The sequence below is a fragment of the Sceloporus occidentalis genome, unplaced genomic scaffold (genome assembly GCF_023333645.1).
Source record: "Sceloporus occidentalis isolate IW3139 unplaced genomic scaffold, rSceOcc1.0.p SCAF_4, whole genome shotgun sequence".
NCBI classification, from domain to species: Eukaryota; Metazoa; Chordata; class Lepidosauria; order Squamata; family Phrynosomatidae; genus Sceloporus; species Sceloporus occidentalis.
Window position 1 is genome coordinate 94,209,934 of NW_028316984.1, and position 1,153,433 is coordinate 95,363,366.

Genomic DNA, 1,153,433 nt, shown 5'->3' on the forward strand with positions numbered 1-1,153,433 from the left:
TTAATTTGACTTAAATTGATTACCTGTGTTAATTTGATTAACTTAACATTTATATTTAGTCAGTTTAGTAACTCAAACAACCAAAGGCTGTTGAAGCTTATTAATGTTGTCCAAAAACATGAAATGGAACAGAAAGCACATGAGGCAGGCAGCGTACTCCAAGATGAGTGGAAAAGGGATAAAGTTTAGGCAGTTTAGTGAAGATTGAATGGGGAAATGTTATTTTAAACAAGTACCTGCATTGACGTAATCACTCTCAAATAACATTGGGAATGTTGAGTGGCCTTCATGTGAAAACCTTTATTAAATGTTCCCAAAGCAAGGAACATTACCAATTTGTGCAATGCATTTGTTTCAGCCTTTAGTTAAACCAGTTTTGAACAAGTTCTTATTAACAAAAGAGTATGAACAGTGAGGGTTGATGTTACTTATCTTTGTGATGCTTACTAGGTTTTGCTGTCAAAACAAAATGCAAACAGAGCTTTAAGAGATACCAGTTGCTGAACCAAAATGAGTTAGTCAAAACATATCATTAGGACCTTGCTACAAGACAGCTTTTCAAGGTTGGACTGCTCAAAACCACTGATCCATTTGGGTTCAGCTTCTTGTTCCCTTCATCATCCAGTGAGGAATGCAATTGTTTTCAGTCATCAGTGCCAAATGCTGCTGTCAGCTTAGAGCCAGATTGTGGCCCATCAAATGCTGATGGTGGATCAGTAGCAGGAAGACATATGGTTATAACAGGCAGGATAAAGGAAGAAGTATAACTTCAATTAGAGCACAAGCAAAGGGCAAATAGGGCTGACTTTGGGATGATATCTAGACAAGGTGCTAAGAAAGAATGGAAATGTGATATCAGAGAAAGGCAGGGAGTATGGAATATCTTGTTATGTCACTGCACAGCAACTGTCTTGCCCCTATTGATGTATCTGAAACTGAAGATTGAATCAGAATGCTGTGTAAAGCCCTGGGTTCAGAAATTTCATTTATAAACACAGAAGGACAATTATTAATATTTCTGGATTGGCTGTGCCCACAGCTGAGGACAGAAAGAGGAATTTAAAAGAGATATGAATTATAATTAATGAGAAAAAATACAGGAAGTCAGTAGCATTCTTTGATTGCTGGAAACAAATGAAATTAATGTCCCAACACAAATCTGCTGTCTTGAGCATTCTAATTGCTAACCCTTCTTTGTTAGATTACCTTATTTCAAAGGACAATAGAGACTATAGTAAAAAGAAAACTAAGGGGCAAAACAGGCCACCCAAAAAGGGCAGATTGGGAACATGACAGTGCCGTTCATGCTCTAACAAGGAGCAGAAAAGATCTGGTGCTTCCTGGGCTGGGTTTGGGCCACCATAGATGGCCAGGGCATAGCTTCGGCATGGCTTTGTTGCAGGTTGGGGGCATGCATCATATAAACATGATATGAAAAGGGAAATCAGTGTTTCTGGAGAGATTGTGTGATTGACAAATGGGCTGCCTAGTGGAGCAGGAAGTGACGATGTATCAAAATAATATGGTTTCCTATATGTCCTTGCACACAGCAAGACTGAATACTATGACCATCAGTGGTAACTGAATGTCATCTAATGAATGTACTTTCAGAGGCTATCATTGCATTATAGCAGGCTTCATTTTCAGTGAGATGTTCTAGTACATGCTGTCAAAGGTTCATCTAAACGCAATGCCCCCAAGCCGTGCAGAAGCCAGCTTAAAAAGCCCATCTGTCTTGGGCCTGCGACTTGGAAAGGCAGCTATGAAAGAAGTAGATAAGATCCTCAAGTGTAGAGATATAGCATTAAATATTAAAGTCAGGATCATCCATGTCATTGTATTTCCAATTTCTGTGTATGGCTGTGAAAGCTAGACTGTGAAGAAAATCTGCTAATCTGAAAAGTGATGCTAGAGAAGAGTTCTATAGCCATCATTGACTGCTAAAAAGACAAATGAATAGGTCTTCAAGCTCGAATTCTCACTAGACAAAAAGATGACTAAACTGAGACTCCTGTGCTTTGGACATATCTTGAGAAGATGTGACTCACTGGAAAGAAAACCCTATGATGCCTGGAAAAGTGGAAGGTAGTAGAAAAGAAAGAGAATGCATTACAGGCAGATTGAGTCAATCAAGAAATTCACAGTCCTCAATTTGCAAGATCTGAGGAAGGCAATTGACAATTAGGGCTCTTGGAGGTCTTTCATTCGTAGGATCATCATAAGTCAGAGTCAACTCAATGGTGAATAACAACAACAGCAATGATAAATTAGGCGCCACCAATTATTATTATTATTATTATTATTATTATTATTATTATTATTATTATTATTATTAACCTTTATTTATAAAGCGCTGTAAATTTACACAGCGCTGTACATACAATCTTTTAGTTAGATGGTTCCCTGCCCTCAGGCTTACAATCTAAGAAGACACGACACAAAAGGAGAAGGGAGTGGTGGTGGGGAATGGGATCAGGTCCAGCAGTTCTCCACCTCCGAGGCCTGGACCAAGGCAGATCGACTGGAGGAAGTGCTTGACTTCTTAATTAATGGTTAAAAGGAGGCTTCCTGGGTCAGAGAGGGGCTAGCCTCTGGGAATGCTTCTCTAAACAATATAGTCTTTAACTCAGTTTTGAAACTGGATAGAGAAGTGATGAGGTGTGCATGTGGGGGAAGAAGGTTCCAGGAGTAAGGGGCAGCAAGCGAGAAAGGACGAATTCGGGAGGGGGCAGTGGTAGTCCTACACTGTGACACGAGACCTTGACTACAAGAGCGGAGGGTGCGAGTAGGAATGTAAGGAGAAAGAAGGTCAGATAAGTAAGGAGGGGCCAATCCATGGAGGGCTTTGAAAGTCAATAATAAAAGCTTGTACCGGATGCAGAAGGGGAAGGGGAGCCAATGAAGGGAGGATAAAAGAGGAGAAACATGGTCAAAGCGGCGAGCGGATGTGACAATATGGGCAGCTGAATACTGGACAGAGATTAAAGGATGGAGGTGTGAAAGAGGAAGCCCTGTCAGAAGGAGGTTACAATAATCTAGTCGCGAAACCACTAGGGCATGGACTAGAGTCTTGGCAGTAGAGGCTGAGAGGAATGGATGGATCTTGGCAATGTTGTGGAGAAAGAATCTACAGGCCTTGGCGGTGGCCTGGATCTGGGGAATAAATGACAGAGAAGAGTCAAAAATGAAGCCAAGACTGCGGGCTTGATGAACCAGTTGAATAGAAGTGTCGTCGACAGAAACAGAAAAGGAATAGTGAATAGCTCCCTTTGTCCAGATTGCAGCAGAAACAAACAAGACACCCATGCCAGATGGGTCTTCAAGTTAAGGAGAGGGATTAAGTGGTGTGTATTCAGACAATGGGACACAGGAAATTCAATTATCCATGCTGCATGAACTGGAACACACATTCCCTTTTCCTGAACAGTTACAACAAAGGGAACACTAGATACTCCAGTTCAAGAGATAAAATTTGACCAGGTGATTAATGAAATGGTAAAAGGCCCCAAATAGAGAATTTTGTAAAGTTGAAACCTTCCTATGCCACCAGAAAGAGTGATGTCTACTAACTTAGGGACTCAACAGACCACCCCTTTGTAGCAGCATCCTGACACCCCTTTCAGAGCTGGATCAAGGCTCTGCACACCACAGCCCCAATCTGGCCTTTCCAGGGCACTAAAAGGAGCTGCAAAAAGTGGTTCCTTTTTGCACCCTGGAAAGGGTGCAATAACAGCTTTAAGGCACTGCTTTGGCACTGCATCATGTGGACAGAGCACCAGAGGAGCGCTGTGATGCTGTGTGCTGTGAGAAGTGGTGCACGGCATCACACTGCCCTGGGAGTGGAGCTGGGCCATGCATCATGTGGATGCCACACCCCAACTCTGACCTCAGGCCGGCGTGCACAGCCCCTAAGAGGCACATGTAATATATTGATTAAGAAATCATGTGGAACCAGACAGGTGCCATGAGATGCATGTGTTACCATGATCTCAAGCCTTAATAGCAACCAGAACTCTGGCACAAATGTAGGGGGACCAGCAGATCAGGGAGACCCAGTGGTGAAAACCATGGAGGTATTAAACTCAGACCCAGGCCTCTAGACCAAACCTGAGCCTATGAGCCAGGAAACCCTTGGGAAGACACCTCTGAACCCTGGAAACAGCACCTCCTGAGACACATTCTTCCAAGGACTAGCCCTTTGTACACTAAGAGTCTCACATTCCCCAATGCTTGCTTTATCACCATAGATAAGACACTGTGCCATTAAGAAGGTGGAAGCCAAGGCTATGTAAAGTTACATAAAGCTAGTATAACTATGGAGCTGCTAAAGAAAAAAGAGAAAAGAAAAGAAAAGAAAAGATTGGAACATTTTCTTGATGCTTATTTAGAAGTGAATAGCTTTTTAAAAAAAAAATAGTTTATTTCAAAACAGGTATAGATGTTAAGTGGGATTCAAATCAGGAAATATTTGATGGTATTACTGCATGTTCATGAAGTCTGGTTCCTTTAACCTGAAGTGCACAATTTATTTATTAAAAAATCAAAAAATTCTGATGTTAGCACTTGCTGAGAGAAAGGCCTCAGTTGAGCACCAGGCTGGGTTAGAACAAGTCATCTGCTGGGAGCTATCCAAGGTCCTATATTTCCAGTTCAGTGCTACTTGCCTGAGTAAACAAGTATCCCATGCTTAACATATTCCCATATGCCTTACAGATGAGGATACGTGCCTTGCCTCTCTGGATGCACTGATGTGGTATATGTATATACCTATGTGTTTTAAGAATTTTTTATTCTGCACTCCAATTATATTGCCAGGGAGTTTTATAAGTAATAAAAACTACTCTGTGACCTACCTGTCCTACATTATTATTATTATTATTATTTATTCTTATATACCGCTATTCCTTATTCAAGATCATAGCGGTGTACATGTTAAGTACATCATTTTTTTTATCCAAACATTGTGTGTGTGTATGTGGCATGGAATTCAGCCTTAGGAGAGTGATGATCCTGCTGCTACAGTGAAACTACTATTGGGCTTAAAAGGTGAGATTAAAGTGAGGCATACCATGTCCTTCATGAGTGCTTCTATCACCTTTGGCTTATGAAAATGAAACTCATCATTCTCATAATTTCTTGATTAGAAAAGAAAAACCCATACACATTGTCCCAATATTGTCCCAAAGTGAAGGGATCCCAGTCTAGTGCAAGATATTCCACATTTGACAGAATCTACTACCAACAGCATTTTCCAGCAGATGGAAACCTATTTGGCAAGCATTGCACGCTGTTCTTTATTGACCTCCATCAAGCCCTTGACCAAGTGGAGCAAGCAACTGATGGGATATGAAAAGGGAAATCAGTGTTTCTGGAGAGATCGTGTGATTGACAAATGGGGCTGCCTAGTCGAGCAGGAAGTGAAGATGTATCAAAATAATATGGTTTCCTATATGTCCTTGCACTCAGCAAGACTGAATACTATGGCCATCCGTAGTAATTGAATGTCATCTAATGAGTGTATTTTCAGAGGCTATCATTGCATTATAGCAGGCATCATTTTCAGTGAGATGTTCTAGTAGATGTTGTCAAAGGTTCATGTACATCATTGTGATTCTCAGCTTTAAAAACCTTTCTCCCTCTTTCAGATCAGTAAGAACAAGAAGCTTCTAATTCCAGGCTGCAACCTGAGTAATACTTATTGACCATACCTCAATGGAACTGAAATAGATGAGACTTTGACAATAGCATAGATATCAAGGGGTAATGCAAGAAAGAAAATAAACATGGTAACAATGCAGTTCACTGTGGGTTCTACAGTGAATATCTAGCTAATAATAGCTATAACCCACAGATCCAGTTATATATTATCTGTGCATGTAACTCTGAAAGTAGTATTATAGAATAAATCTTGTGTGCTTGGCATTTATTTATTATCCAGACAATGATAAGTGAATACCAAAATAATCATACTAAAGAATATCAAAGACCTATGCGATCATGTGTATTTCTGTTTTAGGCTCCAATGGTATAACAGAATTGTTATGGTAGTTGATACAGATAGGTATTGAGATAAACTAACTTGTAGAATGCCTAAATAGAACTGCACTCATGTCCCTTTCCAGCTGCTACAATGACGGGAGTGAAATATTTTGTTTTATATAATGCACGTCACCATCAATCTTAAAAGCTATGTATCAAAGACAGAAAAAGAGGAAATAGCTTGGAAGGCCAGGATTTGTGAAGAGCTGGACTTGGAGACTGACATTTTAAATAGTTTCCAAATACTAGCATGAGTTTCTGAAAGAATAATTTGATCTTCATTTATATATTCTGTGGCATTCAGACTATTCATGTCTCCATCACACAAATAACACAGGATGGTTGTGCTGACAGCAGAAGATGATGGCAGTCATGCTATTACTGAAATGTGATCAATAGATGAGCATGCCTTGATACAGTTACAGGACTATATTTTTCTTCATCAACGTGTCTGAGCAGACAATAAATTAAAGCCAATAGCAATGTGAAAATGTGAGACATCTTGGGTGTTCTGAAGAGCTGCTGGATCCTGATTGAGTCTTATCAAATCTAATGGCTTCTATTACACAGCTGCTTGCCACTACATTTTACAGTGATGAAAAAGCCCTTTAGACCTGTGGCCAAATGTGTGTTTTTTTTATTTTTTATTTCAAATTAAAAGAAACAACCACCATTATATATCACATAACATACATACAAGTATACATACAAGTACAAAATAAAACAACTTCCTGTCATAATTTGCTCTGCTAGATGAGTTAGCTAATTACTTACAACATTCTCTTATCTTAACTTAATAAGCTTCTAAAGGGTGCTATATTTTACCTTATCTTATCTTATGCTGAACTTACTAGAGATGCAGTTTTTATGAGTCTTACCGTGTTTCTATAAAATTAGCTGTTAAATCTTTAAATACAGTAGTGATAATTAAAATTCCTCCCTTTTAATGTAATCGGTTACCTTTTCTCCCCATTGCTTAAATATCTTTATAAATACTCCAATTTCCCACTTTATTCCACTAGAGCTATCCATCTTGAACTTATCCCCTCTCCCTTAATATAGTTCACCCATGGTTCCCAATCCTTATAAAAGGATTGGAGGGAGTGCCCTTTAGTTAAACATGATATTTTTTCTAGACTAAAAAATTCATACATTTTTAATCTCCATTCTTCTATTGACAGAACCTCCTTCTTCTTCCAATATTTCGTCAATACTGTTCTAGCCGCAATAATGGCAAAAAAAGTTACTTTCTCCCCATTCTTCTCCAAATTTTCTTCTTCAATAATATTTAGCAAGTACATCTTTGGGTTCACACCATCCTTTATGCAAATTATCTTTTTTAATTCTTTATGAATCGACCTCCAAAATTTATTCCACCAAATGTGCATATAAGATCCCAACTGTTTTCGGCATTTCCAGCAACTTCCGTTGGTGTTTTTAAACATCTTTGAAATTCTTAATGGGGTTAAATACCACCTGTACATACTTTTATAAATATTCTCTCTGATCTCCATACTGGTTGAGTATTTGATTCTAACCTTCCAAATTTTTTCCCATTGACTTAAATCTATTGTTTGGTTTATATCTTGGGCCCATTTTATCATATAATCTTTTATTATTTTATCTTCCATTTCCCAATTTAAAATTAAGTTATAAAATTTCGAAATTCTTTTCTTTTCATCTATTCTAATTACCTCTTCAAATTCTTGATTGCTCTTCCCTATTCCAACTAATTTGTCATCCATCTTAAATCTTTCTACTAACTGTCTATACGAAAACCAGTTACATTCGATCCCTTCCTTTTTTAACTCCTCTTGTGTTTTAATGATAATTTTATTTTGCTTCTTTTTCGTAATATCTGCATACCTAATCCAATTATTTTGCCTATATTCTTCTCTTCTAAACAGTGCCTCTGCCGGAGATGCCCAAAGTGGTATTTTATTGCACCATTTCCATTTATATTTTGTCCAAATTCTGAGGAGAGATCTTCGAATTATGTGGTTATTGAAGTTTCTATCAACTTTTAATTTCCCATAAAACAAATATGCGTGAATTCCAAATCTTAATTCCTGTGATTCCAATGTAATTAATCTTTTATTTTCTAATACAAACCAATCATGTAACCACTCTAATACACATGCTTCATAATACCACATTAAATTTGGTAATGCTAATCCCCCTCTTTCTATTTTATCATACATATTTTTGCTTTGTATTCTCGCTTTTTTCTTCTTCCAAATAAAGTTGCCTATATCTTTATTCCACCTATTAAATACTGCGTTGTTCATAATTATTGGTAGATTTTGGAAAAGGAAAATCATTTTGGGTAATAACATCATTTAATCGTACCAATCCAAGATAATTTTAATTTATTCTATTTCTCCAGATCTCCTTTTATTTCTTTCCAAAGTTTATCATAATTATTTTGAAATAAATTTTTGTTGTTAGTTGTCAACTTAATTCCTAAATATTTCACTCCTTTTTTTTTTTGGAAACCTGTCCTCTTTTTGAGTTCCTCTTCTTCCTTTTTAGTTCAGTTCATAGTCATTAATGTAGTTTTAGTGGGGTTGATTTTATAACCTGTTACCTTTTCATAATTGCTCAATATTCTCATTAGCGAGTCCGCATTTTCGTTAGGGTTAGCGATTGTCAACACCAAATCATCGGCATAGGCTCTTAGTTTAAAAGTTTCCTTACCAACTCTCACCCCTTCAATTGATTTCTCCTTTCTTATTGAATTTAGAAGTATTTCTAAGGCTATTATAAATAATAAAGGAGAGAGGGGACATCCCTGTCTAACCCCTTTACTTGTGGCCAATTTTTCCGTTTTTTCACCGTTAATTAATTTACACTTCTTGATTTGAGTAAATACTTTGAATCCAAGCTAAAAAGTTGTCTCCCACTTTCATTTTCTTTAATACCCCAAACATGAAATCCCATCGTATGTTATCAAAAGCCTTCTCCACGTCTAGAAAAATTAGTGCCAATTTCCTATCTATATTTTTTTTTCATGCAATTCAATTCAATTAATTAAAATCCTCATGTTATCTTTAATTTTTCTACCAGGGAGAAAGCCATTTTGGTCCGAGTGTATCCAATTTATTAATATTTTTTTAAATCTATTTGCCAAAATTGATGCTAATATTTTATAATCTGCATTTAATAAAGCGATTGGTCTATAATTTTTAGTATCTAATTTATCCCTATCCTCTTTAGGAATTAGACCTGTGGCCAAATGTTTAAGGTATTGCATAACTATTCACAGTTCTGGCTTACCTGTTCTGAAAATAAGAAGCCACAAATTTCATTATTAGGAGTCATTTACATGTGCAGTTATCATGGACAGAAACCACTACATTCACATAAATCTCTCTTTTATTTACATGTTTGGTTAGTAAACCATATGCTTGAATTACCTTACATTGAGGCAGGTAATCCCTCCAAAAATCCACATCAGCTCTATTCAGTTCCATTAGTCCCATGGTGGACCTCTCTTTTCCTTACCTAGTTAGGTTGCTTCTTCAATGACAGATAGCCTGTTTACCTCCAAGGCTTTATCAGACTGGTAGAACCTTTAGGAGCTTATGCTGTGCAGGCATAAGTCTTCAAGAATCTTGGGTCGCCTCCATACAAGATCACAAGGATGAAGGAGTGGGACTATATAAAGAGCATGTTGAAATTTGTTTTGTAAAATACAGATAGCCCTTCTTGCATGACCAAGGGTTTCTGGTTTCCCTGTTTTGTTCATCTTATATTATGAGTAGCAGAGCTGTTAATTCCATGCCATAGTTTACAGTTTCATAAGTTAACCACAGGACCAAAGTGGCTTATACTTAGTTACCAGCTTCCTCTAAAGCTGTCAGAGGGTGCATTTTTAAGCTACTGCAGCCTAGTTGCAGCACACATTTGGTCAGCACTGACCCCATCATCTACTCATGCACAAACTCATATTATTAGCCCTTGCTTCAATGCTGCCAGAGATGCATTTAATTTTTTAATTTGAACATTCTTCTGTTTCAGATTTAATGGTTGGTGGATGAAAATTCTGAGTAAAACACAAATGCATAGTCTTACACACACAGTCTGTATATGTATCCACAGATTTTTTTTATCCACAGATTCAACCATCCACAGCTTGAAAATATATATATTTAAAATATAAATTCCAATAAGCAAACTTTGATTTTGCCAATTTATATAATGGACACCATTTTACTATGCCATTGTATTTAATGGGACTTGAGCATCCATGGATTTTGGTATCCATGGGGGCGGGTCTTGGAACTAAACTCCAGCAGATACTAAGGGTCCACTGTATTTGAGTCTAAGTTGCAAGAACATAACATAGATAGATAGAGAGAGAGAGAGAGAGAGAGAGATAGCATTTCATATGGCTACTTTTTCTATCTTATAGTAATGCTAGTATAGTTATGCTCACAGGAGCATCTCTGTTATATTTTAAGTGAAAAGCTCTCTTCCTTTGGCACGCACATCTAAAATATAAATAACCCTATTTAATTATTGATACTAATAGTTACAAAGTTTATATAAGAAGAGAGCTGGCCAAAAGTACATCCAGTAAGTGCCTGGTGCCACCCAAAAGTAAAGGTGCTACAGATTCTAGCTGCCCAACCAAACTACCATGCCCTCCCTTGGCTCCAGCCAGCCACAATTCTCTCTGTGAGCTGTGCCCTGAAGATCTCTGCTATCAGATTTTCCCTTGTGAGAGTGGTGAGGAATGGGTCAAGTGAAATCTTAGTGAAGACCAATGTTTGGATTATGATTATGAACGAACAAGAGAATGCAACATGTTATCAAATATACCCAAACTTCCAGTTCAAACAGTATTTTCTCTTAAAAACTGGTTCTTTCACATCTCACATTCTTTCCAGCCTCTCCCTATAAATATCAATTGTATTCATCTCATTCAGGCCAGTGGTTGTCCTTCAGTGTAGCCTCTGTTACTCTACTTGTAGAAAATTACTTTTTGACTTATAATTCTCACTCTAGTCACTCTGGCTAGGATAATCTGGATGCTGTTGTAAAAAAAAAAAAAGGAACTTTTCCATAGCTCTCCCTTTTTCCACCTTAATATTCAGTAAGCAAGTATTCACAATGATGTTCCACCCAGGCATTTTCTATGTAGCATGCCTGTACTATGTATATACTATAGATGTACTATATACCATTTATGTACTGTGTACATTTTATTTGTTCCATGTAGGAATCCACCTTATAGCTATGTCAGAGCAGGTGTAAACTCTTCATAAGAAGTTACAGTGGGCTCTTGCCTTACACGGGGGATCCATATGCTCAAGCCCCATTCAAAATAATGGGGCTCGTGCATGCAGTGCTGTGGCGCATACATGCCATGGGCATGCACACAATTTCCTTTATGTCATGTGGCTTTCAGCATAAGCTGAAAGCTGCATATAGGGCACCCGCATATGACATGGGCAAACTGTATATATAACTAGATGAGAAGTGAATATAGGCACCCCTGTTGAATAGCATCTGAAAGTAGGATCAGAAGGTTGTCCTCTCAAACTGGTGTTTCCAATGTAAGCTGTGGCAACATAAAAGTGGAAAGGAAGCCTTCCTGTTGCTATTGAGCCACTGAGATTCTCCATTCCTAGGAGTAAGGATGCTTAGAGTGCCGAATCATGCTGTGATTTTTCATAACTCATCTGCTGTTTGTAGAACACAATTATATCTTTTATATGTATTATCTGTTTCCACAGAGTACACCCCACTATAAACTATTTTTACCAGACAAAATACAAATACATTTTTTTATCTTTCTTTGCGACAAGTCAGATTCTTTTGTGATACACACATAAACCTACAGAAAGAAAGAGAGTGAGGGTACTGGTAATATGTTTGTCTCTTATTACCATAATAAAGGAACACATTCTCAATACTTCATGCTAATGTGAGGACAGAATAATGTGTTGCTGACTGTTTCCTAGAAATGAATCTGCTCTTCGAAGAAAATAGAAAACTATGCTGTAATACCATTGGAGTAATTAAAAGCTGTACAGCAGAATCCTAATCATGTTTGCTCAAGAATAAATTCCAATAAATTTAACAGGAGTTACTGCCTAGTAAGTGTACCTGGTAAGTGTATATCAAGTGCAGCCTTAATGTCTTGTACTGGAACACATGTACTGTAGGTTATTTAAGGGTGCACATGAGTACTCACGGGCAATTTAAGTTGAATGAGACTGTTAACCTAAGTTACTCATGTGCATAGCCATTTGTAGGAATAGAAAAATAATTAGACAAGCACGTAACATAAAGGTAACAAGGTGCATTTTGCATAACATGATGCTATAATAATTGTCACTGGAAATGTCTGAAATATACCAACAGGCCTTTCAGGAGGTTTTTGATTAGCAATTATCTAGCATTGGTCAATACATTTTTAAAGAAGTCTAATAACTAATATAACTACCCAGCTTTCATTAATTTTCTGAAATGGATTCAGAAGATAGGTGCCAAATGAAACAGGGCATTTTACGCTACTACAAAGGTTCATGTGCAGCATGAAGACTGGCAACACCCTTGCTATCCATAGCACTTCTGATCTGACACAGAGAGGTTAATGGTTCCTGAGCAGGGAAAACAATTTCTGTTCTGCTATTGTATGCCAAAAATACATAAGAAGAACCACAGATATTTCACTGTGAATCCTAGCTTTCCTTTGCACACTACTGCACGAGTTCAAGATAAGGTTGCCTAACTGAACAGTAGAGACAGTTTTAATACTTTAATGGTTGTGTAAAAGAGCAAGTTCCAGCAGTTATTTCTTGTCATGGAACCGGGTAACAAGCAACACCTGCTGAAATTCCCCCTTCTGTGCAACCATTAAAGGCACAAGAGCCTTCTTTAGTTTTCACTCTGGCAACTCCAGTTCTAGAAGAAACTCCTCATGGTGTCATCCTATGCAGCATTGTCTGGGTATGTAGGGCCTCAGTCTCTCTACAAATGGTAGGATAAGGCATTTTATGAATATAACTGCCCAGTACAGCTCACGTTTTATATTACTGCATTATTTGAGATGTAGTGCTGGAGAAGAGTGCTGAGGATATTGTGGATGGCCAGAAAGACAAACAAAAGGATTTTGGAAAAGATCAAGCCTGAACTACCGTGGAAGCCAAGATGACTAAATTGAGGTTATCATACTTTGGCCACATCATGAGACAGCATGAATCATTAGAAAAGGCAATAATACTGGGAAAGAGAGGAAGACCACATGGCATGTGGCCAGGCTCAGTCAGGGAAGTCATGGGCCTGGGCCCGCAGGAGCTGAGCAGAACGATCAAGGTTAGGGAGATTTAGAGATGTCTCATCCACAGGGTCACCATGAGTTGAGGGCAACTCGAAGGCAGTTAACAACAAGGGTGTAAGCCTCCCTCAGGCATTTCAAAGGGCCATAGGGCCTCATGTCTCTTATTTTCCTTGCAGACACCCATAAGTAAAGAAGGGAATGTATTCCAAGGAGAGAGGGGGCATAATCTGGAGCCCAAAAGGCCACATCTTTGGAATTCCAGAAACCATTTTGAGTGACCAGAAGTGATAGCCTGGTGACCTTTTGAGACATTGTGGCAGGATTTTCTTGTTTGGGGAGTGAGTGGATACCAAAACAATATTAGTTTTTGTGGATTTCTCAGGCTATGTGGCCATGTTCTAGAAGAGTTTATTCCTGATGTTTCACCAGCATCTGTGGTTGGCATCTTCAAAGAATGCTAACATGGAAGAGAGTAGGGTATATATACTGTGTGACCCTGGGTAGGGAGGAGTGATTCCCATGTTAATCTGTGTGTTGTTCTGTTGTTGAATGACAAGGCCTCAGGGTTAGTGATCGTTGTCTGCTGGGTGATTTTTCACTTGCATTTGCTGAGTCAATGTTCACTTTCAGGGTTTCTTCTTTCCTGTTGAAGTTGTCCAGGTGTTGCAGATTTCAATGGCTTCCCTGTGCATTCTGACCTGATAGTTGTTGGAATAAACTCTTCTAAAACATGGCCACATAGCCCAACCCCCCCCCCCCCCACACACACACACACACAAAACAACAACTATGGATGCCAGCCATGAAAGCCTTTGACTTCACAATATTATAAAGTGTTTTAAGTTGTTTTGCATGAGGCTTTTTGGCTGAAAAAAATATATTTTTCAGCCAATAAATAAATAAATAAATACAGGGGAGTGCTGCAAGCTCTTGTGGGGATATGAAGGGATGGGTTTCATCCCCATCCTAGCACCTAAACCTTGATTCATAAAAGTTTCAATAGGATTGCATTTAACATATAGGTACTACTGTATGGGCCTAAATACCCTAAAGGCACCAGATCCTGTCTCATCTCTCCTTACTCCCTCCACACGCATTGAGATCTTATGACACTGGTCTTCTGACCCAGCCAAGGGTCTCCTTCTCCCCTGCTTGAATCTGCCCCTTCTCCTGTGCTGCTCCTCATGCCTGGAATCTGCTCCCTACACAATAAAGAACTATTATTTCCTTGGCAAATATTAACGGCAAATTGAAGGCACTCTTGTTTAGGGATTAGGCATTCCAAATTACTGCTTGTTAATCTGCTACTTACTTATTGTATACTAGTTAGTATTCTTTTAGAGATATTTTAACCATGTAATGTTGTTGTTTTAGATTGTACACCACTTGGCAGGGTTTTTTTTCTTTCTTTTTTCTTATTTTATCTGACCATTACTATGTAAAGCACTGTGCAAACTTTACAGTGCTCTATAAATAAATGTTAATAATAATAATAATAATAATAATAATAATAATAATAAATAATCTTGGAAGCTAAGCAGGGTTCCAGGCAAAGCAATTTGAAAGCAAACACACACACACACACACACACCCCTCTATGATTGTGCAATATGCAGAAGGGAACAATAGGTGGCAATCTCCTTATTCTGTAGGCAACCAAATGCCCAGCATGGGAAACTAGCTGAAGTTTAAAAATAAAAAGTCACTGCTGGATATCCAGTTCCATGGATAAGACTGACGTTTTGTGTGTAACAAGCCTTGATGGGCGGCTGCTAAAGAGGACAGGGATAGGTGTTAGCAGCTACAGAGAGACAGGAAGGCAGGAGGCCCTGCTGCAAACCCTGAGAATATATCATGGGCTTCTGCATGAAGAAAACCAGTGGTCCTCAAGTGTGCCAACTATCTGCTGGACATCGCCAGTAAACAGTAAACAATATAGTAAGAAATGCCTGAACATTTTGTGTTTTTGGAAGACAATGGAAAGGGGAAAGCACTGGTGTATTAGTACAAGTTGTTGTGTCCTTCTGGGTTATATTATTTTTCCCTGAACCCTTGTTTCTGCAGGGTGACCAGATGTCATAACCTTAAAGGCAGACTGCAAAATGTAGGACATTCAAGAAAAATGTAGGACATTACCAAATAAAACCGACAAACACTCATATAAATAGAAATTGATTTCAAATTGTTTATTTACAGCTATATTGCATATACTGTTTTTATTATGTACTCATGATGAACTTATCTTTGTTAAAATGCCTTGTTGGCTTGCAATATATTCATTAGTAGTTTTCCCGTTTGCTCTCTCATCCTTCCTGCTTCTTCCACAACCAAAAAGGACATTTTTGGCCCCCCCCCTTTCTTTTGGTGCCACTGATCTGTTTCAACAAACCAGATCCTCCTTTCCTTTCCACACCTCCATCAGAAGAAACCAGCAAAAGCATTACACAGTCAGTGGCAGTCTTCACTGTAGCCAGAGCAGTAATAAATCTGTTGAGCTACCAAATGTTGCAGGGACAGGTTTTATGGCTCAGAATAGAGTACAGTTTACAATTCCTCCTAGACTCCCAGACATAAGGCTGAAATGTAGGACATGTCCCAGAAAAGCAGGACCTCTGGTCACCCTGTGTTCCTTCACACAGTTTTGACTGTTAAGACCAGGGGTAGGCAACCTTTTTGAGCCGGGGGCAAGGTTGCTGTCCCTCAGACACCTGGGGGGCCGAAGCCAAAAAATAAATAATTAAATAATATAGGACATTTTCAAATGTAGGACACATTTTTTAAAAAATGGAGGACATGCGAAAAAGTTTGATGATTTTTTTAAAAAAAGTTAATATAAATGCATGTTTGTTACGCATGATCAAAATGGAGGACATTTGGGCCTCAGAAGCTGGCTGATATCAATATCACCATCACCATCACCATCACCATCATCATCCCTATAATTGTTAAAGCAGACCTTTTAGCATTAAAAGCACCGAAAATACACAGAAATGCACTTTGGAAAGTCACACTATCTCACGTTCAGAAAGAGTGAGTGCATGTCTCAGAAACTGACTGATATCAATATCATCATCATCATCATCATCATCATCACCACCACCACTATCATTGTTAAAACAAAGCAGACCTGTAGAAATGGAATGGAAATCCTCCTCCTCCTCTTCTTCTTCATCCTCCTCTTCCTCCTGCTCCTTTCTTCCTCCCTTCTCCTCCTCCCTCCTCCTTCCTCCCTCCCTCCCTCCTCCTCCTTCCTTCCTTCCTTCCTTCTATTCCCTCCTTCCTTCCTCCCTCCTCCTCCTGCTCCTCTTCCTCCTCCTCTTCCCCCACCCCCTTTCTTCCCTGCCCGTGGCTGTCTGGCAGCCGCAGGAAGGGAGGGAAGGAGGAGGAGGTGGACCCCTGCCCCCTTCCTGCCCTGCCCGGAGGGGAACAGGCAGGGCGAAGGAGCCTCACTGAAGCGAGGCTCCTTGGCCCTGCCTGTCCGCCGGCTGAGGGCCGCTTGCGCAAGAGGCCAAAGGCCCCGCGCCATTGCGCGAGGCCTTTGACCTCTCGAGTGAGGGCGCGGGGCCTTTGACCTCTCGCACGAGAGGCCAAAGGCCCCACGCGAGAGACCTGGTCCTGCCGCCGATTGCCACCGGCACAGGGCCTTTGGCAATCGGCGGCAGGACCAGGCTCGGGCCGGTCCCAAGGGCTCGCCGGGCCGGATGTGGCCTGCGGGCTGGGGGTTGCCGACCCCTGGTTAAGAAAGTTCGTGGTCACTATCTTTACTTTCTCACTGTTTCAGGGTATTTTTGTTTTTTTATTTTAAATACTTTATATACCTGTCTATAAGTTAAGAAATTTATGCCCAAAAATTGACTCCTAAATCCCAGGTCGACTTATTTACGTGTCATTATGGTAATGTGATAACAGGTCTTTCAGATTTCCCCATTCCAGAGCAGTTTATTTCTCTCCTGAGCCAAGCAGAAAGAGTCCTGGGTGATTGATTGCTTTTAAACAAACAAACAGAGTCCCTCTCCCACCTGCACTTCTACTGTCTGGGGAGTGAAGGATAAAATGAAAGCTGAAATGCTGAAGCAAAAACCCTCAATTAGTGTCCCTCTTGCTGCATGCATACATAACACACTGAAGTAGCCTCTAAGTTTTACCCTCGACTTATCCATGGGTTTTGGCAAAATACATAATTTTGGCCCCAAACCTGTCCTTGACTTATACATGAGGTTGACTTATAGTCAAATATATGTGGTACTTAATGAAACAGGAAACTTTCCTTCCTTGACACTGAATGATTCTTCTGATAGCATTTACTGAGTAGGGGTGCTGGAATGAAAACTGGTGAGGGCTCCTGGGCCTTTAAGGGTTGTGTGGAAGAAGGAATTTCAGCAGGCGTTGCTTGTCTTGCAGCCAGGTAACAAGCAACGCCTGCTGAAATCACCGCCTTTACACAACCATTAAAAGTATGGGAGTCCACACCAGTTTTCACTCTACACTAGCTGTGAAGGTGGGGCAACAAATGGCCCATTTCTGGGTCTACAGTCTTTGAACTGTGAGTCAGCAAGACCTTTCTCTATGCCAGAGAAATGAAAAAAACTATCAAAACTGTCTTTATATAAAAGAGCATCTTGGCATCCTCCAGGGATGATGCCTTGGCCTGTTCTATGAGTTGGCAAGTGGCTTGCCTCATTGTCAGGTATTAAGATGCCATTAAAGGACAGCAACTTGTTAATTATTTAGTTTTGTTCTTTTACCATCCAGGCTCAAAAATGCCCTGAGGCACCTGCAATGTATTGTGGTTTTATTGTAAGCAATGAAAATAAGTAATCAAAATTAATAAAAGGCCCCTTCCCATTTTAAAAACAGTTTTTGCATCCTTGGGAAGAGCTGTTACTCAGTTGTAACCATGGGATATAAAAAGAGTAGTCTATGGGGTGTTATGCTCTTGGCTCAATGCACCCAGGTTAAATATAAATATAACTTCATTAGAAAACAATAGAAAGTTTGCACATCCAATGTTGTGAAAGAAACTGGGGCAAAAAAAGGCTTATGTTTTATTTGACAACAGTATTTGAAATAGGTGCTCAACTATTTTTTGTCAGAATAATTATGTGGAAGCTATTTAACTTAAAGTTTTTTCTGGATAAATAACAACAGGTGCAACTTTAAAAAAAAAAAAGCAAAGGATTTCCTGTCTTCATCCTTCTGTCATCACATAAACACAGTAAGGGGCTGAACAGACCACCCCTAAGGGGTGGCCTGCAGTCGCCTCTTTCTTTGCTGGATCAAAGAAATTTGATCAGAAATTTGTCGAAAAGCCCGAAACTACATACTGTTTTTCAGGCAGGCAAGTGCTCAGCTAGTCGACCACCACCACAAGCTCCTGGAGGAACAGCACACGTGGCATCACTTTTGTAGTGACTGTGCAAGACATAGAAGTTTAGGACTGCATTTTGGGAATTCTCAAAAGGAGAAGAGGACCTGAAATACTGTACAGCAAAAGACCAGGATTTTGCAAGGCAAACAAAGCCATGGTTTCTCTACACATCAGTTTCATAATATGGCTTGAGGTCTAAATCATGGTTAACACAAAATGGTTTGACATGTCATTGAACTAAGTCTTCTTATCCACGGCCACACAATGAGCATCATGGCTATAAAGGAATGTGTTGTTCTATCCACCCTAAGTTAATATCTTTCCCCTTGTTGCCCCCTAATCTTGCTGAAACTTAGGTCCAAAACACACTGCAGAAATAATCCAGGTTGATCCCACTTTAACTGCCCTGGCTCAGTGCTAGGGAATCATGGGAACTGTAGTTTATTGTGGCACCAGAGCTCGCTCTGACAGAGAAGGCTAAATGTCTCTCAGAACTACAGTTCCCAGGATTCCCTAGTACTGAGCCAGGGCAGTTGAAGTACTCTCAGACTGGATTATTTCTGCAATGTGTTTTGGACCTAATAATAATAATAATAATAATAATAATAATAATAATAATAATGTTTTATTTGTATTTTCCCGCTTCTGCCAATGGATCGAAGTGGGATTACAACCAGAAAATCTCCATAAAATTGAAATCATATCTAAAATGCATATACTAAAAACATCAAATTGTATAAAATTACATCACAACAACAACAAAACATTGATTAAGTTATGCTATTATGACCAGAAGTGGGGTTATCTACAGTTCTTTATAGAAGGTCGGGTGGATATGTCTAGTCACTTGTAAAGTTACCAAATATGGCTGCAAGCCATGTGACAAATGTGTAGACATAAAGTGATATCAATTTTATTACAACTGATCAGGAATATTAAGTAGCAGGAATGTAGTAAAATTAACCTTATCACAGACATAGACACTATGGATGCCTGGTGCTCTCTGGTGATGGTATACTCAGTCCCTGGTGAGTGTGGAAGTACCTACCACATGACCAAATGTTAGGATTTGGAGCATTGCTTTCTTATTACTACCTTGTGTATGTGCATGCCCTCAAGTTGCCTGTTGACTCATGGCGACCCCAAAAATTTCATAGAGTTTTTTTTTTAAGGCAAGGAATACTCTGAGGTGTTTTGTCATTTCCTTCTTATGAAATATAGCCTACAGCATGTGTTATTCATTGGAGGTCTCCCATCCAAATACTGAAAATATATTAATGTCTATACTTGGTACCCAGTCTTTACATGTGATTTGTTTCCTGGTTAGATGGTTTGGAGTCAATTTTCCCTTTTCTCTGTGAATGAGTGTAAATGGAAAAATCCAGTGAAGCACCTCTTATATGACCCCTGTCAACTCATGTCTCACAAGTTATGACTCTATTTGGAGTTGCCTAATGTCAGCATGTATGATTTACCTGGTGAGGTTGTCACTTTGGCCTGTAATAACAAAGTACAACATTGCTGGCTTGCATGTTATAAAAATGATGCACAATACTCCTATCTGGAAGTCAGAATAAACATTTTACATAGCCCTTTGTCAGTTCTATAAATGTTTACAGTTAATCGATGCTATAAAACTTTCCTTAGGGGTCTGATATTCAGGCTTTGCACCAGGGAAACCAGCTCGAGTCTGACATTTTAAATACTGATAGTGTTATCTAATGCTATAATTCAAGCACTGGAAATTCCCATTTGTTAAAAAACATATCATGTAACCCCCTGCCCCAACTGTTAGCTTTAGGGATATTTAAAAACACTTTCTCCAGCAAAAGGCAAAGAAGAAGCCTAATCAGAAGCATAAATATTATGTATCTTTTACTGGCAGAAAGTTTTAATTAGAGTTCTAGATCTACATTTTACTTTGCATGTCCTTATTAAAAGAAATTTTATACACAGTGTGCCCACACCATACATGGGCGCATCATACATGGGTGCCCCATATGTGGCTTTCAGCTTATGCTGAAGCTGCATGACAGAAGCAGCAACAGCATTCATGTCCTTGGTGCATGCGCCGCACAGCGCTACACCACATACACAAGCCCCATTCTTTTCAATGGGGTATGAGCAGACGTGGTATTTCTCTTACGGGGGGGGGGGGGCGGGGGGAGGATCTGGAAGTTTTTCTATTCATAACGCCTATTGTTTTTTGATCCTCTATAAACCTGGATTTCATCTGAAAATACAGAAACCAACCACAGTTAAATCCTTTTGATCTTATTTGTTCAAGTGTTTCAAATTCATAGCCATTTTTAGTTTTTTTTAATCCTTTAAAAAGAAATATTTTAAAGGGATTATGGGATTATGGGAAGAAGAATTAGGATATAAAATAAATGATAAAGAATGGGATAGAATTTAGGAACAAAGACATTTGAAAAATTTATCGGTTCGGATAAAAGAAAATTATTATAAGTTGATTTGGAAATGGTACCTGACTCCAGTGAGACTATATAATATTAACAAGAATAATTCAAAAAATTGTTGGAGAGGCTGTCAAGAAGTTGGGTCATACATGCATATGTGCTGGCAATGTAAATATGTACAAAATTTTTGGGAAAAGGTGATATTAGAAATAGAAAATGTTATTAATATAAAAATAGATAGACGGCCGAGTATAGTTTTGTTATTGTTATATAATTCAGAGAAATAGAAAAAAGAAAAAAAAAAGATTTGGTAACAAGTTTGCTTACAGCAGCGAGATTAATAAGAGCAAGGTATTGGAAAACGAAAATAGATGTAGAAGTGGAGGATTGGTACAAAGAGGTATGGAGATTAGCTATTAATGATAAATTGACATGTAAACTGACAGTAAAAAAAGGACTATGGAAAAGAAATGATTTTGAGGGGATTTGGAAAGAATTTGTTGAGAAAGTACTGAGAAAAGAAGATGGAAGATTACCTCCAGAAGACGAAGTGAAATTTTGGATGGAATGTAAGGATGGAAATGGCTCCAGGGAAGGGGGACACTGAGGGGTATATAAAATAATTTGTTAAAATGTAATAGAATGTAATAGAATGTAGGGAGATATTTGTTTATGGAAATATTATAAAAAATTAAATTAAAAAAAAGAAAGAAAGGAAACCGAAGGAAGGAAGGAAAAGAAGGGGGAGAGGGAGAAGGAAAGAATGAGGAAAGGAAAAGAGGAGAGGGGAGAGAAATAGGGTCCGCTCGGGAGCTTTGGAAGGGGTCGGGTGGAGGTTCTGGCTGAAGGGCTCCAATAGGAACAACATGCGTCCCAAAGGAAAAAATCACTTCCAAACAGGCCCGTTTTTCATAGTGGGAATGAAGGGCCTTTGGGAAGCGATTGAAATACCGGGGCAGAGCCCAAATTGAATGTGGATTAATCTGCCAGTGAGAATGGGCCCAAAATATTAAGTTAGACCAGGGTTAGAATCCCAGCTCAGCCATGTAAACTCAATGAGTGAACTTGGGCGTCACATTCTCTCAGTCTCAGAGGCTGGCAATGGCAAACCGCTGAAGACACTTGCCAAGTTAAAAAATAATAATGATAGGATCTGCTTAAGTCAGAAACAGTGTGAAGACACATCACAACGCAACAAGAACAAAAGCTAACTTTATCTGTAGAGTATTCCTTTAAATTATATTTCCTGTATAAATGTGGACACATACATATTCAACCAAATATAAAGTGTTACTGTTTTCATAGGAACCTGATAACGTAAACACTATAAACTTCCTCAGTGATGATTCTCAAATTCTACTAGATCAATTCAACTAAATCAACTTCCTTGATTTTACTGCCGGCTTTATTTGAAAACGGGCAAACTTTAATAAAAACACTGAAGTGTAAGGGGAACATTGAATCAGCTGGGAAGACTTAATGCTGATAATAGCAATGAATTATTTACTGAGTACCTTGAGAAGAATATAATCTGTTTCAATCAGTTATAGGTCGATTGTTATTATTAGAGTGTGCCTGGTCTATGGTACTGAATGCTACTGAGAAGTCCAGAAGCACCAGCAGGGACACATTCCTCTTGTCAATGCTCAGGCAAAGATCATCCACTATGGCGACCATAGCAGTCTCAACTTCATATCCTGTTCTGAAGCTGGTTTGGAATGAAATTAGATAACTTGTATCATGCCTGGATACAAGACTGCCTGGAGTTGGAAAGCAACAGCCCTCTTGATCACATTGCCCAGAAAAGGGAATATAATACTGGTCTATAGTTGTTTAAGTACAGACGTGTGTGATCGTTCTTTTTAGAAATGGTCTTACTATCACTTCTTTTAAACAGAATGAAAAAAAAAACACAAAAAAAACAAAAAAAATTTCCATCCCTGAGAGATGCATTAATAATATATTGTAATTGAGATCTAATTGTATCTCTTCCCTGGACAACCAGCAAAGAAGGACAGGGATCGAGAGGACAAGTGTCATTCTTACTTGCTCTAGCAGCTTGTCCATATTGGCATAGGAAGAAAAATTGATCTTATTTGTTAAATAGAAATTCATGAGAATGAAAATCAAGCACATAAACTGCTTGCTCAGCAGCTGTCAGGTTAAAAAAATGAAATAATGTTCCAGTAATTTATATGAAATAAAAATACAACAAACTATTCAAATAATAAAACAACTGAAAGTTTCTTTTGGTTTTATTCTTTTTTGTATAAAATGGAAAATCCTGATTTAGTATAAATAACAGAAGCCGAATACCTGTATATCCAAAAGTGCAAAACCAGGGAGAAAAACAGTAACTACACCATTCTCTTTAGAATAACTACAAAAAGTAATAGATGGATTGAAATCTATTGAGATGACTAGATTAGATGGCATTCTGTCTGATTCTATAAATCGGCCTGTCTCGCTGCTGCCATTTTTAGGGAAGGTGATCGAGAGGGCAGTTGCCTTTCAGCTTCAAGGGATCTTGGATGAGACGGATTATCTGGACCCATTTCAAACCGGATTCCGGGCGGGCTATGGAGTTGAGACTGCTATGGTCGCCTTAGTTGATGATCTCCGTCTGGGTATGGACAGGAGGAGCGTGTCCCTGTTAGTGCTCTTGGACATCTCAGCGGCCTTCGATACCATCGACCATGGTATCCTTCTGGGTCGCCTGAGGGAGTTGGGTATCGGGGGCTCTGCTTTGCAGTGGTTCCGTTCCTACCTCTCGGGCAGATTCCAGATGGTGGAGCTGGGGGACTGTCGCTCCGAAAGGAGGGCAATGACTTCTGGGGTCCCTCAGGGAGCGATTTTGTCCCCTATGCTATTTAACATTTACATGAAGCCGCTGGGAGAGATCATCCGGAGACACGGGGCGCGGTGTTATCAGTACGCTGATGATACCCAAATAGTTTTCTCTGTGTCTCCGACTGATGCAGTAACTAGGGATGGCATCTCTCCTCTTAATGCTTGCTTGGAATCGGTAATGGGCTGGATGAGGGAAAACAGACTCAGCCTGAATCCAGAGAAAACGGAAGTACTGGTGATTGGCTCTCCTGGCCCGGGTAAGGAAATTTTTCCACCTGTCCTAAATGGGGTCACGCTCCCTGTGAAGGACTCTGTTCGCAGTTTGGGGGTGCTTCTGGACTCGTCGCTTCACCTTACTGCTCAGGTGGATGCGGCGGTCAGGAGCACCTGTTATCAGCTTCGGCTGATACGCCAACTGCGACCCTTCCTTGGCCGGGGGGACCTTGAAACCTTTGTACATGCTCTGGTAACCTCTCGATTAGATTTATGTAATGCGCTTTACATGGGGCAACCCTTGTACCAAACCCGGAAGCTTCAATTAGTGCAGAATATGGCTGCTCGGCTGGTTACTGGATGTTCCAGGGCCAGCCATATAACACCAGTCCTAAAAGATCTCCATTGGCTGCCTATTCGCTTCCGGGCCGAATACAAGGTGTTGGTTATCACCTATAAAGCCCTAAATGGCTTGGGCCCAGGGTACTTGGAGGACCGCCTCTCCCCATACAATCCGCCCCGCACTCTCAGGTCGGGTGAAAGACATCTTTTAAGAGTTCCAGATGCTCGATATGTATCAGCTCAGAGGGCTTTCTCTATTTCAGCCCCTCAGCTCTGGAACTCCCTCCCCAATGAGCTCCGTACTTCCACCTCCCTCAATGCTTTCAAGAAGAACTTGAAGACTTTTTTGTTCCGCCAGGCTTCCCCCCCCCCCCCCCCCGTGAGCCTTGTGGTCATTCTCTTCCCCTTGGCAATGTTTTTGTGTATTCCATTCTACACAGCCACTTGTATAGGGTGTTGTTGGTTTTTACTGTTCTTAATTGTTAACTTTGTATTATTGTCATGCTGATGTTTTAATTGTCTTACTCTTTGATGTACACCGCTGTGATCGCTGGAATAGCGGTATAAAAATAAAATTTTATTATTATTATTATTATTATTATTATCTAAATTTGAATGGATAATATTGTTGACTGAGGGGCTATACATACGGGCAGTGAGACGCCGCCCCTTTTTGCCCCGGATGGAGGCTGTGGCAACTGCACGCTGCGGCCACCGGAGGGAACAAAAAGAAACCCCAAAAAGAAGCGCCATAGGCATGCTGGTGCTCCATGATGATGCCTCTTCCATGCTGTGCCATTTGGGTATTGTGCCCAACATGCGTCGTCATGCCGTATGGATGGGCATGTGACAAAATGGCACCCAGGTGGCACAGTAAGGGCTTCAAGCATGCAGACGCTCAGCCCTCACTGCACATACAGGCTGGCACAAAGTGCGCATACAGTCCCTGAGTTATTTAACTATTATTACTAATTTCTTACTTTCCCTAAAACATAGGGTGAACCTAGCATTACTTTCATCCATAAAAAGGTGAAAGCTGTATCTTAATATCATAATATTATTTAGACTGACTTTCTTACTAGATCAGAATTATACTATACTTATGAAATTTTGGCTCGGAAGAGACAGGCCTTTGTGGCGCCCTCATCACGTGCGAGGGTTGCTTGGTGGGCAGAGCCCACACGCTCAGCAACCCTCGCACATGACGAGGGCACCTCAGTTGTGGCGCGCCCACCAGAAGCAGTGCGTAATGGTGATGTCGCAGCTGCGCTGCCTCCAAACAGGGCAGCACAGATGCGATGTCACTGCAACATCTCTGGCGCTTTGCGGTATTGTAGTGGTGCTGCAAAAAGGAGCTGCTTCCAGGAGCTCCTTTTTTTGCTCCGTAGCAGCACCGCACAATTTGGTTGCTGTGGCGCTCCTGTGGAGCAAAGAGAGGCACTGGGGAGGCACTTCTTTCTGGCGGTGTGTACCCCGCCTATATGATTGAAGATGAACTCTGATTGAACACATTTTATCTCTTAGCGAACTTTAACAGGAAAGAATAGTTAATTTATTGGTGTAGAAGTATGTGATAATTATAACATATGGATAAAGTATTTGACCAATTTGAGAGGAAATTTCTGCATAGAGTCTTGGAGGAACTTGGATTACATATTTGTCAGAAATACTGAAGAAATTTAAGGAAAAATAGGAATAGTATTTGTAATTAATGAATATCAGTCCAATGTAATATATCTCAAACAAAAAAGCAAACAGATTTGTAAGTTTTAATCAATATTATTGGCAATTATTTATTTAACCTGCAACAATAATTAGATCTCACAGAAAAATTGTTGGTAGTAAAATGTATGAATCTAAAAACTGTATTCCAGTTTTGTTAAGACATGTTGTCTGGTCTTATTTCAAGAAATATTGCCTTGTGTCATTATTTAAAAGAAATAAAATTCATATATATTCAGTTTTGAAAGCTTAGAATAAGTATTTTTTTAAAAAAAAATAAAGCTTAAATTTTTTCATTCAACATTCTTCATATTTAAAGAGGATTTTAAATTCCTAACATTGAGAACTTGGGAAAGAATGAAATACAATTTAAATATGTCATAGGAAATGGGATAGACAGAAATGTGTGGAAGGGGAAAAAAAACTGTCTTCTCCATTAGTTTCAATATTTACATTTATCCTGTGTTACAGAGAAGGTTTAAACATTTGCCTCCCTGAACATGTCATGTGTGGTACTACACCTTGTTCTAACTGGATATTATTCTGATCTCTGTTGCTAAAATGATATTTTATAGTTTATAGGGATTTATAGTTTTGTGAGATGTTTAGCCTTCTCTGTCATAAAACTCTGGTGCAACAACAAACTACAAATCCCAGGATTCTATAGGATGGAGCCATGACAATAAAAGCAGTCTCAAGCTGTTTTATTTCTGCAGTGCAGATGCAGCCAAGTTACTCAGTAAGGATACCTGAGTTGGTCCATCAAAGAGCTTTTATGTGGCAACTTTTTGTTCCTGAAGCATCATCTCCCATTACATGGTCAGCAAGGCTATGCATCAGCTCTTTCCTTCCCTCTTCTATTTCCACTGTGTCTGGCACTAATTAAATCCTATAAACTGCTTTATGTTGGTATTGCCCCCAAATACTTTTCCCAGTCATGTTTCTCATTATGTTGCAATCCTTAGATCTCATAGTGGCACAAGAGATCTAAAGCACTCTGCAGCCTGTGCGCAAACAATAATGGATAGTCATGGAGTGGTACTTCTTTCTGTATTAATTTTTATTCACTTTTGTGATTCACTTTTGCTATTTCTGACTCAGTTACTGTGTGGAATGAAGAGCAAAAAGGTTGCTATAACTAACAATTTTTTAAAATGTCTACACAACTATTTATATCATTCATTTGTGAAATTCATGTCTAGGTGTTCAGTCCCCTATATACAGGGATAACACCAACAAGCAAGAACATGATTTAAAACAGAACTGTGGACAAGCCTTCCTTTGGAATTTTTTTTAAAAATGCTTCCTCATTACCTAAATTAGATACTAAAACTATATAACTGCATTAGGACATTACTGGATTGCCTCCCTAAGATGTCTGTATGATCCTGAAGACACAGAACTTTTTAATTTGCCTTTATTATATATGATATTTTGATCTTGCATATCTGAATATATATTCTGATAAACCATTCCCCCTTCTGCTTTGTCATTTGGGTTTATTTATTTAGAGTATTTATACCCCATTTTTCAGCCAAAAAGGCTCCCAGGGCGGCTTACAAATAATTGACAGTTCTCTGCCCTCGGGCTTATAATTAAATAAGACACAAAACATAAGAGAAAAGAATGGCATTTAAAAGGGTGGTAAACTGACATCAAAACTAAACTGAAATTTTGAACGTAATGCAGTAGACCCACATCCAAAAATATTCGGGTATGTTTACCTTTTTCTTGTAGTTTCCTACAGTCATTGTGCCTGTTTGGCATGCAGATATTCAGATTTAGGGGTTGTGGTTATTTTTTTAAAATTGTATACAAAAAGTGTAGATTAGATTAGATTAGATTAGATTAGACATATGACATACATGAGAGATAGGATATTGGAATAAAAATTTATAATAGCCTAAGTATGCAGAAACTCTTGCAAAAGCATTAAAAGCATTGTGAACCTAGGGGGGAAAAACAATTTCTAAGAGGTACCATTTTGGAAGCACAGTTATAATTAAAAATAGGTAGAAAAATTGTTATTGAATCAAGGCAATTTTGTAAATGAATAATCACTGCATAGTATGTATGATGTACTGAGTCCTAAGGAGAAACTGCCACAGACAGTAAAGTTTCTGTTCAGCCTTTGAAAAAAAAAAACCCACATGTTTTAGTGTCTCACAACGCATTTCTATATTTGAAAAATCTGACTGAAAGAAAACCTGTTGCCAGTGGAAGTGATTATTATTGTGGATAGTTTTTGGCTTTGTAAAAAGATTCATCACTGTACAAAGCATGCATCAATGAAGGCAAGAAAGTACGAGTCTAGGATATTCAATTCATATTCAGATTAAATGAACTCTAAAATGTGTTCTCCAAGTGTTTCTATAAAGTCACTGCTGGTTAATGTATCTTTCACTCTCTCCCTCCTTCTTCTCCTTTTAAAAATATATATTAAAAAGGTTTTGAGCTTTGTTCAACATCATGCAAGTAGTCTTCCACTACCTCTCCACTCCCTTGCATACATCCCAACTCTGGTTTAGAGAGTACTCAATACTCTGAAACAGACTAGGGAGAGGACTATAAAACAAAGACCTTTCCATTATAGATGGTTGCACTTACAACTGAATACAGTTGAGCCTCTGTATTCATGGATTTTTATCCATGGATTCAAATATAAATTCCAAAAGCAAACTGTGTTTTTGCCATTTTATATAAGGAACACCATTTCATTATGCCATTGTATTTAATGAGACTTGAGCATCCATGGATTTTGGTCTTGAAACGAAACCACAGCTGATACCAAGGGCCCACTGTACAACAAAAGTTGGAATGATAGTACACACAGTCCTTAAACATTGTTTCATAACAAATTATGCAAATGAACCAAAACCAGCAGTTTTCTGAAAAAGCCAGGTTTTGCCAACTGGTCTTAAACTTGCACAGAAATGTTTAAGAAGTCGCGTTAAGTGTAAATATATCAAGTTTGCTCAAAACTGATTAAAAAACATACAGAAATCTGAAGTATGTGTTTGGGGGGGAGTCTCAGATAGTTGACTGAAGAGGTCTCATATCTCTCATAGTCTTTGGTTTGGTCATATTAGATTTTAAAGAAATAACAGCCAAGGGCCGAAACAGACGGCCCTAAAGGGGCGGCTTAATACCTTTGATAGCCAGATCGGGGCCACAGCAACCTTATGCCATGGCCCTGATCCAGCATTTTTCCAGCCCCCAAAGAACCACAAAATGCCGCTCCTTGGGTCTGGAAAAAAGCAGCCCTTTCCTCCACTGCCACAGCTTTTCAGTGCTCCTGTGGTGTGGGGCATGTAAATGCACCACCATTGCTGCCGGAGCACCATAAAGCTGCTGCCGTGTAAATAACTGGCTTCATTGTGGCTTCCTGCCAGCTTGGGGGCATGCATTGTGTGTACTCCATGCTCCCCAGCTGCTGGGAAGCCGGCACATACTGCCATTCTGTTCCAGCCCCAGGTTTAGTAACTTTCTGATCAACCATGTGAATTTATATAATATAACAGACAAGCAGGTAAACACTTAAAAACAGTATAAATGTTTCCACATAGCATGGTAAAGAATGCTTACTGAGCTCATTGAAGGCATAACAATAGGGAAATGGTCATTCAGAAACTCCCAGGCCACCTCCAAAGAGACTTTGTATCGAAAAGATTCAATATGAAATTGGCTTATTGCCTTCCATTACATTTTGTTCTTGGGTAATTACTTGAAATGATACGATGTAATGATCGGCATAGGGATGCCACAGCAAGACTTCCTGTTCAGCAGGCAACAACTACCTGCACTGATTGGATGAATCAAGAGATGCAGTAGTACATTAATCAGAAGATGCATCTAGAGAATTCTAATGCTTGTGAACATGTGCATCTACATTGGCAATATATGCAGATGTCAGCTTTTGTTTGTAGATCTGACAAATAGCTATTTTTAAAAATGCAGTCTATGAACTCAGTCAAACTGTTTTAATACACTGCCAGGCACCAGTCCAAAATGCTCACTGACCACAAAAGTGTGCATTACTTGGCCATTTGAGAATGAGATTATACATAAAAAAGGGCTGGAGGTTGTCCTAGCAGCATGTCCCTGATGATAAGATCAAATGCAGACGGGGACATTAAATTCCTGTTTATTCAAACAAATTCTAAGACATCAAAACATTTTGATAAATAAGACTTCAAATAATTGGGGGAATTATTGTGTAAGTGCTTCACATCAGGGGACATAACCTAGATTCCACTAAGAAGGAGTAGTGAGTTTCAGATCAAAAGGGAGCTGATAATGGGGTTTTGCTCTGTGTGTGTGGGAAATTGAATAAACAGTTGTGTGATTATTAAGGGATCAAGAAATACCAAAGCATTGCTTCATCACGCTCAGACAAAATAGGCCGAAAGCTCTTCCATCAATAATCCCAACAGCAGAATACTGATCAAAATTATAAGTAAGTCAGTTCGCAAAAGTTCTGCAGTATTTGTAAACTTGCTATGAAGACTTTCATCAGACAGAAACAAAGGTATGAAGAGACTGGCAAAGATCCCAGTCATGGTATCTTTTCCCATAAGAGTGAAAGTTATTGTATGCAGCTCTTTGTAAACCTGGAGAAATGCTACAGATAGGCAGAGCAATAATATATTCACTTTATAAAGAATAGAGAAAGAACAGAGAAATTCCATCCCCTATGCATCTCCCAGCTAATGTTTTATCAGCGCAACATGAAGAGATGAAAGAGGAGAAGAAGACACTCAACACAGTACTAGTATAGCTTCGTGGGCAAGAAAACACATTCAGCCCTTTCATGGGACAAAAGATCCAGACCCAGCCAAGCATGAAAGCACACTTTTGCCAAGCAGCCTAGAGGAAGGGAAAGAACATACAACGAAGGCTGTCATGGAAGCAGACATGGCATTGGGAAGTAGGAAAGGGGAGCCTGGGACCTACAAGATAAAAAGGGGTAAAATGGCCTTATTCACCTTTTGTATTAATTTTTAGACAGCATGCCAAAACAGAGAGCTCCAAAGATTCAGGCTGCATCCATTCTGCAGAAAAAATTCAGTTTGATACCACTTTAGCTGCCATGGTTCAATGCTATGGAATTCTGAGAACTGTAGTTTTGTCGGACATTTAGCATTCTCTGTTGGAGAGCTCTGGTGCCATAACAAACTACAACTCCCAGAATCCCCTAGCATTGAGCCAGGGCAGTTAAAGTGGTGCCAAACTGGATTGTTTATGCAATGCACATGGATCCCCGGGTGTCCCTAAAATGAAGCAAATGTATCAGGAGGCTGTAGTATTTGTTGCTGTATATCTCTCTCTTTCTCTTTTTGTATAGCCTTGGCTGAAGAGTGGGGTATAAATAAATATTTATTATTATTATTATTATTATTATTATCCAAATGATGTTTCTGTTGTCCCAGACTATTTTCTGGCAATTCCTGGAAACAGCTGTAACATTTTATTCCCATCTTTATGTGGGTTTCTTTTGAATTTCGAGATATATCAAAACAAAAATGTACCCCTGTCTTCATTTCTCTTTTTTAATTTTTTAAAAAAGAGACATAATGCTATAGTTACTGTGTGTGTGTGTGTGTGTGTGTGTATACACATACACATACCCAAATGCAAACCTTGATTTTGCCATTTAATATATTTTGTGTAACCTTTTATACAACTTTGATTTTGTCATTTTACTGTCATTGTATTTAATGAGATTTGAGCATCCACAGATTTTGGTATCTGTGATATTCATGAGGGTTCCTGGAACCCTCATAGTGGATACCGAGGGTCCTTACACTATATGTAAGAGCATATAGTGCTATAGCGATAGTCAACATGGTGTAGTGATTTGAGCAGTGGACTACGACTCTGGAAACTAGGATTTGAATCCTTGCACTGTCTCAGCCTCAGAGGAAAGTAAAGGCGACTGCCTTCTGAACAAATCTTTCCGAGAAAACCCTGTGATAGGTTTATCTTAGCACTGACATTAAGCTGGAAATGTTGTGAAGGCACACCAGCACCAACACAACAACTCTCTATATAGTGCATCAGTAAAATTGCACTTTTTCACTGTAACACTATAGCTCTAAGAATTTTTTTAAAAATTCAGAGGAGAAAAATTGCACTTCAGACCACAGGACCACCTTAGCAAACCATGCACCATCTTTAGACATCTCCATCCCAAAAAAGTATGGAATGAGTGTAGAGGGCACAACAACCAGCAAAACCCTAGAAGCTATATTGTGACAACACAGGCTTTTTTAGACCAACCAGGAACAGCCTTCAGAATGACACTATGAACATCATAGAACAATACCCCCAAATGCTGAGGTAAAAAAGAATCAGACACATCACAAGATGTTCTTCCCAACCTTCCACAAACTTTGCACTTGGTCATAGATGCTAAAAATACATGCACTACAAGAGAAGCCCTAGCTGAATGGAAGAGTCCACATATTATATTGTGTGTACAGTGTATGTGTGTATCAGATTTGAACCCCTGGTATAAATCAATACTAGGAAATCTGGACACCCCACTTCCACTAGCCACCCATATTTGGGCACACCTGAGCTAATAGGAAGCAGCACTGCATGGACAAATTGCTCACTCCCAGCATTGGTCAATCTGCTCTTTTGGTCCATCCTCCCCCCAACCACCTATGTGATGAATAAAGGTAAAGGTAAAGGCTTCCCCTTTGACAAAATTGTCAAGTTGTGTCTGACTGTAGGGGACAGTGCTTATCTCTGTTACTAAGCCAAGGGAGCCAGCATTGTCAAAGACAACTCCATGGTCATGTGGCCAGCATGACAGCACAGAACACCAAAGTGGCACCTATTTATCTACTTGCACTTTTACATGCTTTTGAACTGCTAGGTTAGCAGAAGCTGGGGCTAGTGATGGGAGCTCACTCTGTCATGCAGTGCTTGGGTCTCAAACCACCAAACTGGCAACCTTGCGATCGTCGGAGTCAGCATTTTAACAGTTATGCCACCATGTGCCTCATGTGATGAATACACTACTGTTTTTCCTGATAGGCCAAGAATTTCAGATTCCATCTTTCCAGGATACCTTGTCCCTTCCTCTCTTATACCAATACCTCTTTCTCATGCCATTGCATAAAGCCACAAATGTGGGTAATTGTTGGACTGCACACATATACTTGGAGGATCCTAAACAGTAGCAGTGCTGTCTGCCCATAGGTATAGTGAGGGAGAGGAGAGAAAGAGAAAGAAAAACTCTGAGCAGCATGCTTGTCAGTCAGGCATTCTTCTTACCTACCCCTAAAAACGGAGTCCATGAAGAAGGGGCTTCATTTGCCAAAAGATGGAAGAATCTTTTTTAAAATAGACAACATTCTTTGAACATGTTGAGTGTGCATGCCTGCATTTCCAACATAAACAGAGAGATAAATGAAGCTGACAGTGTGGGGAAAACAGAAGGGGGAAATGAGGACATGTGCAGAAAGAAAAACAAAGGTAGAAGCATTTGGGCAAAGATTAGAGCAAAGAGGACAAACAGAAGAAAGGATTTCTCAAGAAGATGCTAGAAAGATACAAACTAAGAATGCTCCCTATGAAACATCAATTTGAATTCAACTGTTCTGCCTGAAATGCTAAAAAAATAAATTGAGGGAGCAGAGGCACTGGAAGAAATTACAATAATTTTAAAGGGGAAATTGGTATTTCAGGTAAGGAATAAAAATAAGTATACATCTGCTGCATGAATATTAATGAATTATTTACACTGATGTTTTCAGTGTTAATCCATATTTAAAAGGATTTTTGTTTTAAAAAATGGGCAGTGCAATTGAAACATTTCAGCCCTAACACCCCAAAGTGGGAGTATTCTGCAGGCTGTTGCTGGAAGACTGGAAGGAAGGGAAAAGGAGAGGGGGTGTTGGTGTTTTCCTTTGAACCATCTTCTTCCCATCCCTCACAATGAGACGGAAACCTTTTAGAACACCTCTAAGACTGACCTAGATGTCCCCCCACATTGGGCTCATACTTGAGGGCTGGGATGGTTTTGGATTCAAAGGCGGGATACAAACCACCGCTTTGCGGCGCTTCCCCGCCACCGCCGCCGTTTGCTCCGCGCGGGAGCTGCAGCAGTCAAACCGCGCGGCTCCCGCGCGGAGCAAAAAAGAAGCTCCATTTCGGAGCTTCTTCTTGCGGCGCCTCTATGATGTCGCGAGGCGCCTGGCGCGGACTCGCGACGTCATAGGTGCCGCGACACGTCTGGACGCTATGCATCCAGTAAGTAAAGATGGCGGCACCCATGTGGAAGGGGCGCCGCCATCTTGTACGTATTGTACAAGCACCGCCCCTTCCTAACCCTAGTACGTATACAATACGTACTATATGGCGGTATGTATCCCGCCACAGTTTCACCTGCGCTACCCACAGTAGGCCCTGTCCCCAATATTCTTCTTCCTCTCCCCTCCAGCACTTGACCTCCAGTATCAGAAGGGGGACGGGTGTAGATCTTTTTGTAAGGCTGGGGAGTGAGGATCTAAGATCCAATCTACACTTCTGGCATCTTCAGTTGTGTTTCCTATGTCATCTTCAGTGCTGTCTCAGAAAACAGGATTGCCTCATAATAAAGTAATAAAGCCAAACACAAATAATGAAATGTTTTCTGTTCCCCAAACAGAAAATTATAGCCCTGGGATGCATCTACACTGTAGAAATATTGCAGTTTGAGACCACTTTAACTGCTATGGTTCCATCCTACAAAGTCCTGGGATTTGTAGTTTTAAGAGGCACTAGCATTCTTCGGCAGAGGAGCCTAAAGATCTTGTAAAACTACAAATCCCAAGATTCCACAGGATGGAGCTACAACACTTAAAGTGGCGTGAAACTGCATTATTTTTACAGTGTAGATGCACTCTAGGAGAATTCTTAATTGAAACACTATTTTTCTTTACTGGAGAAAATACTTCATTCATTTATCCACTGGCTAATGTGAAATAATTTAATCAAACTTTCTGAACTGTGTCTGCTAAGAAAGATATTGAATGAGTCCAATTCACAATCAGGATAGGCCATCACACAGTGAGCAGTTGGATTCATAGCTCTAAAATGTGATCATGGCAGCAACTGCCTTAAGGCCAAAGGAAATATATAATATACAGTATGTGCATCTTTCCCACAATATTTTGTGAATCAAATGACTACTACTTTTCTGGTTGGTTTTTAGCAAGAAAATGTCTAATGCAGCCTTTCTCAACCTTTTAACCCTGGAGGAGCCCTTGAAATAATTTTCAGGTTTCTTGGAACCCTTGCATAAAAAATATTATATTTACAGCTAAAAAAGGTGTTTATTTTTTTTCCTGTCACAATGTCAACCCCTGTTGACCTCTCACAAAATCCTGGAGTTCCATGGAACCCTGTTTAGGACGTTAGTCTGGAGAGACAAAAGGTACCAGTCACTCTCATCACAATTCCCACACTTAAACCAACATACTTCATTTATGACAATGTTTTTATTTAAACCAAATGAGGGGAGAGAAGTTTCTCATGGCTGTAGGATGTCAGAGTGGAGAAACTACAGAATAATGACATCAGAACATTATGAAGAGATACAAGGGAATAACATATTTCTAGCTACAGACTCTGGATTGAAATAACATGGAGAGCTGCTGCACAGTCTTTAATATGATCACAAAAACTGATGACTGCAAATAAATAACAGAGGACAGTAGACATGAATCCTGCTGTGCTGGAGAAATAACAGATACCTTTTTTTATAAAGCCAGTCAAACATATCCAGTCAAATGAGGATATGTTGCTGTGGCAATTGCATCTGCTTTCTTCATTTATAAGTACTTACTTATGAAATGATCTGAAAAGATACCAGGGAGACTGTGTCTATTAAAGGAGCTTAATCTGACCCATTTGGCTTCCAACCATACTTGCCTATAAAAGGAAAATGTAAAGCCTGGGATTTTCCTCTTGGCTAGCCTTCACCGACATGCTTGTGCACACACACATATATAACACACATTTCCCCCCTTATCTTCTGTTATAAATTGACAAACTGAGCTAATTGTACATATAACAAGGCCATGACAGCTTTTGCTAATTGAATTGAGGAGAGTCACTTCCAATGTTCAAGAATAAATAACAATATGTAGATTGTTTAGACAGGTTTTTCAGTCTATTTGTCCTCTGTTTTATCTGAGATCATTTCTATTGTAACTGTGCTGAAACAATACTGTTCCATACTGTGACAATATTAGAGAATGAATTTAGAGGATTCATAAATTTAATTATTTTATTTTCATTGTTATAAATAAGTGCCTGAATATGATGTGGACAGAGACAGTTACAGTGCCTTGCAGAAGTATTCTCTTTTTCACACCAACTTTTCCAAAAACAGGTACTAGTTTGTTTTTGTTTATTTAACTTTTGTGCCACCATTAAAATATTTGGCACCATAACAGTATTGAGTATCTTGTGCACATCCTAGAATTATAATGTCAATTAAAACCATATCATTTCCAGGTTGCAATATCACACATGTGTTAAAGTCAAAGGTGGTGTGTGTGTGAACACCTCTGCAAAGCACTGCGCATGTGTGTATCTATCCATCCAACTTGCTCATGAAATTATGTGTAGCACATCACCAACTGCCAATTGCCTGGAGACAATTCTTACTTGTCATAGGTGAATTGGAAAAGGTAGCCCTGTATTACAGTGAAGCATACTATATGAAGGGCAGTCCAGTCCCAGACCATTTTAAAGATAAAGGGAACCATTATTTGGAAGGAATCTTGAACTCACATGGGATCCTTACAAAATTAGCACACATACTTTGTCACATGGGGGGAAAGATGTTGAAAGATAACAATCCACCGATCCTTCCATTTTTGGTAGAGTGGCAATGCATCCTACCTTTAAAAAGACAAAATCCACCAATTGAAAGTTGTCTGATTCTAGTCCAGTTTAAAGATAAAGGGAACCATAACTCAGAAAGGACCTAGAAGTTGTCTATCAGCACTTAGCACCTGGCCAGCAGACTGAGCAAGCAAACAGATTACTTGGTCACTGACTTTCTCACTCTGTGAGATTGTTCTATTTTTTTTTGTTGTTGTTGTTAAATTGGAATTATTATTTCTAACTATATATCTATACACATATAATTTAATTATTTAAAAGATTTATATTCCACTCTTCAATTGGAAAAGTTCCCAGAGCAGTTTTCAGATGAATACAAATAGGTAAATCACTGTCCTTACCTATACAATCTAAATTTTAAATTCTACATTCTAATTTTAGGTTTTTAAAAGACTCAAAGGAAAATGGGAAAACCCAAGCACTGATTCTAAATACTATAAAATGACCAGCTCAGATGGTCTCATATGACTCTATTGGTCTTCTTAATCAAAGCCAGCTCAAATGGAAATGTTTCACAGAGCCAAAAAGCCAAACACAAATTTACCATGTTGTGCAGTTAGCTGGATTTTATGTGGACTTTAGGCTTGCCACCTGATCTTTAGACTGTTAGCTGGAGCAGATTTCATTTCATTTAAAAGAAAAAAGAAGCAAATCTCTAGGCCAGTGGTTCCTAACCTTTTCTATGCCCCATATTCCTAGGAATTTTTTGGTTAATGTTCATGCCCCCTTCAAAACTACTATCACATTTGGGGATGAAGGAGCCTAATTTCTAATTTTTAAAGCACAAATTAAACCACATACAATGCTGTGGGTGTACACATTGAATTTTAAAAAATAGGCTTTTAACTCAGTGCATAAAATGCTTTTTTATATTGAGCAATTAGTTTCTAATTCATTCAGAAAAAACTATAAACTATTGTAAATTGTAAGTTCTCTCCTTTTGATTAAATAAACAATGAGACTACTGTCTATGTAACACAACCACCTGTTACCACTTCTCCAGACACACTGGGAATTGGCTGAGTGTAATCATAGAATCATAGAATCATAGAGTTGGAAGAGACCACTAGGGCCATCTAGTCCAACCCCCTGCCATGCAGGAAATCCAAATCAAAGCATCCCCGACAGATGGCCATCCAGCCTCTGTTTAAAGACCTCCAAGGAAGGAGGCTCTATCACCCTCCGGGGGAGTGCGTTCCATCATGCACAGGGAGGCTTCATACTGGGGGAGGTGTGTTTTATTTTTTAAAGTTTTTTATGCTTTTTGTATGCCAGTTTGGGAGGGAGCGAAAAGGCAGTCCCAACTTCATCAGGGCTAGCATGAAGAAGAGCCCTCCCTCCAGTCCATCTGTCATCATCTGGCCTAGGAAGGAGTGAAAAGGCAGGCTCAATTCCATCAGGGCTACCCAGAGCAAGAAGAAGTCCATCTTCAATGGTCCAGGCCTCAGAGGGAGAGATGAGTTGTGACTTGTCAGTCAGGGACACAATCCACTCTTTGGCTGCATCTGCACTGCAGAAATAATCTGTTTTGACTCCAATCCACTCTGCTCTGGTGCTGCTGCCGCAACAAATTACAGTTCCCAGAATTCCATAGTACCAAGTCATAGCAGTTAAGGTGGTGTCAAACCAGATTATTTCCGCAGTGCAGATGCAGCCAAAGTCACATTCCCTGGAGTTTCTTCTTGTACCCATGTGGGTGTGGGCACCCCAGGTTGGGCACCCCTGCTCTAGGCATTGTAGGAGTGGTGTCTTGGGGGAAAGTGTACAAGTGGCAGAATGCAAGAAACAAGGGAGAGAGAGAGCCATTGCAAATGAGCAAAATGATGCAAGCAGCTGAGGAAAAGGAGTGTGAGAGGTACAGTGGCAGGTTACATGGAGTAAGACAGGTAGGAACAAGGTGAAGCAAGGTACAAGTGAGGGGTGTGTGGCACAAACTGAGGCAAGGAGAAAAGAGAGGGGGGAGGAGATGTACTAGCAGAGTTCAAAGAACAAGTGGGCATGACTAGGGTTGCTTCCACACTGGAGAATTAATACAATTTAACAGCACTCTAACTGTCTTGGCTCCATCCTATGGAATCCTGGGATTTGTAGTTTGTTTTGGCAACAGAACTCTGACAGAGAAGGCTAACAAACTACAAACCCCAAAATCCTATAGGATGAAGTCGTGGCTATTAAAGTGGTGTCAAACTGCATGAATTCTACAGTACATATGCAGCCAAGGTGGTGGTGGCAGCAACAAATGCAGTGACTGTTCTCCGGGAGGAAGAGACCAGTAGAATGAATTGTTCTGGGTGTTTCCCTTCCTGAACCAGCCTTCTGTGGGTGTTATTCTGGAAAAAAGAGGATCTGGGAAAATGGAAGTGGTCAGGAGAAGAAGTGGTCAGGAGAGAAGATTGTTAAGGTAAAGGCTTTGAGGTGAATCTTAAATTTTTGAGGAAATGGGTCCAAGTAATCATAAAGGAAGGATTGACTCCATATGTATTTGCTGGGAAATGTGGTATGGGCATCTAAATAGCTTTATTTAGATGTATGTCTGCCCAAGTTAAATGGTAAGTAAATCTGCATAGGAGTTTTATATACTGCTATTTATTAGGAATACTATTTCCTTCTACTGTGGAAACTACATTGGGGAAACAAAACAACAGCTACAAGAATTAGTAGAAATAAAATTTAAGAAGGTGGCGCTAAAAGGAGAAAAATGTGTCTGCCACATTGGATTAACACTTGCTTTAAATGTTCGTTTTTCACTACACAAAGGAATACTTTTCAAAGTTTTCAAGGAAGTAGTTTTCTTAGCCTGTTGCAGCAAACCCAAACATCTAGTACCATCTTAAACAGTAGTAAGTTTTATTTTGCATAATGTTTTATGGACCATAGTTAACTTCATCAGATGAATGGAATGTTGATTCATTTGGTAGATTATTATACAATATGAGATAAAATGAAAATATAAAAAGCACATACATTTATCTTTGACTCAACTGGGAAAAAAGTAATGGTTGGGTGATAGCACAGATATTCTAGCATAAATGAGCTGGCTTGCGCTTGTGTTGTGATGACTTTTTGCATAGGACAAGTAGGTTAAACTATACTATTTTAAAGTTGCAGTATACTAAAATGTTTAATTTGTATCTCAGAAAGAAATCACTTTCCCTCCAGTGTCTACTTATATTTTCATGGCGCTGTAGCTTTAAAAAAAAAAAATACAAAACTGATGGCAAAAAAACGAACGAAAAAAAAAACCTCATCCAAAGTGATGTGATGCGAATAGTGTGGGATGTGCCTATGCAAGACAAAATGTTGTTGTCATCGTTGTTACCACCACACCAGGAATGTACATGGACACTTTATACGGTCCCCATCTCCCTATTCATCTTCACAGTAACCCGGTAAAGCAGGTTTATTGAAAGGTAGCAAGGACTCAAGGCCACATGATAAATTCCATGAGCAAGCAGGGATTTCAACTTGGGTCTCTCTGTTCCAAGTTCAGTACTTTAAACATTAATCAGTTGTGGTTGGAACAATGATTACTATTTTTTAAAAAATGGCTCCAAGGCCGAAATATAGTGATAGAAAAAAAAAGCAAGTTAATATGCTGAATTGGCATAATTAAAATCAAAATAATACTATCTACTACAGCTATACTGATTTGTACAATATGTAAATAAGATGCCTAGATGTCAGGGACTGGATCATGACAACCTCAGTCAAACACTGCTAGTCTCTCAGCTGATCTGGTAGATCTCAGCTGATCCACTTCCTGTCTATTCCTCTTCTACCACTTGATAATAATGGAATGTCAGATGGCTGAGACCTCCTGGATTTTGGGACGTCCTGGGGTGCATGTCTTCTCCCCAGCCCTTACTGAGTGCTCCCCCTGGCTCCCCTCCACATTTTTCTTTCTCTCTGTGATATTTCTTCCATCCCACCCCAATCTGCTCTTTCAACCCCATAATAATAATAATAATGATTTATTTCTAGCCCGCCCAATCACGAAGAATCCGGGCGGGTTACAACAGTAAAATACATCAAATCACAATAGAGTTAAAAAAAATCAAACCCTAGACCTACCCCTCCCCCCCAATCCCAGTACTAAAACAGAATTAAACAGTAATAGTATAAAAACATTAAAAAGATTAAAGACATTAAAGACATTAAACAAAAAAATAGGCACAAAGATAGGCGGGGAAGAATACACAGATGAGGGGACAAATATCTCTATATCTGGGAAGGGTAACTAAGTTGGAAAGGCCTGCCGAAAGAGATCCATCTTGAGTGCTTTCTTAAAAGCAGAGTGGGAATGTGATGGATCTCCTCCGGCAGGTCATTCCATAGTTTTGGAGCAGTAATAGAAAAGGCCCTCTGGAAAACTGATGTTAGCCTAGACTTTTTTGGCTGTAATAGATTTCTTCCAGAGGACCTTAGTGTGCGGGACGGACAATAGGGAAGAAGGTGTTCCCTCAAGTACCCTCTCTACTCTTTCTCAGCTCAACCATCCTGCTGCTCTTGCTCAGCACCTCTTGGTGCTCTTTTTCTTTCCAACCCTTGCATCCTTATCTCCCACCTTGCTGGTCTTTGTTTTCTCTTTCTTCTACACATTGATGTTCAGTTCACTATTCTCTATTCTTTCAGGCAGGAAGACTTTTCTCCTGCATGAAAAAAGTACTAAGGCTGCCCTTGAAGGTGCTAAGGAGTTTGGGGCCACAGGCTTCTGCCCAGTGATCTTGCCCTGACAGTACTCTTAGGTGACAGGCTGAAAAGAAGCAAAACCTGATCAAGGCAGCTTCTCAGTAGAGCTTTATCACACATGGAAAATTGGGGTTTTAAACTGCCATTATCCTGGGAAAGTCGCGTGATTGCAGTGAAGATTTTCACACAACATCATGATTAAAAAGGATTTATCCTGAGAATAACCAGGGAATAACCAGCAACAAATCATTCACAGGGAAATCCCATGAATGATTTGTTGCTGGTTATTTCTGGGATAAATCCTCTCTAATCGTGACGTGTGTGGAAATCTTCCCACAATTGCGCAACTTTCCTGGGATAATGACAGGATAAACCCCTGATTTTAATAATAATAATAATAATAATAATTTATACTTTCCGCCTCTCCCTGCTGATCGAGGCGGGATTACAACAATAGAAACAACATTACAAGATAAATAACTACAATTTCATATAAAATACACTCAATAAAACAGTAAAACCGCTATCAATACAACACATAGATTAAATAATCATTTAAAATACATATCTTTACAAATAGAGGTGGGGTATTTCTAACTCTCTTATAGCAGATTGTGTGGATAGGTCTGCCGGAAGGGATCTGTCTTAAGTGGTAATGAGATGGATCTCCGCTGGCAAGCCATTCCATCATTTAGGAGCTATGGCATTAAATGCCCTGTGGGAAGTTGTTGTTAACCTGGTCTTTACATACTCTAATAGGTTCTTCCTGGTTCTTCTGAGAGTGCGGGGCGGATTATGTAGGGACAGGCGTTCCCTCAAGTAACTCAGGTCCAAGCCATGTAGGGCTTTAAAGGTAATAACCAACACTTTGTACTGTAGCCACTGAAGAGATTTTAATACTGGTCTTATGTGCTCTGATCTAGATGTTCCAGTGACCAATCTGTCTGCTGCATTTTGCACCATTTGAAGCTTCTGAAGTTGGTACAGAGGTAGCCCCATGTAGAGTGCATTACAGAAATCTAAACGAAAGATTACCAGTGTGTGTACCACTGCTTCAAGGTCCTTTTGGTCCAGGTAGGGACCCAGTTGGCGTATCAACCATGGGGTTTTCTTGGCAAGATTTATTTAGAAAGGTTTTGCCATTATCTCTGCCTGAGGCTGAGAGAGTGTAAGCAAATAATCATGTCACATGACAGCAAAGAACGTCATATTATATTGTTTTGCATCTGACATCTGTCAAAACAGATATTTTAGCCTGCAATCTGGTGTTTCTGGGAGATGGTTCCAAGAGTCAGATGACTGTATGGATCCCTCACTCTGAGGGCAAACTGAGGAAGAGCTTTGACTTTGCAGCCCCTGCTTTCATAGAAGCATCTCAATCTTCTAAATCCCTGCTGTCTGTGCTCTAATGTCTGGAACGGTAAAATAAGTGGAGGATGGTGATATGTGGAATGAATAAACCAGGACATGTTTCATTTTGCATAACCCAATCTTCCTAGTCCCCACACATACATAAACAACAACAACAACAACAACAACAACAACAACACACAGGGAAATTCATTCTAGGCCTGGTTGTGGTGTAATTTTCCCGACATTACTTGCAACATGTACATCTACAATTTTATAAAATGTTTAGTCCCCAAAGGCTTTAATAATAGTTAATAACTTAACTAGGTATTGAAATGAAGCCAATGACAGTGTCAATTGGGTGTCTAAGAGGATATTTTGCAGCCATTGCACCACAATGAAAAAGACCCTTTCCTGTGTCCTTATATAATAATAATAATAATAATAATAATAATAATAATAGAGTTTATTATATTTCCCACCTCTCCAACAATACAGTAAAATAATACAAGGTAATACAATTAATACAGAATATTAATACAATCCATAAAACACTAATATTTAATATATACTGTATTGATCCCACAGGTGGGACGTAAAAAAGGGTCCACTACTGGACCCCAGTCTTCAGATTGGGATATATAGGGATTCAGGCATTGTTGGATGAGTTACATTTCCCCTGAGATCTCAGCTTCCCAGCCTGGGTGGGTACACTCCTGGATTCAATGCTGATTTTGGATGCCCATTTTTTTTTTGTGGTGGCCAGGTGTGTATTTGTACAGCTAAAACTAGTGCATCAGTTATGCTTGTTCCATTCAAGATGAAATGGTTACACAAGCCATTCTATTCCCCATCACCTTGCATGGGTGTGAGAGCTGGATGGTGGAGAAAGTGGACAGGAAAAAATAAATTCATTTGAGATATGGTACTGGAGAAGAGTGCTGAGGATACCATGGACAGCCAAAAAGACAAACAAATGGTCCTTGAACAGATCAGGCCTGAACTTGCCCTAGAAGCCAAGATGATTAAGTTGAGACAGTTAATACTTTGGCCTCATCATGAGAAGGCATGACTCATTGGAAAAGACAATAATGCTAGGAAAAGTGGAAGCACATAGAAAGAGAGGAACACTGCATGCTAGATGCTTGGACTGTATTAAGGAGGTCACAGGTATGAATTTACAGAACTTAAGCAGAGCAGTGGAGGACAGGGAGTCTTGGAAGTGTCTCATCCATTGGGTTGCCACCAGTCAGGATTGATTCAGTTAACTACAAAAAACACAATGGCCTGTTACAGACAGCCAAAATAAAGCTGCTTCGAGTCACAGTGGAGGTATGGTGTTTCAATGATGCATGCGTCCTAAGAGTCCAGAAGCCACACCAAAGCCACGCTCCAGTCCTTAGGGCTGGAGCGTGGCTTTGGTGCAACTTCTGGACTCTTAGGACGCATGCATCATTGAAACACCATACCTCCACTGTGACTCGAAGCAGCTTTATTTTGGCTGTCTGTAACAGGCCAATGTTTCATTACAACAGGGATAGCTCACAAGAAGACAGTGTTGCTAGAAAACAGCCATATCTCATTCCCAAGCTTCTGTGAGGACTGTACTAAGGTCAGCAGGGAGACAGAAGTTTGAGGTAAGTAGTAGATGACGTCCTTGTCTCTGAGAATCCAGAGGTCTTGGTAATCTAACCCTGTAAACCTACACGCCACTGATGAAATTACTTTTATTTGAATAATTATATTACTAGCTCATATAAATTTATGTGATTCTGCTATTTAGCTTTTGCTCTTCTGATTTATGCCACTTTAGTATCTGCTTGTAATTACAACTAAATGCCCATGGGCATTGCTGGTCTGCTTAAGTGTCACTCTTTTTATATTTTTTAATGTACTGAATTCCCTAACAGAGAGACTACTTAGGAAGGCATTAGGGTTGCCCAGGAAATGTGTAGGAAAGACTGTGTGTTCTGCAAACAAACAAACAAATAAATAAATAAAATTAAAAATGCAAATCATCTGCTTTGGAAATTCCGTATGAACAAATTACTGTATGTTGCCAACTTTGCATTCCTATTCAGAAGTTAATATCAGCAAGTACAGTATCTGTATCAGCAAGCACAGTCTTCCCCTTATCTGTGGGAGATACATCCAAGACCTGCAGTGGATGCCTGAAGCTATGGATAGTACCAAACCCTATACCATTAATGTTTTTGGACCACAATTCATCCTGAGTAACTGAATCCATGGAGAACTAAACCACAGAGTGGGGTCTGGGTTGGAGAGGAGTACTGTAGTGATTTATATAACCATTTCTATTTAGTGAAATACATTCCAGTGTCCTAGGGAACCCTTTTATCACATATCTACATCAAGATGCTGATACAGTTTTAATAAGTTCTGAGCAAGAAGATACACACAACCAGTTTCCCAAATGATTACATGTATACTAACAGTCGCCCCTCCATTTTCACAGACTTGATATCTGCTTCCCTTGCCTGTTCATAGGCAGCAAACGGGGGGGGGGGGGGGGAGGCAAAATGGGGTGTACACCCTTGGGTGCATGCAGCCATTCAAGCCAATGGATCTTGAATATAGGTGAATTTCCATTTTTGCAGGGGTCTGGAATGGATCCCCTGAAAAAACAGAGGGGTGACTGTACAATGTTTCCACTTTGCTGAAAGTTAGAAGGTGTCATAAGTGGGTACAGCCAGAAAAAAAGATATTTGAGGAGGCAGCCTGTTTTGTTACTTATGGAAAAGTTTTCTCTTTTTGGATGGACCTGAGGGATAGATTTGTTTTTTCTAAAAAATTTTTTGACTTAAGTGATATTTCATTTTATTTCTTAGTTATTTGCCTCCTGTTTTTTGGTCTAGAAAGTTCTAGAAGGTGGCACATGTCATTTTAAAGATTAAAATACAAAAAAAAAGTAAAAAAAAAAAAGATAAAAACATAGAACATGAAAATGATTGCTAATATGATCCAGCAATTGGAACAAACAGTTGGAACTGCAAACTCAGGAAATGTCAAACTTAAAAGAGTTCCACACGCCCTCTGATAAAGTATAATCCGAGTTCTGTATGTAAAGACCAGCATGCAAGGGATGGAATGATCCTCCCTCAGGATAATCTTGGCGGTAACAGCGAGCAGACCTTCTCCCAGCCAATTCTCAGTTGTTACTGCATAAACAGAGGCAGGAATTTTATGTTGTTTTAAAGCAGATATTTCAATTGCAGAAATTCCTTTGGACCCCCACACTTTAAAAAAAATTAAAACAAAATATGCCACCTTTAGTTTTTTGTGAGTTTTTCTGGCTATGTGGCTATGTAAAAGCCTGAAAAACCCACAAAAACTATGGATGCCGGCCATGAAAGACTTTGACTTTACTATGCCACCTTTAGTTGAGTGGAATTTAAAGACAGCTGTTTTGCATTGCAGGCAACCCCCTAAAACAAACAAACAAACAAACAAGAAATATGGGGTGCAAGACAGTCCTAAGGCACCGAAGCATGAAAACCTCAAGGTTGTTTATAAGGATGCAATAAAGTGTTATCTGAAAATGAAGGTGAAAAGAAGGAAGTCCTGATCAAAAGAAGAAGGTGTTTTAATGTCGTTTAGGCAGTTTGTTTTGAAAAAAATGTGCATGTACTAACTCTATCATTTAAGTGTATAATAAACACTTAATAAGTCTAATGTGTCTAGTTTCTCTCCCATTCAGAAGCAGCACACTGAGAAATGGGATTTAAAGCACATTTAAATTAGAAAGAAACCGCAAATATGGGAAGTTTATCACACTACGTTTCGCCAGACCAGAAATAACATGAAGATAAAGCGAAGGCAAAAGGGAGAAAAATGGCAGCTTTTTACTTTGGAAAATAATAATAATAATAATAATAATAATAATAATAATAGAGATTTATTTCTAGCCCACGCTATCACAGAGAATCTGGGTGGGTTACAGTAAAATACAACAAAGTTACAATAAAATCCAAGTTCCGAAAGTAAAAAGCTGCTGTTTTTCTCCTCTTTACGTTCGCTTAAGTTTTGCATTTTTTCTGGTCTGGCGAAACATTGTGTGATAAACTTTTTCATTTGCGGGTTTTTTCTAATTTAAATCTACTTTAAATCCCATTTCTCAGTGGGATTTCACTAGTGTGATAAGGTCTTATAAGACATATGCATGTGTGAGTTATGTTCTGCATGCAGGCCACAAAAGTCACCATTGCACAATGAACATATTCTGCTGATAGCAGTAGTAGCACAGTTGCAGACAGCATATTAATTTGTGCCACTGTGGTTGTGCATTCTATACTTTGCATTGTGATTCTGTTTCATATACATTCCATTGTGATTGTGCATCTTATCCTTTGCATTGCCACTGTGCTTTCTATACACTGCATTGTGACTATGTACTGAAGTTGTGCATTCTGTATTTCCCATTGTGGTTGTGCATCAGACAGTGGCATCTAATCATTGATATGTGTTGTGAAATGTTGTATAATGCTGTCATGGGGTATATCCACATGCAGGTATTTACACTATGCTGAGGGCTAGCATGGTATAGTCGTTTGAGAGTTGGATTATGACTCTGGAGACCAGGGCTGGAATCCTGGCTTGGCCACTGAAATCCACTGGGTGACCTTGGCCAAGTCACACTCTCTCAGCCCCAGAGGATGACAATGGCAAACCCCTTCTGAAGACACTTGGCATGTAATCCCGTGTTAAAAAAAAACTTGAAGGCACACAACAACAACAACAACAACAACAACGGGATGTTGGATTGAGACCAATATCTGGGCCAATATCAGTTTTGAAACTATTCATTTTTTCAACTGCACATTTTGTGTCCAACTGCAAACTAACAAACAAACAAATCCCTGAATAGAGGGACCTGAAGCAAAATGTCCAAATGTGGGCATAATGCACAAAACTTTAAGGCTTATAGTGCTAAGGCATGTTGGACTTTATTTGGGACTAGGAGACAATTTTCACCTCAGATAGAGTGAGATCATCTAAAATGGTTGTTTGCTTGTTTTGATCTGTAGTCTGTGCTACTGCTCACAAGATGCTTTAACATATTAAAAAAAATCTGTAGCACTTGATATCGTAGCTTTATTTTTATTTTATTTGTTGTTTGCTATATTCTATTATTTAATGTTAATAAGTATTAATATGTATTATGTTAATTTATCTTAGTAGAATGTATGCCTTAGGCAGGTTTATTTTATTTTATTCTATTTTAACTGATCGTATATACAGCACTGTGTAAATTTACAGTGCTCTATAAATAAAGCTCAATAATAATAATAATAATAATAATAATAATAATAATAGCAGTCTCTTAGAGCTTGCTAAGTATGGTGAGCAGGATGAGGATAGACTGCTGTTGTCATGTCTGGTTGTGTCCTTAGCAATATCACGCTATACTGTTATAGTGTTATTATTCCACTTTCAACCCCAGAATTTACAGGAGGCAGCCATAGCAGCTAAAGTGGAATAATAGTGCTGTAACGGTGTAGGGTAATAGACCACTTTTAATGTTTGTTTTCTTTAACAAGTCGTTATGATGCATGCTCTCTTTTATGTGTTCAGGGACATAGCCATGTTAGTCTGGAATTAGGGTTGCCATAACTGTCTACCTGGGTGGGTAAATGCCTGTACTGCAGCCATTCACTCGAAACCACAAGGTTGCGAGTTCAAGACCAGCAAAAGGGCCCAAGCTCGACTCAGGCTTGCATCCTTCCGAGGTCACTAAAATGAGTACCCAGACTGTTGGGGGCAAATTAGCTTACTTGCTAATTAGTTTACTTGCTGTTCACCGCTATGATCTTTGGAATAGTGGTATATAAATAAAACAAATTATTATTATTATTACCTCCAAACTGGGACAAATGTAGGACAAATGTAGGCCCAAATGTAGGACATATTTTGTAAATGGAGGACACGAACAACTAAAAAACAAAAAAATAATAAATTCAAAAAGCATTAATATAAACATATGCTTCTTAGGCATGCTCAAAATGGAGGACATTTTGACATTCTTCCTGGATAGAAGTTTGGGATGTAGCTTTGTGTGGTGGACTAGGACTCTGGAGACCAGGGTTCATTTCCCTGCCTATTGGGTGACCTCAAACAAGTCACACTCTCTCAGCCTCCTCAGGAGAAAGCCATGGCAAAACTCCTCTGAACAAGCAAACCCCAGGATAGGTTTGCTTTAGGGTTTCCATATGGTGGAAAACAACTTGAAGGTAAACAGTAACAAAGAATAACTGAATACTGTACCTTTAAGTGCAGTGCAGGGTCCTGAATGGTGTAGTGGCCTAGGACAATAGGAGACTAAGGTTCAAATCCCAGCTCGGCCATGGAAACATACTGGGTGATTTTGGGCAGCAAGTCACACTCTCTCAACCTCTATAGGGTCGCCATAAGTTGGAAAGGAGCTGAAGGCACACAACAACAACAACAACAACAACAACAACAACAGAGCCAGAAGAGGAAGAAGGGGGAGAAGAAAAATGAAGGAGAAGGAGAAAGAAGAAAAGGAGGAGAAAGAAGAATAGGAAAAAGATAAATAATAAGAGGAGGAAGAGGGGAAGAAGAAGAGGAGGAGTAGGAGAAAGAAAAAGAGGAAGAGGGGAAGAAAAAGAAGAAGAGGAGAAGAAAAAGTTGAAGAGGAGGAGGAGGAGAAGAAAAATAAGGAGAAAAGAAAGAGGAGGAGGAGGCAAGCGGCAACAGAGGGCCCAGTCCCACCCCAAACAGCAGAGCCGCCAGCCGCCTCACTCTCCACCATCACCTCACTCTTGTGCGCCCGGTTCACACAGGGCTAAATGAAGGAGGAGAGGCTCAAGCTCTTCCTCTTCTTGAGGCTGGCCAATTGGGGGCCGGCAGGCCGCCCCCTGCCAGCACTCACACAGGCTCCTGTGCTCGCCCTCGCCATTAGGCAGGGGTGAGAGGGAGCCTGGAGCCCCAGGCCCCCGGGAAAATCAGGGAAGCAGGACAGGACCGTGCCGAACCCTGAAAAACTGGGAAAGTCCCACTAATTCCTGGGATATGGCAATCCTATCTGGTATGTCATTATGAAAAGGGGACTGGCAGCACCTTTGCAGCTAACTGTGTGGAAGAAGTTGTAGTATAAGCTTTTTGCAGACTTGGCCTATTTCCTCAGACACATCTAAGGAACTAGACCAAGGCGGCATCTGCACTGCAGAAATAATGCAGTTTGACACCACTTTAACTGCCATGGCTTCATGCTATGGACTCCTGGGCTCTGTAGGTTTTGAGATATTTAGTCTTTGCCACTCTGAGAAAAGTACAACAAAACAGCCCAAATCCACGATATATGTATGGCGCCAACCAAAATGCACAATGCACAATTGTTGACCCAATACAGGTATCCCTGTTTTGTGGGATGCTGTGGTCTTTGGTTTTGTATAGCTTATCTACCATGCCCACCTGACATAATGGTTTGAGTGTTGGACTAGGATTCTGGAGACCAGGGTTCGAATTCCCCCTTGGTCATAGAAATCCATTGGGTGAGCTTGGGGCAAGTGACACTCTGTCATCCTCAGAGCATGGCCATGGCAAACCCTCTCTCATGAAACTTGCCAAGAAGAAAAACCTATGATAGGGTCACCATCAGTCAGAAATGATGTGAAGGCACACTACCACCATAATAATCCTAACAACGGTGGCCCTTTGCCCTATGGCCACAAGGCACAAATGTTTGATGACTACAGGTACCCTTGTTCTGTGGGATGCAATGGTCCTTCCCCTCTCTATGGCCATGGTCAAGTCCCACACTCTTGGCCTTAGAGAAGGCTAGGGCAAACCCTCCTCTGAAGCAACTTGCCAAAAAGAAAAGCCCATGCCAGGGTTTCATAAGTTGGGAACAATTTGAAGGCGCACAATGTGGTCAATAGCTGGAAAGACTCTGTGATAAAAGCAGAGCCAGTGTGGTGGAGTGATTTGAGTATTGGAGTATGACTCTGGAGGCCAGGGTTCGAATCTCTGCTTGGCCATGGAGCAGTCAAGTAGACCACAAGTTGGACATGAGTCAACAGTGTGATGCGGCAGCTATAATAGGCCAATGCAATTTTAGGCTGCATCAATAGAAGTATAGTGCCTAGATCAGGGGAAGTAATAGTGCTACTGTATTCTGCTTTGGTCAGGCCCCACCTGGAATATTGTGTCTTTAAACTGGGCACCACAGTTTAAAAAGGATGTGGAGAAACTGGAGCATGTCCAAAGGAGATCGACTAAAATGGTGAAGGGTCTGGAAACCATGCCCTATGAGGAAAGACTTAGGAAGCTGGGGATGTTTAGCCTGGAGAAGAGAAGGTTAAGAGGTGATATGATAGCCCTGTTTAAATACTTGAAGGGATGTCATGTTGAGGAGGGAGCTGGCTTGTTTTCTGCTGCTCCAGAGACTAGGACCCTGAACAATGGATGCAAACTGCAGGAAAAGAGACTCCACCTCAACATTAGGAGGAATGTCCTGACTGTTCAACAGTGGAACACACTCCCTTGGAGGATAGTGGAGTCTCCTTCTTTGGAGGTCTTTAAGCAGAGGCTGGATGCCCATCTGTCAGGGATGCTTTGAGAGTTCCTGCATGGCAGAAGGGGGTTGGACTGGATGGCCCTTGTGGTCTTTTCCAACACTTTGATTCTGTGAAACCCTCTGGGTGACCTTGGGGCAAGTGACACTCTCTCACCCTCAGAGGAAACCCCCCCCCCCTCTGAAGAACCTGCCAAGAAGGGTCACTCTAAGTTGGGAAGGACTTGGAAGCCCAGCCCACTAAAAGAAGAGAGAGGTATGGAGAATGTGGCTGGAGTGGAGGGCTCCTTTGCTCTTTGGCCACAAGGCTCCTCCTTTCCCTGGGCTTCCCCTTCTTAATGGCTAAGGCAAGGTGAAGGATGGAGGGGGGGGGGGATGGGGGGCGGGCTCAAGAGGCGGAGGTGTGCCCGGGGATTGGCTGCTTGTGCTGTCAGTCGGAGCAGGAGGGCCCCCGCTCTTCCGCTGCTCCTGGAGAGCTTTGGGAGCGCAAAAGCCAGGCGCCAGGAGCGCTGAGGAGGAGGAGGAGGAGGAGGACCATGCCTCTCCTCCGGCGGGGCTCTTAAGGCTCTCCTTCTTCCCCTTCCCTTGCAGCTCACCCTTTCAGCAACTGAGGAGAGAGAGAAGGGTGGGGAAGGCACTGACTCCTCAGCCGAGACTGGGACCAAGAGTGGGCACAAAAAAGAAGAAGACGACGACGAGGAGGAGGAGGAGGAGGAGAAGGCTGGGAAGCAGGCGCGCGCTCCATCCCCAGCTCTCCATCTCTTCTTGTGTCTCGCGCGCAGGGGAGCGCAAGGACCTCCTGCAGCAGCAGCAGTAGCAGCAGCAGCCAAGAAGGAGGCTCCCCTCGAGCAGTGCATTCCCTCCTTTCCCTTCCCTTCCCTTCCCTTCCCTTGGTGGGCCCTTCCTTGGCGGAGGAGAGAGATGACATCCACGGGGAAAGAAGGCAGCGGGGCGCAGCAGCAGCAGCACGCGCAGTATGTGGGACCCTACCGCTTGGAGAAGACCCTGGGCAAAGGCCAGACAGGTGGGTCCCTGCCTCCTCCTCCTCCTCCTCCTCCTCGGGGCCCAGGCAGAGAGAGGGGAAAGAGGAGCCCTCAGGTGGACTGACTGGCTCCCAGGGAGTTGCTGCTGTGGCAATGGAGGTCTCTCTCTCTCTCTCATCTCCCCCATGCACTGCTTATTGTTATCATTATTATTATTTTGGAAGGGGGGGTTCAGTGTGTCTTTGGGTCGCTTTGTGTGGCGTTGTGGGGGACCCTCGAAGTGGGGAGAAAGGGAGGATGGCACCCAGCTGCTGGTGGGGAAGGAGATGGGAGATGCTTCGCCGCTTGGGATGCTGCTGTGGGCTCAGTGCACCACTTGGGTTGCCTTGGCAAGGGAGGGGAAGGAGAGCGAAGGAAGGAAGGAAGGAAGGAAGGAAGGAAGGGGAAAAAGCCGACCACAACTCGCATCCCCTTGGCCTGAGAGGCCCCCACAGCAGAGATTGGGGGCCCCCAGCAGTGTGTTTGTGACCTCGTGATTGAAAAGGGTGTAGTCCTCAAGGTGCAGGGGCGATGTGGGGTGTTGAGGTGTGTGTCTGGGGGGAGAGAAGGTGTCCAATGGGAGCTATAGCACTGTCCTTTGGAAAGCATCCCCAGATGGAGGAAAGAGAAAAGTCATCGGGAACAACGAAAGAGAACCCTGCAACCTGTCTCTACCTGCATTGTTGTTGTTGTTGTTGTTGTTGTTGTTATTTTGATTGTTGTTCTAATCGCTGTCTCTCTCCGGCTCACTGGAGTTCTTGCATGCTCTGCTTGTGGTCGGTGGCTCTTCTCAGTTGTTGTCGGAAAGGAACAATGGCAAAGGAGGAGAATTTGGGGGAGCAGGTGCTTTTGGCCAGCCTGACATAATGATTCGGTCCCTTCAGTGCCTTCACGGTTTGGACTGGCTGGTTGTCTGCGTTGGTAGATTCACTTCAAGGGCAGGAGAGCTGGAACTGCAAAGAGAGAAGCATTGTAAAAAATAAAAGAAAAGAAAAATGTCAGATCTCTAACTGCCAGGTTTTTCTGTGTTTCCAGGTTTTCACCTTTCTTTTGGTAACAGGTGTAAGGAAGGATTCTGGCCTGAACACCAGATTTCAATAGGCAACCCTAGACATGGATTTCAATCTCTCTGTCTTAACATTTTTAGAGGGGGGGAGGAGGGCTGGAGCATGGATGCCCACCAAACCCATCTTCTCTGAGGCTCCTGGGTGTGAAAGTGTTGGTCATTATGGTGGGGCAGTAAAACATGGTGCATTGTGTTTTGCTTTTGCTTTTGTTTTTCTTTCTTTTTTTAAAAAAAGACAGCCTAGCTTTGCCCATCTGTTGTCTAAAGGATTTAATAGGCGTTTCCATCTCCAGCTGCTGCCTCTGAGCTGCCTGCTTTCTTGCTGCCTTGCATGGCAGCAGCTCTGCAGTCCCCGCAGTTTTCTTAGGGACTGAGTTGAAATCCAGATCTTTCTGCGAAAGGGGGCCAAGCTTTTCTGTAGTGATTGATTGCAGACCCCCCTCCTTCATCCTCCCCCTCAAACCCCATAGCAACCGCTTGTAGATTGGAATGGTTATGAGAATGGCACAGCTTTAACATGGAAAGGGACTCCTATTCAGTTTATCCTCCTTCTCCTCCATATACTGCAGTGGTTTAATGCACCTGCTCACCTTTATTTTCCACAATGCTAAGTTTGAAAAAAGGAAGATTTTTTTTCTCACCAAGGTGACGCACAGTAAAATGTATCTTGAATAGGATACAAACAAGGAAAATAAAACTCCGATCAAAACAACTGCAGTGTCGTAGTGATCTGATAAAAATGCTCTATCCAGAGGTAATCCATTGCCATATTGGCTGGTGGCTGTGTAAGAGGCCTTATCCTCATCATGGTTTTTGCTTTGCAATATCAGCAATCTCCCTCTCTGCCCGATGTGTATGTTCCTGCAAATGGAGCACCATTATACTACATTTCAGGCTGCCCCTATGTGGTTTTATTCTTTTCTTTTCTCACAGGCAGGTCCTACTGAGTTCAACAGAACTTGAAGCTAAGTAAGTGAGCAGAGAATTGCAGCCTTTGGGTCCAAAGCACATGGTGTGGTATTATGTTCCTACAGGGTTAGCTGCAATTTCCCCTCCTCCTCCCATTGCTAATCTTCCTATCTTCCTCCTAAGAGATTAGAGAGAGAGAGAGAGAGAGAGAGAGAGAGAGAGGCTGGTGTGTGCGCCTCTGTGTGTTTGTGTGTGTTGAGAGGTTTGCATCTGAGTGGTTTTGGAGCTCTCTGGGAAACAGAACTGGAGCAAAGATGGTTCTTAATGATTTCACTTCTAATCATAGCTGGGCCTCTGCTGTTTCTGGTCATGTACACACACAGTCTGGTGATAGAGAAACAGCAGTCAAAAGCCTTAAAAAGATCTGTCAGGTTTCGGCAGCAGTCTTCTTGATGTTTATTTGGGAGTCAGCCTTACTAAACTAAGTGAGACTGTGCAAAAGAAAACATGTATAGAAGTGGAATATTTGGGAATGATGAATGTAGTAGGCGTTTTCATTTTTGATCAGATTGAAAAGAACCAGTTGTAAAACTGAACATTGCAGTCTGGTTCCATTACTTCAGTGTTTCTTCTAGAGTGAGAGGGGAAGCTTTTGGTGGGAGAGAGTTAGACCATCCAGATGTTACAGACTCTATAACCTTGTTACGCTGAAGCAGCAGGTAATTCAATAAAGTTGTGTAGATATTCTGCAACCACAACAGTGCTGTGATGAATGAGATCATAGGCAAGATGGGGAATGGAGGTTGGTTGTGCTTCTCCAAAAGGTAATTTGTTCAAATGCAACACAACTCAAAGGATATCCTATTATTAGGAGTGAGTTTGATCATAACTTCCTCTCTTCTCCTCACGCAGAAAAGAAAAACTTGATTTCTATTAGGAAGCTCAACATTAATCTCAACTGTTTAAATGATTACACAAACTGGGCAGAGGGGTGCCCATCTGCTTTACTCTAAAATATGAGATACTTTTGAAGATCAAAAGCAAATATATTGGGAAAAACAGTTGTGGCCCCTACTTACAGCATCCTTGCAAAGAAAAGAAAAGAGGACTTTCAGGTGTCATCTTAACTTTGGCTAGCATTTTTCAAAGCCTTAAAATGCTGCTGTCCTTAATGAGAGTGAAACTAGAAATGTTTGCAGACAAGCCCCCTCTGGCTTCTGCAAAGGAGCCCAGATGCTGTGTCTGTGCTATCAGTGGAAGCTGGTGACATCTGGTCCTGGATATGTAAAACTGACCTGGCAAAACACACTCAGGATGCGTTTCAAAGGCCTGGGTGATGACTGTGCTGATTCTCATTCAAAGCAGGGGAAGCAAAGCTTGTCCTGAGGAGCCTCTAGAGCTGGCACATCAGGCTTGCAGAAAATGATTGATGTCACAAAGGGAGGATTATGGCCTCCTGCTTTCAAAAGCAAGAGGGGGGAACTGAGCAAAAGGCTGCAAAACATTTGCATACAGCCTTTCCATAATATGGGCAGTGTAGCAAGAGCTGGGGGAAGAAATTCTTAATAATGCAGTGTAAGAATTCCATGCATGTATAATTAAATTAGGCTGCTGTAGTAAGACAATTGCCTGTTTGTTATTGTATAAGGCAGAGTTCAAGGGGGTTCTACTATTGTTTCCTAAAACTGGACATGTAGAATATGTGTTCATTGGGGAGAGGAGGGGCTGGAGGGGGAAGATGCATGAAGTAATGCAATAATCTAATGATCACATTTGTAAAATTTTATTATGAGGAAACAGCTTTGAAAATACCTACAACAACAAACTGTATACAAAGGAATGGTATATATTTTGCTGAATTACACTGTTGCTTAGTTAATTATGGGAGGTTTGCACTGTAATTAACAGTAATGAACGAAAAGGATGTGCTTTTGTGTTTGTAGTAACACACCAGGAAGCATTTGTACTTAGATAACAGATCAGTTGTGAAGACAGAAGCACAAAAAAAGAAGATTTATTATGCAAATGAAACCAAATCCTGTTTGATTTGCTGGGTATAATTTGTGAGGGATTTTTCTATTTTGTTTTTGTAGGTTTGTTTTGGATGAAGCCAATATTTTATGCATGTCAACCCTTTAAATAATTTTATTTAAAATTAGCAAGAGTTCTGCATTACTGTTTATTTTACTCACAACTCTGTTCCTGTTTGAAAGACCAGCCTTCCCAAATATTAAACAAAATAAGGTGAAGTGCCATGTGCTGTGAGGCTGCACTCATTTAACTATTGGTACATCTCATCCTAGACCATTCTGTGGCAATAATAATAATAATAATAATAATAATAAAATGTATTTATATTTTCCCACCTCTCCCAGGTGGATTGAGGCGGGATTACAGCCCAACAGTAACAATAAAATACAAAAATAAAACATATAATTTCAAACATTAAAACAGTTAAAAACAGTACAGTCAACATTCATAAGACAAAATGTTCTGATCCTGGATAGAAGAGTGAATGATGTCGTTACAGAAGATTGGGTGGATAGGCTTGCCGGAAGAGATCCATCTTAACTGCTCTCTTGAAACCCTCCAAGGAGGTAATAAGACAGATCTCTTCTGGGAGGTTGTTCTATAGTTTAGGAGCCACTGAGATTAAGGTTCTTTGGGAAGTTGAGACCAATCTGGTTGGATGTGCTTCCAGCAAATTTTTCCCAGAGGTTCTGAGAGTGCGGGGCGGATTATACAGGGAGAGGCGTTCTTTTAAGTAACTCGGGAACCATGTAGGGCTTTATAGGTGATAACCAACACCTTGTATTGTGCCCAGAAGCTAATAGGTAGTCAATGAAGATCTTTCAAAATAGGTGTTTTTAACTGTTTTAATGTTTGAAATTATATGTTTTATTTTTGTATTTTATTGTTACTGTTGGGCTGTAATCCTGCCTCAATCCACCTGGGAAAGGCGGGAAAATATAAATACATTTTATATTTTGAAGAACCAGTAATCCTAGCATCTCATCTCCCAGTCTAATCCTGTATCAGCCTGGTTTTGGGCCTTCTTATGGAGCAGAAACTGTGTCATGCAGGCCCTGAATGACTTTTGCTGAGGACAGGCATGGAAAGTGTGACTGTTTTGATTCTCATGGCCCCAACAGTGGTTTTTACTACTTTTACTCCTTCTATGCTATTGTGATGTTTGACTGGACAGAGAAGTGAGGATACTGCTTTGTGGTTGTTCCATTCCTTTATTTCACAGAGGTTGCAGAGTGGTGATGGGGATAATCAGGTCTTTGCCTACACAACCAAGGGGGCAGTCTCCCTGTGCCTGTATATACATCAACATGGACTGCAAGTATCCTCTGAGGAAAGAAGAGAAAGGGGAAGTTTGCATTCAACCCCCTGTTTAATATCTTCAGATGCAGCAAATGTGATCTCATAAAAATGATGGTCCTCCATGTATTACAGGTTCAAAATATTAGTTGCTCTACTGTGATCTAAAATAAACCAGAGCGCTTCACTCATTTCTTCTATTTCTCATTCAGATCTTCATATATTGATTAAGCTGTAGGCAAAATAGCAGCTCCAGGAGAGGGAGACATTTGGTGACTCATGGTAGTCCTGAAATACACAGATATCCATAAGACCTTGTGGAAGGGAATGATAGGGATAAAATCTCAAATCAGCTTCAAAAGAATTCATGGCCACAGAATGTTGACTGATTGACTAGAAGGGGGCCCCTGACAAGTGGGTTGTAGAACAAAATAGAGCAGAACGCTTGGAAAGTGAAGACAAAGAAAGAGATGGATAAATATAAAAAGTTGGAAATGAACCATCTCATTTTTGCATTTAGATCTTTATTGCCATGGAAGAAGCAAGAGCTGTCCATAGAAATCAGTGGATAAATTAAAGATGTTCAAGTAGCTGGGACTGGCACAACTGTGTCCACCTTGCCTTATTCCACCCAACCCAAGAAACTTCTAATGGAGCTGTAAAACTGAAACTCAATGAGCACAGAATGCCAACTGACTGTTGCAGGAAAAGAAGGCATGGGGAAATGGTGGTAGGAGAGGCACAATGTTGTCATGAGCCATGCTGCGATTATGTAACAAGCACACAGAGAATTGAGCAAGCTATTCAGTGAGTAGAAGGACAACATAAGAGACTGAAATGAAAAGGAGAAATGTTACGAAATTGTCCAAGAAAATCATAGGAGAGTGTTATAAATAAGGCAGTTCTGAAGTACTTCAGGAATTGTTGTTGGAAAACTATGGTAATGCTGTTGTCACTCACTTGAAATAATATGTTAAAAACAGTTGTCGTGTTAGATCAGTACACTAAGAAAAGTAAGGATGGTAACTTCAGCAATGGTAGCCATATGTTTTTCAGAGTTAATTCTGTGGCTGTTAAACAAATGGAAGTGCCTTGAATTTAGCTTTAAATTGGCTTGTCTGGGAAGAGAAACTATTTAATTCGGGACAAGTAATCTGTGGTATTGCATTGTTTGCCTTTGTGGATTGGTGGGTTATAAACAGTGCAGTAACCCTAAATGCAATTTATTTTAAACAATTAAGGAAACCCACCCCCATTATTTCATGTGTGCATGCACAACATTTTTGTACTATTGAGGACAACTTTTGGAGACACTCCCTGGGTTGGGGCCACTCACAGACCAAAATAGGCTCTCTGGCTAGCGATTCCCCTCCCCTTCTGTAAGAGCACACTATACTGACTGAGACCTTGTGCAGTCTGTCCCACTTGCTTGACATTGCTCTGGAAACACAAATCAACACATTTTTCTGCTAAAAGAATCATAAGGGGTGTTCCCTCCCTCATGAGTACAGTGACTCATGATTCCAGATAATCTGCTCAATGAATTTAAAATTTCTTTCTTACATGGAACATTGGGAACCAGATGTCGATTCCCTCAATGTTATTTGTAATTTGAATTTATCTATAACTCTTCCCCACCCCAACCCATATTCTACAGCCTAATTCTGGTGCATTTCTATCCACTGTAGAATTGTGTGCTTTCTAATGATTGGCTTCTTACCTGATGTGACATTGCTTTAACATTTGGTTGGTTGAGCATTAAGGTTCTTCCTGTATTTCATATACACTGGCTACATTCCAGAGACCATCAATGGAGGAGATTACTGTATCCTCATGTACTCTTCAAAGAGTTCTTTAGTTTTGATAATAACAATATGTTCAGGGGAGAAAGTGGGAGTTTAAATTCATCATCCTACCTAATTTCTCCAACAAACTGATGGGTTCTGTCAAAGATAACTGCATTTGTGTGAATTTAACTACAGTGTGGATGAACTCAGGTCAGGCCTGGGGTTCTGGGTGTTTTCCACCCCCACCCCAACCCATGGAAGGCTTCATAGCTCAGTGGCAAACCTCTGGCTTTGTATGTACACAGTTTAGTCCTTGTGGTGAACACCTGATGTTAAAGGATATGAGATCTCATGGGGGGGGGATACATTCTACCCACTTCTTTAAATAGGATAAGAGAACCTGTACCCTTCACATGTTGATAGACTTGAATTCTCATCAACCATAGCTGGCCTGTACAGAAGCACAATGGGGGTTATAGGTCTTCAATATTTGGAGAGCTGGAGGCTTCCTGACCTTGCATCAGACTGAGCTGTTCTCAGTTGGAATGGACAAAACTTACTGGACTAAATGTATCTTTGAATCACAGTTAGAGTAGGCCCCTTAAATCCATAGGCTTTTAGGGATTCAACACTTACATAGTCCTATCAATTTTTGGGGTTTACTCAGGTGGGGGAGGGCAATAATTACATTTAGGCCTGTATGTTCATTTGTGTTCATTCTTCTTACATTCATAGTCCCAATATGGCCAAGATCCATTCACGACTTATTATTTCTGGACTCAACCGTTATTCGATTAGATAACTAAATTGATTTATTTTTACTTTGTGCTACTGAAGATTAATACATAAAGGACCAGTCAGAAAACTAGAGAATTAATATTTAATACAAACATTTATTCATATCAATATTCATCAAATGTTTGAAATGGTTTTTATTTTAAGTTTCTCTGTATTGATTTGGTTATGAATCATTGGTTTGTGACTTAACATCATGAATAATTGGTATATGATTTAACTGTAATGGTGAGATGTGACAGTTTTATCTATTTTTCTTTTATACTATTTAAATACACAAACTATTATGAGAGAAATTCATGTTTGTGCCTTGCCTGAGTCCCATGAATCACATGTGTGCAGCCTAGAATTGGTATAATAAATAATAAATAAATGCTTTATTTGTATACCGCCCTTCTTCCAATCAGGGCGGTGCACAGCATAATAATATATACAATATACAATATGAAAGACAATAAAACAAGTTAAAATATACTTTAAAAACCAGATATTAGCCAGCTCATCATTGGCTATCAGGGGGGAGGGTTAACTAGAGCTTGTATCGGGGAACGCTCGCTTAAACAGGAAGGTTTTTAAATCCTTCCTGAACTGGGCCAGGGAGGTAACCGAGCGGAGCTCTATGGGCAGCGTATTCCAGAGGGTCGGGGCCGAGATGGTAAATGTCCTCCTTGCGGTGGAGGCTAGTCTTGCCCCAGGCACCCTCAGTAGCTGCTGCCCAGATGTTCTGAGTGTGCGGGGCGGATTGTATGGGGAGAGGCGGTCCTCAAGGTATCCTGGACCCAAGCCATGTAGGGCTTTATAGGTTATAACCAACACCTTGTATTGCGCCCGGAAGCGAATAGGCAGCCAGTGCAGATCTTTTAATACAGGTGTTATATGACTGGCCCTGGATGTACCAGTGACCAGTCTGGCTGCCATGTTCTGTACCAATTGTAGCTTCCGGGTATGGTACAAGGGTTGCCCCATGTAGAGCGCATTGCAGAAATCCAATCGAGAGGTTACCAGATCATGTACCACCGTTTCAAGGTCCCTCTGGCCCAGGTAGGGACGCAGCTGGCGAATCAGCCGAAGCTGATAACAGGTGCTCCTGACCGTCGCATCCACCTGAGATGTAAGGTGGAGCGACGAGTCAAGGAGCACCCCCAGACTGCGTACCGAGTCCTTTACGGGAAGCGTGATCCCGTTCAGGACAGGTGGAACCACCACCATCCCCGGGCCAGGAGAACCTATCACGAGCACCTCCGTTTTCTCTGGATTCAGACTGAGTCGGTTTTCCCTCATCCAGTCCATTACTGACTCCAGGCATGCCACGAGAGAAGAGATGCCATCCCCGGTCACTGCATCAGTCGGAGACATAGAGAAGACTATTTGGGTGTCATCAGCGTACTGATAACCCCATGTCTCCGGATGATCTCTCCCAGCGGTTTCATGTAAATGTTGAAAAGCATGGGAGACAAAATGGCTCCTTGAGGGACCCCAGATGTAAGGGCCCTCTTATCGGAGCACGCGTCTCCCAGCTGCACCATCTGGAACCTCCCAGAGAGGTAGGACCGGAACCACTGAAGCACAGTGCCCCCGATTCCCACCTCTGCCAGGCGCTCCAGAAGGATACCATGGTCTATGGTATCGAAAGCCGCTGAGATGTCCAAGAGCACCAACAGGGACACGCTTCCCCTGTCGATGCCCAGACGGAGATCATCGACCAAGGCGACCATGGCCGTCTCCACCCCGTAACCCGCCCGAAAGCCAGTTTGAAATGGATCCAGATAATCTGTTTCATCCAAGATCGATTGAAGCTGGATTGCAACCGCCCTCTCGATCACCTTCCCCAAAAATGGCAGCAATGAGACAGGCCGATAATTACTATGCATCAGGGGGTTGAGGGAGGGCTTTTTTAACAGTGGTTTTATAGTGGCCAGTTTTAAGCTGGATGGAAATTGCCCATCCCTCAAAGATGTATTTATGATCCGGTGTAACAACGAGGTTACCACCGGTCCCCCCTGAGCCGCTAGCCATGAGGGACAGGGATTGAGGGAGCAGGTTGTCTTCCGAACGCTTCCAAGGATCTTGTCCACATCATCGGTGCTAACCAACTCAAACTGATCCAGTTTAATGGAGTCCACGGAGGCTCTGGATGCCTCTACCCTAGGTTCTGCGATAATGCCGGCGTTAAGACCTTCGCTTATCCGAGAGGTTTTATCCGTGAAGAAGTTGTTAAATTGGTCACAGCAGGCCTTAGAAGGTTCAAGGATCTGGTTCAGGGCAGAAGGGAGCTGAGTTAGCTCCCTGACTACCCTGAACAACTCTGCTGGACGCGACTCCGCGGACGCGACACGAGCACCATAGAACGAGTTCTTAGCTGCTCGTATCGCCTCTCCATAGTCCTCCAAAAGGCGGTCTAGGAGAGCCTTGTCGGCTAAGCGTAGGTGTTTCCGCCAGCGGTGCTCTAGCCGTCGCAGGACCCGCTTCCTAGCCCAGAGGTCTTCCGTATACCAGGGCTTACATTTGGAAGCGGGCCTGAGAGGGCGCTTGGGAGCGATGCTGTGTATAGCCCTGGAGAGACCGGTATTCCAGATACCAGTCAGGGCATCAACAGAGTCGCCGTCATTTCCAACCATGAGCCCCTCTAAGGCTTCCTGGAGCCTCTCAGGTTCCATCAGCCTTCGAGGGTGGACCATCCTAATAGATCCACCACCCCCGGGGGGGATCTGGGTAGAAGCCTTGATTTTTGCCTCCACGAGGAAGTGATCCGTCCATGGCAGGGGGGAAATATTAGTTATTTCCGCCCACGGATTTTCCGCATCCGTACAAAAAACCAAATCCAGTGTATTACCCGCAAATGCGTTGGACCCGTAATCAGCTGGGACAGGCCCATGGCCGGTATGAAATGAAACTTTCCTGCTTCACAGGACATGTACAAGACATACATATTGTCATGCCTTTTATTGTCATCATCACTCTACCACTATTAATTTGACTTATATCCTCCCTTTTCTCCCATGATTGGGATTGATAGCAGCTCATAACATGATTAAAACAGAAATAAAAACAGACATAAGTTAGTAGAAACAAAGACAGAATGAAAAGTTATAATACTAAAATGCAATTAAACAAGGAATAGTGTCAAAATCCTATCTAGTTAAACAAGAGTGAGCCAGCATACTGTAGTAATTTGAGTGTTGGACTGTGACTCAGGAGACCAGGGTTTGATTCCTGGCTCATCCTGAAACCCATTGGTTGACCTTAGACCAGTCACATACTCTCACCACCAGGAGAAGTGGCAAACCTCCTCTAAACAAATCTTGCCTCATGATAGGTTTGCCTATAGGGTTGCCACAAGTCAGAAATTACTTGAAGGCACACAACAACAACAACAACAACAACAACAACAACAATATTTAAAAGACATTTTCTAAACAGCCAGTCAATTGCTATAGGTTTGTCAGTGGGTGGAAGAACAACAGGGAAGTGCCCTGCGACAGTGAGTTCCATAGTTTATGAGCAACCACTGAGAAGGTGCCTTCTTGGGCTGCCAACAAACAGGACTGACAGGACTGAGAGAAGGGTTTCACATTGTGATCTCAGATTCTGGGTAAATTTATGTGGGAAAATCTGGCCATTCAGATAGCCTGGACATAGTTTTTTATATACACTATAACTAGTGTTAGCCACAAAGAAGACAGAAGCTTGGCTTCTGTTTATTTAAAGCAAAATGTTTGGACCATTATTTTATTCATCACATGATCATGATCCAATTCAAGATTCAGTATTGACCCTGACCAAATGTACTCACGATCTCCTGCTCTTGTGTTTTGCCAGATAATAAAAGAATAATAATTAGAAGTGCTAGTGGACTAGCGGGAGAAGATAAAGATGTAAATATATAAATACAAAGATATAATCATGTTTGTCTGTAGAATCAGTACGTAGAGAGATTTGTAGCACCTTTGGGACTAACTGAAAGAAAGAAATTTGTAGGATGAGCTTTCGTAGACTTCAGCCTACTTCCTCAGATACATCTGAGGAAGGTTAGTTTCAAAGGTGCTACAAGATCTCTCTACATATAGAAATACAGGTTGAGTATCCTTTACCTGGAATTCCAGAACTCAGAATTGTCCACATAGGTGTCTGAGATAGTAACACTTCTGGGTCCTGATGGTTCAGTGTACACAAATGTTGTTTCATGCACAAAATCATTACAAATATTATGTATAGAATTACTTTCAGGTGATGGGTATAAGGTATATGCAAAAGATAAATGAATTTTATGTGTAGACTTGGGATCCGTCTCCAGGATATCTCATTATTCAAGTACAGATATTCCAAAATCTGAAATCCAAAACACTTCTGGCCCCAGGCATTTTGGATAAGGGATACTCAACCTTTATGAGTTTCAAATAGTTTGGGAATCTGCAACTGCTTCCATGATTTGATGGACACCGGCTGTTGTGCCATGGAAATGTATCATATGACAAGGATTTATTTACTACCTGTGCAGCTTGTAGACCAAGCAGGACTTCTGCTGCAGGGAGATGCTCCTCTTAATCCATGGCCACAGCTAATTTACATACTTTAGTGGAAGCATCATGTGCAAAACAATTTATTCAGAGGACAGAAAACCTATATAAGCTAACCTCTTTGTTAATAATAATAATAGTAATAACAATAAAACTTTATTTATATACCACTTTTCCAGCAAGATCAAAACGGTTTACAGATTCAGTTAAGACAAACATATCATGTCATAGCACAATAGAATTCCAACTACAGATACAAATCCAATAAATTTTTTAAAAAACAATATATAAAAACAGTCGTAGAGTCTATTAGTTGTCAGTAAACATCTTGAGGTAAAACTTCTATTAGGGAATAGTTTTCTTTATAAAGAGTCAGGAGGGTATGTTAGCCGGAAGAGATAAGTTTTCAGTGCCTTCTTAAAGACATCCAGAGTAGAGCTAAGGTGAATCTCTTCTGGGAGTTTATTCCAATGCATAGGAGCTGTTGTAAATGCTCTTTGGTGAGTTGCTACCAGTCTCACTTTGGGGTACTCGAGTAAGAGCTTCCCTCTTGTTCTGAGTGTGCGGGGCGGATTGTGTGGGGAGAGGCGCTCCCTCAAGTAACTTGGGCCCAAGCCATGTAGGGCTTTATAGGTAATAACCAACACTTTGTATTGAGCCCGGAAGCTAATTGGCAGCCAGTGAAGAGATCTTAAAACAGGTGTTATGTGGTCCGACCTTGAAATTCCAGTGACCAATCTGGCTGCAGCATTTTGAACTAGCTGAAGCTTCCGAACCTGGTACAAAGGTAGCCCCATGTAGAGCGCATTACAGAAATCTAAGCGAGAGGTTACCAGTGTGTGTACTACAGTTTCAAGATCCTTGTTAGGGAGAATTTGATTTATAGCCAAAAACATGGCTGTACAATTTTGCTGTATTATTTTTCACTTTCTAGAACAACTCTAGAAATCTTAGGTTGGTGATATTCTAACAGCAAATTTCCATTATAAACCAATATGAAAATTTAGTTTACTATTGGTGTTAGTGCAATTCTCAGTTCATTATTTGTATGAAAAAGAAGAAAAATTGTGGTAAGAATAGTTAACTTCTGGATGAACAATCAAGGAGTATGGCACAGACAATAGATGGCCAGCAATCTGGTTGATGCCCATTAATAACTAGACCTTGAGGTTTTGACACTCTCAGAAAGAAACTGAATGATTTTTTTATATAACCCCCCCCCCCCTTCATAACGACATGCTAGGATTGCAGGTATGATTGTATTTTCAATAAAGTGTTTGACTTTTTAATTTATTTAACTTTTCAGAGCTTAGTAGAAAACTATTTTCAGACATCCATTTAGTAAATGTGCTTCTAGTTGCCTGCACAATTTATCAACAACGGTCTCCCTATCTCCTGAGGCTCTGGCCATTTGTAACACTATGGTTTTGCAATACAAGCTTTCATGGGAGTAAAAAACGAATATATGTTTTTGTGTGCGTTTCAGTACTGTGAGACAAACCCACTTAAGAGCCAGCAGTTTTGCAGGTTTGCTTTGGAATGCCCATGAAAGCTCACAAAAACCTAATTTCTCCAGCAGGTTAATTGCAGTGCTTTCTGATTGGCATACACACACACACACACACGTAGAAAGTTCAGAAGCTGCCTACATGTAGACTATTAAAAGCGAATAGAACTGTGTTTCCTAATATATCAGGTAACTAATGAGGCATCGAGAATTTAAACCTGGTGGAACCTTTCTCCCATTGCTTGGATTTTTAATTTCAAGGGAATAGTCCATGGCACTGACATAAGTGCCAGAACATGCAGACTGCCTTATATTGAGCCATATCATTGTTCAATCTAGCCAGTATTGTCTGCTGGGTTGTGGAATGTTTGGCCAGTGATAAGGGACTATGGAAGCTGTAGTCCAAAACACTTGGAGGGACAAGATTTCTTTAAATGTGCGCCAAGGATAGTCTACAATGACTGATACATGGCTCTCCAAGGTTTCAGGCAGCAGCCTGCCTTACTGAGAGTCACTGGGCTCTAATGCTGCTCCTCTCCAAAGTGCAGTGGTTAAATGCAATGTTAATTATGACCAGCAATATGCTATTAAAAACAAACAAACAAAAACAAACAGAATGTAAGGTTGCACACAGATTTGTATCCACATGGTGGTAATTTTCCAGTACCTTTTCTTCTAGATGCACTAAAACTAGGATATCAGAACAATTCTGTTGTCACCAAAGGAACTGATATGTTTGTATTCTCCCTGATCTAAAGAAAATGATATCTTAGGTTGATTTTTGTATGATTAAGTAAGTGCATGTAACTATGCTAGCAACTGTATGTATTTGAAGCTGAGATGGCAAAGGAAGATATGTGATGACAGTCACATGGTATGGTCACACAGTTTCATATGTAGAAATGCTGTAATACTCTGAGGGGGATATGTTTGCATCTGTCAGACTGTTTTCCTTGCTCGTTCCTAACATCCACACCGCCACCTCCCTGGACCTCTTCAAAAAGAGACTTAAGATTCCAGGTATGCTGAATTTCTGTTTCGGCAAGCCTTCCCCGATGTCCCTTGATATCGGGACTCCCCCCCCATATGTACAACATTATCGAGCGTATCAGCTGGCCTGGTTTTGATGAATGGTTTTAATGTGTATTTTTGGAATGTTGTTATAAGTTTTATTTATGTATTGCAATTTTTATCCTGTATTTTGTATTTGTCATTGCAATTTATACTGTACACCGCTATGATCAACACGGAATAGCGGTCTATAAATAAAACTTATTATTATTTATATTCAAGGTTGTCCTCTCCCCTACTAAAACTCACTAAAAGATGCTGGGAACTAGTGATTTTCACTACCTTAATGCTTCTGTTTAATTCTGAATGAAATTACATGATTTACTGCAATGTATGCGCAACAGAGATAGGCAGCTCTCATATACCCTCCAACTGTCCTGCTTTGACAGGGACAGTCCTGATTAATCTGTCATGACATTTTTTCAGCTGCTTTTAAAATATTCCAATTTCTCTCTCCTCCTCCCACTTCCCCAAACTTGTCCTCAACATACTTCCATTGCGAAAACTGAGTTCAAAGTGCAAAAGTAGTTTGTGTGTAATTAACTCAGCAGGGGAAAAGGAAAGAAGGGGGCTGAATCTTGACATTACATGTAGGCTGAGACAAAAGCAATCTGCTGCAACCTTTCCTAGTTTATGGCCTCTTCCTCATTTAATAACTTTTGCCAACTTGGCAACACTCTGATGTTGCTTAGCCACACATGTCCCAGTTTTCATTTGTGAAATGTTGGTGGGTATGCACTTAGGTGAGGTGCATGCAATTTCTGAAACTCACAGGTGTGACCTAGAGATTCTTTTAGAATCCCATTTGCCCAGGATCACCCTCTCAGGACCAGCAGTATTCTGTTATATGTGCAGAAAATGAGATGGTTTGTTCCAACTTGTTTATGAAATCAGACCTTCTTTGCTATTTCTCATTGTCATTTTAGATATGTGATGCAACATTACTGCCTAAAAATTATCAGAAACTAACCAACAAGTGAAAAGAAACTAAGGCCCTGTACAGACTGGCATTTCGTGTCGACCTGTCGGCGGAGTCAGGGTGCAGCGTCCTGATGCTGACTCCGCCCGCAGGACATCATAATGCCGCATGCCATTCCAGACAACGCATGGCATCATGGCGCATCATTGGCGCTGCATCCAGATGATACAGCGCTGAAGGGGCGCCATACAGCTGCACTGTTGTTGCTATGGCACCATTTGGAGGATGCGAAAAGGAGTCACTTTTTGCGACTCCTTTTTGTGCCCTCCAGAGGCCGAATCGGGGCTGTGGTATGAGGTTGCCGCAGCCCCGATCTGTTCAGGAAAGGGGCAGCTGCAGGCTGTCCCTTTGGGGTGGTCTGTATGGCCCCTAATTTTCATATTTCTACACCATCTTATCAGGATTTCTTCCCCCAGACATTATGTTAGGTTCTCATGTAAAGATATCAGCTTCCAAATAATATTGTTGCAAATACCCTTTTGATTATGTAAAGTAGCTCTTTCTTTTAGTCTTATTTACTTAACTCTTTTTAAAAGTATCACTGACTGACTGACTTAAAGCATTATTAACTATTAACAAGTGCTCATGGAGAAATAAGTCTTGGAGTTGAGTTGTCAAAAATTAATGATAATATTGTCTTTTGTGTAAAGGCATGGTTTGTACCTATACTAAGACTTACAGATTGATCTGAGAAGTGGAAAATCAGCAGTTGTTCATTTTGGGGAAGGAATGGAAGGAAACAGTTTTAATTCAGCATACCTGGAATTTTTGCAAAAAGGGTTTGGCCTACATTTTTGGATCTTGATGAGTTACATTTATGCTATTTCTTGCTGTTTATCTGCTTAACTTCCATATTGGCAAACATGCAGGTACACATTAATAGAATCATAGACTGATAGAATTCAAAGAGACCACAGGGGCCATCCAGTCCAACCCCCTACCATGCAGGAACTCACAATCAAAGCACTCCCAACACATGGCCATCCAGCCTCTGTTTAAAAGCCATCAATGAAGGAGACTGTACCACATTGCGAGGCAGTGTGTTCCACTGTCAAACAGCTCTTACTGTTAGAAATCTCTTCCTAATGTTTAGGGGGAATCTCTTTTCCTGCACTTTGAATCCATTGCTCCATGTCCTAGTCTCTGCCACAGCAGAAATTAAGCTGCTGCCCATTGGATCACAACACATCATATTGGATTGCCAGGACGGGCAGCAGAAGAGAATTTTACTCTAAACATTTAGGTAGATTTTCTCCCCTACTGGCCATGTGCTGCTGCTTTCAGTTGCAACATATCACTTCATTTTTTGCCCTGCACTAAATATAAGGATGTGTCTGAGTAATCAATCCATTGTCTGTTTCCTCATTTCACAACCCTTGCTACTGGGTTTTTGAAGCACTGTTTCACTAGTGTATTGCACAGAGTGAGAGAAGCCAGGCAACAGCTGGGAATGGGTAGTGATGGGTGCCCAGGCATTGAAGTAGGACTGGGCAAATATGTAACTTGTAGGTTGCTTACAATCCTAAGGTCTGCTTCCCATCGCCTGGGTTATTTCTTTTCCTGAATAATATTAAAAACATACTTTTGTTCCAAATTGCTGTGCTAGGGAGCATGGAGGTATTTTTTTTGTCATGTTCCCCTCTTTGGCCATTTTAGGGGGGAGGGAAACCAGATAGAGATTTCTGTGTGACTTCCTATTGTGCAAACAGCCTATCCTAGGGCTCATATGGTCCAGAGGGGACAAATATGTGGAGAAAATACCCCCCATAACCCCTGAAAGGTGTTTGGGAATGTGTGAGGGGTTAAATTATTATTTTTATGCAAGGAGTGTGGCAGAGGTGCAGCCCCAAAGTTTCTGAGGGCCCAATGCAGCCTCTTAGTCTCTGCCAGTTGCTTACCTCTGCTTTAAAGCCACTGCACACACCAAAATCAAACTTCCTCTTCCTTTTGTGTCATTTGCTCAAATGCTTAAACAGTAGCAGAGCTCCATACCATTACTAGTACTTGGAGGCTGCTTGTTTCAGTCATGTGTGCAAATTTATATACCTGCAATTAGACAGAGTTAAAGTTAGACTGTCCAGATAACCTGATCATGAAACAGTGACTTGGCTTAACGTTCTCCACTATCACCTTGAAGCCCTTAGGTCTTTCCATCTCCCTTCCCCATATTCTCAAAAGAGGAGGCCCATTTTCTTGGGGTATGGGGTATGGTTAGTTCAAGCACTGATGCACAACTGCATGTCTGGTTCTTTGTAGAGGAGAGAAGCATTGTGATAACTATCAGTCTCTGTCCTATAGGAGGTGACTTTTGTTGGTCCAACTGTTGAGTAAGTAGCACACTCTCAGTGAACACTAACAGGCTCTTAATTTGCCTCTCTTTTTGGTTTGGCTTCCAGTTGCTGCACTTTTTTTTTTGTTTTTCTCCTTAGAATACTGCCTCCAAATTGAACTAGAAAGTGATGCAGTGTGCCAGATTCATTACTCTCAAGTCTGCTTTTTTCCTGAAGGGAGAGAGGGTGGGGAGAGACACATTTGGCTCCTTTATATATTGGCTGCCTTTTACAGAAGAAGTAATATTAAAGGTTTAAGGAAGAACTTTCATCTATTGCTATCATCCTAGTTCTACAGTGCTGACTTTGGTCACCCCATTTAAGTCAGTAATAAGATGACAGAGTATATGTGAGCTATGTTTCTTTTCATTGTACCACCTGTGGAGGGATATAGTCCATTTTTTCACCCATGTAAAAGTACTGTAAATATGTAAAATGTATCTAAAATGCATAGTATTAAAGAGGGACCATGGTCCAATTGTCTATAAATTTAAAATTCTTTTGGTTTCACTCTCAGCTGTGGCACTGATAATCTGGCTCATCTTGGCCGATTGTTACCAGAGAGCAACTATTTCACCACTATTTTAATTAATAATTTTTTATTTATATACTGCTATTCCAAAGATCATAGCGGTGAACAGCAAGTAAGCTAATTAGCAAGTAAGCTAATTTGCCCCCAACAGTCTGGGTACTCATTTTAGCGACCTCGGAAGGATGCAAGCCTGAGTCAAGCTTGGGCCCTTTTGCTGGTCTTGAACTCGCAACCTTGTGGTTTCGAGTGAATGGCTGCAGTACAGGCATTTAACCACTGCGCCACCAGGGCTCCATTTTGTTTGTTCTCTCACAAGTCTATTTTTTTCTGGAAAGGTGAGCTAGCAATCGTCTTAGAAGGTAGGATTGGTACACTTGAAACAGCCCACCAAACCAATCTTTGAAATAAATGAGCCGATATGAAATATTTAATGCTCAACCCTTCTGAGATTCCTTATCTAATCAAAGCAACACAGTATCACATTTGGGTTGTCTATGCAGGTATCTGAAATTTTGAGTGTCCTTCCCCAAGAAGTACTTCTGCCACTACTTAAACAACTTCAACCACCTTCTTAAGCAGTAACAGGACCATTGTTGGTTTTAAGTGTCTGGCAGTAGTGGATGATGGCATGGCAGTGAGGTGTCAGAGGTGCTCTTGACTCTTAAAGGAATTAGCCAGGGTTCTGAAAATATTTCAGGGGCACAGCTAATCCTGTAGGATAGCTCTGTTAAACTTCATACTGGAGTAGATTCACCATCCCGCTGACCCGGGACCACCAGCCACCATAGTGACTGGGTATCACATTCCAAAACCAAACCACTTCTGTCACACTCTTTTTCCAAAGGCTGTAGCTAAATCCATAGAACAACTGACACCAGTGAGTTCCAACAACACCTGTGTGTCTTTAATTCATTTTGCTGGTAGGCAATTTCATTAAGATTTTGGTGCACCCATCTAGATACTTGTCCTTGCACCTCCCAAAACCTTAAGATCCAGGGGATTCCAGGGGATTTGCTGTGGTAAATAGCCCAACTTAGTCTGGAACCCTGGCAGTGAATGTTCCCCACCCCCTGGGGCTCCCAGTTCTAATAGACTCCACCTGTTAAAGCTTTATTGCATTAAAGAAAATACCTTCTTTTTACCTTTTCAAATTAATCCTAAAGATTCCTGTGCTCCCTTCCCCCTTGTGTTCAGAGAGAGTACAGGCTGAGTATTGCTTATTCATAATTCTGAAATCTGGGGTACTTCAAAATAAAAAAAACTTTTGAGCTACAAGAGAAGCATCAAGTACATACATGGACTATATTTTCAAGGCTAGAAAGAGATGGGACTAGAGAGAGACTGAGGATCTGTGAAATGGTGGGAAGCCATGCCTCCTGCCATTTTCCTCAGTCTTTCCCCAGCCTCATTATGTGTATAGAAATACAAAATATTTCTGCTCCTAAGCATTTTGGATAAGGAATAATCAACATGTATAAGGACAGAAAGTAATTTTTGCTGCCCCCCCCCCCCCCCAAATCTCATCAGTTTTTCAGTTCCCTCTACATTTCACTTTTCCTCTTTTTAGAAGGTGAAGCAATCTACTGCACAGCCTTATTGCAGGGAGTGCCCACATAAGGTATCCCTCTTTCCTTTCCATCTCTGGGATAATTTTCACAAGACATTACAGTTATATTCCCGATTTGTTGTATTTTCTCAGTACAGCACAATTTCTGAAAAGCACTGATCGCATATCTGTTGCTCCCCAAATATCTTGTGTTGGCACTTCCTTGCCTTAACTGAAGGATCAGAAATTATTCCCTTTGTACTCATCTGTATTTGGTATATGCAATTGTTTATGGGTCTGCTCGCCGGAGAGGTAGCAGCCTGTTCTCCAGATGAATAGAGGCAGAGATGCAATAAGAAACAGTTCTCTTTGTACATTTGAGCTAAATTACCCCAACTAATTTATGCTCCAGAAAGGTTTATTCTTAAACTCAGAGAAGCAGTTTGCAGACATATATAAACATTTCCTGAACAAGTATGCTAACAGAAGTATGTCTAAGTATTTCAGCAACTTCACACTGCCAGGGTTTTTTTGCTAACAAAATGGCATTTCCATTTAAATGGGCAGAAAAGAATTCTGGTAGAGACCCTTGAGAGCTGGTGCTATTTAGAGCAGACCAGGGAAGAGAATGATATGGCCCTTGGGTGTGTCCCATGTGACCCTTGCCTCCCAGAACTTCCATCAAATCTCATATATGTCTAACATCTCCCCCATAAAATAAATAAAAGCAGCCACCCCAGCCCAATTTGGAGGCCCAAAACAGCCCAGAACCACTTTAAAAATAGTTTTTGGAGGCATCCCAAAACAGCAGAGCCCTTCTCCTAGAAATGCCCCGAAAGTGACAGGGAATTATGTGAAGTGACTTTCAGTTTCCCTAAATGGCAATCAGAGCAGTGCAGTGCCGCTCTCCAGGTCTTGGAGGAGCTCTAAATGGCCCTTTGAATGCAGCAGCATGCCCACCCCAGATAATTCTAGGATTCATGTATTAAAGCTTTGACTCAATATAAGGCAGTTTCAAACATCTTTCCACATGTCACAGAGTGCTTCAGCAGATAATATGATGGCTGATCAATACCATCTCTTTCCTTATATTCCACTGTAATTTAGGACTTCATACCTGGTGCTGCCATCCATACTCCAGGTTCAGACAGGATCATATAGAGATGTGGTTTATCCATTCATTCTTAATTATGGAATTCACTTTCTCTGCAGAGTGCTCAAAGTCTAAGATCCAAAATTTCTGTAGATGCTGTTATTTTCATTTGGGGAACTTAGTATTGGTTGGTCTTGAACTTCAGTTGTTTGAACTATTTCACTTTTTTGTTTTATAATATATTTTATTTTAATGGAAATTTTAAATACTTTGTCAGCTTTATTGCATGACTGTTTTAATCTGTTATCCTCTCCATGATGGGTCCGCTTAGAAAGCAAATGGCATTAATATGCTAAGTAAGGCATTGGCTCCTTTTAATCCCAGTGGATATTATATGCCTGTGACAAAAGGCAGACTCAGGTGTCCTGTTCTCCTCTTACTTATAGCTGTTTCCATTAAGTATAAACAATTATCTTGCTGTCCTTGCTACCAGTACTTCTAGAACTTGAAAGTCTGTGTTTAAGTGTGTGTTTTCTGAAGCTAAGTTTGTTTCCCCACCACAAGGAGGTTTAGGAACTATGTAGAAATGCAGTTCTAAGCTTGAATTTTACTGTAGTTTGCTCTTTTGGCCTTTGCCTAATGGGCAGAGTCCTTAAAGTAGCAAGAAACAAACCTACCACCTATTCAGCTCTGTTGTATTTTCATTTGGCATGTTTGTTATGCATCCTCCTGGAGAGGCATGAAGTTCTCTTGCTACGATAGGATTTCCCTGACTGAACTCTGAGATAAAATTCCCATCTGTCTCAAAATTCTGGAACAGAGAGTGGAATAAAATCTGCTTTCAGTGTTTGCAGACTGAGATCTCAGCCTTAAGGGAAGCAAGAGGGTCAGGAGCAGGAGGGAAGTAAAGTTGTCTTTGCTGTGTTCTCCATATGCTGTCTCTGGGAGTGTCACAGCCACTAAGGAACAACAGGATCTGTATATCTATCTATGTGTGTGTGTTCTCTAGGCATGCCTACGTAATTATGGTCACACAAAGACAAAGCTCAGTATTATTTTGAGACTTGGCAATGACACACTTTGTAACCCAGTTAAACACAGCCGTTTGTTTAGCTAAAAAGGGCATGGCCATGAGTGGTGCAGCTTTGGAGAAGCTTTATGATTAGCTGCTGAAACCTGGATTCCTTTCCCATGATTTTGGAAGCTGCATTTAAACAATCTTGTTTCAATTTAGAAAATAAGAAACTGGGCTATGTTCTCTGGAATAATTACCCATAACTTCATTTAAACCAGTGATACTTCACCGTATGTGAGAATTTAACTTATGTTTTCCCCATCGCTCATGGTTTGCTGGTGTTTTCTGTAGCCCTTCTAATAGTGCATCTGTTACCTGATCAAACACTCCAAATTCAAAGGGGGCAGTCTTGATTGATAGTGGCTGTATTCTGAATGTTCCCTAATTTTACATCAGGGATTACTGCCAAGAGTTAGAAAATAGTATCTCTAGCTTGAAATTCTTGAGGAGTTTTTAGGCAAAGATAGATATCAATAGTTGTTTGGTCAGTTGTTTGCCAGCTCAGGTATAGTGGTTGCAGGAGGCAATGGAGAAATGGAGAAAATTCTGCTAGGGTAGCAAAAGAGCAGCAAAGTCACTCCAGACCTGTTACTACACATCAGCCAAAGTAGACAGGGTGGATGTATCACTCCTTGGGTAGGGGCAGAGCTCGATGCCCCATTGGCTACAACAGCAGACTCTTAAAATGCGGAGAGCATTTCAGAAATTCCATCTACACAATAGGATTGTGTCATTGGTCATCTTGGCCTGTGACTCTCATTCTCAAACTGTGGAATCTCCCTGCTTAGGACATAAAGACCTTGTGCCTTTGTTGTAGGTCAGGGAGAGGAAGATCCCCTGCCCCCTTCCCCCATTCCTTCATCTGTTATGTTCTGTGGAGCCGTGATGTTCTCAAATGAGGATATCCACTTAAAGTAAGGGACAGCTGCCAACTCTACTGCTGTCTCTTTTTTTCTGGCAGCTCTGCATGTTTCCTAAACCCTAGATTTCCTCCCTGTCATGGCCCTAATGATTTCAAAGATTTGTCTCTGGTTTTAGTTTGAGAGGATAATTTAACCTTGTAAATTCTGGTTTTGGTTCTTACTGAGGTCAGATGCAAGCCCCTGGCAAGGTTTAGCAATGAATACTCTAGGGTTGGATCAGATTTCCTCTGCAGTGAAGGTGAAAGGCATATCATCAACTGATGCGTAAGAATTCACTGCAGATTCACAGGAGAGTCACTAGGTACAATTAGGGGTGGTTCCCACTTGCGATTTACAACACTTTAAAATACACCGGTATCAGTTAAATCGATTCAAAATAACCCTGGTCTTATCCCGCGTTCTGAATCGCTTTTTTTTCTTCGTTCTCATTTACCAATCGATTCGCTTTAAGTGATCCGCTTTCGTTCCTATTCAAATAAAACGGTGTATATATAAATCGGTTTTAGCCTTATTTCGTTCCCACTCACCATTTTGGGGCTGTCAATCAAAGCAACGTCATCATAACGTCACTTTTAAATTTCGCGGTTTGTTATAAAAGAACCAATGAGGAGGCGCTTAAAGTGCCTATGAGTCCTGCAATTATTCGTGGGGAAGGATGGTTGAGGGAGAGAAAACTGCCCAAAGCACTTTTGCTGCCTTGGAAGAAAGACCCCAGGCTGGGGGAGGCTTCTGGCAAAGCGAATTTGGGGAGCCCAAGCTGTTTCCAGAGAAACTATGGGGATGGGTTTTGCAGGACAGCATCCCCTCTTCATGTCTCCCAAGACAGCCAGGGAGAATCCCTTCAGAGAGCCCAGAGATCAATGAAGGAGGCTGCTGGAAAAGCAGGGAGGGAGCACTCTTCCCAAAGATTCTCTTTCCAGGGTTGGAGGAGAAGGCAGATTCCGTTTGAGAAAGAGAGGGAGAAAGGCTCTATCCCCCCCCCCCCATTGATCAGAGCCCTTCCTTGCCTGGGCGAGATCAGATGCCTCCTCGCGAGGAGGCTTCCCTTCCCTGCCTGGGCGAGATCAGAGCCCAAGCGGGCAGGGAATGCGTCTTCGAGAGGAGGCTTCCCTTCCTGCCTCTCCTCTGTTAGAAATGGGCTCTCCCCACACAGAGGGGAGGTTGCAATCCACCGGGGGAAGCCTTGTAGTTCTTTGGCAGATGCAGGCGCTTGAGCAGCCGGGACTTCAGGCACTTAAAGCGCTGAAGAGATTAAGTGCCTGTAAACCATTAAAATAATAATAATAATAAATCCTTATCTCTTATTGAAAGACCACAGCGGACAAAGGGGTGAGGGAAGCAAAAATGGCAACAGCCACGACGGATGGGGACAGAAAGGGCGACTCCCCCCCAAGCCAGCCCATCGCGCTCCGCTCCTCCCATCCAGCTAACCTGATTTCAAAGGCTGTCGTTCCTGTTTAAATGCTCCGGTTCCTATCCCGATTCAAGGAAAAAATGTAGGTTCGACCCTTCTATTTTTTTAACCCGTGTTAAATGACGATAACACGGATTAAATAATAAACCGCTTTACGAATCGATTTTATGTGGGAACGATTGCGGGTTACTCTAGAACTGATCTAGAGTTAATTCGGTTTCCAATAGGAACGCCTCACCTTGGATTCGATTTGAATCCCGGCGTATCAACCAGTGGGAACCACCCCTGTGACTACATGAAAATCAGTAGGAATGGATTCTTCCCTCTATGCTTTGCAAACTAGCAAAAGTGGTCTTCCAGTCCTATAAGACTATCACATTTTACTGCATTGCTTTTTGCAGAACATATCATTGCATATAAGAGAATAGACAAGCAATGGCTGGTTTCCCCGAAATAGCTCATTTTTAAAAAAAATATGTTCAGGGATCTCCAAAAGCTTGCTAAATTAGGAACTGAAAACCATAATTATCTGAATAATTAACTATTCTATTAACCAGTAACAGGATTTTGGGTTTTTTTAACAACTGGTGACCATGTGAATAAAAGACCTCCAAGGGACGAAACAGATCGCCTCTTCATGTCTCCCAAGACAGCCAGGGAGAATCTCTTCAGAGAGCCCAGAGATCAATGGGAGAGGCTTCTGGCAAAGCGAATTTGGGGAGGTGGATGGGGAACGCAGCATTTAGACCTCACATGCTCTCAAGCCACCCAGAAGCTGCACAACTGTTTACTTGGGGGCGGCGTCATGATGCTCCAGCAGCATGGCATTTAAATGCCACGTGCCACCAGAGCGTCATGAAGCCAGCTTTCGGCTTTGGAAGCTGCCCCTTCCACTGATCTATTTAGCCCCCAAGTCCCCCTAACATGAACCACTCTGGGTTTGGAAGGGGCATCTTCAAGCTGCCCCTTCCACTGGTCTATTTCAGCCCCAGTTCTCCTTAACATCAACCACTCTGCTTAGGCCTTGCAGATTCAAAGCCATGGCTTCCTTCTTTAAGTCTATCCATCTGGAATGTGGTCTTTCTCTTTTCCTGCTGCCCTCTACTTTATCAATCATTGTTGTCTTTTCTATTGAGTAATGTCATCTCATGATATGGCTAAAGTGTGACAGCCCCAGCTTAGTCTTCATGGCTTCTAGATAGAGTTCAGGATCTTTTCTAGTTCTTTCATAGCTGCCTTTCCCAGACCTAGCCTTCTTCTGATTTCTTGACATCAGTCAACATTCTGATTGATGACTGAGCCAAGGTATGAAAAATCTTGAATTATTTCTGTGTCATTGTCTACTTTAAAGTGATGTAAATAATCAGATTATTATCATTATAGTGTGCCCACGTCATATGCGAGAGCATTATATGCTGCTTTCAGCATACTCTGAAAGCAGCGCTGCTTCTTCTGTTGCTGTGCGGTGGAAGAAACAATGACGTGCTGCGTGTCGCTGCAAACACAAGCCCCATTACTTGTAATGGGGCTCGAGCATATGTGTTTTTTTGTTTTATGCGGGGGGGGGGGGAGACAGGGGGGCGGAACGGATCCCCCGTGTAAAACAAAGGTGCACTGTATTTTTGTTTCCTTATTATTTAACTGTAAACCTGCACTTTCACTTTCTTCCTTACACTTCTGGTGTTGCAGAACACCCCTGGACCTCCCTTCTACAGGGCTCCATCCTGAACCCCAGCTGAAGCGCAGAGCTTTCTGCTCAGTTTTACAGTAACAGAGCATCAAAGGAGGCGAGAGGCCTTGCTGCTTTTCCCTCTTCAGTTCAAGTTTTTACTATTTTCTGCTAGTAGTATGATGTCATAATTAACAGCTGAGCCACTGCATCCCTAGTATGATGTCATCATCTCCATATCTTAAATTGTTGATTTTTCTTCCAGTTTTCCCACCACCTTCCTCTGAGTCTAATACTGCTTTACATATCATGTGTCCAGCATACAAGTTAAAGAGATAGGATGGTAAGACACAGACTTACCTGACTCCTTGCCTGACTTACAGTTTTTCCTTATTCTGTTCTAACAGTAACCTCTTGTCCTGACTGCAGGTTACACATCAGAACAATCAAATGTTGTGGCACACCCATTTCTTTAAGAGCAATCCATAGTTTTTTATTGTTTATACAATCAAAAGCTTTGCTATAATCTATAATGAATAGGCTGATTTTCTTTCGAAGTTATTTGGTGCATTCCATTAGCCAACATATGGTTGCAATATGAATCCTAGTGCCTCTTACTTTCCTGAACCCAGCTTGGACATCTGGAATTTCTCGCTCCATGTATGGTAAAAGTTTTTGTTGTAGAGTTTCAATCCGCACTTTGGGAAATTAATGGTTTGCTAAATCAGGTGAAATATTCTGTTTGGACCACAGTACCATAAGCCCTGTTTGGAACAGCTCAGCAGATACAGCTCATTTGACTTCATCTGATATAAGAGGATAATTCAAGCTTGACCAAGAACAACACCATGGAGCATCACATGCCTGACTGAGAGTGTAGTGCAAGTGGATATGTGTCTGAGGCATAACACCAGAATGCCAGAGCAAAGTGTTATAGAGAGGTGTGTATATTCACTTACAGCCAAGCTAAGCTTCCCTTTCTGGTGATATTGCTTGGACAGAGGTGCTACACCTCATTCAGCAGGCAAGTCCAGCAGGCCAAGTTGTGCTTTCCTTCTATAGACTGCCCTTAACAGGGTGTACTTTCTTTTACAGTAATCAAGGTAGTTGCAGCTAGAAGGAAAGAAAAATAGTAAGTTCCCTGCAGCTGCTCATTCTCTGGCTGATGGATGAACTAGAACGATCCTTCCATCACCAAGATATTCTCCTGGAAATGTATGAGTACAGCCTCTCAGTAACATACAGTCCTATAGGCAATGCAGGGATTCAGAATTTGCTTTCCTGCTCCCCCACCAACCCATCCTCCTTTCTTTTCTGACTATCTTGCCAACTCATTTCCCCAACTTGTCTATTGCCTCCTTTCTGTGAGAGATTGAAAATATTGACAGTACAATTATAGAAATCTCAAGGGCAAATACATGTTTTAAAATGAAAGTTATTTTAGCCATTGCACAGACTAGAAGAAATAGCTTTGATGTTCCTCGTTTGACAGTCCTGGGCTCTGCTGATTTCTGTCGTTTCTTTCCTTAGGGACATTTGTCCCTGATCTCTCAAACAAAATGTCACTGACTAAGCTATGTTTATATGATGTGGTGTGTTCTGCCTATGCAGGATTTGTGTGTCAGCCATTGTTATTTATGTTGCTGTTAAGCTCACAGAATGGTATCCTATTGTTTTAACGATGCAAAGTGGTAATTTTCTAATAGAAAAAAAAGGTTTACCATTTTGAGGGAGAAGATGGGGAGAAGAGCTTCAAGTGAAGCCCCCCCCCCCCCCCCCCCGGAACTAGCAGGAGACATTTAAGAATGCCTTGCATTTTATTCATAGTCTTCTCCAGATGTCCAGCAAATGAAGATATAGACAGATCTAGATCAATAAATGCAGACATTTAAAACAATATCAAACTCGATCTGTCAAGACAGTCCCCCCATACTCTTGATTCAGTCAGCTTTGATTTCCAAAATTGTTGCTCTGAATAGATAAGAGGAAGGAAGGTGTCAGTGTTAGTGGTTACTTATTAAAGGATTAACCATAACATTGCAGTCGTATTTAAAGAGGAGCTTGTTTGGGAATTTGGGAACAGTAAAGCCAAAGATTTATGCCCCCCCCCCCCCTTTTGAGCAATTGGTGGTAGAATATTACTCACCAGCAAAAGCCCCAATAGTATGACGGGCCATGAGAGTCATCAAAATTCTTGATCATTCTGTTAATTCTTGATTTTTTTTCCACATGTTAGATTTTTTCCGCAATAGTGTCCAGCCTGCAGAGGGCTCCCATATAGCCTGGAGCAGCTACAGTAGGTGCAGTGGTCAAATTGAAAGTAGATTTGTCATCCTGAACAATGTGTCCATTGGCTGACTCACCCTGGGTACCAGCTGTGAAATATTGTGCAATATTTGTGGCTGTACACTAAGTAGGTTGAACGACACCTTGTATGTCAGATCAAGTGGGCAATCTGAAAGCCTTTTGCTGGAAAAGGACACTTAGAATAATCTCACTTCTCCATTAACACACATGGGAAGAATTCCAAAGCCCATCTTGGGTAAGGCCAGCACAAACCACAAATAAAATCTGAGTTCCTCAGGTAAATGCAATGGAACACTTCCCAGAGTCAGCTGGAATGTCTTGCAGTGCAAGCATTTTTTGTTTGTTTGTTTGTTTTGCTAGTGTACTGTTTCTCTGCTTCAGGTACACCATGATCTGCAGAGGATGATGGGCAGATAGCACTGCCTTTTGATTGGGAGTTTGGTTTCACTTTGGTTTCAGTATGGTGATGCATGCCAGTTTCTAGATCATTTAATTGCTTTTCTGCTCATCACAGCTCCCAAAGTGTTAAAGAAAAGAAACAATGAAATGCATAAGCAATTCTTTAAAATACGTTGAAAACTATTATAAAAAACAAACTTTAAATAAATTTTAAACACCAAAGGCCACATGGTATAAAGCAATTTTGACTGCCTGACGGAAGCTTGAGGATGGAGCCACTCTGTACATCTAGATTATGAAGAGAGATAGACTATATTTTGATCAGGGAATATAGGTGAATAGTTTCCTCAGTGCTGTGCAATGTGCAGGAATTTGGAAAAATCCAAAATATTCAAGCCAAGCTAATTGTTACAAATGTCCCAGAAAAATGAGCATTGCCATTTTCCAAAGGGCACCAGTTTATATATGCTTCATTCCTTTCCTGTATAAGGCTTTGGGCTAGTTACATCATGTTTCAAATCAGTAAACAAAACATCTAAAAATAAAATGTGTTGAACAGCAACAAATTCTCAGTATAATTAAAATTAGGGTGCACATTTAGATTAGACAGAGTCTCAGTTCAGAACAAAAACTCTTGAAGTCTCAAGTCTATCTCAGATTCAGAGAATGTCAACAAAGGCAGTCAGTGTTACGACTGGCAGGATACCAAGTTCAGAAATCCAAGCTTCAGTAGTTAAAACTCAGAAAATATTTATTAAGAAACTATAGATCTGGTCCAGAGACTTTTCATTGTCACAATTGAATAACAAGCTTTAACAGTGCCTAATTTAACCCTCAGTTAAATTTAATGTGTCAAACAATGGGATTTATGTAAGTGTTTACTAAGTTGCCATTGGTTCCATGGGTCTAATTTAGTAGGGACTAACAATTGGATTTATGCTTAAGGGAGTAAAGATGTCAACATCAGGTGATATCACCTAATTTTCCCTCTTCTTGATTTTTTCCAGTGTGGTTGTTATGTTTCTGAAGCAGGCACTGAAAACATATATGAACATCTCATTGTTTCATCATATAGTATTAGTTACTGGGTGATGTTGTTATTGTTGTGTGTCATTAAGTCATTTTTGATTTATGGAGATCTTATGGTCCTGACGATCATAAAGTCGGAAGGTTGATAGTTCGAGGCCTGTGTGCTGCATGATGGGGTGAGCTCCTGTCACTAGTCCCAGCTCTTGCCAGCCCAGCAGTTCGAAAACATGCAAATACAAGCAGATAAATAGGTACCACTTTAGTGGGATGGTAACAGCGTTCCATGCAGTTATGCTGGCCACATGACCACTGGAGTCGTCTTTGGACTGCCCTGGCTCTCCGGCTTAGTAATGGAAATGAGCACCACACCCTACAGTCAGTTACGAGTAGAATTTCATGTCAAGGGAAATCTTTACCTTTACGGTCCTATCATGGGGTTTTCTTGGCAAAATTTATCTCTTGGGGGCAAATTGGCTGTTTTTCCAGAGGATACTATAGGATGCAGGGAGGAGATGTTTCCACAAGTATTTGGGACCCAGGCAGTGTTGTCTGTTTTGAGGGCAGACAGTCACATTGGTTGCTTCGCCGCTGGCACCAGTTCTAAGTAACACAATAGTTCTTGCTTCTGTTTCTACAGTCTTCTTTGGTGTGAAGCATGTGCATTGATGTGACACAGATGCATAAAGGCTAGCAAAAGCAAAGTTTGAGGCTATGTGTGATTGAATGGATAGAGACTTTAAAAACTGGAGCAGTAGGTTTATGTTTTTCAGTAGTATGGGGAATAAGTGCTACTGGCAATGTTGGTTATCAGTTTCTTTATAATTTCTTGTGAAGGAAGCAGCAGCAACAGGTAACTGACTGTTAATAGGTAAATGCAAGAAGATTAGATTATTGCTAAGTAAGAGTAACTTTATCAAAAAAGGATCTTTGATGTTTGTTTTAGTAGAAGAGTTTTTGTTTAATTAGAAGTGAAAAGGAGAAATAAAAACAATTCTTCTAGAAATAATTAAATTGATGTGGAAAACTGATCTGTGTGGTAGAAATATTATATATTACATAGCATTCTTGGAACTGGAATAATAGGCTCCTGGAGATACTGTTCTAAGTCTTTAAGTCTTATACCATCTGATGCTTTAGAAAGGGACAAAATGAATTAATATAAAAAGTATTGTTAGACTAACTGAGATGTCAGACTAACTGGGCAATGATTTTTGGGATCCTCCCCCCATTTTTTGAAGATGTGGACATGTTTGCCCTCCTCCAGTCTGCTGAATGCATGTCTGACTATCACTGGCTTCTCCTTTCCACTGTATAACAAACCCCAGGAGAACATGGTCACTTCCACCTAAGGATCCCACCACTTACACCCCATTTACAAGGTAATCCCTGTTGGTTAGGATCAGATCTAAAATAGCTGATCCTCTTGTTGCCTCTTCCGTCTTTTGGACAATAAAATTGTCTTCAAGGCAAGTGAGGAATTTGCTAGACCTTAAAGTTTTGGCTGAGTTTGATTTCCAGCAAATATCCAGATAGCTGAAGTCACTCGTCACTACTACATCTCTGCTTTCTGAGTATGTGGTCATCTATTCTAGAAAGGCATCATCCAGTTCCTCAATCTGACTTGAGGGTCTGTAGTAGACTCCCACACTGACATTCCTTTTGTTTCCCTCTCCTTTGATTTTTATCCAGATGCTCTCCACCTAACTTCCTGGATCTCTTCACAGGTGTAAACATCCCTGACATATAATGCTATTCCTCCTCCTTTCTTGTTTGGCCTATTTCTCTTAAAAAGGTTATACCCATCTATTACTACATTCCCCTTTCCCTCATTTTGGAAAGCAAACCAACATTTTCCCCACCATCCCCAAGTTTGTACTGGGAACATGTATGAGGAATTAAAGCTGAAAAACTCTGTTGGCCCCTTCCTATGATTTGCTTCTCTGAGAAATTAGAGTAATCCAAATGGAGAGTTACTGTATAATGAAAGTGTCTCTTTGCCATGACTGCAACAGGACTAAATTGATTATCATTAAACTCTTTGAAGTGCAGTTCTCCTCCATTTTGCTAAGCTTGTATCCTCAACATTCTTTTCCTTTTTGAAAAAATTGAAAATTCGCCAATTTGTTTTTTGTATGCATCATTTTATGGTTTTCCCTCATCTTTTCCTCTCAAACTTGAACAACTGTGATAATGTGACCCTCCTGACACTTGTCCTGGTGGGACACAGCAAGTACTACCCACCTGTTCTCTTTTGAAGTTTTGTGATCTGAAGAGGTTCATTTGCAAACCAAAAAGACTTTGATCATTGGCCTCACACAGTGGGATGAGTGTCCTAGACCTTTTCATCTCTTTGATGGAGACAGCTAGTGGACTGGAGCTTTAAAGCAAGACCTGCTCATATTTTGCCACTATAATAGCCTTTTTTTCATGCCCTGAGTGCCCTGGAACCCCACTGGCTTTTTAGTGAAATCAAAACTGGCTCAGCAGTTGTATAATCACAAGTTGTGTGCAAGTTTAATTTAAATATACAGCATAAGACAATTTTATGAATCATGAAATACCGAATACAGTGTAAATCTTCTAAATTGTTCCTGTAAATTACCCTCCTTCTGGAATGTGCCAGATGTTCTTTAATTTCTTGTACATATCTTGGACAAACAGTTTAAATAGATTACTACTACTACTACTATTACTTACCTGCCTTTCCCCATGGATTGAGGCAGGGAACAATATCAGATTAATATACAACATATATCAGTTAGAAACACACAACATTAGCTGAAGACACACAATATCAGTTTAAAACATACAACATCAATTTAAAAGAACAAATAAGACAAATACATATTAAAATAATCAATCTCTATTTAAAAAATCATAATTTCACAGTTTAAAAATCATCTGGATAGGCCTGCCAGAAGAGACTTTAATGCTCCTTTAAAATTGGACAGCATTTTCAGCAATAGAGATTATCAGAGCTTGAAAATGTTACTCTTTTTTGGAATACCTCTTCCCAATACCCCAGCTAATGGCTATACTGGAGAGGAGATTGTGACAGTTATGGTCCAAAAAAGTAACTCCCAAAAATTCTGGAGATTCATGACTGTGAGAGAAATTTTAAGTGGAAATGAATTACTGTTATGTTTATAACTTGGCAGTTAAAGAAATGTGTAGTACTTCTCGTTCGGTCTTTCTCCCTCTCTCATCAAATAGCACTTTAATTGTTTAAAGTTATAAAGATGACTGAGAGCCCCTGTTTCAATGAAGAAGCAAAAGGTGCCTCTGGCACTGGTAACAACAGATACTCACTTACGGTATGTTTCAAGTTATCACAGCAGTACGGCAGACTTTTCTCACCATTCCCAGCAGCTATGAGGCCTTTATTCCAGTCATCGACACTGTGAGGGGTCAATGAGAGAAATTTGCTTTACCTCTTTGTACTTTGATTTTGCTTTTTCCTCAAGGCGGCTTTCCAGTCTGGGCATAGAGCAGAATTCCCAAGTCTCTCAGAAGACCCATGGAATCAAAGAGCCTTTTGGTATGATAGGGCTGGAGAAGTGGCATGCTCCAGGAAACTGTTCAGACATTCTCTCAACTGCCTTTGAAAAGATGGAATGTTTCAGTGAGTGTGGTCATAATTAATTGTGTTATATTTTGTGTAATACAACTTGCATTCCTATCTCTTTAATTTGTGGGCATTAGACAAGTAGTGTACTGATTTTTACAGAAGGAGAGCTGAAGTAGAACAGAGAGCTAAACTCTATCAGGGCCACACTTACAAGATTATAACACGGGGTGGGAGGGATCACTCCCATCCTTATCACGTCTATATTTATGCTGTCCTTCTCCCATCAGTGGAACCTGTCATTGTATTAACACAAGTTTTTGTTAATACACAGTGACAGGGCTGTGCCACTTCAGGGATAGGAGAAGGAGGGGCTAAGGAGTGCACTGTCATCTGAAAATCTTATCGTGATTGTGTGATAAGGACGGGGTAAGAACCGGATAATAAGGACATCATGTGAAAATCTCTACGCAATTGCTCAGGAAGGATGAGAAAGGGACGGGACAAGGACATCCTGTCACCCATGTGATAATCTCCTTAGAGCAGACTCTTGCACAGAGGCAGGTTTCTATATCCACAGATATCAGCTGCCTTTATTACTCAGATTATGATGACCTATGAACAGAACAGGATGGATCAATTTGTTCCATGGCAGAGGTGCCATGAATTGTTTATTTGCATGAGCAATGTAAAATTACAGAACAGAATTCTTATAAGAATTGCCTTGCTTGATCAAATCTTAAATCTATCTGGTCCCCTTCTGTAGCTCCCAAAATAATAAGGTACTGTGCAAGTTCATAAACAGGACAAGACTCTCCTGTTCATTCAAAGTGTCTGATATTCAGAAATATACTGGCGCTCTTCATGCATGTTCTATTTTTAGACATCTGCATGAATGTGATCATCTCTAATCCTTTAAAGTTTCTCTATTACCGTGGTCTATAACAATGAATTCCAGAACGTAATACTGCATTTGGAAGGTGGTATGGCTACTTCAGTGAGCACAGAAGGTGTTCTTCGTTGTGTATATCCAACTGAAAGGTTTTCACTATCCTCAGGACAATTCCATTTGATCTAATCCTTTGTCTCAAAACACCTCACCAACTTGCTGAAGCTTAAAGGGAGGGTAAATAAATTAAATACACAACTCAAAGCCATTGATGACACTCTAGGTTATTGTTCATTTTACAGTTTCAACCACATAGGAGTTCATGCAGAGGGGATTTCTCTCTTAGAAATTTTAAAGATTCCAAAACAGTGAGGTTGTTAATTATTTTACTGTGGAAAGTGGAAAGTAAGGAGGAAATGAAGGTCACTGGTTCAATTTCTTATTACAGCTGAGTCATTGAAAAGAACTATAATTCTTCATTTGAAGTTGATTCACTCGGTTACCTCACTGTAATTCTGTAGTTTTTTAAAATGTATTTTCCTAGACTGTGATATGATTCTATTTTTTGAAAAGCTCATCTACTTATTGTTAACCTGTTGTCCTGGTGGCAGCAGGCTGCTGAAAGGGCATGCCATACATAGAGATAAACAATTATAGAAGTTATAGAAAGGGGAAAGGTTTTTTTTTAAAAAAATACAAATTCTACAGTGCACCACAGTTACAAAGTGTCATTTCTGTTGAAACAGTTTTGAGCTTGATTTAGGCTGTGCTATTATATACATTTAGCTTGTTGAACAGGTAAATCGTATTTAACTTGATAACTTGCCTAGGATCTCCACTGCCCCGTCCTGGATTCGTCCCTTCTTACTTGTTGCCCTCACTCCTGGAACCTTCTTCCCCCATGAACACGGGTCATCACTTCTTTGACCACTTTTAAATCTGAGTTGAAGACTATCCTGTTCAGGGAAGCGTTCCCAGGCACTCTGTGATTATCTATCTGGTTTTTGATTGGATAGTTGATGTTGATGTTTTTAATTGTTGCCTGCTTATTTTAACCAATTCTATTTTATATTATTACCTATTGTTTTATAAGTATTTTGTAGATTGTATGTCATTGACAGGTTTTATTTTTATTGATTTGATCATTTGTTTGTACAGTGCTGTGTACATTTACAGCGCTATAGAAATAAACAATAATAGTAATAATAATAATTGATAAAACTTACTTCTGAGGTCCAAAACACACTGCAGAAATAATCCAGTTTGAGATTGCTTTAACGGCCCTGGCTCAGTGCTAGAGAATCCTGGGAATTGTAGTTTATTGTGGCCCCAAAGCTCTCTGACAGTGAAGGCTAAATCTCTCTCAAAACTACAGTTCCCAGAATTCTCTAGCATTGAGCCAGGGCAGTTAAAGTGGTCTAAAACTGGATTATTTCTGCAGTGTGCTTTGGGCGAGAATCTTTACAGTTCACGGGACTGCACTGTAAGGAATGCCAAGAACACTAATTGACAATTTACATTGGTGGATATTTATCTCTGCGTCATATCACCAACTGTCCAACATCATTCTGCCCCGACAGTTTACTGAATTCAGCCCATTTGCAACTTCAGCCAGACTTCACCAAACTAGGAGCACAGTCAGATGCCAAGTTCCAGATTATCCTTGTATCATACAGTTCCTCTGACTCCTTCACTGTACCCCATAGGAGCTTCAGATGTTGTTGTACCCTCTTGTAGCCTTCTATTTTTTTTTCTACTGCATTTTTTCATGTATTTTCTTATTGTGCTAAATTTGATAAGGAGAAAATGATAGAACACCTGCACAATACCTTCTAACTGTTAGTGTAGGAAGCCCTCCATCTAGAGATGCCCCTAGTCTGGGAAGTACATTTGAACATCATACTGGTTCAGCATAATCTACAAGTACGATCCATGATAATAAGTGCACTTCACAGTAGAGAATTGCAAGGTAACTTGTGGAGCAGAGAAGACATCCTTCTTGGGTCACTGCTGACTTGTTTCTGCTGACAGAAATAATCCAGTTTGGGACCACTTAAACTGCCCTGTCTCAGTGCTAGGGAATTTTGGAAACTGTAGTTTTGTGAGACATTTAGCCTTCTCTGTCAGAGAGTTCTGTTACCACAATAAACTACAATTCCCAGGATTCCCTAGCACTCAGCCAGGGCAGTTATAATGGTTTCAAACTGGATTATTCCTGCAGTGTGTTTTGGACCTTAGTGGTCTGTCTAAACAGATGAAGAAGGTAAAAAGAAGGGGGATAAACATGTAGTATGATCTTTCAGTAACCAATTTTTCCTGTCTGGGGGGTAACAAATCAGTCACTCCATTTTTTTCTCTCCAAATGTGTGAATAATAGAATTAAATAAAGAACTAAAATAGTGTAGCAGTGCTATTTCAAAGGAATGAGTGCAACCACATGGTTCACATCTGTTTCCTTGAGTTCCATAGGCGGACTGTTATACAATATGCTAAGAATACTACATTACACTTGTCCCTCTACATTCACTGGGGTTAGCAGCACAAGATCCCTGTGAATGTGGAAAAACCACAAATAAACACTATGTTTTTATGAACACCTCTCTCAGAATCACTAGGTCCTCCAATGCAACTCTGTGGTCAGCATCTGCCAGACACTGACAATAGAATTGAGCTGGAGGAGCTACAAATGCCTAGTGGAATGTTCTTTCTAGGAATCTCTAGGTCTTTCAGTGCAACGTTTGGTTAATTGACCATGGAATTGTGCTGAAGGACCTAGATATTCCTAGAGAGAACATATTAATAAAATCCTTGAATATTCAAATCCTCAAAAGTCAAAGCTGCAAATGTGGAGGGATGAGTGTATATCCTTTTCTCACTGTTCACTTTAAAAAGAACAGTAACACAAAAAGAAAAAGAGAAAGAGAATGTACATAGGATATGGACATGGCCTAGACATATACATTATTAAAAGCTGACCATATTTCCAAAAATATTTTTTCTTAATGTTGGCATCTATAACATACATATTCATTTCTGTGGTATGGAATTTAATGGTTAGCAGAGTTGGATCCTTTGTGCTTTTACTGTGGATGAAAGACTTACCCCCAAGTAAAAGGTTAGCATTCAGCATCACTTAATGGGCAGAAGATCTCATTGCTTTAGCTACTGCTCTATATGACTTTCATACATGTCCACCTCAAGAAAGTACATCCTCTTTTCCCCTCTTTCCTTTTTTTTTTACTTTCTTTGTATTCATACTTTAAAAAAATCCAGTGACAAATAAAAAATATACAATTTCATGAGTTGCAAATACTGGCATTTGCTCAGTGAGTTTCCGATGGAGATACATAGGTGTATACTTCATAATTCTCTTAGTATCATGAGTTCTTAACTATTAATTTACAGCCAAATATCTTTTTACACAGGTCATTTGGATTTTTTTTTTTTAATTTGGTAGATCATTGCTCTTTACTTGTCAATAGCAAACTTCGTCTTCTGTCATGTTGCCCAGCCAACTAACTCTGTTATGCCCCTGTCTTGAGGGCTTAAGCAGTGCTTAAGTGATACACTGGACTTGTGTTCGCCTGCAGCACTTGGGTAAATTTCACCCTTTATGAGATGACACAGCCTGTCAGATTAATCACAGATGCACTGTGAATTTTCTTGGGCTACAGGAAGAAATCAATTTTATTCTATTTATTCTATAACCCTTTCAGGCCTGCTCTAAACCTTGGCTCTACATCTCAAGTGCACATCAACCTGGTGTGCTGTTTTATGGAAGGAAATAAACTAGATTCTCAGACCTAAAATGCTGAACATTATATGTAGGACTTGGAATGCTGTGTTTGTTTATTTTGACTATTGGAAGTAGAGAGAGACTGATTCACTTTTATTAAGATTAAGTTAGTTCACTGAACCACATTAATTAATTTGTTAATTATTAGTTAGTTTTCAAAACAGTAGCCAGAGATTTGCAGAGAATGGCATTTGGATTGTCTCTGTTGACCCTAATAGCACACTGTTATTGGCTTCTTAGGAAATGTTGTTTCTGTTTTTGCATTTCAGAACAGGACACTTTTCAGATGTATTAAATTACAAATGACTTGAGACAGTGCGTATTGGTACTCTAGAAAATGCCAGGTTGGGAAAGCCTGTCCTACATGGCATCTACCAACTTGTTACATAGTGTTTTCTTGCTGATTTTCATCTTTTTTCTTTTATTCCCTACCACCATATACTCAAGCACCATGGATTCTCTGAACTGGAACTGTTGAGTAAGGAATGATGTTTGATTCCACTGAGAGGACACTGATTCATTGTAATAGTGAAGTAACAGCAACAAGAAGGGACGAAGCTCAGTTAGTGAAACAAAAGTGGAGAATTCTTAATCAGAAATATTTTGAGTGTGTCTGAGCATTTGCAGAGCATTTTTCTTCACTTGTGAACAGCTGCATTCTTTATCTACCACTCAGTTGTGGCCTGCAAAAGATTAATGCTAGAACACACATTTTTCATGCAAGCTCCAAGAGTCCACAGTTCAGTCTCTGCCTCTTGATATTTTGAACAACCTTAGTGCTCTCCAAGAAAGCCAGTATAGTATTATAGTTTGAGTGTTGGATTATGACTCCAGAAACTGGGGTTTGAATCCTCACTAGTCCATAGAAACCCACTGGGTAACTTTGGGCACACCATACTTCCTCAGACTCAAGGCAAAAGGAAATCCCCTTTGAACAAATCTTGCCAAGAAAATGCCAAGACAGGTCCACAATAGGGTTGTCATAAGTCAGAAATGACTTGAAGGCACACAGCAACAGCAACAGCAACAACAGCAATACTCTCCCAGCTGTTGAAGACCTCTTGAGACCCCAGCACCCAGCAGGGATTTAAAAGGTCAAAGCTCTCACTCATTTTACCACAGGAACAGTGAGTATCATTATCCAGTATATTATTTGTTAATCCTTGTTTTGGGAAGGAGGAGGTGATTAGCCAAATTTAACTATTAATTTCCAAGTTCTAATATTGAGTGCTGCTTGTTAACCAACAAATTCATTCATGAAATCTGAGTGGAAGAAGTGATGACTAATTAGCACTAGATATTTTCAAGATCAGTGTAAACCAAACTAGGATTGGCAACCAGCAATTTTCTAATTATTTATTCTGGTTTTCTTTTATAGCCATAACTGATTCTTTTGTCTATGATTAGAAGAGGTGAAATAGTAATATTAAAAGGTATTATTAAAAAAGACTTTTAATTTGAGAATGTTTCCTTTGTTGATGTTCCAATATCTTGCCCCCATTAATTTTCCTATTGTTGGTACCTGTACTTTGATGATGTAGTCATCTTCCTTGCTGTTTGTATAGCTTAGCCAATTAGATAGAGGTAACTGTAGCTCTGAGATGGTTTTTTTTTTATTTTGCAGGTATATAGTCTACTTCTTGGGCAAAGAGTATTACTTCTTCTTCCCCACATGTACCATTGGTAGATCTCATTTAGAGTATTTGGTTAGTGTCTTCCATTAACAGAACAATATAAGCAAAAAAACAAAAAAACAAAAAAACAAAAAAACAAAAAAACAAAAAAACCCAATAACGTAGATTCATATTTTTGAGCTTACATTTGACATTTTAATTTTGAATGAGATAAGGAAGAAGATAGGAAGAAAGAGAGGAAGAAGTGTGGGAAGAAACAGGGAGGCAAGCAAATGCAGATGTGATGCTTAACTTTGTTACTTATGAAGAGGAGATTTTGTTCAAAGAGGTTTTAGATTTTAAATATAAGACCTAGGTATCCTTAGGGCCAAAGCAGATGAGACATTGGAGATATGCACCTCTGATCTTTTTTGACTTCTAAAGTAACCATTATCCAAGCTGTAAAGCAGAGAAGCAGAAGTGTTTTTTTAAAAATCTCTTTCCCTGGATACTGAATGCACATCACCCCCTCTTGAGTTACAAGTAGGAAGGCACTGCCCCATTGCTAATAGCAGCTGCAGTGAGGAGTTGAATTAGGGAGCCAGCTCGGGAAGGGCTTAACTTCTCCATCAGAAGCTCAAGCCAAACACTTCTCAGTGGATTCTTTTGGCATAACAAAAGTGGAGCTGCCTTTATTGTCTTCAGTGTCAAGTGTACTGTATTTTCTGGCGTATGACTACTTTTTTAACCCAGGAAAATCTTCTCAAAAGTCAGGGGTTGTCTTATACACCGGGTGTCATCTTATAGGGCAGGTGCTGAAACTTCCAAGCCAGACTGGAGAATCTGCAGTCGTCGCATATGTAACTGAAGGGTGGAGCAAGCTGCAGGCATTCAGGATGCCCCGTGTTTGCAATATCACTCTGAAAGTCTTGGAGACAAGGAGGGCTGACCAGGCAGGGAGAGCTGAACAATCCAAGCAGGCTTTGTATACAACAGGTTTTCCTGCTAAGTACTTGCATGTCATAAGCATTTGAATTAAAATTACCATATTGAAATCAAATCTGATGTTTTTTTAAATTTTTATTTGGTTGCGTTGGAAGAGGGGTAGTCTTATACAGCGAGTATATCCCAAACTCTATATTTTAACTGGAAAAGTTGGAGGTCGTCTTATACGACCAGTCGTCTTATGTGCCAGAAAATATGGTACCTTTGTTCTGTTTTTAAGAATTAAGCTTGACACACATAAGCAGAAACTGAATTGTAGTCCTTTAAACTTGTCTCATGAGAATATGATGGTATCCTATCTTATCTTGGAAGCTAAGGTGGGTCAGCTCTGGTTAATACCAGATGCTGTCAGCTATATTTCAGAGGAGGGAACTGGCAAAATCACCTCTGAGTATTCCTTGCTTATGAAAATCCTATGAAAATCATGGGATCGCCATAGGCTGAAGGCACATACACGCATATTTCATTTTTCCAATGCATTCTGAGGCATGTCTATGCAGACGTGACATTTTCTATAGGACTTATGTTTCCCTCGTGGCAGCAGCTGAGTTATAAAAAAAGAACTGCAGCCATGGCATCAATGAATGTGGTGATTTTCCCCACTGTTTCTAGAAAAAGTATCGGCCCATATAAAACACATAGTTTCCAAAGAGGAAAATGTGAACAGATGGAAGATTTTGTTTTCATCTCCCTCAAGCTGATTATATAAATTTTGTTGGTAGCTCCAGTTTGAAAGAGATGATGATGGGGTCAGTGATTGCTGATTGCTGTGAAATCAGCCAACCTTGTCCAGCTGTTCAGGGAATGATTCTCTGATCATGGAAATTTGTCTCTTATTATATAGTGGGAAGGAGTAGGACGATTCAAGCTGGTATCTTGGTATGCTTAAAACTGACGTACAGTATAGTAACTATTTTCGTTAGTGCCTAGGAGTATGAAAAAAGTGTCATCACACATGTGAAAATTCTTATATTTGTGCATGTGTTTTCACCAAATCCTCTTTGTACTCAGAAGCAAAGCAGGGCAACCCTGGGTTAGTACTTGGATGGGAGACAGTAAATGAATACTGGATGCTCTAGTTCAGAGGAAAGAATTGGAAAATCAATTTCTGATTATTCCTTACTTAAGAAAATCCTACGAAATTCATCATAATACAACTTGAAGGCATGTACACACATACACACACTCACATCTTTCCCCTAGATTCATGGTGCACCAAGAGGAGGTTGCCATTTACACCTATAATAGAGAAGAATTGTCAATATAATACCAACTGAAACCTGGATTAAAAATATGTACTGTGTTATGTAAAACAGAGAGAGACTGATTAATATGTAATTTTGATATGGAATAGAGATATGGACTATACAAACAGTGCTCAACTTTGTTGGATTAACAAAATTGGATTAATACTGTAAAGTAAGAAAGAAGAAAAGAAGGAAGGGCTAAATGAAATGGAATAACATTAAAACAAAGAATAGGAGGCATTTAACTGCAGCAAGGAGTGTAGGCAGGCACTTGAGAATCAGATAGACACTGGTGGCACATTGGTTAAAGCTGCTGCAGCAGCAGTTCACACTCACAAGGTTGTGAGTTCGATCCCAGTCAGGGCCCCAGGGTCCACTCAGCCTTGCATTCTTCCGTAGGTCACTAAAATGAGTACCCAGCCTGTTAGGGGCAATTAGCTTGTACAGTACACTGTAAACCACTTAGGGAGTGCTTCAGTGCCCTGATAAGTGGTATAGAAATATACTTGCTATTGCTGTGAAGGAGGACCAAACACAGTGGGTCAAAATCAAGATATAGTGACATGTGGTCTAGACCAGTGCATATCAAGAAGACTGCAAATTGAAGTTGTGAGGGAAAGGAGAAAGTGGAAAGAGAACAAATCAAACTGCAGATACTACTACTGATTCGGTGAAGGAGAAAAAAGACCCCTTTTTTGAGGATGGTAAGGAATTAAGGGCCTGTTACAGACTGCCAAAATAAAGCTGCTTCGGGTCTCTTTGGAGGTATGCTGTTTAAATGATGCATTGGTCCTAAGAGTCCAGAGGTCACGCCAAAGCCACACTCCATTCCTAAGCACTGGAGTGCAGCTTTGTTGCAGCTTCCGGATTCTTAGGATGCATGCATCATTTAAACAGCATACCTCCAAAGAGACCCAAAGCAGCTTTATTTTGGCAGTCTGAGAGGACTTCCTACATGCCAGACTACCAAGGTAATTTAAATTGTGTGTGAATCAGAACAGGGGGACATCTCAGTCTTGAAGTTTCCTGGAGCTGTACGTGTTACAAGAGACCCATTGGGAGAAGAGCAAATATGCAGCAATGTATTCCTTGGGGTTTCTAGATATCAGTGAAGGCAAAAGAATGACAGTGGATGGAAAATGGGTAAGATACAGAAGCAAGGTTAGCTACAGGTAGCAGAGTAAAAACAGAACTCAGCTGAAATCTAGGAAATCCTTCTTCAAAAACTTTAATTGCTGAGAACAAATAGTAAAAAGGTGATCCATTTATTTATTTATTTATTTATTTATTTATTTATTTATTTTATCATGGCCTTCGTGTGCAAAATTGAAAATATCCTCTACATTGTGTGTAGCTTGGGTGGAGATCCCTGACCTTAAAGTATGACAATGGATGCTAATATGTTTATCAATAATAGTAATGTTTCAAGTAAAGTCGCCCCTCTGTTTTCACGGACTTGAGATCTGTAGTTTTGATTATTCACGGAGGGGTGACCTCCATTAAAGTTAATGGTGCATGCGCCCATTCAAAGCTATAGGACTTGAATATATGTGAACTTCCAAATTCATGGGGGGGAGGGGGAGTCTGGAATGGATTCCCCATGAATTCGGAGGGAGGACTGTATAGTCAGCCCTCCATATCCGCAGATTTTTTACCCACAGAACCCATGGCTTGAAAATACTCCAAACAGATATACATTCCAAAAAGCAAACCTTGATTTTTGCTATTTTATATAAGGGACACCATTTTATTTTACTGTTGCATTTCATGAGAATTGAGCCTCCACAGATTTTTGTATCCATAGGGGATCCTGGAACCAAACCCCAGCAGATACCAAGGGCCCACTGTATGTTGTTTTAACCTCACCTATGATTAGCCCCAGGAGAGCTTGCTTGTACTTGGAAGTAGAGATTTAGTTTGACAATTGTATGTATGCAGAGTTCACCTTTTTAGGTATTTAGGATAATATTCTTCATCTACCAGAAGAGGATGGGGAACATATTGCTCACTACTCTCATCTGTGCTACTTGTATAAGTGCTTGCCTTGCTCATTTTTGCAATAGATTAACTTCTAGCTTCCTGGATATACAGTACTTGAGGGGACAGTAATTACCTCCTAGGTAACAATGGGATGGGTGTAACAGTTGGGAAAAGCAGATCTAATATACTGAGCTCCTACAAGAATTATGCAGAAGTAACAGACGTGGATACCTCTATGTTTACATAGTTTTATCCATAAAATATCTCCCATTCCATAAGGTTTGCAATTGGAACTACTGATCCTTTTTATGCATGTAACCAAGCTAGTACCTGGTAGCAGGTAAAGGATTGCATTGTAACTTCGGTGTCCTAAGAGACCAGAAGCTGTGCCAAAGCCACACTCCAGTTCTAAGGCTTTTGGCCTCTTAAGATGCATGTGTCATTTAAACAGCATACCTCTAAAGTGACACTAAGCAGCTTTATTTAGGCCTGACTGTTCAGGCCTGAAGTTACAATGCAATCCTTTACCTGCTACCACACAAGAAGATCTAAACCCTGTAATATCATGGAACTAGCTTTGTTATATGCATAAAAAGGATCAGTAGTTCCAACTGACTGAAAGCAGCTTTAGTTTGGCCTGTCTGTTCGGGCTCCTCCTCAGCTAAAATAGCACTGGGAGATTATGTTAGATTGTTGTTTCTGTTATTTTCAACATGTTTACCCATTAAATGTCCAAATTTTATATCCATTTTTATAGTGTTGAGAATATTTTTGCATATAGAATAAAGATTCACAGGGCGGGGACTAACACATTTTTTTTAAAAAAAAGATGATCCTATATTTCACTTATGGAAATATGAGGTGCTGTTGGCCTTATACAGTCAATACAGTCGGCCCTTTGTATCCATAGGAATTCTGTTCCACACACACACACATCCCCTTGCAGATGCCAAACACTGTGGGACCTCAAGTCCCATTATATTCAACTTCAGTATGACCATGTTTTGCAGCTGCGTGCACGCACTGCCATTGGGAAGAACAGGGCAAGGTCATCCATGGATATTCCAGTCCTCTGATGGCAAGCCCGCTGATACTGAGGACTTACTGATAAAAATCACCTCTGAGGATTTGTTGCTTAAGAAAAACCCCGTGTCTTTCATGGGATCACCATAAGTCAACAAGCAACTTGAAGGTGTGTGTGCAGGAGTGCACACACACACACATATTTCAAGTACTGACCTAAAGTCAGGACCTTAGGATTGTGTACAAGGCTTAACCCCACATGATTTGCAATACTGTATTTTCTCCCACACTGTCCCTAACCCAATAGAAGTAATCTTTCTTCTCAGATTTTTTTAACCACAGGAAGCCATAAGCTAGAGAGGACAATTATTCTTTATCTAGCAGCTGAAAAGAACTGTCCAGCATCTTCCATGCTGAAATAACTAAAGCAGTGTTCTAAAAAAAACCAAACTAAACTGAATTGCTTTGTTAAAAAAAAAATATTGTCCTTCAACCATATAACATATTTTTCTGCCAGATTTATTTTCCACATGATTTGTACACCTGTGTTTGAAAAGGTCTTTGGCTATCTACAAAATACCTCATTGCTTGTTGTTTGATCTTTGGAAAACAGTGTGATGCGGGTTAACTTGCAAGATTCCTCTTGAATACTCCATGAATGGATGAGATATGTAGAAAGTCTACAATCCTGAGAGGGATTGTCATCACCATGATGTTCTGAGGCATCTCATTTATAATCTCAAAATATAACTGTATGTCAAGACAGTGTCAGGAAATCCCTTAGTGTGGGCAGAGAACTAGAAAGGAAAGAGCTCACTGCTTTTGCTTGTAGGAACAGCTATCTTATACCCATGCTTTTTGTAATATAATTTTTTTCATTTACTCAGACTGTCATTTTGGAACACATTATTTCTTTCAAAACAATGAAAAAAATACTTGCTTTAAGAAAAGGAATTCTGAATTAATGATACACAAAACTACCCAAATTTTGTGGTTGAGTTTCATGAGTCAGCTATAAAATGAGCTATCAAAGAAAGAGGAAGTTAATTCAGAATGCCACAAAGCAGCCTTTAAAAGCTCCATTGATATCTCTCTGACAATCTCATAAATGTCTGCAACTCATTTGTAGAGGACTAAATCAGGCTGTCATCACTCTTCACTGTGAGTGGTGGCATTTACAGATACAGTACTTTTTGTGTTGCTTGTTTCATCAGCTGTTTCAAAGCATGGCCTTCTGAAGGATGTAACTCTGGTCTCGTAGAGATGACTATTTTTAACACTACTTTAGTATAGGTCAGCTATCACACACTTCACTTAAGAATGCACATGATAAAGAAACTGCAGAAAGTATTAGTAGCAGTTGGTATTATTGATATGCTGGGGTGTTTTCCACCACGCATGTGAAGGGAAAATCTTATTCATTGTGTTTATAGGGCTCAGGAGAGATCTATGGCAGAGTTTGTCCCTTGGTCTAAGGTCCCGTACAGACAGGCCAAAATAAAGCTGCTTCAGGTCACTTTGGAGGTATGCTGTTTAAATGATGCATGCGTCCGAATAATCCGGAAGCCGCGCCAAAGCCACGCTCTAATCCTAAGGACTAAGCATACCTCCAAAGTGACCCGAAGCAGCTTTATTTTGGCCTGTCTGTACGGTGCCCTATGTAGCCTATATGGAGAAACTGTTTGAGGAAATAACATGTTTCCATTTTTATATAATTAATGGTTTATTCTCCAGAGATGGCAGTGTTTTGGGTAGATTGGTAACATCAGTTTTGTCTTTTACACAGACCTTACTAAATCAGTTTGTTGAAATTTGTTGTTCCACAGGGAAACAGCTCCTGTCTCAGAAAAATAACAGAATATCACAAAAAGAAACAGAGATACATGGACACTAAGTACTACTTGGAGGATATCCTATTGTAATGCTATATGACCATTAGAACAGTGTCGCTATTCTTTCCTTAAAGTGATTTAAATTGCAGTCATACACACATTTACAGAGCAGTAAGAGGGTCTAAATATACTAAATTCATCAGATCCAATCTTATCTTGAAAGCTAAGTAGAGCTAGATCTGGTTAGCATTGGATGGGAGACTGCCAATGACTATCAGGTGCTGTAGGCTATATTTTAGAGAAAGGAATTGGCAAAAGCACTTCTGAGTATTCCTTGCCTAAAAAAAATAAATCTGTGAAATGCATGGGGTTGTCATAAGTGTACAGGGAACTTGAAGGTGCACACAAACACAAGTTCCATTGAAGTGACTGAGATCTTACTCTTTAGAAAATCTATATCAGACTGCAGCTGTAGTTAGATTAAAATACTGAAATAACACAAAGCCTCATTCATTTCCCCGCAATTATACCACAACTATAAGGCAGGCTTGCTTGGTGAATGAAGGACAATATATGACTGCTGCTCTACAAAACTGTTGCCATACTTGATTATCAGCAAAGCTGTTTTATAAAGTTGCCCAGGCATGATGATGATAGTAGATTGCCAGAGCCGAAAGCAAGCAAAAGAGCAAGGGATGCAGAAGCAAAAGTTATCAGGTGGTAAGGAAAGCTGTACCACATAGGAAGAGTAACAGTAGTTGTGGGCATGATGGAGGAAAAACAGCTATAATGGCAGCAAGAGTAAGGAGGAAAATACACACTTTATTTTGGATTGTCCTTTTTCAGCAGGCTTCCTTGGTACATCAACTGTTTGACTCATTGACAACATGATGATAACCTTTCTATTGATACTGTGGTGCTTACCTACTGCTTTAAAATATAAGGAGCAAAGGATGGCTTTGATGTGAAAGGGTGAAATGAGGTACTCTAGGATTTCCCTGTGTTTTCAGTCTAGTTGTATTAGCTGGAAAATAGGTTACAGTGAAGAGAGGAAAAGCCTTATGACTTGTTGAAATGTTTGACAAACTGTCTTTTGGAATGGGTAAAGGTAACTTTGGAAAGAAACCCCACATATTTACTGTCATAGAGTCAGCTGTGTATGGAACGATTTCTGCCAATACTTTGCCAAACACTCCCACCTCCTCTGCAGAGAGTAAACTCATCTTTATTTTTTTCAGACATGGCAAGTGAGTGAATTTACACATTAATTTTGTTTCTTGGCTCATTTGCTGCATTGTTGTCTAATCATTTTGAATGACATACACTGCTCTGACATGAAACAGAGGAATGTGCTGTTGTGAAAAGAATGTAGCCTTTTTTTTGGCCATCTACTTCACTAATATTTTGATGTATATCAGGACCGTTTAACTATGAAATGCGGGACAGATCCCAAATGTGGGATAGTGAAGTGCAACACATTTTCAAAACAATATACATACTTAATGATCATAAAGCATTGTGTAATCAAGACAGTAATATCACTCATGAAAGTCTTGGGGCTTTGTGTGAGATGGAGACTGAGGCTTACAGAAGCTAAAGCCAAATGAATAATCAGAAATATCTGGCACAGTTTCTTATCCTGACTGCATCAGAAGACAGTTGAGAGAATGTAATATGTGAGTGCTCTCTCACTTACAATGACTCTCTAAATCAGGCTTTTTGCAACGTCACACTTTGTATGTGCCAGACTACCAACCCTGATAATGAGGGTTTTTTGAGAAATATCTGGAGGGCACCAGTTTAGGGAAGGTTGTTCTAGATTCAGAAGCCTGGCAAGTTATGCAGAGGGCAAAACTAGAAGCTCTGCCACTGATGAGTTAGTTTCCATATGCCCAAATGCTTCAGTCTTGGGATCCTGCATTATAAATGCTTAATTGGACTAGTTCTCAGAATGGTCATTGTGACTCGGATGGATGGGTGGACTGTATTTCATGGGCTATTCAGGTGCTGATTACATGTGATTTCACATTTTCTGATATTGCAGAGTTTCTTGCTGCAGGCCTTTTCATTAAAAGTGTGACACAGTTTGAGGTGTCTAAGGATTCACCTGAAAAAATGCCACTGCAGTGCAAAGGCGTCCTTCTCCTGGTGCAAAAAGGAGCAGCTGTTGGGGGCATGGCATGTGGTTGTCACAGCCTCAGCCTAGCAAGCAAAGGGGTGGCCAGAAGCTGCTCTTTCGGTATTTTCTGTTTCACTCCTTAGTTTTTGTTTCCACTTTCCAGAATTTGCCAGCCAATAGCTCTGGTACAAAGGCTTTTATGCCAGAGGGGCAAACCATTTCTACTCTCCATCCCTGCTCTCTATCTCCCAAGGTATCTTCAGCCACTGCTATTACAAGAACCACTGCCTCAACCTATGCTGCTTTCCCTATGGAACTACTTGAGGGCAGCCACTAAACATACCCTTGGTGATTGTTTTTACCTGGTAGCTATTTTCTGTGAAGCTAGTTCTCAAAATATTGTGTGTTTAAAATGACTTGTGAAAGAAGTCACATATGGAAAAGTTTTTCCTTGAGAGTCTTTGTGACAAAGGGGAAGAAAGATTCTTCATGTCTTTCTGAAAGGAATGGCTACCAGTATAGGGAATGGCTGGCACTGACTCTTCTGTCATGTTTGTATGTCTGTGTTGTGGTGGGGAATAACATAGAATTGTAAAAATTGATAATAGAAATAGAAAGTATTATGAATGTAAAAATAGATAGAAGTCCAAATATATTCTCTATGCTCAGGTGTGTGTGAAATGGAGAATATGCAATCACACAATAACAACCATCTGTCTGTTTACACACTGGAAGAAGAAGTGGAGAGCAGAAAGCACAAATGAACCATGATTTCTTCTTTTTGCAACTTCATGTCTGAACACTTCCAATATTTGGAGCTCATGCATTCCATTGCAGAAATGGTGCATACATTTCCAATTGTGTCAGAACTGCAAAACTGGGAAGTGGAGTTCACTCATGGTCCTTCAGCTTCCCTACTTGTTCAGTGCCAGAGGAAGTGGAGACTGTGGTGCCACAGCAGGTAAGGTTCAAATGAGAGTGCATGCAAAGACGTGTGATAGAGCAGTTTGACTGAGAGGTTAACGGGCAGCTGCTTTGATGGAACTTTATCTCGTCTCTGTGGTGGTTCCCTTGGAGACTGCAATGCAGAGGGTGACTTAAAAAAAAATTTTTTTTTTATTATTCCCAGCATGGTTTCAACATGCTACTGTTTCTATGATTCTATGTACTTTTCCTGCAATCCACTGGCTTTGAGGACACTATATGCTTGAGGTTTCAAAGCTCCACTGAAGTGTTGGGCCCCCTCTGTGTTAGATGAGCTTGTATACTATGGCAGAAGATGGCTTCCATGTCAGTGGGTGAATTTGCCACTGATTTTAGTCCAAACTTTAAAGGAGCTGTCCCAGGTGCTAAACTTATTTTGTATTAATATAGTATAATAATACATACTAAAATATTTTATATTATGCATAAATAAGCAAATACTAAGCTACCCTCAGTTTATTGTGCACACAGAAACTAGAGAAGAGGAAGGAGAAGGGATAAAAGTAACTTGCATCTCTTTCCCCATATACTCCAGCCTTCCCTTAGATAGACTCATTTATTCTACACTGGCTTTTTCCTTAAATAAATCATAGGCCTGGTACAAACGGACCAAAAGTGATGTGGCAGCAGCAATTCAAGGGTTTGGGAGCATGGAGAAACCACACGCTCCCGAACCCTAGTACGTACAGACGCTGCCATTTTGGTGTGTGCGCATTTAGACAGTGCATGTACCAATGACGTGCCTTGTGCGACGTGCCCAAACGGTGCGGCGCACAAGACATGTCACTGCAACACCCCAGGGTGCAAATGACACCTTGGTGGCATTGCGGGAAGGAGCTCCATTTCATGGCTTCTTTTTGCATTGGATCATTGTTGCACCCGTGTGGTTGCTGGCGCAGCAACAATCCAGAGGAAGAAAGGGCAGCCTGTGACCGCCCCTTTCTTTTAATCTGTACTGGGCCCTTACTCATGAAGTTTATTATCTATTTGGGGCAATCAAATGCATATCTACAAACAAATATGATAGATTTCAGTGGGATTTAATTCCAGATACATATGTAAAATACTACTGTCCAGATCTGGCCTCCTGGTGAATAATGTTTCTTTTAATGGCTTATGCACAGTACTACAGGGTATCTCGATATACTTGAAATATTGCTACAATATAGGCTGAAATCCAATTGTTAATCCCTGGTAGTATCAATGGAATTTACCTAAGTCTCGGCTCACAATTTTCCCCAAAATTCAGTTTATATATCAGCTAATGAGACAAAACAGAGGGACACATACACACAAACACACACAAAGAGGATATAGTAAGGGCTCTGTATACATCTCTTTTTCTGCATGCACTGGGGATACTTCATGCATACTTTTACAAATACATGTAATGCCTTCATCCCTTTGTAAATACTTGCCAAATTTTTGCCAATATCTCCTTTGTCAAAATTTTTGATAAGACTTCCTCTTTACTTATTTAGATGCTTAATGAAATGTTCTTTTCATGAAACAGACTTTCAGCCATATGCCCATAGAAGCTTTCTTTTCCTTTGTGGAAATACTTTTTTTGTAGAAAATGGAGAAAATTTTGAGCATACCTATGAATGTGTCTGTTCTGGGAAAGTATGTTTGTGTGTAAATATAATTCATTATTGCTAGATACAGCATTCAGAAAAAAAGTATTATCATAGTAAATGCAGAGGTGTGTTTGTGTGTCAGTAGTCTACTGAATACATAATCTTATAGAAAGATGGTGACATTTGAGAAAGAGAGAATTTGGAGAGTCTTGACTTTATGTAGATTGAAAATCTGCTTGTTCGGAGGAAAGGTGCTGGGCAAAGCTGCTGTGCTGTTCAGATAAGAAAAGGGTTAGATGCTGGTTTATTTATAAAGAGATGGGGGACTTCCTTTTTTGAATTTATAGTGCTCCGAGTTTAAACAACAAAAAACCTTGGGAATATATAGATAATCATAAAGTGACATAGATAAAATATCTTCTGACAAAATTTTATAGAAAGAGATATGCTGTATATAAACAGACATAAAACATATTTCTGCATGTACAGGCCTCTGTGAAGTAAAGGTCCTTTTACTGTGCCAGTGAAGGACATGTTAAATGGCCCTTATGGGTGGAAATGGACATGTGTTGAGGTCAAGATCATGAAAAGCTTTAAAAGATTTTATTACTACAGAACTGGGGCTATTTTGTCAAAACCTCAGTTAACATTACTTAAGCCCCCTGTGCTCCAATTTTTAATACTCAAATATTTTTTTAAAAAGACCCGACAGTATATATGGTATGTGACTAAAAGCATGTAGGATCTATACTATAAAGTAGATGTAAGATCTCTTTTCCCCTAAAGATACTGTTGAACTGAAACTTGCATCATTCATTTCCTTTGGCCTTGATGGCTAGAGCATTTGGGAATTGCAGTCCAGCAACATCTGGAAGGCAACATGACTGCCATCACTAATTTAAAGTGTTAGGAATCCTGGTAGTGAAGTGGTTAAATGTCAGTACTGCAGCCACTCACAGCCACAAGGTTGTGAGTTAGATCCTGCAGGGCTCCAGGATCCACTCAGCCTTCCATTTTTTCATAGGTTGGCAAAATGAGTTCCCAGCTTGTTGGGGGCAATTGGCTTACACATTTTAAACCACTTAGGTTCACCGATAAGCGGTGTAGAAATGTACTTGCTATTGCTATTAGCTGGTACTCTAATAAAAATCCATGTGCTTTATTAGTCTATAGTGTTTATGCCAGTCTCATTAGGTGATGTTTTATCGAATGGGGCCAATGATAGATTATAGAATGTTTGGGACAACTACTTCTTGTACTTCCTGAACAAACATTTTGGATTTGTGTCATTTTTGGACTAGAATGCATATTTATCAACTGATTTTGGCCAAACTTGAAATTCAAACTTAGGTTGATAGCCCAAATGTTTTTTGTGCAAATTCATCAAGTTTGGCTCCCTTTCCCCCAGAAAACTGTTGCTTTACATCCATTTTTCATGGAACTTGGTAAGAAAGAAATGTTGTGGATGGTAGGTGCTACTAGCCAAACTTCTGTTTCATTCAGGGCATAAGTGAAATCACCAGCATCAACCTAAGAAGTACTGGGTACATTTCCCAGTTTATTCTCTTGTCAGGTTTTTACTTTATTTTATTTTGGTAATTATACTTTAACAGAAACTTGGATTTTACTTAGTCTAGAGTTCATCTGTAGAGAAACACAACCTAGTCTTTTCTCCCTCACCCCCCACAACCTCCCTCACACTTTTCATTTGGTTGTAGTGAAGAAAAGGGGTAACTGCTTACACTATGCTTTTGTTAAATTGTCATGGAATCGGCCTGTGATCTGGTTGTCTTTTAATCACCCATTAGTCTTGTGCAAAAAATAGGATATCCATGGTTCTGAATGAGCCACTAGAAAGTTGTTGATGCCACAGTAAGAGAGACAGTAGGTGGCGAGGGTTTTGTTTCATTCTAGCCTTATTCAGGCATATTTATTCTGGGTGTGGTAAATGTGGGAGTAGAGGGGGAGCATGCTAGCTGAAGTCCTCCCTTTCATCATCTTTATGTCAAGGATGACCTTTTCAAGAGGAGAGTTTCCTCTGTCCATAGAGCGCTACACATGATCCCAGAACATAAAAAGTCAGCATTTAAGCCTTTGCAGATAGCAGAGGCCCTCCCCTCCAGCAACACAAGCTGAAGGAATGTGGAGAATGTAGTACATGTTGTGTGGTGCAAAGGAGGTGTGGCTTTTCACCCCCACATACACATTCATGATATGAAGTCTCAAAATGTCATCATAAGGATTCTACTGAATACCAGTCTCCACAGAGCTTGAGCAGCAGTGTATAAAGTTTCAGTGTAAGCTTCACTGAAGCCTAATGGTAGGAGATACAGGACTAATAAATACCACCTTGAATGGCTCCAAAGAAAGAGGTTGAGGCCATCAGTGACTACTAGTCAGGATGGCAATATGTTGCTTTCTGTAAGAGAGGCAGTATATCCCAGTGTATTGGTTGCTGGAAGCACAAGATGAAGGATTTTCAGTAGCTGAACTGATATTTTGCCAGTAGATGTCTCCTGGGTAACTTTATGGTCTTTCTGCAATCTGAATTTTGGGCTAGGTAGGCCTTAGGTCTCATCCAGCATGGCTCTTCTTATGTTCTTATGTATATTCTTATATTTTATTTTGAATGGAAGGGCATCCTAAGGCCTTTTCTCACCGGCCTTCGGATGTGAATCTTACCTCTGATTTAATCTGTTGCTTTATCATTACTCCTATTTTTTCTCATCCTCTGGACTTTCCTCCTGCTCCTCTAAAGCATATCTTCTGGTATATCTGCATGTTTCTGGGAATTAATCCTGTTACAAGCATGGTGCCTTTGCTGTATTGCTTGGTTAGGAGGAGACCTATGGCAAAATAACTTTTCTACAAGCCCCTCTTTTTCACAAACCCTACACATGGTGCATTGGGTACTGAGGTTATTTTGTTGATTTCAGTAAGTAGAGAAGGGAAATAATGATTCTCTGCAGTATGCTGTGTTTGTTATTTGGTGCCCCACTTGTCAAAATAATAGGATGCATATGTTGCCAACAGCTGAAAGACCAAAGAATGACCAGATGGGTACAAGGGGGAAGGCAGAGCTGTCTGTTTTGAGAGGCATGTCACAGTTGTTTTGTTCTATAGAAGAGTGGACAGAGAGAGCAGGGAGGGAGGAGGAGATGGGTATATATGAAGTAAACAGCCTGCGACCAGAACACCTATGCCATATGGGAGATGGGAGTTGTTAAGAGCTAAGAATCTAGCAGCTTGCTAATAGGCAGGGCATCAGTGCTTAAATTGTATAATTGGTGGGTGATTCAGTAGGACAGTATAAGCCATAACACACCACAAAGATTTTTTTCAGATAAAATTACAATTTCCCTCCCCACACATCTCCAAACATACTGTACATGAGTTTGGATGAATCATTTGAGTCTTTCCTAATATCATTTTTTAAAGATCAAAAGTAATTTATATCTGAGAGGAAAAGTGTGAAGGGGAGGTGGATTGTACACACCTCAAGGATTTCCTTCCTTCTGCATTTTTTGTGACATATAAAATACATTTGTGAGTCAGGACTGATTCATACACCTTTTCCTTAGATGTGTATATTTTTGTAACTGCAGCCTATAAAAGATACAGTTTTAAAATATCCCTGTTCAGTTCAGGACTGCCTTCTGGTGTGCCTTAACAAAGGCTAAAATATGATGTTTTTATACTGGCATGTGAGAAGCCTTGACCATATTGAACTCTGTGTGCAGCAGTAAGCTTGGGTCAGCTTGGGCTGACATAGCTGGAAGTCAAAATGGATCAGAGCTTGGAATGCTACTTTTCTGGCCTGCAATTCAGGGTGCTTTCTTGGAGATTCTGAAGTTATAGTGCAAGAGAATAATATTTCCAAGCTCCAAAATGGACAAACTTCTTCCTGTGTTTCACCTAGTCTTGAATTGTAATTTAAACAGGACCTAGGTTCACTGTTTATTCATGGATATCTTTTCAGTAAGCATATGGAATACTAAAAAGGTGGTGTACCCAATTTTGCTTAGCCTCTCAGTTGGAGTGCTGCATCCAGTGTCATTTTATTAATTTTTTTCCTTGTATTTTCTGAACGACGAAACATATTCCAGTTTGACTCTGTCAACTTGCAGTGTTTGTAGGGAATCACATCATACCTGAGCCCTATTTACTTTTAAAATTAAAAGACTATTTGAGCAGAAGACATTCAGAGTTAAGAAGTGATAGATGAAGAAGGGGATGTTGAATCTGTTCTGTGCTCTCCATTTCTCTGCTTCAGATTTCCCGCCCAACCCCAATGTGATTCCAAAATAGTTTCTCCTTTGCAAATAGTTAGCAAACATGTTTTTAGAAACTTGAGGAGAGAAGCCACAAAAAATTAAGAGCCCAGTGGTTATTGACCATATGAATTCCTTGCCTTGTTTGGACCACAGACCACTGGTGGCAAAAAAAAAAAAAAAAAAGAGAGAGTATAACTCATACATGTTTACACTCAACAAAATTAATCCCTTGCAAAGTAAGATATTATGCAGACAAAAGGTGGCTGCTGTGTGAATGCAAATTCCCTTCTTTACATGCTGTAGGATGGTTGTTTATCATTTTTGAGCTTCCTTTTGCAAGTAAAAGCCAGGTACTCTGACAAACAGCAGGGTTGCAGACTGGATTCTTTCCTTCGCTTACCCAGAGATCCTTGGTATTCCTTGACAGGCACCCCAGCCAAGTATTGATTAGGGCCTGTCCTGCTTAGCAGGGGCCTAAATGTCCTAAAGCCACCAGTTCCCATCTGATCTTGGAATCTAAGCAGAGTCAGCTCTGCTCAGTACTTGAATACCAGGTGCTGTAGGCTACTGTATATACTCGAGTATAAGTTGCCCTCATGTATAAATTGATGGCAGGTTTTGAGGCCAAAATTATGGATTTTGACATGGCCCGTGGATAAGTCAAGAGTAAAACTTTGGGGCATGTAACAAAGGATCTAAAGCAGCAGTTCCCAGCCTGGGGGTTGTGACCCCTTTGGGGGTCTCCAAGTTGGGAATCCCCCTACCTCCCCCTTCCCCTTCTCCCCATGGGTGCTGGCACTAGAGCAGGCACCACACGGGGAAAAGGGGAGGGGGCGGGGCTCCCTCCTTTCCCTTCTCCCTGCGAATGCCAGTGCTGGCGCAGACACCCGTGAGGAGGAAGGGACGGGTGGGGGCTGCCTCCTCCTCTTCTCCCCGTGGCTGCCAGGCAACCGCGGGGAGAAGGGGACGGGACTGGAAGCTCCAGCAGGCTTTGCGGCTGGAAGTCCCGCCCCTTTTTCCTCGGCGGCCTCCCTAATTGGTTGGGAGGCTGGGAAAGGGGCGGGACTTCCAGCCTCAAAGCCTGCTGGGACTTGTAGGCAGCTGAAAGTCCCATCCCGTCCTGGCCTCCCAGATCAGGGAGGCCGCAGGCAGGACTTTCGTCCCCAATGGGGGTCGTGGCCCAACAAAGGTTGGGAACTGCTGATCTAAAGCAAAGGAAAACAATGCCAAATAACGTACAAAATTTCAGCAGACATTCCTGTTTGTGTTCACACTAAAGACTGGATGGATGAGAGAGTAGAAGATGTCAGTGCTTTCAGGACAGATAACACTCTTGCCTTTCACCAAAGGATGGTTCCTTTGACTAGAAATTTTAGTGAAAAAAACCTGACCCAATAAGCCTGAAACAACTTATCCACAGGTCAATATAAATACTGTACTTTAACTCTCATACACACACACACACACACACACACACACACACACACAGTACAGTGGTCCCTTCCCTTATGCAGGGATCCATTCTGGGACACACACACACCCGGCATAAGGGAAATTCTGCATATGATTGAGCCCCATTTAAAGTAACGTAATGGGGCTTGTGTCTGTGGCGCCACGGCAGTATGTGTGCCCCATGGGCGTGCGCCCCATTACTCTTTCCAGTGCGTGATGCCGCTTTTTCTCTTGCGGCATATACTGCGCCCGTGTATGACGCAGGCACAGTGTACTTGCATTGACCCTTGGCTAAGTCAGCAGAGGTTTTGGGGGTAATTTTTTCAACTAAAAGTTCTAGACTTATACATGAGTATATACAGTATATTTCACAGGAAGGACCTGCCAGAAACCACTTCTGAGTATTCCTTGCCTAAGAAAACCCTATGAAATTCATGGGCCACCATAGGTTTGTGGACCACTTGAAGGTGCAAGTGTGCACGCGCATGTGTGCACACCACACACACACAAACCCATTATGTTCTGCAGCTGAAATCACATGAGATCAGTGTATTCATGATGGTGTGTACAAACACTAACATCAGTGAAATGTTAAGGATCTTGTCCTCCTTACATATTTCTTTTTTAAATTCCTGTCTATTGTGATTACTTTTCATTTCTAATAATGACATAAGAAGCCAGTTACTTAACATTTGCTAATAACGTGGAGTGAGCCCTTTTGTCCCTTTTTTTCTGTTTGCTTCTGTAATGGCTGGGAATAATGGTTAAATTGTCCCATTTTCTTTTCATTCTCTTTCCTTGATTTGTCTAATTGCAAGACAGACTTGGTTTAATAAGGAACTGGTCCTTAATAACAAGTAACTTGGGCGGGGTACATACCGCCACTTTGCGCCGCTCTGCCGCCGCCGCCAGTTGGTCTGCGGGGGAGCCGGAGCCTTCACACGGCCCGACTCCCGCGCGGACCGAAAAAGAAGCTCCAAAATGGAGCTTCTTTTTTCGTCGCGTTTGCGACGTAGCGAGGCGCCAGGGGCGCGCTCGCTACGTCACAAGCGGCGCGACACGTCTGGACGCTGTGCGTCCAGTACGTCAAGATGGCGGCGCCCATGTGGAAGGGGCGCCGCCATCTTGTACGTATTCTATACGTACTAGGGTTAGGGGGGTGCGGAAGCACCGCCCCTTCCTAACCCTAGTACGTATAGAAGACGTACTAAATGGCGGTATGTATCCCGCCTTGGTTTAATAAGTAATTGATAATTGTGGGGAGAAAAAAAAGGGGTCAATTATGGTGGTTTTATAGAATGCAAATGACAACAATTAAGGTAATGATGTAGATTAGCATCTCCCTGCCTGAAGAAATAGACAAAGATACTGCAGGAAAACTAGACATAGACATAAAATTGGGTAGGTTAAAACATATTTCAGGCTACTTTTAAGCAAACTGGACCTGCTGACCTGCTTCGATAGATGCTTTTCATGAGAATGGATAGGGTGAGATGAAAGCAACCCTAGACTATTGTTTTCATGATGATTTACTTTATATAAAACACTCTGTATATCCTTTGGGGGAAACATATTCACTGAAGTACATCACCTACAGTACTGCTCACTAAAGTCAGTGGAGTAGTTTGAACACTGTCACTAGCTTGGTTGCCCTTCTTGTCCCTGGATACATGCTGGTGACATTGATCTGAAGTGAGAAGAAAGCAATGGCGTATCTGTCTGCATGCTGATTCAGAGATGTTTGGGACAGACTGGCTGAAAATGTGCTGTCTGTCCTTTACCCCAAATGTGATATATGTAGACAGAATTATGGTAAGATCATTGCTGTACTAAAATAACCAGACTGCAAATAATAATAATAATAATAATAATAATAATAATAATAATAATAATAATAATAATATTTATTTGTATTTTCCCACCTCTCCCAGGTGGATAGAGGTGGGATTACAACCCAACAATAACAATGAAATAAAACATATAATTTCAAACATTAAAACAGTTAAAAACAGTACAGTCAACATTTATAAGATAAAATAAGATAAGATCCTAGATAGAAGAGTGAATAATGTCGTTACAGAAGATTGGGTGGATATGCTTGCCGGAAGAGATTCATCTTAACTGCTCTCTTGAAACCCTCCAAGGAGGTAATAAGACAGATCTCTTCTGGGAGGTTGTTCCATAGTTTAGAAGCCACTGAGGTAAAGAAAGGTTCTTTGCGAAGTTGAGACCAATCTGGTTGGATGTACTTCCATCAGATTTTTCGCGGAGGTTCTGAGAGTGCGGGGTGGATTATACAGGGAGAGGCGTTCCTTTAAGTAACTTGGGCCCGAACCATGTAGGGTTTTATAGGTGATAACCAACACCTTGTATTGTGCCCAGAAGCTAATAGGTAGCCAATGAAGATCTTTCAAAATAGGTGTTATATGGTCAAATTTCGAAGAACCAGTGACCAATCTGGCTGCTGCGTTTTGTACTAATTGAAGCTTCTGAACTTGTTGCAAGGGTAGCCCCATGTAGAGCACATTACAGAAATCAAGGTGAGAGAGTACCAGTGCAAGTACCACTGCTTCAATGTCCTTTCAGTCCAGATAGGGACACAGTTGGCGTATCGACCGAAGTTGGTACCAAGCACTCCTGGCTGTTGCATCTACTTGAAATGACATTTGTAGTCTAGGAATACTCCCAAACTGCGAACTTCGTCCTTTAGGGGAAGTGTGATCCTGTCCAGGACAGGTTGACTAATTTCCTTCCCAGGATCTAGGGAACCTATCACTAGTACCTCCGTTTTTTCTAGATTCAACCTGAGTTTGTTTTCCCTCATCCAGCCCATTACTGACCCCAGACAGGTGTCCAGAGGAGAGATGCATTCCCTAGTTACTGCAGCAGTCGGAGACATAGACAAATAAATCTGGGTGTCATCAGCGTACTGATAACACCGTGCTCCATGTCTCCGGATGATCTCTCCCAGTGGCTTCATGTAAATGTTAAATAGCATGGGGGATAGAATGGCACCCTGAGGGACGCCAGATGTCAGCTCTCTCTTAGAGGAGCAACTATCCCCCAGCCTCACCATCTGGAATCTGCCCAAGAGGTAGGAACGGAACCACTGGAGTGCAGTGCCCCCAATACCTAACTCCCTCAGGCATTCCAGAAGGATACCATGGTCTATCGTATTGAAGACCGCTGAGATGTCCAAGAGCATCAACAGGGTCACACTTCCCCTGTCGATGCCCAGACGGAGATCATCGACCAAGGTGACCATGGCCATTTCAACTCCGTATCCCGTTCTAAAGCCAGTTTGAAATGTAATAATAATAATAATAATAATAGTAATAAATTTTATTTATATACTGCCTTTCCAACAGATCAAGACAGTTTACAAAAATGCATAAACAATTACATAAACAGTTACATAACACATACACAACTAAAAAATTCATCCCCTTACCTTAACTAAAATACCAACATCAAAATACAGTTAAATTAATTGCATTAAAATATATTAAAACATACCTTCCTGTACCAGCCAAATGGACTGGCCCTTGTCCTTGCTGCCCTTGAAGCTGCTCCCCCAAAGGGGCCATTCTCCTTTGGTGTTGCCCCCTTTGGCGGCAGGCACCCAGCCTTTATCCCCTTCCCTGGCTGGGGCCCAGTTAATATAGATTCGAAACATAGCTTATATACATTTTTAAAAGATCATAAATATGTCTGCTTCATGCATTTTGGTGGTGCTTTTGTGCTTTCCCACCTCTTTGTGGTGTAATGTTCATTAATATGAAAAGCTATTCTAAAAGATATTCTGAATACATTCATCTTCATTTCTGCATGTCTTTTAATACTGGGTAGTGCCTTTCTCTCCATCTCTTTTCACAGCTTCTAGAAGGTTACCACACAAGTGTATTTTAATGTCACCACATCTGACACCTCTTATGACCTGCAGAGACTGGCTACAATTAAGGGCAATGTAACAATGATTATGTCAGTATCATAAGATGAAGTCCTACAACATTTTTTGCAGTAGCAAATGATGTTTTCTTTTCACTCATGTATTTATGGTCATGTTTCAAACGTAATTAACCAAAGCAGATAGGGAACCCCATTATTTAGGAGGAATCAATATTCTGCATGGAAATAAAATCACAACTGGGACTTTTCAGAATCTGTGACAGCTTTCATTCTGAAAGAATGATCCCCATAACTTTCATTTGTTTGGTAGAAATTTGTGCATGGAGTAGGTATTTCCATATGTTAATTTTATTGCTAGTTGCATTATTAATCACTAATAATAACATTTTCTTTCATTCTTTGCAATAGCTTCCTGAGCTTTTCTATATGTTTGTGAAAGTGATCTGTATCTTTCAATGCTTTGATATATTTTCATGAACCCCAGACATTATTTTGAAAATCATTGTTATGTGGGAAAAAACAACCAATTTCTAAATTGTATTATGCATACATTTCTGGGACTTCAGAAGTATTTAGAAACATAAAACATCCATCTAATGTTTAGAACTTTTAAGACCATTCCCCATCTCCTAATGGGATAATTAAGAATGTGATCCAGTCTTTCTGATAAAAATCAGTGAGATTTAAATGGGTTTAATCCATTTAAATTTATTAAATGGCAGAGTAATGGTTTTGATGTTGAACTAGGATCCTGGAGACCAGAGTTCAAATCTCTGCTCAGCCATGGAAACCCACTGGGTCACCTTGGGCAAGTCACACTTGCTGAGCCTCAGGGGAAAGCAAAGGCAAACCTTCTCTGAACAACTCTTTCCAAGAAAACATTATAATAGATCTGCCTTAGTGTCATCATTTGTCTAAAATGTATTGAGACACACAAAAAAACCCAGGAGCAACAATTTTTATAAAATAATAGATTCATACAATTGGAAGGGGCCGCATGGACCATTGAGTCCATAATCATCCCTAACAGATGGCTCTTCAGCCTATTTTGAAGATGTCCAAAGAAGGAAACCCCACCACCTCTGTAGGCAATTGGTTCCATTGCTGAACCTCATACTGTCAAGATGTTCTTTCTAATGTTCAGTCAAAATCTACTGTCCTGTGACTTCAAACCATTGGACCCGGTTCTACTTTCTGGTGGAGAGAGAGCAAACCTTTTGCCTTCTTTTCTGTAACAGCCTTTGAGGTATTTAAAGAGTGCATATCAGCTCTCAGTATTCTCTTCACCAAGCTGAACAGGCCCAGCTCCTTTAACTGCTTGAACCATGTCCTTAGTAGTTAATGATTTCAGTAAATTGTATAGTTCTTCAGGAAATAAGAAAACAATTATTATACTGTAGTGAAGAAGACTATTATATGAGCTCTCTTAAAATATACTACCTGGACTCATAGTAGGATAAGGAAGAGCTCTGACAATAGTGGACTCATTCATCCAACACTAATCATAGACTTTCCATTTTTCTTATGTCACCCCAGATTTTCCACCAGTTAAGTCTAGCTAGATAGTCTGAAAATAAATGCCAGCCTCTTCATAATACTAATTCTATGATTAAAACAGTCCTTTGTATATGTGCATATTTTCTCCATTCACAAACACTTCTTTGTAACTTGCAAAAAATCTTCCATTTCCAGACGAGTATACTGTTTTAGAAACCCCCTTAAGAAGTTTAAAAGCAGTAGCAATGCTCTGCAGAGCTGCAAACAAAACCATATTTCAAACTTACCATAGAAGTCAGATGGATTGTTTGTTGCTTTGGTCATACATTACTTTCTATTGATCTTTGCCTGTAAGATTGCACAAGAAATGGTAAGAAATTGAGGCATGATCACCCATTTTATTTTCAAAATCTATTGATCTGTCTCTAATATTTTGTCTGACTTCTGTTCATAATGAAAGCAGTCCTGAAAACCACACACTCAAGAAATTCCAAGCCCTGCTTGAAGCACCTAACAGACTAAAGCAAACTGAGTCAGTGACAAAATGGTGCTACTGCTTGCATCCATTGCTCCAGGTCCTAGTCTCTGGAGCAGCTGAAAACAAGTCAGCTCCCTCCTCAGTATGACATCCCTTCAAATACTTAAACACGGCTATCATATCACCTCTTAACCTTCTCTTCTCCAGGCTAAACATCCCCAGCTCCTAAGATCCTTTCATAAGTTCTCTCACCAGTTCTGCTATTAAAACAGTTTCCATGTGAATGTGCTTCATGTGGCTGTGAGAACATTTAAATTCCTTTTGTAAGTGGACTTCTTTCTTGAGCGTCTGATATTCTTGAGGATGTGATGTTCAGGAAATGTTCTCCCAGTGAAAACATCACTATACTTACCTGAGCAGTTTCTACTGCCCTTGAGAGTTTGTGGATATATTTCCAAGAAGTTTCAAAATAATTTTAAAAGAAATTTCACTTAGGATCTAATTTGAGTCTTTGTGAGCAGGCAAAATCCTTCATGCTACATGAAACGTTAACTTCTGTTCTCCAGATTATAGTGTAGTTTGTGTATATAAACAAACAGTCAGTATGGCATAATGGCTTGGCTGTTGGACTACGATTCTGGAGACCAGGGTTCAAATCCTAACTCAGTTATGGAAACCCACTAGATAACCTTGGGCCAGTCACACTCAGCCTTAGTGGAAGGCAATAGCAAATCTCCTCCAAAGAAATCTTGCCAAGAAGATCCTGTAATAGCTTCACTTTAGGTTGACCATAAGTTGGAAATGAGCTGAAGTCACACAACAACAACAGCAATGTATATGAACAAGAAGGGGAAAAAAGAGAAACTTTTCCTGCATCAGATGTATCTGCATGAGAAATTATGATCCATATGCTCAATGGAAATGCCACCTAAATAGGCTTTGCAATTAGAGCTTGGAAAAGTGTTTGGCAAGTGCTCCCAGAATCCTTAGCATGACCAACAGCAATGCTGGCTGGGGGATTCTAGAAATGTTAGTCCAAAAGATAACTTTTCCAAGATCTGGGTGTACAGAATAGCTAAATTTTGTTTTAAGGGACAAATAGGGAATAGATCATAAAAACCATTTACTGAGAGAATGGCAGCATGAATTAAAATGAGAGCTTGTAATTCTGTTCTTAAAAGCATGAAAGAAGTGATTACATAAGAAACCGGTGCCAGTTAGATTTTCAACCAGATATCTAACAAGCTAGATTATAGATGCCGGGAGCATGACTTTCTATTTACACACTGGGTTTGGTTCAGTCCTGCTTTTGTTCTGGTCAATAAGTTCCAAAAAATAGACAGTTAGTTCCTTAATCAGTTAGAATTTATATACCCACAAAAGACATAAGCAGAAGTTGTAACATTAATACAATGGATGTATAGGCAATACATAATTTTTATGGTATTAAAATTACAGTATGTAATATCACAGGATGCTGAGGTTCAAATGATTAATATCAGATTTTCTATATTTCTAAAATCATAGTTCTAAGCAAAACTAAAAAAATGGCAATATTTATAAAACAGGGATGCTTTTATAAGCTGCCTTTATGTCTATATGTGAAGATATGAATACCTATGTTTGGTTTTGTGAAAGATACATGTATTTCCAAAACACTCTGTTCTCAAATCCCAAGTGTATCTGAACTCTTTTTAAAGTTAATGGTGTGGTGTTGTAGTCTTTTCTTCAGCCACTTTAGATAGATGGTGTTATGTGACTTTTGTCATGAGGTATACTAAAGGATTCTGTGACTGTTCCTCATGGAACAGGCATTTTAAGTATTCTGTGTGGAATTTGCATATGGGCTGGATTAAATCTAGAGTGATCTGCCACATTTAGTATATTTCAGCAGGGGAATTGCAGTGATCTTGTTAACACAGACATTTTCTCATGGCAGGTCACCTGCAAATAGTGGATTGACTGCTGATCTTCACTTGTAGATCTCCTGTCACCTCCAAGCTAATGTGCCTTTTGCTACCACTGGGAGACAGAAATAAGTAGATACATGTATAGCTGATTATAAAAACAAATGAAGCACTGGTACCACTGACCTCAATGAACAACATGGAGAGATATGTCATCAAGGGCATTGCAGTTGGTAATTAAGTTATACAGTTAATGAACAATCATTCACCTCTGTTTCTCCTAGTCTAATGCTTTCATAATAATTGACTGGTAGGTAATACCTCTGACAGAATAGTAAATAGGTCCCTGCAAAAGGATTTATATTTTACACTCATTGCATTCCCCATGCTCTGTGAAGACGTTACCTGAACTGTAGGAACAAATTCTCATTGAAAAGTTGACAATAATTATTAACCTTATTATTATCTTACTTTAGGTCTGCAAATCTATCTGTTTGCCTTAAGGTAGGTTAGGGAAGCTACTGAAGAAAAACAATTATTTCCAGATTTACTGATGCACCAGAAAGAAGATAAACAACACTCAATCACAGTGGATGCTGTTTCCTTTCTTTAAAAGTAATTGTGATGATGGTCATAGCTCACTTTTTAGGAAAGTAAAGAGCATCTACTGTCATTGAGTGCTGCTTATCTTCTTTGTGGTGCGTTGTCTATGTGAATGCCAGTACAGACCATACAGTACAGCTAACTTCTTCACAGCGTATGGGAAATACAAATAACTGAATTTCAGGCTTCTTTGTAGAGATCAGCTTATAGCCAGTGCACTCCATCCGGTGCTAGTTTTATTTTATTGTATACATTTAATTCTATGTATTCTAAAATATTAAAAACATACTTTATGTATTATATATCTCTTGAGAGCAGGTTCAGACCCTGGTGAAATATTTTCCAGGCCCCTCAAGAGTCCCTCAAGCCTTTGTGGGGTAGGGGGAACACACAGTTGCTGCCACCTGCCACCATCATCCTGCCCTCTTGCTCCACACTCAAAGGCTCCCTCCACCACATCACATGCCCTTTGAGTTGTGTTCAGAGGCAGAGGAGTTAGTAAAAAACAACAACAACTAGGATTGCGGTTTGCTCAGATTGTGGAGGTGGTTGCGGTTGTGGGAGTATACTGCTGCTTCTCCTTCTTCTCGGGGCAGCCAAGGCCACCATGGGCTCTGTTTCCATCACCATTGTTGAAGGTCTTGTATTTTTGCCAGTGGATTCTTCCAATGCCACCTACTTGATGCTCTTTTCCCCTTCCTCCTATGTGCTGGTGCTACGGCTCCCTTTGCTCATTAGCAGCTTCCTTCCCCTCTCTTACACCCCAGTCCTGCTCTCTCTTTTAGCAAGGGCAGACTGACTAAAAATCTTTAAGTTTTGTATATCATTAGTATTTTCTTTGAAATCCACTTATTTTACAATGGATATCAAAAACAATCAACAAATAACAGTGCTACCAAGAAAGACAAAAACATAATGCAAATAGTCAGGTTCTGGGTTTTATTCTGGATCACAAGGCTTGGTAATTTGTACCAGATACCCACACTCCACATCGTGGTCCATGGTTAAGAAGAATAAGTGATTAACCAACCACTTTGGGGAGCTTAGCTTGACATTTAACAGATCAGGTGTATATGGCATTTGTATTATGGACAGATATCTCTAATTTTTGCTGCCAGGTGTGGAATTATATTGCATTGGTACACCTGAGAGTCAACCTCACTTTGGAGACAGATTTACATTGCCTGTAAAGGCCTGTAATAGATTGCCTGAGAAACTCAACTCCACTGAACTGTGTGCATCCATTCAGACACAAGTCCCCTTATAGGTTACAATATTTATGCAGGTTGTGGAGCTTGATGACCATGGAAGGCATTTGAATGGAAAAGGTGGATGTCTAAAATAATTGGCTGTAATGTGCTAAAAATATTATTGCTAATCAGTATACTTGAAGTTGTTGTCACTTGAAGCTGGCAGCCGGTGGCATCTGTTGTCAGTGAAGGTCAGTAATTCCACTTTAGATTTTAGTCCATAATTTAGAGAAGCTATCAAATTCCTAGACTATATCCTGCCAAAAGGTTCCAATATGTTGAATAGGCCCTTTAAATGTTAGACCGAATCCCTGAATGGATTTGCTGCTCCACTGACATGGAAGCCAGCAGCTGTTACTATGCTATTCGAAGGAGATTTTGCTGTCAGTGGCCAGCATTCAGCCACCACTTCCATCAAAATGACAGTTTGAGAAAGAGTCAGTGACAGCAGCATATTTCCTTCATAGATATCATTGTGACTAGACAGGGTTAGCAATCAGCCATGTTTGTCTGTGGAAAGTGTACATTTTCTTTGGTCTGAGAACCTTTAAATGAACTCCATATATGGATGCATAAAGCTTTCTTTCCTCTCTTTTTGTCCATTCCCCTGACACCTTATTGAAGATGAAAGGTGATTGGCAGTCTGGTGAAGCAAGGCAAGATTCAGCAATTCATCTTCATTTTCATGGCAGTCTATGTATTTGATTGCCTTAAGTTCCCAAGATAGCTTAGGGATAAAGAATGCAATATTGGATCTGCTCCTGCAGTCCTGAGCAATCTAGAAAGAAAGAAAGAAAGAAAGAAAGACTTAATCATAGACACTGTTTGGGATGACAAAGATAGTAAGAGAAGGGATTTTGCTTGATCAAGCTTTTACACAATCTGACACATGCTATAGGACATTATTCGCTCTTTTCTGGTATATATTGACATTAACTGTATCAGTTCTTTTACAGTTCTGCCATTAGCAAAAAAATTGGTGCTTGCACCTGAGAGGTGGCCAATGCAGCATGGCTTAGTTTAATAATTTCAGGAATATATTGTGAAATGGTTTAGGTCAGTGCTAAATTTTGAATTTAGTCTCCCCAATACTAAGAACAGTGCTTCTCTTTCCACCCCACCCCACATCAGGTAGTTTGCCAGATATGTGTCGGGTAAAAATGTGCAAAAGTAATTGAAGATGCACAAGAGATATGTTGCTGTCATTGTAGATTAGTAATGCTTACAGATTATACTGTGCTACATATTTTGATCCCATCTGAATCACATTTTTTCACGCTTACCGAGTGATTATTCCTTTATCCATAATGTCAATCCAGTCCAAGAAGAGCAGGAGCAGCATTTTTCTTTTTTCTTTTTCTTTTTTTGCAGTTGCAAAATTTCTCCACCAGATGGTTCTTAGAGCTGATGGAATTGAGCATAGTCCTAAGGACTATGATCTCAGGACTGTGATCTCTTCAGTTGTGTAGGTAATGGTAGCCTCTATTACCAACAGTTCACAAAACACAGAATAACTTAAAAGGGAGGAAGTGTCAGTTAGTCTTAAAGGTGCTGCTACATTCCTTTTTCTCTCTTCCCTTCTTCCCAATTTTAATGTTGCAAGAGACTAATGCAGCTACTTCTCTGAAAGCAAAAGGATTTGTGATTTTTGTGTCAGGATGTATAAATGAACCAGTTGAGCACAGAGGAATCTCCCACAGGCATGGATGGCTTGCTTTCATACCAAGCTCTTTTAGAATAACTCCTTACAAGACAGATTGATATTTGCTATGTTATGTTCATAGCTTAACAAACATAGACTGTCCTGAAGGGATACTGCTAGCAGTAGCATTGCATGAACTCTGGCCTTTGGATGCATGTACCATAATTTGTTCATGTAGAGATCCTAGGAAGCAAAAGTCTTGTTTTTATTTACAAAAAACGACTTTCCACAGAGGCTTTCTAGAGAACCCTAGCAAGGACATGACTTGGTTTCTGCTGACTTTGGATCTTTATACATGGGCACAGTTGATGTTTGTTCCTGTATTCTAGAAATAGAATACATGGCATAGTGGTTTGAGTGTAGAACTTTGACTCTGGAGGGTTTGAATCCCTGCTCAGACATGGAAACCCACTAGGTGACCTTGGGCAAGTAACATCCTTTCAGCCTCAGAGGAAGGCAATGGCAAACCTCTCTGAACAAGTTTTGCCAAGAAAACCCCACGGTAGGTTTTCCTTTGGGTCGCCATAAATCAGAAATGACTTGAAGGCACAAAACAACAATAACAACAAGATAATTTTTCAGTTTTAAAAGCTTGCGTTAATGTTTTTTAGACCTTGGGTTGTACTAGTTGCTTGTTTAATTTTGATCCTATTTTAACTTGTTTTTCATTTTATGTTCATTTAGTATTTTTAAATAATAACTTATAATTTCATTTTTCTAATTATTGCCTAGAGAATGTGTTGATAATGGGCACTATAGAAATGGTGTTAATAAAATAAATAATAAAATATGTAAATGAATTTCACTTTCCTGTTTCTTCATAGTCCTCTCTGATTCTCAAGGACAATGAAACAGAATTGGAGTTCCAATGTAAGCCCAAGGCAGAATGAATAATAATGATGGAGAGTAAAAACCTGGAATCAGTCTAGGTAGAGCTGCATTGAGTTTATCTCTCTCTCATGCATGCGAGCAAATACACATACACACACTCCCTTTTGACTAGTATGATGCTGGTCATAAATCTTTGAGATGCTAATATAGATTTACTTATTGCTGTATTAGTCTTGGATATGTGAACGTCATAGTGTATAGATGGTGTCTTATAAGAGGGAAATGTTTATCTGGTGAAAGCACCTGCCTGTGAGCAGATTTTAAATGGGTGCTGAATTCATCCACCTTTTAGAAATGCTGCCCCAATGCTTCCCGCTTTGGCTTGAAACATCAGCAGTAAAAAACAAACATGTTGTACATGTGTAGTTTTGAAGGGGAAAATGTTCTCAGTTGCTCTTTATTTCCAGAAAGAATGTGTGAAATTTCCCCTGTTTTGCCATGACTGGTCCATGAAATTGCTGATCATCTTCTTTAGTTTACTGAAGGTCCCAATTATAAGATCAGGCTCAGGAAATGAGAACTCTGGCTGGCATGGAAATTTAGTTTGAGGATGATTTGCTCAAGTCTGTATGTATGCCTTGCAGGGTGCTAAAGCTACTTTTATAGTTAATATTAAGGTTTCATCTGAAGTAACGAAACCCACTGGCCTTTTGCCGTTTTCTGTAAAATGAGTAATCTAAGCTCATGGCACCCTGCTGACCCTCTTGAAGCTGTGCTTGCTTGTGTAATCCCCAACCACAAGTCCAGTGCACAGTTCTACTTGTGTGAAACAACTGCCTTTAAAATTAGTAATACAGAAAAAGAAGACAGAATGAGCTAGCAGTTTTATAGGGAAACCTAATCCCTCACTATGGGTGAACAAAATAAATAAATTGTGTGATGCCAGTCTTAGAATCATAGAATCATAGAGTTAGAAGAGACTGCACGGGCCATCCAGTCCAACCCCTTGCCATGCAGGAAACCTAAATCAAAGCATCCCTGACAGATGTCCATCCAGCCTCTGTTTAAAGACCTCCAAGGAGAGAGATTCCACCACACTCTGAGGGAGTGTGTTCCACTGTCGAACAGCCCTTACTGTCAGGAAGTTCTTCCTAATGTTGAGGTGGAATCTCTTTTCCTGGAGCTTGCATTCATTGCTCCGGGTCCTAGTCTCTGGAGCAGCAGAAAACAAGCTTGCTCTCTCCTCAATATGACATCCCTTCAACTAAACAGGGCTGTCTTATCACCTCCTTACCTACTCTTCTCCAGAGTAAACATCCCCAGCTCCCTAAGTCATTCCTCATAGGACATGGTTTCCAGACCCTTCACCATTTTAGTCGCCTTCCTTTGGACACACTCCAGTTTTTCAACATCCTTTTTAAATTGTGGTGCCCAGAACTGGACACAATATTCCAGGTGGGGCCTGACCAGAGCAGAATAGAGTGGCACTATTACTTCCCTTGATCTAGACACTATACTTCTGTTGATGCAGCCTAAAATCTTATTGGCCTTGTTAGCTGCGGCATCACACTGTTGACTCATGTTCAATTTGTGGTCTACTTGGACTCTGAGATCCCTTTCAGACATAGTTTCAGTCAGCCAGGTGACACCGATCCTATATCTGTGCTTTTTGTTTTTCCCCCCTAAGTGCAGTACCTTACATTTCTCCGTGTTGAATTTCATTTTGTTAGCTTTGGGTCATTTTGTTAGCTTCAGGTCATTTTGAATCTTGATCCTGTCCTCTGGGGTATTAGCTGCTACTCCTAATTTGGTGTCATCTGCAAATTTGATAAGTATGCCCCCAATTTTGTCCTCATTGGTAAAGATGTTGAATAGCACTGGGCCCAGGACAGAGCCCTGTGGGACCCCACTGGTCACTTCTCTCCAGGATGAAAAGGAGCCATTGTTGAGCACCCTTTGGGTTCGTCCGGTCAACCAATTACAAATCCATGTAACAGTTGCCTTGTCTAGCCCACATTTTACAGGCTTGTTTGCAAGAATATCATGGGGAACTTTGTCAACGGCCTAACTGAATTCAAGATATATGTACTATATCCACAGCATTCCCTTCATCTAACAAGCTGGTAATTTTATCAAAAAAAGAGATCAGGTTTGTCTGGCATGACTTCTTTCTCTGAAACCCATGTTGACTTTTTGTGATTATGGAATTGCTTTCTTAGATGTTCACAGACTCTCTTTTTAATGATCTGCTCTAGAATCTTTCCTGGTGTAGATGTCAGACTAACTGGACAATAATTGTTTGGATCCTCTTTTTTCCCTTTTTTGAAGATGGGGACAACGTTTGCCCTCCTCCAGTCTGCTGGGACTTCTCCTGTTCTCCAGGAGTTCTCAAAGATTATTGCCAATATGCTCCGATATTACATTAGCCAGTTCTTTTAATACCCTTGGATGTAGTTCATCTGGTCCTGGAGACTTATATTTGTTTAGGTTAAACAGGTATTCCTGAACTATCTCTTTACTTATTCTGTGCTGAAATTCCTCTTTTCTGTCCTCTGCTCCATTATCCTCAGGTTGAGCTGCCTTTGCCTTTTCTGAGAAGACTGAGGCAAAGAAGGTGTTGCATAATTCTGCCTTTTCTCTGTCTTCTGTTAGCATTTTGCCATCTTCTCCACGCAGTGGCCCTACCATTTCCTTCTTCTTCCTTTTGCTGTGGACATACCCAAAAAAGCCCTTTTTGTTGTTCTTAACCTCTCTAGCAAGCCTGAGTTCATTCTGTGCTTTGGCTTTTCTGATTTTACCCCTACATAGGCTCACTATTTGTTTGAATCCCTCTATGGTGATTTCCGCATTTTTCCATTTCTTATACATGTCCCATTTAAATCTTAGCTCAGTTTAAAGTTCTTTAGTCATCCACACTTGTTTCTTGAGACATCTCCCATTTTTCTTCCTCATTGGAACTGTTTGAAATTGCGCCTTCAGTATCTCCCTTTTAAGAAACTCCCATTCATCTTGAACTCCCTTCTCTTTTAGTATTGCTGACTATGGGATCACACCCAGTATTTCTTTAAGTTTACTAAAATCGGCTTTCCTAAAGTCTAGAATGCATGTCTGACTATGCCTGTCTTCTCTTTTCCATTATATAACAAACTCCAGGAGAACATGGTCACTTCCACCTAAGGATCCCACCACTTGCACTCCATTAACTAGGTCATCCCTGTTGGTTAGGATCAGATCCAAAATAGCTGATCCCCTCGTTACCTCTTCCACCTTTTGGACAATGAAATTGTCTCCAGGGCAAGTGAGGAATTTGCTAGACCTTGAGGATTTGGCTGAGTTCGATTTCCAGAAAACATCAGGATAGTTGAAGTCACCCATCACTACTACATCTCTCTTTTCTGAATGTGTGGTCATCTGTTCTAGAAAGACATCATCCAATTCCTCAGTCTGACTTGCAGGTCTGTAGTAGACTCCCACAATAATGTCCTTGTTGTTTCCTTCCCTTTTAATTTTTATCCAGATGCTCTCCACCTGTCTTCAAGGATTGATGTCCTGGATCTCTTCACTGGTGTAAATATCTCTGACATATATCTCCTCCTTTCCTGTTTGGCCTGTTTCTCTTGAAAAGGTTATACCCTTTTATTTCTACATTCCAGTTATGAGACTCATCCCACCAGGTTTCAGTGATGGCTATTATATCATATTTGCTTTGTTGTTCTAGGAGTTCAAGTTCATCTTGCTTATTTCCCATGATGATATTCTGAAGGCTGTGCCTTGCAGTATCATTGGTTCCCACATGAACCAAAAGAAAGAGGTAATGGTCAGTAGGCTTGACAAGTCTTGTCAGCCTCTCTCTCACATCATGGATCTTTGCTCCAGGGAGGCAACACGCCTCCCGAGACATCTTGTCAGGCCTGCAAACCACTGGTTCAGTGCCTCTCAGCAAGGAGTCCCCCACAACCACCACACGCTTCCTCCGAGGCTTAGCAGTGGCTGTTCCCTTTCGTGGTACTCCCAGGGTCCCCTGCTCTGTCCCTGAAGTCTGTCCCTGCTGCTCTTCCTCATCATCCTTGATAATAGAGAGAGATTCAGATCTATTCTGTAGCTGCAAGATAGATTTGAATCTCTCTCTGTTATCAAGGATGATTTTTGCCAATGTGACAAATGGAAGTGAAAATTCTAAAAATTTTAGGTGCTGTCATGTTAGTGTGGCAACCTTGTTTTGGCAGTTTGAAACAGCAGGCCATTTAACCGAGTTGTTGTTGTTGGTGGTGGTGGTGGTGTTTTATGCCTTCAAGTAATTTTTGATTTATGGCGATCCTATCATGGGGTTTTCTTGGCAAGATTTGTTCAGAGAAGATTTGCCATAGAACTATATAACCCCCCTGGAAATCAGCAAGATGGGGCCATAAACAGAAAGGCTTTTAATTACCCAATGGGAAGGTTTAATTCCCTGGAAATTCCCCATATTTTTTTATACCCAGAAATTACCCGGAAAGGCTTTTTATTACCTGGAAATCAGGGAATTCTCCAGTAATTGGCAGCACAAAGCATTGATGACTCATGTGGTACAAAGAATGGTCTTTCAGACTGTTGGTGATGTGGGTGGGAAGACATGATTTTCCACATGGCTTTCCTTGCTTAGCCGCCTTCTGCTTCCACCATTACCTGTCTTGCACCCATGAAACCCTTTCAGAAAGGTTCATTTTAATTCTTAATTCTGAATATTTTGTCCCTTCAGAAATAAGAATGAGTATCAGCAAATGATATAAATGTCTTGCTGTGCTTCTTACACTAGCCACCTACCCATGTTTGACTCTCCTTAGGAAATTGGTATTATTATGGTTATAGTGCAGAAGTGCTGTGGGACCAGAACAATAGGTACATTTCCAGTTGATTGTAGAAGACATAGACATTTGTGTATCATAAATTGTATAAAAATAAAAAGAAAGGAACTGGCTACTTTTCTTGTGCTGATCAAGACTGTTGTATTTGTGTCAGAATCTGGCTTTTATTATCTACAATGAAATTAGATACACAATTAGATGTATTGCTAGTTCTTATAAGTTACCAGTAATCATAGCACTCAACTTACCGGCCTAAATCCCATACAATGCTTTCTTGTTGCTGCTGTTGTTGCGGTTCTTATTGTTGTTGTGTGTCTTAGTAGTTTCTGACTTATGGGGATCCTAAGATGAACCTATCATAGGGTTTTAATGGGAAGATTTGCTCAGACAGGTTTTTCTTTTGCCTTCTTCTGATGCTAAGAGTGTGTGACTTGCCCAAAGTCACCCAGTGGGTTTCCTTGGCTAAATTGGAATTCAAACCCTGAAGATTATCACACTAGGACTTAGCATCAGTCAATCGTCCCTGGGTCATTGGGGAAGCATGTGTGTATGAAAGCCTGGTGTGCTTCCTCTGCATCATGGAATTGTCACCTCCCTTTAGCATCATGGAATCATTCTGGGAGAATGAATTTCCTCTTAACGGCTATTTTGTGTTAAGAGGAAATTCACTCTCCCTGAATGATTCCATGACACTAGAGGGAGCTGACAATTCCATGACACTGAGAAAGCACGCCAGGCGTTCATATATGCACGCTTCCCCGACGATCCAGAGACAATTGACTGATGGTAAACCCTAGTGTGATAATCTTCTCTGTTTTCCAGAATCATAGTCCAGTGCTCAAAGCATTACACCAGAGTCAAAATTCCTGCTAATGCAACTGCTCTCTGTTATAACTTTTTCACATGCAGTTGTGCACAAGTTTGTACATTGATTGTGCCCAACTTCTTACAGAATTGGTTGTGCAACCACTTTGCAAGAAGAATTGGATTTGATGTCATCTTTGTGCCAATCCTGGAAATATGCAACTCGTAGTACAATGGGCACAATTGAATAAAGTTCATTGTGTCTTATTGTAAAGGTCCTTCACATTGCATACAGAGGTCTACTTACCATGATGTTTTCTACATCCATGTTTCTTTAGCCATGTTTGCATTGTTGCCTATGATTTGGCTTTGCTCAGATTTTTTGAATGTAGGTCTGTCGCCCTCATTTTCTCAAAAAAATGGTGTGGGTGATGAAAGTTATCTGCTTCTGAGGTCTAGTTTGTCTTTTCAATTCATTGCTTGCTTTGGATATGCTTATAAGAAGAGAGAAGTTCCATCCTCATAGGAAAGCCCCCACATGAACCACTGCAGTGCTGGGCAAAATTTAGAAGGGAAATTGCCTTGCAAGAGTGAAATGTTTGACTCATCTGATCACCCCAGCACTATTTTGTTCCCAGGACCATAGGATCCTGGGTTCCAGCAGTGTTAAAACAGTGGTGCTGTGCTGGCCACATGGCCGTAATAAAGTTATTATTATTAAAACAGTGGTGCTCAAATTTTTTACCCTTGGGACCCTTCTTTATATCTACATGTGGACATTGCACACACCCCTTCATGTATTATATGAATAAAAATATTTGTTTATTTAGTGTGTGTTTTCATTCTCACATTCATGTATATTCTTATTTTAACATTTTATTAGGAAGTAATGTTATTCAAATTAGAACAGTTTCATTTAAGTAAATTCAATATTTAACTCATGTATGTGTCAATTTTACACATAAAAAGGTATGGGAAGAGAAGGAGGAGAAGGGATAAGGGCCTTCAAATATTGTGCTCCCCTTGAGCAGCTCTTGTGCCTCTTGCTAGGTGTCTTGCCTCACCATTTGAAAACCACTGTGCTATGGCATTTTTATTTTGCTTTTTGGAGCTTTTAGTTTAAATTGTGTATCTTCTTTTGCTGATTATCTTTTGGCTATTATTATTCTGCACACATTTATTCTATATTTTACCTGGATGAAATTGTGCATTTTTCTTGCTTTGTTATGAGCCTAGGCTTGCCATATCCCGCCTGGGGGCGGGACTTTCCCGGTTTGGGGCGGGGCCACACAGTCCCGCCCCAGCTTGGCCCCTCCCCTGGGACCTCCCCCCCCCGCAAGGCCCTGGAGGCAGCTCCACCCCTCCCCATGGCTGTGTGCCACCCTCCCCGCCTCCCTGCCTGGCTTAGCCTAGAGAGCAGGTCTTCAAGACATCTGCCACTCAGAGCTATTGCCAGCCCACTTGGTATATATACCCTGCAAAAGGCATTACTTTCAGGTTACAGTGAGCAAAGAAAAAAAGGCCATCAATCGTTCCTGTTTCCCTGGGAGTCTAAATGCCTCATCTTTTAAATGTCTACCACTCAGTATTGTTGTAATTCTTTATCACAGGGTCGTTTTTGAGGCCCTAAACACTTTTCCTTGTAATATGCAAATTTCTCCCGAAGCTGACCAATGGGAAAGAAGCAATCAGCCCCCCTCCCCTTGGGTTGGTTTTCAATGGCTTGGAAGGAAGAGATTTTGCCTTGCAAGTTGCTGGTAAATAATAGAAGGCTTTGGGGTAGCAAAGGCTGCAGAAATAGTTTGACCCCCCCCCCCTTAAACATCCATGGCTCAGTGCTATGGGATTCTGGGAATTGTAGTTTCTTGTGGCACCAGAGCTCTTTTGACAAAAGGAGACTGAATGGAGGCGTTGCCTGGCTGGGGGCAGAGCCTCTTGCCAGCAGTGAGAAGGCTGCGATGATGAGGAAAAGCAGGGGCTCCTCTGGTGGTCCTGGCCACTTCCCTTGGCTCCCTCCCTCCTCCTCCTCCTCCTCCTCCTCCTCTCAGAGCTCATTCACACTCCCTGGCTTTTCTCTCCCCCCCCCCCCCCCCCCCGCACTTTGAGACCCCTTTAACTGCCAAAGCTCAATGCTCTGGAATTCTGGGGTCTGTGAGGCATTTGGCCTTCTCTGTCAGAGAGCTCTGGTGCCACAATAAACTACCATTCCCAGGATTCCATAGCACTGAGCCCTGGCAGTCCAAGCAGTGTGTTTTGGACACAGAGATCCTCCAAATGAATCCAGTCCCTAGCTTTTATATCTCTGACACACACTGCAGGAATAATAACCCACTGCTAGGGAATCCTGGGAATGCGAGTGTTTGGGAGACATTGAGACTTCTCTGTCAGTGATAGCTCTGAGGCCACAATAGACTACAATTCCCAGGATTCCCCAGCACTGAGCAGTCTCAAACTGGACCATTTCCTCAGTGTGGATGCACCTGGTGAGGAATCCTGGGCACTGCAGTTCAACTAAGTTTGGAGGGTTATGGGACTCCCTGTCAGAGATAGCTCTGGGGCCACAATGTACTACAGTTCCCAGCATTCCCCAGCACTAACCCAGGACAGTTAAGTCACTCTCGAACTGGATTATTTCCTCAGTGTGGATGCAGCTTTGGTGAGGAACTCTGGGCATTTCAGTCCAGCATTGTTTTATTTCTGCAGTGTATTTTGGACCAGAGACAAGGTGACCAGGCATCCTCCTCCTTTTCCAGGACATGTCCTCTTCTGTCAAATTTCAAAATGTCCTCCATTTGGATCATGGCTAAGAAGCATGGATTTATAATTACATGGGTGTTTTTAGCTTTTATTTTTGGCCATGTCCTACATTTTTTTGCTTGGGTGCCCTACATTTTGGGGTGAGGGCATTGGTCACCTTGGTCAGAGAGCTTTCCAGGGGTTAACTGCCATTCTGCTGTGGTGCTGGAACAAACCACCATTCCCAGAATTCCATAGCATTCAGCCAAGACAGTTAATGTGGTCTCAAACCAGATTATTTCTCCAGTGTAGATGCAGCCCAAGCCTTTTGCCTCTCTTATGTCTGAGATTTCAAAGCCCAGCCCTGGCACCACAACAAACTACAAATCCCAGGATTCCATAGGATGGAGTGATGAGAGTGAAAGCAGTGTGGCAGTAGCCTAAGTGTGCTTAATGCAGTTCTTAACATGGTGCACCTCTTGCCTACAGAGTCTCACAAGACTTTTTTGTTTAACAACTTGTACCCATTAACTCCATTTCATGTCTCCTTTATTTAGTGGGGAGGAATACAGACAAAACAAGTCAAAATGAAGAAAAACCAAAGTCCCTTGACCAAAGGGTTTGGTTGTGGAATAAGCCTCTGAAATATGCAAGAGGCAATGTTAAAATAAAGCCATGTTCAATGCTCAAATGTGCTGTTTGGAATGGGGAGAGGGGGGTGGCCAGAAAGGGAAGTACATTTCCGTGATCTGTCTACGAATAATGTCAAAATGTCCTCCATTTTGATCATGCCTAAGAAACATGCATTTATATTAACATTTCTAAAAAAGCCTCAATTTTTTGCGTGTCCTCCATTTTTAAAAAAATGTGTCCTACATTTGAAAATGTTGTCCTGCATTTGTCCTACATTTGTCCTGGTTTGGAGGTCCTCACTTATGGCAACCCTATATGACCCCTTTGTGGGATTTATTTACAGGCAAAACTCAGGATGTAAATAATTATATAGAATAACTAAGTGCAACAAAAGGTTATTCATTAAGCAGTCTTCACCCTCATCCTTACCATTATTGTATTCAAACTGGAAGTCTCTATAGCAGGTTGTCTCTTTTTAAAAACTGTGGAGAGTATTAATTTGTCTTATATGTAATGTTCAGTCTGACTGTCTGAATCTGAAGAGTTGTGAGCATTTTTACATGACATTGCACCCTCTCTGGAAAGCATTGTTTATGTGTGCCATGGATGAGGGACTGAAGCAGGCAAGGAGCATTTTAAAATCAAATTTAAATTCTGGGTTCTTGCCAATATCAGTTTCACATTTCAGAGATGTAGGGAAATGCAAAAACCAGTTTAGCTATTCCTTGTGAGAATGGCCTATAACTGACCAAATATGGCATGTGCCACAGGGATAAGGCTGACTCACCTTTACATGTGTGATACAGGGAAATTGTGTGTTGCAAGAGAACAAAAGAAAATACATTTTGTAGAGAGGAAAAGAAGCATAGCTACCTTTACGCTGTTTTTTTCTGAGGTGAAGCTATTTTTATTGAGTAGTGGGAGTGAGGAAAAGTGAAATGATTTCTCACGTAGCAGCTCCATTTCAGCCCAGTGAGAGAAGTTCTATATATAACATTATTATTGTGGCTGTTTTGAAAGCAAAGGTGCTTTGAATTCTCCCACCAAGCCTTATTTTCACTACAGGTACAGGACAAGTGATTGTGTTGAGAGAGGTGTGAAGCTTGGAATAATGTGTGTTTAAATTAGATGTTCAGCATTTGTGCTTTGCTGAAACAGAAACATGCTAATCCCTGGAGTTTTCAAGATCAGTAAAGGAAAAACAGGTGTCTGTTTCATCTGCTCTCTTTGTCAAAGGAGGAAATACAAACCACTGTGGGATTAATGGGTTTTGGATTGGTTGACTGTGTAGCAGCTCCCTAAGGGGAAGATGCAGTATGAGACATTGAAGATGGTGGCAGCGAGTCATTTGGGCAGACTGTCTGAGAAAGCCTTAAACCTGGAGGCATGGGCCTGGGACAGATGGTCCTGAAGCAGTGTGCCACCACCGATTCTAGCGTTAGGGACTGTGCACCAACTGCATGGTCCCTAACCCTAGCCCGGCACCGCAGTGGCCTAATGGCGGCATCCTGTCCACTTGGGCGCCGCCATCTTGACATAAGCAATCCACACCATATAGACGTTGCTGTGTGTCGCTTATGTCACAAGCGCACCATTGGTGCACTTGTGATGAGCACCCGGTGACCAAAAAAGAACCCGGTTTTTCCAGGTTCTTTTTGGGGCGGAGGGACGCCGCACAGTTGGTCTGCTGCGGTGTCCCTCCACAGGAAAACAGGCCACCGCCAGCCCAGACTTTCCTGCAGGTATGTACTGGGCCCTTTTTGCCATTTAAATCTAAAGTACATTTCTACTTACCATGATGACTCTGAATGTGATGAGTGGCAAGACTTTTCTCCAGATCTGCACTTGATCTTAACCAAAAAGCCGAGAAGCGATCCTCCAGATCTGAAGTTGCAGAGGTAGGTGGCAATTGTCCCAGCAGTTCCATAGTGAGCAATTACTTCTTGCTCTAATTTGTGAGGGGAAGGTTCAGGGTGGGCCAAGACACACATGTGGCCCATTCACACTACACAATGTTAGAACTGTTATTCCACTTTAACACCCATGGTTCCATCCTATGGAATACTGAGATTAGTAATCTGTTCATCCCTGGTGTTGCTAGGGAAGTTTTGTAGCAGGGTTGTAACTTGGTAAACTGAATGTGATTATAGCCCCTAATGAGACCAAGAACACTTTGAGGGAGGTGTTAGAAGTAGAGCTGATGTACATGCTCCATCTGTCCGTGCAAAATATTACAGAAAGCCAACTGGAGGCTGTCATGAACTATTACATTTTTGTGGATTCCATGTATAATCAATTTGATGCCTTTGGAAGACTTTCAGGGGAAACAATTATCTGGCCTTTTTTCTTCTTTCTGAGATTCTCCCTTTCCCCCTGAAAATGAAGCTTGGACTTACTTTTTACAAATAGCTAAAAATACTGAGAGGCGTCTGATAAGGGAACTTCTCCTGTGGTATCATGCATCATTTCCATTATCTTATATGAAATGCTTATTAGAATTTATGCCATTAAAATTTCCCACATACACTATCTGTAATGCATAATGGATAAGGGGTCTCAATGAGGAGTGGGAGAAGGAGGAAAATATCCCATAAAACCAATGAGTACCTTCTAAGTTATAAATACCAAGGTTTGGGATGTTATGATCATATTATGTAAAGAGAATCCTTGTCTTAGGCTGTGGAATCTGAGCTCTATCCTTCCATCCCTCCTGTACATTTGGTACTAAAGTTTCTTTTAAAATCACTCTCCCTATCTTCAAATTGGCCCTGTGTGTGGTTGTGTTAGACAACAACACTGACAAAAGGAAAGGCCAAAGCAAAAGGATCTCTTTGCATATCAATTATACTTTAGAAGTATGAAGGAAAACAATGTATGTGTTTTTAAACAACAACAAAAATCTACACACAAGATAAGTAAAAAATTCTGCAGGGATGAAGGCATTGCAGATGTGCTTTTGTCTTGCTTGCAGCATATGTTGGATTGCAGAGAGCAGCATGGGCACATAAGCACATGTAAGAGTCAGAACTACCGTCTTGCTTGCTACCCTTTAACCTAAAGGTGTGGGAGCAAACAATAAGCCTTTGGGGCAAGAAGCACACAATTACAGTCCTGTGATTCCACTTTAACTGCCATAGTTCCATCCCATGGAATTCTGGGGTTGACAGTTTAGGGAAGGGCATTTGGGATTCTTAGCCTGCGTGCTCTAATGGCTCAACAAACTACAAATCCTGGGATTCCATAGGATGGAATCATTTCATTTGTATGCTGTCTTTCTCCCCAGAAGGACCAAAGGTGATTCACAGACAAAACATTTAAAATCTTAGTAAAATTGTCAGTTACAGTGGAATCATAGTACTATAATTGTGTAGTGTGAATGGGCTGTAGGAGTGGGCAGGTTTGGTGGATATGGAATCCAATTTCCCCCTCCCCAGGACCTACTACAGGTTGTATTAACCTCTTAAAATGAGACTAGCAGTCCACTTCTGGTTTCTTAAACACAAACTGGGGTTATGTATGATTTGTTTTTCAGTCAACTTGTGTTCCCTGAAGATTCCTGGAACAATGATTTGCCTTTAAAAAAAAAATTAGGCTTGGAGGAAGTTAGTGAATATCCAAGAGCTCCAGGAAGTGCAAAATGATGTGTGATGGTGTGCTAAGAAATGGCCATGATAAGGTCATTTTAGGGTCACCGTAAGCTGGAAACGACTTGAAGGCACAGCAAAAAGTATTATGACATAGCAAAAGTATTACAGAACCGCCCTGTGACATAAACTGTGTTATTGACATAGCTGTTCATAGGATTAGACGCTGGGATCGTAGAATAAACATAGGGAGGGACACAGGTGGTACCTTTGTATCAATACTGGTTCTACCGGTGATTTTTTACCCAGTATGTTGGCAGCCTTAGTAATGATGCAGTACTGGAATCTACCTCTTGCTAGTGCAGAAACCTAAATGTACCATGCACTATGTTTTTAAACAGTTTCCATTTGCATCTCCTTATATAGCAATATATTTTAGAGGCCAATAGATAAAATAATCTGTGTGTTTTAGATCAGTTGTATGTATTTTTTAGAAGCAGTGACATAGTTGTCATTTAACTGTTGTCATTAGATCAGTGTAGTATTTCATTCAGGATAATTGCTATATACTTTAGGAAGTTTTGACTAGGCTATAAACAGCTTTCTTTCTTAACTGCAGAAATATCTTAGAAAATGTTCCAGAAATATAACTGTAATTTGCAGGCCCATGTTTGTTTTGCAAAATGTGTGACGAAAACATTGTTATAGTGGAAGTACCATATTTCCTTCTGGGTAGAAAGTACTACCAAATGCCAGTTGCTGTTTGGAAGAACAGGGTAACTCAAAATTGCCATGATAAAATAATAAATCTTGTTGTAAAGGAACAAGTTTACTGTGTACTGATTGATCCCTATCCTGTTGCATAGGCAAATGCATTTAGGAGGTGCCTGATAATGAAATAGAACTGGTCTCTTGAGTGGAGATAATCATGGTCTTTATATTCTTCTTAATGGATAAACTTGTTCTAAGGGAATAAATATATACATGTCCCATAAAGCTCTGCAACCATGTTAATGACCTTATACCTATAAAGCACTTTTCATGAAGAAAAAATGCAGAGGCCTTTACAACCTAATGTAATTGATGGGATGCTTTCACTGTATAATGATGCTGCCAACTCCACCTCTCATGCTTGTTGGGCATAACTAAAGTGTGTAGAGTGTAACTGCTGGTGAAAATACTGCAGATGGCTGACAGCAACTGTACAAACCCTTTTGAAAAGAATGGGAAGGGTGAGATGGACCTCTTCACCACTGACTAACTGTAGAACTGTCTGCATCTCAAAATGGCCTGGCAAAACTGTGTAGACTAGAATATATAGTCAGAAGGGGTTATATAGAAAGTTGCTTATTGTAGACATGTTGGATCAGAATGTCTTACTTCAACAATCCACATAGGGATGATACTCATCCCAGTACTGACAGCTGTTCCTCCAAATGTTGAGATCAGGATAGGTGGTAAAGCAATTATGCATGTGCCAGAGGGAGACAGAGTTATTAAAACTCAGCACCAGCAGTCCTTGTGCTAAAAGTATATGTGCCTGTTCGCTTGCCTCTCTCTGTTTAGTACTCTACTACTGATGCTGGGAGAAATAATCATCTGCAAACACCTTGAAATTTGAAAGTAATTTTTCTGTATTATGCTAACAACTTGTCAGAGGTACCATGTTGTATTCCAGCCCCAATGTGTGTGTTATGCATCAGCTGTGTCATAAACTCCCTTTTTCTCAACAGAGAGCTCTTAGTACTGCCAGTCAAAAAGCATTGTATACCTTCTCCATCTTCCCCTCCTTAACAGATTAAATGAGAATAAAAGGGAAAACAATAGGATCACACACAAAAAAAGGAGTTATAAATGGGAGACAACATTGTTTGGACATTGGGCACACACACATCTGTAACATTTTGTGAATGAAAGTTAATTGTGGATGAAATTTGTTTATTAGGGTACATTTACACTCCTACAGAATCCTGGGATTTGTACTTTGTGAGGCACCAGCACTCTTTGGCAGAGAAGGCTAAAGACCTTGTAAAACCAAAAATCCCAGGGTTCCATAGAGTTGAGCCTACAGCACTTAAAGTGGTGTCAAACTGCATTATTTCTATAGTGTAGATGCATCCTTAAAAGTTCAGATTTTATGTTCAAACTTTGTATCTGATTTGAAAGCCCTGGGAAGTGATTTCTTATGTCCAACAAGTATTAGCATTATTAATATCAATGTACTCATTTCTGAACCGCCACCCTCGATGTTTAGTATTCTACAAACATAAGATCAAAATATGTCTGTCTGAAAGGTGCTGATAGTCTTGAAGTGAGGGGAAAAAATGAAGGTGATACAGAAGCTGAACATGCATTTATACATACATATAAAGGGAATAATACTGAACAGTTGTATGGAAAAGTGGAGCAAGACCATTAAGCAGCTTCAGAGTCAGGCATGAGGCTGAAGTTCTTCAAACCTAATTTTGTAGAGAATGTGGGCCAAATCCATTCACCCTATATCAGTGCCTTGATGGCCCACTGTGTATTAGGATATCTGCCATGGAGTCTATAAAAGAGAAATTATTCTTCTTCTCCCTGTTTTCACAAGAAAGTGAGTTATGTTTCCTGCCAGTGTTAGGATTAAACACTGACACCTACGGAATTAAAGAAGATATTTCACATAACACACACCAGAGACACATACAACCAGCTGCACTCGGAAAAGGGTTGCTCCCTTGACATGGCACAATCCAGAGATTGATTCAGATGTCCTAAAGATTGAATTAAAAGCACCTCTGGCCTTGTGGGAGAACAGTGTAAAGAAAGCTTGACTTGTTAAAAGGACGCTGGCATAGCAACCTGAATGAAAGAGTGAAAAGAAAATTGAATGGCTGTGCAGTAATAAGAAAAGATAGGTTTTTGCCTCAGTATGTTTCTGGTGCACCAATTAAAAGCCCGTTTTTGAAAACATAAAATCCCTACAAGAATGGGCAGCTTTGGTCCTCCAGATGCTTTCAGCCTGCAAGTCTTACCAGCCCTAGACAAGTGAGAAATTATAGGAGATTAGTACAAAAATTATCTGAAGTCCCCTTTTCCTTCACCCTACAATAAGGAACCAGTGTTCCTTTAGTGCCAAAGTACATGTGGTGCAATGGAGCCATGAACAATGTCTGATTTCTCACCACACCAAAGGTAGGTGTGCAGAGGGATTGATTGGAACTGGGCTAGCCTGTCTTCCCCAACTTCATGGTCCCTAGACATTTTGGACTGCAATTCCCACAATGTTTGGTCATTGCTTATATTGGCTAGAGCTTATGAAAGCTGTAGTTTAAAAATCTGGAGGATGTCAGATTGTAGGATGTTGGACTAAGTAATTCCCACGATAGTCATGTTGCCTGCATTTCCCCCCACTGTTTTCCCCCAGGAAACACAGAAAAAAGTGACTAAAATATATCACAAGATTGCCAGCATGGTGTACTGGTTTGAGTACTGAATTATGAGTATTGGACTATGAGACCAGGGTTCGAATCCCTGCTCAGCCATGGAAACCCATTGGGTGACCTTGGGCTAGTCACACTCTCTCAGCCCCCCAACCTTAGGGTCACCATAAGTCAGAAATGACCTGAAGGCAAACAATAAAACAAATCAACCAACATCCTTCTCTCTTCTACTTGCTGAAATTCTACTCCCACTTATAAGCCTCTTGAGACAGTTAAGATTTGGAAGCCGCTGTTATTACCATAGGAATCATGCACTGCCTAGATGCTGTTTGACTACAAGTCCCAGCATTCCTTGCCATTGGCTATGATGACTAAGCCTGATGGGAACTTCAGCCCAGCAACATATGGAGAGCTTCATGATAGCCACCAGTGCTATAGGATTGCAATCTCTGGAGCAGCAGCAATTTCAGAGGCACGGGAACTGACCGGGTTCGTGCTTGAGATGAAGAGCCAGCATTTTCCCTTCTCCCCCTCTCTCCTAGCCTAGCAGTTCAACTATTCTGGGGAGGGCTTCTTGGCTGCAGCTTCATCTGTACCCTGAGCCTGGGTTTCTACTTTGGCATTTTCCACTTGACTTGGTAGCGCTAAGGCAAACCCTCTCTGAACAAATCTTGCCAAAAAAACCCTGTGATAGGTTCGCATCAGGGTTGATTTGAAAGCACAGAACAACAACATGTATTTTACTGAAGAAATGCTCTGAGTATCTTTCAGGGGACCATCAGTATGGTCTGGTTAGATTACAGGAGTTCTTCAAACAATTGATGCTATGCATATTTCTTTGAAAATACATGCAGTTGGGTTAAATGGGATGCATCTGCAAATATTGTGCATAAGATTTCATCTTTCATCTAATGAAGTCCTAAATCAAGGGTAAAAATTATATGATCCTCTGGATATTGTCAGGCTGCAAGTCCAGCAACCCTAGCATGCATAATCAATGGTGAGGAATGCTGGGAGTTGCAATCCAGTAACATCTAGAGGGGGACACATGTTTCTTACTCCACAATTCCCATTCTAAGTAAAGACATTACAGTAATCTTATTTCATAGTGAGCCCAGATTGAGTGATTTTTTGATTAATGCTATAAAATGTGTTCTTTACATGAATCAATTATTTTAAAATATAACACTTTAATTTTGAATCCTTTTTGAATGCCTTAGTAAAACTGGAATGTAATTCTCACTCCAGCTCTGTATCATCAGCATGCTGAAATGTAACTTGTTTGCTACTCTGAGACACAGTTTCCCTCCAGTAAACATTCCTCTTCTTGTGGTAATTAAACACAGTGATAAGGCTACCTATTATAGTACATTGGAATTTTCCTTTAAGAACGAACAGGATAGTATTATAGAAACACCATTCCACTCACAAGAGTTGAGGTTGTTCACAATTTCCTGTAAAACGGGGAAAGAGCACTTTTTATCTTGGGAACCATAAAAGGAAAAGAAGAAATGAAAATTGCATTATAAAATTTATAGAAAGATTGAATGGGCTGTATTACTTGTTAAAGGACACTTTCTAATCTTTCTTAAGTTTCAGTCATATAAAAAGTCCTTTAATTTCTTCTTTTTCTTTTTGTATCTTATATGACTCTCTCTTCATTCCCATAAAGTTGTTGCTGAGGGGGGAAATGCAGTGAATTATTTTGTGGTATAAACAGTTGTGTTAAAAAGTTCATCAGCTTCTATAACACAATAAACAATACCAAGAAAATAAAAGTTTGTACCCCTCAAACGTGCCTCTATATAAGGCAGCTATCTTTTTATAGGGCCCATAAGTCACCTAAGAAAAAGCTGAAGGGCCCTCCAGTGGGAACCAACATATACAAAGGACTTAGCCTCTTACACACCAATGTTATTGTTACCAGTGGCAACAGTAACAAACTGTTCCCTTTTCCTAAGTTCAGTTCATGCATCTTAAGTTCTTCTGCATCAATAAAAGGTCTCTCTGCCTTAGTTACATAAGAGTTCTATCTTGGGACCAATTTAAATGTGCCTAGAATGCCACATTTAAGTGTATAAGCAAAGAAAAAAACTTATTCAGTATTATAGATGCTCAGTGCTTTGTTCAAACCAGCATGAATGACCTGAACATGGTGCATTGCCATGCCAGCAATTTGTGGCCCAGATTGTGCTGGCAGACTTACATGCCAAGAGCCTAGGTTAAACATTAAGGTGACTTAGCAGAATGTGTGAATTTGTCTTGCTTGCTTGGCATCATTTTTCAGTCAGGTCTTGGAGTGAGCAGTTGAAGTGCTTAATAAGGAGATGATGACTCACTGATAACCTCTGCAGCTGTTCATCCTGGGGAAGAACAGGTTGACATGCTTTATTTGTCTGCATCCTTAGAAATATGGGAGAAGGGCACTGCAGTGTATAATGCAGATTTTTAAGGCTGTACAAGAAATCAGATGACCTGGAACCTGGATGGATCCCCTTGTTACCAGTTCTCACTCCATACTATAAAGGCTAAAGAAGTGTGGAATGTATTCATACAATAATAGAGGTGGAAGGAACTTCAATAATCTAATCTAGGGTTTCCCAGCCTGGCAACCTCCAGATGTTTTGGACTATAGCTCCCATAATCCTTGACCATTGGCTGGTTCTTATGAGAATTCATGTTCAAAACATTTTAAGACCACTAGGTTGGGGAAAGTTGGTTTACTCCAATCCCCATTTGATGCAGTTAAGCTACTGCCATGCTTTCCCTGACAGGTGGTCATCTATCTTCTGCTTTAAAAACTCTTGACAGGAAATGTTCTGCATCACACAATGCTTATGTACAAAAGTGAATATGTGGTTTTTGAATTCAAGGCTAGAATCGTTGTTACTTTTGCACATTTTACACATTAAAAACTCAATCTAACAACACTGTGCAGTTCAGAGGCAGGGAGCATGTGATGAACACAGGAGTGGGAACAAGGATGGAGTAGACCTCCTCCTCCAACTCACCCGCCTTAACAATGAGAACTGAATATAGGCCAGAATGTTGTGTTTGTGCCATATGGATCTTCACAGTAATGCATGATGCAGGCTTTTCTGTCACAGATCAGCTAATTTCTTTCATTGTGATCATATTGGTTGTCTCTGAATGTTTTGTTGAAACCATCATTGTTCAGTCTTGCCCTTCAGTGAGCATATTTTTTCATCCATTTCCCTGGTGGAATGCTTTATGTGATTTTTTTTTTTAAATGAGGATGCGAGCCACATTTGTTAATGACTAATATATATAAACCACACATGTTTTATTAGGGTGAATGTGGCCATATGATAAAGCTATTCCACCCCATTTCCCAAATCCCCATCAAGACAGAAGTGAAGTAATAATAAATGATGTTTGTTCTGGACTTGTTTTCTTTATTTCTGTTGTGTTTTGGATGTTCTGATTTGATTTTAGTCATGCTTTGCTCTGTGCAAAAAGTAAGAAGAAAGAGGGGGAAAGGATAAAGGGTTACAGGAGCAAGGAAATTCAACCTCAGTTGCTAGTTCTTTTGGGAGACATTAAGGACAGTGCCTTGCAAAAGTATTTAAACTCACCTTTTGTTTTTTCCATATTTTGTTGTGTTACAATTTGGAAATGGTATGGATTTCATTCACATTGTTAGCACTTGATATATACAAGATACTTAACATAGAACAGACACTGTGAAGGTACATAGAATTAAGTAAAGAAAAAGTGACTTTTTTATTTCAGTTGCCAGAAATGCAGAAGGTTTTGAACCAGTCTCATATTCTGCACTGTATACCACACTGTGACAGAAAGAGAGCACTGAGTACTTCATCCCACAAGCCATTCTGATCAGAAGGGCAGCTACCCAGATACTGCAGTCCAGAACACTGACGAGAAAGGTGATAATTGAGAGAAAGCTGCTTCATAATAAGACCCTTATGCCCCTGTAACAAATATGCTTAAAACGTACATTAAATCCAAATGGCAGATTGTGTGCCTCTTCAGTTCTGCTGGAAATGCAACATTGCAACGGAACATGCAGGGCACTGAGAAGAAATGCACTGAACATATGCTAGTGTCTAGCTGCTCATGTTTCAGAGCATGGAAGGAAACAATTGTTTCAATAAATTCTAAAGGCACCTCTGCTACTGCTTAGATAAGAAAAGTCAATAATGTTCTTTAGATTACCAAGAAATGTAGGTGCTATGAATTTATTTTCCAAATGTGTAAGTTTAAAAATTGGTCAGACCAGCACAGGACCTAGTCTCTTATCAGCATCACCTGTGAAATAACAACACTTTCCAGATTTGGTATACTTATTCTAGGCAAATAAAATGACAGAGGATAAAGGAAGCACAATATTTATCACAGATGTGGGTGCCATTTGAACTTATCATGAAGAAGTCTCTAAACTTTGTTTGAGGCCTTCAATCCACTACTGAAGCAATGAAAAATAATGACTTTGGAGAATTTGAAAGGGGAGAACATGGTACACAGCCTTCTGAAATTAATAAAAATTGCTGCAGTTCACATTCACCATCTCATAACCAGCTTGGAGAACTGCTGCAATTCAGGCCTCAAACAGATGGCCCCAAAGGGCTGCCATTGGACCAATTTGGGGGTGGGGCGTGCACATGATGTACACCTCTGGAATGTGTGAGGATTATGCCAGGGCTGCCGAATGCGGCCCAAAACTGGCCACAAAAGGAGTGTTTTTTTACCTCTCCTTTTTGTGGACCATTGAGGACTGCGGCAGTGAGCGCCCTCAGGATTGCGGTGTCTGGTTACCACAGTCCTGTGGCGATCCTGTGGCTGCTCTTACTTCCTCATCTCCTTGAGCCCTCAGTTTTATTTAACTTACTGACACTTCATACACAATTACTCCAGTACAACAACAAATATGAGAAATATGCATGTGAATGTTTCAATTTAGGCTTAAATTTACCTTCACATTCTACTGTTGCACCGTTTAAAATAGGCATGAAAGAGTTATTATGTTAGTATAGACAAAATTGTTGCTAATAATAATAATAATAGTAATGTTTGTTTATATTCCACCTCTCCCTATACCTCTCCCTACAGTTGCTAGGTCTCAATGTACTGTTTATCCTAGCATACTAGTAGATCTCAGGCTTTCCTGAGAAAACATAGCCGTGAGATTTCGTCGGGGCAGGGAACATCTTTTCATTGGACTTTCTTGGGGGGAATTGGTGTTAGATGCTTGTGTTCAAAAGGGATTTCTTTAACTTTTTGGGACACTGCACATAACCCTACAGCTTGCAACCATCTGTTGCCTGCTCTTGGGGTGAGGAGTGCCTGCACAACTCCAGGAAACCTGTCACTTCCAGGGTACTCCTTAACTAGTGGTGCTGGGCAAGCACAGCAGATGGGTTTTCTTTGCTAAAAACACCCATGAAGCACCAATAAATCTTCTTTTACATGAGTCGCTTTATCTCATCTTGATCACTTCTGAAACCATTTTGGTGTGGTGACCCTGCTCAAACTCCTAATCAACATATCCCTCCTAATATTACAAAATAATTTTCATAACTTCCCCCCCTCCATATTTTTCCAAGTAGAGATGATGATTTCCAATGCATTGATAATCATGTACTGAAAAGGACACCCATAGGCCATCTTTGATTATTCCACTTTGAATACAAGAGGCTGTTTAAAGGGGAATTGTTAATGTGGGCTAGTTATCTCTTGAGCAAGCACCTTAAATACCCGTGCCAGATATTCCCCCATTGAAGGTGAAAACATAGATGCAGAGATGGATTATCCTTATCAAAACAAAGCGAAGCAAACATTATTACCTGGTCTCAAGAGAAGGTGCCAACTGTGGATTGATTTAAAGAGGACATATCTGGAGGATTACAGCAAAGAATATCAAGGTTTGCCAGCAATTTGTGAACTAAAGAGGCTGTTTTTCCAGCTCAAGCCATCCACATCTTAGTAATATTTAGCCTCCATGATTCCTTCACAAGAAGTTTATGATTATGGCTTTGGGGTATAAAAGAAAAGGCCATACCGGTGTCAGAAGAAATGAAACCCATACAAGATGCTAGAGATTTAATGACCAAATCAGCCCTTCAACACAATACTTCACTTGAGTTTATCCCAGTGTGCCTAAACAGTTAGGCTGAAACACGACACACATAGGTCATTCCTGCATGTACAGGTCCAGCAGCAGTCAGTGTAGCTGATAGTCAATCACAAGGAAAGTTTAATGAAAGGTTTAAGAACATCGCATGCACTACAGGACAAGGGTCACTTGAACTAAGTATTAGACTACCTCGCTATTTATTCATTTTGTCTATCCACATGTTTTCCAAAATTAAAAACAATATTTCTCACACTCACATTACAGATAATATGCCCTGTTAGGTCAGTGCAAAAGTATATCTAAGTTCAGCATCCTGTTTCCAGCATTGGTCAGAGCTTGGCAAAGTGTCCACGAGGCCAACAGAGTTCAGAGAGTTGTTGTTCAATCATCGTCGTCGTCATCGTCGTCATCATCTTACTAAAAAGTAAGATTTTCACAGTGGCTCATGGACTGCTGGATTGAAAGAGACACACCAAAGCACATCCTCAAGATGCCATACATTTGTGATTTATGTACCACTCTGGCCTCTTCTATAAAATGTTCCAAACAGTAATGATGCAGTTGAAGATAGGAATATAAAGAAATATTATGTATCTTAATGCCAGTAGGATCAAATTATATTAAGTGTCAAGTTAATATAAACCAAGGCCATTATTCTGTATTATAGCCACATGCATAGACAGAGGAGGAGTGGGTTAGCAGCTATAAATGCCTAGGTTTCCTTCTTTTAAAAAAAAATTGCAAAGAATCAGGTAGTTGAACAAGGGGCTAGCCCACATGCAAGAGCTTGCATGGCCAGATCACCATCTATTCAGATAGAGTATTTCAATCATGTAGACAAGCCCAAGGTTTTTTTTAAAAAGAAAAGTGGCTTTCCCATTCTGCTGGATAAATAATTACACCCAAAATATCCAAAACACCGGGACAGAGACATTTCCTTTATCTGCACATATGAGTATATAAAGCTGCATTCTAAAAGAGTGCTCTTGGTAATCAATGAATTTGTCCCAATAGTTAGCTAATAGCACACAGCAACAGCAACACTTCATTGTTAGCAGTCTGTTCCCTGGGTCTTCTCATATTTGCACAGGTAAATTATTATTGCCACCAACTCCAACTTTTTCTAAAACAAAATTAAGTATGTTTGTGAACATCTAAGGTGAAATATCAGAGGCATTTTCTCAGGACATTCAGATGGTTAAAAGAAGTCTTGTGGCACTTCTCAGGGATCTTGTAGTAGTACCTTTGAGACTGAGAGAAAGAAAGAAGTATACTTTAGCTTTAAGCTTTTATAGACTTTAGTCTACATTGCATCTGAAGAAGTAGACTAAAATCTACAAAAGATTATGCTGCCAACTTTTTTCAGTTAGTCTCAGAGGTGCTAGTAGATCCCTTTGCATACTGATCTAGACTAACAAGGCTATTTCTTTGAATTATATCTATCTATGCTATGTATCACTAGTTTAAGTATTTGTATTTCTTATTCAAAGCATCTGCAGTTCTACTGAGCAGAACCTAAAAAGAAAGAAAGAATTCAGATTCTGCTTTCTATGAGACATGGACATTGTGCTTCCCAAAGAATTGTTTTTTATATATTTTAAACTGAATTTTGTCCTTATAGAAATAAACTCAGGCGCTGGCTAGACAGGCCCTATGGGGCACTGTCGTGATGTGCGAGGTGCAGCGCTTTCAGATGCCCCTCGCCCGTGACGAGGGCGTCAAAATGGTGGCCTAGTGTCCGCATGTCTCAGCGCCCTTGTGATGCCACAAGTTTGCCATTGGCTCCTTGTGGTGTCACAACCGTGCCGCAGGAATAACCTGCTTTTTGCAGGTTCTTTTTGCTGCGCAAGGGAGCCGTGCGGTTTGTCCACTGCGGCTCCCTCATGCAGCAAACCAGGGCAGCGGGAGACCGCCCTTTTTGGGCGGTCTGTATCCTGCCTTACAAGATTATGTGGAGTGTTTGGTGGAGGACCCAGAGAATGTGTGTTAAGTGTTCAGAAACAATGGTTCTGTTTTAAATTGCTGCTAATTTCTTTAATGCTTGGTAAAGTGGAAGACAGTAGGAAAAGAGGAGGACTGCACTATAGGTGGATTGATTCCATCAAGGAAGCCATGGCTCAGAGTCTCACAAAACTACAGTTCTCAGAATTCCACAGCATTGAGGCATAGCAGTTAAAGTGGTGTCAAACTGGATTATTTCTGTAGTGCAGATACAGTCTCAGGTGCAAAGTCAAATCCAAGCCTATCCTCAAATTAAAAACCCCACTTTTCAAAGGGAGTAGGATACTTTCCAAAACAATAAATTCTGGTTCCAGAGGTACACCTTTGTGTTGTGTGGATTAAATCTTTTAACCCTCTTCCATCCTGTTACTGGTTTCAGATGACAATTGAGAATATCAACAGTTTCCCTAGTTTTAGGATGAAAAGAAGAAACAGAGTTGCATGTCATCTGCATATTGGAGACAACACAGCCCAAAATACCTGGGCTATTCCAACTTGCACTCAGTTATGCCTAGCAGCAAGAATGCAAATGCTACTGTTATTTTTAATTTATACGGAATTGCCAGCCACTGGCTTCCGAGTGGTATCTAGGTGACTATTGTATGTACTGTAGTACAGAACAGCCAATGCCCTGAAGATTTTGCAAAGGTTAGATCCTGTTTACTGAGCTCTTTATTATTTTGCACAGTATGCTGATGGGGGGGAGGGGGGTTCCATCCTATAATCTAAGACAAAAAGGCTGGCACAATAAAACATTAACATTTCAGTTAAACAACATTTGAGGTAATAGCTAAAAATCCTTTCAAACACATTCCTCTGAATATCTGTTTCCATTAAAAATAGCTCAGAGTTCTGCTTTAAAACAATCAAATCCCTTGGAGTTAAGGCATCTAAAAATAGGTACCCATAGACCTATAAATATCTGTACTGACTGATACCTGTAAAGCAGTGAAAAGCTGTGCATGCCTTGCTATAAATATGATCCTTGCACATGTTACAAAGGAATCATTAGGGTGAGAGTGGAGGTGGGGACAGGACTTTTACTGGGTTTCTCTTATTCCTCTTTCCAAAAGGACAGGAGCTTCTCCTCTACTCCCCCATCCACCTTCATCTTGGCTGTCAATAACAGCAGAAAGCATTCTTTAGTGCCTTGACAGTTCTGACAGTCCTCACAGTTACTGCTCATTAAAGAGTGCCAGGTGTGACACCTGTGCCTTGGAGCCTCCTCCCAGTACCTACGTTTCTCCCACACCACATTTCCTAACCTTGTCTGGCAGCTCACCTTGTTCTCCTGGGATTAGGTGCTTGTCAGTAATTAAGGCTTGGTGACACCATCTAAATTTAAACACTCTCCTACCTTTCCCATCTATTAATTCACTGAATGAGAGAAAAATAATAAATGCCAAAAGAAGGACCAGAAACTATCCAAAAATGCATCAACGCCACCATCGGCATTTCCATCATCTGGCTTCAGCTTCAGGTGAGACCCATAAAGGATTCATAGAAATTGCTAACACTTTGCATGTGTGTGTACCTTCAAGTCACCAATTGACTTATGGCAACCTCATGAATTTCATAGAGTTTTCTTACACAAGGAATACTCAGAGGTTCTTTTGCCAGTTCCTTCCTCCAGCTTATGACACCTGATATTTATTGATGGTCTCCCATCTAAGCACTAACCAGGGTTCACCAGGTTTAGCTTCCAAGATCAGATAGGATTTGGCCTTTAAAATATACTAGAGTGGCTGATCAATTTAGGTGAAGTCTACACTGGCCAGAATGCTCTGGGCTGGTCCTAGAGTATTCTGGCCCCAAAGCTGCCTCAAATTCCTCCTATCACCTGTGCATTCCTGAGCAGTGCATTCAGCTTTGCTGAGCTGCCTGGCACTGCTGACATAATTCACTCCCTCGGAAGTAAAAACCAAGGCAGCCAGCATTGATCACATGGCTGGGTGCCTCATTGTGACCTCGGAAGGAGTGATTTGTGCCAGCGGCATCAGGGGCACAGGGGGACATTATGTAAACAGCCATCCAAAGTGCTCGGGATTTTCACTGAGTTTTAAGGAGGGCTGTCCTAGATTTGGTGTGAACCTGGCCTTCTCATGTGAAGACAGTTTCCATGCAAATCCAAGAGATATCGAAAAGGTGTAAGGTCTGGAAAGCATGCCCTATGCTATGAAGAGTGCCTTAGAAAGCTGCGTTTGTTTAGCCTGGGAAAAGAAGATTAAGAGGTGACATTATAGAGGTATAAATGTAAAAACAAATTTTAAAATAATGAATATTAATGGTAATTCGGTACAAAAAAATAGCCAGCTCATTGGGAAGTATACCAGCTTTTAAAAAATCTTTTAAAATGCAGATTGTAACATTCTCAACTCTTAAAAAAAACTTGCAGTGGCAAAAACCTTCCTTCCAAATGAACTGTCTAAAGAGGAGTTGCTAGAGAAGAGTGCAGTGAAGTTGCATAATAATAGTATTTCTATCTTTTAAGAGTTCAAAAGGATGAGAAATAATATAGCTCCTTGAAGATCTAAAGGCAACACAAGCTTGGATTTTTTGTGACCACAGATTCAAATGAGATTGGCACACTCATTCTCCCTCAATCAAGGTCTGCCTAAACTGAATGTCTACAGGGAATGGAAGGACAACACTTTCATTGATGGGCACCTTGGACTGTACGGCACCTGAAGGCCATCAGTTTTCATTGCTGTGCTGTACCAACTAGATATTCCTACAACTTCTTGCTGCAAGCAGAATTCATTCTCTGCCTTGTTACAGTGCACACAAAACTACCTCCTCACATTAATTCACTATACAGAGTAAAGTAAATAATGGTCCAAAACATATTATTTCTAGACCTACAGCTAACTCACAGTAAGCAATAACAATACTTACTTTTTAAAAATGATCTTACTTTCCTGTTAAAAGTTGATCAGAAGCATGTCTCAAACGTTTCAGATGTGTTGCAATCCAATATATATGCTATATCTGGAGATTACCTATAGCAAGAACAAATCAAAGGGAATGTTACAACCCATGTGAACTTGAAGTAGTGGCTATCTGCCTTTTTTCTTTTAATGTCATGAGTATAGAGATAGTATTCACAGCCTGGATCACACAAAAGATTACTCTATTCCCTCCAACTGTCCAGATTTGACAGGAACTGTCAGATTAATCCTCTGCAGTCCCACTTTTTCAGATACTTACAAAATATCCATGTTTGTCCCTCCTCCTCCCACTTTCCCCCTTACTTCAGTTGTTGCAAAGTGCAAAAGTAATTTGAAGTCTATTAACTCAGCAGGGCTGAAGGAGACGGGGAACAATCCTGCCTTTACCAGCCGATTCAGGCAAAAGCAAACTTCTGCAACCTCTCCTATTTATGTGTGATAAACATCAGGCATTTCCTGTTTAACTCCCGTTTAACTCTTGTTTAAATCCTGTTTCCCCCCTAGTGTGATAAAGCAGCTAGTTTGTGTATGCTTCCTCATTAATAGATTTTTACATCTTTGACCACAAACTAATGTTGCTTGGCTTCATGTTTCCTGGTTTTCATCTGTGGAGGTTGGGTTGTGTGCTACTCATATGTATAATTGAAAATCCTCGATTGTTGTTTATCACTGTTATCCCTTGGCCTCCCTCCAGATGAAGCAAGGGATCTGGAATTAATGATGTGGGTTCTTTAAAAAATGGGCCTAAGTATGCTAAAGGAACAAGATCCCATTTGATCTTGGAAGCTAAACAGGATTAGCCCTGAATAGTACTTGGATGGGAGAGCGCCAATGAACACTAGGTGCTTTAGGGCTATATTTCAGAGGAGGGAACTGGCAAAATCACCTCTGAATATTCCTTGCCTAAGAAAACCCTGTGAAATTCTGGAGGCCCGGCCTCGATTAAGAAAAAGAGCCCTCCCTCCAGTCCATCTGCCTTGGTCCAGGCCTCAGAGGGAGAGAAGAATGCTGGACCTGATCTCCTCCCCCCCTCACCATTCCCTTCTCCTTTTGTGTCGTGTCTTTTTAGATTGTAAGCCTGAGGGCAAGGGACTGTCTATTATCCCCTCTGTTGTAAGCCGCCTGGATTCCCAGTGATTGGGCGGCATATAAATAAATCCTATTATTATTATTATTATTATTATTATTATTATTTGGACATATGACTTGAAGGCACCTCCCTACACACACTCTTTAACAGATAGAAGCTAGTTTGCATATACTTTAGTAGAGAGGAGCTCAAGCAGATTTGTAGCTAGAAGACCAAGTGACAGTTCACTTGAGCAAAGAAAGCAAAGGGGATCCAAAAATTATAGGGATCCACTTCGTCTTTCTCCTCAAATAAGTACTTGCATTTTCTTAGGGAGATAGTACCAGTAATTCATCATCCTTACATAGGAAAAATTGTGTTAAATGTTTGGACTTCCAAACCTTTGGAAGAACATACATCTTTCAGATTTATACACATTTTCCCCCAACTGTGACACCAGTTTATTTTTAAAATATCTATGCCACTTTACTACTCATAAGGGAATATCAAGGCAGTTAATATACAGCATTTGCTAAGCTAAACTGAATTTTGTAATTGAGTTATTGGCTGGGTTTGCATATCAGAGTTTTCCAGTATCTTTGACCAGTCTTTCATTTATTGGGGGTTGGCCAACATATGAGGCACTGGATCTTTTATTACAAACAAACAAACAAACAAACAAACAACATTCTCATTCTTTGTTTCTTAATACCCTTGTTTCTTTGGTTTGAGGGTCATTACTATTTTTAATGCTTAAATTACACTCTCTTATATGAAGCTCTGCTGAACTTCATGGAAATTATTTCCAAATAGATATGTCTAGAACTTGTAGCTGTTCAAAACAAGCAGACCAATCCACAAGCTGGAAGACTAGCAAAGCATTTTGATAGGATTCAGTGGGGAAAAGCCACAAGATTGAATATGGCGTACTAGAGCCATAGCTCCAAAAGCGTATGGCATATTCATACATATAGTTTGTAACCACACTTCCCAAGACACAGAGAAAACTCAGTAAAAGAACAATCATTTGCACACAGGGGAAAGAACACAGGTCAGTAGTAGAGCACATGGTTTGCAGGATTTTCTAAAATCAGTTGACAGTTTAGAATCATATAATGGTGGAATGGGAAGAGAGTTCAAGCATCCTCTGCTGATGCAGAAAATCTATAGCTGAAGCATCCCTAACATTCAGCCTCTGCTTAATAACCTCAGACAAAAGAAAGTCCTCCACTTTTCAAGACATTTTGTTCTATTGTTGAACTGTTCTATCAGAACATTCTTCCTTACTGTTCAGCTGAAATCTCCTTTCTTGAAATCTGAATTCATTTGTTTGTCACCTATTCTCTGGAGCAGCAGGAGATAAGTTTGCTCTATCTTCTATGTGACACTCTTCAAATACTTGAATAAGGCTTTCATGTCACCTCTCAATAGTTTCCCCGCCATGCTAAACATATCTTATGGTTTCTGGACCCCTCAACATCTTAGTCACTCTTCTGGTAAAAGCAACTAGCAGTTCCTGTGTCACTGAAGTGGTGAATCCACCCCCAGGCTTTATGCTGAAGTTCAAAGTAGCTATAAGTTTGGTATTTTAGCAAGAAAGCCAATTACCCAAGATAGTTCTTTTATAGTTTGACTAAAACCCAAAGTAGATTCACTGCCATACTGGCAGGAAGCCACTAAGTAGAACTGTCCTCTGGAAACTTCCCAGCTGAACACTGCTGGACACAATACCCTTCATGAGGTCTGACTAGAACAGAACAGAATGGTACCATTATTTCCCATAATCTAGTATCATATTTCTGTAGATGTAGCCTAGAGTTGTATCAGTACATAGGCCAATAGTGAAACATCAGTACATGTTCACTAGTAAGGCCCCCTACATTCTTTATTTAAGCAGAGTCAGGAAATATGTTTGCATGAAACTCTGGTGTACCTGTAATACTAAGCTGGACAAATCTGAGTCTAAAAAGTTCCTTCATATGGTTGTATGTGGACCTTCAGCTACAAGGGCAGGGATCAGGAATGGGAACATCAGGTGGGATCCTGCCTCAGGTATACAAAACTATAAGTTACAAAACCTCTAAGTACATTATGTGTATGATTTAGGTCTTCTTCAGATCTTACTGCAGCAACTTTGGTCTATACCAGTTTATTTGGTTTGATTATTAAAATTAGCTTTGCCTTATGCCTCAGATCAATGTTTTTAAATTACTACAATTCAATGCTGTGATTTAATTCAGTAACAATTTGGCATTTCAATGAGACAAATAGTTTTTACTCCATGTTCTAATTTATTATGCCAGTTTTCCTTCCTTTTGCAATTAATATTATGTTTATTCTAATCTAAATTGAGAAATAGTAAATTGATGGTTTCCAGTGGGAACCCAGTGATACAGAGAGTAACAACCTGATCCCAAGCATGGTAAGGTAGAAGAGCTAAGACTGAAATGGCAACTGAAGTAGAAGGGCTAAAAGGTCCCCTCTGAACTCTGACAGACTTTTCATTGACCCAAGATTCCTGTAGGAGGTATGCATGTGTGCTAATGGTTAATACAGATTTCTAATAGCAGTAGTGTTAAGTGTTCTGTACCTTGTTTGAAATGACTATTGAGGGAGCATTTTTTCCCATCATGTTCACATCTCTGTAACAGCCAGTGGTACTGGTAAGTATAAGGACAAGCTATGATTCACATCTTCTGTTGTGGCACTAGCTCTAATTTAGGCTATTGATTGATTGATTGAAATTTTATTTATATACCGCCATTCCTGCGATCACGGCGGTTTACAAAACAATAGTAGAAATACATTACAGGACAAGTTACAGATTATAAATAAGAATTAACAGCAAAAAAATCCCTCATATAAAACCATACACTACTATACATCACTAAAATCCGTCGTTAAATCCAATCAAAATCAATAAAACAGTCTAAAAATACGATACACAATACACAGGAGAAAAAACAATCAGGACAACAATCTCCTGACAATAATAGCTACACACCCTTTCCTCAGTCTTCCTCCCTCCTGAGAATCCGCAACGGCGGCACCAGACAACTGTCCTTGGCACTCCTCCCTGATGGTATAGGGACGTGAGTGGCGTCCTCTGCAGGGAAACTGGCGAGCCGGGTTAAAAAAAAGCCGCTCCCACCGGCCCCTCCCCTTCGAAAAACGCTGCTCCGGCGGCAAGGCAGAGTCCTCTGGCCGCTCATGCCCAGGTGGTAGGTGGGCGGGTGGCATCCTCTGCAGGGGAGCCGGCGAGCTGGCTTTATAGAAGCCGCTCTCACCGGCCCCTCCCCTTGGAAAAACGCCACTCCGGCGGCAAGGCAGAGTCCTCTGGGCCGCTCCTGCCCAGGTGGTAGGTGGGCAGGCGGCGTCCTGGTAGATAACAGTTAAAGAGGGAGGGGCGTCCTCCTCCAGGCAGTCCCTGATGTTGCTGGGTCTGCCTGATCACTCCCTCTGAGGCTGAGATGACAGTTGGGGAGGGAGGGGCCTCTTCCTTCTGGCAGTCCCTGATGTTGCTGGGTCTGCCTGATCACTCCCTCTGAGACCAAGATGCGGCTTACATACAGCAACAGCAAAGTTTATTATTCAAAATCACTCCAGAAGATGGACAGTGAAGTTTCTAAGTCATATTCTGAATTCCGCATAACAACTAGAACAGCATCAACCTGTCTCTCTCATGGATCAGTAATATAGAAGTAATATAATCACTCTTAGATGCACCCATAGCAATCTGGCTGCCATGTTTTTTGCACTAATTGAAGTTTTCAAACTTGGTACAGAGATTACCCAATGTACAGCACATTGCAGACATCCAGCACTGTGCCATACTACATTCTAGTATTGTAATTACAGTAGTAATTACAGTACTGTACTAGACTTTAGAGTGCAGCAAAACATAATCCTTAATATCAGTAGTGCATTTAATTATCAGTGATTCGTTCTGTCTTAAATTTGCTCAAAACATATACAGTCGTCCCTCCATTTGTGCAGACTTTGGATCCGCATCCCTGGCTTACCCTTGAAGGACAAACAAAGGGAACTAAAATGGGATGTGTGCCCGTGGGGCCGCGCCACCATTCAAGCCAATACGGCTTGAATATCAGTGGGTTTCTGTTTTTGCAGGGGGGAGGTCTGGAACGGATCCTCTGCGAAAACGGAGGGGCTACTGCAAAACGTTAGTTTCTTGTCATGTGTTCTAGCTGAGTATGGATGTGATCTACTAATGAGAAATATTTTTAAAGGCCAAGAAATTTCTTTCTTTTCTCTCTCTTCAGTGTTGATAGTGTTTAAGGTGTTTTTATTATTAATAATAATTTTCTTCCCTGAAGGTTGATACTAGTATTAAATAAATAATTGGATGTTTTCTCTTAGTGTTCAGTTGAGTATCTGATTTAAAATACTTTTTGATCTAAGAAAGTATATTCCGGTTCTCCTGTTGACTACCTGGTGTGATACATCAGTATCTATCTTCAAAGGTTCTCCTAGGATTGCCTCATGAAAAGAAGATAGGCGGGCAACTACAAGAGTAGAGGGTGCCCTTCTCAGTTTTGACCCCTATTCAGAGAATCCACTTTGCTAAGAATACTGGCCTGGAACACATACTGTTATAGTATACTTTTGATGCCAGGCAAATACATTTTTGGTACTTCCAGGTGTTTCAAATTTTTATTGTTGTGATCAGTTAGTCTAAAGGTGCTACAAGAGCTCTCTACTTAGTAATGCATTATTTTTTCTCATTTTTAAAGAACTTTTAAATGAAAAAAAAAACTTTAAACATAATATCTAAAAATACTATTCCATTTTTAACTGCCATGGCAATATCCCATAGAAACCTGGGATTTACAATTGGGGGTGGGGGTGGATTTAGTCTTCTCTGCCAGAGGGCCCTCCAGTACCTAACCAAGGTTTCCATAGGATGGAACCATGGCAATTAAACTGAAATGTAAGACTACATTGTATAATGTGAATGGATCCCAGGGTGTAAACACAGCAAGCAGGTATGCCTTCAAACATGTTCCCTATATAAAATCAAGGATCCTACATCTAAAGTCCTAAAAAAACCTGCTGTAAGATGTAGATGTCAAACATTTGCTGATTCAGTTCCTGATTAAAAGTCAATAGACTCTATTGCTAAACACTTGCAAGCATTTGCTATATGAATGTAAGATCTCTAAAACAATTTGAAAAGTATCTAACATCTAAAAATTGAGGATATTCTTTGGAGACATTTTTAAAACTAATGCGAGTTCTGGCTGTCAGCATTTACTAAATTTTGGACATTTACTGTAACTTAAACTTACAAATAATGATAATGCTTATTACTATAAAACAAAGCATCAAGCTATTGTTATGAAAATTTCCTTTCCTCACAAAAATGCTGCAATAGACAAAAGGGCCCTGATTAATAATTATAACAATATACTAAGTCTAAAAATACAACCTTAGGGGGTTAGTGCTACAATTATAAATTTAGAACCAAAGTAAAACGACCAGTGTTCACTACAAAGAATTTCTTTCATATCTACAGAATTTTCCAAGATGAAAATTTCCATATGGAAGCTAGAAATAAACCATTAATCTGCTATTGTGGGACTGTTAGCCATCTGTGAAATAACAGATAACTAGCTGGATGCAATGAGCACAGTATTACCAAAGAACACTTCAGCTCAGACACATCTAACATTCTTCATTACATGCTCAACCAAATAAGTGTACAAAACCTTTCTGGACCCCCACATCACAATGGTGGGAGGAGGCATACCATATGAAGAAAGGAGAAAATGGGGGAAGGGGAAATATTTCAGTTCAGCAATTGACTTTGTTCTTCCTCCCATACCCATACCTCCCCCTATTCCTCAGTCATCCACCATGAAATAAGCTTGTTAATTGCTCTGTAACCAAAGCAGCCTTTTCCTCCAATTGACTGAGAAACCATGCTACTGTCTAGGGATTATAGGCCCTATGGTGACAGTTTTAATTCTGGCCAGAGTGCAGAAGTCAATAAATCGTTCTTGCAGAAGTCGTTACTGACCCTGAGCAAGCCCTGGGAGAAGAGAAGCAATCTCCATCTACTGGAAAATTATATATCTCCAAAACCCCAAAGCAAACAAATAAAAGCCAAAGAAAATAATATCATTTCAGAGTCGGGAGAGGAACAATCTCCCACTCTGTGTAACTAATGACTACAGAGGGGAAAAATGAATATAGGATAAAGTGACAGTACCTTACCATGTACTGAATTTGACATAACAGCAAGCAGTCTAAGATTGGCATGAATATGTTGTGCCAGTTAGTCAACACAATGTCAAGATGGAGCAGTGCAATTAGCTCCCATTGTAGCATTCATTGAGGAAAAATCATGCATTCATTCCAAGCCTCAATTTCTTCTTCGCTTCTCAGGGTGATGTATCCCCCCAATGTGATCAAATGAAGTAAGCTTCAAAAAATGCTTGAGGCCTATTTATTGAAGCATTCCAAAAGGTTTAATTCAGGGGTAGGCAACCTGCGGCCCGCGGGCCGGATGCGGCCCGGCGAGGCCTTGGGACCGGCCCCAGCCCGGACCTGCCGCCGATTGCCGCTGGGGCTTTTGGCGTCTCGCGCGAGGGGCATGGTGGGGCAATTGTCTATAGAAGCCTTAGAAATATGCATTTATATTAACATTTTTTTAAAAATCAGCAAATTTTTTCACGTGTCCTCCATTTTTTTTTTTAAAAAGTGTCTTCCATTTGAAAATTTTGTCCTACATTTATCATGGTTTATTTATATATTTAATTTTTAAAAAATTATTTAATTATTTGTTTTTTGGCTTCGGCCCCCCAGTTGTCTGAGGGACAGCAACCCGGCCCCCGGCTCAAAAAGATTGCCTACCCCTGGTTTAATTAGACCACATGTGTTTGAATAAAATTGGACTCCTAATTCTCATGTCCTATAATAGACATTTTCTCTTTGAGAGAATGAGGTTTTTAACAGTGTTTGGTGCTCACCTCATTTGGTTTGTTGGTTTTGTTTGGTTTTATTCCCTTTCTCTTTTCCATGTTCAAGTTTACTGTGCTTGAAATAAAAAAAGTGTGTTATTCATTATCTGGACAACCAAATAACCATTGAAATTAATTACCCTACTTCTCAAACAAAATATTACAATCCCTTCTGAAGGTAGATTCTGCTTAGTCTTACCTAAAGAGTTACAGCTCTCAGTCATTCACTAAAAAACCTCTTTTATTTGAAGTAAAGATATTTTTTGTAGACTCATTCCCACAAATTATAAAAAGTAGCTCATGGCAATTCTGCAGAAGCATCGGGTAACAAATATACATGTTTATCCATGTTCTACCTCCATACAAAGCTGAACAGTCAGAGTTCACATGGCAACAGTGGCAGCATCTACACAGAATACATTGGCTGCTGTGTCATAACTAGCATAACTATCACATTCATCTCAAACAAGGAATGTGAATTAAAAAAAATTATCTCCTTACAAAATGTAAATTCAGACTTGTTCAGAAGTGTTCTCAGAAGTCCCCCCCCCCCCCAAAAGTGAAGTGCTAAACCACCTTTCTCACCTTCTGTATTTTCATCTCAACAGTAATACCTGGTAGGTTCCATGTCAGTAGCAGAGGAAATCTGCTACAAGTTTTTGTTGGAGCTTTAAACAGGCTATCTAAGGCGGGATACAGACTGCCCCTTTGGGGCGACATGCACCCGCCCCTTTCCCCGACGGATCGGGACCACAGAGGCCACAGCGACAGCCCCAGACACCCCAATCCGCCGTGTTTCCAGGCCTCGGGGAAGCGGCAAAAAGCGGCGGATCGGGGCATCTGGTGGTGTCGCTGTGGCTGCTGAGGCCCTGATCCGTCGGGGAAAGGGGCGGGTGCATCATGCCCCAAGGACACCCCGACAGCAGCGGGGAAAGAGAGAAAGGGGCCACTCGGCCCCTTTCTCTTTTGTATCGCTGGCGCAGCAGTGTAAAGGCTGTGCCAGCGATACAAGCACCGGAAGGAGCTCCATTTCAGAGCTCCTTCCGGCGCCACTGAAAGGGCACCACAAGTGCCCTGCAGCGGCGTGCGTGCGTCACGCCCGCACCGCTCTGTTTGGAGGCAGCGCAGCTGTGATGTTGTAATGGCGGTGCCCATGTAGACAGGGCACCGCCATTACCACACCGCGGTTATGTGCTAGGGTTGAGGTGCGTCTGTAAAGGACGCCCCGAGGATACACTAGCATGTATCCAGGCCAGCACATAGCGCTGGTCTGGATACCGCCTAAGGTTCTGAACACTGTCTCCAAAATTGCTTTGACAGCTTGGATAGCTCCATTAAAGTTCAGAGTAAAATACAGAGTGGATTCATTGCCTCAATGACTTGGAAGCCAACAGTAACCAACATATCTGGATTACCAAATTGTGTGGTCATGAAAATGTCACAATGCCTGGTCTGTCTGAATTACTTGTAAATTTCATATATATTCATCCATCAAATGATCTTTTGAAGGAAGGAAGGATGTTTCTCATAGTGGAAAAGCCCATAAGTAGGACAGGAGGGAATTAAACCTTCCCTCCATTCCCTAGCTGCTCTGTCTTCCATTTCCTTACCTTTTCTTGGATACTTTTCCCCTTACCTCTTTTGCTGCTCAGGTAATAGATGAAAGGAAGCCATCTATCTTCAATACTGCTTTTGTTTTAAGTATTGGGAGTGCAGACTAGCTGCTTGATAGAACTTGCCTCACTATTAACCCTGTGGCTGTACTTCCAAATCTGAAGAATTGGACTGATATTACTAAAGCAGTCTCTGTGGTGCTTCTGCCCCCCCCCCCCCCAATTTTTTCATTTTATGCTGAAACAGATGACATGGCTATCTCTTTGAAAACTTATGGAATAACAAAAGCCTATAAACTTAAGTATGCTAGATGGGTTTGTACTTTGTCAAACATTGGGTTCTGGTGCTTTACAGTTTTGGCACTACTTGCAGAACACTCCTGTCTGTGTTACTCCGGTCCTACCATAAACAGCAGTCGCTCTGGAAAAAGACTTTGCAGACCATGTTTGATGTGAAATCTCAGGTTTGAGGAGGAAGGAAGATGGGCAGAGCAGCAGGTAACAGGCTTGTCAAAATAAACAGCAGTCCCAACATTTAGCAGTTATATTCTTGGAAATGGAATAGGAAGACAGAATCACCTTTTGCCATTTCAAGGCTATTTCTGTACCTTGTGAAAGACCGAATAAACCTTATCTTACACTGTACATCTGGAAATACATCGATCTGCTCTTTTGCCTGTTCCTTTAGACATATGGCTTAATATTTGAAGGCTATTTCTTTGTTGTTCTGTTTCTCTTTGCTGGCCCTCAGAAGCCAAATATTTTCTTCAGAAGTAATAATTTATATCTGTCTTTCTATAGTAGGCTGTATATCCTGTTCATGTGTCTATTTGTGTTTATATGCATATGCATACAACACATAAACGTACTTAAATTTGCTTGACAAAATTAATAATCTAGATATAAAACATAAATAAAAGTGCATATTGAAAAACTGGGTATTAAAAATATTGATAATATTCTATTCCAAAAACAGCAAGAAAGATAAATATAAACAGCAGAACAACAATGCTATATATTTAAATATGTTTGAGGAAACAGATTTTTCTGTTGATAATAACTGAAGAGCTATTCAGTTAACAACAGGAAACATTCTTGTGTTATTGTGTGAAGGCAGATGGTATAACCACTCTGCTGACTGCAGGCACCTGCAGCAGCTTGCTCTGCAGCAGCCTTTGTATGTCACCTTCTGGCCTGGGAGGGAGTGAAAGGACAGGCCCAACGCCATCAAGCCTGAAGAGGAAGAGCCCTCCCCTTCTTCCTTCCAACTGTCATATTCTGGCCTTAGAGGGAGCAAAAGGACAGGCCCAATGCCATCGGGCCTGAAGAGGAAGAGCCCTCTCCTCCCTCCTTCCAACTGTCACCTTCTGGCCTTAGAGGGAGTGAAAGGACAGGCCCAATGCCATCGAGCCTGAAGAGAAAGAGCCCTCCCCTTCCTCCTTCCAACTGTCATATTCTGGCCTTAGAGGGAGCAAAAGGACAGGCCCAACGCCATCGGGCCTGAAGAGGAAGAGCCTTCTCCTCCCTCCTTCCAACTGTCACCTTCTGGCCTTACAGGGAGTGAAAGGACAGGCCCAACGCCATCGAGCCTGAAGAGAAAGAGCCCTCCCCTTCCTCCTTCCAACTGTCATCTTCTGGCGTTAGAGGGAGCAAAAGGACAGGCCCAACGCCATCAAGCCTGAAGAGGAAGAGCCCTCCACTTCCTCCTTCCAACTGTCATCTTCTGGCCTTAGAGGGAGTGAAAGGACAGACCCAACACCATTGGGCCTGAAGAGGAAGAGCCCTCCCCTCCCTCCTTCCAACTGTCATCTTCTGGCCTTAGAGGGAGCGAAAGGACATGCACAACGCCATTGGACATAAAGAGGAAGAGCCCTCCCCTTCCTGCTTCCAACTGTCATCTTCTGGCCTTAGAGGGAGAGAAAGGACAGGCCCAATGCCATTGGGCCTGAAGAGGAAGAACCCTCCCCTCCCTCCTTCCAATTGTCATCTTCTGGCCTTAGAGGGAGTGAAAGGACAGGCCCAATGCCATCGGGCCTGAAGAGGAAGAGCCCTCCCCTCCCTCCTTCCAACTGTCATCTTCTGGCCTTAGAGGGAGCGAAAGGACATGCACAACGCCATTGGACATAAAGAGGAAGAGCCCTCCCCTTCCTGCTTCCAACTGTCATCTTCTGGCCTTAGAGGGAGAGAAAGGACAGGCCCAATGCCATTGGGCCTGAAGAGGAAGAACCCTCCCCTCCCTCCTTCCAATTGTCATCTTCTGGCCTTAGAGGGAGTGAAAGGATAGGCCCAACGCTATCGGGCCTGAAGTGGAAGAGCCCTCCCCTCCCTCCTTCCAACTGTCATCTTCTGGCCTGGGAGGGAGTGAAAGGACAGGCCCAACGCCATCGGGCCCGGCCTCGATTAAGAAAAAGAGCCCTCCCTCCAGTCCATCTGCCTTGGTCCAGGCTTCAGAGGGAGAAAAGAACAGCTGGACCTGATCTCCTCCCCCCCTCACCATTCCCTTCTCCTTTTGTGTTGTGTCTTTTTAGATTGTAAGCCAGAGGGCAGGGAACTGTCTATCATCCCCTCTGTAGGATTCCCAGTGATTGGGCGGCATAGAAATAAATCCTATTATTATTATTATTATTATTATTATTATTATTATTATTATTATTATTATGCTTTCTCTATGACTGTGATATATTATATTCCATGATGCGAATGGGGATGCATTGATAGGTGGGCAGATAGTGTCATCTCACATCATTCAGTGTGTGTGTGTGTGTGTGTGTGTGTGTGTGTTCATGATCTAAAATTGCAATGTCCTCTAGGAAATATAACTATATTGTTTTTACTGCTAGGGAAAGCACAACAATTTTGGAGCCTTTGCTCTGCTACTGAAGAAAGATTGCTTGTGCTATTCTGCACCCAGTGGCATTTATTCAATGCTTTTAAGTCTTAAGCAGCATTGTCAATTCCTCCATATAATGAAAATCAGATACCTGATTCTATCCGGTAGGTCTTGTTTAGCAAGCCTCTCCTTGTTCCAGCACATAGTTGATGGGGGAGGTAAGAGGGAATAAGAAGTCATTCAGTACTGGGCTTAAAAAAAGTAGTGCATTAGGGGAAAAAATGCATTAGGGGAAAAAAAACTCCAACGTTTTCTTTAGATCATTATTAAAATAGCAGGGTTTTGTCAAGCTAAAAATATTCAGCACAGTGTGTACATGAATAGCCATGGAGGGGGTGAGGAAGGAGCACAATATGCTTATGACTGTAACTGCATTTATTGTGTCTCAAATTGCTTTTTGTCTAAACTGGTGCAGCAAAGTAAAAGGAGGTAAGCAGAGAAGGAACTTTCCCTTTTTCCCTTTGAGACCTGCTGAGTGTGGCACAGGTAGGAGACACAAAACTGTTTCCACAACCAACCCCTTCTGCAATTTATGATATACTTTGCTACATAAAAAATGATCCCCCCTTCTGTCTGCGGTACCAGATGAACGGTGTAGATAATGGCCCATTGTTTGCATGTCGCTTGAATAGTATTTCCCCATTGTCTTACAGCTTCATAGGAGTGAACTTAACACACTGGGCTTTGTTGAAACAAAAGCACTTGTTCTCTGTGTCACCAGCTACACTGCTATGGGAAATGCTAGTTTTAATAGCTCTTCAAGTCTTTGAACTGGAGCCCCAGTGTAATATTCACTGAGGTAAATATTACATCCACAGTGTCACTGCATCCAGGCCATTTGCTTTTAAGTGCTGGACAAGCAGCCTCTTTCACAGGGACATCAATTTTTGTGCCTAGTCATTTCAGCTGGTTGCATCATGCAGGCAGGTTTTGAATGTCTTCGGAGTAACCATGGTAACTAAGGTCCATTTAAATTTGCTGAAGGAGAAATGAATTCCTCCCACAGAACTCTAAATGAAGCAGAGTCAGAAAAAGACACACATCAGCCAAACACTTCACTAATGTAAAGAGCAGCAGCTGTATGATTCCAACAGCAGTAGCACCTATTTATATCATCCAAGGATCTCCCTAAATGTGGGGAGAAAATTCAGATGGGGTACAAGCAAGGACAACTTGCTGCTAAAGCTAGATTAGAATTACACCCATTTTTGTGCATGGGCAGTTGTTAACTTGTGTATGTGTGCTGCTTGGTAGACTCTTTTGTTGTTGCGTGCTTTGATTGTGTATTCCTGCTTGACAAGGTTTGGACTTGGTGGCCATTGAGGTCTCTTTCAACTCTATGAGTCTGTGATTCTTTGTGTGCCTTCAAGTCATTTCCAGCTTATGGCAACCTTAGGGTGACCCTATGACAGGGTTTTCTTGGCAAGATTTGATCAGAGGGGGTTTGTCCTTGCCTTCCCTTGAGCCTGAGGGAGTGTAATGTGCCCAAGGTCACCCAGTGGGTTTTCCATGGCTGAGCAGGAATTTGAGCCATGGTCTCCAGAGTTGTAGTCCAACACTTAATCCACTAACCACGATGACTTTCTAGACACTTTTCTATCTCCCTTTATATCTACATCCAAGTGAATGTACAGTACAAGACCCATAATAGAACAGTGCCGTGAATTACAAGAGCTTAATCTAGTACTATATACACTGTACATCTAGTATGGTACACTGACAGCATATTTTAGACACATCAAAGTTCTCTAGCAGTTGTCTAATCTTTTTATTGAAAGTGATTCTGCAACCTATTCAATGACTTATTTCTTTATCCCTGTAAACCTCTTATACTGTGATAGACTAAGTGCTGAAGGCAGATTAAACTTTTTCAAATCCAAACTGAAACACAAAACCAAAAGGCAAAGAAAGTGGCGGGAAAACTTTGTACTTAGTAGACAATTGCGATAGAAGGATGGAATATGTGTATGAGCATATTTGGAATGGGGAAGCAATTAACAGTGCAGTTCTCTTATCTATGCACAAGTACATGGCATTGAGTTCCAGAGGACTTAGGGCCTGAACAGACAGCTTTGGGCCACTTTGGAGGTGTGCTGTTTAAATGATGCACATGTTGTAAGAGGCCAGAAGCCATGCTGAAACCGCATTCTGGTCCTTAGAACTGAAGTGAAGCTTTAGTGCATCTTCTGACCTCTTAGGACACGTGCATTGTTTGAACAGCACACCTCCAAAGTGGCCCAAAGCTGCTTTATTTTGGCCTGTCTCTTTGGGCCCTTACTTCCACCCAAGTGCATAGGACCAAAGCTTCAATTTAGTAAAAAAAATACCATGATGGAAATGGAAATGGCAAAGAAAGAGAAAAAATGTTTGATAATTCCCAAAAAGAAGACAGAGAAAATACCAGATTGACTTGTTAACAAAGGGGCTGTACAGCATCAGGGCATGATGTCCATATGATGCCCTGACTCTGCCCCCAGGCCGGTGTGATGCCACATGCCGCACCACATGGAATGCAGCATCATGGCGCTGCATCTACATGACACCATGCCAAAGGAGTGTTGAAAAGCTGTGGCACCATAGCTATGGCACCCTTTCTGGGGCCCTGGGGTGCAAAAAGATGAGATCAGATCATGACATACAGTTGTCATGGCCCTGATCTGGCACTAAAAGGGGCAGCTGCAGGCCACCCCTTAGGGGTGGTCTGTACAGCCCCAAGGTCTCTGACAGTAAGGCTCCTTTTTGATAAAGTCTTTGTATCCCTACCAAGCCTCATCTTCTGTTTAGCTGGAGGGGTTTTTTGTTGTTGTTTTGGTGTGTGTGTGTGTGTGTGTGTGTGTGTGTGTGTTGAGCAGCGTTGGTATGTGGAGGATAACGAAGGAGGGATGGAGAGACAGACTTTTAGAATGGGTTGAAGCAGCATGTCTGCAGTAATCAATGCACTAATGCATGAGCTGGGAAACATTCTATATTAACAAGATATACTTACTGGTATAAAGATTCTACATTAGTCAGTCCTATTATACCTATATATGCCTGGTAAACAGCAGCCATGTTATTTGAAGGTCTTTATTGTACTCAAGTCCAGTTGACTGCATGCAGACCTGGTCTTAGGTTTTGTTCAGTTTCTGTAAGGGTCCACCCATGTATGTTGTGGCAGGATGGGGATTCTGGCTGCTGGAGTCCTGCTGCCAGAGTCTTTCCAGGACTAGGCCCAAGCTGCCAGAGTCCTGGAAGGATCAGGGCTATCTGGCAGGCACAGTCAGCTCTGCTCATGCAGAGCAGCTGGAGGTACACCCATTTAAGGGCAGCACTGGCTTTTCAGCCCTTGCCATGGCAATACAGCCTTCAGTGTTGCCTGTAGCTACTCTGGTTGCATTTTACATTGTTTTGCTAGCCTTACTTTGTTTAGGTTTTGGTCTGTTTCCTGCCTCTGGCCCATTGGACTCCTGGAACTCTGCCTTGCTATGCTTCAACCTTAGTCTGTTTCCTGAACTCAGCTCCTGCTCTCTAAATTCACCATCCACAGTCCCAGCCCAGTAGCCCACCTTGAAATCCAGGCCACCTATGCCTTGGGCCTTGACAGTTTTCCACTACCCCAGCTTTTTCTGCTTAATGATTAAGTGTACACTTTTCAGCATATCCACTTCCTGTAAATCTTTCTAATTTCATTAGGACTTACCTCCAAGTGAGTATGTGTTGGATTGGTTCATATTTGGTACCACAAAAGGATTAGGCCTTAGAGTATTGTGGTGCATTTTTAGGGTTCAGGATAACCAACTGCATTAAAACATTTGTGATTAAACTCTTATAATCTTAATATATTTTAATGCATGATAGCACTTTTAGTAAGTCTTGAAGTCTTAAAATGCACAATAGTACTATCAGGCCTGACTTTATTATGCCAATAAATAAGTATTAAAAGGAAATCAAGTCATGTAGTTGTATTCTGTAGTGCTGATATCTTACAGAAGAGACTACAATACTGCTATGTGTTACCTCTTAAAATATATATCTGTGCAGTACAAAGATGTAGTGTAGTTAAATAAACAAAGAAATACTTCATTAGATTCAGGAAAAAAAATCTGATATGTATCATAGATTTCATTGGCAAAGAAATGGAATGGAGGACAACATTCATATAGAGTTTTAAAAGCATTTGGGTCACTATTTAAAACATTTAGATCCTGTCTTACCTCCAAGGAGTTCTAGATGACCAATTTCCAATGTTAGTTCTCTTGTCACAACCCTAGTTACCCCATGTTTAGAAGGAGTTACTTTTAATGACATAATGATTGTCTGGCAACAATGCAGAACAGTTGTGTTTAGTTTATTAGTATACACAGGAAAAACTGTAGATACACTAGTGTAACTTATTACCGTAGCTTTTTCAAATGAATCCTTCACATGCTTACTCTGTGAGAAAGAGCAAATGGGGTTAAGTCTACTGAGACGGTCCATGACATGGTAGGCTCTTTTGCCCTCACCCACATTGACATCTGCACATTCACAACATTTTCTGTAAAGGAGAAGTTTTCATATGCAGATGTATACACATAGACTGCTCATTGCTATTTTTGTGTTGAATGCACAGATTTCTGGAAGATGGAGCTAGCAATCATAGCCCAGCTTTATCCTTCATGTGTAGACCAGATGTTCAGAGGGGCTTGCCTGGAGAGGGCTATTGCATGCACCACATCTAAGGCACCGTGGTGACAAATGATGGTGTAATAAACCATTATGCCTGTATTTACAACACTGAGAGGAGGGAATAAGCTGTAAGATTACTTTTAGATATTTTCCTCAGAGTTAGCCCTGATACCACATACATTTTTAGTAATGTTTTGGCCAGCATTAGTTCCCACAAGGTTAGAATAATTGAAGCAGTGAGATTTATTTTAAGTTTTGACTTCCATTCAACAATTGATTAAATGTGTCTACAGTAACTGGGACTACTAGAAGGATTCAAGCCTTTATGTCTTCGAGTCATAACAAGCTGTGTAAGCCTGCTATTAAAGGTAAGATACACACTTAGTAAATAAATAAATACATTTATTAATAGCAGCAGTATGTACATTTCTATACAACTTATCAATGAACTACCATTCCCTAAGCAGTTCACAATGTATAAGCCAGTTGCTCCCAACAAGCTGGGTACTCATTTTACTGACCTATAGCAATACCAAGTACATTTTTGTACTGCTTATCAGTGCACTTAAGCACTCACTAAGCAGTTTACAACATGTAAACTAATTGCCCCCAGCAAGCTGGGTACTAATTTTTGTGACTTCAGAAGGATGCAGGCCTGTGTTGAGCTTGAGCCCCTGGCTGGTATTGAACCTTATAAAATAATAAAAATAAAATGTTTATTTGTATACCGCTTTTCCTGGGATCAAAGCGGTTAACAGCATTAAAGAACAGTTTAAAATTACAGCAAAGATTAAAAAGAATTACACAATTTACAAATAAAACACAGCCAAAACACATGTCAGCTCAACAATGCTGACAAAAAAAAAAGGGGGGGGGGAGTATTCGGAAGATAGGAGTCAGGGGTAGGCCTGCTCAAAAAGATATGTCTTCAGCCCCTTCTTGAATTGGATAAGGGAGGTGGCCGAGTGGAGCTCGACGGGCAGCGAGTTCCAGAGGTTGGGGGCCGAGGTGGTAAAGGCCCTCCTAGTGGTGGTAACCAGCCTGGCTTCTGGAACACTTAACAGTTGCTGCCCAGATGACCTGAGTGTGCGGGGCGGATTGTGTGGAGAGAGGCGGTCCTTTAAGTACCCTGGGCCCAAGCCATTTAGGGCTTTATAGGTAATAACCAACACCTTGTATTGCGCCCGGAAGCGAATAGGCAGCCAGTGGAGGTCTTTTAAGACAGGTGTTATATGACTGGCCCTGGATGTACCAGTGACCAGTCTAGCTGCCATATTCTGCACTAATTGCAACTTCCGGGTATGGTACAAGGGTTGCCCCATGTAGAGCGTGTTGCAGAAATCCAAATGAGAGGTTATCAGAGCATGTACTATCGTTTCAAGGTCCCCCCGGCCCAGGTAGGGACGCAGCTGGCGTATCAGCCTAAGCTGATAACAGGTGCTCCTGACCGTCGCATCCACCTGAGATGTAAGGTGGAGCGATGAATCAAGGAGCACCCCCAGACTGCGTACTGAGTCCTTCACGGGAAGCGTGATCCCGTTCAGGACAGGTGGAATCACCGCCATCCCCGGGCCAGGGGAACCTATCACAAGTACTTCCGTTTTCTCTGGATTCAGGCTGAGTCTGTTTTCCCTCATCCAGCCCATTACCGACTCCAGACAGGCAACGAGAGGAGAGATGCCATCCTTGGTCACTGAGTCAGTCGGAGACATAGAGACGACTATTTGGGTGTCATCAGCGTACTGATAACCCTGCGTCCCATGTCTCCGGATGATCTCTCCCAGCAGTTTCATGTAAATGTTAAAAAGCATGGGAGACAGAATGGCTCCTTGAGGGACCCCAGATGTAAGGGCCCTCCTATCAGAGCACACGTCTCCCAGCTGCACCATCTGGAACCTCCCAGAGAGGTAGGATCGGAACCACTGGAGCACAGTGCCCCCAATTCCCAACTCTGCCAGGCGCTCCAGAAGGATACCATGGTCTATGGTATCGAAAGCCGCTGAGATGTCCAAGAGCACTAACAGGGACATGCTTCCCCTGTCCATGCCCAGACGGAGATCATCGACCAAGGCGACCATAGCAGTCTCAACCCCTTAACCCGCCCGAAAGCCGGTTTGAAATGGGTCTAGATAATCCGTTTCATCCAAGATCGATTGAAGCTGGATTGCAACCGCTCTCTCGATCACCTTCCCTAAAAATGGCAGCAGCGAAACAGGCCGGTAATTGCTATGAATCAGGGTCGAGGGAGGGCTTTTTTAGCAGAGGTCTAACGATGGCCAATTTCAAACTAGTTGAAAACTGCCCATCCCTCAAAGATGTATTAATAATCCGGTGTAACACTGACGTCACTACCGGTCCCCCCTGAGCCGCTAGCCATGAGGGACAGGGATCGAGGGAGCAAGTTGTCTTCCTAACACTTCTAAGGATCTTGTCCACTTCCTCGGTACTTACAGACTCAAACTGATCCAGTACAATCGAGTCCACGGATGCTCTGTTTACCTCTACATTGGTTCCTGCTGTAATACTGGCGTCAAGACCTTCCCTTATCCGAGAGGTTTTATCCGCGAAGAAGTTGTTAAACTGGTCACAGCAGGCCTTAGATGGTTCAAGAATAGGGTTCAGGGCAGGAGGGAGCTGAGTTAGCTCCCTCACTACCCTGAACAGCTCTGCTGGACGTGACTCCGCGGACGCGATACGTGCACCAAAGAACGAGTTCTTTGCTGCATCTATCGCCTCTCCATAGTCCTCCAAAAGACGGTCTAGGAGAGCCTTGTCGGATAAACGCTGGTGAGACCGCCAGTCACGCTCTAGTCGTCGCAGCACCCGCTTCCTTGCCTGGAGATCTTCCGTATACCAGGGCTTCTTTTTGGAAGCAGGCCTGAGAGGACGCTTGGGAGCGATACTGTGTATAGCCCTGGAGAGATTAGTGTCCCAGGTGTTAGTCAGGGCATCAACAGTATCGCCGTCATTTCCAACCATAAACCCCTCTAGGGCTTCCTGGAACCTGTTGGGTTCCATCAGCCTTCGAGGGTGGACCATTCTAATAGGTCCGCCACCCCCGGGAGGGATCTGGGTGGATGCGTTGATTTTTGCCTCCACCAGGAAATGAGCCGTCCATGACAGAGTGGAAATATTAGTTATTTCCGCCCACGGAATTTCCATGTCCGTACAAAAAACCATATCGAGTGTATTACCCACAGAATGCGTAGGCCCCGAGACCAATTGTGACAGGCCCATGGCTGTCATGGTATCCATGAAATCACGAGCCGCACCGGATGGAACATAGTTGGCCGTGCAGGGGATGTTGAAGTCGCCCAGGACCAAGAGCCTGGGCTATTCCAGCATCAGCTCTGAGACCAACTGTGTCAGCTCATTAAGGGAGTCTGTTAGCGCACAGGGTGGCCGATAAACCAACAGAATCCCTAACCTGTCCTTGGCCTTCAGGGTCAAGTAAATACACTCGATGTAGGAAGTTTGGCGAACATTGTTCCTGGTTAGAGAGAAGGTGTTCTTATGAATCAAGGCAACCCCCCCCCGCCCACCTAACCTGGTCTGGTCCTTCACTGAGTACCCGGCAGGTAGGGCCTGAGCCCACACAGCTTCCCCTTCAGGCCCAAGCCAGGTCTCAGTAATGCAAGCCAGGTCACAGTTGTTATCCTCGAGCAGGTCATAGATAATGTGGGACTTGTTCTTAATGGACCTGGCATTGCACAGGAGCAGAGACAGGGTTTGTGGTTTGTAAGTGGCTGCAGTCCTGGGAGCAAGGAAGGTCTAAGGGCAGCGGTACTGAATGCTGTAATTTTTTTACAACCAGTGGTATTCCAAAATGAGTGGATAGGAAGTTTCCATGGAGGGAAATTCAAACTGAAAAATCAGTAGCTTGGATATCTCTTGTGAAGTTGAACACATCTAGAAGCCTGTCATTTATGGGAAGGGTTATTTATCTAAGTATTTGTATTGGTGAATAATGGGAGTTGATTAATCACAGATGGTTAGTAATACCAAAAATATAAAAAGCTACTATGTGTCTGTCACCTAGGCTGTAGCAAAGTGAAATCTGTGCTGTAAGGTAACAACCACAGTTGGGAAATTGCTTTAGGTACATTTATCTCATCAACTACTTTTAGATGTCACTTTTCCATTGTAGTCTGTCCCAGTTTACAGTCCAGACATACTCAAAACTCTGTTAATAGATAGAAGTCCTCACATCTTTAATTGTTAGGAATACTTTACCTGCTAGTTTATTGATCAATTGAATAATTCTTTCAACCTTACATTTATATTGATTTCAATTAAACATGGCCCAAGCAGTCCTAAAAGCCAGCACATCTTCCCCTCCTCCTCTCCTGATTGCTTTCCATTCAGATTGTAGACAAATGGGAATATATGTTTTCCCCCTCAACATAATAGTAGCATTATCAAGTAAGAAGAGAAACGAGGTGTTTTAACACTGAAAGCAAATAAAATGAAACCGCATTCTTCTGCTGAAGTCCAAACTACAAGATTGGATGGCTGATTTAGAGCAAGAAAAACTGTTTCAGATGATGGTTATCTGGGGCAGGTGTTTTCAAGTTTTTGACATTTATCAGTACCACCCATTTCTCAACTCCAAAATGCCATTCTGTAGTTGCTTTTTACTACGTTCAGTTTTAAACATGCTTACTTATCCAGTATTCATGATATTACAGCTACAACACACCCAACTCTTGGAGTATTGTACTGATATTTAAGTTCTTATTTTATAAAGCTTGATACTTTAAGTGTCCTAACTGCAGTCCTGTTGGGCCTTCATTTCATAGAATCATATAACTGTAGAGTTGGAATAGACCACAAGGGCCATCCAGTCCAACCCCCCCCCCCACCATACAGAAAATCACAATCAAAGCATCCCCAAGAGATGGACATCCAACCTCTGTTTAAAGATCTCCAAGGATGGAGATTCCACCACCCTCCAAGGGAGTGTGTTCCACTGTTCCGTGTTCTAGTTTCTTACTGTCAGGGAGTTCCTCCTAAAGTTGAGGTGGAATCTCTTTTCCTGCAGCTTGCATCCATTGTTCCGTGTTCTGGGCTCTGGAGCAGCAGAAAACAAGCTTGCTCCATCCTCAAGGTGACACCCCTTCAAATACTTAAACAGGGCTATCACATCACCTCTTAACCGTCTCTTCTTCAGGCTAAACATATTCAGCTCCATAAGTCTTTCCTGATAAGATATGGTTTTCAGACCTTTCACCATTTTGGTTGCTCTCCTTTGGACACGCTCCAGTATCTCAACATCCTTTTTGAATTGTGGTGCCCAGAATTGGACACACTATTCCAGGCGAGGCCTGACCAAAGCAGAATAGAGTGACATTGGCCCATTACAAATGGGCAAAAAGTACGTGCTGTGCACGTACTTGGGTTAGAAAGGGGCGTCCTTTCCAGACGCCCCTAACCCTAGTACGCACTTGGCACATACAAAATGGTGGCGCCCGTTCTACCTGGGCGCCGCCATCTTGATGTCACGGATGCCTAGCATCCGCATGTTGCGCGGCAGAAATGACGCCGCAAGTGCGCCATTAGTGACTTGCGGCGCCATTTCCACGCTGCAAGAAGAAGCCCCATTTTGGGGTTTCTTTTTTGTTGCGTCCGGGAATCACTATATCTATGCATTTCATTTTTCTGCCCTAAGTGCAGTACTTTACATTTCTTCATGTGGAAATTCATTTTCTTAGCTTTGGCCCGGCTTTCCAATCTATTCAGGTCTTCTCAAATTTTGGTCCTGTCCTCTGGGGTATTAGCTACTCCTCCTAATTCCATGTGATCTACAAATTTGATAAGCATGCCTTCTATTACCTCATACAAATCTTTGATAAAGATGTTGAGTAGCACTCGACCAAGGACACAACCCTGTAGCACCCCACTGGTCACTTCTCTCCAGGACGAAGAGGGGCCATTGCTGAGCACCCTTTGGGTTGGCTAGTCAACCAATTACAAATCCATGTAACAGTTGCCTTGTCTAGTCCACATTGGCTGATGACACCCAAATATGCTTCTCTGTGTCTCCGACTGTTGCAGTGTCTAAGGATGGTGTCTCTCCTCTGAATGCTTGCCTGAAGTCGGTAATGGGCTGGATGAGGGAAAACAAACTCAGTCTGAATCCAGAGAAAATGGAAGTACTGGTGATAGGTTCCCCAGGTCCGGGGAAGGAAATTTATCCACCTGTCCTGAATGGGGTCACACTTCCCCTGAAGGACAAAGTTCGCAGCTTAGGAGTACTTCTGGACTCATCCCTGCAGTTGACATCTCAAGTACATGCGACAGTCAGAAGTGCTTGCTATCAGCTTCGGCTGAAACACCAACTGCGACCCTACTTGGGCCAAAGGGACCTTGAAACTGTGGTACATGCTCTGGTAACCTCTCATTTAGATTTCTGTAATGCGCTCTACATGGGGCTACCCTTGTACCAAGCCTGGAAGCTTCAGTTAGTACAAAACATGGCAGCCAGATTGGTCACCGGTGCATCCAGGTTTGACCATATAACACCTATTTTGAAAGATCTCCACTGGCTGCTCATTCGCTTCCGAGCGTAATACAAGGTGTTGGTTATCACCTATAAAGCCCTACATGGCTTGGGCCCGAGTTAGTTGAGGGACCGCAACTCCCCATATAATCCGCCCCGCACACTCAGAACATCCGGGAAGAATCTGTTGGAAATTCCTTCGTCCAAATATGTTTCCACTTCCCAGATGGCCTTTTCAGTGGCAGCCCTGCGGATTTGGAATGGTCTTCCCGAGGAGCTCCTTCTGATGACCCCCCTAGAAACATTTAAAAAGAGGCTTAAAACCTTTCTCTTTTGTCAAGCCTTCTCCTCTGAAGAATGAAGTTGCGTATTTCCGTTGCCATCAACTCTCTGCCTTACCCTTTTGAAGGATTGTATTTAGAGTTTATATATTTGTATGAATGTATTATTGAATTTTATCTATTTTTTATGAGATGGTTTGTAATGGTTTTAATAGTCTGTAAACCGCTTTGATCTATGGAAAAGCAGTATACAAATAAAATTTATTATTATTATTATTATTATTATTATTATTTTACAAGCTTGTTTGCAAGAATATCATGGGGAACCGTGTGAAAGGCCTTACTGAAATTAAGATATGCTATATCTACAGCATTCCCTTTGTCTATCAATCTCTTTGCTACTGGAGGATGCCTGCTACACCAGTGAAAAAGCAAAGCAATTCCTTTCACCTAATTCAGGAAGAACATGCCCATCCAATGTGTACAGCTTAAACTTAGCTTGATAAATGGTAAAGTATAAAATTTCTCCAGATATATCTTCACTGGTTAAGGTGTGCAATAAAGATCTGTTTGATGGATAACTGAGCAGAGTGTGGTCTTGATGTGTCAGAATTTATGTGTAAGGTCTGATGCTCCAGTCAATGCTGAATATGTTTTGCAGTAGACCAATGTCACACTGGCAGGAAGGTGGGAATTCAACCCTGTTGATTCCCTTTGACTTATCTGTTGACCATGTTGTGTTTCTGAGATATATTAACTGACTATGTTACATTTCTGGTTTGGCTAGCCAAGATACATTTGGGGAGATTGTTGTTATGGTGATTCTACTCCTTTCTGAAGGGATGTACCCAAATGTTGGTGCCAGCAGTTTCCTGTTCAAGCAAAGGGGTTATCAGGTATTTTTACCCCTGGGTTTTATCTTGATCCTCATGCTTTTTGATAGTCCCTTGAAACCATTGGAAGATGTAATCTGGAGTCATGGGCCTAAAGTAAATCTGTGGGTGATTGTTCTATCTCAGGGAGGTTATGGAAATCTAAATAGTCTGGTGGCTGTATTTGGATGGATGAGGGCAAACAAATGGAGGGTAGCAGGACCTGAAAGGCCTAGAGCAGTGATGGTGAACCTATGGCACGCGTACCAGAGGTGGCACTCAGAGCCCTCTCTGTGGGCACATGTGCCATCACCCCAGCACAGAGTTTGCCAGAGTTTGTTAATAGAAAGCCAGAGGGACATGGCACTTTGCAATAAGTAAGTGGGTTTTGGGTTGCAGTTTGGGCACTCGGCCTCTAAAAGGTTCACCATCACTGGCCTAGAGTTTGGACCGGGGTGGGGAACCTATGGCCCTCCAGGTTCTGATGGACTACCATTCCCATCATGACCCATCGCTGGCCAAGTTGAAGGAAATTTTAGCCAAGCCTTTGAGGGTTTGGTTGTAGCTACATGTCACCATAAGGGGAGGAGCTACATCCAAGCCCTGGTGAGCCTGGCTAAAACTTCCTTCAGTTTGGTTGGTGGTGAGGCATGATGGGAATGGTATTTTGTCAGAACCTGGAGGGCTGTGGGTTCCCAACTCCTGGTCTGGACAGACACAACAATGGTAGGGAAGGGAGCAGATGGGTTACTAGGGGCCCATTGACACCACTAAATTATAGTATTATTCCACTTCAGCTGCTGTGGTTCCAGCCTATGGAATTAAGAGGTTTGCAATCTATTGAGTTAGTAGAGCTGACTAGGTGAAAATTCCCCCTAAATTGCAAATCCCAGGATCTCATAGGATGGAATCATGACTGTTAAAGTAAAATAATGTAGTGTGAATGGGCACCTGGGCAATAGAATTCAGTAGTGTGAATGGCACCTGGGCAATAGAAAAAGAAGTTGGGTGTGTAGAGCAGGTGAAGAGCTAGACTCAGAGAGCAGTGGCTGGGAGGAAAGCAGAAGAATTTCTTCAAGACACCAAGAGAAAAACAGTGGAAACATCACAGATCTCAGTGTATATAATGAGAAAAGAGTATAATGAAAGCAAAGGATTGTAATATTGGAGAAAAATGGGGAGGAAAAATATTCTTGTGGAATTTTAAATACTATTTTATTCTAAGCCTTCATGGGCTAAAGCCCACTTGTTCAAGTGCTTGGATATACAAATGCTTATGCTGAAATAAATGTGTTAGTCTTAAAGGAGCTACAAGACTATTGACTTGATATTCAGGTCATTAACTCTGCATAAGACAGAAAGGATTGAAAATCGGGGTTCTTGCAACTGAAATATAATTCCACTAGGCCATGTGGTGGTAGACTGCCTCTAGGATTTCTGGGAAGAAGAAACATATAGCTAATGTGTCATTTATTTCACTGAAACTGCAATACTAAGCTTTGTCTGAACTTTACCTCTTATCTACATTAGTATCACAATATTCTTTTGATATAGGTCATTGCTGCTGCCGTTTTACAGATGGGAAAGAGAATAAAGATATGCCATGAATTTATTCTGAGAGAGCTTTAACTCCTGCAATCGCACTTTGAAATCCATAGCTTATTCACTGGCTCAAAAGTGAACAAGTGTTCTTAGGATGTGTGAATATAAAAATTGCTTTGCTGGACATGATCACTAACCCAGCATTCTGTTTCCAGCTGCAAGCAGCCAAAATCTTTTAGTAATTCATAAGGAGGGCATGAAGGTGATGGCCATCTTCCTTTATTTTCCCTGGCACCTGGCTTCAGAGAAATATTGCCTCGCCTCATGGAGAGAGGTTCTGTTTAGTTGCAGATAAACCAAGGACAGCTGACGGGATGAGAAATATGAACTTGCTGAGATGTGGGCAGTATTTAGCATGAACTTCATCATAAAGCTTTGGGGTTGGTGTTTGAAATTGCAGTTGAACATGGAAGACATGCTACCACAGTATGTGATAGATGGCACACAGGATCTGAACAACTTTTTGAAGTGTAAGGCTTAGTTTGTCCTTGGGCACTAAATATCGCTGCATTTTCTACTATAGGAAATTGGTACATTGCTTAGAACACAGAAACTGTGATGACAGATTTTGCATTTTATGTTAGTTTCTAATCTTTGTAAGGTTATGAAACACTCCAGTGATATCACTATGCCCTGCACAGTCAAATACGTAAAAGCTTGATCTAATGCCTATGGCTAAATCCTCCTAATGTTTTTAAAACTGCTTGGCTTGTTTTAAGTGAGCAGATACAGAAATTATAGATCAGTTGAAAAAATGAGGAAAGTTGGGAAAGGGTAGCTATGGATTAAAAGGAGTGAATGATAATTTAGAAGACCTTCTTTCCCCAATCTCCAACCAGCACATGTAGGCCATCATATCTGGAGTGTGCTGGGTCAAGCACAACTAATTTAGACTAGCTCCCTTTCAAACAGGATCTACGAAATTGAGCAAGTAAAACATAAGTCATTAATTTGCTCTGGTGCAAATTTGCCCCAAAGAGCAAATATCTCCAGATGTTTTAAGCAAGCTCAGTTGAACCTTACACCTTTTAAACAGAGTTATAAGAAGAGAATGTAAGAGCTGTCACTTTTTGGTTTCTTTCTGTTGAATTAAGCCAGCTCAGCCATTTTCTATGTTAGCTCAATTTATCTGGCTCCCATCCAAAATTCTGGACATGACTTTCTTGCTTTCCCTCTGCAGCCCTGTCACACTTCCTAACCTATCTGTGACTGCTAGCCCCATATATATCTTTCTATCACTCTCCATGCAGCTCCTCCTGTCACAGGGTCTTTTTCAACTTGCTCTTGCTGTTGATTTCAGTGCCACAATAATTATCAATAGCCTCTGTGCCAAATTTGTGCTGAACTAGAAGACTCAAGATCCAGGGACTGCCGGAGGGAGTGAAGCTCTCTGAGCTTGTGCTGGATGACAAGAAAGCAAAAGTGACATGCTTGAAACTGGGCTTTGAAATGGGGACAGGGTTGAGAGAACATTGCTTGACATTGGGACTTCTAGGTCAAACTGCAGTCTCTTGTTTTGTCTTCCTTTTGTTCTGCTTGTCCTTAACTTTCTCCCTGTTTAGCTTTCAATTAGGCTATAATGTTTCTTTAGGATTACAAAAAGGTACAGCTCAAGTATTTGGGACAAACGATGCCTCAGTGGCAGAGTACATTAATTGCACACAAAAGGCCCCAGCTCAATCCTAGCATCTCCAAGTTGGGCTGGGAAAGACTCTTATCGGAACCCTTGGGCAGCCCCAGAGCTGCCCCAAATTCCCCCTGTTACTTGAGCACTCTGGAGCAATCCTGGGCAGTTCTCTACACTTGCTTTATTTTATGCCACCAGTCACTCCCTCTGACATTGAAAACAACATGCCCAGTAACAATCACCTGGCTGGGCAATGTGTTGTAACCTCAGAGGGGCAACTTGCAGAGGCAACGGGGTTGGTGGCACAGCAGCATGCTATGTGAATAGTGGCTTGTCACCACATTGGATTGCTCTGGATTTTCTGGAGGATCCTGGCAAATGGTGAGTTTTTAAAAAAACTGTTTGAGGGAGGGATGGTCCAGATTCGCTGTGGAACTGGCCTTGCCACTGAAGACAGTCTTTACTTGAATTGCGCTTATTACCCTGTGTCATGAAGGCAGGGCAAGACCAAGGCAGGGGAAAACTGATTTAAATGGCCCGTGTAGACATGACCCTAGTCAGTCAGTGCAAATAATACTCAGCCAGAAGAAACTTGTGATTTTGACTTGGTATATGCTGCTATTAATTCTATTTCCACCCACCTTCCCACATCCATATTTTGACAGATGCTTGCTACCTATCATATTATTTTGAACTCATCACCAGTTTTCAGCCAGAGTCCTTCTCTTTTTGTGCACCAAAATCCTCCAAAATAGGAATAACATGATCTCACCTGTACAGCAGACAGTGAACATCCTTCATATAGCACACCCATGTCAGCATTCAGGTGTTCCCATTCACATGTCTGCACCTGATTCTGGCAGTGATTTACAACCCTATTAATGTTTAACAACTTGGGATCCCTAGAGTAATAGCTGGACATCTACATTTGCCCTGTGAGGCTGCCATAGATGTTCCATCTTCACCCAACCAGATGTCAGTAAAGTGTTCCGTGTGTGTTTTGCTGTTTTTCTTTACTGTCTCATGATTTTCCTTGAACAAATGCATTGTTGGTCAATACTTCAGAGAGGCTGGGCCTGATGATGATGTGGCACATAACTAAAGCTGCTAAAACTACTTTAAAATAGAAAGACAACAGATGCTTGGGTTGGAATCTTGTGCACATTCTCCTGGAAGCAATCCTTATTGAACACATCGATATTACTTCTGATTCCACTGAGTGCCTTGAAAGATTGGATTGTCTTGAGATGTCCTAGGCCCTGTACAAATGGGCCTTTTAGCACGTATTGGTGATGTGCTAGGGTTGCCTTGGGGTGCCGTTTCCAGACGCCCCACAAAACTAGCATGTCACCGGGACGTCATAGCTGTGCAGCACTGTATACATGGCACACATAGCTGTGATGTCACTGCTGCGTGCCGTCCAGATGGGCACGCGCGGTAGCGACGTGCTTGCACCGCCACAGGCAGTTTGCGGCGGCACTAAAAGGAGCCTTTTCTTTCCGCGTAGCCACACCGTGCAATTTGGTTGCTGCAGCGCGGTTACGTGGAATAGAGAGGCAGCTCCCGGCCGCCTCTTTCTGGCGGTGTGTATCCCGCCATAACTTCTGTATTTAGGCCAAAATCCAAAAATAGAATATGAGCATGTGGGAGAAAACTACCCTCTCATACACTCTAAATTTTATTTTCTGATATTGCTTTATGATTTCCTTGTGCTGAGCAGAAACACAGCATTTTAAATGGTAAAATGGTTTGTGTATGTTTGGAGTAAGAAGAATTTTTAAAAAAGTTAATGTAAGCCAGAGACTGGGTGATTCCTCCTTACACATAGTTAATTTCTTCAGATATGCTTGCCAATATTTCTTCCTCTTGGCTTCTTTAGAAGATAAAGATGGATGCTACAGCCTCTAAACTATTCCATAATCACCTTTGCCTGAAACGAGTTTTTTTCCAAATCTGTCTATTTTGAATCTCTAGGCATACAGTGTCTCTAGGTATTGGGTATGATGAATTTATTATATGATCAGACCAAGATGTATGCATTTACACAACTTCCTGCTGGCAATTACCACTTGGCAACTCCCATCTTTACTGAGTGTTGCTCCAGCAGCAGGTGACACCCATTCCTGGTCTTGTTCTGGCTAGCTGACTTCTCCCAAACTGGTGTGGGGAAAGTTCTCTTCACTGTGTGAATAGGCAGAATGCTAGTTAGCCTAGGCCAGACATGTAATTGAACATATATAGGCATGTTATCACCTGGCACAACATGGTGATCTTGAGGCTGCTTTGGAACATTTGCATGAGTGGGCCTTTTAACAGCAATAGTAACAGTTCAGTGAGCAAGCAACAGTAAGGCATTGAAGACTCTTTGGCCTCTTGCTTTGTGTTGGAGTTGTTCAAAAATCACATGTGAAGGCATGCAGAAGCTCCCTTCCCCAGTAAATTGTGCCATATTTATTAAAATACTTACATTTTCCTTTAAATTTTCACTGTGTGTATCCATTGCATTGACTGTTCCTTTCCCATCTTACTCCCAGCTGCTTATTTTCAGCCAGGTACTCTTTTTTTCTGTCTTGGTTATTTGTAATAGATTATAAGCCTTTTGGGAAATGATTGCACTAAGTATGTGGCTTGTGCAGTGCTTCTAACATATGTGGTGCTAAATAAATGGAACATAATCCATGAATGTTGAAATTCTCAGAAAGACAAATGTTATGCCTGCTTCCTAAGCTGTGCACATGGGAGTGTGACAAAACTGCTCTACGATGAAAAAGAATAAGAGTATCTAATGGCAAGGAGGGAGGGAAGGGGCAAAACAAGCCTTGGATTATGGCTTTATTTCTGTGGTTGGAGTAACATTCATGTAATCTACTGTCTTCAATTATTCATCATGTTAAAAAGATTTACAGTAACTGAAGAAAGACAGGAGCCAGATTGGAGTACGTTGAACCACTGTGAGTTGCAGTGTACAGGAATTGAACTCCTTATGGGGACAATTATAATTTCCTGCTTAATGGAGATCTTATCAAAAGTGCTGTGGCTGTGATTTATATTGTAACCCATAGATGCCTCTGCATGATTTTCTTCCTTCCTATTTATATACTAAGAATATGAGGAATAAGGGAAATAAATATTTAAGAAAGCAGGACATGACACTTCTTTGAAAACATTACACGTGTGTGTAAAGAACCCAAAAACACACAGTGGAAAGCCAACAGGTTTTATGGTAATTGTCACTAAATGTGCCACAATTAAGATGAGTTTCATTGATGTCCTTGCTTGACAGGAAATGATTACTCTGGTCCCACTGACTGGTTTCAGCACTGTCTGTGCTGCCATTGGTGAGTGATTATCAAATTGCCCTAGAAATACCTTAGCCCTGGTAATATCTCATGAGGTTTTGCACACTTATTCATGGCTCCCACAGGGGAAGGAAGGACAGACAGATGGACACATGGACAGACGGACAGCCAGGAAGCAGGGAGGCAGGCAGGCAAGCAAAGAAGCAAACAAATGGTAAGCAAGCAAGCCAGGAATCTACCAGAGAACAAGAGTCAGAGGAAAACCTTTCCTGTCAAGTGAAAGTGTTGCAAATGCTTTGGACAGCACAGCTGTGCCACAAGGGGGCTCAGGTGGATGGCAGAGGAAAATTGGTCCCTAGCATCAGCAGGAGAGTGCTCAGCTTGTATGGTCAAGCTATAAAAAGAATTCTTGTTTCCTGTCTTCTTATGTATCTATGTGATTTTAATGCACTCGGTCTTTACAGCTCAGAGCAGACTACAGTAGACATATTGATTATGTTTGCTGCTAAAAGATGAAAGTACAAAACATAATCCTTTTTTTCAAACCTTCCATCTTTTCTGCAGTTGCTCTTTAAAAATCTATCTTACTTTGACTTAAGTATAAAACCTCAAAGTTCTGGGTGGTAATGCCAAAGACTAGGGGAAGACATTAGCTTTGATATGTTGGTAGATGTCTAAAGCACTTGCCAGTAATTGGAAAGGAATTTTTTTTACTCCCTGAAGTTCAGCAATCGCAAAATGGCTCCCACTTCATTATACTACTATACTACTATTTGAGTCCCATTATGCTGCTGAAATTAAGAAATCTTGGAATAGTGAGTGGATTTGTGTGTTTAAGGAACAAAGCCTGCAGTGACCACTTATGTCTCACCAAAAAATATATCTGGTAGTGAGGGGGAAGAAAATGCATCACCAAAAAGAGGATACTAAAGTGGCATATAAACAATGTGTCACTCATTCACTGTTTTTTCAAACACTTTTGAGGTCCTAATAAAAGGAAAGAAAAGTCCAAAAGAGTAGCAATTTTACTCTATTACAGCATAAACAAGTTTGAAAACACCACAGCTCTACTGTTCTTTAACAGATAAAGAGGAAAATAACATAAGCCACGTTTCATTGATAGGACTGTTTGAAAAACTAGCAGGGGCTTCTCATGAAGTAAGATCCAAGTTAGAAAGTTCATGAACTATGGTCTTCGTTGATACCTTTTGGCTTTGAGTACTGCTGCCTAATCACTTGTAGATTAAAATCTTCGTTTTCTAAATAGTTTTTATGAGACAGCAGTCACTTTGCCACTGAGGAAGACCTAGAAGTCATCACCAAAATCGAGCAGAAGTTCCTTCTCCAAATAATGGGTGGTGCATCATTCTCAACTTTCCTCTAATCTGTTTCCCTAAATGTCTATCACAGCTATGTTTTCATTCATTGGCTCAAAAACACAAAAAAGCAGGAGCAGATTCTTCACAAAATAAATTGAAAAAATATAATATTTGTCCTTTTTTTTTTTTTTTTTTTGCCTTATGACTTCTCTACAAAGACTAAAAACTTTCTAAAAAGGAAGACTGGGAATCCAATCCAGATAATGGTGCATATGAGCGCAGTGTGACACAACTGGTATTCATGTACAACCCAAATAACCAGGCAGAATGCTAACCTTGCTTATGCTGGGACTGTCCAGTTTGGCTTATTAACTGTTGAAGGGAAGTTTTATTAAATATTACATCACGATATATGCATGTATAACAGATATATTTGGTATATCTCCGCTAGAAACTTCTATATTAATTTTGCACCACTTTATCATGGCTACATCTTATGTAATACTGGGATTTGTAGCTTAGTAAGATCCTTTGCTAGCTATAGTGCTTTTCTACAATACTGAGAATTCCAAGCATCTCACAAAACTACAAATCACAAGATTCTGTATGGCAGAACCATGACAATTAAATGAATTATATGAAACATATAAAATGGTGTAATGCAGATAGACCCTATAATAACTGACAGTGTGAAGTACAGTAATGTTCCACTCAAGTAGATGGGGGGTTGCTGTGAAGAATGGTTTATTGAGCCTAGTTTGATGGTCCATTGCTGAGTACAAAAGTAACCCAGAGCATATGAACCAAATAGTGTTTCATTTACAGTCTCTCAGGTACTCCTCCTTGTTAGTGAATGACCAAGTACATGTGGCAAAGTCTCTTCTTGTAATTCTGTGCTGCCTTTAGCATCATTGACTCCCTTAATCCCCATTTGTGACATTGCCAATCATTTCCCACAGCAACAGACACTGATGTTAAATCCAGGAGATTATTACCTCTAAGCAGAAATCATAAGGCTAGAAAAGAAGAGAGGGGAGGGTTTTTTTCATTAGCATGTAAGCATTAAATTTTAATGGGCTGGCTGGCTGAGGAAGAAGGTAAAGTCCATTTGCAGTTAGAACTACCTGTTTAGGATGCAATTTTTTCCTGCTCTCTAAAAAAAAAACTACCTGTTATTTCCATTTATAAGAAAAGAGATTCCACCTCAACTGTTAGGAAGAACTCCCTGACAGTAAGAGAGGTTCAACAGTGGAACACATTGCTTCCAAGTGTCTCCTTTTGTGGAGGGTTTTAAACAGAAGCTGGATGGCCATCTGTCAGGAGTGCTTTGATTATGTCTTCCAACTCTATGATTCTGTATCTGTTCATTTTGAGAATATTGAATATTGTGTCCTGTATGAAGCCAAAGAACCCTACCAATGTAAGTTCATGCCATATCGATTTGTGGAAAGCTAGGATGATGAGCCTTCCATATGATAGCGGGAAAACTTTTCAGCCTATTAATACCCCTTCAGGAATCTTACTCATTTATGTAAGCATTCTCTTTTGCCCTTTTGGTGTTGTTACACTACAAGCCAAAGACCATGTGTCCATGATTTGTTCGTAGGAGTAGCTTCCAACAGATTTCAGTTTTTACAATTCCATTGCACTGATTTCATCTCGCCAGTTTTTCCTTCACTATTCCAGATCATGAGGACCTTCAAAGTTATGAGAATATCTGTGGCTCACTAAAAGTTCAGTAACATATTTCATCTGGAGAAATGGTGGGTTTTCCTGCCATGTCCTATGGAGGGAAATCTACATATATAATCTTCGTCAGTGAAGTGTAGGCTTCAGATGTTCTCTTGGTTCTGTTGATTTATCAGTTGAAAAAGAGAGACTATTAGACCCTAAACTAAGTTAAGTATATTTGTGGAATGACAGTTTCATCTCCTTTCAATTGCTGGTGTCTCCTCCAAATCCCTGTGTGGCTCTTGTTCTATGATGTGGAGGTGGAATTTTCTTCCAATTGTGCTGGTAGCTTATTGTTAGATAGGTTTGAGTTAGGAAAGTCACAAAGGGATGTCGGAATAATATTCCCTTGAACTGTGTGGAAAATATTTTGATTGACAGGATGCATCATATCCTGTGAGACTGTTCTAAAAATGCTGAGTCAGAGGCACATGGGAGAATGCAAACTTACTGCAAAGGTTGCATCGTGCTTTGATGACTCATAGCCGGGAGACAGGTCACATGTGGATTTGGGTGCATTGGATTGGAGTGGTTAGGAGTGGGTGGATTGTGGAAGTTCTTCTTCCTTCCATAATTCTAGAAATTTGGGTCATCCAGTGATATCAATTGGTAGTAAGATTCAGGACAGAAAAAATTGAAAGTATTTATTCATAATAATTAATTTGTAGTATTTGCGATCACCAGATTTATATAGTTATATATCTATATATAACTCTCTCAGAAAAAGAGAGAGAAATTTATGGAGGTGACACGCATTAATGAATGGTGATCTTGATGGCTCTGTGGAAGGACTAGATTCAAAGGCCATATGCTGCTGAATATCAGATCTTGGAGAGGTTACCTTTTGGACTACAATGCTCATCAGTGGCCCTGGGGCGGGGGGCTATTCTGGGATCTTCAGTTGAAAAAAGCCATGTTGTTTAAATATAGTGTGTGGGGGAGTGGGGGGGGGGTTCTCCTTGGAGAGCAAAGGAACAGAACATTGTCTCCTTTTGGGCTTCCTGAAGGCACTTGGCTATCCACAAAGGGAAGTACAAGGTTTTGATCTGGTTCATTGTATTTACAACCCATATTTCCTTGTTCATACCATGCAGCATGATTTCTTATGCTATAAATTATAACTAGTAATCTGTTAATCAAAGTTGGGTGGATCCTTTACCATTAGTTGTAAAATTCTCTGTCCCCCCTTCATGTACCGTATAAAACCTTTCAAATCATATATTTAGGACATAGGTGATGTTTTTCTTCATTTGCACCCACTGATTATGAGTTGAATGGCAGCACTGTGCAATAGCATAAGCTTTCAGACTGTATTTCATGAGTACCCCAACATAATTCCAATAATCAAATATAAGATGTCACCATGCCATAAATAACATATCCTCCAGCTACCACAATTTGGCACAGGGTAGTCCCATTTAATCCTCTGCCATCCCTCTTTTTAAAGCTACTTTTAAAATGTGCCAGTTTATCTTTCCTCCTAGCACTTTCACGCTTTGTCTTTGACTTACTTCAGTTGCTGTAAACTGAGTTCACAATGCAAAATTAGTTTGCACTCACTCATTTTTTTTGGGGGGGGGAGGATTGAGATGGAAGGCAAGGAAGCAAACTTTTGCAGCCACTCCTAGCTTGTGTGCTCTGATGTTGCTTGGCCACACATGTCCCAGTTTCCATCTGTGAAATGTTGAAAGGTATGCAGTATCTGAGTCTCTGTCACATAAGGCTATAAACCCAAATGGACAAAAAAACCAGCATAGGCACATTCAGGTTGTGTGACTCTGGGGTGATCTTAATACATATATGTACCGTATATACTCGACTATAAGTCGACCTCATGTATAAGTCGAGGGCAGGTTTTGGGGGCAAAATTATTGATTTTGATATGACTCTTGGATAAGTCAAGGGTAAAACCTAAGGACATGCAACAAAGGATGATCAAGCAAAAGAAAACAATGCCAAAGAACCTACAAAATTCTGGCAGGCATAATGGTTTTGGCTAACACTAAAGGCTGGATGGAAGAGAGAGCAGAGAGAGATTAGTGCTTCCAGGACAGATTACACTGTTGCCTTTCATCAGAGGATGGTTCCCTTTTAATAAGATTTAAAGTATAGTATTTACATTGCTGCATGAATAAGTCGACTTAGGTTTTCAAGGTCAAGTTTTTGACTAAAATTTCTATAATAAATATATAAACAAATAAAATTTTTTATTTATATCCCATCTCTCTGTCTGAGACAACCAGGATGGCTTACAAGTTAAACAGTTTAAAATATACCTTAAAATAATAAATCAAACAGTGGCTATAGCAGATTCAGAGGTGATGGGTTCCGTTTTTGTTGTTGTTGTTGTCTTTTGGTAGCTGGTTATCTATTCAGGAAAGACCTGCTGGAAGAGATCCGTCTTAACATCTTTTTCAAAGTTGTTTAAGCTGGTAATGTGACGGATCTCCTCCAGCAGGCCATTCCATAATCTGGGAGGGTTGCCGAAAAGGTCCTCTGGGTGGTTGCAGACAGCCTAGGTTTCATAGGCTGCAATAGATTCCTCCTAGAGGACCTGAGTGTGTGGGGTGGATTATATGGAAGGAGGTGGTCCTGAAGATAGGATGGACCCAAGCCATTATGTGATCGCTTCTGGCTTTACCAGAAACCAACCTGGCTGCCCTGTTCTGTACTAATTGACGTTTCCAAACTAAGCTCAAGGGTAGCCCCATGTACAGTGCATTGCAGAAATCAAGTCATGTCACCACAGTTTTTAGGTCCCTCACTTCCAGGAAAGGGTACAGCTGGTGTAACAATTGCTCCTGATTGTCACATTTACCTGATTTGCCATCTGGAGTGATGGGTCTATACTTATACATGAATATATACAGTATGTATTTATTTGGGAATGTGAGAGAACAAGGGACAATGCCCATGCCTGCCAGAGGAGACTGGCTAATCCTGTTCTTAGAGAAATGACAAAATTCTCATAAATCTAGTGTGATATATTGGTAGTGCAACATGTGACATGTATTTTTCTTCCCAGTGACTGATGATACTGTCCTCTAAAGTATTGTGATGTTCAAAACACAGGGGCGGGAATCAAATCCTTTCACTCAAATTTCCTGCTGGCTATAGCAATTTTATTATCTTAGCGCAGTTTCCCAGCAGTCTGTAGATAACTAATGTGCTGGTGTGGAGTGTTTTCATTTTTCCTCCCACAGCATTTGTAGAAAAGTGATGATGGAGCTATCTGTCTGTCAGTTAGTCCTTTCTATTGGGGAGTGTGACAATTACCACATTTTGTTGCATGTTTCTGCTTTGTTGCGAACATAACCTTCACTTGACCACAGAAAGAAAAAAGAAGCTGAATGTTTTCTCCAAGCCTTCACAGAATGAAAACACTTTATGTAACACCCTTAACAAATATACATTCATGTGGTGTCAAAAGTTCAAAAAGCATGAATCATGATGAGTCATGATTTTGGGTAAAATCCAGAGAAGTATAGCCAGTCACATGTCCCAGTGGAATCAATAGCAGACTTAGTCTTGCAGGCAAGTGCTTCACTGATGCTGAGTCAGATCAGACAGATCTGACCTTTTTAAATTGCACCCAATGGTGTGAACACTTCTAAGGACATATGGCTTAGGACCTGGCTGCCTGAAGGAACAACTACTATAATATCAACCTGCATGTCCATTTTGAGGTCATATTTGATTATCTTTCCTAGACCTTCTTGCTGTCTGAGGAAAGGCAGGTGTTGATGAGAGAGCACCATTTCATTGGTGCTGCTCCTGCCCAAGAGAGATCTGCTTGGAACTAAGGCGGGTTATAAACCGCCGGAAAATGGTGCTCTGCCGCCTCTGCCGGTTGCTGCATCCGGGAACTGCAGGAGCCAAACCGCGCGGTTCCCGGATGCAGCAAAGAAGAAGTGCCAAAATGGCGCTTCTTCTTGCACCCCGGATGGGACGCCGCAAGGCACTACTCGCATACTCGCGACGTCACATCTGGGCGCGATGTGCGGATGCTAAGTGTCCAGCATGTAAAGATGGCGGCGCCCGTGTGTATAGGGCTCCGCCATCTTTACGCCCTCGTCATGTGCTAGGGGTGAGGCCAGTATGGATGCTAAGTCCTCGGCCAACCCCTAGCACTTGACGGGGGCGCCACAAAGGCCTGTTTGTATCGGGCCTTACATTGTTATCCTTTTGGCACTGGTTGTCCTGTCCTCATACTGCACTAAGCAGGCAGGATGCCAGAAGTTGCTGACAGCAAGCCCCCTGCATGCAGTCTCTAGAAAATATCTGCCAACATGGGAATTTGCATGAGCTACATATGTGATTGCCTAGTTTACAATTTGATTTCTGCAAGCATGAGCACAAGCATGGCTAGGTCTACATCTGTAGAAAAAAACTGCCCACAACTTGAAATAAAGTCCAAAGAAGAGACATTACCAACCTCTGAAAAAGTCTTATGTTTAAAATGTCTTTGGGTAACTGCACTCTATTGTTTTTCTGTGCTTTAAAAACCAAGGCCTGATCTGGATTCCAGAGGACAGCTGATAATATCTGCCACATAGCTGCTATATGCTTCTTCAAATATCCTTCCCCTTTAGGACACATGATTCACCATCTTAAGTTAATTGATAAAACCATAATTCTCTTTCAATGAGAATTTTCCTTGAGAAACTTACATTTGATGTGGCCCCAGAAAAGACTCAGCTGGTCCGAATGTGGAAACAGTATAGGGGTCCATGTGTTTCTCTCTCTCTCTCTCTCTCTCTCTCTCTCTCTCTCTCTCTCTCTCTCTCACACACACACACACACAGTGTAAGATTTTTTAAAAAAAAAAAGTTATTCCTGTCAAAGAGCTTCTCATGCTGTGCATACAGAATTCTTAATGATACAGCACTGCCACTCTCATGCTCACTCCATTTTACTCCCTCACTTTTCTTCCTTTTGTTAATTGTAGCCACTGTTTGGATGTTGTTTTTCTTATAGATCCTTCTTTTATATCTAAAAGATGCAAAGGAATCCATTGTCAAATGGCAAGAAAAAATTTCTGGGATAAACTTCTGAGGACTCAGTGCACTTCACACATTGCATCTTAAAAAGTGGACTGAGTCTACAGAAGTTTAGGTCAGAGTTTCTTCTTCCCATTTAGGCCCTGAGTGCATGGACCAAAAAAGTAATCCTCACCCAGAGGCCGGTGCTGTCTGTTTGCACAAGCACACCAACTTCTGGCAGAATACTGCAGGGTTAGCATGGGTTTTTCATGGCATGTGGACAACTGGGTTAGGCCCAACTCAGGCTGGCTCACTGATAACACACCAGGTGCCATATCCCCCCTCCCTTCCCTGTGAAGAGCAGCAAAGGAAAAGAGATAGCCTGTCTCCAGAGTTGGCACTATTGCTGCTGTATCTGCGGGAGCTCCATGGAGAGGCTGCCTGGCACATTGCTATTTCTCCCGAGAGTGTGTTTGTCCATGCAACCATCGAGAAGAGAGGGTAGAGGGACACCCTGATCATGTGGCTGATCACATGGAGATGTGATGGGGAGGCCCCTGCTATGTGATCAGAGGGATCCCTCTACATTTTCTTCTTATTGGTTGTAGGGGTGAGCACACCCTCAAGAGAAGTGGCAGTGTGCTGAGCAGCCTCTCCACAGAGCTCCTGCAGGTACAGAAGCAGCAGCAATGGCTCAAGAGACAGGTGACAGGCCAGCCATGCTGAATGCAGGGTGGCCCCAGCTGTCCCAGGCCAAAAAACGTTGAGCCACTACATCAGGTGTGGTCCATTGCATACAGCTGCCATCCTGGACAATCTGGAGCACAGTGCTCCAGGAATGACCCCGGACTTATGACCAGTGCCAACAGTGCCTTATTCAGAAAAGTGCTACTGGACTCCTTTGTGGCTTTTTTACTCTGAAATAACACATCTCTTTTAAAATACTGCTTTACATCTGTAAATGTTAAGCCTTAGGTATGATTGATGTTTGGAGGTCCAGTTGTAATGACACACTGTTTCAATATTATAACCAGAAGTACTAGCATGGGTTACAGGGTGCATGTTCTGGGGGTTTAGACAGGCTTTTGATAATAAAAAAATATGTTAACCTGATGACCTAAGTAACTCCAGTGTGAATGTGCTAATTTCAACTCAAGTATGGATTAACTCAGTTCACATTTATACTTATCCAAATCAAATCCCTCAGCTAACTCATATTAAACCACTTGTAAAGAGAAATAAGTCTGTCTATAGGGAGAAAAAGAATGGTTATCCTAACTGGATTTAATTATACGAGATTAATTATCAGACCAAAGTTCTTGTGCAGTTTGTGTTCTTTGTGTACTAATGAAACAGTGAGCTTTTTTATTGCTTATCTCCAAAGCCATGAGGTCAGATCCTTAGAGACTGGCACATCTCACTAGAGATGCTGTATGACAGATAATGAAAGGGTTATTTTTCCCAATCCCTTTACACAGAAACTTTGAAATGTTCCCTCCATCTTTTTTAAAGACTTGATATAACTGCTTGCACCAGCCAGCGTAGTGTAGTAATCTGAGTGTTGGACTAGGATATTGGGAGATCAGGGTTTGAATACCCATTCAACATGGAAGCTTGTTGGAAGGTTGACCTAGGGCAAATCATGGTCTCTCAGCCTCAGCAGAAGGAAAGGATAAAACCTCTCTGGACAAATCCTATTATAGGTTTGCCTTAGGGTTGTCACAATTCAGAATGACTTGAAAGCATACAAAAACAACATAACTGTTTGCATAGTTAATAAATGAAGACACAATTGAATGTGAACACTATCCCCCCTTTTAAGAACACCAACTGTGTACACTCATCCCTCATAATTTGCAGGGGATCTGCCCCTCCCCCTGCGAATCAGAAAAGCTCAAATATTCAAGCCCCCATTGATTATAATGGTCAATAGCTTAATGTACCATCATCTGCGCTGTTTCACACGCTGCACTGTTACTCTTAGAGTCCGGTGAGAGGCCGGAGTTTGAAGAGCCACCAGAGTTGTCTCGTAGCTTAGTGCGCTACTCAGGGGCTCAGTACCAGTGGCAGCAGCTGCTGCTGCACTACTTCCCTAGCCGTTGTTATCACCCACACCACCTGCGCTGCCGCCATGTCACTCAGTCGGCTGCTCTGCTGGGCCTGGGCTGAGGAGCAGGGCCTGGAGTTAAGGGGCGTGCTATGTCTTTCTCTTCCTCAATGGTCCGGGGCTGGAGGGAAAGGCTGGAGGCTTTATGGGCCTCCGCCCATGCTGCTCTGCTGGGCCTGGACTGACAGGCAGGGCCCGGTGTTAAGGGGCGTGCTGTCTCCTTCTTCTCCTCAGCGAGTCCCGAGTAGAAAACTTGCCCCATCCTCGCCAGTGCTGTGGCACCGCTGCACATGTGCCTGGGGTGCACATAGAATTTCATCCCTCCTGGCTTGTTGGCACAGAAGAAGTGCACATGAAGGATTGTATAACTGTAGATGAACAGCTTAAACTGTGTGTAGTGGATGTGTAGCATATTCCACAGTTTACAGGGAACACCATTGGCAAATATTCCACTCACACGATGTCAATATGTGTGTCTTTTTCTTTTTTCTTTTCTTTTTTTTACAGGTCATACCTTCCCATTTTATGCTAAAGCATCCAAGAGTATGCCAGGAACTTTCGTGGATCTGACTCTGGTGAAATCTATCCCAAGCAAAGCATCGAGACATCGCTCCCTCTAGAAAGCTGCCATGGCTAATCAAAGAGCAGGGGTGGGGAATAGTACAGTTATGAAGAGTACAATTCAACAAAGCTGTTTTCTTAATAGCAAGTGTTCAGATGGAATGGCACAATTCTTTGTAGGGCATATTTGTTGTGTCTCTCATTTGTGCTCTCTGTATGGATGAGGCTGAAGTTCTCTGTGCTTAGGATTAGTGGTTTTAACAAACATCGTCTCCCTAGAGGTCTGTTATCTTATACAAGCAGCTTGCTGTCTGCTTTGTGTGGCTGAATGAAATCCATCCTTTGCAGTGATGCAACCACTTTCTTTTGTAAAAAAAATAGTGGTAAGCAGGAGGAAGAATGTATGAGACTCTTAGTCGCAAAGAGAGAGCAGAAGCAGGCCAGTAGAAAAGTAGAAAAGAATGGAGGGGGAGTGGAATAGTGTCATATATAATCCACTTAGATTACTAATGCCCATCACCTTTGTGCCATTTGGCTATTTTGTTTTATCATTAGAGACCTGGCGGCAGCATTGGGTAAACTGGCACTGTCTCTTTGCATGGGATGAATCAGAATAGGCTTGAGCTGCTAACATTCTGAAAACCATTTTCATTTAAATTATTTTTCCTGGGTTCCAAACCACACAAACCTGTTTTGATTTCCTCAATCTGTGAGCACTGAACAGGTTAAAAATGGAAACGAGTTAAAAGCTTTGTGCCTCCCCCCCCCCCCCCGAAAAATCCACTGATGCAGGGTGAAATTAAAGGCTATAAATAGTGCCTGTCCCTTCAGCTTCATCATGCAAGCCTCGGCTGTGTGCTAGGATTAGAAGAAGACAGAATGGATTTCTGTGTGGCGTCAACAAGAGCCAAGGATTATGCCCACTGTGCACATTGCATTGTTCATTTCTCACGGGCCCTTGCGGGGAAATTAAATCCTTTCTGATGCCAAAGGTGGAAGCAGCAGAGGCAGCTTTGAGCAGGACACATGCACAGCAAAACAATTTGGCACAGTGGCACTTAGCATCTCACAGTGCAGCCACAGTGTTCAACCCCGACCACAGCATCACCATTGCAGAGGCAGACAGCAGCACAGCATGGGCCACAGGAGGGTTTGGGGCTTTCCTTGTTCTGAGCTGTGGCTGGTATCATCAGCAATGCTTATTGTTGCTGATAGGTTCTGAAGTCACTGTGGTGCTGGAGGGGGAACAATGCTTTTTCTCCCTCAGTAGCTCTTTCTATAACAATTATGGACACTGGTTTTGCGACACCTTAATTGAGTTAACAGTCCCATCATGTTAACTGCAGGTAGAAACTTGTGATCTTTAGGATTCTGTTATAGCGGAGTCTTCTGCCTGCATAAGGGCATATTCAAGGTTGATAAGACTTTACCTTTTAATATTTGTCCGCAGGTGCATGTATGTCTGCATGCATCCTACCCTCAACATTTCTCAGCAGCAGCTGTATCTCTTTCATCCTTAAGAGCATCTCAAAGTGATTTGAGATCTAGGATCATTGTATCTTTCTTTTGACTGCCTGCTGAGCAGGGATATTTTCTTTGGGAGCTATTGATTGTTGGCGGGAATCCTATGAAGAGCCCCCTCATATAGTGGCAATTTAACAAATATGTAGAAAACAAAGGTATTTTTTAAACACACATACAATACTTTACTGTAGGTTTAAAGCTTTGTGTCATAAGGACTGATAACAGAGCGTGGACGTAATGTGTTCAGTATAATGGGCTAGTTTAACAGCAAGCTACTTTTTGCATTCACAACCTAGAATAGAGCTGTATTTCACTTTGGGGTGTATTGAAATAAGGCTTGTGCCTGTTAACTCATTACAAGGAGTGTTGTGACTTAAAGCTCATTCTGACTGGCCCAAAGCCCTAATCAACGGTAGGCTATTCTGTGCCTGGAGAGTATGTCTCAGTGTGGCTGTTCTTGTCCCCACATACAGACATGCCTCAAATATACCAGGGTTTGTTGTTTTGATTGATGTGTGATGTGAGTGTTGTTTCCTCCCCTTCCCTGATGTGTACTGAGGAAAGGCTGGAAAGGACACATCCCCATCTTCATCAGTAGATACTGCCCAGGAGCATGGGAGGAACTGGGATGGGGAAGCCACATGTGGAATTTACTTCATCTCCTCCTGTCCTGGGTGCAAAAAGCCAAGTCTGGATTTTCAAAAGTATGCAGGACAGGTGGTGCATTGTCTGTACCTTCACAAAAACTTGTTCAGTACAATGATACGTCAGGGGAGGAGAGACTCAGATGAGAAGAAAATGAGTCATGCCAAATCCCAGGCCTTTCACTGACACTGAACAAATTCTTCATCTGAACAATGTGGGGGGGGGGGGGAGGAAGGAAGGAAGGAAGGAAGGAAGGAAGGAAGGAAGGAAGGAAGGAAGGTCACATGAAAGGTTGTACATTTAATCTTTCCTTGGGTGTGTTTTGCTGTGTGTAAGAAGCCATCAACAAAGATGGAGGGAGAGACAGAGAAATTGGGAGAAAGAGAGGAGGAAACACATTGAAAACATAATCTGCACTAGAGCCTCAGATTAGTTGTTGTTTTTTCCCTATTTTTTTCTAATTTCTATTTTTTTTCTAAAAATAATTTAAAAAGTTGTTTTGTGGGTTTTTCGGGCTATGTGGCCATGTTCTAGCAGTCTTCAACTTTACATCTAAAAAGTTTGCTTGCCATTTCTGCCATCCTCCACTCTACCCCAAATAAAAGAGGTGGCATCTGCTGCCAAAAGAGAGCTGCCTTGCCAGGTATCTAGTCCAAGTTGTAGCACAGGATGTATATTTGGACTGGCTGGGTTGGTCGGAGCAGTCTGTCAGACTTTTGAGAGGAGGGGGTGTTTCAGAGCAGATTTTGTTTGTGGGAGGGGGAGATAGGAAGGGAGAGATTGAATAGTGATGGCTTTTGCACACCTGCCTAAAGCATCTCTGAGATATGCACATGCTGTTAGGTCTGCTGTGCTGTGCCCATATGGGTCTGTGGGTCAGTGGGTTCAGGCACGGCAGTTTATTCAGAATAAATATAATCGGAGATCGAGAGAACCAGAAAGCATTTTCCTGTATTTTTGATTGGTCCATAGTAAAAATAACAGGGACATGTTAGTCATGGGTCATCCAGAAAAATATTTCTGCATAGCATTAATAGTTACAATATTGACCTGTTGGGTGATCAGAATAATGAGCAGTAAAATGCCATGGTCTTACTAACAGCTCTCCTTAGATTGCAAGGAAAACAAATTAATGTCTTGTCAAGACTGTTAACACATTGGGGGGAAAAGAGTTCATCATGTTTGTATGGAACATATACATCATTGAATAAAATGTAAAAAGCCCTTTGAAATGTATCTTTAATGCATTGTATATTTGTATATTCTGCAAAATCCAGCTTCAGCATTTAGGCATAGTGGATTAAAAACAGAGGAGCCATAGCTCAGTAGACACACATTTTGCATATGAAGGGTCAAGGTTTGCTCCCCGGAATCTTCCAAATACCTCACCTACACAAATCATATTGAAACGAACAGGATTTACAAAGGAGCAGTGCAATACAAAGATCTAATTTATTTCAGTGAGGCACACCAAACCAGTCTCCAGGGAATGTAATATGTTTTTACACTGTGTGCACAGTATACAAAGATGGCTATATCACTTTGGTGTGTTTTTATTTAATTTTAATTTTTTGGTACTTTCCTTGTGAAATCCATCAATCTGGCAGCCAAAATAAATGTACAACTTAAATGTAACAAAATGTCACAAAACATTTTTTTATTGAAAAGTGTAAAGATCTTTTTAAAAGCCATTTTTTTTTAAAAAAAGTGTCTTGGGATAATAATAATAATGATAATAATAATAATTTGTTTTATTTATATACCGCTATTCCAAAGATCATAGTGGTGAACAGCAAGTAAGCTAATTAGCAAGTAAGCTAATTTGCCCCCAACAGTCTGGGTACTCATTTTAGCGACCTCGGAAGGATGCAAGCCTGAGTCGAGCTTGGGCCCTTTTGCTGGTCTTGAACTCGCAACCTGAAGGCAGAGATTGGGTGGGCGCCAATCACAATTTAAATGGGAGTATATTCCAGAGACTGGAACTCCACAGGAGAAGGGTCCTTACTTGGACCTGGACTGACAAATGGGACTCTGCAAGTATGGGCATCTTCAGAAGCAACATTTGGAAATAACACATTGCAAGTAATTAGATTCCCTTTAATTTGTTATTTTATCACTTAAACATTAGGAAGAACTTCCTTGCGGTAAGAGCTGTTCAACAATGATTGGATTGTTGTGGGGTCTCCTTCTTTGCAAGCTTTTAAACAGAGGCTGGATAGCCATCTGTTGGGGATGTTTTGACCATGTGTTCCTCCATGGCAAGGGGGTTATACAGGATGGCCCTTGTGGTCTCTTTCAACTCTGATTCTATTACTTTTTAGGAGAACAAGGGCATAGTGAGTTTCCTTTTGCAAAATAACTTGACAACGTAGGTCATTTATTTTGGTCTAAACAGGAACATCAGTTTGATACTTCATTCAGAACCATTACTTGGGGAGAACTGTTTTTGTATTTTGAATTGAATTAAAAAAATTAAAATAAATGAACAATTAATATATTAGTAACTTCTTATTGATACATTAGTGAATAGCAACCAGTACATTGTGTGTGTATTTGTGTAGTTTGCCTTCAAGTCATTTCTCACTTATGGTGACCCTATAACAGGGTTTTCTTGCCAAGATTGTTCAGAGGGAGTTTGCCATTGCCTCCCTCTGAGGCTGAGAGAGTGTGACTTGCCCAAGGTCACCCAGTGGGTTTTCATGGCCAAGCGGGGGTTCAAACCCTGTTCCCCAGAGTCATAGTCCAGCATTCAAACTATTATGCCACACTGGCTTGTCTAGCACTTTACTAGTCTTTAAAAGTAGTATCAATGACAATGCAATAACCTTTAATCTAATGTTCGAAACTCTATTCAAAAATGCCTCTTCCGTTGATCTTATTAACTGAACAGGTTCATACCAAGACGGGTATAAATAATCTCACATAGGTAAGTCCTAGGCAGTTAGATATTTAAAGAATAAAGTCGACATCTTGAACTGAGTCCAGGAAATCAACAGGGAACCAGTGCAGATCTTTTAATAGTAGAGCACCAGAAACATGATATTGTTTACTGGTTAGCTGTCTAAATGCTACACTTACAACTGAAGCCTCTGGATAGCCTTGAAGAATAGCCCACAGAGATAACACATTGCATTGTCTAAACATGGCTTAAGCAAGTCACAGGTAACTTATAGAATAGTAAGTCATGATAAAATTAAGGAGGCTCTACAGAAGAACAAGGCAGATAGAGAAAATAATTCCCTTTGGATCACGGACTTCTTAAAATCAAAACTGGAAACTGACTGATTTACAAAACATTAACATGCTGCCCTTATAGGATCTGATTGACTTCAATAACTAAATCTTGGACTATTTGACTTGAAAATTATTGTTCAACAGTTGTTTATATCTGCAGGGAGAAACTGTTTCATTGATTTAGTAGCTTTAATTGAATGTCTGTTGTATGTTTGCATATGCATACTATATTAAAGAGACTGGCTTAGATTAAATTTGTGTATATTATCAGATCATACATCAGCATGACTACAGAAACAAATTTATTTTAGAATTATGATGATATTATCTTAAAAGTAGTTCTAAGAATAATATAGATAAGGGCATATTGATGTACTCAGTTGAAAGAAAAAGTAAAAAAGAAACCCCCAAAACAGAGAGGACCCTCAAAGCATTCATGGAAGTTCAACCAATGGAGGTCTTACTGGGCAGTTTGTATAGAGCCTATAACAGTATCTCTGAGTTGTAAACTATTCCATTCAATTTAAAACATCGACAGGTACTATATCATTCCTCATAAAAATCCTTACTTTGCTAGGTATTCTAAGTGCACAGCGAGATTCTCTATTACAAATGTGAATACAAACACAGTCTTAATGTGACAGTAACAAGGGAACAACTCTGAATCTCTATGAGGGAGTTGGGCAGGTTTTTGATGATTTGAAAGATCAGGCGCCTGAAGATTAGGTGATAAACAGAATGTGCTATTTTTCCCCAAAGCATTTAAAAAAAATATTTTAGTACTCCTTTCTCTCATCTGTCCTGACCACAGTGGCTGCCATGTTTTCCTTTTATTTTATGGGCTGGTCTTGAGTCCACCCATACTGCCTCTTCCAGTCACCTGTGTTTGCCTAGACATTTGGGAACAGAATGACTGTTACTTTAAGGATTTCCAACCTTCATAATATTTCTCATAGGAAGTTAATTTTTGGAGTACAATTTCCAGAATTGCCCAGGTAGCATGGTCTAACTGGTTTGGAGGTTCTGGGAGTTGTAATCTGCAAGAGTAATGTTCTCAGAGTGTGTCCTCAGGCGCTGTAATTTACTGGATCTCATGGGGATGAGCTGTCTCCCATCTGATTCTCCTAAATATGTTCTAATTTATCCCCCCCCCCCTTTCACAGAAACTCTGCATATTTAGAATGCACTTTCTTTCATTTGAATAAACTGAAGATATAAGTATGGCTGTTCTGCTGGCCATTGGTGGATTATGAGAATTTTCTTTTGCCTTAATGCTTATTTATTTGCATATCTGCAGAGAGTAGACCTCAATTTAAACTGTGAATAACTTTGTACTGACCTGTGGCAAGTTAACAGAAAGAAAGGAGGATAAAAGCTAAGGTAACATGGCTAAGCATACAAAAGCTATATTGTTAAAATAGCTATGTGTATAGGTTTTGAAAAGATTAATTATTAAAGAAATGTTGCCATTTTTGGGGAGGTCAGTATGTCAGCACAGTACCTTCTTAAACCCTTATATAATTGGTGTTTAATGTTTAGTTACATTTCACTTTGTTAAGGGTTTCTTCTTTGGATATAGTCAGACTGGACTTTCTCCTTCTTTAGAGGTTTGCCTTCTTACCATACCTGCTTGGAAAATCCTGAATGGTGATATTGTTGTGGCTACTGGGTTAGCAGCATCCTTTGTTGGCAGACTGCTACAGAATAGACATAGGGGATCAGTTGATTTTTCCACAATGGGCAATAATGACTGGTAACATCCCCCCCCCCCTCAATGGTGAGTGATATGCATACTGGAGTCTGAGACCATTGCTCTACAGGAATTTGCTCTACATGAAGCTGTATGTGGACAAGTCTACACTGGCCAGAATACTGTATTCTGGCCTGAAAGCTGCCCTGAAATCCCTGCACATTGCCTGCACATTCCAGAGTGAGACAGGCAGCTGTGCTGTCCACAAATGCCAGCACCATTTGCTCCCTCTGAGACCAGAAAAGAGATGTCCAATGTCCATCACATGGTTGGGTGCCTCCTTGTGACCTCAGGTGGAGCACCCTATGTCACTGCCAGCAGGTGGCACAACTGGACTCTGTGTAAACATCTGCCCATCCTCACTCAGCAGTGCTCCAGATTTTCCGTTTTGATTTAAAGCAGGGATGGGGCAGATTTGCTGCAGAATCATCCTTTCCACATGAAAACAGTTTGCAATCGAAATGGGGTTTTGGTTCTGTGTTATGAAGACAAGGCAACAGAAGGGGGGGGGGAGTTCATTTGGCCAATATAGACACGCCCTGTGTTTATGTGTGTGCGTTTTAATTTGATGATTGAGGTAAAGAGAGCTTTTGGATTCAGCTGGCTCGTTTGGAAACAACCTGGGGACTATGAAATATGTTTGTGTCCCACAATCCTTGGGAACCTGATAAACAATTAATGGTATTGCTGCCTTTTTTGGAGCCTGTTTGTATCTAAAATCCAATAGGCAGGGGTTTTTTTATTTGTAAAAAACACAAATAGTACAAGGACATCAGAAGTCTTCAGTGCACTTTTGTATAAAGGAAACTAAATCCCATGGTGCTATCTCAGAACTTCTCACTGCTTGGGGAGATGGGGAGTGCTTAACAAGATAACCAGCATGACAGGTGGCAATAAAAGAGCTGTGTTGCCGTGTAGAGGCTGCAGTAAAACTAGAAGACCATAAATTATTTATCTCATTAGTACAGGATCCTACTGGTCCCTTGTCTACACATACAGTGAGGCCTAGCAAAATAAAAACACTATGCTTTAGCCAGAGGTATCAAGCAAAATGAATTAAAAACACACTTAGGAGTTCTGGCCTTCATATTTCTTAGTATGAAACAGTTCTGCATGGATATATATTGACAGAGCTTTGGGGGGGGGGGTCTTTTTGGATCATTGCTTGGGGGAAAAAATATTTTTGGACTGCCAGATTTCCTCAGCCAGCTTTGGCTAATATAAGGGCCTATACAGACAGGCCAAAATAAAGCTGCTTCAGGTCACTTAGGAGCTATGCTATTTAAACGATGCATGCTTCCTAAGAGGCCAGAAGCTGTGCCAAAGCTACGTTGCAGTCCTTAGGACTGGAGTGTAGCTTTGGCATGGTTTCCAGCCTCTTAGGATGCATGCAGCATTTAAACAGCATACCTCCAAAGTGACCCGAAGCAGCTTTATTTTGGCCTGTCTGTATGGGCCCATAAAAGAAAGTGCTCTGGTCTTGCCCAAGTGGACCTCACTGTTACCATAACATAAAAGGAACCCTGCTGCTTTCTCTACCACAGGAACATCCTTTATGAAAAATTCTGTGGATACCATAAACTGCTAAAATGACAAATAAATGAATCTCAGATAGGGTTGCCATAAGTCAGGACCTCCAAACAGGGACAAATGTAGGACAAATGTAGGACAAAATTTTCAAATGTAGGACACATTTCTTTAAATGGAGGACATGCAAAAATTGATGATTTAAAAAAATATTAATATAAATGCATGTTTCTTAGGCATGATCAAAATGGAGGACATTTGGCATTATTCCTAGACAGATGGCAGAAATGTGCTTGCCTTTCTGGCCAAAAGCCAAAAGAAGAGGAGGAAGAGTGGAAGAAGCAAAGGAGGAGGAAGAGAAGAAGAAAAGGAGGAAGAAGAGGAGGAGGAAGAGGGGAAAAGGAGGAGGAGGAAGAAGAGGAAGTAGAGAGGAAGAAAAAGGGGAGGAAGAGGGAAAGAAGAGGATGAGGAGAAGAAGAGGTGGAGAAGAAGAGGAGGAGGAAGAAGATGAAGAAGAAGGGGAGGAAGAGGAGGAGAGGAGGAAGAAGATGAGAAGGAGGAAGAAGGGGAAGAAGGGGAGGAGGAGAGGAGTAAGAAGAAGAGGAGGAGGAGGAAGAAGATGAAGAAGAAGGGAAGGAGGAGGAGGAGAGGAGGAAGAAGAGGAGAAGGAGGAAGAAGGGGAGGAGGAGAGGAGTAAGAAGAAGAGGAGGAGGAAGAAAATGAAGAAGAAGGGGAGGAGGAGAGGAGGAAGAAGAAGAAGAAGAGGAGGAAGAAGAGGAGGAGGAGAGTAGGCAGAAGAAGAGGAGGAGGAGAAAGAAGAGGAAAGGCTCTTTCCCCTGCCTGGGCACCTCGGTTGCCGGCGGAGGAGGCGGCAAGGCAGGGGGAAGGGGCCTCGCTGAGGCGAGGCCCTTTGGCCCTGCCTGGCGTCCGTCGCCGGGGGGGGGGAATCCTGAGGTGGGGCCAACCCAGGGCGGGACCGTGCAGACCCGCCCCAAACCGGGAAAGTCCCGCCCCCAGGCGGGATATGGCAACCCTAATCTCAGAGCAAATCAGAACTGGACTCTACCTGGAAGCCAAGATGACTAAACTGATGTTCTGTACTGTGGCCATATCATGAAAAGACATGACTCCTTAGAAAAGACAATCATACTCTTTAAGGTAGAAAGCAGTAAAAAAAGAGGAAGACCACATTCCAGATGGATAGACTCAAACAAGAAAGCCACAGCCCTGAGTCTGCAAGACCTAAATGGGGCGGTGGATGATAGGGTGACTTAGAGGTCTCTCATTCATAGGATCACCATAAGTTGAAGTCAGGGTGACTAAGCAAAGGAGGACAAGATGCCGCAAAATATAGGACATTAGCAAATAAAAACTATAAACTCTAATATAAATATAAATCCATTTCATATGGTTTATTTACAGTTATATTACATATGCTCTATTTTATTGTGTACTCAAATATATTTTTCTGATGAACTTACTTTCATTAAAAAATTTTTGTTGGCTTGCAATATACTTACAGAACTCAGAGCAAAAAAATATGCCGAATTGTACTTTATTTGCAAACAAACAAACAAAAACTCTTGACTAAATCTACATTTAAATTACAGTGGGCATTTGCTATCAACTTGGGTTGGGTTCCAGGACCCCCTGTGAGTTCCAAAATCTGTGGATGTTCAAATCACATTTACTACAATGTCATAATAAAATGGTGTCCCTGATATAAAACAGCAAAATCAAGGTTTGCTTTTGGAATTGTATATTTTGGGAATATTTTCAAGTCGTGGATGGTTGAATCCATGGATATATAATCTGTGGATATGGGGTGCCAACTGTATTACATTTATTTGTAATTTTCCTGTTTGGTCTCTCATCTCTCCTGCATCTTCCTCAACCCAAATCACACACTTCCCCATCTTCCCCTTGGTTCTATTGATCTGCTTCAAATACCCAGATCCTCTTTTCCTTTCCACACTTCCATCAGCACCTCCCCTGCCAAACAAAACCACCACATGGTTAGTAACAGTCTTCTCTACAGCCCTTTGCAGAAGCTGGGGCAGTAATAAATCTGTTGAGCTAGAGGCACTAGATGACACAAGTACAGATTTTATGGCTCAAAATAGAGGAAGGTTTGCAATTCCTGCAGGACCCTTGAACTCAAGGCTGACATGTAGGATATGCCCAGGAAATGATGACTTGTATTTACCCTGACTTGATGGCAGTTAACAACAAAAAGATGGACAGCTCCTTGACATCCTTTTCTATAATGGCAAATTACAATTTATAGTCAGCATATGATGAATACATAGGAGAAAATGTCTAGTTTGGTGGAGCACCAGAACTCTGTGACAAAGAAGGCTAAATGTCTCCCAAAACTACAGTTCCCTGAATTTCATAGTATTGAGCAATGGCCATTAAGGTAGATTTCAACTTGGATCATTTCTGTAGTCCGGACGCAGCCTAAGTAAATTCATGTGAAAATTACAGAGAAATTTCTATTCTTGTCTTTCCTTTCTTCTGCAGTGACTTATAACAGTATTAAGATACTACCATTAGTCTGTTACAAGACGCTGTTTGGTGCAGTAGTTAAAGCATGAACCATGAATGTGCTGTGTTTGTATCTAGCTCAGCCATGATCCTGCAGTGTAGTTCTTGCCTCTATCTACAACAGAGGATTGGTCATGCTGGTCAATTGTGAATTTTGTTGTTACAATTTAAAGGATTGAGATAATCTATATGGTGTATGTAAATGGTGAGATTGGTCTTAATGTGAGATTTTCAAAAGTGTATAAGGGGAGTAGAAAGAGATACTCCTATTGCTACACATCTATTCATTCAGAAAACAGATGGAAAAGTACGAGCAGTTCTCAAAGAGCAGGAAGCATGGACTTTTGCCTACTGTTTGATTTGAGTGCCAAATTATTGGTGCAAAATAAACCACTGAAGAGAACCCAATGCAACAGATTCATGGAGTAAGGAGATAAAAAATACACTGGATAATTAGTATAAAACAGTTCAATTCCTTTTGAGTATAGTAATTTACAAAAGTGCTTTTTTGTTTTTTGTTTTGTTTTGTTTTTTGATCAAGAGAGAGCAGAACACAGGGAACGCCCTTATGCTATACCAGGCTGCTAATCTATCTAGTCCGGTATTGTGCTGTCCTGTGTTTCAGACAAGGATCTTTCACATCCTACCAGGAGGGTAGAATTCAGAGACATAGCTATGTTGGGCGCTTTACAGACCGCCCAAAAGGGCGGTCTGCCGGCGCCAGTGTTTGCCGTGTGAAGGAGCTGCAGCGGACAAACTGTGCCGTTCCTCCACGCAGCAAAAAGAAGCCGCGAAAAGTGGCTTCTTTTTGCAGCGCCATTGTGATGCCGCAAAGCGCCATTGGCGCACTTGTGGTGTCATAATGGTGCTGAGACGTGCGGACGCTAAGCGTCTGCTACATCAAAATGGTGGTGCCCATGTAGAATGGGCACTGCCATTTTGTACGTGCTCAGCACGTAGGGTTAGGGGCATCCGGAAAGGACGCCCCTTCCTAACCCCAGTACGTGCCGAGCACGTACTTTTTGGCGGTGTGGAACCCGCCTTAGTTTGGAATATCAGTATGCAACAGGATCTGTAGCACCTTTGAGACATGTATAAAAGAAGTTGTAGCATAAGCTTTCATAGACAGGACCAAAGTCTATGCTACAACTTTTGCACAGTTAGCTTCAAAGGTTCTACAAGATCTGTTTACATAACCTACCAAGAGTTACCTTGGTTACTCTGTCATGCTGATAACTTCCCTCTTGTTCCTTCTTGGCTTTGTTTGACTGCAGGTCTGTTACCTCTTAGTCACCAAACACAGCTACTAGAGGGAGCAATCAAGACCTACAACCAAATGTTTGCACACCTGAAAAAGGAGTCCTTTTTGTCCTTTTTTTAATCAGCTAAATTTCAATAATCTCACAGATTTCCTGTTACACAATTTTCAGGTTTTCTTTCAGTTCAAACCCTTGTGTACATCTGCTTGCTTGGGAGTCCTCTGTAATACACAAAAACCTCTACCTTGTTTTTAAGTGGTCAAAATACAAACAAATGGGTCCTAGAGCAAATCAAGCCAGAAATCTCCATGGAAGTCAAGATGACAAAAGGCATGAGAAGTCATGACTCGTTGGAAAAAACAATAATGCTAGGGAAGGTGGGGGGAAGCAGAAAGAGAAGAAGGCTGCATGCTAGATGGATGTACTCTATTAAGAAGGTCACAGGTATGAGTTTACAGGAACCAAGTGAGGACAGAAGTTCTTGGAGATGTCTCATTCACAGGGTTTCCATGGGTCAAAATGGAACTGAAGATGGTTAACAATAACAACAAAAATTTTACTTGGAAACTGGTAAGTACTCAGTTAGAGAGAACAGACTGTAACCTCTCTTCCTTGTCTTGCTCAAAAATGTGTCACTTAGCTAGTTAATCAGCTATACTATCTTCCAGGATATTCCATAACCTCCCAAGTTTTCTGTTCCCAGCAGATAGCATTGGTGGTCATTCATTGTGCTTAGTTCTCACTGGGCTGTTTTCAGGAGTTCTTCCTTAGGGCTCCCTTGATAAATATGTTACTTGATACTTCTGTAAATCTTGAGATTCCCTTGAATGCTCCTCTTCCTTGTTTTGTAGTTGCTCCATTTGACTCCATTCCATTTTGGTAATTCACTGTTAAAGTGGTGATGATAATAGTGGAGAGGAGATGAATCTAAACTACTTGAGCTTTTTATTATTATATCTTTATTAAGCTTCTGATATCTTTCTAAAAACACACACATATATATTTCTAAACATATAATATATGTACATCTAAACATGACATATGTCAGATAACCAAATAAAACTCAACATACAATCCAACGTCTAAAACAGCTTACGTATCACAAAACGTAATTGACTTCCTGAGTCCTGTTGGGGTTAGTATATAATATCTTATATCCATCTCTTCTATACTTAAGTCCAATATCCTCAGTATCATTTATTTTTCCTTTCTTCACTTTATCTTCCTTAAGTGGAATTTTATCTCCTCTAGCTTCTAAGTGCTATACCTGATTAACAATCAAATCTGACTATATTATATTGCCATCATCACCCCTTCTTGTTCATTTTCTTTAAAAAAAATAATAATCAAGGGCTCTCATTCTTTTTTCTGCTTTCCCCATGATCCTCCTCTCTATAATATTATAAGTTTATCTGCCATCATACAGTCTAATAATTTGAATGTCCAATCTGTACTCTCTGGGCACTTTTTCTCTTTCCGTTTAGCCATGTAAATTATTGGAGCAGCTGTAGCTGTACAAAAAAGAAGTTTACAGTTTTCCCTTTCTAATACTTCGTTTGAACACATTCCTAACAAGTAATATTTTGGGTCCATTCTTTCTTGGCATGTTAAGATTTCTATCACCAAATTATGTATCTCCCTCCAGAATTGTTTTGCAAATATGAATATTTGCAGTTCCACCACATATGAATGCCATCTTCTTTTTGGCACTTCCAGCATTTGTTACTTATTTCTTTCTGCATTTTAGCTAATTTTTCTGGAGTTAAGCTACATTTTGTGAAAATTTTCTCTGAGATCATAACTCAGAGTATATCTTATTCTTTCTTCCAGGATTTCTCCCATTATCTAAATTAATATTTTGTTAAAGATCCTGGGCCCACTTTATCATATTTTCTTTAATACTTTCATCTTCCATTTCTAACCTTAAAAGAAAGGTGTAAAACTGAGATATCTTGGACTTATTATTTACAATTAAGATCTTTTCGAATTCTTGGTCAGTTTTTCCAATACCTATTGTATTCCTGTCTTTAATAAGCCTCTCCCTCACTTGTCTATATAGAAAGCAACCACATTAGAGACTTTTTATTGTCAGTTCTTCTTGTGTCTGAAATTTCAATTTTCCTGTATTTTTTTTAATCTCAGTAAGCTAAGGTTATCCATCTTTCATTATCTGACCTTTCTCTTCTAAAGAGAGCTTCATTTGCAGAGGCCCAAAAAGAGTATAGACCTACATAAGGTAGCTTTTTTAATGATTTTCTTATAAAATGGATTGCAACCTCCCTGTTTACTTTGAATTTATCATAAAACAGATATGCATAAAAACCATATCTAAGGTCAGTTCCTTCCAAAAATAACACATCCTTGTTTATGAAATACTGTATATCCATTCTACTATCCATTCAAAACAGCACGCTTCATAGTATATCATCAAATTAGGCAAAGCTAGGCCTCCCCTCTGCACCTTGTCTTGTAAGACCTTCATCTTTACTCTGGTCCCCCCCCCCCCCATAAACTTAGAAATGTCTTGGTGTCATTGTTTAAAGGGTGTCTCATTCATTATGATTGCAATACTTTGGAATAAAAACAATATCTTAAGAAGGATGTTCATCTTAATAGCAGTGATTTTTCTCAACCATGACACTTTCACTTTATTCCATCTATTTAAACCTTCCTTAATTTTCTGCCATTTTTTAGAATAATTTTTTTTTAAAGGTTGACATTTTTAGTTGTTGTTTCCATACCCAGGAATTTAACCTCCTTTCTAATGTGGTGCCCAAGAGGTTATAAAGGAACTAGAACATTCTGGGGAAGTTTCAGGCCTATATGTTAATAGAGATAAAACATCAGTTCTGTTGATGAACTTCTCAAGTTTGAAAAATGCAGACTTGGAAAAAAGATCTGGTTTCAGATTATAAACTACTTGAGCTTTTAATTTGAAATGGACGATTTAAAATTTGGCTCGGCACACTTATGAAATGTCATGTTTTCTTGGCATTTATGCAGTAGAAAGACAGAGCAAGAAAATTAGAAGATAATCTGAGCCTAGATAAGTACCACAAATCAGAGAGGATGTGGTTGTACCTCCACAAGTTTTCACCATTTCTGCCAGAGGTGGGAATCATCAGTGGTCCATCATCCTTCAACTCTTATTTTTAGCAGACTAAGTAAATATGTTTGGCTCAAAGATGAGTATTGCTGGCATGGTCAATTGATTAATGGGATTTTGAATAATTAACAGTTACTTGCTATTATGCTTGCAATGTGTAAATGTAATGAATAAGTGGAGGTGAAGTAATGCAGAAGAATGGACTGTTTTTCTAAAATCTCAGTGCAGTGAAACACACAGGGCAGGGTAAATACGTCAGGAAGTAGCAGTATTTATTGATGGCTAACAAATGTTGCAGTTATTGTGTGCCTTCATATTGTTTCTGACTCATGGTGAACCTGTCATAGGATTTTCGTGGCAAGATTTATTCAGAAGAAGTTTGCCTTTCTCTTTCTCTAAGGTTGAGAGAGTGTGACATGCCCGAAGTCACCCAGTGGGTTTCCATGGCCAAACAAGAATTAGAACCCTGGTTTCCCAGAGCCCCACTCCAGTATTCAAATCACTTGTTCCCAAACAACCAATATTTCTGTTGTCCTGACTATTATGGTACCAGTTGTAACATTTTATCCCCTGTCTCAAGTAAGGGGCTCGACAGAATGCCGCAAAAGGGTGGGCTGGAGCCGCTCATTTTTGCTCCCAAGGGAGCCCAAAGCAGCCAAACTGCACAGGCTCCCTCCACACCAAAAAGAACCCACTAAAAGCAGGGGGGGGGGGGGTTGCGCATGCGAGTGCTGCCATCAGTCCACCATTAGTGCACTGTGGCATGTCAATGATGCAAGTGTGGCATCAAATGTCTGGACGCAGCACCACACTTGCCTCATCATGGCGGCCCCCGTGAGGAACAGGAAGCCGCCATGATGGCAGCGTCCATACAGACTAGGGTTTGGGAGCAGGCAGTTGATGTGCACTCCTGAACCCTAGCATCAGCGCTGGCATGCTGCTTCCCACCCATCTGTCTTGGGTCTAAGTTTCCTTTTAATTGTGACCCTTCCTTCCTTCATTATAGTACTGTAGCACCTCAGTGAAATGGCACTTGTGTACTATAACAAAAAAGAAAAATAAAGGAGAAATTCTGCCCTTCAGACCATAGGCTCACCTCAGCAAACCATGCCCCTTTTAAAAAAGACAAAACATAACTTGTAGAGCCCCAGTATTGATCCCAGAAATAGCTAAAAACATTCCCCAAAAAGAATGGAACAAGTAGCCATGGAGGCAACAAGAACCCCCAGCATCAAGCAAAAGTCCAAGAAGCTCTATAGCAAGAATTCACGATTCTTTAGAGCTCTGGAAAAGCCCACCTTCAGTTACCAGAATTCACAGATAAATATTTCTGCAGAGGCTTATGGAGTTATTAGTATTATCTTCATGAAGCAACTAGATAAGAAAGCACTGTATACAGATTAAAAAGCATTACAGCCTCTGCTCATAGACTTACAGTCTAACAGATACAACACATAAAGCAATGGGGAGGAAAGAGGAAAACAAGCCAACATGGGTACCAGTTCTTACAGTGGCACATTGATCTTATAATGCCCAGCTGGTATGAAAAAAGGTCCAGGAGTGGAGGAGGAGTCAAATCATAGCTGGTCTTTCACTTGAACTGATGGAATGAACCTCATTGGTTCATATCACCTTCATTTCAGCTGATCCAAGTGAATGATGAATGACTACTGAAGAAGAGGAGAAATGAAATGGCAGCTGTTTTCTCAGCCAGTAAGGAGTGGCTCTATTCTTCCATCTTTTCCTTTGCTGCATTATGGGTGCCAAATTGCAAAATTTATATTAATTTAAGGGTTTGGGACACAAGGATCCCTCACTACACTTTTTCCCACCCTCTTTCCTCTGTTACTATTCTGCTAATGCCATATATTGCAGGAGCGTGGAACATGTTCCCCAGATGTTTGACTCTCCTGACAGCAACTCATTGTAGCATTCAAAACAGTTTGTTGTTGTTACTCATTACAGTGGTGGAGAAAAGTAACTTTTATATTATAACTTATAAAATGTAGGTGGAAATCCTTTGAAAAAGACTATTAAAAAGCTGAAAAAGAAATTTCAGAATAACTAAAATGTTACTGTTACACTTGGTTAGGGAAGTATGGCAGTTCCAAGAGTAAATTTTTGCTCATGAGATGCCAGGAAGCACACGGACATCCAAAGAAAAAGAAAAAACTTTACAAAATGAAGTGAGTGAATGTCTATTACAAGTTGTAAAAAAAAAGTACTTTATAAACAATAAACAGCTGCCTTGCAGCTTATTTAAAAGCTTTGGGGGGAGGGGCAGAAAAGGGGCAGTCATGGTAGTCTGAAGATGTTGAAGTCCAAAAGTCAACTTTGGGCCACACTTTGCCCACAGTTGTGTTACACCCATAAAATAACTTCATTTTCACTCATTACATTTGAAATCTTCACTTAGGATGCATCTGCATTGTAGAAATAATGCAGTTTGACACCACTTTAATTGGCATGGCTCCATCCTACAGAATCTTGGGATTTGTAGTTTTGTGACATACCAGCACTGGCAGAGAAGGCTAAAGACCTTGCAAAACTACAGATCCCAGGATTCCATAGGATGGAGCTACAGGACTTGTCAAACTGCGTTATTTCTACAGTGTAGATGCACCCTTACTTTGGCCCTCAGGCATAGTTATTAAAATCACTATTGAGGGAAGATGAATGCTGTAATTCAACAGTATTTTGGGGGATCATGAAGTGTCCACCTGTAACATGTTGCACCTGCATTTCTCCCTTTAGTTACCCCTCCTTTTTTTGTTGTTGTTGAAAATGAACTGTGAACCATTACTGTGTCATTTCATTCCACCAGCTAGGACTGGGTGGTGCCTGATCTCTGTTGAATTGTGTAGTAAATAACATTCTGACCTTGGGCTAAAGTTCCCCACAAGCTTTCATGTAGAGTTTTGGCTTGTTTGTTAGTGGTCAGGATGCATTTAAAGACATGGACCCCAAACCAATTTTACACCCTGCCAATTTGAGTTTGCTTCTCCTGTTGTGGTTTAATTTGTAGCCAAGAGGGCTCAGAATCATTGGAACAGACCCACAGTATATTCATATAATTAGTAGAAGCATCTTGTACAAAATGCAGAGTAGCTGATAAAAATGTGTATAGCATGCAAGTGTATGTGTGCACATACACACACTATCCTTGGGCAAAGTCCAGCCAAAGTTAAAATGTAGGTTTGTGTTGCCTTGTCAGTGTTGTCACACATACACTTGTGCCTCTCTGTTTCACACATTTCTATGGCGTGTGATCTAAATTTAAGGGGAGTGGGGAGGAAGCAGCTGAGATAATATGTTGTCATTGCCTTTACTATTAGAACAAAATGCTTCCTATCTTTGCCCATCTGCATATGGGTCAGTGGTGCAGATAGGGCCCAGGGATTGGTTACAATCTAGAGAAATCACAAAGCAGATGGATATTGAGCAGATAAGCATTAATCTCCCCTGAGAGAGGATTAATCAGGTGAAAGATGGCTCTCTCTCTCTGTGTATGTGCACGTGTGCATGTGTACATGCTTAAGTGTGTATGGACATATGTGGGTGGAGGAGTTGATAGTGGGCAGTTGGTTCTCCAGTCATTGCTCCAAATCTTGATTTTGTAGTCCTTGTTTTTGCACTGTGATTAGAAAGACTTTGGCTAACAATTTGGTCATCTATGTTCCACTGACCATCATATGCCTGGCAAATGTTATAGTATTGTTGCTGTTTACAAATTTTACTATTATTCTGCTTGTAAAATGATTTTTAAAAGTCCATGTTCACATCCCTCACTCTTCCTAGTGAGCCAAACCTGCCTGTTCCTCCTTCCTCCCTGCTTTTGCTCCTAAGAAAGGTTTCTCTTTGATTTGCAAGTCAATGTTTTTCCTTCATCAAGATAAACACTGTGCTTGTGGAGCTCAGCAAGTCTAGCACACATTTATCTGTGTCACAGTGTTTGCTGGCATTCATTAATAATTATTTAATAATATTAATAATTTTTATTTATATTTCCCTCCTCTCCCTGTGGATCAAGGCGGGATTGCAGCAATAAAACAATTCCATATAAAATACAATCATTAAAACAATGACATTACTATTAATTCACTAAAATATTGGATCATCAACTAACATTCACACTTACATTCATACAATCAGGTCAGAAGCGGAGTATTTAAGATCTTTTATAAAAGATCAGGTGGGTAGGCCCACCGGAAGAGATCTGTCTTTAGTGCCTTCTTGAAGGCATCTAAGGTGGTGATAAGATGGATCTCCTCTGGCAGGCTGTTCCACAATCTGGAGGCCATGGTGGTTAATGTTCTGTAAGGCGTTCTTGTTTACTTGGTTTCTGAGTACTTCAATAGGTTCTTTCCAGAGGTTCTGAGAGTGCTGGGCGGATTGTGTAAGGAGAGGTGTTCACTCAAGTAACGTGGGTCCAAGCCATAAAGGGCTTTAAAGGTAATAACCAACACTTTGTATTGCGCCCGGAAGCTAATCGGAAACCAATGAAGGGATTATGTGGTCTGATCTAGGTTTCCCAGTGACCAGTCTGGCTGCCGTGTTTTGAACCAATTGAAGCTTCCAGACTTGGTACAAAGGTAGCCCCATATAGAGTGCATTACAGAAGTCTAAATGAGAAATTACCAGTGCATGTACCACTGCTTCAAGGTCCTTTCGGTCCAGGTAGGGGTGCAGTTGGCGTATCAACCGAAGCTGGTACCAAGCACTCCTGGCCATAACATCTACTTGAGTTGACAACTGTAGAGATGGATCCAGGTGTACTCCCAAACTGCGAACTTTGTCCTTTGGGGGAAGTGTGACCCCGTCCAGGACTGATTGACAAATCTCCTTGTAATTTAGGGTAGTGGAAGAAGACATTGTAGATACAGTACAGCATAAGTTCCCAGGTAGATTTCAACACATCTTTGTCCATCTAAATCTCAAATGTGGAAACTCTCTTTTCAATCAGGGACAATATTCACTCACATGTAATCAGTGTGTAGGACCAAAGACAAAAGTGAGGTGGGATGGGGGGGGGGGGAGGTCGATTTCTCCTTCTTTCACCATCTTCTCTATCCCTCTTTCTGCACCATCCTATTTGCCCTGCTGTCCAAAAGGGTGTAAGGGAGGAGAAGGTAGCTCCTGTTCTAGGTCTGGTGTTTTAAATTGCTTTTGGAATTGGGGCATCCATGCTGATGTAGGTTATGTGTGTGTTTTAGATAAACAAATACATCTTGAAAATATTCAGATCTGTACATGTTGATAGGTTAAGGAGGTTATCTCCGAGAAGGACAGGGAAGTTGTTCTGCAGAAATCTATACCCATTTTCAACCTGACTGAAGCTAAACCAAACTGTGTTAAGTTGGGGGAATATGGTTTTATTAAGTTATATCCTTTCCTGATTGCAGTGCCGAGGCAGCTTTTCCTCCCCCCTTGCTTTTGCTTTTTGGAACATATTGTGTAAAGAGCTGTGGAGACTGAATAGTTGCACACATTTTTGTAACCCTTTGGCTGGCCTAATAAAAGACATTTAACATTAAGAAAAAAGTTATACCCGGCTTTTCTGCCTAAGTTGTTACTTTGTTACTTAAATGAGTCAACAGTGCGATGTGGCAGCTAAAAAGGCCAATGCAATTTTAGGCTGCATCAATAAAAGTATAGTGTCTAGACCAAGAGAAGTAATAGTGCCACTGTATTTGGCTTTGGTCAGGCTCCACCTGGAATATTGTGTCCAGTTCTGGGCACCACAATTCAAAAAGGCTGTTGAGAAACTGGAGCATGTCCAAAGGAGGGCGACTAAAATGGTGAATGGTCTGGAATCCATGTCCTATGAAGAACAACTTATTTGTTTATGCCATGGGGATGTTTAGCCTGGAGAAGAGAAGGTTAAGAGGTGATATGATAGCCCTGTTTAAATATTTGAAGGAATGTCATATTGAGGAGGGAACAAGCTTCTTTTCTGCTGCTCCAAAGAACAGGACCTGGAACAATGGATACAAGCTCCAGGAAAAGAGATTCCATCTCAGCATTAGGAGGAACTTCCTGACAGTAAGGGCTGTTCGACAGTGGAACACACTCCCTAGGAGAGTGGTGGAGTTTCCCTCCTTAGAAGTCTTTAAGCAGAGACTGGATGGCCATCTGTCAGGGATGCTTTGATTTGGATTTCCTGCATAGCAGGGGGTTGGACTGGATGGCCCTAGTGGTCTCTTCCAACTCTACGATTCTATGAAATGGTTAAATGTAGAAATGCAAATGAAAACAAGTAAAATTAAAATATAAAAACAAATTAGAACAAAATGAACAACTGATCAGTAGAAAGAAGAACAACCAGTCAGCTGCCTTTGTATAATCTGGATCTGATTGTGTGTCCTTTCTATTTATTTTCTACACCATTCAGTGCTTAGTATATGTTTGGAATGATGTCCTTTATTACTAAACATCTCCATACACTGAGTTGCAGTTGGTTTGGGGCTGTGTGCCAGTGCAGCCAGTATCTCTATCAATGTTTTGATGTAAACAGGGAAGTTTTGAGTATACTGGATCCACCAATATTCAGGCAATCCCCTTTTCTATGCTGCTTGTAACCTTAGTTCTGACTGCCTTATTCTGTCAGTCCTAGCAAGATTAATAGGAGGTTTTTTGTTCTGTTACTTGAATGATGTGGGCTAGATTTGAAAACAAAATTTTAAAAAACACACTAAAACATATTATAGCCCCTCCTTTCGTGCACTGAATATTATTTGTTGAATATATAGGGAAATCTGATTAATAAACTATACATAATCCACTGATTACTCTGTTATGTCAAGGAACATTAACATTAATCTCTAGACTTTTGTAGCGGGTGCATTCTTCTGTCACATTGATTAGTAGTGTTGCTCTTTCTTTTTATTTTATATTATATTAAGATTTTAATTATATTTTATGTGTACGCCTGGTATCACAAACTGAAGCATGGTATAATATATTTTAAATAAATAAACTAGAGAAATTATTGGAATTTGAATTCCATCAATAACTTGGGCTAAATTAAACCACTTAGTCAATGGACTGAGTCAAGGAAGCCATGGTTCTGGGTCTATAAGGGGTCTTTTAGAAGTCTGTCATTCATAGGGTCACCATAACTCTAATAACTTCATGGCACAAAATAACAAGACAAAAACAAACAAACAAAAACATACGCCTTGTTTTCAAATAATATTTTGTTATTGTATATTGGTTCAGCTATTTTAGAACCACTTGTGGAAACATGGTCAACAATTGCTGCTTATGTGTGAAATTCACCAGCATTCATAAAATGGCATAAACATTTAAGAGTTGGTTTTCTTGGTCAGGCAAATCTGTATTTGCTCATAATTCGGATAATGATTCCTTTGTCTACATAAACTGAGTAAGCACATTTACAAGAACAGCTGCACTTATCCTTGTAGCTGAGAATTAAATACTTTCAATCCTGCCTGATGGTTTCTCTGAAAAGGTTGTACATGTACCTGTTGAAGCTGTGATGTTGTGACAGGCTGTTTGGAAAGAATACAGATGTGCTTTTATTAGTTAACCTAACATGAATTAACATTCATTTCCCTTTGTTATTCTGTATATTTTCATCTTAAACAGACACATTCTATTCACTAATCTGTGTTGAGCCATCCTTTTGTTCTATATTCAGTTTCATTTTGTATCAGTAAAAAAATATTTTAAAAAGTCTACTGTATTGTCAGCACTCATAGGTGGCAGCATCAATAAAAGATTTATCCAATTTATCTCTTCCTATGTATTTGACAAAATTCAAACAAAGTTCAGTAATGAGACTATTATTTTAAACTCTTAATCCAGTTCCAGCTAAGAAAAACCAAAATGGTCCAATTCACCATCTCAGGTTGTGAATGGAGGGTAGCCATTTTGGTGCCCAGTTTGAAATGAAGCTTGAAGCGGGATCTCCATGGTTACAATTTGTCCTTTCTTTTTGATTTTCTCTTTCATTTCTCCTACCCCGATCAGTTTATTTGGGCATTATTAGGAGTAAGGGTGCTATGTAAAAAAGGAAGGTGACTATAGCTCAGATTTATTTGTTTGTTTGTTTGTTTGATAGTATTAAACATACATACAATTAAAACACTACTTTTAAAACATTAAAAATTAAAACAATTAGATACACATTAATAAAAGTTAATGATGACTTGCTGCCAGAACTGTCAACAGGGTTTGCAGCTGTTGAGGTGTACTTAAGGAAGTTTCATCCAACAAGAGTTATCATTATATGGGTCTAGCATCACTGAGAATATGAGACCTGTACTACAACTATGGATCTGCTCCACACTATCTTGGAGCAAATCAGGGCCATTTGGCTTCTGACTGAACAGAAGTCAGATTTTTCAGGGAGGCAGAAAGAAAAAGGGAACAGAATCATGGAGAGTTCCAAGTTATGCCAAAGCTAGACATTAAACTAGCTTCCCTGTAACAAGCAGCAACTAGTGGCAGAGCTTTAAGTATAGTTTTGTCTTCCTTTTGGATGGCTATCTGTGCCTGCATACTGGCCAAGGCCTTCTCTTATGAAAGGGCCCATCTGTTTCATAACCACATTGGCCACATTGACATACAAGTGCCTCCATCTTCATGGAATTTGTCTATGAAGATGAGGGCACGGGGTCTGGACATACATACCTGAAATTCTGGTTATCATTCCATGTGTCTGGAGTTCAGTAAAAGCTCATGCTGCAATACATTCACCAAAGGTGATCCAGTGTGGTATAGTTGTTTGAGTGTTGGACTGTAACTCTGGAGACCAGGGTTCGATTCAGCCATGGAAATCCACTGGGTGACCTTGGGCAAGTCACATTCTCTCAAACCTCCTCTGAACAAATCTTGCCAAGAAAACATCATGATGTTCACCTTAGAGTTTCCATAAGTCAGAAACTACTTGAAGGCACACAACAACAACAAGCCATGGAACCCTTTGTTGTTTTTGCTGCTGCAACATCTTAATAAGCTTTCTACCTCTGAGAAATGAGGGCAGGGAGGAAGCTCAGGTGCTGCCAATGCAAGCCCTTGCCCTTCCCCTAGAAATAGTGCATACTGCTTTTCACTGCTTACTTTTAGTATCCTTTAATCTTCTTGCAAAATCCAGCTGAAATGCCCTTCCCAAACTGTGCATGTCCTGGAACAGGGGAGAGCTTAGTTGCAGAAAAGTTCAGGATTTATTCTTCATATCATCCCATATTGTTTCAGCTGAAACCCAACCTGTGCTGCTTTTTAGTATTTTCAGTATTATCCAATCCATTAACATGCTGAAGGAATCAGATGAAAGGTTAATATACTGAGTCACCTGCAGATTCCCCTCCCCCATGTGATGAAATGAAAAGGCGTTGGAGTGTTTCTTCTTTGAGATAGCCTCATTGTTGATCTTCATGCTTTCCCCTTTTTCATGTAACTCATGATCTTGAATTCAGTTACATTATTATTATTATTCTTAGCAATTTTCTGTAAGAGGGCTGTGATGGTGGTGGTGTATGTGAACAATACATATTTTCCGCCTTCGTGTTTTGAGTGTCCAAATGTTCTTTTACAGGTTTCCTGTGGTCAAACAGTTTGCCATAGTTTGAAGTGACACATGGGTTGGAGAAATAAATGCTTCTGAGACATCAGGTTATTAAAACTAAGGGGTCATGCTGGGAAAATAAATTGCCACCAGCATGTACTCAAGTAGAAATATTTATTAACTTGCCTACAGCTATGGATTTTCGCTCTTTTACAAATAAGAAATACTTACTTTTCTCTTTCTCTGTGATCACCTTTTTATTTTTGTCAGTAATTCAGAAAACATTTCTTCTTCGTCTGTATTTTTGACCTCTTATCCCTAGGAGGATCCTTTTTGTATGTGCAGATGTGATGTGAACTGTAGAAACTATTTAATTTCACCCATTAATTCTAAGAAATTAATGCAAGAAATAATGATGAGTAGACAAAATGTGTTCCTGCCTCGGGAAAGGTTTACACTAAAACTTTGAAAGCCACAGCTGCCAGTGGGAAATGTCAGTGTGTCATCTAGGTTGCTGGTGTAGCCTAGACTTTTTGGGCATGTTATGCTTATTTTAAACTGAGTTACAGTGGCTGCTGGATTGTTTCCATGCTCAGTTCAAGGCGCTGTTTTTATCCCTTATATAACTCACCTCATTTTCTAGATATGAGACACTCAAGATTTACACTGAAGACCAAAATCAGGCACTTTTCTTCAGTAGCAGACACATATGCGTCAACCCAGATGTGGGATTTCTCCACTGTTGTCTACAGGCAACTTTCCCTTCTGCTTTGCAGAAGGGAAAGAGGGTAAGGTTCTAAGACAATCAGAAATTAGCCAGCCTGTATGAGTCTATGAATTAACTTTGTCACTCAACACAGTGGAAGTGCAGAATGTTAGACATGGAATGTTAGAGCATAAGGGAGACCTCCTGAATGGACCTCCTGAAGCAACTTGCATTGGTTAGAAGAGAAAGTAAAATCAAAGGCTGTTCTGTAATCTATAAAGCTATAAGTTGATTTTCTGAAATTATTTTGGCTTGTTCCATTATCCAACATATGTTTACAATGTGATTTCTATAGGAGCCCTGGTGGCGCAGTGGTTAAATGCTTGTCCTGCAGCCACTCACTCAAAACCATAAGGTTGCGAGTTCAATACCAGCAAAAGGGCTCAAGCTTGACTCAAGCTTGCATCTTTCTGAGGTCGCTAAAATGAGTACCCAGATTGTTGGGGGTAATTAGTTTACATTTTGTGAACTGCTTAGGGAGTGCTTAAGTGCACTGATAAGCAGTATAGAAATGTACTTGCTGTTACTGTTGCTATTCTAATGCCTCTTCTCCTTCTGGTTGGATATCTGTCATTTCTCACTCCATATATGGTAAAAGTAATTGTTGTAACATCTTAAAGAACAGTTTTCTTGCATGGAAGATTAATGCAGTGTTTTTATGGTTATAACAATCACTGGTGTCCCTTTTCTTGTGGATTGAAATTTATATTAAGTGTTTCCTATCTGTTGGCCACTATTTTGTTTCAATATTTGTTGACAGATTTTTCTTAGAATTTGGATGAATTCAGTTTATATATCTTGAAATAGCTCTATTGGTATGACTTCTCTTGTTGATGATTTATACCTTCCCAGTGCCTTGAGTGCCTCTTCCACCTTGCTTTTGAAGTTGGAAATACTTCCTTGAAGATTCCTCCTTGAAGGAATCTGTTAAACTTTAGGATCTTTTACATAATACTTAAATATATTGTTTCCTTTGTCTTTTTATTTTATGCTGATTATACTCAGCACGCTTTTACCTGCTTTTGTTATTGCTAGATCCAAACAGCATTGTGCTTACTTATCATAGAATCTTATGCATTGCTTCCCCTCCTTCTCTGGGTTTTTAAACTCCTACCAGAAAAGTAACTTTAAAAAACCAACAATATTACATTGGTGCATTTTGAGGCATTTTTGGACATACCTGTGACTTAGATTGTGACCATATATGACTGAGTCTAACCTCTTTGTTCCCTCCTCATTTTGTCCCAAGATACATTTCTGCTTATAGTCCTCACTTTTCTTACTGCTGCAGCCTTATCATTCTTATTATTATTTTCAGTCCCTTTAAAACTTTAGAGATGAAATGCTTTAGGGCTCTAGTTTGAGCAGTATTGGAATCTGGAGGCAAGCCAGAGAATAAGGGCAATGAGCTATTCTCTTTCCCAACCAGCTAGAGAAACAAAACAGGCCCATACACACATCCAACATGCAGTGTGAGGAGGGAAGCCAAGGAAAGAGATTGTAGTCTATTTCAAAACCAACATACTCCAAAGACATTAAGGTTGGGGAGTCAGTGATAAAGGTCTCACCCACATGGCAGTGGTTGAGACAGGGCTGGCTTCTTACTCTCAGCTGCCATTCTCTCAGGCAGGGAAAGTGAAAAGGGACAGATTGCTGGCGAAACTGGCTCTCACTCATTGACAGTTCTTTCTCACCTGGGCACCACTTCTTTTTACAGTTTGGAAAGTAAAACCTTGTACAAAATGAGAAGTGGGCCTTTTTTTTTTTGTTAACTGTTCAAGTATTTATGAGTTTAGGACACTTTGCAGAACTTCTGATTTTCAGTGACAGTTCTGGTTTTGAAGTGCACTCAGTTTCACTGTTTGGTAGTGGTAGGTTATCCTCCTGATTGATTGCCAGATGCCAGGATGGGACAAGAAGAACATTGTTCTTGCTTTCCTTCCTCTGCAACTGTCACCTGGGTCCAGTGCCACTGAAGTTACAGTTCTAAAATGCTTTAAGTACTAAAGTGCTTGACATTTTTTTTAAATGTAAGGAAGTATTGGGCAGAAAAGAAACTGGGTGAAAACTATTAGAAAGTAGAAACCCATCTGGGGGCAAAACGGGCAAGGGGATTAGACACACCCACATGTGTCATCATAATCCTTGTCACTGGTATGCTTGCCAGTGACTTGAAATGTCCTGCATTTAATATCAATTTAAAGAAAATCAGAATAGCAGCATTTGGACAGGAAGTAACAAGAAGCACCATTAAATGGCACAGGACAAATTGGCACAAATCGTTACCTTGGAAGAACCCTGGAATCCTCTGTAAGGAGGCATTCTGCAAGCTTGTTAAATTGAGGCACTGGAAGTTGTGTGAGTTCAGTCACTAGTCAGTTAAGCTGACAGTTTATAGAGCAAGCAAGGCAATTGGTGAAACCTTCATAATTGGCAGTCTTCTAACACAGATTTAGGAATAATTTGAAGGGATGCAAATATCCCAATACCTGTAGGCAAGTAGACACTATCTGTCACAAAAGAGTGTATGGGGGAGTTGCCTTCCATCATTTGCTCCCTCTGGTTGCCTGCTGGCACAAAATCTGTTGCACTGTCAAACATCTTGTTTTAATTTTAAATGCATGTGGATTCACAGCTTTTAAAATACATGGGGAAAGATGAGTTCCACTGGCTGAAGCATTGTCTCTACTTCAATTAGATAGCTTCCAATCATGCTGGGATGTTTTATCAAATGTATGTTGGGTTTAATGTACGTTGAAAGGGAACAGTGTCGTTGTGCCAGTAAATATTGAAATTTATAATTAAGACATGGAGATTATTCACAAGTGAACCACCTGCACAGGAAATTGTGTATACTGTCCAGTAGGCAAGCTTTTGGTTTTTAGTGTGTTGTGGCAGAATGTTTTTTTTTTTTTAATGGAGGGTATAGTGTTTTTATTTTATTACGTTTTAAGCATCTTTTAATGCTGTTATTAACTTACATTTTTAAAATAGAGATTTAGTTTGTGTTTTAACTTTTGTACTAAAAGTTTTTTTTTAAAATGTGTTTTTAAAATATATGTTGCCTTGAATCCCATACTGGGAGAAATGTGGGATATAAATTAAATACATAAATAATAACTATATGTATTGTCAGTGTTAAAGATGGAAACGCTCTGATTATCTTGTAAATAGTGTATATTGTGACAGTGAAGGAATAGAACTCTTCAGCCATCTTGTGTTTTCTCTTTGTTATAAAGTAATGGCTTTCTATTTAGAAATAGACTATTTTGGAATACAGGACTGTTCTTACTAGAAAGTTCATAAGGTCATGAAAGGTATAGTGGTTCAATGAAGAAAACTGAAATCTAAGAGGAGGTAGAAAACCCCAATCACTGTAGGTACCAGACACCTCAATGCCCATTTGATTGGCTAAGAGATTGGGATGAAGTGTTAAAATAGTGTACATAACTTAGGTTGGCATATATACAGGCTGTCTGTTGAGTAGCAGAGGACTCAGACTCTAGGGATAAAAAAATGTTGTACTGAAAACAAGGAGGTTGAATTTGTACTGCTGAAGGTCCAGAAATTTCTTTATTACTGTACATGACTTATGTAGGCAAATAGCCTGAACAAAGTTTATCAGGATTCTGTCCCCATTATATTTCCAAAGCTTAATTGATCTTATGATTAACTTTTAAAATGGTTTTAAAACTGCTGTCCATATGGAACACTGCATATAGCAGGGGTCGGCAACCTCCGGCCCGTGGGCCGGATCCGGCCCGCGGGCGCCTTTCCGCCGGCCCTCGGTCCCTCCTGCCACCGAAATCACCGCCAATTTCGGCAGCTTCAGCCGCCATTTTGAAGGGCAAAATGGCGGCACCCATTAAGAGGCGCGCGGCGGCCTCCGGAGCCCTGAAACGGGGCTCCAGCGGCCGCACTGGGCCTCTGGGAGGCCCGTTGCCGTCGCTGGGGCCCTCCAGGAGGGCTCCGACGGCAGCAGCGGGCCCCTGGGAGGCCAGTTGCCGTCGCTGGGCCCTCCAGGAGGGCTCCGACGGCGGCAGCGGGTCCCTGGGAGGCCAGTTGCCATCGCTGGGGCCTCCAAGAGGGCTCCGACGACGGCAGCGGGCCCCTGGGAGGCCCGTTGCCGTCGCAGGGTCCCTCCAGGAGGGCTCCGTCGGCAGCAGCAGGCCCCTGGGAGGCCAGTTGCCGTTGCTGGGGCCCTCCAGGGGGGCTCCGGCGGCAGCAGCCGGCCCCTGGGAGGCCAGTTGCTGTCTCTTGGGCCCTCCAGGAGGGCTCCTGCGACGGCAGCGGGCCTCCCAGAGGCCCGTTGCCTTCACTGGGGTCCTCCAGGAGGGCTCCGGCGGTGGCAGCGGGCCCCTGGGAGGCCAGTTGCTGTCGCAGGGGCCCTCCAGGAGGGCTCCGACAGCAGCAGCGGGCCCCTGGCGTCAGGGGCCAGCAAAGACAGGGAGGCCTCCAGCGCTGGCGGTCCCCGCCGGCTCTTTCCCGGCCTCTGACAGGGCCTGGGGCCCTGTCAGGGGCCGGCAAAGAGGAGGTGGCCTGGCCCTTGGGGGTGGAAGCTCCACCCCTGGGGGTGGAAGCTCCGCCCCCGGCACGCAGCCCCGCCCCCAGGGGTGGAAGCTCCACCCCCGGCTTCGGCCCCCCAGTTGTCTGAGGGACACCAACCTGGCCCCCGGCTCAAAAAGGTTGCCTACCCCTGGCATATGGGATGTTAACAGTGAAGATTATTGCACCGGGTTTAAAACGTTCCCCGGTGCATTCTAACATGCACGAGCGGGGCTGCGCACGGAGCGTGATGGGAACATGATGGGGCCCAGAACGCCAGTTTACTGCACATTGGAATGTCGCCTTTGCCGCCAGGCGTTCACATCGCGTTCCCATTGAGTTCCAGGGGACACCATTTCTGGGGACGCTTTGAAACAGTTCCCAGAAATGGCGCCCTCTGTAACTCAATGGGAATGCCCAGCGGCAAAGGCGGCATTCCGGTGTGCAGTAAACTGGCCTTCTGGGCCCCATCGCGTTCCTGTCACGCTCCGTGCGCACCCCCATTAGAATGCACTGGGGAACGTTTTAACCCCGGTGTGATAATCTTCACTGATAAAGCACTGTTGTAGTGAAAGTAGCCATGAAAAATGAACAAGGGTACATCTTTATCACCAATGGACAGGAAAAGAGATGACCACAGAAAGGAAAGTGCCAGTGACAGAGCTGGTTTTCTGGCTTTTCCTCTCATGCATGTGGCATAAATTGTGACTGGGAAATGATGAACCTCTGGGTTCCATTCTGAGAGTATGCTATAGTTCGAGCCAGGCTCTTCCTTCCCTCTTCTTTTCTTTATTACATGTCCCAAGGAATGTTAAAGCTTACATTCAGTGTTTGGAATAAAACATAATTTTGCATACCATTCTGATTCAGGAAAGTGGTTTGTATTCACCACAAATCAGGATTTGAAATCACAGCTCAGTTCTAGTGTATATTAACTAACTGTGGTTTGAACAAACCACTTTCTCATATCCATCCATTTAAAAATTTGTTCTAAATATCAAATATTCTTGTTACCAAAAATTATTTTAGCTAAAAAACATGGGTTCCCTTTATGTTTGTATTAGGCTGTTATGTGCACATTGAACTAAAGAGAACATTTTAGCATGACTGTTTGATGTCAGTCTCGTTGAACATGTTGACAGGATGAATCTCATTCAAATCTCTTCTTACTGTTTTATTCATTTTTTTTCTTATTGAAGTTATGATGACACTTCAGTCTCATCAAATGTTATCTTCTAATCTTTCTTTCTCCCATCTCTCTTTACTACTTTGAAATGGCTAGTAAATACCATAAGCTATAAACAAAGATAAGCTGTGAACTAATAAATAGAGAAAGCTAAGATGATGTCAAAGCTTGATCCAGAAAAGGGTTAATTTGAAAAGCATACTAAAGTTGTGTACCATGAAAAAATGTTGTCTCCTTTTTTATGCTAAATCTTACACACACACACATTTTAAAAGGCTTACCCTTCTCAAACCATCATTTTGACTTGTGTTTTCACTCTCTTCCTGATATGTTGTGCATATACAAACATAATCTTACATTTTAATTCCATTGTAGTTCCTGACTAGTTATTTTCATTCATCTATAATTTTTGTTCCCACAATTAACCCTCACACAATAGCATGTAATAGAATAGCACAATAACACTCCTAGCTATATCTCAAAGGATGCCTGCTCCTTTAAGACTGGTGGTGGTTTTCTTTCTGAAAATAGCTAGGTATGGCTGAATGGTCTTAAGGCTGAACATTCTGCTCTGACACCTTCTTGCTCCATTCAGCTTGTGTAATAATGCCAGGGTGAGGTTACCAGAAAGGGAAGTACAAACCTGACACAAGGGCACATGAGGACTAGAGGGGATCTGTTTTCTCATGGATGTGCTTGACTGAAACTTGAAAAAGACTTTCCTTAGAATGAGAGCTCTCCACCAGCCTCTGTGTATGTTTTCCCCTCCTTGCTTTTTTTAAAAAATGTAATTATTTCTGGTTTTCTGTCTTCTCACTGTTGGAAATGTCACATTGTTTAGTTATTAACGTGCTCACTTGGAGAAGTTTATTAAATGTGACGTGGAGTTTCTGACATAACAGTGGCTGAAAAGCAAAATGAATTTCATGGCTGACTTGGTAAAATGCACCTTTTTGTATGGGTGGATTTAATTGGATAGTTTTTTATTTAGGAAAATTGCTCCCCAAAAGGCATAGTGTGGGTGGGCAGATGGTGACAGTCAAAGAACAGAGGAAAAAGAGGATCCGGTTGAATGACGATATGGGCTAAGCACAAAGCAAGAAGAGGGGTCTATGCTTTCCTTGAAATTGCTTGATCATGCCTAGGCACATTCATCCAGCATGTGTTTGGTTTGTGAATGTTTTTAATGGTCATATCTGTCTCTGAATGGAAGTTATTAAAATATCTCCCTGCATATGGAGGTTTGTGTTTCCTGCAAAATTATGACTTGGCTTGCTTGCCCGAGTTACTTACAGCAGTAGTTCAGCAGCAGTTTCTCATATGTGTTCTCTGTTTGGTATCTTGATCATCTCTGCTGAACTGTTAAGAGGCAGCACTGTAGGAAGTACTCATTTATTTAAAGCTTTTGTGTGTCACCTTTCCAGAGCTCCAGCTAGCTTATATAAAAATTGCTTTATATTTTCATTTCACACTCACAGACAAAATGGAATCAGCAGTTCTCACAGAAATAAAAGTTCTTCCATGAAATGCCTTCCAAAACAAAATGCTTTCCATTATGGGTATTATTTCTCCCATTCAGCTAAGGGGGAAAAAAGAGGCAAGATACCCTTGACCTCTTCAGTGAGAACATGCTACTGTCCTCTAACCAAAACAGTAAAGGACCCACATTGGTTAGCTCTTCTTCTTTTCTTTAATTTTCTTTTACAAAAAGTAGAGGGGAAATTCCCCTGGCAAACTCATTTCCTACGCCTGCAACATTTTGCAGATGAAAACTAGGAGATGTGTGACCAAACAGTATGAGCATGTGATCAATATGGCAAGACTTGTTTTTTTTTCAGGAAAAGATAGTAGTGAGATTTATTTATTTTTCATTTAATTTTTATTAGTTCAATATGTGTACATTATACAAGATAGTCCATATAGTACAATGGCGGAATGAAACAATAAGAATATCACAAACATAACAAAACAAAAATAAAAATAAAGATTAACCCGGCTTGGGGCTATTAACGAATAAAGTACACTCCTATCTTTTTTATCTTTAACCGTATTCTATTTCCTTGTACTTTATTTCAGTATTGTTGCGTTGGGAATTTAAATCAATAATTCTATTTTGATATCAAGTATATTTTCCCAAAATTGTAGTACTGGGAGCCATTCTTCATTCAATTTGCTTTTGGACTTGTTTATCAAAGTTGTGAGTCTATCCATTTCCTTTAATTCTTGTAATTTTAGCGTCCATTCTTCTAGTGATGGTGGTTCACTGTTTTTCCAGCTCCTTGCTATTACAAGTCTTGCTGCTGTTGCCATATATAATAATACTTTCCAGTGTTTGTTTTCTACTTTTTTGAATATGACAAGACTTATGAGGAACTTATGAGGGCAGAACGTGTGAGAAAGAAGCCACAAAGCAGGAGTGGCTGCAACAGTTTGCTTTTGCTTGTGCCTATGGACAGGACAAGACTCTGTCCCCAACTCTCTTCTCTCACCAGCAGAGTTAACTGAGTGCAAACTACATTTGCCCTTTGAATTCAGTTTGGAGCAACTGAACTGAGCTGAGGGAAAAGGGGGAAAGTGAAATAAGAGAGGAACTGGCAATTTAAAAAATACTGGCAAAGTGAGATATTAGAGGATTAATTGGGATTGTCCCTGCCAAATCGGGGCATAAAGAGTGCATAAACTCCTCCAAGTGCCCTGTTCACATTGTTTTCCCTTATTTTATATTGGGAAAACTAAATTGCAGATGTAGGGCCCGAACAGACGGGCCAAAATAAAGCTGCTGTTTAAATGACACATGTATCTTTTTTTAAAAAAATAGTTTGAGGTGACCAACACTGATTTCTCAAGGCCTTCTAGGCCAGAGTTAGCTTTTTTTTTAAAATAGTATTTATTCATTTTTCCAAATAACAAATTAAAAATTTACATACAACAATCATACATAGAGTAAGAAGAGTACATCCATCTCTCAGAATGATCATACCTATGCTACTCCTTCCCATTCTCCCCTCTATCTCTCCTATTTCCCCTTCCTTCTCTCCTAACCCCCCCCCCCCTTCATACAGAATGACACATGTATCTTAAGAGGCCTGAAGCTGCGCCAAAGCTGCGCTGCAGTCCTTAAGACTGAAGCATGGCTTTAGTGTGGCTTCCGGCCTCTTAGGACATATGCATCATTTAAACAGCATACCTCCAAAGTGATCTGAAGCAGCTTTATTTTGGCCTGTTTTTTCAGGCCCATAGATGATATAGGTTCTGTGACTCTGAATTTACTATCCTGATTTGAAGCAAAACTTGTGCCTGTGTAACTCATATGTTTAATTAGTCCTCTTACTTTATGGAAATTCAAGCCTTTCAGCTTCTTGATTAGGGAGGAAGGATGGAGCCACTCAGGAGAAGAAGGATTCCAGGTTTTTGGAAGCCGTTTTGACAAAGAACTGCTGAGAGCAGGAGGATTCAGGGCAGATCCAATCTGCCCTACTTTGATGTTATTGTTATGGGGACTCTCAAATCCATGTGGAGGCAAGAGCATACTCACAATAACAACAATGGAGAAGGAGGAAGAGGAGGGATTGAGTAGTAGTAGCAGCAACAATAATAGTAGTTCATTTTTGCTGAGAGAATTAAGGAACATAGGTATAAATAGTCCCAAGAAAATATATAGTCATAGTGTATACTAGTGGCCAAATTTTGATCTTGGAATTGCCCAAAATAAAACAAGATTGCAACCATATATTTTTTTGTGTTGCTCTCAAAGGCATGAAGTTTTTTTTTTAAAAAAGCTCTAGACCAGATAATAATATTCATTTCTATTTCTAATGTTGACTTGTTTATAAATAAGGAGCTTCATAAATGCACTTGCCAGCTTTCCACCAAGAATGGCTTTTAACTATGTTTTTATATGAGTTCCTGTCCTTTCCAAATAGAGGGAGAGAGAGAGAGAGAGAGTAATAAGAAAGTATTGAGCACTACATCTAGTACCAGTGAGTTAATTTTCAGTAATGAGTATTATTATTATTATTATTATTATTATTATTAACCTTTATTTATAAAGCGCTGTAAATTTACACAGCGCTGTACATACAATCTTTTAATTAGACGGTTCCCTGCCCTCAGACTTACAATCTAAAAAGACACGATACAAAAGGAAAAGGGAGTGGTGGAGGGGAAGGGGATGAGGGCCAGCAGTTCTTCTCTACCTCCGAGGCTTGGACCAAGGAAGATGGACTGGAGGAAGGGCTTGGCTTCTTAATGGATGGGTAATCTTCTTCCAGGGAGGCCTGTTGGAGCTAGCCTGCCTCTCTAGTAGGATAATACTTATAAAATACATAGCAATACAGGAAATGATTCAATAAAACAGGCAACAAAAGAACATCAAATAGCAAGTGACAATTATGCAATGCCTGGGAACGCTTCTCTGAACAGGATGGTCTTCAACTCCGTTTTGAAGCTGGTTAAAGAAGTGATGGCCCTTGCTCACTGGGGAAGAAGGTTCCAGGAGTGAGGGGCAGCAAGTGAAAAGGGGCAAATCCGAGATGGGGCAAAGGAAATCCTGGGCTGGGACAGCCGACCTTGACTACAAGAACAGAGGGCCCTAGTGGGAAGGTGAGGAGAAAGAAGGTCAGATAAGTAAGGAGGGGCCAGCCCATGGAGGGCTTTAAACGTCGACAGCAGGAGCTTATTCTAAATGCAGAAAGGGAGGGGGAGCCAGTGAAGGGATGCCAATGCAGGAGAGATGTGGTCAGAGCGGTGGGCAGATGTGATAATGTGTGCAGCTGAATGCTGGACAGAAATTAAAGGATGGAGGTGAGAAAGAGGAAGCCCAGCCAGGAGGACGTGGGCATGGTCCAGGATCTTGGCAGTAAAGCTGGAAATATATGGTTGGATTTTGGCAATATTGTACAAAAGGAATCTACAAGCCTTGGCTGTGGTCTGGATCTGAGGGATACACGACAGAGAAGAATCAAAGATAAAAACCAAGACTGCTGGCTTGCTGGACTGGGTGTACAGAAATGTTGTCCACAGAGACAGAAAAGGAGTGTTGAAGGGTGGACTTAGGAGGAAAGACAAGAAGCTCCGTCTTGGACATGTTGAGTTTCAAACGCTGATGGCGCATCCACTGTGAGACAGCTGTGAGACAAGATGAGTCTTACTGTTCAAGCCTGTACCAAAAACACAATAGTGAGTAGTGCAGCAAAATACTTTTGAAAAGTAACTTTCTATCCACTGGCAATGCATCTTTTAAAATCTTCAGCCAGCCTGGGTACTGGCAGTGCTGGCTAGGGAATTCTGAGCACGGTAATCCTAAAAGAAACATTTCCAAGCTCTGGTTCAAAGAGGTACAGTCACAATTTCAGGGATGATGGAAAAGGAATCCTTTTTCAGATTTATTTATTTATTTATTTGATAATGATATCGTTTTTGGTGCAGTTTTCACCAAGAGAAAGAGCTTTTTGCAGACAAAAATTTGCTTGGTGCAGCCTTCTTTTACAGTGGCAAATGTGGCAAATTTAGTAGGTAAGATTATCTTCTTTTTGTTTGATATTAGTTTAGGGAGGCCTTTCTCCCTTCTGTCCCTCTAGTGTGATGCTGTATTACAAAGGAAAAAGACAGAAGCAGATGCAGAGAATGGTTTTCACTTTAATGGAGAGGCCAGCCCTGTCAAGATTAGACTGGAGCATGAAAAGGCATGACTGCTGTGGATTTGGATCAATGGCATGCTGAGGCCTGTGTCTACTTATGTGCATGTCTGAACTTTCCAGTCAGGAATCATTTCTCTCAAGAAGCTGCACACTGAACCATGCTGAAAAAAGATTTGATAATGGCAAAGTTCTCTGCAGCTCAAACGGTTGATTGAATTGCCGTTGCTATGGAATGCCCTCAAATGGCCATCTTTATTGGACAGAAAAATTGCAATTCCTTCTGTGGCAGTTTGTAAGATGTCTGAATTGAGTGAAGATCAGTACTGCAGAAGGTTAAACAATGTAAAATCATCCATAAAAATGTGGCTTGATGATAGACATTTCAGTTCAGATGTTCATTTCACTCATTCCCATAATGCAGGTTTTAAGAGGCAGCTTGCACATTAGTTTCGGCAGCCATTGATACAAACATTTAATCTGAGGATATATAGATTTAAAAGGCCAAGCAATGCCCACATAACAGCCCTCTCTATATACAAAATTTCATAGTGTTTTCTCCTTTAGGGATTGAGTTCCACACTGTGGCTGGGATCCTGCTTGCTAGTCCTGACTAGGTAGACTCATTGGAGTTTATCACATGAGGGACGCGACATCATTGTCCCATCCCTGTCCTGTCCTTCCCGCCTGATCATGGGAAGGACTTTCATACATAATCCATACTTGACCTGGCCAGGAAGCACCAGTGAAAGTGATTGTGCAAATCACATTCACATGCAAAGTGTGCTGAGCCTGTCATTCAGCCACCCAGTAAGTGCTAGTGAAAGTGATTGTATGAATCACTTTTACAAGAAAGTAATCAGTAAAGCATTATTCTGCTGTCATTTGCTGTTATTTTGTATTAACTGAAGAACCTGTTAATACCATGACAGTTGAATGACAGGAACAACGTGCTTTAATGTGAAAGTGATTCACATAATCACTTTCACTCAGGGTTACAGACAGGATAAGGATGGGGGAGCAATCTTGTCCCTATCCCGTCCCCATGTGTTAAACTCCATTGATTCAAATGTTGAATGGCAAGTCAACACATCTCATTGATTCAATGGCTCTGCTCTTGTAGAGTTTTAATCTCTGTACCCTGGTGTGTGTTTTTTGGCCCATGATCCATTCAGGCAGCAGAACTAATGCAATTCTGGGATTGTTCCTCAAAAATATAGTAAAATCCCATTATGTTCCAAGTCATGGCTATCAATTATGCAAATGTAGTTATAAGGCCAATCAAGTTAGATGAAACAAATAAATTAGATCAAGTTATATTAACAACAAAAAACAAGATTGAGTCCAAATGTGTCAGTCCAAAGTGACATATTTCAGTGGAGGTTTATGGGCAAAGTTCATTTTGGAAGCAGATGTAATAAAAAGATACCATATACCAGTAGTTCTGAAGCAGATGTTAGATTGTCTTTAAGAAAAGGACTTAAGTGAGTGATGAGAGTTTCACTTTTAAAAGACAGTAACACAGTGTTAGACAAGGTGGACCACAAACATGAGATGTGCCAATTTGCTGATTTATCTGGATCAATCCATGGGATGAGTTTGGAAAAATTAGCAAGGGAACTCAGAGTAAAACAAGGGAGAGTGCTAGAAATAAGAGAATCAAGTGAAATACCCAGTTGCTGAAGAGGAAATGATGCAGGCTACATCTGAGTATAGCATGAGACGTTAGGTAGATGGAAGACAGCAGAGTCTGGTTACCAGATTTCAATCAGTGTCTGAAGGTGGACTAATCCTTCCCTAACTGTATTAAGGGTTAGTTGTGATGTGGGATATGTTTGAAAGGAATCTCCAACATTGCTTTGTGAAGTGTTAATGGCAGCCATTTGAATGTCAGTCTTCTATGAAATGTTTGTACCTTTCAGCATTTTGATTCTCAAAGCAAATATAAAGACCATTCAGAAATTCAGGTTTTATTTGATGTGATTTGTAACACAGTCAGAGTGATGGTGGCGGTACTGGAGTAAAGAAATGAGAGCTCAGATAAAGGAAGAACAAAAAAATGCAGGCTGTATTTCTAGGCATATTAATCTTAAAGTAAGACTTGTAAAACCACGGAACTGGTTGTAAGCAAACTTTTTTTTAGAACTGTGAGAGAGCCAACACAGCATATTGGTTTCAGCATTGGACTATGCCTGTGAAGGCCAGGTTTGAATCACTCCTTGGCCATAGAAACCCATTGGATGATCTTGGGCAATCACATTCTCTCAGCCTCAGAGGAGGATATAGGCAAAACCCACTCTGAAGAAATGAGTTGGAAACAACTTGAAGACACACAACAACAAGAAAAAGTGGAGGGGTGAAAGCAAAAGATGAGGTGAAGAGCAATGTCGGGGTAAAGGGAAAATGTGAAGAAGGACTCTTTCAAGGAGGATTATTTGAAAGATTTAAGCTAACCAAAAGCAAACAGAAAATTAACCCAAATCTCTTTTTCTTTTTTCTTCTAGTATGTTCTGTATAACAATCTCATTGGCTGATAGATGAGCCAAGCTGCTAAGCCAGTATTTGACTCTAGGGGGAAAAGTTGGTTTCTTCAGAGCTACTGCATAAGCTTCTTAAGAGCCCTAGGAAATGAGGATTCTGAATATTTCCAGGAAGCAAATATTAAGACCCAAGGGATATAATTCAGATTTTTAAAGGGATGTAACCAGTATTAAATTAACACTTATATCAGCTTCAGACCACAAGTACAATACTTAATTTAAGAACACTTTTGAAAATATATGAACTACAGTGTTTTTTTGGTGTTCTATCCTCTTTTGGTATTCTTGAAAAGTAAATGACTTTACAATAGTTGAACAGCCCTCCCGTTCAAACCTTGAAGTTGGGAACTTTTCTTTTCTTTTTTGTAAAACTCCTAGCATCTGGAAAATTTAACCCCAAACAGTAAGCTCCCCCCCCCCCCATCACTTGCTCAGTACTCCACCACTGGTACAGTGGATCCAGAGATCATAGGTGTGATGCACCAAGAGATTTTTATTGGCAGGGATGCTGACATCATCAAAAGTGTTCTTAAATTAAGTATTGTACTTGTGGTTCCCCTGTTCCCCCTGAGCTTAGTTTCAGTCCTCACATTACCTGGCAAGGAAATGGATTTTCCCAGCAACAGTATATTCTTATAAGCTATCCTTGGAAAATATTTTGGGATAGTTTCATCTCCTCGATTGGGCAATTAAGACAGATCAGATTTATGGAATTTCATTTTCTCCTGGTGAAAATGAAAAGCACTACAGCCAATTTGCCAATATTGACCAACATAGCTGCATTAATTTTTTGACTTTCTGGTGTGTGTGTGTATAAAAGAGAGAGAGAGAAAGCATGAGTGTGGGAAGGAATGTGCTTGCTCATGGCTATGGGAACACACAATGAACACATATACTTCGGATCTATTACTATACCAGTACACTCCCTGCTTACATATTGATTGGGCCAGACATTATTGGATCAAAGCCATCCTTTTTTTTCTGTTCAATACTCCAGATCAATTTACTCTTGAGTAAGAAAAGTTGGAAGAGAGGCAGATCCACCTCCTTATAATAAAAGCCCTGAGGCCAGCCAGCACTTTCTGTCAGTTTTCCCTTGCATGGCTTTCATCTGCCATTGCAGGCAGGTTCGTCACTCCTTTTGAAGTGCTTCAGTCATATTCCCTTCATATTCTTGTTTGGTTTGATTTTTTAATATCCCCATTCTCAACACTGGTTTCACCACTCTTCTTTAACAACTGCTTCACACCTCTACAGAAGTGATGTTTTGTCTCTTGGCTGACTTCTCCCTTGCTTATTTAATTTGCTAACGTGCTCAACTGACAATTTAAAGATGCAGTTGGCCTTGGTCAAGCATAACATTTTTTTAATTGAGTAAAAAAAAATTAAGAAAACTTTTACGCAGTACAGTTGTTTACGTTCATAGTTTCTTCCATTCCTCTCCCTCCCTTTCCCCACTTAATTACATCTGCTACATATATCTAGCCAGTATTTAGATGTATTCTTTAAGTATTTGTCATGTTTGTCAAGTTGTTAGTTAAGTTCTTTCTCTTCTTCCTCTTCCTCTGTCTGTTTGGTGCAAGAGTTTCTGTACTGATTTCCACATCTCTTTGATTTATGATCTAATGTTTCTTCAGATTTTCATAGCTTTTTTGATATTCTCTTAAGAAGCTATTTCATAGTTTATTGTTTGTACATTTATTTTCTAAACCATTTTGTTTCATTTCACACAACTCCAGTTATCTTTGCAATATTCTATGAAAATTTGCCATTCTTGTCTCTTTTTTCAAACAATCTCCATATATTGCACATGTTAATTTATCCATTTCTATTGCTTCCATCTTTTTAAACATCCAAGGTTCAATTGAGGGAACCTTTGCAGTTCTCCAGTATTTATTTCTATTTTTAATTGTATTTTCTGGATCATAATCAGCAGATATATTTCAGGAGAAAATTCATAAGATACTGTCGGCCCTTCTTATACATGGATTTTTTACACACGAATTCAAGCATCCACAGATTGAAAATGTTCAAAAAAAGTATAATTTTCAAATATGTAGAATATTTAGAAGTCCTGGGTTACTTGATATGTAACATTCATGTCAGATATTAATAGCAATTGTTGTGTCCCACCTAGACTAAGAGGGTACACTAGATTTTCCAAATTGTCAAGTGAAAAAGAGACAGCTTTTCTATAAGGTCTTAGGCATGGATCATTGGCGGGGTACAGACGGGCAGGGGAAGACGTCTTGGAGGTGTATTCTGCTGAATACGGAGCCTCCAGACCGCCCGCCCTGGGGGCGTGGCTCAGGTGTATGGGGCTTCCACATGGGGGGCAGTGAAGACGCCTCACCTGGGGCCGTTTCTGACCCGCAGTTTCCATACCGCCGCCTCGGAGGACGCTGCAAAGAGAGAGGCAGCTTCTGCACGGGCGGCCAAAAACGGGGCTTTTTTTTTCTTTTGCCGGCTGGCGGATGCGCTGCTGCGCAGCTGCGGCGCTCAGCACCGGCGGCAGAAAGCCTATGTGCACATTTAAAGCGCCCAGGCCCCTTTAAACTTTTTCCCTCGCCCTGCCCAAGAACAATGGTGGTCTCCTGCCAGCTGGTGATCAGCTGGTGTTGGCATCCTTGTCCACTTGCACGTTGGTAGTGTCACCAGCATCATGGATGCCTCCTCTCCTTTGGTCCCCACGCTCTTGCTGAATCTGCAATGCACAGCCACAGCTGTTGCCGCTGCCACCGCTGTCCCCCTGCCATCCCCCATCACCTCCCTTGTACATATGTAAATATTTAAAGTTTTAGGGTTTTTTTATTGTTAGGTGAAAATGGCACAGGAATGTGTGTAGGGGTTCACTTTAAATTCCAAACTTTCCCCAATTCTAGCAGCGCATGCGTACATGTTGCTCTAGGGTTAGGGTTAGGGTTAGGGTTAGGGTTACGAGCATTAAAATAGAGTGCAGCTGTGCTGCAGCTTCCACATCTGCATGGCATCTGACGCTCTAATTAGAGCCTCGGTGCAAACTGCGCATGTTCCAGGACCCCGACTCATTATGCGACGCAGCAGACACGGAGCTTTTAAATGGGCAACTTAAATTAGCGGCGTAACAATTCTGGCGTACCGGTGCAGCAGCTTACAGACGGAGATGTGCAGCTGCGCAGTATATAGAAAAGAAGCGGGGAAAAGCAGCACCTTTTTAATGCCGCTTCTTCCCGCTTGGGGCGTGCGGGAGGCTATACCTTCATGACGTCATGAACACACCCCTTTTTGCCCGTCTGTAACCCGCCATTGCTTCCCTGAGAAAAAGTTTGGCTCCTGCATGCAGTTAGCAGATCTTCCATAAAATAATCTGATCTGGACCCAGATGGAATAAATTAACTTTGGGCAGGCACTAGATATGCAGGAGTTCAATATTACTAAAACACTAAAGTCCACTAGCAAGAGCCTTTTTCATGAGTACATGCTAACAACTCGAAAACATTTGTGGCCCAGGAATTTGTGATCAGTATCAGAAAATCACAAATTCTTCCACACAAAAATTGATTCCTGGTTTCCTCCACAATTTTTCAGTTTACCCTTCTCCCAGGAAGCTTTATAGTTGCTGCTACTGTTACATAATTGGAAAGCAGCTACTCTTACTAATTTACTGCAGACCACCTAGAGATCCCTATCATGCTTCTGCCAACTCCCTGTTTCAATTACTATTGTATGCAGTGATGCTTCTGATCCAGGTTTTCATAGATGCAGCTGATTACTTAAATCTGTTGTAATCTCAGTTCTGATCTTGGTTTGACAACTGAAACTAGTGCATAATCTGTGCTGGCAGATACTGCAGTTACAAGTGCATATCTGATTCTGAAAACATTTTTTGGACTTCAACCTCTAGAATACCCTAGCCAGGGAAGATAGATTTATAGTCTAACAAATAACATTTTCAATATCTGATATATATATATATAAATTTCACACACAATTAATGTGTATATGGAGATGTGTGACATACACATACCTATATTAATTGTGTGTATGTTTACAGGTAGAGCAATAAGGCATTATTTTTCAGAAGCTCTAGTTGTTGCAATCCCATTCCTCTGTGTGTTTGTGTGTGTCTTTGTGTATTATGAGTTCCCAGCTTGTCTCCATGCTTAACTTCAACAGCCTGTTAGATGGGTCTGATGGGAGTTATAGTCCAGCATATTTGGAGAGCACCAGATTGGGAAAACATGGTCTACCTTAAACTTCGTGGTGAATGTGCACTGTTAAGGAGTTGGTTTTAATGCTGCAAGTTGCCTCTGAAGAAGTAGTACTCCAGAATCATCAACTTGCACAAATAACTTTGTGACTTGATGTCACTCTTCTTCTTCACCTGGTTATCTATGTCTTATTCTGTATCCCTCCTGGACTTCTGTGATGGATTAAAAAATAATTCAGAAACTGCAATTGGCTCAACATGCACTTCTCAGAATAGTGCCAACATGGTGCAATGGTTTGAGCATTGGACTACAACTCTGGAGGGAGTTCATATCCCCACTCAGCTGTGCAAACCCATTGGGTGACCTTGGACAAGTCGCACTCCCTCAGCCTCAGAGGCAAAGCACAAATCTTGCCAAGAAATGATATGTCCACCTTAGGGTTGCCATAGGTCCAAAACAATCTGAAGGCTAATAGCAACAACATAATCTTCTTTTTTCTATCCATCATCCGTGGAGGGGGACAGGTGGGGAAAAGGCAAAGGATGCTACCAAAACTTAGAATGCTTGCCCTGGAGAAATGTATATCTCTTCCTGTATTTAGTTAGGAAATGTAGTTATTTAGTTGCATATTCAGTGGTAAATATTCTGTTGTTTTTTCTTAAAAAATAAAATAAAATAAACCTGCATTTAAAATGTCTGTAATACTCCAGCGCTTCTCCTTTAATTTTTACAGAAAATTTATTTGCTAAAAAATTTATTGATTGCTTTTTGTGGTAATGTACTTTGGGTGTAATTTTATTACAGAAAACACATGTAATGATAACACTGAAGGGTAACAGAAATGATAATGATTATTCCTACACAAAGAGCCCTGAGGAAAGAAAAAATAAGAACCAATGTGAGTTGTCCGGAGGCAATACCTGGCCAGAGTCCTGGATTTGACAAAAGAGTGTTGATAGCCTGTAATATTCTGGTGATGCGTTACTATGGAAACCAAGTGTTAGACAATTGCTTTTTGATGCTGGACTATTCTGAATAGGGAAATCTGACCAGAGAAAGGGGCTAAGGGCTATACCTTCCTTCTGCCGAGCTAAGAATGAAGAATCTGTGATGGAAACAAAGGACAGACTACGGCTGAATCCAATTGTTAGTCTAAACTGAATAACTCCACTGAACAGTTACATTTAGGCGAGAGTCACAGGCACAGAGAGCTGATCTGTGGGTATCATACGCATGTTTGGGAGCTACCTCCTTCTGGAAAATAGTTGTGGGAATAGTGGCCTTTTGTGAATTGGGAGTGTTTAAGATGTACTGCCCCTATCCTCAACCTGAATATTTATAAACTAACAGAAATATTACAAAATGGCCAGATTGAGCAAGAATATCCCACCCAGCCCTCTCATCTTTCACTACTGGAGCAAGCACACTAAACTTCCACTATTTTTAAAAGCTGTTTCTACCTCTTTGTAGCACCTTTCCAACCCACATTGTTGAACCAGTACTGGATTTATTCCTTTGATGAGGACCATTCCTAGCGAAACTGAACATAAGGAAGGTACTTATCAGTTGTTAAGGTCAGCCCACATAATGGAGCTAGGGGAAAAATGTGTATTGAGGCTACTTGTACATGTAGGTCAGACATTTGCTATGTGCTCTTTATGTCTTCCACTGAAGTTCAGTTTACATTTTCAAGATATCAATTTTCCACTGTGGCAATATGTTCTAAAGTATGATTAAATTCCATCCAATGGTTCTATAGATTTTTCAGTGGGACTTTGTACGACGAGTAGGTGAAAACTCCATCCTAGTGTTTGAACTCATTTACCCCCTTGACCAGAACAGATGTCAAGTATAAGACCTGTCATTTCTGTGTTGTCTATACTCATTTTAGGCTTCCATATCTTATCGTTGTACCTGAACAGAAGGAACAGTTTGTTGCAGTAGTTGTGAAAACCAACCATTGATTTGTGAGTCTTTCAAGCTAGAATGTTTGCTCAACCTGTAAGATCAATAAGCAGAGGTCACAGGCACTCAGTAAATATCATTCTTTATCCTCTTGCAGACAAAATAATTTAAGCCATAAAAAAATCTCATTACTAAGTGTATTCCGCAGTGGAAAAACGAAGGCACACACACCCCTGGGAAGTGACCGTAGCTGGTATTGGCTGGACAGATATTAAATGTTAGAGAATGTACAATATTATTGCCTGTATGCCTTCACTCTGTGTGTGTATGCGTGTGTGTTCACGGGGGCTTGGATGTATGACACTTCCAGGTTTATCATTCTTTCTTTCTTTCTTTAAATTCCTGTCTCATATGTATTCAGCTTTAATACAGAATTAAGCAGACATATGATTGAAATCAGCCTGATTAAAGTGTGCTTAAATCTGTAGCACCAATGTTCCTTTTCTGCTCCTCAGGACAAGAATTTTCACAAAATCCTCTATTTCCTGCTATAGATGCTGACATTTTAATGTCTGAGCATCTTGATTCATACCAGCTTCACACCCAAACTTACATTTAATCATTCTGAAATTATGTTTGCTTTCTGCTGTGTGTCTTATGAGTTGATTCTAGTTAATTGTTTTGTTTTTCTCAAGGCAAAGGAAATGCAAGATGAATAGCTTCAATATATACCAACAAAAATTCTACTCACCTCTGCTTACTCCTCATAGTATGTTTTACAAATGTCCATGCATGCATGTGCATATATGCACATAAAGATGAATAATAATAATAATAATAATATCATAAGACCTATTTAGTAAAAGCATATAGGGAAGCTGTTACAAACCAAATAATCAATCATAAATGCCCCTTGAAACAATAACAAAAAAGATAGCCATATTGGCCATTAGAAAAATTCCAAAATCCATGTGGCTCATGCCTCATAAAACTATTACATCAAAAGTATTTGGGAGATTTTGTTTTTAAAAATGTAGCAGAGTATTTCTGAATGACAGTGAGTTGAGAATGTTATTAAAATAGATAAATAAACAGTTAAAAAGTAATATTAAAACTGACACAAATGTGGATCTGCTGTTGTATTTCGGTCTTTGACAGCACTTTACTGGCGAGGTGCAAATTTATGTCATAACTACCTTCATGTATACTTGATGAACTGAATGCTTACTATTTTTCTTTTTTAAAACACACACACACCTGTTTCTCACTCCAGAAAACTCATCAAAATGGTATGCAGATTGCATATTATGCCAGACTTGCCAAAATGAGTACTTTCAGTAGAAAGCCATACCAGTAGCCTATAGGTCTGCTAGGAATGAAAATGTGGTAGCTTAATTTGTTAATGGTGAAAATGTGATACATAGAAGCCAAATGTATCCATTCATACCTGTACTTATTGCCTCAAAGTTTCCTTTAATCCTGATTACTCATGTTTCTAATTGTTTCCCTTCCATTGTCTCTTCCTTTCTTTAAGACTTACAAATGTATCTGCTTTTGTTACAGTATTGTCTTCTTGTTTATAGGGCTGGAGACAAAAAACCCTATCAAAACCTAAAGCTAGTCTTTTGATGCCACATGATTTTGAAATTTCCCAATAACCAGTGTTCCGTGGGCAATATTGTCGAGGGTTAAATTCAGCACACTGGGAAACACTTGGATGTGTGTGTGTGTGTGTGTCTGACCATGAGCATCCAGCAGCAGAAGGACAAGGCTGATCAAGCACAGCTGATGCTCATAGCCTCAAGGACACCCTGGTGCCTGTGTGCACCTATGCTTGGAAGATGAAACATCTAGTTGGATTGCACAGGGGGACACTTTAGAATGTAACACAGGAAGTCACTGGGTTTGGGAGACCGCATGGTACTAAGGCTATATAAACTCAGGAGCTTCCAGTGATTACTTGTGGGTTTTAGTAGGAGTTGGTATTCGTTTGTGATCTGTATTATAGCACTGTAAATAAAGCACTTCGGGAGACTTGGCTTCTCTGGTCATTTATTAGCTGAAGCCTGGCATCGGTTGTTGAGAATCCCCGGAGGTTCCTGCATTTCTTCAGTTCCTGGAAGACATCCAGCTGCTGTTATCTCAACTGAGGACTGAGAACCACATTTCTGAATTTGCCAGTTTACTCTGCCGTATGCCAGCACTGGCTACAAGGCTCAGATGAGTTGCTGACAAATATATTGTTTATTCTTTTTCTCTTGTCTTCTGAGTTTGGGCCTGTTTTGATATGCTCTCCTGCTTCAACTGCTCCATTCTGTCTCCATAAAAACTTGTGGTTTCCTTTGTTCTCTCTGAAGAATGTTCTGTAAAGTAATAAGAAAGAGTTGGGGAACCTCACCATTCAACCTTCTGGGCTTCCCTGGATGGCCCCCCACATATTTCCCCATGACACCATCATTTGGTGGGTTTCCCCCATTTTAAAAAACAGAAATGCCTCTATTTTCCAGCGAAAACATGCTTATAGTTGGTCTTTTGCCTTGCCCAGAAGTGGAATGCAGCTGCTGAGAATTTCCCTGAAATTAAATCCTGTCTTTTAACTGAAATAGTTTCCCTGCCCTTTGGCATAACATAAGAGCATGCTGTGGAATCCACAAGTGTGTTTAACCCTTCAATGCAATCCTATTTCCATTCTTTCCCTTACTGCTGCCGCTATGAAGGATTATAAAATTCATAAGATTTATGCCAGTTGAGGTTCTCATAATTAATCATATTGATGCCCCTCTCTCAAAAGATACAGCAGGGTTTAATCACTTTTATTTGGGAATCTTTGGCCACAAGTAGTATTTATTCAAGGCAGTGTTAGCCAACAGTATGTGCAGCTGATGAACTCAGTCTGTATATGTTATTGATATAATGATTTGAATGTGTAAATCTCAGATTTTTCTGCAAATATGAAAACAACAACAGAAGATTTGAGAGAAAATAAGTCAATATTAGAGACACTGGTTATTTATATGGTGAAACACAGTGCTTCTGTGGATTCTTCAATACTATAAAGAAAAGAAACCCAAAATGTTTGCTGTCGTTTCATGTTTGTTAGACTCTCTTTTGTAGATATTGGTGAAAACGAATAGGTGATTCAGTCAGGTGCAAGCATATCAAACTCTGTATTGTTGCTCCTGTAGTATATATTTTGCTTGTTCTGTCTGTAAAGTTTTCCCCAAGTTAATTTCTGTTTGTTTGCGTTGGCACCAGTTCCCTGCCCATTAGCAATGTTTGCGCAGCTTGAAAGGCTAGATCATGTTTAGATGTAGTAATCCCCTTTGAGACTGGCTCCACACCTTACATAGTAATCATGTTTGTTGCAAGTACACTTGTTTTTTCTCACAGGAAACATGTGATGTGTGAACAACAGACACATGTCCTTAGACACTGGGTGCAACAACAGGGTGCCAGCCCCAAACACAACCTCTCTTTAAACTTCAGATTTTAGGCAGAGGAAGTTTGCCTCATAACCAGCTTGTCCATCCATCCGTGGAAGATCTGATGTTTTGTGGCCTTGTTTTCCTCTCCTTTCTCCATATTCCCAATAGAAAATTTCCCTTATATTTCTTGCTCTTTTTTAGACGTGTGTTTTGATTACAGCCCAGATGCTGTGAATTATTGCAAAGTGGCTTGTAGATATGCAAAGGGCTAATTAAAATGGTTCACCCCCCCCCCCCCAACCACCTCAGCAGTAAATGGCTGAGCTGTAGTTTAGAAGGGATGTTGCTAATTTTGACTGCCTCCGGTACCTCCCCACTTTTCCGGAGTAGTTAGTGTTGACATAGCAACAGCTCACTGTGGCTTGTCCATGTATCCATATGCAGACACAACTGAGTGATGGAGACACAGGGAAAGAAAATGCAGCAAGATGTCACAACTGCTACCACAAAAAACTTTACATACCTATGCTTCTTGTCTATGAAAGTTTTAACCTTCTCCTTAATGGAAGAGGTTTTTACATTGCACACATATTGTAGCAATGAACTGACATTAAGAGATGTTTAGGTTGATTTTCCAGAGAATCACACCTTTATTTAAACTACTATAAAATTATTGTTTTTGTTGTTAACTGCCATCAGGTTGACTTCAAATTTTGGCAACCCAGTGAATGAGAGACCTCCAAGTCGCCTTTTCCTCAGTTGCCCTGCTCAGGTCTTGCAGACTTGGGGCTGTGGCTTGCCTTGATCCAACACAGGGAAAGGCGGGTTTTATATATATATATATATATATATATATATATATATATATATATATAAAAATAAATATATTGAGTTCCACCATCTGAATTGTGGTCTTCCTCTTTTCCTACTGCCTTCTACCTTACCAAGCATTATTATATTTTCTAGTGAGTCATGTCTTCTCATGATATGGCCACAGTACAACAACTTCAGTTTCATCATCCTGGCTTTTAGGGAGAGCTCAGTATAAAGTACAACCAGGTTTCCATCCATTTGTATGGCTGTAATTTGTCTCCCTCCCTTTCTAACATCTCTTTATTCAAGCATGTCTGGTAATAAGGGGATAATGTGTGATGCTTGTTGACTTATGGCAACCCCATCACCTTCATAGGGGTTTCTAAGGCAAGGAATATTCAGAGTTGATTTTTCTAGTTCTTTCCTCTGAAATATAGCTTATAAGCACTGGTATCTCCCAGCCAAGGGTTAATCATAACTGACTCTGCTTATGGGATCTGGAGTATTTTTACTTTAGGGTATTTAGGCAAATAATATGTTTATATGCACTGTCATTATAAAAATTGCTAGTTTACAAGCAGTTTTCCATACAAAGTCCTGAATGGTAGTGTTGTTATTCCCCAAGATGCTGTATGACTTGTTGTCATGTGCCTTTAAACTGTCTCCTACATATGGTGATCATAATAAATAATAATAATAACATTTATTTATATCCCGCCCCTTTGAGGTCAATCAGGACGGCTAACAGCAATAAAATACATTACATTATACATCAAAATTCCCTCCCCCCCTTAAAAAGTTATTAAATCACTTATAATTAAAACCAACAAATTAAACATTAACACATACACATTACAAGACAAAAACAAGCCAAAACAAAACAAGTAAAACAAAACAAAACAAAACAATAAACTACGGTGGCATTTCCAAGGAGGATAAGAAGAGAGTTCCTGAGGCCGGGGTTATCTATCCCAGAAAGGCCTGCCGGAAGAGATCCATCTTGACAGCCTTTTTAAAGCTGTCTAAAGATGTCAACTGACGGATCTTATCCGGCAGGTCGTTCCATAATCTGGGGGCAACAACAGAAAAAGCCCTATGGAAGGTAGCCGAAAGCCTAGATCTTTGAGGCTGCAGCAAATTCCTCCCAGAGGACCAGAGTGTGCGGGGAGGATTATATGGGAGGAGGCGGTCCCTGAGATAGTTTGGACCCAAGCCATTTAGGGCTTTAAAGGTGATAACCAACACCTTGTACTGGGCCCGGAAACTAATAGGCAGCCAGTGGAGGGACTTTAATACCAGAGTAATATGGTCCCTCCTAGATGTTCCTGACACTAGTCTGGCTGCCATGTTCTGCACTAATTGCAGTTTCCAAATCAAGCACAAGGGTAGCCCCATGTAGAGCGCATTACAGAAGTCTAGATGTGAGGTTACCAGTGTGTGTACAACAGTCTCGAGAACCCTTACTTCCAGAAAAGGGCACAGCTGGCGTATCAGCTGAAGCTGATAACAGGCGCTCCTGACCGTCGCATTCACCTGATTTGTCATCAGGAGCAACGAGTCAAGGAGCACCCCCAGACTGCGAACACAGTCACTAGAGGAGAGTGTGACCCCGTCCAGGACTGGAGGTTGCAACCCAATTCTTGGTTTCAGGGCCGCTACCGTGAGCACCTCTATCTTGTCCGGATTCAGTTTCAATCTGTTTTCCCTCATCCAGCCCATTACTGCTTGGAGACATTCATTGAGAGAGGAGATGCCATTAGAATTCGAGGCTGACGAACGAGACACGGAGAAATAGATCTGGGTGTCATCAGCGTACTGATAACACCTAGCTCCATAACTCCAAATAATTTCACCCAGCGGCTTCATATAGCTGTTAAATAACATCGGGGACAGTATAGCACCCTGTGGAACCCCACAGGTGAGCTCCCTTTTACTGGAGCAGCTATCCCCGAGCAGCACCCTCTGGGATCTGCCCGAGAGGAAGGACTGGAACCACTGCAATACAGTGCCTCCGATACCTAACCCCCTCAGGCAGTCCAAGAGGATGCCGTGATCTATCGTGTCGAAAGCCGCTGAGCACCAACAGGGTCACACTACCCCCTGGGGGTTTCTTGGCAAGATTTGCTGAGAGGGTTTGTCCTTGCTTTCCTCTGAGGCTGATTCCTATTTCACTGTGCCATTATAGGTTGCAAGTCTGCAATGCAGGGGGGAAAAGTACATTGGCTGAAGTCCATTTCCTCACAGACCAACCTGGAAGTGGAAGAAAAAATGCTTCACAGCACATTTTTAATGAATTCTTTGTTAACACCAATACGTTCCCCATACTCCATAGTGCACACACCCTGTTCTAGACCCTTGTCCTTTCTGTCCATGGGATTCAGGACTTTGTTAGAGAGGTGAAAATATGGTGGCACAAATGGCATTGGGAGAAGATATGCTTGCTAATGCTTTAGTTACCTTTAGCTAAAAAATCTGAAATAGAATTTGCTAGAGGCTACAGACTTTGGGCCTTATAACTGTTTACCTCAATACAGCCACAAAGTGGGTTGGTGAGTTTAGAGAAATATTCCTGAGAACATTGGAGTGTGACTGCTAATGAACAGGATAAATGTACCTTTGTGGTTTTGATGTAGGTAAAAGACAAACAGATAGAGTGGAGACCTAAGCTTAGGAAACATCAGACTGGCATATCTATTTTTATATGACTTTTGCAGAATGTGCAGAAACAAGCATCACGAGTGTTTGTCCAAATGGTTCTGCTGCAAATATAAAGTTTTGAAAATTGCTGAGATCATTTTTGGGATGATCTTGAGGAAAAGAAGGTATAAAACTGTTATGAGTTTCAGTGTTAATTTGCCCCTTTCCTTGCATAGATTTCACTCTGTGCAGGGGAGGGGATGGTGTGCACATAATAAAGGTTTGCCTTTGCCTGATCCTTTGCTCTGTCCTGTCTCTCATTAAGAGTACTGCCAGGATTCTTATCTTGGGAAAATCTTAGAAACAAGGTTTTGCTTGAGCACAGAACTGGTTGTGTTTGCTTTCTCCATTTTCCTCATTTTATTTCATCAACAATTCTAGCAGGACCTACTGCTAGGCTGCATCCATAGAAGTATAGTGTCTAGATAAAGGGATGTAATAGTGCCACCCTATTCTGCTCTGGTCAGGCCCCACCTGGAATATTGTGTCCAGTTCCGGGCACCAGAATTTAAAAAAAGATGTTGAGAAACGAGCGTGTCCAAAGGAGGGTGACCAAAATGGTGAAGGGTCTGGAAACTATGTGCTATGAAGAACGACTTAGGGAGCTGGGGATGTTTAGCCTGGAGAAGAGAAGGTTAAGAGGTGATAGCCCTGTTTAAATACTTGAAGGGATGTCATATTGAGGAGGGAGCAAACTTGTTTTCTGCTGCTCCAGAGACTAGGACCTGGAGCAATGGATGCAAGCTACAGGAAAAGAGATTCCACCTCAACATTAGGAAGACAGTCAGGGCTATTCGACAGTGGAACAAACTCCCTTGGAGTGTAGTGGAGTCTCCTTTCTTAGAGGTCTTTAAATAGACGCTGGATGGCCATATGTCGGGGATACTTTGATTGAGATTTCCTGCATGGCAGGGGGTTGGACTGGATGGCCCTTGTGGTCTCTTCCAACTCTATGATTCTACTAACCAACTTGATGCAGTCTGACAGGATGTCTAACAGTAGGAATCAAACTAGACAGCTGCAGGAGATGCATAGGCTGCTATCTTCCTACCTCCCCAGTGTAGTAGAGTGATACTACTCTGGTGGCATGAAGGAACTGGAACAGTTCACATCTCAGTGCTGGACAGTAGGTTTAAAACTGAAAGAGCCTCAACCAGTCCATTGGAATAAGCCTGTCTCCACTTAGCCTTTGTACCTTGTTTTTAAAAAGCAACAAAACAAATACTACTGCATAACGTGTACAGCCGTTTTCTACAACTGGAAAAATTGGACCCTCTAGTGATTTAAGAGAGGATAAATGGCATACTGGATATGGCACCTATGATGAAAATGACAAAGTTGATAAGAATTAAGAAAGATAGGCAGTGAGACATTTATCAAAAAATTGACATGATTTGTACAACATCGGAATGACAAAATCCAACACATGGTTGATTAACATGCATTACCAGATGCAAATATAGAATATAAATGATACATGGTAGATATCGATTATATATATTGGTATTTTTATTTATCTACTTTATTATTATATTTAATCTGATATTTTTATGCTTGCAAGAATTACTTTCAAAAGTTGTTGGAAATGCTGTTATATATCACAGATTTATAATTTAACGAAGAGAAAACTTTTGTTTGGTGCTGTGATGTGTGCCCAGAGCAATGTATGAACTGAACTGTCTTTTTCACTGCAGCAAGACAAAGTTCCATCCATCCTAAAAGAGGCTGTGGTGTTGTCTTTGCTTAACGCCCCCCCCCCCCAGCCCAACCACACTACATAACTCCTGGCCAGTCTCAATTATCCCTTTTGGGGGGAAGGTTCTAGAGCACATGGCGGCCTCCCAGATCCCTAGATGAATCCGATTGTCTAGATCCATTTCAATCTGTCTTCAGGCCTGGATAAGAGAGAGAGACAATTTTGGTTGCCTTGTTGGATGTCCTACACTGGGAATTGGATAGAGGAAGTTTGACCCTGTTGTTCTGCTGAACCTCTTGTCAGTTTTTGATACCATTATCTGTCATGTTCCTATGATTATCACAGGAACCTGACAACAAAGTATGATGGACATAGAAGGGGGAATCAAAGGAAATTGTAGATGGGGGGAGGCGGGTGACTGAAACAGGAAAACTGGCTTTTTAATTACTGTTTATGATGGTACCTTCCTTAGCAGCAAGATGGCGGGGAGACAGGAATTGAGAAGGAGCAAACTTCAAAGTGCACCTTTGAAGTGGGCAAACAGTGCTGGCTACAAGTGTCCGGAGGGGGCTAGACAAAGTATTTTAAAGTTTAACTTGGCAAAACTTAGAGTTGATTCCAACCATTGTGGAGTAATTTTGTGTGTTTTAGAATCCAGAATAAAGCAATAGTTAATTTTCATTACAATGCTGTCCTGGTTCTTCATGTCTCCAGCTACCAAACATGACACATTTACCATGGTGTCCTTCTGAGCTGCATCTCAGAATATGTATGTTTTAACTCTTACATCATTTAATTGTATTTTAAGCTGCTCTGGGATTTTTACTATTCTGTGAGATATATTTTCATCAATGTATACAAATAAATAGTTAACAGGAAACATATTTAACTCCCCTGTTAAAATAGTTTCACTGGTTGCCAGTTGTTGGCTTTCTGGCAGCAGGATAAAACCTCTTAATTCAGACAGGCTTTTAAAATAGAAAGTTTTAAAAGAATTGGCTAGGGGATGCTTTAATGTTTAAAAAACCTGTTTTTAACAGCTTTCATATTTTAAAATTGCATTTTATTCTTTTGTTTGCCATTTGTTTTAATATGGGGATAGTTTAATTCTATTTTAATGCTCCCTTTTTGAGATATTTTCAGTTGTTTTGTTCTTTTAAATTGTGAGCCATTTTGAGTCCCAGTTTTATGGGGAATTGGATGATGATGATGATGATGGATGATTATATAGTGAAGACACAAATGAGCACCTTTTCAAGGGCTGCTCACAGACTGCAGTTCCTTCCATTGGAAAGCTGGGTTGACTCCCTTTCTGCTCTCTTTCTATCTCAGACAAAGGCAGGTTACACACCGCTATTTAGTACGTATTCTATACGTACTAGGGTTAGGAAGAGGCGGTGCTTCCGCACCCCCCTAACCCTAGTACGTATAGAATACGTACAAGATGGCGGCGCCCTGTTCATACGGGCGCCGCCATCTTTATGTATCGGACGCATAACGTCCAGACGTGTCACGGCGCCTATGACGTCGCGAATGCGCCGCAAGAAGGAGCTCCATTTTGGAGCTCCTTTTTTGCTCCGCGTGGGAGCTGTGCGGTGTGACTGCTACGGCTCCCGCACGGAGCAAGCGGCGGCGGCGGTCTGTAACCCGCCAAAGACCTTTTTCTTTGCCAAACCTTTTTGGTGTTGATTGCTTGTTAGAGAAGGTCTTTTAGTAGGGGTACGTAGTATTTGTCGTTGTCACTTTATCATTATTATATTGTAACATTAATTAAACTGTTTTAAAATTAATATTTTAATATGTTGTTATTATTATTATTATTATTATTGCTCTTTTCTCTATCCATTGTTTTAATTGTTTTTTATTTTAACTCAGTTTGTGATCCACTTTGGGTCCCTTATAAGGAGGAAAGCAGGACAGTAAATAAATAAATAAGTAAATAAAGTTTTAATTCTTCCCCAGTACCACTGATATAAAGGAACACTGCTACTGGAAAGATATTGTGAGAGACCAACAGGCTGATTTTCTCAGTCAGTTCAGACATCCAGTCCACCCAGTGCCATTTCTTTATCTCTGCTGCCACTGCTGTCTGTCATGGCCCATCACCTACTATATTAGGGACACAGGCCACCTCCATAGCTGGAGGAGACTTCGTGAATATTGTGCTTATGGCCCCCTCAAACCTGGTGCCAGACCTGGAGGATATAGAACACTGCAAAGTATTTATCTAGCTCAGCTTTTGGCAAGACTGGGAGGGTTTCAAGCTTTTATTTGGGAAGGACCTGCAAACAATTAGTGTTCATAATTCCCTCAAGGGCTTGAAAAAATTAAAGAAAGGAGCATACTGTAGTAGTAGTAGCAGCATCAACAACGACAAATTTTATTTATCTCCTGCCTCTTCTCAATGGTCGAGGCAGGGTACAGCATGTTAAAATACAAAACACAATAAAAACAACAACACATAAACCAACAGTCAAAATATAGTACCATAAAACCATTAAAATACATTCATATAATACGTTCTTTAAAATATACCAACTAAAAAGTAATGATTTAAAATTGATGGGGTAGGCCTGCCAGAAGAGATATGTTTTAGTGCTGTTTTAAAAGCAGTCAGCATTTTCAACTGTCCTATCTCCTCCTACATACTGTAGGTGTGTGTATCTTCAGGTCACTTGTCAACTTATGATGACTCCATTAATTTTATTGGGTTTTCTTAGGCAAGAAATACTTGGAGTGGCTTTGCCTAGTTCCTTCCTCTGGTAGTACCTGTTTCTTCCTCTGAAATATAACCTCTACCACACCTGATATTCATTGACAGTCTAGCTTCCAGGTCCTAACCAAGGCTGGCCCTGCTTAGCTTCCAAGATTCATTTTACCGTTTCTCAAATGCTGAAGGCAGAGGGCCAGCATTTGAGCCAATCTGTGATATACGTAGGTGAAATTCAGTTGTTCTCTCCACATTCACTGAGTGCATCCCTGGCTACAGCATGTGTATTTTCTTTTGTCAGCCAGGAGTGTATCTGCAGGATGTGTGAAAGATGGCAGACTTCCAGCTACTCCAGTACTTCCGGACAATGTGCTATAAAGCTGAGTGCATCTAGTCATCAAAAGAACAAACCCCCTAAGGAGAAGAAGGCAGAAATGTTATGTAGTGAGCTATTTATATATGAAAATGATACCTGGCACCATAGAGAGTTTCTGAAACCTAACGATCACTGTTATTCCTCTGCCAAACATGTAAGCAGGAAAGAGTTCAGGGGAAACTACTCACAGTCCTCATTGTATGGGAGCTCCTTTCCATGTATGATTTGTAAATCTTCTTTTGTGTATGTGTGTGTGTGTGGGGGGGGATTTAATACTGGCTATTGATATGAAAGACCTTGTCAGGCTGTTGTTTCAAATACAAACATTTTATATTACACTGGCCTGCTTCTGTTATGCTTAGCCAGTTCCTTGTGAAAATCAGAGTTTGGAAAAGTTACATTTTTGGATTATAATTCTCAGGCTGCTGATCATGTTGGCTAGGGGTTTGGGCAGTTGTGAACCTAAAATAACTTATAAGCTCTGAACCAAATACAGAATCATAAGGCTGGGATACACTCAAGGATTATCAATACACCCTCGAGGCAGAAGTTTTTATGCACTAACCTAGATTTCCATTTTCAGTTGCACTTCTGTGGATTATCCCTCATGTTCTAAATTAAAAGGTGCTACAAATGAAGAGCAGGAGTGAACGAACAATGGCAAAGTCATCTAGACTTTGCACATGAAGTGCACATGAAACATGCTACTGATGATGATAGTGATAACAATATAAAACGTATGACTTTTCAATCATGATAATAAAGCCATACAGAGAGATTCCAGTCTAGTAGCATTTAAGTAGACTTTTTACTTGTAGTTTATTCACACTGGGAGTCATGGACACAGGAAGCAGGTGCTTTTGCCCTGGTCTCAAATATCTGAGCTATCTGCGTATCATATACAGATTTACAGATAATTTGGCCAGTGCAATTCATGGTACATAGGATGCTTACATCCACAACAATAGCTCTGCTTTAATGGAGGAGGAATTGGACAGTGGAAGTACTGCGTGTAGTGTGGTGGTGGATTATGAAAAACTTCAGGAAGTTGTTGATAGAAAATTCACTTACTGTTTTCTTGTAGATGATTTTTAAAAATAATCTGTGTCCTACAGTGGTAAAATTCATGCTTCAATATAAATATGCAATATTCCATATCATCTTACATTGGGTTTACATTAAATTGGGAGAATGATAGCAAGACATTATCATATGCCATGTATTTCAAGAAATGGGTATGTGCAAGCTAAAAGGAGTGTCAGACATGCCAAAATCATTAATGAAACTGCAAATTTGATTTTACTAGGTTAATTTCCCTTTCTCTTCTGATGCTTTAATGTGTGTGCATGTGTATGCAAGCATGCATATTTTTGTGTTTCAAGATGCAATGTATGTTTAAGATGCAGTCTCATAACATGCTTCATAATACATCATTTATTAAGGGGGAGACTGGCATGATATCTCAGGGAAGAGTTTAGAGAAGAAACCAATTAGCTTGCTAATGATCAGGAGCTTATGCAGGAAAAAGTGTAGAACCAATGTGAGAGGCAATGTGAGAAACTCAGCTTAGAAAGAGCACTTTACAACCTCACATTGCACAGGCTTGTGAACTAAACCTTCCAGTTCTTCAAAGTGAACTGAGATGGCCCCACACTCCAGTCTACTGAGTAGTGCTCAGGTGTGCTTTTGTATCTTAGAGGACAAGCAAGGGCACAATGTTTGTGCCCTGTGTTCATACTTACTGTGAGGTGCTTATTTTCCAATGGTTTTGAAACATATTACTGTATATACTCATGTATAAGTCTAGAAATTTAGATAAAAAAACTGACCAGCAAAACCCGAGTCAACTTATCCATGGCTCAATGCAAGTATTGTATTTTAACTCCTATTTAAAAGAAGGAACCATCACCTGATGAAAAGCAAGAGTATAATATGTGAAGCACTGACCCCCTCTATTCTCTCAGCCATCCATTCTTAAGAGTAAGCACAAAGAGTTATGTCTGCTGGACTTTTGTACATTCTTTGACATTGTTTTGCTTTGCTTCATCTTTTAGATCCTTTGCTATATGCCCCTAAATTTTATCCTCAAATTATCCACGTTTCATAGCAAAATCCATAATTTTGACCCCTAAACTTGCCCTTGGCTTATACATGAGGTTGACTTATAGTTGAGTGTATACGGTAATAAAAAAGAAACCCCAGAAATACTAACATAAACTTAAATAGAATTCGTTAACTGTATTTGCAAAATATTCTGTTCTCACACTTGAAGTATTCCCTCTCTGTTTAAAGGTTAAGAAGAGGAACCAAAAATGTTGACTATGACTGTCTGCTTCCCTTTCACTCTTTTTTTGAAACATGCCTTTGGTAAATTTTTAAGTATACTCTTCTCAGACCTTGGAAGTAACTAGTTACAAATAATACGTTGGATATGAAGGCAAGCAACAACAAACTACATTTAGGCAGGGAAAGCAAAGTGCACTAATAAATGATAGGGGGCACTTGGATGACTATAAGCTAAACATGAATCAGGAGTGTGATAGAGAGACCAAAAAAGGCTAGTACAATTCTAGGCTTCATTAACATGTCCAGGTCAAGGGAAATAATGGTACCATTCTATAACTTGCTTTGGTCAGACTTTACCTGGAATACTTAGTTCATTCTGGGCACCACTGTTCAAGAAGGTATCGACAAGATGGATTGTGTCCAGAAGAAGGGGACCAAAATGGTGAAAGATTTAGAAGTCAAGTTCTGTGAAGAATACCTAAGGGAGCTGGGTATGCTGTGCATAGTTTGGAGAAGAGATAACTGAGAGGTGAGATATGATAGCCATCTTCAAATATCTGAAGGAATGTCACATTGAAGATGGAGCAAACATGTTTTCTGCTGTTCCAGAGTTTAGAGTATGGATGAATGGATTCATATTACAGGAAAAGAGGCTTCACCTAAACATCTGGAAGAACCTCTTGATGGTAATAGCTTTTTGACAGAGGACTAGATTACCTCAAAGTATACTGAACTATTTTTAAACAGAGGTCGGATGGCCATCTCTCAAGAGTACTTTAAATATCTTTTCCTGTATGACAGGGGATTGGATTAGATGGTCCTTGAACCTTTTTCATTTTATGATTCTGCTGTTCCAAACAACTCATCAGCCACATCCACTGGGCTATAAGAGAGCAACTCAGACTATTTCTGATATATGCCTAGGATTTTTTTTAAATAACAGAATAATTACCATGAATGTGATAGGCCACCAGAGTACAAGGCATATGGGTTGTCTTTATCTTGGCTAGTCTATTTCTGTATAGGATCTTGATGTGGTGCTCACCCACTTATCCTCAAGATGAGTTATGCTCTGCAAGCAGGTAGTTGAAAGATCTACTTACGAGTTATACAGTCCAATTCTATGAGTCACTGAGCCATTTTTTGATTTAATTTTTTTAAGGAATAAAAATAAGGCATAGCCTATGGGGAGCTTCTGTGGTGCATTTTCTATGCATACAAGAGTATTAAAAACATCTTCAGGCCTCACTAATGATGTTGATAGTGAGTGTATTCTTTTGATGTCTTTGAAAACATCAAAGAAATGGTCCAGGAAGGCCCTTGTTCTTGAGATTCCAAAACCCTGAAAAAAAAAGAGACTGATAAAGCGAGCGAGTGAGAGAACGCAACAGAAAGAGAGAAGAACTACAACTTGATTTTAATAGCTATTGCTGTTTCATTAAACTGAACTGTATGTTTTTAGAGAGGGCTGCTGGAGTTTGAGAGGCTGGAACAAGACTGTCAAGAGTTTTGGCATCCTTATGAGTGGGCCTTTGTCAGTAGCCAAGGTTCAAAGCTGTTGAAATTTCCTTATTTTGTGCCTCTGAGGTGACAGGTGTCATTAGGCAATCTCTAGTCATATGAAAGCAATGGTGATCTCTGAGAAATTTCAAACCAAAGACCAGGATGCTCTGTGACAATAAAAATAACATAATTGAAGACCAAGAAGGAATAAAAAACATGGTGGATGCAATACACAGAAAATTACATAAAAGAGATGAAAAAACGAATGACATGTGGAACGACGAGCTATATGAAGTTGAACCCCAAAGTCTAAAAAGTGAGGTGGAAGATGCAATAAATAAAATGGTGAAAAACAAATCACCAGAAACAGATGATATCCCAATCAAACTGCTGCAATCCACACCAACAGAGTCAACTGCTGTAAGTGCTAACTAACATATGTCAACAGATATGGAAAAACAAAATGATAGGTAACAAATTAGAAATGGTTAATATGTATCCCCATCCACAGAAAAGGAGACACAAAAGACTGCAGCAACTATAGCAATTTTTTAGAGACCAAGTGCCCAAACTCATTGACGTCCCCACACCGGGTGTTACCCAGTGCTGGGAGGGGGGACTTCTAGGGACAGGACTTTCACCTTCCAAGGCAGAACTTCTGAGAGTGGGACTTTTGCCTTTCAGAGGTGGGACTTCCAGGGGGAAAACTCAAGGCACACTCTTTCATCAACCCACCCCCCACCCCCCGGTCTGACAAAACCTGCCAAGAAAACTCCATGATAGTTTCACCTTAGGGTCGCCCACAACTTGGAAATGACTTGGAAGCACACAACAACAACAAGCATAATAAAGCACAGCACAATAACAAGAACAAAGAGAGCCAGTAGTTTGAGTGTGTGACTCTAGAGACTAGGGCTTGAATCCCAGCTCAGCCATAAAACCCTCTGGGAGACCTTGGGCAAGTCACATTGTCTCAGCCCCAGAGGAAAGCAATGGTAAATGCCTTAGACAATGAAGAAATAGAAATAGTAAAAGAGTTCTCATACTTGTGATCAAACAATGATAGAAATTGGGACTGCAACCAGAAAATCAGGAGGAGATTAATAATGGGGAGGGTGGCTATGAAAGAACTAGAAAAGATCCTAAAATGCAAAGAGCACAAAAGTTAGAAACATACAAGCCATTGCATTCCCTATTACCATGTGTGGATGTGAGAGCTGGACAGTTAAGAAACAAGATAGAAAAAAATGCATTTGAGATGCATTTGGAGCAGCAGCTGGAAAAAAAGTGCTGAGGATCCCGTGGATGGCCCAAAAGACAAACAAGATGATAAAACTTTGTACTTTGAACACATCATGAGAAGGCACGACTCACTGGAAAAAGCAATAATACTAGGAAATGTGAAGGGAAGTAGAAAAAGAGGAAGGCTGCATGCTAGATGGATGGACTCTATTAGAGAGGTCACAATCATGAATGTATAGGAACTAAGCAGAGCGGTGGAGGACTGTGTGTATATATGTGTGTGTGTGTGTGTGTGACTTAGAGATGTCTCATCCACAGAGTCGCCAGGGGTGGAGATAGACTCGAGGGCAGTTAACAATAACAACAAGATCTCCCTTTTGTTTGCTCTTTCTAGTGGGGCATTCCCACCTCTAAGTCTGCTATATTAGGTCACAAGCTGAACTGTGAAGAATATCACATTAAACAGTCTGCCAAAAGCATTTTTTTTGCACACGAAATTACAAATTGGCATCACAAGCACCAAATCAGTTTCCTGCATATCTATACATGATAAGAGAATGAGCAACAATGATACAGAGTGAGATCCTTTTTCTTGTGATGTATTGTCACTTGCTTCTTAGTTTAACAGCAGAGAGAAAACTAATTTAAGGCAAGGAGACAGGAGGCATCCTGGAAGATTTTGCACTACAAATCCCAGAATCCTAGGGGCTCTGCTGGCAGGAGAGATTCCCAGAGTTCAAAGCAAGTAACTTGTGCAAACTTGGCTTGCGGCATAGTTGCAGAACATGCCCATTTTTGATCTAGATACTTGTCATCAGACTACGATGTTGAAAACACGTTTCTCTCTTATGTTTTAAGTGTCAACACTTCAAGCAGAAATTATAAGCTTATTTACAAACCTTTTTGTGGCACTAGTTTCACTAGCAAGGACATAGACGTTAGATTCATACTATTATAAGAGGCCAGAGGGAGGGATGCCAGGACTATTGATTTGATTACTTCTCACATGTTACTACATTCTTCCATTACTGGTGAGGCATGGAAGGGAGCCCTGAGTGTGTAGCAATTGCTCTGCCCCCAAAATATAGGGAATGAATCTTAGCTTGACAATAAAAGCAGCTCTCTTATTTTGTCATCTGATTCTATAGAATGAGTTGGGGCAGCATGACTTGGTGTCAGTATGTATTACGAAAATAACCATGACTTCAACAGGTAGTTATGAGAACTGGGACCAAATTGCACATAGCATGAGATGGCATGGATCTCCAACTTTTTTTTTAACTTTCAGACAAGTGCAGAAAGTGCTGAATTTCATTGGACAGTGGCACTGAAGGGTGAAGTTGTTCAGTTCTTCAGGTTTCTGTCTACTTTTGCCTGGAATTGAAAATGCTAGTAAACCTGAAAAAGTAAAGGAAACTGTTGACCTATAAGAAAGCAAGGTTTCCTTTACCTAGGAGTTCTGATGAATTTACCTTCACAGAGTAAAGTCCTATCTCAAGGTGGTCTAAAATTCTCCCTTCTATTAAGCAGTTAAATTTGGTATTCTCCTTCACATGGAAAAAAAATGAATTCAAGATGGCTGAAAATTTATAGTGTTTATTAGGACAGTATCTTTATTAGTCTAAGCAGAATGTCACAAAAGACAAACTGCATGGTGCTGAAAACTAAAAGGAAATTTGTGATAAAAAGGTGTACATAATAATCTGCAAACACATAAGACAAAACCTGATGATAGGATTTTGGTTTTTTATTGTTGATGATGATATGAGTGATAGTATAGAACTCAAAGTGCTGGTGTGCCTTATCTTGCCAATCTAACTAGGCCTTTAAGGATGTCAGCACAAAAGCATAATAAAATGACTTTCATTATTTCCCATCATGTAAAGCTGTCTCACTCCAAGAGACTTTTTAAAAGTTGGTACAGAAAAATGCATTTAGTCATCTAGTCAATCTCCAGCCAATCTGAGGTGATTTGCTACGGGTGTATTTCTGGCCTGCCGAAGCAGTTCTCTTAGTCTAGGTGAAATGTTATCATCTTGTCTGACACTGTACTTGCCAGTGCTGGATTTGATGTCACATTTCAACATCCCAGGATGCCTTGCACTATAGTGCAATCCTGAAGTTTTTAAGAACAATCATTTTAGAAAAAGGAAAGTGGGTTACTTGGCAAGATGGGGAAAAGTTTTTAATGCCATGGGCATAATTCATGTTATTTGGGCATCTCTAAGTTTTCTGTGGACCATGGCAGAAACTTAAAAATACTTCATTATACACATTTGTGATTTCATTTCATAAGTAAATAATAATAATAATGGAAATCAAACAACAGAAAGAGGTTTTGATGATGGATGCAAGACTCAGTCAGTGTCTTACATTTGCTTTGGAGGATAGAGAATGTAATTTCAGATAGCTATTTTATATTGCAGGTATGTTTGGATCAGTGGACTGTAGAGTTTGTAGTTGGATTCTCCTTTCTTTCATATACTTTGATGTGTTTGCCTTTTTAAAAAAAATGCCAGTCCATCAGCAGTGCTAAGGAAGGCTGAGCAACACTCACTGTACCATAGTCATGGTTAGAAACCTAAAGGATTGTGAGGCATGACATTCATAGATGAGTTTCATTCTATTTCATTGTAGAGAAATAGGAGGAGTGAAAACAAAAATGAGAACTGCTGGCCAGCAGCCTCAGGCAGTGATCCAGTCAACAAACTTGAATTAACCATTGTCTCGCCTCTATTCATCAGAGGCAGCTTCCCACTAAACCTCTGAGTGAGGAGTTGATTACGCTGGCTGACTCCATCTCCCTGAATCTGCTGTTTAAAATTCTACTACATTTGTATCTCATCGTTTCTCCAGGGAGTTTGGATTAGTATGTATGTGAAGGGAAAATGAGTTTAGCCTTCAACAACCCTATAAAGCTGGGAGATAGCAACCTGATGAATGCTTCTCAGTGCTTTTTTTGGCTGCAGAGAAATTAGAACCAAAGGTGCGTTACAGATGCGCCGAAGGGGCATGCTAGGGTTAGGAAGGGGCGTGTAAGGGTTGAGAAGGGGTGTCACTTCCTGACGCCCCTCAACCCTAGTACGGACCAAGTCCGTACAAAATGGCGGTGCCCGTCCACACGGGGGGCTGCCATTTTGACGTCACGGATGCGTAGTGTCAGACGTCGTGCGGCAGAAGTGATGCCGCGAGTGTGCGACTAGCGCCTCGTGGTGCCACTTCCGGGGCCCAGAAAGAAGCGCCATTTCGGCGCTTCTTTCTGGCTGCGCCCGGGAACCGCACAGTTTGGCCGCTGCGGTTCCCGGATGCAGCAACTGGCACCGGCGGCAGACTGCCTGTTTTGGGCGGTCTGTAACTCACCAAAGTTTCTCTACATTCAGTCCAGCACTCTATGTACTCAGGTGCTTTGGGCCTGGACTCTACTACCTTCTTTTGCTTTGGGTGGGATGTGGTTTCAGCCTAATTTTCATGCCTGCAAAAGAAGACTGTTCATTGCCATACAGGCATGACAGAGTTGCAACAGATTTTTTAAATACTATATACATATAGATAATTACATTCATTAATCTATACATAGTCCCAGATAAAGTAAATTGTGTTTTCTCTTTAGTCTGCTTGTTTCATCACAAATTGGCTGGCCTCCTGTTAGTTAGTCCCACCTACAGTAGACCTGTTCAATCAATTGTCAATCAAATGGTGAGTCAACAGATTGGTAAATCTCACTCACTGAATGAGTTTACTCTAATCGTGACTAACAGGATTTATGCCTATAATTATTGCTTGTGCTTGCAGTTTATTAAAAACTACTACTTAAGTGATTAGTTTAAAATGATTCTCATGGAAGCAATATTTTTATTTGAAAGGCTCTTGTCCTCCTTCAACCTTGACTGCTGCTGATTTATTGTTGGTATGTGCTGTCAAGTCAGCTTTGGCTTACTATAACCCCACAAATGAGAGACCTTATTGTACAGCCCTGCTCAGGTCTTGCAAATTCTGAGCAACGGCTTCCTCAGTTGAAGCAGTCCACCTGTAATATGACCGTCCTCTCTTCTGCTGCCTTCCACTTTTCCCAGAAGTATAATCTTTTACAAAGAATCATGCCATCTCATGAAATGTCCAAAGTATGATAGCCTTAGTTCAGTCATTTTGGCTTCTAATAAGAGTTCAGGGATGATTTGTTTTAGGATTCATTTATTTGTTTTTCTTTTTTAACTTCTACTGAAACTAGATACTATTCTGTTCCTTGATTTTGAATTAGGAGTCAGCCAATATTAATCAGCCAGTTACAGGACAAAAAGTGAAGGCCAATTGCACCTACAGGATTTTTTACTCATTTCAGCAACGGAAGCAAAACGGTGTCCTCCTTGCAATGATTCGATTGCGTGGGGCCAAGCAGAGATCTTATTAAAAGGGGCATTCCTGTAAATCTCGTGCTGGGATGTTCCAAGACTTTGTATTTGGAAATGTTGCTTTCTTGGGATATGTAGAGGGCCATGCACAGTCAATCAATCAATCAATCAATCAATCAATGTCACCTTGAAAACACCCAACATTATGACTGGGAACACTTATTCACTGAGTGAATTATATGGAGCCCAAATGGGAAAAACATAAATTCTGTCAAATAGAATTCATTTTTTAAAAAACGTGGATGCAAATTTGTTTACTCAGTTCAGTCTACCACAATTGTTCAGTCTACCACATATTATTCTCTTGATGACCTTTCTTTCTAGCCAAAATAATAAAGCTGTCATTGGATGTTGCACAGATTATTATAGCTACCTAAATTTAACTTGTCAAACCTCCATTCCCATCTCTGACTGTTTGACATTGTGGCCATCCTACCTACTTATGCATCCTTTTAGCTTACTTTTAAAAATGCATGTTTTAAAAAATGCATTTTAATTCTGAGTTGCAGTACCACCCTTTGGCTATTATGTTGGCTGCTGAAGCACAGCAGGGAGCAGGCCAGGCACACCAGGGAGCAGCTTCCTCCTCTGGCATCTTGTCACAGTAGCACTATGTAAAGCTTCTGAGTCCTGCTGCCAGAATCTTCTCCCTGATCAAGAGACAAATTGGATCCCATTCGCAATTAACCAGAGTTGGCAGCACACTTCACCATGTTCTTTATAAACTCCATAGAGTGGATAGAAAATGTATAAATTTTCCTTATGTCCATACACTCTTGAGACTGAATATGTTGAGGCACCCCACTGGGGAAAAAAAAACTGTCAGCCTGTGTTTGTTGGCCCAGAATAGTTCATCACTTTTTTTTCCTTCTCAACAGCAGCAATATTTGAAACATCTAACACTTTCTGTTAAAAAACAAACAAATAATGTTTTCATTAAACGAAGTCTCAAAACATTATTTTAAGAAAACATCAAAATGCACAGAAGCTGTAATAACCTTCCATGGCAGTTTTGAAATTTTTCGTTCTCACATGCAGGAATGAAATATGCAACGATTTCAATCCCTGCTAAGGACTTATACATGGCAATCCACAAATGGCAGCCAGAGTATCATCTGACCCATGGGCAGAAGTGCAGCCCGTGGGTCAGATGTGGTCCCTGTGCCATTCAGGGAGCTCCAAAATCCCGAGATTTTTCCATATTTAATTATTACTAACAAACATTTGAGCCTTCCCCCCAGCCTTTACCTAGAATGAGTTTACTTGGAAGGGTTGGGGTCAGGGTAAGTGTCCTTTGTCTCATCTGTTTTTCTGTAGCAGTTTGTCCATAGATGGGCTCTGAGGGTGATTTGTTTGATTGGCTTCTCTGTGAATAATTTCAGCAGAACATAAAGTTGACCCTCTGTATCCACAGTTCTTTATCTATGGATTCAAACATCCATGACTTGAAAATATTCCACACACACACACACACACACACACACTCTCCAAAACATGAAGCTTGATTTTGCCATTTTCTAGATGGGCCACCATTTTACTATCCCATTGTATTCAGTGTGACTTGAGCATACACAGATTTTGGTTTCCATGGGGTGTTCAGGAACCAAACCCCAGTGGCTGCCCACTGTAGTGTAAAATGAATCAATATGGCCAGTGGGAGTGATTGAGCTCCTTTTCACCAGGTCTGCTTCAGTGTTAGCTTGCTGTGACAGTAATAAAGAGACTGCCAAGGGATGTGGGCCTAGGGAATCATATAAACTGACAAGCTTCAGAGCACCAGAAACAGTGTCAGTCTATTTCAGTGGGGTTGCACTTGACTCTAAAAGATAGCATGGTTCAACAGTTGTGATGGATGGCAAAAGGGAAAGTTTGACTTCAGGCAGGCAGGCAGGCATTTCTGTTGAGTGTTCAGAATCTCCTCTTTGGTCCACAGGAATGCAGATTTTCTTTTCTTTTTGAATTTTATTCAGGTGGGTGTGGGGAATTAATATTCCTTTAAAGTTTTTATTGCTTCTCAGCACCTGAGAAAACAAGACACTGAGTTCTCTGCCAACTTGCATACATTTCAGATAGGCCTTGCATGAAGACAGATGTGCATTACTGAAGTAAAATAAGTGCATGTCTTTGCTGACTGAGGTTGTTGATTCTCTGTAGGATTTATCATTATATTATTTGCTCAGATCTGTTAACTGAAAGGATTTTACCTCTCATAATGCATGTAATTCTGATTTTATTTCCATCATGCAGATCAGAGCCTGGAAAGTTACTTTTAAGAAGCAAGAATAGAACAACGAAATAATCCATAACTGAGCAATGATAGGAAGATATCTTAGGTCGCACTACATCATCCTACTATTGTTCAGTTATGAAAAGCTTCAGCACATCATGACATATGTCCTTCTGTAAAGTAACTTTCCATGCTCTAATGATTTGCCTTATATGAGCAGATTTCAGGGCCATAGTTCTGTGACCTAGCTGTTGAGAGCTGAGTCTATCCAGGGAGAATTACTCTACAATAGGCCTGGATCATAGTTCAACTATCCTTTAGCACATTATTTCTCAATTCTCTAGCCTAAATCTGCATTTGTGTGCTATAATTTAAAGTGTCTGTCTATCTCATATACTATACATGGTCACAGAGTCACCAAACATGGTGTGCTGTCTAATGGAAAAAAAGTAAACCACAGAACTTTTGGGACCCAAGATATCCATAAGTTTGGGTAACTCCAGAGCATACACTACAAATTAATGTATTTTTTTTTTGCCTGTTACAGACTGCCAAAATAAAGCTGCTTCGGGTCTCTTTGGAGGTATGCTATTTAAAAAATGCATGGGTCCTACGAGTCCGGAGGCCGTGCCAAAGCCACAATCCATTCCTAAGCATCGAAGTGCAGCTTTTGGTGCAGCTTCCAGATTCTTAGGATGCATGCATCATTTAAATAGCATACCTCCAAAGAGACCCGAAGCAGCTTTATTTTGGCAGTCTGTAACAGGCCAGAGTTTGCATTTAGGGATGGATGTTGAACAAATCTGCTATTTGGCTCCTTTCAGACTATACCACTATATTTGCTATTTAGGCTCCTTTCAGACTACAGACTTATAGTGCTGTAATTCCACTTTAGCTGTCATGGCCAATTCCAATGGCATCCTTGGGTTTGCAGTTTAGGAATGAGCTCTGCTAGTGCTTCACAAAACCATAAAGCCCAGCATGCTGTAGGATGCAGCCATAGCAGTTAAGGTGGAACGATAGTGATAACTATGTGATATGTAATGGCCTGTAGACCCAGACGTTTTTGTGCACTATCATCATCATTTTTTTTTTAAAATGCTGATTTTGGTTCATTTTGTATGGAACATAATATGAAACTTGTATTAAAGATTGCAAAGTCCATCTAGAGATAGGTGTTTGTGGTTGCTGTTATGTGCATTTAAGTTGATTCCAACTTAGGGCAACCCTCTCAGAATGCTTTCTTGGCAAGATTTATGTATAGGTTTGGTATTTAGCCTCCCTCTTTGGCTAAGAAACCCAGTGGGTTCCCATTATTCATGGCTGAGTGTGCATTTGACCCCTGATCTCTCAGACCCCTAGCTCATAGCATACCATAATGTTGAAACCTTGCTTTAAGCTTCAGGCAGATTTGGACAGACTAGATGTCTTGTGCTAATCTTTTAGAATAATCTCCTTCCTATTAAAAGACTGTGAGAAGAAACTGTCTCTAAATCCACCAAATTTCTTTGTGATCATTAAGTTCTATTCCCACATCATTATTTTTTACATCATAGTTAATGATAGCTAACATGTTAAATTTCAATATGTGGTTTGGTGTTAAAAGATAAAATGCTGCCGCGTATTAAATATTATATACTTCCAACTGGATCCATTTAATGTTTAAATGGCAAAGATTCACTTACTGTGCCTTTGGAGGGAGCCAAATGCAGATAGCCCAAAGGAAAGGATATGCTAATAAGAGGCATATCCTGTTAATTTTAGAGGAAGGTGTTTCTTCCAACTGTGTTTGTTTGGAATCCCACTCATAGATCTAAATTTTGGGACAAAAAGGGTTCTGAACTTTAATTACTTGCTGTATTCCAAATATTACAAATTGTGCATAATGTATTGGTCACCCTACATTTGTTCATTTGTCCATAGGGTTTGGAATTGCAACTGCTGTGTAGTAGAAACAGATTGTCAGAGGCAAAGACTGCTAGTTCCTCAGACCAGAGGAAAAAATTAGTGTGTAACTGTGTCAAAGAAGTAGCCTTAAGCCATGAAATGTTTATTTCTGCCACACTTTTATTTATTTAATCCTTCTCAGCAAGGTTTTATTTTATCTTTGGCACTGTACCAGAAATGCCCCACCCAAACATACAAAATCTGCCTCATGCTGAAATTTCTGAGGTAACAAATGGATTAGCTGTTTTTCGCCCCTCAGGAAAAAATCCCTAGAATAAAGGAAAAATACCTTGTAGCAGTTTGTTTATGCATATTTGAATATTTACACAGGTGGGAGAAAAACTGAAATAGAGCCTCTGTTAATGCTTGGACTCAGAATTATGAATAGAGAGTTCAGCGTCTGAGGTGGAACAAATAGCAAACTGTTCAAATTTTTGCACTTGTCCTTTGACTAAAAGAAGTCTTGTGATTTGTAATTATATATGCTTTTGATGGAAGCCAACCAGTTGAGGATTCTATGGACATTTGTGTCCTCTTTGAAGTTTAATGATTTATGAAACTCAAAACTTGGAGATCAGTCACTCTTCCTTCCAAATGTGCTGCTAAGAATGAGCCTACATAACTAGCTTAGATAGTGAACTTGCTTTTTGCAGACTGGTGGGATGGGAGCAGGATTGTGGTCTGGCAATGGCAGGTGAGGGTCCTCTGGTCCTAGTGTTATGGCCAGACTGTATGCTAATGAGATTTAGATTTTTGGGGATGAAAGGTGGGGTTTGGTACAGTATTTCAGAATTTGCTGATCCATCTCAGAGGCTGATGGACTTCAGAAGGATTCCTTGAATCTCTGAGGGAGTTTCCAATTGGAAATACTGACATGTTTGTCAAACTGCTAGTCACTACAGATTCTGCAGATTTTGTGCAAATTCTGAAGATCCACACAGCCACTTCTAAGTATCTGTCCTGGACTGCGGCCAGCATACCTAAACAACACTGATGTGGATGTCTCAGCAAGGTAATTAGCAAGCACTGGAACCAGTCCACAAACCTTGCAAGGAGTCAGAGTTAAAGAGCAAGCCGAAAGCCAGAGCCGAAGTCAGGAAAACAGAGGTCAGCGTAGTCAGTCCGGTCCAGGGTCAGGGCAGCAGAAGGTAGCAAGAGTCCAGTCCATTCCAAGGTCAAGAGTCAAGGCAACAAGGAGTCAGGATACACAGAGCCAGTGCTGGCAGCAATCACACCAAAGGATCGTGCAATAAACTTCGGCACTGAGTTGATGCCTCTCTGCACCTTAAGTAAGGGAAACTCCCCCGTGCCACCTGAGGCTGATTTGCTACTTGCCTCTCTGCAATCCTCCTGGATCTACACCTGCAAGCACTCTCAGCCCTTCTTTGCTTGAAGGAAGGCACGTCCAGGCATGATTCCTCCCCAGCATCACCACTAGGCTGTTGCACCTCAAGAGGAATCCCACCAGCACTAGGACCTGGCTGAGCCTCCTCCTCTGGGGCTGGGAGATCAGGGCTGGACTCTGGTAAAGCAGGATTAACACCTGGTGTAGCCTCAACTACCTCTTGCACTGGAGCAGGACCAGCACCTGGTGTAGCCTCAATTACCTCTTGCTCTGGAGGAGACCCATCATCCTCATCATCCTCCAAGACCTGATCTTGGCTGACCATGACATCATCCCAGCATTCAAGGCCAAATTTCCTTCATGGTTTACAAGGATGCTTGATGTGATGAAGCAGGCCAGAAGACAGCTGAAATATAAACAGCAGGGAAAACCATGGTGAGTGTGACCAAATACATATAAAAGCCCATTGTTTGATCAGTTTTCATGCATAACACAAGATGGGCCAGTCTTAAAGAACAGTCAGTGCAGATGAAGATAGTCAGTAACCAGGAACAAATGCACCATAGGGTTCTGGACAGGAGTGGGAGGTTGTTGACAGACTTCAGAGACAGTATACTCAGTAGTGTGGAGTCATTCTTTCCAGACACACACTCCTGGCCCAGGAGATTTCAGTTTATTTTCAAAGGAGGATTCTTTTAGTGAGGCATGACACTCTGGTAGTAGTAAAGAAAATATTGTTTTTCCACTATCATTGCATCCTCAGTGTCATCTGTCAGAGCTTTTTTTAATGGCTGGGCTTATTTGACTCTGCCTTTTGTGATTCAATGTATGTATAGTTTTGAGTATTGGACCACGACTCTGGAGATAAAGGTTTGGATCCCTGCTTGACCACGGAAACCCACTGGATGATCTTGAGCAAGTCATACTCTCTCAGCCTCAAAGGAGGGCACACAACAACAACAATGGAAATACTTATATCCATTATGATTAGCACCTTTATTTACTTACTTAGGCCTGTTACAGACTGCCAAAATAAAGCTGCTTCAGTTCTCTTTGGAGGTATGCTGTTTAAATGATGCATGCACCCTAAGAATCCGGAAGCGGCACCAAAGCTGCATTCCAGTGCTTAGGAATGGAGTGTGGCTTTGGTGCAACCTCCAGACTCTTTGGACCCATGCATCATTTAAATAGCATACCTCCAAAGAGACCCGAAGCAGCTTTATTTTGGCAGTCTGTAACAGGCCTTACTTACTTACTTACTTACTTACTTACTTACTTATTTTGGTATTACAGTTGGGAATGTCCAGAGCACCACCTGGTCTAACTTTGTGTGGATAATATTCAGATATTGTGCTATGAGCCCAGCAGTTGTTCACATTCCTCCCCATGGCTTCATAGTCAGATGTGATACACTCCTAGTTATGCCTGGTAGTATCATTCGGTATCATGTGAATGATTAAGGAGGGATAATGGCCAGTGTGTCTGATAAGATTTGGCAGTCTGGAACTTGGCAACAGGGAAGCAGAATATTTGAAGCCTGAACGGTTCTCATGTTTGCCTTCTGGTACGGAAGAGGTGTAGTAGCAGCCCAAATTCAGGTCAGCTGGCAGCAGTCTCCTTCATCTTCAGCAGTGGTTCTTTGGAAGAGGTTTTAACTTACCAGATTCTACCCCTTTTAGTAAGTGACACAGGTCCGGTGCAGACTGGCGATTTGGGCTGGGTTGGGGGTAGAGTCGGGGCATAGTGTCTACATGATGCACACCCCAGCTCCACCTCCAGGGTGATGTGATGCTGCATGCTGCACCGCATGGTGCGTGGTGTCACAGCGCTCCTCTGGCGCTGCATCTCCATGATGCAGCACTGAAGGAGTGCTGTAAAGCTATGGTGCCACGGCTATTGCGCCCTTTGCAAGGGCATAAAAAGGAACCACTTTTTGCAGCTCCTCTGGTGGCCTGCAAAGGCCAGATTGGGGCCACGGCATGCAGTTGCTATGGCCCCAATCTGGCTGTAAAAGGGGCAGCTGGAGGCCGCCCTTTCAGGGCTGTCTGCACAGCCCCACAATCACTCTAACTAAGAACTCTTTTGTGTTCACAATTCCACACTCTCAAGTCTTTGTGTGCTGGCCACACTTGTTTCAGTTAAAGCGATCTGCTCTCCTTTATGTATGTATGCTGTATGTGCATCCACAGATTGGCTTTCTTTCCTCTATGCAACGCTTAGTGTTCCCCTTGTCCTCATTTATCCAAACCAGCTGGAGCTGTTGCCAGGGTACTGTATATACTCATGTATAAGTTGACCTCATGTATAAGTCGAGGGAAGGTTTCATGGTCAAAATCCTGGATTTTGATATGACCCGTGGATAAGTCGAGGGTAAAACTTAGGGAGTCATAAGGAAGGATGGAAAGGGGGAAATACCACTTCTGTCCCTCTGTCTCCTTCTCTGGACCTCTAGGAAGCAACTAGATTTAAATGGGGAGTTGTTTGCACGGGAAGCAAAGGCTTGCAAACAGATCAGGCAAGTGCTTTTCAAGGGGGAGTTTTCCCCATAGGATGCAAAGGCTTGCAAACGGACCAGGCAAGTGCTTTTCAAGGGGGAGTTTTCCCCATAGGATGCAAAGGCTTGCAAACGGACCAGGCAAGTACTTTTCAAAGGGGAGTTTTTCTGATAGGGTAGGAAGCAAAGGCTTGCAAATGAACTGGAGGGGGAAGGAATTCAATGGAGATTGAGGTGTCAGGCTTGCTTGCTATAGGACCTTTCTAAGCACTACTGCTGCATTGACCCTTCTATAAGTCTACCCAAGATTTTAAGGGCAAATTTGAAGCATAAATTTCTCGACTTATAGTCGAGTATATATGGTATGTCTAAATGAAACTTTCTGTAGAGATGAGAGGGAACTAGCATATCCTCACTTTCCTTTAAGGAAATAGTCCTTTGTTTGGTCTCCACTCTCCCATAAAAGGGCATAATGTCATCAGTGGTTAGTCCTGTGCTACCTCCTTACACTCCTCTAGTGCAATTCTATGGTCTATGTCTATCAGATGTTGACCACAGAGTTGCACTGGAGGACCAAGAGATTCCTAGAGAGGTGTCCTCTCAGGTAAAAACATAATGTTTTTGTTATTTGTGGTTTTTCCACATTCATGGCGGTCCTGTACCCCTGTTCCCAGTGAATATAGTGTAGTAATTTTGAGAGAGACTCAGATGTGGGTGGTCTTGTGCATAGTTTCTGGAGCAGTGGAGAGTCAGCCCTGGAAACATTCTTGGTGAAAGAGAAGGGAATAACAGCCCCATCTTTGTAAGGAGCTAAAAATGTCTTTCCTAAGTAAAATCTTGAGAATCTAGTCTTTCCTCCTTATAAAAGGAGCGAGCAGGGAGGCTAAACAAAGGATGAAGGGCAGGTGCTGACAATTAATAGATGCATAAGAAGGGAAAACCATAAAGCCCCTAAACATCCCACTGAGTTGTTCATATGCTTATGCGCAGTCCTTCCCATTTCCATCCCACCCTCAGCTGCTGTGTGATGGAGGCAGCTGACAGGATGAATTATGGCTTCCTCCCTTCCCACTGCCTCTCTGGAAGGAGTGACACATTTAGCCTCCCCTGCTGGTGCTTCTGTAGGTGAAATGAATTATGGGACTTTCTGCATCCCTTATCAGGTCTGACCTGTCTCAGGGGCCAGACCCAGCTGCTAGGAGTACTGGAGTACTGTTCTGGCTTTAATGCCAAATCCAAGGCATGTGCATTTCTCTGTTGGTAGAGCCTAGGCTGCTTTGAATATGGAGCTCATCTCCTTAGGGGATGAGAAAGTGGGAGGGAAGACATGAGAAACCTGTGCCGAATTGCTAATCAGCCTCTGCCTTGTGTCCTCCCAGTCTGCAGATGGCTTCTTGCTGGGTTGTAAGCCTATCAAAGCAAAACACCTTCATTGTCAGGCTGGTAGAAAGTGCCTTATGCTTTTGTTGAATGCTCTGTAGAGAAGGCAGTGAGTTGTGCATTTTAAAGATTACTGCAGAAGTCCGATTAAGCCGGGAACTCTCCTATGAGCAATGATCAACAACGGGACTAAAGCTGCTAACAAAATATGTGGTTTCCCCCTTTTAATCTACCTCAAGTAAAATCCATTGTCCGTCAATTGGCAGCAGGTTATGACATTCATAATATGTCATTGCACTGCAGCTTCTTTGCTTGATCCTTGTTTTTAAAATCCTCATAATTTACTTATTGTTGCACATATGGTAATCTACTAGGACATCATAGATTCCCAATGCTATTAGGAAAATAAATGAGAAGAGGAGGTGAAAATGGGAATTTCTTTTCTTTCTTTCCTTTCCTTTCCTTTCTTTCTTTTTCTTTTTTTGCTATAGCGGGACAAGTAATGTGTCCTCAATTTAATTAATAATGCAATTTATAATGAGATATATTCTATTTATAATGAGATATATTCTTTTTATATTCATTGTATCTTCATACCCAGGAGTATTGCTCTCTCTTGAGGTTCAACCAAAATACTACAAAGTTCCCACTTAAATCAATGAGGAATATGTTGTTCAGTCTTTCTTTTCTGTAATATTATGGGTTGGAACCCAAGCGTGTTTGCTATCAATCTGTGGGAAAATGCTTTAAATTAACTTATGTTCTCAACTTTGTTTGCGAACAAATATCGGTATTATTATATTTTTTGTCTTTCAGGTATAAGTAATTGGGGTAGAAAAATTAATCCGTATGGACTATTAGAATTTGGACCATTTGGATTTTAACTGAGCTTGTACATTCATTAAACCCCACCCCATTATTGAATTAAATATAATGGCTAGTCCCAATCATTGGCTCAGTAACTGAACTTTAAGTCAACATGCATGTAAATTAAATTATTTAGTGTGTCTCCTCCAGTTAGAAAAAGCAGCTGCACTTAGGTACAAAACAGACTGCAGAAATAATCCAGTTTGAGACTGCTTTAACTGCCATGGCTCAGTAGTAGGAAATTCTGGGAACTGTAGTTTTGTGAAACAATTAGCCTTCTCTATTAGTGAACTCTGGTGCCACAATAAACTACAGTTTCCATGATTCTCTAGCACTGAGTCAGGGTAGTTAAAGTGGTCTCAAACTGGATTATTTCTGCAGTGTGTTTTAGATTTTAGATGACTATTTTCATCAGCTTCTTGTGTGCTGAAAAAGTCAACTAAATGTTGTGTTACCAAACCAATTTCATGTTTTCAAATTCTTACAATGGCAGAATAAGCTGTCAGTCACAGGGATATATGTACTATTTTTTTTTTATGAAGAAAACAAGTCATAATTAATTGAGATCTGACAGAGTGAGACAAAATACCCAGTTTGTTTCAAAATATTTATAGCCAGCATCATAGTCACTTTTCGCATGACAACTGAAAGTGAAAATGGACAACAATCATTAATTAAACTCAGAGAATGTCAACACCCGAAGATGATTTACATTATTTATATTTGAAAATACCACACAGAGCTAATTTGGTTCACAACGCAAGTCATGAGCAGTCTGGAATAGATTGCTTCACTTCCAGAATTCTTAACATGGAAGTTTAGTACCTCATTAAACAATGAGTCTAATCTTTGTCTACTCTGCTCTGCCAATATGGAGTGATTGCACACCCACCTTTCCCACATACCTGGCATACCTATCCACCTTTACTGTTTTTATTTCAGTTCAAAATATTACACACACGCACACATGCACACACGCACACCAAACCTTGATTTTACTATTTTATATAAGGCACTGGAGCATCCACAGATTTTGGTATCAATGGCAGGGGGGAATTCCTGGAACCAAACCCCAGTGAATACTGAGGTCCCTCTGTAAAACCTCTATGTGTATACAATCAGCCCTTCTTATACAAGGACTTTTTAAAACATGAATTCAAGCATCCATGGTTTGAAAATATTATTTAAAGATATAAATTTCAAATGTCAAACCTTGATTTTTCCATTTTTTATAAGGGACACCATTTTGCTATGTCAAATTTAATGGGACTTGAGCATCCATGGATTTTATTACCCACAGGGGATGTTGGAACCAAATCCCAGCATATAACAAGGGTCCACTGTACTATCCAATGTATATAGGACAAAATTGCACAGTCAGGTACAGGATTTACCTTCACTGCTGTCTTGGAGAATTCAGCCTGTAAACAGTATACTGTACACCTCTAGACTTTATTTGGACATACTGTGGCACAGGAGTGGCAGAAACAGGACAGGTAAACTGGAAAATAGTTGAAGGGACCAACTGACACATGTAATCTTTCCATGCTCAGCCACAGTGGGGGAGAGATCTCATCCAACTTTGTACTAAGTTTACTGTATGGTCCCTTATGCTCATCCAGACAAGCATGTTAACAAATGAATCATTGGTCCAAACACACTGCAGAAATAATCCGATTTGAGACTGCTGTAACTGCTCTGGCTCAAATCTAGAGAATTCTGGGAACTGTAACTTTGTGAGAAATTTAGCCTTCTGTGTCAGAGAGCTCTGGTGCCACAATAAACTACAATTCCCTGGATTCCCTAGCAATGAGACAGGGCAATTAAAGTGGTCTCAAACTGGATTATTTTTGCAGTGTTGGTACCATCTCTTGTCTTCAACTATTAAGCTATTTCCCCTCTGAGTTTTACATGTTGATTTGAGTATATCTACAAAGCCCTTGTTTTAGCACGTCCTTTAGTCTTCTTGTGTGTGTGCTCTCATACCTAGCATTGTTGCTTTAATTCATTTGTTCATTAATTATGCTTTTTTAAAGCCATTAGTAAAAAAAACCAAGAAAACAAAATGCCTAAAATATAAATACTACAAATTTGTATAAAATAATACCATACAAATATTAAATGTTACTAAGATCTTAAAAGACAGTTAAAACCATCAGTGGGACTAAAATTATGTCTAAAGGGCTATTTATAATTCATCTAATCTTGGCCCAAAGAACTTCACACTGTTCCAAAGAGATTCCCAAAAGTGCATATAGTGCTGTAAATGCTGCAAAAGTGCTCTACTCTATGCCTTTCAGACAACCAAATACTGATGTACTGATTCTTAGCAGATATTTTTGTGGAGCCAATATTGGTGATTTCTCCCTGTTTGAGTAAATTTCTGAGGTTTGGGACAAAGACAAATCTGAGCTTGAGCTCCACATGGAAGCTATTATTGTTTTGCAAAATAGGAGAGAAGCTGACAAAGGATTTAACAAAAGCGGCTGAGGATCTGTGGCTTTTTGTCAGTCACCAGCTGTCTTGTTGTGTACTAAAAACTCTGCGAGCAATATCTGCCAAGTGGCAGTGCTGAATTCTGGCTCACTCTGTTTCATTCATAGCCACTGCAGTTCCTTAGTTAAAACTCTCAGCATGTCCCTTGTCCATGGTGCTGAAGTTTAGGTAGTCTCCTCCCACCCTTGCAACTAAAAGAGAACAATTGCAGGCTCCAGATAAATAGAAGCACTACTTGGGTAATGTATTAATCAGTATTAATTACAACAGTAGAAATACAGTTTTCTATCAAATCCTTCATAGCTATTTTAGCACCAGAGAAGACAAGACACTGGGAGATTCAAGAAATGGATTGTGTAGAAATGAATCTCCTGTAGTGGGGATTCTTTTCAAAGGAGCCCATGTGAGAGGAGACTAGAGAGAGAGAGAGAGAGAGAGAGAGAGGAGGACAGCAGAGAAATGCAGGGAAAGGGGTGTGTGTTTAAGCCTTTCTTTCATGATCTGTTTCTCTAATCTAAATTGCTCTACAGGCTAGTAACAACAAGTATTTTGGCAGGCAGACTTTGCAGGATTATGTATGTGTGAAGCCACCATGGTGTAGTGGTTTATGACTCTGAAGACTAGGGTTCAAATCCCAGATCAGCATGTAAACCCACTGGGTGACTTTGAGCAAATCTCTCACACTCTCTCAGCCTCAGACAATGACAATGGCAAACTCTTTCTGAAAAAACATGCTAAGAAAACACATGATAGGTTCACTTTAGGGTTGCCGTAAGTTAGAAAGGATTTCAAAACACACAACAACAATAATAGGTATATATAAAATGTAAGATGGGTGATTTGTTGTTCTTTGACTGCTAACTTTATTTCTACTCTTATACACGCACGCACACACACACACACACACACACACCAAGATGCAAAAAACAAAAAAACAAAAAACAAAACAGCTATTAGTTTTGCAGCACAGGTATTGGTTGTTGTTATTATGTGCCTTCAGGTCATTTCCAGCTTATGACAACCCTAAGGCAAATCTATCATGGATTTTTATTGACATGATTTGTTTGGGAGGAGCGTTTCCTTTGCCTTCCTCTGAGGCTGAGAGAATGTGACTTGTCTAAGGTCACCCTTGGATAGAAATACAAAAATGAGAAATATAGACTTTCACTGTTATGTGGCACACTTGTTACGCCGCCCCTGTGGCTCAAAAAGAACCCATTTTTTTCTGGGTTCTTTTTCCTCTGTAGGGAAGCTGCACGGTTTGGCAGCTGTGGCTTCCCTCCAGAGGAAATTAGGCTTTTTGGGTGGTCTGTCTCTCACTAGTGATTCCTTAATAAAGGCATAATTCACTTAATAAAGCCTTCAACAGAACAGTTCCTTTTATAAAGGTCTTTTACACCATCCACCCCCCCCTTTCCCCCTTATCCTCTGTCCAACTGGAAATATTTTAGCAGCTTTGGCATTGGGTGGAAAGTGAAGGAGGGCTGGAAAAATACAGACTTTCAGTATCATGTTGTGGTAGTTTGTCTACAGTAAACAATGTAATAAACAAAGCTTGCACTTAGAAAGAGTGGGATTCTTCTCTAGCCAATTCTACTGTAGCCATGTGTGTGCTTCCTATAACAGGCAACATAAATAACAGGTGCTTCCAAAATCCCTTAGTGTGTACATCACAACGGAAAGAGAGAAAGGGGGAGTAAATAAGGCTGCCTCATCAGCCACCTCCAGTATGTTTAAAAAGCATAGATCTGTATGTTTGCCCACCAGAATGAAAATGCTAAAACTGTGAAGTCTGATAGGTGGGACAATCATTCCTGAATGCATTTTGGAAGAAGCTTTTATGTTGTCTCTAGAAAGTTCAAAATGTTTAATTTATTTAATTTCACGCGTACACTTTGTGAAGAAAAAGTTTGCTGAAGCATATTCAGCTCTTTTTTTTTTATGGTGGCAGAACCTAAACTTATTCTTTCCATGTCATGTCTGCCTCTGGTACCAGTCTTTCTGTTAGAGGAATAATGGTGAGAAAGACATCTACTTTGTTAACTAAGTTACCTTTGTCTTCTGCAAAGAGGAGAACATGATGTTCTCTGATGTTTGTTTTCCCTTTCAGTAAATGGCCCCATAGTTTCTTGGTTTGGATTTCTGCTGTATCCTGCTAAATTGTAAATGGCCACATAGTATGCCATCAATGTTTTCATTGTGTTGACCAATGAAATGCAAATAGTCAACAGCTGTTCTGCAGTTTTAAAAAAGGTGAAATTTATTGTGTAAATCTCAGCAGGAAAGGCTAGACCTTGCATAGTGCATTTTCCCCATCAGAGCATTGGCTAGATCTTACTGTGGGGTTCAGTATTTTTATTGATAATGTTTATTGATAATGTTTATATAACTTTAGGATACTTTGGTCGAAGACCAGTAAGAGTGTTTGGAAATATCCAAATCCTTTTGTCATGCAAGAAATCAACTTCTTATGTCCTGCAGTTGCCCCAGGAGTAAATTTAAATCATATAAAGGTTAAATCATAAGAAGTTTCAAAGAATGATCTTGTCACTTCTCTCCCATACAAGCTTTACTAAATGTTCTGCCAGGCCTTAAGATCTGTATTTCTCTTTGAAGTCTGCAGACTTTCTCAGATGATCTGAAGTATTCTTGCTTTTGGTTTGGTTTGTGCCAATAATGCCAAAGAGTTGTTTTCTACCCTATTGCTTACATGAAAATGCCAATTAAAAAAGTAGACATAATAACCACCACAAAATTTAAGAATGTTGGGTTTCAACAACACTGTAGAAATAATGCAGTTTGACACCACTTTAACTCCCATGGACTTAAAGACTTTGTAAAACTGCAAATCCCTGGATTCCATAGGATGGAGCTACAGCACATAAAGTGGTGTCAAACTGCATTATTTCTACAGTGTATGTGCACTCATAGACAATTTTTAAATCATAGTTTTTTGTGGGTTTTTCAGGCTTCAGATAATTCTCTGAAGATGCCAGCCACAGATGCTGGCAAAATGTCAGGAAGAAACTTTTCTGGAACATGGCCACATAGCCCGAAAAACCCACAAAAAACTATGGATGCTGGCCATGAAAGCCTTCGACTTTACAATTTTTAAATCACTTTGAGCATAGTTGGTGGTAGTACATAGATGGGTGGCTTGTAGAGCAAACACAGGTGCACTCCTTCAGGCTTCTCACAGAATTAAAGCTGCCGCTCACCAGACTAACACTGGAACAGCTATGTATCTTAATGTACTCAATCACTGGGGTTTAATTTGCCGTGTGATCTATTGTGTTTTTTAGTCTTTTTCCCCGTTATAGCACATTTTTCATTTTGGGTGAGAAGACATCATTTATGGGCATCCTCTGTGGTTTTCCAGCCAAACACTTGCCCAGAGTCTAGGCTTTGAGCTGCTTTGCTGAGTTTCGGCATGGACACTCCAGTACGTGCCTGCAGTCCATACCCTGGGCTCAAGCCTGCTGACCTGGAATGTCTCCCACATGCTTTAATCCCTTACATCACAACTGGAAATAGTTATCCGATGTCCAAAAGGGAGAAATAATCTCTGTCCAAGCAAATTTTTAAAGGTACAAAAAGACAGCTCCTTGTTATGCATTCACAAAGGAACTTGTATGTGTATATCTCAGGGCTTTCAAAGTAACTTTGGAAAAGTTACTTTTCCAAGCTGAGGTAGACATGTGCCCAGCAAACTAAGAGAACTGCCTGTGTACAAAAATCTATTGTAACTGAGCTTTTCTCTAACATCATGATTAAACTGTAGCTTGGAAGAAGTGATCCAACGCCATATGTCAGCTTCTGAAATAGATTTTTGGTGAAATAAAAGTTATTTAAATAAAAGTTCAACCGCTTAAAAGTTAAAAACTGAAGTTCTTTCTTTGTGGTAGCTCTGGAATCAATGTGGTTGCAAGCCTTTCTAGGAAGGAGGCAAGCAACAGTCCTGTTTAAGCAGATTCTTACATTGTATTTTGATAAATGACCATTTTAGTAAGTATATGTGCTCAGTGGGCAGAAATTCAGCAGGGAAATTTGGTTGTTTGTTCTGGATTTTTGCTTAAGTAATAAAAGTAACAGTGCCTGAGTCATTCATTTTAATTGTGTGAGCCTTAGTCAAGACAATTTGAATTATTCCACTTGGCTGCAGGAGGGGAGAAGGAGAGGGAATTCTATTCTAAAGACAAACAGAGACCATCCTTCCTTGTTAGACACTTGTGAACAGAGAGTTATACAGTTCACACCACTAACTGCAAGAAGAATTAGGGAAGAAAAGCCAGCTGAGTATTTTATAGCCCTCATTCTTTGGGAATTTGTTAAGAGTGATTTCCTTGTCTGTGAGAGTCAATCAAGTTGAAATATCTTTCTTTCCACAGAAGAGCAAGAATAATAATATTTCCCACCTCCATTCAGAGACAGGAAGAATAAAGAGATAAATTTACATCACTAGTCCATAATGTACATCCAACTGTTCCAATTGGGGAAGGGGAGGAATTGCACTGTTACTTTTGATCCCAAGTCAGAGATAAATGTGTTTATCACACTAGTCAGTTGCTGTAGGTCATTTCTTTTGAAAATTACTTCTGTGTATTGGAAAAGGTAGCTGAATGGCAATGTATGCTTTCTTACCATGAGTGCATTTGAGCTTTAGTGGTGTTAAATGCTATGTTTACTTTCTCACACTTGAACTATGACAATACTGTTTAAACCACACTGTTTGCTTGACCTTTTCCTCCATAACTGATTTTTTTAAAAAACACACACACACACACACAGAGGGAAGTTGTAATTGTGCAATTATGCTATTATAGAACCATCCACATTCTCCTGCTTCTTTAGGATAAATACACACTATGGCATTTCCACCATTTTTGCTATACTTTATTTAGAAAATGTATTTATTTTTTATTTAGTGTATACATTTTTCTGAACCTTGCAGTTTCTGTGAGCATTAATTCTTGATAGAATTACCTCAGAATTGCATTATTACACTACTTCCCTTATTAGAAGCATAGTTTTATAATAACATTAAAATATGCCAGTGAATTAATATAACAGTTCTACTGGGCATCCGGATGTACTCTCAGCCCAGCCACCAGAAGTAGTCTAGAGTTTACCTGTTGGAGATCCTTGGGGAATCCCCAAGGGAGGAACAATGAAACCATACCCACACCATGTCCATTGTGTATCACTATCACAATGAAGTATAATGAGACAATCACACCCAAAGTGGTTACTAAAACATAGTGGGATTGGGGTCATTAATGGGTTATTGCAAGTGGGAAAAGAATCAATTTCCAAATGACCCAACTGTAGTAGAGCACAGTACACCACTGGGAGAGTCAAAGAGTTGGGTGATAAACACCAGACAAAGACAGAATTGATACAGTGCAGTTGCAGCATAACAGTGTCAAATGATAAGCTCCAACAGTAAGATTCCCCTCTCCACAATTTTAACACCATGTGCTCCATGAAATAATATATATGACAGTTGAAGAAGCTTCTCCAAGCATTCAGAGAGCCTCACAGAAGTCCATGTCTCACCTCTGGATAAAAAGGAAAATGATTTGTGGAGAGTGCGGCTAAAATGCTAAAACAGTTTCTTGGGGCAGTTATTAAGTATCAACTGAAGTGGCAGTAAATCCATCATTATACACAGATGGAAAAATAGGTGTAAAAATAAATATATTGCAGAGAGTATCTGTGGTCCACCTTTACCCAGTGAACTCTCCACAGAAAATATAACCCATGCTTGGAGGAAATGTGTATCTTAATATAGGATCAATAAAACACTTGCCATTTGGGGTAGGTGCCAGTTTCCCAATAAATAATGAGAGTGAAAGACACTGTTACCCACTGTTGCTCATGTTTGGTTGACTTTTTCTTCTCCCATCATCTGGTTCATTTATTCTCCTCTAAAAGACAGTAATGTGTTCCTCGGTGACTTAATTGGTTTGCTGAAGGATAAAACAACATGTTTCAAAATACTTTTACCATTAATAACCAGCATGGAGGTTTATAAACATGGTCACATGTTGCTAGTGACAAGGAGATAGTTGTGATGTTCAAAAAGTGTAGGTCTTTTGTGGTTCTGAGGCCTATTTGGTTTGAATCCAAGGTTGCTCTCTCCCCAGAACTTAATCCTTTAACTTTCCAGGGTAAGCATTTAATTCCATCCTTGCAAATGTCATCCAGTTCACACATTATTATTCCTTGTTGACACTTCCTTCTGAAATTTATGACAAGAAGACAGTATTCTGTCATGTGGAAGAAATTATCTTTTATCCTTGAATAACAAAAAAGTGACTGCTCATTTATGTCATTCTTCCTCCACTCTAGCCACCTTTTGCTTACTCATTCTATCTTGCCATTACAGCTCTGGTATTTCCTTCTCAAAAGTTGATGTATTTGCCCTGGAAGTAGTTTGCTTTACTGAATCTTACCTGCACTGAACCATACTTCATGATAAGCCTATGACAAAAGTTTTAACAGGGGGAAACATTTTAATCACTTATATTTATAAAGCGTTTTTCTGTCACGGTAAAAATATGCAGTTCTGTAGAAAATACTATATTTAGAAATCTGGGAAGAATATTTAAGCCACTTGGTCATCACCTCTGAGACCAAAGTTTAATTCCTGACTTCAGAACTAATACTGGACAACTCACTGACTGCCCAGCCCTAAGACTTTTTAAAGTGCAAACCCTGTGGAAGTGAATTGAGTTTTGAATACTTTCAAGTTGGGTAAGAAAGTTTCTGGGACAGTGTTTTGTCTCCTGGACATGCTAACTCCAGGTAATGTTAAAAATGGGGGAGGGTGACAAGGGGATATAATTGGGGGAGTCACCTGGTACAGGGGACAGGGTTTCTGGGTTGGGTCTTCCAGGGTCAGTGTGTTTCTTCCCCCTGTGCTGCCCTGCCTGGAATTGTGCTGGGTGGAAGCACATGGGGGACTGCGGGAGGTGGGAGGGATTGCAGGACAATGCGGGAGATGGGTGGGAGCATACATGGGGGAATACGGGATGGTGTGGGAAATGGGAGCATGCAGGAGTAGGAGTGCACATGATGAGCACAGGATGGCACATGGGGATGGAAGTGCATGCGGGGGAGCACACCTGGGGGGATGCAGGACAGTGCAGGGGGTGGGAGTACACATGAGGATGGCACAAGGGTTCAAATTGCCAGTCGGCCATGGAAACCCACTGGGCCACTGGGGCAAGTCACAGGAGGAAAACAATAATAGCAAACCTCCTCTAAATAAATCTTGCCAAGAAAACTGTAGGAGGGGATCATTATAAATGAGAGTCAACTTGTAGGCAAATAACAGCCAAACCCCATTTAGTTCAGCTTATCTTTTTCCATCAGTAAAAGCAGAGATAAAATTTCAGAGCTTGTTTGTGATAACCGGGAGTCCCATTTTGGAGCCCCAGTTCTGTTTGTAGCATTCAAGGATGAAGAAAGCTTACCTTGCACCAGAAATTAGAGATTAGGCATTAGCAACAAGAGGAATAGATATTGGCTGTTTCCAGTGGCTGCCAACCTGCTCCAATTCCCTGGCATAGTATTATGTGGGGACAATTAGCGGGTAATGACAGCCTTTGTGACCTTCTTCAAATTTCCTGTTACGCCATTGTGGAAAAAACAAAACAGCAGCTGCTGAGAGTGTCTCGTTTATGTTATTTGCAAAGGCAAAAGAACAGTTTTGAAAAAAAGAAAGAAACTGCATAAAACAACTCATAATATAACACAAAAGTATAGCCTTGGGCTGCAACACCCATCAATTAACAGTATACTCAGTAGTGTGGAATGATGGACATTGTTGTTGTTGTTAACTGCCCTTGAGTCTATCTCAACTCATGGTGACCCTGTGGATGAGACATCTCCAAGACTCTCTGTCCTCCACTGTTCTGCTTAGATCCTGAAAAGTTATATCCATGATCTCTTTAATGGAGCTGTCCATCTAGCATGTGGTCTTCCTCTCTTTCTACTTTCCTCCACTTTTCCTGGCATTATTGTTTTTTCCAGTGAGTCGTGCCTTCTCATGATGCGTCCAAAATACAACATCCTCAGTTTTGTCATCTTGGGCCTTCTAGGGAGCTTTCTGGCTTGATCTGCTCTAGAACCCACTTGTTTGTCTTTTTTGCTGTCCTCAGTATTCTTCTCCAGTACCAGATCTCAAATGAATTGATTTTCTTCCTATCTTATTTCTTAATTGTCCAGCTTTCACATCTATACATAGCAATAGGGAATACAGTGGCTGATATGATTCTAACTTTTGTGTTCAGTTGTATATCTTTGCATTTTAGGATCTTTTCTAGTTCTTTCATAGTCACCCTCTCCATTCTTAATGTTCTTCTAATTTCCTGGCTGTCGTTCCCATTGCTATCCATGTTTAAGTATCAATATTGGTAGTTGCTAGCAGTTGCCATCTGTTTGCATTTTGTGACTGGCTTTGCCTCTGCACTACTATTTTGTGGCCCTCAGTCATTTTTGGCTTTCCCAAGGCGACACTGAAGGTAGAAAATCAGAGGAGCCTGCCTGAACTCACAAGCCTCTACATGTGTTCTGCGGTTGGTAGATAATGGGATAGGTATTGATTCTTCCCTCCCGCCATGTAATCTTGGTGAAAGCAGGTTTAGGAAGTTGAGTCTTAAAATATTCCCATGAAGTCCCAACTACTCAATAAAAGCAAGAAAATGCATTTTAAGGTCAAATAAACATGACACTGTATTTTCATTTGTATCAACCAAGTGAAATGAGATAAATAATCAAATAGCAGGCAGTGACCGGTGAAAAGTAATTTAGATTTTTAAAAGACTTTCCATTTTAATAATGCAATGTTATGGTAGTAGCAGAAGGTAATTTTTGAAATATGAAATTTATCTTGAACATGTCTTATAGCATTATGGGTCTTATGGATTGAAAATGGGTAATAAAATATTAAATTACAAAAGAAAAATGGTGTTGTGAACAAACTTTGTCCTATCATAAGCTAAGTCAACAAAAAGACTTTACTTTTCCTAGTGGTCTGCAGGACTTAGATTGAATGTTGAACAGCAATTTGGCTCCCATTGAAATCAACATGCTTACACATACTATGAAGCCAGAGGAGAAGTTTTGCAAAGGAAATATAAGTCGGGCTGATGGGACATTCTCAGTATTTTGTGAAAAAATTATGCTATCAATTAAGGCAAGTGATTACAGAACAACTTGTTTTTTTCTGTCACAGAAGAGAGGATTGTCAACGTTCATGCAGGCATTAGACATGAATAAACAGTATGTGTTCTTGAAACGAGATCCCTTTCAAATGAAAATATATGCATTATGGTTAAAATAGGAAAAATTTCTGATCTTTGTTATGATGATAATGGATTGGCATGCTGTAAACATGAAAGGGCAACAAAGAATAGGATTATTTCATTGGCCTGTTACAGACAGCCAAAATAAAGCTGCTTCGAGTCACAGTGGAGGTAGTGTGTTTCAATGATGCATGCATCCTAAGAGTCCAGAAGCCACACCAAAGCCACGCTCCAGTCCTTAGGGCTGGAGCGTGGCTTTGGTGCAACTTCTGGACTCTTAGGACACATGCATCATTGAAACACCATACCTCCACTGTGACTCGAAGCAGCTTTATTTTGGCTGTCTGTAACAGGCCATTGTGACCTTTTTTGAGGCTTGTTTGCAGAGGCTACACACTTTGCTTGCTCCATGCAAGTCAAGAAAGGAGATTAACACTTTTCCTTTCCTTACTGTGGTTTAACAGTGTGAAATAGAACAGAACAGAAAGCCCAGCAACAGAAGACAGGCAGAAAATCATGGTTCAGACCCACAAACACTTTTGAGGCAATGCTCAGCCCTGCTCTTGCCAGTAATTCTCATCTCATAACATGACGTCTGAGCTCTTGGGAAAGCAGTGTGAGGAAGGAAATTTGCATGTCAAGTCAGCCACCTGATGAGAGAGAAAGATGTTTAGCCAAATGGTATCCTCTGCAGTTGAGATTGCTCTATCTCAGAGTCCTCTGCAAGGCACTGTACCATTGTGCTATGTTCATTTGATGCTGTGTAGCATTACAGAATTAAGAGTACATCAGTATTCAGCATCAAAAGGTTTGAGAGTCTCTAGGCTATTCGCTTTGGAAATTGGATTGGCATGTAAAAAGAGAAAAGAGAGCAGTATTGCCATCTTAGTGTCCAGCATTAGTTACTCTAGCTAACCTATAGCCCATTGGTTCTCAAAGATTTGGTTTTACTTGGCTAGGATACAAATATCTCCAGCTCAGTTCTTTGACTGGGTAATAAAGAGAGCCCATCCTTATCTCTGTGTGGCTTCATGGAAGATTTTCATACCTGACTCCCAACATCACTCCAACGTCGCTCAATTGTCACTCAAAAGGTGGCAGAAGCACACGTGTGAATGCTAGGTGCACTTCCTTAATCATCATTGAAATGTGGCTCCCTCTAGTGTCCCTGAATCATCGCAAGGGGAGCAGATTTCCTATGAACACAAACTTTGCATTCATAGGAAATCCACTCCCCAGGAACGATTCAGGGATGCAAAGGAGGGAGCGACGATTGAATGACGATAGAGGAAATGCACCTGGCATTCAGACACATGCGCTTCCACCACCTTTGAGCAATGATTGAGCTACGTTGGAGCAATGTTGGAGCCAGGTATGAAAATCTTATTTGTCTTGATTTGGGGATGTTTTTCTTGGCCACTTTCTTCCTCTCATTATCCCAGTCTTCCAATAAATAAACATGCACGTGTGTGTTTCTGCTTCTTACTACGTCTCATTTCTGGCATCTCTTAGATATGTTGCTGGAAGGTGGGATACATGGCAAGTCATTATTTCCAAAGCAGAAGAGGTAGGAAAGGGAAGAGCTCCCCCTCCCCTGCCATACTATGTAGACAACTGTAAGCCATGGACATCCCTTGGAGAGACTGAAACTCCCCACCATAGTCCTAGACCAATTCCAGGAAAGAGATGATATAATTTTCTTCAACATGAAGTAGTTGTCATTTGTTAATTTTGTAGCTCTTGGGAGGGTGAAATGAAAATTTCATAGCCTGCCCTATCCCTCTTCAGAATTTTCCACTGGAACACATTTTACCCTTTAAGAAAACAAAATAATTTTCTAGCATTCATTTTGGCAGTATTAAAGGTTAGAAATGTGTGGGCAGTGTCTGCTGAAGGCTCAAAAACCAGGGGGAGGCTGGTGTTGGCATTCTTGAGCAAGGTTTAGTCACTAAGCGTCTGGAGATTGGCTGACACTTATAATTAAAGTGTGCATAATCTGAAAGCTTCAGTCACAAATTTGTGCACTGCAGTAAAATGGTTCTTCTTTGGGAGTCACAGAGTAAACAAAAAATCATTAGTTATAATGGTGTTAAGCCACAAGCAGTGATCAGTAATACTAGTACACAAAGGAAAAGAAAAAACTCTAAAATAATTTGTTATGGCCTAAATCCAGTTGATATTTCCAAATGAAGTAGACCTGTTCATAGATCCATAAAGTTGGAAGAGACCACAAGGGCCATCCAGTCCAACCCCTATTGAATCAGTGAAATGTACATGAGTGTTGACTGCCAACACAAGTAGCATTTGTCTAGTGCCACCTTTGAAAGGAACTATTGTTTCTGTCAGGACTTCTTAATATTCCCCATACTCCTCACCAGAATTACATTCTGGCTGCCATGTGTAGCCTTGTGACCAGATGTGTTTATATGTGTAGATCTTTGGAGATCTATACTTGTAGATCCCTGAAGACATCAGAACACAGCTGCTAAATCATGGAAACGTTAGCACATTAGTGAAAAGGTAGAAAGTTTCATTTACTCAAAATGAAGTAGTGTGGAAATATAGATAATGGCAGTGATGAGTGAAAAGAAAATTTGCTGTTGTCAGCACTTCAGTAATTCAAATTCTCTTCCATCACCATTTAACATTTCACTGTTTTAATTTCTTTGTGTACTTTAACTGATCTAGATACAAATAACTAAGATTATGTCTTTAAAATACATTTAATAGCAAGACATACAATAGAAGAGTATAATGGAAGTTCATGTTACTGAAAATTCCATGTTCTGTTGTATTATAACTTGCAATGACATAGGGAGAATATAATAGGAAACCCAGCAGGAGCTTTCTAATGCCTGCCAATTGCTTTAAGAAAACATACTTGAAGCAGAAATGGGTACATATTACCAAAATTTTGAATTGTAATCTTATACCCAGTTATTTGGGGATAGGTCCCATTGACCTTCATGGACAGTTATAGAAAGGATTTCACTTGTAAACTTCTAAGCAGATATTTAAAGTATTTCACTTTTAATATAGTTGACTTTCATTCATCTTTTCACCTTCATTTCTTTGGGGAAGCAGCAACCCTTCATAAAGTGTTATTTCAATTTGAGATTAAGAGTTATTATATTGAAACTATTTTAAGGTTTGCATTGAATATGCCCAGGCAATTGATTCAGTGATAAACTGGGTAACTACCTTTTTTCTCCTGAAGACATGAAAAAAATCTGACCTGAAGCTTTGCTGTTTAGTGAATGTTCTTAAATTTTATAAAATTGCATAATCCCTTTAAAAAGAGTGTTCCCTAAAGCCCCTGATCTTGTGCTAGGCATCTAAATCATCCTAATATTTATGACATCTCTCTCTCTCTCTCTCTCTCTCTCTCTCTCTCTCTCTCTCTCTTTCATTCTCATTCTCATTGTCCCTCCCTCCCTTCCTCCCTTTCTTTCAATCTCTCTCTCTGCTGCCCCTGAACATGAATGAAGCTGGGTATTTCTCTCAGGTACAGAAACCATTAAAAGAACTATCTTTCTTAAAGGCTGTGGGGTTTTTTAAACAATGCCTTGCCTTGCTGATGTAGACATTTGGTCTGTAATAGCAGCTTGCAGTGACAAAGGTTTCCTTACCCTTTCAAACTGCACAAGTTGGATGCTTGACTCTTTCTCCATTGGTGACAATGGAAAGAAATGAAGCATGCTAATAAGCACAACAAATAATGTGTCTCTTGAAAATTCCCTGCTTTTCCTTGGATGGCTGCTGGAGTACTTTTCAAATGGAGATATTAATTTATTGGTGTACACTGCATGATGCCATCGAAAACAGGAGGTCAGAGTTCAAGTTCTTTCCTATTTCCAGGGAAATGCAATTAAGAGTCTATCACAAGCTAGACAGAGTAAGGGAGACAACAGGGCCACCTGCTGTGGCAGATTATGTTGCCCTCTGTTGAAGAGTGAGATGGTGACAGTAGTGTTCATCATCACCTGTGAAGGGAAGAAGGAGGACTGAAGACCTCCAGCAGCGCTGACTTGCTATGTTTTGCTGGTGGAAAGCACCTGAAAGATGCCTCTGTTAAAATGTCCTACAATGCAGTCTAACCTTCCCTCCACACTACAGATTGGGAATTGCTTCCCTTTCTGGACTTCAGAAACTGAGAGGAGGAGGAGGAGGCAGCAGCATACACACACCCTAAGGAGACTCCAAGGGATGACCTGAAAAGAAAATAAAGCCTTGACTGTGTGTGGGGTGTTGGGGTGTCAGGGGAAGCCACATCTTAGAATAGTTTTTTTTTTGTTTGTTTGTTTTACAAAAAGAACAGGGTTTAAAAGCCTGGGTTTGGCTTATGAATGAAAAGGATCTTTAGATGGCTGATAACACATGAAGCACAGCTTCAGAACTAGGTATTATGAAATATGCAAGAGTACAGTTGTGATGACAGACATTCATTGGCTTTTCTTCTCTCACCCCATAGTGTCTATTAATCCAAAATGGGACAGCTTTGAGGTTGCTTCCAGGCTGCTTCCAGAGTATCCTGGACAGTGTAGACCCATCCTGAAACTGTTATTAAGAAATCCTTAAATGTAAAAACCTAGGTAGACCATGAGGAAATTCTGTTCATTTTAAAACAGACTAGATATGATCTATTTCCAAATGCATGGAAGTGAATTTTCATTCCTTTCAGTTGGGGGTGGGTAGTCTAATGTCAGTGGCTTAGGACCACTGGTAAAGAGTGTGTTGCATCTGAGCCAAAGTCCATGTTGTAAATGTCAAGTGAAATTCAGAAACACCTTAAAATACTCCCAGCCCAAAATTACTTTGTTGCAGTGAAACAACACAACAGGATTATGTTGCTGATTCCAGCTCTGGGATAATAAATGCTCCCTATAATACATTACAAGGGACTGTTTTTGGCTCTTTCCCATTCCTGTCAGTGCCTTGTTGCAATAAGTTCCTTGAGCCCTAAAATAGTTGAATGTATCACTGTGTCCGAACTTTGATTGGAGAGCCAATTAAACAGTAATTGAGACAGGTGGAGTTGCTAGTTGAAGTATATGCATACAATGCTAGCACACTGGACGCTATTTTACCTGAAATTCTTCCTTTCATATTTGCTTTGCTTGTACATGGAGATGTTCTATTCAGTGTGGTATTTAAAACGAATACCATTGTATCGCTTGCACCTCTGAGTGGTACAAAGTCGTGCTTGGCTGAACATCTGAATTGGTTGTAAGACAAGAGAACCCAATTTCTTCAACAGGCCCCAATAGATAGTGATTTTGTTTTCACTAATGAATATGGTGCTTTGCCATTGTGTGATAACAAATGTACTGCTTTTAAAATTCCAAACACTTTTTGTAGTTTAATGGTTATAAGACTATGCTTGGTTTCTTTCTCAGAAGTATGACTCAAATAGGACTGCTTAAGTATGGCTATGAAAAATGTCATGCTGTATCAGCCTCTATAGAGAGTGACACTACAGAAATGTAGAGGGATACTTATTCAGTGGCTTGCATGTCACATTTGCCTGGCTAACTTGTCAAAACTAGTTTTTGCTAAGTCTACCCTGCAGCATCAGCCTAGCTTTTGAAAACTGGGTGTTCATTCTTGGTTTCCCCCCTTCAAGCATCATTGTCAAAAGACAGCCTGGTAGAAGGTAAGATAGGCAGGTGGACTGCTGTAGCACCAGCTCATTCTTAGACTCTCATGAGTTAATAAACATATTTTCCATTGGAATAAATTAGAGATATGCTTACTCATTGATTGTACAGTCTCTCTCTCTGAGATAAAAATTTTCATCTGCTGTTTTCAGTTGATATCCCAATATGGCACAGAGACCAGTTACCTCACCGACAGGTTCTTACCTGATATCAACAAGCCACTGCTAAGACTTCAGAATACAAAGTAATTTACTTGAACAGGAATATTATTGGAGCCAGGTATAATGTTGGTAATATTATCTGAGTGGTCTGAGAAGTCTGAGTAGATTTTAGTAGCAAATAAATTGGAGCAAGCATGATTCGCTCAGACATCAAACAAACAGGGCAAGATGCTAAGGTCACTGAGTAAATTATTCAATGTGAATAATTCTCTCAGTTCAACTTCTGACCCACTGACTATATGATACATTTGATTTCTGGGTCAAACAATCATCTGCATACCATGTAGGAAAGCAAGGCAGCCTCTGCAATTTATTTTGTTTTGTTTTTCTTCCTATGCCTGCTGGTCTGCAATATGCCCCTACAATTTTCTGTCTCTGGAATAACAATTTCATTGCTATCCTCTAAGACTGTGGCCTAAATGTTTTGCTGCATTACGAGAAAAGACTTGGAGGGATTTTTAAAAAAGGTTTTTTAGAGGTAGATGATCTTGTAATATAATTTTAAAAACCCCTACTCTGGTAAGATACTGTTGGTCCATCTTACCCACAGATTTCTTGTCTGCAGATTTGACCAACCGCAGATTGAAAATATTAGCCGGGGGGTGGGTTGCAGAAAGTCACTGCAGACATGAGTACTTCCTCTTCCTCTGTCTCATCCAGGAGCATGATTCTGCCAGGCCCCCTCAGCTCTAATGGCAGAGCCTCTCTGACCTACTATGCTTCCAGGAAGATCCTTATCTGGCGGGATCCCCTGTTGGCTACAGATAGACTCATGCTGCACATGGGGCTTCCATCCTGCCATTGAGTGATCCTGCCACCTATACTTGTGTCTTTGGAAGAGCACTCAGGAAATAATCTTCTCATCTGCTTCCCCTTCTCTCACCTGGTGACTGCTGCTCTGTGCCGCCTGACTTTTGAGTAAATGGGGGATACCTGTATTATGCCATTTTATATATGGGGCTTGAGCATCCACAGATTTGGATATCTGCAGAGATCCTGGAACGAATCCCCACTGATACCAAGGGCCACCTATACAGAGACAGCAACTTGATTCAGGACCAAAAAGGCCTCTCATCTTACATATTTGCTTATTTTTAGATCACTAATCCACTGAAGATGCATTTTTGTTGCCCTTTCTAATGTTCTAGAGCAGGGGTAGGCAACCTTTTTGAGCCGGGGGCCGGGTTGCTGTCCCTCAGACAACTGGGGGGCCGAAGCCAAAAAATTTGTCCCCAAACCAGGACAAATGTAGGACAAATATAGGACTTTTTCAAATGTAGGATATATTTTTAAAATGGAGGACATGCAAAAAAAGTTGCTGCTTTTTAAAAAATGTTAATATAAATGCATGTTTCTTAGGCATAATCAAAATGGAGGACATTTTGGCATTATTCCTAGACAGATGGTAGAAATGTGGTTCCCTTTCTGGCCAACCCCCCCCCCCCCCCCAATTCCAAAACACACATGACAGCACATTTGAGCATTTCACATGGCTTTATTTACCATGGGTTCTTGCAAATTTCATAGAATCATAAAATCATAGAGTCGGAAGAGATGCAAGGGCCATCCAGTCCAACCCCCTGCCATGCAGGAACTCTCAATCAAAGCATCCCTGGCAGAGAGGCTTATTGCATAACCAAAACCTTTGGGTTTAATACTTAACATGGGGTAACATGGCTATGCATATTGAACATGTCAAGGTGGATTAACAAGAAGAGGATTTGCCCTCGGTTAATAAAAATACAGGAAAGGGAAAATAAATACACACATATAGGGGAAAAATCCACTTAATCAAAATACAGGGGAGGAAAATAAAAGGCACACAGAGAGATGGGGCCAGGAATCCACTTAACAACAACAGTACACAAGGCAGGGAAAATAAAAGGCTCACAGGGCCAGGAATCCACTCAACAACAACAACAACAACAGTACACAAGGTAGGGAAAATAAAAGGCACACAGGGCCAGGAATCCACTCAACAACAACAACAACAACAACAGTACACAAGGCAGGGAAAATAAAAGGCACACAGGGCCAGGAATCCACTCAACAACAACAACAACAACAACAACAACAGTACACAAGGCAGGGAAATTAAAAGGCACACAGGGCCAGGAATCCACTCAACAACAACAACAACAACAACAACAACAGAACACAAGGCAGGGAAAATAAAAGGCACACAGGGCCTGGAATCCACTCAACAACAACAACAACAACAGTACACATGGCAGGGAAAATAAAAGGCACACAGGACCAGGCATCCACTCAACAACAACAACAACAACAACAACAACAACACATGGCAGGGCAAAAACATGTTGGAAATGACTACCTTCCTCCTCCTCCTTTTCCTTTTCATCTTTGGCGCCTAACAGCACCCGGAAATGGCCCTTTTCCCTGCTGCTCGTCCACAAGGAGAGGCTTGAGCTCAGTGCTCCTCCTCCTCCTGGGAAGCCTCACCTTCCCATTGAGGCTGGCCAATGGTCAACTGGGGCTGGAAACAGCCCCGCCCCCGGCCTTTTCCCATTGGCCAGCCAGCCTCAAGGGAAGGAGTTGCTCTTTGTGAGCCCCGTGCGTGTGCACGCACACAAGCCGGCCACTCACCAGCTGCTTCCGGCCCCAGGCAGGGAACTCCCAGGGCCTGTGCGGCCGCGCTAAAGCGCTGCGCTCAAAGAAGGAGTGCGGAGAGGGGCAGGTGGGTGGATGGATGACTGGCCGGCTGGCCACATCAGCAGCCAAAGGCGCTGCATTAACAAAGCCCAGGGGGCAGGGGCAAATGTTATGGCAACCCTAGGGGCGGCGGCGGCGGCGGCAGGACTGCCCTGGGGCCGGTACAAAGGCCTTGGCGGGCCTGATTAGGCCCGCGGGCCATAGGTTGCCGACCCATGTTCTAGAGGCTCATGGAACACAGACAAAACCAGAACAATGCCAAATCAGAAAAATCTGCAAACATAAAACTATTCAAAACTCAATTTAGTTTTTGTCTGGGCATAAGAGAACTTCTAATGGCTGACCTTGAGGAAGACACATTCTCTCAGCCTTGGAAGAAGACGAAGGCAAACCCCTCTGAACAAATCTTGCCAAGAAAACCCCATGATTTTACCTTAGGGTCACCATATATTGGCAATGGCTTGAAGGCATGCAACAACAAGGATCGATGAGAAGGAAGGAAATTTAAAAGAAAGGAAGAAACAGAAGAGCAAAGCACTTCAAACAAAAGTGTTGTTGATGCTATCATTTTAGATGTAGCATATCCCCTCTCTACAAACTTAACTCTTTCCTCCCTGCAACCTCTCTCTAACTGATTTCCTCTCTACTGGGGTTTTAAACCCATGTTTAGAGTATGACTTCAAGCTTCAAAAGTGACAATGGGAGTGTTGTACAATTATTCTTGGTGTTAGCTTAGATAGCCAATATGAGTGGTTCTTGTACTCAACAAAAGGAAGCATAAGAACTCTGCTTACCACTTCTTTATGCAGCCTAAATCCCTATAGCCATCTACCCATAGTGAAACCCTCAGTCAGATTCCTTTTTCAGATTATTTAGGGAGAAGGGGTAGTGAAAAACAGCCGTGTTTTCAGAACTGAAAAATAACCCATTGTTTAAATTAGTTGTGTTTAGTATTTCTGCTGTTTGATTTTGTAAATTTTAAACTCTTAAGTAAGCAATGTTTTAAAATTCTCAGTTTGTGCCAAGACAAATAATGTGTTAAAGATGGAATGTTAAAGACCTCTGTTTGTTTTCTTTTCCTCTTTTCCTCCTCTCCCTGTCTATCTATGGATTCTATTGCCATTTGATTGCCTGAGAAAGTATAGCTTCATCTTTTCCTTCTGCCTCATGTCCAGCTTATCATTTGAATTATTGTTTGGACTGGTTTAAGGTAATATGCCTATGTGGAGATTATGCTTTTCCCTGGAGACAGCAGTCTAGAAATGGAGTCCTAGTGACTTCTCAAAGGAACATCCTTATTCTGCCTTGGCTTATAAGGATTTGAAGTGACGCAATTGATGTTGGTCACCTTTTTATCAGGGTAAAGGAAACTGCTTTAATTTCTTTTCAGAATTTGTTAGATTATATTAATTCATTCAATTGTTTTACTCTCTTCCTGTCTCTCTTTCACACACACGCAAGCACAAACAAGATGGTTGAAATGGCTATGGAGACATCTGTATAATGGGAAGGAAAGGAAAGCCTCACATTAGAAGATAGCAGTGCAAAGTGAAATGGTGGTACATGGGTATGTCAGGTTGGGATAGAAATTCACAATGGGAATTAAGAAAGCAGAATATACCTGTGAAATAGATTTAATTAATTTCTATGTAAAAGAAACCATGATAACTGTAAGTAGATGTATGTCGGTTTCTTATCCTGAATCTAACCCTAGAGTAACAGTTCAAAAGTTAACTATTTGTTGGGATAGTGTTGGTGAATGAGCAGTTTGACTGCAGACTGCCTACACATGAGAAGGGGTTCTGCAGTGAATATGGACCATCCTTTCATTAAATGAAATTTTTAAAATTTACCAATTGCTTGAGGTTTTCCAAGAAAATCCAAAGCATTCTGGAGTGAGGCTGGGCTGCTGTTTCTACACATGTCCCATTGTGCCTCCCAGTGCTACTACCACTGGTGTGATTTGTTCCTGCTGAGCTCACAACAAAGTGCCCAAGCATGCAATTGATGATGATGATGATTATATTTATTTGTATCCAGCTCTTTCCCCAGAATTAAGACTCAGAGCGGCATCACAATATTAAAAGAACAATACAATTAAAAACATAGAAAAGAGGTGCATTAAAAAGAGATTAAATTATTACAATATTAAAATAGATAGCTATTAAAAATAAAATACATTTTAAAAAAGATAAAACTGTATAACACATTTTAAAATGAAACAACGTCCCAAGCCTTTCCTTTACAAACATCTCGTTATAAAAGCCTGTCTGAATAGGTAGGTCTTAGCCTACCAGAGCAAGGCCAACAAAGAGGGAGTTCCAGAGTCTAGGGGCAGCCACCAAAAAGGCCCTCTCTTGCATCCCCACCAACTGTACTTGTGATAGTGGTGGGACGGAGAAAAGGATCTCTTTAGAAGATGTCAGAGCCCAGGCCAATTCATACTGGGAGATACAGTCTGCCAAATAGCCTGGACCTGAGCCATATAGTGCTTTATAGGTCATAACCAGCGCTTTGAATTGTGCCCAGAAACAAACTGGCAGCCAATGGAACTGTTTCAACAGGGGCATTGTGTGATCTCCATAACCTGCCCCAATGAACAGCCTGGCTGCAGCTCTTTGGACCAGCTGACGTTTCTAAACACTCTTCAAAGGCAGCCCCATGTAGAACCTTTTACAGTAGTCCAAACAGGATGTAACCAAGGCAAGTGCCACTGAGGCCAGATCCGACATCTCAAAGAATGAGTGCAGCTGGTGCACAAGCTTTAACTGTGCAAAAGCACCCCTGGTCACTGTAGAGACCTGGGCCTTCAAGTTCAAACGTGAATCCAGGAGTACCCCCAAACTGTGAACCTGTGTCTTCAGGGGGAGTGTAACCCCATCTAACACATCCTTATTCCCTGATCTGCCTTCCAACTGACCAGGAGCACCTCTGTCTTGTCTGGATTAAGTTTGGTTGCATCAATGTTTGGTTAGGGGGCATCATGTAAATGCCCTCCACATCCCTTAGAGAGCAACAAATTTTTGACACCCTGGGGGCTTCAAAATTTCTTCCATTCCCACCTCCTGATCTAAATGAATTTTAGACTGGCATTTACATTAAAACTGCTTTGGACAGCTTGGTTGACTGTATAATGGGAAGCAGTCAATGGGGATGTGACCTTACTCATTCTCCTGAAGCTCTAATGGGGTTTTGATACCATCAGCTGTGGTAATTCTTCTTAATCTTTTATCTAAATTGAAATTTGGCTAGAGGATTAAAAAAGAAAATGTGGAGAGAGTTTTCATTCTTACTTTGTGAGAAGCCCACACAGTTCTCTCTTTGTTTACTGTTTAATATCTACTACATGAGGCTGCTAAGGGAGGTGACCAGAGACCTGGGTGAGATGTCATCAGTAACACAACCCAGAACTCTGTCCATCTTGAGAAGTAATCCAGATCTGGTAGTTGATGTTCTGAATAAATACCTGTTGCCTGTAGTGGAGTTAGATAAGCACAACCAGCAGAAGCTCAGTCCAGGCTTTAACCCTGGTGGCGCAGTGGTTAAATGCCTGTACTGCAGCCATTCACTCAAAACCACAAGGTTGCGAGTTCAAGACCAGCAAAAGGGCCCAAGCTCGACTCAGGCTTGCATCCTTCCGAGGTCGCTAAAATGAGTACCCAGACTGTTGGGGGCAAATTAGCTTACTTGCTAATTAACTTACTTGCTGTTCACCGCTATGATCTTTGGAATAGCGGTATATAAATAAAACAAATTATTATTATTATTATTATATTGGGCATCTGTTGCAGGCTATCTCATTACAGCTGTGTTTTCAAAGGGCACTACATCTTAATCTGTTATAAGTGAGGAATTCACATAAGCGATCTAAAAAAAACTTCAAGGTAGACTCCTATAGAGAGCATCCTTATTTTATCTATGGCCTGGTTATTATCAGATTATTATTTGCTTGCGTACTAGCATTTTTCCCTTACTCTGAAACAAGACATACATCAGCTCCTCCTCTGCACACCAAGTATTTCCTCAATCTCTGGCTGTTATGTATGGCTTTCTCTATAATCTACCTTCGGGTTGAATGGTTAGGATGTTTACAGGAATGGGAGGCAACTGCTCCTAACATACTTCATGCTTCACTACCTAGTTTTGCTGTTCCTGGCAGTTTATACGGTGTGACAAGTGAATTCATATCTTTGGCTCTTTTTCTGACCCAAACATTTTGCCAAGTGAAGGTGAAGTATGAGTCATTCACAGCATGGTTGAATAAATCAGTGCTTCTGATTTATCTGAAGGACTCCAGGTAACACAGGTAGCCGGTACATTTATTCTGAATCAAAGTTGGGGAGACAAATTCAAGATGTTTTGCTTTTATTAACTGACACAAACTCTTTTCTTTTTGATGAAACTACTTTTATAGCAAGCAAAATTATGCAAGCCTTGGCTGTGTCCTCTGTGTTCATCCACAGTGTAGATTCTTTGACAGTAAATGCTGGGTGTGAGATATTAATACCAATCCTCCTGCTAATGTTATAGGAAGTATTTAATTTCATATCTTTTCCTGCTTCCTTAATTGTTGTCATTGAAACACTGATTTGGTTGAAGGCTGAATAAGGCATGCAGGAGAATTGTGCATGTACAGTGGAGAGGAGACAAAAAACTGACTTAGGGCCAAAACAGACAGCTTTAAAGGGATGGCATCATGCCGCCCCTTTGTGCACCTGATTGGGGCCATGGCAATCCAGTCTGGCGTTTTGCAAAATGCCACTCCTTTTTAGGGCAGAAAAAGAGCCCTTAACACCACCACCACCACCACCGTGGCTTTTCAGCGGCACGACACGTGTAAACGCCATGCTGCCAAAACATCATGAAGCCACCACATGTGTGGTCAACCATGCAGCTTCCTGGTGACATGGGGGTGGCATCTAAACACTGTATTCAGACCCCCTCCCCCCAGCCCGGCTCTTACTGCCGGTCTGTTTTGTCTATTTATGATTAAAAGAATTCAAATTGACTTGTTGATGGACCTTTCTCACCACCACAACACCCCAAATTAGAAAGGACCCAAAGCTTCTATGCATAAGTAGAAATCCTTTCACTATGGTAGATTCTGGAAGGAGCGATTACTGGAGACCTTGGGTGAAATATAAGGACTCACGTATACCTGCACACTGCATTTTAAAAATGTGCTGGCATTTATAAATATCCAGAGTTTCTTGTGTCCATGTGTAGGAAATAGTCAAGTAAAATATTGCAGACAAAATTACTGGCCTCAAGACATTGAAGAAACATGAACATAACTGGGTGTCCGGGAAAGTGGCCAAATGGCTGCTAAGACCAGCTCACTTCCCAAACAACCAGTGCAAAGCAAGTCCAGAAGCACAAGAGGTATTACCAAGAGGATTTGTCCAGATGTCCAGGGTATCAGATAGACAGATGGATAAGGCAGTCCAGAGCATCAAGACAGATCAGCAGTCCAAAAAGCAAAGTTTCAATCCAAAGAGCAACGGGAACCAGACTACTTTCCCCAAGAACATCAGATAATCACTGGCAACTAGACAGTGCTTATATGGGCAGGCTGCAGGCGTTCAGGTGTGTCTGATTGCCAGCACGTTTCTCATAAAGCCTCTGCAACCTTCGAAGACACTCCCTTTCAGCTCAATGCTGTCTGAAAGTGGGCACACTTCCTTGATCCTCCTCCATGTCCAAAGACTCTGCCACAGGCAGACTTGGCTGCTGAACCTCCTGAGAGGTCACAGACTCTACTGGAACAGAGGCTCCATAGCTGCAGGCTCAGGTCCCAGAGTCTCTGGCTCATTCTCTGAGTCCTCCTCTAGGCTGGGCATGACATCAGGGAAATCTAGATTAGACCTTGCCTTTGGGCCTGAGTCCACACTGAGGGCTCTTGGTATCTAGTAATACCAAAAGAAAAGAGAAAATCATATAAAACCATTGCTTTGGAAATGCAGAAGAGTAGAATGAAGAATGGCTGAGCTAACGCTAGACAGAAGGTGTGGCCTTTTTGAGATTTGTTGCCTTATGAGGGTACCCTTCATATGAGGTACTTGCTCTCATAAGAGCAAGAGGTAAGCTCAAAGAAAGTAGTAAACTCTAAAACTAGATATCATGCAGGGGTGGCTGTGTTGGCCATTTAACATATCCAAACAAAATATCCATTAGTGATAGCTTTATTGGCCAACCGAAATGCACAATATACTTGTTGCAAACTTTTGAAGCATCATGGGCTTCTTCATCAGGCAAGATGTTACAAACCAAACTGGAGAAAAAAACAATTGGAGATGTTTGTCAAATGCCTGCATGTTGTTTCAGTCCTAAGTAAAGATAGTATACTGGGGAGGATATCTTTTGCAGGCAGGCAGGCTCCTCCTCCTTCTGGCCATGTGCGATAGTCCAGGAAATTTAAAGTCCATTTGCATCTCAACAAGGACCCCTCTTTTGCCATCCAATATGGCTCCATTCCAGTGAGATCACAGGCCTCTTTGTAGGCAGAGAACAATGGATTTCTTAAGATGTCTCCATGTTTTTGCATCAGGAAAATTTTGGTGGTGTAGAGGTAAAACATGCAAATTCAGTCCAAATTTTAAAAGAAAAAAATGTTTTATCTTGGTTGAAGGTCCCAGTCCACAGGCTACTCTTCACGGTTCCCCTGTTGCAGCTACAATGCGGTATCTCACAATACAGAAAACATGCAGGGGTAACTGTGTTGACCATTTCACAAATTGAAACAAAAATCCACCAGCGATACCTTTATTGGCCATCTGAAATGCACAACTAAAACTAGATGTTGGTTAGTTTCAGAGCATAACTTTTATCCAGACTGTGATTGTGAGTCCATCACACAAAAAAAATTAGGGAAATGTTTTTTAATATTTGGCAAAAAACAGTAAAAGTCACTGCAAAGCAACAATGACAAATGCTATGGATTCAAATAATCCCCTTTCTTCAACAAGTTAGGACATTTGGTGCATGGGGTTTGCTGCTGGTAAAATAACATCACATTTTAGGGTCATTTTATCTTTATCATGGACTCATGTCATTCATTTGGTCAAGTTGCTTTGCTTTAGTACTATCTGTTTTCTCTTTCTGTAGGGTGTGTTAATTAGAATTGTTAACTATGGGGAGAAACTGTGTGTAAATAAATTATTATTAGTGTTCTTTATATAGCGCCATCTGTGCACATGGCACTTTACAAGAAGTTTGACAGGTTTTTACACAGCGGGGCTTACAATCTAAAAACAGAACAAAGGAGGAAGAGTTGGAAAATAGATGCAGGGGAAACTGGGGAGGAAAGTGTAATTATTTAAGTTATGCATATGTTGGCTTAGTGATCACTGAGAATGCGGACTTTGAGGGTGGACCAACGGGTTAAAAAAGAGATAGCTTTGGGGAAAGGCTGGAGGACAGGGAGATTGATGGCTGCTCAAAGTTGTCCTTGGAGATATTTCCAAGCATAAAGAGCTGGAGGGGAGAAGAAATGTGGCTGTTCAAAAATGGGGAAAAGTGCTGAACCATTGCTCTGGATAAGTGCATAGATAGGAATGTCTTAGGATGTAAAAATGGAGAGATAGGGTGGAACATGTCCATGTTAGGTACTGAAGCTATGGGAGAGAGATTTTCACAGGGTCCAAGAGCATGAGGAAGCTAGAGCAGGGATCTAAGAAGAACTGTCACATGGTTAGAGAAATAAGTGAAATGATTAGTTTTGGTAGCAGAGTACTGGAGGGATATGAGCAGGCCAAGATTACAGAACTTTAGACGGAAGACTGCAGTAGACAAAACCGGCTCATGGACCAGTGATTTGCCAAATGGGTCTTATTTTTATAATGTCAAGGGAAACACAACATGATTTGGTGACAGATTGAATATGGGGAGTAAACCACTTGCATGCTTATATAAATTATCTATATCTATAGATACAGACATATTTAAATAAATGATTAAAATAAACAAATGAGCATGAAGGATTAAAATAGCCACGCTCAATTTTCAGGTAATGCTGTGCTGACAATCTGGTCATGTTGCCCTGCACATGTTTTCACTAATATTCCCTCCATGAAATGTAGCTGATATCCTGAATGTGTTGTTGTTACTGCTGCTGTTGCTTTTTAATTGGTGAAAACATGGCTTAGCAACAATCTTTCCCTGTCACTGAGATAACCCTTTCCTGGTAATATTGACCTTTGTACAACAGCCTCATCCTCATTTGCTTAATCTTAAGGATTTTGCTTTATTTGGCCTTTTGTGTGTGTGCCTGTTATTATTTCAGTTCTCTATTCATGCGCACAGTATCCTTTACAAATGCCTTGAGGGCTCAAATACCTCCAGAAGAGGATTTCCCTTCTTAAACAGTGATACCTATTTTGCATCAGAGGCTGACACACTTCTAATGGTTTTCAAAGTAAGCTTCAGGTTAGTCAGTTCTCTGAGAGGAATTGAGGTTATTTGCAATTGTAGATGCTGTTGTTATATACATCCTGATTTAGCCTCTTTGTGTCTCTGTAGGATCAGTTTATTGGTATAATTTTCTCCACAGAGGGGCTGTGTTATTGACTCATAAAGTAGCATGATAGTAACATGGCTTTCCCCAGAGCTTCTGATTTTTAAAAAGTGACTTTTTAGCCCACTCCTGGGCTTGTCTATCTATACATATTCCCCATTGAACTCAAGGGAAGCTAAAAGCAAATGCAGAATCCCCTGTCCAAACTGGGATCATAGTACTGGGGAAGGAGGTCTGTCAACTTCAGAGTCCCCCAGCTTGAGCCCCCATTGGCTATTAGCCATAGAGTGGGGAAATGAAAGGTACCAATTACAGAATTTTTCTTGAATGCTTCATGCCCTTTCTAGAAACAAAAAAGATCATTTGAATGTGGACAAGTCCCCATAGACACCATGGTTTTGAATGGTAGGATATTACTCTTGAAATAAATGTAGTTATTGCCCAGCTTGATTTTGCTGCAGCTTCAATAACAGAAGCTGACCTGCAAAATGACGATGAGAGGCTGCAGTTTTGACTGAAAGCTGATGTCTGAGAAACTGTCTAAGGTAGTTGTGTCATAACATTTGAGAAAGTAACACTTGAGAAAAGCCAATAACAACAATGTTGAGCTTGTGAGGAAGTGGTGTAACCATTCCCTTATATTAAAGTGAAATGCCACTCCATTTTATATGCAAACAGTGAACTCATTGTTTTTCTCAACTTGGATCTCACCCACTCATGACACATGAAATTCATATAGATGTTTGTCCATTACCAGATGATGCTATCTTTCAACATTTTGAAATTCTCAGATTGCACTTTTGGAAGAAATGCAACTTCCACTAGCCAATATGGGTGATGATATGGTCTTTCAGATGTGTAGACACTGATGATTAAAAGTCTAAGAATCCAGAGAAAAGCCAAATCAATACCTAGTAGGCTTCAGAAAGCAGCGTTATAATGAACCACATAATGTCTGGAGCCCTGCCTGGAAGAATTTTGTAAAAAAAGACATGTGATTGGACTTAATTTTTTAGAAGTCACATTTTGCTATTTTGTTGTTAACTGCCCTCGAGTCAATCTCGACTCATGGTGACCCTATGGATGAGACATCTCCAAGACTGCTCTGCTTAATTCCTGCAAACCCATACCCATGACCTCCTTAATACTGTCCATCCATCTGGCAAGTGGCCTTCCTCTCTTCCAACTCCCCTCCACCTTTCCCAGCATTCTCAGCACTCTTCTTCTGCACCACATCTTGAATGAATGGATTTTCTTCCTATTTTCTTTCTTAACTGTCCAACCACTCACTCACAAACCATAAAGTTGTGAGTTCAATACCAGCAAAAGGGCTCAAGCTTGACTCAGGCTTGCATCCTTCCAAGGTTGCTAAAATTGGTACCCAGATTGTTGGGGGCAATTAGCTTATACTTGGTAAACTGCTTAGGGAGTGCTTAAGTGCAGTGATAAGTGGTATAGAAATGTACTTGCTATTGCTAATGGAGATGTCCATCTAGCATGTGGCCTTCCTCTGTTTCTACTTTCCTCCACCTTTTCTAGCATTATTGTTTTTTCCAATGAGTCGTGCCTTCTCATGATGTGTCCAAAATACAACAGCCTCAGTTTTGTCATCTTGGCTTCTAGGGAGCTTTCTGGCTTGATCTGCTCTAGAACCCACTTGTCTTTTTTGCTGTTCTCAGCATTCTTCTCCAGTACCAGATCCCAAATGAATTGATTTTCTTCCTATCTTATTTCTTAATTATCCAGCTCTCACATCCATACATGGTAATAGGGAATACGATGGCTTGCATGATTCTAACTTTTGTGCTCAGTTGTGTATCTTTGCATTTTAGAATCCTTTCTAGTTCTTTCATAGCCACCCTCCCCATTGTTATTCTGCTGATTTCCTGACTGCAGTCCCCTTCTCTATCAATGTTTGATCCCAGGTATGGGAATTCTTTTACTATTTCTATTTCTTCATTGTCTAGGCTGAACTTGTGAAGGTCCTCGGTGGTGATTATTTTTGTTTTCTTTATGTTCAACATTAAGCCTGCCTTTGCACTTTCTTCTTTGATCTTCTTTGATCTTTTAAGTCAATAAAATAATCTGGAATGTAGAGTTTCTTGGCACCAAATATCTGTGCATTTGTAAGCACAAAATACTTACTGATTGAATCAGCTCAATCAATAGCAAAACACTTGTTGATTTTTATCAATTTTATTTTTATCATACCATAAGTAGGCATGCCACCCAAAGTGTAGATTGAAACCCTTAAGGTCAAGAAGTTTCTGGTTGTTTTTTTAGTTTGACCCATTCCGATAGCCAGACTGAAGCATTAGCTTGATAATATAAATATATATCTGGCAGGTTACAGCCTCCATTTCCTCTTGTATCTGTCAGCATAGCTGGGATTAGAATCTAAAGTGTAAATCATTTGGAGCAGAGTCCATATCTCATTTGTCTTCACTTCAGTATCTACTGCTATTGGAGCTTATTTACCTAGATGTTCGTATCCCATTCAATATCTTTAAATCTCAAGGTGAGGTTACAGACAATGAAACAATAATTTAAAATAGTTTTTTGTGGGGTTTTCAGGCTATGTGGCCATGTTCTGGAAGAGTTTATTCCTGATGTTTTGCTAGCATCTGGGGCTGGCATCTTCAGAGAATGCTGGCATGGGAATGAATGGGGTATATCTATGCTATGTGATCCTTGGTTGAGAAGAAGTGATTTACATGTTCATCTCTGTGTTGGCCAGTTGTTGAATGGCAAAGCCTCAGAGTGTCTATTTGATTAATAATCCATTGTCTGTTGGGAAATCTCCCTGCCCCTGGGTGGTTTGAAATAATTTAGAACATTCAAGAGGAAGGAGGAATGGATGAAAATCTACAACCAAATAGGTCACAACAAAGCCATTTTCATTGTTCAGTCAAAGACTAGGTTGATGAGCTAAATTTTAATTGGGCACCGAAATAAAGCCAGCGTCAGGGCCCATTAGGTCTCCAAGGGGAGCATTACATAACTGGGGCACTACAAGAGACTAAAGTGTAAATATGTTTGTATTGACAATATAATTAGAACAATATTATATGTATGATAGAGTCATTTAGCCCTCATGGGGCTCTGATATGATATTGTGTATATTGCTGGGGAGGGGGGGGGGTTAAAAATACTTTTGCCAGCTTGATGGCTTCTTGAGCATCCTTTGGTGTCATGTCCTTTCTTGGAATGGAACATTAACCAATAATGAAATAGTTCCTTTAAACATGAGGCTTCTTTGTGTAGTGAGATGAGAGAGAGATGATATAAAAACAACGCATCTGAAATTCCTAATTGTAAGAAGTGCCACTATGTCTTCTAACTTGAGCCTTTCTTTCCTGTCAGACCTTGTTTTCTTGAAGGGAGCCTGTTCCCTAGAGCCAGCTGAGCTCAAGTGATGTAAGAAGACATGAAGATGTACTTGGGAGAGTGCAAGGGGGCAGAGCCCTACCTTGACACTGATACAGATAATTGAGTTATTGAGTAGTTAGTATAAAAGTTAACGGTTGCTGGAGAGAGATGTCACACAGCACCGAGGCTGCTGTGAAATTAATTATCCCTCCGGTAGCATTTATACTTGCCAGCTCTCCTCACCACCACCACCCCCGGTTAATGTGCCTAATGCCGCTTGGCACCAGTTTTAACATCTCTAGAATTGCTGTGCTTTCCAACAGTGCTGACATGTATAAAATCAGATAAGGTAGCGAAGATGGGTTTCACTGGTACACTGTTGCTAATTCTAAGAACTGGACAATAAATTAATTATGATTATTTGTATTGTGCCATCAGTATTTCCAGAGGCCACCACTACTTCAAACATGCCATCTGTTGTCTTAAGGCTAAGATTTTCAGAAAGAACTAAGTCAATTTGACACCTAACTCCCGTGGGTCCATTTGGAAACTCCAGCCATAAATCCCACGGGTTGGTGATGATGCAAATCCATCTGTCTTCATGTAGTAACCGTGCATGTGATACACGGCCTCTCTTCAGCACTTGTCAGTCAGCACCCCAAGGGTCTTCTCTAGCAGTCTACTGTGTATTCAGATACATGTTCAGGCTTTGGTTTACTCCTCTCTCCTCCTTATTAGGAACTCTTCACACAAGCTGCTGGCATGTCCATGTGACAAGGATGAAATATGCTTGACCCTTTAAAAATCTGAGCCTGTTCTACCAGTGAAATATGTTTTCCACAAAAGTACCACCGGAAATATTGAGAGGCATCACCTAACTACATTAATGTGCAATTAGCTGGGAAAATTCATATTTCTCTGTGTTTGAGCATCAAGTACAAGGACATAATCTATCTAAATGACTTAAAAAGAGCCTAATTGACTCAGGTCCACCTAGCCCAGAATCATAGTTTCTCACATATGCCAACAAGATTTTTCCAGGGAAGTCCATAAGCAGGGCACAAAGATACAAAGTATTTGCATCATCATCTGCCCTCCCCCTCCCATACACACACTACTTTATAAACCCTCTCCCAATCTATTTGATGACGATTATCAGAAATCTGGTTCCCTTGCAGTCTAAGAAAAATCCATCTCTTTTGTACAGGGCTTACATTAATCAAGGCTCTTTACCAAGTGTCTTGTTCACATTGTATTTAGCTGCCCATTGCCTGTGCATTTAATCATTCTTGTGACCTTCTATCTACTTTTGTTTGTACTCTGGAAATCCCCCATGACACCCCTCCTAAGCCCTCTTCTCTCTAAGGACTTTATCACGTAGGGAAAATCAGGGGTTTAAACATCGATTATCTCGGGAAAATCGCGCAATTCCAATTAGCATTTTCACATAACGTCACAATTAAATTGCCATTATCCCAGGAATAAACAGGCAGTAAGCAGCAACAAATCATTCACTGGGAAATCCATGAATGATTTTTTGCTGATTATTGCCTGTTTATTCCCAAGAGAATGGCAATTTAATTGCAATGTGTGTGAAAATGTTAATCATAATTGTGCAATTTTCACAGGATAATCGATGTTTAAATCTCCCTATTTTCCCCATGTGATAAAGTCCTAAATGTTTTTTTTCCCCCAAGGTAGAAAAATTGTTTGACATTCACCCAGAACCCTGCCAAAGCCTACTAAAATGTTGTCTTGGGCTTAATTTCCACCTCAAACCCCACAACCCCTTGCAAAACAAACTAGTCACTGAACACTGACCACAGATGAAGGCAAGTCACAAGCAGAGAACATTTCCGGTTTTGATTTACCTTTACTGTCAGCCTATTTGTTGTGCCAGGAATGCATTCATGTAGGCTGCTGGAGGAGGTAGAATAGCTGTCTATCCCTGAGTGAATGTGTCGCAAGGACAAAAACTCTACTCAAAGTTCTAACTGCCAGATATGTGTTTTATGGTGTAAAGCTAGGAAAAGAAACTTAGGTCAAAAGCCCACTGCAGAAATAATCCAGTTTGAGATTGCTTTAACTGCCCTGGCTCAATGCTAAGGAATTCTAGGAACTGTAGTTTTGTGAGATAGTTAGCCTTCTCTATCAGAGAGCTCTGGTGCTACAATAAACTACAATTCCCAGGATTCCCTAGCACTGACCCAGGGCAGTTAAAGCAGTCTCAAATTGGATTATTTCTGCAGTGTGTTTTGGATAGGGTTGCCATTTCACGGTGGTGGGCGGGACTTTCCCGCCCCCTGGGGGGCGTGCCCGGTCCCGTCCCGACCCCGACCCCGCCCCCGGGTGGCTGCCCAACTCTGAGCTCCCAGGGCTGCTGCCTGCCTTCTATATCGTGCTGCCTATGCAGCTTGTCTGGAGCAGCAGCAGCAGGACGACTGAAACCAGCAGGGGTGGGGGCTGCTGCACTGCCCTGCCTCTATTGACCAGCCCTCTGCTTCCTTATTTGGGCAACATCCAAGCAGGGAGGAATTTGCATTCAGGCAAGCTGCTTCCCTTCTTTCTCTTTCCCCTCCTTCTCTTCTTCTTGTTATTCCGTTTTTTTCTTCTCCTCCTCTTCCCCTCCTCTTCCTCCTCTCCTTTTTCTTCCTTTCTTCCCCCTCCTCATCTTCTTTTTCTCTTTCTTCCTCTCTCTAAGCCCCCCTCCTCTTCTTCTCAGGGGTCCAGGGCTTCTCAAGGCTTTGGATCTGTCCCATAAATCCCTCCTAAGTTGAGACATACCTGGGGAAAAGAGGGGGCGAGGGGTTTGGGGGGGTTGGAGGGGGCAAGGAAAAGGAGGAAGGGGGGAATTGCTAAGAAGGCTTGGGAGTGGGAAATGTAGTTTGCAGTGGCACAAGGGACTGCCTGTGATCTTGCAAATGCTATGCCTGCTTGGAAGTGGGAAATGTAGTTTTCAAAGGCACAAAGGACTGCCTGTGATCTTGCAAATGCTATGCCTGCTTGGAAGTGGGAAATGTAGTTTTCAAAGGCACAAAGGACTGCCTGTGATCTTGCAAATGCTATGCCTGCTTGGAAGTGGGAAATGTAGTTTTCAAAGGCACAAAGGACTGCCTGTGATCTTGCAAATGCTATGCCTGCTTGGAAGTGGGAAATGTAGTTTTCAAAGGCACAAAGGACTGCCTGTGATCTTGCAAATGCTATGCCTGCTTGGAAGTGGGAAATGTAGTTTGCAATGGCACAAGGGACTGCCTGTGGTCTTTAAATGCTATGCCTGCTTGGAAGTGGGAAATGTTCTTGTAGAATTGGGGGGGGGGGGGTGTTTGGCCAGAAAGAGAAGTACATTTCAGCCTTCTGTATAGGAATAATGCCAAAATGTCCTCCATTTTGAGCATGCCTAAGAAACATGCATTTATATTAACATTTTAAAAAAAATTATCAATTTTTTCATGTGTCCTCCATTTTTTAAAAACGTGTCCTACATTTGAAAATGTGGCCCTACATTTGTCCTACATTTGTCCCAGTTTCAAGGTCCTGCCTTATGGCAACCCTAGTTTTGGACCATAGTTATCATTCTTATGATGCACCCTTCATATAGCAGGATGTAACATCTACCATCTCGATTAATATTCCTAGTTGAATATCTCTCTCTGAAAGGAACTGTAGTTCACTCAAAGATGTGGGAGAGAACATCTGTTGATCATTTGTAAACCACTCTGGCTTCCATGCTGAGAGGAAAGTGTGATGTAAAGAAAACAAATACATAAAATGAATCTGGAAAAAAATCTTTCTAATGCAAGAGTAGGAATCATACAACTGTCCAGATGTTGTTCATTTCCATGTTCCAGCAAGCCTAGCTAGCAGAGCAGTGATCAGAAGGCTGGGAGTTATAGTTCAGCAACATCTAGAAGGCCATTCTTGAAAGTATCATTCCACATGGCAGAATATAAACTGTCAGCATGAGAGACAATGATTTTTAAAAAGAATTCCTTATACTCTGGTTTTAAAATGTTTTTTGTTAAAGTGGTTGTGGAGGGGATAGAATATTGCAACACTCAACACACAATAAAAAAATCTATTAAATGTAAAAAAAGGCAAGATTAAAATAGAAAAGACTGTACAGGGAAACTGGGGAACAATAAGTAAAGGAATTCTGGGACTGCAATGGCACTACTTAAAGGTTTCTGTTTTTGATTTCTGTAATTCAAATCTAACTGATAACATGCCAGAGGGCAGAGCTTCTGATGCTGATTTTAAGTTTCTGTGTAAAGCCATTTGGGGCCTAAATAACCTAAAGGCACCAGATCCCTTCTGTTTTTGGAAGCTAATGAAGGTCAGCCCTGGTTAGTACTTGGATGGGAGACTGCCAATTACTGCTAGGTCCTATAGGCTATATTTCAGAGGAAGGAACTGACAAAACCTCTTCTTGAGTATTGCTTGCCTAAGAAAATGCTTTGAAATTCATGGGGTTTCCATAAGTCATCTCAAAGGCACACACACAGAGAGATTTATTTGAGGTTTGAGCATTCTCTGGAGACCAGGGACTGAACCTCTATTCAGCCATGGAAACCCACAGGATGACCCTGGGCAAGTCACACTCTTTCAGCCTCAGGAGAAGGCAAAGGCAAATTGCCTCTGGGCAAATACTGCCAAGGAACCCCCATGACAGGTTTGCTTTGCTGCTGTTAATTTCCTTCAAGTTGACTTTGACTTATGGTGGCCATATGAATGAGAGACCTCCGAGTCATCTTGTCATCAACAGCCTTGCTCAGGTCTTGCAGATTCAGGGCCATGGCTTCCTTGATGGTGCCCATCTATTTGGGATGCAGTCTTCCTATTTTCCTACAACCTTGTACCTAGCCAAGCTTAATTTTCTTTTCTAGTAAGTCAAGTCTTCTCATGATATGTCTGAAGTACAACAGTCTCAATTTAGTCATCTTGACTTCTAGGGAGAGTTCAGACTTCCTTTGCTTAGGGTCTCCCTAAGTCAGAAACAGCTTGAAGGCACACAACAACAAAAAAGTTCATTTGAGCGCTGGTGCTCCTTCAGATAGTCTGACACCATATTGTTCAGGAATGCCTCTGCAATTTGAACAGGACACTTGACAGAGAGTACCCCACTGCCATCTTCATGTGCAGACATTGCTATCCTACTCCCATAATTGCTGTTACAGTTTTTCTCTGCCTTATTCATAGTCAGCAGGAGGGCTGGAGTGTAATAAATCCTTGAAGAGATGTGAATTCATTACTATCTGGTTGTTCCAGGTCTGCTCACTTGCCTACAAAATTGAGAGGTGATAACATATCCTAGCCTTGCCAGGTCATTCCCTTACTACCCATCTGTTCTGATCAGATGTCAGTTGGCAAGTTTTCCAGATTTCTCCCTGTGTGTCCAGTTTATTTAAATACACACATACACTATTCTATGCCTGATACAGTGGTTAGCTAACACTTCAGCGTATGGTGTTTAAAAATGGGTTTGATGTTGTATATTGGGGCATTTCTTATCTGTTCTAAGAAGTATTCATTCTGGGACAGAGAGGACTTATCCGAAGCTTCTGATATGCCATTCATACTTTGTGTTTCAGCAGCAGAATGCCTTGTCACAAAGTAGCCACTATGCTGCCACAACATCTCTCCCACCTGATGGGCATATTCTTCAAGAACATTATGAGCCACAAAGAGAATCCAGGCTGGCTCTCCTTATTGCTTCCAAGGCCCAAATTTCTTGCTTTTCATGGTCCTTCTTCATTGTGAGGAATTATGGGAGAGTTGGACACAAAGCCTCACCCTTCAGTGTCATCACTAGGGTTGGAGTCACCTGGTGCAGTAACTCATGGTGTCACCTCCCCACATTGATTTCTACCCATACCACACCATACAGAATCCTTACTAATTTTTTGGTATTAATTTTACCCATAAATTGTAACCCCCATATATCACTGAATCAATGGCAGTAGTTGTGACATAAACAACTAGCAAAATTAAAATTGTACCTTTAAATTACAATATCATACACACAGCCTAAATGTATTTACATGTGCATACCTTGAGTCTCTATATTAGGAAAAAGACAGAAAATAATTAATAATAATAATAATAATAATTATTATTATTATTATTATTATTCATGGGCTTAAAGTGAAAATTTGATATGTGATGTCTTTAAAGAAAGGGCCTCTCCTTTCTCTTCTCACTGATCCTTGTCCAACTCACACCATCTCTTCAGTGTTTTACAAAGATGTAGGCAGACACCACAGCCCGTTTCTGCCAAACGGCAGATGTTTGGGGAGCAGTGGTGTCAGCTCCTCTAGGCTGTCACACCTGGTGTGGCCAGAACCCCTTCATCCTCCTAGTGATGCCCTGCCACCCTTGCACAAAGTGAAAAATTAGGTTCTCAGTAGTTTTGTGGAGCCCTCTCAGCTACTCTTTTCCTGTGGCAAGTGCTATAATAGGGGGGAAAGGGCTGGCAGGGGTCTCTGGAGCACTTCTTGCTGAGACAATGGTGCACCAGGGTGGAGCATATAATTCACCATCCCTCCCACTCTATAACCTGAGGCATGGGCTTTCCCCCAGTTTCATGGGAGGGTTGGCCCTGTTGGATTTGTAATCCTTCTGTGGGGTCTTTTTTGTGTCCTTTAATGCAATCAGCACATTCTCATTGCTTTAATTATCACCAACAGAAATAGCCACACTAACTACCACCATTGCCTTTAGTAGAAGGCAGAAAAGAAATCTACATGAAACCTACTTTTCAAGAAGAAAGGTGAATTCTGAACTGTACACTTAACTAATCACACTTGAACAAATAAGGGAGTAAGAAAGGCTGTCAAGAAAGAAGAATATTTTTTCTATGGCAGTTGGACATTCAAATGCTAGCATATGTCATCATGCTTCCCATCTGAAAGGAAAACTCCAAATTCTTCAAGTTTCCTCTGTACTTGGCTAATTATTCTGAGAGAGAAATATCACCTTTGAAGCATGTCCATGAAATACATAATTAAAGTATCTTGTGTTCTATCACACTGTTAGGCAGTTAATTGAAAATCACATTGTATCTAACTAATGAGACTAATAATGCATACATCTGGGACCTGGTGACATGTCTTTCCCCCCTGCCCTGGCCCTCTTTAATTGCCACAGTGGTAACTGGTGGAAGATGAACACATACTGGGCTGCCCTTTATCTGTTAACCCAGAGCACATGTCATTGCTCCTTGATTCAGATAACCTGCAGGATGGGATCTTTTCTCCAGCAGAGTTTTGCTCTGATCTGTTAAAGTAGGCCAGAGCCTACTGGCTTCTTTTACTTCCTGAGAAAAATGATCATTGGTTAGGGAGGGGGCATAGCTCAACAGTGAAGTATATGCTTTGCATCTTTAAGGTGGTCCCAAAGTGTTGGATATCTTGAGTGAAGTCTGATAGCAAAAGTGAGAAAGGCATCTGCCTTGTACAGATAAGAGCAGATGGCATTGGGTAAGAATCTCAGCTTGTAAGATTTTAGTTTGCATCTTACCTCAGACATGAAATGTCTAGACAGTCTTAACCAAGTTTCAGCACACGCACACCCTGCACAGTTATTTATATTGCATTTGCAAAGTTGTTGTAATAATTACAGAACTAATGTATGTGAAGTGCTTGAACGGTGGGATTTATCTTAATACACTTACAAGGCTGCACTCTTGTGTGTATGTACTAATTTGGGACTAAGCCCCACTGAATAGTGGGAAACAGTACTGGATAAACATGTATAGGGTTGGACTGCAGGTATTATTATTAGATGGCTCATCAATCTAACATCTTCTTCAACAACGTTGAAGCTCTAGTTAATGGGGGATATGATTAGATTGATAAATAGTCATTACATTCAAGATCGTGTTCTGATAGATTGATTTGCATTTTCAAGTTTTGTATTTGTAGCATTCGCTATACATTGCGAGCATTTTCCTGAAGTGTTCTCAATAGCCTTTCAATAGCTCATGGCAAATGCAAACAAGATACATTTGGATAAGTCTGCTTAGTGTAATAACTGGTGTTACAGACATCTCCTGCTTCCAGCCATTTGGCTTTTAATTTTTTTCATCCAAAAAAGTGATCTATTCTATTATTGCATAGATCTATAAATTTAAACACACACACACAATCTGCTGAAACAATGCATTTAATGTCAGGGATGATGGGAGTTGTAGCTCTTCACCTCTGGCTCGAACTCACCACCTTGTTACGCACCGGCGCTGACCAGTTTTGGGCAGTGGTTAAAGTTTTGCTCTAAAGCAGCAGAGTTACAGAGAATAGGCTGAAGACCCTGACAAACTCTCCAAGCCTTCTCACTCTTGCTTCCACAGAAGTCTTCCCACTTCTTCAGGATCCAGCTGGCTCTTGTACCTTCACCCAAGACACCAGACAACTCAGTAGTCTTATATAAAAGATCTACTTTATTCTACTATATACAGCTCCAAAACTATCCAACACAACTCCAATACTCCACAACTAACCACTACTACCCACAAAATACATTGGGATTCAAAGCAATTATTATAGCCCTTGGAAAACACCACCCACTCTTGTCAATTTCCACCCAGTGGGCGTGTACAACCATTTTCATTGGTTCTCTTGTTTCAACCCACAATTAATGATTTCATCATTTCACCTTGTCCACTTAACAATTCTCAGGTGTGTTCAATTATCCACTTTGCATTTCTGTCCTTGGCATTTAGGACTTGCTAATTACATTACCTTTTACACCTGTGTGGCTCCTAATTGCTTTTTGCCGAGTCATCCTGACTCTCACATACATGTTTTATTTCAGTCACTGTATATCCCATGTTGCTTTTTCCTTAACATTTAAAACACATTTGATACAATATTTCCCCTCAAAACATGCATTTGAAACATATTTTGAGAGAATTTTACATTTGGGAGTTGTATTAGAACATTTGTGTAGTAGAAAGGCAATAGATGACTTGGTTCTTATTCATATAGATTAAGTGCAAGAATTCAAAAATATAGCCCTGTTTGTCTGTAGAATTAGTATGTAGAGAGATCTTGTAGCACCTTTGAAACTAACTGAAAAAAGATTAAGTGCAAATTAGATTAGTTTAAATTAATTTATCAGTATTAGAATTCATGAAAATCTAGTTCATCAAACACTAGATGCATATTTGGTCTATGCAAGAGTCCTAAAATTCTGAAAACCAATTCTCCTGGATCACCTGAATTTGCCATTCTTCAAGCTAATATAATGTAGCTAAAACAAATCATTCTCCCTGGTGTTTAGTCTCCCCAAATTAGATTTATCTCTGAAGTCAATATACATTTCTAATTGTTTTATTATAAACAAATGTAACATTCATATATGGGAAAGTATTAACATTATCAGAATATAACTAGTGTATTATTGTGTGTAGGTGCCTTCAGATTGCCTGTTGACTTGTGATGACCACTTGTGAGGTGGTTTTGCCAGTTCCTTCCTCTCAAATATAACCTACAGCACCTGGTGTTCATTGGCAGTATCCCATCCAAGCACTAACTAGGGCTGACCTTGCTTAGCTTCTAAGATCAGAAGGGAATGGGTGCCGTTAGGATATTTAAGCAGGATAGACAGAGATTAAAGCAAAGGGGCATATTTTACATCATGATTGAATTACAAGAAGGAAAACCTTTGGCTGCAACATATCTAGCCTTCACAAAATCAGTGAAATGATTTTCATACCCAGATTGACCAAAGGATGCTACGGTGTGTGGCTAAAATCCACAACCTTCAAGATCATGTGAGAATTGTGTTTCATATCTGCATCATGTTCACCATCATTAAAATTAATTACTGGTTTCACTTTACTCTGAATAATAGTGTTTTCAGCCATGTGAGTAATGAGTACAGTATTTAGAGTACAGCTCTCAAAAGATGGAAAGCTTTTGTCAACACTAAGGTTTAACAGAAGAGGATTTGAAGCTGTCTGGGATGTTGCATAGTGCATTTTTGTGTGTGTGTGTGTGTATATATGAGATGAGGTAAACTATACATATTTGAAATAACCAAACCAGCCACCCGGATTATAACATACCAGTAGTCTGCACCTGCTCAGCTAATCGAAAAAGAATTATTCCACACCATTATTTTATTTGTCCATGTCCTTCTCCAGTAGCAGTACTGGAATCATTTTAACACCCCGCAGTGTGTCTTCTCTCTCCATGTCCATTCAGAGACAGATCAAGATGTATTTCCAACAATTGTTTCAAATGATTTTTGTTTTGCTAAAATGTGGGAGTAGTATCCTATTGGTATTATAGCAGAGAAGAAAAGGAAGTGAAACATGCACCTTTACAGTTTTAAATATATCTACTTCCCTCCCGCAGAAATGTTGCTTCCACTCACCAACACTTTTCCCTTGCCTGAAGGCTATTGTCATAAGTATTTTTTTATGGAACATAAATTTTTCAGTCCTTCATTAAGTTCATATTCTCCCTCCGTCCCTCCCTCTGTGTGTGTGTGTGTGTGTGTGTGTGAGAGAGAGAGAGAGAGAGAGAGAATTGTTGACAGGTAACATTGGCCCAGAGGGAAGCTTAGTGTAAACTGGAATTTTCATTTCATGTCACATGCAAAGTGCAGACTTTTCATAGAATATTGTAAAAATAATAGTCCCCTACCAAAGACTCCTCATAAAGTCAATAGGATTGGAAGAGATAATAAGCTATGCTTTTGACTACTTTGCCTTTATTGTTGCATTAATGGATGATAAATCAATGGATGTTAAAGGTGATAAATTTCATCGTATTGCATCTTTCTTCTGGATTAGGTCTGGTTCTCTGCCCTTTAGTTGGACACTTTGGGCCCTTTCATAAAATACAATTATATTTTCCACTTTAATGACCATGGCAGAATCTTGGGATGTGTAGTTTGGTAGGAGGCACCAGAGCTTTTTGACTGAGAATTCTAAATTTGTTTGTTGTGTGCCTTCTAGTTGTTTCTGACTTATGGCAACCCTAAGGTGACTCTATCATGGGGTTTTCTTGGCAAGATTTGTTCAGAGTAGGTTTGCCATTGCCTTCCCCTGAAGCTGAGAGGGTGTGAGCTGCCCAAGATCACTGAGTGGGTTTACATGGCTGAGCTGGGTATTGAACCCTGGTCTCCAGAGTCACAGTCCAACACTCAAAGCACTGTGCCATGCAGGGTTCCATAGTGTGGAGCCATGGCAATTCAAGTGGAATCATAATTTGGGTGGTGTGAAAGGGGGCTCTGTACAACAGATTGGAGACCCTTGAAATGTTCAGAAACTACATTGTTCTTTGGGTAGAACTCAAAGGTCTACCAACTGGAACCAGCTGCCAAATTGTGTCTCAGGAAGACCCACACAAAATTGAGGAACCATGTGCTTCTGAATCATAGGTAAGTATGTAAGTTCTTTTAAAATGTCACTACATTCACACATTATAAAAAACAAACAAACCTTTTTTTAAAAAAACTGAGATTAATTACATTTCCATTGCAAAGAGAACATTTATTAAACTTAAGTTAATTTTAATTTAAATTTATATTCCCTTACTACACTAAACACCTTGCCGGGAGGAAGGAGAAAAATTATATCAATGAATTTATGCTTTCCTTTATAGTTGTCCTTGCTTTGAGCTTGGAAGAAAAAGGAGGTAGCTGCATACATTTAACCCCATTTCTCCCCCACACTGAAGGTCAAAGAGTTAGAGAGTTTCTTGTATGGCATGATAGCAATTAAAGATGCAGGATCAAGACAACACAATTGATAGAGAAGGTGGGCTAAATCCTGTTCTTACATTCCATCCACCAAAAAAATGGGCATAACCTAAATCACAAAGGTTCTGAGCAGACAGGTCTGGATATTCTGGCTTGGATCCCAACACAGATTGGCCCCTGCAACATGAACTTGCTACCACCTCATATCCCTTACCTTACTTCACCATTGCCACTAGTGAGAAGACCCTGGCTGCAATTATATGTTTAGGCTCCGAATGTCAGACATGGAGACTGAGGTCTTCTCACTAGCAACAATGGCAGAATAAGGTAAGGGCTGCATGGGGCCATCTGATCTGCCGGGGTTTGCCACAGAGTTTCTACAAAACTGTGCAGCAAACAGCAGACCATTTTGACCTGCATTAATGCCCCTTTGAGCCAAGATTGGGCTGGATCCACCAGATCTTTTCCTGGTGTGCCATATCCTGGACTGATTCCAGCCCAGGATTAATAGCCTGCATCATCCAAACAGGATGACATGGAGCCAGGGAGAACTTCTTTGCCCATGCAGACAGTCCCAAAGACTTGTTAATGAAAGCTCCCAATAACCTCTGAAGGGACTGTGTGTGTGTATAGGTGTGCAAGTCACCTGTTGATTTATGACAAGCAAGAAATACCCAGAGGCAGTTTTGCCAGTTCCTTCCTCTGAAATACAGCATCTGATCATCATTGGCAGTCTTCTGTCCAGTTCCTAACCAGGGCTGACCCAACTTAGCTTCCATAATCAGATGCCTTTGTTGTTGTTGTTGTTGTTGTTGTTAACTGCTATTAAGTTGACCACAACTCATGGCAACCCTGCAAATGAGGCATCTCCAAGAGCCCCTGTCTTCAAGTGTTCTGCTCAAGTCCTGTAAATTCTGGCCCATATTCTCCCTAATTGAATCTATCCATTTGGTGTACAATCTTCCTCTATTTCTATTGTCTTCCACCTTTCCTAGAATTATTGTCATTTCTAATGACTCATGCCTTCTCATGATATGGCCAAAATACAATAGCCTCGTTTTTGTCATCTTGGCTTCCAGAGAGAGTTCAGGCTTAATCTTGTAAGCCGCCCTGATTGCATTTTGTAGAGAGGTGGGATATAAATAAATTTTATTATTATTATTATTATTATTATTATTATTATTATTATTACAATCTGGCAGACAAATTCAAATGGGGTCTTCCGTGTCAGAGCCCCCATCCATTTATTATTATTATTAAGGAATTGTTATTATTATTTACTGCAAAATAATCAGTGTGGAAGCTGAAAGTTTACTTTGGATCTGAATGCTAGCCTCTTGTGAAAGATGCTTCATGTTCTATGGGCTTTAGAGTCCGTCTTGGCACCCAAACTAGTACTCTTTTTCTGGGAGATCGGGTCCATCTTGGCACCCAAACTAGCACTCTTTCTTTGGGATATATGGTTCGTTTGTTTCCAGTCACACAAGGAGCCTTTCTATGGGAGAGATGGTCCCCTGTGTCACCCAAACTAGCACTCTTTCTTTGGGATATATGGTTCATTTTTTCCAGTCACACAAGGAGCCTTTCTATGAGAGAGAAGGTCTCCTGTGTCACCCAAACTAGCACTCTTTCTCTGGGATATATGGTCCGTTTTTTCCAGTCACACAAGCAGCCTTCCCCAAGGCATCAGAAACAGACACTTTCCCCCTCCTCGCCAGCATGTCTCCTGTTCACATTAAGATGTGAATACATCCATTCCCCAGTAGCTCTCTGCCCTTTCCCCAGCATTTCCACTGTGGAAACCGCATTTCCCCTCGGCAGCAATGGAAGCGGGGGGGGGGGGTGAGTACCGGAAGCAAATGGGGCAAAATTTCAGCATGGCATCATGGAAAATGTGGGACCTTGGAGGTTTGGGGGGGGGGTGTACTGGGATGGAAGCAAAGTTGCATTCCACACCAAATCAAATCAGAGTGAAATCGAAGCGAGCTTGAATTTTTCTGAATTCATCAAAACGAGGAGTCACTTTGGAATCACTGTGGAAGCACCACGTAAGAAGAGTCCATAGAAAGGAATCACATCTGATAACACATTCACGTTATGATGTGAATTCGCATCATGGACCTGCAGTCACGTTGGATCTGAGCCGCAAAAAAACCCAAAAACCTCCATGTGATAAATGCCCTAGTCTTCCGATTTCTTGACTGCAGTCACCGTTCTTATCAGTGTTTCCTCCAAGGTATGAGGAATCTTTAAGTATTTTGATTTCCTCATTGTTTATCTTGAACATATGTAGATCCTCCGTGGTCATTATTTTTATTTTATTTTTGTTCAGCAGTAAGTCTCCTTTTGCACTTTCTTCCTTGACCTTCCTTACTAACTGTTCTAAGTCTGTGATATTTTCTGCTAGTAGTATGGTGTCATCCGCATGTCTTAGACTGCCTCTTGTCTTCACTCCTTCTGAGTCCAAACCTGCTCTTCATATACTATTTTCTGCAAACAGGTTGAACCGGTAGGGTGATAGATTACAGTATTACCTGACCTCCTTACCAATTGGGAACCATAGTGTTTCTCCATATTCTGTTCTAACAGTTTTTTACTGATGTTTTACCCTTTGAAAAACCAATATAATCCCCAGTAATAATTGTGTAATTTCACTTCCCACAGTCGGTACAATATTTGCATAGCTCGAAAATGTATGTGTGTGTGCACATGGATGTTAATATGTAGATAGCTGTGATAGGATGGGTTGGGGAAACACTCAATGGGGGTGGAAGGAATGTTTGAAAATATTCAAAATATGGTTTTACAAAAATGTTTGTAAAGTGTTTGAAAACCCTGATGAAAAGAATCCTGTTCTGAAGAGAATCTTTGCACTTTGGGACTTATTCTCCATGTGAATTTTTTGCTGCACTGGAAACAGCATTTTCTATATAAATAATAATGTTTCGGCATATAAATATTATTTTCTCTGCAGAAAATGCTGTTTTCTGTTTAAAAAAAACAAAAACAAAAGCCATGTGTGAATTTTGCACAGAATAAGTCCCAAACTGCATATAGTCTTTTCACAGCAGGAAGAAAATCACTAAAATTACTCATTGCTTCTTTCAAGAACAAAGTTAGCGAAGAATCACACCCCTGCACTCAAGTAGCATCAGCAAAATTACATGTGGCAAGCAGGAAGAAGATGTAAAAAAAGTACTCTACATTCTGGTTTAATTTTTCAAAGCCATTTAATGTAATTAATATCAATACATCAGTTCAGATCTGTACCCTGTGCACATGCCAAGACCATGCACATCAAGAAACAATAATAATATATTCTCAAATGACCTGGACAGGTGTCATATCCCGTTCCCAGTTAGTCATCTAATTGGTGTAGAAAACTGAACTGTTTTCACACTTTTGAAAAATGGCTTGATGAAGAGAAGGGCTTCCAGAGAGACTTAAAACTAGCGTTCTCTCTCTCCACCCTTCTTTAGAAATTAAGCACCACATACTGTAAGATGTTTTCCTACACTTTTCCCTTTATTTTTAAAAATTAAACATGCTTTCAGTTTCAATACAAATTATTTTTGTATTAATTTCCATCTTCTCTTATTAGTGGACCTTATGAGAGTTTTATATTTTATAAACTTATTGGACTGTGCAGTTTTTCTTATTATCCAAAGCATAGCCAGTATGAAATAGAGATATAAAGCTATGATCATGTGTGCATTGGCGTGAATCAGTCTGCAGTATCGAGACCCCAGAGCTGTCCTGACCCTTCCCTGTTGCAAAGGCCCTCTGTTCTGATGCTGGGGGCTGATCATACACACATCCCACTAAGCTGACCAGTACATCCACTGCCACAACAGGTTGCTTTGCTCTGAGGTCAGAACAAGGCACAAGCATCTATCACATGGCTGGGTGCCTTGTTCTGACCTCAGAATGAGCAACTGGCAGCAGCAGCTGATGTGCTGGGCAGCATAGCAGGACATGTTTGAAACAGCTGCCCAATGTCAGAAAGGAGGGCTTCAGATCTTTCAAGATACAGAACATATGAGGACTTTTTCAAATCCACAGCAAGAGGGGTATACCCTGATTCTGGCGCTAAACAACCTGGCAGTCATTCAAGTCTGTTCACACCAGGACCAGGGTTAGAGTTGTATGTCACCCGGTCTCCCCACTGAGAGGATTGGGGAGGCCATTTTATTTCGTCTGTGCAGACAGGGCCTAGCACACAAGGATTGAATTGGTAAAGGTATGCGGATGTACACAAACAAAAACACTACCCACATTTCATATGCTGATGGAAACCATCAGATGAAGCAAATCAGGCAAATGTCATGAATAGTACAGGGAGTCACTTACACCAGATAGGGCACATGGCTGGAGTGAAAATAAGGGAAGAATTCCAGGTTCCTTAAATGATGCTCCTCCTCATAGTTAGAAGAACCACTGGCAGCAAGGCTGTGAAAACATTTAAGAGCCTGGAGGACTCCTGCCAATCAAGGCAGACAAAGGGAGGCTATTTCTCTGTTGATTAGATATACCTTTTGTCTCAAAATTGTCATAACTGACTATTTGTGCCATAACTAGATGTGATCTGTTTTACTTATGCAGTGCATTAAATGTACTTTTGGGGTTTGGGGTGGGGAGAAGGCATACAATCTTAAGTTTTAAAAACTTAAAGAAGTATTTGTTTAAAAGGAAAGGCAGTTTTGTATATACAGTGCTTGCTTTTCTGTATCACAAACCTGTCACTGGCTAGCTTAAAGTCAATGTGCTAAAGATGACACCGCACACATCTGCAGTTGCTAGGGTTTCTCTTCTACAGCTGTTTTTACTCTTTTTGTTCACTAAATAGCTGTACCTATTGACTGAGAGAACTATGTTTTTAGGGACTACAAAGGTGGCAGGATTTCTGTACAAAGAGTTTACAATCCATTGTTTCTGCTGTGTGGTGATGGCTCACTTATTTAAGGTGTGGATATGTTTCACAGAACTGACTTACAGTACAAACAAAAACAAACACAGAACTGACTTACAGTACAAACAAAAACAAACGAAAAAATGTATGCAACTACTTGGAGGGGCACATTTCCAGAAACACCTACCAGGAAGGAACAAAATGAAAGCATTCTACCCACTTGCTGATGACATTTTCCTCCAGGCTACAAATTTCCAGCATTTCAGAGAGTGAGACATTCACAATCATTCACACCTAGGTCTTGTTATACAGTGGGCCCTTGGTATCTGCTGGGGTTTGGTTCCAGGACCGCCATGGATACCCAAATTTATGGATGCTTAAGTCCCATTAGATACAATGGCATGGTAAAATGGTGTCTCTTATATAAAGTGCCAACATCAAGGTTTGCTTCTTAGAAATTTTATATTTTTTGAGTATTTTCCAGCTGTGGATAGTTGAATCTGTGGATAAAAAATTCTGTGGATATGGAGGGCTGACTGTCTTTGTTGTGTTCTCATCCCCTTAGTAACTTTGTCTGCCCTTTTCTTTGGCTGCCTACACTATTTGTAAATGCTCAGCTGAAGTTACAAACTATTGTGCTAGAAATTTGGAGAATGAAAAAAGTTTCACTTTGGAGGGGCAGAATTTTTATTTTGGAGGACAATTCGCTCATCTCCTTCACCCCTGCAGCTTTCCCTTTGCCCGCCTTGCTGGAAGCAGCTGCGTGTCTGGACTTCTGCCTAGGATCCAGTATAGCTGGACACTGAGGAGATGCCCCAAAAGCCTCTACAACAAAGCAGAGAAGTTGTGGGACTGACTGACAATTCATACCCAGGAGCACTTTCATCATCCTTCCTAGGGCAGCAAAGAACTCTTGAAACTGTCCCAAAGGCACTTCACACAAATTACATACGTCTTCTTGGTAGAAGACAGTCCCCCAGATAGCTGAGTTCTGTTGCTGTGGGAATGCTTGATGGGGAGAGGACTTCACAGATGCAGCAGCCTGACTTGCTGTACAATTGGCCAATCCCTTGGTGCTTGTGTAGTTGTGCCAGCGAACATCAGAAACTCAGCTTTACAATCATATTCATGCACATGTTGGCCTCAGTATTTTTCTACAAAACCCTTCTCTTTTTACTTTATTTTGTAGTGGTTCTGCTATGGAAGTTGTTATACTGCTTCTTTGCAAAGGGCAAGATTAAAATAATGAGGTTGGAGCAGGGCCTTTGTGTCCCCTAAAGGAGTATTGAGTTGACCTCTTTGCTTTCTTCTCTATGAAAGGAACATGATGAGCCAGAATCAACATGAGCTGGTAATTCTTGTTCTCCCCATTGCTGACAATTAGAAATGCCTCTAATGTGTGCTGTGACCCAAATGATTATTTCCACATTTTCTACATTAAAAACTATGTGCCAGAAACTTTTTTTGCCCTGCTGGTTTGTTAAAGTGATAATAGTCTAATTATTCTGACCTTTAGTCTTCTTTCTCTTCTTCTTTTCTTTTAGTAAGCCAGAGTTCAGGTTTTAAGTTGCTCCTCTCAGCTATGAAGCTATTTTGGCTTGGAGCCCAATGTGTAATAATATAATTTCTAACCTTTTGATGGGGGGGGGGGGTATTGCAGAGAATCCTATAATATGAGATATGAGAGTGAGAATTATTTGTGTAGTTTAACAGGGTGAGCTGTAGCCTCACAGCGGTCTGGGTATTCAATTAAAAAAGTGACTTCTGTACCTGGAGGACTTGCCCATGCATGTAGCCATGTGTGCAGATGCACACACACACAAACACAAATACCACTTCTGTTCATGGATAGAGGAGTGGGTTTGGGATTTGTTCAATATGGTGGTCAAGGAAACTGTGTCTTGGGGCAAGATGACACCTAAATTAAATGGAAAATGAGGCAAGTTGAAGTTGTGCTTAGGGAGACAAAAAGAGCTCAATTTCAGTTAGTCTAGAGGATGAGCCAGATGCAGGATAGAAAGAAGCAATGAAAAGGGCTGAAGACGGGAGTCAAGTAAAGACAACTTGCAGCAAAGTGGGAATTGACACTTGTACTGTAGACTCCATAGGCACTTTTTTGTTGCACTATTTAGAGGCATGTTAAATGATAAGAGAAACATATTGTTGCATTTCACATGCATTGTATTTTATAGCAACAGGTTGTTTGGGGGAGAGGTGGCAAAGAGACATGGGGGAAGTTGGAAGGTGCCTTCATCATCCCAGTGGCACAGGCCTTTCCCATTACACAATTATAGCACTGTGATCATCTCACTTTACCTGTCATGGTTTCATCCTGTGGAATCCTAGGATCTGCAGTTTAAGGAAAGTGACTGAGACTTCTTCCACACTGCAGAAATAATTCAGTTTGATACCACTTTAACTGCCATGGCTCAATGCTATGGAAATGTGGGAATTGTAATTTTGTGAGGCATCAGAGCTCTCTAACAGGGAAGGCTAAACATCTTACAAAACTACAAACCCCAGAATTCCATAGGATGGAGGCATGGAAGTTAAAGTGTGTCAAACTGGATTGTTTCTGCAGTGTGGATGCAACCTGAGTATTCTCAACAAAAGAGCTCTAGTGCCTCACCAAACTACAAGCCCCTGCTTTCCACAGGATGCAGCTATGGTAGTTAAAATGAGATGATCACAGTGCTACAATTGTGTAATTGGGAGGGGGGGTCCAGGGGCAGGGCTTCAGGGGGTGGTGTACCCAGCCCTTTCCCTCAGTGCCCATGCATCATCCTACTCATGACACAGTGGCAGCGAGGTGGAGGGAAACTCAGCCCTCTTCCCCAGTGCCACTACTGGACAACAGGGTGGCAGTGAAGTGAAGCAAGGCTTGGCCCTCTCCCTCAGTGCCTCCATATCATGTTACTTATGATAGTAGTAAGGGTTGCAGGAGGAGGCCCAACCAGGTGCCACATCCCCAGCACCCTCCTAGTTATGCCACTGCCCAACAGCAGTCACCTAGGGATGGATGTTCCTGTTTGTTTTGCTTTGTGTATTATATCTTTTGAAGCACAAATTTGTTATGTTTTGTGTTTTCTTTTATTTGTGGTATCATGATTTTTCCTAATATATCTATATTTGTATATCATTTTCCTCACTGAACACATTTTTGCGCAGAGGTTTTGACTCAACAATTATGTAAACAAAATTTAGAGAAATACAAAAATAGTCATTGTTTCTTACATCTCTCCTACTTTAAATGCACAGACTAGGAGTGAAAATTGTGTGACCCTTTAGATGTTCTCAAAGAGACTCTAACCCACAATGGTAAAGAATGCTAGGAGTTGCATTCCATCAACATGAGGAGGGGTTGCATTTTGCCCACCACTGGCTTATAAGAAACTTGCGTACATTTTATATTAGTGAAGGACTTTGGACAAAATGTAAGAACCTCATTTTGTGTTAGGCCACATTCTAAACTTCAGAGGTTGCCCTAAATGACTGCAAAATTTCAGGGAGCCTTCTAAACCCAAGGCAAAGATTACAATTTAATCTTTCGTGCCTCTGCTTAAGGGCTCAGGCACCTCTCTTACATTGCTCCACAGTTAATCCATCTCTCCATTGAAGTTAAATACCATCACTGTGCTAAATTCTGTGAGCCAGATCTGGAGACACCCCAGCTGAGTACTGCATCTTTTAAAACCCAGCGAAGTACTCAGAAATTTGGAATGCTGAGTTTAACCCAAGAACCTTTCTTGGACATTCTTGTATTTTATTCAGGTGCAGGTGCAGTGACTCTCAATGTCCTCCCTGCATGATTACTGACAACCAGCATCTCTGCAACTGGTAAAAATCCTGTTAGTGCTCTAACAGTGAGGATTAAGCAGGGTCAGGAAGGGACTGCAGGCTATATCAGCAGTGAACGAATTGGTGTTAAGTGCTGGGTTGTTTCTGAAAGGATTCAGCTGCTGTTCATGTCAAGTGTGTTGTGACCAAAACCTCTAAGTGATTTCCAACTATATGGTGATGCATCTGTCTCTCCTCTAATTATCAGAATGATATGGTTCACATTGATTGGAAGGATCCAACCTTCCTATGCTATTGGTATTATCTGCTTCCAAAGGGATATAGTTTTAGAAAGTCAGCTCTACTACTTTAGTTTCTACTCATTGCCTCCTTCAATAAGATCAGTTGTTCTGTGGGGTTTCACCACCACCACCACCACCACCACCACCCCCTTTAAACAAGTATTTCAGTAAAGTGACATTGTGATGAATAAGGTTAAAATAAATAGGATGGGGGATAACATTGCACATGACCAAGATACTGGAGACATTTCCAGTTTCAATAGGAAATCTGGACTGCAGGAGATTGGGGAGGTTTGGAACTCCCATTTCTACCATCTTTGTTCCCCAGCATGTGGTTGCTATGTACAACCTTAGTCACATGGGGAGTTCTACTCATGCTCAGACAGGGCGCCCCCTTCATGCCTCTGTTTGCCATAGAAAAGTGCAAAAAAGAAAGGGTGGGGCCAGCATGTTCCTTGATTTTTAGAAGAACGCTTGAATGCATATCCTTATGCCACCTTCATGGATTGAGATTGTATGAGCCCAGCTCTAGTAACACAAGAGGTACTTTCTGTTACTGTTTTAGGAAGTGCTTTGTGTTTCTATTACACACAGCATTGTACTAGTAAAGGTATCTGTACTTGCGTGTACCTCTCCATGTGAAGAATACTGGAAAACCCACAAGGAGCTAAGTACAGCTGATCCTCCGTATCCACAGATTCTTTATCCATGAGTTCAGTCATTCATGACTTGAAAATACTTTTTTATAAAAATTCCACAAAACAAACCTTGAGTTTGCCATTTTATATAAGGGATACTGTTTTACTGTGCCATTGTATGTCATGGGAGTAGAGCATCCACAGATTTTGGTATCCATGAAAAGTCCTGGAACTAAACCCCAGCGCATTCCAAGGACATACTGTACTTCTCCTGCATGCTTATAAAGCAGAAAATAACACACAACTAATACAGAGCTGTGACCCAGTGTGATTTGAGTGTTGGACTACGAGTCTGGAGACCAGGGTTCAAATCCCCACTCGTCCACAAAAACCCACTGGGCAAGTCATATTCTCTCGGCCTCAGATGAAGGCTAAGGCAAAACTTTTTCTGAACAAATCCCACCAAGAAAATCATCTTACAGGTTTGTCTTAGGGTCACTATAAATTAGAAACAACTGTGAAGCACACAACGATACAAAACTAAAAATTATGTTCCTTAACAGGAACAACTCTGTGGAGCACATTAAGAAATACATTTTTCTATGGTTCTGGAATATATGCAGACCTCAAACTGCATGTACTGTATATCATCTTTACAGAATGATTATGTATTTATTTTTATTTATTTAGCCTCTCTTCAGAGCTACTTAAAAGAAAATTTATATCATAATTGAAATTAATGAGGATTAGGCAGTGATTAATGTAGCTTGGTATTTGGATTCAATGTGTGATTTGCAGAGTCTCAGTCTTTAAAAGAGTAGGTTTAGAAGGGGGCCTGTCACCATGCAGTGTGGGTTCAGACCCCAAATTCTGGGAGAATCTTGACATTTTCTCTTCAAGACAAACCTTTTTGTTACGGCACCCCAATTTAACCTGTGCTGGAGAGTACAGAAACTAATATATGATCAAGTTGTAAGGCATCTAAATAACAGCAACTAAAGCATAAATTAATTCAAAAGCACCATATCTTAAATGATGCCTCTCTGTTAATTTATGATTTAGCTGCTATTATTTAGATACCTTATAACTTGATCATGTATCAGCATCTTCAGTGAGAGTCCTAACAGCCAGAGTAGTTACAGTGCAGCTCTCCTTGATCTCTTTTGGGGTTCAAGATCCTCCTGCCACTGCCCCCAAACTGCATTTCAGAGAGCAACCAAAACTCTGTTCCCCTGCAGGCCTGTGGAACGTCCTGGGGTTCAAAAATTGGCCCCAGAACTTAGTTGTTCACTGTGCCCTAAAGGATAAGGTCTGCAACCTGGAAGGCCAGTTAGATCTTAAGGTGGGTGGCATCTTGAAATAGGTCCTTTATTTCTTTAGCCCCCTCTCTTTGGAATGGTCTCATCAGGTTGGCCTGCCTAATTTCCATCTAATGTCCTTTTTGTTGTTGTTTCAATTCAAGTCATTTTCGACTTATGGTAACCCTAAGACAAATCTGTCATGGGATTTTCTTGGCAAGTTTTTTCAGAGGGGGTTTGCCATTGCTATCTTATGAGGCTGAGAACATGTGACTTGCCCCAAGTCTTTTTTAGTACCAGATAAAATATGATTATTTTCATGGACCAATTTGATTTCCTTTTAAAAGCCATTTTCTCCCCAGTGTCATGTGCCAAGTGCAGTGATGCAACTGTGAGACACGCTACCTGTTGAAAAGAGGGAGAGAAATTCATGTCACCCTTCATATCTTCTTTTCTCCCTATTTCATCTTAAATAAAACCTGTACGCTGCAAAATAGAAATGTCCTTGTCCCATGGATATAGGGTAAAACAGTATCATACATTATTATGGTCCTACACAGAATCTGAAAATGCTTAGTAAATAAACAAGAGTGGTTAAGGAAATGGCCTGAATACTGTTATTAATCCCAACAAGAGTAGACATTCAATCAGTGGGGTGTATGTAAGTGTTGACTCACCACTCACCATTGATTTAATTATCTATTCTAGTTGGGATTACCAATATGGCTCAGGCCTATTAAGGGACATGATGTAAGCAGTTGGTGCAGTAATATGAACTAATTTGTTGGCTTAAGCAAGGGGACATCCAGATATTCATTGACATTGGGGAGGGGGGGGGCTAGTTCCTCACCTCTGTCTTAAACATTTGTGGTGTATATCATAAAGTGTTGGCCTTTTGTTTGCTGTCAGTTGAAACCTCATCCAAAGCTTCTTTTATCATTTCTATCAATGCAGTTGCTAATTGTACTATCAGCTTTGCCTGTCATCTTGCTCATAATTTTTGCCCTGTCTTCTACATCTCCCAGTTAGCAAAGATCTCCAAGAATTGATTCACTTTTCACTATTGTGACACCTCCATTTGCATTTGTATTGAAATACCAGAGGAAGAGATATGAGCCATATGCTTCTTATGGAAAAATCTAAGGACCGACATGGTGCTGCCCATAGTGGTAATCCTGATCAAAGTGAGGTTAATGTAATAGAGGTATACCTCAGTTCACAAGTAAGTGTGCTCCTTAGTAGTAGTTCTTTAACAGAAAATTTGGTTTCCGTGGTAGGAATAGCATGGAAAGAATAAAGATAGATTCCTGCACCCCCAAAAAAGAAGAGATGTTCAACATATTTCAGCAAACTTTTTATTTAAAGCAAACAATATGTGCATATGAAATCAAATAATCGGGTCAGGTAACTGGTGGCTAGCATTCTAGATTTATGTTCCTAGTTTGTTGTTGTTGTTGCTGTGGTGGTGGTGGTGGTGGTGGTTATACATGCTGGGAGTAGCTGATGAGGAAGACTTATTGGCTGTATTCTTTTCTTTCTGTTTTGCTTTTCACACATGCTCAGTTAGGGATTCTGGAGGTAGCTACAATGTAGCTTGCCTTACACACATAGCTACAGTGGATTTGGCTGGAGAATAATTTCACTCTTTCCCTGATCCAGGTTAAGTCAGATTTTTAAATGGAAGAGAAAGCTTGGTTGGATATTCTGTGTCAAGAGGCCAAAAGGATGGACTTAGAAGTGGGTGAAGGAGGAGGGAGTAAATTTATGAGTAGAAAGTGAACAAGATTGAAACATCAACTAAAAGAAAAGACAAGGCATAATCTCTTCCTTGCTATCTCTCCCTCCCATGATGTTTCTTCTTTGCACTGCATCAGTCCTCCTCAGTAGATCACTGGACCAAGGCAGGCCAGCATGGCTCGTTAACCAGATGCTACCTAATTACGCTTGCATGTTTCGGCAAGATACCTTACTAAGGGTAGACAGCCAGAGCTCCACTGTGTCTCCTATCACCTCTCTGGTACCTGAGAGGATGGATTAATGAGGCCTGAAAAAACGCCTCCACAGATGGACTTTGATTTTGCCATTCTTTAGTGACTGGAGGCAGACAGACAGGAGTGGGTCACGTAGCTTGGTTCAGATGCTACAGCTGGCCCAGTCTGAATTAACAGTGGAATTTCCATACACTCCCCCAGATCTGTAAAACAGGAGGAGGGATTTGCACTGTTTCAGTGAAATAAGAAAATATTCTGCAATGTTTAGCTAATTTGTTTGATAAAAGAATAAATGGCTCACCTAGCCTATTTGACATGCAGAGCAGATCATTTTTTAATACTCTCTCTTCTATACAATAAAATTATTTCCAGTAATAATTTTGAACATGAAGTAATCCATAAACAAAAATAAAAACTCCAATTGGTCACAAAGGGCCCATACAGACAGGCCAAAATAAAGCTGCTTTGGGTCACTTTGGAGGTATGCTGTTTAAATGATGCATGCGTCCTAAGAGTCTGGAAGCCACGCCAAAGCCACACTCCAGTCAAAGTGACTTGAAGCAGCTTTATTTTGGCTTGTCTGTATGGGGCCATAAAATGATAGGAGTGAAATAACTCAAGTCCTGTTTCTTCATATTTACAATCATTGTGCTATTATTATTTTGAATCTATTATTTTATGCTTCCATTGTTATAATTTTTAAGTACTAGACTTTGCTGTTCTGAAAATGTTGCCACGCCTTCACTTTATATCTATGTTTTGATTATATAGGATTGAATGACAAACAGTGTTCTGTTCAGTCATGCCAGCCACATGACCCACAGAGTAGTCTTTGACAATGCTGGCTCTTCAGCTGAGTAACAGAGATGAGCATCACCCCCTACAGTTGGACATGACAACCTTGTCAAAGAGGAATGAGCCAGAGAGTAAAGAAGCTAAATATGCAGCCTCCCACAAACTGGAAAAATAAAACACCACTAGCCCTCAAATGTCCCATCTTAGGCTCTCTTCTTTTCTCCCTCCCCCATCTTTTCTAGCCTTCTATTCAATGGTTCCATGCCCTATTTTTCTCCCAGCAAGAGTCAATGATTTTTCTGCTGTTTGGACATGTTATGATGGTCCTATAGACACTGCTTCTGTCTTCTCAGACAACAGCAGCAGCAACAGTGGTGGCCCTCACTCATGTGCCAGTGCATGCTCCAGCAGGCCCCGCTCCTTTATTGATGAACTTTTCAGCCACACTTGAGAGCATGTGTACAAGCACGCCTTCTATCATATGCAGATGTCTTCCCGATCTCAGTGTGGGAAGGAAACAGTTGGCTAAGTGGAGCACGTGTGTGAATAGGAGAGGGACCAAGCCTGTTTCCTATTTTTGGATGATAGTAATAGAAGATGGTTTAGTAGAAAGAGGAAGACAACACTGTTGGAAAAAGTGAATGATGCCAGTTACTGTTATGTCCATTACTTCATTTCCATGCCATTCTTCTCCCCCTTCCTCTTGTGTCCCAAAACTATGCCACATGTGACCTCAGCAGGTATATTATTTAAAACTAATAAAGCAATAAGCAAGTGAGGGAAAGGGTAGATTGGAGGGCAAGGAGAGTGATGTGAATTTGTTGCTAGTACTGCACAATCTCAGTTTACATAAGGGAGTTGGGGGGTTACTTAAACTGGAGAGGGGATTGTAGGAGGATCATTTGTACTCCAAGTTGTGTCAGGACATGGCATTGCTCTGTGTGTCCTTGCGGACAATGCATCCTCTCAGTTTCTGCACCTGGGGTTGATCACACCCATCCTACCCCAAATTGTACACCACTGGAAAGAATGAAGCTACAGCCTGATTTTGCTCTCTTCCCACAGACATCTAAAGATCTATCTATGACCATTACGGGGTTGGTAGTTCCCAAACCTTTTGCACAGGAAGGGAAAACTGATTTAATAACTTAAACCCAACTGATAAGAAGTTTCAGACTTTTGACAAATCCCAAGAGATTTTTTTTCTATTCCACTTCTTAAAGGTAAAAACAATTTGGCAATAACAGGATCATTTTTCCTGTGTTTTATCACTAATTAGGTACAGGTTGAACCTCCCTTATTTGGAATTTCAAAATCCAAAATATTCCAGAAACCAAAACCTTTTAAATGAGTGGCTAAGATAGTGATGCCTTTGTTTTCTGATGCTTGAATGTACACAAAATTATTTTAAAATATTGTATAAAATTACCTTCAGGGTGTGTTTAAGTTATATATGAAACATAAATGAATTTTGTGTTTAGACTTGGGTCCCATCACCCGGATATTTCATTATGTACATATATGCAAATGCCAGTCTTCCAAAATCTGAAGTACAAAACACTGCTGGTCCCAAGCATTTTGGATAAGTTAAACTATAGTTAAACTTGAGTATACGTGGGTGTGTGTGTCAGGATGGGGGTGTATATGTATGTATGTGTATATGTGTGTTTATTAGCACTATAGTATCTCCACATTGAAAAGTAAAACCAGTACTTCTCAGGTTCACATTTCTGCTCTGTTTAGTTCCCACAAAATCTTTCTAAAAGTACTGAGACATGAAAGATTATAAGAAAGATATGAAGGAGGAAATCAATAGAGTTGATCTCAGCTCTGTATATTTTGATCCTGCTGAGCTCAGAGAACAATCCTACTATCAACTCCATGATGTGAAGTGTGAAACCAGAGCTTCACAAGGTAAATCCAACTGCTGTAGTGTTTGGTTGCTTTCTGTGCTGGGAACCTAGAAGCTTAAAGAGGTGGCCCAGGTTAGTGTTTCTCAAATCGTTTTGCCTTGTGATGCCTTTCTCTATTTTCTGGAGATGTTTGCAATCCTTGTGCCAAACTCTACTTCATTTACTTCCTCATGTCTGCTGCACAGCAAATTCCAATGATCTATAGGGAGTTCCCTACAAATACAAGGCAGCATGCTTCTTTCAAGCTCACCTACTCTTCTGTTTTCACTCTGTCAGTCATAGCACACACTTGCTCTTAGAGAATATATGAATTCCTATGCCAATGTGTTGAAACTGATGGGCTCTACCTGGTTAGGAGGGGGCAATGGGAGAGTCTTATGGGAGGACATAGGTATGGGTTGGTACATGGTGACATAAAATTCTTGTAAAACTCCCTGAAGCTAAAGGGAAGACAAGTTACCTGCTTCCTAGGAAGATATTTCCTATAGCTGACAGTCAAATTGTTATGTTCTGGCCATAATATCTCTCCTCCTCCCAAGGTAGAGCATCAGTAAAGTTCCAGGCCAGTCATTGTGTGGGGCCTCCATGCTGCTACTGATGTCCTGCATCTTGCATTGTGGTGCTATCAAGAAAGAAGTACTTCTACCAGTTCTGACATGCCCACCCCAGTGCACACAGCCAGCTGTTCACATGTGCAAGGGGACTTGTGATTATAGAACTGCTTTTATTTATTTATTTAGGTATTTATACCCCGCCCTTCAGCCCTAATGGCTCTCAGAGCGGTTGTGTTTCCTTGTTTGTCAGGAAGGTGTGGGATATGGTTCTAGTTTCAGCTGCATGCAAACAATACTGTGGGCCCTTGGTATCTACTGGGGTTTGGTTCCAGGACCCCTCAAGCTTACCAAAATCTGTGGATGCTCAAGTCCCATTATTTCCAATAGTGTAGTAAAATGGCGTCCCTTATATAAAATGACAAAATCAAGGGTTGCTATTCAGATTTTTTTAAAAAATACATATTTTCAAGATGCAGATGGCTGAATCTGTGGATGCAGAATCTATGGATATGGTGGGCCAGCTATAAGACCATTTGTATTATCAGTTGGGTCATTCTATGAGACTGTTGTAGTCCTGTTCAGATAAATGGGTCAAATTGCTCTTAGCCTAGTAGAAAAATCACAAATCTAGTTGTAGTTAATTTTTCTGTGATGGTGAATGAGTGTCCCTTCTTTCCAGAAGGAACTTTTTTGTTTTTTTTTTACTGAAGAGCATTCGATCCTTATAGCTCTGTTCATCTTATTTATTTAATGAAGTAAGCCAGAGTGTGGATACTGACATCCTAGCAGAATTCCAGCAAAACTCCCAAACTGCCTTAGATGCAACTGTAATTACAGTTCATTCAGCTGAAGAGCAGTTACTTCTAGTATTCTCAATAATAGGTACCCAGTACTGTGTCAGCATGAGCTAGTAGTTAAAATTACTTCATTAAAGAGAGGATTAGTTAGAAACTAACAACTTAGATTTTTGCTATCATTTGCTAACAGTCTTATAGACAGTAATTAAGCAAGAAAACATGGATTCAATGAAAGGACAAAAGTAGTTAAAAATAATTACTGGTTTCTGTAAACAAGTTCCTTCATCTCATGTTTAAGGTAAATTAGGAAAGAAAGTATGAGGAAATTTATTCCAAAGAGAGCTTAATATATGGTAAATTGTCTGAACCAAAGCATACTGTTCAATTGTATTTTATTTATTTATATTCTGCCTTTCTCCCAAATGAGACTCAAAGGGTTTCAAATAGTACTGTTGATACAGAATATTTATTCCCCAAATTATATCCCACAGATAATATTGGAAGTAAGAACCTTTAGCTTTTATAGTGATTTTCATCAATTTTTTTGTAAAGTTCTTTATACGGATTAATCAATTAATCCTTGTAGAATCCCTCTGAGGCAGGTATGTAAATATTATTATCCTTATTTTACAGCATGAGAGATTTAAAGACACTAAGTACTGAAAGTCTGCTCCTTGTTAGCACAAATCTGGAGTGACTCTATTTTCAGAAATTGTTCCCTGTAGTGATTGGAGGCTTACTTCAGCCATCTGTGACTTGTGCTACTACTTGAAAGCCCTGCATTTACTGCTTGCTAACACAGTACACTAACCCCTAGGCTTCTCCTCACCAAAATGTAAAGGAGTTTTCTAAGATTGTCAATTAAGTACCACCTGGCTATCAAGCGACTTTCAAGGAACAAGATGGCTGGTTGTTCAAGTTCAGTTTTTTAAAAATGAAACACCATTTGGGCCACATGGAGGTGGAATTACTGGGCGGCAGTACAAGAAGATAAAAGGACAAATGTATGCTACTCCTTGAAAGCTTGGGTGATGTATTTTGTACATTTTAATAGGCCCAATAAAGGTACCACTGTTTTGTGAGTTTTGTTCTATGGATTTCCCTAGTACAAGTGAAAATCTAATTTTCAACAGAGCAAAAGGACTAATGTGAAAAGTCTTTGGGTGCATTTGGGAGAATGTTAGGCGAATAGTTAGATTTCATTGGGTGTATTAATTTCATGTTGCCTTGGCTTATTTTCCTCATTAGCATTCTGGCAAGGGGAAGACAAGCCTGGAAGGGGACATGATAGGTATCTTTAAATATCTTAAGGGATGTCATGTAGAAGATGGAATGAACCTGTGTTCTGCTCCTGCAGAGACTATAACACAAACCAGTGGTTTCAGATTCAAAGAAAAGAGATTCCACCAAAACATTAGGGAGAACTTTTTTTGTTTTTGTTTTTACTGTAAGTGCAATCTGAGTGGAATAGATTGCTGGGGAAGGAGTCTTTGGAGGTCTTTAAACAGAGGTTGGATAGGCCTCTTTCAGGGGTGATTCAGTTGTATACCCTCCCCTCCCCCCTCCCCTCGATGGAAGCAGGTTGGACTAGCTATTCCTTGTGAACTCTTCCAGTTCTGTGTTTCTTGTTCTGTGAGGTATTTAGGGACTGAATACCATTAGAAAGCACACTTACTTGGCAGTAAGCTTCGACAGCAAATTTATAGAAAAACCAAGCTGTTAATCTCCTGTGTATGAACTCCATCCAAATAGTGGGTTATAACTCTTTAAAGATCTCTGTACAGGAGAATTTATGCCCTCTGTAGAATTTTATCAGCTAGGCATCAGAATATGCAGCACACAAAAATGTGTTCCTGGTATTCTCCGTCTCATGTCAGTCTTTTCTTTCTATCATCTTGGGGTTTTCTGCTTTCTTTTGCTAGAAAAGAACAGTGAGCTTTCATCAGTTTTCAGTTCATGGCTTTTAATTAAAAATGAAAAGCCGATGTTCGCTCCCCTCCCCGTGCCCCCCTTTTCTTCCCTGACCTGAAATTATAGGGTGCCGCTCATAGTGAATCTCTATGCTTGAGATCAAAGGAGACTCATTGAATAGTCTAATGTCAATATAACAGAATCTGTGCCAGTCTGTCTCCCAGCCACTGGATATCCATGCAGCAGAGCGCCTGGCTATGTGGAGCAATGGAATGAAAAACAACATATAAACACAGGAGATATAGCAGCAGTCTCATAGTTTTGGAAAGGTTGTATAATATCCTACACTTACTTTATTTTTTATTATATTTCTGCAATAACTGAGGCTTTTATAATGCTATTCATTTGTAAATCAGAAAAATCCATCTCTTGTGCAGCTACCTAATTTAACAATGGCCTGATACAGACAGTCCAAAATAAAGCCACTTCGAGTCATTTTGGAGGTATGCTGTTTAAATGATACATGTGTCCTAAGAGTCCAGAAGCCGCACCAAAGCCACGCTCCAGTCCTAAGGACTGGAGTGCAGCTTTGGTGCAGCTTCCAGACTCTTAGGACGCATGCATCATTGAAACACCATACCTCCAAAGTGACCTGAAGCAGCTTTATTTTGGCCTGTCTGTATAGGGCCAATGTAACATCATCATCAGCTGTTTTGTCTTTTTTTGAACTCTAATGTCCTGATTCCTTGATGCTGCAATAGAAATAGCGGCTGGTAGATAACTAATTCGGAGCTGCAGCACACACTTGCTAACAGCAACTCCATTTTGTCACATTGAGACCCAGTCATACAACATACAGCGCGCCCGCGCCATACGCGGCCTTGAGCATACGCACTCAAGCCATGGGGCACGCGCGGGGCGGCGCGTCCCATTCAATTGAATGGGCGCTTGCGCCCCGCGTGTTCCCACGCCGCCGCACACGAGCCTCATTGTTTCCAATGGGGCTCGAGCATAGGCGGAATTCGCCTTACGCGGTGGGATCTGGAACGGATCCCCCGCGTAAGGCAAGGACGGACTATATTTCTCTTTTGGAAGATTATGCCCATGTGAATTGCTATAGAAGCTGGAGTAGAGCCTCTGTGAAACCAGAACTTTCTTTCATGTCGACATCGTCTTCACCATGCAAAATGCAAATCCAGTCAAGGAAAAATATGTTGCATGGGTAGCTAGACTGTGCAAAAAATACTTTTGGAAACTACAACTCCAAGAATGCCTTAAGGGGATCCTGAAAATTAAAGTCCAAGGATTAACTTTTACAACCTGAATGGTGGGTCCTTAAGAAGCAAGCACCTTGCTCTGCCTACAAAGAACAGACTGGTGACAAAGCATATTAGAATTGCCCTTATGATTTCCCCAAATGTACTTTTGCTTGTACTTTATGATTTATGTGATTTGTACTCATTTTGTGTGTTGTGGGCAGTAACTAAAATAACATGAAAAGTGCTTCATCTGAAGAAAGTATGTGAAAGACATTGTACTCATTTGTTAATTTTCTTACAAAATGGAAGCTCCCCGTTTTTATATTGGCTTTGAGAAGCTGAAAATGGCAGACAACTTTCATGAGGGTCATAATAAATGAACTGAGATTTTCTTTCTGGATGGGATTGAATCGTGACAAAGGTTAGCTGGAAGACTAGCGTATAATCCCAACAAGTGGATATTGTCCCCTTTCATGCTGGCAACTGGGTCAGTTGAATAAATTGACTTAATAGAAATTTCCACCTGTTGCTGGTTTCCTGCAAGAACATTAAGCAGCCATCTGACATTCACAAATTCTACAATTATTAGGGGCACAATAATGAAGTGCCACAGGGGCAGTTGAAGAGAGTGTCATGCCATGGGGGAAGGCTGGAGAGGAGAGAAAATCAAAAGAGGAAGAGCATATTTAAGGAGATGGTACGGAGCTGATTGTTTTGTATGTGTGTTTTTCCTAAAAATGTTCTATCATTCTAAAGCATCAAGAATATTTTATTCCTTATCAAATTGTTACAGTTCATCTTGGTACTGATGTGTACTGGTGTGGAGTGCACTGTTCAAACTGATGAATGCTGACAAAAATTGGGTGAAAAATGACAGAAGTACAGCAGTTTACCATTGTGACTACACTGAATGATGTCTCCAACCATCTTTGGTAGTGGATGTTGCTGGAGAGATTTGAAATCATTTCAGATATTTAAGAGTCTCACATCACTAGTTTAATCAATTAAAATGCGTTGTGTGGTATCAGAAAATGGTCTATCAATTTCTATATTTATTCAATGAGGTCAGTTCCAAGAGGTTTTTACCCAGAATGATGTGGTGTAAAGAGCCTACATCTGTGTGTCATGACCCCAGTCCAGTGGTGACATGGTGACAGAAGGTGGGGAGGACCAGTTGTCATGGCTACAGAGGCATTGGGTCCAGCCCCACCATAATCCAGAGATAGCCAAGTCTGAGGTACCCACATCCTTGAACAAGAACAATCAAATACTGAAGCTCTTTATCCCATTTCTATCAAGGGCCAGCATTCTCACCACTGAACAATTTACATTCTATTTACAGATATGGCATATCCAGCATAAACATGAAAAATCAATAAAGTGCTTCAACTCCAGGCCAGAGGGCTATTCTTAAAGGTTTTGCATAGTGGAGGTGGGAGAAACTGAGAAGTATAGTTAGCATTAACAGGCTCATAAAATTACTACATGCAGCTTTTAAGGTGTGATTAGACACCTAATTTAAAAAAGTGGCTTGGGTGATAGTTATTGCATGACGCCTCAGACCTGTAGCTGCTGTTTCTCCCAAGGATGGTTAGGGCATCCCTTTTCAATGACAGGGGAAACCCATCAATGAGCTCAGGATGCCTTAGGTGTGCTGTTTTTCTTTAGGGAAGTGGACTAGCGCTTTCTAGTAAGAATTTTAAGCATCTCACCAAACTACAAATCCTGGAATTCCTTTAGATGTCATCATTATTAAATGTATGTAACTGTGGTGCAGATATGCTTCTATTTATTCACCAGCCTCTCAAAGTGATCAGGGATAGGATTTTTCCCAGTTTAGGGCAGCTCAAGACTAGCTGGTTCTGCTTTGATTACTCAGGTCCAAAGTAAACTATTGTCTGCACTGCAGTAGCTAAGTTGAACTAAGGATAATAGCAGTCATACAGTTTCCTTCTCTTTTGGGTATTTTTGTCTGATTCATGAAAGCACTCTTTTTGCAATGTGAACACTCAGACACATAGCTCCCTGAATCCAGAGTGCTTTTCAGTAATTGCCTTGGACACCTGCCTGTCCAAGATAACACCACCTCATGATCCAAGGTCCTCTTATATCTTTTCAAGACAAACATTTGGGGAGACAGGAGAGATGTAACTTTTATAGATGTTTTTAAAAAAAGAGCCTTAGAAAAGATGTCCATCTTGATTTATGAGCAACCAGGTTTAAATTCAGATTCTGTGATTTGAGGGAACAGCAATCCAATTCAGCATGTCAGGAAGAAAAGTGGTAGTATAGATTAGTGCTTTATAACCTTAAATACCTTCTCCATATCCTATTCTCTGAAGAATGTTGTGGTGCCTCATAGATCTTTTGGAACCATCCATGAGCTGTTGGGAGAGGGGCTTCAGAGTTTCAACTCTGGAAGTCAAGACAGTGCTTGATTCCAGAAGTTATGGATGATGGCAATAGTTATTTAGCTTTGCTGAGTAATGAGAGTCCTTCAAAACTGAGATAAAAGAGCACTTGCATGTTAAAAAGTGATCTTCCTCCTACATTTAAATCAAGTCAGGCACTTAGTGTCCAGCCAAAGGTAAACGCACAGGCATCATGCAGATGATATGGAGTATGAACTATTGCTAACAAGAGGAGCTAACAATAAGATAAGTCTGACCTGTCATCCACACAGTATGCTGTGAGTTGCTATAGATAGAGGTCAGAATTTTGCTTTTCAGTGGAATGTCACACTGAATTTAGTGGGGACTTATTTTCCAAATGAAGATGCATGTGATCTTTTGGAAACCACTTCAGACTTTTAACATAATTACCTGCTGTAATCTTTCAAGATAGGTAAAGCAAATCCAAATAAATCCAAACAATTTAAACAATATAATCTTATATTTGATCTGGTGAATCAGGGGGACATGGAAAGAAAACAAAACGATTTAGCTGACAGCTACATAAGCAGTGAAAAATGCCAAGGATAATGTTTGCACACTTCTGTTGCTGCATGACCTGTTTGAAATGTGTTCATTATTTACATCTGTGAAAAGAGAGGACCAGCAAAACTAAATGTACATGTAAATAACTGGGAAGGTTGAGTATGAAGCTAATAGTGGGAAACATATAATTGACTATGCTTCTAACCAATTCTTTCTCTCTCTCTCTCTCTATTTTAATGCAGGGCTTGTGAAGTTGGGGGTTCACTGTGTAACATGTCAAAAGGTCGCTATAAAAATTGTCAACAGAGAGAAGCTCAGTGAGTCGGTGCTAATGAAGGTAATTTTCTAATGGGAGATTGGTGGGAAGGGAGAGAAGAGTTCTTGGCACAGTGTCTTCTCTTCCATGCAAAATTAATATCTTTAATTATGTTTAACAAACATCCCTGTCACTGTTAGAATTGTGCCTTGCATAATAATAATACTAATAATTCAGGAGTGGGGGTGGGGCAACCAGAATTAAAGAGGAGGGTGTGTGTATACGTTTTAATTAAGAGCAAAAAATAACTTCCAGTTTGGCAGAGTAATTGGGCACAGAAGAGCTGATGTTTAAGCTGGGCTGATCGAAGTTGCACTTGCAGAAATGGGGTTTTTCTGACTGCTTTGTTGTGAAAGATGTGAGTTTCTTTGCTTAGTCTGTGATTATGTACAGAATGCCTGTTGGAACTTTCTTCACTGCAGGTAGCTGAGTCTTCTGGGTTTCCCCTCGTTTGAGGGATGCTCTGAAAGTTGGTTTTGGGTCATGAGAGATATTAACATTATGCAAAACTGAAACCTGGCTCCATGAAGTTGAAAGGCAATTTCTACCTATGCTGGTATCGTATAGTAGAGATGTGTGGAGTAGAAACTGATTTAAATAAATATTAATGAATTTTTCTTTGGGATCCCATTAGTCTGCTTTTACCAGATGTTGTTGTTTGTGTTTTGCAGGAGTGGGGTGAGAGGGACAATGTATATATCCCTAATAAAACCATCTCAGAAAGGCAGGATGGTCTATAAAAAACATTTTCCGCATACATTTAATAAGTTTTTTTTCTTTATACTTTCATAAATATATAGTAACCACCTAGTAAAGTACAATTAAGGGAAGGAGAATATGGGAGAGTTCTGTGCAGCTTAAGGGGAAATCTGGTTGACTTTTCTGTAAGGCTTTCCTTGCCCAGATCAGTATTTTTCCTTCACTGTTACAGTAGTGGAAGCATCATTTATCCATGGATAAATGAAATAATGCTGATGTTAAGAAGATTTGAGTGCAATCTGTTGGAGTGATTGAAAATGAGCACTGCTTGATCAATAGCAATGACTACTATATTCTCATATACTTTAAAATATTTTAAATTATGGGGCGGGGAAGGAAGTATATTTTTATCTCCTTCCCTTTCATTGTTTATAGAATATTATATAAATCTTGTCAAAATGCTCAAGCAAAAGCTACTTTTATTAAGAAATCAGTGATTTCATATGTTATTTTTTTAAAAAAAAATATTAGCATGAAACTTGAAATGTTGTGAACTTTTACACCTTTCAGTTTGACCACAAAGTGAGAAACTTGGAGTGGTGGTTTTCAAATAAACCAGAAGACAAATTGAAAAGACAATGAGTTTAGGTTTGATAGTGACATTTCATTATATCAATATAATCTCAGTCAAAATATGACATTTCATCTCATTCATATGTGATTTGGCCCACAGCCTTGTGTTTTAACTACAGTCCTTCGAAGTATTTCTGAAGTTACAAGTGTACTGTCTGTCGGAAACTATGCAGAGAGATCTTGTGGTTAGTACCACAGTCTCATGAGGATACTCTTGACTAGTTTATCACATCTCTTTAAAGTTCCCAGCCTGCACAGGCCACTTTCCAAAACTACACCATTCATAGGGTCATCCAGCCACCCTGGCTTTAGGCAACAATTTTCTTCCTGCCTTTGTCTCTCACATAGATAAAGCTGAACTTGTCAACTCATCACCATACCCACCAACTTTATGAGTATTCAAATAAGGGTCCTTCCCGGGCACCAGTTCACTCCATGCATCTGAGGAAGCAGAATAAATCTAAGAAAACTTATTATACAACTTCTTTTGCTCAGTTAGTCTCAAAGGTGCTATATACTGATATTCTAGACTAACGCGGTTATGTCTCTGAATATCTGCCAGAAAGAGTGTGTACACACACATGTGCGCCTTCAAGTTGCCTGTCAATTTATGGCAATGCCCTGAATTTCATGGGGTTTTGTTAGGCAAGGTATACTCAGAAGTAGTTTTGCCACTTCTTTCCTCTGAAATAGCAAACAGCACATGGTACTCATTGGCCGTTTTCCATTTGAGTCCTAACCAAGGCTGACCCTGATAGCTTCCATGATCACATGGGCCTTTAGTGTATTTAGGTCCTCTGCCATTCAAAACAGTTGAGGCAAGTCCTCAAGACCAAAAGCCTTATCACACGGGAAAACAAAGCCAGAACAGAGCTGGAAAGTTGCAGCTTTCTCCATGCCTTATCACATGATGTCATATCGTATCAGTCGTCTTCCCATGGGAGATAGTTTTAAAAGCACATTTTTTTTCTAGCTGGAAAAATCTATTCAACAAAAGGTATGTATTTACAACTGTCAACTATGGGAAGACAACTGAACTGCTACAATGTCATGCAATAAGACACAGAGAAAGGCCCTACTCTCTGGCTCCATTTCTCCATGCCTTATCACATGATGTCATATCGTATCAGTCGTCTTCCCATGGGAGATAGTTTTAAAAGCACATTTTTTTTCTAGCTGGAAAAATCTATTCAACAAAAGGTATGTATTTACAACTGTCAACTATGGGAAGACAACTGAACTGCTACAATGTCATGCAATAAGACACAGAGAAAGGCCCTACTCTCTGGCTCCATTTCCACTGTGTTTTCTTGTGCCATAAGGATCCAAGACTTTGCTCCCTCCTGCATGTGATGGCCTTTGGCAGTGCTCAACTCTTTCCCCCTCTTTTTCATCTAGCCTCTCTCTAGAGTGCATGTGTGAGCGTGTGTGTGCATACAGCCAAAGCTTCTTTTTTTTTTTTTTTAAATGTATATTGAGGGAACTAGGTTTTTTCCCCCTCTGCAGCTGCTCTTCATTTGAGCTGTGCAGAATTGAGAGGCATTTGGTAAAGTGCTTTCTAATCATAATGTAATACTATCAATATTTCTGGAGAGAATAATTCAGAATTGAAGCAGCTGGTCTCAATTAACAGAACTGCTGCTGTGGAGATGATACACGGGCAAGCTTGGTGGAGAATGAAACTGCAATAAATGTGTCATTTGAGCCTGCATCACCCTATCTAAGGGACTGGATTGTGAGTGTATTGGTAAGTGTAGGCATATGGGTTATTCTCCATTTGGGTTTCCTAGATTTAAATTCAGCACATTTTTTGCACACTTTTAAGATTCTGAATGTTATTTTTAAGAATGAAGCCAAATGTCTGCTACAATACCATAGTAGCTTGATTAAATAAAGGTGTGATCCTGGTCTTCCTGTTATGTGCTAGTTTCACTGAAGCTTTGAAAGCCATAAATGATTATTGTTTCATTGTAATAAGAATTTTGTTTTGGTTGGTATTGTTTTCTGGCACTGAAGTTCCATGAACACATTGTTTGATCAATTATGCAAGTACGGCTGAACCTTGGCACCAAACTCAAGGGCCCTTCTATATAAAAATTGCTAGTTGATGGGTGTAGCAACAAACATTCCTGTTGTCAACCTAGGAATGTAAAAGTCTTCATATATTTAATTCTCATTGGCAAGAATGTAGAATTATACCATTTTCCTCCTCACTGTAGAACATTGCAGTTTGGGACTTAATTCTGTGCAAAGAAGTACTTGTAGGTGGTTTTTTTTTGGGGGGGGTGGTTTTGTTTTTTGGTGCAGAAAGCAGCATTTTTGGTGCACAAATGTTATTTTCTGTGTATAATACTTTCTGTTCTCTGTTCAGGAAACTCCTTATCATTTTCTACACACACATATACACAGCCGTATGCATTCTCATGTAGAATAAGACTTCAACTGTGAAGATTCTCACCTGTCTAAGAGTCTTGTCTTCAGGGTTTCAGGACATTTGAAAATCTCATTTTTATTTTTCAAATATTTTCTTTTTTTCCCCCCTTTCCAACTCTAGTTAGCACATGAGCTAGCTTTAAACAATTATATTGTCTCTTCTGGCCACAAAATGAGTTTTGGGCCCTAACAGACAGGCCAAAATAAAGCTGCTTCAGGTCACTTTGGAGGTATGCTGTTTAAATGACACACACATATATAAGTTTATCGCATGGGGGTTAAACCGCTCCCCAGCGCGTTCTAACGGGGGCGAGCGGGGGCGCGCACGGAACACAATGGGCACCGTATGGGGCCCAAAACATGACTTTATTGCACGGGGGGACGACGACGACGCGCGTTCCCATCGCATCCCAATTCGGTTCCAGAGGGCGCCATTTCTGGGAACTGTTTCAAAGCGTCCCCAGAAATGGCGCCCTCTGGAACCGAATTGGGACGCGATGGGAACACGCAGCGGCGGCAGCGGCATCCCCCCGTGCGATAAAGTCGCGTTTTGGGCCCCATCCGGTGCCCATCGCGTTCCGTGCGCGCCCCCGCTCGCCCCCGTTAGAACGCGCTGGGGAGCGGTTTAACCCCCATGCGATAAACTCTCTTGAGAGGCCAGAACCTGCACCAAAACAGTGCTCCAGTCCTTAGGACTGGAGTGTGGCTTTGGCATGGCTTCCAGCCTCTTAGGATGCCTGCAGCATTTAAACAACATACTTCCAAAGTGACCCGAAGCAGCTTTATTTTGGCCTGTCTGTTCGGGCCCATTGATTCCCAGACTAAACTATAGTCTTATAGTGCTAATATTCCACTTTAACTGCTCTAGCTGCCTCCTGTTGCATTCTGGGATTGGCAGTTTTAAGGAGGGGTATTTAGAATTCTCAGGCAGAGAACTTCTCAGCCTGAGAATTCTAAATACCCCTCCTTAAAACTGCAAATCCCAGAATGCAACAGGAGGCAGCTAGAGCAGTTAAAGTGGAATAGTAGCACTATAAGAGTATAGTGTGATAAACACCTAAATGTGTTTAGTACCAAGGCAGCAGTAGCATTCACCATCTCATTTTTGAAATCAGAGTGGTGCTATGATTTTACTGAATGTATTTACAAAACTGTGTGTATTAATTAATTAATTCACTTATATGTCACCTTTCTCTAAGAATAGGACCCAAGTGGCTCACAAAAGGTATCAGCTAAAAAAAGTAAAATTTTAAAGCACAATTAAATTCATCCCATTAAAATGATGTATTTAAAACAGTATAAAATCATTAAAACATAAAAGTTAAAAATAAAGTACACACAGCTACAGCTTCAATACCAGTATTCCTTCCTGGGTACAGTTGTGTGGCAAATCACCCAAGTAAAATATATTGCATATGACAAGCATTTGGAGCATCTTCATCTGTTCACACAAGTAATACACTGTGCCCTTCTTTTACGTGGGTTGGACCAAAGATCCATGTACTCTGGTATTTGCTTCTTGTAATCACCAGAGCTGGGAAATGTTACATTTTTGAACTGCAACTCCTAGAACACCACAGCCAAAATAGCCCATGGTCATTCGGAGAGTTGCAGTGTTGTAATGTCTATATTTCCTTCTACCTCTAAAGCAAAATAAAAAGCAAGACACTCTCCAGCCCCTTTAGCTGTTTTCCTCAGAAGTAGCATCTCTTCCATTCACAGTTTTTAATCATTCTTATGTCCTGGATATGTGAAGTTCATGAGGAAGGCTAGATTCCTTTTCAGAGCTTCCTTTAAACTCTGTAACAATCAGCTAAACTTGTTTCTGTGAAGCACTCCAGTGTTTGGTTGAAACCTTAGCTAAGCAAGAAAACTAGATCAACATCTAATTTTCAGTGCTGGAAAAAGCAAACAAAGCTATATTCAGAAACATGAGATTGGTTTTTAAAGAAAAAGAGATATAAATGTTAGCTGACAAGGCTTTTCAAGAACCTAACAAAAACTCATCAATAGCATTCAGATGGGGGCAAACGATGAGGTCCGACACCTGAGTTCAAAAACTTAGACTTATTTGCTCATTAGTGAGAACCAGAAGAAAATCCTGAATGAAGGCAAACAATTGTAACTTAATCCAGACAAGACAGAGGTGCTCCTGTTCAGTGGGAAAGCAAACTGAGGAATAGAGTTTCAACCTGTGCTGGATGTTGTTATATCTCCTGAAATTTCAGATCCACAGATCGGATGTTCTCTTGGAATCAACCCCTGAGCTTTAATGCTGAGTTTGTAGCAGTGGCCAGGAGACCATTTGCACAGTTAGGAATGGTGTTCCAGCTGTGTCCATTCCTTGAGAAGTCAGGTCTGGCTATGATAGCAATTATTTATGTCTCAATTAGGTACTGTAACATGAGTCTGCCTTGCTCAAAAACTTCACTGAGTCCAAAAAAGCTGTGGTTGAAAACCTGACTGGGACTAGTTACAGAGAGCATATACCTCCCTTGTTGAAACACACTCCCCTGACTAGCAGTTTGTTTCTAGTCATGACCTATAAAGCACTGTATGACTTAGGTTCAGACTGTCTGAAAGACAATATATCCCTATGTGAGCCTGCCACAGTCTTAGGATCTTCAGTGTAGAGGTTAACAGCCACAGGGGAGGCCTTTCTAACATTCCTGCCATCATCACGGGCTCATGTCTCTTTTCTGTCTCTGTGGACAACATTTCTATTCAACCGGTTCAGCAAGCCTGCAGTCTTGGTTTTATCTTTGATTCTTCTCTGTCGTGTATCCCTCAGATCCAGACCACAGCCAAGGCTTGTAGATTCGTTTTATACAATATTGCCAAAATCCCACCATATCTCTCCGCCTCTACTGCCAAGATCCTGGTCCATGCCTTAGTGATCTCACGACTTGATTACTGTATCATCCTTCTGGCAGGGCTTCCTCTTTCTCACCTCCGTCCTTTAATCTCTGTCCAGCATTCAGCTGCACGCATTATCACATCCGCCCACCGCTCTGACCACATCTCTCACTGGCTCCCACTCCCTTTCCATATTCAGTTTAAGCTCCTGATGTCGACGTTTAAAGCCCTCCATGGGCTGGCCCCTCCTTACTTATCAGACCTTCTTTCTCCTCACCTTCCCACCAGGGCCCTCCGTTCTGGTAGTCAAGGTCTGCTGTCCCAGCCCAGGATTTCCTCTGCCCCATCTCGGATTTGCCCCTTTTCACTCACTGCCCCTCACTCCTGGAACCTTCTTCCCCCATGAGCAAGAGCCATCACTTCTTTAACCAGCTTCAAAACAGAGTTGAAGACCATCCTGTTCAGGGCAGCGTTCCCAGGCATTGCATAATTGTCACTTGCTATTTGATGTTCTTTTGTTGTCTGTTTTATTAAATCATTTCCTGTATTGCTATGTATTTTATATGTATTATCCTACTAGAGAGGCCTCACCACCACTCCCTTTGTGTCGTGTCTTTTTAGATTGTAAGCCTGAGGGCAGGGAACCGTCCAATTAAAAAGTTTGTATGTACAGCGCTGTGTAAATTTACAGCGCTTTATAAATAAAGGTTAATAATAATAATAATCATGTGGTGAGGCCATGGGAGATAGTTTCTCAATCACTACTCCCATCACATTGAATCTCCTACTATGGGAGGCTAGGTTGGCCCTTTCCCTGTTCTCCTTCCCTTTGGCAGGCAAAGATCTTTTTTTCAGATAGGTTTTTAATGAATAATTGCTTGCAGGGAGTCCAGATGGCCATCTGTCAGAAGTGCTTTGATTGTGAGTTCTTGCATGGCAGGGAGGTTGGACTGGATGACCCTTGTGGTCTCTTCCAACTCTATGATTCCGTTCTGTTCTGTTCTATTCTATTCTTAGTGGGCCAGGTGCCTCCATAACTTATTTTTAACTTGTGTATGTTTTTCAGTGATTGTATACTGTTTATAAGCTATGGTATTAATGTGTGATTTTAACTGTGTGTAAATTTTATTGTTAGGTTTTAGCAGTGGCATTACACCCTTTGGTGTCACCTGGTATAGTGACACCCCCCAGCCACCCATCATCCCTCCAGACGGCTGCTGAGGGGAGTGGTTCTGAGGCCTCTGAGGGCTCCTCAGAACATGGTGCAGCTGCCATGCCACCCCCAACTGTAGCTGTAGGAGGGTTTCTGCATTCTCCTGACAGCATTTGGGATCTCACATGGCTGCTCAGGGAAGAAACCATGCTGAATCCCAACAAAAGGTATTGCCTTGCCCAGCAGAACCCACTGCTGGCAGCTCAGTGCTGTGGTTCTAGACAGCTCTTTTGAGTCTGGCATAGCTGCAGGCTGCAGCTGCACCAGTCCCACTTGGTATACTACCCCACTGGGTTTGAGCCCACCCCCCACCCCGTTGTCATCTTGGGTTTTAACTGATTCTTTTTGTGAGCTAGCTTGGGTCCCACTCTAGCAGAAATAAAGCAATATGTAAATAAATAAATATAAACTCTTGCAAACCAGAAATATTTCTGTGAAGCTGTGGAAGTTTTCAGAATGGAAAATTCAAACTGAGCATGGCCAAAGCCACCAGGTGTTTGGATTCTAGAATCCTCCACTGCATCACAGGATATTTTAATAGATCTCCAGTGACACAGAAAGAGTTAATTGGTGTTTAGTAGGCCCTGCTAGATAGTTTCACATTATCTTAGCAATTCAGTGCTGAGAAGAGAATAAAGACTGATAACATGTTAACAACCTGTATGTATAGTTCTCATAGCTATGGGTCAGTCTGCGTGCTTAGATTTTTTGGGTGAACTCATGTACTATAAAAACCTTGGGAGTCCATCCTCTATGGGCAGCATCCAACTTGGACACCAGCATCCTAGTTCAGGAACCCCATTTAGCCAGCCATGGGGAACTGGAATGTCAGTCATGAAATAGTCTGGGTAGACTTAGGGGCTGAACAGACTGAACTTGCAGCCACCCCTTTCAGCACCAGATCAGGGCTGCAACATTCTGTGGCCCCAATCTAGCCTTTCTGCGGCACAAAAAGGAGCTATGAAAAGCTGCTTCTTTTTGCACCACGGAAAGGGTGCCATAGCCTCTTGCACCAAGGCTTTTCAGTGCTCCTTTGGCGCTGCGTCATCTGGACGCAATGCCAGAGGAGTGTCGTGATGCATGCCCACTGTGTGGTCATACCAGCTGTGTGTTATGTGGATGCCATGCTCCCAGTCCGTCCCCATGCTGGCCTTTGATGCCAGTCTGTACAACTCCTTAGTTGCTTTGTCTATCACTTGCTGTGAGGGGGTGCTGAACCTCATCAGTGAAAGGACTGGAACCTTTCTGTGCTGTAGACTATTGGACTTTGGAATCTTCTAGATACCACTTAAATAGGAGTATAGATCAAGAGAAGTAATAGTACCATTCTATTCTGATTTGGTCAGATCTCACCTGGAATAAATACTGCATTCCCTTCTGGGCATTATAATTTAAAAATGATGGACAAGCTTGATAGTGTCTAGAGGAGGGCGACCAAAATGTTAAAAGGTCTGGGAAACATGCCTTCTGAAGGGTGGCTTAGGAATCTGTGTATGTTTAGCCTGGAAAGGAAGAGAGGTGACATGATAGGCATGTTTAAATATTGAATAAATATCATATTGAGGATGGAACAAGCTTGTTTTCTGCTGCACCAGAACTGTTCAACAGTGAAATACGCTGCCTCAGAGTGTGGTGGAGTCTCCTTCTTTGGAGGTTTTTAAATTGGATTGCCCTCTGTCAGGGGTGCTTTGATTCTGTGTTCCTGTATGACAGGAGGTTGGCCCTTGGGGTCTTTTCCAATATTATGATTCTATTATTCATTTCAAAGCTTCTTCCAGAATGTATGCAGGGATGATTTTTTTCTTTCTTTCACCAGCCTCTACTTTAATAATTTTTATGTCAGTGCCAAACTTACAGATTTATGCTTTTTTAACATGCTGGGGGGAGCTGGGAAGGTTTGTCTGCTCTCCCCTTGTCTCTCTGTTTTGCTGTTCATGATGCTTCATAAGGGATTCCAAAGGTCTTCTTTTGCCTGTTACAAGGAAGCACATATGGCAGCAGTTGGACTGATTGGTGTAGAATCCTGTTCTTTCTCAGCTCAAGTTTTATTGTATTGTTTAACACAGATGTGCTCCTGCAATTCAACACCAAAAGTTTGTTTCTCCAGCCCTTTTCTCGTATCCTCCCAATGTTGATGCTGCTAAAAAAAACCTTCTAGCCAGACAAAGGACAGGAAGGAAATGAGAAGGGGGATCTGGGAAGACAAAAAAAGGACTTTGTAAAAAAAAAAAGCTTCTTGTCAGAGGTTATACATCTACAAAATACATTTCTTTTGCAAAAAGGAGTCACCAATTACTTTTTAAAAACAATGTCCCAGATTCCTTGCCTAGTCTTTGTTCAGAGACAGTTCTAATGAAAGGAATCACAATGGGGTGAAGGTGGTGGTATTGGCTTCTTCATGGGATTGTAGTACCCATTTTAAGCCTTCCTTATTCTCTTTAGGAGAGCACATTAGAAGTGCCTGCCTATCTGTGCTGTGTGTTTGAGAGCACGTAGGTGGTGAACAAACTGTAGAAATGATTGACACTCATCAAAGAGCTCAACTGCACAAAACACACTTGGCCCTCTTCTGTGACCCTAGTTTGTATTCTGATAACAACCCATTTAGCTCAGCAGAACTTCAGGGGTGAGATTCCTATCCTCTGGAGTTCAAAGAGACAAAAAGCATGCTGGTGTGTGGGTGGGTGTCTGTGTAAATTCTTCTGATTTCACATCCTGTAGTTTGAGGACTGGGGTCTATTATTGATTGTTTTGTTTTAAATCTGGAATTTGAAAGTGGCCATAAAAATTTGTTTACTTGTCGTCTGTTTCAGCATTTAAATGAGTTAGATAATTGTATTTTACTGCAGAGAAAACAGACTCCCTCCTTCTCCTAACCCACCCACAACTTCTTGCACTTTGAATTATTTTTTAGATAGGAAATTAAAAAAGAACCATGAACACACTCTGTACCTGTCAAAAGAGCAAACCTGTCAACAAGCCTGGGACATCTCACTCTAAATTTGCATGATGGATAAATTGATTCAGTTAGGCACATTTCAAGACCGGCTTGATTGAAACCCCAGATTCCACATTTTCACTTTCTTAGATCTACACAAGGACAGTAAAACATTGTACAGTCATATGTTTGGACAGTAATTGGTTTAGGGGGCCTTTAGTGCCAACTAAAAGACCTCGGTGCATCATATGAGTGTCTAACAATGCAGCTTTTGTCATTGTTGGTTTTTCTATTTAGAGATATAAACTCCAGACCTAGAGACAGTCCATGATGCTCTTAACAGTCCTGGGGCATCAAAATTTCATGGAAGAGTGATCATTCAATTCATTTTTTCTGCTTACTCTGGGTTGAAAATGGAGGCCTCCTGGATGATGGACTGGGTAACTACAGAATGAGGTTGGGGGATGCTAAAAGCAGCAGGAACTGCCTCAGGATCAGGTGTGTGTGTGTGCGCATGCACACACACACATACCTTCAAGTCACCTGTTGACTTATGATGACCCCATGAATTCATAGGGTTTTCTTATGCAAGGAATATTCAGAGGTGGTTTCGCCAGTTCCTTCCTTGGAAATACTGTATAGCATACATCACCTGGTATTCATTGGTGGTCACCATCCAAGTCCTAGCCAGGATTGACCCTGCTTAGTTTCAAAGATCAGTCAGGATTGTTTTTCCAATCTTTTCCAAATTTGGCAGGACTGATGTCCTCATAGAATCCCTAAAAGAATTTGTGACATTTGGACACAGTATCTAAAAATTATGATTCCATATCAGTTCAAGGAGTGTTTCAATGGATAATAACCTAATTAGCACACTAAACCTTTGACCCAGGTTTTCATATTCAAGCATTTCAATGGCATTTCTCCCTCTCTCTTTCTGACACAATGACTGTCTATCTGGTCTTTTTGAAAACAGTATGACTACTTTAATATCCCCTTAAATACAGACCTTTTATCCAAAGCTCTTGAAATTAGACCAAGTTTGTACCCTAGCACTAATTTCTATGTATTTAATATAATCAAACTCTATATTTTTAGTTTAATTCTATCTGGATTTACTGTGTCAGAGGTTTTTGTTATTTTCTTGAAGTGCATTTTAAATTAATTTAAACTCAACAATGTTTTAGCAGCATAATTTGTTTAATTGTATTGTCTCTATGTGTTGTATGCCTTCAAGTCATTTTCAACTTATGGTGACCCTAAGGCAAACCTATCACAGGGTTTTCTTGACAAGTTTCTTCTGAGGCTGAGGGAGTGTAACTTGTCCAAGGTCATCCAGTGGGGTTCCATGGCCAAGCCAGGATTTGAACCCTGGTCTCCAGAGACCAATGATCAAACCACTACACCATGCTGGCTCTCTGAATTGCATTTTAGTATTAACATTTTTTCCTGAGTTTACCTGTACCTGTTTTAATCTCAAGTCTCAATTGTGGAAGAAAGAGGGAATATAAGGCAAATAAGTAAATAAAGTAATTAGTGACAGAAGACAGTGTAGTCTTCCATAGAAAATAATGATTTCTGAAAAATGAATTTGAAATTGATTTTTTAAAAAGGTAAATTGATTAATTCTGGTTAATGCTCCTGGCCTTATTCTGGGTGCCACATTCTTGCAAAAGTCTCATTCTGCAATATTCATGTGGATGTTTAGATTCCAGAATTTAAGTGCATTTTGGGCTGAATTCGATTTATTCATCAAAGCCAATACTGCTCTACTTTTAAGTGGTTGTCATGCCTAGAACCTGTGAAGAGTTGACATCTGTTCAGTACTGCAAGCTTATATAAAGAGTTGGGCAACTTGGACTCATCTTTGCAGACCAAAGGAAAAAGCAGCAGACCAGTTAACAGGTTCATGCCCATCTTTTCTCTTTCATTCACTGTGCATATTCTGGGCTCTTTTAAAATGAAATCAGTATGGTGGACTTCATTTCTCTTGTTATCATTGTGATTTTATTATTCTGAACTCTGATGTGTGATTAGTTGACAGCACAATATCTATTGAATTGAAGTGATATAAAAAGAGATGCACTACATGGCATGCACTTTTCATGATGTAAGAGATCATGCACATCTCATGAAAGTTGCTATTACACGTAGATTTTTAATTAAATTTTTATTATAAACATATAAAAACACAAGATACATCAACCATATGTTCTCACATACAAAACAGAACTTACATAAGGTTTCAACTCTTTTTATCCTTCTAATTTCTTTCTTCTCTTTTCTTATTTCTTTCTTCTACTTTTTTGTCTTTTATTTTCCTTGTCCATACCACCTCCTCATTTCCCCCGTTGTCCTTCTACTTGTTTTTTTCTTCCCTTATTTTCTTTCTTACTGTTCCCAACCATACAACCTCTCATCTACCCACACTAAACTTTTTCCACCTTCTTAGTCCTCTCTCTCTCTCTTTTTTAACTTTCTCAAACCATCATTTAACTTACTTTAACATTATTTCTTACCTCCTCCCCATCGGTACCAGCTCTATTTCCTTCTCTTATTGACTTCCTTATAAAGTACTATTATGTGCTACTTAATCTACTTCTCACATATAGCAGATTTTCATTTATTGCCCATGCATTGATCTTGTCCAATCCAACAGGACTATTAGAAGCATGGGAAGCTGCTTTATACTAAGGCAGACCATTGAGCCATCTAATTCAGGTTTGCCTATGGTGACTGGCAACAGCCCTCCCGGTTTCAACCAGGGCTCTTTCCAGCCTTGTCTTGAGAAGTCAGGGATTTAACCTGGGGTGCTAAAGCATGTGGTATATTGCTGTCCAGGAAAGCAGCCTGCAGCTGACAGCAAACCGAAACAACTAAGATAAAGGCAAAGCAAAAGAGTAACAAAACACAGCATCTGAAACAAATGAAGTCCTGGGAATCGGACAACAAGAAGTTGGAGCAAACAAAGACTTCCAAAAGCAAAGTCCTTAGCCAGTCTGAGAGTCTGGGTTCAAGCAATCAGAGTAGTCAGCAGTCCGAGAGTCTGGGGTTCCAATTATTAGAATTGTTTATCCAAAGATCCAATCCAGGAAGCCAGGCACCAAGAGAGTGCACGAACAAAGTGCTTTCACCAATGAAGTCAGTTAAACTCAGACAAAGGTTCTGGCATTCTTCCCAGGCTTTTATCTCCAGCACTTCCTAGTGCAGCTGCTCCTTTATTTCTTGGTGTTTTGTATAAAACCTCTGAGATTGATGCAGCCCCGCCCTCTCTGCCCTATGCTGGCTGTAAAATGGCACAGATAGGTTGGCCTCCTCATTCTCCTCCTCAGTGCCCAAGTTGGCAGGAGACTCTGCTTCCTGGATGCCAGGCTCCTAACTGTCCTCTGGCAGCAGCCTCTGCAGAACTGGGACCAAGCTGAGGTCAGGGGCCTCCACCTCTCTGTCCTCTTCTGAGTCCTCAGCTAGGCATGCCTCCAGGCTGGACATGACAATTGTTGTGGCTGAGCCCTTGCCTTAATTATTAATAGGACAGGGTAGTAGAATTCTGTCACCTTTTCACTGCCTGAGGTGAGTGAAAAATTCCATTACACATAGCCTACTTTTACCTTTTCCTTAACCTATATCATGTGATGGGCCACTACCTGAGATGTGAAGGCTATATGTGCCCTTCATTGGACCACATAGGACCATTTCTCACAGTGTCCTGCATCCCTACACATTTTTGTAACCTAAAGAAAATATTCAAAAGCCCCCCTATACTCTCTTGGGCAGGGTTAGGCATTCACTGAAGGTCCGGAACCATTTTTTTGTCCTCCTGAGCCTGCTAGAACTGCGGCCTACCACCACCATGCCCATTTTTTGAGACCAGAAGCAATGTTTTGTGCATTTCCAATCACTTTCAGAAGTGATTTGTTTTGGGGCTGGGGGAGACTCCAGAGGGTTGCTGGTTCACAGAACCCTCCAAGGGTTGCATCTAAGCTTCGCAAATCTCTCCCCTACTCTATGCTGTTTTAAGCCCAAGGGAGGTTCTTTTCAACCATAAAGTAAACTAGAAGTCAGTTCAGGTATTGGGGAAAAAAAGTCCCTGGGTCTAAAGTAGCAGGGGGAAGTAACGCATAGCCAGTTATACTTTCCTTACCCATGCAGATGTACTATAATGAAGTTGACTGGGCAGAGGATTCTCACCCATTTTGCAAATATTGCAGGACAAATGGGTAAGTTCTCTTTCTCTCCTTTTGTAACCCACTTCCTCCTCATTACCCCTGCACTCTTATCATGCTTTGCTTTCCTTTTGTTCTGCTAGATCAGAAAGAGGCAAAGCCTAGAGGCATTCTTGCTGATGAGATAGATTTCTAAATAAATAAACCAACATCCACCTGCCTTATAAAACAATACAGTTCAGGTTGGGGAGATTTCCCCCAGTCTGCAACATGTAGCATACCACCAGCATTACTACTAAGAATACCCAGTTGCCTCATCAAAACTGAATTACTTTGTGCTTTTGGTAGCTGTGAACTGAAGATTTTGTGATAGAGAAAATTTTAAGGGGGTAGGTCTGAAATCTTCCTAAACGAAATCAGTACTATTAGCATGGATTAATGGCAAGTGAAAGGCCTAACATTTCACTTACTGGTGCAGAGGGATTAGAACTCCATATCATATGTGAATGATGGTGGTTATATTAAACTAACTGGCACCAAAAGAGACATGGTCTTTTCACCAAAGTCTTTGACACTGAGAGTGGAAGCTATTTTTAAATGCCCTTTTATTCCCTCTGAAATTTCCTCCCAAAAGATTCTGAAATAAATCTCCCTTTGTAATGTTCTTATCCTTCTTTCTTTGATGAATTTTCTCCCCACCCTCCTACTCTCTCAGCTGTTTCTCAGTTTCCTTCTCCTAAATCTCTTCTGTCCTTTGTTAACCCCCCAGTGTCCCTCACTGCCCTCCATGACACTGAAAAAGAAAGAAAACAGAATAAAGTAATGGGATATCAGTTTTGTCCATTTCTTACTCTTTTGAATCAAACCCTTGATTTTCAAATTCAGTGTGCATTAGGTTATTTTATAAGCCCTTCTTTTTGATATTACCTTTCATGGCTGTGTATCTTGGCTTGTTTGTTTATTTGTTTGTTTGTTTGTTTGATATGAAAAATAATGTATTACTATGTGATTTTATGGGATATATTTAATTTAGTGTTGTCCCATCTTTTTAAAACTTATATAGTCTGCCCTCCATATCCACGGCTTGAAAATATTTCAAAATGTGTATAAATTTCAGAAAGCAACCCCTGATTGTGCTATTTTATATAAGGGACACCATTTTACCATTGTATTTGATGGAACTTGAGCATCCAAGGATTTTGGTATCCACGGTGGTCCTGGAACCAAATCCCAGCTGTACTATATTTGTGTTTGTTTCTATTTGTATTTGTATTTGTATTTGTGTTTGTTTTTAGCTCCTGAAGAAGGTCTTTTCACATATAGGCCAGAATATGTTGGGCTTTTTTTTTTTAAAGGAGTATACAGTCAACCATCTTAGATTATGTTGAACTTGTTGCCTTACTGTTTTCTGCTACATTACATGTGCCCTATTGGGCTTAGAACTTGCCTTGCCTTTTTGTGGGCCAGCTTGTTTCTTTAAACTGTATGTCTAAATACAACTGTGGTGTATGTGGTTTCTGAGACATTCCCTGGGGAATTACTTGGGAATTAAAAGACTTTTAAACTCAGTAGTGTAGAAGAGCATTGGAAGGTTAGAAGATAGTATTATAATAGGCAAGACAAATGAAGAATAGTGTTTTGTTTTCATTTTTGTGTTTTGTTTTGAGGGCCTTTATTAAGACAGGGGGAAAAAGTTAAGGCAAATACATTCATTCCATAAGGCCCAGGAAGAGGAGTTTTGAATGTATGCATTGAAACTCCTGAAATGTCAGGAACCTAAACATTTTATATAATTAGTGATGGTATGTCTGATCATAAGGAGTACTTTCTGGATAGTGGGAGGGAATTAAGGGATACAATCTTATAGTTACTCCATTGTAGTTATGTGCTTTCAACTCTGACCTATACAAGGGTTTTCTTGGAAAGATTTATTCTGAAGTTTATTACTGCATTCCTCTCAGAGTGAGGGAGTTTGACTTGATTTTAAAAGTCTTGTGTAGAGCTTAGTACGTAATAGGTGCTTCATAAAGAGTGTAACAGTGATTTGGGCAGTATTTCTGTTAAAGAGATCCCGGAAGGTGAGCCAGATTCTTAAATGAGAATACAGCCAAGATTGTATTAAGATGGTAATTTCATATTTTTATTAATATCATCAAAGCATTATGTTTTTAATATCTTACAGTTTCCCAAAAATCAAACCCAAATGCATGCAGACTGTGGAGGGGAAGAATATTTGTTAATATCTGAATCATTAAAGAAAAAGGGTGACTCAATATTTAAAGACACCTCACTAGGGAAAAAAGACAAGCTGCACAATTCTTTGCATTTTGGGACTGTACTGAGGAACAATTGTTTGCACAAAAATATATACAGTTTACTCAAATACATAGATTCTTGTATAGACAAATAGTATGTAGTTTTCCTCTTTGTGTTATTTTATGCAACCCTCTCCCTGATATTTTGCACAAAATACATGTTTTCTTCTCCAAAACGTGTTTTCTGCACAGGAAAACTGGGGATATGGATACACAAATGAATTTTCTCCAGTGAGGCCTCAAAATATGAACAGTTTTCAAAAGTTGCACAGAAACCCCTGCATTCACACAGAGTGGGGAGAAAATGGCTAAAATTATTCATTTCTGCATGTGGGAATGGAGTACATAAATATTTAGATCCAAGATATGCGGAAGTAGTTGTGCCACCATTACTACCTTAGTTTTTCCTTTTATGAAAATCTTAAAAGTGTAAAATTGCTGGATCTATCACATAGTCTGAATATGTAGCCAAAACTATATATCTTCTGCAATAAGATATATGTTTACAAAACAATTTCAAAATGAGATGTCTTAGCTTATTGACTGATCTCTGAACACATATTGAAAACATGTGTTCGCAAAGTATAACGTTTATTTTGAGTAGCTGACAGATCTTCTTTTCTGCAAAAAATAATGTAACCAACATAAATTTTGGTGTCCTAAAACTACTTCCACTTCTATTTCCAACTGAAAACAAAACAAACAACCTTGTTGTGAATGCCCAAATTAGGGAACAGACATAAACCCTGTAGTAAAACAGCTGGTTTTCATTTATTTGCAAACCTGTCATTAATGGGATACTGTGGGTTGCTTTCCATTTCAGTAATGAAATAGCCTCCGACAAGCAAAATGTCCCTTTGCAGAAGGTTATGCCTGTCCAGACAACCAGATTATACATATGTGGTATACTGTCGGTTTGTCCTACTGCCCTATTGCAGAAGAAACAGAAACTAGGCTACATGGTTTATTTTGTTGAACAGGGTCGATACATGTTAGGTTTCTGACTGACAGATCTTGTAAATGAATAAAAAAATCTCCCATCACATTTTTTCCAATATAGAAATACAGTCCACTAATATTGCCAATATGCTGTAACCAAGCTGGGCTTCCTGTGATATATCAGACTGCCTGCCCAGAAAAATGCCTCTCTTTTGAAGGACAGGATACTCTATTATCAGGGCACCTTGACATTTTTATACCATTTTTTCTCTTCATTTTGTCTGGCTTATATTGCAGGAATGGGTATTTACCCATGAACCAGACTAGCTGTTCATAATTTGTTACAACCATTCCTCATATATATTATATTCAAATCTGCTTAAAAGTGTGGACTGACTTCCTGATAGTGACTTGCAATGGTGTTGTGGAAGTCAGAATCCTCTTCCATTCTTGCATAATGTTTATTTTTACTGATTGTATATTTTTAACTTGTTATATTAATGTGATGTTTTAAGAAAGTTTTTTTGTGTGTCACTTAGGGTCCAATTTAGAAGAAAAGTGGCATAAAAAATAAATTTTAAAAATGACCTCCCCCCCCCCCCAAAAAAAATCCCTGCCCTTTAATTGTTGCACATCCTCTAACACATTACAATGAACCCTTGCCTTATGCAGGGGATCCATTCCAGACACACACACACACACACACACACACACACACACACACACCGTGTAAGGGGAAACCCCCCTATGCTCGAGCCCCATTCAATATAATGGGGCCTTAGGCACGGTGGCACACATGTGCACCATTCATTCCACTGCCACGTGGTTTCAGCATAAGCTGAAAGCCACGTTTAGTGCGCCTGTGTATGGCGTGGATGCACTGTAATTTACTTGCCATTGGAGGGAGGAGAAGTATCCAAGTATGTGCCTGTAGCTGGATGCACTGTGGCTAAGTAATCCTCTGAGACTTCCTAGGATCTTGCAGGCTGCAATCGGGATGTTCTCAAAGGCAGCCATTTTCTCATTTACTCTGTACATCGTTTCCTTGCTGTTAAACTTCAAATGCCTCGTCAGAGCATAAAATTATTTTATGCTCATCATTGCTCTGAAGTATCTGTGTCCTCAGGCTGGATGCCATAATCCATGTGTCTATGATGCATAGCTTCATATCTATGATACATGGCTTCATGCTGTCTATGATACATCCCTACTTGGAGTACTAAGCCAGTGTATATTTTCAACTTAGTCTTCTATATTTTCACTTGTATGTGTTCCTAATTCCATGTCCTGAATATGCCCTGTGTCTCTATATTTGTTTCATTGTAAAGAATGCTTTTTGTGAAGAGCAATTCATAGGTTTTAATACGGTTCCTTTGTTTTCATTCTACTTTGGTTCTGGTCATTTGCAAACAATATCTCTGGCTGCTCTGTAATGCGCTGCCCATTGGTGTTTGCACCAAATCATTTCATCCCTATCTTTCATGACCACCTTCACTTGGTCTCTCAAAGGCAGAACCAAGCAAACATGTATTATTACTCGTTCCACTTTTGGAAGGGCTGTTACTCATTCCAGCACTCACACCAACATCTCTGCAGTTTGTTTCAAACCAGAACACCATGAAACATTTACTGACCCAAGAAATAACATAGTGTGGGACAAAAAGTACCCCCTGACAAATTCAATAGCTTTGTAATGTTTATTTTAAAGTTTTACATTTAGGCAGAAAAAAATGTGGAAGGCTCAGATATAGTTTGGGTGATACCTGGCTTGACAACAGTGAAAGGGATCTGGGGGTCTTAGTAGATCACAAGCTGTAAACGAGTCAGCAGTATGTAAAGTAATCTTGTTGCACCTTAGAGACTAACTGAAAGAAAGAAACTGGTAACATGAGCTTTTGTAGACTTCAGCCTACTTCCTCAGATGTAAGTAGACTGATGTGTACAAAAGTTCATGCTACCAACTTTGTTTCACTTGGTTTCAAAGGTAATACAAGATCCCTTTACATGCTGATTTTCCAAACTGATTTGTCTATATCTTTGAATGACTGAACAGTAGCTTAAAAAGCCAATATGATCCTAGTTGCATCAATACGAGTATGGTATCTAGAGCAAGGGATACAATAAAGGTAAAGGTTTTCCCTTGACATGTATGTCTAGTCGTAACCAACTGTACGTGATGGTACTCATTTCCATTATAAAGCTGAAGAGCCAGCATTGTCGGAAGATGACTCTGTAGTCGTGTGGCCAGCATGACTGCACAGAACGCTGTTAACTTCCCACTGAAGTGGTACCTATTTATCTACTAGCATTTTAACATGCTTTTGAACTGCTTGGTTGGCAGAAGCTGGGACTAGTGATGGGAGCTCACTATGTGGCACGTAGGCCCCAAACTGCTGACCTTCCGATTGTTAGAATCGGCATCTTAACCATTAAGACACTGCATCCCCTAGGGAAGTAATAGTGCCACTCTATTCTGTTTAGGTCAGACCACACCTGGAATAATGTGTCCCGTTCTGGCCACTACAGTTCAAGAGGGCTTTGACAAGCTGGAGCATGTCCAGAGGAGGGGAATGAAAATGGAGAAAAGTCTGGAAACCATGCCCTATGAGGACTGGTTTGGTGAGCTGGCCATGTTTAGGCCAGGGAAGAAAAGTTAAGAGGTGACATGATAGCCATATTTAAATATTTGAAGGGATGTCACATTGAACATGGAGCTGCTTGTTTTTTTGCTGCTCTAGAGACTAGGGCACAGAGCAATAGATTCCAACTACAGGAAAAGAGATTCCACTTAAACATTAGGAAGAACTTCCTGACAGTAAGAGCTGTTGAACAGTGGAAGATGCTGCCTCAGAGTATTGTGGAGTCTCCTTTGGAGATTTTAAAATAGAGGATGGATGGCCATCTGTTGGGTGTGCTTTGCTTGTGTCTTCCTGCATGGCAGGAAGTTGGACTGGATGTTCCTTGTGGTCATTTCCAACTCTGCGACAGAAGTGTGACAAGGGCTATTGAAATGTTCTCTCTGGTAGGATGAAGAAGTAGTTCTATTTGCACATTCAATGATCTAAAGAGTTGGATTTGTTTTCAGTGAGCTCCCTATAAGGAAGGTAGGTTAGCCATTTGTCTCCACCTGCAGGCTAAAGACATCCAGAATATTCAGAACAACTGAACTTCATAAAAGTAGGATCATTTAAACACAGAATTATGAATACAAGGGGATGAGAAATAGAATGACAGATATATGGAACTGCAGCTGTAAATATCTAAGGGATCAAATAATGAAGGTCCCTTTGTAAAAAAGCAATGAAACTGAATCCAGTATTTATTGTGGTATTGATCCATAGTGCAGCCTTAGAAGTGTTTTAAAATTAAGTTAAATCAAATAGCTCATTATAGGTGAATTAATGTTATCTCTTGACCCATTATTCTGCTTACTTTACAAATTTATTTTTGTTACACATTTCCATGGATTGAGAAAACACTCCAAAGTCATTGTAAGCAGCTGTAATTTACATTGGTGGTGGCAATGTGTTTTTTTAGACATGGTGACCGCAAATTTCTGTCAGACTGGTACTCCTCAGCTGCTATTCTGTCCATAGTATAAGAGGTAAAGCCCCTGGATAGACTGATGTAGAAACTGTAAGAGAATGTTTATTCACCCGCTGGTGGTTTTGCTCCACCCGCTGTATGCATTTTCTAAAACATAATATCCCACTTCTTAAGCAGAAGATTTGATCTTGTGGTGTTTTTTGTTTGTTCCATTCATTTTAAAGCAATTTCCAGGGGGAATATTTGTACATCTGGAGACTGTTAACCTTAGAAAATGAAACTTCATTACAGTAACATCAAGTGGCTGATTTCAACTGCTCAAAGCCAGTTTGATTCATTATGGTAAACACTACTTTGCTTCTGGGCACCTCCTTCTCAGGCTGTGCCACTGTGATGCAGGAAGAATACAGAGAGTTCTGTGGCTTCTTGACGTATCAGCCAAAACACTGCAGGGTATATAGATAGCAATGGGGGAGCTTCATTATTCTTAAATTTGCCCTCTCTTCCCCCCTCCCCCATGACCAAATGGATCTCTTTGTAAGAAGTGGGTAGGGAAAGCTTCATATAATTTTTTTGTGAACAGATAAACTGAGCTTCAAAACTGCAGAACTATAAATGTCATGGAGAAAATGCATAATGGGAGTTCTTTGTACTGCCATAGCCGCTAAAAAATGCACCACAGTGTAAAACATGACTAGCTCACCACTCAACAGCACTAAATCTGCACTAAGGGCCTGTGTTAGTGTGCTACTTACTTGAAAATTAATTTATTCTGCTTGAGCAGATGGAGACTTGCAATATGATGAAAATACAGTGCAGGAACAGCATCCACTCTAATAAGAAATCGGAATATTATGAACTGGTCCAAGTATTCAGATGATTGTATTGCAGTTTATTAAGCCAAGATACTAGTGAACTATTTGTCTGCACACAAAACACCTTTGCTCTTCCACTCGGAGCAAAAACAATCAAATCAAGAAACCTCTAAACTATACTTTGTTTCATTCAAACTAAGGAACTATCAGCCATTTTGGATATACAATAAGGAATCATAAGATGCCTTGGGCTTGCATGATCAATCTTCCTTTCTCTGGCATAACTACAAAAAAGACACAGAAATTTTTTACATTCTTTTTGGATTAACTAAACTTTAAACATGGCTACATTTGAATGCTAAACTGTGGTTAATCCTGTCTGTGGTTTATGTGAAACAAGATGTAATCTGAGGTTAACTAGTTTCAAACCATTGTTAAGATTAAGATGAAATGTTAAAATTTAATTAATTAAAAATGGAACTGTACGCTTTCATGAGCCATTTTACAAATGATTTGATCCTGTTATAATAAACTATGGGTCATCATATTATCAGAATCAGGTATATGGTTATCATTTTAGGAACAAGCCAGCATTATGGTTTAATAATCTGATTTATTGTGAAGCTGTTAATTATAGTTTTCTGTTTTGGATGATGCTTCCTGATTTGATTGCCCGTGCCTCAAGGGTAGGGTTGCCATATCCCAGTTTTGACTGGGACAATCCTAGATTGGAGGGTCTTAAAAAATATTCCATCCTGGCTGGGCCTTTTAAACCCTCTAATCCCGGATTCCTGCCTTGTTCCAGGCCACATTTTGTCAGTCTCCCAGTCAGACTGAAGATTGACAAAATGTGTCCAGAACAAGGCAGGAATAGTTGGCTGAGCTTGGCCTGGGCTCTGCCTCCTTCCCTCCTGGGTCACTTCTCCTCCTCAGCATGGGCCAGCGGCCAAGATGTTGACTGCTGCCAGCCCCAAGTGTTCCACTGTGTGCTCCATGCAAAGTCAGGCCCAGACCACAAGGAGGAGGTCCGCTTCCACCTACGGTAAAGAAAGGGAAGCTCTGGGATGGAGAGATCATAGACAGGCAGGCTGCTGCCTCAGCGGAGCCCCAAGACATCCAGTGAGGAGGCCTCCCTGGTGCAGGGCCTCAGCCAGCTGCCTGCTCAAAGCCAGTTTGATTCATTATGGTAAACACTACTTTGCTTCTGGGCAGCCAAGACATTTATATGTGCATTAATGTTTTTTTATTATTATTTTAGTAAAGATTTTTGTTTTCAGTTGGTCGTGCCTTCCATTCTTCTTGAATGTCCTACATTTCTCCTACATTTTGTTCTGGTTTTGTGGAAGAGAATTATGGTAAAAGATGTACCTAAGTAGAAATATAGCTTGTAGATTGCCTTATGAAGCTAAGAAATGTTTGCCCAAAGGAAGGCTGTCTGTCAGTTGCATAGCAGCTGGAAAACGTTTCACACTACTGTATATAAGGATGCCAAGATATGTTGTAGTACCCTTGAGACTAACTGAGTCAGAAAAGTTGTAGCATAAACTTTTGTAGATTTGGTGTGCTTCACTCCATGTATTTGAGGAAGTAGACAAAGACTTGAAACAGATGACTTGGTAAATCCACCTTCCGGGCAGTGTGGGGGCATGACATTTAGATACCAGATGCCCCCAAGATGTCTTGAGGCAGCCCAGTTGTTTAGACGTAGGTGACATGGCGTTTATATATCACATACTTCCAGGGAAGCTTGCAGCCAGCTTCAAGCTGCTGCGAGGTGGGAAAATCTGGCCAAAAAAGGATTGGATCTTTGCAGCTCCTTTTTTGACCAGTTTCAAGATGGATTGGGGCTGTAGTGTGTGCTTGCCATGGCCCCAGTCCAGCTTTGGCCAGGGCAGCTTGAAGCCTTCCCTTAATGATGATGATGATGATGATGATAAATATTTATTTATATCCCACCTCTTCCACTTTGAGGATCGAGGCGGGTAACAATAATAAAAACAACAAACCCCACAAGACCCTGGCCCAACCCTCCCCCCCAACTATAAAATTAAACAGTAAAACATGGTTAAAAAGTACATAACAATACATCAAAATTTAAAAAAACAAACCACAAATAAGAAAAATAATAAAAAGAGGGGGATTCAAGTGGTTCTGGACATTATCAATTGGGGAAGGCCTGCTGGAAGAGAAAGGTTTTTGTTGCCTTTTTAAAAGCCTCAAGTGAGGATAATTGGCGAATCTCTTCCGGCAGGTCATTCCAAGCTTTTGGAGCGGTGACAGAGAAGGACCTACGGGAGGTCACCGCCAGTCTGGTCTTTCTAGATTGTAAGAGGTTTTTCCTGGAGGATCGGAGTGTACGGGAAGGATTGTATGGGAGGAGGTGTTCCTAAAAGTAGAATGGACCCAGGTCATGTAGGGCTTTATAGGATAATCAACACCTTGTACTGTGCCCAGAAGCTAATAGGCAGCCAATGTAATGATTTTAAAATAGATGAAATACGGTCGAACTTGGATTTTCCAGCGACCAGTCTGGCTGCCATGTTTTGTATCAATTGGAGCTTCCAGACATGGCACAAAGGTTGCCCCATGTAGAGCGCATTGCAGAAATCAAGACGAGAGGTTACTAGAGTATGTACAACCATTTCTAGGTCCTGCTCAAGGTAGGGGCGCAACTGGCGTATCAGCCAAAGCTGATAACAGGCACTCCTGGCTGTCGCATCAATCTGAGAAGACAGTTGAAGCGACGAATCCAGGAGCACTTCCAAGCTGCGGACGAAGTCTTTCAGGGGAAGTGTGACCCCATCTAGAACTGTCAAACTTATCTCCATACCCGGATTGAGGTTACCTATCATGAGTACCTCTGTTTTATTTGGATTCAGCTTAAGTCTATTTTCCCTCATCCAATACATTACCGACTTCAGGCAGTCATTTGGGGGAAGATGCCCTCCTTGGTCACTGAAGCAGTCGGAGACATAGACAAATAAATGTGGGTGTCATCAGCGTACTGATAACACCTGTTCCCATGTCTCCAGATGTCAGCTCTCTCATAGAGGAGCAGCTGACCCCCAGCATCACCATCTGGAACCTGCCTGAGAGATAGGAACATAGCCACTGCAAAGCAGAGCCAGCAATTCCCAACTCTCTCAGGCGTTCCAGAAGGATACCATGGTCTATGGTATCGAAGGCCACTGAGATGTCCAAGAGCACCAACAGGGCCACACTTCCCTGTCAGTGCACAGACGGAGATCATCGACCAAGGCAACCAGGGCAGTCTCCACTCCGTATCCTGACCTGAAGCCAGTTTGAAATGGATCGAGATAGTCAGTGTCATCCAAGACTACTTGGAGCTGGTTTGCAACCGCCCTCTCGATCACCTTACCCAAAAAGGGAAGAAGAGATACTGGCCGATAATTGTTTTTGTCCAGGGGATCAAGGGAAGGTTTCTTTCGGTCAGTCTGTTTCATCCCCACGGCTACAAAAGTTTATGCCACAACTTCTTTCACTCAATTAATCTCAAAGGTGCTACAAGATCTGTTTGCATACTGATATTCCAGACTAACATGGCTATGTCTCTGAAGTATACAAGGAGTGTTTCTCCTTCATAGCTTTGTTGCATTAAGTTCCTTGGCCAAAATTCTGTTGGTGGCATAATACACACTTTACATGTATATAAGTTCTTTTATGATCATCATGCAAGGAGCTAGTCAGGACAGTGCCTTCCCCTCCCCCAAATGGGTGATGCAGGTTCCCTAAGCATTAAGTGTCTGGGGGTAGGTGCGTGGTGCTTGGGAAATTTCTGGCTGTAGCCAGAAAAAAAGAGCAGCCATTTCTCTCCCAAATCTCTGTTGTACTCATTGGATTTTCACGAAGGGGACATTATGGTTTATAATAAAGAAGAGCAGCCAGATTGGTCCGGAACAGCCTGCATTCTCCTCCAGCTACTAAGGCTACACTGCAGAAATAATCTAGTTTGACACCACTTTAATTGTCCTGGCTTAATGCTATGGAATTATGGGAATTCTAGTTTTGTGAGTCATTTGGCCTTCTCTGTCAGAAACCTCTGGTGCTACAACAAGCTACAGTCTCCAGAATTCCATAGCACTGAGCAATGGCAGTTAAAGTGGTATCTGTTCAACTTGTATGCAGAACATAATATACAAAAAGCAGGCTTGACACAGAGGAAATAGGAGTGCAAATAGGAGGAACGAGTCTCAACAATCTAAGATATGTGGATGACACCATACTACTAGTGGAAAACATCACAGACTTGGAACAGTTACTAAGGAAGGTCAAAGATGAAAATGTAAAGGCAGGCTTATTACTGAACAGAAAGAAAACAATAAATTCATCCTAGACAATGAAGAAATAGAAATAGTAAACGAGTTCTCATACCTGAGATCAAACTAGACAATGAAGAAATAGAAATAGTAAAAGAGTTTTCATACCTGAGATCAAACATTAATCAGAGTGGGGAGTGCAGGAGGGGCTGTTCAGACCCCTTTTACAACCGCATGTCACAGTCCCAACCTGGCCTTTGCAAGGCACAAAAAGGAATTGCAAAAAATGGCTCCATTTTGCACCCTGCAAATGGCATAGTCACAGCGCCACTGCTTTACGGTGCTCTTTCAATGCTGCATTGTGCAGACACAGCACCAGTGGAGCGCTGTGATGCCGCGCACCATGTGGAGTGGTGCACAGCATTAGGCCACCCTAGGGTCAGAGTTGGACATGCATCAAGTCTGCACAGGGCCTAAGAATAGGGAGAGCAGCTATGAAAGAAAATAATAATAATAATAATAATAATAATAATAATAATAATAAAACTTTTATCTCTGTCCCGCTTTTTGTAAAAACAATCAAAGCAGCGAACAAAATATAAAATCATACAAAAATGTATACAATGTCCCCTCCTTAAAAAAGATTTAAACAAGATTAAAATTACAGAAAACACTTTCTAATAAGAACTAGAAAGATCCTACAATGTAAAGATATATAACTGAGCATAAAGGTTAGAATCATACAAGTCATTGTATTCCCCATTATCACGTATGGATGCAAGAGCTGGACAGTTAAGAAATTGGAAAGGAAAAAATGAATTCATTTGAGATGTAGTGCTGGAGAAAAGTGCTGAGGATACCATGGATAGCCAGAAAGACAAATGTGTCCTAGAATAGATCAAGACAGAAATCCCTCTGGAAACCAAGATGACTAGACTGAGGTGTCATACTTTGGTCGCATCATGAGATGACACAATTCATTGGAAAGAACAATAATGCTAAGAAAGGTGGAAGGAAGTAGAAAGAGAGGAATGCCACATGCCAGATGGATGGATTTAAGGAGGTCATGAGTATGAATGTACAAGAGCAGAGCAATTGAGAACAGGGAGTCTTGGAGATGCCTCATCTATGAGGTTGCCTTAAGTCGAGATTGACTTGAGGGTGATTAACAACAACAACAGAATGAAAGGGACTGGCTATCAGATGTTCATGGGAACAGATTAATTTCTGTGGTGCTTTTCATTAAAGTTCTTCATGTGCAAAACTGAGTTCATATATGCATGAACCAATCAGACTACTTATTTAAAGAAGCACTTTTAACAAGGTAATCAGTAGTTACTTTCCAGTTCAACAAAATTTGCTCTGCTATAAACTATCTAATACATATTCCAATAATGCCAAATGGCGACCCAAGGAAAATCCGATTACTAGTTTCTCTGCTTTCAAATGTTGTCTACTCTCAAGTTTTGCACTCTTTTTTGTTGTTGTTGTCTTGCTCTCAATTAACCAGATCTTGACATTTGCACAGCTTTATAAAGTCATTGACATATAATTATGGGCAGAGGCTAACTTCTTTACAAAGCAATTTACCTTCTGCAATTCCTCTCCTGATCTATACAATCTCCTTTATCCCTGTAGATCTCCATAGACCTTTACTAACAATTTATTTTTCTTATGCTGCATTTCTATTTCTGAGCGGTATTTTGGTAGAAGTCATTCTGAGACAATTCTGAGGCATTCTTTTTATTTCTCTGTTGTTTAAAAACCCAAGAAGTTAGTTTCCCTGACTCTGAAATATAGGCTTATCTGTGGGCTTAAGTCCTCATAATGATATGTGGTACTGTACTTTGTTGGAGAGCTGTGCACAGGTTAGATGGCTAGTCAAGGATGTTGAGCACACCTTGATGGAAGAACACATGGGTCTATTGACAGTGAGGCTGCAAATAAGGAGTGGACCATTTGCCTGGTACAGACGAGCCATTAGCGGCGATATTAGGGCTCGATGGTGCTCAGTGTCCATATGCGCCGAGCCCTAATATCACCATGCTTACATCACAAGGCTGTGGCCCCATCCACACGGGGCACAGCCCAGTGACATAAGGGCGCCCGAGCGCCCACACGCTTCTGGGTGGAAGAGGTATCATAGGGCTGTGTTGCAACCTTTATGATGCCACAAAAAAGGAGCCGCCTAGAGCGGCTCCTTTTGGAGAGTGCATCTGTGCTGCAGCATGCAGATGCTGCAGCACAGATGCAGGGCTTACAGGGATGGCTTCTAGCCACCCATCTGTACTGCCCCATTGCTTCACAAGCTTCCAGGTGCAGCTTGTACAAAGGTATTATAATAGAGTGTATATTTACTGTGTTCTCTACCTGTCTTATTTCTGTGAGATTTTACAAGAAAAAAAGTGCCAGAATTTATACAAAAAGTACAAAAATGCAGCTATGAATTTCAGTAGTATTTAAGCTCTCACCTTTGTTGTATTATAAGGTCCCCTGTCCCCCCTCCATGTCTTCATTAGTTTTGAAACTTTCCTTTCCATCAGCTGCACAGTTGGAAAGGTTTCTGCCTTGGCCAAGATGCTCTGCAGGTGTAGGTGAACATACATGCAGGACTGCTCTTGATGAACATTTGTAAAGCTATTTTATATATACAGCAGAAACTAAAGAAATTGATCCCTCTCCATTTCTAAGAAGCCTCCACCACATATTCACAAACTTCCTGCACCATTATCATTGTAATAGTTTTCAAAGAAATAGTCCTGTTAGTCTTTTGCAGCATAAAAAGGAAGAAGGAAGAGGGAGAAAGGAAAAGGAAATGTGGCAGCACCTTTAAGACTAACCAGCTTTTATTTTCACATGAGGTTTTATGGATATAAATTCACTTCTTCAGATGCACTACTGAATGGCATGGAGTACGAAATGGCATTATAAATATGCAGAGTTCCTCTCTGTAGCTTTTTATTTTTCAGTATTCTGTGGCTTTCTTAAAGCAGACTTCTGCCTTTGCTTCATTAAATGCAAAACAGTGCAAATACTTACAGATATTCCTTTAATCTTTTGATAAGAAAGAGATAGAAAGGGTACTACCTGTATTTAGAAAATATGTGTTATTGGTGTTACCTGCACATACTAGAATATGAATTGTGAAATGTAAATATGGCTGAGATACGAAACTCAGTTGTCAGACTCAATATATTAATTGTGTGAAGAACCTGTAATTTCCATAGGCATCATCTTGGCATCAGAATCCATACACAGGCATATTATATGCAATTGGGCCATTAATTATCATGGCTGAGAGGGTAGCAAGAGGTTGGCATCTAGGTAACTGAAATTTCTACAGCAGGAATTTCATGAACAAAGTTTCTGCTGCTGTGGGACTCAAGAGGACCTTAATTTTCTTAATAGTTACACTGGTTCTGCAGGGAGACTCAGAATACAGAACCAAATAAGTGTTTTGTTTTGTTTTTACAAAAATAGCAAACTACCCTGTTTTTTAATTATTTTTTTCTTCAGTTAATTTCTGAACAGAAGTCCTCTGTACTTACATCTGAAAAGTGTACAAAGAGACATGGAAACAGTAAGAGTCAGAATGAAGCTGGGAGTGTTGGGGCCATTTTAATTTGGTTTTCAGAGCAGTATGAGGACAATACTGCATAACAATCTGAAGTTACAGTCCTGCAATGCAGCAGTATGGAAAGCAGGAGAGGGAGGGGGGAAACAGGCAATACTTTTCCCTGCGCCATTTAGGGGAACTATATATTTGGGTCAACTGAGTCCTAAAGCAGAATTTCTGTGCAGTCTTTTCAACCCACTTTCATACATTATTGAGAAAGACACTGAATCTTAAAGAAATCAGGGCAAATATTAATAAATAAGACACTTTTAAAAAGATAGCATGCTTGTGCTTTACTATTTTGTAGCCACCATGTCAAAAGCCACCTAGACAGAGATTTTCTGTCAAGTTTTTTGCAATCTGGATGGAACTTTTCAGAGCAAATTCTAGTGTGTGGTAATTAGCAGCTGCAGCATCTGTAATATGATCAAGAAGGGGAAACCATATCTAGCAGCAGCAGTGAGAGGCTGTGTAATGCAGAGGAAAGATTTAGTCTCAAATATATTCATAAGAGGCTACCATTTTGAGGTACAGTTTTGCCATACGATGTATGTGCACACATGTGCCTTCAAGTCACCAACTGACTTATAGTGATCCCATGAATTTCATAGGGTTTTAATAGGCAAGCAATACACAAGAAATGGGTTTGCCAGTTCCGTCTTCTGAAATACAGTCTATAGCACCTTGCATTCCTTAGTGGTCTCCCATCCAAGTAGTAACCAGGCCTGTCACTGCTTGGCTTCCAAGATCAGACACTAAATCCTGTCTCTCAAAGTGGGATATAGTTTGAAGATGACATCTATGGGACATTTCATCTTTTGGCTTTGGTGAAAACATAAGGCAACTAATCTGGGTTTTGTTGTCTCTTCTTCTATGGTACTCTTTCCAGTGCTAAGCTTCTTCTTAGCTGCTACTTCATGGACAATGATTTCTGCTATGTTTTTTCAGGGGATTTAGTTTGGTTTTCTGTGAGGAGATGCTGAAAAGTTCTTTGTCCAAATATGTAGAGCCATGAAACTTACATGCTATTTTACATATTCACTCCAATGTTCAACACACTTGGTACATTGTTTCTCAAATTTCTTTTAACCTTCAAAAATTGCTGATGTCTGGTCACAGAAATACAGTTTTGCTTGCTATCACCTCTGGCTCATATGAAAATGTCCTTCCTGTCAAACTTTTTAAAGGTTTAGAAACAGGAAATAGATGGAACAACATCTGGTGAGTAGGGCAGATGGTCTATGGACTCAAACCCCAAATTCCTCAAAACATTGGCCCAGTACAGATTGGCCTTTAAGCACGTAAGGAATACGTGCTAGGGTTGCCTCAGGGCATCGCTTACAGATGCCCCGCAACCCTAGTATGTATTCTGTACATCAAAATGGTGGCGCCCTGTACACACGGGCGCCACCATTTTGATGCAACGGATGCTTAGTGTCCGCATGTCGCGGTACATGTGACATCATGAGTGCGCCATTGGCGCACTCAGGTGTCACAAGTGCGCCAGAAAAAGAACCTGCTTTTTTTTGCTGGGGGTTTTTTTGCCAGCAGGAAACTGCGGTTTATCCACTGCGGCTTCCCACCGGCAGAAAAGGAGGCGCTGGCAGACTGCCTTTTTTGGGTGGTCTGTATCCCGCCATAGATTCTCTTGTGAGGGGCTCCATTTTCTTACAAAAAAAGAACACTTTTCCACAGCTTCTTTCAGTGCTCCCTTTCAATGGCACATGAAGTTAGAGAAGTATTCTGCATTAACTGTTTGGGGTTCTGGAGATTGTCAGTCATCAAAATACCTCCCTTATTTTTTTTAAAAAAAACTGTCCTTTCCTGCAGACCTTTGAGACTTGAATTTTTTCACTATGGAGAACCCGAGCCCCACCACTGCAAGGGCTGTTCTTTGGTCTCTGGATCATAAGTGTTGTAACCATGTTTTATCAACAGTGGTAGGTTGTTCCAAAAATTATCTAAATTACTAATATACTAGATTACTAAAAATGCTGCAAAATCAATTTAGAGTTATCCATTCAGTTTTGTTTCTGTTCATCATTGAAACATTTTGTCACCCATTTGGCTGACAGCTTCCAAATAACCAACTGCTCATGAATTATAAACCCAGTGCATACCCAGGAGATCTGTACTGTCACAGCAATTGTTTTAGCTGAGATATGCTGATCTGCCCAAATTAGGACATGAGCACACGCTGAACTATTTCAGGAGCTGACACTGTTGAAGGCCTTCCAGACTTTGCTGCATCTTTGCTCTCATAATTTCCTAGCTGTCACACCACTTTTTCACAGTTGAGTATGATGGACACTTGTTACTCAATGTTTATATTTTTGTAAACATGGTTCTATCAATTATTTGAAAAAATTCAGAGCTATTAGAAGTTAACAGTACAAACTAGCACTGTTTGAAGGTACATTGACAAAATTACACTCAGATTTTGGGAAGTGGATGAGACCAAGAACTTTTGAGCAACCCTCATGAGCTATCTAAAGGCTGATCCCCTAAAACTAGTACTTTATCACTGTGCTAGCATTCTTTAAGGATGGAGGCATTGCTCTGTTTCTTTTTCCCTCTTGAGATCTTTCATCAAAGCCTAGAGAAATTATTCAGGCTGCTGTTTCAAATCCAGAGTGAAAGCTCTGGAAGTCAGACATTTGGCAAGTGTGTTTGGTTGCCCTTTTCAGCTCTTTCATTTCTAATACCTGGTGAGAGTGTTCAATACTTCCAGTACTAAAGAGAAAATTATGACAGTGCTGGTGCTCTGCTGAAGCTATAAAGTTGTTACCTTTGGCAGCATTGAAATGAGATCCAACTGACACTGCTAAAATGTCCATTTCAGTAGCTCACAATTCATATCATGCCTCTGCTCACTATGCTAACATTCTTTAAGGATGGAGGCATTGTTCTGTTTCTTTATTCTTGAGATCTTTTCTTTACTAATACAAACTATTTAATCAACTTTCAGTTGTGTGCTCAAGGCATCACCATACATAGTAAGACATTAAAGCTTCAATTATGTGGTCCTATTATGAAATAAGATTCATCAGAAAAAGTCCTCGAAGGCCTTAGATGAAGCTCCAGCTTTCGAGGGGAAGATCTATATCTGGTCTGACTTCGTCTGCATCTACACTGCAAAATTAATTCAGACACCATTTTGTCTGCCATGGTTCAGGGTGATGGAATTCTAGGATTTGTAATTTTTGAGATAGCCGAGAGAGTTCTGGTGCCAAAGCAAACTACAAATTCCAGGATCCCATAGAATGGAGCCATGAGAGTTAAAGCTGCGTTAATTTTGTAGTGCAGCAGCAGTTTTAGACTTCACATTGAGGGTAGATTTTGAGCAGGTAATTGAGACAAGCACTTGTCTACTTTTGTTGAATGAATTTCAATTTATTCAGCTTAGTGCTGTGTGCAAGTTTCTTAGAGAAGTGAGGGCAGCCACTTGGGTTAGAGCTGCCAGAGGAGGCTCTTTATGTTTCATCTGAAGATCTTTATGTAGCAAAACAAAAATGTAATTCTTTGCTTATTTCAGTCTCACACTGAATAGTATTTGCAAGTGTTTTCTCCTCTCTGGGTGAGGTTTTGGAGGTTTTTGCACATATTGCAATTATTTTTTACACTTTGAGATTTCGTGTGTGTGTGCGTGTGCAAAAATAAGATATTTGGTTCCGGGCACTTTCTTGTGTTTATACACATAAAATTGAACAAAAATAGTACATTTTGTTCTAAATAAATTATTTTCATCCCAGAAGTTGGGGAGAGGAGCAAAATGGTATGTGCGTGCAAAAACCAAGGGTTCTCTTGCAGTGTTTGACCATTTGCTCAGTGATGTGTCTTGAAATGTTGAAACAGGTTGAGTCTCTTTTATCCAGAATTCCCAAATTCAAAATATCCCATGCGGCTTCCAAAATTGTCCACATGGATGGCTGTAATAATGAAATCTTTGCTTTACTGATGGGTCAGTGTGTGTGTGTGTGTGTGTGTGTGTGTGTGTATATATATATAAAACATACTGTATTTTCTGGCGTATAAGACTACTTTTTAATCCAGGAAAATCTTCTCAAAAGTCGGGGGTTCTCTTATACGCCGGGTGTCAGATTATAGGGCAGGTGCTGAAAATTCTGAGCTGGACTGGAGAATCTGCGGTCACCACATATGGTGGGGGGAGCTCAAAAACGGCCGCGGCCGCATCCCCACCATATGTGGCGATTGTATGAAAGCAGCTACCACTCTGATAGTCTAGGAGACAGGGAGCACTGGGCAGTCAGGGAGAGCTGACCAATCCAAGCAGGCTTTGTATACAACAAGGTTTCCTGCTAAGGACCTGCATGTCATAAGCATTTGAATTTAAATTATCATATTGAAATCAAATCTGATGTTTTTTAAAAAAATTATTTGGTGTGCGTTGGAAGAGGGGTAGTCTTATAAGGTGAGTACATCCCAAATTCTATATTTTAACTGGAAAAGTTGGGAGGTCGTCTTATATGCCTAGTTGTCTTATATGCCGGAAAATACGGTAGATTAATTTCATGTATAGACTTGGATCCCATCTCCAAGACATCTCATTACGTATATGCAAATATTCCAAAATCTAAACACTTCTGGTCCCAAACATTTCAGTTAAGTTCAGTTGGTAGCTTTGATACTGTGGTAAGAATGAGCCAAGAAACCGTTGCCAGTTAACACTTCCAAAGTGTGTATTTCCTCCATTTTCTTCACTCATGTAATGGCATGCAAACATTACAAAAGGAAAAAATGGTCAGTGCACTGTGGAAGCATGAGGACTGAGCTATTGTGGCAATTAGTGTAGCAGCCCCTAAAATGCCAACCTTCTTGTTGGCTCACTAGATTACTGATGCACACTGAGATACAAACTATCCACTAGCATAGAAAGTCCACAGCCAACGTAGAAATGATGAACTGGGGTGCATAGGGTTTGTGGGGGTTTGCATGCACTGGAGAGAGCAAGAATTAGGGGTTGATATGCTGAATAAGGGGAAATAAAGAATTTGACCTCTACAGTACAGTATTAGGTCATAGCAATCATATTTCTGGTTCCATGAAAAATGATTGTTTTACAGCCCAATGTATTTTTGTAATGCTTTGTTATGGTTTATGATGCTTAAATGGGACAGCAGTGGATAATTGTCATCTAAAGCAGTCTTAACAGTCAGGCTCTTAGTCTTATCAAAGGGGGGGATTCCTTCTTTTATCTGTCCCTTATTCTTCCATGTTGTTGTGGTCACTGTACATTCACATAAAGGGACTAAAATGTATCAGTGATATGAGCCTGGAGATTGAATGGCAGGTCCAGGCCTAACACTTGCATGTGACTTGCCTTAGAATTAATATCAAGTATGTACTTTCAGCAGCAAATAGCTATTATCCTCAATTTCTCCTCCTCCTCCCCATTAATTTTAATTTCTTCCTAGCTTTCCTGCTGGAAATGGATGCCTAATAACTGCTATTGCTGTTTTAAAAATATTTCAGATTTCCATCATAGTATTTCCTCCATATGGAAAGTCAAATAAAATTCTGTTATATAAATTAAAAAACTCAAACCTTGTGGCAAACAATTTGTATACCCCTTGATTTCTGTTATCCATTTGCACATAATACTTACAATCATTTTTCTTTCCCTCTTACCTCCTTAATCTGAGTTTGTTGTGCAAGTAAAGTGTTGATAGCTTAGCTACTGCATTTAATTTTTTTAAAAAAACTGGGCACTATTAAAATTAGATTCACCTAGGATAGTGGTTACATATAACTTGTTTCACACTTACCTGAACAGGGAGGAGACGAGTTTCATTTCCTTGGGGTGAGAGGATGTTTTGTCATGTATAAAGTTGTGAACTTTAGCAAGAGAGATCAGAGTGTAGATTTCACAGAGAATTGTTATGAATAATAAATCATAACTCAGCCACTCTGAGTTCAGTGCATTACGCTACATAAAAATGCAAATAATATCTAGTTCACTGTCTGTGTCTCTGTAATAACTTTTTCATTTACAAATACCCAAAAAGAGAAGAAGAAAAACATTCTCCTTAAAGCAGGTACCACAATCATTAAACCTCCCTTCCCAGACATTGTAGACAAGTCTGCAATCCCCACAACAGTATTTAGGCCAGCAAAATTCATACTGCACATTCTCGCTCTGGGGTGAGCAAAGTACGTGTTATGGGCAAATGCATGTAATTAAGCCCTGACTTTTCAAAGAAAAGAAAAATAGCCTTAGGAGGCTGGTATTTTCTGAGGAAGAAGGATGAGAGAGGAGGATACTTAACACTTTCCCATACAGCAATTTTTCTCCTTGGGTTGCTTTTCTACCCATAGAGCTCTGAACATGTCATGGATATGTGTACACATATTTGGACCTCAAAACAGGGGGCAGCCAAGGGAGTTAGGTAGCTGAAACATGATTAGCAGAGAAAATGGTCAAGACTTTCATCTTCCTCGCACAGCACTATGGAAGTTCTCAGTTTCTGGGATGGTGTTTCATTTTGCATAAATTACTTTTAATATCTTGTATGCCTTTCTGAGAGGGTGCGTGACAGTGAAACCAATCAATTAGGTGGCTGTTTGTGGAAGCTGCAAAGGCAGGGCTCTTGCTTCTCTGCTACTTGCAGTGACCAAATGTCTTTAAAGATAGCCCCTGAATGGTTCAGCTTACTGCTATTTACTCTTGAGAAAACAATGTAATTTAAAATGTTAAGGGCATGGCTGCAATGGCTGCAACTTCTTCCACCAGTTGGCCCAGCCAACCTGTTTTTTATTCTATATGTTTGCAGTGATGACAAGGGAATATTGCTGCTGCCATTGCTGTCATTTGTTATGATGGAAGTGGAGCAGCGATAGTGAGAGGGTGGGATAGTGGCAAGGAGAGGAAGAGGGACGAGTATTGGAAGTCAAGACTAGGACATTACCATATATTTGATTTTGTGGCACAAATCATCTGTGTACTTGTGAAAGAATAATAAAGAAGAGAGTGATATTAATAGCAGGGTTTTCAAGGATGAGACACTAGAGTTTCCAACCCAATGTGCATATTGGAATTCCTCTACATAGACACTAATCTAAGCTTCTTGTTTTTCTTTCTTTCCTCCACCCCACTTTTCTTTTCTTTTTATTTTCTTTTTATTTTCTTTTTTCTTTTGCATTGCTTGCTTACTTACTGTTACTGTAGGCAAGTTTTTTCATGTTTCACTTTTGCAGAGTCAAGACTCTTGAATGCAAGAATGATTCAAGGAAAGCACCAGATTTTGAACATCTCATTCATTTGGGGTCAATGTACAGAGAGCCTGTAGGTGTCATTCTGATTTCACCACTGCAGACACAGGAAAAGCAAATTCCTTTTGCATGTACTTCAGTATCTGTAGGCATATGGCTATCAGCCATGGTTCATGAGACAGTAGCAAAAGGTGCAGAGCCAAAGCAATTTGAGATGCAAAATGCAATTATACACTTTAGTCTATTCCTGTGTCAATTCAGCATGTTTTCCTTAGTAACCAGAGCTCAAGACTAAAGGCCAGCTTCATTGGCACATCTACATCGGTTGACTTGGCAGAGTTGCTGCAGCCTCCACCATCATAACAGTCCATTAGAAATTAAACTGACATAGCAGGAATCCTTAACAGGTGTCAGCAAACTCGATTCCCTGCTGTCCTTCAGAGAATTCCCTGCAGCAAGAGGGAAATTAATGGAGCAGAAAGGTGTGCTAAGCACTGGATATTCAGCAACCCAGATTACAAGACAGGCAACCATGGGAATATTCCAGCAAACTGGTGGCAGTGTGGGTGTGTTTTCTGAACTAAATAAGAGCTGGTTGCTTGAAATATGCTCACATACTGTTCCATAGAAGATCACTCTTTGCCTACATTTCTATAGGAAGGAGCATTTTTCAAACAGTGACATAACTGCAGAGAAAATGTCATAAATCATTTATCTGTTCCAATAAACTGATCCTTCCACAGTATACACTAGTGCATAATTTTGGCAGGGGAAAGACCACCACTTTGTCTAATTTCCCATAATTATCAATTAATATTGTGTAGGTTTGGTAGAGATATGAAAGTGCCTCAAACTGGGGTACTCCAAACAGGCAGGTATTTCAGATAGCAGCTGACTTTAAATGTTACTCTTTAATATAATGTAGGCCAGAGATCAAGTGAGGCTGGGGGACATGCTTTTCTTATTCAGTGCAAACTAGATGGGGAGGGGTCATTGATCAAAACAGGAGCACTCACCTTCCAAAAGGAAATTCAGCATCCTATGCCTTTGCCTGTGACATCTTGGACTTAAACCATTTGCCACCCCCTGCTTCATTTCTGGGCTCAAGGATGATATTCTCTATTTCAATAGATACATTTCCAGTAAGATTTATTTAATCCATTGGTGAAGAGGCAACAGACAAAGGAAGTGTTCACATGTTACATTCAGCAGCACAACATAGTAGATATTCTCATACAAAATTCAGCATGTTTACCCTGTACTCAAATTGCACAGTTACGGGGTATTGCTATGCTATATCAAATGTGTATTACAGGAACTCTCATTCAGATGTTTGTGACAAAACAGCTGTGTTCAGACTAATAAGAGAAGGGAGCAAGCTGGCTCCAGCCCTTTCCTTGTCATCCTTCATGTATGCTGGATGACAGCCTAAAAAGGAGGGTCTCTGCTATGCCAGGTGGTTCTCCATATCATCCAGGATCTTGAAAAATCAGGGTTCTGATGTTGCATAGAGAGGCTGCATGCATAGAGGTGCTATCCTTTATAGACGGAAAGACCAAGAGTGAAGGACAGAGCTAGATTAGCCTGGTCCCTGTGCATTCCGATTAACTCTATCCTGGATCCCTGAATAAGGCTTCTCTCTTGACTGAAATGATTGAATCAGAAAGAAACACGTATCAGATGGAGCCCTGGTGGTGCAGTGTTTAAATGCTGGTAACTGCAGCCACTCACTTATAGTCACAAGGTTGTGAGTTTGATACCAGCAGGGACTCCTTCAGGTTTGACTCAGTCTGGCATTCTTCTGAGGTCGCTAAAATGAGTACCCAGCTTGCTGGGGGCAATTAGCTTACACATTGTAAAGGGAGTGCTTAAGTGCACTGATAAGCGGTATAGACATGTACTAGCTACTGCTACTTGCTAAAACAATTCTACTTGTTTTTCTCAGTCTCCTTCTCTCTCTCACCCTTTCAGACAAACAGTTCAGCTTTCTAACATATGTAAGGGATAAATAGAAACATTTAATTTTTTAATGTTTCTTATGATTTTCTGGAAGGGAGAAATATTGATATTCAATAAAATGGCAGTTTGCAAATGTCAAAGAAATGAAAGCAGTTCTTAATGAGATCCAGGCAATTACTTTCATGGTGTTGGTGGGTGTAATTCTCAATCCGAGATGCTTGCAGAGAGGGGAGTTCATCTGCTTTATGCTATGCATTGGCTGGTATCTTGTTTCCAGTATTTTTTTTTTTTTTTTTGGCCTGTATCAGCACAGCTGTAATTTGCACCCACTGCTGTGCTAGACCATAAATCATTCCAGATGGCTACTTGCTGTAAGTTACTGTGTGAATTCTCAATGTGCTACCCCAGGCTCTTCCTGTCCTCACCCAGCTTGCAGCCACACGGCATAATAAATGTACCTCTCCTTTCCTATCCATGAGGTTTTCCTTGCTGACTTGCTTCCCCATCTCAGCGATTTGTTAACTGGCTTTAGAGCTCTCTGTGCAATAGGATCTTCTGCCTGATTGGCTGGTAATGATGTCATGTGAAATCCCCTAATATCATGTTTTGTCTAATATAATCATTTGTCATGTTTGATAATGATGTGACAAGGATTTAGTCTTGGGTTTTATGTCTCATCTTAATGTGCTCTGTATTCCCTGAAGCAGAAATGACAGCTGGACAAAGTCCTTCAGCTCATCCCCCTTGATTCCGAGCAGATTTTTTGTACCTGTGAACATGAAAATTGTGTTGCTGGAAAAGACCAAAGGTCCATCTAAACCAGCATTCAGCAGTAGTCAGCCAGATGTTCCTACAGAACTCACAATAAAGGAAGAAATACAAAGGGTATCTTCTATTGTTTGGCCTACAATCTGGCACTGGAAAGGTCTCTGACATCTGAATTAGGATGTTCAAAAATGCTTTTGTTGTTTAGTGTAAACACACTGTAAGGATGCTCCTTTAAATATTAATTCGCAATATGTAAAAGAGCAAGCCACCTAAACAGAGAAAATATTACAAAGCAAACTAGGAAAAGGGAGAGAATCATAGTTATTTGCCTGTGATCTGTGTTCTTAAGTGGAACAAAATGGTGACTACTTTGGTCCTGACTTTTGACGTAGGCTCTTTCACAACTGTTGTCATCATTGTCATTGTTATTCATCATTGCATTACATTCCAGTCTACTCCTTAAAATGCAACAGACCATGAAAAAATAGATACAAGCCAGCCATAGCAGTAGAAGAATTGCCTCTGATGTTTGTTGTCATTTCAAAGAACACATAAGAGAGAGAGTGAGGACTGTGACAGGCAGTGAATGAGCAGCAGAATGAGAGAGAAAAATGAAACCAAAAGTAATGGGGGAATGGAAGACAGATAAAAGGGCCTTGTCGTGGCAAAGAAAGAGAAACAATGCACTTGGATTATAACTTGGCCACAATGGGCCAGAACAGGCACCCTGTAAAAGATGCGTTCAGGGCATTATCAGAATGCAGTGTTTACACACTGCATGCTCTGATGATGCCCTGAAGCTGCCCAGAAGCCAGGCGGCCATCCAGACACAGGTGGCTTCAAGACGCTCTGGTGTTGTAGCATTTATATGCCGCATGCCAGAGGAGCATCTTGCAGCTAGCAACATGGCGGGGTTGGAAAAGCCCCCTGTTTGCCGGTCAAAAAGGGAGCAGATTTTTACCACTCCTTTTTGGGCAGGCTTCAAGACAGATTGGGGCTGCGGCATGTGGTTGGCACGATCCCAATCTGTCTTCAGAAGGGGTGGCTTCAAGCTGCCCCTTCAGGGCTGTGAGTTTCGCCCCAATGTTACTTACAGCCAAGAGACATGACTGGGTTAATAAATGTATAAAAGAAAAGGAGAAGGGGATACTTCCTATTGCTTTCTCATCAGAGTCACCAGCTGGCCTTCAATGTTCAATTCAAAATGGGCCTTTTACTCTAGTGTCACCCTGTGTTAAATCGCAGTTAGGCCTCAGTTTGGTTTCTATGCCTAGCAGGTGTCCCAGATCTACCAGGTGATCTATACATGTCCTGAGTATTTTCAGTTACTTGCATAGGTAATTTTGTTTGCTTTGGCACTTTGCTGTCCCTTCCCCTTATTGGCACCTTGCAAAATTCTGATGATTATGTACCCTTAGATCAGTGTTCTCAACTTTGCTAATGCCACGACCCTTTAATACAGTGCCTCATGTTGTGGTTACCCCCAACCATACAATTACTATGTGTTATGTATAAATACAGCAGGCCCTTGGTATTCACAGGGGATCCATTCCAGACCCCCACCCCCTAGATATCAAAATCTGCATATGCTCAAGTCCCGTAGCACGGCCACTTGGCTGCACCACCATTGAGAACAATAGCATTTTGCCCCCTCCCCGATGCCAGCCTCACTGTTTTTACTGCAGCAGGGGGTACCTCTTCTTCCATGCCTCCTCCTCCTCTTTTCCTCCTCCTTCCCCTGTTGCTGCTGCCACAACTCTTTCTTCTCCTTCTGCTTCACTTCCCTTCACCTTCTCTGCCTTCCTCCTCTTCCCTCACCTTCTTTGCCTTCCTGCTCCACCTTTTCCTCACATCCTCCGCTTTCTCCTCCTCCTCCTACCTCTCCATCATGCTGCCGCCACTCATCCTCCTTTTCCTTCCTCCTCCTCCACTTCCCCACATCCTCCACTTTCTCCTCCTCCTCTTAACTCCCTCTGTTGTCCTGCCGCTACTCGTCCTCCTTTTCTTCCTCCTCCTCTTCTCTTCTCTGCTCTCCCTTATTCGCCTTCTTCCTCCTCCTCCTCATCCCTGCCACTTCCTCCTCCTCTGCCAATGCCACCCCCCTGTGGGCTTGCCATCCGCATATGCTTAAATCCATGGATGGCAAGTCCGCGTATACAGAGGGTAGACTGTATGTATTTTCCAATGGTCTTAGGTGACCTCTTTGAAACCCCTAAAGGGATCGCAGCCCACATGAGAATCGCTGCCTCAGGTGCTATCCCAGGAAAGGTAAACAAACAAACAAACCTTCCTTTCTAATCAGGACATTAATAGCTTCCTAACCCAGGCCTGATAAACATCCCAAAGCCAGGTTCCCTCCTACTTCTTACAGTTCAAGTGTGGTTGATTTGGCAAAGTAGCAGAGTAATAATAATATAATAAAATCTTTATTTATATCCCGCCCTTCCAGAAAGATCAGGGCGGCTTACAATATAACAATACAACAAATACAGATTAAAAACACAACAAGGTCAATAAAAATAACAATAAAAAGCCCCATTAGCCCGTCCTCATGGCCACGGAAGAGGAGGGAGGCCCACAGGATGTTAGTCGGGGAATGCCTGCTTAAATAGGAAGGTCTTAAGATCCTTCCTAAATTGGGCCAGGGTAGTAGATGAGCGGAGCTCGGTGGGCAGCGTATTCCAAAGGGCAGGGGCAGCTGTGGAAAAGGCTCTTCTAGAAGTAGAAGCAAGCCTAGCCCCTGGCACCTTCAGCAATTGCTGCCCAGATGTTCTGAGGGTGCGAGGCGGATTGTACGGGGAGAGGCGGTCCTTCAGGAAACCTGGGCCCAAGCCATTTAGGGCTTTATAGGTAATAACCAACGCCTTATATTGAGCTCGGAAGCGAATAGGCAGCCAATGAAGATCTTTAAGTATAGGTGTTATATGGCTGGTCCTGGTAGCGCCAGTGACCAGCCGGGCTGCCATATTCTGTACCAATTGAAGCTTCCGAGTTTGGTATAAGGGTTGCCCCATGTAGAGTACATTGCAGAAGTCCAATCTCGAAGTTACCAGAGCATGTACAACAGATTCTAGGTCCCTCCGGTCCAGGTATGGGCGCAGCTGGCGGATCAGCCGAAGCTGATAACAAGTGCTCTTGACCGTCGCATTCACCTGAGCAGTTAGATGAAGCGACGAATCAAGAAGCACGCCCAGACTGCGCACAGAGTCCTTCACAGGGAGCGTGACCCCGTTCAGGACAGGTGGAACCACGGCCATTCCTGGACCGGGGGAACCTATCACTAGTACCTCCGTTTTCTCTGGATTTAGTTTGAGTCGGTTTTTCCTCATCCAGTCCATTACTGACTCCAGACAGGCCACGAGAGGGGAGACGCCATCCCTGGTCACTGCATCAGTCGGAGACATAGAGAAAATAATCTGGGTGTCATCAGCGTACTGATAACCCCGCGCCCCATGTCTCCGGATGATCTCTCCCAGCGGTTTCATGTAAATGTTAAATAGCATGGGAGACAGAATGGCTCCCTGAGGGACCCCAGTTTTAAGGGCCCGCTCACTGGAGCACACGTCTCCCAGCTGCACCATCTGGGACCTCCCAGAGAGGTAGGACCGGAACCACTGGAGCACAGTGCCCCCGATCCCAACCTCCGCCAGGCGCCCCAGAAGGATACCATGGTCTATGGTATCGAAAGCCGCTGAGATGTCCAAGAGCACCAACAGGGACACGCTTCCCCTGTCGATGCTCAGACGGAGATCATCGACCAAGGCGACCATGGCCGTCTCGACCCCGTGACCCGCCCGGAAGCCAGTTTGAAATGGATCCAGATAATCAGTTTCATCCAAGACCGCCTGAAGCTGGATCGCAACCGCCCTCTCGATCACCTTCCCCAAAAATGGTAGCAGCGAAACAGGCCGATAATTATTATGTACCAGGGGGTCGAGGGAGGGCTTTTTTAGGATCGGTCTTACTATGGCCAATTTGAGATCCGATGGAAACTGCCCGTCCCTCAAAGAGGTATTAATTATTCGGCGTAACAATGTCGTTACTACCGGTCCCCCCTGGGCCGCTAGCCATGAGGGGCAGGGATCAAGAGAGCAGGTCGTTTTCCGAACACTTCCGAGGATCTTGTCCACATCCTCGGTACTCACCAACTCAAACTGATCCAGTGTAACACAGTCCACGGAGGCTCTGGACACTTCTACCCTAGGCTCTGCATTAACATCGGCGTTCAGACCTTCGCTTATGCGAGAAGTTTTATCCACAAAAAAGTCATTGAAAAGGTCACAGCAGGCCTTAGAAGGTTCAAGGATCTGGTTCGGGGCAGGAGGGAGCTGGGTTAGCTCCCTGACCACCCTGAACAACTCTGCCGGACGTGACTCAGCGGACGCAATACGAGCACCATAGAACGAATTCTTTGTTGCTCGTATTGCCTCTCCATAGTCCTTCAACAGCCGGTCTAGGAGAGTCTTGTCATTTAAGCGAAGGTGTTTCCGCCAACGGTACTCTAGTCGTCGCAGGACCCGCTTCCTTGCCCGGAGATCTTCCGTATACCAGGGCTTACGATTGGAAGCGGGCCTGAGAGGACGCTTGGGAGCGATTCTGTGTATAGCCCCAGAAAGACCGGTATTCCAGATACCGGTAAGGGCATCAACAGAGTCGCCGTCATTTCCAACCGTGAGCCCCTCTAGGGCTTCTTGGAACCTCTGAGGTTCCATCAGCCTTCGAGGGTGGACCATCCTAACTGGTCCACCACCCCCGGGAGGGATCTGGGTAGAAGCCTTGATTTCCACCTCTACCAGGAAATGATCCGTCCATGACAAGGGGGAAATTTTAGCAATTTCCACCCACGGATTTTCCGCATCCGTACAGAAGACCAAATCGAGGGTATTACCCGCACAATGCGTAGGACCCTGTATCAGCTGGGACAGGCCCATGGCCGCCATGGTTTCCATGAATTCCCGAGCCGCACCGGATGGAACATAGTTGGACGTGAGGGAGATGTTGAAGTCGCCCAGGACAAGAAGCCTGGGCGTCTCCAACATCAGCTCAGCGACCAGCTGTGTCAGCTCGTTAAGGGAGTCCGCTAATGCACGGGGTGGCCGATACACCAACAGAATCCCTAGACTGTCCCTAGCCTTTAGGGTCAGGTAAATACACTCGATATAGGTGGTCTGTCGGACGTGGTTCCTGGTGAGGGACACGATGTTCCTATGTACCAAGGCCACACCCCCCCCCCGCCCACCTAACCTGCGCTGGTCCTTCACCGAGTACCCGGCAGGCAGGGCCTGAGCCCACACAGCATCCCCTTCAGGCCCCAGCCAGGTCTCGGTAATGCAAGCCAGGTCACACTTAGAGTCCTCCAGGAGGTCATGGAGGATGTGGGACTTGTTGTTAATAGACCTGGCATTGCACAGGAGCAGCGACAGGGTTTGTGGCACGGTTGGAGAGACCCTCAGGTTCTTTCGGTTGGGAGGGGGACAGGAAGGCGGGATAGATATAACGCATCTATCTCGCCTTCCCCTGGAACGCAAGTCCCTTCTCCCACCGCCATACCTCCCCCTGCCCCACACTACCTCAATAGGGGCTCCGCTCTCCCAGATGTCATCCCTGGCCCTGGCATCCCCCGCGCCCCTAGCCTCCCCCCAACCCTCTATGGCAACTAGTGGAGCAGAGGGCAGCCACTATAGGCATCCTCATGCTCCCCGGGCTAAAACAACCCTCCCACGCCCTGATCGGAACTGCGCAGTTGCGCAGTTCCGCAGCTGCGATGTTCCCCAAGTCCAAGAGCGGCACTCCCGGGGGCGGTGCGCAGCTGCGCACCTCGAAAAAACCCCGGGAGGAGGCCGTCCGGCAAAGGGTGCAGTCCAGCGGTGGCAAAGCGGCGGCGGCGTCCGGCGTGGCAGCAGAGGGGGCGTGTCGGGAGGGACCGGTTCCCCGGCTTTTATCCCCGCCGCTCTCACCAGCGGGGCTCCTCCCAAACTTCCCCCTAGATGGTCCTTAAAGGGCCCGCACAGCCCGCTGGCCGCCAAACGCCAAGGCCAGACAGTCCCGGTCTCCAGTGGGGATGTTCCCCAAGTCCAAGAGCGGCACTCCCGGGGGCGGTGCGCAGCTGCGCACCTCGAAAAAACCCCGGGAGGAGGCCGTCCGGCAAAGGGTGCAGTCCAGCGGTGGCAAAGCGGCGGCGGCGTCCGGCGTGGCAGCAGAGGGGGCGTGTCGGGAGGGACCGGTTCCCCGGCTTTTATCCCCGCCGCTCTCACCAGCGGGGCTCCTCCCAAACTTCCCCCTAGATGGTCCTTAAAGGGCCCGCACAGCCCGCTGGCCGCCAAACGCCAAGGCCAGACAGTCCCGGTCTCCAGTGGGGATGTTCCCCAAGTCCAAGAGCGGCACTCCCGGGGGCGGTGCGCAGCTGCGCACCTCGAAAAAACCCCGGGAGGAGGCCGTCCGGCAAAGGGTGCAGTCCAGCGGTGGCAAAGCGGCGGCGGCGTCCGGCGTGGCAGCAGAGGGGGCGTGTCGGGAGGGACCGGTTCCCCGGCTTTTATCCCCGCCGCTCTCACCAGCGGGGCTCCTCCCAAACTTCCCCCTAGATGGTCCTTAAAGGGCCCGCACAGCCCGCTGGCCGCCAACCGCCAAGGCCAGACAGTCCCGGTCTCCAGTGGGGATGTTCCCCAAGTCCAAGAGCGGCACTCCCGGGGGCGGTGCGCAGCTGCGCACCTCGAAAAAACCCCGGGAGGAGGCCGTCCGGCAAAGGGTGCAGTCCAGCGGTGGCAAAGCGGCGGCGGCGTCCGGCGTGGCAGCAGAGGGGGCGTGTCGGGAGGGACCGGTTCCCCGGCTTTTATCCCCGCCGCTCTCACCAGCGGGGCTCCTCCCAAACTTCCCCCTAGATGGTCCTTAAAGGGCCCGCACAGCCCGCTGGCCGCCAAACGCCAAGGCCAGACAGTCCCGGTCTCCAGTGGGGATGTTCCCCAAGTCCAAGAGCGGCACTCCCGGGGGCGGTGCGCAGCTGCGCACCTCGAAAAAACCCCGGGAGGAGGCCGTCCGGCAAAGGGTGCAGTCCAGCGGTGGCAAAGCGGCGGCGGCGTCCGGCGTGGCAGCAGAGGGGGCGTGTCGGGAGGGACCGGTTCCCCGGCTTTTATCCCCGCCGCTCTCACCAGCGGGGCTCCTCCCAAACTTCCCCCTAGATGGTCCTTAAAGGGCCCGCACAGCCCGCTGGCCGCCAAACGCCAAGGCCAGACAGTCCCGGTCTCCAGTGGGGATGTTCCCCAAGTCCAAGAGCGGCACTCCCGGGGGCGGTGCGCAGCTGCGCACCTCGAAAAAACCCCGGGAGGAGGCCGTCCGGCAAAGGGTGCAGTCCAGCGGTGGCAAAGCGGCGGCGGCGTCCGGCGTGGCAGCAGAGGGGGCGTGTCGGGAGGGACCGGTTCCCCGGCTTTTATCCCCGCCGCTCTCACCAGCGGGGCTCCTCCCAAACTTCCCCCTAGATGGTCCTTATAGTATGGCTATTTTCTGTACTGTATGCAGATAACTTTTCACCACTCCGTCTCATTCATAAACACACAAACACACACACACACGAGTATCAAGTACAAGTGGATTTCCAACTTTTTTTTTTTTTTTTTTTTTTTTTTTTTTTTTTTTTTTTTTTGAGTAGTCAGTGGAAGGAGCAACATGGTGTGCTGGAACAGTTTAACCATGTAAGCAGATGATACCTGTCATGCTAGAAGCAGCCTGTTTACCTTATGTCTGTTTATTTATTTAAAGGTTCATTACTTGGACCTTGAGATGGGTATAGGAATTGTGAAGAGAATGTAGCATTGCAGTTTTCTGTCTTGTTTTCAGATACAGTTACCCTCTCTGTATTTTGCACAGATTAACAAACACCAGTTGGCCTTGCAGTGAAGAAAGGCAGTGATGGAGTGGTGAGACGTAACATGCAGAGAAATATAGAATGGAATACACGTCATTTATAAACACAGGAAAGGACACAGACAGATTAAAGGCTGTTATTAGATGTACTAATGTCAAAGCAAGGAATGTAATTCAATGCTTTAGTGTGAATTAACCACACCAAGCACGATAACCTAATAGACATATGAGCTAGTCCTGGATCTCTCTCCAGTTGATTTTGAAATTGCCCCCAAGCATTTTTGCTAGGAGAAACATTCCTACCCTCTTCCAGATTCTAGCACCTGCTAGTCTAGTCAAGTTCAAGCATACCCTACTGTTATATTTATTTATTGGTGATTTATTATCATCATAATCATTATTTTCTGTCACTTTCCAAGATAAAACCAGAATATAGCAATATCAGAAAAATTATCTAAAGAAGCAACATTTCCAAAATAATTTAACAATTTTTGTAATTTAAAGTTCATAGAAATAGGCTGGACATGTCACAATTAACAGATAACATATAAAGATTAAACAGTTTATTAATGATTCATAGTAAGGAATGTACTATTAGAACAGCTTGTAATAAAATAAAAGAATTACAATTAAAATAAGACAATGGCAAGACAATACACAGTAGAAGAAAAGAATAAAGTGTCAGCATGAGACCACAGTGTGGTTTGAGTCTTTGAATTAAGAAGGTAAATTCATGAGAAGCTTAGACTATGTGGGGTTTCTTTGGTTGTCACTTTCTTGCCCAAGACCAGAGGCACACTGTTTTTTCCACAAGAGTCTGATATGGATCCTGGGTGCACTGTTTGGATTTTGTTCAGCACATCCTGAAACTCTGGCTAAAATCAACAAATGACTTTGCCACAAACACTACACACAAGCAAAGGCAGCTGATAGCTCTGGGGATCCACCCTTGGCTTGAGCTTCAGATCTTCTCTTTTAGCAACAGCTTCACCACAGCTGCTCTGGGTTGAAGGGGAGCTGTCCAGATGCTGAATCTATGTTGGCAACTTTACTAGGAAGCTAGCAATGACTCAGAGCAGCTGGGCTCAGAGCTGCTGTTAACAAAAAACAGCAGCTGTTTAAAAGTGAGGATAGATTCCCCACACAAAAAAGAAGTGACCAGGTGCTTCTTTGTGCTAGCAAATTAAACATCTAAAAGGGATAATGAGGTTTTTTTAAAAAAGGGGGGGGGATAGTGATGTCACTTGCCATTAAAGGGGGACCAAAGTGGAGGAGACTCCAAAGAGGGGGTGTCCCAAGAGAAAAGTCACTTTCCACCTAATTTTGGCCAAAATTACATCTAAAGTCAAAATAGGGCTCAAAGGCTGCTCTTAATGCTTGAGCAGCTACGTGCCTGCAAAACATGTATAATACATATGCAAGGGATAATCTGAAGAAGTTCAAATTAATAGAGAGATTGGAATGGGGTTATGACAGTTAAATTATGAAAATAAGAGGTAAGGAAAATAAATTATGTGAAGCTGGATGCAACACCTATGAGGGAGCTATGCCAGGAATTTTACCTGGTAGGGAAGTAAAACATCATCATGTACTTCTGGTTGCTGTGAGGACACAACTGCATCATCTTCCATTGTGCAAAGGCTGAAGGTGACTGTTTCTTTTCTTTTTGGCAGTTCCTTAATGGGTGGGTAAAATAGAGGCATAAAAGAAGAAGATGGGGGATTTTGAAGAAATGTGTAGTTGAGGACTGAGCTCAGGCCATTTTAAAGGCAGAAAACTCATAGACTAGCTCTCAGCTGCCACATGTATATAGTAAAGTGATTTCAACTCCTGATTCTCTCTCACCATTAGACATTTAACCAAAATCCTCCCCCTCTTTGCAAATGATATGGGGGACAGAAGGTATGTCTCTGTGGGGACAGAAGAATTTCTTGAAAGTAACAGATAAGGTTTGTCAATGTTAATCTGGTTATCAGGTTCATTTCTTTTGGGAAAGAACAACACACACTTTTGTTTTGAGGGTTCTGTACAGCTTTTTACTGTTAACATTTCATTTGTAGATATCTAAGACCCAAAATGGCTCTGTGACAGTTGCAGACACCTGTTATATAGCTCCTGTAATGAAAGAGATGACAAGAGGCATATTGTCCTCTTACAGCACTCCCATTATTTAAATGTAGACACAAGTAATGTGAACAGATAGAATGAGCAGGGTTTTATAAAATAACTGAAAACTCATGTGAAAAATTCTTACTGTTAATAATTAGTATAAGAATCAGTTTTGGGTTCCAGCAACTCCAACTATTATTTTTAAATTCATCTAAGGAGTTGATGTTGCTTAAAAGTTGTAAAACCGCACAAAGAACAAAAGAAGGAGGTGTGTCTTCTCCCTCTTTTAGGTTATAAGTCTTACCTTTGCAATTGGAAGCACTGCACATCATTCTCCAAATTTATTTGCACAATCTCTCCTGCCAGCATTTGGGCTCAGCATAATATTCTTAAGACTTCTGCATCTCTCAGCTACTCTGTTTCACTGTAGGGCTCATAATCTGTGTAGCTCACTAGGTTTTTTTTTAATGATACAGTCCTAAAGGAAAAAGAGAGCAAGAAGAGATAATTGGTTTCCCAGTTATGCCTTTCTCAAAATTTGCTAAACTGCAGAGTGAACAGTTTCTTCTACTCCTGTATCCAAAGAGTTAAAGAAAGTTTGAATATCAGCTGTCCAAGTACATTGACATGACAAAGAACTTTTCTTGAAAAGCAAATGCTTAAACTGGGGAACTAGCTCACAAAGGCTGGATTTGTTGATCCAATCAAGAGTTACAGGTGAAATGAAATGAATAGGATAAGAGTCCCTGAATAATCAGGAGGTCTTCACTTGCCTCTGTTTGGGTGATGCATCACAATCAGATATCAGTGACGTTTAGTTGGGAACTAAGTGCTAAGTAAACTACAAATGTATTTTCTGTTTCTATTTGCCTCAGAAATTCAAAGTTCAAAGCAGGAAAGGTTACCTTCTACTGACTTCTGAAAGAAATAAAATAGTGGCCTGTTACAGACAGCCAAAATAAAGCTGCTTTGAGTCACAGTGGAGGTATGGTGTTTCAATGATGCATGTGTCCTAAAAGTCCAGAAGTCGCACCAAAGCGACACTCCACCCCTAAGGACTGGAGCGTGGCTTTGGTGTGGCTTCTGGACTCTTAGGACGCATGCATCATTGAAACACCATACCTCCACTGTGACTCGAAGCAGCTTTATTTTGGCTGTCTGTAACAAGCCAGAGTGTTGGTTGTTGCTTATATCTTGACTGCTCCTCAGAGTGCAAACCTATCCAGAAAGGCCTTGTTGATTTCGACATGACAGTTTTTATTCCTGGAATTATATAAAACCCTTCTTCTTTGCCCCTGCCCTCCCAGTCTAACTAGATTGTCTAATTTACAAACCTAGATGTTTCTTTTGTTGAAAACCAAAGGGAACTGAAGGTATTTATACATTTTTTTGCTAGAAGAACATGATCCGTTTTGTTCACTTAATACAAGGTAGTTGGGTGTGTGATTTGTGATACTTCCCTATCCTCTAAGCATGTATTATGGGGGGAGCCAAAATCAGGAATTTGCCCCCCTATAACAATCCTACCGGCACAAATTAATCTTCCTTCATTCCCAAAATTTCTAGCATTCAAGAGAGTGAAAAATTAAAAACAGTTCACACCCAGAAGGCTTCTGATTGCTGTGTTCATGTTCCCTTGGTCATTTATTTTCTTTGGATGCTCAAACTATATTTCTGAATGCTCAATTGAAGTATTAAGTGACTGCGGTGCTAGCAGTTTGGGGGCTGGAGGAAAATTTCATTTGAGGGTCCAGAATTCTTATTTGGGAGGAATATCCTCATTTCCATTTTTTGTGGGGTTTTCGGACTATGTGGCCATGTTCAACTTCACATCCTAATTTCCCCTTCCCTGTAGTCACACTCTTGTTTGCTTCCCTGTCATGAGCAGAATACATAGTTATCCTGTATATTGCAATTTCTCTTCTGTATGTGAGCTGAGCTTAGACCAACAATAGTAGAATTCTAATGTTTGTGACAAGGAGGTTTATTTATCTCTCTCTCTCCCCCACCCCCCATTTGGACTCAGTAAGTTGGTAGGAAGTAAGGTATGCAGTGCTATCTGTCCAGGCCTAAGATGCATACTTATAAATCATTCTCATTAAAGTGATCACTTCCAGGCATTGTCTGTCACTTAATGCAGCTGGTTGTCTCCTACACATTAATTCCCACACCAGCTCACCCCTCATTACAGCCTGCCTCCTCTCAGTTTTGTTCCTCTCCACCCATATAGATGTTGATTATGTTCTTGCTTTGGACATGTGATATTTCAGGGTTAAGGAAAATCTTGCTTTGGTCCTGGGGGTGTTGTGTAATATGTGCATCTATGATAAAGGGCCCTCAGCACAGCTCTCAGGTATAAAGGACTGAATTGTTGAAAACAACCTGAATCTGATGCTGTCCAAGTTGTCAAGTGACAGGCTGTGCGCCATGGGCAAGTCGACCACTTGATCCCCATGTACCTCAGTCAACTGAGCTGGAAAATTGGGTAAAAAGCAGAAACCTTGCTGAAAACAGATGCTATATGTCAGCTGAGCTCTACTCAGGAAATGTGATAAAGAAAAGTGAGTACAGGATGCTTGTGTGCCATGAGAGAGCTTTAGATTGGGTCTCCCATCAGCTCAGCACCTAGAAACTTAGAGCTATTGCTACCTTCCTTCCCTTGAGAGATCCAGAGGCTTTTGTACCATCAAGCAACAGCTATATCTCCTGGGGAGATGGAGTTTTATTGGCGTCACATCCACTAAGGAAGTCTGGCATGTCTCTGCAGTGCAAAGCTTTGTTCTTGTCATGTTCTTTAAGGTCTGTACAATGATTCTGAGGGTCATGCTGAGAGCCACTCAATCAGTCTGTCTGCCAAACCCATGTAGAGAGAGAAACCCAAACAAGCAAAAAAAGACATAGAATGCCAAAAATGTCTTTCTGAATTAATCCATGAAATAGATGCTGTTATGAGTAAGTGTGGTATAGTACAATCTTTGCATAGCTTCACCAGTGTTGTCTCAACTAGGTGGCTGGTTCCTATATTAATTCAGTAATTCTCAGTTATAAACTCCAGATACAACTTAGTTTGATTTTTATTACTATCTACTTGCACATTCAGTTTTGTCACCATGCTGGTGTTTGAGTAACTTCCATACCAAACAATAATTTGCGACTCTGTAGCTGGCAAGTGGGGATCGATTCTGGACAAGTGAGACAGAACTGACATCTCTGAACTTCCAGCATGCAAACTCACACTCTGCAAGATTAACAGTGTGTGTGTGTGTGTTACTCTACAGTTATTAAATAGGGCTGTTTAGCTTGCAGACAGAAAAATATTAATTTTTACTGTACTTTAGTACTCTGCAATCAGATATCTAACAGTAATTTAATCTTGTAAATATTTGCAGGCCTTCAGTAGATATTAAGTTAGAAAACAAGGAAAAATGTTGCTTGTCACTTTGTTTCAACAAATGTACGTAAGATGCTCCCTGACCTCAACAACAAGGCAGACTCATATATCACACACTTATCCTGTGACCTTGTATTAAAATTAGGAATAGCTCTTTCCTTGACATGAATGATAGACAATATGAAGACAAGCTATGGCATTGAAGATATAATGAGCATAAGTAAGCCATCATTGGCAATGTTATGAAATATATTTATGTTCATAGACTCCTCTTCCCAGCAAAAGGGGTGGGGTGGGGAAAAACCTATGGAAGGTTGAAATAGGTGTTTATCATTTTATTTTGAAAGAATGCCAAATGGGGCACTTTCCAAAGCTATAGAGCCAAAACTCAGGACAGTGTATCAATATAGTATAACCCAGGAGTCGGAATCTCTGTAGGAGCCTAGAATATTTCTGCTAAATGAGCAAAGAAAATAGTTTTAGTAGATACAATGCATGCAGTTTTGTTCATTATGTGGCACATTTATAGAATGGCATCCCTTCCATAGATTGATATCATAAAGATTTTAAACAAACAAAACAAAGAACAACCCCATGCCCTGGGCATTTTAAAAAGCTTTAGCAAAACAATAGAGGTGGTCACAGTTTATATTAGTCCCATCCAAATACTGCCTTCATCCTTAGTGACATTTTTCCAGTGTCATGCCAGAGGGGTTTGTATAAAGGATGATCCCATGTACACCACAGAAGATCATTAATCATCAGCCAAGGGCAGCAAGACAAGAATGCAGAGTAGTAAAGTGTGCACATACAGTACTGAGCAACTACTGCATCTGCCCTTCCATTTCTTTATGGTCTGTTGAGCTCTGTTGCCTTGCATGTTTCCCAGATTCAGCCCACCTGCTTCCTTGCTTGTGACCTATTGAATTTTATAGTTGAGAGGCAGATGTTTTGTTTCCTTCACTCAGTGCACTTTGTATGTTGATAAAGTGCCAAATTATCAACTGCTGGACCAGCACATGTACCACTGCTTCCCAGCAAGCTGCATATGTCAAAAGTATGGTGCTGGTGTGTATGCTGGCATCCTTTTGTCTTCCGGTGACCATACTCAGTTGCCTCCTGGCACAAATCTAAGATAAAGTATGTAGCCCAGAGAAACAGGAGAGGAAGATCAAAGCAAAGCATAAACTGACATCATCTGATGTCAACTGCAGAAATCCCCCAGGAGGAATATAGGCATTCCCTGAGGAGACCCTAGGTGTTGGTTTTGAGTGTTGTCCTTAACAACGCTTGCTGACAAAAAGCTTCTGAGTACAGTAACCACAGAGAGTCACCCTTTTGGAAGCTGTGCAGGACTGCAGCTGGCATTATTAATCCGATAAGACAGCAGCTGCCAGTTAGATGCAGGATGGTTATTTATCTCAGAATGAGGGAGAGAAGGATGTGGAAATATTATTGTAGTATTTTATTACCTGCCTGTTTCAGAAATACATTCTTGCCTAAAAAGTTTTTGAATGATTTTTTTAAAAAACATTTTGTTACTGTTTTTATGTTTTGTTTTTGTTTTGCTTGTATTTCAGCTGCAGCCAAATATATCAGCAGATTTCATTTATTACATATTAACTAAACAAATACACAGGTCATCATATCTCCAAAATGCTGTTGTAGCCCACTGAAATAAATGGGACTGCAGTGGTGACTTAGGGGCAATAGAGACAGGCGGCTCCATGCCACCCATCTTTGCCACTTGTCAGTTCTGCGCTAGTGGCATGGCACAGCACTGACGTCCTCCCTAAAAAGAAGCCGCCTAGAGTGGCTTCTTGCCTGAAAAGTTTTTGAATGATTTTTTAAAAAACCATTTTGTTACTGTTTTTATGTTTTGCTTTGGTTTTGCTTGTATTTCAGCTGCAGCCAAATGTATCAGCAGATTTCATTTATTACATATAAGAGCGGCTTCTTTTTAGAAGTGTCATAAGCATTGCTATGCAGTGTCATGACGCCTCTTCCAGCAAGCATAGTTTGGGGTGCTCAGACAGCCTTGTGTCATCATCACATGCCCTTTGTGGATGGGGCCACAGCAAGATGGACGCCCAACCCTACAGAGCCCTAAAATTGGCCCCAGGCCAGCATAAAGAGCCAGTCTGTACCAGGCCTTAAAAAGATAAGAGTCCTGGTTCCACAGTTATAAGCAAGGCTCCACAGTTATAAGCATGGCTCCACATGTTTTATTGGTAATCACACCTCCATATGAGCTTGGAGACATTTGCTTGAAAACATCTGTGGGAGGGATATTTCACCCTTCTTATACTAACAATTTCCCTACAAAAGTTGAAATGATCCCCACATGTTGTGGCAACCTAAGGCAAACCTATCACAAGGCTTCCTTGGAAAGATTTGTTCAGAGGGTGTTTGCCTTTGATAAGGCTCTCTGGGGCTGAGAGAGTGTTACTCACCCAAGGTCCCTTGTTGCTTTCCATGGCTGAATAGGGATTTGAATCCTGATCTTCAGAGTACTGCTCAAACCACTACATGATACTGGCTCCACTCCTGCACATCATTTTCTCCTGCAACTGCCCCCTACAAATGTTTCCCCTCTTTATAAGGCAAACATAAGTTGTGAATCCAATATTGCATGTCCAATGTTTAGCAGGTAAAAAAAAAATGAAAAGGAAATATGAAGTAACCTTCCTAGGTCATTGGCAGAATTAAGGTCTCACCCTGTAATTTCTTTCTTGTTTGCGCCGGTGTCTATCAGATTTGTAACAGGTAATCCACACAGATGTCTTCTCTCTGAATCCTAGCATAGTTGTCTAGCTTCAGATCTTCCTGCCTCTGACATCCACTGACAGTTCCTCTGCTTTCCATTCTATGAATACTTCTTCCTGCATCCTTACCAGTTTTATTCCCTATATTTCACTTTTTTCACCACCGCTCCCATCTCCTCAGTCTCCATTTTCCACTATGACATGATCTATGTTGATGAGTACTGTTTTCTTTGACATTCAAGGCCTTCAGTCCTTAGTACTAGTGTGATAGGCAAAGAAGAGTGACCTGTTCCAATATGTTCTCTTCTACTGATAACTTTTTTGAATAATCTGCTCCCCCCCCCAAAAAAAAATGTAATTTCCCCCAAAGCCTACCACATAGGGATTGTCACTATCAGTGCAGATTTAAGAACAGAGACTACCTTTTCAAGAAAAAGGGACAGGAGGAGAATTAAATAACACCTAGTGTTTGCAGGGAACTGCCTTCCAACTATCTGTCAAATGATGTTCTATGCTTACTCATCCACCAAGGAGATATTGCTAGGTTGATGCCAGTGGGCTACCAATAGAGAAGCAGGTAGAGGTGCCAAGAGTCCCACTGTTATCAATTTTGCCCATGCAATCCTCAACAGGATCTCAAGACCAATAACAGTAGAGCTCTGTGTTGCCTTGAAGAAGGCCCTGATTTTTTTCATTACCAACTTTTTCTGTATGCTTTTCAGTAACCCATCTCTGCAAGACAGGCTCCACACAATGCCAATCGAGAATTATTTGAAAGTTTGAGAAGCTTCTACTGGGCAATGAGGTGCACTTTTCACCCAGAAGAATCTGGTCCTAATCTATTCTTGTCTGGTCTAATCTAGCCAATGTATCTCTTACACTTCCAACCTAGGCTGGCTTTTAACACAGCATCACAGGAAATAAATATATTGATCTAAAACATTTTGCAGTGTGGCTGCAGTTGGCTTTACTATATCTGATTAACATAAGCAGGATCTGAAGTGATGAGAAATCAATGCATTTGACACCAGCACTTTCAAGTTCCCATAGACTCTACGAATGCTTAATATCCTGATAACAGTTTCGAGCGACTGAGGCTTCTGTGGGACTAGCCTAGAGACTCCCAAGTTCACAGAACAAAATTAGATATGGAAAATGTCTTTAGGAAACCAAAGACATACATGTTGATGTAGAAGAAAGGAAATAAAGGTTTGAACACATTCAGAACATTAACTCATTTTTAACATGGTAAAATTGGAGTCATTACTTGAGAGCTAATTGAAATTAAAATATTACTGATTCAGTCATCTGTTTTGGCCAGACAAAGGTCATAAATTATACATGCAGTTTACCTTGTGTCTACAACTACTTTAAAAGGTAGCCAGATGGGCTCTGCTCCTGGTCCAGATGGTTTTTCAGCCTTATACTATAAGACTTTTCAACTAGAATTAGTAGAACCACTGAAAAATATGATGAATAATCTGAAGGAAGGATATTTTCCCACAACTTGGAAAGAAGCAACTATATCCCTTATTCCAAAAGAGGGAAAAGACCTGACCCAAGTGATAAATTATAGACCTATATCACTTTTAAATAACGATTACAAGATCTTTGCGAGTATTTTAGCAGAAAGGCTGAAAAAAAATATCACTTCAATTATTCATAAAGATCAAAGAGGCTTTGTATCAAAAAGATACATTAGAGACAATACTAGGCACTATTTAAATTTAGTTGACTATCATGAAGTGTTTATTAATAAGAAATTTGCAGCCTTCTTTTTTGATTTAGAGAAGGCTTTTGATAATGTTTCATGGTCTCTGCTAAAATGTGTAATGGGAAAATTTGACTTAGGGGATAACTATATGAGATGGGTTGGAGCAATATACCAAGACCAAGGAGCAAGGTTATGGATAAATGGAGAAAGAACTGAGGTTCTGCGCATAACGAAGGGTACAAGGCAAGGGTGTCCTCTTTCACCCCTTCTCTTTGTGTTGGTGTTTGAGGCTTTGCCGCAAACCTTAAGAAGAAATTCAAATATTAAAGGGGTCCAAGTTCAAAGAAAAGAATATAAGCTGAAGGCCTTTGCTGATGATCTTATGGTGACTTTAAGTGATCCTTTAAATGATTCTTTGGAATTGATGAGGGAACTTAAGAAATTTGAATTGATATCTGGTTTAAAAATTAACAAGAACAAAACGGCAATTATAGTGAAAAATATGCCACTAAGCGAGACTCAAAAATTGGAAACAATTACTGGGATAAAAGTGCATAAAAAAACCAAATATTTAGGAATTTGGATCACAAATAAAAATTCAGAATTATTTGCTAATAACTATGAGAAGTTATGGGATTGTGTTAAAAAAGATTTAAAAAGATGGAAAGATCTGAGCTTATCATTACTGGGAAGGATATCAGTTATAAAGATGAATATTCTCCCTAAGTTTCTATTTTTGTTTCAAACAATACCAGTAATCAGAAACGAGAAACCATTTAAAGAGTGGGAAAAGGGTCTCTCAAAGTTTGTATGGAAAGGTAAAAAACCTAGAATAAAGATGAAATACCTACAAGATGTAGGTGAAAGGGGAGGACTCGCTATGCCTAACCTGAGAATCTATTTTGAGGCATCATGCCTATTGTGGTTGAAAGAATGGATAAGTTTAACGGATGAAGATTTATTAAGCCTGGAACACACTAACTTGAGGTTTGGTTGGCACGCGTTCCTTTTCTATGATAAAGAAAGAGCAAATAGGGATGTCAGTAACCATTTTGTAAGAGGACCTCTACTAAGGATATGGAAAAAGTATAAAAGGCTAATTTGTGATAAAATTCCAATGTGGGCATCTCCACAGGAAGCCTTTTTCAAATATAGTAGTAAAAAGGATGAATGGATCTATTATAAAGACTTATTAGTTCTGCGGAATGGGAAATACCAGATTAAAACTCATCAAAGTCTTTTAAATCAAGGCCTTGATATTTCATGGTTTTTCTATAGACAGCTGCGGGAACGCCTCATTATGGATCAGAAACAAGGGGGGATAGGCAATACCGACTCAAATCTGGAGGTAGAATTGCTATCAGATAAGAGGGCACCAATATCAAGGCTGTATAAATGTATCTTGGCCTATCAAATGGAAGATGAGTTAATCAAAGATAATATGATTAAATGGGCGAGAAATTTTGATGTGGTGATCCCTTTAGATCAATGGGAATATTCCTGGAAAAAAAGAATTAGATATACTTGTAGTCAAAGCATTAGAGAAAGTTACTACAAAATTTTTTACCGTTGGTATTTAACTCCAGTAAAAATAAGTAAAATGTATAATTGTAGTAATAATTTATGTTGGAAATGTGGGAAAATCCAGGGAACTCTTTATCACATGTGGTGGACATGTGAGCATGCAGTTAATTTCTGGAAAATGATATATTTCGAAATTAAAAAACTTATAGATGTAAGACTTAAGTTTTCACCTGATGTATTCTTGTTGAACATAATAGACTTTAGCTTGGAAAAGAAATGTGGCAAAATAATTTTTTATATGTTGTCGGCAGCAAGAATAATATATGCACGCAACTGGAAATCCAAAATGATACCTCGCAAAGAAGATTGGACCTATAAATTACTTGATATGATGGAAATGGATAAACTGTCAGAGGCTCTTCATAATGAATCACAAAGCAAGTACAGAGAGGACTGGACCGTTGTTATAAAATCTCTTCAAGAACAATGGGGAAGAAATGTAGTAGTGGGAGCAGGAATATTATAGATGATATATGCCCTCTCTATTGTATATCTTATATTTGTTATTATTGGCTTAATGACTTAGGAAATTTAATGGAGGGACAAATGCTAGGTTGCTCTCAAGGCCATTTCAATTTATTTCTAAGGCAGAGCCCCTACCGGCGAAGCAGCCAGAGACCATGGCTAGGTAGGATAAAGAGAAGGGGATAAGCAGGTACATAATAATGACTTTGAACTATAGTTGGGTTATATTAAGCAAGGATGGATTTATGTATAAATAAGCAGAAAAGAACTGAAGGTTAGGAAGTACTAAGGACAAGGTTTGTATGGTGTGAACTGTTGAATATTATAAGCATTGGTTATAAATAGTTTTCTTTATTTGTTTTTAATTGTTGAAACTTTAATAAATATTATTAAAAAAAAAAAAAGGTAGCCAGATGGAGTACTCTGGATTAAACAGTAAGTTTTTATTTTCAGTAAAATTACCTTATGTATGACTGACCTATGTGATAAAGAACTAATCAAACATCATTTGTTACATTTCAAATTATGTGATTTAGGGGTGAATTGCAAAGAAGGAAATGGGTTACTTTTTAAGTAAATACCTATTTGGGGGGGGGGGGGGGGCTGTCTGGTGGTTTGACCTATATCAGACATGAAGGAGATGTAGAATCTACAAAGGGAGAACAACACACAGATAGATCTGAAGGTACCAGAAGGGCCTTTATGCCTCTACCAGTGCAAGTGTTTTATGTCCTGGTAAGAAATAAGTACTGGTGAGCAATTACTCAGCTTTTTCCTTCTGCCTATTGTAGAGTTGTTGAAAGTCAGATGAACCTGGAGGTGGGCAGGACAGCAATTTCTGGCAGAGAAGCAATATGATGTGGAATATCCCTGTTAGGGTGTGGAAAGATGCACTGTGTCCACCACAACCACCTACAGAGTTGAACCACGTCAACAGGACGCCAAGGAGAAGGAATCTGAAGAGATGTCTGCAAAGGTATTCAGGCCAAGAAGGAAAAATATTCCTTCACCACTGCAAACGGCCTTAAGCTCCCGGCTTGAGAAATAACGACAAGAGCACTTCAAGTCTTCACTCTACATGAAGGCTTTAATAAATAAGTTACTTTAATAAATAAATTACTTTGCTGACCAAACAACCGTAACAACAAAACAGACAGACAGTTACTCTAATACCAACTGTCATAACTGACACACTCTCTCTCTCTCTGAAGGACTGACAGCATCAACATTCCATAATTCAAGTGTCAACTGTCAACTGCCACTGGAACTGTAATAGGTTCTGCTACAGTGCCACCTTGTGGTCACATACATGTCCTAACAATCACTCACCCCAGGATAATAATGTGTGGCCTCCAATGCACACAGGGTGCGTTTACACTGTAGAAATAGTGCAATTTGACACTACTTTAGATGCTGTGGCTCTGTCCTATGGAATCCCAGGATTTGTAGTTTTACAAGGTCTTTAGCCTTCTCTGCCAAAGAGTGATGGTGCCTCACAAAACTACAAATCTTAAGATTCTGTTGGATTGAGCCATGGCAATTAAAGTAGTGTCAAACTGCATTATTTCTGCAGTGTAGATGTACCCTCAGTATCAACTAGATGAGTTCATTTCTTAGTTCTGCCATTGCGTGCAGGAATATGTTGAGCAGGGAAGAAAAACCCTGGTCCCTTCCATGACTTTTGGACTAGGACTCTGTAAACCTTAGCTGGGCTGACCAATGGTTGGGAATTATGTGAAATGCTGTCCAAAACATCTTAGAACACCAGACTGCAAATTCTAGTAAGGGAAGTCTATCACAAGAGTTGGAAATGCCTCACAAGTCAAGCAGCATAGAGCCAAAATGTGTTTGTTGTGTAGTAGAGGCAGTGTAGTGTAGTAGAGGCAGTGATTTAAGGGCATTCCCAACTGCTTCATTACATTTGATTTATGCTTCTCCATGTAGAATACATTGTGGACATAAAATGTGTTAGGCCTCAGTATAACAAAATGCTCCCTTCCTGGCAAGCTTGAAGAAACAGTTACAAATGTCGGTCAGCAAAGCAATAAAACAGCAGGAAGGGGAGGAGTGTTTGTTAGGGCTGTAAAAAGTTGGTGGTAGATGGGTGAAGGGCAACAGCATCACTGTTCTATGTGAATTTTGTAAAATAACCCAAGAAGGGGGCTATCCTTGGATGAAGGGTAGATTTATCATCTGCAAGATGATCACAGCAATGAGAGCCGTTGGCAGGTTAGGCTATAATTTGTCAGATTTCTGTCAGTCTGTGTGGAAGCTGGTGTCTTTGGAATCATCAGCAAAGTGCCATTTTCAGTGGGAACAGAGTTCATTGAAGTGAACTCTATCGTTCAGGAAGAAAACAGATGGAATCTGCAGAGATATCAGTTGTAAAAGTATCAGTCTACAGGTGAAGAAGAAACCAACAGAGCAAACAAAACAAAGGAGTTTATTGCACTCATCTTAGAACGGCCCCTGAGCATTCTTAAAGGGGCCATTCCTGGAACGGGAGGTGGCAGGGAACGCTGTATATCGCACAGCAAGAACGCTGGTGCCACCGAGCATTCCCCTTCTGTTCTGGGAGCCTTCCATTCCGTTCTAGAGGGCCGATTTTCGAGAATGCTTGAGAAAGCGTTCCTGAAAATCAGCCCAGGGGAACGCTCCCAGAATGGAAGGGGAACACTTGGCGGTGGCGGCGTTCTCGCTGTGCGATATACAGCGTTCCCTGCCACCTCCCGTTCCAGGAACAGTCCCTTTAAGAATGCTCAGGGGCCGTTCTAAGGTAAGTGCGATAAATTTCAAAGAGCAAGCTCACAAGGGCCTCACAACAACCTATCTCTAACACTGTTGTCTTCTGGAGGTTCATAGTCACTTATTTCACATTTCTCTGCTTCCAAAAATTTGAAGTCTGTCTGGAATGAGTGTGTAGAGCATTGCAGATTAGTTTTCTGTTGCATTTTTAGCCATACTATGCTTGATATGTACATATAAAATGTCATCTGATTCAGCTGCCTTGGGTCACATTCTGCAAGAATGGTGGAATTTAAATACAGCAAACAAAGAAGTATTTTTAAAAAGTCATAGTAGATCAAGTTGTGAGTTACCTAGATGTACATATATTTGATTTATAGAATCATTGATTTGGAAGAGACCACAATGGCCATCCAGTCCAACCCCCTGCCATGCAGGAAATCTAAATCAAAGCATCCCTGACAGATGACCATCCAGCCTCTGTTTAAAAACCTCTAAGGAAGAAGAATCCACTACACTCTGAGGGAGTATGTTCCACTGTCGAACAGCCCTTACTATCAGGAAGTTCCTCCTAATGTTGAGGTGGAATCTCTTTTCCTGTAGCTTCCATCCATTGTTCAGGGTCCTAGTCTCTGGAGCAGCAGAAAACAAGCTAGCTCATTCCTCAATATGACATCTCTTCAAGTATTTAAACAAGGTTATCATATCACCTCTTCTCCAGGCTTAACACCCGCAGCTCCCTAAGTCGTTCCTCATAAGACATAGTTTCCAGACCCTTCACCATTTTGGTTGCCCTCCTTTGGACATGCTCCAGTTTCTCCACATCCTTTTTAAATTGTGGTGCCCAGAACTGGACACAGTATTCCAGGTGGAGCCTGACCAAAGCAGAATAGAGTGGCACTATTACTTCTCTTGATCTAGACACTATACTTCTATTGATGCAGCCTAAAATCGCATTGGCCTTGTTAGCTGCTGCATTGCACTGTTGACTCATGTTCAATTTGTGGTCTACTTGGACTCCTAGGCGCGTTACAGACCACCTCTTTGGGACGGCCTGTAACCGGCCCTTTCCCCACTGGATCTGGGCCTCAGCTGCCAGAACGGCAGCCTCCGAGGCCCTGATCCGCCGCTTTCCAGGCCGCTTCTCCGCGGCCTGGAAATGGGTGTCCTTGGGGCTTCATGCCCCAAGGACACCCGATGGCGGCGAGGAGGAGGAGAAAGGGGCCACTCGGCCCCTTTCTCCCTTGCGTCCCTGGTGCAGCCGTCTAAAGGCTGCACCAGTGATGCAAACCGCAGAAGGAGCTCCGTTTCGGAGCTCCTTCTCGCGCCGTGGAAAGGGTGCTCTAGGCGCCCTCGCACGGCACGACGATTTCACAACCGCGCTGTCTCGTTTGGAGGTGGCGCGGTGGTGACGTAGTCATGGCGGCCCCCGTGTGGAACGGGCGCCGCCATTTTGTACAGACTTGATCCGTACTAGAGTTAGGGGCGTCCGGAAGGGACGCCCCTTTCTAACCCTGGTATGGACCCAGTCCATACTATTACGCCCATGCGGAACGGGCCTTAGATTCCTTTCACATGTAGTTTCATTCAGCCCGTTGTCACCCATCCTATATCTGTGCATTTCATTTTTCCACCCTAAGTGCAGTGCCTTACATTCCTCTGTGTTGAAATTCATTTTGTTAGCTTTAGCTCAGCTTTCTAATCTATTCAGGTCATTCTGAAGTTTGATCTTGTCCTCAGGGGTATTAGCTACTCCTCCTAATTTGGTGTCATCTGCAAATTGGATAAGTATATCCTCAATTCTGTCATCCAAATAATTGATAAAGATGTTGAATAGCACTAGGCCCAGGACAGACCCCTGTGGGACCCCACTGGTCACTTCTCTCCAGGATGAAAAGGAGCCATTGTTGAGCACCCTTTGGGTTCGGCTGGTCAACCCGTTACAAATCCATGTAAGAGTTAGCTTGTCTAGCCCACGTTTCACTAGCTTGTTTGCAAGAATGTCATGGGGAACCCTGTCAAAAGCCTTACTGAAATCAAGATATACTATATCCACAGCATTCCCTTCATCTAACAAGCTGGTAATTTTATCAAATAAAGAGATTAGATTTTTCTTGCATGACTTCTTTCTCTGAAACCCGTGTTGACTTTTTGTGATTATGGAATTGCTTTCTAGATGTTCACAGACTCTCTGTTTAATTATCTGTTCTAGAATCTTTCCTGGTATTGATGTCAGACTAACTGGACGATAATTGTTGGGTTCCTCTTTTCCCCCCTTTTTGAAGATGGGTGACGACATTTGCCCTTCTCCAGTCTGCTGGGACTTCTCCTGTTCTCAAGGAGTTCTCAAAGATTATTGCCAATGGCTCCGATATTACATTAGCCAGCTCTTTTAATACTCTTGGATGTAGTTCATCAGATCCTGGAGATTTATATTTGTTTAGATTAACCAGATATTCCTATACTATCTCTTTACTTATTCTGTGCTGAAATTCCCCTATTCTGTCCTCTGCTCCTTTATCCTCACGTTGAGCACCCTTTGCCTTTTCTGAGAAGGCTGAGGCAAAGCAGGTGTTGAGTAATTCTGCCTTTGCATATTAATAAAACCATAGATCAGGAGATTATATATATATGTGTGTGTGTGTGTGTGTGTGTGTGTGTGTGTGTGCGCTTAATGCATAGGTCAAAGCAAACATAATTATCAAAGGCATTCCCTTTTATATCAAAGAAGAAATACCTTCCAAAATTGCACCTGTCACCTGATTTTTATTTTTATTTTTGGGTAAATACCTATTTTAAAATAATGAAAGAAATGTAAAGCCTGCTGCTCAGTAATGGAGGGGGGGGACCTTTATATCATTAATCAGATCCATTAATTAGATGACTGTAACTCATTCATTAATGCAGTGTTATAGATCTAGTTGAAAAGGTGCTTTTTTTTCTTTTTGGCTTTGGTTTTATGAAACATCAGCTGTTAAAATGCATTTCTGTTGGATGACTTGGTTTCAGGCCTTACTGGAATAAGTCTATAAGTGTGGTGCAGGTTTCTCCAATCCCGGCTCAGTTAAAAGCTAGCTCACTAACTCACATTTGTAATGTGGGCCAACTCAGCTGTATGCCTGGAGCCTTTGATCCTTCTGATTCAAAATTGTGTGAAAAGATCATGACATCTGAAGTATTACATGAGCATAACTTGGTGCACATATGTCTTATGTCACATAAAATGTACTAGTGTGTGTATACTGGGGATGCTGGAGGGTTTTGTTTGGTCAAGACGTTTTGAGGGGAAGATTTGCACTTTTGGGATTAATATGTAGATTGGGCTGCTGTTATCTAGGGCTTTTTCAGTCCTCAGAGACTTTTGCAATACAGGTAGGCTAAAATAAACAAAAATAAACCCCACTATATAACGTGTATTTTAATATACAAAATGTAAAAAATGTTAAAATAATTGTAATGATTGTGCAGTTTTAAAATGAGTCTCAGATTGATGTACAAAGGTATGGTGTGAGAGCTGGAATGAACATGTGTGAAACTGACATAAACTGGAAAGAGACCCATTTGCCCATCCTAGATTGATAGCCTTCAGGGTTGAAGGGCGGGGTATAAATACCATAAAAATAAATAAATAAATAAATAAATGAATGAATAAATAAATAAATGATTGTGAACTTCAATTTAATATGCAATTTTAAACAGTATATATTGTGAGCTGGCACTTAGGCATCTAAATGTTAACTGGAGAAGTCTCATTGCATCAGACTTGTGGTTAAAATGAACCATTCTCCATCAGAAACTTTTCTCTTACTTTGGAGTTCCTGTGCTCACTTTCAGGGTTGTCCAGATCTTGATACGACGAAATGAAAAAGCTAAAGGGTAAAAGCTAAGGGGATTTCCTCCCATATCTCATTTTCACAGACATTAGTTGGCTTTTTTCATCTGATCTTGCTAGTGCAAATCCTTTAAAGTTTCCTTTTAGATTCTGTAGAAGTGAAATGAGAAGAGTCCAGCACTGAGGAGATATAAGAAGGGTTGGAATTACCCCATGATTTGGTCTTTTGCTTTGCGGCCTTTTGACAAGTCCCTTCTGAAGGGACTATGGAATTATTTGGCGCCATACAGACAGGCCAAAATAAAGCTGCTTCAGGTCACTTTGGGGGTATGCTGTTTAAATGATGCATGCGTACTAAGAGTCTGGAAGCCACACCAAAGCCACGATCCAATCCTAAGGACTGGAGTGCAGCTTTGGCGCAACTTCCAGACTCTTAGTACGTATGCATCATTTAAACAGCATACCCCCAAAGTGACTCAAAGCAGCCTGTCTGTATGGGGCCATTTGCCATGTTTCTCCATCCATGTGAGCCACATCAATTTAAACCTCTGCCCCCTTTTTTACCCTACTCGATTGCTCTTGTATTCTAGGCTGTGATGTTCTAGTACTTTCTATACAGATAGCATTAGATTCAGCAATGCAGTAGCAGCAAGGATCTAACACCACTTCAATTTCTATTGAGGAAGAATACCTTGGTCAAGTTACATTCTCTCAGCCTCAGAGGAAGGCAAAAACATACCTCCTCTGAACACATCTTACCAAGAAAACCCTGTGATAGGGTCACTTTAGGGTTGCCGTAAATTGGAAATGACTTGAAGGCACAAAACAACAAAGTCTCCTTAATGATGCATATGTAAACAGTAAGTTCTATTTAACAAGAATCAAATCCCTAATATGCTTCAGCTCCTATGCTGCTCATACTGAGCTCTGGGTCACCTGTCATGTAGTACCACTTTATTTCCTTCATGTGAAAATGTTGACCTAATTTGTTTTGTTTTCAGGTTCACATATACCTGCAATTAAATGGAAAAGTAAATCTGAAGAAGATGTTCAGGTTGCCAAGATGATGAAAGCTCATAGCATAATTATTTTATGGTTTTGAAATATTATTTTTCCTTGTTCATGCTCTTTTCAGTATTGACAGTGTGCACCAGTTTATGTAATTTCAGTCTGTTGTAATTTATGGTTATATGATAAAATTATTTTACTGGAATTCTGCTTATCATATGAAATTGCAGTAACTAATGACATTTGGGTGTTGGAGGAAGACACAATCCTATAGTGCAGTAATATCTATTCCCCTTTTTTCTTGTCTCCTTTTCTGACATCCTTCCTTGGGGTAAACCTGCTTCACTTGATAGTGAATATTTTATGCAGCACTGAGCATTTGCCAAACTCTAGTGTCCTAGTTTTGCTACCTCCAGCCCCAAAGCAGTGTTTTACATTCTGATGTGGCTGGGTGCGGAAAGGGACATGGAGGAAGAGGTGTTAGTTTGGGAAACAGGAAAAAGCACCCTTGCTTACTATAAAAATAGAGGATTCTATCACCTCCCAGAATCTTACTTGGTAGAAAGATGATACCATGCTGAGAATGAAGGTCAGTAAATTACTGTTATATTGTTGTTATGTGTCTTCAAATTATTGTTATATTGTCGTTATGTGTCTTCAAGTTAGTTCCGACTTCTAGTAACCCTATTCTAGGGTTTTCTTGGCAAAAGTTATTCAGAGGAGGTTGGCCTTCTTCTGAGATAGAGAGAGTCTGACTTGCCCATGGGTTTCCATGACTGAGTGGGGATTCAAACCTTGGTGTCTCAGAGTTCTAGTTCAACATTCAGACCACTAGACCACACTGACTCTCATTGGGCCAACTTACACATTTTAAAAAGAAAATCAATCTAGTATTAGTCTTCTGAAAACGGTTTCCCTCTCCTTGTAGGATAGGATAAAGAACAAAACAAGAGTAAGATCTAACTCCAAATGTAACAACCAACAAGCAAAAATGTCCAGAAAGCAATAGAATAAAAATAACCCTACAGTCAAGCAAAGAGTAAAAATTAACGAAAGTGACATGCAACTATTTCAGCAGTCTTAAACAGCTTGGCTTGAATTACTTCAGATACAGATGTTTTGTACAAGCCAAAGATGTTTCAGTACACACTGTCTTCATCAGTGTTAAGTGTGAACAGCCAAAGCAGTGGCATAAGTTTCTGTACACACACATTTGCTGTTTTCCTCTTTAAAAGATTTTCCTTGTAAATAGAGTTTCTTCAGATCTGTAGTTTGACCTTTTGTTCCTGATGGGAGAGAGACCTGCCATGTAAAACGCATTTTTACTCTGCCACCTATGAAGGAGTTGTTTTTTTATATTAATATTGACTTGCAAAAGACAACTGTATCTTCTGAAATGTCAGAAAAACCTTAAGAAATGTTTGTATTTTTGTGCTAATTTTCATCATTCTTAAAGATGGCACAAGGCACCTATCTGTCTTCTCAGTTTTTTATTTTTATTGATGAGCAAATATGATTTTATACTATATTGTACTACATGGTTATTTTCCTGTCTTTCTCTATTTTGTTGAAAGCACCAAGAAGTCAGTGGTTTAATCCCTGCATAACACACAGTTGTTGATTATTTGTTTTCTTTTCCTGAAAGGAAACATTGAACAAGTATTTGAAATACATGTCTGGAAATGCCATTTTACAAGGGGCTAGTATAGGAATTTTGGCTTCTTGGCTCATTATAACAATTCGAAACTCCTGTGCTGGCTTAAGTAATGCATGCAGACTAGCTTGATTTTTGAACTAGGAGAGTATGCATTGTAAATGTGACTGGCACTGTAATTTTGAATGCTTACATCTATATCTTGTTAAACATAGAGGTTACAAGCTTATTGCTGTACTGCACTGTCTTTGTGCCACATTGCATCAAGAATGGCCCCAATTTTGTTCTCTCCATAATATTGGCTAGGTTGTCTTTAAGATGACATACAGATAGGTCAACCCCATTTCATCTACATTCCCTGTTTGTACATCACTGCATGATAGAACAGCTTAATGCAAGCTTGTGATCTTGGAATGAGTAAGAAAAGGGCCCAGGCCTACCATTAGGCAGTCTGAGGCAACTGTCTTTGGTAGAAGATTTAGAGGTGCTATAGAGCGTTGACAGTTGCATTAATGTTATATATTTACCATCAGAGAGGAGTTACCATTTATTTTATAATATAAAGGCATGATTCAGTCAGGCAATGTTATCTTCAGAATAACTTAATCAATCTCTCTCTCATTGGCTATTTCCTATCCTGATCACTTTGGCTTTTGCCATACTGCAGAATTAATGCAGTTTGATACCACTTTTAATTGTCATAGCTCCATGCTATATAATCCTGAGGTTTGTAGTTTGTTGTGGCATCAGAACTCTCTGACAATCAAGACTAAATGATCTCACATAACTAGCATTGGACCATGGCACTTAAAGTGGTGTCAAACTGCATTAGTTCTGTAGTGTAGATGCAGCCTTTGATGGCTTATATGCAATGTGTGTCAGGTTTTAAAATAAGGCAAACAACCTGCTTTTAGCATGATTCTTGAGTTCTTTGTTTGTCTGTCTCTTTCTCCCCCCCTCTCTCTCTCTCTCTTTTTCTGTCTCTTTCTTAATGTGAAGGGGCTGTGTACATTCTTTGTCTACTGTATTTGCAGGTAAGTCGAGGGCAGGTTTTAGGGCCAAAATTATGGACTTTGTTATGACCCATGGACAAGTCAAGGGTAAAACCTAAGGACATGTAACAAAAGATCTAAAGGATGAAGCAAACAATGCAAACAATGCCAAGGAACCTACAAAATTCAAGCAGGCTTAATTATCTGTGCTCACACTAAAGGCTGGGTGGATGAGAGAATTGAAGGGGGTCAGTGCTTCCAGGATAGATTACACTCTTGCCTTTCACCAGGGGATGGGGTGTGGGTGTGGGTGTGTAGTACAGTACTTGCATTGACCTGGGGATAAGTCGACTCAGGTTTTTGTTGTCAATTATTTGACTAAAATTTCTAGACTTACACATGAATATATAGAGCAGTCTTTCCTCCTTTTGTTTGTTAGCTCAGGATGGAAAAGGTGTTCTGTGCATTGAGAGAGCATCCTGGCAGACCATTTGCCCATGTCACAGGATTCTTTCACAAAACAGAGAGATTTCTCCCCTTCTGGCTATGTTGCTCACCATGAGAATTGGGGAGCGGGTATTTTTAATTGACACAGGTGCCAACATGTAATCAAAATGAATAAATAATAGTGTTTACCTGGTATTCTGTACTGCATAGGGATTTCCATTACCAGCAAATGTTGAGTAAGCATATGGTAAACTGGCCATAACTCCTAGTTTGGTGTGGCTGCCAGGTTGTTTTAGCTAATCTCATTGTATCACACTTTTTATAGTGTGTTTGTTCAGGTCAAATGAAATGTATAATTTCATTTCTGCATTTGACTGAGAGCTGACCTTTGCCAAGGACTCTCTGTTCCCTGTCTACACTCACAGTTACCAATTTAAGTCTATTCTTACACCAGTGTCTACCATTTCCCAATTTCCACTTAATAGCCCAAGCCCTGTATTTTATGTTGGCTGGTTTTCCCCCTTTTGTGACTCTTATTTTCTTATAAATATAATTATTGATGGCTTTTTGTCCTCTGATTTATCCACCACAGTTACTCCTATTTAACTTTCTTTGTCATTGCCATCATCGGAGAAAGATGGAGTATAAATTCAATAAATAAATAAAATTGCTGCCACCACTGTTCTTTCTTTAATATCAGTGGGGTGTGGCTAAACCAGCAGTGGGTAAAGTGCAGCCTGCAGGCCAAAGGTAGCTATTCAGAGCCCAAAGTGTGGCCTTTGAAGGCTACAGAAGTCCACAGATCATTCCCAGTTTTAAAAAATTCACTGATTTTGAGGCATTTCCCATCCCCAAAGTGGCAACATTGGCTTAAAAGAGGTGGGGGGGGGGTTTGCAGGGGGACGATAGTCTAAACAAGGGGTAGATCAATTGCAGTGGCCCTGCATGTGATTTCCAACTCCTTTCTTCTCTTTCATCTGGTTGATGATGATTTTGATGGTGACACTGATCCATTTTATTTATATCCCACACATTCTCCCCTCATGTTCAAAGAGTTGTCACCAGTGGCTGTGCTTCAGATTGGAATATCTCAAGTGGAGTGTCGCATGATTCTGTTCTGAGGCTGACACGCTTCAGTAATTTTATCATTGATTTTAGATGATGGAATGGAAGGAATCCTTATCAAATTTGTTAATGATACAAAACTGGGTGGGGTAGTTAACACATTGGAAGATAGGAACAGAATTCAAAAGGCCCTTGATAAAATAGAAAACTGGGCTGAAATTAATAAAATGAAATTCAGAAAAATGCAAAATTCTACAGGCTACACAAAACCATATGTACAGGAGCACTGGTGGAGCACTGTTTAAATGCTTGTACTGCAGCCACTCACTCACAAACCACAAGGTTGTGAGTTCAATACCAGCCAGAGGCTCAGGATCAACTCAGTCTAGCATCCTTCCAAGGTTGCTAAAATGAGTATCCAGCTTGTTGGGGGCAGTTAGCTTACACATTGTAAACTGCTTAGGGAGTGCTTAAGTGCACTGATAAGTGGTATAGAAATGTACTTGCTAATGCTAATGCTAGATTGGATGTGGGCTACTTGGTCCAACAGTGCTACATACAAAAATGACTTTTTGTAGAAAAGTCAGCATTATCATTTATTATATGAGCCAGCAGTGTGATGCTGCTCCAAAGACAGCAAGTGCAATCTTAGCCTGCGTTAATGGAAGCATAGTTTCCAAGTCAAGTGTCTAATGAACTCACTGCTGTTTCAGCACCAACTTTCAGTGCAATCTGAGGACGATGCACTCAGATGCAGCTGAATGGTAGCATAGCAGAGTATGGAAGCAAAAAGTTCCAGATATAGGTATTTGCAATACACTGACCACTTTCCACACTGAAAAAATAACTCACAGACACTGTTGATTTCATCCAAGTCCTTGGAGGTTCTTCATCTTGAATTGCAATGTGTACAAAAATTTACGAACTCCTCGCCAACTCCCATCAAATTCTCCATCTGTAGTACATCAAGTTATAGCTTCTGTTCAATCCAAATCATAAGCCATCCAACCCACTCTGAGCCACACAAATACAACCAGACCAACCCACACCACACCAATCCACCACATGTGACCTGTCACCTGGCCCACTTATATACAGTATTGGTTATGAGTCATCACCTGATGCCACATACCATGGCAACCTCTGCAGAGTTTGCATCATGCCGTGTGCTCTGACTCAGCATTCTATGGCAGTCCCACAGGCTATGAAGCCACCTCTCAATCAAAATATTTTCACAATTATTTAAAGGAATATTTTTCTAACAGTAATAGTCCCTCTGTGTTCTGCTATGGTCAGTGGTCAGGCCTCATCTGGAGTACTCTGTTCACTTCTGGGTGCCTCATTTTAAGAAAGATATAGGCAAGTTGGAGTGAGTTCAGGGACGAGCAATGAGGATGATGAGAAGTGTAGAAAAGTAAACATTTGAGGAGAAGTTTAAGGATCTGGGCATGTTCAGCTTGTTGAAGAGAAGACCCCCCTCCCCATGAGGAATGACATGGTCACTCTCTTTAAATACCTGGGCTGCCATAAAGAGGAGTGGGCAGGCTTGTTCTCTGCTTCCTTGAATGGTAGAACTTGATCTAATGGCTTCATGTGACAATTAGATTTCAACTGAACATTAGAAGGAACTTCTTGACAGTGAGAGAGGTTTGGCAATTGAGCTACTTGCTTAGAGAAGTGGTGGAGTCGTCTTCTCTAGATGTCTTCAAAAAGAGTCTGTACAGCTACCTTTTTGGCTAAGATTAAGTGAAGTCCAAATTCTGCAAAATGTCACATTATGAAGCTTAAGGGCTCACCTATATCAGTTCTGAGAACATATACTCCCTTTGTTTGTAGAACAGAATATTACAGTAACTGCAAAACAACAGCAGAAAGAGTGAAGCTGTGGCCCATAGTTATTTTGAATGATGAGCATAGCTCTAGACAGCTGATTCCCAAAGCAGGTGGAAAAATGAAAAATTTTGGTGGAGGGGAGGGTGAGGGAAAAGGGAGCAGCGGGGGGGGGGGGGCTTCAGTCAAAGTTTTGGTAAGCAAGAAAGACATGGAAAACTCATAACCTTTAGGACCACCATGGGGGAAAAGGTTGCATGAAACTTCTCTCTATAGGGTTCCTTAAAACCACTGTGTGGCCTTCATGTGGTGATGTCTCCTGCTGTTTGTCTGCCTGTGAAAACTCAATCCCATGGCACCATTTTAGAACAGGCTGGCTGACTGGAGGGAGGAACTAGAGCGCATAGTGGCTGAGGAGAAGCAGCAGCAAAAAGGAGTTTTTACTTTTGGGACCCTGCTTAAGCTTTGTTAGCTTTGCTAGGACATGCTTGGCAGGTTGGAGCTGCACTGCTGCTCCTGCTTTCTTTCTTTGGACAGGCTGAGAGAAGAGGTAGCAGAAGAAACAATGTTTGTTTGTGGGGGGACAACTAGAAGCTGTGTGGAGAAGGCACATCAGTGGGGAAGGAAAGGGTGACGCATCCAGGATCAGTTCTTCGAAAGAGTCCTTCACCTCTCTCGTCTTTCTCAGATTGAAAGTCTTTCCTTGCTGAGGAGAAAAGTGGGAAGCTGGCTGGGCTCCTCTCTGCTCTGGCGAAGAAGGAAAAGCTTCTCCTTTTACACCTTGGAAGCAACAACCAAGCATCTGATCAAGCTGCAGCCGAAAAGTCCCTTTGCCAGAAGGCCAGCATGGGGAAGAGGCTTCTCAGTTGCTTCTCTGCCAGCTGCTCAATTTCTGTTCCCGGGGTGATTGGGTGCAAAGGGATCAGTGACTAAGCAGCCAGTTGAACAGTGATGGATAAGCCCCTTGCCTGTGCTAGCCTTTTCCAGAAGGCTGGCATGGGTGAGAAGCTTCTTGGTCATTACTCTGCCAGCTGCTCAGTTTTTGCTCCCAGGGTTACTGGGTGCAAAGGGAGCAGCAACTGAGCAGCTGGTCAAGCAGTGACCAAGAAATCTCTCAACCACACTGGCACCTGCTGCAAGGCTAGCATGGGTGAGTGGCTTCTTGATCGCTGCTCCCTGGGTAATTGGATGTAAAGGGAGATTGGTTGTTTTGAATTTGCAGCAGAACAGTAGACTTAATATTTTGAACTGTGCAGGGGGCACTAGGGGTGTCACCAAAGAGAAAAGAGGTCAGAAGCTCGAAAAAGTTTGGGGACCACTGTTCTAGACCCTCTGTAGCATTTAGATAACTGCTGTCCTTTTGGGTAGAACTGCAGTGTGGCCTGCTCTGAATAGCAGTCATACACAGAGACATACTTGTATCCATAGACTGCAGCTTTTTTCATCTTTCAGTGCTAATTTTGACATAAGCACAAGACTAAATTGGTTGTACAAAAGCCAGGAATATTGGTAATAATGGTTTTGGCAAATAATGTCAAGTGTGTGGGAAACTCCTGTAAATTACTGTCGCAGTGGTAGAAAGGCAACGATTATAGTTCTGCAGGAAATGCTCCACCTCCAAAATGTTACAAAACATCAGTTCAGTGGAGGACACTGTGGCACTTAAGGAAACTGCAGCAGAAGCCAAGAAACTCATGCCATGCCCTTCTCAAGGTGCTCCCAGTTCTCGGATTTAAAAAGAGTGTCAAGAAAAAGAAAGCCAGCACAATTCAGAACAGTTTATGAATCAGTAAAACAACTTATACCAGTTGGAACAAAACTGTGCTTTCTTCCTTTTTCAGCTGATAATGCAATTCTGTGCAAACCACACAACTCAATGGGATTTTAGCAGTCAAGCTATAAGCCACATTTTTACCAGCTTGGGATCTAATCAGATGGGCCCAATTTAGTTTTGTAGTAAAACAACATGGTCTCAAGTACTTCAGATTGATCAAGAGGTCCACAAGTTTAAAATAAGCCCGAAAACTCCGTCTCCATCATGACTGTATATGGAAAGCACTATGACTTTATTCATTGAGAGCTCTATCATGCAGTCCTTATTGGGAGGGACCATGTAAAATTATTGAAATTATGTAGGCAGTTATCTCTTCCAGGATCTCTTCATTTGATTTCTAGATTCAGCACTGTTAGTAGCAGATCATGATAGACTTGTGGTGAGACTTGGGCAGCTGCTGGTTTGTTCTCTCTAGTTCTTTCTCTTTTAAAGTTTTGTTTGTTTGTTTTTTGTTTTTTGTCTTACTGACTAATCTGGAAGGGGAAAATACGGGTCTGAGGTCCCATTAGCATCCCAGTGTTGTTTTACAGTTCTTGACTTATAGTGAGTCATGCCTTCTCATGATATGACCAAAGTATGACAGCCTCAGTTTAGTCATTTTGGCTTCTAGAGAGAGTTCAGACTTAATTTGCTCTAGGACCCATTGATTTCTGCTTTTGGTGATCCACGGTATCTGTTTGAACTCTTCCCCTACACCACATTTCTGATGAGTTGATTTTCTTCTTAGCAACTTTCCTCATTGTCCAGCTTTCATATCCATACATAGTGAAATCATTATAGCCTCTCTCTAAAGTAAGTTGCCATTTCATTTTCATTATTATATTTTAAATTAGTTAAACTTTAGCTGAGAGGAGCTCTAGAGCTACCATACCAGGACAAAAGCCACAGGAATTGCTAAGATGAAACATTCAATAACAATTGTTTTAGTTTTTAGAAAACAGCAAAACTTTACAGAAAGTCCTGGAGTTACTTTGGGTCTATTAATCTCCTCTTTATGGTCTATTGTGACTTAGATTTTTAAATGTGAATATGTGAAAAAAATATAAACAAAAAGGGCAAAATTTAGTTTTCCAGATAAAGTTGTTGGACAGTAGAGGAGAACTAACAATCTGGATTCCCAAACCTCAGTTCAGATTTGTGGTCCAGATCAATGGATTGGGTTTGGATCCACCCAGACCAAACTGAGTTTAGATCCGAATTGCTGGACTGGCTTCCAGACTGAATTGAGATGCTGTGTATAGCCCTCGGTTTTAGGCTAAAGCTTTTTGTCTATCAAAACTGTTTGTCAAAACTAAAACTTTGACATTGTTCTTCATTCAACTTAATTTTGTACTGGAAAATAAATGTTATATTTATTTTACATTTATTTCTTCTTTTTGGACAGCAGTTTTATATATTTCATAGAATCATAGAATCCTAGATTTGGAAGAGCTCACAAGGGCCATCCATTCTAAGCCCATGCCATGCAGGAACACACAAAGCACTCCTGACAGATGGCCATCATATTTGCATCATATTTGCATTAATTTTGTAAATGATAATACAAGCAGCACTTAGAATCCAATGAACAGAGTAGCAAGTTAATGTTGACTTAGTACAGTAGTATTTGTACAGATGTGTTTTCTTTTAATTGAAAGTTGTAATTACTGATTTTGTCCAGATACCTCTAGAAGTTCAAACATCTTTTTAGAGAGATGCATTTTAAATCTTCTCTCTGTTTTCACATTTGATTTATTTAGGGTTGATACCTTGCAAGGGCCTAAATATCCTAAAGGGACCAGATCACATCTGATCTTGGAAGCTAAGCAGGTTAGAACTTGGATGGTAGAATGCCAATGAATACCAGGTGCTGCAGGGTATATTTCAGAGGAAGGAACTAGCAAAACCACATCTGAGTCCTTGTTGCCTTAAGAAAATCCTATGAAATTTGTGGGGTCGCCATGGTTTCTATGTACCAAGAATTGCTCAGAAATTTCAGTTGATCCAAAGGGCTGCAGCCAGATTTCTGAGTCTGGCTACAAACAGCATACAATTCCCTTGTTGGAACACCTGCACTGGCTGCTGGTCCATTTTTGGGCACAAGTCAAAATTCTGGTGATGGCCTATAAAGTCCTATATAGCTCAGGTCCAGGCTATTTGAAGGTCCATTCTCTCTTTATGAGCCCATTAGAGCTTTAAGATCATCTGGAGGAGCCCTTCTCTTTTTCCCCACCATCTTTTCAGGCTCATTTGGTGGGAACAAGAGAGAGGGCCTTCTCAGTAGCTGCTCCCAGTCTTTAGGACTCCCTTCTTCCCTGCTCTCCCCCCATTGGCAAATGAAAACATTCTCATGCTACCAGGCTTTTGGAAACAGCTTTTAATTATGTGCTGTGCTGTTTCATGTCTTATGATCTGTATAATCTTTTAATGACTTTTAATTATTTTTGTATTTGATGTTTTAAAATGATAAACTGTTGAGTTGCTTTTTAGATAAGTTTATATTTATACTTTTATCAAAAATTTTATAGTTTTTAATCTTTATTGTTTTAGATATGTTGTTAGCCACCTTGAGTCCCATTGTTGGGAGGTAGGTGAGATGATGATGATGATAGTTCAACAGATGTCTTGCAAAGTTTAGCATTTTTCCATGAATTTGGAAAGCATTTGGGTTCAAGGAAGAAGTTCTAAATTGTCAACTCTTTCAGAACCATTTTGTTTAAAAACAAACAAAAATTTCATTACACAAGTACTAAAGCATGGAAGGCATCCTTGTTGGTTCCTGAGATCTTGGAGGGTCCTTTGGGCTGCTTGGACTTTCCATAGAACCCATGGACTATCAAAATTTGCCCCACCAAATGGGTGAAAAAATAGAATTCCTACACGTCCACTTTTGATTTTGGGGAAAAAAATATTAAGTTCCCCTGTAACATATTTAAAAGTTCGATTGCTGTCCTTGGAGGCTTACAGAAGCAGTTTACTTTCCAAATTTGCCAGAAGAAAAGGTCATCTGAGGGAGCTTGAGAGGATAATGGGGCTCAAAAGCAGATGGGGGGGGGGCTGCATGCTCCCCTAGTAACACATTTTGTCCATTTAATGAGTTCATGATGCAAGAAATAATATATTACAAGAACAATGTTGAAATAGATACAGGGAGAAGCCAACTATAAACCAGTAGATATTTGTGTATTTATATGCTCATCTTTCATATAATATAGTAAGCACCCTAAGATTTGATATCTACTGTATTGAACTGTACCGTACTGGCCAAAAGCCAGAGAGTTGCTTTAGATGTTCATAAGAACTTGTATGATTCCACTGCTATTATTTTGTTTCCCCTTTGAATAACACATCTCATGCCTTATTGTAAACTACTTACCATTCAAGAACACATTTCAAAATCCTGCTGGGACTGTGAAACTAATCATGTCTGCAGATTCTGCATTGTGGGACCATATAAAAAGAGTGAACAATTTCTAACTAAATGTGCAAATCTCCTGTAGTTGTTAGGTTTATATGATTTTCCAGTGTGGTCCTTTGATAAACAGATTCTTAGCTTCAAACTACAGATTTAGGTTAGTTCTATTTTTAAAACATAACCTATGTCATTCAAAAGGATGTGACCACCACTACTGGCCCACATTTTCCATCCAAATATTGCCTTCCTAGTTTATTGTGATCCTTTCCCTTTTCAATGGCATAGGGTACTACAGACAGTACATCACTAACAAATAAAATACAAATTGATTTCTGAAGGCCCTTGTCCATTTTAGTTTCCTGGAGCACCAAGTTTCCTATGTGTAAAAAATCACTTTCCCGTTTTTACTGTTGCTTTTATGTTACTGTCTTAAGATGTATGTCAATAGATATGCCTCAGTATAATTTGAGAATAGTTAGATGCATGTCTCTTTCAGTGCTGAGGCATATAGAAGTTTCCAAATGGTTTCTTAGCCTCTGTCCCCACAGCTCCCTTAAAGCCCAGGTTAATCAAAAGGTAAATTGGGTTATGGCTCACTAAACTTGTGTTTAGTTTTAGTTTCATTAACTTAGAAGGTGGCAGCTTGGCAGACAATATGAACTTAAAGATCTAAATTTTGTTTCAACACCAAATTCCATATTTTCCCCCAAACAATTCCATTTTTGAATGCTTTGAGTTGGACTTAACAGACCATTTCAAAAATCCTTTTGGAAATCAAGCTTTCTAATGGATAGTGTTCACACACAAAGGTGATGAAAGCAAAATAGAAAACACTGGGCTAGTATGCCTGCTCCCTCATATCACATAGTTTTTAATGTGAGATACATGTGTAATTCAGAGGCTAAATACCATAAAGGTACCAGATCCTGTCTGATCTTGGAAGATAAGCAGGATTAACCCTGGTTAGTAATTAGATGAAAATCAGGTCCTGTGGGCTATATATTTCAGAAGAAGGAACTGGCAAAACCATCTCTGAGTATCCCTTGCCTTTGCAAATCCATGGGGTCACCATAACTTGACAGGCAACTTGGAGGCATATATAAAAACACATGTGTAAATACCTTCACAAGAAACCTCTGTTTGCCCAAAATGCCTTCTGTGAAAGAGGCCCCAGCACTCAGTCCACCTAATTGCACAAGTGTGACATCTGAGACTTCACTGGCTTTCCTTGCTTTGTTTCAAAGTGCAGCAAACCAAAGCAACATTGAACTTTTCAGGAACCTGGACAGTGTTAAACAGGAGCTATAATCAGTCCTCTAGAAATTTGAGCTGTTCTTGCAGCAGGGAACTTTAAGACACTAAAAATGTAAGTATGCTGGTTCCTTGGAAGCTACTGGTTTCTAGTTGCAGCTTTCCAAGTGCTTTTGTGCTTCTTTACATAGTTGCAAACTCCTTTATAACTTAGGAGTCTGGTCATACTTGAAGGGCCTGGAAGAAAGAAAATTATTTGTAGCCATGTTGTCTAATGATCCATGGTTCAGAATCCCTCTCAGAGTGTTGCAGTTTAGGAGCACTGCATTTGGGACTGAGGGGACAACAATGGCAAATGTAGTTCTCAGCTCTTTCAGTAACAGATAGTTCATCTATGTTCCCTGTTTTACTTCAGGGTTCCAGATGCCTGGAATGCTGCCATCTGGAAATCCCCATAATCTGCACTTTTGTTTTGTTTTGTGCCCAAATGCAGCTCATTGTCAAAACATTATCTTCTTATGCAAACCATACTCTATAGTCCATGCAGAATGAACTGCTATGCAACTTATGCACTCTGATAATAGTTGGAAAACTACATCTCACTGGAGCAGTATTGCCAACTGGAGCCATCTTATCACAGTCTCATAATAGTGAGGGTTCTTCTTGAGCAGATCTCGTGGAATCATAAAGAGTAAAGACATTTCTTCCCCACTTAAAAACTCATTACTAATTATATTTCTACCTATAGAAACCTATAGAGACCATCTTGGATATTTGTCTCTAATGTGCCCCATAGGAGTTCCATGCTATGGAGAAGGGTGTGCTTGTGGTCTCTTTCTCAAACTCAGTATATGTATATCTGTGTTTAATGTTAGAATGTTTGGTCCAGTAGTAATTTCATGATATTCTTCTCATTATTTTTTAATGCTTGGAGATAACCGTGCTCCTTTTTTGTGGCAAGTTTACAGGTGCATGGTTGAAAATGAATGTGTCTTGGGAGGAACAAAGATCACAAGTCACTGTGGTTTTCTGACATAACCTATGAGGCCCAGAACTGTAAAATTGGTTGAAAGGCTTTAGCTATATTACACCAACTATCACAGCCCTATCAGAGATCTTATGCTTAAACTTTTGTTCTCAGCCAATCTGCATGAAATGGGGCTTTAAAAAATCTTTTCCTTTGTTAGGGGCTAACCTGGTGTAGTGGCTAGTAGATACAGAAGCATGTTGTGAAGGACTGGATAGGGTCCTTTCGATACCTAAATCATATAATACTTTATTTACATCTCTACTGTAGAAATCTTAAGTGCCTATGGGTTGGTCTTGACTCATGGCGACGCTGTGAATGAGACACCTCCAAGCTTCCCTATCCTTAACTGTTCTGCTCAACTCCCTCAGGATAATTTCTATGACTTCCTTGATTGAGCCTACCCATCTGGTATGTGATATTCCCCTCTTTCTACTACCCTCCATCTTTCCTAGCATCATTGCCTTTCTAGTCAATTGTCTCTTCTCATGATGGGATGGAAGTATGACAGTCTCAATTTAGCCATTTGGTTTCCAGGGAGAGTTCAGGTTTGATCTATTCTAGGACCCATTTGTTTCTCTTTTTGACCACCCACCATATCCTTAGCACTCTTCTCCAGCACCGCATCTCAAATGAGTTGATTTTCTTCCTATCAGTCTTCTTCACTCTCCAGCTCTCATATCCATACATAGTGACAGGAAATACAGTGGCCTGGATGATACTAAGTTTGGTATTCAATTTGGTATCTATACAGTTTTAGATCTTGTCTAGTTCTTTCATAGATGCCCTTCCTAATCTTAATCTTTTGATTTCTTGACTGCAATCCCCATTCTGATCAGTGATTGATCCAAGGTATGGGGATTCTTTCAATAGCTCTTAATTAATCTGGGATACCTTCTATACCAAATGAATTTCCTACCAGTTTAAAGTTCTTTTATGTTGCTGTCTAGAAGACAGTGTACTAGTTACTAGGTGATATCTTCCACACACGAAAAACTGATTGGGATCCCGATCTGCATGCCAAAACTCACAGTTCCACCTGTTTCTTTCTTGTATCCCTGTCATTAAAGTCATTGACTCCATAGTATAGTGGAACAGAGTAGGAGAAATCACTTTTAAAGGAAATATTAATAAAAGGAGGGGAGGAATCTTTGTGCAGCCTCACAGAGGGAATACCTTTAGTTTCTAGATGGTAACAACAACAGCAGTTGGATTCCAAATGATTAATGAGCATTTGCATAGTGTGCCAGTGAAGATATTCAAGCACAATGCACAGTTAGCTATGGAGATCCTCCTTGGAGAGGTGGGTTTCTCCAGTATGGCATGGGCTGTGGGTGGCTTAGGGTTGGCTGACTGCACAGAACGTAGCAGCTCCTAATGATGCTGATGTCTTAATAATCACAGCTGTACTGGTAGCTTCTGTGTGAAGATAATTTGTGTCCCCACATTGCCCTGTTAAACAAAAATGCTCAGCTTAACCCCTTGGCACAAGATGTTGGAGACCCACTCCACCCCAAAGGACAACTGTGTTAAATGAACACGCAAGATGCCAAAACAAGGCAAGTAAGCATGTGGAAATGCTTCAGCCTTAGATACAAAGGCAGAAAAGATTTTCTTTTAACCCACTGACAACTGCATTCTGGGTCTCATGGCTTCGTGTAGCAAAATTTGTTCTAATAAGAGCCAAGATTCCATTTAAAATGAAGGTATTTATGACTCTGTGTGTACCTGAAGAAACAAATCCTTGGCTTATTATATACTTCACAGTAGGATTGGTTAGGAAATTGATTTCCCATCCTGTGTAAAACTGTAAACCTTTTGAGAACAGTTTATTTACTTGCTGCAAACTGGGATGAAAAATTGTAGTTTCAGAACTTCCCGTTGAAATGGTGCAGGCAGACTGGGGTTGCCAGCTTCTTTTCTCCTGGCAGAACTCCAGTGCTTTTAATAACTATGTGATAGGCAGCAGTTGAGTAGGTGACAGTTTCCCCTATTACTTCACCTACATGCCAAGAAAAGATTATAAAAGCTATTGCATTTCTGCCTATCATTTGCCTTTTGTGACATGAAGGTCTGGAATTCAGGAGGGTTTTTTAAGGCTAAAATTAATACTTTCATTTCAGGTGTGGGCCAAAAATAGTGGTAGATGGTTTCACTGTGCCTTAGAACCATAATGCTGAAAGAGGTACAGCACAATACATGTGCGTGCACGCACATTCACACACACGACGTGTCTGCAAGAAATGTCGGTACTGATAGCAAAATATGGACACTAGAGACTAAAGGATGTTTGACCTAAGCAGAGTGTGCAGTATAGCTGATTTACACTGCAGAAGCTGCTGTAAAGTCTGCATGTGAATCAGATAACATACTCACATGGATCAGGAATCCACAATGGGCTGGAAAAGAGTGGCAACAATGAGAAGGACTGTTACAATCCAGCAAAATGTTGACAAAAAGGTTGACATTGGTGCTACCACAAGCCGTATGTGAGGAACAAGGCTGACTGAAGGGAAGAAGTGGGCTTAGTAATATAAAACCCAAAGACAAGAGAAAGGGATGTTGGGAAAAGCACCTTCCTGTGCAAAAAAAAATTGCATTGAGGGCCAAGGCAAGGAGGTTGTGAAGACATGAGCCAGAATCCTCTTTGAATCCCATCCTGAGGGAAAGGCGAGATATAAATCAAATAAATAAATAATAACTTCCTCTTTGTGACTTGTAGGGAGTTATACTGGCATTATAGATACTTTTAATTACTTTTTTGGATATTATGCAAGGAGGTTTCCAAAACCTTCACCACAGTAGCTGGTGAGAACCCCTCCTTCCATGGTCCAAATGCCATTGCTCTGGCCTCTGAGTGGGAGAAGATTTATGCTAGTCATGATCCCTTTCCCCACTGCCAATCCCCATTGACTTCTGTGTCTGATCTTGTTAGTTTGTAAATGAGGAAGTGTCAAATTAACCATTTGTAAATCATTCTGGGAGCCTTTTTGGTTGAAGGGTAGGATATGAATACTATTTATGTGTGTCTGTGTTGTTTGCTTTCATATCATTTCCATCTTAGCCCAACCCTATCACAGGGTTTTATTGGCACATTTCTTCAGAGGGGTTGCCATTACCATCCTCTGAGGCTAAGAGAGTGTGACTTGCCAAAGGTCACTCAATGAGTTTCTGTGGCTGAGTGGAGATTCAAAGCCTCCTCACCAGAGTCATAGTCCAGTAATCAAACCACTACACCACACTGGCTCCATAGATAGATAGATAGATAGATAGATAGATAGATAGATAGACAGACAGACAGACAGACAGACAGACAGACAGACACACACACACACACACACACAACCAACTATCTCCATGCACAATAGGTTTTTATTTGGCTCTGCAATGTCTGCCAGATGGTGCTGAGCATAGTTCAGCCCTTCATACTAGAACTGGCCACTGACTGGAGAGCTCTGTTGCATCATCACTTAATTGGCAACCATCACCTTCCCAGCCCTTGCATATGAGTACTCTGGCTGAGTATTTTACACTAAATATGATCTCAGCCATAGGTATAAATACCTGCTTTGTCATGATGCTCCCTATATTGCTTTGGCAACACTGATATTATCGCTCAGATTACTAGCTTCAAGGGATTGTTGTGAGGCCTGAAACAAACATGCCAAGAAAAATGCAAGTGTATGTTGTAACTTACTGGGCGCCTCTTGAATGGGAAGTGGTCTTTGATCACAAAGTGATCTTTGGTCATCATCCTTGCTTGCTGTCTCTGCCCTGAACAAATGGCCAGAGCATTCAAAGGTGCCATTGGACACAGAGTTGAAGGCTCATCTCTAAGAGAGCAAGTCTCATTGATTTTCTGTATGGCCATCAACAAATCAGTAAAGACAAGAGTGTTAGCTTTTGTTAACAGGATTGGATAGATGGGCAGAGAGGAGTTAAAACACAGGAAAACAAAGCGATTTTAACTATATTACATATCAAGGTTGATATTGCTTTGAGCCTTGAGAAACAGAATAAATATTCAATAAAGTTTTTTTTAAAGGATTACATATGTAACCAAGTAGTCAAAGTGCAGGTGTAACCTGCTTGACCTCTGCACTTGGAATACAGAGGTTCCTTGGCATCTGTCACTCTGCCACATTAAAAAAAAAGCAAGCAGCTAGATTGATAGAAAGGGAACCTTGTATATTTTACTAAGTCTTCCTCGGCAAAAACAAATGGAGGAGTGGCAGATCATTAGTATGGTGTGCTTCTGTGAAACCCTGGTAAATTGGCAAGATGGTGGTGTACCCCACAGTTCTTTCTCCAATTGGCAAAGTGCAATGAGCAAAGTGATAACTATGAAATGAGAGGTTTTCTGCAGGAAAGAGAGAAGTTTGACTCAGCCCCCTGCCACAGCTCTATAAATTAAAGAACACCCTAAACACCAGTGAGTAGAAGATAGTGCTCTGTGTGTTTTCCCCAGCACATTCTACCTAGAACTCATCTCAACTGGATATTGATTGTCTGGCAAAATGTCACCAGTGTCCCCGCTAATGAGAATGATGTGTAGGTAGTAATACGCGGGGGAAGCAATGGAATCTACAGAACTTGAAAACAAAATGATCTTTTCCCTGGCTGCTTTGATCACTCGGCTCCCTGCCAGGTAGGATCTGGGTGGCAATAGCACTGGTGGGATGATTTGAGGAGGAGACGGCTACTCTAGCTGCTTCTACAAGGCAGTAGGTGGGCGTGTGCTCACTGGAGGGGGCTGGGAACTTTGTTATCATTGGCTTTGTCACACAGTGAGTCCCGAGGTGGTCTGGGGCTAAGCTGAGATAGCTTTCTGCTGTCAGCACAGCAGCAGATTTTGTGATATTCTATTTTGCCTTTCTTTCTACCTGTGTTGCGTATGCTTGATATCTTTTACTGTGCAGCCTGAGAGGCATACAATAAAGGACAGTGAAAATACTGGGTTGAAACACAGCTCTTTGCTCCTTCATTTCTACTGGAGATTCAGGCCGTGTGTTATTCCTCAAGGGTCTATATCTTCCAGCTGTCCCGATTTGGGAGGGATTTTGTTGTTACTGTTGTGTACCTTCAAGTCATTTCCAACTTCTGGTGACCTTTGGCAGGTTTCTTCAGAAGGGGTTTGTCATTGCCATCTTCTGAGGCTGAGGGAGTATGACTTGCCCAGGATCACTCAGTGGGTTTCTGGGCCAAGTGGGAATTTGAACCCTATTCTCCAGAGTCATAATCTAACATTCAAACCACTACAGAGTAATTCTCTGTTTCACTTTTTCAGCTGCTTTTAAAATGTCCCAGTTTCTCACTCCTCCTTCCCCTTTATCCTCAGCTTACTTCATTTGCTGCACACTGAGCTCAAAGTGCAAAAGTAGTTCACGCTTAATTAACTCAGCAGGGAGCAAGAGGAGAGGAGGCAGCAAAATCTTGTCTTTCCCAGTCAGCTCAGGCAAAAGCAGACTGCTGCAATTTCTCCTAGCTTGTGTGTTCTTCCTTACTAATAACTTTGTCCATCTAGAGCACATTGCTAGATGTACCAAGTGCAAGTTGGTAGCCCTCTTAGAAGAGAAAGTACAGCAGCTGGAGGCCCAGGTCGCTACACTTCAGCATCATAGGTAGCAAGAGGTTTTCCTGACTAGAACTGACCAGATGGTCCTGGACAGGAAACACACAGAGGAAGTTGCTGGGGGGGAGGAGGTCACTTCACACACAACAGAAGTAGATAGTTGGAGGAATGTCACACACAGAAGTAGGGAAACCAGGGAACATTCTGTAAGCTTACAGCTACAGAATCGATTTCATTCTCTCTCTACTATCAAGGATGATGAGGAACAGCAGCAGGGACAGACCTCAGGGACAGAGCAGGAGACCCAGAGAGCTCCACTAAAGGGAACAGCCGCTGCTAAGCCTCGGAGGAGGTGTGTGGTGGTCGTGGGGGGCTCCTTGCTGAGAGGCACTGAACCAGTGGTTTGTGGGCCTGACAAGATGTCTCGGGAGGTGTGCTGTCTCCCTGGGGCAAAGATACGTGATGTGACAGAGAGCCTGACAAGACTTGTCAAGCCTACTGACCATTACCCCTTTCTTTTGGTTCATGTGGGAACCAATGATACTGCAAGGCATAGCCTTCAGAATATCATAAGGGATTATGAGGCTTTGGGTAGGAAGTTGAAAGAGGTGGATGCACAGGTTGTCATCTCTCTTCTCCCAGTTGAAGGGCATGGTCCAGGAAGGGAGAAGAAAATAGCGGATGTAAACAACTGGCTCCGCAGATGGTGCCGCCAAGAATGATTTGGATTCTTGGATCATGGGCTGCGGTTCCATGAGGAGGGACTTCTGGCAAGGGATGGGTTGCATCTCACACCAGTTAGCAAAAACGTCTTTGCCAATAGTCTCAAAAAATTGATCAGGAGGGCTTTAAACTGAGATATGTAGGGGAGGGAGACAGTATTCTGGAAGGCAAAAAGGCTGGAGAAAATAGTCAAACTGTCATAGAGGGAACAAGGCAAACAGTGCAAGGACCTAACAGTTGGAGGCAAAAATGTTTGCACAGGCAGCAAGTAAAGGGAACACATGGTCTTAAATGTCTCTACACTAATGCACAAAGCATGGGAAATAAGCAAGATGAACTTGAAATCCTAGTGCAACAAAGCAAATATGATATAATTGGCCTCATTGAAACCTGGTGGGATGAGTCTCATAATTGGAATGTAGAAATAGAAGGATATAACCTTTTTAAGAGAAACAGGCCAAACAAGAAAGGAGGAGGAACAGCCCTATATGTCAGGGACATTTACACAAGAGATCCAGGACATCAATCCTGGAAGCCAGGTGGAGAGCATCTGGATAAAAATTAAAGGGCAGGGAAACAACAAGGACGTTATTGTGGGAGTCTACTACAGACCCCCAAGTCAGACGGAGGAATTGGATGATGCCTTTCTAGAATAGATGACCACACACTCAGAAAGGAGAGATGTAGTAGTGATGGGTGACTTCAACTACCCTGATATTTGTTGGAAGTCAACCTCAGACAAATCCTCAAGGTTTAGTAAATTCCTCACTTGCCTCGAAGACAATTTCATTGTCCAAAAGGTGGAAGAGGCAACAAGAGGGTCAGATATTTTAGATCTGATCCTAACCAACAAGGATGACTTGGTTAATGAAGTGCAAGTGGTGGGATCCTTGGGTGGAAGTGACCATGTTCTCCTGGAGTTTGTTATACAGAGGAAAGGAGAAGCCCGGCATAGTCAGACTTCATGAAAGCTGATTTCAGTAAACTTAGAGAAATACTGGGGGTGATCCCATGGTCAGGAATACTAAAAGAGAAGGGAGTTCAAGATGGATGGGAGTTTCTCAAAAGGGAGATACTGAAGGCACAAATTAAAACAGTTCCATTGAGAAAGAAAAACGGGAGGTGTCGCAAGAACCCAGGATGGATGACCAAGGAACTTTCAACTCAGCTAAATTTTAAACAGAACATGTATAAGAAATGGAAAAATGGGGAAATCACCAAAGAGGAATTCAAAGAAATAGCTAGCATGTGTAGAGATAAGGTCAGAACAGCTAAAGCACAGAATGAACTCAGGCTTGCTAGAGAGGTTAAGAACAACAAAAAGGGCTTTTATGGATATGTCTGCAGCAAAAAGAAGAAGAAGGAAACGGTAGGGCCACTGCATGGAGAAGATGGCAAAATGCTAACAGAAGACAGAGAAAAGGCAGAATTACTCAACACATTGTTTGCCTCAGTCTTCTCAGAAAAGGCAAAGGGTGTTCATCCTGAGGATAATGGAGCAGAGGACAGAATAGGGGAATTTCAGCACAGAATAAGTAAAGAGATAGTACAGGAATACCTGTTTAACCTAAATGAATTTAAGTCTCCAGGACCAGATGGACTACATCCAAGGGTATTAAAAGAACTGGCAAATGTAATATCGGAGCATATTGGCAATAATCTTTGAGAACTCCTGGAGAACAGGAGAAGTCCCAGCAGACTGGAGGAGGGCAAACGTTGTCCCTATCTTCAAAAAGGGGGAAAAAAAAGGATCCCAACAATTATCGTCCAGTTAGTCTGACATCAATACCAGGAAAGATTCTGGAGCAGATCATTAAAAAGAGAGTCTGTGAACATCTAGGAAGCAATGCCATAATCACAAAAAGTCAACACGGGTTTCAGAGAAAGAAGTCATGCCAGACAAATATTATTTCATTCTTTGATAAAGTTACCACCTTGTTAGATGCTATGGATATAATATATCTTGATTTCAGTAAGGCCTTTGACAAAGTTCCCCATTACATTCTTGCAAACAAGCTTGCAAAATGTGGGCTAGACAAGGCAACTGTTACGTGGATTTGTAATTGGTTGACCGGCCGAAGCCAAAGGGTTCTCAACAATGGCTCCTTTTCATCCTGGAGAGAAGTGACCAGTGGGGTCCCACAGGGCTCTGTCCTGGGCCCAGTACTGTTCAACATCTTTATCAATGACTTGGAGGAAAAAATTGAGGGAATACTTATCAAATTTGCAGATGACACCAAATTAGGAGGAATAGCTAATACTCCAGGGGACAGGATCAAAATTCAAAATGACCTGAATAGACTAGAAAGCTGTGCCACAGCTAACAAAATGAACTTCAACAGGGAGAAATGTAAGGTACTGCACTTAGGGCGAAAAAATGAAATGCACAGATATAGGATGGGGGACACCTGGCTTATGGAGACAACATGTGAAAGGGATCTAGGAGTTCAAGTAAACCACAAGTTGAACATGAGTCAACAGTGCGATGCGGCAGCTAACAAGGCCAATGCAATTTTAGGCTGCATCAATAGAAGTATAGTGTCTAGATCAAGGGAAGTAATAGTGCCACTATATTCTGCTCTGGTCAGGCCCCACCTAGAATATTGTGTCCAGTTCTGGGCGCCACAATTTAAAAAGGACATTGAGAAACTGGAGTGTGTCCAAAGGAGGGCGACTAAAATGGTGAAGGGTCTGGAAACCATGCCCTATGAGAAACGCCTTAGGGAGCTGGGTATGTTTAGCCTGGAGAAAAGAAGGTTAAGAGGTGATATGATAGCCCTGTTTAAATATTTGAAGGGCTGTCATATTGAGGAGGGAGCAAGCTTGTTTTCTGCTGCTCCAGAGACTAGGACCCGGAGCAATGGATGCAAGCTGTAGGAAAAGAGATTCCACCTCAACATTAGGAGGAACTTCCTGACAGTAAGGGCTGTTCGACAGTGGAACGCACTTCCTCAGAGTGTAGTGGAGTCTCCCTCCTTGGAGGTCTTCAGACGGAGGCTGGATGGCCATCTGTCAGGGATGTTTTGATCTGGATTTCCTGCATGGCAGGGGGTTGGACTGGATGGCCCTTGCTGTCTCTTCCAGCTCTATGATTCTATATGATTGTATGATTATTATTTTTTCTGCCTAGCTTCAACAGTCCAAGGGGCATTAAGTATATATAAAGCATTGAAGACCCAGAGGCAGATGTTTAGAAATCTTGTAATGACTGAGAAAATGAATAATTAGCAGATAATGTATATACGCTGTCCCAATTGATTTAGGAGTCCTTTTTACTTTTTTTCATACTTCCATCAACTGTCTCAAGACACTCTTCATCTCCCATTGAATCTTCATGTTCTTCCCTATCCCTTTCCAGGAAGGCAGGTTGTGCTGCATTATGCTGCAGGTTGGTTCATCCTTTTCTCCATTACATATATATATGTAACATATATATGATTACATATATATGATTACATATATATGATTCACACCCTGGTTTTCTTTCCCTTTGCAGAATCAAAGAATCTTACAGCTTCATTAAAAATGTGAATCGCATCAATTTAGAATATACTAGTAATAATTATGACTAAACACTTGAATCTAATTCATTATCCTATAGAATTATTTATCCCATAAAAACCCTCTGGAGCAAGAAAAGTTTACTGTCTTAAATGTCTGCAGTGTTGGTGTTGAATGAGATTATCAGAAATTTTGCCAACAGTGACTCTTTGGTGTCTATCACGAACAGAACTGGAATTTGGCACACTTAGGCAGATGCACACATAATACTTAAAACTTTTTATGCCAAAACCTCCTTCAGCTTCTAATTTCCAATCAAAATCTACCCTATATAGTTGCCTATTGATGGGTGTTTGCCGGTTGAATCCTCTGGCAGTCTGATGTTGGCCACTTGCCCTTAGCTCATTCCTCTTAGGTGGGAATCATGTAGCCTTCCAGATGTTGTTTCATTACAGTGCCCAGCATTTTACTGGCTCTTTTTGAGCTAGTAAAGTGCCAGACTGGGCCTGTGGCATGTAGTTGCCACAGGCCCAATCCAGCACTCCCAGGGTTGGTGTGGAGCCACTCTGTCAGGTCAGTCTGTTTTGCCCCTGTGTCTCCCAAAATCTCCTAGCCAGTATGGACAGAGGCCACATTAACTGAGGATTTCTGGGAGCTATATTTCAGAAAGGGAACATTTCTAGTCTTACTGCTTATCTGGCTTGATCCTTGACTCTATGTAGATTGTCCCATTGAAGATGCCATTCCATATGCACTTCTGCCCTAGGTTGCCATCTGCAGTTACCAGTCAGAAAGGCAATTCCAAGAAGGCAGTCATTTCTGAAACTCTGATTGAGCTTATCACCAAGAAATTATTCATAAAAGGGACTATGTGTAGCAATGAGCATATAGCAGTTTGGGCTATATGTAGCAATGAACATATTCTTCAAATGCATCTGATTAAGGAGCATTTGTCATTTTTCCACATAGTTCTGACTGTGTGAATAGCCCATGAATAGCCTGAGTTCTACTGCTGTTGGAGAAGGCAAACAAAGAAATAGGATATTTTACAAGCTTGCCAGTTATAACCAAGTCTGTTGAAGCCCCACTAGGGAAGTGGGGCAAGGCTAGTTCACATTGGCTTCATCAATCACAGGACTGCACTTGGCACAATGTCAGCCATGGCCTCCTGTGCTCCACTGCCCATCCCCTACCTTAATAGCAGGGGGGAGGAGAAAAGTGCAGACTTGACTTTTTGATTGCGTAGGTGCTGTCCTTTGACTTTTCTCACGGGCCTTGGATAATGGCATGTGGTGCTGCTATTTGCCTTGTACAATGTCACTGTTCCTCCAGAGTATTGTAGTTTTATTCCAACTGCACATGGAAGAAGAGTAGAAAAAAGCTGACTGCATGGGTACTTGGACCGGGGCATTTCAAACCTACATTCCTAAAGACCTGAAAGGTTTAAAACACAATTGGCTACTCTCCCAAACTCTTGTTTTTCTAGGGTTGAGGAAGGGAAAGGGGCCTTCAGTGCTGGAAAAAATAAAAATAAAAAGGCTCAGGTTCCTGCATTTCTTGGCTAGGATTGTAACTATTTAATTTATTTCAATACATACATACATACATACATACATACATACTATCTTGGTGCACTCTGAGAGTGATGGCCGGTGGGATGCATTCTTTGTCAGGTACCCTCTTTTAAGCCCCTTTTAAACCACTCTCCATTAACCTAACCAAAACCACTGTCATTTAAAGAGCCCTGGTGGCGCAGTGGTTAAATGCCTGTAGTGCAGCCACTCACTCAACACCATAAGGTTGCGAGTTCAAGACCAGCAAAAGGGCTCAAGCTCGACTCAGGCTTGCATCCTTCCGAGGTTGCTAAAATGAGTACCCAGATTGTTGGGGGCAATTAGCTTACAGTAATAATAATAACTTTATTACGGCCAATTGGCCAGATTAGCTTACAGTTGTAAACCGCTTAGACACTGCTTAGGCAGTATGAAGCGGTATATAAATGAAGCTTGTTTTGTTTGTTTGTTCATTTGGTACCAGCTCTGTTCCACATTTTTCATAGGTTTTTGCTGTTATTGTTGTTGTTCAGGTATTTTGTATTTAATCTACGTACATCACTGTAAAATCTTCTAAGATGAAGTAGGCTTCTCATCACCTAACAGGTTATTTTCCATTCTTCACTTCAGTCGTATTACAAAGAGACAGCACAGCTGCTAACATCAGCAGTACCTTTTGTGAGAACTCTAGAATGGGTCTTCTTGGTGGCTGTGGTCAGATATTTGAAATGCCCATTCAGAAATCTTTTTTTTTTTTTTTTAATGAGATGGTTTCTCTCTTCTGCAGCTATTTATTTTAACCTTTGTTTTTACTGAATGTTTTAACTAGCTGGGATAGTTATAAGCCAGGCCAGAGAACAAAACAAAACAAAAAATTAAAGAAGTTGAATGCTATTTTAGCTTGCATTAATAGAAGCATAGTTTCTAAGATGGGGGAAGTAATAGTCCCATTGTATTCTACACTGGTCAGGCCTTATCTGGAGTACTGTGTTCAGTTCTGGGCACCTCATTTTAAGACGAATACAGACAAGTTGGAGCAGCTTCATAGAAGGGGGGAAAGGTGATAAGAGGCATGGAGAACGAAAATATATGAGGAAAGGTTGAAACAGCTGTATATGTTCACCTTGGTGGAGAGATGACGGAGGAGTGACATGATTGCCTTCTTTACATACAAGGGCTCTCACAGAGAGGAGAATAAATGCCTGTTCCCTGCTGCCACAGCAGGAAGGACGACGTTTAATTGTTTGAAGTTAGAAGAGGGTAGATTTCAATTAAACATTAGAAGGAACTTATTAACAATAAGAGCAGTTCTGCAATGGAACAAATTTCCTAGAGAAGTGGTGGGGTCTTCTTCTCTGGATGCCTTCAGAAAGAGTGTGGACATCTACCTGCTGTGAATGCCTTAGATCAGTGATGGTGAAGCTTTAACAGACTGAGTGCTCAAACTGCAACCTGGACCCCACATATTTATTGCAAAGTGCCACATCCTTCTGGCTTTCTAGTAAGAAACTCTGGCAAACTCTGTGCTAGGGCAATAGCATGTGTGCCCACAGAGAGGGCTCTGAGTGCCACCTCTGGCATGTGTGCCATAAGTTCGCCATCACTGCCTTAGATGGAGATTCTGCATTGAACAAGGAAGTTGGATAGATGGCCCATGAGGCCCTTTCCAACTCTATGATAGGTAAAATAATAATAGTAATAATAATAATAATAATAAATTTATTTGTATCCCGCCCCTCTGAGAACAATCGGGGTGGCTAACAAAGTTAAAAATACAAAACATTGGTCCGTTACAGACCACCGCTGCTGTTTGCTCTGCGAGGGAGCCGCAGCAGCCAAACCGCGCGGCTCCCGCGCAGAGCAAAAGAGAAGCTCCAAAATGGAGCTTCTTCTCGCGTCGCAGTTATGATGCCGCGAGGCGCCAATGGCGCCCTCGCGATGTCATAAGCGCCACGCGACGTGCGGATGCACAGTGTCCGCTACGTCAAGATGCCGCCGCCGTGTGGAACGGCTGTCGCCATTTGTTACGGACAGAGTCCGTAACAGGAGTAGGGGCGTCTAGAAGAGACGCCCCTTTTTTAAACTGGGACGTCCTGGGGACGTCCCAAATAGCGGTATGTAACCCGCCATAGAATCCCTGGTACCTTCTCCTCCTTAAAAAAGTATTAAATCCAATGCAATATTTAAAAAACAGAACAAACAACAACAACAAACAAACAAGTTAAAAACTGACCAGAAAGTCAACAACATCACACCAGCAAACAATCAGTGGGAGCAGCAGTATCTTTCCCAGACGTCTTTCTAAGGCCGGGTTCTCTATTCTGGGAAGGCCTGCCGGAAGAGATCCGTCTTAACAGCCTTTTTAAGGCTGTCTAAGGATGTAAGTAGACATCCGGCAGGCCGTTCCACAGTCTGGGACTATATATTCATTTAAAACAATTCTACTCAAATAATCTTCTAGATAAGGGGTTCCCAAACTTTTTTACTCACAGAACCCTTATTTCTATGGTGGAGCCTCTAAGACACATACTCTATGTCTTACAAGTTAATGGTATTTAGGAGTACATATAAGAATATATTCTTTAATTTCATTCAAATTTTATTTCTTTTATTTTCTTGGAGCGGCTCCGCAGCACCTGAGAATTGTATGTGGAGCCCTAAGGGCTCCTTGGAGTACATGTTGGGAACCTCTGTTCTAGACTATGCGCTATTCTCTTTCCATTGCAGCCCTCTTTGACCAAAGAAGAAGATGAAGTGCCAGAAACACCATTCAGATTTAAGGTGGTCTCTGTAATTAAAAGGCTATTGTCTGTCTTCAAACAGTAATGTTAAAGAGCTTCATCATGTGGAGGGTTTCAATCAGCCTAGAAAAGGAGCTACAGGTTGGCAATAGAATGGAAACTAACAGCACTGTTGCTCCAGTAGTCCTATCTATAACTCAAAGTAGCAACTTAAAGATCCTACACTCAGTTGCTTTAGCAGAGTCTGGCTGACAGATAAGCTAAGGAAAGGTCAAAATAAAATGGCACATATTCCTCAGTCCTATTGATGTTGGAGTTATTAGAAACAGATCTGGGTTCCTACTCTGGAGAGGTTAATTCTGCTGAGCGTTGTCAGGAGGCAATACATCAAATGGTTGATTTGCCGAGTGCCATTGGACAGTAGATTATCTTGCATGTTGAATGAATAAATCCACTTGTTGTCAACTTTCATCACTGTTGTTTGCATGCTACCCTGGTACTATTTAAAGAGACATAAACTGTAGATGGATGCCATAGAGGGACATCTTGGTTATTTTATTTGTAGCTCAAATGGAAACTGTTAAACATAATGTCCTATTATGTAGCAGGCATGACAGCCATGTAAGCAGGGTTAGAAATGCAAACTTCAACTTCAGCATTTGATATGATAAAATTTCCTCTCTGAGGATAAGAGTTCTCCTAGTTTGCTAATAATAGATCCTATTCAGTTTTGGAAATTTTCTGGTTTCAAAATATCACTGATATGCATCACAAATGTGAGAGATAGTAGTGAATTTTTCAAGCACAGTAGTCAAATTGGCAAAACAGAAGCTGAATGTCAACCAGTCCCATATCCACTTACCCACAGACAGGATCTAGCAGAGAATGTTTAGTCTTCTTCATAAAACATATAAAATTAGATTTTCATGGAAATTATATGTACATAATCAAACATGTGGTCTTATGAAGAAGAGAGAGAGAGAGAGAATAGGAAAAAATAGATTCAGGTTAGAGTGATACAAGAAGAACAAGCAAACAAGTCCAAAGAATGAATTGAGGAAATACCTTACTTCACACTCTTTGTACGCATTTCAGTCTCAAGGAACAATGTTCATTTTATGTATCACTTAATCCATATGGGTCTTAACCTTTTGCAGATTCTCTCTATATGGCAAAAAGCTCAGAGGAGGGAGGACAAATGGCTGTGTGAAACCATTGCAAGTTTGTGGAGTCCCACAGGCTAATGTAGGTACACCCCCGCCAAAAAAAGCAATGCCTTTCCTAGTAGCAACTTGAATGCCTAGTTGTTATATCAGGTGTCACACAAGCTGGCCATGAACTGAAAGGGGAACCCTTCTTGTTCATTGCAGATGTGGAATAAACATCTAGATACCAGAGAAAGAAACTGGGCAAGTATGGATTGGAGAAACCAATAGTTTATTCCTAAAAACCTGGACAGGTGTAGAAGATATTGGAAATACATATAGTAAAGAGAGAAGAAATAAGATAACACTAAGTTGAGCCTCAACTTTCATGGGTTTACCTTTTGCATATTTTATTATTCATCAGTTTGCCATCAATAATTATTTTTGTTTATTTAGTTTTGCAGCCTAATTGTGGATTATGTGCATAGACTAGAAAATGTAAAGAAAACTGTAAAATGTTTAGTAAGTCATACATGCATAAAATAACACCAAGTCTCCCTTCTCCCCCTTCCAACCTTGGAACTTTGTCCATTGCTGTTCAGCCTACTGCAGCTGCTTTCCTCTTCTCCAGACACATCTAGGACTACAAGGCCTGGCATGTCCTACTATGGCAGGACAAAAGTAGCTCTTAGCATGGGTTCCTTAACCCATAGATATATAAATATAGGTTTGGCTGGGGGGGGGGGGGTGTCTACAGGTATTCGTGATTTTTCCTCTTTTACAGGGGACCCCTACCTCTTCAAATGTGTAAGGCTAACTGTAGTTCAGTTTCCAACCAAAGCTAACTCATGCAGTTCCCATCCTTCTTAATTTCAGACAGTCACAAATAGCTGCAATGTCTATATCTTCAGTTGATATGCCAACTGCGACCCTACCTGGGCCAAAGGGACCTTGAAACGGTGATACATGCTCTGGTAACCTCTCGTTTGGATTTCTGTAATGCGCTCTACATGGGGCAACCCTTGTACCAAACTCGGAAGCTTCAATTAGTACAAAACATGGCCGCCAGATTGGTCACCAGTCGTTCCAGGTTTGACCACATAACACCAATCTTAAAAGATCTTCACTGGCTGCCTATTCGCTTCCGAGCACAATACAAAGTGTTGGTAATTACCTATAAAGCCCTACATGGCTTGGGCCTGAGTTACTTGAAGGACCGCATCTCCCCATATAATCCACCCCGCACTCTCAGAACAACCGGGAAGAACTTGCTCGAAGTCCCTACTTCAAGATATGTTGCTACTTCTCAGAGGGCCTTTTCAGTAACGGCCCCCAAGCATTGGAATAGTCTTCCCAAGGAGCTCCGTCTCATTACTTCCCTTGAACTGTTTAAAAAGAGACTTAAAACCTTTCTCTTTAACCAAGCATTCCCCCATGTTCACTGAAGTTATGCTCGATCCCCTTTTCTCCCTCTCACTTACATATACCTATGAATTGGATTTTAATTGTATATTGTAATTAATGTAATGTGGTTTTAATTTTATGTTGTTTTAATAATTTTACTATGTACACCGCTTTGATCACTGCGGAAAAGCGGTATAGAAATAATAATAATAATAATAATAATAATAATAATAATAATAATATCAGACAGACAATCACAGACGAAGCATTTGCCTGGTTTAATCATCTGAAGGACTCTGCAGATTGTGTTGTATGAGTGCAGAAATGGGAAAGTGCTGTGCTTCTCACTGACATGTGAAACAGGCTTAAAGCAAAGGGAAGCTGATCCTCCTGGAGAGAGCTGGCTTAGAGTGAGAACAAAAATGAAAGTTTTGCTGTACTTCTGCCATGTCGCCCTCATGTTGGTCTTGGTCATTAACAGAGTCAGTGAAGCATCCTAAGAGCTAATCAGCTCCCTGCTTAGATCCTAAAAACCTTTAATTGGCACCTGCAAGGTCACAGACCAACTGATACATCTTTCTCTCTCCTTTCAAGTCATTTCAGACCCTTTCCTCCAGCACAAATGCTTCTAACCTAGAGAACAGCCTCTTTGGGGAAGTGGGGGGGGGGGACTTCAGATGAAGCAGGGATCTTCTCTTGAGGCCTGAGGTTTTTGCGGCAGATGGATGTGTCTTTTTAACATTATGCAAATGTCACTCCGTGATTCCTGTTTACTGCAGATTCCTGGAGCCTCTCTCCAGCCTAGCAGTTTGAGGCTTGGCTTGCTCTGTGATAATTGTATCTGCATTAAAGCAGTCAGCCCTGCTGCGCTCTTGTCCTTCCTGGTTTGGAGCTAGACAGCAATATGTGGGCTTCCTAGTGCAAAGAAGCGTAAAAGTGATATCAAATGCTGGCAGAGGTCAGGAGAAGAACGTGGTATTGTACCCAGTATTTAAGTAAACCCAGTATTTTTTTATTTCGGAGGCAGGGTACCCATGGCTTGCTCATGATATGAATTGCCGCTGTGTTTTCCTAACCAATATATGGACTGAATTACTACAGGCTCTTTCGAATGTATGTCATCAGTCACTGGTGTTTCCCTGGAAATCATCTTCTTAGGCAAACGTTTGTGACTGCAGAGATAATTTAGGAATCATGGCTGTATGTTAAGCTTTTGTTAGAATTACTCTTCTTACATGGTGTCTCTGTAGCATTTCATTAGAATGGGGGAAGACTTATAATGGCATTCTATCAATTTCCACCACAATCTGGATAGAGATCTTGTCATTATCCCTGGCTTTCGGTATTTAATTCAGTTACATGGGATAGCAATAATAAATACTGACAGGCATTTCATTTGAGAGTAGCAAAAATAAAGGCAGGTGAAATTTATTATCCTCGTGATGTTCTTGCAATTTAGCTGAGTCTGATTTCCCCTGTTCCCAGGTAGTACAATCCAGATTTGATAACTGTTACAGTTTTACCAAATATCTCATGTCACCAATGGGAATGTAAGTCATGGAGAAATCATTGACTTGTCAAAGGTCACAAAGAAAGCAGGCCAATTCTAGAATGAAAGCACTGTTTCTGACAGCTTTGCTATATAATCACTGGATGTGCTGGTTTGGAAATTGAATTTTTTTAGGACCTAACTTAGAGGGCCTGTGCTATGCAAGAAAGAGGCTTGAAATTTTAAAAGCGTTTGCCCAAATTAGTCTAAACCATATCAATGAAATAAAAATGGGTTACTTCCTTTTTCTCCAGCACATGTTTAAATAGCTAACAAAATAACTATATGGGGCTGTTGTTGAAGAGTACTTTGAAAAAAACAAGTAATACAAACTGTGGTGCCCAGGATATTGCCTGAGGTGCATTTACTAAAGCACATTCATACCAGTCCTGAAACAACATCAGTTCCTTCTTCTCTTTTTCTTTCCTTTCCTTTTTTTTGGGGGGTGGAGGGTGAGAAGCCCTTTTCAAGATGATGGGTCTTACCTAAGAAACTATAAGAGCAATGGGAGTGGGTGGGTAGGGTATCTTAAAGACATTTTATTCCTGTATTTTAAAGGCTCCCCTTGTTTGTTGTAATGTTTATAATTTATCTGCTTTTTCTTTTGGTGTTTTTAACATTATTTTTCTTTTATGTTTTATTGTAAATTATTATAACCATTCATCATCAACATCACTTTATTTATATTCCATCTTTCTCCCAGACTGGGACACAGAGTGGAGGAGCAATTCAAAGATGAATAATGAAATTTTCTGAGTGGAGTCCTGTAGCTTGTTCCAGGACTAGAAGAGGCTAGGTTGGGCTTTTCTTGCAGCACCATTTCAATTGTGGAACTTTCTCCCAAGGGAGTTACAGTTGGTTTCATCCCTGCTGAGCTACGGTGGATGGTTAAAATGGTTCTACTCCATCTGGACATTGTTGTGTATTTTTTTTTCCAAATTAAGGCCTGTTACAGACTGCCAAAATAAAGCTGCTTCGGGTCTCTTTGGAGGTATGCTGTTTAAATGATGCATGTGTCCTAAGAATCCAGAAGCTGCACCAAAGCTGCACTTTGGAATGGAGTGTGGCTTTGGCGTGACCTCCGGACTCTTAGGACCCATGCATCATTTAAATAGCATACCTCCAAAGAGACCCGAAGCAGCTTTATTTTGGCAGTCTGTAACAGGCCTAAGTCACTGAATACGTTTTAAAATAATGTTCTCTCAACAATTTTGGGGCATTGTGTTGGGAGAGCTGGGAGGAAGAAAATCAATAACAGAGTTGGAGAGGGTCTCATGGATCATCAAAGCCAACCCTCCTCAGTGCAGGATCTCCAGCTAGATCATCCCTGAAGGTAGCTGTCCAGACTCTTTTTTGAAGCAATCCAGAGAAGGAGAACCCACCACCTCTCAAGAAAATTAGTTCCATTGCCAAGGTTATCTTATTGTCAAGAAGTTCTTTCTAATATTCAATAGAAATCTACCCTCCTATAACTCCAAACGATTAAATCTGGTCTTACCTACTGGGGCAATACAGAGCAGGCCTGTCTCCTCCTCTCTGTGACAGTCCTTGAGATATTTAAAGAGAGCAGTCATGGCACTGCTCAGTCTTCACTGAGCTGAAAAGCTCAGTATTTTCATTCTCCTCATATCTCTTATCATCTTTGTTGCCCTTTTCTGAACTTGCTCCAACTTGCCTATATCCTTAAAATGAGTGGCCGAGAACTGAATGCAGTATTCCAGATGAGGCTTGACCAGGACAGAATATAGTGAAACTATTGCTTCCCTCAGCTTGGAAACTATGGTCCAAAACACACTTCAGAAATAATTCATTTCGAGACCGTTTTAACTGCCCTGGCTCAGTGCTAGGGAATCCTGGGAATTAGAGTTTATTGTGGCACCAGAACTCTCTGACAGAGAAGGCTAAATGTCTCAAAAAACTAAAGTTTTCAGAATTCCCTAGCACTGAGCCAGGGCAGTTAAAACAGTCTCAAACTGGATTATTTCTGCAGTGTTTTTTAGACCAGTGTGTATATTGTTGTTGTGTGTCCTTCAGTCATTTCTGACATATGGAAAACCTATGGTGAACCTATCATGGGGTTTTCTTTGCATGATTTGTTCAGAGGAGGTTTGCCATTGCCTTCTCCTGAGACTGAGAGAGTGTGACCCGCTCCAGGTCATCCAGTGGGTTTCAAGGCTGAGTGGGGATTTGAACCCTGGTCTCCAAAGTCATAGTCCACCACCATAGTCCGCCACTACACTAAAGAACTGGACATGCATAAGGAGAAGGCAGCACCCTCATGGGTAATGTCTACCCAAACCTATAAGGGGTTTAAAAGTCTGAAATAGTGGTTTAAATTAGGCCCATAAACAAACTAAAAGTAAGTGTAGATGGTAAAATAAAATGATCAACACTTCCAAAGCCAGTTAATAATTGTTTGACTCTGAGCCAGTTGCAGTTTCTAGACAATTTTAAAAGGTAGCCTCAAATGTATTGCATACCCTCCAACCGTCCTGATTTGGCAGACAGTCCTATTTAATCCTGTGTCATCCCACTTTTCCATCTGCTTTTAAAAATGACCTGGTTATTCTCTCTTTTCCCTTTTCTCCTTTTGTCCTCAGATTATTTCAGTTGCTGCAAACTAAGCTCAAAGTGCAAAAAGCAGTTTGCACTCAATTCACTCAACAGAGTGGAGAGGAGAGGAAGGGGCAGACTCTTGTCCTTCCCTCCACACTCAGGCAAAGTCAAAATGCTGCATTTTCTCCTATCTTCTGTGTTCTTCCACATTAATAATGTTTGAGCCTTGTTGTTGTGGTCGTTGTTGTTAGCTGCCCTCGAGTTGGTTCCAACTCATAGCGACCTTGTGGATAAGACATCTCCAAGAATTCCTGTCCTCCACTTCCTTGCCCATATCCTGCAAGCCCTTGCCCTCAACCTCCCTGATTTAGTTTGTCCATCTGGTTTGTGGTCTTCCTCTCTTTCTTCTACCCTCTAACTTTCCTAGCATTATTGTTTTTTCTAGTGATCTGTGCCTTCTCGTTATGTGGCCAAAGTACGATAGTCTCAACCTGATAATCTTTGCTTCTAAGGAGAGCCCTGGTCTGATCTGTTCAAGAACCCATTTGTTTGTCTTCTTGGCTGTCCATGGTATCCTAAGTACTCTTCTCCAGGACCACATTTCAAATGAGTTGATTTTTTTTCTGTCTGCTTCCTTCACTGTCCAGCTTTCACATCTGTACATGGTAACTGGGAACCCAATGGCCTGAATGATTCTGACTTTAGTGCTCAGTTGTATGTCTTTGCTCTTCAATATCTTTTTCAGTTCTTTCATAGTTGCCCTTCCCATTCCTAGTCTTCTTCTTATTTCTTGACTGCAGTCTCCATTCTGGTCAATGTTTGATTCTAGATATGAGAATTCTTTAACTATTTCAATTTCCTCATTGTCTAGATTGAACTTGTGTATTTCTTCTGTGGTCATTATTTTTGTTTTATGTTCAACATCAGAGCTGCCTTTGCCCTTTCATCTTTAACCTTCCTTATTAACTGTTCTAATTCATGAATGTCTTCTGCTAACATTATGGTGTTGTCCACATATCTTAGGTTGTTAATGTTGATTCCTCCTATCTACATTCCTTTTTTCTTATTGTAATTCTGCTTTTCTTATGATGTTTTCAGCATATACGTTAAACAAGTAGTTTTGCCTATTGGGAACCACTCTGTTTCCTCAAATTCTGTTCTGACTGTGGCCTCTTGGCACAGATTCCTTATCAGGATATCAGATGTAGTGGCTCCCCCATGTCTTTGAGTGCATAGCTTTTCATGATCTATAAAATCAAATTCTTTGCTGTAGTCTATAAAATACCACTTTAAATGCCCTGATATTTTTTTTAGAATTCTTTGGTGTACTCCATTAGCCAATGTGGTCCCTAGTGCCCTTTCCTTTTCCGAACCCTGCTTGCATTTCTGGAATTTCTCTCTCCATGTATGGTTGGAGTCTATGTTGCAGAATTTTCATCATTATTTTGCTTGCACATGAGATTAGTGCTATTGCCCTATAGTTGCTGCAGTCTTTGGTATCTCCATTTTTGTGGATTGGTATGTATATCAAGCGTTTTCAGTCTGTTGGCCACCACTTTGTTTTCCATATTTATTGGCATATTTCAGTTAAAGCTAAAGTTGCATCTGTCTGTAGGCACTGTAGCAGTTCAATTGGGATATCATTTGTTCCCAGTGATTTATTTTTCCCCATTTCCTTTATTGCAGATTCCACTTCATTTCTTAGAATTTGGGGTTCATCTTCATATGGCTCCTCATTCCAAATATCATTCATTTCCTCATCTTTTTTGTATAACTCTTCTGTGTATTGCCTCCAGTGTCTTTTTATTTCTTCTTGTTCCTGTATAATGTTCTTTTTTTCTTCATAGAGCATCCCTGCCCTCAGTTTGAATTTGGCTTTAATTTCTTGGATTTTTTTATAGAGGTGTTTCATTCTTTCCTTTTGGTTGTTTTCTTCTGTTTCTCTGCATTGGTCATTGTAATATTTCTCCTTATCCCTGTGTGTCAGATGTTGACAAAAAAAAAAAAAAAAAAAGAAAGAAAGAAAGAAAGAAAGAAGCCAAGATGCAATGTGAGAGAAGCGGTTTTCTCCATGCCTCTCCGCATGCTGTCATAGCATTTCTTCCTTCCAGACAGTCATAAAAGTATGCCTTTTGCTAAACAGCGTTTTTCAGCATAACAAAAGGCATGCTTTTATGATAATCTCCCTCATGAAAAGAACAGAAGTGCTTTGACAGCATGCAGAGAGGGAAGGAGACAGGCACTTTTCTCTTGCTGCGTCTTGGCTTTCTTTTCTCATGCAATATTATTTTGATATCTCACAAGATATTCCAATTTCTGCAAAAGTCACAGAAGTTGAGCAGTTTCCTACACCTCTTTGAATTATTTGTAGCTTCTAGAATTCAGATGCCTTTCTTGCCAGAGGATGTTGTTTTTGAATGCTCACTGTGTTTTGGGTGTTGCCACTGCAGCTGTTCATGATTTAAGAAAATGTATCATTCTGCTTTAAAAAGAGAAAAACACCTCCTTCCTCCCACCAGCACTCTCATATTAGCACAGATACATGAGTGTTCACTGGTGCTTTTCTGCAGTTTGTGAATTCTGGATGGCTGAACAGGCTGTCTGTTAGAGAGAAGGCCAGCCATTTTGGTCAGATTAAGCCCGAAGTGGGTATCTGTAGAAATGTTGATCAAATAACCCTAAGAGCTTTAAGCTTCTTCATAAAGCTTTAGAGATAAAAAGCCAGGATTGTACCTTTGAAACTGAAGCCAAAGGTAATTTTTAAAAGTAATTTAAAGTATGCCATTTCTCTCAGTTGCACCATATTGTTGGCAGTGACTGTTACAGGAATGGGAAATATAGAAGGACAAGTGCTGGAAGTACTTAGATGGCAGAGTGGTTGTGTTTCTGGCCATTTCTCTTCCAGCCATCCATGGCAAGATCTGCTGGGTTTAAAAAGCTTCCTTTAAAAAAAAGCCTTTAGCTGGGCATATGCAGATGAGATGCCAACAGGACATCATTGGTACACTGGGTTAGATCTGTCACATAATGTACTGGGTTAGCCTACCTGCATAATATAGCAGGATTATTGGTAGTTTCACCAACATGTCCAGTTCTGTCAAGGCTGCAAGCCTGTCAGGATCTGGCTCTGCTTTTGGGAATAACTCTTCCTTTGTATCATTGGCTGAAGGAAGATCTTACCCATTTTTACAAAAGACTGAAGACCTTCCTCTTTGATTTACTGGATTAAACTACTGAGTGTGCCTAAAGTTGCTGAGATGAGTAGTGACTGACAGGGTGGTGAGGATTTTATCTTTAATATATTACTGTGTTGTGTTTTATTGTTTCATTCTTGATTATATATGTCTGATATTTTGCCCTTTGGTGAAAACGGCATTAGAAATAAATGTCACTATTAAGACTAAAGACCTTATAAAACTAAAAATCCCAGGATTCCATAGGATGGAGCCACAGCACTTAAAGTGGTGTCAAACTTCATTTGATATATCCTTTGTCTCTGCATGGCCTTATGTAATTTTTAATGGTTCACTTGCCCTGCTTGCAGTGAGTAGTTCCAGGTCACTCGTGTAATTCAAGCTGTTGTTCAGCTATCTCTTTTAAGTTCTGTTATGGTGCATCTAACTGTCTTCAGAGCCCCAGTTGAGTTTTCATACTACTTGCTTCCCATGAGCAAATTGCTTGTTATATCCTTTTCTCCCAAGCGTGTGTGTTGAATGGTCTTGTAAATTGGTTCTTAATTACATCTCTCTACATAAAAGGGTAGTGTTAATCAAATATAATCCCCATCAAGAATTCAGAAGTGGAAAAACTTAGATGGTTCTGCAGAATTAACTGAGCATTCCTTACTAGGATAATGCTCTCTGACACTTGTAGGATCAAGCTCACACTATTTTTCATTGTCTGAACAAGACATTTTCCCCTGCAGATTGTATTTGTAACATTGACTGCTTTGTTTTTAAATATTAAATTTCTAGTTTCTCTTATAAAAAAGAGAATCATGAAAACAGGGTTAAATATTGTTAGAAAAATAATTATTGTTTTGGTTATCTGTGGTTAAAATCAGTTTAGCAGCAGCAACACAGCAACAAGCGTGTACTCCACGGGTATTTGGTAAAAAATCTACTGGATCTGAGCTTCTGGTAAATAAACAGGATACATTGGTAGGTAAAAAGAAACTTACTTTATTGCTGCATCGAGGTTCTACAAAAATAACTAACCAGTAGAGAAAACTATACTTGGTAGAAGAGTCCATAGAGCTGACTCTCATGTGTGGAAATAAGAAGAAAAAAACATCTTAAGTAGCACAACCTGATTTCTGCTTCCATGCTTAGTGGGAGCAGAGAGAGAAAGAGACTGAACAAAGAGCAGTAAAGTTTATTGACCCCCAGAAAGGGAGGGGTATAGGAAGTGACCACTTCTAACAGTCACACTGACCAAATGACCATAGAGCTATGCATCGGTGTTCCTGTCTGGAAGACATTACCCCTTCTCAAGGAAACATAGAGCTACACATAAGCATTGATGCTAATACTCCAACAAATATAACCTAAAAATTCAGAATCCAGATGTTAGATGTAAATAGGTTGTATAGTGTCTTGATCTTTTAAAAGGTCTTACCTTTCTCCTCTACAGTAGATGAAAGAAGGATACTTGCTGTTGATTTGGGATTGATGCTTGAAAAAAGGTTAATGTAACTTCTGTTAATTGAAAAAAAGTGTTGATCCTAACATTTTTCAGCAAATGAAAATTTGCTTTATCTTTTTCTCCCTTACTATAGGAAGTAAATCAGAAAATACTGTAACTGCTGGCTTTGTTTGGTGTAACTCAGGGTATGAATTGCTGCTTTTGTGTGCCCATTCATCTTAAGGCTTTTGGACAGTAACTAACAAGTGCCCTGACAGAGTGCTAAGCATCACATCACTCACTGAGGTTGGACATATTGCTACAGCCAACAGCAGCAGGGATTTTTCAAAAGCCATGTATCTTCAATGTGCCAAGGGCCTTCCAGAAAAAAAAAATCTTGACCGTGAATGCTTCACTAGCCATTCTTCTCTACAATATTTAGTAGTTGGGGAGTCCTGCTGCCAGAAATTGTTGTTGCTTTTTAAATTTTGGGATGATGTTTGATTCCGTTGTAGAAAAAAGAAATGCACGACTGCCAAAGAAATACATACACACACAAACATCAGTATGTCAGATTTATGTATAGTGGTGCATGTTTAGCCATATAAGTGTGGCAGACTGTGTGAACGGGGCTTCCTTATATAAATATTTTCACACAAAAGCCCTTGTATTCTTTAAAACATCTGCTCATAGTATTGGGAGGGAACATTCCTCAATCCTGCTGTGTGGAGACAATTTATACAACAAAGCCATATGTAAATAAGCTCTGATATTTCTCCTTCACTGTCACCACAATCTGTCTTTCGATTGGTGTCTTTCTTTCTTTTTCTTTCTTTCTCTTTCTTTCTCTCTCTTTCGCTCTTCCCCTCTGCCCTTCCTTGCTGATTTTGTCCACATAGCTCTTCCCATTAGAACTAGTATGATGTATTGGTTATCAGCCTGGGTTTGTATGTGAGAAATTCAGGTTTGAAGTTTGCTAGGTAGCCTTGGGCAAGTCATTGTCTCTTTGCCTGACCTTGTTCATTGACTTACTGCAAAGATAAAATGAGATAATATCATGAACACTACTACAGATGGAGTATAAATGTGGCAAATAAGTACTCTGAGACATTATAACACAACTATAGACCCTTTTGTTACATTCCACCAGCTACCAGCTCTAATTACACTGGATTGTGTGTAGAGGAGGGGTTTTCTAGATGGATATATTAGATGTATTCAAGAATGAGATAAGACCTGTGGTTTGGCACTAAAGTCGAGTTCAGTACTAGAGAAAGCAGAACACAACATTGATAATGTTTCTTTACATCATCAACAATTATTGAAGTAATAACACCTACTTTCAGAGGAGAGTTATGTCATATGGCAACTGAAATATCTCTCATATCTGGATCCATGACTTGAGTTTCACCTGTGTGGACTTGTTGAGCATGCTAGGGAAGTTTAACATCAACAACTTTTTAGGATATAGGCCCAAAGATGGGCAAAAAGCGTTGGCTTCAGGCCACTTTGGGGGCAGGGACTGCAGATGATGCACTCCCCAAAAGTGGCCAGAAGCCACATGGAGAGCACACCAAGCACATGTCAGCCTGGAAAAGCTGGCCCAAAAAGGAGCAGCAATGAGCCACTCCTTCCAGTGGCTGGGTTTGGAACCACGGCAGTGGCTCGTTTTCAGAACAGGCCATCTGGTCACTGTGGTCCCACGCTGATCGCAGCCCATAGAAATGTGTTTCACAACACTGTGGTCTGAATAATAAGGCAAGGGCATGAGCTTAATTTGATTTAAGACTTAGTTAATAAGGGTCAACTCTAAACATATATAATATATAGGACATAGTATAACCTGTTCCTAAAAATGTACTTTAGCTGGAATCAGTGCTGGTAAATAGTGCAACCAGTGGTCACTGTTACTGTAATCAATATACAGTAATTCCTAACAATCTTGACAAAGGAAGGGAAGATTGTTTTGGCCAGGTAAACTTTCCAACTGGTCCTCTTTAACTATTAAGATAGTATGTAACTGGATTGTCCATAGGTTTGCTTGATTCTTTCCAGTTCCATGACAATTGCTTTCACAATGGAGTCTAAGAAAACATACTGAGATACAAGAACTGGTTAGCAGCAGCATGAGTTCCTTGTAAATTTGGCTCAAAGTTGGGTTCTTCTGATGCTGTTATCATTCTGATATTTTTGGAAGTCAAGTGCTAAGTACTTTGGGTTTCCTTCTCAGTTCACTAGGCAATGTGATCAGAGCATTAGTAGCTTGTCATGGCATAAACTCATGTGATCTTTATTCATCTACAGTTGCTCTTGTTATGATAACGGAATGAAAGAGATATTTGTTGATGTCATAGATTCAGAATTAATTATGGCTCCTGATTCTACAGTGAAGATGGCTTGAAGGTGGTCATGGGTGCTGTCTCTAGATTACCAAATTGTGAATATGTTCTTAGCCCATTAGAGAAGTTGTGGGGTGGTATTGTAAATTCAGTCTTCTAGGACACGTTTCTTTCTTTGCTGGAAACCCTCCAGACATCCAGCAACTGACAGACCACTGCTTTGAGCCTAGGAGTCTTGTGGAAAATGGCACAATTTACTCTATATACTTGCAGCACTTATGTTACAGATAAAAGCAATTGTCTTTGCAAAAATGACAAGGGATTTTTTTTTCATATGTTCTTTCTCTCCTCCTCTGATGAATTGGACTGTAATCTGATAATGTTCATGACATTATAAATGTGTTGGGCAAGACTCTTTGGGGTATGATAAACCACATGACTACTCCTCTATAATTTTTTTTAAAAAATGTAATATTATACATATTTGATTGAATGTTAACTTCATTATTAACAACTGATAAATATCATTAGTATTATTGTTGAGTTCTGGATATTGAATCTGATTTGTTTTCTACATAATTACTAGAACAGAGGAAAATCAATGGAACTTAGGGGGCAGGATATGAGGTGGGGATAAGATGAAGAACTGTGTACAGTGCATTTTAATGTAGTCTTAAAGACAGATTCTAATAATTTCTTGTATTTTTCTTTTTTCTTCTAGGTGGAGCGGGAAATAGCCATCCTGAAGTTGATAGAACACCCTCATGTTTTAAAGCTACACGACGTTTATGAAAATAAAAAATATTTGTAGGTATTATTCATTGTCATAGGGAGTGGGGAAGAAATAGTTTTAAGGAAAATACACTATACATCTCTTAACATGGGAAATAAGCCATCACTTTTCAAAAGTACCTGATAGCCCATCGTAGCTTCATTCAATTTCTAGAACACAATGACTAATCAATTAGTGAAATTCTTATTCCACCAGAATCCTTTTCAATTTGAATTTGATTAGGTTTTCTATATTAAAAATTATTTTGAATTTGATTTCCCATATTAAAAAAATAATTAAAATTCTGTAGTTAGGTGAAATATTTCAAGTTTTGCATTCAAAAAGGGTGACATCTTGTTCTCCATTTGCTGACTTTGGCCCTTTGGAGACCGGCCTTAAAGGCCAGGTTGGAGGCAGAGTCAGGGCATAGCGTCCATATAGAAAGGAAAGGACAGATTGGGGCCGCAGTTGGAAAGGCCAGATAGGGGCTGTGGTGTGCAGATGCCACTGCCCTGATATGGCTGTAAATGGGCAGCTGGAGGCCACTCCTTCGTGTCTGTCTGCACAGCCCCTTTGGGGCTTTGGGGAATGTAGATCAGAATTTGGAAACATTTTCTTTTTTTAAAAAAGAAGAAAAACTAAAACACCTGGATTTCCTAGGCCAAAATGTTCAGTAATCTAGATGAGGAATGAGTTTCTTCTAGTTCATTAACCCCCCCCCCCCAAAAAAAGAAAGAGATTAAATTTTGCAAGGCATATTAATTTTAACACAACTATGTGCTGTGCAGAACAGTGATTATTGTAGAAAAGAACAGGGCAAACACAGAATACAGCTAAGTATTTCTAGCTCTATTGCAAGCAAAGGAGTATGTCTGTTTTAAATTAAACCTTTGTTGAAGGTAACCTTTTTAATGCCACATTGCCGTAAGGGTATAATTGCTGAACCAAGGAGGGAGGTTAGATGTATGTAATAATCCCACATAGACTATGCAACAGGAGCAATGAATTCTTATCTGATGAGACTGTTTCAACACTTCAAGGCTTCATTTTAGTAGAAGCAGTTGTAATTGCTCCTGATGTGATAAATTGTTTCCAGTAGTGAACTTTGGCTGCTAGAAATGTCAGTCTTTCTCAATATGTTCACATGCACAGTTGCATGTAACTGCTGGTGGGTAGCCAATACGAGTGGCTGATAGGAATGGAGTAGTTGTTCCATTTTGTGTCGTTACTGGGCAATATGAAAACATTAGTTTCTCTTCCTGCAAGAAACTCTTATTCTGGAGATGAACTAAAGATACTTCAAGATAAAGGATTGCAACTGCTCAAAAGGCATGGTGCATCAATTCCATCTTTTCCTCAATATTTTTTTCTTGGAAGGAAAAAAATGGAAGAACGGGTAGAGAAACACACGAGGGTCACAAATGGTAGTTAATGTCATCCAGATGCTTCCCCTTCCCCCAATAAAATTGCATGCTTAGAGGAAGTGTGCTTGCATGGTAAAAGCTTCCTTTGGAAACACCCTGGAAATATAATTTCTGTCCTTCCCAACTGGCCTTGAAGATCAATGAAAGTATATTATCTCTGTATGATTGCCACCTAGTTACCTTTGAAACAGAGCTGATTATTTTGTTATGCTATTCAACTTTATGCATTTGCAAATCTTATATGAATGAATATAAGTAACTGACCTTTGGCAAAGTTTTAAAAGTTTAGAAAAGGAAAAAAAAATACTATCGTTTGCAAAAACTGAAGGCACAAACAATTACAACCTAAAATGCTATTTCTTACCTTTGTGTCTTGCCTTTCCTGCTAGCTGGCCAGAAAAGAATTTTATAACATGTTGCTGTGTGTGCCTGCTCAGATATAACTCCTGCTAAATTCTACCTTACACATTTATAGTAGCTTAACTCCACTTTAAATGTCATGGGTGCCATCCTTCAGAATCTTGGGATCTGAGAGTTACTGCAGTAATTAGAATTCTCGGCCACAAAGTTCTAGTTTTCTCTCCTGAACTATGGTAATATTGTTCACTACCAGTACTAAGTACGTCACCATACTACAAATCCCTGGATTCCATAGAATGACGCCATGGCCATTAAAGTGGAATCAAATTTCTATAAGCATGTAGTTTTGGGTATACGTTTACATGCTTCCACATAGAACACTGCTAATATGAGCAAAAATATATTGTGCCACTATTCCATATTCCTATCCTTAATAATAGCTTACTTTTTTTCTGGAAAGTCACACTAGCTATGACACAAAATACAACTGCTGAAGGAGGTTCTGCTTTGCAGAAGCTAATGCCAGAATAAATCTGTTGATTTTAAGATGTTACAGTACTATTTAATGTTATACAGAATTACTCCTTTGTAGAATTAAGCTGCAACACCAGTAGTCATTCAGACTTCTCTGAGTCAAAATGTCTCATATTGATTGTCTTGTGTAGGGGAGAAAGTTCATGTGTGATCTGCCCTATTTATTATGTGCTGCAATGGTCTTACTCAGTTCGAGAAAAAGTCAAAGTGAGAAAACAGACCAAGAAATAAAATCCATTATCAAATTATTTTTGAAAGTAGGCTTTAAGCAAGCTGTCAATAACATTTGAAAACAGTAGACACGGATTCTGAATTTTAATCATGACAATTCCTTAGGATTACTTAAAACTAAAGATTTCATCAATGTTGATACAAACCTCAGTTGATCTATCAAGATGAGGTTAATTAAATATATCTCAGAGTGATATAATCAAAAATTTTCAGTTGAACCATGTGTGTGTAGGTGCCTTCAAGTTACTTGTTGACTCATAGTAACTCCTTGAATTTCATGGCGTTTTCCTAAGCAAGGAATACTCTGGTGGTCTTGCCAGTTCTTTCCTCTGAAATATAGCCTACAGGACCTGGTTGACAGTCTCCTATCTGAGTATTATTTGGGGCTGATCCTGCTTAGCTTCCAAGATCAGATAGGATCTGGTGCCTTTAGATGGTGTCAGATGAAGGATAATTGTTGTCAAAAAATTAAAGTTAGCTGTTTTGATTAATGGTGATAATTTAAAGAAAATTAAACAGGCTTTGTGCTAATGTCATTGCTCATTTTTAAAACAAGGTGCTAAGATTGGCAATATAGAAAGCTAATCAATCAATAGATTGGGGTTGGAGAATATGAGGGAGCATGTGTGTGAAGAGATGAAAGGATTCATGTAAATAATCTAGCAGTATGCAGATTTCGGGAAGGAGAGATGCTGATGTTAGGAAAAATGAAACACAATTTTCCCTCTCTCCTCCCCAAACCCTTACAAATTAGTCTCAGGTTACTGCATCACCTTTCCATCAAACTTTACATTGTCTTGATAGCAGTGCTGGTGGCATGCTTTCTTAGGCATATTATGAATTATGGTTGATATTTCAGATGCCAGAGACTAATCACAGTGCAGCACTGGGGAATATTTCCTCGATAAATGTTAATTTCACAAATCATGTTTGACTTTCAGTTTATTATTTAATTTGTGACAAGGGGCTTTGGTTGAGTAGATTCCTAATTAGTCATGAATCAAATTCTTTTTCCACAGTTTTATTTAATGCTGAAAATGCATTTGGGGGAGGGGGAGTTAAAAATTTAGTTGCCAAGCTAAGCCAATGTGATAGTCGTTCGGCTACATTGTGGTTGGTTGGTTCCTTCCTTCCTTCCTTCCTTCCTTCATTATCTAGAGACTGTTTTGGTTACCAGATAATTTATATGTGTAGTAGAAGTAATCATTGAGTGTACTGGATATGAGGGGAGAATCTCAAGTTAATTTTTTCTCTATAAAAACAAACCAATAAAGGAAATAAAGAGTGAAGCACCATCTAAATGTGGAAATCTAGCCTGGTAGGAAGAAGGATTTAGCCTGGTCCTCTTTGGGATAAACTAGTTTTCTGTTGGCAAATGACTTTTTAATGGGAGAATATACAAACAATGAGGTGCCCTACTTACAGCTGTGTGTGCGCACGTGCACATACACACAGTCCCCCAGCCCCACAAGACAATCAGAAAACTTGATTGTGTTGTATACGTTGGGTCTAGGTGTCATGATTTCCAGTGCTTTTCCTGTATGGATGCAAATTTGCAGATGAATTCCTTAAACTATAGCAAATAAGCAATGTTCTAAACTTGTTGGGAGTCCCACATCATAGCACTGGGTACTTTTTGTGGGATGCCATTCCAAGGAAAAGCAAGGCTTCATAATATGCTATGGAGGCATCTGCAAAGAAAGGAAATACAGGCAGGCATCCCATTGGTGTCTTCTTCATATGTACATTCCCTTATGCATGCAGCTATACTTTTTGCATTGATGAGTAATGTCTGTATTCAGTTGAACTCCACAAGAGTGGAGTTATCTATGTGGTGCCACTACATGTCGTTGCATGCAGTGCTATTCATGTTGATTGCATAATGGTGTATTGCACTTCATTGTGCAAAGCACACTGGTTTATGCAGTGTCACAAGTTTGTAATGAGGTGGTGTAATGTAACTGGTGCATCCCTTCATGATTGTAAGTTTACACTACATCTCCTTAGTGCAGGAGGTACGTAAATCAGGAGACACACAAAATCTCAGTTCTCACATTACAAGTGTAGTGTGTTGGCTGTTCAGTGGGGGTGTGGTGAGAAAGACACACTGCAACAATGCTGTGTCTGTGCAGGAAATGCATCATGATAAGGATCATATGTAATGGCACCATGCCAGCACTAATATGGGATTATTTTGTGGGATCCCCCCAGAAGAATGCATCCTGGGTACAGATATGAAATGAAATGAAATTATTAGTATGGCAAATAGCCAGCAGAATAAAACATTGCATTATGTTTACATACATACATTACATACTATTAAAACTGCAACAGTAATAATGGAAGAAGTATGGAGAATCATTAACAAAATGCTTAACAGTATTACTTTTCCTCACATCTGTGACAATTTATGGCTGCTACACAAAAACTAGCAACTTTAGCTGTAACCTGAACATTTAGGTGTGACAAGAGATACTCTAAATAAAACATGTCTTAAACTATATGATACAGATCTTACAACTCAGGCATATGTATTTCTACTGAATTGACTGGGCTAATGCACACAACTAACCTGCTTGTGTGGTGGATTTTCCCCCTTCTCTTTGAACAGTTTCCTTGCTTATGCCAATTATGTTCATATGATAACCATATATAAGCCATTTTGCACACTGTGGATTTACTCATTGAGTTTGACAGTCTTGTGTGAAAAACTGCTGCATCTGCTCATGACAGTTGAACAGGACACTCCCTTTAGGGGTCACTATATTGTGTAACACATGCAACTTTCCCTACTTCTGAAAACAAAAGGTTTATAAGATGATAAGGCTGATTGTGGATCAAATTGCTTCAGGCAGTGTCACTAATAAACAGACAAAAGAAGACTGCAAATTAAAAGTCACAAATATTTTTGGATTGCTAGTGGTGCCCCAATAATTGGCCAATGGAGCAAATGAAATTTGTTTCTCTGAAAATTGGCTCATGAAGAGCATTCTGGAGCATTTGACTTGTTCCTCCTGCACCAGACATCCTTCTGACTGGATTCTACTGAGCACTACATGCCCTATATGAATTTTTGGTGCTATTTGGGCATGCACGACTACACACTATAAATAACAGGCAAAGTAGCATTCAAAAAGCCTTTCGTCCTCAATAAATCAGAGGATGAAGTGTTTCAACAGCATTAAAACGCACCTCTTTAACACCATCCTAAATATGCCTAGCAACCCTGGGGGGGGACTTCTAATAAGCAGTAGGTGGTTAAAAATGGGGCCTTATTTAAAAAAAAAAAAAAAAAAGTCAGAGGCATGCATAGATTCATTTTCTGCCAGGGGGAAGAGGGGGGACATTTTTTAAATGAAGTCTTGGCTTAGTACCAAATTAGGGTTTAAAAATTCATGCCCGCCATAAGAATTTATATAGCTCTTGAATAATTTATATGCTGCACCAATAACAAGGAGTTTAATATCTAATAGAGATTATTTAATCAATAGAAACTGGCACAGAAAAAAAAAGTCAACAAAGAATTGTAACATGTCAGTCTAGGCTGGGTACTTTTTAACTTCATGCTATGTAACAAAAAGACTATCCCCCCCCCCCCCCGCCGCCTCCACCAGTAGATATGGATGTAGAAAGGTTTTGTTTTCCTGTGCCTTTCTTCTCTAATACCCTTTCATTCTGAACTGTGAAGATCACTGGTTGTGAAATATAGTTTCCTTCCTAATCACAGCCTGAATCCATTGAAAGGACAGCTTCATTTCCAAATATATTGAGAATCCTTAGGAAGGGGGGGGGGGGCTCTATAATATGACTAGCAGATCTGTGACATGGGGCTTCTGGGAGCAGGTTCCGAACCCATATGGACATAGACAGGCATGAGCAGTTGAATTCTATTGTATTTTGTTCTGTTTTTTCACTTACCATATTTATATGCTTCCCAGTAATGTATTTACTTTGGTTCATCTAAAGACTTTAAACTTACCCTGTTTTCCAGATGAAGACTTACATATAGTTTATAATCTTTCATGTGCTCACATGTGTGAGAGCAGTAATGAAACATGACAAAAAAATATTTTCCTTCCTGAAGAAACTCAAATGTTTTCCAAATGCCTAAATATAGTGCCTGCAATGCTTGGTATCTTGTTCCAGTGAAGGGTGTAGAGAAATAAACAAAGCAGATAATATAGGTTACATCTGATTACTTCTTAAATGTATGCTAATACAGTATGATTGAGTCTGGCTGGCTCTGTTTTATTCTGTGGTTGTTGTAGCTCCACAGCTGAATTTTTTTTCATTGCTATTGAAAGAATACATTGACTGCATGTATGGGCAGTTGTGCATGAATGAACGGTTCAACTCAACCTTTAATAATAATAATAATAATAATAATAATAATAATAATAGTATTTATTTGTATACCGCCCTCTGGCAAACCAATCTGGGCGGTTAACAACAGTAAAATATAAAATATGACAATTAAAAACACTTTATCCCTCCCCCCCCTTAAGACAGTATTAAACAGTATAACATATTAAAACACAATATCAATGCATAAAAACAACAATTAAAAACTAAACTAAAAACCCTGATATCCCTCTGTTGATCCTCAACCATCACTAAGATGGGGCCACGGGAGGAATGAGGGAATCAGGGAACCTGGGCCGGGGTGGTTAATCTGGAAAGGCCTGCCGGAAGAGATCCGTCTTGACCGCTTTTTTAAAGCTGTCTAATGATGTTATCTGACGGATCTCATCTGGCAGGTCGTTCCAGAGTTTGGGGGCGACAGCAGAGAATGCCCTCTGGGAGGTCGCCGCAAGCCTAGATTTTAGAGGCTGTAGTAAGTTCCTCCCAGAGGACCAGAGAGCGCGGGGAGGATTGTACGGGAGGAGGCGGTCCCTAAGATAGCTTGGACCCAAGCCATTTAGGGCTTTAAAGGTGATAACCAACACCTTGTACTGGGCCCGGAAGCTGATAGGCAGCCAGTGGAGGGACCTCAAAACCGGAGTAATGTGGTCCCTCCTAGATGTTCCTGAGACAAGCCTGGCTGCCATATTTTGAACCAGCTGTAATTTCCGAGTCAAGCACAGAGGTAGCCCCATGTAGAGCGCATTACAGAAGTCAAGGCGTGAGGTTACCAGCGCGTGCACAACCGTCTCAAGATCCCTTACTTCCAGAAAAGGGCGCAGCTGGCGTATCAGCCGAAGCTGATAACAGGCACTCCTGACCGTCGCATTTACCTTAGTACTTTAGTGCATAATGCCCCCTCAGGTTTAGGCAAATAGCCCTGTCTCAGAAAAGGTGGCATAGTTGAGTGATGTGGACTCTCAGCATAACTTATTTTCTGTTCCTGCATTTTCAGTCAGCAATATTTGCCTATGCAAAACTGATATGGGTTATATTGCAGTCCTCTCTTAAGTGTCTCTGCTGAACACAGTGACACTGAGTTCCAAATAAACACGTTTCAAGTTGTTTCTGACTTATGGCAACCCTATCACAGGATTTTCTTGGCAAGATTTGTTCAGAGGGGTTTGCCATTGCCTTTCTCTGAGGCTGAGAGTGTGTGACCAGCCAAGGTCACCCAGTATGTTTCCATGGCTGGGCACAGATTTGAACCCTGGTCTCTCAGAATATTAGTCCAACATTCAAAACACCACACCATGCTGTCTCTCACAAATAAAAATATGTCCTTCAACATTTCTCAGATGTTGGACAGTGGTCCAGGACAGTGGTCCAGATGGCAAAGTGAGGAAGAATACACAAACTAGGAGTAGCTGCTGCAGTTCAGTTAAGTTCCTCTTTTTTATGGTCATAGACCAGCACAGGTAAAAAGGGGATACAGAATAAAACATATTTGCTGGCTGAAGAAAGGAAAGCCTGGGGGGGGGGGGGGGCAGATGGTGGGAGCACCTACTGAGAAGGCCTGTGGTGCTGGTGGGACCAAGAGAAAGCCTTCCCCCAAAGATCTTAATGTTCTAGCTGGTTCATATGGGGAGCTGTGGTTCTTCATGTAACTTAGAGTCTAGACCTAAGCATACAGGGCTTTACAGGCCATGACCAGCACTTTGAATTGTGTTCAGAAAGGAAGTGATAGTTAGTGAAGCTGTTTTAACAAGGGAGTTATATGCTCCACATAACTGGCCCCATCACTGTTCTGAACCTGCTGAGGTTTTTGAAGAGTTTCCAAAGTTATTAGGAGCTAATCAGCAACAGTGGATAATCTAAAGTGTGTGTGTGTGTAGCCTCAGTGAGCTCTTCTACATTCATATTGGTAAATTTATAGTTTGAATTATATATTATATTCCCTTTCCAAAGCTGGATCGAGTTGGACTTGTGTGCTCCTACTACAAGAGGGTATAGTAGGACTCGAGTATTAAAGTAAGGGTGCTTAATCAAAGCCATTTGGTACCGGCAGTCTTAAAAGTAATTGAGTGAATGCAAAGAACTAGTTTTTGCTTATGTCTCTGGGGCACAAGTAATTTAGCACCAGAATATTTGGGATATTGCATCACTCAGATAGCCTCCTTTGTGTATCAACACTTTTGTAGCTTGAGCTTTGCTTAACAAACAACTCTACTGCTCTCCTTGTGCTGTCAGAGCTGTTAGCACAGGATGTATTGCCTCCCTGTTCCCCTTACATCCCTTGACAAGATAGAAGTGCCAATCTTCTAAAAACGTCTTTCTCCATTTGTTTCTCTTATTGTTTCTGATATTTCTGGGCAGTATACAAAAATAAATAACTCAGTGAATTATTTATGTCCCTCAGTTTGCTTTATTTTTCACCCAAGATGTTAGCAAGGTGTGCTGAGGCGTTTTAACAGCAGCAGTGTTGATGGAAATAAATACATTACTGTGTTGGGTTTGTAATTTTCTCAACATGTGCATTTGAAATTTAAGTAAAGGAGGGTGTGCTTGTTTGCACGTCTTTATAAGGTGGCATTCTGTCTAAATTTGTATTGCAATGCATACAGCTTTGTCCCATCCTTTCTAAAATACCAGAAAGAATGAAGTATTCTTCTACAACATGAAAAATGTGTTATCCGAACCCCAATTAGAACGATTGTGGACATACCATTTGATTTACCAGATGTCATTTGGAAATTTAACTGTAATTTCATCCCTACAGATTTCCATGGCAAAAATAAAATGCCCAACTCAATTCAGATCTTTTTCCCACTGTGGAGACTAGAGAGGAAAGAGGTTGTATTTGAAGATTGTCTGCTCACCCCTGTGTGGTATGCCCCCATGGATAGGAATGACAGCAGGGATAACATGCAGGAGTGAACCTGTCATAAGGCTGAATAAGTCAACTGTCTCAGGCAGCAGGCGCTGAGAGGCAGAGAATACTCTTATGTGCAACACTGTCTACTGGCATCCGCTAAGCTAAACGTTGTTGTTGCTGTTGTTATTGTTGGGTGCCTTCAAGTTCTTTCTGATTTATGCTGACTCTGTCATGGTGTTTTCTGGGGCTGAGAGCGTATGACTTGTTGAAGGTCACCCAAAGAGTTTCCATGACCAAGTGGCGAATCAAACTTTGGTCTCCAGAATCATAATCCAACACTCAAACCACTATACAACAATGTCTGTCAGCTGGCTCTTAGCTAATCTAAGCCAAACTAAACTATGGAGTTTATCACACAGGGGAAAATGGGAAGTTTAAACGGGGATTATTCTGTGAAAATTGCACAACTAGTATTAAAGCGCAATTAAGATTTTCACACACAGTGGTCATTAACCTAGGAATAACCCAAGACTAACCAATAAACAGCAACAAATCATTCACGGGATTTTCCCGTGAATGATTTGTTGCTGTTTATTGCCTGTTTATTCCCAGGTTAATGGTGCTTTAATTGCTTTTGATTGCTGCGACGTGTGAAAACCTTAGTCACAAATGCATGCAATTTCACGATTTTAATGGTATATTCCCAAGATAATGGTACTTTAATAATGACATCATGTGAACATCTTAATCTCAAATGCATGATTTTTATGAAATAAACCCCGTTTACACTTCCAATTGTCCCTGTGTGATAAACTCCTAAACTAAACTAAATTAATCTAAACTTAATTCATCTAAGCTCTTCCTCTCAGATAGAGCAAACAATGCTGTCACATTTTCAGTCTTAATGTAAAATTAGCCAGCCAGCATGATTGTCTTTTCTGGAATACGTAGAGGTGCCATACTGTTCTTCACCTCATGTAGCAAAATGTTTTGCCCTATCCTTGATACTTGGGAAATATTTAGCACTTCCGTTAGAGTTATTGCTGTGTATATGTCTTATTTTAACTTAAATATACTAGCTTGGCATAGCTTTAGATAACAAAATTTGTGTCTGTGATTTAACTGATTTTTTTTATTACAAAGCTTTGAACACTTCATATTAAGTAACACATTAAAAGTAAAAGGAAATTGTGTTTCAACAAAGGAAATATACTGGCTGAACTGAAGCAATGTTCCAGCGAGTGTTAGAAAGCCTGATTGCAGAGATAAATGGTCACAGTGTTAAATATGCTTTTTAAATAAATGGAGACACTATTAAAAATGTTTCATAGTTTGATGTTTTCCAAGAGATAGTTCTAAAAATGAGCTAATCATATAGAGGTGGATAATATTTTAGGTGAGGGGCCTTACCTCAGTGGTAGAATGAATGTTTTATATTTGTAAGTTCTTAGATTCATTCCTTGCCATCTCCTGTCAGAAGCTGGAGGAGATCTTGAGGAGCTGGTGAAAGACCTGACAAGATTATACTAGAGAGACCAGTAATTTAATTCAGTATAAAACAGCATAAGTGTTGAGTAATATTTCTTGCAAATGTGGTTTTGCAACAGGAAACTTCATGAAGTAATGGGATGTCATTGCATGTGGAGTTTAAATGTCCAGCAGTAGTCATAGCAGCTATATTATTTTTGGAAACGATATCCAGATTGTTTTCCATTGTCTTTTTAGGATGAATTTCTTTACAAGTGTTGGATGTCAGTTAATACAGCACTGGAAGCACTGAAGCTACCAGATTGTATATTTTTAAAAAACCAGTATTTCAAAAGATCTAAGAAATCCAGCAATTCTCTTGTTAAGAGTTCCCCATTTATAAAGGTGCAAGTGCACCAGTTCTCAAAGTTTGTCTTGTTAGCTTTTATGAACCAGGGATGGAAGTCTTAAAGTATTTCATTCTCATATGTGAAGATGAATAATTTCTGGAGTTTTCTGCCTCCTGTGGGGGGAAATGAATTTTTCTGTGAATTTCTCTTTTTTTCTCTCTCTCTCTGTGAAGTTCTCACTGGATATGTACACATTCCAAAATGTTTCAGCAAATTATTCTGCAATGAAGGACACACTGATTTTTTTTTGAACAAAAGTAGTCTTTCTAGAGGGGGGGAAATGTGGGAGGGCACAAAGTGCACGCATTTCTAAAACCAGTGGAGGTTTTTTTTACAGAAGAAATCCCACCATTTTGTAGAAGAAACATGATTTTGAAGGGAAAAAAAGATTTCTAGAAACATAGTTGGCTTTATTCCCCATCAAAACATTTTTTGTATAATAAACTTTCCATCACAACTGTGCAGATATCTTTCTGTTTCAAATACATGCTTGCTCTGATATAAACAAATACCTATTTCCTTTCTCGTTTAGATATTTGGTGCTAGAACATGTATCTGGTGGAGAACTTTTTGATTATCTTGTAAAGAAAGGAAGATTAACGCCAAAAGAAGCCAGGAAGTTTTTTCGACAGATAATTTCTGCTTTAGACTTCTGTCATAGTCATTCAATCTGGTAAGTACAATTTAAAGCATATATGCAAGTGAGACCAACAATCTAGCTTGGCAACGTATACTCCTTATCCGCTAACAGAAATGCTCCTCCTGTTCAGTGAGCTAGACAGCCCTCTGGTGCTATCAACTGAAATTCTCAAAAAGATAGCCATGTTCGACTTTTTTTTTCCAGTGTCCTATTTCACTCTGACTTTACCCTCACAACCTTGTAACTCTAATATACCTGTGGCTGTACTTCCAGCTCTATCAAGTCCATTTGAAGAAATGGATTGATAGCCATGAAAGCTCATGCTAAAATCAGCCAGTTGGAGGATTCAGAGATGTTGCTGGATTTCATTCTCCATCTTTTTCTACATTTTATTAGATGAAAGGGAATTACATAGGACAAGTCCCTCCTATGGACTTTTTCCTTTTCCACTTTTTTCTAGGAGTTCTAGAGGCCACTGACCAGTCAGTCTTCATAAGGCTTTTTTGTGTGGTGTGTGTGTGTCTTGTACAGTGCGCCCGCGCCATGCGCGGATGCATTTTACACACCTTCCGGCTTACACAGAAGCCGTGCAGGAAGTACAACAATGGCACCACATACACGCATCCCATTATTTCCTATGGGGCTCGAGCATAGGTAGATTTTCCCTTACACGGGGGGATCCGGAACGGATCTCCCACATAAGGAGAGGACCCACTGTATGTTTAAAAAAAATGTTTTCTACTTCTGTATATCTCAAGGATTCACCCAAGCATGCTAATAGCTCCCACTTACTTCTTGGTGAACCCATTCTACAGTCAGCCCCCAGAAACCATGGATTTAACTATCCATAGTTTGAAAATATTAAAAAAAATTAAATTTCAAAAAGCAAACTTTGATTTTGCCACTTTATATAAGAGATGCCATTGTATTTAATGGGACTTGAGCATCCACAGATATTGTTATCCATGGGGGATCTTGGAATCAAACCCCAGCAGATACCAAGAGCCCACTGTACTTCCAGTTTGGTCAACAGTCATGCATCTGAGCTCAATATTACACATGAACTATATGGTGGAATATTATAAGACAGATCAGCTTCTAGCTCCAGAAGGGAGAACTTTTGGCCTGCACAAAAAAGTTCTTCTGCCGTTTTCTCTGATTAGTGACTGAAGATAAGGGAGAATCTACAGGTTAGGAACAATTTGTGAAATTCAGTTTCTGTTTTGCAGCCCAGGAAGATGTATCAATGAGGCTTACTCATGAGTAGATGCATACTGAATTGAGGCTCAAAGCTGTTACTCTGATGTTTACTCTTCAGTAGACATACATAAAATTGAGTTCTGTATGTATGCTTCGTGGGAAATGGTGAAATTTGGAAGAATTTTACCTTGTCCCACCCACTTTGCTTTAGTAAAGAAGTGAAGAACTTTTTAAATACATTCAGCCCACTGCAGGATTACAGCCTCTGAAATCTTTCCCAAATTGGAATTTGACTCCTAACCTGAAAAGATTCTCTCCACCCATGATCTACACCAGTGATTCCCAAAGTGGGTGGTATGCCCCCCTGGGGGCAGTGGAAGGATCCAGGGGGCTGGTGAGGTAGAAAGGGGGCAGTAGGGGGTTGGTGAGAGGAAAAAGAGGGAAGCAGAGGAAGCCTTCAGTGAAAGTACTGGTGTGCAGGAAACCCAAGGGAAACCAGCGGCCTTTAGGACCATGGTGGGGATGATGATTACATTTCAGGGTCCCCAGAAAACCACCACACAGCCTTGCTGATGGTGGTGTCTCCCGCTCTTTGCCTGCCCATGTGAGTTCCCTCCCTTACTGGCATCTTTCGTTAGTAGTGGCAACTGGGAAACTTGGGTGAGGCTTGGATACAGGGCATCACTTCTGTAGCTCAGAGCAGCACCATTTTGGAACAGACTGGAGCAAGAAACTTAGAGCACACAGTGGCAGGGGAGAAGTAGGTGAAAAAAGGATCTTTCATATTTGGGATCCTGCTTAAGCTTTGTGAGCTTTGCTGGGACTTGGCTAGCAGGTTGGAGTTGCACTGCTGCTCCCACTTTCTTTCATCAAACAGACTGAGAGAAGAGATAGCAGAAGAAACAGTTTTTTGTGAGAGAGGACACTTGAAGCTATGTGGTGAAGACATGTTTCCAATAATCAAGTATCTGTGCTTGATTACTCGAAAGGGTACTTTGTCTTGGAGTGGCTCCTGTAGTTAAAATCTCTCTCTTTCCAGCCCACACACTCTCCAGTCCAGAGCATGTGGCCTCTGTAAATCCCTGTCCGGGAAAGCAGCCAAAGGGCTGATAAGGCAGCTAGTTCTCAAACAAACAAACCCCCTCCCAGCACAGCAAAGTCAGTGTAAGCTACACAGTCCTGGAGATTCACAGTAGTTCTACCAAAGGGATTACCAAGAGAATTGTCAGACGGTCCAAGGTTCAGGGCAACAGATAGACAGGTCGATAAAGCAGTCCAAGGTCAAGGTTTCCGGGTAGTCAAGACAAGAAGCCAAAGGAGCCAGAGACAGAGTCTTTCCTCTAAAAGAGTCAGATATCCACTGGCAAAGAACCACACATGCTCTAGGTGCTTAAGAAGGCAAGGAGCCGGCCTTCAGCTGTTTCTGATTACGAAGACGCTTCTGATAAAGCCTCCGAGAGCTTCGAAGGCCCTCTCTTTCTGCTCGACGCTCATTGAAGGTAGGCACACTGCCCAGATCCTCCTCCGTGTCCACAGCCTCGGCACCAGGCAAACTTGACTGCTGAATCTCTGGAGGGGCCATAGACTCTGCTCCAGCAGAACTAGGGCCAGCCTCTGGCTCCTCCGTTACAGGTTCAAGCCCCAGGGGCTCTGGCTCCTCCATTACAGGTTCAGGTCCCAGGGGCTCTAGCTCATCCTCTGAGTCCTCCAAGCCATCCTCCAGGCTGGGCATGACAATCCCCTACACTCTCACCAGCTGCACCTTGATGAAGGACTTGAGAGTCCCTTCTCTCTTGGGAGGAGATTCCTCAGCTTACTAAACAGATGAGCACTGCTTCCTACAGACAGGCATGACTAGACAATCTTGTCAAAGGAAAACCTTTACCTTTATCTTTTCTACTGCAAATTCAAAACAACCAATCTTGGTTGCTGTTCCCTTTGTACCCAGTCACCTTGGGAGCAGCAGCCAAGAAGCTTGTGCCAGGAAGCTTGCAGTTAAGGCCAACACAGATGAGAGGCTTCTTCATTGCTGGTTTGATTGGCTGCTCAGTTGTTGCTCCATTTGTGCTCTCATCCTGGAAGGAGCAACTGAGCAGCTGACTGAGTAGTGACTGAGAACCCTCTCACCCATGCCAGCCTTGCAGCAAAGGCCAGTGTAACAAGGGGTCTCTTGGCTAATCAAACAGCAACTAAGAGGCCTCTTTCCTGTGTTGGCCTTAACTGCAAGCTTCCTGGCACAAGCTTCTTGGTCACTGCTCAGCCGGCTTCTTGGTCGCTGCTCCCAAGGTGACTGGGTGCAAAGGGAGCAACAACCAAGATTGGTTGTTTTCAATTTGCAGTAGAAAAGTTAAAGGGTAAAGGTTTTCCCTTGACAAGATTGCCTAGTTATGTCTGACTGTAGGAAGCAGTGCTCATCTCTGTTACTGAGGCCCATTACAAACAGACCATATAGTACGCGTGGAGCGCGTACTAGGGTAAGGAAGGGGCGGTGCTTCCGCACCCCCCTAACCCTAGTACGTGCTCCGCGCACACAAAATGGCAGTGGCCGTTCCACATGGCCGCCGCCATCAAGGCGCACGGTTGTGACGTATTGGGGCCGCGCCACGGCGCCTATGGTGCCCTTTGCACGACCCCGGAAGGAGCTCCGTTTCGGAGTTCCTTCCTGCTTTGCGTCACTGGGCGCAGCCTTCAGATGACTGCGCCCAGCAACACAAGGCCCTCCTCCTCCCCGTCACCGCGGGGTGTCCTTGGGGCTTGAAGCCCCAAGGACACCCCTTTCCAGGCTGCGGGGAAGCGGCCTTTTGCCGCTTTCCTGCAGCCTGCAAAGCGGCGGATCGGGGCCTCAACGGCTGCCGTTGTGGCAGCTGAGGCCCCGATACACCGGGGAAAGCAGCGCCTACAGGCCGCCTCAAAGGGGCAGTCTGTAACGCACCCAAGTTGAGGGAGCCAGTATTGTCAGAGACTATTCCATGGTCATGTGGCCAGCATGATTACATGGAGAACAGTAGACCTAATGTCAAAAAAATATGCATGGGAGGTGGGGTGGTGGTGCTAGGGTTGTCACCCAAAAGAAATTATGGCAGTAGCCCAAAATTTTGTGGGGAACACTGATCTACACTCTTGAAAGCTCTTGGGCATTTCATGGGCCATTAGGTATTCACTGGTAAGGGCTTGGAGTCTATTGTACTGTGTGTGTGCACTTTGAAACCCATATGACTATCTTGCTGATCACATGAATGTTCGTGCTAAAGACATGACTTTGGCTACATTCGATAATATTCACTAGACTGGCTCATAATTCATTATCGTTTTGCATTAAACCTCCCCGCCCCACTCAGTGTTGAACTTGAACAAAAGGGAACACCTACTGTCACAGCCATTTACAGTGAATACTTTAACTAGGAAAATTAAAGCCCAGTGGGACCAATGGCTTGATTTATAAGGGTCTTGGGGGCACTTGCCAATAAATGAGAAGAATATGTATCATATTGAGCTTTCTCCCTGAAGAAGCCTGGGACAATTACCAATTCAGCAAACTCATTTTATGGCATCCTTGGGTTACAGAAAACCTTCTGGTGTTTGGCAGCCTTGCCTAGACCCCTTCTGGGCATCTGAATCACAGTTGCCTTTAATTTCCTTTCCAGTAGGGAGTAATTTGCTTTATCAGTCTGTTATTGATACTCACTTGGATGATTTAACTGTTGAGTATGGCTTAACCTGTAACTTGCAAGACATGTTTTAAATTGAACCAGTTTCCACTTACCGCTTTAACAAGTTCAAGTAATTTTTAAATTACACTGAAATTGAGTTTTTGCCACCAATTGGAATGCAGGGTGTCTGCACAGCTACTGACCCATAACCGCACACTTATTTCTCAGTAATGCTGTCTCCTAAGCTTTGATTGGCAGAGAGTTGTAATTTACATAATGGGATGTAGGGAATGTTTCCTAATACAGATGGTATTAAGTTGCCTTCACTGTGATAAGCTAAAGACTACATTGAGATGAAGAGAGTGTACTGCATAACTACTGCATTGATATATTTTAATAAGTATGTCACCATTAGAGAAACCATCTTTGCTTGACTGACTGAATCCCTGTTATGTCCATAACAAAAATGGGAGCCTTGTTTTCTTAAAGACAGATTCTTTTGTGGATGGCTTGCATCTTTCTTTTTGGTAAAGAAAGGAAGGGGAACTGCAGATAAGATATCAGGCTTGTCTCAAGATCAGTGTTGAATTGAACCTGATGTGTGCACAATCCTATGCATATTTATGTGGAAGCAAGTCTTAGTGGAACTAACTCAAAGGTAAATGCATATATGATTAGCAGTTGTAGTCTTCAAGTAAGCTTCAATGTCTATACTGAGGGTGGGGAAGGAATCAACACATCGCTTTATTTCACTGAAAGTTGCATTTTCACAGTTGTTTTTGTACATAGGAGTGATTTCTATCCTAGCTTAAGGAGCTTATCACATGAGGAAAGAAAGTGGAAATCCAGCCCAATAGTAGTGCCTTACCACATGATGTTATAGTTCTTCAGTTCTCTTCCCACGAGACACAGTCGTAAAAGCAAATATTTTTTTCTAGGTGGAAAAATCTGTTCAACAAAAGACACACTTTTCCTACCATCTCTCATGGGAAGAGAACATACAACACTGTGTGATAAGGGACAGATAAAGGTGCTAAGATAATTAAATGTATGAGGAATGACAGAAAATTAACCTGGCTAAACTAGCATCTTTTTCCTCTCTAAACTAAACTGATTTGTCCCCTCTGCTCGTTTTCCTTCACTGTCTTCTTCTACTCTTTCTGTTTAGGTAAAATTGTTTTCTACCAGGTTTGTGATTTGGTGCTGGGTTGCTTGCCTGCTTCTATACAAATCTAAAACATGAATACTGTACAATTTCACATTTTTCTTTGAGTTTTGAGTTGGGAGAGAGTAAAAAAGACCAACAATTGGATGTTCCAAAAAGATAAATCATGCACAGAGATAACATGGGAAGGCAGACCTTTTCTGATTTGGGAGCATATGGGTCTTTTTCACACCACAGAATTATAGTACCACTTTAACTGGCATGGGTGCATCCTATGAAATTCTGAGATTTGTAGTTTGGTGAAGCACTAGAGCGCTCTGCCTGAGAGTTCTCAATCACCTTCCCTAAAATGTTAGTCCCAAGATTCCATAGGATGTTGCCATGGAAGTTAAAGTGGTGTGCATGTGCTTTAACTGTGAAGTGTCAAAGAGACTGGAGTTGATTCATTAAGGCAGAAGAGACTGGTATCCTAATAGTCTAGAGGTCGTGCATACCTTCTGAATCAACATCACACAAATTTTGAGTTCCTCTAAGCTACAAGTGTAGAAAAGCTCACAGAAAAGAGAGGATATGGGGTAGATTGAATGCCAAGTCCAGAGAAAATAGGCAAGTAGCACAGATGGGTTTATAGCAGTCAACAGAGCACAAGAGAGAGCTGACAGAAATCAATAACAGCTTGAGGGCCCAATCTGAAACTCATTAATTTTAATGGAGAGAGTCCCACTTACTTTGGTAGCCCATTGGTTCAGGCCACAAGATTTTTCCTTATTAAACTATATGGCCAAACTCATAAGTCCTTTGTACTGATAGTTCATCAGTCCAACAGACACTTACAGTTTCCCAATTAACAAAAGGTCTGCAGGTTCGTGTTTCCACGATCAAACAATCCTTTTTTTAAAAAATAATAATAGACAGTGGCTTGGTTTTTTTGTGTTTTTTTTTTGTTTGTTTGTTTGTTTTTTTGTTTTGGTATGCCATGTCCATTTGATGCTGTGATACTGGAAGGTGTTCAGTTGTTTTTCTAAAGTGAGGCTGTTTAGATGCAAAAGCAAGATCACAGCTGAACATTAACAATATATATATTGTTATATAGGCCACATTTGATTTACCGTATATACTCATGTATAAGTTGGCCTCATGTATAAGTCGAGGGCAGTTTTTGAGGCCAAAATCATGGATTTTGATATGACCTGTGGATAAGTCGAGGGCATGTTACAAAAGATCTAAAGGGGGAAACAAAGCACCACTTCCCTCTCTACATCTTCCTCTTTGAACCTCTCTCAAGGGTCACAATATCAGCATGGGGAAACAAGTCTGGGTGCATACACACACACCCCTCTTTGCATCAGCATTTCCAGACTCAAGGCATGCGGGGGGGGGGGGGGGAGGACACTTGCCTTTAACCCCAGCATTTCCAGACCCAAGGCTTGCAGGGAAAAAAGGAGGACACTTTCCTTTAACCACAGCATTTCCAGACCCAAGGCTTGCAGGGAAAAAAGGAGGACACTTGCCTTTAAGCCCTGCATTTCCAGATCCAAGGCTTGCAAAAAGGGGTCTAAGCCTGGGCATGCTCCCTCTCTCTGCATCCCTCTCCCTTCCCTCAGTAGCTGCTTGTTAGCTCCAGCTGCGAGGGAGGGCTGAAGGATCACACACATGCACACACTCTCTCTCGCACGGAGAGAGGATAGGCTGCCGGCACCAGGACTCAAATGGGGGGGCTGTTTACTTGGCTACAGAGGAAGGTGGGCACTGTTTTTAATTAAATTTATCAGCAGTAGTAACCTATTGACCCTTCCATAAGTCGCTCCCTGATTTTGGAGTCCATTTTGGGGCATAAATTTCTCGACTTATAGTCGAGTATATACGGTATATGGCTTAAACATAGATGAAGAAGACACTGAAATTCTTAAAAGATTTTCTGTATTTTCACTTAGTCACTATTAATGGAGAGAAGTGATCAGTGGGGTCCCACAGGGCTCTGTTCTGGGCCCAGTGCTATTCAACATCTTTATCAATGACTTGGATGACAGAATTGGGGGCATACTTATCAAATTTGCAGATGACACCAAATTAGGAGGAGTAGCTAATACTCCAGAGGACAGGATCAAAATTCAAAATTACCTGAATAGACTAGAAAGCTGGGCCAAAGCTAACAAAATGAAATTCAATACAGGCCTGTTACAGACTGCCAAAATAAAGCTGCTTCGGGTCTCTTGTATGCTATTTAAATGATGCATGGGTCCTAAGAGTCTGGAGGTTGCGCCAAAGCCACACTCCATTCCTAAGCACTGGAGTGCAGCTTTGGTGCAGCTTCCGGATTCTTAGGATGCATGCATCATTTAAACAGCATACCTCCAAAGAGACCCGAAGCAGCTTTATTTTGGCAGTCTGTAACAGGCCACAGAGAAATTTAAGGTATTGTACTTAGGGAGGAAAAAAGAAATGCACAGATATAGGATGGGGAAAACCTGGCTGAACGAGACTACATGTGAAAGGGATCTGGGAGTCCAAGTAGACCACAAGTTGAACATGAGTCAACAGTGTGATGCGGCAGCTAAAAAGGCCAATGCAATTTTAGGTTGCATCAATAGAAGTATAGTGTCTAGATCAAGGGAAGTAATAGTGCCACTCTATTCTGCTTTGGTCAGGCCCCACCTGGAATATTGTGTCCAGTTCTGGGCCCCACAATTCAAAAAGGATGTGGAGAAACTGGAGTGTGTCCAAAGGAGGGCGACTAAAATGCTGAAGGATCTGGAAACCATTCCCTATGAGGAAAGACTTAGGGAGCTGGGGATGTTTAGCCTGGAGAAGAGAAGGTGAAGAGGTGATATGATCCTCCGGGGCGTTGACTAGGCAGGCCCAGCTGCACCAGGGCTAGCCTGAAGGAAGAGATTCCTGCCTCCATAACTGTCATCTTCCAGCCTGCGAGGGAGTGACCAGACAGTCCCACCTCCACCAGGGCTAGCCTGAAGGAAGAGACTCCTCCCTCCATAACTGCCATCCTCCAGCCTGCGAGGGAGTGACCAGGCAGGCCCAGCTCCATCAGGGCTAGCCTGAAGGAAAAGATACCTCCCTCCATAACTGCCATCCTCCAGCCTGCGAGGGAGTGGCCAGGTAGGTAAAGCTCCATCAGGGCTAGCCTGAAGGAAGACACCCCTCCCTCCATAACTGCCATCCTCCAGCCTGTGAGGGAGTGACCAGGCAGGCAGAGCTCCATCAGGGCTAGCCTGAAGGAAGAGATTCCTCCCTCCATAGCTGTCATCTTCCAGCCTGCGAGGGAGTGACCAGGCAGGCCTAGCTCCATCAGGGCTAGCCTGAAGGAAGAGACTCCTCCCTCCATAACTGCCATTCTCCGGCCTTCGAGGGAGTCATCAGGCACACCCAGCTCCATCAGGGCTAGCCTGAAGGAAGAGACTCCTCCCTCCATAACTACCATCCTCCGGCCTGCGAGGGAGTGACCAGGCAGGCCCAGCTCCACCAGGGATAGCCTGAAGAAGAAGAGCCCTCCCTCCAGTCCATCTGCCTTGGTCCAGGCCTCAGAGGGAGAGAAGAACCACTGGACCTCATCCCCTTTCCCACCACCATTCCCTTCTCCTTTTATGTCGTGTCTTTTAGATTGTAAGCCTGAGGGCAGGGAACCATCTAATTAAAAATAATAATTGTAAGCCGCTCTGATAACCCTTAGGGCTGAAGGGTGGGGTATAAATACCATCAATAACAACAATAACAATAACAACAACAACAATAATAATATGATAGCCCTGTTTAAATATTTGAAGGGATGTCATATTGAGGAGGGAACAAGCTTGTTTTTTGCTGCTCCAGAGACTAGGACCCGGAGCAATGGATGCAAGCTACAGGAAGAGATTCCACCTCAATATTAGGGGGAACGTCCTGACATTTAGGGCTGTTCAACAGTGGAATACACTCCCTTGGAGTGTAGTGGAGTCTCCTTCTTTGGAGGTCTTTAAATAGAGGCTGGATGGCCATCTGTCAGGGATGCTTTGACTGAGAGTTCCTGCATGGCAGGAGGTTGGACTTTATGGTCATTGTGGTCTCTTCCAACTCTATGATTCTATGAATGGAGGTCAAGAATAGCCCTGCTCAGGTAGTGCATACTCAAGGTCGTGGATATTGGACTGGATGGCCCTTGTGGTCTCTTCCAACTCTGTGATTCTATGATTTTATGGCGGGATACAGACCGCCCCTTTGGGGCAGCCTGCACCTGCCCCTTTCCCTGACAGATCGGGACCTGAACTGCCACAGCAGCAGCCCCGAAGGCCCCAATTTGCCGCTTTTCCAGGCCTCGGGGAAGTGGCAAAATGCCACTTCCCCGCAGTCTGGAAAGGGGTGTCCTTGGGGCTTCATGCCCCAAGGACACCCCGTCAGCGGCGGGGAAAGAGAGAAAGGGGCCTCTTTAGTATTGCTGGCACGGCCACGTAATGGCCACACCAGCGATACGCAGCGCGAAAGGAGCTCCGTTTTGGAGCTCCTTTCACCGCCACTAAAAGGGCATCACAGGCGCCCTGCAGCAGCACCAGGGTGTAACGGCCGCACCGTGCCATTTGGACACGATGCGGCCATCATGTCAAAACGGCGGCGCCCATGTAGACAGGGCACCGCCATTTTGACGTACAGAGTACGTCCTAGGGTTAGAGTGCATCTAAAAGGGATGCTCCCAGGCAACCCTAGCACGTACTCAGTACGTGCTTTTTGGCCCATCTGGAAAGGGCCTATGATACCTTGATTGAATCAGTCTGTCTATAGCGTAGAGAGCTGGTGTAGTGTGGTGTTTGAATGTTGTACCACGACTTTAGAGGCTAGGGTTCAATTCTCAGCTCAGCCATGTAAACTCAGTGGGTGACCCTGGGCAAGTTACATTCTCTCAGCGTCAAAGGAAGGCAATGGCAAACTTCCTCTGAAGAGCTATGCCCAGAAAGCCCCATTATAGGGTTGCCAATACTGTGACCTTAATGATTCAGACTTTGCTGTTAAATAATACATCTTAATACTTGAGGATCAAGTTCTTTCATATTACCTTTCCAAAACCTCATCCTCTTTCAGAGGTTAAGAATAGGAGGTCATAGTATCACCATATGGCAAGGCCAACTTGACTGCAAATAACAACAACCACAACTGTTTAGATGAAATGTAGCAGTATACAATGGTACAGTAGAATGGTGTCCTTATATAATGTGACAAAATCAAGATTTGCTTTTTGGATTGATTGTACCTAGCCCAGCCAGCTTTACAGTATCTGAGTGAAATGAGATGAGAAAATATGGCTGAGAGACAGTGATTTGTCCAAGCCTGCAGCCTGGCTGGCTGTGAAGTTAAACTAAGGATTCTCATTTCCAGATTGACCACCCTTAATCAAGCTGAAATTTTGCTTCCATTTTCTATGACCTGCTAGTCTTTTTCATCAACACATAAGATTGTCTGGACTGAATGAATGGACAAGGAAGTTACCTTATCTTGTAATCACTGGGCTGATGAGACAAAGTGCCATTTGTAAAGAAGTTAACCACTTAGCATTAGTTTGACCCCTGTAAAGTATATGTGCAAGCTTTGCAATTCCCAAGATGGTGGTGCTTATAATACTTCATAATCAGAAATTGGGAGGAGGAATGTGAGGGGGAAGTGGAATTAGTTTCCTAGCAAGGGAAAACATTAAAATGTGTGTTTTCAAATGATGAAGCCTGACCTTGCTCTGCCAGAGGGCTCAAGATGACAAATCATCTAATCAGCCAGGTTATCCAGTCATGACCATGCTGAAAATGAAGGCTTCTTCTTTGGCTAATGACGGAACATGGATGCCTGTTAACCATAGATATAATAGACAGATCCTCTTATGCTCACACCAACACATGGTATCTTCATTTACTTTCACCCTCTTCCTGGAAGCACATAAGCACAGAGAAATCTGATAAATCCCCTCTAGGGCCCTGCTATTTGTCTTTCCACAGCTTTGTTTTTATGGATAATCCAGGGTGGATTCCTATCTCTTAGAATGCCAAATCTTTCCTCATAGGATCCATGAAATAGAAGCATCTGATATTAATTTACTTTTTAAAATCATTTTATTTGCTGAATGGTTTGAAAGGAAGCAGATCAACCTTGTAAATATTGGATTTTTCATTTGATTAAAAGTCAGTAAATCAGGACCTCAGTACTTCTCTGCTTAGGCTACAGCTCCATTTTTCTGGTGCATGGCAGCCAGGTTTGAAGTTGCTCATACTTCACTGGGTTTCCTCTGTAAGGTAAATGAACCACTGCTTACGGTGTGCAAGAGGCACTATGAGACTGGAAACAACCAATTTTTCCCAAGGTTATTGTCTTCCTCTAACCGTTCTTCCCCCCCACACACACACACACACAGAGTGAGAGGTGAAGCACACATGCACTAAGAGTCTGTGTTCTTTGGGTCACACCTCAGTGGCCATGGCAGTATAATTATGAATAAATTAGTTATCCATTCGTGGTTTGGGTCAATATCAGTGTGCATGTGTGTTCTACCTTTTTCTCCCTAAATGAAGTCCAAATGAGTTTGTCAAAATCTCTTCCATTGAAAATCAATTCTAAAAACAAAAATCTCAAAATGTTAACAATGTCAGCAATCAGTAAGACCATCATAAAAAGAATAAGCTATGAGAATATGACTTTTCAGTCCTGAGGGCCACATGCAGTCTCAAATGCACATGAAAGAACATACACATACACATATATCTAGTGATCCCTTGGAAGGATAGAAGTGGAAACTTCTCCCATCCCTCAGCAACACTTGCTTTCTCTTCTTCCTGTATTCTTTATTTATTTTCCTCTAATTTATTCCGTTTACATCCATTACTTTTGATTTCCATTACTTTTTCTTTCCCACAAACACCTCTTCTCTCTTCCACTTTTATCATCTCGGCAACCAAATGAATATTTTGCTTTTGTACTTGCTTTTGAAGTTGTGGAAGAGTCACAGAGCCCTTTGAGAATATGAGAACAGTGCTTCTTAAGCTATCTGATAAGAGAAACTGGCAATTAAGTTTTCCCAATTTACCATTTGCTACAATTGTATTTTTCTTTCCTGGAAACTCACCAGGGAACCAGGAAGTCATGGCTCATGGACTACCAGTAGCCCATGGATCCACACTCTAGGTAGCACTGTGAAAAAGATGCTCTGGCTCCTGCATTCAGAGGGCGAGCCCCTTGGAAAGGCTGCTTGAGTATCCTCAGAAGAAAAATTGTCCACAGTGGAAATGACCAACACCTTGTCAGCAGTAAAGCTGGCCTTGATGAAAGAAATCAAGTGGTTGCTGAGAAGGCTGAAAACTGAGAACAGTATGACTGCTGTGACCATAAGTGCAATGATAAATTAATAGGTACTGCAAGGAAGTGGCAGTGGCAAGGAAAGTCACATGTGGGATGGGGGGGAGCAGAAGCTCAGATAAGATTGCTGCAGGTCCAGCCCCACAGATTTAAACCATAGATTTGGTAAAACAAGTTTATGGTTTCCTGTTAAAATCCTGGAGATCTGGGACACACCTGTCTCGTGAGATAGTTCTAAATTTTGAAAACATAATTAAAAGAGCTCATCAGCCAGTCTTTACCATCTTTTCATCTGAATGCAATCTAGAGCAAGTTGGCTGATCTCAAAATAAATAGATGTTCATAACGTTTTCATCACACATACTTATGAAAAATGCATTTCATACTGCCTTTTGGCCCAGAGTGGTTTATAGCAATTAACATCTCAATACAGTTAAAACTGGAAAGCATTAAAAAGAAAAGGGGATGAGAATTTATAGCAAGTGGCAACATGTATATATATTTTTAAAGAATCCTAAAACAGCTGCTTCATTGAGATCAGAGGACTCCATCCATTTATCCATTTATTTATTTATTTGTACACAGGCATGCAGGCACCCCCCCCCCCCAGAAAGAATAAGATAGGCTGTAGTATGAGATTAAATCTCAGTGCATCCTGAGTTTTTGCCTTCCTGCCCACAAATACTTTTGTACATTACCTTGATTCATTGAATCTCTCTCTTGCTCTCACACACACAGGGTCCTGAAATGCCACATTCTGTGACCAGGTGCCCAGTCTGATGCTAGATTGGTGCAATTATCTAGTTTTGGTTGAATATGGTATTATCTTGAGAAATAGTCTTTACCAGGACAATGAGGAACCAAAGCTTTGACTACTAGGAATTGTCTGTGCTTGTGGATCATGTTTGTAACTTGAATTCATTGGTTAATTTTGTCTTATTCACTAGTCTAGACCTTGCAGAGTATGTTGCAGTAGAGGTGTGAACACAAACTGTTCACCTGTTAATTCCCAAACAAGGCCTCAGTCACTGGAGAACAATGCACTAGTTAGTGAGCCCCTTGGTGAATTGAGCATTGAAATTTGTTTGCATTGCCCTGGGTGCTCAACCAAGTACTTGAAAATGGCAGGGATCAAAACAACACAGCTGGCCAACAGCCAATTTTATATCATGCATCTTAACTTGAAAAGTAAACATAGATCAAGACAGTGACTGGGTACATAATAGCTCAGTGGAAACTGACCATCTAGTGCCAGACTGTAAGAAAGACTCAAAAGTACTTTAAAATGAAAAATTGGGGGGGGGGGGGGGGAGTGCACGTATCAAATGCTGCTTGTCCACCCCTTTGAAAATCAACTTCTTTGTAGTACCATCCCTGGAGGTAAACACCCACTTCAGTGACTGAGCTGCAGTGTAGGGAACACTTGGCTGGCAGGGCATACAAACAGACACTTCGTGCCAATGGTAGGGAGGATGTGGAGCTATTTTAGTTCCATTTGCAGTCACTCTGGCAACTGTGTAGGAACAGCATTTTAGGTAGCTTTCCACTTCAGGAGTGGAAATGGTGTTACAGCCTGGGGGAAGGCTATGGGAGGTGAGCTCCTGTTTTAGGTTTCCTCAGGAGGCATTCCCCCCTGTGACTGAAGAAGGGAAAACTCCATGCCAAGCAGCATGCAGAGTCTGCAAAGAAGAACAGGGAGAACAGCTAAGAGAGTCTGGATTGGCTGCTTGTGACATCACCAAGCAGTCCTGCCATTGGTCTCGCATCAGTTTGTGTGAGTGTTGGCTGTTCCCTTTTGGTTTTGCAGTGCTGACAAATACAAGTATGATTACAGGAAAGGCCCAATGGCAAACCTGATTAGCTTTCTGTGGTAATAAATAATGCCAATTATTCCACAGGGGAGGGAGAACAGTGAGAGGAATTTCCCTCTGGTAATGAGGAGCAGGCTTCTCTTTTCATCTTATTTTTATTTGGGTTACGAGAGGTTATTAGGTGGCAGACTTGGAGGGGGCGATACAGGATTTTGCATGAATATTGATAAATACTAAAGCCTCTTCTCTTTCCATTGCCTGAGGCCACGTCTGCTGGGATAAGCAGCCAGGGCTCACAATTCTGTCTCTATGTGTTTCTGTGGGGGCAAGTGAACAAGAAGGGATTTGTCTGCATCCTCCCGAGTGATAAAAGAACACTGGTTTAAAAGCTGTATGTCAAGACACCAGAGTAGTGGATCAAAAGGAACTAAGCAGGATTCTTCAGGTCATAACATCATGTAAAATACCACTGGATACAAATAATTGTGCCTGCATGTTGTTTCTGACTAATGGTGACCGATAGGCGAATTTATTGCAGGGTTTTCTTCACAAGATGTGGTTGTCTTTGTCTTTCTCTGAGGCTGAGAGAATGTGGCTTTCCCAGTCACCCAGTGGGTTTCCATGCCCCAGCAGGGATTCGAACCTTGGTCACTAGGGTCCTAGTCCAACACTCAGACTACTGCCTCATACTGGTTGTCCACATATACCTTTTAGTTAAGGATAATTCAGACATTTGGGACCTAGAAGCATCACATTAGAAGTAGATTCCCAGGGTGTTAAACCCTTTTCTGAGAATGATGAAGGCTGGTTAAATTAAGATCCAGTCTTCTTTGACAATGGAACATGGTGGCTCAAGAGTTAATACACTGACTCTGTTGATCGCCAGATCGGCAGGTTGGCAGTTCAAGGCCCAGGTGCCACATGATGGAGTGAGCTCCCATCACTATTTCCAGCTTCTGCCAAACTAGCAATTCAAAAGCATGCAAATGCAAGTAGATAAATAGGTACCACTTCACTGGGAAGGTAATAGCATTCAATGCAGTCATGCTGGCCACATGACCAACAGAGTAGTCTCTGACAAAGCCGACTCTTTGGCTTGGTAATGGTTATGAGCACCACCCCCTACAGTCAGAGACAACTCGACAACCTTGCTAGAGGGGAATACCTTTACCTTTTACTTCTTTGACAGAGTTCACAAATGGAAGCACTGAATCTTTTGGGTCTCTCTGAAACTAGTTTTATCAAACTGAAGGAAACAGGCAGTATATATACTTAATAGCTAAAAATTTTACTGATTAAATTTAAAGGTATATTCAAACATAGGGAAACAGAGAGAGAAAGACTACTTCCTGACAGTAAGAGCTGTTTGACGGTGGATCACACTCCACTGGAGCGTGGTGGAGTCTCCTTCTTTGGAGGTCTTTAAACAGAGAGTGGATGACCATCTGTCAGGTATGCTTTGATTGTGGGTTCCTGCATGGCAGGGGATTGGAGAGAATGACCCATGTAGACTCTTCGAACTCAGTAGTTGGAAGTTCTGTGTAGTTCCTGATCATGCAGAATAATACTCCAAAAGAAATCCATGAGTGTGTCATGCAAATATTGAGTGACAAATGCCCATCATAGACAATTGTGAAGAAGTCTGCCAATGTTTAGCATGGAGATTTTGAGAGCATAGATGTAGCAGGGTCTGGGAAACTTTAACAGTGTCAATTCCTAAAATTGTTGAGCATGTTCATGACCTGATTTTGGCAGATTGGTGGATCTCATCTAAAGCAATTGCTTAGACAGTAGAGATGTTCTAGAAATGTATTAGCATTATAATGCATAGTTGGTTCTGCAGAAGCTGTCAGCTAGGAAGGTGCCAAAATGTATGAATGCTGACCAGAAACGAATTGAGTGGATACCTCCAGGTTGATTTTGCAGCATTTTGAGCAATCTAGTGATAAGTTTTTGGAACAACCTGCCAGTGTTGGTGAAACATAGCTGCATCTGCACTGCAGAAGAAATACAGTTTGATATCACTTTAACTGTCATGGCTTAGTGCTATCAGTTTCTGGTATTTGTAGATTTGTGAGATATTTTGCTGTCCCTGTCAGAGCATTCTAGTGCCACAACAAACTACAAATCCCAGGATCCCATAGCACTGAGCCATGGCAATTAAAGTTATGTGATACTGCATTATTTCTACAGTGCAGATAAAGCCATGGTTACATCACTATCATCTGGGTACCAAACAATAGTTCTTGTAGTGGTGGCACTTGGGTTCTCCACAGTTAAAGAAATTCAAGACTCAAAGATCAGAGGGAAAGGTCGTGGCCACATTTTCTGGGATAAAGAAGGTATTTTGATGACTATCTTTCAGAAGCACCAAACAACAGAGCAGAATACTACTTTAACGTGCTATGCCAGTTAGATGAGGTTTTGAAGGAAAAGTGATGAAGGAAGCTGTGGAAAGTGTTTTCTCTTTGCAGAACAACACACCTGCTCACAGGGCTGGCAAGAAGATGGATGTTTTGAGCAATTTGGGGTATGCGTACATAGACCATCTTCCCTTTCTTACCAGATCCTGCTCCATGTTATGATTTCTTGTTTCCCAACTTTTAAAAAAGTTTGAAATGACTTTTTCAAATGATCCAGAGGTGACAAAAGCAGAAAAATAATATTTCAGTGGCCAGACGTCAGCTTTTTATTAACGATAAAAGAAACTTGAGAAATGATGTGCCAAGTGCACTGAAGTTTGGGCTGAATATGTGAAATAGCATGTAAGTTTAATGTGTCTAGGTCATTCCCTTCTTGGTTGGGCCAAGAACTTTTCAGCACCCCTTCATATATGCTAGGTTTCACCAGCATAGATGTTTGCTTGAATCACCTTATTCAACTGACAGAAGGCACTGGGTACTGCCAAGAAATTGGTTAATCAGTCAATAAATAAAATAAATGCATAGTGGGGGTAGAAGAGACTTCTTCTCCTTTTAAGACTTCTGTGTGACTCCTGAAGAGTTTGAGCCAGTGTGGTATAGGGATTTGATTTTTAGATTATTACTTTGGAGACCAGGGTACAAATGCCCTCTGAGCCATGGAAACCCACTTGTGTGACCTCGGGCCAGTCCCACTCTCTCAGTCCCAGAGGGAAGCAAAGACAAAACTCCTTTGAATAACTTTGCCAAAAAATCCTGTGATAGGTTCACCTTAGGGTTGCTATAAATCAGAAACTGAAGGCACATAATAAGAACAACAACAACTTGTAGGGTTAATTAAAGAAGACCTATTGTCATTGGTCCATAACACACTGCAGTACAGTGTTGACAGGACTAGATCAATCATTCGTTTTTTTAAAAAAAACTTATTCCGATTTTTTTTTTTTAAATTGCAACACTGCAGGAGTTCTCTCTTTTCATGCACTTGTGCAGTTGGATTATATACTGTAATCTGTGTGCGTCACATGGGGGAAAATCTATCTGGACTGTGCCGCTCTTCTGTGATTTGTGATCAGCAATTCTCATGATAACATACGACATTCTCTGCCCCAGACCTTTCAAGTATGCCTATCCTCATACATACAAATACCCTTTGAAAGCCATCCTTCTTTCAGGATGCTTAAATTTGCAGTTTGCTTCACCATCTGCAGAAAAGATCTGGACATTACTAACTACTACTCTAAATGGGACTAGATAGGACAGGCTTTCTGATGTTTTATCTCTTTTTCATCTTCCCTCTTGGCATATGTTTCTCTGAATGAAGCACTTTTCCTTGCTTGTAGAGCCAGCATGGTGTAGTGGTTTGAATGCTGGACTATGACTTTGGTTCCCAGCTTGGCCATGAAACCCACTAGGTGACCTTGGGCAAGTCATATACCCTCAGCTTCAAGGAAAGGCAGTGGCAAACCTCCTCTGAACAAATCTTACCAAGAAAACCCCATGATAGAATTGTGTTAGGGTCACCATAAGTCGGAAATAACTTGAAGGCACACAACAACAATAACAGCAACAAAGGACAGGGTTTCTTGTGTTTTGTCTCTCTCTTTCATCTTTCCTCTTGGCATATGTGTCTCTGTATGAAGCGCTTTTCCTTGCTTGTTCACCAAAGCCGCTGCCTTATTTAATCCTTCTTTCCAGCTGATGTGGAGAAAGCCTCTGGGGTATTTCAGCATCTAGAACAATGAAAGGGTATTGTGTCCTCTGTTCACCTTCCGAGGGAGGAGGTGACACCAATCATGTAAGACAGGAATCCAGAGTGTAACCAATTGAAGTTCATTTCCCTTGCAACTAGCACACATTGTAGGGTTTTGTTTCTGTTTTCTCTTATTTTGGCACAGGGAGGGTTTTTTTTTGTTTGTTTGTTTGTTTTTGCATATAAATTAGATCATCCAGGCTGTTGAACTCTTTCAGAAATCGTAGCTTCTAGCATCCACTGCTCCACCTGTTTCCTTCATGCCCCCTCACACTTTCTGCTCAGGTTTTAATAAGTGGAGTTTGAGGGCAGTGTTGATGCTGTATAGGTATCTTGCATCAAGCTGGACTTATCTTGGGTCATGTCTTTGTTGCTTGTTTATTGTAGGTAACCTGAAGCACCAGCATTACCCATCTGAACTGTGCCACCTTCAGTGACAGTATCTGGAAATCAGTATATTTACAATGTTGCCATGCTGAAAATAGTTCCAAAGTGTTCGTCTTTAGAAATGGCAGAAATGCCATAAATCTGACAACAAAATTGTGCTCTGAAAATCTGTTGTGCTCTTGTGATCTCTGTTATCCATTGCCATATTTACAAAATCAAGAGTTTTAAAAGGAATTGTTTTTCCTTTGTTATTCTTTTGCTCACATTTACAATTACTAGTTTTATCTCAGGAATCTTCCAGAGGAATAACAATGGATAAAATTATTAATAGATTTTATAAACACTTACTAAAATGCAGTTTCCGCATGAAATGGATGAGTCAAACACTGCAGGAGTTCAGAAATTTTCTTCAGGGATGACTAATTCCTATCATTAGGATGGAACTCAGCTACATTTTTGTAAGGTTTTCACATCAGCTTCATTAGCCAGTATGGGATAGCTTAGATACTGGATGGCTCCCAGAAGACATAGGGGAAAAAATAATTGGAGGTGTGTGTGTGTGTGTGTGTTTAGCTCTTTCCAAGATATGCAGAACCTGGTTGAAACTAGGTAGAAATCACACTTAGAAATTCAGGTGTATTTTGACCATCATACCATCCGAATCAAAAAGGTAATTTCAATTCTGCTCATTACCATAACTCTACTTTAACATACTATAGTTGGGATCAGTGAAGAGCTATCACACGACTAGCCCATGGCCTGCTGAATGACCTGCTAGGATTAATGGAATGAATTCACTCATTTCCATAGATGGAAAGTGAAACTAGCAGAAAGCAAGAAACCCAATAACTTTTAGATGATTCTGAAGCAGCAGTGATCAGACACATAGTCATTCCTCAGAACGAAAGGCTGACTAGTGGATAATCAGGACTGCAAATATTTTAATGGTACGAGTGACTGCATATACTGTACCCTGAAGGGAAAAGGGCACCAATAATTGGAATATCTTTTTTTTTCCCCAGCTAGCTTTCACCAGTCTGCCTGGGTATGGTTCTAACCCTCGAGTAGTCTGGACATTATGATGTTCTTCAAAAACTCTTTCTGTATCAATAAGAATGGTGGTAACCTGTAACATTTTCAGTTTATATTGGGCTATCCCTGACTATTGACCATGCTGGCTAGGTTTGTGGGAGTTACAGTCAAACAATATATGGAGTATCATAGAATCACCATTCCTGAATGGGAGCAACTGAAATTGCTTCAGATCAATAAGCTGATACAGTGGACCCTTGTTATACACTGGGGTTTGGTTCCAAGATCCCCGTGTATAACAAAACCCATGGATGCTCAAGTCCCATTAAATATAGCAAACATAGCAAAATGGAATATCAAGGTTTGATATTTGAAATTTATACTTTTTTGGAACATTTTCAAACCATGGGTGCTTGAATCTGTGCATAAAAAAATCTGTGTATAAGAAGGGCTGACCATAGTATCCATATCCTGGAGGCTTAACCTTTGTGTTTAAAAGTACTTTCTTCAGTAGTTCAAAGCAAGAAGAAATGTGTCATAATTAGCTTATTTTCCTTCAAAGCCAATGAGACCAAAAGAAAGATGTTATAAAAGAACCAAGCCCCATGTGTTGGCTACAATGGACATGAGAAGGGGTAACTGTTCTCTGTCTTAAACCATGATCTGGTCCTGTCTTTACAGCCACAGGGATTTAAAACCAGAAAACCTATTGCTGGATGAAAAGAATAATATCCGGATAGCAGACTTCGGGATGGCATCACTGCAAGTTGGCGATAGTTTGCTTGAAACAAGTTGTGGGTAAGTTGCAATGAAGTCATTAAACAGTGATGGTGAGCCAGTCCGTGAGAACATCTCTAGATGCAGAAGCAGTAAGCCACTGGAGGAACAGTTGCTAGGGAGAGTTGCTCAGAAGCTTCTGCTTGCTACTTTGGGAAGAACTACACTCACGGTAACCAGATATCCTCCTTTTCATGGACATGACCTACATTTCAGCCTTCTCTCTGGGAAGAATTCCAAAATGTCCTCCATTCTGAGCATGACTAAGAAGCCCATTGAGTAACACCACATTTGCTGTTCACCGTTAAGAAATCTGTCTACTTGGTAGCCTATCCTCACTGCAGATAGGGGTATAAAATGGATCCTTTTCTAGATCTTTTTTCCTAGGAGCAGCAGCAGACAAGACTTGCCCCCAGAGCTTGGGGCATGTTTCTTGGCAGTAAGAGCAACAGCAAATGCATTAGGCAATGGGCTATTTGAGGCAGAAATATAATCCCTCTAAAGATACTTTTCAAGGCTCCTCTCATATGTAGCGGAAACAGGCTGCCAAGCAGGCCTCAGGAAGCCCATTGAATGACACATTTGATGTCCTTTTTCCATCTAAGGAACAAATGAACCCAAAGCTCTGGGAACAAGTCTTGTCTGTTGCTGCTCCTAGGAAAAGGAGTACTTTAGATGGATCCATTTTACCCTCCTATTTGCATTGAGGGTGGGATAATAAAATATAATAAAATAAAAATAATGGAAGGATAATAATATATGTAATATAGCTGTAAGTAAACCATATAAAATGAATTTATATTAGCATTTTTAGCTTTCATTTTGTATTATCCTACTTTTTTAATATCCTACATTTTGTGGTGCCTTGTCTTCCTTTGCAGTTACGACATCCGGTCTCCCTGATTATACTGAATCAGGCCGATTGTTGGCCAGATCCACCTGGGCTCTTCTGATAACCAAGTGTGTCTCTTTAGTTTTGTCTAGTCTTTTGCCTTTCGAGGGAGAAACTTTGTCCCTCATTTCTAACCTTGAATTGTAAAGTTTAACTCAAGAGTGGGCTACTCAATGGGAGGGAGGTGGCTCATGTTTCCAGCCCTTATGGGCCATCTCCTACCACAAAGCCCCAAAATACGTTGTTTTCCATCCTTCTCGCTTTTAAAATGGTATCAGGAAGTGGTATTACACTAAGTTATGTCCCCATTTCAAAGGGAAAACAGAGAGAAAATAAGTTATTTTGTAGGGAGTGGGGTGTTTGCTTCAGTTGGGGAGGGTGTTTTGTGTTTTATATAATGGGGATGGCTGTGACTTTGAGGTGATTGTGGTCTGAAAATTATGATTTTTAAAAAGAAGATTGTGGTGGTTGGCTTCAGAGGCAGTGCTTTCTCCACCTTTGGTTTAATGACTTAATCCTGTTTTAAGGGGGGGGGGGGATTTGGGACATAAATTTGTAAATGTGGATTTTAACATGTTGTAGCCGCTTTGATTGTCTTGTCACAGAAAGCGGGATATAAATAAAAGTTTTGTTTTATTTATTTATTAATTACTTTGGTTTGATGACTTATGCAGTAAGGGGGATTCTCCAATGACCTCCTACTGAGTGTGGTATGTGTACTAAGGCCCGGAACAGATGGGCCTTTGAGGCGCCCTCATCACGTGAGAGGGTTGCCTGGTGGGTGGAGCACCCACACGCCCAGCAGCCCTCGCACGTGATGAGAGCACCGCAACTGTGGCACGCCCACCAGACGCAGTGCGTAACGGTGGCATTGCAGCTGCGCCGCTTCCAGATGGGGCAGCACAGCTGCAATGTCATTGCGATGTCTCTTGCGCTTTGCGGTGTCGCAAAGAGGAGCCACTTCTGGGTGCTCCTTTTTTGCTCCACAGGAGCGCCGCACAATTTGGTTGCTGCAGCGCTCCTGTGGAGCAAAAAGAGGCACCAGGGAGGCACCTCTTTCTGGCAGTGTGTACCCCACCCAAGTTACTCTTTCCTCTTATGTTATCCATGCCTCATGTATGCAAGAAAAGACTTGCAATGTTTAGTGGTTGGGGTTCTGAAACTCCTCAGTTTTGTACAATAACCATGCTATTTTTTAAAAAATTCAAAGAATAAACATAATGTTTTTAAGCTTGACTGGGGTTTGTGGGTTTGTTATATTTTGTTTCTTTTATGGAAGAGACTTGTAGAGAGGTTTTGACTGAGATCACTCTGCTTTGCAGAGTTCCACTCACAGTGGGAAAGAGTAGTGTGCAGTAAATAAAGGAAACTGCCTACGCAAGCTTACATAAGGGCTCTTTAAAACCAACAGCCATCCAAAATAAGCAAAGGTTTATTTTCCCTTTCAGTAAAACCTGTGATTTTGTACTGTATGTATACAATGAACTGCATTTCAAATATAATCTTTTCTTTCTGTGGACTGTCCTTCTTTGATCTTCTAAATATCCTCATCCAAAACATCTAAAAATAGAAACTAGAACTGCTAAATATGCTTTTTAAAATCCCACAAAATTGTAACAGTGAGGTTTTCCCTTGTGTTTAGACTACTATGGAGATTCAATTGCAGGTTTCCCCAAGGAGTTTAACTTGCTGTTTACAGAAACTCTTGTATGCTGCCACCACCTACTGGTAGGAACAAGAAGCAACTTTAATGACAACTACTGTCACCCATTCTAAGCATCACTTTCCAAGGAAAGTGCATTGAATGGTGGGCTGTAAGGAATATTGTAGACATCTTGCTACATATCAAAACACTTAAAGATTTGTAATTATCAGTACTTTGTTTCCCTTAACTGCAGACCAATAGATTGAAAGAAAGCCTGAGAAAAGGCAGAGGAAGGAGAGTTTACAGGATCCAAATTTCTGTGATGGTGTTGCCTCATATATGCCTGAAGCATCCATCCATAATAAATCCATAATAAATCATCCTTAACGAATAATCCTTCCCCACATCCATCTCCATCTTTCTTTCTTTCTCCTTCCTCCCTCCCTCCCTCCCTCCCTCTCTTCCTTTCTCTCATTTAACACCTGTCAACTAACCCTGTGAGTTATCAAAGCGGCTTACCAAAGAACAACAGAAAATATATGTAAGAGTAAATAGAGTAAACAGAATATCCATCAAATAAACATTTTTTAAAAAATCCACCAATGCATATCATCCAGCAAATTAAGTCTTTAAAATCAAGTCCAGTCCAACACTAAAAAGCCCAATTCATTAGAAAGATGCAACCGATATGTATAATGACAGACTGAAGTTCACCCAATGGGCCTCATTTGGCAGAGAATTCTACAGTCATAATTAAGAAGGTCCTAATGTTCATAATTTCTGTGTTTACTTGATCTTAAAGTTCTCCTTTTGATAGTCTGAGCCTGATTCTTAACCTTCATGTGGCATGGGAATGGTGAAGATGGGTTAACAGATTCTTTGTGTGAAATGATGCATCTACGCTGCAGAACGGATGCAGTTTTACACTACTTTAACTGCCATGGCTCAATGCTATGGAATTCTGGGATTTGTAGTTTTGTGAAATACTTCGCTTTCTCTGGCAGAGAGCCTTGGTGCCACAACTACAAATCCCATGATTCCATAGAACTGACCCATGACATTTTAAATGGTGTCAAATTGCATTTATTCTGCAGTGTGGGAGCAGCCAAAGTCAAGGAAACAGAGTGTGGTAATAATAGCCAACTCTCTTCAGTTTTAATCTAGAGGACTGGAATCCCACCCTCCCTCCTCATTGCACTACCGTCATGACACACAACATATCCTTTCCTTCAGTCCAAAAACTCCTTTAAGCTTGTGTTCTGATACAGTTTAATATGTTTGGTAATGTGTCTGTAACCTGCAGTGGGAATGTGAACTTATTAAATGTCAGTATTTGGGACTTGCATTATTTTATTTATTTATTTATTTATTTATTTATTTCACTTCTATGCCAACAAGGGACCCAAGGCAGCTCACAAGATAAAACATTAATAAAAACATCACAATAAAAATTTGAAAACAATTAAAATTAATAAAAACATACAAAGTTAAAAACATCACTAAAGCAGATTAGTCTCATCATTCCTCATGTTTGTTTAAACACAAGACCAACACAACTATCTAAACCATCATTTGGGAGTTCCTACACTAGACACATAGCCAGTAGCATAACCTTAGATAATGTCCATAGGCAACCATCATCATTTATCTTCCAGCCACCTTTCAGATCAGATCAGTCATAGATTAGTAGGAATGAACTTCCAGTTCATTGCTTTTTGTTATTGTTTTTGTTGCTTCTGTTCATACCCAGTCTTTTATCATGTGGGAAAGAAAGTATGTATTTCTATTAAAATGTAGGCTGGCATCCTGTGGGTAGCATATGCAGGCACAACTGAAGTTTATACATGTGTATATAATATTTTTTATCTTAGTGGATGGAGGAATCCAGTGTCTCCTAATGACCCTCTCTCTAAGTCACCTACATGTTTTCTGGCTGGATGCTTCTCACAACCTTTCCTTGGCCATGAGAGGATCAGGAGAGGATGAAGGGCAACCATGCCGCCAGCCTGCTCCATTTCTTCAACCATCTACAGGAAGAAGATGTCATCCTTCTGAACTCTGGAGGATTCCCAGTCGGTCCAAGAGGGTGCTTTTTCTTTCAATGGGCAGCTGCAGGAAGAGAGCCAGTTGGCTGCCCCTCATCTTCCCCTGGTCACTGAATGGGTGTGGGAGGGATGCCCATCTAGAAAACAGGTAGTTCAAGTGTTCAAGGAGGGAGTGAAATTAAATTATGCCCGGAGGAACCTTGTGATCTTCCAGTATGATCTCAGTCCTTATTTTTCCCCTTCTTTTAAAAAAATGGCTTTCTAATTTCAAATTGTGTTGTAGGATAATTCATGTTTCTAGGGAACCACTCAGCAGGTAAAAAAACAGATGGCACAGTCAGCCTTGCCTAAAATCTCAATGGGTAAATGTGATGTCTATGGGCAGTTACAGAATTCAGACTTCAGTGCCTAGAGCTGAACAAACCCCCATGCTGCTGTCTTAAAATGCACTAATAAAGAAATCAATGGAACAGAAGAGATGTGTGTGTAATAAACAGAAAACAGCAACTCTGTGATCCCCTGCCTTGCAGATACATTATACGCGCAATCACTAGGCTTCCATGTGAGCTATTACACCACTTCATTAATTCTCCTGGCAGGTGGCCCAGCATGGCTGATGCTGGTTCCTTGTAGCATATCTGGTAAGCAGAACGGGGAAATATGCAATGTCATGCTGTATAATTATAGGTGTGTTTGTTTGTTTGTGTGTGTGTGTAAAGAAGTCCATAAACAGCATCAGACTTTTGTTCTTTTCATGAAGAATCTTCATGAAATTGGCAACATTTTCACTTATGCTTGATGTGGAACCCGTGCCTTCAATCACTTTCTTAAAAAATAAATCATAAATGAATCAAGAAATTGCAACAAAAGCATTCTTCTGTATGTGTCAAAAGGTAATTTCCAGCATAGATAATAGGATATGATAGGATAACAGGATGAAACTGGCAATTTATCCCATTGGTTAACTGAATGAAACCTCCATCATCACTCCAGTTAACTGTCTGATGAACATCAGGGATCAAATAGGGTTTGATGTTACAGCAAAACAGATACATAAATAAACAGATATAAGTGTCACATGAAAAATGCTCAGTAAAAGATTTTTAGTCCAGATCAACCCTCCCCATCCCAACATCCATATTTCAGCTTTAGCAGTTGCTGCAAGTTACTTATTAGATCAGCACAGATTGTTTGCTCCAGATAAAAAAATCCCTCAAGGAAGTGATAAGAACGGCAGCCTTGATTGTTTTTATATATCTTAGAGGATGAATTGGGAAGGTAAAGAGAGGAAGCAGTTAATGAACAGTTAATGAACATAATTTTTTACTGACTGACTACACCTCAAATCTTGATTGTTCAAATTGCCCTTTACTGGCATCCTTACTTGTTTACAAATTTATTGGGAGAGAGGAATGCACAGTTTTAAACACATATGTGAGCACACACTTACATGCAACAGACACTTGAGAGCAAGAATATGGCATACATAAGGTTTGTTAGAAGGATGGAAACCCAGCAGCTCTGCTTGCTGTAGAAATTGCATAGCCAAACAAGTTTTGTGCTGGAAAGCTGGTCTCTAAAGCACAAGGGTAATTCAGCAAGTCTTTGCATTTCTCCAAGAGCCAGGGAGACCCAAGAGCAAACAGCAGAGAGTAGATGGAGCTGGGGAGTTGGCATGATACAGCTTTTATTAGTTCAGATTTCTTCATTCTCTCACTTGCCTTTACCTTCCGGGCAAAGAAAATTCAAGGCAATTAAATGCTGAAAAGGCTCTCCCATCTGTCCCAGAGCCACTTCTCCACTGCATGATACATTTATGATATTGCAGATAGCTAGTTATAGTCCCCAAATGCTTGGCTGTCAGCAGAGGGAAAGTTAAGATGGCTTTGTTATGAAGGCTGGCATGCAAGAAGTTCTTCTTTCAGTCTCCTTTTTGACCTAGCATTAGTATCACTAATAGGGATGACTGGGAATTTTTCTCAATTAGATTCTGCAATTTCGCTAATTATGTGAACATGTGCACTGACTGAACATTCACACTCAAAATATGTATATTAAAGAGGGGAGTAAGGAAAGTGCATGCAAAATCCCTGTGTACTGTGGAGAGAAAAAGTCCATACATGGGAAAAGTGTGTTATACTATGAAGAAAATGCACTATATAGCTTAGAGGAAATTGCATATGTTAGAAAAATGCAAATGGAACTATAGAAATTTGATGAGTTGAGTGAAAGTAGACTTGGCAGAATTTCCCATCTTTGTCACTAGTATCCCTGCTGTAATAACAGCCTTCACTTTTCTCCCATTCTATGCTTTTCATATCTATTATATAGAAATACAGGTCATGAACTTTCAAAACAATAAGTACTAGAAATGTCTGTGTTACTCTTAGTGCCTTTTTAGTCCTAGCTGTCCAATGCAGCCTTCCAAAACACTTAAATATAGTAGACATGATGCCAATAAAATACACACATAAGTGGAGACTAGTCACTCAAAGCACTTTCGAGTCCTTGTAATGGTGTTCTAGAAGGAACTTTAGCCATATATGTGATATACAGGAGCAGAATATGAAGGGTTATCTTGTCATAAATGCCCTGTACCAAATACACAGAATTCATTTCTGTATTTAATTTCCCTCTTCTTCACTGTCTTATTCTGTTATAAATGTGGTAATCTTTAGGCTTCCTTGGTTGCAACAATCTAACATGGCTATCTCTTTGTAAATGTTTCATTTTGTCTGTAGGAACTTTCCAGAGATTTGTGCATCTTTTTAATTGTTAGAAAGGTACCCATTTCCTTTTCTAAAATTACTTGGGGTCAGCCCTGGCCACTTATAAAAGGAAAGTTAAAATCTATGTTGAGGCACTCATTTAGGGGTTGGCTTTTTGTTGTTTTCTTGTTGCTTTTGTTACTCTCCTGGAAATTAACTTCCCCCTCTTAGTTATGTTATTCTTTTTATATTTTGACCAGTTAGAATTTCTCCCTTTTTCTTATCACAGTTTGAACAAATTGAATCCCTGATATACACGAATTGCTGCAGGCAGCCAGGCAGATTGAGAACACACTACTGCACTGTGCCTCAGTGCTGCCTCACTTAAAATCCCTCAGCTCAAAATGAGCAGTAACTATGGTGAGGTTGACACATCTATGGGGTTTGCCTCCACCTCCAACCTAAATCCCTAAAGAGGCATTCTGTACAAGAAACTGACATGGTTGATAAGAGGTTCTTAACTAACTGTTTCTATGCAACATCATTTTACATTGGTGCCTCTGTAGGGAATCCTTACTCTGATCCAGAAAGCTCCATATATGTGGGAGGAATGACAATGACTAGTTTCAGCTTGATTCTAATGGTAAAGAATTGCACTTACTAGGATATCTCTGCTCCAACTGTTCTTTCCTTGGGACATATTGTGAATAGCTGGTACAGTCGACACTTTATTTTCTGTTTCTTTTTCAACTTCTGGTTTTGTTGCAGGAGAGTGTCATTAAAAAGGTACTGAATACCCCATAAATTTCCTCATAAATAATATTGCATATGAACATAAACATTTTAAAGAGCATTAGTGTAACTTGACAAAGCAAGGTAAAATGTTCACTGATTTTATTCTTCTGTTATTCCTTTTGTGTGTGGATTGTAAAACACCCCCTGAACAGTGTAGGAGTGTATTTGGGAAAGGGAGAGTATAATCTAGAAAGAAATGTGGGATGGTTCATTTGGCCATGATTTTATACACATTTACCACAGCATATATCCAGCACACTGGATTCCACAGTTTGGCAGCTGGTTGTACAACAGGTATCGCAGCCTCAAGCTCACATTATGCTATGGTCAGTTAGCTCCACACCCACAAAGTCAAAAGTATGAGAGAGGGCTGTTTGTGGGATTGTGAAACAATTAGCTGCATGAGGAACCACACTTACAAAACCTCTGAGTGCCCACTGGGTGGCAACTGGAAGGTGATGTGAAAGTCAACAAATACTTGGAACCAACACTTTCTGATTTTTGTCCTTCCCTTACAATGAAACTGCATAGCAACTCTCTGTAACATTCAACAAGTAATTGAACTAAAGAATAGGCTCTTAAAATGAGTCATAAATTCTCCATTTAAGGCCCTGTTGTTACAAGGTAAGAAAAGGCATGTGTGGAGATCATGAACTGCGAGGGGCCTGTTTTTGGACCAAATAGCTGTATGTCCTATCCCACACAGAAAGACAGTGAAAGATATGCCTCTAAAGCAAGAGAGACAATTTTGGAAGATTGTGGGCACTATTTTCAGCTCTATGGACCTTAAATGGACCACATTAGGCTTCAAAATGCAAAACATCAGTAATCCAAATCAAAACCAGAAGTGGTTTATGGTCCACTTCTGTTGTTCTTGTCATTTAAATCGAAATCCAGCCTTCTCAGACACAAACTTACTGTTTCTGGAAGTCTCTGAAAACAGAAAACCTTTTTGGGGGCGGAGTAAGGTGGAATAAAAAGCATTAGGGCTCATAAAGGGTTCATGGGCAACAAAAATGGTGTTTAGAGGACACAGACATAAGCTGAAATTTGCCCTCCTCTACAGCAGCCTAGGGGTCTACTTTCTTCTCAGTCATCTTGCATGTAGTCTGATAATTTCACCTGTGAAGACCTATAAGAAGGATATAAAATGGGTTATAAATCTTTGGCATTGACAGACTGTGCTGCAAATTTTCCTCTCACCTCTGCTTACAGAAGGAAGTTCAAAGTTAAAGCAAACTGAAAGAGCAGTCCTTTGCCATGGTCTCTCCAAGTTGGGGTGCTGCAGTATTTACAGAGCCTAGGGGCACAGGGCCATCTATAGGCATGTTAAAACAAGGACAAGATTGAAACTACAAGTTAGACAATTATACCCTCCAGTATTTTACAGATGAAAGCCAGGACATGTGTGGCCAGAGTGTGGTCAAGATGGCAAAAAGTATTAATGAGGGAGAACGTAGAAGTTAGGGGAGGCTACAGCAGTTTGTTTTTGTCTCACCCTGCTTGAGAGGGCAAGATTCTACCTCCTGCTGTCCTCTCCTCCCACTGACTTAACTGAATGCAAAATACTTTTGCACTTTGAACTCAGTTTGCAGCAGTTGAAGTAGAAGAGCTGAGGACAAAACAGGAAAGTGGGAGGAGGAGACTGAAACGGGGACATTTTAAAAGAAACTGAGAAAGTTGGACAGCAGAGGATTAATCAAGATAGTTTTTGCCAATTTGGAATAGTAGAGGGAGCTGGATTATTATTGCTTAAGAACATGTATACAAGCTTGTTTTCCTGTACCTATGGGTGATGAGATACCATGAGATTAACTAAAATCAAACAGAAGCAGACATACAGGGCTCACTGATTAAGCAGCTTTCTGACATAAGTACTGCTTCTGCTTTTCCCTCTTGCCAGCTTTATTCCTCTCTGCCCATCTTTCCCCATACCAGCTTCTTTCCAGACCTAAGTTTTATGTGGGGTTATGTCCTAAAAGTGACAGAATAGGAATACACTGCCAAATCATTATGCTTCAAAGCAAGGCCTGGGGAACAGCATTTCAGAGTCCCGTTGCTGTCTATGGCGTTTCCAATGCAAGGAAAGCAACCTCCTCACTCAAAGTAGTGTTTCTAACCCTCCTTCCTCTTATTACATACCACAGTAGAGGCTGCTGGCAAAAACTGCTTCTTGATCTTGCTGAGTGATATTGTTATTGAAGACACCATGCAGATTGTACCATTACTGCCTGGAGATGTAACAGAAAAGATGAGGAGATGGCCTAGGGGGAAGAGGCAGGGATAAAGTTGCTTAGATGCACTTGTGCTGAATAATTAGCGATAAGAGCCAAAGAAATATTCATGACTTTGTGGAAAGATAAATAGATTTTTGATTAAATTTGGATTTTCTTTTCTACAGCAGTCAAAGTTGTTTGGTGATTGGCAGTGTGGAAATGAGTTTTCCGTGCATCCTGGCTGGCCTGAGGATCCCCTTTAGAGCTGTTAGCCAAGATAAAGAAGGAGATATAGAGTTGCTGTGAATTGGCAGCAAATTTAGAGTGGATATGCCAAGAACTCATGCTGCTGTCACAACAGTTGAAATGCAGCTGTTGAGTGGTCAGGTTGTAGCCTGCATTCCCTTGCTATTGCTCCCTAAACCCCAGTTTCATCCATGTAAAATATTAGCCTCAGCACATGCTTGTGTGTGTTTATCTTTAGCCAGTAAATGGAAACATAAATGCCTTACTTTGTTTTACATGGTTTAGATTACTTTTTAAATATCAACAAAAAGACTACATGATTAACTTATAATGCACATAGTTATATTGTTTCAAAGTACTAGTTTCAAAGTCCAGCAAGGACAATCCAATGGGGATGGATCTGTTTATGGTACCATTCCAATTTAGCAGATTATTTTGTGTTGTATGCTAAAGGCAAGAAGCCTACAGAACAACAAATGGATGCTAGGCTTGTGCATGTATCTCTAGTTTGATGCAGAGCCCAATTTGCACTGAGATTCAGGAATCTACATCACCAGACCTGCTTCGCTGGGAAGCTAAAATTGTGTTATTCATTTATATGTACTATCTTGGGGGTATTTTAGAGATACCCACATAAAATGTGGAAACACAGTAGACTCAAGTAAGGGGAGATTAACTCATCATTCATATGGATAATACCAGGAGTTTGTTTTTGTTTTTGTTTTGCTAGATACTTATTACGTTTGCTGTTTTTCAAAACAAAACAAGTTTTTTTAAGTTGTGGCAGTTCATCCGGCCTTTGTCCCATCAGTATCCTTCTAAGCTAGAGCATCAGTCAGTTAAGTGTGTTAAAGTTTAGCTAAGAACAGATATAATAATGATAATGAAGTGACAGCTTGCCTTTCCTTCATTCTATCAGCAGTCCCACTGATTCAAATCATGCAAGAGATGTTGAGACAATACTTTACTGGTGAAATCCCTCATACAGAGCCCATTAAGGCATGTGGTGACTTGGACTGGCACTGGTGGAAGCCTCCCTCTCATGGACCCATCCTCCCTCCCCACATCTCTTTCAGATACCTGCTGAAGCCTCAGAAGAAGGCAAAGGCAAATCTCCTCTGAACAAATCTTGTCAAGACAGTCCCTTGATAGGGTTGACTTGGGGTTGCTATAAGTCAGAAATTACTTGAAGGCACTCAACAACAGTTAGTACTTGAGTCAGCCACATATATTAAACAATACAAATAGTAAACAATACTAGAGAACCAGTGTGGTGTACTGGTTTGAGTGCTGGAGATCAGGGTTTGAATCCCCGCTTAACCATGGAAACCCACTGGGTGACCTTGGGCAAGTCACACATTCTCAACCTCAGGAGAAGACAACCCCCTCCTCCGAACAAATCTTGCCAAGAAAACTCTGTGGTAGATGCACCTTAGAGTCACCATAAATAGTAAACAATGTGAAGGCAAACAACAACAGTAGCAACACTACAATGGCAGGGAAGATAGATAGCAATCCTGGGATCCACTCCCACCTCAGAGTGGCCCAAGCCACTGCACTGTCTTTTATGTGGTACTTCAAGAAGCTCAACTTCCATCTAATATCAAGCAAAAGTAGCAGCATTGAGGTGGGGAGTAGAGTATGTTTCATTATCTAAAAGACAGACAGAGCATTAAATAGACAAATTAACAGGAAAGGCTAAAAAAGGATTAGGCTAGGCTATTCAGCAAGATAAAAGGAAATTAAGAAAATAAAGACTAAAAGAGTCTAGCTCAGATAACATCCACCCAGTCCTCACCATGATCTCTTACTAACACAAAACTAAATCTATTTTATGAACTAAGAAACAATTGGTTGTATAATCTCAGTGGCCTCATATAGTCTCTCCCCATAAACACTGTGATTAGAGAATGCTGGTAAGATTATTGCCCCAGTTTGCATGACAGAGTTGTCAATAACCAAAGCCCAGATCCCTTTCTCCCCCTCCATATCATACCAACTTGGTGCTTTCCTCATACAGTCATATGTGAGCTATGCTGTCTGGCCTTTTCCCACATATTTTTGATGTCCAGATTTCCAGTTTTAGCCAAAACATATCAGAGAGTGTCATTCTGATTCACTTTGTTAGTTGGAATTTCTTCAAATCACTTGTACAGCTCTATGGATATAATAATATCAGATTGGTTTATTTCAGCATAAAGGACAAACAAGATTTGATGCAGATGATCCATTTACATATTCTCCCATGAGTTCTGAATGAAAACATTTGCAGAAAAAGTTCAGCAATTTGATTTAGACTCACAACCCTTTGTGGAAAGTTTTTTATACCATATCCCATGTTATTGTCTTGGTTCATGTTCCTCTTCCTTAAATCTTTTATTTCTTCCTTGGGGAAGGGATATATTTAATCCCTTCCCCTGTGATCCAATTTACCCCAGATTACAAGCTTACAAACCATGGGTGTTTCGATTTTTTAAAAGTGGGTGACTTTAGTGATAGAACATGAGTTAAGGATGAAGTAGGAGAACAGAGATCAAAGGAAGAGGAAGTCAGTAAGTATGATAGACAAAAGGAGGAAAGAAAGTTGGAAGATGGTTAGAGTATGTGAGTGAAGGTAGGAGAAGGGGTAAGGAAAGAAAGAAGAAGGGTAGAGATGGAGAAGTGAGAAAGTTTTGAGAGGGGTGAAAGGAGAGAAGATAAATGAAAGAGAAAGGAAGGGGAAGTAGAAATGGAAGGATGGATTAAGGAAGGTTGTGCAAGATAAAGAAAGGAAGGAAATTGAAAAATAGAAAGGAATATATATGCTGAAATTTAGAAAGTTAAGAAATTTACTTTGATGTATTTTGAAGAATTTTTGATTATCATTTGGAAACTTGATTGTAGTTGTATGTTTGATTTTAGAATTTTATAGTGTATGTTTTATATTAATAAACTTTATTTTAAACAAGTGGGTGATTCGGTTTATGTGTCTCCAATGCCACCTCTAATATAGTCTGGAAATTCAGTGCTGCTCAGTGTTAATACATAAATGATACTGTAAACCAGGGCTTCTTAAGCCATCTGATATGAGCACTGGATGGGCTTTTTTCTTGAATACAGCTGTTTCTTTCTTTCTTGGAAATTCACTGCAGACTGGCTGCCAATGGCTCATGGACCAGCACCAGTCCCCAGATACCACTCTGAATAGCATTGCTGTAGGAATTAATTCCTAGCACTATGTGCTTTAACATTCCATAATTCCATACTTGGCCAATCTAGTTCCACATGCCAATCTATAGCCCATATGCCAATTCTAGATCTATTCATAAATGTTTAACATAAATGTGTAACATTCATGCCTTCCAAACAAGTTTGCTATCTGCCATACGAGTATATGCACAATAAACATGCCTTACCAATCAGCCATGATGGTAAAAAGAATGTTGTTTGAGATCTGCATACATTATTACAATTGTTTCACTCCCTCATGCTTTATCAGGCAGCTTCTAATGAAGGCTGTAAAGAAAATAGCTGGTGCTGTATAATTTCTAGGATGCTAAATTATGTGGCAGGTTGGAACAAATAATTGATTTCAGGGAACTGTTTTTCAATTAGTTGCTAGGCAGGGAACACAGCAGCAAACAGTAGTCTGAGCACATGTTATGGTGGTGGGGGTTGTTGCTGTTGTCCAGTTTTTTAAATCACAGCTGCAGTGGGCCATATGTAGAAATCGCAGCTCCTCAAGCTATTATGGTTGATTTAAAAAATGAAAAGAAAGATATTGTTTTGAGATATTAGACAGTGCCATTGAAGAGTATGAATTTGAGTTTCTTAGAGCAAAAATTCACTTTTCCCCTTGGTTAGGATATATTCTGTTCTCTGATGATAAAAATCATAAAGGAAGTGTCCTGATTAATACACATCACAGTGGCATAGTTGCTTCTGTATCTGTGAGATCCTTGACCCAAGGAGAGAGAAGTACCTTGGGCAGATGGGCAAGCAGGAAGATAACAAACAGACTGATATCTGACATCCTTAATTTGCTGGTTTCCTTGTTGTTGTTGTTGTTGTTGTTGTTGTTACTATTATTATTATTATTATTAACCCCTCCACCCCACTCTGGTACTTGGAATTCCTTACCCCAAGTCTAGATGTTTTCTGGAATTTCCTGCAATTGGTCTACTGACATAGCTGGCTCTGAAGGACTATGCAGATAATAATTACAAATAAGGCAGACTCTTGCACTCACTGGACCATGTTTTGCCTTTCAGGTCACCACATTATGCCTGTCCAGAAGTAATCCGGGTAAGTGAGCTTAAAATTCTTATTTTGAAATTCCTTATCAAAACAGCCAAACTTGATTTCTGCTATTACTAGGGGAATGGTGGATGGTTCGTAACAATGTCACAAAATATTTGCCCACATTGCCTGCCTATCTCTGCAATACAAAAGTTGTACAACTTTTCGGAATGACAGGATCTTTACAGAAAAATAGTAGCAGTTGAAAGCACTACAGCTGTTAGCTTGAATTCTATTTTCAGTGTTTTTTGAGGATCCCATTTTGCCTGCCCAGACTTCATCTAAGAAAAATGACACACAATTTCCTATACCGTTCCTGATGTACAGTACCATTGAATACACTGGTACCAATGAAGAAAAGAGATAGCTGTCTCCTTCCTTTAGGGCTATGTGTTTGCACCCCTGGTGACTTGTAACCAAAAGGCTACTATATTCCATCTGGAAACCCAGTTAACAATTGTAAAGTTAGGTTTCACAACTTCAGTGTGCTAGATATAAATGCTCTACCAGAATTCTGCTAGAATTGAATTAGTGGGATATACATAAACTTATAATTCAATAATTGATTCAGTAGGTTTCCTTTAATTAAGACTAGTAATTTCATTTATACCGGCAACAAAGAATTCAATTATAATGTTATGATTTGCAAATATAACTAATTCCAAGTGCTGTAAAGAAAGAACTGGGAGCCTTGAATCTTCGCAATCTCTGTGACATTTCAGATGTTGAGTATTGAGTATCTCCAGAATCATGCAATCTTCAGATCATAAGGAAGGATGCACAGTCAGCTAAATCTTGTTGATAGTCCCAGCTAGCATAGACCCACTTGATCACAGGGGTTTATATAAGTTTATATAAATATCAGCTTAATAAATAATTCATTCATTAGGTCTACTCTAGTTGGGACTAACAATTGGATTTAACCCAATGATTCTTAATGTTCATGGAATCGTAGAGTTGGAAGAGACCACAAGGGCCATCCAGTCCACCTCCCTTGCTATGCAGGAAATCTCAACCAAAGCATCCGCGACAGATGCCCATCCATGTTCCCTAGATAGTTCCTTGTTTCACAGTAGAAAAGTTATTTTTGGACAGTTATAATTTAAAAATAAATAGTTATATAGCTCATTGCACAGCCCCAAAATGTAACGTGTTGCTTTTATCACTGTAGGAAATTATAAGGTAACTCATTATATTGCCCACTCTATTGCCCTTTTAACTTTAATTTCCTTTTAACAACAACAATCATTCCAAAAGGTGAAAAAAATGGCCAGAATTAAGAGGAGGGATAGTAACATTTCAAAATGTCCAAGAAAGCATTTTTAAAGCCTCCTCATAAAAAAAGAATAAATGAATATTACATGCTACACAGAAAAGTAATACTATTGCTGGTTAATCCATACTTGCAAAAAAGAGCAATCCGTAATTAAACCCAGTAAGTTACATATGATGTTGTTGCCTTTATGTGTTATCCAAGTTCTTTGACAGGGGATAGTTTAAAAAGTATTATTATTATTATTATTATTATTATTATTATTATTATTAACCTTTATTTATAAAGCACTGTAAAAAGTAACAAGGCATTGTTGGTTTCAAATTTCTGGGTTTTCTCTTTTACACTTCTAAAATTTTCCCTTGATCTTTGACATTAAGTGGTGAAGAAAGTCTGGCCTGTGAGCTGCATGCACCTTCGAACCCTTAGGTGTGGCCCCTGAAGGAGCAGAGAAGTCTGCCAAAGTTCCAAGACACCCTCACAATTGTGTAGGGGCTAATTCATAGAATCACAGAATCATAGAGTTGGAAGAGACCGCACGGCCATCCAGTCCAACCCCCTGCCATGCAGGAAATCCAAATCAAAGCATTCCCGACAGATGGCCATTTTCAGGTGATTTCCCACTGCCCCCACAAACCACCTGCAAATGTGGCAGCTCCCCCCCCCCCAAAAAAAAAAAGAAGATAAAAAAAAAAAGAAAAATGGCTGAAAATCAGGCAAAATGCCAGTAGGGATCAGGGTGGCCAGATTTCCTAACCACATAGGAAGACAAGGCACGATAAAATGTAGGGTGTGCTAAAAAAAATTACCAAGTGAAAACTAAAAGCACACATATAAACATAAACTTGTGCTTCTTTGTCATGGTCAAAATGGAAGATGTTTCAGAACTCCTCCTGTACAGAAGGTTGAAATGTAGGACATGACTGGGAAAAGGAGGATGTTTGTCCCCCTGCATAGAAGGGAAGTGACATTAACTTCACTTGTGGCATGCTGAAACCAACAAGTGCATCATGAGAGAAAAAACAGTACTTACCTCCTGTACAGTTGCCTACCCCTGTTGTACATTATGCGCCAGTTTTGGAGGTTCTGTATAGGATTTTCTATAACTTTCTTGTGTCCTTTCCCTCATGATGTGCGTACACTATGCGCACCAGAATATCCAGGCCATTCTCAGAATTTACCATTGTTGTATTTTTTTTTCCTCATCCACTTTTCCTTTTCAACCAGGTGTAAGTGACTAAGGCTGCATCTAATTCTAAATTGCAGGATTAATGCAGTTTGATGCCACTTTAATTGCCATGGCTCAATGCTATGGAATTCTGGGATTTGTAGTTTGTTGTGGCACCAGAGCTCTTTGACAAAGAAGGCTGAACAGTTCACAAAAAACAAATCCAAGAATTCTATAGCATTGAGCCATAGCAGTTAAACTGGTGTCAAACTGCATTAATTCTGAAATGTAGATGCAACCTCAGGAGTTTATAACACAGGAGGAATTTCTCTTAATTTCGAATGAAATAAAGTGGGGCCAGAACGCATTCAGATGAATTCACTAGTTCAGTGAATTTACGTGAATTCAAATGAACTCCCATTGCCCGAAAATAGGTTGCCATTGCCCAAAATTGCATGTGATCACTTCTCACGCAATAATGTGAAAGCACATGATTGCATTCGGACTGACTTCTTATTGCCCGAAATTGCGTGTGGTAGTCTATCACGCAATAATGTTAAACCCCATGATTGCATTAGGATTGCCATTGGATTATACTTCCAATTTCCCTTGTCTGATAAAACTCCTCAGTCTCCACATAAAGATGCACAGATATGATATAACATACCTGGATAGATGCACCATAGGTATTCTGCAGTTTAACACAGAACCATCTTTTGTGCAATATTTGAGATTTATATAATGTATTCTTATTTGTTGGGACAGACGAGAACTTTTTATTGTTCCTTCTCTAACAACCTTCAGTGACATTTCCTATTTGCATTTTACACAGGGAGAAAAATATGATGGCAGAAAAGCAGATGTCTGGAGCTGTGGAGTTATTTTATTTGCATTGTTAGTGGTGAGTCATCATCTACACTGCACATTATTATTTTTAAAGTTTGCTGTTTTTTTACAGTTAGATCTTGATGTCATCTGCATATTTGAAGAGTTCATTTCTTCTCTTTCTTTTTCCTCTGTAAATCCCAAATTATATTATTTGCATCTTTCCCACAGTGGAAACTCATGACAAATATTTTCCCGCTTCTTTGAAATACTGATCCGTGCGTAAATGGAAGGATTTAGCAAGTGAAAACGTTTTTCTAAATTATCTTATAATGGGGATTAGTTTTTGTCACTGAGGGTGTTTTTAGACAATCCACTATTAATGAAATCCCATGATTCATTTTTCTCTATGTAAATTGTCAACATCAGCCAGATACTTTTTCGTAAGTAGCAATTATTTTGTCCAAAGTAATTAAAGCTTCCAAAAGGCAAATGAGATTGTGAAAAGGGATATTTTGTGGAGCTTTTATCATCTTAATAGTTAATCTTAATAATTTCAGTTCTTTACCACTCAAGTGTTCAGATCTGAAAAATACATGCCTGATGGATTACCTTCTTTGATATCCCCTCCCCCCCGGCTCTCAATTCTGATGACATGAAGGGTTATGAACACAGGATACTGGTGTAATCGTGTATTAAGTCTGTGGTAAATTTTATGATACAACAGTATGTGTTGTATTGTTAGGTAAAGGCATTCCCCATTGACAAGGTTGTCGTGTCCGACCATTGGGGCAGTGCTCATCTCTGTTACTAAGCCGAAGAGCCAGCATTGTCAGAAACGACTCTGTGATCATGTGGCCAGCATGATTGCACAGAACACTGTTTACCTTCCCACCAAAGTGGTACCTAATTATCTACTTGCATCTGCATGCTTTCGAACTGCTAGGTTGGCAGAAGCTGGGACTAGTGATGGGAGTTCACCCCATCATGCGACACCTGGGCCTCAAGCTGCCAATCTGGCGATCTTGCAATCAACAGAGTCAGCGTCTTAACCACCACATCTCTTGTTACTAAAGTATTATTTCAGTGGTGTTACATTAGAAATATCAAGAAGCACCTCTGTTCCCCCTGCCTCACTCATACTAGGGTGTGCGTGTGAGAGAAATCAGCCGCTTTGAGTCCCTATGTTGAGAGAAAGGTGGGATATAGGAAAATAAAATAATAATAATAAAAATAACTGAAAAAGAACTTGCAGGATATTTTTGTATTATGAACTTGTAACTTCAAAAATGTAAATCTCAAAATCATTGCTGGGAAGCTCAGTATTCTTCTCCATATTAACCTTTTTATCTGTCATAGGGGAATATACATTATTGTTGTTGTTGTTGTTGTTGTTGTTGTGTGCCTTCAAAGTAATTTCTGACTTCAAATGTTCCTAGGGTGAAACTATCACAGTGTTTTCTGGGACTGAGAGTGTGTGACTCACCAAGGTCACCCAATGGGTTTCCATAGCCAAACAGGAAATTGAACCATGATCTCCAGCACTTAAACCACTACACCATGCTAGTTCTCAAGATATATACATAAAAGCATATAAATGTGTCATGCTAGATATACCAAAACAATGAGTTTTATGCCTTGAAGTATTATTGTGCTGCGTTAATTATCTAAGTATAACTGTGGACATTTCCATGCCCTAGTTATACTTCTGGATTGTACCCATAGTAGTATTTGAATGTTGTTGTTTTAGTTTTCAGATCAAGGGTATTGATGCCAGAGATGTTACTGAACAATTGTAACTATTCAGATTTTGGTGACAGATTTAAATTATGTAATATAAATCAGATGTATGGACATATAATTAAAACTATTTACAAAAATAGTGTATGACTTTTCACTTCCTCATTATTTAAAAAATGCAGATAGCACACACACATGGATATTAAAGGCAAGTATAAGAAAAAGACCAGTTACTTAATATTACATAGGTTTCTGAGCTTGCCATTATTTTATCTAGTGGGTTGTCGTCTTAATTTTAGGTTAACTGAGGACTGTACATTCATTGGAGATTACGCCTAACTTCAAAACAGTATATATTAGAAAAATAGATCCAGCTGTTGAGTTGGAATAAGGAGTTGGAATCTCTGAACTGAATATTCTGAGTAAAAACACTATAATACTTTTTATTATTACTACTACTCATGAAACCAAGTTACATACTTGTCAGTTACAGTTCCTTCTGGCCTTTTGACATTCTGAGGTGAAAAACTCTGATCCTGAACAGCAGACTATTAGTGTTTGGTATAAATATATCTAGAGGAGATTAGAATGGCAGAGTAAATACACACATTCTCTGCTAAGACTTTGCCCAAGAGAACTGCCAGCAGACCAGATCCTTTCAAGTACAACTAACAGTTCTGTTGAAACAGAGCAGTTCTTTGTATTTATGGATACTTTTCCTGAAAACCAGTCATGGTTATGTTCTTTTCCTTAATGGCTAATTAAAATTCAAAATAATTAACTACACACCAACTAGGCTTTATTTTCTGTGCTGGAATAGTTAAAAAAATATTGATATGTGACACTAGATTTTTTTTTCTTTCTCTCAGTCTTTGTGTATATTCCAAACTGCTTAATATTTCAAATTTTTTCTCCACTGTCTTTTTCTTGGGATTTGCTCAATATCTACTCACTTCTTTTCTTGTTTCTTTTACTTTTGTCTCCTCTCCCTTGGCCATGTTGCTCCAGGGTGCCCTGCCATTCGATGACGATAACTTGCGGCAGCTGCTAGAGAAAGTGAAACGTGGTGTGTTCCATATGCCACATTTCATCCCACCAGACTGTCAGAATCTCCTACGGGGGATGATTGAAGTGGATGCCTCGAAACGGCTGACGGTAAGATGACATCCATTGCAGATCTCAGAGGTTCTGCATTCCAAAACACCCATTGCCTTTCTCTAAACTGATATGCCCTAGTTTGATTCCCTCCAGAATTTTTGGATCAAAGCTTCCTGCAGCCTCAGCTAATCTGCTGGGACTAATCTGGGAAGGTGAAAGTTGCAAGCCAAAACATCTGGAGAGTCCCCAGTTGGGGGAGGCTAGTCTAAAGAATGTATTTTTAGATAATGCCAATTAACTAAATTTTAATACAGAAGCAGAATATTACCATTTCTTCTTTTTTTTAAAGGCATTTTGATTTAAATTAGTTGATTTAATTGTTTAAATAATATAAAGTTCTAGTTATTGTGTGAAGATAAATTTGGATCTATATACTGAGCTAGAGATGAAATTTAAGAAACCAGTGAAAGCTTGGGTAGAATTTCCAGCATGCAGAAGTTTCAGAGGAGCTTGGAATTGTTACTTTTAAAAAGCAGCATGTCACTTTCAGGCATTACATTTTATAAGTTAGACCATAGTTAAAAGTAAGAAGTAACATAATTTCAACAAAGTGACCAAAAAAATCTAACATTTGCCTTGCTTTTTAAAAGTGTTTTAAAAGTAAAAATATTGGCCCTCACAGTCCATCCTCCCAAAAAGCAATCTCATTATGTTTAACATGTTACTTCCAAACTCTACGTTTCAGTTCTTTGCATTTCATAGAATCATAGAATCATGGACTGGATGGCCTTTGCAGTCTCTTCCAAGTCTATGATTCTTCTAACACTGGTTCTTATGCAAATTAATGAATGTTATTTATTAATAAAAATAAAGTTTTAAAAAATATATTTTCACTAGATTAAGAGAGGCTTCTCCAACTTGGTGCCGTCCAGGTACTTTGGACTAGTGTGGTGCGGTGGTTTGAATGTTAGATTACACGTCCAGAGACCAGGGTTTGAATCTCCACTCAGCCATGGAAACCCTCTGCATGACCTTCTGAAAGTCACATTCTCTCAGCCTCAGAGGAAGGCAAGAGCAAACCCCTTCTGAACATATTTTGCCAATAAAACCCTGTGATAGGTTCACCTTAGGGTCATCATAAGTCAGAGATGACTTAAAGGCACACAACAATAGTTAGTAATTCAGTCGCCCACATATACCCTACCATTCTGGTATAAAAGATTAACTGCAGGAAGCTTATACCATGAAAAAATTACTATTTCAATAAAATCATCCAGGAATCAGGGTCCAGCATACACCAGTGTAGGCAGAGGGAGGAGACAGAAAAGGTGGCAGACACAGTGGTCTCACAGGAAATGAGGCACTGGGTAAATAGGTTGTTGGGAGCTAACAGATAGATATATTCTGCCATCCCTCATCACTACTACATGACACTGTAGAAAGTGCTGCTACAAGTCTAATGTACCAGTAAGATTCCAGGCAAAGTGAACAGTTAAAGTCAAACCATATAACATCTGATATATACAGTGCACCCCTATTATACACAGGCTGGAAGCCACACCAGAAAAACCCCTGGCACACCCTGGAAGAAGTAATATGGTGCGCACCTGCAATGCACACAGCACGCTGCGGGAACGAGCCCCATTACTTCCAATGGGGCTCAAGCATACGCATTTTTCCCTTACATGGGGGGGGGGGGTTCCAGAACAGATCCCCGTGTAAGGGAAGGGTGCACTGTATAACCAAAACTTGCCAGAATAAACCAGGCTTCAGCAACCAGCAAAGGATTGTGTGAACCAAATGCCATGAAACAAGTCATTCTGTAATCTGCATACATATACTGGGAGATCTACTTCTCTAAAGCTTGTTTTTGTCATGCATGTCGTTAACATGCTAAACTGGGCCAGGTGATAAAATGCCATGTTGTTTTGAAATATTATCTCCTAAATGGCATTAAACTCTGCACTAGCAGAGGGAGAATTCGCCTTTAGGATGGCCTGTTAAATGCCTTTGTCACTTCAACACATTTTAATGCAGCGTTTTAAATGAAGGCAGAAGGAATGTGATTAATTCCCAGTGAGGATCACCCTCTTTTACATTGCACAGCAAAAGCCTGGAGTCTTCTCCTTGTCAGAATCAGTTGCCCTCCTGTAACCCTTCTTTGTCACTTTAAAGTAGATGAAAAGCAACAAAGCTTTAATTAATTACTGCCTCTTTTGGAACAAAAAAGAAGGAAGCTTTTTGGCAGCGGCAAGCAGGCATGTATGATATCATCATAATATTTCAGTGCAATTAAATTCAAATAACAATCAGTGGTGGTTGGTGCTGCCTGAAGTAAAAGGGTTGCATGCCACAGTGAGTTGCCCCTTGACATTTTCACACATTTATACTGGATTGATGTATATATCTCTCTTTTACAAGCACACATACACCATTTACACAGATAGACAATACTTTTGTCCAGTCCCCTCACAGATTCCACCCCTACCCCCACCGAAAGAAAAGAAAAAAGATCCACCAAAGGGGGGCTTGCTGGCCAGTCAGGTTTAAACTTGTCATTCAGGAGGCCTCCACAAGGATACAAACCACAACCTCTCTGCAGCCCAGATAACGATATTTTATTTATTTTCCCTGTTGTATCACACTGAAGATGATGACTGAAAATTCTGTGATACAGTACTTAGCTGAGTGACAGAGTCCTAATTTTCATCATGTAGCATGCCACTTTGCAGATATAAGTCTGGAACCTCTTTGCAGCAACAGCAAAACTGTTGAAAACTACTTCTTGTAAAAAACAAAAACAAAAAACTTCTAGCACTGAATTGTGAAAACTCTTATCCTCAATCACTGATTGGAGATAAGAGAGGGTTTCCTGCTCATTTCTAGAATGCCTGGCAGGCTGAATTGGGCAGAGGTTCCCTATCCCTGCACCTTCATGACCTGAAATATTCTCAACTACTTAGAATGGGGGTGCTGTACTGTCCTTCCAGGGGTAGCAGTAGTAGGAATGTCAGTTCAGGATGATCTCAAGCCAACACCTGAGGTCTAGGGGCAGCCCCAGTGATGCAGTTAAACATTATGGATTAAGTACCAACCACAGTTGCTCAGATTTCATTCAAACACAAAGAGAGAGAACTCACAGCTCCCTGTTTGGAAATAAAGATTTAACTAAAGTAGCTGTTCCTAAATCAAGGGAAAATGAGAGGGGGATTCTTCCTTCTCACTTATTTAGGGAGAAAGAATAAAGAACTTTTAATCTAGCCTATCTACTACTAGGCAAAAAGTGGAAGTGGAGTGGAATGGAGTATGAGCTCTGTGACCACAATTAGTAGCAGGGAAAGAGTACGCAAACTAAATTCATAGACTTCTTAAAGAGTCTTTGCAAGTTGCAGCAATAAATCATTTAAGACTTGTAAATTGGAGCAAACTGCTGTTCTTCAAGCTGAACTGAAGATCTGCACTCAGCTCTTTCCGCTTCCCTGTTGCTGAGCCCACCAAGCTTAGAAAATATGCACCCTCCTCTCCTGCCTGCTGATGGTTCATGAAAACTGGAGATTCTGGGCCAAGCCCTGACACCTGGCAACCCTAACCAGTAGGCAGTCCTTGACATGCAGTGGCTTAAAGGCCAACAGCAACCTCTTATGACTTAAAATTACACCCAAGCAATGCAGTCATTCCCTTCAACCTGCCAGTCTATGAAGAGCAAAGATCATGCACAGAGTTCTTCTTTTGGACATGAGTAGTCCCACTCTAGAGGGAAACAGAGAGCCCTCACTGGAATGGATAGTAGACTCAAGAGTGCAGCAGTTCTTAAAAAGCAGAATGAGGAGAAAACATCATTGTGAGGGAGTTTGAAGTCTGATGCTAGGGAGGAATGTACTTTTGAGCCCCATTTATCTACTCATAAATATGGTTTGCTCCTGAAATGCATAGAGGCTGATTTTTTCTCCTAGGAAACTACATACCCACAACTAGAAAAAAACAAAAACAAACCCTAAACATTAAAATATTTTAATGACAATGCTTTAAGTATGTTTTAAGATGATTTATCAACAATTTAGTGTAACAATATATAGCTTGAAATGTTTCTTTTTAAGAAATAGAAATAGAAGGGAACAGCAGGCAACTGTCACACTTCACATATTTTTTAGCTTACAACTTCCATCAACCCTAGCCAACATAGCTAATAGTGAGGGACTGTGTAAGGTAAAGCCTAAAATTACATGAAAGGGAGACCTTTGCTTTATAGGGTGGGTCAGAATTTCTCTGCCTTAACTCAGGTGCCTTGCAACATCCTCTGGCTTGTAAACTACTACAGACATGTTTGGCTTTGAAATGATCACCTCAGCCGTGATGGCAGTTTTTCTGATTTTATCTGGGAAGCCTTGGGAAAGAAGCAGATGTGTAAAGGGCCTGTCATCTGCACTCTTATTACAAATCATTAATGAGTGTGCTTTTTTTCTTGATGGACATAAAGCAATACTTGCTTTATGTCCATCAAGAACTTTTCAAACAAATTCTTAATGTGCCAAGTTGTTTCTGAAAGTAAAAACACAGTGGTAAAGAAATGAATTTATTCCCAACCACAATATCTAGGTGAGAATATCTCTTCAGTATAAAACATGTATCAAATATAAAATCACTGTGTCTCAATAAAAGTCTGTCAACAGTGAATCAGTTTAGGCCTTGGAAGGAGGACCTTGATTGATCTTTATACACAGCACACTGATTTGGCCCCAATCTGCACTACAGAAATAATGCAGTTTGGCACCACTTTACCATGGCTCAGTTCTATGGAAGTCTGGGTCTTTTGTGGTTTTGTGAGATATTTACCCTTCTCTGTCAGAGAGTTCTGGTGCCACAACAAACTACAAATCCCATAGTGTTGAGCCATGGCAGCTAAAGTGGTGGCAAACTGAATTATTTCTGCAGTGCAGAAGCAGCCTTGATTGCTGTGAAGGAAAGAAAGGATATAATTGCAACACAATAAACATGATAGTTTTGTTGAGGAGGTCTGCATAGAAGATATGTTAGACCAGTGGTCCCCAAACTGTGCTCTTTAAGAGAGTATGGACTTCAGCTCCCAGAAACCCAGACTCGGAGATGAAGTCCAAAATCTCTTAAAGAGCACAGTTTGGGGACCACTGTGACTGGTCTTTCATGACTGGAGGAGTTTTCAGCCCTGAGGATTTGCATATTCTCTTCCTTTCTTTAATTTCTCTAAATGGGTTCTTGTGAAGTTTAAATGAGAAATAGTTGTTTGAAGAGGAGATGTTCTTGTCCACTAGTATGATCCAAAAAGTTCAGCCATTGCACCTTTAGTTGATGTAGAGGAGCTTATCACATTGAAATGTTTGATGAAAACCACGCATATCTCCAAAGTGAGTTAGGATATGTTTGCTACCTAATTAGGAGGAGAAGCCTTAATGTTTTCCTTTACTTTTTAAAGGAGACTCTTATCCATTTTCAATTCTGACTGTTCTGACTTCTATTTAAGACACTTTTGATTTAGGAAAATCTCTGACACACCGAACAAGCCACCTCATTAAAAAAAAGTCTGTTCAGACTAGCTTTCCAAGGTGAATGTTATATAATACCCAGAAGCTTTTGATTCTCTCAGTGTCTGTGTGAGCCGCCTCCGCTCAGTCTCAAAGCAGTCTTGTGTCAAGTTTCTTCCTCCTTTTCTCTCACATATTCATACACATGTTTCACCTCAAGAGTTCTCATTAGTCTGGAAATGAAGTGAAAAGTAAGGAGAGCAGGACAGTTTCTTTGGTTCTTTTTGCCCAGTTTATTGGGTCTCTAATCCTACTCTTCAGCCAACTGGGCCTACCCATTGCTCCAGTTATAAGATCTCACCTTATAAAAGCCTATCTGCACAGTACACTACCTGCACTCATACTGTCTTGCAGGCTCATCAATTTGTTTTTAGTTGCGTTCAGTTGTAATCACAATCCAACAAATAGTCTGCTTCCTCTGTTAGACAACTTCTTGCTTGGGTATATCAAGTGTTATGTTTGACTTTCATGGAGAAAAGGAGAGAGTTTTGCTTGTGGCCTGATTATTTTTGACACCACAAAAAACTTTTGCATGTAGTTTTAGCATAGGGTGATGACTGCTACTGCAATCCTATTTATAGTTGTTTTGTTTTGTGGTAAAGACCTTGACTGTTTCAGTCCTTGGACTTGTCAGCTTCCCAGTCAGTTTAGGTACCATGTTGCTAAGAAATCTCTGTATTTCATGCAAGTTTTGGCATGTCTTTCTCCTCCCCAGCCTCCAGTGGAGGCAGGTAGAGAGGCAAGAAGGAATATTATGATGCCGATCAACAGCCAAAAGTGATTAGGATACAGATCTGAAAGAAACAGGATTTCACCTGTGAGAGGGAACCAGGAAAATTGCCAGTCCTCTTTGTATTACAAATACAACCTACAGATGTTATCAACAGATGAAGCGAAGATGGTGGTAATTATGTATAATTGATTCCTGTACCTCATCTACTAGATGATTTGAGTGAGAAATTCTATGGCGCTAGACTTGCTGTTGCAAAACATCTTTTTTTTGCATGCAGTCCAGTACCTATCAGGGTGATTCTGGGTGTTAACTTTACCTAGTGAAGGGCATATACAGCTTCATTATAGCTTAAATTTGAGAAAGGGGTTAATAGACAGATGGTGGATGGTCCTCTAAGGCCTCCTATGTGGTGGAATATATTCCCCTTCACTTCAGTAGTTGCCTGCCCCTAGACTAGGATCATTCTGATTCACATTCTTTATTTTTGGTTCACTTCTGATTCATCTTTCTGTTCTTCAGTGTTAACTAGACTAGAAAACACAATCCTCAGTAGTATAATAAAGGCACTGGGTATTTTGTGTTGTACTCATTCCTTTTGTTTTCTCTTTTCCTTGTAGCTAGAACACATTCAGAAGCACATATGGTATATGTAAGTAACATTTCTCTGAAGTTTGAAAAGCTATCTTGAAGTTGATGATTTTTGTGGAAGCTATGGACTTATAAATTAACTTTGCCCTAAGATTCCAATATGAGAAACCATAAGAACTAAAACACCACTCCCCTCCCTTATCCACAGATTAGAGCAGTACTGTCAGAGGCCTGTATCCGCTACTCTCCTTCTTTCCATTCTATCCAAACACAATTACAGTAACCCTCATAAAAATAACAGAGGAAACATGTGAGCATCTTTATGACATTTTAAGCCAAAAACACACACAAACAATAAAACATCTGCAAGCAAAGTGTGTCCCTATGTACGCACCCTCTCTCTTCCCTTCAGCTGTGCAACATGTTTATGATATTGACATTTCTTATTATGTATGGATCTGCTAATGACTGTAGTGACATCATTCAGCAGAGATTCTTTTTAAAGTCTGTAAAGCTTTCCCCATTCTATTGCCCCCATATATGTTGGTTTGCAACTGCTATGATCTCCAGCCAGCAGATGTGCCATTTGAAATTTTTCTTCTTCTGTAATTTTTCTGAAGACTTAGTATTTATCTTCCCTAATGCTCAAACATACATCTCTTTCAGTTATTAAAAAGAATGCAACAGCTGTATTTCCCCATAGTAAGTTTGATCTTCCCCCTTTGTTGATGTGAGATTAGAGATTTTGGCAGCTAATTGTAAATCATTTAAATAAAGTAGCATTTCCCACTTAGAATGACCCTTCCCTGAAGAGACTGAATACAACATCTATTTTGAACAACTGTATTTGAAAATACGATAAATTAAACTGTGCTTAATTATTTTGTTGGGATATCCTCATTCAAACACTAATCATATGAAATAAATGAGTCATTTCAAATTCACTATTAAAACAGAAGCTACATACAGAACCATTCATAAATATGCAGGCACCTACACATGCCTTTTTCTAATGCACACCTGTTTGAGTGGAGGCTTTGGAAGTGATATTTTATTCACAGTTTATACTTCAGGATATTATTCTTCACTAAACAAAGCTATGCTTTCTAGCCATGTTGCCCAAAATTTCATTTATTCTTGAGTCAACACCTATAATTGCTGCAGGGATAGTCTGCCACATATTTTACAAACATATGGCCTTGAAGCACTGCACAGCTCTTATGACACTTCCAGATGTATGGCACCTAGTGCTACCAGAACATTGTAGAACTATTCTCTCTTTCCATCCTTATTGATTTTTTGTGGAATAAAAAGAAGAAGAAGAATTGTGGAAAAACATGGGAGGGTTACAACTGGAATATTATATCATTTCACTCCGTTAAAAAGTTATGGGAACAAGGCATGATGAAGGCACAATAAAAGCCAAGTCATTCACACTACCAGCTTCTTTCTTTCAGTGACTCTCAAAGGTACAGGAAGATCCCTTTGCATATTCTTAATTGAGTTATTCTTTAAAAAGCTGTGTCTGCAAGATATTAAAAAGTTTACTGAATTCTGAAACTGTAAGAACTTGAGAAAATAGGTGACTTGCAGTCTTGTTATTACTCTGAATACTTCCATATTTTATTTGTTGTATTTTTTGTTTTTGCAGAGGGGGTAAGAATGAGCCAGAACCTGAACAACCAATTCCTCGAAAAGTGCAAATTCGCTCTCTCCCTTCCTTGGAGGACATTGATCCTGATGTTTTAGACAGCATGCACTCATTAGGTTGCTTTCGTGACAGAAATAAACTTTTACAAGACCTGCTGTCAGAAGAGTAAGCATCCAAACTTTATTTAGTTTGTTACAACAGAGGAGAGGATTTCTAAGATAGCATTTTTGCTTATAGACGAAAAGTTAACATAATTAAATATCTCTTTACTGGTGCCATGTAGTAGATGGCAACCCTGAACATCATCTAGCTGAGCTGCCACCACTCACTAACTTTAAATCTCTCTCTCCTGTTAACCAATACATTAGTGAGAAATTCCCTGTGGCAGATGAGAATCTTATGTGCATAAATACACACACACACACACACACACACACACTGAGCAAAAGGCATGTGAAAGAGTGTGGGAAGAAAGGAGATCTTTAAAGGAAAGTTTTATTCTTAACAAGCAATCTGCTTTGGCAAAAGGGCCTATTCTGCATGAAGGCACCTCCTTTGAGGCATGACGTCAGGAAAGTTACAGAGTTACAATAGCCAGGGATGTATCCAGGATTTTAGGAAGACTAAGTGCCACAATTCTAATGGGACATGGGCTCGGTGGCACAGCAGCGAGCGCCATTCATTGTATCTAACTGAAGGGGCGGTCCGGACCCCCTCCCCCCTTGGCTACGTCCTTGCAATAGCCTAGGTCATATCTGGCTGAGGCTAAAAAGAAACATAATTTGCTAATGTGTCTACCAACATATTTTCTATTCTGCACATGATATCTATGAGATCTGAGCCCTGGATATTCATGGGGTGACTGGGAATCTAGACCAGTGATGGAGAACCTTTTAGAGAATGAATGCCCAAACTCAGTGGCATTCCCACACCAGGTGTCACCTGGTGCTGAGGGATCTTCCAGGGGGCTGGACTTTTGCCTTCTGGGAAGGGACCTCTGGGGGAAACAAGCATAATAAAGCGCAAAAGGCACAGCACAATAACAAGAGCAAAGAGAACAGCAGTTTAAGTGTGCAGCTCTAGAGACCAGGGCTCAAATCTCAGCTTGGCCATGAAACCCACTGGGAGACCTTGGGCAAGTCGCACGCTCTCAGCCTCAGAGGAAGGCAATGACAAACCTCTTCTGAAGAAATCTTGCCAAGAAAACCCCATGGATGTCTTTACTACACCTCACTAAGTTCCCAGAATTCCATAGCATAGCAAGATGCAGGCCTTCCAGCCAGAAGGGGCAAGGCTTCTGGCCAAAAGTCGCAGGACTTCTGCCCAGAACAGGTGAGGCTTCCAGTCAGAAGGGCGGTGCACGCCCCTCCTTGTAGCAGTTTGGATATTCATGAGGAGACTGGGAATCTGGATGGTTTGCTTTTCCATGGGGGAACCAGGCTGTGATAAGGAGCTGGGCTTTTCATGTGTAACTCCCTGCTCTTTCTTGCTGCAGCCCGGTTCTCCTGAGGCAAACGGAACCAGGACAAGTTGCTGGGCCAAGTACGGGCACGCGTGTGCACCCTGCCCCTACTTGCTGTGGCTACCGCATGTCCCCAAAGACAGCTTTGCATGCCACAGAGGGCATACATGCCATAGGTTCACCACCAGAGCTTTAGATTCACGTGGTCCAGCCTATAACCAGAATTCTAAATACAGCAGGGACCTCAGTCCCAACTCTCTGTTTGTCTCTCTCTCTCTTGCCTTATGGCACCCTGGGTTTTCATATTCCTCACTGACACCTCCCAATAAATATAACTTAATCCAACACATCCTTAACCCTTTGTTTACCTGGAAGGGAGACTATACCCCTCAACTGTGTTTCCAAGATAATGGGAGAGCTCATTATCCGAACTGGTGCTTCAGTGACAAAACATATGGACAAGCTCTGATGAAATGGAGTTCTGATGCTAGGGTGCCACCACTGTGAAGGCCTTGTGGTGGTGTGGTAGGCCAGCAGTGCAAGCTGGTCATCTCTCAATATCTCTGTTGATACCCAGCAAGTAACATTCTACACAAACTGCAGTGCCCAGACCATTTCCAATGGAAACTGCACATAGAGCACATTGCTGCAGTTCAGTTAAGAGGTTACTAGACCATTGACTGTTGTGGCCAGAATATTCCAGTCCCAAGTATTTCTTAATAATAGTTCATCTTTGTGAAATAATACTTAATCAAGGTCTCAAAGCACTTCATATGCATTATCTAGCAGTAATCTTCGCCCCTATAAGGCATTATTCCCCAAGATGCAAGGGAGGGGGATCAAAGCTCAGAGAATGCCTTCATTAAGGCCTTATAGTAGTTCATGGCAGTTGTCTGGTTCAAATACAGACATCCTGATTTGAAGCTTTGTCTTTCAATCATTATGCCAGTAACATCTTGATAGACTCCTTCTTGAGCTGTACCACTTCCTCCTGCAAATAAATGTACCTAACAAGACATGCAAATCATTGTAAAGCTATAAAAACAACAAATCATGCAGTAGGAGGAAAGGTGATAATGTTAAGAGTCAGAGGCCTACATTTTAGCAATATATTGTTTTCAGTTAAGGTATGGAAGGAAATCTGTGCAGCCAGAGACCATTCTTGGTCATGTGGACTCAGAAAGACAAAGAGCCTGAACACATTGACACAATATGCCGACTTGTGGCGTGGGGGGCATGGCATTTAGATAACGTACACCCCGATGCTGCCCCCAAGCCAGCATCACACTACCTGCTTGCCCAGACAGTGTTGCAGCGCTCCAGCAGCATGGCATTTAGATGCCACATGCTGCAGGAGCACCAAAAAGCTGGCAATGTGTTGGAAAAACCACCTTTTTTTTACCCCAAAAAAGATCGGGGGCCACGGCGTGCCTTTGCCACATTTCCCAATCTGGCGCTTAAAGGTGTGATGTCAAGTCACCTCTTTAGGGCCATCTTTATTGGCCTGAAGTTTCAAGGAGCAGTTATTAATGAAGGTGTGCCCATTGAAATAATGGCTAGCATCCTGCTGGAGAGTTACAATGGCATAACTCCACCTTATGCCATTTTAATTCACTGTTTTGAACATTGCAGAGGTTGGAATTCTGTATGAATTTTAAGTGCTTTTATCTTTCTAATTGCATGTTATTTTAATGAGTAATTAGTTTTAATACTGTATCAGCTCAATTCTATTTTAATGTTCATTTTTGTATGTTTTTAATTGTAAGCCACTTTGAGTTCCAACTTTGGAAAATCAGGATATTAATAAATAAAATAATAATGAATTGTGTAACTACCAAAATCCCCCTCTACTACAGCCCTTCCTCCAATATAACCATTTGTTGGCTGGTGGAGAGCAGTAGAAAAGCCTCCCACTGTTTTCTTAATGCAGGGTGCACAGCCATGGCATCAACTCTAGTGTGAAGAGGTCTTTGAAGAGATCTTGAAGGATGCCTGTTGCTATCTTGCTAACCATAGGTCAGGAAACAGCTGTGTTGCCAAGGGGGGGGGGGTAGAAAAGAGGTGAAATAAGGTGGATTTCAGAGGGAGGATCAAATGGAAGTTCATGAGTCCTTTTGGACTGCAGAAACAATCTAGTTTGAAACTGCTTTAACTGTCCTAGATCAGTGCTAGGTAATCCTGAGAATTGTAGCCAGGGTAGTTAAAGCAGCCTCAAAATGGATTGTTTCTGCAGTATGTTTTGGACCATGGTTACCTTTTCTAAGTTTCAGAATTTAAATTTTTTATTAGAACATTAAATACTATCATTTGGGTTAATTTTCTGCATAAAAGGTTTGTGATAGTGATAATGATGCCATGTTATTTTTCCAGAGAAAACCAAGAAAAAATGATTTATTTTCTTCTCCTTGATCGGAAAGAGAGATATCCCAGTCATGAGGATGAGGATCTTCCTCCTAGAAACGAAATAGGTATATCAACAATAGATATATGTGTATGTATACACATATACACATACATATTAATATATTTATGTGTAGGTCTCTCTTTCTTTTTTGTAGTGTCCCCACGTGAGAAGGCTAGTTGTGTCCTGATCAGTTGTTTGTAGTATATTTTGTAATATGGAGCCTAATAGGAAAGCTCCTTGCACTATGCTTAAATCCAGTGTACACATGAGAACTTCGATTGGAAAAGCTTCCAAAATCATGGTAATTATGGAATGTTCAGCCCTGCTTATCCATGTCCATAGCCACGTTTGGAGGAGTGGAATATAATTTAATAATAATAATAATAATAATAATAATAATAATAATAATAATATCTCTATACACATAGAGTTTCTGCAACAGCTGAAATTAAAAAAAACAAACCTTGAGCAGATGGAAGCTCCTTGTGTACACGGGTTTTAGATTGCTGTCATCTCTGGATCACCTCACAGTATGTTCTCAGTTTGATGTACAAAAAGAGAAGAAAGAAAGCATTCCCAGTGTTATGGGTGAATTTGAATGAATTTCATGCAGCTTTTCTTTCTCTCATTAATTCTCACTTAGTAGCCTGTTGGAAATTATAGAAGTGACTTTTCTGGTGTGGTGCTTCTGATTTCTTAAAGTGAGCTCCCTAAAGAATGGTACATTGATTTAGATGCATGTTTTGGCATAAAGAGAAGAGAGGATCATTCTACTCTTAATCCTTGAAGTGTCTGAATTTTCACTTCCTCTGCAGACAAGTGCAATATTATTCCTCAGCTATTTGAAGCAATCTTTCTTCCTATATCTCATACCCCAAGGTTATATATACCATTTATTTCCTACTATAATGCAAACTATTGTCTTGATTTCTTTATGCAGAAAGAAAAAAGTCTTCCCTGAATGTGCTAGCTGTATCTCTGAACAAAATATATTTCTGTGATGTCTCATCACATTTTAGCATTCATATGCATTATTCAAGTGTTAGTTGTGTTTCCTTTCCCAAAGGAAACAGGGTTCAGCTCTTTGGTCCTAACAGTATCTCTGGGAAAGTAGAGCAAAGTGTAATTGAGAGTAATAATGTTTCTGACAAATATCTCATCATTAGCTATTAACTGTAGTCTCAAACAAAGAGATGAGAGAAATGTTCGGATGCGGAAAATCCGTGGGCGGAAATAACTAACATTTCCCCCTGCCATGGACGGATCATTTCCTGGTTGAGGCAAAAATCAAGGTCTCTACCCAGATCCCTCCCAGGGGTGGTGGACCTATTAGGATGGTCCACCCTCGAAGGCTGATGGAACCCAAAAGGTTCCAAGAAGCCCTAGAGGGATACATGGTTGGAAGTGACGGCGACTCTGTTGATGCCCTGACTGGTACCTGGAATACCAGTTTCTCGAGGGCTATACACAGTATCGCTCCCAAGCGCCCTCTCAGACCCGCTTCCAAACGTAAGCCCTGGTATACGGAAGATCTCCGGGCGAGGAAGCGGGAACTGCGACGGCTAGAGTACCGTTGGCGGAAACACCTTCGCTTACACGACAAGACTCTCCTAGACCAACTGTTAGTGGACTACGGAGAGGCGATACGAGCAGCTAAGAATTCGTTCTATGGTGCTCGTGTCGCGTCCGCGGAGTCGCGTCCAGCAGAGTTGTTCAGGGTAGTCAGGGAGCTAACTCAGCTCCCTCCTGCCCCGAACCAGATCCTTGAACCTTCTAAGGCCTGCTGTGACCAATTTAACAACTTCTTCGCGGATAAAACTTCTCGGATAAGCGAAGGTCTTGACGCCGACATTCAAGCAGAACCTAGGGTAGAGGCATCCAGAGCCTCCGTGGACTTTGTTAAACTGGATCGGTTTGAGTTGGTAAGTACCGATGATGTGGACAAGATCCTCAGAAGTGTTCGGAAAACGACCTGCTCTCTCGATCCCTGTCCCTCATGGCTAGCAGCCCAGGGGGGACCGGCAGTGACTTCACTGTTACGCCGGATCATTAATACATCCTTGAGGGAAGGGCAATTTCCATCTGAGTTAAAATTGGCCATTGTAAAACCTTTATTAAAAAAGCCCTCCCTCGACCCCCTGGTACATAATAATCATCGGCCAGTCTCGCTGCTGCCATTTCTGGGGAAGGTGATCGAGAGGGCGGTTGCTACCCAGCTTCAGGCGGTCTTGGATGAAACGGATTATCTGGACCCATTTCAAACTGGCTTTCGGGCGGGTTACGGGGTTGAGACGGCCATGGTCGCCTTGGTCGATGACCTCCGTCTGGGCATCGACAGGGGAAGCGTGTCCCTGTTGGTGCTCTTGGACATCTCAGCGGCTTTCGATACCATACACCATGGTATCTTTCTGGGGCGCCTGGCAGAGGTGGGAATCGGGGGCACTGCGCTCCAGTGGTTCCGGTCCTACCTCTCCGGGAGGTCCCAGATGGTGCAGCTGGGAGACGTGTGCTCCGACGAGAGGGCCCTTAAAACTGGGGTCCCTCAAAGAGCCATTCTGTCTCCCATGCTATTTAACATTTACATGAAACCGCTGGGAGAGATCATCCGGAGACATGGGGCGCGGGGTTATCAGTACGCTGATGACACCCAAATAATTTTCTCTATGTCTCCGACTGATGCAGTGACCGAGGATGGCGTCTCTCCTCTCGTGGCCTGTCTGGAGTCAGTAATGGGCTGGATGAGGGAAAACCGACTCAAACTGAATCCAGAGAAAACGGAGGTACTTGTGATAGGTTCCCCTGGTCCAGGAATGGCGGTGGTTCCACCTGTCCTGAACGGGGTCACGCTCCCTGTGAAGGACTCCGTGCGCAGTCTGGGGGTGCTTCTTGACTCGTCCCTTCACCTGACTGCTCAGGTGAATGCGACGGTCAGGAGCACCTGTCATCAGCTTCGGCTTATTCGCCAGCTGCGTCCATACCTGGCCCAGAGGGACCTTGAAACTGTGGTACACGCTCTGGTAACCTCGAGACTGGATTTCTGCAATGCACTCTACATGGGGCAACCCTTATACCAAACCCGGAAGCTACAAATGGTACAAAACATGGCAGCCAGGCTGGTCCCTGGTACTTCCAGGGCCAGCCACATTACACCGGTGTTAAAAGATCTGCATTGGCTGCCGACTCACTTCCGGGCGCAATATAAGGTGTTGGTGATGACCTATAAAGCCCTAAATGGCTTGGGCCCAGGATACCTGAAGGACCGCCTCTCCCCATATATTCCGTCCCGCACCCTCAGAACATCTGGGCAGCAACTACTTAAGGTTCCCGGAGCTAGGCTTGTCTCCACTACCAGGAAGACATTTTCCATCGCCGCCCCGGCCCTTTGGAACACGCTGCCCATAGAGCTCCGCTCGGCCACCTCCCTGGCCCAATTTAAAAGGGATTTGAAGACCTTCCTTTTTGGTAATGCATTCCCCGATTAAGATGTCCTATGGACCTCCTTCCTCTTCACTGGCAAGGGGACTGGCTAACTCGGGGCTTTTCTGTTTTTATTGTAATGATATTGATGTTTTTAATGTATTGTTTTTAAAGTGTTGTAAACCGCCCTGATCTGTGGAAGGGCGGTATATAAATAAAAAATTTATTTATTATTATTTATGTTGCTTGAAAATATGACTTCCTTCATAAGTTCATGTCATATAGAAACAGTGTTTGACTTTCTAGACAGTTAGGGAGAATTTGGAATATGGAAAGGATTAGTTGCAGGATTTATATGCCACTAGAGTTGATGCTAAAGTGGTTACAAAATATATTTTACTGTATTATTTTTACTCTTTTGAGACTCTTTATTTTTGATACTTTGCATGTTTGTGATCCCATTCATCTTCAGAGTATATTTGCTTACCCCTTCTTGAGCCAAATTTCATGCTTTATTCCTTTAATGGTGGCGGGTAGATGGTTGAGTTTCTGTGTGTATTTACTCCATGATGCTGCAGTTCCACACCGGGTATATAGTAGGTCTCACTTTTTTCAGACCATTGAAAAGTCATGTCTCCTGTTTTAAAAACTTTGCAACAGCAACCATACTTCAAAGAGGACTAAAGTAAAAGCCATACATGCAAGAATGCTTATTCTAACCCATTCTTTGTGGCTCAAACTTGTTTTGAGGCCTTGAGGTGACACGAAGAACCATTAGATCAAAACTGAGTATATACACAATGATATAATGTATTTATTTTTCTTTTGCCAAAGTCTGGTAGATGACGTTTGCATGACACACACAATATATTGCAAAGGCAAGTGGGTGGAGAATTGCAGGATCATTTTGAAGTTATGGAAGGTTGTGTAGCATCAAAGAGGCAGAATTTTATCACCATCCTCTAGGATCCAAATTTCAGCCAGATTCCACATTTCCTAATTTTTATTACATGATCTCTCAGCAGTAAATGCTTCTATATTAATTTCATCAGATCCAGGTTTTTTATTCCACATTCCAGAACACTGCTGGAACTGGATGGTGGTAGGAAGTAATCTTTGTCAATTCATCTTTTTATTGCAGTCCTCTTCACAACCTGGACATTCTGGAGGTTCTCCCATTGCTCTAAATACATTTTGGGTGGGGTTGGACATAGGTCGGTCCAGGAGAGAATTTATTATGATGATTGTTTTCCCTCACTCATGCAGCAGAAAAGCTCTACTGTTTCAAATGTTTTTTCCTAGGAAAACCGACTCTTCCATCCATGGAAAGCTTTTATCAGGCAAGCTGAGGACTGTATTCTGGATGTTCATCTAAGATGGAAGTTTTAAGTAGTTGGTTACAGGAAAATAATACAAAATCTCTTTATCTAAAATTGTTCCCTATATGCAGGAGGTCTAGAGTAATGTGGAAGAAAATGATTATAGAGTAAACAAATATGTGAAATCTAAAAATAAGACACAAAAACAGAATTTGGTAGAGAAACAAACAGGAAAAAATATCTTATTTGAGCACCAGCTCCTCAAAGGTATTTTTTTCCTTTTGTGATTTCTGATAATCTCATTTAAATGGTTCAGTTCTGCTGGAAGTCACTCATGAAAAGCTGCTGGAAGATACTTATATTTTGGCAGAGGTGTTAAGCATGAGATTTAGCAGTGCAGGGAAGAGTACCTATGTTTCTGTTTCCCACTGGGGTGCCTTTGTATCTGTCATTTAGAAAATATAGTGAGAGGCATCCTAGACAGCATGTTATTGTCAGACAGGGACACCAGAAGTGTTCATAGCCATGCTAAGTTGACTGCATTATCTCTACATAAAGACCCTCCAAGAAAGCGTGTGGATTCTCCAATGCTGAACAGACATGGGAAGCGAAGACCAGAGAGGAAATCAATGGAGGTCCTGAGCGTGACTGATGGAGGATCCCCAGTTCCAGCTCGCAGAGCAATTGAAATGGCACAGCATGGACAGAGGTAGGTGGTCCCCAAATCTAAAACACAGGAGGATCTCTGTGTCATTTGTCTGGAGTTTCAGAAGCCATAGTAGTTGCCACAGATGTTTATATTAAGGACAAGACAGCTGTTTTCTCTCAGAATTAGTCCATGAAAAATTTGGTAGGAAGCAAAATGAATCATAGGGAACCCTTTGGGTTGTTACTGTTCTTCTTTTCTGACGCTTTTCAAAGCAGTGCTAAGGGGAAATTATGAATAGAGGTGTGTATATATGCTAAATGAGTCCTCGGTGGGCCAGGTGAACACCACAACTAAACTGGAAATGTAAACATTGCTCCTGCTGTCAGCCTACAATATGAACATACTTCTCTGAAGATGCCAAAATGTATTGTTTCAGTTCTCTCTTGGACTGAGGAAACTTACCAGCCATTATGGTACAGAGAAAAGCAGAGTGCAAAAAGTAGTGTTTCTAGAAAGTATAAACTTCACTGTGAACATGACAGTCTTTTGCTTGTGATCTGAATAGGTCTGAAAGCCTTAATACTGCAGAGATTAAGGGGAATATGGGAAATATACAGAAGAACTCTCTCTGTTTTTACATTTTTTCACCATCTAGTTTGATTTGTTTTTGCAGCATGGATACATTTTTCAGCTGGTATGATTCATGCTCCTCTTCCAGCCATCAACTAGAAAGCACAAGAGGCTGCTGGAATTATCTGAAATAATGTCACAGTTTCTGTCATCAAATGTAGTAAGTTGGGGGCAGGAGTTAGATTGTTCTTTGCACACTAGAGGGGTCTCTAGGGTCAGTAGAGCAATTTCCCACCCCCCTCCACTTATCATGTTTGATTCTTGAAGGCACATGACTGGGTATCATATATTTTAATTCTGAGATGGACCAGAACAAAAAGTCATGAACTATAAACAGATATATTGAAATACCATGGGTAAAGAGTGATGGATTACATTTATCAAATATGATAGACCTTAAGATGCAAAAGTAAGCTGAGCCTGAACTACTGCTGGCCTATAACCAGTGACTACTTCAACTTCATCTGAAGTCTAGAAACCATCCCTGGTGCTGAGGATTTTGCTTACCTTCAAAGTACTTGCAGTACAAGATTTTAGAAAGTCATCTTCAGTTAGTCTCTTTCATAAGTTACCATGCTGTGTTGTGTCCCTGTTGTTTGAATCAGGTGTTTAGTGTTTCCCAAACTTTGGTCCTCTAGGTTTTTGGGATTTCATCTCCTGGAGGCCCCAGTTAGCCTAGTCAACAATCAGGAATTCTGGGAGCTGAAGTCCAAATCATCTGGAGGACCAAAGTTTGGGAAACACTGGCCTAGACAGAGCAAGATAGAAATCACCATCTATGAAAGTAACCTAGAATTAGGGAGAATATCACTTCTCGGTTCTAAGAACTTGCCTAAAGTTATTAAGATAGCTTGTGTAGTTTCTGTTACCTTTTGCTTTCAGACTGCGGTTATGTGGATTCTCAAGAAAGTGTCAATATTATAAAACTGCATCTGTCACCAGCCTGAATATGTTTGATAGCTTATTTATTTATTTATTTATTTATGTTTAAGCAGTATTAATAGTAAACAATACTAGAGAGCCAGTATGTGTAGTGGTTTGAGTATTGGACTGTGACCCTGGAGACCAGGATTCAAATCCCTACTCAGCCATGGAAACCCACTGGGTGACCTTGGGCAAGTCACACACTCTCGACCTCACAGGAAGGCAAAGGTAAACCCCTCTGAAAAAACCTTGCCAAGAAAACCCTGTGATAGCTTCACCTTCTGGTTGCCATAGGTCAGGAACATCTTGAAGATACACAACAACAACAACAACAATTTAAACAAAACAATAATATGAACTGTTAAACTGACATATACTCAGGGAGATTCTTATGATGTAATGTTCTCCAAACACTTTATAAAAGGGCATGCCATAACAACAACAAAAACTCTAAATTTTAGGAATTCAACCTGTATTCCAAATGTTAATATGGGGAGTATCGCTACTAAGTGTGTGTGCTACCCACCGGTTACTACAAGTAGGTAAATATGGGATTGTGTGCTGAGAAAGAGAACATATGTAGAATAATTGAATAATTTATAGTTTAATGAGTATGAGGTTTATAAAGGAAATGTTGTATTGTAGGACTGGGCTTTTCAAAGTTACATTATCTTCATCTTCAGATGAAAAAAGTACACAGAATGGCACTGTAACTGTTCAAAACATGGGCCATTCATTTACACCACAAGTGTCTGGACATAGTGCATATCTGACTGGGACACAGTAACAAAATACAAGCACTTGCAGCTGAAAGGCAAATTTTTTCATAAGGCTTGTATCGTACAACTTAGCACTGGGCAGACTATGGAAAACAAAACAAAAAAAAAATGTTTGGAGATCATCTCCAGCTACTGAAGGTGCTGCCTTGAAGGATATAATTCTTTGATGATTTTTACACTACAGGAAGAAATGGTTTAATAGTAATTTTCTTTTTCTGAGGAATCTGAGAGTGACAATTCAGTGGTGAAAGGCTAGAAATCTCTAACATATCTCAAAAACAGAATTCTCAGCATCCTTAAACAAATTATCATTATTGGGATTCCTTGGGTGAAGGAAGTTAAGCAGGCAGAAATCCAATATAGGTTGGCAGTATAGATGCATGATCAGTTCCATGCTATGTTTACTTATTTCTTTATCTCAAGAGGTTGGCTGATCAAAATGAAGCATTTGAGGAGAACAACCACCTGCCCTATCTCAGCTAGATGTACTTACATAATTAGTAAAGATTCTTTACCAGTCCTCAGATGGGCTTTCATACCCAGTAGTTATTATTATTATTATTATTATTATTTGCAGAATATTGGTAAGGAATGGCACTTTCATGGCTTGTTTCATGTTATTATGTACAAACGTGCTTGCTAGAGAACCAGTGGATGCTGTAGCTTTGACATCAGTTTTATAATATGTAGGGATATGCAGCCATAGCTTGGAAAAGAGTTCTAACAGAGCAATTATTAATAGACTCTGGAAAGAAATCTAGCCTTTATTTAATACAGTGAAAATGCTGCCCCCACCCAAGTGCTAGGAACTATATAACTGTCTCCAATTGCTTTCTGTCTGTCTGTGCTTAAGATATTTTGATATTGTGCATGGCCTTCCTATCTGTCTGAGACACAAGGGTGCAAGTATCTATTCTGCTAGTCTGTTTTAATCTTGCTAGTTACCACCTCAAATCTATTTAGGAAAAAGTGTTCCTTTGTTTCTTTGGTACTGTATCTTCCTATGTTTCTGGCTGTTCATATTTTCCCCTGTCTCTTCCCTTCTTGCTACCAAGGAAATAACCTGTGAAAGAGATGAATGTAGTGAATACCTAAAACCAACTAGGTTTCAACATTTCTCTACTGAAAATCTTGCTTCTTCCATTACTGCTTTGGTTGCTTTAAACTTTATTTCCTTTTGTTCTTTCTCTTGGGGGAGAGGGATTTAGAACATTAAGCTGTTTTTGTTTGGCATATGTAAACTCATTTCCTCCAAGATAAATCAATGCCATAGCAGCTGCCATATTCATGGTGCATTTTCCTATAACATTCCCCCACAAAAATAGATAGAATGAGCTTCATGCTTTAGTTTATAAACTGTCTGTTAGAACAAACAAAATGAGTTTCAGGCAAAATTATGGACTCAAAGAGTGGATTCCTTTTTCTGGTGAATCCTTTATATTAATTAGTTGGAATAGCTGCTAACTGATATTAGGATTTGGTATTCAAAGAGATAGATGTGTTAGGTAGTTTTAGCATAAAAATAAGTAAAAAAAATCTAGTAGCACCTTTGCGACAAAGTGGAAAAATGTAATTTCTAGCATAAGTTTCCTGGACTGTGGGCCATTTCACCAGGTGCAGGATCTGATGAAAATGACCATAGTCCATGAAAGCTTCTACTAGAAATTTCTTCTTCCCAATTAATCTCAAAGGTGCTACTGGATTCCTTTAATTCTTTTTAGGATCTAGTCTCTTATGTCAACTGCTGCAGACCTCAGACCACAGTCTAGTGAGGGTTTTGAATACTGCCTCTTTTGGCTTTTGCTTACAAACTATACCAGGTAATAGATGGGGAGGGGCGGACTTGAAGGCACAAGCTGTGTGCATATGAAGCCATTTTGCATTACTAATTTGACTCTTCATTCTTCCATCTGTGTTTGATACTGGTGGCTTCTGAATTCTAACAAATATTACACATCTCTGTGACAAATATAAGTCTGTTTTGGGTTAGCATTTTGTTATGTGGTGACATCGTTTCAGCTTCAGGACACCAACTGGTGAAGGAACAAGGCTTCATCTTTCACAGTATTTCTTCAAGAGGGATGGAGTAACTTGGGTGGGTCTCAGGCAAATCTCATATGAATGTCCACATCAGTAACTCTGTTTTCTCACTTTGTTCCTGCCATAGTAAAACAATGTTCAGTAAAAGCCTGGATATCTGTGACGCCAATCCCAAATTCAACAAAGAAGAAAGGTATAAACCACCAACAATCTGTTCCTCTCCTTTACCTCACTGCTATTCCTTAAAGATGCAGTACTTACCTTCTTCATTGGGGGCAAATTTGCTTGCACTGGAAAGAAAGAATGAAAGAAAGAAAGAGGCCCAGCACAGGATAGGCAACCAAAACTTTCTTGAACAGCATTACTTTATGTATTCTGGCAAGTTAGTTTTCAGGTGCTTTATGTATAGCTTCTGCCTCTGTTACTGTAGCAGGAAAGGATTCTTACATCTTTAATAATTGCATAGATGAGGAAATGGCAATTTTCCTCAACTTTCATAATAAATTAAAGATGTCAAAATTTATTTTTTGTATTGACAGATCAGGTTACTGTATGGGTAACAAATTCCTCCCTTGTGACTAAGTGACTTCTATCCTAGTCTGTGACCCCACTATCTTGCTTAGTTAGTAGATTGTGGGGGGTGGGGGTGGGGGGGCTCTGTGAAAATGGAACAAAAGGTTGTAAATCAATATTCCTTCATCCCACGGTGCCCCTCAGTGGTACAAAGTCCCCATGACCCTTTTTGCCTCTGTGTGGCAAGTGGAGCCAAAGTTGACTATGAGGAGCCATTTAACCAATGGAAAGGTGGCCTGATCCACATGTGTGCTACATATACCATGCTACCTAATCCAATGCAGGCTAATGATTAGCTCTGGATTGCAGTGATCAAACTGCCTGTTAGCTGACAATAGCCAGGGACGTAGCTAGGATTTTAGGAAGGGGGGGGGGGTTCCAGACTAAGTGCCACCATTATAATGGGGCTTGGGTGTGGTGGCGCAGCAGCACACACCATTCATTTTTCTAATGGAAGGGGGGGTCCGGACCCCAAGAAACCCCCCCCCCCCCTTGGCTGCGTCCCTGCAATAGATAATTGTCCCATTTCCTCCTCAGCTTTGGACTGCTTTTAAGGTATTCCATGCTCTGCTGTTTCATATAAGGATGAGACTGTTAACTGGAACACAGTCTTACTCATGATGTAGCTGATGGAATTTCAGAAAGTACTTGATAAACTCCACCTGTCAATATCTTTTTTTCTCACTGATTTTTTTCTCAACTACTTGAAGATACCGTTGCTATCTTTGAGTTGTTTTAATTTTAAAGCATTTAAGAAATCTCTTTTTCAATCCAACGTAACAGTGACAATATTGCAGAATATCATCTGCTTTAATATTTACAAAAACAATCCACAAATCCACCTAGTCCAGGACTCTGATATGCTACTGACAAAATTATTCTCAAGTAAAGCCTACATTTTCCCGTCATCTGAAGAACTCTTCATAGTTGTATCAGGCTATTAAAGCCTTTTTTTTCTTTTTGGACACCTTTGATGGGTGCTGTCTGAATCCAACTGAGGTTGTAGCCAAGTTTTCAAATTATTCTAATAGTTGTAGGCTGCGGCCCATTCTTACCTAGGAACCTTTTGCATCTACATTTCTAGAATCTGTAACGTAAGAAGCAATGATGCTCAGTCCAGTATAACAATACCATCTCTGAATTCACTTAATATGTGGAGTCTCACTGCCCAAAGACTCCAGGGTAAACAACTTTGAAAGGCCCATAGCTCACGTATTAGCCTCCAGCATCCTCTCTAAGCTGCAATAGGTTTTTAAAAAATCAAAACAGCCATGATTTATTATCCACTGCTGGTTTTGTTTGTTTTTGGCTGTGCCTCATTTCTGACAAAAAAAAAAAAAAAACAGACCATACTTCAGATAGAGGGAAAAGGAGCTTAGCCATTGCATGGTGCGTGCGACATATTAATAATAATCTAGTAACAATACATTAGCATATTGTAATCGTTTCACATATATTGCCCTACTGTTCAATATTAATAATATTGACAATAATTGAGCTGTTCTAAGTTTTCAAACCTGTTTTTTGAGGCTGAGAAAGTCTATTACATAAACTTTGTAAAAGACCTACAGGCTTCCTAGAATCATAGAATCCTAGAGTTGGAAGAGACTTAAAGTCCAACACCTTGCCATGCAGGAATACACAATCAAAGCACCCCCGGCAGATGGCCCTCTGTTTAAAAACCTCCAAAGAAGGGGACTTCACCACACTCTGAGGTCAAATATTCCACTGTCAAACAGCTCTTACTGTCAGAAAGTTCTTCCTAATGTTAAGGTGGAATCTGTTTTCCTGTATCTGAATCCTTTGCTCTGGGTCCTATTATCTAGAGCTTCAGAAAACAAATTTGTTCTATCTTCAATATGACGTCCCTTCAGATATTTAAATTGGGCTATCATATCACCTCTTAACCTTCTCTACCACAGGCTAGACATACCCAGCTCCCTAAGTCACTCCTCATAAGGTATGGTTTCCAGACCTTTCACCATTTTGCTTGCCCTCCTCTGGATATGCTCCAGCTTGTCAACATCCTTTTTGAATTATGGTGCTCAGAAATTGACAAAATATTCTAGGTGAGGTCTGACCAAAGCAGAATAGAGTGGTACTATTACTTCCCTTGATCCAAATACTGTTTTAAAGGAGCAGCTAAAGTAAGTTCTTCCTGTCAGCAGATGGATGGTCTGATTCTGGCACAGCTTATGAGGCACTCAGCTTTATGAGGGCCTGGAGGAAAAGAGCATTGCTGCCAAGCTGCCAGGAACTCATGAAAAGTTCACAAGCTAAGGGGAAATAATGAGCTGCAGCCTTGTGCAGTGTTCATCTGGGAGTCCCCAAGCACTGTTTCAGGAGCCAGGGTCTTGAGACAAATCTCAGCCTGGAGTGATGGCATGGAGATGGAGTTCTAAAAACCAAATCTTGCCAAAAAGATCAGGATGAGAGCCCACCCTTGGCCACATCTTCTTGCCTTTCAGTGTACTGACCTTTGGTGCAATTGGCCCTGGGAAAAGCCTTTTTCACAACTTTGCTTTCAACTTTTTTTCCTCCTTGCAGTACGCAACTAACCATTTTCTCCAACCAAGTGGCTGTTAACACACACACCTCCCCACATACACACACACCATACAGATTATTTGTACTTTTGGCTGCATCAGTCCCTCCTTGGGTTTAAAATAGGGTTGGGGATAGAGATGTAATGCTAAACTACTTAATAAGGACGTGGATATAATGTATGCGAAGCCAGGGATTGTTTATACAGAGCAGAATACTCCTAGTTATGTCCCACAGAATCACAAAGCTGTGTGGAGGAAGGAGGACAAAGGGAAAATATGTGATCCTCCTTTCTTCACAAGGAACATGAAGAAAAATCCCCCCCACACACACACTTAATTTTGGTGGATGTAGTCTAAAGAAAGCATAGTAAAGGAAGAAATAGGAAAATATAGTTGAGGAAACCAGCAGGAGTACTAAGGGAGTGCAACAAAGAAAACCCCATCAAAATATTCCCCTGCTGGGTTAACAAATCACACTTTTGAAATGGTGCCTGGTCGATGTTTTTAACATTTAACTTTGTGTTTATTTTAAGAGGAATACTGCATCTTTAAGGATTCTGCCCCTCTAGATGCACACAGTTGTCTTGGTAGCTGAGGCCACTGTTCCTTTCTTCAGACCTTTCCTTCTTTCTTTCCATTCCTCTTGTCTATCTCTAGCCTTTCCTGTGCTCTCTCTCTCTCTCTTATTTGTCTGATCTTTTTTTTTTTCATTCACTTTCTTCTTATTTTTCTCTTGACTTTCTTTTTCTCTCTCTCTCATCCATTGCCCTGTCCCTTCAGTTCTGCTTCTGGGTTGCTACAGCTCTATAGTTCACATGCTTCAGTACTGTAGGAAATGCACATGTCTGCGCTGCTGGGTTTATTGTGGCCTGGGATTATTTCTCATTTCAATAAAACTCATTGCCCTTCTTTCTTTCTCATTGTTCGTTTGATGTCCATTGTCATTGTTAAAAGATTTAGTGCCTTCCCCTTTCTGGGAAAATGATTAAGAAACAAAGATGAATAGCATTTATGTGTCTGCATTGATATATATTTTATATATCTATATAATTCTGTTTACTTTTTCTGCTTTTGTGTACTCATTATATGCAGGCATGTAGACGTTGATATACACACACATCCAAGGGAACGGATAACTTGCTTGGCAATGCTGGCCAAGATCTTGCATCAAAGGCATAGCTACAATATCATATCTATGATTTATCTCCTGATCCAACCACTGAAACCCACTTTAAAAGCAATCCCTTGTCCTGAGCAATAGAGTTCTGCCATGCTGGTGAGTGGGGTACTGCAGGATGGAGTGACCAGCCTTTTTCTGCCAGTGAGTGGTAATATAATGAAAAATTGCAACAGGACCCTCCAGGAGTCCCTTCTACTGCTCTTTGCACTGGTTACATGCTGGCATGAGAGGACTGAACACGTCATCGTCCAACATCTCTCTTACCATACCCACAGAAATCTGTCACTTGAAACAGCTAACTGGCTTTTAAGGTGTGTCTCAGGAGTTTTTACAATCAATAGTACCATAGTCATAAATATGAACAGAAATAGTTAGGTCATGAGCCTAACTTACAACATTTTAATTTATTAACGGGATACCAGCCATCATACACACACACGCACGCACACACACACACACACTGTTACACTTGAGAACAAAATGTAGCCCTTTACATATGAAAATTTCATTTTTTTTATTCGAAAAGAAATTAAGAATTGAATAATTAACTCATACATCAGTAATACTGTAAATCAGAATGTCACACAGTGGGGAGGAGGGGGATACAAGTAATCTATGAGACAGAATAATGATCAGGACATGAAGAGGAAATGTATCTGTCTTGACCTTCCAGGACTACCTCAGATCTCAAAGGACGTGTATTGGTCTGACACTGACACCTTTTAGGTAGAAGAATGTAATAGATTCTGATATGTAGCAGAGTGGTTAAGCCAAAAATTGTGGACTTTAGGTTGAAAGTATGAAACCTAGCACATTTATAGACTGATGGGCATACACCAGTGCTTTGATGATATCAATCTTTTTTTATGTAGGTACCTGTAAGCATTGCCTCTGAGGGGCGGAAGACTAACAAATGCATGTTTCTGTCTTTTAATTCTTTAGCCACCAGAAAAATTCTTCCCATATATTATGAATAATGCTGACAGTGATTTTTAGCAAAGTCTGCATCTAAGGCCTGAAGCTATATCTGGTTTGGTGAGCAGTCACAATTTATACTGGGATGGGGATTATGTGGCTTTTCATATGTTGTTCTCCCAGCATTCCTCACCATTGGCCTTCTTGGCTATGGCTTTTGGGAGTCCAACAACATCTGGAGACCTGCATGATTCCCACAGCCATGATTACCACAAATCTTACTTATGAGCAACCCTGCCATTCCACAAGGTGATCATTGTGGAGGGAGTTCAGAGTGTTTTGGGTGCTCAACCACAGTTCCAGTACAGTATTCTGTATGAATTACTACAGCATTATGTCCAGTCCCCTGAAATGTTTGGGCACAAGACACTGAGTGTGATATGGCTTTGTTCTTAGCAAAGGTTTAGCTAGTTCCAGAAATCAAAGCTGCGTTTTTGGCTTTGGCAGAAACTTCAGTATAGATCCCTGCCCAAAACATCATGGAAAATGAAGGATGTGTAGTACTTTCATAAGAGAGAACCAATGATGCTTAGTCAATGAAGCAAAGCAGCATCTGTTTTTAAGAACATGCCATGCCAGGAAAATACTCCTACAACTTAGATGGCTTTGAGACAACACACAATGTACACATTCTATCTGGGAGTATTCATACAGGAAGAAGTAGTTCAAAGAGATTCAGAGTTACCAAGTCCTGAAAGTGGAGTTCGTGAGAGAAATATAGATCTAGTGGATAGATCTTAGCAAAGCTCAAAAAAGGTGCAATAAACTGATATGCTGAAATTTCCAAAGGCATGCAGTGTCTATATCAATATGATCCTTAATTCCACTGTTCTTTGCCACCATGAAGTAAACTGTTTTCCAGCATAGTTGAAATAACTGTTGTAAAATTATATGCTTTACCAAGTGAACTTAGGCAGTAAACTAATGCTTAAGTTTCCCATTTTATCCATAAAATAATATATATCTATGGTCAACTACCTAGTTTAGTTGAAAACACACACACATATACATGCACGCGCACACATACATGGGCACACACATATATATGCGCATTTATACTTTCAGTATATGTTCCATACAACATCAATTTGAACAAACAACCAAAAACATTCCAAATGTATTTTTGAATCATCAGTGTGTATTGCTATCATTAGACCAGTGAGGGAGAAAAACAATATTTTTCAGAGATGATATATTACACCGTTTAACAAAATTTTCTAGTGAATAGTTAGATTTTTGTTTTATCATCTAATGTGATTGGAACCTTACAATTGCAACTGAGGATGTTATCTCATTGTCAACAATATTTGTTTGTAAATTAAAAATTTTAAAATTAGAACTGAAATTAAAACCTGTATGAGAGAGCCAGAAACAGACATAAGTGTAAGGGAAAGTCCATATCAGGAAATGTTTAAGCATCATCATGGGAAATTTGATGCGTTTATCCTAAAGTGCACAAATTTGGTGAAAACTCTGGGCTTAACTGTTCCGCTATTATGGACATGATAGGGTTAGGCTAGTGAAGTCCCATAGCATAGACAGGGATGGGACCTGAATGCTCCTAAAACCAACAGGGAAATAATGGAAGTAAACTACTGCAGTCAACAATATTATGTTTTGATTTATATTATGTAACTGGGTAAGTCTTAGGATTTCTTTATAGCTCCCATGTTGCATGGTCTCATGCTGAGCAAAGGCAAAATATATTTTACAAATACTTAATTTTACATTCTTGTGGCTCTGAGGAAAGGACATCTTTTGGCATCTGTGGTTATTTTGAGGCCTTCAACAGTCAATTAAAAAGAAGGGAGGGGAGCAAGGTAGGTACAGTGTCTAACTGAAAGGAAAGTAGTATTTAATAATGTATTTTTATAAGGAGCTTTTAAAAGTAATGGCTTCAGCAATTGGGATGAGAAGGGTAGAAGTGGAGAATGAGAAGAATGAAATGATACCCATCCTAGTTTAGTCCTCTACCTATGTGTCGATTTCTGTTTTTCCATGACTAGTGGCTTGAATAATAGTAAAATAAAAGATAGAAATATAACTAGAGGTTGTGTTTAGGAGGCACAAGCAGTAATTTTTTGTGTTTCACACTGCATTTGTTTTCTGTTGTATATTTATTTTACAGGTTTTCAAGCAAACAAAGTTATCTTTACAATCCCTTATTCTTCCTCGTTAAAAGAATATTACATTAATATTAATACATTAATATTAGGGTTATAAAAATTACTTGATTGAAGGTCTCAACTAGATCAGTCCTTTCAAAAAACTTAAATAAGCTGGGTTGCAGCTGGGAGCACAAGCCCTGGTTAGTAATTGGATGAAAGACTGCCAGTGAATAGCAGATGCTGGAGGCTAAATTTAAGAGGAAGGAATTGGCAAAACCACCTTTAAGCATTCCTTGCCTTAAAAAAACCTATGAAGTTCATGGGGTCACCATAAGCCAACAAGCAACTTAAAGGAACACACACACACACACATTCCTTGATACATTTCAGCAAAGTGCTCACAGGGGAAAGTGCTGCATCCTCTGTACATTTTGTTGTTCTGAATTCCCAGTGCATTTAAAAGTACATATACAGATCTGCATAACAGAAAATAAGTTTCTCAGAGATCATGGGAGGCAAATACATACCCATTTTAGTAACCATAGCACAACTCCCTGTACTTAATCATAAGGATTTACCATTTTAAAGAAGCCAGTTTATACTGTTTATCGCTCCATTAGCTGGTTTAAGTCAGGGTGGACAAGCAAGCTGTGTTTTCTTCTTTGTCTCTATACCTACTGTGTCAGTGTCCATATTTCCAGATGCAAACCTCTTTAATGATTCTGAGCAGTATGGAAATATTTATCTGGTAAATCCTCCCTTCCTATAAGTGTTCCTTACTGGTGCTTCCATCAGCAGCAGATGCCTGTGGCAATAATTGTGACTGTGTGGTTCTCCAAACAATATTTCACTCTGCTTTTCATACTCTTCTCTCCACCTGTTTCCACGTCCCTTTCTTTCTCTCTCCTTCTCTTTTTATTCCCCTATGCCAAGGATGACGAGCGCTGACGCATTGGGGTAAGCTCCAGTTTTGGATTATTCCTCTTGTGGGACCTTTTCTTCTTGGGGAGGGAGAGATTTTCCTTTTAATTGCCATAGTTTAAATACAGTATACCATATTGTGACATGAGATTTTGTAACAGGAAAACATTGCAGGCTGAAGCATTTCAATGCATTCTGTGTGAGAGCACACATGTGTGTGCACTTGCATATACAGTATCCTAAATATTTCTCTGTGTTTTGAAGAGGCCAGATTGGCTCTGGGAACTGAGTGAACAGCCAGTTCTAGATCGGGTTGCATTCCCCCTGGAAGAGCATCCCTATCACTGGAGGTCCAAGTGGACATGTGGCTCAGAGTGCTTTGTGCTATCTTCAACTAGTGTACTAAGTACATCCTTTCCAAGACAGAGATAACCTACTGCAGTAGTTCGTTCGCTGGTAACCTCCCAATTAGACTACTATAATATACCATGTGCAGGGCTGTCTTTAAAGAAAACTGGAAGCTGCAGCTAGTGCAAAACACAACAGCCAAAACCAAAGAGACAGCTTATAATGCACATTTTTTAAAAATTGCATTAGCTAATTTTCACTTCAAATCTGAATACATTTTAATTCCAGTTTACTTCCAATCTGAATACAAAGTGCTTATAGTGGAATATAAAACCCTAAACAGCTTGGGACCAAGATATTTGAGGTAACACTCAAGTGCCTGGTGGCACAGTGGTTAAATGCCAGCACTGCAGCCACAACATTGTGAGTTTGATTCCAGAGGGCTCGAAGGTTGACTCAGCCTTCCATCATTTCTTAGGTCAGTAAAATGAGTACCCAACTTGTTGGAGTCAATTGGCGTACAGATTTTAAACCTCTTAGAGAGTGGTGAGTTCACTATTAAGTGGTATAGAAATGTAAATGCTATTGCTGTTGCTATATATGTGCCTGAAAACTGAGGTTGGTGTGTGTGTGTGAGAGAGGGGGGGTTCCTCTGTGTTCCACCAATGAGGAGCATACACTATGTGGGGATCTGGGAGAGGATCTTCTCAGCCATGGTACCCCAACTGTGTGGAATGCCCTCACTGTAGAGGTCCAACTAGTACCAACATTGATTTCATTCAGATACCAGAAAAAACAGGGCTGTTCATCAAATCCTTTGGGCCTCATTGATTTCTCTCAAATGCTAACTCACATAATTTAAAACTTTAAAAATTATTTTAATTTCTTAATTACATTTTTTTGTTTATTTAAATTATTATAATTGTTTTAAGCTCTCTTAGTATGTTTTGAATCATTTTACTTGTAAGCTATCCTGAGCTTGATATAGGTCAAAGTAGACTATTTTATCAGATAGATACATAGATGATAGGTAGGCAGATAGACAGATAAGTATAGAAGGTAAACACATATTTAATTTGCAGGTCTGATTGGTATGGCACAGTTGTGGGAGGCTGAATGTAAAGTAAGTTGAATGCAGGAAATACACATTCTCTTTGACATCCTATATGACCCTTCTTTTGCTTCATTAAATTTAAATGGAACCTCAGAGGGGAACTTGCAGAAAGCAGAGTTATTTGTCTCTTGTGGGCACCCTGTTATCTTGACTGCTCACTGACACTCCTGCAACAGAAGAGAGAAAATAACTCCATCTGTTTATAATAGCAGCAGTAGTTTGCCTCCCATTATTTGGATTTGGTTTGTGTAGGTTTGTGATGGTGCAACCATCGTTTCAGGATGGGGAAATAGGCCTGTGTTGTGTGCCTAAGCAAAAGCCCTTATTGGTGCAAATTGGCTCTAGAAACAGAAGAAAACCTGTTGCAGATCAGGACACATAGTGTACTAGCCAGATCCAGTGCTCTGATAGCACTATGGGGTAAACAAAGGGGAAGAACTTTTCTTCCCCTACTTCCAACTTTGTCATAGGTATTTATCACACTGGGGTTAATTTCAGCATTAAAGACAAATTAAAGCACATTTAAAGCATCCCACAAATAAGGCAAAAATGGTGAGTAATTGCACGAATGATTATCACATGCAAATGTGCAAATAAATATCGGAAATACATTGTCACTGAAATCCCGAAAGTAAAAAGATATGCAGTAATGCTTCTTTGTGACCACTTTAATGACGGGTTTTGTGTGATGTCATGTGAAATCGTTTCGCGTAATTACACAATTTTTCTGGGATATTCATGGGATAAACGCCTGATCTCATTTGTGTAATAAACCCCATAGTGATAATGCAGCACTAATAATAATAATAATAATAATAATAATAATAAAAGTTTATTTATATTTCCCGCCTCTCCCTACGGATCAAGGCGGGCTTACAACAATAAAAATGGAACACCAATTTCCATATATAAAATACATCTTAAAATCAAGACAGCACATTAAAATCCATATATCATCATATTCACTTACTCAGAGTGGGATGTCCCTTCAGTTTTATAAAAGATCAGGGGGATAAGCCTGCCGGAAAAGGTCCATTTTAATCACTTTCTTAAAAGCTTCTAGAGTAGTAATCAGTCGGATCTCTACCAATAAAGCATTCCACAGTTTAGGGGACATGACAGTAAATGCTTTGTGGGAAGTTGACAATTATCTGGTATTTGGATAATCCAAAAGATTCTTCCCAGATATTCTGCGAGTGCAGGGCGGATTATGTAGGGAGAGGCGTTCCCTCAAGTAAAACGGGCCCAAGCCACATAAGGCTTTAAAGGTTATGACCAATACTTTGTACTGTGCCCGGAAGCTGATTGGCAACGATTGAAGGGATTTTAATACAGGTGTTATATGGTCAGATCTAGGTGTTCCGGTGACCAATCTAGCAGCTGCATTTTGAACCAATTGAAGCTTCCAAACTTGGTACAAAGGTAGCCCCATGTAGAGCGCATTGCAGAAATCAAGACGAGAGATTACCAGTGCAAGTACCACTGCTTCAAGGTCCTTTCAGTCCAGGTAGGGACGCAGTTGGCGTATCATCCAAAGCTGATGCCAGGCACTTTTGACCATCGCATCTACCTGAGATGATAACTGTAGAGATGGATTGAAAAGTACCCCCAAACTGCGTACTTCATCCTTTAGGGGAAGTGTGATCCCGTCCAGGACAGGTTGACAAATCTCCGTCTCTGGACTTGGGGAACCTATCACTAGTACCTCCGTTTTCCCTGGATTCAACTTGAGTTTGTTTATCCTCATCCAGCTCATTACCAACCCAAGGCAGGCATCCAGGGGAGAGATGCCATCCTTAGTCACTGCATCAGTTGGACACATAGAGAAGTGTATTTGGGTGTCATCAGCATACTGATAACACTGCACCTCATGTCTCCAGATGATCTCTCCCAGCGGTTTCATGTAAATATTAAACAGCGTGGGGGACAGAATGGCGCCCTGAGGGATACCAGATGTCAGCTCTCTTTTTGCAGAGCAGCTGCCTCCCAGCTCCACAATCTACCCGAGAGGTAGGATCAGAACCATTGAAGCACAGTGCCCCGGATACCTAACTCCCTCAGGCGTTCCAGAAGGATACCATGGTCGATGGTATCGAAAGCCACTGAGATGTCCATATGTTTCTGGCCATTTCTGACTCTGCTTCTAATGCCTAATCACTCCTCAAAGAAGAAAATAATGCAAGATATGACAAAAGTCAACAACTGACTTAAATCTATGCTGGTTTTTAATCAGTGATAATAAATCTACATCCATGCAAGTGTTGAATTTTAACTTACATCATCCCTGACCACGGCCATACTGGCTGCTAGGAGCTGAACAATATCTAGAGCTGTGATGGCAAACCTGTGGCACACATGCCACAGGTGCACAAGACCCCATTTCACCCGGCACAGGTCAGGGGAAAGGAGGAACACGCGCAAACACATGTGCCCATTGTTCCTCCTCCCTGCCATTTCCCAGCCTTCAGTTGTCTCTCAGAGACAGCTGGAAGCCGGAAAATAGTGCAGGAGAGAAGGGGCTACAGGCATACACCTCTGTCTCCTCCCTGCCTCCTCCCAGCCTTCAGTTGTTTCACAGAGGCAGCTCTAAGCCAGGGAAAGGACAGGGGGGAGGAGAAACAACACCAGTTGTTCCTTCCCAGGGACCTTACCTGGTCCCCGGCTTCCTCCGGAAGGCAGGGAAAGGTCCGAAGTAGGAGAAACGGCACATGCTTGTTCCTTCTCCTCCCCAGGGGCCTTTTCTGGATTCCAGCTGCCTCCAGAAGGACAGCCAGGGGCAGAGAAAGGTCTGGGCAGAGGAGAAGGAGGAGGAACAGCACGCATCCACCCACCTTGACCTTCCCCAGTTTCTAACTGAGACAACTGGAGGCCATGGAAAGAGCGGGGGGGGGGAGATTTACCTTCCTGGAAGCCCCACCCCTGAGAGCAGAAGTCCTGCCCCGGAGGTTGGAAGCCCTGTCCCAGAGGGCCGGAACCCCACTCTCAGCACTGGGTATTACCCAGTGCCAGGGGAAAATTTATTTTGGGCACATGGCCCCAAAAAGGTTTGTCATCATTGATCTAGAGGGTAACCAATTCTCCAACCCCGCTTTAAATCCTGAAGATCTGTTACAGGAATATAAGAAATTATTGATCTAGAGGGTAACCAATTCTCCAACCCCACTTTAAATCCTGAAGCTCTGTTGCGGGAATATAAGAAATTAGGGTCTTGGGCTAGATATATAAAGTATCTCATAGATTTCTAATCCATTCTGTCCTCCCCCCCCCCCCCCATTTTTTTTCCTTTTGCTACTGTTAGGGAACAAAAAGGTTGAATATTTTTATTTCCCCTCAACTAGGAAAGTGCGTCTAGATCCTCTGTGAGGTCATAGAATGAGCAAGCACACAACTTGTGCACACGATTTATGCTGAGCCTCTAGGGAATCTTGAAAGACACCTGAAGCCCTATTAAAAGTACCCCATGCAATTGGATGGCTCTTCCTTGAACGACAGAAAACCCAAATCCTGCTCTTACCTTCTTAATATTGCTGTGTTACAGCAGTAAGCATACACTCTGTGTGTGCGTGCATGTGTGCGAAATTTCCAGGTGAAATTTCTGTCACTTTTTGTAGCACATCTTTTTTTCCTTTCACAAGGTGATACTTTTATGGTTTGCAAACATACTTTTTCTATTATATTCTTTCTCTTTTGTATTCTTTTCCAATTCTTTTTCTATTTTATTTCTGTTTATCATTAAGTTCTTTAAGATACAGGAGTTCTGCCAGCTGGGAGGGAGGGAGGGAGGGAGGGAGGGAGGGAGGGAGGGAGGGAGAGTGAGGAGTCGCTACATTTTGCCCCTAGAAAAATGTCTGTTGTATGTTTTCCTTATGTTTTCTAATGTTTGCCCAGCTTAATCAAACTCTTCCACTAAACCCACCTACAAAACACCTGTTTGCCTTCTCCTGTTTGCCTGTAAACAGTCAAGCATCCTCCTCCCTTCTCAGAACTGTCAGGACTGGCTCTCACCCTCGTGCCACCCCCAGGATGGCTTCCCCAAAGGGGCAACTTCACCTTGATGTCACCCCCTTTGGCAGCAACCCTGCCACCAATGGACCCATGCCTGCAGGAGACCAAGTTATCTAGCCTGATCTATCAGTTAGGGAAGCCTGGTGGAAGCTTCAAGCCTCATTTCTGGTCCAGAAAAGACACCCTCTCAAGCAATAGCAAAATCAGTAGATATACATTTCTCTTTCATACCCAGATTGAGTTTGCTAGCCATGTTTTTTATTGTTGTTGTTGCTATGTATTTTTTTTTCCTTTTGGTATTTAATAGGTACCCATATTTCTGACATGTGCTGCTTTCTTTTAGAGTATCAGAAGATGAGAGGGACAGATAGATCCCAACTGTCCTATTTTTTATGATCAAAGGCAACCCCCATTTGGTTCTTGGTCTTTCAGCAGGGAAATGCTTTGGTACTGGGGGGGAAATGACAACAGCAACAACGGTGCTTCACTATTTTTTAACAAATACTGAGAATATATTAAAAGTAATCTTAGGTGGTCTGCTTATGACCAGTTAGAACTTTTGAAGAGTTGTTATAAGTCACATCAGAATAAATTGGGTTGTTCAGCTGAAAAAGGAAGCTGCCCACACAGAAATAATGTGAGATGTAGGTATGTGGCGGACTGCTGAATCTGATTCTTTATCATTTAGTGCTAAAGCTTCATGAGATGGCAAGCTGTGAGGAAAGTTCCAGTTTTTGAACTGGAAGAATCAGTTGAACTTTGAAGAATCAGTTTTTGAAAATTAATTTTGTTATGAAGCTTTAAAAAGTAGATGAGAAATATGAAAACATTTTTCAGATATTCTGGTCTAATTTCTAACAAACACCTCTTTAGAGTCCACTTGATTCTGTAATTTCTCTGCAATATAATAAACATAGTAATAATTTTTTATACTTTATTACATTAGGGAGAATGGAGAATAGATGTACCTATAATCTGACAAATGGTTTTGTTCAAATCTCAGCCCTGCAGAGATACAAAGCATGATTAATTTTCAAAATTTGCATGGCTCGACTCATTAGAAAAAAAGCTAATCTTGTAATGGGACCTAAATGCCTCCAGAGATTCTGGTAATGCTACATTTAAATGGCTATTTCCTTTTTAAGAATAGCGGATCCACAGATAAAATACCCCTTTCCCTCTGTAGATTGCCAAATGCTTTTCTTTTTCTTCTTCTTCTTCTTTTTTTTCCTTTTTTGTCCACTTAGTGTTACTACTCAGGGTCTGTATGCTGATGTGTTACTCCTGTGGAGTTTCCAAAAGAACAGGGATTCATATCACTATCCAATGCACGATCTCTTGCTTTCAATCTGAATTCTCAGTGCTCTTTCATCTCAGCACTGCTTTGGGCAAGTTTTCATGAAGAGTGTCTGATCCCAAGTTTCTTTAAGTTGGTTTTATGTTCTGGCTGATAGCTGAAGACCAGCACAGAATAACTTCTTTCATACATCTTAATAACATTACTTGGTGTTGGGTTTTTCCCCCCTTTAACTTGTTAAATTAAGAGAGCAAGATGTCTGTTATTTTTCCCCCCTCAGAGTTGTCATATATTTTCAGGCATTAAAGTACACCGTTTTCCTTGGTCAGTTTGGAGGTTATTTTTCTTAAATAAACTTTGACATATTATGATGTGATGGTTACTCTTTATTTGTAACTGCAAGCTCTAAGAATAACTTGGTTAATTCCAACTTTGCTCATTAAAGGCATGCAGCAATTTTGAGGGGCTGGGAAACTAGTATCCCCTGAAATCCCAGTCACTTTCGGACAGTTTACCCCACTATGCTCTGTGTGTTTGTGTGTGTGTGTGTGTGTGTGTGTGTGTGTGTCTTTAGAAACTTGCCATGAAAACCCCATGAGAAGTTCACATTAGAGTCGCTGTAAGTCAGAAATGACTTGAAGGTACACAGCAACAATATGATGCTTCATCATCACAAGCCCAATGTAGGCTTCATGGTGATATTTAAACAAAGAGGTGAGTTTAATTGACTGGCTAAGAGCTTAACATAACTTTAATTTTTAAGGCTATTTTGATTCTTGTAAATGATTAGAATGGGGAAATGAAAAAATTAAAGATGGACTTTTCTATTAACAAAGTGCTAGCTTTCATATTTAATCTCATACTTCTTCCAATATTATATTGAATGCACCTCCCTGAAATTCATTTGAATGAAAGCGTGGTTTATAGAATTTTAAAATCAAGAATCAAGAAGATTTTGAAAATTTGGAAATATGTATAATTATTTAAGTTTTTTGCCTTCAAAAGGGAGGTAACTAAGCCAAGCACTGTGTAATCAGTTACTAAATATAGTTGAGTAAATGCAGATGGGCAATGTTCATTATAGTTCTGCATTGTAAAGTTGATGTAAATGCAGAGTACTGGCAGCTTTTCTATAAAAGGTTTATTAATTGTATAGAATACCAGCATGATCCCTTATATTTGTGTAGCCATTTTGTTTTTTAAATATTTAATATCCTATTACTCAAGACACAGGGTGCATCTACACTAGAAATAATAAAGTTTGACACCAATTTAATTGCCATGTCTCCATCCTACAGAATCCTGCACCAGAACTCTTTGGCAGAAAAAGCTAAAGACCTTGTAAAACTACAAATCCCAGGATTCCATAGGTTGGAGCTGCAGCACTTAAAGTGATGTCAGACTGCATTATTTCTACAGTGTAAATTCATCCACACAATTCCACCATATTTGCTAATGGCTTCCATGCCAATGGAGCAGTGATTCCACTCTGGTTTTCAATTTGAATTTTAATGGAGGTATCCAAACTTGGTGGACCCAAATCCCAAATTAAATCCATTACCTTTAAAGTTTGGACTAAAACCCAATGGCATTGGAGCTGCTGCTGCACAGAAAGCAATTCCAAATAAACCTTTGCAGTGGATTAGATCTGAACATTATCTATCTAAAGGGTAGGGATCATGTGGCCCTTAAGGTTTTGTTAAGACTGTAACTCCCAGTTTTCTTCACGATTGGCTAAGATGAGAAGGAGACTTGTTCCTACTGTTGCTAAGCTGAGAAAGAGACTTGTTCCTACTGTAAAATTTGTTTATTTGGTGCTAAGAAAAAATAAGTCTGATAGGACATGGAAGAGAAATCAGAAGTACATTATAGCATTATGGGTAAAATGTTGCCTCTTTTGCTTAGGTCCCTGTGTAGGGCTCACTTGACGGAGCACTTGGTCTACATATGATCAGCTTCAGTTTCTGCAACCAACAGCTAAGTTGATGTAGGAAAGATTAGTTACTGAGATAAATCCATCATGGTTCTGATTCTTTATTTCTTCCTTATTGTTACTTGTGGCAGAAGATATACTTCTACCCCTTTCCTCACCACTTCATGTGCAAGTCTAATAGACCAAAGTTGTTTTTTTTTATGAAACCAAAATTGTCCCTGAAATCAGTGGATGTACTCCAGAACAAATTCATGGGCAATTTTCAACCTGATCACTTTTAAGTGCTGATTTATACCCCCGACCAACTTTATGCTGTGATGTGTTTTCAGATAATGCTATATTATGTACATGCACAGTTTGAAATCACGTGTGATAATGGCTTGAAAAACCAGTAGAATCTGCAGTTTTTAAGTCACACGATTCATCATGGTCCAACAAATGTGACTGTGTAGTTGAAATATACTTCTGAACATGTTATTACTTGCATATATGAGGAGACATCAGGTATCATTTTGGTACACATTTGAATCCTTCCCTACATGATACTATTTTTCTACCTAAATGTAAAGTATAGTTATATTGTGTATTATTTATTAATAGAGATTATCATCATGGCTACTCTTCTAAAACATACCAGGAATACCAGTACACTATGTGGATGTCTTTGGAATTTTTCGCATGTTCAGTTTAAATATGCCATTGAGTCTCTCAAGAATGGTTTGTGTTATGGATTAATGGTGTTACGATGGAATAGGAAGAGGAAGGGGGAATGTAAATTGCATTGCCTAAATCCATTTGCTGATCTAGAGTAGATCCACTGGATCAATGATATTTATGTAAGTGTTCTTACAAGCCTTTGACTACAACCTATGGCAAATCTATATCTTATGGGCTTCTTGGAAGATTTATTTATAGGAATTTGCCATTGCTTTCCTTTAAGGCTGATAGATGTGACTTGTCCAAGGTCATCCAGTGGGTTTCTCTGGCCAAGCAGGGATTCAAACTTGGATCTCTCAGAATCCCAGTCCAACACTGATATTACTACACTAGGCTGGCTATGATATATCAACTGATTCAGTGGGTCTCTTCTAGTTGATACTAGTGATTGGATTTATGACTGCATATCCAAGATACATGGTGATTATGCAGACATTCCCTGACTTGTGAAAATACTCTTGCATTACGACCTGGGGATGATTAAGCATTCCTTTGCTTATGTATCCCATCATGAAACCTCCATACTGTTTCTTAACCACTTATTTTTTTTCATAATGACTTTGATGACTTGTTATGGTAAGCACCAGGGCTTTGGTGTCCTCCAAACCTCAAAGCATAATCCATCAAAATGGATACAGCCATTTTGATAACAGATACAACCAATATATGGGGATGCCAATGGTTTCTTATAAAATTCCTCCTTTGTAAGTGCAGGAAAGGTGTGATGATTCAAAAAGGAAGGTCACAAAGAGATATATTTGGTTTCAAAACAATGATATATACTCAGCATCATAAGTAATTCATAGAGGTAACTTGCTAGCCTGATATGTGACAAATGAAGGCAGTGTCTTCCAGAATTTACACTTTCCTGACTTTATCTGAGCCTTAATACAGAGATCAAATCCCCTTTAATGATGTTTGCTGTGGGGTAAATTGTATAAAGATGGCATTTCCAGACATGCACAGAAATAACTGATCTCATAAAGAATGAAACACAGACAAACAAAAGAATGGGTTGTTCCATATTCACATATTATTTGAAAAACAGAAGTCAGCCCTGTAGGATTTTTTTTAGTAGAAATATGAACAGAAACGTCATATACAGATTGCTTGTGGTGGTGATTCGTACTCTAGAATGCATCTTTGACAGCAGTTTCTCAGAATGTTGTCTTTCTGTTGTGTTCACTCAGGTCTCGTTCAATCAGTGGAGCTTCATCTGGTCTATCCACCAGCCCCCTCAGCAGTCCAAGGGTAAGTAGGATTACTTGAAGATTAGAATCCCAACCTCTTTCTCAAGTGAACTAGGTGACATCTATTATTTCTTTCCATGATCTGATTGATGATTTTGTCAGTCAGGGTGTGATAAGGGAGTTACTTTCTGAAATTCACTGTACTGTTCATAAGTATTGGTATAGAGTCCCTCTTGGATCTGTGATACTCTCATTGCCTAAAGCATCATTTACCTAACATAGTGACAACATGCAAGATCCTGTTGGAGAATTTATAGTATAATGATAAGAACATCTGCTGCTTATTATAAACCCATGGCGAAGCAGTGAACCATAAAAACTAGAGATACTGTGGGAACAAATAATAGATCTGAACAATGCTTGAGAAACAGTGAACTCTAATCAACAGAGAAATCATACAAAATTGGATTAGGATGATCCACTATAGATAAAGAAGGCCCTTGGGTATAAAGCACAAAAAGGGAATCGTGCAGGAGTAGTAAAAAAATTGTGCAGCCCAAGGGAGAGCAGGGTGTCTGGGGTTGGTCATGTGGCATAGATTCTGATTGACAAGCAAATAATCTCACCCTTGCTTGCCTTTTCCCCACTTAACAGACAGTTTCAGTCTTTTACTGTCTTACAAAGTCTCTAAAAGAGACATTTCATGCCACTTTTAGTGACAAGTTCAACGTTTGCATGTGGTTTGCTTCTAACCTGACTAGAATCTGCAAGTTAATCACCTTTTTGACACCCCACTGTGTCCACTATGGACCCTGACACAGTGTGAAACAACTAAAGGAGCTCATCATTTTATTTCCAGCCTCTAGCACAAGAGCAAATTCACTTGCCACTCAGTGAAAACACAATTAAAGCTTCTTTAACATGAATGTGTTTGGCATAATTGTGCCTGTTTTCTTTGGTTTCTGTGCAGTAGCCCAGTTCTCTGTGGACTTTGATTTGTACTCTTCATCCCCAAGTACAACCATGTTGGTCTTAATTTGGATACATCAGGCAGAGTTTTGGTCAAGATTTGCAGATCTTATCTAAGACTGTATCTGACATACCTCTTCTGTTCCTTAGCAATATGATTTATTATTATTTAGGAGCAGGGAAGAAACAAACATAAGCAAGGGGTTCTGTTAAGCTGTAACTTCTCAATGGATCAGCAGTGGTAGGAAATCTGAGCTATAAATTAGAATTAAGCAAGTGATAAAAATAATTAATAAAGCCAAGAATAATCTTCAGAAATACTTGGAAATATTACCATATCAGAACATGTTACCGTATCTGAACATGAATTTTGCTTTTGTACAGGCCAAAGTAGATGTGTTACTAAACTCACCTCTTGAAGAATTATGTTTCTTTAAAACTGCTAATGGCCACTGTATGGCATAAAGTATTATCAGGATTGTAGAAAGTGCTGCCCCTTTTTGTGCTGCCATAGGCCTGACAAAATCTTCTTCCTTCCACCATCTGCAAGGTACGCTATCATAGGCTGCATCCACACTGCAGAAATAATCCAGTTTGACACCATTTTAACTGCCATGGCTCAATTCTGGAATTCTGTTACAAGAAACTATAGTTCCCAGAATTCCATAGCATTGAGCCATGGCAGTTAAAGTGGTATCAAACCAATTTTTTTCTGTAATGAGGATGCAGCCATAGACTTCCTTCCTGTGGCCCTCCACATGGTGACTATTAACAGTTAAAAACCAATCATGAAGGAACAAATTTCAAGGAACAAACTTCAAAGAAAAAAAATTAACTTCACAACTAGTTTGATCCTGTGTTGCCAAAATGTCAGATACTTGGTCATTTAAGACATTATCTGCTCTTAGTAAAGGCACTAAAACCAGTAGTAGTGTCCCATTATTATACAGAAGGCTAAAAGCAGAATGAAGTATAATTTTAATACATTAAAACCAGAATTTAATATAATTTAATGTAACTGCTATATAAGAAGATAAATATTTGGTTTTATGTGCATTCTGTACACGGAGAAAGGCCATATATAAATTACACATACACACATGCACAAGCAAAAGAAAATTGCTGTACATTCTTTGATGACTTTCACAATGAAGACCAAATACAGTTTTATTGGTATGATTTTTCCAATCTATGCAATTTTTAACTTTATGAAAAGACATTACTTAGTTCAGTTTTTAGAATCAGTCTAACAGTATCTTTCCAAACAATATTGTTTTTCTTTCTAATTTAGTTTGACTCCTGTTTGCAAGTTTCTTTCTTGAAATGTTCTTATCACTAAACCTGTCTAGCTTTTTTTAAAAAAAAAGACATGATCTCCTTTTCTCACTTGGTTTATGATAGATTGTGAATTGTTTATTTTAGTTTGTGTTTTTAATTACCCTTGATCAACCCTAGAATGGGATTCTGGGGCAGTATAATAACATTAAGCCATGATTTAAAAGATGTAAACAACAGAATCAGGTTGTTTGACTATCCAGTGACTGAAGACGTAAGGGTAGTAGGGGGAATTTGCAAAGCAAACTTGTTTGGATGACCCTTCTTGGGATTTACTATTAAACCCCAAATTGGCCATTGTTCCATGTTTTTGTAAGATCTCATTTTTTAAAGCCTGGCAGAGAAAACTGGGTATCTCTGGATGGACAGCCAGGGGAAGAAGAGGGATGAACTGATACAGCCCCCTATTGTCTGTTCTGTCACTCATTCTACTTCTCTTTCACACACACAAACACACAACAAACAGTCCATGCTACCATCTGGTAATACTTTGAAAGTGATGGAGAGAATTGACTTAAGTATTAAAGTGTGTGTCTCTGTCATCACCTGCTGCACACATATTGTTTTGATTTGCATTTCTTTGCTGCGTTTGATTGTAGCCATTTTGAATGGGGAGTGGGCAAGCTCAGCCTACATGCTAACATGTTGGTTTTCACTGCGACTTGAATGGTGACGCCTTCCCCTTCCTCAACTCCCTTCAGCCTTGTTCTTTGCTCTCTGTGAGACAGTCAGAACAACTCAGGGATGTGGCTCTCTCTTACAGCTTCCCCTCCCTTGCCCACCTTGTTCTTTTTCTTTTCTTTTCCTTCATGTTACTTTTGCTCTGTGGTTTTTCTTTGCTGACACATGGTTGGTTAAAACAATGAGGCTTGTTAGAAAACTGTTGGTTTTCACTGCCACCACTGCTGCTGCTGCTGTTGATTATGCTGTGTTCCCGGCTAACTGCATGTTTTTTTTGTTTTTGTGTCTGTGTTTGTTTTTTGTTTCTTTGCAATCTCCTAACCCTACCCCTTCACCCTCACCTCCATATCTTGCACCTCTTTGTGATGTGGCACACCACTGCAACTCAAATGGGCTTTATTTCTCTGTTCACCCACTTTGTGTGTATGTGTGTGTGCGTTTTGCTTTTCTTGATGTGCATGGATACTCTCTGTGTGTGTATCTTGTAGCCTATCAGAAAATTTTTCATCCCCCCTCAGACTCCTGACCTCCCTTTCACCTCCCGCCCCCAAGTCTCCCTGGACTCCGATACGTGTAGGAATGCTTCCAGGCCCGGACATGTTCTGCAACCAAAGCCAGCACTTCAACCTAATCCAAAGACACAGACTTTACCATCCAAGAGTAAATTGGCTGAAAAACCACTCCAGTCTACCAAATCCAATCCACTCCCATCTGGCAATGCTATTGCCCCTGCTCCCCAAAATGCCCCGGCACAAAACACTCAGGGCCGCCCACCTGTTCCTGGGTTTAGCCCACAGCTGGCTGTTCCTGCGGTGCAAACCAACCCTCTGTCTCCTGTTAGATTGCTCCCTTCTAGTACTGACCCAAGCACCAAATCTATCCCCATCATACAGGTCACCCCTCACCCCTCTCCAAGGGGCAGTCCCCTCCCTACCCCCAAGGGGACACCTGTCCATACGCCAAAGGAGAGCCCAGCAGGCACACCCAACCCTACGCCACCATCCAGTCCCAGCATTGGAGGAATGCCTTGGAGAACACGGCTCAACTCAATCAAGAACAGCTTCCTGGGATCTCCTCGCTTCCACCGCCGGAAATTGCAAGGTACACCTGTCTGCTCCTCAAACATAGCAATTTAAGTTGAACAAGTAAAATCCTAGTACAGAGAACACTTGATAAGTAGATAGCAAAGAGAGAAAGTACTGGAAGGAAATCTGGAAGTCTCTGTGTCACTATTTACTTCTGTTCCTACCCTTGCTATTCAAACAATCAATGCCAATTCTGATAGTGCCACTAATTATACACACACACTTTCCAAATATTTATTTTCTGTCCCTGAAATTGGGAAATCAACTTTAACTCTTTTTTCAGGAGGAAAAAAATGTTAGGCTTTTGCAATCAACTGTGCTATTACGATACATGACAGAAGAGGGATACTGCTAAAAGCTAGTTTGAATGAAGCAGAAGGATGTTAGGAATATATCTCCTGCCACATAGTCTAAAGGTTGGACACATGAACTGCAAAACACTGTTGTCTTAATGGAAAAGAGCATCCAAATGGCATTATATAGAAGTTGTACCTTAAACTCGTTCTTTGTATGGGTCTTTAAAAACAAAGTCTTCAGTCATATCATATTTCTTTTAGTTCCCAGTATGCTACCCAAAGAATAATAAAGCAAGCTCAAAAAGCTAATTTTGATTTCAAGGTTACATATGTAGAGATGCTAGCTGCACCACTTACTGTCTCTGTTCTGTAGCCTTCATCATGAATTCAGCACTTGCACCTCCATTATGGTCTAGTCTAGAGATTCCACTCTTGTTTCTGACCAGTACTATCCACTGTATTCAGTCATTGCATTCTATTGCAATACTTGTCAGTGGCATCAACAGGCTTGGTGATACTCAGTGCGGAGAGGGGGGCTGCCAAGAGGGAAGGCCTGCCCTGTCCTCCCCTCCTGCTACTCTCCCCTGAGGGCCTCACCATTGGCCTGGGTCCCTCCCCAGCCTCAGCTTCCTCCTCAGGGTGAGAGCTAGGCCACTGGCGAAGACACAAGGGGTGCGCTTGCCCTTCTGTCACCCTTGTTGCCACCCTCCCAGGATGAGAGCTGGGCTGGCAGCAAAGACATGAGGAACATGCCCGTCCCTTTGTCACTGCAGCAGGAGGGCCCCACTAGGTGTTACCTCTTTTCTGGAGTGTCAGCTGGTGTAGTCCAAACACCCAACACCTGGCCAATGATGCCACTTCTTGTTGTATGAGACCCTCAGGTCCTATGTTTGCCAATTCAAAGATATATGTTATGTCGAAGAAGAGTCAGTACATCTACCTTCATTAATTTTGCTTCTTTCTGCCCTGAGCACATGCCTATTTTTTTAAAAAAATAAAGATGTCTTCAGGTTCACCTGAGGCATGGCTTTTAGAAAGACAGAAAAACACTTAGGCAAAAATGGGCTGCATCAAATTATTTTATGGCATCAGTTTTCTTTTCCTTGGGAGGAAAAAAAAATCCCCTACATTGTAATCAAGATGAAGGCAGACAATGCACTTATGTTTTGAAAAAAAGAATGCTTTTAATTTATTGATAGGATGACTAGGATTTATGAAGGATTCCAGATGGCTGTTAGTCTAGAAGAACCAAAATTATGGAACAGACATTCTCACTATGCTCTAACATTTGCTATGCATTCCAGCAGATTCTTTCTCTTTTGCTTCCTTTTTTCCAAGTATATTTCCACCTACCTACAGACCTTCACTCTGCTTTTACTCAGCCAAAATATAGTATTAGAAGAGAAGGATTGTGTCTATGGACTTTGATGAATAAAGCAGGAAGCAATGTTCACTACTATACATTACATGCAACAGTCTATATTCTTTCTGAGGCATAAGTGTGGGAATACATAGATGTGGTGATGGTCATTTCTTATCTAAGGGACAGATACCATCACCAAAGCTTCTTAGCATTCACAGTTCATAGAAACAGGTACAGAGAGAGACAGGGAAGTAAGCAAATTAAGGTTCTGTATGGTCCAGAAGGACCAAAGATTTATATACCCTCCATGGAGGAATTGAACTATATAGACTGTGCCTTCAGACTGATTGTATCCATACACACTTACACACCTTGGGCATTTACCAGCAAGTGCTATAACTTTGTCCTATGCAGTAATATAAGTATGGGTTTATCAGCATCTATCCCTCTGTTCATCAAAGATAACTGATTCAAGTTCCTGATGGAAACTGCTCATCCAAGAGTCCAACAATATAAGGAATCATGTCTTCAATCCACTTTTAACTGAAGTTTTTGTAAAATTATCACAACTCAGTTTTAACTGAGATGTTTTATGTGTGAATATCAAGAAATGTCTTCCTACAACAGCCCAACAATCTTTTCAGTTATGTCACCACTGTATTTAAGTAACAGGCAAAAATGATATTTATCCATATTCATGAAATACACTAAGTACTTTAAGGCTGAACTTCCTTTCAAGTCAAGGCAAGTCATGATCTGAAATCCATTTGGTTCCAGGGAGAGGGCTGCCTATAGCAGACTGACACATCAATCTGGATTTTTTCCCCCTAATCCAAGATTGTTTTTCCCCCAAGGGAAAAGGCTATAGAAAGACATACAATATGTTTTCAGTTTAAGAAAACTTACAAAAGGTGCTATTTGTTGTTTTCTATTGTTCGTAATAAATTGATAAACTATAATTGGAAATCCATTTCCTGATTCAAAACTGGTTAAAGTACATGGCCAGAAAATTCCCAAAGAGCAGCATTCCATCTCATTTGTACAATTGCTTCTTCTGTGCTGGAATACAAACTGCTAATATGAGGCAAACATCATATTCTCTGTTTCAAGGGAGAGGGGTAAAAATATCTAATTTTCAGATTTTCCAAGTAATCAGGCTGCTGCAGGCTAAATGTGCATGTACTAAATATTAGATTTCGAAATGTTACAGCACTGGCATCACTATTTTAACAACTTTTTAATGATGTTTTAGTGGTCCAACAATGGTACATTTTAAATTATATATTAATATCACCATTACTAAGTGGGTAAGGTGGTAGATCTAGATAGGTAGACGCAGCATAATGATAAGCCTATAAGATGCTCTAAGAGCTTAGTCCTACTATAATATTTCATTATATAAGTACTCATATCATTCACATATGAATACAGGATCAGTACAGACTGAGGGGTAAGACAAGCAATTACAAATTAAAACAAGTGTGATGTACTTGAGATATATGCATAATGAATTATGATCCCACATTTCATTATACTGAACGTGAAGAGGAATAAAAGAGGCTTTATTTTCTCCCTTCCCTCTTCTTCTCCCTTTTTTCTGTTTGTCTGTGTTTACATATACAGTACCTACGCCAGAAGAGATGTCCAATTTAACTCCAGAATCTTCCCCAGAGTAAGTATTTCATGATATGCGTTAATAAAATTACCAATTAGGCTCTTTCATGTTTAACATACTGTCAGAGAGGAGAAAGATATTCTATACCCAGCCTTTTTTAATAACTGATTTTATATCACCCAGATTATACCATGTTATGGACAGGGTATTGAAGCATCTAATTGTACTAACAGAGATATTGTTATGCCAAACAAATTTGTTGATGTTAGCTGCCTTCAAGTCAACTTCAACTTACAGTTACCCTATGAATGAGAGACCTCCAAGTCACCCTATTCTCAACACCCTTGCTCAGGTCTTGCAGATTCAGGGCTGTTGCTTCCCTTATTGAGTCTATCCATCTGTTGTCTTCCTTTTTTCCTACTTCCCCTAATTTTACCAAACATTATCATCTTTTCCTGTGAGTTATGTCTTCTCATGATACGGCCAAAGTATGAGAGCCTCAGTTTAGTAAAACAGTTTATAGAAACAATGCCTTTCAGTGAATTAGCTGCAGTAGTTCAGGGAAACAAATGATCTCTGATGTGTCTGATTAAGATAAAAAACATCATTTCTGATTCTTAAAAGAGGTGTTAGTCAAATATTCATAAAAATACAAACTTTTTTATTTCAAGTGTATATTTATTTATTTAAAATATTTATGTATCAGCCCTTGGTTCACCAGGGCCTTAGAAGCAATGCAAAAACTAATAAAAACATTCAAAACATTAAATGTATTGTTAACTGCCATCATATCAGCTTCCACTTAGGGTGACCCTATGAATGAGAAACCTCTAAGTCCCCCTACATCAAATGAGATCTTACAGACTTAGGACCATGACTTCTTTGATTCAGTCTAGCCAACTGTAATGGGGACTTCCTCTTTTCCTGCTGCCTTCTGCCTTGCCAAGCATTATTGTCTTTCCTAGCGAGTCCTATCTTCTCATAATAGGTTCAAAATACAACAAGTTTAGTCATCTTGGCTTCTAGGGAGAGTTCAGGCTTCATTTTCTCTAGGACCCATTTACTTTTCCATTTTAGCAGTCTGTGGTAGCTGTAGGACTCTTCTCCATGAAATAAACATTAGATTCATAGATGGAAATACCTTCAGAACAATCTAAAATACATCTTTAAATTTCTCAGAAGATGCCAGCCAAAGCTGCTGGTAAAACGTCGGGAATAAACTTTTCTAGAACATGGCCTCATAGCCTGAAAAACCCACAAAAACTACGGATGCCGACCGTGAAAGCCTTCAATTTCACATCCTTAAAATCATTTAAAACCAGTCAATTGAAACAGCAGAAAATTTTCAAGGACCAAAGGCCATGCAAAACATCATCATTTTAGCTGCCCTCAGGAAAGTCGGAAGAGATAGAAACATTCTAACTTCCTTTGGCAGGGAATTTCAGTGTCAGGGTTTTGTTGCAGAGACATTCTGTCACATGGTAGTTTATTGCATCAGGGTTAAAACGTTCCCCGGTGCATTCTAACGTGCACATGATGGGAACCTGATGGGGCCCAGAACGCTATTTTTCCGCACAGCGGAACGCCGCAGTCGCCGCCGGGCATTCCCATCGTGTTCCCATGGAGTTCCAGAGGGCGCCATTTCTGGGAACGCTTTGAAATGTGTGTGCACGTTAGAACGCACTGGGGAACGTTTTAACCCCAGTGTGATAAACATCATGTACACACTAATCTAGCCTTGTGGGGTGTCAGGACACACAATAGGACACCACTGAGGATCTCAAAGTTTGGGCAGGTTCCTATGGGAGAAGGTGGTTTTTCAGGTATCTTGGCTGCAACCATTTAGGACTTTGCAGGTCAAAACTAGCACCTTGAATTTTGCTCAGAATCAAAGAGCAGTTCTTGCAAGACTGGTGTTACGTGTTCTCTAAAACACACACATGCATTAATTGTAGCTTCCACACTCTTTTCAGATCCACATGGAGAACATTACAGTAGTGCAATTGGGAGCTAACTAAGAAAAGGGCATGGCTGACACACCAAACAAAACTACACAAGGGTATGCTTGGCTAGCACAACCACCTGGCCTTCCAGATGCTGGGTCCAAGAGTGCCCCCAAGATATAAACAGTAGATCTATACCTAATATTTCAAAAAGTCCCCTATCATCAAGACAGCCCAAAAGGATACATGATTATTGGTATCGGATGCTGCTGAGAGATCATTGTGCTATGTGGAAGGGTCCCAGATCTTGTGCCTCTCTTTGGAATATGTGGGGCAACTAGCTTTGAAATGTAAAGCATCCTTACATTGTTCACAGCAAAATGCCACTTTTTCTTTTGAGCCTGTTCTAGAACAATGTCCTGTTGGTTATCACTCAACACAGTGTAATCCATACTATAAAGAGTGTAGGAATAGAAGGTGCTGTAGCCTTTCAAAAGAGCTACTGCTTGGAAGAGCAAATAAAATAGCATCAGGACATATAGATGACCTTTATTTCAGTTATTTCCACCATAAAATGGAACCAAAGTACATCTAATGAAAAGGTACCTGTAAAATTACACATGTCTAAATGCTTTTAAAAAATACCTTATTGAGAGCAGTTCTCTAAAAACTCTCTTTCAAAGCACAAGAAGAGCACAGTGGACATTTACATTTTCTGTTGTTTGCACAGCTTCTTTTGTTACCTCTCTGGTCCCCACTAACCTGGTGACTGAAATGATCTGGCATTTGATTGGACCCAGGAGGTCTCCTAATCTGAGATGAAAGCTGTCTAGAACGTGCTCAGAGAACAGGCAGGATATAAATGTTTCAAAATAAATATGTTACCTTTATTGTTGATGGTGCTGCAGACAGAAGCATAAAAGAAATAGCAGAAAATAAAATGGACCACTTTTGTCAGATTAGTTAAGAAGAATCTTGAGTTCCCTCCCTCTCACCCACCCACCCACCCACCCACCCACCTAACTTCCTTCCTTCCTTCCTTCCTTCCTTCCTTCCTTCCTTCCTTCCTTCCTTCCTTCCTCTTTCTCTCTTTCTTTCTTTCTCTGCTTCTTTTTCTGCCACGATCTTTCTTTCTCTTTTTTCCTCTATATGTGGGCTACCCTCCCCCCTTCTATCTGATTTACGTCTGTGATCTCCTGTGAGTGTGCTGACTCCCCTCCAAAAATTCACACAACTCACTTTCCCTTTAAGAACTGCTGGGTGGAAGTAAAGCTGCCTTAGTAGGCAGTTTGGATGCAACTCAAGGCCTAAGGCTCTTTCCCCCTTTACAATATAATTGCTGAATTAATGAGTTCAATTGGATGGCACCCTGCAGTAAACATAATAAAAGCTGTAAAAAATAATGAACTGCATTTTTATTTCAACCATCAAGGCCTCAGCGCTCTGTGGTCTCTTTGGAGTTTTGTATTGTTTCTGCAGGAGAACACTTACTGACCCCCATGACTGATATGTTATATAAATGTATTTCCTTTTTCTTTTGCTGCATCTTTTAATGAATCTAATTCATTTAACAGTTCTGATGACTGGATATTATACCTTGACATGTCTAGGTAATGTGTATCATTTTATTTGTGGGCAAGTCTAGATCACTTAATAGAAGTTAAACTGATAGGCCCACATCCCCTTCTGGTGTAAAGCAGCATGACTCCATCTGCTTTTTAAACTTCTGAATAACTTCATAATGAATTTTAAAAATCTACAGTCCTCCAAATTACAAAGGTATTTATTCTTAACTAATAATGAGCTGGCAACTCCATTATAAACATGCTCATATTTTTAAGACTTGTTCATACAGCTTTTTCTGGGAGGTTATATGGAGCAAGAAAAGAGAACTGTGGCTGTTGGTATGTCCCTACTGTCTTATCCACACCAGCTCTAGTCCCCAACTTCTACACACTGAAGGAGCACATCTGTAGAATGGAAATCTATGTGCATATATTCCCCTGGGAACCGAAATCTTTGAGTGGAGACAGCTTACTCATGTAGAGGAGTTTCTTTTCTACAAACATGTCCTACAACTTCTGGAACAGCCAGAGAGGAAAGCCCAGTGAGCATGATACCTCTCTTCAATCTGATAATAATCATGTGGATTTAATAACCAAACAAATCTAATATTTTGTATTGCTTCCTATACCATCCTCTTAACATATTCTGAGATCATTGCATTACTTTCTTTCCAAAGCATCCAGTTAAAATGGATATCCAATCCAGCCAAGATGACTTCTCCACATTTATCATTTGCTGGATTAGGAGTCACTGCAAGTGTACATTTGATTGCCTCCAACTTGCAATGATTCTTTGTTTTGCTTCTATTCAAATATGTGCCCCCTTTTACATTCAGACACAGTTAGTCACATGCAAATGCTTTTAAAGAATGGCTAGTTGCCTCAGGACATAATGCACAATCTCTACCTTAATATTTATCTGCTGGTGGAGAAGAAACAAAGATAAAAATCTGTACGAAGACCCTGTAACTAAGACCCTCCAAACTTCTTGGTCAACTTCATCATTTCATATGCTTCTGTGTTTTCACTTTCTTGGGGCAAGGGCCATATTCTTATGTGGCATTTTAAGACCCAAAGATGGGGCATCCAGAAATTACAATAAAAAGCCAGTATGTTAATCAATTTTTTGTCATGTTTTTAAAATGCAAACACATTTTGTAGTCTCAACATTTCTGGAGGGTACCAAGTTGAAGAAGCCTAATATGTAAGATTATAGACACAGGGGGAAATGCTCTGAGATACCTACCTTTGAGCACAAACCAATGGAATCAAGAGTTGTTTCATTTATTTCAAAGTTTCTATTTGCTATCATCCTCAAAATATATATTGCTGTTTGTTGTTTTTTTTTAAATGCCATGTGTGCCAGAAGATGGAGCAATGTTGATTTGCAGCAGGCCTTCAATTCAACAAAGTCCTGAATCATCAGACTTGTTGAATTGGGCTGTATGTATGTGTCCTCTAAGGTTCTGACTTAGAACTGAGCCCATAGGGGCCCATAGAAACTCCTTGTTGTAGAAGCTAGAGCCTCAAATAGCAAATTAGATTGTGTACGCCCTCCTGAAAGTATGTTTTAGCAAAAATCAAAAGTGAGAAAATTCTGTTTAATTCCATGGAATTTAGTTCCCATTGTCTACAGTATTAGATAGGGATTGGACTCTCTCCAGTGTGTCTTTCTCCTTACCAGTTGCTTAAAGAACCTTTCCCATGGAGCTGGAGAGTACATGTGTGCATATACACATATGCTTCTGCTGTTTATTGAGGTCACTTTTTTCTATCCATTTCCTACCTTTGGGTGATAAAGTACAATCTCTTCCTCTGTATCCTCAGGCTACCTTGTGCCTGATTGTGCCCAATTCGAATCCGCCTGGTTCCCACTTGGTCTGAATCAATTTCTTTCCAAATAAATCGATTCAGCCCAAAAAACACCCCATTTTACCAGCATCTTTTTTGATGCTGGTTAAATGGGTAAAAACCATGGCCCTCCTTTTCGAATAGCTTCAGCGATTCAAATTAAGTGGGAACCGTGGTGGCTTAAACCAGATCATTTGGAATCACAACCCAGTTTAAACCATAGTGGAAATTAGGCCATAGGTTATTCACTTAAAACTTCAGAATTTGTCTCTCTTCATAATTAAATAGCAGCATTTCCTGTGCCTCCTTGCTTTGCAGATCTAAATGAGATATAATAACAGAAGCAGAAAGAAAAGTATTGGTTTGTGCACCATCACAAGATTCCTGTGCTACAAACAGTTACAAGCTCCAGTGTATCCCTGACTCCAGCAACCTTTGTTCTAGAAGGTCATTTGAGAAATAAAATTTAGCAAACACTATGTACTTTTTCTTCTCTTTCACAAAATTTGGATTTCAGTCTTTAAACACCTACTTTATAGTTGTAACTGAAATCTTTTTTCAGATTGAAGCACCATTTTCGGCCCCAATGGTTATGTAAATATCCTTTCTGTCTTGGGGGGGGGGGGGGGGGGGAATCAAGAATTTTTACTTTGAAGAAATGGTCTTCAATATTTTAAAGTTAAATCTCGTCCCTTTAATAGCTTTATTAGATAAGGAAAAATTCAATCTAATCCAGTTCTGTGGTTTAGTTAGTTGGCAGCATTTTTGAAAGAAAATAATTTTTCGGTTAAAATTTGTATGTTGTTATGTAAGAAAGTTGGCATGTGCTTCTTGCACTGTGCATATAACAACATGACTTACTGTGCAGGTTGTGTACCTACAGTGGAAAAATAAATTTAATTAATTAATTGCATGTCTCTATGGGGAAAAATCACATATGAAGTGGACATAAAGGTTAATATAAGACAAAAGAAATTAAACTGATTAGAAGATGGATATCTGCATTAATATCTAATCAACAAAGGTTTTTAATATATAAGACATATGGAGTCATTGTGATATGTTCAGGAATGACACAAGCAACTCAACATGTAATATCTTTTCCTGCTCTAGGCCAAGCGTCTTAACGACCTGCTTAAATGAGTGGCCTTTTCTCTTTACTGTTCCCCATGCTAATCTTTGGCTTATAGAGAGCAGTAGCTGCTTATGAATATTTTAGAGAGTTGTGCTTTCTCGCCCCATTCTCACAAAGACACAGTGAAAGATTAAGGCAATTGTGACTGTTTTCTTTTTCTTTGCTAGTCAGACAAGCTGACAGGGATAAATGCTTCCCTTTTTCCTTTTTTAAAAAAATCATGCTTTTAAAGAGAGACTAGTTTTATTTGGGTTATACGATTGTTGATTAAATAACCACATGGGTAGATAATTGTAAAGAACTGTCAATGAAACTGTCAGTGACCACTGTAAAAGATGGGATTTTTAGAGTGTCAAATAGCAAATTCTACTACTTGTGTGGAGAACCTGTAGAATGGTCAAATGTTCATGGGCTGTTGTATGTGGTGTGTCTTTAAACCAGCTTTTCTCATTGGAGTTACTCAGATGTGAGAGACTTCAACTCTCATCATCCCCAGTCAATATGAGCAGTGTACCAAACATCTGGACAGTACCATGTTAGAGAAAGCTGATACAAATTTGACATACACAAAGGAAGTTACCAACATCCTTACTGAGGTTGTTGCTGAACTATATGAAGTTGTTTCACAGCTATATCAATTACTGCCTTTTCTCTTCTAGATTCAACTGAACAGTACCTGGTCTTCTCTTTCTGACTGTACCATGCTGTTGTAGTAAAGCCACATGAATCACAAGGATGTTTTCTATACCTGAGCAAATATGACTCCTTGACACCATGAATTATATCAACATGTAGCTCATCTAGTTGGCTGATTACAGTGATTTTCTCTTGGTTGTCTAATGTTTCTCTCCTCTAAATTTTCTCTTTGCTTTCTGTTTCTTTCTCTCTCCTTCTCCATTTCCTGATTGGATTAGACTTGCCAAAAAATCCTGGTTTGGTAACTTTATCAACTTAGAGAAAGAAGAACAGATCTTCGTAGTTATTAAGGACAAACCACTGAGTTCTATCAAAGCGGATATAGTTCATGCATTCCTCTCGGTAAGTACTTGAAATTGTAGAGATCACTGGAATAAGTGAAATTTGACATACTTATTCATCCTCTTTTTCCAATGATATTTGGATTTCTTCCACAAGAGTGCTTTTTAAAACTGGTGCAGCATTGAAAGTAGAGTTAAGGACTGGTTCTCTGTGATATTAATAAAACACTATATTCCCTTAGCAGTCCAGTAATATTCCCTTACAATGCAAGATGCCTCTGTATTTTACTCTGAAATTAGTCTGATTCAGGCAAAGTCCTATTTGCTCTTCAATTTAATGTTGTTTTTCCCCTGCTCCTTTGAAGCAGCTTTGGCTTCTTAATTTCTGCCCTTTTGCATTATTTATCCTGTTCACTTGTATAGCTATAGCATTCCTTAATTGTTAGGTCCTGCTTCATAAAGAGAAAAATTACTTATCTGTTTCATTTTTTCAGTCAGAACAATTGCTCATTAATTTTCCTTTCCTTTTTTTATAATCCTAATTGTGCGATTGTGCATTTCATTAAAAAGCCAGAATCTAAGCAACAGAAGCTACTTCGGACCAGTGGGGAATCCAGACCAGTTTGAGGGAGGAAATTATACAGGAGTCATTGCATGTTTTTATTCATGTATCACATTTGCATGGCTAATTCCAACTAATCCAGCCTTCATTGCCATCATTATCAGCACTATTTTCATTCTGGAATAATTTAGGAAATTTAAAGTACTATGAGCTAGGTCCGTAACAACTGTGGTAGTTTAAATTTCCTAAATTATTCAAGAATGAAAATAGTGCTGATAATGATGGCAGTGAAGGAGGATCAATTGGAACTAGCCATGCATAGTGTGATATCTGACTCTTTATTTAAAGGAAATTTAAAGTACCATGGGTTAGTTCCCTATATACCCAAAAGGCACAAGATCCCATCCAACCTAGGAGGCTAAGCTGGGTGAGCTCTGGCTATTTCTTGCATAGGAAACCACAAATGAATACCTGGTGGTGTAAGCTATATTTTAGAGCAGTGATTCCCAAAGTGGGTGGTACGCGTGCCCCCTGAGGGCAGTGGAAGGATCCGGGGGGGCAGTGAGGTGGAAAGTGGGAAATAGGAGGGTGGTGAGGGCGGCGCGGAAGTGACGTCCTCGCTCCGCGCCAGGGCATCTAGTTTCGGAGCTCCTTCCTGGTTTGGTCCGCTGGGCGCAGCCTTTACACAGCTGCGCCCAGCGGACCAAAGGAGAAAGGGGCCAAGCAGCCCCTTTCTCCTCCTCCCCGTTGCCGCGGGGTGTCCTTGGGACTTGAAGCCCCAGGGATACCCCTTTTCAGGCTGCGGGGAAGCGGCGTTTTGCCGCTTCCCCACAGCCTGAAAAGCGGCGGATCGGGGCCTCAGCAGCTGCCGTTCTGGCCGCTGAGGCCCCGATGGGCAGTCTGTAACCTGCCAAGGTTTGGCTACCAGTCCTGAAAAATAGCAAGATGAAGACTCAACAGATGCAAATGAGAAATCTTCCAGGGTCAGGGGTTTCCCAGCAGACAATGAGCACCAATCAAGCAGACACTAATCCTCCTTTGCAGACCCTCCCAGCCTGAGCCTGACATTAGCAACAGAACAAGACACATGCAAATCACCCCTGCCTTCTCAGGGTCACACAGTATATATATACCCAACTCCTTTCCAAGAAAGCATTCCCTGAAGATGTCAGCCACAAATGCTGGCAAAATGTCAGGAAGAAACTCTTCTAGAACATGGCCACATAGCCCCCCAAAAACCTGACAAAAACTATGGATGCCGGCCATGAAAGCCTTTGACTCCATACAGGAAAAAAGATTCCACCTCAACATTAGGAGGAACTTTCTGACAGTAAGGGCTGTTCGACAGTGGAACCAACTCCCTTGGAGTGTAGTGGAGTCTCCTTCCTTAGACGTCTTTAAACAAAAGCTGGATGGCCATCTGATGTGGATGCTTTGATTTAGAGTTCCTGCATGGCAGGGGGTTGCACTGGGTGGCCCTTGTGGTCTCTTCCAACTCTATTATTCTATGATTCTATGCACTGCTGTGCCTACTTTCTTTCATTAGATAGGCTGAGAAAAGGTAGCAGAAGAAACAATTTTTTGTGGGAGAGAGTACACTTAAAGCTGTGTGGGGAAGACATGTCTCCAGGGAAGGAGTATCTGTGCTCTATTCTTAAAAAGAGTTCTTTGTCGTGTTTAACATAAACATGCCTATTGTTCATAGCTAATCTGTCAGAAAATTCCTCCTAATGTTGAGGTGGAATCTCTTAAATGTCCTACATTTTGGGCTAAATTTTATCCTACAATTGTCCTATATTTTGGTCTAAATTTCCTCCTACATTTTGTCCCAGTTTTTAGTAGAGAATTATGGCAACCCTACCTCTGGAACATAGTGGAAGACTTCAGGGAAAATTGGAATTAGCAAAAAAAATTAAAAAAAAAATCTTCCTCTCTTTCAGCAGAAGTGAAAGAAAGTAGACCTTTCATTTGTTGAATGCTGTGTTAGGATCCAGCCTCCCATCATGTTTTATTCTAAAAGGCTAACCTTTTAATCTCCTTTTTCTCAGACAACAACCACTTCTTCTCTGCCATTGTTAATTTCTGACACTATTTTTATGTGTTCCTTCCTTGCCCAGATTTGTCAGACTCAGAGTTTGCTTTCTTATTATAATTTCCTTAAGAAATAATATTAAAAGATGAATATATTTACATATATTTTTCAAATTTCTGCAACATAATTTATAACTGGCTTCAGGATGGGCTACAGAGTTGAAACTACCATGGTTGCCTTAGTCAATGGTCTCCTTCTGGGCATCGACAGGGAAAGTGTGACCCTGTTGGTGCTCTTGGACCTCTCAGCAGTCTTTGATACCATTGACCGTGGTATCTGTCTGGAACGCTTGAGAGAGTTGGGATATGGGGGCACTGCATTGCAGTGCTTCCATTCCTACTTCTCGGGCAAGTTCCAGATGGTGATGCTGGGAGACAGTTACTCCTCTAAAAGGGAGTTAAAATCTGGCATCCCTCAGGGTGCCATTCTGTCTCACATGCTGTTCAACATTTACATGAAGCCGCTGGGTGAGATCATCCTGAGACATGGGGCAGGGTGTTACCAGTACGCTGATGACACCCAAATATGTTTCTCTATGGCCTGTTACAGACAGCCAAAATAAAGCTGCTTTGAGTCACAGTGGAGATATGGTGTTTCAATGATGCATGCGTCCTAAGAGTCCAGAAGTCATATCAAAGCCACACTCCATCCCTAAGGACTGGAGCGTGGCTTTGGTGTGACTTTTGGACTCTTAGGACGCATGCATCATTGAAACACCATACCTCCACTGTGACTCGAAGCAGCTTTATTTTGGCTGTCTGTAACAGGCCCCTGTCTCTGACTGCTACAGTGACTAAGGATGACATCTCTCCTCTGAATGAGGGAAAACAAACTCAGGTTGAATCCAGAGAAAACAGAGGTACTGGCGATAGGAAACCCTGGCCTGCGGAAGGAGTTTTGTCAACTGGTCCTGGACAGGGTCACACTTTCACTAAAGGATTGTGTTTGCAGTTTGGGAGTGCTCCTGGACTCCTCCCTCCAGTTGTCATCTCAAGTGGAGGTGACGGTCAGGAGCACCTGTTACCAACTTCGGTTGACACACCAGCTGTGCCCCTACCTGGACCAGGGAGACCTTGAAGCATTGGTACATGTGCTGATAACCTCTCGTCTTGATTTCTGCAACGCGCTCTACATGGGGCTACCCTTGTGCCAAGTTTGGAAGCTTCAGTTGATCCAAAGTATGGCAGCTAGACTGGTCACCAGTACATCGAGGTTTGACCATATAGCACCAGTATTAAAAAATCTTCACTGGCTGCCGATCATCTTCCAGATGCAGTGCAAGGTGTTGGTTATCACCTTTAAAGTCCTATATGGCTTGGGCCCAGGCTACTTGCAGGAATGCTTCTCCCTATATAGTCCGCCCTGCACTCTCAGAATGTCTGAGAAGCACTTACTACAGACATGTAACACCAGATTGGTGTCCACTTCCCAAAGGACCTTTGTCTCAATCGCTCCAAAAGGAGATCCATTGTATTACTACCTTAGATGCTTTTAAGAAAGCTATTAAAATGGATCTCTTCTAGCGGGCCTTTCCCATCTGATTCTATATAAGCAGTCTACCCACCTAGCCTCCCCTATTGCTGCCATTGGTTCCCGTCCTCTTCCTTAGAAAACGATATCTTCTTGCCAAATTTTACCCATATTTTAAGGAATTTGCTTGGAATGGTTTTAGCGTAGTTAATTGTTTAATCTCTTTATGTATTGTTTATGTTTTTATGATGGGGAGGGTTGGGATATGGGGTTGTTTCTTTGTTTGATTGTAATTTTAACTGTATCATATTTTATCCTTATACTGTTGGAATCCACTTTGATTCCTTGCAAAAAAGCAGAATATAAATAAATTGTATTATTATTATTATTATTATTATTATTATTATTATTAATTCAGCTATATTCTGAACAAGATTGCATATAAGATCACTTAGGCTAAAATAGTGGCGCAATTTGTTTACCATCCCAACTAGTAGATAATTCTTTCCCACTTCTGAATACCCAAAGAGTCTCCCTTTGTGATATGTTGTGCAAGTCAAAATGAACTTTAGGGATTCATTTGAGCAGAAAGGGAATGGAGAAGTAAAATGTGAATGTAAATGTGAAACCAATCAGTTCCATTGCATTACTAAACTCTTTATAGTGCATTTTAGCACTTATAGAAAACTCTCATGTACCCGTTTTCAGTCCCAGTAGCCCAATACTCTACCCACACCAAGTAAATGAGGGAAATAAATTAACTACAGGAACAACTATGGTGAAGAAAGAAAGAAAGAAAGAAAGAAAGAAAGAAGTAAAACAACCCCAGAATGGCAGGCATTGAAGCAGATGAGGATGTGGACTTGTTACCATTGAATTTTCAAAAAAGAAAAATGTGTGAATGAGATTCAGCTGAAGTTCTTTACTGCTAGTTTTATCCCCCCAAAAAATGAATTTCTGCATTTTTAAAGAATCTGCAATGTTATTTATTGATCTTCCATTTAAAAAAAAGAAAATCCCACAAGCTATGTATCTTTCCACTTTTCAAATTCTAAATAAAAAGAAGCAGTTTTTGAAGAGGCCATGGGTCCTACAATGGTACTAGGAATTTATTTCTTTTAATATCATTTTCTTTTCTCTAGATTCCCAGTCTTAGTCATAGTGTCATCTCTCAGACAAGCTTCCGTGCAGAGTACAAGTCCACAGGAGGCCCTGCTGTCTTTCAGAAGCCAGTAAAATTCCAAGTGGATATAACATACACAGAAGGTGGGGAGGCCCAGAAAGAGAATGGGATCTACTCAGTCACTTTCACGCTTTTATCAGGTAAGTGCCACCAACTTGCTGTCTGTATTCAGGAACATAAGCATAACCATACCACTAAAGACTCCCTGGAATGGAGTTGATTTCTTCAACAGATAACAGCATTTCATATATACAAAAATGTCAAAATGTTGTTTAGGTTGTCATAAATACGCATTATACATTACACTAACACTGGAAGTCAGTAACCATATATTGTAGCCCACCAGAGGCTCAATAAATCTGTTTTTGCTCTCTGCCTGAGAATGCAAATTAGAAGAATTGTCAAGGACCCCACAGACCATATGCTTGATTGGCAATGGTTGGAGTAGAGTGCAATACCACTATATGCAATTTTAGGCAGCCAATAGCTGTGATCCAGCCAGCTTCTGTTCAAGTGGATTTATCAGATTTAGTTCAGAAATCTCAATCCCCCCCCCTGCCAACTCTTTAAACTTATCCAGTTTCTTTTTCCTCTCCCATTTCTTTGGGCAGTGATTACTGGTATCAAGTATTCATCATATCATCATGGGTGATGCATCATACTGGCTTGCTTTAAAACAAGGGAAAAGCTATAGATATAGATTGTTATTACACATAGTATTACTGTGTTGAAAGGACTTGAGTTATACAAGATCAAAGAGATTAAGCAATTGTCGCTTAAGAAAGAATTGTTGTTTGATCTGAGCAAGTTGAGGAAAAGTGGAGCATTTAATACAGCAATCAGGTAGACAACTGAATGAGAGTTCTTGGTATGGAGGGAAAGTAGAATATCTGGTAAGTCTGAAAGTAGATATGATGCTATAAAGCTATATGACAAATCTGATAAACATTATCTGGGAATAAACATTATCTGAGAAGTGGTCAAGATATTGTTGAACAGCACCCGTCATCGGCTCTAACCATAACCAATGGTGAGGCATAATGGAAGTTGCAATCCAAAGGCATGGGTCTTTGGAACTCTCTCCCATGGGAGACTAGGCTGGCCCCCTCCCTACTTTCCTTTTACTGGTAGGCAAAACCCTTTTTGTTTCAGCAGGCTTTTATTATACAACTGTATCAGGAAAGCTTTTTTTTTTTATTGTGTGTGTGTTTTATTTTGTTTTTAAATATATATATATTATATTATTTTAATTGTGACTATTTTAAATGGCACTGTACATTTTAATTGATTTCCTTCAGTGAGCTGCCTTGGGTGCCACTCAGGGAGAAAGGCAGCCTAAAAATATTTTTTTTAAAAAAAAGCATCTGTAGGGACCCATGTTTCCCATCCCTAATGTACTGCTGCTTATTTATATGCTGCCTTTCTCCCATAATGACTAGCAGTTATTGGCCTGTTACAGACTGCCAAAATAAAGCTGCTTCGGGTCTCTTTGGAGGTATGCTCTTTAAATGATGCATGGGTCCTAAGAGTCCGGAGGTCGCGCCAAAGCCACACTCCATTCCTAAACGCTGGAGTGCAGCTTTGGTGCAGCTTCCGGATTCTTAGGATGCATGCATCATTTAAATAGTATACCTCCAAAGAGACCCGAAGCAGCTTTATTTTGGCAGTCTGTAACAGGCCATTGTGTCTTAACCAGGTTCTATGCAGGAACAGTTCAGGATGTTCCTTTCTTGAAGACTGTCCCATTTTGTCAGAATAAGATATTATGGCAGTTGAGGAAGGGAGGATCAGTAATGGAGGAACAGGTAAGGTGAGCTTAGAAGCTGTTTCTGAAAGGCTTTGTTACATAAGCATAGGGAGCAGCATGACAAAAAGACTTGTGCCACAGAATAAAAAGTAAAAGGGTAGGTAAAAGGTAGAGATACAGAAGAGAAGATAGAATTAACAGGAGGGAAATATAAAAGTTTAGACAATAAGGAGTAGAAGTCGGAAGGTGATCCAGTATTGATGGAAAAATGGAAGCAGCTTGCCTCTCTCTCCCTTCTTACTTAAATGTCTATCATTCTACATTATATGTCACAACAGCTTTCAGTTCTGCCTTGTCTCACAGTCTGATGTGTCTTTCCTTAGGTCCAAGTCGTCGCTTTAAGAGGGTAGTAGAAACCATTCAGGCACAATTGTTAAGCACACATGACCAGCCTTCAGTGCAGCAGTTATCAGGTAAGTAGCTTCCACGGCTGCTTTGCTTCAGGCAAGGACGTGAATTGGAAGCAACTCTCAGCATAGCCCCACACATTACGCCTCAAAACTAGTTCCATTCTGAACAAACAGTAAGACTCCTCTGCACGTCCCTCCCCTGCCATTTGCTCCACTCCCACCTGCCTTGCACTAATCCCCATTCTCAAAATGCATTTCTCCCCATCCCCACCTGGCCTGCCCCTGCCCTGCCCTGCTCCAAGAGCCATCTGTCCCTCTGTCACAGGAAGTGCCATCAGTAGTTCATGTAATTACAACATCTACTCAATACATAGACATGCTTTAAAACAGACCTGATGAAAAGCCCTCAAGAATTTGTTTTTAAAAGACAAACAATGGCTTAATTTAGCCCTGGGTAGATGGGGCATCTATTAGCAGTTAGGGATAGATGGAAATCTAGGCTAAGACTGATTTTGGGAGATAACTAATTCTGAAGAATCTGTGTGCCATTGGATCTCTGTAGAGAATGTATAATGGTTGAACAATAAACAGCTTGCCTACACTCCATAATTTTTGCTATGCTCCACAAACAAAATACTTTGATATTAGTCCCTTACATCAGTGGGATGAAACATTTCCTAAACTCTCTTACTGTCAAACTCTTGTTATAGTAATTCACTTCTATCCTCCCTAACTTTCTCCAAGCCTTGCAGCTCCTTGTGAAAGTCAAAGTTTGCTGCTTTCAAGAAAAAGATACACAAACTCTTGAAAGTGTATGAGAAAAAAATAAATAGAAAAAAATGTAAAGATATAAATGTAAATAGACCCAAAGTATAGTTTTGCTATCTGCCTAGAATAAGAATATCTTATTAAAAATATTTATGTTCTCTTTTGCAAGATCTCTGAAAGACTGTTTGCCTTTGGTTTTAGAACAGTTAGATTTCAGTCTGTCCTTTAAAAGTCATCATTGTAATGACAGGCTTGTGAGAAAATGTAATGTACAACAAAGGGAGAAACAGCAGTTTTTGAAAGCTGAAGGACAGGGAAACATTTGCCATGTGCCTGAAAGGGAGCAAGACAGTCTAATTTGGACTGCTTGTTTGGCCTCTGAAGTTGATCACCTAGACTACTGTCAGATTTTGTAGCTGTGGATATCTGGTTAGACTAGGCAGGAAGGGAGGAGTAAAGGATATCTAATGAATAAAAAATATGGAGAATCAGAGTAGATTCCAAAGACTGAGCACTGCAGATAATTGCTTATATATATGGTGCAGTGACTGCAGCCAAATAGGAAATCGGTTGCCTGCTTCAGTTGTCCACAGCAAGATGCTGCCTGATCATACCTGTGTTACCCCCATATTTTTCCTGCTGTTTAAGATATCTTAAATTCCTAGCTAATGACTACAAAGAAGCTTCCCAGAGAATAAGCACGATAATAAGCAACTGCCATGGAGTGTGAATTTAGACTAAAACAAACTTTTGACTAGATGGAATGCTTGATAAAAAAACATTTTGTATGTAGCTGTAGCTTTAAAAATATAGAGAGAAGTCCAGGCTGTGATTGAAGAGACAATTGGAAGCAAAAAAAGCACCAAAGAGACGTGATTCAAGGGGTGCAGTTTACAAGCTGTTTTGAAATGAGGCAAAAGTAATGGCAGGTTGATACCAAGATCAATCCCAGTTGAGTTTTGACTGGCATGACAAGGAATGCTATTATCATTCTAACACAAAATCCACCTTCTTGTTCCTTGCACCTTTGGAGATAAGAACCCATTCAGTTAGCATAATGTCTTTCAGCCTGAATAACTCAGACTCAAGTTATATATATTCTATGAGGAACAGTTGCTTACTTTAAAAGCAGCCTCAATTGAAATCAATGTTCATTTAATCTGTAATTTACAGATTAAAATGGAAAGTGTTCTGACCTCTAGAGGGGTTCAGACAGCTTGCCTGCTAACAAGTAGTGTCCCCCATCTTTCAAGTCAGATGCCATTACAGGTGAGTGACTGGCACCCTCTTTATGAACAAAGTCAATGCACTGTGAGATAAAAGTATAACACAATGTATTACAACAGAGGTGCTTTATGGCTGGGCAACCCATCTGTGAACATGTCTCCAATTCAGCCTCCAGCGAGGACTTGAGACGTTGTGGAGGTGATGCTTGCTCTCTCTCCTGACCCTGCTTGGTCTGCTGAGCTATGGGCCAGCCCATTAAAATGGCTTGCCTGGGTTTCAGAACAGAATTGTTTTCTGTCGTCTCTCATTCTTTGCAAGCTCACACCAATATTGATAGACATGTAGTCTTTCTTTCTGTGTGTGTGTGTGTACAGTACATACGTATGTGTATCTCATTTTGATGGTGTATTCCTGTGTCACATGTGCTCATCCCAGTTAGTGTCTTTCATTCTCATCCTCATTTCTGCTTCTTGGGACTCACTCTGCTTATTACTTTTTCTATAAAGCAAACTAGAACACACCCATATACACAGGTAAATGAAGTCCTAGAAGTTAAATGTCTTATGGGAATGTCATTCGGCACCAAGGCACTTCAACACTGCTCTCCCTGTAGTACAATGAATACATACTTTGAAGTGATCACTTCTCAAATAATCTTAGACACATACATTCCTTCATAGTCACTCATGATCTCCAAAGTAGAAACAGAGAATTCTGTCTTCATTGATATTTACTGTGCTTCAAAATCCTCCAGTCCATACATAACTTTTCTTTGGATTAAAGGTAGAAGAAGTGGCTACAGTTTTGTCTACTTCTCTGTTCAATACATTCTTTTGAGGTGTAGATCCACTGCAAGAATCCATATCAATTAGCAAAAAGTGATGTTTGCATTAATGAACAATTTTCCACCCACCCACCCAACAATGTCAGTTCTGTTGTCATAATGGATTGATTCCTCTCCTCAAGTTGGCTCCTCCTCTGGGAAGGAATTAGCTGTCTGTGTGTCTCTTTCAATAAGTGGCAACATCAAATAAACTATCATTACATCCTAGCAGTGAGTTTCCTGCTTCTCCTGCCCTGTTTTATGTTTGTGGCACTTTTCAAACTTTTCAGCCATAGTTCCAAGTTCCAGCTTTTAACAATACGGTTGACTGGTTGTAGACCAGAGAATCTGATTTTACTTGTAATGGTAAAAATACACTTGGAGATTTTGCAGATACCATACTTCCTACTTATTTCCTCCTTCCATCCCCACAAATCCTTCTTGTTCCTCCATTTCCTACCTGCTGTGGGGCTGTATTAAAGTCACTTTTATTAGAGCAGGTAGGTGAGAAGAACTAATAAAACAATTATGGAAGAAATGGACATCAAGCTCAACAGATAGGCAACTTCCTGTTGTACTGTTAATGTTAAGGAGTAGTTACCATATCTGGGTTGCTACCTGCTAAGCTTTCTTCATGATTAGTTGAATCTGTAAGTCTGGTACTGACTTATATGTTCATCCATATGGTTCGTGCATGTTATGTACTGAGGGAAACATAAATTGTTACTCTTTTGACTGGCTATTTTAAATGTTCTGTAAAATAACGATGAAGCCTATATAACCAGGAATAATTACTCATATGTAGATCTCCTCGATCTGCTCAATGAATACAAGTATTGTTATTTCTCATATATGGAATATAGTAATTCATAGCAGGATTGCAGTTTCCATAATCCATATTTGGAAATTCATTTCCTGATTTAGTAAATATAAAGAATGTCTAAGCAAAGACTATGGATATCACCTTCTGCCTGAACTGGTTTCTGGTGAAGGTGGAAAATGTACTAATTTGATGTAGGGCTAGGGATATCCAGATTAAAAAAACAATAGATAATTTGAAATTACCTTGAATCTCAGCAGCCTATAAAAGGTGATACTGTGCTCTCTGCTTAATGCTGATAGTGATGTTGTACTTAGTAGATATTAGGAACTCCGAAACAACAACAACAACAAACACTTGAAGTTATCTTTGCAAGGAAATTTTTTAAAAAACAGTATGTTAAGAAATCAGGACCAGAATTCAGGAGAGTTTTGATCTGTGCTCAGAAGGCAAAGCTCAATGATGACAATATTTTACAGCTATGGAAACTGGTTTCCACTCCTTTCCTAGATCCAATTTATGGAATCATCATTAATGATGATATCCATAAGTCACACACAGATTGTTCCAATTTCTTGGCTCGGTGCTACACATTCAGCCTGCATGCCAGAAGTTTAAAAGCTCATTATAGTAGGCACAGTAGAAACACTAGCTTTAGAGAAATCACTGTACACAGAGAGAGGCAAACACACATGAAATTCCCAAAGTATCTCTTTTTATTTTGTTTTTTTTAGTGAAACATGCAGGTCATTTAGTCATTTTTTTATAGAAGGCAACATCTTTCCTTTCTGTGACTGAAAATTTAAGTTCATGTGAAAGAAAATGGGAATTGATCAGTAATATCTGGCAAGAAGTTAGTATTAGTGAAGCAGAAGCCTCCTGATCCCCCCTTTGATGCAACTCCTGAAATTTATTTATTTATTAAATATCCCACCTTTCTCACAGCATGGAACCCAACACAATATAAAATGAATGCATGTATGAATGAAATGAATAAAGATTCAGTCTGCCAATAGTGAAATAAGTACATCTTTTGTAACTCAGCTCTATGGTGAGATGGGGCATTATTGTGGAGAAAATCAGAGCTTTCAGTTAGGGTGAAGTCTTCTGAGTAATTAAAGCAGTGTATGTACACTGATTAATAATGTAGCAAGTGATGAAATGTAAGGCAAAGCTCAACGATGACAATATTTTACAGCTATGGAATGGCCCTTGAACATTCCAAATTTGTACATATCTAAATATGTTTTATCAACATTTATCTGCAGTACAATTTCAGTTTGAGTGTGCACATGTAACAGAAGGAAATGGTAGAGTTCTGAGGTGGCAAAATGGACTGTATGACCTCAGACTACAAGTAAGGGATTACATTTTTGAATGATTCTCCAAATTTTACAAAACCTTCTGTGAGAAGCTTAGCATGGCAAGGAAAGAGCTGGACCTGTCTCCCTAGTGTTCTTTTTCCAATTCTGGGAATTTTCATATACTGAAGCAATCAAAAGTTGTACCTGAAATTCAAAATGGTGCAGTTCATTCTACTGCTTTATTTTGCTGCATGTGCATACCAGTCCTGACTTGAGGTTGAATTATTGGATAACTGATTCTTGGAAATTTCCATCAGTGAATTGCATCTGTATACAAGTTGCACATATGCATGATTGGAAATTATTCCAGACTTTAGCATCTGCTGGATAAGGTGAGACCTGCTAAATTAAACCAGTGATCTATCTCATCCACTAACCTGTCTCTCATAGTTCCCAGATGTTTCTTGGGTAGACTACAAGAAGTAGGGAAAACCAAAACTCTCTTGCACCCTTACCTCCTGGAGATGGGGTATTTAGCCATTGACAGCTTTGTCTGTTGTGAATTTGTATACAATACAAAAGGAAAATATCCTTTTATAGAATCTGCATCTCAAATAATGAGATCTAGTCATTCTTTTTTAAGTTCTTGACTTGGCAAGATAGATACAAATATGCCTGTAGATATGCCTGTCCTTTCTTAGTTAAATTCTCAACACAATACTTACCCCTTCTTCACACTCAGGTAAACTTTGCGCCTGCTTCCTGAAGTCCTGCCTCTTTTTTCCAAGATCCTTTCCTCCAAGTTTGTTTATATGCTTACCTTTCCTATTGCTTTGCTCCTCTCCCCTAACATTTAAACAAGCTAGTCCTTTTTCAGAAAATTGCTATATTCAACCATCTTTGCTAGAATGCTTCTAATTCACAAAGCAGGGGGTCCTGAAGTGTATCTAATTCTTAAATAAATCACAAGTTTAGAAACTGCAGAAGTCAATACATTTGATTTAAACATGGTACTTTATTCATGTATTTGGTCAATTTCTATACCGCTTGCCATGTTTAAAATTATATTTTTATTCTAATGTGGCCTGTGGTCCAAGCAGGGGAGGCACCTCACTACAAAATGACATAGTGATGTATTTCTCTACAATTGGCCAGTCCATTACTGGCATTGCTACTTTGAAATATTTGCACAAAGCAGTCACTTTTGACTGTCCTAGGCTTTTATTGATGAATTGTGCTATTTTCTGGAATGCAGACATTTCTACAGTTCAGAGAAATGCATATATTGTTATTATGATTACAATTGTTATATTCTGTGCAGGTGACCCACAATCATTTACATTAGGGGAATAATAGAAATTCCACTGATTGTATTATTAATTTTTATTATAAATAATGTGATTCAATGTGATTACATTGTCATTAATTATTCAATGTGATTATATTCTTGAAAGGAATGCATGTTGCTCTGGGCTGATGGGTATAGAGAAAGAGGCCCTAGATGTTATACTCCAGCTCCTATCATCTGACACTATTGCCTTTGTTGGCTAATGAGAGTCACAGTCTATCTGTTCCCCACCCCAAATTGGAAGATAACTAAGAATGCTGGGAATAACCTATGTTAACAATTCATTTTGAAATTTTATCCTTGATCCCCACAAATTCTGCAGTTTGAGGAATCATGAAGAATGAAAATTTATGATACTCTGTCTTTCCCAGCATTGAAGGATTGTGATGAAAATTCTATAAGGCCAATTCTAATGGGTTAAATTTTTCCATCTCTGAAAAATTCTGACCAAGAGTCTATGCATTTTCCATTAATACTCCACAATTGCTCAGAAAGATTTGGCCCATACCAAATTCAGATATGATCTCACGTCTGTACTTTTTACCTTTGGGTTCCTTTATTTTGTACCTCATAGAAAGGAAAAACATCTGGTGAGAGGGAGCTGCAATAGGTGGAGAAAGAGTGAAGCAATGCCTCTGTCCTGCCCCACATTTCTTCAATCTATGTCTCCCCCTATCCCAATGGTTTTTCTCTTTAAAAAACAAAAGGAATTGTAGTCTGTTACAAGCATTTGTGTGTCATATGTAGTTTGGCCCAGAGATACTAATAATCTTAGATACTACCAGAAATTCTTAAAGAACTAAATTGTAACTTTTAAAATAAGCTGCTTTGCCTTCTTTTGCAAACCATATCTGTTCGCGTTTTCCTTTGTGTGAGTAAATGAAATGGAATGTAGCTCTTTGATCTTATGTTGGAATGACAGGTTACCAGGATTAAGTTTCAGAAGAATGGATTGTGTTAATCTGTACTAGCAAGACTTGAAAGTCTGCTAACTGGAGAATTAACTATAATGGAAGTAGAACCTCTGCTGAATGGGACTTAGATTTCTAAATAAAAATATTTCAGGGTGTTGCCCATAGCAATGATCCTTCCCAGGATTTTTATGGATAATAGGTCATTTTTTTTTTAAATTGAAGCCACCATGTTAATTTTGGTTTAGGGTCATTAAAATGTCTCGGCAGTATTGAAAGCCACAATGGAAAAAAAAATAATTTGACTATGGAAGGAAAAACCTTGGAGTAGTCACCAAAACAACATGTTTTGTTTCTGTGGGTCAAATCACAGTGTACAAGCCCCAGACTACAATGTGCATTTCCAATCAAAGTATATTTCTTCTCCCAACAAGGATAAGTATCACAGCCATCTTGCTGTAGTTGTGCTACCATCAAAGAACCCATCTAAACATGCCTCTACTTTCTGGGTCACCATCTAATAATTGGAATTCAAAGACAGCTGTGTTAGTCTGGAAAATCAGTATGCAAAGGGATTGTAGCACCTTTGAAACTAGCTGGGGGGAAAAGAAGCTGGTAGCATGAGCCTTTGTGGACTTGAATCTACAGAAGCTCATGATACCAACTTCTTTCTTTCAGTTAGTCTCAAAGGTGCTACAGCATCTAATAATTAGATGCTGAACCTGCCATAACTGCAGGCCAATTACTTTTCCTCCACTTCCATTCCAAGTGTCCCTCAGTCAAACTCTCTTTTCTTTCTGAGACTCCAGTGGGAGTAATGGTTGTGGGTTATTATAAGGGTTGTAGCAGTAGTTTCACAAAACTGAGGCCAGTATTAGAATAATTCTAGTAATGGGAAATACTTTGTGAGGTCCTGAAGGATTTTTTTCTGTAATGCGCTCTACATGGGGCTACCCTTGTGCTTGATTTGGAAACTACAATTAGTGCAGAACATGGGAGCCAGAGTAGTGTCAGGAACATCAGGGAGGGACCGTATTACTCCGGTACTAAAGTCCCTCCACTGGCTGCCTATTAGTTTCCAGGCCCAGTACAAGGTGTTGGTTATCACCTTTAAAGCTCTAAATGGCTTGGGTCCAAACTAACTCAGGGACCACCTCCTCCCATATAATCCTCCCCGCACACTCTGGTCCTCTGTGAGGAATTTGCTGCAGCCTCAAAGATCTAGGCTTTCGACTACCTCCCAGAGGGCTTTTTCTGTTGTCGCCCCCAGACTATGGAACGACCTGCCGGACGAGATCCATCAATTGACATCTTTAGACAGCTTTAAAAAGGCTGTCAAGATGGATCTCTTCCGGCAGGCCTTTCCGGAATAGATAATCCCGGCCTCAGGAGCCCTGTTCTTATGAGAGTCCCCAAGGTCCTCCCTGGAAATGCTACCGTAGTTTACTGTTTTATTTGTTTTGTTTTGTTTTGTTCTGTTTTGTTTTTGTCTTGTAATAATGTGTATGTGTTAATGTTGTTTAATTTGTTGGTTTTAATTATAATTGATTTAATAATTTTTAAGGGGGGGAATTTTGATGTACTATGTATTGTATTTTATTGCTGTTAGCTGCCCCGATTGACCTCAAGGGGTGGGATATAAATAAATTATTATTATTATTATTATTATTATTATTTGTCTTGTGTCTAGTCCTACACTGCATTAGCAGAGTTCCTTCTTCGTGCCATTGTTCTGTGGTGCCCATAGATCTCAATATCTGCTCTAGAGAGTCCCCCAACCTTTCACAGCAGATTTTGAGGGCACATGAGGGGTAGTGAAGTAGGGGAAATTGCCATCTCCTTAACCTGATAATGGAAGCAGCTCTCCAGAATAATTTAATTGGTTTCTGACCTATCTATTTCTTTCCCATTTGTTAATCTTATTGAACTTTTCAGAAAGATGGAAAATGTTCCCTTTATGAACAAAATGTTTTCAATAATAAAATAGATAAGGCCTAAAATATCAGAGATTTATAATCCCAGAATTTGGGGTATAGCTTTGTATCATGAGTACATGTGGAACTTTTAATCGTTTACTACTACGGGCATCATTCTAGATTATTGCATCTGAACTAGTCCTACTCAGGAATATCTAGGTATTAATATAGTTGCAAAATATTTCATTTATATTTTATCTTTTACAATGAATATCAATTGTATTTTAAGAATATATGCATGTCTGGGATGTGTCTGTGGTCAGTGAGTGCTGACAATCATATTTAGGTGATATTCAGCATTCAGCTGTGTACTTCTGAATTGTTCAACAGTCAGTAGTTTGAGACAGATAATGTGACGTTATGGGAATGTTACCAGTGTCAAAACTTAGGACATTAACTGCAATTCGAATATTACTCATACGATATAAAAATGGTGAAGAGAAATGTGGTAGTGAAAATGCTTGCTCTGTGCTAAACAACTTACTTCAAAAGGTATTTTATAGCAGCCACAGAAAAAAGCTTCATGTGTGGAAATGCCAAACCCATATGTGCTTTCTCCTCCAGGAGATAATTTTGCTGCATTGCTACCTTATAGACAGAGCTGTGGAAACCACTTTTTATATATTTTTTCCTCCCTCCCTCCTCTTTCCATTCTTGTGATCTAGACACCACTAACTGTATGGAGTTGATGACTGGGAGACTTTCCAAATGTGGTAAGAACTTCACTTCCACCTTCTCTTCTCCCCAGACCTCACTGAACAACATGATAATCCTATTGCCCTTTCCTCTGTCGACACCTTTCATCTTCTAAGCACTCTTTTATAACTTGCCACTTTACTTTTTGCTTCGCTATTGAACACACACCTTTCCAAGTTTTTCCTTCACCATACATATGTGCACAAACTTTCTATGTTTCTGGCTACACTGCACATGTGTATGTGGTTCCACAGTCTTGCAAGCTCCTGTTCTCACACTGACACTCCCACCCCCTAGTGTCTGGTGATGTATATCTGCTTTTAAGTCTTTACTCTGACTTCACATTCAAATCACCGTTTCTCTGCTCTGCAGCCCTGTACCACTTTCCTTGCTGCTGTGCTACTGCTTGGCTTTCCACATCTCATGCTGAAAAGAAGACAACAAGGTTCGGCCTTAATTCCCCCAGTTTTGTTCCAGTGCATCTAGGGAAGTTTGTTTCTTGCTTCCACTACAAACAAGAGAAAGTTGCATCCTTAGCTGCTATAAAGTTTAGGTTTGACCCAAATCACTGCATAGTGTGATTCTGATGGGAGCAGACTTTGAGAATGATGGGAAACATAAAGTTTTCATTGCACATCTCATTACATTAAACAGGCTAATCCCTGTTTCTATATGTCCAAAACTTCTCCTTTCTCTAGCTGGCTCTTTCCCAAAGCAGAATACAAAAGAATTCAGAAGTGGGACTGATCTTTTAGGAAGAGGTGCCCAGCAATACGTTCAGATTAAAAAAATTTTTTTTTAGTGTCCAACAATTTTACCACTTCACAGTAACTGAACTGTGTTAATGGCCTTGCACAGTTGGTAACTATGGCTCAGTTGAAAAGTCATATTTGGGATGTCACTGAAGCTGTTTTGGAACCTATGTCAGATCCCTACAGAGGTAAGGAAGAGTAGAACATGACCTGTGTAGACAACTCCTTCTCTTTAAAATCACATAGTTCACCTAAAGGGGAAATTTTCCACTTACTTTTCTGAGGGAGATTACTTTGATTTGTTATCTTACCTACCAGGCTGCATTATCCTCATTTTGGGTGATCTAAATTATAGCAAGACCTTTAGCCTGTTCATAAAAACATCAAACAGCAAATCTTTCTTCCCCCTTAAGCTCTAGTTACAAGCAGCAAGACTATGCAGAAATCCTAAAGCATAGCCATTTTTACACATTAATTAAACATTGCAGAAAATAAGCCATTTGCTGCTCTGTCTGCAGTCTTAGGTCTTGAAACTTGGCTATGTCAGCATCATTAGTATTAGTAGAGGAAATTTGTGTCACTAATAGACAAAATGTTATAGATAATAGTGAGGAGGGAATCTAAGTGCTTATGTCATAGCATCCCAATATAGCTACAGAACTGCTGCACCCTGCTTTTAAAAGGACTTGTTTCTTGATGAACATATATGATTTCTCAGCCCTGGTGCTGGGTCACACAGAAATGTAAAGTGACTTTCCCAAGGCAAATCAGAGAACAGTTTTTTGTCCATAAAGAAGCCACACAGATTCTTTCAGAGAACTAGGTCACAACAGTCTTCTCTTTAACAAAGGGGAACAATTCTAAGATCTGGAACATAAAGAAATAACCACTGAGCTTCTGCATTGTCTGCAGTTGTACAGTACTTAAGCCCTTACTAATTCAAGCTGATCAGACAGAGCAAGGGCACAGGACTCCCTGTTCATCTGAAAAAGGCTTTCTGGTTTATTCACTCATCATAACAGAATGTGCAATTCTGCACAGCATTGCTCAACTGATGCTAGGGCTTCCTTGGTCCTTTTCCTGTTTCTTTTAAGGAAGAAATATAATAGGCAAGGCTTTTGACACCACTTTCCTCCATGCCAGCAAAAGGTCCACCTGCTAAGTTTCTACACATCACTTTCAGGTTGTTATAGGAAGCATAAGAATAAGGGCAGTGGATTGTGCATAATAATAACCATTCCCCATTCCACCAGAAAACTGCAGTGCCATGGCAGGGACTATTGCAACTGCTTGTCACACTGGCAGGAGGGGACTGGACACAACATCCTTCAGTTCCCCACTCACCAGCATCAACAACTCCTTCAGTTGATGCAACAGCCTGGTTTTATTTTGAGGGAGGTTTGCAGTTGTGGCAATGGTGCCACAACCATAAATTAAATTTATGAGGCCATAAGTCTATTTTACAACATCATAAATAATGGATGCCAGACCAAATCTTAGGGTAGAGCTATTGGTAGAGAAGACACCTACATTTATTTTGCCAGCATTAAATGCTGAACAATGCACCTTTCTCTAACAAAAAGAGGAAGGTTTTTGTTTTAATAACACACACAATTTAGGAGGTTTCAGCATAACAGCTAGGATTTTCTGCTTGTTAGTCTCACACACCCATGCAAAAAGTGAGTATCTGAACCATATAGGTAGTCTCAACTAGAGCAGCCCATTGAATCAACTGTCAAATGGTGAGTCAACACTTCTGTAAATCCCATTGATTTAATGAGTCTACACTAGTTGAGGGACTAACATTAGGATTTAGGCCAGAGTATAGGAGCAAAGCAAGCAGAGGGGGGGATATGTGGGTTCCTGAAAATATAAATTCTCAAGGCATGTAGGAAAATGTTTGGTCTGAGCAGAAAAGACTTGCCACTCTCCCATCACCAGCATCCTCCACATTGTAGGGTGCAAAAAGCTGAATCTCCATAATATTATCCTGTTGTTTGTGAAGTCTGAAGCAAGATAAAACAAAAGAAAGCATTTCTCACTTGCTTCCCTTCAGCTTTGGGAAGGCTGAATGACATGTGCCATCCAACTCTTCTGCTCATCCAAGGATCTCTTAAGGTTGTAAAATAAAGAATTATCCTCATATCCCCTCCTGCCTCATCCCACACACACTGATGAAAGAATCCCAGTTGGGGAGAAGTTGCCTTTGAGGGTGCTTGTGGCATCCCTCCTCTCATCCCTCAGCACTATGCCCTTTCTAGACCCTTTGCAGTCCTTCTGCCCCAACTAGGAACCTCATGGTTTGCACAGAGTGGCTGTCCTGGTGCTAAAAGGAGACATTCCTTGGGGCTCTTTCAGCAGTCCATAGCAGAGCTGAGAAACACATTCAAGTAGACTGAAATAGCCAGGTGAGGAAGCATTCATAGGTCTAGTATAAAAGGAAACAAATTATTTCCCACTACATATGTTTCCTAAATATTTTAAACTGCATACCCCTCTCCCACATATACTGTACTGTATAAGCTTAAAAACAAATATAAGCCAGATACCATTTTGCATCATCTAACTTCTCTGAAGGCAGAGAATACAAGGATCAGCCTGTAAAATCAGATGCAAGGACCATCTATTCCGTTTCTTAGAGGAAGCCATTTGACAGCTCTGGAACCCAACCAGCATGACATGATATTGGTGGCTTTCTCCTGTTGTTTGTCCCCAGTAGTTAGTATGCACTAGTAAGAGTGATTATGCATCTAAACACTGAGACTGTGTGTAGCTGTCATGGCTAATAGCTATTTGAGGGGCCAGTATTTCAAGAGCTTGTTTAATCCTTCTAAAAACCTTATCAACTAGTGATCATTACTACATCTTGTAGCATAAAATTTCTTAAGCTGATTGTGCACTGTCTGAAAGAGGACTTTCTTTAGTAGGTCTTATTTCCTCTTCGTCTTCTTTTACTAAACTTAAATTCCCCATTTTAGCTTTAGCATTTTCCAATTAGGATGTTTCCTATCAATTTCTTCATGAACTGACACACATGTAACTATCTTAACCTTCACATTTATATCCATGGATTTGCTTTCATACCTAATATGCTTGCAACAGCCATAATTTCTTTTATCAAAGAATCCTAATCTTGCATTAATGATTTTCTTGCTCCTTACTTTTTGCCTCCTTGCGTTATCTGGATGTCCTTAAATATTTCTGTTCAGGAGAAGTGTTCTGGATAGTGTACTGTTCACAAACTAGCAATACAACTAAATTATTCACTTCTGGATATATACCAGTGCTCCATTGATGTTTCTGTAAGCTATATTAGGGTTAGTTATACACTTCGATAGCATTGTTTAGAGCCAGCATGGTGTAATGGTTTGAGCAATGGATTGTGGTTCTGGAGACCATGGGCCTGTTACAGACAGCCAAAATAAAGCTGCTTCGAATCACAGTGGAGGTATGGTGTTTCAATGATGCATGCGTCCTAAGAGTTCAGAAGTCGCACCAAAGCCACGCTCCAGCCCTAAGGACTGGAGCGTGGCTTTGGTGTGGCTTCTGGACTCTTAGGATGCATGCATCATTGAAACACCATACCTCCACTGTGACTTGAAGCAGCTTTATTTTGGCTGTCTGTAACAGGCCATGGTTTGAATTGCAATTCAGCCATGGAAACCCACTGGGTGACCTTGGAGAAGTCACAGTATCTCAGCCTCAGAGGAAGGTAAAGGCATACCCCTCCCCCCCCCCCCCCCGAATAAATCTTGCCAAGAAAAACTCTGTGACAGTCATCTCAAGGTTGCCATACGTTGGAAACTTGAAGGCACACAACAACAATAGCATTGTTTGCATTAAGCAAGTTATTAAATATTCTAGTATAGTCTTATGAACCCCATCATAGCTGTATTCTTTGTTGGAAAGAATGACACTATGGACATGACAGAAGAACAGCCATTACTCCAATGATTTTGTAGGCCAAAACCTAGTACAGTAGTAGTTGACATGACAGTTATCTGTCTTCACATAATGCAAGGCTCTGCATGCTATCTTTCACAATATCTTCCCTTTATTTAAGCCCGTGAACCAATATCTCAAAGGAAAAAAGACATGTGGGAGCCTTAGATTTTATGATTTCTTAAAAGTGACCCTGAACAATATTGCCTGTTGGTTTGACATTTCATTTTGCTTGTATTCAGGTGCTGTAGTAAACACAAATGAAAGACATATAAACCGCCTACAAGCCTTCAGCTTTCTAGGAATGCTTTCATGGTTTCTACCAGTGATTAAAATTTCAGCAGAACATTTTGATTGAAAGCAATGTGGTAATAATGACAAGGCTCAACCTTTATTATTAAAAAAGAGGGGAACACATATTGAGAGTTTTTTAAAAAAATGCAGAGAGGAAATGGTCATCCTGCATTAAAGTTAAAATATAATATTATATTTTAAAATCTCAACCAGAACTAGTGAAATAATGTGTACTTGTATATAAATAGCATTAATGTCTTTAGTTCATGCTTGCCTTCTGCATTTTTCTAAGAAAACAACTCAGTGCATATTCTCCTCCCTCATTCTCCCTGCTGCTTATTCTGCAATTCACTTTCCAGCTGAACTTGCTGAATACACTGCTCAGCTGCATAAACTGAAAACACTTACATATACCTTTGCCCTTCTCAGCATCACCTGTAGCTTTTTCTCACTACTTTATTTTACCTTTTTTTGTTTGTTTGTTTCCTAATTGTATTTGAGATATGAAGATTTGGGGTCCAAAGCCACGTGGCAACCCATATTAACCATTACCGAACATTTAAGGGTGACTTTTGCATTAGTTTTCCTTCTTAAGGATTGTTTTCATACATCAGGCCTACATCTCTGTAATGCTGTTTTTTGTGGGATGAGAATCTCTTACAATATCAGTGTTCCTACCTGATTACTACGAAGGCAGAGGAACATGTGGAAGAAAAGTAGCATTTGTAGCATGAAAGAGCCTGCTAACCAATGTTAATCTTATATTCACATTAGGAACAGGATTGAAGGGCAGTTCTATTTGTGCAAATGTATTATACATTGGGACAAATAAAATATCAGAGTTGAATGATTGAATCCTGAACACAAAGGGGGGAAGTATGTGGAGGAGGAGAAACTGGGACATTTTAAAGGCAGCTGAAAAAGGTGAGGTGGCAGAGGATTAATCAGAACTGTCTCTGCCAAATCCAGACAGTTGGAGAGGATGCTGCATTTCAAACTTTTCTTTTATGCCTTTTGAACCAGTCAACCTAAAGTCCATAGATGTTCATCATCTTTCCCTTACACCACCATAAAGGTGTGTTTCAGCTTTATAATTCTTACAGTTTCTGCAAGTTTAGAAAATGTCTTTCAGTCTCACACTGCAAATTAGATTGCAATTCTTGTGATTGATACCCATTTGGAGATGGAATTGACATGACCAAAGTATGAAGGAGGTGAAGTACTGTTTAATCAATACTTCAACTGAAGTCTGGGAGGGAAAAATGTTAACAGGAGGCATGAGGACTCGACTAGTGTGGTCTCCACAATGTCAGGGCACCCACAGGTGGAAATGAAAGCAAGATATAGCCTTAAGGATGGGGTAGGCAACTGTGGAAGGGTGGAAGACTGCATTTACTCTGCAGAAGACCACAAAGTGCAACACCCCCTGCCACTCCTGACTGGTGGGGGGGGGGGTTTGTCACTTTTAGGCCCCTCTGAGAAACAAACAGGTCCAAGCACTGGAGACAAAACTTGTCTGCTGCTGCTGCTACTCTTAGGAAAAAATAAATTTAGAAGGATCCAGCCTATCCTCCTGTTTGCAGTGACAGGCTGCCAAGCAGACACATTTGTTGAAGGAGAACAGCAAATGAGTGTTACTCAATGGGCTTCTTAGTCATGCTCAAAATGGAGGGCATTTTGGAAGTCCTCCTGGACAGAAGGCTTAAATGTAGGACATGTCCTGGAAAAGAAGGATATCTGGTCACCCTGCCTGGGACCCACAAAAGTGGCCATAGGGGCTGCATGTATCCTGAAGGCCAAAACTTTAGTCACAATTGTTTAAGGGGAGTTAGCATAGCCCATTCTTTTGTCACCTGGTAAGATAGGTTATGGCTGGGTAGAGATCAGTCAGGGAAAAGGATCTCTAATGGGAAAGTGTGGATATGATGAAGAGGCAAAGATTCAACAGTCAACTGTTAATCTGGAAGCAGAATGAAGGCCTTTGCCTAACAAAACAAGATTGTTTCCAGTATATGCTGGATTTTCCGAAACCAAGACTGGAGAAATTTTAATCATTTCAAAGCAGTGCCTTGAATGCATCCTACAGAATCCCAAAGTCTTTAGTTTTCGGAGGCACTAAAGGACTCTTGGGCTAAGGATTCTTACACCCCCCCCCCCCCCAATTTGCAAGTCTAATTATAGCATAGGATATTGCCATAGCAGTTAGATAACCATATACATTGTGCCCTTCCATTCCGGACACCACCACCACCACATAAGGGAATACTGTGTATTCTCAAGCGCCATTAAAAACAATTGGGCTCATGCCTGCGGTGCGCCCACCATTGCCTCTTCTAACACACAGCTTTCAGCATAAGGTGAAAGCTGTGTATGGCACGCCCGCGTATGACGCAGGCACACTGTAAATGGTAGAAGGAGTTATTGAAATGTGGTGTGATGCTGATGCATTTAAGGCCACTGAAATCATTGGGTTCATGTGCTCCTAATTTTGTGACATATTACAAATAGGATTCAGAAGGATCTTGTAGCACCTTTGAGACTGAGTGAAAGAAGTTGTAGCATAAGCTTTTCTAGACTTGGTGCATCTGAGGAAGTAGATCAGGTCTACGAAAGCTGATGCTACAACTTTCACTTACTTAATCTCAAAGGTGCTAGAGAATCCCTTTGCGTGCTGATTTTCCTGACTAATATGGCTATGTCTCTGAATTTTACAGGCAGGATTGTTGAAATTACTGCAAAGCCTTGTGGATGCAAAACACTAGAGAAATTCTAAGATATAGAAAGTTATATCAGAAGCCAGGGAAGGCTCCATAATTAATATATAAGTCCAGTAAGAACAGAAATGACCAGGCCTCCTCCTGTTTTGCTTCAGTTGGCCTAAAGGAAAAGAAATGTTGATTATGAAAAGGACAGGAAAGAGTTATACTGAAAGCTAACGTGAAAGGCCACCTCATGAGAGGTAAACACTATCCAAATTATGTTGCAGGTGAAAATGGTTCTGGTGCTGTTCTGTTCAGGTTAGCACTTGGCTGGGGAAATTGTTGACTTCCAGCTAGGTTTCTTATTTACTCTAGCAATAGCAGCTACATTTCTATACCACTTCATAATGAGCTAAGCAGTCTCTAAGTGGTTTACAACATGTAACCTAATTTCCCCCAACAAGCTGGGTACTCATTTTAGCAGCCTTGGAAGGATGCCAGCCTGAGTTGACCCTGGAGCTTCTAGCTAGAATCCAACTCATAATCTTGTGGCTGTGAGTGACTGGCTGCAGTACCGGCATTTAACCACTGTGCCACTGGGGCATCCTCTATATTTACAACTTACAGCCCTCCTGGTGCTGTTGCACTGCATCTCCCATCATCTCTTACTATTTTCCATGCTAGCTAGGGCTGCTGGGAGTTGGAGTCCAGTAGCTTCTGGAGGATTACAAGTTGACAACCCCCAACATAGACTATCCATTCATCAATACTGAATATAATTATACTTATATTAATTGATATACAGGTGTTACAAGGGACTAGTTTTCAGTGAGGTGACTATTGGTACTTCATACAGCATTTGTGCATCTACTCTTGTATAAGCATACCATTTCACCCAACAATTATTGTTGTATATTCATGAGTATATACCATGTTCCTGGTGATGTCTGTTTAGTCATCTCATAGAATATTTCTAGAACTTTGACTTACTTGTGCCTTCCTGTAACCAAGGCCAGAAATAAGAGCATTAATTATAACTTTACTCAAGGTGTAAAATGCACTAACTTTTCATAGGACATATACTGGAAGAAAATGGCGTCTGCTCAAATGGTGCATTGTTTAGATAAAACCAGCCTTGGAAAGCATTTCACTAGCTCTCTTACCTACAGGCATTTTTTTAAAAGCCCCTTAGAGAGGGTGGTCTAGTGGCATCTAGTTTTCTTCTAAACAATATCCTGTGTTTCAGTTTGTCCTAAAGGTAAACTTTCCTAACTGGTCAGATTTTCACCATCTACATTCTTCATGAACTTATTAGGGACTTCTAATAACAGGCAAATATACTTACACAATGAGTTGGTTTAATTCTGACAGAATGTGGCCTTGGGTAGCCTCTCAGAAAATTAGGAAGCAAATTGCATTTGTCCTCTTTTCAAAGTTGGCAGATAATACATATTTTAGTCATTTCTTATGCATCTACATCTTAGATGTTTCCTTTGGCTAAACCCTGCACTACAACATGACATCTAAATCTAGTAATCATATAGTATGAGTGTAGAAGGTAGACATTAACAGCACATTGTGTGTCAGTATGTGTGCACATATATGTTGCTACAGTAGTGCCCAGTATCATCTGCCTTCTCCATTTAAGAACTGAATTTAATCATAACCGCTACAGCATGCGATCATAGGGAAATAGCAACTATAGCCAACTTGTAAATGGAGTCATTGCAGACATGGATGTAGAGTTGTGTATTTCCCACAGGTGCTGATGGTTTGCTTGTTTTGGCATTTCCCCTTGCATTCGCTCAGAAGCTGACTCTTTTAATGCTAAATAACATAATTAGCTTACAGCAAATGATAGGAAAGATTCAATTACCATTCCTTAAGTCTGGAATAAAGTACTCATGCAGCAAATGAGGTGTGGAGAAGAGCATAATGTATATGTATGTCATGTGGGTGTGGGTGTGTTATTTTACAGGAACTGAAAATCTGACATTGTCATAGTTTCCACAAGGCTTTCCTCATTCATTTCAGTGAAGTACTTTTGCAAGTTTATTCTTTTGTGCTTACAGATCTCATTTCTGAGTTAGGCTGCTGATGTGCTGCATGTAAATAAAAGTACATGTCTGACTGTGGACCAAGGTTCCTTTAAGGCAGAAGGTTACCTACTAGATGACACATGCTTAAAAGTAAGGTCCACTCAAATCTTTGACTTCTCAGAGAGTATGCTTAGGATCAGAACACTACATGCCACTATTAGTCCCAGCCAACAGGGTTTCCATAAGCTTTGACTTAACAAATCCCATTCATTCAGTGGTTCTAATTTTAGTCAGGTGTAGCAGTTGGATATAATCAAGAGTGTCTGTCAATTTGACTAACTCAACCTAGGATACCTTCAAAAGAATTTCACATAGGCCTGGTATCTACACTGACTGTACTTTGGCATTCATCACCATGTCAGGCTGTCTGTTGTCACACAGTTGCCTTCCTAGGCAAACATTCCACTCTTGCAAGTTGCTGAACCATAGCAGATGCCAACAACCAAATTTGGCATTCTTGACCCCAGGGTTTTCATACTGATAGGCAGTGCAGTGCTCCCATCCTGATGCTCTTCCTCTTCTGCTCATTGTCTTCATCCTCCACACACCCCCATGCACGTGGCTCTGGACCGCTTATCACGTTCTTCTTGTTTAAAACCCCATTGTTCATTTGTTTGTTGTTCTCTTCTCTCTCTCTTCTTTCTCTCTTCTCTCTCTTTTCTCTTGCTTTCTTTGTTTTCCTTTTCTTTTTGTCTCCTCTGTTTTGTATACCCAGGCAGCCCATTGAGTAACTTCTTTGACGTAATTAAACAACTTTTTTCAGACGAGAAGAACGGGCAGGTGAGCCATCCCCCCGGCACGCCAACCAAGCATAGCGCAAACAGCAAGCGGAGCGAATCCGATGCTAATGACCATGGGTCTAGAGGAGACACTAAGTACCCTGCTGGCAAAGAGAAGGCAAAGATGGTCTCATCACCCGGCCTACAAGACCAACCTTAAATAAATGCATTTTTTAAATAAAAAAACAAAGAACAGATTAAGTAACTAAAAAGAAAACTACCAAAAAAAAAAAAAAAACCCAAACCACAAACCCAAATGAATGAGTATTCTTTAGTAAGCTAGCCTCTAAAATAGATTGATGTATATATATTGCTACAACATTACAAAACTGTCTATAGACAACTTTTGTATGAAGGAATGATTGTATATATATACATATATAGATATAGATAAAACACACACATACACACATATATATATATATATTTATACGATATAATATTTATCTCTGAAACAAAACACAAAAGCAACGAGAAAAGAAAAAAAGGTAGCACAGATAACAAACCCATTTTGACAAATCTTGGGTTGCTTTTTTTCATCTCCCAGTTCTTTTCTTCCTTCCTTCCCTTCTGACCCTTCCCTCCCATTATGTTCTTGTTTCATTTTCTCTGAGTTTCTGACCACCACCACTTGTTTCCACTCTGCTACCAGGAATTATCCCGAAAAGTTAACATGTCAGCCAACAGCTTCACCTTCTGTGCTCTGCGAATGCTTGTTCACGGAAGGCTACTGATGTAAGACTGTCCACGGACTGGTTCTGTTGGGGACTCCCAGCCTCCCCTCTCTCACTGCAGGAAATAGGTCTCCTCCCTTCCACTTGCCCTCAACACACATTTTTCTTTTGGTGCTCTGCGCTGGAGAACTGCTCAGTCACAAATGTCATGGTTGGAGTTACTGGAGTGGCATCGTTGCCCATCCTCACGGGCGAATCCAGACTATGATGGCTGGAGGTGGGGGTATTAAGACATATTCAGGCAGTGTTCTCATTCAACATTCAGAAGTCCTTCCCCTCCTGTCTTGAGGAAATTTTGTCCTCAGATTTTTTTTCCTTCTCCCATCCCTTTGCTCCGTTCCCCCTCAACTCTTTTTTTCAAATTGTGTTTATGTTTTTATAATCGTAAAACTTCTTCTTCTTTTTTCTCAACCTGCTGGAGGGGCAGGACACAAACTTAGGGAAAACTACAAGATGCAAGTCAATTAAATATGGACACTGAAACATAGGGGAAAGGCAACTTTTGGCAGTGAGAAGGAGGAGGAGGTATGAGAATCCACCTGTTTGAGGACAATCTCTTCTGCTGCCGCCACCACCACCGCTGCTGCTGTTGTTCCTCCTTCTGTCTGCAGTTCCCTCCCTCCCTCCTTCCCTCAATTCCTTCCTTCCACACTGGGACTTCCTTCCGCCAGCTGACTTCTCTGCTGCATCATGCGTTTGGATGCAATTATTGTGTTCTTAGTGCTGCATTAGTATATCAGTATTATTATTATTATTATTATTATTATTATTATTATTATTTATTTTTGCTGGTTTTATTTATGTATTTATTTATGTATTTATTTATTTATTCATTTGGGTTGTGCGTGCGTGTGTGTTTTTAATGCAAAAGGAGAACATGGAATGAGAGTCATTTTCCCCCCTCCCCTGTGTGCATGGGTGCGTGTACAACTGCTGGTACTTGATTCATCTGAGCAAGATACGGAGGAGATAGCACTATGGGCGAGTTAAACACAAAGCTACTGTAAACTTTTAAAAGTATTGCAAGATATTTTTATAAACATTTTTTTTTCAAAAAGGGTGGGTTGGGATGAAACTTTCTTGTGTGTGTTTTAAGTTATTAGGTCTCTTATTATTTATAATGCATATATATAAATATATATATTTAAAAAAATTAAGCTATTAGATATATCTTCTGCTTTCATTACTGTGTAGAGGTGACACTGATTATTATTTATTTGGGGGAGAGGAAAAAAGAATGATGACAAGACCACATAATCTGTTCCTGCCACCTATATTTCAACACTTCCCCCCCCCCCCCCCGTGTCTTTCTCCTTTCTTTTCCTCTCTCCAATGTACCTGAATTTGGCCCACATTCAAAGATTTTTAAAACCATGATCATATGTGTCAGCGACAAATAACAGCAGGAGAAATTCTCCTTCACCGATATGTTCTAAAATGTAGAGTTAGTATTAGTGTCCAATTCCCTTATTACCTTCAATTGCTGTTTGTTGGGTTCCTATGAGTGTATGTTATTCTGCAAGACTTTTTAATATTAATATTAGATTCGTCCCTCATACTTTTATTTTCATTCCAGATTGTCCCCCCCCCCCCCCCCCAATTTCTTTCTCTCTCTTTTTTTGTTCTTTGTTCTTTATGGATTTATTTATTTATCAGTCTGGCCCTTCTTGCTCTTGATTTTATTGTACATAGGTTTGAAGAAGAAGGGGATTTTTTTTTAAAAAAAAGACACAAACGTGGGAGGGTGCTTTTTGTTTGTTTGTTTGTTTTTTCCTGATCTGACAAAACGTTTCTCTTGTATTGCTGTGTGCATGTCAGACACTGGGAGGGTGATGGCTGGGGACGGAGGGAGGTAAGGATGCCAGAGGTCTGGGGGCAGTTTTAATTGCATGATATTGCTGTAAATTAGTCTCTTTTGCTTTCGTTGTCTTTTCTGCCTCCACCTTCTCCTTCCCTCTCCCCAGAGCTTCCCTTCCACCACCCTCAGCCTTTCCTCCTCTTTTCTCTTCCCTTGTGTATAGATTTTGATGCTTCTGTTACATTGTACCTCTACAAAAAAGGCTGGGATTTCAATACAGAATTATCCTATTACTACTAATAATAATAATACAGCAAAACCCACATGGTACAAGCAGGAAGGGAATTAACTTACACAAGACATAAGAATAAATGAAAGCAATACCTCTTGTTATCCTTCCTATTTTGTACTTTGAAGACACAAACACAGACGCACACACACTCACACACGCAGACACAAACTGACATTATTTAACAGTTCAAATGGACAAAGAAGAACCTTCTGATGTATCCCTTGTTAAATAACTGTGAGCAACTTTAGTTCAAAAACAATAAATTCCTTCAGAAAATATTCTGGCTGGTCTGTGTCTTGTTTTATGTCCCAGGTGGATGTGCGGAGTCCCATTCATCAAGGTAAAGTTCAGGTGAGTACTGTGCCAAAATCTTACTAAGTCTCGGCTTGAACTTTTTGAAGCATTAAAGCAGGGACATCTTAACAACAGCATAAGGCCTGATCAAGCTGTGTCTGCCTAAATTTGAGATTTTTTTCATTGAGAAGCATTATGCTGACTGACAATATACAGAAGTGAGGATCATGCTTTTAGTCTAGTTCTGAGGACAGGTATATTTCTAGAACAGTGGGACTAGTTCAAAAATGATCAATGTGCATTCAGTTCAGACATACCTTTTTGACTCCAGGATTAAACATGGGAGGGGAGTATGGGGGATCCAGTTTGTAGCAGAAGCCAACTGTGGATGGGCTGATTGTCCAGCACTTCTGAACTCATGAATTTCCCCAACTCAGCTGCATCTCCAGAACATATGTGCATTTACTTGACATTCCTTTTAAAAAAATTACCACCTGGGAAAGCATTTTGTAAGTTGATTGTAGGTGGCTGAATTAGCATTTGATTTGCTGGTGTGTACATTCATCATGCAAATTGCAAAGCCAGGAGGAAGCTGAGCTCACATTACAATCCCAGAACTTGCTGAAAGTCCTCGCTTTATATTACATCTATCTTTAACCTTACATTGGTGAATAAGGTCAAGCAAAGGGAGTTTGCTTAAGGCTTGGATGGAGTTTAGTTACTTTTGGAAACCACACAGGTAGCAAACATTATGGGGCTAGTCCCATGTCTTCTCAGAGGTGTACATTTTGTGCGTTCAGTGTGAATCAAATGAATTTATGGCCTGTTACAGACTGCCAAAATAAAGCTGCTTCGGGTCTCTTTGGAGGTATGCTATTTAAATGATGCATGGGTCCTAAGAGTCTGGAGGTCACACCAAAGCCACACTCCATTCCTAAGCACCGGAGTGCAGCTTTTGGTGCAGCTTCTGGATTCTTAGGATGCATACATCATTTAAATAGCATACCTCCAAAGAGACCCGAAGCAACTTTATTTTGGCAGTCTGTAACAGGCATATGTTATACATAATTGGAAGCCCTGCAAATAGTAGAGGCTCATGACAAGAAATCTTAGGTGGGTCAAAGAGGACCTACTCCATGGTGAAGGGGTATATCAGATGCCCTCCTGATGTTTGGGATAGCTTCCATAAGCCACATTCAAGTGTGGCCAGTGGTTAGCTGTGGGCTGTAGGCTAGCACATCTAGAGGACACCAGATTTCCTACTCCCACAGCCAATCATATGCTTCTGTGACAGGAAAACAAAGTGTTTCCAGTCTTCCCAAGGATATGGGAGAGATCTCAGCCAAAACCCTTTCACTCTGCCTGCTGGAAGATGACAGCCCTCTGAAGACTTGCTTCTTCTGATTTTCTGTCACAGCATCTGTGACAGAACTCTTGATGCCCTGATGATAAATAAAAGTTGTTTTTTTTTAAAGGAGGGCAGAAGGAAATTGGCTGCACTTTTAAGACTAGCTGGTTTTTATTTGCACATGAGCTTTTGTGGGTATAAACCCATTTCTTTGGGTGCAGTATAGAGTAATTTTTAAAAGGCAGGGGTATAAAACATGTTAACACAGTTGTGGGAGTGGGATAGCCTGTAATCAGATCCAGAAAGAAGCAAATCATGTCCCTTGCCCTAAATTTTCAAAAGGCTATGTAATGTAGCTGCTTTGCATCCCAATCCTGGGAGAAAAGTGTAGTAGTAGTAGTAGTAGTAATAATAATACTGTGATCCAGGTCTTTCAGATCTTTACAGTGGTCAGTCGGTGGTCTGACCTTGTAGTCATAAAGTGTAGCTTTACTACATGACAGTGTTCTTCTACTGTAGAATATGCAATTTCAGCCCTCCTAGTACTTTCATTTGCAGTTTGTAGGGTCTGTCAGAATACACTGCACCGCAAGATTTTACAAAATGCTAGTAATAAATGTACGGTTTTCTATTGATGTCATTTGTTTATTATTGCCTTGTTTTTGGCCATGGACACCATTATTTGTAGTTGTGTCTGAGTGGATTTTTGTTCCAGAAAAACACAAAAAATAAGAGGGTGTCCATTTGTTCTTCCCAATGGTACACTTTTCTCTTGTATTGCTGTGTACAGTACAGAGAGAGTCGTGGCTCAGGAGAGGGGAAGTAAGAAAGCAGGGAGTTATAGGAATAGTTCTAATTGTTTGGCAGTGATATCAGTCTCTCTCTCTCTCTCTCTCTCTCTCTCTCTCTCTCTGACACACACACACACACACACATATTTTACTTTTGTTGTATGTTCTGTGTTTCTCACCCACACCACAAGCTTCTCCTCTCTTTGCTGTTTCCCACCACACTGCCTCTTTATAAAGCATAGAGAGAAATAATGCATCCCTCCAGACTTTGTTGAGCTACAGCTTCCAGCATTTCTCTACACGTCTCTTCAGCAACATCTAAAAGATGTCACAATTCCCACTCCTGTTGTGAAGACTAGTGTTGTGCTTATTAGTAAGGCTGCCAAGTGAAATAAGGAACAGGGCTCCTGTCCCTTTAATGATTGCATAGAAAGTGGAATTTCAGCAAGTACCCCTTGCCTGACAAGCAGCCTCTGCTGGAATTCCCTTTTCTACATAGCTGTTAAAGGGATGGGAGCCCTGCCCCTTATTTCACCTTGCAACCATACTTATTGCAAGTGTTGACATTCGGATCTATTTCCCCTTGTCATTGGAGACAGCTGGAGCTGTGCAGGATGTTAAAGCTTTTCCTATACCATTACCAAGTATTTCTGTATTTGTTGTGACCACTCAGTGACAAGAGAAATTCAGGATACAGTGAGTAATAACCATAGCAATCTGCCCAGTTCTCTGAAAAATGTCAGATGTACCTGACATGACTAAAAGTGGATGAGAGAACCTCTGTTTGGGGATTTGTGTGTGTGTATTTGGATTTGTTTGCTTTGTTTTTTGACATCTGTCTAGCATAGGAGATTTTGGCAAAGTAGTAGGAGAAATCTATAAACTAATAACATTAAGTGCTATCCTCTTTTACTTTGAACATTTGTAGCAAGTAAAAATTGAATGTATGACATGCCTAAACAAGAAGAAAATAGCTAGCTAGCACAATTTCAGGGCATTAAGGAACATATTCAAAGAGGATAGGCACATTTTATTCCATTTTGTAAAGCAGTAAATGGAATCGTGTGGAATCATGATTGAAATCTGGGGAGTATTTTTAAATGTACAAATCATACAAGATTTTTTTTTCAAGAACAAAATGTGTATATTCTGTTTTAAATTTTGTAAGTCACCTTGGGTCTTTGCTTGAAACAAAAATGTATTACAGTCAAACTAGCACAGTTTTGCAGACAACAATATTGTATACAACTATACATAATAAAATCACACAGCTGAAACAAGTTAAATACACATGCCTTTATCTACATATATACTAAAATCTCCAGTACAGTATTTAAAAGGAAAAAGCCCATGCCAACTGTTCCAACTATTTACAAGTCATAATCACTTTCTTACATAACATAGTAAATGCACTAAAATTTGCTGCTGTTGAGGGTTCAGGTCTGATAATGGGTAATTTACATAAAATGTTTCAGATCTCCCCTGATATTTCTGGATGCTTGGAGAATTAATATCAAGATGCAAGTCGCAATAGAAAAGACAGTGTAATAATATATGCTTTACAGTTTCCACAGTACCTGAGCTTCAGACATAAACACTGTTGTATGGGTACATTACAAAACTTGTCCTCCAACAGCATTGAAGGTAAGATATGAAGCCTAGCTAATGTAAAGTTCTTCTATATTTAATAAATGACAGATTTGATATACAGTTTGGGATTTTAAATTTAGTATTGCCCACAAAATCCCAACAATCCCAATTTTCATCTTAAAAAGAAAGCTAAATCATAGTCGGTTGAAATAGACTAAATAGTAGGGATGTCAAACTCTCCAAAGATTGTAAAAAAAGAGCCAGATTCTCAACCAAGCACATGTTTGGAGACTCCTAGCTGAATCCTGTGTGATCATTACATACTACATAGTACCATAACTATGTGCTACGTAGTGGATTCTGGAGGATGCAGAGTAGGAATGTACATCCTTGTCTTACTGTCGCATATAAAATTATCTCCTTGCCTGCAAGGTATTTTCTCTCAGTATTAACATTTGCAAGAATTATTTTGACACCGATTGCATGAATGGAGCTTTCAAAATTGGGACTGCATTAGAGTTGCCAGGTGAAGTACTTCAACGGTTTGTTGAAGAGGCAAGAATCACCTGCAGAATTTCCCTTTTCTGCACAGGTACTAAGGGACAGGAGCCCTGCCTCTTATTTCACCTGCCAACATTAGACTGGATGGACAGATTGTGCTTTTCAAATCAGCCAGCCCTGTTGTGCTTGCTGTGTCTGTGTTTTGTTTCATAAAAAGAAAAGATACTAGTTGAAAGCAGACATTGCGCACAAATTGCAGCAATTTTTACAAGAAAGTGTTTGTTTCATTATTGCCCTGGAGCCGAGTAATACCTGGTGGGTTAACAGGCTCTGAGCAGGCTGCCTCAGCAAGAACTAAGAATTTTGCCAAATTTCTTCACATGCCTAACGCAGACTTGGCCTTGCTTTGCCAAAGAAAAGATGATGGTGCAGAGGTATCAGTCATCAGCAGCCACCCAGGCCTTAATAAGGACATTGCTTGCTCACCCTGAATCTTGGTTCCTACTGTTTGGTGGTAAGATGCCAAGAGCCTATTGAGGTATACACCCTTATGTCTGACTGCTTTGCTTTAAGGAATGTGGCTGGTACTTGGCAGTGGCGTCCCTAGAGTTGGTGTCACCTGGTGCGGTCACTCATGGGAGTAGTATTTCGGGGGGTGGGACTTCCAGCAGACTTCTGGGGTATGTGGAAGTGTGCATGTACAGCTGGACATGCCACTGCACAGCCGGAGATGCCCCCACATGGCCACAGGGAGCAGCCACTCAGCCCTGGGGAGGATGGGGGAGAAGCCACGTAGCCCCAGAAAGGGCCAGGGACCGACCAGGTGTCACCCCCTCTTCTGGGATGTCACCTGGTGCGGTCCACACCCCTAATGACACTACTGGTACCTGGTGAAATGTTCAAAGAAAGGTTTCAGTTCCCTGGACCACACAGCACCTTCCCCTGGACTTAAAAATACTGGACTGCATTATGCAAATTCATTTAATAAGGTATGGAGTTTGGGGGTGTGCACAAAATTTTGAAAGTCTATCCAAAGTGTGATGTCCTGATGTTACAGTTTTCATCACAGAACTGACCTTCATGTACATCACATCTGTGCAGGATGGGTGGAGGGGAATTGAAATAGTAAGGATATCTTTAACCTTGGAGCAGGAGGGAAAGGGGTTGTGAAGAAGTGGGACAGAAGAGCCACAAAAGATTTGTACTGCAAACAGGAGATTTAACTTTATGGAACACACAAAAGCCTGAGTCAGTTTGGCCAATGCATAGTTAGCCTTTGGCCTTCCACCCAATTGTCCATATATTACTGGGTGTGAGAGACCATGTCCTTGAATCTTGGGCCTAGCACTTGTCATTAAAGGTAGATGTTGATACACTGTTCTGAACAGACACTTAGGTCTTCCAAAATAGGATGTACAGTAAGCCAGTCACACAAGACAAAAAAGGTAACCAATCTGTGGTATTTTTTGTAAAGAGTAACAAGCTAATTTGTGGTTTGCTTTACAGTTTACCCCCTTGCCTCTAATCCTGTAATTCTAACATGCAGAGTGGAGATGAAATGTTGGGGAGAGTTTTGCTTGCATGATTTTGATGTGCACAGCGACTGTCAAACATAAAGGAGTTGGGAGGGTCCTTTTTTCCCCCATCCTTGCTTCTTCCAGTGTTCTACTCTGAAATTTTTCTGAAGAAAACATAATTGAAAGGGAATAGAAAAATATGAAGTGGTTCTCTTTAAAATATATATATTCCTTCCAGGATAATGTGGCTGTTATGAACCGGAGGCAAACTTATTTGTTGGAAATGAAATTCTATTTTTCTGGTGCATTTTAAAGAGAAGGTTCTCTTTATTACAGACAAAGGCCTGTATCCAATTGCTAGGTCCCACTGGAACAGACCCATTCAGTTCATTGCTGCATGGTAAGCAAACACATAAGTAATTCCTATTAATTCAAGGGGTATACTCTAGTGGAGATTAACAATTAGATTTAGGCCATGTGTTTTGTGGTATTGGTGGAGAGTGGCTTTTGAAAAGTATTGTAACAATTGTTGTGTGCCTTCAGGTCCTATCCTATTTATGGCAGCCCTAAGGAGAACCTATTCCATGGTTTTCTTGGTAAGATTTGTTCAGAGGGGGTTTCCCTTTGCTTTCTTGTGAGGCTGAGAGAGTGGGACTTGCCCAGTGTCATCCAGTGGTTTCCATGGATGAATGAGAACCATGCTGGCTGGTAACAGATTACATCTTTAATCTATTTAGTATTGATCTGGATTAGATGACTCCAAGATTGTCTTCTCTATGTGGGGACTTTTGCACTACACATTTACAGCACTCTGATTATACTTTAAGTAGGAAGTCTCTTGCAGAGAATGCTAAATGCCCCTCACTAAACTGCAAAGCCTAGGATTCCATATGATGTTGCCATGCAGTTAGAAGTGAGACAACAGTGTTCTAATTTGGTAGTGCGAAGGGGCCTCAGATTTGTATTTGACTCCTATAGCAGTATCTTTAAAGTAGCCGAACATGCAGCTGAAAGTGTTTAGCCCCATTTGTGAAGTTTCACCTGCACTTTGCTGTGTCTCAGTCAAAACTCTTGTTAAAGGCACAGGAGTAACCAGTCTGCCCTCTCCCTGCCAATAGGCAATCCTTTATCCAAGAGGAACAGAAAGTGCAACCATGTCTTGTGCCTGTGTGCAGTTTTGTGTGTGCACAAAAGTTACAGATGGCCACTGACTACTATACTGGGAGAAGATGGGTGGGATAAACAAAACAGCATTTTTAAACAGTGGGAGGTGTAGTATTTCCTTAGCTCTTTATGCTATTGTATATTGAGGCCACAAGAGGCCACTGTAGCATTTACATTAGGTGTGTCTGACAAACTGCTCTAGAAATGCATCCCCAGCCATGGCAGAAGTTAGGAGATGCTGATCTTAGTACTGCTGTTAGTACAGATCTAACTTCTGCTAGAACCAGTGCAGCCACAAGAGTATTTGAGGTACCCTTCAAAAGTAATCCTACTTTTCTCAAACAACAATACCCACCAAAGGAGGAGGAGAAACTTCTCAACAAAGCAAGATTAATACCCGGGAACCATCTAGCACAAGACAGACCAAACACATAAAATGACAGAGCATCTTTAATTGTTCTGCCCCCAGCTGAAACCATTCAAATGCATCATTCTACAACCAATTTTGGAAAATAACACGGCCTTCATGTAGTTGCCACATGAGTAGCTCATACCTCATAGAACTCCACACACATTTCATAACAGGTAACGATTCAAAGGAGGGTGAGGTTCCTGCGACCTTACTCCAAAAGTTGGATTTGTGTGACCCTTTAGATATTACTGAAGTGCAACTCCCGGCATCCCCAGCTACTATAGCAATGGTGAGGAATGATGGGAGGTGTCCAGCAACAGAATCTGGAGAGCAGCACAGTTCCTATTGCAGCTGTAATTCTTTAGTAAACCTGTCCAGGGGTAGCCATGTTCATATGGCAAAGTACAATATCATCCAAAATCCACCAAACAGTGATAACTTTATTGGGCCAACCAAAATGTATAAAGAAGCTCCACTGGCTTCTTCATCAGGCAAAGGTGTTAAAAATCATACAGGAGAAAGACAAAAAGTGATGGTGTTAGTCATAGCCCTGCAGTTTGTCAAGATGATGTGGTGGTTGTGCTCAGTTCAGGTGATATGGAAGGGTATTCATGCAGAGAGACCTCTTCTCCTGGCCATGTGGATCCTGGGAGATTATTAAAGTCCAGGAAATAAACTTTAAATTAGCAAGACATAAAGCTACTGCCTTTGAGATGCAGTTTATCTCAAATCCTTTCCGGCACTACAAACCCCTTTCTTAGGAGAACACTGGATTTCTTAGGAAACCTCCTTGCTTTTGCATCAGGAAAACTAAGTGTTGTAAAGGAAAAACATGCCTCCCAAAGGATTGGAGACAAAATGGATCTCAAAGGCTGCTGCTGGCAAAAGCCATTTTGGCAGTATGCCAGTCACCCATGTCATGTATGAAGTTGGCCACCATGCATCACCTTGCTCTCCTGTCTTAGGAGCAACAAACTGGGCAAAAGTCAGTGAGGCTTCTTGGCTATGGCAGCAGGTATGGGCTTTTGTGTGAAAAGGTCATGCCATGGGAGGAATGAAGAATGGATGAAGGGGTCATTTTGTTCCATACACTTCCTATCCTCACCCAGCCAGTCTCACCTGCTTTGGGCTTGAGGCAGAGACATTCCAGCTAGCAAGCTATGTTGCACAACAACGTAGATGGCAGAGAAAGGGTTTTTTGTCGTTGTTGTTTTGTTTTTGCTATTTGGGCCTGAGTAAAAAGTTCCTTCCTGTTCTCAAAGAGCAACCTATCTTGTAACTCCTAATATTGAGTAGTTATTCAGAAAAATGAAGGAGGCAAGGACTATAATCTGGCTGAGAGCAAAAGTTGCTCTATGAGATGATTTGTTAATGCATGGTTGTTGCCCCTTAATTACACATGAAATAATTATTCTGATCTATTCTGTGAAAAGAGACTACTGTTTTTGAGGTTGTCGTTGTTTGCCCATATCATGAGAAGGCATGCCTTATTAAAAACAATAATGCTGGAAAAGGTGGCAGGTAGTAGAAAAGGAGACGGCACACACCAGATGGCTAGGCTCAGTTAGGGAGGTCACAAGCCTGAGTAAAAAACCTGAGCAGAGCAGTTGAGGACAGAGAGTCTTGGAGATGTCTCATCCACAGGGTCACCATGAGTTGAGGTTGACTTGAGGGCACTAACAACCAAGAAAATGTCATAAAAGTGGGACAGGGTAAAGAGATTCACTACAGAGATTCTAGTAGTATTTGTCTTGGAGAATAAAACCCTTTAACAATGGTAGGACACCCTGCAGATTGAACAAAAGTAAGACTCTGCGGCTAAGTGATATTGAGTCACTTGTAACAGCTGAGATGTTACTACTGAAGCTGTACAGAAAGATGAGTTGCCACCCAATCTGAACCATAACCCATGGACCAAAAGGTGATGTACTTTATTTTTTGACCACTTTCCTAGAACAATTGTCTCCCAAAAGCTTCAGAGGGAGTTCATTACCAGCACGATTGGGTGTGCATAGCAATATATAATCTAATTGAAGGAAAATTTGTCTCTGCAAGGCCTGCTTCTATGGAGGAAGTGGTTTAGTCAGTCATGAAGAGCACCACCGGCTGAGGAATTCTTTGTTCAACATTGTTGATTGTCTTTCTTTGACTGTCTGTGGATTTTTTCACACAGAGAAAACTGGAAGCTTAAAGTGGGGGCAATGCAAGGTCATCCAGGGTATTAGGGACAGGTTTGCAGCTGCTTTTCACATGATGCTGCACACAATCAGCACAGAATCCAGGGACAATGTGAGGGGAATCAAGAAATGAGCAAATTCGCAAAACGACCGTATTTGCATGTCCATTTTGCTTGCGAATTCACTCTCTTCACGTAATGCTAGCTGTCTGAAAATGCAAGCCTCCAGATGCCTTTGTTTCCCAGGGTACCTTGCTATGCCAAAGAGGGAGAATACTCTCTTCTTAAAGGGATATACCCGACTGCTTTTCCTCCTCTTTGCAGGCTCTAATTAAGGGCACAGCTGTTGAGAGAAGGCAGAGGGAGGACATTTTGGCATTCCTCCTGAAGAAATGGAGGGGGAAATGGAGGACATGTCCTGGAAAAGGAGGGCATCAGGGAGTATCATCCCTCTGTGGAATAAGGCAGGTTTATGGACCCAGCCCCCTCCATTCTCTCTCTCTTGTGGGTGGGTGTCTTTGTGGTTTTACAATGTTTGCGAAGGGAAGCCTCATTCTGCCTCCCTCTGACACAGCTTCTGGGGCAAAGAGGATCCCCCCCCCCCCGGTTTCCCCTCCTTCCCTGGGGCATGTGGGGGGGCACTTGTGGAGCATGCGCAGAAAAGGTATTTCAAAGCAAGCAATGGGGCTTTGTCCTCACCCATTTGATAGCCAAATTTGAATCTGACCCTACAAAATGTGCCTTTAACCCCTTGTTGTGCTCTTGTGTGTGATAACCATTAGCAAATGGGCTTGCTTTTCTGGGATGCCACCACTTAACTATTTTTGGGATAGAAGCACATAGGTCCACGTGTGGAAAAGTCCTATGTGACTTATTCTGGGGTAAAGTGAGGAATAGAGTGTGGAGCAGGAAGCATAGAGTGAGAACCAGGAGCAACATAGTGCATGGTTGTTGTTGTTGTGTGCCTTCAAGTTGTTTCTGACTTAGGTGACCCTAAGCAAACCTATCACAGGGATTTCTTGGCAAGTTTCTTCAAGGGGGGGTTGCCATCCTCTGAGGCTGAGAGAGTATGACTTGTCCAAGGTCACCCAGTGGTTTTTACATGGCAGAACTGGGATATGAACCCTGGTCTCCAGAGTTGTTGTCCAATGCTCAAGTCATTATGCCATGTTGGCTCTCAAGGGTCATCCTTGACTCTTAGACTTTTGTTTGTTTTTGGCCATGTGCTTTCCTTGAACACATGGCCTAAGGGGGCGGGGCTCCTGCGGAGTCAATGACTTGCTTGGGGGTGAAGCTAGCAGCCCCATATACTCTATGAATGCTCCTCAGTCTCTGGAGCTCAGTCTCCAAAGAGTCATATCAGTAAGAATCATTACAGTCTGAAAAAGGTGAAAAGCAAATAACTGCAGATTCCCAGACTGACCATGAAAACCCACTAGGTGATCTTGGGCATGTCAAACTCTTTCAGCCTCGGGGGAAGGCAATGGCAAACCTCCTCTGAACAACAGTTGCCAAGAAGAAAACCCCTCCATAGGTTTGCCTTAGGGTCGGAAATTACTTGAAGGCACACAACACCACCAATCCCTCAGCTAACAAAGTAGGTGTGCTCCAGGGCATGACTTTTTAAAGAAAAAATTTGCTATCACAAGCAGATAGAACATGGACAGAATAGCTGTCCACTAGTATGGCTAGATGTAGTACAGTTCTATTCCATCATAGTAACTCTTTCTACCTTTCCATCTATGCATTATAAATTAGCATGAGCAATTTTGCATCCTTTTAGGGGCGATGTGTAAGCTGTGACCATATTTTATCATTGATTGCTTAATTTAATTTATATATTACTTAACTATGACCAAAATGATATCTTGAAGTAGTGTTGCTTATTTTACCTTTAAAAGAAGAAGAAAAGACCCAAGGCACAAAATCTATCCTGTGGTGACACCTTCATTAGGCACCCTAAAGATATAAAATACATTAATTAGTAGTTTTTGTGGGTTTTTCGGGCTATGAGGCCGTGTTCTAGAAGTGTTTATTCCTGATGTTTTGCCAGCAGCTGTGGCTGGCATCTTCAGAGAAGATGCATTGGCTAGTTTTGCATTTCTCTGAAGATGCCAGTCACCGCTGCTGGTGAAACGTCAGGAATAAACTCTTCTAGAACACGGCCTTCTAGCCCAAAAAACCCCACAAAAAAACTATGGATGCTTGCCATGAAAGCCTTTGACTTCATATTAGATTATCTTGTGAACATGATGTTTCATTAGGCAGAGATGGTGTAGGTGTGTATATTACACACACACACGTGTGTGTGTGTGTGTATGCGAGAGAGTTTTGGTCCTGGCATCTACATGACTTCTTTGGATGTAATATGAAGCGTGCATAGACAAAAAGTGTTAAGACTTTGCCTGTTCAATTGCCTTGAGGTCCCTGGACTGACATAATAGGTAGAAGTGCTAGAAATTTATTTAAACAATTGTTTAATCTCATAAATTGTTATTTCTAGTAACCCTACTCTAAATTTGGTAGACGTTTTGTTATGTGCCTTCAAGTTGTTTCCAACTCATGGCAGCCCTAAGGAAGGGTTTTCTTGACAATTTTCTTCAGAGGATGCCATTGCCATCTTCTGAGATTACTGCAAGTATAACTCTCCTATCTTCATTAGTTGACCCAAAAGTGGGAGAGACTAGAAAAAGCATTGATGGCTTTTCAGAATCTAGAAGAGATCCTGTTGGCCATCTCACTGGAAATGGTTATAGTGGCAATGGCAAACTGCTATTGAACAGCTCTTGCCAAGAAAAACCCAAGATAGGTTCCCCTTAGGGTTGCCATAAATGGGAAATGACTTGAAGGCACACAACAAAACAACAACAACAACAACAGAACTGGCCATGCTAGCTCAAATAAAACAGCCTTCTCTCATGGCTGACAATGGCCTGGGAGATGCTTCTGGTAGTTTCACAAAGGTGTGAGTGTGAGGTGGGGACAGTGGTAACCTGGATAACAGAAGTGACACTCTTAGGTTGTAGCTTCTGATATGTCCATCCTTGAATAGTCATCTAGTCCAGGGGCAGCCCCCCCCCCCCCCACACACACACACAGCTGCACATTACTGCCACTGCAATTGGAAGCAACAATTTTTGCATGATTGGGGATGGGGGGGCAAAACTGCCATATTTTTGGTGTTGTTGTGGGAATTGTGTGTTTTTAGACCTTTTCCTTCAAATGGAGGTCTTTTGTGAACTGGGGGAGGGGGGGGTCTCTAAAATGTGGATAAATGCAGTTTGTGGGCTACATTTTTCTATCCCTGTTCTACCATATTTTTCTTTGTTGTGTTAATTTATTGATTGTGTTTGTTTGTTTAAAGCCGTGTTGCTGCCATCACATGAATAATAAATAATAATAAATAAAAAATGTATTTGTATCCTGCCTCTCTGTCCAGGGCGGCTTACAGTTTAAAACAGTACAGTCCCATATCCTAGTATCCCCCCCCCCAAAAAAAAAAATAACAATTAAACAATTCACAGTTTAAAACATATCTTAAAATAAACAAATCAAACAATGTCTATAGCAAATTCAGAGGGGTAACGGGTTCTGATTTTTGGTGGCTGGGTATCTGTTCAGGAAAGGACTGCTGGAAGAGATCCGTCTTAATGGCTTTTAAAAAGCTGTTTAAGCTGGTAATGTGATGGATCTCCTCCAGCAGGCCATTTCATAATCTGGGAGTGGTTGCCGAAAAGGTCCTCTGGGGGGTTGCAGACAGCCTAGGTTTCATATGCTGCAATAGATTCCTCCCAGATGACCTGAGTGTGCAGGGTAGATTATACGGAAGAAGGCGGTCCCAAAGATAGGATGGACCCAAGCCATTTAGGGCACTTTTTTTAATAAATATTTTTATTAAACATTAAAAAAAAACAACTCTATACAGAGGGGAAAAATAATTAGATACAAAAAGTGTCATCATATACGTTTCTGTTCAATTGTATTCTATTACAGGGTATCTATATGACACTTCCTTATCCGCTGAATTTCTCCAGTATTTGTTTAGCTCTTATTTACTGAACTCTTATCCAAACTATACTTCTATTACCATTAATTGTACGTCTTATCTTCATTACTTTTATACCACACTTTTCTTCATTGGAGTTTCTTCTCATACATTTTTTCTTATCTTACATATCTTACCATATATTTCTTATTATTTATCTTTAAATTAACACATTCACTATCTATAAACTAGTGCAACCCACTGAATATTTTTAACATCATTTATCCATTACCAGGTTTATTTCTCCATTTTTTCCTTTTTGAATATATTCTTTCCAGACCTCTCAGTTTTTATAAAAATTTTCTAAGGCTTTATTTTTAATCAAATAAGTTAATTTGTCCATTTCAAAGAAATCCATCATTTTTAGTTGCCATTTAGGACTTTAAAGTTCATAACCAATACCTTGTACTGTGCCCAAAAACTAATGGGCAGCCAGTGGAGTGATTTTAAAATAGGTGTTATGTGATTGCTTTTAGCTTTACCAGAAACCAACCTGGCTGCCATGTTCTGAACTAATTGAAGTTTCCAAACTAAGCACAAGGGTAGCCCCATGTAGAGTGCATTGCAGAAATCGAGTTGTGAGGTTACCAGTGCGTGCCCCCAGCAGGTCCCTCACTGCCAAGAAAGGGCGTATCAGCCAAAGTCACTCCTGACCGTTGCATTTACCAGATTTGCCATCTGGAGTGATGGGTCTTGGAGTGCCCCCAGACTGCGAACACAGTCCTTTGAGGAGAGTGAGACCCCATGGACTGGAGGTTGTACCACAACACCTGAGTTAGGGGCCCCTCTACATGATGCTATTGTAATGAGTTGTTGCATTGGCTAGTGTTGCATTTATTCCTGGAGTGCCATGCAAATACTGGACCTTCTTTGAGCATCTGTATGGAATGGCTTAAGATTTTTCATTGGCCAACAGGGTTTTGTTCAAAGCAAAATAAAAACAAATTTTGAAAAGGCTGAAATGGTCTTTTCTAGTTAGAACCCTGAAGTGTTGTTTGTTTTGTAAAACTCCAAGCAATTTACATCTGGCAACCGTAATTACAGTAGGCAAAAATAAAACAGCAATGTAGCTTGAACTGGAGTAACTTGAGTGTGAAATATTCAAAGAGATGTCCACTCAGAATGCAAACTGTGAGCTCATAAGCTGCTGACTTTTACTACATCGTGTTGTTAAGGGTACCAGACTGGCACCTGAGAGAACTTTCAGCTGTAAAATTCACTGGGATGGCTCAGGCTCAGTCACTTTCATTCAACCTACTCTAATGAAACAAATAATAAACCTTGCTCCCTGTTGAATGGCAGGAGGTCTCTAGGGCTTTCAGAGTTCTTTACCAGCCCTGCTACTAGAATTCCTAATAAATTTCTGGGCTTGTTGTCAAGCCTAATCATATTGATGGCTGTACCATTATGATGGCTATATGTAACCTTGGCTGTACCTGGAGACATCTGGCTGGCTGCTATAGAGAGCAGGACAGTAAGTAGGAGATGTACATGAGATTTGACTGGAACTCCATGCACACCATCTTGAATTCCATTGTGGAAGGAAGATAAGGGATCAAAGTAATAAGGGCTGAGTAACTGGAGATCCTGAGCAAGCCCCCTCTGCAGAATAAGCATGTGACCTAACCACTGAACTGGGTGCCTCCTTTCTTGTTTAATTCATGGCTTATTATGGGAGTTATTTTTAGTGCCATAATCTCAATCAGCTTCCACTGTGCAGCGTGCTGCCAGGAAAGGTTGGCAGGCTTGCAAGAACTTCAGAAATAGGATTTCCTGTTCTAGTGGCTCAGAGCAACTCAGGCCATTGTAAGGATATGATCATGCTCAGCTAGCCAAAGCAGATAAGTGTTTCAAGGGGAAAGAAAATACAATATGTTCTCTTAGCAGAAAGGAAAAATCATATGTCAAAAGAGCCTATAAAACTGTTTATGGGGGGATGCTTAGCTTTCTCTGGGGCTGCCATTATATTATCCACTCAGTCCCTAGTGCTCTTGGCAAGTGATAAAACCCTGTGGGTTCCTCAGGGACTTTTCATACCATTGGCCCATTATATCCTCCTTGATTCCTTTTTGGGGAGAAGATATGGAGATATGATGTAACAGTAGTTCTGATCATCTCTGGAATTATAAGCTCAGAAGGTGATGATGATGATGATGATGATGATGATGATGATTATTATTATTATTATTATTATTATTATTATCTTTATTTATGAAGCACTGTAAATTTACACAGCACTGTACATACAATCTTTTTAATTAGACGGTTCCCTGCCCTCAGGCTTACAATCTAAAAAGACATGACACAGAAGGAGAAGGGAGTGGTGGCGGGAAAGGGTAAGAGGTTCAGCAGTTCCTCTCTACCTCCAAGACCTGGACCAAGGCAGATGGTCTGGAGGGAGGGGGATTTATATCCCACCTCTTGCCTTCTGATATTGGAATACCTCAAGGTTTCATTTTTGTCCTCCAGTCATTGGAATAACTTATTTATTGCTGTAAACTACCCAGATGTTTGAGTAAGGATACCATCAATACAGAGAGTTGTCTTTCTCCTTCCATCCTCTGATCTCAGGTAGTGGGTATTTTGACAAGGTAGCTTAAGCAGCCTTGGGGTTTTGTTTTTGTTATCCATTACAGAGCCATTTCCCCATAGCATTGTCTTCTCAAGGCAACTTGCAGAATATGGTAGAAAGTAAACAAGACTGACAAGAAGAAAGTTCTGTGATCTGGGAGATGAGCTGATCCAGATGGAGGTCTGTGGGTGGTCTTGAGTGGGCTACATTCTGCCCAAGAGTTATATACACAGGCTGGCATCCTGTTAGTGGTAAAGTCAGTCTTACACCTGTGTTTGTCTTTTTGACTGATGCAGAGATTGCACAATGAGTCTGTGGTAGGTCAGAACATAAGTGAATGGCTATTACACCATAGCCATAGCTGCAACCATAGTTCACATGCAGAATTACTGTGCTATGCTGAACCATATGGGTTTGAAGCCAAAGTTTCAGAGTTCTCCTGGACTCAGTGCTTTCAGTGGAGGCACAAGTGGTGTGTGTGGCCAGGAGTACTAAACAAATTCCACGGCAGAGTCAAAGACAGCTGTTAATTCTATGGAAGTGTCTTTCCCAGATCATGGGAAACTTGCATTTTGAACCACAATTTCTAGAGTTCCCTGCTAGTATAATCAGTATTCCTTGCATAGGCAGATAGAGAAATGGAGGAGGCTGGTGTGACACCTACAGCTATGCTGCTTTCAGTTCAAGGGGGGAAGATAGCAATCATATCATATGCACGAGAGGACACTGCACAATACTGTAGCTACATCATTGCTCCCATCCAGAGAATATGAACACTGCACAATGGTACAATTCAACTTTACATAATTGTAAGTCTGCCTGTGATGACATAACTTCCCAGCAGGATGCCAACCTAAATTTTTGGATACTGCTATTAAGAGTAGTACTTAACATCTGAGCTGGGAAGACCCTTGTATATATTTCACCTCAGCCCTGAACTACTTCCATGTTCTCAAGAGTTGTAAGAGCCTTTTTTATTTTATAAAATAGCTTGGTATGGGACTGTAGGTAGGCTGTTATGCAGTGAACAAAAGAAAGAGTGTCTGGCCATTTAGGGCATAATTATAGGTAGGGTTAAGTGAATTTTGGCAGGTCAAGTAAAGAGAAAAGCAGGCAACTGATTAAGCACACACACATTTGCAAAAATCCTTTATTTTGTCAGAATACTCAGTGCTGATCTGTGATAAATATATTGAACAGGCAACTAAAATACCTGAGTTGAGAACCATAAACCTTAAACATGCCTGTTTATGGCACAATGAGGAGATGCCTCTGAGTGAAAAGGAGGTAGAGGACCTAAATCTCCTTTGTTAGTCCCATCTAGAGTAGACCCCTGAATAACTTGTTGAAAAGTGTGTTAACACATAGGCAAGCCCCTGTGATTTCTAGAGTCTAGTCTAGCTGGGACTAAAAATAGGACTCTTAAAATGATTTTCACCACTTTCCCTCTCTCAGTAAGTAACTGTACTGCACCCAATCCAGATTTAGATGTTCATTATTGATATTAATTCACAGTTCTATTTATTAACCAGTAGGGCATTCGAAAATAGGTAGCAATGATGATGACACACCCATGATGGCCATAATAAAAATGTGAAAACACAGTCCTCTTGGTGATGAACACACATATGGATGCATTTTGGGGGATGTATCTTTTGCCCCCTTGCCCTACAGTAATGTATATTTTGGTGTGAATTATGCTGTATCTCCTTGTGCAGCATCCCTTACACAGGGCATGCATTAGCAACTGAGGGGCTCACAGGTTCAGCTCTATCCCCTTGATCACTAATCTATCTGGCCTATTCTGGCTGCCTTCATGTTTGTAGGCATTAGGTTTCTCCTTGTTTGAAGAGGCACAATTAGGAAGTTTCTACAAAGGCAGCCATGCCTGGGTGTACCCTATAGCTGATCAGTGGCCAAGGGACTCAAGCCACAAGTGAGCTCCCCATCTGCTGTTGCACACTCAGGGAAGATGTGCGCCCCCCACCATGGCAGAATATGTATGCTAATAGAGGCTATCTCTATCTGACACACTGACTGGATCTCAGTTTTAGCATCCAAAAAGTCATCTTTCTTGTGTGTACTTTCAACATGTAATTCATTTGGAATATAACTTTTTAAAAGAAACATTAAACATACAGAAAATCAATTGTAGGAGTCTGGGTTATTAAATCTAACAGTCCCTGCCACCATCCCACTTTATAAGCTAAACTGGGGAAGGTGAAAACACATGGATCTGTGGGCAATGGAGACAGGTCGTACCTGGTAAGAATCCAACCTTTTCAGTTTGGTTACATTGTCATGAATTAACATTTTTGCATCTCCCTTTTGTAGCTATAATTCGGCCCTTTTCATTGGGAGGATAATTATAATAAAGCTCTGAGGCCTACTAATCTGGTCAAAGTCTCTCGGTAAGTTAGCATGTAACCTCCCTTTATTTTCTAAAAAAACTGAATTAGCTGTTCTGCAAGAGATCACCACCTTGATGCCAAAACATCTCTTGCAAATATATATAGCAACTGACTTTCTTTCTGGTCACCACAGAAGCAGATTTGTACTCTAATAGTACTTCACTTATTTGGGGAAGGTGGAAAAAGTCAGCAGATTTCAAGCTGCAGGTAAATACGTATCTGAAGGGGGGGGATGAATGATTACATTTAAAATATTTTTCTAGGCTTAAGTCTTTCAACATGAAAATGAATAGGAAAAACTTCTCATTGGCTGCATGTGCAGAGAAAGGTATGTTTGCTTCTAAAGAGGCAGCCAGTGTATGTTCTGAAATGAGAAACCCAAGATGCTGGTTAGAGCAACTGGACTTTTAGTGGGAGGACAAATGTCAAATCCTTATACCTATATTTTCTCTCAGTGTTAGCTTTCTTCCCAGATTTAGAAAAAAATGGGATAACCCTTTTTAATTCTGCTTTGAGAAGAACACCACTACAACTTCTGAGAGTTTGTTTGCTATAAATGTATGGCACAAAGACACACTGGATCAATTTTAAGCAGTACCATGTTTGCATGCATAGCTGCAAAGGTAACTTATTGCAGTCCTTCTGTAACTGGTGAATTACAATGGCTATAATCCCTAGCTAGCTGAAAATTATGAAAATGATAGGCCAGTACATCCAGAGGACATGAAGCTGGATAAGGCTGGGTTGCTAGGTTGAATAATAAAATGCTAATGTGGATAATATGCATGCCAGTTGTTTGGGCTGAAATTCTACAGTGGAATAAACAAAGCCGGGCTGACAGGTGTCGCACTTCATATTGTTCTTCTACCAAATGATACTTATGTTGCATCTGAGAGAAGCTGCACGTGTGGAAAAATTAATATACTTTGTGGGAGAAATCTTGCTATGTGAAAAGTACCTCCATTTTGCTTTGTTAGGAAAACACAGTGATTATGAGAAACTAGAGCTGAAGTTTAGTTGACCATTTCTCATGCTCAAATGTATCCACAGTTTTACAATCAGGCTGTGCTGACTATGGGTTTTGTAAACAACATTATCTAGCAGAAGGTGCCAGTTCCCTTGCCTTCTTGTTGTGTCTGTGATGGCTGGTGGTTAGCAGTATGAAGTCCCAGTCCTACTCCCAGAGATGCACCGACTGACCTTGCATGCTTTTTCCCACCCAGAACATTTCATACATAGTAAGACAAAGTGCAATTGGTTAATGCTTCCTGTTCCCATTTCTTCATCTTGCCCCAAGGGAAATTTTCAGCATTTCATTTCCAGTGAGGCATGCAGGCTAATCTTGTATCAGGGTGGTTGTATCTCTCCCCATAAGGGGAGAAGCCAAAGGTGTCTCTTGGGCATGCTGGAAAACAGGAAGGACCAGTCAGTTGTGCCTCCCATTTCCTCCTTAACAACACTGTCACATTGGGATCTGCTGCAAGTCATTCCAAACTCACGCTATTCCTGTTATTCAGCTGAGAAATACTTGTTTAGCTGGGAGGATAACTTTTCAAGATTGTGTTGTATTTTGCCATTTGGGGGTATTATGGAGATTGCACACGGAAAATTCTACACGAATGATTTTAACTTGTTACTATGAAAGAAAACCATGCATGCACAAGCAAATTCCTTTTATGTTTCATACCAAAAAAATGCACCAAAGTTAAGCAGGGAAAAAGGAATGGTGAAAATATGTATTTTTTTATCACAGGTGCTCCCTCTTTCCAAAAGCTTGTATGTTTCTGTGGGTTCCCATTAATCATTAGCTTCCTCATATCATTCCATGTTCCTGGCCCATTTCTCAACCATTTTACCAATCTCACAAGTATCATTTGTCATTTACTGCCTGTCAAATCATCAAGAAAGCTGAAAAACTAAAGATTTGGTACACTGAAATAAACCACCTCAGCCTAAGCTAACTCCAGCCCATGAATAATTTCTGCTTTCTGAAACTAATTTTTTTTAAAATAAATACCAGACATATATTGCAACTTCTTCCAGCCACAGGATTGTGCTCTCCAGACCTGTCTAAAGTCATGTTTCCATCCCTTAAAAGTTTACTTAGTGCTCACTATAAAAATGTCATCAGCAGTTCAAGAAAACCATATAAAAGAGTATCAAGAGACTTTGACAGAATACTGTAAACAACAACAACAACAACAACACTATGTATGATCCATGAAGGCTGATAAAGGCAGAAAATTATTTTCCTTACAAGCACTTGCAGAATGAATGTTATAAACAGGTTGGTCACTAGAGGGTAATCTTGCTGCTTTAGCTGTTTCTGAGTGTAAGATTGATCAGGTAGTAACACCAAAAGCAAGTTTTAATTCTGTTACACAACCCAAGTTGCTGGGGCCTTGGCTACAGAACTACCAATCCCTTAGGAGTGGGGTGGACTACTTCCAGTCCTGCCAATGTTGTTGGACAGCAACTCCCATTAGCCAATGTCAGCGACACCATTTGGCTGGACATACTTTTGCTCGCCTCTGCTTTAGAATGTGAGATTGTCTAATGGATGTACTCCAAACTACTTTTAGCAGAGCCATCTAAGTAACCAGAGCTACCAGCCACTACTGCACACACAAGCTTTACCAGGATAACAGTTCCCCAGAGGAATTTCTTTCGTAAGCAGCTTTGGATTTTTAGGATGTTGAATGGCTTGTCAGTGAGATAGCTTTAAGTTAGTGAGGAACAAACATACATGGGGAAGTGTTTAAGAAGTTTGAACCACTCTCCCAGTACATTGCAGTGGCTGCCCTCAGGCTTTGGCACTCCCAGCCCAAGGAAGCTTCAGCTTGAGCCATTTTATGGCATTTTGCGGGATGACTCAAATCTTTCCATGGAGGATGGGTGATGGTGGTTATAAGTGGTTGAAAGTCCTTGAACTGAACTGTTGTCTATTATAACTTTTTATATTGTTTCCTTTTAGACATTCTGGATTTATTTATTTTTAAATTGGTGGATCATTAGAGGCCTTGAGCATTTAAAAAAAGGTGAGATGTATCACAAATACACGTTACCATGAAAACATAAAAATGCTAGCTATGAAGTGTGATAAATACAATGACATACCAACACCACAAGATAGGAAGCAGAATTCTGTCCACTTTTCTACACAAGGCTCATAGCTTCCTCAAGGTTTTTTTTTTTAATTCCTTCCCTCTTGTCCAGCTTAGGTTCAGTTCAGCAGAATGTGTGAGATACAAGCAAAGTGCTACTAAGGCTAGAGTTCAGTTAGGGACAACTGCATCCTTGTGTCCCTTGTGTGTGCACATCTCCCCTCTTTTGGGGTGCTGCGGGGCTTGGTATTCCTTTCCTCCCCATACAGCACCCAATCCTCCTCCCCCCAACCTACTGTAAATCCCCAAGGCCATCTCACATGACCAGTGCTTCACACTGAGAAAGCAGGATCAGAGAAGCCTGTTTACTCTCCCATAGCCAGATGCATAATGATATTAGAGCTGAGATTTGTGGCAGTCCTCGGGGGTCCCTGCACTGCTCTAATTGTTTTGCCACTGGCTATGGGGAGGCAACCAGAGGTTTCTCGGCTCCTGCCTGCTTGTTGCAAAGCACAGAATGTATTCTACAGGGTAGGTGCATACAGTAAGTACAGTAAATCATGTGTGTGGCTCAGTGTAGTATAGGTCCACATGCAGATATTTATGCTATGCTATGGGAATGTTGGACTGAAGGCTAAAAGCGACAAATGCCTATGAAGAAACATGTTGATATCACCATGCTCTAAGGTCATCCTATGAAATGTTGGAAATAGTTCATTGGGTCTGCTGCTACTCTAAATTCTGACTAGCTAATAGTATGTGGGTTTTTTTTAACAAATTATTGTACACTGATATGTAAAATGATTTGGGATGCAACACAACATACACTAAAAATATCAATTCTCATAGCAACTAGTTAATAACTGGAAGATGCTATCCTAGACGATTATAGCTGAAAATTCCTCATGTGATTTTATTAATAAAGCCCTGAGTTTGTTTCTTTAAAAGAAAGTATTATAAAATATAAATGGCAAATACATATTATACACAATAGTTGCAGCATGACTGGAAATTCCACTCTTGGCTAGGCATTTCAGTATTATGTAATTAGTTACATAATCACAAAATGCCAACAGCTTTCCATACTATAAACCAGCCTGTCTCAAGCCTGGTGCCCTCCAGATGTGCTGGACCACACTGCTAGTCCACAGGCTGGATATGGCAGAAGTTCTAGTTTAACCCATCTGGAGGGCAGCAGTTTTCAGGAAAATTGCTAAAATTAAATATTTTAACTTCTGCATTCCCAAAGAAGTAAATAAAGCTAATAATATGTTACAAGGCAGACAGAAAAACACAGATTTGCCTGATAGATTTTTTTATTATTATTATTGGACAGATGAACTAAAATAAGCCAACAATATAATTATATGCCAACAGCCATCTCTCTAGCACTGGTGGTGACAGATGGTGTGTCCTTTCCATCTTGCCCCTGCCCCTCCTGTTCAATGCAAAGTAAATGGTTCTGGCTTTTACCACTGCACTTGGACTCTAATCCCTTCACTATTTTTAAATCCTGGTATTTGTGTCTGGGAAAAGAGGAGCCAAGAGTTGGGTAGAGAAACTAGGAGCAGTAAGAGGAGACTCTTTCAGATTCACACACTGAGACCAGGTAGTCTGAGATCCACATCCATTAAGTGTGCTGGAAACCTTATTGCTACTCTAGTTGAGCCAAAGCTCTTCTTTCCATTATAAGCCACCCAAAGGGCTAGATGCAAAAGGTCAAAGAAGGGGAAGGAAAGTGTCAATTTAGGTAAAAACAAAGAAATCTTAATGCCACCCCCTCACAGAACAACAAAATATCTGCATCTTTACAAGTCATTTCTTATAACATTTTTAAAATGGCAGTACCACCATCCTAGAGAGATGAAGAGAGACAGAAAGGGGCTTGCATTCAAGGACTCCCTCCCACCTAAAAGGGAGGGGAGTGGCAGAACAAAACAAACCTCAAAAGCAGTAGCCCAACTCAAAAAAAAATGTGGTTCTTCTCTAAAAACAGCACTCATCATCCATCTCATGGGGAAGGGAAGAAAGGCAGCAGGGGGGGGGGGGGAATAAAATAAAATTGGTGCAACTTCTTGCCAAGGATGATGCATTTAACCAAAGCTCCATACAGTCCCGTACATCTACATGTCCTGTGGTGGCAGCATAATTGCTTAAACTGTCATGGCTGTGTATGTTTGTATATATATACATATGCACATATACATACACATACACACAGAGAATATAGAGTATTTTTTTTTTTAAAAAAAGGTGTTAGCATTTAGCTTGTTCCTGTTGGGAAGACTCATCTCTCTTTCACATGATTCTGTGCTCCGGCGCTACTGCTGCCCCCGCTGCTGCTGCCACTACCACTGCTGCCATTGCCGCTTCCGTTACTGCTGCTGCTGCTCCCACTGCTGCTACAGAGGACCTCTGTGAGGTCGTCCATGATGGTGGTTTCTTTAGGGTCCACCAGGTTGAACTCCCTGATGAATAGGATGAAGTGTATGTAGAGTGTGTTCAAATGTCCATGCAACTCCAATGCCAATGTTTCCTTGAAGTGTGATGAATAGATGTGGGCCAGAACATGGAACAAGTACTTGCAAATTTTCTTCACTAGAGACTCAAAGGAGTTGGGGAATTCCTTGCCTGCCACAAGAGAAAAATGGGTGTTAGAAGCCATCACGTATAGCTGAATTCCCAAAACATAATACTTGTTTAGGCCAAATATTCATTGGTCTGAATTATTACATCCCATCTCATACATCTTACGCTGAGTCTTTATTCTGTTGACCCCCTTTACAAAAGGCCAGTGTTTCACTTTCAGACTCCATACTGTACATGAACTTCCCATAAATTTCTGATTGGGTCTTGAGTGGGCCAGAGGTAGCTACTGACACAGCAACAGCAATAATATGGGAATGCTATAAAGATGGACAAACAAGCTTATTTAATTTGACCTGCATCAAATCCCATTAAAATAGTGACCTTTAATATGTATGTTACCACATTGTTTGTTGTATTTGCATATACAATGTCTGTACCGAAAAATGACAAAACACTATGCCTGAGGCAGGTGTTTCTGGGACAGAACATACCATATTTTGTAGGAAAGACGTCCTCATCTGTCACTAGCTTCTGCACTGAGCTCATGACAAAATCAACATACTGAGGGGCAGTACATTTGATCTTCTTTCCCCGTTCATCATACCAGTAGTATTGTCTGTGGAGAGAATTGTGAATAGGCTAACATCTGTTCCCAGGTAGTGCAATCCCACTGAACTAAACAGATGAGCACAAGAACATCCCAAATTCCCTAAGTCTAGGATTTGGTACCATAAGAGTTCCACAGCCATACCACAGTTGGTGATCTTGCACCAGAAACTGCCTCGACACCTAGTACTGGAGCAGTAACCTTTGTCACCAGGTCTGAAGTAGCTGCAATTGCTTGCTGTTTCCAAATCAGCTTTGTAACAGTTCACAAGGATACTGGTGCCTCTTAGGAAGCAGGAATTTGCATGGTCTGGCAGTCAGGCCATCCACTTTGCCCTCTATCAACCCACTCATTCAGGGTATTAATTAAATTCACAGATCACAGTTGCTGGTCCACTTGCCACAGCACAGAATGCTGCTTTAGCTATGTAGAGATAAGCTCTCATCACATTTTTTTCCACACAGTGGAAACCAGAATGAGTGAATCTCTTTCTCCCCACAAACCAATATGTGCTCTTTAAGCATTCAACGTGATTTGGAACAAAATGTTTCAAATGCTAAATAAAAGCACAGGGCAAATTTAGTTCTGTGTAGTAACACCAGCTGTCAGGAGATGGCACTTTAATTCAGTTTTAGCAGCCCAAGCAAGGACTCTCTTTTACTTCAGGGTCCACGAAACTTGGCATTTTGATGTATCTTTGCACTGAGTGAGAATATTTTTAATTTAATATTGGGAGGGGGAGCTCTTTATTATTATGATATACCATGCAAAGAGGGAGGCATTTAACCCCTTCCTTTCTTACTGCAGACCTAGCCAAAACCACACCGATGCAACATATTTGCACTGGAAAGATATCCCTTTGGTACCATTGCGGATTTCCTCCTAATGAAAAAATAAAATATAATAGAAAAAAAATTAAAATTAAAAAAATGCAAACTGCCTATTTCATCAGGAAGATTTCAGAAAAGGAAAGGTTTCATGCCACATTATTAAACAACAACAGCAAATATCTGCGGACAGGATCAGTGTTGATGCTTGTAACGACTGGGCACGTGTTCAAGCAAAACAGCAACTGTCAGTAGTAGTTATAACTGCATAACCAAGTGTTTAACTATTAAAATCAAGGGTGTAGTAGTTTTGTCACAGCAATACATTTTACCTATAGCAACTGGTTATCTGCATTAATTGACTGCCTCAATGAGTTTGCTATAATGCATTATTATGTAATGTAGAATTGTTTACCTCCCTTGATTGTCTGGAAGTACACAGTGTGTCTTCAACCAAGCTTCTTTGTATTAGAAAGAACTATAAAGGATCATCTGAAATGATCTCACTAAATTCTGCTGGAAGGCTATACTCTTATTTCCAGTTCTACAAATGGATTTCTGTAATGGCCTTTAGATTTAGAGAGCACATTTCACAAGTACAGTGCGCCTGAATTATACGCGGGTGCGCTATACATGGACTTGAGTGTATGCGCTCAAGCTGCGGGGAGCGCACGGGGCGCAAGGGCAGTGTGTCCCATTCATCTGAATGGGACACGCGCCCATGGTGCACGTGTGCCGCTGCACCACCTCAATGGGGCTCGAGCATAGGCAGAATTCGCCTTATGCGGGGGGGGGGGAGTCCGGAACGGATCCCCCACGTCAGGCATGGGTCCACTGTAGTAAACTTGTATTTCCAACAGTCTTGGGATTCCATCTACTCCCAGCTGTCAACTGAAATCTAAATAACTTCTGTGACTCCCAAATACTGATTGTTCCTATCACCAAAGGAACTTTTACATGACAATAGGTAGCATTCTATTTATTTATTTTAACCCAGACACAGCATAAACTACCAGTTTCCACAATAATTAATGCACAGCTGTCTTACAAAACAAATCCACTTCAGGTCCTGTACAAATGGTAAGCTCCCTTGCTCCAAACACTATTGTATAAATAAAAAGGCAATACCTTCCCCAATGCCCTCCAAGCATTAAATTGGAATATAAACAATTGGTTATAAAACACTTATAAAATAAGAAGGATTGGCTGTTGCTGGGGACTGTTAAAAACAATACTATTCCAAGTAATGGAGTATCTCCTAATTCAGGCTGCTGTGAGGGCAAAGACTGCCAGCACCAGTGAGTCACTGAGGAAGCCATAAAGTAAGACTAGGCTACATTTTCCAAAAGGGCAAGGTTTCCTTCCTGAGTTCAAAACTATGTTCCTACTTTTGCATAACTTTTTTGGAGTTCAGCAGGTACAGAGACAAATCCTTGCCCAGGCATTTGCTTGCTATCTGGGATTCCTCAGCCAACTTAACCGTCAGCAGAGGATTAAATAGGATTAGTTAAGTAGCCACATACTATCTATGGCCTCCCTGCAAAGTTTATTTTCTCAGTAATCCCACACTCTGCTGTTCATCCTTTAATTCAGAGAAACTATCCCAATCTAACTGGGAACTGAAGTACTAAACAGAAGGAAACATACTGGTAGTCACATGCCAGTTTTTGGTCACCATCAACACAGTGAAACAATTTTGCTGCTTTGCCTGTAGATTAAGTAAAGAGTAAGAAATCAGAATGTAAACGGCAAAATAGCTGCCTCCAGTTTCATAGCTTAGAAGACAAGATTTATTTCCAGTTATCAAGACCTGGTGGAGAAGAGCACTAGCCTGTGGATTCAGAGCAGGATATCCTATCAGTTTGCTCTTGGGAGTCATCCATTATATTTGCTGCTGTCCTGATCAAAAACTCTAAATCATGACCCTTGCCTTTGGACAGTAAACGCTCTTCATGGGTTAAAAGAGCTCAGAGCACACCTTTTTGGTTTCTCTGTGGCAGGATTGTCCACATACATGATGTTGGAGGCTTAACTGAGCTCTTCTTGGTCACCAATTCCTTCGTGCTACACACATTCAGTGTACATGGACTTGCTACACTTGAAAAACTGAATTGAAAGGACTAAGGATCTCTGTTTTTTTAAAAAAAACCAAAAGTCTCACCACTGGTATTAGCCATATCTACATTTGAAAAAGATTTTACTCCGAATAAACTAGAGCTAAAAAAAATTCTTGTGCAGAATAGGCACTACTTTGAACACAGCTGCTTTTCAAGGGAGGGACAAAATCTGAGGTAGTACATAAACTCCACATTTATCATTTGCTCAGCAAAGTGTAATTAGAGGCCAAGCTTTATGTTGTTTGTGTCCTCTGCAACAGTCAGAGAGAGAAACTAGACTGAATTCCAGATCAAAACATTCTAGAAGTTCAAGAGGCCAAACACAGCTTTGACTGCCTTCTGACCCAGGCAGCTCAACAGGAAAGTCCTGCTTTGGACAAATAGTAAAGGGGCCATATTAGAAAGACAGAAACAAAAGGACTTGAGAAAAAATGAAAATGATTCCTAGCTAAATTGTTTGTGTGCTCTGTGAACTGTGAGCAGTTTAATTCTATTTTAATGTTGACTTTAGTATATTTTAAGCTATATTGTATGTGTTTTAAATTGTAAGTCATCTTGACTTCCAATTTTGGGGAAAAGGTGTGGCAGACATAAAGGAGGAGGAGGTGGAAAGATAGTCTCTAAAGTACTGCCTAGATCACTCAATTTAGCAACAGAAAATCCTTGTGGAAACTCTGACCACAGATGCAGCGATAAATAGGAAAGAGAATCACAACTAGAAACTATCGCCCACAAAGACACTGTATTTCACAGCATAAGACAACCTCTATGCATCAACTAACTTGACACAACTACCAAATTTGAGTGTCACTGAAGTCTGAAAACAGATACAACAAAGGGCAGGCAATGAGTAGATAGAACTGCATCTACTGCTGCAGTTATACTAATTATTTGGCAGAGGTGCACCTAGCTGTGGAGGATGCTGCTTCTGTTTAGGAAAAAAATGTCCAGCCTGAGCAAGGGGGATACTAGAGCAGGGGGGGGAAAACCTCCCACAGAAGCAGCTAAAGTTTTGTGGAAGAACACAAGGAAGGGATTATCTAAGAGAAAATATTAAGCAGCAATACAAAACAAAACAAAGCTTCAGTTTGCAAACATGATTGTTCATCTGCTCCAGGGCACAGGAAAAACAGCTACTCTGTTTAGTTTGATCATAACAACTTAACAGCATTGCACCCAGATGCTGTCTATTTCCTGTTATCCTCAAACAGCTGCAACTTCACTTTCCCAGAGAGCTGAAATAAAGGCACAGAAACATTTAGCTCTGCTGATGCAGTTCTATCCTTAATTAACACTTCAATCGATGGCACAAAACAGTGTCCTAATACTTTCCTTTGCATGATCTTTCAATGGATACCCAATTTTAGGGCACCAATTCTTCATTTTACATTAAGCATTCACAGCCCACCCTTTTCCCATTCCTCATCTAATAGCACACTTTAAAAATATGAAAAGAAACAGTCCTTCATTGCTTCATAGCAGAATTAAGATCAACTCTTTCACAAGTGGTCCTAAGTGGTGCAACAGACTAGGAAGACACTGGTAATTAATGGAGACTGTAATCTAAGGAGGATCCCATAAAGGAAACCAGCACCCTTGTCTGATGTCCTCTTAGTTCAAGTCCATTCAGGTGCATCAAATATTACAAATTACTCAGAGAGTTGTATTTCACTCGTAAGAAATTCAATGGTACAGGATGCAAAGCAATGAGGTTTTAGCAGTCTCCCTTGGAGCAGGGAGACTCTGGTCCACTCTGAAGCAGAGCTTTCAAGGTTGTAAATCACCCTTCTCTAGCTAATCCTGTGCCACATGGTTGAGAGGATAAAACAGTATTATCCCTATCTATATTACATGGAACATCCTGGAGGAAAGTGGGACACAAATGATGGCTGCATACTTTTACACTTCGCTACATACAGCAATGAAAGTAGTGGGGCAGAGCTGGAGATGGGAGAGGTAAATATTACTGTAGGAAAGCAAGGCAAACCTGTCAAGAAATGATGAAAGCAGATTAGGAGGGGTGGAGATTGGGAGAAGGTCTAGAGACTACCCTTATCCCACTTTCCATCATCCCCTGGACTCCTCATGGGCCATATCAGTCATTTATGGATGTTGCTTCATAAAAAATCTATTTGCATTCTAAACAAGGTGTGTGCCGGCAGGGAAGGGTGAACAATATTCTCATTGGAAACATGCACCCAGAGGAGGACTCACAATTTTTGGCCTCCCCCCCCAAAAAAACAACAACAACTCAGTTGGTAAACTCAAGAATGCTTCCAAAAACACCAGAGTACCACCACTGGTGCATAGAAGGGACCAAGAGGCAGAGAAAGGGGAAGATGAACCATGTATGTCAACAGAGAAGGTGATGGGCAAATAGTGGGAATTCCACATCAAAGAGGTCAGACACAGAACTATTCCTGATGAAGATCAGGTCAAAAGAGAGGCCCAGACTATGCATAGAAAAATCAATATGGAGGAAAAGACCACAGAAAGAGGCAGGAGGTAGAATGTAGCAGGGTCTGAAGAATTAACTGAATGCTGGCTACACCAAGAAACAAAATTAGGACTTTGTTTGGACAGGAAAAGGACTGAGCAGACATCAAGATTTGAGATTGAGGTAAGAGGGCAATATAGAAAAACAACCAAGATTTGCTCAGGGCAACAGTGACACAAAGCAGTGAACTTCAGCTGTGGCGGGGAGGCAAGGACTTCCATTAACGGTGGAAGGAAAGGCTAATACCACCAAAATGAGAAGTGCAAGAGCAGGCAGCAAATCCAAACAGCAGCACAATGTCAAAGGGACAGAGTTATTGAAAGAAAAGATGTGGAAGATCATGAAAGGAAAGGATTATGCAGGATGACTAGGAAAACATTTTCTTATGGCATCATTCTCTGGGCCTACCATACTGATGAATATTGCTACCACTTTTGAGACTGTATTCTGAATTCTTGAGTACAAATAAAATTTCACCATAGAAGAAGGCTTATGTTTTCTACCATGCAAAAATAAATTATGCTTTCTGTTTATCTCTAGAAATCTCATGTCTAGCTATATACTAGAAAACACAGCTGAAAAGAATGGAAACCCCAAATAAGAATTATAGTTCCTATCAGTTAAGTCTTAGCTTTTATTAAGGTTCTCTAAAGTCCAGTGCCACTTAAAGCTATCTGCATTAGATTTTCCATAGGAACTCAGATCTAACGTTATCACATTCTGAAAAATAAAACAAGCAAATGCTTCCTTTTACTTTCAACAGTCCATTGCTTTTAAAAAGATCCGATCAACTACAACAGGATGAAAACTCTAGAAGCATAATGTTTCCTTATTCCCCATGAAATTGCCAACTCATGCTCACAACACTTGAAAATTCTGGCAGCTACACTATTTGGAGGTTTTTTGCCGAATGGCCTTGTGCCTAGCTTTCATTCCTGAGGTAAAGAAGGCCCCTTAGGCTTGCAGCAAAAAACCTGGCCTTTTGTCCTTCCATGATATTCTTAGTGGTATTAGATTTACACTCCAAAAATGCAGAACTCTGCTTCAGAATGCTAGAACTGTTGGCCTGAGAGAAAATGGAAGATGTGGCTATTTTTCAGAACAGGAGGAATATCGGCTTCCCCCCACCCTTTTTTTAAAAAAGAGATTCAATTAAATTAGATGCTAAAATTTTTATTTTAGTTGTATAAAGTTTAATACAATTCACAGACCTGGTATGTGACCAGTTAACAGCAAATGGTTCGTTCTCATGATATTATTATTTTTAAAAATAAAATATTGGTGAGATAAATCATGATATAACTAATATTTGATTCTATATTGGGCTGCTTTTTAAACTTATCTTTCTGCATCTAATCTTGTATAAAAATTGGATGATCACACTTTAACCATGTACTAATAACTTTTACTGTCCAATTGTTATGCCTTGCTTTCAATCCTTTAGTCTGAAATAAAAGGACCACCCAAGCTACCACATTACCACAAACAAAGCCATCACTTACGTATTGCACACTGCCATGGTCTGACATGACTCTCCTGTACAAAATTCAGAGATTGTACTATACTGTAAATTGATATGATGGAAAAATGTTGTTGCTGAAAGAGAAAAAAAGAAACAAGCCAAGATGTTTTCATTATTTTTGGCTGCAGAAAAAAAAGGATGTTTGCACAAGTTTATATGGTTTAAGGATTTAAATAAATAAATAAAACTTATTTATACCCCACTTTTCTGCTACAGGAGCAATCAAAGTGGCTTACATGATTAAAAGAAAGTCAATATACACTACATACAGTCTGTGCAATACTATATCTAACCACCCTTAAAAAGGATTACTCCCCCCTCTTACAAAGGATTAAGGTGACAAGAGAAGGGGAATTTTTGACTGTGGTACCCCAACTGCAATGAAGATCTGATTAGTTCTTTATTAACCTTTAAGGCAGTGGTTCCCAAATTTTGATCCTCCAGATGTTTTGGACTTAAGTTCCCAGAATTCTTGACTGTTGACCAAGCTGGCTGGGGATTCTGGGAGTTGGAAGTCCAAAACAGCTGTAAAGTTTGGGAATCACTGCTTTAAGGTAACAGAATGACATGTTATTGTTCTTTGTTCTCTCTTGCCTGATTAAGAATGAACTTCGTTTCGTGCTACTTTATTGTAATCTAAGGGGCTATACAGATGGGCAGCATGCATCCGCCCCATTTCGCCCTGGATCAGTGCCGTGGCAACTGCATGCAGTGGCACTGATCTGGTCCCTGAAGGGAGCAAAAATGGCACCCGGGCATCGTTGTTAGGGCTTGGAGCATGCGGACACCTAGCCCTCATCCCACTCACAGGTTGGTACAAAGTGAGGGTCTGTATAGCCCCTAAGAGAGCACTCCAGAAGTACTGTGTTTTAGCCACCCTGGAACTGATACAAGGCAGTTTATTATATCTATAAAATCAATGCACATATCTATACAGAAATACATAAAGTAAATATTTGGGAAAGGCCTAGGGATGCAAATAATGCCAGTGCATCAAAATAAACAAACAAAACATATGTACGCACTGGTATGTTCCTCCTTTATAAATGAGTATTTACAAGGTCATTTTTAGTGATTATTCTACATGCACTTCAAAATTAAAGGTAAAGAACTCTGTCATCAGAAGCAGCCCAAATCATTTCTACCTGGCACACCATCATTAAAACATTGCTTAAAAGAAGCAGGGAGCTATATAGACAAAGATCTGCTGCAAAATTTGGGAAAAGGATGAAGATGTTTCCATCTCTGAATGAACACAGATGGACCACTCTAAGTTGTGCTTCTGTTTTCACACTGACCAGAGTTTTGTTTTTTGCTTAAATAAACCAGGTTTTTATTTGACCATTTAGACTACTCCCTCCAAATTGCAATTAAGACCTAATTATCAGCTTAATCTCAATCAAAGCCAAATAACGCCAACTACTTAAAATATTGTAAAAAGTCTCCTATTTATGTATCCCTAAAATACCTTATGTGCATTGTTAATATCAAAATGAAAGCAGGGTCCCTCATCATTTCCCTTTAATTAAAAAAAATCTACCAGCATGAAAACTAGTTAGCAGAAGAGGTCCAGTTCTTATAAATATTATAGTACTTACTGTTGCTAGCTAGCCATTCATTAAGATCTATTTCACGTGGTAACATGACTAATTCTTTGAATTCAAAGTCAGTGATCCTGGACTTTGTATATTCTGGCTCTAAGTAGAGTTTCTTTTCTTCTGGTGCAGGCTTTTTACCATTTGGTTTTCCCTTGGATTTCCTGGGGAGGAAAACAGAAACAGTGCCATAGCTTATCATCTGAAATGCAGTTTATCTAAATTCATTCCATATATTCACCCTGTATACTATATATTCTTTCAAACTACATAATACAAGTTTATTTACCAATAAAGGTGCTTGGTTTTCTAACCAAGTGCCTGGTTTTCTAACAGCAACTAAAAGAAAAGGTTTATGCTCCCCCCCCCCAAAAAAAAAAAAAAAGCTGGCTGTACATGGTTTGAAAATGCTTTTGTCTCCCTGCCCTTCCTCTGAGAAACAACTCATGAAAATATGGATATCAGTCAGGCCATTTTATTTAAGCCTCCTTCTATTAGGTGATTAATTAATGCTACTTTCTATAGTACAGGTGTCCACTTTAGACAACTGCAGTTTAAAATACTTAGTACCATATATGAATCCAATGAATCATATAGGCAGTGTTCTGGATGGTTATGTGGAAAAACAGGAAGACCTAAGATGGTTCTCACTGCCAGCCAAAAGAATAACAAAATGTTATGAAAGATGTAATGAAGGGCAATTCAGGACAGGTCCTTGAGATATCAAAAGCCCCAACCCTCTATTTATTCTTTCTGTATTACATTTTAAAAGCACCGAAAAGCCCTATCTATTAATTCTGCAGTGCATTCCACCCTTTTGTCTTAACAACTGTGACTGTTTCCTGGCCTTGTCAGCTGGGTCTGGAGGGGGGGGGGATGACTCAGTGTATGGCTGATGACTGGAGCCACTGTTCTCCAGTACTTGGCCTCACTGACTGAATGGAGCCTCACATCCAAGATGATGGCTTCCCCATCCCTTGTAATATGTCACCTAAAGATTCTAGAGCAGCCATTCTCAATCATTTCACTTTGAGGAACTCTTGAAATAATTTTCAAGTCTCAGGGAACCCCTGCATAAAAATATATCAATAGCACAAAAAAAGAAAGAAAGCATTTTTTAATCAGTTACAATCTCTTCTGGATTTCCTAGTGATCTTACAGAACCGTACAGTCCCAGGGAACCTTCAGTGAGAAATCCTGCCCTAGAGGACTGGGAGATACTAGTCCCACTGGCCATGGACACACAGAAGCACATCACTTTCCCAAACTTATATGCAAAAAGGAAAAGAGTTTAATATTTTTTCTGGAGGATGGCTGGCCCTGCCTAGAAATGCTATGGCTAGGTATTTGACCATCCATCCCTGGTCATGGCACTTTTCTGATCCCAGAGTAATCAATCCCATCTCATTGGTTAACAGTCTGTAAAGTGTCCAACAGGGTTTTTAGGCATCATTAGGAACTGGAGCTGTAGCTTCAGAGGCCAAGATTGTGGTGCCTTCAGCACGAATACAGGATACTAACAGGGTTCTATATCAGACATGTGTGTGTGCATGCATGCACACGCATGCTTGAGCGACAAGAATATTTTTCTTGCTCCAGCTTCAATGGCTTAATAACTATATGAATCATGAGGAGGAGTCTATGTGGCATCCAATGGTTGTGAAACACACCTTGGACTGGAACAGTCACTTTTTAATAGCTTATACTGGCCAGAGAGGTATGTCATGGGACTCTCTTATGCTTACAGCTCGCCACTGAGTGCAAGATTTTGGCCTATGTAATGTAATGCCTTTCTTATACAATTGGGTGAGAGTAACATAGGTACAAGATCTCATCAAGACCAGACTTGGTGAACATGGCACAAATGGACTTGGGGAGACTTACAGGCTCCTTTTCCCAACATGAAACTGTTCTGGTCAGACTTGCTGAAGGGGTGGACATAACAGGAGGCTGACAGAGAAGAAAATCAATGTGGCTTCAAGAGAAGGCACCAGCATAGTGGGCCACTTCTCAGGAGCTTTTTAAGGGAATGGAGAGGGGATGCATGGTGAGATTTAAGGGGATGCCCAGCTTGGGAGTACCCCCCATCTAATTTGCAGATGTCACAGGGAGACACACAGTATCAGACATCCATGAAGACTGCATTTACTCCCATCAATCTTCCCAGAGGCAAACTGGGTTGTGAGGCTCATCAGTTAACAGGCTGCAAATGTATGAAGAACCATACACTTTGCAAAGGTTCTGATAGCTTTAAGATATAAATATATAGCATTTCAACTCCAATAAAACTGATTGGTTACTTGTATGTTTTTAAGCTCACTGGTTTAGTCTCAGACTCTTCTCCATTACTGCTACTCCTTCCTCAGGATGAACTAAATTTGCTTTTACCAAGCTATCACTTTGTGTTTGTTACCTTTCCTCTCACGCCTACAAAGCACAGCTCTGCAGAAACTGCAGTTTCTATACTTTGGCATCACATGTACACTCTAGAAGGAAATGCTGAGTGTGCCAATTCCATACCCCTTCAGAAATTCATTTCAAGCTTTCCAGACCTCAGAGGAAAAGCTTCCAAAAGAGCAGAAACTGTGTTTTATGGAGCACCAACGTGATCACATTTTCCTGCCTCCCAACATTTTAAATTCATGGAGTAAAGAGTACTTTGAACCATTCTCGCTGTGTCTCAATTGTACTGAAGTGCAATATCACAGAAAAGTTTGCTTTTACTAGGGAATGTACTAGCAAACCATAATAAAATAATTCACAAATCACCCTACAACATCTAGCTATGTTTCTTTATCAGAACATATTCTTTCAATAACTAATTTCAAATGCTTGAAGCACACAATTAAGACACAGGAGTTATAGAAGCAAATGAAAAGCTTCAAGATGCTTCAATGTCAACTAACACTGAGCTTGAGGAATGCAAACTTTTCTCTCCCCCCCCCCCCCTCCAAAAGTCAGATCACATCTCCTTGCAGTTTCCAAGGAAATAAACCTCAGCTATGTTAGCCAGTAAAAACATGAATGCAAACCAATTCTCTAGGCAGTTCTTCAAGCAAAGGTTATTTGAAAAAACTAAACTACTCTTGATGCAAATGTCAGAGGTACAATTCACCCTACAGTAGAAAAAAGAGGGTACTTATTAGAAGGGAAGAATGCCAGAAGAAGAATACTGAGGTCACTATGCAAAATACTGCAGTTGTTTAGGTTTGCTGCTTCTAACTGGCCATCAATACACACACACACACACATCTCTAACTTTATATTTGTCTGGACATATTTCCCAAGAAACCCTCTCTGCAGCAACAGTGGGATAAAATAATATTAATATGCATTCATATGTGAAATGTTTTCTATCAGCCATTCTGACAATATTTTTCTACCCATCATTTCATTAAATGCTACTGTACCAAAACCTCCTTCAAATCTAACAACCAAGCACTGGGCTGGCAAACCAGATCCTGGAACAAAGTATTACTTGCCCATGGCAACCTCAAGGCTGTTTGATAACCTTGTCTTCTTGCTCTCTTACTCTTATGTCATTGCTTGGAGACTGAATTTCATAGTGATTTCTGATAAGGCTCAGCTCTAATTAAGGATGAACAAATTGTCCATTTTTACTTTTCTTTCACTTGAGATTTGCATCCATTCCATCCTGTTCACACATTAATCAGAGGTTTAGTTTTATTTTTCCTATAATTCATATGAAAATGCGTATTAAACATTTTTGTTAAAGTGGATTTTGATACATTTCAGTCAAGAACTGTGTCAGTAACTTACACAGTATTAAACTCGTCTCTTCCTATGTATTCTTAAACATCTTTCATATTACTTGAGTAGTGAAGCTTCACCACCAATACTTTTACTGGGACATGTTAAGAAAATGTGTATACAAAACACAGATATGGAAATATGGGCCCATTTCTTCCTTAACTATTTCCATGTATTGTAAAGAAAAATGCATTGTGCACAGTAAGTTACAAAGACCTGCTTAGATATGATCAAGCGTTTCACAATTGAAATGTGTATCCTTTGTACGTTGATATTTCTGTCATTACAAAATATTAAATTCTATGAAAATGAACCACTGGAACTCACACACATATAAATATAAATCAGACATTTATAAAACAGTCAAACAGCCAGAAAATAATGTTTACATAAATATTTCAAATAGTTTAAATTTATACTATGTGAATCAATGATCAAACAAAGCATCAGAAATTTAAGCACTATTTTCTAATGTTGAAACGTCACCCAAATCACACACACTGTAACCAATTGCTCAACGGTCAACTGCACCATTACAGCTGAAATAGAGGTTATTAAAATGTTTTTATTTTTACAAGGTAACTAATTTTCATAAATATAGCTTTGCTCCCTCATCAGTTATGTCACCCACAGAAATACATAACAAGAGGCTGACCTGGCTAAGGAGGTTAAAAGGAGTCTTACAAACAGAATCACATAAATCTCAACCTTGTTAAAATCCAGAGAGGTGACAATGAACAGTTATAGGTTGAGTTCCCATTTACCATCATTTCTAAGGTTGCCAGATGCCCTTTATTTTCCTCAAGGATGTTCTTTATTTCAGAGAGTCACAGCAGCTTATAAAAGTAAAGAATGGCCCTGTTTTACATAACATAGTCCAAAAGCATTTCTTATCTTTTAAATTCATATTTGGCAATCCTGTCACCCCCTTGGAATGCAAGTAAATATCCATCTGCAGTCTAAGTATGTTTATTTCCTTGGAAACTCATCTAAGAAAGTCAGACAATAATTCCATTCTAACCTTCCTGTTCTTTCTCCCCTGTTCCCTGTAGACTGAAAGCTTTTCCAACCACATTATAAGCAATGTTTATATTTAAATGGATGGGCTTAAAGAGAAACTGTCTATAGTTATACTGCTGTACTCACTTCCCAGAATAAGATCCCTAGAAGGAGGCTATGAAATAGCAAACCAAGCTTGCCTAGATTAGGTCTGCCCCCTGCCTAGTTCCTCAACATCTAAGTTGCAAGTAAATTACGAAGGGAAGATGGAATACATATTTCAGCCACTTCTGTGTGTGGTACATGGCAGATGTAATGCTCAAGGAAGCCCTAAGATAGAGGAATCATAGAGTTGGAAGAGACCGCAAGGACCATCCAGTCCAACCTCCTGCCATGCAGGAAATCAAAATCAAAGCATCCCCGACAGATGGCCATCCAGCCTCTATTCAAAGACCTCCAAGAAGGGAGATTCCACTACACTCCGAGGGAATGTGTCTCACTGTTGGACAGCTCTTACTGTCAGGAAGTTCTTCCTAATGTTGAGGTGGAATCTCTTTTCCTGTAGCTTGCATCCATTGTTCTGGGTCCTAGTCTCTGGAGCAGGAGAAAACAAGCTTGCTCCCTCCTCAATATGACATCCCTTCAAATATTTAAACAGGGCAATCATATAACCTCTTAACTTTCTTTTCTCCAGGCTAAACATCCCCAGCTCCCTAAGTCGTTCCTCATGGTTTCCAGGCCCTTCACTATGTTAGTTGCCCTCCTTTGGACACGCTTCAGTTTCTCCACATCCTTTTTGAATTGTGGTGCCCAGAACTGGACACAATATTCCAGGTGTGGCCTGACCAGAGCAGAATACAGTGGCACTATTACTTCCCTTGATCTAGATACTATATACTTCTGTTGATGCAGCCTAAAATCGCATTGGCCTTTTTAGCTGCCGCGTCGCACTGTTGACTCATGTTCAACTTGTGGTCTACTTGGACTCCCAGATCCCTTTCACATGCAGTTTCATTCAGCCAGGTGTCGCCCATCCTATATCTGTGCATTTCATTTTTCCATCCTAAGTGAAGTGCTTTACATTTCTCCGTGTTGAATTTCATTTTGTTAGCTTTGACCCAGCTTTCTAGTCTATTCAGGTCATTTTGAATTTTGGTCCTATCCTCCACCCCCCCCCCCCTAATTTGGTGTCATCTGCAAATATGAAGAGTATGTCCCCAGTTCTGTCATCCAAGTCATTGATAAAGATGTTGAATAGCACTGGGCCCAGGACAGAACCCTATGGCACTCTACTGGTCACTTCTCTCCAGGATGAAAAGAAGCCATTGTTGAGCATCCTTTGGGTTCGGCCAGTCAACCAACTACAAATCCATGTAATAGTTGCCTTGTCTAGTCCACATTTTACTAGCTTGTTTGCAAGAATGTCATGGGGAAGTCTGTCAATGGCCCTACTGAAATCAAGATATACTATATCCACAGCATTCCCTTCATCTACCATGCTCACCCCATTCACTCATCACCTCCATTTTGAGTTTAACAACAACTCTGTGAAATAGGTTAAACTGAAAATGTTATGTCATAAACAAGGTGGAATGCAACCCTATCTATAATGTACATTGGACAGAAGGGGTAGGTGTGAAAGCGAGAATTCATGCAGTGGCCATGGATCTGAGAAAAGGCTGTAATTTTGAGCATGTCTGATAAAAGTCTTTTTATTTTACAATACTGTATAATATCAGTATTCACTGCTTTCTGAGTTTTTTTCAGGCTTTGCTAAACTTAATACGCAAATGTCAGGGGTTCTTTGCTTAAAACAGTGATTTTATGAGTTCTTCCTCATTAATAATGTTTGCCTTCTTATTGCCTGGCCACACCCTTTCAACCACACTCTTTATGTTGCAAAGTATTCCAGTTTTCATTTATGAAATGTTGGTCCTTCCTATGCAATTCCAATGAGAAATATACCATTGCAAATAATTTCTAATGTTACACAACACACTATTCAGCAGATCAGTCCGATCCTATCAGACCTTTTAGCTGTGTTAAGTTCCTGCAAGTTTTTGAAATACAGTCTGTTTCTTATCAGGCAAAGCTTCTGTGTAGAAATGCAGTAAAATATTGCTGTAACTCTGCATGGCTCAGCGTAGAGTACTAATTCTACGCATGGTATTACCACTAGACTGAGCCATTTACCACTCCTGACCATACTACAGACCTGCTGACGCCCCACACTCACCCAAGGCCTTTCATGCCTGGAGGAAAGTTGGAGGGGATTGCAGAACAATCTGGCTATGGGGACAATATGCTAAGCAATTACATCATGTGCTGAGGTCTGCCAGGGTCCTCTGAAGATCACAGCAAATGATGTAACTGCTTCACATTTGACTACAAGAACATAGCCAGAAGCCTTAGCAAAAAAGCCCTTCCTGCTCTTCTCCAGGTACCAATGGCAATGGGTAAAGGACTTCAGCAAGCCTACGGTAGATCTGCAGGGATGCTTTGGTCTGTGTACAGGAAGGAAGGGAATGGCAACCTCTAAAGTGACCTACATACACAGGCGTTGGATTAACTTACACTAACGTACCTTAACTTACACCTGGGTATGCCGCTAACAGGATGCCAGCCTGTGTCTGTTTACATGCTCACTCTAATCAAGGGGTTACTTTGAGACAAAGTAGTGAAATTTTCACAGAACCTATTACAATGAGGCCTATAGCACCTATCAGCATAATTTAACACAAACTATCAGTGGACACAAAGTGATGAAGTCTCCCCCACTGTCACCCCACCAGGCAACAACTAAATGACCACTGCCATTGCTTTATTTATTGCACTTTGGGGTATAGTGCATTAAAATTTTTAGATTGTAAGCCTAATTAAAAAGATTGTATGTACAGCGCTGTGTAAATTTACAGCGCTTTATAAATAAAGGTTAATAATAATAATAAAAACAAAATACAGTGAGCCCACGTTATATGCCTTACATGGACTCCAGCATACACTGAAAGTCAGCGCCAGAAAAAGCCTTAGCACATCCGGAAGCTGTAATGGTACATGTGCCGCTGTGTACACGAGCCCCATTATCTTCAATGGGGCTTGAGCATACGTGGAATTCCTCTTATGTGCCGGGGGGGAACGGATCCCCCGCGTAAGGGAAGAGCCCACTGTACAAATAATAAGCAATTATATAAATGCATATAGGATCAATATAAAAACAATAGCAAAGAATAAAAGCAGATGGAACAGGCAAAAGCCAAAAGAAAACCAGCACCAAAACAAGAATACTAAAAGATAAAATGAATATAAACAAATACTGAAACAATAAAAATTGGTGGTTTTAGTTGGCACCAAAAAGGCAATGTTGTAGCAAAAAGACCATAAAAGAATGTCTCAGTAGATAATTCTACAGAGTTATCAATGAAAAAGCTCCCACTCTTATAGCCATTCACTTCATCTCATCTGGCACCTAAAGGAGTTCTGTTTCATACCTTGATCTAGTCATGAAATTACCTTCTGGCTTTTGCTTCCTAGAACCTATGTGAAAACCTACTATTAGTACACTATCCCTGCCTACAGGAAAGGCATTTCTTCACCCAATTGCACCCTGGAATAACAAACCCTACTGTGATCCCACAGACAAAGAGCAAGCATCTTTTAAAAGCACCTGGTACTACAGAACACACTCTAACTTAAGGTTTCTATACAATGTGCAATTGTGTAAGTGTGGCAGTAATGTCTAACTCTGGCAAGCTTGTGATTAACTGAGAGTCAATGAAAACTGAAGGAAAACAAAACACTCAACAGATGGTCCGGACTATCTCTCAGTCAAACTATGCAGAAATGTTGTGTTCTTGGTCTAAGGCTGATACAATGTTTTCCCCCTTTTGTGGTAAAATTCCTTCCAAGCATCCTGACTGAGCAATCAGATTTACAAATGATTCTTGTGCTTACCTCCTGATGACTGATCACAAAATAAAGCAAGCACATTTGCAAAACGCAGAGGCAAGAAAAGCTCATGCTAGGATAATCATATGGCTTTTCTCACTTCAGGGAGCAGTGCTTCTAAATGTAGAGCTAATCATTTCATGTAGTTTGACCTTCAAAATAGTCCCAATGTAAGCTTGTTCCTATGCAAGTGAAGCTGGAAGGGAAACTAAGCAGCACCACAGTAAAACAGTAAATGGATCACACCAAGCAGTGGATCAGTGATGCCTGTAATCTCTCATAATGGAAAGGTTAAAGAAGTGAGAAACAAAAGGGAAAGAACAGGACTGCACTTAAAAGCAAACAGTATATTAACTGTTAAAATACAGCATCACAAAACCTCAGGTATGCAATTCCTTCATGTGCATAAGAAGCAACATTAAAAGGAAACAAGATCAGTGAAAATAACTGCTACTAATCAGCCAAAGTCATACTGCTGAATAAGCTGACACACAACCACAGATGTCACTGTTTTATATCAATATTGAAAATTCAGCATACATTTGCCTTGTCTCTTTAGTTGCAGAGGGAACAAAATCTCTGCTCCCCACCCAGCCTGACCTCTAGCCTCTTCTAACCTTATAGGCACACAGTTATCTTGTTTTTCCTAGGATACATGTGTAATTTCCTGAAGTACTCTCTTTCCCACAGGTTGTTCTCATATGTGTTTTTCTTTTCTTTCATGTACTTTATCTGCCTCTGCTACCTTGCCACTCCTTTAGCTTCTCATACTAAAGATAGGAGTGTCTTCCTACCAAAAGTTTCCAACAGAAATGTGAAATTCTATCTTTATTTAGACTTGATGAAAGGTCCTTCTCCCTTCCCTGCTTCTGTTTTTCTTACAAAAGCTATACTGTGCGAATGCACTATGCATCATCAGCAGATGCAATATATTCCATGCAATCACCATACAACCAGTGAAAAACACTCTTTCAAAGATGTTCACACTATTTAATGTTAACTCATATTTTCAATGAAACAGCTATATTGCTTTAAAAAGCATGTTTATATTAGTGGCACAGTGTCTTCTTTACAGCTCGGTGTTGCTCTAAGCAATATTTTTTATTTTATTCATAAAAAAATTATCTTGTCCTATGTGTGCTTACCAGAAACAATAGGAAATCAAAATACACAACAGTTGGAGGCACAACCAATTCTGGCAAATCCATATCTAGTTTGGGGGGAAAAACCATTATTTTCTTCCAGTTTAGTTTCCTTAATAGCTTCATCAGTACATTGGTCTTTTTGAATTAGCTATTTTTCCTTTCCAGTTAAATATACACATCTTTTTATATTAACGAAAGTGAGAGACACATGGAAAGACCTAACTGACAGCTGATATATTCTGTTTTCCATTAATGTAAACAAGGCTCCTCCTTAAAAACTTTTCTGCAATTTGATTATTCTAAATATATAAAACTGTAGTGAGCTTTAACATATTAAGAATTATTCAGACACTATCAAGAAAGCTTGCATTTTATATTCAAAGTAACATGATAATCCACTAGACTATTTGGCAAACACGCATTCACTCTATGTTTTATTGAAGTCCAACTTTGGAGGAGTGACTCCAGAATGAGTGGAGAAAGGTACAGCAAAAGAGAATATGAGTGGGAGAACATGACCAAAAGTCCACAAGGGAGAGACAGGTAGACCCAACAACCTTTCACAGATATTGACTGCATGCTACCACAGCTAGTTGAGAGAAAATGGTGTGTGTGTGTATTTTAAATATTTCTTGAAACACAAATTACACATCACACTCACAGCATTTTGGCATAAGGGAAAATGTACTTACAGAGATAAGTGGTTCTTTTACTAGGCCTGTTTTTAAAATGTTGCATGATTTGTACCTGGTAGAGACGAACAATCTTACTACTTCTTGCTACAAGGCAAGTGTCTGAGAAAGTATTTCTCTATTACTACAGTGAGTCTGTTTTCCTGGGTTTTCACAACAGGGAAGGCGACCAAAGCTTCTGCAAAACAATTGAGAGGAATCCTTCCCTTGCCAAACTGCCTGACCCCAGGGCCTCATTTTCCAGCTTATCTTTTCCAGTCCTGAGCTAGCTTCAGGCATAGGTGAACTGGCAGTCAAAAGGGAAGCAAAGATGCAGGGTGGGGGAGAACTGCAACAACAGACACCCCTCCCCTTTTTTGTTCTGTTTTTAAAGGTTGCTAGTAGTTTGTTTAGGAAGAGAAGGAAGGAAGAAAGTTTTCTGCATGACCGGGAAAAGCTTTTATTTCATATTCTCACAGCAGTTCTTTGCCTTAAAAGGCAATCTCTGCTTTGACTCCTAATACTGCTGGGCTGTAAGCAGCCAGTGCCCAAGCATGGCAAGCACATTGAAGATGACAAGTAGCATAACATTATTTCATAATACTGCCTTCCCAAATAAGCATTCTCAGTGTGAAGAAAAGCTCTTATCCAGCAGGGTCTGAAGACAAAACTGGGCTTGCTGAGAGTTCAGTTATTGTGACTAGCATTTCCTTATGGAAAGTGTGTCCATTTTATTTTCTGTTACATTAATGCAGTGTTTGTTTACCTTCTCTCAGAACACAATGGCTCCTGAGGTGACATACAGCAAACAAAGAGAGAGAAAATGAGTAGAAAACACTCTGGAAAGAGACTAAAACAACGTTTTTAAAACAGTTTTTAAACACAATTAATCAGAAAAGCCAACCTGTGTTAAAGCCCAAATGGCTATACAAAACAATACAGGTCTTGGTTGCTCATCAACCAAGGATGAGCTAGAGGAGGATGAAGCCAGCCTTACTTCACCTGGCAGGGAGAGCCCCATAGACAGGGTGCTGTGGCAGATTCATAAAGCTGGGAGAGACCTCAAGGGTCATCGCTCAACCCCCTAATCTGCAAGAAGACACAGTCAAAGCCCTGCCTCTCTGCCAAGACTGCTTTGCAACAGAAGTCCCTTGTCTCTCAATGTGTGGAATGGAGATGACAATGTATTACCGTATATACTGACTATAAGTCAAAATATGTATGCCCAAAACCCTGAGTTGACTTATATACAGGTCAATACAAGAATACTGCTTAGAAAGGTCGTGAAAGAAACTGCCCCGATGCCCCACCCTCCCTGCCTTGGCAGTGATTTCTGAAAGCGCTGCGGAAGCAGGGAGTGTGTGTGAAAGAGGTGATTAAACTTCTCAATCCAATGTTAAAACCTCCCCCATCCTTATCCTCCCTTCTCTGGATCTTTCCTGCCCACCAAACACCCTGTTTAACTCCACTTCCTTCCCTTTTATTTTTATTTATTTAGGTATTTATATCCCGCCCTTCAGCCCTAATGGCTATCAGGGCGGCTTACATTTATTATTATTTTTAACCAGACAGTTCCCTGCCCGCAGGCTTACAATCTAAAAGACACGACACAAAAGGAGAAGGGAATGGTGAGGGGGGAGGGGATCAGGTCCAGCATTCTTCTCTCCCTCTGAGGCCTGGACCAAGGCAGATGGACCGGAGGGAGGGCTCTGCTTCTTTCAGGCAGGCCTGGTGGAGCTTGCCTGCCTCTCTCTCCCAGATGATGGCTGAAGGGAGGGCTGGTCCTCTTCGAGGAAGGCAGTTGGAGCTCACCTGCCTCTCTCTCCCAGATGGTGGCTTCCTAATTCCCTTCCTAATCCAATGTTAAAACCTTCTCCTCCAGCACCTGGGAAGTGCTGTTAGGTGGTCAGGAGAGGTCCAGAGAAGGAGGGAGGAAAGTGGTGTTTTCCTCTTTACATCCTTTGTTACATGTCCCTAAGTTTTTCCTTTAACTTATCCACAGGTCATATCAAAATCTATGGTTTTGGCCCCAAAGCCTGCCCTTGACTTATACATGAGGCCACATGTACATGAGCATATAAGCTAAGTCTTGTTCAGCAGATAGGAGGCACTGTGAACAAATGTGGCAAGCATGTGTTCACATAAAAGTACACTGACTACCAGAAGACAAAGTTCCTGTGAAAACAAAGGGAAAAGACACTGCAGAAATGCAAGACACAACCCCCTTTAACTGGCTGAAATGTTGTTGTTTTTCAGAAAGAAGCTACACTTGAATTTATTTATTAAAATGTATTTGGGTGTGGTCCCATATGCCAATAAGATGGTAAAATGGACTGTGCCACCTGAGACTGCTGGCAGGGGGTGATGTATTGGACTCCTTGTTTACATAAAGCTCCCTGCAAGTATTAACACTGAGTAAAGCGAATGTAGTGTAGTGGTTTGAGTGTTGAACTATGATTCTGGAGACCAGGGTTTGATTCCTCGCTCTGCCATGAGACCTACTGGGTGACCTTGGGCAAGTCACATGCTCTCAGCCTCAGGAGAAGGCAATGACAAACCTCCTCTGAACAAATCTTGCCATGAAAACCCCATGATAGGTTTGCCTTAGGGTTACCATAAGTTGGAAAAGACTTGAAGACGCACAACAAAAACAGCCACCACAGCAAAGTATAACACTAGCACATTTGGGATAGACTCACTCTTTCATCTCATTTTACTGCATATATGGTTAACTTCTCTGATTCTAAGCCACTCCTCTTCTAATATTGTTGGTGTTGCAATACCCAGTAAAGTTAAAGAGAATACAAACTCAAAAACAGGAGTTACCCATAAGAACCCAAAGCTTCTAAGTTCTGGATACAATCCAGGAAAGCACATTTAAGAATATGGATGCCACGGCTCCATTCACTGTAGTATATGAATAAAAATATTTTATTTGGTGTGTGTGTTTTCATTTGGGCATTCATCTATATTCATATTTTAACATCTTACAAGGAAATAACATTGTTCAAATTAGATCAGTGTTATTTAAATAAATTCAATACTTCTCAACATGTACACATTTTACATATACAGTCTCACACAGGCAACATTCACATGCATCAATGCTCAGAGATATGTACACACTCAATCGTGCTCTTTCATTCTTTCTTTCAGACACATACTCATTTACACTCTCAAACACAGTCACACAAAAACATTCATTTTATTCTGTATATGTGAATATACACATGTAGATAAAAAAGATGAAGTAGATAAAAGTTACTAGATAAGGAAGAGATGAAGGGTGTGATGGAGTGTGTGTGTGAGAGAGAGAGAGACTTGTGTGTAAATGAGCGCTATCCAAAGGTGAAAGTTAAAAAAAGAGCATCACTGACTTTGTGCAAGAGAATCAGTGGGTGAGGGAAAGTCACTCACACACAGAGGAGTACCAAGGGTGTGTGAGAGAATTAATGCATGTGTGACTGTGAGAAAGAATGTCATAGTGTGCATACATATGAAAGAATCAGCATGTCAGAGGGTTTGAGAATGTATGAGAATCTGTGTCTGTGAAGAAGGGAGAGCCATGACTTGAGGGTGCACGTATAAGACTTAACTGGCTTAGAAGATGTGAGAAAAAGTACGCAGCTGAATGTGCATACATACACACGTGAGCAAGAGAGAGATTTGTGTCACATATAAAGAGATAAAGGAATCCTGTGTACCATCTTTTGAGACTGAAAGAAATTCCTCTCAGAGAAATGGATCAGCGGGTCAGAGAATTAGTGTGCATGAACCCCTGCAAGTGTGAGCATGTAAAAGAAAAAGAGAGAAACAATGTGGTTGAGTGTGTGAGAGAATAAGTGTACAGGTGAGAGTGCTAGGGGGGGGATGGGGCCTTTTGAAAGGTGGTTGGGCTGGACCCCTAAATTTATGTTCATTCCTCCTTTTTGGTGTGGAGACCCCATCCATCCCACCCGCCATGCCAGACCAAAGAAGCAGCTTGCCATGTGCCTCCGGCTGTCAGTGAAAGTCCCCAGCTGGCCAACCAAGAGGGTGGAGATGACAGTGTAGGGCAGATGCACATTCTGTTCCAGTGGCTCATGGGAAGCACTACGCATGCACCATTCCTCTTTGGCCAGCTGGTCTGATGTGCCATTCATTCAGAGCAGAGCCACCAAGACTGCTTCTTCTCTGACACTGAGCAGCCCCAAGCAAGATTTGCTGCTGACCTCCTCTGCCACCGGGAACCATTGCAGACACTGGCACTGAACTGAGTGGGTGCTATGGTTGAGGCTGAAGCAGTGATTCATCTCAAAAACGAGGGAAGTGATAGGACAGGTTAGGGGGGGGGGGGGAGAGAGAAGTGGCAGCTTGGGGTGAGCCCTATATGAGGCCACGATCCAGTGAGTTTTCCTTTTCTTCCTCCCTCAGGCAGAGGCAGCTGCTCCAAGTGCTCTCCTCACGTTTCTCCTCTCCTCCAGGACAGAAAGGAGTTGGGAAGAAGAGAAGGAAAGGAGGAAAAGAGATCATGGCCTCCTAGTCTCACATCCCCAAGCAACTCTTGTGCCCCCCCCCCCCGGGAGGTCTCACCCCACCATTTGAGAACCACTACTTTAAGTTAAAAACATGCAACACAAGTTCCACCTACCAAGTCTCATCCCTATGTAAATGTAAGTAAATGTATTCTTCTTTTAAAAAGAGACAAAAGTGCAGACACTGAGAATAGTGATTTGCAAATTAGAACTTTTAAGCAAATTCTGAAAATGCCATTAAGGCTTGTAGCCCACAGAGAAACTTTTAAATCACAGGAATCAGAGGGGAAATTGCTTTGTGCCCAATATCTTTGTAAAGATTCATTTTAAACTGGACACAATTACATGTCATTTATTTCCAGCTTTTGTGTTCAAAGGGGATCTTTAATACTGAACTAGTCCAAATTGAAATGTTTTAAATTCCAGATTAAGTTTCTAGCAGGTGGTGTCTCTTGTGCTGCAAAACAAATACAAAAGGATAGAGTGCCTATTTAGTATAATTCTTCCAGGGCTTAGCAAAGATATTTTGTTGCAAAAACACTGCTCTCCTCCTTTTAAGTCATGGCAGAATAAACAAACTCAGTCAGTTTTACCAATCGAAACAGAAAATCTCACAAACATCCCTTCCTCCCTTGTAGTAAATCTATAACAATAATAAATTAATAATAATCTTCAAAACTGAGTTGCCTCAACCAACTGCCTCATCCTGTTTAATGGTATGGCAAGCCTTGACTCCTGCAGATAAACAGAAAATTCAACATTGTCAGGTCATTAGTACAGTGCAGCCTTTATTGATTTAAAATATGAAGTTCTGGTTTACCTCCTTTTGTCATTGCTGCAATAAGCTCTTCACTCTGCTCACTCTCAGCAAGCATATAACCCACATGCTGGTTACCAGATACAAAATTGTGATGATACAGAAATATGGAAGGGTTTGTTACTGAGCACCCTGTCATGAAGGTTCATAGAGTCATCTAGCTAAAAAGCTTTCACACCAATGTGTGAACACACAAACACAGGCTGTGTCTAATAAAGTAGAATGCCAAGTAGATTTGCATCCTTTATTCTCTGGCTCAAATAATATCTTCAGTCATTGTTGCTGTTATTATTATAGCTATCTTTAGCCCATCTTTTCCCCATTTTGGAACTCAAAGCAACTTACAAGTTTTTTTTTAAAAAAAATCATTAAAATGCACAAAGATACAATATTAACACAAGATTAAAAACTAAAAAAAGCAAAACCAGATTTAAATATGTATCATTACTCTCACACACACACACACACAGCACAACAATTAGCACGATCCAGCACATCATTTAGGTGAGATTATTATATATTTTTTCACAGACAAGTAGAAAGCTAATTCCTCTGACTTAGTAAAAAATGCCATCAGTAGTACAGTGCGCCCACATCATATGTGTGTGCCTTTTTCACGGCTTTCAGTTTATGCTGAAAGCTGTGCGACAGGAGAGAAATGGCATGCACGCCATACATGAGCCCCATTATTTTCAATGGGGCTCAAGCATACGTGCAATTTGCCTTATGCAGAGGAGTCCGGAACCAATCTCCACGTAAGGCAAGGGCGCACTGTAGTAGAACTGCCATGTTGCAGTAACATGTTGTTCAGTACAACCATCTAAATGTTTGTGCAGAAGAAAGTTCTGCGGTTGTGTGTCTTCAAGCCGTTTCCAACTTATGGCAACCCTAAGGTGGCCCTATCATGGAGTTTTTTTCCTTGGGAAGATATGTTCAAATCGCCACTGTCTAGTGAGACAAGGATTCTGTGTATTGTCTTATACTCTTCACTCCACATCAATAATCCATATCTCAACAAATAATAATAATGATAATGATAATAAATCTCCCAGGCACCAATCTAACACTAACAACTATATTTTAAAATGTGCATAGGTTTTTCAAGCAGTGTGTTTCAAGGAATGTGTCATACAGGAAGGACTTAGGAAACAGGAAGACAAAGTTGATATATATATATATATATATATATATATATATATATAGGCAGTTTGACTCAAACAAAAATTGTATCTTCAGGATCAATATTTTTTAAAACTAGTGGCCACTCACCCAAGAAGCCTACAAGCAGGGCACAGTTATAGCTTTCCTCTTCAACACCTGGAGTTCAGATACACACTCTTGCCTAAATGTAATAGGTTCAAGGTAACTATCACATGTAACAGCTTATTGATTAAACCCCTTCATTATGGATTTGCTTAATCGGTTTTTAATTATTTAGTCACTGGGCATCACCACTGTTATGGGCTCCATAGTGACAACAGACAGCAACTGACACCGTCAAAGCATTCTGCAGTACCTCTAAAACCCATGCTGATTCTTCCACAACAAAGGTGTTTTCCTATGAATTTTACCATTTTAGACTGAATGATTATTTTTAACAGTTCTACAATTTCCCAGATCCATTCTCATTGCAGTAGCATTATCACTGGCATTGCAGTGACAATGGCTACTTTGCACTCCTTCAGAAAAGAGGCTGATTCCAAAGAGGCTGACTCCATTAAGATGTCACTTGGAGGGGCGGGCAAAGGTAACTTTCACATTTGAGCTGTTTCTTCTCTTCACACCTGTGACCTGTTTAATGGGTCAGCCCTATAATTTAATCCTTTGTTGCTGCTACTGGTGCAGGATAAGGCAACTGTCTAAAAATTTCACTTAGTTTCTTCACAAATCTGCCTATATTCCACTAAAGCCCATTAACAGTTAAGTGGAACTGTTCTCTTTTCTACAAGTTCATCTTGTCTACAAGCCTTCTCCAGCATCTGAAACAAATCTAGACCCCTCCTCTCAATATCATCATCCACGCCTTTAGACAGTCTAGTAGGGCTGTACATGGAATAAATAATAGTACTCAGTGTGATATGTAGGAGATCCACAACCAATGTTTTATCTTACACCTGAATTTGGCTTCCAAAAGTTTGCAATTTTGTTTCCTGAAGTTAATGGTGGAAATAGATGACACAAGCAGCAATGTCTCTTCTGCAGTAAGAGCCTATACAACACACAATGGTACAGCTTCGCACTAGGCAAGTAAATCACCAGCTATTCATGCATCAGATACAAAACAACTTATCTAGCTTTTAAATTACAGAACCTTTCACCCATAGAGGCATATTCTCAGCATGGGAGAATATTCATTCGTAACATATGAACCAGGCGTCTTTTTAATGTATCGGTCTTTCTTTTTTTCCTGCTAAATTAAGTAATATTGAAGATTAACTGGATTAGTATCTGATGAATTGAACACTACAAGTGAACTATGACATGGCTACAAGGTGCAAAAACATCTTCAAAGTGTTCAACAAGTCATCTTCAGATGTGTCACAATCACCAACAGATGAAAACAACTTTCTTGTTCTGCAGAAAAGAGATGATATGGAATCTTCCATGTGGCCACTGTCCTCAAATGCTATTGACTACACTGACAAAAGCTTTTGTGCACTAACGTCCCAGATCTAAGGGATAGTTAAAATGTTCATGCTTCAATCAACAAAAATATTCAGATACAGTTTTGGGCTCACAACCTGCTAGTGCTTCAGAAGCATAGGTCTACTGGTTTTATTGTGCTACTAAATCCACTGAGAGAGGAAAAATGGTACAGCAATTTGTCATATTCTAACATGCTCTGGCTTTATTTAAATATTTCTATACAGCCTTTCAGTGTAAAAAATTGTCACAACCATACAAAATTCCAACACCAAATATAAAATGTAATTTATTAAACATATGAAATACATATAAGAGTAAACTCACACATACAAAGTAGAAAAGATGGATATACATATCAAAATAGGCTTTAGGATTGATTTCAAAATAAATGTTAGTAGGAGAGGTATTGAACCCACAGGCTGGCAAGCTTCAGCCAGAAAGGAGAATACATCGGCCACAGCAGGATAAGTGGCAGATAATTATACTATTATGCTATTTTAACAATTAGCTAAACAGAAATTGTGTGGGAATGTAGGGCAGTAAAAGGAATAAATGAAAGATAATGATATTTAAACAAAATTTATAGAGTATAAATACTATATTCTAGAATAACAGTAATACTCAGAAATCTGACAGTGCTTCTTATCTGATTATAAAAGTAACCATTATAACTATAAGTTTAATTGAACAAACCAACCCAATACAGTGACAGTATAATAGTCAATTTTGTTTGTTTTTTGCAAATATTTATTTATTTCATTCAGTACATAAAAAAGTCCCATATCTTTATCTGTACATCTGCTTCCTTGGCTCCCAGATTTTACATTTTTCTTTGTAAAATTATCCTTATCAAATAATAATACATAAATAATACACTTTAAAGTGAGACTTTACATAATATTTCCATAATTTTTTCTTACTTATCTCTTTCCTCTTCTTATTACCAATGTATCTTCTCATTTTAAATCTTTTCTTTTCACATAGATAACTTTATCCCCCAAATGTTATTCAATTATTTTAGCACAGGTTCCCATTCTTTTTCCCAATAGTCTAATTTCCCCCCCAAATTGTTATTTTATCCAGTTATTAGGTACAACACCATTCTCCAATGACCCTTCTCTATATCTACTCATAAAACAAATATCATATTAAGGAGATAGAAATCAGGGGTGCTTGGGAATTTTGTATGCAGAATCTGTTCCATTGCTTTATGTATTTCAGCCCAATATTTTTTTATTTCTGGGCATGACCATCAAACATAGTGATATAACCCAATTTTTGCATGACACTTCCAACAATTTTTATTGTGTGAATTATACATTTTTGCTATTCTTAAGGGTGTATAATACCAACGATTGACAACTTTTAAATAGTTTTCTTTGAATCTTGTGATATTGTAAATTTGCTTGACTGTTCCCAATTCTTAAATAAAATAACATGACCTAATTCCTGTGCCTATTTCACCATTGCATCAGTTACTATCCCTGTTTCTAATTCTCTTTGTATCAATATTGTATGTATTTTTAACACTCTACCTGTATCTTTATACCAAATGATTTTATCCATGGGATTCTGTTGTATTTCCAATTTTTCTTTTATCATATCTTCCTTAAACTTTGATTTAACCAGGTGATATTCCATCCAATGTACTTTCTTTCCTAATCCTTCTAGTTCATCTCTAGATCTTACCCTAATCTTTCCCTGTGGTTCTATCATCAATAGGTCTTTATAGTCTATCCAATTTTCCATGTTATATCCTTGTCTGAAAAAAGCCTCCTGTGTTGAGATCCATAATGGAATACCATTATATATTTTTCCCTTAATTGAATTCTAAATTTTTATCAGTGGTTTTCTTATCATGTGATTTTTAAATTCTCTATCACTCTTATCTTTACTATATCCTATGTATGCATGCCATCCATATTTTAACTTTAAAGCTTCTAATTCTGATACATTTTTCCCATCAAGTTTATCCAATTCTGGATCCACAATATAGTGCATGCTTGAAAATACAATCTTATATCTGGTAAGGCACCCTTTCCCCCTTATTGATATCTTTTTTTCAATATATTCCATTTAAATCTATAATAGTCAATTTTGTATGATGTAAATTTAGCAGAATGAGCTAAGACTTTGGTCAGAGAAAAGTGGATACACCTTCTCGTTTCACAATATTGTGTTATGTCCACATATCAGGTATCTTGCTAGGAGCACTGAGGTAGACTTGGCCCCAAATTTACATTGCCATGCTACATGTAAAATGTACATATATATTGGCATATATAAATATTCCACATGTGGTGTCTTATGGGTCAGGGCCCCACATCCTAAATCCTCCTGCCACAAATGAAGCTTCTTCCTAAAGGAGAGGTATTAGTTTAGGAACCTTTTTTTTTACTACAAGCTGGCTTGTTGAAACATTTATCAACTTCATTTACTGATGTTATTTTTCCAGGAAAAGGGCAGCTTTGACATTTTGTTGGAAAACCCTTCTCTGCCTCTATTTCAGCAGTCTAAGGAATATGCATTGGAAGGATCATATTGACAACAAGGAAAGGGTAGCCACAATCAATAATTTTCACCAAATTGAGATGCGGTGGTTTAGTGGTTAAGACGCCAGTTCTGATGATCAGAAGACTGGAAGGTTGGCAGTTTGAGGCCTGAGTGCTACATGATGGGCTGAGCTCCCATCACTAGTCCCAACTTCTGCCAACTTAGCAGTTTGAATGCATGCAAATGCAAGTAGATAGATAGGTAGCACTTTTCAGTGGGAAGGAAACAGCATTTGATGCACTCATGCTGGCCACGTGACTACCACAGCAGTCCTCGGACAATGCTCTTCGGCTTAGAAACGGATATGAGCACCGCTCCCTACAGCTGGCTACGACTAGATATTCATGTTAAGGGACTACTTTACCTTTTGACAGGATTGGAAAGGGCACAAAGCAGAATGCACAAGGATGCATGAGATGTACATTCATGTCCATAGTTTTTAAAACCCTCATATAGTTCAGAAGTCTACAGACCTGACTTGATCAAGATGCAGAGCTGGAGAGTGAAGATAACCATATTCACCTATCACCTTCCATTAATTTGAGGGGGTATTCACACTTAGTTTTTTGTATCGAGGAGATCCAGATCTCCGAGGTAATGCAACATTGGATCAATATTCTCACTATGGGGGCATCAGTTTTACATCCGTGAATCTCTTTGAGGCAATTTAAATCACCTTCCCATTCACGCTAGTACTCACTGGAGAGGAAATGGTGTCACCGCCATTTCCTGAACTACTGCCGCGCAATCCAGATCAATTCAGTAGCATACTCATGCTACCAAAGATCCAGATTGCTCGAGCACATAAAAAAAAAAGAAGTGGTAAGGGATCTGGTGTAAAATGCACCAGGTTAAGTGTTTTTGCTGCAGCCCCTTGCAAATCATGCCAGGTGCATTCAGCACTAGTCTGAACATCACAGAAATAACCTGTTTTCACACTGGTTTATTGCCATAGTGTGAATGGCCCCTGAGTTCATGGAACAGACAGCTTTCAAGAAGTTGAGCCCTCCTCCAACACAGCATAATTTCAGAACAATCACATTTCTTTTTAAAGTTACCTAGAGCCAAGGAACAAGTTATAGAAATGTCTTGTCTAAACTTGTCCAGTCCTGCCAGAAAAGCCATGTAGACATGAAAAGTGCTCTGAGCTGAAGAGATTTGCTTTGTCTTTTGTGGGAGTGGAGAGGAATCTCTCTTTCCCATATCTCTTCCCTGTCCCTTATCTTCTCTTCCCATGCAATATCAGAGATACCAGATTTTCTCCTGTTGATATCTCTATACTCTCTCAGAATGGACCACACAGTAGTTAAGTTGTGAAAAGTTACTAGACTAAATGTGTAATATCTATGCTAACTATAATGCCATACAAACAGCCTGCTGAAATTTAATCCATTACCAGATAAGACAAAACACCTACCCTTGAAGCTGTACACATCAGCTTGATAGGACTTGCATTGAAAACAACACACTGTTTAAGTTCTCCATTTTTAATGGCAAGTTTGCTGTCAGATAACATTGTTCCATTAGATTCAATTCACTGACGATGAACATAAAATCAAACGTGCTTCTCGGCTTTATAAACTATATTTTATTTCCAGACGAATCACATATTTTCTTTTTAAAAAATACATAGCTGGAATGATTACAATGTCTAAAACATAAATTAGTCACTTCTCACCATCTTTCAGCATCTGTTTCTAATGCAAATATGCAAGAGCTTTTTCAACATTTCTTTTCCAAAAGACTCCAAAATAATGCAAACAGTAAACATTTCTACAGTGCATAACTCTTTCCAAGTATGTGCAAGCAAGCTTGCATTTCCCTACGAAACTAATTTTGAAAAGAATACAAAGACAAGGGATAAGGGTGGCAGCCTCCCTACTTGCCTGAAAACACATTTAAGAACTCCTTCCATGAATACAATATTAAAGATGCTTACAACATCTACCGAAGCTGGTTGCTAAATACAAGTATTTTCACAATATTTTAAATATGTTTTTCATTATGAAATACAACTTATTATGTCAAAAACCAAATACTGCTACAGCATTAGAGTCTACATCTCCCCACTTAGCAAATGTACTCATGCTTTTTGGAGAGGGATGTGAGAACAATGCCAACTACAAAATTGCTGTCAGATTAGCCATTTGTTTTCAACTGCTACTGTATTTTTAAAAAGTCGATAATTTCTGAGGGGCTTTGATAAATAAAAAGGATTCCTGTGATAAATTCAAAAGCAGAGATCACACTGCACCTCAGGTTAGAAATAAGACATAGTAAAAATATTACCTATGGATATAGTTGACCTTGGATAAAGTATGCTTTTATTAGAAAGCCTTAGGTGAGAATCCTAAGTATTGTGGTTCCCCTTCGCGTGTTTGTTTTCAATAATTCAAGTCAGACAAAATGTAGAAATAGAAACATAAAAATTCAAGTCCATTCTTTAAAGATCTCACTATAAGAAATGGATAATGCTTGAGAGTCTCTCACCCTTTCTCTCTCAGACATCCACATGCTTTTTAAAACAGCTGTACTTGACATCACCCACTTTGAGCAAATACCACATTGTAATATTCCATCATCACCATAATGCCACCTTGGATATATCACATGTGATTCACATCAGAGCAGCTGAGGGACACAAGTCAACCTTTTTGTTTTTAGATGTTAATATTTCTGTTGTAGTAGTGACTATACACATGCACACATGTGTAGGGCTTTTTTTAAAATCAACATTGGAATACTATTGACAGAACAAATAGTAAGACCCAAAATCTGCCTTGGGCCTAAATACTCCTAAGGCACCATATCCCATCTGATCTTGGAAGCTGGTCAGCCTTGGTTATACTTGGATGGGAGACAGCCAACAAATACCAGGTGTGTAGGTTGTATTACAGAGGAAGCAACTGGCAAATCACCTCAGAGTATTTCTTGCCAAAATCATGGACCACCATAAGATGACAAGCGACTTGAAGACATGCACACATGCAAGTAAAGCAGGCTGCAGTTATTAAGTGACAAGATGCAAGCATATGAAGAAACTTTTTATAACCACTGGCCAGGCTTTGAGTCTCTATGGCCTGTTACAGAGGGGCCTTAAAGTGCGCACTCCGTGCATGCTAGGGTTAGAAAGGGGCATCATTTCCGGACGCCCCCAACCCTAGCACGCGCACAAAATGGCGGCGGACGTTCCACACAGCCTCTGCCATTTTGACATCACGACCGCGCCACCTCTATACGGGGTGGCGCGGATGTGATGTCGTCACGCTGCGCCAGGGTGCATAGTACGCCCCTTCCCTGGCCGCAAAAGGAGCTCCGAAATGGAGCTCCTTTTGCCATTTGCATTGCTGGGCGCAGCCTTCAGACGGCTGCGCCCAGCGACACAAAGGAGAAAGAGGCCAAGCGGCCTCTTTCTCCTCCTCCCCGCCGCCGCGGGGTGTCCTTGGGGCTTGAAGCCCCAAGGACACCCCTTTCCAGGCTGCGGGGAAGGGGCCTTTTGCCGCTTCCCCGCAGCCTGGAAAGCAGCGGATTGGGGCCTCAGCAGCTGCCGCTCTGGCCACTGAGGCCCCGATCTGGTGGGCAAAGGGGCGGGTGCAGGCCGCCGCTTTTCGGCAGTCTGTTACCCGCCTATATCTTCCCCACTGAGAAGTGATAAATATGACTTTCAGTTGGAATTTGCTCTCTGACATAAAAGAAACTTTCATAATGCTTCATTTTCAGGAAACACAAAGAGCTATTTAATTTATATGGTGTTTTGCCAAGAGCTGCCATCCTCAAATCCCTAAGCAACACTTTTGTGAAAGATCTAAGAGCCTGATTCATGTATCCATTACTTGCTATTCTGCTCATTCTTCTGATATTCAGCTATGAAAAGATGATGCCCGGAACTTGAAGCTATGTAGTTTTCAGAACCTATCTGTTACACCAAGAGAGTCTAATGCAAATATCAGGAGTAAGGTCTCACTCAGTTCAATAAGTGATACCTTTATAGGTCAACCAAATGCACAATATATTGGTTGGAAGCTTTCAAATCTCCACTGGCTTCTTCATCAGGCAAGATGTTATAAACCAAAGAGGAGAAAGAAAAAATTGGAGATGTTAGTAAGATGCCTGCATTTTGCTGTTTCTGTCCTTAGTTACGATGGTACAAGGAGGGTAAATTTTGCAGTCTGGCTCCTCCTCCTTCTAGCCATGTGCGAAGTGGTAGGTGTAGAGGTACCAGTGGAGCTTCGAAAGCTTGCAACAAGTATATTGTGCATTTCGTTTGGCCAATAAAAGTATCACTGTTTGGTGGATTTTTGTTTCGATTTGCTAAATGGACAACACAGCTTCCCCTGCATATTTTCTGAGTTCAATAAGATCCACTCCCAGCTAAGTGAGTTCAAAGTTGCAACAAGATGTGAAAATGCCAAAACTATAAAATTATAGTTCTCTCTATTTGGTGAGATACAATGCTATAATTTTTTTCTAAGCTCCAGCAATCCAGCTACTAAATACTGTATATACTCCACTATAAGTTGATCTCATGTATAAGTTGAGGGCAGGTTTGGGGGCTAACATTATGTTATTTGACATGGCCCACGGATAAGTCGAGAGTAAAACTTAGGGTCATGTAACAAAGGATGTAAAGGATGAAGCAAAGGAAGACAATGCCAAAGAACTTAGAAAACTGCAGGAGGCATAACTTTTTGTGTTCACACTAAAGGATGGCCATCTGTCAGGGATGCTTTGATTTAGATTTCCTGCATGGCAGGGGGGTTGGACTGGATGGCCCTTGCAGTCTCTTCCAATTCTTTGATGCTATAGAGTTAGAAGAGACCACTGGGATGATTTTGTCAATGCTACTGGATCCACTGATGGTTACATGTTTGTGAAATGGGTGCTCTTGGCATATAAATCCATTGCAAATTCATTTTACCCTCTTCCTACTTAAGGACATGTGTATCCTATGATTTTGTGGTTGGAAGAAAGCGCAGGAAATTGTAGCTGTGGCAACAATCCCCCCTGGGTTGAAAATGTTGCTGCTCAATACCAGGCTGGTGAATAGAAAAACAATTGTCATTCAGGATTTGATACTTGGTGAGCATGCTGATGTGGCTTGCAATACAGAGAACCAGTAGGATGAAGGTAGAAATCTCACTTAGCTTTGCCCACAAGGATATTCTGTGCATCCGCAAGCAAGATTGGGAGAGGAGATGCATTTCCCTGACCTGTCGACCTATCCCTCAGTCTGCAGGGTTTTTGAGTGTGTTTAACTAAAAGAGAGCAGGAAAAAATATGGATTCTCCCTTTCTTAGCTAAGCAAGGTGATCTTGGGGCCTGGGCTTGTGATGCTGTGGAACTTTAAGATTCATGCAACACCTTGCAGTTCAGGTGTATTTCTGGACTCAGCCTTGAACTGGAATGCTTAGTTTTCACCAGTGATTAGGACTGTGCCATCTGAATTGGCCATAGGGATACATGGCCTAGTTAAATTCCACTTGGATTACTTTAATGCTTTTCAAATGGGGCTGGCCTTAGAAGAATATTCAGAAATTTAAACTAGTTAATTTCAGCTGTTAACAGGGGCTGGTTACAGGGAGCACAAGACCCACTTATTACAACAGTTCCACTGGTTGTCAGTCTGTTTCCAAGCATAATTCAATCATATGACTTATAAAACCCTTGATTGCCCACACCTAAGCTATTAGAAGGGCTGTATATTTTCCTATCTGCTTGCTCAAGCTCAAAGATTTTCAAGGGAGGAGCTTCTCTCAATCCCACCGGCTGCAAAGGCATGCAACATGGGAAGGCAGATGAAGGCCTTCTCTGGGATTGCTCCAAAAAATCTGGAATTATCTTTCAAAGGAGGTGAGGATGCCTTCCTCCTTAATGGCCTTTTGTTGGCAGGCAAAGATCTTCCTATTCTAACAGGTATTTGAGAACTAGTTGTTTTAGTACTATTTTTGTCCTATGTTTTAAATTGTTTCAATTGTACAGATCATTTAATACTATTTTAATCTTGATTCTGATGCACATATACATATGAACATTTTTGTAACTTCATTTCATTTTATATGTATTTCTTTTGATCTGTAAACCCCTTTTAGTGAGGAAAAGGTATAAACAAAGTGATTGACTGAACAGAATTAATAATCCAAACATACTATGTTCCTTTATGTTTAAAGCCATTTTCCTGCCCCCAGAGCTATGAAAATGGGCTTAACAGTACATGCACAAACCTTTGGGAAGGACCTGCCAATGTCAGGGACTAGTGCTGCAGTATACCACAACACTCCTTGGTCATTTCATAATCTGCAGAGAAAGAACTACACAACTGCTTATGCAAATTTAAACATATTTGTGTATCATAATTTATTCAGACTGCATCATTTGGCCTTCCTAAGCACATAATAGTTAGTCTGGAGCAATATATTTTTACTTTAAGCACAAAATATACAGTTGTTCTTTACCATGCACTACTGAAGTACTATATAAATGCTACTTAAGAATTTCTGCCAGACAGAATTCAGTGAATGTTGTCTTCGTGCCAACTTTTTGCTAAGACCTAATGAGGCAATCAGGCTTCAGTTTGGAGAGATTGAAAACACTCAATTCCATCTGCAGACAATAATTTGCTCTCCATCAAATGTTTTCCCTGGACTATTTTACTCCAATGGAAAAATAAAGAACAGAACAAAGGACAAAGACAAAAAAACAATTTAGACAGCTCCCCAATTGCCTTTTACCTTTCAGTTTCCATCCTATTTTAAATATTGCTTAAACAAGCTTCTTGATGGTTGTTTTGTACCAGAGTTTATAGGATAGGTTACACTGTAATTAATGAGTATTTTGACTTAGGCATACAAAGTCCTAAAATTTCCATTAAAGATCAAATGGACATTGATAAGTAGTTTAAAAGTACACAGAATTATATCACAGACATTGTAAAGAAAAGTGGAGTTTTGTTATAAAAATATTTAATAGCTCTGTACCATCTAATTAAAACTTGTTCCATTGGATTACTGTACTATGTATATTGTGACTAATACCTAAATTAACCAGGGTTGCCAGTTTTGTTACATTCCTCTTAAGAATCCATTGTAGGAAGAAACAATTCTAGGAAGCACAAACTGTTGCCTTTTTAAAAGTGTGTAGTTCTCATGGTGGTACATGGTTTGGAGAAATATTAATATGCACATGTTTATGCAACAGGGCTTCTACTAGTCAGGATTGTGAGCTTTTCGGCTGCAAATATTTTAAATACTAAATATATGAGATACCTTTCTCAGTACATTTTCTCCTATTCTGGTACAGAATTCAGATTTCTTTGAAGTGGAACACAGAACTAATTCAATATTTTATAAACTCAGATTGCTAGGATTTTCATTCTTTTGCTACAAATTGCAAAAAAGATAAATGATCTAATAGGGAGCCTTGGCTGGAACTGAGCTATCACAATATTGTACTGCTTTGGTCTTCTATTTAGTTCCTACACACAGGGTTATGATAAAGTGAACAGGATTCACAGTTACAAGTTGTAGCTATGCAAAAACTGGGAAACTATTTCACACCAAGCATTCTGGAGCAATGTGTATATGATCTAACAAATCTATTGAAGACAATATACTTTCAGCAAAAGGAAATGCAAAAGCACTAAATGTCAAAAATTGTTTCTTTACATCCAGGAGAGCCTTTCCAGACTCGTCCATAAACACATAAGTGGTGAGAGGAGAAAAAACGAAATAAATCTTACCACTACCCAATTCAGATAAAGTATTAATTTTAATACGCAAACCCATCATTACAGGTTTACACTACTAGAGTGCCTGGGGCAGCTGGAGGGGTATTAAGAGTAAAGTAAACGGGAAAAATCAGCTGAATGGGTGGTAAGAAATACACAAGTGTTAACTGGATGAAAATGGCAGTTGTTTATCTTTGTTTAAAAATGTAAAGGCATTTCAACTGGAAAGTCTGTCATGTCTGTGTCCCAATTCTCTCTGCAAACACAAAAGCAAAGGTGGTTCATTTCAGTTGCAACACAACTGAAAGGTTACTGTTTTACTGACTTTAGCTTCTGCTGCATTCTGAATCATCCATCCGTCTTCTTTGAAGCCAGGCTAAATTGAAAGGACAAAAAAAGGAGAGGGGGGACCTGACACCTGAAAATTATCACAACTAGCCAATTTAGTTTTTTGTTGTTTTTTTTTAAAAAGGCTATTCAAGAGTTGCAAATTTTCACAGCCTCTGTCTCCCATCACATACAGATCCACAGCCTCTATCTTCCAACACATACAGATGCCATCTAACCCATTTAAACAATTTATTTACTTCTGCTGAGCAGTCTATCCCACTTGTTGCTCATGCTTCATTTCTGGTCACCCTTTTCAGCTGTACCCCATTTCTTTTAATAGAGCTATTACATTCTCGTACCATCAACCCTGCTGACTGAGAATAATTACATGCAGAACATGGCACTGCAAAGAGATGAGGAAATATTTAATTAGCCATTTCCTCTCTTGCTGGTACTTCAGGTAACTCATTTCATATGTGAGTTTCTGGTGAGTCCCACTGCCTTTTCTTTTGAAACACCAAATGAACATTACACTTTTTCTTCAACTTCCCTTTGATTTTATCACACCTTGTTCAGGGATTTGGAGTAAGGGTGGAGGTGAATTCACAACAAAACAATCCTACACCAAACTAATCCAAATTCTGTGATGAGGAAAGCATAAATATATGTGACTTGGATAAATTACACCAAATAAGCAAGCGTACAGGTTCCCCGCTTTTCCAGAATTTATTCTGTTGCTAGTAGTTATGGAGAGGGCCAAAGGCCACTGATCATAAACTCCCTTTGGCTTCTGAGATGTCACCTAAAGCTACTCACTTCCACATATATCTTCACAACTATAAGGAATCAATATGTGGTTTATTGATTTTAATGAAAGACCTGTTTCCTAGGAAGCTGAACTGATATATTTGTCTAGCTTTCTGGTAGTCCTGTTCTTATCCACCTTCATAATACGCATACCTGTCTCTTCCCTTGTTTATTTTATCTTATATATTTAGTAATACTTCACCTTTCCTCCCCATATGGAGTTTAATGCATCTCAAAGTACTGACTACCCTAAATGCATTCCACTTTTTCATGACAGAAAGGCAAACACATCCCCATTCAGTAATATATACTGAAATTGACTTGTATACAAACAAGTAAATCTACAGCATATTTTAATAGGTCCAGCAGTCAAAAATGATACAATTACTCCACAGTGACATCGTTTTCTCTTCTTGGTTAACTGCAGTTTGATTCAACAAAAGATCCCAGCCTACACTGATGGACAAGCCACAACTCCACCCCCCTCCAAAGCCATCATTATATTTAACTCTCAGTGAGGTGATCACACGTACCATATCATTAGTGTTTCACTCACAACTTAAGTTGCCATTGCTTAATCAGCTATGTTTTCTCTATCCATTAAGTCACAGACAATGCATATGCAATCAAGTTTGGCCACTTTCATACAGAAAACAACACTGTCATGACATACAATCTCACATGTGATATAGTACTTACAACAAAATAATTTTAAAATATACATTTATCCTGATGAACATGGATAAAGAATGTACATTTTGTCCACATAAATGCAGTACATCACAGGTGGGAGTGGGGAGAGAAAAGGAAGAACTTATAGTGTTTATAGAAACTTTAAAAAATATCAAATTATGAGTACACAGTGGATTCTGCAAGCTACAGGAATTTGCCAGGACAGTCTCCCTTCCCTTACATGATCCGGACCCCCCGCGTAAGGGAAAAAACATGGATGCTCAAGCCCCATTCAAATTAATGGGGCTCGTGCCTGTGGCGGCGGGGCGCAGGACACATGCCACAGGAGCGTGCACCATTGTTTTCTTCTGGTGTGCACCTCCCTTCCTTCCGCCACAGCTTCCAGCGCATGCTGGAAGCCGTGTATAATGCGGGCGCACTGTATTTATTAAGATTTAGCTATACACATTTTTTTCAGCAAAACATTTTAAAATAGTGCCATCATTTTCTCTATTGGACTTGTAATCTGCTTCTAAAAGATATAAAACAAAGAAGAGGCCAGACTGGAGTAGAGAAAGATAAAATGGATTAATAGTATTGTGCTCTAGCATTCAAAACAATTTATACCACATCTAAATGCAATTCGAAAGGGTCAGTCCTAAAGCTAATATTTTATGCAATGAAATTCAGGTTTTCTGGTTTAGCAACACATAAACAATTAGAAAAGAAGGGATATTTTGGTTGACAAAATGTTTAAACAATTAGCCTTAAATAATAAGGAAGCAGCTGCCCAAATTTTGCCAAAAACAAGTTTCATGCTTAAGTAACAGATTCCTGACATGAAAACCAAATTTTAACAACTTTGCTTAACACAAACTTAAATAAGCATTAGTGTCTGATTTAAGTATGAAAAACTCCATCTGAAAGATAGCTTTCCATTTAATGCCTGTGGAAAAATTTCTCTACCATTACAGTGAATAAAGGCATTTTCTAGTAAGCAGGAAATTCCTAATCCCTCATCTTAGTATTATGTTACTATTTCTAGTGAAACATTACATGGTCTTTTCAACATGCTTCTGAACTTCATTCTTCATGTCTGATCAAAACTCTCTCATAGACAGGTTATGAGCACACAGCCTTATAAAACTCTGTAACTCAAGTTTCTATGAACAAAAATAATCTATTGAAGCTATTTGTGAAACCAAAAAATAACCTACAGCCCAGTTCTGTACACCACTGGGGTGAGGGAGCTGTACTGTGAGACTTACTCCAAAATGTGAATAGGACTGTAGCTTTAATTGACTAACCATACTTAAATAAGCCACAGCTGATATATATGCTGGGAATCCCCCCACCCACCCATGTCAAAGCCAGTAACAATTGAAACAAAATTGTAAAATACAAGTAAGCAAGGAAAAAATTACACGTTATTTTTATTTTTCACTCTGAATTTTCAACCAACAGTATATACTTGACAAAACCAAACCACTTAAGTTACTGACATCTCTATTGAACCCAGACTAAGTGTGCCTAAGGACACCAGTCAACTGAACAAGATCTTTTCAAAAACTTCTCTTGTACAATTTTGCCTCTGAGGAACAAGACTGTAATTTTGCATCTTTAAATTTAGTGCTGTTTTGCCACTGATCTCCATAAGGGTCAGATGGCCCCAAATTATTTAACAGGCAAATATGTTCCAGAATGAGATTGTGGCAAATACATGCACTCTCTTTTCACTCTCACTCTCCTCACCCTCACATCAAGATATTTTTGTAGAGGTTGTTACCTTAATACTTTGCCCACTGCCTGTAGGACCATTTTGCAGCTTAATCCAGTTTTGGGAGTTTGAGAAAGTACAGGTCTTTCGCCGCTGAGGTTACAATGATCCCCAACCATGTTAGAGAGAGAGAAAGAGAGAGAAAGTGAGGAAAAGAGGGGAAATTGGGAACTGCCAGTACAGACTTGAGTCACTTTACCAGATCTCTCTCCTTCCCTCCTCAAAAAAAAAACTAGTTCAACCACATTCAGAGTTTACACAGCTTACTTCACCTCCAGCTCTCCCTGCCTCCTCTTTCCTTCAGCCAATGACAGAGCAGCAGAGGAAATTTGGAAGGAGGGGGCAGTCGGCTGGAAAAGACAAACAGCTGCTCCTTTTTACAAACCCTAAGAAAAAGCCAAGGCTAAGGAGCCAATGCCAATAAGAAGCATTTGAATTGGCCTTTTTAGACTGGCGCCGGCTGTGCAACAGGACAAGAGAAGTAGTGTGAGGGACAAGCAAGTTTCTTTCAAGTACCCGGTTTGCAGCACAGTATTACAGAGAAAGTGCATGAACACAAACAAGGAGGGAGTTCTTTTACACTTAAGACTTCTATGATCTGTGGAGTATTCAAGAACACAGCAGAGCCCATATCCAATGGATCTTCACTTTATACATACACATGTTGTTAGGAAAGCCTTTAAAACGATGGAGGCTGCAGCCTTATTCATGTATTTATATACCTGGCTCAAAAGGTATATTAAAGAAGCCAACAGCTTAGCCATTGTGTTAATGGCAAGTATTTCAGCCAGTGCCAACTGCAAATGTTGCCTTCATGATGTATATAGATCATCCAGATGTTAAGTCAAAAAAATGTATGGCCACATATTCTCTCAGACAATGTCTCATTTCATCCAGCCTCAAATCAAATATGTTTTGCTTGGAATTATCCTTCATGACATGAGAAATCTAGTGTTGATACTGAAAAGTTAATAACTAAGCTGAAATAAATCTAGTTTATCTTGGAAAGCAAGACAAACTAGATTTGTTTATCTTGTCTTTTCAGAATCATCCACAGAAAACATTCATTCAGAAAGTGTAGTACTATCTCCGACACATGCCAACCTCTCCTGTGAGTACAAGGCATCTACTAAGGACTTTACTGGTTGTATGTCCAAGTAGGCATGGCATTCACTCTTCCCTAAACCACTAATAATGCTGGTCAACAGTGGCACCCTATATACCCTTGATTTAAGTGATGAGGGTAAACAAGTAGGCAAGGAAGTAGTTTACATGCAACACCAAAATCCAGACAACACATTTCTTCTTCAAATACCTTGGTTGCTTTTGTGCTAGGGCTTACATTTGCTGTATGATCTAATACTGACTCTACATTAGCGTTTGCATTCTACCACCAAATTTTCAGGTTAACAGATAACTTAATTATCACTACATCTCTCCATTTCAAGCAAACCCAGGCTGGCAATGGAGGAAGCGGAAAGCTTTGCTCTCCAAAACAAGGTTGGCTATGTAGAGTAGTAACTTCAAATGAAGCAGTTTTTTATGGTCCTAGCAATACCATTAAAGTACACAGCCACTTTTTTTAAAAAAATTGCACTATCAAATAAGAAATGACAAAAAGAAACAGTATGAGTAAAAAACAAACATTAACCTGTGTCTATAGAAAATTAGCCAATGGCAAAGAGGTTCAGCGCTCTAATCAAGATTCTAAAGTTATGTAACTCAAATGAGGCAGCAGGTCAGGGTGCTGGTTAAAAACTGGTAAGATTTCAGACATGTATATAGAATTTCTTCCGTCCAAAATGCATATATGATACAGGGATGCTTTCTGTTATTTGAAATGAAGCAAAGGAGGCCAACAGTTTATGGGTCTCATATACCGGTGTAACATAGCAGCATGCAGTAGAGCAACTGACACAACCCTAATTCTCTACTCAAGTCTTAAGCTTATCAGAAGCCATACATCACATGAAAGAGAATTTGTACACTGAAGATTAAATCAACCCTGTGCTAGTATGTTCACTGCAATGACACTGTTTTCCTCCCATCCCTCTTTGTAGATCTTGGAACCACCTGAAAACCTGAGAACATGGTTTGGGCATGGGATCCTTCTCTCCATTCTGAATATGGAAGCAACTTCATCAGAGCAATGACAGAGTTGATTCCTGACCTGATGATGCAGTCCCCCAATACTTGATTTCAATGTACTTTTAGACAGATGCAATTTTCAGGCCAGCAGCAGCAGCAAACAGTTTCCAGTTTAAAGGAGGAGAATAACAAAATTGTCAACCTTTGTCTTGAAAATTAATCCACGCTTTGAAAGACACTGAATTCCGTACCTGAGTTTTACTGTTCACTATCTTATAACAAAATTAAATTTGCAGTTATGTTGTATCGCTAATGAAATAAAGTATATAGATGTGGCTAAACCAGTGGTTCTCAAACTTTGGTCCTCCAGAGACTTTGGACTTCAGCTCCCAGAACTCCTAACTGTTGGCTAACCTGGCTGGGGCTTCTGGGAACAGAAGTCCAAAACACATAGGACCAAAGTTTAGGAATCACTGGAAAGTTGTCTAAGCATTCACATCTATAGGATAAACCTGCTAAGGTAAAATTAATTGCTAACAGCACATGTTTAAAAAGGACTGTAAGCATGAGCAGTCTCATCTTGTTTATTGCCACCTAAGTAAAATTTATATGCTGAAAAATTCACTGCTCAAAAATTTACTACACAGAATTTTTTTTATCACATACACATGACATAAAGCTTTCCATGCAACGAACAGGCACCGGTACTCCATACAGCAAGACCTTTGTTTAAAATGTTTGCCATTAATAATAAGGATCCATTCAACACAGGGTGCATTTATTAGGAAATATTAAAGAATAACACAGAGTTTACAAATCCACTTTATTACTAACTGTTGCCAAATTAGCTATTTATTTGCCCCTTTCTGTGGTCATAAAAAAAAAGTATTCAGTAGGCACCCCAGAGAATATTAATATAGGAGGCCTGAAGAAAAAAAACATTTGTTTTAAGAAAATTACTCTGTCTCATGAATTAAAAGAAGCAAACTTCATTTTTCTGATTAAAACTGCAAAGCAACATTTCAAAAACAAAAGCCTGCCCCATTTTACTATAGAGACTATTTAAGAAAATTGCAGAGTACTCAAACTCTGTCCGACTTAACACAAACAAACACTTTAAAAATGTTAACTGCCCTTTCTGTTGACTATGTGCTTGTCTTGCTGCCCAAACAGGCCCACTAAATATTTTAGAAAATGTTTTGAAACTGATGGGGGAAAACACTCGCACTTAAACTTGTAATAAGGGCTTTGTTTTTTGGGGTTTTTTTAAAGTGCAGGCTTCAGCTTGCAACAAGCTAAAGCTGGAAATGTTTCACATGAAAATTGTTGAGAAAGCTGTCTTCCCTGTCAATTGACTGAAGCATGTTCAACAATACAGTGTAGTTGCACCTTACGCGGGAGATCCATTCCCCCCCCCCCCGCATAAGGCGAATTCCACATATACTTGAGCCCATTAAAGTGAATGGGGCTTGTGCTTGCGGTGGCGCAGTGTGTGCGTGCGCACCACTGAATTAATAGCAGTGCGGCTTCCGCATAAACCAGAATCCGCACATGGAGCAGGCACACTGTACATTCTTAAAGTGTTGGAGACCACCATCTGTCAAGCAGTTGTAGCAAGCATTTCTTAATTCAAGTTGTCTCCTCCCTGACAGATTTCAAGTTAAAATTTCAAGTCATGATTCAGGAGACATGTCTCCTGTTTCCCATCTGATCAACTCTCACAACTCCATATGCTCCTGCAGCTCAACCCTTAAAACAAAGGAAAAGCCCTCCCTTAATTATGACATGGAATCTTGAGTTTGTTTCCCATTCCATTCTCCATAAATGTGAGCACAGAAATTATCTGAAACTTTGAATAGGGATCAGAAAATCCAAGAGAATGAAATGAGAAGACAGAAACTGTGATAAGATGGTCAACAGGATCACTGGAGAGGGGCTAGACAGCATGCAGAAACTACTGGGTACTTTTCTAATCTGTCCCATGATTCTAAATAAAAACTGAAATACTCTTGTTAGATAAAACCTTTAAGATATTATATCAGCTAGAATAAAAGGCATTAACCTATAATGACACAAAACAGCAGTTTCCACCAACATCTGACCAACCAGTTGCTTAAGACTTCCACTTCCAGAATCCCTGATCATCAGTCATGTCAGCTGGAGCTTCTGTGAACTAAAATTCAAAAACACTGGAGAACCAAAGATTGAGAAACACCAATCTGAAATTATTATATACATATTTAACCTTGATTTAGGAAGAGTGACAACCAATATACAGGAATATTTGTGTTATTTTAATTTGTAGCTTAAGGAGCTTGGAGCAACAGCATTTCTGCCATTCGTTTGTTATGTAACAGGCCAAAAAAGTCATGTACAAAAGATATCTCAATAAGCCTTGTGATCTCCCCCCCCCCCCCTTTGAATCCTATGTAATGTAAGAAAGATTCTGATCTGCAGAGGAGCAGTCCTGAAGCAGTTTCCCCCAGTGACTTTGACCAAAAGCCTACTGCTAGTATCACAAGTAGTTCGACCATTTTTTTTGCTTGTGTACATTTGAAAATAATAATATTCTTAAGTACTTCAAGCTAATTAGCTACAGGATACACATTCTTTGGTCACCCATAACACTTAGCACTTTGATGAGGTGGATTTTAGTTCTAAACAACCTTTTAAAACTTTTTGTGCTCAATCTTTGAAGTTGAACATTCATTCTTCTCTCAAAAATTGTTGACTGTTATAGCCACTGACATACTTTCCCCCCTAGATCCCTAATTATACAACCCAAGTTTCATATAAAGAGTCTAGTTTCTGAAAATCTGGCTAAGAGGATCCTCCAGGGTTCAGTTAATGTAGCGTCAGCTACGCATTTCACATAATGTAACCATTTCACTTCACATTTTACAACACAACTACTGTTTCTAGAATAAAGTGTCAATATCAAAAACAAAATTGAGACAAAAAATGTCTGAAAGTCAGTTATTTAAACTACATGAAGGTGGGGGGAATTTACTGCATTTTTTCTGGAAGCTTAACTGCACAGTAGTGCTCTGTGAAACACTGCCAATATTGAATGTTTGAAGTCATAGGGACAGAGGATCTTGGAGATAGGGTCGCCATGAATTGAGATCGACTCGAGGGCAGCTAACAACAACAACAAAATCCAAGTTGGGCTTCTAGTACTTCCCTGAATACAGAAGATGTGAACCTTGCAAAGAAAGCAAGAGAGAATACCCTGCTTTTCCTCAGAACCCCCGCCTTGCACACACACACATATTGAAAGGTGGAAACAAGAATGGTAAGAATAGGTTTCTTGAGGATTTAATCTGATCCCTATTTTTAAACAAATCAACCTTATTTGGATTTGAGACTAGTATATGGATTAGAATGTAGTTATATTCTTTGGATCATGCACTTTCCTGAATTTTGTGATGTGGGTTTGGCTGAAAAAATGTATTTTTAATATATTTTAGGGTGAATGTTTTCTGTAAGTGTGTGTGTGTATACATACATTTTAAATTTGCAGACTGATGTGAAAACAAGATGAAAGAACTTACAATTAAACATAGGCAAAACTGACATACAGAAAGCAGTCTGGTTATACCAAAGTAAAATAAATTCAAACATTAAGGAAGCATGCAAAAACAATTGAATTCTGGGTACCTGTCTTATTTATTGATGTTCCCTTTTATTTCATCAAGAGGGTACTATGTTCTAAGAAGCACCACTTTAAATAATTGAGGCTGTGTCTGACAGGTCAAAATAGATGTCAGCTAGTCCTCAGCTTGGCTGTAAACAACGGATTTTGCAGTCAAATTTCAATGCATTTAGATATGTAGTGCAAATCTCTAAATGGAACTCAGGGCAAATCAAGCCTGAACTGGCTCTAGAAACAAAGATGACTAAAGTCAGGCTGTTGTATTTTGGATATATCATGAGACAACGTGATTCACTGGAAAAGATTATAAATGCATGGTAAAGTGGGAGCCATTAGGAAAAGGGAGACTGGACTATAGGTGAGTTGATTCAATGAAGGAAGTCACAGACCTTAGTTTGCAAGACCTGAATAGAGCAGTGGTTGACCAGGGCTCTTGGAGGCCTTTGATAAAAATGCCATAAGCAGAAGTCAACTTGATAGCAAAACAGCACCAGCAGCACCAGCAAACTGATCAGCAGGATTCAACTTAAGGGCCATTAGAATAACATGTCCATTATGAGACAAAAAATGGTGTCCAAAAGTGAACCTAGTGCATAGATGGGAAACAGAGGCCTGTTACAGACAGCCAAAATAAAGCTGCTTCGAGTCACAGTGGAGGTATGGTGTTTCAATGATGCATGCGTCCTAAGAGTCCAGAAGCCACACCAAAGCCATGCTCCAGTCCTTAGGGCAGGAGCGTAGCTTTGGTGCGACTTCTGGACTTTTAGGACGCATACATCATTGAAACACCATACCTCCACTGTGACTCGAAGCAGCTTTATTTTGGCTGTCTGTAACAGGCCAGAGTAAAACATGCTAAAATCTTGATGAAACGGCTGAAATCACTGCTGTCTTGAATCCAGATCCAGCCTTCTGCTTAGCAGTACTTCTTCACAATTAAGGATCTACAACAGGTCTCTCAGGAATAGTGTATACATAGTACACTATACTACATGCATTTGATAGGAGAAAACTTTTTTATCTTGTTTACACCTTCCACATGAAGTTGCAGAAGGATGGCTTCATATCCCCAAGGTAAAACCTGTTTGGACAGTCTACTTGTGTCAGCATGTCTGCAAGGGAAGCAGAAAGCTACAGAAAAGGAATAAGGATCTCATCTAATGACCTAGTTACTACACATGCATGCCAGAAAGGTTAGCTGTACACAGCAGTTAATATGGAAGTGTTCAGGCTTTCAGTTTCAAGACTCTAAGTTTGACATTCAATTTAACCCCTTAAAACCACAGTCTGAATCTTAAGTGAAAGTCCCAACTACAGCAAACCCAATGAATCAACTGCTGAATAGTGAGACAATAATTATGTAAACACCATTGATTCAATGGGTCTACTCTTTTTGGAACTAACAATAGTATTCAGGCCTATGTTTTCTTAATTTTAGCCACACCCTGGAAGTCTTGCTATTGCTTTATTCATAGGAAATTAATATTCATCTTTAGGGCAACTGGTGTGAAACACAAACAGAAGGTCATTTGGCTTGAAGGCATCTCCTAAGTATGTTTTATTCTGAGCTGTATATGGAGTATGTTTAGGTAACAAAAACAATTTTAGATAGGGTAAAATAAGTATTTGGTTAAACAAACTGATGGTTAATACACAAGAAAGAACCAATAAATGAAAATCAGGCATTCTTTACTGACTTCTCCCAGTTAAAAATTTAAAAATAAATTTCTCAGTTCAGTCTAGGAGAAGGACTCAATGATAGAAATACAAAGGTTTTCCTGCACAGGTTCACACACAAAGATTGTATAGTTTAACATTATCGAAGTGTGACCAACTGGCTACAGATCACAGTTACAGTCTAAGGCCAGAGAAAATTACTATGATCTCCTTTAAACATAAGCCATAGAATTCTTTCTAGATGAATCAAAGGCAGCATGTTTTACAATTTAATTTATTTATATTTAGATCTTTATACCACTCTGTGTCAGGAGTTCAAGTCATGTTACAGTGCACTCTTCTTTTTAACAGTCCCTTAAACAGTTAATTGTATTAAAAATATTAATAAAACCTGTCTAAACATGTCTTAAAGACATTCAAAAAGACATCAAATTTGCTCTTTGAAAGTCAATCCAAAATGTAACTACAAGCTGAGTATCCCTTATCTGAAATGGGCAGGACCAGACATCTTTTGGATTTCAGAATATTTGCATATACATAATGAGATATCTTGAAGACAGGACCCAAGTTTAAACATGAAATTCCTTATACACATGAAATTCCTTCCACACATAGGCTGAAGGTAATTTTACACACAATATTTTTAATAATTTTGTGAATGAAACAACATTTGTGTATACTGAACCATAAGAAAGCAAAGGTGTCACTTTTGATACCCATCGAATTTTGAATTTTGAAATATTTCAGATTTTGAAATTCCAGATAAGAGATACTCAACCTGTAGTATTACAACAATCTGTTCTCTTACAGGTGGACATTGTCCAACCTTCTTTTCCAGACACTTGCTACTGTAACCGGCTCCTCTAACAGGTCAACCACATTCTTCATTTTCTTGAACTTATAGCTGAAATTCTTCTACAAAATTTCTCAAACGCCTATCAGCTTGTCAAGAAGGATACGTACTAAACTAACGGTAGCATCAAATGCTGTGTGTGTGTCCACACTGCAAATTCACTTCGTTGCTTTTTTTAATTCCTCCACCTTTGTGATACTTTGAAATCAGATTAGTCCTGAGTGTCATATGACTGACTGATGAGCTTATGCTCAAAGCTCCAGTAATTTCTTGATTCTCATAAAGCATTCCAGTATTTTTGTCCAGACATCTGACTATATATAGCTATGTCACTTTTTTTTTTTTACTATATTCTACTACTTTTGCCAAGACATTCTGAGCACTGTATTTATTGGCCATTTCTTTGCTAACATATGTATGATTTGCGCAATTCAGCATATGTGTCTGTTAAAAATTTCCTGAGCCTATCTTTTCAATGTTATTACTTGAGCCAGTTAATAAGAGTTCTAGGTCTGTTACAGACTGCCAAAATAAAGCTGCTTCGGGACTCTTTGGAGGTATGCTATTTAAATGATGCATGCATCCTAAGAATCTGGAAGCTGCACCAAAACTGCAGTGCATAGGAATGGAGTGTGGCTTTGGCGCGACCTCCAGACTCTTAGGACCCATGCATCATTTAAATAGCATACCTCCAAAGAGACCCGAAGCAGCATTATTTTGGCTGTGTGTAACAGGCCCTAGTCTGTCACATATAATTTCAAATCTGTTAGTGAGGGCTTAATGTGGATCCAAGTACTAACTTGCCATGATAGCACATCGTCCTTTTTGTATCTAGACTTCCTCTGTGGTCCTGTTCAGACAATCATTGGTTCATCAGACAGACAAGCCTTCATAAAAATATATTTTCTTTGTGTGTATACTGCAACTAAACACTATGGTTGAACTCCAATTTCTTATTTAATCAGTGAAACTGCAGTTTATTTTTAAACTACAAATGCAATTTTTTTTCAAATGCTAGATCAGTGATGGTGAACCTTTTAGAGGCCGAGTGCCCAAACTGCAACCCAAGACTCACTTATTTATTGCAAAGTGCCGTGTCCCTCTGGCTTTCAATAACAAACTCTGGCAAACTCTGTGCTGGGGTGATGGCACATGTGCCCACAGAGAGGGCTCTGAGTGTGCCATAGGTTCGCAATCACTGTGCTAGATCAACCAGATTCAAACAGTTTTCTGATTTCAAACCAGTAGTAAGGAACCATGAGAAGGAAGAGGAGGAATATGTGGTCATAAGAGTTCTTCTTCGTACAGTGGGCCCTTGCCTTATGTGGGGGATCCGTTCCAGACACACACACACCCCACATAAGGTGAATTCCGCCTATGCTCAAGCCCTATTCATTTGAATGGGGCTTATGTGCAGTGGCGCAGAGCGTGCGGGACACCATGGGCGCACGCCCCATTCATTTCAATGGGATGTGCCGCCCCCGCGCTCCCTGCGGCTTGAGCGCGTACGCTCAAGTCTGTGTAAAGCGTGCCCACATATAACGCGGACGCACTGTATAATAAACTATAGTTATGAATCCGCAATATGAAAAGGCCTTGGCCATAGTGGAATTACACAACAGGAGATTGATGGGTATGATGTTAGCTTGAGAGGCCAGTCTATTTATGTTTTGTAATCACCTGTCAGTCCCCCTCCCTTCAAATCTCTTTCTGTGCAATATGTGAAAATGCTTTTAAGATTGTTCACTGCTTCCATATGTCACTAGTCAGGCTTGCATGTATAGATGTCTCTGGTCATCCATGTGCTGGAGAAATTGTGGAGGAGAGAGACTCCTTAGTAGATATATGGCTGTTGTTCCTCAAAATTTTAGCAACGAATGTTGGCCCTCATAAAGCAAATAACACATCAGTCAATTAATATTACTGTCTTTGTTGGAGAAAATGGAAGGTTACTTACTCCACAAGGACCCTATCTAATTATTACTTGTTGGAACACATTTAGAAATGGCTAAGAGCCAGCAAACCTCACCTCTGACCAAATCTTGCCAATAAAACATGATAGATTCGCCTTAGGGTCACCATAAGTAAAAAATGATTTGAAGGCACACAACAACAACAACAACAACAACAACAAAGTGCCAGAAAAATATCTGTGTAAGATGGCTAGACCATACGGAGACATCAGTATTACTAGAAAAACTGACTAACACAAGCATTGGAGAAATAGTCAGAAAAACCGACAGAAAACTATGGATGCCAGCTGTGAAAGCCTTCGACTTCACATCGGAGGACTGTTTCTCTGGTGTTCCTTCAGCTTGCTTTGTCAACTCAAAAGCTTTGAATGGGATCAGACTATAGCTTTCTATCTTTAATTTGTCACCCCACTACTCCCACAACTGTTGTGATCTTTTCTGTTATTCTCTTTGTTATGTTTGCTCAATTCATATTGGATTATAGGCCTAAAGAGAATATTTTAAAAAGTTATAATGATATCCCTTTCAAAAGAAATTACAAAATTAGCATTTGGATGCAACTGTGTACAACAATGTAATTTTAAAATTTCTTCAGCTGAGCATTTTGGTTTTCTGACACTGTTCAGTTTCCTGCCATCGTCTGAGCTAAAAACTGAATCTAGATTACAGTCTGCAAACCACAAATTTCTTTTTTCCCATATTTTCATCATTCCCCATGTTAGATTCATGATCACAAACTGAAAAATGTATGCTGAGTGGGTGTTAAAAAGAATAACATTCTGGTATAATTTGATGCAGTTTTATAGCACAGTTATTTGAAGCTGACAAAGTTTTAAAACAAAAATTATCATCTATAAACTTTAGTTGGCTACACTGTTAGGTGGCAGCTTCTGTCTGTTACCAACATAATCAGCTGGAATTTAGCTAAACCACTGTTAAAACTACACTGAAGTAAGACAACAGTCATCAACAACACTTCATGTTTATATACATGATCTCAGAGGGATTTTTTTTTAAGAAACCCATGTCAGTCACCATTTGTTTTCTGACCTTGCTGAGAATGACAGTGGTATGCAATAAGTGGAATTTACCCCTACAAAAGACAGTATGGAATTCTCCTATTCATTAGTTTTGTCAATCATGCCTTTTCTCAGATCACCCTGTTCCACTCCTCCTTCTACACAGTTTCTCAGATTTAAGTCAATTTCTGTGGCCAATGTGCATTCCTGTCCACAGTGCATTTTAGGATGCACTTCACTAGAGGGGTTCCCCATAAAGATTTTTTTTTGTCCTTCTCCAAACCACAGGGGCTTAAGTTGAACCTACTGGTTCTTCCCTTTGTATGTTTTTGGAGGGACTTTACCTATATAGCTACAGTATTAGCACTTACACCTAAACAAGAGAATTAGAGAAACTATGACACTTTCTCTGGGAGAAAGTTGTGTCGGAAAAATGGTGATCAATGGGACAAGTACAACTGATGCTGTCAAAAGCTTTTTAAGTAGTGCTTGAATAACCAAGCAAATCCTCTCCCAGCATTTTCAACTTGTATTTTTACTTCCTTCTTCCTTACTGTCCAAAGAAAGTATATGACAGAAAGAGATATACTATACTAACACAGTACATGACACTTTTTACAGTAAAATGTACATCACAAGCTTACATTCTAAATGCAGGCATTGGAGAAGACAAAGGAACTAGAAAAGCAAGGGCAAGAAAGGATCAAGATGTGGAAATGTAGTTAAGTACATGTATTTAAGCCTAATTTCAGTGGAGATGAGGACCAAGGTGTTAAGCAAAAGAGAAAGAGTAGTGTAGGAGAAGAAATTTGAAGAGAGAATGGCCTCATACAGGAAAAGAGGTTCTTGGTACAAGGACCTACCAGGGAGAACAGAAACCACTTGTGCCTCTGAAAAGAAAGTGCTACTATGAAATGCAGTTTATCAAAGATGAGCAAGAAAATATCTCTCTATTACTGTCTAGATACTTCCTTTGCACAGCTGAACACAAACTATAGTACAAAGGAAGAAATCTATGCTGCTGCTGCTGTTGTGATGTGCCTTCAAAGCATTTCTAACATGGTAAATCTATCACATGGTTTTCTGGGGCTGAGAGTGTGTGATTCATCCAAGGTGACCTGGTGGGTTTCCATTGCTGAGTGAGGAATTGAACTCTAACCTCCAGAGTCAAGATGCAACACTCAAACTACTTACCATACTGGTTCAAGAAATCTATAGATATAGCTCGTTATGAAGATACTCAACATGTAGTATCTGTGACAAATTATTAGCATACTTATATCGCACACATCTGGTCTGAGATCCCACAAACGCTAACAATCTTCTTAAAATAATAAAATAACAAATCTAGTTCGCTATGTTTCAAAGTGGGAATATTGGACAAGAAGAGTTATAGATGTTAGCAAGTAGGCAGTTGAAACAACCTGAAGAAAGACCTTATTTGCTTTGATTAGACTTACATTCTTGTACTTTTTATATTTGTCTATGGGATCTATACTGTAAAAACTCTTGTATCTTTAGGCCTTACAATACAGCTTTTCAAATGCATTTAGTAAGAGAGATGAGAGTAATGTTAAGGTTATAAATATACCTGGAAACAAGCCTTGATTATCTTGCAGTATCTGAAACTCAAGCCCATCAATAGAACATGTGTGGCCATTGCTTTTGGCACTTTCTTGTACAGAACAAAAATGACATATGCTAACTCCTCCCTTGTCTGGGAGAAAGGAAATAGCAGATAGGACTAAAATCACTCCCACAAAAAGAGATTTCAGAGAAAGGGTGGAATTTGGCAAGACTATTTTAACTGCAGTGTTAAGTGGAAGGTTTGATAGATTTATTGCTGGTCGCTCCCACTACTGTAGAAAGTATCTTAAGCTTCAAGGAATTTTGCCTATAAATTCCAAAGAATCAGGAATGTACAATTTAAACATCCCAGTGTTTAAAAGCTATCAACCATTCTGCAAAAGATATTTTCATCAATTATAGAAAAACAGCACATTACTTGATCATGTGGCATTTTTAGTAATAAATATATTATCTATCTGTCCTTGGTGTTATAAAAACAGATTTAAAAACTTGTTATAGCACACACATGCTAACATGTTCAGAAGTACATCTTTTTCTAATTATAAAGCCAACTTTGCACATTATACTGTGCAAAGAATAAACTTCTTTTCATTTATTAGAGCTTTATATATTTGGAGCAAAATATAAAAACATCAAGTAATGCCCGGAAGACGCCCCAACCCGGAAAAGCCACCATGAAAAGGAGCCGTAAAAACCCACTTCTTTTCAGAGGGCCATTCAGAACCGTGATGATGGGGTGGATTGGGGCTGCGTGTACATGGTTACCGTGGCTCTGAAATGAGTGGCCCAAGAGCAACCCCAATCTACCCTTTTAGGGTGGTCTGTTTTGCCCCAAAATGGCACTTTTTAGTGTGAGTTTATAAGTGGTTGCACACTTTTCACGCTTTTTCAGAGGAGATGCAATTACATCAAACCGGTTCTTATTGGCATAGATAAACTTTCAGGGCTAAACTCAACTGATACTGGAGTATGTTCATTAATCTATGCTGATGATGTGCTCAAAGGTGAAAGCAAAGTCCAAAGCTGCACAACACATATTATAGGAACATGGAATGTGAGAAGCATGAATCAGGGGAGGCTAGACATAGTAAAACAAAAAATGGAACATATAAACATTGCAATACTTGGAGTGAACAAGCTAAAATGGACAGGAATTGCACATTTTGAGTCAGATATTTACACACTGTTTTTACTCAGTAAATGAAAATCTAAGAAGAAATGCAGTGTCACTAATACTGAGGAGAAATTAGGAAAAGCAATCAAAGTAGGGCTTGATAATCTCAATGAGACCTCAGGGAAAACCCATAAATATAACCATAATTCAAGTTTATGCTTTGACTACAGAAGCAGAAGAAAAAATTGAAAGATTCTATATCCAGAAGGAGATTGATCACACATCAAAACAAGCCTTCTTAATCACAGTTGATTGGAATGAAAAAGTAAGAAACCAAGTACAATAAAGTATTATATTAAAAACTGGCCTAGGATCAAGAACTGAATTAGGAGAGTGATTGACTGAATTTTGTGCAGACAACAGTTTGTTCACTGCACACCTATTTTTCAAGGCAACTGCATACATGGACAATACCTGATGGCCAATACAGAAATCAAAAAGACTTCCACTTTCCTTTCCTTTCTCTATTTCCTATGCCTTTAAAAATAAATTGGGACCTTTGTGGGACAGGGTCCTGTCAAGCCTCTTCTTTGTAACACCAAATACAAAGATAGCATATTATGGCAATTATACAATCAGTGACAAGAATTGTTGGGGAAAAGCCTCCACCTTCTGAAGTTATAAAGACCACAATTTACTATACAGGTTAGGGGGCGTGGGAGAAAGAAAAGCTCTTATATTCCCCACATGCACCAAACAACTGATTATTTGTGATGAGGAAGGGAAGCATAAGCTATTTTAGCCCCCCCCCCCCCACTTCCTTGCAAATTCCCTCTTGTTCACAGTTAAAGTACAGGTATATAAACTGCACAGATACATAAACCTATCCACTGAATTCCATATAAAAAGCTTATGACGACTGCTCTTCCTTGACTCTGACTGTTGGCTAATGGACGAATTGTAATTTTTAGAGAGCTAATAGGAATTCTTGGTAAATTCAGTGTTAGTATTTTATTGTTGTATTGATTATAAATTGTACTAAGTGTCTTTTTAAGGTTGTAATCCCACCTCAATCCGTGTAAGAGGCGAGAGGTATAAATAAACTATATTATCATCATCATCATCATCATCATCATCATCATCATCATCATCATCATCATCATCCTCCTCCTCCTCCTAATTATGAAGAAAGATGTGCAAGATAGTGTAAAGTATCTGTAAGGCTGTTAGCCCTACTCAGGTGTTCAAGTTCCCTGCATTATTAGAACTGCAAGAGGGAGAGCAGAGTTGTGTGCACAAGCCCCACCTTTCTTTTGCATTCCTGTTGGAGGACAAGAATCTACAGTAGGAAGCTTGCTATATTCAAGTATGCTTCTCCACAAGATATCATCTAGATTTCCGGTCAACAATGGCACCTGGCAAGATGGGAGTGTAGACTGCTGTCTAAAACCCAACTGCTCATTGCAGATTTAGACTGCCTAAAGACATTGCAGGTAGTCCGAATTTTCCCTTTGGCATAGGAGGATCCGAGGGACCCCACAGAGGCTCATTGCCTGCTCTGGGCCTTTGAGAAATCCAAGTTATTCTGAAGGTTTCGGGTGCAGATGAGCAGAGGGAGCCGTGGGGGAATCCACAACCGCAATTGAGAACCCTCTTTCGGGAAACAGACCGCCGTTGATTTTACTTTCGTGTAAGGTGTATTTCTTAACTTTTTTTCTTTTCTTTTTGTCAGATCTTCTCTGTTGACTTCCCAAACAGAACTTTTACAAGTTAATTTTTGTATGGACGTTTAGATCTCTAACCAGAAGCTCCCAACTCAACGTGATAACTGCTTTATTACACACAACGGAGGGAGACAGATGCAAGGTTATATGCAGAAATTTTGGGGAACTTTCTTTTTCTGGAGAGTACGCTGGAAGTAATTTAAGCTCTTAGAACACTGAGACATATTACTGGTCTGATATTTAAAAAACATATTAGAGCTATATTTTTCTAGATCTGAAGCTCAAGAAGGACTGAATGGAAATAGATACTACTTTGCTACAAACAGAATGTTAAACAGCGGGTGAGGAGAAGGAGAGGGTTTAAAACAGTTATATAGTAGAAACTTTAAACGACATATATTTAGATTACAGTGAGATATACGGAAAGTAAATAAGATTTTTTTCTTCTCTTTCTTTCTTTCTTTCCCTTCTCCTCCCCCCTTTCCTGTAATTATCTTTTTTGTGAATTGAAAACTATAAAAAAATTAATTGAATTGATATACGTTATTTATCCTTTCTTACTGAATAGTTATTTCTGATAATTTTGTCAAAGATTTATTTGATTATTATATGTAGTGGAAATAATAATTAGAAATATTAATTGGAATATATTGTATATGGTCAAGAATTGGTGAACTAAGAATAAAAAATTTAGAAATAGCTAATTAATTTATTTCATGTTTTAGTCTATATAAAAAGCTACATTACCTGTTTGAATTGAATTGATTTGAATTGTGAGGGAAAAAATTAAGGGTATAAATACCATGATATCAGAAATATAAAATCAGTAGAATTCACATTATTGATATTGGTCATTCTGTAAAGAATCTAGTTGAATAATTTAAAGAAGATAAAATGGCCTCCGACACAAGAATACAAACAGCTAAGGCACAACAACAAAGAAGATTTTCTCAAGAAACGCCAAAAGTATTAGACTCAAATCAATCAATTTTAGAAAAGATAAGAAAAATAAGGCAAGAAATGAAAGACGATAAGATAGAAACCAGAGAGGAAAGAAAACAAGACAAGATTGAGATGAAGCAAGAGCTGAGGCAGGTGAGAAAGGAAATAAAACAAAATATCAGAGATGAAATTAAGACCATTCAAACTACACTGGGTAATATCTCAACAGAGTTGGACGAAGCCAATCAAAAAATCCAAAGACTACAGGAGGAGAATAAAGTACACTGGTGCCCCGGGATACGAAATGACCGGGTTACGAAATTTCCGGGATACGAAAAACGTGGATTGGAAAAAACTGTTTCGGGTTACGAAATATTTTTCGGGTTACGAAATTCATTTCGGCGCGAAATTCAAATGATGCAAAGTGCAGCTACAGGCTTTCCAGGGATTTCCAGGGCTAACGGAAACCTAAGGGGGCTGGGTTAGGGGTTAGCTTTGGCGCGAATTTTGAATTTCGTTAGCAGCAGTGATTGGCTTGAGAAATCAAGCTGATCATCTGGATTGGCTAACGAAATTGGGGGGGTGGCCTGGCTTGAGATACAAAAGCCGGCTTCCATTGATCTGCTCCTTTGTCTGGCCTTGTGGACTATCTGAGCAAGAGTTTCTTCTGAGCTCTAACTTGGTTCCACTGTTGGTCTGGACTTTTCCTGGCTTTCTGCCTTAGCCTTTGCCAGGTGTACTGTATTCTTCGGATCAAGACCGGCCATCAGGAATTTCTCTACAGGTAGGTGGATGGATTTTTACCTTCTTCTTGTGGGGTGGGGTGGGGTGAGACAGTGTGACCATGCTTTTGCTGTGGGGTGCTGGGTTTTTTTTTTTCAAAGTGTGGATTGTGGGTTTTGCTACTGGCATGTTCAGATTTGTGGATTATGGGCTTGAGGTGCTGGGTTGCTTTTTTTGGGTTTTTTTGCTGTTTGGGTGGCATGCTCTGATTTGTGGATGATGGGCTTGAGGTGCTGGGTTGCTTTTTTGGGTTTTTTTTTGCTGTTTGGGTGGCATGCTCTGATTTGTGGATGATGGGCTTGAGGTGCTGGGTTGCTTTTTTTGGGTTTTTTTTGCTGTTTGGGTGGCATGCTCTGATTTGTGGATGATGGGCTTGAGGTGCTGGGTTGCTTTTTTTGGGTTTTTTGCTGTTTGGGTGGCATGCTCTGATTTGTGGATGATGGGCTTGAGGTGCTGGGTTGCTTTTTTGGGTTTTTTTGCTGTTTGGGTGGCATGCTCTGATTTGTGGATGATGGGCTTGAGGTGCTGGGTTGCTTTTTTTGGGTTTTTTTGCTGTTTGGGTGGCATGCTCTGATTTGTGGATGATGGGCTTGAGGTGCTGGGTTGCTTTTTTGGGTTTTTTTGCTGTTTGGGTGGCATGCTCTGATTTGTGGATGATGGGCTTGAGGTGCTGGGTTGCTTTTTTTTGGGTTTTTTTGCTGTTTGGGTGGCATGCTCTGATTTGTGGATGATGGGCTTGAGGTGCTGGGTTGCTTTTTTGGGTTTTTTTGCTGTTTGGGTGGCATGCTCTGATTTGTGGATGATGGGCTTGAGGTGCTGGGTTGCTTTTTTGGGTTTTTTTGCTGTTTGGGTGGCATGCTCTGATTTGTGGATGATGGGCTTGAGGTGCTGGGTTGCTTTTTTTGGGTTTTTTTGCTGTTTGGGTGGCATGCTCTGATTTGTGGATGATGGGCTTGAGGTGCTGGGTTGCTTTTTTTGGGTTTTTTGCTGTTTGGGTGGCATGCTCTGATTTGTGGATGATGGGCTTCATTTGCTGCCTTGATTTCTTCATGGCTCTGCTGTTTTCAAAGTGTGGTGTGTGACTTTTAAAACTTTGGCCATGGTCGCATGTGGCCAGACACTCGCCATAGGGTGGCATTTTCTGATTTGGGGGTTTTGGCCTATGGGCTTGTGTTCTTGTGTGCTTTGGCCATGGCTGTGATGATTTGAGAGTGTGGGGTGTGAGTTTTGCAAGTTTGGCCTTGCTTTGATGTGGGCCAGACAGTGTGACTTTGGGGTTGCATTTTCAGATTTTGGGTTTCTGGCCTATGGGTTTGTGTTCTGGGGTGCTGTGCTCATGGCTGTGATGATTTGAGAGTGTGGGGTGTGACTTTTGCAAGTTTGGGCCAGAGAGTGTGACCATGGGGGTGGGGGTGGTTTCCAATTGTGGCTTTTGCTCAGTGCCTGTGCCTTTTGTCCTTTTTAGGCTTGAGCTATGGCTCCCAAGCCAAGCGGTGAGAAGAAGAAGAGGGCTCCCTTGTCCTTGGAGGACAAGAAGGAAATCATCGCCAAGCACGAGAGGGGCGTGCGCTTGGTGGACATTGCCAAGGAGTATGGACGAAACCCTTCGACAATTGGCACTGTCCTCAAGCAGAAGGAGGCCATCAGAGCTGTTGTGGCTCCAGCGAAAGGCGTGACGACGATTGCCAAGCAGAGGACACCGAAGCACGAGGAGATGGAGCGCCTGCTTCTCCTCTGGATCAAGGAAAAGGAGCGAGTCGGGGACACTGTGACCACCTCGGTCATCTGCGAGAAGGCCACCACCATTTTCGAAGACCTGGCCAGCAAGGAGGCAGGCGAAGGAACTTCTTCGCAGGAGGAGCCGAGCCAGCCACCCCGGACTTCAAAGCATCACGTGGCTGGTTCGAGAGGTTCAAGAGGAGGACCGGGATCCACTCTGTCGTCCGTCACGGCGAGGCGTCCAGCGCAGACCACCAGGCTGCCGAAGCATTCGTCGTCGAGTTCAAGGCCATGGTGGAGGAGGAAGGCTACGTCCCGCAGCAAGTCTTCAATTGCGACGAGACGGGCCTCTTCTGGAAGAAGATGCCTCGCCGCACCTACATCACCCAGGAGGAGAGGAGACTGCCAGGCCACAAGCCTATGAAGGACCGCTTCACACTTGCGTTGTGTGCCAATGCCAGCGGGGACTGCAAGATCAAGCCCCTGTTGGTGTACCACTCCGAAAATCCAAGGGCCTTCAAGGCACACAACATTCAGAAGGACAGGTTGCCAGTGATGTGGCGTTCCAATGGCCGCGCATGGGTCACACGCCTCCTTTTCGTGGAATGGATCAACAGTGTCTTCGCCCCGACTGTGAAGCGGTACCTGGAGGAAGAGGATTTGCCCTTGAAGTGCCTCCTCCTCTTGGACAATGCTCCTGCGCACCCGCATGGCCTGGAGAAGGACATCCTTGATGAGTTCTCCTTCATCAAGGTCCAGTTTCTGCCGCCCAACACGACCTCCCTCTTGCAACCCATGGACCAGCAGGTGATTGCGAACTTCAAGAAGATCTACACCAAGCACCTGTTCAAGCGTTGTTTTGATGTGACGGAGAGCACACAGCTGACCCTTCGAGAGTTCTGGAAGCAGCATTTTGATATCGTCGTGTGCTTGAAGATGGTGGACTTGGCCTGGCAGGAGATCACCAGGCGCAACCTGATTGCTGCGTGGAGGAAGCTGTGGCCTGATGCTTCTTCCTTGGAAGGGTCACAGACCGAGGGTGCTGAGCCAGGTGAAGAAGAAGAGGTTGCAGAGATCGTCTCCATCGCAAGGTCCCTGGGACTCGACGTGGACAACGAGGACGTGGAGGAACTCATCGAGGAGCACAGCGAGGACCTGACAACAGAGGACCTGAAGGCCTTGGCGGCCATGCAACACTCGGCCGTGGATGAGGACGTGCTCCATTTCGACAGGGGCCAGCAGGAGGAGGCTGCGGGGGCATTTTTGCCAACAGCAGAAATTAAAGACATTTTGCGGCAATTCCACAATGTGTCTTCATATGTTGAGAAGCACCACCCTGAGAAGGTGCTCACCAGCCATGCCATTGCCCATTTTGATAATGTCTGCCTTAGCCATTTTAAGAACCTGCTTAAGGGCCGGCAAAAGCAGACATCCTTGGACCAGTTCTTCACTAGAGAGGGAGAACCGTCATCCAAGAAGGCAAAAGGTGACCCTTAAAAAAAAGGTGACCCTTAAAAAAAACACCAAATTCTTTTTAAAAAAATGGTTAACTTTGTTAAATTGGTGGCATTGGCTAAATTGGCTGAATTGGTTAAATTGCTTGAATTGGATAAATTGGCTGAAGTGGTTAAATTGCTTGAATTGGCTGAAGTGGTTAAATTGCTTGAATTGGTTTAAATTTGGCTTTTTGGGCTGCCCCTCTCCTCCTCCTCCTCCTCCTGCCTCACTCCGAGATGCCAGGACCAGATGCCAAGACCATCAAAGATAAGAAAAACACTTTTTTTCTTTATCCTTTAGAATGGGCCTGACCATGGGGTTGCATGTTCAGATTTGGGGTTTCTGGCCTTTGGGTTTGAGTTCTGGGGTGGTATGGTCATGGGTGTGATGATTTGAGAGTGTGGGGTGTGGGGTGTGAGTTTTGAAAGTCTGGCCTTGATTTGATGTGGGCCAGAGAGTGTGACCATGGGGTTGCATTTTTAGATTTGGGGTTTCTGGCCTTTGAGTTTGGGTTCTGGGGTGGTTTGGTCATGGCTGTGATGATTTGAGAGTGTGGGATGTGAGTTTTGCATGTTTGGCCTTGATTTGATGTGGGCCAGAGAGTGTGACCATGGGGTTGCTTTTTTAGATTTGGGGTTGCTTTGGTCATGGCTGTGATGATTTGAGAGCTCCTCCTCCTCCTTCTCCTGCCTCACTCTGAGATGCCAAGACCAGCAAAGATAAGAAAAACACTGTTTTTCTTTATCCTTTAGAATGGGCCTGACCATGGGGTTGCATGTTCAGATTTGGGGTTTCTGGCCTTTGGGTTTGAGTTCTGGGGTGGTATGGTCATGGGTGTGATGATTTGAGAGTGTGGGGTGTGGGGTGTGAGTTTTGAAAGTCTGGCCTTGATTTGATGTGGGCCAGAGAGTGTGACCATGGGGTTGCATTTTTAGATTTGGGGTTTCTGGCCTTTGAGTTTGGGTTCTGGGGTGGTTTGATCATGGCTGTGATGATTTGAGAGTGTGGGATGTGAGTTTTGCATGTTTGGCCTTGATTTGATGTGGGCCAGAGAGTGTGACCATGGGGTTGCATTTTTAGATTTGGGGTTTCTGGCCTTTGAGTTTGGGTTCTGGGGTGGTTTGGTCATGGCTGTGATGATTTGAGAGTGTGGGGTGTGAGTTTTGCATGTTTGGCCTTGATTTGATGTGGGCCAGAGAGTGTGACCATGGGGTTGCATTTTTAGATTTGGGGTTTCTGGCCTTTGAGTTTGGGTTCTGGGGTGGTTTGGTCATGGCTGTGATGATTTGAGAGTGTGGGATGTGAGTTTTGCATGTTTGGCCTTGATTTGATGTGGGCCATAGAGTGTGACCATGGGGTTGCTTTTTTAGATTTGGGGTTGCTTTGGTCATGGCTGTGATGATTTGAGAGCTCCTCCTCCTCCTTCTCCTGCCTCACTCTGAGATGCCAAGACCAGCAAAGATAAGAAAAACACTGTTTTTCTTTATCCTTTAGAATGGGCCTGACCATGGGGTTGCATGTTCAGATTTGGGGTTTCTGGCCTTTGGGTTTGAGTTCTGGGGTGGTATGGTCATGGGTGTGATGATTTGAGAGTGTGGGGTGTGGGGTGTGAGTTTTGCAAGTCTGGCCTTGATTTGATGCGGGCCATAGAGTGTGACCATGGGGTTGCTTTGGTCATGGGTGTGATGATTTGAGAGTGTGGGGTGTGGGGTGTGAGTTTTGAAAGTTTGGCCTTGATTTGATGCGGGCCATAGAGTGTGACCATGGGGTTGCTTTGGTCATGGGTGTGATGATTTGAGAGTGTGGGGTGTGGGGTGTGAGTTTTGAAAGTTTGGCCTTGATTTGATGCGGGCCATAGAGTGTGACCATGGGGTTGCTTTGGTCATGGGTGTGATGATTTGAGAGTGTGGGGTGTGGGGTGTGAGTTTTGAAAGTCTGGCCTTGATTTGATGTGGGCCATAGAGTGTGACCATGGGGTTGCTTTTTTAGATTTGGGGTTGCTTTGGTCATGGCTGTGATGATTTGAGAGCTCCTCCTCCTCCTCCTGCCTCACTCTGAGATGCCAGAACCATCAAAGATAAGAAAAAAACTTTTTTTCTTTATCCTTTAGAAAGTTTAGAATGGACCTGCCAGTCATTGTTAAGATCATTAGTGCCTCAGGCAACTTTGTATTACATTGTATTGTAGGGTACTTAGCTTAATAGGCCTCTATTGTGCCTTTGTTTTGACTTGCAGGTTCAGTCTGAGGTCATAGAACGCATTAGTTATTTTCAATGGAAAATGTGTTTCGGGTTACGAAATTTTCGGCTTACGAAAGGAATAGCGGAACGAATTAATTTCGTAACCCGGGGTAGCAGTGTATTAGAAGAAACAGCAAGGAAATGTACATGGATACAACAACAAGAAGAGGAGGAAAGATTAAAGGTAGAGATGAAATTAAAAGACAGATGTATTAAAATAAGAGGACTGAAGAAAGGTCAAAATGAGAATTTGTATGAACGACTGGCTCAACCATTAGCGGATATTTTAGAGATGGATTGTGAATGTTTTAAGTTTGAGATTGAGATTGATAAAATATTTAGAGTGGACTCATGGATAGCCAAAAGAAATAGCTTGCCGAGAGATATCATTATTTATTTGGTCAGAACACAGATCAAAGACATTTTACGTAAATTTGCAAAAACAAAATTGACGATTGAAGACTCAGAAGTTTTACTTTTTCAAGATATCCCCAGTGGAATTTTGAAAAAAAGGAAAGAGTACAGTTTTCTGACAAGGATTCTGCGAGCAAACAAAAGACTTTACAGATGAGAGCAAACAGTGGGATTATCCTTTACCTATAAACAGAAAAAATATAGAATCAATAATGTTCAAAAAGGAAAAGAATTCCTGGACAAACATAACCTGAACTTTGAAGTAACTGAAACAGAACAAGACAAAAAGAAGTAAGATATCGAATCTGAGGAATCCACAGAAAGAAAAAAGCAAGAAGAGACAGGAAGTACAACAGAAGAAGAGGAGAAGCAGAAAAAAACGAGACAGACATGGAGGAAAAGACAGAAACAAAAGTAGTAGAAGCATCAGATATATCTGACATTTTATATGATGATGAATAAACTCAAGATACTTTCCTGGAATGTGAAGGGACTTAACAGCCCACAGAAAAGCAAAAATATCTTTCACTATATATCCAAATTAAAGACAGATATCACATGCATCCAGGAGACTCATATTAAGAAGAAAGAGATTATTAAGAAATGTCGAACTGGGTCAGGAATATACAGCCTCCAATGACAAAAGAAAGGGGGTACAATTTATGTCACAAACCAATATGAATCTAAAGAACCCTTTGTGGATCCAAAAGGACATTATATTGGTATAGAAACATCATGGGAAAATCAAAAGCTATTGACAGTAGGAGTATATGTCCCACTTGAAAATAAAAGCCTTTCCTTTGAGAATCTGCTGAAGATAATATCTGAGTGCCCATATGAAAATGTCATAATGATGGGGGAGTGGAATGGGGTCATAAACGCAACAATAGACAAAAAAGCCAAAAACAAAATATTTATAAAACAAGGGAAATTACCCAAATCGTTTTTTGAACTAATTGATACATATAGATTAGGAGATACATGGAGAATCAAATATGGATCCGAAGGAATATATATTTTATTAAAAAAAAAATCGAATACACATGATTCATGGTCTAGACTGGACATGTTCCTGAATTCAGTATCAATTAGTGTCAAGGTTGATAAAATAAACGTACTTCCAGTGGTCCTTTCTGATTATAACCTGATTTTGATGTCATTGAACAACAATAGAAAGACAGATTTCAACTGGAAAATAGATGACACTTTATTAAAGGATGAAAGCATAATATATAAAGCTAAACAAACATTGATCTCCTTTTTGAAAGACAACTGGAATGGTGAGGTATGTAATCGAACTGTATGGGACGAAGGCAAAGAGGTCATGAGACGCTTCTTTCTGCAACAAGCATCGCAAAGAAAAAAGAAAAGAATGGAGAAATCAACGGATTTACAGAATCGAGACTAAAAAAAGAATTAAAATCTCACAAAATGTCAAAAGACATCCAAAGAGAAATTTAAAAACTTCAAGGTCAAATTCAATTAATACTTGTCAAAGATCTAGAAAAGAAATTGAGATATTTGAAACAAAAACAATTTGAACATCCTAATAAGCCAGGAAGATGGCTATCCATAAAGCTAAAAAAAAAAAGCAGAAGAAAATTATTCTAGGTTTAAAATCAGGAGACAAAATAATCACCTCACAAAAACAGATAAAAGACTGTTTCTTTAGATAGTATAAAGAATTCTATAAGGGAAGACAAATCGATTTGGATACACTGAGGACCTTCTTGGACAAACAGAAAATCCCAAATTTAAATGAACAACAGAAAGAGGAACTGAACAAAGAAATTTCAACAATGGAAATAATAGAAGCCATTAAGAAACAGAAGATTGGGAAAGCCCCGGGACCAGATGGGTTCAGCGCCAAATATTATAAAAAAATTGGGAAGAATACATACCACCTTTATTTCAGCTAATGAATGATAGAAAAACAGCAGGAATTCCAGAATCTTGGTGACTGGCGAATATATCATTAATCCCCAAAGAAGACAAGAAGATATTAGAAACTAAAATTTTTCATCCAATCTTGTTATTCAATGTAGATTACAAGATATTTACTACAATACTTGCTGAAAGATTTAAGAAAATTCTTGTAAAAATAATTCATGGGGACCAAGTTGGGTTTCTTCCAAATAGATCTATAAAAGATAACATTAGAAATTTTCTGGACATTATAGAATATCATGAAAAAAAATTGTTAAGAAAACAGCAATAATATTACTTGACGCCGAAAAGGTGTTTGATAACATAGACTGGAATTTCACGTTAGAAACTCTGAAAAGAATAGCAATTGGAGATCATTTTATGGGGAATATACAAAGTTTATACACTAACCAACTAGCTCAAATAATTGTAAATAGAGAGAAAACTAAACTTTTTTCAATTAGCAGAGAAACAAGACAGGGATGCCCCCTCTCCCCCCTCTTGTTCTTAATAGTAATTGAGATACTTGCAATTATGATCAGAGAAGACTTGGAAATAGAAAGCGTCAAATTCAAAAAAGAGGAATACAAAACTAAATTATATGCAGATAATATGGTAATATACTTAGCTAACCCAACGGAGAAAATCCAGGCATTAATGAAACATTTATCGACTTTTGGCCAGTTGGCAGGTTTTAAAATAAACAAAATCGAAGATCTTCCCTCTTAACCTATCAAAAGAAGATATTCAAGGGATCACAAGGACATCAGGCTTCAAAAAAGAAACTAAAGTTAAATATCTAGGAATTTATTTTACTAGTAAAAATTTGGAACTCTTCCAAAATAATTATTCTAAAGTCTGGCAAAAGATAAAAATGGACATGACTAGATGGAAAAATCTCCAACTCATTATTAGGAAGGGTATCGGTGGTAAAGATGAATATCTTACCTAAGATATTATTTCTCTTTCAAAACCTGCCAATATTAACTAATGACTTACCTTTCAAAGCCTGGCAGAAAGATATCTCAAAATTTTATCTGGGCAGGCAGAAAACCTAGAATCAAAATGAGATCACTGCAAGATACGACGGACAGAGGGGGCCTGGGATTACTAAGTTTAAAGATTTATTATTATGCAGATTGTTTAATCTGGTTAAGGGAATGGCTTCATTTAAAGAATGATAAACTTCTAAAGTTAGAATCTATTGACAATAGATTTGGTTGGCATGCCTACCTGTTCCAAGATAAGGTGAAAGTTAATCAAGATTTTAACAAGCATTATGTAAGAAAATCCCTCCTTAAAAGTATGGAATAAATTTAAGAGACATGTCAACGAGAGGATACCACTCTAGATGTCAATTATTGAAGTGATGTACCCAAATCAGAAATTGGACTCTCAAAATTGGATGAGATACCAAGACATATTAATTAAAATACAACCAGAAAAATTTCGGATTAAGACACTAGAAGAACTGAGACAAGAAGGTAAAGACATACAATGGTTCACCTATATACAAATAAAAGAGAAATTTAAAATGGACAACAGCCTTTATAGACTTATTATTTTATATGCTTATTGCAGCTAGAGTCACATATGCTAAATTATGGAAACAAGAAAATATCCCGGATCTAACAGATTGGTCAATAAGACTCCAGGATTATTTAATAAATGATAAACTTACCCAATTATTGAGAAATAACTCAGTGGGAAAGTTTGAAAGAGAATGGGAAAAGGTAATAACCTTCCTGAGATCTGTGAAAGTCAAGGGCTAAATAACTGAGGTAACTCCATTATTTCTGAACTTAAAAATAATTAAATGTAAATATAATTTTATATCAAAACAATTTCAAGATCTAATTACACAAATCCCATAGAAAAGCAATATGAACACATGTGTCATAGAAATATGTGATGTACAAAGATAGATATGGGTTGTTGGTATAAATATCAGGAAGATTAAATTAGACAAAGAACTTATGTGAACATCTTAAAGTTAATTAATATAGCAAATTAGAAGAAGGAAACATAGAAGAAAGGAAGTTTGTTTTGAGTCATAAATGTTATTATGTTACTGTGTATATATGTTTTGGAAAGTTCTTATATGTATATTACTTTCTTATATGTATAATATTTTGAATGTTATAGTGGGTGTTGTTGGTGTGTGTGTGTGTGTGTGTGTGTGTGTGTGTGTGTGTAAAATAAGACATCATCTACACAAACAGAACCATCTTCCCAATGCAGCTGTTCACACACAGTGTGGTGAGGCAAGCACACACCTGAAGCCAGCACATCAATTCCCTCTCTCCCTCACATGATTCCAATAGTATGGGGAACTGAGCATCTGAATTAGGCTATAGTTCACAGAATGATACTGAGCAACAGCAATGCATGAAGAATAAGAACTACCAAACCTTGATTTTGCCATTTTATATAAGGGATGCCACTTTACTGCACCGTTCTTTATAATGAGATGTGAGCATCCATTGATTTTGGTATCCACAGGAAGCCCTGGAGCCAAACCCTAGTGGATACCAAGGGCCCACTGTAAATGGACAACAGCTATTTTCCAATTAACCAAAGATTCTCCACCTACTTTATCATTTCTACATGGAATGCTGTTCTATAGAAATTATCTGCTGGAATACTAAACTGCAGTGCAAAGAATCACACAAGAGTTTTATATAAGCAGCAAAGCAGGACAGCATAGCAGTATGAAGGACAAAGAAGACAAGTGGGAGCTCTAATTTAGGCCTCATCCTTGAAAGATATAAATACATGAAAAGAAGGCCAGGCTTTTAAATAACCACCTAACTGCTCATGTAGCAAGCAAAACTGCTACAGATAAACAGCTAGGGAAGGTTTTCCATTTTTTTTTTTCCTTTCAGGTACATAAACATCTTAAGTTAGATATGAGAGCAAAGAGAAAAAAAATTGCAAGATCGTTGGAATTGCTTGTAAGGCCTCACAAGGCTTCTTGTCCCTGAAATCTTAAACTCCCATTTACTATATCTTACAATTTATTGTCTTGGAATCCATATTCCTGAATGACCTCTCTCAAAACCCTGAAATTAAAACTTAAGACCTTTCCTATTCCAGGAGAGTACAACCATGGCTTTTCATCTCAGGGTTTAAAGATTGCATTTACTGAATCTGAATCAATTAATTATCTAAGAATAATGGGACAAAATTTCTGCCTAGAAATATCCACATAACCTGCCTCCTAAATTTCGATTGTCAGAGGTGTGGGTAATCTTTGTTTTGCGCAGTATACAGCACACAAATTATAATTGGAGTAGACGCACTATGGGGGGGTGAGGAAACTGTGAGGTGGCAGTCTCCCCCTTCCCACAGTGGCTTGGCTCCAGCAGGCATGAAGAAATGCCAGGCACTGTAACACTGCCTCCTCTACTTTCTCTAGTGGGCAAAGGCCACTAGAATGCCTACTGCCATTTTCCTCCCTCCTCCATGTGGAAGGGAGGGACAGAGGAAACACCATGACCCACTGCTTCTCCTGGCATGCCAGGGACACTGGTTGGCTGCAGTCATGCATGCCAGATTAATGGTATGGGGAGTTTAAGGTGTGTGTAGCATTCAAAAGCACCCACAATGGCTGCTCCAAAAGAAGAAAAAGAGTGCTTTCTTGGATGGAAGCAATGGTTGTCCATAATGATTGTCAGAGGACCATTTGTACTTCTTGCCCCTGCATAGTCACCTGGCAAGTGTGTTATGCCCTAGTAAGAACTGTTGTAGAAAGTTCTGAATAAATACCAACTCCAGGGAAGCACTTGCTTTGGTTAAACAAAAAAATCCTTCCCACTTGCAGCAGGCATGAACATACAGTTAAGTATAATTATTTTTCATCTTCACCATGTGTCACGACTGTAGTTTAAAGACCAGCTTATCTTTTGTACCAGGGTACTAAAACAAGGAAGTACCACATACCTTGAAGTATTACAAACAGTATTGCATAACTGTTCACATTTTACAATGACAAGATCTGGGTAAATCAAAAGATATACTGCAAGCCTACGTCTAATTTTGTCAGGAGGACCTTAGAGTAAAGATGTAAAACATGCATCACTTCAAACCTTCATGAGAGGAGGGAAGGTGTTCAAATCTCTATTGGTGGTGAGCTAGCCATCTGGATTAGATATATGAAATTGGTATATTTGTTTCTGAATAATTGGGGGGAGGGGGAATAATCTGAAACAATTTCCTCATAGGAATCTTGAAGACTAGTGCCATCTCAATCTAGCTGATGTGGACAACTGCCATTTTTTATCCCACTGCACCAGGGATTGATACCATATTTGTGTCCATTGGCTACAATTACCATAAAAAGGATAAACTTGCAAAAAAGAAAACTACATTTGATACGAATCTCTTTTGCATACTTCAAAGGAACTTGATCATTTTAGTAAAATACAAAGGTATTGTAGAGTGAACAATCTTGCTGCATTTTCCCCAGTTCCAGGTGAAAGGGAACAAGTTCTACAAACACCTGTAACCAGCTCTGCATCTACCCTGTCCTCTCAGCTTTTTATCAGGCCTTCGATATCATCCAGAAGGTCTATTCTTATGTTCATTTTCATCAGTACATTTTTTGCCTCACCCATTAAACTACACAGGAAAGGAAGACAAGAACAGAGCACATTATGAGGAAAAGATTTTAGAGGACAAAGTTTACAAGGGCAAACTACCTTTCTGCTGACAAGTTAAGAATTTGTGCTGCACAAGAACTATTTTCTTTGGCATTGTTTCCATTATATAACATTATGAGGCCACCTGGGATGAGACAAACATAAATTAGGAATGAATTTAATTAGAGAAAGATATATTTTCCTTCTATGCTTAGAAACTAAGCATTTTTGTTAACACTAGACCTATGCTCCCGCATTCAGGAAAAATCTGGCAGTACTTGATATTCAAAATAGTAGTTGAGTGTGAGATGGTCAATCAAGTATCATGTTCTCTACTAGCTACCAGTAAGTTTATGCAAGAAACTGTTAATGGAGCTCAAAAGTGAAAAAGTGATCAGGTCACTACTTTTAAGAGTTGAGCAGGCAGTGAGTAAGGTGAGGCCTTCAAAAAGAAATCCTTATGAGTTGTCATTGAAAGAGCTTTTTTTCCCCAAAGGGATCCAGCCTTTTTTACTTTGGGTTATAAATGGAAATATAACTGAATAGGAACTACACTGATTTTTTTTAAATTTAGATTGTAATGAAGTTTATTGAAGTTGCAGCAGAAGATGCAAAAAACTGTGAGGAACTGTGAGCAGAGTAATGATTGCAGTTGGGCTCATCAGAAGATTGGCTGTGAAACTAGGCTAAGTAGGCCTTTATGAAGCTACTGCTCTCTAAACATGCTAGAATACACCTCCCACCAACACATCCATGCTATCAAGGAATGGTAGAAGCGTGAATTGAACACATCTGCCGAGTGCCAGGTTGAAGGCTGAGCTCAGGTAAATATGAACCAGAGAAGTTCAATCAATCAATAAATCAATCAATGTCTTTACAGTTTTTGACCAAAGTATCAAAAAGATGTACTAGTATTAACCAACAGAAACAAACCTACAAACATACTAATACATTAAATAAAGTCCACTAAAATGCAAAAGTACATATAGATAGGCAGCATATCTCACACCAGATTGCAGGGACCTAATATCTAGCATCCTTTTTTCAACATTTAATAATAAAATTGGCCCTGGATAATTTGTCTGTGCATAGTAGTAACAGTTGTACAGAACCAAGCCATGATATCAGTTACTTGAGAGTCTACTTCTTCATGCAGTAATGTTAAGTAATAATCAGCTAGTCTTCCTGGGAATTTCTGTAAAATTGGGTAGATTAAAGAGGAGCAAATACCTTGATAGAATGGACAATACAATATGATATGCACAAGTGATTCAACTGAAGCATCAGAACATAAGCATGTCTGATTCACATAATGGAGTTTCTTCTATTTGCTTTCCAAGACAACACAAGAAAGGCCATTGAAACAGGCTGCAGTAAAGGTCACCCTAAGTTTGGGTGCTGTTACCTTAGTCAAGTAGGTTGGCCTAGCAAAAGTCACTTCCAAATCTCCTAAAACTGGGATTTTACCCCTGTGGTTCTCTAATTCTATATCCTAGATATATTGTCTAAAGGCTGCTTTTATCCTTTCATAGCCCATTTGTAATAGGGTTTAACCAGAGAAGTTTATTATGCAATATTTAGGCCTTATGAAAAGTTCCAAGGGTTCTTGGAACAGCAGGATCTGGTGTATTTAGGATGAATTTTTAGTAAATGATTAAATACCACACTTTGCTGTTTCTCTAAAACAGTGACTCATTCACCCTCTCCTATAATACTGTTATAAGGGAGGCTAAGTGCATGGATCCTACTTTAAGTCAGCTTGGATTCCTCACTAAGCATGTAAATACATAGACTTGAGGCTCTGGTTCAAATAATTAGACTTGAAGCTACATGAGTCTGTTATTCTTAGAATAACTAACGTCTTGCTTGGTCTTCACAGACTTGAGCTCCATAAACTGTGTCAGTTACTGAGACAACAAATGCAGCTATGCAGTGACCATATATGCTGTGCACATTATTAAAAATATCAGTATTCCTATGAGGCAAGAGAACATGGATGCAACAAATCTGGACAATAACAGATGATTTAGACAAAGACTCAAAGGACATTTTTGGTAATACTTCTTACAGCAAAAGTATATATAGAGAAGATACTGAAAAATCTTGCAACCAGTCTTCTTTCTATAAATAGGTCTGCTCCACTTAAGAGTCAAAGTATACATCTAAAAGTGAATGACTGTACTTTACAAATTATTCACGTATCAACAATAAAAACCACCATCAAGAAGTCAATTCTTGGTCTAAAGTAATTAATTTATATTTATTGTTTAATAAAAAATACTTAAAGCAAGCTGTGATCCAACATGCAGGAGCTTTTTAAGACCAGACAATGTGAACTATACAAAAACCTGGGCTATGGATTTCCACATAGTTACACAGGTTGAGTCTCCCTTGTCCAGAATTCTGAAATATTTAACAATTCAAAAAAATGTTCATAGGTAGCTGAGATAGTGATACATTTTCTTTTTAGTGGATCAATGTATACAAACGTTGTTTCGTGCACAAGATTATTAAAATGTGGTATAAAACTATATTCAAGCTATGTGCATAAGATACATACAAAACATAAACGAATTTTGTGTTTAGACTTCGGTCCCATCTCCAAAATCTTATTGTGTTTGTGTGTGCAGATAAAGGCATTCTGAAATCCCCCCCCAAAAAAAAAATCCTAAACACTCCTTAGTCCCAAGCATTTCACATAAGGGAGACTCAACATGTAATTCAAAAATCTCAGTTTAAGTTCCAGCACTTTACTGGATTAAGAAATACTTCCTACCCCATCACTTTTTTTGTGCCAAGTTATGAAAAAGATTAAGGAGATTATTTTAAAAAATATTTTAAAAAATAAAATATTGACAGAAATGCCTTTTAGTAAGAACTTCTCATCCTTCCATAAGAATTAGGCTTATTTCAACTGAGATTCCTTGTCACTTTTTCATGTAGAAGCACCAATGTGGCTAGCCAGAACTTGTTCCTGGAAGATCTAAACTGAGTCCATATTTGCCATAAATTCATGGCATTATCATGAACAAACATTTCTCGCACCCTTACCTCTCTTCTGTAAACCAAAGAGTACTTTCTCCTGTTTTTGTCAGGGTACAAAAATGGTAAAGAACTTCTTCAAAAATTCTCTAACAACCTTTAAACACACTTTGTTTTTAATATCAAAGGAAAATACTGTAAATGAGCAGATGTAATAGCACCAGTAACACACTTTGGAAAACAGTTTTTATCAACTTTAGACACAGACTATGCCATCTTCCGATAATTTTAGTGATGGTGAGAGATATATGAAAGATACGAATATCTTTCCTTACCTGTTCAATGTATAAGACCCATTCCTCTTGAGTTTCATGTTTGCAGACAGAAATTTTATGAAAATATCCAGAATGAAATGTGCTTCTCCTAGTTTTAATGAGAACAGAAGCACCTGTTTACCAGAAATACATTTGTTGGTCAGGGAAACTCTTTCCTGTTTCAGAAAGTCCTCAGTTGGGAACAATCAGAAACCGCCAATTAACAGGAAGGAAATCACCACAGGCAAAACAAGAGCCTGAGGATGTAAAATATTCCACCTCTTTATAAGCAGATCCCTTAAACCTTTTCCAAAAAGGACCAGAGTTTGGCAGCTGAAGCATAGGACAAGGAAGAGATGAAAAAAATGCTACATCCTCTCACATGTTTCAAAGAATAACCCTGTAGAAAAATCAAGTTTGATGTGCTTTGCCTTCCTCTTCTAATTAGTCTGCGGGAGGCTTCAGAGATTGCTCTTCCTCTCGAGCCACTTGATTTATTACTTAAGTATTCAAGACTGCCTCAGGACAACAGGGCAAAGAAGAAAAAAAGCAGAGCAGCTTGTACCTAGATCCCAAAATGTCAGAAAGAGATCAAGCTGGAGACAATTGAACTGGAGAGTACGTATGACAGAATAATCACCAAAGGTGTCAGAGAAGACTAGTTTGTAGGTGAGCTTTTAACACACACAAAAATCAGGTTATTCTTGCATATTGCAGGGTAGCAGGGTAGGGAGGAATGCTTCCAGCAGCCTAGTGCTAGGCAAGCTGCCCTGCATAAATCATCAGATCACAATGACTTTAGTTAGGCTACTTAGCTTCTCTTCCTGTACACTCCCCTGCTCCCTGACTGCAGAACACTGTTGCTGACGTACACAGTTTCACCAATACATAATCGTAACCATTATCCTTTCCCCCCTTCTTTTTAAACACTGAAGAGCAAATTTGGACTTGCTGGAGTTCAAGCTGCTGCACTGGCTCCACAAAATAAAGCCTTCTTTCCACTACTAGGAAGATAGTTTCATATATAAATTCAATCTCTCTCTCTCTCTCTCTCTCTGTGTGTGTGTGTGTGTGTGTGTGTGTGTGTGTGTGTAACAGCCAGCAAGATGCAGTGGTTTGAACATTGGTCTACAACTCTGAAGACCAGGATCTGAATCCTTACTTAGCCATGGGCTCACATGGGCTAGTCACTTTGAGTATTCAGATGGTAACCTGTGAGAATCAAAACAGCTTCAAAACTAACAGCTTCATTTATATACCGCTTCATACTGAACTAACAATGTCTAAGTGGTTTACAACTGTAAGCTAATAACTGTAAGTCACATTGGGACTTTCAGCATGTGAACAATGTATGCATGTGTGAAGGAAAGACATGGATATGGGAGCAGTACAGAATCAAAATACAGATTCTGCCCCAATCACTATATGAAAACATCTGCACATGAATTCATGTGAACAAAAAAATAAGCTGTGAACATGTCCGTCAGAGAAGTTTGAGATATGGGAATGAACAAGATCCTCAGTGGTACATGAAGTACATTTATTAAAGTAATAGTCATCATTGATTCAGTACAAAGGTCTCCAAGGCACTGGACAGGACAAAAGAAAAATACACAGCAGGATCTAAAGAGAAATGTGTAAAAGGGAACGGGTGGTAGCATGTGAAAGGCCAACTGCCTTGGAAGAAGGGGGATGCGAAACCACTTTCTCCCAGTCTCTGTCTACGTGTTTTCTTGAATTGAGTGGGGAAAATTAGTAAAACAAGGCATAGCTCTCTCACTCCCTCTCTCACACACAGATAAGTACATGAAGATAGGTTTAAAAAAAAAAACACTCTGCAGTGGCATGAGAACATTGGGGGGGGTGATTTATAAATAATAAAACAATCCAAGCCAAGAGTAAGTGCACAATTAAGAGAGTAACACACACAAATGGCAGCTGTAAGACAACTGAACAGTGTGGTACACACACACCTCCAAGGCCCACCTCAAGACATTTTGCAATATGAGGTGAAAGTTAAGATCCCTGTTCCTTCCATTTCCAGATACAGAAATCAACCAGGTTGGCAGCTTACTCTCTTCAGCATTGGAAATGGAACACAACTCTCAGCACATAGCTTGAGGGTGGCAAAGCAAGCCATGTGACATTGACAACTTTGTCCTCTAATAGTGCACTGCCACTCACACACTGTTCTGCCTGGCATCTACATGCCACCTCTCTCACCAAGGAAATGTTGAGATGAATACATGAGTTGTGAGCAAAACAATGCATAGGCACGTATGATACCTGCTAGCGTGTGTAGTCTCAACTTGCTATCCCTATAGCTGCTTTCTCACTTAGGGGTTTTCCCTGCAGGCAAAGTCTGTAATATCTTCTGAGAGAAGGTGTTTACATGAGATAGCAACCAGAACAGAGAGTAACATGGAAGAATCACTGTTGCCTTTTTTGTTAAAGAAGGCTGTTGGCTGCTTAGCCCTCAAAAGACCTGCGGAATGTTCTGCACTGTTTTTCTGTGTGTGTGTTTTCTTTTTAATGGTCATACTTTTAATGATACTGACAGTTTAAATTATATTTTTAAATTTCATATGATTGCGATGTAGCTCTTTGAGCACTGGATTACGTCTCTGGAGACCATGATTCAACGCCCCCCTTGGCCATGGAAACCCAATGCATGATGTTGGGTGAGTCACACACTCTCAGCCCTTGAAAAACCTGTAATAGGTTCACCTTAGGGTCACTGTAAATTGGATTCTTGAAGGCACACAACAGCAAATGATATAAATAAAAATAATAAATAAAAGCTTTATTTTTACCCACCTCTCTGTCAAATTGAAGCAGCTTACAATTAAAGCAAGAACATACATACCCCATATTCCAATCATTCCCTCCCTCCCCATAAGCATCAATTAAACAGATGAAACATTAAAAGCAATACAATTAAAATATCAGGGATGAGGAGATGGGGCACAAGTATTCAGTGGGATGATGAATTCAGTTGGTGGCCAGGTTTACTAGTCAGGGAAGGCCTGCCGGAAAAGATACATCTTGACAGACTTTTTAAAGCTGTCCAAGCTGGTAATTTGACGCCTCTCCTCCGGCAGGCCATTCCATAATCTGGGAGTAGTAGAAGAAAAGGTCCTCTGGGAAGTTGCAGTTAACCTATGAAACTTTTAGCTATACCTTTTTAAACTTCTGAATCCCAGATTGGGGAAAAGGTACAATATAATAATAGTGACATTCATCACTTTTGAAGAGATCTGACTTTGGCACTTACTTAGAATTATTACAAGCTAGGGAAATTATCATCTGACTTCACACATTACTTTGGCTTCTGCTAGTAGCAATTCCCCCCTTTTCTTTAACTTGAATAGCCTACATTTGTCACACTTAAAATGTTATTTAAAAGAAAGAAAGCAGCATGTTAGAATTTAGAAATAAAAACGGAGGTGTAAGAAATGCAACCACAGCCAAAAATCAAGCAGGTCAGGAAAACAGAAGTCTTTTTCACTGCCACTTTCAGCAAATACTAATCTAAGCATAACAGGATATAAAGATAGGTATGTAGTTGGGTGGATGAGGACATGCTCTGCCCAATACAATATGTATATTTGGACAAAATGTCATAATCACAACAACTATTGATCAGAAATGACTCATGGGTACAGTAGTGTGCCAGGAAAGAATGGACTGAAGAGTTCCTAACCTCTGCCATTGTGAATTTCGTATATTTGGAAAGTAATGTTACAGCTTTTAAAAGTATAACCAAGCTGAAGAAAAAGACAAGAATAGAGTATATGAAATACTTAGATGATCTCAGAAGTTTTTTTAGAAGAGGTTAAAAGCTTATCAAGGATAAATCTAGCTATTGATGAGTGCTGAACTTCTTAAAGTCCTTGTTCAAGATCTTTTAAGATCTTAACCCACTCTTGATAAAAGCAACACATACTACAGTTGGCCCTCCATATCCACTGATACAACCATCCAAAGCTTGAAAATACAGTATTCAAAAAAATATAAATTCTAAAAAGCAAACCTCAATTTTGCCATTAAGGCATGTCATATTACTATATATTGGTAACTGAGTATTCATGGATTTTGGTACCCACAGGGGGTCCTGGGACCACATCCCAGTGGATATAAGGGCCCGCTGTACTATAAACCACTTTGTGTCCCATTTTGGAAGAAAGGCAGGATACAACTCAAATAAATAGATAAATAAATAAAATAATGTAACTACTGTTTTGGAATTAACGTATTTTCCGGCGTATAAAACGACTGGGCATATAGGACGACCCCCAACTTTTCCAGTTAAAATATAGAGTTTGGGATATACTTGCCGTATAAGACTACCTCTCTTCCAACGCATACCAAATATAAATTTTAAAAATATCAGATTTGAATTCAATATGGTAATTTTAATTCAAATGCTTATGACATGCAAGTACTTAGCAGGAAAACTTGTTGTATACGATAATAATAATAATAATAATAATAATAATAATAATTTTTATTTATATCCCGCCTTTCCATAAATATGATCAAAGCCTACTTGGATTGGTCAGCTCTTCCTGCCTGCCCAGCCCTCCCTGTCTCCAAGACTATCAGACTGGTAGCGCAAACACAGCTCTTTTTTCCATACCCCGCGGTTGTTTTTGAGCTCTCCACCCCCCCCACCATATGTGGCGACCGCAGATTCTCCAGTCCGGCTCAGAAGTTTCATAACCTGCTATATCAGATATATATATACCTGTGTGTAAGACGACCTCCAATTTGAGAAGATTTTCCTGGGTTAAAAAGTAGTCATATGCCAGAAAATACAGTAATTCACAAAACAAAGCAGACTATCTGTACAAGGCAAATACAAGAAAGTTGCTAACTTCTCTCTTTATATGACACAATAATTTCTCATCATTTTCAAAGCTGTGACAACATTATTGGAGTTTTACAGAAACTACGGCCTGTTACAGACAGCCAAAATAAAGCTGCTTCGAGTCATAGTGGAGGTATGGTATTTCAATGATGCATATGTCCTAAGAGTCCAGAAGCCGCACCAAAGCCACCATACCTCCACTATGACTCGAAGCAGCTTTATTTTGGCTGTCTGTAACAGGCCTACGTTTATTTCTATAGTCTGTCTAATTAAGGTTGGTTGTATTTTTACTTCATACTTCACACATATCGCTCAAGGTATACATTCCCTTCTTCCCACTTACTCCACAACAACTCTGTGGGGGAGTTTAGGTTGAAAGAGCGTAACTTGCCCAAAGACAGCCAATCAATTTCACAGTTCAGTGAATAGGAATATAAACCTGGATTTATCCAGCTCTAATTCAACACTCTAACCAGTACATCACATCGGTTCTGCAACTGATCTTAACATCTGCTGTTCAATGCTGGTCTGTATTCTCTCCCTTTTTATCCTCTTACAATCTGGCAGGCCATGCTGGTTTTAAATATAGCTACGAGTTACCAAAGACAACACTGCTATATTCAGTTTTATTTAGCAGCACAGTGTCTGTATTTTTATTTACAACTTTTTTTTTGTATTTACATTTCATTATCTACATTTAATATAAACTGGACTGGACAGTATTGATATTTCTCACTGGCAAAGAGATTATAAGAAACTAAAAGCAGCCACACAGGATCACACCAAATGCTCATCTAGTCCAACATCAAGTGCTACAGTAGCCAACCAGAAAGACTTAGGAAGCCCACAAATATTACACATCGGCAATAGCCCTCCTCTACTATATTCTTCAGAAACTGGTAACATTTGATCAAAACTAAGTAGTAAGTGGTCACCTTGGACCATAACCATTAACATCTAAGGGAGTTCATCCTACTCCCTTTGAAAGCCATTGCCACACCTTGCAGAAACATTCAAGAATGTTCCAGGTTGATTACTAGCTCCATTTTGTACACTCCAGGCAGCCATACTGATTGAGAGAGACCAGGAGTATCCCAGGAAGGAGCAAGAGAAGAGAATCTATTCTTCCTAACACTTATGCCAGACAACCAGTAAATTAGCTGTTACTCCTTTAAAATGAAGTCCAGACACCTGGTTGCTCTTTATTTTAACACTTTCGTACTATAAGAGGCCTGGATCAAAGAGATTTAAGGGTTTGGAGCTTATCTGCTGAACTGAAAACAAGTTACCATAATCCTGATGAACAGGATTCCAATGTTTATCACACACTTTTGTTTTATTAGTCTACTCAAGAACTTAAAATAAATTTGAATGTTCACGTCTAAGGAGGAACAGAGCATTTGCAACAATACCTCTGATAAAACACTCTTTTGTTTTGCTTTTCTATGGCTCTCCTGGCAAATACAGCAGCACAAGGGTATATGTGCTTTAATGTCTCTATTTGAAAGATACAGGTTCATCAGGAGAAAGTTCTAACCAGTGTTGGGGTGATTTTTTTAAAAAAATCACAAAGTTAGGGGAGCCCAGTGGTCAGGGCACTTAAAGCTTGGATAAGACATCCCAAATCCATTAACTAACCAAGACAGAAATAAAGCATTTTGAAATGAGACTGGGAAGGTTATTTTCATCTCATGCACTTCCTCCAGGTCCCTTTGCTGTGCCCATTATCTTGAGGAGGAAATCATGAACCAATTGTAAAATGAAACATCAATAAAGTAGCAACTGGGCAAGCATTTTGTTTGTCTATGTTTTTTACCCTTATATTACCATATGTTTCATGCTTCTGATACTATTCCAAGGGCAGGGGCTGAGATGGACAATACTTTTTAACATGCATCTGTATTTAGCATTAACCAGTAGATTGAATGCAGAAAAGAAAAGAAAAGAAAAAAGTCAAGCACGCGCACACACAAACACACATAGGACATATAAAGCCTACAGTGTGTGTAAGGGTAAAGGTCCCTTGACACGAATGTCTAGTTGTAACCAACTGTAGGGGGCGGTGCTCATCTCTGTTACTAAGCCAAAGAGCCAGTGTTGTCCGAAGACAAACCCGGCCCAGTGGTCACGTGGCCAGCATGACTGCACAGAACACTATTACCTTCCCACCAAAGTGGTATCCACCTAACTATTTGCATTTGCATGCTTTCAAATTGCTGGGTTGGCAGAAGCTGGGACTAATAACAGGAGCTCACCCCATCATGCAGCACTTGGGCCTTGAACTACCAACCTTCCAATCTTCCGATCATCAGAACTGGCGTCTTAACCACTAAGCCACTGCATGGCATACATCATAACTACTTAGATTTTTAAATTGACCCATAAATGTCACAGTTCCCTTTTTTACATGTTTCACAGCATACTACTGTGAGAAAGTATTTTTTTAAAATAATTGTTTGAGTTTAAAATTTGTATAACAATACAGTTTGTGTTCTGTCTGCAAAGTTATTTCTAAAATGTAAAAGTAAAACTATCCTAAAGCTAAACTTACAGTCTTACAGAACTAAAACACAAATAACACAGAACTTTAACACAAAGTTTTTAGAAGAACATAATATTACAATCCAATTAGCAAGCAATTCCACGCTCTTCAGTTTAAGAGACTTTTTAACTGCAGCCACCAACAAAAAACACAGTCAAAGTCTAGATAGATATGCTTAACTTCATCCTGGATTATGGCCAAAGTTCTTAAATATCCCAATATATGAAACCACTATTTCACAGACACTCAACTTCACAGTTACATAAATTTTGTAGAAAAGGGGAGAGGGGAGAAAGCTTGCAGTCTATTGGAGAGGTTTTCTCCTCCTTCCACAGAAAAATAACAATCAGGTAATTATGCAGAGGCACAACATTTGCCCAGATACAGGAAGCAACTATGCAGCTTGCCAATTTGCTCCACCCAAGAACTCAGTTGGTATAAAAAGCTCTGCTGCAAAATATAGCCAGTGACACAATCCAGGAGGAAAGTTTGGGAGTACTGTGGAGAGCTATACATATGAATTCAAGAAAGGAGAGCAATCATTGCCCAATTCATTTCATTTGATATTTGTATTGCTCTAATGAACAGAAACCCCTTGAGAAAAGTATTATGAAGGAGAGTTGCCCTGTCTCAGCTGAAGAGACCATTCTCTTAAGTCTGAACTGAAGTGCACAAAAATAAAAGAAAATGACAGATAAATCTTTTATTTGTTTTGAAATACCAAACCAAATAGAGTAGAGCAGGTCATTCTTTCATGACAAGCAGCACATACCACACTAAATGACAGACAAGGGGACATCAACCTTCCCTAACCCCACAATCTCCAAATCTTTAGCCCCAAATCCAGCAGCTGACAATTCTGCAATTCCTAAATGCTGAAACTGTATTTCCTTTAAAGGAGAGTCTTTTCTTTCTTTTAGAATTTCCGAATAGTATGTTCTTGTGTATATAAAGAGTAGTAATGAAAAGGGAATTTTATCAATATTAACCACCTCTGAGTATATCTTGCCTAAGAAAGTCCTATGAATTTCTTGTATGAAATTGATGTGGTTGCCATAACTCAACAGACAATTTGAAGGCACAACATAATCTTTTGTGACATGGTAAATTTTAGAAACCCACAAAAGAGAGATGTATTATAGTCTCCTCAATCTGGCATCCAGTTGTTTTAGATTACAGTTCACATGTTCACCAGCCAACCATAGCTGCCCTAATTGTGGACAAGAATTCGCCAATGACATCTTAAAACCACGAGGTTTGGGTAAGATGTTGTCATTTTCAAGATATAGAGACATGCATTTAAAAACAACAAACCAACCTGCTGGTTGGTTTTCAAATAGCTTTCCCCTGAAGAAGGCCACACAAGTATTTTTCAGTTCAAATGTGTTAGGCTATTTCTTGGAATAGAGCTTCCTTTTTTCCATTCTGTGATCTGGTCCCTCCTTCACATCAGGCCTCAGATCATTAGTAAGGACTTCTACTACAAAGCCAAAGTTGTTTCTTGAACAGTAACATACCAAATAAAACATGGTCCAAAACAGAGAAATTAAATTCTAATTCTGAAGGATATTTCACCAAGTTCCACTTGCCCCGCAAGACAGGTGTCATTGTCACTGTCAGGATCCAGCGAGATACAGTTAAGACTGCAGAACAGAAGCTTAATTCAGATTTGTAGGTATCTCTGTTTTTCTTTTTAAAGAGACTCTTTTATGAGCTGTAAACCATGTATGCAAAAATAGGCTTGAAAAACTGGGAGGTTGGAGGGTATTAACTGGATATTATTTCCAGTAGATTCAGAAAGGCCTTCAATATCCTGCGTGCCAAGGTAACAAAAACTTGGTAGCTGACAGAATTCAGCTTCTCTCACCATAAAATCTGTCCATGCGAAGGATTTTAATTTCAAATATATAGAGTGTTCCTAACTGTTGCACATAGACGGTAAACTGATTTCTCCCCCAACCTGTAGATTTCTTCAAGTATGGGAAACAACCGAAGAAACCTGGCACTGCATTGTTTCCTTAAATAAGATCTAACTTAAGTGGGGGAGAACTTAATCAATGATAAAATGTTATTTATTATTTAACAATTTATCCCCCAATTCTCTTTATATAGTCAAAGCAGCATACAAAAGACTTTATAGGAATTCCTAATCCTACTCTTAGAATACCATGTATGAATCTCATTTTGATATGTGATAGCCAGGAATGTTTTTTTCATCAACCCTATCTAACATGTTAGCTGGAACTTTACCTGAAAAATATTTACACCTCCAGGTTAAAATAATGTAATGCATTTTGTATGGAATCAGAGAGTTGGAAGAGACCTCAAGAGCCATCAAGTCAATCCTCCTACCATACAGGAATACACAATCAAAGCACCCTCCACACACACACAATGCTGAAGTGGAATCTCTTTTCCGGTAGTTTGAATCCTCTGCTCCAGCTCCTGTTCTCTGGGGCTACAGAAAAGACACTTGATCTATCTTCAGTATGACATCCTTTCAAATACAGTATTTAAAAAGGGCTATCATGTCACCTCTTAACCTTCCCTTCTCCAGGCTAAACATATCCAGCTCCCTAAATTGCTCCTCATAGGGCATGGTTTCCAGACCTTTCACCATTTTGGTTGTCCTCCTCGGGACATGCCCCAGCTTGTCAACTTCCTTTTCGAATGGTGGTGCCTAGAACTGAACACAGTATTCCAGCTGAGGCCTGACCAAAGCAGAACAGAATTACTAGATTATTTCCCTTGATCTAGCTACTATATTTCTATTGATGCAGCCTAGAATCATGTTAGCTTCTTTAGCTGCACCATCACACTGTTGATCCAGTTAGTTTTGGTCCAACTCTATAATCTGATATGGTCATTCTGAATTCTGATCCTGTCTTCTGAGGTATTAGCTACCCCTAATTTAGTGTCATTTGCAAATTTGATAAGCAGGTCCTCTATTCCATCATCCAAGTCATTGATAAAAATGTTGAATAGCACTGGGCCCAATAGAGAACCCTGTAGCACCCCACTGATCACTTCTCTCCACCATGAAAAGGAAACATTGCCAAGCACCCTTTGAGTTTGGCCATTTAACCAACTACAGATCCGCCAAACAGTAGCATTGCGTAGCTCACATTTTACTTGCTTTTTTGAAAGAATAGCAAGTAGTATCTTGCCAAAAGCCTTACTAAAATCAAGATATGATACATCTACAGCATTCCCTTCATCTATGAAGCTGGACATTTCAACAAAAAAGATAAAATTAGTCTGGCATGACTTGTTTTTGAGAAACCCATGTTGACTTCTTGTGATTATAATATTCCTTTCTAATTGCTTACACACTGTCTGTTTAATGGCCATGTCTAATGAACATGGGGCTAATCAAATCCCAAATCAGCCATGGAAGTCCACTGGGTGACCTTGGGCAAGTCACACTCTCTCATGTTCAGAAGAAGACAAGGACAAAGCCCTCTCTAAACAAATTTTGCTAATAAAACCTTCTGATAGGTTCGTCTTAGGGTCCAGAAGGACAGGTTGCTCACCTGTAACTGTGTTTCTTCGAGTGGTCATCTGCGAATTCACACAAATGGGTTTATTCTGCGCCTGTGCAGCAATGATCGGAAACTTCTAGAATCTCCAGGCAGAAAGCAATGTATCTTTCTGCAACTTTTTGGCGGTAGCCCCGCCCACCCATATATAAGGTCTCTGGTGGCCCGCTCCTCTTCAGTTCCGAATGAGCCGCAAAACAGCACGGCAACAAGCGTTGTGAAATGAGCAGACACTGAGGGGATGGATGGGCGGGTTTGTGTGAATTCGCAGATGACCACTTGAAGAAACACAGTTACAGGTGAGCAACCTGTCCTTCTTCTTCGTGGTCTCTGCGAATCACACAAATGGGTTTAGACTAGCGAGCTGTAGTCAGTGGAGGAGGGAGTGTCAAACATAATCAATAAAGGCAACAATCAATAAAGTATGTAAACCAAACATGTTTGTTATTTATTAACAGTGCAACAGGTTTAGTGCATGGCAGAAAGTAACACTGCCCTCCCAAAGGCCGCATCATGTCTGGCCCTGGCGTCCAGCCTGTAATGTCTGATGAACGTCAATGGTTGGGACCAGACAGCAGCCTTACACACATCCTCAAGGGGAATCCCCATCAAAAAGGCTGAGGATGCGGCTACCGCCCTAGTTGCATGGGCTCTAACCCGACATGGCAAGGGCTTTCCAGCCAGTTCGTAGCAGAGGCGGATGGTATTGGCCACCCACTTGGAGAACCTCTGCGGTGAAACCGGCAGCCCTTTCTTGGCTTCGGAGTAGCACACAAAAAGTCTCTCCGAACGCCTGGAACCAGATATCCTGTCCAAATAGAACGCCAGCGCCCTCCGAACGTCCAGGGCATGGAGCTGACGCTCGGAGTCCGTGGTCGGATTAGGAGCCAAAGTCGGCAAGACAATGTCCTGATTGATGTGAAAAGCAGACACCACCTTTGGCAAGAAAGTAATATCTGTGCAGAGGACAACCTTGTCTTTGTGAAAACGGAGAAAGGGTTGGTCCATCCTAAGAGCACACAATTCACCAGCCCGGCGGACTGACGTGATAGCTACCAGGAAGGCTGTCTTCCAGGTCAGGAGTCTCAGGTCCGTGGTAGCTAAGGGTTCAAAGGGCTTAGACACCAGATGTGCCAGGACGGTGTCTAGACTCCACTGTGGTGGAGGAACCGTAGCAGGTGGATGCAGATTGTTGAATCCTTTAAGGAACTTCTTTATAAGAGGGTCCCTAAACAAAGAAGGCTTGTCCCGAAACAAGTAGTGGGATGAAATGGCAGACAGGTAGCACTTTACAGAACTCAAAGAGAGACCTGCCTCAGTCAGTGTCATGAGAAAGTCCAGGACCAGGGATGGTGACACGGGATGGTGGAATGTCCTTGGTCTGCAGGAAGGCAAGGAACTTGTTCCATTTGTAGGCATACGACCTCTGGGTAGACGGTCTCTGAGCTGCCTTGATTATCTCTTGGACACCGGTTGGAAGCGTTGTCAGGATCGAATCCTCCATGCCACCAATGGGAGAGATTGCATCTCGGGATGGTGGACTTGCCCGCCATGGAGTGAAAGCAAGTCGGGCCGGTGTTCCAAGCGGAGAGATTCTTGGGCTCGCTGTAGGAGAGGGGCAAACCAAGGCTGTCTGGGCCACAACGGAGTTATCAGGATTGCGTCCGTCCGGTCAGCCAGCATCTTTGAGAACACTCTCGTGATCGGGGGAACGGGGGAAAGGCATATAGTAGGCCTCAAGTCCACCTGAGCTGGAAGGCATCTCCTTCCGATCCTGGCTCCCTGGTTCGAGAGCAAAATCTCGGGGTGTGAGCGTTTGACAGGGAAGCGAATAAGTCCAAGAGAGGGGTTCCCCAGTGGGCATAGAGTTGATTTACCACATCCGGATGCAACTTCTATTCGTGGCAGGTGGAAGATGACCTGCTGAGCTGGTCTGCAAGGTCGTTTTGATCGCCGGGCAGGTGGATGCACTGCAAGAGAATCTTGTGCTGTATGCACCATTCCCAAATGCGAATGGTGACGGCTAGCAGGGTCCGCGACCTCGTTCCTCCCTGCTTGTTGAGGCAGTACATGGTGGTGGTGTTGTCTGTCAGGAGAAGTACTACATTGTTTGAGAGGACAACTTGAAAGGCTCTGAGTGCCTTTTCCACGGCTAGCATCTCCAAGACGTTGATGTGGAGAGCAGCTTCCGCAGGTGACCATTTGTCCTTTATGTGGGCGCCCCAACCTTGTAGAGAGGCGTCCGTGGTCAGGGAGAGATCTGGTTGTGGAGGCAGGAATGGCATCCTTGGGATGGTGAGCAATTTGGAAGGCGCATCTCGGACGGGATCGAACACGGAGAGGAACCAAGACTGGAGAGGTCTGAAGCGCAGTCTGGCCCACGGGGTGACAAAGGTGGTGGAGGCCAGATGTCCCATGGCAACTTGTACCAAACGAGCTTGCAGGCACCTCCGGTCGAGGCAAGGTCGCAGGGATGTACAGAGGGTCCGAAATCGTGCGTCTGGAAGGTATGCCCTCAGTGCCACGGAGTCCAGCGTGGTTCCTATGAAGTCGATGCGTTTGGTTGGACTTGTCGAAATTGACCTTCAGGCCCAAAGCATGAAGAAGAGCGAGGGAAAAGTTGAGGTGCTCGAGGAGAGTGTCTCTGGAGGACGCCAAGAAGAGCCAGTCGTCTAGGTATGGGAAGACTGTGATTCCTCTTTGGCGCAGGTAGGCCACCACGGGCGCCATGCATTTGGTGAAGACCTGTGGAGCTATAGAGAGGCTGAAAGGGAGGACTTTGTACTGATAAGTCTCGTCGCCGACAGCGAAGGTAAGAAACCTCCGGTGGTCCTCCAATATAGAAATGTGAAAATAAGCATCTTTCAAGTCCAGCATCACGAACCAGGAGTTCTCCTGCAAGAGTGGCAAAATAGAAGCAAGGGTTACCATCCTGAACTTCTTGCAAACAATGAAGGCATTCAGGGCCCGAAGATCCATTATGGGGCGGAGGCCCGAGTCTCTCTTGGGTACAGTGAAGTATCTGGAGAAAAAGCACCGTTGCACCCCAGAAGGGGGAACGGGTTCAATAGCGTCTTTGTCTAAAAGAACGCGCACTTCGTCGAGAAGGGTGTCCGAGGGGATGGTTGAAATGAATGCTCCAGTTCGCGGGAGCTCAGAAAACTCTAGGGCATAACCCCTAAGGACGATGTTAAGTGCCCAGGAATCAGTGGTGATAGAAGCCCAGATGTTGTAGAAAGGGCTTAATCTGCTGGAGAGGGGGCTGACGAGGTGTGCAGGAACACATCAGAACCTCTTCTTGCCCCGGCCGTCCTTTTTCTTATAACCCTGTTGGTATCTGGGTTGGGACGGCTATCGCCTGTCCGCGGAAGGAACAGGAGAATGGGAAGGCCGACCTTGGGGCTGTCTATCCTGGTGGTAAGGACAGTCCTGAGACTGGAAGCGGTACTGGTTACCGGGGTACCAGGGGCGCTGACCAGGATATCTCTGTCTTGGGGACTTAGACGAAGAAGCCGACATACCGTGCTTCTTGGCTACAGTCTTCATCCGGTATCTGAAGCTGAGCTTTTCGTCCCTGTTGAAGAGGCCCGAGTTATCAAAGGGCATGTCTTCAATAGCCGCCTTCGCTTGGGGGTTGAGGTTGGAGGACCGAAGCCACGCATAGCGACGGAGGGCTATGGATCCACACAGCACCTTGGATGCACAGTCCGTGGAGTGCCTGGCGGAGATGATCTGCTGGCCAGCCATCAGATGGATCTCGTTCCAGAGAGCGATCATCATGCGTCTCCTGTCATCTGGGAGGTCCACGATGGTGGGATCCATCTTCTCCACCAGGAACTGTACATAAGCCCCCATACAGGCTGCATAATTGGCTATTTTGAGGTCAAGAGCCGCTGAGGCGTAAAACTTCTTAGCCAGACTGTCCAGCTTCTTGCTGTCTTTGTCCACTGGTGAGGAAGATGTCCTAGGAGCAAAGGTGGACTGGGCTCCTTCCACAATAGCCGAATTCAGCTTGGGATGGTTAGAGAGCCAGGACGGAGCAGACGGGGTGACTCGGTACAAGTTCTCGATCTTGCAAGAAGTTGACAGGATGGTAGCCGGAGTCTCCCACGATCGCTTGGCTATCTTCTCCAGGGATGGAAGGTATGCCAAGGCCGGCAGTGCTGGGGCAGATCCATGGATCCTCCTTTCAACCGGGTCGAGGGCATCGTCCTCAGGATGGGCAACCTCCAGTTTGAGAGCATCGGCCATCCGTATAACCCTGTCAGCCCTGACGTCGTCCGTGGGTGATGGGACTGCCGGACCCTCAGGAACGAAGGACATGTCTCTGTCCGAGGGGGGTGATGCCGAACGGGAAGGAGACCTCGATCTGGACCTCGAGCGAGACGGGCTCCGACGTGTGGAGGAAAAATCGGCTGCATCGAAGTCGTTGAGCCTTTGGGTGACGTCAACCGTTTGAGCGGGAAGGCACACCCACTTGGGGCCACAAATGTTTCGACGCAGATGGGAAGGTGCCACCAGGAGTAGGTACTGTCCCGTGCATTGGTCGTAGACGAGGTCCAGAAACGCCTCAAACAGGTTCTGGTCTCGTTCGACCGTGTCAGGACGCTCCAAGTCCAAAGCCTCATCAGCCTCCGTCCCCAAGGCAGCCCGGTCCTTTCATGGGGGGGGACATGGGTGCTCCCTGCCCCGTGAAGCAGAGCGTGGCCTGGATCCCTTCCTCTGGGAAGGCGAGCGTGATCTTCATCTCGGCCTCTATGGGGATAGAGGCGCATCCGAATCCAGGAGTTCGCCCTCAGATTCAGAATCCACGTTGACTATCTGTAGGCTGTCCGCCGGTACAGAGAGGTGGCCCGCGAGGAGGATTTTGGGCTCTAGAGGCACCGTTTGTGAGGATGCCGGTACAGACGGCATCGGGGTCTTAATGGACCCTATGTCAGGAGACGGAGCAGGTACTGGCCTCAACTCTGGCGGAGACACTGAGACCGTGCTGGGGGGGCCTTTACGCCGATTTTTGGCGGGCAGCGAGGATGAACGGGCCCATTTTTTATCGCGGTCGGAGCGTTTGTCTCCCTTCTTCCTTGAGGGCTTGGGATTAGCATCGCCCGACCCTCCAGAGGCTCCAGAGCCGCCAGGCTGGCTGAGCACCTTCTCATAAAGCGCAGCCTTCAGTGTCTGGTCCCTATTTTTAAGGGCCTGGGCGGACATCGCCTTGCAGTGGGGGCAGTTGCCCGGAACATGGGCCTCCCCCAGGCAGAGGACACATTTGTCGTGTCCGTCGGCCATGGGTATTTTAACCCTGCACTTCGTGCATTGCTTGAAGGAAGCCATGGTAAGAGAGGTCCGTTACCAGTCCGAAGTCAAGCCGTGAAATCAGAGGAATGGTCAAGTCCAAAGGAGAGTCCGAAAGAATGGTCAAGGAAAGCCGAAGTTCAAATGCCAGAGATTCCAATAAGAAGAGAGCAAGGAATGCTAGCGAAGTTCCTCGAGCTGCTTAGTGCGGCGGAATGAAGGAACTGAAGAGGAGCGGGCCACCAGAGACCTTATATATGGGTGGGTGGGGCTACCGCCAAAAAGTTGCAGAAAGATACATTGCTTTCTGCCTGGAGATTCTAGAAGTTTCCGAGCATTGCTGCGCAGGCACAGAATAAACCCATTTGTGTGATTCGTAGAGACCACGAAGAAGAAATTACTTGATGGCACACAACAACAACAAAACCATTAAGACATTTTTAAAAACTACAACTGCATTGTGGCAGTGAGGATTCAGCCTTTTCACCAATTTTCTGTTAAATGAATTAATTACCTGTTTGTTTCCATGCTAAGGTGTCATTATTCATTCTTTTTATTTATTTATTTAAACTTATTTTGTACACAATTTCACATAAACTGTCATGTGTATTTTTTGTAAGAGTGCCATCTGTAAATAAATATGTAGGTTCTGGATGTAACTACTGCTTTGGAGACTATATAATGGGAAAGCAGGACAGAAGTAGATAAACACATTTATGAGCTATGAAGCAACAATCATTAGTAAATTGTAGCCATGCATTATTAAGAGAAGGTGCGTGCAAAAATAGCAAGCTAATCTACATAATAGGATCTTCTCAAAATGTGTCTTTGTGCTGCACAAATTGCTCATTTGTCCTGTACAGAAGCACTGTGCCTATGACATAGTTCATTGGAAAATGTAGTCTCATGTTCAGGTATCTTCTGTTTGAATGCCTCATTACACAAAGAAGTGAAATATAATTATTATTTAACACTTACAAATCAACTATAATTTTATTAGTAATTTTTGTGCATATATTAAAATGTACACACTATGCCTGCTTGGAGGCTGACATTCTCATATAAGGGATAGTGGATGAGTAGAAAGTAAATGTTCAAATATCCATAATAAATAGGGCCAGGATGATTTACTCTTGCTGAGATGTTCTCCTGAGGAGGTAAAGGGTATAGCCAGAGTGCTCCCCTTGGTCTTATTTCATTTATAATCAAGACTTCTAACCCTCATTTCCAGAAAAAAATATTCACAGTGATTTAGAGTCAGGCTAGAAGCCAGACATATGCTATAGACAAATTAATATGAAACCTAACAGTGTGTGATTTAGGAAATGCAAATTCTTAGCCCACCTCTATGGTGGAGTTGTCATACAAGCTCGGACAAGTTGGTTTAAAATTCAGTTCCCCATGTGTACTATAAGAACAGGGGCTCACCTCTCACATACTCAGAAAAATAATACAAAGTCCTTAGCACCTTTGACCTGCAAATTAGTTTCTCATTCTTTTTTTCCAAAGAAGTAACAGAATGCTTTTCAGTCTTTCTTTTAAAAGCTAAAGTTAAATATTAGAATGTATCAGTTGCTGGTACAGCTAATATTTCATGCGGTAACCGGGTGTAGCTCTCTACAGTGCCTCTAATGCAATTGAAAAATATAGTTTAAATGTGGATGGGGAGAGACCAGTCAGAAGCCCAAGGCCAGAAAGTAGAGTGGAGTTTCAGCACATATACTGTAATTCTTTCCAAAACACCCAGCTCCCTGCTTTCTTTACCTTTTTACTCAGCCAGTCCCTGACTACACTAAACATTATGGATAACATTCCAAATTAATAATACAATGAGTCACCTGGTTTGTAACATTCAGTCATAAACTTCATAGAAATATGTTCCTAGACAACTTACTACAAGATCTGTGGCACTAAACACATATTTTTATGAAACAGAACAGAAAAACAATAGTCAGCATTAGGAAGTGTTTGGTGTTTTTCTTTTCAGTTTCCCATTTGTAACATAATAAATTATTATGTCTGCACATGATTTAAAACCAGTCTTCCTGAGATGGAGGTGCACAGCAAATAGCAATTACTAAGCATACCACAAGCACCCTCCTTATCTAATCACATAGCTATTTTATTCATCCTTAAATGGGGGTCTGAGGAGCAAAATTAGCATATTATTATTCTGTGTTAAGTAACAAAGGGTATGGTTTATGCCACTGCCATCTCTCACTTTCTTGATATATATGAATAAGGGGCATTTCCTGTATTTACTGAACCTCAATGGGATGCAGGCCCTAACAGATTACACCTAACTCTGCTACAGCCTCCAAATAGCAAAAGTTTACAGTCCACTTCTTTATCTTGTATCTCTTCTATGCTGCCTTCATCCCTAAATCTTTTCTGCAATTCAAAGTTGTGTACATTTTTTCTAACTTCTGTCAATGACGAAGGTGTGTGTGACTAAGGTGTGTGTGACTGGAGTAAGCCCAATCCTAACCATCACATGTGACACGCCTCCTTCAAATCCTCTCTCTCTCTCTAAAGGTACTGTTGCCACAAGGACCTCCACTAGATTCACCATACTTGCAAGGCTGTTCTTTGAGCCTCTGATGCTGCTATGACATTGACAAGGCAGTAGAAACAGTCTTATGCATAACGAACATAACTTTGTTGTTTAATGTTTGAGGTGTTTTTGTGAATGCTATTTTATTCTCTACATTCCATTCCACAAACTACTGAAATTGCAGTTTTCCAAATTGCAGTTTTCCATTAGCTTAATAAACTACTAACACAATAGTTTATCCCTTTGCAAGTCTCATAGGCGGGTTACAAACTGCCACTTGGGACATCCTCAGGACGTCCCAGTTTAAAAAAGGGGCGTCTCTTCCAGACGCTCCTCTTCCTGTTACGGACTCTGTCCGTAACAAATCGCGGTGGCCGTTCCACACGGCTGCCGCCATCTTGACGTAACGGACGCTGTGCGTCCGCACGTCGCGCAGTGCTAATGACGTCGTGAGTGCGCCATTGGTGCCTTGCAGCATCATGAGCGCGACACCAGAAGAAGCTCCATTTTGGAGCTTCTTTTTTGCTCCGTAAGGGAGCCGCACGGTTTGGCTGCGGCGGCTCCCTTGCGGAGCAAACAGCAGCGCCGGGAGACCGCCACAAAGCGGCGGTTTGTAACGCCTCATAGTCTTTTTTTTCTTACTCTCATGGACTCTTTGTAATTCATAGCTTTTCCTTTTCTGTCTTCATCCAAACTATCTCATGTAAATACAAACTAACTCTATTTGACACCTTCATCCTCAATATTTATTTGTTTAAAATATTTATATCCCATCTCTGAAATGCATACAATAATTTAAACAACTTAAAATAAAAGCAAAACAATTTTAAAAAGCAAAAATAATTTAAACACTAAAACATTAAATAACTGTACAATTTAAAAAGTTACGGTTAAATGATCTAAAACCATGTGTATATACAGATTTGGATATAGTCAATAGGCCTTCAAACATTTAACTTGAAGACAAAATGAAACCAATATTGTCATCAACTGGGGTCCAACTGCAGAAAAGGCCCTCTCCCATGGAATCTCAGAGTTAGGAGGGGCCCTATGGGCTATTAAATCCAACTCTCTGCTCAATGCATCCCCAACTAAAGCATCCCCAGAAGGTAGCTGTCCAGTCTCTTTCTCAAGACATCCAGAGAAGGAGAGCCCACCACCTCTCCCGGCAACTGGTTCTTGTTGAACTACTCTTATTGTCAAGAAGCTCCTTCTAATGTTCAATCGAAATCTACCCTCCTGCAACTTAAAAAATTAGACCTAGGTCTACCTTCTGAGACAGAAGAGAACAAACCTGTCTCCTCCTCTTTGTGGCAGCCCTTGAAGTATTTAAAGAGTATGATCATGTCACCCCTCAGTCTTCCCTCCACCAAACTGAGCATGTCCATATCCTTCAACCCCTCCCCATGTTCTCACACAGCGTGTTGCTTCCACTGGCAAGACACAGAGGAGAGCCCCACCAGAAGATCTCAGTCCTTACATAGGCAAACAGAGAGAGAGCTGCTCCTTCCCAAACCACTTATAGCTTTAAATGTCATTACCAGCATTTTAAGCTTAGATGGGAAATGTATAGGCAGCCAACACAGTATCTTTAAAACGAGTGTTATATAGTTTCTACAGTGGACCCTTGTTATACGCTGGGGTTTGGTTCCAAGATCTCCCGTATATAACAAAATCCGTGTATGCTCAAGTCTCCTTACATATAATGACATAGCAAAATGGTGTCCCTTATAAAAAATGGAAAATCAAGGTAAATGTATACTTTTTTGGAACATTTTCAAACCATGTATGCTTAAATGCGTGTATAAAAAATCCGTGTATAAGAAAGGCCGACTGTACAAACTGTTCCAGTGGGCAGCGTCCTCATTGCCTTCAAGGGAAGCCCAACATAGAGTGCACAGGGTAATCTAACGAGATTACAGGTATATAGCTACACTATTCCAACAGCACCTTCAACACTCCCCTCTAATCACCATCCGTATGTAGATACACTCCACCCAACATTCCACGTGTTTTGGTCAATCTTCAAAAATTTCCTAGCTATACTTATAATATTACAATACCTGGCTATAAACAATAATAGCATTCATCACAACATTACATCTCTCTCCCTACACCTACGTGTCAAATTAGCGGAAACCAAATCTTGCTCAGGGATGTACTAATCTGCCCCCTTTCATTCCACACAGTAATCAGCCAACTGCAAGAAACTTTATTTATCTATCTCACCTCATTCTGCATATCTGTTTTTAGCTGATCTCAATCTTCTCCTCACCAGTAATTGTTCCAACCTGAGTCATTAAAGACCAATACAATGTGATTGATTTTGATTTTTTGGCTCAGAATAGTCAGGGTGGCTGGCTAGTGTACAAGTTAGAATCAGAGTTGGATGAGACCACAAGGGTCATCTAGTCCAACTTCCTGCTATGCAGGAATACACAATCAAAGCACACCTGGCAGATGTCCAACCAACTTGTTTAAAAACCTCCAAAGGAGGAGATGCCTCCACACTTACCATTAGTTCTTCCTTATGTTTAGGTGGAATCTCTTTTCCTTTAGTTTGAATCTACTGCTCCATGTCCCAGTCTCTGGAGCAGCAGAAAGCAAGCTTGTCCCATTCTCAATATGACATCCCTTCAAATATTTACACGTGGCTATGATGTCACTTCTTAAGTTTCCCTTCCCTGGGCTAAACATACTCAGCTCTTGAAGCTCATAAGGCATGGTTTCCAGATCTTTCACCCTTTTTACACTCCAGTTTGTCAATATTCTTCTTGACTTGTAGTGCCCAGAACTGTGCACAATATTCCAGATGAGGTCTAACCAAATCAGAAAAGAGTGGCACCATTATTTCATTTTTCTGTAGGAAAAATGGCTGTGGGAAAAAATTGGTTCTCCCTACCCCCAATTTTTTCACGGCTGTCCAGCCAAGAACTACAATTCATGCCTCTAATTTTCACCCTACACTTAGGCAAATTTAAATTAGTCACCCTACACTTAGGCAATTGAACTAATTCCTCTTGCTCAATAGTGGGTAGACAGAGGAATCAATATTGGATAGTTTGCCAACAATTAATCATGAATGCAAATAATTGTTTCACACAGTTTAAAACAGCAGTGGCTGCATGTCTAATGTGATTTGGACAATGCTTTCAGAACATGAGTGAAGATATACACTCCATGTATATGATTTTTCCAAATGGCATATGTAATCCATTGGTGAACCACATGTAAAATGTCTAATATGATCCATGCAACCCATACTTCACTAGTAAGTTGTTATGCAGTAATTTCCAATCTCTGGGTCATGAACCCAAGCACACATCTGGAAGGTGACCAATATAAAATGAAGTTATGCAGTCTGGGAAAGGAATGTTACCATACTTCCTTTCTACACTTGTCAGCAAAGGTTCCAGACAGTGCTGTTTAGTAATACCCAATGTGTTGCCACATGGCTGAGACCTGGTTCTGCTAAAAATTCAGTGACAAAGGGCATATTTTGCCACAAAGTTGCTGAAAGCCCATCATGCAAAATATACTCACCCATAACCTAGAGGTACACTCTGGGTGGAGTCTTTTCTGCATGTCAAAGTCTGCAGCTTCTCTTAGCTACAGTATTAAAAGACAGCAGGTGAGACAGTGGTGCTTTGGAAGTATGTGCCTACTTTACATACCACCTCATTTCTACAATACTGTCCTGATGTTAAGTACTGAATGTATCTGATAAACATATGGTGGCAAAACAAGCACTGAGCTTCTGTGTTGCCTACATGGTGAAAAACGAGGGATGAATGGAAGTGTAAATATGTATCTTAATTTAAAAGTGTGCTTTTAAGAAGTAAATAAGAAGCAACTCATTCAACTGATACAAGGCTAAAGGATGGGACAATTTTATATGCGAAGTTGTCTTGTCCACTGTTTATGACTTCTGCATAAAAAAGAGACTTAAAGGAACAAACGACAGAGCAAAAACTAACTACTTATTAAACTGTTCATTCTTGAATTCATGTTCTTTCTCATTGGAGGGATAGGCTGCATTTAGCAGATTACAAATGGTTACCCCAGGAAGTGAGCGGGCTTCTTTTTCAGAGATACTATTTTAATCCTTCATACCAAAACTTGTTCAAATAAAGCAGCTATCTGCTGCCAACTAAGAAAGCAGTCTCTCCCAGACAACTGTGCTCTTTAACTATCAAAAATGCCCTCTATCATTTAGACTGCCCTGACATTCTTGCTGTATCTGTCAGACAATGATGTATAGGTCTGAGCAATGTAACTAACAAGAGCTCTCAGCAAACATAGCCAAAATATGCCTCCCACTCACTGCCTCCCTCAACCACTAATCTTCCATCACCCTCCAAGCCCAAAAATACACAAACTTTTTTAACCGTATAAAAAAATTCCTATAAAACACCATTGAGGAAATGTTTATGAACCAACCAACTCCTACTGAATTTTTGAAAGGCAGAGTGTGATCCACTCAGCTAAGCTTTTAAGACTGTGTCCCATGTCAAATATTGAACAAAGGGTAGGTGGGGGCTTTCTATAGCCACTTAACTAAGACTTTGAAGTCCTTTATGGAACGCTATGACATACGAAATTCAGCCTGAAACAAACCAACCAAAGTAGCCTTGCATGTTAAGCATCCTTCCATATCTATAAAGGGAAAGTTATTACAGAGCCATGTGGTTAGCAGACCCCTTTCTTATATATCTTCATTTTTCCATCTAGCTTTCAAAAGAACCAGACAAGATATACAAGGATATACAAGGCCAATGTTATCTAAGTAGCTCTGTCTGTGTATGCACATGCACATGCATATATCTTCAAGTCCTCTGTTGACTTATAATGACCATAGGAATTTCATATGGAATTCATACAAAATTTCATGGAACAAAACAGGGCCAAAATGGAATACCTCACATCATGGAGATATAATTATTTAACAGTCTTTCCTTGGGGTCCAGTTCTCTCTCAAATAATAAGCAAATTTCTTAAAAGATAAACATTCAGTGAGAAAAACCATAAGCATCCCCAATTTTAAATGTTACAAACCCAGAGATGGGAAGTTGTTTAGAAAGTTTAGGTACCACACATCCTTTATACATTTCCATGTACACCAATGTACTTGAAAATTATTTTTTATGTTTTTGAAAAGAGATTTGAAGGGTCTGAGAAAATCCTAAAACAGATTTGATGCAGACTGTTAAATGTTTGAAAAACTGTCCTGGGGTGTCAAGAGACCCTCTGTGATTGTATGGACTAGGAGCTGGAGCTAAAGGAGGAAATCAGCAGAAAAGGGGGGACACACGCTGCATGAACAGAAATGCCTTATGCTCACATTAGCAAAGCTCTGTAGATCACTCCTAGTGTAAGTACATTTCTTGCAGCAAGCATGATGTTTCACTAATTTTGTCCAATATAAGCCTCATTAGGCCTAATTTAGTGGTAAAGAGTCCCACATTTGCAATAAGGATTCAATTACCTGCCTTGCTTTATAGACCAGACAGCTGTAAGTTATCAAGCTTTGTAAATGATATGCAGTTTGTGAGAAGGTTCACCTAGCATAGCATTTTCTTATAAGGTACTATTTAGCTTTTCTTAATTTATAAAAATGTCTCAAGCGACGTACTACCAAATGGGATACTATTCAGTTTCAACCTCAGTACTGGGTTCCTTTCACACATATAATGTTTTTTTACTGGAATAAGGGCTCTTCTTCATGCAAGTGAGATGTCTTCTGGTAATTAAGAGAGAAAGCTGTTAAGGCATTTTTCAGAGGAAACAATGCTCTATTTTCTGAAAGACAAAAGAAAGATCAGAAAGATCTTTTTGTCACAAATATTTTAACAATCCTATTATTTGGTTCTACAAATGGAGGAGAAATTCATCAGGAAAAGAAGATGTATCAGCAAACTGTCAGTAACATAAATGAAACATGAAAAACAAGGATTGTACAATTCCAGTCCTTGGATAAGGAATTACGTTAAAGACATGTTGCTGAAGGTGGCAGTTTCACAGAACTGTAAAATCAATATAGTCATCCCTAGCGCAAGAAACCTATTATGGGTTCAGAGTGTTTCTAGTATGCTGAACATTTGAACTTGGTAACATACCAAATCCCAATTTTGAGCAGATACACACACACACAAGCACACACACAAAGAGTATATAAAGATTACCCATAAATTGTCTTGTTTAAGGTTAAAAAGGGTATCTCAATAAATCTTAATGTATTCAAGGGTTTTATGCATTTTTATGGTATGTGTACAAAAACATATTGTATCTGCACAAAATGTCAAAATGCTAGATTTGCAGAAAATAAAAGTTTTGCATATTTTTGGCAAAAAAATTTGCAAAATAGAAGAAATAATTTTAGGATGTGCAAAACTTTAAAATTTTGTCCAGGAGAAGTATATGGAAATTCTTCATTGCTTTGTGTTAGAAGGATAAACAAAGATTTACAAACCTACTATATTTGGCTTGCAATTGCAAGTCAGCATAAACATCCAGGACTCTTATTAGCATAAACAATAAGCACAGGACATTACTTTTCTTACTGTATATGATTACACTTTGAGTGCCATGAGAACAGTATTAAATGAGCACACATCTGGATGGGGATTAGTAGAGTTGTAATCCATTACAGAGAATTCCCAACAGTGTATTACATTAGTATATTTCAATAAAGAAATAAATAACCTCATCTCAAACCTGGTAATGTACACCACCTTGTGGGGAAGATATACAACTGCAAGTGGAAACAAAGTCAAATGAATATTATTTTTAAAGCAACCATATGCAACTGCTCTGTTATAGATCTTGACTTAAAATGGATCCTGAAACAGTGAGTATGACTTGATATGAGCTGGAAGTGGCCAAGCCTTATTGGCTTCAGGCTCCACCAAACTAGGCCACACAGCTGAGATAAATCCAAGTAGAAAAAATAATTCAATTTTGCCAACATTATTAAACTGTCTTTTCTGACAGCAGTACACACGGCCAATCTGGTTTATCTAATCTTGTTTTTCTTCAATTTTTAAGAAACTTTCACATTGCTGGATAAAGTACTTTCATGTCATCATCTACAAACAATAATCTCATGCCATGAAAATTTAATCTTCAAGGTATCACAAGACTTCTTCTGAAATAAACTTCTTTAGGGAGAAATTTTAAAAGCAGTGTGAATGTTGTACCACCAATTTTCTATTTCTTAAGGAACCAATCTTCTGATTGGATGTTTGCTTGTTTTTTTGTTTTGCTTTGGGTTTAGGTAATGCAATGTCTAAGATTTTTGTACAGTGAGATGCATTTTGTTGCTGGGCTCAGAAATAAAGCTTATTTGTACCTTTGCAATTCTCTAACTGTGCTTCCCTCTAGTGTCCAATGAGGTAGTTAGCAAGATACCATTTAGGTGGGAGTTCTTTACATAAAATGAACACACTAAAAATTAATCTTCATCAGTACCAAGTTTATAATTTAGATAACAGAGGATACACATGGGAAAATGTAACTACAAAAGTTAACTGCATAATACAGAGCATACTGAGAACCAACCATCAGCAATACAGCTTCATAACAATGCTTGAGTGTTTTGTTGGCCATGGGTCCATAAGATGGGTATGCATAGGAACCCTGGCTTCTCATTTATTGCAACAGGGATGAAAACAGAACCTGGATTCATTCTCTGATTTCTTGAGAAAGGAATAACTGCTGATTGAACCTACACTCTAACAATATGATAAAAAAAAACTACTGGAATCCTGTTATCACCTTTTATGATACATAAATGTACATATACTTAGCTAACTATCAGAGATACTAAGAAACCTGTTAGCGATTTGTGAAAATACATATCCGGATAGCAACAAGAGTCCCAATGCACACAGGGACCAATGTGCCTCACTACCTGATACACACTGGCGCATGATACCATCAGGCATTTGCCAGCTCTGCTACATAGTAAAGTAATAGTGGCACTCTACTGGGATACAGACACTACAGAAGTGCCCAGTTCTAATTCCCACATACATAAGCCCACTGACAGAAACACAACTCAAATACAGGATCCTAGTTCAGTCATTCCCACTGTGTTTAGCCAATGGACCACAGTTAGTGTGGATCTCTGGTTTATAATTTTGTGTGATTGCAGACACTTTTCTGAACCTACTACTAACAGCATCTTAAAGCAGCCCTAATACAAATGACAGGCATATCATTTCCAACTTCAGTGGAGTTATATTTTAAGAATATATTTCAGGATGCCCAGCCACAAACATTTAAAAAATAAAATTAAAAAAAAATTATCCAGTTTCAGTCAATAAACTTCTTATTATGCAAACAAACAAGCCATATTCTGAACAGTAAGATTACGTTGTATGAACACTAAAAGCACAATAAATCAAATGTTTAAAATTCATAAACATGTAAGCTACAGTAAATATAAAAATGGAAATGCAACTTAGTTTATTATACAAAACTTTTAACAGTTTAAGCAGTTTTTAAAACAACATCCACTGTATCCGACATGGTAAGCCAGTAAAGTGCAGTCATTGCTACAGAAGCTTATTGAAAAGCACTCTTTTTAAGCTTCACTAAATCAGAAAAACAGCATAAGCTACATCTGCAACAAGTATCTGGATTTCCAACAAATTTAAGCCCATTAACATTCCCCATCTGGAAATTGTGAGCAACCAAACAAGCAGCAGTCATGACCGCCAAGATTAAAGTACTATTTGTGACAATTGTCCCCACCTTCCTTGCATTTCAATTCAATGCTTGACAAAGGACATTCTTTTTACCTGAATACGCCCAATATCCCATGTGCATAGTAATCAGGTGTTCATTGACTTACAGTTTCTCAAATTGCAGGGCAACTAATAAGGTGTTCTCCAGTTCTAGAAGACCACTTTCCCAAATATCTAGTGCCCTTGTTATTTCATTTTTAGCTCATAGGGGAAAAAGATAGAACACATGATTATGTTTTAGAAACATAATCTTTGATTCTTCTCTGTCGTGTATCCAACAAATCCAGTCCACAGCCAAGGCTTGTAGATTCTTTCTATACAGTATTGCCAAAATCCGACCATATCTCTCCGCCTCTACTGCCAAGATTCTGCTCCATGCCCTAGTAGTCTCACGACTTGATTACTGTAACATCCTTCTGGCAGGGCTTCCTCTTTCTCACCTCCGTCCTTTAATTTCTGTCCAGCATTCAGCTGCACGCATTATCACATCCGCCCACCGCTGTGACCATATCTCTCCTGTGTTGGCATCCCTTCACTGGCTCCCCCCCCCCCTTTCCTCATTCAGTATAAGCTCCTGCTGTCGACGTTTAAAGCCCTCCATGGGCTGGCCCCCCCCTTACTTATCAGACCTTATTTCTCCTCACCTTCCCACTCGGGCTCTCTGTTCTGGTAGTCAAGGTCTGCTGTCCCAGCCCAGGATTTCCTCTGCCCCATCTCGGATTCGCCCCTTTTCACTCGCTGCCCCTCACTCCTGGAACCTTCTTCCTCCGCGAGCAAGAGCCATCACTTCTTTAACCAGCTTCAAAACGGAGTTGAAGACCATCCTGTTCAGGGAAGCGTTCCCAGGCCTTGCATAATTCTCGCTTGCCTCCCTGGATGAAGATTAACCATCCATTATGAAGCCAAGCCCTCCCTCCAATCCACCTGCCTTGGTCCAGGCCTTGGAGGTAGAGAGGAACTGCTGGACCTCATCCCCTTCCCCACCACTACTCCCTTTTCCTTTTGTGTGGTGTCTTTTTAGATTGTAAGCCTGAGGGCAGGGAACCGTCTAATTAAAAAGACTGTATGTACAGCGCTGTGTAAATTTACAGCGCTTTATAAATAAAGGTTAATAATAACCTTCGTATGACCTCAACATTGGATGCCTTCAAAAAGGCTTTAAAGACCTACTTCTTCTGATTAGCATTTCCTTCGGACTCATTATAGAGACTGTCCCCCCCGATTCAAATATCTAATTGCAATTGATAGATTCCATGTTTGTTTTACTTGATGTTCGGTTTTTATTGATTATTACTGATGGATATGTTGTGATGGTTGCTTTTTAAGATGCGAAATTTTTAAATGACTCTGAACCGCTTTGATCGTTTCGGAAGAGCGGTATATAAATAAAGCATATTATTATTATTATCATTATTAATCAAGTAAAGGCTGGAGATTCAAAGTTCAGTTTTATAACTTGTGCATTTTGTGTTAATGTATTGTGGAATAATGATACTTCTACAATTCTTCAATATTCCTTGCTAGTCATGCAAATGGACATAAGACAAAGTTGTAAGCATATAGTCACTGGTCATCTGTAGTAAGCAAAAGGCAGTATTTCCCCCTTAAAGCCATGAATTTCAAACAGATACAGTATCTGAGTAAGAAACATAGTAAAAACTGTGGTAGGCTAGTACTTTCTTTGAACTTAAGTTGTAAAATATGACTAGAACTTAGTTAACTAAGAAATATGGCCAAATGACAGTTTAAAAGTTTCATAATTAAGTTCACAACACATAGATCACCAAAATAGACGGAATTTGGCAACTCCTGATTTGCTAAAGAATCCAGAATCTTAGCTCTGAACTCTAAATCCCTAAACTGGCATCATTCAATTGAATATGCCTAATATTCATGTGCACAGTAATCAGGTGTTCATTGACTGCAGATCTCCTGACTCAATGAAAGAATAGCCTACACATTTTATAATGGTTGCACAGCTATAGAAAGACTTCCTGAAAAAGTATCCAACCCACACTCCAATTCCATAAAAATAAGCTAAATAACCACAAGTAGATTGCCATTTCTTATCATATGGTGGCTGGCATCTTGTTGGTCAGTCCCAGCTAGAATTTACATTCAGTTGTTGAATTTAAGTAGCCACACATTAGGTAAATACTAATTATTTATTGGTCTGCTGTAGTCGAGACTAACAGCAGTATTTAGGCCAACAGGTGTTAACTGGCTTGCCTAATGCAATGATATCCATGCTATCAGCAACAGTGGCTGCATACTTGGCTTCTCCTGCCTTCATTAGTATGAGGCAACTGGCTCCTTAATTTTTTCCCCCCAGGATGCGGGAAACTACATTTCATTTAAAAGCAACAAGGTGAAAATGATGTTTTGCTATTATTTAAATTTGCTTTCTTAAATATTAACATCAAACACTTTAATTTGCCATGCTGTTGTTGTTGTGTGCCTTCAAGTCATTTCCGACTTATGGCAGCCCTAAAGTGAACCTATCAGAGTGTTTTCCCGGAGAGATTTTTTCACTTTATCAAGTCTAAATTAATGCAGACATGGGTGCTTGACAGCTTCTATTTATTTCAGTGCAGATTGCCTGGGAGTCCAAAACAAGCCTCATGAAAACAGCAGCAAAATCTTGAGGACCATTGGCATTCCCCCTATTGTGTTTACAGGTACAACTACAGGTTTCTCTGGAAACTGGCTCCAAATCATATCAGCTTTTAATAAATGATATCAATGGCTGTTGCTCGCCAAAGAGCAGAACAAAAGAGCTGAATCCAAACACCTTTCTCTCATTAAATAGAATTGTATAAGTGGGTTTCATTAAATCAACAGTATTACTATCTGCAAACAAAACAAAGCAAAATAAGTTAACAAAGCCTCTCAATACACATTGCAGAAATAATCCAGTTTGAGGCCACTTTAACTGCCCTGGCTCAATGCTAGGGAATTCTGGGAACTGTAGTTTTGGGAGACATTTAGGCTTCTCTGTCTGAGAGCTCTCATGCCACAACAAACCACAATTCCTAAGATTCCATAGCACTGTACCATGACAGTTACGGTGGTCTCAAACTGGATTATTTCTGCACTGTGTTTTTGCCCTATGTTCACAATAGGCGAATCCTACAATATTTATTCATTCACACACCCCGCAGACAATTTTGGATAGTACAGAAGACTTTTGTTTAAAATCAAGAACTGTAGTATAAGGCTACTTCTTAACACAAACCAGGGTTATGCAAATACTCTTGAAATTTCAGAAGACATGTTCATATGGAGACTGTAGAATCTAGACATAATATGGATGCTATTATTTCTTTTACAAGAGCATTTCAGCACACAAAGAAATGGATACATGAAACATAAGAGCAACTAGATTAGACCATGGGCAAACCTAGTTTGGTGTTCTCTTGCCACAATGGCCAGTAAGATGTCTATGGGAAGCCCAAAGGCAAAACTTCTCTGAGTTCAACCAGTGAGGACAATATATTATGTGGAGACATAGGAGAGGGCCTTCTCAGCCATTCCACCCCAACTGCTGAATCCCCTCCCTTTAGAGGCACAACCAGCACTAATACTGATTTCACTTAGGCACCAGCTTGGCTGTTGATCAAAATTTGGGGGCCTCACTGAATTCTCTCCTATACTGATCTACACAGTTTTAAACAATTGTTATCTTTTAAATCCAATTTTTTATTGTTTTAAACTGTTCATTTTAATTTTACTTCTAAACCACCATGAAAACTCTTCAATATAGGGCAGGGTAGAAATATTTTAATTCAAATAAATAAATAAATAAGTGTCATGCCTCCAGAGCATCTTTGATGCTCTTGAGACATATATTTAGTTGAGATTATATTAGCTTTTCTATGTATTAATTTAGAAGGGAAAATAGAGATCTACAGCTTTAAGAAAGACAAGGATTGTGGGAAATCCCAGGGTCTTATGCTGTCTCCCTCTAGTTAGTTTCAGTGTGTAGTAAGATTTCAGCCAAGTCAGACCTGGAGAGAGTATTTTCCTTTGACAAAAAGATAAGCCCACAAAAGAAGAAAGATAGTCCTCAGAAGAAGAAAGATAGAATCCACCAAGAAGAGAGCAAGGTATTTAGGAAGGACTATTGAGAAAAAGGAGATAAGTTTCATGTTTTTGTGTTATAACCAGTAAAGCTTTGAGAAACTTAAGAAATTTGTGGACAAGTCTTTTGTTCTGGCTGTGTTCCCGAGAGCCAGAGGCCTTACTACACCCAAAGTCCATAGCATCGCTCTTGGGACAAAACAATACGAGATCTGTTGCAATTTCAGAAGTTTCAAATTCTCCAAACTGATATAGCACTATAGAAGGAATGCAAACAGTCTTACTGTTAACTTAAGTGACTTTGACTTATGACAACACTATGAATGAGAGATGTCCAAGTCACTCTGACATCAACAGCCTTGCTCTCATCTTGCAGACTCAGGGCAATGGTTTCCTTGAGTCAGTCTTATCCATTACTGAAGAGGTAAGCAATTAATCTGAAAAACAGCAGCATGGCTACACAGTATTTATTATTATTATTATTATTATTAACCTTTATTTATAAAGCGCTGTAAATTTACACAGCACTGTACATACAATCTTTTAGTTAGACGGTTCCCTGCCCTCAGGCTTACAATCTAAAATTAATCACTGAAAAAATGTAGGAAAACTGACATGCTCACTGCCTTCTCATCAACATTTCCAAACTGCATAGCACAAGAAGTGCTACATTGCAAGGGAGGCTACTAGCATTTTAGTGTTAGTAATCTATAATGACACCACTATAAATTATCCATACTTTGCAGAAAACAATTGAGGCTAAACTCAAGGCTGGGACAGGATTTCAGTTCGCTCATATAACTCCAAAACTACAATGGTTCTCAGCCTATGATCAACCACTAGCCATAAAATTCCCAGCAGTGAAACTGCACAGTAGGCTTAGTCCGAGTTAATTGAAATATATATTTGTGTCATGACCACCATCAATGGCCAAACATAATAGCCCTCATTAGGCCACCAACCTTAGTAAAGATTTATTTCTCCATTCAGATCTGGCTTTAAAAGTCCATAGTTTCATGTCAGCTAAAACTGGAAAAGATCTAAGCCTTTGGTTGTGCAAATCTTTGTCAGTGCACACTCAAGTTAAGCTCATCCAGTAGCTTATGTAAAGAAAAGTATCCAGTTGCATTAACTATGCAATCATCACTTACCTAATGTTTTCCTAGCTACTGGAAAAATACTGCAGTTCTCTGTGACTTGTTTAGAGGAAACAAGAGACTGAGTACAGCTTCACCTTCCAGTGTGATATAGTCTGTGTAAACATTTCTGTATAACCACATAAAACAGGAGACAGAAACAAAGTAGCAATCTTTAAATAAGTTGTTTCCCAACCCCCTTCAGTCACACACTCACACCACGCACCAACACAGGGAGGTTTTAAGATTTTTCATATTTATCTAGTTTAATCTAGAGAAGCACCCCAACAGATTAGGGAGCACAGTTAATGAAACACATTTAGAGTGCTATTTCAAAAACACTAATCCACAGTATTTTCATTTCAGGGGTACAGAACACGCATACAGTACTTCATTTCCCTGTCACGTAGATGAAACACTGTATCTGGTATCTGGAATGACTGCACTTGCCTAACTTATTTCCACTACGTTTCAGTGAGTCCTCCATTTGGCAGGGATCCCCACCTATCTGTAGCATTTTAAGGGGGCTTTGGAGGTGGGTTGTAACTTGTGACTTCTTGTCAATTTCTCCTCTTCCCTTGCTTCCAACTCCCACAAATCTGCTTCTTCTGGCAGAATCTCGTCATTTGACCAATATCATCTGTGATCAGAAGAAGCCCTATTGTTTACAGCACACAAAGTTTTGATTCAATAAAGCAGCAAGTTCAGATCAGTGAGAAGTACAGATCTGTTAGCTCTGCAGACCACTAACTGACAGGTGTCCACTGTAATTATAGAAGACATACAACTCACTCAGAGTTGTACTAAAACTGTTCCTGTTTTTAGCTGCCTTCTAGTCAACTTCAACTCAACTGGCTTAAAGCATAATCACTTACTATGAATAAGAAGTACCAACACAACAATTTCAGAGAGTTAATTTAAAAAAAGTTTTATGCAACAGACTGTTGGAAAAAAAGGACATCTAACAGCAACAAGGGTAAAAGTTTAAAAACTGGCAGCTATAAAACTAGGCGTTACACATTAAAAGCTCATAAAAATAAAGGTGTCCAGTTACTGGGGGAAAGGGACACAGAGGAAACATGAATGATTTTCAACTGAAAGAGCCTCTCAGAGTCATACAACCACCAGAGGCAACTAAAGCAGTTTGTTTTATTCCAAAAAATGTGAAACCTAGAAGAAACCAAATGTTCATCCTTACTGAAGTATACAAGACTGGGTGCAGGACTATTATTATTATTATTATTATTATTATTATTATTATTAACCTTTATTTATAAAGCGCTGTAAATTTACACAGCGCTGTACATACAATCTTTTTAATTCGACGGTTCCCTGCCCTTAGGCTTACAATCTAAAAAGACATGACATAAAAGGAGAAGGGAAAGTTGGTGGGGCTAGTAGGCTAATACATATAAAGTACATAGCAATACAGAAAATGGTTCAATAAAACAGGCATCAAAAGAATATCAAATAGCAAGCAACAATTATGCAATGCCTGGGAACACTTCTCTGAACAGGATGGTCTTCAACTCTGTTTTGAAGCTGGTTAAAGAAGTGATGGCCCTTGCTCGCGGGGGAAGAAGGTTCCAGGAGTGAGGGGCAGCAAGTGAAAAGAAGCATCAGCAGCACCCAAAGCAGACTTTAAAAAAACAAATAAATAAAGGGTCTCAAATACAGCTTCCTTCAGAACTGTAGGAATCACTCCATGTAACATAGGGGTGGACACACTCTGGAGCCCAGAAGTCCTCTCTAATTTTTCATTGCAGCCATACCATCGCAGCTGCCATCTTGTTGACCAGAAATGACTGATGTGTCACTTCCAGTTGCCCCTCAGGCTGTTGGGGAGGGTGGAGGCTGGCTGATCAGAAGCCCCCTGGACAGCATGCAATACACTCACAATGATTTTTTAACGCTGAAAAAATGTTTATGCAGCCCAAAACAACTTTTTGTCAAAAAAATTAGGGTTGGATTGCCAGGGCCTTTAAAAGGTTGATGGAAATCCCAAGGATCACCACACATGCAGTTCACTATGTGCACGATTCCTATCATGCTCTATGGAAAGCACTGACTACTTCTGGGACTCAGTGAGACACTGAAGTTTTAAGCATACATCTGATTGTTTCACTTCATCAGGCTTTCTGTCCATGTCCTTAATCTTAATGTTAATCCATGCATAAAAGAGTAATGAGACAGCACCATTGCATTCTCCATCTGTTCTTGATTCAAAAGTGAAGCCCAAGCAAGAACAGGCACAAGTAACTTAATGCATTGTTTTTGTGGGTTTTTCGGGCTATAAGGCTGTGTTCTAGAACAGGGCCTCACAGCCTGAAAAACCCACAAAAAATTATGGACACCGGCCGTGAAAGCCTTTGACTTCACAACTTTCAGCATACACTGAAAGCCGCGAGGGAGCCCACAGGAGCATGTGGGGTGGAAGGGGCAGCACGCATGCGCCGCTGCACCACCACGCCATGCACGAGCCCCATTATTTTCAACGGGGCTCAAGCATACACTTTTTTTTCACCCGGGGGAAGCACTGTATATAGAGGCAGAGTGGCAAAGACGGACTGTTTTACTTCATCACTAACTACAGATTAGGCCCTAGCGTAAGTTCTAACTTCAAGTTTGGCCTGATTTGTTTCAAGTATTCCATCACTTGTGCTTGCTTCTCAGAGGCTCTGAAAACTAAGGAGCTGGCCAAATTCTACAAACAGGGATTATCACTCTTTATTTATTTATTTATTCATTCATTAGCTTGCCCTTTTCCTATTAGGTATGGTTGTGTCAACAACATAAGTCTCTTCCATACTTCAAAAACCAGACTAGTCTATAAGAGAACTGAGAAATATGTGCAAGAAAAGCCAAACTGATATCAAGAAACACATCCCTACCCTTTGTAACGCTCCCACAAGAGGTTTCTACTTAACTCCATTTGAATCTTTCATCAAATAACTCCAACTGCCAAAATGTGGCTAGGTAATTATATATCCATGACAGTGGCACTAATGATGGAATCCCACCCACAAAGTCATAGGGGAAAATATACTTTAGGGCAGGCCAACAGTTGCCATGCAGGCAAGTCCCAAACTAGTACAGATGTATTAAGTCCTCAAAGACATCACACATGTCGTTATAAAATGCTAAATTTATTTCCAAGGCAGTACAATATATATTTTTATTATCCCTACAAAGACCTCACAGCTTTTTTGATATACAACTTCTGAAATAAGCAATTATGCCCACTGACCTCTACTAAACAAAAAACAATTTGCTATTTAAGAGAGGGAAAGAGCTATACATAAAGTTCCCTGAGTTTCCAAATGAAAAACATCCCTGAAATGACATTATTCTTGAAATACAACCTGCAGCCAATATGCCCCCTTTCAGCACCCATTTCATAAACAACTTATCTGATAATCCATACTGCCATAGCATTAAATACTTTATCTGTTAAAAGAAGTCTCAAGAGCCAGAAAGTAGTTAGCCACCACTGGTGATTGCAACATAAATTATTTTACTACAGGCAGCACTAAAATTCTATCTCTGTAACTCCTGCAGAAACATGGCAATGTGGATGTGCCAAAGACTCACAGGGATCAAAAAACAATAACAGTGCCCTGACAGGTTGGGCAGTTTAACATCCTTTCTTAAATCCATGAAGGCAGTGCTGCTTGTAGACACTGGATATGTGTGTACAAGACAGACAGCATGAAAGTACCTTCTTGGCAAGCACCATTCTACATGATGGAGCAGAACAATATGTGCATACACACATATGAAGTGGCTGCCCCTACAACCTAAATCCATAACTAATGTATATTCTTTAGTTATGCTTCTGAAAAAGTAGACTGAAATCTACAAAAGCTCATGCTGCCAACTTCTTTACTTCAGTTAGTCTCAAAGGTGCTACAAGATCTCTCTACATAAACTATCTCCTGGAAATATTATGAAAATTCTTTCAATAAAACCCAGAGGTACTCAGTTCCCTTCTTAAGACACACAACCTATTTAATACTTGATTATGATTTGCCAGTCCATTCCATTTCCTTTGTGTTCTTTTGACAAAATATATTATGATGTCATCATTGTCAAAAAGTTTGACCCATCATTAATCCTCTCTATTATTATGCGACAGTGCCAGGCATACTAGGGGGGAAAACTATTGTAGGTACAGCACCTTTTTTTAAAACAGAGAAGTAAAACAGACCTCTAAAAAAACCAGGCAATTTATTTGTTATAATTAATTAGAACCCACCTTTCAGGATATGAGACCTCCCATGGAGATGTACATAAAAATGAAAACACACTGTATGAACATCATCAACAACATACAAAAGCCATCAAGTATGGATGGTCAAATATGCTGTTTTCACCTTCTCTCACATTTGTATATTGTGAATTATAGTATATTTTCATCAAAAACAAATAAAAACAATAGCAAAAAGATTGTCAGTTCCTATCACAAACATCTTTCTTATTGGCATCTTTTGCTCTGGCATTAGTTGGATGGGATGGGGTGGGCCAAAACAGTTCAAAGTAAGTGGGATTCACATATCCTCTTTGGTCCAAAACAGACTGCAGAAATAATCCAGTGTGAAACTGCTTTAACTGCCCTGGCTCCATGCTAGGGAATTCTGGGAACTGTAGTTCTGTGAGACATTTAGCCTTCTCCGTCAGAGAGCTCTGGTACCATAATAAACTACAATTCCCAGGATTCCCTAGCACTGAGTCAGGGCAGTTAAAGCAGTCTGAGACTGGATTATTTTTGCAGTGAGTTTTGGATCTTTGTTCTTCTCTATTCTACTAGGATCCTAGGATCTTATTTAGAAGGAAAGAAGTATAAATTCAGAAACTGTTTCAGGCAAGAAATACAGCACTGATATAATCAAGTAGAAAGTAAATTATGAAAAGAAAAACTTCAACCAGTCACCATTATTCAAAAATAATTTCCATTCTGGTACAAACTCATCAAGAGCATATAGCATCAGATGCAATATCCAACACTAAATCCATCTTTTGTGAACCTCAGAAATAACATTACAGTGAGTCCTTGTTATCCACTGGGGTTTGGTTCCGGGATCCTCTATGGATAACAAAATCTGTGGATGCTTGAGTCCCATAAAATGCAGTGGCATAGCAAAATGATGTCCTTTATATAGAATGGAACAGGTTTGCTATCTGGAATTTATACTTTTTTTGAATATTTGTAAACCGTGGATGCTTAAATCTGTGGATAAAAAAATCCGTGGATAAGGGGGGCTGCCTGTACTTCTTTTAAACACCAGTATGACAATGTAGCTAGTACTTGGTCTTCTATTTACATTAATAGTATAAGATTTAAGTTCCATTGGCAGTTTTGGGTACTTCTACACACCTCTTCTTCAAGGAGACCCCATAGTGCCTGTGGGCTAACTGTTCTGATATAATTTAACTATTATTTATTTATTTATTTATTTATTTATTTATTTAGGTATTTATACCCCGCCCTTCAGCCCTAATGGCTCTCAGGGCAGCTTACAATTATTATTTTTAATCAGACAGTTCCCTGCCCTCAGGCTTACAATCTAAAACACCCGAAACAAAAGGAGAAGGGAATGGTGGAGGGAAAGGGGATGATGTCCAGTGGTTCTTCTCTCCCTCTGAGGCCTGGACCAAGGCAGATGGATTAGAGGGAGGGCTCTTCCTTCTTCCAGGCTAGTCCTGATGGTGCTGGACCTGCCTGGTGAACTCCCTCTCAGGCCGGCGGATGGCAGTTATGGAGGGCAGAGTCTCCTTCCTTCAAGCTGGCCCTGATGGAGATGGACCTGCCTGGTCAACTCCCTCTCTGGCCGGCGGATGGCAGTTATGGAGAGCGGAGTCTCCTTCCTTCAGGCTGGCCCTGATGGAGCTGGCCCTGCCTGATGAACTCCCTCTCAGGCCGGCGGATGGCAATTATGGAGGGCGGAGTCTCCTTCCTTCAATGGGGCTCAAGCATACACTTTTTTTTCACCCGGGGGAAGCACTGTATATAGAGGCAGAGTGGCAAAGACGGACATGTTTTACTTCATCACTAACTACAGATTAGGCCCTAGCGTAAGTTCTAACTTCAAGTTTGGCCTGATTTGTTTCAAGTATTCCATCACTTGTGCTTGCTTCTCAGAGGCTCTGAAAACTAAGGAGCTGGCCAAATTCTACAAACAGGGATTATCACTCTTTATTTATTTATTTATTCATTCATTAGCTTGCCCTTTTCCTATTAGGTATGGTTGTGTCAACAACATAAGTCTCTTCCATACTTCAAAAACCAGACTAGTCTATAAGAGAACTGAGAAATATGTGCAAGAAAAGCCAAACTGATATCAAGAAACACATCCCTACCCTTTGTAACGCTCCCACAAGAGGTTTCTACTTAACTCCATTTGAATCTTTCATCAAATAACTCCAACTGCCAAAATGTGGCTAGGTAATTATATATCCATGACAGTGGCACTAATGATGGAATCCCACCCACAAAGTCATAGGGGAAAATATACTTTAGGGCAGGCCAACAGTTGCCATGCAGGCAAGTCCCAAACTAGTACAGATGTATTAAGTCCTCAAAGACATCACACATGTCGTTATAAAATGCTAAATTTATTTCCAAGGCAGTACAATATATATTTTTATTATCCCTACAAAGACCTCACAGCTTTTTTGATATACAACTTCTGAAATAAGCAATTATGCCCACTGACCTCTACTAAACAAAAAACAATTTGCTATTTAAGAGAGGGAAAGAGCTATACATAAAGTTCCCTGAGTTTCCAAATGAAAAACATCCCTGAAATGACATTATTCTTGAAATACAACCTGCAGCCAATATGCCCCCTTTCAGCACCCATTTCATAAACAACTTATCTGATAATCCATACTGCCATAGCATTAAATACTTTATCTGTTAAAAGAAGTCTCAAGAGCCAGAAAGTAGTTAGCCACCACTGGTGATTGCAACATAAATTATTTTACTACAGGCAGCACTAAAATTCTATCTCTGTAACTCCTGCAGAAACATGGCAATGTGGATGTGCCAAAGACTCACAGGGATCAAAAAACAATAACAGTGCCCTGACAGGTTGGGCAGTTTAACATCCTTTCTTAAATCCATGAAGGCAGTGCTGCTTGTAGACACTGGATATGTGTGTACAAGACAGACAGCATGAAAGTACCTTCTTGGCAAGCACCATTCTACATGATGGAGCAGAACAATATGTGCATACACACATATGAAGTGGCTGCCCCTACAACCTAAATCCATAACTAATGTATATTCTTTAGTTATGCTTCTGAAAAAGTAGACTGAAATCTACAAAAGCTCATGCTGCCAACTTCTTTACTTCAGTTAGTCTCAAAGGTGCTACAAGATCTCTCTACATAAACTATCTCCTGGAAATATTATGAAAATTCTTTCAATAAAACCCAGAGGTACTCAGTTCCCTTCTTAAGACACACAACCTATTTAATACTTGATTATGATTTGCCAGTCCATTCCATTTCCTTTGTGTTCTTTTGACAAAATATATTATGATGTCATCATTGTCAAAAAGTTTGACCCATCATTAATCCTCTCTATTATTATGCGACAGTGCCAGGCATACTAGGGGGGAAAACTATTGTAGGTACGGCACCTTTTTTTAAAACAGAGAAGTAAAACAGACCTCTAAAAAAACCAGGCAATTTATTTGTTATAATTAATTAGAACCCACCTTTCAGGATATGAGACCTCCCATGGAGATGTACATAAAAATGAAAACACACTGTATGAACATCATCAACAACATACAAAAGCCATCAAGTATGGATGGTCAAATATGCTGTTTTCACCTTCTCTCACATTTGTATATTGTGAATTATAGTATATTTTCATCAAAAACAAATAAAAACAATAGCAAAAAGATTGTCAGTTCCTATCACAAACATCTTTCTTATTGGCATCTTTTGCTCTGGCATTAGTTGGATGGGATGGGGTGGGCCAAAACAGTTCAAAGTAAGTGGGATTCACATATCCTCTTTGGTCCAAAACAGACTGCAGAAATAATCCAGTGTGAAACTGCTTTAACTGCCCTGGCTCCATGCTAGGGAATTCTGGGAACTGTAGTTCTGTGAGACATTTAGCCTTCTCCGTCAGAGAGCTCTGGTACCATAATAAACTACAATTCCCAGGATTCCCTAGCACTGAGTCAGGGCAGTTAAAGCAGTCTGAGACTGGATTATTTTTGCAGTGAGTTTTGGATCTTTGTTCTTCTCTATTCTACTAGGATCCTAGGATCTTATTTAGAAGGAAAGAAGTATAAATTCAGAAACTGTTTCAGGCAAGAAATACAGCACTGATATAATCAAGTAGAAAGTAAATTATGAAAAGAAAAACTTCAACCAGTCACCATTATTCAAAAATAATTTCCATTCTGGTACAAACTCATCAAGAGCATATAGCATCAGATGCAATATCCAACACTAAATCCATCTTTTGTGAACCTCAGAAATAACATTACAGTGAGTCCTTGTTATCCACTGGGGTTTGGTTCCGGGATCCTCTATGGATAACAAAATCTGTGGATGCTTGAGTCCCATAAAATGCAGTGGCATAGCAAAATGATGTCCTTTATATAGAATGGAACAGGTTTGCTATCTGGAATTTATACTTTTTTTGAATATTTGTAAACCGTGGATGCTTAAATCTGTGGATAAAAAAATCCGTGGATAAGGGGGGCTGCCTGTACTTCTTTTAAACACCAGTATGACAATGTAGCTAGTACTTGGTCTTCTATTTACATTAATAGTATAAGATTTAAGTTCCATTGGCAGTTTTGGGTACTTCTACACACCTCTTCTTCAAGGAGACCCCATAGTGCCTGTGGGCTAACTGTTCTGATATAATTTAACTATTATTTATTTATTTATTTATTTATTTATTTATTTATTTAGGTATTTATACCCCGCCCTTCAGCCCTAATGGCTCTCAGGGCAGCTTACAATTATTATTTTTAATCAGACAGTTCCCTGCCCTCAGGCTTACAATCTAAAACACCCGAAACAAAAGGAGAAGGGAATGGTGGAGGGAAAGGGGATGATGTCCAGTGGTTCTTCTCTCCCTCTGAGGCCTGGACCAAGGCAGATGGATTAGAGGGAGGGCTCTTCCTTCTTCCAGGCTAGTCCTGATGGTGCTGGACCTGCCTGGTGAACTCCCTCTCAGGCCGGCGGATGGCAGTTATGGAGGGCAGAGTCTCCTTCCTTCAAGCTGGCCCTGATGGAGATGGACCTGCCTGGTCAACTCCCTCTCTGGCCGGCGGATGGCAGTTATGGAGAGCGGAGTCTCCTTCCTTCAGGCTGGCCCTGATGGAGCTGGCCCTGCCTGATGAACTCCCTCTCAGGCCGGCGGATGGCAATTATGGAGGGCGAAGTCTCCTTCCTTCAGGCTGGCCCTGACGGAGATGGACCTATTATCCTCTGCCATCTTCTTCTTTGGAGCAGAAAAACTGCATTCAGTAATGGACAGACTGTACCTGCTAATGTTCAAGAAGGGGCCTGAGAAAAGCAACTGATTCAATTTTAATGCAGTACACTATAGCATGAATGTTATTTTCTAGGCATAAAATGCAGGTACAGTGAAACAAACTATTGACTGATTGGGTCAGTGGGAATGAGGTTTTCAAAATTGATACAAAGCATTTACAAATAGCAAAATTTTAGATAGAATTTTAATTCTCAGATCATTAACATTTTAAACATTCCTCCCTATCCCCCCCCCCCCTTTTCCATTTTCCATATAGGAACTACTTTCAATAATTTCTTCTCCACAAGCAGGTGCAGAAGAAGGGTAAAGCCTGCTAGCTAAAATACAAGCGAAGCTGCTTTTCATCAGTGCTCATCTTTAAGAAATTAAAGAAAAGAATCATCAAAAAGGTAGATATTAATAGCTTCTTGTTTATTTTAGGACCGGTTACATTACTGATCAGCTGTGCTCCCAACAAGATGTGTCATCACTTCCTGACCCTATTTTTGTACCTGACAATGAATTGGGTTTTAAATAAAATTGCAATCTTCAGCCAATTCTGCATAAATGCAGAGAGAAGGTTGGATTTTACCTACAATACTCACCCCTCAGCCTAGCTCAAAGGAAGAAAGAAACAACTGAGTCTTGCTGAGTCATTATATACAGGACCTTACTGCAGAATGGGTGAGGAATTTACAACAAATATTCAGTTTGCCCTAAGGGTATGAGAGAAAAATCTGAATACTCTGGTGAGCTGCCAACTAAATAACCCCTAGGGTTCAAGCCAGAAGGGCATTTTTCCTCCCCTCTCCCACTGTCACCATAAGGTTATTATTCAAGAAGTATTTTGATCTCAGGAGAGGACAGATCTAGCTCCCTACCAACCTGCCAAAACATGGTAGCTTTATGGCAGTTCATATATTTTTGAACCAATAATAAAAACAACATTTTATTTAAAAAAAAACTGTATCCACCTTGGAAGTTAGCCATTCTAAATGTGTGAAGGAAAAAAATCTTGTGGAGGCTTAAAAGACTAATACATTCAACAAACTTTCATTAACACTGTCCACTTTATCAGTGGACATTTCAGAAAAGCTATACAGACATTTTAACTTACTCTGTCATGCCTTACTTCTCCCTCCCATCTTCTTTCTCTTGCTTTATGGACAGTATGAGATACAACGCTACTGTTGTTGTTGTTGTTATTATTATTATTATTATTAACCTTTATTTATAAAGCGCTGTAAATTTACACAGCACTGTACATACAATCTTTTAATTAGGCATAATACTGTTAAGCATAACACTTTAAACATGAAATACTCCAAGTTACAGTCAGCCCTTCTTATACACGGATTTTTTATACATGGATTCAAGCATCCACGGTTTGAAAATGTTCACAAAAAAGTATAAATTTCAAATATCAAACCTTGGTTTTCCATTTTTTTAATAAGGGACACCATTTTTGTCATTTTATTTAATGGGTCTTGAGCATCCACGGATTTTGTTATCCACAGGGGATCTTGGAACCAAACCCCAGCATATAACAAGGGTCCACTGTACATTACTATATGTACCAATAGAACATTCTTGCATCGTTCATATCTGCAGGCCTCCATGGATGCCCTATAAGGAGAAAAACTGAACAAGCAAAATTGGCACAGTGGCTAGTAATGCTCTGTGACTGTTAAGGATAAATGGGAGGGAGGTATGCTTAAGAGATCTTTTCCTCTCCCAATTTATTTGCTTTGGGATTTGAGAATGATGGATAGCGGTTCCTACAGCGTCTGAAGGAAGAAGTGGTACAGCCAAGCATGGAGTTTGCTAATGTGATCTTTCTCTATTAGTTTAAACTAGAGTCAGCCACTTGGAAACAGGAAACTTATATTAAACGGGCTGTTGCCCACTTTGAACCTTTAAAGAAGGTAATAAATAAGCACAATGGCCTTTTATGGATTAAAGCCATATAATGCTTTTAACTATTTATTATATTTCCTGTAATTGACCTATATAGCTTACTTTTCTAAAATGATTTGTTAAAAATATTCCCACAGAATATTTCATTACAAACCATACTTCTGATGTTGTTTTCAGAACCTCTTAGAAAGGCTGATAGCTTAAATGTGCTATACCATCAAACTTGGATTCTTAGCCAAAACACAAACAAACAGATTCCATTAAAATTCAGTAGGAGGACACTGTAGAGAGAGCCAGCATGGCATAGTGGTTTGAGTGCTACAACTCTCAAGACCAGGGTTTGATTCCCGCTCAGCCATGAAATCTACTATGTGGCCTTGGGCAAGTCACTTGCTCTCAGCCTCAGGAGAAGGCAATGGCAAACCTCCACTGAACAGATTTTGCCAAGAAACCACCATGATAGGGTCGCCATTAGTCAGCACATGCATGCACACACACTGTAAAAATACATCAGGTCAACCCATAATCTTTAACACAGGAAATCCCCAATATTGTGAATTTAAACATTTGAACAACAAAGGCCAGCTATTAACCTCAAACAGAGCAGACCTATCAAAATGGTAATACTATGTCAATCGAAATCTAAACCATGTGGTATGAATAAATGAGCTGCAGGATATGTTTTTATTAATTTGCAATGCTGACATTTCTAGTATCACTGCAAATGCAAACATGGTTCATACAATAATGACACTTCCTATCACACAGCTGAACTCTTAAATCTGTAGCTTATTTAACCTGGTACATTGACAAAATACTTAATGATAACCTCAAATGGGAAGAAACCCCATTCAGTACATTTTTATATCTGGGTATGAGCTCTCATTTCTGCACCTGAGGAAATGTAGCTTCTTGGAATCTCACTTCCACAAACTCTAATGTAACACATTTTGAATATAAATGAGGCATCTCATGTCTCTAGTTACAAGTGCAAGAAAGTCTGAAGCTCTAAGAGCTAGGCTGCAAGAAGATCTGCAGCCTGCAATTTGAGTTGGTATAGGTCAAAATAAAGTCAAGGACATCCTCCATAACTTCAGAGTCAAGGGAGGGGACTCATACAACAAGCCACAGCCAAATATTTTCTGCATTAAAAAAAAAACTGAAGGAAGTTCTCTAAGGCTTTACAATCTTCTGCTTTCTGCAAGAGGATGGGCCACATTTTTTATTATGCCTTCTCAAATAAGATAAATATTCCCCAGAACAGACACTATAGCCGAGATCCTGCATCAGCAGACTTAGTTATGATAGTGGAGCTCCAGCATGACAGCTGCCATCCCCAAATACCCAGCCGCTAAGCCAGGCAGCACCCCTTCTGAAGGGTATCTGCTGGGCTGCAGATCAGGATGCAGGGAAATGATGGCTTCAGCACTCTCTCAAGCAGAGAGGTTTGCATGAATGCTTGATGTAGCAAATGAAGGGGAGAAAATGAGGACATCTTAGATATCCACATCATTTCACCAAAAGCAAAAAAAAAATGTCCAATGAGTATTAATACAGCTTCAGTTATCCTGATAATTAAGGGCTGGAACAGACAGCCCTTTAAGGCTGTCATATGGGTGGCTGGGAGCACAGTGTTTATACGCTGCATACTCCCAAGCCGCCCAGAAGTCAAGAGGCCACCCAGATGTGGGAAGCTTCATGACTCTGTGGTGGTGCTGTGTCTACATGCCACATGCTGCTGGAGCATCTTGAAGCCAGCTTCAGGCTGTGGTGGGGCCAGGAAAGACACCTCTTTCATGGCCTAAAAATGAGAGGTTCTTTTCCACTTCTTTTCAGGCAGGGTTCAAGGCAGATTGGGGCTGTGGCATGTGTTTGCTGCAGGCTCAATCTGTCTTTGGTGGGGGTGGCTTCATGCCACCCCTTCTTGCCAGTCTGTTCTGCTGCTGAGTCCATATACTATTACCCAACTTTAAAAAAAAAATTCCACTTACAGAAATTAAAACAATGCCTCTTTTTACCCAGCAGGTTATACATTAGTCCCAGTGTGCTACATTATCGAGTAGTGTAGAAAGCAGACATACCTAAAAATAAGGATTCTCTCAGAAGTGACAGCATCTCGAGTTGATTTCGTATTTTTTTTTACAGATCATGTACTGTAGTTCAAAACCTATCTACAATACACTGGATATACTGGAGTTCATGGCTGATTACTCCATTAATTTATTTAATTTTAAAAATTCACAATTACTGTATTTTCTGGCGTATAAGACTACTTTTTAACCCAGGAAAATCTTCTCAAAAGTCAGGGGTCATCTTATACGCCGGGTGTCATCTTATAGGGCTGGTGCTGAAACTTCCAAGCCGGACTGGTGAATCTGCAGTCGCCGCATATGTAACTGAAGGGTGGAGCAAGCTGCAGGCGTCTGGAACGCCCGGGGTATGGAAAAAAGAGCCGTCTTTGCAATACCACTCTGATAGTCTTGGAGACAGGGAGGGCTGGACAGGCAGGGAGAGCTGATCAATCCAAGCAAGCTTTGTATACAACAAGTTTTCCTGCTAAGTACCTGCATGTCATAAGCATTTGAATTAAAATTACCATATTGAAATCAAATCTGATGTTTTTAAAATTTTTATTTGGTGTGCGTTGGAAAAGGGGTAGTCTTATACGGCGAGTATATCCCACACTCTATATTTTAACTGGAAAAGTTGAGGGGTCGTCTTATACGCCCAGTCGTCTTATACACCGGAAAATACGGTACCTCTTTTCCCCCTTTGTTCAGTCTCTACTCTCATCACCTACTTACTGTATATACAGTATTCATGTATAAGTCTAAAACTTTTTGTCAAAACAATCAACTCAAAAAAACTGGGTCAACTTGGCCATGGATCAGTGTACATACTGTACTTTAACTCTTATCAAAATAGAAACTTTCCCCTTCTCTGAATAGTGAATGGGGAGAGCTTAGTCCATCCTGAGAGAAACTAAAAGAAGCACCTTCTGCTCCCTCCATTGCTGCTATGTTTCCGGCCTTTTTTAAAGCCTGGGTGGGTAAATGGTGGTGTTCCTTGGCACCGTTTTAATTTGCTTTGTCCTTTATATCCCTTGTTACATGTCCTTAAGTTTTACCCTCAACTTATCCATGGATCATATCAATATCCATAATTTTGGCTCCAAAACTTGCCCTTGACATATACATGAGGTCAACTTATAGTTAAGAATATACAGTATTTCACTATCCCAACAGTTATTAGTTTAATACATTGAACCTTACAGATTTAAACAAGCAATGCAACACAAGATGCAACATGTTGATTAAACTGGTGTCCATCCCATGTCCTAGAACTAGGCACAGGAACACAAGATAGTTGCTCATGTCCAAACTACAAATGGGCCTCTGCAGGGCACAGATGTTCCTCATGCCCATTGTGGGAATGAACTATAATGGATACTTAGAAGTACCTTGAGGGCTACAGCTACTCAGGGAATGAGCCAAATATTAGTCAGCAATTGTACAGGCTTAACCTACTATCTAAAAGCACATTCATACTGAGGATAGTATTTCAAGTAAAACATAAATAATTATTGAACAGTTTCTCACCCATATTTAGTCATCAGCACAGCCAAAAATCCTCCCCCCCCCCCCAAATGGTAACAGAACTAGTTAGAAAATGATCTACCAAACAAAACACAGCCATGCCTCATTTACCTCCCCAACTTGTCCAGGCAGAAAAAGAAAATACATTAAGCTTGTGGGAGAAAGCCACATAGCCTTGATCTAATGACTAATTTATAGGTAACATTTTTCTCAGAAGTGCTTTTTCACCTATAACTTATTACAAATGAGAGTTTTGAAACCAAGTAAATATGTACAACAGAAAACAAGAGGCCAGCAATGCTGTAAGAAAGGGTAAGGGAGAGGAAAGTGGGAGGATGAGGCAAAGTTGCTCCAAGTCTGCACTGCAGAGCATAAGGAGGAGTGGTCCTTCTTATGCTGTAAACTGCTTGGAGGACTCAACTGTTATAAAGGGGTTATGGGGCTGAATACACAGTCATCTGCTCAGCAAACTCCTAAACTACACAGTACTGTACAATGATATAGGACATTACATGTTTACTATTCCTGTCCTTGTAGAGTTCCTCTTTTGCTAAGGAAGGAAAATCCTCCCTTCCTTGTCATCTTTGTTGAATAGGCTTCTGGAAACTTCACTTCTGTTCCCTCTATTGCTTATTCCCATTCTTGTAATTCCACACAAAGTACTATATTTCAGCTGTTTTAGTAAATTCCCCTAAAAACACTACTTTTTTGTATGTGGCCACAATTTACCACCTTCCTGACCAGCACAAGGGTACCAAATTTGCTGTAAGACAGCATGATTATTATTAGAACTTTTTCTTTGAAACATCTGTATTGTTTTGCAATATACTGACTGGAAGAAAAAACTTAATGTAAATATGTCCGTTTGGATGTCATAGCAATTTATTGATAACGAAAGCTAAGAGGTGGAGGAAGAAATCTATAGAAAATGCAGGTGCTAACAGTGAATGCTTGAATTTAAAGTATAAGCACACATTACACATACATATAAAAGTGACCACTGCATTAAACCTTTTTCTTCCCTATAAATGAGGGCCTGAATGTCTTAACAAATCTTGCCAAGAAAACCCAATGACAGACTTGCCTTAGGGCTGCCATGAGGAAACAACTTGAAAGTACACAGCAACAAGAAAAATTTACTCAAAGCTATTATGTGCACCTTGAAACTGATATTAGAATTAAATGAATTAAGCTAGAAAATAAAAATAGATGGAGTCATAAGAAAGTATGTTGGTGTAAAAAGTCATTTGGATAACTGTATTTGGGCAGGTACTGATAGGAAGGAGGTTAGAATGAATGTAGGTTTGTGACAACATACAAGTAAGTGATAGTGGTGGTATGAGCAAGTAGGACAGAGGTTTGATGTGTGTAAAGGCACAGATGTTAGTGTGGCAGGAAGAATGATGGAAGAGATTATGAAAAAGGAACTGCAGGAAGAATACAGAAGGCTCAAGGAACGATGTCTGGTGCACATTGGAACAGATGGGGATTTTTGAATGAGAAGTTATGTCAGTATTGGTATCAAATATATACAGTATGTGGAATTTTTATATGTTTTGTATGTTTAGCATGTTTGCATATAGTTTGTTATATTTTTTTAAAAAAGAAGTTGACTTTTGTGGTAAAGGGTGGAAATCATCTTTACACCTAACTTAAGCTACATTAGGCCATGAAAAAAGCACTCTGAGTAACTTCAACTCATACCTGGATGTTATGAAGTAGAAACCTCAGAGCAATAGAACCATTACTTCCAAAGTGCAAAAGCACCCAAATACACCATTTTAAAGCACTTTGCACTTTACAAGCACTTTGTATTTTACAAGCACTTGGGTGAAAGGGATCTAAGAGTCCAAGTAGACTACAAGTTGAACATGAGTCAACAGTGCGATGCGGTAGCTAAAAAGCCCTATGCAATATTAGGCTGCATCAATAGAAGTATAGTGTCTAGATCAAGGGAAGTAATAGTGCCATTCTATTCTGCTTTGGTCAGAATTCCCACCTGGAATACTGTGTCCAGTTCTGGGCACCACAATTCAAAAAGGAAATTCAAAAACTGGAGCATGTCCAAAGGAGGGCAACTAAAATGGTGAAGGGTCTGGAAACCATGCCCTATGAGGAACGACTTAGGGAGCTGGGGGATGTTTAGTCTGGAGAAGATAAGGTTAAGAGGTGATATGATAGCCCTGTTTAAATACTTGAAGAGATGTCATATTGAGGGGGGAATTGTTTTCTGCTGCTACAGAGACTAGAACCCAGAACAATGGATGCAAACTGCAGCAAAAGAGATTCCACCTCAACATTAGGAGGAAATTCCTGACAGTAAGGGCTGTTTGACAGTGGAACACACTCCCTCGGAGTGTAGTGGAATCTCTCTCCTTGGAGGTCTTTAAACAGAGGCTGGATGGCCATCTGCTTTGATTGAGAGTTCCTGCATGGCAGGGGGTTGGACTGGATGGCCCTTGTGGTCTCTTCCAACTCTATGATTATGTGATTCTTTTCTTTTACACAACCTGTCTGTCAAATAGGTTATCATTCTGCACATACTCCAGGTTCAAGTTTACCATACAATATTAAATCCTAGATCATTTATTGCAATTCATCAAAATAATTGCCATTGCTAGGTTGCTTTCCTATTTTATATTAACAATGCAATAGAAAATGAAGGGGGAGCTCTGCTTACTTTGGGAGGAAGACTATGGAATAAGTACATTTAATTTGTCTGTTTTAAAAAACATTTCCTATATTTCAATGGCAAGTTAGTTATTTTTTGTTGTTGTGTATCTGCAAGTCATTTTTTTTTATTTGTAGAGATCGTAAGGTGAACCTATCACAGGGTTTTCTTGTTCAGGTTATTCTTCAGAGGAGGTTTGTCATTGCCATCCTCTGAGGCTGAGACAGTGTGACTTGCCCAAGGTCATCCAGTGGGTTTTTATGCTCAACTGAAGAATCAAACCCTGATCTGCAGAGTCTCACACTCTGCAACGCTCAAACCACTACACCATGCTAGTTAGCTATACGAAGGGATTCAATTCCTTACACTCTTTCCCCAGCAAAAAAGTCAACTTTAGGAGAATCAATTACACTGGTGCCTCGGGATACGAAATGATCGGCTTACGAAATTTCCGGGATACGAAAAAGTTGGATTGGGGAAAACTGTTCCGGGTTACGAAATATTTTTCGGGTTACGAAATTCATTTCGGCGCGAAATTCAAATGATGCAAAGTGCAGCTACAGGCTTTCCAGGGCTTTCCAGGGCTAACGGAAAGCTAAGGGGGCTGGGTTAGGGGTTAGCTTTGGCGCGAATTTTGAATTTCGTTAGCAGCAGTGATTGGCTTGAGAAATCAAGCTGATCATCTGGATTGGCTAACGAAATTGGGGGGGTGGCCTGGCTTCAGAAACAAAAGCCGGCTTCCATTGATCTGCCCCCTTTGTCTGGCCTTGTGGACTGTGTGAGGAAGAGTTTCTTCTGAGCTCTAACTCTTGGTTCCACTGTTGGTCTGGACTTTTCCTGGCTTTCTGCCTTTGGACTTGTTCTGCCTTTGCCAGGTGTACTCTTCGGATCAAGACCGGCCATCAGGAATTTCTCTACAGGTAGGTGGATGGATTTTTACCTTCTTCTTGTGGGGTGAGACAGTGTGAGCATGCTTTTGCTGTGTGGATTATGGGCTTGGGGTGCTGGTTTGCTTTTTTTTTTTTTTCTTTGCTGTTTTCAAAGTGTGGAGTGTGGGTTTTAAAACTTTGGCTATGGTCCCATGTGGGCCAGGGAGTCTCACCATAGGGTGGCATGTTCTGATTTGTGGATTATGGGCTTGGGGTTCTGGCTTGCTTTCTTCATGGCAGTGCTGTTTTCAAAGTGTGGAGTGTGGGTTTTAAAACTTTGGCTATGGTCCCATGTGGGCCAGGGAGTCTCACCATAGGGTGGCATGTTCTGATTTGTGGATTATGGGCTTGGGGTTCTGGCTTGCTTTCTTCATGGCAGTGCTGTTTTCAAAGTGTGGAGTGTGGGTTTTAAAACTTTGGCTATGGTCCCATGTGGGCCAGGGAGTCTCACCATAGGGTGGCATGTTCTGATTTGTGGATTATGGGCTTGGGGTGCTGGTTTGCTTTTTTTTTTTTTTCCTTTGCTGTTTTCAAAGTGTGGAGTGTGGGTTTTAAAACTTTGGCTATGGTCCCATGTGGGCCAGGGAGTCTCACCATAGGGTGGCATTTGCAGATTGGGGGGTTTTGGCCTATGGGTTTGTGTTCTGGGGTGCTTTGGCCATGGCTGTGATGATTTGAGAGTGTGGGGTGTGAGTTTTGCAAGTTTGGCCTTGATTTGATGTGGGCCAGAGAGTGTGACCTTGGAGTTGCATTTTCAGATTTAGGGGTTTTGGCCTATGGGTTTGTGTTCTGGGGTGCTTTGGCCATGGCTGTGATGATTTGAGAGTGTGGGGTGTGAGTTTTGCAAGTTTGGCCTTGATTTGATGTGGGCCAGACAGTGTGACCTTGGAGTTGCATTTTCAGATTTGGGGGTTTTGGCCTATGGGTTTGTGTTCTGGGGTGCTTTGGCCATGGCTGTGATGATTTGAGAGTGTGGGGTGTGAGTTTTGCAAGTTTGGCCTTGATTTGATGTGGGCCAGACAGTGTGACCTTGGAGTTGCATTTTCAGATTTAGGGGTTTTGGCCTATGGGTTTGTGTTCTGGGGTGCTTTGGCCATGGCTGTGATGATTTGAGAGTGTGGGGTGTGAGTTTTGCAAGTCTGGGCCAGAGAGTGTGACCATGGGGGTGGGGGTGGTTTCCAATTGTGGCTTTTGCTCAGTGCCTGTGCCTTTTGTCCTTTTTAGGCTTGAGCTATGGCTCCCAAGAAAGCCACAGATAAAAGCGGCGGTGAGAAAAAGAAGAGGGCTCCCTTGTCCTTGGAGGACAAAAAGGAAATCATCGCCAAGCACGAGAGGGGCGTGCGCTTGGTGGACATTGCCAAGGAGTATGGACGAAACCCTTCGACAATTGGCACTGTCCTCAAGCAGAAGGAGGCCATCAGAGCCGTTGTGGCTCCAGCGAAAGGCGTGACAACGATTGCCAAGCAGAGGACACCGAAGCACGAGGAGATGGAGCGCCTGCTGCTCCTCTGGATTAAGGAAAAGGAGCGAGTCGGGACACTGTGACCACCTCGGTCATCTGTGAGAAGGCCACCACCATTTTCGAAGACCTGGCCAGCAAGGAGGCAGGTGAAGGAACTTCTTCCCAGGAGGAGCCAGCCACCCCGGAATTCAAAGCATCACGTGGCTGGTTTGAAAGGTTCAAGAGGAGGACCGGGATCCACTCTGTCGTCCGTCACGGCGAGGCGTCCAGCGCAGACCACCAGGCCGCCGAAGCATTTGTCATCGAGTTCAAGGCCATGGTGGAGGAGGAAGGCTACGTCCCGCAGCAAGTGTTCAATTGCGACGAGACGGGCCTCTTCTGGAAGAAGATGCCTCGCCGCACCTACATCAGCCAGGAGGAGAGGAGATTGCCAGGCCACAAGCCTATGAAGGACCGCTTCACACTTGCGTTGTGTGCCAATGCCAGCGGGGACTGTAAGGTCAAGCCCCTGTTGGTGTACCACTCTGAAAATCCAAGGGCCTTCAAGGCACACAACATTCAGAAGGACAGGTTGCCAGTGATGTGGCGTTCCAATGGCCGCGCATGGGTCACACGCCTCCTTTTCGTGGAGTGGATCAACAGTGTCTTCGCCCCGACTGTGAAGCGGTACCTGGAGGAAGAGGATTTGCCCTTGAAGTGCCTCCTCCTCTTGGACAATGCTCCTGCGCACCCGCATGGCCTGGAGAAGGACATCCTTGCAGAGTTCTCCTTCATCAAGGTCCAGTTTCTGCCGCCCAACACGACCTCCCTCTTGCAACCCATGGACCAGCAGGTGATTGCCAACTTCAAGAAGATCTACACCAAGCACCTGTTCAAGCGTTGTTTTGATGTGACGGAGAGCACACAGCTGACCCTTCGAGAGTTCTGGAAGCAGCATTTTGATATCGTCGTGTGCTTGAAGATGGTGGACTTGGCCTGGCAGGAGATCACCAGGCGCAACCTGATTGCTGCGTGGAGGAAGCTGTGGCCTGATGCTTCTTCCTTGGAAGGGTCACAGACCGAGGGTGCTGAGCCAGGTGAAGAAGAAGAGGTTGCTGAGATTGTCTCCATCGCAAGGTCCCTGGGACTCGACGTGGACAACGAGGACGTGGAGGAACTCATCGAGGAGCACAGCGAGGACCTGACAACAGAGGACCTGAAGGCCTTGGCGGCCATGCAACACTCCGCCGTGGATGAGGACGTGCTCCATTTCGACAGGGGCCAGCAGGAGGAGGCTGCGGGGGCATTTTTGCCAACAGCAGAAATTAAAGACATTTTGCGGCAATTCCACAATGTGTCTTCATATGTTGAGAAGCACCACCCTGAGAAGGTGCTCACCAGCCATGCCATTGCACATTTTGATAATGTCTGCCTTAGCCATTTTAAGAACCTGCTTAAGGCCCGGCAAAAGCAGACATCCTTGGACCAGTTCTTCACTAGAGAGGGAGAACCGTCATCCAAGAAGGGAAAAGGTGACCCTTAAAAAAAAGGTGACCCTTAAAAAAAACACCAAATTTTTTAAAAAAAAATTGTTGTTAAACTGGTTAACTTTGTTAAATTGGTTGCATTGGCTAAATTGGCTGAATTGGTTGAATTGGCTAAATTGGCTGAATTGGCTGAATTGGTTGAATTGGGTTGAATTGGGTTGAATTGGTTTAAATTTGGCTTTTTTGGCTGCCCCTCTCCTCCTCCTCCTGCCTCACTCTGAGATGCCAGGACCAGATGCCAAGACCAGCAAAAGATAAGTCAAAAACATTTTTTTTTCTTTATCCTTTAGAAACTTTAGAATGGACCTGCCAGTTATTGTTAAGCTCTTTAGTGCCTCAGGCAACTTGTATTGTAGGGTACTTAGCTTAATAGGCCTCTATTGTAACTTTGTTTTGACTTGCAGGTTCAGTCTGAGGTCATAGAACGCATTAGTTATTTTCAATGGAAAAAGCGTTTCGGGTTACGAAATTTTCGGCTTACGAAAGGAATAGCGGAACGAATTAATTTCGTAACCCGAGGTAGCAGTGTATACAGTGTGCCCACGTTATACGTGGGCGCACTGTATGCGGTCTTGAGCATACGCGCTCAAGCTGCGGGGAGCGCGCGGGGCGCAAGGGGCGTCGCGTCCCATCCAATTGAACGGGCGCGCGCACCTGTGGGGCCCCATGCCCCGCCGCCGCGCACGAGCCCCATTGTTTCCAATGGGGCTTGAGCATAGGCGGAATTCGCCTTACGCAGGGGGAAGTCCAGAACGGATCCCCCGCATAAGGCGAGGGCCGACTGTACAACCATGGCAAGACTGGTTATTAACTAGCAATAAAATGAAAAACATTTCTGCAATGGTATTGTACTTTAGATTTAGGACTTAATTTCATTTGTTCAAATGCAAATGTTTAATACAGATTTCATTAATTGTCTTGAAATTAGACCATGAAATGATCAGACAGTTCATTTAATAATCATGCTACTTCTTTTTGCATCCTCCAGCAGGAACTAGACAGTAACAAAATATTATCACATCACATTTAGGATGTTCCTCCTCAATGTCTAACAAAACATGAGGACAGTAGAAAACAGAAGGACTACTCTCCCTTTCAGTGAATATCTAAGTGGAGATCAGTAAAGAAAGAAATGGCTATTGCAGAATATAAAGTGTTACTTCTAACATCAGAATGTATCCAAGTTCCCATTCAGATTCCTTTTTGTAAACAACACAGCAATCCAGGATTATTTTTGAAAGAAACCATTTCACTGTATGTAACTTTTAAAAATCCTTTGAGATGTTTGGGAAGCTGATATGAGGCTAGCCAAAAGGAAAATGGGGGTTGATGTGCAGACAGTTTCCTTCTATTGTTCTCATACTATTAAGTTAATTTCCTAGTGCACCAGCTCCTAAGCATTATGTATACAAGTACCCCAAAAGTTTCCTATACAATGTGTGATAGTTATCATTTCAATTTTAAAAAACAGGTAGTCAGCCACCTATGACTCAGCTTCCTTGCTTGTCTATAGTCGGAGCAGGAAGAATGATAGCATTTCCTACAGAGTTAGTTTACAATACTTCTTTGGACCTTTATAATTTAACATTTCACTTACAAACTGGTGTGAGAAAATTATGTTCTACTGATATGAAACACTTTGCCAATATTAATCTGGGTTGAAAGCTTCAAGTTGAACTGCAGCTGTACATCAGTTTCATAATGAAAACACTGCATGTCCATTGTACAAACAATGACATCTATTTCTTTCTCACCCCTTTGTTTTTACAGTCAGTTCCTAGCCCTCAGAGTTTATGCCACATGAAATTTTAACTCGGAACACCAAGATACATAGGAACAACAGCACCTGAAAGGGCAAAGCTTTTAATAATCAATATTGTAGTTGTTTGTCTTCATTTCCGACAACCCTTATGACAACCCTAAGGTGAATGTATCACACAGTTTTCTGGGGCTGAGAGTGCATGACTTGCCCAAAGTCACCCAGTGGGTTTCCATGGCTGAACAGGGAATAAAACCCTAAATTCCAGAATTGTAGTCCAATGCTCAGACTGCTGCACCATGCTGGCTCTCAATAACCAATACAGAGATCTGTTTCTTGCACATGGTTACTACCCCTCATACCAGAGACAGTATTAAAGATGCTAACCACAAGACTGAGTTATTTATGTTTTCTGAATATTTTTAGAAATTTACAAATGCATATAAGGATATCATGCATATTTAGAAAGGATATAATGTGAAGAATGAAAAATTCAAATATTTTTATTTCACCTACCAGCTTGTTTCAAAAGCCTTACACCCTATCTCTATAAAAGCTGCAAACTTCTTAGTATGCTGATATCCCTTACCAATTTGCTTTGTTCCTTCTTAGGGTGCCTTCAATTACTTTATTTGATGAATGTAAATCTCACCATTCAACAATCTTTTCAGTGATTAACACACTGAACCTTATGGATTATGGAACTTTTGTTCAGGGTTCAGCAACATACCCTGTTGGATATCTGTTTCCTTCTCCCTTCTCATCTTCTAGTGCTTCTCCTAGAGAGCATGTTGAATCCTCTCTGAGCTTTTCTGAGTTTACTCCATTAGGGCTTTTTTAAACTAGGATTTTAAAAAAACTTCTGCAAAACAGAGTTCTCTCAAGCTCCTTTCTTTAATTGGAAAGCAATACTTCAGCAATATCAAATCAGTATATAAAACAATGCCTCAAGGTTAATCAGTCATAATACTAAAAGAGCAGATAACAGAGCAGCACTAAAACAATACCAGGAATTTAAAATGTCTGATAAAATCAAGGGGCCTTTAACATGGAAAAGAGAAAGAAGACACCTGACAAACCTCCCTGAGGGAAGCATCCCACAGCCAGGGCATAGAGGGAAATGGCTCCCCTCACCTCAGATGGAAGCAGCAGCCAGGGAATGGTACAAACAACATAGCAGATGTTGATCTTTCAGGTACCTATGGCTCAGACCATTTAGGGGTTTATAAGGCAAGTACCAGCACATATAAAGCTGTGTACATATTTTCTTGCTGTGTCCCTTTTAAGTCATTTTGGACTTACTGCAACCCTAAAGTCAGTATATTTCTATTTGATTCGGGAAGGGGGCAGGTTAAGTGGGAGATTCAGACCTTGTTCTCCAGAGCACTAGTCTTCCACTCAAGCCACTACACCATGCTGGCTCTCATGTAAATATACAGACATGCATATTTACATGTTACACATGCATGCACACACACGCGCACACACATTTAATTGCCTCTCTATGTAAACACAACACAAAATCTATTATCCATGTTTCCTCCAGGTAAACTAAAATAATGTAAATATCCAGGGGACACTCAAGATATGGTAAGAGTTACAAGATTATCTGTACCAGGTAACATTTTCTAAAATGTTAAAGCTACAATTAAAGGCTCAGAAGAGCAAATCTAGCAGCATGGAGTTAGTCTAGGTTTCCCTCAGCTACCTTCTACTGTAGAATGATTTGAGGAATCAACTTGGTCCATCTCTAAGCACAGCTGAGAACTGTGACTGTGATAGTAGTCACCACTGGCTGTCATGTAGCAGTAAGGAGGCTGGTGTTCAAACCCCTAATCAACCATGAGTTCTCTGGGTGAACATGTGCCTCTTGCTATCTGTTGGCACAATGTATTTCACATAGGTATTGAGAAGATAGCTTGAGAGGCTAGGAGGGAAAAGAGACATTTTCTATTTATGTAGAATTTATTCTTGAAGAATAGTGCACACTAGTATTTTTTTTAAGCAACAGAAAAATTAGATGCAGTACTGCCTCCTGTTTAATCACAAACAGCAGGATGATTACTGAGTGACTATTGCTCAATGTGGACTGATTCCAGGCCATCTGTATGAAACTGCAGGCAGGACATTCTACCCTGCTTCCAGCATGGGCACAGTGGTGCCAGCCACCTCAGTGTCAAGGGTGGGGGGGAGGCACTGTTGTTTTCTGTATTTCTGTTGCTTTATTCTGGCAGCATGCAGTGGCCTTATGCTTGCCAAGCTCATTACCACTGTAAAATGTTCCCAATTATGAGAGGAGAGAAAAGTATGGGGGGAGGAGCAGGGCAAGAAAAACCAAGTTTGCAAACAGAGCTCAGAGATTAGCCTCACTTCCGAGCAACCTGAGACGAACGATCTGACTGTGTTTTTGGGAGAGAACATGCCCTCTCAACAGCTGAATCTGGCAATTATAGCTACTTCTTCCATAGCTGTGCTTTCTTTACTGAAGGACAGAATACTTCACAGTGCCTTTATGTATATACTAAAATGATTCAGTTACACCCTGCTGAGGAAGTATTTGCACTTGCTTCACCTCAGCTTTAAGATAATTACCAGCACTACAAGGCTCATTGCTTATAATCTCACCATACATTTAACAAATGTTATGAGCAACCTACTTCAAAAAACTAGACAAAATCCTAAAGTGTAAAGTTAAAAAGCTGAACACTAAAGTTAGACTCATCCAAGCCATTGTATTCCTCATTACCATGTATAGATGTGAGAGCTGGACAGTGAAGAAAGCAGATAGGAAGAAAATTAATTTGAGATGTGGTGCTGGAGCAGAGTGCTGAGGATACCATGGATGGCCCAAAAGACAAACAATTGTGTCCTAGAAAAAAAATCAAACTGGAATTCTCTCTGGAAACCAAGATGACTCATACTTGAGACACATCATGAGAAGGCACAACTCATTACAAAAGACAATGATGCTGGGGAAGGTAGAGGGCCACAGAAAGAGAGGAAGACTGCATGCCAGATGGATAAACTCAATCAGAGAAGCCATGGGCCTGAACCTGCAGGACCTAAACAGACCAGCTGAGGACAGGGAGGCTTGGAAATGTCTCATTCACAGGGTTGCCATGAGTCCAGGTCAACATTAAAGCAGCCAACAACAACCAAATTGCCCCTTGCCTCCAAATGGGAGGAAAAAACAGACACATCTTGTTACAAAAAGAATAAATCTTGGACTCATTAACATCAGAAAAAAGAATATAATATAAATTAGATATTTCACAAGGAGACCATAAAAAGCACATGATGCTATAATTTGAATGCTACATTTTCTAAACTTCTGTCAGTTTCAGTAGAATGTAATGTGTCAATTCTGGATACACAGTCACTAAACATGAGAAAAGCAGAAATGCATTCTATGGACTGTTCTGCTGGTATTTATCAGTTCTGGAGGCCATGCTCCCAAACAGCTGTAGTCTAAAGGACCAGTCCTCCCTTCAGCCACCATCTGGAAGGGGAGAGAGAGGCAGGCGAGCTCCAACTGACCACACTATTTTTCAACTTTGGCTACTGTCTTTATAACACTGAGGATAATTTCCACAAGAATAGATGAATCTAGCCTCAAATTCACCATTACACAAAACAATACCTGTTTTTGTAATAGAAATTCTCCTTCTCTATGGCACCCATGCTTCCAGATTCCCCAAATTCAAAGACTCCCCCAAAAAATTTTCCCTCCATAACTGTCATCTTTCGGCCTGTGAGGGAGAGAATAGGCAGGCCCAGTTCCACCAGGGCCAGCCTGAAGAAGAAGAGCCCTCCCTCAGGTCCATCTGCCTTGGTCCAGGCCTCAGAGGGAGAGAAGAATGCTGGACCTGATCCCCTCCCCCCTCACCATTCCCTTCTCCTTTTGTGTCGTGTCTTTTAGATTGTAAGCCTGCGGACAGGGAACTGTCTGGTTAAAAATAATAATAAATGTAAGCCGCCCTGATAGCCATTAGGACTGAAGGGCGGGATATAAATACCTAAATAAATAAAATAAATAAATAAAGGCACCCAATGCACAACCTTACCAAAGCTAAGCAGATCACTGCTTGGATACGCATGTGTGCATCAACCTGAGTTATTTGAAGGATACTGGTGTAAAATAATAAGTGCACATTTTCACTAGAAGTGCAAGGATAACCATGTTGACCATAAGGCAAATTTCAAAGTTTCTAAGGTCAGTAGGAACATGCAGAGTATCTATTTAAATTTCATTGACTAAAGACAGCAACAATATGAGGAGGATAAAACACATGAGGTTTAGTGAGAGAGATAAATTAACAGCAGTTGTCCCATATTATCATCTTAAAGCAGCCTTTCTCAAATAGTGGGGCGGGCCCCCTAGGGGGGGCGCGAGGCTCCATAAAGGGGGGCGCGAGGCTCTGTTATGCAGAGGTGTACTTATAACAATTTTATAAACAAATCATACTATTTACAGTCACGCGGGGGGCGCAAAATGTTTTCTTCTTCCTAGGGGGGGCATGACAGAAAATAATTGAGAAGCACTGTCTTAAAGTAAGTCATCACTTATTAAATTCCTTAACTCCCTTAATATTCAAAAGGGGTTGTGAAGCACTGTTGTTGCTGTTAACTGCCATCAACTCAACTTCCAAACCCATGAATGAGTGACCTACAAATCACCCTATCATCAACAGCACTGCTCAAGCTGTGGCTTCCTTCATTAAGTCTATCCATCTGCAGTGCTGTCTCCCTCTTTTCCTACTGCCTACTACCTTACCAAACATTATTGTCTTTTCTAGTGAGTCGTGCCTTACTAGAGAGTATAACACACTCAGTTTAGTCATCTTAGCTTCCAGTGTTCAAGTTTGATTTGCTCTAAGATTCATTTACTTGTCTTTTTAGCAGTCCACAGTATCTGTAGAACTCATCTAGCACCGCATTTCAAATAAGTTGATTTTCTTTCTATCAGCTTTCTTCACTATCCAGTTTTTACAACCATACCATTGAAATGGGAAATATGATGGCATTGACCATCCTAACTTTAGTATTCAATGATACACTTTTAGGTATATATGAGTATACCTATGATATATCATATATAGAATCATAGAAACATAGAAATATAGGGTTGGAAGAGACCGCACGGGCCATCCAGTCCAACCCCCTGCCATGCAGGAAGTCCAAATCAAAGCATCCCTGACAGATGGCCATCCAGCCTCTGCTCAGGATCTTGTGTAGTTCCTTCATAGCTTTCCTTGCAAGACCTAGTCTTCTAACTTCTTGATTGCAGTCTCCATTCTCATTAGTGACTGAGCCAATGTACAGAAAATCTTGAACTATTTCAATGTCTTCATTGTCTATTTTAAAGTTATGTAAATCATCTGTGGTCATTATTTTTGTTTTCTTAATGTTCAACTGCAAACTTGCCTTTACACTTTCTTCAGTAATTGTTCCAAGACTTTACTATTTTCGGGTAGTAATACGGTGTCATCTGTATATCTTGAATTGATGATTTTTTCTTCCTGTTTTAGATATGGTATGTTCAGCATACAAATTAAACAGGGTAAGAAGTTGCAGCCTTGCCTGACCTCCTTGCCAAATGAAGCCCACCCCGTTTCTCTTGATTCAGTCCTTATAGTAGCCTCTTGTTAGAAGAGGGTATTGAACAGTAGAAACTTCCTTCCCAGACAAAAGACACATTTACTTTGCACTGTTCAACTAAGATCCCACATATCCTGATCATTTCAGCAAGACACCAGCCTGATCAATGCTAAATACGCAACACCATCATAAAGCCAACATGAGAATGTAGGAATTCTATACTGAAGATTGTAATTTGGAGGCACCCTGCTGCAGAGTCACAAACTAAAACTTTCAAAAACATGTTGATTCACTGTTTCTTTTACCTTTCAGTTTAATTCTTTAACAGGCCAGATTTCCAAGACAAATTATCAATTATGGCTTAATCTACTGCAACAGCTACTAGCTCCTTCCCCTGCCACTCCAGCCATGCAGCAGTATACAGAACAGAAACAGCTGCTTCAGATAAACCTATCATAATGCCTTTTATATTAGACTCTCTCTCTCCCTCTGGATTTTCTTCGCAAACGAAGATTCAGGAAGGACTTTATATTACACTAGAGAGCTGTGAAACCATCACAGTACACTTAAGTGCTGTAATGAGTATATTGATGGACAGCCTGGGGGACCAAAAGAGAGAGAGAGAGAGAAGTCCAAAATGTTTAACAGTGACCAAGGAAATTACTCGTGAATGTGTGTTGAATAAGTTTAATTTGAACAAACCAAGAAACTTATTCATAGGAACAGCTTTTCTATGTTCTAAATAGATCTGTTCTACAAGGTATATTTTTAAGTTCCTAGAAAAGGGATGGAAAAATAGGCTACTCCACATGGCTTTTAAAGCAAAACAAGTACTAAGAAACTACTGCTGTCTGGGGACCTCTCCCACAAAAGACAGCATATCCCACTAAAAAATTAGCAGCCAAAGATACTTGGCCAGGATACCTGTCCGGAACACAGTCCATTTCGAGTGTATGTACCTTAGCCTGAAGACCAGGGATAGTTTGGGGATTTTGCTAGTCTACCGGCCACCCCGTTGTCTAGCAGACTCCCTGACTGAGCTGACACAGCTGGTCTCTGAGCTGCTGTTGGAGACCCCCAGACTCTTAGTTTTGGGGGACTTTAACATTCCGCTCGAGACCAGCTTAACAGGTGCGGCTCGGGAGTTCATGGAGACCATGACAAACATTATTGCGTCTGCAGAGTCCCGTCCAGCAGAGCTGTTTAAGGTGGTGAGGGAAATGACGCAGGTGACCCCTGCGCCAAATCCCTTACTTAACCCGACGACGGCCTGCTGTGACGCGTTTAACAACTTCTTTGCAGACAAAATCTCTCAGATAAGAGCCGACTTAGATGCCACCGTTGAAACAGAGTCGACAGGCGAGGCGTCCAGTGACTCCGCCGATGTAGTCATACTGGATCAGCTCCAATCTGTGAGTACTGATGACGTGGACAAGCTGCTTGGTAAGATGAGGAAGACAACTTGCTCTCTTGACCCTTGCCCATCATGGCTGGCCGTCCAGGGGGGGGGATGCATTGATGAGATTCCTCACGGATATCATCGGTGCATCCTTCAGGGAAGGACATGTTCCATCTTGTTTAAAGGAAGCGGCGGTTAGGCCGCTCCTGAAAAAACCTTCCCTGGACCCCCTGGATATGAAGAATTATAGGCCGGTGTCATTGCTGCCATTTTTGAGCAAGGTGATCGAGAGGGCGGTTGCCCTTCAGCTCCAAGCTGTCTTGGATGAAGCCGATTATCTAGACCCATTTCAAACTGGCTTTAGGACAGGCTTTGGGGTTGAGACTGCCATGGTTGCCTTGACCGACGATCTGCGTCTGAGCATTGACAGGGGGAGTGTGACCCTGTTGGTGCTCTTAGACCTCTCAGCGGCTTTTGATACTATAGATCACGGCATCATCTTGGACCGCCTGAAGGGGTTAGGTATCGGGGCACTGCTTTGCAGTGGTTCCGGTCCTTCCTCTCGGGCAGGTCTCAGAGGGTGCTACTCGGGGACTGTAGCTCCAGTAAGAGGTACCTCACTTGTGGGGTTCCTCAGGGGGCTATTTTGTCCCCGATGTTATTTAACATCTATATGAAGCCGCTGGGTGAGATAATACAGAGTTATGGTGCTGGGTGTTATCAGTACGCTGATGACACCCAAATCTATTTCTCCGTATCTCGTTCGTCGGCCTCGAATTCCGATGGCATCTCTTCTCTCAATGAATGTCTTCAGGCGGTAATGGGCTGGATGAGGAAAAACAGATTGAAACTGAATCCAGACAAGACGGAGGTGCTCATGGTAGCGGCCCCGAAACCAAGAATTGGGTTGCAACCTCCAGTCCTGGATGGAGTCACACTCTCCTCCAGCGACTGTGTTCACAGTCTGGGGGTGCTCCTTGACTCGTCGCTCCTGATGACAAATCAGGTAAATGCGACGGTCAGGAGTGCCTGTTATCAGCTTTGGCTGATACGCCAGCTGCGCCCTTTTCTGGAAGTAAGGGATCTCGAGACGGTTGTGCACGCGCTGGTAACCTCACGCCTTGACTTCTGTAATGCACTCTACATGGGGCTACCCCTGTGCTTGACTCGGAAATTACAGCTGGTTCAAAACATGGCAGCCAGGCTTGTGTCAGGTACATCTAGGAGGGACCACATTACTCCGGTTTTGAGGTCCCTCCACTGGCTGCCTATCAGCTTCCGGGCCCAGTACAAGGTGTTGGTTATCACCTTTAAAGCCCTAAATGGCTTGGGTCCAAGCTATCTTAGGGACCGCCTCCTCCCGTACAATCCTCCCCGCGCTCTCTGGTCCTCTGGGAGGAACTTACTGCAGCCTCTAAAATCTAGGCTTGCAGCGACCTCCCAGAGGGCGTTCTCTGCTGTCGCCCCCAAACTCTGGAATGACCTGCCAGATGAGATCCGTCAGATAACATCATTAGACAGCTTTAAAAAAGTGGTCAAGACGAATCTCTTCCGGCAGGCCTTTCCAGATTAACCATCCCGGCCCAGGTTCCCAGGTTCCCTGATTCCCTCATTCCTCCCGTGGCCCCATCTTAGTGATGGTTGAGGATCAACAGAGGGATATCAGGGTTTTTAGTTTTAATTGCTGTTTTTATGCTTGATATTGTGTTTTTAATATGTTATACTATTTAATACTGTCTTAAGGGGGGGAGGGATAAAGGGTTTTTAATTGTCATATTTTATATTTTACTGTTGTTAACTGCCCGGATTGGTTTGCCAGAGGGCGGTATACAAATAAATATTATTATTATTAGTAGTAGTAGTAGTAATGGGAGACGAGGAGATCAACTGAGGGAAAGTGAAAACTAATTAGCTCTCCCTCTCTGCAGACTCAGTAATGCTGATGACATATCTGCAATCCCCTTCACCCTAAAATGTTGTAAGTGAATGCCATAAAGAGCATTCCAACCTGGGCTGTAAATCCTGTTCAGGAGAAATCAGAGATGTAAATCTCTCCTAGATATGCCCACCAAAGTATCAGGTAGTGCACCAGCCACAATTTGAGCAGCAGAAATGTGGAGTGGTTATAATCTGTAAGGAGTCCATTTCTCTAGTCATTTAGCTATCCAGCCATGAACTACTTTTTAGTGTCTTTGTTTGTCATTGAAAACCCAGGATAGGACTAGCACTCTGCTAGTGTTCCATGCATTTACTCTCTTCCCAGTCCCAACTTACAGAGGGTAGCCTTAAAAGTGATGTTGAAGATCACAACTCTTTAGGTCTTAGATTTAAACATACTTCCTGAAGTTGCTCTGTGTGAAGTAGCTCAAGGATTTATTGCTTTCATGACAGCCAAGGACTGTTCCAAATTGTATCTAGTCCAACATATGAGGCATGAGATATTTTGGGTCCAGTCTTCTATAGTGGAGTGGAATAAAAAGATGTGGTGGCAGAAAGCCAATGATGACTCTTCTCATGGCTAAATCAATGTGATCCAATTCTGTTTAAACTGAACCTGAAAGTGAACCAGTGACAGTGGTCATAAGGTCAAAGTACTTATATTAACATGTAATGTTCAAAGTAGTTTGGAATCACATTATTTGATAGGCCACAATAGATTACCACTAACTTCAAATGAAATGGCATTGGCCACTTTCAGATGGTAAAGCTGATTGCCTTTAGTGCAGTGGTTTGCAAGCTGATGTGGCCTGTGGAAAGGCCACAAGATAAAAAATAATATCTGTACTTGGCCTGTTTATTTTTTTTTATGATTATTAAATGATTATGAAATGAGATAACAAGGCCCTGCTCCATTATTTTAATAAAATGGCACAGGGCTGGCACTGAAATATATATATATATATATATATATATATATATATATACACACACACACACACACACACACACACACACACACACATACACACACCTATCTATGGAAAAGAGAGTCAGCATGGTGTAGTGGGGACTACAATTTTACATAACAGAGTTCAAATCCACACTCACCCATGGAAACCCCAGTGAGATACCCAAGGTAAGTCACACTGTCTCAGCTTCAGAAAAGGCAAAGGCAAATCACTTCTGAATAAATCTTGCCCCTCTCCTACCCCTGTCAAAAAGAAACCCAGGACCTTAGTGTTGCCATAAGGCCAGAAACCTTTGAAGGCACACAACATTTTCTATGGAAAAAAAGTTTCTTACATAATTTCTTCTAACTACCAGAAATTTCCCAACGATCAGGTCAGGATGTTTACCAAAGGACAAAACACAGTGTGTTGATGATAAACAGCAAGTTCAAAAAAAGACCAAGGCAACATTTTTGTTGGCACTTGTGTAGTAGCAAGTGCCATAACAGAACCTGAGCTGGATGTACTCACATTTTAAAAATAGAATCATTTATTTTTAACTCAGAAGATACTGTAATGCCATGCAAATATTTGCTTCTGTCCCAAATATTAATCATTTTAGTAAACAAAAATAGCCTCTTTCAGTCAGTACTGCACAACTATAGATAGTGTCAAGGTTTGCATAAGATACAGATATCATTCTCTAAGTACTATACAACATATTTAATAATAGGAAACGTATTCTCCATACATCGAAGCTACTCATTTTCTCGCAAGACTAGTTTTCACATCAAAGAAGAGAGGTTTTTCAGATATGATCTACTCTGTTTTAACAATGTTTTCTACTTTGCTGTTAGATATTTTCCAAAGGAAAAGCAAATATCTCCTAGATTGTCTACTGCACCAAAAGGGATGCAATATCTAAAATCAGAGAAAAAATAGCAAAACAGGTAGTCTAAAGAAATACAAAATGGGGGAGATGGGGCAAGTGCAATTAAACGGATCACAAATTGATTAAATGTTCATCTTTACATGAGGGTTTGCTTAAGTTTGCTTGTGGACAAATCCTCCCTTATTGCCTTTAATTGGATTGACAAAACCACAATTTCAAGACTCACTTCTAGTGTGTGCTGGAGCTCATACTACAAACAAGTTGCAACATGCTTCATAACTGCATACCAGTGCTGATAACGACAGCATGATACGACCACTCAAATTAGTTTGTGAAAGTCAACCTGGGAATGAAACCAAGTTAGTGCATGTTCTGCACCAACATTACTTTAATCATTCCTTTGTCAGTACCTCCCCATTCACCAAACCTCCTAGTTACTTTTACAACTCCATTAAATTCAGGCTTCTACAATGTCACTTGCTGCTACCTACACAAAGTAAAATTAGTCTTCTAAAAAGGAGCTTTTGCAGACTGAAAAATAACTATGTTCCTTTCCCACATGCATAGGCTAAGCTACGGATATACCCAAATGAGTGCTGTAAATATTTGCAACATTGCTTTTGTTTAAAGACGATTTTACTTTTAATGTTAGAACCACCTACAGGGAAACTGATTCATAAGCAATATGACAGAAGGTAACCAATAAATCTAACATACACAACATTGTACAAACCTAAATGGAAGAAAAGCTAAAATAGTGGGATCATTCATAAGCACTCTTAGAATCCAAATGCCTAAAAAACTATGTGAGAATGCAGGGCGGTTTTACACTAATTACATGATTAACACAAAGACATTTGCATGAAACATATCAGGAGATACAAGTACAGAAATTTGGCATCACAGATGTTGTTGTGTTAAACTGTTTCCAGTGCAGGCAGGCAATTCCTACCCTTTCCTACAAGTTCTCTTTCAGTGGCACTCACAAACTGGTTTCTGTATCGTCAATTTAAGGTAAGATTTATACAAGATATAAAAAAATATTGGTATAGAACCGACAACCCGGGAATTTAATAAAATCATTTTTACAGAAAACTCTAGAAAAATCTCTATGTTTTATATTTTTTTTCTAAAATTGGAAATGCATGAAGAATATGTTAAGCCTTCTATGATAAAATGGGCTCAGGATCTAAATGAGACCTTTGGAGCAATGGGAAAGAACTTGGTGTAAGAGACTACATTATACAGTATGTATTGATGTAAAAGAAAATTATCATAAGATGCAAAACAGATGGTATTTGACACCCTTGAAACTTGCTGGAATCTATAAGAAACAAAAATCAGATTGCTGAAAATGTGGAAAAGCCCCGAGCTAATTTATACATATGGGGTGGTATTGTGACTGTGTTAAAAAATATTGGACACAAATCCATAAGAAAACGCAACAGATATTAAATTGGCAAGTTAGGTTTGATGCAAAATTATTTTTATTGGGTAGGATTTCAGATACCAAAACAGGAAAAATTTGTAAAATTGTTGTTCTCTATGATTTCTGCTGCCTGGATGGTTTATTCTTCTCAATGGAAGGGGGCTGAATTGCCCACTTAGAAAGAATGGTTGATGAAACTTTTGGACTATATGGAAATGGATAAACTCACCTGTTATGTTAAAGGACTCAATTGGGAGAAGATAAAGAATGTATGGGAACCTTTAATCACTTTTGTTAAAAAGGAAGATAGAGCATCCAAATTTATTGGTAAAATTTAGAATTGTTGAGGCTAGAATAAAACCGAAAGAGGGTTGGTAAAGTTGAAACACAAAATATAATTGAGAAAGAAAGCATTGTAAATATATTTAATGCACATGTGAAACATATCAAAAAACACGGCAAGTGGGGAATGCATAGTCAAATACATTTGTATTAATGTATATATCTTGGCATAATAAGGTCACAATGTTTCTCCTAGCAAGTCAAAGTAATTGTAGTCCTGAATGGAGACTGCAATCAAGAAGTTAGAAGACTAGGTCTTGCAAGGAAAGCTATGAAGGAACTAGACAAGATCCTGAGCAGAGGCTGGATGGCCATCTGTCAGGGATGCTTTGATTTGGATTTGGACTGATGGCCCGTGAGGTCTCTTCCAACTCTATGTTTCTATGATTCTATTTTGTTAATGTCAGTTTTATGTATATTATGTTTTGGTACTTGTTTGTATATTGTATTGTACTGTTATTGTTTTTAATCCAATAAAAATTTATAAAACAAAACAAAAGATCTATACAAAAGACAGCTTCTCAAGAAGCAGGAGAATAACTGAGGTGTGGTGATGCACTACTGGATTCCACTGTACATTTAAACAAATCAGGCATCATACAGCGCTAGATTCTCTACTTTCATCTAATATTGTCTATGAAAGAGAACAGAGTGTCTTGTTTCTCTACAAGGAGCAGTGCTAGGATTCCAAAACTGTGCCCCAACTTAGGAAAGCAGCTTGTACTAAACAAAGGAAAAATTTGCTCCAAACAGTTGACTGCCATTCCATGTTACAGTTTTTAAAGCCTATTCATTTTCAAAACAGCTTGCCATGACCTCATGGGTCTTTCAATCTTGACATGCTAAATTCAACATGGACTGTCAACCATGTACTATAACCTGCTTTACAGAGTCTCATCAACTGACCACTTCTTTTTTTGTCATTCTACAAAGGCAACAACCACAAGAGGCTTATGAAGCCCCCAGGAAATTGCTATACATGGATGTTAATGGTGTTGGTTGCACACAACGTCTTTATTGCAACAGCTCCATTGGATATCCCCACGCACAATTCAGTGCTGATTATGACTTATAAAGGCTCAGATTGAGGCTATCTGAAGGACCGTATTCCCCCCTATTAGTCTGGGCAAGCTTTAAAATCTGCAATGGAGGCACTTCTTTACATCCTGCCACCTTCACAGGTACTACATGGAAACATAGGAGAAGGACGTCGTTGTGGCTGCTTCCACACTTTGGAACTCCTGCCCCAGAGAGGCTAGGCTGGCATTTTCTTTAATGTCCTTTTGACAGCAGTTTAAGACCTTTCTTTTCTAGCAAGCCTTTCGAAAATGATTAATTGCTATACTGCTTTTAAGCTTTGTCTTAAGGTAATTCTGTTGCCGTTTAATATTGTTTCAATCTTAATTTTGTATTTTTTTTAACTATACAGAGTTTACCATAATTTTCAGCCTTTTTGCAAGCCATCCTCAATCTCTCCTCCTTGGGAGAAAGAAGAGATATAAATAAAGTGATGGATGGATCAAAACAAGGCCAGAAGTCTACAGACATAAGCTGTATAGGCATGTTGTAGATAAGCTTTAGTAATGCAATATACACATCAGTATTTTTCAATCCCTACTACATCTATATCCTGCTGGCATGAACATCACCATTTCCTTTAAAACAGTACTCAAAAGCAGTGGTCCATATATCTGCAGCAGTCCCTGAGCCATCAGATGTCAGCCTCTGGCCAGTAACCAGGAAAAAAATTGTAGCCAAAATTGTAGCCAATCAACATAAATAGGGTGCCAGTTCCTGACAAACAGGGTGGGATGGCTCATACAGCCCTCCAGTCCAACCCCCTGCCATGCAGGAATTCTCAATCAAAGCATCCCCAACAGATGGCCATCCAGCCTCTGCTTAAAGACCTCTAAGGAAGGAGACTATTACACTCCGAGGGAGTTTTTCCACTGTCAAACAGCCCTTACTGTCAGGAAGTTCCTCCTAATTTTGAGGTAGAATCTCTTTTTCTGTAGCTTGCATCCATTGCTCTGGGTCCTAGTCTCTGAAGCAGCAAAAAACAAGCTTGCTCCCTCCTCAATATGACATCCCTTCAAATATGTAAACAGGGCTATCATATCACTTCTTAATCTTCTCTTCGCCAGACTAAACATCCCCAGCTCCCTAAGTCGTTCCTCATAGGACATGGTTTCCAGGCCCTTCACCATTTTAGTCGCCCTCCTTTGGACATGCTCTAGTTTCTCAATGTCCTTTTTGAATTGTGGTGCCCAGAACTGGACACAATATTCCAGGGACCTGACCAGAGCAGAATAGAGTGGAACTATTACTTCCCTTGATCTAGACACTATACTTTTATTAATGCAGCCTAAAATTGCATTGGCCTTTTAGCTGCCACATCACACTGTTGACTCATGTTCAACTTGCAGTCTACTTGGACTCCTAGATCCCTTTCACATGTACAGTCAGCCCCTGGTATACGCGGGGGATCCATTCCGCCCCCCGCCCCCCCATGTATACCAAAATCCACGTATGCTCAAGTCCCATTGTCCCCAAGAGGCCTCCAGGCTACAGCCAGCTGTTTTGTGGCGGCAGCAAGGAGAACGAACCATGGCCTCATCCTCCTCTCTGCCGCCGCAGGACCTCCAAACACATCTCCTCTCTGGAAAGTGAGCTAATCAGTGCCTGAAGTCAGCACTAAACAAAACCCCTACTTAACAGCTTTAAATTGTTGAATTTTACATTCTAGTCAAATAACATGTCCTACATAAAAGCAATAAAGACATTACTTTTGGGTACATTAAGAACCTTGTTAACAAATCATTTGCAGGAAGGAAGGAAATGGGTATAATCTGCAACATGTAGTTTAAAAACACACTATTTAATTTAGAACAACATGTTATAAAATTTGCTTCAACAACTTTAAATTACTTAGATTCAGACAACTATGTAAATAAGATGTATATTTTGGATATTATAAAGGTCAGACAAAATATAGTTGGGGAATATTTATCTATAGTCCTTATCCATTTATACCTAAGACCACAGTAGTGAGTTAACTGGGTAATTAGAAGAGTCTGTTTTCAGGAAGATTCACTGAAATCTCTGGATCTGGTTCTACAGCTGATTAATCAGTCCAGATAATTGGAAACACATGAACAAAAATACAGACCTTAAATTTTATGATATATAATTAGTGATTCTATTTATAATAGTAATGCTGAGCGAACAAACTTGAACTACCAAATCGATTCACTGTCAGACAGAGCCTCAAAAAGTGCCAGCTCCAAATCAAATGAGGTTCAGCAAAAATCCTTTCTGCCTAGAATGTGGCCAAAGAGCTGCATCCTTATGTGAAGTGATGAGAACTAAGGCGGGATACAAACCGCCGCTTTGCGGCGCTTCCCCGCCGCCACCGTTTGCTCCACGCGGGAGCTGCAGCAGCCAAACCGCGCCGCTCCCGCGTGGAGCAAAAAAGAAGCTCCATTTCGGAGCTTCTTTTTGCGGCGCCTCTATGACGTCGCGAGGCGCCGCTGGCGCATTCGCGACGTCATAGGCGCCGCGACACGTCTGGACGCTATGCATCCAGTACGTAAAGATGGCGGCGCCCATGTGGAAGGGGCGCCGCCATCTTGTACGTATAGGATACGTACTAGGGTTAGGGGGGTGCGGAAGCACCGCCCCTTCCTAACCCTAGTACGTATCCTATACGTACTATATGGCGGTTTGTATCCCGCCTAACTTCATTTTGACACAATAGGCACCATATTATCCAGGTACGTTAGATGAATAGATAGGAACACTATACAAAGACATACTTAGTTTCCTGTCCAAAGCCACTTCCTTTGGACTGTGCAACTGAACACATTTGTTTGTGGATGAATTGTTACATTTTGACTATATATAGTTACATTATTACTATATTAATATTTAATCCACTATTCAAATGTTTAAGCATAACAAACATGAAGCAAGATATTTCAACAATGTAAAAGGATAAAATAAGTTATTCTGAATATATATTTAAAAATAAAACTGAAATGTTAGAGGTGGAAAACTCATTTAATAATTTTTATTAAGCACTATATTTCATATCCTTTCAAACCACATTAAAGTAGAAGCATCTAAAAAGTGCAAGGTCTGAAAGCAGGATGTGAACAGGAGTTGCTTTGCACGCACCTGTCTTTCTTGTAGAAACTACTGAAAGTGGGAAAGAACTGAAGCAGCAACATCAGGGCTATTGGTTATAAAATATGCACAGAGGAGAAGGAGCAGCAGCTGCCAGAAAAGCCAAATGAGAAACACAATATTGCAGTTCATAAAGGATCAAGATAATTTTTGTTACTGCTTCCAAGTTATACTAAATGTTACCAGTCTTAATCAAGTAAAACAAAAATTAAGTATGTTGAGTTAGGAGTGAAACAGACCGCTCCTTTGAGCTACCTTCCAGGAAGCCATTTACATGGGGACGGCTCCATGGCACTCTAGCAGTGCAGCATTTACGTTACATGCCACCAGAGCATCATGAAGCCAGCTTCCAGCCATAGCGCAGGCGGAAAAGCCGGCTTTTTGCTGGCTGAAGGTGGCTTCAAGGCGGAGTGGCTATTTGCCGCGCTTTTTGAGGTGGTTTCAAGGCAGATTTGGGCCGTGGCGTGTGGCTGCCATGGCCCCAATCTAACTTCAGGAGGGGAGGTTTCAAGCTGCCCCTTCTACCAATCTATTTTGCTCCTTAGTATCTATCCTTAAAAGCAGTGTCGCTGTTAAGTTGGTTGAAACTAATGGCCTTTGCCAGCTGTGCCAGCAGAAGGCAATCGGGAGGAAGTCAATCTAGCCGCCTTTGGAAGGAGTTCCACTGAGAAGGGGCATCTAACAAGAAGGCAACGTCTCTTGAGGGTGGCAATAGTAGGATCAGGGCCTCCCACATACATCTCAAAGCCTATGTAGGCACCAAACCAGATCTGTTTACAGGGCTTTATAATCATCACCAGCACTTTGAACACTTTGAATATTGCAAAGAAAAAGACTAGTAGCCAGGGGGATCTGGCCTACCAGGAACATAGCTTCAATGTTTTGGAAATTTCTAAACAATCTTCAGAGGAAATCTCAACTATAGTATCTTAAGAGTAGTCCAAACAAGATTTAGCTAAGGCATGCGTCATTGTGGCCAGATCACATATCTCCCGCAGCAGGTGCACCTGGCACACCAAAATGTACTCCTGACCACCACTAAAACCAGGTCATCTAGAACTTCACCCCAGGCATCCATATTCCCTGATCTGCCTTTTTGACTAACTAGGGCTCCATACAGACTGACAAAATAAAGCTGCTTCGGGTCACTTTGGAGGTATGCTGTTTAAATGATGCATGGATCGTAAGAGTCCAGAATAATAATAATAATTTTAATAATTTGTTTTATTTATATAGCGCTATTCCAAAGATCATAGCGGTGAACAGCAAGTAAGCTAATTAGCAAGTAAGCTAATTTGCCCCCAACAGTCTGGGTACTCATTTTAGCGACCTCGGAAGGATGCAAGCCTGAGTCGAGCTTGGGCCCTTTTGCTGGTCTTGAACTCGCAACCTTGTGGTTTTGAGTGAATGGCTGCAGTACAGGCATTTAACCACTGCCGCCACCAGGGCTGTGCCAAAGCTGCGCTCCAGCCCTTAGGACTGGATTGTGACTTTGGCGTGGCTTCCGTACTCTTAGGATGCATGCATCATTTAAACAGCATACCTCCAGTGACCTGAAGCAGCTTTATTTTGGCCTGAGCAGAGAGTGCAAAAGGAGTGGTCAGAGGCTGCTCCTGCCCCGATCACTCCCTATTTGGTATGGGGCCGTGGTGACCAGATGTTGCAGTCCCAAGGTTGGGTGTCACTGTGGTCCACAACAGACCACAGTTGCTTTTTGCCCTGGGTTTGGGCCACCTTAGGGGGCTGTGGTGTAGCTTCAGCCCAATCCGGGGGCGTGCATCATATGAATGCCCCCGCAACTCGGCCCAAAGGCGGTACTTTTGGCCTGTCTGTTTTGGGCCTAGCAGCATTTCTGTCTTAACTTACTGAATCTTGAAATGTTTGCGTCATTCAGTCCACTAAATGTGGTTTGAAAGGATATGTAGTGTAAACAATTTAAAACACTATAACATGATTTTAAACAGTACATATGGTGCACACTAAACCAGTGCTACTCAAAGTGATCAGCCATGGATAAGTACCAATCTTCAAGGCACTGGATGTTGGTCCCTGGTAAATTTCAAGAAAACCAAGAAACAAGGAGCACAAATATGTTAGTGGTCCCTGATACATGAAGGGTAAAAATCACCAGTTCCTGCATCAGATAGCTTGAACTACACTGCACTAAATAAAATCAATATAGCCTACTCAGACTACAATGCTTATGCCTAAAAGCTTTGGTAGAAAACAAAGTTTTAATCTGGTGCCAAAATGATGCTAATATTAGTACAAAACAGGCCTCCAAAGGGTGGACATTCCACAGCCTGAGTGCTACAGAGTTGGCCAGCCTGCTCTCCTGCCATCACCATTAGGAATCAGGAGTGGCAAGAGTCCAGTAAACATGTAGTAGGAGTCATCTCTCGAAGGATTCCAGCCAAATCCTCAGGTTGTACAAACTGAAAGGTATTCACTATAAGTGGGCAAGGAGAAACAATATTACAGTACATTATCTTGGCAGTACCCTTATTCCTTCTCAGTTTGAAACACAAGGCACCTGGCAAAGGGGATGTAACTGTGACAGATCATCGCAACTCTGCCTCCTCATCCCTAGGTCTTGTTTACCGTTGCCAAGACTCTGTGATACAGGCCTGCTCAGTAAGCGCATACAGAATTAAATCCTATAAAAGGGCTTCATAAAGAACAGCTGCTATCTGATGTCAGCCCTACACATATACTTCTGCTATGGATATTCTGAAAAGTATAGTTGCCAGCCATAAGAAACTGCTGTTTAGAAAATTGTGGGTTTACAAATCTGCACTTAATAATATTAAAGGCCTGCTCTGTGAAAAATACACAGAAAACAAATTCATGCTTTTAGATCAAATGACAATTATGTACCGCAGCAGAGCTGAAGGTCACAGATCAAACTCATTATCATCATAAACTGCTTTGGAAGAATCATAAATAATTCAAAGTGATAAAAAAGAGTGTATCATTAGAGCTTTAAAAAACAAAAACAAAATAGGAATAAGACAAGAACAAACTACAGTATAACACATGCATGGGTAGCAGCTGGTATGTGACTAATAGAAATCACCACACCCTTCTCCTAGGCAAAAACATATCAAAGTATTAGGCACTCATGCAATTGTAACCATATTTTTATATCCCTATGCTGCAACTTGGGAGGTTGGTGTACAAAAAGAAAGAACTGGCAACAAATGTAAGGGGACTGTGTGCCAAAGAGAATGTTACAAGAGAAAGGTGGCCCAATTTCAGGAGACAAATCTGACTTAATTATTGGGGACTGACCCATGAAGTAATTAGTAAATGAAAAGCTGAAATAACTAAAAGGACCTTCTTCCTCCACTTTGCATAAGATGAAAGATACAGGAGGCATTAAAAAAGCTTATGTAAGCAAAACAAAAACAAAAAACAATCTCTCTCCAGGGAAGAAAAGGCATTTTTCTACTGACAGAAAAATATTGTGTAATAGAAAGAAGAAGTAATCTAACATGTCCATGAACTAGTTAATTTAAGCAAAGAGCCAATGTTGTGTGTGAGAGAAAACACCCAGACCAGCTTTCAGTTCTTTTGGCTGTCCTTTTCAAAAGGGCATCTTGCCCACATTCTCTAGAGACCATGAGACAATGCAGCAAACATACCATGGGGACACAAGAAGAGCTCTTAGCTGCACTACAAACACTCAAGGACTGTACAAAGATTTATTAAAATAAAAAGAAATTAAGTTGAACCTATGTTCACTTTTTGCCTTTGTTCAATTTATAGCTCACCAGATCTGAAAACCTCCTGGTCAGCAGCCACATCGAAAGCAGTACCCTCCCATGAACTTTGTGTTCAGCAGTCTATATAGGAAAAAATACTCAGCTCCTTGAATATCTCCTTCAGACTAAGCAAATTAAGTGCTGTATGCAATGCACACTGACCAGTTGTTTTGACAGCCAAAGCAATTTGGTCTTATTTTTTGCAGGGGATTCTCCTGTGGGCTGTCCTACTAAAGAAATATCTACTTATATCTACAAACTAGTAAATAACAAGGAGTTTAAGTATAATAATTTTTTTACCTTCCTTTTAAACGTGGCATTATACTGGACATTATGAAGCACTAAACTCAGTTACGTCATAGGTTGGAATCCTGTTAAGAGTTCTACACTACCTTAAATGTAGTTGTACCAGTAACTGTGCTTTCTCTGAGGCTGCATGAGTACAGTTCCTTGTGCATCCAATCATTTCTGCAAGCACACACAGAGCCCTCTCTCATCTCTTTAACCTGCCAGGTACAGAGCTATTCGATCACTGTATAACAGGAAGCCTCAAAACCTTGGCACTGGTTGCATAATCAACTGTGCAACTGTCAGATCCTGCCAAACTACACTGACATATACAGTCAGCCCTTCATATCCATGAGGTATCTGTTCCAGACCCCCCTCCAGATAAGAAAAAATGTGGGATCTCATGTCCCATTGTCCCCAATGTAGATGTGGCCATGTGCACATGCCTTCACTAAGAACAACAGGGCTCCTCCCCCTATCCCTTCCTTTTTAATAATAAGACAAGATGAAAACTTTTTCTCAATACCAGAGATAGCTCTCTAAAGAGCCAGCTGCTCTCTATTATTCTTCATAGAGTCCAAGCAAGGCTGATTGGGGAAACTGCTTATGCTGAAGAGTCCATAGGTGTGTCTTCGGTCTGAAAAATACACAAACTGGCAAATCCTGTTAAATGGACTACATCGCTTAAATCTGATCAACCAAAACTAAGCTAAGTTCCTGAACATTTCAGGTTTTGTCACTGTTTTGAGATGCTACTTTTTTGCAGCCCATTTTCCAAAGAAGAAGAACAAGATGTCATTAAAAGCTTTGAAAAAGAGGAAAGCTCGTTCTCATTTTAACAACTGGAAACTTTCATGAATTTTAAGTTGCACTGAAGAAACATTCATACTTAGTGGAATTCTTTAAAATATATTTAACAAGAAAGCAAAAATTCTCAGGTAGGAGAATACTCTTAAGAATATTTTAGTGTATTTTCCACCAGTTTTGAAAATTTTTCTTCACTAGTGTGAGGCAGAGAAATGCATAAGAAGAAGCAGCCTGGACACAGAGACAGCAGCCAGCTACTTCAGTCAGCTACTTGCCCTTAGCAGAGCCTCCAAGGGGAAGCCTTCACATGCGTTCTACAAAGATGCAAGCAAGGTGAGTGAGGTAGGCTGTGGATGTGGCTGGAAAACTGCAAATGAAGGACAGAGGAGAAGAGCTTGGTAGCTCTAACCAAACAGGACCTCTTCTTTGTCTGAGATCAAATGAGAACCCCAGATCACTCCACTTTCAGGAGGAATTTCTAGGTATTCCAACTATCAATCTGGGGAGTTTGACAAGGATTTGAGCATTTACCTACTAGACAGATGCCACTATTTGTTTCCAGCTTCAAGAATCACACATTCCAAATTCTCATGACAGGATTTCTGAAATAACAAGTTCTGGCAATTCAAAACACTAGACATTTTTTTGTAGAACTGAAAATGCATCTTCATACCTGTCTTATTATGACATAGTTGATCTACAAACTGTGTTTGGCTCAAAGTCAGAGGTCCTATTTATTTATCCCTTACAAGAGGAAACCAACAGTGTTCAAAGACACTATAAGATGCAAGTCCTCTTTTTCACATTAGAATAACTTGGCAAATTACTACTGTAACAAGTTAAGGCGTATTTCTTACTACATATATCCCCCCAAAATAAACAGCAGGGTTCCTTACACAGTACTCTTGGTAATAAGAACAGAGTCACTGGGTACTTGAGGACAGAAGTGCATCTGAGGAGACAAATGTGAATACAGGTATAACTCAGTTAATGAAGCATGTGTGCTCCTGGGCATCACTTATTTAACAGAAAATTTGCTACCAGGGGCAAAAAATGACACAGAAAGAAGAGGGGTAGATTCCTGAATCACAAAAAAAGAAGTGCAGTTAAACATGTTTCAGCAAAGCTTTTATTCAAAATAAACAGCATGCTCAAGTGAAATGAAAAAAACCAGGTGATAAGACTTTCAAAAATAAACAAAAACATTTTCTACCTTCTAGAACCCACCTGAAAGTTTTTTTTTCAAAATGCATACAAGGAAAACATTTTCTTTTACCAGCCTCCACTTTTCTTATCATTTCTATTCTGGTGAATTCTGTTCTACATATCAATGCTTTTGAACATGCTAGAGGTAGCTAAGACAAGCTCCTCTCCTTTCCCCCTTTTCTCTATTTTGTTGTTCACATATGTTCAGTAAGAGATCTGGAAGCAGCTTCTGATTACCTTTCTTGTTGTAGCCAGGCACACATAGCTATAGCACAGCACAATAGGACTGAACATAGCACAAACCCAATCTTTCCCAGCTCAAGTTTTATTGCATTGTTTACTGAAGATACACTGCCACGGCCTGGAATAACAGTTACGGAAATTAGCATGCACAGTTATGTCTAAGTTTACTAAGAATTTGCAATGTGTTGTGCCAGTCAAGTTCCTGAAGAAGCCTGATCCAAAACTATCTCCACAATTAAGATGGAGAATATTTTCAAAAAGATTGAGTCGATACACAAAGTTTTTTAAAAATCATTACAACGCCCTTTTAAGACAAAGTATTGAACAGTGAAAAGAATGTTTTATTGCTTGTGCTCAAAATTACTTTTACTAGATCAATTATTTCCAACCTCTGGTTTCCCCAGGTCTTTTGTACTTCAGCTCCCAGAAGCCCCAGCCATCTTGACTAATGGTCTAGGTCAGATTGTGGGAGCCGAAGTGCAAAATAGCTGGATGCCAGAGTTTGGGAATCACTGCATTAAAGCATCTTATTTCCTATTGTTCCTAAGTGTTTGGTGGATTGATTTCATGAATTCAAAAGATCAATAAGAATAGTAATTTAATTAGAAATCCTGCAGTAAGGTACAAGCAGTCACAAAAGTTGGTTGCGAGATCTCGTATCAGACCTTTGTGGAATATCAGATTAATCTACAAGCCTTTTCAAGTATAGGCCTGATAGCTTTGAGAGGTTCAAGTTTTAAAGAGGTAAAAGATTCCCACCCCCTTCACAAGCCTGTTAACAAAAAGTAACTTTGACAACGCTTTCAGGAAAGGAGGCAGTTGCTTTATGAAGACTGGATTTTGTTTTCTTTTTTATTTGTTTGTTTGTTTTGTTTTCTGCCAGGAAAAAAAAGTTTAGAGAGAGATAAAAATAAGTTTTACTGAGAAGTCACAAACAGTAGCTTCTATCCCATTGTTTTGTATGTGCAATAACTAGCTTGGATAAGAACTCAATTCAAGCTGTACAGAAAGGTGTGGTGGAAATCTACCTGTGTGGAAAAAGACTATGGTCAAAATGTGTTAGAAAAGAATACCTAATCTTCTTAGTGGTTCAAAAGTATGTCCCAACTTCACGTGTTGTCTCTCAACATATTTATACATAACAAACAACCCAGTTCACCTCCTTTATCCAATTCCTGTTATGGTGAGGTACGGCACACATTTATTTTAACTTTAATATGTTTCAAATGTTCTGGTTAGTTGTCAGCTTCACTGCAAATTACAGGACATTATCTGATTGACTCCTTCATATAGCCTAACTACATTGATCAAAGAAAGATACTTCTGAACTGTGTGACAACAATATTATCATAAGGCTTTACAACAGGGGTTGGAACCATGCATTGTATTGTTCTTGCACTGTTGTTGCACTGCAACTCTCAACTGCTCAGAAAATTTGATACCAATGGTGTGCAACATTTGGAGGACCACACAATTCCCAAACCTACTTTACAATGCCATGCATACTTGTTCACACCCACCTGTGAAAGACAAAATAATAGATGCTCACAGTTCCTCCACATTATACTGACTTAAATGCCACTTTTTTTTTAATTTTTAAAGCAGCAACATTCTTCCAAACCTTGGGCACTCCTGGTCTTCTTAATAATGGTTTAAGGAAAAAAACAAAGGTTAAATGTTAATCAAAGGAATTCCAAGCAAAAAGGCTTTACAAATTACCAGATGCAATTATCAGTGAAATCTTTTACAAGTAGGAAATTGATGCATTTAGGAGTACTAGTTGTAAATTAAAGCAGGAGTCTAGGTATGACAAATGGCTGAGTTAAAACACTTACAGAGCTACCTAGAAGGAAATCAACCTTGGCTTTATCCCCAGCCTACAGTATGATGCAAGTATTATCAAACTAATCAGGAACAATCACCACCATAGTATTAAATTAAATTTACATGTGACTACAAAAATAGAATAAAAATATCAAATAATGAGAAAACTTGTTTAAAGGAAATGGAGAAGAAAAATCAGGAGAAGACATGGAAGATTCTTGATCATTATTTAAATCCATATTAATAAACTGTATATACAATATTTTTCACAGATTAGGAAAGGTTCAGCCAAGTCCAAAAGGATGGTAGTACAGTTAACAAGCATGAAGAAGAAAACACAAGGTGCCTTCCTTTAACAGTAAAGATCCTATTCCAATAAATAAAGAGTAAAAATTGATCTAAACTACTTCTCTGATTATAAGGCTACTAAAAATGTATCAGAGGCAGGAAACCAGCCAGGGTGGTGCTGGGCTGTTAGATAAGAAATGTGTGAAAGCACAGAAGGATATGGTGATATCATTGTGCTTTGCATTCTTTGCATCTGTTTTTATTCTAGAAAACATTAGATACAATACATAGACCAGGGAAGGCATCTGAAAAACTAGTAGAGGTTAAGTTCTAGTGCTATCTGGCATGAAACAGAATACAAATTAACACTGGATAGCAGTCAATTCAAGCTATATAAAACTATTTCATATAATGGCATATAGAGTCTTCTGTCACAATAGTTAATTATAGTTAATCATGAATTAATCTAACCAACAGCAGCAATGATAGCTGTATGGTACCTTTTGTTAGAAAAGCAGTATACCTCCAAAGCCCAATTGTTCTTAGTTCAAACAAAGGGTACTTAAGCATCTTGTTGGCCATTGTTGGAAAAAGGATGCTAAAGCAAGCCTATCCTTCTTACTCAGAAACAGTCCCTATTAACTGCGTTTATTATTGGAACCTAAATTAACAATAGATCTGATCCATAATGATAAGCCTTGTTTTTGTAATTTCGGCTCCATACAGGCCAAAATAAAGCTGCTTAGAGTCACTTTTGAGGTATACTGTTTAAATGATGCATGCCTCCTAAGAGTCGGCAAGCCACACCAAAGCTACGTTCCACTCCTTAGGACTGGAGTGTGGCTTTGGCACGCTTCTGGACTCTCAGGACACACACATCATTTAAGCAGCATACCTCCAAAGTTACCCGAAGCAGCTTTATTTTGGCCTGTCTGTACGGGCCCTTAGTCTACCAAATATAATAACCTAAATGTCTGTATGTCAGTATCACTACTTCATGTTAACAAGCAGGTTCACAATTGCACTCAAGCCTCACTAGAGAGGCCTAAATACACTAAAGGCACCAGATCTTGTCTATCTTGGGAGCTAAGCAGGACCAGCCTTGGTTAATACTTGAATGGGAGAACACCAATGAATGCCAGGTGCTGTAGGGTATATTTCAGAGGAAAGAACTGGTAAAGCCACCTCTGAGTATTCCTTGCCTAAGAAAACCCTATGAAAGGTGTGTGCATCTGAAGGCAGATGCACACACATGCACTAGTATATTATTTTGTATCACTACCACAACCAGATTCGCTAGCTAGTTCTCAGAAAAGAAGATTGTAAGAATGCAAGCTATTGTTTTGATCATGAAGCATTTTATCTGGAGAATAAAATGTGTTATTTTGGTGTGGACAGTCTCACTAATGCCTTACTATTAGTAACTGTGTTCGCCAATTCAATCAACTAGTCAACTGATATGTGTTCAAACTCTATCAGTGTAAATCTACAGCACTATATAAATAAAACATAATAATAATAATAATAATGCATAGCATTCAGTAACAGGACTGAGTGACTTGATGTCATCAGACTAATTTCATGCAGTAGGGCTGGACCTTAGAAAAACAGGGGAAAGAGTTAATGGAGAGAGCCATAGAAAACTTTTGAAAGCAAGGGCATGCTCACCTCTAGCAAGAAAGGGATGAACCAAGGAAGCCATACTGTACAGGGTAACAGAAGGAAGAGAAGTGGTCTCTTCGCTATTAGTTCAGAACTCTTGCAAGAGTGATCTGTCCTTCTTTGAGTAACCTGATGGGCACAAAGGTACTGAAAAGGGGGTACAAAGAGAACAGCCTAATTCACTAACAGCACACACCCCCAACAGACATTTATCAAAGGAATAAAGCCCTCATAAGAAGGTAGATTTCCCACTGCTGTTCTACATGACAAATTAAACAGAGGATGACAGATATATGCAAAATGCACAGAAAAGCTGCCCTACATTAGGTGTGGGGAACCTGTGGTCCTCCATGTGCTGTTGACTGAAAGCTTCCATAATACCTGACAATTGGCTATTCTGGTTATGGCTCCAGCCGATACCAAGGTCCCACTGTGCTATCTTTCTGCAGAGCTCACACTTTTGAGCGAAAGGTGGGTACAAATAAAGTTGTTACTCAGCATCATATAAAATTATTACTGTATGGGTTAGAGAACTGAGTTTTTTTCAGGCAACATGAAAGCTCCTTCAGATGCAGACACCAAGAACTCCCAGAAGGAATGCCTTCTGGCACACGGATCTTAAACAACTCTGTGGACAGGAAGCAGAGGCTGGCCAAACAGTTCTCCCAGGTCAATTAATGATTCCTTTAGGAGCAGATGATACAATTCCTCATCCTGAGCGTTTTTGCTCTTGCCTTCCCACAAGGTACACAAGTTTTCTAAAGCCCCAGGGAAGAGAAGATTACTGAAATACTTGTCAGAAGGTTATATGTAGTGCAGTACCAACATTGTGTATCTAGTTGCTAGGGTTACATAAGAAGATTCTTAAATAGTAGTTCAATCATCTCATTGTCATACCACTTCAAAATGTAATATAGGTATATGGTACTTTATTATGCTTGTGCTTCACAAATTCTTCTGTAATCCTTACAATCACTTTGTAAGGCAGTCCACTGCTATCTCCATATTGTTGGAAACTGTTTTGGCCTTAATTAAAATAAACTAATTATTTGCATTAGACTTTACTATATAGAAATACCACATTCAAACAACTGTTTTATAGGAGCTGTGTTCAGGAGCTTTCAAAAATATCACCTAAAACCAAACTTTCCTCCTGAAAATCATTTTTAGTTGACACACAACACTGCACCAAATCTCATGATAAAACAATCAAACTCCTGTAAATTCATATTTACAAGTTCAGTAAGTTTTATTCATTCATAATTAATGCTTCAAAGTCCAAAATGAGAAAAAATACGTAATTCAGAAGAGTGGTGTCTTTAATTGAAACACTTCAAGTAACAAACGAACCATTCTTCAAAGTGAAAGAAAAAGCTCTCACCAGATGCATTATCAGATCTAAGCACATAAAACTCTTTAAAAATACATCATGTTTTCTACATATAATGGGAACATTTGAAGTTAAAAAGGTGCAATGTGTTGCATAACATACTGCCTGTCTGCAGTGCAACTCCTGAGAGGCTAACAGGATTTGCACACACTCATAAGCCTGTAACCTTGACATTAATATGACACTGTTCAGCAGTGGGCTATGGGCTATTTACCTAGCGCAATGGGAGGTCATGACAACTTGGTGGCTCAATTTTGGAAGCTTGATGAGTTTTTTTCCACCACAAACTTCAGCAAGTCCTATTAAAAACGAACTACACACTGAAGTACGGGTCAGAAATTCATACATCACTAAGTTACTTATTAATACATATCATATATTTTACATATAAAATGTACAAAACGGAGGCAGAATGTTAAACTACAATTCACCTTGGTTACTCCCCTCCAAAAAAGGCTTTCAGGTTTTCTTCCTTCTCTTAGATTTGGTATGGGTGTAATATTCCCACATGTTAACAAAGGTTAAAAGACTAGAAGCATTACCATCGGCCTGCAAACTCCCACCCCTTCTTTCCTATATAAAGTGTAGGACTTTGGGTACACTGTTACTTTGGGTACACTATATATTTTCTGAGGCTAAAACACTGATTATGGGAATGCAGAAGGATCCATATAGAAAAGGAAAGAGGTGGATGTGTTCAATCTCTTAAACTTCAGGAAACATTGCACACGCACGGAGTTTACACTCATATCTAGGCCTAGCAATTTTCAATATGTACCCAAAAAGGCAAATGAGAACTTAAGCGTGAAATTCTGAAAACCTAAACAAAGATAACCACTAGTGTAACTGGTTACAAAGTATGAACACAACTAATGCTTGTCAATGAAAGTCAATTACAGAGGCATTACAAAGCTAGAATACATAATACAATACTCTACTTAGGCTGAAAAGAAGGCAAGGGCAGAAGTTAAGAAAAGCATTACAGACTGTAATGAATAGTATTGGGGATAAATCTCAAAGCATTCTATTTTTGCAGCTTTTCTTTGTCCTTTTGCAATTCTCAGAGATTTTCCTTCCATTAAAAGAAAAACACACCAAAATTTCACTTGCAGATCCTTCCTATAATAATGAAGTACAACCCTGTGATTCTCCAGATACTGATGAACTGCTCCCTCCCACCATCCCTCACCACTGACCAAGTGAGCTGGAATTAGTGGCAACCAGAATTTAAGTCCATTATGCTGGACCTCAGGAACATGTAATCCCTGAAGCCTGGAATATGCTCAAAAACCATGATGTTCTAATATGAAATCAAATTACAGCATAAAGCCAAGTAACTTAAAAGCACACTTACAGAGAACACATTACTCACCAAGAGGTTTAGCAACACTGCCATTCATAATCTACCCATGGCAAGAATAGTCATGCAGTGCATCTGCAAAGCACTTGGATCTTTACACCTTGTCCCAGCTAACCTCCCCATCTGAGATTTTAGCCTTAAAACCGGCAGCAAATAGTTTTCCACTTTCTGCCTTTCTGTGTAATTAGCACTATTAATCCTAAATTCTTCAAGCCACCTGGTGTGGCAATTATTTGGTTTTAAGCTCTGCCAAGGTCTCCTCTTCTATGTTCTGGAAAACAAACTGCTGGGGGGGAAATGTTAAGGTGTGGCTTGAAGTACTACTGCAAAAACATAAGTCTACATTGACAGAAATGTGCCAAGACCTGCCTTTTCTGAATACAAGTTATTACTACACTGATGAGTTGCAGCAAGATTTGTATTCTACATTCTTCTCTAACTGCCTAATAAAGTAATATTCTTGTTCTGAACAACCAACACATTTGAGAGCATCACCCCCTAAATGTTTTTCAGCATTTGCTTTCCTGGAGTTAATGGTCCAAAACACACAGCAGAAATAATCCAGTTTGGGACCACTTTAACTACCCTGGCTCAATGCTAGGGGATTCTGGAAGCTGCAGTTTTGTGAGACATGTATCCTTTTTTCTGTCACAGAGCTCTGGTGCCACAACAAACTACAATTCCCACAATTCCCTAGCACTGCGTCAGGGCAATTAGAGCGGTCCCAAACTGGATTATTTCGCCAGTGTGTTTTGGACCAATGTTATCTCTCTGCTTCTCACTCAAGTTATGATTGAGACTTGTAAAGTTCTCTGCCATTATAGTGTATTCCAGTCCTCACTACTATGTGGAGGGCTCTGATGTTTTTGTTACCTTAACTATATATATATATATATATATATATATATAGTTATCTCACACACACACACACACACTGTCATGGTAGCCTTAAAAAACACAAGAGATTTTAAAACATCTTCATGCAGAAATGAAATAAAGTGAACCAGAAATTACTAACCACGTTGCATCCCTTGGTATCCAGCAACACAAGACCCCAAACCAGCTGCTGTGATGCTCCATGGCTGCCCATTAGAAAATGCCACTTCCTGGCATCTGACCCAGCATCCCTGCTGCTCAGTCACACTATGCCTGGTCTCAGACCCACAGCAAAGTGAGCATGCTGTGCTTCTCTCTCCCTGCCACTCTGTTTAGTGCCCCTTGCTCCCAGCCACTACTCTCAGTTCCTCCTCTGCAACCTGGTGGTGTGTCAGGGTTAAGGTTTCCATGGAGACTGGCTCCATCTACACCTTCCTCTTCAAGCCAGATCTGCTGCCCTCTTCCCAGCCCCCAAGTAATCCAGGGCATCCTCTGCCTGCATTTCTTGGTAATCCCTGCTTCATAAACCACAGAACAGCACAGGGCACACAGGAACAAGTTTCAAAACATCTTGGCAAAAGGCCGCCGCCTCTTGTAGTTCAGCTTGCCTCTTCCTAAGGGCATGGTCCCCCGTTATTCTGCACATCAGACGCCTGCTCCCTGAGAGGCAAGGATACCAGACACATACAACTCCACATGGCTGAGCAGAACACACAGGGAATGGGCAGGAGGTCCACCTCCATTCAAGTTTTAAGGCCAATCCCACTGAAGAAGCGGAGGAAATGGAAGAGGTTTTCGGTGGGTAGGAAGCTCCAAGTCATGGGCACTATTCAGGAACAACTGACAACTTCCCTCATGGACCACCAGGCCAAGGCCATGATGGAGCCACATTTGGGGGGGGGGGGGGGAGAAGCAGGAGAAGAGAGGAGGAAGAGGAGAAGCAAAGAAGGAGGAGAATCAGGTGAAAGAGGAGGAGGAGGAGGAGGAGGAGCTAGAGAAGGAGAAGAAGAGAAAGCAAGGAGAATGAGAAGAAGAAACAAGAGGAAGAGGAGAAGCAATAGAAGAAGAAGAAGAAGCGGAGGAGGAGGAGGAGGTCCAAAACACACTGCAGAAATAACCCGGTTTGAGACCGCTTTAACAGCTCCATGCTAAGGAATTCTGGGAACTGTAGTTTTGTGGAGGCATTTGGCCTTGTCTGTCAGAGAGAGCTCTGGCGCCACCATAACCTACAATTCCCAGGATTCCCCGGCACTGAGCCAGGGATCGTTAAAGGGGCCTGGAAGAGGGTTGTTGTTTCTGCAGTGTGTTTTGAACTGAAGAAAGGCAGAGGAGCAGAAGGGGAAAGGAGGGGTGAAGGAGAAGAAGGAGGAGGAGGAGGAGGAAGGAGAAAAAGCAAGAGAAGACGTGGAGAAGAGAGAGAGAGGTGAGGGATGAGAAGCAGAGGCAGGAGGAGAAGCACCACTACCGCCTCTACTGCCAGGGGCCCCCTCCCTCCCTCCCCCAGTGACCCAGGGCTATGAGGGGAAGCCCCCTCCCCGGCATCCCTGCCCTGCGGCCGAGGCGACTCACCCCATGAGCCAGTCCATGACGCCGCCGCCGCCGCCGCTGCCGCTGCCGCTGGGCCGAGCGAGCAGGCGGCTCTGGCTGGGTCCCTGCTGGAGCTGCTCCCCTCACCGCCGGCCTCTGAGGCGGCTCATGGGTGCCCCTCTCTGGGTGTGTGTCTCCGGGGGACCTCTTCCCTCGCAGCTCCTTCCCGCTTCGGCTGCTGCTGCTGCTGCTGCTGCTTGCTCCTCGTTCTCGTTCTGCTGCTGCTGCTGGAGGTCCCCGCCCCCAAGGCAGCGCCCGCCGGGTCCCTTCAGCCAACCAGCCGGAATGAGCGAGGGAGTCTCTCTCTCTCTCTCTGAGGGCGGCCGGAAGTAAACACGCCGCGTTTCCTACAACACTTTCCCTCCCCCTCTGCCTTACTCTCTCTCCCCGCCTCTCCCACGTGCCCGGCTACGGCAACCCGGAAGGGACCGCCTTCCCGAGGGCGCATGGGAAATGTAGTCCCGAGGAGGAGGAGGAGGTGGGGGAACTCTCAGGGGGAGGGGCTTACTCTTAAAGGCGCAGAACACCAGAGACAGCCCGGGAAAGGAAGGAAGGAAGGGAGGGATGATGGGACTGGCAGGGAACCCTGGTTTGAGCGTTGGGAGGACTGACTACCTCTCTGCTAAAGAAAGACACTTCGTGACAAAAGTGAAATATGTATGAAGGGCAATAAAACAGACAGACTTCATTAAAATGCCTTCAACCTTCCTTAAAATATCCTCAGCTCTCAATACTCTGCCCACTGTCTCCCTCCAGCAATGGAAATAAGCTATAGAGACAGAGGGCCAAAGCACAAAAAATAATCCAGTTTGAGACCCCCGTAACTACCCTGCCTTTATAATGCTAGGGAATTCTGGGAAGTGTAGTTTTGGGAAAGGCATTGAGACTTCTCTGTCTGTCAGGGAGCTCTGGTGCCACAATAAACTACAGTTCCCAAGATTCCCTAGCACTGAGCCACAGCAGTTAAAGCGGCCTCAAACTGGGTTATATCTGCAGTGTGTTTTGGACCCAAGTCTCTGAAGTCCAGGATTCGAAACCTGGTTCGGCCATGGAAATTACTGGGTGACCTCGGGCAAGTCACACTCTCTCAGCCTCAGAGAGTGGCCATGGCAAACCCTCTCTGCAGAAACATGCCAAGAGAACCCCATAATAGGTTTACATAAATGCATGTTGTTGCCTTCAAGTAGCTTCTGATGTATGCCGACCCTAAGATGACTCTACCATGGGGTTTTCTTGGCAAGGTTTGTTCAGAGTAGGTTTGCCATTGCCTTCCCCTGAGGAGGCTGAGAGAGTGTGACTTCTTGCCCAGGGTCACCCAGTGGGTTCCACAACCGAGCTGCATTTCGAACCCTGGTCTCCAGAGTCATAGTCCAACACTCAAACCACTGACTAGGCCAGGCTGGCTTCTGAGTAAACACGCACACCCTGTGTGTATGGCTGACTTTTTGCTAGCTGGAAAAATTAAAAGAAAAAGAAGTTGGGAGTACCAAGTGTCAAGACTACCAAGTAAAAAAGTGGCATGTATACGGTCCATGATGGCATGACTATGGAGTTTATCAGACTCAAGTTTTGGACCCTGCAGTTGCGCTAAGAAAGTGCAAAGAACGTTGTGAAATGACTGTTTCGCACAATGTCTTACCACATTGCTTGCTTTTCCGTCATTCCCCCGTAACGTTATGTTAGCGCTACAATTGCACGAAAGTTGCGATTTGCGTGATGCGAAACCATGCTTAGCGGAACTGTCTACTACACCAGCGCCTTCCTTTTGTCTTTCGCATTTCGCATCAACATATTTGCGCATGCCCTTTGGAGGCTTTGGTGGCATCCTGACCTTTGTGCTTCCGGGGCGAGGGTGTTCCCCCCCCATCTCTAGGGTCCTATTTAGCAGAGGGGAGGGGGAGAAGGAAAGAGCCGAAGGAAAAAGGGGAATCTGGATGCAACAGGTGACAGAAGGCAAAAGGGCAAATCAGGGTGGCTTTTGGAGTGCAAATGCAGTATTTTTCCCCATTATTTTTATTATTAAATATATACACCCCTGTCTTTATTTTTATTTATTTTTTCATTATTTTTATTATTAAATATATACAAAATGAGCGCATGTTTTGTTGTGTTTTTTGCTGAGGAATGTGTGTGTGTGTGTGTGTGTGTGTGTGTATATATATATTTGCCCTTTGCAACAGTATCCCTTTGCTGGAAGTCAGCTAATAAAAGTGAAAGGGAACAATAATAGGGCACTTTTTTCCTTGGAGAATCCATGCTAAAATGCGAAGGTTACAATTGAATGTTACATTTGTTGCTTTTGTCAATTAGGCAATTGGCAAAACGATACATGCTTTTGCAAGGAATTCAGGGACAGCTCTGAATTGCTTTTAAAAGTCATAAAATAATGCATGACAATCACATCCTTTTCTGGCATTTACAGTGATGAATTTATTATTATTATTATTATTATTACAAGTGCAAGAGGCATTCTGGGGTGGCAAGGAGTGGGGGATACAGGATGCATTATTTTCATTATTAAATATATACACCCCTGTCTTTATTTTTATGTTTTTTCCATTATTTTTATTATTAAATAAAATGGAATGGATGACCCCTAGGGGCCCCTTTCCTTTGCAGCCTCCTAGGTGTCCATGCAGGACAGAGGAATGGGGCTGGGATGGATGACCACTAGGGGACCCTTTCATTTGCAGCCTCCTAGGTGTCCATGCAGGACAGAGGAATGGGGCTGGGATGGATGACCACTAGGGGACCCTTTCATTTGCAGCCTCCTAGGTGTCCATGCAGGACAGAGGAATGGGGCAGCCTCCTAGGTGTCCATGCTGGAAAGAGGAATGGGGCTGGAATGGATGACCCCTGGGGGTTCCTTACATTGGAAGCCTCCTAGGTGTTCATGCAAGACAGAGCTGCCACCCCCCTCCCCGGGGGTTGTCCTGGAAAAGGAAGGCCACCGGAAGGGAATGGGGTAAAAAGCAGCCCAGCATCATGGGAACTTTGCAATCAGTAACTTTAGTGTTGCGTTGCGCTGCTGCCTACCACACCAAACCATTTCGCAACACATTTCACAAGATAACGGGAGACCATGGCCTGGCTTCCACTTTTGCCCGCAATGCCCAAAAAGGGGAGGAATGACGCTTAAACTACGGGAGTGTTGCGCAACGGGCTCCCAAAGAAATGAATGGCGTCTGGAAGAACATTGTGCTTTCACTTTATTGCGCAACGTTGGTGACGCTAACATTGCGCTATAGGCAGGAAAAATCGCCAAAAACTCGTGTCTGATGACTCCTATAAAAACAGCATGTGAAATGGCATTGGCATTCATATTTTTAAACAGAAGGCTTAAAAAAGCACATCTCTTCAATGTAATTAAGGATGATGAGTCTATTTGGATATATAGTCTGAAATCCCATAAACGCTTTTCTGGGAAAATGGTCCCTTTGAACACTGTGGGTCTTATTTCTGAGAAAACACACTTGCGCTTGCACTGTGGTTGCAATGTAGAAATCCTATAAAGGAATATGATTTTGCCTCATATGCTGTCTTCCTCACTTGAGTGGCTGCAAGTTCACACACAATTAACTCAGTAGGAATTGCTTCAGAGAATTGGCGCTGAACTGCAATCCAGTGTACACTAAATTAGAGATGAGTGAACTTGAATTCAGTGGAACTGACTTACGAATAAGTACACATACAATTATATTTGTTCTGATGTGAGATCCTGTAGCATCTTTGAGACTCACTGAAAGAAAGGAATAGACAGCATGAGCTTTCGTATACTTTAGTCTACTTCCTCAGATGCATTGCACCTGAGGAAGTAGACCTATATGAAAGCTCATGCTGCCAATTTCTTTCAGTTAGTCTCAAAGGTGCTACAAGATCTCTCTATGTACTGGTTCTGCTGGCTAACACAGCTATATCTTTTAATTTGTTCCAATGGTTAACAAAAGAGAGGCAGAGAGTTATCTTTATCAGATTTTGTTAAATTGCTGGAATTATGACAGTATTCAGTAGCCAAAACACATCTGGAGCCCTTTCACACTGTTTAGTTATAGCTCTGTGATTCCACTTTAACTGCTGTTGCTTTAATTTATGGAATCCTGGGGTTTGTAGTTTGGCAAAAGAATAAAAGGAGGCAAAGTCCTGCATGCTGTGTGATGGCCCAAAGCTTTTCTTTCTTTCTTTCTTTCTTAAAAAGCCCAATGCATTTTGTCCTTGTCACCAATTGGCCTACTTCAGAAATTTCTGGAGTTGCAGCCTGCACTCCGAATCAAAGCGGACCCTCTGGGTATATTCAAGTTAACCTGAAAAAGGCCACTTGGTGACAAGGCCAAAACCTGTTGGGCTTTTTAAGAAATAAAAATTTGGGGCCATCACACAGCATGTGGGACTTGTCTCCTTTTATTTTTGTACTATGAATATGTACTTTCCAGTTGATTGTTCTGTTCCTGCCTTATAGTTTGGTAAGAAACTAGAGGAGCCCTCTGGTTGAGCATTTTAAATACTCCTCCCTTTAAAAAACAAAACAAAAACCATGATACTGAGCTCTGAAACAACTTGAAGGCATACAACAAGAACAAAAAATGCAGATTCCAGGATTCCTTGGAATGTTTTTTATGGCAGCTAAGATGGAATTGTAGCGATATAACTGTGTGATGTGAAAGGGCCCTGGAAGCACAAGCAATGTTTTCCCCCTGAAGAATCTTATTTTTCTATTTTGCAGCACAGATTCTGTAAACGATCGAGATGTGATGAGGGTAAATGAAAAATGTAGACCAATCCACAGCAGCAGAGTACATTTAGCAGGACCAACTCAAATGTCACAAAATAGTAAGCAAGCTTTTCAGCAATGCAGAATTCTTCATCAAGACAGATGTTAAGCAGTATGAGATGAGGGAAGTGATGAAAATCTGGCATGATGGGGAAAAGCAACATGTAAAAACAGAGACAGTCTTAAAATGGTTTCTAAGATTTATTGCACTGATGTAATTAACCACTGATTGGATCAGGATATCCCAAGGATGGATGAACAGGGAGGATTGGCTGGGAACACAGCAGGGGGGTAGAGGCTGGTTTATTGCTTTTGGTACAAGGAGATCCTTTGTCTCAGGGTGCAGATGAGTTGGGAGAAGGAAGAAACAATTAGCAGTTTTGGTTGTATTGTTACCTGGATGTGCACATGCCTCAGGTCACACTTCCTTTTTCCTCGGAAACTGACCTAGTGTTCCTGAAAGTTCATCGATCTCTCAAGAACATGCTGTCTCCACATATGAGATATGAAAATATGGAGACCCCAAAATACAAGGTGGTGTGCTAATAGTACAATGCACAGGTCTTGTACTTTGCATCCCCACTTTGCCATGTACAGAATGAAGGCTGAGTGAGATCTCAAAGCTGGTCCTTCTTCCCCCAACACTACAGTGTCCTGCTGCTCCAGCTTCCTAACCTCTGAACTGAAAGGTCTAAAAAGTCTAAAGGTCCATGCATAGACCTGAAAACTGTGAAAACCAGCCTTTGAAACAAAAATTTTAGATCTAAATATTCTTAATACCAAACACTTTTTTTCTTATAAAATATCTATATTTGCATTACCTTCTTAATTTCTGACTTAAATCCTTCATCTCTAGGTTTTAGATAATTAAATTCTTATTCGTGTTCAATATACATATAGATTATCTATATGCTAATTTATGCTGATTACAAGAATATATTTTGCAAAAAGTCTCAGAGGGGGTTACTTCTCACTTGATTATATTCTTACTTTATTTTTAGCCCATAATTCTGAAATTACAAACTAACTGCACTTAGTATGTGCTGCAGCTTCCCCATTCCCCATACCTGTTATTACTGCTATATCATCAGACAGGTTAGCAAGTTTCTTTTCTTCTTGTTTCCTTTAATGTCTCAGACAACAGCTTCTTATAATGCATGAACTTCATTCACCAAGCACGGCAAGCCTCTGGCCCACGGGTCAGATACGTTTCCCCTTCCCAGGGTACCTTCATCCCAGAAACTGCTTTCACCAATACAGAGAGAGAGGGAAGGCTTCTGTCAGTTATCCTGCAAAGTTCTTAAATTTGCTGTCTGTTCTCATTGTTGCACTTTATTCTTTCCCCCACAGTCTTGCCAATCTCACTTTTCTCCATATCACTGTTACCCCAATTGCTTTACTTTTTTGTTGCCATGATTTTCTCTCTGCTACAAGTAAGTACAGTATCTTCCATTTTTGTTTTTTATTTTTATTTTTTATCTTGCTTCTGTCTTTATGTATGATTCTACTAATAACTGTATGCTTTTGTTATATTTGGTTACCAGTTGGGCAGCGAGGAGTAGGGAGGGAGGCATAGTAATTTTTCTTTGTTCCTTTCCTATCTAGGTCCTTTTTCTTTTTTCTTTTTTAATTTCTAATATCAAGCATGCATAAGTTATTTTGTCTTTTAGGATCACAGTTTAGCCACAGAATATACAGTTGCCTACATAAAAACATATTACCATGTACAGTTGTGAGCTCTGGACAGTGAAGAAAGCAGATAGGAAGAAAATAAATTTATTTGAGATGTGGTGCTGGAGAAGAGTGCTGAGGATCCCATGGACAGCTAAAAAAGCAAACAAATGGGTCCTAGAATACGTTGAGCCAGAACTTCCTGGAAGCCAAGATGGCTAAATTGAGGCTGTCATACTTTGGCGACATAATTAAAATGCACAATTAATTAGAAAAGTCAGTGATGCTGGGGAAAGTGGAAGGAAGTAGAAAGAGAGGAAGATTAAATGCCAGATGGATAGGCTCAACCAGGGAGACCATGGGCCTGAGCCTGCAGGGCCTGAGCAGGGAAATGGAGGATAGGGAAGTTTGGAGAAGTCTCATTCACAGGGTTGCCATGAGTTGAGGTTGACTTGAAAGCAGCTAACAACAAACAAAAACCTAAATACCCTAAACATGCCAGATCAAATCTAATCTTAGAATCCAAGCAAGGTCAACCCTGGTTAGTAGCTGGATGAGAGACTGCCAATGAGTATCGGTGCTGTAGACTATTATTTCAGAGGAAGGAACTGGCAAACCCACCTTTGAGTATTCCTTGCCTCCCTTAAGAAACCCATGGAGTTGCCATAGATAAAGATGCAACTTGAAGACCCAGACACATGCAAGAATGAGAAAGATATGGCAGTAAGAACAGACAGCAATTAATTAAGATTGTACTATAGCATTCTGTGCATGATATATGTAACCATGATATGTTCCCATGATAGCAAGGGGTGCACTCTTTATATACTACTTCAAAGATGGTACTATTTGGAGGGATGGCAAAATACAATCCTCTGTTTAAATATGTTCTCTGTTTGAAAGTCTGTCCAGTCCAAGTCAAATTCAGGATGAACATCTACAAGCAAGTGGGGAAAGGACTTGTCGCTGGGCCCATAGCTGCACTGGTCGGTGAGGAATGGGGATGTAAATCCATGGTGGAATAAATAACGGACGCTGGAGTGATGCTCAACTTTCTTTATTCCAAACTCCAAATGTGTCCAAGGTGAGAGAGAGACTGGTTACCTCACTGCCTCTCTCTCTCAACTTCTGCCCGAATTCATGGTCTGGGGTCGGCACCTTCTTCATCGGACCCTGTCTCACTAACTACTATAGCACTGGGGGCCCGGTCAGCAGGCCAACACCTTCCCCGAATGTCCCCAAACAGCTGTGGTCTGGGGCCCAATATGGGTCAAGCTTGGTAGGGCTCTCTGCTCTCCTCTAGTGCCAAGGAGTGTACTTGCCCAGCAAAGAAGCCTTCCGCAGGGCAGTCTCGCTCGCTCCCATGTCCACTTCCCTCACAGGTGTCGGTGCCCTTTCTCTGCTGACCACACCTTTCGCACCTGGGTTGCAGTCTCTTCCTCATAACCTGTCTCTAGTCCACCACCCGGCGTCTTCCTTCGCTCCTCCTCCCCGGGCTCTACCTCCCCTTCCTGTTTTCTACCACGCAGACCCGACTCCTCCCTGGGACCCGCCCCAGCCACAGCTGCTTCTCTTGAAACCAACACCTGCCCTTTCCCTGCCATTCCTCCAGGGTCCTCTTGTCCGCTGTCTTCAGATGTGGGCCCCCAACCTGACTCCTCCCCATCTTCCACCCTTTGACAGGACTAATGTTGCTCACAGATTAGTTCCTAGATAGCAGACTGAGAAAACACAAATGTCACCTAGTCATATTTTGTTACCATAATAATTGGCTGGAATCCTGTTGGCTAGTCCTAACTAGAGTAGATCCATTCAATGAACAGTTGACTGGTAAGTCAATGCATAGGTAAATCCCATTGATTCAATGGGTCTACTTTAGGTAGGACTACCAACTGAATTCAAGCCATTTATTGATTTTTTTTTTTTAAAAAAAAACTATTATTGCTTTTTCAAACATTCAAAAGAAAGCCGTATTTTCCAAAACAATTAAAATTTCACATGCTGTTACAAAAATCACTTTTTAAAAAATCCAAGAATAATGCAAAATACTATCTCAGCCTCAGAGGAAGACAGTGTCAAACTCCTCTGAACAAACCTTGCCAAGAAAACCTCATGGGTCTTAGGAGTGCCATAAGTTGGAAACGACATGAAGTCACATAACAACAACATAACATAACATAGTAATTCCATGTGTAGAACTATGTTGCAGCTGGCCATTCACACACACACACACACACACACACACACACTGCAGAGCCCTTGCAGTCCTGTCCCCACATGCATTTCATGCCTGGCAGAGAGCAGGAGGGGATTGATGAAGCATCTGGCTATGTCACTGTAGCCAGATGTGAAATTATTACATCATCTGCTGGGTTCTCCTGAGGTCTCAGCAGATGATGCAACCATTTCACATCTGGTTATAGGAACATTGCCAGGTATGGAATGGCTGTTGGGGGTTCCAGTGGCTCTGGAAGTGGGAAGGATGACTCTGGTCACTGCAAAGAGAGGAAGGGGATACTATACTACCTTCCACAATGAGCCAAAAAAGGACATAACCTGATATAAGATTGATGTATGCTTGCATATGACACTAACAGGATGCCAGACAAAATATGTTAATAGTTAACTCATGCCAATGCCACCTATAATCTCAAACTGATTTTTCCCACACAAAAAATCCAACATTTGTTTTGGGGAAACAAAGTGACAGGCATCTCTGTTAAAAAATATAATAAATGGATAACAAACTGAAACAATTTTGTCTGTCTTCTCTGTTCACTTGGTGTTTCTGACCTTATATGCTAATTTCTTGGGTGCTGTTAAGACAGGGACTCTGTTAAGCCAATTTCATGCACTATGTGTCTTCCAACATTTGGCCATTTCCAGATTTGCAGTGTCCAGGAGCACTGATATTAGTTTCCCTAAATAGAAGGATTTCACTTTTTTTAAAAAAAAATGTTTTGTTCAGTAATGTACACAATCAGATGTAATAATTGAGCCCAAAATAATTCTCTTCTGGGCCTTGTAAACTCCAAATTGATTTTTTAAAAAAGCACACTGTCTACTATCTCATCATGAAATAGAACATATTGAATTATTGAAAATATTCAGTTTAGCTGAGCTTAAGTGCCAGTGGTAAGAGATTCTCTCAGTACATTCTATCCTACATTGACAGAGATAGATATGTATGGGGAGAATAATCAGATTTGGTTTCATTTAATGGCAAAGAGTAAGATTCCAAAATTTCCCTCCTAGGAAATCTTTGACCTGACCAGTTTACCTCCCCCCCACCTTTCAACCACTGATACTTCTCAAGACTTGAGTCTTTCGGTAACACTAAGAATCACAACACACAAATCACAATTACCTTGGTGGCCTCTCCTTGTCTTGTAGTGCTCTGGCAAAACCATGAATCTAATTTTCTTGGAGCCACAAAATATTGATTCCTTGCTACTTGGTTATGAGCATTTCTAACTGTATAGCCATTCATCTAAGAAAGAAATCCCAAAAATGTCATAAATCTTTCTTCACACACACTGCTTTGTCACTAGAATAGAGCAACAAAATGACTCAAAAATGGGCATATAAGGGAGTAATATGGGGACAGTGGTCTAGCTCAGGGTTGCCATCTCCAAAGCTTTTTAGCCAACTATTAGTTACGTAGTCTGCTAGGAATTATTGCTGTTGTTACCAAGTGATTAAAAGGGCATTGCTTTCTAAAAGTATGGTTATTTGGCTATTTCCCTTTCAAGTGAAATGAACTCTTTGCTTCTCACATTCCATGTTCCTATAATATGTATTGTGCAGCTTTGGACTGTACAAAACATACTTTTCAGTATGAGAATAAATGTGCATAAGGAGAAAGTTAGCCCTTAGTTGTTTTTTTCTTCATGATAGTTCAATCCATATAACATATACACACCTTTCCTCTCTACCAAGTAGAAGCATGGATTACTGCTGTCAAAGGAAAAAGATTGTTTGATTCAGAAAGAACATGCTTCTGCAAATCAATGATTAAGTAAAGATTTTATTTGGACAGATATCAAACAGGTTAAGGAACATTTCAGAGTGGCTTTTCAGAGCCAATTTTAATGAAAATTTGAGAAGTGTTGATACATCAAGCATTTAATATTTCAGGTGATGTGAAATATTTTGCATATCAACATACAGAGGGCCATAATATAAATATAAATTGTGAATGCAAAACAGTTACAAATGAGTAAATGTAGGGTGGTGGAGTCTACCTAGTTGAAGGTTTTCAGGCAGAGAATAGATGGCCATTTCTCAGGAAAAGTTTAGTTGAGAATTCCTGGGTGAGATGGTCTTTGGGGTTCCTCCCAACTCTATGATTCTGTGACTGACAGCCTGTAGAGACAGGCCAAAATAAAGCTGCTTCGGGTCACTTTGGAAGTATGCAGTTTAAATGTTGCATGAGTCCTAAGAGGCCAGAAGCCACGCCAAAGCCACGCTCCAGTACTAAGGACTGGAGCACAAGTTTGGCGCAGCTTCTGGCCTCTTAAGATGCATGTGTCATTTAAACAGCATACCTCCAAAGTGACCTGAAGCAGCTTTATTTTGGCCTGTCTGTATGGGTCCTATGTTAGCAGTGCCCCAAAGCCTTAAAGTACTGAGAGAGTATAGCTTGAAATCATATGGAGAGTACAGAAAAAAATAAATTAAACGAGCATGCTTTGTGGGTCCTGCTCACTCAGGGAGGACTCTGTCACACAATGTTGTAGTAGACCTCTCTTCTTAAGAATTTTTTCTCTAGAACAAAAAGTAGAAATGATTGTTTTAAGCTCCCTAGCCTTGTTTTACTCTGGGAGCCATTATCATTCAAACATTACTGTATATTTTAATTACTGTATAGTACACACACACATATTATATATCCTTAGATTGTATGTAAAAGTAAGTAAGTAAAAGTTTATTTATATACCGCCTTTATAAGACCAAGGCGGTTTCCAACATACATACAACAATACAGCAATATAAAAACATCAAAACATAGCATTAAAAACCTTTTACAATAAAACAATAAGCACCACAATTCGTGCCAGCTTGACATGCTGACGAAGGGGGCGAGGAGAGAATACTTTAGGGGTCAGGGAGTCAGGGGTAAACTTGCTCGAACAAGAACGTTTTTAACATTTAGTATGCCTTTGGCAGGATGTAATGTTTGGAACTGTTTCTGTTTCTGTAAAGGACCATGTAAATTTATGGTCCTATACAAATAAATGATAATAATAATAAACAGCTTTGATTATGAACACATTTACTAATAATGTTTTCAAGTCTTTTACTCTAAGTCTCAAGGCAAGTCTCAAGTCTCTACCTTGAAGTCTCAAGTCACACCTCAAGTCCTTGCAAGATACTTTCAAGTCTAATCTCAAGTCAGGTCTCAAGTCTGGAAGCCAACCACAATAGAAAAAAAAAAAAGGAGGGAACAGCAAACATGTTAGGCAATGGGCTTGAGTTGGGGTTTGAGGTCTGCTTGGGAACTTATCCCTGCTGCACATCAGATCTTTCCGCCTCAAGCACATTGCCCAACACATTTGCTGTGAGAAACACGCCTTGCGCTCTGGGGACTGGTCTTGCCTTTTGCTTGAAGTGAGGATGCCGGTAAGTTAGTCACTAAAAATGTACAAGTTTCAAGTTGAGTCAGTGCATCATTTATTGCTAAGCCAAATCCAGGCTGAGTCACTGAAGCAACCTGAGTCCAAGTCAATTACATCAGTGACTCTTACAACCACAATGTGTACTCATAAGTGCTATCAAGTATTCAGTGTAACATACTCCCAGGCAAATGTGCATAGGACAGACTGCAGGCAGCTTTGGTATTTCCTGGAGAGCTCAACTTCAATAGCGCTCTCAATAATGTTTTTGTGCTTGATCACTTACTACACATCTTATTGATAACCCATCAGGGGCACAACTACAAGAGTTGGTGGTCTAATTTCAGAGAGTCTCAAGTCCCCTCTCTATCCCCCCACTCTAGAATCCATGGTGAATTCCCGCGTTACAAACAGCCATAACATCCTCAGGACGCCCTAGTTTTAAAAAGGGGCGTCACTTCTTGACGCCCCCAAGCCTAATACGTCCTGAGGACGTACAAGATGGCGGCGCCCCGTCTACACGCCACCTCCAAACGAGGTGGCACGGATGTGACACCATCACGCCACGCGAGGGCGCTTAGAGCGCCCTTTATGCAGCGCAAGAAGAAGCTCCGTTTCGGAGCTCCTTCTTGGCTTTGCATCGCTGGGCGCAGCCTTCAGCGACACGGAGGAGAATGGAACCAAGCGGCCCCTTTCTCCTCCTCCCTGCCGCTGCGGGGTGTCCTTGGGGCTTGAAGCCCCAAGGACACCCCTTTCCAGGCTGCGGGGAAGGGGCCTTTTGCCGCTTCCCCATGGCCCGGAAAGCGGCGGATCAGGGCCTCAGCGGCTGCCGCTTTGGCCACTGAGGCCCTGATACACCAGGGAAAGGGTCGGGTAAAGGCCGCCACTTTTCGGCGGTCTGTAACCCGCCAAATATATGTGAAAGAATAGTAACTCAATGTGGACCTTTTAATACAAATTATTCCTAGGATGCTTGTACATCTTCCATTTTAAGGTCAGTTCCTCCTTTAACTCCAGAGCATTGCACCTCATGTATAATAATGTTGATCCCACCCTTTGGCTCCATCAAGCAGAACATAACAGATGTCACAGCTGTGCATTGAGCCTTTCATTTTGAAATCTTGAGTAATCTTCCTCCTTTGCCCCACTTGCAGCTGCAATCACTTTACTCCTGAAAGACAGTCTCAGTGGTAAGGAGCATGGCATAATAGATTGGCAAATCCAAAATATCAAAAGCAGTAATGCAGTCTGGAAACAAGAAACATGTTTCCCTTCAAAAAATATAGGTGCATCTTTTATACAAAGAGCTATCTCAGTATAAGAAACCCAGTAAATAAGAAATACAGGCAGTCCTGCTCCATATGACTAGTCATGAGATCATAAATAATTGCTTCTTTTTCTACATGTATATAAAAGAATGGAAATAATTCATGTGCAAATCACTTTTTGCTGTATAGTAAATGATACATTCAAGTGAAATAATACAATTTATTGCAAAAATCATTGCCTTTCTTTCCCTTTTTACAGATTTTTTTTAAAAAAATACTGATAAACCATCTGCTGAAAATAATTATCCTTTATACAGACACTGGGTCCATCATTATCTACAAACACTACAGAACAGATGTCCCTTATCTGAAGTGTGCTTTCTTGTCATTACCCTTTGTTGAGGCTATCTTTGATGGGATAAGGGAAATATGATTTCTTTGCAATTCTGTTTAATTCTGCTACGCATAGCCCTATAGTAGAGTAGGGCATTTAGCAATATGACACACATTTTAATCCACAGTTGACTTGCAAAACAATGAGTGTGTCATATCAGATTAAATATATTCTTCATGGTGGCAATGATACATGGCAAACAGCAAAAAGATTATGTTCAGCAATATGGTACAGATTTTCCAGCAAGCTTTGTATGCCTTTTTATTTTTTAAATGCATATTATCTGAGCTGATTTGTGGCCTTTCAATGTACTATTTATTTAACTTACAGGATTTTAATTTTTAATTATAGGCGGGGTACAGACTGCCCCTTTGAGGAATCTGCACCCACCCCTTTCCCCGACGGATTGGGGCCTCAGCGGCCACAGCGGCAGCCCCAGAGGCCCCGATCCGCCACTTTTCCAGGCCTTGGGGAAGCGGCAAAATGCCACTTCCCCATGGCCTGGAAAGGGGTGTCCTTGGGGTTTCATGCCCCAAGGATACCCCGACAGTGGTGGGGAGACAGAGAAAGGGGAGTGTCCGTCACGTCAAAATGGCAACGCCCATGTAGACAGGGAACCACCATTTTGACGTACAGAGTCCGTCCTCGGGTTAGGGAGCGTGCAAATGGTGCATGCTCCCTAACCCTAGAATCACCGCCGCCACACCCCATTTTGGCGGTGTAGATCCCGCCATTGTTATAGAATTTTTATTACTTCATTAACTACCTTGAGAAATGTTTCCAGTTAATATTTGATGGCACAATTCTGTGCATGTCTCCTCAGAACTTAGTGCTACTGTGATCAAAGGGCTTCCACCATGTAAGTTTGTATAGGATTGCAGGCTAAATAACTCAATTTAAAGAGAGAGAGAGAGAGAGAGAGAGAGAGAGAATAGAGTTCTGTTTCATTGAAGTTGTGCTCTTGCAAACACTTAACTGGTGAGCATTACATTGCACAGATATATACTGTTTTCTAAAATGTTTCATATAGCTATATCCATTTAAAATGCAAAGCCCAGAAAGTTACTTTTAAGTAGATTAAAAATGCATCATTACTCCAGTCCCAGAGCACTGTCCTGCCACTGCTCAGTTATGGATGGCTTTAGCATGTCATTATATTCATTCTCCTTAAAAATAACTTCCCAAGCTATGTTCTGGTAACAAGTCTCCCTGAATTCATTGAAGCTTACTTCTGACTAGAAAATTATTTATCTGGAATGTGCTAATCACTTTTTGTGGTATATGATACACGATACATTCAAGTACATCCAAGATGGTTGAATTTTATTCATTTGGATTATGTTCTCTGCTGAAAAGTAAGGATTTCTTCATGATTTTGACATTTGTTGGGACAAACTCCTTCCTCAAGTTCCTTCCCAGTGAACAGCATGAATGGCATACCAACATGTATGCTTCTCAGGAAGTAGGCCGAAGTCTATGCAAGCACCTGCTACCAACTTCTTTCTTTCAGTTAGTCCCCAAGGTACTACAATAACCCTTTGCATACTGATTTCCCAGACTAACACAGCTATGTCTTTGAATTCTAGGATACCAACAGTAGTTGAAAGAGAATGGATTCTGTGTTCTTCCCCCCCTTGTTTCTCTCTGTGACTATATGATACATTACTCAGGGTCAAAATGCACTTAGCATATAGTCAGTATAATACTGAGCATATGCAAAGTACATTTGGGTCTCAACTGTTAAACAACAATCCACCCTTACAAATCTGGGATTCAGGAGAAGCCTTTTCAATTCAGACATTTTATTTTTCAAGAATCTGTCTGATGTTAGAACTCAAATATTGGATTTGGATCAAATGAAGAAGTGGCTAATAGCAGTTTTCTAATAAGAAAACCATACCTTTTGAATGCCCACTTTGTCTTGTTTAAAGAAATCCTTTTTACATTCATGTGAAGCTTTGAGTTGTCCTTTTCCCCTATTGATTTTACAAAGAGAAGTAGATGCTAAAAACCAATGTCATGGCTTATGCAAGAATTCTTTGCAGCACAACAAGAATGCCTTCAGCCCCAAGCCCTAAATTGTTTTGCTAGACTAAAGAATATGTGGGAGAAGACTGAGTGGGTGAGTGAATGAATGATATGTTCTCCATTGTCTTCATGCACACACATTCCCAGATCCTTTTGTTGTGAGCTTTCGGGGACTGGGATGTCATTCCCATCAGCTTTGCTGCTACTCATAGAACGTCATATGACCAGTCTCCATCACCATAAATAACTGTAGCCCCTTCATTGTCTCATGCAAATTTTAAAATTGTCTGATTAGCAATCAAGCAGCTTTGTGATGATGCCAGCAAGAAACTCTCCTGTGCAGCAGCCACTTATTAGTTCTTGGTCTTGGACATGGAACTGGCACAACAAACAGGTAGACTCTTTCCAGCAGGAATGCCAGACATTGTACTGTGACCATGAGAGTTCTGGAGTCTCAGAGGGCAGCTTTCATCATAAAATGACAGTGTCCTGTGAAACATCTAGTACACATGGTGTACACATGGTTGTGGTGGACATCCTGGAAGTGTATGTTGGCCTTATAATGGAGAGCCAGAATCTAAAAGGATGTTTTTGCTTCGGTAGCTCCTTCTGTTAACAAAACTAGAAGAATGGCAATTACCACTCCTTAATTTGGCTCCCTGGGCACCGCCTAAATCAGCTTTGGCAGCCTAGGAAATCTTCCAGCTGAGTTGGTGTATCATTATCGTCATTGTCATCATCTGCCTAGAAGACTGCAAAAAAAGAATCAAAAGGAATACAGTCCCATCATAGTAGCAGTCAAGTACCAACATACCATTGGTTTTAAGCCATGAAGCCTTAAATGTTCATAATGCTTTTTTAAAAGAAAGAATCCCAAAATATTCTGCAGTCTGATAGCAGACACAGCAGGTGTGAGTAAACCATTCCACTGTTTTAGGATTATTATTATTTTTATTTGAAGAGGGCATGTGCTCATTCCGTGTGGTTTCCTTCAGCAGTGGGAGAGAGAAAATGGATTCCATTCTTAACTAAAACAATATATTGAATTCATTTGAGAAGGTCATAGCATTTATTTTTTAATGTTGAAAAACAAGATACTGAAATATGTAACAAAACAGCACACATCATTCAGAGAATATGATGTGGCTTAAATAACCTAAAACTATAATTATTCACCATAACAACATACGTATTTGCATTTGAAAGCTGCCTTATCCAGTTGGCAATCATTAACAAAATTGTGTGGGATATGAGTAACTATCTTTTCTCTAGACCGTTGTACACTATAACAGCAAAGCATAACTATTTTAAGGGGCAGTTGTAAACTCCTTGATATCCCCATGATATATTTTTGATTTTTTTTATACTGCACATCTGTATGCCAGCATGTGTTTTGGAGGTTGTGATGACCTTTGAAACACCAAAAAAGTGTGAGAAAAAACAACACCCTTCCTGTCCACACATTTTGGGGTGCCCTGATCCTGTCACTGCTCTGTGAAGTCAATGAGGCTACCGTCAATCAAATTAGTCCTTTTCATCTTCTGGATATCAAAATAGTCTACTACTTTGAAATCCCTTTTCAGTCCTTCCAAAGAACTATTAATTCTTTGTTTCTCATGAAATCACAGTTAGCCTCAGGCTAGTTTTAAGATATAAATGTGGCTACATACCCACAGCCTCTTTGCATTTAGTCTGACCCATATACACTCAACGCCTCCCCTCAGCTGTGTTCAGTTTGAGCCATTCCTGTTTTCTGTGAATCCATCTTCAAGAGAAGTAGATAGCCTCAATCCAACCCCTCATTCTCTGCTATCCTCTCCCACTTTTCCATCCTGGTTAGCTCTGAATACTGGATGTTAGACTGAGTTATTCTAGTGTTCATCTTCTTTTATAGTTCTTCCAAACAAAAGTTATCTTAGGTGGTTTACAGACTGCCCAAAAGGGCGGTCTGCCGCCGCTCTTGTTTGCTGCGTGAGGGAGCCGCAGCGGACAAACTGCTTGGCTCCCCCACACAGCAAAAAGAAGCTGCAAAAAGCAGCTTCTTTTTTCGGCGCCGTTATGACGCCACAAGGCGCCAATGGCGCATTTGCTATATCATCAAGGTGCTGTGACGTGCGGATGCTAGGCGACCGTCACATCAAAATGGCGGTGTCCATGTGTATAGGGCGCCACCATTTTTACGCCCTCGTTACATGTGAGGGGCAAGGTGCATCAGGAAGCGTCGCCACTTGCGTGTAATGACGGTGGCCAAAAGGCCCCATCTATAAAGCACCTTAGATCAAAAACACACTGAAGAAATAATCCAGTTTGAAACCACTTTAACTGCCCTGCCTCGGTGCTAGGGAATCCTGGAAATTTTAGTTTATTGAGATAACAGAGTTCTCTGACAGAGAAGGCTAAATGTCTCACAAAACTACAGTTCCTAGAATTCCCTAGCATTCAGCCAGGACAGTTAAAGTGTCTCAAACTGGATTATTTCTGCAGTCTGTTTTGGACCTCAGTTCACCCATCCGTGGAGTTTCTATCAGGTAACGTAAAAGTAAAGGTATTCCCCATTGACAAGGTTGTTGTCGTGTCTGAACATAGGGGGCGGTGCCCAACTGCATTACTAAGCCAAAAAATCAGCCCTGTCAGGGACTACTCTGTGATCATGTGGCCAGCATGATTACACAGAACACTGTTTACCTTCCCACTGGAGTGGTACCTATTTATCTACTTGCATTTGCATGCTTTTGAACTGCTAGGTTGGCAGTAGCTGGGACTAGTGACAGGAGCTCACAACATCATGCAGCACTTGGCCTTGAACTACCAACCTGCTGATCTTGCAATCAACAGATTCAGTGTCTTAACCACTTGAGCCACCACATCCTCCCTTCTATCAGGTAGTACTGGTATAAAAAAGGTGTTTTTAGTTCTAAAAGTTACCCACCCTCTTGCAAGCCAAAATAACATTCCCCAACATAGTAAAGATAGAGTGTTACACAGGCTAATGTCCAAAAGGTTGAAAAACAATCCCCAGCATCACCCTCTGGGAACATTCAGCCAAGAAGATCAAAACCATTGCAAAGTAATGCCCCCAAGTCCCACACCAGCCAAAAGACCCAGAATGGTACTATGGCTGATGATATCAAATGCCATTGAAAGATCCAGTACCAATAGGGACTCACTCCCCTGTTCAATTCCCAATGTAGGTCATCCACCAAAGGGGGCAAAGCTGCTTCTGTCCTATAACCAGGTCTGAACTCAGATTGGAATTGGTCCACGTAATCCATTTAATCCCCAAAAAACTTGGAGCTGTTTGGGCACCACTTGGAAAGAGGAGATTAGAGACTGGCCAATAGTTAGCAAGGGAGGTGGAAGTCCAGTGAAGTTTTTTCCCCCAGCAAAGGTCTTACAATTGCTTCTTTTAGAAAGATTCTTTCAACAAAGCATTTACAACCTCCACGACACAATTGGCCAGTCCTCGTACACTAGCTTTAATTAGCCAAGATGGATATGGGTCTAACAGATAGTTGGCCTTACCTCTCCAAGCAAGTTGCCCACATCATTATGGTGAACACGCTGAAATTCATCCATCAAAAATAGGTGCATGTCTCAGTTACCTCTCTGGACTCTACCTTCAATGTGGAGTCCAGGTCAGAATGAATCTGAGCAGTTTTCTCTGAAAAGTATTTTTTTCACAGCACTTTTCTGAGGGTTTGTACTCAGCAGGATGAGGTCTAACTTATACTGTAATTGCCCTTTAACTGCCCTGAACAGGGATGTAGCCAGGATTTTAGGAAGGGGGGGGAGGTCCAGACTAAGTGCCACCATTATAATGGGGCTTGGGCACGGTAGCACAGCAGCACGCACCATTCATTTTTCTAATGGAAGGGGGGGTCCGGACCCCAAGGACCCCCCCCCCCCTTGGCTACGTCCCTGCCCTGAACAGCCATCCTGGACAAGATTGAGCTGATGTGACAGAGGCAGCAAATAAACATTTCTTTGCTGCCCTCACTGTTTCAAAGTAGGAATTAAAATGGACCTTGACCCATGCTCAGTCAGATTCATCTTGAGTCTTTCTCCACCATTGCTCTAGCATGCAGTAAAATGTCTCCTTTCCCTGTTCTGTTCCCTTCTCACCCCCTTTCGTTCCGCGCCGGGGCCATTCTAAAAGCCCCATGCGATGAGGTCCCTAGATCCTCTCAGGTAGTGATCTGTCCATGACAATAGGGTTCATTCAACCCCACTACCTCCAGATCACCATCATTCTGACCTCCAAAAATCAGTTCAAGAGTGTGGCCTGCTACTACATATGTAGGGCCAGATGTTAACAGAGACAGGCCCATAGTTGGCGTGTTAGTCATGAAATCCTGAGCTGGCTCTGATGAGAGTGCCTCAACTTTTGGAAAAGATTAACCCCACTTTTGAGATCACCTCCAAAGGTTCTGGGAGACAGTTGTACAGAGGGGTAGACAGTACACCAAAACAATCCCCATCCTGTGTCATTATCTTATTGCTAAGTGTATATACTCAAACCTTGGAGACTGTCAGACAGTGTACCTCAATAGAGGAATGTACTCATGATGGATTACTGTAACATCTCCTCCCCATCCATCAGATCTTGCCTGTTGTTGCACCCGGAAACCTCAACTCTTCTTCTCCATTGTGCCACCTTCACCGCCATTCTTCCTCCAGCCCATTATGATTGAAATGGCATAAACCCTTTTATTTTCTGAACACATACAGTATTTGGCTGACCAGCAATACAGAACAGATTATCATAAGCAAACACACAGGTCAATTTAGCCTGCAGAACTCCCAAATACTTAGCCAAAACTGGGATTTGGGATTCATTGGATTAAGCAGGGTCAGGACTGGTTAGTACTTGGAATGGAATACCAGGTGTTGTGGGCTCTATTTCAGAGGAAGACAATGGCAAACCCCCTCTGAATATTCCTTGGCTAAGAAAACTCTATGGAATTAATGAACTCACTAAAAATTGACAGCCAGTTTGAAAGTACACACATGAAAGAGAGTGTACGTTCTGAAAGAAGATATGAGTGGAGGCAAGACATAAACTGTCTTCTGCTTCCTGTACTGTACAATATTTTGATCCTTATGTTTTTTAGTTTCTCTCTCCCTTCCCCCTTCTCTCTCTTACACAAAATTGCTATTCACTAAATTTGTAAACACACACACAGTTGCTATTCACTATACTAAAAGAAGTTAGTCAGCTGTCCATGGGTGACAATCTGTATTTTGAGATTACAGGGATAGAAATGTCCATATTCAGTTAATGGAGAACTTTTCATGGCCTCTGTTACTTATCTAAGAATGCACAGTTCACTTTTGTAGACTTGTAGTCAGCTAGGTTCTTTGGGTTCCTGCCAGATTTGATCTTCTTCATCTTACATTTTTAATATCCTGTTACTTTATTTTAGCCTCCAGAGTTTCAAATAGAAGCCATTGGGAGAAATTATGGATGTCTCATGCCTGTACAGAGTCAATCTGTACTGGAGCTGTGTGCCACATTTCCAATCCTATTGATCTTTCTGAGAGGTATCCTGAAGCAGCATTAGGCCAGTTGCAGAGCAGCTAGTATATGGCTGCTTGCAGTTAAAAAGGAAAAGAAAGAAAAGTGTGTTTGTTTTCAGTAGGTGGTGGTAGCTGAGTTCAGGTTATGGTGGGTTCCCAGGCAAAGAAGAAATTTAGCTCCTGGGTTCAGTGGACAAGTTGTTCATCTGTTTTCTTTCAGTAATTAAGGAGCCCTGGTGGCACAGTGATTAAATGCTGGTACTACAGCCATAAAGTTGTGAGTTCAATCCCAGGGCTTCAAGGTTGACTTAGCCTTCCATCCTTTTGTAGTTCGGTAAAACAAGTACCCAGCTTGTTGGGGGCAATTGACTTATGGATTGTAAACCACTTAGAGAGTGCTGAGGTCACTGATAAGTGGTATAGAAATGTAAATGCTAATGCTAATGACAAATGGCCTAAATAATGTTCTGAACAAGAAGTAAACATTGCTTCTTATGCTGAAATTTGAAATACTCTGCCACTGACATTTAACTGCATTTTTCCACTGCTTGTTGGCTTTCTTTCTTTCTTTCTTTCTTTCTTTCTTTCTTTCTTTCTTTTTTACGTAACTTTTATTTAGTTTTATCTATTAATTAAAATATTTCTGTTCCACCCTCTGTTGTGAGATCTCAGAGTGGTGTACAATTAAAACTATAAACAATTTAAAACAATTCTAGATTTAAAACAATAAAACAATTTAAATAGGGTAAAAGCATATTAAACAGATCATAAAGTTAATGTTTAGCAGAAAGTTTTGCAGAAGAGGCTAAAATGGTTAAAAACATGTACTTGATAACTTTTTAAAAAAGATTGGATCCCAAAGGCTTTAAAAGGCATGGTTGAACTTGGTGCCTAAAAGAAACCAGTGTTGGTGGCAACTGGGCCTCTAAGGGGAGGTCATCCCATAAACCGGGGACCATAGCAGAGAAGGTCCTCTCTCGTGTTGCAGCCTGATGTATCATTCTCTTTAGCTGGACATGACAGAGGACCTATCCAACATATCTTAGTCCTTGGGCAGGTATATATAGGAGAAATGCACATTACTTTGAACATGTTTCCAATTTATAAGAAGGTCTAGAAAAATCCCACCGGCCCCGCGCTGCTCCCTCCAGTCCACCTGGTGTCTCCAGGTACACCTGTGACCCCTCCTATCTGCAACTTTAGCGAACTGATTGCCAGTGACTGTAGACCGGACTGAGTTACATGGCTAAGTAGATTATCTTTGTGTGAGAGAGCTTCATACGGACCTATGCATGTAGAAAGGGCACACATGTTTAACACATGAATTTGGTGAACAATGAATAAACAACAATTAATTTTTGCAATTCTGGGTGTGAATGAAATCTAGGGATCTTGCTGGATTGAATTAAAACAAGCCTGCTGCTTATTCCTTTCCTCCATTGGTTAATGGAGAAAGCCTGGTGAAAAGGGAGCCTGTTTGTTTGCATGAGTCCCACACAAATGGCCCATCCATAAATATGTCTAATAGGCAGACAATAAAACAGATTCCAATCACTTAATATTACCTCAGGGAAATATAATTTCACTTGAAGAATAAGCAGGCCTTGCCTGGAACATCTAAAACACTTCTGCTTTTCATCCTCTTATGTGGGCACACAAAAGATACCCAGCTTACCTGAATGTTGAGGAAGAAGTCAAGCATTGTAGAATATATCTTGGAGCCGCCCTAGAGCAGTGATCAGATGGAGAAAGGACACATTAACCGTAGGCCCTTTTTGACTCCATGATTCTACAGTACTGACTTCAGAACAACTTACTTCTATGACATGTCTTCATTACAAAGCTCTTAAGAAGCAATGGGCATTTTAAGGCCCAAGATCCAATGCTATTCAAAGCTAAATTCTTTGAACTATTCTTAGGCTTCATTCAGCCCACTTCAATAGGTATTGTTACCACAGATTGAAGAAAAGCCAGTTTCTTAATGCTTTCTTTCTTTCACCCCATGTTGCTAAATCATTTATGATAAACATTTAACCCTGCCTCCAGAAGAGCCTATTAAACTACATGTTTAATCCATGGAATGAGAAATGTTCATCTACAGAAAGGAAGATATTACAATTGGATTGATGCCCTAATGCAGTTTTGTCTGTGGCAGAAAGCCCTGAGTCATTATGTTCTATTCAAGATAATGGAAGGGTACAAAATAAACAGGATTAGATTTCTATCCATACAGATAAAATTGTTCAAGCCCTGTAATTGTTCTTCACCCACTTTATATACTATATGTGAGGATCTTGTGCTTATGTTGTTGAAACATGATTTAACTTGCTCCAACTTGATGTCATAGCCTAAGTGTTGAGAATGTCAGAGCTTGGAAATGTTACTATCTTGGGGATTCTGATAATTGTAAATCCAGGAAAGTAATTCTTCTAAGCCATGGTTCAGATGTGTGAAAGAGTGTTGTTTTAACAGCAAATGTAGTAAATAATATTACCATAAGAGTAAGATACTGCAACATACATTTTATCCCCAATAGCATCCATATGCAACTGCCAGAGAGATTCTGGCCATTTGGAGCATGATGCCATTAGCACACTGATGAAAGTTAAATATTTCCCCCCAAAAAATATGATTGCAGGAACTGAGTTCCCAATGTCTGAACACCTCTATTTTAATAGAGGTTGTTACATCTTCTGGAACTTTATCAGCTACAGCATCCAAGATGGAGTGGATCTGAATGAATTTATCAGCAAAGTGCTGTGTTATTCTTCACTAGGCTATTGAGTTGTTTCCATTTTCTACCTGAGATCTAGTGTGTAATAAGCCTCTAACCATTTCAAACTGCTTCACAGGATGGCTCCTTGCAGATGTAGTTTCTTTGCTGACCACACTACCATGCGTAGGCCTTCAAATAGGCTATAACCTGTGCTCAGTTAGACTCACTTGAGTCTAATATTTCTCTTGTCTCTGTATCACTTGTTTCATAGGTATCAGCTCCTTGGAAAAGCAGAGGCTGGGTTTCCTGTATTCCTAGAGAGGGGACACTTTGGAGAGATTGTGTCCATTGTCCTGGCCATTTCAGAACCATCTGTTGAGGTGATTAAAAAAAAACCCAACAGCCGAACACAATCTGTCTGGATCCATCAGCCTCCTGGGGCAGACCATACTAATTGGTCCCCCATCCCTGCAGTGCTCCTGAGTCCCAATGAGTCTAAATCTGAAAAGGGGGTGATCTGTCCATGACAATGGAACTACAGAAAGTTCCTCCACACCAAGGTCACCATCACCCCACCCAGAGTATATCCTGCATTGTTTGTGGACCCAGATGTTATTTGGGACAGACCCATGTTTGACATGTAGGTCATGAAGTCCTGAGCCACTCCTGACAAGTTTGGATGTTGTAGTCTCCCAGCACTATAAGCTGAGGAGTCTCCTGCAAGTCCACCTTGCTACCCCTGAGGTCTCACCTGCTGCCACACAGAAAAACGTAGTGGGCAGAGCTGAAAGAGATTACCCATTTCCCTGCCGCTTACAGCCAGATTTCTGTCATACAGGTGAGGTTGGCATGCTCATCCAGAATCAAATCCTGAATGGCACTTGTTTTTCCATTCACTGACATGGTATTCAACAGCAGCATTTTGAACCCAGTTGTGACTTGTCACCAAGTCTATCCAATCTATTTGAACTAGTAGATAATTTGGGGCAGCTAGTACTCTCTTGCATTCCCCTCTCCTCTGGTCACAATTGTCTCCCACCTCTGTATTTCCCTTTGCCCTTTACCATTGCAATGGCTGCTCTCTGATTCCCCTCACCTGACATCTTCCATTGGAAGCACATTCTTCCTTTAAGAGGTAGGCAAATCAGTAGATCTTGAAAACAAAGAAAAAACTGAAATAAAAAAAAAACATTATTAAAAATAGGTAACAAACTCTCTTCTTCATCCAACAGAAGAGACAGACCCTCACCCTTATCTCCCTCTGAAGGTAGGTCCCCCAAAGAGGTGATTCCCCCCCCCCCTTTGGGGTCATCTCCTTTGGCGGTGATCCCACCAGCAGTGCTCCTGACTCCGGAAGAGTTCTGCTGTTATAATAGTCCCAGAAGGCAGGCAGGCAGCTGGACTGCATGGAAAGCAGAGCCTGGGTCTCAGTCCTGCACTTAGAAGCAGAGGTCCAAGGTGGCAGCAGCACAGCAAGCAAGCAACAATATCTCCCTCCCAACAGACTCTTGGTATCCATTATAGTCCTCCCTCTCTTCAGGTGGTAACAGTTGTGATCTACCTGATTTTAAAATGATAGGATCATGCATTGTTTCTTGGAGTGCCTTCTGTCAGCTGCTTTTGACAGCTTGGTTGCAACGTCGCTTTGATGACTAGATCTCGATACAAGTCACATACTGGTTATTTCAATATTGTGGGATGGCTTACAACATCAAACTCTGTTTTCTAAAGCAACATGAGGCTTTATTTAAGTAAAGGTTTTGTAGAACTTTCTAGACTGTAAAGTCTCTGCTCAGGCTAGGTCAAATGAACTTTCATTTTAACTAGCTTGTTGCTACTTCCACAAAACAGAGAACATTCAGTCTGTATGTAGTGGGCTTTTCATAATTGTTTAACATTGGTAACTTCTACTGTGGAATACTATGCAACACTACGCAGTGCTGCCATTGAAGACTGTTTGGAGTTTAGCTGTTCATCAGCTGAAAGGGTCTCACCACAGAGAGAGCAGGTCTCATCCTGTTACAACTGCATCAGCCTACTATCTGTCGGTGTTAGAGAAGTAGAGCAAATGGCCCAGTGAGGTTGAAGGGAAACCTTAGCCTTAATCTGCCAATGAACATCGCAGCACTTTTTTTTTTTTTAATGTAAGAGGTAACCTTTTCAACCAGAGAGTGAAATCCAGCTAAGAAAACAAAATCTGTTCCATGGCTGAATGGAGCCAAAGGCAAAAGAGTGAAACCAAGGATACCAGCAACCGAGATCCTGCATTGGGAGGTGTATTGTAAAGACTGCACAAGAGGAACCACAACATATCTTTCCACTAACCCTGCAACCCCACCTTTTAGTGACTGCCATTTATTAGTTGATGGAGAACACGGGTGCTGGCAAATGAAAAATACCAAATAATAATAATAATAATAATATAAGGTTTATTTATATACCACCCTTCTAAAAACTTAATCAAGGCGGTTTACAACAGATTCACATAACAATAACATAACAATGCATATCTCAGTACAACAAATATCAATACAAATCTCAATACATCACAATAGCATATAGCAATACATTTCAATACAGTAAATATCAATACAAATCTCAGTACATGACAATAGCAATAACAATGCATATCTCAATACAGCCAGCAGCAAAACAGCACAATACAATAAAATACAATATCAAATTTACAACAAGCTAGCCGGGGCACAGCTCAGTGCCTGCCTCCCCCAGGACAAAATAGTTGCGCAACTGCGCACCTGCGCAGTTGTGATGGTTTCAGACCAAAGGTGGCCTCCCTGTGGCGATGCGCAGGTGTCCTCTCCACCCAGGGAGCCAACCAGCAGCGACAGCGACAGCAGCAGCAGCAACTCGTACAGTTCCTTGGAGGCAGGCACGGGGGTGGGACGGAGAAGGAAGCCAGGCAGGCTGGCTATATGCGCGCCGCTCCCACCGACACGCCCTCTCCCCCGCCTTCCCCCAGGTGTTACTCATCCCTCCTCAGTCCTGGCTTGTTGCTGAGGTGTTGAGATGGTTTCAGTCCGAAGGCAGCCTCCCTGTGGCGATGTGCAGATGCGCAGGTGTCCTCTCCGCCCAGGGAGCCGCCCGGCAGCGACAGCGTCAGCAGCAGCAGCAACTCGCACAGTTCCTTGGAGGCAGGCACGGGGGTGGGACGGGGAAGGAAGCCAGGCAGGCCGGCTATATGCGCGCCGCTCCCACTGACACGCCCTATCCCCCGCCTTCCCCCAGGTGTTACTCATCCCTCCTCGGTCCTGGCTTGTTGCTGAGGTGTCGAGATGGTTTCAGTCCGAAGGCGGCCTCCCTGTGGTGATGCGCAGATGCGCAGGTGTCCTCTCCGCCCAGGGAGCCGCCCGGCAGCGACAGCGACAGCAGCAGCAGCAACTCACACAGTTCCTTGGAGGCAGGCACGGGGGTGGCTGCCTCTATATGTTCCTATAGGGGGATGCACAGCAAGAGGCATCCTCCAGGATCTCTTAGGGGTCCTCCAGAAGCCCCAGAGGATGATGTCATGTCTGTGCATCCCGTTATAGGAACACACTTCTCTGCCCCTCCTGTACAATCAAGTAATGCCATGTTGTATACAGGATCCAACAGCTAAAAGATGGTTTCAGGGCTGGGAGCTTTGTCCTTTGCCATCAGCAGAGGATTCTGAACTGAACAACAACCTAAAAAGGTGAGTCACACAGAAATAAATTGGACTTACATCAGCATAACTCAACAACAGGGTACCAACTACCATATTTTAGCTTAGCTTTCTTATTGACAATGATGAAATCTTAAGAGTGCAATTGCAAGCTTTTAGGATGGGGGGAAAACACAGACAAATCTGTGACAAACTGTGCTATAATGCAAGGGGCACAGCCATCTGGTAAAGCTCAGAGGGTCAAATTGGGATCCCAGGGAGCCTACATTTGCCCCCAAATCCTGTTTTCCTATGACTGAGGTAGACTCTACTACTGTCTGAAATTGGGCATTTTAACATTGTTACTGCCATTTTGTAGCACAGTGTTCCTAGCACAGTATTCCCAAAGATGCCCAACAGGCCTCAAACACTGTTTCCTTTCTGCTGAGTGACTAGGGTATTTTATAAAACCCCAAAGAGCATTTTAGTATTTTACTCTGTTGCTAGCTCCTTTTCCACTCCTTATTAAATATTTATAAAAGTTTTTAAAAGATGCTTTTAAAGTAGATAGCTTTTCCTCCAACTTCACCACTGTTCCTATTTTAATTTGTTCCTGTTTTATTTTTGTACACTGCCTCAGCCAAATAAATCTTAGAAACAAATGAATTATGGCAAAAGAACATACCTGGAATACTACCAGTTCAACTGTGATGCCCTAATTATGTAATGACCGTCCTAAAATAGTTAGACATGAGGTTACATTGCAATATTTTTGGCACCAGGCAAGTGCACTTCAATTTACATATTTACATATTTTGTTTTCCTTTTTAACTTTGCTTTATAATATTCTATCTCATATTTTTGTTATTGTATTTTATATTATTATACAAAATTTGAATATACCCCACAGTGAAATCCAAACAGCACAGTAGACAAATACATTAAAGCAATAAATAGACATTCACACAATGAGCCCTTCCAATAGATTTAAGGATTTAGTTCAGGCAGTCCTGCAAGTGTATTCTTTTAAAAATATATATTATATGAGTTTATTAATATAACATTTTACCTTATAAACCAAATAAATTACATCCTATCTCAAATTCCTCATATATGTATGTACATAACGTTTCCTCACTTGCAAGTGTATTCAATCACTTCAGTAGCATTGAGAAGTCATGCTGTAACTCTCAGAATCCCCCAATAGTTTGGAGACATTTGGTGAGGATCCATGCTCTGCTCCTACAAAGTTGTAAGGCCAGACAGAAGTGATGTTATGTATTTGTATGTTGGTCAGCCTGTGCAAGTATATGAGGAAGTCATCTTTTGACTGGAGATGCTGCTGAGAGAGATCATTATCAGTTCCTTTCTCAGAGAAGCCATCTTTAATCCAATATATTCGGGAAACTGACAGGTGGAAGTCATAGTCTGATATTTCTCTTCAGCTAGGTTGACTGGGGTTCTACTTCTTAGTATTATTTTTATTTCATTCATTTATATCCAGCCTTTTCCCGAATACTAGTTCTCAAGGTGGCTTACCATTAAAACCAATAAGACATTAAGATACATACAGAATCTTCAATAAAATATATAAACATTGTATTAAAATGCAATTAAACCATCTATGTTCTTGTGCCATTGATGCAGGGGGTTGGAATGGATGGCCCTTGTGGTCTCTTCCAACTCTATGATTCTATGATTCTAGTAGTTAGTTGCTTTATCAAGACAGGGAAAATAAAATGAAATTGCACCATCTAATGGTCATATGAAAAATGGGCAGAGTGTATTTATAATTCCCCCCTGCTGATGAGAAAGGCAGGGAGGAATCGAATTAAAAATGATGCATCTGCAAGGTGAGAGTAAGGAGTGGTATTTCAAAGAGTAATTGGGAAGGTTCACAAAGGAAGAGTCTTTCTTCTGCAGAAGCACAACTATATCCAGAGAGAAAAGGCTATAGGCAAATTAGGACACTGGACTAATCAGTTGTTCAGAATATCAGGTCACCCTGAGCACCATCTGACTTAAATAGGTTTAGCAGCATGAAGCAATTGGTACTTCTCCTGAGTATAGGAAACCCATTATCTGGCAAAGCAAGAGAAGTCTGCTGTTCTCAGCATGACTGTAGATCACGTACATCTGCTGTCAAGAGGTAGCAAAGCAAAAAGAGAAAAAAAGGGAGGGGAGATACTTATATTATCCTCCCAAAAGATTTGACATCCAGAATCACTGCTGTACATCACAAATATATCAATCAACCAACTTTCTTGTGTCTCATTAGTATTCAGATTTTTGGAATATGCGTGAAGAGACAGTTCATGAGATGGATGTTATTACACAGTGACTCTCAAAATACAAGGTGGGCGACTGGCAGAATTCATACAAAAGCTGCAAAGACCCATGGGAGGAGAGGATCCTTCAGAAGGCAAGGGCACTTTCCTGACAGTAGCAGAAGCTGAGCATTTCAGCCCCCCAAAAAGAAGAGGGCATGAAAGCAGTTCCTGGCTACTATTGTAGCAATTCTACAAGTCCTCTGTAACTGGCTGAGATGCCCAGTTCTAGTTCTCTTTTGATGCTAGCAGCCCAATCTACTGATCCATTTGCTTATAGCAGCAGCAGTAGGCTACAGGCTGCATCCAAGCAGCTGTGTACTAAATTTCTGTGCTATTACATGCCAAACAGATGGCTGCCAGTGGAAGGACAGAAGGCTCAGAAGGCAGGGACAAAGTGGCCAGGGTGGGGGCAGCTAGTTCCACCCATTTGGGAATCACTCAACAAACAGCACAGGATCAGTGGGAGAATGTTTATTTGGCTGAAACCCTCTGGATGTATGAAGAAATTGGATTACTTTCATATAATGGACCATTATACAAAATAATCCAATCATGCATATTCAGTTTAATTTTCATTATAATTTCCAGACTTCTCCATTTGTAGTGTTCTTCATTTGCAGTTTTGAGTTTTCTTAGAGCAAGGAGGGGTGTTTTGCCATTTCCTTCCTCTGTATATAGCCTACAACACATAGTATTTATTAGTGGTCCCCCATTCAACTGTTAACCAGGGCTGACCCCTGCTTAGCTTCCAAGATCAATCAAATGGCATCTAGTACCTTTAGGGTATTTAGGTAGGTATCCAAATAACATTGCTGTACTCACACAAACACAGCTGAAAATGTGTGTTCACAAAATAAAACAACCACAAGTGCTGTTCATGTGGCTACGGACCTTATCACACAGAGGCACTTACGTGAGTAAAACCTTGCTGAACTGTTGCAGAAGCGCACAGATGGGATTGCCCATCACGCTTCTAAAACGTAATTGAGACTTCTCGCTTTCCTTCCATTGATGAAGCATTCATAGAGAAGCCATTTTTTAATAACAGAAGATCCTGTTATTCAAAAAATGGCTTCTCCTAGTTTCTCTGTGAACGCTTGATCGACGGAAGGAAAGCGGGAAGCCTCAATTACATTTTAGAAGCACAATGGACAATCCCATCTTTGCGCTTCTGCAACAGTTTAGCAACGTTTTACCCACGTAAGTGCCTCCGTGTAATAATCCCCATAGTGATCAGACCAATACTTCTCATAGGGACATACTTCTGGACTCAGGACCAATTAATTTTTAAGGCACATACTTTAAATCCTCACCAAAATGGATGGAAACCTTTACTTGATTGCACTTTCAGGCCCTGTTCCTTTATGTCCTAAACCTATGGCCTTCCTCACAGAATAATACCTCTGTTAAAAGAGATTTCCTGAAACAAAAGCCCCCCCCGGGGGGGGGGTTAAGTGAAAGGCGATCAATAGTCAAGCTTCCGAGAGCCTCTCAGACCCTCCAGCTCAGCTATAATAGAGGGGTGACCTCATTGCTAACAATTCGGATAGATACCAGACCCAAGGGCACCTACTGGCTCCAGCAGTGGAAGAACTTGGGTATCTGTTTCTCCACATCTCTGTTAGTCAGCAGCTATGGCATCTCACATGCCTAGGAAGCAGACAGGAACATTGCTGTGCTCAGAGGTGATGTGATACATCTTGAAAGAAGGCAAGGACAATGCTGACAGTCACCTTGTGGCAGCAGTCAAGATTGTTGACACATAGGCTGCTGAGCTGAAGCGACATTGAGGTGACGAGGCCTGAGATAGTTTTTGGGAGCACTGGACTTTTCTTTCCAGCATTTCCCCCCCTGTAATATTATCAAAGAGAATAGGTTTACTGAAACAAACAAACAGCCCAAAAATGCACTGCAGAAATAATAAACATTACCATGCAAATGTGAGATTTGCTCTCACCATCTTCTCACAGGATAGATGTTGGCTGCATCTGCACTGCAGAAATGATCCAGATTGACACCACTGCTATGGCTTGATGCTATAGAATTCTGTGAGCTGTAGTTTCATGAGACATTTAGCCTCTTCTCTGTCAGAGAACTCTGGTGCCACATGAAACTACAATTTCCAGAATTCCATAGCACTGAGCCATGGCAGTTAAAGTGGTGTAAAATTGGATTATTTCTGCAGTGTGGATGCAGCCTCTGACTCATCAGGCATAACATCCTGTTTGTAAGTATAAGATCTTTTTCTTCTTAAATGGCCTGTCTGAGACTTTAGTTGCTGTTGTATGCTTTCAAGTCATTTCCGGCTTAATGTGTTCTTAGAAAGATTTGTATCTTTTCTTGTACCTTTTCTGAAAAAGCTGAAGTCACAGGTGAATTTGTTCTAGCCCTAGTAATGCAGGGGACAATGATGACCCCTAGTTATTAATCAACTAAACAATGACCTGAAATTTTAAACATAATAGTTTGCAGTAAACAAATCTCTTAGATAATAAGAATAAGAATAGGCTAAAATATCCCAGTTGAGAGCCAGTGTGGCATAGTGGTTTGAATGTTGGACTATGATTCTGGAAACCAGGGTTCGATTCCCAGCTTGGCCATGAAACCCACTGGGTGACCTTGGGCAAGTCACATAATCTCAGCCTCAGGGGAATGCAATGGCAAACCTCCTCTGAACAATTCTTTCCATGAAAACCCCACAATATGTTTGCCTTGGGGTCGCCCTAAATCAGAAACTTGAAGGCACACAACAACAACAACAACAACAACAACTACAACAAACATCCCAGTGCCTTAAGGAAAAAATCCAGTCCCCTCCTCTCTCACCATCAATTAACCAGGAACACAATTCACTAAGTATCTCTGGTTCATTTCAGACTGACATCTGCAGAGGAACCTGAATTTCTACAAGCATTGTACTGTTGATCAAAGCTTTCTCTACTACCTTGATGTTACTGTGTATCTTCAAGTCATTTTTTTAACTTATGATGACCCTAAAGTGAACCTATCATAGGGTTTTCTTGGCAGATTCCTTCAGAAGGGGCTTGTCATTGTCATCCTCTGAGGCTGAGAGTGTGTGACTTGCCCAAAGTCACCCAGTGAGTTTTTATAATTGAGCTGGGATTTGAAACCTGGTCTCCAGAGCTATAGTCCAACACTCAAACCACTACACTGTACTGGCTCTCTAAATTCATATGTCAAAGGCAACAACTTTATCTTGCCTTGTGGCAAAGCTATCTCTAATGCAAAATACATCCTAAAAGTAAGTGTGTAAACTCTGCAATGCAAATTTAATTTTACAAAATCAATTACTCTGAACCCTAAAGCAAAGGAATAAAAGACTGCAGTTGTGACAGGGGATATAGATGTGAGCTTTACCAGAACCCTGGATAGACTGGGAACAAGGCATGAATGTTATGTTGGGTGATATGAGGTGACTATTTTCTTATGCAATAAGATATTAGTGCTGAGCAGGGAGGCATTTATGTCATCAGAGGGGCATTCTATAAAGCAGTGGGTCTGTGTCAGCTTTGAGGGGGATCATGTGACAAAAGGAATTAGCAATAAACCTCTCCTGGAACCAGAAGTACAACTGAGGTCTCTAATGACTGACCCACTTCGAGTGGGCCAGATCCTTCTTTGTTTAAAGGAAGCATGTGATCCCTTAATTGTAGCAGCTCTGCTGGCTTTAGATGTTTCACAATAGAAAGTGCTGGCAATGACTTTTAATATTGCTTTGCAGTTCAGGACTGGATGCCTGGAGGATCATTCCTTCCCATATGACCATGATCTTAGAATGGCTACTTTGTTGGTGGTGTGTGTGCCTTCAAGTCATTTCTGACCTATGGTAACCCTAAGGCAAACCTATAATGGTTTTCTTGGCAACATTTGTGCATAGGAGGTTTGTCATTGCCTTCCCATGAGGCTGAGAGTGTGTGATTTGCCTAAGGTCACCCAATGGGTCTCACGGCTGAGCTGAGAATTGAACCCTGGTCTCCAGAGTTGAAGTCCAGCACTCAAACCACTATACCACATTGGGTCTTCAGCGTGGCCACTTTCTCATTGCCACCCCCCAAAAAGAAGTCAGAAAATGGCATAGCATTTGCATATGTTGATTTATATGTTACAGAGGCACATTTAGAAATGATTTATTACTATTTCTTACTATTATTACTGTTACTGTTTAAATGGAAATGCTGCCTATTTCACTACAATGGAGGAGATTGACACCCAGGGAATCTGTGTGCCTGTTCAGTCTGTCCTTCAGAGGCTACTTGTTGCTAGACAACTTTGAGGTTTGACCCACTTCCTTTTTTATGGTCCTTTATTTTTAAATCAGACTAGGGCCTCTTTTTTTACTGCACAGTTATAGCACTCTAATACCAGTTTAACTGCCAGGTTCCATCTTATGGAATCCTCAAATTTGTGTGTTATTCATACTTCTCAGCCAGAGAATTCAATTCCCTCCCCAAAGTAGAAACCCTAGGATTCTGTAAGATGCAGCCATGGCAGTTATAAAGTGACTTTCAAGTGCTATAATTGTGTAATGTGAAAAGGGGATTGCATGGGGCAGTCCTTTGAATTGGGATATCAGTGAGGGCATCCTCTGCCACACTTCAGTTGGAAGGCTTTTTGATGTAATGTAGGACACCCCTGCCCAACCTACTCATCTATTGGCAATGCCTTCCCCTTGTCCCATATACTCTGATATAGATAGATAGATAGATAGATAGATAGATAGATAGATAGATAGATGATAGATAGATGGGATCAGAACAGAGTTTTCTTTGGAATTTTCTCCAGTCATCCAGGACTAGGGTGGCAACTGTTGGCCAGAAGACTTCTTCTTCAGCTGCCCTTAGACTATGGAATGACCTGCCAGAAGAGATTCATCAGCTGAATATGCTGTGTGAATTTAAAACAGCATTGAGGATCAGTCTCTTCTGACGGCCTTATCTAGATGATTTTTAAATTGTGAATTTAGATGCTGAATTTTAAATGTGGACTGTTTAAAACTGTATCTGTCTTATTTATCCCTTTAAACTGTTGAGTGTTTTAATTAATGTGCCTTAATTTATGTTTTTCCTTCTTGATTTGTTGTTGTTCCCTGCCTCAATCCATGAGGAGAGGCAGGTAAAAAAAAAAAAATACTATTATTACTAGTCTCCTGAAGGAGAGTCATTCGTTCCCTTCTTAATGGCCTTCTATTAGTTTTTTTTTAAAGCCTCTTCTTTTTTAGAAGGATGCTTGAGTTGTATATGACTTTTTAATGGAACTAGGTGTCTTCCAGCAGCTTTTATAGCTGCCTTTCAGAAAGCTGCTATGATTACCTTGTAATGAATGGAGCCCCTGATCTGGTGTCAGCTTATCAGGCACACAGAAATCTGCAGTGGGGTAGCTGGTGCTTGCCATGCCGGTGTGGTGAATTCACTCTGGAGATGGGTCTGAAGTTTGGGAATATGGATCACAAGCTTGCATAGCTCCTTTAAGGTTTAGGCTAAAATAAAAGTGGGATAGATTCACCATGCCACCAACATGGAATATGCCAGCCATCATTGGATCTCTATATCTTTTAGGAGATCACACATGGCAGAAACCTAGTAGTAGTTCAGTATTTCTTGATAGCCTCTAATCATTTCTTATAATGCTTCCTTACTGTCAGAAATGATTGTGACATCTTTGATCTTATAGGGCTGAAACAGACGGCCCAAATGCCGTGTGGCAGCGGCGATACTAGGGTTAGGGACTGTACACCAACTGCATGGTCCCTAAGTCTAGTACATGCAGGCGGCATCCTGATGGCGGCCTCCTGTCCACACGGGGCCTTCATCTTTACATAAACGACATGCAACATCTGTACATCACTGTGCATCACTTATGACACAAGTGCGCCAATGGTGTACTTGTCACATCCACCTGGCGGTGCAAAAATAACTCGTTTTTTCCGGGTTCTTTTTACTCCGGATGGATGCAACACCCTCTGGCGGCTGCAGTGTCCCTCCGGAGGGAAATAGGCCGCCAACAGGCTGCCCTTTTGGGGCGGTCTGTCCCGCGCCATAGTTTGGACAGAGTGGGAATTAGCCCAAACAAGGATAGTTTTTCTAATTCTTCAGTTACAGGCATAAGAGAGTTAACAAGTATGCAAATAGATCTTGTAGGAACTTTGAGACTAACTAAAAGAAAGATGCTGGTAGCATGAGATTTTGTAGACTTGAGCCTACGTCCTCAGATACATGCAAGTAGGCTCAGGTCTACAAAAACTCATGCTACCAGCTTCTTTCTTTCAGTTAGTCTCAAAGGTGCTACAAGATCTCTTTGCATACTGATTTCCAGACAAAGAGTTATGTCTTAGAGCTAACAAAGAAACTCCTTTTTACAAAGTCTTTTTCATGCCTCCAGCCCCCATTTTTGTACTCATCCTCTATTGTGATGGAAGGTTTTAGTAGCATCAGCATTGGGAGGATAACGAAGGAGGGTTAGAGAAACACAGACTTTTAACGTCAGGTTGTAGCACCATGTCTGGGGTAAACAATACAATAATGTCTATGCTGGCAAAATGGGATTCTACTTAGGTGATCCTACTTTAGCTGTGTTGCCTATCTACAACAGGGATGATAAACTGCAACTGCCCCTAGAATCCCTTAGGGAACATACAAGGACAACAAAATGAAGGGGGGGGGGGGCGAAGGAAAGCAGATAAGGCTGCTTTACCAGCCACTCCTAGCATGTTTTAAAAAGCTCAGATCCAGATGTTTGGCCACCAAAACTGAAATCATAAGAAACATGGAAGCTGCTAACAGAAAAGAAAATCATCATTGGATGCTTTTTGGAAGAGGCCTTCAAGTGGTCTCTAGAAGATTCAAAAGGGTTTTAATTATACAAAGCTTATCTGAACTGCATTGTTTCATTTCACATGTGCTTATTATTAGTTTTGGATAAAAGGTTTGCGGAAACCTGTTGAACTGGTCCTTTTTTTGTCTGATGTTGAAATCTATGCCTATTTTTTTTAAAATCTACCTTTGCTATCAAATTTTTTGTTAAATAAATCATGACCAGGAACCCATCTACTTTGTTAAGTGAGGTATACCTGTATAATCCTAAATGCTGGGTGACTGACTGTAGAATGTTCCAGCTTTGAAAAACAAACTAATAAAATATAATTCAGTACAATACAATAAAATGTTTCTGGATGGGGGAAAAGGGATTTCCCAGGCTTTTAGTTTCTGCTATCTTCTCAGATCCCAATCATTCCAAAATGAGGTTGACCTTTGAAGATGTTTCTTCCATTGCTATGGAAATGGAAACTGAGGAATGACATGTGTGGTGTTGTGTTGTGTTGTTGTCAGAGTTTAAGAAGTAGAATAAAATTGGGCTGGTCTCAGTCTCTCAACCAAATCTCCTCTCAAGTCTGTTGCGAAGAGAGAAATGGTGGAAATATAGAAATACCAACCTGCCCTCCTTGAAGGAAGGGCAAGGTATAAACCTAAGAAACAATAATTAAAATATTTGCTAGGGAAATGTCAGAGCTTACCGTAATATATATTGGAGCATAATATATCTAAGTGGAAGCTGTTCTTGCCTTGCCTTGACACTAGATGCCGCTAACATGCTTCTTTATCTGGCCTGGACTTTCTCAGATCAGAAACCGGTCTAATTTCTAAAGACAAATCTTTATGATTTCTTTAAGAGATTTTATTCTGAATTTTAAATTAAAACAAGATGGATGTATTAAAATAAAATCTGGCAGGAAGACAGTCCAGAGCTCGTAAACAAGAGCTTTGTGTATATGTGTGTGAGTGTGTGAATTGTAGATAATCCCTGCCAATAATTTTTCCCCAAAACTATCTCCTCCTGGAATCAGTTCACATCAGACCACATGCAACTTCTGCTTGTGGCACATGTATCAGCTTTCATAAATATAAACAGGAAGCCATTACATTCCCCTGAACATGCCTGGTCTAACCTGATTTTGGAAGGTAAGCCCATTTTTTTTTAAATGGGGGAACATGGAAAAAATAAAATAAGAGAATATTTCATAAGTTTTTAAAAAAAAAACCTTTGAAGTGTACTATGTTTATTATTATTATTTTCCTTTTATCATTAGGGGTTATACCACTCAGGAACGTATGGGACAAACTGATCCATATTGGGGTCTTTCTGCTCATGACGCCAGCAATATTCTTGCCAAGAACCCAGAGATTAAAAAGATTTTGCTTACTTTTCTCCCACTTCCATTGAAAGTATTCCTAAATGCATTTCAGTTCCTTGGGATTACATTTTCTAGCACATAGTATGCTTTCTATGGTCCAGGACCACACACCAAGCCACTAAATAAAAGCTCAGCACCTGGCCATGCTGGTTAAGGGATTCTGGGAATTGGGGTGAAAAAAAGAAACCCTTTCAAGCTCTGTGTCTTGCAATGTCCATAACATTTCCTCAGAATGTGCTCATGGAGACACAAAGGTTGACAACTCCCCCTTATTCTTATCCTGGTTTTAACTTTATTTTGCATGGAAGATGACCCATTGTTGTTAGGACATGTCTTCAAGTAAATGCCAGTTTATGGTGACCCAATCATAGGGTGCATCTACACTCTAGAAATAATGTGATTTGACACCATTTTAAGTGCTGTAGATCCAATCCTATGGAATCCTGAGCTCTGTAGTTTTACAAAGTCTTTAGCCTTCTTTGCCAAAGAGTGCTAGTTGGTGTCTCACAAACCTACAAATCCCAAGATTCTGTAGGGTGAGCCACAGCAGTTGAAGTGATTTCAAACTGCATTATGTCTACATAGTTACCTTTAAAGCCCTACATGGCTTGGGCCCAGAGTACTTGAGGGAATGCCTTCTTCCCTATTGTCCGTCCCGCACACTAAGGTCCTCTGGAAGAAATCTACTACAGCCAAAAAAATCTAGGCTAACATCTGTCTCCCAGAGGGCTTTTTCTATTACTGTTCCTAAACTATGTAACAACCTGCCAGAGGAGATCCATTACATTTCCACTCTGACAGCTTTTAAGAAAGCACTCAAGACGGATCTCTTCCGGCAGGCCTTTCCAACTTAGTTACCCTCCCCAGATATAGAGATATTTGTCCCCTCATCTGTCTATTTCCCCCCGCCAATGTTTCTGCCTATTTTTTGGTTGTTCAATGTTTTTAATGTTTTTAATGTTTTTAATGTTTTAATATTATTACTGTTTAATTCTGTTTTAGTACTGGGAATAGGGGGTGGTGGTAGGTCTAGGGTTTGATTTTTTAACTCTATTGTAATTTGTTGTATTTTATTGTTGTAACCCGCCCGGATTCTTCGTGATTGGGCGGGTTAGAAATAAATCTATTATTATTATTATTATTATTATTATTATTATTATTACAGTGTACAAATAGACTTCTCTTGGCAAGATGTATTCGGATGAGGTTTGCTATTGCCTTCCTAAGTTCTTCCTCAGTCCAAGACTGAGAGTTTGTGACTTGCCCAAGATTATCATGGCTGAACAGGGATTTGAAAACTGCTCTCCTGGAGACCTAATTCAACACTCAGACCACCTCATCATGCTGGCTGTCTAGGTGATCCATACCTGTGATGACTTTTATTTGGCTTTTTCTGTACTCCTTGAACTCATGAAAACATTGATTTAGTCTATAAATGTATGGTTGTGAAAACTGGACAGTGAAGAAAGCTGACAGGAGGAGATCAGCTCATTTGAAATGTGGTGATGGTGGAAAGTTCTACAGATACCATGGACTGCCAAAATGACCAATAAATCGGTCCTAGAACAAATCAAGTGTGAACTTTCCTTAGAGGCAAAAATTCCTTCTCTCCTTAGAGGGAGAGAAGTAGGGACAGAAGAAGACCGCACTACAGTTGAATAGACTCTACCAAGGAAACCATAGCCCATAGTGTCTTGGAGGTCTCTCACTGTAAGTTGAAGCCACTTTGATGGGAATTAAGAACTACTTTAAAGTATCTTGTCTGTTTTTCCCCAATGAAAACTCCAAATAACATTAAAAAAAATCAGAATAACACTGCAGTTGCACATGGTGTTCTACACATGGGTGCATAACTGTCATAAAATGGCACTATAATGGATAGTGTTTTAATTCTGAGATTTATATTGTAATTCAGTGTAATTAAGTGTAAAGTAATGCATGCTGGGACAGAAACACCTGGTATTAGGGTGACTGGCTCTGCTACTCACTGATGAAGAGGCCTTGGTCATTATGGAGAATGGCTCCCTGTAAACATCAAATATGAGTGCTGAACACAGGAAAGAGCAAATGCCATGTCAAGTGTTTTTAGGGAAAGGGTTGAAAATAGAACAAAAAGCCACCTTGGATCTGTACCAGGAGAAATGTAGGATATCAATAAAATAAATAAGTGCCTAATGTGATTATATAATTCTATGCAGCAGTGATATTTAAAATTCTATGTACACCATAGAACACATAGAGCATCAGAGGGAGAGGGAGGCCTGCCAGCTTCATCAGGTCTGGCCTAAAGTAAGCGGATGAGCCCTCCCTCCAGTCCATCTGCCTTGGTCCAGGCCTCAGAGGGAGAGAAGAACTACTGGACCTGATCCCCTTCCCCACCACCATTCCCTTCTCCTTTGTGTCATGTCTTTTTAGCCTGAGGGCTGGGAACTGTCTAATTAAAAATAATTGTAAGCAGCTCTGATAGCCTTTAGGACTGAATGGTGGGGTATAAGTACTCTCATAAATAAAGTAAAAATAAAAATAGAACAGAGGTGAGCAACTATGGGAGGCGCATTTGCCTCCTAGGAAATCTTAGGGGGCACACCTACTCACACTCCTCCACAGCAAAAGAACAACAACTCCCCCTCCCCCCATCAGAATGGAGATTGCAGTCAAGAAATAAGAAAAAGACTAGGAATGGGATGGACTGCCATGAAACACTAAAGAATAATCCAAACCATTATATTCCCCATTGCCATGTACAGATGTGAAAGTTCGACAGTTTAAAAATCAACTCATTTGAGATGTGATGCTGGAGGAAAGTGCTGAGAATATCATGGCTGGCCAAAAAGACAAACAAATGGGTCCTAGAACACATCAAGCCTGAACTCTCCTTGGAAGCTAAGATGATGAAACCAAGGCTGTTGTACTTTGGCCACATCATGAGAAGGCATGACTCATTAGAAAAGACAATAATGCTAGGAAAGATAGAGGGTAGCAGAAAGAAAGGAAGACTGCACACTAGATGGATAGACTCGATCAAGGAAGTCATGGGCCTGAATTTACAAAATAGGAAGTGACAGACAGTTGGATGTCATCAGCACAGTGGTGAAATCTCTCCCAGCATTTTCATGTGCGTGTTAAACAGCATGTGGCACTCCACAGTCCAGTGGCATCCAACACCTCAGCACCACCTTTTGGGTTCATTCTTCCAGGAATAAATAGAAACACTGTAAAACAGTGCTTCCAAGCAGGGTTACCAGTTTGAAAACTGGAGCAGGATCTTGCATTGGTTGTGCAGAAGAGGCAATTTCATAATCTTTTCATTGTCACACAACCAAGTTTTAACATCTTCTAAAACTCCCTCTTCTGCACAACCATTAAAGGCACAAGAGCCCTTTCCAGTTTTCACTTTGGCAGGCCTAGGCCAAGTCCCATCTCTGTGAGGTTGACCAGAAGGAAACCACAGTTGATGCTAACAAAAGCCACTGAAAAACCAACAGTAGGAGCAGAGACACGCTTCTCTTGCCCCTTTCCCAGTGCAGTTTGTCCATCAAGGTGACCAAAGTTATGACTATCTGATAAACAGTTCTGAAAACAGATTTTTAAAATAGTATTTAAATAACATTTTTTAAAAAATATTTCAAATAACATTTACTAAAACTCTTGGAACAGAAAGCAGCATGTTATTTTTAAGAAACATGTCGACTGAAATGAAATAGGCCCAGAATTGTCCAGACTTTCACGTAATAGATGCAGACCCAATACAGGTTTAGTCTCCCTTACCCAAAATGCTTGAGACTAGAAGAGTTTTGAATTTGGGACTTTGGAATACCTGTATTTTTATATATGTACATAACAGCTTGGGGCCATTCTAGGCCCAGGAAAGACCTTTTTACATAAGGAAGTGATCTGGCCCCAAAATACAAAATGCTCAACATGCAATCTAGAGGTTGTTTAGGGGCATTCTAGAACACTTTTTATAAAAAGATTCAGGGGGCTCTGGATGTGGCCCACAAGCTGCACTTTGTTCATTCCTGTATGGGAGCTTACCTTGATTCAACATACTAAACATATCCCAGATTGATCATCCAGAGCAATGCCACATTTATCATGAACTTGATCTCACAAGTAGTGTTTGAAACAAAACTTGGGGGATATAAAATGCAAACCTTCAAGTGATCTTGCATTTCTGCATAGTTACCTGTGCATTAAAAAAAAAAAAAAAAGCAGGGCCCAGAGTGCAAAAGTTCAACCAGATTTTCAACCAGTGAAAATCAGTATGTTATCCCACAGATAACGGCCAGTTTCTGTCTGCTGGGAATCTTGGTGATTTCTGTTTGCTGTGGTGAATTGCTGTTTTTGTGGCATCTTTTGCCATTGTTTTTTCCTATGCCTATATCAGGGTGTTCGGGAAATCAGCAGCAAACAGCAGTGTACAGCAGAGGACACAATTCCTTTCTGAATTCTCTTGTTGAGTTATGGATTCCTCAGAAGATAATCAAGGAAGTGTCTAAGAACTATCTCTCTTGGCTGGCATGCAGCTATAGTCACATAAGCCACGAGTTAAGATAGGGACTTAAGCAGTCACATTTGTGTGTGTTTGTGCATATTTTTCTTAGTGAAGTCATCCTCCAAGCTAGAGCGACATGGTGAGGTAATTCCAGTCCATTACATACCCTGAGTAATGGATTCCAGTCTATACAGATAACACCCTGGTGCCTGGTGCAATGTCCCCATCTCTGGCTGCCAGAGATGTATGGTTCAAGCCTTTCTCAGAGACCATAAACTTTTATCCTGTAATATAATATCGCCTTTAGGTTGGCTGCTGATAGTGCTGTCGCCTCCCTCTTTGCTTTTGCTGTCATTGTTGTGTGACACAGACCTCAGTGCCCTTGTCCCACATCAAAGTAATGGCAGCAAATAAACACACTGATTTCACTTTTACATATGAGGCAAGAGTGTGCAGGAAGGGGCACACAAATATACTGTGAATGCTGAAGCACCTCTTCACCCTTCTGTGATGCAGCTCATTTTTCTTTGCTGTCTGGATTGACAAAGATGATCTCACTCATTATCATCAGGAGGCTGATCACTGCATTTTTCACTACAGAGTTGAAAACTAGTTGTAATGGGGATTTTCATATGTTTGGGGAGGGGACTACTATGCAAAGGCTGGCTCTACTACTAGACAGAATGAGGCAACTGCTTCAGACAGTAGATGCCAGCAGAAGTAACATCCTAGCTGTTCCTTGTGAATTCTCTGGCCTCAGTGGGAGGCCAGAGTTATACAGGTCACACAACTAGCCTTCAGTTCCCTAAACAAGCCTGCCATTTCAGGAGGATGTAGTGAGGATACTATCCTCCTGCCAGTGGGGAAGAAAGCTTCAACTACTAGTCCAGTCAACCACTCCTATACTTTCCAGCTGTTCCCAATTTGACAAGAGACAATCTCGATTAATCCTCTGCCATCTCACTTTTTCATCTGCTTTTAAAATGTCCCAGTTTTTCTCCCCTCCTCCTGTTTTCCCTCTCTGTCCTCAGCTTACTTTTGTCGCTGCAAACTGAGTTCAAAGTGCAGATGTTGTTTGCACTCAGTTAACTCAGCAGGAGGAGAGGAGAGACAGAATCTGAATGGGCTCATCACCATCACACTTCAACAAATGTAACAAATTAAAAAAATCTAGGGTTGGACTTGGTGGTTGTCCCAGATACAGTAGACATATTCAGTCAATAGAATGTGCATCAATGTTGACATACTGTACACAGGAACTGATTTGATGGATTTACTGCAGTTGAGAGTAGCAACTCGATTTAGACCATACATCTCAATGTGTAACTTATACAATACATTGTGGTAGCAAACTAAAATTTCAGATTGAGAAGGTTTTTCCTATCCCCCCCCCCCCCCCCCCGCTTTACAATACAGAAATGTCTATGCATGCACACATTATGAAGGTCCAGCCCAGGGGAAAAGAGGGAACTGAAGAGGTGAGACAATAGAGGATTAATCAGGACTATCCTTTCCAAATCAGGACAGTTTGAGGGTATGTAAACTATCTTAACTTGGGAGCACATATTCCGGAGGGGAGCTCTCTCTGGCTGCTGCATGAAATGGGCGGAGGACTATCCAGTCCCTTTGAATATAAACATATTCACCTGCTTTTGTAAGAAAGAAGAAAACAAATGTGACGAGTGAGGCTGAAAGGGAGGGGATTCAGAGATTTCTTACTCCATGTCTGTCCTCTTGATCTTCAGCTGAATGAAGATGAGGGACATGAATTTCCACCCAGATGATTTAGGTATATATTCTTTCTTCCCATTCGCTCTCTCCTCTTAATTGGGTTTGTGTGAGATAATGGGGCACTTTCTCTTGTAGTTCAGTGATGAAACAGATGCTTTGCAAGCAAAAGGTGTGATCATCAGTGCCTGGCACTTCTCAGTAAGGCTGGGGAAAACTCTGGCCTGAAAACCTGCCAGTACTGAGCTAGAGGGGCAACAGTCTGACACCATATCAAGCAGCTTCCTTTGTTCATACTCCAGTTAGCAGCATCTAGCTTAGAGACACCAAATGCTGTGAGAATTGCAAATTGCACATTGTAGTCTGCAGGGGCTGGTAAAGTGGCTTTTGGAAGCCAAGTACATTTCAGAAAAAGGAGGATGTTGAAAGCTATTGCCCATTTTTAATGTTTTAAAAATTCATTTTGAATTTTAAGGTCAACTGTTGGTGAGGTTTTCACATTGTTTTAATCCTGAAAAGCTGTTTAAACACCAGGGTTGTACCTCTGAGACCTCCAGGCTTACCTCTGCCTGGACCTTCTTCTCCGGTCCCCAGGATGAAGATGAGGAATCTCAGAGCAAGTGCACTGCTTTAAAAGTGTATGTGTCTTCCCCTTTGACAGACTTTTATTTATTTACTGCATTCTTGGATGTTCTGCAGAACCATTAAACACACAGGAGCTGTTTCCGTTGTTCACTCTGGCAACCCTAGTAAGTTGGTAACACTAGTCAATATGGAGATTCTTCAACTGTCCAGATATTGTTCCACTGCTAGGCTCACGAGCCTAGCCAGCCTAGCCAATGGTGAGAAATGCTGGGACAACCTGCATGGTTGTCTTAGATGTCATCCTATCCTTTTTGTCCCCTGAACATGCATGTGTGGCAGAGAGAGATTTATTGTATGCATTGTCCTAGCCTTGTGTACTGATGTGTTATATTGCTTTTTATTTGTTGGTGTTGTTCACTTCCATGGCTATTTCCATAGAAAGCCAGTAATTAAATATAGGAATAAACAGATGTGTTAGATATAAACACAATACTGAGCAACAATAGTGTTACTATACATGACAGTGTCGGCTGTACTCAGTAGGGTTGGTCACAAACAATGAACTCCAAGGCTCCAACATGCTGCCTCCCTGGATGCAAATTTCATATCATACCCAGTTAACCATAAGACAAATTTTAAAGTCCATACTATATATACCATCCAGCTATCCAATTTGGCAAGGACAGTCCTGATTAGTTTGTATGCCCAATTTTTCAGCTGCTTTTTAAATGTCCCTGTTCCTCTCTCCTTCTCCCACTTTCCCCTTTGTTCTCTCTTACTTCAGTTACTGCAAACTGAGTTCAAAGTGCGGAAATACTTTGCACTCAGTTACTTCAGTGGAGGGAGAGGGGATGGAGTCTTGCATTTCCCTGTTGAATCAGGCAAAAGCAAATTGTTGCACTATTCTAGTTTGTTTTCTTTTTCATTAATAATGTTTTCCATCTTGGCCCCATCCTCATATTGCTTGGCCACATGTGACCCAGTTTTCATAGATGAAATGTTAGAGCATATGATTGTGGCAACACCTTGATTAGCCCAACCCAATAAGTTGCATTTTGTACCTTTTTGAATGGCCTGAAAAAGGTTTTTGCAACAATATGGAATGTGAAGTATATGGCTCCTAATGATGTATTTTAAGCTTTTTATAAATCAGAAAAGAAATCTTGGGGTGTTCAACTTTAGAGGTTATGCTATGTGTGGTAAGAGTGTGATAAATGGCCAATATAAATAATAATTTTCTTTTTGAAATAACAGATATCCAATAGCCCATGCCAAGAATTCTGGAGCCTCTTCTTAAGCAAACAAGCTTTGCACACTGGGCTGTCTGTCCCTGGAGCAAATCAGTGTATGTCCATCAAAAATACCTGCAAAGAACTGTACAGTGGCACATGAGGAATGATCAAAAGGAATGAGGCTGTGGAGGGAACACCAAGCTGCCAGCTAGAATAGAGAAGTGTGTGTGTGTGTGTGTGTGTGTGTGTGTGTGTGTGTGTGTGTGTGCAAGCAAGCTTCCTTCAGTTTCATTTGCATTGGCTGTACAATTCTGTTTACATGGCACAGACACACTACACTGATGTCATCTGTCTTTTCTGGAAGGAGGATGGCAATGACTTCACTGCCGTGTATGCAAAAGCCAAAGCATTTACTCCTTATTCAGCCACAAGACAGGGTAAAGCCTCTGAAAACAGAACAGCCTGTCTGTATAGTCATTTTGCTTTTGTATCAGCTATGATAACTGCAAAAAACAATGCAAAAACCACAGACCTTGGGTTTCTATTTTGACCCCTCATATTTTCAAAGTTATGTTTTTAAAAAAATATTTTACTGCAAAATGCAATAACGTGGCAAGGGCAGATGGGAGTTATGATCTCAGAAAGTTGAACTAAGTATTGACTGAGTGGTAAGACTGATATAATTTATAACCCACGTTTCTCCCTTGAATGAGAATCAGCATGACTTAACCAAATTGTGCAAAAATGTACAATGAATAAAAGCATTATAAATGTAAAACACATTTTTAAAATACCCAACAATAAAATAAGGATGTACCACCTATCCATTTATAAGCCCTTCTATGGCAATTGAGGTTGCCAAAGGTCTGGCCAAACAGAATAGTCTTTGCCTGTTATTGAAAAGACAACGGAGCAGGAAGCAGCTGTTAAGCTCTTTTGGTAGAAAGTTTGAGAGTTTGGGAGTGGCCACCAAGAAAGGCATGTGTCCAGTCTGAAAATGCTTCAGAAAGTGGTGGCATCAAAATAAGTTCCTGACTGGGAAGGCTCTTGTGTGACATGATGCATCAGACAGGCTGAATCTAAGTTACACAGGGTCATATAGATCATAACCTGCAGTTTGAATTATGCCCAGAAACAGACCACTAATAGGTGAAGCTGTAGTAACAAGGGAGGCACACATCCATTCTTTGACAGGACCTAGTCAACAGTTTTGTGACAGTATTTTGGACCAGATGAAGTTTCCAAACACTTCAGAAGCAAGCCTTTAGTTGTAGCTAGGCATGCCTATGTTCAAATGAGATTGTCTCTTATTTAGACACTAGATGAGTGAGATGCTCTGAAAATCTGGCTCTGGGCAATTGTGCAGGAGTTGCTGAATTTGGAAGGCTACACATAAGCTCTATGTCAGAGATCAAGTTTTTCTCAATATCAAATTGACTACACTGGAAACATAATGTAAAGTACAATGCCTAAAATAAGTTGCACTGATCATTTGGAAAGAAGATGTGGCTTTTAATATGCCATCATTTGATTCCATTCATTGCACTGTATGGGGCCTTCACAGGATGCTGTCTTTCACTTGCAGTTCCCACTGTTTTCCCAATCTGACTTTTTCCTTACTGCAGAAAGTCCATTATGATAATGAAGATGGAATAGCCACGCAACACCTTCAAATTGCTAGCAAGAGGAATTCTCCAGCTAAAGATGCTTATAGTTTGTATGTCTGTCTACTTGCTCTCTCTCATATCCACCCACACTCCCTGTGGTAGAGGTGATGGGTTCCAAGTGCTTTCACATATGATAGATCCAAGTTTGTCCTAACTACAATTACATATAAAGATTTGTTTCCTGTGGGGAGCTGCAGAGCTGCATGCCTGTGTTCTCCACATTCTTGCTCTTTTATAAAGACTGGAGAAATGTGAGCTGGTGGGGGAAGGACATGGCCTTTGGAGAATGAAATAATCCAGTGTCCAGCAGTAGCTGAAATGGTACACTTGTCTTGTGTAGCTACAATTGAGTTTAAGTAATCAGCTGCCAAAGTTTACAAAAGGAAGAATGGCAGTTTGGATGACCTAATAAAATTACTGCTGAGGGTGGAAAGCAGGGAATATTGATGTTAAAAGAAACAAACCAAAAACACTGTATAATTTCTGAAAATGTTATGGGTGGCACTCATAGCATAGCACCATGCCCATGAATGTTCCAGAGCGGCAGGAAGATATTTATCGTCAAAGATACTAGCAAGGGCGCCATCTTCTCCCCTGCTCCCAGTTCTTCTGCTGCAGAGCTGCTGAAGAAACAGGCATGATGTCTGGCTTGCAACCTGACAACTTGGGCTATGTGGCATCTTTCTCTGAAGATGACAGCCAGATGCTGGTGAAATGTCAGGAATAAACTCTTCTAGAACATGGCCACATAGCCCACAAAACCCACAGAAATCTATGGATGTCAGCTATGAAAGCCTTTGATTTCACAAACCTGTAGAACTGACGCCCAGGTGTATCAGAAACAGTTTTCAGAATTACAATTTCCTTGTTTGCAATAAAGTGACTTACTGCAATGAGGTGTAGGGGTTTCATTTGCTGGATAAAAGCAAATATGCCAGCTCTGTTCAGGCTACAAACATGACATACCTTCCAACATTTGGCAGAAGAAAATTGGGACAAGTGGCCAAGCAACCTCAGAGCATGGTCAAGATAGTAAAAGTTATTAATGAGGAAGAACATACAAGCCAGCAGAGGCTATAGCTTTTGCCTGAGCCTTCTGGGAAGGGCAGGATTCCACTATTTTCCTGCCTGCTGAGGCCCCATTCCCACTGGCATATTTACCCTGGATGGAACTGGGCAGATACGGGTCCCCTCTCCCAAATCTCTCCGGAAGCAAGTGCCCACTATAATTTACCTTAATCGGGGTAATTTAACCCTGAATGCCATTGTAGCTCTTTGCGGAGAGTTCACATTTGCAGGTACTGGTTTAAAAGAAGGCTCCTTTGCTGTCATTCAAAATCAGTTCCACTTTGGTCAAAGATGACGTTTCCTACAGCAGTTGGACAACCGGGTGTGTGCTTTCCCCCCTCCTTTAAAAAAAACAACTGGTGGCAATGTGCGCATATTTTGTCAAATATAAAAACCTCCAGGTGTGTGCGTGTGTTGCGTGTATTTGGATCATTATGGATTATGGATCTTTCTCTGCCTCCGTTTTCAACCCCAAAATACAATCTAATGCCATCTCTGCATCCTCCCTCCTTGCGACCCCAGAATGCCTCATACACATACAATAATAATTATTTCTGCATCCTTTGCTTTCCCTCAGCCACCCCAGAATTCCTTACAGACACATACAGTAGCAAAAGCATTCTGTATCAATTTGTCAAATTGAAAGAGAAACATTTGTAACATTCTCATTGTAGCATTCGCATATAAAAAATAATTCAGAAAAAAAAAAGCCTCTTGCAGAGTGAGGTGCCGTGCTGGGAGCAAGCTAATGAAAGGGAAATCTAGCACAAGCACAACGTTTTATCTATATATGTATCTACCTGTAGAAAAAGTATTTGCATAGTCTGTCAAAATAAAAATACAAAAAAGGCACGTTCTGTTCCCTCCCCTGAACTTGACCCTTCGCCCTGCTCCTTCTTCCTCCTCTTCCTCCTTCTCATTCTGCCCTTCATGGCCCCCTTCTTTCCCCCGGCTCCTTCCTCCTCCTCCTTCACCCCAATGAAGGGGAGGCATGTTCTGCCTTCCGCCCTCCCTCTGACCTAAATGCCTCCCCTGAACTTGACCCGATCATGATCGGGGACAAGTTCATATTTGCTGGACCCCATTTTTCTCCAAAGATGCAGCTTAAAATCTGCTTTCAAAAGACCCTTGCCAAGGAGGATTTGGCCCTGAACGGGTTGAAAGCCTCATTTTCACTTGTGGATGGATTGGGGCCAATATGAACTTCCCGTGGTTAATCCGGGTTCTGATACAGGTAAAAGGTAGTCTGAATGGCCCCTGAGTTAATTGAGTATAAACTACTTTTGCACTTTGAACTCTTTGCAGCAACTGAGGTAAGCTAGAAAAAGGGCGAAAAAAGGAGGAGAGGAAAACTGGGACATTTTGAAAGCAGTTGAGAAAATGGAACAACAGAGGATTAATTGGGACTTTCCTTGTCAAATCAGGACAGCAGGGAGATATGAAGCTGTCATTGGCCTCCAGTGAGCGAAGCTGGTCTGCTTTTGTTCCAACAGTTTTCAGTATACAGCAGGTACATAGGATGGAACTAAAGTGCAGCACTGACATGAAAGTGTGGCAAGATACACTTGCAATACATCTAGTATTTACTGTCGATTAAGCTTTAGACTGTAACTCACTTAGCTGAAAATTATGTGAACATAAATCAATGAACAGTCTGCTTCTTTTAAAAAGAACAAAATGAAAGGCACAGTCTCCATCCTGGAGAAGTGCAGACAGCTGAGTAATGGGCACCTTTGAGTAATGGCACAACCAGCCAGCTCTGAGTCACTGAAGAAGCAGACTTGTGCTAGAGCCACAACATGGATGTTCTCAATCACAGTCTATTCCCAGAGGGTGCCTTGCAGCAGAATAAGCAGGTTAGGAGATCAGAGGTATGGGAAGCAGACTCCTGTTTGAAAGAGCATCACACTTGATTTTGTCTTATGGCCATCTCCTTTCCCATCTCCTTTTTTCCTACTTCCACACTGGCCTTCTCACAGGCTTCACCTTGTTGCTTTCCCATTGCTTTTGCTTTCTGCAGGATTATTGCTTCTATGGAGTGTTTATAGTGCCAATTGGACCTACTGTTTGTGGTGGATCTAGTTACAGTACATAACCTGGAATTATGTGAGTACAGTATACAAGTTTTTAACTTCGTTGGGCAAAGAGGTTTTCAGAACCTCCTTCTGCAGCCATATTTATCAGCACAAGGCAGCTTTACAGCTCTGGTGCACACCCTTAGTTATTTGGGGGATAGGACAGTTACAGGTGGGAGGCAGCATCATGTGATCAGCATCACCAAAGCTGCTTCCCTTCCAGAGAAATCATGGTTTAAAAGCTTGGTGTGGCAATCTCCTTAGTATCTGGGGGAGAGCACCCCCAGTTTCTAACATACTCACTGGAGATCAAAGAGGTCAATGGTTATTTTTGGGGCTGAACAGACTGCCCCTAAGGGGTGGCCTGCAGCCACTTCTTTCTTTGCTGGATTAGTGCTGTTTCAACTACACACCACGGCCCTGATCTGGCCTTTCTGCAGCACAAAAAGGAGCCACAAAAAGTGGCTCCTTTTTGTGCCATGGGAAGAGTGCCATAGCCGCTGGCACAGTAGCTTTTCGGTGCTTCTCTGGCACTGTGTCGCCTGGACACAGTGCCAGAGGAGCACTGTGACACCGCCTGCCATGTGATCAGACACACAGTGTGACGGTAGCATCAGTGCAGCATCAAGGTGTGCATCGTGTGGACACCACACCCTCACTCTGCCCTGAGGCCTGTGTTTATTGCTGGTCTTGTCTCCCAGCTACACAACTGCAGGCTGAAATTGCCTTCGCAACCTCTGTCCTCCCATTGCCACTGAATGGCCATGGGGATTTGTGAGAAGTTACCCTTGTGGGAGCAGGGGAGAAGAGAGGATCCACAGGTACATTTGTGGAGGTATTACATTCTTCATGCATCACATAAGATTGTAGCCCAGGACTCATTCTCCTGGAAGACACAGGATATTCAAAGACCCTGCATGCATTGGAACTTCTTTCACTTCCATGTCATTGCCTTGACATTTTTTTCTTTTAAATGGAACAGCTTCTCTGCATTCACCATGGTTATAGTGCTTCACCTTACATATTTATTGCTGGCTTCCATGCAACATGTCAGCATACAGAATGGAGGGTGTAAATAAAAGTGGAGGATGGTATTAGATCTTACGGGTTGCTCCTGGAAAGCAATGGCTAAGATTACATATCAGGCAAATGGAATATAAAGCTCTCTCTGCACAACTCAAAATCCTCCTCATTCTCTCTGGGAACAGTTAAGCCCAAGGAGATCCCTTACAGCTGCTTCTTACCAATGGGGAGGGGAGAGAAGAGAAAGCCAATTAAGACATTGAGTAATTAAGTGACCTTAGCTTGGAAGAAAGAATAAATTAGGGTGCACTACAGATGAAATATAATAATAATAATTATAATAATATATTTATTTATTTATATCCCGCCTCTTCCATTTTGGGGATCGAGGCAGGTAACAACAAAGTTTGTACAATACACAACAATAAAAACAACAAACCCCACAAGACCCCGACCCAACCCTCCCTCCCAAATATAAAATTAAACAATAAAACATGGTTAAAATATACATAACAATACATTGAAATTAATAAACAATCCTTCTCCTGTGATCCCAAAACAGCTGCATTTTCATCACCTGAATTGTTGCCACCTTCTTCCCTTCTACTTGACAAGTAGCCTTCACGGCCATCCCTTCCAGGCTTGACAGCTGTTTTGGGGAGGGTAGGTTTGAGACAGAGTGCAAAGAGTTAAAGAGCCCCCTGCAGCCAAATTTATCTAAAAAGAGACAGGCCCACATTTATGCCACACTTATGTGTGCAGTAATGGAATGCCGCCCAATGTTTTTTTTCCACTCAAGCAAATATATGCACATATGCTGTTGGCTACCTGAACATAATATTTTGTGGTTTACCTCACTGGGATCTCTCCCCTTGTTTCTTCTTTGCTTTTCTTCCTAATTTTGTTATGTTATTGAAAACAGTGTCCTCCATGTCACACATTGATTGCAATCCTAGTATCCCAATTTTCTTAAGAACAAGCTACATTGAATTTTGATTTCTCATGGGGTGTGTGCTCTAGTTATGTTTTTAAAAACTTTTTTATGCATCCTTTTATACTGTTTGTAAATTCCTTTAATTTTTTATTGTAATTTTTTTTAAAAGCAATTTTATTTGTGAGTTGCCTTGGGTTCCTTTCTGGAAGAAAGGTGGGATAGAAATGAACTGAAATGAAAATGAGTTAATGATTTTTATTTTATTTTTTTTTAGGTTGAGAAGAATGGAAGGGAAGGAACAAATAATAGGGTAGGTTGGAACAGGCATTCCAAATTTTATTCAGTTCAAAAGAGGAAGGTTCTTAGAAGGAAATATTGATTTAATTCCTCATTTAACTGGGCATGACAAATCTACTTTGCAAACATTACAGCTGAATTGTAGGAGCTGAATAAAGCCAGTAATTTTATTTAATTGGATCACTGCGTGTTTTTTAATACTATAACTGTGGTTCACAGGTTTTTTTCCTGTCATTATGGTGCTATATCACATATGTTTTTCTGTCATTGTGGTACTATAAAGTATAGGAACTACAGTTTTGAAGTTTCAGTTAATAATGGGTATGGATGATTTGATGGTGGTTTTAGTGCTCTTGCTTATTAAAATCAGGATTCATAGCTTTGATCCATTTACCCCACGCTAGCAGGACCAGAAAGTGCCGGACCTGTGATAATGTGGTTCAGCTATGGACACATATATGATCTATGATTTGATCATGGTTTAGATGGACTGGTGTGGGATGGCCCTTTGTAAAAAATCATGTAAATTCATGAGGATTAGCTTTTCATTTATTAGAGCTACTTGTACTTTCTTCCAAAGTTATGCAGTGTGATATAGGAGAGCTTTTTGCAGGAAAAATAATCTGATATTAAAGTACTGCATTGATTCATAGTTCTACAGCTTTGAAAAACAGTATCCGTAGGACAAATACAATGCTACTAGCCAGGTTGGAAGCAGCATGCTTTATTTCTCAGCATGGTCACTGCAGAAAGCAAAAGTCCACCTTGTTTCTCTCTGTCCTAGCCAGACCCAGTATTAGTTCTGGGTGATCCTTTTAGGTTCACTGCAACTACCACTGATTTTGTGGGCCTTGGAGCACTTGCCCTGGGACTAACCCATCAATCTTGATAGCTGACTTCCTCAAATACATATGCAATGTCTCAGGTAGGAGAAGTATGTAGAGAGATCTTGTAGCATTTTGATACTAACTAAAGAAGTTGGCAGCATGAGCTTTTGTAAACTTAAATCTACTTTGGACCTTATCGCACACACAATTTTAAACGTTTTGGGGACTGAAGGAGGATGCTCGTGTGTGCGCGCATCCGGCAGAAAATGGAGTTTATCGCACATGAAGACGTCCTCCAAGAGGCTCCATTCTGTCCCCTGGCATGCACCCGTTCGCGTCCAGTCCTGATGGGCGTGATTTCTGCCTGACGGACTACCTTCCGTCAGCAAAAAAATGGTGCCTGTCAGGAATGGATGGGAATGGGTGCGTGCCGGGGGATGGAACGGGGCCTCTTGGAGGACGTCTTCATGTGCAATAAACTCAGTTTTCTGCCGGACGCGTGTGCACATGAGTGTCCTCCTTCAGTCCCCAAAATGTTTAAAATTGTGTGTGCGATAAGGTTCTTCCTCAGATGGATTTGGTTGGATGTTAGGTTTGTTAGGAGGTTGCTACGTTTGCTAGGAAACAAAATATGAAGCCACTATTCTGCCCATTTATTTTATAAGCAACTAGACTTCTGCTGCAATTTTTCAGAGTTTTTAGCCAGTTAATTAAGACACAGCAATAACTAGCACATCCTTTTCTTTGGAGAAGGAGTTTCTTAGTTCTTTTTAAGGGTAGGAAGTGATTGCAGCCCAATTTAAGAAAACATCACAGACAGGGGAGTTTAATATAGATCGGGCACACATGATTGGTTCACCTTAGGATAACCATAAGTTGGAAATGATTTGAAGACACACAACAACAACAACAACAACAACAACCAACATCTAACTTGTCTCCCCTGAAGCAGCGACGACGACGACGACAACAACAACAACAACAACAACAGGAATTCTCAGTCTAATTCCAGTCTAGTTCCCTACCTCATTCTAAACACAAAATAATTATCTTGCAGTTAAAACAGATAAAACTCAGTATTATTGTACTGGTATTGCAGGACCCAAGGCTGGGGCTGTGAGGCAGTGGTTTGTGACAGCCTGGCCAAGCAGTCGAGTAAGTTAAACTCATTTTGTTGTGGGTGGTATGGAAGCCCTGCAGTGTTGGCCAGGACTGATATCCAGGTTCCTGGTGTGCTAGGAAAAGAGTTTTGAAGAAATGCTTTGCTGGGAGGAAAAACAGAATAGAAATTCAATAAATAAACAATAAATACAGCAGAGTGGGAGCTGGGAATTTAACTAGCAACAGTGCAATTTGTGAAGGAACAGAAGGATTTTTGGAATGTGTAGGTCAGTATGTAATTTTCAGAGAAACTACAGCCCCTTCTCACCTTCCATTTTAACACTCTGATCATATAGACGTCATTACTTTAACATCAGTTATCTCCTCTTGCCCACCCAACCCCATATTTATAACTGCCTCTCTGAAGAGGAGATCTGGTGATCTTTTAAAATTGCACATTTTTGGTGACATTTGAACTAGCCTAGTAAAAGGCATTATCTTTCACTTGATCTTTTCTTAATGCCCAACATGGCTACCTTACGTGAAGTCAAAGGCTTTCATGGCCAGCATCCATAGTTTTTTGTGAGTTTTTTGGGCTGTGTGAACATGTGCTAGCAGAATTTATTCCGGATGTTTCTGAGTTTGAGTTTCTGAAGGCGTCAGCCACAATTGCTGGCAAAACATCAGAAACAAACTCTTTTATAACATGGCCACATAGCCTGAAAAGCCTACAAAAAACTATAGCTACCTTAGCTTTTGATTGTGAATTTACCATATATAGTCTATTGTATGTTACCTGGAAGGCAAAGCTATGGGATAGACTGCGAGCTGAATGGCTTGTTAATGTATTAATCATGCTCTTGTGATTAATGCAGCTGTTAGAATGCATATTTGGGGTTTTTGGGAGTCCAAAGTGAGTAGCTGGGCGAGCGGGGATAGAGTCAGCCCATCACTACTCATGGGATGCTATAAGAGAGGAGGATATAAAGGAAAGGATATAAAATAGAGGCTGGTCTGTTAAATAGTCAGATAGGGCCAGTTAAAAATAAAGTTAGGGTTAGGAGGAAGGGAATGGAGGAGAGCCAAACAGAGAGTGTAGAATGTGGAGATGTAGTTGGAGAAGTGTTACTTTGATTGAAATTGTGATGTTGCTGTCCACTGTCAGAATAAAGCTAGATTATTATTATTATTATTATTATTATTATTATTATTATTAACCTTTTTATTTTATAATGTTTACTGATTATATACTCTCCAATTTGGGCTGCATCTTGACTGCAAAAATAATCCAGTTTGATATGACTTTAACTACTTTGGCTGAATGCTATGGGATTCTGGGAGTTGTAGCTTTTTGTGGCAACAGATCTGTCTGACAAAGCTGGCTAAATGTCTCACAAAAGTACAATTCCCAGGATTCCATAGCATTGAGCCATGGGAGTTAAAGCGGTGTCAAACTGCATTAATTCTGCAGTTCAGATGCAGCCTTGGTCTGGATGTTTTAATTTAGTGATTGCTAATGAAGATTTGTCCACACATAACCCTCTGCATACAACAACCAGTGCATCCACTTGTCCAGTGTAATGGTTACCTTGAGGTCTGAGTATGAGATGTAGCAAGAGATAAAAAGGCAAGGTGAATCATAGGAGAGTAAGGCTGGAACTACGGTGTCAACCTGGACAGATGTTTAATCAGAAGCGGAGAGTAAAATGCAGTGACACATGCCATTCTTATGACCTTTGGGTCTCCAGAGAAACCACTAACCCCCTACCCCACCAAAAAATAAAAATAAAATCCCCAATATTAAAAAAATAAAAAGAGTTTTCTTGCTCTTGGGGGCATCCAGAACAGCAGTTTTCACAAAGCAGAGGTGGTGATGAGAGCCCTTTAAGCCTTTCAAAAGCCCCCAAATCAATATTGAACATGGATCTCTAGGCCCTTCTGGGTTATATTTTTTCTATCTATCTCCCCCCTTCTCTTTGCATATCCAGGTGTACCCATGCTGGGTACTGAAGGCAATAATTTGGCTCCCATGCCCATCCAAATTGCCTATTCCTATTTGAGAAGATAATTTTTCCTTCCAGCCACTCTCCAACTTAGTGAAGACTATATCAGTTGGAGACCGAAAACTGCCAGCTGCATCACTTTATTGAGTCTTTCAAATTTCAGTAGGTGACAGAAAACTGAGCTGCATCACTTTATTAATGAAATTTGCAAGCTGCTAAGTCTTAAGTCATTTAATGACTCACAAAATGGACAGCTGTGAGTTGTGTGTAACTTGCAGGAGCCCAGAGTAGACAGAAATAGTGGTAGTAACACACCTGTCACTGCCACTGGTTCTAGCATCTGCCACCTCAAAGAGGTGCCTGAAGCTGCATCTACACTATATTTGTAGTTTTGTGAGATATTTAACCTTCTCTGTCAGAGAGCTCTGGTACCACAACAAACTACAAATCCCAGGACTCCATAAGATGGAGCCATGACAGTTAAAGCAGTGACAAACTGCATTATGGAGGGCTGGATCTAGAAAGAACATAGAAACGCAAGCCAAGCACTTGGTTTCTCTATGGTAGGGCCTGACAAAGCCCCCCTATGGAGAAAAGGCTTGTGAAAGTGATATGTTGAAAGCAGTTTATGTGCAGCGGTTCAGGAAGGATAGCCTCCCTCTATTCTCCCCCTGTAGCATCTCAGCTTTCTGCCTCCCTGGAGTAGTCACAATGTTGGATGTAATACTGGCAGGCTCTTGTGGAGGCACAGGCTAAATAAATAGTCTTTAGCCTGTTGCAATAGCTTCTATATTTAGTACTAGAACATTTATTTATAGGCTTGGCAGCCATTCTGAGTCCATAAAAGCCTGACTAGTGGAAAAAGGATGTTCACCATGCAGTAAGTGCTGTTTCCGTGGTCATCAGAGGAAGCATGCCCTCCTTTATTTATGGAGTACTATCCTTCCTTATTCTGAAGGCCCAGGCCAAGTTCATTTTCACTGGATAGATAGATAGATAGATAGATAGATAGATAGATAGATAGATAGAGATAGAGATATATATTATTAAAAGTTGTTGCCAGAATATTAACAGTAAGAAAAGATTAATTATCACTGGAGTTTCTCCTAAAGGCTGATCATGCTCTTTAAATGTCAAATGATGTATATTAGAACTAATCATCTAAGGAAGGGATGGGCATTTTCTGCTCTGCATACCCATGGCCAGCCAAACCAGTCTGCCCAACATGAACAGAAAATATGTCCCCCTGGTTTCATTTTTGGCTAATTTTCTACTGTTTTCCAGTGGCTTATTTGTTTAGAAAGGTATATAACAAGCTGCGGAGTTGTGGGGGCAAAACTGTTTTGCAGTGGTGTTGACCCAGCTGATGGGCTTTGTGGTGGAAAATTATCTATATCTATATCTATATATATCTATATGGCCTGTTACAGACAGCCAAAATAAAGCTGCTTCGAGTCACAGTGGAGGAATGGTGTTTCAATGATGCATGCATCCTAAGAGTCCAGAAGTCGCACCAAAGCCACGCTCCAGCCCTAAGGACTGGATCATGGCTTTGGTGTGGCTTCTGGACTCTTAGGATGCATGCATCATTGAAACACCATACCTCCACTGTGACTCGAAGCAGCTTTATTTTGGCTGTCTGTAACAGGCCAATATCTCTATCTATCTATCTATCTATCTATCTATCTATCTATCTATCTATCTATCTATACATCTATCTATATTAAAGGGAGTGTCTAGGAGCCGTGGGAGGCTTCAGGGGTCTAAACTGGAATGTGGAGAATCTTATGTGGTTTTGGTGTAAATCCTAAATCCCATTCTTGGTCCCAACTAGGGTAGAGTGAACCAACTGGATTCACCTATGTGTCAACAATTGTTTCAACATGTGTATTCTACTTAAGGCTAACCAACAGGATCCCAGTCTAAGGGGTTATCCACATTTTTTTTAGCATTACTATGTGAATAATCTCAATCGCACATTCTGTATTTGTTATTCATAGTGTGGAACTGCATTTCTGTGCATGTCTGCGAGTTTGGCTGCTCACACGTGTCAGCACTCGAATAAAGATGGAGTTGATGATGTGAATGTATTTCAAACATGTTCAAGGCATGCAGAATTTTATCCCAGTTTATCCCAGGTCTAGTTGCATCAGTTATTAAAATAGCCAAGGACCTGAACCTTTTATGAAAACTCAGGAAAAAATCTAACCTGGATTATCCTGGGTAAAGTGGGTTTTTTGGCAACCCCCCAACTTAATTGGATTTTTTGAAATGCACATGAACAACAGATTCAACTCAGAGTCTACCTAAATTATTTCATTGCCTGAATAACCCCACAGTTACACCTTTATTAGGTTAAGAGAATAGTAACTGAATTAATTGTTCCAGTGAGTTCCTCTAGTTAAGGGCTAGAGAACACACATAATCTCTCACCGTTGGCCAGGCTGCTTGAGGCCTGGCCTATTGCATCATATTTTTCTTTATAGAATCTTTTTCTAGATCTCTGTTTATTAATATTTTGTAGAGTTTAGATATTTTCTTCTTATCCTCCTTCCACCAGATTTCATCTAGATCATTATCTTCTACTTCTATTCCCATATTCTTTTGGTCTTCTTTAAATTTTTCTTTAATCTGCACATAAGGAAACCAATTAAGATGTTTTCCTTCTTTGTCCAATTCTTCTCTTTGTTTTAATACTTTTTTGCCTTTATTATCAAATTTTAATAAATCTTTATATGTTTGCAATTTTTGCTCTCCAGATAGCCTGTCCCCCCAAAAAAGCTTCTTGTGTTAAGATCCATATTGGTAATTTATTATAATTTTTTTTCTTTTTTTTTTGCTCTTTATCCATGTCTTCAGTAATGTTTTCCTTACTGGGTGTATATAAAAAAAATTATCCTCTTTCTGCTTGTCATATGGCAAGTAGGCATGCCAGCCATATTTAAGTCCATAACTTTCCCGGTTTAATATTTCCTTATTGTCTAGTTTTACCCATTTCTGGATCCATGAAAGATTACAGGCCTATGCATATAGTTTTATATCCAGCAGGGGAAATCCCCCTCTCTCTTTATTGTCTTTCAAAACTTCCCATTTAATTCTTGGTACAGTTTACCTCAAAAAAGTATTTTATTTCCTTTCTAACTTTATTTACAAAAGATTCATCATTAAGTAATTCATCTTTTAACTTCCAATCAAAATTATCTTTGTATCCGTTTTGGACATACAATTCTATCCGATTATGGTCGGAGAAAGTCCTAGGCTCAATTTCCATTTTATTAACTATTCTCACTAAATTGCTAGATACCAAAAACAAATCTAATCTGGAATATGACCGGTGTCTCTCTGAAAAGAAAGTGAAACCATTTTTATTACCATACAATTTTGGCTAGACATCCATAAGGTCTTGTTCTTCTTTCATTTCTGTACAACTCACTGGGAGTTTCCCTTGGTTAGATTTAATATTCTTGCTTGATTTTCTATCTCTTTGTGGTTTAATTACACCATTAAAGTCTCCAGTCACAATTATTTGTTGTTGTTATAACCCTCCCAAAATACATTATTTAAAGACTGGTAAAAAGAGTTTTTTCCCCCTAAGGGTGCATATACCATAGAATCATAGAATCATAGAGTTGGAAGAGACCGCACGGGCCATCCAGTCCAACCCCCTGCCATGCAGGAAATCTCAATCAAAGCATCCCCGACAGACGTCCATCTAGCCTCTGCTTAAAGACCTCCAAGGAAGGAGAATCCACTACACTCTGAGGGAGTGTGTTCCACTGTCGAACAGCCCTTACTGTCAGAAAGTTCCTCCTAATGTTGAGGTGGAATCTCTTTTCCTGGAGCTTGCATCCATTGTTCCGGGTCCTGTTCTCTGGAGCAGCAAAAAACAAGCTTGCTCCCTCCTCAATATGACATCCTTTCAAATATTTAAACAAGGCTATCATATCACCTCTTAACCTTCTCTTCTCCAGGCTAAACATCCCCAGCTCCCTGAGTCATTCCTCATAGGGCAAGGTTTCCAGACCTTTCACCATTTTAGTCGCCCTCCTTTGGACATGCTCCAGTTTCTCAATGTCCTTTTTGAATTGTGGTGGCCAGAACTGGACACAATATTCCAGGTGGGTCTGACCAGAGCAGAATACAGTGGCACTATTACTTCTCTTGTTTACTATGGTTATTTTTTCTCTGAGTATTGTGACTTCTACAATTACCACTCTTCCTATATCATCCACATACACACATTTAGATTCATATTTATTATTTACAAAAGTTGCAACACCTCTTTGCTTTTTCTTTATACTAGAATGAAATACGTTTCCCAATTGCAAATCTTTAAGTACTTAGTATGTTTATCTTTTATTTTGGTTTCTTGCAAACAAATAATATCAAAATTGTTTTTCTCAATATAATGAAAAATTTGTTTTCTTTTTTCCTCTGAATTTAAACCCTTCACATTGTACAATCTTATCTTTATTGACATTGTGAATTCTTGGTTTCTTCTTTTTTCTTTATTTCTTAAATTGGTATCTCCCTGGCCATTCTGACTCTCCTTTTCTTCTGTTTCTTCCTCTGATTTTAATTTTACCATAAAATCTCTCACCTTATTTATTGAATTAATAATGTATCTTTTTTGTTTGTATGTTAGCATGATGCCTTCTGTCTTTTCCCATTTATAGTTTATATTTTTCTTTTGAAATATGTTTGTCAAAAACTTATATTCCCGTCTCTTTTTTAATATTTGAGTTGGTATATCTTTGTAAATTTCTATAATATTTCCGTCTATAATTAGTTTTTCTTTGTAATTTTGTATCAATTGTTCTTTAACTCTTGTATTTAAAAAGCAAATTATAATGTCTCTTGGTAAATTTCTTTCTCTTGCCAATTTCAAATGTATTCTAAACAGTTTTTCAGTCTGTGAGTAGTCTTCTGATACTTCTAAATAAGCAGCTATAGGTGGGATAATTTTCTCAAAAAGTTTTTCATTTAATGTTTCAGTGACTCCTAACTTAACACACTTTTCCCTATATCTGTTTTCCTGAAGTAATACAGTCTGTTCATTCTGTCTTAATTTAGTTTCTAGAATCTGTATTTTGTTCTCTAAGTTATTGGTTTTGGAGGTTATTTCGCCCATTTCATCTTTCACTTCTTCCATTTCTTTATTTTATCAATTTTCCCTTCTAATACACTAATTTCCTTATGCATATCTTGCTGTATCTCAGTCCTATTATCTTTTAGTTCCTCTCTTATCTCTTTCTTAAAAATTTTCTTAAATTCTCTAAGTTCTTGGAGAATTATAGTATTTATATCTGTTTGTTTACTGGTTGATTCTGCCAAATTACTTTTAGAGCTGTGCATTGTATCTGTTTGTGTCTCTGTTTGTGTCATTGTCCTATTTCTAGTAATCATTCTCCTGTATCTCTTTTTTGTCATTTAGTTTCTCATATGCACTCAATTCTTACTGACAGATATTACATAATTTGGCCTAATCATTACCTATTCACATTCATTTAATCAATTCAAATAAAGAAAAAAAGTTGATGCTTTCTTGTTTGAATTAATGGAGGAATTTTGAAGCGAAGTCTCTTAATAAACTAATACATACAACACTACCTTCTATTTATATTTAGCAAATTAAAACCCATTGGCAAGACTAGTACCAAAATTGGTTTACTCGAACCACTGCCTGGCTGCTCTTAGTGGTTCACAAAGACCATCCCTACCATTCCACCTTGAGCTTCTGGGGAACCTGAGGGGATGGATCCGAACACACCTTGTCTGAGCCCCAAAAGATTCACACCTCACCGGTGTGAATAACAACAGCTTCTGCCCCTAGAAGCTAGGTGATGCAGTGGAAGGAATGATATGTGGGCCTAATGTCCCACTATACTGGTTGCCTCGCCATTCCAGACTGCATCACTAGCAACCCCTTGATCCAAAAGTGTATGATGTTACGATAATCAGATAGGGAACCACAAAGCTTTTAAAAGGGCTCCACTGCTCCATCATTCCTGAAGATGCCTCCGCTGCTCAGGGGAGACAGAAAGAAGCTGGTGGCTTTATAGGCTGCCACCCACATGCCTCCTGGCCATGCTGCTTCTCCTGGGGCCAGGTGGGGAGCCACAAGGGTCTTTAAAGAGCTCCTTGCTCCGTTGCTCCTGGGGATGCCTCCACTGCTCAGGGGAGATGGAAAGGGGTTGGTGGCTTTATAGGCCACTGTCCATACACCTCCTGGCCGTGCTGCTTCTCCTGGGGCCGGGTGGAGAGCCACAAGGGTCTTTAAAGGGCTCCTTGCTCCATTGCAATGGACAGTAATTTGCTGCAATGGTTCTGGACGTCTTTGCTTTGGCTTTATTTATTAGGCTTTCCCAGTATTTTGAAGCTGAAACATTTTTGTCACTGAGAAAAAACTTGTTTTCCTGCCTGCTAATGGCCTCTTTTACAACTGTGACAACAGGGTGTGAAGTAGCTGGGGAAACATCAAGGGAAACATACTCAGGGGGAGCTGTGTTGACCATGCAGAAGAAGCCATTGGAGCTTCCATTGCTTGCATGACATGTTTTGAGCATTTTGTTTGATCAATAAAGGTATTGCTCGTTTGTGGATTTTGGAGTTTATTTGGAGAAATGCTTTGTTGTGTTTTGTGACCAGTATCACAACATCTCCCTCACGTATGTATTCCTGTTTCAGTTTCTATTGTACCCTGCTGGTGTACCTGTTAATTCTTCCAATTTTGCAGTGACAGCCCCAATTAATTCTGTTGTCCCACTTTTTCAGCTGATTTTAAAATGTCCCAGTTTCCCTCTCCTCTTCCTTTCTCTCTACGTTGTCCCAGAAGGTTCAGACAAAAACAAACGGATGCAGCCTCTTCTAGGTTGTGTCTCCTTCCTCATTAATAACTTTTTCCATGTTGACCACACTCTGTTTCTTGGACACATGTCTCTGTTTTCATCTATGAAATGCTGGAGGGTATGTGCTGGTGCAGTCACCATTTTTACCCAATTGTTTTCTTGATTCTTATGTTTATAATGGTTGTTAGCAAGTTTAGGTGTGATGCATGGAAAGTTGAGACATACTTACATTGGTCTGTGACTACATATTTACCAGGTTTCCTCAATTGCGTCCATTCATCATCTTCAGTTCTCAGCACTTATTTTTTGTTTGATCCCCCAACCCCGGTAAATAAAGTTCAGAGCCTATTTTGACTAGGACATTGGGAGACCATGTTTGAACCTCCACTCATCTGTTAAAACCCCCTAGGTGGCCTTGTGCATGTCACTTTCTCTCAGCCTGAGACGAAGGCAAAGGCAAGCCCCCTCTGAACAAATCTTGCCAAGAAAATAGTGACAGGTTTGCCCTAGGGTCCCCATAATCAGAAACAACTTGAAGGAACAGAACAAGAAGTAAAGCCCATTTCCCCAAAGTAGTTCTAAGCAGTCATTTGTCTTATTCTAAGATTTAACATTACTCGAACTAGCACCCATGCAGCAATATCTATTGCAATCTTTTTGCCACAATAATTGGATGCACAGGTAGAAATTCACCAAATATATTGTCTAGGTAAAGGTAAAGGTATTCTCTGTCGATAAGGCTGTCAAGTTGCGTCCAACCATAGGGGGTGGTGCTTATCTCTGTTACTAAGTCAAAGGGCCAGCATTGTCAGAGACTACTCTGTGATCATGTGGCCAGCATGATTGCACAGAATGCTGTTTACCTTCCCTATTCATCTACTTGCATCTGCACGCTTTTGAACTGCTAGGTTGGCAGAAGCTGGGACTAGTGATGCGAGCTCACCCCATCATGCAGCACTCGGGCCTTGAACTGCCAAGCTGCCAATCTTGCACATCCAATAATTAAAAAGGAGATAAGTCTGGTTAGGCCAAAATAAAGGGAAGCTGCAAAACAAACATGTTTGTGGCCTTGCTATGATGATGGAAGTTATATTTCAAATCTTTGACTCTCCTGATAGAATGGGAAAATATCTGTAGGTTGGAAGTTGGACCCAGTGTGGCCCCTGGTGAGACATCATGGACAGAAAGATCTGTAGCTAACATCTCTTCCCACCTAGAGATGTACAGACTATTTGTGATCTGAATGACTTTTCTGCATGTGTCAATGCAGATTTCCAGACCCTTTCCAGATCTGTGATTTTTTTTTAAAAAAACCTCAAAATATATCATGTTAAAAATGCATTTAAATATGTATTTTTCTCTCCAAATATTATCTGAATGCCTATTTTGATACCTTAAACTGCTGTGATCTGTGTTGCAACACTTGGCAGATGTGAGAAATCTTCTGGTTGGCTAGATTTCAATCGGTGCATTAGTCCCAGAAGTGCAGATCCTGTCACATTCCATAGCTTGCAGTTGGGATTCTGCAAAATGCTTGTTCAAGGTAACTCATTGCTGGTTACCTTGAGAGAAGATGTGTTTTAGTGGTTGGGACATCGAGCTACCTCTCTTAGCTACCCATGGCACTGAACCCGTACTGTGATCATTTAAGACTCTGCATATGCAGTCAACACTGGTTTCTTCTGTTCCATCCATCTTTATCTTTTATTCCTCCCTCTCCCTCCCCCTGCTCCAAGGGGGAAAAAACTCCAACACTAGCTGTTAAAACATCTATTAGGAATTTATTACAACACATTGTTCCCAAATACAAAAGAAAGGAAAAGAAAGAGAGGGTAAAAAAGCACTGCTGTTTACAGCCTCCAGTAATAAATAAATAAAGTCAAAGCAGGCGCAGAGTGTACCACTCAATCCTGCCAGGCAACATCCAATGTCAGCATTCCTTTAGCAGGCAGATGGGGATGCATTTTGGTTACCGTGGGACTCATGAGAGAAGGAAGGGAACACACTCACACACTGGATGCAAGATGTCTATCCCTCACCCAACCCACCCTACCTGTAGTCCACCCTGGACACTACTCAGAATTCATTCCCAGAACACAGATGTTAACATTTGACCCCCATTTCATAAATACTTCTTGCTAATGAACTCCACAGCCAGAGAACATCGTGTTCACCTCTTGCATATGGGGATTTTCGCAGACTTAGAACTTCCATTCTGTATATGTATCAGAGGCTCAACATCTCAAACCCCCTACCATCAGTTTTTGTGCATGAATGTTTGGAAAAGAGGAGAACCTCTGGAATGGAAATGTGGAGCTGCAGACGATAGACCAAATGGGGTTCTTGATACACTTCCTGAGAAGATTAGTTCAACTCAGTTTCTCCACTCTTTCCAAAAGTATTCTGAGTAACATAAATAAATGCAACATACTACAATGAAAAGACCTCATTCTGCACCTCCTTCCCCAGCTTATTCATTTTTTTAATAGCAAAAAATCCTCTATATAATGTGTGTTCTAAACTGATTCCTACAGAGGTTCACCAGGAAAGTACTATGGCAGGAAGGTGATTTACAGGGGAAAAGCAGTTAACTTACATTTCCTGTAATACTGGCATTCCCCCTTAATTTTGGGAAGAGAAAAAAAAATATTTTCCATTGGGATCAGTCATCAGATGATATTGAAATTGGTCTTTACATGACCAGATCTGGCAGCTTTTACCACCTCAAGGTCTATGATTAATTTGGGATGCAAGATGGAAATGAAGACAGCAGCCTTTCCAAGCATCAACAGGCCTCAATCTCTTCATTACACCAGTAGTATTTTATGGTCAGACTTGCCCATAAGCATAGCCCATGTAGAAAAAAAAGACGGAGGGCTATAATCCTCAGCATGTTCATCTAAAAGTCCATTGGAATCAGCAAGATTTTATAATTAAATAACCTTTGACTTTCTTTTCCTTTAGATGTTAATTTCTGGTCAACGGCAGTGTGGAGAAGAAATAGCGGGGGGATGACAACTGTATTTTACATTCACATAACAGACCAACTGAAGTAAGAACTGATTTAAGTCTCCTGTGTGAAAATGCCCTTAATTTCAAATAAAGGGCTAGTGTCCTAAATCTCTACTAGCCAGTTTAAATCCCTGTAGTCCCAATACAATTTGAAAATTGGTTGAAAATTCTAGACTACAGTGCAAAGTCAAATCCACACAATTTAAATAGTTGATTTGAATGTTTTTTGTTTGTGCTTCTCTTACTAGAGATAAATCTGTACTAGAGCTATTGTAGAAAATATGAATATTGCTTTTGGAGACTGATACAAAATTTCTTTAAAAATTAACTTATGAAACCAAAATCCCTAGGGTCCTGGGAAGTCACCCCAATTTGGGGTATAGACCTTGGTTCCCAATCTTGGGTCCTCCAACATCTCAGGACAGGGACTCCCACAATCCCCGATTACTGGATACACTGGCTGGGGCTCCTGGGGTTGAATTCTAATAACACTGGGGAGTCAAGACTGGGAATAGCTGCTCTAAGAAAGAGCTTGGAACACATTGCATCTCTCTCTCTTGAAGTGCTATTTAATCGTGGGAAATCATTACAGAAGTCTTCACTGGGCCCCCTACAAGCCTCAGTGAGAACTGGAGAAAGCTTCTGCTTGTGACAGAGCTTTGAAGAATCCACAGCTCCCCAGATATAAACTGATCGCCACCTCCTTTGGCTCAAGAGATTTAATGACCAAACATGCCACAGTACTGACCAGCTTTAACCTGTGCCTGGTGCCAGGGAAGGTGAAGGTGGTGATGGGACAGGCCCGCATATACTCACGACAGAGAAACAAAGATCAACGTACATAGAAGCAAAATTACATAATAATATAATAATAAATACTTAAATCTATAATTCATACATTGCAATTACAACATTGATAGCTTATCATTGTTAGCATTAGGATCAGGAGGAAGGCCGGAAAGATCTCCTTGTAAGAGGTTGGTGTCCAGTAGAGAAGACAGAACAAGAACACATGGGCTACAGGAAGAAATAAAGGGGAAACAAATAATAAATAAAACCAGAGAGCATACATGAGAGAACAGTCAGAAGGGCAAAGAAACGCAGCACAGACCTGAAGGAAAAACAAAACTTTGTCATAAGGAGAAGGTGCTGCAAGCTAGAAATTCACCATCTAAGACCTGGGTTAACGCCCTCAGATAGTTTTACTTATGAAATAACATCTAAGTGACATCCCTCCTCAAAAAGAAAGAAAAAAGTGTGTTAGAAGAAAATGGCATTTCTCCATAATCAATCTGCCAGCCAAAGTAAGCTGCTTCGTGCTAAAGCTCACCCCAGACCTAGATTTCAAGATTTGCATTGCTGACACCATATGCTGTCTTGTGTCACAAGCATTCAGCCTTACATGGAACTTAGCTTCATGTGTAAACATTTTAAAGAAAGATTTGGGGATATTATCATTGGTGTTCAACTCAAGATCAGGTGCAATAGCTAAAGCTTTGTTGTTATTGTTGTCCTAGCATTAATCAAATCACTAAGATTTGACTTGTGTCTTGCTATGAGACAGGTGTCTTCAAGAATTCAAACTATTTCCCCTCATTATTCTGATTGTCAACTGATAAGGTATAGTTGAAGAGTAGACCATAATACCCCCATCCCTCAAGTAAGTCTATACATGGTACAGTACTTTGGTTGTCATTCAAGATGCTACTGAGTCAGAAAAAGTCTACTCTAGACAAATGGAGTAGTCCAAGAATGGACAGCACATTACAACTAGATGTTAAGATCACTTGGCATTTATTTATTGTGAGTTAGGACTACAAAAATAAATTATAATAATGATGATGATATTTCCAGGAAGAACTGTTCTAAGTAACAAGGGTCTCACTTTCATCCTAACAGAAGATTAGACAAGGATGTTTTATTTAGGAGCCAAAAGGAGATTAAGGCCTGTTACAGACTGCCAAAATAAAGCTGCTTTGGGTCTCCTTGGAGGTATGCTGTTTAAATGATGCATGCATCCTAAGAATCCAGAAGCTGCACCAAAGCTGCACTCCGGTGCTTAGGAATGGAGTGTGACTTTGGCGCAACCTCTGGACTCTTAGGACCCATGCATCATTTAAACAGCATAATTCCAAAGAGACCCGAAGCAGCTTTATTTTGGCAGTCTGTAACAGGCCTATGTCTTGCAAGGTAATTTCCTAATGGCAGGATCGCCTGTTTCAGGTGAGATGGAAGGACTTTTTGTGCAAGCACAAACTGGTTAAAAAAAAAAAGAAATGCAAATTTGATCTTCACATGAAAGGGCACACTTTCTTAGTTTTTCCTTTGTATGTCTTCATATTCACTGATCTCTCCTAGAAATTCCCAATTTTTCTATCCCTTTCATCCTGCCTCCCCACTTCTGATTTTCCTAGAAGTTCCAAGCAGACCTTTCAGCTCAGCTCTTCAGTTAAGTTGGGTTTTTAATTTACTACTTTAGAAAACTAGCAGGAATTTTGTACCTCAGAAGATTCTACTCCATAGGTAGACCAAATACCAACCTTCCCTTTCAATTTGGGAGGAGCTACTTCTCCAAGATGACAGCAGGTGGCAGCTTTTCAAAGCAAGCAAGCATTCATGTTGTCCCTCCACAGAGTAACTATTTGTTGCTCGACTCTGCTGAGGACAGATTCTAGCACACGTTCAGGTTGTGGATTGAGGAAGCTTTTCTCTGACATGATGTACTGTAGCAGTTTTCTATAATCAGAGTGTTCATAGTTCTGACCTTTGGGTACTGCCTACACCAGACACAACCTGCTATGCATGTTAACATGGAACAAATTTCAGGGGCCTTCAACATTGTTATCAGAGAACAAGCTGTAAATTTTGGTAACAAAACAGGTATCAAAATCGTACTATTCTAGTTTACAGTATAATGTGAGCTTTATAAATGTGGCTTTAGTTTACATCTCCAAAGAATGGTGTGAGCGCTGCAGTAAAGTCACAAGAACATCCCAAGCAGCTGCAGATGTTTAGGATCAAGATAATAGTATTCACTGTCCTGGCCAAGATAGCATCTGCTCCTGAAATGAGGTAGGATTTTTCAGGCCTCGGGTCTTTCAGCAGTGTGCCCACACTGTACTGTGTCAGCAGACACCTTCTTTGCTACCCATCAGTCTTCCTGCTCCTCCTAATTTACTTTCTCTGTATATTTGGACTGGATTAAACAAATAACAACAACAGGAAGGCTTGCAAACTCGCAGATTTCAAGCACCATCTTTGTTTCCCAGAATCCTCCAGTATGCTTAGAAATTAGCCAGAGATCAGCTGTTGAGCACTTGGTTTATAAATGCACGCACCCGGGGGGGGGGGGGCAGTAAGCTTAGGATGGTAAAGTGTGTGTGTGTGTGTGTGTTCTGTGTAGACTTCTTTTGGAGACAGGGTTGGTAATTTAGGATATGCGGGGATATCATAGCTCTAATTCTACTAAGGGAAAGATTACTAGTCAGCAACACATGGGGATCGAGCAGTATTTGCAAGAAGAAATGTGGGTATTCTACTTCACAGAACTGAGTGAAGAAGAATATGTCTTCATTAATAAAAATTGGAGAAATCTAGGACATGTTATCCTAATTTAATATTGATTTGTATAGTTCTTGGAAATAACCAGTTAAGTGTAGTCACAACTACAACTCACTGAACGATCACATTACTCCTTTGATAAAATAACTGCAACTATTTAGTTACTTTTGTAGGTACAGGGAATAGACTCATTAAATAGCAAATGACGAATATCACCTAGTTCAAGTACTTGCCCATGCCTTTATTTAGTTATTGAATTCATATCCTGCCTGTCTCCCAAAAAAGGATTCAAGGTTGCCTTGAAACCCAAGATGGGTTTCAAGATGGCCTTGTACTCCATTGTAGGTGTTAAAGTGATAATGAGTTGGACAGAGGAGGAGTGTGTGAATTTTGTACCATGTGCTAACAGGCTGCGGTATCCAGAAAGTTTGAGAAAGGAAAGGTATTTTAAAAAATCTGTAACTTGAACAGCAATTAACATACTTTTTTGGAACTATTACAACTTAAAGTAATTCCCACTGGTTATCACTTGTCATATTTGATTCATATTCATATATTATTTAAGTTGCTACAGAGGAGCATTTTATCCACATTTCAGATACAGGCAAAAGATAGATTCTGAACTTTCAGCCAGATACCAGATATGTTTAGCAGTTGTTGGAGGTGTGACCCCTATGGGACCCTAAAAGGGATCTGGCAAATGGGTTAACAAAAATTTGGTCGACCTCTCAATATATGCACCAAAAGGTATCCTTTTCTATGCCATGGCCCCATAGTCCTCTGCCACACTACTTCCAAAATACTGTACTATACAGGTCAAAAGGATCACTTCTGAGCTTGCAGCATCTAATTCAAACATACTATGGTAAAATAAGTAAAACAAGACCTCTGCCTCGTGTACAGGCAGCTATTTATATTGCCAGGAAACAGACAACCTGATGCAAAAAACCCATGCTATTGCTGCTCCCTGTGGTTGGTATCTGTTTGCGTTTTGAACCTGAGATTATTCTTTTTGTCTTGTGTAGGACTCTTTATAGTCATTGTTTTTTTTTTTTAAATTACCATTCAACAAGAAAGTAAATGCATAAAAGAAATGAAAATAAAGAATCTCAACTCTTTTTTTTTTTTTAAAAGCTACACAAATAACCCTGAGGTATTGGCTCAAAAAACCAGCATGTGATACAAAAGGAGCAAATGTAAAATCAGTTACGTGGTGGGAAAAAGAGAGTGCTTTCAGCTTTAAGAGAGACAGCTCTGTGCCTTTATTCTGAAAGGATGAAGCAGCATTGTGGCAGGGATGTAGCTAGGATTTTGGGAAGGAGGGAGGGGTCCAGACTAAGTGCCACCATTATAATTGGGCTTGAGTGCGGCGGCGCAGCAGCACACACCATTCATTTTTCTAATGAAAAGGGGGGGGGGGGTCCGGACCCCAAGAACCTCCCCCTTGGTTACGTCCCTGATTGTGGTGTCCCCATAAGGGAAGAAGTGTGGTTTAGTCAACAGTTAAAATGTATGTCACCCTCTCCCACACTGTTTTGACTGTATTCACTGAATTACCAACACTGTTCTGACATGCTTGTTCATTTTCCTGCTTTAGAATTCAATTTGGTACCAGTGAAGGCCAATGTAAACAATATGGATCCCGAGTGGAGTACGCTGAAAAATATTTATGCAGCAGCCCCGTGCAGGGCCTGTAGCATATCTCACCTCCTTACCATCCAATACAGTCCCAAATGCATAGAGAATCTCTCATCAGCAGTCACCAAGCATTTGACTCGCTGGAACAGATGCTCTCCACATTATTGGATCCCTTCTCTGTATAGTCAGTGGCTTACAAATCTTGCCACTCTTGCAGAGAGCTCCCCAGTAATCTGGGATTGTGAAGGGCCACAACATTTGAATCAGTCCTTAGTACAATTAGCGGATACCGGTTCCAGCTCTTTCATAATCCATGACCATCTTTTTTTATAAAGTAGAGGGACATGGCCATTTTAGGCAACAGATTTCTGCCAGTGAAGTGTGACTAATGGTACATTATTTAATATATTATTACATTTTTGCCACTGGGAGGGGGGTTGGGTAGATCAGAACCCAAACTTTTGACTGTGGAGGCAGATAATCTAACTAGTAGATTATCTGCTTCTGGTGTCAAAAAGTTCAATGACTTCCCTCCTCTCTGTCTTTTGGAGTTCAACTTAATATTTTCTTCATTTCTCCTAAGAAAAGAAATTATGTGAAGGAAAACATCTCCCAGCTAAACACTCTCCAGTGAGGTATTGAGATTAGAATTTTTGTGTGTGGATAACATCCCAACCAATCAATACAGCCTTTAAAAGAAGAGTCAAATAAGATTTATAGCCAAAGTAATCTTCTTAGCCAAACATCAGAGGGTTGGAAGATGGATTGCTGAAGTGGGAGATGGGGATGGATTGGCAAATCCTTCACTCTACAGCTGAAATAATCTGTCCTTTCCAGAACTTCCTTTTTCAAAAGCCTATTTAAGACCTTTCACTGATTTAGCTTTGTCTTTGGACTGCTACTTTATTGGCTGTGATTTGCATCCACCGAGAAATCCCTGTGTATCAGGGACTCCTTTGATAGATGATGAACGTACTCAAGAGTAGGCACAGATTTGTGATGACAAACTGGAGCTGAGAAACTTGCTCTTGTAGTATAAATGGATACTGTTTTACAGCATGATCACCACCTAGGGTCTAAGAACCTTAAAGCAATTTTTATTTAGTACCAAAACAACTTAACTCATTCATCCTTTCCCATGGGTTTTAGGCCTCAAGATTTTCTCCCAACTCCAACCCTTTCCACAAAGCCTAGATTCAACACTGAGTAAGAGCAGCATCTGAACAGGTATTTGAAGTAGCCTACCCCATTTGTAAGGGCACAGAATGGCCTGTTTATCACCCATAATTCATTTGGGAGATACCCTGAGCTACTGGAAAAGGACTTATATTGTGAGTAAATATCCCCAGATTTAATATGCTCCCTCTGTAGAGAGAAATTAAAAATAAAAAAACTTTCATTCATATAGGTATAATGATGCCTTCAACTGACCCCTCCTTACTCTAGGACTCCTTTTTTCCATATGGTGATGCAAGTGTCTGCCCTTACCACCCCAACCCAATACCCCTCAAGAAGGGGGAGATTTTTATGGCTTTGATTGCAGATGCAACAGAAGTAGGAAGAAGCATTAAGAAGGATTCCTGGCTCAGTTTGTCTTGAAGATTTCTCTCACCTTAAACAATAAAATAAAAGTGCACACACATGCAGCTGCACACCCACCCACTCACCCACACACCTACTCTCACACGCAGAAATTTCTTATCCCACTTTTGGGGGTGTCTGCGCCACTGACGTGAGCTACAGAAGGAGCCACAGGCCTAGGATATTGCTTTGAAACTCATGTTTCAGATTTAAATAGTATACACAGTAAAAACAGAGCTGAAAGTACCGCCCCTACATTGTCTGAAAATCATTGCCAGAATGAACAACTTCAAATAAATTAAAAAGAAAAGTTGAAATATTATTCGTCTCAATAAAAACTGTAGTAAAACCATTTAACTTCTTTTCTTTGTGTTTCTCTCTCTCTTTCTCTCTCTTTTATATTATATATAATATATATTTATATATGTATAAGGCTGCTCTTGCACAGCATTAAAGAATACTAGCCAGAGAAACACAGAGGAGCATGCTCAGTATGGGAAGGGAGGATACAGAGGAAAGCCAATGAAAATTAGCCTTTCCAATTTTTGCACCCCAATCTGGAAAGAAATCACCAATATATAAATGTCAAGTCCTGATGGGAATGGGAGGGGAACTCCTTTCCTTCAGCAGGAGTAAATGGGCAGTTTTATATCATTTCCTATAAGGTTAGATAGGAAAGGATTATTAACAATTGGTAATGTACTCTCAAAAGAAAAGAACCTGCTTCCCTTTAACTTCCCCCATGCAAATCTGCTGATCAAACAATCATCTTCCTCCAGAAAAACTTGCCATGGGTGGAAAACCTAAAGAAAAACTCCCCACCTGGGGTTCTTTACCCGGCCTTTGAAGCTATACCTCAGCTCTCCCGTTTCCCCTATAGGGAAGGAAGCACTGTATGCATGCAAAAGGAAAGAATCCAGGATTTAAAAGAGTTAACACTCCACCTGCCAAAGGAGGAAATGGGGCTATGGTTCATTTTGGTGGTGGAGGCAGGACCAAAAGGGGGCACTAAGCATGCACCATTCTGTTTCTTGACTTTGGATTCATTGAGCTTTGACGCCTTCTTTGTCTGAGCGTGTGTGCCCTCTGGAAAAGCACACAGGCATATAAATAATGATCCCACCCTCACCCATGCCCTTTATCTCCCCAGTTAAATATCTCACAGGTCTTCCCCTACCCACTTGCCTACTTCCCCACCCACCCACCCACTCGCCAGCTGATACACCCACGCTTGCTCTCAGATCTCACAAGGTGAATGTCAGGACACCTCTATGATTTCCATGCTGCCTGAAAAGCTAGACTGTTTGCTGATTTTGCCCAGGTCTTCCCGAGACCTGCTCTCGCACAAGGTCTCCTCGAATTCCATCTGGCAGCTCCTTCGCTTGAACTGCTTCTCAGTAGCAGTGTCCTCATGCCAGCTGTGCCGCACCTCCCGCTGCTCTCCGCGCTGCTTCTCCCTTAGTCTGATCTCGCAGCTAGCCTGGATTGTGCTGCAGCTGAATGATGTGTAGGTGGTGGCATTGGCAAACAGAGTCCCGCTCCCACTGCCTTTGCAACCTGCTGCTGCTGGGTCTGTGCTGAAATACCAGGGGTTCTCTGATGAAGGAGTGCTAGGGGATTCCAAGTGCACCCCCCAAGTGCCAGCAGAAGTTGGAGTACTAGCCGGCTGTGCCAGCTGCTGCCCAACATTGGGAAGGCTCAGCCGAAGCGTCTGCTTGAGACTGTCCTCCACACTGGTGCTTTTATGCATGGCACACACCCCACTGAAATTAAGGCTCAGCCCATGGGCAGGGGAGCCCGCCTGGTGCCTGTGCTTTCGTCTCTGCCGTACTTTGGCCTCTAGAAGGAAGTCGGGCCCACTGGGCCAGTCAGGGCTATCTGGAAGAGGAGAGAACTGGCATGTGCCATTGGGACCTGAAGGGCTGTCCAGCTTACAGAGCTTGGGGGTTTCTCCTGCTTCTGTAGGACCCACAGCATCCTGCCTCTGGATAGGGGAGTAGGATGACTTGATGTCCAGAGAGAAGGAACGCTTCAGCCGGTTGGTATCTTGAATACGCTCTGAAGATAAGTGCAACCCATTCAGTCCTTGCTGTAGTGCTGTAGGTGAGACAACCTTGGGAATTCCTGATGGCCTCTCAGAGTCAATTGAGGAGATTTCCAAGGTTGTGCTTTTTAATAGCTCCTCTGCCTTTTCTGAGGTAGAGAGAGTCTGCTGCCTGTTGCCTTCAGGTGCTTCAGAGTGGTCTTGGTAGGATTCTCCCTCACCCTTCTCCCCTTGGGCCTTCAAAACCTTGAGCAGCTTCAGACTTCTCTCATACTCCAGGAGCTGACCCAAGAAATTGAAGTTTGGTGATATGGAAGGGCGCCGGTCTTTGACAAACCTGCCAAAGCAATCAGAACAGCAATGTTTGTTACTTTGCCTTTTAGTGATATTTTTTAGTTCTGTGAATGATATACTTTAACTTTGGGAGCATCTAATCAGCAAGCCAAGAGGCTGAAAAAGTCTACCTTTCAAGCAACATAAACCCCACTGCATTTGTCTTTCCATCCACCCGATGACTGAAAGAGTTGGGTTGCAGTGTGATACTTTAAAGACTTTTTACTGTCCAGCAGCATCTACCCACAGTCTGTACAATCTTCACACTCAGTGAGTGAGTAATGAAAATTACTTTTATATATTGGGTCCTTGTTCATTTTATCAATCCACTGCTACATGCAGCACTGTGAGATGGAAACACTAATAACTGAAACCTGAGTTTGCTGTGAGCTATTAAAAAAAATCCAACCCTACATCCAGACCTACGTCTGAAAGCAGATGCATGGGGACAGCTGGCCATAGGCCAAGAGTCAATCTGCAGATGACATTGATATAAGAATCACAGTCATGCAAGTGAGTTTCCTAATCTTCCGCCTAAGGAAAGGGCAGTAACTGAGCCCTCTTCAGGTCTCACAGGACATTCCTTATTTGGTGACAGGTCATATATATCATCAAGTGAATACAGTGCTTGGGTGCAGTGTTGTTTTTTTGGGTGATCATCATATAGTACTCTATTTTTGGGATGCATGGAAAGTATTCTTTATGGCACTATTTCTTTTCTTCTTTCTTTTTCTGAAGGGCTTTAAAAACAAACGGACCAAAAAAACCCCTGCCTACACTGATAGCCCAATTTTATTCCCTTTAGCTAATGAAAAAAAAAAGGTTAATAACCTTCTACAGATAAAAAAAGAAACCTACCTGTAGGCATCGTCTGAAGACATGCCCATTGTCTTCATGATGTATGCAATGGCAATGGTGGCTGATCGGGAGATTCCTGCCAAGCAGTGCACTATCACCTGGCAGCTAGAAACCTTGGCCTTGTCTGCAACAGGGGAAGACAGCTTTGAGAATGATATTGTGAGATTCTACATACTCAGACATTTTGAGAACCAGGGGGCTTGCTGGCACTTTTGTTCATAGGTGGTTTGTCTTTGATGTCCTCCGAGACTGAGAGAATGTGACTTGTGCAAGACCACCCAGTGGGTTTCCATGGCCAAGATTTGAACCCTGGTCTCCAGAGTCATGGTCCAACACTTAAGCCATTATGCCACACTGGCTTTCTGACAGAGTTATATCTGACTGTGCAAGGGCTACAAGTTCTCCATTTCTAATCAGCAACATTGGACCAAAATTTTTAATTATCTTTAGTCCCTGAAATAAATGCAAATTCTAGGTATATGAGTTTCCTGTTTAACAACAAAACCAATACAATATAGGCAGCAGAAAAACATAGGTTTACTTTCCTAATGCCTTGTATCTCTTAAAGTTCAACACAATCCAGACCAATTAAAAGGAAAATACATTATTTATTCCCTACGTGTAAGCAATCTTGAACATTTTCAGACTTGGCCAAGGCTATCCATAGGCACTGGCAGCTAACTCTGTTGCTGTTCTATTTGATGAAAAATATTAGTTACTATTTCTAGCTGACAATGAATTGTAAACAAAGTGCTAGATTGAATGAATGAATCTAACTCTACAAACCAGCATAAAAGGTCAGCAATGTATAGCCGTTTGAGTACTGGACTAGGACTCTGGGAGACCAGGATTCAAATCCATGCTTGTCCATGGAAACCCTCTGGGTGACCTTGGGCAAGTCACATTCTTTCATCTTCAGAGGGAAGGCAAAGGCAAACTCCCTTTGAACAAATCTTGCCAAGAAACCCGTATGAAGTGAAATGACTTGAAGGTATACCACCACAACAACACTTGTTCAATGCAGCGGTGGATAGGCCCACATTGCCCCCCTCCAAAACTAAATGGGGATTGCACCCAAAATCTCCACTGCCATTTACCCAAACATGTTGCAAAGGCAGCAATCTTCCTGCCCCACTACCCTTCAAGATGAGGCTTCTGCAAGTATGAAGCAAAGTGTGTGCTGAACATGGTTTGTTTAAAAGGGAAATCACACATGGGGCTACCATTGTTGCAGCAAATTTGATAATAGCCATGGATGACATGAGGGTACAGTGGAGCTTCAAACTGGGTAAGCTGGCATGCAGCCAGTGGGCTGGCTGTTACTGCTCTAAGGAGACTCTGGGTATATTTCTTTCATTTTATCTGTAGGCAATAAATCACTCCTTAATAAATCATCTTATTTAACCAATAATCTCTGGTGTTAAGAGAGAGCATAGTTGCTTTTGATAAACAAAAGCAGCTAAATAAATCAAAAGACATTTCTACATGAAGCAGTACTGTTGTCCCATGTGGACTGAGTTGTCTCTCTATGATGCTGCAGAGTTAGACCAGTGAATCCTGAGAGTTCTTGTGACTGGGGAATTCAAAACAGGAAGGTTGTTTAGTACTAAGGGAGAAAGTATGCCTCCCAAGGGTAGACTGGGTGTTTTGCACACAGTAGAATGAAAAACAGCATTAGGAACAAAACAAGTGTGCTGTGGTAGGGCAGAGACAGTGAATAGCTGAGTCATAATTATCTAGAGGTCTTCTGCAGCAAGACCACAAAAACTGCAGCCCAGAAGAAACGAAGAAAAAGCCCTCAGTGGCTGATCAGCAGTCTTACCAATGAACTCAATGGACTTGTCCAACCAGGGAAGGAGCTTCTCACAGTAATTGTCATTGACAGGAATGCGCATGAAGTGACTGTCACAGATGAAATCTGGCTTGGGACAAGAATTGCTGGCGTTGAGGACATAGCTTATCCCATTCTGAGTCATCAGGTCCTGGGCAAGAATGAGACAAGCAATGTGAGTTAGTTAGTCCAGTGCAGAATCTTTTTAATCACTCTTTCAGGAGCCCTGATTATGCTTGGGCTCCTTTCTCTCCTCTTTCTCCTTCTATAGCGCCCACCCTGCAATTTATGGCTGTGCTGACATACAGAGGTAGGGTGCGTTAGCTGACAGCTTGGCACTGCTGTCTGAGTTCAAGAAAGAATTGCTGGAGAAATCAGTGGCTTTTGCCCAATGGAAAAAAATGCAAGGCTTCCGCGAGGAAGTAAATATGCAGTATTGCACAAATTATTGTTGTATGCTAAATTCCTAGAAAGGCAAACTGACACAAATGTTTCTGGGTTCCATCTCCTATTACATCACTCCTGTTTTCAAGTACTGTACTGAAACTCAACACTATGGTCCTTCTTTTGAGTTTCTATGGCTCCACTTTTTTTTCTGAGCAGTCCTTATGCGATGACCTGAACCTCAGCCCCTAAGAGCAAGAAACCAAGCTCACATTCCCAGCATTTTTCTCCCTCATTTCCTTCTACTCCCTGCATAAAAAGTTTCCTACTCTGCTTTCAGTGTTTTAGTTTAGATCCTTCCACTTAACCCATCCCATGAGGAAAGAATGCCCAACTGGCTCCCTACTGTCCAGGATATGTGCCCACTGGTATTTTAACAACTATGGTTCCCTTCTTCTTTAATTTTATTAGGCTTTATTTTTCCTTTAAGTAGAAATCTTTTCCCTGAAGTGATATCATAGCCCAGGCATTCTGGCAAATTTTGAAAGAACACTGCCTGCCCTCTTCCCTCTCCTGTTCCCAATGGGCATCTTTGTCCATTTTGGGGCCACTTCAAAGGGTCCTTTCATTACAGATGTGGGCTGCAGAGCCTAAGATCTCTTGTACCTCACCTCAGCATCAGTCACAACTGAATGCCAAACTTAATACCTCATCATCTGGCTCTCAGGCTTGATGTGGAAGAGCTCAAGTCAGTGTTATTCCTTACTCTGGCTAGCCCTGGATCTTGGCAATAAATAGCTGTCTCTCCTCCCAAATCTCTCAGGATCAACACTGCTGTCCTACTGCTCATGTTCTTAGCTCTTCAGAAGACTGCATCTCTGACCATCTCCAAAATGCTTCCAGAAGGCACCATTGTCTATATTGTTTTCCATACTGTTAATGTGATCACTTTCCCACCCAGGTCCCAGAACTTTTCAGACAAGGCAAGGCCACCACCTCTCCCCTGCTGCTAGACTGTACCTTATTTAAGACATCTTTCTGGGAGCCTAGATAGAGATGAGGCAGAATGCGTGTTGGGCCAACATTGGCCACTGGCAGGCATGGCTGGGAGATACTCATTGGCAAGATCGCAGTGGGTTTCCCTTCACAGAGTCCTGGGAAGCAAGATGAGAAGGTGGCAAAACCCCCTGGAGGGAAAAGAAATGGAAGAAATAAGAGGTCTGAGCAACAGTGACTATTATACATGTACAAAGTATCTGTGAGATATCCTTAGAATTTGTGAAGCCTCCTCCTTGCTTTATTACTATAATGATAGGAATTTCACTAGAATGTTATAGAATGAGCCATGCCGCTCTTTTAAACCCCCCTCCCTTGTCATACCCAGACTCCTTTTAACAGAGACCCTACTCCTCCTTTCTTACAATGCTGCCATCCTTTTCACTCCCTTGATTTGTGAAACAGTTTCTGTGTGGTATTTGCATTGCAGCAATGAAGACTATGCAGCCCTTCAGGTGATGTTGGGCTCTAATGGGCATCAGCCCCAGATACCAGTCACTGGGATTGATGGGATTTGTGGCTCAACAGCATCTGGATCTCTGCTATATTAAGTTATGACTCACAAGGTATTACTTTTATTAGGATTAACTAAAAAAAAAATTTGTAGTAAGCTTTTGAAATATACAGTATAGAACTCTTCAATCACCCATTCTGAGAGAATACTACCCAGTCATGCATTTTAACTACTCAGAGGGGGTAACTATTTTGTAGAAATGTAAAAGAATTCTTTGGACTCAACAACAAAGGCAAATCATTTACATATTGTGAAAATAAAGATGTTGCCTAAGTCAGGAGACGTGATGCTTATAGGAGTGCTGTCATCAGCACTGGATGCCAAATTGAGCACACTACACACACTAATAAAAAAAATATCACATTTTAAATCTGAGATTAATGAGGCAGGCCATTAATCATGCCCAGTAATTGCTTCCTTCTTTCAGCCCTTGTCCTAATAGCACTCAGAGCCTGAATTTACCATTTCCCACTTCTCTTCCTATTACTGCATATATTTCTTAGGACTGGCTTTTTGTTGTCTGCTGATTCCAATATGTTGGCGAATCTACATGGCCTACTATAATCCTCAATGTGCTTCAGTGCAATAAATTATTTTTCCCATTACTCTTTAATGCTTTAGAGACTGACACATCCCGGCTGTACAATCAAGCAGTGTGTTATAGATTTTCAACTTGTTCCAAAAAACCCAAGTATCTTAGAGAAGTGGTAGATATAAACACAGATTGCTAAATAAAATACACTATCAGCAGGGGACAGGAAGGACCCAAAGAGTTTCTGTGTGTGTGTGTGTGTGTGTGTGTGTGTGTATGGGGGGCATGTAATTCTAGGAAGGCAGGAAATAAATTACCTGCATTGGAATTTGGCCAGGAGTCTAGAGGAAACCTTTACTCCCCTTTTAAAAATAGTCCTCCTGGGAATTTTGGCAGTCACACGTGAGCAAGACATGTCATCTGAGAAACAGCAGGCCTAGCAGTTGCCAGTGTTATGGACTGGTTTAGAAGGAAAGGAGGTTGCCTACAACAGCAGTTTTTAAAGGGCTGACCTTTAGGAGCCATTTCTATGTTGATATCTCCTCCAAGGAACCCATCTCGGCTCCTCTGAAAGCCATTTTATGAAAGTTAAAATTAAATGGCAATTAAAAGCAGATTAAAAGATAGAAGATAAAAACACACCACACCACTATCAATACAATTCCACCATATGATTAAAGAACAACAACAGTACTTGCCGAAACAGCCTGCCTAAATAAGAAGGCCTTAACCTGCTGGCAGAAAGCGAGCAGGGAGGCAGCCAAATGGACCTCCTGTGGAAGGGAGTTCCATACCTTGGGAGAAGCCATTGAGAAGGCTCTTTTCTGTGTCTTCACCAAACATGCTTGTGATGGTGTTGGGACCAAGAGAAAGCCCTCTCCAAGGATCTTAAAACACATATAGGGAGATGCAATCATTTAGTCAGTCCAAGCTGTGTAGAGCTTTAAAGGTCATAACCAGCATTTTGAATTCTGCCCAGAAATGGACCAATAGCCAGTGAAACTGTTTCAACACATCATTCCTGCAACCCACTCCAGTCAGCTGGCTGCAGCAGTTTGAAGCTGCTAAAATTTCTGAACAGTTTCCAAAGGCAGCCTCACATACTGTGAGTTACAGTAATCCAAATGGGAGGCAATCAAGGCATGTGTCACCATAGATCTTACTTTTCAAGGAATGGTCACAGCTGGTACAGTAGTTTTAACTGTGCAAATGCATTCCTGACCACTGCTGAAACATGGGCACCCAGGCTCTGATCTTAATTTGAGATGTATCCAAATTGCAAACCTAAGATTTCAGGGGAATCTCATCTACCAATCTCAATTTCCTGTATCTGTCTTATGAATGACCAAGAGCATCTCTATCTTGCCTTGATCTAGTTTCAACTTGTTCACTCTTGTCCATCCATTACTGACAGTAGAAACTGGGTTAGTACAGGAAAAGCTTGCTTAGGGATAGATGAGATGAAAATCAATTGAGAGTTGAATACCTGGGAACAACACACACACACACACACACACACACTCTCTCTCTCTGTCTGTCTGAATATGTGGGGCTACAACATACCAATGTCTTCCTGCAGAGGAAAAGGAAAGTTCACAGCAATGAGGAATGCTGTTTTTCAGGGAGGCCACCACAGAACATCTAAGCAACTCCTGGTCAGCTTTTAAGAAATCTCACAGAGTGTGTGAACTTGTGCCTTCAAATCACCTGTCAATTTATGGTGACCCCATGCATTTTATAGATTTTTTTCTTAAGCAAGAAATACTCAGAGGCGGTTTTGCCAGTTTCATCCTCTGAAATATAATTTACAGCACCTGGTATTCATTCGTGGGGGAGAGCCAGTGTGGTGTAGTGATTTGAGAGTTGGACTATGAACTTTATCACACCCATTTTTTCACTGTTAAGGGTACGGAAAGAGGACGTTCATGTGCGCGTGCGACCGGCCAAAAATGGATTTTATCATATGCCAAAGCATCCTCCAAAAGGCACCATTACGTCCCCCGGCGCCAAGCCATCCTGGTTCGGTGCTGACGGGCGCCATTTTGCTTGGTCGGAAGACTTCCGACCAGAACATTTCACGCACTTTAGCACTGAACTGGTACGGCTTGGCGCCGGGGGACTGAATGGGGCCTTTTGGAGGATGCTTTGGCGTGCGATAAAATCCGTTTTTGGCCGGTCGCGCACGCACACATGAGCGTCCTCTTTCTGTACCCGTAACAGTGAAAAAAACGGGTGCGATAAAGTTCTATGACTTTGGAGATGAGGGTCTGAATCCCTGCTCAGCCATAGAAACCCACTGGGTGACCTTGGACAAGTCACACTGTCTAAGCCTCAGAGGAAGGCAAAGGCAAACCCCCTCTGAACAAATATTACTAAGGAAGACCCATGACAGGTTTGGCTTTGGGTTGCCTTAAGTCAGAAATGACTTGAAGGCACCCAACAACAACAACAACAACAACAACAACAACAACTCCTATCTAAATAGTACCCAACAGTGACTCTGCTTACTTCCAAGATTAGGTGGGATCTGGTGCCTTTAGGATATTTAGGCCCTCAAGTACCACTTGAAAAATATATGGCATTTTGACGTGCTGGAAGTCACTTTGGATATTTGCTGTTTCTGCTAGTCCCTGTCTCCTGTTGTCCACCAGTGAGTGTCATTGATGTGCCAATTCCTGTTAGGGATTATCCACAGATTTCACCTACTAATGGAATTAGTCTTTTGTGTCAACAACTGTAGCACTGCAATGGTAAGTCCTTAAAACTTTCTAGAAATAAGTATATGAACATACATTTGTCCTCTTTGGACAAAAGAGGGTTTTTTGTTTCTATTATGGTGTGACCCAAGTTCCTGGATAGTATGATTAGTGGGGCACCAAATATGAAAGACTGGGAGTCACAGGAGCAGGGAGTCTCTCCCATCCTTCAGTGGCATCTGTTACTGGTAGATCTCATCCCTTTTATCCACCATCTGTAATCTCCAGCTGAATCACAGCAAACATAGCTGCAGGCCTTTGTACTTGAAACAGACCTACGTCAGAGTCATGCAGCATTTCAGAAGCGCTTTGCTCTTCCTCTCCCTCCCTTCCCCACATTCTCTTTCACTGGGGCTCCCACTCATGTTCACAGAGCTCTTTTCTATTTCATGCCTGACTGGCTGGCTGCTTAAGCGGTTCCCTGTACAGCACTAATTAGAAAAGTGAGGCCTTACACTGGGTGGGTGGGTGAGGTATTTGGATAGAAATGCAGGATTTCATTTCTGAACAGATCTCAGAGTGCATTTTTCATGGTCAATATATTACAGAACACAAGAGAGCAAGCCACATCTGTAATCACAATGACCCTGTTTCAGTATGCACCATCAGGTTTGCTTGTATTCAAATTAGTTCCTCCAAAACTGAATAAAGAGAAAATGTGACTTCCTCTTTAATTCTCCTTTTTCATACTAAGAATCTGAAATGTTTGCATTTCTAATCTATGCTTCTGTTTTGGACATATGTAACTTATGTGGAAGTTGCTTCAAGGTTAAGTGGGAGAAAATGTTGGGAAAGATATTTCTAATTCAGTTTGGCAATAGTCTTTTTACAAAGGGTCTGGCATCCCCTGGAACACATGCTATGCACAACATAAAGGTCACCTTTTACATGAAGTATTCTTGCTGGATCCTCTCAGCAGGAAGTAAAGCTTGATTATAAAGCTCATAAAGGCGTTTTCTTTGAGAGGCTTGCTTTCAGTAAAGTAAATAATTCTGAATTAAACCTTGACATAGTTTATTTTTTTGTTTTCCTGCAGAAATGGCCAGCTAGCAAATAAAAACAAGACACACTTATCAATTTTGGTGAACAAGATTATCTTTGTGGACAGAGGCATATATCAGGAACATCTACACACACACACAATTCACAAAGGCTTGTCAGTTTGGAGTATGAAGAGTTCATATGCCTTACAATACTGTACCATCTCCTCTATGGCTCTTTGTGGCATGACATCACCCACTCAACAAGGATATTAAATCAGAATGAATGAAACAAGATTAGCACAGGTGCACACGAGCTCTGGTTACTCTTATCTTCTCCCTCCCACTCTCCCAGCAACTGCATCAATTGCACCAAAAACAAATCATAGGGTTGAAAGGAGTGTGTGTGTGTGTGTGCGTGCAATTCTTCCCTACATCTTGGACTGAGAGAATTGGAATGTAGGTTGGGAAGAGAGAATAGTTTAGGAACCAAAATTCAGGCAAATAGAAGAAGCCCTTCTGTATTCAGTGGGAGAAGCATGCTACCTGTTTATATATACATATACAAATCTATGTAATAGGAAGTGAATCCACTGATCCACCTAGAACAGGGATGGATATTTTGCCCTCCAGATCTTTTGGATTACAGCTTCCAGAGTCACTTACCATAGGCCATGCTGAGTGGGGCTAATGAGAGTTGCCAGCCAAAGCCTTTGGAAGGTAAATGGCACCTCACTCCCAATTTAGAAGATAGAATTGGTTATTCTGACTGAGGGAGGTTTTGCAACCCCAAGGCTCACATCAATTGTAAAAGGGATAGATCCATCTCTTGATATATAGATCTGTCCCAAAAGGTGAAGGGAGAGGAAGTGAGGGGCTTGTTTTTAACCACAAAAGAGATGCACAGATATAGTAATGTAGAGAATCCTTCCCTTGCCTGCTGCTTATGTCCCTGATAAACTTTCTTCTGCAGAACATTTATTAGCTAAGTGCATTGCTGGTACTGGAATTCAACTAGGAAGGAAAGTGCTGGGTAGGAAAGGGGGTTATACAGATTTTGAGCATGTAAACTGTGCAAATCTGTTCTGTATTTGCCACCCCTTCGGCATTTTTACAGACCCTTCTCTTTCGGTGTGGTTCAGGTAAAGCCATGTTTAAACACACATGTGCTACTGTGAAGCCAGTTTTGCCTGAGATCATAACTGGAAATGTCATAAATTGATGTTGGCACCACATATACAAAACACATACTCTATTACTAAGCCACAGTTCCTCCCATAATTTCCTTCAGTGGGCATAATCCTCCTTCCTTCATGAGTAATACTTAGAACAAAACCCACCAACAAACACTGTTTATCACAATTATTAGGCAGAAAGAAAAAATAAGTTTATTAAAAAGTCTTTCACTATGTACAAACAGTACTACTGTATATGGTTTACAAGGGACATGTGCTGATGCATAATCCATCCACAGAATCTGCACTGTGCTGTGATTTGACTGTATATCAGCTATGCATCATGGTTCAACCAGGCTATATTGTGATCTGCATTGCAGAGTGGTGTGCTTGCCAATATGATCAATATGCTGATAGCTACACAATGTCACAAAAGACGTCTTGGTACTGGGATTGGATTGTCCTCCACCACTTATGTATTTAAGCAGCACCTTCTTTCCACAACGGAGCAACAGCAAAGGCAACATCATCTGAAGACACATTGCACCGGGCAGTTCTATTCTCCCATTTATTTCAATAAAAACTTATCCGTGACTTATGAGCATTTATTTATTTATTTATTTATTTATTTATTTATTTAACAAGTGTGCTGCTTTTCAGCAGGGAAAATGGAGACACTGAGAAACTTTCTTGAGTCACACTACAATACAAAGGATTTTAGGTTTCCTAATTTCAGACAGCTCTCTACCTTTGCCATTCAGGCTGAGGAAATATATCACTTACCTTATTTGCTTGATACCTCTGTCTACCCATTAAAAGTTTTTATCTTACTGCATCCTGCTTTGGATACTTAAACACAGACACACACACACACTCGAAGAGATGAGAGCTAAAGCTAGTACCTGCTGCTACTCGCCTAGCAACACTATCTCTCCTTCCAGGATTGGTCTGTTAGCAGACCTTCTGCCAGATTTATGGGTGAAAATGTTAGCAAGCATGCAGGGATGCTTGAGAATGCCAGTGAGGATTTACCAAGGAAAGCAGTGCCTTGTATCTTAAATTATCCTTGGCACAAGTCCTTACCCAGCCAACCTTTGTTTATGTGATACAGATCCCTATTGCAGACATGAACTAGCATAGGCTCGATGCATGAAATCAATTCAAAAGACAGAGAATGAAGGGAGAATGAATGAGCCCACTAGAATAAATGGATTAAAATACAGAGTTAACTTGCTAAATGCTCTTCATTTGAATTGGAGCTTAGATACTGCTTTCAAAGAATAAGAGGGAAATGTACAGAGATGGGATGAGAAAGGACTGGGGAGATGGCCAAAGAATGAAAGCCAAACAAGGACAGGTGGCGAGGAAGAGGAGGTGTGAAGAGGAACCAGGTCAAAGGAAGTAGTAAAGAGGCTAGCAGTGAGTCATGACCACCATCAGGAGGAGGCTATGAGGGCACTAGCTCTCACCCAGAACTACAGCCTTAGAGACTTCTTGTTTTGCTTTAATATTAAGAAGTCAATGTAGCTTAATGCAAAGCCACCAATGCCACAAGCAAGGTTCTTGACATGATTGATGATGGTGCTGCCTTTGCTATTAGTATATGTTAACTGACCTTCTAGCAAAGCAATATAAAATAGCAGGCCCCAGGCTTGCACATTCATGGCTCTTTTATTTGTCAGGCTATATGGCCTGGGAGTGGTATTCTCTTGGCATGAGTGGAATTAAAAGAAGGAGTAAGTCTGTATGTGGGAAAATGTGGGTGGAAAGAGCTCTCAGATTTCTTTGGCCCTCTCTGGCAGCAGATCTGGCTAAAAAGCTTTGGGATAAGGAGCTAGTTTCCTGCCCTATTTGGAATCCTGAGGCAGGCCAAAGCTGCCCAAAATTCCTGAGAGGATTTAGACAAGAATCCATCCAAACACAAACACTCTACCTGGTTGAGACAGTGCCCAACACTACATAAAGACAATGCTATAGAAACAGGGATCTAATATGAAGAGAAATTTAGGCGCTTCTTTTAAGTGCAAAGCACTAGAAGTATGTTGCAAGAGATTTAGACCTCACGAGACAGCACCTAATAACAAAGATTTTAACAGAGGAAGAAAAAAATACTACTCTTGGCACAAACCCCATTTTTAACAATCATGTGGCTCACAAAGCAAACTCCCTATTTCAGTTCCGTGAAGAATCTTGGAGGCATTAAGGTATCTGGTCCCAAGCCATCTTGCAGAGATTAGGATATGGTCTGAAAGGACATACAAAAGACATGGCACATTTTTGACTCCTACCCTTTTTTCTTTTTGTCACTCTCCCTCCCTCTTCTTTTTTTGGCTCACACATGTACATCTTCAAGTCACCTGTTGATTTATGGTGACCCCATGGATTTCATAGGGTTTTTTTAGGCAAGGAATTCTCTGAGGTGGTTTTGCCAGTCTTTTTCTCTTTAATATTGCCTACAGCAACTGGTATTTGTTGGTGGTTTCCCATCAATGTACAAACCAGGACTAACCCTGCTTAGCATCCAAGATCATACATTATCTGGTGCCTTTCATAGAATCACAGAATCATAGAGTTGGAAGAGACCGCACGGGCCATCCAGTCCAACCCCCTGCCATGCAGGAAATCCAAATCAAAGCATCCCCAGCAGATGGCAATCTAGCCTCTGCTTAAAGACCTCCAAGGAAGGAAACTCCACTACACTCCAAGAGAGTTTGTTCCACTGTCAAACAGCCCTTACTGCCAGGAAGTTCTTCCTAATGTTGAGGTGGAATCTCTTTTCCTGTAGCTTGCATCCACTGTTCTGGGTCCTGTTCTCTGGTATTAGGGTATTTAGACACAAATCTATTGTCAATATTGATCCTAGGAAACAAAACTGGCAATCTTGCATGCTATCTCCTAAACCTGTAAGGAAGGCTTCTGGTGAATGCTCAGCTGCAATTTGCATTTATCACAAATTTCTTGGAAGGTTGCATGCACTCACTTTAATCTTGCCTAATACCCAATAATATTGTTTGTGGTTGGATTATTACTTCATTAAACTAAATAATGCCTTGAAACAGTTTTGGTTCCCCATTGCCCACTGTCACTTTATAGAACTTATTACATAATTTTAGATGGAGGACTCACTTATGGCTACCAAGTGAATTCACAGTACAAATGAGTTTTCAGTTCAATGCACCTATGAATGGGAGTGATTCTGCATTTAACAAATTCCAATGTGCTGCTCTGTTTAAAAAGTTGACAGAAATAGCAGGAGAAATGGGCCTGATTTAAAATTTGGAAAAGAAGAATATTGTCTTTCATGTTTAGGAACAATTAAGATGCAAGAGTGAAGGAATTAGTTTCCTGCTATATTAAATGAGGACAATATACAATCCACCAACTGCAAAAGTGCCCACCTACCTAGTGCTTTACATAGTCTGCAGGCTTTTATTAGAGAATCTCACATGTTATGCTGAATTCAGATTTATTGCTTATAATCTCAGGCCATCAAATTTAATTTGAAGTGTGTGTGTGGGGGGGAGCCTTTCTACCCTTACAATTAGCAAAGCAAGCTTGAAAACAGAAGGGTATCATGCCTGCAAGGCATGTTGACTAAAAGGCAAAGAATAAAAGCTCTATGTTTGGTTAACAAACGTTAACCAATATTGGGTATCTGGGTCAGCCTGTTCATCTGATGGAACAACATAAGTCTTAGAGTCATGAATATTATAGTGACATTGTACAAACAGAATATGGAAAGTAAATGGCCACCTTACAGGCTATCTAATAATGTTTGTTGCTGAAGACATTACATAGGTCTGGCAATAAAAGTGAAAACTTAATCCTACAGTACTAACACAATTTAAGCTAAGTACAATAACACCCAAAATCCACAAGACCATTATTGGACCAACCAAAATGCACAAAATACATGATGTAAGCTTTCAAACTCCACTGGCTTCTTCATCAGGCAAAGGCATTAAAAATCATATAGGATAAAGAGTTGAGATAGTATGGAGGGATATCTATGCAGGCAGGTCCTTCCTCCTTCTGTTCATATGACATTCTGTAATGTGCTCTACATGGGGCTACCCTTGTACTAAGTTCAGAAGCTTCAATTAGTTCAAAATACGGGAGCCAGACTGGTCACCGGTTCATCAAGGTTCGACCACATAACTTCAGTTTTAAAAGATCTTCACTGGCTGCCGATTAGCTTCCGGGAGTAATACAAGGTGTTGCTTATTACCTTTAAAGTCCTACATGGCTTGGGCCTGAGTTACTTGCGCAAACATAATCCGCCCCACACTCTTAGAACATCAGGGAAGAATTTGTTCGAATTACACACAACCAGACTAACTTCCACTTCCCAGGAAGCCTTTACTGCAGCTGCTCCAAAACTCTGGAACAGTCGCCCGGAAGAGATCTATCTCACTACGCCCTTGGAGGCCTTTAAGAGGGTAGTTAAGACGGATCTCTTTCGGCAAGCTTATCCACTGATCTCTTATAAGACATATTCTTCTACCTCTTTGACCTAGATTGAAACATCTCTCTCCTCTTTTGCTTTGATAGTATCGTTTTTAATTGTTATCTATTTTTATATTCAATTGTACTATATTGCTGTTTTCATTGCTGTGATTCATATTTGTATATTGTATATTGTATTGGGTTGTAATCCTGCCTCGAGCCACCTGGGAGAGGCGAGAAAATACAAATAAAAGTTTATTATTATTATTTATTAAAACATTTCAAAGTCCAGGGAATAAAATTTAAATTTCATTAGCAAGACAAAAAGGTATATCCTATCAGATCCAGGGGTTCTCCATGCCTTATGAGGTCATGAACCCCTTCGTTAAGCTGTTGTGTCATCAAGGAGGAAGAGGGAGAATATAGCTCATTTATTAATTTTTCTTCCTAAGTTTCTTGTGCAGAAGTTATATTAACAAGTCCAAAATCCAAGTCTTTTTTCTGGGCCTAACTTTTTAAAAAAATCACTTTTCATAGCAGCAATCATATATGCCTTCAAATGCCCATTGAAGGGAAATATTTTCAGGATCACTGATGAAGATATATTACAGCTAGCATGTAACTAGTGTGTCACCCTGTAGGATGCTAACCCTACTGTTCAGAGTCATAGTCCATTGCTCAAACCACTGCACCACACTGGCTCAACAACAAGAGTGTGTAATTAGCAGAAATGGTTAATTCTTTTTGTTGTGAACAAAAGATTGTTTGTTTTTGTAAAACTAGAGGTTGCAGATGAGAAATTCCAGTCCAAGGACTTTATCAAACTATAGATTTGTTGCACGATTGCACTGGTTTAGTTTCATGTTCGTTCTTGGATCACATCTTTTAACTGACAGGAAAAAACCATAAATGGCTCTAGTATCACCACTGTTATTCTTTCTGAAGTGATTATTTTGGTCCACTGCAGTTCCGATATTCCAGCAGTTCCATGGTGTGAGTGGCTGTGTTTCTCCTCTTCTTCCCCTCCCTATCACCAGGTGATACAAAGAGGACATCATGGTGCACAGGAAAAACATTGCTTTTACTCTATTCCCGGGCATTTCATTTCTTTTAAAATCTGTTTTGCTGTAGTTATGCAATTGCGCTATGGTAGCGGGTTGCCAGCCTTCCATAAATAAATAAATAAATAAATAAATAAAACTTTTATTTGTATCCCGCTTTTCTGTGACAAGACAATCAAAGCGGCTCACAACACATTAAAATCCACATTTACAAAATTACGTCCCAAATTCCCCCCCTTAAAACAGGATTAAACAAATTATAATTAAAACATCTATTAAAAACACAATAAAATACAGCGAGGACAGAGCGGTGGGCTGATACATGATGTGGGGGACAGTCATTCTGTGGCCGGGGACTTTTATTCAGGAAAGGCCTGCCGGAAGAGATCCGTCTTGACAGCTTTTTTAAAGCTGTCTAAGCTGGCAATTTGACGGATCTCATCTGGCAGACCGTTCCATAGTTTGGGAGCAATTGCAGAGAAGGCCCACTGGGAGGTAGCAGTTAGTCTGGTTTTTAAAGGCTGCAATAGATTCCTTCCAGAGGACCTGAGCGTGCGGGGTGGATTATATGGAAGCAGGTGATCCCTCAAATAGGTTGGACCCAAGCCATGTAGGGCTTTAAAGGTTATAACCAACACCTTGTACTGTGCCCGGAAACTAATAGGGAGCTAGTGAAGAGATTTTAAGATGGGTGTTATTCAGTCACTCCTAGTTTTTCCAGCGACCAGCCTGGCTGCCATATTTTGCACTAGTTGAAGTTTCCAGACTAGGCACAAGGGTAGCCCCATGTAGAGCGCATTACAAAAATCAAGTCGTGAAGTTACCAGTGAATGTATAACAGTTTCTAGGTCCTTTACTTCCAGGAAAGGGCACAGCTGGCGTATCAGCCAAAGCTGATAACAGGCGCTCCTGAGCGTCGCATTCACCTGATTTCTCATGTGAAGCAACAGGTCTAGGAGCACCCCCAGACTGTGAACACAGTCCTTTGTGGAGAGCGTGACCCCATCTAGGACTGGAGGTTGCAACCTTATACCTGGTTTGGGGGCCCCTACTGTAAGTACCTCTGTTTTGTCTGGATTCAGCCTGAGTTTGTTTTTCCTCATCCAGCCCATTACCTCCTCAAGACACTGATTGAAGGGAGAAATGCCATCTGTTGTCATAGCTGCTGATCGGGACATGGAGAAATATATTTGGGTGTTATCAGCATACTGATAACACCCTGCTCCATTTACAATTATGGCAAAGCAAATTTTAAAAAAATAGCAGGAACCAGAGTAAATGCAAGCAATGTGAACCAATGAATTGATAGGTACACTTACACAAACGTGTGAATAAGGTGGGCAGATTATGAGCCCTATATTGCTATGTGTGTTTTTTCAATCAGAAGAATAAAATGGTGGCAGTGAGAAACATTGAAACTTTGTCATTGCACAATTGAAGCTAAAGAAAGAAATTAACAGTATGCATGAGCTACATAGGGCAGATTTGGGAAAGAAGGCAGGGTCAGCATTGCAAAGCAGAAGGGAAAACTGACTGCGGGAACCAGCATCACTAAAACAGCACCATAACGCAATTTCAGAGAAGGTGTGATAGTGATTGTTTCCATACTGGTATGTTTCCATTTGCTTAAACAATGTGATTGTTATGAGACAACTGGCTGGTGTGATAAAACCCTTGAAGTGTTTACTTCAAACTTGATTTGAAATTTGCCTTGATGAGCTGTCAGCTGTTTCCCACTAATTGCCACTGATACCAGTTGAAAAGGCTGATACATTTGGGAAAAAATATGAAAAGGGATATAGAGTGATGCCTACTGCCTTGAAAGAGGTAGTGATACCACAATATTGGTCCCTATGATTTATGGCAACTACTGCCCATTCACTAATACCCTCCTTTTACAAATAGGGATCAGAGAGGATTGTGGTGGCACAGTTGCAGATACTCTTGAATGAGACCAATTATCTAGACCACTGATGGGCAATATGAGAGCATGTGCCTCCCTGCTTTTTATGCGCCCTCTGGAATCCTGTTCTGGGAATTCGGATATAAGCCAATGATTTTGAACTAAAGGAATATGTTTTCCCCACCAGGTGTTCCCAGATTGCTGACTGAATAAATAATTAATTACTAGCTTGAGCTACAAGGTGTACAGAGAGTAAAACAATTACTTAACCATATGAATAGTTCTGGAAGAACTCATACAAATCACATGGGAAATACGTAAATTCAGTTGGAAGAACAGCAATGACTAATCAAAGTAAAACATGAATGTGGGGGAGAACTATCAATGTGTTGTTGTTGTTATTCTGCTCCCCCCCCAAAAAAAAATTGGGACACAAAACAGCTTACAAACTTAAAAATAAAATACAATTAAAAACATACAAAGTGAGCATTAAAATAGAATTAAACTAGTACAGTATTTGGTACTGTACTACTCCAAAGGAACATGAACTCTCTCCAAAGCAAGCATCTTATTGGGGTGTGTGCTGTATTTGTATTTTTAACTTTGTATTTTTAATGTAATTTTATACTGTTTAAATGAGATTATTTTAATTGTTTTAAAAATTGCATTGGTAGGTTTTTAACCAATTTTATCTATGAGCTGCCTTGGGTCCCACTCTGGGAGAAAGGTGGCAAGATAGATAGATAGATAGATAGATAGATAGATAGATAGATAGATAGACAGACAGACAGATAGACAGAAATAGTAACTCTCATTTGATTCAGTCATGGTTTATCAACTTCTTAGTAGATTGGTAGCAGCTGTTTAGAAAGAATATCCCAGGAGTTCAAGCAGATGTCTTCCTTACCTTGAAACTGAAGTCAATAAAGCTAGACTTGAAAGTCATAGGTTAGCATCCAATCACTAAGAAATCTTTGCTGATTAATCATACAAATAAAAAATATTATATTGAAAATATAACATTCCAGTTCATTTGCTTGAGAAGGCACTATTCTGCTTCTACAGTGGTGCTTATCAATTGTTTATAATCAAGTGCTTAATATGTTTTTGATCATAAAACATAATTCTCTTACACATACATATACACACACACCTGAAATCCTCTTTCTTTGTAAATACTGCCATCTTTCACAAATGTCTCTGCAGCTTTTAATGCTATCCTTTGTTATACCTTCATCCTTTTTCTGACCACCATTCAGTTAGTTGGGTGTTATCTACTTTGTTCTACTTCTCTCCAGTATTGGTATTTTCATTATTTTTATTTTTATTGATTTGGATTAGCATGACTTCTGTCCAAGCTTTCTTTCTCATGGCTACTTCCATTTTCAAAGTAATCACTTTATTATTATTATTATTATTATTATTATTATTATTTTACTACTGATTATCTGGCCACACTTCCCTTTTGATTTGTCTGCCATTCTCTTCCTGTTCTCTGATGTTTAATTTCTCTTTGTTACTAATCAGCAAGAACAAGGAGCATCTACAAAAGGCTTTCCACCTTCTTTCTACTTTTTGTGAATCCTCCTCCTCCGTTGCACCCTTTTCCCTACTATTAATTCCAACCTTTCATCTCTTGCCCTTGTGACATCTTCCATTTCTCCTACTGATTTTCTCTCTTATTCTGGAGAAACATATCACCAACCCAGGACCTTCTTCTATACATCCACAAATATGACTCTTTCTTAATCTTCTCCTTCTCCTTTACCTTGTCCACACTACTTTGGCTACATTTTCCTCTGTTTTATCACATTCCACTTAGAGATTTAACATGTTTCTGGACCTGTAGGGGAAGATATCTCCTGCATCCTAATCGCTATGATAATTTGCAAGCCTTAGAGTTTAGAAGAAAGCCCACAACATTTTTTTAAACAGTATGATTGATTGTAGCTAACCTTAGAATGATGGATTTCCCTTCTTACTGTTTTCACATAGAATGCAGCCTTTAATTCCATGTGTTAGATTTGAGAAATGGTCATGATGCAATTTTAGGAGATTACATATGAATATTTTTATTTGTTTGTATTACATCCATTTTTGACTTTTAAGGAAAGGTCTTTATTAAAAAAAAAATGAGACACACCGTGAAATATTTGTTTTTGTTTTTTTTAAAAAACCAAACACTAAAATCTGATTTGTATTAAGAGAACCAGTCAAGATCACCTTCTAACCATCTTCAGGTTGCTAATGTTCTTGGCCATATACCTCTGTTTCAAAGGTGGCTGGTTTTAACGACAGCTGCAGTTTTTGCCAGTTCCCTCTTGTTCATCCCACCTTTTCAAGTAGCAAATGCTCTTATTCTTTGGAACAATGATCTTAAAAAAAAACACCCAAAACTTGCCACCTATCACCCCACTGAAGTTTTTCATTAAAACATATGATGTATTGAATAACATCTTTAAAAATAAGTCTAGCAACTGTGGCATCAAAGAAAATACAGTGGTTATTCAGAACAGCCCAGATTCTTCACTATTTTATGCAGGCAGAAAAGCTACATGCTAGTTCAACATCTGTATGCACTGATGTGCAATGAGCCTTTGCAGTTTGCATTGTGGCATGGATCAATTGAACATCAGCTTCAACAATTTAAAACAAAGCTGCGGGATCCACTCACTATGCCAGCATCTGTATGGTTCACACATGATAGTTTATTAATTTGGAGAACAATGTACCATCCAACCCTTCCATCTGTTTCTTGCCATACCAAAGTTGTGTCAGTGAAGACAATAGGTACAGCCAGCCTATGCTTTCTTTGCAGGGCACATGCATTTTTACTCTATTCTTCTGTAGATGAAAAGGTATTTTCATCTATACCTTGCAACCAGTCAGATGCCTACCTTGGACCAATTTAGGTGGAGCCAGGAGAAATATCTCCTCAGCAGGAAGGAGCTATGCCAATTTGGGTTTGATCTAGTTAGCTGCAAATAATCTATTTTTCTGTTGTTGTTTTGGAAAACAAATAATTAGTACTGAAATATTATATTTTATTTGTGCCAAGTAGGCAAAAAGAGACCTTTATTTGTTGATATGTATATGGTGCTACACTACCTTTTTAAAATGTCTGCTTTGAAAATAAGGGATTCCCCCACTCCATAGAGCATGAAGCCACCTGCTAGGCAAGTCAGGTGGTAAAATTTAAATCTAACAGGAGCTAGAGGTGCTAAAGGGCATGTACCCTAAAACAGGATTTCACCCAAACCCACATGCACCTGACAGAAAGCCACAGCACAGCTGTTGTCCATGTTATGTGTTGATATGTGACTTTTCTTGCCAGCTTCTGCAGCAGACTACCTTATTAAAAAGATGCTTCTGGGAGGTGCACAGACAACAGTACAAATAAACATACACTATCTTATGACTCCTGGTGCTTCTCCCCATCCTACATGAGTGTTTCCCAAGTAGCTGGTGTCACAGGGATTTTGTTTCATAAACATGAAACAGAAGAACGAAGGGTGCTTACTGGAGATGCCTTAACTCAGTTGAGCAATGCAGTGACATTCCTTAACCATCCTGCAATACTCAGAATGGCATTCTAAAAAAGAGCAGTACTCCCTTCTAATCCCAGATTTTCAATGCATGTCTGTGGGTGAGATAGGGACTGTAATCCACATTAATGACTCTTGGATATGAAATCAGGGTGTTGCTTCTTTCTGAAGCAGAGCACAAGACTTTATGTATAATCTCAGGTATGTGGTGTTACTATCTCTGTCCTTTCATTCCTCATCTGTAATGAAGAAATAGTTCTTGTTTTTAAAAGAGATCATATTATTATAATGTGCTGAACCAATAACTATTATAGCAATAGCAATTAAAGTAGTGAGTGAAAAGGTGCTGCTCAGTTCACAGAATGTTTGAATAAACTTTTCTTGTGCTTATGATTAAATAAATGCCCTTTTGTTTTGTAAGGAAATGTAATTATAAAACAATTTGAAAACATTCTCCTATCATGTTGTTCATTCCACCTCCAAAGTAAAAATTATACTATTACCAAACCATAAGGGCATTATTATTTTCTCTCTCTCTTTTTTTTTTTTTTTTTTTGAATAAGATTTAATTCCATAATCTTTCACTGGAAGGGATGGACACTGAAAAAAGAGACAGTCAAGCTGCGTAAGGAGAACTGTATCCAAATGTTAACAACTCTTCCATTTTACAAGCCCTGTGGCAAATCCCTAGAGAAACGCCCCTGTTTCCTCTAGCATCTATTTCATAATGAGTAATGAGGATGCTTTTGGAAATCGTAGTCCTTGAAAATCTTAGTCCAGCCTTAGCAAATTCCTTTGCTTTCACAGCTTTACCTCCTTTTTGCTAAAAGTTCTGCTGTCTGCCATCCAGTCCTTTAAGTGTAAGATAAAAGCCAAGATTTTGTTCTTTTGTTTCAATGCAAAGCAGAAAGTTCTAGAGCATGAATGGTATGCTTGCTTTGGTCACATGCAAAGCCCAGTTGAATTTAGCTTTGACACATGCAAATTGCTACTTTTTTACATAGTTGAACAAATTAGAGGAAAGTAGTGACACCACTTCCAGGGCTGCTTCACATCTGACATTTTTCCTGCATAGATATTTATTTCTGAGTAGGAAAAAAACCAAAAAAACCAAAAGGTAAAGCATGTAGGTGAATATCTACTCTGCAAAGTGTACGCATCTTCTGTTCAGATTAGAATAAGCAAGGATGGGACAGTAAAATACCATCCCAACTGAACAGTGCCATTGGGCTGTTGAATCAAACCAGAAATAGCAAAATAGCATTTTAATAATGCTTACGGCCACTCTCTACTGAAGCCCATGCACAAGGCAGGGACACTTGGCAGCATTTTCTCCCCCTTACAGGATTAGTGAAAGGCAGGTTTGGCTTCCTTTCTCAAGTAACAAACGGTGCTCCACTCCTTATATCAGCTCAATTAGCTCACCCATTGCTGGACAATAGCCAATTCTACATAATATCCTTTTTTGTATTATCAGAGCAGCCAGAATGTTCAGCACATTTCTAAAGCAGCCTCACTGGCCCCTTGTGCAAGGACAACATTTGCCGTTTCGCCAAAGCCAAACACTGACCTTTTTATGGCGGTCAAAGCAGTATTCTGAAAGACATTTGGCACTTTCTCTTAGTCTCTTCTGAGACTGCCTCCCCTGATCCCTCATGTTAAGTAGCTTTAGGATCTTACCTCATCAAGTTCCTATTTGAATTCTATTACTGTAGGGTAAAAGCTCAGTAGATTCTTGCAGCTGTTTCCCCTCATAATCCTGTTACATTGAATCACTGCTTTCCCTCATCATCTCCACTGATCTCCTTTTCCATGGCCTTGTTGTGACTGCCACACTATTCTTTTGTTGGCATCATGGCCACCATCAGGTATCTTTTTCTATTTGTAATGTACTCTTTTGATATTGTTTGAACTGTGTTGTATTATATTGTACTCCTCTATTATTGTAACTTGCCTGGATTCCATGTGATTGGGCAAGATATAAATACATTATTATTATTATTATTGTTATTGTTATTCTCACTTCAGCTCTAGGATGATGCTTTTCCACTTTCCCCAATTCAAATAACTTGAAAGCAGCAAACTTCTCCTAATATCATTATATCTTCTCTCTTCCCCTATATTTACTAAATTAATACAGGTTTTCTCTTTTTTCTTTTTTGGAAGAAGCTCAAGAACTGTCACACCTGAGTGAATCCAAAATGTACCTAGGAGCAGAAATCTTAGGGCCCTGCCATGCTATACTATTATAGCATTATGACTGCACATTAACTCCCATAGCTAAATACTATGGAATCCTAGGGGTTTATAGTTTGGTGAAGCACTAGAGATTGTGGGCTGAAAATCCCAAATGCCCTTCCCTAAACTGGCAATCCCAAGATTCCATACAAAGGAATCAGTGTAATACAGGTGGAATCACAGTACTGTAACTGGGTATTGTGAATGTGCCCTACAGCTTAAAAGACAATATCCAAAAGATACATCAAGTGCCTTGACTGTACAGGAGCTAACATCTGCCCAACAGAAGCCACAAAGGTTCCACATTCACTGTCCTCCACCAATCATGTTTCAGTGTTGAGCCTTTGCCAACTCTGTCATGTTTCCTAAAGTGCTCAACTAAGTAGGCAAGTGTTTTTTTTTTTTCCTAAAAGACTGGGCAAGAACAGTGCTGAAGAATTAACCTTCTGAGTTGCTGGTCCAGATTTTCCTCTGGTTAATGTTCCTCGCCAGGACAAGCTTTACTGGTTCTAAGTAAAGAGAAATGTGTCATACCCACAAATGACCTATTATTAATAGCATCATTTCTGAACTATGCATCTCCTGACATAAAAAAAAGACTTCCAATGCCCAGCGTAGGAGGACACCCATTTTGTAAAGAGTGAGGGAATGATGGGAGTATTTCCTAGTTCCACCATTTGGCAATGTAGGTCATTCTAGTTTTCACAGCTGCTTTTTCCTCTTTACCTAGCTCTGCAAGTAATAAACTGCTGCCTTTTAGATACATGGATCATTCCCTAAGAGAGAAAAGCAGTCAGTCAGGGTGAGAAACAAAGAAAATTTAGTGAGGATAGTAGAATGTGGGTTTTTTTTAATGGCTTCTGCAACCACTGCCTTTATACTCTCTTTTTAGAGATCATTTCTTTCCCCATTTCTCTTCCTTCTGTCTGCACATCATCTTGTGCATTGCTGACTTCTCTAAAGTGACCTCTAAAAAAGGCAGCAATGAATGTACAATGCTTCTTCATGCATAAAGATGTCCACAGGAAATTTCCACTGCTCCCTGCCCCTTTGCCCTGGAGAAGTGAATGTGTGGTGGGTTACATAAGAAAGGAAGAATCTGCCTTCATCCACTGAGCTCCCTATTGCACTCCAGCTTCAAGGTCTTTCACCTCAACAGTAAAATTAAACCTTTTTTTTTAAAGTTCCAGTCTTCTGAGATTAAAGTAAAAAAAAAAAAAAATCAACTGCCTTCATTTGACAAGTGGACCAAAGCATTACATATGCGGCACCAGCCAGTGAGACTCAGAGAACCATCACCACTAAATGCCCATTTCCTTGCAGCAGAGAGTAAAGAGATCCTGAAACAGCAGTACATGTGTCAGTTAAGTTTTGGGGAGGAGATGAGAGGGAGTAAGATAGGAATACTTTGCCACATTCTTGACAGCCCAATTCTGAGCATGCTTCCCAGAGTCATAGCTCACACATGAGATTTCTGCATGCATGCTTAGGGTCTGATGCCCATTTCTTGTATCTTACACATGCTGGAAAATGGACATTGCTACCACTATCATCCTATGCCCCTGTTACTGCCACCAACATGCTAAACTTGTACTGTTGTTCCCCTAGTTGAGTGTCTGCAAGATATCAGGTATCAAGACACACACACACACACACACCTGCACATTTCAAGGCAGAAAGATGTCCAGCCTAAGGAAACTATTCCTCATCCAATCCCTTTTCCCATTCGCTTTTCAGGCATTTCCTCATCTACAGGAAAAACAGAAATCAGAATCCAGAAAACTAACCTCTCATGTCCCTGTTCTCCTTCATCCGTCTCACCCTGATTTTCAGCTTCATCTGTCCCTTGTGCATGTCTGGCCAGAACTGGTCCTCAGAGGGAGCAATCATAATATCCAAAGGCATCCAGGCAGCTGGGCTGTGTCTCTCCAATAGCTACCTCCTGCCCTCCGAAAACAACAGCTGGTGGAGATGGGAGGGAGCCTCCTTTTTTTTCCAAAAAAAAAAAAAAAAAAAAAAGGAGAGGAGAGGAGAGCTGGAGACACCCTGAGACCCAGCTCTTAGAGGAGAAATGAAAAGGGGAGTGAAGGGGGGAATGGGACAGAAATATTCCTGCTCCTTCTCAGCAGGAATTATTCTCCTCCTCTCTTCATTCCCTGATGCGCAGCACCGACTCCAATAAGCTTGAATGAGCTCAGCACATGAGCAACTGCCGTGCTGATCTACCAAGAAGCAGTCATAGCTAACGGGTCAGGCATGCAACCGCATTCCTTACTCAGCACACAGACATGCAGCTTAAGTCAAGGGCTACGCTACTGGCATATGGTTTGCTCAGCTGCTTAAAGCAACAACATCCCCCTTTTATTCCACTTATCACCCCCACCCTGCTCCTATTCTAGAACTGTCCACCACAAACAGCAGCCAGCAGGGGCAAGAGAAGCCTGCTTTGGTGTGTTTTGTTTTGACAGGTTAATATATCTGCATGGTAATATGAAGCTTTGGAATGTCATGCAGTCCTGTTAATCCATTGGCTGCATGCTCTTTGTCTCTAGTCTCAAATAAGTGGCAGAAAGGAGGAAGCACAGCGGACACTGTATCGGCTTCAGCTCACAGACTGACCCCACTGTTCGGACACAGTGGCCTAGCTGGGGCCTCATACTGGGCAGAGATAAACAAGGTTCTCAAAGGAGGGTGCTCTGTAATTTCAAATGGAAAAGCAAAGCTTTACTGCCTCGGTTTTACTGCCTTTGTTTCCAATCAACTCATGACCAGGGGCAGTAGGTGAGACCCAAACCAATGCTTGTTGGAGGGCTATCTTCTTGCATCTCTGCTGATTTTCAGCAGCACTTTTGGCAGTGGGGATGCCAAATGCTCGGAGTTTTTCCCCCCACACTAATGTAGACAATGCTGAGCTAAAATAACCAATAGTTTGATTTAGTATAAGAAGGCTCCCTGTCCTGTCTTTTGAGCCTAAACATGCTTGTCACCCAAGTCTCCTGGTTGCATCCTCACTTTCTACAGGTACCTTCCATGGTTTCAAATCTATACTCTCCTCCACACTCCTGTTCACTTTAGGCTACTTGCCATCTGTGCAACTAATACAATGGAAACAGAGGGACAAGATGATGCTCTGGCACACAGTTATCAGCCACTGTTGAGTGCAGTGTTACCTTGCTAAAGGCTTGATTCCTACCCCCTCAATTCTTGGATCAGTCACTTTGTGTGAAACATGTTGGGGCCCCAGGAAGACCAAGTAAGACCCCTAAAATTTATAAATGAAGCCCCCCTTGTACTATTGTGAGAAGATGAACATTGGCCAAACATGCCGGTACTCTCTTCCAGACCTCTCAATATTCTTTAAACACACATATCTGTGTTGCTTTCTAGGTCTCTGTATGACCAAATCGTTCTTTGCCTCTATGGAAAACTGTACAGGATTAGACATACTGGATAAGATGCTTTGTCTCTTTAAATCCAAAGATTTAGAAGGCCAAGGAATTCAAAGTTGAACTGTTTCATGGGAGTTCAGTGTTTTTCCTTAACAGTGACATCACTCCAGATGAAGTCATCAGCATTAAATAAACCCTTCCCTCTCCATGATTGGAACCAGTGTTCTAATGAGAGTCCTTATTGTAACAAATATGGGGCTGATTATTGTCACATGTGAGATGGAGTTTAGTGAGGCATGCTCGAGCATGCACGCGCGCACACAGAGAGTATTTAAAACAGAAGCAATATATTGAAATATGAGATGCTGTTTCCAGTTAATTCTCAGGAACTATAATGGCCTGCCTCTCTTGATCAGTATGTCATGCCACTGTGCTACAATGAAGCTAGAGAATAAGAACACAACTTTGGATAGCACTACATGTGTTTTCCTAATATTTTGAAACTGGGCAATATTTTCAATCTAGTAAACCTAAAATGTCTAAATACCCTGAAGGCACCAGATCTTGTCTGATCCTACAACCTAAGTAGGTTCAGCCTGGCAGTACTTGGATGAAAGACCACCAACTAATGCCAGGTACCGTAGGCTAAGACTTCATAGGAAGAAACTGGCAAAACCACTTTTGAATATTTCTTGCCAAAGAATAGCCTATAAAATTCATGAGATAACCATAGGTCAACAGATCACTTGAAGTGGCACTGGCGTGTGCGCATGCGCGCGCACACACGCACACACACACACACTGCTTTCTGAAACGATGGAGATGGGACTTCTCCAGCCATTTCATATTATGGCTAGGAGACTTTTCAGAAAAAAAGATCCCATATTTTTTCTAAAAAATGTCTTATGATAGCATTTGTCTTGAAAATGTGAATTTCTCAAAAGTAACCATTCCTATCCCTGCTCACATCCAACAAAACCCATTGTAAATATAACAATCAGGCAAAAGATGGGAGTAATATGAATAAAAGGACTGGGAACTGAATACGGTGATCCCTTGCCTTATCCGGGGGATCCATTCCAGATCCTGCCGCATACTGCAAGTTCTGCCTATGCTCAAGCCCCATTGAAAATAATGGAGCTTGTGCACACAGTGCACTGGGGCGTGTGTGCCATACAGGAAATGGTGTGGGGCTTTCAGCATAAGCTGAAAGCCGCATTAAAGGCACCCGCGTATGACGTGGGCACACTCTTCCTAGGTTATAGATACTACAACTATTACATACCAATGGAGAAATCACAACACATAGCAAAGCCTCAGTCTTGTGTCTTTAAAATGGGAGTGTGTGTGTGTGTGTGTGTATTAAATTTTCACTGCTTGTTTTGTCTTCTTGTTATTATTATTAACTGCCTTCTAGCTGAATTTGACTCATGGTAATCCCATGACAGAGACACCTTCAAGACCTCTATTGTCTGCCCAGATACTGCATGCCCAGGGCCAGGGCCTCCTTGACTGAGTCTATCCATTTCCTATGCAGTTCTTCCTCTCTTTTTTACTGCCCTCCACCTTTCCTAGCATTATTGTCTTTTCTAGATCATCACACCTTCTCACAATGTACCCAAAGTATGACAACCTCAATTTAGTCATCGTGGCTTCCAAGGACAATTCAGGATTGATATGTTCTAGGACCCATTTGTTTGTCTTTTTGTGTTACAAAAGCTGGTTTGGTGTGTGTGTAGTGGATGTGGTATATTTAAAAAAATAATTATAGAAGCAGAAAAACATATTTTGATGACAGGATCACTAAACTGGACACTAATTAAATGATTTTATGTACAGTGCTGTGTAAATTTACAGCACTATATAAATAAAGCATAATAATAATAATAATAATAATAATAATAATAATAATAACTTTCAACTTGCACATTCGATTGCCCTAGCTTGGTCTCTTTCTCACAATGAAATACTTGGAAAAATCTTAAGATTTTGACCAAAAATTACAATTCCTGGTGGTCAGTCACTTTGAATATGGCTGAAAACAAGTTCAGGACCTACCAGCAAGTTTCTCATTATTCCTTCCACTTCCTGCTTATACCTAGAACAGGGCACAGAGATCTTGCAGCGCAGGAGGACATAGATCCCCCTTATTAGGTTGTCTCATCTTAGTTTCCCTTTCCACTCACCTTCAAAGAAGGGAAGGGAAGGGAAGGGAAGGGTAGGGTAGGGTAGGGTAGGGTGTGCCTTGTTCACACAAATCACCTTTCCAGCTGTTAACAGAAAACACAAGATAAAAGTGGGAGACAGTGGGTGTGTTGGAAGCTAAAGGGCTAACACTACATGTGTAAAAAATCCTGATTCGGCATACAGAAATTCTTCAATTTTAGAGACTGGGCTTCATGGGAAGGGTAAGGAACTTTTTGGGCTACTACACCTTATCCTGGAGACACAACTTATTTTTAGGGTGACAAAGGAGAGTTGCATTTTGCGACCATCTACTCATCACCCTCTTTCAAGTTATTTCTTCACTGCAGTTCACTTTTCTTTTGGAGGCCATTTGTTTGTATTTTTACACTGAATTTTGTCTACTCTGTTCTTTCCAGTGCTCCATTAGATGTACATATAATGCAGTTGCTTTATTCTAGGCAATCTAATCTTGTCACAGAGAAGCTTGCAATTTGTAGACCTATATTGGCTAGTGTGGTGTAGTGGTTTGTGCCTATGGACTATGACTCTGGAGACCAGGGTTCGATTCCTCATTAGCCATGAAACTTGGGCAAGTCACACTCTCTCAGTCTCACAGGATGGCCATGGCAAAGGCAAGCCTCCTCTGAACAAATCTTGTCAAAAAAACCCCATGATAGGTTCATGTTAGGGTTGCCATGAGTCAGAAACGACTTGAAGGCACACAACACATACATACACTGGATATACAAACTACAATACATACAAGCAACTGGAAATGCCTCACCCAGGGATAGAGCTACCAAGAGATAAATACCCCCCATGACTTCTGTCTCCAAGAAAACCTTTCTTCATTCCTCAAGTTTCTAGCATTGTAGGATGAAACTGTGAAAACTATTCACACCTACAACGCTTGTATTTGCTATGTCCACCTTCTCTTGGAACGTTGCCTGCTCCCTTTTTTTGATGCCTAAACTGTATTTTTATATCATTGTTCAAAGTAGTATCTTTGAGACTGAGGCCCCATTCCCACTGGCTTATAATGCGGATCAGGATGCAAATAATGGTGCATTGTTCCCATTTGAGCGTGCATTCGATCTGCACTGCTCTGATATCGTTCCTATTGGAATATGAATCTGACTCCCATGTGATCGAATTATCCTGAAAAAACCCAAATCAGTGGTTGATAAACCAGTTTAATTTAACAGCGCATTTTCAGCGAGTTTTCCTGTGCCTCCTGAGTCTGATTTGTGGCATACGAATGGGAACGACAAGGGTGTCTGATTCGGGAACTAGGGGATGGGAGGAGCAGTGCCCAAGGGGCTGACTTAGGGGTGTCACCCGCTTGTTCTCTTTCCTGCATTACCGGCACCATTTCCCCCATTCGCATAGTCTTTCCCCCGGTGGAGTGGGAAGCAGGGAAGACACAGAAGAGCCTAGGGCCTCATTCACACTGGTGGCATTGCTCTGGAACGAACTGGTCAAATTCGGGGGGCTCCCTCCCGAATCTCTCCGGATGCAAGTGCTGTGACTACCAATCAGGGGCATTTTAACACGAATGCCCTCTTGGAGAATTCGGGTTTAAGGTGAAGGTGCCTGGCTGTCAATCAAAGTTAGTTCCGCGATGGTCATAGGTGACGTTTCCAGCACTGATAGGGGCATCAGAAGTGTGCTTTCCACCCCTCCCTTTTTTTAAAGGACCAGGCACCACTTGTCAAATTTAAAAACCTCTGGGGTGTGTGTGTGTTGTGGGCATTTGGGTCAGTGTTGTAGATTATGATCTGCCCTTGGCCCCATTTTCAACCCGAAAATGAAAGCTAGTGCCATCTCTGTAGTCTGTATCCTACTCCCTTGGCACCCCAGAATGCCTCATACACAGGTAATAACAACAACAACAACAACAACAACAACAACAACAAAATTAATTCCTCACCTCGGAATGCCAGAAAAGGATGCTTTTTTTTTTTTTGGCTTTCCCTAGGCTACCCCTGAATTCCTTAGAGACAGTAGCAAAAGCTGTATCAATTTGCCAATTTGCCTAATTGGAAAGAGAAGCATTACATTCGATTTCTAACATTCATTCGCTTTGCAGCAGTCCTACCCCTGAAGCCAGTAGCAAAAGCTGTATCAATTTGCCAAGTTGCAAGATTACATTCGAATTGTAACATTCAGCATTGCAGCAGTCATTCCAAAGGAAAAAATAGGCTAACCCTGAAGACAGTAGCAACAGCTGTATCAATTTGCCAAGTTGCAACAATACATTCGAATTCTAAGGGGCCATTCGTTCTCATTGCCATTCATTCCAAAGGAAAAAATATGCGCATTTTCCGCCAAAAATAATTTAAAAAATAAAATCCAAAGGAAAACGGTCTCTGCTGGATAGCAGAGGCTTCCTTTGCTGTAGTGCCCTAACTTGCCCTGAACTGACCCTTGCTCCTGCTCACAATCTATCTATATATCTATATATATCTATATATCTTTACCTACAAACATGCGCATTTTTCGCCAAAAATAATTAAAAAAAATAAAAATCAAAGGGAAATGGTCCCTGATGGATAGCAGAAGCTTGGCCTCTTCTGCCCCCGCCGACCTGCCCTGAATTGACCCCATCAGTCACCCCCTTTTTGCCTCCTGTCACCCTTTGCATCCAGCGATTCCCCTTTTTTCGGCTCTTTCCTCCTCCTCCTCCCCCCTCCCTTCTGATGAGGGGAGGGAATGCTCTGACCTCTGCCCGCCCCCTGACCCTAATCCCTCCCTGAATTTGCCCCGAACATGATTGAGGGCAAGTTCATATTTCGTTGAACCCGGGTCTTTTGAGAAAAGACGGATTTTAGCCCGATTCTGGATACCCCGGGGTAAGGGGCATTTCCTTGTGCAAGCCTCGACATGGATTGTGAAAGAATCGGGCCCAATATGAACTTCATGTGCAAGAATCGATTTCAAAACCAGTGTAAAAGGTAATGTGAATGGTGCCTAGGATGCAGAGGGATTTAGGGTGAATAGAGGCTCCTTCTCTCTTCCAGAGGGACTATGGGAAGAAACAGAAGACTGGGATGCAAAGGGATTCGAGGGGAATAGAGGTTCCCTTTTCCCTTTCCCGGAGGGGAAAAGCGCCTAAGCGACTGATTGGCTGTGATGTCAAGCGCTTAGGCACTTGATTGACAGCTGCTTTAAAAAAAAGAGGTTTCGGATGGGCAATGGGAACGGGGAGCAAAGTAACCCGCTTCAAATTACCACAGGGGAAATACCAATGGGAACGAAAACAGGGGTAAAAAGAACCTGGGTCTGTTTGCACCCATTTTTAATGGGAACGATGGGTCAGATTCGATTACGACTCGGAAAAAAATCAGAGTCGGAATTGCAACAATATACGTCGCATTATATGCCCAGTAGGAATGGCCCCTAACTGTGTGAAATAGATTTGTACGAAGTCTATGAAAGCTTATGCTACAATGTCTTTCACAAATAGGTCACATTACTGCACTACACTCTTACTTCTCTGGTTGCCTCTTGTTGCATTCTGAGGCTTGTAGTTCTGTGAGGCCTAAGAGCTCTCTGAATGACAATTCTAAATGCCTCTCCTTAAACTGCAAATCCCAGAATGCAATAGGAGGCAGCCAGAGCAGTTAGAGTGGAATAGCAATGCTATAAGAGTGCAGTGCAGTAAACTAGTTAGCCTCAAAGGTGCTACAAGATCCCTTTGCATACTGATATTCCAGGCTAACACAGCTATGTCTCTTTGCTAGTGATTTTGATACTGAAGGAATATTTCTTATTTGGTAACAATGCCCTTATTTTGCCCTCAGTAGTTTCATCTTGAGCTTCCTATTTTCTTTAAGAATTGTTTTTGGAAAAAGGACTGGTTTTGAAATGTTTTACTTCTCTTTTACAATATCTTTCTGTGCACCAATTCAATATTTTATCTTATTATAGAAGAAAGAAATAAAGGTTGCAAATTTTCATCACCAATCTTTATTAAAGGCTGGTCATGTCCCTGGGAAAGATCTATCTTAAATAGATTATTTTCTTGAATGATATCAATTTGCATTACTGTTACACAATTGCATAACAGAGCATGAATATGTGTGATAAATATGGTCAGTCATAATTTGTCTGCAGAGATGAAAATTTACTCTTGCAAGGTCAAGGGTGATATATTGCATACATATCCTTCCCTGAGAGTATGTAGTGTTTCATGGCAAAATAGATCTGAAGCCCAAACACTGAAATTAGGGTTACTGTACATATTATCTTATAATTGATGGAACAATTAGAAAACAGCAGATACTTACTCAAGGTTAGTGTCAAATTCTCAGGAGTTCCTACTGTAACCGTTACTTGGGGTAAATTTACCACACTTTGGAATAAAATCACATTTAATTCATTGGTGCTGTTGTTGTTGTTGTCGCATGCTTCAAGTCATTTCCATAAGGCTAACCTATCATGGGGTTTTCAGGAGCTGAGAATATGTGACTTGCCCAAGGTCACCCAGCAGGTTTCCATGGCTGAGCAAGGATTCAGACTCTGGTCTCCAGAAACATAGTCCAATTCTCAAAAGTCATGATGGCTCCTTAATTCAATGGCATAAGTGTAAACCTAAGGCAGTTTCTAAGCAGTGGGAAGAAGGCTTCAAGCCAATTCCTTGTGGTTTGTGAAACTGCTCCGCTTCTGAAGACTTCACGTACATATATGTACAATAGGGATTGGGAATTTACTGCTTTCCAGATGTTGCTCAAATGCAACCCCATATTACTGACTGGATTGATCTGATGAGAGGTCAAATCCAATAATATTTAGAGGGTCACCAATTCTCCAGCCCTGATGTAGAGTGTGATTGTTATTGACAGTCCAGAGCTTGAGAATTACTCCTCTTTGTCCTAGGCAGGGACTAGTTTCCCTCCACAAATCTACAGCAGGTTTGTATATGTGTATTTCAAGAAAGGGGCACAATATGTTCACTGTACTGAACAGATGGCTTTGGATGTAAGTAATTTTTGTAACAACAAAGGTATTTGCAGAAGCTTCTGTGGATGTAAGCAAGCCTTCAGCATTTAACAGTGTATATGCAGGCAGATCCTGGCACAATTAAAAACTTGCAACATCACTTGGAAAATGGCCAAAACAAATAAATATTGAATGGAAAAAAATCTTTCTGTAATAGGCTTCAGTGACAGCACTAGCTGTTCTCAGTGCCAGCTCTTTGTGAATCAACAAAACTATATAAAAGCATTCAATGGGATTACATGCCAAGGATTTTCTCCCTACAGTTTACTTCTATGTAACCTCTGAGCAAGGGAACAACTGAGACTGCATTTGCATGAATAAAATATCATGTGTACATCACTACACTCAAGGGTAAATCTTCTGTCGTGAAGCCATTGTCTTATTTATTCCTTTTTCTTAAGACCAGAGTACTCAAAGAAAGTGTAATATAATGCAGCATGACAATTCCAAATCAAAATGAGCTAAACAGTAAGGAATATAGAGTGGGTCTGCTGCAAGGGCAAGTTAGCAATCCAAGGACTGTAGTGTTCACAGGCAGCTCCACAGTAGGTTCTATTATGGACATCAGGTTACTAGTTTAATTGCCCTCTTCAGCATAGGCCCCGTGCTGTGGATTTGTTGTGGTGATTTGCTGAAGTGCTAGCCTTTTAAAATGCTTCATTAACACTTGCATCTGGTACTTGCTTTGTAGAAACTTCTGCAAACACAAGGTGTAACAGCAGGTGTTCATGAGATGCTAACAACACAGTTTACCAGAAATAAACCAATGAATCCAAAGAGCCAGTATGGTGCAGTTGTTTGAGCGCTGGACAACTCTGGAGACCAAGGTTTAAATCCCTGCTCAAATAACTGGAAACCTACTGGGTTGCCCCCACTTGGGCAAGTCACACTCCTTCAGCCTGAGAGGAAGACAAAGGCCAAACCCCCTCTGAACAAGTCCTGCTGAGACAACCCCATGATAGGGCCTTAGGGTCACCATAAGCTGGAAACAACTTGAAAGTACACAACAACAACAACAACAACAAATGCAGTCCATTGCCACTTCACCTGGATATGCTTGGTCTTAACAGAACTGAGTAAGTTCATGCCTTTAACATTGATAACATTTTACAGTACGTAATACAATGTGTGCAAATTGTAGCTTTTTAGCAAGAACTTTGTTAATAATAATAATAATAATAATAATAATAGAGTTTATTTATATCTTCCCGCCTCTCCCAATTGGATTGAAGCAGGATCACAACAAAGTTTAAAAAATACAATTAAAACATTTACAATATTATTATCACACAAGTTAAAACCACAATTAAAAACATAAATTCAACAATGATGGGGTCAGATGCTCTTGTTCCATACAGAAACAGTCTGTAATTCATAGAAGGTCAAGTGGGTATGCATGTCAAAAAAGCTCTGTCTTAACTGCCTTCCTGAAAGTTTCCAGGGATGTAGCAAGGTGGATCTCCTCTGGGAGTCCATTCTATAGTCTGGGAGAGCTATATTAAATGCTTTTTGGGAAGTAGAAGCATATTTAGATGCAGGTATCTCTAACAATTTCTTCCCATTTGTTCTAAGAGTGCGGTCAGATTGTAAGGGAGATGCGTTCCCGTAAGTAACTCGGGCCCAAGCCATGTAGGGCTTTAAAGGTAATAACCAACACCTTATATTGTGCCCAGAAGCTAATTGGAAGCCAGTGTAGATCTTTCAGAATAGGTGTTATGTGGTCAAATCTCGAGGATCTGGTGACCAACCTGGCGGCCGCATTTTGCACTAATTGGAGCTTCTGAACTTGATACAAGGGTAGCCCCATGTAGAGCGCATTGCAGAAATCAAGACGAGAGAGTACCAGAGCATGTACTACAGCTTCAAGGTCCTTTCAGTCGAGGTAGGGTCGCAGTTGGCGTATCAACTGAAGTTGGTACCAAACACTTCTGGCCGTCGCATCTACTTGAGATGACAAACGTACAGACAGATCCAGAAGTACTCCCAAACTGCGAACTTCATCCTTCAGGGGAAGTGTGACCCTGTCTAGGAGTGGTTGACAAATTTTCTTCCCCGGGCCTAAGGAAGTTAAAGGTCCAGTTGAAACTATTTTTGTGCATGTTTGTGCTGAACTTCTTGCATTCATTCTGAGGTGTTCATTCATGAATTAAAACTATTAAATGCCAAGAATTAAACCTAGCTTTTACTTATCCAAACTTCTTTTCCCTGCCCTAGATATTTGCCTCATATCTGGCACTGCAACCCCAGATGCTTGTTTTAGACACTAACACAGCCTGAATTTACAGTATTGAACAGTAAGCTATCAATGACCATGATTATGTAGGGATGGAAGTGATATTGATCGGTTCCTTGGAATCTTAATTATTAAAATCCTAAATATATGGGGTGGGAAACAGTGGCAAACTAGTTCAGTTTTATATTGGAGTATATCACACGGAGTTTTTTGGTGGTTTTGTGGCTCAGTTCCAGCTCACTTCCGAAGTGATTGCACTTCCAAAGATGCGGTTTCATGTCATAAAGTGACTGTTTTATCAGACGCCATTGATTTCTATGGGAGCCCCTTGCAAATTGTTTCAGCAGTGTTTCTGAAGTCACCCCTCATTTTGGTAAAAAAGGAAAAAAAGTGACTCCAGAGAATTCGCTTCCAGGCTGCCTTCGATTGCACTGTGATTTGGTCTGGTGTGGAAAAGCACTCTGATGCCACCCCCCTTGGCCCCTGCGTCCTGCTGCATCATTCCCCTCCTCCTCCTTCATGCCATCTCCTCCTCTCTGCCAACCAGCCAATCCCATCATCCCTTGCATCCCCTGCATCCTCCTAGACCCCAATCTACTCCCCTCCTTCAGCCTGACACCAATCCCATCATCCCCTGCCTTCTCCTAGACCCCGATCTGCTCCCCTCCTTCACCCTGTCACCAATGCCATCATCCCTTGCCTTCTCTTAGACTCTGATCTGCTCCACTCCTTCACCCTGACACCAATCCCATCATCCTGTCTTCTCCTAGACCCTGATCTGCTCTCCTTCTTCACCCTGACACCAATCCCATCATCCCCTGCCTTCTCCTAGACCCTGATCTGCTCCCCTGCTTCACCTTGACACCAATCCCATCATCCCCTGCCTTCTCCTAGACCTCGATCTGCTCCACTCTTTCAACCTGCCACCTAACCCATCATCCTCTGACTGCTCCTGCATCCCCCTCTCACCCCTCTGCCACCTAACCCTGTCCCTTATTGCAAAACATATTCACGCAAATGTGCACACACACAAATACACACATATATCTATATTCACATTCACGCAAACACACACACATTCACGCAAATCCCAATCCCGACTCCAGCAACCCCCAGCAACCTATCCCATCATCCCCTGAGTGCTCCTGCATCCCGATCCTGGCCCCAGGGACCCCCCGCAACCTATCCCATCATCCCCTGACAGCTCCTGCATCCTGATCCTGGCCCCAGGGGCCGCCAGTGAGCTATCCCATCATCCCCTGACTGCTCCTGCATCCTGATCCTGGCCCCAGGGATCCACTGCGACCTATCCCATCATCCCCTGCCTTCTCCTAGACCCCAATGAAGGATAGCTAAGGAGGGAGCAGGGAAGGAGGACAGCATCCAGAGCCCCACTGAGCATGTGCAAAGGTGCCAATTTGAATTGTTGAACCCTCAAAGTATGCTCTGGTGTGGTAATACAATGTGCACTCACTCCCGCTTGAGTCCACATCACGTGACTTGCTTGGAATTGAACTGACTTTGCTTGCCCCTCACTTTGGAAGGACAACAGAAAGGTAACCAGGTGTGGAAAAACATGACGTTTTAGCCTCAATCCACATTGCTAGAGAGGAGTGACTCTGGATCTGGTGTGGAAAAACATCACGCTTTGCATTACTAGAACAGGAGTGACTGTGGATCTGAGCTGCAACCCCCCCCCCCCCCCCATGTGTGATAAGGTCCATTGTATAAAGTATTGATAAGTATCTTCTCAGTAGCGCTTCCCACATTTGTGGAATATTTTTCCAAGAGAGGCCCAACTAGCATCCTTAATGGTAACATTTAGGTACCAGGTAAAGACTTTCCTCTTGCAGCAGGCATTAAATCCTTGGGTCTAAATTTTATCTTTAATTTTTACCATTTAGTTTTTATTGCTGGCACATAACATTCTAATATTTTGAAACCATCCTGGCTTTATTTAACTAATTTTCACTGTGAAACCTCTGATTTAATTTATTGCTCATGCACATGCAAACACATACAACCATTGTCCTCATGACATATGCCAAATGGTCAGTATAAACATTTTAAATATACACATAAGTTTTAAATATACACCTACAGTAAATGATTAAATCAATAAATATATCAATTAAGAGAACCAGCATGGTATGAGTGTTGAACTAGGACTGCAGAAAATGAGTTTCAAATCCCCATTCAGCCATGGAAATCCACTAGGTGATCTTGGATGGGTCAAACTCAGTTTCAGAGAAGGGCAATAGCAAGCTTTCTCTGAATAAATCCTGCCAAGAAAACCACACATTAGCGTTGTCATTAAGTTGGAGTTGACTGGAAGACATACGAGGGGGTACTGTAAAGTAATAATTATCACCTGGACGTTATTATGGTATATTGATGAAATTTTGTCAGTGTTATCATTGATTCCTAAGGGCATGATGTTGAGAAAATCACCTCATTGTGTCCTTTTTTGTTACAGGTTGTGCCAAAAGTGACTGAAGTGTGAGATGGAGAAGATTGAGGTTCACAGCATTCTTGCATCTGAAGGGTAATCGTGTCCAGCAAATTTATAATGAGATGATAGTAGTTTATGGAAATGATTGCCCATCTTATGACGCTATTGAGAGGTGAAAAAGGAATTTCCAAACTGGTCACATGTCCCTCACAGACGAGCCAAGATCTGGAATATCATTTGATGGATGATGTAGCCACAGTGAAGAAAGTGAAGTATTTAATCTTGGAAGACAGATGAGCAACCATCCAAATGATCATGAATGGAACTAGTATCAGTTATGGTAGTGTGTGGAAAATTATTGATGATGAACTGCACACGTCTATGGTGAATGCACACTGAGTTCCACATTTACTAACCCCTTTCCAGAAACAAAGATGGCATGACTTTTTGAGACAGATGTTGATGCTGTTGGAACAGGACGAAGAGAATTTTTTTGGATGTCTGGTAACCATGGATGCATCTTGGATCTATCAATATGATCCAGAGACCAAAACTATGAGCATGGAGTAGAAGCATGCCGATTTCCCTCCCCCCAAAAAGGTAAAGGTGCAGAAGTCAGAAGGGAAGGTCATGCTCTCAGTTTTTTGGGACTGTTGTGCAGTCATTCTCACAGAGTACCTTGCAGAGGGACAAACCATCACTGGCACATATTACAGCAATCTTCTGGACAAGTTGCAAGATGCTCTGAAAAAGAAATGCCATGCTACTGTATGCTCTCCAGAGACATTCATCTCCTAGCTGACAATGCACCAGCTCACACAACTCAAGTTGCAGTTAACAAAGCAAGGGCATGTGGTTTTGAGATTTTGCAGCATCCACCTTAATCTCCCGACCTCTCACCAAGTGACTTTTTCTTGTTCCCAGAAATGAAAGATTGAGGTTGCTGATTTGACAACACAAATGATGTCATTCATGAAGGGGAAGAGTGGTTTAAGGCACAATCTGCAGATTTCTACAATAATGGTATTCTGAGGGTCAAGAAACACTGGGGAAAATGTGTAAATCTGGATGGTGACTACATAGAGAAAAGTTAACAACTACAAATCAAAACAAACTTTCTGTCAACATTTTTTAAAGGTGATAATTAAAACTTTACAATGCCCCGTTATATAACAGAACAGCAATCAATTACACCCATGCAGGAATTCCATCCCATTAGTATTGGGTGAGTGGAATTGTGAGGTGAGCACCAGTGGTTAACGATGTGCTATATGCCATCTTCCTAAGGAATCAACCACATCTGTTGCAGATAGTTTGGAGCTACCTAATAAACCTAAGTGTAAGTTTGTAAGAGATCTTCACTGAGATTCCTGTTGGTGTGTAGAATTTAATGGACCCTTTGGTTTACTACTGGTAAACTGCTTTGTTGGCACCCCATTAACACCCACTGTTAACAAGCATTTAAGGAGGTTACTGCTGAAGCAAGCAGTAAAGCAACAAACAAAATTGTTTCTACCAAGTCAGACCAAGAATTTTTCACATTCTTCACTTTATATTCAAAAGCCATTGTTTTTATGTCCATACTACACATTTGCAGCTTTGACTTTTACAGATTTGATTATTGGTAAATGTCAGAATTTGTAACAATAATATGTTCTCTCCAGTGAAAAATCATATGTAATAATAATATGTTCTCTCTAGGAATTTCTAGGTCCTCCAATGCAACTCTATGGCCAATATTCACCAGATACTGTGCTACAAAAAATAGAGATTCCTAGAAAGAACATTCCTCTAGGTATTTGTAGGTCCTCCAGCACAATTCTATGGTCAAGCTTGGCTGGAGGGCCTAGAGAGTGCAAAAAGGTGTTCCTCACTTTCATGGTGGTCTTGTGCCTCTAACCCCAGTAAATGCAAAGGGCCCACTATACAATAAGCTGTAATTCTAATGGCAAACCACACCTGTATTGCAAATTTAGTCCTTAGTCTTAAATATGGGATAAGTAGAAAATGACTTGAAGGTGCACAACAACAACAATGGATGCAGAAAGAGCTTTAGACAGCTAGGCAGGCAATGGAATGTACAGTTTTCTGAAACGGGGTTTATAAAATAGACCTCTAAATCATAGAATCAGAGTATCATAGAATAACAGAGTTGGAAGAGACCGCAAGGCCATCCAGTCCAACCCCCTGCCATGCAGGAAATCCAAATCAAAGCATCCCCGACAGATGGCCATCCAGTCTCTGTTTAAAGACTTCCAAAGAAGGAGACTCCACTATACTCCGAGGGAGTGTGTTTCACTGTCAAACAGCCATTACTGTCAGGATGTTCCTCCTAATGTTGAGGTGGAATCTCTTTTGCTGTAGCTTGCATCCATTGTTCCATGTCCTAGTCTTTGGAGCAGCAGAAAACAAGCTTGCTCTCTCCTCAATATGACATCCCTTCAAATATTTAAACAGGGCTATCATATCACCTCTTAACCTTCTCTTTTCCAGGCTAAACATCCCCAGGTCCCTAAGTCGTTCCTCATAGGACATGGCTTCCAGACCCTTCACCATTTTAGTCACTCTCCTTTGGACATGCTCCAGTTTCTCCACATCCTTTTTAAATTATGGTGCCTAGAACTGGACACAATATTCCAGGTGGGGCCTGACTAGAGTAGAATATAGTGGCAATATTACTTCCCTTGATCTAGACAGTATACTTTTATTGATGCAGCCTAAAATCGCATTGGCCTTTTTAGCTGCTGTGTCATACTGTTGACTCATGTTCAACTTGTGGTCTACTTGGACTCCTAGATCCCTTTCACATGTAGTTTCATTCAGCCAGGTGTTGCCCATCCTATATCTGTGCATTTCATTTTTCCGCCCTAAGTGCAATACCTTACATTTCTTCCTGTTGAATTTCATTTTGCTAGCTTTGGCCCAGCTTTCTAGTCTATTCAGGTCATCTTGAATTTTGATCCTGTTTTCTGAGGTATTAGCTATTCCTCCTAATTTGGTGTCATCTGCAAATTTGATAAGTATGCCCCCAATTTTGTCCTCCAAGTTATTGATAAAGATGTTGAACAGTACTGGGCCCAGGACAGAGCCCTGTGGGACCACACTGGTCACTTCTCTCCAGGATGAAAAGGAGCCATTGTTGAGCACCCTTTGGGTTCGGCCGGTCAACCAATTACAAATCCATGTAACAGTTGCCTTGTCTAGCCCACATTTTACAAGCTTGTTTGCAAGAATGTCATGGGGAACTTTGTCAAAGGCCTTATTGAAATCAAGATACACTATATCCACAGCATTCCCTTCATCTACCAAGCTGGTAATTTTATCAAAGAAAGAGATTAGATTTGTCTGGCATGACTTGTTTCTCTGAAACCCATGTTGACTTTTTGTGATTATGGCATTGCCTTCTAGATGTTCACAAACTCTCTGTTTAATGATCTGCTCCAGAATCTTTCCTAGAACTGATGTCAGACTAACTGGACGATAATTGTTGGGATCCTCTTTCTTCCCTTTTTTGAAGATGGGGACAACGTTTGCCCTTCGCCAGTCTGCTGGGATCTCTCCTGTTCTCCAGGAGTTTTCAAATATGATTGCCAATGGCTCCGATATTACTTTTGCCAGTTCTTTTAATACCCTTGGATGGAGTTCATCTGGTCCCGGAGACTTAAATTCATTTAGATTAACAAGGTGTTCCTCTACTATCTCTTTACGTATTCTGTGCTGAAATTCCCCTATTCTGTCCTCTGCTCCATTATCCTCAGGTTGAGCACCCTTTGCCTTTTCTGAGAAGACTGAGGCAAAGAAGGCGTTGAGTAATTCTGCCTTTTCTCTGTCTCCTGTTAGCATTTTGCCATCTTCTCCACGCAGTGGCCCTACCGTTTCCTTCTTCTTCCTCTTGCTGCGGACATATCCAAAAAAGCCCTTTTTATTGTTCTTAACCTCTCTAGCAAGCCTGAGTTCATTCTGCGCTTTAGCTTTTCTGACTTTACCCCTACACATGCCTGCTATTTCTTTGAATTCCTTTTTCGTGATTTCCCCCTTTTTCCATTTCTTATACATGTTCCGTTTCAAACTTAGCTCGGTTGAAAGTTCCTTAGTCATCCATCCTGGTTTCTTGAGACACTTCCCATTTTTCTTCCTCACTGGAACTGTTTCAAATTGTGCCTTCAGTATCTCCCTTTTGAGAAAGTCCCATCTGTCTTGAACTCCCTTATCTTTTAGTATTCCTGACCATGGGATCACCCCCAGTATTTCTCTAAGTTTCCTAAAATCCGCTCTCCTAAAATCTAGAAGGCATGTCTGACTATGCCTGGCTTCTCCTTTCCATTCTAAAACAAACTTCAGGAGAACATGGTCTAAAAAGATGCTTTCTTTTAAAAACCATTAACAGTGGCCCCCAAGAATTTGTACACCTTTAAAAATAACTTAGCACACATTCTTTGAGCTTATTTAACTGGACTGCAATGTGGAAGCTGTGTTGTATCAGAAATACCAAATTCCTTCCAAATTGCTTAATAAACCGTATCTAAGGAAAATATTTCAAGTGCAACCAAACTTCAACTAGAATTAATATCAGTACAGAGCAATGACTGCTAGCCTAGTAAATCAAGATGGAATCATTTTAGGATGCCAAGTTTCAAAACATTTCTGTTTTTGCATGTATTTACCCTCCATAGTTGGAAACATTTTCAACAATACAATGTCCTCCAGCACTGATGTGATACTTGACTGCTGCCTCCTCACTCATGCAATCAGCGTTTTGCTTTGAAAAATACAGATCCAAGAACCAATCCACTTCTAAGAAAGGCTACATATCATGGCCTCAAGCATCAGAGCTGCAGCTAAGACCAACAGGCAGTCATGCCAACCAATTAAGCATCGCACAGCAAAGGAAACCAGAACCTCAAGCCACCATAAGAATTCTCCCAGAATTGCAATAGTTTAGCAATTTGTGTGGACAGATTTAATAGATTTAACTTAAAGGTGGAAGTTATATAAAAAACAACAGCACACTGTCCTTATCTCTCCCTGCCCCACTATAGCTGTTGAATGCTGGTTTGAAACAATATGAGATTATATAGTAAAATATTAGAGTCAGCATGGTGTAGTGGTTTGTGCGTTGGACTACAACACTGGAGATCAGGGTTTGATTCCCTGCTCAGCCATGGAAACCCACCAGATGACCTTGGTCAGGTGACACATACAGCCCCAGAAAACCTTGTAATAGGTTTGTCTTAGGGCCATCGTAAGTTGGAAATGACTGGAAGGTATACAACAACACAACACAGCATCACTTTTTATTTTTGGGAAAACCACTAAAAATCATGTTGACACAGCATGAAAGCATTCTGAATTGTTTCAGAAAGATATTTCTCAGGATATTTCCAACCCATGGCATAGAGAAGTCAGCACTAACAAGGTCAAAATCCCAGGATTTCTCAGTTAGTGAGAATGACACCAACATCTGTCACTTCACTTGGCCTCCCATTCTCTATGTGCTCTGCTGCAGTGGATAGATTTTTCCAGTAACAACATACTGTTCTCAGGGACGTAGCCAAGGGGGGGGGGTTCTGGGGTGTCTGGACCCCCCTTCCATTAGATACAATGAATGGTGCGTGCTGCCGTGCCACCCGCCCAAGCCCCATTTAATGGTGGCACTTAGTCTGGACCCCCTCTTCCCAAAATCCTGGCTACGTCCCTGCTGTTCTGAGATATCTTACTTGTAAGCATTTTAGAGTGGCTTGACTTTGAATGAGCAATTACAGTGCATTAACCTTACAAAAGGCCTTTCCAACTTAGCTACCCTCCCCAGATACAGATATTGTCCCCTCATTTGTCTATTCTTTCCCGCCTATGTTTCTGCCTTTTTTTAATGCTGTTAATGTTTTTTAATGTTTTTTATACTATTATTGTTTAATTCTGTTTTAGTACTGGGTATGGGGGGCCGGTAGGTCTAGGGTTTGATTTTTAACTCTATTGTAATTGATGTATTTTTTTGTTGTAACCCGCCCGGATTCTTCGTGATTGGGCGGGCTATAAATAAATCTTTATTATTTATTACCTGGTAGAGATGAAAATGACTAGAATGATTTTGGGAGGCTTTCAGATCAAGTGCCTCCTGCTGGTAGTGAAAAAAGAAATTCCTGGGAAAAACCTGAGCTGGAGATCTTTGCTGTTGGGGACGTGGTGTGTGTTTGTTGTATATATACAATACTAGAAAGAAGAGATGGATCACTACAATATGTTGTATTCTTGGACCCTCCTTAGGGACTCGGACCTGGCAACCATCATGATGAATGCCTGCAAATCAAAACTTACTACTACATCATCTTTTCAGCAAAACTAACCACCTGATTTCAACAGTCTAGTTTGTTGGGAACATTGTTTTGGAATTCACATGTCTGACCATATGATCAATTATGAGTATATATTTATTTTAAAGGTTATCTTGGAACTGTGGGTCTCTTCCAGTGGTACCCTTCCCCCCTGCTTTCTAGTGCTTTCTAACCTATTATTCAATTATTACTCTAATCTTCATGGCTACTTAGCTCTCTTAATAGACTCTAAAGAAGAACAGCTAAAGGCCTGTTTGGGAAGTTAAAATAAATATTCATCCTGATGGTAGTGGTTCAACCAATTCCTTTACACATACTCTGCTTATAAAAACTGGGCTCCTGTTGCTGGTCATTTACCAGGCACTATTAAACAACTCAGTATAAGCAAATGGCAAAGTTAAATGGCCTAACACATATATTGGCTCCTGACCTGTCACATGAATGTGAGAGTATTTCTCCACAGCTGCAGACAGCAGCCCTTCCTGTATACCCATCCCACAGGAGGCAAAGAAAATAAATGGGCTTGCTGAATTTAGGGAAATGGGAGTGGAGGGAAAACTGCCTCGCACAATATGCTCATGAAAGACCAAGCCTCTCTGCAGCACTGCAGGGTTGCAAGTGGTCTGGGAGTATGGCCAGATCTGTCAGAGGCAATGTGCTTGCTGAAGAGCTGGGGGTGGGGAAAGATTTTGCATCAATTATTAATGTGCCACATTCTTTCCTAATCATGAGTGTGTACATGGACAGTCCAAATTTAGAAAGAAGAGGACTGGAAAAATCTAAACATTCTTCACAGAATTGGTACAAGCTCAAGAGTGAGGAGGAAGATGAGCTCACATGTATTTCAGAGCCAGATGAAAAGTTCCTGACTTCAGAAAGGAAATGAGAGGCCTTAGCACAGGTTGGTGACTAAGAAAGAAAGAAAAGAGGGACACACTCAAAGCCCTCATGCTCTAGATATAGTTCCTTTGGACACAAAATATGGGGATCTCTTTAACCCTTGTACTGAGCTGGCTGTAAAGTTCTTTTCAAACCTAATTATCATTTTTTTTTCAAATGTGCAAAACAAGGCTGCATTTACAGTTAAAGAAGTCTACTTCTGCACAACTTTTAATGTAAAGGGCTTTACTTCTAAGATGCATTTATCACCAATCACCCTGAGCACACGCATACACACACACCATTGCCATCAACTTATGCCTGCATTCTCCCATTATGTCCTCAGTGTGTGCTCTGTGAAGGGGAAATGTGGCTATTCCATAGTTGCTTGCAGCATCTATGAATGTATAAAGCATATTGCAGTTGAAGAGCCAACAGTTTCCATTTGGGAGGACAGCAACAGCTGTAATGAACTCCAGAAACATCTAGCCTGCCCCTCCAAAGCCCATTTCAAAGACACAGAGAAGTATTGCTGCAACCATCTGACATAGCTAACCTACTGTGAGGAAAGTGCAGTTTCTACAAGAGTATCTACCATGTTAGTTTCATGAGTAATGGGGTCAGGTGCTAGTACAGTTAGTAATAATAATCTTGGTACAATGCGCTTACTGTGGATGGTTGCAAACACACAGATGCAGTGAGACAAAACTTCCAATGCAGACAATGGGTGTTTTCAGCCTTCCTATTTACCTCATGATCTATACCATTTCTTCTGAGCTACTGTGACCTCATAATGCTAATGATTCTTTTTGCATGTCCAAGCGAGTGCAGTGGTTTCCCATCAGAGCCAACAAACTCTCAGCTGTCCCCCATTTTTGTGTATGGAAACCAAGGAAAACCTTGCTTGCAACTGTTTCAAATGAACAACCTGACTCAGGATGCAATTCTGTGGGACTTACATCTAAATTAAGCACATATAGGATTGTGCTGTAAGGTTTCAAAAAACTGATCCCACAAACCATCCCAAACCTCAAAAATTTTGCCATGGTACTGAAGCACAATCCTCTTCTTGGCAGGCTCTACCCATCCCAAAGGAAATCTGTTTTTCTTTTCCTATCAGTAGTAGCCAGTGGATACCTGATCATCTCCAGAGTGGAGGAAAAGGTCCTTGCAAAAAGCAGCTACTGTGCCAGAACCTGTGTCTGACATGCTAATGTTTCACTGCTTCTGAAGCCAAATATAAAAGAGAAAAGAGTCTCACAAAGACTTCCTTGCCTATATCAGCCTGACACCATCACTGCTGACAGTACAAACTTAAGAGGGCTTTGGGCAACATGCTTGATAAGCCAATTATAATAGAAGCACAGAGGTGTTGAGGGAGGGGCAGCACATGTTGGTCTGAAATCAGAGGTTAAAGAACAGTCAGGCTTCAAAAAGGAGCAGCAATGCTGGAATGGGGGGAGTACGTAATGCAGAAAAAATGTTGGCTCACTTCACTTTTTTCAATGTGATGTCAGGAAACCCATCTAAATCAACAGGCCTTCTCCTCCTGCAAATGGAAGGGAACAAGCAGGGCTGTTTACACATACTGTATTTGCAAAACAGTGTTTAACAACCACTGCCTGGGAAAACAAGAAAAACCAAGAGTAGGGTAAATTTAATTTCTGGTTTCTTTTCTTCTTTGAAACGTGCATCATAACCATTGCCCAGCTTCTCCACCAGTTCTCACTGCCTGCTGCAAAAAAAGAAGACTTCAGGCCCATATAGGGGCTTTCCCTTCTAGCACTTTATCAATCTTTTGGTGTCCCTAGGAGGTTCTGAGCCATTGAATTCCCCGCAGGAAACATCAGCATCAAGCTGCTACATGAAGAGGCATATAGCTTGATAAAAGCATTTGTAGGGATAGCAAAGCAGTCCCATACTGAGAGGGGGAGCTGCATTTGCATGCATCCAGAGCATCAGAGCTAGGAAAGAAGGGTAACAGATCAAGCCTAGGAGTCCTAGCCCACTGAATAGCTGCAGGCAGCAGTAATCCAATTCTTTCTACAACAGGGGAATTCTCAGTACAGCAGACTCAATGGTTTCAAAAGCCAAGAGATTTTACTAGCTGTCAGCTGCAGGGAAATTCCAAATGGGGTTTCTCAACCAAGTGGGAGCGCTTTGTAACCTTGCCACAAAAGATCAAGGTTTATAAATGATACTTTTGCTTAATAGTAACTACTCTGTTGGTCTACAACTGACAAGGACAGCTGAATTTGCAGTACATGCCTTCTATTTAACCAATAGCTAAATTATTTTCAGATTTTGGTATCTCAACTGCCTGTCCTTTGCTAGGATACTCTTTCAAGTCCCATTTTACCCAACCTTTCTTTTTCCTTGCTTTGAATCTACATAGATGCATGCCAAGAAAAAAATAATAATCTAACAGTTCTGAGAGGTGAGGGCCACTTCCCACATGCACTCTTTCTTATGACCTATGGACACCCAATTCATGTACAAAAAACAGACAGTGTTCATCAAATATGAATAAAGCACACAACTCCTGCTATGGTCTGTTTTAAAATACACACCAGGCACATTCATTAGTAACACCTGAACTACAACTTCGTCTTTTCAACTTTTTTTTAATGAAGGTAATACATCAACTGCTTACACAATGAATAAATAGGCATGGTAAGCATTGTGGCTACAGCTGAAGCAATCATAAAAGTATTATTAAGTAGTTAAGACTGTCAGATTATGAAGGCTCCTGTGCATTAGTGGGTGTACACAGGAGGAAGTTTTCAGTAAGCATTCATACCCTAACATGGATTTTGCTTCAGGGCCAACATAGCTGGCTCTGCTTGTTTCTGTCCTAGTGAACTGGATGGAGGTGTGTGTGTGTGTGTGTACCTTCAAGTTGCTTGTCAACCTATGGGGATCCCATGAATTTCATAGGGATATTCTTAGGCAAGGAACAGCCAGAGTTGGTTTTGCCAGTTCCTTACTCGGAAATATAGCTTACAGAACTTGCTATTTGTTATTATTATTATTATTAACCTTTATTTATGAAGCGCTGTAAATTTACACAGCGCTGTACATACAATCTTTTAGTTAGACGATTCCCTGCCCTCGGGCTTACAATCTAAAAAGACATGACACAGAAGGAGAAGGGAGTGGTGGAGGGAAAGGGTAAGAAGTCCAGCAGTTCCTCTCTACCTCCAAGGCCTGGACCAAGGCAGATGGACTGGAGGGAGGGCTTGGCTTCATAATGGATGGTTAATCATTTTCCAGGGAAAATACATACTCTCAAGTAGGATAATACATATACAGTACATAGCAATACAGGAAAGGGTTCAATAAACAGGCACCACAAGAACATCAAATAGTGAGCGACAATTATGCAATGCCTGGGAAGGCTTCTCTGAACAGGATGGTTTTCAACTCCGTTTTGAAGCTGGTTAAAGAAGTGATGGCTCTTGCTTGTGGGGGAAGAAGGTTCCAGGAGTGAGGGGCAGCAAGTGAAAAGGGGCGAATCGGGGATGGGGCAGAGGAAATCCTGGGCTGAGACAGCAGACCTTGACTACTAGAACGGAGGGCCCTGGTGGGAAGGTGAGGAGAAAGAAGGTCTGATAAGTAGGGAGGGGCCAGTCCATGGAGGGCTTTAAACGTGGACAGCAGGAGCTTATACTGAATGCGGAAAGGGAGGGGGAGCCAGTGAAGGGATGCCAACACAGGAGAGATGTGGTCAGAGCGGTGGGTGGAAGTGATAATGCGTGCAGCTGAATGCTGAACAGAGATTAAAGGACGGAGGTGAGAAAGAGGAAGCCCAGCCAGGAGGACGTTACAGTAATCAAGTCGGGAGATCACTAGGGCATGGACCAGGATCTTGGCAGTAGAGGAGGAGAGATATGGTCGGATTTTGGCAATGTTGTACAAAAAGAATCTACAAGCCTTGGCTGTGGTCTGGATCTGAGGGATACACGACAGAGAAGAGTCAAAGATAAAACCAAGACTGCGGGCTTGCTGGACTGGTTGAATAGAGATGTTGTCCACAGAGACAGAAAAGGAGTGTTGAAGGGTGGGCTTAGGAGGAAAGACAAGAAGCTCCGTCTTGGACATGTTGAGCTTCAAACGCCGATGGCACATCCACTGCGAGACAGCTGTGAGGCAAGATGAAACTTGCTGTTCAAGCCTTGGAGAAAGGTCAGGGGCGGAAAGATACAGCTGGGTGTCATCGGCATACAGATGGTAGGAAAAGCCAAAAGAGCTGATGAGTTTTCCTAAGGACAGTGTGTAGAGAGAAAACAGAAGGGGACCCAGAACAGAGCCCTGGGGAACTCCAACAGATAAGGGAACAGGAGATGAAGTCTGGCCCCCTGCAACTACTGCAAAAGATCTGCCAGACAAGTAAGATCTAAACCAGTTGAGAACAGAGTCTGAGAACCCAAGATCAGAGAGGATATCAACTAGAAGACAGTGATCAACGGTGTCAAAGGCTGCAGACAGATCAAGAAGGATGAGAACAGAGTAAAGGCCATTAGCCTTGGCCTGTAAAAGGTCATTCGAGATCTTGGTGAGAGCTGTCTCTGTAGAATGCCTTGGGCGGAAGCCAGACTGAAAGGGATCGAGGATGGAATTGGCTTCAAGAAACTCAAGACAGCGCGAATAGACAACCCGTTCCAAAACCTTAGAAAGAAAGGGAAGAAGAGAAATCGGACGATAGCTAGACAAGGAGGAGGGGTCAAGAGAAGGTTTTTTCAGAATTGGGGAAATGAGAGCATGTTTGAAGTCCGACGGGAAGGAGCCTGTAGAGAGAGAGAGACTGCAGATATGGAGAAGTGAGGGCAGAAAGGAGGGAGCTATAGAGATTAGAAGACGAGTAGGAATTGGATCAAGAGAGCAAGTTGCAGGTTTGGCAGAGTTCAGAAGTGTAGAGAGTTCATCCAAAGAAGCAGGAGGAAACACAGAAAATTTGTTAGGCAAAGGCGATAGAAGATTAAGAGCAGAAGAAGAAATAGGAGGGACTATCTCAGAGCGAATAGTGGTAATCTTAGAGATGAAATAGTTAGCAAAGTCATTAGGAGAGAATGATGAAGAGACAGGAGGAGAGGGAGGTTTAAGCAAAGTGTTGAAGGTGGAGAACAAACGCTGTGGGCACCTCTCATTGGCGGAGATCAATGATTTGTAATAATTCTGTTTTGCCATAGAGAGGGCGCGTGAGAAGGAAGAAAGAACAAATTTGAAATGGATAAAATCAGCCCACTCTTTGGACTTTCTCCAAAGACGTTCGGCTGCTCTAGAGCAGGACCGGAGAAACTTAATGTTGGGGGTAAGCCAGGGCTGAGGCCTAGTCTTAGAGGAAGAAGTGCGTACAGAGACAGGGGCAAAATGGTCGAGAGTCGAGGAAAGAGTAGAGTTAAATAAAGACATTGCTGAATCAGCAGAATCCCCGAGATTTAGGGAAGAGAGGGATGAATCCAGGGTCAGACCAAGATGGTTAGAGTCAACAGATTGAAGATCACGAAAATGGCGTTGAACAGTATGACGAGGAGGTGGAGTATAAGTGAGAGCAAAGGAGATTAAATGATGGTCAGATAGTGGAAAGTCAAGTGCCAGGTAGTCAGAAATGGCACAGTTTGCAGCAAGAACCAGGTCAAGACAGTGACCAAGAGAATGAGTTGAAGAGTTGGAGTGTGGCTGGAGGCCAAAAGAAGCTAGCAGAGAGTTAAAGCGAGATGTTGTAGGGTTATTGAAATCATCAATGTGGATATTGAAGTCACCTAGGATCAAAGTGCAGTATCTCATCCTAATACTAATCAGGGCTGACCCTACTTCACTTCCAAGATCAGATGGGATCTGGTGCCTTTAGGATATTATGGGACAGCATCATAATCTCCCTTTTGTGCATAATCAAGGACAGCATGCAGAAACCTAAGGAGTTCTTGGGAGGCGGGGAGTCTAAAAACAACTGAAATCTCCAAAAAAGAGCATTTCTATTGTTGGTTGAAAGATTCTACTCCATGGACGATATCACATGACTGAAATTGGAAGTATAATGTTATCCTCAACGGAATCATGCCTATTCACATGATTGCATGAAAGGTTACCACACGCGATCGCTGACAGTCTGAATCCACTCTGAACGCAATAACGGATCAATCCACAGTTAAGTAAATTCGGTGAACTAGAGAAGTCACAAACCCTGTTCCTAGGCAACTTCGCACTCAGTGCGCTGTTTGGTGTGATGTACATGTCTCCTTTGGTCCTGGTTCCCTCCCCCCCAATCTGGAAGGGGGGTGTTTCCCATTAAGCCACACTGCAATTCCACTTCAATTTTGTTTCTGCTTGTCCTTCAGCATTGCTGAGAGGGTCTGATGCCTGTTAATTAAGAAGCATGGACCTGGAGCTATTGGATAACCATTATATTCACGTTTTAATGTGATGAGAGTGAATATATGCTCATTTTAATATGAATAGAGCATGTTCTTTCAACCATTCTTCCCCCCCCCCCACCTCTTTTGTAAATTGTGGGGTTCCTTGGTTCCTCTCTCTCACTCGCCTAAATATGCTATGCTCCAGTCATCTGGAGTCTCACTGAGCATGCGCAAGGGTGCCAATACACAATTAAGAACCCACCGATGTCATGGCTTACTTTGCACAGAATCTGCGTCGCGTTCAGGGAGGCCATTATAGCAAATTTAAGGTGTGATAAGTAATCACATAATTGCGTGAATTTTTGAATTGACCATGCTATCTTCTCTTTTGAAATTGAGAGCCTCCCGTCCCGTTTGATAAACTCCCATGTCTCTGGAAACTTCTCTTTCTCTCTGTGCTGTCTCTGTGCATACATTCCCTTGCCAAACACCCTGTTCATTTCCACCCTTATAAATAAAAAGAAGCAGCAGCCCAAACCATTTAATTTTGATATCACATTTTGAAGTGATTTCTATAACGTTTTACCAGTTTTGCATACAACCACCCACCTGATAGCCACAGGGGAGAAGGAATATCACACTACCCAAATAAGACAGTACCACCCCAGAGGAAAAATATGAAACAGGAACTTGAATGGGATAACAGATAACTGAAGTCTCCTCATCCACACCTAGCACAGAAAGGCAGTGAACTGTTGGGAGAAGAGGCAGAGCTCTTCATCTCTCTTTTGTCAACAGTTCTATCCTTAAGCAGGTTAGCAAAATGCAGGTATTTTTTGTTTTTTGGCAGGCCAGTAACTTCTGTAAACCTACAACAGCTAATGTAAGGAAATGTAGGCCAGTATGAAAAAATGAGACAATTTATTCAGAGAGAAAATTACTGATATTTTTTTTTAAAGAACAGGTGTAGACTTCATATCACAATTTCTGAAGTCAACTCTTCTCAGTGTATACCTCCAGAGTGACACTAGCCAGCGAATAAGCCCTGTTTAGAGCATGAAAGAATTTCTTTCCCACATGTTTTCCACGTCTCTCAACTATAATGATGTTTTTGGAATAGGTTTTAGAACATGGGTAAATTATCAATTTGAGGAAAACATGATGTGGGTATTTGGTGCAATTAGTGTACTGAAAATTACAATCCTTCCCAGAATGTACCATGTTGTGTGAGGGGGGAAAGAGAGGGCCCTGTCAGCTGCCTTCTGCCCCACGGTGGGTAATATTTTATTATTATTATTATTATTATTATTATTATTAACCTTTATTTATAAAGCGCTATAAATTTGCAACCAGGTAACATGCCAAACAATCATATTCCCTTAACGCATTGAAAGCAGAGGACATGCAATCAAAAGGGGGCACTGATTATTTAATTTTATTTATATTTATTTATTTTATTTATATTCTGTCCTTTTCTCCTGCCACTGAACCCAAAGCAACTTCCAAGGAAACCAGTTACAGTATTTAAATGCAATGGCTGTTACGTAGCTTGAATAGGAAGAGTTCACTTCGGATTTGCTTGTATTAATAACTGAAGATCTTCAGTTGTGATGGATAATGGATCTGTTTGTTCAATTAGTAGTACTACATCAAAACCAAATTATGTATATGTGTGTACAGACACAGATACACACAGAGAGAGTTTGGTTTTGATGTACAACCTTTTCCTTAGGGACACTTCTCATCAGAAGAAATATTCTGCACACGTGTTAAACGAAACGAGAGAAAATAGAACCTTGGGAAACATAAAGCATTTGCCAAGGTGAACTTACATACAGCTGTCTAGAAAGTGAAATGGGTATGGAGACTATCAATCTTTTCTAATAGTCGTAGATGTACAATGTCATTTTCTCTCTTAAAACATGCATGTATAGCTTGGAAAGGAACTGTTTTGGACCCAAAAAAATCTCAAAATCCCTTGGTTAGGAGGAATGACTGTGTGCCAGCGCATGCTTCTCTGCATATATCTTAAGAAAATAACAGCAGAGTGGCCTTCAGACCACCCAAGCAGTGAAATAGTTAGTCTAAATTAATAGGCAATACCCAGCTAGATGAAAGTGTGAGTGCATTAGAATTTTAATCTTCCTGCCTCTTTTAAGTCTTCAGCAGCTTTCTAGTTTTGAGTCATGATTTCCATATAAAACTCAGCAGCCGTGACCCAGTGTTCTACATTTCAGTTCCTCTCCTCCACCCAGCATATTAGTGGTCTGCATTTGACATTAGTAAATTGGCGGGCTCCAGGGCATGCAGCTCATGACGCCACAGCAAAAACACACATCAGAATGTTTGCCAAAACCTCAGGAAGGAAATTACCAGCAACTTCTGGGAACAGGCTCTCTCTCCTCCCTGAATGGAATGGCCTGTGTGCGCATGTTATTTGAGAAATAGAATGGACTGTGCTAAATGAATGCAAAATAAAGACAAGGATAGGCTGATCATCCATTTTTCTTACTGGCACAAATTTTGCTGGAAACAAAATGGATATTATTGGTAGAGCACACTTCAAAACACATTAAGGTTTGTTTGTTGGTTGTCTTTTTAAAATTATCAAATTATTTTATTGGTGGAGCACACTTCAAAACACATTAAGGTTTGTTGACCTTTTCAGATTGTCGTATTCATATCACACTCTTCCTTGGGGAACTCATTGTATCTTCAACATGTTTCTGTGATGTGCCTGGGGTATAGTTCTCCAGATACTGGTCAGCAGTCTACTGACAGACCTTCTACTAACCCTTGGCCTTCACAGTTGTTGTTGTTGTTGTTGTTGTTGTTGTTGTTGTTGTGTGCTTTCTAATCATTTCCGATTTATAGTAACCCTAAGTCCCATGAAATTAGTGAGGCTGTCATAAGTCAACATACACACGCATACAAGCCAATTAGCTAAAGTCGGCAATTAAAATACCAGTATGCCAGTGTTCACACTTGATCTAGGAGTACTGCGATAAAAATACTGTAGAAGGAAGTGGAATAGAATGTATACAATAGAAGAAGGTTTCTATTTGTTTGTTTTTTAAACACATTCACAGAGCATGGTAGCCTATAGGAGGAAGAAATATGTTAAATAATGACTATAATACGTACATATAAAATACTAGCAGGTATGAAAAAATAGCTCCATCTGAAGGTAGGATTTTTTCATTATAATGCAGATTTGTCATTCCCTATGGCTAAGCTGATTGCCTGTCGATCCATGCAGGCATTTAAAGGTTCTCTGGCTGCTCTTCTTTTAGCACAAGAAGAAACCTATAGAAAAGACCTGGCCAGGCCAAAACATATAACAAATCAATAGAAGAAGGAAGCTAAGAAAACAGGCTGAAAGACAGAATAGACCAGGTGAATGAAAAGATAGAGAAAAGGTGAATGAAAGAAAGAAAAAAAGGAGTCAGAATGGATAGAGAGGACAGAGAAAGGTTGAAGTACACGTACTGTTTGGAAACAGCTAAACCTTAGACAATCAAACATTACATGTTATTTACCATTTTGCTCAGCAAATAATGAATTTTATTAAAGACCTCCTTCTCTTTCCTTCCCTTTAGGAAAAACAGAAGGGGTTTCCATGAGTCTGCCTTAATCACAAAGGTTCTGGGTGTGATTGGATTATTCCTACCTATTCAACAGGTTCATGGAAAATCCAGGGCTGCTTGCACTTAAGTTATAGTACAGTGATCTTGCAGTGGTGGCACATGCTTCACCAAATACAAGTCCTGCTTGCCTACATTGCTTCTCCTTTTGTGTGGATTTTTTTGTCATGTGGAAATGGTTCAGAGCACAGTAAATACACCCACAGCTTTTCCCTCTCTCCCTCTGCTTGTATCCTTCATCTACAAACTGAAAGAAACACAAGGCACAGACGGAAGGCTTTAAAACTATAATGATAGAGATGTGATCTTCCTGGACTAGAAGTTATTTTATTACTTTATGAAGTAACAAAACTAAGGATCTTTTGTCAATACCGCATCAGAACCCCACTGTGTGAAGGGCTGTTGCTAAGCGACAGTTTCCATCCAGTTTCAGAATGTGAGATAAGAGACTGATATTTGCATTTTCTTTTGTCCATGCGTAGGACAAAAGAGTTAGTCAACTTAGCAAGAGTGTTTGACAAGTTCATGGTAGAATCATTCTCCAGAGATCAAGTCTATGTACAAAGGGGTAGAATAATATTCTGTAGTACAGACAGCCTGAAAGATTTACATGCATGTTGCATACACTGTATGCTTGTTCCAGTGATACCATATCCAACATAATTCTATTCCTATTAAGATTGCTATACATTCAAACTATCCAGATAAACAAAAATAAACAAAAATAGCATCTAAAATAACTGTAATAGTTACAAAGATTTCTGACTGTACAAATGTGTCCACATTGTAAACAGAGCTCTATAATAGCAGTTGTATTCATTCTAAGATGATATTATACTTTTTAAATACTATTTTTATTCAAGCACAAAAAATTCCATGATATAAAAACACACACAATGTTACAAACATAAACACACACACACACACACATCTCACCTGCCCCCAATAACTAGTAAATAAAGACATGGGTATACAAATGATCTCCAGCTTGCTAGTTTGTGGTTATACTTATCAACTATCTCTACTTCTACTATTTCCTCTCTAAAGTAAATAAAAATTATCTAAACTCTAATGATACTGTTGTTTATTAATAAATAATACAGTTACCTAAAGGTGAATGCTACTATTCTGCAAATCCTAAAGTCAACGATTCTCCCATTTTTTAATCCAATAGTCAATCATTAATCCCCATTCTTCTTTAAAAGACTCTACAGTTCCATCTCTTACAAAATTAGTCAATTTATCAATTTTAGCAAGTTCATTAAATTTTATAAACCAGTCTTCTTGGGAAGCAACAGCTGAATCGTTCAAACACCTTGAATACAACAGTCTAGTTGCTATATATATTGTATAATTTTCCCACACTCCTTCTCTATTTGTTCTGATCATATGCACAGATATTTACAAAAAATTAAAAAGTCAAATTGCAAATTTCATCTATACATCATTCTTTCAATGTTGCAAGTATTGTTAGATCTTCTACCCAGTCGATCAGAGGCAAAGAAAAATTAGCTTCACAGTAATGAAGTATCAACCTTTTAGCAGTCATGTTGGCCATTTGTTAATTTCCAAGAACTAGGTAAATAATTCAAAGGAACATGCATGTCCCTGATTATCATGGTACTTTCTAAAATCTTCTGATCACTTTTTAAAAAACATTTTAAAGGTCAATCCCGGTCCTAAATTGTCCTGAGGCGTGCATAAACATGGCATAAATGCCCCCATGCTCTTGGGGGGATTTTTTAAAAAAAATAATGTTCAAAATCCTTGGGGCCCATAAACCAGCCCTTGAGGAGGGGTGCATTTTGCCCACGGCTTCATTTTGTTCAGTCTGGCATAAGAAATATTCTGTCTATATTGCAGCTACATTGCAGCTATTCTGCTCTGGTCTCCTCACCTGGAATACTGTGCCCAGTTCTTAGCACCACAATTCAAAAAGAAGACAAACTAGAACATATCAAGAGGAGGGCAACCAAAATGGTGAAAGGTCTGGAAAACATGTCCTATAAGGACCAGCTTAGGGAGCTGGGTATGTTTACCTGGGGGAGGTAAACCTCGCCCTCCTGGGGAAGAGGAGGTTAAGAGGTGACATGATAGCCATGTTTAAATATTTGAAGGGATGTCACCTTGAAGATGGAGCAAGTTTGTTTTCTGCAGCTTCAGAGCAAGATTCAAGCTACAGCAAAAGAGATTCCACCAAAGCATCAGGAGGAACTTCCTGCCAGTAAAAGCTGCTCAACAGTGGAACACACTGCCTTGGAGTTTGATGGAGTCCCTTCTTTGGGGGTTTTTAAACAGAGGCTGTAGGGCCAATTGACCATCTATCAGTGGTGCTTTAGTTGGAGTATTAGCATCAATGCTTGTTTTGTAGATCTCTGTTTTTTTGAGAAGGGAGGTGCCTTCTATGCCAGAACACTGATGTATATCTAGTTGTTTCTACCAAATACCTGTGGAGTACACGATTGTTGCTTTTGGTACTGCTGCTGCTAAACTGATTTAACCACAATTAACCAAAACTATAATTCTAACAGTTTGACTGTGCTTTCCTGCATGACAGGGGGTTGGATTGGATGGCCCTTGTGGTCTTTTTCAACTCTATGATTCTACAATAGTTAGAATTTCTGGGGGAGACTCCACTTACTCAGATTCTGCTTATTCAGACACAGTAGTGTCAGACAGGCTCAATGACTGTTTCTGGTTCTATTATTACAATATTGCAGTAATGAGATCACGCCTTGGAGCCCACACTGGGAGAATGGTAGGATATTAAACAAACATCACTCTCTGTGTCTAAAGGCTTTAAAGTAAGGATGATGAAAGTGCAACTTCTAGGCCAAAGGCAGCCTCTTTTTGGTGATCCCTTCACCTGCCAGCCCTCACAAAAAACTGGATTAAAAACTACTGCCAAAAAAGGACCCAAAGTATATCCCAATGGTTTTCCCTGCATTCAGGGTCCTTTTTGCACTGCCTGAGATTTTAAAGGTCTGGATGAGGCTTTTAAAGACCTCGAGGAAACAAATGAAGGTATGAAAAGATCACCAAACAGAGAGAAACTCCCATTCAGCTTTTTAACTGTGAGCCCTAGTTCAGAGCAAAATGGGAAAATGGCTTTCCAGGGTCCCATGGGGACCAATGTGGTCTACCAGCCCTGACAGTTGCTCATCCCCGCCTTTGTATTTGTGTATTCACAGTATAGCACTCCTGACCTGACTGCTGCCAAATTTGAACTTTCTGCCTTGATTTTAAATACTTGTGAGTAAATAAGCCACACCAAGTGAGTTATAATTATTCCTGAAGAAAACTGTTTTATATAGTTTTTTTTTAAAAAAAAGATAAAATCGTATTTCTAGTACCCATTTCTTCATCATTTCCGAGGCTTTTGTTAAAATTATCATTCATTTTTACCAGAATACTCCTTAGTGCAGAGTATGGGTAAAGGTATCTGTTAGCAATTAAGCTATCAACCTTACTGTGTACTTAGTGAACCTTGATGGTGTTCTATTAATTCTAATGTAATAATAATTCCAATGGTAAAGCTACACATCCTGCCTCTTCGACTGCTAATGAGATGTCAACGATTCCTTCTAAGACAGAAAAAGATAAAGACTTTCCTTAATGACTGTGCACCATAGACATTTGAACACAGAAGACTAAGAAAGACTAACAAAGCTCTCATTGAGGGGAAAAACCTTTACCTTCTGATTGCAGGAGGGCTCAATGTTTCTTCTTAAACATGTATTTCATCCCTGTAGTTGTCTATGGGGAGGGTTTGGAATGGGTATAGTGGAACATCCCACCACTAAGACTCACCTGCAATCTGAAATGGTACAGCCCATACCAAATGGAAGCAGAGGCCTGATTTCCAGAATATGAAAATTGGGTGAGGGGAAGTTAACACCTTTTTTCCACAGCTCCCTGTAGCTTGTTTCTTCAATCATATCCACACACCATACCTGCACATGCACTTAGGGGTCTCAGATATCAGGGGTCTGGCCTTTGTTTTCCCATCTCCTCAGGGTGTAATCTCAAGGTGAAAGCACTGCCTTGAAAAGTATGTGTGTACATATGTGCATGAGTGCAGTCCTCCTTTGTTAGACTTATGGCCTGTTCCCACTATGATTTAAAGAAATTTGCTGATCAGATTGTACGTGCCTCATTCACACTTGAAACGGTTTCAGAACCGTGCTCAGTTTGAAATGCTGCAAAGCAAGGCAAATGCAGAAAAATCACTTTTTTTAAGACGGGTCATAAAGTGGCTCTTTTAAAAAGAATCTATTAGCAAGTGTGTTCATTCAGCAAATGGGAACGACGGACCTCACACTGGAGGGGAGGGACTAATGGTAAAAAATACTATGGGTAAAGCAGCCTTTCTGTGGTCACCCAGAGGCCAGTATTTCTACAAAAATTAAAAGATTGGATCCCCCCCTTCCTCTGCATACTAAGTGACCCTAGTTTTAGTCCGTTCTGGCCAGGGTCAAGTGGACTTTGCAGTCAGATTTCTGCTACATAATGCAATGGACCATCCTCTGTTAAGTAGTAATGCACAACAATTATAACTACATAGGTTGCTACTGGATTGAAAGATGGTGATTGTTGTCCAACCGGAATAACCAAATTAATAGATGCTTAATATAGCAACAGTTTTTCTGTAAGATAGTCAGATGATGCACCCTGAGAATCTGGACACTCTTAAACTCAGACTGACAAGGATGGATAACTAACAGTAGAAACCGAATACCATTTTATATTTTTACTGTAGCATTTATTTCTTAAATTGGAGGAGAGCAGGCTAGATGAACCATCAGTTTGTCCCAGTAAATTGGTTATGTTTTAAAGAGACTGAGTTGCCACATAAGGTATGTGTTAAAGAGTGTGGCTGCATTGCCTGTGAATGTTGCTTCAAACAATGGCTAGGATGACTAGTCTCTTTGAAATACAAAAAACAAGATAGGTGGAAGATCTGATTTCTTCATCTACAGAATAAATGAGAATTTTAACCTTTCCCTGCCTTTTCTCTCCTTTGTCCACTTGTATTCATTCATTCATTCATTCATTCATTCATTCATTCAGGCCTCTTTCTTGGAGCCTGCTAGCACCATAGCTGCATGTACTCTTTGGAAAGGCTATAATTAGAATGCAGTGCTTACTTCACTTGCTGCATGGGCTGTGGTTGGGGATAAGAATCCCTCAGGGACCCTTACCATCACCCTTCCGAATGAGGCCAGTGATTATTTTTAAGAGTTCTGGAAAAAGGCTCTTCTCATTCATATATTCAGTAAACACTGAAAAGAGTAAGCATGACTGAACCACTGGGATGGTGGCTGTGGGGGAATACTTAGACTTCAGCCTTTCTACCTGTAGTCCTACTTATTATCCTCCTTCTCTACAGCTGTAAACCTCAAAACAGGTACCAGGAAGTCAGGAGATTATCGTACTAGCATCCATAACATTCCTATTGTGTCCCAGAAACGCTCAGTAAACTAACGACACGGGGTGTTACCACATTTGACTCGTAAAAGCGGGATGTTAATGTGATTACAATGAATACTATCTCACACCCTTTGCTGTTCTAGTGGTAATGGTGCTCAGGTCATTCGTAACGCATCCCTTTTTGCATATGCATGCTGTTGCTGTGAGGTTTCTAGTATTGCAAACTTGGGGGACGGAGGATGTTGGCATTTGAAGGAATGTCAACAGAATGTTTTGGTTGTGAGCATGCATTGTCCCCCCCCCCCCATTAATATAGCATGATAATGGCTAGAATTTTTTTTTAATTAAAACAATGGGGAAAAGATAAAATTACTTGTGTCACCCTTCTCATGTCACCACTGGAAGAAGAGTAGAGTTTGGGGATGTTCTAAAATGGACAGGCAGGAGCTTGTCCCAACTAATCAGAACACAAGGACGGATTGAGACCAGTAGGATTATTGCACACACATCACCTGGAACAGCCTGAAAGTGATCATGTCAGCTATGAGTGGAATTTTCCCATTTTTGACCAGGAATGGGAGAAGGCCAGACTGGGTGTGGGATGAGTACTGAATAAGAACAGGGCTGTGCGATAACATTGTTCAGGTTACATTCCGTGTCCAGCCCGGTAGGAAAATGCTAAGTGATAATCTCCGAAATCCTACTAAATTTAATGGGATTTTAGGTTTGCACTGTGAACATCTAGTGCTACAAGCATAAATCTGTTAGTGGCCTTTTTTTGCAAGGGACACCAAACAAGAGCCACATATGGACACTGTGTTATGAGCTCTGACACAGATGAAAAGAAAAGGCACACAAAAAAAAAGCAAGCCAGTGATAGCATAATAAATGCACTAATGCACAGTCTGAGCTGTGCTGATTTTGTTGTGCTGATTCAACACTCCCCTCTACTGGGCAAAACAGAGTTTGTATTAGATGACTTTAAGATCCCTTCTACCATCTATGCAGCAATTCTGTTACACACACACACACACACACACTCATGGTCAAGTGCACAGAACAGCCTTGTGAACAACTGTGTGGTAGGTGGCTGAGTGAAACCCTTTCAAATCAATTCATTTGTATATTGAATGTTTTGTACACCGCTGTGATCTAATTTTGGAATAGCGGTATAGAAATAAAACAACTTCTTCTTCTTCTTCTTCTTCTTCTTATTATTATTATTATTATTATTATTATTATTTAACCACCCTTTACATGCAGCAGACCTCTCTTCTACTGCTTTTGCCAGTATGCACAGGTGTTGTAACCAAAACCCACTGATGAAACATCCTCCATGGCTTTGTCTAGTAATGAGATTTTAATTTCACATACATATAACACTTGCTTCAAAGCTAACTAAACTAGCAATCCTTGCTACATGATGTGGTAGCAAATCCCATTATAAGTATATCAGGGTGTAGCAGTCCACAACCACAGCACTAAACATGGAGTTCATTTGTAGCAATTGGTTGGATAAAATTAAGCAGCTATGCTTCAACATGTCATAAATACGCTGAACAGTGCAATTATATTTACTCTTTAAATACCTACTCAAAAAGTAAGTTTCAGATTCCTAATCTTTATAATAGCAGAGTAAATTGTGTAATTTTATCTTTCCAATCTTTTTTTGTTCTTTCAAAAATTTTGGAGTAGAAATTTCAGCTTACAACATTAAAAAAAACCATACTCATGATGTGAACTACAAGGCCCCTGAGATCTTGAGATTTCCAGATACCATGATAATGTCTGTCTCTCCCCCAAAAGATCCTTCACTTGCTTTATCATGAGTCTTGGTGATAGTAAACCTCCCTGTCTCATAATTATGCAATTAAATTCAAAAGTATCACAAGCTATGAAGTGACAGTTTTCCACAGAACGGCCCATCTATGGCAGGGAAACCAGGTGTGGTTCCAGGGCCTGTCCACCATAAATAATACAAAGAGAAACTACATTCACTGTGGCTATTATCATTATTGAAAGGAGTGGATTCAACAGTATTTCTCGGTCCAGCAGTGCTCATTCAAAGAAGTGGAAAAACCACCATGTAATTCCTTACTGCCCATGAAGAAAATGACAGAGGCAGACCTGTCTAGTTGAAGTATACCAAGTGGCAGGACAAACTAATCAGTGGCGTTTAGCCACACTTTTACACTCATTGCTATGCATATGTGGTCAAAGTTCTCAAAAATTATTTCCCATACCAGCTTTTCACTTTACTCTTGCCATTTCTTACCTGTAAGGATGGAGACGTTGTGGAAACAGCTGTCCAGCTTTCCAAGAAGAATGGAGAGAAAACTGTCTAAGGCCAGTCCATTTGCATCCCGTGTGCTCTGGTCATAGACTACCACATCTTGGTGCTTTTCTGCCTCCACCTGTCAGAGAAGTGCCACAAGAAAGCCTTAATCAGGATACAGAGGTTAACCCATAAAAGTGAGTGGTACAAAACTGTCAAATTTATATATGAAATGCTGGAGCAAATCTCTTCACTGTTCTCACCCATGGATAAAATGGTTTCACTATTCCTTCGTGTGATTTCACCTCTTTATTTAAAAATACTATTTTTTTAATTTAAAAAGATATGGGTGGGGGGGGGGGGAAAGCAGGGGAGGGACTAATAGACACAAGAAAACTGTTTATGCTAGTGCAACAAAACATACTATTCTTATTTACGTAAGATAATACCATACTGGTATTTTACTTCCCATCACAGATTTGGCCCTACCACTGAACAGTGCAAAGCTGCTACCTCAGTCAACCTGTCAAAGTTATCATGAAAGCACAACAGATTTTATTGGTATTGGTTTTGGTTTTTTTTTTTAAGTGTCAGAGACAGGAAAAGGTTCTTTTAAGATCCCCCTTTCCAAACATGTGCCAAAATAACTTGACTGAGGTTAATAACCATAGAAGGAGAGGGACTGGGGAAACACTGATAATCTTTAGCTTAACTTCTTGGTACTCAGCTCTTTCGAACTCTTTTGAACTAAAGGTCCTTTCATACTATAAAATTATAGCATTATGATTCCACTTTAACTGTCATGGTAAAACCCTATGATATCATTGGATTTCCAGTTTAAGGAAGAATATACAGTCGGCCCTCTTTATACACTGATTTTTTTATACATGGATTCAAGCATACTTATTCTTAATAAGTATAAATTCCAAATAGCAAACCTTGATTTTCCATTTTATATAAGGGACACCATTTTGCTCTGCCATTATAGTTAATGGGACTTGAGCATACACGGATTTTGTTATCCATGGGGGGTCCTGGAACCAAACCCCAGCGGATAACAAAGTCCCACTGTACAATGGGCCCTCCCTTTACATGGGGGACCCATTCCGGATCCCCCCGCATAAAGGGAAATAAGGGGCACATGCATGGGGTGGCGCGGTGACACATGTGCCACGGGCGCACATGCCTTTCCCTTTATTGTCACCCACATAAGCTGGAAGCCACATATATTGCACCTGAGTATGGAGCGGGTGCACCGTATTAGAATTTTATACCAGAGAGCTCCTTCACCAAATTACAAAATGCTAGATAGATGGACTCTGTTAAGGAGGTCATGGGTATGCGTTTGCAGGAATTAAGCAGAACAATGGAGGACAGAGGGTCTTGGAGATGTCTCATCCATAGATCAACTCAAGGGCAGTTAGCAACAACAAAGACTGTATTCAGACTTAGTTTCAAAAAGAGAGGAGTACCAAAGGGTTAAGCAAAATGTTTCATAAAAGCAATAGTTCTGAGAAAGGTTGGAAGTCTTGCATCATGTAGATATTCCAAAGGATGTTTCGGGTATAAAAGTTAGCAGGGAGAAAATGGTAAAATGATTTTAAAGAGCAGATTTTCAGCCAACTAGAAATATTGGAGCCAATAGTAGTCATGGGACAAGTTAGATACTAAGGAACATGACACAATCTTGTGGCACTTTAAAGTTTACAATTTTTTTTTCATACATGAGTTTGTAACGTGTCTCAGGATTCTTTTTTGTTTTGTTTTATTTTGATCTTTTGCAGTGGTCTTGGGTGGTCAGACTTTGCCCTCTGCTCCGTTATTTGTTGGAGTTCCCCAGGGCTCTGTTTTGGGTCCCCTACTGTTTTCTCTTTACACATTGTCCCTAGGAAAACTCATCAGTTCTTTTGTTTTTTCCTATCATCTGTACGCCGATGACACTCAGCTGTATCTTTCCACCCCGACCTTTCCCCGGGGCTTAAACAGCAAGTTTCATCTTGTCTTACAGCTGTCTCTCAGTGGATGCACCATCGGCATCTGAGTTTCTTTCTCTTCACCTTCCCACTGGTGCCCTCCGTTCTAGTAGTCAAGGTCTGCTGTCTCGGCCTAGAATTTCCACTGCCCCGTCCCGGATTCGTCCCTTTTTACTTTCTGCCCCATCACTCCTGGAACCTCCTTTCCCCACGAACACAGTTCATCACTTCTTTAACCAGTTTCAAAACTTAGTTGAAGACTATACTGTTCCGGGAAGCATTCCCAGGCATTGTGTGATTGTTATTTGACGCTTGATATTTTATACTTGATGTTTTTAATTTGTTGCTTGCTTATTTTATCGACTCCTATCATCTATTAGTATGCCTTATTTTATATGCATATTGTTCTCATTTTGTAGAATGTACACCATAGGCAGGTTTCTTTTCTCTATTTCATTGATTGTATGTACAGTGCTGTGTAAATCTATAGCACTATATAAATAAAGTATAACAACAACAACAGCAACAACAATTGGCTGTTCCTTGAAAATTGTTGCTATGGTCACAGAATTTATAGTTACATTAGATATTACAAATAAGAGGTGGTAGTAGAGTAAGCACAAACAATCCATACTTGCTCCAAAATGAAGCATGAAAAGGAAGAACCTGCATGGTACCATTGTGAGACAACATGATAATTTTAGATCCACATGATGTTCACAATTCTTCTTGCAAAGAAAATGTATAAATTTTCATGTAAATACAGAAGAAGCAGAATTGGGGGGGGGGGCTTCTTCTGACACTGCCTAAAAGCCCTTGTGACATCTCTTCCCACAGAAATTAAAACAGGACAACCAGGACAACACTCTCTCACTTCAAATCTTTGTGGTCACTCTTCCAGGCAGCACATAAACACACTACCACACACACACAATATCAGAGGGACTATTTTTGTTGAGTCTTCAGAAGACAAAGGGTTTTATTTAAAACAATAGTAGACCAAGATGAAAAAAATTAATGTATGCAGGACACCTTCAAAAGAACTGGGGGTGTGGAATGCAAAACATCCATTGCATCCTCCAGATGGCAGGTCCTGGCATTCATAAGCACAACTAACCACCATTTCAGAACAAGGGCAGAAGCCACACACATTCTGGGTGCTAAGATACATCCACTCTCCTTCTCAGTAGGAGAATAAGCTGTTCTTGGCCATGTGGACTGTAATTGGTTGCATTCACAGGATCTTTGTATGGTACAAAATGTGTTGTATGTGAACACATACATGCATGAAAGCTACATCAGGGAACAGAGAAGGCTAGAGATCTCCCCACTGTGATGAATGAATATAAACATATCTCATTCAGGTACACTGCACACCTGCATAAACAATAGCTTGGGGTTCACCACCACCAGGTGAGCACTAAAGTCAGAACTGTCTAAGCTACTGTATTACCCATCATCATGGGCAGATGCATTGGATAAGTGGATAAGAAGAAAATTGATTTATTTGTGGTGCTGGAGAAGAGTACTGAGGATACCATGAACAGCCAAGACGACAAATAAATGGGTTCTAGAATGGATCATGTCTGAAATCTCCCTGGCAACCCAGATGATTAATTTGAGGCAGACATACTTTGGTCACATCATGAGAAGGCGCTACTCATTTGAAAAGACAATAATGCTAGGAAAGGTAGAAAGAGAGGAATACACTAGATGGATAGATTATATTAGGGAGGTCATAGGTATGAATTTATGGGACTTAAGCAGAACAGTGGAGGATAGGGAATCTTGGAGATGTCTCATCCACAGGGTTGTCATGAGTTGGTATTGATTAGAAGGTGGGTAACAACAACAACAACAACAACGATTTTCACACACGTATCTCTGATCCCCTCATAGGGACAAAAGGGATCTTCTTCCAGTGACAGGGCTCTGTGGCATACCTAGGCAATGGCATGAGTTGCACACACAAAGAGTGCAAGACACAGTCAGGGGCTGCCGTGCCTAATGAAAGGTTAATGCATTAAAGGCTGATAAAATCCTAACAGTGTCATGGCTCAATGCATCGACTGAATAGGCTGATGGGTGGCATACGCCGGCCTTCTGAGCTAGTGGCCTCCTGCCCTCTAGCGCAAAACACATCTATCATTCTGCTGTCACAGAAAGGCAGCTGTGGTGAAGCAAAGCAAAAGAGAGAAAGAGAAAGAGAGAGAGAAGACATAACCAGGCTGTTAGGGAAGGAAAAGGAATAAATAGCAACTTCCATTACATTCCAGATAGCCTTGAAGCATGGGGTTGGGTCAGCTTTGGAAAGTATGTAAAATCAAGTTGATTTCCACTCTCCAGACTATACACTTTTCAATGTGTCAAACCAAGGAGAGCTGTGGACACCAACATTCAGGGAGAATACAGGGTAATTCAAAAAGAATGGCACAAAACCAAGTAAGAGCAACTTTATTTTTGCACCATTTTTCACTCACCTCGTATTAAACTAGATTAGTTCTATGATGTAGCTATTCCCTTTACAGTCCTAACCATACTGTGCCTACAACCTATCTGTAATTCATTCTTTTAAAAAGAATTGCTTAAACCCAGGAGTTGTATTGAGTTGTAATATGAACAAAAGAGGACTAGACCTTTCCCCCAACACTTCACTTCAATCTGAAGCTGCCATTAGCAACAGAGCAGAAAAAACACAGAGGTTTATCGCATGGGAGAAAAAACGTTCCCCGATGTGTCCTAACGAGCACGAGCACGCACGGAGCGTGATGAGAATGCTCGGCGGCGGTGGCGGCGTTCCCCGTGTGGTAAAGTCGCGTTCTGGGCCCCATCGGGTTCTCATCACGCTCCGTGCGCGCCCACGCTTGTGCTCGTTAGGACGCATTGGGGAACGCTTTTCCCCCATGCAATAAACTTCACAGGCATCAATGTCATAGAATCATAGAATAATAGAGTTGGAAGAGACCACAAGGGCCATCCAGTCCAACCCCATTCTGCCATGCAGGAAATCCAAATCAAAGCATCCCCGACAGATGGCCATCCAGCCTCCAAGGAGGGAGATTCCACTAAACTACAAGGGAGTTTGTTCCACTGTCGAACAGCCCTTACTGTCAGGAAGTTCTTCCTAATGTTGAGGTGGAGCTTGCATCCATTGTTCCGGGTCCTAGTCACTGAAGCAGCAGAAAACAAGCTTGCTCCCTCCTCAATATGACATCCTTTCAAATATTTAAACAGGGCTATCATATCACCTCTTAACCTTCTCTTCTCCAGGCTAAACATCCACAGCTCCCTAAGTAGTTCCTCATAGGGCATGGCTTCCAGACCCTTCACCATTTTAGTTGCTCTATATGCTTTCCCTGTTCCTAGTAGTGGTTTCAGGGTAGAAGAGGATTTGTGGTGCCTGTGGCACAGTGGGAGGGTTACAAGGAAATAACACTTTATGGGTCTTCTGTGTTAAATTTAAGGATGCAAGTCAGAAGAACCCTGCTGGATCACACCAAGTGTGTATCTAGTCTAGCATTCCCTTCAGATTATTTTCTGCAGCAACTGCCATTGAGAAACACATTCCCTCAGAAACTAGAGATAATACACAGCTATCAGTACCAGCAGCCAAATTATCCTGCATTATTTTATTTAATCCCTCTTTAAAGACATCCATGTTGGTGGCCATCACTGCTTCTTATGGCAGCAAATATCACAATTTTAAAAAATCCACTGTGTCAAAACAAAGTTTCCTTTTTTCTGTACTGAGTCTTATACTGTATAATTTTGCTTCTGTGGATGGATCTCAAGTTCTAGTACTGGGGAGGGGGAATTCCTATTGATTTTTCTCACACCATGCATAATTTTATAGATTTCCATTAATTACCTCTCCCCCACCCCCTCAAGCTAAACAGACCCACATTCTGTAAGTTTTCCTCACAGGGGGTAGCCCTGACCATGTCAGTTATGCACTGCAGCCAGAATGCCAGCTCTACAATATCCCTTTTCAGGTAGTAAACAGAACTAGACACCACAGATTTGGATACTGATGTCATCATATTGACTGCTTTAAAAAAAGAATCTCTTCTTACAACACAGAATTCGCCCTTTTCACAGCAGCCCCACATCTGGTCAACATTTTCAACAGACAGTTAATCTCAACCAATTAATTCTTTCTTGGTCAGTCACATACATGCTATCCATATAAATATATATGTGAAACAAGGACTTTTGTTGTGTTATATCACCAACAGTTTTATTACCGGCCAGTGTTACTGTCACTGTTCTCACTGTCAGTACTTTCTGCATTGTGTTTTGTTCTATACCCCTACCCAACTGTGCACGCCTGGTCCATGAATATCATACTCCATTCATTTGAAGAGAGACACCCTAATTGATAAAACTTTGGACCTTAATATGTCTTCAAGTCTTAAAGCTGCTACATGCTCTTTGTGGAGTTATTTTCTTCTGTTACATTGAACCACATTTACTATTTTAACATTCATTCATCCTTTTAGAGCTCTCTATTATTCCTCCCCTTTAAATAATATGGTATCATCAGCAAATGTATAACTGCAGTTTGGTCCTTAAGATTAATGGATCGAATGGTGTATTAGCGAACTTCATCATTAAGTTGATAGAGAATGTGGTGAGAATGCATACTCACAGACTAAGGTTAAGTGTCTTTCAGGCATAACTGATTTTCAAGAGTCATGGATGTCACTGTTTGTGGTATTTTCCCAGACAATCTGTGTGATATACTTCCAGTGAGCAATTGCTATAAAGAATCCTACCATCCACCCATTCTACTTCCCTCTTTTGCGAAGCTCCTATTTTTCTTTTCACGTTCCTATTTCTAATTTTGCACAAAAACCCATGAGGGATTCTGGAAAGTTAAATACACAACAAAATTGTTTTTCACACACATACAAATGTTTTTGTGCAAAAAAAAGTTTCCAAAAACCAACATGGGTATTTGGTTTTTTTAATAATTTTTATTGAAATATTTTAAAAGACAATAGTACATGAGTATATATTCAAAAAATCTTTCCCCCTCATCCCCCCTTCTCTATTCCACTTATCCCTTACCATATTTTTCTAACCTTCATCATTTACTCAGCTCTTCTTATTTCTTCCTCTTTTTCAATTTCTTTCTTTTTTCTTTTCCCTTATCTCACTATCCTTTATGCTATTATATTCTTTTAAAGACTGTGTATTCCTTTTAAATGTTCTCTTTTCATCTCTTTTTGTTTTTTACTGTTTCTTTTCCCTGCAGAAGAAGCAGTTTTGCACAAATTGCTATCTGGAAAAGGCTGTATTTTTGCAAATAATAATATCCCATCAGTACTCAAGATGTGCAAATACTCGACAAAAAACCAAAACCAACACAAAACCCCAACTAGAAACAAATAACGGCCAATATTCTTTCCATCTCAACCAAAAAACTATGACCCAATTCACACAGCAGAAATAATCCAGTTTGAGACCACTTTAACTGTCCTGGGTTAGTGCTAGGGAATCAGGGAATTGTATTTTATTGTTGCACCAGAGCTCTCTGACAAAGAAGGCTAAATGTCTCACAAAACTAAAGTTTTCGGAATTCCCTAGCCTTGAGCCAAGGCAGTTAAAATGGTCTCAAACTGGATGATTTCTGCAGTGTGTTTCAGATCTATACCACTGCATACTCTTCTTTCTGTACAGGAATGAATATGGAGCCCATTGCCAACATTCTCTATATCACATTATTACTCCATATCTCTTCCTCTATACTCATAAGGAGGGATCGTTCTGCAACATTCTAGGTCTAAAATGCTAATTCTGCTTTATCAATGCTGATGTAGTGGTTTGAGCACTGGTTCAGGTGCTCATTTGGCCATGAAAACCCACTTGGGCAAGTCACACTCTCTTAGCCTTAAAGGAAAGCAAAGAAAATCCTCCTCTGAACAAATCTTGCCAAGAAAACCCAGTGATAGCTTCACCTTAGTGTTGGCATAAAATAGAAATTACAGGTACTTGAAGGCACAAAACACAACAATGATACAAGTCACTATCTCATGCTGATCATATGTATACCCTCTCACTAAGAGATCTGGGATGGAGGAACAGACTTTCACTGGAAACCCCATTCCTTCAGAAAGCTTGGTTTTCCTTGGCACATGAAATAACAAACTTTTCACTTTGCAAGGCTTTCCTTTATAAGTATCCTTCATGTTACACTGGAGCAGGTTTCCTCTTGGCAGTGGCATAAATGGGAAGGACAGCAGCTGGGACAATAGAAACAACTTCATTATTTTCCATTTCCATAAACACAACTCTTTCTTTTCCTAAAGAACTCAGGCTGTAATTCCACTTACACACATAGGCCCAGAGTTGCTAAGGCTGCATTCAAGAGAAAAAATGTTTACTGTCAAGTGCTCTGGTCAAGTAGGACTCATATAGCACTAGCTCCTCTCACTTATTGTATGGCTCTCTCTCTGCACCAACGAATATCCAAACTATTTGGCAAAAAAGGAGGTATAAATTAGGGAACTTATCTATCTGGGATAAGGATATATCACCTCACATATGTGGCTAGAATGCCTTTTTTAAAAAAAATGTTTTGTTGAACTATTCCCCGTCCACCACCACCCAGCTCTGAATTTTCCTGAAGAACCAGACTCTAACAACAGAGACAGCTACAAGAACACTGTACTGAGATGCAGGTTGATTCTTATAATGGATATGCATTTTTCTTTTTTATCAAAAATAAAGGGAGGTACAAGATGAAGAGCCTTTAGTATAATCAAGCATCTCCCTAAAACAGGGAATCCAGTGCATATTCTGCAGTATGCTCAGTTTCCATGAAAATTAGAAATGTCAAAACACAAATGGAACTACTTTTATGGGGTAAAGGATAACAAATCCATTTGGAATAATTCTCCTGGAACATATGTGACACCGGCATGACTAGAAGAATCAGTACCCAACATTTGCTGCACTCTCTGGAATGGGAGGACATTAATTTTGGTATAATTCCAGCCATTAGAAATTTAAAAAGCTACTGCGAGCCTAAAAAAGGACAACAAAAATGACATCCCGCACACCTTCCACTGGACACTGTGCAAAACCAAATCCACAAAGAAAGCAGATTCTATTCCAAGTTGTTTTGAGTGCACTGGACCTGTTTAACCATGTGTAGTTGCTTGGCAACTTTCAATACATCCCTTGCTGACTGACTCGTGTCTGGCTGCCAGGCTGAAATCTGAGGGATGCTACTGATGCTAATTTAGCCCTCAATTATGACTGTCAAAACAAACCACTATAAAAGAACAGGAGAAATAAATGCCAGGCATGTCATGCCTCACTAAATATTTCCAGTGGAAAGGGAAGTTTTGTTTTGTTTATAGTATCTGAAACTCAAGGAGGTCTGGAGCTGAGGGAGGAAAGGATTATGGGAATTTATGACCTGAGTAGAAGCAACTGCTTTTCACATGTTCTAAACAGAGAGCACACTCAGGCTCAGGTTTTCTGGCTGCTCTGTCTCCTACTTCTGAACAGCATATGTTCAATCATATACAGCAGTCACAGTTTAAATTAATTGGTCATCGCCTAAATTTCCCCCCAACATCCTAGGACTGTCTTCAGAATTTAAAATATACCTAGGAAGCTCTCTTTATTCATTCGTTATTTCCTGGCACAGACATTATGGGTTGAGTATCCCTTATCCGAAATGCGGAGGACAAGAAGTGTTTTGGATTTTTAAATTTTGGGGGAATACCCCTGTACAGGGACGTAGGGAAGGGGGGGGGGTTGGGGGGTCCAGACCCCCCCTTCAGGCCCTGGGGGCCTTCAAGCTCCTTCCTCCCCCCTCCTCCCATCCATCAAAACCATGGAGAACTCGGAAAGGGAAAAGGGGAAAGACAAAAGTTGCAAGCTCAGAGAGAGAGAGAGAGAGAGAGAGAGAGAGAGAGAGAGAGGAGGGGGAGGGAGGGGTCTTTGTGATTTCTTTCTCTTTCGTTCCGGCTTCCACTCCTCCGCCTCCTCCCCCCTCCTCCCTTGTGCTTTTGCCAGAATAAAAGTCTCTTCAGAAGAAGGGAAGGAAGGGGGGAAAAAGGAAGGAAGAATGATAGGGAGGGAGGGAGGGAGAACTTAAGAAAAGAAGGAAAAGAAAGGGAGGAAGAGGAAGGGGAGAAAGGAAGAAAGAAAAAGGAAGGAAGGAAGCTTCTAAAGGGAAATATAAAAGAAAGAAAAGGTGACTTAACTTTCCTTTCAGCAGTTATATCCATATACAATATAGTAAAATAATAATAATAATAATAATAATAATAATAATAATATCCCTTACCCAAAATGCTGAGGACTAGATGTATTTTGGATTTTGGAGTTTTTCAGAGTTTGGTATATTTATATACAGTATGTCTAATGGGATATAATGGGAGATGGGATCCATGTATGTCTCATATGCATCTCACAGACATAGACTGAAGGTAATTTAATACACAATATTTTCAAAATAATGTTGTGCTTCTGCACACTGAGCTTCAGCAAAACCCTGAGACCACTATTCCTTGTATAATTCAATAATTCAGTAATTGATCTAAACCTTCAGGATTCCCAGGTATCCTTGAGTTGGGGCCAGACCAGATGCTCTCAGGGTCAGTTTTGGGTTTTGGAATAATTCAGGTTTCAGAAGTCCAGAGAAAGGAGACTCAGACTCTACTCTGGACATTTCTTCTCATAATGAACTCAGGTTTTCAAAAACAGTCATTCTGGATTTTTGCAACAACAAAAAAGAGGAGGGTCTGTGATGCAAAAAGCAAGAGGCTTCCTTCCAGCCTTGTTTTTTCTCTTTTTTAAAAGACAAAGAGAATAAACTACAGTTAGCTGGCCCTTTTTCAGCATGTCAATGGGGATGCTTTGATGGAGAGTTCCTGCATGGCAGAATGGGGTTGGACTGGATGGCCCTTCTTGGGGTCTCTTCCAACTCTATGATTTTATGATTAATTAATTAATATATGGAATCAATCTAAGATGATGAATCGGGGCTGTGGAGTCGTATGGTCCTGCTCCAGGCAATGCTAGACTGCAGGCCCCATCATCCAGCAGCACCACAGACTGCTGGGAACTTCAGTCTAATAAGGCTGCACACTGCAGAAATAATCCAGTTCGACACCACTTTAATGCTATGGAAAATCCTGGGATTTGTAGTATGTTGTGCCACCAGAGCTCTCTGACAAAGAATGCTAAATGTCTCACAAAACTACAATACCCAGATCTTGTTGTTGTTTTCTTATATCCCGCCTTCTTCCCAATATACGGACTCAAGGTGGTGATTTTCCATAGCATTAATCTATAGTATATCTTTCTACAATGTAGATAGACACCTCCATTACATAATTTGTTGGGGATGCTTTGACTGGGAGTTCCTGCATGGCAGAATGGGGTTGGACTGGATGGCCCTTGGGGTCTCTTCCAACTCTATGATTCCATGATTCTATAGCACTCTGAGCCTACTGTGATTTTAATTGTTTTTAAATGTATAAAGGTATAAAGTCTTATAATGCAAGCCATGCACTGATGGGCTATTGCACTATAATTTTTTATTGATTGATTTTATACCCTGCCTTTCTCCCAAAATAGGATTCTCTTAAAGGGGTTTGTTTTTCATAAAAAGAAAGGAAGGTATAATGTCTTGGAATTTAAAATTATGATAGACAGACAGACAGACAGACGAGTCTTGGAATTAAAAATCGTGTGTGTGTGTGTGTCTTAAAATTAAAAATCCCTCTTGGAAGTGGGAATGAAATGTTGTGTGGATGCAGCCTGGGTTCTTAGCTCAGCTCAGAAGTTGGAATGCAGTGTCTCAAAGCATGAGCAGAGTGTCTCTGAGCATGAACAGAGTGGCTGCCGCTCATTGCGTGAGCAGCTGCACCTTGCTTTATCAAGCTGAATTTATCTGATGTAAACACCTTCAGAGGAAGGACTCAGTTTGCATCTGCACTGAAAAAATAATCCAGTTTGATGCCACTTTAACTGCCCTTGGCTCCATGTTGTGAAATGCTAGGATTTGTAGTTTGTTGTGGCACCTGACAGATGACTCAACAGGTTCTCAAAACTACAGATCCCAAGATTCCATAGCATGAAGCCATAACGGAAGTTAAAGTGGTGCCATCGAGGTGTCGAGGGTAAACGCTCGACCCTCTTTTTGTGTCTTGGGGGGGGCTCTTAGCCTCTCAAAATGGTGGCACTTAGTCTTGACCCCCCTTCCCAAAATCCTGGCTACGTCCCTGCCCTGTGTGTGTGTGTGTGTGTGTGTGTGTGTGTGTGTGTGTGTGTGTGAAAGGGTCAGGCAAGGCTGAATCTTATTACCCTACCTGTTCAACTTATATGCAGAACACTTTGTAAGAAAGGCAGGCTTGGACACAGAAAAAGGAACAGTGAAAATAGGAGGAAGGAATATCAACAATCTGATATATGCTGACAACACCATAATACTAGCAGAAAACCTCACAGACCTCAAACAACTACTAAGGAAGATCAAAGAAGAAAGTGCAAAGGCAGGCTTACTGCTGAACATAAAACAAAAATAATGTTCAACATTAAGCCTACCTTTGCGCTTTCTTCTTTATGCCAGTACTATGGAGTCATCTGTATATCTTAGATTGTTGATATTCCTTTCTCCTATTTTCACTCCTCTTTCTTCTGTGTCCAAGCCTGCTTTTCTTATAATATGTTCTGCATACAAGTTGAACAGATAGGATGAAAGGATGCAGCCTTGTCTGACCCCTTTGCCAACTGGAAACCATTCTGTTTCTCCATATTCTGTTCTAACAGTAACCTCTTGTCCTGAGTACAGATTCCTCATCAGGACTATGAGGAGTGTTGGCGCTCCTATGTCTTTAAGGGTGTTCCATAGCCTTTCATGATCTATGCAGTCAAAGGCTTTGCTATAGTCTATAAAGCACATGCTCATTTTCTTTTGGAACTCCCTGCTACGCTCCATTAGCTATCGTATATTTGCAATGTGATCCCTGGTAACTCTTCCTTTCTTGAACCCTGCTTGTACCGCTGGGATTTCTCTCTCCATGTGTGATTGGAATCTATGTTGCAAAATTTTGAGCATGATTTTGCTTGCATGGGAGATCAGTGCTATGGTCCTATAGTTGTTGCAGTCTCTTGTGTCTCTCTTTTTGCGGGTGGGGATGTATATTGATTGCTTCCAATCTGTTGGCCATCATTTTGTTTTCCATATCTGTTGACATATGTTGGTTAGCACTAGAGTTGACTCTGTCAATGTAGATTGTAGCAGTTGAACTGGAATATCATCTGTTCCTGGTAATTTGTTTTTCGCTATTTCTCTTGTTGCAGTTTCCACCTCACTTTTAGAATTTTCCTTACATAGCTCAAAATCAATGTTGCAGAACATGATGTAGATACAAACACTCAGTTATTAAATATAATCTTGTGTATTTACCCTTGTCCCATTATCTGAACACATGCAAAAGAGGAAGCAAAGTACTCCCCCCCCCCCCCCCCCAGTAATCGCCCCAGGAACAAAGGTGGCAGGACAGCCATACAGGTCCAGTGTGAATGGCTGCTGCAGGTGGAAGGGTTCTCTAAGAGCAGAGGGCTGCTAGAAGTGAAGGAAACAACAGCTTTGGAATCAGAATTATCCCACAGTAGGATTTAGTGTTCCTTCCACATGGGGAGCTTTGTTTGGGGTATTACTGAATGGTTGCTGAGCAACGGCAGATGGATGTGACATGGTTTATATCATATTAAAGTTATAAGGTTTCAGGCAACAGAGATGCCAGACAAGCACTAGCAACACATAAAAAAGCTACATTGGGTAAACACAGCATTGCCTTGATACGGTTCAGAAGAGTGTTTTGGGAGGGGGATAGCAGGAAGAGGTGAGGATATTTTAAATACATTTTTGCTAAGTACAATTGCTTTTCCTTTAATTATAAAAGAGATGAATGACAGCTTGCATAGATCCCAGTTCAAGAGCTATAATTGATATCCCTCAACATAGGAGTCCTAAATAATTTTTTTCACTGGCTCCTGGTATGCTTCTGCGACTTTATAACCCCCCTAGCTGGCATGTTCTTTGTACAGTTACATGTGCACTGCCCAATTTTTATGCTACTGCTGTTATTAATTGTCATCAAGTCAACTTTGACATATGGTGATCATATGAATGAGAGAACTCGAAGTCATCCTCTTATCAAAAATGCTGCATAGGTTCTTACAAACTCAGGGCCATGGCTTCCTTGACTGTACTGCTACTAAAAGCAGAGGATTGAGATTAGTAACATAGGCCTGAAACAGACAGGCCAAGTAGAGTGGTCAGAGACCACACCGGCACCATTCTTTCCGGGACCAGACCAACTGCATGGGACCAGTCCCAATCCAGGCTGCCATTGCAGTCCTGAACTGCTCCTTCTTGGCCCACTTCTTTGCAAATGACATGGCATTGCCGTGGCTTCAGGCTGCGTTTGGGGCATGCATCATATAAACAGTACACCCCCAATGCAGCCTGAAGCCATGTCATTTTGCCTGTGTGTTTCATTCCAAAATGTCAGCAAGGTCTACTTTACAAAACCTCCTTACCTGAGAGGAGAGGACCTATCAAAGAGGGCATGCTTTGTATTTAGGAGGTCCTAAAGCTCAGTTCTTGGTAGAATGGCTAGGAAAGCTTTGCCTAAAACCCTCATGAAACAGTGCTAACCAAAGTAGATTATGATAGCATAGACAAAATAATAGTCTGATTTCACTGCAAGGTATTTTCATATTCAAGAAGTGATCCACAAGCAGAGCTTCAAACAGTCACTTTTGTTGACTACAATTCCTAACCATCTCCCACTAGCATGGCCATGCTGGCTGGGAAATTCCAGGAGTTCATGGTCCCAAGAACTGTTCATTAGATCCATCTTTCTCTCAGCCCAACCAAAAGGCATCTTCAGCAGATTTCACTGTATACCAGCTGGATCAGTGGCAAGTGGTGGCTCCGAAGTCACTTGCACAGTGAATCCATCATGGGGTTTAGTCTAAAATTTAAATGCACTATCCAATGTGCAGAATCTATTTGGGGGATAGGGTTTCAGCACCTTGGCTAGCTCTTCTAAACTCAGGACAGGATTCACTAACCCACTGACATGGAAGCCATCAGCTGCCACTTAGAGTTGGTACAGACTGGCATGAAAAGCCAGCTTCCAGCTGGCTTGGGGGCATGGCATATGCATGATGCACACCTTTAAGATGCCTGGAAGCCAGCTTCACAGCACATGGCTGCCTGCATGGCAGCTGGCTTCAGGGGCAGTACAGCATTTACACACCACATGCCTCAGGAGCGCTATAAAGCCATGGGGGCCAGCAAAAAGCTGGATTGGGGATTTGGCATGCAGTTGCCATGGCCCCAATCCAGCTTTCTCAGGGGCGGCTTTAACTCACCCATGTGGGGCAGTTCCTTAGTCCCAGGCAGACTGTGTACAGCTATGGTTCCCAAACTTTCGTCCTCCAGATGTTTTGGACTTCAGCTCCCAGAACTACTGACCACTGGTCAGGCTGGCTGGGGCTTCTGGGAGTTGAAGTCTAAAATACCTGGAGGACCAAAGTTTAGGAATTGGTCTATAATAACTCCATGACAAGCAAATCATCATCAGCATCATATGCAGAGGTGTAGCTTTTCCCAGTAGGGAAGTGCAGATATTCCCTTCTTGAATCTCTGACAGGCAGTTAAGAAAGGCACCAAGCTTCTTCTGATACAGGAAAGAGAGGAGTTTCCATCCCACAAATGGCTCTATGTCATTAAGAGGGAATTTTGCCCACTTCTGCATGACAAGTTGCATTTGCCAACTGTGAAAAGCACAGAGGCCCTAGCCTCCTCTAACTTGGTCACATCCAAGGACTATTTAGCAAGATGTGGATGGATCAGTCTGTTCTGGACATTCTCTTACAGAAAGTGTAAAACAGTTGGGGAGGGGGGCATGCCTTAGTCTCTAGAACAGCTTAAACAAATGAACAAACAAAAAATAATGTGTGGGGTGGGAGAAAGAATTTTTCTAAATTCAGCAACTTGAGATACAGACGAGACCAAATCTATAAAAGCAAAACAAAATCTCTTATCAGTAAAGCCAAACATTTTTTTTAAAAACTCAGAGCCCAGCTGATCCTTGATCTCATTTAAAAGACTGCAACCCTAAACACACCTGCATGGACACATAAGTCACTGAAACCAATGGGATTTCAACTTCCATACGAAATGTGAAGCATAACCTGGTTTGCTACAGTAACAGGAATGTTCACTCCAGCAATTTTTAGTTTTGCAAAGGAAGGAATCACAGGCCTCATTTTAAAGATATTCTGATTCTCTATAGCAAAGTATGAGCATATACAGAATAAGGATCTGGCAATCCATCAAGAAAAGACTGTTCTATATCTTTGATTCTGGCACTACTTTTTAAGAAAGAGCATGATGAGCAGAGGAATGATACACCAGGGCAAGGATGCTCCAAGATTCAGAATAAAACCAGAGCAGAAACAGAGGCCACAATATAAGCACTGCAATACTGCTAGCTCTAGTTCCAATAGGGGCACATTTTATGGGTATAGCTCTGAGAGTTTCCAAAACCATTTATTTCCCCATATGTGCTGTACATGCAATTAATCATGGGTTAAATGCATATTATGAACTTATTATTCTAAGGAAACAAGCACTGACAACCCCCAGTACTCAGAGGAATAGACTAACTAATGAATACATTGCTAAGCTTGAATCTATTTCCAAAAAACTCTTGGTTTTCAATCAGTTACAAGACAAAAATGTGATAAGCTGCCTGTATCCGCAGACTCACAACTATTCTTTAGCAAAATAGACTAGCAGTCTGCAATCAGATTTTTTACAAACTGAGATGGAACTGATATAGAGCATAGAATGAGTGAACGAGTGAAGTTGAAGGTACAAGATATACCTCAACAAAAAAAAGTTAATCTATTATAACAGGTGCAGCTCTCTTTAAGTATGAGTCCTAAAAAAAATAGTGTTCTTTCAGGTGTAGTCATTTTTTGTTAAATATAACAGAAAGCATATACTACTTTGTTTATGTTATTACAAATATAACAATAAAATAACTTACACATAAAGCTTTGAACATGTTTGAATATATATAACCCAAACAAGCTAAATTAGACATTATTCGTAGCACTGGACACACTGCCAGAAAATTTTCCAGTTCTAATTTTTCTGGAAATCCCACGTCACTGCTGTAACTTTATTCAACACAGTACTGAAATGACAAGGGGCAGGGCTGAAAGAAATATCTTCTCTCTTCAAGTAAATGTTTAAAGATACTTTAAGACATTTAATAGATCCTCCAGATGGTAATGGCAATGGTTGCAACTCTCAACCTTCAATGAGTGCCACTGAATTCTGGGGAGGGACTCCAAAATAAGCTTGGGAAGGGTCAGTCTACATGAGAATAAACTTTACCTTCCCTGTCTTGCATAACATACATGAGTATATTCTTATTAAAAAAAAAATCCTATCCTACCTATTGTGAGATCTCGGGGTGGCATACAATTAAAACAATATAAACAATTTACAATTCCAAATAAAAGCAATAAAATAATAGGGTAAACACATATTAAACACATCACCAACAGTAGAAAAAGTAAAACCAGTTAAAACCATGTGTGAATGTATTTAAAAAGAGACCAACCCCCAAAGGCTTTAATAAAAAGCAATATTTTAACTTGTCATCTAAAGAAACCCATACTTGTGCCAATCAGGTCTCCAATGGGAGGGCATTCCATCAATGGGATGCCTTAGCATATACCCAAATATTTGGAGCACTAGGAAATATACTTGGCATTATGCCAGGTTGAGACTGAAGATCTCACTTTTGATTTGAATGAAACAAGTTTGAATGGCAGCATTTACAATTTTTAAGATTTGTAGTTCACTAAATGCCATGTAGGACTGATTGAAAGCAACACTCTTTCTGCAAAGTTGAAACTCGCTAATCAGTTCTGATACATAGATATCAAATTTGGTCAATGCCCGTTCATATTGGGCATTCTAAAGGATAAAGCACAAAAATTACAAATCTTTGTTCAGGAAGAGCCTGAAGTAGCTGATTAATCAGATCCAAAACCATATTATAGTCTTTGTTTGGGCTCCATTAGATTACACATCAGGTCTGGACTGTGGTCAAGCATTTGTACAATATCACAGAAAGACAGGTGGATAAATACTATAATATATAGTACAGGTTGAGTATCCATTATCCAAAATATGCTTGGGACCAGAAGTGCTTCAGAATTGGAATTTTGGAATACAAACAGCATAGTACAGTATACAGGCTGGAGAGTGACATGAGGATGTTTGAAATGCTAAGATTTTAAGCATAGGGCTTTGCATGAATCCATATGTTCTGCCATTTCACAGATCTGTGACTCTCTCCAGCCTCACAAATACAATACGAACTACATTATTTGTATTCAAAATGCAAAATATCCCAAAACTGAAACCTCAAAGTGTCTTATTGGTGCTCAAAATATTGCAGTTTGGAGCATTTCTGGATTTTAGAGTTTATAAGGGATACTCAACCTGTTTATATGAAATATGAACTGACCTCTCTCCTCTACTTGAATGTTACTCGCTCAATTCTCTGAAATTACAATCCAAACTAAAGCTGTGCATTTTTAGGTTCTGCATCTATGTTATAGTTTTAGATGGACAATGATGACAATGATGATGGTGATGACAGTGACAACAACAACAAAGCTACTGGATAAACATGGTTTATTCCAAGGGGAGCCCTTTTTGTGGATCTCAGTCTGCCTTTATTTTTTGCTTTCCCAGCTTCAAATTCTGTCAGCAGGAAACCAGAAAGGAGGGCAGGAGCCTGTCAGGAAGAATAATGGGGCAGGACAATTGTGCCTATGATGTCACCCTTCCTGCCATCTGCTACTCAGCAGCAGCTCCACTCACCCCTGCTCCCTCCCCCATTAGAAACAAAAAGTCTCCACATAATAACATGAGGGTGATTCACTCCACCGCTGCCCTCCACATGTCCATCTCCCTCTGAAGAGGATTTAGAGAAGCATCATTGCTGGACAAATGACGCTGAAACGCCACATTTTTAAAACTGTCTAAAGAAAAACTGTCACAGGAATGGAGGCAATGTGGGACTGAGGGCAGGCATTGAGCACACCATGATCTAGGCATGTCATAAAGAGCTGCTGCATTTCTGAATTCTTCATAGTAAATGATTCATATAGTACCTGAACTAAACATAGGAAGGTCCTACTACCTTACCACAACATGGACAACATACTAACTTCGTGAAAAGCTTCGGAGAGGGAAGACACACAGGTCAATAAATGGAAAGTTGGGCCTTCAAGCCCCACCACCACTGAGTTTTCTGACTGTAAAGATAACAAGCAAGTTACAAATAAAAGCTGAGATGGAGCTGCCATGCAGGTATTACACAAAAATAAAATGTGATACTAGGAACAGAAATCAATTTATTCTTTCACATTGACTAAACTTACTTACAAGGTAATTTAATGTCATTCACTATGCATTTAAAATGCAAACATCATGACAACATATGATCCTTCATCGGCCTTCCACCCTCCCCTTATCAGGAAAATGGAAATGCACACAGGGCCTCCAATTGTTTCTGCTTCTCGAGTGTCCATGTGTTCAACAGAGAGTCCCTCACCATGGGCTATGATGGTAAGAAATGCAATGCAACAATATCAGGAAGGGCATATCACTCCAGTCCATTATTCCTAGCAAGATTCCACTTCACAAAAGTGAGCTTGTGATGGAAAGTGATATGCCTTTCCATAACTCTTCTTGCACATGGGGGCAGTGGAGACACCCCCCACCCTCCAAATGCTGAGGGTGGACAGTTGATGAGAATGCAAGAGTGAGGACCCACACTTGTACCATTTTAATTGTGTGGGAACGAACACCTCCAATAACAGTAGAAAGAAAGAAAGAAAGAAAGAAAGAAAGAAAGAAAGAAAGAAAGTTAGTTTGCAAACCCAACAGGTATATGGTTAAGCTTCAGAGTGTATGGGTTGAAACAGTAAAATTATAGGAGCCAGAGATTTAGTGACATGGGATTGCCAGCAGTCAGAAGACAGCCTTAATTGCCCTTCATTGCTTGTTGTCTATTCCCATGACTAGAAGAAGCAAAATAGTATTATGCAAAACAAACAGTATGCAAATTTGGTATGCTTAAACACTTTACCCAGGTTGCAAAATTAAGCAGTTTTTGCTACTGGACTTCAGTCACTTTGAGACATTATTTTGTTGTTGTTTTTTAAGGAGTGAATAGCTGTGATATTGACCTTTGCTCTTTTGAAAAATCATTTTACATGCAATTATATGGAGAACTTATATACAGACCCCCTTCATTATATATTGGCTGGAGGTGCTGCACACTCTACTACATCCCTTTACCAGCCTGCTCCCCAGCTTGTGGGAGCTTTGAAAAAAGGACAGGCATTTCCCATCACTTCCTATCCTGCCAACATTACAGCATTATTGAACTTCTATCAGACAAACAAACCTGTTTGTTTTTCAGATGGCAACCTTGTGGGAAAGGCAGAGGGGTATATCTCTGCTTCCAAATGGCTGCTATGACCAAGGTAGAAAGAGAGTATATGCTGATCCATGTTTACACCATAGCAAACTAACCATGCTGAAGTATCATTCCAGTTGTCACTTCCTAACTTTGTGTGAGGGCATATGAAGATCTAACACTTGCCTAGCCTTCACAAGTGCTGGTGCTATAACCCTACCCGTGGTATGAGGATAGGAAAGGGAAGGAGTTGCACATTTTCCATTTCTGGCACATTTAAAGTTATTGTAGACATTGACTCTAAGCAAGGCTCTGATAATCTTGCTCCTACAAGAGGGCTTGGAGATGCATCTGTTGTTCACAACTGCCAGACAGCTGGTGAGGCATAACAGATACAAATGATTGATGTGGACTTAGGAAACCTTGGCTCGAAACCCTATGTGAGGAATAAACTTCACTGGTTGGCATGGCCAGTCATGCCTCTTTCAGGCTAACTAACCACAGAGGCCCATTATGAAAGTAACATATATAGATGAGAACTATCTTGAACGCTTTGGAGGAATGTGATAAACAAGTCTCTACCTCTGCTTTTCTGAAACTGCCTTCCTCCCCAAAGGAGCTCATTAACTAGCACCCAAAATCTCACAAGAAATTCTCCTAATGCTCTGTCTTAAACCGTTCAGGCATGTCAGAAAGAACAGCTTTTACATTGCATGATCAATTTACATATGTGGTGATGATCAGTATCTTCCATAGCTTTAGAAAAGATTCATAATACTGTTAGTCTAGCCATGACTGAAGCGGGGGGGGGGGGGGGGGGATCATGTAAAATTTTGAAGAACTTGCAAGTTTGCTAGATTTGCATAATTTATTCTAGATATAGAATTTCATTGAAAATATGTGTATCTATCAAAAGAGGAAACTGTGATGTATTATCTCTTAAAGGCTGATCTTCTTTCAATATACCTGAAGAGTCTTTAATGGGCTAGGAGCTCTGTGTAAATTAGACTTCCTCCTTCTCACTGAACACAATCCTATCTCTCATTGTATCATGAACAGCAATACCAAATTCAGCATTCAATATAAGTTCAGAAATAAATTGCCCAGTAGTATCTCCTGGTCTCTGCAAATAATCTAGAAACATCACTTTTCTGACATATCTTTATGAGGCATGCAATGTGTTTTTAAAAATTCACGAACTTCTGCCACATCTTGTCGATTTCCCTCAGAAAAAAACAGCAATGGCTTCTGCACCCAGGCAGTGTAACAAAATAGCTATTTGCTGTCTCTTTGCAATTCCAACTGCAGTATGTAATATAATTCAAAGGCTTGTTCCTAACACTTTTAGTTCTCAGCCAAATTACCTTGCAAAACAAGTGGACGTGGAAGCCAGAATGAGTTCATCTCTTCAGTTAGAACAAACAAACTCAGTTGCAATGGGAAAAAATTGTACTGATTTCTGACAACATGTAATGTCCTACACTCTCAAGTTCTGCAAAGCAGGTTAACACTAAAACATTGGGAATATAGAACATGAGAGCGACAACATCACTGAACATGTGGATATTTGTACTGAGATCTTCTGAAGATTAACATGAGATGACCTAACAAAAGTCTTGTGCAAGTTTTTGAGTGAATCAATGGGTTTTTACAAATATTTTGCTCCTATGAAAGTTATCTTGAAAATTTCCTCAAGTACATTTAGCAGTACTGGACATTTTTTTCTCAGGCTTTCACCTTTGGATTTTGTTATCTGTCAACTGCTACCTGAAGTCAGAACCTCAAGATTTTGAAGCCATAATGCAAAAAAGGAAGAAACAAAAATGGGATTTTTCCACTTTACAAAAATTCAAGACTTTCAACTCAATGGAATTTTTAAATCGTTTACTCAAAGAACATGATTTGTCAGGGACATTTCAAGGATGTTCTTATGAAAAGATTTAGGGCCAAACTTGATGAGCTGTCAATCAAGTTATATAAGTTACATTTTTAGTTCGGCATTTTTTAATGATTTTGTATTTTAACTTGTTATATTAATGTTATGCTTTTAATTGTATTTTTAAAATTGTTGATAAGCATCTTTGGTGAGGTGACGGGTCCAATTTAGGAGAAAAGTAGCATATAAAATTGATTGATTGATTGATTGATTGATTAATTCACTCAAACAGCAACTGTCTGAATGACTTCTAAGAAATAAGAAGCACCAATTGGGATTGGGCTTTAGTGTGAGAAAAAGCATGGCTTTAATCCTTTCTCTGCCTTGAAATCCTAATCAGCTCTCAAACATCACTGGATATCCCAATCTAGTCATATTTAGAGCTAGTCAAATTTTCAGTGGTACAAATTACTTACTGGACAAATGATGTGTGTTCTAGTTTGGCTCTTAACTTCCACATAATAAACTACCACAGAAACAGAGGCCTGTTACAGACAGCCAAAATAAAGCTGCTTCGAGTCACAGGGGAGGTATGGTGTTTCAATGATGCATGCGTCCTAAGAGTCCAGAAGCCACACCAAAGCCACACTCCAGGCTGGAGCGTGGCTTCAGTGCGACTTCTGGACTCTTAGGATGCATGCATCATTGAAACACCATACCTCCACTGTGACTTGAAGCAGCTTTATTTTGGCTGTCTGTAACAGGCCAGAGAAAACTTTCAGCCTGGGTAATAAGAAGTGTGTATGTGGACAAAGAGAGAATAGCTAGAGAACAAATTTATCTCCTTGTGCAGTATCACTATTATAAAATATGCCTACCCTGTTTTCAGCCCTCGAAAGAACCCTTAAGATGGCTTTTGGATTCAAAACACAAAAAATACAATAAAAATAATGAGATAAAGCAAATACATCAATTCAGTAATTAAACCAGCAGCATGAGAAGGACACAGAACAATTGGTTCAGTTTTAAAAATTCAATCCAAAACTGGAAAAATCCACAGCAGAAGGATATTAAAACCAATTAAAAGCATACACCAATTAAAAAGTATTTCAGCCTTCTTATAACTCAAGAGAGAGAAGAAATCAGATGTTTTGGGGAGGGTGTTTCACAGTCTAGCTTAGTGGTCTCCAAACCTTTTCCAGCTACCACCCCCTTTCCTCTTGGGTGATGACCCTAGCGTGCCCCCCATGGGTATTTCTTGAGATAAGGTCTACTGTTCTACTGCAAATTCAAAACATCCTATCTCAGTCATTGCTCCCTTTGCACCTGGTCACCCTGGGAGCAGCAACTGAGCAGCTGGCTGACCAACATCCAAGAAGCCCCTTTTACATGGCACCCTCCAGCAAAGGCAGGCAAGATGTCTCTTGGTTGCTGCTCAGCCAGCTGCTCGGTTGTTGCTGCTGGTGAGGAAGGACTCCCAATCCTTCTTCTCTAGTGTGGAGATGGGAATAGTCAATGTGTGTGTTGAGGGTTTATAAAGGCCACATGGTCCAACCTACCAGCCAAGTCCCAACAATAGCAATAGCAGGTATATTTCTATACTGCTTATTAGTGCACTTAGGCACTCCCTAAGTGGTTTACAATGTGCCCCCAACAATCTGGGTACTAATTTTAGCGACCTCAAAAGAATGCCTGGCTGAATCGACTCTGAGGTCCTGGCTGGTATTGAACTCACAACCTTGTGGTTTGGAGTGAGTGGCTAGAGTACAGGCATTTAACCACTGCACCACCAGGGCTCCTTTGACTGACTTTTATGACTTTACTGCAGCCCCCACCCTGCCCCCTTTCCTTCACCACCCCCCTGCTGTTCCCTTTCTTCCTCACTGCTCCCTTGGATTTTTCTGTCTGGGGGGGTGTTGCCCACTTTGGGAATCAATGGTCTAGGTGCTGCTATTGAGACAGCTTTGTTGTTGTTATGTGACCACTACACCACACTGGCTCTTACTCTGGTTGAGTAGCCCTTCAAATAGAGGACTGTTTCAAGGACAGTCAGACCTTCAAATAGAACAAAGACCTTCTGCAAGAGAGGACACCTAGCTCCACCCTAGGGAGGAGGACAGGTACAATCCCTTGTGAATGCCTTCTTTTCTGAGAAAGGACAAAGACTGCTTCTAGAGAAATTCTAAAATTGTCAAACTGCAAATTTAGAGAGATGGATTTCCCATCACTGCAATTCTACATGTCTTTCAAAATTCTGCATAGAAATAACCCCAAATCTGGCATCCCAACAGATGACTTCTGCAACCTGCATGAAATATACAAATGAAGCAAATGTGCACACATTGTCTTATATCACACACTAATTCTGTTCTTTTAGTCAAGAGCGGGGGGGGGGGGGGGGGGACTGAAAGTCTGCTATCTGATGAACAGTGAAAAATCCTCCTCTAGCCTCTGAGATTTCCAGAAATACATTTTCAAGCCTCTCTTTGCAGCAAAGACAGTGAGAAACTGTTCTCTTCTTTGTTTCAGCTAAAAACTAAATTTCAGTGCTACAATTGCCTGAGTGCACATTCAGTCCCGAAATCCTATGCTTGTATGGCATCCACAAAGAATAATAAAATATTGTACATAGAGCTCTATAGATGATGTCAAGCCTGCCCTATCTAGGAGTGGCTTTGCATCCATTTCCTAATTTCCAAACAGTTACCATCAGGATATCCATTTCTTTCCTTTTTCAAGAAACATTTACCAGTTATCCTAGCCACCAAAATCTCCCAGAATTTAAATGCGCTGTAGCCACTCCAGGGGTGATATCCCCCCAAGACACCTAAAAGCAGATTTGTCTAAGAATCTGAAGAACGACAACAACAGAGTATTATGCTCCATTCTCCAGTGTGAACAGTGGCTTAAAAATAGCCATTCTCTATAGCCCCTGCCTGAAGCATCAGTACAGCAAGGAATTATTTTTCCCCCGTCACAGTCCCCACTCTACACACACACACACTCTTACTTCATCCAGGCAGGGGTGATGTCACTGGTAGCCAATTGCAATAAGCCCTGCACATACAAGCAAAGGGAGGGGGAGACAAGGACTCCACAGATGGCTCCAGCTGGGCCTAGCATTTGATTAATCGCTTGAATTACCCTCCTTTGCTACAAAATAATAAAAACTGGGGTGGAGGGGGAGAGGCAAAAGCAAATGCTAAAAAAAGCAATCCAGCTGCTGAGGGCTGGAGGAAGGATCTATTGTGGAAGGAGAGCTACTGAGCTTAGGAAAGACTACCTGGGCCCATCTGAAGAAAGGACAGCCAGCAGCCACTGTGAAGACATGGTCCATTCGTCTTCTCTAACCACAGTTGGCAAGCTCAGGAAGCAGATTTAAACCCTTATTTATAAAAAAGAAGGCATACTTGACAGAATTTCTTATTGCCCTTGCTCTTGTGTGCCTGAAGATTGGTTTCTTGGTCTTTTCTTACCACTATTAGCAAGCTTAGAAGGCAGATTTAAACCCTTATTTATCAAAAAGAATAAGGCATACTTGACAAAAGACTTCTTGACTGGCCTTGTTCTTGTGTCTGATATTCAGATCTTTAACAGGTGAAGCTTTTCCTGGCATAAGGGTAATGTGAGCAGAAAGAGCTTCATTTGTTTAATTTCTGCAGTTAAAGCAAAAGGAGCCTGACTGTTACAAAGCAGCAGGCAATTATAGGCACCAGTCCAATGCACATGCACCTTTGAGAAAATCCTATTCAGTGCAAGGTTGTATGTCCAGGCTAGTGTGCATACATACTTCCTTGGAGAAGTGTAAGGCAATATAACTTGGAATTCCATGCTTGGATCACAACTATATGTATTCATATCTCCTTCATTCTCCTTTTGTCCCATTTCTCCTGTGGCCACAGTATGAATAAAGACTGCTGGCCCAGCCTGATTGTCCTACATGACAAGGCCAAATGGAGCTACCTGTGTTTCCAGAGTCCGGAAATTATTTAGTTTCCAGATACCAAAGTTCAGCTGTGCAGCTCACTTCAGTTTATACTGGTCCTCCACTGTAGTGATTCCCAAATTATGGGTCTTCATATGCTCATATCTGGGCATCTAATTTGCATACTATGCAAATTATTATAATTATGCATATTATTAATTTGCATTCTGATTAATCATTGCACTTTTCCCACCATTATGTTTCAACCTCAGTACCAGTACCAAGCTAAGAACTCTTTTTTCTTCTTCCCCTTGCCTCTATCTGGTGTGAATAGAGCTTCCAAGCAGCCCCAGAGAGTAAAGGGATTCCCTTTACCCTGTAGAGGTGTTTGGAAGTGAAGTTCCACCATGCTGCCTAGCCCTAGGTTCAAGCCACTGACACAATCATCACACAACACAAGGCCATTTCTGCTCACCTTCTTTCCTTTCCTACCTTCCGGGCCTGTTGGGGAAGGGAATGGAAGAATAAGGTGGCAATGCTATGTCTGTGCAATAGCAACCAGAGCCTGAAAGGTGAGATGGGTGCCATTCTTCTTGCATAGCTTTCTGGTTCATTGCCACTGCCACATTTTAACCTACCCACCAGATTATAATGAAGGAGAAATCCAGGGTTTACTCCTTCAACTGGCCTAGCCAGCTGAGACATATTTTAGTCTCTAAAAGGACAAATGGCAACCTGGACTACAACTCCTAGAATCTCTCATCACTAACCATGCTGCTCGAGACTAGTAGAGTTACACAACATTTGGGAACTCAGAGTTGGAAACCATTCTACAAGAAATGTGCTTGCTCTCATGTACTCTCAGCTGTAAATCGCTGTCCAGATGGAAAGGGCAGGGAGCATCATTTGGTTATGCTCAGTTGCATCTGAGGTAGCCTGAACTGCAGGTTCTGCAAAAGAATTGTCTTAAGAGCAGAAGTCTTTTACATCCAAGATGAAGGAAAGAGCCATGTTCTAGCCACTACAGCACAGAAGAGGGAAAGTGGTAAATGTTAAAGAGACTATGAGTAGAGGCTGATAGTCTCTGGAAAGGAGGTTTGACAAATTAAATTGGTATCAATCGATCAATAAATTAAAATAAATCAGATAACATCACTTTCACTTTCCAGAAAGATAGGAAGAAGGGAATATGTTTCAGTAGTCAAGCTCTTCTGTTTTGATGCTGGCAACTAGACCCACTCCTCACATCAAAAGGACACACGGTTAAGCCACTTCTGTCACTCACTGCTCTCTGTACACCGGAAGGATCAAGAATGGTGGGTCTTTGGTAGTACATCTCTGCTTCTCCCTTCTGAAGCACACAATTTGCTCTGCACGCAATTATTTTCATTGACACAAATCCTACTTCAAAGGATTATCCCTGGTAACCCATGGCTCTTGAGGACAGATTATGCATCAGGCAATGAGTTCAGAGAAGCACAGAACTAGGGAGAATGAATGATTGGAAACAATGCCTGCATACAAACATATTAAGGCTTCTCTACACTACAGTGTTTTAATGCTACAGAAACACTTTTTATTTCTTTTCTTTTTGCAATTGGCCAGAAGAAAAATTCAAAATGATCCAGCATTAATGACAGAACAATACTGTTTAACAAAGTGCATCTCCAAATCTTTCTGATTCAAATTTCTCTTATGTTTGTCCAGAATTCAAGTTTTAACCAAGGTCCCCTTCAATGTTAATTAAAAGCTTCCCATTATGAGGTTTTGCCTGTTTTATGGCAACTTCTTGACTGCTTGTGGGTAGTCTGCTAAACAGCCCTTCAACAGGCTCTACTTTAGATTCTCTGAAGATGCCAGCCACATCTGCTGCAAAATGTCAGGAATAAACTCTTCCAGAACATAGCCTCATAGCCCCCCCAATCCCACAAAAAAACTATGGATGCTGGCTGTGAAAGCCTTCAACTTCATGGTCAAGATTTTACCATGAAGACTTTTACCATATACAAAGTAAGAAACATCAGATATCCAATTCAGGTTTAGAAAAGGAAGAGACATTAGAGATCATATTACAAATATATATCAGTTAATGAAGCACACCAAAGAATTTCAAAAGAAAATCAGCTTATGCTTCATAAATTGTAGTGAAGTCTTTGCTAGATCATGAAAAACTATGGATTACTCTAAAAGAAATGGGTGTGCCTCAACGTCTAATTGTCCTGATGGCATAATCTGTATTTTGGACAAGAAGTATTTTGGCCAGAACACAATATGGAGAAACAGAATGGTTTTCAAATAGCAAGGGAGTATTTATATGTAGATTATTAGATGGAAAGCAGGATTAGTCTCTGAGAGAGGATTTGTGAAAATTGTGGGAAGAAATATCAAGAACCATATTAATAAATCTAAGTATAAAATGTCCACTGGATTGTCACTATATAATTACCTGTTGTCATCTTCAGATAATTTTAATAAATGTAATTTTAGTGAAACAAGGCTTTTGTTATTAAAGGTTGTTTAATAAGGAAAGTAATTCTTTTTTGTTTCTTATAAAAATTTAACTAGTGACTAATTGGTTTCCAAATTTAATAAGTGGTTGTTGATTAAATGAAGGATAAAACATGCAAAAATAAAAGCAAGGGTGTTTTCCTTTTTTTTTCTTTTCCTTTTTTCTCTTTGGTTTGGGGGACAGCAGTGATAAGCCCCCATTTATTGATAGGGTCAGTGTCTCTGAAAGAGATAAAAAATATTCTGAGGAAGCACTGGTCTTGGTCTGATTGGGTTTATTTGACCTCAGTGATGTTCTCACACACCAAATATGACTGGTGAAATAGCCTCATGATCCACTTACATAAACCCAGCTTGTATGGGAACTTCAAGGAAACTGTTCAAGGAAACTAAATCAGCAACTATGAAGTTAAAGTAACAGAGAGAAGAGGTGAAACTTGAACAGCAAAAAGAAAGAAAAGAAATGAAAAGAAAAGAAGAAATTCTACACAATCTGAGGCGGGTTACAAACCGCCATATAGTACATGACGAGTGCGTACTAGGGTTAGGAAGGGGCGGTGCTTCTGCACCCCCTAACCCTAGTACGCGCTCTGCACGCACAAAATGGCGGCAGCCGTTCCACGCGGCCACTGCCATATTGATGTAGCGGACGCTCTGCGTCCGCACGTTGCGCCCCAGAAGAGATGTCGCGAGTGCACTCTTTGGCATTGGCGGCGCCTCTTCCGGGGCCTGAGAAGGAACGCAATTTCCGCGCTCCTTCTCTGCAGCGTCCAGGAGCCGTGCCGTTTAAAGGCTGCGGTTCCCGGATGCTGCAAGCGGAGGCGGAGCCAGACCGCCGCTTCTCGGTGGTCTGTAACCCGCCTGAGTCTTTGGGTGAATCATTTGGGAATTTAAAAAACAGTCCTTTTCTTTTCCTCTTCCCCTGCCCAGCAGGTGAATATTCACTGTAGCCCTAAATCATATTGAATGCTACACAGCTCACATTAGCTCTACTTGGTTCCCCTCCAATGAACCCATGTTTTGTTCTGTAGACAAAATTAGACATTTAGGCGGGTTACAGACCGCCATAAGGGACGTCCTTAGGACGTCCCATTTTGAAAAAGGGGTGTCTCTTCCAGATGCCCCTTACTCTGTTATGGACTGAGTCTGTAACAAATGGCGGCGGCCGTTCCACACGGCCGCTGCCACTTTGACGTAACGGACGCTCTGCGTCCGCACGTCGTGGCCCGGAAGTGACTCCGCAAGTGCGCGCTTTGGCACTTGCGGCATCTCTTCCGGGTTGCCGGAAGGAGCGCGATTTTTGCGCTCCTTCTTTGCAGCGCGGAGGAGTTGCGCGGTTTGGCTGCTGCGACTCCTCCGCGCTGCAACCGGCAGCGGCCCGAGACCGCCCCTTTTGGGTGGTCTGTAACGGGCCCCAATGTCCAGGATTCTCCTTGGGGCTGTTACTTATACACTGCACAACTCCTACAGCCACAATCGGTAACAGGCTCAGGAAGAAAACAGTATCAAAAGCCTTCCACTCATCTTACTGACATGTTTTCCCCAATAACGGGGAAAGCATGGGTGTATGTGTGGAAAATCAGCAGATAAAAAGACGGAAAGGAATGGAAGAAGAAGTCACCCTCTCGTGGGCCTTGCTTTGTGTGGGTCTCCCCTTGTAACCACAGCAGCTGTATTTAGGAAAGAAAAGCAGTCTATAGAAGGAACAGTTTAGGATAATGGTGTTCTGACTTTGTTTCTGTTGTTGGCCACCAGACTCCCCAGGTATTGACCATCCTTATGGGGTGGTAGTTAATAGGTAGGAATATTTAACAGGGAGGAAATCTGAGTTACAACAGGGTTTGGAGAGTTACCAAGGGACCATTTTTAAGTACCTTTATATTGGAGGCTGGCTGGATGAGCTCTGTGATGGATACTTTGTCTTGTTGAAGCCTCCTCTTGACCAGCTTGGAGCAGCAGATGTTGACAGAGCTGATGACATGCCAGGAGTTGTACTCCACAAAGGAGCGACTGTCAATGACCAACATGCCTTCGGCCCCACTCCTCAAGAGGCCAGCAAGCTTCTTGGGATCCATCACTTTGCATGGAAGTCTGTCCCCAGCCATGGTAGACTCGTCCCTTCCGCAGCCCGTGGGAGAAGGGAGGGAATGCCAGGGGTAGGGGAAACCAGGTGAGATCTCCCAGAGGTGAAGGGAATGGGGGAAGGGGGGGAGGCAGCTTGAAAACAGCCAAATTTTGCCACGCTGCTAAGGCCCTTTATGGGAAGTCATTGTGCCAAACCTGTTGGGAAGCATAGAGACAGAGAGAAAAAGGAAAGGGAAAGAAAGGAGGGAAAAGTAGTCAGATTCTGCAAGTTCAAACTAGCCCTGATTTACTCTGTTCTAATTCAGGTCCAGTAAAGTTACAAACACAAAGTTTGAAAGAAGGCACCAGAGTGCATGGAATGGCTTCATGGTCCTCCAGCAAAGTGGGAACTGCAATTTATAGACCTCCAGCAATTGTTAATCTGCAACTACTACAGCCCTGCCAGCCCAATGAATGGTGAAAATGATGGGAACTATATTCCAACAATATCTGGAGGACCAATTTGCTTCAGTTTCTAGCTTAATGGGTCAGTCATCCAAACAAAGATTCTGATACTAAAGACCAAAAAATTGTATAGTTTTGATCATGATGCTCAGCTTCACTGATTATTTCTATTTCATATAACCACAACAACACATCACAAGCTACTTTGTTGTTCTCTACACTATATTATGAAGCAGGGAGATTTAAAAAAAAAAACTTGAGTTCAAGGGAGCTCAGAGTTCCTCTATATTTATCAGAAGCTGCCCAAGAAAATCAGTAACTATGGGCAAAAATCCCAGAAGGGCAGAGGATATAAAACTGTGGCCTTGGGGATACATGAACCCCCTCCTTCCAGCTCTTTTTGTAGTCCTTGATCCATTTAGACTCATCCACTATCCCTTTTCCTACACACACACACCTCTTCAGAAAGCTTCCAGGAGAGGCAATTAACCTTTTAAACAGTTACTGTTTAACATCACAAATACTTGTTAAACATGCCTGGTTTAACATCACAAATTCCTGTTTCTCAAATCTTGGCGTGAACTTCCATCCACTTCCTTCCCAAGCCCCCACTCATTCTTGGAAATACATGGGAGTGGTGCCTGTCTTACCTACAGAAAGTTACCCATCAGCACCCACTTTCAATTATCCATTCCCTCTGCAGGCAATGCATTAACCCTGTTATAATATGAAGCTGCAGGAGAGTATGGTCTCAAACAGACCCACATTTTGTGATGGCCTGGGGACGAAGGTAGGCCTAGATAGGGCTGGGCGTCCACAAGCACCCTATCTTTGCTGCCCGTGCACCATGTTGGCGTGCACCCGTCCACCCAGGGCATGCCATGATGACACATGGGTATTGGAGGGCCCAAATGGTGGGATGAGTCTCATGATTGGAATGTGGAAATAGAGGGGTATAACCTTATTAAGAGAAATAGGTCAAACAGGAAAGGAGGAGGAATAGCACTATATGTCAGAAATATTTACACCAGTGAAGAGATCCTGGACATCAATCATGGAAGCCAGGTGGAGAGCATCTGGATAAGAATCAAAGGGGAGGGAAACAACAAGGGTGTTACGGTGGGAGTCTACTACAGACCCCCAAGTCAGACTGAGGAATTGGATGATATCTTTCTAGAACAGATGACCACACAATCAGAAAAGAGAGATGTAGTAGTGATGGGCGACTTCAACTATCCTGATATTTGCTGGAAGTCAAACTCAGCAAAATCCTCAAGGTCTAGCAAATTCCTCACTTGCCTGGAAGACAATTTCATGGTCCAAAAGGTGGAAGAGGCAACAAGGGGGTCAGCTATTTTAGATCTGATCCTAACCAACAAGGATGACTTGGTTAATGGGGTGCAAGTGGTGGGATCATTAGGTGGAAGTGACCATGTTCTCCTGGAGTTTGTAATACAGTGGAAAGGAGAAGCCAGGCAGAGTCAGACACGCATCCTAGACTTTAGGAGAGCGGATTTCAGTAAACTTAGAGAAGTATTGAGGGCGATTCCATGGTCAGAAATACTAAAAGATAAAGGAGTTCAGGACGGATGGGAGTTTCTCAAAAGGGAGATATTGAAGGCACAATTTCAAACAGTTCCAGTGAGAAAGAAAAACGGGAGGTGTCTCAAGAAACCAGGATGGATGACTAAGGAACTTTTTACCGAGCTAAGTTTGAAACGGAACATGTATAAGAAATGGAAAAAGGGGGAAATCACGAAAAAGGAATTCAAACAAATAGCAGGCATGTGTAGGTGTAAAGTCAGAAAAGCTAAAGCGCAGAATGAACTCAGGCTTGCTAGAGAGGTTAAGAACAATAAAAAGGGCTTTTTTGGATATGTCCGCAGCAAGAGGAAGAAGAAGGAAACGGTAGGGCCACTGCATGGAGAAGATGGCAAAATGCTAACAGGAGATAGAGAAAAGGCAGAATTACTCAACACCTTCTTTGCCTCAGTCTTCTCAGAAAAGGCAAAGGGTGCTCAACCTGAGGATAATGGAGCAGAGGACAGAATAGGGGAATTTCAGCACAGAATAAGTAAAGAGATAGTAGAGGAACACCTTGTTAATCTAAATGAATTTAAGTCTCCGGGACCAGATGAACTCCATCCAAGGGTATTAAAAGAACTGGCAAAAGTAATATCGGAGCCATTGGCAATCATATTTGAAAACTCCTGGAGAACAGGAGAGATCCCAGCAGACTGGAGGAGGGCAAACGTTGTCCCCATCTTCAAAAAGGGGAAAAAAGAGGATCCCAACAATTATCGTCCAGTTAGTCTGACATCAGTTCTAGGAAAGATTCTGGAGCAGATCATTAAACAGAGAGTCTGTGAACATCTAGAAGGCAATGCCATAATCACAAAAAGTCAACATGGGTTTCAGAGAAACAAGTCATGCCAGACAAATCTAATCTCTTTCTTTGATAAAATTACCAGCTTGGTAGATGAAGGGAATGCTGTGGATATAGTATATCTTGATTTTAGTAAGGCCTTTGACAAGGTTTCCCATGACATTCTTGCAAACAAGCTTGTAAAATGTGGGCTAGACAAAGGAACTGTTAAATGGATCTGTAATTGGTTGACCGGCCGAACCCAAAGGGTGCTCAACAATGGCTCCTTTTCATCCTGGAGAGAAGTGACCAGTGGGGTCCCACAGGGCTCTGTCCTGGGCCCAGTGCTATTCAACATCTTTATCAATGACCTGGATGACAGAATTGGGAGCATACTTATCAAATTTGCAGATGACACCAAATTAGGGGGAATAGCTAATACCCCAGAGGACAGGATCAAGATTCAAAATGACCTGAATAGACTAGAAAGCTGGGCCAAAGCTAACAAAATGAAATTCAACACAGAGAAATGTAAGGTATTGCACATAGGGCAGAAAAATAAAATGCACAGATATAGGATGGGTGACACCTGGCTGAATGAAACTACGTGTGAAAGGGATCTAGGAGTCCAAGTAGACTACAAGTTGAACATGAGTGAACAGTGTGATGCGGCAGCTAAAAAGGCCAATGCTATTTTAGGCTGCATCAATAGAAGTATAGTGTCTAGATCAAGAGAAGTAATAGTGCCACTGTATTCTGCTTTGGTCAGGCCCCACCTAGAATATTGTGTCCAGTTCTGGGCGCCACAATTCAGAAAGGACATTGAGAAACTGGAGCGTGTCCAAAGGAGGGTGACAAAAATGGTGAAGGGTCTGGAAACCATGCCCTATGAGGAACGACTTAGGGAGCTGGGGATGTTTAGCCTGGAGAAAAGAAGGTTAAGAGGTGATATGATAGCCCTTGTTAAATATTTGAAAGGATGTCATGTTGAAGAGGGAGCAAGCTTGTTTTCTGCTGCTCCAGAGAACAGGACCCGGAACAACGGATGCAAGCTACAGGAAAAGAGATTCCACCTGAACATTAGGAGGAACTTCCTGACAGTAAGGGCTGTTCGACAGTGGAATGCACTTCCTCGGAAGGTGATAGAGTCTCCTTCCTTGGAGGTCTTTAAACAGAGGCTGGATGGCCATCTGTCAGGGATGCTTTGATTTGGATTTCCTGCATGGCAGGGGGTTGGACTGGATGGCCCTAGTGGTCTCTTCCAACTCTATGTTTCTATGATTCTATGATTCTATGAAATGGAGCTCCACGGAAGGGGCGTCATCATGGATGGCACCCCTTCCAGGAAGCTGCTTTTAGCAGCTTCTTTTTGCTCCCAAGAGACTGTTGCTATAGTGTACGGTTGCCATGGCAACAATCTGGGGCAGAAATGGGCAGTGTCTTGCCACCCCTTCCTTTTTAAAAATTTTTTTACTTGTTTTATTAATTAATATTCTTAATATATACAATACATATCATGTTTCTATATATGAATATATTCCTACATTCTATTTAACAATGCCCGTCTGCCAAGCCCCTGTGTTCAGGATCAAATGCCCAGCTCACAAAGGGTAAGAATGAGAGTCAAACGGATTGATTGGTACAGTATATGATTTCTACTGCATCTCAGAATCTTTTCCAACATACAGTGATTCCTCAGTAAACATGTCAACTCCACTGAGGTTAAAACTTGGGAAATCACTGATATCATACATACATGAAAATGAATCCATTGTGACATTAAAAACACAGGGAAGGTAATAAGCATTCTTCAGTTTTACACATCCACATTTGTGTTCTTGTTTTCCTACATGCTGTGTTCAGGTAATCAAACCTACGTTTATTAAGCAAGGATCTATATGAGCACGTCACACTCCCACATAGCCCTTTGTTAACTACTTTGCTCCTTTGGTGCAAGTGGCAGAACAAACCACACGAATGGACTTAATCATACTTTCTTATAACATACAAATTGGAACCAATGGTTAATGGGTTATAAACAAGCCAAGATTGGAAGCTGATATGAAATCATAGTGTAAATCACACACTATACAAAGTGATGACTAAACATAGTTTGCATTCTTATTTCTTCTGTTCATGCAATGGGTGAAATTAAGTTGTATCAAAAAGTGCTGTACAGATGCACACCAGTTATGCATGACTTACTGACACCTTAACCAGGCCAATTGGCTCTTTTTACATTATAAAAATGAAGGAATATAGGAATTTTCCACCTCGGTGAGAATTGTCTGTAAAGAAATGAATACATGAGTTCATCCTCATAGCTGAAACCTGGCAAGCTCTAGTTGACCTCTTGAAAAGTTTACTTGAAATAGCTTGTTATTATGAAAAACATCATGAAAAGTATATGCGTTGCAATGTTGAATTTGAAGGTAAAGGGAGGGAAAACAGTTTTCTGCTAGCATCACACGTAACAACTCTCCCACATCCTTCAAATACTGTTCAAAACTTCTGATACATTGTGGAGGGGACAAATTATGCAATTCCAGTAAGCCTAATTTATAATTCAGTCAGCATAGGGTTGCCATATCCCGCCAGGGGGCGGGACAATCCCGGTTTGGGCGGTGCCATCCCGGTCCCGGTCCGGTTTGGCGCCCAAACCGGGAGGGCCCCGCCCACCGCGGCCACCTCAGCCCCCGCGGCGGCTCCAAGGCCTTGCTGAGGTCTGGGAAGGCTCTCCGCGGTTGGAGCTCCAGCCATGGAGACGCTCCCTCCCGGGCCCCAGCGAGGCCTTGGAGGCAGCTCCGCGGTCGGAGCTCCGGCCGCGGGGTCCTCAAGGCCTCCGTGAGGTCAAGGAGGAGGAGGAGGACGCTTCCCACCACGGCGATCACCGCGATGGGAGCCGGCCCCCGCCTCCTTCCCGGCCTGGGAGCTGGCCAAGGCTTCTTCCCAGGCCGGGAGGAGGAGGAGGCTGCTTGCCACCGTGGCAATCGCCGCGATGAGGGGCGGCCCCCACCTCCTTCCCAGCCTGGGAGCCGGCCGAGGCTTCTTCCCAGGCCGGGAGGAGGAGGAGGACGCTTCCCACCGCGGCAATCGCCACGATGGGAGCCGGCCTCTGCCTCCTTCCCGGCCTGGGAGCCAGGCCCAGGCTTCCTCCTAAGCCGGGGAGGAAGCGGAGACTGCTCTCATTGCGGCGATCGCCGCGATGAGGAGCGGCCCCCGCCTCCTTCCCGGCTTGGGAGCAGGCCTAGGCTTCCTCCCAAGCCGGGAGGAGGACGAAGCTGCTTGGCACCGCGGCAATCGCCACGATTCCAAGTGGCCCCCGTTCCTCCTCCCGGCTTGGGAGGCGGCCTAGGCGTCCTCCGAAGCCGGGAGGAGGAGGAGGAGGACAGGGTTTGAAAATGTAGGACTTTTTTTTTTAATTTCCTAGCCAGGAAATTAAAAAAAAAAGTTCTACATTTTCAAACCTGGTCCTACATTTGTCCCGGTTTGGAGGTCCTCCATTATGGCAACCCTAAGTCAGCATGGATAGCTCCACTTTGAACCTTCCTACTTCTTAGTTTTAAAAATGTTCCCATTTCCTGTTCTCAATATGAGAATGTAATTACACCTTCTTTTTCTTCCAGCTGCTAAATACTAATCTATACAAACTTGAAAACTCACCACTAGCTCTTAATATTTGAACTCCTTTCTAAGGTCTGGTTCAGATAAAGATATACATCTACTTCCTCTGTGGGATTAGCGTGACTACTAACTAATCTTAACAGCCAAATTCTGCTGAGAGGTAAATCCTAAGGCATTCAATGAGACTTATTCAAAGGTAAATGAATACACACTCCCACCTTGGAGTTAACTTCCCAGCAAACTCAATGGAACTTACTTCTCAGAAGACATGGACTGCATTATGTTGCAGTTTCCCGATTATCTACTGACTGTAGATGCTGAGTATCAGGATCTGTGCATACCTCTTGATTCTCCAGTATTGGAGAAAAAGCAGTAATTCTTAGATAATCAAGATGAGGGGGAAAGGGGGGGAAAATGAAGAAGCCACCATGAAAGCCATACTAGAAGCTGCCATCATGTCTTCTAATCCATTCTCTGCCCATTCCTTCACCTCTTTGACGTGCATTGTTTATTTATTTGTACATCTGAAGAAAGCTGCCAATTATAGCAGCAGCTCCTTTGGCAGTTGGCTTGCCAACCCCTCTGCACCATCAGAAGCCTACTCAGTGTGGTCTCTCTTTTTTGTGCTCCAGTATTAAAGTCCTTTTTTTTTTTGCACTTCAGGGCAGGCTTTTAAAACTGAAAAGAGCCCTAATTAAAGGTGGTCTATGAGGGAAAGAAGTAGGCGCCTGCTACCGTTATGACACACTTCATTATGTGCATTCTGCCTTGCTAAGGATCCCCTGCTGTTCCTGAGCAACAGAACTGAAAGTAATCAGAAAGGATGCAAATTAATTGGTTTTCCCCTCCTGCCTCCATTCCTCACCTACTCCAACCCATCTCTTTTTCCACTGGCGGGGGACGACTAGCAGCATGTTTCTCTTCATTTCTTCAAATTCCAGTCAGAACTATTAATTGAAACATAGAGACACAGGAGCCCCAGTAAAGAGACAGAGATAGCACAGACAAAGGGAGAAGAATGAACTCTGAGATTGAGATGAAGGACTGATCAAACAGAAGCAGCCAGCTGAGAGATGAAATATCAAGCTAAGGAGATGTGCAGTCCTCCCATTCTCAAGATTATGGTGGGGGGCATTCAGGCTTTTCAAAACACAATTTAAGGGGGTTTAGTGAGATTTAAAAAACAAACAAAACAAACCTTGTATCCCACGCAAAAAAAAAATATGTTGTTTTCAGGAGGCCTGTGTGTGTTAACAGTAATGACAAAATGAACAATATTGATTTGTGAAGAATCCTACTGAAAGGTAACAACAGGCTATCTGTGCACCACTTCATCTGTACTCCACATCTCCATTACTGAAAAAGGATTTCTGTCTTGTGTGTGTTGTGCACCTTTAAGTCCGACTTATGGCAACCCTATGATGGGGTTTTCTATAGAAGGGCTTTTATTTACCAAAGTGTTCTTTATCATATGCACATTTGTGTCTATTTGCTAAATGCCAGGTTTGGACAACATTTTCTGAAAGAACGAACTACACACAGATTCTCAAGCCTCCCTGCCCCTGTCACAGGTCCTCATTCTCCCCCTCAAAAATTCCCCCACTAAAGAATCACTCCTCTGGAAGATTTTAAGTGTTTCTCCTTTTTAAAGCTATTGGTGGGCACCAGGCTTTTTGTAGGGATGTGAAACAGCTTCCCTCTTCCCCCCCCCCCCCAAAAAAAAGGAACTGGCAATTTGGGCATAGGAAATGGAAAACTATCATCCACAGACTCTCCAGGGTTGACCACCCCAGCATAATGGAACCCCACCCCCGGGTAAACCAAAACACTAAAAGACACCAAAGTAGTGAAACCGAGAACAGTGGAAACTGTGGTTTGCAAAAGGCAAGAGTATCCCCCCACACATGTGTGTGCCAAAAAGGATAAAAGAATAACTTGCTCCCCAGACCAAAAGCCATGACAGTGAAATTATTCAGAAGAAAAATGCCAAAGACCGCTTTTGCATAACACTTTTAGTTAGGTCAATTTGGCAGTCGCAAAATACCATGCAAGCTTTTGAATTCTTATTGCAATATCTACCTTTCTCCCAACTCCTCATCATACTAGGCAGCAAGCAAATGGGAAGCAAAGGAAAGATGTCTATTAAAGCCATAGGATCTCCTTCGAACTAGTTTTAAGAGAGAAATTGGGATGGGGGTAGAAAAAAACTTACCTGAGTTCTATCAGATATTGAAAATATTTCAGTTAACCTAAGGATAGCTGAGACTGAGAAACAAATAATGCACACACACATCCATTTTTATCAATGTAAAATCTAGCTGTTTACTCAGAATTACTGACTTAGTTCAAGCAGTTATGGCCCATTTCCTATTTGTTATGGTCCACCAGAAATTCAGTATACTTGCTGTTACTCCTGGCTGCTGAGAAGGGAAGGCTGTCATGCACCTATAAAGCTACCAGTGAACTTCCTTCAGTGTGCTGGGTCACAAATTATGCAGTCAAAGTTAAGAACAATGAAGAAAGTCCCAGGCTGAAACATTTCATTTTGTTTCCTCCTCAGTTGCAGGACAGGGCAAGAATATTACTTACTCAGAAGAGTTTTAAAAAACAAAAACAACCCCCCCCCCCCTTTATTTTATAATAGCATGATCACAAGGGAAGAATTTGACATTTTCCCTCTTCCCATTAGCTCAAACCTTCAAAATAACCTCATCAAACCTCCTTGGAAACCAGCAGGACAAAAGCATCTGACATGACCTGGGAACAACAGTATTTAAAATTATTAGTTCTCCCGAACATGCTTAGTTATCTCAAAGAATCTGTCGTTTCCCATCCTTTGTAATAAAAAATATTAATTATCTCTCTCACATGGTTGTTCTCTAAGGGTGTGTCAAAAAGGAAGCAGGATCTTTTCTACGATTCAGTTCTGAAGGGGACCTTTTTCATACTCTTGGAAATGTTGCTGGGTTCATATGATAGCATCTCTTTGTATCAATTGCTGGATCAATATGTAACATATATCTGGATATATCACACAACACTGCAAAAACTGTGGCGTAAGATACACCACAGTGGGAGGGTATGGTTCATGATCAGGTACATATAGGTATAAACAAGCAGACATCAGTTCACACAAATCAGTCTTCCTAGTGTACTCTGAGGAACCCTGGGAGGTGACAAATGTGACCTGACCACAACTCAAATTACACAGTTACAGCACTATGTGATTCCACTAACTGCCATGGCTATATCCTATGAAATCCTGTTTTTTGTAGCTTTGGGAGGCACTAGAGCTCTTCAGTTGAGAATTCTAAGCACTCTTCCCTAAATTGCAAAGTGTAAGATTTCATAGGATGGAATTAAGTCAGTTAAAGTGGAATCATAGTGCTACAACTGTGTAGCATGAAAGGGCCCTGGGTAAATTATGAGCATGTGATAAAATTAAGGACTGGGGCATGCCATATCATTACCTCAGCAAGCCATTAACTCTTAAAGGAGGGGAAAGGTTAACATGGGGCCTACATTAGGTTTCAGGAACAAAGCTTTGTCCCTTTTTTTATCAGTTTATCAAAGCCATCTTAATCTGCTTGAGTGCTCCTGAAGAACATTATCGTAATCCTTTAATTCCACCTCTCTCTTGAATGACTGTAATGAGGAGATGAGCACAGGGGTTGACCTGAATGGAAATAAAGGAGAAGATGTCATGCCACCACCAGGACAAGCTTGGGGCAGCTTAGCGTAGCTATTACGGCAGCTACAGGCTGTCTAAGGACAACATGGAGCTGCCAAGGTGAACTGAGAGAGGGGGTGATATGGCAGACAAAGCCATGCCAAGGCAGCATTAAACACTCTGAATGTATCAGTTGGAAGGTGAAAACTAATTATCACATGTCTGAAGCTACATGGCTGCTATCAAAAGCATTTGCTATGGGTCACCAAATCCATATGTGATCTCTCTCTTGACAGAATCCACTCCTGACTTTACTGCATGTAGAATAATGTTGGAGCAACCCCTGTATTTCTCCCCCTGCCCAAGTGCTGAGAAGAGCCCTTTCAAACTGAAGGAAGAAATATGGTAAAATTCTCACCATTTGGCAGGATAATACAAATGACCCACTTCCTAATTATTCACACAGTTTCCTATTATTGTTTCTTCTGGTCATTTGTGTTCACCCCATGTTACTAACCAATTTTGTACAGAGGAACATCTGTTTTCAGATGTCAAAGCAGACACAGCACATCCCAGTTTATCTTGTGAATGAAGAGAAAGATCATCAAAGGCAAAAGAATCTCAATCGTCTTCATTTGACACCAGTCTGGGTAGGTAAAAATATTATATAGTAATACTCGTTTAAGCGGACAGGAACAAACAGGAACAGGGAGGATGTAAAGTAGAAGGATATGTTCCTTCACTTATCTTGATTCTCTCGTATCAGGTTGCAACTAGACAGGATAGCAGAAAGGTCTAATCCGAGTCCTGAAAATTCCCTAAAAAGTGGTAGTGAGGGGAAATTGGAAACTTGGCACTGGTAAACGGATATGGTTGAAGAACCCACTCCTCACCTATATTTTTCTATTCCAAATTGCTTTTTAAAAGCCACACACACACAAGGCGATACTTATGTTTGGTCTCATATCTTCATGAGAGTTAAAACCCTATTTCAGATTTGTTTATTTATTTTTTAATTTATATCCCACCATTCTCCTTATGCAAGCTGAAGGCAGCCTACAGCATTTTTTTTTTTAAAAAAAGGATACAGTTTAGGAAGCTACCAATTGAAGTTCACATAACCATATGCACATGAAGTTTGCTTTATATTGTTTCAGACTATTTCTCCATCGAGCCCATTTATCCCATCTGATCTAAGTACCAATGACTTTCTGTGGTTTCAGCCAAAGGTCTTTCTCATCACCTGTAACCTGATCCTTTTAACTGGAGATGTCAGGAGCTGAACCTGTAATTTTTTATGTGCAAAGCAAAACACATCCATATCCTTTGTATTCCAGCAATACGTCCAGCTTGAGTAGCTTGTGGCTGTTGCATAATTGTACTGTACTATTTAAAAAACTTTTACTATGAACCTGAAACTTCCTGATGCCTGAAGCCAATATTGGTGGTACCAACCAGAATAAGGTTATCTCCTTACAGTGGTCTTCTAATTTAAAGAAGTGCTGTTCAATCATGTGTGCCAGTTTTTGGTGAAAGAGTGTAAATGCTACTCAAAGACTACTCTGAGGAAAAAGGAATACAGTACATAAGCAAATCACCTTAACCCAAAACCTACAATGACTTGCCAATTGTTTTTGTTGACCCACTTGCCTTTAGAGAACTATATGTATACAAAGCTCCTACCCTCATGGCAGTGGGGGGGAAACCTAGGCCAATCAGGATCCCCCTCTCACATATAGCACTATGCACAAAAATCTATATGCACATTAGACACCATCACACAGGCACTACAGAAGTGAATGTGTGAACAGTCCGTATTTGAGTGGTGAGGGCAACATCGTATAATCCCTTACCTCCTTCTCAGGTTCTTTCAGTACATGAGAGAGTACAAATGAAGTCTATTCTTCTCTCCATATGCCTTTTACTTCTTGTCTGGCCACAAAGCAGACTATTAGAAAGGGATGGGAGCAAAGTGGGTGGCTCTCCTGTCTTTATCCCGTCTGTGACAGCAATCATGTGAAAGGCATTCATTCATACATGTCACATTGATCTTGTCATTATCCTGTCAGCAAAATGGAATTGTATTAATGGGAACTTCTGTTATTACAAATGAAGGGCATTGACGGGACAATTTCATCTCACTGACGGGACAGTGACAGGATCAGCATGATGTTGTATAAAAGTCTTTCATGCCATCACGGTCACTAGCACTACATAGAAAGGAAAATGTCTGGATCAGTGTGACGTCATGTGAAAGTCCTTCCTGCGACTGTGGACAAGGACAGGAAAAGGACGGGACAAGGATGTCCTTTTCCTCATCTGATAATCTCATAAGAGACCAGATTTGGCTCAAGAGCTTCCAGATGTCTTAGCCTAGAGCAGGAATAGGCTACTGTCAGGGGGTGAGGGCTGACCTGGCTACCCAGTAGGCACTGAAGAAATACCCTGCAATTCTGGTTCTTGCATTTTCAAAAAAGCCTCTCTTGGGCATAAACTGGACTAAAAGGCTCTGAAAATGTGAAGAAATGTGGAGATGTGGGTAGGAGACCCAAAAATGGCACTGAGGCTGTAAGTAGCCCACAGGCTTCATTTTGTCCAGTTCAATAGAATCTTCATCTATAACAGGGATAGGAATTATGCAGCCATCCAAATGTTGCTGGGCAATAACTCCCTAGGGATGAAAGGAGTTGCAGTCCAACAGCATTTGGGGAGGGCTGCACGGTTTCCAATCCTGGTCTATAACCATACTAGGAAATAGGTTTGCCAATACATTTTTGAATACTGTTCTGGTACAGCAATTAAAGGGTAAAACACAATAGTGTTGGCAAGCCTCTGAAGAATAAAATAGTTTGGGGCAGGGGTTGACAGAAAGTAATTCTTGGTTCAGCCTTCAGGAATGACAGTTTATTATCTACTGGAAGGATTACCAAAGCAAGCAACTGTCAGCTTAGAACCTGAAATGGTGGCAGGATGGCTTAAGCTTTACAGCTATCTACACTCTTATTAAGATGTAAATTCTGGCACTGCAGCTAAATTCCCCCCCAACCACCCTTCCTCTTCCTTTTTCAAGTGCTTAAGTGCTTACAAAGCTGTATTCTTACCACCCACTCTGTGCCATATGAAGAATCCCAAAATCACACAGCTATGACTAAATTATTCATATTTTTGCAGTAGCAGCAATTACGGTGTGTATATGTATGTGCCTTCAAATCACCTATCAACTTATGGTAACCCAGGCAGGAATACTCAGAGGTGGTTTTGTCCCTTTGTTCCTCTGAAATATAACCTACAGTATCTGGTATTCATTGGCAGTTTCCCATCCACATACTAACCAGGGCTGGTCCAGTTTAGTTTCTAAGACCAGATGGGATCTGGTGCTTTAAGGTATTTAGGTCAGCAATCAAGGACATGAGCCTCATTAACAAGTTACTGCCTTGCATTTCTACTGCACAAGATGCCAGGCAGCAACTATACCTCAGAGTTCATGCAGACATTCAAATGAGATTCCCACACGTAGTTCAAGTGTAACCTGGTTCTCAAGTCTTCTCATAGCTTTGACAAACTGAATGCTTGCTTGGAACAGGGAAGGACAGATGACTGCCCTATTAAGGTGACATGACTTTAGACTGGTAAGAAAAGATTCATTTATCTTGTGGCCCAAAAATGCCGTTGCATACTCTGTTTCAAGAGGTGGTCTTTCTCTACTTTATCAGAAGTTCACTCCTATCCACACCTTTCTTTTCCCACATCTGCACTAATCCCTATAATCTTGTTGAGTTTCTTTAAAGGCAAAATCAGTGTTCAAAACAGTTGCAATTACAAAACAAAACCAAAAAAACCAACCCCATATACTCCTAACAAGCATTTTCATAACATGTGGCTCAAGACTATATTTGACACAGCACACAAAACCATGGCCACAGTTCCACTGATTAAAAAAAACCAAAAACATCCCAGGTTGCAAGAACCAGAAATACACCACCCAGCAATCTAAAGCTACACCTTTTTTTCAGTTTAAGCAGGTAAATGTACCTATTTTATGTAAATAAATGCACATGCTTTGTAAATGCACTGATCTGTCTTGTAGATGTTGCCAACTTTTCTCTGTTATTTACTTGACTTACAAAATGTGTCACTTGCCTTGCTACCAAAAATAGCACTCAAGGCAATATATGAATCTTCTGTACACAAAAAGACAATGGAGTTTGGATTACTCATGGGGAAGGGATTAGTTCATGCAATAAAATTTCATTCACCACTGGAGCCTGCAATGTGTACGTACAACTGATAATGAAAAGAAAATTCTTAAAACAAAGCATGTTTAGCTTGAGATCACTGCTTGGAGACCAGAATGGCCCTGATTAGGAGTTACCTATCATTAAATTAAACAAGCAAACCATAGTCTGAGATTTACCTAAATGTTGGCTCACCATTCAAAAATTGAATGTGAAAACTACTAAATATTATTTAGTCCCATTATTCCTTTTTTATTTGGGTTTCTGAACTTGCAGGCTTAGACAGGTGATTCTCCCTCCTAAGACAGTATATCTGTCTCCTCATATGGAACGCTTCCAAAACTTCTCCAATCAATGACTAAAGATAAAGTGAACTGTAACACTGTTGCTACAGCATGCCACTCCTACAAGCAGTGCATGATTAAAGAGAATTTCCATTTGCAATTCCCAGCGCATACTCTTTGCTCAAGCTTCTCTCTCACAATAAAATCCCTTTCTAAACTTGCTCTTTTTGAGAATCCGCAGAGTATTAAAACCCAGTTCTCATTACATCCTCATGACTTCTCACCGATTGAAATCTCAACCTGTTTTTAAACTATACCTGCTTCAGACTGCAGCTGAAGGGTCACCTAAACAATGTGTCTCCAACCTACAACATGCTCACAGTAGAAATGTTTAATTTTTGAAAAAGAATAAAGGAAAAGCCATGACCTGCAACCAAGGAATGTTTTTAAAACACTTTGGTGAGGAAGGATCCCCATTATTTAAAGATGCTCAGCTATGCTCTTGTGAATAAATTTCAACAATATTATACACCAGAAGGATACAGTGGTTTTTGATCCATCAAATTAAGCATCCATATGGTTCCATACCAGACTATTCTCCCATATTGATTTTGGAAGTAAACATCAACTGTCACATGGATCACTGTGTATTTAACAATGGTTAATTGACTTGACACGTGAACACATGTGCAATATGCCATATCCCAACAACTGAAAGTGCTAAGTATGTCCATCTGGAAAAGTACATGATTGATCAACTATATTACTGTGTTAGTGGTACATCAAATTAACTCCACATCATACATGACAGCTAAAAACACATCTTTCTGCCAGGATGAGGTTCTCAGCATAGCTATGGCTTTCTCACAATAAATACATACTGGTTTCCACCCTCCCCCACACTAGTTACAAAAAAATTGCTACAGGCTTTGTTCCCACTACAAAAGGGTCCAGGATTCAATGCGAGCTATATGCCCCCCGTTCCCACTGGAACTTGATTCTGATCCTCATTTGATCGAGTCCAGTGGGCAAATGCCAAAAGCCCGGAGCATTTAGGTAGCTGCTTTTCAGAGATTCTTTTGGGAAGCTTCGATCCCAACCACGTCCCATGAGTGGGAACACCAGATTGGGATCGAATCATCCAGAGGGGAGGGGCAAATGGCAAAGGGGTGTGTGTTATCCATCCCCAGAGATGTCACACATACACCAGTGCTGCCTTTTGGGGTACTTTTTTAAAAAAATAAAACTAATCGCAAAAGTGATACATTGGCTAAGCAGCTACTCACAAAGGAGCGACTGGCTGCTAAGCCAGTCAATTACTTTTGCGATTAGTTTTCCTTTAAAAGGAAAAAAGAAATCCTCCCTCCTCCTCCTCTCTGCTCCCTCCCCCGGCCGCAGTGCTCTGTTTCCCGGCCCCACAACCAACTCTAACTCCCAGAATTCCAAATTGCACGGCGCTCCTGCACAGCAAAAAAGGAGTGCCGGGAAGCGGCTCCATTTTGTGGTGCACTTCTGCCGCCACAAAACACCAGTGATGGTGCGGTGACGTCGCAGCTGTGCCGCCCCATTTGGAGGCGGTGCAGCTGCGACATCACCAGTATGCACCACATCTGGTGGGCATGCTGCAGCTGCGGCACCCTCATCATGTGCGAGGGCTGCCGGGTGTGTGGGCACTCCGCCCATCAGGCAGCCCTCGTACGTGACAAGGGCGCCGCAAAGGCCCATCTGTTCCAGGCCAATGAGGCCAGAGTCACTTATAAGAGAACCTCTTTAATTGAAAAGAGCAGTTAGGAGTTCTATTCCAAGCTATCACATGCTAGTGCAGGTTCCCCAACCTGCTACTCTCTAGGTGTTTTGGACTAAAAGTTCTAAGACTCTCAGCCAATAATGAGGAATGATGGGAGTTCTCATCTAAAATATTGGGGGAGGGGACATCTGCTTGGGCTGTATTAGTTTGTCAGTCCTAACAACAGAGCAGAGAAATTTAGGTGAAGTGCAATACAGACTGAATCTCCTTTATCCAGAATTCCAAAATTGTAACATGGGTGGCTGAGGTAATGACACCTTTGCTTTCTGATGGTTTGGTGTACAGTGGGCCCCTCCACATTTACTGGGCTTAGGGACGCAGATACCTTCTGAAAGTGGAAAAAACACAAATAAGTTTTAAAAAACATTATTTTTTTACACAGAACACATCTCTAGGAACTTCTAGGTCTTCCAGCACAACACATCCACCAGAAATTGACTCCAGAATTGTGCTGGAGGAGCTACAAAAGGCTGGAGAAGCATTTTCTCTAGTAATCCCTAAGTCCTCCAGCACAACCTGTGGCAAAAGTAGGTCGCAGAGCTGCGCTGGAGAACCTAGAGATTCCTAGAGAGCACATATTAATCAAATCTGCAAAAGTAAAAGCCACAGATGTTGAGGGCTCACTGTGTACAAACTTTGTTGCATGCACAAAATTATTAAAAATATTGTTCATAAAATTACTTTCAGGTTATGCTTATAAGGTGTATACAAAACATAAATGAATTTAATGTATAGACTTGGGTTCCATCACTATGTATATGCAAATATTCCAAAATCTGAAAAATTTCAAAGTCCAAAACACTTCTGGTCCCAAGTATTTCAGATAAGAGAGACTCAACCTATATAGGATAGAAAGGAGGTCTTCAAACACTACATAATTATTGCTTATGATTTGCTTTGGTAGAACAAAGGGCATGTAAAGAGTGAGGAGTGACACCATAACTCATTTCTGATCTGAATGGACATACCTAAGAAGGGAGCTTTATACATTCAGAGACATCAAAATAGTAGCCCCAAAAGTGTTATCTCTTCAGACTGAAGTCCTATGCAAACTTCTGTAGGTTTAAGATCCATTAAACAAAATGTGATGTACTTCTGACAACAATACATGTAATCTGTTTCACAGAGCAATCCTCAATATCATCATTTCCAGCTATGTGAATTTCTTCATGGAAACAAGGCATACTGGAGATAGAACTTTCCACAATGACTTATGTCATTCCAGTTGGTAATCTGTTCACTTGCCTTGTTATACCACAGAGGGTTGTAAACTGTCCAACCCATTATCCAAAAGTGTAAAACAGAAGTGAAGAAACCCATGAAAAGAATAATCAAAAGCATACCTTCCTTCCATGTAACACATGTCTCTGATGCCCTTATTCAGTGTAGACATAAACTCAAGTCTGAAACTGAAATGTTATGACCTCTAGACAAGAGAACATTCACACAGACAATGAGTTTGTCCTCTTATCTCTGGACCAACTGAGTAACACTGAAGTGTGATTTAATTTGATGTGCAATGCAACTTAATAGTGGTCATTCTGGTTACAACCACTCCTGTGCATTTAAAAATGTCATTGTAGGAACAATCTAACACATGATACCTGTCAAACTGCAACTCTATGGGATAAACGAAATGTTAATCTTAACTAGAGTAGACCCCCTAAATCAGTGGTATTTAAATGAATATTGGCTTAGCATATTCCCACTGATTTTGATTGGTCTACTCTAGCTATGACTAGTAACTCGATTTACTTTTATGTGTTCCCTCCGCAGAGCTCAACAAAGATGAAACCATCTGGAAATTTGAGGAAGTCCTACTTATATACCACACCTCTGAGACACAGTAGAAAGAATACCTGGCATGCAAAAGAAGGGTCAAATCTGACTCTTCAGTTTCAATTTGAGAATTGTAATTTACAAACAGGAAGGAGAAATCAAACAAGTGTGTATTCATTTTCTTCAATCTATCTCTGCCATCTTGAGCAGCAAATATTGATGTAAAACTAGTTTTCTTTCTCTGTAACACAATGTCTCATTTTCCCTTTCAGTTTACAAAACTTGGATAAAACATTCCAATACTGACAACCTCTAGTGAAACCATTAACACAACAGCTGGCAAAATAGGTCAGCTCATTTGCTACTTTGGCCTGAAAAAGAAGGGCAGAAGGTGCCAGTCTGTATTATCAAAAAACAATTCCAAAGCTGTGCACATTTCTGGGCATACATAATTTTGACCAAATGACTTTTCTTGATCATGCCAGGTGGAATACCTTACTTGGGAAGACCATTTCACACTTACAGTTTAATGTGTATAACTAAGATCTTTTAAGTTAAAAAACAAAACAAACAAACAAAAAGACCGAAGTGGTATTTGCATGGCCCTCCAATATTACTGGACTGCAACTCGCAGCAACCTTAGTCATTATAGCCAATGGTGGGGAATGCTAAAACTGCAGTGCAACAACATCTGGAGGGTTGTATCATGCCCATCCCTGGTGTAAGGTATCAATACAATAAACCCAGGTTTGAAAACATATAGCATACAGACATACCCAAGAGCAAGAGTATGACCCTTTGCTTTTAGCCACTGCTTTTCCCAAGCCAGTGCTCTCCAGCTGTACTGGACTGTAACTTCCATTTTGCCCAGAGATGATTAGCATTACTGGACAAAACTGATCTACAACATTAGCAGATAATAAGAGCTGTCTCCAAACCTGATTTCCATAGACTATGCTTTTGTTAATGGAATGGGAAGAGGACAAACCAGTATTTTTTAATGTTACAAAGTCTAGTTCTAGTGGTGCTTCAGTAAGTAACAGAAGAAAAGGTTAGGGAAACTGGCCTTTTAAGTGTAAACAAGCCTGCCTTGAGAATGGAAATGGAAAGAACCAACTGAATAGTTTCCCCCTTTCTTTTAAAATCCAATTTGCACACGTGACATTTTATTTTAGACTATAGCTGCTTATTGGTTCAGCGAACCATATATATGGCTCATGACAAAATAAGGATGTAGGGAAAATAAAGTTGTTTTGAAGCAGCTAAAACAGAGACAGGTATTTCACATATTCAAATGACTATCGTCACTGCGTGATAATTGCAACTATCACTGATTGCACATCTGGATTTATTTATTTATAATGTTACTCACTAGACTTAGTTGTGGAAGTACTGGCACCACAAATTCAAAAGCAAAATAGTAATAATAATAATAATAATAATAATAATTTGTTTTGTTTATATAGTGCTATTCCAAAGATCATAGCGGTGAACAGCAAGTAAGCTAATTAGCAAGTAAGCTAATTTGCCCCCAACAGTCTGGGTACTCATTTTAGCGACCTCGGAAGGATGCAAGCCTGAGTCAAGCTTGGGCCCTTTTGCTGGTCTTGAACTCGCAACCTTGTGGTTTTGAGTGAATGGCTGCAGTACAGGCATTTAACCACTGCGCCACCAGATTCAACAACTGCTGAAAACAAAGCACTGTACTGATACTCCTTAACACCTTTTGTGAATTTAGCTGTTAGTCAAGGGACTACTCTTTCCCCTGCCCAACTTTCTTCAAAAAGCAGGAGACAGTTTATTAGCAGCTTCCCTCTGGAATAAGTTTTTAAAAAGAAACATTAAAATATATCAGTTTCCCCTATGGAGAAGTACATTATGCTTAAAAAGATAATTTCCAGTATCTACTGTGCTGCTTTCTTTGCCACCAGACTTTTAGGCACCACCTTGCACAGACCTATGCAAATCTATCATATTTCTATACATGAGAAACACAGTTTTGAAGAACCTGGGTATTTGAGGTTTTCTAGCCATGACTGATTGGTTGCTACTGTGTATCTGAAGATAAGTATAGTAGCTGAAACATCATACAGTACTAGGACCAGAGAGATCCAAGTTCAAATACTAGTGGGTGACGTGGGGCTCTATTTCTGATAGCCCAAAAAGAAGACAAAGGAAGAACTGCATACTGCCCTGAGCAGGAATAGTGGGATAAAATGTAATAAATATTTGCCTTTGGCACAAGACAATCCTATTAACACAGTTATCATGTCTTATCATGTCTTAACCATTACATTACATGAATGGGATGCCTGATCATTCTTTTAATGTTTCTACATACTTTGAAGCAGATACATGTTCATTTGAAGAGTTGTATTAGTTCCAATTTATGTAATGAATTAGCATGATCTTAAATTCAATGGCTACTTTTTTAACACACAATAGTTTAATCTTGTTGACTCTAAAGTGATTGGGTGATGCACCACTTTAATCCTTTTCCCTTCTCATTCTCCTGCTGACCTCAGTGCAGTTTCAGCATTTAACTAGAATCACCATGACTGATAAGAAGAAAGACAGAGATAAAGAGACCTTCCTCTGATTTTGTCCTTTCCCTATTTTATTCCAGAGATATTGCATGAGTCCATGTAAACTGGCTAGGGTGCATGATGCTCTGAACCCAATATTGCTGATATCAGTGGAAGTTTTCATTTGACAATAAAGGTGAAGTTCTTAACTTGATCATCTTAATTACTAGCAATGGTAATATTCTGCCTAGAATATTCTAAAAATTTTAGTCCCTCTTCCCGAAAAATACATTTTCCAAATTCAGCTTTTGCTTTAAACAAATAGTCAGTAACCTGAAGTGGCAGAGCTATCTTATTTTGTGCCGCCCTTTCCCTATTTTGGTTGATGAGAAGGAGTTACTGAATATTGGCACCATTTGTGAACCATACCTACTGAGCAGCTTGGTATGTCAAATTAGCTCAGCAAGGAGCCAGCCAAACTCAAAGGAAGGCTGACAGCAAGACAGATGGCAATCCAAGTATCTCTCCATAAGCCAACAGTCAGAAACAAAAATTTCTATGATACAAATTTAGTTCAGTAGATGTGAATAAACTGTGTATTGATGCATACAACCCATTCATTACCTCTTCACTCTTTTTCTTCACCAGAAAGGGTAAACAAGCCAGGAAAGGTTAGCTTCATGTGACATCCAGCCCTGGGATTATGGGTAACCTTGCCCAAACCAGGATTATAAACAATAGCATGTTGTTGGTTTAGGAATCCTGGCATGACTGGGCATACTGAATTGAAATTGTGGGTTCAGATATCATTTACAGCTCTCTCTTTCTAAATCTAAAGATTAGTTGGACTCAGATAATAGGTAAATTAGGTATACTTCTATATTTTTAATTTACCCTTGGTAAATTGGTAGAATAAAATTCATACAAATAAACAGAATGCTGTGTGATATGAATTTGAAAAATAAGTTCTGAAGTGACCCTTTACCTACTGCATGATAGATATATGACAAGTCCAAATATGCAAGAAATGCAGGCTCTGTTTATGCAGCAGTTTAAGCCCCAAATCCTGGCTTAATAAACTATTATAGGAACCCCCTTTGTGCCAATAGTTCATTTGTTCCCATTTTATTCACCCATTAAAATGTTTACCCACTTTTTGAAAATGGCAGAGCGCGCCCTCGCGGCGTCACTTCCGCCGCGACACATCTGGACGCACAGCGTCCAAGACGTCAAAATGGTGGCGCCCATGTGGATGGGTGCCGCCATTTACGACGCGCTCTGCGCGTACTGGGAGGAAGGGCCATGAGGAAGGTAAGAATCTTCCTAACCCTAATACGGCCCTTCCTAACCCTAGTACGCACAGAGAGTGTACTTTATGGTGGTTTGTAACCCGCCCTGGTGGGTTTTTCCATGCCTGGAGAAGGATTCAAACTTTGATTTCCCATTGTCTAACTCCAAAACCCAAACCATTACAACACACTGGCATTCTGTCATAGATGTGTGTATACATGTGCCTTCAAGTCACCAGCTGACTTATTGCAACTCATGAATTCCATAGGGTTTTAGGCAAGGATTACTCAGAGGTGGTCTTGCCAGTTCCTTCCTTTGAAATATAGCTTACAGCACCTGGTACTCATTGGTGGTTTACCATCCAAGTACTAACCAGGGCTGACTCTGCTTAGCTACCAAGGTCAAATGTGATCTGGTGCCTTTAGGGTATTTAGGCCTCCTCTGCCCTAGATACAAGTGCAGAAATAGTAATCACTATTTAGTTAATTCATTTGGAACATATACAGTCACCCCTCCTAACTTGTGGATCTCAGATATGCAACCTTGGAAATCCATGGAGGGCCAACCTCTGCAATTTTTAATGGGGCGCGCCCCCCCGTGTGAACACACAAGGGCACACGCCCAATTTAAGCCTATGGGGCTTGAATATGTGCAGCCTCCATTTTCATGAGGGGTCCAAAACAGATTCCCTGTGAAAACAGAAGGCCAACTGTATTTGCATTTACATTATTTTAGAGGGTCAAAAACATTAGAGAGAGAACATGTGTGTGTGTGCGTGCGCACATTTGCATATGTTTAGTCTTGCACAAAATTGAATTCATTGTATTTTCTCTCAGTTTCCCATTTTAGCCTGATGGGGAGTGATGCAAGACTCTGGTACTTTATTCCATCAACAGTCCATTAAGACTACCATAAGAAACCACTTTGCTTCTTTAGGAAAATTGCCAAAGGTTGCCTGTAGTTCAGAAGAATTTGCCTTTTTCAAGTGCACTTACATTCGCTTTTTACTAATATGCCATAGATAGACTAACAACACTTAAATCAGCATAAATGTTCCATGAAGATTCAATGATGGCATTACAAAACAATGTAAACCTGCAGATTTAAAGAAATAAAAAGTGCCAGTATAAATGTATCTTTGCCAGACAGCTTATAGTCATGAGACCTATAAGCTTGCAAATTGTCTTAGAAATCACACCTATATTAACATTTTACACAAACATTTATTTTTGACCAATTCTTGAGGCATCTTATATTAAATTATAGTATGCCATACTGAAATATGAACCAATGAACTATGAGTACAGAAGGATAACCATTTTTCACTTATGTATAGTTAACCAAATTTAACAGCCATGGTGTCTTTAAGGTATAACACAAAGACTGGACTAGCTATTTGTGCCAGATGCTTCCTATACTAGACTGCAGGCCACGTTGATAAGGATAAGCTTTAGAAATGCCAATGGGGTAAGGAACCTTTGTGTGAAAACTTTAAAAAAAAAAAAAACAAAACTCCCAACCTTAGAAGTCACCAGGATGTGAAGTGCTGCAATAGTTCAGTTTCCTTTACTAGAACTAAAGGTGTCTGCAATATGTTAAGATTTTGTATGCTTACATTTTTCAAAAGTAAAATAAAATGTAAAAATGCAGACTTTTTCAAAACTGGCATGCACTAACTTCAACATAAATCAAAGTAGACTTCCCAAATCAGGGATGCAATTCCATAATCAGCATAATTCCCAGGAGTTTTAATCAGCATAGTCAACGGTGAGGAATTCTTGCAATCTCTGGAAGATTACATGAGTCCCACCACTGATCTAAATGTTCCACTTTACACTTGTCCAACCTCCTCTGTTTGAAGAAACAGGCCTATGCGGGCAATAAGCCTTTCTCAGATCATGGTGCTCTCCAGACATGTTGGAAATGAGCTCTAATCATCAGGTAATATGGTCAATGCCATGTAGAGGAGGCCCCTGTATAACTTTTAAATTGCCACAGGACTCTCCTTTGATGCCTTTGCAACAACAAACACAGCTGTTGCTCTTCTGCAATCTGCTATGCTTGTGAAAACTGCAGTGTGCAAAATTAAAAGCTCAGGACTGAAAGATGTACAAAGATTTGGTGAGGAGAAACACAATGCATTCATTCACCTCTGTTCCCTCAGTGTGTAAACTTGCATACACCTGTATTTAGCATCCTGGAGGTCATTTTGAAGGGAACACAGAATCTTCAAACAGCAAACTTCCCCAGGAAGCCAACAGCAGAATGCTATGTATGTTTACTTAAAAGCAAGTACCACTGGATTCAATGGGTCTTATTCCTGGAAAGTGGCCATAAGGTTAACAAAACCAATGGGGAGTCACACTGGCTAGATTGTTAGCCTTGCACAAAAGGACCCTATTTTCAAATACCTGCTCAGCTATGAAAGTCAGCTGACTGACGTTATACCCCCCAAAAAAGGGGGGGGGATGCAGAATGCCATCTCTTTACCCAATCACATATTGCTTTTGGAAGCTGATAAAGAGTGAGAAGAGGAGAGGACCTAGTCATTGGATTGGAATCTGGCAAGTGGGAAGGAGGGCAGAACACTGAATGGTCCAAATCTTCGTTTTAGCCCTTCCAACTCCATAACAAGAGATGTGACAAATACCACCACCCTGAACCCATCTAATCCCATGTTTTCAGAAGCTAAAGAGAGTCAGCTCTGGTTAATAAATCAGATGGGAGACCACAGCGGAAGACCAAGGAAAGAAATCTGGCTGAAATTGTGAAGAGCACTGCCTGTCAGGATTGACTACACTGGGCTAGCCGGACTAATGGTCGAACTCAGTATAAGGCAGCTTCCTGTGTTTTGGGATATATGTGCATATTATGATCATGTCCAAGTCTTCACAGTCAACAGAATGCAGCTAAAATTAAATCCAGTAAAGCCAGGAGTCTCGCACCCCCTTTTTTCCATTTTCCCAATGCCCCCCCAGTACACTTGCACACAATTTAGAATTAAACTCAGCTATTATTTCACAAATCAGCTGACCAATCAAACCTGACACTGTTGCCAGTTCAGCACACTTTGCAGCTTGGATGCAATGACCATTCATACATAATAGTCTCCTTAGGCTTCATGACAGACAAAAGGGCATTTTCATCTGTAACACTAGAAGGACGTTTTGCCTTTCCTGCATGTGAAATATGGCTGTAACACCAAGCAACACTAGAACAGACGTTCGGTTTACAGAATGGCTTCCTTCCTTGCTCTACACCTGCACACAAACTGCAAGAAAGGCTCAGCGGCATATTATTATTATTATTATTATTATTATTATTACATTTATTTATATAGCGCTATAAGCTTTACATAGTGCTTTACAAAGGCATATTTAAGTGTCATGTGTGAAAATACCCTTCGTTTCATCACACCATAACTCAGAGAGCAAGCCTGGGGAAGCAGATGGATTGCTGTATCTGAACATGGGTTCAGGTCTCAATAGTTCTCAGCCTAACCTATCCCATCAATTATTGCAATTATCATAGGCAGAGATGTGAAGGCCCAGAAAAACAACATCAGCACAGAAACATTCATAATTCCTCTTTATCTGAACCTTTATTTTTTTCCAGAATTTTTTTTTTAAAAAAAGATTCTGCTTCATTTCTTTTAGAATGATGTACATATGAATGAATCTCATTTGGAAATTCCGGTAGACAAGATTTTCATGTATTTATGCTCCCTCCCACACACATTATTTCTAAAAATTATGTAGCAGCTAGACTTTTAGGTAAGACTATGTACAGCAGTGCTACTCAAAACAATGATCCATAGACCCGCACCAGTGTGCAAGCTATCAGCCGCCAGTCTGCAGCAACTTTCCAGGAAAGAAATGCACAGTTGATACTAAAGGGCACAAATACTGTACGCTACTGGTCTCTGACACATTGGAGGAAAAAGCCAATTCCTTCACGTTAGATAGTCTGATCACTGATGTACAGCATCAGATCACAGTCATATCTGGCCCTAGTTTTCTTGGATGCAACTTTCCTATTTTGGTGCATATAGTACAGGTGAGAGTTTGCAAAACTATGATTGAATTAAACTCTTGCAGAATTTTAAAATCGATTTGCTTCAGGGCTATAGCCAGGAAATGCTAATTCACCAATTATGTTGGTCTTTCTATACCTGGAAAGTCCTACAAATCAGAGGCTCAGAGCTATGTTCAAAATTAATTGTCTTGCAGGACTGGTAGGATTCTTATACAAGGAATAGATATGAAACGCTTTGCATTGAAAACATGTTGAGAAACAGGTTGCTATCATTTATGGGTGTACACCCTGCATAGAAAAAGGAGGCCTGGACTGGGACTTGTGTTTGTGTGTATGTATGTTTTCATTTTCTTCTTCTTGCAACCAAGAGCACACCTCTTTCCAGCCAGGCAAGGCAACACAAACACTCTTAACACACTCCTTTCCTCCTTGCCTCTAAAGTCTGCCTGCGCAACGCCTTCCCCATCCATACCTATGCAGTTCTTCGCATCTTTCAAGCATGTTTATTTTCCCAGGATTGTCCCCACCACCAAAAAGACAGTCCTTTAGGCTCTGTACTTTATGGATCTGAAGGGATACAACTCCAGAGAGTTTTGATGCTGAGGTCAGTGGGAATTGGACTGCATCCTTCTACCGCAGAGGTGTGTGTGTCTGCATTGCAAGCCCTCCAAGGCTGCATCACAGCACAAAGATGGTTGCTGGCAGGAGTGCTTCTTCACCACTGCTGTGTAGTTGAAGATGGATGTGTGTGTGTGTGTGTGCGCGCGCGCGCGCGCGCGTCAATATATTATGTGTGTATGTATATATCTATATATAGTGTCTCTGTATGTGTGTATTATATATATGTGTGTGTATACTCCGTGTGTATAGTATATATACATATGTGTGTATGGGTGTGTGAATATAGTGTGTGTGTATATGTTTATATAGTGTGTGTACTGTATATGTGTGTATATACATATACATGCATACATATATGTGTCTGTGTATATGTATAGTGTGTGTGTGTATACTGTATATATAGTGTATGTGTGTACTCTCTATCTCTTTCTGTATATGTATGTGTGTGTGTGTGTGTGTGTGTGTATAGTGTATATAGTGTGTGTGTGTGCGCACTCTCTCTGTATATATGTATAGTGTGTGTGTGTGTGTGTATATACAAAATTCACTCTTATTGCCTTGGCTCTTGCTTGTGGATGCCTCCCCAGTGAGGGTTTCCCAGTGGTCCTTCTCAGTGACTTCAGGACCTCTTCCAAACCCTGGGGAAGACCATAAGGGTGTGTGTCTCACACCAGCCAAAGAAAATGCCTGAGACCAAGCCCCCAGACAAAGAGGAAAACCAGATCATGGCATTTTCCGCATCCAGAGGGGGAAAGCCCCCAAACCAAACCCAACACCTGTGTCATCTTTTGAGCTTCTTGGGAAAACATTGCAGCCAGGGCAAGAAGAGAGCAGGTCTCTTGGCAAGCAAATGCCCAGCCCAGGCCTTCCCTTCCCTCTTCCTGACCCCTGGGTCAAACCTCCTCCCGTGATTTAAAAGTCACCAAGATGCGATCCTTTGCGCTGCACCTGCATCCGCACTGCAGAAACAATCCAGTTTGACACCACTTTAACCTGCCATGGCTCAAGACTATGGCATTCTGGGCACAGTCGTTTGTTTTGGCACCTCTGGTATGTTTATGGCATGTACCTCTGGTGCCACAACAAATGACCATGCCCAGAATGCCATAGCCTTGAGCCATGGCAGGTTAAAGTGGTATTGAACCGGATTAGTTCTGCAGTACAGATGCAGCAGGCTCTGTACTGATGAGCTCTTGGCACTCTCAAGAGGTGACCAGAGGTGTCCTCAGCCCCACCAAGGAGTAGAAGGTGCCAACGAAGGAAGGGCACTCCAGAAAAATGGAGGACAGGGCCACATCAAAGCGCCAAAGAGATGTCAATGCAGGCTTCTTGGGTAGATATATATAGTATTTGCAGTGTGTGTGTGTGTGTGTTTGTGTGTGTAAGCCTTAAACCTAAAGGCCTGCTCTCTGAGTCTTGCTGAAAAGGGAGGACGTTTGGGAATTCCTCCTGAAGGGAAGGTGGAAATGGAGGACAGGTCCTGGAAATGGAGGCCCTTTGGTCCCCCTGCAGCAGAGCCATGAAATCCAAACGCTGCAGTCCTTCCTTCCAGCTCTGGCTTCATGGTGGCAAGTCCAAAAGGCATCCCTTTTGACCAAGGGCAAGTCACACTCTCTCAGCCTCAGAGGAGGGCCAAAAGCAAAGCCCCTCTGAACAAACCTGGCCAAAAAAAGCCCACAAGGGGGGGGGGGGGAATAAGTCGGAAACGGCTTGAAGGCACACAACAAGAACCACCACTAAATTGGGGAAAAGGCGGGAGATGATGATGATGATGATGATAAAAATCCTGGTCAGGCCGGAGTTTCCCAGGAGGCTTTTGCTCCATCCTGCCACCATCATCCTCAGTCCTGCAGGGCTCTGCAGCAAAGCTGTCAAGCCTCATTCCGTCTCTCTCTTTTTCTCAGGGTGACCAGGACTGTCCTCAGGAGGGGAAGGAGGGGAAGCCACCCCAAAAATGGAGGATATGCCAGGGAAAATGGAGGACAGACACCCCCCCCCCCCATCTCAAGCCCAAGACACTTCTAGTAATGTCAATACCTGATTCTGCTTCTTCTTCCTCAGGCTCAACATGGAGGGCATTGGGGGGAAATTCCTCCTGGACAGAAGGTGGAAGGGGAGAACCTCTGGTCTCCCTGTCATCCCTGCAAAATGGAGGGCATGCCAGAGGGAAAAAAAGGAGGACGTGCCAATCAAAGCACAAAACACACTCATATAGAAATGTCAAGGCATGCTTCTTAGCCATGCTCCAGATGGAAGACACTTGGGGGATTCCTCCTGGGGAGAAGACTGAAATGGAGGACATAAATGAAAAAGGAGGACTTGTCTGGTCATCCTGGACCAACCTATTCTTCTAATTTCCTTGCCATGATTTCTCCAAAGGGAGGCTGAGAGAGTGTGTGGCTTGCATAGTTCTGGGAAAAATAAACTCAAATCCAAAGGAGGACCTTTGATCATCACCCTTGCTCTCTCTCTCCAGACACACACAGAGCCATTTCCCAATCCTGAAGGTCTGCAAAGACTTACCCTCCTGGCCCTCCTTCTCTCTGCAGCCGGGAATGAACGCTGCAGCTGGGGTCCACCTTCTGCATGGAAAATGCTCAGGCTCCTCTCCCCTCAAAGGGGAAAAGCTGGTGGGGCAGGCATTGGGGATGCAAGCCCCTGCCAGCAGCGCCAGCAGCAGCTCCCTTGCAAGGCGCTCATCCTGCCAGCCCCATAAGCAGGGAGCCTGGGGGGGTGGGGGTGGATCTGGTGTGTGTGTGTGGAAGGTTTAATCCAGATCAGCCTGAACCGGGATTCAGGAAGGCAGCAAGAGGTTGCACTTTGCAACTAAAAATGAACTGAGGATGAGGTCATGCTTTGGGGGAGGGAGGGGGGCTGACGTCACCCTCAGCCAATCAGAGAGGGAGGCTCAGGGGCAGGGTGACGTCAGTCTCTGATCCTGGGGCTCTGGGTGCAGATTAAAGGCAGGCAGGCAAGGCAGGATTGGCATTTAAAAGGGACAAGGGCTTAGCTTCTTTGCTCTCTATATCTCTCCTGCTTCACTGCCTCATTCCCTCCCCATTTTTTGCAAGGTCTTAAAAGGGAAATGCCCCTTATCCCGGTGGAATATATATATATGTGTGTGTGTTAGATATATATAATTGTAATAATATATGATATTCTACAATATATAATAATATTATATTGGTGCAGAATATTACAAGCAATGCAGGGTGCCCAGGGGTCCATCCTATATGCCCATGCTTCCATTGCTGCAGAGTGAGTTTCAAAGTGCCAAAGTAGTTTGCAACTCAGTAGGGAGGGATGTGAAGAGGGAATAGAGTATTGCTCTTTGATTTACTTTATTTATTTATTGAATGGGGGATGGATTTTTTTTTAATTTTTGCATAGAATAGAATATAGAATAGAATTTAAATAGAATAGTCTTCAAGAATACGATCAGGAAAAGGAGTTCATCTCAGAAGAAATGATTCAATGGGCTACAGATTGTGGTAAAAGCATTAGTTCAGAGAGCTGGAAATATGCAAGAGAAAAAAAACTAGGTAATTTACTAATAAAATAAACAAGCAAATAAATAAATGCTGTGACTGTGAGTTCCTGCATGGCAGGGGGTTGGACTGGATGGCCTTGTGGTCTCTTCCAACTCTATGATGTTTATCACACTATGCTCTTAAAGAGCTACTATTCCAGTGTGACTCCTCTAGCAGCCTCCTGTTGCATGCTGGGATTGGCAGTTTTAAGGAGCTGAACTTCTCTGCCTGAGAATTCTAAATACCCCTCCTTAAAACTGCCAATCCCAGCATGCAACAGGAGGCAGCTAGAGGAGTCACACTGGAATCGTACCTCTTTAAGAGCATAGTGTGATAAACATCTATGATTCTATAAATAAATCATAAAAGCTTTATTTTTACCCCACCTGTCTGTCAAAAAGACAATTGAGGCCGCTTACAATTGAAAGAATCCGTACAAGAACCCAATATCCCAGTTTTTCCCTCCCTCCCCTAAAACATCAATTAAACAGTTGAAGCATTAAAACAATCCTTTAAAATAGGCAACAAGTGAGGGGGGGGGGAATGCAGAGTGTTCAGTGAGGTAATAGATTCAGTTGGTGTCCAGGTTTGCTATTCAGGAAAGGCCTGCTGGAAGAGATCTGTCTTGACAGCCTTTTTAAAGGCTAAATCCCAGACGTTGAGAGAAAATTATTGGAAGATGGAAAGAAGATGGCACCTAACTCCTAAGACTTTAAATAGACTAGTAGATGCAGGGAGTGGCATCACTAGGAGGATGCTGGGGGTGCGCACTGCACCAAGTGACACCATAAGGCAAGATGACACCACTGCTCCTCAAACACCTACCTTTTGGAAGAAAGGGGCTGTGGCATTCCCCTGCATTCCTTTAAAAGGCTGAAGAGATTGGCTGAGCGGGGTGAGGCTCAGTGCGAAGAGAAAGGAGAGGCCCCAGTTTTTAAATTTTAAGTAAAAAAATTAAAATCTTGAAAAACAACACGTTTTACCAAATTTTGACTTCAACCACATGACACTATGTGTCTGTAAAGGCACTGGGGCTGTGTGAAGAGTATTGTAACTTGAAGGTATAATTTTAATTTCACTCATTGTTTTATGTCGCAACTGTTACCGTGACATTCAGTGATGCGCAGGAATTACAATTTATGAATAACATTGGTACAAAAAACATTACTGAGGTGTGGTATGGGAGGAGGACAGGAGGCCACCACATTGTAGCTGGGATGTCCAGATATGACTTGGGAACAATCCTGCCTGAAACTTATTCCAAGAGCCTCAATCATTAACAGCCCTGTTCCAGTCTTCCAAACTCATGACTCATTTCTTTGATTGAATCAATCTACCTGTGACTTCAAGACAAAGGGCATCCCACTTATATTTAACTGTTACTTCTCTAGCATACCACAATGTGGTCATGTTATTGTTAATTGGAGGTTAAGGAACTTCTCCGGTGGGGAGGGGCTTTGCTGCCCTGCTGTTTGAGGGTTTCTTCTTCATCCCCACCTATCCCATGCTGAATGCAACTGGTTAGGCCTTGCAGAAATAGCAGCCACCGATAGGGTCTCATTTCTTCATCACAAGCCATTTTACTCACACCCAAAGTACTCTTTGTGCTCCTAACATGAGGATCTACTCACCTCACGACTATTAAAAAAGGACCCAGGATGGCATCAACAATTTCTGTCCATCTGGCCCAAAACAAAAGTCATAGAGTCATAAAATCATGAAATCATACAGCTGGAAGAGACCACAAAAGCCATCCAGTCCAACTCCCTGCCACTCCCAACAGAAGGCGATCCAGTCTTTGCTTAAAAACCTCCAAAGAAGGAGCCTCCACCACACTCTGATGGAGTGTGTTCCACTGTAGAACAGCTCTTAACATCAGAAAGTTTTTGCTAATATTTAGGTGGAATTTATTTTCCTGTAGTTTGAATTCATTGTTTCATGTCCTAGTCTCTGGAACAGTAGAAAACAAGCTTGCTCCATCCTCAACATGACATCCTTTCAAATATTTAACCATTCCTATCATGTCACCCCTTACCCTTTTCTTCTCCAGGCTAAACATACTCAGTTCATGAATGCCAGACCTTTTACCATTTGTGTTGTCCTCCTCTGAACACACAACAGCTTGTTCATGTCCTTCTTGAATTGTATTACCAAGAACTGGACACATTATTCCAGGTGAAGTCTGACCAAAGCAGAATAGAATGGTACTATTACTTCCCTCAATCTAGACAGAAAGGCATTGGCTTTTAAAGCTGCCACACTATACTTTTAGCTCATGTTAAGCTTGTAGTCTACTAAAATTCCTAGAACCCTTTCACATATCCTGTTATCACTCAGATGTTACCCATCTTATATCTGTGCATTTTTTAAAAAAATCCTCCCTAAATGTAGTACTGTATCTTACCTTTCTCCTTGTTGAAATTCAGCGCAGAAGAAATGTCCGTCCTGGTTTCTTAAGACACCATCTTTCCCATTGGAACTTTGAAATTGCCCCTTCAATATCTCACTTCCATCCATCATGAAATCCTTTCTCTTTTAGTATTCCTGACTATGGGATCACACCTAGTATTTCCCTAAATTTACTGAAATCAGTTTTTTTAAAGTAAAGAAAGTCCTTTCTCAGCTTGTCTGTTTTGCTGAATATCAGCCAGAATCCTGTTGACTTCTTTGTAAGCCGACTTATGTCTGTGGAAATTAGAACTGAGCAGTTTTATAATGTCTGTATCCAGTAAAGGGCTGCTGTTACATTACTACAGAGAGCCAACAAAACAACTAAAGCTGAATGGGACAGATGCTCAATGGGACACTGGTTAGGGAGTTCCAATGTACATTGGTAGAGCCTGATGCATCTCATTATGCATTTTTGCAATTCACAAATAGGGCTTCTTAGCATCTCTGCTATGTAGCTAAGTATACATAAAGTTACATAATGTAAACTGTGACAGAAGATTCTGGCCCTCATTTTCCTCCTGGAATGGGCAGATTCCTCTCTCCCCTTAAAGCCAAGGATATTGTGGATTGATGTCTAGGTGCAGAATTATAGACAGGGACTGCCTTTAGGTAGGGGAAGGCTTACAAAGAGCACAATCCACTCACACCTATTTTGGAATTAGTTTTCATGATGCAATTTCTCAGGAGCAGTGATCTTTCTGGACAGCTCACTGGACGTATACTCTTAATTGGCTATTGATATAAACAACTAAAATTAAAACCAATGGTGAGGATGCTCTATGATCAGAAGAAAAACATATTACATGACCAAGATGAAATAAAAAGACAATGAAAGCAATACACAGAAGAACTGTATAAAAGAGTTGAAAGAATGTTACTGATTTCCAATGTGTCAACTGACTCAAAGGCTAACAACTGGATATGCCAATGCACCTCAACGTCCTGCATCTCAAAGGAAGTAACTGTTCGACATGCAGGTTTGATGGCATTACTAGACATTATGATGACGTGTTTAATAACATATGTAACCATATGTATGCCCTTTAAAATTTGGTGCATTTTACAGTAATTTAGACTTGGATATTCTTAAGCTATCTTTTCTTAAACGGTGGCCCTGCACATAGCTGCAAGAGTGGCAACTGTAAGCTGATGACAAATGAACTTGGATCAGAGCAGCATGACTCATTACAATGAAATGCAAATCAAATGTAATATATTTACCCATCCATATAGGAAAACATCCCTTTCAAATTATGTTTGTTTTTAGCTTGTGTGATAAAAATATATGAATCACTCAGCAGGATCAGCCCAATGGCCTGTTTATCCTAGTATTCTTTCTCTAATAGTGGTTACACAGATGATACAAGAAGACAGCTTTGTGATGGTACAGAATTTGGAACCAGAAGAGGAGGGAACAAGCCATTTAATTGTTAGTGATATGTACATGTGTATGTCCCTTTTTGGATAGGGTTATTCTCTTGCCTTAATGCTTTGTCCCAGAACTTCTGTCCAGCAATTATGAAGTCCCAGGTGGGGTTACTAATCCTGCTTCTTATTTGTGGGAAGGGGAGGGATTCCCAGTTCATACTACAAAAATATGGCTGCTCTGGGCAGCCAGAACAACAACAAGAAATAAATGGGTCCTAGAATAAATCAGGCCTAGGACCTCCCTGGAAGCCAAGATGATTAAACTAAGACTGTTGTACTTTAGCCACGCCATGAGAAGCCAAGGCTTATTAGAAAAGACAATAATGCTATGAAAAGTGGAGGGAAGGAGAAAGAGAGGAAGACCACATGCTAGATAGATGGACTCAATTAAGGAGGCCACAAGTATGAATCTGCAAGAACTAAGAAAAGTAGTGGAAGATAAGGAATATTGGAGATATCCACAGGATTGCCATAAGTCAAGATCAACTCAAGGGTAGTTAATAACAACAGCTGGGCTCCAAGGGGAAGGAAGAGGAAGACACACTTCTTCCATGAATTGCACCTTCATTCTCGCTCCACCAAGCAGAGTCCAGTTGCTGCTTCATGGTCTGAATTACTTCGCCTTCCCTCCCTTCCCATTAGTAAGCAGCAGTAGCATTCCTTCCTGGTGTCTGACAGCTGCAGGGGGAGAAAAAAGAGTTGTGCAAGTGAAGCTATGTTCCAATGGTAGGTCTCATGTAGTGATATATACGAGTAAAAGTAGTATGAAAACATTACTAAGGATTCTGTGTGGTGTGGTATGGGATGAGGTCAGTGGGTGGTGACAGTATGAGTTATGTGAAGTCAAAGGCTTTCATGGCAGACATCCATAGTTTTTTTGTGGGTTTTTTGGACTATGTGGCCATGTTCTAGAAGAGTTTATTCCTGACATTTCACCTGCATCTGTGGCTGGCATCTTCAGAGAAAGATGCCAGCCATAGATGCAGGCAAAATGTCAGGAATAAACTCTTCTAGAACATGGCTACATAGTCCAAAAACCCCACAAAAAACTATGAGTTATCACACCAGATGACGCCAACACTAGTGATACCACTGCCTCAATGGCATCCAGCAGGTGAAACTGAAGAGGCTAAGACTTCTGTTTCCTGTTTTCCAACTCCATGCTTTATGCAGTGGAGAGCGATTAGAAGTTGCTGCTATCACTGGCTCTGTAGCACTTTCTGCTGTGTGTTCTGGGACTACTTGGCTCTCTTCCTTATATGCTTGACCAAAGAGCATTTTCTACCCTGGGTAGGCCTAGCTGTGTCCTGTGCAATAATTGTACAAGTCTCCTGCCCAGGGAGCACACTGGGTAATCTCTCCTGTACCCATCACTTTCTGCTCCAAAATGCATAAAACAACTCAGAAAAAGAAAGTGCATATAAATGCTTAATAAATATAGAAGTCTATACCCTAAAAATATAAAATAACTAAATCATGATATCGCAGCACTGATTACATCCATTGAATTGCAATATCACAACCAAAAGATGTTGTTTTGGTGCAATCAAGCCACATTACAAATATAATGACATAACTAAATACATTTATGAAGAAATAAATGTGTCCCACAGGTACTGTGATGATTTTTCCATCCCCTTTCTTAGTGCTTTGGTTACTGCAGAAAACTATTATCTCATTCTACTGAAGTTGACTTAGGCTGAAATGCATTTGATTCTGTCATTACATTTCTATCATAGGCCCAAAACACATTGCAGAAATAATCTAGTTTGAGACTACTTTAACTGGGTCAGTGCTAGGGAATTCTGGAAACTGTTCTTTTGTGAGACATTTTACCTTCTCTGTCAGAGAGCTCTGCTCCCACAATAAACTACAATTCCAAGGATTCCCTAGCATTGAGCCAAGACAGTTAAAGTGGTCTCAAACTGGATTATTTTTGCTGTGTGTTTTGGACCTAAATCTGGTATTTTAATGTTATGGTTATAATACAGGGAATATCACTGTTATATTATTGTTGGTATAACAATCAGGATCCTGCATCAGGAGATATAGCACAATTGTAGCTGCATTTCCATAGATATATATCCAAACCCCATCCTATAAACTGCACAGCTATGTATTTTGTGCATTTTGGGTTGCATCTTCACTGCAGAAATAATCTGGTTTGATACTGCAATGACTCAGTGCTATACAATTTTGGAAACTCTAGTTTTGTGAGATATTTAGCCTTCTCCACCAAAGAGTGCAGGTACCTCGCAATGCTACAAATCCCAGGATTCCATTAACCATGACAGTTAAAGTAGTGTCGGCCTGGATTATTTCTGCAGTGTGGATGCAGCCTTCATAGGCCCAATAATGGTATCACAGCTTTCTGGATTTTGAACACTATTGTACAGCATACCCCCAGCATAGCCATTTTTGTGTTATCAGAGCAGGGACATGTCCTGCTATTTTGCTGTAGTTGGATGTGTTGGAAAGACCCATGGAGTCCTTGTCTCTCCAGGCTTGAATCGCTCCTTCCTAATTATCTTTCTGCCAGCAAGTGGAAACTTTTTTTTAATTTTGACAGGCTTTTAGGACCTGGCTGTAATGGATTTTTAATCGTGTTCAGTCTTCTAATGGATTTTAAATAGTGCTAATTCTATAGGTTGTTTAATTGCATTTAAAAGAATAACTCTGATATAGTTTTTGTGGGTTTTTTGGGCTATGTGGCCATGTTCTAGAAGAGTTTATTCCTGATGTTTCGCTGGCATCTGTGGCTGGCATCTTCAGAGAATCCGGAAAAATGTCAGGAATAAACTCTTCTAGAACATGGCCACATAGCCTGAAAAACCCACAAAAAACTATGTATGCCGGCCATGAAAGCCTTTGACTTCACAACTTTGATATACATTTGTTGATGTTTTTGTATACATTTCAATCTGTATTTGTTTTAATCTTTGTAAATCCTCTTGAGTCCTTGCACTGGGGGAAAAGATGGGATATAGATGAGAACAACTATGATCTTTCAGGGCAGAAGGAATTCTGAGCTTTGGTTTTTTGTGTGTACCGAACAATGTGAATTTCCCTTCTATAATTAAGATATCGTCTTCCCTATTTTGTATCTTTCCTCTGGAACCAATGTAACAGTTGTATGCTGAATAATTATATAGCTTAGCTACCTGAAAATTAAATGATGTCTTGCAGAAGCAAAATGGCAGGGTGTCACCTTTTCTCAGGAAAGCAAGCTGTCCCCTGAGGAAAAGAAGGAGAGCCCTGTCAAGTAGTTGACCTCCCTGAAAAAAATGACAAAATTGGGCAAGGTATATCCGAGTGGGGTCCAGTGGGGGGAAAATGATCAATGCCCATATCAGATTATCTGGCGTGGATTTTATTCCCTAAACCTTGAAAAAGGCAGTCCCATTTGCTATGTTTGCTAGTAGATGCTGGGACGTGTAGTCCAAAATGTGCTTTTCCCAGACTCTATTTGATCCCCCTTTCCCTTAGCCTATGAGAGCAAATAGAGTGTAGTGGTTTGAGTATTGGACTGGTAAAACAGGGTTCAAATCCCCCCATCTGTGTGACATCTCTCATTCTTAGAGAAAAACAAAGACAAACCCACCCTGTACAAATCTTGCCAAGAGAAACTGTGATAGAGTCACCATACGTTGGAAATGACTTGAAGGCACACAACAACAACAGCCTATTTGCAGTTTCCATCTGCAAAGTGAATCAGTGGTTCATTACATATGCATGCCTCAGCCACAGCTCCAGCCCTTCAGGTCAGGGATGCTTGGTCCATAGACTCCTGAGAAGTAAGCCTGAACAAGACATACCTTCCCAAAGAATTTGTCCCTCCATCCTAGGAGCCCACATGTGTGTGTCATCTGGTCAACACTGGCAATGCACCTAGACAGAATTATCAGAATAGATTGGAGGAGAAAGGTTATCCAATGCTTGTCTCTTTAAGGCTTTCCTTATCTCAAGGAAAAACTGAAGCTTGAGATGAATGATCTGGCCCTGGAAAATTAAATGCTTTCAGTTTACTCTTAGACTTACTTGAAATAATAGCCTTTTGTAGGGCTTGCTTTAAGCCATCATGCCCTATCAGACCAGGACGAATTAGGGACAAGGCATCCATCTATTCTTTTTAGGGTGGGGGATGACATGTTTTATTATTCTCACCACTATGCCACAGTAGTTGTGATGGTGGTTAATATTATATACCTTTTCCCCCAAAGAAGACTCAAGGTGCCTTATAACATTCAAAAATTGTGATTTTTAACTACACAGAGGTCTGGGAAGGCACCACTTACAGCTCTGCCAAAGCATCTTGGTGGGATTTCAGGTCATGCTTTTCCTTTTTTAATTAAAAAGCTAGGCAGCATGCAAGAGGAATGAGCACTGTATGTGTTCAGTACAGGAGCTGCATTTAAATGTGGGGCTCTTTCTTCTTACTTAGACTGATGACTACCATTCCCCTGACCTTTAAAATCCCTGGTGGTAAAGTATAACTACAGTCAATGCAAAAAGGCAGACCACTACAACATCTGATCTGCATACAACTGATCCCTACGATTGTTGCTGATAAAATGTGCAATTTTCATGGAATCAGTTACCCAGCTCCCCTTCCTGCCAATGGAATATTACCTTGGTTGATACATTGCTTGTGTCTTGCAGCCTGTGATCTGGAAGTGAATTTGGACTACAAATGCCTTTATTTTGCTTCTCCAGTTGTTGGGATTTAAAAGGGGGATTAAACAGTTCTTGGAGAGTCCAGGCCAAGAAAGGCTGTTAGTCAGGATGAGCTGGATTTTATTGGTGGTCACAAAGAACCAATGAGATTTGCATAAGTATAGACTCACCACAAACAATTGGTTCAGTGGGTTGATTGATTAAGTGAATGAATGAATGAATGAATGAATGAATGAATTTATACCGCACCTTCCACCTGGGATGGAATCCAAGATGGTTTATGGAAATTTAAAACAAGATGAAATTAAAATCTTATTTTACAAAAGTTAAAAAAGAATTAAATAATATAATTTAAAACCATGGGTTAACACAGTTTTAAAAAAATTAGCTGGGACTACAAATAGAATTTAGGCCAGCATGTCCCGGAATACAGGTTAGTGGGGAACACAAGCAAAAGGATGCTGTTGCACTCATGTCCTGATCATATTATCCCCGTAAGCAACTGGTTGGCTTCTCCCACTGTGAAAAGCTGTAGTAGTTGATTTTCTGCCCATGGAGTGGGGAATCCAGTGCAGGTTTTACACCAAACAGGAGCTGTCCACAGTACTGACTTTTATCCCTCTCAAATAGATCCCACACCTCCAGTGGCGTCACTAGGTTTGGCATCAATTTGGTGCATTAACTCATAGTGTCACACCCCCCAATGACCTTACCATATACCACACCATACAGTATCCTTAGTACTATATTTTGTACTAATTTTACTCATTAATCATAATTCTTGTATATTACTGAATGTATTGGTAATAGTTGTGATGTAAACAACTAGCAAACTTAAAATTATCTTTAAATTACAATATCACATGCACAGCCTAAATGCATGAACATACATATAGTTTCATGTGGTTGAAGTGAAAATTTGGTGAAATGTGACATTTTTCAAGAAATTAAAAAAAAAAATTAAAATTTAAAAATGGAGGCCTCTTCTTTCTTCTTCCACTAAGCTTCACCCCACTCATTCCATTTCTTCAGTATTTTAAAGGGACACAGATGAACACCACAGCCTGTTTCTACCCAAACACAGAAGTTTGAGAAGCAGTGGTGTCATTGCACCTTAGCGTATCATCTGGTGTGATCTGCATGCCCCTACTGTCACCACTGAGCACCTCAGATAACTCCTTTAAAGTTTGGACTAAAACCAGGAATGGGTTTTCTGCCCCACTGAGATAGAAGCTACAAACTGCTACCAAGAAACACGATTCGGTATCTAGCCAGGCTTTATTTAGGTTCACTCTCCTGCCAGGAGCAGAAATTATGGCATTGGAAACTGCCTTGACTGAAAGAAAACTGGGAAGAGTTTGTTTTGAACCAAATTAGTCTTGGTGAAGGGAGCATGCAGTCCTTTGTGCAACCAAAAGAAAACATAATAAAAAGATGACTACATGTTAGACAGTATACAGGTTAAGATTAATTATTTGGGTAAAAGGTTTTAATCTCATGATGTAGATATTGCTGGTATCTTCTTGCATGCTATTGCTGCTGGTGGGTATTATTACCAAACATTCATGCAATGAGCTGACACACCCATGAGCTGTTTACTGTTTGTCTCTTTTCCCTCCTACCCACTTAATCTTGGGATATGCTGCCCTTTCACAACCTCTGCTCCAGCTCTTTCATGTACCACAGCAATTATACAAACCTGCCGGTACACTGAGGTCATCATCATATGATGCCCAGCTCCAGGTGACTAGGCAGGTGGTGCCCAGATTGTGGCACACCTTCCTGAGAGAGATTCACTTAGTACCTACTCATTCTTGTTTGTTTTCCAGCATGAAGTAAAATATGTTGTACATTCTAGTCTTGGATATTTTCCCCACAAATTACAATGGAACCTACTGCCTGCCCCAGTAAAGATACATAGGATTACAGCCTTATTTAGGTAAACCTTTGAAGATAAAGGGTAGGGTGGTCTTGTTTCTATTGTTGTTTAAATCAGCTGCTATTTATTTAAGTGTAGAGATTTCTGAATGGCTTAAAAGTATGTTATTTCATTTACACCCCTTTTCTCATCTCTCAACAGGGCTTCATGTAGCACAGAAGCAATTCCCAGCTAGGTACTACTAACCAAAACCATACCTGTTGGGCTTCAGCTAGTGGCAGCTAATAGTTTCCATGTCAGGGAAATGATGAATTCACTCAGGGTTTAGTTTGAACTTTAAAGGAGGTACTCAACGTTTTGGATCTGTTTTGGTGGTTGCTCCTTTCTAGTTCAAGCTGCCACTGACTTCAAGAAAGTAAAGAGCATTCTAGTGGCTTTAGATTAGAGATTGGTAACTGCCAGTGGGTTGAATGTTGCATTGAGCCCCTTGCACGAACTGGGGGAGGGTAGCACTTTTTGTGCCACTTACCCCATTGCACTCTTCACTTTCAGGGGGCTCAAGTAAAAGCAAACTACCACAGCCTCTCCTAGCGTGTCTGTTTTTTCTCAAGAACTTTTGCCATCTTGACCACGCCCTGATGTTGCTTAGCCACATGGTTTAGTTTTCATCTCTGAAATGTTGGAGGGTGTGATATAGCTAGGATTTTGCCAAGTTTTGGGGTACTGGGCCCCAAATAATGGTCAGTAGAGACCATTATTTAACCAAAAAGTATGACAGAAGGTGATCTATAGCTTATTTCCTGAAAATGTATTTGGTGATAGCCATGCTGTCGTCTTCTAACATAACTCTCTAAGCTCTGTGGTAACTAGACTAAGTTTTATTGGTTATACATAGAAGAACTTGATGTGTATGCATGATGGATTATGGGGATATTTATAATGTTCATTACAAGCCCTTTTGGTCCAGCTCAAGGGTTTTAGAAAAGGCTGATTGTTCCATCCTTCCCAGTGTGACAAAATGTTGACCTATTTGGGTAGCACAACAGTCACAGGATTCCAGTGTTACACATTCCTTTCATGCAGCTTAACCTGTTTCCCCAGTATTCCTCTGGCCCAGGTGTACTTGTCTAGCCCCACTGGAGGTGTGACAGAGAAGGCATCAAACCTCCTCAAGGGAAATGAAGACGGATGTAAGAAGTGTCATATTTGGGGGACTGAAACATTTCAAAGAAGTGAAAGATGGTGGGAAAATCTACATGAGAGTCTTCTTTCCAGACCTGAAATTCTTGAAAGCAGATGTAAAAAAGTGAAATTAGCTCTTTTGATACAAAGATTACACAGTCTGAGGGGGCCCTCTGTCTGCAGCCATCAACAATGCTGCCGAACTAATGCTTGGAAAGTCATATGGAAGTGTCATACTGTGCAAGACACCAGCATACTGCCACACAAATGCCTGCACGTGGCTATAGGTGACATATTTGAAAGACATTGTCATAAATCCACAAAAAGTCTGCAGAACAGGGACTGAGAATTTTTAAGAGTCAAGGTGAGGTTTCTTCAGTGTCCTGCCTGGGCATAACAAACATCTACTAGACCCAAACCTACTATATTAATACTATGCTTCAAAGACAAAAACTGAAAACATGTGGCCAGACAACATCTAAGTGTAGTCAAGAAGAAAAAAGTTATTAATGGGAAATAACTGAAAAGCTAGGTGAATCTATAGCAGTTTGTTTTTATCTAAATCTACTGGGCAGGGCAAGGTTCCCTGGAATTCACTTCAAAAAACCTTTTGGCTAAAATGCTTGATTGGAAGCAATTTCATAATGACAGCTCTTCAACCCATTTTTTTTTCACCCAGGAAAAGCCTTTTTAAAAAAACAGGAAGCGAGCTGAAGATTGAAACATTTCCAGTCCCCTTTGCTATTAAATAAATAAATAAATAAATCTAAAAACGAAGGATGCAGCAGGAAAATCAACCCTGAAAGGTGTCCTGGAGAGAGGGAAGTGCAATGCTTAAAACCTGGCAGTTACCTAACCCCGTTGTAACACTTTATTAGTGATATTACCAGACTGTGACAGCCAATAAGGTATAGTTGTTAGAACAGGGTTAGGTAACTGCCAGGGTTTAAGCATTACACTTCCCTCTCTCCAGGAGACCTTGGAGGGTTGATTTTCCTGCTGCATCCTTCGTTTTTATATTTATTTATTTTATCAGTGACATTACCAGACTGTGACAGCCAATAAGGTATAGGTTGCAGCATAGTGTTGTTTGCCTTCAATTAGTTTATGAACCGGTCACAGGGTTTTCTTGGCAGGTTTCTTTGGGGGGAGGGGGAGGGATTGCCATTGCCATCCTCTAATGCGGAGAGACTGTTACTTGCCCAAGGTCACCCAGTGAGTTTTAACAGCTAAGTGGGTATTTGAACCCTGCTCTCCAAAGTCATAGGCCAATGTAATCAGAAAAAGGCTACCACCAACGTTTCCATGCTACTTGATATTAATGTCACTATGAACATTTTTGGAAGCTCCTATTTATTTCAGTTTGGATTGTGGCCTGTACCAATTACCATGCCTGAGTATGTATGTCTTATTTGAATATTTTACCTTAGACACCAAAAGCGGGCCCTGTTGGCTACACAGAGTGAACATGCCATGCCACCCCTCATTCTTCAATGAAGGTAAGGAACTTCAGGCCATGGGGCTGAATTTAGCCCTCCTGCAGTCCCAGCCCTGGTTAATATTCAGATGGGAGACCACCAATGAACACCAGGTGCTGTAGGCTGCATTTCAGAAGAAGGAACTGGCAAAACTACCATTGATCATTCCTTGCCTAAGAAAACCCTGTGAAATTCATGGGGTTAACATAAGTCAACAGGCGACTTGAAGGCACATACACACATATGCATGCACACAGTCTAAAAAATCTAACTTTTCCAAGCTCTACATATAGTCTGGTCAAATGTAAAGGTATCTTCCTCTATTCTCAGACCTGCAGAATTCATCTATGGAGCCAGACTGCAGTATTGGCATGATGCCCTTTTAGGAATGATGCAAGAATACTAAAGTCTCTCTCTCTCTCTCTCTTCCTTCAGAACCTGTTTTTTCTAAGAAGCCGTAGCCTTACAGTCTGCATTTCCAATGGCTGGTGCCTATGGTTGCCTATCAGTGCCAAGGGGAACTTCCCTTGAACTGCAAATGGGAGCTTGAAAGGAAAACAGCTGCAGGAGGGGTGAAATTTGTTAGGACTAGGGGAGAGATAGAGTTAGTCCCCAGACATGTCAAGTTTCCCTACAGCGAATGAGTCTTGTCTCATTTGATCCTAAGTAACTATAATATCTTACACACCTAGACCTACCATAGTTATTTCCTTTTTTGTTTTCTCTTGCTTCAGTCTCACCAACATTTAGATTGTTATCCCCTTTAGAGCAGGGGTCTGGATTTTGCTTTTCATTCTAATGAGTAGTTTGTTGCTGTTGTGTGCCTTCATGTCATTTCCAACTTATGGTGACCCTAAAATAAACCTATCACTGGGGTTGTCTTGATAAGTTTCTTCAGGGGTGGTTTGCCATTGCCATCCTCTGAGGCTGTAAGAGTGTGGCTTGTCCAAGGTCACCCAGAGGGTTTACATGGCTAAGCTAGGATTCAAACCCTGTTCTCTGGCGTCATAGTTCAATGCTCAAACCACTACACCACTCTGGCTATCTAATAAGAATATTATTAATGGGAATAATTTCTGTTTTGGCTCATGTTTTTACTTTGTATGGCTTGGGGTGTATCCACACTGTAGAAATAAAGTAGTTTGACAGCACTTTAACTGACATGACTCAATGCAATGGAAATCTGGTATTTGTAGTTTTGTGAGATGTTTAGCCTTCCCTGTCAGAAAACTCTGGTTCCTCACCAAACTACAAATCCCAGAATTTTATAGCATTAAGCCATGGAAGCTGAAGTACTTTATTTCTGCATTGTGGCTGCAGCCTGGGATTCTGAAAGGGAACCTTTAAAAACTATGGCCTGTTACAGACGGGCTTAAAAGTACGTGCGGAGAGCGTACTAGGGTTAAGGCGGGGCAGTGCTTCCGCACCGCCCTAACCCTAGTGCACACTGTGCGCGCACAAAATGGCAGCCGCCGTTCCACATGGCCGCCGCCATCGATACGTCACGATTGCGCTGCCTCCAAACGAGGTGGCGCGGTTGTGATGTATGGGTCGCGGCAGGGCGCCTAGGGCGCCCTTCCCGCGACCCCGGAAGGAGCTCCGTTTCGGCACTCCTTCCTGGTTTGGTCCGCTGGGCGCAGCCTTCAGACGGCTGCGCCCAGCGGACCAAAGGAGAAAGGGGCCAAACGGCCCCTTTCTCCTTCTCCCCGCCGCCGTGGGGTGTCCTTGGGGCTTGAAGCCCCAAGGACATCCCTTTCCAGGCTGCAGGGAAGGGGCCTTTTGCCGCTTCCCTGCAGCCCGGAAAGCGGCAGATCGGGGCCTCAGCGGCTGCCACTCTGGCCGATGAGGCCCCGATCCGGCGGGGAAAGGTGCGCCTACAGGCCGCCCCAAAGGGGCGGTCTGTAACACGCCTAAGTTTGCATGCACCTGAGAAATACAGCAAAGGCCTGATGGACAAAATGGCAAAGTCTTCCCATCAGAATTAGAAGTGAATAATAATGCCTTGCTTAAGAATAATAAGTTAGGGCCAATGTGGTGGTTTGAGCATTGGACTAGGATACTGGGATAGCAGGGTTTGAATGCCATTTCAACTATGAAAACCCAGCACAGGCAAGTCACATTCTTTCAGAAGATGGTAAACCCCCTCGGAAGAAAGCTGCCAAGGCAAGACTATGGGATTCTCACCCACTCTTCCATCTTGCCTTTAAAAAGTACACTGTAGATATTGTTCTTAGGATATAGTCTTCATCATTATTCTTGCTGTTGTGTGCCTTCAAGTCATTTCCAACTTATGGCAACCTATTATGGCAATACATTTTCCAGGCAGACTATCATTACAGTTTCTCAGGCTAATAGCTGAAGTTTTTCATAAGAAGCCTTTGACTTTACATTTTTCATAAGACTTTGCAGCATTTATGAATAAGACAGTAATTGTACTGAGGAAGGGTGAAGAAGAAGCTTAATTAAGTTTTCAGGGACATTTTTCCCCTACAGCTTCATTGCGTTTGGCTGTTCTGATTATGCTGGCACCAGCAAGATGCAGTTGCTGATGTTACCAAGCAATTAGTAAAGAAAAGTCCAACCTGTTAGACGGCTGTTAGACTGCTGTGTGTCCATAAATACATTCTTGTTTTGTTGGCACTTTTTGATCCTGGTAGCACCGAGGCCAGGGCTGAAGGAACACTTAGGAGGAGAAGCCAGAGAAGTGGCTAAACTCCTGTTCCGCTTCCTGTTTAACCTCCAAAAATGCCATGCTGGGAAGAGATCCCTTTCCATCAGGCAGCAAGGACTCAATAATACCAATCACAAGCACTTGGGGGGGATGATTCAATTGCCAGATGTCCCTTAACCTGAAGGATGTCTCTTATTTAAGGTCTGGAAAGTTTATCCCATATAGTGTTATTAGGATCAGGGTGACCAGACATCCTCCTTTTCCAGGACATGTCCTACATTTCAGCCTTCTGTCCAGGAGGAATTCCAAAATGTCCTCCATTTTGAGCATGACTAAGAGGCATGAATTTATATTTATATCAGTGTTGTTAGTTTTTATTTGGTAACGTCTTACATTTTTCTTGAAAGGCCTACATTTTGCAGTGGCTTGTCCTCCTTTGCAATGATGACATCTGGTCACCCCATATTAGGAGTCCCTTACTATTAGTTAAGGGCTACAAATTTTGTATGCGCACTGAATGGGATGTCAAATATATTCTTTCAGATATAGTGCTAAGAAATGGCTCTTTTCACATGCTAGGAGGAGGGAGTTGGTTACAAATGCAGCTGGTGCCCACTATTCCCTCTCCAGGGACCTTCTTCTTGCAAGACTTGAGATGGGTCTTACATAGGCCCACCTAACATGCTCCAGTTGATCTTGTGCTGACTGGCAATAAGGTGACAAGGTTTCTAAACTAGCAATAGCAATAGCATTTACATTTCTTATCAGTGAATTCGGCACTCTCTAAGCGGTTTACAATCTGTAAGCCAATTGCCTACAACAAGCTGGGTGCTCATTTTACTGAGCTACAAAAGAATGGAAGGCTGAAACAACCTTGGAGCCCTAGGATCTAACTCACAACCTTGTGGTTGCAGTACTGGCATTCAACCACTTTGCCACCAGGGCTCCTTAATAGCTTTTTTTCTATGCTGTCCAGCCACAGATTTGTTAATAGCTAACCAAGATTTGGAGGGGCGGGGAGTCTGATAAATGTACTTTTCAACTTGATGGAAAACTTTATTCTAAGTGGTAACACCCAGGCCAGAAAAGGAAGAACTCAGTGTATGGGCTGGTGGTTTTAAACATTAATTCAGCGACACTAGAACCACTAGATTACACAGCTTTATTATCACCACTTGCTAATGGTGCCCCCAAAGCCCTTCTTGCTGTTTTGAAAACCTGGCAACCCTACTCAGTGCTAGAGATATCAATAAACCACTCAATCTCACATTGCTTCTTCAAGGGAAAACACAGGCTGCTATGTTTATTTTTTACCATTTAGTTCTGTCAGCAGTACATTAAAAGATGGTGGGTTTACCTGCAGGGTTAGGAAGCACTCTAATTAAGCCCTCTTCTCCAGCCCAGGTCCCAGGGCAGTAAAATATGTGTATTTTCTTAATATACTTCTGTCTGCACCAGTGTTTCACTTGTACCGTCCTCTAAAAACTGAAACCAATTCACTACTTTGAGGAGCTTGAGAGAAAAAATGGCCTAAACCCTGCTGATTCTCCTGAATAGAGTAAATCCATTGAAGCAATGATACCTATCTATGTATTGACTCACCAGCCAGCAGTGGACTGAATGGATCTATTTTAATTGAGACTAATAAACAGGAATCTGTTTATCTGTCCATCCGTCCGTCCATCTGCTTCAACAACTAGAATTCCCCCAGGCAGCATCGTAATCCTCCAAAGTAATTCTTCCAATTTCTGATCCCAATTCACCGTCTCTCCCCTTTCCATGGTCACTTTATTTTATAGGCTGTCTCTCCTCCTGCAACTGGAATTCAAGGTATCTTTTCCAGTCAGTGCTGTGCCCAGAACAAATCTTGGTGTCTTGCAAAGAAAGCCCAGGACATGCCTTCAGGACGAAGAGCAGTTGCCCACATCTCTCCTGCACAGTTAAGCTACACATGATTACGTTCTTAGGGTGCTCAAATTTCTATCCAGCTAAGTGGACACTAGCCTGCAACCGCTTCATACACATCCAATGAAATCATTGGATTTTTGTGTCTAACCCTGCGTTGGACTGTAAGCACTGAATGGCAAGTGATATAAACAGTGCTACAGGCCTATATGGTAGAGGTGCATGCTAAATGAACACACATATCCTTCTATTTCAAACCAGGGTGACTGTTTTTGACCTGTCAGACTCACCATGAATACTGGAGTAGTTTTTTTATGAGGTGTAGAAAAGAAGCAAGTAGTCACAACTGATGATGTAAAATGCAGTGATATTTGTAGTTTAATCTTGAATATCTCTGAGAGGGAGCCTTTGAGGTTTGCTGTCGAGTTTGAAGCTTGCTGTTGAAATATCTCCCTCTGCCAGTCTGAAATCTGTAAACACATCCTTGGAGAGAGGATGGAACAATCAAGACTACCCTGAAGGCCTGAAAAACCCTTTTGCCTTAACCCTAAATGTCAGAGAGTGCTGTTACTTGGTGATGGATTCTGTGCATGCTTAGGGTCTATTTTCTGCATTGTGACTTTGTGTATTACTTGAATTTAGAGCAGCTAGTGCTGAATCTGGCAAGAAACTTAAGCCCCAAAAGAACACAGTCACAGTGAAGCCCAAGGAGAAGGATCTCTATGTATGAATTTTTCCACCACAGACAGAACTTCTGCTTCAACTTTACAACAGAAATTATGTAATATTAGTAAAATGGATCATATCTGTTGCACAACCTGTTGGATTATATCTGCTGGCATTTACTATATTGCATTTGTTCTTATTACAATGGCCATTGGCTTGAAGAAAATAAAATTTGACTTGACTTATACAGACTAAATTGTAAAGGAAAATTCTGTATTTTCCTACAATGGACAATGATTTTTAGCTAGTCATGCACATGTGATATATACCATCTGCATTTTTTTAAAAAGGGAATTGTCTGCAAACTGTTTCCATATCTATCTATCTATCTATCTATCTATCTATCTATCTATCTATCTATCTATCTGTGGTGGCCCTCAGTAATGAGAATGTGGCTGGTCTCTTTCCTGTGGATGAAGGAGTGTCAGCAGCTGCAATTGCTCCAGAGGATTGCTGGCTAGTTTCCTCTGCTAATCAATATACTGAAAACACCAGGCAGCTTCTGCTGCAAACACACTCCTCACTGCAGAGCAGAAGGCAAAGATGATGGGGAGGCAATAGCATGGAGGGGGAAATCACAAATCAAAGTCTGTATCTTGTAACTCCTCAGGCTCCAGAACCTTCTGACAAATGGAGCAAACAACCAGACATGAAATATTCTCAGATCATTGGAGCAGTAAGTAAAACAGAAAGATGCAAATCAATGAGATGCACAAACATAGCAGCCACAAATATTGCAGTACAGATTTATCAGGGATTCAGATCTCTTCTTCTTGGGGAAAATCTGCAACTCATTCATGGAAACCTATTGATTTCTACAACCAAAAGCAGATCCACATTTAACCCATTAACCTTGTTAGACTCCTAGTGTAAGCTAATACACATTTTATTAGCTTGATGTGTGGTTCAGAAATCTGCATGTGAGCAGGTGTTCATTGATTCTGTATGCTATTGTATGCTGTATGCCATTCATTCCATGCCAGTAGGAGTACAAACATAATGGGAGCAAATAAATGTGTATACCCACTGTGATGAAAAGAGAGGCTATTAGACACTGTCTGCACTGGACAGAATACCTTGGGGGTAACTCGGAGAATCCTGGCCTCAGAGCAGCTGTTTACATGCATGCGCCATTCTGCCTTCCTGCACAATCACTGCCACAGCATGTTGCTTTCTGGGGTCAGAAGGAGGCACCTAGCATTTGTTACATAGCTGGGCACTTTATTGTGACTTCAGAGCAAGTAATGCACATCAGTGTCAACCATGCCAGGGGGCAGAAAGGGTTTCATTTTAAACAGCTGCCTGGTGCTGGAATGAGGAGACTCTGGATGTTCCAGGAAGATCTAGAGTGAGCAGGGAGGGTTATGTTTTACTTTATTATAGGCCATGAAACCCACTGGGTGACGTTGGCCAAATCACATGGTCTCAACCTCAATGGGAATGCAATGGCAAACCCCCTCTGAAGAAATTTGCTAAGAAAACCACATGATAGGGTTGTCTTAACATCACCATAAGTTGGAAATGATTTGAAGGCACACAACAACAACAGCAGCAACAACAGAGGGGGATATACCCCAGGTTTTGACCCTGAACAGGCTGGTCATTGTCCAGTCTGTTTGCACCACACTCAAGGACCTGGCCCCATGTCATCTCCTTACCAGGAGAAGGCTGGTTTATTTGGCCAGTGCAGATAGGGCCACAGTGGGAAACTTTGCATTTGAGATATGGAATTTCTGATATTTCTCATCACTGGTTAGTCTGGCTAGAATTGATGAGAACTGGAGTCCAACACCATCTGGATGGCCACAGGTTCTTCGCCCTGCCAAGTGTGCAGATAAAATTATAAAATCACAACTGTCAACACAAGATGGGAGGAAGGTGCTACCCTGCTCCAACTATTTTATATTTGACCTGATACATTCTCAGCTGCTTCACTCTGTGGGTAACAATACACCTAAATGTATGTACACACCCAAAGTGAATAGTTGAGTTCAGTTGTTGCATTTTGATAGTACAAATTGGAAAGTATTTTATTGGTAGAAGTGTTAGCTATTATCTCCTCTCCCTCTCGTGTATGTTGATTGTTTCACAGTTCCTCTATTATGCTGATTTGCCGGTGCCTTTAGCAGTCTGGAAGGTATCTGATTTCTTCCTGTTTGCAAAAGCCCAACTGCCTGTCACATTTTGTCCTTTAAAGGAATAGAAGGTATTTAAAAAGTAAAGGTAAAGAGATAACATCAACATTATCCATACATTATGTAAAATATTTTTTCATCAACCAAATTCAGAGAAAGGAAGTAATATCTAAAACCAAGGGGCAACTTACATAGTTTACACAATAATTCATTCAACACAATCTACTCAGAAAGCCCTCCTTTGAAACCCAGCAAACAGGTGACAAATAGGCCTGACTGTATCCTTTTTTGTTTGTCCTAATCTGTGTCTGCTGAAGAAAATACAGCTGATAGAAATGCTTGTAAACAATAAACTGCACACAGTTGGGACCCCCCTCCCCTCATGGAAATAATCCTGTTACTGGAAAGTATCAGGACCCAGCAGTTTCTCCTCACTAGAAAAAGGGAGTGGATGGTGAAGATTGCAGACTCCTCCTTCTTGCTGTGGTCCCCAGGGCCACCAGACATGCTGTTCCTAAAGGTTCCTTCAATTTTGATCCCACCTCATTTGCCAGATTGTTCAGCACAACTTTTGCCCAACACAATCCTAGATCCACCCCATAATTTGTAAATAACTGCAGTGATGACTCAGTGAAATCTATAATTCATCTATGTCTCTATACAAAATGGGTCAGTTAAGATTATCAAATAATGTCTTCCCTAGAAAGCAAAGCAGGAGTCTCTGAGAGGAGGCTTCACAACTTTAAGTCATGGTTGTTGTTCATATAGCAGCACTGAATGGGTGAGAATTTGCCAAAAGTACCAGGTGTGCAGTCTTTCTCCAACCAACTAGCTTCAAGGAGTCATTTCTCATCTTTTCAGTTCATGCTTCCTGATGGCTTTGATCTGCTGTTGGCTGTCTTTTGGCTATACCTGCCCCACACATTGCACATAGACCAAAGAATGGTCTTGTGTCCCCACAAAGAAGATTCCAGGTGTAATCCCTGGCAAGACAAAGCTGTAGTGATTCCTGTTTGAATAGATGTGATATTGTTGGACTGTAGCTCCCAGCATTCATCTCACCATTGACTATGTTGGTTACTGCTGTGGGAAGTTGCAGTCCAACAATATTTGGATGCCATGTTATTTCAACCCCTGCTATAGGCAACACTGTGCAAAATAAAACTACAGCACAAGGAAGTTTCCTCTGCTGTTCCTCTCCGTGGGATGCCATGCAACTCCAATAACTTATGAAACACAGCAAATGCAATGAAGGAGCCCCTGCACCATTGCCACTGGTCCGTGTTGTTGGTGTGGCACACATATGGCTACCTGATTCTACCTCCTCTACAACTGTCATTTCATATGTTGCCAAAACATTAGGGGATTGAGTGTGGACAAGCAGCAAATAATCTGCTATAACATCTACACTGGGACCTAGTTGGAATGAAATAGGCATAGAGGGACAAACAATCAGTCACATGAGGAACATAAGAAACAAGCAGGTAATAAGCATTTGCAAAGTATTCCATGGTGACAAGCTAATTAAGAATGGATAAATCAAAAAAGAGAAAGGGGCTTAGATTGACTTGGAGATGGCTTTGGATATCGATCTCTCCAGTTTCTACACAGTTTACGCTACAAATACAGACAGCACAGTAGTTGCGTTTCTTCATTAGGTTCCTTTCTGAAGCAAAATTTGGTAGAAGGAACTCATTTTGTTATGGTAAAGAGGTAAGATTTGTTGTTTGACAAAGCACATTCCCTCCTGAGGAATTAAAATTTTAATACATTTATAATTAAAATACAATTCCATTATGGATTTAGGGCCCATTCACATTACAAAGATCTAGCACTATATTCCACTGTGAATGCCATGGCAACTTCCTGTTGAATCCTGGGTTTATGGTTTGCTGAGTCACTAGATCTCTCTGGTTAAGAGTTATAAATGCCCCTCCATAAATTTCCAACCATAGGATTCCATGGAATGTTGCCATCGCAGTTAAAGTGGAATAGAGTGCTACAATTGCATAGTACGAATGAGCCTTTAGTAAAGTACCCAGTGGCATTACTGGCCTACGCAACCTGGGGAAAAACATTCACTTTATCTTGACAGTGAGCAAGATATTGTAATATTTAAACAGATAACTTAGTGGGCTTGAAAACAATGACCTCTTCTTAAATAAATGATCTAGCCATTGTTTGTTTGAAAAAGCCCACATTTCTTCTGTTGTTGATTGAATTAGAAGGCACAAAATGTGACCTGTAGTAAAAACAGTGACTGATGGTTAGAGGTATTTTTATTGGAAGTTGACAGAAATACAGGATCTATGTAATTTTTTCTGTAAGCTGTCTACATTCTCAATGTTTCCATGAGGTTCCAAAAAGGACCATTAATAATATGTTTCCTGGCATTTACCATAGAAAGATCCAGAATTCATGAAGGAGAGGCTAGTTTCAACTGCCTAGAAATCCAAATCTCCTGGTCTTTAAAACCATTTTTGCAAGCTATTTTGGGCTTTGGACAAATCCATCTGAAAACAGGTAAAATGTATACAGCAAAGGTCTGTGTGCTGGGGATGCAGAGTGGGGAGAGGAGTAGGGAAAGAAGTTGGAAGCAGAGTGAATGCAACTGATATGTTCTGCAAAGGCCATGCCTATCTCTTAGCAGCAAGCAGTTTTCCCTATTCCCTCTCTTGAGCTCTGAGATTGTGACTTTGCTATGGATCCCAGAGATGTTTCCAGATCAGCTGGGCCAACCAGAACCTTTTGCCCCACCCACTCAGCTTCAGCACTCAGGATGGTTGCATAAACTTCATCCCAGCTTCACTGGTGACCGCCGTCTTCTCTCCCTTTCTTTTTTGACTGCATTTCATTGACCAAGCTCTGTTGAGTTTCCCTCTCACCATCAAGTCCAGTTTCTTTATCATGAAAATAAATACTTTGTTTAAAAAATGTAAAAGTAAAACTCTCTGCTACAGAAGTTTGTGAACCAGTCAGCCTATGAGGAAATGTGCCTATGGGGGAACGGAGGAGTTTAGTCCCAATTGCCTCTTTTCATTTTTGGGAGGTGAGTGGCTTCTTTTTGCCATTAAGGAGGAAATTGGGTGGGTGGCTTGGTTTTGTTGGTGCCCCTTCCATTTGAAACTCAATGGCAGCTTCTGGCATGGAGGGAGATAGGTGGCAATCTCTGGCCCACCATCTAGTAGTCAGTAAGTGGGTATCGTAGGAAGATGAAGACCAGGATGATGCAGAAGGTGGCTAGTGCCGAGCTGGTAATGTTAAAAAGACGGGCTGTCTTGGCATCTTCAACAGCACCATTCAGGTCATTGAGGAGTTTTTTGTCACGAACCTGGAAACAACACAACCAAATCAAAAAAAGTAGAGCATGTTTATAATAGTTTTTTTAAAATAGTAAGCTAAAAAAGTAACAATTTTAAAAGCCTACAACAGGAGCAACAATTTAATGATTACAACACACACATACCTCCTGACATTCTTCCAGTTTGGAGACGAGGCCTGTCCTATTATCTTTATCAGGGTCTTAGTGATTTGAAGATTATGAGTGAAAAGACATAATCTTACAAAGCTCAGATATGTTAGCGTGGCCCTTTCTTTTCCTTTCCTTTGCCAAATGCAATTCCCAGAACCAGCCACTGAGCTTTGCAGCCCCAGAAGTAACTTATTTGAGTTTTGCATGTGTTGCTAATTCACCATATGCTGGGACCATATTTCCTCTGGCTGGGAGTCCTGACTATCTCTGCCAGATCATACAAGTTGAAGGCATTGCTATTGCTGCTGATGCCGTGCCCTTTTTAATAAGAAAAATAGAGCTGCAAATGGAGTGATGGGAGGAAGTGAGCTAGCTCCTGGGATGAAAATGGCAGGTAAGTGCTGTGCCCAGCTGCTGGGCTCTGCCCAAGAGTAATAATTCATGTGCCCTAGGGAATCTCCAGCTCTTCCCTAGCTTTTGTTAGCAAAAACTGATTATATCATAGAAACATAGAGCTGGAATGCACAACCAAGAATTATCTCATCCAAGCCCCCCTCCCCCAGACAGAAATACTTTGACAAATGGTTGTCCAAACTCTGTTTAAAAAGCTGAAGCAAGTCCAGTGCTTATAATGAGACAGATAAATATATTTCATTTTCTTGTTATCTGCCATACTACCCCTTTGGATCCAGAACTACTTGGAAAAAAAATGTTATGGCTCTGGAAACCCAAAGTAGGTTCCTCTCTCCACAAACTAGATATGTAGCATTCTGAAAAACCCATCAGACTCAGCATTCTCGCACTCTTCCTTCCAGCCTGATTTCTAAAGCTTCTTCTGAGTAATGCACACTCTGTACTGTATATATTTCAGAGTAGGAATGTTAGGCCTACCAAGTGACTCTCAGCACTGATCCTGTTTGAACTGGTCATGGGCAATGAAAATGTGATTGTGAAAGCTGTTCCTGCCCCAGCTCTCTATATATGTACGTGTCCAGTCCCTCCTAACAAGATAACAGCAGCCCACTTCAGAGGCTGGCAGGGTGAAATCTGGCACAGGATTCCACTGCAGTAAGAAGCTACCTACAGAGCTTACAGGATATTAATATTAATAGGGTTAGACTAATGAAGGTCTTCTGCAGGGCCTATGTGGTTTAGCTTATAACCACTGCAGGGAGAAATCATGTTTCATCTTCAGTAGGATAGACTGACATGTGACCCCACTCAGCATTAGGATCACCTTTAAGACTTGCATAACCAAGCAGCATGCTCCAGAAGAGGCTTCCTGGTGCCAGTGTATCACAGAATAAATAGTTGGGAGGTGACAGCTCCTCTGCAGAAAAAGAATCTATACAGCTGCTGGATCCCAGTGCCAGAAAACTGGCTCCTAGACCAGCTGATGTTGGCCACCTCTGCTCTGATTGACATGATGAAAGTAATATTTGAAAAATGTATATGACTTTGTTGCGATTCTTTGTCAATGCTTTCCAAGATTAAGGTCCACTTCACCTGCTCCATGAGGTATAAATAGCAGGTAGGTGTGTGTGTGTGTACACAAATAGATACACACACATGTGTGTGTGCAGAGAGGAAGGAAAAATAAACAAGGAGGTGAAACATCAGCAGTATAGTCCATAACAATTCAAAGCAATGAAAAATGTAAGAAAAATAAAGATAATGCTATTCACAACAGCAGTAATTATTAATAACCAATTATTTCCTTGTTGCAGAATAGAAGCACTGATGTCAGCATTGGAGTGTCCTAGGATATTAAAATGTTATCTCATTTTCATAATCTTGCCATTTATTAAGTCAAGTGCACCATTGTTGTTCTTGTTGCATTCAAGTCATTTTAATTTATGGTGACCCTAAGGTTTTTATTCTTGTTTTTGGCAAGATTTGTTCATAGAGAGGGTGCTAATGCCTTTGCCTTCCTCTGAGCTGAGAGAGTGTGACTTGTCTTATCAAAAAGTTTGCTTGCATGTATTTGAGAATGACTAGAGACCATGGTTTCTTGTTCCATACAGGTATTTATTAATTTAATTATGGCGTGTTACAGACGTGCCTATAGTATGTCCCCAGGACGTACTAGGGTTAGGAAGGGGCATCACTTCCTGACACCCCTAACCCTAGTATGGACTGGGTCTGTACAAAATGGCGACAACCTATACACAAGGGCACCGCCATTACTATGTCACCACCGCGCCGCCTCCAAATGAGGTGGCGCAGAAGTGACGTACTCGTGCTGCGCGAGAGCACCTGTGGCTCTCTTTCGGCGGCGCAGGAAGGAGCTCCGTTTCGGAGCTCCTTCCAGGATTTGCGTCACTGGCGCAGCCTCTATACAGCTGTGCCAGCAACGCAAATGAGAAAGGGGCCGAACTCGGCCCCTTTCTCTTGATCCCCGCCGGAGTTGGTTGTCCTTGGGGCATGAAGCCCCAAGGACACCCCTTTCCAGGCCACGGGGAAGTGGCCTTTTGCTGCTTCCCCGCAGCCTGGAAAGCGGCGGATTGGGGCCTCAGAGGCTGCCGCTGTGGCAGCTGAGGCCCTGATCCGGCGGGGAAAGGGCCGGATACAGGCTGCCCCAAACGGGCGGTCTGTAATGTGCCTATGTTAGCAAAGGGTTGTCTAAGAAAACCCTACAAAATTCATCAAGTTGCCACAAGTTGATAGGTGATTTGAAGACATGTGCATGCAGGCATGCGCGTGCACACACACACACAGAATGAGTGTGTTGTCATCAGTTTATGGTGTTTTCAGTGATCATGGTGATGATATATTTAGGGTTTAACTGAATTGTCACAGACTACACTGTTCCATTTCATCACCATTTGAAGCTACCATACTAGTTACTTTTTTCCCTTTCTACATTTGTATCTATATGGTGAAGCGGACTCTAGTGCATGAAATCTTATGACTTTAGAGCAGAACATTAACCTCCCAAAACATCTATGTTCATTGTGAATCCAATTGTGGGTCTGCTCAACTGCAGATTGAAATTTATATTCTGGCCTTATAGTCACGGCTTGTGTGTATATATAAGATAATTGATAAAACAGAATATTTATTGTAGGCATGCTGACACTGATTGATATGAGAAGAAAATTCCAGTGGCAGATTCCTGTTAAAGCAAATGTATTCCCTCTTCTGCACGATTAGACACACAGGGGTGGGTCACCATGACTCCTCAAACAGCCAATCTGACTGTAGCTCAGCCCTCACTTTGCTAAGCAAGTGCTTGCAGCATGGCTTCCACTTCCACAAGCACCTATTTCATAACCATCTACTTCATAAGCATCAAGGAGCCAGCATGGCACAGTGGTTTGAGTATTGGACTACAACTGTGGGGACCCTGGATTCAAGTCCCTAGTCAGCCATGAATCCCACTGGGTGACACTCTCTCAGCCTCAGGAGAAAGCAATGGCAAGCCTCCTCTGAACAAAACTCACAAGGAAACCCCCATGATAGGTTTGCCTTAGTGTTGCCATAAGTCAGCACAACTTGAAGGCGCACCACACACACACATGGCATATGCCTTCAAAGTAAAAACACACAGGAATTAAGGTGATGCAGAACAGTGAAAATTGCTCCCCAAATACTCTGTGCTCCTCTGAGTAAAATATATTTATTTATAAATATAAATATATTTAATCATCATGGCTTTTGAAAGTGACATATTCGAAGGAATTTCAAGTGGAGAGTTTCTCTACAGCTTTGTAGAGAAATCATGGTACATAGGCAAACAGTACAGATTATTATGGTAGGATGACTTGCACAACATGTATTTTACTCCTAGGCACTGTTATTTAGTTTACACTAATAATAATAATAAAATAATAATAATATAGTTTATTTGTATCCCGCTTTTCCAAAACCTGTGTGGCATGTGGAAATACTGCATGTGGAAATACTGTAGTTTAAACTGATTTAAAAGCTTCCCAACATACTTTCTAAATAAAATGAATTAACTTGATGGTATTTTTGTCATTGCCCATGAAAACCTTTTCCCATGGGAACCTCTACCAGAATTCTGTTATTTTATGTAACTTTGTGTAACTATGTAGCACAGATTCTAAGAAACTCCTTTACTGAATTGCAAAAAGGCATAATGGGACACTGCACATAGGGATAGATGAACATTAGTGTGCAGTGTGATCTGCATTGTGCACCAATGTGCATCAGGCACTTACTGGCTCTGCTACATAGCAACATAACAGGAGCCCTCTACTGGATATGGATGTTAAAACAACTGCATAATTCTAATTCCTGCAGATGTAAATCCACTTACAAAAGACTTCAGGTCCCAACAGGATTCTGGTGCTCTTTTTATAGTAGAGACTGATGCCCAAAGCTTTCCCCCTTCCCAATTTTTTGTTTCTCCATCCTCAGCGAAAATTGTCCTGCTATGCCTCTGCACATCAATGAACAGATCTATCTGCCTCTGATTTAAGCAAGTTTGGAAACACAGAGCTTGTGGTTTTTTCTTTTCTTTTAAGAACATACAGACCCACCAAATACAGCAAGGTACAAAAATAATCTACAAAACCTAGTTCTTTAAGAATATGGAAATGCTCAGGAATCACAGTTCTTCTACATCCCCTCTCCCCAACTATCTCAAGGCTAGGCTATTTTTATTTCAGCAGTATAACTTAGACTTGGAGGTACAATATAATCCAAAATCTACAAAACAGTGATACCTTTATTGGACCAACCAAAATGCCCATTATACATGTTGCAAGCTTTTGAAACTCCACTGGCTTCTTCATCAGGCAAAGGTCTTTAAAATCATAAAGGAGGAAAAAGGGGGATAAAATGATGATGTTAGTCATAGCCCTGCATTTTGTCAAGATGTTGTGGTTGTTGTACTCAGTTCAGATGGTATGGAAAGGTATTCATGTAGGTGAACCTCAGCAGAAAGAGTCATTTAGTTACTGCTACTTTTTTAAAAATAAAAACCTAGGTGATTTGCAGTCATTCTTCGGCAACTCACCTCTAGATCTATCACTATATCCAAATCCAATCTTCTGTTCACTTCTTGTTTAGAGCCTTCCATTAGGAGCAACTGTAGTCCACTTGCAATACTCAAAACTAAACAGTAAGTGTCAGTGTCGAACAACATAAAGTCTATCTGCTTAAAGTGCAGAAGTGTACTAGAGATATAGCCTGATATTCACATAGGCCAAGTATCTTCAGAAATAGTTTACAAATTTCTTTTCAGTTCTGCACTTTATACTCCCATTCTTATGAACCAGTGTTGCTCTGTAAACATATGGCAATGGCTACTGACCATTGAAAATAGCGGAGTTTGCCCTTCCATGGATATTCAAGATCATGGATCTCAGATCCGCGAGTGAAGAGGGGCGATTGTATAAATATTTAATGTAATAATACAATAAAATAAAAACTAAATTTAATACATGTACATTGACACTCCACCCCTACCCCAAATTACATGCATCCAATGAGGTGCTAATGCAGGACTTGACTGGAGGACCTTTCTCCCTGTGCTGTTCAGGACATGTTGCAAATTTAGGCCCGGAACAGACCGCCCCAAAAGGGCGGCTTGCCTGTAACCTATTTCCCTCTGCAGGGAAGCCGCAGCCGCCAAACCACGCGGCATCCCTCTGGTGTAAAAGGAACCCGGTGTTTCCGAGTCCTTTTTTTATCAAGCGCTTTGGAATTATTTGCTCATTTTGTTGCTTTGCCTAAGTTACTTTATTGATATCCCATCTGCCTTTTTATAAGTTTTATATAGAAAAGATATTAATTGGAACTACATATAGATGACTACCTGTTTTTCTCACTTCATTACCCTGAGACCTGCGTGAGCTAATGCATATCTAACAAAACTATGATTTAACAGACTAAAAAATATACAAAACAGAAGCAAATGCAACACAGAAATTCTACTACAAAGAGTTTGCCCTATACACATAACTGAAAATCTTATTATCTTATTTAGGGTGAAAAGTTCTTCCCCTTATCTTAGCAACTTCAACTCCACTCTTTTCTAGCTCTCCCACTCTTTATGAACTAAACTAGTAAATATTCCTCCTTCTTTAGGGTTTCTTCTTCCACTGGGCCAATTCAATAGTTCATAAATGTATATAATATCTACAAATAATATTTATTTTTAAACTTTTGTATGCTGTGAGTGTTTAGCTATCAGTATGTAGAGAGATCTTGGAGCACCTTTGAGACTAACTGAAAGAAAGGAGTTGGCAGAATGAGCAATAGTCATTTATGAACAAAGGCATTGGGAACTTTGATGTTCACAAACAACCATAGTTAAAGCTGGACTTGTCACTTCATTTCCATACACAAAGAATTTTGAATTTGAATTGACATTCTCACACACCAATGGCATATATAGGTCTGTCCCTGGCTTCTACCTTTCAGTTAGTCTCAAAGGTGCTACAAGATCTCCTTACATATAGATTCTACAGACTAATGACAGCTATATCGTTGAATGTTTAGTATTTGTACTAACTGTTGTAAGCTGTCTTGAGACCCAAACTGAGAAAAAGGTGGAATATAAGTACACATCATCATCATAATCAAACAGCAACTTCTGGGGGGGGGGGGACAGTTTTCAGGCAATTTTCAGCAAAGAAGTGTATATGTGTATCATCCTTTCTCTGCACAATGCTTTTCCTCCTGCATCTACAGAGTTCCACAAAAACATCCCTAGCACTGTGTGACAAAGGAGAATGGCCTTGAGCCAGGTTGCAATGAGAAAACATTAGGGAGAGAAACAGTTAAGCATCCCCTCAGGCAGTGGTGGTTAGTCTATCCACTCTCTTTGGGGTTTAGCCAACTTTACAGGAGCTATCCAAAGTGATGCGCCCTATTCCCAGAACAGTTTCAACACCTTGGACAGCCTACTTAAAGGTCAGACTGAAACACAAAGTCACCAGATATTACTGCTCTCTGCACCATTTCTGTGCTGATCATTGTCCTCTTCTAATGCTGCTTCCTCCACAAAGATGACACTTTATGAGTTTTCATATACTACTGGCCCTCCATATCCACGGATTCTTTATCCACAGATTCAATGATCCATGGCTTGAAAATACTTTTTTAAAAATATAAATTTCAAAAGCAAACCTTGATTTTGCCATTTTATACAAGGAACACCATTTTACCATGCCACTGTATTTAATGGGATTTGAATGTCCATGGACTTTGGTATTCAGGTGGTGGTGGTACTAAAACCAAACCCCAGCAGATACCAAGGGCCCCCTACATATTCTGGCATGCAACAAGACAGACACATACACTTCCAAGACAGTCACACAGACTGCATCTGTACTGCAGAAATAAAGCAGTTTGACACTGCATTAACAGCCATAGCCCGATGCTATGGAATTCTGGGATTTGTAGTTCTGTGGGATATTTAGCTTTTTCTGTCAGAGCACAACAAACTACAAACCCCAGAATTCCATAGGATGGAGCCATGAAGGTTAAAGCAGTGTCAACTTGCATTAATTCTGCAGTGTGGCAGCAGCCATAGTGCGAAGATCCATTTGTACCACCTGCAGTGCTGAGTTCCTGGATCTCCTAAATTGGCATTTATTAGTGCACAAAGTATTTTAAATATTTGCATCATCATCAGTTCTCACTGAGAACACTAGATCTTCAGAGGGCTTTGAAGGTATGACCAACCTTTTCCTTTCCTTTCCTTTTCCCTTCTTGGATTAAAACAGTAATACTGAGAGGTAGAGGAAAAAGAGGAGAAAGGAGAGGTCATATTTTGTTCCTGCACTCAGTTCATATTCAGAAAATGCAAAGGAGTGGAAAGGGAATACAATATATTCACAAAGCCAGTATTTATCAAATGCAAGTCCCTCCATCTTGAACAGAGATCATATTTTCTTCTCCCATCCATCTACCAAAAGATAAGATTAGGACAGCAAACCGTTAGGACAGCATACCAGTCTCTCATTTTATTCTTTTACATTCTGTAGGGTTGCCATCTTGATAGAATCCCTTTAATAGCTTCTGTGTATCACCTGGCAGAGTGTCCTCGCAATAACAAAGACAGCTTTACTTGTTGATTATTGCTTGTGACATGGTTGTTAAAGATACAGGGCTTGACTATCTATAAAGAAGGTGGCACCCTAGGCTCCTGGCTCCTGGCACTCTGTGTCCCAAAGGCATCACTCCCTCTCCAAGAAGAAAACCGAGGCAGATGTCTACTTGCAGAGAATTCTGGGGTTTGTAGAGTGTTGAGAATTAAGCAGGAAATCTATACCAGGAGAAAATTTGGCATTGTATCCTACGTCTGGGGACTTCTATATAGGTTACTTAAGGCAATTCCTAACAGTTTAAAAGCTGTAAGTCTGGAAAGAACACAAATTCCCAGTAAATATCTCACAGCTATAGTACAAGTGCTAACAATTAATCCTGCAGGAACATTCTCTCTAAAAAAAAAAATTCCCAAATAACATATTAGCAAGTATTAGTGTCATTATTACTCCCATTGGTATCGTAGCCAAGGAGCTCAAAATGACATTTTTGTCCTGTCTGTTTGAAATACAGGAGACTGTGAGACCAAGATATTTGGCCAAGGCTATCAAAAGAGTTTAATGGGTGAGCTCCAATTTGAACCTGGGCTTCCTACGTCCAACCCCACCCCCACCCCCCATGATGCTACTGTCCCTAGCACTACAGCAGGGATGGACAGGCTTCAAACTTAGACCTGAGACAGACCACCCGAAAAAGGCAGCCTGCCAGCGGCCTTTTTCTCCTCTGGAGGGAAGCCGCAGCCGCCAAACCGCACGTCTTCCCTGTGGAGGAAAAAGAACCCAAGAAAAGCGGGTTCATTTTAAGCCGCAGGGACAGAGTAACAAGTGTGCCAGTGGCACACTCATTATGTAAGCTCCGTGTGGTGATGTGTGGACACTGTGCGGTGCTTACTTAACAATGGTGGTGCCAGTGTACAAGGGACGTCGCCATTGTTATGCTGTCCATACGTTCTAGGGTTAGGGACCATGCAGTTGCCGCATGTTTCTTAACCCTAGAACTGGCGCTGGTACACTGCTTTATGGTGGTATGTACCGCACCTTAGACTATCAACTTTGTCTTTTTTAAAAACTTAAGATCCACCAGATGAAGAGTGATATGGAAGACACATAATCAAATAATTTTAAGTCCAGAATTTGGTTTTGAGTACCAGAACTGAATGACCCTCAGTCTCTCCATCCAAAAAAAAAAAAAAAAAAATCTACTCCTGGTTTCCCAAACTCAGTTCATTTTAGCAGCACAATTTAAGGTGAGTTACTTTGCTGCTGCTTGCATTAAACAATGGGAAATCACAAATCCCAGACAATCTACTGCAAACCACCTAGAGATTTAGTATTAGCTCATCTATTTCTAATTTCTGCCCACTCTTGCAATACCCTACCTTTGAATTATTACCTACCAAACATATAGAGCCCTAATCCTTTGATAGCTATTTCACACATTCAAGTTGTCATTTGGTGTTGTGGTGACTAAGTAATGAGTATACATGTAATAATTGCTCCTATATAATAATAAGATTAATAATAATAATAAGATTTTTATTTATATCTCGCCCCTTTGAGGTCAATCGGGGCGGCTAACAATAATAAAATGCAATACAATATATATCAAAATCTACTTCCCTCCCCCCTTAAAAAGTTATTAAATCAATTATAATTAAAACCAACAAATTAAAACAACATAACACATACACACCATTACAAAACAGACAAAAACAAAACAGCAAACTGTGGCAGCAATCCACTCAAATTTCCAGAGAGGACCTTAGGGACTCTCATGAGAAGAGGGTTCCTGAGGGTGGGATTATCTATCCAGGAAAAGCCTGCCGGAAGAGATCCATTTTAACAGCCTTTTTAAAGCTGTCTAAAGATGTCAGTTGACGGATCTCGTCCGGCAGGTCATTCCATAATCTGGGGGCGACAACAGAAAACGCCCTCTAATGAAAACAGCTGACCTAAAACTATGTGCTACTTCCTTGTTTACATTATTTTAGATGTTTTTTTTTAAAAGCGTAGAACTAGAAATATAAAAGATGAATTCACTTCTCCTTCTGTTTCTTGTCTTTTTATATTGTAAGCCTGAGGGCTGGGAAATGCCTACCGGTAATTAACAATTTGTAAGCCACTCTGAGAGCTTTTTGGCTGAAGAGCGGGGTATAAATACTCTAAATTAAGTGGTGACACTTAATGTATGTTCCTGTTTACTGTCCTGTTTTTAATTGCTGTCAAGTCAGCTTCAACTTCTGATGACTCTATGAATGACAGACCTCCAAGACACCCAGTCATCGGGCTCATTCACACTGGCGGCATTGCTCCAGAAGGAACTGGGCAAATTGGGGGGCCCTCTCCCAAATCTCTCTGGAAGCAAGTGCTGACTACCAATCAGGGGCATTTTAACATGAATGCCCTCTTGGAGAATTCAGGTTTAAGGTGAAGGTGCCTGGCTGTCAATCAAAGTTAGTTCCGCGATGGTCATAGGTGATGCTTCCAGGACTGATAGGGGCATCAGAAGTGTGCTTTCCACCCCTCCTTCTTTTTTTAAAGGACCAGGCACCACTTGTCAAATTTAAAAACCTCTGGTGTGTGTGCGTGTGTGTGTGTTGTGGGCATTTGGTCAGTGTTGTAGGTTATGATCTGCCCTTGGCCCCATTTTCAACCCCAAAAATGCAAGCTAATGCATCCAGTATCCCCCACTCCTTGCCACTCCAGAATGCCTCATACACAGGTAATAATAATAATAATTCCTCACCTTGGAATGCCAGAAAAGGATGCATTTTTTTTTGCTCTCCCTAGGCTACTCCTGAATTCCTAGCAAAAGCTGTATCAATTTGTCAATTTACATAATTGGAAAGAGAAGCATTACATTTGATTGGTAACATTCATTCTCAATCCAGCAGTCATTCCAAGGTAAATAATAGGCTGCCCTAGCAAAAGCTTTATCAATTTGCCAAGTTGCAACATTACATTCGATTGGTAACATTCATTCGCAATCCAGCAGTCATTCAAAAGGAAATAATAGGCTGCCCTAGCAAAAGCTTTATCAATTTGCCAAGTTGCAACATTACATTTGATTGGTAACATTCATTCGCAATCCAGCAGTCATTCTAAAGGAAATAATAGGCTGCCCTAGCAAAAGCTTTATCAATTTGCCAAGTTGCAACATTACATTCGATTGGTAACATTCATTCGCAATCCAGCAGTCATTCTAAAGGAAAGAATATGCACATAGACAGAGAAAAATAATTTTAAAAAGATACACATCAAAGGGAAAAGGTCCCTGATGGATAGGAGAGGCTTGTCTTGCTCTGCCCCCCCACCTGCCCTGAATTGACCCTTGCTCCTGCTCACCATCTATCTATATATCTATATATCTATATGTATATTGCCAAGAACATGCGCATTTTTTGCCAAAAATAATTTTTAAAAAATACACATCAAAGAGAAAAGATCCTTGATGGATAGGAGAGGCTTGTCTTGCTCTGTCCCCCCCCCCCCGACCTGCCCTGAATTGACCCCGTCAGTCACCCCCTTTTTGCCTCCTCTCACCGTTTGCCTCCAGATCCCCCTTTTTCCTTCAGCTCTTTCCTTCTCCCCCTCCCCTCGGATGAGGGGAGGGAATGCTCTGACCTCTGCCTGCCCTCTGACCTTAATCCCTCCCTGAATTTGCCCCAATGATGATTGAGGGCAAGCTCAGATTTAGCGGAACCCGGGTCTTTTGAGAAAAGATGGATTTTAGCCCGATTCTGGATACCCCGGTGTAAGGGGCATTTCCTTGTGCAAGCCTCGACATGGATTGTGACAGAATCGGACCCAATATGAACTTCATGTGGAAGATTCTATTTCAAAACTGGTGTAAAAGGTAATGTGAATGGCCCCATCAACAGTTCTGCTGAGGTCCTGCAAACTCAGGGCTGTGGCTTCCATGATTGACCCTATCCCCTATAATGCAGTCTCTCTCTTTTTCTTACCTGCCTTCCAGTTTGCCAAGTATTGTCATCCTAATCAAATAAGTCATGCCATCTCATGATACGGCCAAAGTACAAAACCATCGGTTTGGTCATTTTGGCTTTTAGGGAGAGTTCAGGCTTGATTTGTTAAAATTCTTTATTATTTTGCCAGTCCACGGCATGCATAGAATTCTCCTCTAGTACCAAATCACTTGATTCTCTTCCTATCAGTTTCCTTCACTATCCAACTTTCGCATCCATACATAGACATCAGAAATATTATGGCATGGATTATTCTGGCTTTAGTATTCAAATGATACATCTTTACACTTGAGGATTTTATGTAATTTTTTCATACTTGTTCTTTCAAATCCTAATCTACTGTGTGCATTTATGCACCTTCATGCCATCTGTCAACATATGGCAACTCCATTAATTTCATAGGTTTTCTTAGCAAAGAGAACTCAGAGTAGTTTTGCCAACCTGGTGGTATACCTGGGTTTGACGGTATACAGTGTGTGAAGCAGCCCTTGGTCTCATTTTCTGTTTACTTACAGTTTCCCTGAGACTTCCCTTTCCTAGAATCATAGAGTTGGAAGAGACCGCAAGGGCCATCCAGTCCAATCCCATGCCATGCAGGAACTCTCAGTCAAAGCATCCCCGACAGATGGTCATCCAGTCTCTGCTTAAAGACCTCCAAGGAGGGAGGGACCAAATTTCATGACATTCTTGAAGCTATTCAAAACTGTTGCCTGACTGATTGTTGCAGAAATGGGCCAGAGTCCTGGGAGTTAAAAGGACACTGTTGCTCTGCTAAAAGGAAGAAAAGAACAAAGGAAAAGAACAATCTCTGAATGTTTTCTTGCACAATGTTTAAACATCTACTTGAAAGCAGGGAGAGCTAATGTGGTGTAGTGGTCTGTGTGCTGGGCAACTCTGGAGGCCAGGATTTGAATCCCTGCTCAGCCATGGAAACTCGCTGGGTGACCTTGGGCAAGTCACCCTCTCTCAGCCTCAGAGGAGGGCAATGGCCAACCCTCTCTGAACAAATCTTACCAAAAAGAAAAAAAAACCTCTGTGATAGGTTCACCTTAGGGTGGTCAAATTGGAAATTATTTGAAGGCATACACCAAGAACCAACTTGACAACAGTATGGAAAAACATGCCTCCCCTAGAAACCTCAGAATGAACCTTCTCACTTCTTTTGATCTATATCTTTATTATTCCTTTCTGCCCTCCTTTCCTCCTCTTTCCCCCATTCCATATTGTTTTGAAGATTAACATGGATTAACTAACACACTGAATGTGTTTGCATTTTGTCAAATAGTGCAGAGCATCAGCAGGAAATGCTACAAAGAAAGCAAACACTCTTTAATCAACGCAGCAATACCTGGATTACTTTTACATGTTTTTCTGGCAATCCATGTTAAAGAAACAGAGGCTATTTTCTGTGACAACATGTGCTGTCTTCTGCCTGTCATCCACATGCCCCTAGCCTATAATATATTGGCAATATATTTCAAGCAGCAATGACTGCATTTTCTCTCCCAAGAACCAGCTTGGTGTAGTCGTTTGAATACATGGGGTGGCCTTGGGCAACTTACACTCTCTCAGCCTCAGAGGAGGTAAAGGCATATCCCCTCTGAACAATCTTGCTAAGAAACCCCCGTGATAGGTTCACTTTAAGGTTGCCATAAATCAGACATGACTTGAAGACACACAAGACAAAAGTATTGCATTATCAGATTTATAATGCTGCCTCTGACAATTGTAATTTTCCTGCCATGGTTTCATCCCTGGAGATTTAATGCAATCCAGGCATTGCACAGTAACTTTAAATGAGTGGCTCCCTCAGAATTTTCACACAGAAAGAAATATGCCAGCTCCTGTGGCTTCAGTTCTACAGAAAAGGGAATTTCAAAATTGGCACAGGTAATCATGCAGTTAAAAAAAATCCCTCATTTGCACAACTGAATTTGTCATCCTGCCTTCTTTTTCCTTTAGCCCCATGTTGGCTCTTCATACTACTATATGGGCATGACTGTGCAGCTAGGATTGCACAATGATTGTGAAGCATTACAGAATTTCCCTTTCTCTCCTCAGTTCTCTGTACCTCCCAAAAATCAGCTCACTGTGAGGTAGAGTTTTCAGCCATGAAGAGACAGATTTGGGTGCATGTGGGAAGAGGCTGCAGTGGGCAGGGGTCTCACTTGCTTCCATTTTCTGCTATCATGCCAGGAGAAATCTAGCCTTGGATATTCTCCAAAATATATGTTCAGAGAGAATGCATTTTTAATCACTTACACTTTTCTGTTACATGCTCTTGGAGGAGGCCACTGGTTTTCATGCCGTTCTGATGCTGTGCCAAGTCTAGTTCCATCTGTTAAGAGATTCACAGCTGTGCCTTTGTTATACAGAACTCCTGGTCAGCAGCATTCCTCAAGGTGCAACAATCTTTCTTCCTATTCTCATTTAGCCTTGTGTCGCTGTTCCTTCTCTCATTGCCCCCAGCAGCTGCTGTTGAATAATGATCAATAAAAAAGATCTTGGCATTGCACTCTTACCAGGACAATTCATAGTTTTCCTGGCACAGGCCCTGCCTAAGAGTTGTACTATTCTGTGCCTTCAAGTTATTTCTGACTTATGGCAACCCTAAGGTGAATTGAGTTTTCTTGGCAACATTTGTTCAGAGGGGGTAAGAGTCATACACACATAATATTTCTGCAGCATTTCCTAGTAAATTAGTTGCTACAACCGGACCTGAGGCATACCAGCAGCAGATATTCAGTTATCTCAAGAGAAATGCTTGTGTTCCCAAGCAAGGACAGATTAAAATAGTTGGGGCACTGGGGAATTTCCAAAAAAAACAAGGCCCTCTTTGTGATTTTGGATGGCATACAAATTAATGAATTAATTAAATATCAAATACAATAGGGAGCAAAACAAAAATCCCCATATGTAAAAATCCTTTTCAGTCCTGTAAATTCAGCAAGACAGCCCAATCCCACATATTTTTATACAGTTACTCAAGTAATACAAAAACAGCTGAGGCTAACAAAAACAACAGTCTGCTGATTCCATTGCAAAACGGAGCACAACATGCCTAATAGCTGAAGTTGTGAGGTTGGAATGATGATGACGATGATGATGATGATGATTGTCATTATCATCAAACTGTGCACATTTTGAAAGCAATGCCATTATCACAAATATTCAACACGAGTTTCTGAGAAACAAGTCATGCCAGACTAATCTGATCTCCTTTTTTTGATAAAATTACCAGCTTGGTAGACAAAGGGAATGCTGTAGATATAGCATATCTCGATTTCAGTAAGGATTTTGACATAGCTCCCCATGACATTCTTGCAAACAAGCTTGTACAGTGTGGGCTAGACAAGGCAACTGTTACATGGATTTGTAATTGGTTGACTGGCCAAACCCAAAGGGTGCTCAGCAATGGCTCTTCTTCATCCTGGAAAGAAGTGACCAGTAGAGTGCCACAGGATTCTGTCCTGGGCCCAGTGCTATTCAACATCTTCATCAATGACTTGGATGAAGGAATTGAAGGCATGCTTATCAAATTTTCAGATGACAACAAATTAGGAGGAGTAGCTGATACACCAGAGGACAGGATCAAAATTCAAAATGACCTGAATAGATCAGAAAGTTCAACCAAAGCTAACAAAATGAATTTCAACACAGAGAAATGTAAGGTACTACACTCAAGGCGGAAAAATAAAATGCATAGATACAGTGGCGTCACTAGGAGGTCAGTCACCAGCAGCGAGCGGGAGAACCTTTCTCCTTCCCTTGAACCTGGCTGGAAGGCAGATGTGTGTGTGTGGATGAGGCTTTGGGGGCGGAGAGACACTTTCCTCGCTCCCAGTCAGGGCAGAGAGCAAGGAAGGCTCTCTCCACCTCCTGAGCCTGGCTGGAAGTTAGGGGTGTGTTTGTATGTGTGTGTGTTTGTGTGTATGTGTGCATGGCTGAGGGGTGGTGGCGGAGAGAGATCCTCCTCCCCTCCAGTCAGAGCAGAGAGCAAGAACGCATGCCCCTCTCAGCCTGGCTGGAAGGTAGGTGTGTGTGTGTGATTGCATTTGTTTGTTTGTGCTTGTGTGTCTATGTAGTGTGGGTGCATGGCTGAGGGAGGTGAAGAGAGACCCTTCTCCCTCCTAGTCAGAGCAGAGAGCAAGGAGGTTTCCCCCAACCTTCCTGGAAGTTAGGGGTGTTTGTTTGTTTGTCTTTGTATGTGTTTGTGTATGTGTACATCGCTGGGGGGCGGGGGTGGAGAGAGACCTTCCCAGTCAGATCAGAGAGCAAGGAGGTCTCCCTTTCCCCCACAGCCTGTTTTGAAGGAGTGTGTGTGTGTGTGTGAGAGAGAGAGAGAGAGGCTGAGGGAGGTGGAGAGACACCCTCTTCCCTCCCTCTCAGAGTAGGGAGGTCTCCCCACCTCCAGCTTGGCTGGAAGATGGGGTATTTTCTGAAGGCCAGGGTTCGAACTATGGCTTGGCCATGTAAACCCACTGGAAGGTTGGGCAAGTCACACTCTCTCAGTCTCAGAGGATGACAGTGAACCTCAAAATGAACTTGTCTGGAAAACCCCATGATATATTCGCCTTAGGGTTGCCATAGGTTGGAAACAACTTGAAGGCACACAACAACAACAACAACAACAACAACAACAACAACAACGGGTGTGGTATGGGAGGAGATCAATAGGGGGCGTGACACCATGCGTTACTGCACCAGGTGACACCAAGCCTAGTGATGCCACTACATAGATATAGGATGGGGAACACCTGGCTTAACGAGAGAGACTACATGTGAAAAGGATCTAGGCATCCTAGTAGACCACAAGTTGAACATGAGTCAACAGTGTGATGTGGCAGCTAAAAAGGTCAATGCAATTTTAGGCGGCATCAATAGAAGTATAGTGTCTAGATCAAGGGCAGTAATAGTGTCACTCTATTCTGCTTTGGTCAGGCCTCACCTGGAATACTGTGTCCAGCTGACAAATTGGAGTATGTCCAGAGGAGGGCAACCAAAATGACAACAGGTCTGGAAACCATGCCTTATGAGGAAAGACTTAGGGAGCTGGTTATGTTAGCCTGGAGAAGAGATGGTTTAGGGGTGATATGATAGCCCTGTCTAAGTATTTCAAGCTTGTTTTCCGCTGCTCCAGAGACTAGAACATGGAACAGTGGATGCAAGCTACAGGAAAAGAGATTCCATCTCAACATTAGGAGGACCATCTTGACAGTAAGGCCCCATTCCCACTTACATTTAAACCGGTTTGAGATTTGCCTGCACTCCATGTTGGTGAATCAATTACAAAAGGTCCATCGTTCCCACTATGAAATCATATCTTTTCATTATCCCCTTGTAATTGTTTCTTTTTTGGCATGATTGACATCCCCACTGGTTTACGTCACTTCAAAATGTGTGTCATCGGTGATGTAAGTGGCAGCCCAGCTTGGGAACTGTTTTTTTTTTAATTGACAGAAGATTCGATTCATTGGTTTTGTAACTACTTGCCTCACTGAGCTGCCATCAGCCCAATCGCCCAGCTTGCCGCTCAAGTAATTGCAAGTAGTTTCAAACTCAATGAATTGAATGTTCTATCATTTTTTTAAAAAAATCATGCGCCCATAGATTACAGCACAAGCACAAAGACAATGCAGCAGGGGCGGGGAATGGTGGATCTACCAAAAACTGAGAAGGGAAGGATAAATCTCCCTCTGCCATTAGTCCCTCCCTCCTCCCCAGAATGATGCAATTCAGATTTGTCGTTTGACTTGTTGAACACGCTTCAGAATCAATTTTTTTCAAAAGAACTGCCAAAGAACTAGTGGCAGGAAAGAGCATTTGCCTCAGTTCCTCATGATTGAAACTGATTGCAGTAGGATCGGAACTGGTTTCAAATGGGAACAACAGTTATATAACCCAGTCAGAAATTTGCTTTAAATCATAGTGAAAACATGTCCTAAGAGCTTTTCCACAGTGGAACAAACTCCCTCAGAGTGTGGTGGAGTCTCCTTCCTTGGAGGTCTTTAAACAGAGGATGGATGGACATCTGTCCTGCATGGCAGAGGGTTGGACTGGATGGCCCTTGTGGTCTCTTCCAACTCTGATTTTGTGATGATGATGACAACGACAATTTCTTCAAACCTACACAGAAAAGCAAGTTCTGAGGGATTTCAAAATACAGCCCATTGCATATTATCCATAAGACATCTGACAAATAATATTTTTGAATACCTACTCAGAAATAAGAGCAAGAAGCAACACAGTATAAGAATCAGGCTTATTTAAAGTAAAAAAGAGCTAGATCACTCAGAAGAAAGTATGAACAGCACAGCAGATCTTGAGAGGATATACAATCCATCTCTTTGTATTTAATGATGATGATTATGATCCACAAGTCACACAGATGTTTTTCTTTTCCATTTACATTCAGCTTTGCACAGTGAAGGAAAGTTATTCAAGTGACATTAAGCTCATGAATGCAAAACGGAAGAAGAGGTCTACTCATTTCAAGCAAGAATCAACTCACCCCACACTCACTCCCCCATTCCCTATGCAGAAATCCATTCATTTAAGCAGGAAATTCACAATCACTTATGCATACCCTCTGCCATCTCTTCCACACACACCCATATACATATTAGAAGACAAAGAGAACACATACAAGATAATTCTAAATCTTGCACATCTGTAGGACCTAGACCAAACAACATCAACTGAACCACTGATACTATCTGAAACTCATTTAAACACAATTGCAACTGTTACCAGTTGGGGTAGCAGCCCAAGGGACAAAATACAATAGCTTTCAAGACAAAAAGCATATATAGATTACTTATCCTCACCTAGGAATGGACAAGTTGAACATTTGTGGATTCTGCACTTCAGATAAGGAGAACATCCTCAAGGCTACTAAGAAAGGCCCTCACACATGTAGATCTGCAAATGTAGGTGTGTGTGTGTGTCTGTATGTGTAATCAGTATTATCTCATCAAAATCAAGATGCTTACAAAAAATAAGTTACACAATAAGAATGACTATGGTGATGTAACCACCACAATAATTCAATGCTTTAATAAGTAGCATACATACAAGCATCATGTACCAAACACAGAAAAAATACAATTTTTGTGGAATGCCCTTGGGGACCTAGCAAGAATGACATATGGTACATCCTTAAGGAGAAGTATGTACTATCAGATAGAGCTTTTGCAGTGATCACAGGTGGTCAAACTTCATCCTCTGTTCCCCTATCTGTTGGAGTTCCCCAGGAATCTGTTTTGGGTCCCCTATTGTTTTCTCTCGAAACATTATCCCTAGGAAAATGTATTAGTTCTTTTGGTTTTTCCTATCATCTGTATGCCAATGACACTCAGCTGTATCTTTCCACCCCTGACCTTTCTCCAGGACTTGAACAGCAAGTTTCATCTTGTCTCACAGCTGTCTCTCTGTGGATGCGTCGTCGGTGTTTGAAGCTCAACGTGTCCAAGACGGAGCTTCTTGTCTTTCCACCTAAGTCCTCCCCTCAATATTCCTTTTCTGTTTCTGTCGACAATACCTCTATTCGATCAGTCCAGGAAGCCCAGAGCCTCGGTTTCACTTTTGATTCCTCTCTGTCTTTTATCCCCAGATCCAGGCCACAGCCAAAGCCTGAAGATTGCCAAAACATTGCCAAAATCCGTCCATTTCTCTCGGCCTCTACTGCCAAGACTCTGGTGGTCTCCTGACTAGATTACTGTAACTTTCTTCTAGCAGGGCTTCCTTTTTCTCATCTTCGCCCTTTAATTTCCGTTCAGCATTCAGCAGCATGCATCATTACATCCGCTCGCAGCTTTGACCATGTTCTCCTTTATTATCATCCCTTCACTGGCTCCCCTTTCCCGTCTGTATACAGTATAAGCTTCTGTTGTTAACTTTTAAAGCCCTGCATGGGCTGGCCCCTCTTTATTTATGTGAACTTCTTTCTCCGTACATTCCCACTCGTACCCTCCGTTCTAGTAGTCAAGGTCTGCTGTCCCAGCCTAGAATCTCCACTGTCCCGTCCTGGATTCGTCCGTTCTCACTTGCCGCCCCTCACTCCTGGAACCTTCTTCCCCCACGAACAAAGGTCATCACTTCTTTGACCACCTTTAAATCTGAGTTGAAGAATATTCTGTTCAGGGAAGCATTCCCAGGCACTGTGTGAATATTTATCTGATATTTATTACATAATGGATGTTGATGTTTTAATTGTTGCCTTTTTTTAAAAACTAATTCTATTTTATATTACTACCTACTGTTTATATGTATTTTGCAGATTGTACGCCATTGGCAGGTTTTATATTTTTATTGACTTGATTATCTGTATGTATTGTATAGCACTGTGTACATTTACAGCGCTATAGAAATAAAGTATAATAATAATAATAATAATAATAATAATAATAATAATATCAGATACTAACAGCTAGGCTGGACCACTTATTCACGTGTTTCATAAAGAGGAATCTCAGTGGGCCAACTCTTTATAGACAAAGAGGCTCAGTGGGGCATTCTGGAGGACTTTATAAATTAAAATTAGCATCTCTGAATTCAAAGTATGTGGTAGACATACTGCATAACAGGCTGAATATGTTCCTACCTTGCCAATGTTCCCACAAGATCCCATGACTCCATGTTTGCAGTGCTGAATTCATGATAAGGTTGCCATTTTGAGACAACCCTCTGATACTGCTCAGCATCTAAAGATATTTGGTTAAAAAAAAAAAAAAAAGAAACCATCTCTTTACCTAAAATTACTTCCAATAATCTTGTGCTGCTTATGTAGGACTGTCACAAAGCCCCAGAAATCCTCAATATATTTGTTCCTGAGAAGCTTTAACAAGACAAAGATGAAATGGAGAGCTGAGAATCATATTCCTTATGCCAAATGTTTCCCTAGAGCTTATAGCCAGATTGTGTAAATGCACAGAATTCAAAATTAGACCCAGACTTTATGAAAAGGTGTCATTTATTAAATAATGTATAGCAAAATCTCTGGGGATCAAACTTCCATTATGCAGCTCTTGGTGTGATTTTCAAACGATATCAGCAGACAGAACAAAACTATCAAATCTCATTTGATGAATTTACATCCTACTTAAAATGCAAAGGCACATCTGCATGAGAGCCTCACTCACTTCCAGTTCAATGCTTTAACGCCAGACTGGAAGTTCAAGAGAAGTCTCCCGAAAAAGAAATGTATTACAAATGCAATAAAGTCCAGATCCTCTGTATGTGAGCACACATAAATACAATTTCATGGCTTCTTCAAAAAGGTTTCCTTGCTACTATCCCAATCTGGTTTAGAAAACAAGTAGGGGATTAACACAGGCTTTAAAAGTATATATAAGAAGAAATAATAGGACAAGTAAGGCATGAGACAGTCATCCCCCTTTTTTCCTTTTCTTTTCAGGAATATCCTTTTTCACTTATCTGTCAATAGGATATATTTCTTGTTGTGTGTCTTCAGGTAATTTCTGATTTATGGCAACCCTAAAACAAATCTATAATGGCATTTTCTTGGCAAGATTTATTTAAGGAGGTTTTTCTTTGCCTTCTTCTGAAATATACTATGCTTGAAATATTGAGATTCTGTTTTTAACTGCCAAGATAAGTAGCTACTGATAGACCATCTCCTGTAAATCTGCTTAATCTTTTCTTAACATTTTCTAAAGTGGTGTACAGTATCATAAACTGTGACAAGGAGTTCCATACATCAGTGGGATGTAACAGTACTCTTTTCTGCTTTGGTCAGACCTCACTTAGAATTCTATGTCCCATTCTGGGTAACATACAGTTCCATGATATTGACAAGTTGAAATATATCCTGAGGAAGGTGACCAAGATGATAAAAGCTCTATGGGGAACAGCTTGGGGCACTCAAGGGCATCCCTAAAGTGGCATAGGCTGCACTAGGTGACACCCTAAAGGAGGGGTGACACTACTGCTCCCCAGACATCTGTCCTTTGGCAGAAATAGTCTGTGGGGTTCACCTGTGTCCTTTTAAAATGCTGGAGCTCAGTGGGAGAGATGGTGTGAGTGGGACAAGGCTCAGTGGGAGGGAAAAAAAGAGGCCTCAGGGTTTGTTTGTTTTTTAAACCTTTTTTTTTTAAAAAAAAACCCCATTCTTTAACATTTTCTGTCAAAACCATCACATCTTACCAAATTTTCACTTTAACCATATGAAACAAAGTACATGTAAATACATGTAGGCTGTGCATATGATATCTTAACTTAAAAGTATAGTTTTAATTTTGCTACTTTTTATGTTGTAACTCTTGCCATTGCATTCAGTAATATATATTAGTAAATTAGTACAAAAAACATTACTGTGGATTCTGTATAATAATAATAATAATAATAATAAGTTTTATTTGTATTTCCCTGCCTCTCCCGACGGATCGAAGCAGGATTACAACCGATACATTCCATGCAACAATAATTTCAATAACAATTATCTAAAATCACAATTTAAAACAGTTTGGTATCTAAAAACGTTACAATACAATATTAAAATCTCATTACATCCTGTGGTATAGTGGGGTATGGGAGGAGGTCAATTGGGAGGGGGGGGGGGGAGATTGGTTTGACTATGTTTCAGCTGGGTATGTTTAGCCTGAAGAAGTGAAGACTGAGAAGTGTTTTTTTAGCCCTCTCTAAATAACTGAAGAAAAGGGCTTCTATCTAAGATTAGGAAGAACCTCTTGATGGTGAGAGCTGTTTGCCAGAAAACAGACTACTTCACAGGATGGTGGACATCCCTTCTCTAGAGTTCTTTAACTAGAGGTTCAGTAGCCATCTCTCAGAAGGTCATGAGCGCTGGATTATTGCATTGCAGAGGATTTGATGGCCTTTATGGTACATTTCGACTCTATAATTCTATGATTCTATGTTGTGCAAAATGCTAATCTGAAATAGTATGAACAGACCATTTCCTTTGCTTATTATAGATACGCAGTTATATTGGACAATAACCAAAAGACATAGGGAGCTGGTCATGTTTAGCTGGAGAAGAGAAGACTGACAGGTGACATGATCGTTACATTTAAATATCTGAAGTAATGTCGTGTAGAAGATGAAGATAGCTTTTGTGTTGATCTCTAGAGGGATTGGAGGATGGTTTTGAAAGGAAGGGAAGAGAGGAGCATAAAATTCACTTTGTGCTGGTGGTGGTGGGAGAAGAAAGAATTCTAATAGTAGTGGCTGAGAGACAGAAACAGAGGCAGGCATAGCAGAGCACATCAACTCCCCAAGGTGGGGGTGTGCTGTATAATCAAACATGGAAGAATAGGCAGCAGCATTAAATAAAAGTTCTTATCGGATGAAGCAATATGTGCTGGAATAGAAGCACATAAAATAAACAAGGTCCTGAGGCAGCAGAGCTGGTATTACAACTACCTTCCTCTTCTCATGCAATGAAAGCACTACACAGCAGTATGTGACATGAAAACACACCTTGCTGTTAAAACCTCTCTCATATAGTTAAGTAATCACCACCCATCACTTCCATTATTGAGGTAGTACATGTTAGGGTGTGGTACAGAAAGGAGTTATAAAAACGAAAGCTCCTGCAGAATATTAATTGGCATGTGGCTACAGAAAAACAACTGTGTTGTCAAATAAATACATATACACACAGTAGCACAACAATGCCTTTGAAAAAGGATTTCTTAGTTGCGGTTGTGTGCCTTCAAGGCATTTCTTACTTATGGACACCCTAAGGCAAACCTGTCAAGAAGTTTTCTCGGCAAGATTAGTTCAGAAGGGGTTTGCATTTGCCTTCCACTGAGACTGCAAGTGTGATTTGCCCAGTGTCATCCAGATTCAAATTCTAGTCCCCAGAGTCCAACAATGAAACCACTACTCCACACTGGATCTCCTATTGGGGGGAGGGGCATATAGGAGAGGTCCTTTGGCCCATACAGTGGTGTCATTGCGGGTATACAGGCTATATGGACCACACTGGGTGACACCCCAGAGGAAGGGTGACACCCAGTTGGGCCTTCTTCACTGTTTGGTGCCAGAGGGGTGAATGTGCACCCTTCTTGGCTGCTCTGTCACTGGGCTTTCTCCCTGGGGAAGAAGCCCAGAGACAGAGGAGCAGGAAAGGAAAACACACACCCTTCCCAGGTGGCAACTTCTACACCAGATGAAACTCTAGCTAGTGATGACACTGGGCCCATGTAGTCTATGTTGTCAGCCCTGACTTTCTAAAGTTTCCAGCAGGATTCTTGCTTAGTCCAACATGGAGATTCTGGTTATTCATTGTGTTTGGGGTGTTGTCCTTTCATCTAATGATATAAACTTCTACCTTCACAACCCAGACCAAGGTTTACACCTCCAGCTGATGATTGGGAGATGTAGTTATTAGCTTCATTGCTGCAAATAGCCAAAAGTTCTATCACAGAGGGTCCCACCCCTTCCTTTTTCTCCCAAGCTTGTATGAAAGCACTCTTTCCAGAGACTTTCCTAAGCACATTTGCTGAATCAAGTGAAAATCACATGTGTATAAACACCTGCTGACAGAAATGAACAACCCATACTCTCAGCTCTGAAACAGCAAGTCCCTGCTGTCCTTTCTACATTTAGATGTGCTCTGAATATTCCTTGAACATGCAACTTAGAATCAAAAGACTGGAAGGTACCAATCTAGTTCAACTCTTGCCATGCAGGAATACACAATACAGTGCTCCAGAAAGATGCCCATCCAACCTCTGTTTAAAGACCTCCAAAGAAGGAGAGACCATACATCTCCCTCATTCCAGACCAATCTACTCCACTATGAAACAGCTCTTACAGTCAAAAAGTTATTTCTACTATTTAAATGAAACCATTTCCCCCTTGCAATTGGTTTGTATCCCAGTCTCAGTCTCTGGATCAGCAGAAAATAAACTTGCACCATCTTCTACATGACATCCCTATTAAAAAATAATTATTGTATTGCCTTGCAATCTTCTCCATTGTTCCTATCAGTAAAAGCTTCCAGGTACTTATTTGAACACCTGGGCTACATGTACTAACAATTACGCTTGGATGCCTTCCCTAAACACTGGCCAATAAGACTGTGTCTACATTATTATTCCTTCACTCTAGTCCTCTTTCTATTCTGAGTTGTAATTTGTTCCTTGTCATATCTTTGTGTCAGATTTGTACTTTTAAAACAGGGATCGGCATCTTGCGGTCCTCCAGATATTGACTGCAGCTTCCATAACCCTCACTGTTGGCTGTAATGGCCATTGCTGATGGAAGTAACAATACCAATAAGGACTAGAAGTTACACACTCCAACAAAATGAGATACAATTATAAATACAGGTGTAATTAATAAATGAATGTAAACACACCCCAGTGCTGCTGGAGTGCCAAGGAAATATGATGGTTGGGTCTTTCCTGCATCTACTTTCACTGTGATTTACACTCCTGGTGTACCTGTGTGCCATATAGTGTGGAAAAAAGTCCTGGCCAGTCATTATTTTACATATGCCAACTATCTCACAGCCTCAATATTCATCTGACTTGGTTTGTCCTCAAGAAATAAAAACTCAGCTCCAACCTTTAGATCACCTGCTACACAGACAGGAAATGCCCCATGCCACAACTCTGACCACATAGGAAAATGGTGACCAGACTAGTGCTGTATGAACATTACTACTAGCATTCCTGTAATTGTCTTATAGGAGAGGATAGCCACCATGGTACCCACTGGATTGTTCTGCAATCACATAGTTTTGCTTATGGACTCAAAATTCCCTTCCAACCATCTACAGTTCTCTCTCCCTCTCTCTCACACATATACATACCTATTTCTGCTAGAAATCTGTCCTGCTTGTGTCTCCTTGGCATTATTCCATCTGCAAATAATTTCCTTGCTTGTAGGGTTTCACTACTTCCTTGCATTATCTGTCTCAAGTGTATAAGAAACAGGGAATGAGGTCATATGATATAACAGTATTGTAAAAGGTAGAATGCCAGCAACTTAGGATCCTGGTTGCCTCCTATTCAGTCTCGTCTTTGTGAGCCATCTGACTAAGTAGCATATTTCTAAGAAAGACAGAAAGACACAAAGTAGCCACCAACATCCCACAAGAATGTGGGATTTATCTTCCTTAATGAGCTAATACAAATAACCAACTTATCATGTGCTAGAGCTTTCTATGATACATTTTTACATTTGTATTTTGGGGTTTGTTTGCCAAACAGGCAGGTCTTTCCACATTTCCAACATGACTCATGGTCATCTGCATTATTAATATTCTAGGATTGACTGCTGATCTTGAAAGGATTCTCTTGCATGACAGGCTTTTGTGACTACAGTCTTTTCAAGTTAGATCTTTCTTGCTTTTCCTCCACAATTTCCAGATCTTAATATTCAAGGTGTTCCTTATATATGGAGAAGTACCCAATCAATTAAACTTTTCATGAGGATCTCTGATTCCTAAAATGTTAGCAGTTCTGGTAAGATTTTTCAGTATGTGTTTTCTCTCTTTGAAATCATGTTGATTTGTGCGCTTCATGATTCATGATAAGGTGGATGGAATAGGTACACCCACATAACCTAACCTTGGCTTTAATCACCCTGGGGATTCTTCCTTCTTATTTTAATTCAATGTAGACTGTGTGCATATACACACAAAAGAATACAATTACAAAGTGTGTGTGTGTGTATGTGTGTGTGTGTGTGTAAACCAATGCAAACAAGAGTGTTACTGATATGTTAACTTTAGGACTGTGGCAGCAGAATAAACCTTCAGATCTCAGTAACACAACTGCAAGCCATGTAGTTCTCCAGATATTTTAGTCTGCAACTCCCAACAGTCCTAGCCATATGCAGGATAGCTTCAATACGAGGAAGTGTGGGGTGGGATCAAAGAGTGATAACCCAAATTATATAATTATATATATAAATTATATGAATCAAGTAGATTTGCACACATTTTATTTTGTTTATAGAACTTATTCTGAGAGAGTGTCACTGAGTACCATCCTTTCACAATCTGAAATCTTTTTCAGTGGCTGTTAGACATTGTTTTGCAGATTATCAAGGTTCCTTTAACAGCTAAAGAAGTTCTAAACTTGCCTTTAAAAAACTAGAAAAGATGCTGTGAGACAGAATTCTGAATTTAATGCTCACACAGCATTTGTACAGAAATGTGTAATACATCAGGCATTGATAGTCACACAGCTATAACCATATCATCTGTAATCAAGTTATCCAAAGTAAACTAATATAGCATAAGGGAAGTACATCCTACACTACATACTCCATCAAAACTTGATAGCTTTAAGTATATTGAGGCCTTCCCTTGAGATAGGTTTGTACAATCGTTTTTTCTCTCTGTATGTATGAAATATGTATTATTAAACTTTCTTTCAAATAGCAAGTAATTGGTCTGTGTCATCCAGAACTGTAGACAATGTGAGGTTTATTGGGTCCAGTTTTTTAAAATCATCAGCATGCATAAAAAAATTCTCTTTCTCTCTGCATATATTACGCAGAATTTACCTCTATTTACTACTTCGGAGCACAATAGTTTATACGTGCAAAGCAGAATAAGGCGCTCTTTGCTTCCTATCCTACGGTCAGTACACAATTAAGGCCATTCACAATTAAATTACATGGGGAAAAAACTCTGTAGTAGAGAATACCTTTAATACTTTTGTTTGAAAGTACTGTATATCCAAAACTGCAGGTGTAAAACTGCTCAAGATTCCCATCACTGATTGCCTTTTGCTGAAATTTTGGTTACCTTCTGTTGCTATGTGGATGCAGCAGGAGCATGGCAGCAGTTCACAGCATGTGTACCTTAGGAACCTGTTGAAAGAATGGCTCTGTAGTATGCCTGATTTAAAACATTATTTTTGGCTATTTAACATCCTTTTAAACTTCCATATTTTAAAGCCCTTTAATTATTTAAAGTTTTAAGAGAAAACTCTGGAGACCTATAGCCTTCAGCGTTTTGGCTGCCTCCCAGCCATAATACTCTGAACTTGTGTTAACACGGAGCAGCCTTTCAGTTTGTTTTTTAAAGAGCAGCCTCTGGTTGTATTCATCTTAATTCAGCCTTCATTTCTATTGCCTGAACCCAGCTCCAGTGGCAGGGTGACTAGACGTTATCACTGCAAGGGGGGACAAGACATGGCAAAATGTATAACATTCGAGAAAAATGTTGGACATTACCAAATAAAAGCTGAAAGCACTAATATAAATGTAAATTCATGCTTTTTAGTCATGCTCAAAATGGAGGACATTTTTAAAATTCCTCCTGGACGGAAGCCTGAAATGTAAGACATGTCCTGGAAAAGAAGGACATCCTTGCTCAAGGGGGGCATGAGACTTGGAGGTCCTGATTCCCCTTTTTCTCTTCCCAAACCTTTTCTGTCCTGGAGGGGAAGAGAAAGGTGAGAAGGATGTTTGGAGCAGCTGCTTCTGCCTGAGGGAGGATGAAGAGGTTGAGGGGAAGATCACTGGATAGTGACCTCTGGGGAGGCCCATCCCATGCTGCTGGTTCTTCTTCCCCCATCTGTCTAGTCACTGTTGGACATTATTGCAGACTCAGCACATTCTCTCACACATCCCAGTACCTCTCCTGGTGTGTGAGTAACTTTCTGTCACACACACATTCTGATAAACACCAAGTAATGCTCTTTTTCTGACTCTCTCTCTCAGATATGTTCATTCACAATCTCCCACCCAAATTCTCTCAACCTCTCTCTCTCTCTCTCTCTCTCTCTCTCTCTCTCTCACACACACACACACACACACACACACACACACAGTCACGCTCTCCATAGGGATGCCATATCCCGACGGCCCCCGGGACAATCCTGCTTTTGGGGGGCCCCTGCCCGCCCCAGCCCGGTTCCCCCCAATCCTGGTCTTTTTCCCGGCCTCCGGGCCGGGCCCACTGATGCGGCCATTGCTGCGGCCGCTAATGTGGCTAGCCGCCAACCCACCTCCTCCTCCTCTGTCCTGGGCAGCGCCGCCCTCCTCCTCCTGGGCAGCGCCGCCTTACTCCTCCTCGCCAGCGCCGCCGCCGCGCCACCTGTGGCAGGGCTTTCCCACCCGTGCGCGGGTCTAGGATGGAGGAGCTCGTCCCTTTTGGCCAGCCTGCCATTGGCCAGCTGGCCAAAGGGGACAGGCTCCTCTTTCTTTGCGCACCGCCCGGGCCGCAGCATGAGCTTCCCAAGGAGCCTTTGCACCAAGGAGGAGGAGGAGGAGGAGGAGGTGGAAAGGCGAGTCAGTGGCCATTTCAGGTCTGCCTTGGGCTTTTTTAAAATTAATTTTTAAAAATATAAAATACTTATTTTTTTGTTTTGTTTTTCATTAATTTTTATTATTGCTTGTTTTTTATTTTATTTCATTAATTTTTATTATTGCTTGTTTTTTATTTCATTTTATTATTTTTTATTATTGCTTGTTTTTTATTTTATTACATTAATTTTTATTATTAAATATATACACCCCTGCCTTGTTTTTTATTTTTTTTCATTATTTTTTATTATTAAATATATGCAAGTGCATTTTCTGTGTATTTATGGTGCTTTAAATGCTAACAAGTCTGCCTTTCTTGGACAATTATAGTGATGATGATGATGGTGATACTGATATCAGCAAGCCTCTGAGGCACGGACAGTGTAATTTGCTGTGATTTTTACAAACTCATGTGCAGTGAAGAAAAACCACAGTCCCTTGACCAAGTACACACTTCTGAGAAGTACAGTTGAACCCGAGGGCAAATCATGTCTTGTGAAACCACCTTGACATCTTCAATATGCATAGCTATGTGAATCCATGTTCAGTGTGAAACCCAAAGAGTTTGGTTATGCAATAAGCCTCTGAAATATGCAAGAGATTGCCATGTTAAGTAAAGCCATGTTCAATGCCCAAATGTGCTGTTTGGAATGGGGGAGGGGGGTTGGCCAGAAAGGGAAGTACATTTCTGCCATCTGTCTAGGAATAATGCCAAAATGTCCTCTATTTTGGTCATGCCTAAAAAACATGCATTTATATCAACATTTTTTAAAAACCCTCAAATTTTTTGCATGTCCTCCATTTAAAAAATGTGTCCTACATTTGAAAATGTTGCCCTACATTTGTCCTGGTTTGGAGGTCCTGACTTATGGCAACCCTAACTCTCCATCTCTTTTTTACATACTCACATATAAACTTGAGTATACTAGCATATACACAAGAGAATGCATGCTTCTGTGTGACTGTGTGTGATTGAAAGTAAATGAGTAAGTATGTGAAAGAATGGAAGAGCATGAGTGCATACATATATGTGAGCACTGGCTTATGTGAGTGTGGTTGTGTGAGAGACAGTATGTATCAAATTTACACGTGATAAGTACTGAATTTACTGACATAAAATTGTTCTACTTTGGATGATGTTATTTCCTTACAACATGTTAAAATGAAAATATACATAAATGTACAAAAGAAAATATGCACACTAAACAAACAAAATGTTTTTATTCATATACCAGGTTGAGCAAAGGGGGTGCAAAATCCACGTATAGATGTAAAGGGGGTTATTACAAGGGTAACAAATTTGAGAACCACTGGTGTAGGGCAAATATAAGTAACCTGGGTCCACACACAACAGCAGTGGCTGGTTCAAGCACATAAACATGGCCCATCTCTTCATCTCCCATTATGTATATTTGACCATGCCCTCAATCCTTAGTATAAACAAGCTGAACTGTGTCCACTGAAGTCTTGATATCCAGTGATAGGAAAAGTTACATCTACAACCAGTCTGTAAGCACTTGTTCACACATTCTATCGCCCTCGCCTAACAAATTTTCTGTGTTTCCTCCTGCCTCTTTGGATGAACTCTCTACACTTCTGAACTCTTCCAAACCTGCAACCTGTTCTCTTGATCCAATTCCTACTCGTCTTCTAATCTCTATAGCTCCCTCCTTTCTGCCCTCGCTTCTCCATATCTTCAATCTCTCTCTCTCTAAAGGCTCCTTCCCTTCGGACTTCAAACATGCTCTCATTTCCCCAATTCTGAAAAAACCTTCTCTTGACCCCTCCTCTTTGTCTAGCTATCGTCCGATTTCTCTTCTTCCCTTTCTTTCTAAGGTTTTGGAACGGGTTGTTTATTCTCGCTGTCTTGAGTTTCTTGAAGCCAACTCCATTCTTGATCCCTTTCAGTCTGGTTTCCGTCCAAGGCATTCCACAGAGACAGCTCTCACTAATCTCGAATGACCTTTTACAGGCCAAAGCTAATGGCCTTTACTCTGTTCTCATCCTTCTCGATTTGTCTGCAGCCTTTGACACAGTTGATCACTGTCTCCTAATTGACATACTCTCTGACCTTGGGTTCTCAGACTCTGTTCTCGACTGGTTTAGATCTTACTTGTCTGGCTGATCTTTTGCAGTAGTTGCAGGCGGTCAGACTTCTTCTCCTGCTCCCTTATCTGTTGGAGTTCCCCAGGGCTCTGTTCTGGGTCCCCTTCTGTTTTCTCTCTACACACTGTCCTTAGGAAAACTCATCAGCTCTTTTGGTTTTTTCTACCATCTGTATGCCGATGACACCCAGCTGTATCTTTCCTCCCCTGACCTTTCTCCAAGGCTTGAACAGCAAGTCTCGTCTTGCCTCACAGCTGTCTCACAGTGGATGTGCCATCGGCGTTTGAAGCTCAACATGTCCAAGACGGAGCTTCTTGCCTTTCCTCCTAAGCCCACCCTTCAACACTCCTTTTCTATCTCTGTGGACAACATTTCTATTCAACCAGTCCAGCAAGCCCGCAGTCTTGGTTTTATCTTTGACTCTTCTCTGTCGTGTATCCCTCAGATCCAGACCACAGCCAAGGCTTGTAGATTCTTTCTATACAATATTGCCAAAATCCGACCATATCTCTCCGCCTCTACTGCCAAGATCCTGGTCCATGCCCTAGTGATCTCACGACTGGATTACTGTAACGTCCTCCTGGCTGGGCTTCCTCTTTCTCACCTCCGTCCTTTAATCTCTGTCCAGCATTCAGCTGCACGCATTATCACTTCCACCCACCGCTCTGACCACATCTCTCCTGTGTTGGCATCCCTTCACTGGCTCACCCTCCCTTTCCGCATTCAGTATAAGCTCCTGCTGTCAACATTTAAAGCCCTCCATGGGCTGGCCCCTCCTTACTTATCAGACCTTCTTTCTCCTCACCTTCCCACTCGGGCCCTCCGTTCTGGTAGTCAAGGGCTCCTGTCTCAGCCCAGGATTCACCCCTTTTCACTTGCTGCCCCTCACTCCTGGAACCTTCTTCCCCCACAAGCAAGAGCCATCACTTCTTTAACTGGCTTCAAAACGGAGTTGAAAACCATCCTGTTCAGAGAAGCCTTCTCAGGCATTGCATAATTGTCGCTTACTATCTGATGTTCTTTTGGTGCCTGTTTATCGAACCATTTCCTGTATTGCTATGTATTGTATATGTATTATCCTACTTGAGAGTATGTATTTTCCCTGGATGAAGATTAACCTTCCATTATGAAGCCAAGCCCTCCCTCCAGTCCATCTACCTTGATCCAGGCCTCGGAGGTAGAGAGGAACTGCTGGACCTCTTACCCTTTCCCTCCACCACTCCCTTCTCCTTCTGTGTCATGTCTTTTTAGATTGTAAGCCCGAGGGCAGGGAACCGTCTACCTAAAAAGATTGCATGTACAGCGCTGTGTAAATTTACAGCGCTTCATAAATAAAGGTTAATAATAATAATAATAATAATAATAATAATCACTTGAAGCTCTAGCTGAGTCATTGTCATGCATGTGTGGGTCTACAGTAATTTGGGAAAACATGTCCACCTCCAATTCTATTGATAAGTTTGCCAAAAAGTGTGTGTGTGTATTTAATCAGACTCTCTTGACATGCCAACATATGCAAGCCTTTGAGAAAAAAGAGGGAAAGGATTGACATTGCCCACAAGGTTGCAGTTCTTGGGGCCCCAATGGTGAATCTGAAATTCCAAGCTTAAGGCAGGCACACAGACCTTTTACCAATTCCATCTACTGAGAAAACAGGAATCTATTGGGATGGCAGGAGGGGCATATGTTTTCCCTCTCTCACTAAGCAACTGTCATACAAAGAATTTGGATGTTTTTAACTCCATTTAATTGTTCTTTTAAAACAATTTATATTGATGCTTTGTTTTTAATCTCTGTTGTTTTTAAATACATTGTTAGCTGTCTTGAGTTTCATTGGGAGAAATAAATAGGCCCAAACCCTTGTTGAGGGTGGACCTGCTCAAGCTTAGGTCATCTCCACTTAATGCAGCTCTTACATTTTATTCTGAAAGCCCCAATTTTGTATCAATTACACATGGACAGAGTGGTGGGAAGATAACATTACTCTTATAAACTTAAGAGCGAATGTGCACCACTCTAGCACAACAAAAGAATAGTGAATATCCTCCGGATAATTAATTTTATAGTTTTTCAAGGTTTGCCCACACCTTCTACTTTCCCAAAGGGCTCCTTCTGCAGTGCATCCTACCTCTATCTGTCCCACAGATCCTGCACACAAACCATAGATGCAGTGGCCACTGTCAACTTTGTCACTCTTTTTCTGTGCCTTTGAAAAATGATATCCTTGCATTTTCTGCATTCCTCGAGATCTCTTCCCTTGCTATGAAAACAGAGCTTCAAGAGACAAAGGAGCCCTAAGGGCTTGCTTCAGGATTTACTGACACAAAATCTTCTGACCTGTGCCATGCAGAAGGTCAAAGTAATTGACTATAATAGTCCTTCTGGCAGTGAGAGCTATGAAAACACAGAAGCCATGTAGCCCACCAAAGCCATGATGACACATTCCTTCTTTTGCTTTTACCCATGCATATACATTTCTTGGTTGCAGCAAACAATCATAATTCCTTGAGCTGACAGACATCATCACAACTGTAATGATGATCAGCTTGTGTTTCCCTTTTTCTCAATCTGAGCCAATTTGTTTGTTTCTGTCTACAAGAACTGTGTCGTGGGCAGAATCAGTGGGACCTACAGATTCTCAGTAGTTACTTTTGGTAACTAGGGCGGGCGGCGGTCTCCCGCCAGCGCCATTTGCTCCGTGAGGGAGCCGCAGTAGCCACACCGCGCGGCTCCCGCGCGGAGCAAAAAAGAAGCTCCATTTTGGAGCTTCTTTTTGCGGCGCCTCTATGACGTCACGAGGCGCCTGGGGCGGACTCGCGATGTCATAGACGCCACGCAACGTCCGGACGCACAGCGTCCGATATGTAAAGATGGCGGCGCCCGTATGAACAGGGCGCCGCCATCTTGTACGTATTCTAGACGTACTAGGATTAGGGGTGTGTGGAAGCACCGCCCCTTCCTAACCCTAGTACGTATAGAATACGTACTAAATGGTGGTGTGTAACCCGCCTAGGCTTCTAGCTATATCCCTCTGGAGAATTCCTTTTCTCCCATTTGGTCCAAACTACACAGACAGCAAACATACCTCTGATTCTGCAAAGTACAGCATGCCTTCTACAATCTTCCCAGCTTAACTGAAGTCTAGATGGAGCACTACTGCACCCCCGCATGCATTTTTTATGGAGCTTTTGACTGGTTAGCTTGTATTTGAAGCTTAGATTATGCACGTGGGAGGAATAAGAGGTTATAAGGCCTGAAAAATTACAAAAGGATGCATCTTCCAAAACACCTGTTAAGGATGTGCACATTCTTTCTCTAAGGGAAACCTAACTCAGGCTGGCATTTTTAATTACTGGCTAGTCCATTTGAAAAAATCTGGCTGAACTCTTTGTCCACACATGAAGGCATTTCTCAAGCTACTGCTGTAATTCTCAAGAGTCCACTTTTTAAAATTAAAACAATAAATATATTTTGTTTAGTTCTAGACTAAACCACCAGGATCTTGTAAACAAAAGCCTTTCTTCCTACTACAATATTTGCTCTTTCCCAGCCTGTTTCACTGTGTTCTCCTCTAATAAACATAATATCTTTCATCATTTCAGTGTTAAGCTTAACAGTAGGATAATAAATAATTTAGCAGCCTAAATACCTTACAAGCTGATCTTGATTGAAGATCTGATCTTGGAAGCTAAACAGGGTCATCCCTGGTTAGTATGTGGATGGGAGACTGCCAGTGAATACCAGATGCTGTAGGCTGTATTTAAGAGGAAGGAACTGGCAAAACCAACACCACTAAAGACATTAATTAATTATTACTTGCCTAAGAAAATACTATGAAATTCATGGAGTCACCATAAGTCGACAGGTGATATGAAAGCACACACACACACACACAATACATAATTTGCACTTTATAAATCAGCACACAAATTGTTCCTATAAAAGACTTTCCATTAAAATAGTATAATCTCCATTTTCTAACATAAATGGATTTTTGAAATGTAGTGTTGTTGTTTGCATGTTCACCAAGATATCAGGTCCCAGAAAGTCCAGTGGGCCTTACTTCTAGGATGTGTGTGCGTGCGTGCGTGTAGTATTGCAACCTGAAATGCACCCAGTATTTATTTTTTAATAAAAATCTATATTATGCGGTGATTTTGTGCCTGCAGGTCTTCAGTCTGGTTTTGCAAGGGAGAAAGTAGTTCACTGCAAGTTCAGATGTGGGAAGGAAGGGAAACGTGCCCCTCAAATCAAGCAGTATTTATCCCAGTGCCAAACCCTGCCACCTCTTAACTCTGTCCAAGCTTCAGCCCATTACATTTTACCACTGAATCCAAAGGTATTGAATACAACCTTATCTCTATCTACATATGCTTATCCTCTTTAGCCACATTGCTTCACACTGAATTTCTCTTCTCAATCACAGTAGTGTAAAGCATCATCAGCATCATCTTGCCAAAGCATCCCATAAACATGCCAATTAATACTGTAGAAAAGCAGCATAAACATAAGAAGCACAAAAGGGGGAGGTATTGGTAAAATAATTTTAAACAATTTAAGCTCACATGTTAATTCCATAAGCAGCAACAGTAAATATCTGCTGGCTAAAACACAGTTTTCTCAAATTAGTTGGAAGAAACTATTATTTTACCCATTAGAAAATCACCAAAGTGCAAGAGAAAAGGATCTAATTTGGGGAAAAACACCAAACTCTGGAGCTAACTGCTGAGAAACCACTCTATTGTGCAGGGAAACAAGGAATTTTCTGAAAGACAGAGAATTTGTTGGGAAAGAGGAACAGGGGTTGGGGGAGAGTTGACTAATAGGCCAGGTTGCAAGTGGGTACTTCCACTGCATCCCTACTACTTCTACCAGAATCAGTAACCAATCCTTCCACCTGCAGCCTCCCCAATGCAACCTAAAAATTAGCTTCAGAGGGCTGGGAAACATTGGCGCGTTCCAGACGCATCAATAGTACGTGCTCAGCACGTACTAGGCTTACAAAAGGGCGTCCTTTCCGGACGCCCTAACTCTAGTATGTGCTGAGCACGTACAAAATGGTGGCGCCCTATACACATGGGTGCCGCCATTTTGACATGCTAGACGCTTAGCATCCGCACATCCCCCTGCGCTTGCGACGTCACGAGTGCGCCATTTGGAGGCTGAGGCTTCCCGGTGGCAGAAACAGAGGCGGTCTGCACATGGGAGGAATAAGAGGGCTGTCTTTAAAGCGCCATTGCCATGTAAAACTACTGAATGACTGATACAGTTTCACAAGAGATTCAATTCTATTTCCTTCCGTTAGGAAATAAAAAAGCAAAGTGAACATTTTGTTTTGTTTTAAAATATACACCACATATATTTTATAGTTTTATTTTAGTATTTTATTGTTACTGTTGGGCTGTAATCCCGCCTCGATCCACCTGGGAGAGGCTGGCAATATAAATAAATTATTATTATTATTTATAATAATAATAAATAATAAAATTTATTTATATCCCGCCTCTCTACAAAATGCAGTGGAGGCTCACCAATCCAATCATGTCTCTATGTTATTATCCAAGAATTTGTGAGTGGCAGCTACTGTCTGCATTTCAACTCCTTCTGACCTCACTGTTTAACATCACCACCCACCCAGGCACATGTGTATAAATCTGCCAACTTGGGGTGACACTTCCTGCATCCACCAAAAGCTTATGTAATGATAAAAGTGACAAAAGATGCTTTGTTGGTTTCACTGCAGCAGACTAACAAGGACTGCATCCACACTGCAGAAATAATCCAGTTTGACTCTGCTTAACTCCAATGGCTCAGTGCTATGGAATTCTGAGAATTGTAGTTTTGTGAGAAATTTAAACTGCTCTATAGAGCACTCTGGTGTCACAACAAACTATAATTTCCAGAATTCTATATCACTGAGCCATGGTAGTTAAAGTGGTGTCAAACTGGATAAGTGGTGTCAAACTGAATGTGGATGCAGCCAGGATCTTGTTCAAAATTACATTTTTGTTACACATTTTAGCTATACAGTAATTCTAGTTATTTATAATTCTATAGTTGGTTATAACTATCACAGATTGCAATTCTCTTTCATCTCTGTTATTAATTATTGTTGCTGACAATGAAAAATCATAAGTGTCGTAGGCGCGAGACTGCCAGTGGTCTAATTCCCTCTTGAGGGAAGCCGCTGCCGCCAAACTGTGAGGCTTCCCTCAGGAGGGAAAAAAACCCCAATGGTTCACTTGCAATGTGTGGTGCCGTGTGGATGCCACACAGTGCTTATGTCACAATGGCAGCGCTCCGTGTACATGGGATGCTGTCATTGTTAGGCTGCCACACAGTGCAAGGGTTGTTTATGCTCTAAGTTTTGGTATTTTGCGATGGTGACCTACGGTTGCCGCGTGGTCCCTAACCTTAAAATCTGCGCCAGCACGGCGCATTTGGGCAGTCTGTACCATGCCTTACTGTTCTGTTGCAGTTTTCAAAAGTTCCATTTAATTGTTAAAATTCTGTATCTTTTTCTTAGGTTTCTGACAACATTCTTGGAGATTCCTGGGGAGATTATCAGATGGGGGATGAAACATCCTTGTCCCATCCTTTTCTCATTCTTATAGCGTGATCATGATAAGATTTTCATATGATGTCATGCTTATCCTGTCATTATCCTAGGAGAAATCATTCGCAGACATGGGGCAGGGTGTTATCAGTATGCTGATGACACTGAAATGTACTTCTCCATGTCGCGATCAGCAGCTACGATGACAGATGGCATTCTCCCCTCAATCAGTGTCTTGAGGCGGTAATGGGCTGGATGAGGAAAAACAAACTCAAGCTGAATCCAGACAAAATGGAGGTACTTACAGTAGGGGCCCCCAAACCAGGTATAGGAATGCAATCTCCAGTCCTAGATGGGGTCACACTCTCCACAAAGGACTGTGTTCGCAGTCTGGGGGTGCTCCTAGATCTGTCGCTTCACATGACGAACCAAGTGAATGCGATGATCAGGAGGGTCTGTTATCAGCTCCGGCTGATATGCCAGCTGCGCCCTTTCCAGGAAGTAAAGAACCTAGAAACTGTAGTACATTCACTGGTAACTTCATGACTTGATTTCTGTAATGCAGTCTATATGGGGCTACCCTTGTGCCTAGTCTGGAAACTTCAACTTGTGCAAAATATGGCAGCCAGGCTGTCACCAGAAAAACTAGGAGTAAGTGAATAACAGCTGTCCTAAAATCTCTTCAGTGGCTGCCTATTAGTTTCCAGGCACAGTACAAGGTGTTGGTTATAACCGTTAAAGCTCTACATGGATTGTGTCCAACCTATTTGAGAGATCGCCTACTCCCATATAATCCACCCCGCACACTCAGGTCATCTGGGAGGAATCTATTGCAGCCTTTAAAAACCAGACTAACTGCTACCTCTTAGAGGGCCTTTTCTGCAATTGCTCCCAGAAAATGGAACGTCCTGCCGGATGAGATCCGTAAAATTGCCATCTTAGACAGCTTTAAAAAAGCTGTCAAGATGGATATCTTCTGGCAGGCCTTTCCTGAATAAGTGTCCTGCCACAGAATGATTGCCTCTCACATCATGTATTAACCCACCACTCTGTCCCCATTATATTTTTATTGTGTTATTAATTGATATTTTAATCTCCAATGTTAATTGTATCATGTTTAATCCTGTTTTAAGGGGGCGGAATTTGGGACATAATGATGAATGTGGATATTTTAATGTGTTGTGAGCCGCTTTGATTGTCTTGTCAAAAGCGGGATAAAAATAAAAGTTTTATTATTTTATTATTTATTAGTATCCTGTCCAGAAAGCGTGATTGACCTCAATTGTGTGAAAGACTTTCAAACGATGCCATGCAGATCCTGTCATTGTCCCGTCATTGAAGCGGCATTGCCTGGCATTTTGCATTAACAGGAGTTTGTGTTAATGCAATGCCGCTTCAATGATGGGACAATAGTGCTGCGATCTGAAAGCAGCTGTTATCTTTGGGGTGATATCAAAATGGAAAAAAATAAACGAACAAGAAAAAGAATGGAGCTTATGACTATGTAGTTAAACTCTATTTAAGTGTCAAATTAGACTGCATGAAATACACCCAATATAAAAAAAAGTGTTGTAAATAACTATTCTCATCCTAAATAGTCACAAGAAAATTGATGCATTACAAAATACAGTTAATACCTTCCTACTTAGACTGGGGAAAATATCTATGTGGACAATCTGTTCTGAAACACCTATGTAAAAAAGCGTCATTGAATCCATAAATAATGAAGATACAATGGATATTTTCATCATTATGTGTCAAATGGAAATCTTCATAAGCCTATGTAACTTCACCTGGATATTTCCATAGGCAAGTCCCAGATGCAGTCAGGACAAATGATTATTTCCAAAAGAGGTCCTATAAAGAGTGCCACGATGGAGTCACCAAAATACGACCATCCCAGGGAAAAATCTATGGACATTTCAATATCACATATTTCTCAGTCAAAATCTTCTTAATAATCATCACCATCCTATCATACATAAATACCAGAAGAATCAGTCTCAGTTAATACACACTCCTTTCATGCACTCTCTTCAAAAGTGCACTTCCATTCCCATCCTTTATTTCTAAAATCTAATTATACTATAGACTGCTGTTGCCATTATAATGTAGCCTGCCAGCAACCTGAGTTTGCATCAGAGATTACCACTGAAGATTACACATCAGGAGTTAACACACTTCAAGGACGTAGCTAGAATTTTAGGAAGGGGGGGGGGGGTCCAGACTAAGTGCCACCATTATAATGGGGCTTGGGTGCGGTGGCACAGCAGCACACACCATTCATTTTTCTAATGGAAGGGGGGTTCCGGACCCCAAGAAACCCCCCCCCTTGGCTACGTCCCTGCACACTTCATACTTCTTATCGGTTCTGACATACTGATTCTGTAGGCTGCTACTCAAGCACAGAATTCAAGATGTACAGAAGGGCAGAAAACCGAAGATAACTCAATAAAGCTACACTGTAGAATGCAGAATTTGCATACATAACAGGAACATAGCTAGATCCAAAGAAAACACTTCTGAAGATATGCCTTAGAGATCTTGTGGTTAATATGTTGATTGTGATTTGGGTTTTCAGTATAACTTGGAATATTTTAATGGGAAAAGAAGATCTAATATATGGTGGGCACAAGGAAAACTAGGTAGGGCCCAGAATTCTCAACAACAGAGGAAGCTTAGGGCACATTCTCTCTTCTTTCAACCTCTTCCACAACAAAATCTTTAGCATATACTATTCGCACATTTTCAAACTTTTCTGTTATCACAAGTACTAAAAACATGTTTTTCTAAAAAGGTGTGTTCTCTTTCATAGAAAGCCAACTTGCGCACTGCATTCTGCATTAATAGGGAACAGCCATGGCCTGCTTGCTATAACATTTTCCCCATTTTGCATTGAACTCGTGAAGAGGGCACGTAACAGTACAAAAAACATCAGCTCCAGGATTAAACTTGCAGCAAGGAACTTTATGATCAGAGTTATCTTCCTGTCATTTTCAAAGGCGCTTCAGATCTTAAAGTAAGCACAAAGCTATGTTTTGAAAGATGATAGTGATGAACCACATAATTTTTGAGCTGCCTGCCAAAGAATGCAAACTTTTTTTTATAACAGTTGGCACACTGTAGCATATTAAATTAATTTAGTGTCCCCAAATCTCTTTTAGAAAAGAAATGCTGCAATCCTATACAAGCCTATTCAGAATGAAGTCATATGGAATTCAGTGGGACTTGCTGGTTGCAGCCAAAGGAATATATTTGCAGTCTATCCCCATATAGTGAAACCGAAGACTGAAAGAACAGAAATAATAGAGACAATCCAGTGAGGCCCCCACAAAAGAATCTGGAGGGCACAGGAGCTTCCTGAAAGCCAAGTATTTTGTGGCCAGCTTGCAACATAAAAGAGACTGAGGGCGCATCTAGCTTAGAAACAACCCCATAGCACTCTTGTGGAATTCACGGTCGCTGGAGTTATATGCAATTAATTGATCTATTTCTGTGATGAAATCCCTCTGAATAGTGTAAATGCTGCCTGCCAAAACACATCCGTTATATGCTCTGTCTCTCAGTCCACTTGGCCTCAGATTTGTTAGGGGCTGCACAACATCCCTAGGCCTTCCTCATCTTCACATTCAGTTAACCATTCTCCCACCCTTTTATAAAAGGGGGCAAGAACAGCAGAGGCAGGATAATTGCCATTCTTTTTCAGAGATGATCACAGTTTGCTTGTTGGCTCTGCTCAGCAATGAAATTCTGGAGCCCAGCTGGCTCATATTCACCCTGCAGTTATGAGGAATAATTACAAGCAGGTCTGGTGTGCTTGGAGGGTAGTGTTACCTTAGAAAAAAGGTTATACAAGCCAGATACGCTATATGGGCAGCTCTTCCTGTCTCCCTCTCTCTCTCTTTATCATCAACACCCATCACTTCCATCTCCATTTTCACTGATGACCAAGCAAGCCAAAGGGCTTTCATGGCTATAGTTCCCTTTAACTCAACTGCCTGAGAGCATCCTTGAATGCATGCTGGCTGATCTCTTTTCTTGTCCTTTTAAAATAAATCAAAACACAGATTTCCACATCTTCCCTCATTATCTGTGTGATATATATCCTATCCCTCCAGTCTTCCACCATGCTATTGCTTGCAGTCTCTGCTCTCCCAGAAAGTCCCCACTGCTGACCTTGTGATTTGCCAAAGCCCAGGGGAGAGTGAAGCAGGAATGACTCTCTGACTCCCACCTTGCCTGGGTAATCCGAACAGCAGCTGTTTCTTTCACCCCATTCCTGCTCTTACTTGCTAAAGAAAGAGACTGATCAGGGCAGCGGGCAGCAGACAGCAAGGATTACATGGGACTCAGAGGTCCTCCAAATAGGAGAGTCACAAACTGACAACTGATGCCTCTGTGCTTAAGGGACTTTTTTCCAAGGGTGTCTTAGGTCTTCTGATTTGCAGCTGCTCTCAAATGATTCTTTCCCGCAGGAAGCCATGGAGATTACAAGAACAAAAGGGCTTCTCTCTGAGGGTCAGATACCAATGCCACAGGTTTGTGAAAGCTCCCCTTTGACAATCTGGATGATACTCATATGAATCACTCTTCTATGGAGTTCTTAAAATATCTTTGTTATTAAAAATACTTCTTGTCAAAACCAAGCCATGCCCTCAGCTAGCAGAAATATGACTGCTCAGGTTTGGAAAATATGCACTGCAGTGAACAGAAATATTGCATGTTTTTACACCAGTTGGACTCCAGACATTCCCACAACACTGATATAACAAATTTCAAGCACCCGAGGGCAAGATTTCTACTTGCAGAATCTAAACACATTCGTAGATTTCATGAATGCCAAATGACTGGAACCTACCGGAGCCATAAAACTGCTGTTTGGTAAGGTGGCACACAGGTTTGTTTCTAAGATCACCGTAAAAACAGAATCAAAGTTTGGAAAGTGTTGCACAGATAGGTAATGCCTTATGAAATATGACAGGTAGTGTTATCCTGTCACAAACAGTTAAAATCCTTATTCAGATAGGAACTCTCTAGAAAATTATTGGACAAGTCACCTCTCCCTTCAGCATCACCATCACAATCTATTCTTCAGCATTATCATCTATGAAATGGGACAATTAGCTATAAGCTAACTAATAGGTTTGTTGTAAAGCTAAACACAGTGCTGTGAATAAATGAATACATTCCAAGTGATGCTGATTATCATGATGGTGAGGGCCCTGGCATGAAAAGATTCTCTAGCCTAGTGCTTCTCAGATTGTCTGATGGGGGGACTAGTTACTATTTTTTTCTGCCATGCTCTGGCACCATATTTGTGCCCACTGGCTACAATTGTTGCTGTCTTTCCTGGAAACTCACTGGGGATGGACTGACACCAGACCAGAGACCACCACTTTGAATAGCGCTGCTCTAGCCCACAAAAAAGACCTCTGCTTACATATATACGCATATCAGATCGCTTCTTCTTTTTTTTACTGTTCATTTCCTTATTTCAGTAGCTATAGAACTGAGGGAGATAACCTCTAGCAATAGCTTAAGCCAATTCTAATGCATACTGGCTGGTGTTTCGTGTCATATCCAACTAGATTTTTAGATTTCTCCTACATTGGCTCTTGAATGCTTGTCATTTATCCAGACACACGTAGCTTACCAACACATCTTTTAAAAAATTCCAGCTCCAGAGCACACAAATCAAAAAGACTGATGCCACCCTGTAGAAACTGGTCACCCGCAACCCACGATATTCCCCCTGATAACATGCAACAAGAAGTGCATCATTCCACACAGTTTGAGTTGCTCCAGCAATGGGTCTCACATAAACCTTATTATATGAGGCCAGGGTGAGTGAGTACTTACTTTCAGAGAATACGCCAAGGCAATGAAACCCAGACAGCAGAAATTGAGGTATACAAAGTTGAAGATGGACCAGAGATAGTAATCGTTCACCTCGGTGGTGTCCGGGTAGATTTCTATCACCGTGGTGGGGTTAGTCATGGTCTTCTTCTCTACAGAGTGCTTACACTGGACCGGTGGCCGCAGGCTGTCCCCTTTGCAGCTCTTGTTCTCCATGAGGCAAACGGCGGAGGAAGGGGACAGGACGGGCGATCCTGGCTGGGCAGGAGGGGTCTTGGAGATGCAAGCAAAGCAGCCCTGTTGGGGGGCCTGGGGAGGTCTTCGAGTCCAAAAGGCCCCGTCAAAGGGACAGGGAGGGCCCAAGGGGGGTTCCTGTGGCCTCTCCGTGGTGGCAGCCCCCAGTTTACACCACTATAGTCCAGCAAAGTGCGATCCCCTGAGGAAGATGGGGAGGACGAAGGGCAGGGTGGATGGGAGAGGAGAAGGGTATGTAGATGCAAGGATGGAGGGAGAGGGGACAGAGGAAGGGCCAGGAAAGAGGGGAGGAGGCAAGGAGAGAAGAGAGAGAGGCTTGTTTACACTCAGGTACCCACCAAGGGCTATTGCTCCAGTCCAGGGCACAGTCATTAATGGATGCAGCAGAGGAGGGAGCAGGGCTCTGCAGCTGGGTGTCCCAGCGCCTGCAGTAGGCTGGCCAGCCCCTTCCTTGCCTCCCACACAACAACAGCCCCAGAGTTCACACACACACACACCCCAGAGATAGGACCTGCCAGGTCCCTCAGCCTCCTCCTCTGGCTCTTTGTGTGTGTCTCTTCTTCTCCACTCCCCCCTCTCTGCCAAAGTCCTTTGCGGTATTGTCTGAGGACGAGGAGGAGGAGGAGGAGGGCTCTCCCTGCTGGCTCCCCATCCTTTGCCTCCTCGGGGCAAACAGTGATTCCCTACGAAGAGAATCGAAGCAAGAGGCAGGGAGCAAAGGGCTTGCAGAGAGGTCCCAGGGAGGACCGGGCCCAGCCTCGCCCCCCCCCCTCGGCCAAGCCTCCTCCTCCTCCTCCTCCTCCTCCTCCTCTTTTAGATGGCTTCTTCCTCCGGGAGCAGAGGAGTCCCCCGGGCCCCGGTTCACCTGCAGCACTTGCCCCGCCGCTTGGAGAATGTCGCCCACCGGTCAGAGGGGGCTCTGAGGAGGAGAAGCGGAGGAGGAAGAGGAGGAAAGGAGAAGAGGAGGAAGAAGAAGGGAAGAGGAGAAGGAGAAAAAGGAAGAGGAGGAAGGGGAGGGTGAGGGAGAAGAGGAAGAAGAGGGGGAAATGGAAGAAGGGGAAGAGGAGAAGAGAAGGAAGAGGGAGAAGTAGACGAGGAAGAGGAAGAAGAAGAAGAAAAGGAGGAGGAAGAGGAGGAAGAAGGGGAAGAAGAGAGGGAGGAGAAGAAAGAGGAGGAAGGGGAGGAGGAAGAGGGGAGGAGAGGAAAATGATGATGAAGAAGAAGAGGAGGAAGAGGAGGAGGAAGGCGGTGGAGGGGAAGGAAGCGGGCTCCCTGCCTGCCTCTCCCGCCCGCCTTGCAATGGAGGCGCCCCTGGTCTGTGTCCCCGCCGCCTGTCCCTCCCTCCATCCCCGGGAGGGAAGAAAGGCGACTCACCAAACGGGAGGGAGGACCGGGCGCCTGGGCTTCTGCTGCTGCTGCTGCTGCATCCCCGGCTCAGCGCCGCCTTCGGCTCTTCTTTGGGACCAAGCGGAGTTGCTTCTCTTGCTGCTGCTGCTGCTGCTGCTGCTGGAGGGGGAGGGCGAGGGGAGAGGAAGGGAAGGGAGGGGGAGGCCAGCCCCCTCTCTGCCCCCTCCCCCGCCAGGGCCAGGCGCCCACCCGCCACTCTCCCGGCCATGGCAGCCTTCAGGGGGGCGGCTCCCTTCAGTCCCTTTCACTCAGAGGGAGGAGGAAGGGGCGTCGGGGGGGGGGGCTCCTCCTCTTAGGCTCCTGCTGCTGCCCCGGAACCCACTGCGCACGCGCAAGGACCCCCCCCGCCCCCCCAGGAGACAGGGCAGCCTTCAGGAAAGCCCTCGGGGGCCAAGTAGGGCATCTCCGCCTAACAGCTGAAGGAGGAAGAGCAGGAGGAGGAGGAAGGAAGAAGAAGAGGAAGGAAGGAAGGAAGGAAGGAAGGAAGGAAGGAGAAGAAGTGGGGGAAGAAGAAGAGGAGGAGGAAAAAGGGGGAAAGAAGAGGAGGAAGGAAGGAGAAATAGTAGTGGAGGAAGAAGGAGGAGGAGAAGAAAAGGAACAAGAAGAGGAAGAGAAGAAGGAAGGAAGAAGGAGGAGAAGAAGAAGTGGAGAAAGAGGAGGAGGAGGAGGAAGAGGTTGAAGAGGAAGAGAGGAACAAGAAAAGGAAGAGGAGGAGAAAGGAAGAAGAAGAAGTGGAGGAAGAAGAAAAGGAAGAGGAGGAGAAGATGAGGAGAAATGGAACAAGAAGAAGAGGAAGAGGAGAAGGATAAACAGCAGCAGCACCAGCCCTGCTGTGCCAGGCAGCTTTGTTAGTAGGCAAGTGGCTCCGAAGGGCCTTCAGCCAGAGTGGCCCATCCGGGGCAGGAGGTGCGGCCAGCAGAAGCAGCAGCCCAGGAAGAGGCCCAGCCACTGCCAGGACCTCCAGCCCAGGCCCCTTGAGCCAAGAGGCGCTGGGGAAGAGCTCCATGAGGGGAGGGTGGCCCAATGTTGAGGCCGAGCAGAGAGCGCCCCGGGCCAGGAAGAGTCCATGCGTGTGTGTGCACGCTCCAGTCATGGGGAATGGATAGACATTGGATCAATATTGAATGCAGACTCTGCTGGGCACATATGTCAGGAGCTTTCCCTGGCCAGCAGCAAATGAAAAAGGAAGTGTTGAAAGAAGGAAGAATTAGGGCACATTTGAGAGAAAGAGTGGATTACGTTCTGGAAGATTAGGGACACAGAATAGTATTCAAAAGAGAGAAAAGGAAGCAATTTTTCTCCCTCCAAACTTTCAGGGCTGCTGTGAGCAAGAGTGGTGCCAGGGACGTAGCCAGGATTTTGGGAAGGGGGGTCCAGACTAAGTGCCACCATTATAATGGGGCTTGGGTGCGGTGGCGCGGCAGCACACACCATTTTATCTAATGGAAGGGGGGGTCCGGACCCCAAGAAACCCCCCGCTTGGCTATGTCCCTGGTGGTGCTGCTCAAAGTGGTGGACTATGGATCGTTTCCAAGGAGGTTATCAGTCGGGGGATGAAACATCCTTGTCCTGTCCTTTTTCCATTCTTATAGTGCGATCACAAGAAGATTTTCACACGATGTCGCGCTTATCCCATCATTATCCTATCCAGAAAGTGCAATTGATCACAATCGCATGAAAGACTTTCAAATGATGTTGCTCAGATCCCATGATTGTCCTGTCATTGTCCCGTCATTGAAGCGGCATTGCCTAGCATTTTGCATTAACGGGAGTTTGCGTTAATGCAATGCCACTTCAATGACAAAACAATAGCACTGCTATCTGAAGGCCTTTCACAGGATCACAGTCAAAGACAGGATAAGGACGGGGGAGAGATTCTGTGCTTATCCCATTTTGGGTACCATTGTATTGTATGTGGTTTTATGGTTGTAATCCCACCTCGATCCAGTGGGAGAGGCGGGAAAATATTATTATTATTATTATTATTATTATTATTATTATTAATTATTATCTGTGTGTGATAATCATCCAAGAAAGAAGGAAATAATTGTAGTCACTGGGCAGAAAGATGGTGCCAGTCCCTGGAATGGTAGGGGAATAAATTTGCTGGTCAACCATATCAATTAGCTTAAGAAGTACAGTCAGTCTTCTGTATCCATGAAATGAATATATATATATTTTAAAAAGAATTCCAAAAAGCAAACCTTTTTATAAAGGACACTATTTTATTACACCATTGCATTTAATGGGCCTTGAGCATTCATGGATTTTGGTATCCACAGGAGGACCTTGAACCAAACCACAGCTTATACCAAGGGCCCACTGTCTTAAACAAGAGGGTTGCACGCTCTCCACAACCACCAAATCCAAAAAGAGCTGCCAACAGTTTGTGTCTTCACAGACACCTTCAAGAAAAAATACATTGAAAACAAGACATATTTCTTTTGCTAGTTCCATGCTTGTAACAGTGTTGTAAAACTATGGAGTTGGACAGGATCCCAAGGGTAATCCAGATCAGTGCCTGAAATCCACAGATAAAATATCCCTGACAGAAGGCCATCCAACCTCTCTTTAAAAACCACCAAAGAAGCAGAGTAAACCACCTTCTAGGATAGTCTGGTCCATTGTCAGTCAGCCCTTACTGTTAGGAAATTCTCCCTTGTGTTTAGTCAAAATCTGTTGTACTTTGAATCCACTTATTAGAGTCCGGCGAAGCAAAAACAGACGAACAAAAACAAGTGCATGTCATCTTAAGCCTTGAAGATTTAAGAACCGTTATTAGATCACCTTGCAATCATGCACTTTTCCAGGTTCATCAGGCATTCTTCATAGGCCTCAGTTTCCAGACCCTTCACCCTCTTGTTTGTTGTTGTTGTATGCCTTTGAGTCATTTCCAATTTATGGCAACTAAAAGGGGTTTACTTGGAAAGCTTTTTCAGAGGTTTTTTTTTTCTTTTGCCATCGCCATCCTCTGAGGTTGAGCGAGTGTGACTTGCCCAAGGTCAGTTGCCATGTAAACCAGAGTGTTTACATGGCCATGCCAGGATTCAAACCCTCATCTCCAAAGTCATAGTCCATTACTCAAACCACTATACCACCCTGACTGTCTTTGCCATCTTAGTCAACCTCCTTTGGAAACATCCTAGCTTGTCAAAAGGTGGTTCCCAGAACTAGTCTGGGGATAGTGGACCCTCCTTTAAACAGAGGTTGAATGGGCATCTTTCAGGAGAACTTTAGTTCTATATTCCGGTATGGCAGGGGGTTAAACTGGATGGCCTTTGTGGTCCCTTCCAGTTCTGTAGAATTCTGTGATTTGATTCCAGTATCGAAATAGCAAAGAGTGCTACTATTTTCCCCTTGATCTCAACTCCGTAAGTCCATTGATGCAGCCTAGAATTGTATTAGCATTTCAAATATTTTTTTCCTGCCGATTCATGTTTAGTTTGTAGTCTACTAAGACCCCTAGATCCTTTTTATACATACTAATCCTAAGTAAACTGTGACCTATTCTGTATTCATACATCTGATTTTCCTCGCCTAAATACAGAAGTTTACATTTATCCCCATTAAAATTCATTTTGTTTGCTTTGCTCCAGCTCTCCAGTCTGTTGAAGTCATCTTGAATTTTCATTTTCTGAGGTATAAGCTAGGCTTCTCAGTTTGCTGTAATCTGCAGATTTGATGAGCATCTCTTCTGCTCCTGTGTATGTCATTTAAAAGATGCTGAACAATCCCAGGCCAAGGACAGAACCCTGCTGCCACTTCTCTCCAGAATGATGAGGAACCGCCAGTGGCTCTCCTTGAATACTGTTTGTCAGCTAGCTATGAGTCCCCCTACTAGAACCCAGCATAGTGTTGTGATTTGAGTATTGGAATAGGATCTGAATCCCTTCTCGGACATGAAAACCCAGTGGATGACTTTGGGCGAGTTATATTCTGTCATTCTAAGAGAAAGGCAACGGCAAAGCGCTGAATAAATCTTGCCCCCCTAAAAAAGTGCTAGGAGGGTCATCATAAATCAGAATTCACTTGGAGCCACAAGAACAACAGCTACTACAATATGTAGCATTTTACCAGCCTGGCTACAAGAATTACATGATGTCACTAGTTTGAAGATAGTGTAAATGATAACACATGTTCACAATAAGCTTGGCTATTTCCTCCAATTCTTAAGTTTCAAGATCTCCGTCAAGATTTTCGTTAATACAGTCTATTTGCACACCTTTATCGCACCCTTCAGGTGGGATTTCTGTAGATAAGATTGTTTCCTGTAACATTTGCAGTGTTTGGAATCTATTTATTCTCTAAAATATGCCACCTGTAGTATGGTTTTTCCATATGTTTAAAGTAAACAGCATTGTACCCCACTTATTTATACAGTTTCAGCCAAGTTACGATCTGCTGACTACATAAGTTTTCAGTAGCAGGCGCTCTACTTCGCACCCATTTTGGTTCTTGAGCCTTTACCCTACATTTATCTTGGATATAATTTCTTTTAAATATGCTTAACTATTCCTTCAAGTACTGATCCACCCCTCAATGTTATAAGTATTGCTTTCACGCTTCAAGATCACAGTCTTGACCAGAGCCAGAAGTAAGTTTAAACTTACCATCCAGGCGCTCCAGAGATAGAGGTGTAGATCAAGCTGGCTTATATTTCACCCAATTGGCCCGTAAAATGAATCTAGTAATAGCAAATGGCTCCATTGAAGGAGATATTGAGGGAGAATATACCTTTGTGTCTAATCGGGGATCCTCTATAATAGACTACTTTGCCCTCTCATTGCAGCCTAGATGTCTGATTGAAAAACGGATAGAAAGTGCCCACTTTCCTATATCCTTGTCTTTAAAGTGCATCACACATGCAGATCTTGTGGAATACACTAACCCCCCTATTGGGAATCTAGAATTAAGAACTTGTGGCATTAAATGGACCCAAATAGCTGAGAATAATGTTAAAAATACTCTGAACTTCAAGATCAGCTGCTTGACAGGCATGGATTATCATACACAGTTCTTGGAAGTTTTATAATCTGAAATACAAATTGCATCTTTCTGTATCTTATTACATTTTTCTTGCATCCCCCTGCCAATAACCTTGCACTCCAATATACTTGTGGCAGTACTTCCAATTCTATCAATGTCTCTGAAGATATGAACTGGTAATTATGAAGGCTCATGCTAAAATGTTGTTGTTAGTGTTATTCACTTATATCTCACCTTTCTCCCAAAATAGGGATTCAAGGAGGCTTTGAACCAGTTAGGCACAAAGATGATATTTGGTTCCTCCATCCTCCTATTTATTTTTATGCTAAAACAGACTAACACAGCATTGTCTCTGAAAACTGTTTTGGCTCTGGAGATGTTTTTAAACTTGATATGCATACCAAAGTGATTTTGCCTTCATTTTATCCACTTTCTACACAATTTCTTATCTTATCTGCTCTCCATTATTTAAGTTCCATCTGGTCCTATATCTCTTTACATCCAAATCACTCTTATAAACACATATTTTACATATAAAAATGACGTTCATTTTAATTCCTGTTTCTAAAAATGGGAGAAACTTCAGCTGACAAAACTTAAAGGTTCTACTTCTAAAATGGAGTTCTTCGCATTATTTCCTTTTGAACAAGTCCCCTTCTTTTATATACTAAATTATATAATCACCACATTTCATTTTTCCTTTATCTTTTCAATCCCAGTTTCATCTTTTTCTCTCTATCTGCCTTTCGGATACACTACTTTATATCTCATAATTGTACTACCCATTATATATTTACTTGTAAAGACTCTTATTATTATTCCTTAACATCTAATCATACCCTTTTATACACACACATTCCTTCTTCCCTCTTTCTTTTCTTATTTACATGTCCCATCCTTTCTCTATCATTGCATATTTTTTCTTATCTATTTTCCATTCTTGTTTTTCTCTAGCTTGTTTTTCCAATAATTTATTATTAAATTCCAATCTTCCTGGATCTCTCCATTGTCTTCTCTTAATTTTCTGGTAAGTAAATTTCTTTCATATCTAACAATTTTTCCATCCATTCTTCTTCTGCTTTTTCTGTAGAATTTTCTGCGTTTCAGACCCATGTCATTGTGCTTTGCTGATACCCACCCAAATAGAGACTGATGCTTTGCATTTGTAGAGCATAGTATGCAAAGCATGCCACATGCACTATTCCTTACTACAGTCCTCAAAGGGAGGCCCTGCAGCTAACTCTACAGGACATGTATCATACAAAGTTTTCATTTTTGGAGAACACTTAATTGATACACTTAAAACCCTGCAACATGCCCGGTTCCAGTTTGACAAGAGTGGTCTGACAGAACCAAAAGTGCCTCCTGCAAGCCTCTGAAGCTCCCGCTACAAAGTGTACCCCCCCCCCCCCCCATGCTTTAAGGAGTTATTAACATTTACCCCACCTTGGCACAAGCACTTATTTCAGCTTGGTGCAGCAAACAAATGTTGTGCAAATAACCCCACCTCCTCCTTCTATCCCATTCACTCACTCCAGTTCTAGCTAAAAATTAATTACTCTATGAATGTTTGGATTTACTTTTAAATTTTTAACATTTCCTTAAACCTTAAGGAGATTAAGGAACATATAGCAACTATTTTTTTAAAGAAAAGGTGAGACCCCCAAGTAATTCCAGATGCCCAAATGTGGGCTCTGGATCGAACACAGTTGTCCACCCCAGCACTAAGACTTTCAGTTTTCCTTCTGGTGAGACTAGTGCTGCAGTTGGGTCAGTTTAAGTGTTGGTTGATTGTGTTGCAGTACAGCCTGGGTCCCTAAAATTAGAATCCAAACTGATTCTGCAGAGCCATACACACCCATAGTTGGCTGTTGTGAGGATAACAAGGAAGAATAATCTAACCCCATTTGACAAGTAAGAAAATTTTGAGCAATGACTGAAAAATCTTTAATATTAATTTCCATTTCTCATTTTTTAAGGAAAGTATTATTATTATTATTATTATTAATTTTGTACCCAGCTTTTTCCCCCCCAAGTACAAGATTTAGGTTCCCAACATAGCAACAAAGCGTCTATATTTCAGAATAGTTTGTCAAGTGCAGCTTCTCTCACCAGTCTGGTATTATGATGTAAGCAGCTGCACTTGCAAAAGTCACTCTTCTTTATGGTTATTGTATGCTTTCAAGTGATTTCAGACTTATAGTAACCCTTTCATGGAATTTTCTTGGCAAGATTTGTTTGAAGGGGGCTTGCCAAGGCTGAGAGAGTGTGGCTGTGACCAACAGGGTTCTTCCTGCCAATGCTCCAAGGCATGTCTATCTCAGAAACATCCCTTGACCTCTTTGGTCCTGACACTTGCCCCAATTTCACACTTAATATGGTGGCTTAGTGGTTAAGATGCCAATTCTAATGATCAGAAGATTGGCAGTTCAAGGTCCGAGCGCTGCATGATGGGGTGAGCTCCTATCACTAGCTCCAGCTTCTGTCAACCTAGCAGTTTGAAAGCCTGCAAATGTAAGTAGATAGATAGGTACCACTTTAGTAGGATGATAATAGCATTGGGTGCAGTCATGCTGGCCACTGGAGTAGTCCTCGGACAACGCTGGATCTTCAGCTTAGTTACAGAGATGAGTACTGCCCACTACAGTTGGTTACAACTAGACATTAATGTCAAGGGACCTTTACCTTGCCCTTTTCTATTAACTGAATTAGGGATGGGGTTCCCAGTATCTTTCTCATGTTTTATTATTGGTAGTGTGCCATCTATGAGACTTTTATTATAAATTCATTCAGGCCACTCTCTTCTTGAAACAAAATAAACCACAACTTTATTTACAAGCAAGTTTGCATCATTTCACGGATGTTTCAGATCGTATGGTTGCAGTAGTACAGTGCTTCAATAGTTACAAGGTGTTTCTTATTCCGATCCCTTATGGAACTGGCAGAAAAATTAAACTGAGGTTGAATGTGAATTAAATGGTTTCTTATAAACCTCTCTGCTTACACTAGTAACCTGCTCCCTTTAACAGAAATATGAATTCTGTCAAGGGTCTCTTGCCTGAATCCTAATTCACCGTTCTCGGAACAGCATTGAACTGCTTCTTAAACTTGATTCTGATTTGCTTTTATAGTCAATCCTCCCACAGCAGCCCCTCCTTTACAGCCCTGACTGGCTGTTGGACAAATCAACTCTGCCTAGTGACTTGTCACAGTGGCTTACTCAAGACCATCCAGTGTTTTTTTTTGTTTGTTTTTTTTACAGCTGAGCGGAAACTCGAACCCTGTTCTCTAGAGAAGATCAATACTCAAACCAGTATCCCACGCTGGTTCTCTACCTCATCTTTACATTAACTAAATGCATAGGAATCTCTTTACTGAGCTCTGCACCTCTGCTTCTCATCATCTGATAAAGTAGGCTCTATAATAAACCTGTTAGCATTCACAACTTTGTTGCTTTTGCTTCAACAGCCTAACTATGGCTACCTCTTTGGAAACTGTCAACATGAAATATTCAACAGAAGCAAGGAAACAAGCAAATAAATCAGTTTTGCTGGACTCATTTGACATAGTCCAAAACTAAATACTCCTGTGTCTGTGGTTGCTGAATATTTCCAGGACAAATGATGTATATTTTACATTTGTAAGGGAAAATGTCGTATAGTCCAGAAAAAACAGTCCATGAAAGAGCATTCCAACAAAAGAAGTCATATTTATTTAAATATAGACAGGGAGAGCTAATAGGTCTCTCATTAATCATTTAATATATGTTATACTCTTGGCTTAATAGCTAAACATGTTTTGCATCTTTTCCATATTAAACAGACATTACTGACATGCTCTCAATATTATTTTTTCTTCTATAAAGAGCATGAGAAACATGTTCTTGGCATGGTACAGACATTCAGATTATTGATAAATTGAAATTAGGAACAACTCTCTCTTTGGAGACTTCAAAAATCTGTTCTCTCCAAAAAGGAATAAAAAATGAAGCTGTGTCCAGTATAAGCTACCTTTGTTCATTCCCATTCCTCAATCCTCTCCTGTTTGAGTGCCTTGCTGAACAGTGCCCCCCCCCTTCCCAGGTTGTTACATTAAAAATAACAAAATAAAAGCAATGGAGATACCTTTTTGACTTTTGAAATATATGCCAATTCAGAAATTCCCAGAACATGCATTAGGATGTACTGGGGATGGGGAGATAAATCAGAGTATTAATCCCTCTTATGCTGTGTCGCCAGGTTGAATACTAGTGCTTGTAGTAGTAGAATTAAATTATCTTTGGTCTTTAAAGCACACAATACTATTGTGAGCCCTCTTTGTATAACAGAATTGGGGCCCACAGTACCATTGCAAGGAGAGACACACCATTGCAAGGTGGCAATCCTAGTGTGACAGATGCCTCTATTTTGGACATCACAACAATGCCACTTTGTAGTTCAAGCTCAAACTTCATTAAAGAGGTAGAGCCAATCACTGAATATATTTTTGGCTGCCTAGTCCATATACATCAGAGATGGAGCTCTCATAATTTGTCCAAACAACCCACTTAACAAGTCAGCTTTTGCTGGTGTCATATTGCCATAGAGCTTATGCATCCTGTTTGTCTTCCAAACCATCCATATCCAGAATTCAAAGATGCCATAATATGCCATCTTTCTTACAGGTTCTGTATATATTCTGAAAGTTTTACTCAAATAGGTAACATGTTAAGTAGCGAAGCTAAACGGTTTTACACCCAAGTCTTCAAGTGTAAAAGTCTCTCCTATTCCTTTCCTATCCAAATGAAATTGTTTGTACTTTAAAATTTGGTTTCATTAGTTCAGAAAGGCATTTTCCTAGAATGTCCCACAAAAATCTTCCCTTTGTTCTAAGACTACATGTTTGTTAAAATAGTCTCTTGTGCTCTGTTCACAAAGTTCTGTAAAATGTGATGCCCACAGGGTATTGGTGTAATAAAACTAAACTGCTTTTGTGATTGTTTCTGGAACTGGGCTTTTTATTTGGGTCTGATCCCCTCCTCATAGCCTAAAGCAGTCAGGATATGCTCAGCCTGTATGGCAACCCTCTTCCTAGTTCAGTCCCATACAATCCCATTTCTTTGGGAGCAACTCCAGTGGAATTTAGAAAAACTGCCTTGACTAAAGGCGATTAGAACTGTGTTGAAACCCCCGATATCTGTAGGCTCTCTGATTATGTCTTCCCTTCTAGTCTGGATTAATCTTTTTCAGATATGCCTATACTGCATCATCCAACTGCTTAAAAATGTCTTGAAAGTGCTCAAAAGATGACAGACACGGTGGTGGTGGGGAACAAAATGTTTATTTCATTTTTTATGACAAACTGAGTACAGATATGACAGCAGATTGTATTTCTCCAACAGGAGAGAGTGACAGCATTCCACTTATTTATGAAAAGCAAGTAAAACAGGGGAATAGTGGCAAACTATTGACCTAGCAGCCTGATTTCCATTCAAAATAAACAGATACTATTACGTAAGAGAAGCCTTCGAAAAATTTGCTGTAAACCTACTCTCCTCCTTTATCAATCCAGTACTAAGAAGATACTTTTAAATGGCATTTTAATGGTGTTCAGGAGAAAATCTGTTTGAGAAAAAACAAATGAACATGTTCAATGGACTCCTGCAGAACTTTTAAAGGTAATTGTTATACACCTTTTCTCTTATAGAACCTTGGGCACTTGGTGTAAACTAAAGGCTCTGATTATTTATTTGTATTTGGTATCTTGAAATGAAAAGCTGTTTAGAAATTCAGGACTGAAGAGTATAAGAAGAGAGAACTAAGCAGAATTTAGAGAATCATATTTCATCTCAGAATAATTCACAACATGATATATTTTATGGATATCTCACAGTCTAAGAAATATCTCACCTTACACATGTTTATAAGCACACTATCATTTGAACAGCGGAACCTTTCTGACAAACCTAACCAGATATTCACAGAACTGAAGGGATCCTGACAGGTATCCCATCTACTTTTTCTGTAGAATTCAAGGCATCCTAATTGCTTATCGAGATCAAAAATAGTTTACCCAGCAGATAAGAAAAGTATTTAGTACAGGTAACAGGAGCCATAAAGAAATGCTAACATTTCTAGTATCTGCTGCTTTCCTGCATTCACACGATTTTCTACTGTATTGTGCAAGTGCAAGATTTTGATCTGATTGCAAAGAGTATATTTATTTAACTGCTTTTGGCTTTACATCAAACACCCCCATGTTCTTTTAATCTCCAGGGCTTTCCTCTCTCTGGGATCATGCTGTCACAACCTTGGGCCTGGATCCAAGTATCATGGGATGTTGCAGAATAAACTAGGAGAGGCTGAAAAGTTTCATCCATCAAGTGATTATTAAGATTCTGTTTAACTTAATATCTACCTAACCTCCCTCCCTTCTCTGAAAAGCTACTTCATAGCCAGCCCAAAATTGGAGTCTAAATCCAATACAGAAATTATTCATCTCTGAAATATTTGCTGTAGAAATCTAACAACAAAAGCTTGCATGTGGAGAGCTGTTCAGATAATGGCGTTCTTAAGACTAAACTTCTCAGAGCAGAGCATGTTTTAACAGACCTATCTACAATATTTATCTTCTTTACAACAGAAACAATACCAGGAGGAAGGGTTACTGAACTGATGATGTGACTTAAGTTGTGAATTTGAAAAAAAAATGTTTTTAGATGCTTCTTCAAATCCACATTTAGCTACAAGGGCTCACAGAAACCCTTGCTTGAAATACGTTGTGGTTTTGAAGAAGTGAGGGAAAGCCACACCAAGGGCTCTATTCTTTATACCCATCTACCCACCAGAAAAAACTGGGACATACAAGGAGTTGTGAAACTAAGGAGAAAGTTTGCAAGACACTGATGAATCAATCCTTGAATGGAGTTGCTCAGGCCAAAGTGCCAACATGTTTTTAAAAAAGTAAGAGCTGAGTACCAAATCATATGTTATGGAACTAACTCCCCACATGAATATTTTTTCCTATGGATTCTCTATTATCTGAAACCTATCCACTTCAATTGATGCTTGGTTTAAAAAACTGGCAAATCAGGCAAATTTTGCCACACACCACCCCTCATAGGATATGAGAAATACAGCCAACCCATCTTCTAATCTTCAACAGTGCAAACAGGGGATCAAACAAATGTAGAATTCAGTAGTAACCTCCCAACTATCTAGCATTTCCTGATCACCTGTGGAAGACTCAATTTGCTACATTACTGGCTTGCTTGATTTTTGTGTTTTTGTTTTTAATGGAGGAAAATTGTTAAGACTCTTTATTCAGAAGCATTTATAAAGGGTTCTCTCTTAGGGTGGGAGTACGAAGAGAATACAAAATTTTATTACCCTGAATTAAGCATCTACAGCAATTACGCTCAGAAAGTACACAAATAGCTAGTGTTTCAAGTAGCTTGATGTTAGAAGAGTATGTGCAATGCTGAGGCTCTTCAACTGTAATGATTTTAGTCATCATTTTCTATAGCCTCTTAAGTAGGGGGACAGGCAAATGCCTGGAAAAGTAGGTGTTTTCCCATTATTAAAAATAAAATCTATTGTCCTTTTCATTAATATTTTAAAAGGTGTCCTTTCCTTTACATTTCTCCGATTTTTTTCTAATGCCAATAAATCACAATAGAAACTCCCAGTGTGTTTACAAGTGCATTGTGTAGAGAAACTATGGGAGGTGTGACCAGCTGCTTTTACACTTTCCCAGAACATTTTGCAAAACCAACTGCATCATTATCCCTATCAAATGCTGTGTAGTAAGCGCCAATGAAGACATCACCCAGGATCCAAAGAGGCCCTCCAGGTGGTGGGATATTTAAGCCTGAAAATCCACTCAAGCATAGGGTTTCTCCTTGCACAGTAACCTAGAACAGAGACAAAAACAGAAATGAAACAATAAAAAAAGATTCCTCCCCATTTGTGGAACATTCATTTGCTTTTTCTGCTTCCTAGTTCCATGATGGTCTACTACATCTTCTTCTTGGTTTAATTGTCTTACTGCTTTGTTCAGATTCCTCGAGAGGAACTAATATAAGAACTCAAGTTCAACTAGCTTATTCCTGCGTGTTTCTCAACTCAGGAAACTAGGTCTTCTTCAACCAGGTATAGGAAGACACTTACAATTTCATCCATTTCTTTGGGGAGAACCCTGACTATTCTCTTGAACTGAAGGGGATCCAAGAAGTTTGATACTTATGTGCAGGACTCATATATTGAATATTTGAGAGGTAAAATACTATGCTAAGGACAGGTATTAGAAGGAAAGCACAATTAACTTTGGACTTACTTTCAAGGCATACTGATCTGCAGTAAGATCATAAGATTTCCCTCCTAGGACAAAGGACACAGTGGGAAGGGTGGCAAGTTTTTCACAGGGAAGAATATACTGCAAAAGAACAAGAACAAGAACCTATATAAGAACCTGCTATGGACATCAAACATATTTTAATAATAAGGGTTAAAGAAATTGGCAACTAATCCTTTAACACAACTTGCTTCAACCTGGTGCCCTACAATCCCTTTCTCCCCCAGCTATTCATGTGATTTAGACCTATGGGAGTTGTTGTCCAACACATTTGGAAGACACTAGGTTGAGGGAGGCTGCCCTAAAGGATGTAGTATTTCAGCTCTAGCCTTATGCCCTTTACTATGTTAAAGAATTAAAGATCAACGTTTCAGAATCTGGTATAAACCCATATTAACAATATAAAAGTTACAACAGCAACACTGGTTAGCAGTGACGAGTTCCAAAGACCTCATAACTAGACTGAAGTCTGTTCAAGTCTTTCTTTTACCCCTTATCAGAGTGGTGGCATGATTCCAGAGCCTCTTCTACCTCAATATATCCCTTTACTATGCTGTACTGATACAAAAGTGACCTCTGTTCAATGTCTCTCTCACATACATGTCTATGTTCACTATGGCTAGGAAGCATGTATGTTATGCAAGTGAAGAGGAGGAAGCAGAAACTTCACAACCTGCATTTCTCTGTGGTTGGTGGCAGCTGTGAAAGAACTGCTATGGCCCTACCCACACTAGTTAAAGAGTCTTGGGCCCCATTCCCACTGGGCACAAAAAGCGATGTTGCAATTTTGGCTCGAATTTTTTTTCCGAGTCCTAATAGAATCTGGTCCTTCGTTCCCATTAGGAAAGGCTGCAAAACGACTCGATTTATTTTGACCCATGTTTTTGTTCCCATTGGATTTCCCCCCGCGGTATTTTAAAGCGGAATTGGCTCCCCGTTTCCAGTGCCCTTCCGGAACCTCTTTTTTTTCAAGCAGCTGTCAAGCAAGTGCTTAGGCAATTGGATGTCACAGTGACATCAGTTGCTTCTATGCATTTTGACGCGGGCTATTTTTGTTCCCCATTCCCATTTGCATCTTTCAAATCTGTTTTTCTGTTTTGTTTTTAAGCAGTCAATCAATTGCTTGGGTGCTTTTCCCCTCTGGGAAAAGGAGAAGGAACCTCCATCCTCCAAGTCCCTTTGCCTCCCAAGCTGTCCTGTGTCTTCCCAGAGCCCCCTGGGAAAGGGAGAAGGAGCCTCCAGCCCCCAAAGTCCCTTTGCCTCCCCCATTGCTCCCTTGGCTGTCTGGGGGACGATTGAGCAGGCATGTAATAATAGTTTAAAATGGTGTTCAATGGGTCTCCTCACACATCGGTCTATGAATGTGGAGCGGGGGGAGGTTGCTGGGGGGCGTGATGGGGGGAAATGGAGCCAGTAATGCAGGAAAGAGAACAAAGTGGATAATACTCCCAGGCCAACCCCTTGAGCACTGCTCCTCCCATCCCCAAGTTGTCGAATTGGACACCCTTGTCATTCCCATTCATTTGCCCCGAATCAGACTCAGGAGGTGCAGGAAAAACCTCCAAAAAAGTACAGTCAAATTAACCCAGGTTCGAGGCCCCTTGATTCGGGTTTTCCCTGGAAAAATTGATTACATGGGGATCAGATCAGAATTCCAATGGGAACGAAATTGGCGCAATGAAGATCGAATGCATGGTCAAATGGGAACTATGCCCCCATAATCTGAGTCTTGATTCGCTTTATAAGCCGGTGGAAATAGGGCCTTGTTGCTTCAGAGATGTGGTGGTGACATTTAGCCTCTGTCTCAGTTGTCTGAATAAATATGACAAGAATGCTCTTAAAAGGCAAGACATTCCACCATGCTGTATTATCCAAAGGCAGGTCCACTGGACAGCCAAACCCAACTAATACAAATACTCCTCACTCCATATGGTATACCAAAAAGTTCACACTGAAAGGAATGGAGCTTTGCTAGTATGTGTTCAAAATAATTAATTCTAGAGCATATTTTCTCAATCATCACTGTGCTGACCTTCTAGAAACTGACCGTTATGTTCCTTTTTACCACTGCCTTTGCTTTAATGAACATTTAATGAACAAAACACACTGCCTTTGAATGCTGGGTTGACATTTCATGAACTATGGAAGAACTGCAGATTTAGGATTGAATTGAAAAGTATGAATTCCCCCTAACCCCCATTAAAAACTTGCATCTAATACAGTACTAGGCCATGGATAGTCTACTGCTGGTCTCTCTGTACTTTGTCTTTTAAATTAGCTACAATCCACTCTGCAGGGTTCTATCCTGCAAAAAAGGTTACAAAGATATTAAATAATAACATTAGCCATGAATAATAAACAAGTGAACAACAAGTGACCACCCACTCAAGTCTTTATTTAGAATTTCCCCTCCTCTGCAATGAAAAATAACTTTTCCTTTTAGGACAACTGCTCCAAGTACTTGATTGTTATCTTTTCTTTGATTCCCCCAGTTCTGACAACTTTGAAATGAGACCTGTAGATAGTATTCAAAATGCAGTCATACTTTCTATTTATACACAACATATTATAATACTTACCATTTTATATCCAATCTCTTTTTCTATATTTATTTATTTAACAATAAATAATTCCTAGCATTAATTTCTCTTGGCAGACCCTGCTTCATCTGCAATGCAGAAATATTTCGGTTTTACACCACTTTAACTGCCATGGCTCAATGTTATGGAATCTTTGGGTTTATATTTTGTTGTGGCATGAGAGCTCTCTGATAAGGAAGGTTAAATATCTCACAAAACTGCAATTCCCAGAATTCCATAGCACTGAGCCATGGCAGTTAAAGTGGTGTAAAACCAAGATATTTCTGCAGTGTGGATGCAGCCCCTGACTCTTTAACCAGAGCACTGTGATTCAAGACCTGCACCAGCTACGCTTCTTCCTGTTCTACGTCTACTAACATCATGGGGGAAAAATCATTATATTCAGCTATTTCTATGTTGGTTCTTCGGGAGTGACAGAGTATAGTCATTGTACAACATTATGGCAGTAGACAGCAGACATAAAAACAAAGTATGTCACAATATAATGCAATGCAATAATATAGTAAAATACAATTAAACACACACAAACAGAAGAGCAAACAAACCATTAAAATGCACTTCAAAGTATTATTCTGGCTTATTTGCTTGTCTGTAAATTTTAACATGGCATTAAATGTTAGTGTCAGTTAAGCTTAAATGGAGATAGGTCACCATCACAAAGAATGCCCTCCACCTACTTCTTACACAATTAACTTCTTTCCCTGGCAAAGGAACTTGAAACTGTGCTATCACAATTAATTCAATATAAAAGTAGTCTGAACTACTATACTAATGCCTTCTGTGTGGCAACTCAGTGTCACTAAAAGCATGTGAACCCAAGCTAGACTCAAATAGCATTTTGATGACATGGAGACTATTCATATGCTTTGGCATCACAGCCACCACCCTCCTCTGTTCCCTGTCTGCATTCACCTGTCCTTTAATGATTGGCTTTGCTCCAATGGCTTTTTGCAGCTGTTTGACTTCCTCCACTGGTCCAGTAATGAGAGAGGTACCACTGTCTACAATAGCTTCACAGCCATCTTTGCACACTGTCAGGCCACTGGGAACTTGAATCCTGTAATAGGAAGACAATTCTGTGGTTAGGGAATAGAAATTAGCTTACTGAGTCTTCATTAGATAGACAGGTATGTGGATATTTTGGACAGAGAGTTTTATTTTAAAAGGACTACATGTAAAAGTTGACATTACATCTCTCCAGTGCATATAGCAGGGAGATGTCTCAGTGATACCAGTGACATTCCTCTCACACTGTTATTACGCATTGGGATTCGTGTCCCACACATAGCAGAAGCAAACAGGTATCAAGAGAATGGAATTATGAACAGGGACCTTCTGGTTTTCCACAGCCTGATGATTTTGAATTCAACTGAATATTTGGATTTTGCCTCCTTTGATCAGCCTTCTCTGATTTCATGACCTCTGGAGTACAACTCCCATTTCCTGCAGAGAATGATCAGTTTTGGTTGGATCTTAAAAGGAATTGTGATACAATATACTGAAGCAAGCTTATTTTCTGGTGCTCTGAGACCAAGATACAAACCAATGAATTTAAATCACAAAGAAAAAAAATCCACTTAAACTTTAGGAAGAGCCTCTTGTTGGTAAGAATGTTCAGTAGTGGAAAATACTATCTTGGAGGATAGTGGAATCTCCTTCTTTGGAGGATTTTGTTTAAATCCAAATATCCAGCTGAATTCAAAATCATCAGGGTGTGGAAAACCAGAAGGTGGTTTTCTACAGTCCCTGTTCATAATTCCATTCTCTTGCTGCCTGTTTGCTTGTGCTATGTATGGGGCACGAATCCCAGTGTGTACAAACAGTGTGTGAGGAATGTCACTGTCTGAGAGCTCTCCCTGTCGGAATGGCCAACTTTTGGTACTGTTTCAGTTTATTTGCCTCTGTGACAGAAGGTTAGACTAGCTGCCCCTTGTGGCCCTTTCAAACTCTATGATTCTATTTCTGGAAGGCTGGCATATAACGTACTAAGCATTAGGGAATGGGATGGAGTGGGGGAATTACAGGGAGATACATGATCAAGTCGAAGAACTCCTCTCCCTGCACATGGTGCCCCCCCCAAAAAAAAACAACACCTTTTTCCTTGCTCCCTCCTGAACCCCTACTCAAGTCCCATCTTGTGCTACAAAGTTTCTGCTCCAGGTGATTGCAATTCTGAACAGGAACACTTCTGTTAGGGGCTTAGGATATGCTGGGGAAATGCCAAGCTGAAGATGCCATCAAACGTGTGTTGTGTTATCTTATGCTAATACACTATAAACTTAAGTGTGTATCTGTGAAATTCCAGGAAAAAAACACAACTCACTTATCCATATGGACCTGCCAATATGCTTTGCGAGTGACATTCACCCAGTTGAAGTCTCCAGTGTAATATTTTGGATCTGTTCCTCCAAAAAGCAGTTCCCCTCCAGGTGTTGATGTTGGATCCCTAAAAGAGGTGATGCATAAATGCAGAAGCAAAACATCCAAGCCAAATAAAGGAGAATGGGGGGTGGGGAGAGATTTTCCCAGCCTCAGCAATATGCTAGAGTGACTGTGGTACTGGAAAGGAAGGGGCACAAATAAAGACTAACGAGTTATACATTATGTAGGAGACTTAACACAAGTCCATAAATCTAAGGTAGATAACATAATTCTTACTGCATAACCTGCTCAAATACTAAGTATTGTTACTAATAGGTATGCTCAAACTGTACTCAGTGGGGCTTATTCCTAAGTAAACAAGCTTCTGGCTGGATACAAAGTCTGTCATTTATCATATACACCATGTTCTTCTGAAGAGCATGTATTGTCTTACATAAGATTTCCCATCAAAGTAGTTTAAAGAGATGCTTTGTGAGCCATTAGAGACTATTGTGAGTTTGCACCTGTGCTGTGCTCATATTGTAGCTTCCTGTGCAGTTTCACATGTATGGGCTTACTCTCTGGTAGGGAAAAACATTCGTCCTCTAGATTCAGTCATAATGAGGTAAATTCACTGGAACAGAAGGACCTTTTCCTTATGCTATAAACCTTAGTCATACAGCAGAGAAGGGATCCTAAATTCATACAGCAAAGTTTCATTCTGTCAGAACTACCCTCACCTGTTTAGATAAAATGAAAATAAGTTCCTAGGCAATAGCTGTTGTTCCATTACATTATCAAAGAAAGGAGTAACGTGATTCACAGAGATCTTGGGAAATCCCAAGCCAAGGATGCCATCAAACTTAGCAGCCGTGAATGTGATGCCAGGCTCCGAGGTAGCTTCACCAAATAATTGCTTCTTGACAACCACGTCACCGATCTGAGAGAAAGAAAAAGGAAGTAAGGAGCATTTAAGTCATTGCTGGAAGAGAAAAAATATTCTGGTAATGATGAAATAAAAATCCAAATTGACTGACAAAATGAAGATGAAACCCTTTTAGAAAAGAACTCCAGCGTCTTCCCTCAACACATGCCATATAAAGACAATTGGAAAAGAGGTGTCTTGAAAGTCAGGCACAATACTGGATGTGTGTAAGCTACATGAAAGAAAATGCTGGTGTACAGCATAAAATTGCCACATTTGCCTTGGTTAATGACAACAATAAAGCAAAGATAAAAACTACCAATGTGAAACACAGAACTAGACAGAGAACCATATACTTGCTAAAAAGTTTTACAACTACTCTGAAATCTGAGAGATGTAGGATTGTATAATCAAAGTTAGAGGAGGTCATAAGGGTCATCTATTCTAACCCTCTGCCATGCAGGAATACATACTCTTGAAAGATGCTCATCCAACCTGTGTTTAAACAGCTCCAAAGAAGGTGAGTCCACACCCTCTGAATCAATCAAGAATTGTCAAACAGTTCTTACAGTAAAAAACTTAAAGTGTTTAGGCACAATCTTTTTTCTTGTCACATGAATCTACTGGTTCTTGTTCTAGGCTCTGGAGCAGCAGAAATCAAGCTCGCTCCATCTTCTACAGGACATCTCACTAGATATTTAAGGACAATTATTATGTCACCTCTCAGTCTTTGCTTTTCGAAGCTAAATATACCCAAGTCCCTGAGTTAGTTACTGAACTTCCACAGGTAGAAAATTCCAAAATTTAACCACTGTGGTAAAGGTATTCCTTTTAGCTGCTACTATCCATATTTGCTTCAAAGATGCAAGTGAGGTCAGATCAACTAGGATTACTCAGATGGCATGCCATGCACCCTTCAGACAGATCAATCCCACACCGCTAACATGAATTAAGATAGATTGCTGCTTCTACACTTGAAATTATGATTAGATAGCTAAGACTCATAATCTCACTCTAAAATTTGGTTTGATTTATTCCTCAAATATCTTCCTCCTTGTCTATCACTATTCTGGATCTACTGCTGTGTTTGAAGAGAAAGCAAAAGAAAAACTAACAAATTGTCCATGAATGCAATATGATGCCATCCCATAGAGGTAATTTTAGTAAAATATGCTTATATGCAGACTATCTCAAAAACATTCCTTTTCCTTAGACTTTGACAAAATTCTTTAGAGGTACAGGGCTTAGCAGAAGGTGTTTTCAGAATTGAGATTCAGTGACTGGGGCTCGGCACTGTGAGAGGACTCAATAAGGGAGACTTGGAAGGGAAAAACACCATTAAATGCTAGGAAATAAGCGATATACTTCAGTGTTCTTGTGGAAAAAAATAAATGACAGTGCTAGAAATTCTGGCTACAATACTAGAAAGAGGGAAACAGAAGAATTAGCTCATGAAGAACAGTTTATATGCAAAACATGTCAGCTGTACAAATAAAATGCTTCTCCCCGACCATTTGGGCTGGGGAGGAGATTTTGCTGGCCTCTCATTAGAGACCAGCATGTTAAAGGAAAAGAGCATGCTCTGCTGGCTGTTGGGAGAGGAGGGGCCGGGGTTTAGCTTGCTTGGGGCTTCCCTGCCCAAACTCCTCTCACTTGGCTTCAAACGCTGGAGCAGGAAGGAGGCCTCAGGTGCCTGTTCCTGCCCAGCACTCCTTTGGCCGGCCTTGGAGAAGAGGGGCCTGAAAGCCGGCTTGATTCCGGATAATCCAGCAGGAAGCCAGCTGGCCTGACTGTGGGAAGCCCTTGGCTGGACAAGAGATCTCTGGAGGCTAAGTGATGGGGCTGGGAAGTGGGCTTGGGTCCTTCTTCACAGCAGCCCTCAGTTGGGCCTCTGGGGGAATAAGAGAATATCCCCTTCAAGTTCTGTGCCTGCTACCTTCCTCCCCCTGTTAATAGTTTCAGTAGCAGCCATTTGGTTGGAGGCTTGGCAGCCATTTTGTATTGCCAGCCATTTTATATAGCTGCCTTGCAGCCTTGTTGTGGGAAGAAGGCCTGGGGCTCAGTAAGGAAGGTCCTTCCACTGCAGAGGGCCTCAACTTTACATAACAATCCTCAATCAGACCTATTCCACTGATACCTTAAAGGACTCAGATCCTGTCTGATGTTGGGAGCTAAGCAGTGTCTGCCCTGGTTAGTATTTGGGTGGGAGGCTGGCAGTGCTGCAGGCTATATTTCAGAGGAAAGAAGTGGCAATGCCACCTCTGAGTCTTATTTTAGGCTAAAAATGTTCATGCTAAGCTGGGTTTGCCCAGATGGCTTTTGTAGGGGAGTGTGCCCATAAACACAAGAGCAGCTGGTGTTTCATTCAGTGCTGGCTGCCTCCCTTGCTGCTGAGAAGCGTGGCAGCCATTTTCTATAGCTGCATTTGCAGCCTTGTTCTGGGGAGGCCTGTGGCTCAGGGAGGGTGCTATGCATCTCCAGGGGGCCCTAGCTTGGCATAACAATCTCTAATCAGTCATTTGGGAATAAAAGCTTTCATGCTAAGCTGGTGTTTAATTCATTCTATAACAGCATTCAGTGCTGGCTACCCTCCCTTGCTGATTTGGTTGAGGCTCAGTAGCCATTTTGTATTGGCAGCCAGTTTATATAACTGCATTCCCAGACTTGTTTGGGGAGGTCTCTGGCTCAGTTGCGGGTGTCAAACAACTATAGAGGGCCACAGATTGCCATAACAATCTGTAATCAGTCATTTTGGAATAAAATTTTCATGCTAAGCCAGGTTGGCCTGGACATTTTTTGGGAGGGAGTCTGCCAATAAACGCAAGGGCAGCTGGTGCTTAATTCCCTTTATAACAGCATTCTGTGCTGGCTACCCATCATTACTGATCAGTGTGGCAGCCATTTTTTATTATTATTATTTTTCCCCCAGCCATTTATTATTGTCACATTGTCAGCCTTGTTGAGAGGATGTCTGTGCTTCTACAAGGGGTGTCATACAATTTCAGGGGACCCCAGTTCCACATGTCAAGTGTTAATCAGCCATTTTCAAATTAATTATTATGCTAAGCTGGGTCCAGTATGGATGATATTTGGAGGGGAGTCCACTGTTAAATACAAGGATGGCTGGTGACACAAACATATACATTCATTAATGTTGGGATGGGTGATATATTATGCAATCCAAGTTTGTTCTGTTCAGTATGGCCTTTGTTTTTTGGAGCACATCCTTATAATAGGAACTATCATTTACTCAGTTAAAGTAATTGCTAATAGCTCCAAAGAAAGGAATAGAGGGAGAAGGGCCCTGCCCCCAAAGAAGAGGATAGTGATAAAGATATTCATTGGGATTCAGTGCTATCCAGGTTGCAGGCTTTGGAATCTGAGAGGGTGGAATACATTCTTCTGGACATATGTCAGCTGTGATGTTGGAACAAAAGAGATTATTTAACAAAGTTTGCTCTCGTCTTACTCCCCTTGAGCAGTTACAAGCCCAAGATGAGGGTTCTTCGCAGTCAATGTGTCAGGAGGCTTCCAGAGGGTCAGCGAACTACAGTGGATGGTAATGTTTCAGACATTTCACCAGGTGAGGAACTTGAGCAACAGTTTCTTTCATCACTGGTCACTTGACCACGGGGTCCAGGCCAGTTGCAGGCTGTATCACAGCCTAACCCCATACCTGGGACTTCCATGGCTACAGGGGTGCCATCTTCCCCTTCTGCTAGGCCTACACAAGGTGAGCGCTTGCATAGTGGACATCTGGTCCAGAAAACGCCTATTTTGTCTTCCTTTCATGGTTCAGGACCAATAAGCCAACAACAGAAACTGTTATGCTGGAAGTTTGGCTCACAGAGTGTCTATAACCGAAAGCCCTATAGGTTTAAGCATGAATGCTCATTGTGTGGAGGGAATGAATCCTTTAATAACTGCACCCTGATAAGGGGACAAATGGGACATAAGGACAAAGATACGAGAAAGGTAGGTGGCCCTGCCACCCCTGCTACAAAAGGGACCTAGCTCATTAGATGCTGATACCCTCTCTATCTGGCTGAAACGTTATCCCATCAGAGAGGCTGCATTGTTCTTGTTAAAAGGTTTTACTTATGGTTTGAAGATCCCCTTTTTGTGATATTTCATCCCCCTTTCTGGCTCCTAACTTAAAATTAGTTAGGCAAATGGGAGACCTGGTATATAAATGATAATCAAGGAAGTTTCCGAAGATAGGTTGATTGGACTCTTCCAGGAACCTCCTGTTCCAGACCTGTGGGTCTCTCCATTGGGATAGTCCCTAAGAAGACACTGGGGAAATTCCAGCTTTGACATCATCTTTCTTTTCCCAAGAGAGACTGTGTTAAGGATGCCATTCCACACCAATTGGCTACTGTTAAATATATCTCTTTGGCACTTCCATGAAGGAAGTCAGCAAATACGGATTGAAAGCAGAGTTGGCAAAATGTGATATTCAGCTTTTCTCCTGTTGCCAGTTCACCCAGGCAAATTTGATTGGTTAGGTTTTAGTTTTGATGGTACATTTTATATGGATCTGACACTTCCTATGGGGTGCTGAATGTCTTGTTCAATTTTTCAAATGTTTAGCACATTTTTGAAATGGGTGTTTCAGACCAAATTGGGCTTAAAAGAGGTTATACATTATTTAGATGATTTCCTGTTCATGGGGGCATCTAGCTCTGGACAGTGTCTCTAATTACTACATTGTTTTGAAACATTAGCTGGAGAGTTGGGGGTTCCTTTCTCACCAAAGTAAGACAGAGGGCCATGCCAATAGCTTACCTTCCTAGGTAAATTATAGATACGGTTAACCAATGCTGGTAGAGGGTCAACTGCTTTGCTTCCCTTAGAAAGGCAACACTAAGGGAATTTCAAGAGCTCATTGGCCACTTTAATTTCGACTTTAGGGTTGTGGCCCCAGGTAGGGCCTTCTTAAGATGTCTCTGTGATGCCTTTGGTGGGATTTCACACCCTTACCATAGGACAAGGTTGATGCAAACTATCCACCATTTGATCTATTCTTAGATAAGTTCAGTGGTATAACCATTTGGAGAGAGGTTAAGAAGCTAGATGCCCAGCTACATATTTTCTGATAATACAGGTTCAATAGGCTTTCTAGTCCACTTTTTGAAAAGATGATATGCCCACAGGTGGCCTGTGCATTAATTAGAATCAGATATTACTTTAGACTTAACATTCTTGCAATTGTTCTCCATTTTAGTTGTCGTACATTTATGGACAAGCAAGTTGGCCAACTCTGGTGTGACAACATGGTGTTTGTACAAGTAGTGAGTTCACTGACCTCTAGATCACATAAAGTCATGTGATTAAAATGTGCATTCACATTGCATTGCTTGTCGCATAACATTCTCTTCGCAGCCTCCCTGGAATTGATAATGAGATTCCTGATTCTATTTCTTGTATGCAGATGGAGCTATTCAGGCAACTAGCTCCAGAGGTGGCAGATTCTCTACACCAGAGGTGGCAGATTCTCTACACCTGATGCTAACGGACATATGGAATCTTGGCAGGGAAAATTAGTTCTGGCTTTGGGATTGTCATTGGCGCCTGCGTCAAAGAAAACCTGTGTTGGGGCGGCCAATAAATTTATGACAGTCCAAAGATGCTCAGGGTTGGCTGACCGGTACCCTGTGTCTGTTATACATTTCTTACAGTTTTGTGTGTCCTTACATGATAAAGGATTAACAGTTTTGTCTAGACAGAACAGGCTTTCGGCTATAACCTTTTGGCTACAGCCATGGTACTTCAAGTGATTTTAGGATACATAAGCTACTGGAATGATGGTACAGGGAAGCTATAATAACTAAGGACCCACACAAGCCTCTGTCACCCAATATGTTAAAGGGTCTCGGTGTTATTTGGCCATCTCTATCCACTTCCTCTTATAAGGCAATGCTTTTCCATGCAGCCGCACTAAATGCCTTTTTTGGCATGCTGAGGATAAGTGAACTAGTGGTAGCTTCAAGACAAGATTTCTCCAATAAGGCCCTGTTATTTCAAGATGTTACTCTATCCGAGCAGTCTATTTTCCTTTTTATCCATTCCTCCAAATCAGACCAGGCAAAAAATGACAAGGTGCTGCAACTACTATCATTCAGTGATAAATTGCTCTGTCCTGTTAGAGCTTTAGACAAATTCCTACAAGTTAAAGGTCATACCCCTGGCCCTTTGTTATGCTATTTGGATGGGCTACCAATCACCAGGTTCCAGTTTTGTTCATTTCCAGCAAGAATATTAAATTGTTTATGCCTTAACGGAGTTGTATTTGCCACATACTCCTTTTGTATAGGGGCTGCATCTACAGTGGCTGCCTTGGGCATACATCAACGAGATATGCAGAGGATCGGTCGATGAAATCTCAGGTCTATGGGTCATGTTTGCTACCTCTGACTTATTGATGGTGTTTTTGTAGGATCTGTTTCAGATGCAGTACACCCTGTGATGAGACACCGTGTGTGGATCTGCGGACACATCATGGTGTTCTGTGTGGTCCGCCAAGCCAGGAGGTGCCATTTTGGAAGCCAGCTGGGGCTATCAGATAAGGCCATTGTTGAATGGAAAGAAAAACGTGTCCTGTGGTGTCACAGGCTACTGTCTTTGGCGAAGGCCAGTTTCTGCTCCCTCTTGTTTTGGAGATACATTTGGGAGGCAATGATTTGGTTTTGTTCAAGGGCAGGGCCCTTGTTTGTCAAGCCATTCATGACATGCGGTGCATTCATGAGAGATGGCATTTTGTTATGCTGTTAGAGTCGGCGATGCTGCCACACCGAGTTTGGGGTGGTGGAGGTGATCCACGCCTTTACAATAGGGCCTGTAAAAGGGCCAACAATAAGATCTGCAAGGCTATGAATGGAGGACTGGGTTTCTACCTGGTTCACGATGATATCATGTTGCTTAAGCCTGAGCTCTACTGAGCGGATGGCATCCACGTTTTTGAAGTGGGGAACCAGCTCTTTCTTCGAGATCTGCAAGCAGGGGTTTTGGCTGTTTGGCCAGCCTTGTGGGGGATAGGGGCTAAGCCGATGCTTGCCCCTTATCTGTGGCATAGGCGGGGGGAGATAGATGTTTCCGTGAACACCTCGGCACCCTCCTAAAGGGTGAAGCTAGGTCTTTGGAAATCACGTTTAGGTCTTGCGAGTAAACGTGAAGGGAAAGAGACTTGCCTTGGGGCTGGCTTGAGATTTAAACCCTCACTTAAGTCTGGCGAGTTAAGTGGGGGAGTCTTGGGTTGGCCTTCCGGATGCCGGCCGGGGAGCAACCCAAAGTATGGATTGCCCTTGGGGCACAGGTGTTTTCGCCCTTTGGAAGCTGGGGAATTGGTCTTGGAGCAGACCATCTGCCAGCTGTTCCTACACAAGGTTCTCCCCCCTGGTTTTTTGCAGTTCTCGAAGAAATAAGTTTAAATAAGTTGAGTTAAATAAAGTTGCCCATTTTATAACCCAGTTCTCTGTGTCTGGTCTCATTATTAATGAGTTGGTCAGCAAAAGCCCTTTCCATAACAACATAGCTTAAACATACATATTTTCCCCCAAAAGAACACCAGAGTATACTTCTTATTTTCTAACATTTTGGTTTTGCTACTTCCTTCAACACTAGTTAGTTCAGGTGGATGATGACCGTTTCGTTGAAGACCACAACTTCTGGAAATGGAGAAGGATTCAAGATATGTGCCCAAGGAAATAAACAATGGTCCAGAGAACTGTATCGGGGTACAAATTGTTGACTATGGACGAGAGCACTGCTGTGTATTTTTCTAAATTCAGAAGAAATGCGGTAAAGGCCAAGAAAGAAAAGGTACATCTCTTCGGGAAGGTACGGTTCCATCATCTTTGAAACAGGCTATTGTAAAGCCTCTATTGAAGAAACCTTCCCTTGATCCCCTATCTATGACTAACTATAGACCAGTCTCCCTGTTACCATTCTTGGGCAAGGTGATTGAGAGGGCAGTCGCCTCTCAGATCCAGGCGGTCTTGGATGAAACCGATTATCTTGATCCATTTCAAACTGGCTTCAGGACGGGTTACGGAGTTGAGACTGCCATGGTCGCCTTAGTCGATGACCTCCGTCTGGCCACCGACAGGGGTAATATAACTCTGCTGGTGCTCTTAGACATTTCAGTGGCCTTTGATACCATCGACCATGGTATCCTTCTGGAACACCTGAGAGAACTGGGTATCGGGGGCACTGTGCTCCAGTGGTTCTGGTCCTATCTCTCGGGAAGGTTCCAGATGGGGGACAGTTGCTCTCGCAAAAGAGAGCTTACATCGGGTGTCCCTCAGGGCGCCATTCTGTCCCCCATGCTATTCAACATTTACATGAAGCCGCTGGGAGAGATCATCCGGAGCCATGGGGAGCGGTGTTATCAGTACGCTGATGACACCCAGATCTATCTCTCCATGGCTCCGACTGATAGTGACTAAGGATGGTATCTCTCCTCTGGATGCCTGCCTGGGGGCAATAATGGGCTGGATGTGGAAAAACAAACTCAGACTGAATCCAGAGAAAACAGAGGTACTCATGATAGGTTCCCCTGGCCCGGGCAGGGAAATTTGTCATCCTGTCCTAGATGGGGTTAAACTTCCCCTAAAGGACACAGTTCGTAGTTTGGGAGTTCTCCTGGATTCATCTCTACAATTATCATCTCAAGTAGATGCGATGGCCAGGAGTGCTTGGTACCAGCTTCGGCTGATACGCCAACTACGTCCCTGTCTGGACCGAGGGGACCTAGAAAATGTAGTACATGCACTGGTAACCTCCCGTTTGGATTTCTGCAACGCGCTCTGCATGGGGCTACCTTTGCATCAGGTTCGGAAACTTCAATTGATCCAAAATGCTGCAGCTAGACTGATTACGGGGACAGTGAGATCTGCCCACATAACATCTGTTTTAAAATCTCTTCACTGGCTGCCAATTCGTTTCCGGTCCCAATACAAAGTGTTGGTTATTAGCTTTAAAGCCCTAAATGGCTTGGGCCCAGGTTACCTGAGGGAACGCCTCTCTCTGCATAATCCTCCCCGCACACTCAGGACAACAGGTAAATTATTACTCGGTCATCCTAAGGTGAGATTGGCGACTACCCAGCAAAGGGCTTTTACAGCTGTAGCGCCTTCTCTCTGGAATGCTTTACCAGATGAGATCCGCCTTAGTTGGAACGGTGGAAGCCTTTAAAAAGGCACTAAAAACCTACCTCTTCCTACAGCGTACCCTCCTAACTCCTTGTAATAAGTTTTTCCCCCGATTGTCTATGGTGTATATATACTGGAATCTTAATAATTGCCGAACTGTATGCTGTATGTTGTAAATATTTGATTTTAGACTGTAAGCCATTTTAATATTTCCCAAATTTTTAAATATGTCATTGCTTGTAATGTATTTATCTTACATGTTGTACACCGCTTTGATCCTGGGAAAAGCGGTCAATAAATAAACAATTTATTATTATTGTTATTGTTATTATTATGCATGAGCAGAAAAACAGGGCAGTGCAATAAGGCTTAGGAGTTAGGGAGGTCAAGCAGGAAAACATGGAGGGTATGAAGATTTCACTGCAGTATTAACTAAGCATTGAAGTTTTCCTCGGGATTTTAAAAAACATTTTGGGGATTTCCACATATTGTCTCAGAAGTTATTCTAATGGAAAAATTTCCTCATGCCATGCATATTGTAGAAACATTTTTCTTCTAAATGCAGAAATTCTTGGGAAATCATATTTTGTAAATCCTAATGGCATAATATGGAGTCGAGAAATAAGAGCACCCACAAGTAATGGAGAGTCACCCAGACTTACTTGCCCAAGTGGCCAGCTTCTACCAGCTTTTCCATTAGGCAATCGTTACAGGTGGTATAAAAACACTTGCTGGAAACTGGATAAGTATTAACCACCCATTTTAATGAGTAGTGTAGCAGGCCCCAAAAACAGCCTTAGGTATTGTCAGAGCTAACATGGCATGTTAACCTCCCTCTCAGCTATTCTCATTTCCTGGAGAAGGATCATAGTATGAGGAACCTGATGTAACAGCCTTAAACTTGGAAGAAGGGTATAACATGAGCATGATATGTACCACCTAGATCTTATGGCTCTCTCACAATCTCTCTCTCTCCAATCTAGGGATTCTCAGTCCAATTTTGTTATTTTAGATATAGGTGGGCAACTCTGGGGCCAATTTTCTGCTTTGGGACTGTTCATAATCAACCCCCCCCAAAAAACAACAACAACAACAACAACAACAACAAACCAATACACGTGAAAGCAGCCAGAACTACCTTTCTGCTGCTTTTTTTAAATGCAGTATTTAATGCTAAACAGTGAAGGGAGACACATGACCTATTTAAAGCTAATCCTGGAGTGTTTTAGCAGGAGTGATTCACCCCCTTTTTTATAAGAAAATAGTTTTTCAGGGTGTAAACACAAGGACAGTCCTTTGCCCACTCCACTTTAGTTTTAAAGCAAGCCTACTGAGAGCTCTACAACAGACTTCAGCACTGTACACTCGTCCCCCCACATTTGCTGGGGTTAGGGCCATAGGACCCCCATGAATGTGGAAAAACTGCAAATAACAAAAACACTGAGAGAATACCTCTCTAGGTCCTCCAGTGCAACTCTGGTCAACATCTGCCAGACAATAACCACAGAATTGTGCTGGATGAGCTACAAATGCCTAGTGGAGTGTTCTCTCTAGGAATATCTAGGTCCTTCGATGAGACTTTTGGTTAAAGTTGACTACAGAGTTGCGCTGGAGGATCTAGATATTCCTAGAGAGAACATATTAATAAAATCCATTAATAATCAAATTCGCAAAAGTCAAAGGCACAAATGTGGAGTAATGAGTGTAATAGATACTTTTAAAAAGTTGCAGAATCTTATAAACAAGTGGTTTTAAAATTTCTTAAGCACACAGATGTCTGCCAAGGAAGCCCTGTGCATTGCAGGAGATTCTGTGCCATGTTCCAGGATGTGCACAGAGTTAGATGGGTACTTTGCCACATTCTCTGTTGATCATTCCCTGTGGCTTCATTCTGCAGAGGTTGATCAAAAGCAGTAGGCAATTTGTCCTTTATGGAAGTTCCCTTCCACTCCTGTGACATCCTTAAGCTTTCAAAGAACATCAAGATTCCAAAGAACATTGTTATAAGTTAATTCCAATCACTGCTAAGTTTCTGGAGCAGCAAAAATACTTTCTTGGGCTTTTCTTGGCACAGCATGAAAATGTTTTTCCAAATTGGAACAACAAGAAAGAAATTTGAAATTAATTTCTCCTGCAACTAGAGAAAAAGCTACTCCAATCTACCACTTATGAAAACTTCCAAGATGGCTTTTGACCAGGGAAAATCAACTTGCTGTACACATGAATGATTAATTAAGTCAAGATCTTAAGGCAGGGGTGGGCTGTATATGGCTCCCCAGGACAGCACCTCAAGTATAAAAAAAGTTATTTTTGTAGAAATCATTTTTGCAGCACTGGAGGTAGATACTATTTCCCCCAAAAAAATTGTTTAAAGGGTTTTTTTGGTTTTTTTTTAAATATCAATTTTGTTTTGCCCTAAAATCCCCTCTAGAGGGCTTGGGAGATATATTTTGCCACATTCTGGAGCACCCCTGGGCCATTTGAGGTCCAAAAATGGCCTTTTTAAAAACTGTATGTGACTGGTCACTTTGCTTTTTAATAATAATAATAATAATAATAATAGTATTTATTTATAATCCGCCTCTCCCTGTGTTGGATCAAGGCGGGTAACAGCATATAAAAAGAGAAAACAATAAAATCAAAGGCCTTTCCCAGGCCTAAAATGACAGTCTCTAGACTAGAAGGCATGGGGGAGCAGTTAGAAACAAGGACATTTTTGTTTCTTAATTTTTCTGGTGAGGGGAGTACAACCCCCCTAAGGCCATCTAAGACATTAATGCATCCCTCAGCCACTCACAGTTGCCCACCTCTGCCTTAAGTACACAGCTTTTCAAATGGGGAGATACATGGATGACATTACAATCTTTATGTAGTCTAACAATATTGCATCTTCCCAGCACAGTAGTGAAGTTTTCCTACTATCTGCATCTTCCCAAGATTGAATTGAAGAATTTAGAGAAAGTTTTTTCCCCTTTTGCCAAGGGTCAAAGCTTTAATGGCTTGAGTAAGTAAAGTACAGATAATATACTAACCGTTACAGTATCTTGGCTGAGATATCCTGAGAGGCTCCCAGTACCATAATGGATGGCAAACTTTGTACCATTTTTCTCATATGTGCTGGATTTGGAAGAATCGTATTTGCGATGCAGCACTGAAGGTAGAAAAGAACACATATATGCATGGGTGCAATTCATTTAAATCACACATTTCTAAACATTTAAAGACAAACATTTGGGGAGACATGCAGATCTAAATATTTAAGGCAAAATAGATGTCATGAGTTGATTCAGCTCAACTCTTCAATTCATGTTTAATCTGTTTTTGTATTCATGATTTCCTTGCTAGAACCAAAACTAGTTTAGTCTTTGTGCTAAAAGAAAGAATAAGACCAACAAGGATGCAGACACACAATTTGCAATCTCTCATAAAAGCCTAGAAGCCTGGCAACAGAGAGACAGATATACAATTCATTTTATTAAGAATTCACTCATGTGATATATTTCTAGGCCAGTTCAGTAAGTCTGCAGCTCTGAAACAGAATGAACCAATATAAAAGCTCTTGCCTACTCTGACTACATGCAATGTTATGGGGTTTGGGGGTAAAAAGTGTATAAACAGAAGGTTCAGTTAGTGGAATAAGTTACCATTACTGTAATAATAATAATAGGAATTATTTACATCTTGCCCAATCACTGGGAACCTGGGCAGTTTACAACAGTGGAGATAATACAAAACAATAACAATAAACATGCAAATAAGAAAATAATATAACATAGCAATACATAGTAAATAATAATAATTGTACAGTTGGTCCTTATATGCAGATTTGCCATTCGTGGATTTGAGCATCCGCGGATGGCAAACCCAGAAGTTGTCCCCAATGGCTGTGTGCGTGCACACGCACCGCCATTGGGGACAAAAGTCCCTGGCCTCCCCTCCTCTCCTCTCCTCCCTTCCCTCCCTGCTGACTTACCTTTCCTGCCGCCATCGCCGCGGGAAAGTGTGGCAGCTCGGCCTTCTTGCCACTGCCGCGGAAAAGCCAGGTGGCGGTGGCAGTGGTGGAGGCCAAGCCTTGGCCTCCTCTTGGCCCCCAACAACATGGCCACTGGGCCCTTCCCACAGTGGTGGCGAGGAGGCCGAGCAGCCATGCCTAAGGCCTTCAAATCCTCCAGCACTGGCACTCGGCCTCCTTGATGCCTCAGCCACCACGGAAGGGCCGGATACCGGTGTTGGAGGCCAAGAGGACTCCAGCACTGCCACCCGGCCCTTCCGCGGCAGTGGTGGTGAGCAGGCCATGGCGGCGAGTACACCGGGTGACAGTGCTGGAGGCCTTGAAGGCTTCTGGCACTGCTGCGCTCCGCCTCCTTGCTGCCACTACCACCGCAGGAAAGGCCTGGCGACAAGGAGGCCGAGGCTTGGCCTCCAACACCGGCAACTGGCCTCCTTGCCGCTGCCACCAACGTGGAAGGGCCAGGTGGGGGTGGTGTCTTTCCTGCGGCAGTGAGGAGGGTGAGCAGCAGTGCCAGAAGTCTTCAAGGCCTCCCGCACTGCCACGTGGCCTCCTCACTGCCGCTGCGGAAGGGCCAGGTGGAGGTCCTGGAGGCCTCTTGGCCTCCAACACTGGTACCCAGCCCTTCCATGGCAGCGGAGGTGTTGAGGCCAGGTGGCAGTGCAGGAGGGCTTGAAGGCTTCTGGCACTGCTGCTCACCCTCCTCACTGCCACAGCCATAGGAAAGGCCCGGTGGCGGTGGTGTTGGGGGCCAAGAGGCCTCCAAGACTGCCATTGGGGCCTTCCGCGGCACCAGCAAGGAGGCCAAGGCTTGGCCTCCACCACTGCCACCCAGCTTTTCCCACAGCGGTGGCGGTGAGGAGGCCACACCGTCGCACCAGAGGCCTTCAAGGCCTCCAAGGCCTCCAGCACTGGCACCTGGCCTTTCCCACGGCGATGGTGGCACCGAAAGGTAAGCAAGAGGGAGGGAAGGGAGGAGAGGAAAGGAGGGGAGGGAGTTTTGCGCACCGCCATTGGGGACAATGGGACTTGAGCATACGCAGATTTTAGTATATGCGGTTCCGGAACAGATCCCCACGTATACCAAGGGCCCACTGTATCTTGATAACTTATGAATCCAGTTTTTGTCTCAAAATTTTAATTCATGCCTTGCTGTTTCCTCAATATGTGTACTTTTGAATTTCCCACAATAACAACAGTTTTGTTTAAGTAAGCCAATCCAGTTAAATCAAGGGTGGCTATCATCTGGAATACATGCATCCCACCCATTTTTGCAGCCCTTAAGATTCCCCCCAATGGGGTAAAAATAACAAGAAGGAAGAACATCTAACTCCTAGAATCTTCCAGCTATGACGATTCTCTCTCAAACATGGCATATCCCTTCTTGGTCTTGTGCCACCCCACCCCTGCAAGACAAATTGTGTGTCTGCATCCTTGTTGTTTCTGTGAAATCAGCAGTAGACTACCAGCCATGATTGGCTTCAGGTGGCCCCTAATGGGGAGGGGCTTAGTCTTCAGAATGTGCCAACTCTTAAATTAACTTAAGCTGTCTACAATGCCTAGTGGAAGTAGTCTTTATAGCCCCCTGTGTGGTTTGATATTTACAAAACCTAGCTCAGCAGTGGAGTGCCTCCAGCAGAAACAAACTCTGTCCATTATGAGGGCCATCTGTTGGCAAATATCAATTTTTTTAAAAAAAATCTTTTGAACCAGTGATGCTTCTTGAGTAGGGCAAAATGACTACCAGCATGCAGCTCTTTGCCTGGAAGCATTAACACGGAATGCTTTCTAAAAGTGTTCTAACATATGGGGAATTAAGTGGAGAGATCCAATTTGGCTCCTAAATTGGATTTGGAAAGAGTATTTTGAGATTCAAGTGCACCTGGCAGGTTCTTTTCTCAAGGGTGCTCAGGACCTGAGAGGCTAGGCTGAGTTCTCATAGTTCTGAAGAGAGTTGGAAGTCGTTTGAGAGGCTTCACTACCCATAGTGTCAACAGTTCATTTTGTCAAAGAGGTTTTGAAACTCTACAGCTCCAAAGTCAGGTGGGTATACCAAACCAAAAGTCTAACACTATCTTTCAAACCAACTTTAGTTCTCTGACAAAACTATTATCTGCCTTCACCCAAAGGCAATGAAGGCAAATTTAAGTCACAGATCCATTAATCTGCTGCTTACTTTGTTTTTATTGTATACTAATTAGTATTGTTTTAGAGATATTTTAATAATATAATGTTAGATTGTACGCCATTTGGCAGGTTTTTCTTCTTTTTCTCTTTTTATTTCACCATTACTATGTAAAGCGCTGTGCAAACTTTACAGCGCTCTATAAATAAATGTTAATAATAATAATAATTCATCATGCTTGGAAAGCTACAAAGAGAACACTAGATTTTATTGCTTTAATGTAGTCATAGCACATGTGCTTGTAATGCAACAAATATGGAAGATAGCTTCCCTCTACCCCAGTTTTAAAATCATTTTGCCTATTCAGAAATGTGTATTAATTTAATGTTTTGCATAATCCTCATCACTTACAACCATTATGAGTTTTTGTGCATAGATTTGTTTGGAAGCAATATTCATAATCATTTATGGCGGGGTTCCAATGTGCTTAAAGACTTAATATCAGTGGAGCCTGCCCTTGTGATGTACTAAATTCTAAAGACTATAGCTTTATTCAAGACTAGCTACAACCTGGTATCTTCCAGATATATGACTCCTATCATTCCAAGCCAATGGTCAGAGATTCTATGGCTTACTGCATGCAAAAAGAATACAGACTGCAGTAGATGAACAAAATATGATACTAAGGTGAGGCACTGGTATGTAAAGTTGATCACATGTGAAGTTCTAAAGAACAAGAAAAGATACTTACTGCAAGCAATATCCAGCAAGCGACAGTGAACAGAGGGCACCCAGAGATTGGATGACCCAGTATCAAAGACTACAGTAAACGTCTGTGCTGGTGTTCCAATGCCAATTTCCCCATAATACTGTGCCTGAAAAAGAGAGACAGAATGATGGGCAGGTAAGTACTCTGCCAGAAAATGATGACAGCATGAAGTCTACACAGAACCAAAAGTGCATAGCTTCCATGTCACTTTACTCATGTAATCTCATTCCAGAGATAAAACAAGGGCTACTAGGAAAGAGATCATTGTCACCCAAGAAGTAAGTACAGAATTGTGATAAACCAATGTATACCTCAAAAGTAAGAAGTAAAGTTTCACACGTACCTATAGAATACCAGTGACATCAGGATATATAGTGGTTTAGACTGTCTAATTAGACTGGGTTCAAATCCCCATTCATCCATGAAGCTCACTGGGTGATGATAAACCAGTTACTTTCTCTCTGCCTGAGTTACTTCTGATGTATTTTTGTTAGGCAAAAATGTGACCAGGGTATAGAAGAAGCCCGTGCACTATGTCTTAAGCTTCATGAATGAAAGGTTGGATATAAAAAAAGCAAAAGAAATCTGAAAGCCCAACTGGCACCAATGCTAGCTTTATTTAGGTGCCAAATCAAAACATAGCTATTCACTAAAGCCTCGGGGGCCTAAATGATCCATTCCAAAACATTGATGCACATGGTTTTCAGTTGTTTTAACCTTGTTATTTTTTTTTTTAACTTATTGACTTACGTAATAGTTTTTAGTAATTTAGTATTTAAATTGGCCAGAATCCTCTATCACTGTGTATGTTATATATATACAGTAGAGGTCCTAAGAAATCCTATTAGTGAACTGCGAAATGCATAATGGGACACTGGCAAGTGTCCTAATGCAAGTCAGGCTATACCAGTACATATCAGCACTCCACAGCCAATATCTCAATGTGTTTCAGGACCTATGTATAACAGGGCTTGGTCCCAAACTGCATTGGTCACGTTCCTGGCTCCCCTATTATTATCAACCTTTATTTATGAAGTGCTGTAAATTTACACAGCGCTGTACATACAACTATTTAGTTAGACGGTTCCCTGCCCGCAGGTTTACAATCTAAAAAGACACGACACAAAAGGAGAAGGGAGAGGTGGTGGGGAAGGGGATCAGGTCCAGCAGTTCTTCTCTACCTCCAAGGCCTGAACCAAGGCAGATGGAATGGAGGAAGGGCTTGGGTTCTTAATGGATGGTCAAAAGAAGAAGGGAATGACAATAGGGAAGGGGGAAAGTCCAGCTCATCACCTCTCTCACATAGGCCTCTCTCCCCCTCAAGATGGTGGTTGGAAGGAGGGCTCTTTGTCTTTGCAGGTGAGGCCTGTTGTTGCTGGCCTGCCTCTCTCCCCCTCAAGATGGTAATATAACAGCAACCCTTTACTGGATGCAAAACTGCCCAATTCTAATCCCAAAGATGTAAATCCTCAACAGCATTCCAGCCATTATTTTTATTATTTTAAATGTTTAAGATCCATTAAAATTGATTTTAGCCACCCTGACGTTTCACGATTGGCTGAGATATAGTTTAGTAAGTAAGCTGATTCTTTCAAAATGAAAGTGCCATTTATAGAAAGACACCATAAAAGTTAGCATATAAACTAGGAAAGACACTGCAAAAGCATCAGAATATGAGGGAATTTGCATAGACACAAGCCTGTTCATTTACTGCTGGCTTCCATGTGGCCTGCTTCTGACTTTATCTGTTCCACTCTGTGAACCAGAGAGGGAGAGGTAAGTGATTGAAAGCTGTCTCATGCCTCCTTTGCTCCTCTTCAAAATCAACCTTAAAACCATTTATTTGGATCTTCTTGTAGTGTTCTGAGGTCAAAATTTGCTCCTCAAAAACAAGCCTTTGGAGAACATCAAAAAAATAAGCGTGGAAAGATTCTGATGTTAGTTCTCATAGACTTGGAAACTGAAGTATCCATCATTGTGTTGAACAGGACATATTGGAAGGAAAGGGGCTTAATTTTTTTACTTTCCTAGTGCTATATAGACCTTCAGCCTCCTTATTGCAGTCTTACTGACACAGGACTAAGTCTGATCGCTTACTACCACTGATCTTGGACAGCAACAACCAAGCATATACCTATCTGTCATAGCTTCAATTTGGGTTCTGTTTCTTGGCCACCAATACAACGTATAGCAAAATGCTGGCATTAATATTACACTAGTTGGACAAATGGTGATTAACAATGTTTTTAAAAATAGCAAGAACAAGAAGATTCGACTTAATATACAATCCTCACACTTCTGATGGTTTCTACATTACAATGTATTGGGGATCCTGATTTCAAAAAAGAGGATGTGTGTGTGTAAGGGGGGTTGTAAGTGTACATGTGGTTCCTTGTGAAGACTGAATTCAGACTAAAAACACAGAACAGTGAACAGTGTTGCCAACAAGCCTCGAAGATAATTCCCGAAAATGTTTGTCCAAAACCCGCTGAATCCCCCCACATCACACAGAATATTCAGTCACAATTCCCGGAAAATTCCCATAATGTTAAAATGGCAGATGTTTTGCAAATAAACGTAAACATAATTGAATAAAAATAATTGTAACTTATTTCAACTCTCAAAATCACCACTGAACCAAACAAAGAATGTTTCAGTCCTTTTAAGATATTTATTTTGACATGAAGGGGGTTCAGGAAGCTTTGTGCCAAATAGAAATGTGTTAGGCTGCAACCGCACTGCAGAAATAAATCCAGTTTGACACCCTTTTAATTGCCATGGCTCAGTGCTAGGGAATCCTGGGAATTCTAGTTTTCAGAGACATTTAACCTTCTCTCTCAGCAAACTCTGGTGTGACAACAAACTACAGTTCCCAGGATTTCATAGCACTGGGCCATGGCAGTAAAAACAGTATGAAATTGGATTGTCTCTGGAGTCTGGAGTGAAGATGCAGCCTGAGTTGGGTCCAAGACACACTGCAGAAATAATCCAGTTTGAGACTGCTTTAACTGCCCTGGCTCAGTGCTAGAGAACCCTGGGAATTGTAGTTTTGTGAGAAAGAGCTCTGGTGCCACAATGAACTACAATTCCCATGCATCTGAGGAAATACGCTTAAGTCTAGGAAAGCTCATGCTGCCAACTTTTCTTTCAGTGAGACTCAAAGGTGCTACAAGATCTCTCTATCATCATCACCATTATTATTATCATTATTAAGTCCAAATGCAGCTGAAGAACTGGACTTAAATTGGCAACACTGATATCCTGTAGACTCATTCTCTGGGGCTGTGATATGGAAGCGTGCAGGCAATTCCCTTGTTCAACCAGGGGATCCTGGGAATTGTAGTTTGTTGTGACATGTTGAGACTCTGCTTTTACCGGCAGCCAGGGCTCCATGCATGAAATTCTGGGCTTGGTGGTTTGTTGTGCCCAGAATCCCATCATTGCAGGGAGCCTTGCAGTTAGAAGCAGTGCCAAACTGGATTATTTCTGCAGTATGGATGGCAATGGAAAAGAGAACGAAAAAGAGAGCCACAAAACAAAATTCTGGGAAGACAGGGCAGGGATGCCAACTTACCAGGTGCTCTGCCCATACTCAGAGGCATATTTAATCACTAACACACACACACACACACACACAGAGAGACATCACATTTACATCACACAACCCAAATGGTCCTCACAGTACAACAACGCCCCTGAGAGGTAGGCTTGGGGCACTCTGCCCAAGCTCAGGAATTCAGAAATTCAAATGTCACTCTCAGGCACACACAGAAGTCCACAACATCAAGCCATGATACCATGATCAAGTATTGCCTTTGTGTGCCTTAAAACTTATTTCTGACTTGGAAATCCAAGGCAATTGGGATTAAGCCAGCCAAGATCCCTCACTCCCTGCCTCTCTCCAGCACTGCAGCCACTTTGCTTTGCCCCTGGAGGCTGAGAATGCCTGAGGGGGGGGGGCAATCACTGTCCTCTCTCTGATTGGCTGAACTGTTGGATGTTTATCACACTATACTCTTAAAGTGCTACTATTCCACTTTGACTCCTCTAGCTGCCTCCTGTTGCATTCTGGGAATGGCAGTATTAAGGAGGGGTATTTAGAATTCTCAGGGAGAGAACTTCTGTGCCTGAGAATTCTGAATACCCCTCCTTAAAACTGCCAATCCCAGAATGCAACAGGAGGCAGCTAGAGGAGTCAAAGTGGAATAGTAGCACTTTAAGAGTATAGTGTGATAAACATCTTAGTGTGAATGTGATTCCTCCAAACAGTTGGGGTTGGTTGGGCTTGCTCCGTCCTGGCTCTCAGAGGGAATCATTGAGAGAGAGAGAGAGAGAGAAAGAGAGAGAGAGAGAGAGAGAGTTTTTTCTCCAGCCCTCTTGGCTGAAAACTCTTACACTCCAAAGGGTTGGTTGCTCTGCAGCAGTCTGGAGCTGAAATGGGCCAGAGTCGCGGAAAAGGCAATGAAATAGAGCCAGGCGTGAAAATCACACGAAAAGCTCTGAAAAGTCGCTGTTTTCGTGTGAAAGTCGCGAAATTGGCAACACTGACGGTGAATCAAATTTCATTCCAGCATCCCAGGATTCATTGTTTACACTTACAAATTTCCATGCAACCCCCTATTCTGTTTATAATGAGAGTTAAACAATGCTCAAATTCTATTTTGCTTGCCAACAAATTATCAAGGGCTGGAAGGGAGTGGGAAGACAAAGGCTTGCAACACCAGAGAAGCACTTCCGAGGTCTTCAGTCACAAGCCTGCACCTGCCAGTGGGTGATAAGAAGGCACTCCAAAGCAGTAATGAGTGGCACAGCTGCTGGGATGCTATTTCTCATTTTGGCCAACAGCTCTTGCCTTGCCCCACTGCACACTCAAGGTGGAAGGGATGTTTCTCTCTTGAACAAGCTACCTAGACATTCTTCCCTATGGGAAGAGCATGCTTACACAAGCAGCAGCACTGGTTCTTTGTTTTTAAGTGCTATGTTTGCATTTCCTGGTCCACCTACAGCTTGCTGAAATTATAGGTAATGGTGCTCCTTCCTATATCTTTGGTATCTCAAATTAAAAACCATTATCTTATTAGAGCAGGGTGTGTTTTTGTCCAGGTACTTGTACAGCACAGAAGAAAAGCCAATGATACTGCATGTTACACATAAATACTGGGGCAGCAATGAGAAAACAAACTTGTAATTAACCAGGAATGACATTCATTTTTTACTAAGGTGATTGACATTTACAAGGGCCAGTGCTTTATGCAAAGGCTACTATGTGAGGATAGGGGGAAAAATTATAAGGCGTGAAGTCCTGAGCCTAAAAGAACACTGCCTTCTGTTCTTGCCCATGCTCTTTTTTAAAAAAAATTAAATCTGAGACTTTACGAAGACATTTAAGGAAAAGCAAAAGAGAGCAGCCACTGCTGTTCATGTTTCTCAGTAGGCTCTTTGGCACAAAGCAATGCATTTGATGTAGCAAGAGCAAGCAAGTACATTTCTATCAGTGCACTTAAGCACTCCCTAAGCAGTTTACAAATTGTAAGCTAATTGCCCCCAACAATCTGGGTACTCATTTTAGTGATCTTGGAAGGATGCAAACCTGAGTTGAGCTTCAGCCTTTTTGCTAGTATTGAACTCGCACACTCACAACCTTATGGTTTGTGAGTGAGTGGCTGCAGTACAGGCATTTAACCACTGTGCCACCAGGGCTGGTACAGCTTGCCTATACATTTTGGAACACTCACCAGGCTGTTCTAAGTGCCCAAACTATGAAAAGGTTCTCATTCCAGAAAGTAGTATGTGTTGCCTTCTTACCTTCACTTCCTCTGTTCTTATTCATGTGCATGCTTAAATGTCCAACTTAGGGCAGTATTGATTATTGTTGTTGTTGCGTGCCTTCAAGTCATTTCTGACTTATGGTGACCCTAAAGTGAGTCCATCACAGAGTATTCTTGGCAAAATTTGTTCGGGATGGGGGTTGTCTTTGCCTTCCTCTGAGGCTGAGAGAGTGTGAGTTGCTCAAAGTCACCTAATGGGTTCAGTTGCTGAGAGGAGATTTGAACATTGGTCTCCATAGTCAAACCACACCACCACACTGGTTCTTGATCGATATTTCCTTAGGGACGAATACTCTTCCCTTCACTAGCAAATACTTGCAGATCTTCCCCATTAGAAATAGATGCTGTGAACCACTTGGGGTTCAAAGGCACATATGGGCTCAAACTGAAATGCTGCAGCTGAAAGACAAGCAGCAAATTCTACTCTTTTATGCCAGAGAAGAGAAACATGAAGCCCCCCACATGTTGATGGACTGCAACTCCTATCACCCCTCCATAGTTAATATTGCTTTTTGAGATCATAATTGCTCAATCCAGATGAAAAGTGTTGAAGATACAGAAGTCACAAGTACCTCCCCACAAAAGAAAGTTGTGGCTATCCAAACAGTGAACAGAGACAATTCATGCACTTGAATCATGCATCTTCTTTCTCATGCTTCATCTGTATGTGAAATTTTATTGTAATAAACAATTGGTCAATCCAAATTTTAATTGTGGCTATCACCTAAAAACAATTAAGTATGTTTTCACTCTAAGACTCTAAGAGCATACAGCTCTAAAATCAGTCTGGTATGTGGGAAAACATCGCACATCTGTTGGTAGAGCCAGACCAGTTCAATTAAAGTCCCAAACCCACATCAAAATATGGACACTGGATCCTCCCATTGACTATAATTGAAAATACCAAAACAGAAGATAATTTTTCTTCTTTTTAGTCAGAACTTGATTAAATTGGCAAGCTTATGGTTCTACAGAAGGGGATGATGTATACCGAATTGCACCCAGATGCAGGAATCTGATGCTAATTGGCTTTAAAGGTGTTTTTTTTAAAGACAGAACTGCCAATATTTAAAAAAATATTTCTGACTGATTTAGTAGAAGTTGACAAGTTGCCTCTTCAAGGATTTATCAAAAGTACCAAATTTCAGATAGTCAGGTAGTAGAATTTTTGTACAAGAGTCATCATTCCATTTGAAGGATATCCAATAATAATAATAATAATAATAATAATAAAACTTTATTTGTATACCGCCCTTCTAAAAACCAGGGCGGTGAACAACAAAAAGGACATATTCAACGCCTCTATTTTTCAGGGGACCATTACTATAAATATAAATAGCATGAACAGGATTACAAACAACAGTCTTGGTGGATCATGTGATAGGAGAACTATAAAATATGTGTGTACATTTATTTATGTATATATGGTATGTGTGGTGTGGGTGTGCACACACTTAAGCGAGAGAACAATTTATCACAATCTGATGAAAATGTGCACTAGACTGTCAATTGAAGGAGCCGATCACTGCCATAAAATTATATGCAAAAATAATGTGCTTGCTGTAGTTAAGACTTTTTAAATATTAGCAAACCTACTGAGCATTCATTTGACCACTGCAAATAAAGCCATAGGTCTCCCCCGCCCATTTCTGATTCTGTCCCCAACTCTGTTTTGCTTGTAAGTTTAAGCTGTCAACACTAGGGCATGTCAAACCCTGAACATGAATCCTACAATTAGACGGGAAAGAGAACATAAAAGCAATGAACTTCATATCTGGATGGTTTACTTATCAAGATAAGAAATCCACCTGCTTTTTCCCATCCTACAGAAGTCAGACCATTGTGTAACAGGTACATCATGATATATTACAAAGAAAAATGGAATAAAGCCAAGACAGGTATGGAGATGTTACAAAACCAAATGAGATAGGATCAGATTAAGGTTCTTTTTAAACTGGTATTAAATATAATGCTGACTCAGAAATATCCCTGTCATGCAAATTGCAAGGAGGAGGTCTTTGTGGGTGTAGCAGCAGCAGGGCTAGAACGCTACAGCTTTGGGATAAAAGAGAGGTTGTCTCAGGTGTTGCATAAATCGAGGAGGAGGAGGAGGGGGGGCATAAAAGCATCAGTAACAAATTTTTGCTCAGGTGAATGACTGTGGAGGTGGGCTTGGTGTGGCAGACAGAAAGTTTCCAGCCGACTTCAGCAGCATTGCCAAAGTTTCTAATTTAGCAACTACAGCAGTTCTTTCAAAGATCTTAAAGACGCCAAGCTTGCAATAAGCAAGATTAATGCTTCATCTTTCCTTCCTCTTTGGTCATTTTTGAAAGGAGAAATGTTTGCTAAAATGACAAGACAAAATTTTAATATGGTACAAGAGGGGTAAGACTAGGGTTGCCATAGTGCCGGACCTCGAAACCGGGAAAATGTAGGACAATATTTTCAAATGTAGGACACACAAAAAGTGTGTCCTACATTTGAAAATTCTCTCCTACATTTTACCGCGATCGCAGCGGGGAGCGGAGGCCAAGCGGCAAGGGAAAGCCTCCACTTAAGGAGGCTTTCCCTCCCCGCCTGGGCCCCGCCACGATCGGAGGCCAGGATCGGGGCCTCTCCTCGTTCCTGGGACCCTCAGGGACCAGGAAGGAGGGGAGGAGGCCGGCGGCGATCGCCCCGGCCTCGCCTCCTTCTTGGCCCCGGCTGGGACCAGGAAGGAGGGGAGGAGGCCGGCGGCGATCGCCCCGGCCTCGGCTCCTTCTTGGCCCCGGCAGGGACCAGGAAGGAGGGGAGGAGGCCGGCGGCGATCGCCCCGGCCTCGGCTCCTTCTTGGCCCCGGCAGGGACCAGGAAGGAGGGGAGGAGGCCGGCGGCGATCGCCCCGGCCTCGGCTCCTTCTTGGCCCCGGCTGGGACCAGGAAGGAGGGGAGGAGGCCGGCGGCGATCGCCCCGGCCTCGCCTCCTTCTTGGCCCCGGCTGGGACCAGGAAGGAGGGGAGGAGGCCGGCGGCGATCGCCCCGGCCTCGCCTCCTTCTTGGCCCCGGCTGGGACCAGGAAGGAGGGGAGGAGGCCGGCGGCGATCGCCCCGGCCTCGGCTCCTTCTTGGCCCCGGCAGGGACCAGGAAGGAGGGGAGGAGGCCGGCGGCGATCGCCCCGGCCTCGCCTCATTCTTGGCCCCCGCAGGGACCAGGAAGGAGGGGAGGAGGCCGGCGGCGATCGCCCCGGCCTCGCCCCAGGCCTCAGAAAGGCCTTGGAGCCGCCGCGGCGGCGGAGGTGGCCGCGGTGGGCGGGGCCGTCCCGGTTTGGGCGCCAAACCGGACTGGGACCGGGATGGCACCGCCCAAACCGGGATTGTCCCGCCGGGGGGCGGGATATGGCAACCCTAGTTAAGACCCAACTGATTGATCCTGGCAGGAGTAGGATCTGTTATTAGTAATCGTTATTATTAAAGGAATTGTCAGGGTGAGGCCAAGTAATACAAAATACTTCACATTCACAGTGGTATTGTGCTTGTGCTGTGTGTAGTTTTTAATTGTTTTACTCATCCCCTCTCCCCCCTTTCTCAACTCTGGGCAGCTTACAAAATAACATGCAGAAAAGTCATTTTCTTGTGAAACAATCTGCTCCCAGAAGTCTGTTGCAATAAAAAGTCACCTGGAAGACAACACAGAGGAACTAGGCCAGCTTTCCCTGAGAAGGGATTTCTAGAGCCTTGTAGCAGTGGGTGTGGCAGCCCATCTGGCTAAAGGTGTATTTCCCTTGATATTAGTACTGTATTCCAGAAAATCCATGGGTGTACCTTGCCTTAGAAACTAATGCAAACTCTTTAACACCTAAGATTTGAAATGACACTACCTAAAATGACAAATGAACACTATCTTCCCATATGATGCCCTATTAATCCCTTGCTTGCAAGATTGTGTTTTTATAGAGGGCATTTCGCCATGTATGTTTCTAATACAGTGGGCCCTTTGTATCTTCTAGAGTTTGGTCCCAAGACCTCCCTGTGGATACCAAAATCCATGGATGGTCAAGCCCCATTAAATGCAATGGGTAGTAAAATGGTGTCCTTCACGTAAAATTGTAAAATCAAGGTTTGCTTTTTGGAATATGTATATTGCACATTTGCAAACTGTCAGTGGTTAAATTCACAGATAAAATATCAATGATATGGAATGACAACTGTACATACTCTTTGCCCCAAGCTGGTCAGACGTGTACCTTGAAGAGTTCAGCCAACCAAGTTAGGTGGCCATTTTCTGCCTATCTAAGAAAGGAGACCTTGTAACACAGCGATCGTTATTCTCTGCATCAACATATGAACAGCACCACCAAGCACACTGCAGTTCACAACATTAGAGCCAACAGGGAAAGTCTGCACTGTCATTACTAATTTAAAATGCAGAGCTTAGACAAGTTAGTTTTGGGCTATGGTTCTCAGAATCTGCCAGGAAATTATGGATTTCTGGGAGTTATAAAGTGGGCCCTTGGTATCTGCTGGGGTTGGGTTCCAGGACTCCCCATGGATACCAGAATCCATGGATGCACAAGTCCCAATAACTACAGTGGCATAATAAAATGGTGTCCCTTATACCAAATGGCAAAATCAAGGTTTGCTTTCTAGAGTTTATATCTTTTAAAAAATATTTCTAAGCTATAGATAGTTAAATCCATAGATAAAGAATCCATGGATATGGAGGGCTGACTATAGTTTCCAAAAGTAACAGTTCCAAGCTTTGGTGAAAATGCTGTTGCCTCTCAGAGCTCTGGAAAGGAAAGCAGAATGGCACCACATAGCACTAACTGTGCAATCCACAGCTGGACGCTTGCCTGGTGTTCAGGAAGCTAACCAAGGAAATATTATGTTCTGAAAGCAGGAGTGAAGTACATGTATCCAGCTGAATGCAGGCAAAAACCTGTGCCTCAGTTATCAAAAGTATGGGGAAGCTATTTTACCATGGCAAAGTTTCATTGTATTCTAAGTAGTCCTGACATGAATATTGCAAACAGGAAGTTAAAATCTTTTGAAAACTCAAAATGTACCTTACTCTCTGCAGTATTTTTCCACCTCTTATCTCGCCTCCAGTGTACATACCCGCAAAGGAGCCAGTCATAATAACTACAGCCCACTTGCATTACTGACATCTTTCAGAACATAACTAAACAAAGAGTAAGCAACAAGTGGGACCTGTAACAAAATGCTGAAGTGTGGAATGCCTCTGGGCAGTGTTTTGGATCTTCTGTTCTGCTCCTTACAAAGAGTTCTCCATTCATTCATCTCAATAACAGTAACCACTGTGTACTCATTCCTCATTTGGCTATTTTGGGAGCAATACCTTTTCTAGGTTTTTAGTTTTGCACTGGTCACAGATAGGGTTGCCCTAAGTCAGGACCTCCAAACCGGGACAAATGTAGGACAACATTTTCAAATGTAGGACACTTTTTTTAAATGGAGGACACACGAAAAAATTTGATGGTTTTTTAAAAATGTTAATATAAATGCATGTTTCTTAGGCATGATCAAAATGGAGGAGGACAAGCCTAGACCGAGGACTCAGGCTCCTCTGAGGGGCTTGTGTGCTCAGCCCAGGCCTGCCCTCTGAGGCCACGGAGGACAAGCCTAGACTGAGGACACAGGCTCCTCTGAGGGGCTTGTGTGCTCGGCCCAGGCCTGTCCTCCAAGGCCACTCTCCTCTTCCCGGACCTCCCCTTTCCTCCAAAGGGCTCTTTGGAGCTCTTTGAAGGGAAGGGAAGGGAGACAGGAAAGGAGAGGAGAAACCTGGGCACTAGCCTGGTCCTGCTCTTCCCAGACCTCCTCTTTCCTCCAAAGGGTTCTTTTTGGAGCCCTTTGAAGGGAAGGGAAGGGAGCAGGGAAAGCGAGGACTCAGCGGCTGTGGAGGACAGCCCCAGGCCTCTCCTCGGCGGCTTCATTAGGCCAAAGGGAGCCTACAGAAAACGCAGCTGCCGAAGAGAAGCCTGACCCAAGCAGGGAAGGTAAGTAGGGAACTAGGGAGGGAGGGAGAGAAGGAGGAGGCAAGGCGAGGGACTTTTGTCCCCAATCCGACGTCCCATGCTTCTTCACCTCTTCACCGAGACTCTACTGTACACAGAAAGTGCACTTTGGGGGGGGGAACCTTTGAAAATGGGCACCCACCACCTCCACCTCCTCCTCTTTCCCCCTCCTCCTCCTCCTTGCTATGCACTAAGAAAGGGCGCTTTCCCCTCCCCCTGGCTGGCCCAGAGACTCACTCCTCCTCCTCCTCGGGTCCACCTCCTCCTTGAGGCTGGCCAATGGCAGAGTGGGGCTAGAAACAGCTCCGCCCCAGCTGCTCTGCCATTGGCCAGCCAGCCTCAAGGGGACGAGTGTTCCCTTTAGGCGCGATGGCTGCCGGTCGGGGCCCAAACCCGGGTTTAGAGTGAACCGGACCGTGACCATGCCAGTACCCCCAAAACCGTTACAATCACGGGCGCAGCCGGGTTATGGCATCCCTAGTTAAAGATTGCTAAAGTGAAATACTCTCCAGGGACACATTCAGGGCCATGCCATCCACACAAAACCCCCTCCTGAATACAGATCTGCACCTTTTTTGTACCTGCAGTTCTATGAGAAGGCTGCTTAACTAGACAACTGACTTTGCAAATCCCCTCTCCAACCGAGTCCCCTATCCTCAGAAAAAAGACACAGTGTGTATCCAGACAAGAACCTTATTGTAGAATTTCCCCCACCTATGTCAGGGACCCAGATGACTTCAGCTTCTACAGTTTATCTATTTCCTTTGTATGCTGCCTTTTCTTTTTTCCTTTAATTTTTTATTTAAACCAACCAACATTTGACAGCAAAATTAACAAAAACAAAGAATACATAGCAATAGCCACATTAATGTTAGTACAGTCGGCCCTTCTTATACACGGATTTTTTTTACACAGATTTAAGCATACACGGTTTGAAAATTTCCAAAAAAGTATAAATTTACCTTGATGTTCCATTTTTTATTAGGGACACCATTTTGCTATGTCATTATACTTAATGGGACTTGAGCATACACGGATTTTGTTATACATGGGGGATCTTGGAACCAAACTCCAGCGTATAACAAGGATCCACTGTAACAGCAACCTTAGTTACAAAACAATAAAATGAATTCCTAAACCTGTACCGCTTGGATATAACCTTAGTTCCATTATATCTGCATGTCACCTTTTCCAAATATTTGGACCTAAGGCAGCTTTCGGACAGTCAATTAAACTTTTACAATTCTTTTTTAAAAAAACCTAAACAATTAGAACTACTTCTATATTTTTATTTTTCTTACTATAAAGACTCCATTAAAGAGGAAGAACTGAACAATGCCTCTGAACAGGAACATGATCTGGAAGCTGTCACATGAGAAGTCCATCCCCTTACAAGGCCTACAAAAGCTATAAATTTTTGTGTTTTACCCATCAGAAAGGGAGGGCTTACCAACAAGCTACTGTTTACACATTTATCATGCCAGAGTCCCTCTTCCAAGGTATATGTCTCATTGTTTGATTTCAAAGAGATAGCACCCCTTCCACAGACAAAGCTGTAAACCTCTGCCCTTATCTGCCTAGGGAACAAGGGCAGATGAGACTTTTGATAACCCAGCCAAATACAGTGCTTGCTGAGCAGAGGGCACTCCAGAGTTTGTTTGTATAAGTGTGTGTCTGCATGCATGAACACATAAAGCAAGGTTGGGAAGGTTAAGTCTCACTAACCCCCCCCCCTTTTTTTTTTTTGCAAGAACATGTGCTTCTATCTTCTGGGAATGGAGAAGCAGATGGAAAGCCCAACACCTCAAATGCAAAACATATTCACAAACATGCTGGTTTTGGCACTGCTACCAAGACAGAGATGGAAGGAGTATAAGAGAGTAGTGTTAAACACTAAACATTGATCTTTTAGGAGGACTCTATGCTTTTGCAGGACACGGTCAACCCTTTGCAAATCATAAAAATGACTGTTTTCATTTTCAGAGTCAAGGTTGGGCAAAGTGTGGCCCTCTATCTGCTGCTGCACTGCATCTCCCATCACTCTTAGTCAATGGTGATGGATGATGCAAATCACAGCTGGAGAAAAATGACTCAGAGTTTGATCCTGAAGCCATATGGCACGGTGGATTTATGGTATCAGGAGATGCAGGTCAGCAACATTTGGAGGGCTACACTTTGCTCACCACTGTTTTGCTATGGTAAATTTGCTATGCCAGTAATGTTTCAGAACTAGTCAACCAGTGCCAGCATTTTTGCACAATCAGGGTCCAAAATCATGATAAGAAATTCACCAGCATGTTGAACTGGATGAAAACAGCAGTTTAACATTTTTTTAAAAAAGCAATGTGTTTAGTTTATTTATTCTACCAGTGTTTCCTTAAGCACGCCCATTCTTTACAAAACAATACAGTGCAAAGACAACATATTAATGAGTTCTCCTTGCTCTGACCCTAAAAATAGGTGGTTTTCTCTACTTAACTGAAAGTAAAGCCAGTCTCTTTCTTTCTATCACTTTTACATGCTAACTCCAAAAGAGAGCATGTTTGTTTATAAAGCTATTATTACCAAGTAAGTTGTAGTGATTTGAGCATTGGACTAGGACTCCGGAAACCAGTGCTCAAATCCTCACCCAGCCATGGAAACCCACTGGGTGCCCTTGGGCAAAAAAGGCAATAGGATTCTGGCTACAAATGGTTCATCGGTTGTTGCTGGACTGAAACTCCCAAGAGCCCAAGTCAACATGGTGAAGGATCATGGGAGTTGTAGCTGAACCACATCTGGATGGCCATTCTTTCCCCATCCACAAGGTAAAGTGTTTTGGACCTTGGATCTATCTGCAATATTCATCCCAGGTTACTTCAAAACTCCTGATTCCATCCTCATAAGAACACTATGGACTGACTGAAACATTCTGAAAGGCAATATCATATAATGCAGGGAGGAACTGGTGTGTCTGAATATTACCGACGTTAAAAAATACCTTTTTGCTCCCTCCAAAAGCTTGAAGATCCAGGACAAGGTCTGAAGCAAACAAACGCTGGATAGGAACAATTCATGCTATGTCCAAAATGTGGGAATGTGTCAACTGCAAAGAACACCTATGTACCTCAAAACAAGTCAAACTTCCTTCAGAAGAAAACACTTGGAAGGGGGAGTGATGAACTGAGCAATCTTCACCTTCTAAATTTCATCATCACAAGTAGAACTTGATTAAACACTTCAATTCCCTCCTTAGAGAACTTCCTTGGGACTGGCAAACAAAAATATGACAAGTTAAAAATGAAGAAAAAAATGGATGGCTGACAAGAGCCTGGGGAAAGGAAAACAAGAAATCAAGATATGGGCTTTCCCAAGATAGGATATGTGCAGTTTAGAGCAGACCAAGACCAGTGTTGCAACTCACAGTGAAAGAGGGTGTCTCACCATTCTGAGACTTCTACAGCTGCACTGATCAGCTCTCCTCTTTGCTGTCTGCCACAGCCTCCTCAAAACATAGGCATCTTCACTTGGGCTGGGATCCACTTAGTGAGTCTCAAACAGAGTACATCTCTGAATGGTGAGTCAACACATAAGTAAATCCCATGCATTCAATGGGTCTCCTCTAATTAGAAGTAACAACAGAATTCAAGCCTTGTTTGATATTTGGTGTAAGCCCATGCACAGATCCCCCAGCAGATGCTCAGTACTTTTTAGCATGCCAGTGCTGAAAGAAAGCCTAGGAGACACTTGCCCCACTATAGGCTTCCATGTTTGGGTTAAGTTAAATGACACCAAGAGATTGGAGTCAACCCAACAGAACTGAAAGCAAGTCCTATGCTAAATCATCCCAAAGGCCAATCTAGTCCAACATTTTCACACACCATGGCTAACTAGTTGGTTGTAAAAAGGAAATGAATGGCAAGCTTTGCAAAGAGATAGGGGAAAATCAGGTACCAGTGTAAAAAAAATAGAACTAGGAACACAAGAACAGAGAGAGAACTTGATAGGCATACTTGAAAGGAGAATGAGAATCTTGAGCTTGACCATGTACATGTAGATGATGTCAACTTAGTAGAAACAGTTCACAAAACAGTGAAACCACCTAAGATGAAGGTAAAGTCTCTGACAGCATAAAAGGGGTGCAGAACCAAGTTGGATCTGTCTCCCTCTCAACTCCAAACCATGATTGTTAGTGTCCCAAGAAATAATTCAAGTGCAAAAGTTTTCCCATTCACATCCATTAACTTACTCAGCAACAGAGATTCTCAGTAGCAAAAATGCTCTTTTCTGACTGTAACTCCCAGAATACCCAGCCAGCATGGCACTAAGCTCTGGTATGCAGTCTTCTAGGACCAAGAATGATTCATGTGTGCCGGGAGGGGGGGGGGGAATCCACTTGCTGCTTCAGCATCTTCCCCTCCAGTGCCTGTTTGTCAAATGCCCCATATTTCCAAGATATAGGTCTTATATTTCCAAACTAGAGGGCCTATTCTCATGGGGAAATGATGAAATTTATACAAATTATGCATACAAACATCTCTTATGCTGAGCCATGAAACAGATGGGTGGAAGGACGCCATCTGCTTAAGGTCCCCAAAATTTAAATGTTCTCCACTTGAAAGGGAGACAAGAATCTTTGGAGCTTTTTGGAGTTTCAAGAGTCGCACAGATTTACAACACACAACTCACAGCTATGCAGCCATTTCATAGAAGCATAGAGCTGGGAGAGACCGTAAGGGCCATCCAGTCCAACCCCCTGCCATGCAGGAACTCTCTCAGGCGGGATACATACCGCCATATAGTACGTATAGGATACGTACTAGGGTTAGGAAGGGGCGGTGCTTCCGCACCCCCCTAACCCTAGTACGTATCCTATACGTACAAGATGGCGGCGCCCCTTCCACATGGGCGCCACCATCTTTACGTATCGGACGCTGAGCGTCCGTACGTGTCGCAGCCTTTATGACGTAGCGAGTGCGCCCCTGGCGCCTCGCTACGTCACAAACGCGACTGAAAAAGAAGCTCCATTTTGGAGCTTCTTTTTCGGTCCGCGCGGGAGCCGCGCCGTCTGAAGGCTCCGGCTCCCTCACGGATCTACCGGCGGCGGCGGCAGACCGCCGCAAAGCGGCGGTTTGTACCCCGCCTCAGTCAAAGCATCCCCGACAGATGGCCATCCAACCTCTGTTTAAAGACCTCCAAGGAAGGAGCTACTTCATAATCCTAGTACTCTGAACTTGTGATAGCAAGTCCTTTTCATCTTCTATTACAAACCCAGAAAGTACTAGGATTATGAAGTAGCAACTTGATAAAGAAATGGCTGCACAGCTGTGAGTTGCGAGTTGTAAGTTTGTGCGACTCCTGAGAGTCCAAAAAGCTCCAAAGATAACTGTCTCTCTTTCAAGTGGAGACAACAGGAACGTAGCCAAGGGGGGGGGCTTGGGGTCCAGACCCCCCCCCCTCCTTCTGTTTGATAAAATGAATGGCGCATGCCACCGCGCCACCACACCCAAGCCCCATTATAATGGTGGTATTTAGTCTGGACACTCCCCCCTCCCAAAATCCTGGCTACGTCCCTGGAGACAATATAGCAAGTCCTTGAGCTTTCCATCTTCTATGAAGTGCCCACCCTCCACTACCTGCACCACCCTTTGAAACCAAGGACAAATAGTGCTGAATAGTTAGAATTTTTTGTACACATATGCTTAAGAACATAGCAAAGAATTTCAGAATTTGCCTATAGAGTTCTGCAGATCAAGCAAGAGTTGATTCATGTGTACTAACAGACATAGCTGATAGCTATAAGTCTTTTTATAGAACAAGTTCTGGGCCTCTAATCCAAAGAAGACTCACATGTGGAAATGTAGGGGACCCACACCCCACAAATGGTAGGGCCAATCCAGACTGGGCCAACTACGCATACAAGTTATATGAAATTTATACTGCAAAAGAATGGTCCCTCAGAATAACCCCTCCCTAGCTCCAAACACTCGAGTCTTTATCTGATTTGGCCCTTAATTATTTTCTTTAGGGCTCTTTCTGACACTGTGGAAGCTGATGGCACATGTATCCTTCCCACTCCAGTAACAAAGATAAAACAATTCCATGGAAACTGTCTCAACACATGCTCTTACACCAGGAGGACTTACACAAATGTAGTACTCATGTACCGAACAATGGTAATGTTATCAGGCTATTATTAAGAGACTTCCTCCTTGAGAACTTACTTGGATTTTGGAGAATCAGAATTGGTTGAAATGACTGGCACAAGTAATGGAAACAACAACAACAAGCAGTGGTGATGGAAAGCCAAGGAGCAACAAGAGACACATGAAATGTCAATATGAAAAAGAAGCTGTTAAGAGTTTGCTGTGCCACCAAACTCTCTTGGTAAGCTATGAGCAATTACAAAATGTCTCAACACATTCTTCATGTGTGTACCTTCATTTAATTTATATCTTGCCTTTTTCCCAACTCATTGCATCTTGCAATATAGAGGCAGGTGTATCGTGTGGCTGCTGCAGCACCGATCCGGGGCATACAGGGGCGGCGTGTAGCCACCCATCTGTATAGCCCCATAGTCTACAACAAAAGACATTTAAAATGTATAATACAAAAGTTAACAAACAATTAAGAAATCAAATTAAAAAGATTAATTTAAAACAGTTAAAATAGTGTTTAAACCTTTATAGTGAACATAAAAGTAGAATATGCTCTGCTGAAAGACCCTTCTGCAACAGTCAGTTAACAGCTGAAGGCCTGTTTGAACAAGTCTGTCTTTGCTTGCCAGGAGAAAGAGAGTAAAGGGTGCTAATCCTGCCTCCTGCAGGTCTGGGAGCAGCTACCAAGAAAATCTTTGCTGGCATCTTCACCATACATACCTGTGACAGTGATGGGCCATCATCTAAGGTTCATATAGGGAGTTGCACAGAAGAAACTGGAGACATGGTTCAAGGAGCTCAAATTGATGTACTTTACTGGTTAAAAAAAAACCTTTATGTGTTTTGGCCTGTATATGCTCTCAAGGCCTTCTTCAGGGACTGTTTGAAATTTAAGTCCAGAAATTTCTGGAAGTGAAACTCTCATACCACTTACTGGACAAAAAGGTTTCATTTCCTGGAAAAAGGCCTTTGAGAGTATATACAGGCCAGAAACATTGTGCTTCTTTTGCCAGTAAAAGCATTTATCCATTGAGCATCTTGTAATGACTCTCTAGTTTCTGCTGAAGATTTCATTCAGTGCTCTTCAGTTTCTGCTTCCTTCGTACAGGGCGACAATAGTCTTTCAGATAGTCTTGACCCAAGCTGAATATGCAACTTACAGTGTAAGCAGAAATACTTAGTTCAGTGAGACTCACTCACAGGTAAATATGTATAAGGGTGTAGGCCACAGAAACAAAACAGAACCAGCATACATCAAAAGCCTGATCCTAATTATTTTTTCTCCAAGTAAATCCTGCTGACACTACCAGCACTTGCTTCCAAGAAAGCATGCTTTACACTGCAGCCTGGGAATTGCAAGGTGTCATAAAGACCTCATTATAATTAAATATCAAGCATGCCTGGAGTCGTTGGCTTTTGCCAAGAGTACAATTATAGTTATGACACAATACTGTTCAAAGTTGTAAGCCCCCTCCCCCCCGGCAGTTCTACAAAAATTAGTCCTTTCATTGTTTGAAATAGTAAGAGATGCCCTATATACAGCATAGCAGGCAATTCAGTCCTTTGAAAGTCAAGGAATCAAACACTGGTCTAAAAAACATATGTCTGCAAAATTTCTGTCAAGCCAAATCCTTTCTTTACTGATTTTTGTAATGCTTTCTAAGACAGAGGATTGTTTTAGAATACCGCAATAGTATTATTTTTCAGAGCATTTCTATAGCCATGCTAGAATATCTGATTTTATGACTGCTGAAGAGGTACAAATAATGTGCTCTGTAGAGCCTTGAAAGACTCGTTTCAAAACTGAAAACAATTAAGGACACTTTGACAAGTGAAACCAAATCAGAGTGGGGATGTGCTCTGCTCTTCCACACTGGAGTTTTTCAAGCAAAGGTGAAATAGCCATCTGATGGAGACTTTCTAGCTCTTCGCCCACATTCCCCCTTCCAACTCTATGACTCTAACTACCATCCAATTGAGTAACACATAGCAAAGAACGTTTTAGGTTATCGTCATATTTACTTAGATATTCAGTAGCCCATTGCCTCTAGTTCAGTAGTCACTGAACATGCTTAACACAAACTTGGCTTACAAAACACTGGTTACTTTCTGAGGGTATCTTCTTTATTACAACCTGATCCCAGAAAGCTTTAGTGCAGCATCATACTACAGCAAGTGGCTTAAATTTAACCTGGGGCGGGAACCACGTGGCCCTCATCAGACTGCAAGTCCCAGCAGTGAGGAATGCTGGAAACTGCAATATAGCAATATATTTAGGGCGGAAGAATTCCCACTCCCACTTTAACTTAATTACAAGAGTCAGTAAAGGCAAGCTAGTTCTTCCCACACTCAAACATCTATTACCTGACTCTTGAACAGCCAGTCTGAGCAGAGCTGTGTGACTAACAAACATACTAGTTTCATTTGAACTATCAAATGGTTCTATAAAAAGGCACTGTCTCCCGAATACCAATTCTGGACATATTCTCTATTTAGCTTTTGCCTTGTTACTTAACACTGCATTCTGATATCAGTAAATGAGCAGAAAAGAGGAGACTCAATTCTTGTTAACAAATACTTTACACAAAATACTAGAGCAAATAAGCACAGTTTGCCACAATTGCAAAAGTTCTTTAATTTCACAAGAATAGTGGCCAATTCTGAGAGTTTAATGGTGCCACATTTTGTGTTTTCTCTTATGGCAAAGAGAGTTCACCAAAAAGCTATCAGTGTTGAGTCGACTGGGCCATAGTCCCCACCAGGGAAGAAAAGTGGACCATCAGCTACTACATACTTTAGTTAAGTGGTTTAAACAGATTAAGTTCCAGCAGACTATAAACCCCTCCTTTGCTAATCACATACAAATCATTTCGGTTGTGCAGATGATATACAAGTAGAAGAAAGGAAATATATTCCAAGAGAAGTCAAGGTAAGGCCAAAGAGGACAAAAAGCACCCTCTAATGAACAATATTGGATCGAACAATGAGATTACTGCTGCTTATTTTGTGGCTTGTAGTGGTTTGGGTGTTGGACTAGGTCTCTGGAGACCAGGGTTGACATCCCCACTCAGCCATAGAAATCTACTGGGTGAGTCACACTCTCTCAGCCTCAGAAGGAGGCAAAGGCAAACCCCCTCTAAACAAATCATGCCAAGAAAACCCTGTGATAGGTTTGCCTTATAGTCAGCATAAACTGGAAGCAACTTGAAGGCATACAACAACAATTTAGTAGATCATGGTTATTTTACTGTTAGCTTCAAGCTTGTTTATTGTAACGGTTCCTGGTCCAGTGAAAGCCTTTTCTTAGTAGGCCTGTTGGGATCCCAGAATGTTAATGCCACAGGAACACAGAGGCCACCCTCCCTACCATATCCACTCTGCTCTTCCCTGATTTCTTCACACCTCGCCTACACATTCTCCTTTGTTTCAACAGCTAGTTTTGCAAAAGGAACATCATAAACATGTGTCTCCCATATAGACATATGGATTCTTCAGAAGGGAAGCCATGTCTTAAGGAGGGCAGTGCTTCAGTGGGAGTGGATTTCACATGGAGATGATACTGGCAATTGTAGGCCAGTTGTGCAAGCCTGCCTACACACCAAGCCTGCCTAGAGGAATGAAGCTGAACATATGCAGCTGTACCAGTCAAACACCAATTGCTGGATTTTTTTTTTTTTTTAATATAAAACCACCTATTATCTAAGCTGCTATACAATGTCAAGGAAAACTGGGTTCTGGCTTCTTGATATATCACTTGAGAAATTGCTCTCTACAAAATAATGAGAATATGCCAATGCCGGTAATAGTGCTATACTTACATCCATGTAGTTCTTCAACATCTCTGGGGTAGGCGTACTTGCACCTGCACCCCCATATTTGTATTTCAGCATTTCTAGGTACTCAGTCAGGTCTTGGATATTAGTCCCATATTCAGAATAGATACTCCGCACGGAAGGGGCCTTCTTCAATGGGATTCTGTCCACATTTAGAAAAGAAAGGAAGAATTGTTAGCTGAAGTTGTGAAGAAAGGAGCTTTCTTGACCACTCTGTATCTTGCAACATTGTCAGTGGGAGGCAAGATAAAGCATAGGAACACCTAAGTAAGGACTGTTCCAAGATGAGCATGTTCACACTTTGAATTCCACAAAAAGGAGCTTATTTTACAATATTCCTCAGCAACAACAGCATTTTTTTCCTTTTGATTTGGAGCAAAAGGACAAATGGACAGTAGGCTTTGTGGAAGCCACATTCTCTGTTGGGGTGTAGTATCAGGGTTTCTGTGAAGTCAACAGATCCCTGCTAGTTTTCCTACTGCAGGGAATCTGGCACTATTTTATGGGAAGCGTCAGAGCAAGTTTGGGAAGTTTTTCTTTCTTTTTAAAATTAATTTATACATGCTGGAACATCTGCCTCTGGAATTTAGCTATATATTATGATTACAATGCTCTTAAACAACACCTTCATCTGTATATCTCAAACAGTTTACATTAAAATTTCCTTTACCCCTCCACCAAGCAAAGCAGTACCAAAAGATATCAAATTGATATCTGGGCTTCACTTGTGATGTTGTATTCCACTAATGCAGACAACACAGACCTATCTCATGACCATAATCTCTCTTACAACTCCTACTCTATGTCATCTTTAAGGTCATCCCCCCATATGAGAATGAGAATCTATGTCATGTTTAAGATCAGCCCCACCCCCACCCCTACCCCCAAAAAATTGAGAATGAGAATCTATGATTGTTAACTAACATCTTGAACATATGCACTTTATTTGACAGGCATATAGGGTGATTACAGAACAAGTTTTGTAAACAAAATCTAATAAATAACACCTTACTCATGAAGGCAAAGTTGCCATAAAAGTAGCTAGCTCAATTAATTGTTCCTAGCTTTTAGTTTTTCTCTTGGAATATGAGGGTCAGCCTATAGTCACACACTTGGATTTATAAATTAGATGAAGTAGTAGCAACTACTTAATCTAATCTAATAAGGGATGCAGTGTCTTAGTGGTTAAGATGCCAGTTCTGATGATCAGAAGATCAGAAGGTTGGCAGTTTGAGGCCTGAGTGCTGCATGATGGGGTGAACTCCTGTCACTACTCCCAGCTTCTGCCAATGTAGCTGTTCGAAACCATGCAAATGCAAGTAGATAGGTAGGAAGGGAAGGTAATAGCGTTCGATGCAGTCATGCTGGCCACATGACCACCAGAGCAGTTTTCGGACAACGGAGATGAGCATCGCTCCCTACAGTTGGTTACAACTAGATATTCATGTCAAGGGACTACCTTTACCTACTTTAGTAGCAACTACTGTATTTTGGAAAAACAAGAGCAGGTAACATGAGGAGTACTCCCCATTCAACTTCTCCTTCTCCCAACTTCCAACTTAGATATGCTAGGCTAAAAGTCTCATGAGAGTTGTAGTTCTACACATCTAGAGCAGTGCTTCTCAGGCTGAGGTGTGGGACAGACAATTATTGTTTTCCAATATTCCAAGGACTGGCACTAAACTTGTGCTCATTGGGTCCAATTGTTTTTTTCTTGCTCGGAAATTTGCCAGGAACCAGCCCTGGTTCAGTGACACCACTTTGAGTAGTATTGATCATCAGACTGGGAGAGGCTGAACTAGTTCTTGAAGCCAGCAAGATAGAGTTATAGGCTGTCCTGAACTGTGACCTTCTCTTCAGGTGTTCTCTTGCCTTTCTGTTTAGAAACAGCTAATTACTTTATCAGGCCATTCTACTGAATCATCATCCTGCTGTAAATTTAAGCAGCAAGCAACAGTCATTTTTCTTCTTGCTAACAAATGACATCTTTTTTCTTCTTCTAAGCTAAGCCATTCTCTAGCATTCTTGGCTTCATGGCAGGGGCAGGAAATATGTAGCCTTCCAAATGTGATCGCACTGCAACTCCCGCCATCCCTTAGCATTGGCTTTACTGGCTAAGGTCAATGTGAGTTGAAGTTCAGTGACATTTGGAGCACCATGCCTCTCCACCATGGAACATTTGAGCACAACTAAATCATAGGATGAACTGACTAGCACAAAGCAGCTGTATGCAGAAGGAAGCAAAAGTTCCTTCCCTTTATGTTTCCAGGGTGAATAGGTATCATCTTGCTGTTAGAAAGAGCTGTATGGTCACCACTGATGAAACACATCTGGGGATCACTACACAGTGATTCTCAACATTTAGTTCTCCAGATGATTTGGTCTTCAGCTCCCATAATTCCTGGCCAAGTTGGCTGGGGCTTCTGGGAGTTGAGGTCCAAAACAAATGGAGGACAAAAGGTTTGGAACTACTGCACAGAAAATGGAATTAGACATTTCAAGTATGTCATGGCAAGTTGTTTGCAAGCTCCTTCTAACAGGCATGGCAGTACCCTTAGCCCTTTAAAGGAGCTCAGTCACCACCATCCTTGGCATCTTGCAATGAGCTCTTTTAACACAATTGCATCATAAAAAACCTACAGACTAATGATATTATGGGCCACCGATTAGAAGAGACCTGAATTTTAGAGAACTGTCAGCCACGTAGGAGGCACTTGACTGCTACATGTCAGAACATTAGCCACCAAACTTGTTTGCTCACTATGAAAATGTGTTAGTTCATTTTTTTTATCTGACTCCATCTCTAGCAGATGATATCTCACCTGGTGTGAAAAATGGGAGTAGTGTGCATATGAATGAGTGAAAAGAGAAGATCCTTTTACAACTATTATGCCTCAAAATGTATGCTTATGAAGACACTCCACTTTTAGCACTAGTAGAACTGTCTCAAAGTTTAAGACATCTTCATATCAGGATTTTTGATCTTGCTTTGTGTGTGTGAGGATATATACTACATAGTTCTATCTGAAATATTTAGGCTTGCTTTCCTGACAAATAAGTTATATGGTCTCTCACGCCTCTCAATACTAGCTTTACACTTAGGCCACAAACTGTAAAAGTTGTAGCATAAGGTTTTGTAGACTTGGTCTGCTTTTCAAGTCAGGGCTACATCTCTGAATTAGCACTAAACTAAGTTGGACTTACTTCTGAGTGAACCTGCCTGAGAATCCAATGCCAAACACTCCTCCTGGACAGAACAGGATTTCTCCATGCTCCAGAAGGTAGTCTCCTTAAAGAGGAAACCTAGTGCCAGACCTTAACTTGAAAGGTCAAAGATAAGCAATCTGTGGCCCATTGAGGCTATTTAACTGCAACTCCCACCAGCCTTGTCAACACTGACAATGGTGGAGGGTGACAGAAGTTACACTTCAACAACATGGAGAGGGTACCCCATTCTCTTACCTCTGCTTTAAATCCTAATTTGAAATGCAACCAGACATCTATATGCTAGTCAAGTTAAATCTTTAAGAGGTCCAAGAAACTAATTTCGTCACATTTAACAAATATTGAGATCAGAGTTGACTGCCAGTCAAAACCAGCAAGGGTACCAGATAACAGGGGTGGAGAAGCTGCTCCTTCACTGCTGAGCACATGCAGCACAGTGGTTTGAGCACTGAGCTATGACTCAGGATTCAAATCCCAGCTCAGCCATGGAAATCTACTGGGTGACTCTTGGCAAGTCACACTCTCTCAGCCTCAGAGAATGGCAATCGCAAACCCCTTCTGAAGAAACTTGCCAAGAAAAACAGGTTTACCTTAAGAGTCCCCATAAGCTGGAAAGGACATGAAGGCAAACACCACACACAGAATTAATGCTTAGAAGAGCAATGCAAACGTGTAATGTGCACACTCCTACTCAAGATGGGCCCGCCTGTTGTTGGACTCCATCACCCCTCACCAGCAGAGCCAATGCTGTGGGCAGATGGGAGTGGCAATACAGACTCTCTAAAAAAGATTTACTTTGGAGCAAACCTTCCCATGTCATGCACAGAAGTGTCCACCTTTTGACACATGAAGTTTACAGAGAAGGGACTAACCAGGGCTGGGCTGCCTGGAGTGGCTCTGGGAGGGGAGGAATGGGCATTCCTTTGGGGATTTCTACATATATATATATATACACACACACACACACACACACACTATTCTCATTCCATGTCCACCTGATGCTTAAGCCCTCCTGGCAGAGAGGATAAAAATATCTTTGATCACCCATATCCCACCAAGACCTCTGGTGTGCTGCAGGCAGGGCTGCTGAGACAGAGGCAGCCTTAGGACAGAGCACCTTGGCTCTGGAAGGCTCCCAATGCCCATTTTGGAGCCCCAGGGGCATCGTGAGCAGAAACCCCCTTCCAAATGCCCACCACTTTCCATGCAAAAGGATTCCAGATGAACCCAGAAGTGGGCACAAAACCAGTGCCATGCTGTTTTTTGTTGTTGTTGTGTGCCTTCAAATCATTTCCAGTTTATGGCAACCCTAAGGTGAACCTATCATGGGGTTTTCTTGGCCCGGTTTGTTCAAAAGGGCTTTGCCACTGCCTTCCCCTGAGGCTGAGAGAGTGTGACTCACCCAAGGTCACCCAGTGGGTTTCCAGAACCGAGCCAGGATTCGAACCCTGGTCTCCAGCAGTCTAATGTACTTTTACACTACAGAAAACATGCAGCTTGCCACTGCTTTTAGGTGCTCTCGCTCCATCCTAAGGAATCTTAGGGGCTGGCAGTTTTGCATGGCCTTTAGCTTTCTCTGCCAAAGCCTGTGGGTGCCTCACCCAGCTACAAATCCCACAGATCCTGTAGGAAGGAGCTACAGTCTGCATGGTGTGGTGGTTTGAGCATTAGACTAAAGCTCTGGAGATCAGAGTTCGACTCCTGGCTCAGCTGTGTAAACCCACCGGTGGACCCTGGGCAAGTCCAGGCTGCCCACTCAGAGGCCATAGTTGAAAAGGAGGACAAGGCGCCACAAAATGGAGGGCATTCAGGAAAAATGTAGGGCACGACAAAATCAAAGCTAAACACAGTCAGGAATAGATATAACATCCATATTCTTAGTCCTGCTCAAAAGGGAGGGCATTGGGGCATTCCTCCTGGACAGAAGCCTGAAATGTAGGGCAGGGAAGGGAAAAAAGAGGAGGTCTGGTGGTCACCCTGGACAAGTCACACTCTCTCAGCCTCAGAGGGAAGGCAATGGCAAACCCCTCTCAACAAACCTTGCCAAGAAAACCCCAGGACGGAGTGGCCATAAGTGGCACACAACGACGACGACGACGACGACGACAACAGATGCAGCCCCAGTGCCTCTAACCATGCTCAAGCCACAGGGCTGGGGGGATCCCTATTGCAAACTGCAGCAATAGCCCTGGGGCACCGGGGCCTCCTCACCTGATCAGCGCCGAACAGGCGGCGGCCACGGCCAGCAGCAGCAGCAGCGGAGAGGAGCGGAGAAACCCCATGGCGGCCCAGGAGGAGGAGGAGGAGGAGGAGGGAGAGGAGAGGCAGGCTGGGTCCGGTGCGGGGCTTGCAAAGCTGCTCGCCCTGTTTATACTCCCCTTGCGCCTTCCTGGGCTGATTAAGGAGGCGCCGGGGAGCAGGCCTCGTGACAGCCCTGTCAGCTGACCCGAGTGGGATGGCAGCCCCAGGGCACGTGATCAGGGGGCGGGGCCAGAGGGGCAAGGCGGGAGGATGCTACTCTATAGATGTACATAATACTCCTCTCTCTCTCTCTCTCTCTCTCTCTCTCTCTCTCTCTCTCTCTCTCTATATATATATATATATATATATATATATATATATATACTGAATATAATCCTCCCTCTCTCTCTAATTATAATTCTCCCTAATTCCCCCCTCTCTCTCCATATAAAGACTTCTCTCTCTGTCTCCCTCTCTCTCTCCCTATATATATATATATATATGTACTTCTCTCTTTCTCCCTCTCTATATACTCTATATATAATTCTCTAATTCTCTCTATTTATATTTCTCTCTAATTCTTCTCTCTATATATATATACCTGCTCTCTCATTCTCTACATATAATTCTCTCTATAAATAGATATATGATTCCCTGTATAATTCTCTCTCTCTCTCTCTCTCTATATATATATATATGGAAAACCATTAATACACTGTGACTAAGCATTGATTATATACCAACAGTCTTTCAGAATACCGTAAAACTTTACATTTGATTAATAACAGTAAATAAACAATAACTTTTTCTTTTATACTTCCCGCTTTTCCCGGGTGGATCAAGGCGGGATTACAACCTAATATGAAAACACAAATACAAGATTAATAGAACTATACAGTTCCAGGCCATTACATCTCCTTCGTGTTGTTTTTGTGTGCCTTGGAGTCGTTCTGGTGACCCTAAAGGGACCCTATCACTATATAGGGGTTTTCTGGGCAAGATTCTTCAGAGGGGGGTTGGCATTGCCTTCCCCTGAGGCTGTGAGAGTGTGACTTGCCCAAGATTGCCGTTGCTGTACTTGTGGTTGTGTGCCTTCAAGTCATTTGCAACCAAAGGGGAAATCAACTTTCACTCAAAGGTACTCCCTCACACACACACACACACACGAACTAAAAGGTGGTAGTTGATGGCAGTTCCAGAAGCAGCAGGCAACACATTATTGGGTTCAGGCATGGAGCTTTGATCAGGGTGGTGGGTACAGTGGGTGATTCTGGCTGAGCATGCAACTGGCACCTTCCTGTCCATAACAGCGATCATGCAAAAGCCTTTCATAACATAGCATTGATCCTGTCATTATCCTGTCATTGAAGCAGCATTGCATTAATGCAAAATGTCAGATAATGCCATTTCAATGACAGTACAACGATGGGACAGGATCAGTGTGATGTCATATGAAAGACTTTTGTGTGATTGCTATCATTCACACTTTTCAGATGGGATAATGTCTGCATAAGCGTGACATTGTCTGAAAGTCCTTCCCATGATCATGCAGGAAGGACGAGACAGGGACAGGACGATGACGTCCATCCCCCGTGTGATAATCTCCACAGCGTCTGTCTGTGTGCAGCCTAGACTGAATTAGGGCTGCCCCTCCTCACGTTTCAGTTCACTTGGATCTTAGCTGAACATTGGAAACAGACTCTGCTATACATACTTGATGGCAACAATTTAAGGCAGACCAGCACAAATGGCAATAGATAGAGGCCAAAATTAAAATAGGCTAAACTTTGGGCTGAAGATAGGCTTTGAGTGGATCACTTTCCAGGTAAAGGTATAATTAATGATTAAACTATTTGAATCATTATTTATTTATTTACTTGCTCCTCTCTGCCCCTCAGCACCTGCCCCCTGGGCAAAAGCAATTTACCAGAAGGACTCTAAGGGGCCATTCAGACTACCTTTTGTACTGATGTATAACCTGGATTAAAAGTCAGAAGTTCCCATTGGCACCAGATTAAACACATCAGAATTAGGGTCTTTCACACTCGATCCAGGGCAAATCCCCCTTGGACCATTTTTTTCTGGAAGTAGATTATTTCCCATGTCTTTTCGGAAAACCCATTTCTTCCCTGCTGCCGGCAAATGTGAACTTGGCCCCAGTCATGATCAGGGGAGGGATTTAGGTCAGAGGGAGGGCAGAACATGCCTCCCTCTCCCAGGCAGCTCTCTCGCTCTCTCTCTGTTTGTAATTTTATGTTTGACAGATTATGCGAATGCTTGTTCTACAAATTGATACATATTGATAGACTGTGTCTGCTTGTGCTACATTTACCTTTGTTTTAGGGGGGCATTATGTATATATGGATGTATTTTAGCTTGTTGTACACCGCTTTGATTACCTGGCAAAAAGCGGGATAGAAATAAAAAATATTATTATTATTTATTATTATTATTATTTTGTTTGCTTGCTGCCGGCACGGCAGGTCACTTTGCAACTGGCATTTTTAAAAATCTCCTTTCCCGGGCCAGGAGAACCTATCACGAGTACTTCCGTTTTCTCTGGATTCAAGCTGAGTCTGTTTTCCCTCATCCAGCCCATTACTGTCTCCAGACAGGCGTCTAGAGGAGAGATGCCATCCCTAGTCACTGCATCAGTCGGAGACACAGAGAAACATATTTGGGTGTCATCAGCATACTGATAACACCGCGCCCCGTGTCTCCAGATGATCTCTCCCAGCGGTTTCATGTAAATGTTGAATAGCATGGGGGACAGAATGGCTCCTTGAGGGACACCAGATGTAAGTGCCCTCTTATCGGAACAACAGTCCCCCAGCTGCACCATCTGGAATCTGCCCGAGAGGTAGGAACGAAACCACTGGAGTGCAATGCCCCCGATACCTAACTCCCTCAGGCGTTCCAGAAGGATACCATGGTCAATGGTATCAAAAGCCTCTGAGATGTCCAAAAGCACTAACAGGGACATGCTACCCCTGTCCATGCTTTTAGGGTAAAAGGATCCTAAGTGATTGTTTATGGCTGCATCTGTTTTGCAGAAATAATCCAGTTCAACACCACTTTAACTGCCATGGCTCAATGCTATGGAATTCTGGGAAGTTTTGTTTTTTTGTGGCGCCAGATCTCTCTGACAGAGAAGGAAAAATGTCTCCCAAAACTACAGTTCCTAGAATTCTATAGCATTGAGCCATGGCAGTTAAAGTGATGTTAAACTGGATTATTTCTGTCGTGTGGATGCAGCTAATGTTATGTTTAAACTGATTTTACTGAAATATTATTCATTTGAGATTCATATCAGCTTTCCAGATTGTTTACATCCTCATGTTTACATAGATTTTATGGTGTACCTCTGCTGAACTGATAAATTAGTGCAAAAGTATTGAAGAATAGGCAGTTATATAACTAGAAACCTGCAACCCCATGAATCCAGAGTATTTTAATTAATTAATACATATGCATACATATGTACATACACTCATATTAAATCTTTTGTTTCAGGGTGTGGGATTAAAATACCTGGGTGTCTCTAAACAGCATATAAACTGCTGTATTATAAAAGGCCTTAATTACATTGATGACATTGTTTTTTGAACGCTGTATAATGCAACTAGATTTTAAAAAACTGACTTAAAGCAAGATGTTTGTGTTAGAAACTGGCATGTACATCGTACATTTAGGTCTTATCCATATTTTTTTTAAAAAAACTCCCATCATCCTAATTTAAGGCTAGTACTAGTACTGCTGCCAGGTTTTCAAAATTGCAATAAAGAACAGTCACAGAGCTGACAATTAAGAAGCAGCTATTAACAAGTTTTTATTCTAACTAAATACCAGATGAAAGTATTGATTTCAGTTTACTTAGCCATGTGCTTCTCTGTAAAATATTATCCACATTCATAAATTACATGATGCACACAGTTCTATTTTATGAAAAGTCCACACCCAAAAATACAGGATTGTTTGGTGTCTTGTTCAGTCTGTATAAAAGGGAAGGCTTTCCAGTCCTCAAATATGGGGCATTCTTTATAATAAAGGACACTTGGCAACCCTAATCCCTAGTGTAGTGTGATACCCTGCAAAGAAAATATGGATTATTTTTTTCAGAGGAATGGAGTGTTTTTGCAGTAGAAGATTGCTGATGCTATTGACATCTCCTTTTCTAAAAAGACTGTATTGCATTTCTGTGCTTGCATTGTACAAGGGGCAAGTGATAACCCTCTGAAAGAGTGCAGTGGGCCCTTGGTGTCCACTGGAGTTTAGTTCCAGGACCCCCACCCCCACGCATGGATACCAAAATCTGTGGATGCTCAAATATATACAATGGTGTATATAAAATGGCAAAATCCACCCGCCAGAAGATGGTCGTTTTTATTGCCTTTTAAAAACATTGAGGGATGAAATCAGGTGTGTCTCCTCTGGGAGGTTGTTCCAAATTTTGGAGCAGCAGCTGAAAAGGTCCTCTGGAAGTCACCACCAGTCTTGATTGCAGTAAGTTCTTCCAAGAGGACCTGAGTGTGCGGGAAGGATTATATGGGAGGAGGCATTCTCTCAAGTAAACTGGATCCAAGCCATGTAGGGCTTTATAGGTGATAACCAACACCTTGTACTGTGCTCGGAAGCTAACAGGCAGCCAATGTAAAGATTTTAAAATAGGTGTTTTAAAATAGGTGTTAAAATAGGTGCTCAAGCCTAGATTTTCCTGTGACCAATCTGGCTGCCATGTTTTGTACCAATTGAAGCTTCCGAACATGGCACAACGGTTGCCCCATGTAGAGCGTGTTACAGAAATCAAGATGGGAGGTTACTAGCACATGTACAACCGTTTTTAGGTCCCATGACACCAGGTAGGGTCACAGCTGGCATACCAGCCAGAGCTGATAACAGGCGCTCCTGGTCGTTGCATCAATCTGAGGTGACAGTTGAAGCGACGAGTCCAGGAGGACCCCCAAGCTGTGAATACAGTCCTTTAGGGGAAGTGTGATCCCATCCAGGATGGGTGAACTTATCTCCATATCTGGCTTGTGGTTTCCTATCACGAGTATCTCCGTTTTGTTTGGATTCAGCTTAAATCTATTTTTCCTCATCCAATCCACTACTGACTTCAGGCATTCAGAGGGGAGGTGCCCTCCTTGGTCACTGAAGCAGTCCGAAACAGAGAGAAGCAAATTTGGGTGTCATCAGCATACTGATAACATGCCACTTCATGTATCTGGATGATCTTACCCAGTGGCTTCATGTAAATGTTAAACAGCATGGGGGGTTGGAATGGTGCTCTGAGGGACGCCAGATGTCAGCTCTCTTTTAGAAGAGCAGCTGTCCCTCAGCATCACCATCTGGAATCTGCCTGAGAGGTAGAAACCTAGCCACTGCAAAGCAGAGCCTCCAATTCCTAACTCTCTCAAGCGATCCAGAAAAATAGCATGGTCTATGGTATCAAAGGCCGCTGAGAGGTCCAAGAGCACCAGCAGGGCCACACTTCCCCTGTCAATGCACAGACGGAGATCATCGACCAAGGCAACCAGAGCAGTCTCCACTCCTTATCCTGACCTGAAGCCAGTTTGAAATGGATCAAGATAATCGATTTCATCCAAGATTGCTTGGAGTTGGTTTGCAACCGCCCTCTCGATCACCTTGCCCAAAAAAGGAAGAAGAGATACTGGCTGGTAGTTATTTTTATCCAGGGAATCAAGGGAAGGCTTCTTTAATATAGGTTTAATCATTGCTGGTTTTAAACTGGTTGGAAAACAGCCTTCCCTGAATCTATTAATTATAGATTTTAACAGATTCATTGTTGCCTCACCTCCCTGGATGGCTAGCCAAGATGGGCAGGGATCGAGAGGGCGTGGTCTTTTTTTGTCTACGTCATCGGTACTCATAGACTGAAACTGATCCAAAATAACCTCATTAACGGAATTGGTGGACACCTCTCTTATCTCTCAGATAAGGGCCGACTGAATGTTAGTGCTGTGCCAGACGTTACACAATGGTCAGTGAAGTAAAACCTTTGACTTACAGCCTGGATGTGTCCCACACTGCACCTCTATCTAGGAGACATAGTTCTTTTCCTGTTATTTCCAACCAGTGATATAATAATATGATTGGAGGCATGACTCTGAAATCGTTCACATACAACAGTCTTAAATTTAATGTCATATTCCATTGAACTGCACACACTCTATTTCTTTATCATTTTGTTTGTATGTGCCAGTTAGTCTTTTCAAAAATGTTAAATATTGCAGTATATCATCTATTTCTGTTCATCTGACAGAACAAAAACTCACTTGCTTTAGTATCAGCTAAACTGGTTTTGTTGTTACAACAGCAATTTTATATTTATTTTCGTTTTTTAAAGTAGTTTAAAATACTTTTAAAAAAGTGATTTTTAAGCTATGACATTGGTACAAGTATCCATTTTGCAGAATATAAAGAAAAAAGGTAATTTGTAGATCGTTACAAAATGCACCATTTGCAACAAATATTTCCAAAATTCATGAGTATGATGTACCAACCGTCCAGCTCCATAGAAGCAGATTGTGCAGGATATTTGTTCTCTTTGGTTTATGAGAAAATAGTCATCAATGGCTAGAGGTTGGAAGGCTTCCATAATAGGATTTCATAACATCAGGATTAAATTATTGTTCCTAGTAACAATGTTTTGTGCAGCATATTGTTCATCATCTAATAATAGGTGATAAATTCTTGTTAATTGTCCATAAGATGACACATCACACATGTCCAACTAACACTTTGTAAACATCTGACTTATAATTTGGATGGTGTGGTTGCTCAGAATAAGGCAGGGCACCCAGGATATTGCAAAGAAATGGCAAAGATTTCTTGGCAGCCCAAATGGAGCATCCTTAACTGTCTTAAACAAGGTTTTTGTTTTTAATATATGAGTAGTATATTTTCTCACCCACTGAGCATTCCAGAGTATAAAAAATGTTTAGGTGGAACACACAAATACTCTGAGTAGTGTATTCGTGTGTTTCACCTAAGCATCTAGAGCCACAAATTATGAGATATAATAAACATAAAATGAAATTAGATAAAATTGTTTGTCAAAAAATGCCAGGGGACTTGTTTAAAAATGCCAGTTTATTTAATTGGCTGGGACAAAATGTACTGCAGTGTCAAAAATCAATAGACTTCTTGGGGCATTTTGTGGTGTTGGTCTTAGTTATAAGGGGAGGAGAAAACAAAGCAAAAACCAAACATTCCAACAACTGTACTTGTCAGAAAGCTAAAATTGGGGATCATTATTTAACAGTGTTATAAAATACTTACCCTGTAAGTCTTTTGTTTTGTGGTTTTCACAGCAAAACATGACTTGGAGGGATGGCTAAACTGTCTTTTCCTAGTGCTAATGCACAAGGACCAAACAGTACAATTTTAGAAGCAAGGGGCCCATTGACATTATGCAATTGCAGTACTATAATTCCACTTAAACCACCATGGCCACCTCCTAGGGAATCCTGGGTTTTGAAGTTTGCTGAAGCACTAGAGGTGGCTGAGAATTCTAAGTGCCCTTCCCTAAACTGCAAATCTCAGGATTCCATAGGATGCAATCACAATATTTCACAGATACAATTTTTCAAAGATGAAAACTGGACTGAGGATGGACAAGCACACCCAGATTTTGGTTAAATAGGTAAGCCACCTTGAGTCTCTTTTTGGGAGAAAGGTGGAATAAATAAATAAATAAATAAATAAATAAATAAATAAATAATCTTCTAGCCATGTCCAGAATTTGGTTAAGATGGCCTACTGTTCTTTCTTCCAGCCATACCTCTGAATACTCAACGAACAGGAGGAGATGAATATGATGACAGTCCTGCAGTTGTTTGTCTCCACAGTCTGACGTTTGAAAGCCTACTGCCTTTGTAAATTGACATTCTATTTGCCTAGAATAGCTAATACAGCTGCACTCAGAACTACAGCTAATACGTACAGCCATATTAGGGACTGACATACTGTAAATTAGAAATTCATATGGAAAGTCAGAGCAGTCCAGCTCTTAGAGGCAGGCTTTTATGTAACTGATCTGAATAGGTTATCTATCTGATGATGTCCCATTCTGGGATGCTCTCATGATACACTTCCTTCATGATAAAATTTATTTCTCCCTCACTATTCTATCCTGTGGAAATGTGTGTCATTGCGACAATGTATATAGACATCTCTTTCTTCTGGGGTCAGCATCAGTTCTTAGCATCCACAGACCCCAACATATTGGCAACTGTCACTAGGCTGCATTTTTCTTCATGGACAGTCACTTGATCCAGCAGAAGCCCTCTGCTGAAGAAAGAGGAAGAGGCACACTTCTTCCAGAGCCTGGAAAAGTTGCTTCTGGAGACCACAACATCCAAAAGCCCCAGCACCCAGCCAGCATGGCCTCTCTGTACTTGGTACCAACTTCGGTTGATAGGCCAACTGCGTCCCTACCTAGACCGAAAGGACCTTGAGGCAGTGGTACATGCTCTGGTAACCTCTCGTCTTGATTTCTGCAATGCGCTCTACATGGGGCTATCCTTGTACCAAGTTCGGAAGCTTCAACTGGTGCAAAACATGACAGCCAGATTGGTCACCGGTTCTTCCGGTCATATAACACCAATCTTAAAAGATCTTCATTGGCTCCCAATCTGCTTCCAGGTGCAATACAAGGTGTTGATTATCACTGTTAAAGCCCTACATGGCTTGGGTCCGAGTAACTTACGGGAACGCTTCTCCCTATACAATCCACCCCACACTCTTAAAACGATGGGGAAGAACTTGTTGGAAGTAACAACAACCAAATATGTTTCAACTTCCCAAAGAACTTTTACGATAGCTGCTCCAAGACTGTGGAATAGTCTCCCGGAACAGATCCATCTTACTGCCTCCCTGGAAACCTTCAGGAAGGCAGTTAAGATGGAGCTCTTCCAGCAAGCATACCCACCTGAGTTTTGGTAAGACACGAGTCCACCTCCCTGAGCTCCAGTGTTGCCTGTGATATCCTGTTTTTAATAGCTAATGTGTTTTTGTATTTTATCAAATTGTTGTATGTTATTCTGCATTGTTTCTTAAATCAGGTTGTGATCCTGCCTCGATCCACCTTGGAGATGCGGGAAAATACAAATTATTATTATTATTATTATTATTATTATTATTATTATTATTAGGAAATTGTAGTAATTTGAAGGGAAGCTGTAATGATTTTACCAAGCTATCCATTTTGTCCGCCCTCCCTTTTGTGCCAGGCCATCCCCACCCCCTCATAATGGTGCTATCTTCAGGAATTAGGATATTATAGTAGTGTGGGGAATAGTGCAGAGATCTGAAAAGAGAAAGAGGGGACTTAGCCCCTTTTTTCTATTAATGGAGCTGTCCTTCAGCTACAATCATATATGCCAATTTGTCTCCTTGAAATCAGTCCTATATTTCAGTAGGCCTCCTTGAAATCATTGAGATTACTGGTTAGATACGTGCAGAATTTTATGTCTCTTTGATGAGCCTTGCTGTGGTAGTAGGTTGGACATAGGCTGATCTTAGTCTTTTACTGTATTAATTGTTACTGGGAAATCTGTGTTACACAGATACTTAAAATCCTGAAAGCAAAGGTGCATAGTGTAATGCCTAAGAAACTCAGGTATATCTTGGGAAGTTCAAATGATTCACTTTCATCATACTATTGTGAGGTAGCCTTAGGGAAGATGCCTGATCATAGCCTCATTATCTGCAACATGGAGAATATGAAGTCATGCAGAAGATGGAGCCAACCTGAACCAATGTGTTCAAATTACAAGAAAAGAGATTCTACCTAAAAAAAATTAGGAAGAAGTATTTTTACTGTAAGAGCTGTTTTTAGTGCAATAGAGTATGGTGCACTCTCCATTTTTGGAGGTCTTTAAATAGATGTTGGAGGAATGTCTTTCAGTAGTGCTTTAGTTGTGTATTCCTGCATGGTAGGGGGTTGGACTAAATGGCCCTTGTAGCCCCTTCTAACTCTAAGTTTTGATGATTATGTGAATAATACTGACTTAACAAGGCTATTATAAAGATAGACGCTAGATCATATGTTCAAAACTCACTGAATGGTTGACAATGTTAAACAAATGCAATAGTAGTGGTAGCAGGAATAATTCCTCTTTCCTAGTCTTTCTTAGAGATATCTGGAAAGTCTTCTTACCAAGCACTGGTGGTTAGTACTTGGATGATGGTCTTCCATCCAAGTACAAATCAGATTCAGCCTTGGTTATCATCACCCCATGTTAATGATCTTAAGCATGTGCTCTGGGTTAAGAACATGAGGTGGATTACAGCTCAGTCATAGACTGGTATGCAAAAGGTCTCAGATCCAACTTGTAGCATCTCCAGGTGGATTTGGGGGGGAAATCTTGCTTGAGACTCTTGATAACCTCTGTCACAGGCTTGTTTGATGAAGACCCAAGAGAGAGCCTTCTCAGTGGCTGCTCCACCCTCTGGAACGCCCTTCCATGGGAGACTAGCCTGGCCCCCTCCCTGTTTTCCTTTCATCAGAAGGCAAAGTCATTTTTATTCAAGCAAGCTTTTAACATATAATCATTGTCAGAAAGGCTTTTATACAGGGTGTGTGCTCTTTTTATTTTTTGTATTTTAAGGGCTCATTCCCACTGGGAGTATAACTCGATCTCTGATTCGGTTTGGCTGGGTGTCAGAAATCGATTCCAAAAGGTACCTCGTTCCCACTACAAAACAAGATTTTTCCTTACCCCAGTGTAAGTGGGGTTTTTTGGCATGATTCTCATTCCCATTTGCACAGCTCCAAATGTCAATCATCATGGCAGGAGGAGGAAGGAAGGGAGGGAGGGAGGAAGGAAGGAAGGAAGGAAGGAAGGAAGGAAGAGACTGGGAAGAACAAAGCACATGGAGTGTGTGTGTGTTTGTGGTCCATTCAAAGCAAGGCAGGGGAGGAAAGGGCAAGCCTGGGAAGAAAGGGGGAAGTAGGGGAGAAAAGGGTAGAGATTGCAAGCCTGGGAAGAACGGAGGAAGCAGGGGAACAAGGCAGGAGGATGAAGGGGAGGACAATGGTTTTGTTTTTTTAAAAAATAAAATTGATAGAATATTTGGTTGATCAATTTTGCAACTACTTGTAAAGCAAGTAGTTGCAAACTCATTGAAGAGTTTCACACCTCACTCCAGCGCTGCTAAAACGTCATCCAAACGGAGCTAAAAGGGAAAAGAAGCCCCTGTATCTGAAAGCCTGGAATGCTCCTGAATCACCATGGAAACGTACCTCCCTCCTTTGCATGCCTGAATCGTTGCAAGAGAAGCAGATTTCCTCTTAATGCAAACTTAGCGTTCAGAAGAATTCCTCTCCCCAGGAACGATTCAGGCATGCAAAGGTGGGAGGCATGTTTCCATGGCGATTCAGCAGCATTCCAGGCTTTCAGACACAAGGGCTTCTTTTCCCTTTTAGCTCCGTTTGGAGGATGTTTTATCAGTGATGCAGGCAAGTATGAAAATCCTCAATCAATCAAATATTCTATTATTTTTATTTAAAAAACCCAACAGGTACAAAGGCAGCACTGAGAGGGGGGGAAATGGTGGGTCTGTCAAAAACTGAGGAGGGATGCTAAACACTCCTCTGCCATTTGTCCCTCCCCTCCAGAATGCTGCAATTCTGATTTGTCATTTCCACTTATCCAACATGCGTCAGAATTGATTCTTCTGAAAAGAAGCGCAAAATAGAGGTACTATCAGGAAAACTCGTGTTTTTTGTGTTTGGCCCACTTTATTCCAGCTGCAATAGATCCAATGAGGATCAGAATCAGTTGCAAGTGGGAACAAGGGTCATATACCTCGAATCACAATTCATTGCAAATGGTAGTGGGAATGACCCTAAATGTGATTTCATATCATTTTAGCAAAATGATACTGTTTTTAAATTTTTATTGTAAAGTTTTAAAAACTGTTTTATATGTGAGCCACCTTGGGTCCATTTCCAGGAGAAAAGCAAACATATAAAATAAATAAATAAATAAATGGTTGTTTCTTATGTTTCTAACCTAAGAAATGTCCTGTGGTGGATCAGTCCAAAGTTTACCTCAGCCAGAATTTTGTTCAGGAAACCACTAACAATTTGTAGATGATCCACCCTCCAATTGGACCCTGGTTTGCCTTTTACCCATCTGTTCTGTAGACTTGCTCAATTACTCTTCTGCCATTCATCCCACTTTTCTGACATGTGAGCGAGTAACAGTGCTATGCGTCAGCCATGCTAAGGCAACTTTTGCGAAACGCGGCTCTCTCACACACTGAACATTCCCTTTCTAGTTACAGACTACTCCCATTTCTTCTCATGAGTGTTGCCAGTGAGTCAACAAAATCCACTTATCCCGTTCCTTGTTTAATTAACACTAAGTTCTGTTTTAGGCATACAATGCCATCCTTTGTAATAATTAATTTTCTGCCAACTGATCCCCAAACAACTGCACCCTCCTCTCACTGAAACACTTGCAGCTGGCTTATGTGTGAGAAAAAAAGGAGTCTATTCCATCAGCTGTGTAATACCCTAAATCTCTTATCCATACCTTTGGGCATTTCTCAGTACTTAAAGAGAGGATGAGAAAAAACAAAAAACAGAATCAGATATGATTTCTCTCAGATAACTGAAAGAGCAAGAAAGTTGTAGACTTTTCTCTGTGGGGGAAGAACTGTTAAAACACAATAAAAGACAAGAACCAAAAGGAAGTGATTGCTAACAGCCACTTCCTCTGCTGTGCAAATAGAACAAGCCATGTTTTCCCATCTCAAACCAATGCTACACTTTCTGACCAGTGGCGTGAAATTATTTGGCCTGTTTGAGACCTTGGTCTAACCCACATAGCATCTCTAGTCACCCCTCTCCAAAGCCCTACTGTCTTAGAAAGGAATTAGAGTGTCTGTAAGAGCCACAGGGCCGTCATTGTATAGTTGTTTTACTTTTTCTGCTTTCCCTGCCCAAGAGCAAAGCCAGACACACTCAGCTGATGATTGGGAGCACCATGCCTTCTGAATGCATCTGATGTGTGATTTCCAAAGCTATGCAGTAGTGGGACTAGTTAGAACTTGGATCAGAGTCCAGGCAATATCAGGAACCTCCAGGGAGGGCAAGGAATAAGTCCTGCCTGAAATCCTGGGGGAATGGGGAAGTCAAGAAGAAACCAGGCACACTTTGACTCAGATACTATCCAACTATCCCAGTATGGCAGAGATAGGCCCAATTAGTTCTTTGCCATCATACTTTTCAGCTACTTTTCAAATGTCTCAGTTTCTCTTTCCTCCTCCCTCTTTGTCTGCAGCTTATTTCAGCTGCTGCAAACTGAGTTCAAAGTGCAAAAGTAGTTTGCACTAAATTGACTCAATATGGGGAGGAGAGGAGTGGGCACAATTTTGCCTTTCCCAGTAGTCTCAAGTAAAAGCAAACTGCTGCAGCCTTTCTCTCTTGAATGTCCTTCCTCGTTAATAACTTTTGTCATCTTTTCCACATTCTGATATTGCTTTGCCACATGGGTATCAGTTTCCATTTTGTGAAATGTTGGAGGGTATGGACTCAGCCAGCTTTCAGTGCGGTGGCTGAGAATTGCTTCACTCCCCACTGAGACTCCCTGCATTTTGCGGGCAAGGCGGGGGGGGGGGGGGGAGGCTGATATAAGGGCCTGTGGTGGAAGGTGAAATGTCTAACATATTTCACAGCACCTAAACTATAGAAGGTGATAGCATGACAAAATTATCTAAATATTTTCCCTATAATGGTGTATTTCAAATGTATTGGCTCTCAACTCTCACAAGTCCCAAACTGACAGCATTGATGGGAGATACAGTTCTGTGTGGTTGCCTCTGGAGGGTACTTTGCAGAAGAAGGCTGTAGAAATGTTTTTACATGCTAAATTATGTAGATTAAACTACTGCTTTAGAGAATAGTTCAGCAAGGCAATACTTTCGCTGAAATTCTATGCCAACTTAGAGCTTGTCTACATGGGTGATTTATTCTGAATCCCACGGTGCCACCTCGGGCTCCAGATTGGGTTCAAACTGTCTTCGTGACACCTGCACCTGATTCAGGGCTTCCTCCACCTAACCCACATTTAAATGATACCCTTTTGTTGAAAAATTTATGTATTACATTCTCCTTTCCCTCCTTAGATAGACAGGGACTTCCCTCTATCATTCTATCTATACATGTAACTCCTGTCACTTAATCATGGAGGTTGTTTAACACTTTCTCTCAATATTCTAAACAGTCTCCTCTCAGTCGAAGGGGTTTATCACACAGGACAAATCCTGTGCAGAAACTAGATTTAAAGTGAAAACAACCTGCTTTTGCGGGTTGTTTTTCACATGATGCTTGGGGTTAACCCAAACAGAAAATAGAAAAAAAAAACCCACAAATGTGGGTTGTTTTTCAGGCGATGTTTACGTGAAAGAAAAATAACGCGAAAATAACCAGAACGGAAAGCTGACAAAACCCACTCCTTTTTACTTTTGGGAAATTCCAAAAGTAGAAAGGAGTGGTTTTTGTCGGCTTTCCATTTGGGTTATTTCCACATTATTTCTCTTTCCACCCATGTGTCTGAAAAGCAACCCGCATTTGTGGTGTTTAGTGGATTTTAAAATCCTGTTTGTTCATGGGATTTGCTTCCATGTGCCTCTGTGTGATAAATTTCTAAGATGGAGTAACAGTCTCCTCTGTTAACAGCCTCTTCCTGCTATGTTAACACCAGTTAGGATAGGATTTAGCTTGTTACGTATTTATTTTTTAACCTAAAAACTGTATGCTTGTTATTTTTTGGAGTAAGTCTTTATTCTTTAGGAAGACAGATTTAAAATAATAGTCTGACCCACACTTTTACTGTTCTGCTAATGAAAGCTGAACTCTAACAAGTTTAACTTTCATACCTGCATATTTTTGTTTCCCTTTAAATGGGTTAATACCCCTGGAAACCAAAATTGTGCCCCACACTTTTGCTGTGGGTTTTCAGCTCTCTTTGTGCCCACAAGAGTGGCTACCTTCACTCATGATCCCAGTGAGCCACCTGGCACCTCCATCATGGGCACAAGTCACTTTGAGGTAAGAACAAGGCACCTAGTATTGATAACATGGCAGGGTGCCTTGTTCTGACCTCAGTAGTGGCACCAAGTGATGAATGGGGATGGTGTGGGAAGGCAGCTTCTCATTGTTTGCTGAAAGACCCTAAAACCCACAGCAAAAGCGAGCAGGTTGTGGTGGAATTCAGGGTCAGAATACTCCAGGATCTTACTTCTGAGTAGACAGGTTAAACATCTCCTTGTTGCAGCCTTAAAATAGATTTTAAGTAGACTTTCTGAAGAAGACTCTAATGTTTGAGACATGTAGCTTCTGGAGTCTTGTTGAATCATTCTTATTTAGCCAAATTTCATTTGACAAAGTGGCATATATATATATATATATATATATATATATATATATATATTAAAGGAGATGGGAAGCAACCTGGATGTGCCCCTATCCCACACAGTTTTTATCTTCTTATGCACTTCAGTATGAGTGATTATTTCAAGCAACTGAGAATTTGCAAGAATATCACACTAAGGACTTTTTTACACTTGGAAAATTGGAAGGTTAAACTGGTCACAATGCAGGGTCATCCAGGGCATTAGGGACACTTTCGCAATTGATTTTCAGATGACGCTATACACAAACCAGTCAGAATCCAGAAAGAAAGAGGTGAATTGGGGAATAAGCATTTTTGCAAAAATACCATGTTTTCAATTCCAGTTCATTCATGAATTTGGTCTCTTCAGTTAATTGCAGCTGTCTGAAAACTATGTCCCCGATTCTCCCCAGATTTCCCAGGGTTCCTTGCTGTGCCAGGGAGAGGAAGGCAGGCTTGTTCTTAAAGGGATGCACTCACAGGTGCCCCTCTTTCCCTTGCACGGCTGTTCTCCTCTTCTTGCAGCAAGGAACAGCTGGTGGGAGAGCAAGAGAGAGGAGGCTTTGGAATTCCTCCTGTACAGGAGGGAGAAATGGAGGATATGTCCTGGAAAAGGAGGGCATCTGGGAGGTTCAGCCCTCACTGAAATCAGACAAGTTTATGGACCAGCCCCATCCTCTTTCTCTCTCGTGTGTGTGTGTGTGTGGTTTTAAGGGAGTGTGCAAAGGGAAACCTCAGCCTTCCTTCTGGGGCAAAGAGGATTTTCCTCCCTGTTTCCCTTCAATCCCTGAAGCATGTGTGTGTATGCACTTGGGGAAATGACAGTTTGGAGCATGTGCAAAAAGTTATTTCCTAGTTAACAACGGGATTTGTCCTCATTTGTCTGAAACCCAAATTCACGTTTGACCACTTTCTTGCCTAAGTAATGTGCTTTTAACCCCTTGTTCTGCTCTCTGTGTAATAAGCATTAGCGAATTTACTTGCTTTTCTGGAATGTCAACATTTTAACCATTTTCGGGATGGAAGCACATAGACCCCCATGTGAAAAAGTCCTAAGAGTTAATGTTATTTTAGTCCATTTGCATGAGGAGGTGTGAACAGTAATTTCAGTAATCATTGAGAATGTTTGCCACTTGCTGGTTGATATGACTTTCAAAACAATCCAAAGCATTGTTATATAATTTAATACTTTAATGAGAATCCCAGGTTTCAATGTTACATAAAGTTACTAGCCCTGTACAATTGTGGGAAAAGCCTAAAAATTACATCAAGATATGTCCTAACCTGGAAACTCAGTGTGAGTCAAACCACAATGACAATTCAAACTTTCTTTTTTTGCATTGTTATTTGTTACTTGTTATCTCTGACACTGTTCATATCCATCTTCAGGGGTTAGTCAAGCATTCTGATAAATGCCTGAATCATCTTCTGTTGCAGTATTGGCAAAGAAATAGCTTAATGAGACTGATACCTGGCTCTCCAATATGAAAAAAAAAACCCATCTGGGATGGTGAAGCTAACGATACCTTTATGGCTTAATGGCAGGTAGGTGTTGCTTTCATGTTTCCATCACATGTCAGTTAACATGAAATCTCTGTGTATAGTTTTGGTATGTGATGGCAGTTTCTCACATGCAGATTGCATTCACCGACAGCTTAAGAGGAATGCATGAATTCAGTTCAAGAAACCTCTCCAGTGGTTTCCTCAGGGACAAGAAGTAATGAAGAATAAACAAGATTAACAAGATTTAACAAATAAAAGATAGAAAAAAGATTAACTGGCTTAACAAGACTACATCTGAAAGGGCCCTGGGAGTCCTAGTAGACCACAAGTTGAACATGAATCAACAGTGTGATGCAGCAGCTAAAAAAGCCAATGCACTTCTAGGCTGCATCAATAGAAGTATCGTGTCTAGGTCAAGAGGGAAATAACAGTATCACTCTATTTTACTTTGGTCAAGCTTCACCTGGAATACCATGCCCAGTTCTGGGCACCACAATTCAAAAAGGATGTTGACACACTGGAACGTGACCAGAGGAGGGCAAGCAAAATGGTGAAGGGTCTGGAAAGCATGCCCTATGAGGAGCAGCTTAAGGAGCTGGGTATGTTTAGCCTGGAGAAGAGAAGGTTAACAGGTGATATCATAGCCCTGTTTATATATTTGAAGTGGTGTCATGTTGAGCCTAGAGCAAGCTTGTTTTCTGCTGCTCCAGAGAATAGGACCTGGAACAATGGATTCAAACTAGAGGAAAAGAGAGTCCATCTCAACATTAGGAGGAACTTCCTGACAGTAAGGGCTGTTTGATAGTGGAACACACTCCCTTGGAGAGTGGTGGAATCTCCTTCTTTGGAGGTCTTTAAACAGAGGCTGGATGGCCATCTATTAGGTGTGCTTTGATTTTGTGTTCCTGCATGGCAGGGGATTGGACTGGATGGCCCTTGGGTTATCTTAATAATAATAATAATAATAATAATAATAATTTATATCCCGCCTTTCCCTTTCGAGGATGTAGGTGGGTAACAAAAGTCCAATATAACATTGAAAAACAGTAGTAACATGATCCCAATCCTCTAGTCCTCCCTCCTTCTGCTAAAATACAAATAAAACATCATACTATAACAGTAGCAGTATCACACATTACACCCAGTTTCATAGAGAATGCAGCTAAAATTAGGAGCATGGACAAATATTTACAGGAGTGGTCATAGGGAGAGATAATGGGTAGGTGAGCAGTTCAGATTCTCAATTTGGAGGTTAGTCTGGGAAGGCTCGCTGGAAGAGAATTGTCTTTATCGCCTTTTTAAAGGCCACTAAAGATGTAATTTGGTGGATCTCCTCTGGCAGGTCGTTCCACATTTTCAGAGTGGCAGCTGAAAAAGTCCTCTGGGAAGTTGTCACCAGCCTGGTTTTCTTCGGCTGTAGTAGGTTGCTCCTAGAGGACCTGAGTGCATGGGAAGGACTGCATGTGGGGAGGCGTTCCCTCAAGTAGTCTGGACCCAGGCCATGATTCTGTGATTCTAAGATCTTGGCTGATATTCCTTAGCATTCAAAACAGTGGTGTTAAAAAGAAGACTATGAACTGTTGGAGCATATGGAGGCAGTAAATTTTGGGCAAGGCTACTGTAGCTGTGAGAACTTGAGCTCTCTATGAGTGATATTCAGACTTTCAAAAATAAAATTAAATGAGAATTAAGTCATGTTGAGATGTTTCACTGGCATATGGATGGAAGATGTATGGAGGAGAATATGCTAGGCCTGTCCCCTCCCCATTCCTATCACCCTTTACGCATAGTGGGGTGGCTTTCTGAAGAGGAGTGCCTTCTTTGTCCAGGGCCATCCCTAGGGGGTCCTGGGGGTGAAGGCCACACCAGGTGATGCCCTAGGGCAGAGGGGTAACACTATTGGTCCTCAAACATCTGCCTTTTGGCAGAAACAGGCTGTGGTGTTCACTCACATCCCTTTAAAATGCTAGATAGAGTTAAGCGGAAGAGATGGTGTGAGTGGGACAAGGCTCAATGGGAGGATAGGCCTCAGATTTTTATAAAAAATACTTTAAATTTTAAATTTTAGAGTGTATACATACTCTGTCTTTTCTTTATATCAAGAATTCAACACAACCTTTCCCTTAGATAGCACGGCTGATGCTCATGCATTTATTAAATGCACAGAACCACTGAGGGGAGAAAAAGTGGCTATATTATGTTTTTAAAAAATTAACAGAGGCCCACATTATCCTGCCACTTCCTCCAATACATTTGCTCCATGCCTGCTGATCTAACTTAATTTGGAGTGAATCACGTTCAATTCAGCAGAACATACTGTCAAGAAAACATGCTTTAGACAGAGCAGCCCACTCTGAACACACACAAAATTTACAGTTCACCCCCATGCTATGTAAGCACTTAGCTAAATGCAGCATGCATAATTTATAATAGGCATCTAGGAGCCTCCTGCTCTTCTAGGAACTGGGTGAAGCAGGCACCATATGTCAGTGCATCTTAAGCTATGTGATGTGTGGGACTGGCAGGATTTATTTCCTAGTGTGGCAAGGGCAGGCACCATATGTGTGCCTATTGGCTATAACTGTTTGTTTCCTTCCTTCAAACTTGCTGTAGACTGGCAGGCAATAGCTTGCCAATTGGCCTTAGTCCATCACTTTGAGTAATACTGGTGTACGCCATTGTAGTCTTCTGATAAACTTTATGACTGCTAGCTTTAATCATGGAGAGGTAGAGGGGAAGAAGGGATAGACAGAGTTTTTTAAAAAAACATGTTTACATGTTAAGAGCAAGCGTGGCTTAAGCACTGGACTGCAACTCAGGATGGGTGGCAACCTTGGGTAAATGATAGGTTGACCTTAAGTCACCATGAGTTGGCAACAACATGAAGGCACACAGCAACAACAACAATCCACCTGATAAAATAAGCAACAGGATCAAGAAGCTTCCAGTCTTATGTTGATCTTGGATCCACTGAACAAATGCTATAGAGTGAGCTCTATTTCTGATTTTTATCAGATCAAGGTGTAGTTGAGGACATGTTGAATAAATATGTGGAGACCCCAGTGGCCTGCATGAGGCCTAAGAAACCCAGTCCTAAGATATTGTAGAGGCACTGTGGAATCACAGTCTCTCAGTCCAGGGAATTGTTATTTGATATGTTCTTTGTGGGGTTCCCCTTCTCCTTTGAACTTGCACATTGTTGCAAAGGGCAGTACCAGTGGCATTTGCAACCTGCAGAATTTCCTGTCAGCTGGTTGTTGGCTGTACCTCCACCATTTTTTGGTGAAAGTAGGTCTGCCCATGGTTATTGATACTCTCATGTATCCAGTCCAGTGTGTGTGTATGTGTGTGTTTGTGTCTGTGTCTGCTTCTGTTTCTGTTTCTGAAAAACATGCTGAAACTGATAGCTAGTGTAGAATGTGGTAGCCAGACTCAGCCAATGGCTGCCGTGTTATGGAGGCAGTGAATCAACACTGGGGTTAATCCAAACTTTGTCTATCACTTCATTGTTCAAGTAGAGCAAGACAGGGTGAGATGCTGTCTTGCTTCTTTCAAGACAGACTTGTAGCTAGCCCACATATTTTCATACGAACATGACTGGGTGTCTGTTAAAGGCATAAGAAAACATATGTTGTGGGAGAATGGAACCTTATAAGCAAGCACTTAGAATATGAACAAAAATGTGAAGAAATCCACAACACAGAAACAGTGACACCTTGGGTTTTTTTTTTTTTTTTTTGGCTGACCTGTGGGATGATACATGTATGAATTAATCCAGGGGTGGACAAAATGCAGCCCTTCAGATATTGTTGCATTACACCTCTAACTAGCATCACTATCAGTAGAGGAGTCTGAGAGCTGTGGACCAACAACTTCTGGAGGATTGTACTTTCTCCACCCCTAAGTTAACTCACAATGCCTGTGTTGAGCTTCATTCACAAATAGCCCAGTTACTGTGGTTTGTGGATAATGTATAAAAAAATACTGGGTCTAAAAACACCAGGAAATCATCAAGTTAAAACCCTCTATTTTTTTGAGCAAGGTCATGCTTGGAGACTGACACCTGATTAGTGAGTCACATTATTGTATTCCTGATGTGGAGCAACCAAGGCAAGGCATCATGCATAAACTGTCTGGCAAACATCTTTGGATGTTGAAAGAGATTCAGCCAATCTATATCTGAAGAGTGAATTTTATAAAGCATATTTGGCAGGTGCAAAATTTCTATGACTATTTGGAAATCTCATCATCACAGTAGGAAATATGGAATGTAATTAGCTGTAACTAACCATTATTATTAATAGGAATGAGGATTGCTTTAAATTTGGTATAGAAATTTTGCCACAAAGCATGATTTTATACATCTAAAGAAATAAATCCCACTGTGCAATAAAACCTCAAGGCACTATGATATAATGGTTTGAGTGTTCAACTGAAGGTGTTTCTACACTGTAGAAGTAATGCAGTTGGACACTACTTGAAGCACCATCTTATGGAATTGTGGGTTCTGTAGTTGCAGGTTGTAACTGCCACTGATGGATCTTATTGCACTGCCTTGTGCCTGGGCAGTAGGCAGCTCATATCCAACTCAGGCTTCTCCCGCAGCTTTTCAAGAATGGGATTTTCCTATTTTTGAAAAGCTGCAGGAGAAGCCTAGGTTGGATACAGGCTTCCTACTGCCTGGGCATAGGGCAGTGCAATAAGATCCATTAGTGACAGTTACAAACTGTATCTATCCCGGTGTGGATTTGGCATGTGATAATCTCCAAGGCCTTTAACCTTTTTTGCCAAAGAGTGCTGGTGCGCCACAAAATTACACATCCCAGGATTCTGTAGGATGGAGTCATGGCAGTTAAAGCTGTGCCGAACAAGTATAGATGCATCCTAGGATTCTGGGAAAACAGGATTTGAATCCCTGCTTAGCCATGAAAACTCACTGGGCGATCTAGGGCATGTCAGACATCCTCAGCCTTAGAGGAAGACAGTGACAAGCCTCTTCTGAATAAATCATGTCAAGAAAATCCTAGGATAGGGCCACCATAAGTCAGACATGTCTTGAAAGTGTATAATGGGAACAAGTATTATATGATTGAATGTATAGGATTGGAAGCACAGACTCAAATGCTCTTCTCTCTGATTAATGATGTGGATATCTAGTTGCTGCTGCTGTGTGTGTATGTATATTTCTGCAGGAGGAATTCTTTGTTATGCATTCTCAAAGATGTTGAAGGAGGATTCTTAAATATTTGGAATCACTTCAACCTAGATGGGTTTAGAAAGAACAAAATGTAGAACTCTTTCAAAAAATATTTGTATGCCAGCTTTGTTAAAGTTGTAGTGTCAGGAATTATGGGTAATTGCAGATGCCATGAAGATCTATTTATGTATTAATTGGAAGTATTTTTAGTCCATCCTTCATCCTGATATCATGGTAGTAAACAAACAAACAAACAAACAAACCCAAGAAGTAATCTATGTCTGGCTGGCTGAGGGATTCTGGGAATTGTCAACCCCCATATAATGTTTCCAAGGTCCATGTAAGTTTTCTACCAGCAATATTCCAACTGGTAGCACCATACTAGGATACTGCAGGCATAGGAGAGCTTTGGATAAACTGAATTTAGAGCTCCTCCATTCCTCCAAAAGGGAGTGGACTGGGCCCATCAGCTATGTTCCCCTCCCCAGTTATAATGGGGATTGGATGTTTCCAACAAGTAACATCTGCCAGAGTATAATAACAAACAAACATGGTACACAGTCTTCTCTTGCCAGCATGAGCTGGCATGGTTTTGGAAATGATGAATGATTTACCACCTTCTTTCTCTTCCATTGTTTAGGATTACTCTTTGATTAGTAACCTTCAGGTAGGGCATGCACCAAACATTTCCAAATCCTCAATGTCTGTGACCTAATGGTTTGAGGCCTCTAGTTCACTGCAGGTTTAATTCCTCTCTTGGCTTCAGCACACCATTCACAGTGTAAGCTCTGTGATGTATTCACTTGTGGAAATCTGGATGGAGTGAGAGCAATGAGTTGTTGCAAATGGACTTTTCTTAAAGTGATATATTTAATCATTCAGACAATCAATACTGTATTGTAGCAGAAAATATCAGAAATTTCATGAAATATTCATTTGGGCTCTGGGGAATCATTAAAAATGTAGAGGCCATTACTAAACATAGGTGTGGTACAGACCGCCCCTTTGGGGCAGTTTGCAGCTGCTCCTTTTATCTCTGGGTTGGGGCAGGGCAGCCTCACTGACAGCCCTGCGGCCCCAATCCGGAGTTTTTCCAAACCTACTAGGGTTGCGGGGCATGTGGATGCTCTGCCCTCGGACAACCTTAGTATGTGGTCAGACTGGTGCAAAGCGCCAGTCTGAATCAGGCCATAGATATCTCAACATCTGATCCAGTTATTTCTGCTTAACATCCATCCCCATATACAGTTCTAACCAGTTCTAACCCCAGTTCTAACCACTATTACAGGTTGAGTCTCCCTTTTCTGAACTGCTTGGGATTCGAAGTGTTTTGAATTTTGGGTTTTTTCATATTTTTGAATATTTACATATACATAATCATAATGAGATATCTTAGAGATGGGATCCAAGTTTAAACATGAAATTAATTTATGTTTCATGTATAATAATCATAGCCTGAATATGATACATAATATTATATATAATTCTGTGCATGAAACAAAGTTTGTATACATTGAACCATCAGAAAGTAAAAGTGTCACATACTTCAGCCACACATGTGAACGATTTTGGATTTCAGAATTCCAGATATGGGAGAGTCAATCTGTATCAGATATATTCTAGCTTTGCTGTTATTCTTGAACTGTTCTGGGAAATATGAACTCATACAGCTTGATTCAGAATCAGCCCAATATTTAAAAAGCACTATTAGACAACTGAAAATGCAGGATTTTAACTGGCAAACAGCTGCTGCTATTGCTATATATTTTTTCCATAATCATACAGTCAAGTTGGAGAGACAGTATGGTGTCGTGATCAGAATTTTGGATTGAGATTTAGGAGATCTGGAATCTAATCCCCATTAAGATAGACAATTCTCTGTGTGAACTTGAACCAGTGACAGTCAGCCTGACCTACCTAAAGGGTTGTTGTGGGGAGAAGGTAGGGAGTGGTAGAAGCTTATGTATGCTGCCTTGAGCTCACTGGAAGAAAGATGTGATATAAATGTAACCAATAAACAACATAATAAGCATTATGACTTGGACAAATTTATATACTGAACTAATTATAAACCTTGGCGCCATCATATGCGGTGATGTGCAGTCTGAATCTTCTTTCCTTGTCATTCTAGGCTACAGTGCTAGAAAGTGACCTCATCTTTCTCTGAATCTGGAAGGGTTCCAATGTTCTCACAAACATGTAATTTCAGCAAATTTGGCTTGGGATGATTTATTCGTTCAAGACTTTCCCTTTATCTGAGGGGGAAATTTTACACAGTTCATGTTAGGCTCCAAGTTTTAAACCCACATGCACAGGTTTAGCACTGACTCCCCTTTCCTCATTCTAGTTGCCACTGAGATTAGAACACTGTGCCTGCTGCTCCCCATGGAAGAGCCAATGGCAGGAACAAGGGTTGTTATGAGCTTCTGAAATCAACTTTAATGCTAAAATCTATTCTCTTCTACAATGATGAGTGCCAGTCACCTGGAGATGATAATAATATTGATGCCCTGGCCCATGGTGGCACATTTATATTAATATGCTCCTTGATGGCTCCATTTCTCTTGCTCATTAAGCACAGATGTGAGACCATCTGTGCAACAGATACTCAGATTCATCTATTGTTTGAAAAATAGTGATGTTGAGCTCTTTCTGCAGAGTTTCCTGTGCTGTCAGAAAGATTGATGTCACAAGAGATACTTATTTCAGAGTGGTTTAGTGGTTTGAGTATTGGGCTAGGACTCTGGGAAGGTAGAGTTCAAATGCCCACTCAGCCATGAAAACCCACTGGGTGACCTTGGGCAAGCCATCCTCTCTTTGCCTCAGAGGAAGGTAATGGCAAACCCCCACTGAACAAATCTTTCCAAGAAAAACCCAGACAGGTTTGTGGTAGAGTCAACATAAATCAGAAATGACTTTCAGGGATACAACAAAAACAAATTTATTTCAGAAGAGCTGATGAGAAATACTAATATGCTGAGCTAGTGCCATGACAAAGCAGAAATCTGGTGAGATTCATCTGTGACGTGTTGTTTTGTTGACTGGGGGAATTTTAACAGTAGACTTTTGATGCTTCTAATGCTAATATTTTTAGTCTCTGTTCTTGCTGTATGTTGACCAGAAAACAGAGAATGATTCGGGTGTATATGCAAGTAGTCTTTTTAAAAGCAGCATCTCTAAATAGTGTTACAACAACCTTGCTACACAGATTGATTCACAGGTCTCACAGAAGCAGGTGCCTGCTTATCAGAAGGAACAACAGTAGCAGAGGTTATTAAGATTATTTTTTGGACTGCATCTCACATGCTCCTCTAGCCACAGTGGCCAAAATAACTTTGCTATGCCATGTTAGTTGTTGAGAGACAGAAAGTGGAGACTGATGACACACTAGGGAAAACTGCAATTTTAATGTCTGCAGCTCTGTACAGAAGGATAGGTAGATTTTAAGCAATGATGAATGTAATTGGTTTGTCTTTTTAGAAGAAACTTGAAATTGACCAAAAAGAATCTTGTGCAAAACAGTAGGCACAGAGGCATGTAGAACTAAGCAACAGGTTGGTTCTGATCCCAGTGTCAATCAATCTATTTGTTTTTAGTACCAGAATTGAGTTTCAAGTTCTTTTGTGCAAAAATCCATGCCTAGTTTTCTCCAAAGCTTTCTTCTCTTCAGCAGCCTAATACACATAAATAGATCCTTTTGGTTCTGACGTTATTCAGAGCTTTGGAAGTTAATAACAATTGCTGATCTACATCTACAGGTCACCCAAAGTGGGTCTACACTGGCCAGAACACTCTGAGCTGCTCCCAGAATATTCTGGCCCCAAAGGTGCCATGAATTTTTCCCATTACCTGGGCACTCCAGAGCGACATGCATGGCAGTCTACCACCACCGCTGGTATGAGTTGCTCACTCTGTGTTTGAAAACAAGGCACCTAATGATCAGACGCGTGGGCACCTCATTGTGACCTCAGAGGGAGAGACTTGCACCGCTGCTGGTGGCAGCAGGCAATATAGCGGGATATGTATGTAGACAGCTGCCCAGCATCACTCCAGGGTGCTTCAGATTTTCCTGGAAGATTCAGAGTAAATGGTGAGTTTTTAAAAAAAAGCTAGATTAAGCCAGGGATGGCCTGGATTTGGTGCAGAACTGGTCTTCCCACATGAAAACAGTTCATACTCGAATTGGACCTTTGGACCTGCCTCATGTGGACAAGGCAACACAAGATTTGGGGGGAAATGATATAAATAACCCATGTAGACATGCTCCTAGACATTTATCAAGAGATTGTGAACTGCCATGATGTGCCCATTCTAGTGGCAATAAGTATACCACAATCCACTGGTGGGCTGGGGCCAAATTTTGTGAGATATATGCTGCAGAGGTGTGGAACATGTCATCTCTAGCTAGCACCAGGGAATTGCAGTCTGTCAATGAGATAATGGTCCCTATCCCTGTGCCTTCTGGTTATTTAAAGTTTTGGAACACAAAACATAGTTGGTTTCCTCTTCCATTACAGTTTGTTTTCTCTTCCATTACAGCATCTTCTACTATACTTGCATCCCTAGAAGATCAAGCAAGAGCATACAGTCACCACCACAATTATCAGGTTCCAGTGGGAACAATTCCAAACAGACTGACAAAACATCTGAATGAAATCAACATACATAGAATCATAATAGCACAATTACAAATAATGACTCTACTTGGAGCATGCCATATTATCCAACTCTATCTCCCTGATTCCTAGTGTCTTATTGCATGAGAAAATAAAGCCAAAATGAATCAGAAGAGTATCAGCTTTCTCCTTGCCTTCCCACAATTCATCAAAGCACTTCTGTTCTCTTCCTGAGGGAGATGGTTGTTAAAAACATGCCTTTTATTGTCTTGGAAAAACCCATTTGGCAAAAGACACACTTTTATGACTATCTTCCTAGGGAAGAGAAATGCTATGACAGCATGCTGAGAGTCAAAAAGAAAGTATTTGTTCTCCTGGTCTTGTTTGGCTTTCTTTTCTCATGCAATAAGGCTTCGAGATTCCTGGACAAAATCTGAATCATTGTTGATGTAAAACTCCAGTCAGTCAGTGGTGTCACCCAATGTGGGAAGGGCATGTGTTTATTCCTTCTCTGCAATGTCCCCAAGCTTCCCCCACAGGGAGATGGAACAACTGAAAAGGACATGCATTTGCCCTCCTGTTGCTCTATCATTAGGCTTACTCCCCAGGGAGCACCCTGGAAGGGTGCGTGTTCACCCCTCCGGCACTGAAGGTGGAGGAGGACTCAACTGGGTGTCACCTTTGCACGGAGCTGTCAGCTGCTGCAGTCCATATCCCCCCCCCATGATGCCACTGCAGTTTTACTATGAAACTGAAATAATAATACAACTACAACAGTAAAAAATTGACTCTTGGGGACCTTTCACATTACACCTTTCACATTTATAGCACTTTAACTGCCATGGCTGCATCCTGTAGAGTCCTGGCTTTTGTAGTTTGAGGAAGAATACATGGAATTCTTAGCCAGAAAGTTCTAGTACCTCCCTGAACAAAAAGCTCAAGGATTTCATGGGATGCAGCCATGGCAGTTAATCATAGTGATATAATTGCATTGTGTGAAAGGACACTTGATCTGGAGAGTACTGTTAACCATGCACTAGATGTATGAATTAGTTTGGAGTGATCTTTCTAAATGACTACCTATGAAGACTGTCACATGCTGCAGATGGGGCTTTTGACCACACAGAGGGGCTACTCGCACTGGCGGCATTACTCTGGAAGGAACTGGGCAGATTCAGGGGGGGCCCGTCCCGAATCTCTCTGTTAGAAAGTGCCCACTACGATTTGAGGGGCATTTAAACCTGAATGCCTTACTCAGAAATCGGGTTTAACTTGAAGGCACCTGCTGTCAATCAAGCGATCATCATAGGTGACGTTTGCAGCACTCATTGGGGCATGTTTCCCCCCTCCTTTTTTTTTAAAGAGCGCACATTTTGTCAAATAAACCTCTTTTGTGTGTATGTGTGTGTGTTGTGGGCATCTGGGTCAGTGCAGGTTATAATCTGCACGTGGCTCCATTTTCAACCCCAAAATGCAAGCGAATGCATCCTGTATCCCCCACTCCTTGCCACCCCAGAATGCCTCTTAGACATGTAATAATAATAATAATAATAATAATAATAAATTCCTCACCTCCGAAATGCCAGAAAATGATGCGATTGTCATGCATTGTTTTTTTGCTTTTAAATGGCTACCCCTGAATTCCTTAGAGACAGTAGCAAAAGCATGTATCATTTTGCCAGTTTGAAGAGCAACAAATGTAACATTCGGATTGTTACATTCATTTGCAATTCTAGCCCTTTGCAACATTTCCCCTTTGCTGGAAGCCAGCAAATGAAAGGGAAAGTTAACAAGCTGCTAGCCACGTTCTATCCATCTATATATCTGCCTGAAGGGGAAAAAAACATGTGCATATTTTGTCAAAAATAATTTTAAAAAATAAAAAAAGGGGGGAAGCTGCCTAATGGGAGCTCCGTTTGTGCCCTGCCTTTGACCTGACCTGAACTGACTCTTTTCCTCCTGCTACATTCTCTTCAGAGGAGCTTTGCCATTGCCTTCCACTGAGGCTGAGAGAGAGTGACCTATCAGTCACCCAAAAAATCATGCACATAAATTGTCAAAAATAAAAGAGGCTGCTTCTGTTGCAGCCTGATTTCCCTACATCCCCCGGCTTAGCCCCGCAGCCCAATTTCTCTTGGCAATCCTCCTCCTTCCTTCCTTCTGACCCTGCCCTCCCGCTGAGGTGCCCTGAAGTGACCCTTCTCCCCCCTCCTTCATCCTCCTCCTGCTGCTCCACTAGAGAATGCCCTCCATGGCTCCCTTCTTCCCATGGTTCCTTCATCCTCCTCCTCCTCCTCCTCCATCACTTTCTCCACTCCCCCCCTCCGCCAGCCCTTTGCAGCCCAGTCACCCTGATTTCCCCTTTTGCCGCCTGTCACCCTTTGCATCCAGATTCCCCTTTTTCCTTTGGCTCTTTCCTCCTCCCCCTCCCCTCAGATGAGGGGAGGGAATGCTCTGACCTCTGCCCGCCCTCTGACCTTAATCCCTCCCTGAATTTTCCCCGATTAGGATCAAGGGCAAGTTCATATTTCGCGGAATCCGGGTCTTTTCAGAAAAGACGGATTTTAGCACGATTCCCGATAACCCACACTAAGGGGCATTTCCTTGTGCAAGCCTCAACATGGATTGTGACAGAATCGGGCCCAATATGAACTTCATGTGGAAGAATCGATTTTAAAACTGGGTTAAAAGGTAATGTGAATGGGCCCTAAGTTTCTTCCCTGCAAGCTGCAGTGGAAGATGTTTAGTATATTACTACAACACATATCACAGTCAGCTGGCTGAGACAGATGCCTGTGACATTTGTGAACATCAGTGATAAAGATACTGATGTGACATGATGGATAGCACTAAACATGATAGCGAGAGCGCCCAAGAGGGACTAGAACAAGGCCAAGCTGGAGAGAGCAGATAAATTTTGATCTGGAGCTGGTTCAGGCAACAGGACTAGGTCTGAGAATCTGTAGCTGTTGCCTCCACCAGGGACTGAGCAAGTGGGCTGAATCAATGCAGTCTGACAAAAGCTATTGCACCAGATCCCAGTGACATGCTGCTCCCTCTTGCCATATTAAACAGCTGCTGAAGAGCTAAACAATTCACAAGCAGGTAGCAAACCTACACCTGCTGCTGCTGAATTTTGGCCAGTGCTACATACTAATTTCTCATATTTCCTTTTCTTTTCTAAAAGCAAATGTGAGGATGTGGAGGAGGGGGAAGAGAATGCAGCATGCAAAAAATAAAGTCAAAATCCTTATGATTAGTTCTTCAGCTCAAACTTTAAAGATGTTCTGTTGATTTCTGCTATTAAGTGATCTGAAATTTGTAGTGTGGTTCTAGAATAATCTGAATAATGATTTTGTGAAGGAGAAGTCACAGTCCTACCAATCCATTAGTGGTATGTAAAGTCAGCTTTTGACTTATAGCAATACCATAAATTTCACAGGTTTTTCTTAGGTAAGGAATACTCAGAGTGGCTAACAGCACCTGGTATTCCTTGGCAGTCTCCCATCCAAGTACTCCCATCCTAACCTTTCTTAGCTTCCAAGATCAGATGGGATCTGGTACCTTCAGGCTATTTAGGCCCTTGGAGTACAAGAATGAGACCCACACTACCCTGAACAACAGCACTAGACCTCTAGTGGACCTCTTTTTCATCAAACAATAAATCCCAGAATTTCATAGGATGGTGCCATGAAAGTTCAGTTGGTGTTAAACAGTCATAAATTTTCATGTAGATAAACTCAGAGATTTTGGTAACAGAGGTAGCAGAATGGACAGCTTAAGGCAGTACTTCTTGAGATCTTACAGTGATAACAATTATAACCTGTAACACTCTGGTGATATGATTGAATGGGAGTTAGAATGGCTCAAGAAGTGTTGCTGCCACACTGCAGAAATAAAACAGTTTGACACTACTTTAACTTCTAAAGTTCAATGCTATGGAATTCTGGGATTTGTCATTTGGTGGGGCACCAGAGCTCTTTGACAGAGAAGGCTAAATATCTCACAAAACTACAGATCCCAGAATTCCATAACATTGAATCACAGCAGTTAAAGTGATGTCAAATTGCTTATTTTCTGCCATGCAGACCCACCCGAGGTATGATAACAGGCAAAGAGGACTCATTTTCCCCCTCAAGAAAGAGAAACATGAGTGATGTTTTTGTTTGAAGCAAGAATACACCCTGTGGGATGCTGGTACTGGATCTGAAAAGGAAGCAGACAACTAACTTTGCTGTGTACTACTATGAAACTATAGATTTCTCTAGAAATCCAATGGGCAGTTAATGCAATGGAAATAAATGTTCTGCCTCTGTCTCACTGAAGTACCATAAACCCCAATGACCTTCTAGAAACCTTGAGTAAGTGCTGGAGCCCTGAAACTTCCCATCACTTAGGAATGGAGTGTGTGCATATAACAATAGGCTTTTACAAAGATTTGGCAAGCAGACATTCCACACAGATGTGTGTTTATCCTATCTGTAGTTCTTATAACTCACAGCATCAACACTGCCAACTGCAGATGAATGAGATTCATATCCTCTGTATGATGTTGGAATAATCTACTTGATGGAGGTTGAATACTCCATTGTGAAAACTGATTACTCACTAGAAACTAAATCAATAAAGTAAGAAGAGGTGGGTTGCAAAAGAAATTGCTTGCACAACCAAGTTCTCAGCTATCCTCTAAACCATAGTGTAGTGCTGTAGGATGATCACAGAGATAAGTCAAGTGCAAAGTTTTGCTAAGCCACAGACTTACTTTGTATAGTACCACACAAACTTCATTATCTGAAGAGTATTCAAGATAACTGAAATTTTTGCAGAGGAAGCTGGTACAATGGCAATAATATTGGATTCAGACATGAAGCCCTGGATTCATTTTTTTTACCTTAGTAATATTCTCTGGCCAGTTTGTTTTGAGGTCTTAGGCAACTCTCAAAACATAATGCCCTTAAAATAGAAATTATTTCACCATAAGCACAATGAAATGAGTTATTGTTGTACTCATGATAAAAATATTCAAAGCATAATAAAATATTTGCTTATATGTAGCTGGCTTCTGTTACCACACATTCTAAAGTGTTATGAAAGTTAACTGAAAACACTTGTGTGGAAACAGAGAAATAGGATAACGACACTGCCATTACAGCCTCCATTTCTTCTCTGGGAATCAGTACAGATGGGTAAGGAAGTCAAGGATTTGCCAAACATGTGTGGGGGTTTTATCCACAATCTACCTTGTTTCTGAAGTGTCAGAAAACATTGTGTAAAGGCATTACTCAAACTGGCCAAGGTGTTTACTTAGTTATGAATGACAGTAAACCAAAGATTGGGATCACATGCAGGATGCAACTGTCCTAGAACAACCAAGGCATTTCCATCCCTGAAGAACAAGCATCTTTCACTGCAGCCAAGAATCAACTAAAAGGGGGTAGAAAAGCAGGGCAGATAATACATAAATGAGTTCTCTTGTTAGTCCCAAATGAATTAGACCCATTAAATCCATGAGATTTCCCTACATGTTAAGTCACTATTCAGGAAGTGATTGAACAGTTGGGACTAGCTGATAAGATTAAGGCCATATTTATGTGTATATGGATAACACATGTTTCACATTCTGAAGTATACAGTAAGTATACATGTTGATAGAAATAAGCTTCCTCCAACCTAGAGGCTGAGTTCCAATTTGGAAAGATTTTCATGAGCTACATTGGCCTGGGACAGATGGTCCCAAAGCTCCGTGCTGCCGCTGATACTAGGGTTAGGGACTGCGCACCAAACGCACAGTCCCTAACCCATGGCGGTGGCAAAATGGTGGCATCCCATACATACGGGCGCCGCCATCTTGATGTAAGTGATGCGCAACATATAGATGTTGCGCCCGGCAACCCACAAAGAACCCATTTTTTCCGGGTTCTTTTTGGGATCGAGGGACACCGAGCAGTTTCCCTTCAGAGGGAAACAGGCCACCACCAGGCTGCCCTTTTGGGGCGGTCAGTCCTGGATCAATGTGACAATAGACAGGGTTAAGAGCATGGAGAAGAGTGGCCAGATGCAATTCTTACCAACTCAGGGGCTCTCCAAATGATGCGGCGTCCCTCCGGACCAAAAAGAACCTAGAAAAACGGGGTTCTTTTTGGAGTGAGAGGATGACGTCATCAGTGAACCATTAGAGCACTGTGATGTGTCCAAGATGCAAGCGCGGTGCCTGGAGGTGCAGACATGGCACCATTCTTGCATCATGCACACGTGCCCCTTATGAACGGTGCAATGCAAAGATGGCGCTGTCCATATGTGTTAGCGTTCTGGAGCATGTGGATGCTGTGCACTCTGAACCCCTAAAATTGGCCCCAGGCTGCTGCAAAGCAGCGGTCTGTACTGGGCCTTGAACAGTTTTCACCAAGCAAGCAAAACATAACTTAGTTCCATGCCTATCTATGCAAAAGCATGGACAGGCAGAGGCTGGAAATACTTCATTTAAAATGAAATTTTACTTAAATTTTCAGTAGTGATTTTAAAAGTTGTTACTTAAATTATTACTTGCTGATGAAATAAATGAGCTCCATAACAGTAAATGTTTGGCATTACTTGAATTTGTTCCTTTTGTGGAGTAATTTTTGAAGATCATGGTGGTGGAAGTTTCTAGTAATTTTAACAACTTTTAAAAATTAAAATTAAAATTCATGTGCAACTACCATAATATTAATAGTTAAGTTGTTTTTTTTTTTTAAAAAAAGTTTCAGTACAAGGGATAACTTTAAAGAATTAGTTTGGCCACTGTCATTTGCAAGCTCTGGAACTAAGGCCCTGTACTCACTGGCCATTAAGGCCAGCATGGGGGCAAAGTTGGGATGTAGCATCCTCATGATGCATGCCTGACACCTCCCCCAAGGGCGCCCAGACACCGCATGCCACCCACATGGCATGTGGCATCATGGTGGTCTTCCGGCACTGTATCCATATGATGCAGCACCGAAGGAGTGTCATATAGCTGTGGCAATGTAGTTCCCTTTCGAGGGCACAAAAAGGAGCTGCTTTTTGCGGCTCCTTTTTGCACCCTCAAAAGGCCAGATCAGGGCCACAGCATGAAGTTGCCGTGGCCCCACTCCGGCTAGGAAATGGGTGGCATCCCGCCACCCCTTAGGGGCTGTATGTACAGCCCCTAAGTCCAAGTACAGAAGTTTCCTGGGGAGCAAAGGAGAGCTCAGTTCAGTGAAACACTGGCTTGACTCACAGTTTTGGGGGAAAGGTGGGATACAAAGGAAGAAGAGGAGGATGATGAGGATGAGGACAAGCACAACAACTTTAACTGCCATGACTCAAAGCGATGGAATTCTGAAATTTGTAGTTTTGTGAGCTTTTATTTTCTCTGTCAGAGAGCTATGGTGAAATAATAAACTACAAATCCCAGGATTCTACAGGATGCGCATTGTGGCAGTGACAGCAGTCTCAAACCACATTAATTTTGCAGTGTGGCAGTAGCTTAAGTCTCAAAGATGCTACAAGATTCCTTTGCATACTGATATTCCAGGTTAGTGCAATTATGTCTCTGAATAAATTAATGTATTTTTTGGGTAAGTTACCATAAAGGTAAGTTCATAGTTCTGGTGAGACATGAACATGATACATTTACTGTAGAGAATACAATCACAAAAAGGACTATATGTACATGGCTTAAATTTAAACAATGTTATTGGTCATGAGCTTTGATTCTGAAATGAAATTAAATCTAATTTTCAAAAAAGAAGAAGAACATACCAATAATCCAATGAAATCACAAAAGAAAGAAGTTCAGTGATTATCTTTCTCAGTCTGTCATCAATCGGCAAGTGGGACAGCTGCTAAAACAGCCTAAGCAGGAACTCACTATCTGATGAAATAATGGTTGTGCAAGTTATATCACATATAATATGAGGTGTGTACATGCATGCATGTGACATGGCTTTTCCAAGAAAATGTTGGAAACTAAGCAGTTTTTGTGAGAATGCTCACAACGTTGTTAAAGATTCCTATCCATCTCATAGTGTACAATTCCCAAGATTCCTTAGGGCAAAGTTGTGAGGCTTTGTGTAAGGGAAACCAGTCCTTTTACAACTGTTTGTTGTGTGTTTGAGGAATCTCCTCTAATCGCAGTTGCCAAGAAGGAAGAATGTACTTTGTATAACACTGTAATTTGGTCCCTCAGCCAGGTTGCAAGACATGCCCTCACTATCTATGCACATTATCAGTAACCCATTTCTGCTCCTAAACTTGCAACACCTAATTTAAATTAACTTTAATTGCATTTAGTCATATTACTCTAGTTTCAAGGTTCTCAGCAAGCCTCATTCACTTTACACCATGCATGTTTCCTGATTCTCATGATGCCACCAAGGATGTAGAAACTGCCTGCAGAGGATATATTGTCATCTCCACTTCTTTCTTGTATCCACCCAGACAATGAAGATCTTGAATATGACAGGTTGAGTCTTGCATATCTGGAATTCTGAAATCCTAAATATTCCAAAAACCAAAACTTTTTCCATGAATAGCTAAGATAATGATAACTTTGCTTCCTGAGGGTCCATTGTACACAGACATTGTTTCATGCACAAAATGATTAGAAATATTGTTTATAACCACCTTCAGGCTATGAGTATAAGGTGTACAAGAAACATAAACAAATTTTGTGTTTAGATTTGAGTCCCATCTCCAAGGGCTAGTCTACACATAAGTGTATTGTGTGGATTGTTGTGGATTTTCACACATTTACATTGATGCTTAATCGTCTCCACTTTCCTGAACAAATGTGCATCTATTCATCCTCCCTCTGCTGAAAACATCCAGCCAGGTGAATCTATCCTAAGTGGATGGATGACCACACATTTGATAATATGCATCCTTGCAGATACTCACAGATACTTCAATAAAAACTGTGAATCCTTTTCCAGCTGACCCCCTCCCCCCTTTGCAAAAAAACTGAATACCTTCAAATCACATGTGGCTGGATCACAGTCTGTTTGACTGGAATGAGGAGTGTTTTAATCATGTAGCCAAGTCCCAAGATACCTCATTATGTACATATATGCAAATACAGGTATTCCATCACCAAAACAGTTCCAATAAATATAATAAATAATAAATCTTTTATTTCTACCGTTTTTTGTGTGAAAACAACCAAAGCAGCTTACAATGTTAAAAGAATACACCATATATACAAAATATCCCTCCCCCTTAAAAAAGAATTAAACAGTTTAAGGTTAAAATTACATGAACAATTAAAACAACAACGGTGGGCAAAGTCATCAGATATATGGAGTGGGGGTCGCTACATGGCTGAGTAATTTATTCTGGGAAGGCTTGCCGGAAGAGATCCGTCTTGACAGCTTTCTTGAAGCTATCTAGATTGGTGATTTGACAGATCTTGTCCGGCAGGCCATTCCACAGTCTGGGAGTGGTTGCAGAAAATGCCTTGGTCTTTATAGGCTGCAGTAAGTTCCTCACAGAGGACTTGAGAGCACAGGGTGGATTGTATGGAAGTAGGCAATCCTTTAAATAAGTTGGGCCTAAGCCATGTAGGTCATTAAAGGTAATAACCAACACCTTGTATTGTGCCCAAAAACTAATAGGCAGCCAGTGGAGTGACTTTAATATTGGTGTTATATGATCACTCCTAGACGACTCCCTCCATTCTGGTCCCAAGTATTTCAGATTAAAGGAGACTCAGCCTGTACAATGACTGCCTCCATAGAAATACAGTTGACAGTTTAAAGTAAATGATATGCAAAAGGTTCTGATGGGTTTTACACTGAAGATTCCCTCTAGCTTCATCTCCTCCCAGTCACCCACATGTTCACATGTTTTCTCAGTACCTTACATATCTTTTTCTATGTATTTCCTTTGTTACATATGGGATGACTCTTTCCATATGATCTCAGCTGCTTATTAAATCAAGATCTGATGGGATGACTGAAAAAATTCTGCATGACTCACCAAAAGATATGCTAACATGTATACTCTCTGGTTCTTTGGAAAGCTCTTCAAAAGCATTCAGCAGAGATGGACTACGAAGAGAAGACTAGGGACCATTCGACAAAACACAATGATAGCTCTGGACAATGCCTCTTCCCTGACTCCACAGTATGTATACAGACCCTGATCACACTGACTCAATTTGAGTCCATGGCGGCAATGAGACAATATCCTTCAGTGAACTTCAGGAGGGCTGAGCCGTGTAGGAGATATAAGGCAGGGAGGAACAGAAAGATCTGTCACCCAATAACTGACATTAGCTTTTGACACTTGAGGCAACTTTGTGTTATGGCAGATCTGACCTCAGGACTTGAGTTATCACTCTGTTGAGAAATCTGGGCTTCAAAATGCTAAATCATAAATCAGCAGTACCAGAAAGGGCTAAATCTGGTGTGGAAACAAAGCATTTCTATATTCCTCTAGCACTTCCTCTTTCCTCCCCCCCCCCAACTTCAATTTTTTGCAGTGTCATGCATCTTTCAGAGCTGTCAGGCAACACTATTTGCTATGGTAATGAGAACAAAAATGACCAAAAGGCTGGATGGTGGTATTGACATTTTTAAAAAAGAAGAAGAGATTAGAACAGTCAAAGAAGCTATTGAGCAAAGGGTACTAGGGAGTTGGAGGGGGTTATTAAAAACCGTATTGAATTGCATAACCAGGTGGACATAACCAATTTGCAAAGAAAGCAAAAGTTTGAGGAATTGTAGACTTTTTAGAAAACCTGCTGAAAATACAAAATTATTTCAGACTGATGCTGCATATTAGTAGTCACAAAAATGACTTGCAACATGAACAAATTTGCTAGCACATGATGTATTATATAAAGGAAAAAGGAACAAGTTCCATAAATGAAGGCTACAAGACAGGATGCCAATACTGCTGAGTAAGATTTAGAACAGGAGTTAGGAATCAGGCAGCCTTCCAAATATTTTAGGGTTGAAACCTCCAGCATTCCTCCTCATTGGCTATCCTGGTTAGGGCTCATGAGACTTGCAGTCAAACATCATCTGGAAAACCACATCTTTCTCACACCTGGCTTAGTAGTTATACTGTCACACAATATGTGATGCTATTAACACCAAAGGCCAAAGTGGTACTGCACTTTATTATTTAGGATTAGGCAACTGTTGGCCCTTCAGATTGTTAGGTCTTCAGTTTCCAGATGCTTTTGCCAGTATGGCAATGGTAAGAGATAGTTGGAGCTGCAATCCAAAACATCCATAGGGCCAAAAGGCTCACCACCTTTGCAACAGGTCGTTGTATGGAAATAATAATTTTAAGACTGAAGTTCTTGGACATGACATAAGAAAATTCTGAATGGCTGCAGGAAATGACATATGTGATGCTACACCTGCCAAGAAGAGGCCTGCTGGTAGTCCAAGACTTTACTCCCACCACCAATACTAGGTTGTCAGGGAGCTCTGCTGGCATAGATATATTGCTAGCCATGTTTTGCTTATGTTAAGGGTTGAAATGGTCTGTAATGGAGCAAATCAGGGTTAGATCAGGAAGAATCTTGGATTCATTCCCTCTCACAGCCTCTCCCCAAATGGATCCAGAAATCCACCAGCCCTGAAACTAGCATAAATAATTATTCTCCCATTGGAGTCAATGAGAAGGAAGGAAGGAAGGAAGGAAGGAAGGAAGGAAGGAAGGAAGGAAGGAAGGAGCAAGCCCTTTCCCCTCTTCACAATCTTTCTTTCCCTCTTCACAGAGAGCAACCAAAACATGCAAGATTATCACACTAGGGCTTACCATCTCTCAGTCATCCCTGGATCATTGAAGAAGTGCCCACATATGAAAGCCTGGCGTGCTTCCTCATCATCATGGAATCATCGGCTCCCTCTAGTATCACTGAATCGTTCAAGGAGTGTTGGATTTCCTCTTAACAGAAACTTTGCGTTAAGAGGAAATTCACGATTCAGTGATGCTAGAGAGAGCTGCTGAGTCCATGATGCTGAGGAAGTGTGCCAGGCGTTCATACATGCACACTTCCTCAATGATCCAGGGACAATTGAGAGACAGTAAGGCCTAGTGTGATAATCTTCATTGAGAGAGGCAGTTACCCCACCACATAATTTCCCCCCTCTCCATTCACACCCACAATGGTCAAATAATTACTCTAAGAATTTTGTTTTACACACAGTTTGCTTGCCTAATAAATCCACTAGCACATACAGTACTACTATTTTATAAGATGGAGACTGCAACCTAAGAAATAAGATTTCAAAACCACCTATATCCTATGAAAGGCAGGTCTTTATTATATTTTTAATTGCCATCTATGTATACAACACTTTGAAAAGAAGAGGTCTGATGCATTCCTACCTGCAAAGGGCATACATTCTAAAAATAGACACTTGGAAATAAAATAGTACAAACCACTCTGAGCTGGCATTTCGGTTGGAAAGACAGGATATATATTTTAATATAAGATGAAGAAATCCTCTGTCCCTGCAGTTGTGACACTTCAAGGTGGGCTTGCAACACAGAGATATAGCATAACAATTGAATTTATTACAAAAATGAATAAATCTGGTTGGGCAACCCTTTTTGACTGAAGGCCTCATTCTGTTAAAAGGTTAGGAAAGTTACTTTTGGACTAGGATGACTAGAATCCCTCAGCCAGGATGGCCATGCTGGTTGGGGAGCCTAGAGATCTGTGGTCCAGAAAAAGTAAGTGTTCCAAACTCTATTCCTTTACAGGAAAGACTTTAGAGGAGATATGCCAACAAATGATGGATAACACTTTTGGGGGGACCAAATGCCAACCAAATGATCAACCAAAAGAGGTCCATTTTAGTTAAATGAAATCCAGGGTGCTGTTCAATAATCTCTAAAGCTAGTAAATCTGTGAAGTCAGGTAAACATTATTAGTAATCTTTGGGTTGTCTGTGTTTTTTTTCCTGCACATACTGTGCCTGCCAGTCATTGCTAGGACTATAATATGAGGCAAGCAAGCGTTTCTTTCACAGCTACAACAATAAATAAATTAATAAATCCCAATGTCTATTTATCTGGAAATGTATGGCACTCAGCTACTCCCCTTTCAGTGGAGGAGATGGCATTTTGACAAGCTGAGCTACCAATTGGGGTGAGAGGTGCAGATCAGTGAGCTAAGAGCAGAGAGATAACAGGGTTACACAGACAGCCAAGGACAACAAAGTGTCAACAGCTTTGCAGAGTGTTTCTATTTTCACAGTTCTCTCACGTCTTTGCTCTTTGTCTTTCTTCTGTCATTTCTTCAAATACTGTGCTGCAAAGCCTTTAAACAGTATGTCTGCCAATGCCTCCCATCCCTCACTGACAGTGTTGCCAACAAGCCTGGAAGATAATTCCCGAAAATGTTTGTCCAAAACCCGCTGAATCCCCCCAGATCACACGGAATATTCAGCCACAATTCCTGGAAAATTCCCATAATGTTAAAATGGCAGATGTTTTGCAAATAAACGTAAACATAATTGAATAAAAATAATTGTAACTTATTTCAACTCTCAAAATCACCATTGAACCAAACAAAGAATGTTTCAGTCCTTTTAAGATATTTATTTTGACATGAAGGGGGTTCAGGAAGCTTTGTGCCAAATAGAAATGTGTTCGGATGCAACCGCACTGCAGAAATAAATCCAGTTTGACACCCTTTTAATTGCCATGGCTCAGTGCTAGGGAATCCTGGGAATTGTAGTTTTCAGAGACATTTAACCTTCTCTCTCAGCAAACTCTGGTGTGACAACAAACTACAATTCCCAGGGTTTCATAGCACTGGGCCATGGCAGTAAAAACGGTATGAAACTGGATTGTCTCTGGAGTCTGGAGTGAAGATGCAGCCTGAGTTGGGTCCAAGACACACTGCAGAAATAATCCAGTTTGAGACTGCTTTAACTGCCCTGGCTCAGTGCTAGGGAACCCTGGGAAGTGTAGTTTTGTGAGACATTGAGCCTTCTTTATCAAAAAGAGCTCTGGTGCCACAACAAACTACAATTCCCAGGATTCCCTAGCACTGAGCCAGGAGAGTTAAAGTGGTCACAAACTGGATTATTTCTGCAGTGTTTTGGACCTTCGTTATTAAAAATGCTCAAGGTCCAATCCATACTGCAGAAATAATCCAGTTTGAGACCGCTTTAACTGCCCTGGCTCAGTGCTAGGGAACCCTGGGAATTGTAGTTTTGTGAGAAAGAGCTCTGGTGCCCCAATGAACTACAGTTCCCATGCATCTGAGGAAATATGCTTAAGTCTAGGAAAGCTCATGCTGCCAACTTTTTTTTCAGTGAGACTCAAAGGTGCTACAAGATCTATCTATCATCATCACCATTATTATTATTATTATTATTATTATTATCATTAAATCCAAATGCAGCTGAAGAAGTGGACTTAAACTGGCAACACTGATATCCTGTAGACTCATTCTCTGGGGCTGTGATCTGGAAGCGTGGAGGCAATTTGTCAAACCAGGGAATCCTGGGAATTGTAGTTTGTTGTGTCATGTTGAGACTCTGCTTTTACCGGCAGCCAGGGCTCCATGCATGAAATTCTGGGCTTGGTGGTTTGTTGTGCCCAGAATCCCATCATCGCAGGGAGCCTTGCAGTTAGAAGCAGTGCCAAACTGGATTATTTCTGCAGCATGGATGGCAATGGAAAAGAGAACGAAAAAGAGAGCCACAAAACAAAATTCTGGGAAGACAGGGCAGGCATGCCAACTTATTAGGTGCTCTGCCCATGCTCAGAGGCATATTTAATCACTAACACACACACACACTCTCAGGGACATCACATTCACATGATCACACAGCAGCCACTTTGCTTTCCCCTGGAGCCTGAGAATGCCTGAGGGGGGGGGGGCAATCACTGTCCTCTCTCTGATTGGCTGAAAACTGTTAGTGTGATTCCTCCAAACTGTTGGTTGGTTGGTTGGTTTGCTCTTGCTCCGTCCTCGCTCTCTCAGAGGGAGTCATTGATGTTTATCACACTATACTCTTAAAGTGCTTCTCTGCCTGAGAATTCTAAATACCCCTCCTTAAAACTGCCAATCCCAGAATGCAACAGGAGGCAGCTAGAGGAGCCAAAGTGGAATAGTAGCACTTTAAGAGTATAGTGTGATAAACATCATTGAGAGAGGGAGTGTGTTTTTTCTCCAGCCCTCTCTCTGATTGGCTGAAAACTGTTACACTCCAAAGGGTTGGTTGCTCTGCAGGAGGCTGGAGCTGAAATGGGCCAAAGTCACAGAAAAGGCACTGAAATAGAGCCAGGCACGAAAATCACACGAAAAGCTCTGAAAAGTCCCCGTTTTCGTGTGAAAGTCGCGAAATTGGCAACACTGCTCACTGACTCCATTGCAGAGGCATCCCCTCAAACATACACACATGTACAAACACAAATCCTTTCTGTGATATGGTAACAGTTCTTTTGAGGTGACATAGCCATGTCAGTCTGGAAAATCGGTATGCAAAGGGATCTTGTAGCACTTTTGAGACTTAATGAAAGAAAGAAGTTGGTTTCATAAGCTTCCACAGACATTTATTTATTTATTTATTTGTTTGTTTGTTTAACTTCTATGCCACCTTTCTCTTTTCTCCCCCCCCAAATTTCCTCAGATACATGTTTGGAGTGGAGAATCCAGAGACAGACACATATAAACTATTTGTGTGTGAGAATATCCATTCAAATTCAAAACCTTGTTGGTATGGAGATGAGGTGACAAGTTCAGTTTTAAGATGGTTGGTGGTTGGGTGACAAATGCTAGAAGAAGGCTGTTGCATAAAGCCAATGAGGGTAGATGACCATATGAATGAGTATTGGATTCCAGTTTCTCTACTCCAAACTATCTCAAACAATCTAAGATGGAAGATCTATTTCCTATGGTCAAAACAGGTCAAGCTGGAGGTCTCTTTCTCTCTTTAAAGTGAAAGCCATTCTGCTGTGACAAGCAGAACTCAGTACTTTTATTTAGTTTTGTTCATATTTATAATGCACCCATCCTCCTCATCATCTAAAACCTACTGATTATTTGTACACCTCACATCCTTCCTGTGTGCAGATTTCAGGACAGGGCTTTCATTTTGCTAAGGAATTAGTAAGTGATGAACCACTGGGTGAGCTCCCATAAACATTCCACACAACATTTCTCCATACCAAATCAATAGATACACTCCCCTTTCTCCAGAGCTCATTAGATATTAATCTAGCAGAAAGGCACATACAGGACATGTAGAATATCTTCAATTCTTCATAGAGGAGTTATGCTTTAAAGTGTTCACAATAACAAGAAACATTTCTTAATGGACCATTGGAAACATGATGCTCTACCATGAGGTATAGCTATGGAATGGGTTTAAAATTAGTGCACTACCTGTCCAAATGAGAATTCTGCCCCATTAATTAAATTTTCCTTCAGTTCTCAAATTTTTATCATTGCAGGAGGGAGACACTGCTGATCGTTCACATCTTGAACTCTCATATTTGTTGTATGTGCATGATAACTTGGCCAGCCTCTTTTCTTGGGATGCCTAAACTCTATTTTTAAATGTTCAAGTTTTAAGTTACAGCAGTGTCAGAGATTTGAAGACTAAAGGGGGGGGGGGGGGAAGGAAAAAAGTCATGATGGGGAAAAGAATTCTTATGGAGCAATATGCTCATCCCCTACCCCCGTATCATCTTGCCATGCCACCCTTTACAATCCATAGCGATCTGAAGACCTGAATTAATTTAAATAGCAAATAGAGATATTTCCTGTTCAGCACCTGGTTCTTGTTTTCCAAAGAAAAGGCAGCCAACAATTAAACAGAACAGTTGTCAGATAACACCTACAAACACCTGTCTTTCAGGAATGGCAAGAATAGCCAGAGATGTAAGCTGCAATCTTAGCACTCTTACTTAGATGTAAGTGCCAGTGAATGTAGTGAGACCTGCTTTGGAGAAAATATACATAGACTTAGGCTTGTGCTGTTGATGTGATAAAGAATGTCTCAAATGCTGAGGCCCAGCATTCCCAAAGCAACTTCCAAGTGATTGCTGTTATCATTATCACAGGCCCCAGAACCTTCTTAGTTAGGTGTTGCAGACAGTGAACATGAAATAATTAAAACATGCATATCATGAATTATTCTGCTCATTTTCTGGTTGCTGAATCAGCAGCCAGCAGTATCTCTTCCTTCTGTTATGGGTATATAAGGTGGTATGTAACAGTACAGCAGTACTCCTCAGGCTATATGATGTGTGGGACTGGCTATAATTTTTTTTACAATGTGCCAGAGACTGGCACTAAATATGTGGCCATTGGGAGCAATTGTTTGTTTCTTTCCTGGAAACTTGCCAAGGTGTGATTGCCAATGACTCAGGGACTAGCACGAGTCCAGGGATCACCTTTTGAGTAGCACTGGTATATATTATGACACGACGAGTAGAATGGCTGGCTTTTTATCCTAGTGCAGTGGAGAGTCAGAGCTTGTGGCTTTCACTATCAGATGAACTAAGGAACTTGCTTCCCACTTAGATCCAATGTTCAGAACACATGGGCAAAATGATGCAGCTTCAGGCTGCATTGGGGGTGTGGTGTTTAGATGATGCACACCCCAAACGTGTTCTGAAGCTGTGCCAACACCATGCCAAGCAAGAAGAACCAGGCTAAGAAGGAGTGGATAGAACTCACTCCACAGCGGTGGCCTGGATTGGGACCAGGCATGTGTGGTTGCCACAGTCCCAGTGTGAACGGCACCACAGTGGCATGAGGCCACTCCATCTGGGCCATCTGTTCTCTGCCAGATTATCAGTTCTCTGCCAGATAATCTCAACATCAGGTAGATCTCTGTTAAAAACATACAAACAAACACCTGAGGCTTTCAGTCAATCATAATGTTGGGATAAAAGTGTGTGTGTGTGTGTGTGTGTGTGTTATGTGTCTTCAAGTTGTTTCTGACTTAAGGTGACTGGGTTTTCTTGGCAAGATTTGTTGACTGCAGATCTTCCTCTGAGAATGTCCAAAGTCATTCAGTGAGGTTCCATGGTTGACCCCTGATCTCCAGAGTTATATTCTAATGCTGAAACCACTACACCACACTCACTTTCGGGAATAAAGATACATGCCCTATATTTCCTCTTTTAAAAATCAAAGATGTGAAGCTGGAAGATAACTGAAGAAATTATTCTTTGAGCTAATCTAGATTTCGTGACCTAACACTGATTCAGAGATGTTTACACACACTGAAAGCAATGGCTTTAAGTACACTTGACTCTACACCTTCATTGTCATGTATGATTACTGAATAACAAGCTAATGAACAGCTTCTCCAACAGAATTCTTGATTCTTATAGGCTGGTGTTCATACTTTCTTAAATAATAAAGGATCTAGTATGTGTTAGATTATACCTTGAGCATGGGTGGATGAAAGAATATCTAATCCCATTAATATGTTTGAAGTGCACTGCTCAGTTTGTTACAGCCATGTAAACTCTCTTTATGCAAATCTGAGCAGTGTATTTGTAGAATCAACCCTAGAATAGAGTCCCCTGCTGAAAGGGGACAACTTAGCAACCAGGATCAAGTAGGACCAGATTTTTCCTCTTGGAAGGACAGGGCATTTTCTTACAGCTCATGGCTCTTCCCTGTGGTAGATAACTAGAAATATGCCTAATTTAACATCTTCAGTATTATGCTGTACTTTCAATTCATTTCCAATTTAAACAGCCCTAAGGCAGATCTGTTATTGGTTTTGTTGTTTTTCTCTGAGGCCACTTTCATAAGAAGGATGAATGCCTTCATTGAACTTTTTGAGATAATCTTCTTGACAATTACAGAGATCAGTGGTACAGAGGAAAAACACCTGCTTGGGTACTCCAGCATTTAGAATATTCATGTGACCACCACAAAGCTTTTGAGAGAGTATAGTCATCTAGTGTGGAGAGCATAAGTGATATATGCATGAGCTAGACCTTCTTTCAATGCTTTCTAGTATCTTCATTTTAGAGATTCAACCTTTTCCAACATTGTTGATTA

At 41.0% G+C, this 1,153,433-nt stretch overlaps 5 protein-coding genes across 30 annotated transcripts; 1 reads left to right on the top strand and 4 right to left on the bottom strand.

Annotated features, from left to right (window-relative positions):
- The first annotated feature begins 52,252 nt into the window (after positions 1–52,252).
- Positions 52,253–587,817, top strand: BRSK2 (BR serine/threonine kinase 2). 20 transcript variants are annotated; one of them, XM_089520942.1, is made up of 23 exons: positions 52,253–52,767; positions 336,313–336,407; positions 446,178–446,263; positions 458,403–458,543; positions 479,927–480,043; positions 494,820–494,853; positions 498,121–498,189; positions 500,862–501,008; positions 507,860–507,891; positions 509,482–509,646; positions 513,314–513,411; positions 518,642–518,792; positions 523,233–523,298; positions 531,421–531,444; positions 542,013–542,073; positions 545,486–546,098; positions 549,365–549,413; positions 556,765–556,888; positions 562,094–562,274; positions 564,265–564,354; positions 574,134–574,181; positions 584,666–584,730; positions 585,382–587,817. In XM_089520942.1, exons 1-23 carry the CDS (start codon positions 52,665–52,667, stop codon positions 585,466–585,468), a joined length of 2,646 nt encoding a protein of 881 aa, XP_089377068.1. In that variant the 5' UTR covers positions 52,253–52,664; the 3' UTR covers positions 585,469–587,817. The 20 variants fall into 20 exon arrangements, with proteins under 20 accessions (XP_089377068.1, XP_089377072.1, XP_089377074.1 ...); XM_089520946.1 differs by lacking the exon at positions 585,382–587,817 and adding an exon at positions 574,537–574,609 and having other exon boundaries at positions 584,714–584,845; XM_089520948.1 differs by lacking the exon at positions 584,666–584,730.
- A 22,940-nt stretch (positions 587,818–610,757) lies between these two features.
- Positions 610,758–775,190, bottom strand: MOB2 (MOB kinase activator 2). 5 transcript variants are annotated; one of them, XM_089520960.1, is made up of 6 exons: positions 774,891–775,190; positions 653,612–653,695; positions 621,236–621,396; positions 619,618–619,711; positions 612,559–612,683; positions 610,758–612,109 (listed from the first exon to the last, which is right to left on the bottom strand). In XM_089520960.1, the coding sequence occupies exons 1-6, from the start codon at positions 774,905–774,907 to the stop codon at positions 611,766–611,768; spliced, it is 825 nt and encodes a 274-aa protein (XP_089377086.1). In that variant the 5' UTR covers positions 774,908–775,190; the 3' UTR covers positions 610,758–611,765. The 5 variants fall into 5 exon arrangements, with proteins under 5 accessions (XP_089377086.1, XP_089377089.1, XP_089377087.1 ...); XM_089520963.1 differs by lacking the exon at positions 653,612–653,695 and having other exon boundaries at positions 774,891–775,189; XM_089520961.1 differs by lacking the exons at positions 653,612–653,695; positions 774,891–775,190 and adding an exon at positions 686,774–686,849.
- Positions 775,191–849,949: 74,759 nt separating this feature from the next.
- On the bottom strand, positions 849,950–974,967 carry DUSP8 (dual specificity phosphatase 8). 3 transcript variants are annotated; one of them, XM_089520965.1, is made up of 7 exons: positions 974,703–974,967; positions 945,290–945,695; positions 914,574–914,712; positions 855,210–855,376; positions 853,797–853,956; positions 851,975–852,098; positions 849,950–851,120 (listed from the first exon to the last, which is right to left on the bottom strand). In XM_089520965.1, exons 2-7 carry the CDS (start codon positions 945,518–945,520, stop codon positions 849,998–850,000), a joined length of 1,944 nt encoding a protein of 647 aa, XP_089377091.1. In that variant the 5' UTR covers positions 945,521–945,695; positions 974,703–974,967; the 3' UTR covers positions 849,950–849,997. The 3 variants fall into 3 exon arrangements, with proteins under 3 accessions (XP_089377091.1, XP_089377092.1, XP_089377093.1); XM_089520966.1 differs by lacking the exon at positions 974,703–974,967 and adding an exon at positions 974,217–974,235; XM_089520967.1 differs by lacking the exons at positions 945,290–945,695; positions 974,703–974,967 and adding an exon at positions 876,183–876,381 and having other exon boundaries at positions 914,574–914,645.
- Positions 974,968–998,437: 23,470 nt separating this feature from the next.
- On the bottom strand, positions 998,438–1,043,781 carry IFITM10 (interferon induced transmembrane protein 10). Its single transcript, XM_089523439.1, has 2 exons — positions 1,043,492–1,043,781; positions 998,438–999,569 (listed from the first exon to the last, which is right to left on the bottom strand). Exons 1-2 carry the CDS (start codon positions 1,043,702–1,043,704, stop codon positions 999,420–999,422), a joined length of 363 nt encoding a protein of 120 aa, XP_089379565.1. The 5' UTR covers positions 1,043,705–1,043,781; the 3' UTR covers positions 998,438–999,419.
- An 11,655-nt stretch (positions 1,043,782–1,055,436) lies between these two features.
- On the bottom strand, positions 1,055,437–1,107,877 carry CTSD (cathepsin D). The gene is made up of 9 exons (XM_089520968.1): positions 1,107,654–1,107,877; positions 1,102,203–1,102,359; positions 1,080,391–1,080,514; positions 1,076,538–1,076,656; positions 1,064,169–1,064,368; positions 1,063,391–1,063,513; positions 1,061,980–1,062,124; positions 1,058,450–1,058,548; positions 1,055,437–1,058,027 (listed from the first exon to the last, which is right to left on the bottom strand). The coding sequence occupies exons 1-9, from the start codon at positions 1,107,722–1,107,724 to the stop codon at positions 1,057,857–1,057,859; spliced, it is 1,209 nt and encodes a 402-aa protein (XP_089377094.1). The 5' UTR covers positions 1,107,725–1,107,877; the 3' UTR covers positions 1,055,437–1,057,856.
- Between the last annotated feature and the right edge of the window lie 45,556 nt (positions 1,107,878–1,153,433).

Excerpts from the sequence above, each read along its gene's own strand:
- BRSK2 (XM_089520937.1), top strand. The coding sequence starts at position 52,665 with ATGACATCCACGGGGAAAGAAGGCAGCGGGGCGCAGCAGCAGCAGCAC. Across the intron at positions 509,647-513,313 it reads CAAGACCTGCTGTCAGAAGA|AGAAAACCAAGAAAAAATGA; the intron begins GTAAGCATCCAA and ends TTATTTTTCCAG. Across the intron at positions 562,275-564,264 it reads CACTTTCACGCTTTTATCAG|GTCCAAGTCGTCGCTTTAAG; the intron begins GTAAGTGCCACC and ends GTCTTTCCTTAG.
- MOB2 (XM_089520959.1), bottom strand. The coding sequence starts at position 653,721 with ATGGTTGGGGATCATTGTAACCTCAGCGGCGAAAGACCTGTACTTTCT. Across the intron at positions 621,397-653,611 it reads GCAGTGGGCAAAGTATTAAG|GAAATCCAAGGGAAAACCAA; the intron begins GTAACAACCTCT and ends TTTCCTCCCCAG. Across the intron at positions 612,684-619,617 it reads ACCATGGCAGTGTGCAATAC|ACAATACTACTGGTATGATG; the intron begins GTAAGTGATGGC and ends TTCTCTCCACAG.
- DUSP8 (XM_089520965.1), bottom strand. The coding sequence starts at position 945,520 with ATGGCTGGGGACAGACTTCCATGCAAAGTGATGGATCCCAAGAAGCTT. Across the intron at positions 853,957-855,209 it reads AGAAAGATGTCTTAAATAAG|GACCTGATGACTCAGAATGG; the intron begins GTACAGTCTAGC and ends ATTCTTGCCCAG. Across the intron at positions 852,099-853,796 it reads CAAGTCCATTGAGTTCATTG|ACAAGGCCAAGGTTTCTAGC; the intron begins GTAAGACTGCTG and ends CCCCTGTTGCAG.
- IFITM10 (XM_089523439.1), bottom strand. The coding sequence starts at position 1,043,704 with ATGGAGAACAAGAGCTGCAAAGGGGACAGCCTGCGGCCACCGGTCCAG. Across the intron at positions 999,570-1,043,491 it reads CCTTGGCGTATTCTCTGAAA|GTTCGTGACAAAAAACTCCT; the intron begins GTAAGTACTCAC and ends TGTTGTTTCCAG.
- CTSD (XM_089520968.1), bottom strand. The coding sequence starts at position 1,107,724 with ATGGGGTTTCTCCGCTCCTCTCCGCTGCTGCTGCTGCTGGCCGTGGCC. Across the intron at positions 1,064,369-1,076,537 it reads TCAGCCAAGATACTGTAACG|ATCGGTGACGTGGTTGTCAA; the intron begins GTTAGTATATTA and ends TCTTTCTCTCAG. Across the intron at positions 1,063,514-1,064,168 it reads TTTTCATTTTATCTAAACAG|GGATCCAACATCAACACCTG; the intron begins GTGAGGGTAGTT and ends CACCTCTTTTAG.